General features: G+C 43.3%; 2 protein-coding genes and 1 long non-coding RNA gene across 6 annotated transcripts; 1 reads left to right on the top strand and 2 right to left on the bottom strand.

Moving 5' to 3' along the window:
* Positions 1 to 40,203: 40,203 nt before the first annotated feature.
* On the bottom strand, positions 40,204 to 66,880 carry LOC109279119 (uncharacterized). The gene is made up of 2 exons (XR_002086026.2): positions 66,659 to 66,880; positions 40,204 to 41,195 (listed from the first exon to the last, which is right to left on the bottom strand). It is a non-coding gene; the product is annotated as an uncharacterized LOC109279119 (long non-coding RNA).
* Positions 66,881 to 197,222: 130,342 nt separating this feature from the next.
* CACNA2D3 (calcium voltage-gated channel auxiliary subunit alpha2delta 3) lies at positions 197,223 to 1,056,245 on the bottom strand. 4 transcript variants are annotated; one of them, XM_053897956.1, is made up of 38 exons: positions 1,056,016 to 1,056,245; positions 1,055,266 to 1,055,347; positions 877,225 to 877,341; positions 805,613 to 805,672; positions 726,278 to 726,440; positions 669,842 to 669,973; positions 661,586 to 661,646; positions 661,343 to 661,493; positions 649,370 to 649,444; positions 599,403 to 599,492; positions 590,556 to 590,669; positions 493,383 to 493,461; positions 482,677 to 482,810; positions 435,889 to 435,906; positions 416,430 to 416,501; positions 415,102 to 415,182; positions 405,414 to 405,488; positions 380,429 to 380,512; positions 372,129 to 372,200; positions 371,809 to 371,870; positions 370,380 to 370,447; positions 366,143 to 366,188; positions 365,887 to 365,984; positions 363,697 to 363,790; positions 360,629 to 360,724; positions 354,548 to 354,669; positions 351,836 to 351,916; positions 286,661 to 286,722; positions 285,403 to 285,447; positions 277,857 to 277,919; positions 274,629 to 274,699; positions 261,145 to 261,220; positions 258,457 to 258,509; positions 256,886 to 256,941; positions 248,036 to 248,147; positions 200,189 to 200,306; positions 199,892 to 199,969; positions 197,223 to 197,634 (listed from the first exon to the last, which is right to left on the bottom strand). In XM_053897956.1, exons 1-38 carry the CDS (start codon positions 1,056,135 to 1,056,137, stop codon positions 197,542 to 197,544), a joined length of 3,276 nt encoding a protein of 1,091 aa, XP_053753931.1. In that variant the 5' UTR covers positions 1,056,138 to 1,056,245; the 3' UTR covers positions 197,223 to 197,541. The 4 variants fall into 4 exon arrangements, with proteins under 4 accessions (XP_053753931.1, XP_053753932.1, XP_053753934.1 ...); XM_053897957.1 differs by lacking the exon at positions 435,889 to 435,906; XM_053897959.1 differs by lacking the exons at positions 1,055,266 to 1,055,347; positions 1,056,016 to 1,056,245 and adding an exon at positions 932,111 to 932,234.
* LRTM1 (leucine rich repeats and transmembrane domains 1) lies at positions 323,389 to 335,558 on the top strand. Its single transcript, XM_019470044.2, has 3 exons — positions 323,389 to 324,133; positions 326,874 to 327,470; positions 333,113 to 335,558. Exons 1-3 carry the CDS (start codon positions 324,127 to 324,129, stop codon positions 333,544 to 333,546), a joined length of 1,038 nt encoding a protein of 345 aa, XP_019325589.2. The 5' UTR covers positions 323,389 to 324,126; the 3' UTR covers positions 333,547 to 335,558.
* Positions 1,056,246 to 1,153,433: the final 97,188 nt, after the last annotated feature.

Below are 1,153,433 nucleotides of genomic sequence, written 5' to 3'. Positions count from 1 at the left end.
GCCCTGTTGGGTAAATGGGTCCTTTCAGACTTCTCCAGAGCTTCTCTTGTGCCCCATCTCTTCTCAAAGTGTTGTTGTTATTTTTTTTTTAACAATCCAGCTCTTGGATTCTTAGGAACCTCTAGCTTCCCTCTGTTCCAACCAGTACAATCTACCAATCAGAATCTGCTCATTCTCAAAGTCAGAGGGTGTTCAACAATCATCTATGGGGCTGATTCCCATGTCTGGCAGGACCTGGGAAGCTCTGGTCCATCAGGCCCTTCGGTGATTCTCTATAAGTGGTCACCAGATCCTGCTGGGTGGGCCATTGCTTTCCTGTAACTCCAAAGCCAGGAGGTTTGGGTTTGGAAGTGTCTGTGCTGCTTAGTAGCTGTGTGATCTCGGGAGAGTTACTCAAATTATCTGAAAGTCAGTTGTCCCTTCTAGAAGCATCTTGAAAATCATAATGCCTCTCTTCAAGGATTGTCATGAAGATTTGTCAAGGATTGTCACAAGATTTGATGTGTATTAAACCATTAGTGTGGTACCTAGCACCTAGTACCTAATAAAAACAAATGTCACAGGCTGCCATTATGAATATTATGGCAACTATATTGATGAGTAGATCCTTTGATTACTTCCTCTCAGCCCTAGATCACCAGAATTTGAAAACCCATTCCCTCTTGTTCCTAGAATTTCTTGATTTTTTTTTTCTGCTTTGGTCTGTTACTTAGTGTCTCCTCCTTCCTAAAAGAAATAGCTTTGCTGCCTGTTATTTTCTAGTAAGTTTATAGTAAATCTCTCTGCACTGTCTCTACAAGGTTTATCATAGCTGTATATTCACTGAACCCTTTCTAGAACATAGTTTGTCTTCTACAATGAAGTTTTCATTAGGGGCACAGACTGTGCCCCTAATATACACAGAAATATGAGCTTAACACAGAAATATAAGCCTAACAACCTTTCAGCCTCCTTCACCTGGGGTCAGACTTACGCCCTTGACTCAAGCTATTTCCACACTTTCCTGGCATCTACCACTTCATTCCAACCCCATCTCTCTCAGTGTATGACCACTTCCACGGTTACCTATATTAGGAGGCAAACTGGATTAGTGTAAAGGACTTGAGAACATCCCCAAATTCCAAGGCTCACTATATGCCCGCACCCTCCTGCTGGGATCTGTCCATATGTCAGCTTCTGGCGGGGGAAGTATTGGCTTTTCCATGATAGGAAGGTGCCCAACAGCTGCTGTGGGTGGTCCCACTATCCTGGTCTGTAGCTGGGAAGGTTGGGAAGGGCACTCTCTCACCCTCCAGCAGCTTACATGTGGGGGAGGCCAGTTATGTGGACATGCACACCCACACACCCTTTCTCATTCAGTACCTCAGTCCTTTGTTACTGGCAACTGAGCTCTTCCTTTCCTTACACTGAAATGCCAATGTCAGTACCTGAGTTTGGTCTTTCCAGTAGAATGCTGTTTGTCCGTTCAGACTGGCTCTCTTCAGGGAAAGGGTTTTTTTCCCCCAGAGTTCAGACTAACTCTCTAGGACTTTGTATTGGGTTTGGAGACCAAAGATTCCAGAAAGTAGGGTTGATTTTCCTTGCTTTACTCTCTGTGATTATAAGTAAACTTCTTCCACTCTTCATCCTTCTACCTTCACCTTTCATTCTCAATGTCATTATTGTCTTCATGGACTTGTTACTTTCCTACATGATTATAATCACTTGTGAACCCGCTTGATGTTTCTCTCCCCTCACTAAGCTGTGAACTCCACAGGAACTTTTACCTCATCTGGAGTTTTGTTTTTCGTTTTTTTTTGCTGCTGTTTTATTGTACAGAACTGGCTGTGATACATAGCAAGCAGTCATTAATTTTGAATAGGAAATGAATGAAACAAGAAAGCAAGCAGGATTGGATATCTATGAATCCCCTGGCCAAATACCATGTTTAATATCCTCACTAATATCCTAATATCCATTCCCTACAGGGATTTTGTGCAAACAACATCCCAGAGTGAGCTGTGAGGGATACCAGAATCTTCCCAGATAGATATATTAACTTCACCTTACAGGAAAAGTAAACAGACAAACAAACAAACAAACAAACAAAACATTGTGTTCAGGGGCAGAATAGGTGTGACTGGAGGGACACTAAGAAATATATCTGACCCTCAGGGTAACTGCCCAACCTTTCTGGGAAGGGTAAAACCTTTCAACTACTAGTGAGAGAAAACCTTATCAGACGAAGTGTTGACTTGAATTTCTGCTGAGGGACAAGAGACAGAGAGCTGGTTTGAGAGTAGGATGTGTTGGCGAGCCAGATTTTCAGAGCTCATCAGTGCAAAAGGTGAGGGCAGTATGTCACTGGGTGGAGGCTGAAAAGGTACCCCCCAGTGATAGGGTACAGAGCCAACCCAGGGCTTGATACACAGCTTGTCTGATGGAAATGCCCCTTACGTTATCTTGCTGACGAATGCCTGAATTCATGTTGCAGACGAGAAAGGGGCCCACAATCAGACCCTGGCTTGGGTCCAGAAGCCAGTTAGGCATAGGAGCTGACTGTGGGAAGTGGGGCAAAGGGGAATCCCGGACATTGGCCTGGAGAACCAAGGGATGGTGCTGGAATAAGTTCCAGGGATGGGTGAGGGCATAGGAACAACCCAGACCCAGAGGATCAGCCATGGGGTGTGGGCTCCATCCTGTGAGATAGAGCCCAGGGGTTGGGGAAGGCAGGGAGGAGGCGTTCCTTGAGGCCTTGGATGGAGGGGTCAGTTTATGGGGCGCCTGTGGCTTTGCCTGTGGGTGGAGAGGGAGCTGTTAATGGCACTGAGCTGATTTAGACAAATAAAGATTCCTTTCTGAGGCTTCTTGTGTGTTCTTCCTCCCCAGCAAGGTTGCCTCCCCCTGGGTGAACCTCCTCCTTGCCCCATGGTGACCAGTGCAAAATTCTTAGTACAGAAAGCACTTGGTGTAGAGGTAGGCACCCCGCGGGCTCTGTGGTCCTCCATTCCAGATCCTTTCTCGGCCCCAGGGGCCATCCACCCTGTGACACTTTTTCAGGCTCTGAGATAAGTCACCTGAAAACATTTAGTTGGGCACGGTGGCTGTGAAAAACTCCAAGGCAGTTTTAGCATTCAAAGAGAGAGACACATTTCTAGTGCGTGCAGCCCCGAGATCCATGTTTTACAAGATAGCTGGGCAGTGCCGAGAGGGGCCTCCGTGTTTTTCATATTTTGCCTCTCCCACACTCGTGGCCTGGTGGGCGGCTTTTACTTTAAAGTTAGAAAACATTCCAGCCCTTGCCCGTTAGTGTGACTCCTGATACGCCTCATAAACTATTCATAAAACAAAATGATTCCAGTCCGAGTTGCTTCCCTGTCTTCCTCCTCCTCCAGATTGATTTTCCCCAGCCTGCTGTGCCCCTCCACCTTCCTGGTTAACCCTTGGGGGCCTCACTTAACGAGGCATTGCAGCCCAACGCGGGGTAATGTGGACACAGCTCCACATGCCTTCACGTGAAACCTTCCCTATATGTCAGTCACCTCGTTCCATGTAACCTTGTCCTTCCCTACAGACCCTGGCCAGTCCCTTCCCTCTCGTTCCTCAGCATCAGGGGTATGCAGAACGCTTGTTAGCAAGGTGGCCCTCTTCTGTGCTCCCTTGTCCCAAACACATAGGGCCTGAGAAGTCCTGAGAGGGCTGTGTGGCCATGGGCTGTCCCAGGGTCTTCTGCCCATGGCCACAGGGTGTGACTTTTAGAGAAAGGCCACTCGTGGTGACTCACAGGGCTAGAAATGAAGATGGAAGTTGGTACATTCTCCCTTAACCAACTGTACACTTGGTGAATGGGACACTTTGCAGCAGATCTGGGTTCAAAGCCTGGTTTTGCCACTTCCTTGCTGGATGGCCTCCCTAAGTTTTAGCTTCCTGTCTGTCTAATCCATCCATTCATCCATCCATCCATCGATCCATCCATCCATCCATCCGTCCGTCCAATAATTAATGAGTACCTACTATGTGCCAGGCCCTGTTTTAGGCACAAGGACTTAGAAGTAAATAAGTTGATGAGTTCCTGTCCTCATGGAGCTGACCTCCTAATGAACCAGGAAGAGGAAGAGGATCTGCCTTATGGATTTAACTGTAAAATATCTATTAGGTGGAGCCACAAGAAATCGCCTTTTTTTGGAGGCAGGCTTTTCTTTTTTTTTTTTTTTAATTTTTTACTGTTTATTTAGTTTTTGAGAGAGAGAGACAGAGTACAAGCGGGGGAGAGGCAAAGAGAGAGGGATACCCAGAATCCAAAGCAGGCTTCAGGCTCTGAGTTGTCAGCACAGAGCCCAATGTGGGGCTTGAACTCACGAACTGCGAGATCATGACCTGAGCCAAAGTCGGATCCATAGCCAACTGAGCCACCCAGGCATCCCAATGGAGGCAGCCTTTTCAAGGCTGTTTGCGTATCAGTTACTTTATATGAATCAAACATCTAGCACATAGTGGGGCCTCAGGGAAGGGCAGGAAATGAACATCTTCTGCACAAAGAATTTACGTGCTCCTCACCGAGGGCGAAACTGTCTCACAAATGCCTAGTTCATTTGATGAAAAATGCAGTTGAAATCATGTATTATTTACAGCTCATGTTTTTTTATTAAGTGTTATGAGCCCATGAAGTCTTGCGAAGCAGCTGACAGGAAGTAGCTTGTTGAGTTTTACCCTGTGTTTTAATGCTCCCGTCCGCTAGACCGTATGACCAATATTTCAAAATACGCTGATCCTTTTCTTGAGTAAATCAGCAGAGCTTAAAACAGACTTTGCATTATTCAAAGCATCCGTAGGGGAAGAGCGGGTGAGGAGGAAGACCCTGTGTTAAACATTTATGTCTCACGGCCGAATCGCAAACGTGACCCATCTTTACTAAAACCTCTCCAAATGGCTGAAATACATTTCATACAATGAGTCTATTTTTTCCCCTCCAGAAAATATACAAAAGCAGGTGTCTAGACTTCCTGGTGTGTTAAAAAAAACAACAACTCAGTTTGTAATGTTTTCTTGTTTTCAGGTGCAGTTAGGGTTGTTAAGAAAATATTGACAGAGCTTCCCAGGGATTCACGTTGCTGTGGGATTTGGCTTTCCAGGACTGCAAGGCAGGCACCGACCGCTGCTCCTATGACTCAGGGCTTGGGAGCAAGGGCCCCACAACCAGAGGACTTGGCTTTGCATCTTGACTTTCATACTTTCTAGGAGTATGACTGTGGTCAAGGGGTGAGGAAATAAGACTCTGCTTCTTTAGAGAAATTTTAAATTCTCATGGCCAACTCATGCATAGAGAAGAATGAAATCAGAGATAGTGATAGATCAATCTATGCCACTTCAAGCTGGCTTAATCTTAGAAGGTTATTATAGAAGGTTTTTAGGGACACCTGGGTGGCTCAGTCAGTTAAGCACCCGATTCTTGATTTCCACTCAGGTCATGATCTCGTGGTTAGTGAGTTTGAGCCCCACATCGGGCTCTGTGCTGACAGCGCAGAGCCTAGTTGGGATTCTCTCTCTCCCTCTCCCTCTCTGCTCCTCCCCTGCTTGTCTCTCTCTCTCTCTCTCAAATAAATAAATGAATTAATTAATTAATAAAAATAAAATATTTAAAAAGATAAGGCTTATAGAATTGAGAAAACTAAGGGTAGTCTAACTTCAGTCATGACTGAGTGCAGGTGCTCAAATAGTCCATCATAAGCCCTCAGCTCTGCTTTCCATTGTGTTGGTTTCTTTCTCAAGCAATCTGTCCTCAAGTGATGGCAAAGATGATCCCAAACAGGTCTAGACTCATGCACTAGCTTCACAACCCAACACAGAAAGTCCTAGGGTCTCATTGGCCTGGCTTGGGTCATACGCCCATCTATGAACCGGTCACTGCAGCCTGGGGGCTTGAATGCTCTTACTAGCCAGATGTGTGCAGGTCCACGAAGAGTGAGAGGGAAGGGACAGATGGAGACAAGAGAAAATATGGCTTCCTCTAGGAGAAGTGGTAGGCTCTTCCCAGAAAGGGGGTAATAGATGCCAGTAATGGAATGATAGATTTCTGCTGCAGGATGGCTTTGGGAAGAGGTTATGTGTGTGTTCCATGCCAAGATGCTACAAGTGAGGAAACACAGAACTGAGAGCTGGCACAGGACCCTGGAAGCTCTGAATGAAGTTTTAGTTTGCAGTAGAGAGTGGTAGATTCATGGTAAGCTTGAGTAAGAAAGGGACGGAAGGGACGACAACGAAGGGAAAGGAAAACAAAGGCAAATAGGAAGTGAGGTGAGAGAATGGGGACATGGAGAGAAAAGAGCAAAGGGAAAAAGCAGATCAGAGAAAGAAGAGATGTGAAGAGAGAGGAGAGAGAGCGAGAGAGAGCAAGCACAGGATCGGAATTATTTGTCACGATATTTTTTGTTTCCCATTCTTTGCTTTCTCCAATTCAGGACTGTTCCCAGACTCTTGCAAGTCTTTCCACCAGTTTCCACAGTTCTATAATAGGCACAAAAATACCTGTCCTGCCTGTATTAGGGAAGCCATTGCAAATAATCTAAGAAATATGAATCGCCCTCCAAAAGCATTACATAAGTATGAGGTGCATGGTGGTTTGTGGGAGAGAGAAGACTTCCAAATAAGAGCCCCCACAACACTCTACCTCCAATGTGTGAGTCCTACGCTGCTTATAAAGGGGCTGCTCTTGGAAGACATTGAAAATAGGTTTTAAAATATCCCCATTCCTAATTATCCCCTACTTTAGTAGTAGATGGGGCTCCAGTAATGTGCCTGGAAGTATAATTCCATGAATTTTTACTTACGTGTGTGGATAATTTTTTTTTTTACACCTGCTTGGTAACATACAAAACAAAATACAGAAGATTTCCAGCATTCTGGATGGTTCCTTTGGGCCTGTTCCCAGTCAGTACTATTCCTAGTAATATAGTCCCTCTTTTAGCTTCTGTCACCATTGATCAGTTTTGCTTGATCTTGAACTTCTTACAAACGGAGTCACACAGTAGGTACTCCTTTATGTTTAGTTTTTTCCCAACATAATGTCTTTGAGATTTACCCGTGTAGTTGTGTAATGTCAGTAATTTGTTCTTTTTTTTTTAATCGCTATGTAGTAGTCTTTTTTTTTTGAGAGAGAGAGAGAGAGAGAGAGAGAGAGAGATAGTGAGAGAATGTGTGCAAGTGAGGGAGGGTCAGATGGAGAGGGAGAGAGAATCTTAAGCAGGCTTCACACATAGCATAGAGCCCAACACAGATGCAGGACGCATTCTCATGACCATAAGATTGTGACCTGAGCCGAAATTAAGAGTCAGACACTTAGCCAACTGAGCCACCCAGGCGCCCCTGTAGTATTCTATTATATTGATATATGATGCTTTATTTATCCCTTCTCCTGTTGACAAACATTTAAGCTGTCTCCAGTTTGGGGCAATTATGAATAAAGCAGCTGTGAATTTTCTTGTGCATGTCCTTTGGTGGACATATATTTTTATTTCTCCGGCATGTGCACCTAGGCATGGAATTGTCAAGGCCTAGGTTAGATTTACATTTGGTAGGAATAGCTAAATATTTTTTTTTCTAAAATAGGTTATTGGTTTAGGCTCCATCTACACTGTGAGTTTTACTTGTTCTATTATCATCACTGACACTTGGTATTTTCAGACTTTTATTTTTAACCATTCTGGTAGATTGGTAATAATGTCTCTTAGGGATTTTATTTTTCATTTTCCTGAAGAGTAATGGTGTTGAGTTCTGTTTAGTATGCTTATTGGACATTTGGATGTCCTTTTTTGTGAAGTCCCTCAACTCTTGCCCATTTTTTTTCTATGTTCTCAGACTTTTTTTTCTTATTGATTTGTTGGAGTTATTTCTGAGTATATTCTGAATATAAGTCCTCGGTTAGATTTCCATATTTTGTATATATTTTCCCACTTTCCTCATTGTTTTGATGGTGTCTTCTGATAAACAAAGGTTCTTGATGTCAATGAGATTCAGTTTATCAATGTTTTTATTTTACGGTTAGTGCCTTTTGTGACTAGTTTAAGAAATCTTTGCCTATTCTAACCATTTAATTTTTCATAACTTGCTCCCTTGCTGCCTTTAAGCAACAATTGCCACTAGAATGAAAAATAGTTTTCTTAAACTCAGTGGATTCTAACATAGGCCCAGGCCCCAGGGGTAATTATTAGAAAGCATTACATTGAGAGAAGCATGCCCATCAGCAGGGTGGAATAGGAGTGTATCAACCCAGACCCTGTCAGCTGTATGTGCTGAGACTCCCTGTGAATGGATGTGAATGGAGCTAGCTGGCCTCAGAGATTACTGGAGGCAAGGACTCAGATGACCTAGACTCTGTGGTTCTTTTTCTTCACTCTGCATGTTGACTTCCTCCTTCAGGCAATTTGGAGAAAGGAGGGAAGGGAAGATATGGTACTTATTTTCTTGTGTTAACATCCTAACAGGTCTATGAGCAGGAAGGAAATCCTGGCCAATGTCTCTAGCCTGACTTGGGTCATGTGGTTGGAATAGAGGTGTAATATGATTGGCTCAACCTGAGTCATGACCCCACCTCAGTAGCCAAGGAGGTAGGTTCTGTGACCAGAGGAAGAGGCACTGGGAAATCTGAAGGGATAGCCATCGGTGGAGCTGCTAACAAAGAGAAGCCCAGTTCAGCCATTGAAATGCTGAATTATGCCACTTTGTTTTTAATCAACCAATGGCACAGATTGTCCTTGAATGACAAGCCCATCCCTTCATCTGTCCACCCATCCATCCATATAGTTATATTCTGGTTGGTTCTTAAATTATTTGTGGCTTCAGACATAAACACATACCAGTTGATAATGATAAAATTGAAGCAAAAATAGGGAATCAGGCCCAGGAATAATATGGAGAGACATATGATGGTGATGGTTAAGAATATAGGAGACTGTGAATTCCACAAAGACAGAGAAGGTCTGTCTTCATCTCAATTCCTAGCCAGAGCTTGGTGCCATGTGATAAATTGGAAATTTATTTCCAAATGAAAAAAATCAAAATAACTACAATCTAATACCTCCTTTATCCTAGGTAGTTTGCATATTTTGTTTTTTCTTAATGTTGTTTCTAATATTTTATTTAGGAAAATTTGCAAGTGTCCAGAGATGTTGAATTGAAAACATGGTATACTGATAGTCACAGACTCATCACCTAGGATAGAGAACCAATAAGAGTGGCCTGTTGATTTGTTCTGTTTCTGTTACACACGTCATTTTAAATCATTATAATAATTTGTTGTGAGGTAGCGGCTAGTATTCCCATTTTAGGGAGAAATAGAGACTCAACAAGAAGCTCACAGTGCTATAAGCTGCTTGGACCTAGGTTTCTTCAACTCCTAAACCTGTTACTCTCCATATGCAATATTGCCTCACACCGAATGAACAAACCTGGATTCCACCCCTGGCCAATGGTCCTCTTGCCACATCTTTTCCCTCCTTCGTACTCCATGCTCATCTTCTCAGAAGAGATACCTGGGTCCTGGAATGTTCTGGAGTCTAGAAAAAGGCCACCATTGCAACCCTTTATTATCAGCATCATAATGCAGAAGGACTGCAAGCTGGCTTAAGCCCAGAGGCAATTTTTCTGTCTCTTCTAGTGCTTCTCACACAGCAGGTCCTGTAAAGGTTTGTATGCTGGAATGAACAAATCTGGCCACAGGCAGGATCACTGGGGAGGTGAGCTGGAAGTCTATTATGTGAATCCTCACTGCATGTTTGTTGACTGACTGCCATGTCTCAGGCACCATGGTACATGCCCATCGCCCGAATCTTCATTCAGGCCTTGGTTGTATGTCCCCTGCTTGAATGGCCTGCACTTCCCCTCATCAGTCAGTTCTTTCACCTCTCCTTATTTTTTATCACAACTTGAAATATCATACATATATATTTTTTGTCTACCTGTTTATTTTGTCTCCCCTCACTCCCCTGACCCCAGCCTCATACACTACAAAGTATGTATTGGAGGGGAAACTATACCTGTCTACCACAAATGCCTGGGGCAGTATCCAGAAATAATAGGTTCTCAATAAGTATTGGCTAAATCATCAACTGAATTGGCTTACGTTTTTTTCTAAACCTGTAATGTGGACTGAGTCTTCTACTAAGCCGTTATTATTTGCTAGGATCTAAGCATTTACTATTTGCTACATACTAAGCCAATTCAGATAAATTTGGCTTATCTGATTTGTATCTCATAATAACTGTATGAAGGTAGGGTGATTTGAGGAAAGTGAGGCACAGGGAGGGTAAATAATGTGGTTGATCTTACACAGCTGGTAAATAGCAGAGTTGGGGCTTAAAATCAGGTTCTGACTCCATATTCACATGTACTTTGGCTCCCATTCCTGAAAGCTCTTGGTCTTGTGAGCAAGATTTGGCCAGTTGGCTACCAAGGGAGGTTTGCCTGGCAGTGGGCACCACCTTTCCTGACATCTGGGGAAGAGGGTAAAAGAGGAGCTCCCATTTGTGATCCTTCTAAGATTTCCTTGTGAGAGGCTCAAACCACAGGGATGGAATGAAGGAGATCAGAGGCAAGGATGCTAAGTAAGCTGAAGGAAGGATTTCGGGGACCTTCCTGGGTACCCCTTGAAAAGAGAACTCTTGGGGGAGCTGGAGGGCTTGGACTTGATTTTGCCGTTTTCTCCCTGTGACCTTGAAGCAGGTTCCCCACCATCCAAACTTTGGTTTCTTCATCTATAAAACACAATATAGTAATCCCTGGTACATACATAATAATCACTCACTATTGGTCCTTACTTAAATGTTAACGACATTACTTTAGTTATTGATGCTATTAATAATACAGCTACCAAGACTAGTCATGTACATTGGATAAGAAACAAAATTAGATACCCAATTTTGGCTCGGGCACTCTTTGCCAATACTTCTCTATGCCTTGGTGGCTTCACCTGAAACTCTGGGCTTACTGGCACCTGCTACTGTATGCTGACCTTGCAGGGCTCAGTGTTAGACAGAGCTTATGGTGTTTAGAGAGGGCAGAGGGAAGTACACAATGAAAAGTTTGTCATTTTCACTACAGTTGATATGAGAGGGGGAGAAGGAAAGGGAAGGCAGGGTCTGGAAGACATGCCCTTGGCCAATCCAAGACCTACCAAGATCTGTAGCAGTTGGAAGTGTTCAGGTAATGGTCCTGTGTCAGGGAACATCTTGTAAGGGAAGTGCCTTTAATTGATCACTGTAGAGCCAGCCAGTTCTGAGAGGCTGCCTGCTGGACATAGATTATTTTTTGTTCTGGCAGGCCCAGGTCTGGTTTGATAAGGCAAATGACAGATGAGCCTTTGGACAAATTCCGAAAGAGCTTCTCGTTGGTAAGATGCCATGGAGTACAGCCTGCACCAATGGTGCAGAATTTTTCTTTAACATCCAGTGTACCTCATGTTCAAAATAGTAATTGAAATGTATGCTGTTTATTACATTCACATATGTTTGTAATCAAGGTACAACTCTGGTGGATGAGAAGCAAAAAGCTATAATTTGCTGCTTCGCATCATAGCTGTCGTATATTCATTTATATAGCTTTATTTATCTTCTTCTCCATAAAGAACCTTCCATATTGCAAATTTATTGAATGGTTAATGGCCTAAAAGTATGGGGTTCATTACAGAGCGATGTATTTATTGCAGTGTTAATTAAATAAAAGCATTGTAATCTTTCCAAATTGAACAATTATGTTCATTTAAACATCTTAAACAGAAAAATCTTTTATATACTAATTGAGTTGCATAATGAAAAGCATGTGTAATGGAAATTTAAATCAAAACAAATACTGAAATAATTTGAACAATTTTTTAAAAAAAATAAAATGTCTACCTCCATCTTTATTGGAGATACTCTAACGGCCAACTCACTCTCAGAACTCATGACCTCTGAGCAGAGTATATGGTTACAGAGCCCATCGGCCACCCTCACATACCAGCTGGCCAACCCTTAGACATCAAAGTTCTGGTTGGCTACCAGCCGCAGCCCCTGACACTCTGGCTGTTAGCCTAGATCCTGACAGGCTGGCTTGAGGCCTATAGGCCGAGCTGACAGCCTTTTCTGCAGAGTCTGATGAATGGTTTCTGGCAATGGATGGTTGTGTTCTGACTGCCTGTGAGGGCAGTACCCCATCTAAAAAATGTACACTGTCTCTCCCAGCTTGCCTGGGGTTGGGGCTTCAGAAGTGCTTGGTGATGCTGATTTTTTACACCCAAGAGGGGTCTTTATTTGCTCTTGGAATCTCAACTCCCTCCCCATCTCTGTCAGGCTGTGAGGGTTGGTGACAAAAATGGGGTCATCGTCAGCATTAAAGGGATTAGCTTTATTGGTGCACTCCAGTAAAGATTTTTCGCTGCCTATATTTTGTGGCTCTATCCCATGCTTCAGTTATTTAGGGCTAAATCTTAAAGTAACATTAAGATGGTAGGAAGGGGTGTGGAGAGAGAAAAACAGGCACATTTTTCAACTAGATGCTCATTTCCTGGTTCCACAGAAGGATTTATGTGGGATCCTTGGTTTGCCCACGTCTTATTCTCCTGTTTTGAAATGGTCTTTAGTTTAGCTAGACTCCGTTAATGCCGTGTCTTGCATACAGGGCAAAATGCAGGAGGGTTGCCTTCCATTTTCTGACACCTAGAGGTTGCTGGGATTATCAAAAGGCTTAAGGATAAATCACTGTACTAAAACCTTCAATTATTAAAAGGTAGCAACAGTAAGTTGCTTTGGAAGCAAATTCTTGCCTGCCTTATCCTTGGGATGAAGATTTAGAAACAGGAATATCTAATAAAAATCCTCAAACTGACTAAATACATTAATAAAAAAGGCTTATAGTGGCATAAGTGAAAAAAATATATATACTCTGATTAGTCATTTGGTTCAGGCACATTTTTCTTCTGTCTCATTCATGAAAACTTGCCCGGACTCACTCAAGCCAAAGGGATTTAAGTGGATCCTAAAAGAATGGAGGTCAGCTCACTATGTCCAAGGCTATAGTGGTGAGGTTGACTGAAGGGAGGTGAATGCACTACACAAATGTATATATTTGGCTCTGTCAAAACTTGGATAAGAGAGTATCAAGGCTGGATTCTGTTTCTCAAGAGAGTCTGGTCACTTGTGCTACTTTACAGATAAAAAGGAAGAGGCCATTCAAAGGAGAGCCATGTTAGAGCCATGTTAGCATGCCCTTCCCCAGTAAGGCTCGGCCAGGTTCTAACTTCCGAGTAATCTCGGGATGGAGTGGGCTCCATGCCATTGATTGGTGGGAGCGTGGACACATTAATAGAAGATTCTGCCCTTTGACTACCTTCTCTATGTCTCTCACAGACCAAGTACTGATGCTCCCTGCTCATTTGGGACTTAACTTCTTTTCTCATGTTTTGGTCATAGTCCAAGCAACCATTGAAGGGTGCCATTTTGCAGAAGGTGATAAAGAACTAGCTCCAGGTTGAGGATGAGAAGGTCCTGAGATATTTACCGAAAGTCTGACCCATGTTTTACTTCTAGTAGCATCCTCATTTCAGCTATGAAGTTTTGTCTGGAATTTGCCATAAAAACTGTCAGGAGCTTGAGATATCTTTGAGGAATAAAATTATTATTATTATTGTAGTAGTAGTAGTAGTAGTAGAGTAGTAGTAGTAATGACTTACCTAAGATCAAATGGCTAATAGCAGAACTGAGATTACTACTTAGGTAGTTTAGATCCAGTGTCCACACTCTTGACTCCTATTCTAAACTAGTTCTATATCAAACTAGTTCTTTGAAGACTAACTCTGTTCTTACGTTGTTACTGATGGTGCTGATGATGACATGAGCAGCTCCTTATGGATTTACTTGTGTTGCTATTTCATGGACAGACACACTGAGGCTGCGGGGGTGGGGGGTGGTTCCCAGGTCATATAACCCATAAGTGGTAGTTTCCAACCTGGGCCCAAGATTCATAATATTGTACGTTTTCCCCTTACCATACCTACACCTCCTCTCCTCACCTGTAAAGGGAAGAATTGACTGATTTAGTCAAAATGAAACCCCCACTGGGAAAGTTCACTGGTCACAACTACAGGAGAGGAGGTATTTTTCATCCCAATAGAATGGATGCCTAGATCATTTGCATTCAGGATTTCCAGAGCCAGGGCATTTCTCGGTTGGCACGAGTAACTGGAACATGACCAAGTAGTTTTGAGAAACAATACCCATGCTGATCATGATTCTAGTCATGCTCATTGTGCACCATACTCTTCATCCAGCTCCAGGGGAGTCAGAAACACTGCCTTCCAAAGCTAAGGACATCCATTCAGTCAGTCACTCAACACATTTATTGAACTCTTACTAAATGCCAGTCACTGTTCAAGGTGCTACTGACAGAAAAAAGAAGGCCTCTTGGAGCTCACATTCCAGTTGGGGGAACAGATTCTAAACCGACTGAAGCCCTTGAGCCCAGATACACTTTTCTTCTCTTTCACATTCAAGATTTCCATCTTCAAACTAGGAATAGTATTAGTTTTACTATTAGTAATTACTGCTTAGTTTTAGTGTTGTGTGCAGTCTTTGTGCCAGGCAATGTGCTGGGTGTTGGGGATAAAACAGACAAAATCTTGCATACCTGGACTTACAGTTTTGAATTGAGAAAATAATAAATAAGTAGAAAAAATTATAGAATGTATTCAATCTATAGAATAGGAGTCAGTAAACCTTTTCTGTAAAGAAGCAAGTAGTAAATATTTTTGGCTTGCAGGCCATATGTTCTCTGTTGCAACTACCATTGTCGTTGCTCTGTCATTGTAGCATGGAACCAGCCACAGACTATGTGTAAATAAATGGATGTGGCTCTGCACCAAGAAAACTTCCTGAAACCAGGTAGCTCACCAGATTTGACACTCAGCCCATCATTTAGTGACTCTTCTCTAGAAGATAACAAGGTGGGAACCACTCAAGAGGGTTTCCGGAGAACTGTTCCCCGTGGAGGTTGACTTTTAAATGTAGTGCCAAGAGAAGAAGAGTTGGTTATGGGAAGCAACACTCCAGGCAGGGGAATAGCAAACACAAAGATGCTGAGGGTTAAAGAGAATAAGGCCTAGCAATTGGCTGAAGGCTGAGTGACAGGTATACCAGAGGTGTGAGAGGAAGGGAGGTGTGAAATGGGCTGAGGAGATATGCAAGGAACCAAGGACAAGGAGCCTTGTAGGCCCTACATGAAAGACAGAGGCTACTTATTTGTCTACTGAAATTGGGAGGTGGGCTATGAGCATTTCCTTCTACAACAGGCGTCCCACTTGACCCAAAGAAGCCAATCTGTCCATGGTTAGAGGGGGTATCTTCTCTCTCTCTCTCTCTCTCTCTCTCTCTCTCTCTCTCTCTCTCTCTCTTTCTCTCTCTCTATGTCAGAGGGTGATGATGTGGAAGAATATGTCCAGGGTCAACTGCATGAACCTGATTTCACTGCTGGGGTTTCAAAACCCCAATCAGTATTTTGGCCCAATTCCCTTTCCGTGATGGCTGCTATTTAGAGCTGATAATTGAGCACAGCTATTATTACCGAGGATGAGCAAATCTCAGCGGTTCACAAGTTCAGCTCAGATAAGCAGTTTAAGATTTTGTTTCTTAACCTTCCCTCTTGAGCCGACGTAATACTCCTACCTTCCCATCTTCCTTACTGCCCAAGGCCAGAGCTGCAAATCCTCCAGTCTTTGGACATTTATGTAGCCACCCTAGTTTTGTAGTGTAGCTACAGTATGTTTTCTTTTCCACTGCATTGCTTACTGTGAGTATTTCTCTAAGACTCCTCATTATTGGGTCCTCCCCAGACCAGCTTCACACGCACCCCTCCCTCTGAGTTGCACTTCTGCAGTTAGCTTTGTACTGTGGGGAAAATATTTCTAATCAGTGGATCACTGGGAGGAAAGTTGTCAGAACAACACAAAAGATTTTTGAGCCTCTGAGAACTTTATTTTCCCCCTGGGATCTACTGAGATCTTGCCTTCCTGCCCTTTATGGGATTTCAGGGGATAATGAAGATGTATCCTGCAAACATTTTCCAATCTTATGTGTCCCATGCTCATGGCATGTCTTCTGTTGCCCGGGTATATTTTTTCTGGATTGGGTGAAATTTTGAACAAAGATTCCTGCTTTTATTTCCGGAAGTTTTGTGCGTCATTGTAAATCATATGTAATTATGTGTATAAGAACCAAAAAAAGAAATATTTGGGTTGGAACTCTGAAGCTTTGATTTGGCCACTTTAACCAGTTAGAGCCAATTGAAGGGAGTCATTTTCAATATCCCCCTAAAGGTAGTTAAGTAATGGTAATGGGGCTTTCCCAAGGGGATTGAGAGAGTGAGGTTCATTAAGGAAACAAACTAATTATCTTCAGTGAATGGATTGATCCAGGACAACGTGGTGTAAAAACCTTCTCATCTTTCTTTGATAAACAGAAGTAGCTTCTGTATGTGTGCGTGTGTGTGTGTGTGTGTGTGTGTTTGTGCACGTGTGTAGCTACAGTATGTTTTCGTTGTCATTCGAATGAATGGATATTGTCATTCGAATCAGCTTTTAAACAGTTCTCAAGGAGATACCCCACAAAACAGGCAGGTGATGTTGAGGGGCAGCTATTCAGGCTGGCATGTGAGCACGTTTCCATAGAGAGCACATCTCCTCACCTGTATAAGTTGTGTTTTGCAACTGACAGGAGTAGTAGTTCTTGCCCACTGCTCTTGCCTGCAGTGGTTGCAGTGCATGTGGAATCAGAGCATGTAAAGAACACTTCTTCCTGAAGCATCTCTTGGTTAGAAGTAATGGTTGCTAGCAATGTAAACAGATTTTGGTGACTTGAAGCCTTGGGGAATTTATTAGAGGCTACTGGGGAACTCACAGAGAGCAGGATGAAAAGCTGGAAAGGTGGGAAAGCTCCAAGAGCTGGTGGAAGTGCCAGAAAGATGGGAGCAGGAAGGGAAGCAAAGCCAGGTCAGCCTTATCAAACAGGGTTGCTATTCTGGGGTCTGACCTTTGGCCCTTGAGTCCCAAGACCAAGGTTCAAGGTCCCAGGAGAGAACCTTGCCCTGTCTATGCTGGATCTGTGAAAGGTGGGTCTGTCTCTGGTGCTTTGAATTCCCTGGAGGAAGGTGGTACTGGCATCACACTACAATGGGACCATGGGAAGAAGTTACTTCCTGGTAAGATATTAGAGTAATTAGGAAATTAGTAAATTAGGGAGAAAATAGTTGGTGAGCAAGTGGGCAGAGAGAAGGACAAGAGAGAGGGATGTTTTGTAGAAGTCTTTAATGTTAAGAGAAAAACTCATAGGTAGATGCTGTCTTGACCTGATATCTCCCATCTCTACCAAGAGAGACTGCAAATTCCAAGTTTCATAATTACTTTGTCATTCAGTGGTTTTCTATTCTATCTTTCCTTCTGATAATGGCAGTTGGGATTAGGGGATTAGAAGGAGAGATTGGGGGACACAGACAAGAATGGTTTGGCCACATTAAAGTTTCAGAAGGTAATACATTGATGTCAATATAAATTGATGTTTCACACTTAATTCATTCTTTTTTTTTTCATGGCACCCTGGTTCACACAAAAAATGGAATAATTCATTAATTCATTGTTATTGAACACTGACTTTGTAAAAGGCAACCCTCTCATATTCTCGAAAAAGGGGTCACTAGGGATCCATGAGCTCATCTCCTAGATAGACTGTCAGATCTGCAATCACCCATAATAAAAGGCAGAGTGGAAGAAATAGCAAAAGGACAGAAGTAAAAGGAAGGAGAGATAATGCCCAGTTGGAGAGAAGCAAGAGACCCTGCCTTGAAGCCGGGGAGTGCCAGGCATACTGTCTATACTACAGGAATGGAGATGCAGGTACACGGAGGTACATGTGTATGTGGAGGTCCACACGTGTGGGTCCATAGATGCTTTCAGAGAGGGTGATAGTCAAAACTTCAAACTGGTACAGCAAGGCCCTTTGGACACTTAACAATTACAGCTTCCACTGGCCAGTCCAGCATACCATTGTGTAATGACTAAGTACCAGCCATGCTTATAAAGATATCAGAGGTATCTCTCTTATACAGGCTTAACTTAGTCAAATTGAACCATGCCCACCCAGATAAATTCTGGGTATCATTCCCTTCAATTGGGCTATGTCATAGGTATGCATGGGTTAGGAAATGATGATTCTGATGATTCCTTTTTCTGTCCTGGTTCTGTAGTCTATCCCTTAGTGTAAGCATCAGCCTATGGTGAGGGCAATTCTGCTATTTAAAAATCTATATGGTTTGAACAACATGGCCGTTAAGTTCAAGCCAACTACTTTCTGGGATGCTCCACTGAAGAAACAGAAATCTGTTTCCTCACTGTTGGATAAATTGGCTACATTGCCCTCACTTGACAGAGCTCCATCTATGGATTCTACTTCGTGACCAGTTTGAGGGATACAGAGGGAAAGGTCAACTCTTGGCAAGTTTCACCTTGCTACTACCTTTAGAAACAAGCCCCCCGCTAGGGGCAGCTGAGTGGCTCAGTCAGTTAAGTATCAGACTCTGATTTGGGCTCAGGCCATGATTTCATGTTTCATGAGTTCAAGCCCCACATCGGGCTCTGCGCTGACAGCGTGGAGCCTGCTTGGGATTCTCTGTCTCCCTCTCTCTGTCTCTGCCTCTCCCCCTGTCATGTGTGTGTACTCTTTCTCTCTCAAAATAAATAAATAAATAAACATTTAAAAAAAAAGAAACAAGCCCCCCTAATGTAAGCTTTACTATACACAGCGTGATACAGGCATGCAGATAGAATTAACAATAGGTCCAGTATGCAACTTATGTTTTCCGGTGGACCATAGACATGGGTTGTGAGCCATTTTGATCTTTGGGGCTATAGCTTTTAGTGGCATTTCCCTTTTGCCTCCTCACTTCTTACCCTCTGGAACCACCCCTTTACTTCCAACCAGACTTTTCTACTTATGTGACCCCACAACACCTCGCTATGTTGGTGCTAGACAAAGAGGGGAGGTTGGCCTTCTGTGGCTTTCCTTCATAGCCAAGTCCAACATACATTCTGATTCTCCTCACCCCTATACCATATGGCTTTCTTTTCAAACTCCATGTCCAATCAACTGAATGGAGTATTCCCAGCCTTCTTGATTACATATTCACATCAGTAAAAAAAAAACAAAAAAACAACAATCAAGCAATCAATCAGTCACTGGTCAATACCCATCATATATATATGGTTATTTGTAAATGTGTGTATTTTCTTTCCTCATTGCTAAGTAGAGTCAAGTGGTCAGAGCTTGGACTCAGAGCTGGGACTTGAGTCCTGGTTCCAGTCTTTGCTGACTTTGATCATAAGCAAACTAGAAGAACCCTCTCTGTGTCCCGGGTTCCCCAATGGTGAACGTGTAGAATAATAGCACTTACCTAATAGGATTATTGTGAGGATCAATTAAGTCAATATGTGTGAAATGCACAAAGTCAGTGCTAATCGTTAGTGCTTCTTTTTATTATTTCACGTCATGGCAGGGTTCATTGCCAACAACAGGGAAATAGGGGAGTTACTTCCTTCAGAGGTTTGGGACAGTGGGTTTCTGGTGTTACCACTGCAAGAAGAGATTCACTGCAAAGGAGCCACAGTGAATTATCCCATGGAGTCCTTGTGATGCATGGAGGTAAAGGGCTGGCACTCTTGACCCATGAGGCATTGCGGAGACAGAAACTGGGAGCCTAAGCAACTCTGTGCATTTCCTCCTGGAAAAAAGCATTTCATACTCTGCCCTATCAGCCCACCAAACAAGACATAGTGTAACCTTAACTATGATCCTAGCTGGGAAGGTGAGGCTAAAGACCCAGAGTCAGGGTGGAGGGAGCAGAGACAGTAAGATCTTCTGGATTAGTTGGCAGTGATCAGTTCTGGGCTCTCAGTCCCCTCCAGAGACTCTGTCTGAGGTGAGCGTGACCTGGGCTTGAGGGATAAGATCTTTAGAGGACTGTTATTTGAATCAAGTAAGAGGCTGTAAATGAAGGTGCAAAGTCCAGAGCAGGGGGGTGGTGACCTGACTCTAAAACATGGCAAAGTGTCTAGCAATGGCATTAGTAGATGGCCCATGGATCCCTGTTGTGTAAGCAGTTATCGTAAAGGACAGAGCTGGGGGTGGTAAACTGACTCCATAGCCCTGTACAGTGTCTAGCAATGGACTTTAAATAGTCCATAGCTTCACTAACATGGTAAGCGATTATTTGTGTGTTTGAGTTGTGTATCTCAAAAATGGCTAGGACCCATGGTGATGAAGAACTGTGCAGATTTAAGGTAGGGATCTCTTTCAAGGCATGCTTTTTAAAAGATAGGGGATAGAGTTGTTTGTTTGTTTCTAAATCATAAGATAACATTGGATTATCTCACCAAGCAGTGGAATTTTAATCAAAACATTGGCTAAGATGTAATACAAGAAGAAACGTAATATTCTAGAAATTAAATAGAGCATCATCCCAATATTGTGCAGGCTGTCTTATACCACTCTCCAATCTGCAAGATGGTGTGTTTTTTTGGCCTCAAAAAAAAAAATGTGTCCGTTCCCATGTTGCAATTTCTTCTGGAATTCAGTTTTAAAAGAAGACAAGCATTTATCTTATTGAACTATTAACACCATTTATCTCCAATTTATAAAATGTCTGCCTTTATCTACCTCCCTTCGGCAGTCATAGCTATCACCCCACAAACACACACGTATCACAAGCTGAACTGCTGAACAAACTTATACAAAAAATGTCTGGGAGTTATAGAGTATTTTATCTGAAAGCTTTCCCTGTTGCATGTTGAGCATTTTTTACTATCTGGTTATTATATTTAGTGGTCATCTTAAATGACAGATCACTAGAATTGTAGTAATTGCCTACACCAGAAAAGATCAGACATCACTGAGAGGTTTCACATTTCATTTGTATCCATGTAATTGAGTGAAGTCATACAAAAACAGGGACGAACTATGTGTCCTTTGCTCCTCAGTGTGGACAGGGCTCTCATCTCCAAATAGAAAATTCTTGCTTCAGAAATCAGTTAAGGGTTTGATCAATATTTGATTCAGAAGCTCGATTTAAACCTCATGGGATCGAGTGTACAAAATCATTTTAATGTATCCAAAACGCCTCCGGGTTATCCCAGGGGCAAGCAGTGTCCCTCCCGGGGGAAGCTGACCACTAGGCTTTCCAAGAGCAGCTCTTGCATTTCTCTTGGTGAAAAATTTGGCTTGACTGTTTCCCCAATAGCATCCCCTTTATGAAATGCAAATTCACACTCTCATTTCAAATCCGGGTGAATACTCAGCACATCGAATCACTTGTTTCAAGGCCAGGCATAGAGTAGCAACCTATCAAGTGATGACATCTTGTAGATGTATTGGGTCCCGAAAAGGTGTTTGAAACAAGAATCAAATTAAAAAATGAGTGGTTACATATGTGTAACCGATTCTGTTGCAAGCCATTAAGATGGAATGTGTTGAGGCCGCCATTTGCCTCCATTCCAGAGACCCTTTCTCTGCAAGTGTGAATGGAGGCCGGGCCATTTTCTTGGCTGTTTGGGTGGGAGATTGCCTGTTCCATTTGAATTGGGGGCAGGACTCAACTTGGAATTCCAGTCCAGGGTTCCCATTTGTGAGAAACATGATCGCAGAGGTAATTATTTGGCTGCTGAAATATTGCTTTTCAAACGTGAGCCCTCCTTTTTTGTTCTTTTCCTTCTTCTTCTCTCTCTCTCTCTCTTTTTTTTTTTTTTTTTTTTTTTACAAGATCTGTATCTATTTTATCTAAACCAGCAGTAGTCTTAGCAGCCATTTCTCTTCTCAGGGAGAAATGAACTATCAGTTTTTCTCAGGCTTGAGCATTCTCCCACCTGTCCTCAATTTAATGCACAAATGAAAGCACATAAATCTTTGTGACATTTTGGCATAAAGCGCCTACTTCAGATGACTCCTTTAGGAAACTCTGAACCCAGGTGTTTGGTTTTTGCATAAACTTTGCAAAATGAGAATTGTAACGCGACTGTGTACACACACACACACACACACACACACACACACACACCTACACACACCTTCCCAAAAAAGTGGTCACATTTGAAATGTGGGGAGCTGAAGGGATGTAGGTGGGGGTAGGGGAATAACATGTGTGCAAACTTAATATATCTTTTCCTCACCTTAAGTTGGACCCAGACAGTTAAATTATAATTACAGCCCCATCTGGAGGGGGAGAAAGTACAGTCCTCAAGTGCTCCAAGCCTTAGCCATGGGTACTTTGTCAGGTAAAATAAACACACATCCCATTTTCACCCTGGGGTCAAACTCAACAAAGCCATGAAAGATGGGACACTCATCAAGGACCAGATTGTGAAATGGTCAGAATGACAGCAACAACAGGAAGAAGGAATAAAATGGTTGGTTACTTCTCTCAAGCCAGATGGCTCAGGAAGTCTGCTCACAGCTTACCTTAAAGGGATATAAATCCTCAGCAAAATGCATGGTGGATTGGTACTTCTGCCGAGTCTGGTGGGTGGGATGAGAAGGGGGCCTTCCTTGTCCAGAGAAATTAGTTCTGAGAAGGGCAACGACCCAGGCTGGGTCATGGTCTTCCCCGGAGTGTTTTAACTGGATCATCTTCTCCGGTCACAAAATGGTGAGGCTATAAAACACTTGGTGACTATGTTCCCTGCCCTGTGAAAGACGCCAGTCTTGAGAATGGAGGTGACACACAGAGAAGCAGAGAGGAGAGAGACAGAGAGAGTCCTGGGTGTATATGAGTCTATGGTTGCAGGCATCCTTGAGGCCAACTCATGCCATGGTTTCCATGATGTTCACAAACCAGTATATTCTCTCATTTTGCCAATCTAGCTCTGAGTGTCTGTCACCTGCTGTCCAAAGAGCCCAGTCTGAGACATCAATCAAAATGAAATTTATGAGAAGGTTGTATTTCTTTGATCTAATAGTATCAATGCTAACAATAATAACTGCTGACATTTACTGAGGACTTACTATGTGCCAAACCCTATTCTAAGAATGTTATATTTATATATTATTTAATCCTCACAACCTCATGAGATAGATACAACTATTATCTATATTATACAGATAAGGAAATTGAGGCACAGAAAGGTTAAGAGACTTGTCCAAGGTCTCACAATTAATAGGAGGAATGAACTTCAGACCCAGGCCCCAGAGCCCACCCAGTCTTTTAACCATCTCCTACTCTACCTGTGTGCAAATCATAATGATGGCTCACACTGTCACTCACACCAACTTGCAATTCAGATACGTGTTCCTGAGCGAGAGAGGAGTGGAATTAAAGCCAGAGAGATCATTCCTAAATCTGTACACAATTCTATCTATGCCATAGCCAAAATACCACAATTAACCGATCTCCTGTTTAATGGAGACTTTGAATTACTGTAGCCTTTTATTTTCCCATAAGTTTTTCCTTTTGTTTCTTTGAAAACTGTGTGTGTGTATCTTAGGGGAAGACGTTGTATATGAATGTGCATGAATGAATGAATGAATGAATGAATGAATGAATGAATGAATGAATGAAATTGATAACACGTGGATCCTCTGTGGTTCACTTAGTGGTCCTCTGACTTGAGGGGGCATCAGAAGCTTGTTAAAACCCAGATTGCTGTTTCCTGATTTGGTTTCTGATTTAATGGTTCTAAGCTGAGTTAGAGGATTTGCCTTTCTAACAAGTTCCCAGGTGATGCTCATGTTGCTGATCTGGGGACCACTGACCTATGGCAACTGCAGCTGACTGATTTGTAAGCACGTATGAAACCACCGGTCAATTCAATAAGATGAATCAGCCAATTTGGTTATTTAGGTACACTGCTGATAGTTTAGCCTAACTGGTTTGTGTTCCAAAATGGGCAGATCAAGGTGAACACATTTCAGGAGTTCTGAGATTAATAAAATGGCATATGAAAGTATTTGACATTTATATAGGCAAGGAAAATATTAAACTATTATCTTTTTATCCAATAACTTATTATATAAAAATAACTTGAGGTGGTGTATTGCTATATGTTGTCTAACTGAAATCATAGCTCTTCATCACTATGATTGGTGCCAAGTGGTTGTAAAAGGCTTTTGTATGTGGGTACTTCCTAGTATGTGATTGTCTGCTTGTTTTCACCTGCAGCTCCTCACAAGCATACAACAAGGAATGATCTCACTGGTAGCATCCTTTGTGTTAGCAGATACTTGTCATGCACATAAGTTTTGGTGAGCTGAGCTGATTGATGTCCTTTTACTCTCTTAATTTGAATTATTTTCTTTAAACAGACCAAAAGATAGGTTTGATCCAGAATCATGATGAATTGTGTCCTGGGGAGACAAATACATCTTCGGGGATATCAGGCGAACTACAGGCACCTACTTTTTAATGCAAACCTCCAGTATGAGGGGTGCCTGGGTGACTCAGTGGGTTAAGTGTCTTACTTCGGCTCAGGTCACGATCTCACAGTTTGTGGGTTCGAGCCCCGTGTCAGGCTCTGTGCTGACAGCTCAGGGCCTGGAGCCCACTTGGGATTCTGTGTCTCCCTCTCTTTCTGCCCCTCCCTCGCTCATGCTCTGTCTCTTAAAAATGAATAAACATTAAAAAAAATTAAAATACACTCCAGTTTGAAAATTTCCTCTCCTGAAGTGTTTCTTAGAGCCAGCAAAGGTGTCCCGAGTGTACTTACGAATTAGTCTAACTGAACAAAAAAGACACGAAGCCAAGGAATATGTTAAGGAAAATTTGCTTTTTAAAAGAAATTATTATTATTTGTTTATGAGAGGGATTGGCCTGTAGTTTTCTTTTATAATGGCTTCGTCATGTTTTGGTGTCAGGGTTATCCTGACCTCATAAAATGAGTTTAAAAATGTTCCCTTTCTTTTAACTCTGAAAGAGTTTACATAAAATTGCTATTATTTCTTGTTAAGTGTTTGGAAGACTTCACCCTTGAGACCATCTGAGCCTGGAGTTTTCTTTGTAGGAAGGTTTTTAGTTAAAGCTTTAATTTCTTTAACAGATTTCTTATTTCTTCTTGTGTTAGTTTTAATAAGTTGTGTCTTATAAGAGTTGTATCCATTTCATCTAATTTGTCTAATTTATTTGCATGATCTTTTAATGTCTATATAATCTGCAATAATGTGGCTTTTTAAAATCCTGGTATCAGTAATGTGTGTTCTCTCCTTTTTTTCTTGATCAGTTTTGCTAATTGAACAAAGGTTTATCAACTTATTTTTTCAAAGAATAACTGGCTTTGTTAGTTTCTCCTTTTGTGTATCTTTGTCTATTTCTTTGTGTTCTGCTTTTGCTTCTATTATTTCCTTTCTTTTACTTTCTTTGAGTTTAAGTTGTTAATCTGTTTATTGAAAGGAAGCTTAGGCAATTTATTTTCACTGTTCTTTCCTAATGTATGTATTTAAAGCCACAAATTTACCCCTAAACACTTGTCAAGCTATATCCCCCACATTGTGATATGCCACATTTCATTATTCAGTTCAAAATATTTTCCAATTTTCATTTTAATTACTTTTTCAACTCATAGGTTATATGGGATCGGGTTGTCTAATTTCCAGGCATTTGGAGGTTTTCTAGTTATCTTTCTACTATTGATTTCTAGTTTAACTGCACCGAAGTGGAACACATACTCCTTTGAAATTTGTTGAGATTTGCTTTTGGCTCCAGCATATGGTCTATTTTGGTGAATGTTCTATATACACTTAAGAAAGAATCTGTATTCAGGAGTTATGGAGTGTAAGAGTTTTAGATCTATTTAATTAGTGAAGTTGGTAAGAATCTACTTCTTGAAAAAAGTAGATGAAGTTATTTCCCAAAGTTTAAGGGGTAAGAGAGCCATATTTACTGAGTTTTTATTCCTGGAATTACACCCATCAGCAACAAATCATGGATATTTGCCTCCCTTCCATCTGACTGCTCAGTGTTGCTATCTTGATGTGTAAGGAGAATTTCAAATTAATATGCCTTAAAAAGAACTCCCGATTTCCTCTTCAGATCTGCTCCTTTTCCTGTCTCCCCATCTCAGTAAATGTGCCCAGGTGCTCAGGCTGGAAACAATAGAAATTGTCCCTGATTTCTCTCTTCCTCATACAGTCCTGTCTTCACCAGGAGGTTCTGTTCCCTCTGCTTTAATATAAAGATTTTAAATCTCTAATGGGATTGCTCCTTGTGACCCACTCTAAGCCCCTGCCATTTCTTTAGAGGATATTAGAGTAGTAACTTCCTCATGGGTCAGTCTGGGCTTTTTTTTTTTTTTCTCTCTTCTCCCTTCTCCACAACCAGACCCTGCCACCTCTTGCACCAGGACATGCAGCCTCTATTTCTCCTGTAGCAATTACAGGCATTTTCAAAAAGGAAATCAGATCAAATCACTTCCTTGCTAGAAAACAAAGAAACAAATATATATAATTAAAAGGTTTCCCCTCACACTTAGAATCAATTATCAAATCCTTACTAGGACCTATGAGGCCCTTGGTGACATGGCCCTTCCTCCCTCTTGAAGCTCATTTCTTCCCCCTCTTGCCTTGCCCAGGGCTCCAGCCTCAACAGGTCTCTCGTGCTTGGAACATGTCTAGTTCATTCTCGCCTCAGAGCCTTGGCCCTTGCTCCTCCCTCTTCACAGAATGCACTTCCTCCAGATCCTGACACAATTCATTCTTTCATTTCCTCTGTGTCTTGGCCTATGGGTCACCACCCTCTTCAATATCCAACCTACCTCCTCTAGGTTGTCACTCGTTCTCCAGTTCTTCCAAATAGAATTTTCTTCCTAACACTTAGTAATACCTCTTGCTACTTGGGGGTTTATTTCATAATCGTGTTTCTCTGTCTTCTGCACTAGAATATTCCAGGCGGTCAGTATCAACTTGGTCTGTTATCGCTGAAACCCAACCATGTAAACCAGTGCCTGATACAGAGCAAAACTTCAGCAAGTACTCTTGGTTGGATGAATGTAGAGATGGACACATGTAGGATCAATGTTTAACGGAAAAAAATACCTGTTTTACATCCATTTATATGTACTGATTAAGTTCATACTCCTTTAGATAACATGAGCTTATTCCTGTTCTAATTAGAAGGTTGGTTTATAAAAGGTTAAACCTCTTAAAATCATCTGTGGATTTTAATGTTTCTAATTCAGGTGGGAGTTAGTCGCCAGTTAGTTTGAGTTGGTTTTCTTAAGTTTCTTAAGAGACTATGTGCATAGACATTCATTTCGGAAACAAAAGTAAAGAGAATGTACCTAATCCATGAGTAGACTGGGTGGTTTTTTTTGGGGGGGTGGGGAGGGGGTGTTTAGGGGAAGTTTTTCCTTCTGTTTTCTGTATAACTTTGTGTACATTACTATCTGTCCACCACTATCAGCAGGATGGGCTCGGCCTTTATGAACATTGCCACAACTCTATAAACCAAGCACGGATGTTTCCATTTTCCAAGTGTACGGATTAATTCAGAGAGATAATAGATGTAAGCTGGCATAGCTGGAAAGTTACAGGCCAAGACTTTGATTGTCATCTCTCTGTCCCCAACATTGGTGCTCTTTCTGCTGAGATACGTATTGCCTCTCTTTTTTTATGTTGATTATGAAAATAACCCCAAGATAATATTTAGGAGTTAAGGGTAGAGACTTCCTGCATATAAATACTTGGGTCTCATGTAGTAACTTGCCCATCGCTTTTCATTATGACTAGGCAGGCCTAGAGTTTAGAATTTTCCTTCTTATGTGTCCTTATGCCTTCCCCTTTTCTGTGTACCTCACTAAATTTCTGCCAGCCTAGTGGAAGAAACAAGATGTTTCCAATTATTTTCATCACTCAAGTACAGTTGTGCAATGGATGGTTCTCATCTGATTGTCATTGTGTGATGCTGCTTCAGACCAGAAAGCCCTTTGGGATCTTGTCAGATGTCAGTGGTCCCTATTATCACATAGTGTGTGCTTTTACTAAATTCAAGAATTTGTTCAAATGTTCCTTCCCCAGAGAAGCCTTTTCTATCATCAGCACCTTCCCCTCTATTGCCTCGTCTTACTGTATTTTTCTTCATAGCTCCTATTGCTAAGTGACCTTCTATTACACTCTTTTAAAAACTATCTTTCTCAGGGTGCCTGGGTGGCTCAGTCAGTTAAGTGTCCGACTTCAGCCTAGGTCATGATCTTGCCATTCCCGAGTCTGAGCCCCGCATCGGACTCTGTGCTGACAGTTCAGAGCCTGGAGCCTGTTTCAGATTCTGTGTCTCCCTCTCTCTCTGCTCCTTCCCCACTCATACTCTGTCTCTCTCAAAAATTAAACATTACAAAAAAAAAAAACTATCTTTCTCTTCCACAAGAAGAAAATAATTTCTGTGAGGACAGTGACTTGGTCTAATCCCCACTGTCTTCCCAGGGCCTAGGATAGAACCTGGCACATGAAAAGGCCCCGAGAGACTATTTATCAAATAAATGAATGATGCCTCCACCCTCTGACCACAAGACTACACTGAGCTCCATATGGAGGTGGAGATTCATATTTCTGGCTTCAAGGCATTGCATAACTACACAGAATCACTTCATAATAATGCCTTTATTCTGTGGTCATTAATTGACATAAATCAGTCAAGCTGGGGATCAAGTTTCCTAATCTGACCTGCTAGATAAAATAATCTTATTCTAAATACATGTTCTCAGCAATGTCAGAACAGGTTAGAATGATGACTCTCAAACTTTGTTCCTGCCAGTTGCTGGTGTTCAATAGAGGTGAGCCTCAGAAACACCTAAGAAATAACCACCTTTAAATGTTATGATGGTTGTCTTCTCCCAATGCAGAGGATGTATTGCTGAATATCATTTTCTTAATTGCTGAACATTAATCTTAATATTTTCTTAATTGCTGAGAATTCTCCTCTCTCACAAATTCTATTTAAATATCTATTTAAATATCTACCTGTTTCAGTTACCAATTCAATAGTAGCAAATACAATTTCTGAAAGAACTCCGAAAGGTCGAGGTACATGTATTTTGACCATATGGTATTTCTGAGGAAGTTTGTTCAGGCCCTGGGAAGGCAGCAGTAAATGAGATTAAGTCCCTGCCCTCATAGATATCATTTCAATCCTGTTGGAGAGAATGACAGTTTTTCAAAAAGTACAATATTTAGGGTTGAGTTGTGAAATCGCATATCCGTAACTAGCCATCGTTTTAGCTAGAAAGATTGTTCCTAGGTCATGTGCTGGAAAAAATGGTATCAGTATTTCCTGGGGTTCTCTAGAGAGATCATAACTTCCAGATGTTCTTTTCCTGAATATGTTGGGGAGCACTCATGTAAAAAAGGGGTCTCTTCAGCCCTGGGCTCTGGTGTTCTAAGCCGGGTGGTTGGGATTCATGATGTCGACCCTGCTGCGGGTATTTTAGCTACAAATTTCACCAAACCTCTGTTGCATATATTTGTTTACTCAGTCTGTAATAAATAGCTCAATCTACAGAGATTTCATCTGAATACAAACAGTCCCAGCCTTCAGAAGACTCTCCAGCAAAGCTCTGGGAGTGCGTGTGTATTTTGGAGTAATCATCTCCAGGCAACACTGGTCGGTCCTAGAAGTTGTCATTGCTGTCATCTTCCTGAGAAATTCTCCATCCTTTTGAATGCTCATAAATGGGCATTTTCATGCAGAGTACATCATTTTGAATTGAATTTCAATAACTCTTCCAGTGGCTGCCTGCCAGCCTGACAACGTCCGTCCTTGTGAAATGAGCCTCAGTGAGTCTGTTTGGAAGCATGTTGGCTTTGGTTTTAGCAACAGACGAGGCTGAGTCCAGAAAATATTTTGTGATATTTATTTTTATAGCATGAATGAGCAAAACATTCAAGAAAGTGCTGATGGGTCTCTAATTCTCAAACTCTAGCTTAGAAAATAGAAATTCAGATTCTCCATTTTACCTCCCAGCCCCACCCCATTCCTCCTTTTTTTCCAATGGGGGCTGATATTGCTGGCTTTGGCAGAAGCAGGGATGTGTTGAAATGCTCTAAATTACAGTTAATGTGATATGATTCTGTTTATCCTTGTCCAACACTGTTGAACCTACCAATTTTTCCCTTCTTGGCGTCCCATGAATTAAGGCAACCAGAGGATAGCCAGTTGGAAGACTGGGCCATTTTCTTTTTCAGTCAGAGTAAAAGACAAGCACAACTGATGAATGCTGGCCCTAAAAAAAAGGATTTTTCACTTTGACAAGATGTTCAGAAAAAGCCCAAGATACTGCCCTATTTACTATTGAAGGAAAAGGGCTATGTTCTGGGATGTGAGGAACTGAAAGCATGACTTAATTTCCAAGGGGGGATTCACACCAATAAAGTTTAAATGGAAAATGTTGAGGGCTTCACAAGTATGAACTGAATACTAAAGAGACAGCTGCCATCTTTGAATTTTCTCATTCAGAACTGGAAGGATCACCTCAAGCAGATAGTCACTGATGGGGTCTGACTGCCTTACATTTGGCTTATAAAGAGCACTGTACCTTCGAGAGCAAGCATCTTGAACATAAGTGACTCAGACACTGACTGTCATGGTGCTAAATGGCCAGTGTGACTAAATTATTCAGCTGCCAACCACTGGGTTTGTTGGTAAGATATGGAATTTATCAGATTTTTATTAGAAGTCAGAGAATTGATAGAGTTTTGCTTTCATGTCAGTTGATGTTTTGAGAAGGGATTGTACTTAGAGCTGTGGAATTCTTTTGGGAGAAGGTTAAAAAAAAAATCCACATATGTGGTCAAAACTAATAATCATAAAAGAAGAAAAGGTCCAAACTGAGCATTTTCAGATCTGACTTGCTTTGACCGTTTCACAATCCAATTTCGGTTTGATTAAATGAACAAGAGGGAATGGCGATGGCTTTAAAGAACAGTGGAGAAAATTTTAGGGAAAAATCCATTCTATCCTACAGTTAATAATTGGCTTTAAAAATGTGTAAGGGGTGGTTAGGAAAATGAGATGTGAATGTAAGAAAAGAGGTCAGGGATGAGCACTTTAGGGTTTTCTAAAGCAGGGACCTATTGCTATCTTGTGTGCTTAGAGAGAAATGACCAGTCCTCCAACTCCCCTCTCCCCTCCACACAAGTTTTCTGTGATGGTTCTGATGACTCAAATTCTTTACATTTGGCTGGTGCCTTGCATATTTGCATATATTCAATGAACAAGCAGAGAACTTCACAATTTGCCAAATGCCGTTTTAGGCGCTTTGCAAATATCAATCCAGCTAAATCCTCATGACCGGCCCAAGAGTTAGGTGCTCATATTTTCATCTTGCCACCATTTCCATGGGGAAATAGAAGCACCTGATGGTTAAACAACTTCATTCACCTATTGAAGCTCTCACAGCCTCACTGCACACTCACTGAGACCTTACTGAGCACAGACACTGAACCAGGTGCTGGAGGCTCCAGAGGACTGTGACTTAGCCCCACCTTCAAGGCATTTTTGGAATGGTAGAGAACAGGCTTCTAAATAAGAACCCACACTAGAAAATGGTAAGAGAGTGATAAAACTATGTGTAAAGTTCTCTCCCTGACATAGCAGCAGCTTGATGCACCGCTAGCATGGAGTACTTTTGCTTGTGTGATGCCGTTCTTCAGCCATGCCACGTATTATTTCCTCTACTCTGACATTAACCCAAAGGGGTATTCATTTTTCAACCAATACCCACTGAGTGTCAATCCTAGAAGAGGCACAGTGTCTATGGTTATGAGACTTGAGTCTAGTCAGAGAGACAAGCGTTCATCAAGTATCGCAAAATATCGATGAGATGGGACGACTGTGGTAAGTGCTACCAAAAAAGTGACAGAGCTAGAGGAGTGCACCCTGGAGGCGGGGGGGGGGGGGGGGGGAGGGTTGATCTCTCAGAAAAGGCAGAGGGGGCTTCTCTGAGGATGTGACCATCTGAAGGGCGAAGAGGAATTAAACAGGTGAGATGCGGGAAGTATTCCAGCAAGAGGGAGAAGGACAGTGTGCAGAGAACTGGATGAGCTTGAAAGCAAGTCAGGAGAATGTGGTATGATGTGAACAGGAGAGGTCAGCCCCAGAAGGCCCTTAGAAGCCATGTGGGGAGGGATGTCATCCTCACCACAGCACTGAGAAGCCATTGGAGTGTGTGGCATCTGGAGGGGCACAGTGCTGATGGGCATTTTAAAAGATGGCTTTGGCTGCATTGTAGAGGGTGCATTATAGTGAGCCCAGGATGCATTATAATAGATTAGCTACTAATCTATTATAATTATCAGATACAAATCTAGATAATATTGGAAAGAGATACTAGCATGGTGGCTGTGGAAATGTACAAAAAGGCAAAGACCTGAGAGATACTTTGAAGGTCAAACTAACAGGCTTGCCCTGTGGTAGATATGGGAATTATTGGAGGATGAGCCATTTTACAGATGGGAAAGCAATGAAGAGAGAGAGATTGATTAACTCTCTCAAGGATGCAGAACTGCTAGAAGAATCCATCTTCAGAGCCCTTGGGCTGCTGAGGGAGTACTTTTACTCTTTGTTCTTTGAGAACAAAGAAGAGGGAACTAGGAACCTTGGCTGGGGAAGCTGAACCAAATTCTAAGAAGGAAAGAATATTTGATCTGGGTTTTGCAGAATGAGTGAGGGACAGAAAATGAGGCATTTGGGACAGAGGAAATTGTGTAAAAGCAAGATAAGGGGACTTTAAGGGGTGAAGAAAACTCTATCTTGATTTTGGTGGTAGTTACAAGAGTGCATACATTCATCACAACTCACCAAACTGCACTTAAAGCGGGTCTATTTAATAAGCATTCTTGGTGCTTAGGCCTTGATCTCTAATACCTTTGTCCACTGAAAGGAACCAGGGTTCTTCAAAGACATGGCTGCCTCTGGGACTGGAAATGGTTTGTGTAAGATGAGCCTGGAACATTTTGTTGTCTTAGAAAGTAAAGAAGTGATTAAAAAAAAAAAAAGGCAGGCATATTACAAGGGAATTATAGCTGACTTGAAGGGGTTCTGTTGGCCAAATCTGGGAAATTTTGGGCACCAAAATAATTAAGGATGGTAATGAATTATAAATCATGGAGAAAAACAGGAAAATGGGAGTCTGTGCTACTAATAAATACATACATGGGGGAGGAGAGAAGACCTTATTTACAAAAGAAGGCTGAATGTGGGCTGGTATATGTGGAGAGGGTGCTGGGAGTTGGGAAATCATTACTTTGCATCCTCTGTGATAAAGTTTTGTTCATTCAAGAATCATCAAAGGGCACAACTAAATCCACAGGGATATTTTGATGAGGAGCAGCATATTTGAATGATCTCAAAGAATCTTTCCGTGAATTGCTTAGGAGTTAGTTGCAAGGGACAAAGTAGTGAGTATACAGTGGAGACACTGGATAATGTTTTGGGTGATTAACATGAGCATCCACAATAAGGCGGATGTGATTGTGTCTCCAGATGTAATATTCATATCCATAGTTCCGGTTGTTGAATTGAAATAGGATTAAAGCAAAGGATATCAAGGTGTAAGTTCAGATGAAAGGGAAGACAATAGCCAATGAATTTATTTTAAAAAAATGCTCATCCTAGTAATCAGGAAAATGCGATCAAAGCAATGCAGTATTGATTTTTTTCAGACTTCTATTATTTAAATGACCAATGATTTGGAAAGGGCATGGAGACAAGTGGAAATTTTCATTCGGTTTGCATGAGTGTAACTTGCTAAATCTTTTTAGAAGCTAATTTAGTGCTATTTATCTATGGTAAATATCCTTACCCTTGGGGCAACTTCAGGTCTAGGACTTGATCCTAGAATACTCCACTAATTATATGCAGAAGAACATTTGTTCTAGTGTTGTTTGTGATAGAAAGCAATTAGCAACTGTACCAATTATCTATTGCTGGATATAAAATGTAGTGGCTTAAAACAACACACATTTAGTATCTCGGTTTCTGTGGATCTGGAATCCAGGCACAGCTTAGCTGGCCCTCTGCTTCAGGGCCTCTCACAGGCTGCAATTAAGGTATTGGCTAGGACTGGAGACTCATCTGAGACTCCAATAAGGAAGGATCCGCTTCCAAACTCACATGGTTGTTGGCAGGATTCCGTTACTTGTGGGCTGGTGGCCAGAGGCTGCCCTTAGTTCCTTGCCATGCAGGCCTCTCTATAAGCCAGCAAAAGAAAAGAGTCTGCTAGCAAGAGTCAAGTTGCAATCTCTTCTAACCTAATCATCTCATCTCCTTTGACGTCTCCTCTCCTTTGCTTTATTCTGTTGATTAGGAGCAAATCACTGGGCCAACCCACAGTCAAGGCAAGACAATTACACAGGGGCACAAATACCAGATCACAGGGGACCATCTCAGAGTCTGCCCACCATGATGCCCAACTGTCCAACAAGAAAGACTAAGGTTTAATAATTCATTGCAGTGCCACACCATGGGAAACTCTTCAGTAGTTAATAAGAATGATGTCTGTCGCTATGTGTGTGCACAGGCTTGGAGAGATTTCCCAAACCTATTGCTAAGGGGATAAAGCAAACAAAGCTATTTTTCCAAAATGCAACATGGTTATGTGCACATATACATGCATCCAGATGCAAAGGGAGAAGCTTGGGAGGAGGCAAATCCAATCCATCGATGGCAGTTACCACTGAAAAGAGATGTGGGTTCAGAGTGGAGGTGGGGAATAAGGAGCAAGTTTCTCATTTTATTCATCAGACTTATTTATTGTTTGAGGGTTTTTCTTTTCATAGTGGGAATATATTTGTGTATTGTGTATTTGTTTCTAAAAAAGAACTTGTACTGGGAAGCTGGGGCTTGGGTCCAAGAGCGTTAACTTTTGCAAGTGTAGCATGCTATGCATCCGTGTGTCCCAGCAGTGCCTGTTTATTGTGCATGTTCTAAAGGTTTGCTCAGTTTTCCATCACAGCTTTTTCTCAGATGTTTGTGACTATGCTCACAACAAGGAGGCTAATAAGGGCTCTGTTGTCCCAGACCCGGGAGCTGCTCTGGAAATACGCAAGTAAGGAGGCAATGAGCTGGCAGCTGGATCCTATCGAACACTCTTCTTTCCCAGACACAAAGGAAGAACCACAGTAGCCACCCAGAGCGTAGCCTGGTGCTGTGGGCACTTCTGGGAGGCCACAGGACGGGATGTGGGACAAATAGTCCCTGTTGTGGTTTGTCTTTTTGTCGGTTCCACGACCCACGTTATCATCAGAAGATGAGCCCAGGCTCCCGCGGTGGAGGCGCAGTTTAAGAGCCATCACTTGCCGGTGACCTTGGGCCAGCTTTCTCATCCCTTTGTACCCCCGTGGCCTCATCTGTAAAATGGTGATGGTGATCATCCTGCTATCCAAGTTTTGCTGTGAGGATTAAATGAGCCAGTACAGCCGAGGCCCTTGGCTTAGTGCCCAGAACATGTTAGGCATTCCAGGAAGGTTAGCAGCTGCTCTTGTTGATGTTGTTGTTTATGGTTATCAACAAAACTTGGCATTTACTAAAAACTGGGTTCCCGTTCCTAGCTCTGTGATAAGTGCTTTCCATGCTTTATCTCATGGAAGCTGCCCAACTTTCCAGGGTGGAAGCCACCCTAATCTCCCTATTTTGTAGACACAACTCTGAGGCTCAGAGAGGTGAAGGTCGTTCCCCAAGTTCACAGACTGGGAAGCAGCGATGCCAAGATTTGAACTCAGGTTTGTGTGCCTTGGAAGCGTCCCTTGACAGCAGTTCTCCATTTCTTCCTGAGAACCATATTATTTTGCTCTTAGGCTGTGAGGAAAGGTCCTTCAAGCACTAGAGAGCTTCGGGATGGACCAGAGCACTTAGGAGAGGACTAGACGGGAATCTCTGCTGTAGAGATACAACAGAAACATGAGGAGAAATGGATGCATGAACAGTTGATGTGGGATTGGTGGGGAAACCAACCAATCAAGGAGATCAAAAAGTAAATAAAGATCAATTGAATTTGACTTATACATTTAGCATGCTTGATGTGTGTATATACAAAATATTTGCACGGAACAGAGAATACCCATTCTTGTCACACAGATGGAATATTTACAAAAATTAACCGAGATTTCCCCTTTCATCTGTTGGTGGAGAGGCAATGCCACAAAACTATAAGACTTCAGGGAGAACCACTCAAAATGAACTTTCTAGAGTATGCCTACTGCATTCCGTGTGAACTTCCAGATATGTTTACATATACATGTCTTGTTTCATTTTAATGAAGAATGAAAATACCACCTTCATTTTACCTCTGAGGCAACCAAGGGCCAGATAATAATCTACCAAAGGCACACCATTTGCAAATCATGGCACTGAGTAGGAAACCACAGGGGGCTTCCTTGTTTGGAGGTATAGCAGCTTTTTTCTTTCCATGTTTCATGTCTGCTCAGGAGTCAGAGGTTCAGGGAGATCGTAATGGAAAAAAGTTTCTTTTTTTAATATATTTTTAAATGTTTATTTTTAGACAGAGGGAGAGAGCGAGCAAGCAAGAGAGAGAGAGAGAGAGAGAGAGAGAGAGAGAAAGAATGAGTGGGGGAGGGGCAGAGAGAAAGGAAGAGAGAGAATCCCAAGCAGATTCCTTGTTGTCAGTGCAGAACCTGACACGGGCTCAATCCCATAAGCGTGAGATCATGACCTGAGCTGAAATCAAGAGTCAGACGCTAAACCAGCTGAACCACCCAGGTGCCCCTATGGAAAAAAAGTTTCTTGAAGTTTTCCAGATACCCTTCTTTTCCTCAAACTTGTTTTTTGAAATAAAGCTTCAGACTTTTTTGAAATGCAAGCCTGATGATCAAAAAGACAATGACAAGTGTTAGCAAGGATGTGCAGGTGAAACCCTTTTACATTGCTGGGAAGAATGTAAAATGGTGCAGCCACTTTGGAAAACAGTTTGGCAGGTCTTAAAAATGTTAAACATGAAGGTAACATATGACCCAGAAATTCCACTCCTAAGTATCTACACACATCCGTGCAAAAACTTGTACAAGAATGTTCACTACAGCATTACTCATAACAGCCAAAAAAAGAAACAACCCAAATGTCCATCAACTGGTAAATGGGCAACAAAGGAGGTATATCCGTACAAGAGATTAAAAGGAATAAAGCACTGGTACATGTTACAAAATGGACAAGTTGAAAATATGCTAAGTCAAAGAAGCCAGTCACAGAAGATCAGATATCGTACAAGAATGCTTACATGAAATGTCCTGAATAGGCGAATCCATAGAGATTGGTTGCCTAGGGTTCTGGGATAGGCAAACGGGCATGACTGCTGATGTGTGCTGTGCATGGGGTTTCTTTGTGGGGTAGTGGGCAGCGTCTAAAATCAGATGATGATGACGGTTGAACAAATGTGAATGCACCAAAACCTACTGAATTGTTCACCTAAAAAAAGGCAAATTTTATGGTATGTAAATTACATCTCAATAAAGCTGTTAACACCAACACAAAGGAATGTAAGCCTGACTTGCCAGGATGCCTTGCCTTCTGAACATGGAATGGAGCCACTCCTGTGATTTCTTATGTGAGGGTGTGCACCCCCTGGGGGAGATGCCTTTGGGTGGAGAAATCAGCAAAGACCTAAGAACAAGGCATTGGAGCCTAAAAAGCTGAGAGCCTCAAGTGCGCCTTGAAAATGAAACAGATTTGGGCATATGCAACTAGGATATTCTAGATGAAAGGAATGGTGTGAGCCAGGCTCCAGAGGTGAAAAGGCAGGAACGGAAAACATCGATCAATGTCGTTTGAATTAAACAAAGGAGACATACCGCAGTTTTTAACCATACTTGCAAATACAGATATAAATGGCTTTTGGATAACTTTTGTATTGGAAGTCAAAGGAAAAATAATACAAAAACTTAATAGAAGTTCATGTCATCAGTTGGTAGGCAACGTTTATTCTCCCCAGCAAAATGTATCGATAATGGCTTCCATGGAGAAATTAAATATGGATCTGAAATTGCTAGTGGCCCTTTATTTAATTTAATCCTAGTATGTCTGAAGACAATTTAATCCTAATGGGTCTGTTTTCAGTAATCGTATGGCCTTTCTCTTTGGCTGGAAGTCTAATATGAGGTGGCCACAAGCAAGCCAAGCTCAGATTGGTAAAATGTCCTGTAGCATTTCTTAAGAGCAGACATTTGCCCTCTCAGAGAAGAGCCTTCACAGGACAGGTAGCCCAAGCAATGGCTGTCTTAGAGCCTTCAGTGGAGATGATTCATTCCAAGCCCAGGGCAAACCAGGAATCCTTTAATAGAAAGATACATTAAAAAGCTTCGAGATCCTGTCCCCTCCGTTGACATGTCTCAGCAAGCTTAATATCCTATAAATTTTCTACTTTTGATTCTCTGCTCAAAAATTCTATGGTTTTCCATGTTGAGCCACTAAAAGCAGCAGTGAAGAATAGAATATTTCAAGGTCTCATTAAATTTCCTACCTCGATATAGGACTGGAATAAAGCTCACTAGGTAAGGATGAGTCCTGCTCTTTCCAGAGACTGAATCTGGAAAGAGAACACAGGTATGGTCACCAATTAAGAAGAATTGAAGAGATCATGAGTGAGGAGAATCTTGAACCCACCAACCATGAGGTCTTGTGTAAGCAGAGGACCACGTGGATGCTTCAGGTGTGCAGGCAAAGGTGGAATGGGGGCAGCAGGTAAGTAGACGGGGGGGGGGGGCTGAGAACAAACACTGTCGCTTCTCACAATCAGACTTTGTGGGAGCAGAGGTTTGGGTTCCTCCTACCCACAGAGAAAGACTTGGGATCAGCATTCAGAAGGCTGGCAGCTGGGGGGTGTTTCATGAAGATGGTCTGGTGGAAAACTGGGGAAGAGAAAGTGAGGGGTGATACCTGGTAGGGCCATATGGCCCAACAGGAGGCTTAGCTCTTTTAGGGCAACAGTAAAGAAGGGGCCACCCCACCAGAGCCCCCTCTCCACAAAAGAAGCAGACAACAGAGAGAGAAGGTCAGGTTTTATATGCTTATCCAGGATGTTGACATCAGAAAATGGTATTGAAATTTTAGCATAATATAGGTTTGGGGAGTGAGTTTGGTTTGTATATGCACATGTATGAACGTGGCGGATGGGTGTCTGTGACCATGAGTGAGAGGAGAGCATGGGTGAGTTATGCATATGGACTGATGTGTGCATGCATGTGTGTGCCCAGGCAAGGGTGTGAAGGTGTACCTGGGCACATGTATGTGGGTATGTGTGTATATACGTGGCAGGTGTGCATGTGTGTGTATGTATGTATGTGTGTGTGTATAGGGGTCAACAGAGCACCATATCCTTTTTATTGCTTAGGGTTCCTGAGATTCTGCTCCTGGTGCAACGTCTGTGGCCAACATCACAACTGCCGCCCCAATCAGTGATAAATTCCACCTATGAGGGCCTATCCAAGCCAGGCGCTTTGCACACGTTATTTCTGCACAAGTCCTCACAAGCTGCCAGGTGATGTAGATTGTAAAATCCCAACTCACAGCTAAGGAACATGAGATCTGTGGTCCCCCTCAGCTGTGGGGCTGGAATTTACACCCTGTGTTGCTAGACACTAAAGCCTGGCTCCATCTAGGGCACCAGGACTGGATGACAAAGGGGTTTACTGAATTCTTTGATGGGAAAGAAGTGAAGAGGACCCCCTGCAGGGAAAGCTTGAAGGGGGAGAGGTATTTGGATTGGGAAACCAGGGATAAAACACCGTTGTTTTATTTATTCCACATTTGAGTCCCATAACTGGGCCAGTTGGTTTGGGCGTTCCTTCTTCAACAGTAGCTGAACTGCCTCAAGTATATGATAGGGAAAGAGGAAGGGGGGTGGTGGCAAGTCCTCTTTGGCCTCTCAAATCAGAGAAATATGGTTTTCTCTGACTCACACAGACAGGTTCCTGGGGCTATCTGGGGATGGAGCCTCCAGGCAGGCTGATTTGAACTGCTTCCAAACGGATATCATGCTTCAAAGAGTGGCCCCTGTGGGGCAGAAGCTGAACCTGAGCTCGGGAGGGGACAAGAGGGCTGGAATTCAGGCAGCCCTCCCCTCCCCCAGGCCCTCGAGGGTTTGTTTAACCCCTCAGGGGTGCTGTGTGCCTTCCTTGTCAAGGTGGTTTGTGGCTTAGTGAAGCGATATTTATAGAGTGCTCTGTGATTCTTGGGCGAACATTCGTTTTATAAATGAATGATCAAATTTATTAGCAATGAGTAACTAACCCGTCTACATTTATTTTGTTGATAATACAAATTTACAAGGTTTTAATTGCCAGTTTTAAAACCCCAAAAACCCATACATAAATACATGGGTAATAAAATATCTTCTCACTGTGCCCTTGACTTCTGTAGTTACATGAGGGCTTATGAGGAGGGTCTTGAAGGAGGTTTCACATGTAATCACAAAACTTGCCATAAAAGGATGAAGGGCCAGAAACAGTCTAATTTAAACCTGGTTGGTGGTAACTCCATGTGTTTTAACCAGAATTCTCCTACCTATAACTATTATTAACAAATTTCCTTGTAATGCTTATTAACATAAATATTGATCTCCCTTGATTTCTCTTGTTATCTCATGGAATGCCCTACAGTGTTGCAGCTTGGAGTTTGGTTCCCAGACAGCAGCATGGGTATCACCTGGTAGCTTCTTAGAAATACAGGATGTCAGGCCTCGTCCCAGACTTACTGAGTCTGAATCCGCATCATAACAAGATCTCCAGGTGATTTGTGTACACATCAAAATTTGCTATCTGCTGCATTGAAGTGGTTATATCCTCTCCCATTTCACAGTCAAGGACACTGAGTTTCAGAGAAGTCCAGCCCCACAGCCAAGCTGGATTTGAATCCAGTCTGTTGTAGTCTACTGAGCCATCAGCCAGATGCTGCAGGTGCACAGTGTCCACACAAGAGTCCAGAAGCGTGGACTTGCAAGGACAGTGATGACAGTCCTGGGCCCCCAAGGTAGTGACTTCACTCGGCACTGGTCCATGGGTTGTATACTCAGCTGCTTTTACCTTCATCCTTTAGACCTGCTGTGGGAGAAGCTTGTGATGTCCAATCTCTGCACAGCGCACCTCAGGGAGACCGAGGGATATCTTAGAGTTGTGACCAAGGGTGGTCTCAGGTAACATTCTCCTTCAATGGCAGAAACGATGGTCGACTTGTTGCTTAAAAAAAAACAACAACAAAACAACCTATTTTAGAACAGTGATATGAATCCCAGAAAGTTAGACAATGTGTGGGGCCAAAGTGGAGTGGTAAATTGATCATATTCATTAATAGCAATTTAATAAATATTTATTGAGTGTTTACTATGTGTCAGGCACTATCCTGAATGCTGAGAGTAAAGGAAAGGTACAAAGAGGAAGGAAGTTTAACAAGTGAGATGATTTGTACCTTCCCTGTATCTCTCCACCAGACCCAAAAGGAAGTCAAATCAGTTCTCTGCCTTAATATAGAGTTGATTAATGCAATTGTCAATTAGAGGGGAATTCTTTCCCTCACTATTTTCCTCTGTTATGAGCTCACTATTTCCCTCTGTTATGGTGGCCTTCACTTAATCTGCTCTCACTCTGAATGTATCTACTTAATCTAAGACAAGAGGTCTCCATTTATGAGACTGAACATTTTTGATGTCAGCCGAGGTCATATTCTAAATATGAAGAGATACTAGAGTACATGGCCCATATTGGGCATCCCCCAAGGAACCCCAGACTCACTTTGCCTACCTGTTAAGTGGGTAGGTAAATACCCCCTGTAGTGATGCAAAAAGATATGTGACTTGGGTGACCAGAAAATATGTGGATGCTTCAGGAAATAAACTGGCCTGCATATTCTCCAAGAACTGTAAGAATGTCTGCAAAGCTGCAGTTGCATTGCAGTAATGGAGAGGAAAACAAACTGACCTGGTGTTGGAAAGGAAGGAAAGATCTAGATCATGAAGTTTACGTGGTCCATCCATGAGCTATTGACAGCTGAACCTCTCCATTCTGAACACTCTGGTAGCAAACCTCTCCTTCTGCACCTTATTGAAATCATTCAGGGTGCCTTCTGAGACTGGGGCCTTCTAAATTTATGACCTGTCATCTGAAACTTTCCCCTAAGGGCAAAGTTCCTCTGCAAGGAATGCCCTCATTGAGTGCCATTTTCAAAGAGTTGCATGGAGGCTGGGGGAGGAGAGACTCACTTTTCCAATGGAACCACAAACAATGGGACTTAAATGGGCCAAACCTCATCCAAAGCTCTGAAAACTACCCCTGGAGGCTCTCTGAGGAGTGGGGCAAACAGACAAAGACCCTTCACAATTGCTCTTTGTTTCTAATTTTATTAGAAATTATTTTAGGATTATTGAATGAATAGGCATTTAGGGATTTAATTTCATCTTTCTGGGTGTCCTCTTATTAGATTCCTGGAGCCTAAACCAAACCCAGGCCACCCAATAAACAAAACTTGGATGTCTGGGTCACTACCTGGCTCTGTCCTTCCACAGATTCAAAACATAATTATGGGGCAGCATTAGTTGAGGGATTTGAAAATGGGCAAAGTCCCAATGAGATCCCTGCCCTAAAGGTATCTTGGATAAGGCAATTGATGACAAATATCGGGCTCAGATGGTGAGACTGGATCGTGTCCCATGGTTCAAACACGGAGATCTGGTCTACTCTTATGTTTGGGGTATTCCTTCTACATGTACATGGATTTTGTGGAAAAGGTAGATACAAAAAAAGGTATATCTATGAATATGGTTTAGAATTTCTAACCATACAGAGTGAAGGGATATTTGGTGTGTGTGTGTGTGTGTGTGTGTGTGTGTGTGTGTGTGTGTGTGTGTGTGTTTTCTCTAGCACTGACAAGGCAAACATTGTCCCCATTCTCAAAAGAACTTATACCACATTAGAGAAGTGGCATAACAACAAAAAGTAAAATAACAATGTGAAATGTGGTAATTACTAGGAAATGACTACAGTACTGTTTTCATTGATGTTTCCTTTTTTACAAAAATTGCAACTTCTATGTGTGTAAAACATACATTAAGTCCAAGTCTTCAGAGAAAGAGTAGGGTTAGAGAGCAGAGCATCAGGCTGACAGAAAAGGTGGGGGTTGAGTGAGTAATCCAGGAAGACCTCTCTGAGGAGGTAGCAGTTTGGTTGTGATCTGGAGAATCAGTTCTTAGTCGTGAAAGGCATGGGCAGCAGACTTACAGGGAGACAATAGAACATGTGTGAAGGCCTTCAGTGGAACCAAGATCCAAATATTTTCCAAGAACTGGAAGAATGTCCACGAAGCTACAATTGCATTGCAGTAATGGAGAGGAGAGCAAACTGACCTGGTGTTGGAAAGGAAGGAAAGATATAGATCATGAAGTTCACATGGTCCACCCATGAGCTATTAACATGATCTGCCTTTAAGTTTTAATAGCACCCTTCTTGTGGCTGTATGGGTAACAGAGCTTGGGGGTTGACAGAGAAGCAAAGGAGCTTTAAAAGTTGTTCAAGTAGCTGAGACCAAAAATGGCCCTGGTCCATCATGATGGAGTTGAACCGAAGCAACTCAGAATTTGCATTGGGTATTAGAGTGCACAGGATTTGTTGATTCTACTGGATACTGGTAAATTTTCAAGGATGCTACCAGGTGTTTAGTTTGAGTTCTTGAGTGGATCAGTAGACCACAATTAACTAAGATTGTGGGAAGACGTGGTTTGGGGGAAAGGCAAAGTGCCAACAGAGGGCCCATTATCCTAGAGTCATGACTATGCAGGCTGCAGAAGAGCCGCCCTGGTCAAGATGTTACTGTTGCTCTGTTTTGGTTCATCAGGAAAAAGCCATTCTGAGTGATTATTGATGTCTGTGTTGAGCACAGGTGGAGTATGGCCCAGTTGGATATTTGTCATCTTTACCTTATCAGATACAGGACACTGCCCAGTTTATAGGGCTCGGTCTGTTGACAAATCTGTGTTGAAGCCCTTCTCTTGCCAGGCACTGTTCTAGACGTTGTCAGGACATATCGAATGACTAGGTAGCAAGAACCAATTACAACGATTTCCTTCAAGTTTTTTTTTTTCCTTCAAGGTTTAATGCAGGCATCATCGATGGAGCCAAAAAGCATTCTGTTTCTTTGAGAGTGGTTATGTGCACTATTCTTAGATGGTGTGCAGATGCCCGTGGCTGGGAAGACTCAGACTTCCTCTAGAGTCTGGAGTTTTATACACGTGGCAACTCCCAGTTAAATGGGGCAGACATGAAAATTTGCAACAATGGGATAAATACTCTCTCCACAAATCTTTTTCACCACTTTAATACTTGACTAAAAGTAGTCTTGATTTTTGCACTTGGAAGGTCTTAGCTGTGGACTACTAAGGGTAACACTCTTTTGATAGGAATAGGATCTCAATTTCAGAGCTCATTTCAAATATCATTGGGTCCAAGGCCAAGTGCCTTGTGTCATTGGCTGGTCAAACCATACTGAGAACGCCCATTACAAAAAGATCTTTATTGCATTTTATCTCTTTAAAACAGCAACCCTTTTTGGCAGCTGGAGCTGTGTTCTCTGGATGCAGTTAGTCCCTATAAAGGAGGCTCAGGTTTCTGACAGTCAATCAGGACACAGGTGGAGCCGGTCTGTCCTCCCCCCTCCCCCCTGCCCCCCCCACCCCCAACAGCCTCCTGGCCTAGGCTAAATGGGGATTTAGTGGACCTCCTTGGGATTTGTCAGGAAAAAAAAAAATCACATTTCAAGTGGGAAGAAAGTCAATCCAGAATCCAGGAAGGGAGAGGCAGCTTATAATAATAGGCTCTTACCTCTGTACTGGGCTTTACATTTCACAAAATATATACCTGATTCTATTTGGTTCCCTCTCCAAAATATCCTGCAAGTAATATATTAATTTTCTCATTTTACAGATTTGGAGGGCAAGGCTTACAAAAAGAAAGTGATTTGACCAAAGGTGTAGACTAACAAATGGGACTTCTATTCAGATTTGACTTCAAATCTGACCTTTCAGGGCACACTTTATGGAAAGTAGAAGAGAACTAGAACTTACTGCATTTTACCTTGTGCCAAACACAGTGAGTACAGTGCTGGGGCAGAGAAAGTTAGTGTTTACAGCTGTATTTGTCTTAGCTGATACTACTCAAGGGGTGGTGTTTAAAACAAACAAACAAACAAACAAACAAATATAAACCAATGACACAAGAATTGAAATTGATACTGGAATTTACATGTGGCCTCTATCATAGAATGATTTAGAGCAAGGGTCAGCCCATGGGGGCAAATCTACCTGTTTTTGTAAATTATAGCTGATGGAAACATAGCCTCGCCTATTCATTTGGGTGCATCTAAACCACCTTTGTACTGCCGTGACGGTACTAACTAGCTGCAAAAGAAACCCTCACAGCCTAAAGTGTTTACTATGTAGCCTTTACAGAAAAAAAAAAATTGCCCACCCCTGATTTAGAAGACTTTTTTCATCTTGACTTCTCATCATAAACTCATTCCTTTTTTAATGTTTATTTATTTTTGAGAGAGAGAGCATGACAGAGAGAGGGACAGAGGATCTGAAGCAGGCTCCACACTGACAACAGAGAGCCCTGTGTGGGGCTCAAACTCACAAACCATGAGATGGTGACCTGGTCTGAAGTTGGACACTCAACGGACCCCCCCAGGTGCCCTGATGAACTGATTCTTCAAGGCCTTTTCAAATAGGGATTGTAGTGAAGGGTAGATTACAAACTGGCTACAAATATAAATTTAGTATTTAAAATCCTTGGATAAGATCTCTGGGATATCCTCTGAATGTGAGGTTAGAGGTGTCTGAAGCATGGCATAAATGTCTGAGAATAGTAAAAAGAGAGAATTTATCCACATGGTATCTGTTAGTGTCACCTTCATGGATGGAACAATGGAGCAAAGGAGTTATAGACTGAATGTGTGTGTATCCCTCCTCAAATTCATATGGGGAAATCCTAATCCACAGTGATGGAGGTGGTGCCTTTGGAAGGTGACTAGGTCAGAAGAACAGAGCTTCATGAATAGGGCCAGTGTCCTTATAAAAGAGACTTCAGAGGGGTGCTTGAGTGGCTCAGTCAGTTGAGTGTCAGACTTCAGCTCAGGTCACGATCCTGTGATTTGCGGGTTCGAGCCCCACGTTGGGCTCTGTGCTGACAGCTCAGAGCCTGGAGCCTGCTTCAGATTCTGTGTCTCTGTTTCTCTCTGCCCGTCCCCTGCGTGTGCGCTCTCTCTCTCTCTCTCTCTCTCTCGCTCTCTCTCTCTCTCTCTCTCAAAAATAAATATTAAAAAAATTTTTTTAAAAAGAGATTCCAGAGAACTCTCTCATCTCTCTGCCATGTGAGGACATGGCAAGAAGACCACCCTTGATGAACCAGGAAGTGGGCTCTCCTCAGACACCAAATCTGCCAGTATCTTGATCTTGGATTCCCAGCCTCCAGAATTACGAGAAATGTTCATTGTTTAAGCCACCCGGTCTATGGTATTTTGTTATGGTAGCCCAGACAGACTAAGACTGGAATGTATTATTCAGAGCTGGTTAAGTGTTTGGGAACAACCCTCATCCCTCGGTGTCCTACCTCCCTTTCTCACGTCACAGCCCAATATAAAGGGGGACCCAGGTGCTTCGTGTGTGGCTGTACCATCTTGCAGGGCCTCGGAGACCTCCACTCGATCCTTTGCATGTATCCAGCAGGAGAAAGGGGAGGAAACCTGAGCAACAGGGCAGGAAATTTTAGGGGCCGTTCCTAGAAGTAACACACATCCCTTCTGCTGACATTCCGTGGGGAATTAGCCACATGTCCGCACGTGAAATTGGCAAATGCAATTTAGAAGTATGCCAAAGATGAAGGGAACAGAGACACTGGTGAAGAACTAATCAGATTCTACCTCGATGATCTGTAGGAGTCAAGTTCAGTGTTTTTGGTTTACATGCCCCCTACATGCTAAGGAGTCTACTTCTTCCTTCTTTCCTCCTTCTCTTCCTCTTTCCCTCCTTCCCTCTCTTCCTTCCTCCCTTCCTTCCTCCCTTCTTTCCTTCCTCCCTCCCTCCCACCCTCCTTCACTTCCTTATTTGTTTATAGTCTTATATGTATAGTCTGGTCCTTGGTCATGATGACTACCAAAAAAAAAAAAAAAAAAAAAAAGAACTAATCCCTGTCCTATGCTCTGTGTTCTTAAGTTTACCTAAATTGACGGAGGAAAAAATAGAAACAAATAAATGCAAGAATCCTACCCCTACTATACCAACAGTGATGGAGAGCGGGGCTTGGACACCGGGCTTGAGGGCGGAATGGATTGAGAACATTTGGCTTATGCATGTGTGAGTTTAAAGTGGTATTTAATTAAAAAGTTGCAAGCTCATGAAACAAAGGGTTTTGTTTGGCTCTCCCTTATATAATCCCAGTTTCTAGGAAACAATAACTTGTGATTTATAGGTTCCCTTTTCACAAAAGTATGGAAGTTATATGTAGCTCATGTTTAAATGAGAAAAAAAAATTCCCTGATGGTAACTCATTATCTGTCTGGCTAGCAAAGGACAAAGGACAAATCCTGGAACATCTTTCTTTGCCATTTTATATTTATGACACATCCTGTTGGTAAAACATTATTCTCAAGGCAGGCTCTGGAGTTTATTATTTTTTGTCTTCTCATTTCATGACTGCATCATTTTTTAAAAATGCCAGGCCAGATGGAAGCTTGCTTCCTTTAGGATCAGGGGTGGAAGAGGGACAGTGTGAAACCATGGATAATGAACCCTGCAGCATGCTACCCACTTTTAAGGGAAGATGGTCTTGTCTCTTTACAACTCATGGGCTTTGCGTGGCCTTATTGGAGTTTATTTTAAGGAATGTTCTAGTTGGGGGTACAGATTGGTGTAGAGGCACTTGGAGCTCCTCTGAGAGTCACTTCTTACCTCTTCATGGACATTGCACCATCTGAAGTTCTTTTTCGTGATGTTGGCCATTGTGTATTGTCTGTCCATCTCCTGCAATGAACCTCCGAAGTCTGTGGGTGGGGGTGGGACAGGAGCCTTGTATGACTTATCCATTGCTATCTCCCTTGGTGCCTAAAACAGGGCTTGGCACATTGTGTGCGCTCTTTAGTATTAGGGGTGAGGGAGACGGCACGGATGAGTGAGTGAGTGCATAGTGGTAGGGATGGATGACAGGCACTCTATCCCCCCCACACTGTTGTGTCTAGAGGAGATGAGAAATGCACCCCAAGACTTTGTGCCTCTCCCGGCCTGAGAGCGGTCAGCTACCATTGATCAGGGCCCGTGGATTCGTCTTCATTAATCACTCTGGAAAATTCCCACCAGAACATTAGTGACAAAATTGTGTTCCATTGACTGAAACCCTAATGAGGGAAAGCGTCAATAAATTCTTAATTTGTCCCTCAGGGAGAAAGTACAGTGATTGTCTGTTTAGAAGCCTTAGTTACTACAGTTTAATCCTGGCCTGAAGACATTTGGTCGCTTTCTTGGAGTGCTGTGGAAGGGGAAGTGTTTTCAGAAAAATATTTGTTCTTCCAGATTTCACTAATGAGAATCCCTTCTGAATAGGAACCAAGTCAATAGGATGCCTGAGAATGAACATTTCACTACCCTCCCAGCTGCCTCTATGGATATGAGTCCACCATGGTCCTGGGAAGGTCTCAGATGTGGAATGGGAATCTTTCCTTGTTCCCGTGAATTGGTGGGGCTCTGCTTATTCTCCCCACAGTCATTCCTAGAGGCAGCGAGATGCAGGTTACCCCTAGAATTGGAATCACAGGATCAACACAAACCAGCTGTCAGACCTGGGGCAGGATTCGAACCTTTGCTGTCAGTTTTCTCATCTAGAAAATGAGGATAATGGGAGCATGAGTCTCCTACATCGCTGAGGGAATTAGATAAGACAGGGCTCTGTGAAGTGTTTAGCATAACACGCAGCACCTACTAGAAGCTTTGCCCGTGCTATTTGCTGTTGCCACGTTTATTATTATTCCGGCTCCATGAGGAATGCCAAGAAAGACTGAACTTTTAATAGAATGTTATAGAAGAAGTTGAAGCATCACAGTAGGTTGAACTGGAGAAACGAGAGTATCTGTAAGTCATAGAGTTTGTCTTTTTGATCTTCTGCCCCATTTTAGACAGGACTTCAGAAAAAACACGATTTTAAGATTCTTCTTCCTGGCAAGTCTGAACACACATGGCCTATTACATCTATTACACCTAATGGCATCGCTGTAAATCCCAGCAATTAGAGTGTCATCATGGTCTAAGGAGGACAATGGATGTGTGGCATGGCAGGTCACGCCCCACATCCAGAGCACACAGCAGACATGACTAATTGATCAGAGCCCTCTTTCTGCCAAGCCTAGACTCACTCATGCATTCGAGCACATCACTCCAGAATCTCTCTGGTTAATTAGATAATGACACATATTTCCCTCCTAAATAAAGGAGGCCATACAAAGCACGGGTTCTGGTTCTGGTTGAACCACTAACCAGCTGTATGGCATTTAACTTTGTTTTTCTTCATTATAAAGCTTATGTTTTATTAAAGCTCAAATAAACATTTCCCCATCCTCTTCACGTGTACTTGGGGAGATTGACAGGAGAGAAAAGCCGACGTTTAATGTCAACTTAACCCACATGGAAATGCCCTTTAAGCTCTGGAGAGAATTGGCTCAAAATCCCACCTCATGACTCGTGGTACATCTGTTCCCCTGAGCCCCCGGGGATGTTTGTGACCATGGGGCAGGGGGGCGGGGCTCTTGTTCTCTATCCACATTTGTCTCAAAACTGCTGCTTCTACTTAACATTGTCTCATGCACACCGTCCCCTGTGGAGTGTGCTGACCTGGCTGAGGGGCCTTTCTAGGCTTTTTTCTAGATTTACCCCTCCCCCCATAGCACCCACCCTCTAGCGGGGATTTGTGAATGTAGTAAGTTTGGGCAGCCGGAGGTGGGTTTGCGTATTGGCCATCCCGGTTCTACAAATCCATTTAACTACTTTACCGCTGAGGTATTTTTTCTTCCCCTCTCCTCCCCTTTTCCTTTTTCTCCTTCTTTTTCTTTTTTAAAACTCACCACACTACCTCTCAGAGTTCTCTGACCCCTTCCCATATTCTCGGTGACTTATCTTCTTCCCACTTCTTTCTTGGGCACAACAGCTAAAGTCAGAATCTTTCCATTTGAAATTCAGCTCTACTACAGACCTCCCCTGTGTCTCCAGATCTTGCCTTATTGGTACCCTGTGGTAACTTGGTAGTGACAGCCCCTTCCCTCAGAAGAACTTTAATAAGTCATTAAAGTTATGTCTACATGCATTGGTGTGTGCCTACATGTTGCCTCTTAACATTCTATCCATCCTCCCATTCCTCTTCATTAATAAGGGCCCTGATTTTTAGCTGGCTCGTTACCATCTGGTTAAAAAAACAAAAAACAAAAAAAGCCCTGCTTCCTCTAGCTTACCTTGTAGCTTATAGGAGCCAAGTAACTAAACTGGGATTTAGAGAGAAGGTTTGTGTGGGATTAATGGGAGGTCTCCAAAAAAGGGAGAGAAGGTCTCCTTCTATTCCTTCCTTTACTCTGCTCTCTGGAATGCTGACAAGATGGCTAGAACTCCAGCAGCCATCTTGTACCATGAAGAGAAGGGCCCATCTTAGGGATAATGACACGGTGTGTCTGATGACTTTGTCAAGCTGCCTAAATGCTCTAACTTCCAATTTCGTATCTATTGAAAATAAAACTTCTACCTTGTTTAAGCTCCTTTTATTCGGGCTTTTACATCAACACACAATTCATTATTTTCAAAACTTGTATCCTCAGGCCTCTCAAGTTTTATGCCAAAGTACCTATGAGATGCACTCTTCCCTCTATAGACACACACTCATTTTTATTTCTAAGCTTGAATGGGGGAAGCTGTATTCTAACACACAGATGGGTTGAATGGTAGAACAGAGATACTCTGAGGGACATAAGAATATGGGTGCTACTGACAGTCTTCTGCCCTGAGCTAAACCTCTGACCCAGGGCAAGAAGATTCAAATGGCTTCCGGAAGACAGTGGCAGGCAGGACATTCCAACGCTAATGTCAGCCTTATAAAGAAGACAAATGAATGTGGTACTGAGGAAGGCAACGAACCCCATTATTCCCACGATGGGCTCCTGGGGAAACCGCAGACAGTTTTGTGGTTCGGATGACAGACGTCACCCAAAAGTTGAGGAGTTCATATCCACTGAAGTGCACATTTAAGAATAATCAAAACATAAAACAGATGTCAATATCAAAATACTGAGTGTGTAGTCCCCAAATTAAAGTCAAACGTGAAAAATACGTTGAACTTAAAGCATGCATTCTTTTCTTTCTCAAATATTCCACTGCTTTTCCCGATGGGAAAGGGTTACAAACATCTAAGAAATCACTGGTTTTGCAGTGGAGTTTTACCACTGCATGTACCTCCACCTGGAGCCACACAGGACTTTCAGCTGGTGGCTCCTTCACCTCACCTGGAGAAACGTGGGTTATTTAAGGCCTCCTAAGAGCTGTAGTCAGTTGATTTTTTCATTCATCTGTGGATGAGGGAGACTGAGAAGACTTCTGGATTCGCTAAATCCAGACACAAGATTTTGTGTGAGAGTCATTGTATGTTCCTATGGGTGGTCATATTATTCTCATTTTAAATTCGGTAAACAGTGATCACATACTGATCGTAATGGGAAATACTGCAGTCTCAATGAATGCAAATTCTACCCTTATTTTCCAGCACTGCTTAAGCACCCAAGTCCACCATGCTCTCAACCATGAGTGATTTCCACACCTCTCAGAAAACAAATCATCCTCCTGATTAAAATAACCAGATATGTGCATTTTGAAACTATCAGTGCAGAGAAATGAAGAAGAAAGTAGGAAATTACCCCAAATCCTACCAAATACAGATAACTACTGTTCGTAGAGGGTGAACATTTTCCTCAGACATGTGCTACAGGCCAGTGCTGGCTTATGCTTTTATTCCAGTGTCGATGAGGGCAGGAACTTTCTCTGTCTTGTTTACTGGTGCTCCCCACCATGCCTGGCGGGATATCTGGCACAGAGCAGGTATTCAAAGTACTTATTTTTGAATTTGTAATTTCACATTTACATGCTGCTGCTTTTTTTTTTTTTTTTTTGCCTCACATGTTGTAGATATCTTTCCAAGTCAAGAAATGCAAATCTACAACATAATTTTTTAAAGGCACATGTTTTATTGGATATTAAATATTAAGTTTTGCTCTTTGTGCCCCACGTGGGCATGTGTGTGTCTGGTTATCTTCTTAAAACATATTCCTGTGAGTAAAGGTATTTAGTCAAAGGTTACACACATTCAAAAGTCTGGCACATATTACCAAACCATCCTCCAGATGATGTGCATGGATTTTCACCCTCACCAAGTTAAAAAATGGTCTCATTGTCCCCCATCCTCCCCTAAACTGGATAGTGACATGTCTTTGCCTAGCTCATGGCTAAAAACGTTATATCAATGTTAGTTTGATTTGTATTCATGTGATAATTTGTAAGCTCGAACATCTTTTCACGTCCTCATTGCTTCTTAGTAGTTTAAATTTGTTATTTCTTTTCTCTCGCATTCCTAGTTTGAGTATTGAGCGGCCTGTCCGTCTTTTGATCATTGATTAAACTATGCATTGGTTTATCTGTTTTCTTGGGCTTTCAAAGGATCACTTCTTGCATTTTCTACTATACCAATCCTATTTTATCTTTATGGATCCCTCCCTGTGCTTCCTTAGTTATTTTTGTAGTGTGTTATATATATATTTTTATTTTTTAATGTTTGTTTATTTTTGAGACAGAGACAGAGTGTGAGTGGGGAAGGGGCAGAGAGAGAAGGGACACAGAATATGAAGCAGCTCCAGGCTCTGAGCTGTCAGCACAGAGCCCGGTGTGGGGCTTGAACCCACAGACTGAGAGACCATGACCTGAGCCGAAGGCAGACACTCAACCGACTGAGCCACCCAGGCGCCACCCCCAGTGTGTTCTACTTTTGAGGAAATGCTCATCTTGCTGTTTCTACAGTTTTGTTCTAATAACGACTGTGTGTGAGGAAGGACTTTTACCTTACTAGTTTTTGCTATTTCCCTCAGAATTTGGGGTGAAATGTTCTCATTTTGTTTTCCATATGTTTTGCATTTGTGGTTTTGATGTTCTCTTTAACGTTAGAGATGTTGTAGAGATTTTTTTAAATTTTATTTTTTTTTTTGTTGGACAGGGAGTTTGTTGTTAGCAGTTTTTGTTCTTTCATGTATTTTGTGTTTTGTTACATGTGATTAAAGAGTGCAGCCTGTACTATTTTTTACTTTCTGGAATTTTTAAAAAAGTAATTTGGAACATTTTTATACATGCTGCCTGAGTTTACTAATATGTATTCTTGGTTGTAGGACAGAAAGTGGATATTTATCTAAATGATTACACTATTTAAATCCACTTCTGCCTCTTTTTTTTTTTAATGTCTTATTTATTCTGAGAGAGAGAGAGAGCGCAGTAGAAGAGGGGCAGAGAGAGAGACACGCACAGAATCCAAAGCAGGCTCCAGGCTCTGAGCTGTCAGCACAGAGCCTGACGTGGAGCTTGAATTTACGAACTGTGAGAACATGACTTGAGCCGAAGTTGGACACTTTATCGACTGAGCCACTCAGGTGCCCCTCCACTTCTGCCTCTTAATTTCATTTCTTCTTGACCCCACCAGAGGGGGACTAGAGAGGTGTATGAAGTCATCTTTCCTCTTATTTTCTTGAAGTTTCTCCTTGTATTTCCAGCAATTCTTACTGTGTGTATTTTGAGGCATCGGCGGTGACTTCTTTGGCTTCTATAAGTTGACGGATGGTCTGTCTCTTCATGACCTCTCTGAATTGAGAAGAATATGCACTGGCTGATTTTCTTATACATCCTTGAGTACAAATGAGGAAACTGAGGACCAGAAAGTTCAAGTAAGTGGTAGGAGTGCAGGGTCGCCCAGCAAACGTATGGACAAGCCAGGTGTTTCTGCCTTAAAGCCCACACAGCCTTAACCTACTGCTATCATCCTTTCCTGGTATCTAATTCTCTGAGACACCTACCTGGTCTCTTTTCATTTCTTGAGTGACTTGCCTATTCTGCATAGATGCTTGTACAATTCTCTTGATCATTTAAGTACAGTAATTTTACTGAACTTTTTTTTCTCAACATTGTTTGATATATATCAGTTTTTCCTAGGATCTGTCAGCCATCTCTGTGCATACACAGGTCTTCCTCACATGAATATTTGTTTTATTCTAATAAAAACAATCACCTATTATTCATTTTTGGATCTAAAGGATATAATATATTAAATTATTATAATATATATTTAATGTGCAGAATATATATGTGTATGTGCATTGCCTTTCCCTGTATAGCTACCATTCTTCCTTTTTAACATCTTTTTAAAAATCTGGCTATTAACGTTTCCAGTCTTTTTATTTTTCAGTATATTTATTTATTTTGAGAGAGAGAGAGAATCCTAGCAGGCTCGGCAGCTGTCAGCAGAGAGCCGGACTCGGGGCTGGATCCCATGAACTGTGAGATCATGACCTGGGCCAAAATCAAGAGTCGAACACTTAACCGGCCGAGCCACCCAGGATCCCCTTCCTTCTCACATTTCATTATTTGCTACATTTCATGTGTTTTCCAAGCCCGTTTCCTGCAGCAGTGATTGTGCTCCTTGCTTTGCATGTGGTTTTATGTCCTATAAAAGCATTACTTTTCCCTTATTTCTTTCCTAAATTTTGCTAAACCCTTATTCACCATATCATTGCATTTTCTTACCACATTTTGGCCATTTATTTCACCCACGTGCTTTAAAAATTATTTGAGAATTCAGAACAATTGTCTTTTTTTTTTTTTTTCAGTTGAAATTCTTCTAAAACAAAACCTTTTCTCTCCCTCTTTCCCCTGTCTGCCTGCCCTCTCTCACTCTTCATGCTGCAGCCCTTTCCTGTAGGGTACTGGGGGTGGGATGCAGCATTTTCTTGTAGGGAAATGCCAGTGTTTCTTTCTTCTTTTTCTTTCATTCTTTTCCTTTTATTCTTGTCCCCCATTCATTAAAAAAAAATTTTTTAATGTTTATTTAGTTTTCAGAGAGAGAGACAGAGACAGAGTGTGAGCAGGGGAGGGGCAGAGAGAGAGGGAGACAGAATCCGAAGCAGGCTCCAGGCTCTGAGCTGTCAATACCGAGCCTGATGCAAGGCTTGAACTCATGAACTGTGAGATCATGACCTCAGCCAAAGTCAAACACTTAACCCACTGAGCCGCCCAGGTGCCCCTTCCCCATTCAGTTTTTAAAAGTGGGTCACAACTCTTGTACCACGTGCGATTTGGGTTGGATGTTGTTATTCCTTCAATTTCTCAAGCAAGGCAGCCACTGCAGTTGGTAACTTCGCCTCGGTTTGATTAACCTCCCATTTTGTTCAAATGCGTGCACCAGAAACCACCTCGCTTCTTGATTGGTTTCCATCCCAAGGACTGGGTATCATTCAGATTTCAGTTTTTCCCATCTGTGGTGTGAGCAGGCTCCTGTATGGAGTCAGAGTTTCAGAGAAACCCTGCAGCTAGCCAGCATCTGATTTGGTGTGGTTACAAGCATTTTCCTCCTTTTAATATGACTCTTTTGCTGCCAGGCATTGGTTAAAACACTTGCTGTTGCAACATTGTTACTTACTTGGCTTCTGCCGTGCCAGGCTAGAGAGACGTTTACTGAGTTTACCTGCTCCTCCAACTCTGCCCCTGTGACCTCAGCATATTGTTTATGGGCTGAAGAAAGGTGACCCTAGAGGGCACATTGAGGAGTTTACTCTCACGGGGTCTTCCACTGTCCCCAGTACCAAGCCTTCTCTACTTTGAGACATTGGTGGATATTTTCTGAGATTCCTTGGCTTGTTTTCAACCAAATCTGTTCATTCCTTCCAGAAGGAAACAGTATGATTTCCAGAATCTTCTTTGCATGTGGTGCCAATAGTTTCATACCTAAGTGATATTTCTGGATATTTAAACTGTCACATTGGGACCATTTCTACCATTAGTGTCAATAATAATGTCTTTGTTACATTTATTTCTTTTGATTAATCTTTGTTCCACTTGGAAAGTGAAGTTGTATCATTTCTAGGCTTCCTGTACCTTTGCACCCACGTTTTCCAGAATTTTCCTCCCCTCCTGTGTAACGTTGAGCTACTTCAGGTTTTCAGCATGTTTGTTTTTATCTGCCTTGTATTTTAATCACGTGTATATTTGACCGGTGTTGCTCAAACTGTCGATGGTTAAGGACAAGTTGTTTCTTAGTTATAAAACACTGAGGACCCTTACCTTTCTAAAATACAGTAAGTATTGCATTTGTAGAAATGAATGAAGAATAAGACATAAAATGAAAACTTGAATTTTTGCTATTATTCAACAACTATCACATTATTTGCTATACAACTTTCTTTTTTTCAAGTTTATTGTTTTTGAGAGAGAGAGACAGAGAGGGAGAGAGAGAGGGAGAGAACATGAGCAGGGGAGGGGCAGAGACAAAGGGAGAGAGAGAATCCCAAACAGGGTCCACACTATCAACACAGAGCCCAATGTGGGGCTTGATCCCGTGAACTGTGAGATCATGACCTGAGCTGAAATCAAGAGTCAGACACCCAACAAACTGAGCCACCCAGGCACCCTTGGGCACAACTTTCTAAATGCTTCCTCTCATTTTTTCTTTCTTATTCATCATGGAGGGTCACAAACAACCCATAGGCCAAGCACAGTCCATGGAGCCCCACTCTGAGTAGCTTCACTGCAAGCCGTTCAAGAGCAGGGTCAAGGTGTTGTTAATCCGTGTGTCCTCCTTAGTGCCCACTGAGCTCTATGCCCCTAAAATAGCTTCTACTGAAAAAAACTGTTGACTGTGTAAGTAAGACAATAATACAAGTAGCAAGTGCCTCTTGAGGTCAAAACTCTTAAGTTTATTCATGACCCGCACAACTTCCTTTTGCATTGGAAAGATGCAGGTGCTATTGCTTGGATTTATGGCCGAGGCCCAGAGAAGAATGGGTCTACACACAGGAGGCCCTTTTATCCATGCTGTTTTATTTGACCCACGGCGTTTTCCCTCATATGCTGTTTCATATCTCTGCAGGGAGTACAGAGCATGGTGTGAAAGACGAGGCAGGATATTAACCGGACCAGGGCCTGGGCCAGGTGTGAGCATTCTGTCTTCTGTCCGTCACTTTATTTATCATCCTTCTCTTGAGGACTTTGTGAGGAGCCTCTGATTCCCAGTCACACAAACAGACTCTGCGCTTGAAGAGCGTGTTGTGATGAAACACTTATCGGGAGTATTACCGTCCCTGAACTAAGAAATAATGATCAAGCCGATGTGTTCTGGGGTATTTCTCCCCGGGGCACTGGTTTACTAACTTGGGGAGAGGGCTGAAAAACTAGCCCCAGTCAGGGTAGCAGCTGAGCCACAAGTCAAACATCCTGGGTGGGGAAATCACAATGAATGCCATAAACAGGAGTGTCAGTCAGAGCCCAGCTCTGGTACCAAATGCCCGATGGGTCAGCAAGGGCCTGCCCTTGACTGATGGGGAAGAAAAACAGAGAGAGAGGTCTTGATAAGGTAAGGCAGCATGTGTAAAGACCACAGCAGGCTTACATTTAAGGAGCTGGGGTGATTCAGAGGAGAGAGGACCTTCAGGGGCGAAGGGCCACTTCCCAGAGTCTTGACCTACACTGTCAGCCTCAACTGTAGGTGTGCACTCTAAGTATTTTGTCTGCGGTCCTCTCTTGACTAGTTAGATCCCTCCTTTGTCATGCCAGGTGGCAGTCTCGTTTCGCATGTATTTTTCTCATATTTCTCATGATTACATTTATGGTTTCCTCATCTGTGAGGTTGCTAAGTTTTGGTCAAAGTTGTTGCTACTGTATGTGTAATGCATGGAAGAGTGTCTGGCAAATAGTAGGCATTCAATCAACAGTTCGCCCTTGCTTCCAGATTTCTGGACCGCACTATCTGGAGAAAGGCTGTCCATTGTGATCACTGCAGAGCTTCATGTTGAGTTCCTATTAACACAGAGATGAGAAGGTACAGCCCCAAAAGGGCAGAAGGGTGATTGAGCCTAAGGATAGTAAATGACCAAATTATCCAGAATCAGTACAGAAGAGCTGATTTGTTGGTAATTTCAAAGCATTGTTATGGTTTTCTTTCCTTTGAGACAGGAAAGGGACTTTATTTTGTAAGAAGCTTCATATGAATCTTTCCAAAACTCTATAACCTGACATATGGTTTGATAAAAATCTGTTGGTTTAATGAGTGACCCTGAAGAAGCCATTCTCATGTCAACATTTCCTCCAGGGAGACATTGGGTCTGTTGCATTCAGTGAGTTTGGCTAGTTTAGAATGATTTGGTGAACTGGCACAAGGCTTAGGGAGAAATGCAACCAACTTGGAGTCTTGAAAAAACAGCCAGATGGGGGTATCATCAGGGTTGCTCGGGCTGTATTTTGAGGGAGCTTTCAACACTAGGTTTCATTTTGTAGCTGGACATGAGAGTTACCACTGTCTAGACTAGTGGTTTTCAACTGAGGACACTTTTTGCGCCCCAGGGAACATTTAGTGCTGTCTGGAGACATCCTTGATTGTCACCACTGGGAGGAGGAGGGTGATGCCACTGGCATCTAGTGGGTAAAAGCTGGGGATGCTGCCAAACATCCTACAATGCACGAGACGCCCCCGTGACAGAGCTCCATCAGGTAGTTTAAGAAAACCTACTCTGCACAGATTTACAATATAAAAGGCAACTCTAGGGACGTTATTCCTAAAGGCTTTTCTCTGAAAGAGAACTTGACAATTATCAGCTCAAAGACCCTTTGTACTCAATTCCAGCCTTTAGTGACTGCTGGATCTTTGAACTACGTCTCTGTATCTGTGCTATCTGACTTGCAGGCCCTGGATTGTAAGCTCCCTCTCCACGTACAAAGCAGGTGTAGGCCAAGTTCTTTAAGTCCCCTGCCCTAAGGCTACTAACTGTTTAGCTGTTGCCAAGCCTTGCTGGCAAGCCTAGGTCTTTACAACACAAAGCACTTGAGATTGGTGCAATCAGAAGGGGGCCATAATCTGATTGGTCACTACCAGGGGGTGGGGGTGGGGGGGGGTGTGGATGTAAGGCAGTGTGGGAGGGCTCCAGGTTCAAGGTGTAAGGAGCCTGGTGGCTTCACCAGCTGACAGTGCTCAGCTACTCTCCTCACCCTCTTTGCTGCCTTTTGACATGCTCTTACCACCCAGGGATTCTATCACACTAGCTCCAGGCTACTGAGGCTTTGCTCTTGCCAATTTGCAGAGAGTTCCTGGCCTAGCAGACCAGTTGGATGAGGGCCCCTGGAGCTAGAAGGTGACTTTCATAAGGTGGCTTAGTGCTCTCCACCACCACCTCTGGGATGTGCTTTAATTCTGCTCTGACTAAACCACTTCACATATGGCTAACAAAAGAAGGCTTTTGTTAACATTCACTTGTGGCCACTCTGAGCAATGACAGAGATGTCACCAAGACTTTTTTTCAACAGGTTGGCTTGTGTGTTAGCTGCCTACAACTTGGAGGATGTGAGGTCGTCCCCAGGACGTGTAGACTCTTTTGTTTACACCCTGGATCTGTGAGAGGTGCAGAACCTTCTAGCAGTCCAGTTCAGCAAACACTAATGGGGCTTCTGCCACGTGACCAGCATTCACAGATCCAGGCCAGGGCAGAGGAAAGCATGGCCAAATGCAGAATGCACAGGAGGGGAGCTCAGCTCAGCTCAGCATGGGGCAGCAAGGAAGGGGTGGAAAAGAGTTCCGGCAAAGGATCTGAGTGGGAGGCTCAAGGGATGAGAGCAGGGAAGACTCCCCTGGTCATGAAGCGCAGAAACCATTCAGATGAGGAGGCATTTTGCCATTGACGGTAAAGAGTGAACACCCCCATTTGCTCTGTTCTGCCTTTTAGCTTCTTGCATGCTTATCCTTCCTTCCCTCCCTCCCTCTCTTTTGCTTCACCTTCTCATCTGCTTTCCTTTGGCTACCACTTCTTGGAATTACAAGATGCCTGCCCCAGCCAAGCCCCATGCCTCCTCTTTCCCAATCCTCAGTAAAGCAAGCACTGTGGACTTAAATTGTCGAGCTTACAGCACCCACAAACTATCAAACTCAATGCAGTGAAGTAACTATAAACGAAACAGCTACTCCATTCGGGACTTTATAATCAAGTAGTGGAGAAATACACATACGTTACAATTATTACCAACATTATAGCACAAGATACCTATTGTGGACCAGGCCTAGAGGAGACATTTTATGGCCATTATTTGAAATTGTGATACCACTCTTTAAGACAGGCCTGTTTTTATTTTAACAATGAGTTATTGAGGCTGAGACATTAGGGGTAGGAAAGAACTTGTGAGACACTAGCCCGCAACAATCTGAAATACAATATTTGGTAATAGAAATCTTTTTTTAAGATAAAAATTTAATATATTTTTCTGAAGCTTTGAGGGCTACTGTCATAAGGTAAGAGAAAATTTTGATAATAGTTTGATAAAAATTTTGATAGGATATAATTACAAGCCCATAAATCACATATTTTGCATGTAAACATTTGGTATATCTCACCGATCTCATTGCTTAAAAAACTATATTGGAGTTCATGAGGGAAAAGAGACAAGAGATAAGGAAGAGTCATAAAGTTAAAGATCCAAAGATTGCAGGAGCTGTGGCAGATGGATGAATTTCTTCCTGTGGAATTTTCCAGTATAACCATTGGGTCCCATAGGCAGTGTCTGCCCTTGAAATTGGACTTGGAGGAGGTAGAAACATCTTGTATAGTGTCTATCGGCTGTTCCTATTGTTATGAATTACCCCATTTACTAATTATTATTAACTGTGATTTGGTGAATGTTACATAATTTTCTGAACCTTGTCCCCTTATTTAAAAGAAATATAGTTTAAAATAATGACAACCTTTTTTTAATTTTGAGAGAGGAGTGAGAGAGAGTGTGTGAGCTGGGGAGAGGGACAGAGGGAGAGAGAGAGAATCTCAAGCAGGCTCCACACTCAGCATGGAGCCCAATGTGGGGCTCAATCCCAGGATCCTGGCATCATGACCTGAGCTGAGATCAAAAGTCAGACGCTCAACCGACTGAACCACCCAATGATGACCTTTTGATTCATTGTAAAGATTTGCTGTAAATAGACATACAAATGCTTAGCACAGTGCCTGCCATGGAGTAAGTTCTCAAAAAGTATAGGTATTATTACTGAAGTTTGCCTGTTTATGGCTTGCCCAAGCCAAGAGAATTCATACAGTGGATTCTTTTTTTTTTTTTCCAGGAAGGTAAAAGTCATAAAATTCCAAGTTACACTTAAGTATGGATTTGAGACCCCAGTCGTTAATATTGATGTCTTGATGTCTACATCCCTCCTTCTTACACTTGCCCTTCATGCCCCTCCCACTCCCATAGCTTTGCTGCGTTTTCTGAATGTTAGGTTATGAAAGTATTTTGTTGCTGTTTTTTTGTGTGTGTGTGTGATATGGAATCCCCCCTTTTTTTCCAAATAAAGTTGCAAGCAGAGGGCTCATGTATAAAATAGACTAACGCAGATCTGCTGTCTTTGAAATGGGGTGAGTGTCTGCTCCTGTTTCCTCCTCATTTTAATATATATTTCCTTCTCCATTCTGGGAAACCTGGAGGTGTTTCCAAAGGAACCTTAGGATTTCACTGAATGTACCTTAAGAACCACTCATCCAGTAGAAACTATGCTTTGAAAAGATCATCTTGATCTGAAGTGCTAATATTAATAAAGTGAAATATTTGACATAGGACAAAAAGAACCACTCAGCTCTATGAATGAGATACTAGTATTAGTTCTGAGATTCCCTGTAGAAATAGTCCTGGCTTAGCTGGGAGTGGGGGAAGGGAGTGAGAAAGGATGGATTTCCCTATGGTCCTCCCACTACCCATACAACATGCACGAGATAAATTTCCCTGGCCAGTATCTGGCTGTTTAGGACTCCAAACATCTACGTGGAACCGGAGCATGTAATTGAGTCACCACGTATCTCCAAATATTTTGATATTTTGGTAATTTGCCATCTCCCCAATCGTCTAGCCATCCAACCCGCCTTTCCAACTACACAGCACAGTTTCCATCACCATGCCCTTGTGCTGAAGGTTTCCTCCTCCTGGAATAATACCCATCCTTCCATTTCGGGCTCTCTGACTCACCCCTCCTCCAATGCCTTCTCCATGAGCTCCTCCCCAATTTCTGGGGCCAGATTTTGTGTCTTTTGTGTGTTTGTTCATTTATGCCTCCCCCACATTCTTCTATCTCCCTCACATTCCTATCTTGCCTGGGGCAGTGTCTTACACAGAACACACAGGGAAATGCTCACTGAATTAAACTGAGCAAATGCTATGTTGATCAAATCTTGGGTCAGCCGCCTGCGTTTTTCATCTGGCATTGCTTAATTAGCTTTTTCTACAAAGTCAAACCAGGGAAGGACCATTCCCAAAGAAAAGCCAAAGCTTTTCTTTCCTAATTCTACCCTTTGGGTGTCCAGTGGAGACTGGGCAAGATATAATCATCCAGTTTCCTTCTTCAACAGCCCAGTTTTATTCAGCTTGATCCTAAACTTCAGCTAGAGGCTGTAAAATTCCTTTTTGAGTGAGACCATTTTCATCTTGGTTCTCAGTGATTATAATGAACTATTGACCATCTGTTTGTTCCTAAAAAGTTAAGCTAGCTAGTTTGGGTGATCTTATCTATTCACGATATGGCAGATCTTCTTAAGCCTGGTATTTCCTGTGCAAATGCTTTATTTTGGATATTTCAGCACCTCTTGCCTGCGTGATTGCAGAACTGAGGGAGAACTGTTGTTTCAATCAAGGACAATGCTCAACAAAACTATTTCAGTGGGATAAATTATAAATACAAACAATTTGTTGAGAAATATATTGCATACAATGTTGAGTATTAAGACAAATGCAAAAATAAATACCATATTCTAATGAGGGAGACAGAACCCCTGTCCTCAAATAGCTAATCAAATACAAGGCAAGAAATGCTGGCACGCGATTAACTAGAAACATCCCTTTGTTGTTTATATGCAGTTTTGTGTTAGGAATTTATGGCATCTTACAAAAAAAAAACATACAATGCTGGGGGGGCGGGGAACATGAATAAGACAAAAACATGAATAAGAAAGATCAGGGAAATAGAAAACAAAGTCAACTAGAGCCCAAATCAAGGCCCGTTCATGAAATATACCCCCTGGAAACTACAGGAAAGCAAGGCTATCTCTGTGGCCCACAGAAGGTATACCCAGTGAATGGCATCTAGTAGACAGACAAGTAAACACGAGATGAGAAAGGCACATTTTCCACAACAAAACCACATTTGGAGAATCCAAAATTTGAGGCCACCTTCTCTAGACAAGACTTTACCCAAAAATTGGAAGCTGAAGACCCTGCTGCCATATCTTTCCACCTGGGGTGATTGTGTTTTGTTTGAAGAAAGGAGATGGCGAATATGTATTACAGTCTTATTGTACTACTCTAGTGGCTATGAACTTTCTAAAACATTTCTCTTGAATTACATCGTTGTTACATTTTATTTTGGAAGATAGGGCTTTTCCCCCCCTTGTTTATAATTTTCATCTTTCCAACCGAAGGCACATAGAGAGCAGGAAACAGGTATTGTATGTCTTTGTAAGTTTCTTTGTTTCTTGAGCATAGAGTACAATACCTTGGGTGTAGTGGGCCCTTAATGACATTTGAAATTTTTATTTAATTGGACATCAACAAGTGCTAACTCAGTTTGAGATAGGACTCTACTGTACAAACACAGATGATTTGTGACAAAGTTTCATTTACATATTAACAGCAGTGGAGTTTAGAAAGCCAGGGTGGTGGGGCGCCTGAATGGCTCAATTGATTAAGCATCCGACTTCGGCTCAGGTCATGATCTCGTGGTCTGTGAGTTTGAGCCCCGCGTCGGGCTCTGTACTGACAGCTCAGAGCCTGGAGCCTGTTTCAGATTCTGTGTCTCCCTCTCTTTCTGCCCCTCCCCCACTCACGCTCTGTCTTTCTCTCTCAAATATTAAAAAACACTTAAAAATTAAAAAAAAAAAAGAAGAAGAAAGAAAGCCAAGGTGGAGAAAAGATATGTCACTGTGCATGTGCGTCTGCCTTACCATTCCGTCAACCAAAGTTCATTCTTCAGCAACATGATTCGGACTTTTGTGATACCAAATTTGGAGTAGGAATAGAGGAAATTAAGACATGAGTATCAGGAGGAAAGAGGGTCTGATGTAAAAGGCAAGGACTAAGGGCTCTGGGACATTGGATGCAGCTTTTGATGGAGAATATTGATGGAAAGAGAAAGAAACTTTCAAGTATCCATGGGGCAAAAATGAACAGAAGAAATAGGATGATTTTTAAAGAAATATCATGAATGATAAATTATGTCTTTAAAAAGTGTTCTTTAAGAGAGACAAGTCAAATTAGATATACATTTTAAACATTGTCATTAATTTTGGCTCCTGTTGCATGTTTATTTGAACATGCTAGACTAGGATTTGAATCAGACTAGGATTGCATCTCATGTGGGAACCAGCTAAGTTACAAAAAAGTGATATATTTTTACTTCAATACAGGTACTCTTGGTTATATCAGTCATAATGAGAGAATTAGGAAATCATGTGGCCAGGAAGGAGTGGAACAGAGCAAAACTCTTTATGCACTACCCCAGTTTCTTTGAAAAACTAACTTGAAAGCCTAAAAGTAGTAAATTTCATTAGTCAGTTAATTCAAAGAGCAATGAGAGAGTATTTTCATCTAGTAAATGAGCAAATGTTTTGAGAAGTATCCGTATGTATGAAACGAATTCTGTTATGAGTTTTTAATCCCCAAACCCCAAACATTAAAAACCCATACATAACTGGTGAGATTATAAATTGAATCAGGGGCACCTGGGTGGCTCAGTTGGTTGAGCGCCCAGCTCTTGATTTTGGCTCGGGTCATGATCCCAGGTTATGGGATAGAACCCTGCATTGGTCTCCAGGCTGAGTATGGAGCCTGCTTGGGATTCTTTGTCTCTCCCTCTGCTCCTCGCCCCTGCTTGCATTTTTTCTCTCTCCCTCTCTGTCTAAATTAAAAAAAAAAAAGTGTGCTGTTTAATTTCAGCAAATTTGTGAATTTTCCAGTTTTTCTGTTACTGATTTCTAACTTCTCCCTCTGCGCCTCTCCCCTGATCACATGTGTGCTCTCTATCTCTCTCAAATAATAAAATCAGAGCTTCTGGAAAATAATATGGCAATGTATATCAAGAGCTTTAAAAGTATTTGTACCTTTTGGCGGAATAATTATTCTAAAGCAGTAATAAAAAATGGAGTCAGAATATGGAATATTATATACTCATTAACATAGATTTTAATGAATATATGAAGAAAGTAAATATTCATATATAAAAAATGACTTCACTTTAAAAACTTGCATACTAATACACCCACATGACAAAAGGCTATGAGTAAATGCTCCAAATATCAGATTTTGGGATTATGGGTGAGTGGTTTTTTTGTTGTGGTTTTCCTGTTTTTTTTTTTCTTTTAAAAATAAAATCTATATGGATGGGTATGGCTTTAATAATGTGACAAAAATAAACATTTTGGGAAAAAACTAGTTCATCACCTAGGCCAATCTCATTCATTTTGCCTAACAAAGGATTCTGTTAAAATTTCAACCAAAAAAAAAAGTTAACATGCAGACCTATCAAATAGATTTGTCACTGTCTCTTCAAAGAAGGAAATTCTGTTTCAAATTCATCCTTAGCCCAAAGCAGCTAATTTGATTTTATCAGTCATCAGCAAAGCCCTTACAGTAAATAATTTATGCATTTTTGTAGCTCCATCCCTACAGGGCAAGGTTCAGAATTTAATGGAAACCATCACACCGTTAGACTGCTACAGCTCATCTAAGAGCCTGAAGGCTGAAGTATTGAGCGGTCACCTAGAGCATGTTCATTTGATCTGACAGCATTAGAGAGGAATGCAGCAGCGGAAACAAGGCAGGGGAATCCCACTGTGCACACGTCTGCCCTGGGACAGAAGAGTTGGAGAAGAGACGCACGGATGCCAGTGGCAAAAGCAGGTGCAAAGATGATTCTCCAGCAGATGCCCGTGGGTGGGACATTTTCATAAAACGCTGAGTAATTGTCAGCCCCAAAGTACCTCTCCTGCAAGACCTGCCCAGCTCAGCCCCCTTCTCCTGGGCGTCTGCTGTCGCAATGACCCCTCCTATATCTCATTAACAGTCCCTCATCTCTGGCCTTATCTAAAATCATGCCTGAGGGGTGCCTGGGTGGCTCAGTCGGTTGAGCGTCTGACTTAGGCTCAGGTCATGATCTCGCGGTTTGTGAGTTCAGGCCCCACTTCGGGCTCTGTGCTGACAGCTCGGAGCCTGCAGCCTGCTTCGAATTCTGTGTCTCCCCCTCTCTCTCTGCCCCTCCCTGCTCATACTCTGCCTCTCTCTGTCTCTCAAAAATAAATAAATGTTAAAAAAAATTTTAAATCATACCTGTGCTTGTCTTCTGTGGCTTTTCACTTTGCTTTCTTTCTGTTGCTTGGTGTGAGAACTGAATTTAATTTGTTCATCGTTAAAGGCCTTTTCATCACTAGATTTCTTGGGAAGTTCTGACACTTGTTTATTCCCCTGACAAGTCAGTTTTGAGGATGAATCGGATGTGGTTTGTCAGACGCTTTGAAAACAAATCTCCTGGCAGCGAGGGAGTTGCTACGAAGGGTGTTCCTGGCTTTGTTTCAGTACCCAGTTTCGAAGACAGGTAGAGAAGGAGGAGCTGTTTTATTTTTAGAAATATCGTCTCAGCTTCATGTCTGTTGGTGAGAGTAACAGTGGTAAACACAGTGCAGGGATGCCTTTAGAGATACAAGGGCTACAGGGATTCAGGCGATGGTCTGTGTTAAGAGAGATTTGTGAGATGCTAGGATAAAATACAGATGCTGGAATGAAACCTTCCTGCAGAAATGGTGGAGAGGAAAAGGTCTATTAGACTCCCTAAGGCGCCAGCTCTCTGCATCATCTCCAGTCTGCTCCCCCACCCACCTCCTTTCACCAAGGAGTATGAAATTAAAGAAGGTGGGGGTGCAAACTTCCGTTTAGAAGATGAATAAGTTCTGGGGGTCTAATGCACCACATTGTGGTTAACAATAATGTATTATATACGAGAAACTTGTTAAGGGAGTAGACCTGAAAGGTTCTCACCACCAAAAAGAAATGGTAATTATGTGATATGATAGAGGTGTTAGCTAACACTACTGTGCTAATCATTTTACATTTTATAACCGTATCAAATCAACACACTGTATATCTTAAACTTATACGATGTTATGTGTCGATGATATCTCAATAGAGCTGGAAAAAAATTTTATACTAGACAAGGTGAAATCCAATGTTTCACAGCTTTTATCTGACTAGGAGAAGGAAGCAGAGACAGCAGGTGACAATCTCATGAGTACCATAAGTCATGTTCTAAACACACCCAACGTACAGAGATAAAAAACAAAACACAGAACCTTGCTTATTATAGGACCTCTCAAATTTCAGGTGTCTTTCAGGTATTTCCCAGACTGACTGCCCGTCTAGACTGCCCTTCAGGTTGGCACTGGTGGTATAGGGCGTGCCCCACCATCTATTGGCCACCTAGCTGTGGAAGCATGGCAGAATGGGTGCTGTGCTCACTGCCACTGATTACAGCTTCATCCAGGGGCCCATGTTGTCAGCCTACACCATGTCTTAGTCATTCATTCATTTGCTTGTTTATTTAGTACAGGAGTGAAGGGATGAGAGACATCACCTTATTCATGATCTTTTTATTTTTATTATTATTATTTTTCATTTAACCCATGCCATACCCATGCCTGGCTTTGGGCCAGGTAAATCTATGACTTGGGTTCCTCAGGGAGCTAACCTTCTTGTCAGTGTTACCTAAACATATCCAGTTACCGTGGCCATTCCTACCAGTGAGTAGCATCCTCCTAGTTACATTCTGGTGCAGAATTTTTCCCTAGCTGTAGAGGGTCCCCTGGTCAATGATGGCTTGTTAAAATGATTCTCAGGGCTGCCCCGGGATCCAGAGCCCAACAGCATTCCCAAGTGATTCTAATGCAGGCATTCTCTTTCATTCACTCCAGTATCAGCATAGTGGTTGGGAAAGTGGTTTTAAAATCAAATTTTCCACTATTCTTCCGTTTTATCCCGAGAGCATTTCTCACCGTGCCTTTGTTGCCATTGTTCTACTCATCTCTTGGGGCATTTTTCCGCAATCACTGGGCTCCTTAACCCCCAGGAATAAGTCATGGTCTTTCCTCCCTTCTGCATGTGGGCATTTCTTAACCTTGACTCTGCCCTGCTCTTCCTTTCTACTATCACCGTGGAACTTGAGAAAACTAGCGGATCAGAGAGCCCTGAATTCAAATCCCAGTTCCACTCTCAAGTTGAGCGAGGTGGGCACGTTTCAGAACCACCTTCAGTTTCCTGGTCTGTAAAATGGAGATTAACAACACTGCGTACCTCATAGGGTTGTGCTGAAACATAAAGAGTTAGTGCATGCCAATATCTGCTAAATGGATAAAAGTTTAGCGCAATGAGGACTCGAGGTGCTAACTAATCATTTGCAATATTCCTGTTGTTTAATTCAGTAGGTGTATATTCAACGTTTACTAGGCTTATTATTGCTTTTGAATCACCCATTAGGGGAATTTTTCATTTTCTTCCCAGACAGAAGTGTTTTTAGCCTACATTAACATTTCCTCTTTGCCTTAATGTCTCCCTTTTGGATCATTGTAAGCTGTTTCCATCTTCTCTTACAGCTTTTCCTTTAAACAATGTTGCTAATATTTTTGCTTTTTTGTTTTTTCTTTTTTCCTTTCTTCCAGTTCAGCATATCCTGCTTCTTGCCACAGGTGCTGGAAAGAGAGCAGCAACCTTTAGTAAGCCAGTGACTATGACATGGCCAAGGTACATGCTTTCCCTTCAATCAAGAGGCACTCAGCGAAGGCCACCTTCTAATAGGGAGGTAAGTCAGCCACGTTTCTAGGGGAGAAACAATTAATTCCACTAACATTTTACTTGAATTTTCACTCCCCCCAGGTTTATATATGTTGCCTACCACTTTCCTTTTTGTTATCTTGTGCTTAGGTAATATTTTCCCCCTTTCCCCCCTTTACCTTCTCTATTGATTTAAATTAAGCTTGGTTGGTATTGCTTTAAAAAGAAAACGCAAGCTTGCTGGGTTGGAAGGTTTTTCCAAGGCCTCTCTGCTCTAGTAAAATCCTATATACATAGGTCTTGTGAACCAACATTATTTTTGCTGTACAAACACCACGTGCATGTTCTAAGACATGAGTCCTCTGTGTAAGATCCTTTCACACATGCAAAAACAGCTGACATGTCAGCACTTCCATAGAGTGAAAACAAAAGAATCCTGGTTCAGAGAGGTCAGGGCTGCTCTACTGGGGCCAGTGCATGACTTACCTTGACCTTCATCCCCTGCATGAGCAATATGATGGTGGATATTCCAATTTTATAATTTCTTGAGCATAGTCTGCTCCCAAAGATGTGCCTCAAATTTTCAATTCCTTCAATGGAAAAAGTGTTTGTTTTATATTGTTATGTGATGATATTACCACAAACTTAATGGCTTAGAACAACACATTTACTGTCTCACAGTCTCTGTGTCAGGAACTCAGGCATGGCTTGGCTGGATCCTCTGCTTTGAGCCTTGCAGGACTTCAAAGTTGCTGGGGCTGTGGTCTCATCGGGGTGAGAACTTGCTTCTAAGCTCACTTACCTCATTGGCAAAATTCAGTTCCTTGCTATTGGAGGGCTGAGGGCTTCTTGCTGGCTGTCAGCCTAGGATGTCATCAGCTCCTAGAGGCTGCCCACAGTTCATTCCCACATGGGGTTCCCCAATTTGGCCTCTTAACTTCTCAAAGCTAGCAACGGGGAGGGAAGGGGGAGGGGAGGAAGAGGGAGAGGGAGAGAGGGAAGGAATGAGCTTTGTGGTAACAGAGCAGGGAGGAGATCTTAGGGAACCAAAATAGGGCCATCTTCTTGAATATCAGCCGGGAGGAATTTTGTGGATTTAGCACATACTGCCCAATGTGTGTATCTGCTTTACAGATTAAAATACAATAATGCCTGGCTTACAGGGCTATTGTGATAACCAATCAGATAGCAGAAAGTTCTCTGTAAATTATGTAAATCGCCTTAAGGACACACATTATTTCCATGCTTATAGACTCAAGGGAACAAAATTTACCCTATTTTGTAAAGACTTACATATAAAGGAAGGGATATTTTAAATTTCATAAGAATATAGCAATTTGACCTACTCTTTGTAAAATATTTAAATATTTTGGAGAAAGTTATAGTTCTCTTGATGACCATCTCTAATCCTGCCCCTTCTGCAGAGGTAAACATTGTGGTCAATGAGTTGTGTGTTTTTATTTACCTTTTAAAATTTTGTGCATTTATTTACAGATTACTATAAATGCACTTAAAGAAGTATTTCTAAAGCTAGCATAAAAAAGTAAATGAGATCAGTCCCTGGATATGTTTTCCCATGCTTTTTATTATTGAGGACTGAGTTAATTAATTTAATTAACTTTTAGAATAATCTTAGTGTGTGTGTGTGTTTAATGTTTTATTTATGAGAGAGAGAGAGACAGAGCACAAGTAGGGGAGGGGCAGAGCGAGAGAGGGGCACAGAATCTGAAGCAGGCTCCAGGCTCTGAGCTGTCAGCACAGAGCCCGACCTGGGGCTCGAACTCACAAGCCTTGAGATCATGACCTGAGCCAAAGTTGGACGCTTTACCGACTGAGCCACCCAGGCGCCCCTCTTAGTGTGTTTTTTAATTCTCATATAGCATATTTTGTCCACTAAATACTACTTTAAGAATCTTGGTGAATTTTGGGGAGTCTATCCTAAGGAAATGGGTGAAGGGGGTCAAAGATACAAACTTTCAGTTATAAAATAAATAAGTCCAGAGGATGTAAGGTGCAGCATTGTGACTATAGTTAATAATACTGTGTTGCATATTTAGAAGTTGCCAAGAGAACAAATCCTAAAAGTCCTCATCACAAGAAACAAACATTTCTTTAATAACTATGTATGGTGATGGATGTTAACTAGACTTATTGTGGTGACCATTTCACAATATATACAAATAGTAAATCATCCTATTATACAGCTGAAACTAATATAGTGTTGCATGTTAATTATACCTCAATCAAAACAATACAAATAAAAGGATATTTAGAAAGTTTAAAAACATTACCTATTTAAGAATCCCTGTCTCGGACCAGGGTGGCTCAGTCAGTTAAGCATCTGACCCTTCATCTCAACTCAGGTCATGATCTCATGGTTTGTGGAATCAAGCCCCATGTGGGACTGTGTTGACAGCATGGAGCCTGCTTGGAATTCTCTCTCTTCCTCTCTGTCTTCCTGCCCCTCCCTCATGTGCTCTGTCTCTCTCAAAATAAACATTAAAAGAAAAAAAGAATCCCTGTTAATTTTGGGGGGGTATATCCTAAGGAAATAATCATCAAAGCAGCAACTATATATATATGAAGATATCTATCAGTACACCATATATAATGATGAAAGATTGGAACAAGGCAAATATTTAACAAAGAGGGGCGCCTGGGTGGCTCATGGTCAGTGGAGCACCTGACTTGGGCTCAGGTCATGATCTCACGGTTTGTGACTTCGAGCCCCACATTGGGCTCGCGGCTGACAGCACAGGGCCCACTTTGAATTCTCTGTCTCCCTCTCTCCCTGCCCCTCCCCCACTCTCTCTTTTCTTCTCTTTCTCTCTCTAAAAATAAACAAACATTAAAAAAACAATTTCTAAAAAAATATTTAACAAAGAAATTGTTAAATAATCATATATCATATCTACACACCCATGTTCACTGCAGCATTATCCACAAGAGCCAAAATATAGGAACATGAGAACAGCCTTAATGTCCTTCAGCAGATGAATGGATAAAGAAATATATATATTATATATATATTCTATCATAATTGTATATGTTATATATAGTTATATATATGACATATCATATGTATGATAGAATATTATTCAGCCATAAAAAGGAGGAAATCCTGCCATTTGTGCTAACATGGATGAATCTGTAGGGCATTATGCTAGTGAAATAACCCAGAAGGAGAAAGACCAATACCGTATGGTTTTACTTAGATGTGGAATCTTAAAAAAAAAAAAAAAAAGCAATTTCATAGAAACAGAATAGAATGTTAGTTGCTAGGTGTTGGGAAGAGGAGTTTATAAAGTGATGTTGATCAAAGGGCACAGATTTTCAGTTGTAAGAATAAGTTCTGAGAATTTAATATACAGCATGATGATGGTCGTCGTTAATAACACAGTATCCCTTACTTGAAAGTTGACAGTAGATTTTAAGCATGCTCACCAAAAAAAACCCAAAAAAACAAACAAAAAAACCAAAAAACAAAACCCATGTTGACTATGTGAGTTGGTGGATGTGTTAATTACCTTCATCTTGGTAATCACTCTACAACATTTATGTATATCAAATCACCACACCATACACCTTAAATATGTACAATTGTATCCGTCAATTTTCCCTCAGTAATGTTTTTTTATTTTTTAATCTACAAACTGGTTTGGTTCTCATTATTGCTCTGAAAAAAGTTCTCTCATCAACAGGCTTTTAGCATTTTTTGTTTGGCTGGTTGATTTGATGTGTTTTTGCAGAAATACTGCAGTGACCGTTCTCGAGCGTACTTCCTTGCGTTTATTTGTAAATTTTCTGTGCGGTAAATACTGTACAGTAAGCGCTAAGGTGCAAAGTAGAATGTCTACACCATAGGGTTTGCACAGTTTCAAAGTTCATGCAGAAAGTGTATGCTTCCAGTCTGGGGTGAGGGGAGGGACCCAACATAACTGCATGATTTCGTTCAGTGCTTAATCACAACACATGCTCACAACCTCATTTTGACAGCTTCTCTCATCCAGTTTCTGACTCTCTCTTCTGTGGAGGAAAGAGCAGGCAGAGCCAGTCTATAATCTTAACTCTGCTGCTCCCAGATGCAAGAGTCTCTCTGAACTTCAGCTTCCTCCTGTGTAAAACAAGAATAATATCTACTGCCAAGTGCTACTGAAAAATTAGAGCCACATCTAGCACAGTACCCTAGCACACAAAAGATACTAAAAAATATTAGCTCCCTTCCCTTAATTATCACTTGTATGCATGTAGAGATCATGGAATTAGCATGTGTGGTCAGAGACGCAACTTAAATCCACACCCTGACTGGAGCTGGGATCTACAGTGATCCTGACCAGACCTGAATCTACATGTCAAAATCCCAACATTCCTTGAAGGTCATCTAGGACCTGCTCCAAATGCCATCCCAAGCAATAAAGCCTGGTCAAGTTCCTTCAGAGTAGACATCTCACTTTGCATTTCCTAGCACTCTCCTACCCCTGGCGGGTTTTGGGACTCTTCCCTTTATACCCCGATGGAGTTCTGTGTATCTTAGATCCAGAGAACAGCTTCTATTCCATGATTCCTTTTCCTGTCTCATTATCCATTCCATTTTATGAAGCTTCATGACATAATGTGAAAATGAACTACATGATTATTGCCTATTCGATTATATCACAAGTCAGGTAACAATTCTTTCTTGGGTACATGGTAGTTTGAGTTTGGCTTTGTAAAGGTAAGTTCTTTTTATTTCCCCTTCCAGTTCTTTTCTTCCTTCCTTCCCCTCTTTATGATATTGGACGAAGTGCAGCCCTCACTTTGCTTCTAGTTCTCAGTCCCATGTCCCTGGTAGGGGACAACGTGGAGAGAGTATGGTGGCATCTTGCCTGTTTGCTGCTCATGTCTCTACATCTTTTCATCGACTTTGCCACTCAACAGTGTTCATATAGAGTCTAGCAAAGGAACAAGCCTCCTGCAGCCCCGTGTTACACCTGCCCTTAGTGATTGTTACTTATCCCCATGCTGAGGGGTCCTCTCTGACATAAACAGGCCAAACCAGAGCAATTCCTGTAGGAGTCCTAGGGAGGTTGCAGATCAGGATACACAGCGAGGGTGAGTGCGCAGTGACAGCCTGGCACCGACTCGATCACATGTCTGTGTTTCTTGGCATAACAAGCCCAGTGGGATAACCTTACTATTTCTATCAAGTGTTTTAGAAAGCAGTTAAAAAATAACTCGGTACATGAAGCTGAGTCCCAACTCAATGTAAACTGACGCACCTTGTCTATGTGATTCATCACTTGGGAAAAATTTACTGAGTCACTGCTTGGTGTCAGGAATTGCTTGTGGGGTTGAGAGACCTTCGTCCCTGGTACACATTCCTCCCTGTCTATTTCTGCTGCAGTGATAAACACTTAAGTTCTAGTTTATAAAATAATAAAAGTTATAATTTATTGGACATTTATTATTCCAGACACTTTGACACGTACTTTGGCTACTTAACATATGTTATTTTCTTCAGTCCTCGTTTAAACTCCTTGAGACAGTTACATTCACTATCTCCATTTTAATAGATGCAGGACCTGGTGTGGAGAGAGGTTATGTCACTCCCCACAGACACACAGGTAGGGAGTGGGGACACCAGGGTGAGCTCCTAGGAAATCTGCTCTCACTTCGTGCCTGGAACGACCATCTGACTCCCTGCCTCAAAGCACTAGCCTCAAGGATCCCATTCCTCTTCAACACTGAAATTAGAAGGATCCTGTTTAATCTTAGGGCTTGTTGTCTTTTCCCAAGTTCTGCCCAGGGGACAAGTTTCTCCCAGAATCCCCATTTCACTCCTTCAGATGGCAACCCCACTTTACCCAGGTTGCCTGTCCTGTTCCACCAACTGCCTGCCGCCATACGTAGACCCGGTCCCATCTCCCTTTCCCCAAAGACCAGACCATTGATTCATTGATTTAACAAGAGATTATGAAAGCCTTTGGAAAACAGAAGGGGATTAAAATGCACACAGCAGAACCTCTCCACAGACTTCCCACAGCACCTCCCCTGCTGGCCTGCCACAAGCCATTGAACTGAGGGGCTACCTTTTTTCAACTGTTGAGAGATCCCCAGCAGGCACCTCTGCCCTGGGCCGCCATTCTACTAAAATCTGTAACAAGCAAACCAACCATGAGATCTTCCTCCAAAAGGAAGCATAATCTGCATCTCTGTCTCCGCCCCCAAAGAAGGTTTTACACTATTATGCAGAGTCCTGTGCTGTGCGAACATCCACATTAGAAAAGGTTCTGAGTTTCTTTTTGCAGAACCAAAATGCTCTCTGAACAACTGTCCATGCCCTCCACTGGCAGCTGCTCCACAAACACAGGTGAATTTAAGGCTGCTGTCTCTAGACACAAGGATCCACCTGGAAGCTTTAAAAAACCATTTGCCCCATTTCTAGCCATAAAGCTTTGAAAAAATATTAGGGCTCAGTGTCATTCAGGACGCCCAGTTTTACACTGATACAGTATTTCTCAGCTGTGAAAAAACGTTTCCCATCTATTATTTCCTTGTACCTAGATCAGTTGTCACACCTGGGGAGACCATGCCACACCTTTTCATGTCCCTACACTGTATTGATACTAAGTTCAAGTAAGGCTGTGTTTGCCTATTTTCCTAGGTTTTTCCTGGATCCTTTTCCCATCCCAGAGTTATTTCTTCTCCAAACTTCCTCTTAGCTAAGGCAGGATGTTCGACTGGATTTTGGTAACTCATGGGGAATCTCATTCTTAACAAAAACCATGACGGTTCTTTATATAGGATTTCCAGGAACTGACGAACATTCTTTTGCTAATAAACTTCTTGACCACAACTGGTTCTGTGCAGGTGTGCATTTTTAAACAATGAACTGGCAGTTCAAATGAGCTTAAACCAAATCCCACACAAAGAAGTATAGTTTTATACACCGAGATCACTGTGTTGTTTGTCCTCTCTGCTTTGTCTACAGCGAAAAGGCTTTCAGAACTCAAGCCTGGGGTGTTTCCATAAATCACCCTCACACAAAAGGACTGCACTTTGAAATCATTCTGGTTCCTCTTCATTCTTTACCTGGCTTTCAGGGTAGAAGGGGGCTGAGGGGAGAAAAGGAGGAAAAACAAATCATTATTGATTCATTGATTTGTTTCAAGGCATATAGGCAGAAAGGCTAGGCTTGTCTCTTTCCCATGTGTGGGACAGAAATAAACCTGAAGCCTAATCTTCAATCTTATAAAATGGAATTTGTGAGCCTGCCATTTGTGAGGAAAAATGAACATATGGTCCATTGAGATATGCCCCTAGAAGGTGCATAAATTCTCTCAGGTCAAAAGTAATAGAAAGTATGTTACAGTGATCTCATTTTTTCCCCTTGTATGTGGGTGGAGCCTGAAAAGAGACAAGAAAACAAAACACACAAACAAAACAACAAAAGTTCACTTGATAGCCTCTGTTCCACTTACCTGTGGGAAGGTTTGGGTAAGTTTTGCCTGGTTATTCACATTAAGGCTACTGTATTTATTATCTTCATTATGAATCCAGTTTTAATACACTTGCCCATCTCCAAGAAGCCTGTCACTGTGCCTAATAGCCTTTGAGAGTCCCAGGTCCCAGGGCACCTGATTTTCAATCTTTGCTTTTTCCTCCTGTGGCATGGGAAGGGTGGCTCTAGTCTTTGGGAACAGAAAAAGCTTCCAGAGAGAGAGAGAGAGAGAGAAAGAGAATGAAAATGATTCTTTCCCTCCAATAGCATAACATCTTGGTTTAACATTACTCATGTAGGGAAACAGGAAAGAAATTAATGGATGAATTTATTATCACAGTTATTATCAAGTAACCACAAGCCCAGGTCTGGTTTCATGACTAGCACTAAATCTGCCCTTGGCAGTGTTTCATCACCAATGGGAAATCTGACAAGCAGGCAGAGAAACCAATAGGATTTTAAAATGTTTTTTGAATTATCCTTTCGATATTCAAAACCCAGTTTCTGTAAAACATAGCAAGTCTTATCTTATGTGCAAACTTGTACTCATGACTTATTTCCCGTACACGTGGTAAATTAGCAAAGCGTGCTCTAAATTTGCTGACCTTTATCAAGATAAATTCTCCAGAAGGATAAGAATGAGCTCTCTCCTTTTAAAATCCATTCCTGGGTGTCTTCTGGCCTGGAATGCAAATTGGGTGCCTCTCACATTTACATGCAATTGTATGTGAGGGCCCTTAATCAAGAAACCCAATCAAAGAAGGAAGTCTTATATCTATAGAGACAGAGTCTTGAATTAGCATAATGCTATACTATTTCTATACTGTTAGAAAAGGAAAACACATTTTTCCTAATTTTCTTCATTTTTCATCGTGTGTGTGTGTGTGTGTGTGTGTGTGTGTATACACACACACATATATACTTCCCAGTGAAGTCTGGCTGAAAGATCTCCTTACACATTAAGTGAATCCAGCGGGGAATAGTCTGGCTGGAATGCTTGCTGGAGTTTTTATAATGACACCGCTGCTGTGGCCGCACTTTGTGAGTTTCATGTTGAGTCTTCAAACTTACAACAAGCTAAGTCACCTAAAGAAATAACCTCAGTGCAAGTACAGCTTGAAACCCAAAGGTCCCCAAAAGGACTCAGTGCTTGAAATTTGCAGGATATATGTGCATTCGTTGCTTATTTGAGTTTCCTGTCGATTCTCTGATGTAGATGCCGCAGGAGTTGTTTTGCGTGTTTTACAAGGGAGGGAGCTGTCTGAAAGCGTGTGAGTTTCTTGCTCCGGACCAGCTCTGCCGGTGGTGACAGAATCACAGCGAGAACCTGGGTCTCTCATCACAGATGTTGCAAATGCCCAGGGGAGGTCTTTGCAAACCCAGCAAGAAGGAGCAACCATCTGTCTCATTCATCTTGGTGTCCCCCACTTTTGGTCTGGAATAGGTGATCAGAAAACAGTTGTTAACTAAATGAGAGCACCAGCAAACTGGAAAGGGAGAGAGTAGAGCAGTCATGGCCATGGCACGCTGCATTCATGGGTCGCCCTCCCCCTGTAGCAGCCTAAGCCATTGTCATGTGTCCAGATTCAGGAAAGGGTAGCCAGGCTGATGTGTTGTGGACTTTGTCATAAGACAGGCTGCTCCTGGGCTTTCTTCTGCTGAGTCCAATTCACAGGCTTTAGGCCACTTCTGTACTGAATGTGAACCGACAGTGCCATGGCTCAAGCTGGAAGCTGTAATACTCATTAGCAGTTACTTCCATAGCGTTTGCATCAGCCAAACAGAAGTGCTAAAACACATTTGCACCTAAGTGACTATGGGTCCATCAGTTCAATGTCAACAGGAAGTATCAGACAGGGATTAACGTACTACAAACCCTAAGCAAAAGATCATTCAGATTTCATGAGACTTCCCATGGGAGATACGATAGCTATGCCCTGTTCTTATTTATTGCTCAGCAATATGTACTATGTGATCCCATTCCTTGAAAGTGATGCAGGTCACACACTCTAGAAACTAAACTGTGTGCAGCAGATACTATAGTTTGCTGGAATTTTCACTATTCATATATTTCCTGCAACAGGATGGAAGTTTGAAGCTCTTTACCTGACACCGGTTCCATTTTCATTAGTATACTGCCAACCCCATTACCTAAGGGTAATGCTATTAGGTAATGAACCATAAGGTAAAGGTGGGCTGTACAAATAAAGAAAAGTATCCTGGGATGAACTGTTCTTACATTTAAATATTAACTGAATCCATTCCTTTTTTTTTTTTTTTAACCTCTAGACCACAGTCAATTTTTTTAAAGTGACAGGTAACAAAGATTATTTTAAATAAGCCGGTCCTTGCTCAATAGTCTAAAGCTTCGGCTGTACGACCCAGGCATGCTCATGCCCCAAATTCCAGGCATGAGCTCAGAATATATTATATTATAACTCACAGACCTCTCCCTTGCCCACCATTAGAATTTTAAGTCCCAGGCTAAGACTAGGTCTCTAGCTGAGTACAAATTTCAGTGGGATTTGGAAAAATCCTTTAAATAGATTTTTATTGGTTTTTAAGAACAGGGTTATTTTGTGTTAATAATGGGCATACATTAGGCTTTAGATAATTGCTTTATGTAACTTAGAGTTTTGGCTTTCAGCTAAATAAACACTCTATGTGTTCACAGGTGTATTGTCCTCAAGGGCACTCGGCTTTTAAGGGTGGCAGCTGTTGCCAAGGTGTGGCTGATACAGTTCTGCATATAATTTATTGGAAACAGGTGCTGGCTCATGATGAAGATAGACAGGAAACTAAAGCAGACAACATGTTTAACCACCATTAAAAAAGTTCAGGTTCAGAGAGACAATGTGTCTGAGATGTTTGGAGGATGTTGCCAGCATCCCAGTGCGAGTTTAAAAGCTCCTGCAGATCAGCATAAGGAAGAAATTGTACATGAATTTCAAGCAGCCTAGCCTAATGAGTGCCTGATGCTATCCTGCCAGATTTAATTGATTACATGAAATTTTTTTAGTTTGTGTAAGGCTAGCAAAAAATTATAAAATACTTTCCTAAGCTAATTGTTAAAAATTACTTTCAAATGAGGTAATAACTGTTAGTTTTCAATTATCTGGACAGTGGATTAGGCTACAGTGTCTTTTCTTTATGCTCAGAGTATTTGCTTTGGATTCTGTCTGTGGATCCTTCCATGTCGGGAAGAGCTGGGGATTAGTGTCCACAGGGCGTTGGTGCTGGCTAGGGCATTGAGGCAAGAGACAGGATCTAGCAACGTGGGGTCTGGATGCTCAGCCTCTCCCTTTGGATATTAATGTGCTATGGAGTTGGTTAGCAGGCTGGGGCATGGCCATTCTGCCCCGTGTGTCTTCAGGCCCCATGGAGGAGTAGAAATGACCTGGAGCCTCCTCACTCCAGGAGTGAGCCCTCAGAACCATGGCTTGCCTCAACTCTCCCCCTTCCTCCCCAGGAAAAAATGAGGAGACATGTCAACTCATGCTCTGTGAGACAGTCCCCCCTGCGAAGAGCCGTTTGTGTATTTTCCCAACTAATCTCCAGTCTATCGGCATGCTACCTAATACACATGTGCAGTAAATATGCATACTAAATACAGCTGAAAAAGAAGTTGTTAAGAGTGCGTGCGCAGTTTTTCAACCTCAAAAATCTAAATATCTTGGCCATTTACATGTTTAAAAAATACCCACAGGCATTAGACCACATTACGTACTAATGGCCTGCCAAATTTCGTTTTTGGGAAAAGAATCTACATTTGAGTTACAACACACGAGTGTAAAAAAAAGCAACTGAAACAACAAAATTTGGTTAAAAACATTTTTCGACCCCCGGGCTCAGAACCTATGTGCCAAAAATGTTGACAAAACTTTATACCAACACCAGCGGGCATGAACAGTTTAATATCTGCTTTATGTGAAAAATCATTGACAATTTAATGCTTGCATTAATTTGAAAGAATTTTATGCAGTAGGTAGAAACTTTTTACATTACCATTCCTAATCTCTACCAGGCTTCTTATTCCCTTCTCAGGGGGAAAGTGACTGACAGGGCTGAAAAAAGCCAAATCTGCTGAAGGGCCCATGCAGCTGTTTTTATCACCTTCCAGCAGCCCCATCCCTGCCTGAAACGCAGGAATTTGGTTTGCATGCTGCTCAGAGCCTTCAACGGAGGTTTAGCATAGGAAAGCAAATAGCTGATGTAAAAATAAACCTTTTATTACAAAAAAAAACTTTATAAGGCCCCTTTATTTAGAAGGAGAGCCACTCAAATAAATACACCGTTAACAAACTTATATAATGAATAATAATATATACTGTCGCAAGTGATGAAATGGAATCCCGCAAAACAAGTGCTGAAATCTGATGATTGATTATCAAACCTATAGGATAAATAAATCTTCTCCAATTAATAGCTAGACTCGGGGATGGGTTTCTATAGAAATACCCCACAAGAAAAAGCGCCAGGCACAGAGTTTCAGGGAGAGTCGAATCCTGAATGCAGCAGGACTGGGCTTGCACACATCCCTCTTTCCAGTGTAGTTATGAGCCTGGAGATCGTTGTAAGATGAGTCCAACTTGCTGATGGAGAAATATGGCGCTCTCCATCAGAGCTAATGAATTATCCAAGCCATTTGGCCCCCACGTGTCCAAGTATCAGAAGAAGGTATTTTTAATTTATTAAAAAGGGAATTGAGAACCAACCTGGTTTCCTTGAATGTGTTTCTTGCCAACAAACCAATGAAAGCACCCATTCAGAAGTTTTTATTCTCTAGTTTTGGTTTCCTAGCTTTGCATCCTTATTCTTCTCTCCGAGTCAACGCGGATAGCCCAGTCAAAAGCTTCTTATTGATTTTGGAAGGGAGCTGACTTCATGTTTGTAACTAGCCGTGCTCTGATGTCTAGGCAGCAGAGTTATGGGGAATAACGACTAATGTGAAATCCCGAGGGCCAGCTGCACGCCTCCAGCTCTCCCTCCACGTCATTTAGCAGGGTCTTCGTTTTGAAGCAATGGAAGAAATGTCTATCCAGAGGTCCCATGAATGCTGCTTTGTGACTGTGCTTTACCCCTAATCTTGCACTAGAGAAGTTTCCATGGAAACGACCATACGTGTTGGACTAGTACTATGGTCAGCAGGGAGAATAAACCTTACAGATCTGTTGGTCCATCTGAGCAGCTCTCCATCCATCCATCCATCCATTCATCCTAATCATGTCCTGTCTGCTTGGTTTCTTCCTATGAGGATACTGCTAAGTCTGTTCTCTTCTAGGGTAGTGTATTTATTAAGCGTGTCTTTTTATTTTGATGCTTTGACATGTTGGCACTTTGTTGACACTGGAAGAGCTGACCCTCCCGGGGCTAGCTAATTTTTAGAGAGAGCAAATAACTCACTAGGGAACGTGCCTTTCACATGCAAACCAACCCATCTGAAACCCAAACTTCAGCCACCTCTCACACTGGGGTCATTATCTTCCTGCCCAAATCACCCCAAAGCCAAGTACCAGATAACTTGGGACAGCCCCAGTGCTCCAGAGTCCACCAAAATGACTCAAATTAGCCAATCTAAAATCTGTCTAGCCTGCTTACCCTGCTCTTCCCATTCCTTCCCTTGAAAGCACCAATAAAGGTTCTCGATCATATTCTCCTCTACGCCCTCTTGCCTCCTAACTGACCCTGGCACTTCCTGGAGTGGGCCTGCATGATGTGGCATTGTCCCCTCCTCTTGGGAGCTGTAACAAACTATCTTCTCCATAGCAGTTGTCTCCTGATCTATTGGCCTCATTATACCTGCATAATAATAAAATCTGCATTTCAGTCAGGTGGAATAAATAAAGAAACCTTCCTTCAGAGCCTCTAAGCAGTTCTGGTACAATGAAAGTAGCCGTGAGATTGGAAGTCAAGAATCAGTCCTGGCCACATCCTGTGCACAACTGGGTGGCTGTGGCCAAGCCATCTGACCTTTCTAAGGTTCAGTTTCCACTTCCATCAACATGGACAGTTCCCATTTTGCTGGATTTTTGTAAAGATCACATAGGTGCTCGTGAATAAAAGACCCAAGTGTGTGATCGGAACAGAGTTGGACCTACCGTCATTCCCTTAGGTAACTTCTTCTTTCTTGCTCAAGTTTTATAAACCCTACCTAAGGCCCCTTCTCCTGTGCATGATCCCCATTTTGCTGGTGGGGCACGGAAGCCCACGTTCTCACTCTGTATGAGTGATAGAGTGGACGGTAGTGGTTGAGAGCACAGAAAGCAGAGTCTGATTTCTTGGGGGTGACAGCTTCACTCAATGACTGGGTAGTCATAGGAAAGTTACTATTCTGTGCGCCATGGTTTCCTGATCTGTAAGATGGGGTCAGTTCCCTACTCCATAGGATGTTTTTGAAGTGAGTAACACACTCAGAGAATCGTGGGTGTCCTCTTACTGTGAGCAGCTAGGAATAGGGTCAGGCATGGGGTGCTAGCAGTATTCCAAACACAGGTACTGGCAGACTTCTCATGACCGTGATCCTTGAGATACCGTTGCAGTGACCTCCTATTCTTGCCAAATGCCATCTCTCTGCTCATCTGCCTTCTAGCGATGGGGTGGCTAGTTTAGCCAGGCTGCTTCTGACCTACATATAAAACACCTTTAGCTAAACCTTAAACGAGAATTCAAATATTATGTGCTGATGGAACTTGAAACCTGAACAACTTTACTGTTATGAATGAGATGTTAAAAACCAGCAAGCACTAGGTCCTGCAGGTTTATGAAACGATATAAACTGGAACTCTGAATAGGTTGTAAACCACCCAATATTTGAGGTGATTTCAACTGAGGCCAGCCTGAGGCTGAGCTGAGACTTACGCGTCCTTCCATTCAATGAGAGTGAGGTTCCTTCTCTCTTGCCCACCGTTTAATTCTCTTTCCCCTTAAGCAACATTTCCCGGTGGATATTTGCAAAGCATTGCTGGGCAACAATGACAAATAGTTCTCATGAATACTGGAATCATAATCAATCAATCAATCAATCAATGATTGAAATGCTGATGTAGCAGAAGGCCACGGGCTTCAGAGCCAATCTGAGCCAGCTTTGAATGTAAACGCTAGTAAGGGTGCACATTTGCCTTCTTGAGGCCGTTTGCTCATCAAGGGAAGGAGAGTAGCAAAGTAACCTTGCCAGGTTATAAACCCTGGCTACATAATAACAGCAACCATGACAGTTAATACTTGTTGAGCACTGACCACTAGCCAGGCACTATACTAATTCATGTTCACCCAAGCAACAACCCTACACAATGGTGGTCACTATTATTATCACAGTTTAGAGATGAGCACCCGGAGGCACAGGCAGGTAAGGTGATAGGTGGAGAGGATCTGAACCGAGGAGGGTGTCTTTAAACACACGGTTATGGGGTCTTTCAGGAATATGTCCTCAGAGTGGCCAATGCACATTTTTCTTTGGAGTCTCTGCAACAAGGAGTCTCAAGACCCCTCCCATCTCATCCAGCTCTTTTCCACTCATGAGCCCACTGCCCACCCAGTCTCGCTGCCAAATCCCTTCTGTTACCAGCTCATATCTCTGAAAATGCAATATTCCCTCAACTCCCAAATTCAGGCTTCAGGAACTGGTGGAAATGGAAGAGTCCAAAAGGCCAGGGAGGGGGCCCGGCTGCCTAGAGAATGGGCCCAGGGAAACTTGGAAGCAGTGCTGGAATGAGTCAATCAGTCAGCAAGTATTTATTTAGTGCTAGGCAGCTTGGGGGATATGGAGAAATTATAAGACGCCATCCGGTCCCTGGCTGGATTTCTGGCTGGGTTCCCCACATAAGAACCGGGCCTGGAGCTGGGGCCTGCCCAGCCTGTGGAAGGCTGCCATGGCTTGGGAGACCGGCTGCCTTCTGGGGCAGCAGCGGGTGGTAGGGGGAGCTGGGGATGCATAGGCCAAGTCCCTGTCTCAGCAATGCTGCTTGCCACAAAGGTTAATGTCACCACGTTGGACCTCAGTTTCTACAACCATGAAATGGGTTGTAGACTGGTCAGTGCTTGCCCAGTCAGGGTGCAGCAAGGTATTGAGAAAGTTCACACATGGAAAGTGGTTAGCCCAGTGCCAGGCACATAGTCTGCTCCACAAATAAGGGCTCTTATTAGGAGGCATTGGTTGCATTAGACAGTGAAAGGATGTGTGTTCTGACTCACATCCTTTTACTCCAGTCCTTGCTGTGGCAGCCACTCAAGCCAGATACACCTAAGAGCCTCTTCCTCACATTCTGTCTTGGGGCTCCTCTGACAGGGTAGGGGAGGGGGTGGCAGAGTTCCCAGGAGCACTCTCTGTGGGCCTGGGAGTGGGAGAAAGTTAACATCTTTGGGGACCCTCGACCAACAGGGGACAGAGCTGGTAGAGAAATACCCCACCCTTCTGTCTTTCAGGTGGATAATTCTGAGATACATTCTACACAGCTCCTGCAAAGGTCTGGCTAGGTGGGACCAAGACCCACCATGGAGGCCAGCTGGCACACACCCTCATATTTGCTTTCCCTCTGTCCCTATTGTATCCTCCCCACTCCTCCCACCTGTTTACTGGGAGTACTCTCCAGAATAGTGGAGAGTGTCAGACCCTGTCTCAGGTTCTGCTTTGTGTTAGTGGGTGAGGAGCAAGGAGTAGAGGGGAATGGGTGCAAAGAGATGGTGTAGCATAATGGCCAAGAGTTGGGCGAGGCTTGGGTTGGAACCATGGCTCTCCTTACTACTGGCTGCTTGAAAGAAACCAGATGTCTCTGATCCTATGTGTCATCATCAGTAAGATGGAGATACTATGGTACTGGCCCACACAGTTGTTTTGAAGATTGGAGAAAACAATACATGACAAATGCTCAGCCTGTGCCTTGTGCAAAGAGCTTGGTTCTCCAGAAGCAGCCCTGGAGAGCAGGATTTATGGGAAAGTGATTTAGTGGGAGGCGATCCCAGGAGAAGCCAGATAAAAGTGGGAGAGGGAGGGGAAGGCAGCTAAGCAAGGATATCAGGCAAAGTTACACCAAAGATAATTTTGGCTGAATTCCCTGAGGAAGCTCTGGAGACAGTGTGGTCACATCTCAGAGAGAAGTGGCGGCTAAGTGAGGTCAGGTGCATGGACTCCAGGAGGCTTAGGGCAGCCACCCACAACAAGGCTCAGGTGCAGGCTACTGGGAGTGAACACACACTAGGAGCTGTGTGCAAGGAAGTGAGAAGGGATCCAGGGAAATATGGTGGACACTGACCATGTCAGCCACAACATACTAGTGGCGGTGGTGTTTCGGTTATTATACTTTTGTTTTTTAAAATATGTCTTCTCGAATTATAGAAGAGCCAGGCTTTAAGAGCATGCAAAGCACCAGCTTCCCCAACTCCCTTGGGCCTTTCCTTCCTGGATCTCATCTTCACTGAAGTTCACATGGCAATAGCCTCTCTGAAGTCCCAGTCTCCTGCATGGAGCTCTTGCCATCTGTCAATAGTGGCTCAAGAATTTCCCCGGCCCACAGGTCATCAGGAGGACTGCTGGGAGATGCCCTGGGGATGGAGGCAGTCATTCTTGGTCTCTCTGAAGCTCCGTACATTCAAGATCCTCTCCAGGTCTCCAGTGGGGACCACATGGGAAGGGCAGGTGGGTGGCTGGCAGTAGGTGCGGCAGGGAGACCAGGCTGGAGTTGGAGGTGGTTAAGGTTTTACAGATGAGACATGATGGTGGTACCAACACAGGCGGAGGTAGGAGGAAGAGAGACAAGGGAGTGGATTGGAAAGTTATTTGTTGATTGTTTGGCTATGGGACACGAGGAGGGCAGGAGGCATTGAAAACGAAGCCCTGGCCCTGTTTTCTACTTGGGCATGGAAAACCAGAGGAGAAGTGGGTTTCCTTGTGAAAGACCATAGCAGTTTGGGTCCCTTTTTATTTGAAAAGTATTAGGGACAAGAGAATTGAGCTGTCACTGGGCAGATGGGTCTGCAGCTTGGTATGGCTGCAGACTGGAGCCCAAGCTAGGATTCCCATCATGGAGGGGCAAGCCGGTGGTGTGGCCTGGCCCACTGGATGACTCGTGGGGGAGCACGAGGCACCAGTGACTCACGTCTCTGCCCTGGACAGTATAGACTTGGTTTCGCATCACTTCCTCCACTGTCCTTCCAGTCTTACTGCTCCTGGCAATGGAGTATTTCAGACATAGTGTTGACGGGCGTCCCTTGGGGACAGAGTGCTCAGGGCAAAGGGCAACGGGCTACTGCTGTCTGCTCCCCAACTTCCCCTAGCCCGGCTCTGCCCCTGACACTGCTGGCAAGAGTGGCTCCTCCTGGGTCTCTCTAGCAGGGAACCCTCAGACTCTTCCTGACTCCTAAGACTGGTTAACTTCTTTGATTACTGCCATAGGGCTTTATTGCCTTTCTTAAAATCATTTATCTCAGCCCATAATTCTATTTTCCTTCATCTCATTATTTGGTCACTGTGCACACTAATTTTTAAGCTCTGCTTTTGTTCACTCTTACATGCTTTCTGACAGAGTAGAACTTCAGTAACTATTTATTTAGTGAATGTGTCCCTCCTGGTCCCATCTCTGTCTTTGATAACTTGGGTCCAAAACTGAGAATGAAGATTCTCAACAATGTAAACCATCCTCCTTCCTCTTATTCTCTTCACTAAAACCATGCCAAAAGTGTCTACACTTCTCTCCCAGTTCTCTGTTCCATTGTATGTGTGTTCTTGGTTTCCAGTATGTTCTGAGTTTCCCACTGGGCAGCTTTAAGGTCTATCTCTCCTCAGGTAACCTTGTGAAGCCAGTGGGCTTTCTCAGTGGCTTAGGACACGGATCATCGAAGCCAATCTACTACACAGCTGTCAGAGTCTGAGGAAACTTTAATTACAGAAAACATGGACGTTACGGAAGGCGTTTCTAAGCTTTTCAAACTGTAGGTTCCATCTGGAAAATTTCAAAAAGGTTGGCCACGTGGTGTATTCCACATTACATAACCTATGCCCAGCTCCCCTGCTTATGTTCCCAGACGCTCTGAAAAAAAAAAAAAAAAAAAAATGTTCACGACATTTTTACCCCAAAGTATCTGGGGTCCTTATGGAAAACCTTCTCAAAATGTTCATGTCTATGCTCAGATTCAATATGTGAACCCTTTGCTTTCTTCTTTGAACGCTCACGTGGGAATAGGATCTTGGGCTGTCTGAAGATTCCTTTAGTCCTTGGCCTGCCCCATGTCAGGTGGTAATCACCACTTTAAAACATTGAGATTAGTGCAGTAAAAAAGATTTATGAATATTAATTCATTTTATAGCAGGTCATAATGTGAGCTGGAGAACAAACAGAGTATGGTTTCATTCCAATGCTTTAGCGCAAACAAGAATGGGGTTGCGTGTTGTGGAAAATATTAGTTGGAGATGCTGGTTTGAAAACCAATTTGTTTAGAAGGCTTTAGCTATAACTCGCCAGACACCCTGAATTTGTGGGGAGTCTGTTCTGGAAAGTAAGGATCATGAATTTTATAGCTGTCATGTTTTTCATAATCGGCAGCATTATCCAAAAAAAAAAAAAAAATTTAAGTTATATTCTTAAAATGCAAACCACAAAATGCTCAAGTGGCTGCTATTAAGAAGAAAGATGAGTCCTTCTCACACTTTCTAGAACTGGCTGTAGTTCGAAAGGTTGAACAGTCTTGCTGGCTGGTCACTACTCCACAAGCCTACCGTGCTCACCCTTCCCTGAAACTGCTTTCGGAAGTCCCTGGAGTGTCACATTCAATGGCTTCTCCTCACCATCCTTCCACTATTGGGCATCCTTGATCCTTCTTCCCTGACTTGCTTTTCTTAGCACCAACAAAGAAAAACCTGAAAGACCATGTAGCCACAATTAAGGGGACAGACTGGATTTGGCCAGGTTACGAGGGTTCAAATCCTAGCCCTCCCCTTTACCAATCGTGTGATTTCATACCAGTTAGTTAACTTCAGTGTCCTCATCTGTAAAGTAGAGGTAACAATAGTACTCAGGAAGAGTGAATGATTCCATGTACGTAAAGTATTTGGAACAGTGCCTGCTACATAGTAATTGGTCAGTTAACTCTCATTGTTTGTAACATTGCAAGGTGGAGGGTAAGTCTCACCTCTGCCTGAGAACTTTGTCTATGGTATACTTTTGAAGGAAATGTCTTTCTTTTTAAATTTTTATTTATTTACTTTGAGAGAGAGAGAGAGACAGAGACAGAGAGAAAGCATGAGTGGGGAAGGGGCAGAGAGACAAGGAGAGAATCCCAAGCCCGCTGTATCGCCCTTACTCCGCACCGTCAGGGTATAGGGTTCAGTCGCACAAACTGTGAGGTCGTGATCTGAGCCAAAATCAAGAGTTTTGAGCCACCCAGGAAATAGATTGAGCCACCCAGGAAATCCATGGAAAAAATTTTTCATTTTTGATACCTGAGCCATTAATCTATCTGTTTAGGGTTTATGTTTTGGGGTCTTAATTAATAAACCTCTCCTATCTCAAGGTCATAAAGACACTGTTTACACTGTCTTCATTAATTCTATACTTTTAACTTTTGCATTTAGTTCTTATTCCACATAGGGCTTCTTTTTATTTGGTGTGAGGTTAGCAATTTAATTTTTCTTTTCCATAGTGAGGCTGTTTTCCTGATTCTTTTTACCAGATAATCAGTCCTTTTTCCCACTGATTTGTGGTGCCATCTTTATGACACTCCAAGTTCCCTGCAGTACCAGTAGTCAGTGGGGGTGTTCTAATTTGCTTTCTTGGCCTACTGGCCTGCTCCTATTCTATTGCCACACTGTCTTCATTACGATTGCTTTTTAATGTGTCTTAAACCTTGGCAAGAAGAATCTCCCTACCTTTCTCTTTCAAAATGTTCTTTGCCATTGAAGAACCATCATTCATTCATATATATATATATATTACATTTCTAAAAAAAAATCACGTGGGGCGCCTGGGTGGCTCAGTCGGTTAAGCGTCCGACTTCGGCTCAGGTCATGATCTCACAGTCTGTGAGTTCGAGCCCCATGTCGGGCTCTGTGCTGACAGCTCAGAGCCTGGAGCCTGCTTCAGTTTCTGTGTCTCCCTCTCTCTCTGACCCTCCCCCATTCATGCTCTGTCTCTCTCTGTCTCAAAAATAAATAAACGTTAAAAAAATTTTTTTTTAAATCATGTTTGAAATTTTTATTGGAATTGCATTAATTTTCAACTACATTTGGGGCATACTAATTGATATAATTTCAATGTTAAATTACCCCAACCTTGGACAGAATATGCAAGCCTTCTTTTATGTCCTAGAATAAACTTAAAAATTTGTCCATAAACATCCTGTGCAGTCTTTATTAAATTAGCAAATAGATAATTCATAGTTTTAAAATTTTTTAAATTTATTTTGAGAGAGACATAGAGAGAGAGACAGACGGCATAAGCAGGGGAGGGGCAGAGAGAGAGAGAGAGAGAGAGAGAATCCTAGGCAGACTCTGCACTGTCAACACAGAGCCCTGTGCAGGGCTTGAACTCATGAACTTGTGAGATCATAACCTGAGCCGAAACCAAGAGTTAGACACTTAACTCACTGAGCCACCCAGGTGCCCCATAATTCATACTTTTAATTGCCATCATAAATTTTCTTATTTTCTTATCACAGTTTTTCTAATAAGAATTTGCTTTAGTAGGTGCACAATACTTGTTACTGTTACTAGTTTTTAGTACTTAATCTTGCTTACCATAAACTTGCTGAACTCCCTTACAAATTCTAATGGTTTTCTCCTAATTCCCATGGATTTCTAGGTAATGAACATTTTGTCTTGTCCTTTTCAATCGAATACTTTTGTTATTTATTTTTATCATGTTACTGATTTTCCAGATATTTGGAATAGCAGTTGTTTAAGTGGTAAGTTTTATCTTGTTCCTGACCTAAAAAAAAAAAATGCTCATAAAATTTCTTTATGTAAATTATGTTTTCAACGGATTTTGGTAGATAAACTTTATCAGATAATTTCTAGTTTTCTAAGTTTTTTTTTTCAGATAGGAATAAAAAATACTATATTTCTAGTTTTCTAAGGGTTCCCTCCCCACAGAAATGGTTGTTAAACTTTATCATCCTTTAATTCTATTGTGACCTTGAAGTCTTTTTGTCTAAAAAGGTGAATTATGTTGCTCATTTTCCTTATGTTGAGTCATTCTTGAATCATTTTAATATACTTTTGGAAATATATAGATAATTTTTCTTTTACACTTTAAAAACTAAGTACAGAAGTTAAATTGACATTATTACTATTATTATTGTCTTAATCTCTTTTCATCTGGCTTAATTGAGCAACCCAGACTTCCTACATTTTCAGCTTTCTAGGACAATATGTGTGTGATAGGAATTACATATTACTCACCTCCTCTCTAAAACCTTCCATGTGTGTCATTTATCTTCATACTACGATCTTTCTTGTTTCTTTAGATTTACTCTGTTGTCCTTTTTCTACCATCATTAGATGACCACCTAGCTTATTTATTTCTCAGTCTTCTTTATTTTCAGAATGTGTTCATAGCTATAAACTGCACTCGAGAAACTTTGTTGGCCACATCCCACAGATGCTAACATGCACTGCTTTCATTATCACTAAGTTGTGCAATTTCCTTTTTTGTTTTCTATTTTGCCTAAGGTCTGTTTGATAGTAGATTTATTTTTTCTTAGTTTAGAGACACATGGATTTTTATTCTTAGGTAACTCAATTTTATTAAGTTGAAGTTAGAGAACATTGTCTGATATGGAGCCTTAGAAATATATTGATACTCTCTTTTTTATCTATTATGTAATTTCTTTTTATGACTGATCTATTTATTCCAGAAAAAAAAGTGTGTATTCTATGTCCGGGTGAAAAATTTTATATACATTTGTATGTATAATTTCTTAATTATTTTATTAACATCTTCTATATTCCAACTTATTTGTATTGGATTTAGTATTTCAGTTTCTAACAGCAGTGATTTTAAATCTCCAATAGCATTTTATTTCTGTCTTTCTCTTAATTCTCTTACCTGTTGCTTTATGTATTTTGCTTTTGTGATTACGAGTGCCTCTGGATGGATGGATATATATATATATATACACTGTAAAGCATACATATATATAGTTTTTAAATGTTTATTTTTGAGAGAGACATACAGAGCGTGGGTGGGGGATGGGCAGAGAAAGGGAGACACAGAATCCAAAGCAGGCTCCAGACAGTGAGCTATCAGCACAGAGCCCAACACAGGGCTCAAACTCAGAAGCTATGAGATCATGACCTGAGCTGATGTCAGACATTTAACTGACTGAACCACCCAGGCGCCCCTGTTTTTGTTTTAATTCAATTTGAGAGTTTCTGTCTTTTGACCAGTGTGTTTAATTTATCCCGTTTATATTCATTCTAATGTTGAATATATTAAGGCATTTTTGCTATTTAACATTATAATTTTTAACTAACCTTTTTTTGTTTATACCTTTAAGATCTTTTTCTACTTTTCATTAAACAGTTTTTAAAAACAATTACTAATTCTATTTTTATTTTTCTCTGGTAAGCTCTAAACTTTTTAGTGCTCATACTTTTATTTCTTTTTAAAACAATGCTGGAAGCTTATAAATATTTATATATTCTTCTTTTATAAGTGGCTACTCCCCTGTCACCTAGTTTAGTCTCTCCCAATTTCCACCTTTATATCACCCCTGTAAGGATCTGCAACTGAAGAATTTTATTAATTTTGAATTTATAGAGCACAATATTTCCCTTTAGACTCATCTAAGTCCATAAGGGAAAATTTCTATTTAATCTTCCTTTACAGTTTAATCACATATTACATTTGATTAATAAAAGTTGTTATGAGAATAAAGTAAGAAAATTTATATAAATTGTTTAGAACATCTCCTGGATTCCAGTAAGTGTTCTCACAACAGTTTATCAGTATCAAATGATGTATAAATGTTTTAAAGCATATAATGACTGAACTCAAAATTTCCTTAGACAACAAATAATAGATATTCCTAACGATAATCTTCTCTGGTCTTACAAAATTATATGTAAAACTGTGTATACGAGTATGTGCTATATATTTAGGCTATGCACGCTTTTGTGAGGAGCATGGCTTTTCATAGTATTCTCAATGTATTTCATAATTCAAAGAAATATTCTAATTAACCCACCCTCACTGTAAAGATCCTGAAGCGAGAATAAAAAAGGACAAAGTGATGACTAAGATGCAACAGTGAGTTGTTAGAAGAACTTAGAATTGCACACTGCTACATGTTTAGGTCCTGGAGAACAGTTGCTGTTTGACCATCTCAAAGTTGAATCTCAAGAACCTAGCATAGAGCTTGGACAAGGTAGACACTCAGTATGTACTTGATGAAGGAAAGAATATTTGAATGAAAGAATAGTGCCAGAATCAGGACATTGCTGAGCTACTTAGATCCCAGGATGCAATTTATGTCTCAGCACTGAAAGCTGCTTTGTTTTTATTTGGCATTGATAGACACCAATATGAAAGTGACAGAGGTGTTAAGGTTCTCTGACAAAGATTTTAAAGCAGCCATGTTAAAAATGCTTTCAAGGAGCAATTACAAACATTCTTGAAACACATTTTTAAAAATAAAGTGAAAAGTCTCAGTAAAGAAATAGAAAGTCCCAGGAAATAAATAAAAGATATAAAAAATAATAATAAAATACTATAACTGTAATTTTTAAAAAATTCAATGGATGGCCTTAACAGTGAAATGGAAGGCATAGAGGAAAGAATCAGCAAACTTGAGGATAGAAAAATAGAAATTATCCAATCTGGGCAATAGAAAAAGAAATAGACTTAAATAAATAGGCCCTTAGGACTTGTGGGACAATAACAAACAATCTAACATTTGTGACATCAGGGTCCCAGAAAGAGAGGAGAGGAGGAAGGACCAACAGAGTACTCAGAGAAATAATGACTGAAAACCTCCCAAATTTGGCAGGAGACATGAGCCTATAGATTCAAGAAACCAAGAGAATCCCAAACAGAATAAACCCAAAGAAATTTACAGCAAGACACATCAAACTTCTGAAAACTAAGATGAAAAAACTGTGAAAGCAGCAAGAAAGAAACAATATCTTACCTATAGGGGGAAAACGTTTCAAATGACAGTAAATTTGTCATGAGAAACAATGGAGGTATAAGAAAACATCTTTCAAATGCTTAAAGAAAAGAATTGCCAACCTAAAGTTCTATATCCAGCAAAAATACTCCTCAAGGAATGAAAGGGAAATCATACTTTTAATTTGAAGGAAAAACAAGAGAATTTGTCACCAGAAGATCTACTGTAAAAGAATGAGTAAAGAATATAAACAAAAAGAAAGTGATAAAAGGGGAAATGTTGGAACAGCAAGAAAGAACAACAGAAAGAGTAAAAATATGGGTAAATAGAATTCCTTTTTCTTCTTAGATTCTTCACAGAATTTATGAATTATGCTTGGCAGTAGAAGCACAAATTCTAACACTAATATGGGTCAAAATGTATGTACAAGAAATATTTAAAAGAACTATGTTATATTAAGACAATTATATTATAAACAGTGAAGGTGAAGGGCAGTAATGTTTCTACCTTTCACTAGACCTGGTAACATATTAACACCAATGGATTGTGATAAGTTATGTATATATAATGTAAAACCTCAAGACACCACTAAAAAGCCCTATTTAAAATACATTCAAAATACTATAGATAAACCAAAATGGGATTCTAAAAAAAAAAAAGAAGCTTAAAGTAACCTATAGGAAGTCATATGAAAAAATAGAAAAAATATAATGAAAAGCAGACAAGTCAAACACAAAACAAAAACAAAAATTACAAAATGAGCAAAAGATATGCAAAGACATCTCACTGAACAGGTTATACACATGGCATATAAACACAAGAAAAAATATTCAACATCATTAGCCATCAATGAAATAATACCACACACCTACCAGTAAAATGAAAAAATAGTAACACCACCAGATACTGCTATGGATGTAGATAAATTGGATCATCTGTACATTGCTAGTGGGAATGTACAATGGTACAGCCATTCTGGAAAGTAATTTGGCAGTTTCTTAAATGAATAGACACCTAAACAGTCAACTTCCACTGACCCAGCATTGCATTTCTGTGCTTTTATCCTAGAAAATGACTGTATCATTGTCAATACCGTGGTTGTGATATCGTTTTGCAAGATGTCGCCACTGGAGAAACTGGGTAAAGGGCACAAGGGATCTCTTTGCATTATTTCATGTGGATCTATAATTATTCCAAAATAAAACGTTAAGAAAATAACAAATGCAACAGCAGCCATTTCTCATCAGATAAAATGTAACTAAATTTTGCTTTACTTTGTTTCACTAAATTAGTTTTACTAAATTAATTTACCTGAACTGAATTGGTTAGTTAAGACATCTGGTTTGCTGGCCTTGCTGTACTTTCCGCGCCCCCCCCCCCTCCGTCCACCGGCCCCAGCGCTTTCAGGAGAGTAACCCAGGCACCTTCACCCTGCCCTGCTGGGTCAGACTTCCTGACCTCGTCCTCAGAGCCTTATTCCCTTAGTCATTTAGCACTGGCGGGCATTCTGGGTGAGACCACCTGTCCGTAATGACTCAGTCTTACCCATTTAAATTAAAGGAATTAAAAGAAACAGACACAATCCAGTTTCATTAATGGGAAATGGTGAAGCCATCATAGCATCCTTAACAGTGATGAAATACAAGAAATAGAGTGGAAATCTAGTTTGACCAGCCAAGGAAATGAAAGACTAGTAAAGACAAAATGCAAAAACAGTAATGATCCATTAAAAAACTGTGGTTTGGTGAAATAGTGCTGTCTGAGGTTTACCATTAGAGTTGAGAACTTTCAAGAACATTTATACAGAACAGCCATCTAAGACTGAAAGAACCGGGCTGCATAAAACCAGTTCTATCTTCCTAGCATTCCTAGCCTGCCTGCCTCCTCAAGTTAGTCATGCCATAAAGCCGTGGACCTCCTACCACTTTTTGACTGTTTCAAACTCATTTTGTTACAAGTGTGAGACTCATTTCATGCAGGGTTTTTATTGAAATCTTGCTCCTAGGCAACTGGCCATTTATAGCATCCCTGAGTTTCCTGCCTTTACATACATGATCACACAGCACCTCTGGCATGAAAACAATTGGCTGTGAGATCTGGTGGGCAGATTTTCTCAACCACAGAATGGCATTTTGGGTCCTTGCAAAGTAAAACTTAGCTTTGAGGGACCAGAAAGATGAATACAAGAATTCTGATACATTCATATGTTAATATTTATAGCCAGTTTTTGGTTTGTAAAAATTAAATAGGTTTCCTACAGTACCTACCTTTGACTCCACACCATCAAAAGTGGCTTATTTAGATTTGTCTAACGACTGATATTTAATTTATATATCCCTTTTTAAATATATATAATATATATATATATATAAAACATACTAATACATATATGTAATCTGTTTTTGTGTATATATCATACTCATATGTAATATCTATTGATGATGATTCAATACACACAAATTATTTATTGAACCAATATGAAGCCAAACCCAGATATAACTTGAAATAAATGCTGTACCTTGACCTTGTTATCATCATAATTTGTCTTTATTGTTACAAAACCCTATACATCACATGGCACATGTAAGAAAGGGAGAAGAGAAGTTGATTTATAGTCTCTCCAACAAATCATATTCACATCCTTTCTTGGAGACCCCTTGACCTCTACAAACCCATATGTTATCTGTCCCCTGTCCTCCTAGCATGTGGTCACTGGCTGTGGGCAAGGTCTACACTGGGGGGTTTGTTTTGATTAATGTAGGGTTGGCTCAGATTCCATGTGGGACCCGTTGAGGCTGAGCCCTCAGGTCTCTGAAACTACTGAGAAGCGCGCACACACAGTCAGGGGGAGGGGGGAGGGGAGTTGGGGGGAGTGGAGAGAAGTGGCCCTTAGTTCCAAGCAGTTTTACGTCTCCGTAGTTGGAGCTATTTGTTCACAGTTAAACAAATTGGGTTTTCTGGAGGGTGTGGCTTAATGAAGATGGGATTACTTCTGAATGTCCCTGATTCTTTGGAGTTTGTCTTAGGAATTGTCTTAGGAAATAAGGAATGAATCAGAGGGGCAGGTAGTTGGAGAGAGTTCTTTTTCCTCACTGCCTCCAGAATCCAGCACCACTGAGAGTGAGGACAGAGGGAGCATCAGGAATACCATCTCTGGCTGGGACCCTGATGGCCTAATAGCAAGGGCACAGGTGACACTGACAATAAAGTAGAGGAAAACACGGTGGACACTACCTGACAGAGGATCCCTCCTGGAGACCGTCTCAGACCACTTTGTTTATGTATGGGAGACAGCAACTGGGGAGACTTAGAAGAAACTGCAGAGCATTTTGGAACGGCAAACCTGGCCCCAGAGGTCCTACCACTTGGAGTCAGAATCATGGTCATTTGGGAGTTAAATACAAACATGACCCCATTTTATCATCACTGGCTGATGAAGCATGAAAATTTGGTATATGACTACATCTACATTTATGATTTTTTTAGTAGCTACACTATTTCCAGTCACTATAATCCTTACAAAAGCTTTGCAGGGCAGATATTGTTCCCATTTTACTTATAGGATTATCGAGGTTCAGAGTATCAAGTAGTTGGCATTAGGTCACTCAGCTGGATAAGTGATAGGTCTATCTGTCTTCAAGGGTTGGGATGCATTTCCTCACTAGCTCTCCACCAGATGTCCAATTCCGGGCTTGATTCCAAAGAACGTGGGAATCCTGCAGATTGATGGGCATGCAACACCTTGAATCCCACTTTAAAGCTCACTTGAGTGGTGGCTCTTGACTCAGGCTGGCCAGTCATCATTCTTTGTCCTGTGGGATGAGGGGAGAAGTGTGTCTATGGAGTGGGGGAGGAGGAGTTTCCTAAACGTGGTGATGTTCTGGATGGACAAATCCTCACCTTTCCACTGTATCTTCCCACCTGAGGAGAAGTGATGTGTAACTGGGGGGGTTGGGGGAGTGAGTGAGGAAGATTGCATTGTGCCCAAGCAGAAGCTTCTGGAGGCTTGCCTAGAAATGATTCATTGCAATTATCTCCAGAGCGTGAACCCCTGGGATCGAGGTCATCAGCCCTTGACAAGAACAGATAACAAACTTGTTTCTTCCCAGACCTGATTCTTCAGACCAGTCTCAAGCAGACCACCCCTTCCTTCTTTCTTCCCCTGACCTGGAAAACCGTCCTCATTGATGAGTAACGGGATTGCCACTTCCAGGGACGCTGATTCTAATCTGCCTTGTCAGGTCAACCTAGACCAATTTCTTTGTAAGAAAGCTGCTCAGAAAGTTGATTTCTTCAAACAATTATATAGCAAGTATTTGCCATTCCCTTAAAAAAATGATACGATAACACAAATGATGTTAGAGAATGGGGACCTACATCATTTTTACTTCCCCTGTGGCAGGCAGTATGAGACAGAGATTAGGCTGGGGTGACGTGCAGTGTGTATTGCCCACATAGAAGTGGCAAAATCCATTTAGCTTGAAATAAACGGTTACCATTTATAATTAAACTTTCAAAGGGTTGTCCACTGATTGAAAAACATTATCCCCTGCTCTTGTTTCCAGCTGTATTTGGAGCTGATTGGCTAATTTAGGGGCAATATGCCTTTGATATTTGAGTCGTTGTTCACTTTAACTTGAAACAGACATGCTGGGAAGAGGAAGTTGGGCTGGTGATGTGCTAATTCTTGTTTGTGATTTACCCCCGAGGAACTATAAGAAACCTGCAACTTATTGTACATTAAGAACTGAAACTGGAGACGGCCACATCTGGTTTGTTGGATGCCTCCCCCACCCCTTTTTAAAAATAAAACAGCAACTCAAAATGCTTAGGCTAGATAGTTTGATTATAATGGTTAATTTATCAGGAATAAAAGTTTGGAGGTGAAAGTTCCCCAGAGAGAACCTGAGGAGTTTTGCAAGAGGGGCTGAAAGCATTTGTAAGTAAAGGAAAAAAAAAAAAAAAAATATATATATATATATATATAAGTGTGTGTGTGTGTGTGTGTGTGTGTGTTATGGAATTTCTCAGAAATGTTATCCAACAAGGTAAAGCTTTTTAAAGTGCATTCATGTGTCACAGTTGAAGGGACAAGGGGCTCTGAACTGCTGTTAGGCCCACTGTTTCGTATAGTTTTGGTCTCTCATGAGGCCTCAGGGTCCTGAGGGAAAAGTAGGGTGTGTTGGATTGAGGTAGGAAGTAATCAGTTAATAGGGGCCAAGTTAGGATATTCGTGGTCTCCTTTCTCCATTAAAAAATAATAAAAATTATATTTTTAATATGTTGGTATAAAGACAAATATATTAACATTATATATAACATTTTATTTTTTATTTTTTAAATTTATTAATTTTGTGCAGGAGGGGAGAGAAAGAAAATGAGAGAGAGAGAGAGAGAGAGAATCCCGAGCAGGTTCTGTACCATCAGTGCAGAGCCCATCAAGGGACTCGAGTTCACGAACCATGAGATCATGACCGGAGCCAAAACTAAGAGTCAGATGTTTAACCGACTAAGGCACCCAGGCGCCCCTATATATGATAACATGTTAAGAAACTCAGTCATCATAATGTTCTAATGCAATATTTTTTTTAAAGAGAAAATCACTATTAATTCAAAATATCCATGATGAACAAAATATCAATAAATACAGGATCAGCTGTATGTTGAAGTTTTCTGAAGCTCCCAGCTGTAACCTCGAGACTCTAGGGAACACACATGACACGGGAGAGAGGCTAATGGCACAGAGGGAAAAGTCTGCAGTGAGAGCCCTGAGCTCTGCATTCTAGTCCTGCCTCTTTCTTCCCCACCCAGAAGTGTTGGGTATGATCCAACCTTTTTCTACTTCGTTCAGTGGATGTCTCTGAGCTTGATGGAGGACGATATTTTTACCACCAGCAAAACATTAAACAATTTATTGTAGGTGGTCAACTAATTAATCTTTTTATTTTATTTTACCACTTTGCACTTGCTTTGATGTGTTTTGTTTCATGTGTATTAGAAAATCTGAAATGAGCACATTAAAACCATAGTTTCATAGATAGTATCAATGAGGACAAGAGCAAATAAAAAGAGAAAACAAAGTGTGGATGAAAATAATTAGCCAGTCAATATCTATTTACAAAAATAGCTGTCAAAAATTCTCTGAGTTCTCCTGATGACGTTCAGGTAGGACTGCCTGGGACAGGGCAATGACTTAGTCACACCTGTGGCTTCTTATCTTAGCTACCCTTTCTCAAATGGAGCCACCTCATGCATGTGACTTAGCTTGGTAAGCCTCCCTTTATGTCCTCATGTGTAAAAGGAGGTCCCGAGTGACTGTATCTACTCCATGGAGCTGTAAAGATGAAACAAGATAACCCCTCCAAGACCTGTGGCCCAGACCCGGCACAATGTAAGAGCACAATCCATGTGAGCTCTATTGTTATCATCATGGCACCGAAGTCTGTATTACTTGATTTCTCTACAGTGAACATGCCTTGCCCTTCTAGGAAGAATTAGCAAAAAAGTTATTTTTAACCTCTTTCACCACCACTAAAAATTGAAATGCATAGATGGTAGCCCAAGGTGATGGGATAGATTAGAAAGACCACGGGCTTTGGAATCTGAAATGGTTTGGTCTTGCTCTGCCGTTTGCCAGTGCGTGTTCTTAGGGGAGACATGTAACATCCAGCTTCTGTGACCCAGCTGGAGATTGAGGAGAGTACCTGCGCCTAAAGGAGAGCCGTGAATATTGCCGGTAGAAAATGAGTTCACGTCATCTGATGGGGTTTGGCAAATCCACATTTCCCTTTCTTCCCTGTCCTCCCTTCCCCCACTTTTCCCCTCTCCCACTCCTCCCCTCCCCCTGCCCTTGCTGCCCTCTTCCTCTCCCCTTCCATCTTCTTTCCTTTCCTTTTCTTGCTTTCAGTTTTTTTCTTTCCATAACATTCTACACAGTTTCTTATCCTAGTCACCTCAATATCTTGCCTGCTCTGTTTTTTTCACTTGCCTTTGAGATGTTCCTTTGACTTTAATTAAACTCAAGAGCCTGGAAAATGTATTCAGTCCTGTCTTTTTTTTTTTTTTTTTAAAAAAAAGGCAAGTACAATTTCCCGGCCATTTTTTTTCTTTTTTTACTGTCTACACTCTTTTAAAGCTCTCAATGACTGTAACCTCTTATTTCATACACCTTTTTTTCCCATAGTCAACCAACTTGGCCTCAAGTCAATTAAATGGTGATTTTTTATTATTTTTTTTAATGCTGGGGATAAAGAGGCTGAGCAGAATGAAAAGGATCCAGTGGCAATCAAAACGAATGGCCCCACATTTTTAGCCCTTCTGAAAATGATGTTTCATTTAAGAGATGCTTTTGACTCTAGTCCAGACCAAAACAAAGCAAGGTCAAAATTTCCTGAGAATCACAATGTGGTGAAGCCTGGGATTTATCAGAAATATCTTTCATGATGAGATTTCCAGTTCATATTTCCAGGTGTGCAGAGTGTTTTCCCAGAAGTTTAATGACAGAGCCAACAGGGTAGGTGCTTGCCTGATTCAAACAGGTAAATAGATTTGTGGTTTCCCATCACACGTGGGTTTTATTGATTCTACTGTTGTTAGTGACATGGGATTAAAAAGATGTTGAAATGAACTCACCATGCATGGGTCCTAGAGAGAAAATCCATGACTCACATGGATGAGTCTTAATGAGTGTGCCTAACTACAGGATTGTGTATCTCCTGGGAACTTCAGCACTTAGAAAAGAAGCAGTTCCTAAAGAATGGGGGCAAAGCCATTTATGAAAACTCCAGCCATGATTAGGAGCATACAAGAAGATGGTGAGGGAAGAAGGAGAAACCAAGTGGAAAATGCAAAGAGAAGAAATTAACATTCTCTGAGCTTCCATGGCATGCTGGGCACAGCATCCATTTCATGGTCTCTAGAGGTCCACTAGGAAGGTATTGTCTCTGAGCAACCCCTACCACAACCACCACTCACTTCCTAGATGAAACTAAGCTGGAGACCCCAAACAGCTTGCCCGGGTTTTTATATTCAGTTATAGGTGGCGACGGTGGGCTTTGAGATCAGGCTCTGAAGGGTAATATATGTACCTTTCCACCTCATGTCCTATACATATTGAAGAAAAATACTTTTTAAAATTATTGGGGATTTTATTAAGGTGACACAGAACGAAAACAAGAAAAATAGAAACTTATAATTCTACAAAATATATATTTGACTGTAGCTGGGGTGGAAATATATCATAATGGTCAAAAGAAGATGCAGTAGATTAATGCAGATTGGTTTGATTCCTTGTTGTGCTGCTTAGGAGCTCTGTGACTTTGGGTAAGACAGGTGACCTTCGTGAAACTAGTTTTCTCATACGTGGAAAAAGGTGCTAATGGTACCAACCTCACAGGCATTATGTGGCAGTACTCCTGGTGGTCACGAATGCAGGAGGAGCACCTGGCTGGCTCAGTTGGCTCAGGTCATGATCTTGCGGTTTGTGAGTTCGAGCCCCGTGTAGGGCTCTGTGCTGACAGCTCAGAGCCCGGAGCCTGCTTCAGATTTTGTGTCTCCCTCCCTCTCTGTCCCTCCCCTGCTCACACTCTGTCTCTCTCTGTCTCTGTCTCTGTCTCTCTCTCTCTCAAAAATAAATAAACATTAAAAATAGATATATTTTTAAAGAATGCAGGATTTGGATGAGATCTAGATTTCCCACTTATTCCTTATGTTGTGTGTGTTCCTGGGCAGGTCACTTAACTTCTCTGGTCTTAAATTTTCGTGGTAAGTAAAATGCAGATAATAACACAACAATTTTATGGTTAATGTAAAGATTAAATAAAATGTTAAATGATGAGCCCAGTTCCTGGTATATAATAAGTTCTCGGTAAATGGACACTAATATTCTGATTTTAAATAAAGATGGTTTGCATAGAAGAAACCAGAGTCCTGTGACACAGCTTTCATATACTGGTGTCTTCCTGAATTTTCCATGATTCTGGGGAGTGAGGGGCATCTTTGCCTGTAACAATAGAAAAATCACATTTTCTGAAAGCAATTTTCTTTGGTGATCTTTTTGACCTCAAACAAGATAGTGTTCCACCTCCTCTACTCAACAGACTTAGGAGTAGAAGCTATTTTACATGAGGCCTCCCAGAAAACCAAAATCAGTATTTGAAATGAAAATACTAGCATTTTGTTGGAAGCTCCAAGGTTCCTGTGGGGGCTGGAGGGCGGGATAGGAGGTTAGGAAAGGGTATGCCAGGGCCAGGGGCCAGCCCTCAGCAGTTCGCACCGCACCTTGTCCCTAACTCTTCTGGGCTCAACATTACAACTGTCATAGCAAAGTCCTTCAAGGCAACTTAACATCATAAAGTTGAAATCCCTCCTGTCGCTCCTTAAATGAAAATAAACTGGGGGGAATTAGTAAATATTGCAATAGCACATAAGCGGCGTCTAATTTAGGATTCACCGTAGACTAAAATCACTGTTTACAAAAATACTGTCTAGGTGCCAGGTACTTTCAACAAGATTCCTTACATGCAGGAAGAACACAATAAGCATGTTTTCTATTTGAATGCCAAACTTGGAAAGGTTGCCTTATTAAAAATCCCAGTTCCCATGTTTATATAAATGCCAGGTGTTTATAAAATATCATAGTTCATAAATATTGTTCCTCCTCAGATCATCTCCTACTCGGCCTATGTCTTCAACATGGTACCAGGAAAAGTGTCAGAACTTGCAAAAGTACTTTGAATATGAGAATAACGTGTGTTTTGGTTTTTAATCAATGTATAAACTCCCAAGAACAGTGGAGACAAGCCAAAAAAATGGACTTGTCTTTTTAGGAGCTTCCAGTGAGGAGAAAAATCCTCCAGAGAGGCTCCCAACTGGGTGAAAAATGGTTGGAAATGAAACTAAAGTTTAATTGCTTCTCCAGGAGCAAAACCAGGCATGGAGGATAAATGGGAAATGGTCTTTGAATCAGAGCATCTATACCAAAGGATCCTCAAGAGGTGTGGGCTTGTAGGATCCTTTCCCCTCCTGGAATGTATTTCTACTTCCTATGTCTCCTGTCTTCCTAACCCCTACTCTAACCCATCTGCAGGGTGGGGAAGGGGGCTTCCTTTCAGAGCCAAATTTTGGCCCCAAGAAGGAATTTACATAAGAATAAGGTAATTTTGGGATTGTCTCATTAGCAACCTGCAAATTAAGCCTCATCCTGTCTGCCAAGTGGAGAAAAATTGGGGATACTTTGAACACCAACTTAGTTAACTGGTTTGTTTCCTAAGCGTGTTTCCTGGACCAGCGGCATTGACATCATCTGGGAATTTGTTAGAAATACAAATTCTCAGACCTCCTCATCAGACTTAATCAGATACTCTTGGGTAAGACTCCATGACGATCTGTGTTGCAAGCAAGGCTTTCTGGTGATGCTGATGCAACTAGAACTTTGTGAACCACTGGCCTGGTTCATTGGGTCATTGTAACACCCAGGGCCATTCCTGCTGAAGATCCTAGGGTTCTGTTTATCAAGTGCTCACTACCCTTTACATGTGGGATTTTGCTTAATCCTTCCTGCAGCTTTTGCGATTGGTACTAATATTTTGTCATTTTACAAATGAGGAAACTGACATTCATGGAGTTCAAAGAGATGACTCAAGATCCGTCAGTTAGTAAGTGGGGCAGTTAAGACGTAAATCCACATCTATCTCCTAACATTCTTTACATGCATGATGATCGTCTACACAGGAACTCCTGTCCCATCAGAAATATCTGCTTTATAAAAGGGAACTGCATGAATGACGTCAGGTCTGAGAAAGAATGTCAGATTATAGACTTACAAGAAATTTCGGAATTCACTCTCAAAGTTATGTGTGAATTCTCTATAGCAGTGTTTCCCAAAGTGTGCTCCACGGACCACTGGTTCAAAATAAAGTGTCAGGGCCAGATAAGTTTTGGGAAATGGTAGTTTAAATTTTGCTAATTCAGTTTCTTAACAGCAGCACTTCTCAGCGCTGTTAATGAATATGATCAGGTCCAAGGCGACTCCCTGAGGGTACTGTGTATATGTCATGTCTCCTCTCACCAACTACAGAACTAATTTCCCACAGACTATTTCTTGGATCTAAAAGGCCACAGAGTAGGATTTTGGAAGCCCTGTTCTATACTATGCTTTGGAAAGCAGCATCCAGGCTGAGGCCTGCCTGGAAGTTCTTTATGCTGCGTGGCAACCTCTTTCTCAATCAGCTTCTAGCCACTGCTACTTATTCTTTCTTTGGCAAGATTGAGGGACTTATTCTTTCTTTGGCAGGGCTCTTTCTCATGCGAGCTAGTTGAATATAGAAGCTCAAGTACTGCATCCTGCACTCAGCCTCATTTCTCCAGGGTTCAATTCTCTGGTCTTCCTGCCGTTCTTCAATGGCTCCATCCATCCCCTTTAGGGTGGACTACTGCAGTAGCCTCATAACCAGCCTCACCTCTTCTGATCGTGGTGCCGCTGCTCATCCCAACAGTAGCCCAAACAGAAAATATAAAAGTATCCTATCCCATCCCTGCTTAAAACCCTTTGATGGCTCTTTACTGACCTAAGTGCCCTTCCTACCTGAAAATTGAACAATCCCTTTTATTTAGGAAGCTCCAATTACACTTGCCTCTCAGTTCCTTAAATGGCTCTTTCCCACTTCCGGACCTTTTACTTTACTGTCGCCTCATCCTGGAATGATCTCCCACTGTGTGTTGACACACTGTCTCCCACTAACCTCTTGGGTCTCACTTTAAATGTCACTTTCTTGGAGGCCTTCTGAGAGAATCGATCTCACTTAAGAGCCCTGTTATTATACCTCGCCTCAACACTTTGTCCTTTCCCCTCATGGCACAGCCCATGCTTCCTAACTTGGTGCTTGTGTGATCATTGATTTAATGTCTGTAGATTTAACATTCAAGAGGCAAATAATCTGCATATCCAATAAAGACCCCTGTGCCTTGCATATGGTAGGCTCTCCAAATTTTGAGGTGGATGTATAGTTGTTGGTCTCTAGAACCCCTGTGCCCCATTCTCCACCTCTGTCTTCCACAGAGTGCACCTGGTGCACTCTGCCTGAGGTAGGTTAAATGCAACTATCACCTCTCATATCCTGGATATCATGCTTCAGTTAATGTAACCAAAGACCAAAGTAGCTTTTCCAGTGGCTGCCTCCAACCTTGGGCTCACATTAGACTCACATTAAGTCCTGAAACACACCTAGCTCTTTCCATATGTGTTCTCCTATGGTATAACTTGCTCAGGCTAAACATATGCTGTGAACCCCTAGGCCTCAGCACAGATCCTGTCTCAACATCTGTCATCCACTTCTCTTTTTTCAAGTGGGAAGTCCTGATCACTTGCACAAAGCTAGGGGGAGGAGTGGAGACCAGGGCCTGTGACTTAGAGCCTGACAGGCTTCCCACTAGCTCAGCACCACCCTTGGATGGCAGTTCCTGTCTCAGTTGCGGGTTCCTGGTGTTGTACCCCTGATGAAAGGAGAGCTATTTGGGCAGACCACCCACGTAGGCTGACATGAATGGGAGCCCAGTTTGACTAGAGAAACACCATGATTCCATTCTTACCTGTGCTTGATTCTGCCCATTTTGGGGTCCCCTATCTCCTTTTAGAGGACATATATCCTCATCTCCATATTCTGGACCTTTCTGAGTTAAGTGGATTTTCTTCTTCTTCCACGTAGCCTTTTTTTTTTTTTTTTTAATTTAAATGCCTCTGCATTAATTTCAGTATTTAGGGATTGAATTAAACAGAGAGGAGAAATATGATGTTATGCTTATGAAATATGAAATACATGTGATGATTAATGATTAATGATTAAAATTGTAGTCTTTAGATCCAGACAGAATCAGGTTGGAATTCTTGCTTTGTCAATCAGGTGGTGTAACCTCAGGGAAGTTATTGAACCTCCTGTGAGCCCCAGGATCCTCACACACAGAATAGTTCAAATGGGCCGTTCAGAACTAGGGCAGGGTTCTAACTGGCACTGTGCTTAGCAGGATAAAGGAGGGCTAGAGCTCTTGTTGTTTCTTCTTATTACTACCAGTCAGTCTCTGTTATGTCTTTCTTCCATAGCTAATTGCTGTATGAGAGGGGTCAGCAAACTTTCTGTGGAGGTCTAGATACTAAATGTTTTAGGCTTTACAAGCCATGCAGTCTCTGTGGAAACTGCTCAGTTCTGCCATTATAACATGGAGACATGTAAAGACAACATACAAACCAATGGGCATGTCTGTGTTTCAGTAAAACTTTATTTGAAAAAGCAGGTTGTGGGCCGAATTTGGCCTGTAGGTTGCAGTTTACCAACCCCTGTCCTACAACTTCACTTTTAGTTGCCTATTTGATTGCTTTGAAAACTTCACTCTTGGTTTCCATGCTTTTTGACTTTTGGCCTGAAGGAAAGGCAGGAATCCTTGTCACCGTGACCATGGAATTTTTAGTTTTGCCAGATGAATCTCTGTGCTATTTATGGGAAAACCTGCAGATAGTCCAGGAGGAATGATCCCAGTCAGCCAAGAAAATATCCCTTCTTGGGAAATATCATGGGGATGACACAGCCAGTTTGTGGTAGGAGGACAGGAAACTTGTCCAGTCAGTTGAAATGATAAAGATAAGGTTCTGCAGCAAATGCCAAATTAGAAGAGGTTCAAGTAGCAGTTTGTGAAGAGGAAGGAATCAAATGTAGTTTGCTAAGGGGTGGCTGGCTGGCTCAGTCAGTAGAGCAAGTGACTCTTGATCTTGGGGTTGTGAGTTCAAGCCCCACGTTGGGGGTAGAGTTTACTTAAAAATTAAAAACAAATCAAACAAATGTAGTTTGTTGAGTTTCTCAGCCAGCTATAAATTTTCTCCATTAACTAGGATTGCATTTGGCTGCTTGTAGCTAAAATCTGACTACAGTGGCTGCATCAAATAGATTTTATATTGATAACCTAATGGGAAATCTGGACACAGCCAGCCTGCCAGGGAGTTGGGGGGTGGTGTAGCTAGCTGGTCAGGGTTTCAAAGACCTTGGATCCTTCTAGCTTCCCTTCCTGTGATCCTTAGAGGATGGTCCTTGACTTCATGGCCACAAGATGGCTGCTATGCCTCCACACAACAAGTGCAAATTTCAGGCTAGTAAAATGTTTCTGTCTTAGGAACCATATGCACATGTCTACCCTTAGCTGCAAGGGAATCTGAGGGCACACTGACACCTCAGACAAATCTGGGGTTCTCTTTTGATGGGAAAAGAAGAGTGGATTTAGGGGAGGCAATAGGAACATCTGCCACATTCTCCAAAATGGCGACACTATGCTGCAAGGTGGCTAAGAGGGGGCTCTAAAATCAGGTTGACTCGGCCAGGTCGTCATTTCTGAAGGGGAACCACAGTATCTCTCTCATAGGGTTGTTCTTATGAGTAGACAAAATAATGCATGTCAAGTGTCAAACATTTATTATCATTATTATTTTTAAGCTACTGCCCCCCGCTCAGAAATTGAATTTTTCTTTGAACTAAATGATTCTGTAGCAGCCCACCCATGACCTTCCCAGTGAAGGAGCCAGTGCTGACACCATCCAACCTCTTAGTTGTTGTTGCTTTCAACATAGAATGGTAGAGAATGATTGAAAGCCTCGAATAATTCTGTTTGCAAGAGTCCCTCAGAGACACTTGAACCAGGTTCTGAAAAAGAGTAAGCATTTGCCAGGCAGAAAAGAGAAAACCAGAAAGGGCGTTCCAGGAAAAAGAAACAGAACAGCATGTTCAAAAAAGGATGACATGAAAAAAGAGCATGCTACCTCATTATATCACCTGGCAGCCATCACTTCTAACTGCAGGATGTCAGTGGCATCTTTCCAAGGATCCCAGAGGCATGATGAGAGGGCTATGGGGCAAATACAGGGCTGCCGCTAAGAAAGATGAGCTCTTCTTGAAAGATGTGTGTCAAATTCGGGGCTACCTGTTCAAGAAGGATTTAGACTATGTTTTATTCTGCACTTGCTATCCCTGGCTTGGAGTCAGTGCATTACGCTAACCCTCATGTGGTACTATTCCGATAACTTTATGAAGGAAGTGTCATAATCCCTATTTCATGTGCGAGCAAACTGGGGGTCAGGCAGGTGAAGCTGTTGCCCAAGTTCACCCAAGCAAGTGAGTTCGAATCTCTGGGTGTTCTCTCAAGTGTGCATCTGTTATCTCTCCGAGCAAGCCAGCCACCTACCCCCTCTGTCAGAATTTTTATATCATCTTTATGTGGGAGATGGCAATGAAGTTTCTCAAGATTGAGAATTTTAGGGCTAGAAGAGCCTAGATCTGCATCATCCAACAGATTAGGGGCAAGGGGCTATGAACATTTGAAATGGCTGTATAGCTAGTGCTACTGATGAACTGTGAATTTTATTTAATTTTAGAAAATTTTAGTTTAAAAATGGATGTTTAACTCAGGTAATGGAAAACTTTTTTTTTTAATGTTTATTTATTTTTGAGAGAGAGAGAGAGAGAGAGAGAGAGAGAGAGAGAGAGAGAGAGACAAAGACAGAGCATGCATGAGGGAGGGGCAGGAAGAGAGGGTGACACAGAATCCCAAGCAGGCTCAGGCCCCTGAGGTGTCCGCACAGAGCCTGATGCAGGGCTTGAACCCACGAGCAGTGAGATCATGACCTGAACTGAAGTCCAATGCTTAACCAACTGAGCCGCCCAGGCGCCCCTGGAAAACTTTTTTTTTTAAATGATTTTTTTTTAAAACGTTTATTTATTTTTGAGACACAGAGAGACAGAGCATGAACGGGGAGGGTCAGAGAGAGGGAAACACAGAATCTGAAACAGGCTCCAGGCTCTGAGCTGTCAGCACAGAGCCCGATGCGGGGTTCGAACTCACGGACCGCGAGATCATGACCTGAGCCGAAGTCAGCCGCTTAACCAACTGAGCCACCCAGGTGCCCCCCTGGAAAACTTTTAAATATGTTTGCCATCACTTGGGTATGGGAATCTATTTTTTTTCACCCATAAATATCATGAAATCTAAATGCTGATCAAATATGATTGATGAAAACCTAGCCTCTGAATTGATAAGAATAAGACACACCCTGGATTTTGAAGACATAGTACAGAAGAAATAATGTATAATATGTCATTAATAAATTTGTATGTTGATTCCATGTTGAGATGATAATATTTTGGATATATTAGATTAAATGGAATATATTATTGAAATTAAATTTGTCTGTTTCTTACTTTTTCAAACATGACTACTAGAAAATTTAAAATTATTTACATGGCTAATATTCTATTTCTATTGAGCAGTGTTGTTAACGAGAACATAAGTCCAGGGCACCTGGGTGGCTCTGTCGATTAAGCGTCCAACTCTTGATTTCAGCTCAGGTCATGATCTCATGGTTTGTGGGAGTGTCAGGCTCTGTGCTGATAGTGCAGAGCTTGCTTGGGATCCTCTGTCACCCTGTCTGCCCCTCTCCTGCTTGTGCTGTCTCTGTCTCTCAAAATAAATAAATAAACTTAAAAAAAGAGAACACATTTCAACTTTCAGGCAAGGAAAACTGGCTTCACTGTGTCTGGAAGAGAAGTTGACCACTGGACAGCAGCAGATCCCATCCACATCTTTGTCTCAAGTGGTGCAACCTTGGGCAGGTCGCTACACTTCCATGGACCCACTTCTAAAAACGGTAGGATTTTTGGGGCGCCTGGGTGGCTCAGTCGGTTGGGTGTCCGGCTTTGGCTCAGGTCATGATCTCACGGTCTATGGGTTTGAACCCCGCATCAGGCTCTGTGCTGGCAGCTCAGAGCCTGGAGCCTGTTTCGGATTCTGTGTCTGCCTCGCTCTCTGTCCCTCCCCAACTCATGCTCTGTCTCACTCTGTCTCAAAAATAAAAATAAACGTTAAAAAAATTCTTAATGGTAGGATTCTCTCACACACCAAGTATGCATGATCCCATTAAAATCTTCAGAATCTCAAAGATATTAACCATTATAGGTCTATATAAAGAGGGAAATTGGAGTTTAAGATCTAATATAGTTTAAGATCTAATTCTAGTATAGACTTGTTTCAAAAGCTAAATAAATTAGTAATTATTCTTATTGGATACGGTAAAGTATATATATGTATGTGTGTGTGTGTGTGTGTGTCTGGCTATACACACACACACACACAACACACACACACACACAAACATATATCTCACATGCACAAATATATGGCACTATTCTTATTTCCATATTTGAGATAGGAAAACTGATTTAAGTAACTTGCCTATAGTCACTTAGCTTTAAGATGTAGAGCTGGGACTTAGAGTGTAGCATGTTTGATCCGAAAGCCTGTGTTCATACAGACTTCCTGTGATGTCAGTGCCCAGAGATCCTATGTAACAAGCCCCTTCAAAATGCTCGTTCCTTTTATTAGTCAGCTGTACACACATGGACAACAATTAGGTCTGTGCTAAAATGAGAAGGAATTCAAAGTCTGGATGCCCAGAAATCTGCACAAGATTCAGGGAACTTTGAGGTGGGAGGCTATGAATTAGCCTCCCAGACCAAAAGGAGTGCCACCCATTTGTTAATTTGATTTTGTTTAGGTTACTGAGCCATGATTCATCCTTAATTGCATTGTTTCGAATGACTAAATAGTCTAAGTATTAACCAACTGCTAAGTGGTTGCCCAGTCTCAGTTTAACTAGGACATCTTCAGCTTAGGAGTCATTAAAATCAAAACACTGTTGGCGCTCCGTTGGGTATTGGGTGATCTGCCGACTGAATGGTGGTCCTGGTGCCTGGAGAGGCAGAGTTCCGGCAGATGAGGAATTGTACCCCTTCTGTCACTGTTGGCCTGGGTAGAGTTTGCACCCCTGCCCCCCGCCTTTCATCTGGTGTTGAAAATTTCAATTGATAGAATGCCAGAGGACACATTGATTTGATTCAGCAGATTGACCTTCTTTCTGACTGTGGACCTTTGCAAAGTATTCTGCCAGAAATATTTTGAAACTTGATAAAGCACAGATAGACTTTCAAATTAAAGGTATGATTCTCAGAACTTAGTCTACTGAGCCTCAGAGTCCTTATTTATCGAATGGGAATAATAATGTGAGATTGACTCTTCTCTAAGTATTTAAGCAGAGAAAATGAGATGATGGTTGTTGGAAGAGTTTTTAAAACAGCTTATCAAAATGTAAAAGATTGTTGGTTGAATATTAGTCATTTCCAGCACATTTGTGGGTGTCATTAGTCTTTGAACATCAAGCATACCTATGTTAAACCCCATATCACCTTTCTAGCCCTATATTTAAACTAGTAATTTCAAAATACCCCAACAACTTGTGAGAGACTATCAGGAGCTGAGAAAGGATGTGAACTTGGGATCCAGATATGGTTGTTTTCAGGACACATGGACTGAAGGTGAAAGAGCTTATCATCAGGATGACAATACCAGGTCAACAGGCAAGCTTGGTTTTGACTATAGTTTGAGGGTCCAGCACACCCCACATCTAAGACTGATATTTCCCACATGTTAGTACGCAAAAAAACCACCTGGAGCGAGTGCTAAGACACAGATTCCTGGGCCCAGTGTCCAGGGACTAATTCCGTGGGTCTGGGATGGGCTGGAAAAAGTCCATCTGTAACCCAGTCCCGGTAGATGCTGATACTACTGGTCCACAGATGGTAATTGGGATAGGACTGTCCCAGTGAATCCTGTATATGGTCACAGCTACCAGGATGGTTCATTCTAGCCAGCCTCAGATCATTCATCTACCTGGACAGCTGGCTAATGCACCAAGGCGCTCCCTTATCCAAGAAATAGCCAGGCCCAAATTGCCCCCTTTCCCATTCATCTGAGTGAGTGCAATGGCTCCTTGAGCAATCTCCCTGTCTCAGAATGCTCTTATGACCACATGTAAATTTACTTATAAATAAGCGCAGGTGTGAACATGCAAGAATCCACTTACCATGAAGATGGACAGATTTCAGAATAATGTCCTTATACGACAAATACCCCCACCCCAGGACGGACTGTAGAGGGCTTAGAAAGGAAAGCCTGGATGGATATTCACATCTGTGAGCAAGCAAGAAAGAAAGCCTCAGTCATTCTATCCCCCTCACAATCCTCAGCCTGCTTATTGTGAAAAGGAATGGTGGGACAGTGGATCCATGAAAGGAGCCCTTTGACCCCTTCCACACACTGAGCTCCTGAATCAGGCCGGTGTGTTGTAGACCCAGGAACATCCTGTAAGGCAGAACATCTGGATGGGGCAAGAAAGGGATTGATCACATGTACTTGTGGCCTGCTTTAGCTGTCTGGAAGGAATAAAGATACTCCCTTCTGGAACATCAGAGGAATCTGAGCATGCTGCAAAATGAGTTTTATTTTGAATTCGAATCTAGGTAAAACGTCCTTAATTTCAGGTGACAACACAAAGACCTGCCACCAAGAGACTATGACAATAAAAATTGGTGTGGAGGACGGTGCCGGGGAGGAGACATTTGCAGCAAATTACAACAATGTTAGGAATGTCAGGCTCCTGGTTAGTGGAGCATTTGGTTGTGGGTTGTTTTAATCCAACTAAATACTAATATGCATATCTGAGTTCATTCACTCTCCGGATTAGCACAGTATCATATTAGCCTAATATAGCTTTAGCCTAATTTAATGTGGAAATATTAACTCAGGGAATTCCTTTCATGACATGGTATTATTTCTATAGCAATTTAATATTTTATTGGTCTGAGACAATGCAGTGCCAATTTACTTCCCTCCCAAAATACACCCTAATAAATGTGGGATTTTTTCATTCTAGCTATGGTTTCAGGGCAGCTATTGGACAAACGGAGGCTCAAGTCTTGGTCCCCACAATCAAACATCTGTGTCTGCATCGCCACCCAGGCTCCCTGGGATTGTTGATGGTCTGTTTGCATACCTTTATTTCTTGCCCAAGGGGAGTCAGATGGGATGGCTACGGACTATCCCTACTCCCAGATTCTAGGATTGAAAACAGAGCTATAATGTGCCTGCTGTATCCCAAGACAGGAGATGACCTCACCCTTCCGGGCTCCCTGGAATCCCCATGAAACTGGGCTTGAGACTCATTTAAGTGGAAAAGTACAAGCATGACTGAAAAGGAAAATGTCGGTTGGGGTCATGTCGATGTCAAGGTCCTAGAAAAATGCTGGAAGTCATATAGTTTTGCCAGAGCAGAAACTTGCTGACCCTTTTCCTCAGAGCAAGGCCCCGTCTTCTTGCCCCCAACCCCCAAATACGCTGGAGTCTGAGACTTTGAGAGAGGCCATGCTGGCCTTGCACGTGATAGATGGCTGCCACTCAAATACCTGTCTCCCATCAGCTCTGTCTCCAAAAGAGACTGCTGTACATCTCCTCCTTCCAAACCCCTGACTCTGATCTTGATCATGCCCTCATTAACTCTTGCCCAGGCTTTCGAAGTTCCCTTTAAATTGGGTGTCTTTGCCTCTAGTGTTTTTCCTTCCAATCCATCTTCTGCCCTGCTGCATGATAATCAATTAATAATATAGTTGGGAATAAGACACTCCTCTACTCTAAAGCTTTCCATGGCTCCCCATTGCCTATGGAACAAAGTCCAAATCTTTATGGTTTTTAAGGCCCCGGCTGCTTTTCCAGCTCCCCCCTACACTTCCTCCCTCCTTCCCTCTAAGACTCATGCATTTTCTTTTTCTGCTTTAGCAAATCAAGAGATCTCCAAATGTACAATGATTTTCCCCATCTTTGGTCCTTTGCTCATCTTGGTTCCTGCTGGCAGGAATGTGGTCCTTCATGCCTTTTGGGCTACTGTTCAAACTTCAAAGCCAGGTTCAAATTCCATGCTCCCCAGAACATTTTCTCCATGCCCCCTATTTAGAATTAGTCAATTTGGAGCACTTACATTTGATTTGTATGCTGTTTATTTTTGTGCCTATCTGGCTTCTCCAGTAGCCTCTGCAGTGTTAAGAAAAGAACCCTTTCTGGATTATTTCTCAGTGAATCTCCCACATAAAATGCTCACAGTAAATCTATGGAGACACAAAGCCCTTTACCTGCCCCACAGAAATTATTTGTATATGCCCATCCATTCTCTATCAGCACAGATTTCAATTACTTCCCACGTTCTTCTGGACACTAGCCATGTTGAATATTGAAATCATTAATATAGTCCCTGATGGCTGTTTGTAGGTGTTCAACCATCACTAGGCAGAATCTCTGAGACTATGAAAGGAAAATTTCTCTATTGTGTAGAGGGTACCTCTGGATAACTTCTACCTGGCACAAGAAAGGCTTTGTGGCCAGCCTGAGTAATTATTTATTATCAAAATAGTGACCTTTGTGCATGAGATATGAGGGCAGGGTAAGAGTGATGAATACTGAAAGCCTGGTTAATACTGTGCCTTAGTTTGTATTACAACTCTGCCTACACTTTCTAGCTGCGTGACCTTGGCCAATTTATTTTACCTCTGTGGCCTATTTCCTTGTTTTAAAAATTGGACTATAGGGGCGCCTGGGTGGCTCAATCGGTTAAGCGTCCGACTTCGGCTCAGGTCACAATCTCGCGGTCCGTGATTTCGAGCCCCGCGTCGGGCTCTGTGCTGACGGCTCAGAGCCTGGAGCCTGTTTCAGATTCTGTGTCTCCCTCTCTCTCTCTGACCCTCCCCCATTCATGCTCTGTCTCTCTCTGTCTCAAAAATAAATAAATGTTAAAAAAAAAATTTAAAAATAGGACTATAATAGTACCTGCCTCCAGGGCTTTTCTGAGGAATAAATGATACAGTATATATATAAAACACAGTAGAGGGCTTGGTACTTAACCGATGTTCAGTAAATGCTAGCTGTTGTTGTGATTATTTATCATGACCATCACCATTATGGATTATTTCCCCCTCATTCTCTACTGCTGCTCTGTGAACATACAACTATCTTACTACTCAGTTATAATGTGTTCAAATAAATGATCCATAAATGTTTCCACACAGGCCATTTGCTAAATACCATGACACTTAATTTATTTAGAGTCTCTTATGCCACTTAGTTATTGATAGTCTGTAGCCTTTTATATCTTTACATCTTGTAAAAATTACAAATTTTTTCCAAATAAAGGTTTTGCCTACACAGACTCATAGGAGGGTAAGTAATTACATCTGGACCCACATCCTTCTCTGTCCCCAAGGCAGACATTGATGGTCAGTCATGGTGCCCTTGCCACTGACCCCAGATGTGACTTTCCTGTCCTTCCAACACAGTGCTTCGGCAACAGCCACCAGTCAGAGCTGACATCCATTTGCCATCCTCTCTAGTCCTCAGCTTTTATTTTCTAGTTTCCTTCTCTATCATCTTTATGGCTGACACTGCACAGAATTTCTCTGGAAACCTCTGGGGAAAGTCCATATTGTCCTAGTTGAAGTTTTTGCTGTTCTCTTAGAAGCTGTCAGGAACTAGATAGTTTGGAGTTTAGACAGAAGGTTGACATTCTTCTTTGGGGATGATTCACCTGGCTCTCCTTTAACTCAAAGAAAACTCAGCCAATTTTCTGCATTAATGAGGCTAAAAGAAGATGATCCAGACTCATTTTCAACTGAGATTAACTTGAGCTCATAAATACCACCTTAACTCTTAAAATACTGGAGATTAGGCAGTAGTTTTCTCCTTGGATATGGGACTGTCAGGTTTCTAATAAAGAAGGGAGCCACATTTAAATGAAATTTCAAAAATATTCTTTGTCTTTTCTGAAATTTCTGAAAATTCTATCTCCATGTGTGGAAAAAACCCAATGCTAGGAAAAAGCCACTTGTGATCTCACAAGTCAGGAGGGTTGGACATACTCATTGGCTGGTGGCCTCTGTAAGCTCCCACGAAGCCAAGGTCTTTTAGGTACCATGGTATGATCAAGACCAAAAAGAGGTATTTCCCCAAATAGAGATTTAAAAACAAATTTTAAAAATGTTTATTTATTTTTGAGAAAGTGAGACAGAATGTGAGCAGGGTAGGGGCAGAGAGAGAGGGAGAGGCAGAACTCCAAGCAGGCTCCAGGCTCTGAGCTATCAGCACAGAGCCCTACGTGGGGCTCGAACTCACAAACTGTGAGATCATGACCTGAGCTGAAGTCAGATGCCCAGCTGACTGAGTCACCCAAGCCCCCCCCCCCCCCAGAGATTTTTTAAATCACTTCATGTGGTGGTACAGGGGATAGAAGATTCTAGAAAATCGTTTCCCTTTGTTTTGGCAAACCTAACAAAAATGAATCATATTCTAACTGTACTCTATAGATAAAGCTATAGATAAAACTATAAAACTATAGATAAAATTAACTCTATAGATAAAACTAGCATTCATTGATCCCTCAGAGCCAGACAAGGTTGTATATCTAGAGTTATGGCAGTGATTTGCCCCAGGAAATTCCCTGTCGGTAGGAAACCTACAACCACTCCATCAATACATGTGCAAGTGACATGCACATTCAGAATTTCCAGAAAAGGACAAAGAGATATGGATTCTAACACTGCTGCAGTATTAGCTCCCATGGAGGTGAATATCAGACTACCCCTACACACACTGTGCTGCCTAGCTCCTCCCCTCTCCTTCCCCTTGCTAACTCCTGTTCATCTTGAAAAGTCACTGCACTTTTTTAAAAATGTGTATTAACATTAAAAAAATGTTTTAGAGAGCATGTGTGTGCATGCACACATGCAGGGGAGGGGCAGAGAGAGGGAGAGAATCTGAAGTGGGTTCTGTGCTGACAGCAGAGAACCTGATGGGGGGCTCGAACTCATGAACTATGAGGCCATGACCTGAACCAAAGTCGGATGTTCAACCTACTGAGCCACCCAGCAGCCCCATGACTGCACTTCTTACCATCTCCTAGTCACCTCCCCTGCTACCTCCTGCCTCCCAGACCTGATGAGGGAGCTCTCACCATCTCTATTCCTTCCCCTGATTTCCAAACTCCCTTGCAATACTCTGCTGTCCTTAAAGCAGCACGTTTACTATTGACTGTTGTCACTCCATCATCAATACACTGCTGAAGCATTGCAGTTGTTCAAGAACTATTTGTTGGGTGAATTATTTGAATGAAGCTATTTGGAGAAAACTTTAAGTCTAGGGGGAAAACATTAACGGAGCTGCAGATCCCCGAACTATCTCACTGCAAGAACCATCTCCTTGCAAAAGAAACACAAAGAGCACAACACAGAAATACTTCTTTATGTGAAATTCCTCTGGAACTTGACAATGTGAATTTGATTTTATCACAAGTGGTCAGGATTACCCTTTCATCTTACTCAGTTTATCCAGTCTTCTGGGCCAGGTTGTGTCAAAGTCAGGGACTAGATACCTCATTTTACCCACAGCATGTGTCTTCTTGCTCCAGAGTTCTTGCCATTCTCTTTCTCTGTCCACACAAGGATCTCGTTTAAAAAGCAAATAAAATGTGAGCATTCAATCCTTTGGCTGGATCCGTTGACTACGTGGTGCCAGGCAAAGGGCTTAGTGTTTTTTGTTTTGTTTTGTTTTTAGTTTGGTTTTGTCTTTTGTTCTCTGAATTTAGCATCATGTGAAGGCAGAGCATAGCCTAAAGGTGTACTTAAAATGTTGTCCTGTTCCTGAGCTTATTCAGACAGGCCACAGAAAATGGCACCCTTGATAATTAATGCCCTTAAAGAAATTCAGCACAGGCAAGCAACTATAAACAAGAAGTTATTAGTCAGAGAACATGCTTGCGACATGAACATGGAAATTCCCATGTGTCTTCAGAAGGCAAGAGAAGGAAGATGCAAGGTTCTTTGGATAGTTTCATTATTATCTTTGTTGGTGGTTTTATACGGAAGCAGAATGCCCATCGCCATCATTCCAGCCCCTTCAGCTAGCTTGAATTCCTCTTCATTTATAAAATAAAGTGTTGACTGCAACCTTTAAAATAAGCCCACATCTTTGCTTAATTACAGATTCTATATAAATTAGTTTAGCATTACTGAAGGTATCTAAGAAAGAAGTAAAAAGATTATTATCCTGTTAAAATGCCAATTAAAGATAAAGAACAAGTGTGTAAATGTACATCCATATCTTGGGAAGAATCTGTGTTTAAATCGCCCAAACTCACAAAACTTTTTAAGAATGATGCCAGTGCACTGCAGAAAGAAAAAGTCAAAAGTGGTTGAACATAAGACGTGAGTGGTTGAAATATGGTTTAATTTTTTCCTCCTAAATCTTCCCCGCCACTTTGGAAACTGATAAAAGATTTGGGTTTTTTTTTTAAGAAGTTGACCTCATTTTTAGTTTATTTGCTAAAAGTAGAGATGTCTTTACATGTGTTTGAAAGTATGTCTGTCAAACCTTTGGAGGACTTTTCAGAATGAAGAAAACTACAACGCATATCTTACCAAATTGTTTGGGGATTTTCCGCTTTTATGTGTTTGGGCATTTTTCCCTCTTAAACATCAAAACCTAATAATCGTGGCGGAAGGTTAAATATTTTCCATACTTTGTTTCTGAAATTTGTTCCTTACAAAGAGCATATGGGGGAAAGAAATTTGCACACCCAATCTATTACCAGTGGTTACCTCTGGGGTTAGAAAGTAGGATCTGGGGTTGGAGGCAGCTCAAGGGGACTGTTGCTTCTTTTTCCATTTTACTTACAATGAAAATGTACTAGTGGGCCACTTGTATAATTTTTACAGCCATTTTATAAAGAAAAAAACCCCATCATATTTAGAGGAAAAATATCTATTTGGATAACTGTAGAAGTTCTATGTATCCCTGGTTTCAACATTGCACATAGGGTTCCAACACAGAAAGTAGGGGCACATTCCTATCTGCTCTGCTGGTAACACCCCCCCCCCCCAAAGCATTTCTGTACCGAAAGTTTAAATAGAAGAATTTGGGGGCGGAAACGGGAGGGGTGGGAGGCAGAATGAAGAATCTGTTATCCAGAATGGAAAGTTTCTATTTGGGAAAACTTTAGAATTAATACTTTGATAAGTCATATCAAGATCATATTGAATTCATTCTCCCTAATGCCAGTTTGCTTTAACTCAATATCCTTAGGAAAAACAAAACTATGCTTTCACAACATTATCAGTCCATTTGGGGGGGGGGGCGGGCTTTAAAGTAGAAACTTAATTTTGCACGTAACGGCTACATTCAAGAGAGTACCTTGTTTAAACTCCCAAGTTTCTTAGGGGCTAGGGGTGCAATGTAATGTTCATTTAACTTAATCTGTTCTCTTTCTACCAAAACACACTATCCTTTCTTGTCGGAGTTTCACCCCACCCCACCCTAGCCCATGTCCCTTTTCACCAGGATGTGACGGGTTAAAAGCTGATTTGAAGAGCAAAGTCCATTTGCATCCCAGACCCTGGTCTCCAAACATCCAGTATCATGCGGTGTTTCATGACCATGGCATGCCCGTCATCTCATTCTCCAAACAAGGGACGTGGGGATGAATGGGGTGGAGCTTTTTATTCTTCCAGGATTTAAAACTATGTATACATACAGCAAGCAGCTGGCACAAGTCCTCTGTAAGTGTGTGTGTGTGTGTGTGTGTGTGTGTGTTATGGAGAAAGAGTTGGATCAAACGAGTCGTTTCCTGTTCAGAACAGGACATAAGTTTCATTCCATGAAAGGAAATATAATTGATTCCACTTCCATCAGCACATCAAGAGGATGGCCGGTAACTCACTTCCTCCGGGCCGGCTGGGGGATGATGCAGTCCAGGGGAAATGATCCCCTCCCCAGGCCTGAGACGGGGCCTGGCTGGCCTGGGAAAGCACACACCCGCACAGCCCCTTGCCCCTTGTGGTCCCCCTGGAGTCTGTCAACGGTCGAGTTCTGTCCTTTTTCCACACTTGGGAGGACACATGATGTCCCTCCAGGTCCTGCAGTCTGGGTTTGATTAAATAATTATAAACTCCCAGCAGCAGATCTATCATTTATGTTCCGAAACATGCCAGCATGTGTCTTTTGTGGCCATGCCAGCCAATCGTCAAGCTGCTCTCGTTATTGTCACTGAGAACACAGTGGTTCAATGTTTGTGCTAGTGCCTGGATTTTGGCGATAGAATGTTGCCCAGCAGCGTGCTGCCCGTGCCAACATCACTACAGAACTTCATAATAAATCCTTTCTATATTTATTCAGTCTACCACTCTGACACTGAAATTGCCTTTTATGAGCTTATGATTGGAGGCTCCCATTTTCCACTCCTAACTCTGGGTGATTACATATTCTAACAGCAAAGACATCAAGGCTGTTGTCTGCACATGCAGCATAGCAAGGTGGCTGTGGTGGGTTGGGGGAAGGCCGGGGACTGGAAGTGTGCAAGAGCTGACCGTTCATCCCACACAAAGGAAGCACAGAGGCCACCTCTTGAATCCGTTTGCTTAACATGCTTAAAATTTTCCACTTCCTCCACAGCAAAAGCCCAAAATAAAGTTGTCAAAATAAAGCAGTAATAATTCATAGTAATATGTTATCTCCCACAAAAGTGCAAAGGGAGGTGGGAGGATACCAACTAATTGAGTTCAAGGAATATTTAGAGATATTTTTAGTTCTTGGCTTAATTGAGCCACAAATGATCTCTAAATTGTCCCCATTTGAAGCATATAAACTTGGACAATAACTGAAATACCTGAAGGGAAATTGCCTACTTTCTGTGTACACGAATAATTTTGTTAGTAATAATGTACATGGCCAGAATGATCTTCCTATTCTGTGATTTCACTAATGATACCATACGAAGAAGCTTCTAGAAATCATGATGAATAACAACAACAAAACACAAGCTACGTTTTGGAAAGAGAACGATGTGTCTTCTTTTATTTTACATAGTTCTCTACAAAAGAGTTCAGAAAAAGAGGAGTATACATGGCTTACGTGTGTTTTCATTTTTTGGAAAATGATCAAAGTCACTCATCTGGTGAGAGAAGTGTAATGAAATGAGATAATAATGATTAGTGAAAAGAAGCTGTATAAACTGATGGGAGAGTACTGGAGTCACGAAATAAAATTCATCAGCCACTTCTTTGTCATCACTGACTTTCATTTGCACTTACCTTTACTAAAACACCGAGGACTTGGATTGGGATGTAGATGAAATCTGAATCTCAGAAGAGCTCCTTTATACAAAGGTAGAGTCAACTGAGGGTTGGGTGTTTTGTTTTTACCGCTTCCTTTATATGGATGTATATTTTTTTATTTTGAGACAGAGAGAGAGAGAATGCATGCACATGCCTGCATGCTGGAGTGCCAGAGAGTGGGGGAGGGGCATCAGGGAGGGGAAGAGAAAGAGAGAAAGAGAGACAGAAAGAGGGAGAGAAAATCTTCAGCAGGCTTCACGCTCAGCACAGAGCCCAACATGGGGCTCGATCCCACGACCCTGAGATCATGACTTGATGAGTCATGAGTCAGATGCTCAACCGACTGAGCCACTCAGGCGCCCCTTTTACTGCTTCCTTTAAAAGGATGATCTAAACATTTCCATCTAATGCAGAAATGCAATACTTTATTCTACCATCATGCAAAAGGCTCCAGATATGGCATTTTATTAAGAGATTGGGTTTTAGAAGGATAAATATTAGTGAAAGATATGTTAAATGTGTATAATTCGACATCTTTTTTTTTCAAAGTGAAAAGGTCCTATTTTCCAAAAAATATAAATTGAGTTATTGCTTTGTTTTTGAGATTCGAGATAGAACTTTTCTCAAATATAATTCTTCGTGATACCACATTCACCCTGACACTACTTAAGTAGTGTATTAATAATTTTGAAAATGAAGTCAAACCTTCTTTTAAATAAACTAAAACTTCAAAATTAAATCACTTCCAAGTACATCAACTTGAAAGTATGCTACTATTCTACTGAGGCAAACTTAAGTTGGAGAAAAAGGGATAATAAAGGTATTCCAGTGTGTATTGTTCCGTAATATATAAGGGCGGTTTCTTTAGGTGAATGTTTCTGGGGGAAAGTTAGGGAAAAGCAAAATCTTTGACTAGACTAATAGTCATGACATGGACAGAAATATGGTTTTGTTCTCCCTTAGCTTTGTATAGTTCTTATGCTTGTAAATGGAAAAGACAAACAATTCTTAAAAGAATACGTATTTTACATGTAGAGCATTTAGCCGTTTGTGAGAAAAGCTGAGTTTTTTTAAGTGTTTCTAATAGTGCTTAAATAGAAAAGCATCCGTGTGTAGGACTCTTTTTAGCCAAGCATTTGGGATGTGCTGACTCACATCCCAAATTGTGCAACTGGCCACTAGGGGGCCTTCCTATCGGTTCTCTTCATAAAACAGGGAAAAAAATTAATATTAAAACAGACTGCAGAGATGTACCCCAATATTTTCTACAACACCCTTAGAAATGGCTGGTTGAGAAGTGACAAAAATGCCATCATCTGATTATTCAGGTAATATGAAACTATTGATTGATTCTTCCCCTTCACTGAACTTTTTTTTTTGGAATTCAATTGGCTTTTACTTAAGTTTTTTTTTAGCTCAAACAATGGTTGTTTTTTCTGCTTTTTATAATCTTCTTTTGCTGATTTATCCCAGAGTTTGAAGTTAGGAATTTAATATAATCCAACCAGTGCACTGATTCAGTCGGGAGGAAGAAATGGAGTCTGTTGAACCTAATGAGATGTGCATGGTCGCCTGAGCCCATTTTAGTCTCCACAAACGTCTACACTGCCTCCTCAAGACAGGGAGACCATGGTGTGATGTTCACCTGGCAAGCCTTTGTTGAGCACTTAGATATTCTGGGTGCCGTGCTTGGTGCTGGGCTACAGATGGACACCAACATGGTGTAGCTATCCTCACAAAGACAGAGAAGCACATAAGCCTTTCCAAATATGAAATACTGAGCAGCGGGAAAAAGTCGTTCGAGAAAAAATAAGATAGAAGGTGAGAGGGTCCTGGTGAGAGATACTGGGTGCCGAATGATTCAGAAGAGGTCCCATTTGTACAAGGGAGGAGGCTGTGGGAGGCTGGGGTCCAGCAGGTGGGGCAGGGGTGGGGGCGGTTATAATCGGATCCCTGGGGGCAGGCCGTGCCTCCCTGACCCAAGCAGCTGAGTGTGAGTTTGGGAAGCCCTGGACACATTGAGACTTCCCTGAACCACCCATAAGGTTGGATTTTAACCATGCTGGCTTCTCCTCCCTCACCAGATTTTGAGAATGCTTTATACAGGGACATTCAAAAGTTATGTGATTGCTCAAAAAAATCAATGGTTTTTATTGAGTGGGTTTTTTTTTCTTTTGAATGCTTATTTATTTTTGAGAGAGAGCACGAGCAGGGGAGGGGCAAAGAGAAGGGGACAGAGGATCCAGAGCAGGCTCTGTGCTGACAGCAGAGAGCTCAGTGTGGGGCTCAAACCCATGAACTGTGAGATCATGACCTGAGCCGCAGTTGGACACTTAACCGACTGAGCCCTCCGGGGACCCCTATTGAGTGAATTCTTGACCAGAGTACTTTGATAGATGGCATTTTTGTCCCCAGGTTTTAAAATACCTAATGATTTATTAGCATGAAAAATTTTTCAATATATTAAGTTAAAAATGTTTTTGCAAAATAGCATCTTTCTTTTTGTAATACAGATATCTATATGCATAAGAAGATTGGCAAGACAATCCAAGGATGATATTGCTGGTTAAATTATGAGAATTTTAATTTTTTTCCTTTTTACTTTCTGTAACTTCTGATTGTCTGCAGTGACCCTGAAATGCTTTGCCATAAAATAAAATTGTATACATTAAGCAAACTAATAATAAAGAAAAAGAGATACTGCTAGCCTCAGTGGAAAAATTCCATTTTCAACCGAGATGAAATTTTTCCTTGTAAATATTTTGTTAAACATTCATGTGAGGAGACTTTCATCAAAACCCTTAGATAATTTATAAATACCCACAAAACCACTAATATCAAAATATTTTAAAGACTAAAATTGAATTTTCCTTTTATAAACAAAATCTCTTCCACCTATCAATTCATCCCAAAAGGGAAATTTATAAAAATAATACGTCATTTTCAACGTAAATATGTATCTATTTATTGACTTCCATGTTAAAACATGTTCCTTTAAGATTTGTTTTTAAAATCGATTTAAAAAAAGTTTAAAAAGGGGGGGGATGGGCACCTGAGTGGCTCAGTCGGTTAAACGTCCAACCTTGGCTTAGGTCATGATCTCATGGTTTCGTGGGTTCGAGCCTTGCGTCAGGCTCTGTGCTGACAGCTCAGAACCTGGAGCCTGCTTGGGATTCTGTGTCTCCCTCTCTCTCTGCCCCTCCCCCGCCCATGCTGTCTCTCTCTGTATCTCAACAACAATAAGTTAAAATCGATAGCTCTTCTGAATAGCACTGCTTCCTAATTTGGTACAAATTGGGTGACTTCTAACTTACATCATCCCTCCAGAGTACATTTGAATAGCACACAGCATCTGAAAGTGCCCCCAACATTACCCTTCCCCCATCGCTCAATTGTTCTTTTTTTTTTTTTTTAGTGTTTTTATTTATTTTGGAGAGAGAGAGACAGACAGAGTGTGAGTGGGGGTATGGGGGGAGCAGAGAGAGAGGGAGACACAGAATCTGAAGCAGGCTCCAGGCTCCTAGCTGTCAGCGCAGAGCCCAACCCAGGGCTCGAACCCACGAACCTTAAGATCATGACTTGAGTGGAAGTCAGCTGCTCAACCAACTGAGCCACCCAGGTGCCCCTAAGATCTTGTTTTGAGCGGCATTTTGAGAGCTTCCCCCTTGCTTTTGTGAGCTGTGCAACTTTGATCTATCTACTTGTTTTCTCTTTCTGAATTCCCTTGACGTTTGATCTTCCACTTATTTGTTTATATTTAAGAACACAAGTATTGAATAATAAAGTTGGGTTGTTAAAACTACAAACATGTCAGATAATGGTAGGTCCCTTCCCTCTATTTTCTTTTCTCCCTGAGGTGACACCGCTGTCGTATTATGTGGCCGCTCTGTGGTGGCGGTTTTTCTATGCGTTTACATCCAGAAATATATATACCTATGGAAACCAATTGTTTGGGGTTGTTTTCTCTTTTAAACAACATAAGCGGAATCATATTGTAAATATCGTTTCACACTTTCTTGTCCTCAAGAGTGTATCTTAGAGATCGGTGTCAGGGCACATAGATCTATATCATTTAAAAATATTCTGTCTTGAAGACCAAATTCTTAGCCCTTTTTGGGAATCTCGAGTTTGTAAGGAAGTTAATTATCAAGTGATGCAAATATGCCATTTCGAATCAGGTCAGACAATGTCCAACCCTTGCTTTGTGGCAATCTGGAGAGAAACAAGGTATCCTCCCTGCCCTTGAGGGAAATGCAGGGTATTTCTTAAAAGGGGTAGAGAGGTACTAAACCCAGGACCATTAACTCATCTGCCGTACCATACATTTAATGGTAGAGAAAAAAGCAGTTTTACTTAAGAACAAAATAAACTCCAGGCTCAAAGACACAGAAGCTGAAAGGAACCTCGGGAGGTCATCTGGATTTATCCTCTACCTGTAAACAATTACCCAGCATGGAAAATTAAGTCTCAGAAAAAAAAGGAACACCCAACTGAAACCTTGTACAAACCCCGCAAAAGTCTACTATGTTGCCCCAGACTCTGTCATTCTGTTGCTTCCTCCGCGTGCTTTCCGTATCTTGGGTTTTCTCCATGGCTTTAGTAAGGAAGAGTCTTCTTATGTTTTCGGAATAAAGGCTTGCTTGGTTTACCAACCCATAAAGGAAAGTAGGCAGCGAGTTTGTGGAAACACCCGTGAAGAGGCGGAATGTCCTCACTGAGAGGAGAGGCAGGGCAGATGTTTGCTTGGTTCTGAGACCTGCCTCATGGGGGAGGCAGCGAGGAGTTGCCATGGTTTTAGGGATCTTGAGGCGAGCTCCCACCCCTCCATCTGAGGCTTTCCTTCATTCAGGTGCTCACACTTCTCAGAATACTGGGCTTGGCTTTCTAAGAACTGTCAAAAATGAAAACTCGTGGGTGTGTTCAGTGTGCTACGTTGGCTTGCTAGGAATTGGAAATAGGATGAGGGTCGGACTCCAGGTGAGGCATAAATGTAACAGTAGGACGAAACCCCCACAAAGCAGTGGGCAGCCTGTGAGCAGTAGGCAGTACGTTCAGTTATGACTCCAGTGTCCCTGGATCCTGGCAGACAGACGGGTGCTTGGACCACAGGAACAAGCCGGGAGGAGCTTTCACAAATCCTTCTCCGGTCTCCAACAAACACTGAGCTTCAAAAGAATGATCTTTGGAATTAAGGAGGAAGTTTTCTTCCTGAGAAAATGAAGGCAGTTTTTTTTTTTAAATTAAAAAAAATGTTTTAATTTTGAGAGAGAGAGAGAATGAGCACAAGTGGGGGGTGGGGGGCGGACAGAGAGGGAGACACAGAGTCGGAAGCAGGCTCCAGGCTCTGAGCTGTCAGCACAGAGCCCGACGCGGGGCCTGGAACCCACGAGCTGTGAGATCATGACCTCAGTGGAAGTCAGACACTTGACTGAGCCACCTAGGTGCCCCAGTAGGTCCTTATTTCTGACTGCAGAAGTTATATAGATTTTCCCAGGTCTCAGACTATTCATATCTAGTATGTCTTATCAAAATCAATCAGCCTGATTTACTAACAATAGTAATTTTCATTTTAATTGATGAGCAAATGGTATTTGCAAATTAGTTACATACAAATAGAATAACACTGAAATTTTACTTAATGGGAAGACAATTCTCCAAACCAGAAAGCTTTCATAAAATCATGTTTAATATATTTGTTTCAAAATATGACAATTCTTTCGACATTAAAAAAGTGAATGATATACAAATGCCAGATTGATTCTTAGCATCTTTCTTACTATGTTACTCTGAATTTATTATTTATAAAGCATATTTGTTTTGAGAGACAGAAAGAGCATGAGTGGGGGAGGGGCAAAGGGATGGGGGAGTGAGAATTATTTTTTTAATGCTTATTTATTTTTGAGAGAGAGAGAGAGCATGAGCTGGGGAGGAGGAAAGAGAGAGGGGGACAAAAGATCCAAAGCAGGCTCTGCACTGACAGCAGCGAGCCCAACGTGGGGCTTGAATTCACAAACGGAATCATGAGATCATGACTTGAGCCGAAGTCAGGTGTCAGATGCTTAACCAACCAAGCCACCCAGGTGCCCCAACATATTCTTGATGCAGCTGAGAATTTAAGATTTATCACTTATAGGGGTAGAGAGGTAAAAGTTAGATGCATCTACTCTCCAAAATGCAAAATAGGGCTTCCCTTAACTTGGGCTCAGTTTACCTCCCTCAAGTAGCAACCTGGATATACCTTTGCTCACACCAACCACTCGCTTTATGAATTGTCCGTACTCCTCTGAGCCTTAGTTTTCCAAACTTGATTTTCAAGCCTTATAGAGGCCGAAGGGATCCTGAGGGACGCTGTCTGGCAAAGGTGGACTGGAGACCCTATACGTTGAACCATAGCCCAAGCCAGGGCACCCTTGACAGGGAGTGAAGAGTGCAGGACTTTGAAAGGCGCATAGAACAAAGAGTCCGGAAAAGGCTTTGGAAAATAGCAAAACCGTCTACAAATATTTTAGTTTTATGTGTGTTTAGGGAAGGACGAATATCAGACAGGATGTGATCTGACATTTAGATTTCATTCTGTTGATGAACTGCAGATTTGGGAGCATGCAGGCTACAGTGTCCAGTGCCATTGGCAGCTGGCTTTACATAGGACTGATGCTCGCTTAGAAAAGAACTGTCAAAACAATTTGCTGGACTTCCACACTCTGGATCTCGATGAAAATGTAGTGGCAAGGTGTTCTGGATAAAAGGATCCAAATATGAGAAGCCAACCTAGATTTCCACCTTGTATTGACCACTGGTGAGCTGTGTGACCTTGAGCGAGTGACCTATCCTCTGCGGTCCTCTGTTTTCTCACCTACAAAATGGTGCTAATATCAATAATGACAGCTATATTCATGAAGGGTTAAATATAGGCGAGGCATTGATCTAGAAAGACTTATTATCTCAATCCTCACAGAAAGTTTTAAGTTTGAAATTGCTATTTACCAAAATCTGAATGGGTCAAGTGGCTCCTAGAGCTAGAAAATACACGGTCAACCCCAAGATGAAGTCGCTCAGGTCCAGAGAATGTCCTCTGACCTAGAACACCAGGGGAGACAGGCGAACCTAGGTCAGGACTGGGTCGGCTTCAGGTTTCCCACAGGCTCTGCTCCCTTGCTACGGTGCTGAACAGAATTCTTTCTCTGTGTCCCACATTCCCCATGGACAAACTAGGAACAATAATGGGAGCTGCTGCGTGGCATTGTTGGGAAGATTTAATGAGTTAATGCATGTTAAAAACTCACGACAGTGCTTGGTGAGGACTAGATGTGTGCACACATGCCGTTATTAGCACGTTAGAGCTCATACTCTTCAATGATGGGGATAGGAGCAAGGATTAATTAATATGTGTAAGTTACCTGCCTGTATATAATAACTACCCAATACATTATTTTCTTCTGGGAGATTTTGTGCTGCGTGATTTAGATGCTGGAGAGGCGGGGACCACAGGATTCATGCTAGGGGAAAGAGGAAGAGTTTCAGTTTTCCTATCTTCAGGTATCAATCAGAAAGTTCTTTTTTTTTTTTAATTTTTTTTTTCCAACGTTTTTTATTTATTTTTGGGACAGAGAGAGACAGAGCATGAACGGGGGAGGGGCAGAGAGAGAGGGAGACACAGAATCGGAAACAGGCTCCAGGCTCCGAGCCATCAGCCCAGAGCCTGACGCGGGGCTCGAACTCACGGACTGCGAGATCGTGACCTGGCTGAAGTCGGACGCTTAACCGACTGCGCCACCCAGGCGCCCCGGAAAGTTCTGTCTTTAAGCAGCTGATCATACACGACTTCTCATCTGCCTATAATAATGGCTCATGTAATGACACAAATGAACTGGGGAGTGTTTAGAAGCCCATCTTCTTCCCCAGCCCAGAGGGAGAATCCTGTGGGGGGAACCTCTGTTTCTTCCCCTCAGTACTGTCTGTAAAAGGATAGGGTGGCTTAGAGGGTGGGAGAGGCTGAGACAGTCTCCATAATATACTCAGTGTAGGGAGAGGAGAAGGAAAGACAGCTGCCATTCTCAGAACATTGCAGGGCTGTGTGCACGTGTGCACCTGGATGGATACAGTGTGCCCATGTGCATGCGGGTGTTGTGAGTGCATGTGTGTGTGTGTGTGTGTGTGTGTGTCTGTTGGGGCTGGGGCAGTTCCAGTACAGCTGCAGGGTCTGGGGGAAGGTGGAACACAGGAAATGGGACTGCAGTCAGTATTGCAAGAACAAGCATCTTCTTTCTTGTTTTCAAAATACAGGAGTAAAGGAGCTCCAATCCTTTTTATTACTGTTGGCTCATTAATTGTGTTTGTGCAACTTTGCTCCTTGGAGAGCAAGTAGTCATGTGGCTCAGTAGGGTCTGGAGCCCCTCCCATCAGCCGGGAAGTGTGTGAGGACCGCTGGGTTCAGCAGGGACTGTCAATTCCTCCTATCCTTGGTCAGGCCCTGTGGCAAATGGTGTCTCAGGGAGGGCTTGGTCTCAGGGGACCACAGTCAGCAGCTGGCAAGACCGGCCAGAGAAGGAGGGGGCAAAGCCAGGGAGGCAAGAGTTCAGAAGCGAAACGAGTTTTCCCCACAACCCAGGCTTCTTCCCCACTGCCCTACAAAATGACAGCAGGCTCACTCCCTTGCTCATCGTTATTCTATGTGTACACCAAGGAGCGGTGAGGCTGCTTCTGTTAGCACTGAGCAGACAGCCCTTTCTTTTTTTTATGTTTATTTATTTATTTTGGGGGGGGGGGGAGAATGAGCGAGCAGGGGAGGGGCAGAGAGAGAGAGAGAGAGAGAGAGACAGAGAATCCCAAGCAGGCTCCGTACTGTTAGCGTGGAGCCCGGCGCCGGGCTCAAACTCATGAACTGTGAGATCATGACCTGAGCCGAAATCAGTAGTGAAACACTTTACCAACTGAGCCGCCCAGGCGCCCTGACAGCCCTTTCTGATGGAAGTGTCACTTGCAATGGAAGCAAGCTGGCTCCCTGTGTGCAGATGAGCTTGTTAAGGATGGCGTTTTAACAGGGAGGAGAGAAGGCTGTCAAGGAAGAGGGAGAGACTCAAGCAGAGACAGGAGCCAGCCTGACTGGGCTGCCTGGTCCAGAGGGAACAAGAACAAATGGGGGAGGAGGGGTGAAGGGCTTTGGGCTGCCTCATCCACACCATGGAGTTTCAGGCACATTCTGTCTGGAGCACTGGTTTGGCCGCACAGTTTTGATTTTCCAGAGTCTTTGTGGGAGAATGGCTCCTCAAGGGTTCCTTGGGTGTGCAGGTGGATGGCGAGGATGGCTGGAGTAGGCTCCTGACTCAGTCCATCTGGGAAGCTCATCAGTGGATCCTTTGCTGTGGGGATTCTAGCCTTCCATGCACTACTCAGGAGAAGGGTCTCAGATGGGCATCATTTTCCAATCTTGGACCACAGTGTCATCTCCAATATATGGTAAGAACTATTGACATTATTCTGGACAGACTCCACAAACATGAGTGCCTGAGTTTTCCCAAGCTACCCTGATGATCCAAGTCCCATGACAGCCTGTTGAAAGTGTTGCTTCCTGAGTTCCACCTAGATCTCCCCAAGTAGGAATTACAGGGGGGAGAGGTCTGGGACTATGGATTTTGAACAAGCATCACAGGTAATTTTTATCTGTACAGTCTGAGACAATCATGTGGATATTTGCAGCATTATAGCTGCTCCCTGCTGTCTTCCCTGACGGGCACACTAGCCACCTGTGGCGGCTAAAGTTGGAGATAAGACATAAGCGTCCTTACCCTGAAGTAGGCGTGTGCAACGTCTAACCCTCTTCCCCCACCAGCTTAGCGACATCACAAATCAGTAATTTGACACTTACTTGGATTACTTTGGGCAGAGGAAATCTACACTGCAGACACAGCTCCAACCCAGAAGCCTTCAGTCTGCCTTGCTCTTCCCCTCCATTCTCATGCTCCTCCCTGGTCCACCTTCCTGCTGCCTCTGGGCGCCCTACCATTTTTAACTCCAGAAGTTGGCATCTTTCACGTGATAGCTCAACCTCCCACCCCAACCTGAGCTCAACACTCTATCTCCTGAGAGAAGTTTTCCCAACAGCACACGTCAGCATCATGGTGGGGGCTCCTGTGTAAGGCCCCGGCATCCCTTCCACTATCAGGTGTGGCTACTGCACCATTCTTGGGCCACCTAAAAGAGTGTGGCCTTATTTTGGAGGTTACCTTACAAGTTTGTACTAAGAACCTGTGAAGCTTTGAGTGTATTTTTAATTGGAAAATATTGTACAGTTTTATTAGTTTTCTATTGCTGTATAACAGTAACAGTATCAGCACAAACTTAGAAGCTCAATACAGCACATATTTATTATCTCACAATTTCTGTGGATCAGAATTCCAGGCATGGCTTAGCTGTGTCCTCTGCTTAAAATCTCAAAAGGTTGCAATCAACATATTGGTTGGGACCATGATATCATCTGAGGCTTGACGGGGGAAGAGTCTTTCTCCTAGCTCACTCGGATTATTGACAAAATCGTTTCTTGTGGTCTTTGTAGGACTGAGAACTTAAATTTCTTGATAGTTGTTGGCCAGAAGTCACCCTTGGGTCCTTGACATGTAGGGTCTCCCAACACGAACAACCTGCTCCCTTAGAGCAATTAAGGATGGAAAGACTGAAGCAAGATGAATGCTACAATCTTATACACATGCAATCATATACATATGATCACATACTTCCCATCACCTTTGTCATGTTATATTGGTTAAAAGCATGTCACAGGCCCTGCCCACACTCAAAGTCATGAATACCAGGAGATAAAGGTCACAAGGGTCTCCTAGAGTCTCTCTGCTATAGTAGTCATCACTGATTGAAGTGTCTGCCCAACCCCGAAACAATACTCTTTTTAAGAACTGGGTCGACCTTGGCAGCCATATTTGTGTGATGGGAGTCTGCACTGTGATCAGAGTTGACTGAGGTACATACAGGTAGAGATCTGACCCAAACTGAAGTAATCAGATCCTTCCAGGATTTTGGCATTGGGATTTACAGACAGCCCATTAGTCTGAACTGTTTCCTTTTAAGGAAAAGGGCAACCTGTTGTTGGGTGACCTTCTTCCAACACGTGCATATGGGAGGAACAGAGAGAATGAAGTTGAGCAGAAATGAGCATGAGGTTGAACTGCAGAAAAAAACAGTAGGGATGGAGAGAAAATTTTGTCTGCGTTTCCAACAGCTATGCAGAGGCTTGTTCTAGTTCCCCATATAGCCCAGTGACTTTTGAGCTTCAGGTCTCTTCCAATACCCTGTGAGTAAATTTTCTACTTTGCTGAGGCTTGTTCATGTTGGCTCCTGTTACTGATCAAGGTAAAGAACTGTGACTGAGTTGAGATGTCACAGTGGGCCCGAGTATCCTTCACTTACCATCTGTCCATCATCCGCCCACCTGCCAGGTACACTTAACATGAAGGGTTCTGAGGTGACAAGAGCAAACTGGACTCAGGATCCCCACCCTCACCAACTCACAGCCCATGGAAGCACCAGGTAAGCAGAGTGACAGGTGGGAGGTGCTGAGGAGTACTGTGAGGGAGCACACCCCTGAACCCGTGAAATAGGTCTTCTAGGAATGCTTCCTGGAGGAGGTGACTAAACCAAGATCCACAAGGTGCAGAGGAACTAACCAACAGCAGGAGTGAGGAGAGAAGGTTGTTCTGGACAGTGGGGTACGACATGTGCAGAGGGGACAGGAGCATGGCAAATCTGAGAATCAGAGAGCCTCGTGTGTGTGAAGAGACCTTCCATGGAAGTAGATAAGGAGGCTCACATTTTACATGTCTGTCCCTCAAAACCATTACCTCCTTGAAACTAGGGACTGCGTGTTTTTATTATTATTATAAATGTCTAGCTTGGCACTTAGGGATTTATTAATTAAAAATTGTGTCTGGGCATTTTGTTTACTTTTTCTTTATACAAATTAAAATCTATTCCTTTTAGTGACCAGAGCTATGACTTTTCACAGATGCATACAGCTATGTAACTACCACCACAGAACAGTTCCACCTCCAACAAATTCCCCTCGTGCTGCTGTTTGTGGCCAACCCCTCTCCTTGCCCTTGCTGGTATTTACATACATAGTATTTTGTTTGATTTTCATATCCACCTCCATGGTCTAGATAGTATTCTCTCTATCTGACACATGAGGAAAGCAAGGCACAATGGAGTTTTCTTCCTTCTTTCTCTAGTTTCATTCTGGAAACTGGGTGATTGGCGTGTGAGTAAGGGGTTCCATTCTCTCAGATCTCCAGTTAAGACACTCAGATTTCTCAGGTCACACACAGGAAAAGACCTGACGGTCAGAAAAAATTCATTTCCCAAGACTTGGGCTCTGTGCTGAAAGGATAGAAGAACAAAAAACCAGCATTATCCCTGGGTCAGCTCTGTCTCTCCTGGCCTTTTGCTGAAGGGCTAAAGGCACACGTTTTCACAGAACCAGTAATATGCAACCTTCTTCATAAGAAATGTTAGGACAGCTGGCTTCCAGATCCTCCAATTGTTATATCCTTTTCAAGAAATATCCATTAATTATTTTTAATCATCTCTTGATTTTACCAAGAAGGTCATTATTCTACAGGCAATACACTGATAACTTGGGGGAAGGTTTTCATGTTGCTCTCTTCGTGTGGTGTGGTGTGGTGTGGTGTGGTGTAACTTTCTTTGTCATCAATACATACGTCAAACAGACTAACCAGAATATTTCCCCAGCCACAGCATATGGTTGGGTCATGCAAACAACCATCGTAAATCCTCTTTGACAATGGCCCAAAATGATATCGTGACCTGGTCCCCTTGGAATCCAGATTTATGAAGATCTGAATGTGCGAACAGAATGTTAGGAGCATGGGTTTTTAAAAATGTGCCACGTGACTACGTCTGTCTCTTGGTATGGCTACTTGCCTCCATATGTGGCAAGTGAATGAAAAATACGTGCAGAGGTATTCGAAAAATTCTTGAGGTGCCTCTAAATAAGCTTACCTAGAGTTCAGCGCAGAGTAAGCACCCAATAAATATTCGTGGAGTGAGTGCAGGAAGGAATAGATGAATGAAGTGGAGCTTGACTTACAAAATCATCTCATTTTTCTAGGAAGCAGCTCATACTAGGAAGGCATACTTGGTTGCCTTTCCAACGCCTTTCTCCCTTTCCTATTTGTCAATGCACACCCAATTTTGGTTCAGAAAACCTCTCTATCCCCAGCTCCAGGGGTAAATCTTAACTTACTCTAAGCCAATCAGAGCATGGCATTTTTTTTTTCATGGAGCTTGTGATTGGTCTGGGAATAGACATGTGACCTTCTTAGCCCAATCAGACTGAAGGAGATGAGTTCAAATTATGACATGGGGGAAAGTTTTCCGTTCCTTCTGAAGGGGATGGGCAAGGAAGCCAGTTACTGTGTTTGCTGCTCTAGAGTTTTCTCTCCCATGTAAACAAGACTCTGCATGGGCCGCCCTACTGACCCTCTGACTTTGAAGGGAACTAGATTTGGTTTGAGGCTGGTGCCGTACAAAACAGAGTGGGACAGAGCCTCTTCCTTGATAAGTAGTTGAGCTCCTGAACCTTCCTGGAGAACACCCAGATTCTGGACCACTTGTTATTTGAAAGAGTGATTTCTTTCTGATTTAAGTCAACTTGCGTTGGGGTTTCTGCTGTTTTCCCCTGAAAACAAAACAAAACAAAACAAAAATCAAAATAAAACAAAAAAACTAAAGCAAAAGCTTGAACGTGAGAAGAGAATAAGAAAGAAAAGAAGAATGAGCTTGGTTATTTTGTGTGCTTTAAATAAGTAATAACATCACCCTTTGCGCATACAGCACATGTAAATGTGAAGATCACTTTTAGAACTTTTTGGCAAGTACCACGGGGAGAGAGAAGTATTGTTATGCTGATTTCACTCAGGTCCTTCAGGGAAGCCTTACCCATCTGGAAAAGAAGTCCTCCTTGTCTAGTTGGAAGAATTGAGTATTTTTCTTTCCCTTGCTAGTTTTGCTCGGTTCTTCTGGCAACATGGAGAAAGAAGTTTCTATCCTCACATACCCCACAACCCTCCCATGTTATCAGCCATTCATACAATTGTCCCTCTTACTAGTCAATGAAACTTAGAAAACACCTTAGCAAATATTCCTTTTGAAGTTACTATAAGCAGGGTGCCATTCAAGTTACACACAAACATAAAATGACTCTTGGTTACAGTTTATCTTCCCATTGGAGTGACAGGGCATAGTGTTGGAAGACCTGAGTAAATAGAAATACAAGACTGTGTTAATCATCAAAAGACCGTATGTCATGAATTCCTGGATGAAAGGAAAACAAAGTAGCTTGAATTCAAACACATTTTTGTCTCTTTCCTCATCGCCATCCTTTGCTTATAGGGCTGCAGTGGTTTTTACGTCTACCTGCCTCTATGCCATGTGTGACCTGATCCGTTCTCCACACTGAAATCGGTGAGATCTTTGTAGAGAAGCAAAACAGACCATGGCATTTCTCTGCTCTTCCTGTTGTGCGGGCTACAAAAATGCCTGTCCAGCCTCTGCAGCCCAGTCTCAAACTGTGCCTTATCCTATGTTTTATCCTATGTTTCTGTCCCTCTGGGGGCTTCCCAGTCCCACCCAGCAAAGGCCTTCATGTATGCTGTTTCCTGAGCCTGGAACACACTTCCCCCTCCTCTCAGCTAGTCAACATCTACTCTCCTCGTTCCAATCTTGGCTCAAGCATCTTGTTCTTAGAAAAGTCTTTTCTGACTTGGCTGAGTAGGACAAACAAACCTGCCACAGGCTCTCATTGCACCAGGAATCTTTCCTTCACATTCGCCCGGTTGCAGTGCTATGGTTTGTGTTATCATTTGAAACATCACCTATATCCTATGCACGCCTCCAGGTGGACAGGGGTTTTATCTGCATTTACTCACCATTGAATCTCCAGAGTTTGACACAGTGTTGAGCATGTATATGTATAGTTGCTCAATAAATATTTATTAAAAGAGCGAGTATATAAAAGTACAATTCACGCTCACTTTGAGTCAGACACCATGCGACAAACCTAGCCACATCATTTACTCCTTGAAACCACCCTATGAGAGAGGTGCTATTGCTGTCCCATTGTATAGCTGAATATACAGAGGCTTAGAGAGAAAATAATGTGCTCAAAGTCATATGCCAAGTAGGTGACAGAGCTGGGATTCCAGCTAGGCGCATGGCTTGCTTCAGATACTGAATTCTTAACCATGACCTCCACCATGCCTCACAGATGAAAGAAAGCTTAGAGAGTTTGGAGGGCAAGAAGCTTAATGAGTGCAAGGAGTTTGGGCTAGTCCCATGTTGCTCAGTTGGTTGAGCATCCAACTCTTGATTTCAGCTCAGGTCACGATCTCATGATTTGTGAGATCGAGCCCCACATCAGGCTCTGCACTGATAGCACGGAGCCTGCTTGGGATTCTCTCTCCCTCTCTCTCTCTCAAAATAAATAAACTTAAAAAAAAAAAAAAAAGGCGAAATGGCTTTGGCCAGAGAGAAAAGGTGCATAGCAACACTGCTGGCATAAAGATGCCTTTGAATGGAGCTTCCCTGCTGACTGTGTGAATTAGAAGATGACAGCCCATCCTCCCTGCTGATGCAGCCCCATCCCAGGACACACAGGATGATGAGCCAGGCACTGGCTCGATGTTGGGTCCTACTTCCCCCCTCAGCTGGGCGCTTTGGGGCAAGGCACAAACCACAGAGCTGTTTGCAGCATCACGCAGGCATAACAGCAAGGAGTGAAAAATCCATTTGGCTAGAGTGGATGCCTTTTGGGGGCAATGCAAATGTCTAAGACTTGCACTAATATAGGAGCTGCTAGCCACATGTGGCTAGGTAAATTTAAATGAATTAAAATTAAATTTAGCATTCTGTTTCTCATTCTACCCACTTTTCAACTGCTCGTTGGCTACATGTAGCCAACAGCTACCACACAGCACAACACAGAGAACATTTCCATGATTGCAGAGAGTTCGGCTGCACGGCACTGGTCTAGAAAGCAAGCCGGAGCCAGGGTTTATAAAGGGAGCTCAGCCTTCATGCCATGGGCCATGGGGAGTCACGAAGGAGCTGTGAGCGACGAAGTGGTCTGACTGAGGTAACGGCACTGGGAACAGTAATAATTATCATTTACAGAGAGACTCTGATGTGCCACATAGAGTATAAGGACCTCACAAGCACGATGTTACTTCAGCTTCATGAGAGCTCTACAAGGCGCATTTATTATCTTCATTGCATAGGTGAGAAAATTGAGGCCCAATAAGGCTAAATAACTTACAGCTGCAGGTCTGTCCAACCCCAAAAGGCTTTACTTTGCACCAGGCTCCTACTCTGTACCCAGATTAGGCTGATCGTGGGCGTGTCTCATTCAACAAGGCAGAGAGGGAGGGCAGGGCAGCCTCTGAAGTATTCTAGGCAACAGATGATAGTGGCTTCAATGGGGGGTCATGAGCTTCCTTTGTAGAAAGCTTCAGATGTTCCTTGTTCTCTGTTCCTGGCCTACAGTTTGCTATGGTCTCCCTCCTTTCCTCCCTAGCCATTAATCTCAATGGGCTACATTTTCTTTGGAATCATCTTTGCTTATCCTTTTGCTCCTTGTGTTGGTGTTTTCAGAGAAAATTGTGTTTGCATTAGGTTTTAACCTAATAAATTTTTATCCCTGGGAGGATGCCTCCTGCCTCATCCTGCCGTTAGGCCTCCCCCTAGAGATCCCAAGACACAGCTGGAGAGCTTGTGTGGGCCCCACCATGAGCCAAGCCCAGAAATCCCATCTGGAAATGTACGTGGCAGAATCCTTCTTTCTTCTCCCGCACCACCCCCCCTTCCATAAATGGAAATGCACCAATGGATCCCACTTCCTGCTGGGACACCGGGTCTTTGTGCCTTTTGCCTTTTAGCATTGAAGGTAAAGGTTTCACATGGAGTGGTTTTCTCTTCATTGCAAGCGATAGCACACCTGAGTTTGTTAAGTGTTTCAGCTTCAGGTGAGTCCCGTCTAGCAATAGATATGGGTTGGCCTTCCCCTAGTCTTGTAGACAGAGCTGGTTTCCGGTATTTGGTTTCACAGGTAATGGGCAAGCAGACCCCCATGAACTCCTCCAGGCAGTCTATGAGAGGAACTGTTGAGCACCTCTGTGTGACTGCTGGGGAAACTGAGGCACGGGAGGAAGGAGAGAATTCCACATGCATCAGAATTAAAGAATGAGAAAGAAAACCATGACATCCAGGTTGCCTGGTCATGCTTAAACCACAACCCACACTTGCCTATTTAGTTACAACAAACACAAAAGAGATAAACATAGATGTAAGTTAGTCTAAACACCAAATTATAGAAGTTTTTCCTCTGATGTCTAGTCAGCCATCCTGACCCTTATTGAAGGATAAACCAACTCACAACAGCTGTGGACAATTATTTACTGTAAGTCAGAGACTAAAGAACTTGGATAATGAAGTGAATTCAGCATTAGGAGGAGAGCAATGGGCTTGGTACCAGAAAATTACCTTTTAAGTCAACTCTTGAAACCCAAAGATCAAGGTACCGAGTTCACGACAGAAGAGGTGTGAGAAAAGCCTAGGATGTGTGGAGCAGTGGGCTTTGCTCACACGTGAGGGGGGTTACAAAAATGCACAGCCACACCTGCACCTTCCTCAGCCTAGAATGGTCCGGGAAGACACTCTGTGCAGATGCTACCGGAATGATGTGTCCCTCGCTGTCCATAAAAGTGATCTACAGCTGGCTGTGGAGTTACCCAGCCGTCTTGGCTACTCAATAAGAACCAGATTTGGATTCCCTCACTCGGGCTGTCAGATTTTACAGCCACCTGATGGTCTCCCGGCAGTGTGGCCTCTCAGCAAGACACTGAGAAGTGGGGGCTCAAACATTTGGCATCCAAAAAAGGGACAAAAGCTTTGCATAATTCGGGAATGAGTTCAGAGCCAATAGCATTTACGCTCCACGCCAGGAGAGCATTTTAAAGCCAGTGAGGTGCCTCTAAGCCAATAAGGTGCTATTACCTTTAAATACATCGCTTTGGCCCTTTGATAATAAGTGGTATTTTAAAGTATTTGAAAAATACCATCCACAATTTCAAACAGGATATGTCACCTCTGCACTTGAAACTTCCAAGAGAAAAAGAAGCTTAGCTTGAAGTTGATGTACTTAATTAGAGACATATAATCTCTCTCTCTCTCTCTCTCTGTCCCTCATCCTCACCTGTGCTGCAAAATAATGGAATCTGGCCACCCTGAGTGTGGCAAGAGAAGCAATGAAGCTACTGAATTTCCTCTCCAGGGGCCTCCTACCTAGAGGCCAGCCCACAGTGCAGAGAAAAAGTTGTTATAAACACTCTGCATCCACTGAATGGGGCTCAGACCCATGATGCCTTCCAAAGCAAGCTGTCACCCTGAAGAGAAGCTGAGGACTTTGTGTTCTAGAATTTTAAACAGACCACAAAAGCCACTTGCTCCCAAATTGAATTCTGTGTCTGAACTTGAGAACGACTGTGGTCCTTATGATACAGATGACAACAAGCAGGGAATGTCATCATTGTCCTGGGCAAGATAGTGAGCATAATAGCATAGCAACAGAATAAGGTATAACCCACCCCCCAAAACAAACAAACAAACAAACAAAAAACCAAACCCACAAAACATAAAAGACTAAGAACAAAGTCTAGAACTAGATACTGAGGTTCAAATCCTGGCTCTGCTCCTTGCCAATTGTGTGTGACTTGGGCCCACAACTGGAACTTAAGTGGTTGATAAATCCTTAAAATTTTGGAATCATGACTGAGAACTGGAAGTAACGTGACCGTCTTGTTCAACCATCATCCCATTAGCCTCACCCATGATGGTTCAATAAACTCCAGAACTGACAATCCTAAGCCCTTCTCACTATTTCTGCCAGAGAAGACCATGCTTGTGTCCACAGTGGCAGAGGAAGGAAGAAGAGAGGAGGGGGGGTCTACTGTATCTCTTGCCAAATACATTGTTCTACATTGGGAAGTATCTGAGAATCACCCACGTTTTGAGGGTGGACAAGAAAGTAGGCTTAAAGTTTAGGAGCTTAGAAGTTTAACTGGCAACTAAGAAACGGCTTATTCTCTCTCCCTCCTTCCAAGATGTAAACTCCTTGTTTCTGGAGTACGACCATGCTGCCTTTCACTGTTTACTGTATACAGCCTGAAGTTTATGGTGGAATACAAATTTTCCAACTGGTCTACCCTATTCATCCAGTCTCAACCCTTAACTCACATCTGACCACACTGGCCATCTTCTGTCTCCTAGCATGTCACACATATCCATAACTCTGGGCTTTTTATGCTATTCCTTCCACTTGCAAAGGTCTTCCCCCCTTTTCTACCTAGCAAAGCCCTTCTTACGATTCAAGACCAAGGCCAATTTTTAACTCCTCTGTAAGGTTTTCCTAGGCACTATCACTAATTCTAATGATAGAAAAGTGCAATACCAACTAAGTGTTGAGCACCATGCTGAATGCTTTCCATGTTTATCTCTCATTCATGAATTCTCTAATTCCATGAAGTAGAGACCACTATTATCTCATCTTCAGATGAGAAAACCAAGTCTCACCAGAGTTAAAGAACTTGCCAAAGGTCACAGCTAGTTAGTGGCAGAGCCAGCATCAAGTCCATATCTGTATGACTCTATGACAAAGTTCTTCCCCATCTGTCCATACTGACTCTCCCAGTAAACTTTACTAACATTTTGGGTTACATCATTTTCCCAGTTTAACTTTGTATCTTTTTCTCCCCTGATACATTAAAACTCTGGTTGTGTGTTATTCTGTTTTGTGTCTTTAATACTTAACTCAACTCTTGGCCCACACCAGATGCTTCACAGAAATGTGTTTAATGTATTGGATAGAGAAATGGATGCATGGCTGAAGAAACGAATGGATGGAGGGAAAGAAAGAATCAAGAAAGAAATATTCAGCTTCCTCAATAGGTACATATTCTGAACAAGCTAACCCCTTCCAAGTACACCAAACATTGTGTTCCATAAACGAGAATAATACTGCCTGAAAAATGTACCTAGATATTCAATGTATATTTTACATTGATCTTGGACCTTATTAATGGCAGGGTATTCAAAGGAAAGTCAAATCCATACTATGTACACTGATGGCCATGGAAGAAGAGCCTAAAAATGTTGGACAAAGCAGAAAACATCAAGACCAGGTTATGACCTTGAAGAATGAAGATACATGCTCTCTGAGATCAGTATTTGAAGTTAAAAAAAAAAAGCCTTTATGTATTTCTCATGACTTGAGGGCCTTGTCTTTTGCCATGTTCTCTAAGGAAAAAATCTCACCCACAGATTTCAAATAGATAAGCTCACTGCTGCTACAAATTCAAGTGTTTAGACCACATCAACTTGCTTTTATTAAGGATGCATAAAAAGATCTAGAGAAAATGAGAACAGATCTTAGCCTTAGGAAAAAAATATATAGGGCACCAAACAGACACATTAGGGCAAGTTCAGAAGTCAGTACCTGTGGCTCAGTGTTCGACTTGGCCTGGCCAGAGTGTAAGCCTCTTCTCAGAGCATCTGAGCCAGTGTGGTTTTCATTTGGTGTTTTCAAAGTGTGTAGGCAACAATGAGAGGCAAATGTGAGTTTCTGGGTAGGGATAGAGGGAAAATAAGAATTCTGAGTGATATATTAAAATACAAATCTCATGGTCTGCAAGGACTAAATGCTTTGAAGCAGCATCACATTTGGAACCTCCGTGGGGTGGCCATGTCCAGCTATGACGTAATTTCAGGTTGGCCTGTGAGGGGAAAGCCCGGGACCCTGCCTTGATGTGCTCTCAGTGTGGAGAGGCTGACCACTTGCCTGATTGCAGGCAGATGGGAGGTTTGGAAGCTGGATTAGGTAGAAGCTTTCTGTCATTTGACCCCCAAAGGAATAAGTTGAGACAATGTTGTACAAAGAAGTCAATGATTCAAGCTTTGTAACCCCTATGGATATCTCAGAAAAGAATGTGCCTCAGTTCTGAGTATATGCCAGTGCTTTGGGCGGATGCCTGAAGGAGTTTTCTACCTTGATTTTCTCCAGCTAAATTTTGGAAGAAGTGTTTATAGGTTCAGCAAATGCCCTGTACATGCTCCCACATCCTAAATATGAGAAATAGCCATTGCTTCCAGTTATGGAGGTGTTCATTGAGTGTGAGAGACTCTGCCAAGGGCTTGATGTGATACTGCCTCCTTTAATCTTCACAAGAAACTCTGTGAGAGAGGTGCATGTTTGGCCATTTCATGGATGAGGGTAATGAGACTTGTCTAGTCCTTCCATAGTAGAGGCAGGAATTACACGTGGGCTTGTGTTCACACCAAGCTTCTCTTTTGCTCCTACCATAATGCAATACTAGCCACATTTTCACACATTTATTCAGGTCTCCTCTAGGTTCTTGATGGCCAGGACTGTGCTTCACTCTCTTGTGGGACCAAGCAGTGCAATGTACATACAAACAGCTAAATAAATTGATGAAACCTTTTTTCTTTTTTTAAATAAGGACAGGTATAGCATTTTTCATAAGGTTAATGTGACCTATGCACCGAATCCAACACGAATGAATTAAGAAAGGAATTATGGAAGACTCGGGTGGGACCATGTGAAGGTACCATTTTATATCAAGATATGTTGAACCTAGGAGCCAAACAAAGGGTATTTGTTGCTGGAGGATAAATGTTCTGTTCATTCGGGAACCAACACCACTTCAAAGACCATTTGTTGGCTCGGTGAGAAGCTGTTGCCAAGGTGAAGAGTCCCTATGTCCCAACTGCCCATAAACATGTCTTCAAACAGCAGGAAGGAGCCGTACAAAATGGCTGTAGTAGCCAGAAGAGGCAGTGGAGACTCAGGAAATGGATGCGTCTCCCTCGGTAGCACTGACTGAGCCAGGAAGGGTTCCACGTGCCGACTGGCCAAGACAAACACAGCCCAGCACTGACAGAGAGGCAGCCATTGCGGAACAGCTGAACCACCACAGTCATGCAGCCTCTCGAAAGATTGTTGCCGCAAGAGCAAAACCATGGCCTGTGGCTTCCTGCCGTCCTCTCTGGTACACAGCTTGGGCTTCCAATGACTCATGGCCAGTGGTGTGCCAAGATTTCACATCTCATCTCTGATGCAGCCCAACCTGCTCAGAGCCACGGCCCTTCCCACCGCTTCCTCCTCCTGAGGAGCTTAATGAGGGGGTTAACGATGAGCAGGATGTGAGTGGACATCTTCACACGAGCAGCCTGGTTGTAAAACTGACCGTGCACAATCACGGAAGGACAAAGTGGGGGGTCAGTAACTATCAGCTGTGCTGAGCCAAGGCTGCTATGTCTTAACTCTGCTGGTTGTGTGGGGAGGAGAAGAAACTAACATTTATTAACTTCAGGCCTCTAGAGAGATGGTGCGGTTCATTGGTTAAGAGTGTGGGCGTCAGATTGCATCTGGCTTCATCACTTACTAGCTGAGTGATCCTGGGAAGTTACTTATCCTCTGAACCTCAATATTCCCATCCAGCAGAACAAGGGAGAATAGTAGTATCTACTCCACCAGAGAGTTCTGAAGATCAAATGGAGATGATAAATGTAAAGTTTGGTAAATGTTAGCTTTTATCATTGTTATTATTGCCACTGATTAATCAAGTCTGGTTGGTGCTGGAGCTGAATAACAGAAAGAATTATTTCTGAGGAAATTAATACCTGTTATTGAATAGAATGCTTTATGGAAGTTGAACGCTGGACTCCAATCGGAAGTTGGACGAGAGCCTCCACCCCAGCACTGACTGTGTTCTATGGGTGATTAAGCCCAAAGACCTTTTGGGATCTGTGTATACTTCAGGAACAGAATGACCACAATGACCATCTGACTCCCCACTTGACACCATCATTAATGATCCAAACTCCAGTCACACATGAGCCTGCTATTCAATTCTGCCGAGACACATTGATGGCTTATCACATGGCAGGCACTTCACTAGGCATTGGTGTTGGGGAGGAAAAGGGTAGGGAATATAACAGTGAGGGGTAAAGCACAGCCCCTGTTTTTTGAGATGTTAGTGGGAGAAATGGACACATGTACATTCGACTATTATGAGGTGGGTAAATCATTATTCAAGTGCTGAGACAAGCTACATGGTGGATACCTGTGAAGTCTTCTTAGGAAGGTATTTTGAGATGGATTTCAGAAGTTGATGTGAGGGGGAAGAAAGCAGATTAAAGAGATTATCTCTTGTACAAGCAGTAGCCTATCGTAGAAGGAAGGGATACACTGGAAAACAAAGTTGAAAAGGTGGGGAAAGACCATGTTCTGTAGACTTCTATCAGGCAGAAAGACTTGGGACTCTGTTCTTTGTTTTGGGAATCAATATGCATTGGGAATATAGGCCCAGGCATTGACACTGAAGAGAATGTGAATCATGGCTCTTCCGGTGTATACAGGGTGGCCTTCAGTCTCCTCACTGTGAAGATTTCAGAGGGTTGTGGGTGTACACAGGCTGCTCAGCACAGCATCTCAGTCCGGTAGCTCTTGCTATCATTGCCAGCAATCAAGATGCTGTTATAAAAGCTTAGGGTGAAATGATGAGGCTCTGGACAAGGACAGTGGAAAATAAAAGAAAGGAATGTGCCTTTCAGAGGCACAATAAGGAAGGTAACAGCCTATGGGGGTGTGAGAAGTGAGAAAGGAGGAGTCAATACTGCCTCAAGGATTCAAGCCTGGGAAATGAGGAATTTAGGATGGCATTACCAATGTAATGGAAAATTCGTGGAAAAGGATCTCAGTTTTGGGTATAGTGAATCAAAACTGGCTGGTAAGTCCTTTAGGTTGGTCTTTCCCAGGGGAATTTCAAATGCAAAGGTCTAAATTTCAGTAGAATTTTTAGGATAGGTGACTTAGATTAGAAGATCTTATATGTAGATGTAAAGTCCAGCTTGAGAAGATGTCCGTGTAAGGGTCTTTAAGAGCAAGAAAGTTCATGGGGAGTAGAGAAGGAATTAGATACCATGTACCAGAAATAGAATGAGGTGGGTTTTCAAAAGGGCTGCGGTGGTCTGCTCTGCAGAGAGAGGTGAGGCCGTTAGCTTGTGATGGCTTACTTGAGCATCTCAGGCGAGTGCAAGGAGGAAGCTAGTTTGTAAGGCATTATGGAAACCACAAAGGAGGGGCATGCTGTGTGCCTCATTTACAAAGAAGATCAGAAGTGAAAGGAATGTGAGAGCCTGAGAGAGGTTAAAACCAATCTACAGCAAGGCAAGAGTGAGTTTTGAATGGCAATTATTGGAACAATTTGTAGGAAATGTCCACTGGAGAAAAGAGGAAGATGCATAAGAGGAAACAGGCTCTTGATGATTTAAGGAGAAGCAGGAAAGGCACTATGGTGTCAGGAGGGATGTTAGCTTTGGAGCAAACCAGGACCACATCTTACATGAAATCCAGAGCAAGGAAGAAAGGCTGTGTTTTAAGGCAAAGATAATTTTAGTTGGGTAGTTGGTAGAGTTTGGTTTGATGTATCTTTCTTTATTTTCTAGTAAACAGTAGATTTACCTTTAATAATTTAATGAACTTCCATAAGTTAAATACACACACATACACACACACACACACACACACACACACACAAACATGGAGTGTGATTTTCTCCACTTAATTCTCTTGAAAGGCAGAGCTGGGGAACAGAAATAACCACAAGAGTTGACCTGGAGTCAGGAGACCAAGCTAGTCACAACCTCATTAAATCTCGGTAATCTGACCTACACGAGGAGAATGCAGAGCACACTGGGGTTCAAATGAGATAATGTATGTTTCTGGTCTTATAAAATTGATCTGTAATTAGCTAGCACTTGTTATTTTGCTCATGACTTGAAGAAAGAACCATGTCTGAGACATGAGCAAGGTGGAAAGTTTGTGCCGTGCTTTGTGCTATTGGTAGATAGCGTGTGATACAGAGGAAAGCGAGGCTATCTAGAAGTCAGTTCTTGTCACATGCTCTGAGAAATGTGCCACTATAACACTGGGGAGACTTCATGAACTTTCCACTAAGGAAGGCCCCTTTTCTCCCGACTTTTTCCAGTGATGTCTCCAACATGGTTTGGAATGACTCAAGCTTTGGGACTCTTACCACTTCCCTTGTCATGCACGTTTGCCATTTCCCAGATTTCACCATTAGGGCATTTCCTGAAATTCAACCCAATGTGTTCCTTTTTTTTCTGATTTCAAAGAGGATTCTGTTTCAAACCTCAGCTGTCAAATGGGGAACCCAACTGTGAACAGTAGCGAATTTGACTGTGACATCAGAGTTTCCAATGGGAACCCGACTTTCCATCCTGAGATCCAATACCCTCCTTGATTCAGTATTTTAAGAATAATGCACAGGCTTCCAGACCTCACTGAGGTGCCATTGCTGGAGCCAATAGCAGCAGGACCCCAAATTTCCTTTGAGGTTGGCAGCCTGCAAGGACTGCCTGCCAAGAACCCCTTGGAACCTCATCACCTTTCCAAGACCCTGTTTTTAAGAAGATCAAAGTATTCTCCTCATACTGGTGAAAGCCAGAGGTCCAGGTCAAGGTGAATGAGTGTGGGACTCTGAAGGAAGCTGGCAGAACATCAAAGAAGGATTGGGTGGGACCTGAGTCCTTTCTTTGAAGACTCTTTTGCGTTGTTTCTCAGACTTTTTCAGTCTGACACATCACTGAACTTGCCTCTGCTTCCATTCTAGTCTTTACAACCCCTATTCAGCTGCCCATTAGTTGAGTCACCTGATGCTTGAATTCCTCAGGTATTTCCATGTTCCAAAACCTAATGAACATAGATACTGATTTATACATATAGAGAATAAATACCCATGTCCACCCACATGCACCAAACATTTTATTGTAAACCCTGAACTCACAATTTAACTTTCTTTCCTTTTATTCTGGAAGTGCTTTGCTATAGTCCCCATAGCATACTTAGTTGCACATCTCCCCCACAAGACTATACATGGCCTGAGGGGTTCTAGGTAGTTTAGCTGAAAGCATCTTTGCTGCAAGCATTTTCCCCACAACCATTTTCACTGCATAACTAATTGGCCATAAGGCAATTCTGGTAGGAGTCAGGGAGAGGGAAGAAGGGAGGGAGCTGTCTGTGGCTATAAAAGGCTATAAAAGGGTAATGGAACTGTTCTCTATCTTGACTGTGGCGGTGGCCACACACATGTGATAAGTACCATAGAACTAAATACACACAAGCTCACACAAATGAGTGCATGTAAAACTGGTGAAATCTGAATTACATCAGTATATTTTATCAATTTCCTGCTTGAGGTATTGAGTTGTGTAAGATGTTACCAGTGGGGAAACTGGACAGAAGCTGTAGGGGATCTCTTTGTATTATTTCTTATAACTGCAGGTGAATATGCAATTATCTCACAGTAAAAAGTTAAGCAACAACGGGCTACTTCTCATTTGTGCTGCGTGTCCTACTTAGTAGGATTGGTGATTCTAGTCCATGTGGGTGGCGTGGGATATTAGAGCCTCCACCATCTGGGGCATCACCAGTCACCCCGTCAAGGAAAGGGAAAATAGCAAGTTACTCTGTGGCTCTTAAAGGCTTCCAGCTGGTAGTGACACACTCCTGTTTCATTGGCCAAAGCCAGTCCTTTGGCCCTCCTAACCTCCAAGAGGTAGGGAGGCTTAGTCTTGCCATATGTCTAGAAAGAGAAGAATCAAAATATTGGTGACAGTACCAATGATCACAGCTGTTGTTTAAGATGAAATAAATGGTTAAAATATTCATAAAATATTTTGCATTTGCCTCATCATGTGACCAATAAGTGACTTCTGCTGAATGATAAATCAAATATAGGGAAACATAAATATGAATATGACACCAGTCACTGTGTATAAAACTTTGTATTGGGCCTGAGTTTCATTTCTTAGAGAAAGTATGAGCTTTCTGAAAAAGACAATGAGAATATTAAAATATATTTTTAAATGCATCTGTATAACATGACCATTTCTCCTTGGCTTTGGCTCTTACTTCCAAGTGCATGTGAAAAACAACTGCCTTTTACATTTTCATAGAAGTAGTGCTTGAACTGACCTTTAGTTTTTCAATCTGAAGGCACAAATGGCCAATTTAAGATGTATCTCAGATGTACGTGAAAGTTTCTACATGTTGAGGGAGGCCACGTGGAGGGCATCGGGATGGGTGGGCACAGGGGGATCAGAATGACAGATTTCAGTGGACATAAGTGTGGGGCAAACACCAGGAAGGCCAGGAATTTGCTAGGAAAAGGATAGTATCAGTCAACAAATAACCAGATTGCTCTGGAAATGACCAACTGAATGGTGTGGTTTTAAAAAATTAAATCAGATACCTCGCTACTTGTACGTATACCTAAGATATGGCCTTTAACTTATACTTTGTCAGAAGATAACTGTATTGATCAGTGTTGCTTAGGAATAGAGACAAAGGGAAACCTACCTTTATGGAGTGTCTATTCTATGCTGGTCACTGTCTATGGCAGCCACCTTTCATCTGCACAATGCCGCTATCAGCACTGTATTTTACAAATCCACAAAGAGAAGAGTGAAGTTATGCACCTAGAGCTGCCAATGGCACCCAAGACTGCCTGACTCATTCATCACCAGTTCCCTGGGGGCAGGACTGTGAACAAGAGCACCATGACTGTGTTCAGGCTCCTTTTCCAGACTTTGTTAAAGTGCTTCCTTCCATGATGCCTAAGCTTCAGCCAGAGGACACCTGTCACAGCTCCTCAGGCCTAACCTTCAAAGCCTGACCTCTGCTCTTTTGAGAATGTTGTTCCTCCTACCTTTTCTTCCTTCTGTACCCCAATTCTTATTTATTGGGAGTCCTTGCTCATGTACTATCTCCTTCAGGTCTTCCTACATCATTGCCTTAAAATATTATAAATACAATGCAAGAAAGGAATGAATGAGTATGTGGACACAGAATATCTTCCCATAAAAGCAGTGCTCCATTCCTTCTTTCTTTCCACAGTGATACTTCTCTACTGGAGGTGAGTAGCTATTTCAGCTCAATTCAGAAAACATGGATTGAGTTCTTCCTATTGCAAAACTCAGTGCCCAGAAGACTGGAGAATACAATGGTGGGTAAGACTCAGCCTAGCCCCTGTTCACAATCCCACAAATAGCAGAAACTTTCTGTGAAATGAGCTCGGATGCAACTTGAGTGCCCCTGCCAAACTCTCAGCTCCTTGAAGAAGGAACTACATTTTCAGAGCTGGGACTCCACTTCATGTCTTTTCTAAGAGAAGTCTGACTCACATCCACATCCTTCATCAATAGCAAAGCCCAGTGCAGAATGACCCCATTCGTAGCCAAGTCAAGACCCGCCAGGCTCTGGGATGGATGGCCTCATCGCCCAGGATTGCAAATAGCTTATTGTGGCTTCAGCTGGTCCAAAATGATAAGGTTAGAAAACCAAACAATATTGTTCTGAGTGTTCATAAAAATAAGCAGAAATTAGAGAAGCCTTAACATTAAGAGTTATCATTTATTATTATAACCTTGCTCATTTCAAAAGTGATCCCAGAACATTTAAAAAAATTATAATAAAATAAGATGGCAACATAATACTACTATTTAAAATAAAATCATAGATTAATACCAGAAAACTCCAGACTATTCCATTTAACTTCATGTAGGGGAGTCTTTGAAATTAGGTTAAGTGACTCCAGGCTTTTTATTTATAGAAGCAACTTGGATGTTGGTCTGAGAAGTGAGATACTCAAGTTTTTAAATAAACTCGAGTCACAGAGAATTGTAAATAATGAAGAACCATGTGGATGAAAAAACAAATCTTTTAAATCCCCTATCTAATTGATAGGAAAAGCATTTCATATTAGATAAAACCTAATAAAAATATTTAAAGACAGGATGTAAAAATTACACACACACAGACACACACACAACCTGTACCAGGGTTCTGTATATTGACGGATAAAAGAAGGAAAAAGGAAAATGGGAAAGAAAGTTGCAGTGCTATAATAATTTTAAAAAAGAAAAAGCAAATCCCCTTCCTTCCCCAAGAGGAACCATAGAAATGAAGCTCAGGGTACAGCCTGGCTGAGGGCCCAGCCGGCCTGTAGTGTCCCTTTGTTTGGATTAGCAAAAGGCGCCCCCACTGGGTGGACATGGCACTTTGAACACATGACTTGGCATCTGAAGAGACTCTATGCTAAGAAAAGGTACTTCAGCCTCCAGGGGATGCAGTCTCACCCGTGTGCTGAGCACCTCAGCCCCCAGCCCCCTTGAAGTCCAGAGTGAATTTCACAACTGCCCCTGCTTGCCCAGCAGCATTTTGCATTAAATGGCTGGAGTCCTCATTCTAGATTTTGGGCTAAACCTCACCTCTCTGAGCTGTTTCTTCTGCAAAGTGAGAGGGCAACGCCCGCTGGGACCTGCTCCTAGGCAGGAATCAGATGAGCTTACGGATGCCATTCGTGGGAATATGCAGACGCACTTCATTAAATAAGCCGTGTTCCATTTACCTTTCAGGGAATAAAATGCTTTCCCTTTTTACCTTCTAATGCATTCTTATTTGATATTTTAAAATGTATTCACTCTCGGAGCACCTGGGTGGCTCAGTCGGTTGAGCATCCGACTTCGGCTCAGGTCATGATGTTGCCGTTCATGAGTCCGAGCCCCGCGTCAGGCTCTGAGCTCTCAGCACAGGCTCTGTGCTGACAGCTCTGAGCCTGGAGCTTGCTTCAGATTCTGTGTGCCCCCCACCTCTCTGCCCCACCCCACTTGTGCCCTGTCTCTGTCTTTCAAAAACGAATAAACATAAAAAAATTTTAAAGTGTATTCATTCTCACGTTTGTCTTCAGTTACGTTTGTTTCTTCAAGTACAAATAATGATAAGCCCAAAACACGATAATGATTACCAGTGGCTGACGACTTCCTGGTGCCCCAGGCATTGTGCCAAGTGCTTCCTATAACTTTCTGGTCTCATGTCATCTTCACAAGGTGGGAATGTCATTTCCTCCGTTGTACAGACATGAGAAGTGAGACCGAAGGGTTAAGTAACCAAAAAAGCACAACCAGGGTTTGAATCCACATCTCTGTGATTCACAGCTTCTGCTCCCAACAAATGAGCCTCTAGATCTGCTCATTGTGGAAAATCCGATAAGAGATAAGCAAAGAAGGAAATCGCAATCACCCTTGCTGTCACTTCACTGTTACCATAATGCTGTTACCTTCATGACACTGCTCTAACATTGTAGGATGGCTCCTTTTAGTCGTGGACTCAATAAAAAAGAGAATGAGGTTTTTTTTCAACAGTTGAGGATGTGACTATTAATAGCTAGCCTTCACCACCAGTTTAAGAAGGAGGGAGAAAGACTAATATTGTCTGCATTGTAATTGCTTCCTCTTAGCCTCTGCAAGTGCCATTATTACAATTCCTAACATCATTCCTAGAATCATTTGTTCTTGTTAATAATTGCAGCAATAACCATTCAGAATCTCTGCCGCTTTGGCAAAGGCAGTCGAGGAAATATACATTGTATTTAATTAAGTCTCTATTAAGAATAAGTAGAAGGTGCTTAATCATGTTCATAAGCCTGTAACTACTCTCCCTTATCAGAGACTCCACTCGGGAGGCCTGTCGCTTCTTACAGTTGACAGGCTACACATCACGCCCTGAACTGCCCCGCCGCTGCCTTTGAAAAATATCGCCAGCAACTCGTGCACACCATACCTCCAGATGTTGGGCTCTATTTATGGAACCCATCATGTGCAGTTCATCCTGATTTCAAAACACCTTCCCAATGTCAGAGCACGGACATCTTTCTTCAGTTCAAAATGTCTGATTCCCTTGGTGTGAGCAACGCCAAGAGTTGCTCGTTCAAAAGCCCAATTGCTCTTCCATTGTTTTTGTCTGGGGATGGCCAAGAGAACTTTTGAGAGATTACTATGTGCCAGGCAGTGGATTGGACATTTAAAGATGACCTCTTTTAATGCACAAGCCAATCCTTTGAAATAGTTAATACCCTCATTTTATTAATAGGGAAACAATCTTAGAGTGATTAAGGGTTCTATTTTTCCTAAGCACACAAGAATCCTAGTAGCACATTTTTAATTACTAAACGATACTACCTCCCAGGTTGGGCATTAGCCCCAAGGAGAATAGGATGGTGGAGTCCCTGCTCTATCACCCGCTCTCTCTTCAGTGGCCTTCTGGCTCCAGTGAGTCCAAAAAGAGCACTCCCCAATAGTATTTTTCTCACAGAAAAAGAACAAATGATTCTAAAATTAATATGAAACCACAAAAGACCCTAATTAGCCATAGCAATCTTGAAGAAAAGGAAGAAAGCTGGAGGCATTACTCTTCCTGACTTCAAACTATATTACAAGGCTATAGTAATCAAAACAGTATGGTATTGGCATAGAAACAGACACATAGATCCAAGAAACAGAATAGAAATCCCAGAAATAAACCCATACATATATGATCAATGAATTTGTGAAATTGGAGCCAAGAATATACAATGGGGAAAATAGTTCCTTCAATAAATGATATCAGGAAAACTGGACAGCCACATTCGAAAGAATGAAAGTGGACCACTATCTTACACCATACATAAGAATCAACCCCAAATGGAGTAAGACTTGAATGCAAGGCCGGATGTCTTAAAATTCCTAGAAAAAACATAAGAGGTAAGCTCTTTGATATAAGTCTTGGTGATGATTTTTTGGATTTGACACCAAAAGCAAAGGCAACAAAAATCAAAATAAACAAGTGGGACTACATCAAACTAAAAAGCTTCTGTAAAGCAAAGGAAACAATCCACAAAATGAAAGGACGACCTATGGAATGGGGAAAAATATTTGCTAATTATATCTCTAAGGGGTTAATATTCAAAATATATAAAGAACTTATACAACTCAATAGAAAAAAAAAACCCAACTAAAAAATGGACAGAGATATGGAATAGGCGTTTTTACAAAGAAGACATACAAATGGCCAACAGGTACATGGAAAGGTGCTCAACATCATTAACCATTAGGGAAATGCAAATCAAAAGCACAAGATATCACCTCACACCCGCCAGAATGGATATTAACAAAAAGACAAGAAAGAACAAGTAGTAGTGAGGATGTGGAGAAAAGCAAATCCTCGTGCATCGTCAGTGGGAATGTAAACTGGTGCAGCCACTGTGAGACACAGTACGGAGGCTCCTCAAAAAACTAAAACTAGAATTACCATATGATCCAGTGATTCCACTTCTGGGCATTTATCCAAAGGAAAGGAAGTGACTATCTCAGAAAGATCAGCACCCCTATATTCATTGCAGCATTATTTACAATAAAGTAGACACGGAAACAGCCTAAGTGTTAATGGGTAAGTGGATAAAGAAAACGTTCTATATATCTATAGATATCTATATCTATATATCTATAGATCTCACATTTTCTTTATCCACTTATCCATACACACATATATATTATACATATACAGTGAGACAGAGAGAGGAATACTACTCAGCCATAAAAAGAAGGAAACCTTGTTCTTTATGACATGGATGGAGCTAGAGAGTGTAATGCTAAGTGAAATAAGGCAGACAGAGAAAGACAAATGCTCTATGATATCACTTATATGTAGAATTTAAAAAACAACTAAATCTATAGATACAGAGAGCAGGTTGGTGGTTCTCAGAGGCAGGGATGAGGGTGGGCAAAATGGGTGAAGGCAAAAGATACAAACTTGCAGTTATAAAATAAATTAAGTCCTGGGATATAATATACCCAGCATGGTGACTTTAGTTTAAAAATACTGTATCGTATATTTGAAAATTGCTGAGAGAACTTTAAAGTCCTCATCACGGGAAAACTATGTGTGGTGACGGATGTTAACCAAACTTATTTTGGAAATCATTTTATAATATACATATACATCAGATCATTGTGTTCTATAGCTAAAAATAATACAATGTTATAGGTCAATTATGTTTTATCTGAAAAAGAGAGGGTGAGAGGGAGAGCACTCACTTCAGTAGAACCAGAATTAGTTTATTGGTCAAGTCCATTATCTTCATATTTTACCATCCCAGATCTGAGCCATGATCCACTTCTCTGTGCCATGATTGGGAAGTATTTTGGAAAGTAAGGGAGAATTCACATAGCAATTCCAATCAACCCAACACAGCTTGTTGAACAATTAAAGGAGCTGAAAATTACACTGTATTTGTAGAACTCTTCTAGAGTTACGTGCAATTTGGGAACAATACCAGAGATCAGATATGACTCTATAAGGGAAAAGTGGCCCCTGGCACTATTTTTCACCCAGATACATCAAGGTAAGCTTGTATTACATCCTCGCTTAAGCTAGTCTCAAAGGGAACAACCGGAGGGTTGTGGCCATGCTTGCCTGGTATCACAACCCTCCCAGGGGCAGGCAGCCCTTGGGTCCTCGTGGGAAATTCACATGCTCACGATTCCAGCTGCGCAACGGACGTCATTCTCACTTTGTCTCCGCTGGTGTGGGATAGCTGAGGAAATGATACACTTGTCATCCTTACTTTCAAGGGAAAAAAAGTCTCTATTACAAGGCTATCTATAGTTTTCCAATGTTTTCTCAAAGAAGGAAAAAGAGGACGTGTTGAAAGACACGGCTGCCTGTGGAACTGCTGAGTAAATTTTGGCCAGTTTAGCATAGTCATGAAGCTCCAAAAATATATTTTTTCCTGGTCCAAGGGAGAAGGAAACAGCTCCACCACTCCGCGAGAGATGTGCTGGACTTGACAGACCAAGAGGAAACCCACTTTTGCCGCTTTGCTCTAAAGTGTTTCCATAAGCCCAAATTTCTGGGTGGTTACAAGTAATTTGCTTCAACTTAATTTCTTTCATTCAAATCTATGGAAAAAATGCCTGTCATAGGGAATGGAAAATAATTAAGACATTAGCCTTAGTGTTGGATGTTGAGACGGCAAGGACCCATTAGCTTACATGTTGATGCTGAATTCCAAGACTGTCGAACTTGAAGAACCCAGTGAGCCCCTGTCCTAGTCCACTCTTTAAGCTCCTCACCCCTCTGTTCTGGCCTTCCTCTTCTCCAGGGCTCTGCTGCTATCTCTTGAGTGAATTAACTTTGCCAATTCTGAGGATCCTCCTTAGTAATCTATTCAATATGTGCACTCCCTTTGGAAGAAATACAGTAGTCTGTGTGCGTTTCCTATCTGCTCCTAATTTCCTATACTGTGAATTATGTCATCTAGTTTTTGTGCCGTTGCCAGTGGGAAAAGGCTGTCTAGAGCAATCTGGTCAGACTGCCTCATACCCCGAGAAACACCAATTAGATCACCGCAAAGTTGACTCACGCCCAAGAAGACCAACCCCAATTTCCTCTAGTGTTCCTTGTCGTTTGAACATTGAGCCCTAGGAAGGCTCTTGGATAAGTCATTTGACCCACAGTGCTTCTTCCAAGATCTCATGCTATGGTGGGTCAGATTTGTACACATCTTACAAAAGTAATGGAAATATGCTGAGATAGTAAATCTAGGAAGAGATCTATTCAGATTATGGAGGGTGGCTTTTGATCCAGGCAGGAGATAAAGTTTTATTGTTTTTTGTTTTTATTATTTATTTATCTATTTAAAGTATAATTAACATACACTTTATATTAGTTTTAGGTGTACAATATAATGAGTCAGCAGGAGGTAAAGGTTTTGGATTCTCACACTTCTGAATTTAATCAGAGCAGCTGTAGAAGTGGAAAACCCTTGTGACTTACAGACTCAATAGGTTAGGAGTAATGTAATGTCCACACCTACACAATCAGTGAAGAGTAAAAACGCCTTCACATCAAATCATGTGGATACTTGTTTCCATTGTTTAGTTTGAAGCCCATGGGCAAAACACATAATTTGAAGCTTTTGAGAAGTATTTTAATCCAATCTTGTCCCTTGCAGAATCCAGTTAAGGGGGCAGAAGATTAATCTCCAAGACTCCCTCTGGGATCCCTCTAAGATCCCAAGAAGTCACATACACAATCTGGTCATGTCATCCAGAAAAGTGAGAGCCTCTTTCCTACACCTCACCAAATGCTTCTCCCAAAATACAACCATATACGCTTTTCAGTTTCTTGTGATTCCATCCAGAAGCATAAAAGTACCCTATATGTATCTGCTTTACTGTATAAAGATAATGTTAATATATTTTCAACTAACAGGAATGTACTCAACACAATATTTTTTACTTCTTTTCTTTATTAATTTAATAACATATCTATCTATTATTTATTTATTCATTTTTCTAGACAGAGAGCGTGAGTGGGGGCAGGCAGAGAGAGAGGGAGAGAAGCCTGAGCAGGCTCTGCACTGTCAGCATGGAGCCAGACATGGGGTTCAATCATATCAACCATGAGATTATGCCCAGAGCAGAAATCAAGAGCCTAACGCTCAATTGACTGAGTCACCCAGACCCTCCCATTTAATAACATATCTTAAAGATCTTTTTAAAAGAGCACACACATATCTTCATTGTTCTTTTTAAAAACTGTATGACATTCTGTAATGTGACCGTACTTTCATTAATATTTATTAAAAAATGAATCATTCTGAAAGTATTGCACGCACATCGCTAAAGTGCACAGAATTACAGAAGGACACATAAGGGAAATTAACATGTTTCTCTATTTCTCCATACCCCCTGAATTCTAATTCTCAGATCAAATAATTTTAATCCTTATACCAATTTCTTCTCCATAATTCTGAATTATATAATAACATAACTATCCCTTGATGTTTCAACCTTGGATGTTTTCTCTTGAATTCCTGAGAACTCAATCACTTACTTGTCTTTTGAACGCCAACCTTATACCACAGAGCTACTCACCCCTTTCTCTGATGAGCTCCAATAAACCTCTCTTGGATATCACCTGGATTTCCATTTTACTGCATAGTATGAGATGTAGTGAGATCTGATCATAATAAAACGAGATCTGGCCAAACAAACAAAAAACTGAGCTTGATTTGCAATTGGCTGGGTGATAATATGAGTAATGCAGAACAATAATAATCACTAATATCAAAAACATTTAATATCATGAAAAGAAAATCTTGGTCCCTGCTTATGGGAGGCAGAATGAGGTCCCTGCAAAATGTCCGCATCCTAATCCCTGGAACCTGTTACTATGTTACCTTACATGGCCAAAAGGACTTTGCAGACATGATTAAGGTTATGGACCTTGATGTAGGAAAACTATCCTGCATTTTCCAACAGGACTCAATCTAGTCACACGAGTCCTTATAAGTGGGGAACTTTTCCCAGCTCCAGGCAGAGAATTGAGGCGAGGAACAGCCTTCCTGTTGCCGGCATTGAAATGGATGGAGGCACGGGGGCCCGGTGAGACCCATCCCAAACTTCTGACCTACACACTTGTGAGGCTACTTATTAAAACAGCAAAAGAAACCTAATATATCACTCTATGTTGTTTATGGTCCAGAAGGGGGAAAAGAAAGCAAATTGGCAGTGAAAATACAGCAGGGAATCTTAGGGGGTGCAAGTGATTTGGCCCTGGCTTCATACTCGAAAGGAGCCTCAAATCTAAATTTGACTTTGTTGCTAAATGACAATACATATGCATATATGGTCATTGTTTTATGAGTACATCTGCCTGGTTTAAATAAACCGATTTTTAAGTGTATACAAGTAAATAATACAATTTTGTTACCTTTTTAAAAAGGCTTATTTATTTTGAGAGAGAGAGAGAGAGAGAGAGAGAGAGAGGCAGAGGAGGGTGGGGAGAGAGAATCCCAAGCAGTCTGTACGCTCAGTGAGGAGCCCAACACGGGGCTTGATCTCACAAACTGTAAGGTCATGACCTAAGTGGAAATCAAAAGTCAGACACTTAACCGACTGAGCCACCCAGGCACCCCAGTTTTTGTTACCTTTTGAAGCATTTCTTCATGTTTTAATATATTGCAGATCCTCAAAGAAAGTGATCTGAGCTTCTCTCCTGACCTCGTGGTGTGTAGGGGGAAGGTTTGCCTCCTGCCTACACTGAAGTGCTTGGGAAAACAGCAGCATGCAAAAAGCTGCTGGGTGGAAGCAGGATGGTGTGTTCCACTAGGAAGGAAGGACCATGCGAAGGTCAGTGGTGAAGACAGACATCATGGGCACACAGGACCGGAGAGGAGACCACTGTTTCTGGGTGTACTGATAGGGCATGTGTGTATAGATGATGCTGGAGACTCAGGCAGGGCCCGTTGGTGTAGGTCCTTAGCGGCTGTGCTTGGTGCTTGGACTTCCCCCTAAGGGTAGTGGGGAGCCATGAAAGGTAGAAGCAGGGAGGGGAGGGAAGGGTGGCGTAACAGGAGCCACACACTTGTATCCTCTCTGGCATTACTCCCTGGTTGTAAATGGATGTTGCCATTAGCTGCTCCTTCCTTCTCTACATCTTGCCTCTCTTCTGGGAAATGCTCTTGTATTTTTCCCCACATTTTATGATGTTTTATTTTTAAAATTTTCTAACAGAAAAGTAACGCATGAGATAATGAACACCCACAAACCCATTTCCTACATTTAGCAATGCTACCATTTTGCCATTTTGAATAATCTACTTTCTTTTCCTGATACTGAAGTCAATTACAGACATGAAGACATCTTGTCCTACAAAAGTTCAACATGAATCCTGAAGAAGGACCTTGTTCTACATAAGCCCATGTCAGCGTCTTGCCTAACGTAACTGACAATGGCCCTATTATCATTTAAGCCCAGTCTATGTTCCCATTTCCCTCATTGTTCCCCAAAATCTCTTATAGCTGTTCTTTGTCTAAGATTCAATCAGTCATGCATCTTATTAGATTATTATTTCTCTTGAGTCCCTTTGAATCAGCATAGGCCCTCATTAGCACCCTTAGTTCATTTTCCCAAGACATTTCAACTTGTTAAAGAGATCAGGCCACTTGTCCTGTAGAATGTCCCACCTTCTGGATTTGTTTAATTGGTTCTTCACGGTGTTGATAAACTCGTTGCCTCCTCCTCATTTCCTGTAACCGGGCTTTAGGATCCTTAACACTTTTGCCATGAATACTTCCTTAGTGATGCTAGGTACTTCCCACTGCCTTCAGTTAGGAACCCATTATGTCTGGTGTCCCCACCACAACACATGGTCAAATCAATCTCTACTTAAGGCAATGCCAGAGACAGTTTTTCCACTTCTGAGCTGCAAGTGTCTGTAATAATAATACGTTAGCACCATGTGTATCCATTCTTGATTTATATTTGAATAGGGTTATTTTATGGGGGTTGCAAAATGGTCATATGCTTTTTGATCCAGAGGCGGGCTAAACCGTGGGAGTGATCAAATACTTTTGTCCAGAGGATCAGCTAATATGGAAAATCTCTCATGTCCCCCATTTTCCTTTCTTATAGTTTTGCTTCTCTGGGTGTTGTCTGGAAGGGGCACGTTCAAGGTTGTCAGGCCTCATGTCCCTCCCTGCAGCCCATGCACACGCACACACATACCTAACCAGCAACTGAGGCTGCCTTTCAATCATTGACAGAATTGCAGCCAGACAGCCAACTTCCAAGAGTAGAAGGTGTAAGAGGCCGCAGGAAGCATGGAGCCCCCAAGGGGCCTCCTCTCGCATGCATGGCCCTGTCACGAGAGTAGTCAATTGCCCATCTCCTGTTTGTTTTCTGGGGATCACCCAGCCGAGGAGGAATGGGGCATAAGAGATTCATTCAGGCCTAAGTTCACAGCAAGGAAGGAGGTCCTCACTAGAGACCCCAGAGACTTCTCATGACAACGAGAAATATTTCCAGTGAAATGCAGAGGAAGTTAAACTGACAGATGGTTCTTCTTCTCTTAATGGAGTTCTCTCCCAGTCAACATCTCTGCCTTCTCTCCATGACACACGCGCTTGGCAGGGCTGCCCAGAACTTTCTTGTGAACGGGGATTCTGTTAATTAAATACCACTGTGCTTCCGGGAGACGTTTTCTAGGCAATTATTGATTCTGATTCAACCTTGTGGAAAGGTTCCCCCACATTCTTGGGAGACCTCCCTGAAATGGTAACCTTCCCCCAGTCTTTTTTTTTTTTTTTTTGCTTTTACTATTTTTTTAACCTTCTTTGTACATTTGGAAATTATATGATCCTCTAATAAAACCAAAATGAAAATAATTGGGTTTCTCAATGGATTCAAGTATTTGTTCATTTCCAAAACTGGAGACATTTTATCATTTTAGCTGCTTCTATCCCCTCTGCAATTTTAAATTGTATACCTATTGGCTGTTATTTTCTCCAGTTCCTCAACCACTAAACAATTACAAATACAGGGATGCAGCTCAGGGGGCTTTCATGTGGCTCTTTTCTCTGGAAAAACCACTGGCTTGGCATCCATTGGCTCAGCATGTTGGCCTAATATTCTGTCTGCTAAGGTAACATTGTGGTTTAGCAAAGGAAAGGGAAAAAAAATACAGGGGAAGTGGAATGCCACACTATGGTGTAAAAGACTTGCTTTGAAAATCATTAAAGATGCCTCAAGGTTCGGGAGGTCTGTGATTTCAGAACCGATGAATGGGGGTCAGTTCACAAACCCCTGGACATGATAAAGGCTATTTTGTGGGCCTTTGACTTGTGAATTTTCCTGGGAAGAAGGGGCATGACTTTCTCCAGCTCTTTAAGGGGTTCATGATCCAACAGACGAATGCGATTTTCAGTGCTCCAGAAGACAGAGCAAAACACACTAAACAGAAAGGAACTGAAGAACAGAACAAACCTTACCGTGTGACCTCCTCAGATGACAGCCCTCGTGTTGCCTGCTGTCTGAGTGAAATGAGCATCACCCCCTTTCACTCTTAAAGAGTCCTCCTGTGGATGGCCTCCCTACTTCTCACCACTCTATTGGTGTAAAACCCCCACTCCCCTCCACCGACACCATCCTTTTCCCAGTACCTCTGCTTAATGAGACTTCCTACTAAACACAGATTATGTCTTTTTTGGCTAAAACTGTCTTAGAAATGGTGATAATGGTCCAGATTATCAGATCATAAAATCCTGCAGGGTGAGTCATGCCAGGATGTGGGGCACAGTCAGGGCTATGGGAAGACTGTTCTATAACATCGTCATCCTGCCCAGAAACCACCTTGGGTGGGGTGCAAATCAGGTCTTTCATGGGGCAGGTGAGGGCAAGGGGGACAGTGCAGAGAAATGAAGCCTCCTATTCACAAAGGATAGTCTATCTAGACCTTTGCCATCATACCATACAACCTTGGGGGCAGAAGGGATGCAGGAGACTATAAAAATAGTTCTTGGGTACAGGACATATTTTCTCAATGTTTTTAATATACAAGAATTTGAGGAATTAAAAAAAAAGAAAACATCCTAGGTCACTCTCAACCTCTGGAAAGCCTCAGACCCAAGATATGTATTCATTCATCCATTTAAATATTACCTATGATGTGCCAGGCACTGGAAGTACATTGTGAGCAAAGCATATGTGGGTTCCTGCCCTCCCAGAACTCACAGCTGGTCCTTGTGTGGGGCACACAGAGGTGTTTTAGAGGTGACACCAAATGGCAAGCCCTCAGCACAGTGTAGGCAATCAATTAATGGTCTTTATTAATGTTATCCATTTCTGGAACTAGCACAGCCTGGCTCTTTACTTTGAAAAAATAGCAAATAGTTTAACATTATTTCTTTTATAAGACATAGTTAAATAATTGATATTTAATTGCTGATATCTACTTTTAAAATGAGAATCATCACTACAAAGAATTGTTTTTACTGCCATTACAATAATGCATTTACAGCTAATTTCCATCCTATGAATGCTTAGACAGATACATTAGTTTATATATATATCCAAAAAGTCAACTACACACACACACACACACACATACACACTCACACACATCTAAAACAATGGAAAAAAGGAAAGACAGATATCCACACATCTTTTTCATAAGTAATATTAACAATGGAGGCTAGCTTCTGGGTTTTTTGTTGTTGTTGTTGTATTTTTGTTTTGTTTTGTTTTTCTTGTTTTAGAAAATGTTCCAATTACTTAAAGAACTTGACAATTACTTTAATGAAATATAATAATTCAGGAATTTTCATTTGCTATTGTTAGTAGTAACTGGGGCTGCTTAATTAATGCCTACCTTTAAAATCAGAGTGTCATTTTGAAAAATGGATGGGAAAGGTTTTTGAGAGTATTATTTTCAGCAATTCATCTTTCTCTTTGGAAATAGCCACTTCAATAATAAACCTGATCTGAAATGTGTTGTCTGCACTTGGTCAAAGTACTTTGGGGGGTCACAGATTTCACAACTCTCTAATCTCTGCAAACTGCAAGATCTTTCCCAGCCCAGTGTGATAAATCAAATTAATGTCTGTAATTACAGCCCAGGAAAACGGGAGACAATTGGTTCAGAATGAGCTGGCCCCTTTGCAAATCATGACCCTTCTATTTATTGTATATATCATGCTTCCTCTTAGGCGTTTTTATTTGAGGTGTCTGTAATTAATGATATGGTTCATTAGTTGGAGAACAGCTCATGCATCTCGGTAACACAGTAGTTCACAGCATCGTGGGATTTAACTGATTCCACATGGCCCCAAATATTTCCTTAATAAGGCCCTAGCGGGAATATTTTGATGTGTACATAGCAAATGACATATTTCCAACCAAGAGCACACAGTGAAGATATGGTATGCTGAACGGTGTTATTTTTGGCTGATACGTAATTATTATCAATTTTTGGCTGATACATAATTAATATCACAAGCTGCTTCTACTAGCCTTTTTTCCCCTTTTGACTTTTTTCAGACTCAGGATGATGGCATTTTAGGCTATTGATTAGAATGTTTTTGTGCTTGAGTTACTGTGGGTAAACCGAACACCTGCATCGGTGTGAGCGGCTTTAGTCTTTTTCCTTTGTATTAAATGCAGCCCAGACAGCAGGGAAAAAGCCTAGCCCTGCCCCTTGCCATGAGACGTCCACTTTGTTCAGTGGATCCCAGCTCTGGTTTCACAGCAGGGCACTCCAAAAACACCCTATCGCAGAGAGCTTAATTTAATTGGTCTAGAGTAGGGCCCAGGTGTCAGTATTTTTTAAATCTCTCCCTGTGTAGGGGCGCCTGGGTGGCTCAGTTGGTTAAGCGGCCGACTTCGGCTCAGGTCACGATCTCGCGGTCCGTGAGTTCGAGCCCCGCGTCGGGCTCTGTGCTGACAGCTCAGAGCCTGGAGCCTGTTTCCGATTCTGTGTCTCCCTCTCTCTCTGCCCCTCTCCTGTTCATGCTCTGTCTCTCTCTGTCTCAAAAATAAATAAACATTAAAAAAAAAAAAATAAATCTCTCCCTGTGTTAAGAGTGTCTTATGTATCTTGACCCTGAAGCCATCTTTTAATTTTATTTTTTTTATTTTTTAAATATTTATTTATTTTGAGAGACAGAAAGATAGAGAGCAAGCAGGAGAGGGCAGAAAAGAGAGAGAGACATAGAATCCCAAGCAGGCTCCACACTGTCAGCACAGAGCCTGATGCAGGGCTCGAACTCCAGACCGTGAGATCATGACCTGAGCCAAAATCAGGAGTCAGATGCTTAACCGACTGAGCCACCCAGGGCCCCCAGTGAAGCCATCTTTTTAAAACATTAGGTGGGTTAAGCCTTCATAGCTTCCCACTATATTCACATGGCATCCAAGCCTCTTGTACCCATGAGACCCTAAATGGCCCAGCCCCTGACCTTGCCCCATCCCACTACCCTGGCTGTGCTTTGTGTGTTGCTACTTCAATCACAGAATTCTAGTCTGCCTCAGGCCTCCACTCATGCTGGTCCCTCTGTTTCCTGTGCCTTCTATCCTCCCTTTGCCAGATCTGTTCGCTGTTTGGGTCCCAGCCTAAATATCACCTGGCAAGGACAACCTTGCATCTCGGTAAAGTACGTCCCTATGATTCTCTTTGCAGCCTGTGACTCTCCTCCTCGGCATTTGGCACCGCTTGTACTCAGGATCTGTTTGTGACACTTTGTGTAACATCATCTCTCCTCCCAGAATGTAGTCTCTGCAGGGCCAGGGACCCAGCCTGGGTGGCTCCCTGTTGCATGCTCACCGATCAGTGCTTCATGTGACAAAGAGGAGACAACAAGCTCTGAGGCACCGACGGAATGCACGGATGCCCACAGCAAGGGCAATGCAACATCATTCAATGATGTAGAGCCAGAGAAATTGAACATATATACCAACTTAGCATGAATAGTGAGGACATGGCTTAAGTGGTGACTCATTTACAAACATCCTGCTTTTCTCCAATAAGACTTTCAGAAAGCTGAGTGCAAGTTCTAACAGTTTAGAAAATCAATCCAACTTTAACCTCTTTGAGTTTTAAGACATTTTAACATAGTTGTTAGCATGTCAGCATTTCAACTATGAGAAACAGAAAAGTGAAGGTTTGGGAGAATGTGTTTTTGCTGTATTCCTCTGTCGGAATTCCCCCTCCCAAGTCATAAAACAGGTAAAATTAATTCAGAGCATCTACTTGAGTGGCTAGGTGTACCTCTCAGTGATATTTATAAGCATTTGAATTTCATCCTTACTGGTCCTCCACCCTCCAAAGGGAATGTAAGAGGAACAAAGGATTAATTCAATACAAAAATAAAATCTAACTCCAAGGCTTTGCTACTTCCCTGGGAATAGGTGTTTGTTTGTTTGTTTGTTTGTTTGTTTTTAAGAAGGAATGCTTGCACTTATTACGGTATGATATGACAGCTGTACCTTTCATCTGAATTCTGGAGAAAGCTGCCTGATTTTTCAGGAAGAGGTACAGAGGAGGAGAGAAGAAACCTACGTCCTGGCCTTGGATCTGCCAGTGAACAGCTGTGTGACCCTGGACCAGTGCTGTTGGTCCCAAAGCAGAGAGAAGACGGTTGGACAGAGAGGCTGTCAAATCCACACCTGCAACATGTTTGGTTTTATTGCTTGAGATAAGTGGTCTCTCATGAGAAAATATGAAAACTTAGCTCCTCTCTTCCTAGTAACCATCAAGAATGGACCAGGAATAGGGTGAGGAGAGGGTGGCAGTTGCCCTAGAACCCGGAACTTTAACTCAAAGTGTTAGGTTTAGCCCTTGGGTGGGATGAACTTGAGTTTTTTGTCTGCTGAGACCATCTGGGAATAACCCTTCAGGGAAAAGCCCTCCAATGTTACTTGGTGGCAAAATGCTTTCAAGAGTGAGGCCCACATTTCTTTTCTGTCCCCAGTGACTCCAAAGGAAACTCTGGAGTTATTTTGTCGAAGTTCAAACTTAACATTTCCCACATTTGCACGTAGTCCATTTGAGTGCTTCTCTTTACCAACATGCTTTGGCTGGACCGAACATGCTTCTCTTTACCAACATGCTTTGGCTGGACCGAACATGATGCACCTTCAAAAATGTTGGAAAAATAAAATGATTGACTCCAAGTGATTTCAAATTTGATCCCTTATTATTACAGCTATTTAGATAACTGCCTTGATCTTCACAAAGAAGTGTGAAAAGCCAGAGATGTAATTACTCTTCTCATTTATATTTGGGGAAACCGAGATCTCAACTTAATAGTCACATCTGCAGGAAGGCCACCTTCTCCAAAGTTCTGCTCTCCATCCTCACCAATGAGTCTCCTTTCTAGGAGTACCTTTTAAAGGTACTATTAAAATTAATTTCATCTAGTTCTTTTTACTTTCTTAATGTTACTATTAGAAAATTTTAAATGGCAGATGTGGTTAGTATCTGTGGCCTGCTGGGTTAGAAAGCATGTTCTTTGGGTTCCAGGACCAGGTCTTATGCACGCCAGCTCTTAGCCATCAGTTCTCACACACCATACCCCAGTTCTAAGCTTAGGATCTGATACACATTCAATGCCCCTCCACGCCCAAAACAAAAACACTACTGATGAAATGAACGAAGCAACAACCATGTCAAAAAGCTTTGTAGAAATTTCCATATGGATCCAAATGGATGTAAGCTGTTAACTAAAAACAGTTCATTAAAAAGCTTTAAAAAGTTTATTTTAGAGTTTGCTTGGGACTGCATCTATCAGATCACCATTTGTCTGAGACCCCTTCCATGGCATCTCAGAGCATCCATGGTGAGACTCAAAACCATGGCCAGAAAACAAATGGCTTCCAGGTACTCTGTGTACTTTTCTGCATGTTTCTGAGACTAGCCAGAGGAGACTGAGGAAGTTAAGGCTTTTGCTGTAGGCTGACTATGGTTTTGGAATCTTGAGAGGTTACTACTGGGTCAGTATCGTAAACTGCTAGCCAGGAGATCTCTTTTACTAATTGTTTATCCCTCTGGCTTGAGACTTTGGCCAGCCACTGATTCTTGGTGTTCCTGGTTTCTTCCTCAATGAAGGACACATAACAATATTTGAACTGAGTCCTTTAGGGGATTGTTGTAAAGCTCCCTGGTGAAGTGATAACCAATATAAGGCTGTTTGGAAACAAGCAGCATTTGTAGTACAGCAATGACAAAGTAAAGAAAATAAAAGTGCCTCATTTTGAGGCACCTGGGTGGCTCAGTTGGTTGAGCGTCCAACTTTGGCTCAGGTCATGATCTTATAGTTCTTGGGTTCAAGCCCTGCATCGGGCTCTATGCTGACATGACAGCAAGGGTCCTGGAGCCTGCTTTGGATTCTGTGTCTCCTTCTCTCTCTGCCCCTCCCCTGCTCACCTCTGTCTCTGTCTCTGTCTCTGTCTCTCTCTCAAAAATAAACAGACAGCAAAAAAATTTTTTTGAAAAAGTGCCACATTTTGTCAATAGTAACTCAAAACCTTTTTGCATTCACAGAGGATATTCAGAAACTTTTTCTCAGGGATGAAAACAAAAGTTATTTCTTTTCTAAAAATTTAATTTAATTTGAGACAGAGAGAGAGAGGCAAAGAGAATCTTAAGCAGGCTCCACACTCAGCACCAAGCCTGAAGCAGGGCTGGATGTCATAACATTGGGATCATGACCTCAGCCCAAATCGAGAATCAGACACTCAACCGACTGAGCCACCCTGGCGCCCCAAAAGTTATTTCTTTAGGGGAATCACACTCACTGCAATTTCTTTTCCTGTTTCCAAGAAAATGTCTTTGAAGTTAATAAAGAAAGTGTCAAGAGTACTCCCAGACAACTCTGATGGACACTGGCTGGGAAAAGTTAGCTAGTGCTGATGTAGATGAAACTGGAAAAACCATTCTTTCCAGACTCTTCACCCAACTGAACAACCTGCCAGGGAAGCCACTTCAGAGATTTGACTTTTCGGTTCTCTACCTTCAGTCCATTATATATATTTTAAATGTAATCCAGCAAAGTGTAACAAATAAGACTGTTTATTGCCTTGATGTTTGTTCTTTACGACTCATTTTAGACACACCGACAATGTAAGTTTGTGAGGAAATATTGGGTATAATTTTAAGCACCCAGATTTTTCAAATAAAATTGCAAACGTTAAGACTGGTATGCTTTGCCTATGTACACATGTTAAATTTGGCAATAGATCCTGTTTCCAAGATCTCAAACATGTGTGGCAATTTTTCTAGTCTCAAAGCCAAATAAAAAAATCAGGGAGAGGGGATAAATATATATAAATTCTTCCCATCATGCAGATATTGTTTTGGCTTAAATTGCTGTTTGTTAATGAAAATCTAATGCCTCGGTCTTCCATGAAAGAAAATGCTTAATTTATATCTCTAATTTTGAAGAAGTATTTGTCCCTCACCCACACGTACCTGTATAGTCTCTAGTCTGACCTGAATACTCTGGTAAGAGTAGGAATTATTTTTCCTAAGAATCTATGGCTTGCTTAGAAATGCAATCCAGACATTTGCCCTTCCTGGATTTCAGATGTGTTGGTTGATTTATTTGCTCTGCTGGAATTTCACCTAAAGTCCTTGAGTAATTTTCAAAGTTATCTTTGTCAACTGGTGATGTTGGAGTAACATTGATATTGTGTTCAAGTACCCCAGCATTCATCTGGGGCAACTAAAACATTTAACTATAACTCTTTCAAGGGTTTAAGATTTTGCATCGACCCTTATCTTCAGCAAAGGTCTTTAAGACAACCAAAATGATCCTAACATAATTGATATAACTCAAAGAATACATTTCAAATCAGATGAGCAGGTGTTGGATTGGACTTGGGGGTTCTCCAAGTCTTGGTGGTAAAGAGATGGTGAATAAATATTTTATAACCCAAACACTGTTGCTTACCAAGTGGGAAGTTGACAATGTGCTATAGACAAATACAACTGGAATAAATGTTTGGGGTGATATAAAGCTCAAATAAAACTGACTTCTAATTTTTAGTCCTTCATTTCTACACTTTCCTAGCTCTTTATATAAATGCAAGATACAGCTTCGTAAATATTTATTCCATGGATAAATATAAACAATGAATTGAGCGTCCTCAGAGCTGGTATCCTGTCCTAGTACAAAACTGATCTAACACTAGACGTGCACTGTTTTCTAGTCACATCTTGAACAAGTGGTGAGTAGGCCTTGGTCTTCCCCAGCTGGGGAGGAATGAGCATCCCTAAATCTGTTTTTTTCTTCTAGGTAGCTGTCTCAACCCTTGGTTCTCATGTAATGTTTATTTTCCAGATTTGAAATCTAGATTACCCAACTCTCATCCTTTGCACAGTAAAGAGGATCATTTTCTCACATCCCCCAAGTTTTTTCTGATGTCCCCAGACCTGGACCTGAGTAATGCCTTCTACTTCAGGTTCCCTTTTGGCTTGTTTCCTGGTAATTCCAGGGCTGCTTCTTCAGGCATTGTTAATGGCGATTAACTGCCATGGTCCCCTCTGTCATTTTTGACCCACTGGCCCTAGCTGAGTCTCTCATTAATTCTGGACCCTCTCTTTTCAGAGAACAGTGTTGCCTCCATTGTCTTTTTTGGGCATGGCTTTATAAACTTGTGAGAAAGCTACTTTTCTCTTAACCTTTATTTTGGAGGCTTTCTCTTTGGGTGACGGTAATCCTATGATGAATATCTTCCTTTTGCTGAAGGAAGCTGGCTTCTGGGCATGTGCCATTTGTCTCTGTTTCAAGGTCTCACACCCCTTTGCAGTAATCTTTTCCAACTGAATTGGCAGTGTTCTTATCGTCAATGAAAACAATAAAGATTAATCGTTGGTCCCTTCATGCTCTTTGGTAGATCATTAATCAACTGAGTTTCTGCATTGTGTAGCATCCTTGGACCCGACCTACCTATTTCCATGGGACAGATCAATCATTACTGCTTAGTGAGTACACTCACTCTTCCCCAATGACGTGACTCACATGGCGCCATCTGCTCTGGGCCTGACTCTAATCTCAACGATTTATTTCATATGAACTTTTCCTTGCTACCTGATATAGACAGAGCGTGCTCTAGGAATGAATCGATGAGACACCCTCCGTAGTGTCTGGCACATGCTGATCTAATCTGGATTTGAATCCGGGTGTGTGTCATCTATGCTTAGGCCTTAGGTCTTCTTAATTTTTAGACCAATTCTATTATTTCCAGTCACAAGAATAAAAAGGGCTTCTACTGAAGGAGGGCTTATGACTTGCCCTTTTATATGTATACGTGTTACATTCACCTCTTTGTTCACGCTTCACAACACTGTGAGGTGTGTATATTACTACTGTACCATTTTGCAGATGAGGAAGTGAAAGTAATGAAGAGGTAGAGTGATTTGCTCAAGATCACAGAATTAGCAGTGCTATGTTTGGCTGTTGACACAACAGCATTTCACAAGGCATTTGCAACTGACCCTGGACCTTCTGTAGATTAACTGATGTGATTAAGGTAGCCATATTGTTCTCATTCCTGACCTTCTGTCCTTCTCTCTTTCTGAAACTCAGAGAAATGGGTCTTTATTCTTCCCTTAGTCTTGATGGTTATCTCCCTTCTCAGCTAAAGATATTAAGCCAGCTGACTCTGAGCCATCTGCTCATGAAATTTTGCCCATTGCATTGGTCAGAGAACTTATGCACAATTGTTTCTCAGGACTCCAGGTTTCATAAAATGTAATGAGCTTCAAGGCCCATTCAGATCCAGTCATTCATATACAATCAACGTTTGAAATGGGCACCAGCCCACGAGTGCCAAAAAGTCAAGAAGATGCTTGTGTGGGTTCTTTTAACCCTTTTCCAGTAATAAAAAATTTTCATCTGTGATCAGTTTTGTATTATAATTTTTTTTCCTTCCTTTTTTCAAAGTAAAACTGGTAATAAAAAGCAGAAATGTCATCCGGACAATAAACTCTGCCTAGTCTTCAAAATCACCCAGTAAGTTAAGGAAACAGTTAATGTATTAAACAGAGTGTAGGAAGTGGACATACATAAATTAACTAAGCTTCTGTATTTTGTTTGAACTTTAAAGGATATTATGAAGGCTGTAGGCACCCAGGAAAGAAAACAGCCTGGCAAGGTCCATTCCCCGTCCCCAGCCCCCAGCCACCCTGCATTCCAGGGGAACTTAATTAAAGTCTCTCGTGTTACTCTCACATTTGCCGCCTCCATCCTGACTCTGTTGAAAGAAGTTCTGCCCCAATGATGGGTCAAGGCATGAGCAGGCATAAATTAAATGGTAACCAGCAGCTCCAGGTCAGAATGGGGGACCTTGGCCCAGGCATGTCTTTCACCCCTGGGGATCCTGAGGTGCACCCTGTGCCTCTCTTGTCCTTGGGGCAGGAACTGAAGCCCCAGCATGAGGAAAAGAAGAGCATGAGAGGTGATGGGCAAATTTGGAAGCCTATGGCTCATGGCCACTCCCAGTGGGTGGCTGCAGGGATGTGTTGTTGGAGGAGAGAGACATCCTTCCTGATGATGTCTTTTGAAAGTTGAGGACGTTACTGAGTGGGAAGACAAAATAATCCTCCCTTGTGTAAGAATCTCAGATATCCCGAAGCCCCCTTAAAACAACTGTCTGAGCCCTACTACAAGAGGCTTGTTTATTTTTTATTTAATATTGACTTTATTTCACAAATAATACATATTCATTGTTGAAGTATTAGAAAACTCAAATGAGCAAAAATTAAGTACATGGATACTACCTGATGTCTTGCCCTCCTCCCCATTCCACCTAGATAACTTCTGTCAGCATTTTGTTGACTGCCTGTCACGTCTTATTGCTTTTAAGTGGGTGGGGGCAGGGAGGGGATACATATACTCCCACAATCCTCTTCACACACCAATGGGATCAAATGTTTTAGACCCTTTTCCTCTTAGTAGAGCTTAAAGCATCTTTCCATTTCAACTGTTATGACTTGCTCCTGATTTCTGTTAAAATGAAATTGGGATGAGCAAGCTTTCCCTTAACATGTGTGGATCTGTAGCCTGGTTCATCCAAGAGAGCAATAGCAGGCTGACACAACACACGTCTAAATATTTTAAAGTTGTTAAATGAGAACTCTTTTGTCCTCTGATCTTAGTGAGCACGACTCTAGGAGAACCCAGAGCACCATGTCCCAGTTTAGATTCCTCAGTTCCTTGAGTTCTATGTTAGAACACAGCGATGCAGAGTGAGCTGGCCTTGGTCCTGGTACCCCACTTCCAGCCCCAGCTCATCCTGTACAATAAGGGGACTCTCACACTCCTGTGGTCACTGCCTGCTGTCTACACTGTCCTATGTCTACACTGCCTGCAAAGAGACAACCACTAGGCTCAGGGGTGGGCATACCATTGGCCTAGACTGCCCTCAGGCAATGGACCTGGGAGCTCAGGACCCTTCCTAGAATCTGGGTACCTGGCATGTGGTCTAGAGGGAGGGGTGCAGGGTAGCCACCCCATTGGTTTGGGCTTCTTCACCATGAAAGAAAGGGCAAGGCTGGCTAGAGGAGGGCCAGAGGAGGCCACTGAAGTCAAGGGCCTGAGGCAGGGTGGAACTTGTAATCCGCATCCTGGTGCACTATTTGCACTTTTTCCATTGTTTCTACAGGTGAAAAGTGCATGGGTCATATCAAAATAATGACCATTTTAAGGCATTAGTAATGATGTTTTTGAAACATTTTTTTCATTATGTCCATTATTAGATAGAAAAACATTTCCTGAACATTCCCCCAATAGCTAACGATCTTGAGAAATTCATTCTAAGTTTGTGGATTCTTTTGCATTCTATACCTGTATATTTAGTTATCTGGAAATTCTATTAGCATTTTCTTTCTTTCGCTCATTATACATTTGAATTATTTATCTTGTGTCTTTGCACCAACCACAGTGTATAGGACAAACAGAACAGAGTGGTACTAATCTGTATTGCTGTCTCTTTCCCCATCACATAAGAAAAGCTTTGAACATTGTGTCATTGATGACACTATACCTTCTATGCCTTTTGCAGAGACTGGGCTGCAATCTTCCTTTCTAGAATGCTCTTGTTAGGTTTTGATATCAAGTTATTCTGGTCTCATAAAATGAGTTAGGAAGCACACCCTGTCTGTTCTCTGCAAGTTCACATCCCATTTTTCCATCTCTCTGGGTGTCATTCTGGTTATTGGATCTGGCTTTTCTTCCACTTCGCTTTTCAGTTGTGTCCAACATGCTGAAATGAACTATTCATTTCAGTTCATCTGTGGTTCATCTTAGTTTCCATTGATTTTATTTCTTAACTTCCTATTGCCTCATTGAAATTATTTTTTGAACAGAAGCTCATCCTTAAGAATCCCATTATCTAAGCCTCTCTGGATTTACTTCTATTATCTGTTATTTCTCTTGGTTTTTTATTCTATTGTCCTGTCTCCTTGCCTGGGAAGGAGAATCAGACTAAGTCACAAGACCAGCCCAGATTCATGATGTGGAAAAATAGACTCCACTGCTTGATGGGAGGGGCTGCAGCCACATTACAAAGGATAAGGATCAGATCAGCAAAGGTGTAATCCGTCAACATTTTGATGGATTGATTCCTAATTGGGAATTGATCTTGTATTTAATTCCCACTTGTCTTAATACTGAGTAACATTTCCCTATCATCCACTCTCATATTAACAAGTATCCCTCCTTTGTAACACTTATCACTCTTAGAAATTTTAGATTTATATAGGAGTTTCACTGGTTCAGAGGCATCTTTAGCACCACCTTTAAAAAAAACTTATTTTAAGTTTTATTCATTTTTCAGAGATGAAGAGATACAGAGCACGAGCAGGGGAGGGGCAGAGAGAGAGGGAGCCAAAGAATCCGAAGCAGGCTCCAGGCTCCCAGCTGTTAGCACAGAGCCAAACACAGGGCTCAAAGTCACAGACTACGAGATCATGACCTGAGCTGAAGTCGGATGCTTAACTGACTGAGCCACCCAGGCTCCCCAGGCACCATTTTTTAAATTAATAGCATTTTTAATAAGCCACAAGGTGTAAGTAGGTAGCACCTGGACTTGCCCACTGTGTACCGCCTTCTCAGTCAGCACATGACGTGTGTGAGGTGCAAAGTAAATATCAATGGAGTGAAAAATAAAAATGAGTATATAGCCTACCACGGGAGAAAGTTACCACCACATATTCCCATTTTTCAGGTGACAAAACTGAGGACCAGGGAGGTTATAGAGCCCATAAGTGATAGTTCTGCAATCTGTCTGATTATAAAATCAGTGCTGTTGGCTACTGCACACCCTGCTGCCATGACAGACCTCATGGGTTATTTGGTAACACAAACATGGGGTATTTGGTAACAAGAAAACCCAGCAGCCCAGAGCAGGCATTTTCATGTTAGGCTCCTTTGTGGATTGGAATCGGATCTTTATGAAAGATAAGACATTTGGACCACTACTGGACCACCAACCATTACCCAAGTCATTTAAATGCTCTGTCTTGTTTTCAGTAGGTACTACCAGCTGAGAAATACACCAAATGTATTACCTTTGGAGCACAGGGGGCAGAAAATGGCCAATTTGCCATCTCTTTCTCTCTCTTTTTTTTTTTTTTTTTTTTGACTCATGAATGATTGCATGTGGCAGAAGGCAGTTTACATTCAGAAATTTCCCTTTCACACCTGTCAGGTCAGTTTCTCAGGGTCATTAATCCCTACCAAACCACAGCAGCACAGTCTGTTCAGCTCATTCAGTCTGTTCTCAGTATAAAGTCAGTGGGGGACAAAGTGAAGATGGTCACAGTGTGGCCCGGTCGGCCAGTCAGAAGTCTACAGAACAGCTGGCCGCCCAGGCTTGATCCTCAAGAGCCCTGTTATAGAAAGCGACCTTGACTGAAATATTCTTTCACTGAGGTTTGGCTTTGGAGGAGTTGTAACCATGCCTTTTACTAGCTGGGAGAACTTGAAGAAAGTTACTGAACCTCTCTGAACCTCCATTTTATCATCTGTAATATGGTGATGGATGATACCATCAACCTCTGAGGGTTAATTACAGAATCATAAAATATTAAGCTTCCTGGTCGAAATGAGTGTTGTTTTAGCCTGATCAGCATCACTTCCCTCTTTTCAGGAACAGTGCCCCATGTCACCTTTGGGGGAACATTATTCCTTGACACTTGGGCTGTGGGTTTTGGACTGGCCTATGTATGCATGGCTCCTGGGTTAGGACATATGATTCATTCCTGGTCAACCAGGAAATTCTATCACCCTGACCACATTGCAAAGTGACTGCTTCACAGACAGGCAAGTGACCAAATACAAGGAGACAGAACCCAGAAGAATGCAGGTGGTGAGCTGCTGTCTGACCTCATGCCATCAACAGGGAGCCTGGACATGAAACCAGCAGAGAAGACAGAATGTGAAGATGGACCAGAGAAATCCTGTTGATATCATTTCGGGTCCTGGATTCAGCCACACCTGAGGGCTATACCTGGACTTTTCTATTAGCTAAGCCAATCAACATCCATTTTCAATTAAGTAGTGCTGGTGGAAGTTTTTCAAAGGGAAAAAGTGGATCTTCATATCCTTACCTCATTTCATAGAGGAGGAAACTCAGCTTCAGAGATGAGAAGTAGCAACATGTATCTGGGCACTTGGTGAAATGTGAACTTCCTGTATAATAATGGCCTTTGTCATTGCCAGGCCCTCTTCTCTTCTCTACACCTGCCCGCACTCTGTTCACCCTGCTTTGCTTCCCTTCTCTCTTGGTCCCACTTTAATTCAATTCACCTGATCTTCCAAGCACAGCTCAAGTTCTTTCCTCTGGAGATGTCCTTGCGGACCTTGCCTCGTGATGTGTCTCAGGCAGGTTAGCCACAAATGCACAGCTTTCTCTCTCTGACCTGTTTCTCTTTTGAAGTCTGGGTGCCTTAAGAAGTTTGGCCAAGTTGCTCAGACACATTAAAGGAATTGGAACACTATAATTCTTGGCTCCTGGTGTTCAAATTAGGCATCTTTTCCTGCTGATGGACTGAAATGTATCGGTCACCAATGTTAAAATGCTTTTTAGCAAAGAGAGTTGATTAAAAGTTAATTCATGAAAAACACAAAATGTTAGTACAATAGGGAATGTGTATTGAATCTGGCCTTTTCCCCATTACCTTCATGCTATTTTCTCTTCCTGTTGCCAGAGAAAGAGATGGCTGGACTCCATCTTGCCTTTTTTGATGAGCAATTCTATGGAATTTCAAAGTATCCTGTCATTTCTTCACTTTAAAAAATATTAATGACAAAAATAAGATGAATGCAAACTGAACTATAAAGGAAACTCTAAAACAATAGGAAATAAAGGTGACCCTCTGACTTTGGGATGGAGAGGGCTTTCCTCAGCATAGGGACAAATGCAGAAACCACAAAGAAGTGTGACATTATAAAGAGGTATGTATATACACTTGGTATATAAATAAAACTACTAGAAGCAGAAGTAAATGACCATGATAAACGTACATGATAGATGAATGGTATAACTTTTCCAGCATCAAGTTCATTAACCAACTGAAAGTGAACAAAGGACTTGAAAAGGAAATTTACAGTAAAGTGGGGGGAACTATTGATGGCCAATCCCCGTAGTTAAAACACATTCATCTTCACGTGGGCTCAGGCGAGCCAATTAGAAAAAAAACCTGTAGTCATTTCTTTGTGTCTAAAATTGAGAAAAATGTGTTAAAATGATATCTTGTGTGGTCGGAATGCAAAGGATGAGCATCCAAATATGTTCCTGGTACAGACTGTGAAGGGTAATTGAACAGTAAATGTCAACATCAGAAATGGACGTGCATTCTCTGTGATCCTGTAATTCTGGAGGAATTTATCCTGAGAGAACAATCAGAAAAGATTCCTGCACAAAAAAAAATTTTTTTTTTACCTCAGCCATTTATTATCCTGCAAAGTTGAAAATCACTTAAAAGTTCACCGGTTGCACATTGGTTCGTTAAATTATGATAAATGGTCCATTCACATGATAGATATGATTAACAAGGGTGATGAAATAGATCTGTATTCATCGATTTAGGAAGTTATTCCAAGTGAACTTATGAGTGAACAAAGGAAAGCCACAAAAATCTATGGGATGTCAAATTTTTAAAAAAGCAATTCTATTAAATACTTGGAGAATCACAGAAACATATATAAGAAGGTGCTAATATTGTTGATCTCTAGATTGCAACATCATGGGTGATTTTTGCTTTTGCTTTCCTGTGTTTTTCAAATTTCTGTAATAAACACGTTACTTTAAAAATTACAAGTATTTTGGAGGTGCCTGGGTGGACTCCTGATTTTGGCTTAGGTCATGATCCCAGGGTCATGGGATCAAGCCCCATGTCAGGCTCTGTGCTGAGTATGGAGCCTGCTTGAGATTCTCTCTCTCTCTCCCTCTGTCCCTCTCCCCCACCCCTCTCTAAATACACAAGTAAGCAAGTAAGTAAATAAATAAATAATTACAAATACTTTTTAAACATAAGCTGCATGCCTTCACATTTATTTCCACCAATGCATCTGATGCCTGTGTCTGACAGACCGCATCCAATAAGGATTTATACGCCGTCGGGCTTGCATCACATACCAGCATATGGACCACTTGGGCCTCCTCTTTTTACCAGGACTGGTATTTGGGGGCACAAAGAGAGATTTGCTACCTACTCCATCCATCCACCAACTGGGTACAGGCACCATAAACATTGTCATTTCCCAAATGGAAGAAGGTATGGCTTTGAAGAGCGGAGCCTTTAATCAGACAAAACATCTCACTTTGCCCCAGTCATTAAACTGACTTCAGAGACAAAGGCCCAAGGCCTTCCATCTGTTCAGTTTGTGTAAAGACAGTCAAATGATGCTGAACACTAGGGATACCGAGTGTTTATATTAGAAGTAATGAACTGAAAGCAGAGCATCTAATCCTTTCCCTAGCCAGGAGGTACTTCCAACATTTTAAAAGTCTTTTTTAAAGAGTAATAGAACTTTATAAGCATATTGGTCCTTTCATCTCCCAGAAAGTATACTCAAGGCATAATTCAGACCTTTACATTAGATCATATTAAGCCTAATTTGGTTCTTCAGCTCAGCAAAGAGCCCGGGGGTCTTTAGGAAGTTGTAAGAGTCACAGAAGTTAAAGAACCTGACTTTTTAAACAAACATGCATCTTTCCCATATGATAATGAATGTGTTGAATGTACTGCCTGGGGGGTCTTGCCAACAGATTGAAGGGTGTGGGTAATTCCAGCAACAAAGGAGGGGGGAGTGGAGAGCACACCCAGCTGGTTTCTCCCACTGGATTTCCATTTTAGTAGGAGACCTCAACTTCCTCCTTTTAATTTTCTAGGCAGTGGTCATCCTGAGGCCGTTTTTGGCGAGCCAAGAGTATATGGCAACTCTGGGCCCCGAAATTCCCAAGCGGCTTGCCATGGGGACCTGACATTTGATTCTCAAACCAGGGTGACTTTCATAATCTTGTATTCCAGACACATCTGAGATCTCAGATGATAGTCATGATCTGATTTTTTAAAAGAAAAATGTGAGAGCACAAACCTCGCCAAAGGTACATTTGTCACTTGTGGCATAGGCTCTGGGAAAGCACCAGGCATGGGCTCCTGTGACAGGCCTGTGTTCAAATCCTAGGACTCACATTACCTCACTGTTGTGTTCTGGGATGAGTCGTTCAACCTCTCTGAGCCTCAATTTCTGAGGGAAGAGGTGGTAATATTTGCCCGGCCTCCCTCACAGAGTAGGAAGAGATGAGCTCATAAATGTGGAAACATTTTTGAACTGCAAAAAAGCTGTATGTCACGTCTATAATGCCAAGTTTTGCTGTTTTGCCAACTTCTTAGGCGGCCAAGTAGGAAGTGTTGGAGACTGAAGAACAACGGTCAGTGAGCCACAGAGATGCTCAGAGCTGAGCCTGGGGTCCTGCAAGCAGTGTCTCTGGGTACATTGTAAGCCTAATTCCACCTGCTGATGGAGTCGTCAGTCACTCTCCCAAGCAGCAAGCTCCCAGGACTAAGTGCCTGTTTAATGACCTGAAGTTTTGTTGCAATGACTATTGCTCAAGTGCACAAAAGCTGGCTGTTCCTCTTTCCGGGATGGGGAAATCTTTCCAGAGAGATTCTGTTGGCTAATGGGATCTTCTGAAGGGGACTTGGCCCACAGCCACCTTCATCTGCCTCCCCTCCCCAGGCTGACTCTGCATCTATTAGCATGAAAAATGGGGAAGTGATTGGGCTTATATCATCCATAAGTTAGCTTAGCTGAATCGAGATCATTTGTCTAGTGCGCACATTCCCGAGGCCAAGGGAGGGTTGCCATTCTCTTTTCCAGTGAGGTCATCCTCCTTGTCTGCAGCTTTGACATCTAGCTAACCAGGGCCCTCACCACAGACTGCGTGTTAGCAGAGAAAACAGCCTTTCATCCAGGAGTGACAGGCCAACTTCGGGTTTCCTTCCCTTTTCTCCATGCTGTTCCCTTGGGCTATATGATCTCTGCCTAGGCTGGGTTGACAAGACCCTTAAGCCTCAAACAGGGGCTCCTCTCTAGGCCCTGAAATGTTCTTCCCCAGGCCGGCCGGGGAACACATTTTCCTTTATAGCTCATTTTGTTTTTCATGTGGTGTGGCTTGCAGAAAGCTTTTCTTTCATGATGGGCTGGCTGTTCATGACTCTCAAAAAACACAAGATTTGATCAAAAGGAATGGAAGCCATATAACGTCTGGTGGCCCTGTATTCAGAAACCCAAATGTGCCTCAAATAGAAAGGAAAGCTCATGACGCTGGGATCCTGATAAGCTCCATGCTAATCTCACCGTTCCAGGTCCCAAGTTGGACGGGAGATTTATCATCCTCCTATTGTGTGCCAAGCTATACTGATGTGTGCTGGAAACTTCACTATCACCCTATCTGGTGGGTCCTCTCAGACCACTTTTGAGATGAGGAACCTGAAGCCCAGAGAAATGAAGCGGCTTGCCTAAGGACACACAGCAAGAAAGTCAAAGCCAGATGGGTAGTGCCCACGCTCTTTGCACTGTTCTCAAATGTCGCTGGCTTGTTCCCTTATTCACTTAGTTCACACCCACTGAGCACTGAATGCCAGGCACACGTGTACATCCTGGGGGTAGAGCACTGAACAAGAGACTGGGTTCCTGCAGAAATGAACAAACCAAGGATGTTGGTTTGCAAGGCTGGTAGGGACTTGAAACCCCTACAAACAAGTGACAGAAAAGAATGGACGGCTGGAGCAGCACCTTCAGCTGGGGTGGTTCCGAGACAAAACACAGACCCCAGACCAAAAAGTGAGAAGTCAGCCATGCCACCTCCTTGAGAAAATGCTCGGCAAGTACAGAGCTCTGAGGATGGGGCAGGGGCGGAAAGAAGGCCCGAGGGTCACCAGGCCATAGAGAGCAGGGCTGAGTGGGAAGAAATGTGTTTGGAAAGGCAAGCAGAGGTCCCGATTATGGGCTTGTGGTCGGCGATCGAGTGTTTGCATTTTATTCTGAGTGGGATGGGACCCCATCTCAGGGTTTTGGGCAGGGGACTTATCTCATGTTCTAAAGAGATCGCCCTAATCTCTGTAGGGATAGTGGCTCTAGGCAGACAAAAGGAGGATAGGAAGACCAGGAAGGGATTTGGCAAACACCGGTGGCTGAAGATTTTATACATTTAATTAATTTCACATCTGTGAACTGCTTTTCCTCCAAACATACAGCTATATATTCTCTATTCTGGCACAGGGCTTGAAATCAATATCCACTACTTCATTGAACACATAGTGTATCGGAAAATGAGAACATCCTCTCTGGTTATGGATAGTCGGCATCAGAGCCAGGCAGGGTGGGGATGATGTCCCTGTGTTGATATAACTGGGACTCCTGGCAAAATCAAAAGGGATCTGAGGGTTAGATGATGGGATGTGTGCTTCCTGACTTCCTGATTTTGAGGGTTTTATCGTGGGTACGAAAAGAACATGCTTAATGGGCGGAAAGGCACCATAGGGTGATGGAACCTCAGGTAGGCAACTTACTCTCAAATGGCTCGGGGAAAAAGTTCTTTGTACCCTACTTGCAGCTCTTCTGTAACTTGAGATTGTTTCAAAATTTTTTTAAAGTAAGGAAAAACAGGGACGCCTGGGTAGCTCAGTTGGTTGAGTGTCTGACTCTTGATTTTGGCTCAGGTCGTGATCCCAGGGTTGTGGGATCAAGCCCCACGTTGGGCTCTGCACTGACTATAGAGTCTGCTTAGGATTCTCTCTCTCAGTCTCTGTCTCTGTCTCTGTCTCTCTCTCTCTCCATCCCCTCCCTACACCTTTCCCCCACTCACATACTCACTCTCTAAAAAAACAAATAAAATGTAATATAATAAAATATTTAAAAAATAAAGAAAAACATACATTTTAAAAATGTACTTCTCATCTCCTCAGATCCAAAATCAAGCTGAATCTTAAACCCTGACAGATTGTAGTTTCAGTTGCCTTTTTTCTTATTTGTAGGCTGTCGTTTGATGGAAGAATTGTCACTTTGGGAGTAACTGCTTTCTTCCTTTGATTTTTTGCTTTATCCCATAGAATGGAATCCACTTGACCCCCACATTCAGCTATGACTTAAAAAGAAATTCCACAACAAGTCAGAATGAGGATTACATGTCAAGGATAAAGGCTAAGAAACACATTATTAAATCCTAACTTTATTAAATCTTAACACACAGACAGTTATCTCATGAAAACAAAAAGAGATTTGCAACTTTCTAAGCCAATTGCAGCTTACTTCAGGACTGTAGAATGAAGTCCCTGGAGAATAGATTCTGATTTTGTGGATATGTAGAGGCTCACCTCTGTGAAGGAAAACAGTTATTGTCTTGGGAAAGCTATATAAAGTGGGAATAATTAAATTGTCAGTCTTTCGATAAGAATTACGAAATTTCGGGGTGCCTAGGTGGCTTGGTCAGTTAAGTGCCTGACTATTGATTTTGGCTCAGGTCATGACAGAGCCCCGTGTCAGGCTCTGCACTGGGCACGGAGCCTGTTCAGGATTCTCTCTCTTCCTCTCTCTCTCTACCCCTCCTTGACTCAAGCTCTTGTGCTTTCTCTCTTGCTCCAAAAAAAAAAAAAAAAAAAGAATTATGAAATTTGAACAGTACAAAGAGATAACTTTAGACAGTATTTATGAATTGGCTACACCTAATTGAGAATAAAACAAGCATAATTAACTGCTTTACAACTTAAGTAAAAAAAAGAAATCATTCAGAAGTGGATGTTTCTCTGACACTTTCATCTGAAGCATCCTGGTAACTACTGTTAACTTTAACCACTTCAAATACTTTTAAAATTATATTGCATCATGTTAAATTACTTACATTTGTTGAATGCATACTCCTATAAACTAGGAGACTTATTGGATGTGTACATTTGAATGTTTCTTTCAAAGATTATTTGGTATAGTGATCTCCAGATTTGGGACTTTTCTGGGTAAGGAACAATTCAACAATTTAAATTGGGAGAACTGCAGAAAGTTTATGATGTTCAATTTTGCCAACCGAGGGCATAAAATACAAATAAATTAAAGTACTACCTTTACACTTTTATAATCTCAGAATAAAAGGTAGTCCTTTAAATGGAATACGTTTAATTTTGTGAAAACTTACAAGAGTTTCCTTAGTTTTCTTTCAAAACCAGGAACTGGTAGACTCATTTTCATTACCAGCCTTGATGGCCCAATGAATGTTTAGAGATTCCTAGTTTGCATCAGCTACCTGATTCTGCAGATGCTGGGTTCAGAGTGGGGCTGGGACTTGCCTAAAGCGAGGCTGCCATTTAAGAGAAGACCAAGATCTTGCACCCAGGCCCCGTGAGTCCTAAGCCAGCGTGCTTGTCACTAAGCCCACCAGTTGGCTTTACATAGTTCTATTGGTTAGATTTCCCTAGGCTACACTCAACAGAAAACTAACCTAAATTGGATTAAATAATAATAAAGGAAATGTGTTGACTCTGGTAATGGAAAAATCCAAAGGATAATTTCAGGCAAGGCTTAATCCAGGATTTCACTTGCTTTATATTGTCATTAACCCTCCTAACCATTCCAGAGAGTTCACATGTGGCTACAGAAAATCCTGTTCTTATGCCATTAAGTCCAGGGCAATGGAAACTACCTCTTTTCGTACTTCCCACACATCCTGAAAGTGATTTTCTTAGATGGACTCACATGCTTCTTTTTAAGTCAATCATTGGTGCTACGTGGGGGAAATTGATGGTTTAAGTCAATCAAGGCTTGTTCTGGAGCTTAGAGTTGAGTCAAAGCCCCATAAACTATCCAATTGACAATGGGAAACAAGTGGTTTCCCAAGGAGGAATCAAGATACTGTTTTATTTTTATAAAGGTGAATTAACCTTGGACAAAAAGATAAACACAGATGTGTGTTACATTGGGTTAGATGGAGACACTATTCTTAAGGAATTACTTGCATTAAAAAAAATCCTTTCATGCAAAAGGACATGGACTGTGCCCAGCTTGTTAATGGCTGTAACTTCAGCACCTACCGTGGTACTGGCACGTGGACAGACTTAAATAGAAAATGATGGGAAAAAATGGAAAAACTAGAAAAGTACAAAAACGTTTCATATGAAAAGTTACATTAATCCCAGTTCATGTTAATGTTCATAATTCCAGTCTAAAAATAATGACTCTTGAAATGTTGGGATAATTCCTTCCTCTTTTTATTCCTATGTAAGGATGCACATAGCTACTTGTACTTAGCAATATAATGTTCACTGGGATTTTACCTCAATTTTATTTTTCCACTTAGTATTACACTATATACACATCCTAAGTCATGAAAATAACTTGAAAGCACAATTTTTAACAACAGTGTAACATTCAATCATAAGGATTTAGTGTGCATTTTTCAAACAATTCTTGTCTAAGAGATAGTTGTTTGTTTCTAATTTTTCACTATTGTAAATAAGGCTGCAAAGAACGTATGTCTACTAAACCTTTGTGTCTTTAAGAATTGTGAGTAATGCTCATAATTATACTTTTTCATAAACAAGAGCATTTCCTCCCACCTTGCATTCTTGTGTTTTTGCTGACAAGGATAAGGACTAAAGACAAGAATTAGAAGAAGAGAAATGAGCTAAAATCATTTTTTAATTTCACTTTCACAAAAATTAACTTAAAAAAAAGACAAGTAGGTGCTCAAGAGAGAAAATGAGGGAACATTGAGTGTTGCTGATCAGAAAACAGAAACACTGGATTTTGGACGGGTGACTCTCTAGGAGAGGAATGGCACAGCACAGTCAGAATTCTGTGGTGAATTGCATAGTGCAGTTCCCCCTTTGCCTTCTCTCCCTGAGGCTCCAAAAAAGCAACATATTCTATAGTTGGGTGTTTTTTAAGTTGGACTTATTTTTCTATTGGAAGCCTGAATTTGACAGGAGATGAGGAAAAGCTAAGTCCCACTTTTTCAATTAGATATTCATAGGAAAAACAGCAGGAAGAGGGTAGAAATGTATACTTCCACTAGCAGAGAAGGCAAGCGCGCTGGGTGCTTTTTTTTTTTTTTTTTAATGTTTATTTATTTTTGACACAGAGAGAGACAGAGCATGAGCAGGGAAGGGGCAGACAGAGAGGGAGACACAGAATGTGAAGTAGGCTCCAGGCTCTGAACTGTCAGCACAGAGCCCGACGCGGGGCTTGAACTCACGAACTGTGAGATCATGACCTGAGCAGAAGTCGGATGCTTAACCGACAGAGCCACCCAGGCGCCCCTAGGTGTTCTTTTGATAGAAGCTCTTAACATTTGCGAAAAGCAAATGTCCTTGTGAATTTCCTTCCAGGCATTTTGGTGTGGAGGATGGATTTTATTGACAGATGGCAAATTCTAAAGTAGGGCACCATATGTTTCTCGTAGGTCTTGCCCACCCTGGTCTGGGCCAAGATCAAGAGGCAATGTGGAGAACTTACTATGGCTTCCACAGTTGAGCTGAGCCTGGACTGCACCACCTTACACACTTGGGTTCAATGTTTTTATTTCCTAGGGACAGTTTGCACGATTTTCCTGAGAAAAAATCACATCAAAGCAGCGTGGGGAGGGGAGGGTGTTCCAAGAATATGATATGGATTATGTTCTACCAACTGTCCACACAGTAAGGATGGAGGAGGAGGGTTATGGGGAAAGTGTCCACCTGTTCTTCTAAGACCTCAAGAGCACCTCAACCTGAGTGTGCTGGGGCTAAAGAATATGGCACATTCTGTGAAACTAAAGGGAACTACAGAAGCACACTGACAGAGTTCACCTTGACCTGTTTTTCTGTCACTTCTATTGCCTGATCTCTAGTAAACCCCAACATATCCCAACAGGCCAATGATACCCACATATTCTCCCATTTTTGGAAAAGGCCAAGCAAGACCACGTATTCCATTTTATGGCCTAGGACATCTGAGTCACTAAACCTTATCCTAACATAAAACCTCAGCTAAGAATGTATACCTCCTTCTAATCTGAAACAGTTTTGCCTTAAGGCTTCCTTCTTGAGACAAAATGGGTGCTCATGAAGCTCTTAGCCAGGACTAGTCTTCCTGAGACTGTTTCTGAGCCTTGCTTGCTGCTAAGTGCTTCTTGTAAAATATGGTAAATGTAGGGCCTCAGAAATGCTTTCCTTGGGGGAGGGAAGAAGAAAGTATTGTGCAAGATAGACAGCTGAGCACACATAATGATTGCCATATGTCAAAGAATTTCAAGCCTTTAAAATGGACGTTGGCAGTACTTTGCTAAGTGTTCCCATAAAACGACTGCTTTTATAGGTTTCTGAGGTCTTAACAATGGAAAACATGGAGTCCTGATCTTTCTGTATCTTGGTTAGTTTTACCATTCCTTTGTTCCAAGGACTTGGGACTATCTCCCCTTGGCACCAAACAGACTCTGATCTGGATCATCCAATTACGGGTCATGAGTTACAATGAAGCATTTTCCCATGATAGTCTCAATTTTATTTAGCCTTTAAGAAGTAGGGAAAATTTCCCTTTAAGTAAACCTTAGAGCCCTTGGAGCAGAAACTGATAAAAATCATGACCAAATGAACAGTTTGTCTGGCTTCCTGTGTCCTTCTTCCTCTTCAGTGGGAAAATGAGGTGATTAATTTGATAATGAGGCAAAAATCCTTAGGTAGGAGGAATGTCCATAAATAACTTCATTTGTATTTAATCCTCAATCCTGGAAAATTACCTCTGAAGCCCTCCACACAATCTAAACTGTCTAAGTTGCTTTCATAGAAAGAAGCAAAGATTCTTTTGATGGCCCCAAGGAAGAGTTTTGATTAAATTCTTCAAATCAGGGAAATTGAGTGCTCTTTATTTACCTCTTTGCAACTTATAAACCACAGCTTTCCACCTCACAAAGACTAAGAAAGTTTTCTTTTCTATGTAAAGGAGAATCCAGCAAAGTCTTTGTTCTCCTGAAACTTATGTCCTGACCTCAGAGACAGAAATAAGAGAATAAACAGATGGGATCTCTATGTCATTTACTAAGCACTGTTAAGGAGATACGCAAGAGTGTGTGCAAAAGGTGAATAAAAGGAAAGTTTCCTTTTGAGGTGCGGTGGTCAGCAGAGGACTCTTCAAAAAGCTGATATTTTATTGACACCTGAAGGATGTGAGCCATGGGAAGGGTATTCAAGATAGAAGGAACAAAAAGGACAGGACAGGGGCACCTGGGTAGCTCAGCCAGTTAAGCGTCTGACTCTTGATCTGGACTCGGGTCATGATCTCACCGTTCTTGAGTTGGATCCCCACATCAGGCTCCACGATGAGTGTGGAGTCTGCTTGGGATTCTCTCTCTCCCTCTCTGTTTGACCCTCTTCCTCTCTTTCTCTCTCAAAATAAATTATTAAACTTAAAAAAAAAAAAAAGCAAGATTAGGACAGAAGTCCAAAGGCCAGAAAGGGTTTGGCAAGGAATAAAGACTACTGATGTGGCTAGAAAGCCGTGAGCAAGGTGGGAAAGCATGAGCTGAGGGTGAAGACACATAATGGTGCAGCTGCTAAGGAGACCCTACTGGGCCTTGTTGGCCATGGAAATGAGTTTAGCCTTCAGCAAAATCTAGGTAATATTAAAGCCTTCAAGGTAACCTAAAAGACTGAATCTTTGTGCCTGGGATTTGGAAAGCCATATGCCAGTAAAGAAAATCTGTGCCATAAGAGGTACAAAAATGATGAGTTTGCACAGAGAAGGCATAGCACAGAAATGCCATTTACAGTAGTCCCCTCACACAGCTTTTATATCGTAGAAAGAAGCATGGGTATGTATCATCAGCACCTGTCCCAACCCATCCAGTCAATGTCTTATCAGTCTGTCTCATGTTGATGCTGTAGTGTAAACAAGACAACACAGAGCAAATTCAAGGCTAAATGACTGCTAAATGAAATTGCAAGCTTTGCAAAGGTCGAAAAATTTCTTGCATTCCTTAAAAGTTGAAGAATCCAGTTAACCGTATCCAAAGCCATGGACCAGGGAGGATTGGGAAATAAACCAAAAGAGAAAATCAACCACTTTGAGGCTATAACTGGAGCTTTAAAGAGAATGATTTGAATATCAAAGATTAAGAGGGACCCTTAGGAAAATTTGTGAAATCCTTGAGTAATTTTGAAAAAAGAGAGAAAGAGACTTTATAACAATGTTGCAAAAGTTCAAGGCCAAGTTGACTTTTGCTATTATACAATTTTGTCAGAACAACTGGAATAGAAACCACTCGACTCATACTGTATATTTTCTGAGAGGGCAGAGTTTTCATCTAGCCCTCTGTTTTGATCTATTTTGTTAAATAGTAAATAAAATAAGCTTGTTTTCATAATTGCTAGCTTTGTCTTTCAAGTTAAAGCCCCACGTAACATTTTTTATAGTTTATTTTGAAAATTCAGTCCTTATTTTTGATGGATTCATGTTAAGTAGCATTTTTCCAGCACTAATTATCTTTGGATAATGAAGACCTTCTGTGCACACAGTTAGGAATGTGCTGCCTCTGCAGATTAAGATGGCAGCCATGAGTCACTTCCCCATGCCCGAGTACCTTGAGTTACTTGTTGAAGAGGAAGAAGACACTTCTGAGTATTCATACTCTCCTCTGGTCCTTCACCGTGTGTGAGGGGCTGTCTGGGAAAGGAAGAAACCTGGGTCTAAGACTCACTGGCCACAGTCCAGCCAGCAAAGGAAGACACTTACTCTGAGGGAGACATAGTTTTGCTTCACAAGAGCTTTCAGAAACTACATTTAAAATTTCCCTGTCCCAGGGATTTTCAGATGTCTGGATAACAATGTAAAGGCTTCCCAGATGGAAGATGTATTCTCTTCAGGAATTACAATTATGAAATAAGTACTTGCAACTCCTTCCCACACTGCCTTTGAGAATGTCTTTCAGTGGACACCTCTTCAGAAAGTTTCTGAGGCAGGGCCAAGAGCTCAGGGCATGGTGTCCAAAAGATTTGGAATCGGATCCAGTTTCTCTACTTCCTAATTGGAAAGCAGATGTACCCTCTCATGTATCACAGCTAGGAAGCTGGGCACTGCAATACTAATCCCTTTAGAAGGCAGATAGGGAAATGCAAATCAAAACCACAGTGAGATTATTACTTCACATCCACTAGGATGGCTATAATGAAAAGGACAGATGATAACGAGTATTGGCAAGGATATGGTGAAAATGGAATATTCATACAATGCTGGTGGGAATGTGAAATAGTACAGACACTTTGGAAAAATTTGGCTGTTCCTCAAAATATTAAATATGGTGTTACCACATGACTCAGCAATTCCACTCCTAAGTATCTACCTAAGAGAAATGAAAACATATATCCACACAAAAACCTGCACACGAATGCTCACAGCAGTATTGTTCGTGATAGCCAAAATGTGGAAGCAACCCAAGTGTCCACGAACTCATGAATGAATAAACAAAATGTGGTATATGCATAGAATGAAATATTATTTATTAACAAAAAGGAAAGAGCTACTGACACATGCTACAACATGGATGAACCTTGGAAGCATTATGTTAAGTGAAATAAGCCAGTCACAAAAGACCATGTGATATGACATGTGTTATATGATTCCGTTTACATGAAATGTTCAGAACAGGTGAATCTATAGAGACATAAAGTAGATTAGTGAGTGCCTAGGGATAGGGGCAAGAAAGTGGGGGCAGGGGGAGTGACCACTAATGAGTATGGGGGTTTCTGTTTGGGCTGATGGAAATATTCTAAAATTAGATCATAGTGACAGTTGCACAGCTCTGTGAATACACAAAAAACTATTGAACTGTATATTTTAAATGGGTAAATTTATGGTATGTGAGTTATATCTTAATAAAGCATTTAAAAGAAATCAATTGGGTATGACAATAGGACCAGTTCAAAAGTGTACACCTGTAACTGAATTATGGTGTTTAGACTTTGAACCTTAATTGACACATCAAGGGCAAATCCTACTTTGTCTTTCCCTGCCCCCTTCCTCTATTATTACTTACCATCACTGCTTTCAGCAATGGATACACCAAGTTCTGCCTTCTATTTCTTCCAAATGGGTTCTTTGAAAGACTCATGAATGATATATATGATTACAGACAAAGCCCCAACTCTCATATATTGCTAGCAACCAGCAAGCAAATGAATCAAATTAATTTTAAACCGGCAATCTCAAATATTTACAAAGTCTGTCCTTTAATGTCCATCGTGTTTAAAAGTGGTGTTCTGAAGGACTTACTGAGTCATGATTGCATAATGAATCCAAGTGTTAAGTTACTGGTAATTGGAAAGGACCCAAATGAAATTAATTCTAAACCCATAATCTTATGAGTTTACAAACAAAGGTTGCACTTTAATTCTGGTGGGTTTAGAAGTTTTCTCCCAAAAGCCTTGTTCTTTCAAGAATAGCAGCACCTTTCACCTTTCCCACACCAGCTTGTTTATCGTCAGATCTCAGAATAATTTCATTCTTTCTAAAACCCAAAAAAACAGTCCTAGTTCCAAACTGCAATTCATTAGGAGAGGTTCCATGGCATTTGTCAGACCTCGTGCTGCGTGCTTTCACTGAAATGGGGCAATGGTCTGCATTCACTTAAGATGGCTACCATGTGGTTGGGAATTTTTAATTTGAGATTTGGAAAGGGAGTAATGTGAGGTCCAGACGAGGACCTCTCTGCTCATACTTGTGTCGATGGAGGTACAGATGGGAAACACAAGACCTGGTTCTGATATGAATCCTGGCAGTGTAAAGTGAGTCAGATCATGACTACAAGCTAAGGCCTTTGAATTTTATTTGGTGGACATAAGCAAGCCCCTTGAGGTTTTTAAATAGAGAAGTTGAATAAACCAAGATGGTTGTTAGAAAAATTTATTTTGATCTATGCCATCCATTTTGAATAACGGATGATTGTAGTGAGTGTTTCCTGTATGCCAGGCACCATCTTTACACCTGACCACCTTACTCACTATCATTGTCCTGTGAGGAGGCCTTTTATTATCCCTGTTCACAGGTGAGGAGAATGCATCTCAGGTTAAGAAATTGACCTGCAAAGCCAGGATTCAAATTCTTATCTAGCTACTTCAACAATTTATACATCCTTCCTGCCCCAGAGGATGGTGCTGAGGCAGCAGGGCCAGGAGGCTGTCCTTTCAGTGAGACGTAATAAAGGCTTGAAGCAGATGGAGGTAGGGCAGATGGTAAGGGAGATGCCAGGTGTGGGAGACAGGGCAGGAAAGGGATGAATGGGGCTAGGTGATTGACTGATGGGACCTTGAGATCTTTCTCTTTGTTTCAGCTACTGTGTGAGCAACAGGAATGCAGAACCAAGATTCTCCCCTCTCCTCAAGCAACTTCCTCTCTAGTCCTGGGATGGGATCCATACCATCAGACAAAATCAGGGCTGGGTTCACTGGATGGTAAACCCACATGACTGGCAGAGATGGTAAAGCTGGAAGGGTGGGTCAGAGTTCCACCTGTGAAGTTGGTATAGGATGTGGGTAAGATTGCTCTTGCACTCTTGCAGATAGAAGGTCTTAGGGACTGAATGTGTGTGTCCCCCCAGAATTCATATGTTGAAGCCTTACCCTCCTCCATACCATTGCACTGGAGACAGGGCCTTTAAGGAGAGGATTGTTAAATTAGACCATATGGTGGGCTCTCATCTGATAGGTCTGCGGTCCTTACAAAGAGGAAGAGACACCAGAGATTGCTTTTTCTCCACCATGTGAGGACAAAGTGGGAAGGTGGCCGTCTGTAAGCCAGGAAGAGAGCTCTCACCAGAAAATGGGTCTTGATCTGGGATTTCCAGCCTCCAGAACTCTGAGAATATGAGTTTCTGTTGTGGCAGCCCCTTAATCTATGGTATTTTGTTATCACAGCTCAAGCAGACCAGCCCAGAGGATTCCTTCAGTGCCTGTCCCAGGAATGACCTACCTTCATGGGATGGGCAACCAAATGAGGGAACTGAGGCATGTGGCTATGCTGTGTACCTGATGCTCTGGCACTGAATGAAAATATTTTAAGAGTATAATCTTTAATATATGTTAACTAGATTTGTGTTACTGGGTTAATCAGAACCTGTCTACTCTTACTTTTTGTCCACTTAACTGTCATATTCTCAGAGAGGTCAATTCAAGTCCCTCTGCCATAATCTTTATTACCAATCGTACTCCCTATAGTTCTGATTTATTTTTTTAAGTTTATTTATTTATTTTGAGAGAGTGAGTAGGGGATGGGCAGAGAGAGAGAGAGGGAGGGAGAGAATCCCAAACAGGCTCTGTCAGATAAGGGGCTCAATCCCATGAACTGTGAGATCATGACCTGAGCTGAAATCAAGAGTCAGATGCTTAACCAACGGAGCCATCCAGAAGCTTCCACAAGTGACACTTCTCAGTGTCCCCTTCCTTTTCAAAGCATACACATCTCACGGCTTCTGTAACAGGGCCCTCTCTTATTTTTTCCAATTGTTCTGGTCACTACTTCCCATCCCCTTTGCCCATCCTTCCTTAGCTCTTCAATGCTGGAGTGCCTCATGGTCCTAGACCCTCCTTTTCTCATGCCATAGGTCTCCCCAGACTCACACTGCTCCCACTATAAACGGATGCCTTTGAAATCTGATCTTCAGGTACAACTCCTTAACTTGTGGACTCATTTTTCTATTTACTGGCTGTACATCTTTATTTGGGTACTTGGCAGTGATCTTAAGCCAGGTAAGCCCTTTATGGAACTCATCCCTTTCCACCCACTTCTCCCTTTACTTCCCAAATTTACCCTTTCTTCCATATTCCTTATTTCAGTGAATGGCACCGCCATGAACCTGTCTGCCAATCCAACAACTCAGATGTCATTCTTGACTCAGTTTTTTCCCTCACCCCCACAATTGGACCATAACTACATTATAAATGTGTCCACTTCTGTCAGTGCCCACTACTAGGTTACTGCAATACCTAATAACTACTTATTTTCCTTTTATTCTTGGCACCTCTGAACCCTTCTCTTCTCTGTGTCCAGAATGAACTTCCATAAACTTCATATCTAATAAAGTCACATCCAGAACTGTCCTAAAATATTGACCATTGATTTATTTGGTCAAAACCTGAGCTTTATTTGTTTCCCACACTCATATACCGCCTCCAGGCTCTGGCAAATTCTGTTTCCCTTCATAAAACTAAAGTCAGATCTGTACACAGGCTTTGGCGATATGAATGTGGGATCAGAACTGAGATACATTCCGAGTGTACAATTCCCAAAAAGAGGTCAGTTTGGTAAAGACTGGTGTCACGTTAACACGATCCTGCTCTGAATACATAACTAAACTTCAATATCTTAACCTGGGGGACTGTATGGGGAATTTTGGAGATTCATCAGGGTTATCAGATGTTTAAATGTTTACAACCATGAAATGTCTACGATGCTGTTTGACATAAATGAATTATATTGGGACTTAATAGAACTAAAATATTTTAAGATATATTAAGGCCATCTCATCATTAAGTGGCATAGTTAAGCACAGAACTGTTCTGTTACAAAATTAGCAATACAAAGAAATACTGTTACTAAATTATATGAAGAACAACAACTTTCCCCAATCAGTATATTTGTTAACAGCATGCTAGCACAACAATGGTGCTGTTACTCAATATTGGCTGGCAATGACTTTCTACTTCTGAAATACTTAAGCTATAGGCAGAAGGCTGTAGAATGTCATGGCATTATTGTTAGCAGTACTGGAGATTATGTCACCAACTGGGCAATATAGTAGCTCACAGGACAGCCACTTTATTATTATCACAGCTGAGATCAGGGCAGTCAGCTATGGTGATATTGTGCTATCATTGCTATCGTAATTACAGGTAGAAGAGCAAGGAACGATTATTGTCACTGACGTATAATCCATTGAATAGAGGAGAGCACAGTGTGGTGTGGTTATGATTAAAAGTATACATTGTGTGACACTGACTAATAACATTGAGACTAGTATGACCAGTAGTAGGAGATAGAATTATCGTACCTATTCTGTTAAAAGTGATGAATGTTATAGTCTACCAATGTGCACAATGGAAGATTGTTATTTCTGTCACCATGCTCATATGGGACACAGTGTAGGTTAGTATAGAATATGGCACAGAAGAGCCATATCAGTGTTACTGTTCAGAACTAAATTTTAAAATTAAAATAGGACAATCTGTAGGTTATGCTGTATACTTTTTTTTTCTTTTTGCCAGCTTAACAGCCAACGTAAAGTAACCAAATCCCAGACAGCCCAGGATAAGCAGTAACTGCCACCAACAGAGGCATGGTGTAATTTAGGATGGAATGGTTTGAAGTGGTGGGCAAACGAGTTAAAAGTAGCATTAATAGCATTAAACAGAAGAAAGTAGATAAGGTCAATGCAGTATAGGATGATATGCAGATTTGCTTTAACAAAACTGGTGCAAGTAATTGATAGCATATTAGGTAGTAGTATTATCTCGAAGTACCCCAGCAGTATGATAATTGCCAGAATGAGTATAAGGTATTAATAGTAAAGATAATTAACACAGTATCAGCTGTGTCCCCCAGCAGGAATTACGGTTGCTGCAGCTGGACACACGTGGCTGTCATTTACTGGAAACGTGCCCTTGTCTCTCCCCAGCACATGTGCACCAATTGGGAGCGTCTTCACAAAGCTCCCAGACTGCAAATGCTACAAACACCCCTCAAGTGTCTGTCAGATTATTCCAACCTCCAATATTGATAATCACTAAAATTGTGCTCTTCTGGGGCGCCTGGGTGGCTCAGTCGGTTGGGTGCCCAACTTCGGCTCAGGTCATGATCTCACAGCTCATGGGTTTGAGCCCCACGTCGGGCTCTCCGCTGACAGCTCACGGCCTGGAGCTTACTTCGGATTCTGTGTCTCCCTCTCTCTCTGCTTCTCCCCTGCTCACACTCTGTCTCTCTCCCTCTCTCAAAAATAAACATTAAACAATTTTTAAAAATTAAAAAAAAACTGTGCTCTTCTGTCTATAATTATAATATTTTACTACAGTCTCTTATAACATGACAAATGGTATTATCCTCTGTAGTGCAGTACTGTTCATAATTTAAGTAAGAATGCTACATTATTACTTTAGAGTACTACGTTGTTCCTAAACCTGTGTTCTTGTCTGTGCTGTGTTTTACTATTCTACCCTCAATGTATATTGTAAGTATTCTACTATATTTTTATTAATTTTATCTATTCTATAAATATATTTTGTATGTAATTATATATGTATATCCATGAATATACATATGAAAACTTTCTACCTTTTTGTAAGAATATTGCTACCATGTTACACTATAATTTGTAATAGGTACCTTCTAAATCTGTTACCAATTACAGGAGACTCCTGAACAACATGGGTTTGAACTGTGCAGGCCTGCTTATATACTGATTTTTTTAAAATAAATACTGTACATAACTGTGAATGTATTTTCTCTTCCTTGTGATTTTCTAATAACATTTTTTCTTTTTTTTCTTTAAAATTTTTTTTTAACATTTATTTGTTATTAAGAGACAGAGAGAGCATGAGTATGGAAGGGGCAGAGAGAGGAGGAGACACAGAATCTGAAGCAGGCTCCAGGTTCTGAGCTGTCTGCACAGAGCCTGATGTGGGGCTCGAACTCACAAACCGCAAGATCATGACCTGAGCTGAAGTCAGATGCTTAACCGACTGAACCACCCAGGTGCCCCAAAACATTTTTTCTTTAGCTTATTATAAGAATGCAGTTTATAATACATATAACATACAAAATATGTGTCAATCAACTGTTTACGTTATCATTAAGGCTCCCAGTCAATAGTAGGCTATTAGTAGTTAAGGTTTGGGGGAGTTAAAAAGGGGTTGGTGCCCCTAACTCCCATGTTGTTCAAGGGTCAGCCATATACTGAATGTCAAAGCCTATAATTTCAGTAACTAGTTGTAAGAAAGGAAGGCATGAGGAGGAAAGTCACTTTCCCAAGGTCATAATACTATATAACCCTATTGTTGAGATGAGACTCTCTGAGTGACGGGCTGAGAAGGAACAAGCAGATAAGAGAGTCTCTAAGGAGTTTGGTTTGAGAAGCTGAGTCAGTCAGAAGGAAAGAGGTTGGTGGAGGAGGATTGAGATTTCTGCTCTGGACATGTTATGTTGGAGAAAACAGATATACAAATAGATAAATGGAGTGGCCAGTCGACTGGAGTCACTGAGAGAACTGAGAATCTGAGGCACAAGGTGGGTGGTTCATTCACATGAAGGTGATGCCTGATGATGCCATAAGCCAAGAGTGTGACCCAACTATGCCATCTTCATGTCACTAAAAATGATGCCACACCATTGCTGAGAACAAGGAGTGAATTTATAGATAGTGAATAGTGAATACACAGGGAGTGAAATTATAAATGTTTATTGGACACTATTTTGTATCATTAGTATTCAGCTACGGGCATTATTATATATTCGATCTACTGTTGCCAGTTCTTTAGAAATATAAAGGAGAATGGTGGGTCATGTCACGTTCTTGTTTATAAAAAATACACTATGGTTGTTTAGTGTACATATAGTGCATTTTGATACTTGTGAGGGCAACATATGAATTTATTCATACACTTAGTGCACAGAAGTGAATAATATCAATGACCACGGTGGTTGTAATACTAGATAGCCCCATAGTTGTTGACATTTTGACAGTCAACATGTTATAGTATTGTTACATTGTCAACAATATGGGAGGCATTAGAGTTTCAGGAAATAGAGCAACGTAGTATTATTTTTCCTATAAATACTGGCATCATTTCAGGAGAAGGCAGGGTAATCACATCAGTTTTTCTACAATATCAACAGAATAATGTGGGCTTTTTTTTTTTAAAGCTTAAGTGGCATTCTCCCCATGACTTTTAGATGTCTGTCTCATAAAATAAGGCATTCTCGATTCTAGTGAGGCATGGAAATTATTCCACTTTATTTGGTAACCACGATCCGGTGGAATCTGTTTTCTTTGGTTCAGGATCCAGTGTTTTAGGAATGCCTTACACGTCTGGGTAGTTTCACATCTTGTAATATTTGAGATCTAATTTCATCCCTTGTTTATGGGGAAAAAGCCAGAAGCCAAATGCTCAAGCAGAAGCTTGAGAGTCATTTGTAGTCATTGTTCTCTTCCTCCATCAAATCTTTTCAGAATGAATTCCTCGCATTTATGACTTTATTCCTCTTCCCACATAGTTCAACACTCGAGTATCTTGGGAGCTCGTGTTCCCATCCAAATTATGATTTCTACTGAAGTTTAGTTCAAAAAAAATTATTCAGGGCTCTTTGTAATAAACGCTTCCCATGAAGATGATAGTTTGGTTTACTTCTGTAAACATTTTTATAACTGCGAGTGAAGCACCTAAACAATTGTTAAATATTTGTCTAGAATCTGCTTCAGAGCAAAGTCTCTGCCAACAACCGCCCTTTCCCGGTATCTGGAATGGGTGACTTTTCCATGCGGTTCTGTCTGTATTCTCAGCAAGAAAGCAAAACTCGAAAGATTATGATTTTAATATACTTTATTTAAAAATTACACAGTTTTAAATTGGTTTCAATGGGTTTCAAGCAGAAGGGACACTGCCCACTTGCAGCCCCGTTTCTGATGAAGGGTGATTATCATGTAGCAAACTCACATTTGCATGACTGGCAAAGTAAAAAGATAACTTTTTTTTTGTCAACAGATCTTTAAGAGTTTATATCACGCACAGTTTAAAATCATGAGATGCTGATGGTTGGACTATATTTCATGTCTCCTATGTCGCACCATATTTTGGTTCACAGTTTATCCATAATTTAGCATGCCAAGAGAACATCTCAGTGTCACCTTGAAAAGAGCATCAAGAGCAGAGGGAAGACGACAAGGACCATCTTGGCCTGCAGGCTCGGTGCACCCCCACACTCCCTTGCATTCTCCTACAGGGAAAGGCAGGGTCAGTTAGAGCGAGATGGATTCCAAGACGCCTTCAATTTTCTGAGCTACATCGAGTCCCCAGACCTCTCCCCGCACTCTCCAATGGAGGAATCAAGTCTTTTGGAAAGTAGATAACACAAAGAAATGGACTTGTCTAAATTTCATCAAGTTTGTGATAAGAATCTCTGATTCCAGTTGTTAGTGCCTAAATGTTCAAACTTATTCTGTGCGTATTATTACACAGAACATTCAAGAGGCAAAGGGCTGGTGGTGGAGCTGTCTGTTGTGATCAAATTAGAACAGCCGAATGTTGCCCTTCTAATGTCTTCCTGTCAGAATGTAAGTAAAGGTTGACATCCGAGGGGCCTGATCATTTCAGCACCAGCTGTAAGAGGTTTCGTGGGCCTTCTTTCTTTATATGTGGGGAAAGGAGGGCTTCGTTTTATAAAAATGAAATCACATTACGTAATCCTTTCTGCAGCATGCTTTTTATCCACGGGTTGATGGCAACTCTTCTAACTCCATTTTTCTAGCTCTATTTTATTATCGATGGGCATTCATTATCTTCTCTGTTCTCTGTTGGTATGAACAGTGCTGAGTGCAGGTCACTACCAGTCCATGGTCCAGGCCTGGGCCCCTGCCTATGGTAAAGATGCCCAGGAGTGTGAGTGCAGGGCGAGGGGTATTCTTGCCTTTCATGGCTGTAGCCGGATATTTCAACATCACCTGTCCGTTCTGATCACCCAGTGACTTTTAGCTTTCATGCCCTTGGCTTCCTTTTATATGTACTTGTTTGACTTTTCAATTTTAAAAATTTCTTTAATGATTTGGCTTATAAATGATTTTCTAAGTTGTATAAATTGGCTATTAACTGTAAATTCTTTTTCCATAAAAAATTGTAATTTTTATATAATTAGATAAATTCTGTTTTTCTTTCACAGCTGTCTGGTCTTGGATAGGAAGATTTCTCCAATTCCTAACATTTCTTGTGAGACTATTATTTTACCATTTAAATCTAATGTGTATTTTCCGCTTTGAATTGAACCTTGGTTATATCTAAGAATTTCTATTCTGTCGTACTGACCTCATCTTATTAGGTTTAGAAACTTAGAGAAAAAAAATACTAATTTTTGAATACTTACATCTATTTACCGGAGAAAATTATCTCATTAACCCCAGAAGATTTCTACTCTAGTGATTTTGGTTGTCTACATAGACAGTCCTGTTTTTAACTGAAGTGACTTTAGTGTTTGGGGACTATTACTTTTATTTGAATTTTATATAAAGATTTTTTTTATTTGAATTTTATCACTGAGTTTTACCAAAGACCTTTCCAGCATATATCTGTATAATATGTTGCTAGTGAACTTTCCTTTGAACATAGAAGCAAACATTCTCAGTCAATTCCAAGTTCTTATTGGTCCTATATTGACTTTAACATCATTTGCTAGGACTTGGAGAGTTTAGGAAAGATGAAAATTATTTGCTATTTAAAGGTGGACTTAAAGCCAGTCCATTGGCTTTGGTGGCATTTTTAAAAATAGAGATTTTCCCAGTATCCCTATAATAATAATTGGTCTAGGCTAGCTTTCCATTTCTCAAAGTGGGGTGGAGTTAATTTTTAAATTTCTATTATTTTTGCTAGACCAGAAAGGGTTTTTTTTTTTTTTTTTTTTTTTTTTTTTTTTGCCTATGGCACTTTGGGGGGTATTCCTTTTTCAGGTTCACCTTTCTCGGTGCTGAGTTTAATTTTCTTGTGATCATCGCTTCTGGTGTCAATGGAGGGCCTTTGTAGTTGTGCCTCCATGCGGTGGCTATCATCCCCCCGCAGAAATCGTGACTCTTAATCTGGTATCAGTATTGCCATTTCTGCTTTACATGAATTTCTCATCAATAAAAGGCTGTCTAAAAGTAAGCAGGGGAAAATAATCTGAACTGCAATTTGAAATAAGTAAACCAAGATGGTCAGAGCCACGTTGCGTGTAACAGTGTGAAGAGAGAGAACTACGGTACGTTCGTAATAGGGAAGAGAATAAAGAGGCTTTGAAATACGTATACGGACACAATAAGACCCTTAAGCACAGACTAAATAAGAAGGCACTGAGGGACTGAAAGTAAAGTACCATTAGCCTTCCTTTGATTTGCCTGAAAGGATTGTTTCTTCACAAGTAAACTTCTTAACTAGAGTTCTTTGCCAATTGTGAGATTCTCATGGTGAACCTGGTAGAAAAAGAGAACAGGAAGGTCTCTCAGACTTACCTCAGGATGGAAGCCATGACAAGACTCGGGACGCCTTCTGATCTTCTGGGCCTTTAAACGTTCACACTTAAGGGATTCGTTATGTTGACTGAAGTTAAGGCATATTGCTAAGATGTCATCACTTTCCCTTACTCTGCATTTTGAAGGTCAAACCTTGGCACTGCACTCCCTTCATGACTCCTCTCTTTCCAACAGTGGAATGGCTGTCATTTCCCCCTAATATTTCTCCCCCAGGTTTCCTTCCCATAGATCCCCCTCCCTGGCTTCAGCAGCAGTAGCTGGACCTACACACAAAAGGATATACCTGATTTCAATGGGGGCCATGGTGATGGGGGTCACGGACTCACACAGGCAGCTGCTGTCCACCACCACCATGAACAGATTGCTGCTTGGGATTTGCTGGATGACAAAGGACCTGTTGGAACATGAAGCACAGACAGTGGGTGGTCATTTACCGTCCATCAAATTAAGAATTCTGAGGAAAACTCCCCTGGGGAGTTAACTACTATAATATTTTAGAAAACAGTTTTCAGAGACTGCCTTACTACTAAAGTTGCCTCCTTCCACAAGGTTCTTCACGGTTAAATACCAAGCTTCATTAAGACAACAACAGTGCAGGAAGTGTAAGAAGACAACCTATGGCTACGGTGACACAGAGGTCATAAAACTCACCCTGGGAAGACTGGAATGTTGCATGTGCACAACAGGACAGTCAGAGTTGGCTAAATCATCTCAATTTCCAAGGCCTAAAGGCTTGGGCTTTTCCAAGCCTTGCTTCCTTCTCCCAGTTTGCACCTGAAGTTCCCAAAAGGATGAATAGAATATCCTAGACCCTTCCTGTACTGCTTTGCACAATGTCTGCCCAAAATAGAGGTACGATACTGGCATGAGATGGATGCTGGTTGTTGGGGAGTTCCACAGTTCTGGGGCCACGTGTGCCAGTGCTCAGGCTGTGGAGCAGCTTTGACATTGGGTCCATCAGTACAGCTAGTCCAATGGAAGTAAGCCTAATGGTACCTCCTCTCTCATCATCCAACACAGTGAAATGACAAAGTAACGCCACCGTAAAAACACTCCTGGAACAACAAATGCTACTGGCTCTGTGGAGGAACAAATTAGCAAACAAAATCCCATATTCTTCCAGAGCAAACAGAGTAGCTAAATATTTAGCTACAAGCCTAGAACTCCCATCGTATAATTTTTCATGACATTTCACTAAATTCAGTTCAGTCAGATGAAATAGACTGTAACATAACAACATAGTCAATTTCCCCATAAGTTTTTACCTCCATTCATCTTTCTCTCAACAAATTTGTTCTATTCTCATCACAGTTTACTAAAATCGTGCAATGAAAAAGAATCCTCTGTTTTGTGGGAAATTATAATGAGGAGAAAGGACTACCTTTTCATTTTACCCAATACCACTTCATATGTTGAATTATCCAAGAATGCCTTGGAGATTATAACACAACCCGTTTCTTGTCTACAAATGCCTTCACCTGTTTATCTAATATCCTGAAATTATGGTTATTGTTTTTCTTTCTCCATAGGAAGGAACAAGACATGACTTTCCTCAAAGATGCTTCCTCAATGCCTACACCATACTCTGGAACATGAACTCTCTGCCCTCCCACACTCTCCACAACTCTGTCTGGCTTGAGAAAAAAGTTTGACTTTGCTGTCTCATTAAGGCTTTAAAATTGTTGGCTTTACCTTCCCCTTTTAGCACTGGGTACCTTCTCACCACTGCAATGACACTGCCCTAGCAGGTGGCCTCTTTATAATGGATTATGCCTATGAGAATAAATATAACCTACCTCAGATGGTGCTCATCAGAAAACCAAAGATTTCCATGTTGGGGGCAGGCTAATAGAGTCTAAATGACCAATGCAAAACCAAGATCATACAACTCTTTAAAGAAAAAATGATTGACTAGAATACTAACCCAAATGAATCTACCAGATGGCAAATAAAGGAAAAAGAGATTTAAAAAAAGCTCCACAGGAAGAGAGTATTTCCCCATTAAAGAAAAATTTGACTTTTCTTTTATTAAAAGGGCCCATTCAAGCATGAGTGAAACTTTAGATCATCAAAGATACAGACCAATCCTAAAAGCTTCTCTAGGAAGAAATTACTTAAAGAATGAGAATGACACCAACTTCTCAATGGGGGACTTTAGATGAACAAAACAGAGCAACAAAACTTAAAGTTTTGAGGGAATGGAAAAAAGAAAAATAAAAGGTATGTCAGAGTCCAGAGGAAAATAGATTCTAACTAACTTGAGATACAGGTAGAAAATTGTGTTTTAAAATTTAGGGATAATTACTGAGAAGAAACTAAAGAATGAAAATCTGATTAATCCAAGATAGCATGGTAAATAACACACACACGTGCAACACACACACACACACACACACACACACACACACACACACACACACACCACCGCCAGTATAAGATTATTACCAATCACAATAAATGTCTGTCGGTTAGATTCACTTATCAAAAAAGCAGAGACTCAAAAACATTAATTTAAAAAAAAGGCAGAGACTCTTAAGCTGAGTTTGCCAGAACATCAGCATTATGCAGTCTATAGCAGATACTCCTGAAACAGAATGACACGGGAAGATGTGAGGATACACCAGAAAAATACTAATGACAAAATAGAGGGACAGGTTTAGTAAGATTCTCCTACAAATATTCAGAGGGAAAAATCTTTAAGATGTAATAAAGAAATAGTTCATATTGAAAAACAGTATAACAGTATAACAAGATAGGACATGAACGTTTACGATCAGAGTGTACAGATTCATAGAAAGGCCGCAAGTGATTGATGAGTATATGATCTATTAAAAAATGGAGTGAAGACTCTTCAGATCTAAGCAACAGAGCATATAAGCTAATTTCAAATACAGGGAACAACTACACAGTCCAAAGAGCTGAAAGCACCAATTACATGTTCTTCTCTCTTTTTAAAAATTTTTTTTCTAATGTTTACTTATTTTTAAGAGAGAGAGAGAGTGCACGCAAGTGGGGGAGGGGCAGAGAGAGAGAGGGAGACACAGAACCTGAAGAGGCTCCAGGCTCTGAGCTGTCAGCACAGAGCCCGACGTGGGGCTTGAACTCACAAGCCGTGAGATCATGACCTGAGCTGAAGTTGGATGCTTAACTGACTGAGCCACCCAGGAACCCCCATATTTTTCTCTTAGGGTAAAAATACAATCAGAAATTAATAGCAAAAAATATATAAACAGTGGAAATTAAAAATAAAATTAAAAACAACATTCCATTAATCTTTGAGAATTTAAGAACAGCCCAGACTCAAATCTGTGCAGTATGGCCTTAGATATTTTGTTTATTGGGAGGGGGGAGGAAGTTTGCCAACAAATGAACTAAGGTTTTGGATGGAGAAGCTGGAAAAAATACGAACGCAAGCCTGCACCTGTGCCCCTATACTTGGTCTTCCCTCTGGTACCCTGGGTTGAATACTGATGCCTCTCTCCTAAGCCAGCCCTCAGACTTCTCCAAGGATGGGGCTGATGGAAGGGAAGAGAGGTGATCATTGCATAGTTACCTTTGACTACCTGCCATTCCCTTCAGTTCACAAACATGCTGTCACATCTCTCACCTCAGGAAAAACAAAACTCTCCCTTGACCTCACCAGAGCCCTATTTCTCCCTCCCCTTTTATAGCACAGTCCTGAAAAGAATTCTCCAGAATCTGGCCACTCCCCCGAATTCCTCCATTCACTGCAATTCTTCTGTAGTCCTTACCATTCGACTGAATGGGTCTTGTGAAGGACCTATGACCTCACCACCTTTCTTTCCCCCCCCCCCCCCCCCCCCCCCCCCCCCCCCCCCCCCCGCTCCAGTGCCTCTGCTTCCTCCTTCCTTGCTTACTGTCTGCCCCTCACCACGGACTGCAGTTTCCTTGGCAGGGAGGCTGCACCTGCCCATCCCCCACCCCTAGAGACTTCCCCCAGCACCCAGCACTGGGACTGAGCAGATTCTCAGCAAAGATTTGTTGACTCAGTGACAAAAGGAATTTGTGAAGATAAAAGCAGAAGAATAAATGCAAATAAAACTGTGAAGATAACTGAAAGACCCAAATTCTGGTTTAAAAGAACACTGACATAAATCAGCCTTTGGCACAAAAGAAAGAAGTCACAAAGTCACATTAAAACCCAAAAGATCCAGAGGCATTTAAGCATTTTAAGTGACTATTATGTACACCATTGTAAACAATTTGAAAACTTAGAGCAAACACACCTTTGGGGATAAAGTATAAATTATCAACATTTGGCTAAGCTGTAAAAACATAAGCAGACCGACTGCCATGAAAAAAACCCTGAAATGTTCATTGAGAATCTACCCACAAGTGCATACGACCAAATCACCCACAGAACGGATATCAGTGTGTTCATAGAAAACCCATGTGAACCCACTGACCAACTATTGGAAGAAAAGAACTCAGCAAGCTGACCAGTTACATAATTAGCATATAAAACCACAGCCTGTCCCTGACACAGGCAGTAACCAATGAAAAAAACATTTTTGAAATAAAGAACCATTGAGCATATCAATAATGACTATGAAATGCCTAAGAATAAATCTAGTAAATGACTTCTTTATTAAGAAAATGATCATCTTTACTGAACATAAGAAGACAAACTGAGGGGCACCTGGGTGGCTCAGTCCACTAAGCATCCAACTCTTGATTTTGGCTCAGGTCATGATCTCACACTTTGTGCAATTTAGCCCCATGTTGGGCTCCGTGCTGACAGCACAGAGCCTGCTTGGGATTCTTTCTCTTCCTCTCTCTCTGCCCCTCCCCTACTCACTCTCTCAAAAATATAAATATAAACATTAAAAAAAAAAAGACAAACTAAGAATTGGAAGGAAGTACAATGGTTGTGGAAAGGAACACATATATGAAAGATGTCATTTCTCTTTCAATGGACCTTTTAATTCAAGCAAAGGAATTCAAAGGGATTCCTATTGGACTGTTGATGGTGTTTGAAGTAATGACCCTAAGATTCATTCAGAAGAGTAAATATAAAGAACAGTCTGGACAATCATACAAACTTGAGTTTTAGAAAAAGGGAAGCAAAGCCAAGATGCATGCCCTAACCAGTATCAAAACCCATGAGAGGATTTACAGAAGAGGCAACGCAGAAGAGGCAACACAGCTGGACAACTGATACATAAAAAGGGGTTCGATCTCACTCAAAATGACAGAGCATAGAAGTTACAGTGAGACTAAAGTAACGGAATGCACTTTCCACTAGTGGATTGGCAAAAACTGAATCTATGGTCATGTCATGACGGAGTCTGAAGAAGTGAACATCCTTCTATACTGCCGGTGGGAAAGTGAACTTTTACAGCCGTGAGGAGAAAATTTGTTATTACTGCAGTGGACATGAAGTAGAGCTCATTTCTTCAGTACTTTTACTTCTCAGTAAGAGCCACTCTTGTGCCGGAACCAACAAGTCATGTGTAAAGATGCTCTTGGTAACATTGTTCACTGAGAAGAGAAAACCGTGAAACCCACCTCAAAGTCCATCAACAGAGGGAGGATTAAGTAAGAAGCAGTGTGTCCGATCTGTGGTCTACTTGGCACCAGAAGAAAGGGAAAAGGAGATTGTTTATTGCTATGAAAGAATATCCCCAAACACAGTAAGTGGGGAAACAATGTTGCAAAACTATAACAAAGTGTGGATATTTAAGAATATTTAGAAATATTCATTTAAGAGTATTTAATTCTGCTACAGAGAACAAGAAAAAATAAGTGGGGTGGATCAGATGTATCCAATGTGCCAGTGGTAGCAGATCAGTAAGCAATCCACGATTCCAGGTAGTCACAGAAAGAACAAATGGACGAAACAAGTAGACCCTCGTGAGTTGAATGCAAAGAGAACAGTGCATATGAAGCGTCTTCCTAGCAATATGAAGAAATGAAAGTACCAAATGAAATGAAATATTTGTAAGACATAAACTATGTCATCTCCAGAATTGACAGTTCTCATTTATGGCATCCTTAAATCAACCCACTGGCAACTCCCATTCTCTGCCTGAGCCACGCAGACAAGAGTCATGGCGGCTCGGTGGTTGGAAGCAAGCTACAGACCCGCTCTCTCTCCGATGAAGCGAGCAGGTACCGGTCCGAGTCACCTTCTGTCTGCTGAGCCCCTATCCTCACCCTCAAGTCTGGCCCTCTTACCATGTCATCTATGGGAGAGAGAGCAAGGGCAGTGGTGAGAGGAGGGGAGGAGGGGAAGAGACTAACAGGGGTAACTGTCAAAGCAAATGAACTTAATCTCTAATGTTAAAGTTCTTTAGAAGGAGACCGTGTTCCTGTAGTCTTAAAACATTTATAAAACAGGACATTATGTGAAGGGCAGAGTATTGACACTTTTGTTCTACAAAGGAGAAGACTGGGACTCAGAGAGGGTAAGCAAACTCTTACTGAAGCTATGTGAATGAGACCTGCTTGTGCCCATTTGGAGATGGGGGAACAGGAGGCTGGATAACTTCCTGGATCAACAGGGGCAGACTGCAAGCCTCGGGGCCGGGCCCATGGTGGGCCCCAGAAGGCGGCACACCTCTTGTCTTGTATAGGGACTCTTAGTGCTCAAACTCTTTGAAGGCAGACCGAGTGACGACTCACTTAATGACAAGGGTAAGATACTAGTTTTAGCACACTTCCCCTCTTAGTAAAAGGCCCCCCAAGCATTCTCCATGAAGTCCCATGGCAAACTTCTCTTTTTCGCTCAAATGCTAGATGATTCAAAGCCCTGCATGCAGCTATCCTGAAGCGGGGGAAACAACCCCCTACAAAGGATTTGCCAGCGGAAAGATTAACTGCTTTTCCATATTTTAAAGACTTACTGTCTGCTTATTAACATGGTGCTTCGGAGGGGTCTGGGCAATGTTAGCTGTACATTTATGTGCACAACGTGTATTTATGGCCCAGGGTGCAGGGTTGAACTTCATAAAACACACCTCCATCCAGCTGGGCCCAGCAGCCAGACTGACATCATTGTGCAGGGGAACTGTGGCCTGGTGGGTTTGCTTGGGGGCCAAAAAAGGCAGCAGGGAAATGCCTCAACAGAGAATCACAATGGCGGTTTCTAAGCAGGGATAGGTCAAACTGCGTGAAATAAATTAGGTCCTCCAGGGAAAGAGGAGGGGAGAGGGAGGCAATTTTGATGTGTCCATTGCCGGAACTGAAATAACGCAGTCCTCCCTTTTCCACTGGCTATACACTGAGAAGGACTAGCGGGGAAAAATGATGTGATTTCAAGACAGCTTCCCCTGGCAAGAGAGACTATTAGCTGCACGCTGTCCACTAAGAGGGGCTCTGCTGACCACATGAGGAAAGCGACCTTGCAGCTTCCCTAATGCTCTCCCCCGGACAAACACGCGTAATGGGAAGGGCTCAGGGATAAAATACCCAGAGGACCCACAATGCACATTTGGAGAACTTGGTTGGCTTGTCTTTTATTAATTGGGTACAAAACTGTAGCTTGACAAATAATTGGGGCAGGATAGACTATTTTTTTTTAATTTTTTTAATGTTTGTTTATTTTTGAGAGAGTGAGAGAGAGAGAAGACAGAACATGAGTGGGGGAGGAACACAGAGAGGAATCCAAAGCAGATTCCAGGCTCCAAGCTGTCAGCAAAGAGCCTGACGTGGGGCTCAAACTCATGAACCACGAGATCATGACCTGAGCTGAAGTTGGTCGCTTAACCGACTGAGCCACCCAGGTGCCCCCAGGATAGACTCTTTAAAAAAAAAATTATTTTATTATTTTTTTAATAAAAGTTTTTTTTTTTAACATTTATTCATTTTTGAGAGGCAGAGACAGACAGAGTGTGAGTGGGGGAGGGGTAGAGAGAGAGGAAGACACAGAATCCGAAACAGGCTCCAGGCTCTGAGCTGTCAGCACAGGACCTGACACGGGGCTCGAACTCATGGGCTGCAAGACCATGACCTGAGCTGACTTGGGACGCTTAACTGAGCCACCCAGGCGCGCCTAAAAAAACATTTTGAAGTCTTTCACCCTTTATAGATTTTCACCATTGATACAATTCCCAGATTTTATCCTGACATGAAATAAAAGACAATGAAATAAAAGACAAAAGTCACAGGGGATTCTCAGTCACAGTACTATTCTCCAGATGGCCTGGGTACACAATTCTGGCTCTCCAACGGGATCTTACTCTTGTTAGGGGTAGGACGATGCCTATCCTCCCCCAATGTACCCCAAAATGCCCTAAGTGACCTAGGCCCATAACTTGTGGAGAGCAAACATTTGGTGACTGTTTAAATTCAAACCAGAGATTAAATATTGAGGATGTGTTCCAGTAGAACTCCAGAGCCCTGCTATGGAATAGCATGGGGAGGGGCGGGGGAGCACCAGCACCTGCTCATGCTTAACCCAAGGGAGGTAAAACAATGAATAGCAGCGCCTCACCTGCTCACCCCCAAAAGTGTCAGGACTTAATAGAAATGTGAAACAGTTCCCTCCTTCCATCCTTCCTTCGTTGGCTTGGTTTTCCACCCTGCTATGTTGAATTCCTGCTTTCTCATCTCTAAATGATATCTTGTACAGACTCCATAACACTGACCATTTTAGGTTAGTACAATTAGGCCAGTCTAGTTAACTGCTCTAATTTCACTCATAGTTCGAAGCTCTACACTATTCTTCCTTCAAGCTTCTAGGTTCTAGCCTCTTCAATAATTGGGGTGGGAAAATAGAGCAGTAAAGAGGCAGCATCTTCTATTTACCAGGCTGCCGGGCAACCATCTCACCACGGCTTGTTTTCTTACAACACAGCCTAGCCTTTGGTGTTCTCGGTGCATCCCAGCATCCAAATGTTGGCTCTCTTGTGAGGTTATGATGGATTCTTCAGAGGACCAACAGCTCCTCAACATGCCCCAATGGGCCCACCCATGCAGCTCCTACCACCAGCAATTACTGCCAAACTTCTTGCCTTGTGAGGACCTCCTCTGAAGAGCAACCGTCTTGTTGGGTTTAAGCAAGATGACAGCTACTTTCCACACTGCCCACCTGACCCTTGGGAAACACGTATCTTTGCTGGCCCAGATATAGGCCACTTCAGAGCTGCCCCTTCGCCAACCCTCACCCTTTCCCTCCAGGTCTCTCCCTGTTCAGACAGACACAAGGATATATTAGTACATCTATCACCTAGAAGACATTTGACCAGTGCTGGACTTGCCCTTCTTCAGGCACCCCCAAAATATAGAAGAGTCTCTTGGAGCATCCCCCCCACCCACTGCCCATCTGACTCCCAGCAGGAAACAGCGCCCCCTAGAGCACCACTTTCCATGAACCTGATCTCTCATTAGGCCCTTCATCAGTGCTCACATGGCAGACCAAGGCAGGCCAGCTGTCTGCCCTCAAATGGGCTTGGAGGTGGGGAGTGGGGGCAGGATTTCCAACTCTAGTGCCAGCGAAAAGGCTGTTCTCTTTAGAACCTGCGGTGCCTAGTGTCACTTCGTCCTCACCTCAACCTGGGGCTACAAGGAAACCCCCACTTGATATCCTGTTCATATCCCCCGTAAATCTATTCATGGGAGGCACCTTGCATGGAGTTGGAAAAAAGCCAGTGCTGTGGGATATGTTCTGTAGGTGCCCAAAAGACACTGAACAAAAATCTTGTCCCTGAAAACAATCTTTAAGAAAACAGGAATAGGCACTTGATTGAGAACCAAATTTAGCATCAGGTTCAGGACAAACTGCCCAGAGCTGTCTAATTAGAGTTGGAAGAAGGCATGGAAGCTCACGGTCCCTCCATTATTCATCCTTGTTCTGACAGTGCCAGCTTATGCAATTAAACCAGACAGAAGAGGGCTGATTCAATGTTGGAACAAGGGGAGGATTCACAGGTACCTAAATGTCACCTCTGCTCCCAAATCCAATAATTCTTGCCCCTTTCCCCCCAGATCTCTTAACAGTACCACCATCTATCGAGTCACTCAAACCAGAGATCTTGACATAATTCTCAGCATATTCCTCTTTGAACATCGCCATGGGCTCATTTGACCATCTCAAGCCCACCCTCCCCACCGCTGCCCTCCTGGGGGAGCATGTGTAGTCACACAAGGACATATACTCAGGAGGGCTTGTCACTTAGGGTTTACTACTCTGCAGTACTATCTTGAAATTTATTTCATCTTTACATTTATGTTCTTTGCTTCTCCAAGTAGGACATAGCACCTCAGTCCAGTGATTAGTGTAAGGGAGAACCCACCAGCCACTGGGCTGCGCACCCCAGAGTAACAGGGTCAGGACCTGGGGGTGCCTATGAGGGTCTGTGCTTGACCAGTCAGAATCCATGTGTCTAAAGGGAGCACAAGATCAGACAGCAAATAAATAGTATCCTGGCAGGTCAAGAGATAACACAGGAAGCAGGAAAATGTCTTACCTTTTAGGTAACTTTAATGACACTTTTTTCCTGCTTTTTGAAGAAGCAGCCCACATTTTCATTTTGTACTAGGCCCTGCAAATTCTGTAGCTGGCCCTCCCAACCTGTATCATTTGTAGCACACCTCCTAACCGGCTTCCCTGCCATCAGCCCCTTTCCATTCTTAAGGTGACAGTGCTTCCCAAATGCAAGGCTGACCACACCATCCCCCTGTCTATACTAACTGTCCACGGCTCCCTTAGCATCTACCCAATGGTCTGCACAGGAGGGAAGCAAACAAGACCCAGTATGATCAAGGCTGGCCCTCCCTCCAGCCTGATAGCTCTAAGCCAACCTTCTTTCCCAACATCCAGACACGCTCCCTACCCTGGGCCCTTGACTGCTTCATGCTTCTCCTCCCTCAGGGCTGAGACCCAGACGGAGCATGTAAGAATCACCCAGGGAGCTTCCTGTTTTGTTTTTTTCAACTGATGCCTGGGCCACACCTAAAACATATTCTATTAGAAGCCTGGATGTAGGGCCAAGGCATGTATATATTTTTAAAGCTACCTAAGTGATTCCAGTGTGTTGCCAAGGCTGAGACCCAACTACTGATCAAAAGGAGTGCTCCTCAAACCTTAGGTACTTGACAAATGACCGGAGGATCTTGTTGAAATGCAGATTCTATTCTGGGGCTCTAGAGCCAGGTCAATGATTCGCCCTTTCTCACCTGCTTCCAGGTAGTGCTGATGCTGCTGGCTCAGGAACCAGCAGCCACCTTTTCCCCACCCTTGGAGAACCCCATTTCAGTTCTAAAAGGCTTACTGAATGTTGCCTCCTCCATGAAGAACCTCCTCTCTTAGCGAAGCACGCCCTCCATGCTCCTATGGCATACTGTAGATACCTATAGCATCCGTGTAAGACACATACACTTCTACACACATGTGGAATGAGATACTCAGAGCCATTTTAACCCCCCTGGTGCCACCAACTGGAAAAGGAGGGAAGGATAGATGCTTTCCTCCAGGCTACATTTGGAATGGTTTGAAAACTGTAAGCTATGGAACTTGTAGAAAATTCTTTTTTGGTAGCCCAGGGAAATACATGGAAGTTAACCTCTAGAGCAGCTAAAAATGAGGTTCAAGAGGCCTGTGTGGGTATCAGATAGGAGGCACAGGGCACACACATTAAGAAGCCAGGAACAAACAAAAACCTTTTTTCTAGTATGAGCTCAAATCAAAAGTCAGAAAGACAAACGCTTCAAATGTTAGGAGTTGATTGGCCACTTGGCTGTTACTCCCCCTCGGGCCCCTTGATACAGCTTATTCTAGGGCTGGTGGCAGTAGAGATGAACTTACTCAACAATACAATACCATGAGTAAGCCAACTAGTGTCTTTTCTCACTTTCTTCTTTCCTCCCTCTCTCTCTAGCTCCTCCCCTCTCTCATCCCCTTCCTTTGTCCTTCTAGATGGCCAGACAAGGAGCTATCTTATTTTTTAATTCAGGGGATTTTTGTCTATTAGACTTCCAAGGACAAGACACAGACTTTTGCTTTCCATGCATCAGCTCAGTATTAAAGTTCACTGAATAATGATGGAAAAATAGTCAAAGATAAAAATATAATCCAAAGTAGCACAGGTTCCCTGGCAAATGACTTGTACAGAATATAGTATGAGGTTTAAGCAGCCCAGAATGGTTTATTCTAAGGATTCTGCAAGAGCCAAGCCTCTTTGCTTCTGATTGATTTCAGAAAAGAGGGCCCTGCCTAAGTGCTCTAAAGCAGTCTTCTTTGATATCTAATCTCCCTTCTTTTGATACCAATATCCTACTCTGTTCAGGAATCCACCCTTCCTTCAGGCAGCCCAGGTGCTTCTGAAGAACTAGCCCTGCCCAGGCATGTTACCTGAGCCTAAGCTGATTGGTACAACTCCTTCCCCTGAAGAAAGTGACTGGTTCAGAGATGGGCATTGGACCTAAGTTATTCTAATCAGACTGAAACCCAGTATGCTTATCTCTATTCCCAATACACAAAGGAGCCACTGATAGCTTTTCTTTGCCCATGGATCCAAGTGTCTGCTGGAAAATTTAAAGAGAAAACCCAAGTCTTGGTGACTAACCTTTGGGAAACTAGAGTAAGCCTTACCCGAAGGCTGCATCTCAACTTTTCACTTTATGGTTTCATCTTGCTTGAGTTGAGCCTTCTTTTATTTGTAGTAAAAGAATACTAGGTGATGCACACCTAAATTCCTTACGATGCTCAACATGCTGCCTGATCAAACTGTAACTGGAAAATTCAGGCTTTTGGGAGTTGAGCCCTAGAAGCCATCAGTTTGGTTCCCACCAAATGTACCTTGGATGGCCTTCTAGGAACCAGACTGGTCAGGCTTCTCTTGCTCCATTTCACTAGCAAAAGAAACGTGCTACGTTTTCATAGTTAAGAGCTGAGATTAAATGGAGCAAACATGCTGTCTTTGTTATACTTATTTATTCAAAAATGTATACAATGAACACATTATGGCATTCCATTTGTGACTTGCTGATGAGGACAGCACACAAAAAGCCTGAGGCGTGCTTTGTCTACAAGGCACAGTGTCCCGTGGAGATAATTATTATATTGCAGACAGATGAGTCAAAGAGAGCCATGACAATGACTTCCACTCATCCTCAGAACCACCAAGGATCCGTTGAGATTTTTGGTGCCAAACCAGAGCCTGTAAATAACTTCAGCAGCAAATTCTTTGGCATTATCAGCCCAAGGCAGGTGGCAAGGAAGGGTATTTTGTGTCTGAAAAATGGGTGAGAGAGCCCCATAGAATAAAAAGAAAGAAGGGCCCCAGTTTTCTCATACTAGAAGAGAATTTCAAAAGAGCTAACAACAAGAGAAATTTTCAAACCTTGGCTATTTTTTTTTGTTGTACTAAGGTCTTCCATAAATCCTCTTAATTATGACATGAACCATTTTCTTCTAATCCCTTAAGAAGAGTAAGGAATTTATTAAATATCTTCACTGCAACTATTAGTGTCTTTTGTTCCAAATAATGAGAGTAAGAGCTAATATGTATAGAGGGCTTGCCTTGTGCCAAGCACTTTCTCAAGCAGTTCCCCTTTAATCTTAATACCTACCCAGAGAGTTACCATCTTCATTTATTCAAGCTTTGAGACGTTACACATTTCCAAGTATAAAACCAATCAAGTATCAAAGTATCGAACCTCTGTTTTAAACCCTACAGTATGACTACTCACCAACACCATCATCCTTCCTACCATCCCAGTCATCGCCATCTACTGCATACCTACTGTGTGCAGTGTGTGAAGGTCTTTTACTGAAAACTAACTACAGAACAACTCCATGAACCATCCAGGTGATGTTATTCCTAATATCAAAAAGGCACCCGAGGCTTACAGACCTTCAAAAGTTTGGACCCATAGTGGTTTAAGGGAGCACAGGTAATAGGCTTCAGAGCCATGGCCAGGATTTAAGCTGTCAGAGTCCACAGACTGCCATCCACCCACCGAACATCAAAATTTTCTGTGGAAAATGTTTGGACACAATTCACCGATAAACTAAGAGCAGAGACTTTGTCCTTAGACCTTCAGGGGCCAACTGAACATTCCCTCGGACTCAACATTTATAATTTTCCATTCCCTAGCTCCACACTGTCTTCCACAATCCCCCTGTGAACTGCCATGTTCATTTAGCAAAATACAGCAGCAGCTGTATGAACCATCATCCTCATGAACCATCAGGAGGCCCAAACAGACTCAAAAGAATAAAGCATTCACTGGGGAATTAAATATCTAATTTTAAGTAATCTGACAAAGTCAGACCTGGACCAACAATACTTGCTTTCTAAAAGACTGGACATCTTGCACTACATGAAAAAAGCACTTTGTCCAGCATACTATGTTGAGGGCAAGAAAATAAATAGGCTAACTATGAGGCTAGTTTTGCACAGGGGAAAAGAAGGACTGGAAGGAAATATAGCACTCTTTAAATCTCCTTTCCCCCCAGTTTACAGATGAGGAAACTAGGTAGCTTCCCTGAAGTTATTAGGCTAATCAGATCTGGAGCTGGGATTCCAATCCAGGCCACCTGGCTTATTTCTGAGTGGTGAGATTACGTGTGATTTTACTTTATTCTCTATGCATTTCTCTATTGTTTAGTTTTCTACAATGAGTAGGAATTGCATTTTAATAAGAACTAAGAACCGTGAATAACTTTCTATGTTTTAGACTACAGACACACATATTTGGAAAACTAAGTCTCTGTGATCAGCACTTTGCTTTACAATCTCAACAGTGAACCACGAAAAATAATAAAAATCAGAGTGGTATTCCTCCAAAAGCATTCATTGAAAGAACATGGAAGCACCTCCTTAGTTTATAATCTTGCTGTTCTACTCCATGTGCCCAATGTATATTCTTGGGGTGAGTCCCATCAAGGAAGCCTCTCTGAGTCCCTCTATCATATCAGCTTTAAAACTACTTGGGTCTATAGGTGGAGATGAATTCATTTCTACTGATTGAAATAAAGGCTGCATCCATGTCTATCTACTCTGATTCTAAGCCTTCTGAATTCTATATCACCTGGCTTTGAATCAATGTCCCAGGGACAGAGTGAGACAAACCAGGTAGCATGCTATATTTTCTGATCTAACTTCTGAATTCAATGCTTCTAATAATTCCCACGTCTATTCAACAGCCCCTTATCACAAAATAGCAAGATTTTCATTTTGAAGAGTACAAATACTGAGGTGGGGACCTACAGCCATAGGGAAATTTCAAGAGAAACAGATATATCCCAGAAACACTGTATGAAAGGCAATGCTCTTGATTTTAAACATTGATGTTCACAGAATTTTTTGTGATGATTGGTGATCTACTCCAACACAGAGGGGAAAAAAGTCTCTCAGAACAAAAATCAGAACTAATCTCCCATATCCACACAGAGAATATCAATACAAAATACAGGGTAGGAATAAAATGGAGGAGGTGGGAGATAATAGGAAGGACTAGAAAGCTGACTGGTTCAAAAGTCAGTGGAGTTAAATCAAGCTCCCCGTGTGAAACCACCTACTTGTCACCTATTGTTCCCTCCTTCTCTCAGTCCTAGTTTTCCTATCTCAAAAGTGATTTGCCTTCCAAATGTCACATTCTAAAATCACATCCTTGTTTCCACCTTGCACAAAACTCTTTAATTTCTCCAGCCTGAGATAGCAGACATGGGTTATTGGTAACCCCATCTTTCTCTCCCTTTAGCTTCTACTCTGCCAAAGGAAAGTAGATCTTTCTTTTAAAAAGGAAAAAGCAGGGGCGCCTGGGTGGCTCAGTTGGTTGAGCGTCCGACTTCAGCTCAGGTCATGATCTCGTGGTCTGTGAGTTCGAGCCCCGCATCGGGCTCTGTGCTGACAGCTCAGAGCCTGGAGCCTGCTTTGGATTCTGTGTCTCCCTGTCTCTCTGCCCCTCCCATGCTCATGCTCTGTCTCTCAATAATAAATAAACATTAAAAAAAAATAAAAATAATAAAAGGAAAAAGCAGTTCAGACTCAAAAGTTAATTAAAAAAAATTCTGAATGTTCAGTTAACCTAGGGTGACACCTCTAAACCATTTTTAACTAGCACAGTCAACTTCTACACAAGACCAAAGTGAAAAGTTTTAAAGGGTAAACACTATATTCCAGAGCTAGGGGCAAAACGAAACAGACTCACCTACAAAAGTCTAAAACCAAGGCACCAAAAGAGCAAAATGATCCCTGGTAATTTAAATGCATAGTGCAATAAAACTTACCATTTTCCAGAAGAAGATAACAAAACCCAGGGCATCTATAATACACAATCCACACTATCAAGTGTGCAAAAATTGCAATACATGTGAAGAAGCAGTAAAACGTGACAAAAAAGTCAAAAGAAAAATTACTCACTAAATACAAACTACTATATGACACAGGTATTAGACTTTGCAGATGTGTAGGTAATATGTTATATTCTTATATGTTAATGAGCCTAAAGCCATGGGCATATTGAGCAGAGAGATGGAGGAAACTTCAGTAGAGACACAGAAACTATGTGAAAGAACCAGATACAATTCCTAAAATAGAAAGAATAAAATATCTGAAATCTAAAATTCCAATTTGAGTAGCATTAAAATCATATTGTACATGTTAGAAAAAAAGATCAGTGAATTTGAGGTCAATAGCAGCCATCCAAACTGTAGAACAAGAGAGAAAAAAAATATTGAAACAAAAATGAATAGAACCCCAATAAGCAATGACATAGTACCAAACAGTCTAACAAATGTGTATTTGGAATCCCGGAATCAAATAAAGAGAACATGGGTCAAAAAATACATAAAAGAAATATTGACTGGCTTAAAATGGGAGAGAGGAATAGGGAGTATATTGTCATAATGCATGGACACTACACATGAAATCATTTAATATTATGTGAAGGCAGACCATGAGAAATTAAAGGGATAGACTGTAAACCTTACTGCAACCACTGGAAATCCAAAAATGGTATAAATAATAAGGCAGTAGCAGGAAAAACTGGAATCGTAAGACAATATAAAATAAGGTAGAATAAAAAAGAGGAAAAAAAACAAATAAGAGGAACAAACAGAAAACAACCAGGAAGATGGCAGATTTTAAGCCAAACATAATAGCTGCACCAAAAATAAATACCTAAATAAAAAGCTGCACAGTGAAGGAAAAAATCAACAAAACTAAAAGGCAACCTATAAAATGTGAGAAGATATTTGCAAATGACATATCTGATAAAGCGTTAGTATCTAAAATATATAAAGAACTTGTAAAACTCAACACCCCCAAAATGAATAATCCAATTAAAAATAGGCAGAAGACATGAACAGACATTTCTCCAAAGAAGACATACAGCTGGCCAAAAGACACATGAAAAGATGCTCAACATCACTCATAATCAGGGGAATGAAAATTAAAACTACAAGGATATATTACCTCACACCTATCAGAATGGCTAACATGAAAAACACAAGAAACAAGTGTTGGCAAAGATATGGAGAAAAAGGAATCTTCATGAACTGTTGGTGGGAATGCAAACTGGTGCAGCTGCTCTGGAAGACAGTATGGAGGTTCCTCAAAAATTAAAAATAGAATTACCTTATAATCCAGCAATTGCACTACTATTTACCCAAAGAACAAAAAAACACTAATTCAAAGGGATACATGCACCCTGATATTTATAGTAGCATTAGCAACAATAGCCAAATTATGGAAAAAGCCCAAATGCCTGACTGATGAATGAATAAGGAAGATGTGGTTTATGTATACAATGGAATATTAGCCATAAATAAGAATGAAACCTTGCCATTTACAATGACATGGATAGATTTAGAGAGTATTATGTTAAGTGAAATAAGTCAGAGAAAGACAAATACCATATGATTTCACTCATTATGTGTAATGTAAGAAACAAAACAAACGAAACAAGGGAATGAGAGAGAGAGGCAAATCAAGAAACAGACTCTTAACTATAGAGAACAAACTGATGGTTACCAGAGAGGAGGTGGGTGGGGGATGGGTGAAACAGGTAATGGGGATTAAGGAGGGCACCTGTCCTGATGAGCACAGGGTGATGTATAGAAGTGCTGAATTACTACACTGGACACCTGAAACTAATATAATACTGTATGTTAACTAATTGGAATTAAAATAAAGACTTAAAAATAAATAAATAACCTAAACATAGCAATTAAAAGATAAAAACTGACATATTAGATAAAAATGTCAGATCCAACTATATCCTGTCTACAAGAAACCCACTTTAATTATAAACACAAAGATAAGCTGAAAGTGAAGAGATTTTAAAAGATATACCATGAAAATGCTAAAGAAAAGGAAGAGGGGTAGTTATATTAACAACCACCAAAGGACACAAAGTATACTTCCAGTGCAAGGAATAGTACAAGCTTAAAGAGGGACATCACAAAATGATAGGAGTCAACTCACCAGAAGTCATAACAATCCTAAATGTATATGTACCTAACAACCAGATGTCAAAGTAAATGAAGCAAAATCTAATTGTGGACTAAAAAAAAAAATGCTAATCCAGAATGATAGTTGGAGACTGCAACATCCTTTTCTTGATAGCAATAGAGCAAGTAGACAGAAATTCAGTAAGGGTATAGAAAATAGCTTTACCTATTGATATATATAGAATAGTCAACAACAGCACTGCACACACACACACCTCTCTCTCTCTCACTGTGTGTGTGTGTGTGTGTGTGTGTATACACATATATATGTGTGTATATATATATACACACACATACATATATATATATATACACACACACACACACACACACACACACCATATATATATCTTTTTTCAAGTCCATATGGAACATTCACCAAATTAGATCACGTTATGGGTCAAAAAGCAAATCTCTGCAAATTTAAAAGAATGAAAATTATACAAAGAATGTTCCCAAACCATAATGAAATTAAATCAAAAATCAATGACAGAAACATTTCTGGAAAATCCCCAAATATTCTCAAATTGAATAACACACTCCTAAATAACCCTAAGGTCAGAAAGGAAACTGCAGGGAAAATGAGAAAATATTCCGAATTTAATGAACAATAAAATACATAACACATAAATATTTATCACAAATAAATATCTGTGGGATGAAGTTACAGAAGGGCTACAAGGAAGATTTCTAGTAGTAGATGCTTATTTTATAAAAGAAGAAAGTGCTTACATCAATAATCTAAATTTCCATCATAAGACAAGGAAGAGAAAATTCAAAACACGAAGGACAAAGTAAGTAATAAAACTAGAAGAACAATAAAATTGAGAACAAAAAACAATAGGGAAACAATAAAACTAAAAGCCAGTTTTTAAAAATGATCTACAAAACGAGCAAATCTCTAGTCTGTTTTTTGTTATCAAGTAAAAAAAGAGAGAAGATGCAAACTAAAACTATCAGTTATGAGAAAGGAAGCAAAGAAACTATCAGTTATGAGAAAGGAAGATATTATGATCTATAATAATACAGATATTATAAGGATAATAAGAGAAAACAGAAAACAACAGCCCGTCCTTAAAATTGACAACATAAACTAGACAAATTCCTTGAAAGATGCAAACTACCAAAGTACATTCAAAAAGAAGTAGTTAACTTCAATAGTCCTATATTGATTAAAGAAACTGAATTTGTAGTTAAATTTTCCAGGGCACCTGGGTGGCTCAGTTGGTCAAGGATCCAACTTCAGCTCAGGTCATGATCTCGAGGTTCATGAGTTTGAGCCCCACATCAGGATCACTGCTGTCACACGAACTCTGCTTTGGATCCTCTGTCCCTCTCTCCCTCTGCCCTCCCCAACTCTCTCTCTCTCTCCCCCTCCCTCCATCTCTCTCTCAAAAATAAATAAACATTAATTTTTTTTTTCCTACAAAGAAATCGCCATGCCCAGAAGTCTTCACTGGGAAATTCTACCAAACATTTAAAGAAAAAATAAAACAGACTCTGCCAAAATTTTCTAGAAAATAAGAGAAGGGAGAACATTTCACAAATCTTTTTATAAGGCCAGAATTATTCTGATACAAAAACCAGACAACAATAACAAGAAAAGGACATCACACAACAATAGACCATAATAACATAGAGCAAAAATGCCTCAGCACAATAGTAGCAGTTTGAATCCAGCAATATATGAAAAGAAGAATACATTTTGACCAAGTATGGTTTACCCCAGGAATACAAGGCTGGTTCAAGATTCAAAAATCAATGTAATATACCATATTAAAAGACTAAACTAGGCAAACTGTATGATGGATTATCAAGAAGGATGACAATTTTTTTTTACAAACCTTTGTATCGTTTTGTGATAACAAATTAGGAATAAAATGGAACTTCTTTAACCCAAAGAAGGGCATCTAATGAAGCTAATACCAGCCCTAATAATAAAATCATAAATTCTTTCTGTGATATGACATGAGAAGGTTGTCTGCTCACATTCTCCCACTCAACATCACTCTGGAGGACCTAATCAGCATAGTATGGCAAAAAAAAAAAAAAAAAAGAAAAGAAAAGAAAAGAAAAGAAAAGAAAAGAAAAGAAAAGAAAAGAGATAAAAGCATACACATACAATTGTCTCTATACACTTACGACATCATTTTTCTACATAGAAAATCTTAAAGAATCCACAGGAAAAATAAGTAGAAGTTAACAAATTAGCAACGTGCAGTATACAAGCTCAATCTGAAAAATCAATCATGTTTCTATATACTAGCAATGAAGAGTTGAGAATCAAAATGAAAAAAGTATCATCTAACATGGCGGCTAAAGAACAGGAAATATTTTGATATAACTATAACAAAATATTTGAGGGTCACCTGGGTGGCTCAGTCAGTTAATTGTCTGACTCTTGATTTTGGCTCAAGTCATGATCTCATGGTTTGTGGGTTTAAGCCCTGCATAGGGCTCCATGCTGCCATCATGGAACCTGCTGGGGATTCTCTCTCTCCCTTCCTCTCTGCCCCTCCCCTGCTCTTGCTGTCTCTCTCTCTCTCTCTCACAATAAATAAGTAAACTTAAAAGAAATAATTGTTATATCTGTAAGCTAAAAACTATAAAACACTGATGAAAGAAATCAAAGACCTAAATAAATAGAGATATACATATGTATGCCTATGGACTGAAAGAGTGACTGGCATTATGATGTTAACTCCTCCCAAACTGAGTTATATAGTCAACCTAATTTTAAACAAAATCCCAGGAGGATTTTTGAATAGAAATTGACAAGTTTACTTCAAAATTTACATGGGAAGGCAAATGTACTAGAATAAACACAGGTATTTTGAAAAAGTAAAAAGTAAAAAGTAAAAAAAAAAAAAAAAAAGGTTAAGGATACTTATTACCTGATTTCAAGATTTAATATAATGCCACAATAATCAATACAGCTTTATACTGGAGAAGAGATAGACACATGCATCAACTGAATAATATAGAGTCCAGACATAGAAATATAGTAATTTGATTTTCAAAGAAGTACAAAGGCAACTCAGTGGAGAAAGGATTCTTTTCAACAAGTGGTAATGGAATAATTGGATATCCATATACAAAAAAAAAAAAAAAAAAGAACCTCACTCTGTACCTCTCATCATGTACAAAAATTAATTCAAAATGGGTTACAGACCTAAATGTAAAGCTAAAGAGCATAACAATTTTATTTTTTTAATCTTTTTTTAAAGTTTATTTATTTATTTTGAGAGAGAGAGCAGCTAGGAGAGGGAGAGACAGGGAGAGAGAGAATCCCAAGCAGGCTCCACACTGTCAGCACAGAGCCTGACGTGGGGCTTCAACTCACAAACCATGAGATCATGACCTGAGCTGAAGTTGATTGCTCAACCAACTGAGACACCCATGCACCCCATGAGCATAACAATTTTAGAGGAAAGGATCAGAGAAAATCTTTGTGGTCTTGGGTTAGGCAAAGATTTCTTAGAGATGAAAAAAAATGCATGTTCCATTTTAAAAAACCAATTAATGGAATGTCAAGAAAATCAAGTGATTTCTGTTCTGTGAAAGACACTTAAGAAAATGAAAGGACAAGCCACAGGCTAGAAGAAAATATTTTCAAATCACGTATTTCTACAAAAGACTTGTATATAGAATATATTTAAAACTTCTCAACAGGGGCGCCTGGGTGGCTCAGTTGGTTGGGTGTCCGACTTCGGCTCAGGTCATGATCTCACGGTCCGTGGGTTCGAGCCCCGCGTCAGGCTCTGTGCTGACCGCTCAGAGCCTGGAGCCTGTTTCAGATTCTGTGTCTCCCTCTCTCTCTGCCCCTCCCCTGTTCATGCTCTGTCTCTGTCTCAAAAATAAATAAACGTTAAAAAAAAAAAATTAAAAAAAAATAAAACTTCTCAACATTCAAAACAATCAGTAAAAAAAGAAAACAACCCATTTTTTTTTAAATGGGCAAAACATTTGAACACACATTTCACTGAATATGTGGATGGCAAGAAGGCACATGTAAAGAAGCCTAAAATCATTATTCATTAAAAAAATGCTAAACCACAATGAGATGCTACTATGGTACTCTTAGAATGGCTAAAATAAAGATAAAAAAATATTAATGAGAAAACCAAGAGCTTGCAAAGATGGGGAGAATGCAAACTCCCATACATTGTTGGTGAGAAGGCAGAATGGTACAGCACCTTGTAAAACAGTTTGGTGATTTTTTTACAAAATGAAACATACATTCCATACAATTACCATATAATCCAGTAATTCGACTGCTAGGTATTTATTCAAGTGAAATGACAACTTTTGTTCATAAGAGCACCTCAATGTGAATGCTTATAGTGATTTATAATCACTAAAAATTCCAAGCTGCCCAAATATATCTAGATTGGAGAATGGATAAACAAATATGGCACACCCATACCATGGAATATTGTTCAGTAATGAACAGGTACTACTGATACAAGCAATAACATGAATAAATGTCAATTACATTATGCTAAGTAAAAGCAACCAGACTGAAAAAGTTACATTGTGTATGATTTCACTTACATGACATTCTGGAAAAGGCCAAATTATAGGGATAGAAAACAGATCACTGTGAGCCAGGAGCTATGCTTGGGGATGGGTTGACCACATGGGCACCTCAGAAGAATTTTCTAGGGTGATGGAACTGTTATATCTTCATTGTGATGATAGATATACAACTATAAATACTAGTCAAAACTCACAGGACTCTACACCAAAAAGGGAAGAATTTATCATATGTAAATTTAAAAAATGAATAAAAATACAATAAATATATCATTAAACATCAACAACAAAAGAACTAAAAAGCAAAACCAAAATGTATATGTTTCCAAGAAGTGTATTTTTTTCTAAGTTTGTTTATTTTGAGAGAGAGAGAGAGAGAGAGAGAGAGAGAACGAGTGGGGGAAGGGCAGAAAGAGAAGAAGAGACAGAGAATCCCAAGCAGGCTCCAAGTGCAGAGCCTGATGTGGGACTTGAACCCACAAGCCAAGAGATCATGACCCGAGCTGAAGTCAGATGTTAAACCGACTGAGCCACCTAGGCGTCCCCAAGAGGTGCATTTAAATAAAAAGTCACAGAAGATTTGGAAGTAAAAAGATGGTCAAAGATACAACATGCAAATACTAAGCAGAAGAAAGCTAGTTTGGTTATATTAATATCAAAGACAGGGAATATCACCAGCAATAAAGATGGCCATTTACTAATAGTGAAAATAACAAAGTTCATCAAAAAGACGTAAAAAATCTAAGTGTATGGAAACCAATTTGACAATAAGTTATATTAAAAAAGTCTAAGTGTATGCAGCTAATAACAGAATCTCAAAATAATGAAACAAAAATTTAAAGAATGAAGGGAGACTACTCCAACCCCAAATTGCCAAATATGCATTCTTTTCAAATGCATGTAAAATATTCACCAAGATGGCAATATAATAGGCCATAAAATAAGTCTTAATAAATTTAAAAGGACTGAAATCATACAGAATATGCAATAGAACTGAAGTAGGCATAAAATATTAAGAAATCTAGAAACTCTTCAAACATTTACAAAATTAAGCAGTATACTTCTAAACAACACATATGGCAAAAAGGAAATTATAGACCAGAAAATATTTTTAACTAGAAGACTGTAAAAAAGCAACCTGTCAAAATCTGAATACTGTTATCATTCTTAGAGAGAAATTTATAGATTTAAATATTTATATTAGAGGAGAAAAATGTCTTAAAGGTAATGATGTAGGGCTTTTACCTTAAGAAATCACAAAAGAGCGCAAATACACCCAAAGAAAATAAAAGTAAATATAAAGATGAAAACAATAATCGATGAAACAGAAAATGAACAATAAAGAAAATCTCTAAAAACTAAAAAAAGATGGTTCCCTGAAAAAGGCAAAAGACAAACCTTGGAAAATTATTTGCAACATATTTTACTACAAGTAATATTTCTAATACGTGTAAAAATCTGCAATCTCACTTCTAATAAGGGAAATTGAATTTTATTATTGAAATTGAAATTTATTATTAAAACTATAATAAAAACACTCTTCATGTGTATTGGGGAAAAAACCCTGAGTTTGACAATACTCACACTGGCAAGGCTAAAAAGTAACAGGTTCTCACTCTCATACTTTGCCGGGAGAAATACAAAATGGTACAACCTCCATGAGAATTTGGCAATATCTAGAAAAATTATATATGCCTTTTCCTTTCATCCAGCAATGCCACTTCTATGAATCTATCCCCAAATATTCTGCCAAAAAAGTTGTTATGTATGTGTTAAGCTACTTATTGCAAGATAATGGTAATAAGAAAAGACTGGAAACCACCCAAATGCCAATCAACAGGAGAGTGAATAAACATCTATAGCCACACAACAGAGTCCCACTAAGTAGCTGTGGGAAAGAATAAGGGAGATCTCACTCCCCAAACTGATGAAGAAAGATCTACAGCACATATAATATAGACAGTTAGGTGCTTAACAGCATATGCTATGCTTCCTTTTGTGAAATAAAGGGAAAAACCTGACTACATTTCTTTTTTTTCTTATATTAAAACAAAACAAAAAACAAAACTGGAAAGCTAAACCAAGAGCTAACAAAAATGAGGGAGAAAATGGGTGGAGAATTGGGGATGGAAGTGATGTGCCTCTGAATTGCATCATTTCATGGCTATGACCTCGATACCACGAGCACATTTTATGTAACCAAAAAAAAAAAAATCTTCCTCAAATTTAAAACAAAATCCCTTATTGTATATGAAATTGTTGGCATTACCACCCAAAGAAAAGAAGCATTTCAATTGACTTTAAAACACAGTATTTGCAGACTAATTCCATCTTGGGATCTAGCATAAAAACAAAATAAAGACCACAAAGAATTCTTAAACAACACATGGTCATGCTATTGTTAGCAATAATATTGGTATTGCTATTTCAAAGTAATTTTATGTATATTGTAGCTTGAGCAAATGATTAATATGTTAATGTGGCTACGGGCTGAGATTTTTAGTGTAAGAGTAAACCAAAGTAGCTAATTAAAAATCATGCAATTTTGAATTGGAATCGGAATTATCCAGGGTAGAAGCCCTGGATTTATTTTCTCTTTCTAAACAAATATATGTTTCCTGGCTCTTATTCCTGAAAAGACTTAGAAGATTTTGGCAAAGCCATGGTAATGAATAGTTGGGCCTAGACTGTGGTCTCTAAATAATATCACCCAATAAACAGAACCAAGGCTCCCTGGAAAATAGCTGATTCCAGATCTGAAGCATAAAATGTATAAAATAAGTCTAGAATATCTTGTTTATGCAGAAGCTAAGGAAAGTATCAGAGACTAATGAGGTCTTGTCACAAAGGACACAGGGATCAAACTGAAGGGGCTCCCGTGGGCCAAGATGAAAGTTATAAATCAAAACGACTTTAAGTCTGCAAAGAATTAAAATACATATAAGTACATCTAAATCCTTAAGTTTGTCATGTTATTTTAAAAGCTAACTTGTTCATCATTAAAGTTGCTAAGGCACCAAGTCATTATTCTGAAAACTGATAGACACAATCAAGAATGTATCCTGCTATCAGTACAAATTACATTTTTAGGCAAGCAAATCATTCATCATTCAGAAAAGACTGCAGAATCACCGTTTACAAATTATTTTCAAATCTTCTGGAGAAACAGTGGATCCAGGAATGGATCATCAGTGGATCTAAAAGCGACTGAGGGCAACTTGATAGGGTCAGGCTGACACATGTGAACCCAAGGATTAACCTCAGCATCGCTAGTGTGATGAGGGTGTGGGCCATGTGTGCCTCCTGATACCATGTAATAGGAAGTAAATGGCACTTCCTATAGAGTATTTATTCCCACTGAAAGAAATTTGATCAGAATCTAATCAGTGTCTATATCTAACCACCAATTTACAGAAACTACCAGGAAAAGAGACCCATTAAACAACACCCCCGGAAGCAACAGGTCAAGTCCAGAATATATAGAGCATCCTACAGGACAAATGACCTCACAGCCAAAGGCACTGCATGCAATTCATTTGGTTTTGCTTCCAACAAAAATAACTTTTATACTTTTTTTAAACTTTTACACTTACATGAAAGCAACAGATCCCCCTTAAAAAACTGGTGAATCTTGAATATAGACAGGTTGTAAGATAATATTTAAGAGCTACTATTAATTTTATAGGGTGTTATAATGGCATTGTGGTTAAGAAGTGTTTTTTTAAGTCCTTTTATGTAAGAGATACACTATAAATACTCTAAAGTATTTACAGATGAAAAAATATGATGTCATGGATTTGCTTTCAAATACTCCAGCAAAATAATAATAGCAGTACTACTAATGATTTAATAGTCATAAGAAGAATGTAGATGGGGTTACCTGGAACAAGATGGGTAAAACATTGGTAGTTGTTGAAGCTGTGTCCTAGATGCATGGGCTCTTTATACTATAATTCCTCATTTTGCATGATTATCGTATTACTATTGAAAAGGCTTAAAAATTAATCTTTTCCAGTGAGCATTAAAATGTCAAAAAGATTTATATGTCCATGTTTTTTCTGAACTCTAGCACTTTCTGCATGTTTTCCCCTTAGTTGATCTACAAACTATCATTTGTGACAGATAAAAAGAATACCACAGTCCCACGCACTGGGGCATTTTCTAAAGATGGACACTGTCGAGAAGGTCCTGGTACCTACTGTTCTTTGGATTCTAAGGGTAGAGTGATGAATGCTTAAGTTTTTTTTACGTTGTAAGTTTCTTTTAATGCCTCTTTTAAGTTTCCCTATGGTCCTATTTTCAAGAAATGTATTTTGGGAAGGTGCTAGAAGGATCTTTCAGTGTAGCCAATGTGTCCTTCCAGTTTTTTTTTTTTTTTTTAACTAGACAGTCAAGAGTAGCACTTCTACTTTATAAACCCAGTCGGACACCTGATGACTCCTTCCTCTTTGACACAAAGCTCTAGGTTACTATATCCTACAAAACTTCCTGGCTTAATAGTTGCATCAATATATTAATATTTATGAATTCAGGATATATATTCAGCATCCTAGCTATTTCATTTTTCTCAGCATTATGTCCTTGGCATCATCTTATAAAATCCCAAGTCATGATGGACTTCTATCTCATTCAGTCTGTAATGGAAATTATTAGCCTAAAAGAGTGGCTCTCCAGATGGGTTTTATGAAACTATCTTGCCAAATATTGATGAATGCTTGGTGAATTCCCAGTTAAAAAGAGCTCAAAAGCTTTATTCACTACAGGATTTCTCAGAGCATTTAACAGGCTAACATGAATTCTAACTTTCTATGAGGAATAAGGAATAATAGCATTTCATACTTGTCAATGCGTATTAATATATGTGTATACCACATTCCATATCTCTAAATATTCTTACATGGACACACATCACTTAGCTTCATGCCTATAGATAAATATTCCTATGTCCACGTACAGCATTTTACCGAATGCTATAGATGAAAATTTACATGTGTACATACAGCATTTCATGTCATATTTGTCAATACATGTTCATATATGGATATATAGTATTTCTCAAACCCACTGGACAAACATGGCCTGAAGAAGCCCAAGGATAAAAAAAAAATTGTAGGGTGAAAAATGGCAACTGGTATGATCACCGTAATAACTTAAAGTGGGTGGTGGGTGGACAAAAGGTTTAAAAGAAAATAGGACACATTCATAGACCTTAGTATGGATTTTACTCTGACTCTTCTAGGCACCATGACCAAATTGTTCAACCTTAACAGAATTTGATTGCTTGAAGTTTTTATGTCTATTTGTACAAAACAACCCAACTTTTAGAAGCAACTACTTTACCACAGGTGGTAGTGAGTGGGAGAGTCTTCAAAATCAGGCAAAATAAATTGTTACAGGGATGCAATGACTTCTTGGGAAGGTCATTCAACTGGTTACAAGGTCAAGGGCAAGAACCTAACTGACCTGATTTTAATTCCCTGGTGCTTACCACAATGTCTGTCACCACACAGGTGCTCCGGGAACAAATTATTACACAAATGGAATGCATTTAATAAAATATATTTAATCTAGAAGCAGCGGAGTTGTACTTTCCAGTTTTTGGCTTTAAAAAATATAAATGTTTAATGCTGGAGGGGGGAAAAAAGATTACTTCAGAGGAGGAAAGTGACATCACAGATGATTTAGAAAAAGAAATAAAACCTAACACTAAAATCAGAGGGGAAATGTCTGCCATGATACACTAAGCTGTTAATTTTCTCATCCTTTAAAAATCATCGTGGTGGTAATCTGGAGAAATCCATTCCTGTTTACTTTTTTCCCTTTCTAAATTGACGGCGATGACTGACTTCCTGCATCCTGGCTTCTGTTGTTTACAGTTGGGCACACCCTCTTGCAGGGAGGTATTACCTGCTTTCTCCAAGATCCTAGGATACAAGTTCTAAAATTCCTTCTCTCAAAGATGCCAATGATGTCTGGGTGGATTCTGTGCAGATTTTCCTGAAGCCCTTGGCTCACAGCTCACTTATGATTCCTCATCCCTTTTCAACTGTCGGTCATCTTCCAAAAATTCAACTTAAACACTAGGTTAGCCATCTTTCTCTGAGTCCAGTTGTGTGATAACAACACCTCTGGGTTGCAGCCCTGAGCACACAACAGTTGTATGTACATCACTACAAACCATCTCTGAATCTTTGGGGAGGGTGAAATGCACATGAAAGTTTTGTTACTACTTCATGCTTGGTTGCAACTTCTTTTTTCTTAGTTATTTCTGGCTTCTTCTTTGTGTTTGCCAATAAGAAAAAAGAGAGAGGAGTCAAACTTCCGGCAATGGAGTCAGGAAAATACTGTCACATCCTATTGTATTTATCCTCGAAGATGCTCCAGAAGCCTCCCAGCCTGGCTGTGCATCAGCATCACCTGGAGAACCTAGCCAAAATACAGATTCTCAGACCCACCTCCTGGACACTGGGAGTCAGCAGGTCAGGGTGAGACCCAAGAACATCCTTTCCCACAGGCACCCTAGATGATTCTGATGAGCCTTGTCCTATGTTTAAAAACTACTGCGAAATATTTCAAAAGAAAAAAAACAGAACAATGACATCATTTTAGAAAGTGGGAAATAAAATTCCTTTGCTCACTGTGACTATTAAAAATAAATCATATGGGATGTTCTAAGAACATAAGATGGAGATAATCATAATAAGGAGAATTGGCTTGTTATGTGGTTAATAGCCTACGCCAAATGGTTTAATCAAAGTGCCCACAGGTCGGGCCCCCTGAAAAACAGCCTGTCGAATTTTATTTTAAAAAAAATTTTAGGGGTGCCTGGTGGCTCAGTCGGTTGAGCATCCGACTACGGCTCAGGTCATGATCTCGTGGTCTGTGAGTTCGAGCCCCACGTCCGGCTCTGTGCTGACAGCTCAGAGCCTGGAGTCTGCTTCGGATTCTGTGGCTCCCTCTCTCTCTGCCCCTCCCCCGCTCATGCTCTGTCTCTCTCTCTCTCTCTGTCAAAAATAAATAAAACATTTAAAAAAATTAAAAAAAATTTAGACCACTGTTCAGAAAACACTTGATGAAATCGATGTTACATCTCCAGAGCAAAGTTAAGTGGAGAAGTCTAGCTAATGTGCATTGAAGATCTCTCTCCCCAGTCAGCTCCATCACTGGGGCTAACATAGTTCAACCTCTATCCTAGCCCATGAATTACAAGATGGTTACCTGCATTCACTGCTTCCCCTAATGTAGAGATGTGGAAGGAGAGCATTTTTAGATTGATCCTAGATACCCTGACCATCCGTCTTTCTTTCCTGGCATGCAATTTGCAAGCCTAGAAAACAAGGTTGCATATTATTTGTTTTGCCTCCTTTCTTAAAAACCAATTCAGTTTTCCAAGCTTGATAGGCATGCATTTGAAGGCTGTGCAGAGACACAAGAGGTGATGAATAGCCTAGTCAGGAAATGGCTGGAATCAATAGCATTAGCATAATTTATTTGAGAGACGGACTGTAGGCTAAATAAGCATTCTGGACCACAGAGGCCAGCTCAGAGAACTGTGTGAATTTATACACCTGAGCACTTTATCCTGTTTTCATCAAGGCTCATTAATCTCAACAATTTTTCATGTTGCTTTAATTTTCTTGATTGGTTGTACTTACAGCCATGCTCACACATTCAGAAAGTGTTTCTGAAGCTCATTTTTCTGTGACCCCCCCCTCCACCAGCCTGTGTAACGTCATTTCAGTGTTGCTTATTAAGTTGAAATAATTAACTTGGCACCCCACTAGAAGTTGATACTTTTTGTTAAAAGTGGCCTTAAAAAAATCATCTAAGGAGGTTTATAAATGATTACTAACAAAAGTATTAACTGTGTAAACCTATCACTACTGTCTTTCTGTTTTTCTTATGTCTTAGGCTAAATTGCAAACAGGCTTCTCCTCTATCACCTTATAAGAAATAAAAGCTTAAACCAAATTAAGTTTCCACCCTCAGCTGGCACCACATCTTCCCGGAGCCGGTGTTTTGGAAAGTAACTTCTCTCTATTATCTATTCTTTATAAAAGTTACATCATATCCCTGAAAATAAGCAACAGAAAAAGGAATCAAAAGAAAAATAAACATTTATATATCTGTAGCATGAAAACTAACTGTCATCAAGATTTATCTTCACAAAGAATGGTTCCGGACTCTTTTACTTCTAGGAATTGATACTAAAAGTATCATTACATGGATACATGGAGTTTTAAGAGTAAAGACATTCATTTGTGATGTCATTGCTTATACAACAAATATTATGAACAGCCTAAATGGGGCTGGTTAAGGAAACTAGTAAACCTACACACCGTGTCGTTATTTTAAGAATTTATGTTGCAGATTTATTTCAGGGCAATAACACATGCTCATGATGTTTCAAATTTTAAAAAAGCACGTTATAAAATAATATTTATAATATTGTGCCATTTTTGAAAAACAAAATAAAACAAAAATAATTTACAGAAAACATGAATGAAAGCAAACACAGCAAACGTCTATCAGTGGTTTTGCTTCTGGAGGATGAGACTACAGGTAATTCTCTACCATTTCCATAAGGCCATGTATGACTTTGTAATGACAAAATCATTATGATGAGCTCTGTTTTTCACATGATACGTGGGCTAAAAAATAGTTAATATTGTTATTCTATAAGTTCAATATAAAAGTCGAATATCTTAAAAGAAGAGAATACCAACAGACTAATAAGAGGAAAAGAGAAGTAAGGGCATAATTAGAGAACCCACAGAGGGAGAAATGTAAGTGGCTCTAAAACATAGAAAATATATTCGGCCTCAGTCATTAAAAGCAGAGTTAAGATAACAATGATATTCCATTTTTCATCTCCCAGATTGGCAAAGGACACAACATTTTGGTAATGTGCTATGCCGGTAAGAGTATAACTAACGTAAATCCTTTATGAGGATTTAGGAATGCAAATTGGCTTCACATCACCACAGTGCATTTCTGCAGGGTATATCAAAATCACAAATATGCATACACTTTGACCCATCAATTCTTCTCATCATTTACCATACAAATAAATTACATAGTGCATGAAAACATTCCTTTCTACTCTGCTTCAAGTAGCCAATGTTTGGGGTCTAATTTGGGTTAAATGAAAACATCCCTCCCAATGGAATCTCAGGTAACCCCCCCTTTTTTAATAGAAAGACAAATCTATGTAATGATGTAAAGATAGTTTCAGATATATCAGGTGGAAAAAAAGTGAAGTATAGTATGTATACTATGTTCTCATTCCTGTAAAAAAAAATGAGTGGTATTAAAAAATGTGTGCTTTTATTTGCATAAGACATCCTTGGACGGGTGCACTAGGACCTAGAAACAATGGCTGTCCTCTAGACAGGATTCAGGGGTAATGGGTGGTGGAAGATTTCATTCTCACTGCATATCCTTACACTATTTGAATTATTGACTATATTTGTATATCATACTTTGTATAACCGCTTATTTATGTGTTTAGTTAATAGTTATTTTAAAAGTTACCAGCTATGGGGGAGATCCAATTCTCACTGCATATCCTCATATACTATTTGAATTACTTACTATATTTGTATATCATATTTTATTTATGCATTCAGTTAGTTAATAGTTATTTAAAAAATTATTAGCTATTGGGGTGCCTGGGTTGGTCAGTCGGTTGAGCTTCCAACTTCAGCTCAGGTCATGATCTCGCAGTTCGTGAGTTCGAGCCCCGCAATGGGCTCTGTGTGGACAGCTCAGAGCCTGGAGCCTGCTTCAGATTCTGTGTCTCCCTCTCTCTGCCCCTTCCCGGATCATGCTCTGTCTCTCTCTCTCAAAAAAATGAATAAACGTTAAAAAAATTATAAAAAATTATCAGCTATGGAGAAGAAGCAATGTGACAGAGAAAAATTCTTAATAGGCTGTCGCCTGGGCTTTGCATCTGGAATCAGCTGCTTTTTCCCTGTGGGACATTAGGCAAGCACCTTCCCTTCTCTGGACCATCCTCACTTTTCCTAAGGAGAATCATAAAGTTCTCTTTTCGCTCTGGGTATTCTGAGCTTTTAGTTGTTTCCAAAACACACACATATTTGTTTTCAAATATCATACAAAATAACAGGTGTCTCAGCTACTGGAATTACAAACACACCCTGTCCTCTGTTGCTCACTTACAAGGCTCTTGGGAAACTCTATCTCAATCAACACTTTTCTGAATACTATTTTATATGCAAAGCTGTATTTTAAGTGCTAAGAATACAGGAATTAACATGACATGCCCCATCTATATTGAATTCAGTAGAAGACTGAGCCATTGAATACCAACTAAATGCCAGGGGCTGGATGAAGCTTTTTAAAAATAACTGTACCTTGTAATAGTCATATCAACCCAGCCCCCCTGTAGACACTATTAGCATCGTCATCTTTCAGATGAACAGATGGCAACTAAGATGGGTAATTCACTCACAGGCAAAGGTCGCCCAGTTAGGAAGTCATGGGATTAAGAATTCAAACCCAGGTTTGCATGACGACACCAAAACCTGAACTACTTTTTACCACTGTTCCAGCCTATTTCACCTGATTTGGTGTGTGAGGAAGACAAAGAAACACATGCTTAAACAGCAATGCACTAGGCACTGCAAGAAACCCTCCAAGTAGGTCAGATGGAGAAGTGCATGAAACTGGTATTCAGGAAGTATAAGGCTCTTGTCAAATTGGATGTTTGTAATTTCTTCCCATAGATCAAATGAATTGGTAGAATTGTCAGTTTCCCAAATAAACCTTCATGGTGAGATGAACTCGGTCTGACATAGGTGACTTGGTACTATGATGGAGAGGCTTTTTCCTGGATGCCAGAGGAATTCTCTATCAGGCTTCAGTGTCAGGAAGATGCTGATCTAACCCAAATCTAGAATTTAGCAGCTCTGTAACACTGGTCAGGGGCTTACCTCCTCTGAGCCTCAGGTTCCTACTTGGCAAAATGCAGAAGAAATGAACAAATGGGAGGAACAATATACATGGAAATAGATATGAAGCCCTTAGCAAAAAGTAGACATTCAATAAACAGAAATCATGTATAAATTCTCATACAGGCTGGGAGGTACTCAAATAATGCAGGACTGCAGGGGCAACCTACTTCAACAGAAATGGAATCATTCCTGAAATATATAATTTGTTTTCTAAAAGTCAGTAGCAGAGAGTTTTGTTTGAGAAGCATCTGCTATAAAGATTCTAGCCTGAGAATTTCTCCCACATCACTCTGACTGATCACTTACACCTCTAGTTATGTGGACCATGGGTGATTCTGATCCTCATCTTATAACCTCTCCACCCATTTTTCTTCCCAATGCGCAAAGAACCTTGGTCATTAACCAGTGGCTGATGTGTTTGTTAAGGATCTTGGGCTATATCTTCCTAGGCATGAAAGGTGGTACTGAGGTTAATGCTTGCCTCCACCCTAGGTTGCCAAGGGGTTTTCCTGTCAAAATCATAAGCAATCCTAAAAAGGTGGAAGTGGAGGTCACCTGAAAGAGAGAGAGAGAGAGAGAGAGAGAGAAATGCCAAGTCTCGAAGAAAAGCTGATCATTAAAAAATGAATTCCCTTCTTGAGTATACAAAATGTCCTGTGAAAAAGTGGTTCGTGTCTAGAAATTTTATGTCTATATTCAATATGCTGCATTTCAAGCAGCATTTCTGCTTTGATCCTTTGAGCTCCTTTAATACATCAGATGGGTTTTTAATACCCATAGGAATATATAAACTCTTTCCAAGCTAAACAAATGGAGGGCAAGCTGGAGAGTTAATAAACACACATCTATAGGGTTTTGGCAACTTGCTAAGCCACTTCAGGTGCAGCACCGGGCAGCCCAAGGGAGGAACACAGACTGCTCTTTGAGGTGGGGATGGTGGGCGTCACAGCACAAACAGCCATTGGGATGGAGACAATGCACCGCAGAAATGCAGCTCGAAAACGTCAATGGTGTGGACACAGCTCTGCACTCCTCCATTCCCCATGCAAATAAACATTCTAAAAATACTCCTTGGCTATGCTGGTCTCCTACCCTCCGGCATGGAAGAGGAAAGCCTCACTGTGTTGTGAGCCCAGCCAAACTTACATATGCTCCCACCCCGCTTTCCCACACATTAAGAAATGCACAAATGGGAAATTGTGAGACTCATTCATGTCAGGTAGAGACCTGCCTACTCATTACAGACATGCGCCCCTCTCATTTTGCATCACGGACTAGGGAGGGAAAACAGTAATTTACAACATTTCCTGTACTAAAACCTCTCCAAATACTGATTATCAAAGGGCAAGTAAAGATAGCAACATCTACACAACCACCATTCTATCTGGAACCTCAAAGTTGTAATCGTCCTTGTGTTTGCAATAGGGCACCTTTCTTCCTTTGAGCATCTGAGAAAGAATCCGTGAAGTCCGGTCTCCACTAAAGTACCTCATTGAGTTGAGATCCAGAAGAACTGGTAGGAAATTCAACCAGAGGTTTTAATCCCAATTATTCTAATGCCTCCGGGACATATTTTCATCTTCCGGCACTATTTCAACAATTCAAAATACAGCTCCCACGATAAGCATTTACCTCCCTTTCCCCTTTTTTAAAGTTTAAAGCCAGCATGTTTTTAGCAACCACACACACACAGCACTAACTAGGTTGTTGACTGTAAGAGCCAGTATTGAATTATTCAAACCTGGCACCATACCCATAATATGAAAAGAAGGCGGCCCTTTATTAAGGGTAAGGGAGGAGTGGCACATTCTCAACATTAGATGACCAAGGGTTGAGAAGCTTCTAGATTGCATATTCATGTTTTAAATCTTTTGTGTTGGAAAGGAATTGCTTTTAGGATCCAGAAGTTATTCCTACCACCTTTCTGAGCTGTAGAACAGGAAGCAAGAACCTAGCAAGGAGGAGGTGGCTGGCTTTCCTCCACCACAGCTGGGGTGTGACACTGTAAAATTCAAAGGGACACAGCTCTGTATATTACCAGCCAACATGGCAAGGTGTAAGTGAGTAAATGACACCAAGGGAAAATTTGGAGAAAAAAAAATGCACCACTCTCAATCTCCAAAGGGAAGAATTTGACCTTTGGTGTTAATCTCATTGTAGAATGGAAAGTTGTCTTGTTTAGAAGTGAACTAAGCCCGTTGGAAAGGGCCAATGATTATTTCATGGGAAATTGAATCACATTTATTTACACATTTTAAACAAGATTGAGTACAGTAGTTTGGCAAGAATCTATAGAGCAGGAGATACAAAAATATTTCAACAAATTAGTGTATGCTTGCAAATTAAGTGGTTAAAACTGTTACATTTTAACGCCTACAAATTACATTATTCATGACACTAATGTACTCCCACTGGCAAAGTCTGTGTCCAATTTGTGTAATGAAGTATCTGATCACTATTGAATATGTGTAGTCCTTAATTTCCAAAAATCTTTTTTTTTTTTTTTTTTACGAACCAAGAGCTCAAGTAGATCCAAGAAGTGGCAAAAATCCAAGATCCACTTTATCTAGGACAGTCTCATTGGAGCAAAAACCTCACCAACTACTTTTCCTGATTGAAACTATTAGTTTTACCTTCCGGGCTAAGAAATCTGGAAGAAGAGCCTGACTGGAGTTCTGTGGTTTTCCTACATCCCTGTCAACACAGATGGGTTTGTGGATTGTGCTCCATAAAAATATCTCCCATTTATGCAGCATTTACTCTGTGCTGGGCACTGTGCTAACTATGAGGGTTATACTTTTTTTTTTTTTAACCCACACAGAGATCCTATGAGGCAGGTCCTTGGGGAGATGAGCAGAGCCCAGAACATTTAAATAACTGATTAAAATCTTTGCATGATTAAGTGTGATAGCCCAGACTGTAGTCCAGCCCCAGAGCCCAGTCTCTTAGCCTTGACTCAGGAAGGCACCATGTCCCCATTGTGCAATGGATCCATTTTACAGGTTGTTTCCAGAAGGCCCACTGGTAAGAACACCTGCAGGGCATTCGCTGGGAACAGTCTGAAGACTTGCGGTAAAACGCCCACCCAGTGTGAGACCCCAACAGGAAATTGGAGAAGTTTGCAGGAAAATGGAATCCCTGAACGATGGTTCTCTGAACTGGAGCCCACGAAACATGTCAACGCAGCTTCGAGACCAATTACTTTCTTTCAGTTTAGCGGACAAATGAAAGGCTCATGGGGAGAAGTGATGAGAGAAGGAAAAGTGTAGCCACAGCTTTCGGGGCTTCCAAGAAGATGAGCAAAGCTTGCGTTCTGATCCCAAAGTGAAACTGATGGCAACATAATTTTTATGAAAAGCGATGAGTGATACGACCCCCCCCAAAAAAAGGACATCCGCACACATTTATACACACACACACACACACACACACACACACACACACCCAACAAAAAAAATCTAATTTGCCTTAAAAAATGAATATCTTGCCAGCATTGTAACGTGACAAGGTTTTTAAAGCTCAGGCGTTGTATGCATTACACATGTTCCCCTTTACTCTTGATTAATTATTTTTCTTAACAGGCTAGAAGTAGTTAATTTAGCCATTGATTTTCATTCCAAGTGGATCCCCGTCTCAGCAAAGGCTGGGAGGGTATCAAGAAGGAGAGAAACGTATTGGAAAATAGTAAAACATTACATTCTCTTTAGATCCCCAATTTCGTTCAACTTGTTGACAGTCACAAATGCCCAGAAAATATGGGCTGAGTTGTTTTCGATTGCTGTTTGAATAACAGATTAATTTAATAATCAGTGGGATATTGAATGACGAAAATTATTGGTTAACGCAGCCAAACCACCAACCCTAATGACATTCTTATGTAAATTCTTATTTTCTTTTAGGCTCCTGCATTCTTAATAAACCCTATATTTTTGAAAATCCTTTTTTAAACATTGCATACTGTCCTTCTGTTATACTATAGCTGTCTATGGCATTGACGGCCAGATGTCCACTTCCAGAGTTGCCAATTTGAAGGTTTCTATGTAGAGCAACTGAGTCACCTCTTGATGTATTTTCCATATAAAACCATCGAGTGATTCTGGAAACAGGCACAAAAACAGGGTTAGGAGCAGTCGGTCTTCAAAGATTACCGGAGACCAGAAAGACTTGGACGATACGGCCAGAACCACCTGACATGGTTTCCTGAGTTCTAGCAACATGTTTAAGCAGCAAGGACATCTGATTGCTTCTAAGAGATGGGCAGATTGTTGGTGACAGTCCACAGCAACATGCAGCATGAGGCATGTTCCCGTGGGAAGCGCACAGTTCCCTGGGATCGCTACTCTATGGTTTGCCATTGCTTGTGGAGGAAAGTAATCGCTGCCTTGAGAAGGGTTTGTAATGGACACAGTTTTGTATGTTCCATTGCGGGAGGCGAGATGTTTTTCTTTGAAAAAGATCTTAGTGCATAATTTCTGAAATGCTATAATTTTCACCAAACTCTGTTTCCAACTCACTCCTGGCCAAAGGCTGCAGAATTGTGTTATTTTTGAATGTCACTGCCCCTGACCTGAAGTTACCTACAAAGTTGGTCAAGAATTAGTAATTGTCTTAGAGAACCAGTCCTGTAGAATCTCACTCTTTCCAGGCAGAGGTTGACAAATTTCTACAGGAATTAAATGTAAAACAGACGTGTGAATTCAGCTTCCTGGTTGACAGCAAACGTGTAGGCCATTGTCCTGAAATATCTACCAGCTGTCACCAAGGGAAAAATGACAAAATAACATTATTTTTCTCCTTAACATATTTCATTCCAAGAAGACGAAGATAATTTAAAATGTAAGTTGTTATCTTCATATATACTTTGAGAAATACTCAGATATATCTTCTAACAAATTTCCTTTCATAAGATGGGGAAAGGAAAGAGGGAAAGGGATATGCAAAAGATAATAAAAGACTCGGTCCTTCAAGAGCATCTGAGACTATTGTCATGAGCCTGTTTTGTATGATATGAGAGTTATAGGATGATTTTTGGATTAGAAAAAAAAATAGTCACAGATTGGTTTCTCACTCAACTAGTTACCCCAGCTGATCTGTCGATTTCTAACCCTTAAAAAGAGGAGGAGATGGAGGAGGGAATACAAATGGGTTTTTTGCTCTATCAGGACCAGAGTCGGTATGGGTGTGTGTGCTGTGCAGGGGAATGGTGGGCAGCATGGTCCTTCTGAATCATGACTTCCTGCCCAAAGAGATCACCACTGCCACTCTTATTGCTGGCATTTTTCCCATCCCTCCTCACCTTCAGCTCTCTGTTCCAGCTTCCCTGAACTTATAACAATCTGTGAACAGACTACTATTCCTCTTATCTACACATGGCTCTTCCCTCTGCCTGGATGTTCTTACATACTGACTCCTTTGTATCCCGGTGGTCTGACAATAAATGCCACTGCTTCTAAGGAAGCCTGTCTTGACCACCCCAAGCCTCCCTTCTGTGCTTCCATGCGACATATACTCGATAATCCTAGCCCTAAGCATGGAGTGTTGACATTGCCTAGTTACCCATCTGTAAACTCCATGAGGGCAGGAATTGTGTGTGCCTCATTTGCTTCTGGTCCCCAACAATGTGGCCCAGTATCTAGGACAGAACCAACAATAAAGAAATGCACGCTGAAGTCCTGGGCTATATATTTTTTCCCCTAAGGCCTTATTTTGTTCTCTAAGCTGATTCCTTAGAAACTCCCCTCAAGGTCACTAATCCGTCAGCCCTCCTATCTTATGAACTGATTGCCATCTCCCAAGTTAGACGTGAGAAACAAGTAAAAGCAATCACTGACGTTAGAACTCAAGACAGTGGTTGTCATATGGTAAAAAGGAGGCTGCACCCAGCAGGGGCAGGAAGGGGTCCTCCAAGGGGCTTGCAATGTTCATTCACTTCTCAGCCTGAGTGCTGCTTAAGTTAATTAATCTGGTTTGTACACTTTTCTGTATGTGCTACACATCAATAAAAAGTTTAATAAGAAAGAAAGGGAAAGCACAAGTCCCCATTCTGGTCCCTCAGAGAGAGAGAGACAGAGAGAGAGAGAGAGAGAGAGAGATCTTTCTTAAGCAGGCTTCATGCCCAGCATAGAGCCCAAGACAGCGCTTGAACTCACCACCCTGGATCAAGACCTGAGCCAAAACCAAGAGTCAGATGCTTAACAGACTGAGCCGCCCAGGTGCCCCTACTTTAATCTTAATCAAACGGCATTTGTATTTTTGGCTTTTAATTACAAGTCAATAAGGAAAAACATTGCTTGCCTTAGCAATCATCTATCTTGGTTCTATTTGTTTTCTCATTTAGAATGGAAATGAGAAACCTAAGTTAGTGCACTAAATCTGATTGCCTATCATGCACTAAGAGATGCTGGCCGCCAACTGAATCTGGAGTTAACAACTACTAAGAATATAATATCCCTCTGGTCAAAAAGGTTTGTAGTCATTATAAAGTCAGTGGAGTCTACTTCACAGAGCCACAGTGCCATGACTTGTCAATAATCCTTACTTAAGTCATACATGAACTTTGGCCATCAGAGGTATATATATGTTGTACCTTTTTCTACAGGAATTCTACAGTAGTGAAGTGATGTTAGACTATAAAAAGGAAACCCCACATTTTAACAGAATAGCTAACGGGGGTTAAAATCTTTGCATACAGTTAGTATAGCATTATGCTAGTATTAAATGTGGCCGTTTATTGATAACTTACTCTGTCCCAGGCACCATGCTAAATTTGCAACATAAATTTTCTCACTTAATTCTTTAAAAAAATGTTTTTGTAATTTTTATTCTTTCTTGAGAGACAGAGACAGAGCGTGAGTAGGGAAGGAGCAGACAGAGGGGGAGACACAGAATCGGAAACAGGGTCCAGGCTCAGAGCTGTCAGCACAGAGCCCGACGCAGGGCTCGAACTCACTGACTGTGAGATCATGACCTGAGCCGAAGTCAGATGCTCAAATTACTAAGTCACCAAGGTGCCTCTTCTCACTTAATTCTTATAAGGCTATGATATGCTTACTATTACTATCCCCCAAATTACCCAGGAAGAAGCTGAGTTTCAGAGAGTTTAGGTTTTTGCTCACGGTCACACAGCTAGTGATTACGGGAGTTAGGACTCACACTCTGAGCTCCCTGATTGCACAGCTCCTGTGCTAAACTGCTATACGTCCAGGGTTTCTTGTGGAGGCTCCAGAAAGTCCTCAGTCCGAACAGTGAACTGGAACATGGTGGATTAAGCCAATATGGAAGCCATTCTCTTTTAAACACAGAGACAGCTGTATGAAACAGTTAAACAATACAAGCATGTTTAAATACAAAAGAATTTACAAGACAAGATACCAAAGGCCAACTTGTACATTTATAACTAAGTATAAAAAAGCAGATAATCTGGTGCTTCTGGGGTCTGAACAGGAAAAACAGTATTAGCATGAGAAATCAAACTTTAAGCTGAAACTACATGCTGCCTAGGAAAAATATTTACCGTAATTATATGATGCAGAAACTCCTAAACACAAAAACTTATGTAACGAGAATTCACAGGCAGTCAATACTAACAGGATGCGTGATTAAAGTCCAACTGTAAATCTACTGTGAAGGGAGACTCGAGCTCTATTCTGTTCCCACAAAAATAATAATTAATAGTAAAAATCAGTCCATGGTCAAAGATGACAGAATACATGAGCAAATTATCTACCAGGAAAGAAAGAAGACACAAGCGACAAGGAAATTGGTGCCCTGCCCCCAACACCAAGTTTAAAGTGCAAAAACAAACTTAAAAAGTCTATCATTAGGTACAGAAAATTCAAGAATAAGACTCTTACGTCTTATTAAAAATACACAGATATTTTAAAGTTCACTTTCTTGGGGCGCCTGGGTGGCGCAGTCAGTTAAGCGTCCTACTTCAGCCAGGTCACGATCTCGCGGTCCGTGAGTTCGAGCCCCGCGTCAGGCTCTGGGCTGACGGCTCGGAGGCTGGAGCCTGCTTCCGATTCTGTGTCTCCCTCTCTCTCTGCCCCTCCCCCGTTCATGCTCTGTCTCTCTCTGTCCCAAAAATAAAATAAAAAACGTTGAAAAAAAAAATTAAAAAAAAAAATAAATAAAATAAAGTTCACTTTCTTAGCGACTTTAAAGCATGTGAGAATACACAGATTTTTAAAAGAAACAAATAAAACATGGAGAAATAAGGAGAAAGACATCCATATCAAAAACTCAATGGACTCTAAGCGGTGGACTAGGCACAATCAGAAGGAAATCAGTGAACTGAAGTTTAAGGAAATTACTCAGAATAAAGTACTCAAGCACACAGAAGTAAATTTCTGTCTAGACACATGATGGTGAAACTTCGGAATATCAAAGAGAAGCCCTTTAAAAGCCCTCTGAGGGGGGAAACACCAGAACACCTATAGAGGTGCAAAGCTAACACTCAGGACACAATGGAACAGTATCTTTAAAATATTTCAATTTAGATAGCATGGAGTTAAATGATCACTGCAGAATATAGAGCACATAAAGCATTTCAGACAAAGAATGAGATAATTTACCACTCCTAGATCATTCCTGAAAAGAATTTCTAAAGTACTGTAAAACAAGAAGCATGGTTTTTAAAAAATAGGGAGTAAACAAATTGGCAAACATCTCATTTACTACAGGCAATAATAACAACATATTTGGTCGGTTAAAAACACAACATAGTTAAAATGTTAGGAAATATCACAAGAAAGAGATGGGAGTTAATCCAAGTTAGAGATTTAAGAGTTTGTTCTGGAGGAGGGAAGAGACCCTGAAATATGTACCAAGGTTATGGATAAATATCACAAGAAAAGAGTGTGTAACTTACACGCCAGTAAGGGAAAAATGGAATAGAGAAAACTCAATAGATCCAAATAAAGGCGAAAGAAGAAAGAGAGAGAAAGAAAAAAGAAAGAAAGATAAAGAAAGGAAGGAAGAGGAAGAAAGGAGGGAAGAGGAAGAAAGGAAGGAAGGAATAAAGACAAAGAAAGAAAGACGAAGGAAGAAAGAAAAGAAAAGAAAGAAAGAAAGAAAGAAAATGCATGGGGATAGAAAGCCTATAAAATGATGGTAGAAATAAATTCAAACTTAGCAGGAAGTATAATAAATCATAATATTAAATTTCCAATAGTAGAGATAATAAAAATGCCAAATCCAGCTCTATTCTATTTATAAGACAACATCCTAATGCAAAATGACAAAAAAGAAAGAAAGAAAGAAAGAAAGGGAGGTGGGAAAGAAGGAAGGGAAATTGCAAATGGAGGGAAGGGAGAAAACATGCCTAGGAAATATTACCAAACAAAGAAACACTGTACTTGTGCTATCAGCAAACAAAATAGACATTACTTTCCCATAGAGTGGGTGATCACATAGTGATCATAGCAATGATTTACCAGTCTTGAACAGGGATGTCCATGATAATAGCCTCCAAATATAAAAAGCAAAGTAAAATGAATGACATGAAGGAGAGTAAAAATCCATAAGCCTGGGGAGAGCCTGATATCTAAAACAGAACAACAACAGTTTTGAAGCACAGTTAACACATTTGACCCAATGGATCTATATTAATCCCTGTCCTGAGCTATCAGAGAATGAAACTTGCTTTCAAAAACACGAGGACAAGTGCTAGAAATCAAAGCAAGTCTCTGCACAGACTGAAAACCATGTGTTATACAGACTGCAATGTCATTTAATCAGAGATCAATAAAAAAAAAGATAGTTTCAAAACCCATATATTAGGAAATCTTAAAACACTATTTAAAAATTTACAGATCAAAAATATGGTAAATATTAGAAAATTATCCCAGCTGAATAATGAAAGCCCTATATAAATTGAAACGCAGAGAGAAATTATACATATATATATATACATATAATATATATATATATTATATGTATATGAATGGAGCTGCAAAAGCTACACATCAAACACAATATGATAGAAAATAAAAAAAAAACAGAATAAATCCCAAAAACACAGAAGAAGGATAATAATACAGATAAAAAGCAAATAAATGAAATAGAAAGTCAAAGAAACAATAGAGAAAATCTAACAAGCTAGATGATAGTTCTTTGAAAAGAGAAAAAAAACAAACATCTCTATTAGTAAGAAGAGGGAGGGAGCAAAGGAAGGAAGAAATGATGGCAGGAGGGAGTTAGGGAGGGAGGGAGAGAGACAGAGGGAGAGGGTGGAAGAAAGAGAGAGGAAGAGGGAGATAGAAAGGGAAGGAGAGGGAGGGAGAGTGAAAGAGAAAGAGGGAGAGGGAGGGAGGTGGATGGAGGGGAAAGGAGGGGAAAAGAAAAGGAGGGGGGAAGGAGGGGGTGTTGAGAAGAGGAGCTGTGGGGGGGTATAAGAGAGAAGAGAAGGGAAGGGAGAGAGATTGATTTAAAAGAGGGCAAAATCACAAATACGGCAGCATTTTTAATCAAAAAAGAACACTATTAACAAATGCATGCAATAAACGTGAAGAGCGGTATGAAATAGGCAATTTTCTAAGAAATATAATTACCAAAATTGTTTCAAGAAGAAACAGAAATTCCAAAGAGATAGCTAAGCACTGAAGAAACTAATTCAGTAGTTGAGAATTTACTCACACAGAAAAGCAATCAAAAAACCTATCAGTCATTCATAGTTTTATGGGTAAATTTTACCAAACCTAAAAGAAGCAGATAATTTAATCTTACACAAAATGTTTAAGATCCGAGTAATTTTGTGACAATAAAATGACCTTAATAGCAAAGCCTAATGACAGTATATGAAAGGAAAAGTATAACCCAATCTTCTTTTTGAGCACAGATGCAAAAGATTAATATGACATGAACAAATGGACCTAGCAAGATAGTTTTTGTTTTTGCTTTTTTGTAATCATGACCATGAAAGACCACCCTGGGAAAGAAAGCATGTTTTCACACTAGATAAGCCATCTACCATTGAAGATACTACAGGGGTGCCTGGGTGGCTCAGTTGGTTAAGCATCAGACTTTTGACTTCTGCTCAGGTCATGATTTCACCATCGTGAGATTGAGCCCCATGTTGGGGTCTACCTGGAATTCTCTCTCTCCCTTTCTTTCTTTCCCTGCTTCACTCATGCTCTCTTTCTCAAAATAAATGAATAAACATAAAAACGATATTTATAGTATATACGATATATTTCACAGTTTAATTTTTTAAAACATTTTTATTATTGTAACTCAACATCTTAAAATTATTTTAGTAATGGATGTAGAAAAATGTTTTGATAAAATTAATATCCATTCTTTTTTTTTAAATTTATTTATTTTTGAGAGAGAGAGAAACAGAGTATGAGCAGGGGATGTGAAGAGAGAGAGGTAGACACAGAATCTGAAGTAGGCTCTAGGCTCTGAGCTGTCAGCACAGAGCCTGATGCGGGGCTCGAACCCACAGACCATGAGATCATGACCTGAGCCGAAGTCAGATGCTTAATCGACTGCGCCACCCAGGTGCCCCAACCTCCATTAAAGTTCCAAACAATAGCAATGAGAGCAACAAACACCCCTGAAGAGGTTTTCTTTAACTTAATAAATGGTTAACTACCAAAAATCTAAAGCAATTCAGGAAATGGATAACTGTTATGGTTGCATAACATTGCAAACATATTTAATGCTCTTGGACTGTGCACTTAAAAACAGTTACAATGGGGGTGCCTGGCTGGCTCAGTCAGGGGAGCATGGGACTCTTCATCTTAGGCTGGTGAGTTCAATCCCCACATGGCTACAGAGATCACTTAACAAACAAAGAAACTTAAAAAGAAAATCACCATCAAAATCTCTTTAACAGTTACAATGGTAAGTTTAATAGTATTAATATTTTACTACAATCTAGAAAACTCAATAGCATACCATATGATATTACTTACATGTGGAATCCAACCAAAAAAATAAATCAACAAAACAAAATAAAACTCATAGATGAAGAGAACAGATTGGTGGTTGCCAGAGGGAAAGGGGGTGGAGGGGGATGAAATGGGTGCAGGGAATTGAGAAGTATGAACTTTCAGCACTAAAATAAGTAAGTCATGAGAATGTAATGTACATCATGGGGAATACAATCAATGACATTGTATTAACTTTGTAAGGTGACATATGGGGGCTAGCTTTATTGTGGTGACTATTTCATAATGTTTACACATGCTGAATTGCTAGGTAGTACACCTGAAACTAATATGATATTGTGAGTTATACCTCAATAAAAAAAAAAAAACAAAAACAAAAACAAACAAAAAAAAAACATAGCAAACATCATAGTTAACACGGAATTATTAGAAGAAATTCCTTTTAATTTTTTTAATGTTTAGTTTTATTTTTGACAGAGAGACAGAGCATGAGCAGGGGAGGGGCAGAGAGAGAGGGAGACACAGAATCCGAAGCAGGCTCCAGGCTCTGAGCTGTCAGCACAGAGCCCAACGCGGGGCTCAAACTCACACTGCAAGATCATGACCTGAGCTGAAGTTGGACGCTCAACCGACTGAGCCACCCAGGTGCCCCAAGAAGAAATTCCTTTAATTGAGGAACAAGATACAGTTGTCTACTTTCACTGCTTCTAGTCAACAATCCTAGTTACTTCTAGGCAACAAAACAGTAAGTATGGAGGTTAGAAAGGAACATTTTCACAAATGATGTTAGTGTGTATGAAAAAAAAGTCCAAGAGAAGCCACACACAAACTATTAAATCTAAAAGAGCATTTAGCAAATGGATACAAGATATTCAACATACAGAAATCAGTGATGTTCTCATATTCTAGCAATTACCAATTAGAAAAGGTAGTTTTAAATGTATGCCATTTCTGCTAGAAGGGAAAACTATAAGCTTTCAAATTATAAATCTAACATAAAATTATAAAACTGTATTAGAAGACCTGTAACTAAGGAGACATACTTAGTTTATAAATGAAAAGTTCCAAGATTATAAAAGATAGCAATTATCTTCAAATTAATCTATAACTTACAGCAATTTTAATCAAAATCATAGCATAATTCATAGAAATTAACAAGCTGATTACAAAATTAATATGAAAGAGTAAAGAGACAAGAATAGCCAAGACAACTTAGAAGACTACATGGAAAAGGTATTTGCTCTCTTAAATATCAAGTCATACTATAAGCTATAATAATTAAAGAGATACGGTGTTGGCATCATTACTGACAAATCATAAAACCTAGAAACAGATCTGTGTAGAACTAATCCTATGACACAGGTGCCATAATAAATCAATTAGAAAAAAAAAAAAAAAGACCATTCAGTAAGTAGTGCCGGTCAACGGGGCAACTATATTGAAAAAGATGAAATTAGACACTGCCTTATGCCACACACACAAATAAATTCCAGAGGGATTCAAGTCCTAACTGTGAAAATCAACACCTTGAAGTGTTCAGAATAAAAATACATGAGAACACCATTATGATAGGAGGGCAGTGACTAATTTCTTAAGGCACAAAACACACAGATCATAGAACAGAATAAATTAGACATGAAAATAAAAGTAAAAGAAAATGTCTATGCATCTAAAGACATTATAAAAAGTGAAGAGTCAGATGAAGGAAAAGGAAAACACACATATAAAGCATACAACTGCAAAGAAATCGTATCCAAAACATATGACACCCAAATCAGTAAGAAAAGATTCACCACCCAATAGACAACTGCCAACAGGAATGAAGGGGTAAGAAACTCAGATGATCAATAAAACCATTAAAAAAGGCCCAAACTCAGTAGCAATCAGGGAAATGCCTAGTAAGCTACCAAATTTCATTCCCCATACATCAGATTCTGGTGAATCCTGAAGATTTCGTGCCTTCAGGAAAGACATCTAAGGATCTTTTTCCAATAGATAGCCGAAACGGACAAATGTCAACCGGGAAAACACCATCAGGACTTTTTCCAACCAATGACAAACCTGACTAAAAATCGTATATATTCTAGGATGCATTCGCAAGCACTCTGAATGCTTCCCAGATTCTAAATGATCTCTCTAACAAAGCCAAATGATGTTTCCTCCAAGCTGGTGGAAACGCTTCCTCACACAAGAGGGCAGCCATGTTTCCATCTCTCGCTGTGATCCTGACCACGCCATTCACACTGGCCCATCTGGGAGAGCTCTACACTGAGCAGAAAGGAGGCGGGAGGCTTACTTAGAGCAGTCTTCACAAGCAATGTTCCCTGAGGTTTCCTTGATGGTGCGCTCAGAGACAAACGCTGGATACTCTGTATCACAAGGTTCCAGAGTCTGCTTCAATTTCTGGGCTGCAGGGATAGGGGGAAAAAGAAAAAGATGAAGAACACAGGCACAGGCTTTATTGTGACTGGCAGCCTACAGTAACTCAGAACACAGTTCCGCTCCTGCTACGCTGTGATTTTTCTAGGCACAGCATAATGCATTATTTTCTAATTAGTCAAGTGATTTCATCTGCCAAGCAACTCTATAAGCTGTAATTCCTCAAGCAGTGTGTTGGCTTCATCCACTATCATTTATGCATCACTAGAATACTTTCTGGGACAACATCAGTCAACGGGTCTCTGCCTTCAGACGTACTTGAACTTAGCAACAACACATATGTATATCTGAATAAATGTATAAAATACAAGTTACACCATATTATTCAGGGTGAGACAAAGGTCATGATGCAATTGTGTGGTTTTATTACAGAAACAAAATTGAAACATGGAATAGTAAAATACGTAATGTCTTTGAACCACAGCCATGAACCTAATCCTACTATTATGAAGTTCCTTGTCCAGTAATATAGCACTAGATAAGCCTGGTACATAGATGAGCACACAGTAGGCACTTGGTAAAGTCTCTGTGGTTGGTAAAATAATAAACAAGTTATGTCCAGTGGGCACGTTCCAAAACCTCTTTAAGTTTCCTTTTTTTTTTTTCAATGTGCAAATTGGGGATAATATAGTTTCTCTATCAGTGAGTGATGTGAGAAGTACATGAAACAATATATGTTGAGTACTTAGTACAGTACCTGGAACATAATGGGTGCTGAGTATCAGTGAATAATAATAAATAGTAACAACACTAATAGAAATAAGAATAACACTAGCATTCTAGTGAAGCCATTGTAACATTAAAATGATAAGGATGCTAGATACTAGAACACAGCAGTTAAGGTGAAGACTCTGAAGTCAGAGGAGTTTGGCGTACAAATGCCTGCTCCAATGCTCCCAGCTAATCCTCCGTATTCTCATCTATAAAATGGAAATGCTGATAGTACAGGTTCTTGTCACTCATTAACATCTTACCAGTAGAATGCTCCAATAACCAATAGTTTGGAAACCAAAAGTTTCCAATAACCAAGCTTTGTGCAAAGTTTTTGGCTGATGTCTATACAGAAATATAAACACATATTTATAAATATCTAGAATATATAATTTATGTTTTCAACTCCAAAACTCAATAAGATTTTAACAAAATGATGTGTTGACAAAGTCTCAAGTTGTATTCCAACGACGGTTGGATGTCAGAAGCACGGGTACATGTTTTGTGGAGTGTCTATGTGGAGGCAGCTGGCACTAAGCAAGGCATCAAAGGATTACTAAATGCTAAATGAGCATTTGGTAACCACTAGCTATTTGTTGGGTGACCAGGAAGCCATATTCCAGGCATGTATATCCTAACGTGATTCTTTTTCTCATATAGACTTTTCACTGAGCTTTAATTATTTTGAGGAAATTGACTGGGGGCTTGGGGTTGAAGCATAATGCGTTGTAATTTTTCTTTTTTCTTTTTCTTTAATTTTTTTAAATGTTTATTTATTTTTGAGAGAGACGGGCAGAGAGGCAGAGCACGAGCAGGGGAGGGGCAGAGAGAGAGGGAGACACAGAATCTGAACCAGGCTCCAGGTTCTGAGTCGTCAGCACAGAGCCTGACACGGGGCTCGAATTCACGGACTGTGAGATCATGACCTGAGCCAAAGTCGGACGCTTAACCGACTAAGCCACCCAGGCACCCCGTAATTTTTCTCATCTAAAACAAAACGAAGTAGATTAAATCAGCTTGTTTATGTAAAACATGTAATTTCTAGAAACTGGTCACTGATATGAAGACAAAATGCCCATATAACTCACTGAGTTGTTCTGAGTAATAAACCGACTAAAGCAGGTACAGCTCTCAACCGAGGGATACATGCACACACTTCCACAAATATGCATGCGCATACACACACACACAGCCTTCACGAAATGCTGGCTGCTAGAGAGTGTTCCTACCTACATACCAGGAGTTGGACTAATTACATAGTAACTAAGGGCACAAATCAGGGGTCGTGAATCTTGCCACTGCTGTGTGACATCAGGTGAGTTTAATCTCTATACCTTAGCGTTCTCATCTGTAAAATGGGAATAAGAACACCAACCTCATGTGGTTGTTTGGGGATCAGATGAATTAATACATGGGAAGTGGCTGGCACAAGGTGAGGCCTATTTAAGTGAACATGCTGACTGCCACAGGACAGCATGTTATTAGATGGAATCCTCAGAAACTGATGGCCTTTTTGAACCACTGCTTTTTGGTTAGAAAGGGCCGATGGCTACCTTCCCGATGTCTGGCTCCACTGCCAGTACAGCACTGGCGAGTGTCATGCTCCCAAAGGCGTAGGTCCGTCCCCTGTGCCCTGCGGTGCTAGCTGATAGCAAGTGTGATCACGTGCTTGCTGGATAAAAGAGTAATTCTCCTAAATGGTGCTTTTCAGGCAATCAGACAAAGGAGATGTAAGCGTCTCAGGCCCGCATGACAAACTGCCTGCCTTCAGGCGGGAAGGCAAGGTCAGTTTAGGTGGCCAGTGCCCAACAGCAACAGCACAGAGAGGCACCTGGTGGGAACGCCATTCACTTCCCAGTTCTCTTTCGGTGCCTCTGATTTCCTCAGGGGAACATCTTTGATGGTAGGGAGGTTTCCCCACCCTCCTCTCATTTTCATTTTCTTTCATTTGCTCTCGCCTGCCCCCCCCCTTTTTTTTTTTTTTTTTTTTTTTACCTAGGAAGGCCACACATAAAGCACAGAGATATGGCTACACTTTCCTGACGCTTTTTATTTTCACGATTCTTATGTTTACAATTGATTCCTTTGTATAGCAAATGATAGTGACTTTTGATTTGGGGAAACTTCCTTTTAATGCTTAAATTGTTTGAATTTCAAAAGGTAAGGCCATTAAAACGAAAGAAAGTAAAAAAAAGAAAACAGCACAGATGATAAGAGGCGACAGCACCCATATGCAGGTGGCATACAGTCACTGAATGACGGTAACGGCCACGTTTATTAAGAAAGTGCTCCATGCCAGATGCTGTTCTGCTTTACATGTTTTAATCTATTTAACAGTAAAACATGACAAAAAAAAATAAACTATAAGGTAGGAACAATTGTTTTCTCTGATTAGTGAAAGGAAGAGAGAATTGCATAAATCGCCCCAATTCATCCAGTGAGTGTGTGAGTGGGTGAGCCAAAATTTGAACTTGGGCTGTCTGCCTCCAGCACACATATATTTAACTGCTCTGTGAAGTTTGGCCAATGAAAGAAAGGAAGAAGGTCTGTGGGGCGGGCTGAGATGGGCAGCACACATGATTTAACTAAGCCCAATAATTGCACCATCTCTAATTGTAATTGTCTGGGCCCAGTTACAATGGAATGAGTCCAGCGCTCTCAATGGTGAGGCTCATTTGGCTCTGATCCTTCCTGGAGATGAAATTCTTGTTCCCTTGACAATTGTAGGGCACCCATACTGATGTGGCCACAAACTGTTGAATCCATGTGCAACACAACTACAGACTGGCTGGAAGTTGCTTGATGTGCTTTTGGGAAACGTGTGAATGATCATATAAAACCATGGCCATATTTAATCTAAATAAGATGGTTTACTACGAAGACCTTCCTTTGTCTGGAGTGTTATGGACACCACATATATTTGCCAGTCACTACCATTTATCTATGGAATTTCGAACCAATAGCTAAGGCTGCCGGTAATCTAACGGGCGCTGTTTTAGCCATTAGGCATTTAAAACTCATTAGCTTACAAAGGCAAAGGTAGAAGCAGTCATGAAGCTCAGCTAGACTGATTCCTTATTTTGCAGAAAACCGGGGTTCAGAGAGCAGACATAGCTTGCCTTGAGCCTCACAGAAAGTGACTCACCATGACCATCATTTACTTAAACACCGCCAGCAATGGGCCACCTGGGTGGCTCAGTTAAGCATCTGACTTCAGCTCAGGTCATGATCTCAAGGTTCGTGAGTTTGAGCCCCGCATAGGGCTCTGTGCTGACACCTCGGAGCCTGGAGCTTGCTTCAGATTCTGTGTTTCCCTCTCTCTCTGTTCCTCCCCTGTTTGTACTCTCTCTCTCTCTATCTCTCTCAAAAACAAATAAACATTAAAAAAATAAAAAAAAAACACCAGCAGCACGTTCACAGCCAATACTCAGTAAGCACTTGCTACACCCCAAACACCGTGCTGGGCCCCTCGTGTGGAATTGGTCCTCACCACCAATGCGGAAGGTCTGGGGCTCTCCTGTTCTACAAAATGAAGAAACTGTAGTCCAGGGAAATAAAGTCACACCGCCGTGAGTCAGGGAGCCCGGATCTGCTTCTGCATGGTCACGGCCCGGAGCGTCCCTTCCGTGCTGCCACACCGCTCGACGTCCCATCCGGCCAGGACCGGCTGGCTCCAGCTGGAGCCATGACCTACCACTCACTCACAATGCAGCACCCAATGGAGCATCCACACAATTGAATTTCTTTAATTTTCCCTTAGCAACAAATGTCCCTGATGAGAATAACTGACTTGGGTTCACAGTAATTATGGACAGACAACTGGGAATGAATAGAGTTGCCATTTGAAAAGCTCTCCTCGTCTTTTGTCTCTGTGAATGCACCCCCATTCACACTCGGTGCCAGCAAGCTCCATTCTCTCTGTGCAACTTCGCCAAAATGATACCTTTGTGATAATCAAGCAGAAATGGGCTTCCACAGTCCCCTTCATTAAGGAAATGAAGCAGATAAACAGTGTAATTACGGATTCCATTTTTAGCTAAACAAAGATGTATGTCTCAGCACAGGGTCTTTGTCTAGTGAGGGAGTGGTAAATTTAGAATGAAGAAACCTTGCAAGTCAGTATTTCTGTGAAGCTTGAAACTTTTCTCTCCTTACGCTGGGTCTCACATTTACATTTATATTTGACAAAGATCTCCAGCAGCCCCGAGGACGAGTTCATTCACCCGCTTTGATTCCATTTCTTCATCTATAAAATGGAAAACGTCAGCCACGTCCAGCAGAGGGCTATAGGCCCGGATGAGACAGTTCATGTGCTTCACACGGGGGTCCAAGGAAGGCAGGCTGCCTTGCTCGCTGCCACCTAGCTGAGCCCTTGGTTTAGGTCTGAGCCCTCCGTGACCCAGTAGCTGTCTGACTGAGGGAGCTCAGGAAGGTTTAGTGACAAATTCCAGAGGTCCCCACCGCTCAGGAATGCTGAAGGGGTCTGAAGATCATCTAGTGCCAGGACTCTGGAGATGGAAAAGCACTACAGTGTACATGGGCTCACCGTGTGGTGACGATAGAATCATGTGGCAAGGTCTTTCCAATATCTGGGGGAAGGTCTCACGGCGCAGCACAGGGTGACATGACTTAGAAATACCTATTAAAGAACTTGTAGAAAAGCTTCTAAAACAGAAAATGGAGAACTGAGGCATCACATTAGTCCTGTTTGCTAACATTTTGCCCACTGTTGGTCCTGGTACAGGGGGAGCAGGGGAGAGGGGGTGTGGAATTTCAGAATGGGAAACTGCATACATTTCCCATGAGTGCAAAGACCATATCCTCTTCCTTATTCTTCATCCCCTACCCTCTACCCTTCAGTCTACGCCGGGGTTTTGCAGCAGTGGCACTGATGATACTCTGAATAGGATGATTCTCTGTTGCCAGGGACTATGCATCGTAGGATGTTCAGCACTATCCCTGGCTTCTACCCACTGCATGTCAGCAGTATCCCCGCTCACCCCCACTTGTGACAACCAAAACTGCCTCCAAACATTGCAGTGACTCCCGAGAGAAAAAACTCCCCCGCCCCAGGTTGAAAACCAGTGGTCTAAGCAAGGATTACAGTGACTAGCACACAACAGAAATTCTAAAACTGACCGTCAAATCTGAAGGACCAGAACAAGAGCGTGGGCAGGGCCTGTGGCAGCAGGTCACCGGGAAGGGGAGCAGGCTGCGGTCAGAATGGGGGCCATGGTGATGCAGGCTGGCATGAAGAAGTGGGGCATCCTCACACTCACCGTGGAAGCTCCTTAGAGAAGGTGGGCAGGCACCCGGTTGTGAAGAGGGCGCCAGGAAGCAAACCCTGAAGACGACTGGCCACTGCCCTCAGCACTGAACACACCCCTGAGAGCGAGCCGCGGTCTCAGCCAAAACAGCCACCATCGCCCCACATGGGAACACCACCCACCATGTGTGGAGCACTCTGCTGTGTGCCAAGTCTGCCCGTGTGCTTTGTGTGCACCAACCAACCCATCATTGTCTGTGCTGACCTGCCGGGACACCGGAACCCAGAGAGACTGTGCAACCTGCCCAGAAGTAAGCAGCCAGCGGGCAGCAGGGGAAGGCTGCCTGATCCCCGACCAGAGCACTTCACCTGGGCAGAACCGCCACGCTCTGGCCTCCCGGAGCCAAGCAGAGGGGACTTGTCCCCGGGAACTGGCGGTGCCGTGAGGGCAGCCCTTTGACCCACTTGTGATCCATTCTTTTGGCCTCTACTGATCTTCCTTCTTCCATTCCTCTCTTTTAATCTCATTTTACTTTTTTCCACTCCTAATAGTAAAATTGTGGAAAAACTAGTGGAATAAGAAGAGTAAACAGAAAAAAAGATAGCAAGTGCCCATTTAGCAGGTCCCTTCCCAGCCCTCATTCTCAAATCTGGTGCAATTTTAAACAAAAGCAGGTTCACGCTATAGGTAACATTTCCTTTGGGGGACATAATAGTCTTTTCTTCCTAATTCATATTTTGTTCTGTGCTTACTGAGTCCCCACTGGCTGCTCACCCTATTTATTTAACTCCCTATGCCCCTGTTCCCCCCATCATTGGATGCTTGTCCGGGGTACACACTGTTTAGCATATTGTTTATCTTGGTATGTTACTTAATTTCATGAGCAGTTTTGATCTTCTTAAAAAGTTTTCAGAAGCAGAATCTTGGTAAAGGTTCTCTCTGCCTCTCTGTGGATGGGCTGTCATTTATTTTGAAACGTCCTTACTGTTCACCTTTAAAGAGTTACCTGTATTTGCAATCATCACTTTCTTAGTGATGATCATCCTGTCATACATCCTTTGTTCCCACCCCAGTTTATTTCCTTAGGCTAGATCTCTAGAGGCGATGTTATGGACACGCAAAGCAGGTACCAACCCAACAAGAAGGGGCAAGTATGGAGCCCACACACTGAGGGTCACCAGGACAGCGTGTGCATACGTGTGTGAGAAAACAGGGCACAAAGGTGTTGTTCCACTGCGCTGTCAGCTTCTGAGAACAGGGTCAACCCCAAACATGTTTGGGTCAGGTGCACTGTAATCAGAGCTCATCGAGTGCAGCTGGACGCGTGCACCTCTCTGCAGAGGTTGCCCCATGTCATCCTCTAACAAGAAACTAGGGAGGTCCTGGATTTAGGACACATGGTCCTATTTGTAAGTCACAAAGCTACGATGACAGTGGCTAGAACGGTCATACCCGGCAAAGGAAAGATTTGCCAGGGTATTCAGTAAGTAACCCGTGGCATTGAGCACCTACTATGTACTGGGCACCAGTTAGGTGCTAAGGGATACTGATGCCATCCAGAAACTCTGGTTTAGTGTGAAACAAACTGGGACAAGAATGGTGCAGAAACGCTGGGGAAGTGTGTGAGCTGACCGGGACGAAAACAAGAAGGAAATGCTACTAACTCTTCCTGGAAGAACTGAGAGAATCCTCACCGACTGGCATCTCAGGGGATGGGGGAGGAGATGCCAGCATCTGGGGAAGGCTGCTGCATTACTCATCTACCTCTATGAAAAAGACAGATCATTAAAATAATAATAATAATAATGATAATAATGGCAGTAGTCTAGCCTAATTCTGGTTCCTTGCATCCCAGGGAGGAAAACAGACATGAATGAATGCACACAGGAAAGGAAGAGCAGAGCATATCTGGGAAACAGCAAGTGCCTGAGCAGGTGGGGCGGATGGCTGTGAGACGGCCCTCATTAAAGAGCACGGGTTTTGTAGGGCCCGGGGACTTGACTGTTTATCCCTGTGGTCAACACTGTCTGCACTGTCTTCATAGTTAATTACAGCTACCTGTTTTGAGTCACCACGCTCAGCAGATAGCATGATTTATCATTAAGCACACACACATACACACACACGTGATAGGAGATAAATATTATTTATTATGTCTCCCATTTTGCTTAATGTAGGGAAACTGAGTCTTGAACATCAGCTAACTTGCCAAAGGCTAACCTCGGAACCACGACTCAAATCCACCTTGCTCTAATTCCACAACTCACACCTCTACAAGAGTTTCCATGAATCATCAAATCGCTGAAGGCTTTTGAGTGGGGAGACTATGACTAGATTTGTATTTTACGAGGCTAATTGTAGCAAACAAACATAAAAAACTAGAGTGGTTATCCATTCGCTGAGACTGAAAAAGGCAATGTGTCTCCCTTAGATTCTGAGCACTGCTCGCAAGCTTTTTGAAGAATTCACACGTGCAGTGTTTGACTGCAAAGTCTTAGTGAAGGAAACAGGTCAGGGTGCACATTCAACACGGGAGGAATGAAACCCGTGGCATTTCTGTCAGACTAGATGGTGCTGCGGTCAGCACAAAGGGTGCCTTTTGCTGACTGAGCTGAAAAATCATCACTGGGTCCCAGGTGGTTTATGTGAGCACATCCTTGATGAAAAGTGGCCAGTGACCCCAAGGCTTATCAAGTTGAGCTGGGAAACAAGAACCGGCTGCTACTTACCTGTGGCTGTCATATCTGAGTGCCACCAGCTGCAGAGGTTAAATTCCACCAGAAACCTGAACAGGTAATGCAAAAACCCAGTGTTACTCCGTCATCTGCCCCAGACAGAACAGTGGCATTGCTCCCCTCATTTGAAAGAGGAACATCATTACCCGAAGCTATCAGTATGGTTGGTTCTGTTACTACCGAGTTTTCACTGGGCTTTCTCTTCCTTGGGAAAGGCTATTTTATCACCGATGCCGGCCCAACACTGAAAGCGGGTTTACCTAGACTTAATAACTCGTTGAGAAATATCCCGCTTGTAGGCAGAAATAGTTCTCCAGTTATAGTGTGAGTCTATAGTAAAAAATCAACTCCGAAGGGCTTCCTCTGCCTTGGTGCAGAAATACAAATAACATATTCTCTACCTATACTATGATCTGCCATAATAAAGGAAGCTTTCAAAATTTATACTGCAATGCAAACTTGTTCAGCCCTGTGTGTGTGTGTGTGTGTGTGTGTGTGTGTGTGGGCATAAATGGAACAAACTTCTCTTTATGAAATTACACCACAATACAACTTCAGAAAAAAAAAATCAAAATCTCTCAACTGCCAGTACAAAGAAATGCAAAAGTAATATAAACCATCCTCCAAGTGAATAGAGATAGATCAAAATTCCATCATTTCTTTTTCAGGCTCATGGCTACTACCTAGAGCAACTCATAGTCCATCAAAATCTCACTATTCTCTGTTACTGTTGTTCTCTGCCTCTTAGATACATAACAGAAGTGAATTTGAATTTGTAATGTTGTTAAATTAATATGGGCTACAATAAAGCGATAAAGACAATGGCTGTTCATTAAATGATAAGAAATCTGCCTCCAATCCTCAGAAAGTGGAGCCTTACTGGGGAAAATAAGAATCTGAGGGTCGGATACAGCTTGAACAATCTGGTTTCCATGCTCATCCATGGAATTCTTCCCTTTTCTGGAACACAGTGCTTCTGTCATGTGTCCAATACCTCTTCTGGGAGTCAATCAAGGCTTTCATCTTTGAGCCATTTCAATCTGACCTAAGTCACAGATGCATCCAGCATCCTCCAAATAGGAACACAGTTTGACAGGGTAAACAATTAATTCACACCTGAGCAAAGCCCCCACCCCCTGGATCATGACTGCACAAAACCCCTGTCCGGGACAAGCCCCCCCTCTTCTGCACATGCCAGCACATCCAAAGGAGCACAGTGGACAGCCCCAGCAATTTGTCCTTCTGACCACAGCCCACCCAGGCTGCATTAAAAACAGCCAGACATCTATGTTAAATTTAACACTAACCACAATAAATAAATTTGGTTTGTATATTACAAGCTGTTAGTCTGCTAAACAATGACATAAGGGCATAAGCAGTGACCATGAATAACTTAAAGATAATTTTTTGGTCTCAGCTTTCAATACTTGGAGATATTCAATGAGGTTATCTCAGAGTATTCTGAATCCAATGCTAGTTGAAAACACGGAACAGTCTTCCACTTCGCTTTATGATACAAAAGACAAGCAATATTACTTTTAAAAAATGCAGCAAATTATACTTACAAGACAAGTTCTGTCATTATCCATTTTACTGCAGCAAGGAAGGCATGATAAGGCTGAAGAGAAGAATTCAGTACATTGAAAACAATGCATCACATATGAAATGTGTAGTTTAACTTAAGGCTTTACATAAAGACAATGTTATTCTTCTAGAGAGATTGATATCATGTTAAAAAACAGTGAAGCTCTAGCTAAAAGAAGAAAATGGTTGGATACTGTATCCTAAAACTAACATTTTAAAACTTTGAACTTCCCTGTAGTGAGATGTGATTTACAAGTAAAATAAACATGATCTAATATAGGGGTTATCTCTGGGAGGAAAAAGGAAGTTCAGCAAATGATGTTTAAACCTTTACCCTCCAGGGGCTAATATTTTGCAGCCTGATGCTGAAGGGCTCAAGTCATATAACTAATTTCAAATGGTAATTCACAGATCTGCCTCTCAGAAAGGTGATTCCCTCTTCTCCATCACTGGATGTCATTCACTGAAACTAGCAAAAGTTGCATATACTTCATTTTAATGTTGCCCATGAGTTATGTAGGGCTTAAGCTGCCTTTTCTCACACATACATATTTGGACTTGAAAAAAAATGACAACCATATAAACATGTGATTTTATCCTTGCCGAAAATCCCCTGCAACTCTCTAAAGGACGGCAACGACAGCCCAATCTTTATTTGAGAATATTTTAATTTAAACAAGCAGTTGTATTGTTTACTCTGTGATATTTTCTATGTGGATAATTCAATTTCCTGAATTCTGGAAAATACCAGGCCCCTGTCTCAGTTGGTTCTCTGAATCTACATGTGCCAGATATTTGATTAGTGGGTGCACTTTGAGAGGCAATGACACTGGCAAAGCCCTTGCCCCAGAGGGCAGGTCCAGAGAAATCTCGGAACCTTTCGTGGTTGCGTTCAGGTGTCAGAGAATTGAAATGACAAATCCTGCTTTCTGAAGTTATGGCTGTTTAATCCTACCCTCTGAGCATTTGGACGGTAAAGACTACAACTAGGAATGGGGGAATTATCCAGCTTTAAGTGAAACAAAAACCGACTTACGTACCTCTAACCATTTTTTTGAAACTTCCCTATTTCAAGCCAGTAAGTAAATGAACAAAACAACAGTAATGACAGTCTACTGGGTTATTCTCAGCCCACAGGGATTTCAGGCTGGATCTCTTGCTCTGATTTAATTGAGCATGTCAACATCATTCGGTGAATCACAGGGCTCTCAGGATTAGGGTCAGATAAGGATGTAAACTATTAACTATTTCCTAAAACTAAATGCAACTTGCTGTCTTATGGCTTTGTTATATTTCTTATTGCTTGAAAAACAACCATCTTTTTTCAAAAAGACCCTGGTGGTCAGGCCCTGGGATAGTTCTGTGCCTTTGTACCTGCTGGGATGGGTAGTGACATTTCTGCAGTCCTTGGGTCCCTGGGAGGAGGGACTGAATAGAGGGATTACGGAGGCTCTGGAGGTGGGGAGGGGTGGGGGGCGGGGGCAGCTCCCCCAGGGGCCAGGGGGAAGAGCACTCAAGCATTGTGTGCCAGACGCTGGCTCTATGTATGGGCACACAAAGGGATTATGTAAATACAGGATTAAAAATTTAAATGGCACATTATCATTCAGAAGGTTAAAGCCATTGAGCTTTTAAGCCTAATGATGAAAACATATCTTGGGAACATTTTAGGTCTAGAAATAGTCCTGCTAAAGCTAGCGAAGTTGGATTTGGAAAGACATGTTGATTCTCACTAAAAAGTGGTATTTTTTCAAAGCATTCAACTTTCAGTTCCTAGTTGCCTCTCAGAAATTTTCCAGCTCCAAATCATTTCTTACTCCCTCAGTGTAGGAGAACTGTGTTAAATACTGGGCTTTTAAATAATCCCCTTGCAAGATCTTACATCTGCAAATGAGAAGGTGTGTGTTTATATCCTAAAAACCAAAATGGCTCATAAATTTTGTGTTTCAAACCAGATTTTAGGTTAACTTTTGGAATTTACAAAATGATAACATGTGAAGCTTCTATTTATACACATAGGTCGGGTTATATTGAAGTATCCTGTAACTGTTGTTTTTTTTTTTCCCCTGTGTTTTCAGGTGATGGGTGGCCAAATTTACATTGCTTGTACATCGTAAATTATATTTTCTAACTGGGAGCAAATTATAACGGTTAATTTCTGGCAGTGTGAAAGCCTGCTTCTAGTGATACAACAGCTATACTGATTGGTTCTCAACTGTGACACCACTGATGGAACCAGCTCCAGCAAAAGTGACAAGGAAGCACACCAGCATCCTGATTAGGGTAGAGAATCTATGATCGGAATGTGAATTTACCCACAGGCTCCTCCTAGGTCTCTTCCAGACCCGAGGGAAGATTTCTGCTGAACCAAACTAAATTCTCTTTCATATGGGAGAGAATCCACAAATCTTCTCCTCTTTTCTAGCCATCAAAAGGGGGTTGCTGCATTCATTCATCAGTGACTTCAGACCTGCTTGTCATTCATATAATCAGTGGGTTTGGGTTTGAATGGAAGTGTTTCTTCTTCACCAGTAAAATCAGGAAGCACTTTAAAACATTCATGGTTTTGCAAAAAGATGAACTTGATTACCCCAAAGATAAAGACCTGCTCGCACACAGAGACAGATACAAACGTGCCACTGTTTTGTGGGTGACCACACTGTACTTACATCCAGTAGCCCGCTGGCACTGTCACTGCTGTCCTTGTTGGCCCTGCACATGGCTTGATAGTCATACAGGGTAATTCTGTAGGAAAGAACAGAAAGGAGGGTCACTAAATGGGAAGCTGTGTGTGAACCAGCACGGTGAACTCACCACATCACCATCAAGTGCAGCAGTGACAAACACAAATAAATACAGGCCTGAAACAGATGACAAATCAGGAACATGCAAAGTCTAGGACTGGAGACACAGGCACATCACACTTGGAACTTGAAGAGGAAGGGAGTAAAGGTACTGGGGTTGAGGGGAGGAGACAGGGATGAGATGAAACAGTCATTTTGGTTTAAACAAGGTCGATCTGCTTGGACTAGGATACTCCAGAGGGACGATGCTGTTCTGAACTGGATTCTGGGCCCTGGAGGGAACCCACTTGGGCCATGTGTCCAGGATTGAGGAAGGCTGGGAAGGACCACTTTGAGTTCAGAACTGGCAGGATCCTCTGTCTCTCTTAAGCACTAGGAAATATCCCTGGACCAAGATAAGCACTTTGACAACTAGTTGGAAACTAGTTGGCTCCTTGGTTGTAATCCCCACCACTCTCCACTGCCACCACTATACCAGTGACTGTATGCTTGCTTTGGAAACAGTGCCATTTATGAAACAAGAAAATGGATGTTTTTTTTCAATTGGTGATGAAAGGACAGCTCTCATTCCCAGTTATGACCTTAACTCAACTGCCAAGATATTTCACTCTATAATTGTTCCAGATATTTTAATTCCTCATCAATAACTTTACAAAGAAAGGAGAATGGCACTTTCTGGTAGCAAGTTAAAGGTTCTAGATGGAGCAAACACCTTATCCCACAGGCGACATGCCTTCTCTCCTCCTACCAGCTCCCCTTCCCACTACTCTGGTGTCCCAAAAAAGAGACACTTAAGGTCCAGCCTGAATTACATAACAGCTGCCAGGTGACATGTTAACACTGCAATACAGGAACTTCTAAATGGCTGCAAGGGATGCTCCCTGCAGGAATTCCTTTCTAGAATAATACAATGCTAACCATGGAGCGTACTTAATGCTAGGCTGGGGACGGGCCCTAGAATAGAAGTTTCATGCAACAGGACTGTTGCTGGCGCAGGGCACTAGCCCAGCACCCAGCACAGAGAAGGCATTCACTTTCAAAAGGGTGAATGCCTGAATGATTGTCTGATTGCATGAATCTTGAAGAGATGCCATCACAACTAGATAGAAGAGGTCAAGTTCAAACTAAGAGGAAAAAGCTTCCTCCTCTAGACAATAAGCTGGAAGCATCACACAGATAGATTAACAAAGAACCATCTATGGACACCAAGTAGAAGACCGGCCATGTGTGATCAAATCAATATGGAAACCAGCTCCTGACCAGCATCACATAGGTGTCTTGGGTAGCAGAGTCCAAGAGGGCACCAGTGGTCAACACAATCTCCCAGCAATCTCCCCAAAACCTCTCCCTCATCAAAACATTTCTTGCAGTCTTGCTCACTGTCCTCTGGCTATTTTCTTTACAGCAGATGCCAGAAGAAACTGTGTTTATTGAGACAGGAATGAAGCCCACGAACCAGCCAAGCACCTGGCTCAGGGAAGTCCCCAAACAACCCTGATGCTGCCCCAGCCACAGAATCAACTGCAGACCACAATGGACGATTGCATTCAGTCCCTGACTTCCCCACTATGCCACAGTCCACACCTCATCTGCAGGATTTCTGCAGGTGTCCCTGAAAGGGCTTTCTAGGACTTGGCAAGAATTATCATTGGCTTCATCCTTTTCATACCGCTCAACTCCATCTCTACAGCTAGAACTCGGGCCAGAGCATGGTGAGAGGCAGCATGGGTTGAGTGGAACGTGCCTGTGTGTGGAGTCTTGTAGACAGACACACAGCATGGCCTTGGTTTGCAAGGTTAGTTTCCAGGTGCCATTATCCAGGGTGTAATCTGAGCAAGATGCTAACCTTCTTCTGAGGCCTCATTTTCTCACTTATAAAATGACTCACAAAGATGTTCTGAGATTTAAATAATCAGACATGTGGAAATATACTGAAACATACTATGTAGTATGCTAGATTTGTTATGATCCTTACAACAAAAGGCCTTATTTTGTTCTTTGTTGGAGTTTGGGACCTTTTAAAAATTTTTTTAATGTTTATTTATTTTTGAGAGAGAGAGCGTCAGCGGGGTTGGCGCAGACAGAGGGGGAGACACAGAATCTGAAACAGGCTCCAGGCTCCAAGCTGTCAGCACAGAGCCTGATGCGGGGCTTGAACTCATGAACCATGAGATCATGTCCTGAGCTGAAGCTGGACACTTAACCAACTGAGCTACCCAGGGGCCCCTGGAGTTTGGGATCTTAAAGCTATGCTATTCCCAAGGGCTCAAGCAATTGGCAGTGTGGCATAATGGTTAAAACATTAGCTTTGAAGTCAACATCTGAGTTCAAATCCTAACTCGGTCACTTATTACAATGTTGTTTCATCTTGTTTCGCTCTCTCGGTGCCTCAGTCTCATCTGTAAAATGGTGAGAAAAATGGCTACCCTATGGGTTGGTTGTGGAATTAAATGAGATGATAGACACAGTGCAATCAGCCCAGTGTCTGGTACAGAAGAAGCATTCAACAGAAGGCAGGGCTGCAGCTGCTGTTATAATTTATTAGTCTGGTTTTCATTGCCATGATTAATTAATGGGGGTGGTGTTTAATGCAATGGGAATTGACTCAGGCTTTACCCAGCGGGTTAGAGGATGGGCAGGCCTCCGGATTTTCTTAGCTCATTGGCACACACGAGGCAGCATAAAACTCACACTTCATACTGCAGTATAAGACACCTTCTGGTGCCGTACTGGGGTTATCGAGGGATGATGTGGGAACTTCTGTCTGTGGGCCTTACAGCTGAGGACCATCATAACAATAGCTGATGTCTACGGAACTCTACTTAGCAACCATGAGCAAGGTACTCTTGGAAGCACGTTCCTACCAGATAGATTCTAATCACCCCCATTTCACAGAGGGCCAAACCAAGTCTCTGCTAGCCTAAGTAATGTGCCCAAGTCCACACACCTAACAAATGGCAGAGCCAGAATTAGATGGGGGTCAGGCTGAGTCCCCTCGTTCTGCCTTCTGCTCAGAAGCAGTGATTAGAATTCAGCCTGGTGCCCTCTCCCAGTCTCACTGGAATGTCACAGAAAATGCTGCCCAAGATAAGGTCTCAGGACCAAAGTCCAGAATCAACTTTCAAGTCAAGCTGAGGGGCTGTCTGGGGTCATCGGGCCAGGACAGACCAGCTGGCTGCGTTAGCGAGAGCCCCCTTGGTAACCACCCTCACAGGAAGCTCGGGATTCTCCTGGGATCATTTTCAAAGGCTCTGGTTTACTCGGTGAGGCCAAACTCAATTGCCGTGGGGCGGCCTCCAGGCCAGAGATCCTGCCTTTCATTTCACAAGGAAGCTTTCCTGATCCGAGTGCCATTGGGGAGGTTACAAAACAAGCCTTCCCTGTCTTCTCCACGCTTAGACAGCTTTAACTAGATGTTGCAGAAAGAGAGACTTCCAGATTATTACCCTTTTTGAAGTGATTTTGTTAGTTTTAAATAACTCCATTTTGTGGCTACCTGTATCCTGTTTGGCTGATTAGAGCTAAAGAACATGATAATTGCCTGCTTTCATTCGGCTCTAAAATAAGCCCGAGCATCGTGCCCAGCTGAGACTGTGCTGCAGAGCTGCGCTCGCAGTTTATTCTTATTACAGATGGCATGCTTTGGTCCCCACGACACCCCCACGCAGGCTGCCCTTGGAGCTTATCATTAGCATCTCTGTGCCCCTGACGGGTCTCTCTGAGACTCTGGCGGAAGGCAGAAGCAGTCTCTGAAGAAGAAACTCAAACTGATACAAAGAAAACCTAGACAGCCTGTGTGCCCCTGTGCACTGTAGGGCCGTGGATGACAGGCCCGTGACATGGGGACTTGTTGAAAGCTATTTTGCTGATTCTGCTCCTTTCCAAGTAGACAAAGATCACAACCAAGAAAAATATTTCTTCTAAGAATTAGAAGTTTCCATTTCAGGGGCGCCTAGGTGGCTCGGTCAGTTAAGCGTCCGACTTCAGCTCAGGTCATGATCTCACCGTTCATGGGTTCGAGCCCTGCACCGGGCTCTGTGCTGACAGCTCAGAGCCTGGAGCCTGCTTCGGATTCTGTGTCTCCCTCTCTCTCTGCCCCTGCCCTGCTTACACTCTGTCTCTGTCTCTCAAAAAGTGAGTAAACGTTAAAAAAAAAAAAAAAAAAGTTTCCATTTCAAAGGCATGAGCACAGCTAATTTAGACTTGTTAGTAACTGTAGGGACCAGCATTTATTAAACACCTACTGTGTGCCCATGAGGCCGGGTTCTTTACCTGTGATGGCTCATAGGATTAGCTCTGGCTACACTATCTGCCTAAACACCAATCCTGAAACAGCTGAATGTTTGCAAATACAGCCCTAAAAACAGGACAGGGAGGCATTCGACATAGACACTCACTGTATTTACACAATTTTGAATCTAAAAGTGTACGAAGCAAAGTGAGTGACTTGCTAGGGCAACATGTAAAAATACATATTCTTTGTTGAACTATAAAAGGTGGTCTCGGGCAGCTTCCAACTTGCAAGTGATAGGGCACGGAGCAGAGACCCAGAAAATGCTTAACAAGGCCACTGTCACCATGGGAAGCCTTACTCGTTCTTACATCTCAGAAAACCAAGAGAGTGGAAAGCTCAATCTGTCGATCTGAGTGTTAACAGAAGGTTCAAAACGTGCTGTCCCTCCCCTCCTTTTCACACTGGTGGCCGTGTCTTCCCACAGCAACTTCCTACAGAGACTGCACTGCTCCCCAAAGTCAGCCCAGCACACGGAACACAGCAGAGGCGCGGAACCTACATGACCCTGGCCCTACTGCTTTTGAGCCCCTGGCTGGAAATCACTGACACATCGAGTTAATGAGCACCCGTCATTAGCAGAGAATAAGCGCCACGTGGCCACACCGGCCAGGAGCCCAGCCCACAGGACGCTGGGGCCACCAGAGTCCAGGGCAGAGCCCTGAGAAGCGAGCCTCCTTCATCCGATAGATTAAGCAGGCGATCTGCCAGCACCAAAGGCTTTTCATCAACAGGTGCTGATAACATAAAACGAAGCAAAGTTTCAGAGAGTGGTCGTGCCAGCATCTCACCTAGGTAATAAAAGCAGTAACAATAAGAAATAATCAATTACTTTCTGCAGCATGGAGGCATTACCTCTTGTGTCAGGGGCATGGTTACATTTTATAGGAGAGGGAACAGGCTCAGAAGGTGCAATCACTGCTCCGAAGTTATCACAGCTCTACTAAATGGAGGAACCGCTTCGGTCCTGAGGCAAAGGATAATGGGTAGGCACGGTGGTAAGAGCACGTAACTGGCAACTGGTTTGTCCATTCACCTGCCCCTTCCATGAGAATTAGCTCAACTGAAGGGGAAAACGGAATCTCGATGAATGCCACATAGAAAAGATTAAATTTCTTTGGCCTCTTTGTTTAAGAAATAGAAGGAAACAGCTGAATTCTGCTTGGGGAATGAGTTGAAGCAAAACCCATTTGCGGCAAGAAACTTAGATGCTGGGCGGGGGGGGGGCTTCCTTGGGCTCTGCCAAGTTCATGAATTCACGTCCACATTTCACAGCACTGCACCACAACAATTCCTGTGCTGCACGCAGCATGTCAGGACCTCGGGGAGTCGGTGTTCCTGGTGCCATTATTGCCATTGGTCAAACGCCACGGGTGTTATTGAGTGTTGCTGCTTGTATCTCTCGGGGTCAGGCATCATGGACAGATGAATCAGTTGGTGGCTACGACCATTTGTGTTTAGGACTGCACTGGGCATGTGAGGTGTGGGGAGAAATTGGGGAGTTGTAAACAAAGCCTCATCTTGGGAAGATTTTCCAAGTGGATATCACCGGAAACCAGATTCAGTATTTAGAGGGTGTTATGTGGGCTGAAGGAACCAGGCACGCTGGATGTGGCTGAGACTATTAGAGTCTCCCAATGTCCATTCTCCTGTTTTGCCAAGCAGAGCCCCGAGTTTTTGCTATGTACATTTCCTAGGTTCCTTTGTAGCTAGGTGAGGCTGTGTGGAGTGGGAGTATTGTATGGGACAAAATACTTTATTTTTTTGAAACTTTTTAAATGTTTATTTATTTTTGAGAGAGACAGAGTGTGACCAGGAGAGGGGCAGAGAGAGAGGGAGACACAGAATCCGAAATGGGCTCCAGGCTCTGAGCTGTCAGCAAAGAGCCCGACACGGGGCTCGAACTCACGGACCGTGAGATCATGACCTCGGCCGAAGTCAGATGCTGAACCGACAGAGCCACCAAGGTGCCCCTGGGATAAAATACTTTAATAAATAAACTTTATTTTACTTTAATAAATAAGATTTACTTCTTAAAGTAAGTTTTTCTTAAAGTTTATTCATTTATTTTGAGGGAGAGAGAGGGAGCAGGAGGGACAGAAAGAGGAGAGAGAGAGGATCCTAAGCAGACTCTGCACTGTCAGCACAGAGCCTGATGTGGGGCTCAAACTCACAAACTGTGAGGTCATGATCTGAGCCAAAACCAAGAGTTGGTTGCAACTGACTGAGCCGCCCAGGCACTCCTTATTAAAATAAATTTTAATCAAGAAATTTTATTTGGCCTTTTGGACCTCCCTGGATCCTCATTCTGCCAGCAGAGATTGCAGATGTGATGGCTGGAGCTAAGCAGCTATCTTGGACCATGAAGTAACCTTGAGTTTAAATGCCAATGGAGGAAGGTAGAGAAAAAAGATATGGTCATGGGTCTGTGATGACAACAAATTTGTATTTTCAGACTTCCTTCATGAAAAAGAGAAAAAGGCTCCCATGTTCTCTAGCCCCTTGTTATTCTAGAATTTCCTATTATTTCTAGTAGAACTAACTCCTAACTGATATATTGGACTCTAAGTTTGAAAAACTTTCTTTTACTACCTCTTGGAGCAGAATAAGCATAAATGTGAACAAATATTTCCATAAGAAATACTTCAGTCTGCTCCAACTAGGGGAAAAGACATGTGGGGATTAGGTAAACGTGGTCTGCCATCTGGAATCTGAGAGACAACAGTTCACATTCCATGTCCCCCACTCACTACTGTGGGTGAACTTGGACAAGTTACTCACATGCTCAGCCACCACTTGCAGGTCTTCATGGTCAAAGGGAAATAATGACAGTAGTAACTTCGTGGAGTTGTTATGGGGATTAATTAAGGTAATACACGTAAACTCCTTGGAATAATGCCCGTCCTGTACTTAATATTCAGTAAATGAGGCCTGCTGCTATTATGATGAGGACGAGGGCAGCGTTCTTCCTGTTGTCATTGGGGATGCTCAGGCAGGCAGCTTGAGGATTTTAAAGAGTGATGCACTGGAGTTCTCATGTCTCTGCCTTCCAGAAAGTTTGGCTCAGAAACACACTTGTTCAAGCCAATCTGTCTTCTTGTTCCCTTCAATGCCACCTCTGACAAAGCATACTTCTGTGGAAACGGTCAGGTCAACAGGAAGCCGGGAAGCCATTACATTCATTACATGAGTGTTGAGTATTAGACATTGGGGGGGCAGTCGGCATGAGAGAGCAGCCATCCAAACATAACAGGCTTCTCCTTTCACACTCTCTAGACTGAAAGGCCAGGACATTGGCTGAAATGCAACGTGATTACCAAGGACAGGGAAAGCTGCAGTCACCGGCCACGGAGCCTGTACGGTTCCATCATGTAGAGACAGGAGAAGAAACGTCCCAAGTCCTGAAGTCTACCTGACATGTCACCTTTCTAGAAAGGCAATTTAGAGAGCAGAAGGAGCCACCACAGGGAATTCTGCACAAGCCAACTATGTTAATGAATGTGTGGGGCGAGGTGAGGAAGACATTCACCAGGCCCCATAGGGAAAATGTGGTGGTGGAGGGGTGAGAGCTCAGGCATGTTGCACCAACCACATAACACAAACAAAACTGTATAAAGCAAAACACACACAGCCAAGACAGAGAGGACCTATCAGTAGCTCCCAAAGCAAAAACAGATTATTAGCAAGCGGTCCGTTTCTCTGCAAACCAAAGGCCAGGCAGGACTGATTGGTCTTTGCTTCCTCAAGCTGAATTTGATACACAAATAAAGGAAGACCTTTTGGCAGAAACCACAAAGATAAAGTTTGGTAAAAGTACGCATTACTCCATTTAACCCCCACCTGCAGGTATACACATCCTTCTTTCAGTTCTATCTTGCTACTGAGAAAACTGAAAGTTAGTGAGTGAATGCTGACCAATGTCAGACAACTCCAAAGTGGACAGCACCTGGAATGGTACCCTGGTGCTCTTAACTTAGTATGTCTTGACCCTAGCCATGCATGAGAAGCACATGGATACTTTCAAAGAGCATAAGTGCCTGGGCTCCATCCCCAGATGAATTTCATATGAATCTTTGGGGGTACAGCCTGAGCACAGGCATGTTTTAATAGCTCTCCAGTGAGGGGTACCTGGGTGGGTTGAGCAGCTGACTCTTGATCTCAGCTTAGGTCATGATCCCAGGGTTGTGGAATCTAGCCCCACATGGGGCTCTGCACTGAGCTTGGAGCCTGCTTGGGATATTCTCTCTCTCTCTCTCTCTCTCTCTCTCTCTCTCTCTCCCCGCCCCTTCTGCCCCCCTTCCCTGCTTGAATGCTTTTTCTCTCGAAAGAAAGAAAGAAAGAAAGAAAGAAAGAAAGAAAGAAAGAAAGAAAGAAAGAAAGAAAGGCACCCAGGTGGTTCAGTTGGTTACATGTCTGACCCTTGATTTCGGCTCAGGTCATGATCTCAGGGTTTGTGGGACTGAGCCTTGCACAGGGCTCTGCGCTGACAGGGTGGAGCCTGCTTGGGATTCTCTGTCTTCCTCTCTCTCTGCCCCCCCACCCCCCGTTCATTTGCACATGCACGCACATGGGCACACGCACACGCAATGCACTCTCTCTCTCTCTCAAAATAAATAAGCATTAAAAATAAATAAATGAAAGCAAAAGCTCTCCAGGGATGCTGATTGAGTCCAGGCCCACAGGCCCATCCCCAAGGCTGTGCTGTGGAGGTTAACTGTTGCACAGTAACCAGCTCTGGGGAGTTTTAATGATTAAAAAAAAGAAGAAAATGAAAAAAGAAAAAGATCAGACATTTGGAGCTATTATCTAAGAGCTAATCTCACATCCTGCCCGCAATACTCTGCAATCTGCCGAGCAATTTCACATACTTTGTTTTAGCTAATTCTCACAAAATCCCGTAAGGTCCATATTTGGGTGAGGAAGAAACTGAGGCTGGGAGACGGGGAGTCTGTGCAAGGCCACACACGGCGATTCTGGTGCTCAACCTAGAGTCCTCTTAGCTCAAGTGCAGTGTGTCAAAGAGGCCCCATCAGGAACCATGGATACTCTCCTATCTATCTATACGTATATAAAATATCATTTTATATATAAAACATATATACATACATTTTCAATTCTCCTGGATATTTGACATTGAATTTGAATCACTGGGGACAAGAAGTGGGGGAGACACATGAATTCTAAGAAAAATCCTTTGAAACTAGGTGTTGTCTTAGTAATCCGAAGAGGGGTGACATCACTGCCAATGACAAGAGAGAGAACCATGGGGTGTGGATTTTGAGAAATAGGAATGCAAGGCTCTTACTGGCTGTGAACGTGAGTGCAAAAGAAAAATAGCTACGCTGGGAAACCCTACATGAGTCACCATTCCGGGGAGTCTACTTACTCTCTGTGATAAGAACGAAGAAGTATTTGAAGTTCTCTGTCTGGATTTCAACGCAAAAAGCTGACCAGGCACATGGTAGATCTCATGAGAAAATACACGAAGCCTGAAAACATGGTTTGGTTTAAAGATTTATCAACTTCAGCTAAAAGAAATCTGGGTGATGCTATCACTCAGCTGGCCTCCCATCCTCAAAGTCCTGCTTGCCCTGATAAGACACTGCTGAGCCAACATCTTCCTCAAGCTCCCCTTCACTTCTCAAACAGAATAGGAAGAAGCTCCATGCACAACTCAATGCTACTCTACACAGAACCAGGTTAAGGGCAGACACTAGAAAATTCTCTCTGAGCTCAAACTGCAGGCTGTTTGAATCCAGCTCTGTTACACAGAGACTTAGGGCAGCTTCTTAACCTTTCTAAGCCTCATTATTTCCATCTGTAAAATGGGTATATTTATACCCAGGGCCAGCGTCATGGGCATACAGCCTGTGTCATTGCACAAAACCCTGTACTTGGAAGGGCCCCAGGCTTCGTTGAATATTCTGCTGTTGGCGGTCTTGAAATTCTTAATAGGTTTTGAACAAGGGACCCCGGATTTTCAGTTTGCACTGGACTCTACAAATTATGCAGCTGGTCCTGTTTATACCTGCCCCACAGAGTACTGGAAAGTGCTGCAAGAGGTAAGATCTGTCAGGTGCAGCTCAGGTCTGGTGGGGGGTAGGTGCTCCTGGAAGGTAGCCACTGTGACCATTACTTTCACACTGCTGAAGCTATTAGTATGTTATTTGGCCCATCATACTATGTCACACGTAAGCTGGGTAGACAGAGTCAAGTCAAAGACTGAGCTAAAGTGACAACGAATGACCATTTTGTCTCTTAGATTATCTGCACACACTGCCATGGAACCTTCTTGAAGCTCCCTTGAGTTGGTAATTTGCACAAATCTGTGGCTTCCTTCCCATCCCCATGGTGCTGTAGACACAGAAGCGGATATTCTTTCCCTCTGATGATGCTGCTAAGTAGAACGGCCATCCGGTCACCAGATAAGTGAATACACAATCAAGGCAAGAGTCCACTGTCATGTAAACAAGCATCATCTTGCTTTAGAGAGAGAGGTGGCAAATCTGGACCAGGGGAGAGAGACAAAGGGAAGGAGACAGAGGGGGATGGTGTTCTCTCCTGTGAGCTCTTTCTGGAGAAGGTGGTTTGTAGGGTTCTTGTCCGTGAAACTCATGTTTTAGGACTGGATACAACCAGATCAAATCAAGAAACCTTGTGCCATCCTGGCACTGTTCAAGACACTGAGAGGAGAGAAGATGGGAAGTCAGTGAATTCAGGGAATGGGTCCTGGGCTTTTCCCCGGGTTCAATCACGTCCCCAAAGCAATTCAGCCTCCAGGCATCCTGTGTTCCGGGGTGGGGCTCGCTTTCACGGGGACCACAGCTTCTGTTCCAGAGCACCATCAGGTACTTTGGGCTACCTCTTTTCAGTGCTGCTGAAATACAGGCCTTCCCTGAACAAAACGACTGTCACCCTTATGCTCTGAGGACACACTGCTTGCTGTAAAAGGCAGGGGCACCGCAGCACCCCCAACGCTGGAGGCCCCCTCGCCAGGCAGCGTGGGAAGCCTTCTGTGAGGTGTGTGGATGCAGAAGGAGCACCACCTGGTGCCAAGCAGAAAGCGAAGCCAAGACTGAGCAAAGATCCGCAGCGATACAAATCACAGCAGCAGCTAGCCATCACTGAGCCCTTAATATATGCCAGGCACTGGGTACGGGCCTTCTGCTTATTATTACCCCATTAACTCTGACAGCATCCCATGGAAGTAATTATTATTATCACCTTCATTTTCCACATAAGGAAACCAAAGCTTGGAGAGGTAACTTGACTCAGTTCTAAGGCACGCAGCTAGTAAATGTCAGAGTCTGGATTTGAATCCAATCCATCTGACTCCAAAACATAAACATAAACTCTCATTGCTCCGGTGGCCCCTGTGAGGGCCCCTTCAAAGAGGCCCATGATCACTGTCAGCTAACTCCCAGAGGACAACAGATACTGTTACACTTGTGTCAAGTCCCTACTCCTTCCCTTTTCTCAAATATGTTAGCTACTCTCACAGCAAAAGAAAGTTCTAGATTCATGCCAACCATGCTTCAATCACATGAAGGAGAAGACTGGGGATTTACAATCCTACTACGACCTTTCTCTTTCTCCCACCAAGCTTTTTGAAAGGAATATCCAAGAGGGAAAAGGAAAAAAAAAAAAAAAGATTTTGTTAAAGAAGTTGAAAAATATGCTTTCGAATGAGAAACACGTGTGTGATTATTCTCATCTTTTGTCTTCCCCCACCACCGAGTCGAAAGCAAACTAACAGGACACAAATGCACACACATCCACATCAAGATAGGAACAACCAGTGGTGCCCTGCAGGGCAGACAATCCAGACGCTGCCCTGGGAAGCTTTAAGAAGCGCTGGAAAACTCCACAGCAACCCAAGCCCAGCTCCAAGCAGGGTTTTCAAGCACGTGTAGCAAAAGAGGAAAACACTGCACTTGAATTTTAAGAAAGGGAATTGAACACCCCGCGGCAGGCAGGCTGGGGGCAGGCAAGTGAGTGTCAGAGAGCGCAGAAGTGCTGGAGTTATGCCAGTTTTTTATATCATTTCTTTTTTCCCCTCCTTCTGGCACAAACAAGCTATGGAATCTCAAAAATTGGGTCATCATTTTTGAATTCCCTGCTTTCAGCACAGCGCTCAGTTGGTCTTGTTGACTGGCTCAAAAGTCCGATTTCCTGAGCTAACACTTCCTGGCCATTCAGCTGCACGGAGTAATGACTAGGGGCCTGCCTTTCCCACCAGCAGCAGTGGTTCTCACAGGCGAGCTGAGGTCCATCCTTGTAGTGCCTGCTATTATGTATTTAACGGCATCAAATATGCCCACGAAAGCACCGCTTCAAAGACTGTCATTTCCTGTTGACTCTGGGGTGGGGTGGGGGACATTACTGACATCCTGATCTCCTTGGGGAGATGGCTTTTCCCATAGGCTTTGGTGTCCCCCAAAGCATGGCCATCCTGCCCAGGAGAGAGTGGGGCCAAGCGGAAGCTGTCATACACAAGCTTCACTTAGGGTCAGTGACAGCGCTCACGACCGAGGTGCCAGTAGAACTGGGCACCATCTGGGTTTTCTTCTAGCAGCAGATTTTAACTTCCCTCCATCTGGGGGCAGGTTTTGAGACCTTTCACTTGATTTTCCAAAATTATATCGGCAGGTGTCTGTCACTTTGTATCCCCCATTTCCAGATTTCTAGCAGCCTTCCCCAGTTTGCCAATGTGAGACAAAATACAGTCCTCCTTTTTAGCCAGCGGAAAACATTTCCTATGTCTTTGCAGCCACTTGCTTGAGACTGCTATCATTGCGTCCCAGCGAAGGCTCTGACTCCAGTATTGGCCTCCAATAAACCCTATTCTGGGTGAACAGGAAACCCATTGTGAGCTGAGTTTCTGTGACTCTTAACACTCATGCAAGAGGCATCGAATTTCAGCAAGATCTTCTGAAGTATGAACACCCGTACAAACCAGGCAGGGGTCAAGTCTGGGCTTGCTTTATTTGACCTTGGTTCGTTTTATTTTATTTAGGCAAACTTTTCCAGGGGGCGCAGGGGACCATAAAATCCTTACCTTTTAAAGGAGCCCATTGTTAACAGTTTGTTCATCACGGCCCCTTCGACCTCGCCAAAAAAGTCTCCAGTCTGCGGGGAAGAAAAGAAGACCCAGGAGGAAGTATAGATAAACAATGTGCCCAAACACCAGAGAATAGAAACGGGCGCAGCTCTGTGTTCTGGAGCAAAAGGCGCTGTCACATTAAAGTGGAGTATGTCCTCACAATCAGTAGAAGTGGTGGGATTACGCAGCAGACTAGAAAGCTGACGGGAAGGTTCCACCGTACGCAGCACGTGCAAAGAGCGCCGGCTTTGCAAACCGCATGCGGAGCGCTGGAACTGAAATGCACACGCATGCGCGCGCACACGCGCACAGACATGCGCGCACACTCCCCCCCCCCCCCCCCCCCCCCCACCCAGATGCAGTAAGCCTTCATCTGCGCTCAGTCTCTTGTGATTAAAACCCTACTTCGTAGAAAGAAACAGGCTATGAGAGGGCTTCCCAAGCAGTAATAAAAAGAATTGTTTATAATTCCTGGATGACCTGTTTAGGGAAATGTAGCCGTCCTCTTCATCGGCCCTATAAATCTCCTGCTGTTGAGAATGCATCTATTCTCAAAATCACTTTCTGAAGAGCACTCGCAATTGTGTCCCTGGGCAGTTACCATGTGGACAAATCAGGCAGCCCAGGGTCCAGCCCCTTGAAGAGGCTTAATCAGACCTCTAATGGCTCACCCCTACGTCCCCAGGGCATTTAGGGCGTAGCAGCCCTTCCCCACCACCTGATTGATGTTTTTGCCTCAGACCAGCAGCTCTTGGTGTTGGCTGAGATTTGCATACTCTGAATGGTGGGATGAAAAATTAACGTCCTTGCCCATCCCTCCAGGCTCTTGGAGCCACAGTCCTCCAGGTCTCCTGGGAGAGGGTGTAGGCAGTACAGCTGAAAAGAGCTTGGGACAACAGCCTTCTTCTGCCAACACCCTGGAATGAGCCAGTGTAGACCAGTAGAGAACCCCCATGTCTACGGTGGGTGCTCTAAGGATTTATTACTTCTGTGTGGGGTGAGTGGAGGGCATTACCGTCAGAGCCTGAATTAATAAATTCCATAGGCTTTGTATTAGCTAAATCCCGATTCAAATTACAACTGAGTGACCTCAAGCATGCTCCTGGGAGTTTTCAGGCAGAAAGGCATAGAAAGACTTTGTCAGAAAGTCACGAAAGAGAAGAGGAAGAAGAAGGAAATGACATTTCACTGACTAAATATGGAGCATTGCCTCTTTCATTCCAGGGACAATCGGAATCTTTTGCAAAGTCTATGAGTGTGTGCTGCAGCGAGGAGCTAGGACATTTGTATTTTGTGTGTGTCAATATGCCAGTGTCAATGGAACTGGTTGTTAGATGAAGAACCACCCTAATTGGGGTGCAGGAAACCAGACAACATCAAACAAAGTCAGGCAGAGCAGGCCAGCTGGCTCCCTGGGCAACGCTGCAGGGCTGTCCCAGGGAGAGATCCAGCAGGGAGCAGAGCTCACGTGCAGGCCTGGACTGGGTAGGAGTGGGTCACACTGTGGGCCGGTCGAGAACCCCCAGGGACCAGGCTCCTATCTCAGCCCTCCATCATCCTGGTGGGAGGACAGGGTTCCTCCTCAAAGGTGGTTAATTTGGATTCCTGCCCCACTGACTCTTGAAAGTTTGGGTTTTTTTTCTCCCAGCCAAACAGGCATATTACCATAGGCCTCTGGGCTCTTGCACTCTCTCAGACTGGCTTTACGTCATGGGCTCACTCCTATCTGATCTTTACCAACTGTCCAATGTCCAGTGATGGTGAGCATCCGAGGAGACAGGCTGTGGGCAGTTTAATTTCTAACATTGTAGCTTTTCTCTCATCACAGGTGCATTTAAGATTCCCACAACATTTTCGCGGATAAGAAGGGAAATTCAAGCACAATTCCACATGTGACCCAGAGCCAATTCTGATAAATTAACAAGGCACTGAGGTCAGACTCCTTAGCAACTTAAGGACAATTAACTAATTTATTTAGGCATTAATAGCCCTATCGTAGTGTTGACTGCTAAAAAATTTCAAATGATTTAAATGGGACTTCATTATAAAATGGCTGTCAATCATCCTTTTACAGAGCCCACCAGGAGGCTCAGGCAGGCAATGTGAGGCGCCCCCACCCCTAAACTAGTGAAGGAAGAGAGCACGTCCCAGAGACCACGCACCTCCTTCTCTAATGTTCCTTTATCATGCCACCCTGCTAAACACATCTGTGTTTTACCATCTCTGAATAGGCTAATTTAATTTCTAATTGCAGAACAAGTTTTTCTGTGCATAGTTTTAAAGGAGAAACCTGGAGCACGCTGGTGGCTCAGCTGGTTCAGCATCTGACTCTTGATTTCGGCTCAGGGCATGATCTCATGGTTAGTGAGTTTGAGCCCCGAGTCTGGCTCTGTGCACTGACCACATACAGCCTGCTTGGGATTCTCTCCCCCCACCCACCACCCCCTCAAAACGAATAAATAAACTTTAAAAAAGACAGAGAAACCTGTTTTCTCCATTACAATGCTATTGTTTTGAACTCTTATTTTGATTTCCAAACACAGTGGAGATTTCTGGAGATTTCTGTTCTTGGCCCCATTGCTGAGTGTCTTCCCATATCTTTTCCCTTGCCTCACACTGTGTACAGCTCAGTCAAATGAAGAAAATTTCTTCTCTCTTTCTGGATCCTTTTCCCTCAGTGTTGAGTGTTGACAGCCCAAGTTAATCCCTGAACCCAGATAACTGATTTTTAAAAAGCAAAAACCAGAAAGAAAGTCATAAGGAATAATTATGCTGGAATGTGTGTGTGTGTGTGTGTGTGTGTGTGTGTGTGTGTGGTGTATATATATGGAAAAAGTATTTAAATATCAAAAGGAGGAAACCTCCTTCAAATTGTCCAAACTCTTTAAGGCACCTCTACTTTTGAGGCAAAGTGTTCTACAAATTGAACATTTTATGAGTGAGAAAGCAGACCCTGGGCTCTGCCCCACCCCCACCCCCCAACTGGGAGGTAAAAACTCTTTGGGGCCTCCTGAGAAGTAGGCTGTGATATTTTTAGAGGGACAGAAATAAGGGTTAATAATCTCCTGCTATTACTTCTTAAATATAGATCATTGTCTCAAAGTTTTAACACCATCCTTTGTTCCCCTCACCTACGCCCATCCTGAGCTCCTTACTTTGAGTTGGTTGAAATTTCTCACTCACCTGGGTGTAGTCTTCAGACACCAGAATAAACCCATTATTGTCTATGAGGTAACAGTTCACAGTCTAGAAAAGAAAAAAATACCACAGTTTCAACTTTGGATCCTCCGACTGCTTTTACACAAAATGACGTACTTCCAACCTGAGAGAAACCTACTGTAGGTTGTTTGGGGGGGAAATTGGAAATGCCTGTTGGCTCTAGGAGTTGAGGCCATGGTTAAGCTAACCCCAGTGTTTACTTTGCAAAACTGACAAACAAAAACAAAACACTAAGCAAGGCTTGAACATCCCAGATTAGGATAAAAAGAATACATGTTAAAAAATTAATTACAGTTTATCTTCCTTCCCCCACCCCCCACCCCCACCCCTTTCTATGACCTGAAGACTATTTCCCAGGAACAAAGTGTTCACAGGCCCCGAGCCTGCATGCGTCGTGGCTGAAATGCAGGCTGTTTTGAAAGCAAAACGCCAGCACAATGTCATTACCCTAATGATGTATTAATGAAAACACTGTGTCGGCTCAGAAGACCATCAGGGGACCAGGTAATATTTTTTAATTTGTTCATAGACTTAGGCAGGGGGGAAGGGGCAGACTTCTGTTAAAGGGGCCCCTCAGGCCTCCTAAAGGTTTTCAAACTGTGTTTTTAATTGGGAGCTGGATTTGGGGGCAGGGCTGTTAGCTTTTGGTAGCTCAGACTTATGAATTGTAGACAGCAAGGTAAACCCAAACCTCTGCTTCCCCCACAGTACTTTAATCTCAAGTGAATGATTTGCTACAGGCTAAGTTTTAATTACAGTGCTGTGGGGTTTAAACTTAAGGTTTAATTCCATCCTTGATGTAACTCAGTTTCTATTTATTGCAGCTTTACATACCGACTGCAACATTTAATTTGTAACATATCTTTACCCTGAGCTAAACTCCCCCTTGCTCCGGGCCACCACAGGGCTGGTGTTTTCTGGGACATTTGCCTATCTGTGGAGTTGTTTTCAGGCAGGCACAAAAGTCCAGCAATGAGTTGGTCCGAAAGTTTCATCCTTTATTACTAGGTCGTGGTGGGGAATCAGCAGAAACTTAAAAGCCATGCTGGCACCTTTTATAAAAGAGTTGGCTGCTTTGGTGAGTAATCGGGTTTTTCTCGGTTGTCCAAAGAAGGTTGAATGAATGACTTGGGTAACCAGGTTCCACTCTTGCTATTTGAAGAAGCTCTTTAGCTGTATGGATACTACTTGGGCCCTGTTGGGTGGGAATCTTGACAAACCTTCTCCATCTTTTGAAGATGGCATTATGAAAGCAATCCCATAGAGCTGCGCCATCCAACATGGCAGCCATTAGCTATATGCAGATTTAAATTTAATTTTTTTGTGAATTAAAACTCAATAAAATTAAATATCTAGTTCTTTGGGTGCATTAGTCACATTTCAAGTGCTTTGCACTACCTTGGCTGGTGATTATACCTGTGGACATTTCCATCACTGTAGAAAGTTCTCTTGGACAGCAATGCTGTAGATTACACTAGTACTCCTATGAGTTTTAAGCCAGGCTCCCCTGGGTCATGTTAGACAAATCCATATCTTTGTTTATTTGAATGTCATGATCCTTTACTGAAGCAAAGGGAGGCTAACCTCCATTCCATTAATAAATATACAAGAACAGAATTGGCCTCCACGTGTGGGTATTGACTAAATCCTCCCAGTTCATAGAGAATCAAAGTCATCATACCCACCTCCACCCCTAATTATAAAATTAGTTTCCACTCAAACATGCCTAGCCAATGAGTACTCTTGCTATTACAGGGTGACTACCTCTCCGTCTAATGTTGTAAATAATGGATAGTACAAAGCAGGTACAAGGCCAATAGATATAAAAGTCAACTGAAAATCTTGAGAAAGAAGGATGCTTCCATGAAGTCCATGAAAGTGATGCTGGCGGTAGCTCCAATCACACGGGAAGACACTGGCAGGTTAGACTATCCCAGAGCAATCTCCCAGAGCTCTGCTAGCCTATAGTCTACACATGCACTACTGATCCAGTCATGTGGGTCACATTAGTCTACATCCTACCAGAAATAATTGAAAGAGGAACAAGAGGGCCAGCCAAGGCTCCTGGAGGATTATATGCTTCAGCTTCCACTTTCCTCACAGGTGCCTCAGATTTTGCTCCAACATAGTGGGTGGGCTCCTGGGTAAGGACTGAGGTATGACACTTGTTTCTTCTACACCAAGTACAAATTGGCATTTACTTCTTGGGCTATGTTTCCATTTAACATTTTTTTTCATTCATTTCTCTTCCCCCCCCCCCACCCCGCCCCAGCTCCCCCTTAAGTTAGGATTCCATGACAGGAACTTGGTGGCAGAGAAGACCATGCTTATTGAGGGGTAGCTTTGAATTTCATGTTTGCACTGATTATAAAAATACTTGGTCACCCTTTTAAGCAAGAAACAGAATGGCCAAGGTTGTGATACAAATCACTGAAAAAAAAACCAAGGTCAAAATCAAGGATGCTGTGTCATTAATGTGACTATGATGATTTCCTGAAGAGGCAGCCTTACCAGCAAGTGCTTAGATTAAATGATTACTGGGAAGTGTGGTGTAGGTGAGTTGGCCCACGGACTTAGGTGAGCAGAGTACCAGGTTATGGGGCAGTAAGGACAGAATTGCCAGATTCCAGTCTGATCAACTGTTTTCTCTATGTCTCTTTACAACAATTAATATTCAGTTGTCTTCTCCATACTCCTTTTCCTCCAATAAAAGAAAATAGAGGAGATATTTTCTCAGTTTTCTGTCACTATGCTACTTTCCCCACAAACTAAGCCAAGCATCTTAGAAGGTGTCCACTTATCACCCTGTCCTAAGGGTGGACAGTCAGACAGAAGGGCTTGGAGGAAAGAGCTCTACATTTTGACAGATATCGTAAGTGCCTATTCAACAGCCACCTTTGATAAAACATGTAGGGATGAGGTTGTTTGAAAAAAAATGCAGACAGGGAGAAAGAGAGGCAGAGAGAACTTGATTTCCTTAAAAAAAAAAAAAAAAACAAAAAAAAAACCTTTCTTGATGATGATTGGATAAGTCAAGATTGCTCAGAGAGGTCTGATTCCTGTCCCAAAGGCAGATCAGGTAGATACCTGAGGTTAGAGGCCATGGGAATTGGGCAGTCACAGGTGGTAAGGAAAGGCAATGAGGAAGGGTACTTGGGAGTAGGAAACACAGCACCAAGGCTGTGTTAACCGGAAGGTGGTTTTAGCCCCCAGGCTAACACATCCACTTCAGAATCAGAGACTCCGACCAATTGCTATCAGTTGACCTTGAGCAAAGTCTTTACCACTGTGAGTCTCAGGTTTCTTACCTAAAAGGTGGAGCTAGCAAGAACCCTTTGTTAGGTTGCTGAGAAGATTAAATGAGAGAGTGCAAAGTGCTGAGCACAGTGTAAGGTGCACGGGGCACAGTAAGTCGTCAAAAACCTGTGCTTGCATCCACTCAGCAAACAGTGTTTATTGATCACCTACTATGCGCCATTTTTATCCTAATTAGTATCCTAATGCTATGAATTTAGAGTTCCTCAGAAAGGGAAGCTGTTCCATTGTTCATAGCAAGAGGTTGTGCAGGCAGGTAGGCTGAACTTTGTTGCTTTCTGTTTAACCTTTTTCTTTTGGGGGATGCCTTCTGCCTGGTTTGGTTGGTGCAGGCTGAGCAATGATTTGAAACAACTCACTTAGAAGCCCAGTCTCATACTGCCTGTTGTTTTCATTTGTGGGGAGAGAGAGGAAGAGAGACAGAGGGGGAGGGCTGGTTCTTCCATCTGAGGGTAGGGCCTGGGTCTCTGCATTCCAGGTGTGCACTGTAAGGGGTCACTCCTTACTACTTTTCTCCACGTCTCACAATTTCAACCCTAATATTTCAGCTGTAGAGCAGTCTGACCCTTACTTCACACCACATGATGTATCTATTCATCACTGGCCAACTATCTTTATCAAGATACTGTCTTTTAAACAATTTGTTGCAAAGTGGTTATTTTGGAAAGAAGTGCTTGGTAGGATCCCCTGTGCCCTTGCCCTCAATAGCTACTGCACTGACTGTCAAACCCCCTCCTGACTGGAGTCGTTCTAGACATGGAGGCACCAGGTGGCTTGGATTTAGCCCTTCCCGAGTCTGTCCTACTTCGAGGAGACCCTTCAGATTCCAGAGGAAATGCCTACAAGGCCTTACAAAATCCAGTCATTGATTATTATCTTGACTCCTCTGGACAAGCAAGGGTAGCAGCTGCGCTGGAATACGAAGTTTTAGATCCACTCACTGTCCCCAACATCTCCTCCAAATTGCCCCAGTAGGGGAGAACGTTCTCATCTTCCACTCTCCTTGCAAATATTCTGGTGCTCTCATTAGGAGAGGGAGGCTGTTGGAAAGATGAGTGGGAGAAGAAAATGAGAGTGTGAGACAACGGTGCCACAGGTCAGGCTGAGATTAGAGGTGGGCAGGACTTTCCTTCTCCATTTCCATCCGAATGCCAACCACGCTTGCATAGAGTGCAGTAACCTCGGCCACGCCAGTGCCTTGCACATGGTATTCTCTGCCCGTGAAGCTCTTCTCTGGCTTCAGGCACTGTCTTCAATGTCATCTCCTCCCTCTTCAGTTGACCTACATGTTATCTCCTCAGAGAAACCTTCCCAGATCCCCCCTTTCGTTTAATTCACAGCACTTATCACAGTGGATAATCACGTACACTTGTCTCCCCTGCTAATCAGTCAGTTCCAGTAGGAAAGAGGCCATTTCTGACTCTACTTCCCATTGGATCCCCAGGGGTGACATAAAAGGGCTTAGGAAACATGTCTGGAGGGAATGAATGAGTGTGTGAAGTACTACCTCTGGATCTCTAAAGTTGACATTCACCCAGGATGGAATGGAGCTCCTCCAAAGTCTTCAGTCAGACCCACGGCCAGGCCCTCCAAGTCACATGGCTCAGGCACCGCCTGGGCCAACTAAGGATGTCTACTCTTCCAGATGGGAAGATATCTGGCCATACTGACTCCACCCAGCAGCCCAGGGCACTCCAGCCAGGGCTCAGGGAGTCTACTGATGGAGGGAGACAGAGGGGCTGGAATGGGTCCAAAGCAAAGCGTGTCTGATAAGTCTGAGGGAGTTGGGCCAGGTCTTCAGTGCAGAGGAGAAGCCAGAGCATGTGAACTTAATGAGTCCCCACAGCTGTTTTTAATGGGGACCTCATCACTTGAGGGCAGTTGGGGGAGAGGGAGGGACATGGTCTCAAAGGCTTAATTAAAAGTCATGAAAGGAGAATGAGACATGGAAAGAGTGTGCTGAAAGGTGGGAAGGGACTTTGGTGGGAAAGCAGGACTGGCATTTCCATGTGAAACTATGTCAACTAGTTGCCTGAAGCCAAACTTAGAGTCAAAAATGGGGAATGGATGATAGTTTCACAGTGCAGGATGACGATATTTGAGCATCAGATCAAGTTCAGAAATGAGAGCAAACTCAATGTGTCATTTTCCAAGTATGTGGGCCTTTCCATGACATTCATAGGAGGGCTTATCCCAGTGACCGCTGAAGAAGATCATTAGCGGTGAGGAAGGCATATGTGCTGTGCTCACTGGGCCCAGGGGAGGCTGCCAATACTCCTAGAGGGCATATGCCATTGCTGTCTGAGGTTTTAGATTCAGGGGAGCCACTAACTCTAAGGGAAGAAAAAGTCTGTTGACATTTTTGGTTTATAGCTGACCTTTATTGAGTGTTTACCATTTGCCAGGAACTGTACCATGCATTTTCCATATATTATCTCATTCATTCCTTGCCATTACCCTGTGAGGTGGATATTCCTATCCCCACAGAGAGGTTCAGAAACTTGCTCAAGGTCGACAGCTCATTACTGTCAGAGCCACAATTTCAAGCCGGCTGTTCTAACTCTGCAGCCTGCTCGTTTAACCACCGTGCTATATCACCTGTGAATTCAGTCATTGAACAACAAATAGATAATAGATGTTTCTAACTCTGGTTAGTGGCACCCATTCCCACTTACTTTTATATGTGAGGATGCACAGAGGCAGTGAGGATATAGGAAAATGACTGCCTCAGGTTTTATTCATCAAATTGTTTAACTATTCATCCATCTATCCATCCAACTACCCAGGAACCAATCAACCAATCAACTCTCCAAAACACCATCCATCCCACCAGCCAACCAACCATCCATCCAGTCACCCAACTAACCAACAAACTATCCTTAGTTCTCTTGCCATAAATTGGGATTAGTAATTGTACCTACTATATGAGTGAAGGGCTTAACACAGGGTCTCGTGGCACTGATTAATCAATATTATTATTGAGCTATGTTGTCTTGAGCTGAGTACCCCAATATGATAATAAATGTCTCAAAGGCAGAGGAGAGGTTTGAGGCTTCTTGAGTGTCTTCTGAATGGCATTCTCTAACTTACTAGAGGGCATAGATCATAAGGTGTCACAAAATGTTCTTTCCTAAAGGAAAATTATTTTCGATCTGATGGTCAAAGAAAATTGGACTTCTGCTCAAAAGCTAATTGATTGGCTTTTAGTCTTTGGATAGTGATTCATATAACAATGATCTTTGGGGACTGAGCCTTTTGTGTTTAACTTCATCCCGGTTTCCCTTTTATACTTCTCTCCTTGTTTTTGCCTACTTTTTTGAAATATATTCCTAATCTATGCTTTCTGTGTTGACATTATATTTGGTTAGGATTTGTTGAATCCCTGTGGTAACCAGAAGGAATATAAATATGATTATTTATAAGTTCTGGTTTATGTATTGACTAATGTTTTAGTTACTGCAGCGAAAGAAAGGCTACCTGAGCCACCACGGAAGGCCTCTACATACCTGCTTGCTCCAAATCATGGGGCAGAGGGTGTACAGGATTAAATGCTGTGAAAACATAAGTCTGAGGGGTAAATTTATGGCAGTGGTACATTTTTTTTCTCTTATTGCTCACGGGTGGGATTCAAATTCCTCTTCCCAAAAGAGCAACAGAGAGAGAGATAAAAAGAAAGGAAGGGAGGGAAGGAGGTATGGGAGAGAACACTATGCTAGAATAAAAAATCCTGAGTTTTCAACTCCTTACATTTTCATCTCATTTATTACATGAAATTAAGCAAGCCATTTCTCTGATCTTCAGTTTCCCCCTCTGCCAAATGGGATGATCATTCCTACCCATTTGATTGGGTTACTACCAGGATGAGAAGAGATAACATATGGGGCAAAAGCTTTGAGACTTGTCATATGAGCTCCAAATGGCAGCAATTTGTATTATTTCCTATAAAATGCCAAAATTCCAAAAGTGCCATCCGTGGGACATTTAAGCACATTTTTCAAAGTCTTATAAACTATTTCATTAGGGGAAGAAAGAAAAAAAAGAAAGAAAAGAAAGCAAATGTGCTTGAGTTTTTGGAGCTTGGTCCAGAGCAATCTGTCAGACATGGCTCCTTTTACAGAGGCACTTCCTCTTTGAGAAGGCACCCTCTGTCACCTCCCCTTGACCAGGGCAGACACAGGGCCAGGGGCCCTCTTACCTCGTCATCACAGCTGATGGAGCATTTGCCATCCAGAGAGGCACACTGTGGGGTGGGGGGAAAGCAAGGGGAAACGTATTGTTACTTGGACATTCCAGAATTTGCTATGGCTGCCACTTAATTATTCAAGAACAAGCTATTTCCTTGTCTTTTATGCAAAAACCAAATTTCATCCAAAGGGAATGCTCCAATGGGGCACCTGGGTGTCTCAGTCGGTTAAGCGTCCTCTTGATTTCGGCTCAGGTCATGATCTCATGGTTCGTGGGGTCAAGCCCCATGTTGGGCTCCAGGCTGAGGCTGAGATTCTCTCTCTCCCCACCCCCACTCTACCCCTCCCACATGCGCCCGCATACTCTCTATCTCTCTCTCAAAAAGAAACAAACAAACAAACAAAGGAAATGCTCCAAGATGAGTATTGTCTGCTTTCCCTAGAATCAATACCAACTCCAAATAGTCATATAAAAGACAATTTTGGGGGGAACTGACTCTTTTTCATTTTAATTTATGTTGCCTATTTTAACTTATGTTGCCATTCAATATTGATACCTTTTTAAGATCTCAAATCTTTGAGTAACAAAAAATATCATTGTGTGAGTATTTAATTTACAATTTATAAAGGCTAGTGACTCTTTAAAAACACTCCTGTCTTAGTCTATAGTTTCCTAAAGTGTTTATTTAAGTATTTATGTAAGAAATAATATATTACCCCAACATTTAGAATTGGGGAAAAATTGCCATTTCCACTGAATCACTACACAAATACTACTGAGATTGCTCGATACAGAGAACACAGTGCAAAGAAGGAAGCCTTCCAGATTTTCCAAGGCATAGAAGCCCTCTCTGGTCAAAGAAGTCAGATGCATGCTTAGTCAGATCTAGTTATGCAAAGGCCTTCAAAACTGCAATAAGGAAATTCACAAATAGATAACCAGGCACCGCAAAGTTAGAAAAAAATCACTGTGGAAATTCATAAAAGTCACCAATAGTTAAAAGAAAAACTGCTCCTTTGGAAGATGACTATCTTGATTTCACAATTAAAACATTTTGTAGGAGCAAATTGCCTTCTTTCCCAGCATGTGCTGTCTAACATGCTGACAGCCTTTTATTTTGCAGTGAAATGAAAGGTAACCTGAGCGGCCAGCAGTTCATTCTACAAACATTCATCGGAAATCTGGCACTTTAGGCTCCGGGTCCCCAAATGTGAACACCTGTATAATAACAGTGTCGCTAATGCTTCAATACGCTGATTATAACTTACCTGTCTGCTGGCAGTCCAGAACTTCCTCTGGAAAAATTCAAGTTTCATCTGAATGCCTACAGCTGGGACAAATTATAAATAAAACAAGGCATTAGAGATTCCTTCCCACAATTACTTAAGATTATCATTGAAAGTTATCTGTCACGGGGAAAAGCTGATGCAAGCATACCAGATAAGAACTTAAAAACTAAATTTACAGTGAAGCCTACAACTAAGACATTTTACCTTTCAGGTAAGGAATTCTCAAGGCTAATTATACGCACAGAACTGTTGATGACTCTTTGGAGACACGTTACCTGTGTGTTTCTAAAATTCATACACTTGTGGTCACTCCCCTCCCAAACCCAGGCTAAAAACAGGAATGAAAAAAATAAAGTCTATTTAGAAAATGATTGCTTCTTCTGGGTTCTTGTTTCAGTTATTACTGTATGAACTTGCATGTGTAAAATGTATACTATGCATGTGTTTTTGAGATACAACATTTGGAAAGCACTTGTCACGAGGCTGGAGTTTGGAAGGGAGTCACTTTGCTATGATGTGACTTAGTTAAACTGGCCCCCAGTATCCACATCTCGATGATTTTCTCTCCCCAGGAACTTTGAGGGAATTACGCAATTCTGTTTGGCCATGAAAAGCTCCCTTGAGCAACAGTGCATGCCAGTTCCAGTGAGAGAAACATACAGAGAGAGAAGTTAGGAAAGTGACTTGAAACTTTGGGAAGTAACATTTGGTGGAACCTTAGAATCAGGACATGAACAAGCTCACACTGTTTCTCTCCCTGAAGCCAAAATGATGTAACTCTTGAAACCATTTCGGAAAGTGCTCAAGGCAGAGCAGAAGGCTCATCAGATGGTAAGAAGATGTTAGAGGAGTTTGGAAAGAAAGAATGCGATTCTGTGCTGGAAACACTGGATTCCACGCGGGACGCCATTGGTCCCAGTGCAGTTCTGCAAACTTCAGTCTTTTGCACACCAACTTCCCTATTTTTGCCACATCTGCACACCACCAGTATTGTTATTTATCTTTCCACACGTTTTCTTTTACTTAAATACCTAAAGTAACTTCAACCTAAATAACAGTACCCATCAAAGGAAAGACATGGTTGGGGTGTGGGGGAAGTTCACTCAATACTCTTAAGATCCCACATGCCACCATGTTTAATCCCCCAGTTAGGTAATCATTGCCATACTAACTTCAGGAACCTGAAGATTTATGAAAGTCTTGGCCTGTTACTCTTATAACCATCAAGTGCATTCCTACTTATTAGAAAAATTGTTGAAGCAAGCCTGAGAGTCAAGGTTGACTGAGGTATGCACATTTGGAGGGACTCATCTTCTACCTTTGGACTTAGAAATTCAGACTCTAGGATAAGGCTAGAGTGAACATGGCTGCAAAATGCAGAATGGGAAGTCTCTGGAATGCACCATCTCAGCACTCTGGATTCACGTGGCTTTGCTCAAAGCATTCCCCACCTTCTGGACCATAAGCTCTCAAAGGACAGGCACCTGATCTTGCTCCCCATTGGATTCCTGCCCCCCCAGCAAGGTGCTGAGCATGTAGATGACCCATCGGTAAATGCTTGCCTTTTAAAAAACCTTTCAGGTGACATTACAGTCAGTAGTTATTGAGAAAAAAGAGTAATATCAATATGAATTATAATCACATCCAAATAGAGGCTTTGCGGTGGTAGTTCTCCACACGTTAGAACCCAGGGAACTTTTTTAGAAAGGACTGATCCCTGGGGTGCCTTCTCCCTCCACACCTAGACCATTTAAACTAGATTTCCTCGGAGTGGTGTCTAGGCATGGGTAGCTGAATGAAGATTTTTTCGTTTAAAGTTTATTTATTTATTTTAAGAGAGAGAGAGAGAGAGAGAGCATAAGCAAGGGGAGGGATGGAGAGAGAGAGAATCCCAAGCACGCTCTGCACTGGCAGCATAGAGCCAGACGTGGAGGTCAGTCTCATGAACCGTGAGATCATGACCCGAGCCAAAATCAAGAGTTGGATGCTTACCTGACTGAGCCACCCAGGTGCCCTAGCATAACTGAAGAACAGCCTCTAGTGATTCTAATGTGCAGCCAGGGTTGAGCACGGCCGCTCCACAGGCCTTAGTAAATTGGCTGTGGGGGACCTGCCACCACGTGGACCACTTTGTCAGACTGCAACACAAGCTGCTCTTCCTGGCCCTAGAGAACATTTCAGAGAACACCTCAAGGAACGTGATTTTGGAGGTTGGAGGCTGTGTGCTGCTATTTCCAATAAATCTGACCTTCCCAAATGCCTGACAGGCCGTATCCTCGTTGGGGAGGGGCCAACCGAGGGCACTGCAGAGCAGGCTGGGCTTTGCTTAGATCCACAGCAGGCAGAGGTGAGGGCCTGCCCTTAAGAGGCGACTTGGAGGAGTTTCTCTGGTTCTACCAACGACAGGGAGGGTGCGGGCAGCAGAGAGCTGACTTCAGGACAGAGGGCCACACGTTGCGACATCCACTCACTGGTGTCTAGGAGGAGAGTGGAGGTGAGTTTCTCTCTCGTCTTCCGTGTGCTTTTCTGTGTGGCTTCTCCTTGGCATTGGTCCCCAGCCAGCTCATCCCAGGCTGGCAGTCAGTAATTCTAAGGCCACTTGTGAGGACCATGGCCAACAACCATGGCAGGCTTCTGGATGCTAAAGGATAAAGCAGAGGGCTTCCTGAAAGCGTCACCCCACAGTGGCCTTTCCATGGTTATCTCTTGTTCCGGTAGCCCAGAGTTGCCCCTGGCCCACCCATCCTCACCTGGGTTCCCCATCAGCAGCCCGTGCCCTTTCTGAGAACCCCTTCTATCCTTCTGATGGACGCCCCCCCCCCCCAATTTTCACCTCCCTAATGAAGCTTGCTATTCCCTCCTGGGTGTTTATCCATCTCACATTCCTGAAGCCTGCTATCATCTGCCCCTTTCAGCCTGCACCCCAGTTCCTCAGAGTGCTTTAATCTTTCCTCCTGAGTCAGCCCCTCCATCCCATTAATCATGTGGGCTGCTTCTCTCTGATCCCCCTCCAGCATGCTGTGTCCCTTCCCTGCTCCCGATGCCCTAAACTAGACACCGCTTTCTTTGCTCCTCATTCCTCGCACCCCCATCTGGGCCGTGAGGTCGATGCCACAGGGCTGTCTGAAGTCCTGACTGCCACATCTGCTTGGTTTTGCCCTGGCTGTGTTTTTGCTGGCTGACCCCCTCTGCCCCTGTCAGCAACTCTGGCCCCTGGCTCCCGGTAGCACATCTGGTTTCGTAGCATTTTCGCCTACAAGCTAACGTACTTTGCTATGATTAAGAGAATCACAAGCTCATTGGCAAGTCAACTCCATGACCATTTGTTCAGTGGCCTTCCCTATGCTGAGCTCTCAGTTGGGTGCTCAGGGGAATGAGAACACATAATCCCATGGTGTCTAGCTGTGGTGTAGCCACATGGTAAAGGCAACGTCAGAGACTTCACACAGGGCTGAAGAGCACAATAGATGGAGCGGGTTTGGCCTGGGAGAGCTGGCAGGAGCTTTGTGTAAGGTGACACCTGGAGACCTGACTGGCAGGAAAAGTAAGAGCAGAGGCAATATGGTAATCCAAGCACGGAAACAGTGCAGATGAAAGGATGCAGCCTTTTAAAAGACCACAGTCTCTTCTGAGGCTGAAGGAATGGGAGTGGGGGACATGCTTGTGCAGGTTGAGGTCAAACGGCTGAAGGTCTTGAATGTTGGGCCCACGCATCTAAAGAGTCTCCTGTAGGCCTTGGGCCAGATCCAGCCTCTTTTTATAAATAAAGTTTTATTGGAACACAGCCACATGCATCTGTTTCCACACTGTCTATGAGTGTGACGGCAGTGCTGAGTCGTTGTAACAGAGACTGAATGGCCCACAAAGCCTAAAATTCACGTTATTTGGCCCTCCACTGGAAAAGTTTGTTGACACTTGCTATGGGGTCTGAGGAGCCATTTAAGATTAAGCAGAGATATGGCAGGACCACAGATCGATATTTTAGAAAGTCCATGATGGAGGCCTTGAAGAGGAAGTACTAGGGAAATGGTCCAGACAGTGGGAGACGAGAACAAGAGGTGTTAGGCACCTCCAGCCACTTGGTACATTTGGCTAATGATCTTTTAAGCATGAAAATGATTTAAAGCGGAGAGAAAAAACACACACAAAAAAACCCCACAAAAAAACAAAAAAACCTAATACCACCCCTCACCAACGGCCATTTCCCCGCCAAACAGACAAAAATGCTTAAGGAGCATCCTCTAGCCGACTCTATTCAAGAAAACAAATAGGAGCTTCCACAAACAGAAATTTAGATTCCTTTCACTATTTTCCTTTATCTTTGTTTCACATGGGTTTTTTTTCCAACTCTTATCAGAAGAAAATCATTATTACTTCAGCAAGTCCCACTCTCTTCCCCCACCCCCCACATATCCCAAATGGAACCCAAGATATTTGTCATGCCTGTCTATTTTGCTCTTTCAACAACATTTTAAGCCATAACAGTATACTCTGATTCAAGTCAATCTTGCTAATTTAATAAGGAAAACAAGGACAGAAAATGCTTTAGTGAAACCCAAGTCCCAAAGAGAATGCAGAAAATAAAAACACCATTCCTGGGGTTTGAAATTTTTTAGACAGTCCAGAAAATCATCAACATATTTCTCCTGGAGCTCATGGTTCTCCTCACTTCCATTTGAGTACAAAAGCTCCCAGACCCCCTGTCAGGGGCTTTCACCATGACCATAGAACAAGAGCCCCTTTTTCCATGACAGCATCGGGTGGTACCTTACTCACCTTCAGGAGTGGAATAGACCCAGAAAAAGGTATCCTTTGGGGCCCTTCCCAATGTGCCAATATTGTGTGTGCCTCTAGGACAGTGACGCCCAGATACTGGGATGGTCTTTGGAAATCAGCAAAACAACAAAACCATTTTTGCGAGAACTGCCATCCCAAAGAGCCCCAGGCCCTTTCACAGGAGATGATTCAGGCATCTGGAGTACTGACATCACTTTTGGTTTGAATTACTCAGGTGACTTTTCCTGTAACTCTCCTCAGTACTCCAGGAGGGCCTCGGTACAGATTTTCATCCCAGCAATGCAGACCACATACTTTCAGTGAAGTATCTTCCAGGCTTCCTCCTTCCTCAACTTTGAAACTTCCTTACTACCTACTTCCTCCTCCTTCTCCTCCTCCATATTTATCAGAAACCCAGTATGTGCGAGGGGGTGGGTGTACTGATATGAAGACAAAACAGCCAGGGATGGGGACCTGGAGAGGGCAGTCAAATCACTGAAAAGAGGATGGCACTTCAGGATTCCCAAGTGGATATAGATGAGCACAGAGCGTCATCCATGCACCTAAACATGTAGCCATTTCACGTGGGGATGTCAGTGACTAGTGTGCTTGAATCAGGACAGACACCTCAAATGCTCCAGTTCTGTGCTGTCCAGATTGGCGGCTACCAGCTACATGTGGCTATTTTAATTAAAATAGAATAAAATTAAGAATTTACTTCCAGAGTTGTGCTAGTCACATTTTCAGTGCTCAATAGCCACATGGGGCTAGTGCTCCCGTAGTGGATCGTGTAGCTCAACAACATTTCCATCATCACAGAGAGTTCTGTTGGACAGTGATCACTGATAGCAGGAGCATCAGAGAGGAACTGGGTATTAGCACTCTTTAAGGATCAACGGTAAAGTTCTCCACAGAGCTGTCCACGCTACCCACTCCCTGGAGGTGCAAAAAAGGAGGATGACTTAGGTATGGAGGATTTAGATCATTTAGAACCGCCAGTGTGAGAAGACCTGGATTTACAAGGGGAAGTTGGTAATTAGTTTGAGAGAAACCCAAAGAAATCAATGCAATATGCTCAATGTGGCTACCACCCCCAAGATTTATTTATTTTGCTTTATAAAATTTGAGAATACAAATTACATTTCCAGTGCTATTATATTCAAATGCATTCAAGATGAAATCATGCATGCATCTCATATCAGGTTAATAGACATGCATTCAAGTGTAATCCGAGACCCGCCAAAGAACAATGTTACATGTAAAATTAGAAATAAAATAACTTTTTCATATTGTACTCATTTAGAAATAATTTTCTGTGGGCTTGGCCTCAACTTGCAACATACCCCTAGGAGCACAAATCCGGTTTGTAAAATAGTGCTCACCATGCCTGGCACGCAAGCTCACACAGACACCCCTGCTTCCATTTGCCCACTCTCCCAGCCATACCGTATATTCAGATACACATTGAGAGCTCATCCAGGAGACAGAAGAACAATCCAGCCGCCAGCAACCAATTATAACCAGGAAAAGTTTTACTGAAAGAACTGGATGTGAACCCTGTTTCTAAGACTGCTGTGTGCAAAGGATGTATTACTTCACCTCTCTGTCCCTGAAAAGACAGTCATACCAGCTTTAGCTTCTGCACAGAACTTTTGCGGGATGGGGGTAAATGGTACAAAATAAAATGGTGTGTATTCGAACACTCTAAAGGCTTGATAGTGTTGTCAACCTTCCTGCTATGATTTGTTCCCAGAGTTTTTACCCGTTATTCTTGTATTTCACCACTACATACAACTTTTCGTGCCAATATATTGAGACTGAACAAAAAAACCCCACCCAGGATAAATCCATCTTGTTCACTGCTAGAAATGTCTATGGTATAATATTGGTGGGTAAATACTGTACTAAATTATGATTCCAAAGAAGGGGGATAGAGACCATATGAGTCCTGGCAAGATGAAGCAGAAAACACAAGGTGATGATTCTCTTTCAGTTGAGCAAGCTTTTAGAATGGATTCTGACCCCCCCTCCCCAACATTAAGGAAAGCTGTGCTCTATCGTTCAAGCCCTTCACGCACCCCTTCTGGAACTGTGATCACTTATGCACACTCAGGACAAGGCTAGACAGGTCTGCATATAGAATCCAAGAAGTTTATTGTCCCCAGTCTGGCAGTACCAGCTTCATGTGTTCATCCAACAGGGTACCTAACAAACAAAGCTTCTCAACAGACTGGTCACTGATGGCAGCATGTGACAATTATTTCATCCCAGTGCTCAGGCAGAGAAAGGTTCCAGAGTGACCCTGAGTTAGTGTGGCCCATAAAGAGAAGTCTTTTGTAATAGATCCAATCCATTGATAGGGATATGTAGACAACTGCATCTTTATCAGAGAAAATTGAAACTATAATAAGTTAATAAATAAAATATCTGCTAAGAATACCCCATGTATTTCATTACTTAAGAGTGGGACTTTTATTTTGCTTTTTAAAAAAATTAAGTTTTTTTTTTTAATGTTTATTTGTTTTTGAAGGAGAGAGAGAGAGACAGAGAGTGAGTGGGGGAGGGGCAGAGAGAGAGAGAGAGAGAGAGAGACAGAGAGAGAGAGAGAGGGAGACACAGAATCCAGAATGGGCTCCAGGCTCTGAGCTGTCAGCACAGAGCCCAATGTGGGGCTTGAATCTGTGAACTGTGAGATCATGACCTGAGCTGAAGTCAGACGCTTAACGGAGTGAGCCACCTAGGTGCTCCTAAAAATTTTTTTAAATGTTTATTTTTGAGACAGAGAGAGCACGAGCAGGGGAGAGGCAGAGAGAGAGGAAGAGAAAATATGAAGCAGGTTCTGCACTGTCAGCACAAAGTCTGACACGGGGCTTGAACCCACAAACTGTGAGATCATGACCTGAGTGGAAAAGACACTCAACCGACCGAGCTACCCAGTCACCCTGAGTGGGACAAGTTTTCTCAAAACCTACATTCTACAAATAAATGCTGGCCATACGTTTGTTATCTCTTCCCGAAAATGAGCTCCTGCTGGTTACACTTCTCAAGCAAGGTAGTGGCTATTTTTACTCAGCTGGCTTAATATCGCCCATTCTGTCCTCAACCCCCTTTGACAGAGCCCCTGATTTTTCGTTCCTTTGTGTACAATGGCAATGATTGCTAGCGGTGACAGTAACAAGGGCTGGCACATTTGGATTCCAACTTGCCTTAATTAACGGTCAACTGTAATAGCTGTTAGCCAGGCCACATTTGTTTAAATGTTTTCTTCTGTTTATTTTCAACATAGTTAATTGCAAGCCGAACTAACAAATGAATCTGCATGTCACTTTTGGGGGAATATTTCACGATCAACGGGGGGTTTGGAATAAGGCCACTGTTCTGGGGTGTTGAGGAAAAGAATTCTAACCTTCCTTACATCAAATACAAGCCCATTCCAGAGGTCTGCTAATGTCCAGGATAAATGACTTACCACATGAATAACAATTTAGAGCCGTAATGTGAATTATGACATAACTCATCTGTTAAATATTTCATGTGAAGATTTTAATGAATTGCATGATGGAATGTTGGACAAAAAAGACAACTGAAATCCTGGGACTAATTTGGGTGAAACTGAGAACAGAGTATCCTCACCATGAGGGGGAAGGAAAGGCAGCTGTTTTCATGTCCCCCTGGGTGTCAGACAGCCAAGTCCAAAGCCTTTCTTAAAAGATTATAGGGGAGAGAGAGCAATCAGCAACAACCGTTTGAAAAATATTTAGATCAAAGCAATATTTGTTTATTATAATCTTGGTAAAGCCTGAACATTAATCTCCAAGGTATGGTATTATTTCAGAAATTGGGGGGGGGGGGGGGGCGGAAACAACATCCTCAGAGCAGTAGACACACCTCATATTTTAGCCTATGCCAACTGAAGAAATACAACGATAAAAGGGGAGGAGGTGTTTTAAATACATCCCCAAACCGAGTGCATATTTCACTTCTGAAGTGTTCTGTGTGGTACAGTGCGGGAGGGGGGAGGGGTGGACTGTCTTGTACATGCTTTTAAGTAACAAAGAGCCCCATGATGTACGCCTGTGGTAAGAGAGAGGGAGTGGAAACAGGATTCATTATCACTCGATTGACAATGTGATAGCAAAAGATTTTCTTTGAAGACTCATAGCTGTGGAAGCCTCTTTTAATCTGGAACCATCCCCACCCAGTCTGTGGCTGGCTTCTGGGAATGTGTGTAGGAAGGCCTCATCAGTTGCCTGCAGATTTCTTTGGTAATCGCTTTGTTTTCGTCCTGCCGAAGCTTCTCGGGAGCAGTCACCTCAGGGAAAGTGTAATAAGTGACAATTATGAATGTTTCCTCCATTTTGATTCTAATTACTTGACAGAATCAACGCTGAAAAGAATTAGCGGGGCCGTGGGATGGAATCATAACTTCCTTTTCACTCCTGAGGTAATCTGGAAGCATTTTTCCAGACTCCATCTGAAGAAACCTATATTCCCTCAGCTTTCTGAGGCCACGGGAGCTGGCATCGACTATTTTTTGTCACATTGTTTTATGCTCACAAAACTCTTCAAATAATATTATTTCAATAAAGTTTTGGAGCCAATACATTTCTAGAGTCAATTCCCATCTTTTCAGCCTTTCAGAATAAAACATTTAAGCCTCAGGCTTCATTGTATTTTAATCAGGTTACACAAATCAATGTCCATTAAGAAAATTATAAGCTTCCAAATTATAGCTCCCCAGTTAATAATTTCTTATTAGGTCACCACCTAATAACAGTTACCAAAGAGATTATAACAAAATCAAGGGTCAGATTTCCAAACATTTCAAAACCCATAATAGAATGGTCACATTTATTTGCCAAACACCTCTGAGTTGGATGTTTGTGACTGTATTTAATGCAAAGCAGTGCTAAAATATCCACGTGGGTGGCTCACAGGGCTGGAGGGACACATCCAGCTCCTCTGAGCCTTCGGCTCATGTTCCAGGGCACAGGGAAGGAAGGGGACTTGGGTAAGCACACCCAGCTCATTTGAGCGAGCCTGAGTCCATCCCAGAGCTCCCCACCTCAGATCTTTCCAGGACTGGGTGGGAAGCGCGGTGAATGAGAAACAGCCCTGTGCTGGTATGAAGGGAGCAGCTCAGCTCAGCTGATGCCTTGTGGGAATATAGTCTGGATGCTATAGGCTATTCTGATGCTGAAGGAGAAGCTGAAAATCTAGATTTCATATGCAGACAATTCACTGAAAAATTCACAACGGTCTCTCATAGGGTCGCCAGATAAAATACTTCTGATTTGCGACATCTGGCAACCCTACACTGAGGGTCACGCGGCGCATCCCAGGCAAAGACCTGGGGTGACCTCTGTTGCAGGCTGAGCCCTGAGAGCACTGAGGTACTTGTGTCCTGCAGCAAAACATCAGGTCTGGGAACCAAGGCCGCCTCCATCAACATGACTTTCGTGACTTTGCTCTTTGTTCCAGAAAATTCTTGCCCAGAAATGTAAGGCCGTAAACAAGTAAAAAATACCTCATGATTTGCTTGAGAAACTTCCCCCAAAGCAATTTATCTGAGCAACAGACCGCTCCTGACCATAGGGAAAGTGCTCATTTATCAAACCAAGACTTGAGAAGTCCACCATCCTTAAAGCAGCCCAATCCCAATCCGATCCCACACTGAGAGACCCTCCAGACCCCAGAACCCTAGAAATACCTTTTGACCTTCCCTTATGCGGGCATATTAAGACCCTGGCAGGGTGGTGTTCTCCTTCACTGCAGGAGGGAACAGCACTGACTTTTCTTGGTCTACAGGATATTCCAGTGTTTTTTTTTGTCTACACAGGCAAACCTGCTTTATTTTTCTTCAAAGCATTTATCGATTCTTGGCATTAAGTTATATTATGTGCTATTTGTTGTGTTTCATTCCTACCTGATGAGGGGTAAGCCCCTCGAGGGCAGAGGATGTTTACACCTGTATTCCATGTATCTAGGAAACGTGCCCAGCCCAGGCAGGCCTTGTGAATACGCATCAGTGAATGATTGGACAGTTGGATGCGGTGCTGATGGTGACGTCAGCTACTCTCAGACAGTTTACTCTCTCAGGAGACCCACCTTTGCTATTCAGGTGGTTTGCACACTGTCCTGAGGGAAACGGAGAGCCACGGAAAGGTTCTCAGCAAGGGACAGGTGTGAGATGTGAACAGATCTTGCAAATGCCGGCAGGTGAAGGTGGGGACCGCCTGGTTTCTGTGAGGAGGTGAGGGATGATGGACTCGTGGAGCCAGGGGCACCGGGATGGGACAGAGAGGTTTGGTCTTGTTGCTGGCTGCTCCTGACCCAGGGAAGTCTAGAACCCGAGTTTTGCCATCGGCACGTCAATCTCATCTACATCTTGCCAGATACTGTCTACCCCTCAACCTGAAGGCTCTGTCATTTTAGCTTAGTAAGTGTCAGCATGTTGTGATTTTGCTTGCATGTGAATCATTTCATGAAACATGTTCCCCTGCTCACCAGACATGTCTTGGAATTACACACAGTATATTCCATGATGGAAATTAGTTTATAAATCAAATCATAGGAATTATATCACATAATAACCATAGGGGCACCTGGATGGCTCAGTGGGTTAAGTGTCCCACTCACTCCCGATTTCAGCTCAGGTCATGATCTTATAGGTCATGAGTTCGAACCCTGCATCGGGCTCTGCACTGATAGTGCAGAGCCTGTTTGGGATTCTTTCTCTCTCCCTCCACCTCCCTGCCCTTCCCCTGTTCATGCTCTCTCTAAGTAAATAAATAAACTTTAAAAAAATAATACCAGTAATTGAAGCTTTAGATACTGCACAGCCAATCCTCACGGCACTGTACAAGGTGAACAGTACTCCCAGCCACACTTTACATGTAAGAAGACGGAGAATCAGAGAGGTAAGTTACAGGCCTAAGCATCCCTGTCAGGAAGTGATCGTCAACTTTGTTTTCGCCTCACGGAGCAAAGCCAAAGAGGTTTCCACAACTGTGAGTTCTAGCACCTTCTCTCTGTGTGTTTTTGTGGGTGTTTGTTTATTTGTTTTTCAGACAAAATGCAGACTGGAGGTTTCAAGAGAAGTCACCCATCATTCTCTATTTAAACAATCCAGAATATTTGCACAATTATCAGAATGTTCAAATTGGTTCTGTCTTTTCCAGATATCGATGACCGATTTGTTTAGGTGATTGGCCCATTACCTTAAAAGCCTCTGAGAACACACTGCTTTCTCTGCAGGTACAGTTAGGGGAAGTATTCAGTAAAGAGGCAGGACCCAAAGATGAGCAGAAATTTATGAGGACCCAGGGACCGGGTGAAGAGGGAGTGTGGAGGGAGCATTTTGGACCACATGCAAAATCCCAGCTGGGGAGGAGTTTATGGAGTCCGAGAGCTGCAAGAGACCACCTGCAAGGCCAATGCAGGTGAAGAAGCTGAATGCCCTTGGTCTTTCTAACAGGGGCAATGAGCAGGACTCGATGATGTTCAAACGAAAACTGGTAATTATCCTGGGGATATCTCATCATAAGCAGAATCACACACTTCATGACGCCCTCAGAGTTGTGCATCAACAAGACCGTCATTCTCCATCTGTACCCAGTGTCTCCAGTTCATCTGACATAAAAAGGACAATAATGGAAACAGTCAAAGGAAAACCATGTACTTATTGAGTGAGCTCCTGCAGCAAGGCAGCCTGGGAAACAAGGCCAGCATGCCACTGGGCCTCCTTCCCTCCAGCCATCTAGGTACCATTTCCAAAGTCAAACACCTGGGTGGCAGATGGTCTGGCTGTATCAGACCTGCCCAAGGCAGATAGGCTTCCAGAACAGCTGTGCACAAGGTGCTTATGAGCAGGGAGGGAGAAGAGAACGAGAAGGCAGACGGCATTCTGGAGTAATGAAGCACTATTTTTCTTCAACCACTTGGAATCTCAGGATCTTAGAATATTTGGAAATCAGCCTCGGAGTGAAGGATACCAGTTTTGTACTGTAAGTTAATCAGGTGGATGTTGAGGATGGAAAGGCCATCTTCTGTCATAAAGTGATTGCTCCCAAGCACGTGGCTGGCTACACCTGAGTCTCTCATCTGGGTTCCTGGACAGGTTTTCAGAATAGGGTGCACTGGTCAGATCCCTGTACGTGTCAAAGGGGGGCTGTAGGGAGTGGGGGTGGGGGGCAGGCACCTCCTTTTCTGCTTTGGTAGGAAAACGCAAATCCTTCTCAGCAAGACCCACACCCCAGAGCCCTCTCTGTAGAGCCCTCTGTGTAGATGGGGGTCTCAGTGGTGAGCCGGGTCCCTCGACACAGACCTTATCCTTTCCAGGAAGGTTCCATGGTGCCTGCTACGCTTTTAGTAAAAACTGAGTGAATGAATAAATGAATGAATGAACAAGCAAATGCACTGTGTTCCAGGCACTAGGCAGTTAATCATTTGCCTTTCATGCTTTCTTTGAGGGATAACAGTTTGAAACACAGTTGTTACCAACATTCTTCCCAGTTTCCTGGCACCCCCTGGCTCTTCTCATTCCCTCAGCTAAAGCATTCCATGCTTAGGGCCTCAGGGAAGGGAGGGCACAGAGAAACTCAGAGAACAAAGGAGTAAATTCTGGATTTTGAGTCTCAAAAATGGAGGCCTCGGGGAATCTCAGGGTGGGAGGGGTGGCTTGGGAATTGCCTGGGCTGGTGCCTCTCCCTTCCACCCTGCCTCCAGCCCCCCAAACAGACCTCTCAGGAAAGATGACCTGACCAGAAAAGGGAAGAGAATCCAAGGTGCCCGCGGCCTGAAGGAAAGACTCACGCTATGATGTCCCGCAGGTGTCTGCCTTCCCCTCCTCTACCCTAGTTCTGAAACCAAGGGGACTCCTGGAACACAGACAAGTACTCCCCAGCACACACTCCTCTCTCGAGGAGGCCTGGGAAGAGGCAGGACACTGGAGCTTGGCCTCTTGTAGCCTTGCTGCTGTTGGGAATGGGAGGGCCTCACGGAGGCCACAGACGGCCAAGCTCAAGGCTCCCCACAGGGCCCAGGGAGCTGCCTGACTCCGGGATGACCCTTGCGTGGAATGAGGCGGCCGCCGTGGCACTGACCTGTGCACAGGCCGATGACAGAGGACCAGAATGAAATGGCCGCGTGATTCATGATTAAGCCTCCCCCAGCCTTGGATCTCAGATGAGCCCTGGGGGAAAGTGGAGAGAGAAGCTGGAGCCACTGGAATCTCTCCCATGGGGGTAATTGAGGCTTCTGTCCAGATAAAGCTGCACTGATGGCTCACCTGAAATACACAGGCTAGAATTCACAGTCCTTTCTTGTTCATGACTCAAAAGCACAAGCAACGTAACAACAGCTGGGGACCTCAGAAAGCGGGGGACCTCAGGAGTGCGATCTGATGCAGGTCTGAGGCCTCTCCCCATACCTGCTCAGGGCTGGGCTCCGTGCCCCTTCTCACAGGGCCCCTCACTTGTAACGGTGGCCTGGGCAGGTGTGCGAGCCACCCCGAACTTCCCAGCCGCTTCCCCACGGGCAAGGGGAGCAACGGACATAGCAGCTTCCTGCTTACCTCCTCCCCTGCTCTGTGGATACTAGACCTTTCAATGTGGACCCCAGTCTTTAACTGAAGGGATTATGGATGTTCCTTCTACAAGAAGTGGCTTTGGGGGAACAGGGTCCTCTGAGGGCCCCACGGTAATGGCCAGTACCTCTTCTCTCTCCATTGTGGGCCATGTGTCCACCGTGTGCTGAGGGCTCAGCGCTGCCCCAGGGCCCCGGTCCCCTCCTGTGTAGATTAGTGCTGGGGTAGCTCATGAGTCCCACCTCTGCAGGGGAGAAGCCTCAGCAATGTGGTTAGGCCCATCATTCTGGTAGTTCCAACTGATTTCTTAGTTGCCATCTGTGTCTGTTTCCTTATACTCATATCTGGGTTGGAAAATGTCAGATGAACTTGGGTCTGAGTCCTGCCTGGTGGAGTGCTCCCTCCTCCAGTCTGCACAATGGACAGCAGTCGTACACCCTTCACAGGATTGTTGTAAGACTTACATATGCTCGTGCGTGTCATGAGCCTAGCACAATGCCAAGCACATAGTGACTACTCAGTAAGTGTCATGTAACTACATGACATACAGTAAGAGCTGTGTAGATTCAATATGCGTGATATTTAATATAGTAAATATCCTGCATTATTGCCCTGGAGCTCAGCCTCCCCATAGGTCTTCCAGGACTGACACACTGCTGTCACTTGACAATATGTCGAGGAGTTCTGGCCGCTCTAGCAGAGGCCCCCGTTCATCCCATTTGCTGGCCTGGACCCCTTGCAGGTCCCATGTTACGTACAGGGACACAGAGCTTCAACTCCCCATGTGATGTTTTATCTTTACGGCTAAAAGTAAGTTAAGGGGACCTGGTATAATCACAACTACCTAGAACATTTTCAACTCTGCTGAGAGCTTCTAACATCTGAAGATTTGATAAAATCCTCCCAGGCAGATACTGTCCTTGTCACCTTCTGTTTTATAGCTGAGGGCACAGAGGTTTCTGAGTAGCCAAACTGAATGATTCATAATAGACAGTTCCACTTTGGAAGCTGGGAGGGACTCCGTGGGGGAGCTTGGATTTGAACTCCCATCTTCCTGACTTCAAGGTAGAAGACAAATCCCTAAAATGAATGAACCGGAGAGAATTGCCTGAAATGACTTGAAACCCCACTAGCATTATCCGCCTTAACTTTTCCAGCAATTTCTTAAGGGACGGGCTGTTCTGTCCATTTTAAAGATAAGATGCAGGCAGTTAAGTGACTTAACCAGGGCTACACAACTGCTAGGACTGGGTGGACCCAGGATTCAAGCCCACACACCTGACCTGAAGCCTTCAGCCGTTTCCCCTTAGTTCTCAATTGGGCTGCACCCACCCCTCCCTGCCCCGAGGGGTCTGTTTCGGAGGTTTGTAGTTTGTCAATAACTGGAAGGCCCACAATTCACGGGACAGGCCTCCACCCCCCACCCCAGTGCTTGCAAGTGCTGTACTGTGATTGATGCGCTTGGAAAGCATAATCCATATCTGGGCCTTGAACTGGATTCCGCTTTACATCTAAATACGAAGACTGTCTTCCATGTGGAATTTTCTAGAAATGTAACTACAGTTCTGTGAAAGAGAGAGATGAGTGCATTTTGTTTTGCCTACGACTTTACTATTTCAGAGACCACCCCCCCCCCTCCCCATCACCAGTGAGGCAGGGTTTGGGGCTGAGATGTCCCTACAGCAGCCCTTGCATTTACCTACAAAGATCCCATGCAAGCTCTTGACTACTTCGTTCTGTCTCTTCCTGTAATTATGCCCAAACATTTACATACTAAAGTATATACTATCATATTATAAACTACGGTTCTTTCATTTCTTGATACTAGTGTTGGAGCGTGCTTTAATTTTTGTTTGTTTCATTCGGCAGCATGTGGGGAAACAGGTTCTATTTTCTATGCATCTCATTTTGGGATAGTAAAAGGGATATTACAGATTATTAGTAAAAGGGGGCCTTGGATGGATGGGATAGATTTGAGAGCTGTCCTGGCTTCAGTTTCCCTTCTACCACTGGGTCTGGTGATGATTCCCCCTTCCTCCCCCTCACCCCAGGCCCCCACGACCATTCTGTCTGTGGCTCCCCTCCCCTCACCTTGCCTTGAAAGCACAGACTTGGCTGGGCTAAAACCTCACATGTCGCCAGAGCTTCCTCTATTGTTTCCCTTCCTTTTATTTTGGCCTCCATCAAGGTGCAAGATACTGATATCTGAGGCTCAGTTCAGATGGATTTCCCACCTCTGAGGCGAGCCGTGAAGGAATAGCTCCTTCCATGCTTAGAGAATCGAGGTCCTAGACAAGGGAAAGCTTCTCTGGGGGTCGCTTTGCCAGAGTCTGGAGCTGGGCAGGTCAGCTCTGCGGCTGGTTCATCCTCTGTATCAAGCAGCACTGTCTGTGAATTCCAGGCAGGCCATGCAAAGGAACGGAGCCCTGCACACTGCTTTTTCGGGCACAAGGCATCTTAATTATAATTATTGTCAGCACTTATGTCTCTGCCTTAGGAGACGAAGAGGGAAGGAGGGAATACTCGGCAATTTCACGGCATACACCAGTACCCTAGAACGAGGAGGGGGTTGCAGAGTGAATGAGCAAGGAATCGAGCCCCCAGTAGATGAAAAGGGGCCTTTGTAGTGGCTACAACTGTACATTAAAATAAATCTCTCCTAGCACTAAAATAACATCTACATTCATTTGGGCCAGTGCCACATTCAGCATTTAAGAAATTTGACAAAACATTGCTTCAGCATGTCGAAGTCTGCCAGCTCACAACAAAACAAGAAAGCTACCTTGGCTGCATGGAAATGCTTCTCCCGGTTCCCTACTTTCACTTATGACTCCCATTTTCCGGCTGCACTTAAAAGAGAAAGACTGTGCTTTTTTCAGGTGCCAACCACTTCACGTGGCCCTGAAATGGGCAGCAAATTGCTGTGGGAGGTGGTAAACTTCAAGAGGAATCTTTCTCTTTTCCCCTGAAGGAAACTACCAGAGACTCTGCATGCCTGATAAAGCCTTTAATAGCTAGAGAAGCGTTATTTGGGGTGGCCCTCAGGTAGACTAGACGTGAATAATGCCTCGTAAAAATAATTACCTCTACCCAGAGCAGAGTGCACCAGATGAGCTTGGCGGAGGCCCTGTTTCCAAGAGAATTGCAGGCAGAAGGGATCTTCCACTGAGGATCCAACAGGGTGTCTTTGTCTGGGGCAGAGACCACAGTCACTTCTGTGGAGTATGTCCCTTCAAAACCAGTTCTGCATTTTTCTGACTGAGACCCTAACAGTGCTGGGAGATTTCTCAAGCTGCCTGTTGGTGCTTTACAGCACAATTAGGCCTGAAATAAGTAACTGATCCACTTGTTGGGACTGTTGCTAATGGACCCTGCTCCCAGTGTGGTCCATCTGGTTGTGGATTATGGGTAGATTTGTACAAGTTTAGAGCTGGAATGGCAGAGTGAACCATTGAACCAAACCTACTCATTACACAAATGAGTAACTAGAGGTCCAAAGAAGTTAGCAACTTGCCTGAGATGATTCAGAGATGGCCCAGACTGATCCTGACTCCAGCTGGGCTGGAATAACAGCTGTTGCTTTTGTCAGCTGAGCATCCACGTCCCCTCTGATGGCTGGCAGAACCCTCCCCTCCCCCCACACCCACACCATTTTCTTTAGGGAGCTGTCCTGCCTCCAGTGTCAGTCCGTGGGATTTGTGTAGGGTTTGCCCCCTAGTGCATGAGCACAGGAACGCATCCTCCCCTCCTCTTCCATAGTCAGGTGGGCCCCGATCCAAGCTTTGCCAACGACAGCCAGCTCCCCAGGACTTTGAAAGGACACTCTCAGGAAAAAGGAGGCTTCTTTCCATTGAGTTTGCCAAGCGGGGCAAATGAGAGAGTCAGGGGCACCATGTGAGGAGGGTCTGCTTGAGAACAGGGCTGACACAAAGACAAGGGAAACGAGAGACTGAGAACCCTGGTGAGTTCAACTGAGCCCTAGATCCAACTGCACCTGAAGCCAGATATAGCTCTAGACATTTCAGTTACGAGCCCATGAATTTCCACCTATCCCAACCAACCAAACGATTAACTTCCTTTAACTAACTGATTTTGCTTAAGCCGCCTTGAGTTGTGTTTTTTGTTTTGCTTGCCATGGATGGCATCCTGACGAATGCAGCTGTAGTCCAGGTTGGTGGCTCCTTCTGATAGGAGGTGGGCAACCAATCTTTAGGTACAGAGATCTATCCCATGAGCACTTCCACACAGACTGTCAACTACCACAGCTGACAGCAGCACTGGTGTGGAGAGCAAACCTGTATCATCCTGTTGTCCTTCCTGATTTCATGTCAGGCATCCCTAATGAATCCTGCTAACTCCTTCCTAAGGACGCTCACAACACACCCCACGCAGCTCCCCAGGCAACCACGGCCACCATTCAGCGCAGCCAGGTCGGCATGACCACAATGGTGCTCATGACAGATTCCTTGCGGGAGACGTGGTACCTTTTCCCGGACCAGGTGGACACACGTGGGCCCTTTAACGGCTCTTAGTAACCACACTGTGGGTGATGAAGAAGGCAAACACATGTGTCTCCATGAAGGGCCTCATTGCCAATTTTGGGGGAGTATTTTCATTTCTTCCCATTGACAATTTATCAAGAATCTTGCAGTTTTTCCTGAGGCAGGGTGGGACAATGAGACACTGAGTCGCCTGAAATGGCCCTTCACCTCACACCGTTCTGAAACTTTACTAGGTAAAAAGTTTCCCTGTCTCACCCCCTCATCCAAACGACAAGGGAAAAGTGGGAGCGGGGACAGCAGACTGGATGACAGTGTACCAATGTCACAGGAAGTTCCAGGGCGCCGATGGGTGATCCTCAACCGTACATCACCACTTCCTCCTTAGGAGGCCTGTCCTGCATCCAGGAAGAGACGCTAGAACTGCATTTCCCAGAACGTCCCCCACGCTCGGTTCCAGGTGAGAGTTTGCCAAGAGAGGGCCAGAGCCAGATGCGGGAGGCAGCAACGAGACGGAGGCCACGATGACCTGGAGGCAGCCACAGACAAGATGTGCAGTGGGCAGCTCACAGCATGAGCTCTTGGGAAACATCCGCATCAGTGCTTCGTGACCCGCATCTCCTCACCCTTCAGTGACTGTGAAAGCTTCTGGTTCCCTGTATTCAAGCCCTTAATACTTGCAAAACCTCGACTAGCTTGTGTTTGTTCGCAGGACCACATCCTGGCTGATAGAGTCAGACATCCTATTTTCAGGGGGATAGCCAGCAGAGAGACTCCTTGTGCACACTGCTAAATGTCTGCCACCTCTACGTTGTCAGCAGGCTCCAGGTGCCCTGGGGGGCCAGCCAGCACTCAGGATGCCTTGGATCCATGCTGCTCTCCCACAGACACAACGGCATCCTGCAGGTCTTTGAGGAAATGCCCCAGCGACTCCTGCAAAGCTCTATCCTGCACTGGTACCCCCAGCCTGACTCTGGGACTCCTTCCTTCCTCCCTGTCCAGCCAGTCCTAGCTAGAGTCTCTGGTGTCCATTGTTTTTCTGTTTCTTAGCACTGCTTGGAAGATTACTCCAGCCATTTTCTGTTCCTTAGTCCAGTGGAAAAGTTGAGAGGCAACACAGAGTAATGGTGGGCTCAGGATTAGAATCCAGCACCTAACTTCTCTCGGCTCAGTCATAAAAGCTGTGATGTAAAGTTCGATCTAGCATGGCATCCGGCACACAGTGAGAGCTCAGTAACTGGTAGCTTATACTATTGCCCTAAAAAGAAGACCATTTTCCTTATGGGGTTCCAGAAAGGGTTAATCATGACCCTTCTCCCAGCCAGAGTTGGCAATTTACTGTCCTCTCCCGAGCAACAGACTATCAGACCCACAAAGTCCCCTCGGAACCGTCTTACTACCTCACTTCTCTGTCACCAACTGCTTCCGGAACAAAACAGTGAAATCCTCCTCGAACTGATGCCGCTTAGAGCCAGCAGCAGCAGAGAGCCGCCGATTCTCTGCCTAAGGCTCTCCAGGTAATCTTAAATGCCCCCTGGTCACAGGCAGATGGATTTCTCACAACGCTTGGCTATTTTTATCAACAGAGTATTACATTTACAGCTAAAGATCACTCACACCAGAGCTCCGTGCCTTAACAGTAATCTCAACTGGGGACTAACTGGTCCCAGGGACTTGTTTTTTCTTTTTTTTATAAACTGCACCTGCTTCCAAAGTTGCATTTCTTACCTTTTATCTCTTTGTTTCACATTTAGGAAAGAATTGGACCTTTTTCATTCGGTGGAGCAGAGGCAAAAATTAACATGCTTTTCCAGTATTGGGAAGAACCCTTACTCCCCCTAGGTTTGGAGCGGGTTCCCATGAAAGTTTGTGGCCCCTGTCCTTGGTGTTCTGCAAAAGGCATCGGGGCAGGTGAACCTGCTTTGCCTCTTTGTTAGATCAGACTTTAAATTTTTCATATGCACCGGAAACCTTATTTGTAAAAGGCTTCATCTTTTCCGCTGTTAATGGTAGCTCACATCGCCTCTACCTTACACCTTCTCCCCCTTCTGTACCTCTTTTCCTTCAATAAATAGTAACTGAGCATCCCTGTGCTGGGGGAATAGAGCGAAGGGTATGACTTGCTCAGCCCTTGTGTTCTCAGAGTTTACAGTAACTTCTAAAGCTATACGATTATCACACAACCAGTGACCATTGTGGGTGGTTTGAAAGACACGTGCGGAATGATACAGGAGGATAAAAGGGGGTGCCCCGCCAAGTCCTGGGGGTCATGGGAGAGAGGACTTTCAGTCTGCAGCCTGGAGTGGGTGGGGGGTAGGCAATAACAGGCAAAGAGAAGTGAAAGGGAGGAACATTTGAGGCTGAGATCCCGAGGTGGAAGTCTGAAGAAGTGAGAGACTCTCAGTACACGTTCATCAATGTGTATCGCTTTTTATTCGTGTAGAGCCTCCCACTTCTATTCATGGCAACTTAGAATCAAGGGAATGTGATAATGAGGCAGGGTAAAAATTCTCCTGTTATTTGGAAAGAGCCGGTGAAAGGGAGTGGGGCGGGACCTCTGGGAGGAGGAAGAGCTGCAACGTGGGGTCTGGGCTACAAGCTAATGGCACCAAAGTTTGGAAATGATAGATAAGTTGCCCCAGGTCACGGTGCTAATAAATGGAAGAGCATGGAGTGGCCTCTGTTCTCTATCACTATATACCCATGTCATTGTCCATGTTCTGTAGATGTTCACAGGCTCCTGGGAGAAAGAGAGATATACTCCTGAACTGGGTGCAGAAGAGAGGGGCCCAGAGAAAGGATGGCATCTGAGTATGGGTAACTGGTCCCATTTGGTCACTTTCAAGGCCAAGACTGTGGAGTAACACTTAGAGAGCCAGATGCACTAGCAGTTTTAATCCATGCACTGCCATGGATAGGCTGGAGGGCACAATGCTAGTAGTTACCAACATACATATTCTATTTCACACGTCACTAGTATGGTCTTATATGGTCCTGAAAACTGCTAGTGTCCAGATGACGTAGGGGTGAGGAGCTGAACCGGAAAAATGAAAACCTGCACTGAATCCCACTGATTCACCCAACAGTAAAACCCATTTGTGGGGAAATTTTCCAATAGGATTTTAGCTTTAGATATTAAGAGCCTCACTTTTAAATAAGAACTAAGGCACACCTATGTGTGAAGGGTCTTCGCCATGAAAAAGAAAGACAAAAAGCCGTCAGAAAAATTAAATGACTTAGAGTTAGCAGCACAGACAGCAAGAAAAAAACAATAACTTTAACTACAACCAATATATTCAGAGAGATCAAAGACCAAAGACCACAGTGTATCCTTGGAAAAAGACCATGCTGCTCTAAAAAAGAACTGTTGGAAATTTGAAAAAAAAAAAAAAAGCATCAAAATAAACACATAAATTTAAGAGTAGAAATAAGTTAGAAGGAGAAAATCTCTCAGGAAATAAAACAAAAAGACTTGGAAAAATAACATGGGAAGATTTCCTAGAACTGAAGGGTATGCATTTCTAATACAAAAGCGCTTGTAAAATGTCCTGCACAATAAATGAGGAGGAGAAGAAACTGAATCAAGGAGTCTCAGGACACTAGAGACAAAACGTACGTTCTAAAAGCTTCTGGGATGAAGGCTGGGCAAGCCTGATCATAGCAAAAGGTCCAGAATTAGAATGGCATCGGAGTTTTTAACAGGTTAACACTGGAAGGCAGAAGAAAAGACAGCAATGCCTTGGCCATTCTGAGGGAAAACGATCCCACCCTGGAATTCTATATCCAGCCAGACGATTGTTACGTGTAGGAGCAGAATTAAGGCATTTTCAGAGCTACGAGGACTGAAAACATTTTACCTCCCTTTCTTAGAAAATGAGCTGAGAATGTTTGTGAGCAAAAGGAGGCGTTCAGTCAAGGGAAAGGAAGGCATGGGTCTAGGAGAAAGAAAGAAGACGACAACAGAGGAACGTGGAGAGGAGAAATCACAGGAGCCCAGCAGCTGGATTGGAACAGGACCCTCCGGATTGGAACAGGATGGTGGAGGGTGCCAGGAGCAAATTCTCCCCAAATACTGGTGGATAGTTAGCAAATAGTAGTAACTGGCACCTAAGATGGTTGATGAAATACAAAGAGAAAAAAAAAGGGGCGCCTGGGTGGCTCAGTCGGTTAAGCGGCCGACTTCAGCTCAGGTCACGATCTCGTGGTCCGTGAGTTCGAGCCCCACGTCGGGCTCTGTGCTGACAGCTCAGAGCCTGGAGCCTGCTTCCGATTCTGTGTCTCCCTCTCTCTCTGCCCCTCCCCCATTCATGCTCTGTCTCTCTCTGTCTCAAAAATAAATAAACATTAAAAAAAAATTAAAAAAAAAAAGAGGAAAAAAAATACATGGGTAAAAGGAAAACAAAGCAAATAAAAGGACATGGGGATTTTTTGATCCAGGGAAAAAATACTGTAAAAAAGGAAACACACAGTAGCACACTATTTATCACAGTAGGGGATACACACAGGTAGTCCTCGTGATATAATCACTATCTAATTGATAAAAAGCTATGAGATAGGTATGCAGCTGTGGACTATGGACAAGGCAAGAGGAGATGATGTAAGAAGTCCAAAGTACCACGTATGAAAGGAAGTAAATAAGTAATGTCTGAAATTCAATAAAACCCAGCAATCTCAACTTGCTAATGAGAAATAGAGATGCTAAGAGAGGCAGAAGCTTTTGCTTCTAGGTAGCGGGACTAGGGGCTGGGAGTAGGGGGTGGTGGAGGGTCGGGGCCTCTTTTTATTCTTTGCAAACTTTTATAATACTATTTAATTTTTAAAATTTGTGTTCATAGATTACTTGGATATAAAACCAAGTTGATTAGAAAGTGAAGTGTTAAGGGGAGTAAATAATCCAGCAGATTTAAGCTCCTGGCGCCAGACTCAGGCCTGAACCTCTGTCTCTTGAGTGTATTCCTCTCTGTGCCCAAATAAGGCGTGTGTAGCCGGAAGGCATAGCCGCTCTGGGAGCTGGATGGAAGAACACAGGGAGAAGTCAAGTCCTGCTCCCTCTTTGGGCCAGGGTCCAATCTCTGAGCTTTGCCTGACCCCACGTAGCATATCTCTGTCTGGAAAGTGAGTCACAGACACTCTGTGACCTTAGGACCCACAGACCACATATCCAGGGACCATGCTGGCAGGAGATGTGTAGATGCACCTGGGCAGGGGCACGTTTGCCTATCACTGTCCCGTCACACAAGTCTTTCTACAGATGCTCTGGGATGCCATGACTAAGGTGTGAGTAATTGCCAGACTCTTGCTAAGAACTATGCGGTAACCCCCATCTGATGTTCGTACACGACTGAGGACATATTCTTGCGAGAAGGAAACTGAGCCCATGAAGAGCACATCTGCTCTTTTTTGGGTGGAATGGTTTCCAAATGAATCAAGAAGTTTGCTGACAGACAGCTGTCCTTGCTGTCCCACCGGGCTGAAGTGTATACCATGGTGAGCAGTTTCCATTTTTACCACCGCCCAGGCAGGTGCAAGCTGAGCTGTGGAACTGTGGGGTGGGGAGACTGGTGCGTGGCCCTGAAGCTCCTGCCCAGGGTCCCGGGAACGCTCGACCCAGCGCCTCGCCTTTGTGCCCTTCCCTCAAGAGGTCAAAGGCATCCATGGGAAACCTCATAGTTAGAATTCTACCAGGATCCCATTAGCAGGAAGAAATTATGACCTTAATAAAACTTAATCTTGTAACGTCCCACAAACCGTTAAATATTATGGGTTACCTTCTCTTGTCACAAAAGACAATGAGAACAATATGGGGTGTTGTGTGGGGAGCAATGATACATATTGAAAAATCCAAATGTCATCGAGACTTTATTTACTGCTCACCCACATAATCCCAGCATTATAAAACCGATGAACAATGAATGGAGGGGGGAAAAAACAGACAGACAGAACCCAAGTCTTAAAGCTTCATCTCTGTGCCAATAAGTAGTTTGAAAATAGTGTCCGTCAGGATCCATATGTTTTCTGCATGTGTAAGAATACTCTTACACAGGGGGCTTACTTCATAACTGAGATTCTTTTTCATTTAATTCAGTCATATTAGATTATGGGGCTGATTATGATCATATCCACAAATCAGTATTTTAACAGAGTTTCCATGGAAACACTATATGCCCCTGTTTTTTAACTTTTTGGACAAGGCTTTGCCTGTTTAACAACTTGAACAAGTTTGACGAGGGCAACATGTTTTGTTTAAGTTTCATTAACTGGGGCCAATATTTCCTAATTGCATTACCAGGAGAAACATTCACAGCATTACTTGTACCACGGAAAACCTCTTCTGGTCCAGCGTTCGATTTGCTTTAATCACTGGAGAACAGGAAACATACCAGGATTGCCTTGTCTTATCAAGTTTTAAATGTGTTAACTGGTTTTAAATCTATGAAATAATCTCCCTTATTAAGTGACAAAGTTAGTCTTGTTAAGAGGATCGCCATTTATGGCGATATCCATTTATTTCCCCAAATGCAAACATACAGGTACCTTTGGCTCCCTGCTAGAGAGGTGAACTCCTTGTGTATGAACGCATACCCTTTTCTGCATATGGATTTCAGAAACATTCTACACTCCCTGAATCCTCCCCCCACCCCGCCCCCCACACCCACAATGGTGAGAAAAATAAGAGTATCACGCACAGAAGAAATGCAAAAATAATGTCCAGGAAGCAAGAACTTTTCATAATACAACTTATTTTCCTTTCCTTCTTTCTTTTTTTCTTGTCTTTTTAGACATTGACACCCATATGACCAGAGACATTTACTTCCAACAGTCCACAATTTGGAAATGGCCTGTAGGAAAGTTTTTGGAAATCCGGTACTATATAAAGACATGGGGGAAGGGAGCTTTGTGGACCGAAGTCAGAGTTCACCCTGACAGCATATAAAACATATGGCCCGAAGCTCCATGAGATGTCTGAGTCTGAAATGCTGGTGAAGCTTAATAAAATATCAGCAAGGAATAGTTTAATTTTACAGCATTAGGCACTGAGGCAGTAATTTGAGTGGGGCAAGCTCTATTTCAATACATCAAAGTATACTATACTATAGGGAAGCTGAATATATTTTTAAAAGACATACATTCCCTACTCAGAATTACTTGACTCAAAAACTTTGCTTTCTAAAGGAGGATAAGTAGAAAAGAGTTACGGTCTCCCAAGAGCTACCTGTCTTACTTTTTAAACTATGGATATATCTCCAAAGCTAGCTGATCTGTTTCCAGGCTGATGCCTTTTATTCAGGGCATGCGGTTTCAGACAGACCAGAAACCAGCATGGTGAGTGTGTGTTTCCTTCCCGATCACAGGAGTCCAGCCACCCAGTGGGTTGGGTCCCTTCCATCTGTCTTCTGCCCTCTTTCTGAACTGTTTATCTGAGTCCCAGCATCCTCTCCTCTGCACTGTGACCTACAAGTCCTCAGTATGAAGGGGGCTGCTATTCTACCTTCCACTTTGTTCCATGCTCTGTCTTCAGTCTAGCTGTTCTAAAGCAAGCATGGCCAAGGGGCTTTGTTTGCATGGCTGTCCAAACACTCGCCTGGGTGGAGGGGCAAGGTGGGGGGGGGGGGGGTCCATGAACTGCCATGCTTCTCCTGCTACCGGTCTACAGATCAAAGGAAACTCTCCCCTTCCTGCCCAGGATGAACAGAGGGTGGGCCTGTGGGGGCGGCTTCTGAACAGGGGAGCAGCCATGACGAATATGCCCGAGATCTGACTGATAGCAGTGTTCTGGGGATGGACCAGATTAGTGCTAACTCCATGCACAAAGTAGCCTGCTTTCCTCACCTCTGCCCCAGAATGCTTTCCCCAACCCATGGTCACAGCAGAGAGGCGGCAGGCTCGCCCTTTCTTTCAGTGGCCTTGAGAAGCATGGGGCAGTGGGGAACTACAAGGGAGGCCATCTTCCCTGGCGGGGTGGATGCATTCTTTCTACCCAGTCTGTTTTGCATGGGCTGTCTCTTTTAGGGCTTTTCCTTGGCTTGTCCCCTGGTGAAGGGAGGGGTCTGGGAAAAATAAGTCCAGATCAAAGGGCACAGGAGTTGAAAGGCTTTGAAAGCGGGCATGTTGGGGGTTCAAGTGTCAGCTCTACAACACACAAACTCATCTCTGGCAAGTGACTCACCCCTCCTAAGACTCGAGTTTTTCCACAGTCAGATGTAGAAGATCACAGTTCCACTCCTGGATTGGTGGAGGAACTCATGATCATCTCCAGGTAAGCACCCTGAGTTGGAGACTCTTTCTTTTTAGGGACTTCCTATGTCTGTCAGAGCAAGCAACTTCTAGACATAGAAAGAACTAAACAAAGAATAAGCTGCTAAGTAACAGCGCCCGTCACCGCCCATGTGACAGAAAGGAAGGACAAAATGGGGAGACAGAGTTAGCTTCCTGCTAATCCCAGACTGCCGTCTGCATTTGTTACTCTTTCTGATGGACTTCCTCTGGACCAGATATCGTCTTCTTGAGCCTGTGGGCATGCTCTGCTAGAGCGTTTCATGAGACACCCTGTATGAGGCCACTGCTGGCCTGCCGCTCCCACAACCCACACCCCCCCCCCCACCAGCCCTGCAGTCACAGGGAGCTTTACCCGGGGGTTACTCGTGTCCAAATGCAGGAACACAAAAAGCCTGTGCCACCCCGCCACCCTGGCCCCCGACTTTTCTGAAATCCCATTTCTAGTGCACACCATCGTTTTCCTGTGCAAATGCACAGGCCACAACTTAACTCCTTCCCGATACGTCCTAAAATTGTGTTTCTGTTTTTGCAAGGCCATTAAAAAAATAATAATAAAACATTTATTTTTATCACTGTAGAAAAATTACCATGTTCACAAGGACAAGGAGAAAGCAGCAAGTTTACACAGGATGTAGAAGTCTGGGGGTAGTGGGCTGAGTCCGTAGCTTCCTAGGACACGCTGTAAGTGTTCTCCTCAGCAAAGTGGCCCTTGGCATTGTGTGCCAGACTTATTAGCCAAGTTTGCACAGGGCAAGGTTCTACTTCAGGAATGGCAGCTAGGATTATGTTAGCATGATGCCACCCACTGCCTGCTGCTGTCCGCCTTTGACCCTGGGCTGAAAAGGATTCTGAGGTGATGCTGGGCCCCATGGGGCTGCTAGTGGGGCCACTGGGGCCTATAAAGCAGGTAACTGTGGCACTTATTTACCACCCCTGGTCTGTTGGGTATTACATCCACAGTGACATACACACGAAGCTCAGGAGAGGAAGTTCTGTTGCACCAAATGTAGCCTGTGAGTGTCAGCAGGGCTGGCTCGTCCTCGATCACCCTGGACTCAGGAACCGGGGCGGGGGGGTGGGGGGGGGTGGGGGGGCGGGGATGGCAGTTCCATTCTGCCGCCTCTCTGGCACATGTGGAACAGACTTGCCACGATCCCAAACTGTAAGTAACGGCTCAGGATTTGATGAACTTGTACTGAGATTTCGTAATGCTTACAAAACCCAGGCCCTCTCTACCTCCTCCAAGAAGCATTCTGAGGACGGCGGGATGCGTCTGTCGAGTTTTGAGTTTCGGTAAAGTGGTATAGCTGTCAAGGACCCTGCGTGGGAGGGGACAGCGCCTCCCCAAGTCATCACAGTGTGTAGTGCAGGGCCCTAATCTCGCCCCCGACCCTGGGCAGCAGTGTTCCCACAGAGGCACGTGTGTCTGAGGCACAGCTTTTCAGTCTTATTAAAAAACCCAGTGGAAGGTGAGGCGAGGGGCTCAACACCAGCTCTTCACCCCTCCTCCAGCGTTTGTTCGCCGGAGGCCCTCCCCTCCCCCTCTCTGCTGTGGCCACACTGGCATCCAGGATCTCCTCAGGCTCTGGGCCTTCTCTCTGGTCTGTCGGCCTGAGGCCGTGTCTTTACCCGGAACGGCCCTGGTCCCTTCCCTTCTCCACCCTTCAGATTGCAGCCGGGTTATAACATACAAAGGGTGTTGCCCCCCGATCCCCAATCAGATCCCCTGACTCTGTTCTATGACAGCACCATGTATCTCCTCTTCCCGGCCCTTTGCAGGGCTGTGGTTTCTCGGATATTTGTGTGGCTGTGTCACGGATGTCTGTCTCCTCGCTGGACCAGAGGGGCATTGGGTTGCAGGTCTACTTATTTTGTGTCTTATTTTCAGGCCTAGAAAATCCCTCAATGTGGAACTTAATAGGTAGGGAGCACTCAGCAGATACGCTGGACACGAAATCGGCGGCAGACTTTCAGAGATGAGACGAGCCAGGGGTCAAGAATGAGAGTACCTCTAATACACCCTGCTTTTAACGTAAGAGTGCTTTCACCTTTTGGAGACATTTAAAGCACCAATAGGAATAGAAATTCCAGTCTCTGAGAAGTAAACGTGTACACTTCCCATTCTCAGGACTGCCTCCGTCGATTTAACCATCTTAGCTCTTGTTCACACCCAGCAGTGGCACACAGCTGCTTTTCCAAATGCCTTCCTGATAGACGCAACTCAAGGCCATGGCTAGAAACTTACAAACATCAGCTGTAGCAGTGGAGAGCGGTATGCGGAGTTTATTTTCTCCTCCGCCCTCATTAGAATCACAAATGAAATGCTGACAACACATGAAGGAGCCTGCTTGTTGAACACAAATGTTTCCACTCCTATCAACCTCGAAACTCCGATAGTCCTGCTTCCTGATGAAAGCTAAGCGGCTCTGGGGAGCTGACTGCATGCTTTCTCTAATTACGCAGGGATGGGGTTAGGGGCCTCCTACAGGGCGGGGTGGAGGGGCACTGGCTAGAGGAAAGATCAGTGGACAAACCCCTGAAAAAGCAACAGCACAAGCATATAGCAGGTGGCCCGAGTGGGCTTCTTGAATGAAGTGAAAGGAGAAGAACATCACTCTTGCACCAGAATGGGGAGTTGCCCTGCCCATTATAAATGTGGTTGGAAGCTGCACGGATGTCAACACAGGACCTTTATTTTGCAAACGAACGTCCTTCCTGAAGGTGCAGTCACGTGACATCAAGAACCGACTTCCTTTTGTCTGTGGGGCTATATTGAGGACAATGAGATATGTCCAGCACAAACTCATTTAGATTGAACTGATTCTAGTCAGATAACACATACATATGCGTGCTTCATAATCCAAGAAGATGGTGAACTCTGTCACACAAAATGCTCCTTTGCCTTAACTTCCTCATTTTTATTCCAAATAGATTAGTGTTAAGTGCTTGCAGCCTGAGTGTCTAGTTGGTACATGCCATACAGACAGAATAATAGAGAAGATAATAGCTAATGTCTATTGCTATGTGCAAAGCCTTTTTTTTCTCTCACATTCTTACATAAAAGTATTATTTAACCTTCCCTGTGAACCTGCCAGTTGGGTTCCTTTGTACAGATGATGAAATTGAGGATCAGAGAGGTTATATGACTTCTTTAAGTTCTCAGAGCCAGTAAATGTTGGAGGCAGCCTTTGAACCTGGATGGTTTCATTCCATAGTCCATGCTTCTAATAGGGACACTGTTCTAAAATGAAATAATGGGGCAGGTGAAGTCTGGAATAAGGAAAAGGAGTTCTGAACAGTCCCAGATCTAGAACTAGCGGGTTACGATGTAAGTCCTGCCTGAGACAATTGTGTTTTCTAGAACATTTCCAAGCAACAGGTATCCAACAGTTAACATAGAGCGAATCTTAGAAAAAGGCAAAACACAGACTCATTATTGTATCATAATGTACACACACTAAACTGTAACTTGAAAATATGAAAACACATTGCCATCTATTTCAGAACCTGGACTATCATGTTATCATAGAAGTACAAAAGCAAATATAAATTCACCAAGAAGAACTGCACAGAACACTCATTTTATGTGTATAACGTGAGTAAACAATCTAACATGAACATAAATTTGATTCCAATTTATATTCCTGGGGCAGAGACAAAAGCGGCCCATCAAAAGATCTAAGTAAAACAGTGTGTCAGTGCGAGGCTTTGGCCAAGCTTCCTAAGCTGCCATGTTTCTTGGTCTTTTTGTTTCTTTGTTAGCTTTCTATCAACCAGCATCTGTCTGTGTTTATTCCACCAGCCGCATGAGCTCACTAATTACCTTTAATCATACTTATCTCAGATGCATCTTTATCTTTGCATACGTCCCAAATGCAGGCAAACTGAGTGCTGGAAGGCTGAGGTTTGCAAGACACTGAAATGTGAAGTCAGATCTTCCTCTAACCTTGGCAATGCAGAGTTGATGGGCCAAAACCAAATCAAGCCAAACCAAACTAAACCAAAACATCATCTAGGTCTGCCTCTGCTACTAGCCAAATGACTTCTGAGATGTGGTTCCTGGAGACCTGGACGGTGTTAGGGTCCAATAAAGTCATGTGCAGTCTTCTCAAGGGTAACAGATTCAAGGTGATGAGATGATTAGCATTGACTCTGATATAATAAATAAAGATTGCTCAATAGCACCCCACAAACAGGTAAGTTCTTTGAAGGCCAAGGGTCAACGTGCTATGTCTTTTCTAGTTCCCATGGCACCTTAGCTCAGACCTGGGTTCTGTGGACAAGTGGACACTGGAAAGCAGTCTCATACACTTGGCCGTTGTCTTCCTTAGTTTTAGAGAGGTTGAAGGTACACATTTCATGTCTACTACTCCACCAATATTATCAAATATGTCAAGGCCAGGTAAAGAGAGTTTAAACTCTATGGATAGGCACATATGCTGAATGACCCTAGGTAGCCCTATGTAGGAATTTTTACTTTATCAAAAGGCAAGACAGAATGAAGAGGTATACGTATCCTTCCCACCTTTACACTAGAGAAACCATGTAACAGCCTTGATTTTGTTCTTATTTTCTGAGTTAGGTAGGGCTTCCGGATAATTAAATTTGTAGCTTACTGTCAGAAAAAATGGACTGTATGAAAATTAACTCAAGGCAGTAAATACATAAAAGTTTAAGTTCCCTGATTATTTTACTTAACAAGGCCACTCACAATCTGCATATTTGCAATAAATATGTTGGACACCTTGAGCAAGTTACTTTTATGAGCCTTCGTTGTTTTTTTTCTTTTATTTATTTACTTAGAGAGAGAGTGAAAGTGCTAGTCGGGGAAGGGCAGAGAGAGGGAGAGAGCGAATTCCACACAGGCTCTGCAATGTTAGTGCGGGCCCGATGTAGGGTTCAAACCCACAAACCATGAGATCATGACCTGAACCAAAGCTGGACGCTTAACTGACTGAGCCACTCAGGTGCCCCTACTTTTCTGTGCCCTAGTTTTATCATTTGTTCCTTCAACATTCAACATTTATTTAATGAATTCATTATATTTAATGAATTCATTATATTTAATGAATGGTATTGTAGAAACTATGGGAAGAAATCAAAGAAACCATCTTAAGCTTACAGGCTAGTGAGCTGTTGTCACCTTCAAGTGAGATATTGCAAATAAAGTGTAGAGGCAGAGATTGCTAATGCTCTAGGATGCCTCTTCTTCCAAGGCACACAGTGAGACTACATTACCCAATCTCCCTTGCTGTTAGATATGGTCATGTGATTTCATTCTGGCCAATGGAGGGCAAGCCTGGTGAGAAGTACCGTTTCTAGGCAGGGCCCGTGCCTGATTCTTTTCTTTTTCCATGGTCAGCCAGCTGATGGAGAGGGTACTGACAACTAAAAGGAATGCACAGTGACAAGACCAAGACAGAAGGAGGCTGCATAACTGCATAAAGCCTGGCTCCCTGGTAACCTCAGCACTAGACTGTGATAAGAGCAATAAATGAGTCGTGTTAAGCCACTGAGATCTAGAAGTTTACTCATTATAGTAGCTGCGTTACATTAAGGATTTGTATTTAATCAGTGCAAATCTTCAGCAACATCTGGCCCATTGTAAGCACTAAATAAATAATATGATGGCCATTTAAAAATATATTCCTAGTTCACTTGCTAAATGTTTTATAAGACCAAAGAGAAAAAGAAAAAAAAGAAAGAAACAAGGAAGGAAGGAAATAATACTGAGGTCTTTTATATAGATCTGTATAAATTTTATACATGGGTGCCATTTGGTCATCTACAACCCTAGGGAAATATTTCCAAATGCCAAATTTCTTCCCCAACCAAATGAAATTTCTGTGTGAATTTACGGTGCCAAGGTCTTTCTCTGAGCTATACTGGGAAGCAGCTGTCACTGGCCCGGGGGCCTCCCCCGCGCCAGATCACTGCAGCACCTGCTTTGGATGGGGGCCCACTGATGGGGACGGGGGAGTAATTTGCCACAACTTTTACCAAAGCAGACATTAAAACTGCGAGAAATATTCCTTGTGTTATAAGGTCTGTTCACTTGTGGCAATCACTTAGCAGAGAAAGACACGTATCACTTTTGGGGCTAATTCTCATGGAGTGAAGCAAAGGGAGATCTAGGGACACCTCACTAGCACACAGAACTCAGCTGGTCACTGAGAACAGCCATCTCAAATATTCCAGGAAACAAGATGCCCCTGTACTTTCTGCTTAACAAAAGTCAGCTCTTCTCCTTTGTATTTTTAAAATCACAGATATAACATGTTTGTTGTAGCAAGTTGAATACGCAGAGGTATAAACAGAAAAAGTTAATTTTCCTCTCTTCTTAATTATCCCCACCTTCTGGGCAATTCATATTATTAGTTTGGTGTCTGTCCTTCCCCCACTTATTCTTTCTTCAGACAATCAATGCACATCTTTAGGGTTAATCTTTCCACCTCTGCACCTCTGACTTTTTTTCTTTTTTTGCAATATAAATAGCATTACATAATGCATATTCCTGTTCAAATTGCTTTATTTAACCTAACAATTTATTACGAATACCCTCCTGGGTGAGTATATTTAGCTTTAACTTATTTCTAACAAATAGTTGTATATTACCTGGGAGAAAGAGCTGTTACCCATTTGCTGGATTTCAAGACATCACTAATTCCAAATGTTAATAATTGTTGTTGTTGTTTTTTTTTTTGGAGGAAGGTGAAATGTTAAAAAGACCAATTTATATCATATGGTCTTTAAATCATTAAATTCCTAACTATATTAGGAAATGTTCTGACTTACAACGGGCTAAGCATATAAATATATGTATATCTTAGCTTTATATAAATGTGAATGTATAAATTTATATATAATGTATAATAAACGTATAAATTTATATTTATATATTTTTATTTATATAAAGCTAAGAAATTCTTGACATCTCAGTGCAGCAGTAATGAGAATATTATTCCGAGGGTGTGTCTGAAGCAAGTTCCTGCATAGGAAACTGGGCTCTCGACTGGGTATCTTGGTACCAGGAACCCTGCTGGTGGAGCCCTCCCCTCTGCAGAGCAGCCTGGCCTGACCTGACATCTGGCATCTCTGTTAGTCTTCTGCACGCACAGTTGTCTTGCCACCTCTCAGATCTGGCTCCCCAAGGGAGAGAAGGCCCTGCAGGCATTAGCATGCCAGTCACCCTCCCTCCCTTTGTTCTCTGGGCTGAGGTCAGACGGAATAAATCAATCAGACTCCGCATCCAAGTCCTTCAATGTCCAAGAGGCTTCCCCTCGAAGTGTGCCCTGCCCATCTTTTAACCGCTTGTTAGAGTCAGCAGGAGCAAAAAAGAACCAAGGAGCCCCTTTGGGTGGTCAGCCTCTGCTCCTAAGAACCCATCAGCTGTGTGGGTTCTCTGTGTGTTCCCAGGGTATTGACATTTTAGGTGAGAGCAGCCAGTCCAAACTCTGTGGGGCTAGTAGGAGATGCCACTTTTGCTCATTTTGCTCTGCCAGACCTGTGCTGTGCACTTAACATGTATCACTCGATCCTTCTTGTGTCATATGAGGTAGCCACTATCTGCCTTCTACAGATGAGGAAGCTCAGGGTCAGAGAGAACCTGTGGTTTGCCCAAGGTCACCCAGCTCCAGAGTAGAAGCAGCATGAAACTGTGCTTCCTCGCTTAGCCACACACCCTGGCTTTACCTGCAGGTTTCAGGACTGTCTCCCGTTTCTCTGCAGGTGTCCTGGCCCCCTATGCTCAGCTGTGCTGGCAGTGGATTCATCTTTCCCAGGCCCCTGGAGTCCACGAGACTGGGACCCTAGTTGGACCCTGCAAGACACAGCTAAACAGCTCTGCTGTAACCCAAAGAGTCAGTCAAACTCTTTGTCTGTCCAGGACCCCTAACATCTTTAACTACAGACTCTTTCAAGTCCACTCAAGCATTCTGATGAGAATGACAAGGTTTCAGACATGAGAATGCCCTAAAAATCATCCTTTCCAGCCCTCTCAGTTTGTAGATGAGGAGACAGGCTGGCGGGTATGTGAAGCTGAGTGGGTAACCTTGGTGGTGGAGGAGAGTGACGGCAGTGGCTAGGGGATGGGTTCGAGCAGGGCTTGCAAACTATGACCTGTGTGCCAATCCAGTGCTCCACCTGGTTTTGTAAATAAAGTTTTATTGGAGCACAGGCACATCTTTTTTTTTTTTTTTTTTTTTTTTTTTTACAGACTGTCTATGGCTGGCTCTGCACTACATCAGGGTTGAGCAGTTGTGACAGGGACCGTATGGAGACTGTATGGCCCTCAATGTCTAAAATGTTTACTATCTGGCCCTTTACACAAAAATGTTTGCTGACTCCAGGGAAAGACAGAGACACACAGGTTGATGCAAATTACTGGTAACTTTCTAGTTCTTAGAGTGAGAGTTAGGTTCATAGGTGTGTGTTATATGATGATGCATCAATGACTGAATGCTACACTGGTCACAGATCATCTAGGAGTGATTATTATTAAATTCTGTGCACCTGAAAATACATAGGAAGGAGGGAGGAAGGAAGGATTTAGCCCTTATTAAGATTTAAATGGCTCTCTGTTACCTACACCTGACTTTCCTCCATGGTATCACCGGTATTCCAAGAACGTTGCAGAAAAGGACAAAAGATAGCAGGCTGGGTAAAGTGGACTTTTCAGGGAGGGGGCAGGATGGTTATATTGGGTTCTGTGAGACTGGAAGGGGCATGGCCAAAGGAGGCAAGGGATTCCCAAAGTGCAGGCTCTTAAGGATGGTCACAATCCGGTTTTTCAACTTCATTCACAAGGGTCCTCCTCCCTCGGTTCCACCAGCGTGGCATGAGGGCCCAGATATCCTGGTCTTTGGTCAGCGTCTTCCTCCTCCCTGTCGAGTCAAGGCTGTGCTTTGGACGCTAGCAGCATAGAGGTCCTGCCAGGCATTCTCATGGGTAACCGTGAACATTTACTAAAGCATTCAGGGCCATGACACGCATTGCTTGCTTTAATTGAATCCTTGGAGCAATCTTGTGAAGCCAAAAATATCACTATCCCTGTGTTAAAGATGAGGCTATTAGGATCCCAGAGGGAGACTCACTCGCCCAGAGACATCGGGCTGGTGAATGGTGAAGCTGAATCCAAATCCAGACCCATCTAATTCCCAATCCCACACTCAACTGCTCTATTACACTGCCACTTCATGCTACATCAGTAAAAGCACGGTTTTCACCTTCCTTGCAGTCGCCTTGGGCGTGGGAGCATTTTGGCCTCGCTGAGGAGAAGCCTCAGACACTGAAACCCCACCTCAGCAAATGACGGGGGGATTTGCACATTCAAAGAACGTTCCAGTCCCCAGTGGGAAAGCTCCCAGCAGCTTCAACTAGGGAACAGCCACAGTTCATGGACACCTGGTGCTCATGGGGCAGCTTTATTGTTTCAGACGTGAAAAATGAGGGAAGGGCCAGAACCTCAGCATCAGGGAAATGATGAAAGACTGAGAAGTATTTCCAAAGTCAGGCGAACCGAAAGGTCAGTTCGGGGGGAGAAAGCAAAGGAGCAGCTGAGAAGTATTTGTGGCACCAGTGAGAAGAGACTGTGATGTCCACTAAAGGAAGCCATGACTATGAATTTCAGAGCATCAAGACCCTGTCAACACAAGCTAATCCCTACGGATGTTGGCTGAATAAGACGAAACGAGTGCACTGTGGAGACCGTGTCAGCCTCCAGCAGGCCAATTTGTCCTCATATTACACACTCTGCTGGCTCTGTTGCTAGACCCCCAGATCGAGGAGCCACGGCGAGCGTCCCCCAACCCGACGGGGGTTGACACAGCATGGTTAATAAGTCAACAGAATTCAGAAGCCACCACCGGATTAAGAAGGCAGTTTTATTTCAGTGCCCTGGACTTCAAGCAGATTAAATAATCAAAAAGGCTGAGCCATCGAGGTCATGTTTGAATGCTACAGCTGTTCACTGAGGTTTGACAAACATTCTCTCTGGGGCTCGCCATCTGAATGGGAAAAGCAAGGGTGATCTTGGGGAGGCCGACACTTTAAGAAAGAAGAGGGGTCCAATCAAAAGATCCTCTTATGGAAAACAATCCCAGCCAGATGGAGACGGTGGAAGCATTGCTTCAATAAGCAGTCTCCTGGAAGCCACAACCCTTTGCTGCATTGAAGATAAAGCACAAGCGGGATTCAGAAAAAGTGAATGACAAGCTGGGCTCTGGGTTTGCCATGCCCTCGGTTTGTTGATCTGCAGATTAATAGAGGTGGGCCACGGGTTCAGCAAGGAAGCTTGCGGAGATTCAGTCATGAAAGGTGAGCCATGATGAATCCCCTCCTGCTTTAGAAAAGTTCTCTGTCCGTGAGAGGAAAGGGGTCCCTTCTGCAAGGTATCTGTGGGAAGCCTACTTCCAGGTTGTATTTCCCTAAAGACCAAACAGATTGAGAAAATGTCTCTAGTGGGGAATGTATATTTGTGCCACATTGGGTCCAAAGAAGGGTGTGGGGACAAATGTGCTCAGCTATCGTTGGATATGCAGTCGGCATGCTGCAGGCCATTTCATAGAAAATACAGCGCTTCAAGTTGGAGTTCACATATCGTCCCCTTGGGCAGGTGGGGGAGTGGGACCTAAGGAAGAAGGAACAAGCTGGATACAAGCTCAGAAGGACAAGGCTTTCATTAATAGATTAGTGGACTCTGTGGAAAACCTGTTCTCTGGCTTCAGATTAGATTTTGTGCAACTAATTGATGCCTGAGCCCCATAGCCCTCTCCCAGGAAGATGTGTTGGCTTTGAAAAGAGTCATTTAGATTATTTGCAAAATTACAGAAAGGGAAACAAGGATTTTGCTCTTTTATATTTTGGAACAGGGAAGGGGACTCTGATGTTCTATATCCCTTGAGCTAAACTAAATGAAGCAGAATTTTCAGAAGACTCTCCACATATCTTCCCTGTTGCCCTAGGCACTGTTCATATCAGTAGAGAATTCAGAGGCCCAGTGCATTGGACAGCCACATTGTCTATTTCCCTACTCAAGGCCCAAAGCAAACAAACGACCTCTTCTAAGAGCTCTCTCTATACGTAGAAAACATCTTGAGTTTTAAATATTATTGTGTGGCCTTGTGAATTCCTCTGCCAATTTAACAAAATGTCCTTGCCATATTTTGAAATTCAAATCTCTGGAACAAAACAGGAAGAATTATAGCTACTCTGGACAATGATCTAGCAGTATCTAAAAAAATGTCAATCCAGCATCCTCTCTGAACTTTGTGAGGAAGCTCCTGTTGATTCCAGAGACCTCTTTGTAATTTCTGCATGGTCAGGTTGTCCCGTGCAAGGCCGCTCTCTGCAGCATCATCTGTAGTGAAGGCAAGCAGCAGAAACTCAAATGCCCACCAGTAAGGGAATGGCTAAATATTAAATCTGGCATGGTGTCACCGTGGAATTGTCTATAGCACTTAAAAGGAATGAACAAACCCTCTAGATATCTGTATGGATAGGTCAGCTTTGAGTGAACAGAGTAAATTGCAGAATGAGATGTGCCAAGGACTATATTTATGTAGTCTTAAAACACACTATATAAAACATCATGTAGCGTGTGCGTGGGGGGGGTATAAAAGTTTTACAGGTGGTAAAACATAGCAGATAAGGATCCTGGCAGACTCTGGAAGCAGACTGGGTTCAAATCACGATTCTGCTACTCATTGTCTACGTGACCTTGGACAAATGATTTAGCTTCTCTGTGCCTCAGTTTCCTCACCTTTATAATGGGGATAATAATGAAACCAGATTTACAAGGTCATGAGGATTAAATGTATAAGATTATATATATAATGCACTTATAATGGTGCCTGGCTCAAAACATGGGATACATGACTGTTTGCTATTGTTGTTGTTATGAAGTATTGTTTGTTAAAGGCCTAGAGGGATATATTGGTGATGGTAGGGGTGAGGAGGGTTCATGCTGGAAAACATCACTTGGGTGCTAATCAAAGGGATTTCAGTAATGCTTTGTTTCTTTAAGTTAAAAGAAAAAAGAGGTGAAAAATATGACAAACTATGAATGATTGACAGAACTTTGTTATAGGAATATGGGTGTTTGTTACATGCTTTTCTGCATTTTTAAAATCTCTTGAATAAAAAGTAGAGATGATAATCATTCATGGAATTATACCTGCAAACACGACATCAATATATAGGAATACTGTAAACCTACCCTATCCAATATGGTAACCACTGCCACCATGTGGCTATTTAAATTTAAATTAACTAATGGGGCGCCTGTGTGGCTCAGTTGGTTAAGCGTCCAACTTCAGCTCAGGTCATGATCTCACGGTTTCTAAGTTCCAGCCCTGCGCCGGGCTCTGTGCTCACAGCTTGGAGCCTGGAGCCTGCTTTGGATTCTCTCTCTCTCTCTCTCTCTGGCCCTCCCCTGTTCATGCTCTGTCTCTTTTTCTCAAAAATGAATAAATGTAAAAAAATTTTTTTAATAAATTTAAATTAGTTAAAATTAAATACAAATAAAAATTCAGTTCCTTGGTTGCAGTAGCCACAAGAGCTCAGTAGCCACATGCAGCTAACAACTACCATACTAGACAGCAAATACAGAGCATTTCCATCACCACAGAAAGTTCCATTGGATGGCACCGATCTGGAGCATACCTTTTGGAAATATGAATATCTGACTGACCTGCTATTTTTCTAAACTTCTGTCCTCATATAATTCTGCTGCACTCTACAACAGGCATGTGCCCCCCAAGACTTTTTTCACCTTTCTATTTGACAGCCTTCCATCTCCCTATTACTGAGCCACCAAGAAAGTATTTTTCCCGAGGCCTCTGACCATAGTTAGCACAGAGTGTGCAACAGCTGACCACGCTGGGGAGGAACCCAGCCCAGCCCGACTTTCCTAAGTATGGGGAGTGACAGAATGTCTCGTACAGGTTGTAGATGTTAGCTGGCTCCGAGTCACCGTCCTTGTGATTTCAAAGGGGGGACAAACACTGACATCACTTGCAGATTGGTTCTGATCTCAATTTCTTTTTGTTGCTTGCAGGTGAACTGCTTCTGCTTTCCAGTGTGATCTTCCTGCTCCGGGTGGTGTGTGGCTGCCCCACGAGGTGCCACTGTCACTCACCCTCACGGGCTGTAGACTGCAGCCAGCAGGGTCTGGCTGAAATCCCTCCCGATTTGCCTCCTCAGACCCTAACGCTGCACTTGCAAGATAACCAGATACACCAGCTCCCTGCTTTTGCATTCAGGTCGGTGCCACACCTCAGGACCCTGAACTTGTACAACAATTCCCTTTCAGATCTGGCCCCTGGAGTCTTCCATGGACTTCAGCACTTGCAGGTCTTAAACCTAACCCAGAACTCCCTGCATTCTCTGGAAAGCAGACTTTTCCATTCCCTCCCACAGCTGCGGGAGCTTGATTTGTCATCAAACAACATAAGCCACCTTCCCATATCCCTGGGTAAGCCTTGGGAGAACCTGACGGTATTTGCAATTCAACAAAACCAGCTTCAGCAGCTTGATCGAGAGCTCCTAGAATCCATGCCCAACGTGAGGTTTTTATTTCTCAAGGACAACCTCTGGAAATGCAATTGCCACCTGCTCAGTCTTAAACTCTGGCTGGAGAAATTTATCTATAAAGGTCAGTAACGTCTATCTGGAACCTCTCATCTGTGTGTTACCGGCTTAGGATGAACCTCATCTGTTGTCTGCATTAGAAGGAACATCGAGGAGTGTGTGAGGGGCCAGTGTAAGCTTTTTCACACTGATGTCATTTCATGGTATGGCAAGAGAGGCAGTGAGTCATTAGAGACTGTTTAAATTCAGGATTTAAATGCATCTACAAACATGATTCACGGAGACAACTTTCCACTTTTTGATTAACAACATTACTTATCTGAGAGCTGCAGGCCCCTAAGAAGGAGGGAAATTCAATCACCCCCTCAATAACTGTTCAGCTCCAAAGTGGCACCAAACTCTAATTTTCAAGTGTGATCCAGCCTGGTCTCTCCTTGGGAATTTCCCCCTGTGTATGCATCTACCAATTTGATAGCTACAAATCTTCCCTAATATTATCCCTTCTGCTTTAGCAAATACCACTGTTATTGAAATTGGATGCAATAGGGACCCCTCTCTAAAGTTGTTTACTATTTCTTCACCAGATGATAAAATCAAGGAAAAAGAATCTAGAATATTAAAGATGGGGGCTCTGGAAATCACCCAGAGGGTCACCAAACTACAGCCCAAGGGCAAAATCCAGCCCCACTCCTGTTTTCGTAAATATTTATTGGGAGACATCCAGGCTGATTTATCATGTCCTTAGCTGTTTTGCACTATAAAGGCAAAGCTGAATAGTTGTGACAGAGACTACTTGGCAAAGCTTAAAATATTAACTATTTGGCTCTTTATAGAAAAGTTTTCCAATCCCTTCTAACTCAATGCTAGCCTATAATCAATGGGAAATGGAGGCCCAGAGATGATCAGTGACTTCTCCAAAATGACGGAGTAGAAGCACAGATAAGAATAGCATGAATGACTGTTGGGTCTTGGCCATACATTCTTTCCTCTATAGCACAATGCTTCTTTCCTCTTAACTTTCAAGCATCATTCATTCATTCATTCCTTCATTCCTATACTTGAGTGCCACTTATGTGCCAGGCACTTTTCTAGGCAATGAGAAAATGTGAACAAGAAAATCTCTACTATCATGGAGGTTACAAGCTGATAACAGAAACAGATGTTAAATAAGATGGCCAATAAATATCTAAGTTCAGACAGCACTTGGCACTAGGAAAACAATGAGGCAAGGTGAGGGGAGAGACAGTGATAGGATGGGGGTCCCACTGCAGACAGGAAGGACAGGAAAGACCTCTCCAAGGAGGTGACATGGGTGAGCAGAACCTGAACAAGGAGGAGAAATGAGTCATGAGATAATTGGGAAAAAGGATAGAAAGTGCAAAAGGTCTGACAGGGGAGTAAGCTTGGCTTGACTGAGAGACAAAAGAGGGACAAAAAGTGGCTAGAACAGAGGAAGGGGCTGAGAGAGCAGAGAGATGAGGCAACACAAGTACTCAGGGGCCAGGTCAGGTAGGAATGTGCAGAGCGGGCTGAGTCATTTGGATTTTATTTTAGATGAAATGGAAATCCCTTAAAGAATTCTAGTCAAGGGAACAATATCTAATTACATGTCAAAAGGTGACTCTGGTGACTCTAGGGAGAACAGACAACAGGCTGCAGAAGCAGCAGCAAGGGGATTAGGGGAGAAACTGATTTCAGTCACCCAGGGAAAAGAAGATGGTAGCTCAGACCAGTGTTATGAGAAATGACCAACTTTGGGAGATACTTGGAATACTGAACAGATAGAAATTGCAAATGGACTGGAATGGGAAATGAAGAAAAGAGAGTTTATTATGGGAAATTCAATTTGTATTGTCCTGTAAGATTGACCACATAAATAGTGACGCCAGGGGCTGATAAGGGACAGACCTCCACTTCCCATTGATTATAGGGTAGCATTGAGTTAGAATAGGTTGCAGTGCAGGTCTTGATGCTGCCTTCTTTGGCAAGTGGGCTAGTATATGGGGGAGACCATAAATCGAGAGTTGAATTTGGGGCGAGTCAAGTTCAGGATGCCCATTATATATCCAATATATACCCATATATATTATGCGTGCTGTTGAATTGGTGGCTGTATGTTTGAGCCTCTAACTCAGGAAGCTATCAGAGCTATAGACATGAATTAGGGGATCAGAAAAGTCTGGATGGTTGTAGCTGTCACATAGACGGAAGGGGGATAGAACACAATATGAGTTCAGACATACAATACTGATACTGAACTAAGAATCCCTCTCAACAATATAACAGCAAATAGCCTATCACTAGCCAAATAATCTTCAAGTTGACCTACAACAGGGGGCATGCAATGTGGCAAAAGTCATTCTAATAAAAGGCTGCAATTAAAACTTTTCACACCTAGAGGCAAAGTGGCTTTAGCAATTGTGTTCTGACTAAATTCTAAGCATACACTAAACCATCACAGAAAGAAAGTTTTCATCAAAGAACATTTCTTGACAAAAGATAGTTGCCAGGTCCAGGATACTAGAAGCAGCATGGGCTAGAAGAAAGCTCCCCTACTCTGCCACAAACTCACAAACTTTGACCTCTGGGCACATTAATGTCCCTCCCAACCTCTCAGTATCACCAGGTGGAAGCTGACAGAGTTAAGCCAGAAAGTTCCTGGAGCACATTCTGATTCTCAGATTGCATCATGAACAATAGATACTGAATAAGGCAAAACAGATATTGGTCAAGACCTTATTTTTTAAAGGCTACATAAATAAATACAAACACTAACAGTATTAGTCAGGACAGGCTGGTGGATATGACACCCGTGTTGGTGATGAGCACAATTAAAGTCTGTTGCTTACTCTCATTAGAACCAAGGGGCGAGGTGGGGCTGGGTCCCATGCAGTCATTCATGGACATAAGCCCCTTCCAGATTCTGATGGTGCCACTTTACCACGTGGCCTCTAAGGTCACCATCAAGTGGGAATAGATCACATGGAGGATTAAGCAGGTGGTTTTGTGGCCTGAAAGTGGCATTCATTATTTCCATGGGCCAGAACTAAGTCCCCAACCTGACTACAATGGGCGGGGAAATTTTGCCTTCCTGTGGGCTCAAGAGCCAAAAAATGTGCTTTCATGAATACCTACTAAACATCTCCTTCACAAAAGGAGGCACATAGATTTTGTAATCTGTATTCCTCTCTCTCCATTCAAGAGTATTCAAATCATCTTCTTGTCAATAGCTAACTGTAACATTTACAGTTAGGTATTGTGTTAAATACTTGACATACTTCACCCAACTGAACCTCAGAGTGATCTTGTGAGATGAATTTCACCATTACCCTCCCCTCCCACTTTCCAGATGAGCAAGCAGAGGCAAAGAATGACCAAGTACTTGCTTATGGTGGCACAGCTAAGTCACAGACTCAAAATCTGAATCCAATTTCTTCCAAGACACTGGTTAAGAGTTACCAGTGGCCAGATAGGGGATAATGAGGGCTCGGCAAGCTGCAGCTTCTTGCATTATCAGCTGCTATGAATCTAGAAGGGAGGGGGCCTTTCCCTTGATGACGCTCAAGCTGTCATCAGCAGATTTGCCTTTTGGGGTCATTGCTGAGGAGATGGTAGTGGAAGGCTGGGAGGTGAATCCCAAGGACACAGCTGCACAGGTGGCCAGGGAGCTCTTGGCGGCCATAGCCTCTGACTTCCAGGATGTCCCTGGCTCCAGCCTGTGTATTTCCTCAGCACTCTGCGTCCCAAGGCCATGAGTCCCACCCTAATATTGATCATAAGGAAGCTTTAAACTGGAGAAGATACTGTGTAAGCCTGGAGTGATGGGGTGGACCACCCCAGTCTAAGAATGGGTCAGCTGGTAGAATTGCTGGTCCCATGGCTGGCAGCCTTTCTTTCCCTGGGGGGCGTCTCAGTGTTCTTTGGCCAGTTTAAATGTCATTACTTCTTCTTAGACTTCATTTCAGTTTCTGTGGCCTTCTGTCTTATAACAAGTTGCTGGGCAGAGGCATGAAATGGTGCATGAGGCAGGGATCTATAGTCTCAGCATAGCCTAAGGGCACCCAGGGCTCATCAGGAGCAACCACCCTGTACCTCTGGCCTCCTGCATATGAGCTCAGGAAAGGAAGAAATACTTCTGATACCTTTTTGCTCTAGAGTTGGGGCTCTTGCCTCAGGGGATTACTGAAGAAGCCAGGAGGGACCTAAGAGACACTAGTCATAGGCCATTCAGTTTCAAGCAGTGGTGACCAAAAAGTATGGGTTGAATTTTGCCATAGCCACTAATCCCAGTGTGACCTGGGCCATGATAATGCTTGCACTACAAAATGGCCCCATCTACTCACAGGGCCTTGTAGGACTCTGCTTATGAGACCCAGACAGTGGACGGAAGCTGTGCAACAGGTTATAATTACATTGAAGTGACCATCTCCTGCATGTGATTTTTCTCGCATAATTCCATAATCCACCTGTGGTGTGTACAAAGAACCTAACTTGGCCAAGAGTGGTGCCAGGCTTCACAGCCATCCTGGGGGAGGAGTTCATGGCAGCTGGGGGAGCTAAGCTGGGGGAGCTGAGGTCATACAAGCCAAGTTCTGACTGGTCAAAGGGCCTAACTGAAGGTCATTGTGTTTACTCCACTGACCTCAGGAGGCTCCAGAGGAGAGGGAGAAAAGGGAGGAGGAGGTGGAGAGAGGCTGTGAGTGCAGTGGGAAAACTGGGATCAAGAGGAAGGGCAGGGTTTGAGTGCTGATCCACCCACTTATCGCCTGGGTGACCTTGGACAAGAATTACCCATTAGAGCACAGTTGTGAGGACTTCTCTAGCAGCACTTTGTAAACTATCGAATCAGATACAAATACGGTGTTTTAATGGCAAAAGATCTAACCAGAGAAATCAATTTGCCAGAGGTCAAACAGTAAATCAGTGGTCATATGTGGCCAGAATGAAATCTGTTAGCTCAGTGCTCTTTCTAGAAAACAATTACTGGTTACCCAAATCCACCCCCCACCCCTGAACAACACTAGTCTACATACCTGAGGAAATCAATCACCTTACAGAGAATGGAAACTGGCTCTAATAACGCACTGGAAAGTTCGGTACTCAAATTACTGAATGTTCCAAGGCCCGAGGAGACACATTAATTGTACTTAATCCCATGAATTAAACTAATATTACTGTCAAAGACACACAAACACTCAAAAGGCCATTGACCTTCCCTTTTGGCATCACTGAAGACAGGTGGTAGACACATGGGGTCTTTGTAATTAACACATAACATCACAGCAAAGGACATTTATTTCATTTACCTGTTGTTTCAGATTTCTGGTGGGAATTTGGTACAGTACCTGTCTCGTGGGGCGGGGTTCTTTGGGGGGTGGTGGTGATGAGTGGCAGGCATATTGTGCCTCAGGTTGGCCTCCAGTTCCCCTTCTTGTCAGCTTCTACAGGGCTTTTCCCTCAGCATTTATCAGGTAGCAGTGACTTGGATTCTAACGAATTCTTGGTCATACATAATTGCCCATTTAGTGTGTAACGTTTCTAGCATTTAGCCAACTTAGAAATCCTAAAGTCATAAAGTCCTTTGACTCCAAAGATGGGGAAAAAGGTGCGTTATAAATCATATCTGCCTAAGCTTTTGCAGGCTGAGGATTTTGGAATTCAGTCCTACCAGACTCTGTTGTCAGCCTTTGCTTTTGTTTTTTAAAGGGGGAATAACAGACAGTGTCACCTGTGTGTCACCCGACACCTGGAAGGGGAAGGACCTCCTGAAGATCCCTCATGAGCTGTACCAGCCCTGCCCTTTCCCTTCTCTGGGTGTGGGGACATGGGGGGTGCAGCAGCTGGGTTCTGCCCACCGGCCGGGCCCCGGGTCTCCTGAGAGCCCCAGCACGGGGCAGCGAGACCACTCGGAATGTGAGCTCAAACCCAAGCCGAGGCCGGTTAACCTGCGTCACGCGGTGGCCACCGTCGTCATCACCGGGGTTGTGTGTGGGATCGTGTGTCTCATGATGCTGGCGGCCGCCATCTACGGCTGTACCTATGCGGCTGTCACAGCGCAGTACAATGGGGGGCGCTTGGCTCAGACGGACGAGCCTGTGAAGATGGAAGGGAAAGGGCCGCATGACCTCACACAAGCCTGAAAGCCTCCACCTCAAAGAGGAAGAATCACGTTAGGCCAGAAGAAAGTATGGAGTCGGGCTGATGCGTTCACTGTGACGGTCTCATTTTGCTTTTTTCAAAAGGAAAACAAAAAACATCCCCAGGGAAAAATTATGTTGAGATTTAAAAAATACCATGTTGAAACAGAGACAATACTTGTGCTCTGCGTCTGAGAAGTTACTGCAGTTACTCTGTGTGGGGGAAGGCCGTACCCTGCGAAAGGGAAGATCTACCTCTCAGGTACTCTTCCCTGACTTACGTGGCTTTAAAGAGCATCAGAAATTCAAACACACGCACTAGTCCTCATTCCCGGGAGCTTTATGGTCCACTGGAAAACTGCCCAATTTTGAGTGCCTGGGAAGAAGCTGGCTATCTTACCCGAGGGGCACTGAATGCCTCTATAATTCAAATTCATGTGAGATCAGTGATACTTTTAGATGTTCTGCATGTTATATATTTAATGGGAGAGTCTGTTGGTTGGGAATTGCATAGCTTGCCACAAGAGTCAGATTATATTTAATTTTCTAAATCAGAAAACCATTTGGGGCTTTCGAGGCCACAGAGGAAGAGGAGGGCTCCATGTCTGGATAATGGGACTCAGGCTCAGGGTCTGGGGAAGTTTTCTGATGCAAGGGTAAATAACATATAAACAAACACTAAGAGGATGGGGAGCTGGAATCCAGGGCACATGTTACCAGAAGGCTGTATCCACCAGGCGATTGGAACCTTCCATTTATAACTCTTACAGCAGGAACAAATTTAGGGTGGGCTGAGAGCAAGATAATGGCTTGTGTGTATCTGTATCTACATACATAGTGCACCGAGTGCACAGACTTGTACAACCACACCCACACATAAACATACTCGGAGCAATCAGTTTACCCACTAATGAAATGCAGCCGTGGCAGGGTGGAAGCCAGCAGCTGTTGACCACCACCCAGATTGTCTACTCAACACTCTGGGGTAGGAAGTAGGAAGGAAGTCTGGGGAGAGTGGAAATCATCAAGAGACTCAAGTTAGGTGGCAGCAGCCATCCTGAATATTGTTTGGGCCTAGGTTTAAAAAAATCAGGTGTGGCCTGCTTTACTCCATGGACACAGTCCTGAAGAGTTGCATGCAAAGTGAATTTTTGTAAATTAAATCATCATTTTAATGCAGTAGGGGAGCTCGCTATTTAAAGGAACCTTTCATGGAATCTTTCTGTAATGGCAATAATTGGCTCCAGATTTATGTATTTTGTAAATTTGCATTTTCTCATGTTAGGTTTTCTTAAAATGTCATCTACCTGCTCTCTCTCATGAATCCGTATCTCACACTTAGAGTCACCTGTTAGTATTAAAATCATTTTACAGAGAGGAGTTAAGGACATGTCAAAAGCAGAGAATGGCAAATATAGGGTCAGCTGTCCCTCCAGAGGCCTTGACAGACATCGCTAATCAATCCCAGCACTCCTCCCAGCTGAGCCTTGATGCAACACAGATGCCTTCTTAAGACAGCACTGTAGGCAACCAGAACTAATCAATTGGAATTGGTTCAAAGGATAAAACACATTTGCCATTCAGGGCACTGGCTCTACATTCACTCCTTCAGGCCATGTAAAACTCAGTTTGGATCCTAAATTAGTAGTCCATTCCCTAACCTGGAATGTGAATGGGAGGTCCACACAGGCAGGAGTTATTTTCTCCCTGTCTGATGCAGCCAGAGCCTTGGCCAATAGTATAAAGAGGCCAAGGGAAATACGGATGAACCTACCACAGCCCACCCTGCAGGACACACACCTATGCACCCCTAATCATCACAGAGGCCATCTACACCTGCCCACAGAGACTCACAACTAGTGTGGGCCCCACATACCACAAGCTAAAGATGGACCATCTTCTTAGAGGAGCAATTTTGCTAAATGATTTTCTGGGGGCAGTGGGGGGGGGGACGTATCAACTTTGATGTTAATTTTTTTCTGAATGTTAAAATAAACCTCGATATGTTGAAAGTAGATTGAAAACTCATCATGGATTTTAAGATCAAAAACAGACCCCAGAGAAAGCTGGCTGTTCTAACAACTCCATCCCAAGCCCTGGGGCCTCTTTTCTGCTCTGCCTTGGGAGGCACTTCAGTGGGCAAGGCTAAGCATCCAGTCTAAGGACACAGTGGTTATTTCCAGGTGAAAAAACTCATTCTTGCCCTTGTCCTGGGCTGTAAGTCCTTGGCCAAGAAGGCAACACAAGAAAGGAAATTTAGAAGATCTTTTCATATGTCGTCCCAATTTCACCAAACCTTTCCAGAGCTTGCACTAGGTACCAGGCACGGTGAGAGGTGTTTTTGTGAGCATTGGTCATGTAATCCTGGCAACCAGCTCCGAGATACTTCAACAAGTGTTACAAAAGCTGGGTGGTACCCAGGCCAATAACACGTGCTTCTTCTCACCACTGTGACTTAAGATCGCGAGTGCACAGTGTTCTGCCGGAGGTTTGGTGACACTGCAGGTCAACCCCGATCCCCCACCCACAGTGGTTACATGAGAGAGCTTCCAATACGCTGCAGAAAACCCTGAATGTGGCTAGAATCCTCACTCATCAACACCCATGTCCTACTAGATTTCTAAGTACAGACGATAACTCAGGCAAACAGATTCCTGTTTTATGAATAGTCTTTAAGGCAAATGATTAAAACAATGCCTATGTATATTCAGATTTTGATCTTTTGCCTACAGTCACCACAAACAGCAGTTGGCAATGAAAATAATTACTTACCCTGAAATGTCAACAGCCTCTCAGCACAGAAAAATATAAATCAAATTGTTTAGATTAACAAATGCAGAGTTATCACTTGCTAATATGAGAAATGAAATGTTTCAACTACAAAAAACATCGCAGATGAAAGACCCAATTTGCAGGGTATTCTGTGAGAACCACAAATTATCTTTCACAATGACTACAGCTCATGAGGGGTAATTTGAAAACGCCTCATAGATTATTTTCAGCTGCTTATTGCTGCTGTCATATTCATAAATCCCCCTATACAAATGCCCTTCTATCATAGGGCCTTGATAAAGGCACGTTGTGGACAAAATTCATGCATGGTATGGATGGATTCTGAGAAAACCGTCTAAAATATTGTTTTTCATCATACTGAGTGGAACAGTATGACTACAGACTGGTGATTTTTGTCTTGCCTGAGATCATAAATTTACAATAGCAGGACCCAACGGATGCTATGGCTGTCTGAAGTGAGGCATATAAAAAGGAAGTATAAAGAATAGACCCTGCCTGCAAATAGAAACTGTAGAGAGAGAAGACCTCGCGGGAAACTGATACCTGAACAGCTTTTAAAATTAAGGCAAATACCCCTGACTTGCAGGGAGAATGTTGTGCTTACGATGGATAAACTGTCCAATGGACAACTGGGTGTTTTATTCTTCCTCACAAAATTCCAAGACTGAAAAGTGATTCACATGATTTCCTCCTGAAGATTCATAAAAGTCCAGTCCCATTACCCGAGTTAACCAAGTTACCCCAGAAATAAGACACTCTTGTCTTAGATCCTAAATATCAAAGGAAGTAGATAAATCAATTTCTAAAATAATCTATGTGTAGTACACATTAATATAATTATATGACTGCTAGAAACCTGTAACTTTTAACTGGAAATCAGGAAATAACTCTTTCTGGTTTGGTTAAACCTACTGTTAATGGACAGAAACCTACAAGCAAATGATGTTCCAAACCCTACATGGCATCACTGGGATGTGGTTTATATGCATAACTTTAGGGAACTATCAAGAGAGGGTGCATGCTCATGAGCAGGGAAGGGGCAGAGGGAGAGGGAGAGTGAGAATCCCAGGCAAGCTTGCTTGCTTGCTTTCTTTCTTTCTTTCTTTCTTTCTTTCTTTCTTTCTTTCTTCCTTTCTTATTGCTCTAATTGCAATGAAGTCTCAAAGAAACTCTATTTCCATTTGGAGAAGTGGTTTCATTGTCTACCACTCTCCTTTCAGATTCTTAACTTTTCACTCCACTGATAGTAAATATCCATTTATTATCAGGATGTCACCAATTACAAAGGCCCATCAAGAAGACCCAGAAAAGGAACTAGAGGATTGGGAGTTGAGACAATCCCTAGAGAACATTTAGTTTAGACCTGACAAATTTGGGATAGCTGTGACCAGCCTCCCTACCCATGTTAGGCATTGAGAATAGATCACGGAAAATTTATCTCCTGAGCCCAGCCACTGCCTCAGAATCCTTTTAAATCTGTATTTTCAGTCCCCAGTACTGATTACATAGAGTTAACAATAAAGATTAAACCTGTTTTCTACCCTGATATAGTTCTGTGTCCTTAGTTTACAAATGGGAACTAGAAGCATGGAAAAGGAATGGGACTTTTCCAAAGTCACACAGATAATTAATTATTGGCTTGACAAATGCAGGTGCAGGAGCATGGGGTTAACATGGATTATACGACCAAACCCCCATTATTCTTCATGCATTCTGTGTGAACCACAGTATCAATATGAACTGATATCAAATATCAGTGTGAACCACAATAACAGACTACGGCATTATGATATTAATTATAGTCCTGCACTCAACCTTTATTGAGCACCCAATTTGTGCCAGTTGTTTCCCAAGTGTAATGCTTTCATTTTCCCTAAGCCTCGTATTGACCAAAACATGTAGGCATTTGGGGCGCCTGGGTGGCTCAGTCAGTTGAGCATCTGACTTAGGTTCAGGTCATGATCTCATGGTTCGTGAGTTTGAGCCCTGCATTGAGATCTCTGCTCTCTCTCAGTGCAGAGCCTACTTTGGAGCCTCTGTTTCCCCCTCTCTCTGTAACTTCTCTCTCTCTCTCTCTCTCTCTCAAAAATAAATAAACTTAAAAAATGTGGACATTTTACTGCTACATTACAGATAAAGAAACAAAATCACTGGATTTGGATTATTTGTTCAAGTTCACACCATTAGTAAGTAGTGGAGTAGGAATTTGGATGCAGGATCTGGACACTTTCTGGGATGTGACTGGTTTGAAGAAGTCACAGTTGAGATGCTTTCCTGGCACTGCTAGCACTGACCTTAAAATATGGCAGAGAAAAGAAACCGATCCACCAGCCAGTGTGTCACTGCCAGAACTCTGGTCTCACCAAGACCCAGTAAATCAGATGAAAAGGCTGAGGAAAATGAAGATCCTTATATCACCCATGACTCTGCTGAGCTGGAAAAGATGTTCTTAGAATGGGAATGTAGAAATTCAGCCACACTCACTCGCAGCTACTTGAGAAAATGATGAAATTAGATGCTGCCTAATAAGAAGTGTTGCCCATTGAAATACTCATGAATACAAAGATGAAAAAAAGTTATGAGGATCTAGAAACTGAGAATACAGGTCAATGAGATCCAAGCCTCCAGGAGGGATGCCCAACATCCAAAGCAGAGATATGGCCCATCAGATAGATGAGAGGGATGCAAAGGAAGACAGTCTATGTACCACCTATCCTTATTCTGGTATCTTTCTCTGAGACATGGACTTCACAAACCAGACGGAAACCACTTCCTCCCATATAAGATGTCTGAGAACATTTAAGTCCTACAACACCTGCCATTAAGACCTTGCTGTCTTCCTCCACTAGAGATGAAGAATCTCAACAGTGTAGCATATAATGGGATGATAAAATGAAGAGAGTACAATAAGATAAGCACAATTTAGGGGCTACAGCTTTTATCTATTGTTTCTTACAAGGAATGAAAACTACAGATGACTTTGGTTTACCTAAGTAGACAGATCACCAGGCAGTAGGACATGGCGTTTCTCACTGGTCCTGCAATGCCACTCTAGATGGAGGACACCTAGACACTGGACATTTGTTTAGGGGCTGTGCCTATCAACTAGCCTTCTATCTTAGTCTCCAAGGTGTGATTTGAAGTCAACAATAAGGGACCCCTAAGGGGAAGTCATTCACTCTGTCCATCAGCAAACATCCCATATTTAAAAAAAATTTTTTAAAAATGTTTATTCATTCTTGGGAGAGAGAGACAGAGTGTGAGCCTAGAAGGGGAAGAGAGAGAGGGAGACACAGAATCTGAAGCAGACTCCAGGCTCTAAGCTGTCAGCATAGAGCCCGATGCAGGGCTTGAACTCACAAACCGTGAGATCATGACCTGAGCCAAAGTTGGATGCTCAACTGACTGAGCCAACCAGGCATCCCGCAAACATCCCATATTTTAATGGTGATTAAAATTAACAAAGAAACCTAAACAGAACCTCCTGAAAGATATTTTTTAAAAAGGAACAAAGGCAGCATTGCCCACAAGATGCAGAAGAAGCATGAAAGATCTATTTCAAAAAATATCCTAGCACAATTTTTAAAGTTTCTGGTTGGATTTGGTGTACATTATACCCACTCACATTCCATTGGCAACAAGATGTCATATGGCTAAGTTCAGACTTAAGGAGCACAGAATCATACAGTGTCCAGTAGGATGGCACAGGGAGTGACCTAGCAATAGGCAAGGATATTCAGTCCCCTTATAAGAAAAGAAGGAGGGGGGCTCTTGGGTGGCTCTGTCGGTTAAGCGTCTGACTCTTCATTTCAGCTCAGGTCAAGATTTCACAGTTTGTGGGTTCAAGCTCCACGTCGGGTTCCTTGCTGACAGAAGCCTGCTTGGGATTCTTTCTCTCCCCCTCTCTCTCTGCCCCTCCCCTGTCTGTGTGCGCATATGTACTCTCTCTCAAAATAAATAAACTTTAAAAAAAAGAAAGGAAGGAGTAAATAATTGCAAACAATCATAAAATAATGACAAATAATAAAATAATAATGGCTAATAATAGTAAATAATAAATGAATAAAATCTTCCATAGTCACCATCAGAGGTACAGAAGAAACATTAGGACATATTGAATCAGTGATATAGAACACTATTACAGGCATATTTACTCCTGGAATTCAAAAGAAAAAATAGGGATGAAAGCAACAGAAGATGATAGAAATGAAGGAGAAATGGTAAAGAACTAAAATATGGATACTTGGTTTTCCCAATAAACAGATTAGAACCTGCCAAACAGAAGGAAAGAAAATCTGAGAAGACATCTTTCCTGAGCTAAAGAAAAACTCCAATTATATAGATTGAGAAGGGCTTCCTATAAGAGAGATAAATGGAAAAAATATTAAAAGTTAGTCTAGCTTATTGCCTGGTACATGAAAGTCTCAATCAGTATAAATTAGAGAAAAAACACATAAATGAAACAAACGGATTCTGGTAAAATTTTCAAAATTTAAAGAAAAAATTAAATATTCCAAAGTCTAGAAACCAAACAAAAAAACGACACTTAACAAGGAACCAGACTGAGCTTGCAATTCTCAGATACGCAACCGTTTAGGGAGCATGCCATCCATGCATTGTTTTTGAAGAAAAATGACTCAAGACCTACTTTAATTGATCAAGGGATGAATTATAAAAACAAGGGGAAGGGGAAGGGGGAGGAGAAATGTGAGAAGAACTGAAAAATGTGGAGTCCTGCCATTCAAGTGCCAGCAATAAGCACCAAATCAGTTAAAGTCAGGGGTATGTCTGGTTTAGTTAATATGGTTACAAAACAATGCAAAGTCAAATAATTTGATAAATTTCTAAGCACCTTCTGCATGCCAGGCAATTTTCTAAGTATCAGAGATGAAGGTGGGAATAAGAGATATAAAGCATATGCCCCATGGAACTTAACATCTCCCAGAAGGAGAAGATAATGACATAAAATCTATGTACATCAAGTGGTGGAGAAGTAGGTATGACGGGCACAGAGTACTGAGGATGTGGGAGAGGAAGAGTTTCTGTTTTATACTTGGTGATCACGAAATCCCCTCAGAAAATAGTTGAGCAGAAACCGGAAGGAGAAGATGGAACCAGTGGTGAAGATATCTGGAGGGAAACTGTCCCAGGGAGAAGGCACAACAGGTCCAAAGGCCCTGACATATGAGCACATTTAATGTGTTTGAAGAATAATGTAAAGGTAATGTGGCCAAGTGAACAAAAGTCGAGGCAGAAGGAGCTGAGGTTAGAGGGTAACGAGGAGTCCAGTCATGTAGGACCCTGTGGGTTGTGGCAGCTTTTCAGATGATTCTTGAAGGTACTCATGCCCTTTTTGAACTTCCTCCCCTTGAGGGTGGGCTGGAATACACAGTGACTTGTTCTAGCAAAAAGAATATGAGGTACACATCATAGAATATCACTTCCAGGACTAAGTAACAAAAAAACTCTGGCTCCCATTGTGCTCATTCTCTCCTGCTTGTTCTGAGGAAAGTCAACGCCTGTGGAGACAGTCACATGGCGAGGATGTCAGGACGGTGGCTGACCAACAACCAGCTGCTAAGCTTCTCATGAGTGACTGCAGAAGCATTTCCTCTGTTTGCTGAGCCTTCAGATAAGACCACAGCCCTAACAACATTTTCGCTGCACCCTCATGAAAGACCCTGGGCCAGTACCTTGACTGCAGCCTTTGTGAGAGACCCTGAGCCTGATGACCCAGTTAAGCTTCACCCAGATCCCTGACTCGTGGAAACTATTAGATAATACATATTTGTAGCTGGATTCCATAATGTGGAGGTTATAGGTGACCTTGAGAAGTGCTTCACTGCGGATGAAACTTGTCTGGGGTGGGTTCTGGAGAGAATGAAGGAGGGGACATGTGGAAAAATCCTATGGCATAAGAGACCGAGAAATGCATGACACAAAATAATTCAATAACAAAAATAATTTTGGCTTAAAACCTGACTATATCAGCACAAATCTGGAAGTTGGTAGGAGTAGGCTAGTGAAGCAAAAGCATGGAAAATGACCACAAACTATGGTTTCATTCCAAAATTTTCTTTTTTTGTTTAAAGACAATCATACACTCCCATCGGCCTCACCCGGTTCACATATAATTTGTTCTTAAAGTAGGAATGACAATTAGACACTTATCCTGGTCTCATGCAGAAATTTTCATCCAGAATAGAACCTAGGAGCTCTTGGTGGGTGCAAGTCTCTGATCCGCATTGTCCCCCTTTCCCACCACCAACCAGCCAAAGCATTTTCCATGAGTAAGAGAGTCCTCAGACTGACTGGCAGAGCATTTATGCTCCTACTGCAGACTCTGCTGATGTCCGTCCTTCTCCTCCAGGAGGGGAGATTCAGGTCAGCTCACTTTTCCTCTGTGGGCACTTCACTTAGCATGAGTCACATATTCTAGTCTTAAATAAGATCAAGATCCCAACAAGGTCACTAGGAGATTTTCCTGGATAAAGGCAACTAAATAAATCCCCAAATCTCTCATGATCCATGCTGGGGGGGAAAAAATCCCATAAACTGTTTTCCACCAAAGCATGTGAGGGCATTTCCAATGCTCTACCGAGCATTATGCTGATTACACTGTTCAGAGGTTTATAAACTAGAGCGAAGATTAAGTAAATCACTGTCTTGACTGACAATGAGAGCATATATTTTTAGAAAGCTTAGGATCTTTGATTGGGATTTCTGTGTAACCACATATACAAAAACATTAGGCACAACTGATGGGCACCTTCTGATACATGAAGCTCGGTCTTCAACATTTACTTACATAGCCTCTGATTTAAATACCCACTTCATTTTTATAAAATAAAAAGATGTTAAATAAATGAAGGAACAAATCAGTGTTTTATGTTTTTTTTAAAAAAAAATAGATTGTGACATATTTTTTTCCAAAGCAAGAGTTGGCAACTTTTGTCTATAAATAGCCAGGTATTAAATATTCTTGGCTTTAAAATACACATTAAAAAAAAAAAAAAAAAGGGTGGCTCGGTTGGTTAAGCGTCTGACTTCGGCTCAGGTCATGATCTCATGGTTTGTGAGTTCGAGCCCCGTGTCTGGCTCTGTTCTGAGAGCTCAGAGCCTGGCACCTGTTTCGGATTCTCTGTTTCCCTCTCTCTGCCCCTTCCCCACTCACACTCTGTCTCTCAAAAAATGAATAAATACACATTAAAAATTTTTTAAATATTCTTGGCTTTATAGTCCATATGGTCTCTATCCAACTACTGAGGTCTGCCATTTTAGCAGAAAGGTATCCATAGACAATAAGGGCATGGCTGTATTTCAATAAAATGTCATTTACAAAAACAGCTGGTAGACATCAGACAAAGTACTTATATCCAGAATATGTAAGGAACTCATATCTCAATAATAAAAAGACACATAATGTAACTTAAATATGGGCAAAGGATCTGAAAATAAATTTCTCTTATGAGCAAATTCAAGTAGCACATGAAAAGATGCTCAGCATAATTAGTTATTAGGGAAATGCAAATCATTTCACACCCACCAGGATGGCTAAAATAAAGAAGACAGACAATAGCAAGTGTTGAGCAAGATGTGGAAAAATTGGAACCCTCATACGTTGCTGGTGAGACCGTAAAATGGTGGAGCCACTCTGGAAAACAGCTTGATAGCTCTTCAAAATATCAAACATAGAATTACCATATGATGCCAAAATTCCACTCTTAGGTGTCTACACAAGGCAAACGGAAATATGTATCAACACAAAAACTTGTCCATGTCCACTGTCCATGAGTGTTCATATCAACATTATAAATAGCTAAAAGGTGGGAGCCCAAATGTCCATAAACTGATGAATGGATAAATAAAATGGTGTATGTACAAACAATAGAATATCATTTGGCAATACAAAAAAAACCCCAAAGTATTGACACATGCTACAATATGGATTGACCTTGAAAACTTAAGCTAAGTAAAAGAAGCTGATCACACAAGGCCACGTACTGTTGTGATTCCATTTATCTGCAAAGTCCAGAAAAGGCAAATCCATAGAGACATAAAGTAGATTTGTGGTATCCTGTGGCTGGGGTAGGGAATAAGATATCAAGAATGAGACTGTGTGTGTACAAGGGGTTCTTTGTGGGATGTTGAAATTGTTCTAAAATTAGATTGCGGCGATGGTTGCACAACTCTGTCAATACACTAAAATCCAATAGACTGTATACTTTATGTGGGTGAGTTTTTACAGTATGTGAAATATATCTCAATGAAGCTATAAGAAAACCAAACAAAACAGACTGCAGCCTAGATTTGGTCCCATGGGCTGCAGCTGGCCAACCTCTGGGTACATGGGGACATGAAAGTGTGAGTTTCAAAGTTTTGTGAAACATGTCAAGATACTGTAATGGTATTTCCTATGCAAGTTCTCACAGAGAACAACACATGACAATAAGCCCTGGCTAGTGAGTAGTGGCGGGTGTAGCCAACCATCATTCTAACAACAGAAGCAATAGTAATGACAGTTTAGCAGCTACTCATGATTGAGCACTCACTGGAGGCATTTGCCAAACACTGTACGTGTATTTATTTATAAGCAAATTTATTTCTCTCAACAAGAACCCCAGAGGTCCCCCAAGACAGCATCTGGGTGTAAGTAATTCTCCATTATCAGTCAGTTCTTTCCTTTTCTGTGATGATGAAACAAATCCCCATCTTTAAAAACTGGGCTGTTAGAAATCCAGCTGAAGCACCAGTCAACCTCATTTTACAAGAGGGGTGAAACGGCCCTGGGCTCACTGCCAAACCCTCAGTTCACATTGGCTTTAATGCCCAAATCACACCATGACCTCAAAAAGAAGGGTCTTTGCTTGCTGATTCAGAACACACACAAGCAGGGGAGAGAACCTGTTATCCGAAAGTTCTGCTGCTGATTTTTGGGTGGAGGACATGTTGGAGCTTTTGATAAGGTTTATAAAAGGACGGTGACTCTTGGCAGTGAGTGTCCTGGAGAGTTAGCACATGGGATCCAGTTTCTCAAATTTCTGGGCTATTTTTATTCCTGGAGCAGAAGTCCTTACCGCGCCCCCATCCCTGGCTACCGCGGCATGCGGGGCAGCTGTTCTCTGTGGCAGACTTGATCTATGGCATAATTAGTAGCTACATCATTAATCCATTTCTATGAGGTTTGCCGTTGTCAGTCATACTGGCTTAGACCTCTTTTTGCCCCTGCATTGCTCCTGTTTGTCAGCTTAAAAAAGGAAAGAGACAGAGAGAGAGAGAGAGAGAGAGAGAGAGAGAGAGAGAGAGAGACAGCCAAATGCCAAACACATAGAAAAACCCTATCTTATAGCTAATATTTAGAATGAAGACCTGCCTTGGGTTCCCCACCTCTCCCTGGGTCATCTGCCCACCTGCCCATCAGTCCTGCTTTAAGATCCCAGCAAATACCCCTGAAACCCGAGAGGCTTGTCTGTGTCTCAGAGTACCCACCTGGAACGTGGCTACAACATGTGTGAGGGATCTCATTCAAGATTCCTGGACAAGTTTGTTCTGTCTGCCTGGAACGCCCTGCCCACAGATCTTTGCAGATGGCTGCATCTCACCATTTAGGACTCTGCTCATGTTGGTCCTTCCCTGACCCACCCTACCCCCTGATCTGGAGAAGCACTGCCCCTACCACACAGCCAAACGTACATGTGTGAAGATGGGCACACATCCCTGCCTTTGCCACTGCCAGCCTCACCTCATCTCTTTATCCTGGTCTATTCTCTATAGAGCATTTACCACTACCAGTCTGCCTGGCTCCTTCCCCCCTCCTTCCCTCCATTCATGCAATACTTGTCTGTGATCTATATCTCCTACACATATGGAAGCTCTCCATTGGCAGCAACTTGGTTTGTCTCAGTGTCTTCAGGGAGTGCCGTGGCATCTGGGTGGAAGGATTCTTCCTCAGGCAGCTGTCCCCCGGCCTCCGGGTACAGCATGCCGACGGTGCCCTCCTATCGTATCAACCAACAGTCCCTCAATACACTCCACAGTGATGTCTAGGGTGGCTGTTCACAGCTGTATCCCCAGCAAAACATACACGGTAGATGCTAGATACACATTTACTGAATAATTTAATTACACAATAAAAAAATAAAACAAAATCATTTATAAAGGAACCCAAGAAGGGAAAGCAGTGAATTTGAAAGCACTAAAAGTTGACGTTTGCCTGTCATTTCTCAATCTCTCCCCTCCTGACATTTTGGACCAGATAATTCCTTGTTGTTTGGAGGGGCTGTCATGAGCCTCAGAGGATACATAGCAGCATTCCTGACCTGGACCCACTAGAGGCTGGTAGCACCCCCCTTTAGCCAGTTGTGACAAAAATGTCTCTGCATGCAATCAACTGCCCCATGGGTTTGAGGGAAGTGCCCCTGGTTGAGAACTACTGGTTTAATCAGTAAGTACTAAATGTCTGCCGAGATAAAACACTCCCTTTGCTCAGATCTGACAAACTAGAGGCTTATCTACGTAGACTTGACTCAATTCCTCCCACACTAGATAACTCATTTATATCAAATATGTGAAATCCCATCAAAGGAATGTTGTTAAACTAAGTATCTACCTATAACATTTTGCCAACATTATTCATCCAGTTCTAATGAAGAGTACATATGAAACAGTCCGTGCAGTTTAAATATCATATACCTGACAATAGCTAGTGGTCAATGGGAATTTCATCTCTTTCCTAATTAGCTGGTTAAAATGAGATCATCTGTCCTAATATCAAGCATTCCCCTTATTATACTGTCTAGAATTATGCAAATTAGATCACATAACCCACATTTTCAAATTTCCCCCAATGAATGAATTTAACATGACCTGTGTTTCTTGCAGAGAAGCAGACCAGGAGGTCAGAGCCCTGTTCCCACTCATTTATTTACTAAAAATAATCCAATTTTACACTTGAAATCTGTTTTAAAAACTGTTTCTGTAGGAAAACAATGCCTCTGTGGTCTCTAATCTATTTTTCTTTATGTTGATGATCAGATTGGCTATTATAAACATCACTTTAATGCTCAGACCTCAGAAAAGACATTTACTGACATAGAGATTAACTACTGGGCCAGCACAGCTGCCATTAGGATGGAGTACTACACAGTTTTTCTATTTCTTAAAATATCCATCATGGTCTGCATCATATCACCAGGGCATGGATTGGAGTTTTAGCTGCTGCCTACTTCTCTTAGAGTTTCAGTCAAATACTGTGTTCCCGTCATGTGGATGGCAAAACTCGTAAACTTATGGACCTACACAGAGCAGATGAAAATGAAGCCCATTTTCCTTGATTCATCTACTGTTTTGACACATTTACCACATGTCAACCTCCTTTGTGCTCAGCGCTGGGGATAAAAAGGTAATTGGGACAGTCCTTGCCTTTGGAGAGGTTTTTCATTTCAGTTAAGAAATCAAACTGGCACATTTGTAGAAGAGGTTTTAGAGTTTGATGTGCTAAAATTTACATTTTAAAGCAAATGCAAAAAAAAAAAATCAGAATTTATTTTCTGTTATTTAAAAAATCCCCAATCCTGAACTTATTTAGAAAAACTGAGATTATGTACTGTGTATTGTCAGAGTCCAGAAGGACAATGGGGGGTGGAGGGGATCAGACAAACTGTCCAAGGAGGGAAGAAGTTCCCTGCATAGTTACACCTTCCCTGATGGCTCACTTCTTCCCTCTGTGCGTTTCTTTCTCTATGTCATTTCCATCCTCTAATGGTAGAATCGGTGCCTGTGACTGTTGGCCGATATGGCCCAGTGTCCCACGAAGAACAGCGTAGGGAATTAACACCATGATCTAAGTAATTTATGGAATTCAAGTCAGTAATAACAAAATGAGGGCAAAACAGGTTTCTACAAGTTCAACTCAATTTATAGAATTCTTATTGAGGATTAATCTACTATACTTCAGAACAGGGGTTCTGTTCTGAGGAACAGGAGGTGAAAAGAACAAAGTTTTTTACCTCCAGGACCTTCTAGGTAATTATCCAGCTTTTCTCTTCACCTGTCCTGTGTGGACATGGCTTTAAAAATAACTGCTATTTTACATGTGTTTGGAGGGAAGAAGAGAATGTCATTATGGAGCCTGGATCTTATTCATGTATATCTAGAGTGCTTGGTAAAGGAAGGAGTTCAGGAAATACTCAGTGAATAAATGACTGAATGAATGAATAAGCTTGAAGGTAAAAATAGGTTCCCCCAAATTCTAGCATTTTTTATACTTCTTCATAGTCCAGTATTTTGTTTTCTCATTTTACCCCCAAATCAAGCCAGAGTAAGGTGAAAGAGGTAATGATCCCCATGTTATTTGAGATAGACCTTCGGAGACCCAAGACCACATATTCAGTAAGTTACAGAGTGAGTGACAAACCTATGTGGACTTTACAGTCCAAGGTTTGCATTGCTAATACGAACAGAAAAATGGAGGAGAGGTTTGTCATACACAGGAGGCTCCAGGGCTCTGGAGAGACTTGGTAAGCCAAAGAGAAAAGTCCTACCATTTCTTCCTTTGCAGTGGGAAAGCAAGTAAGAAAATTCAGCACACTAGTGGCAGCTGGAAAGCTGGCAGATCCCTCCAGAGAAGGACTGTAAGCAATGTCATGGGCCAAAAAGATGGATGGGGCCCATTTATGCACCAGGCTGATGTATAAATGGAATCCTTCCCAGTTTGACTGCCCTTTCTGCAAAGATGTCATTGACAGATGAGTATCTAAATGTTTTTGTTTAAAAAAGAAAACAAGACAAAAGAAAGAAAGAAAGAGAATAAAGCAAAAACAAAACAAAACAAGAAACTCTTTCTGTCCCAAACAGACACTGAGAGCCAGTGAACATGAGAACACCCGAACAGGCTTGAGAGCTGGCCTTTCAAAGGTATCCTTGATAATCATTTGCAAAGTTGTACACCTTTCCTTCCATATACTTTTCAATTGAACACAAGGATTTCATTGAGACCCCAAATTACTGCAGTTGGCCGTATTCCACCTGCAGTTGGAGGCACACTGGTGGGGAAGCAGGCCTGCTCACATATTCATCCTAACTTGCCAAAACAAGGCTTCTTCCCCAATTAAAATGACCTTTTTTTACTTTAGAGTAGTAAACAATGTCTACTTAATTTGAGGAAAACACACAGAAGAAAGTTACCGAAACTAATCACACAGTGACAGGATGGGTGAGTCAGAGTCAATGCAATCTGTGGGAAGTGCTGAGGAGGCCACTCTGCTTTTGGCGACAGAAAGGTCCTCTTGAGGTCATTGCCTTCATGGTGCCTCCTCCATGGCAGCCTTCAAGATCAAACTGAGCAAATCTGTTTTATCTTACACCTACCAAACACACTTTTAAAAAGAAAGTTAATAACTACCAGTTTTAAAAGGTAAGTACTAAATACAGCTCCTTCGATAACCTTGCTTCTTCGTCTTGCTCTGTAATTATCTTGTGAAGACAGGGACCAGGTGACACACACTGAGTAGCAGTAAACAGGAGGATGTCTCTTCCACCCACTCACAGCTGGACAAACCGTGTCTTGTAAGCTGCCTGTGTTCTCTGGCCATCTGTGTAACTCAACAGTAGACCAGCATAGACAAATGAACCATTTTGGAAAACTCACGTTCTTCTCCAGACTGGATACACGGTACCCAGGCTGAGTCCACATTTCATCCATACTGAGCCAAACAGACATTTACAAAACAATAGGCATTTGGAAACATTTGAGCTTAGTTTGCAAGCTTAGACAAAAGTGGCTGGGATGGGCACCACCACCTTAGGGCTGACACAGAGCATCCCTCATGATGACTGAATGAGAAAGCTAAGGAAAAGGTTTTTTATTTCTTTAATTTTTTTTTAACATTTATTCATTTTTGAGAGACAGAGAGAAACAGAGTATGAGTGGGGGAAAGGCAGAGAGAGAGGGAGACACAGAATCCGAAGCAGGCTCCAGGCTCTGAGCTGACAGCACGGAGCCCGATGCGAGGCTCAAACTCACAGACCACGATCATGACCGGAGCCAAAGTCAGATGCTTAACCAACTGAGCCACCCAGGCACCCCATGAAAAGGTTTTAAGAAACTTCCAAACAGTTGGACAGTTGCTTTGGTCAGGCCACATCTTTGACAGCTGCTGCACGTGGCCCTGTTCCAGGGAGATAACATGCCTCTAGAACTAGCTGGCTGGGTCACCCTAGAGGTAAGGAAGGCTGACTTCCTTTGAGCAAAAATAAACCCTGCTAAGTTACATGATCCTGTCTCCTACTTTCTTCAAGGAACATGAGATGCTAAGTGACAAAATTTAAAGACAGAAGCTGTGAATCCTCAGAGCCCTTATCTCCTGGCTGATTAGTTACAGGTCTGCCTAGTTCAAGATGATCTACAGGTCAGATACATAAGACAGTCTTCCTTGCCATAGCCAAAAAGCCAGGAATAACCAGGGAAATTGCCCCCAGGTCTTTCAATCCCTGCTAATACAATGATGACACATAGACTAAGTCAGAAATAAAGTGGGGAAAGAAGCCTGGTGTTTTCCAGCCAGAGAACAACCACACTCAAAACTATCTGCTCCATTTGCAATCCTTCCCACAAATATTCACAGTGTACAGACACAGCAGTTGATGTTCAAAGTCCCCCTACAGTACAACTTACTGAGAGAGGTTGTCTGGAAGCAGAACAACTCCCTTTGGTAAACCTAGCCAATATCAGGATGGAATTTGGAGGGTCTCATCCACCCTCCGCCAATGGATACGACAATGTCAGAAATAGACGACATGCCAGACAAGCTTGTAGACTCCATTTTTGTCAGCAGCTGTCCCCAGAGGAGCGCCTGTGGCAGTTTCCAGCCCTTTAGACCAAACACCACCAATGAAAGCCCATCGCCGGCCACAGATGTCTACCGACATTCTTGAGAGTGAGAGAGATGGCAAAAGCCAGAGCCAGGGTTTCTTTGACAATTTAAGACCCTCCATCATGAAATGGTTTGGCGTTCACCTGGTCCCAAACCTGGCACCTACAGATACATCTAACTTCAATTCCTCAGCAGGATGAGAGAGGTAAAAATCTCAGGCTCTCCAAAGAAGGCACATTTCGGCTCGTGTGTGCCTAAAACAAACCCACAATTGCCTAGTATGCCCACTGTTATCCTAATGATGTAGCAGTGGGAGATATGGAGCTTACTTTAAATGAGCACACTGCCAACTTTCAAGAAATTCTCCTCTGCACGCACGAACAATTTCTTACTAGTTTGAGCATAAGAGTACTGGGAAAGATTTCTGTTGTCACAAAAAAACACAACCAGTCAGAATCCTGAATTGGTGAAGATAACACCAAGTTAAGGAAGAAGTACGTGTTAGCTTTTGGTTCCTTTCAAAACTTATTTTGTGAAGAATAAACATGCTGCACAGAAGCAGTTCATTGGCCAGATAAATGGATGCCATGCTTATTTCCATTAATTGACTGAAATCCATCCTTTACCTGCTACCACAGGAGATTTCCGTTCATCGAGGAGCTGAATGGAGGTACTCGCTGTCACCACATTGCTTTTGTTGACTATTCCTGAAAGAAGAAAAACCATCACAACAAAAATGGAGATGGTTGTGTGCCCAGGTTAAGAGAGTAATCATACTGGCCCATGGCCACCAATTCTGCAGATTGTGTTAGTACATGGTTCCCAGACTCAGAGTTGGCCAACTCTGTTAGGCCACAGGTGCTGTGTAGACAGTCCTGTCAGCTGAAGGAATCAGTGCACTGAGTTATGACTGCCACACTGGGGGCGGGGGAGGGGGGTATCCAGCCTCTTCACATCAAAATTATTAAGCACCACTGGAGGGACCACATTTCTCTTGTGATTTGTGGTTACTAATTACAGTGTTTACTTGTGTTAGTGATCATATTTACACTGCCTCTCTAAATACGGCTGTGGAGAGCTACATGAGATAAAGTTTTGAAACTGTTTTACAAGTTGGGAACTTTAGTTTTGGTTTGTTCGTTACAACTTTACTGATTTATAAAATTCTAATTTCAAAACCAGTTTTTCTTAGCAAAACCATTCCAATCAGGGATAGACTTGGAATTTAATCCTTACTCCAAACTCTTATTAATGTGGTAACAATAAGGCATTAGTATGAAGACATTTTCAATTACTAACAATGGCTCCAATATCCATAAATTAAAAGACCCTGAGCACAGGTTTCAACCGCCTCCCCCCCTTGGTTGATAATTGTTAGCACAATGCTTGCCTTATAAAAAAAGGTGTTCCATGAATGGAATCCAATATGAACTGGGAAATGGAGAGGGCAGACCTGAATTTGAATACGCTTATGACTGAAGCAACTGAGAACCTTCTCCTGGCTCAAGCCTAAGCAGTAATAAAAACCAGCTTGTTTTCCAATATGTGCAGGTAATCAACACATGGTAGAAACAATAAGACAGCTTCATCATAACACTTGTACTTGGTGATGTTACATTCTCCGAACCAAAAGGAAGAATGAAATCTCCTAAGATGTGAAGTCATCCTTAACTTTATCACGAACAAGGTAAATTCCTTTGACAAGCCCGCTTGCCAAAAACCAATTCTACAACAGCCTCAATTAGCCAGAATTTGTTTTTCCCAGACATAAGTCTCTGTAGGGAAAATGGTGAAGAGTAAAAGAAGAAACCCATACAAGGGGCCATCATTCATAAGCACACATACACAGAACACTTCGGGGATTGCTCTTTTTTCTGACTGCTCCTTTTCTTTGTCCAGTTTTGAGCAAAATCCACCCTGCCGGAAAAGAAGAACTTCATGCTTGCTTCCAGTCCAAATCTAGCAAGCTAAGTTCTTTTTTTTCTTTTTTTTCTTAGAATACCAAGACAAAGAAAGGAGCATGAGATTGCATGATAAGAGAAGACGTTGACAGGTTTGCAGCAGAATGAGGAAGTTCACTGTTCTCTCGGTTGGTATTTTCAGCAATAAAGTGTCATACAAACAAACATAAAGAAAGAGTCTTAGTCACCCGGACATTTGTATCTGAGAACACACGTGTGTGTGGCCATGGGTGCAAAGGAGTACAGACTCCAAGAATTTCAGTTTTTCCTGGAAGGAAACTAATTGATAATCTTCTCTAAAATTCTACCTGCTCAGGGAATTTCTACAGTAACATTTGGCCTTTCCTTGAATATCTTCATGAATGAGAGACTCTCTTCCTAACGAGTCCATGCAACTAGTTATTAGATAACTCTTGCCAACGTGTCTTCTGCAAATTTTGAAAGCACTCTTTCTGAAGACGTTTTCATTCATGGAAATGAGCAAGTGCTAAGAACCAAGGAAGGGGCTTTGACACTAAGCACCAGAAAACCGCCACTAGGGCTGATTTCAGAATGCTTGAAAAAGACTAATATGGTGGCTCTAATATAAAACATAAGTATAGACTGAACTGTCTAAAGCAATCCAAGTTTATAGAACTAGGTCTTATTCATCTCTGAAGTTGCTACAAGGCACAGTCAGAGCCTTCCACAAAATGAGCACCAAAAACTATCAGCTGCGTGAGACAAGAAAAAGCCAAGGACAATCGAAAAGTATGTTCAGTGTGTTTTGCTTCTAAACATGGTTGAAATAAGATGGTGTTCAGTTCTTTTTTGGAGGGAAGCAACCTTAGTTTTTTTATAATATAAAATCTTAGGACTAGAAAAATCACAGGTTATGCGCTTTTCCTGGGTCACCGCAGCCCTCTGTCAGGAGATCACAAGTCTACATAAAAATCTCAGCTCTCACTCCTGCATGTTGATTTGAATCAATTTAGTTTCTGATGGGGGGACTGTGGGCCTCCAAAGTGATGTGATTCACTGAAAGTTCTGGCAAAGGATGTTATGTCTGCATGAATTTTCTCCAAGTGGGGCCATGATAACATTAAAAAAAAATCTACTGAGATGTTTGTATTCAAATTCCACACAGTAAAAAGTACCAGTCCTGCTTTGTGAAATGCTCTTTTCACACTTCAGTTAAGCAAAAGCTTCATTTTACTTGGGGCCATTGTATTTATGAAACAGGTCAATGGTTCAGTGCTGGGCCAATATTCAGCATTGGTCCTCAAGACAGAACTTGGCTCCCTCCAGCATTCAGATGGCCCCCACTACACTCTGCATGCAATGCCCGGGCCAGCAGGACCAGACAGACAGAGTCCCAACTCTAACAAGGACCCCCACCTGTGCTGAACGGGATGGAATAGACGAAGCTCCCTGGAATCTGCTCCGCAGCTCTTCGGTACCAGAGAGGGAAATGGTCTGCGTTAAAAATGTTCTCCTTGTCTCCAGCTTTCAGAAAATCCCTGGAAATGGAAAGGAATAAGAACATGTCAAAAAACCACAAATAATCCAATTAAAAAGTGAGCAAAGTACCTTTTCATTTTTCCAAAGAAGATATACAAATGGCCAACAGGAACATGAAAAGATGCTCAGCATCACTCGTCATTAGGGAAATGCAAATCAAAACCAAAATGAGATATCACTTCACACATGTTAGGATGGCTATCACCAAGAAGACAAGAGATAACAAATGTTGGTGAGGGTCTGGAAAAAAGAGAACGCTGGTGCACTTCGTAAATTGGTACAGCCAGCCACCATGGAAAACAATATGGCGGTTCCTCAAAAAATTAAAAATAAGACTACCATCTGATCCAGCAATTCTACTGGGAATATATACAATGGAAACAAAAACCCTAACTCAAAAAGATATTTTCCATTCACTGCAGCATTATTTACAACAGCCGAGATATGGAAACAACCTGAGTGTCTATCAAAGGATGAATGGATAAAGAAATGGTGGCATATATACCACACATTCCACACAGTGGAATATTATTCAGCCACAAAAATGAGAAAATCCTACCATTGGCCACAACATGGATGGAACTTGAAAGCATTAAGCTAAGGGAAATAAGTCAGACAGAAAAAGACAAACACTATAGGATCTCACATGTGGAAGCTAAAAACAAACAAAGAAACAAAGACAAACAAGCAAAAACCAAAAAACCACCAAACTCAAAAAAAAGAGATCAGATTTGTGGTTACAAGGGGCAGGGGTTGGGGGATGGGGAATGACAACAAGGTTATAAGACAACCTGGGGACTACAGCTAACACTGCCGTGTGACCTACAATCAAGCTGTGAAGAGAATATTTCCTAAGGGTTCTCATCACCAGGAGAATTTTTATTCTTTTCTTTTTATTGTATCTATATGAGAAGAGAGATGTGAAGTAAACCTACTGCAGTAATCATTTCACAATATATGTAAACCAAATCATCATGCTGTACGTCTGAAACGTATACAATTATACGCCAATTATTTCTCAATAAAACTGGAAAGGAAGAAGAAAGAGGGGGACGGGGAGGAGGGGGGAGGAGGAGGGAGGAGGTGGGGGAGGAGAAGGATCATGGCACCACTCAGCAAGGAAAAGCCGGATGTGGGTATGTCCCAACCACCTTTGTCAGGTGAAAACAGTGTTGGCTTTCTCAGTGCAGAGAGAATCTGTGTAGCATCATGCACCCCAGATGGCTCAGAATTACCCTGTAGAACTCCAGCAGTCAGACTGTCTGTGGGTGAAATAATTTTTCCTAGTATATCCAGTGACCGAATCATCTTAGCATCTAATGCAAGCAAGCAAAGCCTCCAGAAATCGTATCACAAGACCAAAGAAAGGGTAGTCGGAAAGCTGTCTTGCCTTACAATCCATACACGATCACATACCCTTGGAAAGATCAAATTAAGTAGATTTCACTCTTCTGAGAAAAAGTATAACAGAGGTAGCAGTGGGCCCTGTGGATATCCTTGCTCCCTCCCTCCCTCCACCACCTGCTCTCCAGCCAACAGGACTGCTCCAGCTGTCTGTAAATCCCTTACCTTGCCCAGCCTCCTGCGCCCACTGCCCACAGTGCTTCTCTCTCTCCTGAGGCCTACCCGCACTCTCTTCCCCGTTTCTTCCTTTCAAAATCATATTCCCTTGACAGTGTGCCTCAAATCCCACCCACCACACAAATCCACAGAGACATTAGCAAGTTCCTGCCCCACAGCCTTGGTCTCTCACACGGCCTTCTCCTTCCTTGGTCTTACCTGCTCTGTCATGTCCCCGTCCCAAACCTCCTGAAGTCTCTGAGGAAAGAAGCTTTGGTTCCCATTTTGGCTCCCTTCACAGAGACTTACACATCCTCAAGTTCCAGCGAATGTTTGTTTGCTTCACTTATCTCCAAAGACTCATGTTTACTCTCCCAAGTGCCTCATCTTGGCTGAGACAGTATAACTCGGGGGAGGAAATGACTGCCTGGCTAGTCCACAGTCTTCAGAGATGTTGCAGGAAGGGAGAGCAATCAAGGGATGGAAAGGACAGCAATCAGGGGACAATGTGTATGCAGGGAAAAGGCCACTGATTGAACCAGAAATGGCACCATGTTCTATCCATCAGTTTGCAGTGTGAAGTTGGATCACACAGACCATGGAGAGAAATACTCAAATATTCTCCATTGTTATAGCAGGGTTGAATTTATATGCTAAGTTGTAACAAGTTGGGTTATTAGAAACTACTTGAATTGTCTTCTAACTCAGGAAAGCATTCTGTAGTTTTAGGGTATGGCCAGGCACTGATCTCTTGATCTCTTTCTAAGATGCAAAGCTACCTCCTAGAGGAAGCCCGTGCCATTGGAGGCCACCCTTGAAGTTCTCAGCATAGAAATACACCTCCTTCTAACTTACACTAGTATGTTCTAATTCCTCTCTAAGGGCAGAGACATTATTTTTCTTGACATTTCCAGGGCCTGGCACTCATCAGGCACTCAGCGTGTGCTTAATGATCACATGATAAATCAAATCTCATATTCAGATAAGAGCTCCTCAAGTATTAAAAGCAATTTGCTGATACTTTTCTAAACAGTATTTCTCAATTCTTTCAAATTGCCACATCAGTATGGCCACGTTCCTATGTAAAGGCTCTCTGCTGTCATTCAAAAGGCCAACTGATGATGCATGGACCTCTGAGTTATTCAGTGCTGGGCGTAGGGAGTTCCAGGCTTGAGGTCACAGACAAGCTCCTCCTGGCACCGATATATTCAATGGTAATGTTTCCTGATCCTAAAATCAATAGGACTCACAAATATTGAAATGTGACCTTTTGCTTTTTTTTTCCCCCATCAGACACGAGATTTTTCATAAACCTGACCGCGATAGGTGTGTGAAGGAGACTCTGCTATCTAGTCCTCGGTGGGATGAACAGCTGTATTCCACACTGGGCCATGGCACAACCAAGCATTTTCACTTGTGGCATTCCTATTTGGTGGTGGGATGCATATAACTACGGGGAGGAAGGTGCCCTTCTCATGCAGCAGTTAATGGTACCGGGGGCCCCTTTCCAGTCCTGGAAGGTGAGGCTAATAGCTTGGTTAGGAGGTGTGAGGTGGTTTTCACTTAGACTGATGGAGACATTTGAGGAAGGCAGGCGACAGGCTTGGAACACGGCATTACTGAGTACCCAGTGGCTGCTGCCCAGGACCAGACCACGCTGGCACCAGGGCAGCGAGCAGGAGCCTGCAGGGCATGATCTCCATTGGCTTTGGTGTTCACATGAGAGGGTCTGGTTGCCAGGAAACCCTGTAGGTCCCTGATAACTACCAAGTGGTGATTCAGAAGGAAGTAGAAGGAGAGAGTTGGTTCTACAGAATCTCTGAAAATGTTCTTCAGGAAGATAGATCCTTCTAGGTAAGATGAAAGCCTACCTGTAGATACTAGGGGCTGTTGTGGTGTTGTGTGAGACCAGTCTAGGTTTTAGGCGCAGACGAATGACCTTGGGTGAATTACTTGGGTCAATCACTGAATCTCTGAACCCCATTTACTCATCTATAAACTTATACTCACTGCGATTCTATCAGAGTTATGTATACAGTATGTAAACTGAAAATGGCTCCATCAAGTATATGGGATTTTTAAATCTCGGGAGCTTCTTTTATTCTCTGTGGGTCACATGGAAGCTGTGAAGCAGTCATCGCTTACACTGCCTTTGTGTGCTACAGGTGTTCCAAGAGGCCACACGGAATGCACAAGATTCACTGCTGACATTAACGGGTGCAGAGGCAGGGACAGAGCCCTTGGACTAGAACCCACGTGCTTCCAAAGCAGATGGTGGTGACAGGAGGTGGCACCTCAGTGTAGCAGGCTGATGCTAGTACCAGTTAGTTCTGCGGCAGGGACTTTATATTCTCTAGCACTCTCCCCACAGCTTGGCACTTTTCTCTGTATGCCTTATTTAAAAACAGAAATTCGAAAAGCTTTCTAGCCCTATCCAAGAGTATATCTGGACAGTTGGACCTTAACAAATGCCGTCTTCTTGGACAGGGTAGGCAGGTACAAGACCCTAAGACAATGGAACTTTTGGAGTGCCTAGGTGGCTTTATCAGTTAAGTGTCTGACTTTGGCTTAGGTCATGATCTCACAGGTTCATCAGGCTCTCTGCTGTCAGCACAGAGCCTGCTTTGGATCCTCTGTCTGTCGGTCTGTCTCTCTCTCTCTCTCTCTGCCCCTCCCCCACACGCTTTCTCTCTCAAAAATAAATAAAAAACATTAAAAAAAATAGAACTCAAGGTTCTGAGTTCTATATGAGTCAATGGCATGAGTTTCTTGAAGACCGAAGAATCATCCAGATAGCCAGTGTCTACTCACTCTGGGTCACAGTTGTGTCACAGGGAGCAGAGCTAACCCTTACTTGCAGATATTTTTAGCTTCTCAAACTGGTTTTACATCCATAATTTTTTTGATCCTCACAAGAACCCAGGGAGATCATCACTGCCACTTTCCAGGGACACAGAGCAAAGGCAACCAGTGGGATGGGCCAGACCCTCATCCCAGCAATCCTGAGCGTGACCTACAGGACAGACTAGCAAGGTGCATTGTCTTGTTGTTGTGATTGTTCTTCTGGTTTGTCTGTTTTATCTCAACACAAACAACAGCCTTCCTCTTGAGCAGGAAAAAGTCAGTGCCTACATCTCCTTCTGCCTCTCTCTAGGTTCCAGAAGGAGAAGGTGATGTGTATCTTGTAATTTCTAGTCCTTCTAGGAACTTGCCCTCCGGAAAGACAATTGAGCAGGGCTAAAGGGCTGAAGAGGGCTTGGAACAATCAAGTCACAACTGTAGTCAACTTCCTAAATGACAAATTTGAGATGCTGAGAAAGAGTCCTCAAATGGGCCAGTTCATGAACCATCTAAAAATCTATTGATTTCCCACTTACCAGACTTGGTGTTATAAGATCATATGATTGGGACAGGGCCTCACCTAAGAGGCAAGAACGCTGCTGACCGGGGCTTGCTGGGACAGGAGTGTCCCCTCCTCAGGTCTCTGTGGGGTTGCCTCTGTGGGTTTGCCAGCCTGTGGCCTTGTCATTCACCCCCAGGTATCCATACATCAGGGTGTCTGAGGGCCCACAGTAACGTCTGAACCCTCCTCACACGCACTTGGCAAACTGTCTGAATCTCGGACTCCATTTGTCCCTCGCCTAATAATGCCTCTTACTTCAGAGAAAAAAACAAGCAAGCAAACAAACAAACTGAGAAACAGTAATCGGGCCAGAAAGGACTTCCCAGGCCCACACTAGCTCTGGTTCAACACCAATTTGAAGAGTTAAGACCCTGTTGCTCTCTGAAGATACAGAGGCTGCGCAGTGATTTCAAGGACATCTGGGTACTGGACGCTCTCCCCATTGTCCATCTGGGTCTGTTTGGCAACACAAGGAAACACTGTCCAACCCGTGTCCCACTGGACTGCCCACTCCTGGGTGTGGGGCTCTGCAGGCCCTTAGGCACAGTGCAGAGGCACCGAGGTTTATTAAAGCGCACACAAACAAATAAACAACAGACTTGAAACCCTGATTCTTGGACAGGCAGGAATCCCTCCGCAGAGCTGCGGAGCAGCTGAATGCCCTGGAGCCATCCATCAGGAGTCCTCCTTCTGGCCGCTCCCCCAGCAACCCCTGGGTCGCCAGATTCTGCGGTGACTCACCAGCGCGGGAGAGGACTCCAGGACAGTGGGCGGAAGCCAGCAAGCATGAAGAAGAAAGGGTTGCGGAAAGGCCAACAGGCAGGCGAGCACACACGCCGGGGCCTCCGCGGTAGAACAGAGAGGAACCATGTCAGCATGCTTGGGGTGGCCTGAATTTTGTTTCTACTGCTGGTAGAACCGAGAAGCTTAAGCATCCCTTGAATTTCCCATTTCAGGAGCTCCCTGGGCCCCTGCAGGGGAGCCTTCCTACTTACTGATTGGTGAGCTGCTCAGCCCCAACAAACAGGTTGATCCTCGAGAGGCCCGTACGAGTGCCGAGGAAGGCAACCTCCACGCCCTTGTCAGAGTTCCTGAAACACAGCAGCAGACAACAGGAGGTTGCGTCCAGACAGTAAGGAGAGAATGGCTTTTACATTTTAAGACTCATGGACTGCTTTATGAAAAAGCAGTTTTTCATAAAACCTGAAATTTTAAAAGAAATTATAGAAACACACACACACACACACACACACACACACACACGTATGCACACCCGCACCAAGCACGGAATGCAAACTCACCCCTTACAAAAGCATTTTTGGTAATTCTCGCAAGAAAAACTAAGAACTCCATTGAGTTCTGAGAACTCCAAAGCACCATGAACAAATGCACCCCCACACTAAATAAGTACATCTTTATCTCAGGGTTCTGAGTGCAAAGTCAGAAGAGCAGACAGGAATGGGAACGGCTTTATGGAGAGGAAGAAAATCATCACAGGGAACTTTGCATTAATCTACCAAGTCCATTCTTGGTCCTGAAACCATTAGTGGAATCTGCCATCAGTGAAAGTACCAGCTGGGCCACTGGGTCAAGTCTGCAGTGACCTGCAGCCTGGAAATGTCTAGGACCTGAATTCTATGCTGTTTGAAGTCACTGACTTGTAACTTCTGCCAGAGCACAGGCCTTCTTCTTACCACCATCCCCAGAGATGATTAAAGAAATGGCTTCTTTAAATCCCTGCAGGATACCACACATAGGACCCCTAAGAATGGCCTTGGCAAAGGAAACTTATTTTAAAATCCACTGAAGGAATTTTTTTTCAACTTTCAAGGCAAATATTGTATATGTTTGAGCGTGCTAAGGATTTTCGCAATGCCTACCTCTTTCACAAAAAGCGAGTGGTCTTTCTCCACAGATACATAATTTAATTCTGTGATAAAAGTATGAAGAGAATACTGTTTCTTGAGTTTGCTTCCCTTCCCTCAATGCTAGTAGCCATTTGATGCGAAGCACTATCCATGTCATCTTCAATATAAGATAATTTGGTTACTTGATCTTTGATGGTAGTCAAAGTGGCTGGTACTACCTTTAAGTATTTAAGGGGTGAATAAAAACCAACACTATGCATTTGTTTCTGCTTGCAGCCTACCCAAATTGGAAAGCCAGGCTGCCCAATCAGTTACAGATGTGGACTACAAAGCAAAGCTACCATTTTGGAAATCTTTAGCATGTGTTAGGAGTGAACCAGGAATCTTTGCACGGGATTTTGAGTTTCATGAGAGCTTAAAAGAAACATTTCCACATCCACCAGAGAAAGCAATCACTGGAAAGGTTTTGACTCTTTCCCAACCTCCCAGGGAATAGAAACCATGTTAGTAAGCAGTCTAAGGACACTTCCAAGTATAATGAGAATGGTGATCTCTCTTTGGGGCTCCAGACTCCTGTATTAAACTGTCTACTTGGGAGACTTAAGCTTAAAACATCTAGAAAAGCACTATGGACACGTTCAGTTCCAAACCAACTCTTCTTTCATTGTCGTCTGTCCTAGGAAATGGTACCAGTATCTATACAGGCATTCGTGTTGTAAATCTGAGAATGACCCTTGAGAGCTCAGTCTCCCTCCCTTCACTCAGTGGACCATCAAATCCTCGGCGGCGGCGGTGGTGGTGGTTCTGAAGCATGCCACAAGTGGATCTTTCCTCTCTGTGCCACAGCCACTGCCTTGGTCTGAGTGGCAAATCCCTTGGAATGCTGTAGAAGCCTTTCTTATTGCTCTTATCCCATTAAACTATTCTTCACATAGCAGGAGGAGGATATTCTTTAAAAATGCAAATATGATCATGTCCTTCTTAACATCTTAAAATGTTCTTAAAATCATTCAGTGGCTTTGCAACACTTGTAGTATAGTAGCCGAAATCCTTCACCTGACTCCCAAGGTCCTGAGCCATCTAGCCCCTCTGCACCCTCATCTGCCAACATCTTCGAGCCTACCTTCTATATTTCAGTTCCATTGGCCTTCTTTAAATTCCTCAAATGTGTCAAGTACTATTGTACCTCAGGACGTTTGCACACGTTGTTCCATTTTCCTTAGAATGCTCCCTAACCCTTGAACTAGTTTCTGCTCAGAAAGGCCTTCTGTCTTTCATCTCCACTCTAGGTCTTGTCACAGTCTGCACGTCCTTACACTTCTTTCAAAGCAGTTATCAAATTCTTAATAATCTGGGATGCTACACACCACAGGTAGCAAGGACTGTGATGGCAAGGACTGTGTTTGATTGAGTTACTCCATTTCACCAACACCTAGTCCAGCGCCTGGCACACAACAGATATGCAATCGGTGATGCATGGATGAACGAATGATAAAGGAATGACAATGAGAACAGAATGAATGATAGGATAGAGAAGAGGGTATACAAAAGGCAAGGTAAATGAATGAATGGAGCTAACGAAGAACAAAAAAGGAGAGAGAACTAAATAATGTCTGACATGAAGGTATAAGGAAAAAGGAATGCTTTTTCTTTCTATTTTCAATCTTTAATAACCTACTTCAATTAGTAAAATAATAATAACATTGATAAGCTGCTGAAGACTTTGACAACAGCTACCACTGCCCAGCCCCCTCTCCCTGCGTCCTCTGCCACAGAAAGAAAACCACAGGGTTATATCCTGACACCCTCATGAAACAGAGCTCTCACTTCCCCGTCCGACTTATAACCCGGCCTGGCCCAGATCCCAAGTCCCCTCCAGACTGTGAAGTACAGGGGGCCATGCAGGGCAAGAAGCTAAGCGCTCCTTCTGCCTCCCTCTCCCTCGCCAGTGCCCCCCACCCCGGCACACCAAATTTCATGTAACGCTAACGCTCAAATTATATGTCAAACCCGGGAGCTTGCCACCCAAGCCCGAGCCGCTAATCTGCTCTAGCTCTTGTGGTTTGGAGCTTTGGGAAAAATTAAAGCACTTTAACACCAAGCTCCCCAAACACTTTAGTTCTTTAAACCATAACCATATTTCGGACGGCTTGTGGGGAAATGGCCAGGAAAGGGGGACACGTGCAACCACTTACTCAGATTTGTTGAGGGCAAGACTGGTCCAATATGCTTCAATGGGAGCGCTCACCACGGCATCAAAAAGGACTTCTTGTATCAATTCTTTATCACCTATTGGGAGGGACAGACTTGAGAAGATGGCTGTGGCTGGGCCCCAAACGGGGGCACGAGAGGTCTCGCCGCGCTCATTTGCAGTGTCTGCAGGCCACTCTCTCCTGTGATGTGTCGCGTTAGGCATTAACAACCTCCCACCGGCTGAAAATATGGGCCAGTTCTGACAGCTGATATGCCCGCAATACAGGGCCCCCCAGAGCATCTGGATGAAACGATAGTAAACAGAGAGTCTCGGGTGTGTCACACTTCGGTTTTCTGCTTTCTCTTCCCATCTAGGAGTTGATGCCATAGACCGGCATGTCTTAGAAAGTTTGCTCGGTCCATCCGCACTTCTGTCCTCTACCTGTGGTTCTTCAGGGCCCTGCTCCCAGTCGTTTGTAAGAAGAGAGAGGGATGTGATAACTAAACACTCCTGGGACTCCTCTATTTTGTGACACCTTCCATCTGGTAGGACTGTTTGTTTTTTCCAATTTAAAGCAGGAAACCTGCCCCTATCCAAAGAGGGAATCTTGCTGGGGCTCTGTGGAAGAGGCTAAGGAGTCAGGGGGATATCATGAGTGCAGCAGAGGCATCCCAGGGCCCTCCAATCACTCTGCAGAGGGGCTAACTGTCACCTACAGCCGGCCAGTCCTCACCTTGATGCTGGCCAACAAGACAATGGCACTTTGCTCTAAAAGCAAAAACTAAAAATAACTCATCACCAAAAAGACAATGGACATAGTGAGACATAGTTACGTCTTGGGATACCATATAGTAATTCAAACAAATGCATCACAGGTAAATGATCAACATAAGTAAATCACAACAATGCAACGAGTGAAACACAAGTTATAGAACAATACACATGTTATATCGTAGATAATATAATATACCACATATAAATTTTAATATATAAAATAATGAAAATAATGGCACATACTATTCATGGATACCTATATATACGTATATACATATATATGCACACATATATACATCTGTATATATTACTATATATAGTAATAGTATAATATAATAATGTAATAATAATATAGATAATATGATAGTATAATTGCCTAGGAGTGACAAATACAGGAGGGTAGCTTTTTCTGGGAGGGAAACGGGACCACACGGGACTCAGGGGCTTCAACATTATCTGTAATGTTTCATTCCTTAGAAAGCACCTGAAGGAAATAGGGCAAAATATTAAGATTTGATTAAGCTGGATGGTAGATGTAAATTTTAAAACATATCTCTATCCCTTTGTTTTTTAAATATGTCCTTCAGAAAGTCAAAGAAAATGAAACAAGATAGGCTTATATGATGTCCATCTGATCTTTTCTCTACTAGAGCATGTCCCCAAAAGTAAATCCATTCCATGAGGATGCACTTTAGAAGCTAGATAAACGTCCTTCCAGCTCTCACAGGGCTGCTGTGGTTAGTCTAGGAAATAATATAGGTAAAGAACCGTTCACATCAATGAACAAGTGCTACCTGTCGGGGGTAGGGGCAGGTGCTGTGCTCACTGCTGGCAAATCTCTCCTCGCCCAAACTAGTCGCTGTAACTAACTTAGACCCCAGTCCAGGGGCTGCTCTTGTACTTGGTGAGCATCAGGCCTGCTGCTCTCTCCCTGCCCCCTCTGCACTGGCCACGGGCCATTTCTGACTCACTGAGCTCCCTCAGAGGCCCCGTGGTAAGAGGAGGGGCAACAGCACATATACATCATGAGGCAACATGTGTCCGTGATGATTCCACTCTGGAGGGAAGCAGACCTCGAGTAGGCCCTGAGATGCCGCCAGTTCTGTTTCCTGCCCTTGTTTCTCATGTAAAATAAGGGAACAGATATTCACAGTCCCCTCCTAGTGGTAGTTTCCATCTTACTCAGGTGCTTGACTTAAATGGTCCAGTAGGGGGGCAAATCCAGTGCAAAAGGCTAGAATGAGACTGGGGTTTCTGCATGGTTTCCAGTGGCCCACATTCTTCCTCCTGCTTCTCTAGGAAGCAGACATTTGACTGATCATCTCTACTGGAGCAAAGCTTCCCTTGAAAGCTGAGGGGGAAGTACGGTTTTTGGTTCATTGTGTACTCTGGTGACACGCACACACAGCACACTCACATTGGAGCAGAGGTTCTTTGCCTTTGAGGTAGAGCTTGATGGCTTCTAGCTGAGATAGATGACGGTGCTCCGGGTGTAGGTCAGTGTTGCAGTAGGACCTGAGAACATGACATGGGCCAAAACAGGAACACGTGAGTATTTGTGGCATCGCCTTCCTTTGCCTTTGAACCAGTAGAGGTAGGGAGGGAGTATAGAGGATTTGAAATCAAAGATGGCAACAAATATCCATGCTGATGAAGGATGGTTTAATTCTTACCATTCATCTGCCAGGGATACGTCAGGGTGCTCTAAGTCATGCAGGCCTGGAGATCAAGGAGAAGGAGTTAATGAGGAAGGATCACCTGCGTGGGGCACGGACACCCCTCAGCTTTCATGTGCTCTAAATGCTTGAGGACAGGGCCATTGAGTGGTGATGGGTAGGCACCAATGCCAAAGATATCTGCCCATGAAAAGGGACACTGGACAAAGGAAACCAGGCAGATCTCTCTCCCCACTTCCATCTCCCTAGGCCACCACTGCCGCCTTCCCAGGCTGAGTGTCCCAGGAAAGCCTGAACTCCATGAAGATAAATGACACACCAGTGAGTTCCGGGGGACAGGTTTAGTATGACGGTGGAAACACTGGCATTGGAGCCCTGCACGGCCTGAGCAGGGAGCTGGGCTGGACCACTTAACTTGTGCGTGACATTAGCAGGTTACTTTACTTTTCCAAATGACGGTTTCTTCTTGTGCAAAACAGGAATAATAATAGTCTCTAACTGATGGTTGGTTGTGAGGGTGAGATGATAGGTTGAATGATATGCAATTGTCAATACTCAACTGTTTTTTTTTATTTTTTTAATGTTTATTTTTGAGAGAGAGAGAGAGAGACAGAATGAGCGGTGGAGGGGCAGAGAGAGAGGGAGACACAGAATCCAAAGCAGGCTCCAGGCTCTGAGCTGTTAGCACAGAGCCTGACACAAGGCTCGAACTCACGAACCACGAGATCATGACCTGAGTCATCGTACGTTCAACCGACTGAGCCACCTAGGTGCCCCAATACTCAACTGTTTTTGACCAGCAAAAGTTGCTAGTTGTTACAGGATCCTAAGTAAAAATGTGCCATCAGTCCAGAAAGGTAGCTGGGACAACCGGGGCTTGCAGGGAATTGGGGAGTTTTTACAGAATGCTCCAGATCACTCTAGCTCTGTGAAATAACTCTTTCATTGTATCTTCATGTGAGTTCATTTTGAAGGCTCATCAGCAGACACACACTTGTGAGTGATGACCTCAGGAACTCAGATGATGCTTATAGTCTGTTTGAGGATGTCAGAGTTTCCCAAATGGCCAGCAGTATCTTACTGCACTCAGGATTCCAGCTTCTTCCTCAAATACAAATGCAGAAGTAAATAGCCAAACACTAGATCTAACTATTGCCCACCCTGCTTGATTTTACAGGAAGTAGGGAATACATTGGACAGAATATCATCAGACAGAACCATTTCCTGGCTCCAACACCAACTGGTTGAATGACCTTGGGGATGTCACTTCAACTCTTTTGAGTTCTATTAGTCAGAAGATGTATATGACAGAGTCTACCTCATAGACTCCAGGAGAGGGTTAAGTGGGGCAGGGATGAGTCCCTAGGACAATCCATGCAGCCATGCATGCATCTATCCATCCTGTCTTCCCTTTCTCCCTCCCCTGCTCCCTTCCTTCCTTCTTTCCATATATGTACTGAGCATCAACTCTGTGCCAGATACTATTCTAGGCCCTGAGACTATACCAGTGAACAAAACAAAATCACTGCCCTCACAGTATTTGTTTTCTAGTGGTGGAAAGAGAATAAAATTAAAAGAAATAACATATCAGTTAGTGATAAGGGCTATGAAAGAGAGTGGAATAGGATAGGCAGCATCAAGAGATGAGAAGTAAAAGAGAAAGAGTTCCAATTTTGAGTAGGATAGGCAGGGAAGGCTTCACTGAGAAAGTGACTTTTAAGCAACGACCTGAAGGAGGTGAGGGGCCGAGCCTGTAGATGATGGAGCGTGTGCTCTGGCAGAAGGAATAACCAGTACAACAGCCCTGGGATGGGCTCTCACCTTCCTGGAATATTGGGTTAATGATGTCAATTCTATTTTTATAGTTTCTGTTCTCATCAATCTTCATCCACAAAGCCCACTCTGCCTCTATTTCATAGGACCTATAGATAAATCTCTGATGGGAAGATTGTTCTGATTGTTTCCTCTATGAGTTCCCAGGCCACCAAGGAAACTGAATTGTTCTCTAAGTTGCTCATCTCTGATTTGGGTCCTTCTGACACAACCACATCTACTGGTGACTGACAACATGGACAATAATGACATAAGCTCTAATTTATTGAACAACTACTATGTTCTCTTTCTCTGTGTATGTATATAATGGCATATATGTATATATATGCATGCCAAGGAGATTCAGAAGAGAAACAATTTCAGCAAGTGGAACTATAACCCATACCTTCAGCCTCAGTAGCAACTCCTTACATTTTGAACAATGTCTACCTGTTGACCACCTTTGTAACATATGACAATGGGAAAGCATGTTGAAAATTCCCACATTCTGTGGGGCAGCATTTCTTATGGAAGATCCCACAGAAGTGTGGTTGCCATCCCCAAGAAACTCCTACCTTCTCCAAGAACAGAGCAGAACAATAATTGTGCCATGGCCCTTATGATCAGGACCCTCTACTACTTGGCCCAAGTGGAAGTAGCTTTCTCAGGCTCGGGTACTCCAAGTTGGCAGGATTGCAAGCCCTCTTATTTATAGAGAACCAACAAAGAAAGCAAGATCTGACCTCATTTGTGTGGATAACCAGATAGTCTCCCCCTTGCTTGGGTTCAAAGTAATTTCTTGCATGGTGATTACAGTTAGCTCTGAAATTCTATGACCTCTCAGCCTCACAGCTGTGGAACATACAGGGAGAGGTGATGGCTAAAGAAATGACCCAAAAGACAATGCAAAACAACTGTGTGTGTGTGTGTGTGTGTGTGTGTGTGTGTGTGTGAGAGAGAGACAGAGAGAGACAGAGAGAGACAGAGAGACAGAGAGACAGAGAAAGAGGTAGGCCCATGTACTGAGGATTGGCTGAGGAAATGGACACATGAGATGCAAATAACCCATTAATAATCTCTCTCTCTATTGTTCTGACCATGAGCTGTTCCCTCAGCTTCACCTCAGATAGTTTAGACATGTATTTTCTGGCTTCATGGACAGTGATATCCACAAAGCCACACATGGCTCATACAACCAGAAAATTCTAGAAGTTAAAAAAAAGCAATTTCTGAGAACACATCCTTTTAAGTATCTTGCCCAAGTAACAAAGTTGTCTGCTCTGTCTTATGTGTCTCTGGGAAAAGAGGCCATATGATTGATTAGCTCTGAAATGGGCACAACGAAAGCTTTCAATCTTCTTTCGAGTCCTTAAGATCTCACAATGACTTGTGAGACAAAGACTCACACCTGTAAAACAATGCATGCTAGTTGGCAGTAGACCAGAGGCTGGCTATGGAACTTGACATCTCGGGATCGCCAATCTCTTCACTCTCCACTACATCATTGGAGAGAGCCCCAGGGTCGTCCAGCTTCTGGAAGTTCACCACATGCACTTGTAAGCAGCTCGAACCAATTAGATCTGGCTTGTAATCAACCTTCCTGCTCTTCGCCATACTTTCTGGGGACACCCAGAAAGAGCACTGGTCTGGTCCTACTCCTTCTCTGTGGAGATGCAAAATCTAACACCCAGATCGGGTGAGTGACTTACTCAGGGCCACTTGGGGAGTGGAGACTTTCAGAGCTCAGCCTCACCCCTCCCTGTGAACTGGTGATACTGGGGAAGGCAACTTCTCTGAGCTACTGGGTTGTTGTAAAGGGCAGTACGGGTGTGGCAGTGGTTTAAAAGTTTCAAGGGCTGTAACAACTGCTACCATTCATTGGGAGTTTGAGTACGCCTATGCTTTATGAAGACAAGAGGACCTGGGAATCTAAAGGTGCTCCTTATTCTTTCTGACCTAGCTATATCATTTAAATGATCATATTTTCCCCCTTGGACCTGGGCTGCCTTGAAGCACAAATGAAATCTGTGGCTCAACTGTAGAAGACTAAGGCTTGCATGCCGTTGTTTTCATTTTATTCCTCCTGGGCTTGAATTTTTACACTACTTTGTATTTTTCTTGGTCGTGATTTTTTATGCATGAGAAGAAGATAGTTGGTGGATGATCCTATGAGTTGGCTCAACAGGTTTGTGGATTAAAGCAGAATATAAACAAATGAAACCATAAAGAAAGCCACCCCTAGTGGGGGGATTCCCACCGTTCAGAAAGCAAGCTCACGTCAAGTGAGCAATCAGTTGAGTCAAATGCCCAGGGATTGGAGAGAGGGTTGAACAGATGAGCAAGATCTTTTGTGAACCCAATGGCTGGGTCTGGGGCCTTTCCCCCATCCTAAAAGATAAAACGGGTCAAAGCATCATCTTACCTTCTTCAATGGTTACATTCCCTCGGAAGAAATATTTCCCATGGCCTCTGGAGAGCGCCACACCTAAGCTGTGCAGAGAAACAAAGCAGACCTTGAAATCTATGGCATTGACTGGAATAGACTTGTGGGTTAACTTTTTATTTTCCATTTTCACATTTCCACTTCATGTTCTGTAAACAATTTTTCCAACAGTTTACTTTCAAAACCCCACTGATTATAGTTGGTGTTCGTTTTTCTTAGGTTCAATCAGCCGCTTCAAAGCAATTTCTGATTGGAAGTGCCAGCAGCCATTGGCTGCTCTTGTGCATCTTGAAAGAGGCGTGGCAAACTGCTAGCCCTTCTCTCGGATGCCCTCGAGAGAGCCATACGCCCTGGTCCTCACCACTACCTTACATACTCCTGCCCTACATTCAGCCACAGATGGGTCTTTCCAGACCCTAGAGCTTAGGACTAGGGAACCTTCCAAGGGTGAACATAAAAATTTCCACTACCACTAGCATGTGGCCACATTATTGCATTGTGGGCATCTGTGCCCAACCCTCTCCCTGGTCTAATAGATTTTTCCCACTCTCACGAGCTTGATTTAAGCTCCTTTCTAAAGTAAGAGAATCTATTTTGAAAACACAGTCTCTTCATTTGGCAAACCCACTTAGCGGTCCCGTGTTCCCTCGATTGCTCTGCTTCCAACTGCAATTAAACTCGGGATCCCTGGCAGTCTATGACAGCGATGCCATCGTTTATTTTTCAGGTTAATCTATAGTCAGTACATTCTTTCTCTTCTTAGCTCTGGGAGGCACCAGCTTGGGAATGTGAAGCAGCCCCACTGAAATAACTTCCTACAAAAGTGTTACAGCAGTAAGGTCACAGGAGCAGGAGACTACAGAATGCCACATGCATGTCTGAAAGCAGGCAATGGGGCAAAGCCATTTTTCAGGACTGTTACAGAGAAATAACAGGATTCAAAGGTAGACAAGCACAGAAGTACACTTCAGAGAAATTAAAATGGAAGCACAACACGTAAGGATGGATATGCTATTTCCTAGTTTGAAGGCCTGTTTTTTGATCATGGAAATAAAAGGTGAAATGGGACTCACTGGGCAGCAAGTTAGATAGATGGTTAAGGAACCTGGTAACCCTCTGAACTGGTCTCTCCACCCTTAGTTGGAACCCCCAAAGCTTATTTGCTCGATAATGAGATGCAAAGCCATGACAAATTGAGTGAGTCTTCCTAGGTGAGCCTGAACCATCTTCCCCCTTCTGGAAAACAGAAACAAAAGCAGCCTGGGAAAAGCCCCTTCCTCACTCTTTCCAGCCTTTCGGCAGGGTGTTTGGTTATCTTCAGATGACGAGCTCTGAGAGCGTCAGCAGGTTTTGTACAAACACAAGTGATGGATCTGATGGAATGTCCATGTATTATGGTCAGCTCTACCTGAAAGGGGTACCCTTGATGTCTGTATAATAGTAGTCATTTGTCATCACCAAAACCCGTTTCTAGATTGAAAAAAAAAAAGTCGTAGAGAGAAGAAAACATGGTTAGTCTGCTAGGTGACGTTTTCAGAAATAAATAAAAATAAATGGACACGCTATGATCACGTTAACAGTACTACATGAATCTTGTTTGAGATAAGTAAAGACAAGAGAAAAATGATCTCAGCGAAAGATATTTATTCCAGATAGAGCTTTCAAAGCTAATTTTTCACAGTGGTTTGTTTTAAAGTAAAGCGGCTAGAATGTTTGAGAAAAATGTACCCCTTTGTCCACTGTCTTCTTCACCTCCATAGAGAACTTCCCAGTCTTTCGGTTCACCATGGCGTTTCTTAACTGAAACAACAGAAGGAAGCTGGTATTAGTCCTTTCCTAGGTTGCATGCCCTCTGGGCATCTTGCGTCCTGCAGCTAGGGAGCACATTTGGTGGTGCATGCCAAGCACCCACGCTCTAGAACAAGGCTTCTCCAGAGTACACATCCAACAGCCGCTATACCAGGGGAGAGAGGCTAACAGCGTCAAATGACTTTCGACTTCAGTTTGGGGTGCTCGTGTAAACCTTGAGGCAGCCCCAATGAAAAAGCCTGGGCTATGTGGACGACGCCTGAGAGTCAGAGAATGGAGCCCCAACGACCGCGAAAACACTCATGAGGGCAAGAATGTCTCTGGGGACAAGTTGTGTTTTCAAAAAGGGTATTAGTTTGTCATGAAGAAATCGTTTTTCAAAACATAATCAAGTTAAAGATATTTTCCTACATGGTATTTTTTTAAGCCAACCATTTGGAAGACAGCGATTCGCTTTCTATGGCATGAAGCATCTTCAAATGCTCTCGGAGAAATCTGAGCCAGTTAATGGTCTCGCTTACGGTTCACGGGCAGTGACAGGGCAACCCGGTATCTGAGTTCTGGAGGTCCCATCTAGGGACAGTGAGCCTCATGCTCTCCTCCCGCCCCTGGCTGACCTCTTCTAATTATGTGTGGCCCTTCTGTGGGTTCACAGAAGGACAGCAGACACAGTGATGAAAGACATGGGCACCAATGGAAGACGAAGGGTATGCCATTTAATGGAACAGGAGCAGATGCTAACATGCCACAGCCTGTCAGGAGAGACTCTTTCCTGGCCTTGTGCTTGTTTTTTTTTTTTTTTTTTTTTTTTTTTTTTTTTTTTTTTTAATTCTTTCCCCTCTTCTCTCCTCTGAGGAGCTTGACTAAGATCTGGCCGATAGAAAACTGTAATGTTTGCAAGCAACCTAAATTTGATTCGGAGCTGTCTAGATTTGGGTTCACATTCCCGTCTTCTGTGAGAGAGAGTCAAAAGCATAATTTTTAGCTGGAGGCATGTATAAAATAAAACATATATTTTACTCTAGATATTTTTTAACAACACATAATGGGCATTTCTGGAAATATTTTCCCATTTTAACTTTTGTGGTTTTGGATGGGGAGAGCTGGTCCTAATTAAGTCTACTTTCTAACTTTTAAGAACGGCTCGATTTATCTTTAACATGGTTTTCATTTTTCCTCTTTCTGGTGCCTGCCTAAAGCCATTTGGGACCCTCCCCTCTCACATTCCCCAGGCAAGTCGGAGATTAGGTAAGCTTCTCCATGAGTCCCTACCACCCCGCCCCCAACCCCCAGTAGCACTGAACAATCAGCATCATCCCCAGGCGGCTCCAAGGCCAAGGTCACTGATACTCTCTGGAGGCAAATGGTTGGATGATTAGTCTGGTCTTTTTCTTTTCTTCAATTTTAACAAAAACAGATTACACTTATTGAACACCTACTTATACGCAGAATAGCACTATAGTTAGGAAGTGGACTCCAGAGCTTACGATCTTGGACAACTCGCTTACCCTCTCTGTGTCTCAGTTTCCTTTCCTGCAAAATGGAACTAACGACAGCACCCAACTCACGGAGTTGTCATGGGAAGTAGATGCACTGATATTTAGAAGACAGCCTCGTCCACCCTAAGCACCGAGCACATGTTTGTTGTCTACCGTCATCACCTCCAATCACTGTCATTACCATCCTCCCCCTTCCCTTTGATGTCAGACCCCGGTCAATAGCTTAAGGAATCAGAATTCAAGCTTGAGTTTGCTTGACCACAGATGCCCATGCTCCAAACCGACGTCTTTCCAACTTTGACTGTGAGCCACATAAGAAATACACCTTACTCTGTGATGCACTCTGATGTCTCTTAATAGGTTTCATTGCTTGGAAGTGCTGCTCATGAACAAATAACGGATTATGGGAACCCCCCCTGCACCACGCCCCCCTCCCCAGTTCCTGTGTTAAAATCGTGGCTCTTTACAACCTGCAGGTCAGCCCAGAATGAAAAAGGGTCAGCCCATGGTAAAAAGAAATAACCCAGGATATCAAGACTCAAGTCTTACTGGTGACACAGACCACTGTTCTGTGACCTCTCTGTGGCTACGTTTACTCCTCTTTCATTCATCCCATCAAAAGTGTTCTAAGTGAGGCCTCCCAGACCCCAGGATCCCATCAGGTGCTGCATAACGGTGTTGATCAGTCTTATAAAGCCCAGACAATACTTACTTGTCTACTAAGCTCTTACTATGTGTCAGGTACAGGTTTTAAAACCCTCAAAATAAGGCACAATTATTATCCCTGTTTTACAGGTGGGGAAACTGAGGCACAAAATGAAAAAACTTGTCTATGGTCATACAGGCTCTCTGCCCCTTAAACCCATGTCATTATTTTTGTTTCTCAAATCAGGAGAGAAAGCATTTGGACAAATGTAAAGCATTCATATACAACTGTAGAGCATGAATATAAAAATAATGTATGTTATTTCTGGATTTTTTTTTTTAAATCAAAGAAAAGTTTTAATTTAAACTTGACCATGAAATGTCTGAGGTGGCTTTTTAAAAGATTATTATTTAGAGAGAGACAGAGAGAGCGCACGTGAGTCAGGGAAGGGCCGAGAGAAGGAGAGAGAGAATCCCAAATGGGCTCTCTGATGACAGTGGGGCTTGATCCCACAAATAGTGAGATCATGATCATGACCTGAGCTGAAATCAAGAGTCAGATGCTTAACTAACCAAGCCATTCAGGTGCCCCACCAGTCTGAGGTTTTAATTTTCCAGTAGGCTCTCCCATTTGGTACTGTGAACTAGGGCTGACAGGAAGGTGGTTTCTGTCCTTGTTGCCACAAGAGGAAAGGGGGTTTTGTACTTTTTCAACGGACTGAGTGATGGGAACAGCACTGTAAGACTGAAACGGTCTAGAAATGTCACTTTTCCATCTGAGGAGACGGAGGTTTGACCCCGCACATCCTACAGTAAGTACAGCTAGCGTACAAGACAGGATGGCAGAGGCATACGCGGAGCAGAGACCAGAGTGGTGGGGCGGTAAGGAAGCTATATACCCCAACCAGGCCAGGAAGGGCGTGATCGACGGTGCTGCTCAGAGCTGTCCAAATAGCCCTTGAATTTGCCACTACCTGGACGAAAGCGATGAGCAACTGGAGGAATGAACATGGCCTGGTGGAGGAAAGTTCCCCAACAAGTCTGGGTGTGCCCATATGTTAGCATATTATGTAGTCATTAAAAAAATCACCCGTGCAGATGTTCCACTTAATGGTGTCAAAGAAGAGCAAATTAAAGCATCAATGATATACCTTTCTTTTTTCCTATCTGATGCAAGTGTGATAATGCAGTGGACATGAAAGCAGCTTTCATCATAGTGTAGCTGATAAAATAAAGGTCAAACCTCTCCGAGCTGAAAATAGTTTTCTGGTGATGGTGATCAGGCTCCCCGGTCGATGAGAGCCATCCTCCTTCCCCTGGCCCCTGCGTTATCCAGGTCACATGTGTTTCCCAGAGCCCCCAGTGAGTCTGTCTCTCTCGCCTGCACCCTGAAGCTGAGGCAGCTTTGCTGACCATTCAAAGCACCCATGCTCAAGCTAGTGGTCATGCTTCTGGTCCCATTGGGAGCCTACAGCTCTTCCTCCTGTGTTAAAGCTCACTAAGGAAGTTTCCCTCACGTAGATGCTCTGGAAAACAGTGTGGAGGTTCCTCAAAAAATTAAAAATAGATCTACCCTATGACCCAGCAATAGCGCTACTAGGAATTTACCCAAGGGATGGATACAGGAGTGCTGATGCATAGGGGCATTTGTACCTCAATGTTTACAGCAGCACTTTCACGAGCCAAATTATGGAAAGAGCCTAAATGTCCATTGATTGATGAATGGATAAAGAAGATGTGGTTTATATATACAATGGAATACTACTTGGTAACAAGAAAGAATGAAATCGGGCCATTTGCAGCAACGTGGACGGAACTGGAGGGTATTATGTCCAGTGAAGTAAGTCAGTCAGAGAAGGACAGATATTGTATGTTTTCACTCATATGTGGATCTTGAGAAACTTAACAGAAGACTATGGGGGAGGGGGACAAAAATTACAAATGATAAGGGAGGGAGGCAAACCATAAGAGACTCTTAAATACAGAGCACAAACTAAGGGTTGTCAGGGTGTGGGGGAGAGGGGAAAGTAGGTGATGGGCACTGAGGAGGGCACTTGTTGGGATGAGCACTGGGTATTATATGGAAGCCAGTTTGACAATAAATTATATTTAAAAAAAAGGAAGTTTCCCTCAGATATTTGTTGATCACCTTAGGTTTTATGCATAAGTATATAATGATACCTTATCCTGCTAATGGTGGTTTGTTATCCACATCAGAACACGAGCCTCACCTTTCCTGGTGCACAAGTGGCACGCACATCCAGGCCCCCAAAGACATGCAATCTGGGCCACTCCAACAGATTAAAGGGGAAAGGAGAAGCAGGAGATAAACAGGTCTATCATTTCCAGTAAGCATTTACCCAGAATATGAAAACAGACTCGGGCACAGAGCATCTGTACAACAAAATCAAAATCCTCTCTCTCTCTCTCTCTCTCTCTTTCAGGTGGGCTGTGCTTGGTTTGGGGTCCTGGGCTCAAGCATGAACTGCAGAGACACTGGAGTAGGTATAAAAAAGAACAACCTAAATGGGCACAGTTCTCAGAAATTTACCCCGGGAGAAGAGGTTTATGGGGCTTTAGAAAGAAGACACAAAGGACATTTCCTCCAGAATCATCCTAGGTAAGGAGAAACATGAGTTGATTGCAGGACTGTAGACAAGGCTCACATTGCAACAAAGGGATGTCAGTTGGACCAGAGGCAGGATCTGACAGGCTGGTAATTGCAACAACACCCCATGGCAAGCTTTTGTTTAGCATCTGGGTGCAAGGACCCCCATCTTTGCTGCACCACTCAGGGGAGGATACTATGAGAATACTGAGGCACTGATACAGTCTTCAAGGACTCTTGGACGCAAAGGCTCTCTCTAAGGCATACCAATGTGGTCAAGAGCTTTGGGGCCAGACTTCCTGGGATGGAATCCATACTGTGAGCCCATGGACCAATCAGTTCTCTGTCTCAGTTTCCTCACCTGCAAAATGAGGATAGCAATAACACCTACTTCAAAGGACCATTGTGTAGAATAAACCAGGTCATCTACATATAGCACTTATAGGAGAGCTGGCTTGCAGGAAGAATTCAAATATATGTCAGTTACTATTATTTATATTAGTTTTTTTCCTCTTTATAGGAATAATAATGTTCTCTGTGGAGAGTTTGGGAATGACTAACAGGTAACAGAAGTAAGAAAAATATCCTCACTTCTTTCAACCTTCTCTGGGAATTCATAACCAAAGAATAAATGCCATTTTAAAAGCTATTTTTTCCTTCCCAGAGGTGATCAACACCAGGGATTCAGGCTGGGCTATGGATGGCTCAGCCTCACTTCTTGGCTCACGGGTCCCTGAAGGTCTGTTCTACTCACTGTGTTGTTGATGTGATGCCTAAGTCACCTGGAGCCTGGGCCAACGGTTCTGCTCATCTTCCTCTAAATGGTTTCTAATTTCTTTCTCTTTAAAAAATTTTAAATTTAGCCAGTCTATTTTGCACGTGTTTTAATAGTTTATGTGACCTCACATCTTTTTTTGGAAGGACACAGGGTCTATGTTATAAATACCGTTATTTTATTCAACAAGAGCTGAGCTGCCAAGAGAAGTAGGATGCACCTTCCAAGATGTTCTCTGCAGCTGGGCAGACTCAAGCTGCTTCTTCCTCAGTTGGCCCTGCTTGCAAGGTGCTTTCCCAGATCTTGACCAAAAGCCTGCCCTCTGCTACTCACATGCAAACCCCAGTGGTGGACATATGGGCAGGGTGGATCCTGTGTAGACTTCACAAAGATGCTTTGTATGGGTTCCAGCATTCTCCAATCAATGAAGTGCAAATCTCTAGGAGACAAATGGTGACCTGGGTTTCCCCAGACATGCTGGTGATGAAGGAATTGACACTTTGAGTATGCCATGTTCCTCAAAGAGACGAGGCAAGGGACCCGAACCAGGAGACAACGAGAGACCACTGTGAGCAGAGTAAGAACACTGAACGTGTAGGAGATGTGGGAATTCTGAAGGTGGACCCCCCCCACCCCGCCCAGTCCTATGAGTCAGATGGAGGTGAAGAACACGCTCAGGAGTCTGGGAATCTGGGAAAAAGATGATAGGGCAGGGAAACCACTATTAATAAGAGGAGATATTAGCTCATTGAAAATTAACTGGAGCATAGGTGATGGATAAAGTGAGCCAAGTAATAAATCGCTTCCATGCAAAGGAGAAGTGAGAGCATCATCAGCTCTGTGCTTAGGAGCAGAGGACCTGCTCCCTGGATGGGAGGACTCTGAAGTAAGAGCAAGCATACTCCAGTTTGCCTCCCACGTTAATCAAAATGGATGAGAGGAAATTGATGGAGAAGCATGTTGACAACAAGGTTCCAGCCTTCTGGGAAAGGAAACAAAAAGGTCCAGGGAGGTCAAAATAAAGCAACTGATAAAGTAAAGATGTAAGAGGAAGGAAAACAATGGAATGCACCCTTCAGACACTCACGAGACAATTTAGCAGCTGTAAGTCCACAGGACCTTCATTAACGAGAAGGTTCCCTGAGGATTAATGACGATGAGAATGGTATGAAGAATAGCCACCACTCACGGGCCTCACCATGTCTGCACAGTGGTATAAATACCTTTTCATCACTTGGCATATTTACACATTTAAGATTCACAACTGATGTAGGTACTATTATCATCATACTCATTTTACTGGGAAAAAAGAACAAAACAACAAAATTGAGGCACGGAGAGGATAATTGCAGGCTTGGGACCAATAGCCAGCAAATAACCAACGTGGGATCTGAACCTAGGTAGGCTAATGCCTGGAGGGGTGCCCCTCACAACTGCGCTAGCCTGCTTCTTGGGAAGAGCAGGTTGAAAAGGAAGGGCATGGGCATCAGGCGCAGTACAATGTAAAGACCCCAATGACCACGTTTAAAAGAACAAGGAGATGTAAACCGTACCAGGTCATTGAGCTGACTTGACATCAGGCCACCAGCCCCTGGGAAAAGAGGGCAGGTTAGGAAGTAGCTTTTAACCAATCAGCCATTATTTTGTTTTAACTTGAGTTTAAAGAGTCTTAGTACAGATGAAGAAGGAAATTGGCTAAATTTCTAAAACAGATACACCTCTTGCAATTTATAGGCAAGGAAGAGAATCCAAGATTTATGCTAGCTGAGATGTCCAGGGAGTAGAGGACTTGAAGAGAAGAAAAATGACAGCCAGAGAACAGTGATGCTGGCCATGTTTCTGAAAGGCCCGGGAACCCAGCTGGGGAGTCCAGGTGGTTCCCCTCAACAACCCTTTGGGAAATAGGACAGACTGAGGGACAGAAACATTTATGTCTCAATGGTGAAACTGCAGAAAGAACCCTGGACAAATCAGGGAGGGTGAGGGCAGAGAACCATGGCCCTGCACGGAGATACCACAGAGAAAGGAAAGAACAAGGATCAAGGCAGGAACTCATGGGAAGTGACAATTTAATTAAGGACAGTCTGCCTACATTCATGCAAAGGCAGCCATGTCGAACAAATCTGATTTATTGAGGAAGTAACAAGAAGACAGACGGGGTTAAGTCTTGGGCATAAGGAAAGCTTTTGATACAGTGCCGAAGGCTGAATCCGCGCGGGAAAGAAGCGTGTGTGCTGTTGGCAGTGTGGCCAGGATGGGGAAGGCTGAGACTGCCCAGGAAATGCACTGCCAGCCGTGCAAATGGGAGGTGGGCCTGCTAAGCCCTGGGCTGCTCTTTAAAAAAAAAGGGCTGGCCCATGGTGTCCCTACAAGTGCACTGTGGCCCTGACTTTGTGGTGGTTAGAGCCTTCTGCTGTCTGGCCAGGCTCCCCTGAAGGCAGCAACACCCCACAAACGGCACTGAGGAAGGGTCTGGATTAATCCACAGCAGAAGGGACCAGACAGGAGCTGGTTTTGGCCAAATGCACAAAGCAGGCCTATCTGCAGTTTTTCCAACCAGCAGGAGAGTTATAAACCCCAAATGCCATCAAAAGGGCCCACTGTCTCCATGTCCCTGCAGTGGCCACCTCCTAGGATGGCCTCCAGGTACAGAAGTGGGTACAGTGGAGCTCCCTCCTCATCAGTCACTTACCACATCATCCCGGTCTTCCCACTCTACCTCCGAGAGGTCAACGCTACTGTAGTTAGGTTTCCTTCGCTTTTTTCCTTCCTCGTACTGGCAGGGAGAAAAGGAAAAGAAAACAAAATATTTCCATGAGATCAGCAGCCAGGGCAGCCTTTATCTCCCCAAGCCCCGTTTCTCTGACAGGAACCATGAGTAGAGAGATATTGATGAGAAGCCTGGCAGGGCACAGTCCTAGGGGTTTTAATAGCAGGGAAGCCGAGGCCAGTCGCTCTGAGCTGGGGAATAAGAAGTCAACTCTACTTGATATGAATTTACCTACTGGACTCATTGGCTCCAAACACGCCAGAAACCAAGCAAAATTTCCCCTCTGCCTGGATGGTATGTGTGTGGAATGGGGGAGATCCTTCTCTACTCCTAAGTTTTAAAGACCACCCCTTCATGACATAGGAAAGGGCTTTGTAGACAGTTTACCAAACATCTAGTCATAACCCTTTGTTTTATAGTTCTCCCACCCCTACCTCCTGTCCCAAAGCTACCCCCTAATTCCTTGGCTAGGAAACAAAAGTACTGATCTCCACAGTTGGGCTCAACATCCTGGTACCATTTTGTAGACACACAGAACCTTCTACTTCCTATCATGCTGTCTATAGCAGTACTGAGCTAAGCGCAGCTCCTTTACCTGGAGTAGATGTGGGTACTGGGAATCCCTGTCAGATTTAACGGCCATTAGGGCATTTCTCTGGAAAAGCTGATGAGTGCATTAATAACTGGGGAAGTGGTTTTCATTTTTTCTCCCTAGATCACTGGTGTTAGTCACCCTGCAAGCCTACCATTTTACCAACTGGATGTTCCTGTGTGTGGATGGTCCTGTGCCTCAGGGCCTTTAATGCTGGTTGTTGGGATGTTTATAATGTAGGAAAGTCTGCCCTCTACTGCAGGCTAAAGATAAGCAGCCCCTTTACAAGTTCATAAGATGTGGCTGATGGCATACTAGAAAAAAATATGTATGTATGTATAGCCTTTTTCTTTTTTGATTTTGTCTCTAAACTGGTCATCTTTGGATTGAATTGGTAAGATTTTAAATGAGATGCAGTGTCACTGTAAGTGTGTTAAGACCATAAAACCACAGGTTACCATTTTGGACACTGCTTGTCTACTGCAGAGACAAGGTGCTGAAGGCACATGGGTGTGAAGGAGAGACTCACTGCCAGTGTGTTGAACCAAACAGGTCTAAATGGGCCCCCAGTGGAACCCAGGGAACAGAGGCCAGACAGGGTAGTCACTGTAGAGCCAAACAGGGCCCAGTGGCTTTCCTCCTCTCTTGTTTTCCCTGTCAAGTGTATTTCAGGAGCGCTGAGACCTCTCTGGAAAGTGCCCACTGCACCACTCAGGAAGGCTGCATTGGCTCCAAGGGGCAGTGGGCTCAGGTCACCCAGGTCAACCACCCTTCCTCTCCCGGCTCTCAGGCTTTCCAATGAGCAGCTGTTCATGGCCAGTTTTACGACATTGGATCCACTGCAGATGAAGAGGGAGGGAAGTGGTTCCCTGCAAAGCTGCTGTAAATGACAGCAGATTCATGGCTGGATCCTGTTACGGAAAGTTCGTGTGCTCACAGAAGCTCTGACCCTGGCAAGTGTCAGACTGGGGCCAAGTGGGAGGAACAGGAATGAGGTCCATGGGGTTGTCACCCACAGCTTTCAGTGAGGAGGTGTGATGGGGAAGGGGGCACATGATGCTAAGTAAGACTCCACATGTCCCTTTGAGCAGCAAGAGTCAGAAACTCTTGGGCCTCTGTTAACTGTCTAACGGCCCCCATGTTCCATTTCAGTAAGAATCCTACTCCTAAGAGCCAGGAGGAACGCCAGAAGCTCATGCAGCCCAGCCTCTGGCCACTAAGGGCAAAGCCTTTACAGTTTCTTGGGCCATGTAACACTAGGTCTACACCATCTTTTTGTGAGAAGCACTTCCTTTGGTCATTACAAAATTCTCCTTTATTTATTTACTCAAATACATTTATTGGACCCCTAGTGGGGACCAGGTACTAAGGATATAAATAAAGCCAGCTAAATAGGCTTTCTTTCTTTTCCAAGGACTGGCTCCGCAGTTCATCACTCTTAATTCTGCTCCACCCCCCCGAAGGTCAATGTATTGCCCACCATGCATATTGGAAAAGAGCCCATCACAAGTTCAATAACAAATTCCATGACACATTAGATAACATGATATAACCAGAGTGTGCAGGACATCCCCACTCACCACCAGCCCCCGACCAAATTTTCGTGTCTGAGCATCATGTTATTTCAGCCACTCCTAAAGAAACTCAGGAAGACTGCTGAGGTCCTGAGCACCAAAAGTATCCACTTGTCTTTTGTTAGACAAAGTGTTTCTGCCACTCACTGGGCACATGATCTTGCACAAGGGGCCCAGTGGCTTCATGTTCCCCTTTTCTCACTTGCAAAATAAGAGAAGCAATAGTACCTCCGTGGCAACGGTAGATTGAGAGAATGAACTAGATAGTGTGTATAAATTGACAAACACATTTCTGGCACAGAATAAATTCTTAATATGCTAGCATGATTCCTGAGACCCATCATCTTGGCCAACAAGATCATGGGTCTCGTTGTATACAGTTGGCTTCCATGTCATTTCCTTGAAATGAAGGAGACCCAGTCAGTGATCCTGCTCTGCAAACCATAGGCAGGAAGGAGGTGTTTGTTGAAGATGGTTGTGTCAGAGAGTTACAGTCATGCACCTCCTCCTGGTGTGTATCTTAAGCACCAAGACTTGCGTACTATATACCTCAGCTGGGACTTGAGACTCTCGCAGCAGAAAAATCCATACCTGTGATAAAGAACCCAAGTCCTTTTAGATGGTATTTGGCAATTTTCTAATGCTTAGAGAAGCCTGGCCTTCTGACCACTCCCAGCTGTCAAACACTCAAGAAATTCAGTACATTGCACTTTTGATATTCAGAGAACCTGGAGAGTTTAGAGCGTGAGGTGAAGAAGCATTCCCAGTGTATTGGTCCACAAGCCAGTGAGTCTAAATAAGTTAGTTTCATTGAAGGAAACAGGCAGGACTGGGGATACTTGCTCTGGAACTCCATTTTAGGAATAACTCTCTCTCTCCTCTCTCAAAAATCAATAAACACTAAAAAAAAAAAAAAGAAGGAAAAAATAAAAGAAAAAAAAAAGAAGGAAAAGAAAAGAAAAAAAAAAAGGAATGTCCCACCACAATGTCTGTTTAACCAGGTATGTGAAACCAGTCTGAAAGACTTCCCATTTGGGTCTTTGTTAATGGTCTCCCATTAAAGATCAAGCAGTAATGTAGAAGAGTGATTACTCTGAGCGAGAGAAGAAAAAGTCAGTGGCTGTTGCATAAGACAAAACAGATTGAGGGTGGTAAGTAAACTCAAGCATAATGACCCTAGATCCACCTTTATTTTTTCTCCCATTTAGAAAGCACATTGGAAGGCTAGAGATTAGACTTCCATGAGGAAGACATCTGTGCTGTGCACTGCCCCCACCCATCCCTCACATTTTCCAGGGCAATCACCTTGCTTTCTTCCAGGGGAAGATCTTGGGCTCTATGCCCCATAAATATAGTTCTTGGGAAAGCAAGACCATCCTGGTTCAGAGGTGGGCAAGTGACCTGAGCATGTAAGGAGACCCACATCTCTCCAGGACACAGAGATTGGTTCAGAGCTGGGTATATAACTCATGCCAATCCAGATGAGACCCAATCTGGGATGCTTTCTTGGATTTATCTGGATAAAAGAGCTGTGCATCCACTAGCATCATTAAGGTGGTAGGACGTGAACTTGAGCTCCTCATAAACATCTCTGCTTCTGCTTGGAGAGAGCCTTCCTGAGAATGAAGCCAGTGCAGAGAAAGCAGAGAAGAGACAGGAAGAGAGTCCTGAAAGCATGGTGTGTGTGCCTGGATCAAGCTGTGACTGAAATCTTTATGCCCTTAGATGTTTCAGGTACCAACACATTCTCTCCACATTACCCCCTTCCCTTTCTAAATATGTTGTTTTAAAGCTGGTTTGGGTTTCAAACGTAAGTAGTCACTGGAGTTGTGATTTGTATATATTTAATGCCTTTATTATTTTCCTTGTAAATGAACCACTTTTAAAGTACATTTTAAGTGAAGTGTTCCTAACGGCTCTTTAGGAACATGTGATTTGCAAAATACCTCACTGTTAATCAAGATAGACTACTATGTTTGAGCATGGCTGATCCCCTACTTTCTCCCCGAGAGGACACATGGGAGGCCACAGTGTAAGAGTGACAGAATGAGAAGTAAATCTGACTCCCAGGCCAGATCTCCCCTATCCCGTGGGATTCAGCCTGTGACACATCCCGGATCCACCAGCCCCACTCCCTGCTTCCCTGCGTGAGGATCTCGTTACTGGGGCTGAGGCATCGGATATGGCATTTGTTAGTGTATCTATAAACTGTAACTTCCTTTGAAAATGTGATTAACGAATTGCGAACGGTTTCCAAAGGTTTATAAACAGATACTTTGAGAGCCACGGGTAGGTTTGTAGTTTTTGGTGCCTGTTTTATGAAAAAAATATGTGGGGGAGAATTTAATAAGGAAAGATATTCTGTGCTATGAAATACTTTGAGGTGGAGTTTCAAATAAAGGCCAGATGTGGTGAACATACAAACCAGCCCGTGGCCTAGGAGGATGGGACAAGATGGGCACCCATCTGAGGGGCAAGCTGGAGCCATACAGGAGCTGCCTTATGTGCCTGAACCTGACAGGTGGGGGTTAACTGGCTGCTCCTGAGTGTTCTTGTGGGTTATCTAGAGATGGACTTTGGAAGCATAATGGGATGGGCTGAGGTGATGACCACGTTCATGTGAGTTTGAAAAAAAAAATGTCTTTGCTTTTTTTTCTCTGTGTGTGTGTGTTGTGGGGGTGGGGGGGGGAGGGGAGGAAGGGCCAGAGGAGATCAGCTACACACATCCACACAGCCTCTGCGAAACAAATATTGTGTATGCTAATAACTGATAAATTGTACGTGCTGCTCCACACTGCCAACAGGAAGGAAGGAGATGGGGTGGGAGGCCCACAACTGGAGAGGAAGAAATCTTGCCCAAAGCTAATGCCATCTGGTACAGGGGTGTGGCCAAGGGCAGGGAGCCAACCATTGTCTGGGCAGATGTTCTCTCCCAAGGAAAGCATGGTCCTCAGCTGGTGAACACCTTCACCATCTCCTCCGAGGCCCGCGTCTCCTCTTGTCTGAGAGGCCAAAGTGGTCCTTTCAAGGAGAAGGAAAGGAGGCACATCTTCTCTCCTCCATGCACAAGACAGCAGGGCCTGATGGCCACCAGGCACGTCATTCCTTCACTCCCTCAGCCATTCGTTCCCTTATTTGCTCATTTACACACCCACATACCCCAAAATACTGTTGGATACTGAACATTTATCAGGTCCTGAGCCAGGCCCAGGTGAGCCTGGGGAAAGCATGGAGAAGCTGAGAACGGTCATTTCCTGCACTCAGGTTGTAGACGGTGGTTCACTGCTCATTAATCAGGGTGGTCAGAAGAGCAGTAGAGAGCAAGGCCCTAGAGTCAGACTCTGGTTCTAGTCACACACACACTGTGTGCTCCAGGGCTGGTGTGCATCATTTCTCTGAGCCCATGTTGCTCATCTATAGGATGCAGGTAATAGCATTCAGCTCACAGGGCTGGGATGAGAAGCAAATGGGTACACACATGGTTGAGTAGGGGTATGTCTTGACAAACAGTCTCAAGAAATGCCTACTCGGCAAACACCAATAACTGCCAAGGTCATTACTGACACCTGAGATGTGGCAGCACCTGCCTCAGCCCTGGAAAGTATGCTCATGGGATCAAAGGTTTCTTAATAGTACGGTCCTTTTAAAAAGAGGCAGTTCAACCTGACATCGTGGTCCATTCTTCTCAAGGTCAAAGCAAGGGTCTCAAACACAAGGTCTCCGGTTGCCATGGCACATAGCCTTAGAGGAGGTGGCCCAAGGGAATGGGAGTCTCAGTGGAAACAGAGTATCAGTGACTCCTGTCTACAATCCAAAAGGTTTAAGCTTTGGCTGTTTTTTAAGGTGTTTTGTTTTGTTTTTTTCTCTCTCTCCCTTGATTATCCATGTAACAACTGCTCACTGTAGAAAATTTGGAAAATACTGAAAAGTGAAGGAATTGAAAAAAAATATATTGTGTTCACTATCACGATACAGCCATGCAGGGATCCCCACCCACCATTCTGCTATCTGTTCCAAAGGGAAAGTACTTTGAAGTAGTTACAGCTTTCAGTCTTCTAAGTTCATTGTTTCTCCAACAAGGAATTCATAAAATGTAGCAACCAATCTGTTCTGCTTTCCAAGTGACTGCCTTTAGCAAAAAAGAAAAAAAAAAAGCAAACGTTTTCTGACAGCTACCTTCCCCCTCACCTCCTAGCATTCCTCAGGAAGAGTGAATGCCCTTCTTCCAGGAGCCGTGCTAAATGGTGTGCCTATCTCCATGGAAGGATAACCACTTCACAGACGCGCAAACGCAGAGCCCAGGGATGCAGGCCACATGGTGGCATGGCTAACTGGCAGTGGAACTGGGATTCCACCCCATCTTTGCCTGGTTGCCCAGCCTCGGGTCTTCACCACATTTTGTACTAGGCCTCCCTCGAGGGTGTCTCAGCTCAGATGGCGACCACCCACAGGACGCAGTAGGCGTATTAATGGATGCAGAACCATGCCGGAAGCCAAATCCCACCAGTCCCTTGTGCCTCCACTGGACGCCAACTCATTCAGGCTACCCTGAAACTGGCCTTCGCGGCCAGGGGTACACCGATTCAGTTTTAGATTGAGAACAACTACAATATACTGAGTGCATGGAACCAGGATCATGGCACATGCCCAGTGCACACAATACAAGGCCCAATAGCCAACACCTGACTCAGACCCTCAGAGAAGCCTTGTAGCATCTGATGGTACCATGGTATCTAGGATTTCCCTCAAAATGGTGCTGGCCCTTTGGTTGCACCACCCCATGTAGCTCAGACCTTTCTAGATAAATTTGATGACCGGATGACATAGACATGCCAGGGGACAAATACCAAGGAGTTTGTACGTAGGGATGAAATCCTCCATGTTCATGGGTAGATGAGAAGCCCAGATACACTGGAGGGAAGCAGGGAGGGCGTGTCCAAAAGCAGCCGGAAGGTGGGAGAGAGGCAGCAGGGCATGTCGAGACAACAAGCCTTTTCCTTTTTCTACCAGGTACCCTGCTCTTATTAATTAATGTTTTTAAGTGTCTCAAAGATGAAAAGTTCTACATGCTCTCCTAGTGTGATTACAAAATCCTTTTGATCGCTGTAAAACTAAAACAGCCTTGGTATTTTTTTAAAAAACAACAATTAACAGGCTGCTTTGAAAACCCCAATGACCTTTATCTTAATCAGTGTCCTCTGAGTCGTGGTGAGTCACCCCCATGGTGTGTGGGGAGGAAGTGGCCTCACTCCACCAGCGGTTTTGTAGGCTTCAGTGTGGCTGATACATGGCGGCTGGATCTAAATTCCCATTCTCAGAAAGCCAGTCTGCCTTGTAATAGCAAGAGAGTCATGAAAATGAAAAGCGTGCTGAGTAGTTGGGGCAGGAGGAGATTTGGTTGCCAGCAAAGGGACTGGGAAGCGGAGACTCTGACCCAGAGAGAGGGGAGCTGTCTGCAGGCGTCTGAGTCAGGTGAAGGGCTTTTGCTAAGAAAATACCAGCCTTGAGCACAGAAGAAAGACCATGATGCTACCTGCAGAGGAAAGGTGAGTGTGGGTACCTGGAAGACCGCCCCACTGATTGGTTAGAACACTCTGGACAAAACCCACACTACAGTCTTCTGGGCAAAGGTTAGATGCAGGACAACCTTCAGAATGAATGCCCAAGTTCCAAACAGAGTTGCTCCGAGTTCTCGAGCACAGACAGTGCCATATTCCAAAGCTGATTTCACATAAAGCTTTCAAATAGCTAGGTCGTTAGGAAATACTATCTAGGATAACAAGAGGACCTCTATAATTTGAAAGTATGTCTGTGACAGTTGACAAGCAAACAATTTTTTATGCATTTACAGAACTTTATTTGGCATTATTCCCCTGAGCACTTAACTGCAGCAAAATACCCTTGGGTATTGAAATGTGTCAGACTGTTTTGAACATGTACTATAATTGGGCACCAAAAACTGCAGAGACGATGCATTTTCTTATTCACCCAAGTGAAATAAAAAACAAGCCTCAACCAACAGTGCCACAAAACTGTGGCACATTTGCCTTCCAGAGGTGCTGCAGCTGCCCATTCACACAGAGAGAGCTCTCTGCTGCGGGGTTTCTGCCTGTGGTCAGGGACATGGGCCTTCCTTGCCTGTCACCCCTGTTCCCATCACCTCTCCTGGCTCAGTCCCTGGGAGAAATATTCCAGTCCCATTGGCTCCACTTGGAGGGATGATGTTTGGAACAGAGAGGCCTCTCTCAATGTTAAGGTTTCTGTGCTAACTGGCATGAAGTGCAGGAAGCTGGCAATGATTTGCAAGTGAAAGAAATGGAGGGAGGAAGAAACTAGGGAAAGGAGTCCTTTCTTGCAAGCCAGCTACCATTACCCTTGACTCTGGTTTATGCCTGCGATGATATCAACCTACATCAGATAGCTAAGCCTTCACCAAACGTGTGTGTGTATACGATTTTATTAGAGGGCTGTGTGGCGTGATAGTTTTCTCTTTTTCTGCTAAAAGTTTTAAAGATACTTGTGAAGGAGGAAAAGACATAAAGCGATCCACCTCTGTGCCCACATCTTCCATGGAAGTTTCTCTGATCCTTCAGCTAGAGTCTGTCTCCCTTTTCCCCTGGGGTGGCCCTTGTTTGCGCCTCCCTGAGGACACAAGAGTTTTTGTGATATAAACATGCACATGTCCATCTTTTCAACCCATCTGCTTTCTGCCCCAGCCACATTCTCATCACCAGACTGAACAGGTTCTCATTCATCACTGATCCATCCATATCCCACTAGACTGGTGACCCAGCAAAATGTTTAGGTTTGATTTTTTCTTTGCAGATGATTCTGATATACAGTCTTTTTTTTTTTTAATTCTGGATGCATGCTGGTCTGAATAAGCCCAAGGGACTTCTGATGTCACTCGTGACTCATAGGAAAACCAAAGGTCCCCCGCAAGGCTGACTCAGTCCTCTGAGTCTTACACTTGTCTGTGATCATGGAGATGTGGGCAGAAGCTAAAAAGGCAAGTAGAATCAGAGAAAGAGGCCAGTGGGCCAGGCAAAGCAACCAGGGCTCATCAAACTGCCATATGCAATGCTTCTATCTTTTCCTTGTCTTTTGAAATAGAATCATGTCTCTCCATCCCTCTTGCCATCAACTTAGTTTCAACCACCATGATACCCACCCACCTTGATGAAGGTGAGTGTCTTCTAAGCCTTTCTGCATGGAATTTACCTCTCTAGTCCATGCTCCAGGGTCCAGATGCCAGAAGGGAAGATTCTTCTGCAACCCAAATCACCACTTGGCCCAGAATCCTCATGGCTCCCCATGCCCTCTAGGATGATGTCCAATGTTCGGGAATGCCACAGTCCCCATCACTCTGTCTGTTTGCTGCTCTGACCTCTCTCTCTGTACTTCCTGCCTGTCTCTCTATGACTCCCCAGCTAGGCTGAGCTGACTGCTAACTGTATCATTATCGTCCTTGCCTCCAGGCTCTGTATCAACCACTCTGTTTCCAACAGCCTTCACCCCAACTCAACATCCAGTGGCTCCTCAGGACTTGACAGAGACATCAGCTCATCTGGGAAGTCTAGTGCAGAGTTGGTTCAGGTCCTTCCTGTGTTCTCCTGAGCCTCCTGTGGTCTCTCTGTCCACACCCATCACATCTCCCCAACTAGGTCCCAAGATCTCCAGGAAAGAGGCTATTTCTCATTCAAGATTGAACCTGCAATGCCCAGGAGAGTGCCTGGCAGAAGAGATTCACCATGAATATTTGAATATTTCAATGAGTGAAGAGAGTCAATGAACAAATTAGGATGTGAATATAAGCGAATATACTTAATGAACACATGTAGAACCCACAGTACGTGTCTGGCCAGTTCTAGACCTTTTGTGAACATGAACTCATTTAATCCTCAAAACACTCTCAGATAGTAGGCACTATTTTTGTACTCATTTTGCGGCACAGGAAAACAGAGGCCAGGGAGGTTGAGCAACTTGTCCAAGGCCACACAGCTGGCAGATGAGGCTGAGGGAGACGGCTCTGCCCCACGGACAAACATGTACCTGAGGCTGCTGTCTGGTGCCTACCTGAGATGTGTCCTGTGATGGCACAACAGAAGGATGATGATGGCAAGGTGACGTGGGATCACAATCAACCAGCTCCCTGCCATTCTACACGGAGCAGAGCTGAGCTTCAAACAAATTATTAACACTCAAAGGAATCTTTCCATTAAATATATATGAATGTACTGTTCATACTTGTATTTGAACCTGGATGCAATGGGCTCCATGGAAGGAGCATCCCAGCCGTATGACTCTCAAGCCTGCCCCAGTACTAGGGAGTCAGGTAAATGCTTGCACCTGCCCCACTTACTCCCAAACCCTCCTCCCGGAATGCAGATAGAAATTTAGAAACTCCAGGTGAGACTTTTGGTGAGAATCAAGCATTTGGCTCCTTGGGTTTTTGATTTGATTTGGAGTACTCAGTGTGTGTGTCTTCCCTCTAGATGATGTTATAGACTTGACTCTGGCAAAGTACATCCGCAGGTCTGCCTAGGGTGAACTATGTGCCTCAGTCAGACTTTGGTTTTCTAGTCACGGGGTCCAAATGAGAGAAGCCTCTGTGGCTACCGTAAGTGGAAATGGCCAGTGTCTCCTTGACTTGCTCCTCAGGGGGTCTCTGCCCTTCTGAGAGGAGAGACAGGCACAGAAAGCCTCACATTTCAAACTTGAACCCAGAGCTTCCTGGGTTGAGGCTGGCAGGCTAGCCACTCATTTGGGATTTCTGGCTCTGGCAAGCTGCGTGAGTACCCAACCTTGTGAAATTCCCAGCTATGGGCTAAAGAAATTCCAACTATTGGGTGCCATTCTACTATGCCATCATCTACTGGGGGGCTCACTGGGGCAACAACAGGGGTAGATCCCATCCCAAGGAGAAAGGGGCAGTGAGGTTGAGAAGGGTTTGAAGCAAGAGCCCTACCTGACTTGGCCAAACTACTTTCTTGCCCAACTGTATTAGTGTTCCCCCTCACCCTGCAAACACCCACAAAGGATGTGGAAGTGGCACCCCGGAAGTGTGTTCAGAGATACAATGATGTGCGATGGTCAGTCCAGCGGTGGTGGGCATTATTAAATTATGGTGCCCAAAAGCCCATGGTGTCAACTGTTTTATTTGCATTCTTTGGGTCTTATCATTTAAGATCATGTAAAAATGACAGCTGCTTATAATTATTTGGAGGTTGGAGCTGCAATAATTAAAACCATCTGCCTTTATCTTACCGCTACCAAACTTAACCCCAAGAGGTTGGGTCTACTGAACTTCAAAGAGGGAAGTAAGAAATAAAAGAAAACTCCGCACATTACTAACAAATTTCTTGTGATTCATTTAAATGTATAACCAGTTATTCCAACAGCCTTCAAACCTTTAATTATCTTTTAAATATATATAATTTGGGACTGCTAATTAGATAGCAATTTAATGCTCTCATGGGGATTCAGATGCACTGTCTTTCTAAAATGTAAACTCCGGGAGGAATAATCATTGGCATTCAAATGATTGAATTCTTCAGTTATTCAAATGAGTGTGGGTATTTTCACTGTTGGAATCATTTGAATATTCTGCTGTCGGCCCAGCTGTAGGGTTTAAGGGACTCCTGAAGAGCAGGGAATAAGGCTAGGGTTTCTCCCTGTCCAAGTCCAGCCCTCTGGAGAGAAACCAGCCAGGCTCCTTGGGAAAAGCCTAACAACACTCAAACAGCTCAGTTAAGGCTCCTCTGAGATACAGATGGTTCTGTTTTCCTATTTTAAGGAGGAGCAAACTTTCCGGGAATTTACAGTTATGAAAGCTTTAATGCTTGCTTCGCAGGCGCTCTCCATGCTGGTCTGCCTGCTATTGTCTGGGCAGTTAACATTTTAATTAATAACTCCCTCCCGGCAACAGGCTGCTGCAGACGGAGGAGGTGAGGGCTTCACTCTGCCTTGAGCTTCCACTTCCTGTGTATTCCTACCCCCGTTGAGATGGTCCTTTAAATTATATAAAGATGTGCATCACATGCAGAAAAGCAATTGATCAATTGATGACACTGGGTAATGATAGAAGCCAGCTCTCCCATCTCAGACTCACAATATGGCTAGGGTTTGCATTCCTGAGCAGGGGGCTAGTAGCTAGCAGCTGAGGCTCATTTCCCCCACGAGGGGAAGGAGGTGCAGACAAATCTATAGGAATTTTTAAGAGATCATTATTCAACACATTGCATGTAATTACATTTTGATGAGCTTTTTATTGCTAATTCATCATCCAAGATGGGGCACTCTAGATATGAAATTAATCTAGTAAAACAAAGGTCAGAGTGTGTCCAGTGTAAAGAAAGGCTTTGTCCTCATCAAATCCTTTTGCCAAACAATGAAGCAGCTGAGAATGTTATCTCTAAACCGAATTCCTTTCGCCTACCCTTGATTAGTAATAGCACAAAGCCAAGGCTCCCTGGTACTTCTAAGCACAAATGTGGATTCTGCAAGTAAGCTGGTGTAATGTGAATTCATGTGCAGGAGCCCGAAATATAATGGAAAATGTGTCTGATGGCATCGTGTTAATGCAAAAGGCCATGGGGGCACACGCAAAACTGCATTCGAAGCTCTAGTCTACAGCAAATCAATTTTTCCCAAGAAATAGCAGTCCACTGGTATCCTGGCTTGAGTTCTCTCTGAAGCGGTCCCAGAGCCCTGGATTCAAGGGCAAGGTTTTTTACTTGGGAGGGGTTCTCAGGAAATACCTGTAGGGATGCCGCAAAGTGACCCAGAGACAGAGACGGGCAGGTGGCCAACACAAGGCACATCATCGAGCACATGAGCACTGTGGGCACCCAGAGCCGAATCCCATGGCCAGGCTCTGGGAGCTGCTGTTGAGGAGCCTTCTCGAGAGAGCCCACCTGTGAGGGGCGGGGGGAGGGGGGGTGCTCACCAGTCTCTGGTGGGGGGTATGCTAACTCCCTGGCACATCTGGCTTGCTGCCTCAGAGGAGTGCACTCTGAAAGCCAGAGGAAGTCTTCAGCCAGGTGCTGGCAGCAGGAAGCCAGGCTGGCATGTGTGGACATGGCAGTAACTGAGGGGACATGAGCAGAGTATTAAAGGCAAGTGCTTCACTGAGCTTCTTCCCAAGTAGGACCCTATCACTCCCCAGTGACCCAGTCACTCCCCCTTGTGCTTTGGAAGTCTGTCCTAAATCCACCCAAAGATTCCAGACTCCGACACACTCAACACGCCACACCTCAGCGTCTTTGCTGACACTCTTCCCTCAGCCTGAAAGAGCCTCCAACATCTCTGCACAGTGATTCTCTTTCCTCCCTCAGGGGCTCAGTGTAACAAGCCATTCCCAGGAAAGGCTCTCCCCGACCATCCAACCAAGGGAGGTGCCTCTCCCTACTTTCTGTTTTCTCAGATCCTTGTTTCTTTCGGAGAGTTTATCCGAAATGTGTAGTACTTTTTATTTATTTGTTTACTTATGAACTTTAAAAAATGTCCATGAGATTGTAAATGGGTAACGAAGGGGAATTACGTCTGTCTCATTTTATCACTAGATCCCCAGCCTCTAATAGAGTGCCTGGCCCAGGAGTAGCGTCCAATGAATGCAGGCCAGATGAGGGAGGAATGGGAGGGAGGGGGGAGAGAGGGAAAGGAGGTGGGAAAAGAAGAGAGGGCAGGGAGGGAGGGAGGAAAAGAAAAGAGAGAAGAAAGGAAGGAAGGGAAGGACCCAGAGAGAGAGGAAAGGAGGAGGGAGGAGGAGGGTGGGAAGAGCGGGGGAGGGCGGGAGGAAAGATTCACCACTCCAGCAGTGCAAGAATGAGCTTGTTATGCATCTGGTGTCTAAGGGCCCTTTGCTGCTCCCAGCTGTGCTGGACTGGATCACAGACTGTGACCTCGGGCTTATAGGCTGCAAACCGGCTCCCCGCAGCCTTTTCCAGCCACCCCTTCCCTTCCACAGCTAGACACCAAGTCCTTTTATAAATTCCACTTCTTGTCAGTATTTTCACCCTGGTGCCTAATAATATAGTGTGTCATCAGTTTCCTAGATGTGAGTCTTCTCTCCCCACTTATTTACCATTCCATCTCTTCTGCGAGGTACCTCACGGGGCCGTGCATATACAAGGGTGAACAAAACACAATGTGATCAGCATTCAGGTTGCTGGTCATGCAGATGCAGCGAGGGGCGGATGTGTCCAGATATTTCTATAATGTAGTGCTGAGACCAAACTCAAAGGCCTATGCAAGAAGCCTGGTTGGACAGGGAGAGACCTCTTTGGGGAGGGTGGCGGGGGGCAGGGGTGCACACTGTGGGTTCCCTGAGAGCTGAGGCCAGGCCACACCCAGCAGAGGCTCCCAGACTTGGGGATTTCACTGCTGTAGCAGCTAGGCTGCTGTTGCTGTAAGCAACAGATACCCATTCTTTTTTTTTTTCTGATTTTTTTTTAACATTTATTTTTGAGAGAGAGAGAGAGAGACAGAGAGAGAGTGGGGGAGGGGCAGAGAGGGAGGGAGACACAGATTCTAAAGCAGGCTCCAGGCTCTGAGCTGTCAGCACAGAGCCCGATGAGGGGCTCGAACTCACAGATGGTGAGATCATGACCTGAGCCAAAGTCAGATGCTTCACCGACTGAGCCACCCAGGAGCCCCACCAGATACCAATTCTTAATCACTTGGGTAAAAGGGAAATTTACCGGAAGGTATAGGGAAGCTCTTTGCTCCCACTGCATTGAGAGATAAATACATAAATGAATATGAATGAATGAATAAACAAGGAACTGACAGAGTCTCTTGTTCTTCTTTTTCCTTCTCCTTCCAACCTTCCTTCTTCCTTCTCTCTTCCTTCTTTGGCAGAGTAAAGACTTAAGAAAAACAAACCTTCAGTCTACCCTTACCTTTGTATCAGTGGGGCCCCAGCAGGAAGCACATGGCATAGTCATGCTGGCTAATTAAGGAAGGTTTAATAAAGAGGCTATTGTAACGGTGTGGGCAGGGTGTGGGAAACTAGAAGAAATGATGCAGTCTCCCGAAGCCAGCAGTAGCGGGGACCCTTCTCCCACTCTTCCTGAAGGGACAGAGGAAAGGGCACTGTTCATGTCCTGAGAGAGAAAGCCACAGAGACAGGGAGGCAAATGTGACTTTAGATTGGGTGCGGCCAGTCCCGGGGCCACAGGGCTGAATGTGCACTCCGACCCCACCCGCCTGTCTCTACCTCTAGTGGGTGCCCCCCAGGAGCCAAACCCCAGCCGCTGCCCAGCGCAAAAGAGCCCCCGCTGAGTTCAGTTCAGGGCAGTGTACGGGGCAGCCTGAGAGCAGAGACAAAGGGGGAAAGTGTCTGCAGGAGTGCCGGGAGGCTCTCCAGCCCAACTTGCATTCTGTGAGGGATCCTTATAACGCTGCTTCACAATTAATTTTACGAAAAATGACCAGGCACATGTCATTGTCCATAGTCATCCTTTGGTTTTCCCCTGAAGACTGACCCAAATTTGCTGTCTGACCAACGGTCCTTGGCCTAGGCATCAGTTATTCCCTTTGAGATGGGTACCACCGTCATGCGGGGCAGTATGAGGACTTAAGAAGGCAAAACACACGGAGGTGCTCGGCCCAGAGGCTGGGTCCTGACCCGCTAAGTAACAGCTGCATTGTTACCACCAGGTCCCTGTCTGCTCAACCCCATCTACGCCCTGAGTGTCCAAACACACACCCAGCACAGAACTTGGGGGCCCAGAGCCTGTTGAGTCCTTGAGGTCTGCACAGCAGAGGGCAGCTCCCAGCCCACAGAAATTCTGGCACCCCACGACCTGGCATAACCCCCAGGTTCTCTCCAGGTAGAAGCATCCCCCACTCGCGGCACTTCTTCCACTCAAGTGTCCAGACCAGGGCAGTTCAAACAGTGCCCTCAACAATTTCATCAAGAGGAAAGCCATGCGGGGCTCTGTTTTCTCTTTGGCCAAATGATGTATCTCAAAACGAACAGGCTTGCTACACGGGGGTCACACAGCCTTGTTCGTTTTTTCTCAGAGAACACACTCCTCTGAGCAGATACACTCACTAGGCAACCCTTAATTCTTTCTTTTAAACTAAACGGGATAGATTCAGACCAGGAAGCCGGAGTCCCTGGGCTGCGCTCTGAGAATGTGCCGCTGGCAGGGACGCCATCCACGAGGGGACACGGCACAAGGCGGTGCCCGGGCGCCACCTACTGGGGAGTCTCCTTCAGTTCATCTGCTGCCTGAGCGGAGGGCGAGGAGGCTGAGAAGGAATTCCGGCACTTGGGAGAAAGGTTTGTTAGGCTAGGCCCCCACTTCAAACACCCTCACAGGCGAATGCATGGTTCTGAGACCAGAGAAGTCGTGTGTCTGGCCAGGCCTGAGGACAGCGGTCCTGGGGAGGGTGTGGGGTCCCAGGCTGAGTGGGGTAAAAATGTCCCCTCGGGTGGACTGTGGATACAGTTGATGTGCATACCACCTCCTCTGGGAAGCCCTCCTGCATTTCAGGGCAACTTTCCTTGAGAAAAGCAGACACTCCCACTGTGAGCCCATAGCTCTTCTTGACTTTCTCACTGTCGGGGAACTCTTGCTTTGTGCAGTGAACTTCTGTGGGCAGAGACACCCTTTTACCTATTTCTAGGCCCCTACTAGCTAGCACGGTGCTTGACTCTAAGAACATCTGATGAAAGCTTGCGGGCAAGCAGGAGGGCAGAAGGAAGGACAGAAAGAGCAGAGGGCCTGACCAATCACGTGTAATTCAATTTCTGTGCCTGATGCAGGAAGGACTCGAGAAATGTCTGATGGGTGAGTATGTGGTATCTGCACTTTTCATTGATCGTGGGAAACTGGTACCCAGACATGTAATCACCAACATCATTCAAACACCATCAAAGTGACTCAACAAATAGTTACTGACCATCTTTTCCATGCAGCAGAAAGATCCCAGGAACCCACAGGGACAGTAGGGGAAAAGCTGAACACATCAACCTTTCCCACAAGTGATTAGTGATCTAAAGAAACTATAGCAGGAGACACGATGGAAAGGTGATGAAGGAAGGGTGTGTCTCCTCTGGTCCAGGAGCAGGGGTGACATCTAGATGAGGCCTGGAAGGTGAGAACAAGCCTGAACAGCCACGAGTGTATTTGGGATGAGATTCCAGGTAGAGAGAAGAGTGGGAACAAGAAGGGTTCAGAGCAGGAAGGAGCTTGGGGTGTTGGAGGAATGGACAAAAGGGCCAGAGTGTGGCCAGAACACAGGTGAGCACTGTGGGAAGCCACACAAGCTCAGGCAGAATGGGGAGGTGGAGTGAGATCTGGCAGGGTGCTGCGGTCACAGCCAGGAGTTAGGGTTTTACACTGCACGCCAATCTGAAGCCCTCCCATGACTGATGTCTCTGAAAGCAGCCCCTGACGTGCAGAGTGAATAATGCCACAGTGAGCAGGCGGTGGGGACGGGCAAAACCAGGTGCCCAGAGTGGAGCAGAAAGGGGACAGAAGCCCTCTGGGAGAGACAGAACAAACGGTGGCCTGACCAGGGGGTACAGACAGAGAGAAGGGGGAGGGCTTGGAGCACATTTTGGAGCCAGATCCGACAGCATGTGAGGGGGGGATGGCATGGGGAGGCCACACCCACACCCGTTGAACTAAAAAGAACCCTGAGCATTTGCACTGAGTAGGTGTGGCTGGGCAGAAGAAATGAAGGAAAATGCACTGAGGTGTTCTGGTATAAGGATTATCCACAGTAATAAAACCAGGAGATGTGTGGGATGGGAGTCAGCCCTTGCATAACCGAAGATCTACACAAAGATAGATCACATTTGAACTCCGCATGAACGTTTTTTGGAATGATACAGAATCTCTTCACATGGTCCATTGCTCGTGCTAGATCAGGTGGATCTGGACAGGGGTTCTAATAGTACCCCCAACTTTTAAGCTCCTATTTAAACTGGTGTTTAATATGCACCGTCTCCTTAGCATTCCACATATATTTACATGTGCCTGTAGGAATGTCCACTTGATTCTTTAGGAAAGGGCTGCAGTACAAGAATGTTTCTATTTATTAGCACATCCACATGTTGATCCACGGATTCAATGACCTTCTGCAAGGGCCCATCTATTTGTGCAATAGCAAAAGGACAAAGAAAAACGAACTGCCCAGGTGGCCACAAGAACAAAGCAGCAGGATCAACATCGAGAGTGGGACAGTCAAGGGGTGACCCAAGGGAAAGGCTGGTGAGATCAGACAGACCTCGGGCTGTGGACAGTCGGTGCCTAGGACAGCAGCACTGAATCCCAGAGAGCATGGAAAGCTTCTGTCATCGGTTGGGAAGATGACATGGCTATCTGCACAATTTGGGCTCCTTCAAGGTGACAGAACAACAGAAATGGTTGGGGCATCTGAGTATTCTGATTTAGAAAATCTGACAGCTCAGGCTCGGCCAATGCGGCTTGCACCCCCCGCCCACTGGCCTGTGCTTCACAGTTCGGTTTAGGAAGTCTGCGTGGCTTAGGAGTGAACCCACACGGCTGCAACTGCCAGAGCGGCATGGCCAAAGCCAGGAGCCCATCTGCCCTGGCCACCAACCTCATGCTCCTGAGTTCCGAACAACTCCCTGCTTCCACTCTGCAGCTTGGGAGGGAGGGGCTGAGGCCACAGGGGAGGGGGCTAACTGGCCATCCACTGTTTGCACAGACCCCCAGGATGGAAGAGCCATAGGAGATGGTGGTGGTAGTGAGTTTGTTCCAACCCACCTGCAGGAAAGGGGAGGATCTACCATCCATTCTGTGTAGAAGGGACCAAAATGTCTGGTCATACTCCAGACCTGTGCTGTCCCATACGGTAGCTTCGAGTCACACGTGGCTCTGGAGCGCCTGAAATGTGGCTCGTCTACATGAGATGCTCTGAGAGTGTACAATACACATCAGATTTCAACAATTAAATTTTTTTTAACGTTTATTTATTTTTGAGACAGAGAGAGACAGAGCATGAACGGGGGAGGGGCAGAGAGAGAGGGAGACACAGAACCCAAAGCAGGCTCCAGGCTCTACGCGGTCAGCACAGAGCCCAATGCGGGGCTCGAACTCACAACCGTGAGATCATGACCTGAGCTGAAGTCGGCTGCTTAACTGACTGAGCCACCCAGGCGCCCCAATACACATCAGATTTCAAACACTAGCATGAAAAACAATGGAAAATAATACTTTAATAATTTTGTATGGATTATCTATGGAAACTATAAGATTTCAGATATATCGGGTTGACTAAAACATGTTCTTAAACTTAATTTCACCTGTTTCTCTTTTGCTTTTTTTAGATGTGGCCACTGGAAAATTTCAAATTCCATAAGAAGCTTCTGTTTGTGGCTTGCATTATATTTTTACTAGACAGTTCTAGTCTAGACAGATTCTAACTATAATCGTCCAAAGATGAACATGTTATTCATCCATGTGGCCTCCTGGTCACTGCCACCTTCCAACCGCTCTGTCTCCCATTTCCTAAAGATCCAACCAATGGAGCAGAATTCAGCACATGTGACTTGATCTGGGCTAGGGCTCCTGGTTCTGGAACTTTCTAGTCACCTTACCACTTTATCATTGGGGCCTCAGCTTCCTGTCTATCACATGGGGATATCTGCCTTCCCCACAGAGAACTGGAGCTCCTCAGCCTGGCACGTACAGTTATCTGCAGTCTGACTCCAGGCTGCCTTCTCTATACACCTGCCCAGGATTGTCCCCACAGACACCCTCCCTGTGAGCCTCTGGGCCTTTCCACAGCACCTACTCCTCAGTTTCCTATCAAATTAATTAATGATTGAAAGCTTTAACACATATAGAACACTTAATAGAACAATAATAGACATCAACAAATGTTAGAAAAACCCACTAAAACCCAACAACAACGATAACAAACACACAAGAATGCACTTTTTCCTAGGAGTGTCTATAGTTACTCACCCACCCAGAGTATACAATCTTATCCATCCTTTTAGATTTTTGAGTTCCTGGAGGCGGGACATGTCTTTGTAACCACCCCAAGCAGCTTGCTCGGGCCTAGAACTTAGTGGATGCCTGCAAACACCGAAGGAACGGCTGAGGGTTTCTCTCCGTCATTCCCACCTCCTGTCCCACCCACCACAACACCTAGTGGCTGATGCGATTGGCAAATTTTCTTACAGAATAGAAACCCTCTAGCATCCTTCCCCTTCTCCTGGGCTCACAGACCCAGAGCAAACAGCTTTTGGCAGATGTCAACATGGTCTCCGTGGAAAGGAGTCCTAAATTTTGCGTGCCCCAGGCTTCTCTGTGGAGCCCTGCCTGTGCTGTGGCTGCTGGAAAGGAGCCTTATTTGTGTTCTTTTGGTGGTTTGACCAGGTCCACATTCCAGGCCTCCTTGGGGAAGGAAATCAACTCAGTTGACCCTTTCGTCTAAAATGTAGGGGCAGATGGATCGCTAAAATCTCAGTAAAAATCGGGTCATGTTAAAGGCGGCACCTTCCCAATTTTATTCCCCTCAATGCCCTGTTGGGCAAGAGAAAAAGAGATATAGTCAGGGTTCCACGTTAAAAAAAAATCCACAAATATTTGGAAAATAAAGCACAAGAAAACTAAATCTAATGTTTATTTATTTTTGAAAGAGAGAGACGGAGAGAGAGAGAGAGAGCAGGAGAGGGGCAGAGAGAGAGGGAGACACAGAATATGAAGCAGGCTCCAGGCTCTGAGCTGTTAGCACAGAGCCCAACAAGGGGCATAAACCCACAAACCATGAGATCATGACCTGCGCCGAAGTCAGATGCTCAACCGATTTGAGCCCACCCAGGTGCCCCAAGAAAACTAAATCTAACAGCAACTCTGCTTTGAAAATATTTTTAACCTGAATGTTAAAGAGTGGTAAAGATCCAGAAAAAAACTTCCAGATGTCTAAGAACTACTCAAACAGCATTCCCCAAGGTCTAACTTGAGTCCGTCTTGCTGTGGTGTTGGCCCACTCCCCACCCAGAGGGACCTGAAGACAGACACAGCAGCCCCCACTGCCACACGGGACCCAGCACACCTGGCAGCAGGTAACATCTGTTGCATGAATGTCAGTCTATCAGAAATCACAAGGTGGTAGCAAGGATAGAGTGGCTGAGAAACACTTGGAGAAAGACCAAGGAGAGCCCAGTTATCAACAGAGAAGTATTATTTTAGCAGTTTTGCCAATTAAACCAAAGCAAGTCTGCTGAGTGAAGGCTCCTATATCTGAGCTGTTTTTGGAGACGCTTCATGATTCACACCCAACTCACACAAGATTAAAGAAAATACTGGATAAAATCAAGCCAAGCATTAAGTTCAAGGGGAAGATTTTATTGGACAAATTAGAAAAATATTGGTATTGTGCTTCAGAGAAACCCACTTCTTTCCTCTGGCTACAGGGGCAGAAACAGCCCCCGTGGCAGATGGAGAGGGAATCGGAGTTATTTTAAGTGAGCTTGCGCCATCCTCCTGTGCTGGCCACAACCCCACGCTCACACCCACCGTGCTAATCTGGCAGCCTTGGCCAGAATCACGGAGAATGAATAAGGATTCGATTATGTGGCTGGGCTGGGGAGAGACGAGTCTGTTCCCTGCCCCAGCTAGCCAGGGTGGCTGCTGGCAGCTGGCTGTCCTTGGCCATGCGGGAGCAGTCTGAGCAGGGCAGATGTATGGCCTGGTGCAGATACCAGGTTTCCAAGGCAAGCTCACAAGTTACGTTTTTCAGAAGGACCCAAAATAAGTGGCAACGAACAGTGGCTCTGTCCAGAGTCCCTACTTTGTGCTGAGTGGGCTGGTGCTTAGAGAGAAGGTGGGAGAAAGCTTTCTGCTTCCTTTGTTGGGGTAAACAAAACTGAGACGGACAGGTCACTTGTTCATGCCAGAGCCAGTGGCATCCCCTCCATGCAGATGGATGCCCAGCTAGCTTAGCTCTCATTCTGCACTTACCACAGCTCCTGGTATTATTTTTACTGCTACTTTAAAAACAAACAACAACCACGAACCTTAGCCTCCTCACCTGGTAGGGCTCACAGAGAACCTCATAGTAAGATTATTGTCTACCTGCCTTCCGGAGCTGGCCTTGAAAACAGAGTGTGTGTGTGTGTGTGTGTGTGTGTGTGTGTGTGTGTGTGTGCACGCGCGATCCCTCGCCAATGTTTCTCATGACAGTCTGAAGCAACTGAATAATCAAAAAGGGTCCTTTAGATCCTCCTAAGCATCCACCACCACCACATTCTCCCAATCTTTCTAGGAGCTGAGCACAGATCGGTAGAGCCCATATAATATGAATAGGATGTGGGTATAACCATCACTGTCCCCACCATGTCCCAGGGCCAGCTTTGTCACCCAAGGCTTTTGCATGCATTATCCCATTTACTCTGACAACAAAGCTGTGATACATACATTATGGTTATGGCACGATTACAAGAGAAGATGAAGCTCAGAGAGGCTGTGTGACTTAGTCCAAACCACACAGCTAGGATGTAGCAGGACAAGAGTCAAGGGGAACCTGAGAGTTGCTAAATTTGAGTTCCTCCCCCTTCACTGCCGTCTTTTGCCCAGGAAGAAAATGCAAAACTCGAGGCAGAGTCAACATCCACTAATCGATCACATTCAGATGGATGAGTTCAGATAATCCTCAACGGCTGGCATTACTCCAAACCTCTTCTAAGTATCCCAGGGCCTCAGGGTCAGAGATAGATAAATGGCTTGGCCATTCCTTATGTTCTCATCATGGATCAGTTGCAAAACCATTCATCTGGTTTGGATTTTCACAAGTGAGATGCTGGGGCATTTGCTTGGGCCATCCTGCTTATGGGAACTTGACCTTGGCTATCACTTCTGGTGAAACCATTCAATACAGTGTTTCAGCAGTGACAAGAACAGAAATGATTTGTATCTGTGAGCATTTGCACTGTCACGGGCTGATCAGTGCTGACTGGTTGCCCTGCGTTTCTAAGAGCGTTTTGGCTGCCTTCTCAGTGGCCACAGCTCTGGAAAGTGCATCAGATGTACTATTCGCAGGCAAACTGTTTGCTGCATGACCAGGGGATATAAAAGACCAGGAAGGCATTGTGAGTCAACTGTGCTTATGGGAGCTGCTCATTGCCATTGCTGCAGAGAGAGAGAAGTTACCTTGGTGACTTCTGACGTCTGGTTCCATTTCATCCCTTTTTAGAAAGCTGATAAATAGGAAGCCAATTCATTCACTGGCAGAGGATCCAGGTTTGATTGTTTTATTGACTCTGCCCCACTCCAATTGGAATAAAGAAGCACGAGGAGCCCATACTCAACCACAAACACATAACTCCTACCACCCCAACAGACAGCCCTGAGTGGCTTGGAAATGGGTAACGGGCAAAGCATTTTAGACTTAGCTATATTTTAAATATCCTTAAATTAGTAAGTTTCCCAATCAGACTTTTCAGTAATTCTGAGTTCCATTTGGAATTAGCTGACCAGTTAATCCTTTTCTGATAAAAAGTTTGTTGAAATCATATTTAATTACTGAACTTATTACCATAAATCCCATCTTAAAGCATGCATATGGGATCCACATGATATGGCCAGAACTCCATTAATACCAGGGAGATTAGAGCAAAGTTGGATGATGATGCCGTTCAAATATGAGCTCTTTCCAGACAATGATCCACGCGAGAAACAAACCGATCCCCGTGATGCTGCACTGACAAACATTTGCATGGCAGGCAGTGCCGCTATCTGCTGAGCACGATGAAAGAAAAAAAGGACGTGTGCAGTGGCTGGGTGCGAGCAAATGCATGTGTATTTTGCTGGAGAAAACCACCTACACCTTCTTATCTTTCAAAAGCAGAGTTTACAATACTGCCTTTTATGATTTTACATTTTTTGTAAAATTAGCTAAATACACTCAAACCCAAAGGGTTGCCCTTTCATCACGTTGCATCTGGTCCAGGGACAACGAACACACTCATTGCCACTGCCCCTCCAGAGTCCACAGGGGATACCGCCAATGGACTGGGGCCTCCCACCAGATGAGCCTGGCTGCCCTTCGGACTCCTCCTCAACACAATGCTCCAGGCAGCCTCTCCCCGGGGATTAGGGTGGACAACGACACCATGGGCTGTGCTGGATGAGGTCGGACCTCACTCACTTCAGAAAGAAAACGGTTCACACATCAGGTCACCAAACAATGCTACTGGATATGGCTTAGGCAGGGAATGGGAGAAAATCTCAACTGCTCCAATTAAACAAAAATGGTATTGTCGAATACCTTCAACACAGGAGGCACTGAGCTTAGGCCATGTGATTTGGGGGCAAATCCCACCGTAATGGATTTCTAGGGATCCTGGGTCTAATTTGTTGTGTCCAATGTAACGTGCAGTAAGTGCATCTGGTTGGAGTGAGAGGGAACATTTGTTATATAAAGGGATCCATTATGATGGGTTTTGGGCTGTCCAGAGTTAAAACTTTTTCCATGTGTTGGCAGGTGTGAAATAAATAAATAAATGCACTTATTTATCTATTTATTTATTTATATGTAAAAGAATGATCATAAATATATTTATCCCACATTACTAATGTATTATGCGTCAAAAAAAACTAGTTATAACCTATTAAAACAACCTTTAGGAGACCGTGCTATAAGTTAAACTTTTAAAGTAAACACCACTGCAAAGTGTCATCACTGTAGAACTGAAGAAAATCTTTTAAAATCATAAGAGGAGAAACACAGAAATAGGTACTTCTCTTACCAGTGGTCTGAGTTCTGGATGCGTCAGGATATATCCATTATTTGTGATCGCAAAGGCATAACCGTGAATCCCTAACTGTAAGAAGTGAGAAAGAAACCTTCATTAGCTGGCTCCCTGGTGAATTCACAAAGCATAAAGCAGCCCGGCATTTAGTAATTTACAGCTTAAACTTGGCATTCATAACCCTTATCAGCACAATATTTCATTAAAATGAATGCAAGGCGCTGATCCTTGACATTTGGTAGAAATGAAGACCTGTCACAGGATAAGCTCAGCAAATAGCACAATTTAAAATGTCATATCCTCATGTTGGCATCCAAAGGCCTTACTTTGATTTATTTAAAACAAAAATAACTCCTTTTTTTTTTTTTTTTTTTTTTGTACAGAAAGTAGCTGATGTTTCTGGTAGGACCCTCTGTCGAAGCAAACAGAGTTTTATCAGCCTGGGCGTCTTCCGCCTCTTGATAAGGAAAGGAAAGAGGAGGCCCCATCTGATGCACATCTCGACTTGCTACAAGTCAACACCCATGGGGCCACCTCGAGCATGCCCCGAGGGAGTCCTCTTCCATAAATCTTCAGGGAGAAAGTGTCCCCACCAGCCTATCCAGGAGCCTGCCAACTCCTTTTACATCCTTTCGTCTTTAAGTTTCGAGGCTGCCAAGCTTTTCCATGCATGCTTCCATCGACACAAAGCCTGGGTAATTTTCTATGCAGAGCCTCACTTAATTTATGTTTTCTGACCAAATGGGACTATGAGAAATAGTTTGAGAGCAATGAAATGTTTTATTAGCTTTAAAAAGTATGTAATCAAATTTAACACTGCACTTATTTAAATAATAATCCCGGCTTTTTGACAATATTTCTATTACACAGTTGACTGCACCCATTGGCTACAATAAATTTACCTACAAATCATTCATGTATTAAAATGGCCCCTGGCATAAAACCCGTACTGATCTCTCTCTCTGAAGAAAGAAAACGTAGCCCACTTTTGCCAGAGCAGTGAAAGGAGAGAGGAAAAAATATCCTCTATTTTTTTTTCCGACAAGTTATTTCATAGTTCTGAGCACTCATTGTTACCTTTCTCTCAAATTCTCTGCCGCTCACATTCTTGAATATGATACTATTAAACGATCCAGACAACACAGTTTACAAACCAGGAATGACCCTGTCTGCTTGTTAGCTTAACGTCAAGGTGATGTGGAATTAACTTCAGAGAATTTAACACCGACAATTAAAAGTTTCCCTTGCATTACATAAAGCAAATATGCACGTGGTAGTCAAGGGCAACAGACATTTTCTCCTGGAGTTACCTTGCACAGCAAGTCTTAATAAGATTCTACAAGACTTTAATGATAAAGTATATTTCATTATGCTGTGAAAGATAAACCAGAGATTTCCTACCCTTTGAGATGTATATTGTCCCTTTCATCTTGTCTCTTGGAAAAATGTCAGACACAGTCAACACTGCATTAATTACCATTATTATGTCTCAGTGTAATACAGACTGAAGGGGTCAAAAAGGACTCAGAGAGTTTGACTTTTTCCATTTAAAGGCAAAAGTGGTATTTGATGGGAAATTCAAATTCAAAATTCGACCAAACAAGTGGTATTTTATAGTCCACTAATACATTCAGTGCCTTCTAACGTACATTACTTTAGTTCTCGGTTTGCTTGTAAGAGGTGATACTCAGAAGAAGGCAGAACTCCTTGTATGTGCTCTCTTAACGCTCTTTACTTTTCTCGGATAGTATTAATCAAAATTACAATAATTATTTGTGAGGCTGATCGTAAGGAATCAAGACATCCGTCAAGCAAGACCTTTGATTATTTAACGCCTGCCTCCCTACCTGAATACAGGTTCCATGACGGCCAAGGTCAAACCATGTGGCCAAACTGGTGGTTGGGATGGAGGAATGAGGAGCAGGGAAAGGAGAAAGAGGAAAAGGAGAAAGCGGGAAACAATGAAGGGAACTGACTGGAGCACAGATCACACAGAGCCGACCTTCTCATCCAGGGCCCTCCCCCATCAACCAGCTGCTCTCTCTGCCTCCTCCTTGCCCGTGGGTGCCCACTTACCGGAATCTGCCTTTGCGGTGCCCATGCCTCCCACCGAGATGCCACCAGAACAGAACTCCCTTCTCTACCGTAGCCAGTGGCCTCCCGACTGCTGGCCTGCCCTAGAGAAAGCTCTCTTGAATCTTCCCAGTTGTAGGACCTGACCACACTCCCTCCCGACACTCTGTATTCCTCGCCCCATATACCCAGCTATCCTCCTTTTCATAGGATCCTCATCCTCTGTCCACCCTCAAGCACTCTTTTCCCCACAAGTTTCCAACCCCAGTACCCCTTGTCTGCTTTAGCTCTCTCCCCACTGGCAGATCCAAGTGTCCAACTGTGTGTTGGGCATCTCTACCTGGACATCCCCCAAGTACCTCGGAGTCACCCAGCCCAACACGGTGTTCTTTTCTGCTCCTCTCTGTGGGGGTACCACCCATCCACCTGGACTCCTAAGTTAGAAACTGGAGCATCAGCCTTAGACTTCTTTATTTCTTTCAGCCCCAACTTCTTGATCCAAGTAATCACTAATTTTTCTTGTAGAAATTACTCATATTCAGGGCTGCTTCCCTACCCCACCATCCACGTAGGTTTAATGTGACAGACTTCCACAATGGTCCTAACTGTTCTTCCTGCCTCAAACAGAGGCCCCAACAAAGCCATGCTCCAGACTGCTCAAAGTCAAAAGTAACGCCGACCCTGTAGCTCCCCTGTGTAAAACCCACTAAGGACCTCTTGGGGCCGGGCCCCTACCTAAGTACCCATCTCTACCTCCTTCTACTCATTGCCTCTTAGGGCGCATGGCACTGACAGTTTTCTCTTCCACCCACACCTTTGCTCGTACATGCCAGCTGTCCAGAGCACCTGTCCTTCCCATCTCCCCCAGCTAATGCTCACCCATGCTGTAAGCCCAGCATCAGGATCATGTCCTATAAGAAGTCTCTCCTGACTCTCCCTATTGTACCCTCCTTTCCATACCATGTTTCCATAAACCCTGAGAATCTTCCCATTACTTCCTTCATCCTAATGCATGAATATGGGACACCAGCTTTTTCTGCCTCTCAGCCCCTAGCTGGTTCTTTCTCTCCTCTGCCTTGTTCTAAAGGCAGTCCCCCGACCCCCATTATGATGGGCCCTTTGTGGGGATGGACCATCTCACTCATCCTGGACTTCTACAGCCCCTAGCATAACATCTGGCACATGGCAGGTGCTCGAGTTGAGGTTCACATGTATTTAAGACATTTAGCGCTTTACCGAAACATCTAGTTCATCTTTAAAGTTTGAACTAAAGTAGATAATAAAAATGAGCCGAAAAGGGGAAGCTGATGTGCCATGGCAGGTGCAGTTCAGTCCTTTGCAAGGCTGTACCTGAGAAAGTCTTCCTGACATTCAGAAACTATCTGGTGAAAATCCTTCTCAGGTGGGTGGCATGTGGCTATAACCTAATGGAGATGTAAGAAAAGAAATCCTAGGTAAGCCTCGAAACACATTCTGTGGATAAACTTCTCAGAAAACCAAAAGCTTATAGTTAAGACAATGTCCAAGCTTTGTTGCTGGCCACGCATCAGTATCCCGATGAAATCTCTAGTTTTTGTCTCCTCTGAAATAGAACTAGTCTTCCGGTCCGCTCTCATGTGCAGTCCCAGAGAGTAGCAGGAACGAGTCAGACACAAGGCCTTCCAGTACGTGGGGCTGCCAAAGGGCCCTCGTCCTGAAACATGCTCTCCTGGAGGCCAGGAGCCTCGTGGTTCAGCACCCCAGGGAGCGAGGTGCTTCCCTTCCAAGAGCACAGACTTTGGGCTAATGAAGTGAACCCAATTATAAAATGGCTCATTATGTTAACAGAGGCTGTGGTGTCTGGAAGTTATTGCTGGGGTGTCTGGAATTCTTAATAAAAATTACAGGAAGTCTGATTGCTTGTGGGAAAATCTATGAAGCTAAGGGAAAAGAAAGAATTCTATCTTCTGGGAAAACCCCAAGAGCCAAGAGCTGACTCATCTTTACAAGGTGTTAATCAGGAGGAAAAGGTGTGAGCCACACTCTGCTCCCTGGAGCTCTCCTCTCTTGGATGAGAGAAGCCTGTTCGGCTGTGGCTGTCCCTGGCTGACGTACCTCCTTTTCCCAAGGCTCTTTGTGGGAACCAGAGAAGGGACAACCTAGGTTAAGGCATGTCGTACCTGTGTCTCCCGTTCCCAGGGGTCAGGCTGGGAAATAGGAGTGAAATAGAAGTACCTGTATTTCAGGCCCTGTGGTTAATGTTCTGCAGCTGATCTTCCTCTAATCTATTGTTCTATTTCATTTCATTTATCTTTAATTAGCTGAGTTACGTTGAGAAAGTTATTGTAAGTATCCTCAACTAACAATGGGGCCAAGTGGTACCCACTTCAGGGAACCATAGTAAGGATTCAATGGGAATAGTGCATATAAAGCCCTTTCACCATACCAAACACAGTAAAAGGCTCAATGAATGTTTTATTGTCTTATTTTATTCCAACTATTATATTATTTTTAGTATTTTAACTATCATTTCAACTACTGCTATTATTACTGCCCTTTATTGTTCCTAATGGTTTTAGGGCAATGTGGCTAAAATCATGGCTTGCTAGCTGTGAGACTTGGCAAACTACTTAAGCTTTATGTGCCTCAGTTTCTTTAGCTATAAAAGGGGGGTAATGGCAAGGTCTACCTATTAGAAGGGAGATGATGCTATAAAGAGCTCAGCACATTGCCTGGTAGAGGAAACTGTGAGGAGAAATTGAGGCACAGGGTCATCATTATTACCTATTATGTTCATACTGTCTTGATTGTTGGGCATCTATCAAGCAGTGGCCCTGTACTTGAGTTTCTACATCTTCTCATATGAAATAAGAGATGTCAGGGGGCACCTGGGTGGCTTAGTCAGTTAAGCATCTGACTTCGGCTCAGGTCACGATCTCACGGTTTTGTGAGTTTGAGCCCTGTGTCAGGCTCTGCACTGGCAGCATGAAGCCTGCTTGGGATCCTGTCTCTCTCCCTTTCTCTGTCCCACTCCCACTCGTGCTTTTTCTGTCTGTCTCAAAGTAAATACATAAACCTTAAAAAATAAAAAAAAAGAGGTGTAAGAAATGTTTGCAAACATTCTGTAAAGGTGGGATGCCCTTCCTTAAACACTGAGCCATAAATTCTGGGCATCTGGGTTTTGGGGTTTCAATAAAAGTAAGGTCCACTATCTTTCAGCGCCTCAAATCCCTCCCTCATTCCTGTGGCTTTCTGTCTCTGGGGGAGCTACACAGTTTTCAACACTTGATTATGTGGGTTTCGATCAACCAGCTGTCCTATCATGCCTCTGGAAACCTAACTCCAACCATAAAAACTTTGGTGGTGGATGAAGCTGGTCGTCAGTGGTCCAGGGTGGCAGGAGGACAAAGGGCCTTTGTCATCTCAGTAAAGCCAAGCAGGAGTGTTCTTTTGCTAAGGAGGTCCCCTTTTGTGAGCCTGAACACCTGATTTTAGCTCAGAGTTCATTTCCTCTTGTTATGAAGGTGACTTTTTTTTTTTTTAACGTTTATTTATTTTTGAGACAGAGAGAGACAGAGCATGAATGGGGGAGGGGCAGAGAGAGAGGGAGACACAGAATCGGAAGCAGGCTCCAGGCTCTGAGCCATCAGCCCAGAGCCCGATGCGGGGCTCGAACTCACAGACCGCGAGATCGTGACCTGAGCCAAAGTCGGCCGCTTAACCGACTGAGCCACCCAGGCGCCCCTGAAGGTGACTTTCTAATTTTATGAGCTAAATGGCATCAGCATATGGGAACAGACATGACTTCCTTGTTCAAAGAAGTTTCCTCTTCTAGGAATGGAGCAGGTGCCAAGGACAAGACAGGAAGTGCTGGAAAGAGTCAGACCCTCCAGTCTGGGAGAGCACAGGAAATGGGCTTATGCATGGTAGCCATGGTGCTGGTGTCCATGCTGAGAGGAACCCAGAAGGCAGGAGTGAGGCAGGGGCGTCCATCGTCCCAGGCTGAAAAATCCCCATGGTCCTCACTCCTCAGCTGCCTGTCATCTTCCCATGCACGATTTTGCTTTCTTAAAAACAAAACAAAACCCAGAGTGTGGGTTATTTATTTTATGTGGCATGTAGAGCTGGTATGCAACTTACTAGGCCAGGATCACTAGTGAGAGCCAGCCCTTTCAAAATTTCTTCCATCATTCCAATTTATCAAAGAGAGTTGCCACTTAGTATATCTTTAACACTTGCCTTTCATACTACCTTAAAAGAGAAAGAACAGATCTCAAGTCCAGAACCCTATATTATCAAGCAATCATTTAATACTATTTTTTAATTAAAAAATTTTTTATAACATTTATTCATTTTTGAGGGACAGAGAGAGACAGAGCACAGGCAGAGGAGGGGTAGAGAGAGGAGACACAGAATCCGAAGGAGGTTCCAGGCTCTGAGCTGTCAGCACAGAGCCCAATGTGGGGCTCGAGCCCAAGAACCATGAGATCATGACCTGAGCCAAAGTCAGACACTCAACCGATTGAGCCACCCAGGGGCCCCTATTTTTTTTTTTACAATTCTTTAATATTGGCCAATGACACTTTGTTCTTTGCAAATGGTTAAATGGTATTTCCCTTTACAATTTACTTAAGTGAGGAAAGTTTTGAGTTGATGTACAAATGGACTGTTATGTAAATAATGGTGTAGATGGTATATGAACAAGGCAACAAATCATGAAGTATTACATGAATGGCTTAGATCTGCCTGAAGCGCATGGGTCTAGGAGTGACACAGACCTGGTTCAAATCACACTCACAACTTCCTGCTCAGGTGGCCCGAGCTCTGTGAACAGAAGCCCTATGAACACGAGTTTCCTTATGAGAAGAATGGATACAACAGCACTGCACTCATCTGAGGGGCATCTGGTGCCACGATGTGGGTAATGCACTTTGGACAGTGCTGAGTACTTGGCAAATGTTATCTGCTAATATTATACCATGAGACTCTCTGCCTGGTACCACAAATGGTGTTTTAAACAGCCATTTTATGCATATCTCACTTTGCATCCAACCCTCTGAGAGATGACATGATCATTTTGGCTGCAGTCATCTGCTCAGCTGATTTTCTGGGACAAGAGTTTACTGCGATGCCTGGTGACTGGCTGAGCCATTGGCTTGCTCTTATCCTGACCCTCTGTCAAAAGGTAAGGCTGTCCTTGTTGTCAACTGCCTACAGCACATGACCTCGTATCATAAACTTTTCCTCAGGTCTTTTAAAATTCTTGGAAAACCCCACTGTTAAAAGTGGCAGAGGATCCCAGAGTATGCTCAGCTCGTCATTCAGTTAAACCATCGTTTTGTTGGCATTCCATTTTAGCAAAGGTCCAATGGATGTGAAGCCCATAGTTGCTTGAACCTGGCACGGAAAAGATATGAACAGCACTATGCTGGCAGCATCCCACACGAAACAGGGCCAGGAGGCCAGGAGTCATTCCCATCACCTTGACCACTGTGTTACCATTGTTCCCAGTTAACAATAATGGTCAATGCTTCACGCAAGTCTATGAACAGGTTGTATTGTTATCACTGGACAGAAGAACTAAGGATTTGAGAGACATGTCCACCCAGAACTCCTCAGGGATGGTGCTGGGACCCCAGTGTATCTGCCTCCAGAGCACTAACCACTGCCTTCCTCCTACTGAGGTCCAAGAAGATCTCTGGGCCCCTCACAAGTGTGGCTAGGCTAGGAATGGACCCTAGTGAGAAGCTCAGCATGTCAGAAGAAGGTGGTAAGGAAGGGGGACTGTTAGCCAGTTAGCAATCTCAGACTCCTGGCCCAAAGGAGCTTGCCTCCCTCCATACTGGGGCAAAGGGAGCTCTTGTCAATCTACGAGTGGGCCAAAGTAGAGACAGGCAAGCCAGTCTGCTTGGTGCTGGGGAAGAGGGGACGGGTGTGGTTTCCATCCTCGTGCAGTTAGGGGAACTGTGTCAGTCCAAGGGACGCCTCTCAGGACTGGGGGTGGGGCCGTTCTCTGTCCCCTCCTGCACTCCCACACCTGTGCACACACCGAGATAGCTCTTGGGCAGTTCCAAACGCATGGCTGTGGTGGGGCTTGAGGGGACTTTCGTCTCAGCACCTTTACATTTGCTTCTCTGTAGAACTGCCGCCAGAGAACAAGTGAGCATTTTCTATATGGGGTTTAAGGACTGTCTGGGCCATCTTTTTCAAAGGTCATGTCAGTCCCTGGCTCACTTGTGTATCAGAAAAATATAATGATCACATCTCAACTTACGACTTCACACGTGACTGTTCAGGCTGGGGTCAGAGGAACTCATTAAGAAAATCAGCAAGTCCACTTAATGAAAAAGTACCCGTGTTGCTCAGTACCCATGCAGGAGGTTTAAGGACAGGGCAATGCCACTTGATAGTGGCAAGCAAAGGCTGAATTAGGAAAACACATTAGGAAGTGGGGTGTGGAGCCTGGCTGTATCGGAAACCAGGCCCCTGGTAGGTCTATTGCTCTGATTTCACTAACGTGCTGATTTAACCACAGCAATATACCTGGAGCAGCCAGGGAACATAAGCAACAGTTGGTGTCATCCTCAGGGACCCCGAGATGGCTACTGCCACTAGTCACCTTCTTGGTGACTGCCCGCCCTCTGCAATCAGCCCAGGTGGCAGTGCCGTCCACCAGCTTTGGGTGGGTGCTTGTGCCGTGCTGGCCTGCCCCAGACACAGCAGACTCTGGTTTGCAGATGGCTGGGAGGTCACTCTGGATAGAGCTGGGAGGCCTGTCATGGAGACAGGGGTAGGTCTAGCTGAGGGTGGCACTGTGATGGCCCATGAGAGGCCCTCTGTTCCCAAATGTAGAAGCACTAAGTAAACTGAAGAAATAGTGCCTGTAATAGAGTGCTGGGAAGTGCAGTGTGGGCCGGACAAAGGGGCAAGCATGGCCCGCACCCTCATCCCAATGCAGGGCTGGCCTCTCATGTGGAGTGGAGTTCTGGCATTTCCACCCCAATCCTGAGTCCCTTCCATCTGAGCTCCTTCTCCACTGCCCATGCCTTACAATGCTCTTATGCTGGTCTGCACTCCCAAAGCAGTGGCTCACCAAGGTTTGCTGTGTCCTCTTTGCTCCAAAATTACCTACTCCACTCCCTTAGTTACCCCCAGAGTCAAGAAAAAGAAACTTATAATTTTCTTAGTGCCATGGATTTTAATTTAGCATTAAGAGCATTAATTTGCATGTACACCATCGCCTTCCAGGATAGAGGGTATGCGTACGCAAAAGCGTCAGAGACCATTCTCCTTTGTGCCCCATTGGGTTCCTGCTAAGAAGTAACATATTTTAGAGGGGTCTCAGATTAGGGTGAGTTAGAACTGGTTTAGAGGACCATCAGAGATGTAGGACCCGTGTAGACCCATATAAACATATAGACTTCCATGGACCCACACAAACCTGGGTAGCATGTGTAGACCTAATCAGATCTGCGTGAACTGTTACTGTTCTTACCAAAAAAAAAAAAAAAAAAAAAAGCCTACCAGAAAGAGAGTAGAGGGGCCTCTTATTTCATGTTTCATTACCACTATGGCAGGTTGTGAAATTATCTTGGACACTTGGCCCTTGACTATGAATTAGGTGATGCATTACCTTGTATTTGGGGATGGTCTTCAGAAGCTCTTTCACTGGGACATCTGTGCCAACCACACCCAGAAGAATGCCCTTTGATCTCTGTTGGAAAGCAAACATTAAGCAATAACAACAATAGTAAGTTACTTTGGTAGAAGGAATAGAACCTAGTGAGAAGCCACACACCATAGATCACTGTCTAGTACCTTCTGTAAGCTTCTAGAAATCAAGGATTAACCCAGATCTCTACAAGGCCCCTCTTCTACCCGCCCCCCCCCACTCCATATTGCTAGACAAGAATGGTAGCTTCTCAGGCCAAACACTCATTACCATACTTCTCAACACACGCCTATACCAGGATGCCCTAATAGCCATCTCTTCTCGCTCCTGAAAATTCAAAATTAATGTGAAGTAGCACAAAAGTTTCAGCAACTAAGGACTGTGACCATTAACCAGTTTATTTTAGGGGAGCTTTCTACAGGAAAGACTTAGCATGTTAACCGCTTTCTCAATTTACACTGCCATCTGGTGCCCAGAGGAAAGAGATAATAACCCTCACATTTGTAGCTGTGTATTGGCACCAAGGACCAAGGTGAAGGAACAGGCCCCCAGGACGGGTCCTCGTTTCCAAAGTCAGTGTGATGCATTGAAACTGTCCAGGTCAGAAAGACCTTCTGGAAGAAGAGACACATTGCTACTGTCTATTCTTTCTCCCCAGTTCAAGTCCACCTGGAACCTCAGAATTTGACCCTTTCTAGAAATAGGGTGTCATTGCTCTGAGGTGAAATCATCCTGGATTTAGGATGAGCCCTGTATCCAGTGACCGGTGTCCTTATAAGAGGACAGAGAGACCCACGAGAGGAGGAGGTCACATGGAGATGTAGGCAGAACTTCCACAAGCAAAGGAATATCCAGGCGCTGGAAGGATCTTCCTTTAGAGCCTTCCAAGGAAACGTTGTCCTAGCGACGCCTTGTTTGGGGGCTTCTAGAATCCAGAATGATGAGAATAAATTTCTATTGTTATAAGCCACCCATTTGTGGCCCTCTGTTACCACAGCCCAAGGAAACCAACACGAGGCTGGTCACTATAAATCGGGGAGAGGTCATTCGATTCTCTCCGGGTTTTTCCTTCCTCTGGTCATTGTTCACTTAACTTCGGGAAAAGTGTTGCATCCTATAACATGACACCTGCCGGAATTCCTCTCATCTATTCTTGATTAAAAGTGAGGACAAATGATATATCCCCTATCCTTAACACAAATAAAGAAAGGTCACCAGGGCTTGAGTCAGAGGGTATCTGAGATAGCAACCCTCTTAGCATCAAGCAGGAGCACAGCCGCTGTACTCACGGTTTCGTTCTGCTTACTAAACACAGGCATGGCGACCGTGGTCATCAGGACGAGGCCCTGATCATCGGCAAGCTAGGTGGAGAGAAAAGCCAGTTACCTGGGAATGATCTGGAAACCACAGATGGCTGGAGGCCACGGCCCTCGACCGTCTCATCCTTTCCTGACCAGGGGCCACTGGGAATGGACCAGTGCCCACTCAAGCCAGTAGCCTAGAAGAGAATGTAACATCTCTCTACTCTGACTCAGAGATAAGGATCCCAGTCCATGGCTGCAGAAACAAAGTCAGTCGCCATCGATCAGTCCAGATATCTATTACCGTATTCAGCCATTTGGGTTCAAATAAAGCCTTGTTTGGATCATAGTGATTCATTTCATTTTATTACCACAGATTGATTTTATTCTTTTATACTGCAGACGTTTATGTGCAATATGTGCAATATGAATGCTTCTCCTTAATCTGAAAATTGAGGATCAGAAAACACGAGCATAAGGGTTTTATGAGTTGCCCCTGCTGGAAACAATGGAATCTGGAATCATTTATTCCCCCCAAGGTAGCCAAGTCAAGGCCCTTTGGTAGCTCTACACATCTCTGTGTGCCAGTCCCAGACAGAAAACAAAACAAAACCAAAACACAAAAATAACTTGATCATCTGATCTTTCAAATCACTGCTAAGAGGCTAACATTTCTCCTGAAATAACAACCCTTGAAATACGGCAAACGATACACTTCTGTGACCATCTGAAGTGCATACAAATGATTGAGACCCACCGTCACATCTGCTTTTCACATCATGTTGGGAGGCAGGCAGAAACCCTGACCCTGCCTTAATAACAGATGGGGAAACAGAGTCCTGGAACACAGTAGGCATTGGTCCAAAACGACCCTGGTTTTAATTCTCAGCTTTGAACCTTTATTAACTGTATTTGTTAAGCCTCCATGTCCTCATATGAAATAATGCCAATTATTCCCCAGCATTGTTGCCATGATGATAAAATGTGAAACTTCCCAGCATTGTACCTGGCATAAGGACATGCTCGAAGGATGCTGGTTTCTTTTCCCTGTCTGAAGGTCACATGGCTAGTAAGTAGCAGAGTCTAAAGTGAGATCAAGGCATGTGACAGTTCTGACAGGGACCAAAATTAGGATGGAAAAGTCTGGTGGGAGAAAGATCCCTTCTGGTTTCGCAGTCCATTCTAGCCTCAAATGAAGCAATCTGTGAACGAGAATCCACTATCTTCAGTTTACGGTGCTTTCTGATGTGTACTTCTCCACAGCTTAGTTCCGTAGAAAAATCAGGTATTATTCCCTCAATCTTCTTGGGAAGAGGCATTTTATGGAGAAGATTCTAAAATCTAGGGGTTCCCATGGGCTGAGGTCTCCATGGACTGGCTGGCCTTTGGAGAAAAGGTCATTAAACTCAGTACATCTTCCACCAGTCTTGTTCTTCCAATAGATTCCTTGAGCTATAGGGTCTCAGTACTTGCAGTGTGGTTCACAGAATATCAGCAGAATTAGTGTCTTAGAAATGAATAATCCTGAGCCCCACTCCAGACCCTCTGAATCTGAATCCTTATTTTGATAATTGGTATCCACATGAAAATTCAAGGAGCATTATTATAGGGCAATCCTTTTTACCATCAATACTCATGATAGCCAAAGAGAAGCCTGTAGGAGTAGAGAAGAGCTCCTAACAGAGACATATGGGGCCATGTTCTGGGTTTACATCTCCAAGGTGGGACCTGTATTCCTCCATTGCGAGATGAGGCAAGAATCTCATGTTCACTCAAGGACTAGGAATTCCTGGCGTGATGGTTAATTTTATGTGTCAACTTGGCTAGTCCACAGTGCCCATTGTTTTGGTCAAACACCAGTCTAAATGTTGCCATGAATACATTTTTTAGATGCGATTAAGCAAACTCTGATAAAGCAGATTACCCTTCATCCTGTGGGTATGTCTCATCCATCAGGTCAAGATCTTAGGAGAAAAAACAAGTCCCTCATGTAAGGAAGAATTCTGCTTGCCTACTACCTTCTGATGCAAGACTGCACCAGCCCCTCCTGCCAGAATCTCCAGCCTGCCAACCATCCTACAGATTTCAGATATGCCAGCCCCCACTATCGTGCAAGGAAATTCCTTACAATAAATCTCTCCCCCCCCCATACAGATGATATATATCCTACATATAGAAAAAATAACTATCTATCTATCTATCTATCTATCTATCTATCTATCTCCTATGGTTCTATTTCTCTGGAGACCCCTGACTGATACACATGGTAATCATGTAATCTATTATTTGGGGCAGCCTAATTTGGGTGTGAGAATAAGAAAACAAACTTACTACTATATCATAATATTATTAACTAAATAATATTGGCCATGAGATGGTAATGACAGTTTGTGAAAACATGGTTCCAACATCTTGCTAAAAATACTTAAAGTATCTACGACCACCACTGGGGGTATGGAAGGCCATTTTCAAAGGCAGAACCAACACACTATAAACATCTCTCTTAGAATCAGAGGTCTCCCATATTCCTCCTCCTTGATTAATCCTTAATGCTATACAGAAAACTGATTTGAGCTGATCCATAACCCTGGGCAACTTCCACTTTGCAATTCAAATCAAAATTTCAAGTGATGCCAACATGTATCATGGATGAAATCAAAACACACCATTGACAATAATGAGAAATGAAGCTTTTTCCTGCAACCAGTAAAAATCAGCTATAAATCACTGGTAATTGTTCTGGCACAAATACAAGACCGTGGGAAACTAACTTCAAAATATTAAGTCAGAATACAGTATCAGCGTCACTCAGAGGCTAATTCTAAAAGTAATTACGGCCTGTCATTACCTTAAAAAAAATCCCCATAATGTTGCATGTGAAAAACCATTCATTTTTTTTAACCAAACCCTGGTAAACAAAGGAAATGCAGTGATCTCAGTCTAGCCACTATCTGTGAGCATATGTACTCTCTCCCCGGTGTAGTTATGGCCCAGATTTGGACTGGCTTGGCCAGAACCCTAAACTGTAGTCTACTTGATGTATATAGCTCACTAGTGTGGCCATAAAGGCTGGCGGGGCCTGAAAATATCACATGCATGACACTAAGATGTTCCTCTGCACCCACCAGCTCCATCTCTCCAGTCTCCACAGATCTGGGGTCTGCGAATCTTAAACTGTCATGGAGAAGAAAGTTAATTTGTGCTGTGAGCACTTTATGATTGAAAGGTATTCTATAGTCCTGCCATAGGAAATAGCAGCCATTGGCAAACGCTTTTTGTCCAGACCACCAAGCAGGAGTTATGCAGCCAGCCACAGCCAGACACCCTCTGTCCCCACACACTAGGGGGTCCTTGCTTTTCTGTGGCCCCCTAACCTGTAGTGGCTGCTGAGGCAAGAGCTGCTTATGATTCATACACATGGCTTCCAAGAAAAATGCAGATGTAGAGTCAACATTCATTTTCCAAAGGGTAGGAACGGGAGAGAGAGGTCACCATGGTCCATCTGGGAAAAATCCCATTAACTCAAGTCCAAGTGGGAATCCTAAAATGAACTCCCATTCAATTACATTTGCCCAGGCTTTGAACGGGCCTCTGAAAAGCTTGGTTTTGGTGCTCTGTTGTATAATAAGTGTATATTATTCCATATCCTTCATTTCCTATGCTACATAATGGGGACCGTTCTGGTATCAAAGGAAATGATGAATAATAATACCGAACATCTGGTTTATAAAACACAAACTTGCTCAACAGATTGACTGCTTCCTGTCAGCTTCCCAAGTTAATCATACATGTGGGCTCGTATGAATATGCATTTGGATTCATGTGTGAGGTACATGTAGTGATGCCAGTCTTCTACGACTAATGCTTGATTAGTTTCCCACCAGTGGCACTAGCTGGCAGTGCAGACAAGTCTTGGGTATGGCCCCAGATAGAATAACCACCAGAGTTCTGGTCTATTGCTGTTGCTGCTGGTCTACTCATTGATTCCCTTGATAAACATTCCTTGAACATTGGCTTATGGGCCAAGTTCCATGCCATGTGCTGGAAGATACCTAGGCATGAGATAGAGGTCTTACTCTCCAGGGACCCTAAGTCTTCCAGAAGAGACAGAAAAGCAATGGGACAGTGGGAGAAGAGCTGGCTGAGGTGGCCACACTGGGTCTCACTGCATGAGCAGAGAAGCTATCTTCTTCAGGACTAGCCTGGACTGAAGTAAAAATGTCCACCATTTACTGATGTCTGTCAGGGTTTATGTGACAGATTCAGAATGCTTCCTGAAATTCAGTTTAACAAAACCAGGCACAAATCCCTGCTACATAGCAGTTTCATCCAGTTGCTTTGTAAGAATATGTATCAGTGGAAAAATGAAGGGGGAGACATTTTTCAAAACTGCCCAGTACTTTTTTTTTCTTTTTTTCCCCTCAAATACTACTCCCTTTCTTTAGAGAAGTCCTCTACATCCCTTCATCAACAAGGTTCTCTTGGCAACTAATGTCTCCCATCCCACATGTCACTGGGTATGGAACCGAGGCTGAGCCAACCAGGATACTACACACACACACACACACACACACACACACACACACACCCCGCCCAGGCCACCTGGTTTTTTTTTTTCCTCCAACATGGAGCTAATAGGAGAAACTCTCTACTTCCCTTCGTGGATAGTTATAAGAATGTAAGACTGACAACCATGTCCTTTCCCCATAGAGAAGGGACTGAGAAAATAAAGAAATAAAGTCAACCTAGAGACAGGAGGAGAGGTGTGTGTGTGTGTGTGTGTGTGTGTGTGTGTGTGTGTGTGTGTGATGGGGGAGAAGGAGAGGCAGAGAGGGAGAGGGAGCAAGGAAGAGGGACAAGGAGAGAGGGAACCAGTCCCTGGATGCCTTCATCTCTAAGCTCAACCCCATTCATGCTATTTTCCATTACTGGGGTCCCTGGGGCAATGTTTTGTTTTTGCCCAAGTGAGTATGGATTGGATTTGTAACTCTAATAACAGAAGAATCCTGACTTGCACAAGTGCCAATATTGACTAGAGAAAAACCTAGGTAGCTACAGATACTCAGTGAAGTGGTCCCAAGTACCTTGTACAACCCACACAGGGAGACATTGCAGAAGCCGAAAGGGCCAAAGGAAAGATAGTCCCAATATGATGAGTGGCTGTGTGTCCTTTCCACAAGGGAGGAAATTTAGGTATCCCTAAAGTACCCAAATACTGAATGGCAATAGGCAGTAATGGGTAGCCATCTGGGGAAATGATGACTCTTTATGATGGTATAAAAACTATTGTCATTGGGATTTTGTGTAAAACTTTCATAACAAATAGACGTTTGCCTGCTTTGAGAAAAGAGCCTGCGTGAGAAGTTGCAGAACCAGAGTCTGCTTTGACAGAGTTGCAAGAACCCACTGAGAAAGAGGACAGGAAGGGAGGCAGGTTGCAGGCACTGCCGGGCCCTGGCAGGGCCCTTTCCATTGGGACAAGTTGTGGCTCCAGGGATGTCTGGGCATCCATTTGAAAGACACCGTTACGCTGTCTTCTTCATGTCTCCACTCATAGGAAGTTTGCCAGGATCAGTGGCAGGACTCTGAGTCCCCTGCAGCTAGAGATCCCTGAGGGTGAGTGCCAAGCCCTAGAGGAAGGAGGAGACCTGGACATTGGGCCCTAGAAGGCATTTGAACAAGTGAAGGGCAGTCCTCAAATGGGCTGCCAGGTGGTTTTCAAGCACAGCCTCCTGACATAGCTGCTCAGCCTTGAAGGCTTGGGCTCAAAGAGAAGTTGGTGCAGAAATGGGGAGCTCAGCTCAGGAAAAGAATGGCTCTAAGCCAAGAACAAAAGCCAACTCATCAACTCTTCTCAAAGATTATATTTCTTCTATACTTTGCCCTTCTTATGTTTGTGTTTTTCTTTTTCATTAAAGCCAATCAACATATTGACTATGTTAATGGAGTACCTGATATAAACGTATACCCTAATAATAGACATTTTATCTATGTGTACATAATTTGTGAGTACACAGCTGCATTTCTGCTGTGTCTTCCTTCCAACACCTGGGATTAACACCAATTTGCACTCCATGAAGGGACACTGCCACCATCTAGTGGCAGTCCGGGTGAATTACAGGCACAACGTCCTGGGAGATGAGCCATTTCCAGAGGGTAGTCTTTCAATAAAAATGTATTTAAAAGGCAGGCAATGTCACTTAGTTCCCCACCCAGTGGAAGCAAAGATAGCCTGTCTCAACTCATGGTTCTGTTAATAAACTCCACCTTGACAGGGAAAAAAATAGTACCAAGGTGGAAAAACAAAGATTTGTACATCTTTAAATAGAATATGAAACATTTTAAAAGACAAACTATTGATTCTTTAAGGTGCATAGGATCTGATAATGTGTCAAGGGAGTGAAGGAAGGGGGAGGTCTTCTCTCTCCTCTCTCCATGAGCTTAAGTTTACCAATGACCTAGGAATCCCCAAGGGCCACTCTTTCAGTAGCACATGATGGGGGGCAATGGGAACAAGATGGGAACAGACGGCAGCTATGTCCTCAGTTTTTACACTCCATAGCAAGGGGAGGGTAGATAGTAGAAAACCACCAGAAAAACACTTTGTACAAATTAGTGAGAGCACCAGGGAGGGAATCGGGGAAACACAGATCCAGAAAAGGATATGTGAGCAGAATATGTGGCCATGTAGAGACCCTCCACAGAAACAAATCCCTGGGCCTTCCTTTTTATTCCAAGACCAAAAAGTCCTCTATACCTACCCTTTCAATGTCTGCCTATGGCCCCTTCCCCAATTCTCCCACTCCTTCCCTCATCCCAGCATCCCTTATCTCTAATATTGAACTGAGATTGGGAGAAAAAAATCTAGTATGAGCCACACTCAATGATGGGTCTTAACTACTGTCCTGGATACACACCTCCTGCTGGAGATGCAGACACTTTACAGAGGAAGAACGAGTGAAACCCACTGAAACATGAAAACTAAACCCTATTGGTGCATCTTATGCCTGAAAAGGGTGCATGGTATCAGCATTACCTGTTTGGCTGACGTTAACATCATCTGACTCCATGAATGTTACTCTTATTTAGATTTCCACAGCTGTTAGTTATAGTCATTAAATTTACTGGCTGTTTCAATAGTGACCAGTTTTAAATGAGAGGCTTTACACATGTATACATATTTAAAAATACAATTGCTCAATAATCTTAAATGCCATTTTGAAATGAGAAGAGAAAGAAAGAATAGCTTGTTTCTGTGATAAAGCCAAGATTTCTAAATCACCTTGCTGTACCTATGTATCTTTGATCTTTTTTTCTGTAAATATCTTCTTTGTATGGTTGAAAATTTTAATAAAAGGAACATTCCCAAGAATTTTCATATACATAAAGCATTTTATAAATAAAACCACTCAACAGCATGTTTGCAATGAATATTAGTGCCTTAAAATAATAATAATAACAATAGTAATAATCCTATTCAAACAAATCTTTTTTATAAAGATCAAAATACTCCATTAAACAAACCATGGTAACACTGACATGAAAATCCTATGAGAATAAAGTTTTTATATTCTGGGTTAAACATATTATGCTTGATTATAAGTATTTTAGATGTTCTTTATAGTAAAAGGTTTACAAAAAGCAGGCATTACTATTTTTAATTGAAGGAATGGTTCTTTCAATGTAAGCGATATGAACTGTCTGCCTTTTATGATACTATGCATGTGAACTGCTTCCTTTTTAAAATCTAGACAATTTTAAGAACACCAATCATTGTTTAGATTCTCATTTTGCACTGGCATCTTTCAACATTTTTGTAAGATGCCTGAATCCTAAATAACATAAGGCATTAAAAAAGTAGCAGTGGAAAATAAAAAGAAATAAGAGTAAGTCAATCTTCCAAGTCACATTTCCCCTTGCTTTGCATTCGATTGTCTTGGTAAAGTGCAGTCACTCAGTCCTCAAGAATGCTCCACCAATGACATTTTCCTTTTAGCTGAGACATTTCTGCTTCTTACTGAATCATTATTCCTTGCATCTGAGATTTGGAGACCCTGAGTTCTTATGAGATTTATTGCACTTTAAGTTGTCTCAATACAAAAGTCAACAGATTTCCCTCTCTAAACTTTGCATCTTGTATGAACTCAATTGTTGAATTTGTTTGTCTTCTCTTTATTGTTTTAACAACCTGAAGACAACTTTGTGAGAGATAGTGCTGGATAATGATGGAACATCTGTATGATAATCTCAAAATAATGGTCTTCTAATAAAGTTGTTATTATTTGGGAAAATTTTTATGTTGTTTCTTCTTTTCCCAACATTTCTGAGATATGTCATTAAGCAAGGAATATGTTTTATGAGTAAATATCTAAACAGAGGGAAGATGTGGTCTTTGGCCAGGGACACATATATAAGTAAACCCATGGGCAAGAGAATATTACACATCAACGTATCTGAAAGCTATTCTATGAAACCGCTTTGTTTGTTTATTAGGGTACAACACGTTTATTTCAAGAATGCTCCAGAATAATGACAATAAATATTACCATAGGGCACTGGGTTTTGGCTAATATTCATGATAAGCTTTGACACATACCTGACCCCGCCCCCCCATAGCTGAGCATTTATATTTTCACAAACGTGGTTTAGACACCTCCCAAATAGATGCCTGAAAATACAGTCAACTCTTGGAGCTTTGGGCCCCTGGGATAAAACCTTTCTCTTGTTTAAAGACCCCCTGAAACGTCGCTTCCTCCATAAAACCTTCCCTAACGAAGTGGAAATGGGAACCAGATGTTCTCAAACTTCACTACAAAGATAATCATATTTATTCTACAACCTAAGATACCATCTAGGACCAAATTTGTGCAAACTGTTAATACAGCAGTTACTGAACACTGTAGCTAGAAGAAAAACTGAAAATTCGGTAGAGCTTGTAAACTCCAAGGGCAGAAGTTGGGAATGATTCCTCTTTTTATCCATAGCATTCAGCACAGATATGGTATATAAGAAGCGCTCCGTACATGATCCCAGAATGAATTTATTTCAACCCTGCCCTTTTATTTATTTTATAAGTGAGGTCCAAGGGGGAAAAGAAGTCACAGAGAATTGGTACCAGAATGTGGACAAGACAGTCCTTTTATATTCTGTGGCCACTGCTCGCTCATGCCTCCTTCACTATCTTTGTGCACTGTGCCTGTGCTAGTGTGGTGACAGACTATGAGAAGGTTCTGAGAAGCTGCTGCTTACATGCTGCTGCTGCTACTGGTAGGGACGGAATGTTCGTGATGTCCAGCCAATGCCACAGAGATAAAAGAAAATATTTTTTTGTTTTCTTTTTCTTTCTTTATTTCTTTCTTTTTTTTTTTTTTTTTTTGGTAACAGCTTAGTTGAACACTATGACTTCCTTGGAAAGCAGCACAGAGAGGAGTAATGAGCTATAGGTGCACCTGGAATTAAATCCCAGAGCAGGTTACCTAAACTTATGGAGTCATTTTTATTTATACATCCTTCCATCCAACCATCCATCCATCCATCCATCCATCCATCAATATCTATAGCCAAGCACAGATTGCTATTACCAAACATTGCTTTAAATGTTTTTGTATTTACATAGCCTTAAATTTAACCCTGACATAGACCTTGCAAAGTGTCCATGCCCATTTTGTAGCTGAAGAAATAAAGGCACAAAGTACCTTGCACCAGTTCACAGAGAGCAACAGGATGGGGATTCAGGCTTTGGCCCAGGTGATGCTAGAGGCCCTGTCCCAATCACTGTGCCCTCAACTTCCTTTCTGTAAAGGACAAAGACAAAGGTTGTGTTTTGCCTTAAGGAGACTGGAGTGCAATAAAAGAGGCAACCACACTAATCATCACTAAAGCAGGAATACCCTCCATAGTTCTTGGGAGGAATAAGTGCAATTATAGATTTAAAGCACCCAGTACAGTGCCTGGCACATCCAACAAATGCTCTCCTAAGGACCATTCTTGGCTAGGGGAGAGAAGTTCATTAGCTTCTTCAGAATTCAGCCACTGCTCTACTAAATTAGAACTCCATCCATCTCTCCATTTCAATTGCATAAACACAATAGAAAAATATTACTCCTTTGTCCCATGACAGAACATCATGACTTTCATAGCTAAACAAAATGCCTCAGAACGCTGTTGGGGGTGGCGGTTATTGTAATTGTAAACATTGAAGGAGGTTAGGAAGGAAGCATACTGGGAAGGAAACTGTCAGGAGGAAGGGGCTGGGGAAGAAGGAGACAGATGCTTCAGAAGCACCCAGCCTCCAAATGATCTACTGTGTCCCAGGCCTGGGCAAACATGGATGGGGCCAATCCAAGCACAAGGGTTCATGATTCAGCAAGTGGTTCAATTCTGTGAGTCATTTCTGGAAAAAGAAAATCCATACCATGGCATTAGTCCTTTGCCTGACATTTTTCTACTTTATGAAACTAGGTTGGGTTTTCCAAAATCCTTCCAGTTAATTTGAAGGGATAAACATCTAACTTTCTGTTTGTGAACTTGCTAGTCGTGTTGCTGTGCAGGATTGCACAACTGCTCCAGTTTACCCCAGAGGGCATTTCAGTCGACTCCTTTGGCATGAGTTATCTGAAAGCTCACACAGAGCCATCCCTGCAGTTCTCAGGGAACCGGGCTACATTTGGGTTTGTAATGAGTATACATCCACTAATCTGGGGTCTGACCAGCCAATAATGTGGAAAAGGGATCAGGCAGTTGAACTATGACCAGACCAACTAAGTGACTCAGTTTAGAAAGACAAACTGAAAAGACAGTTGTTTCATTAAAATTAAAATTAAAATCAATTTTTATGGGCAGAAACAATACAGGTAGATAAATTCCGCAGGCAAAAATTGTAATGGTTGGTATCAAAACATTATGCTCCCCAAAAGTAAAGAAAGTGAAGGCTATGCCTATGAGTGTATAGTGTGTATGTGTGTGTGTGTCTTTTCTCTTAAGTAATACATGGCATTTTTGTACCACACCTGCCACACAGGAAATCCTTACCTGTGAGGACCCACCAAGGAAAGTTAGCATCAGTGATTTGGCATTGATTTCATATAGACTTGGCTTAGATTTACATTTTGATATAGATTTGGTTTCCAGATGAATAATTGAATTGTATTGACTTTCATTAACCCTGTGTTGGAATGGTGTTCTTTACTGGGCCTTCTCTCTCACTTCCTCTTTCCTATAGAACTAATGGAAACATAGTAACACAACCAGAAAATAAATGATTTTCTGATCTAGTCCATACTCTCTGGGCTGCTGATTCTTTCCTTCATTCAGGTATTCCATGAAGCTGCCCCCTAAATGATACTCTCTCTTCCAGGGCCTTGACCTATAAAGTGTACATTCATATGCTGCTTTCAAGAAACACATCTAGTGTGTCAAGTGATAGATACAGTTGTCCTAAATCTACCAATAAATACAGAGGAGACCTCACAACAGCAATTCTTTGAGCTCATTATCACCTTTGGGTCAATAAGTATGCCCTGTGGAATGGCATCTAGAAGCAAGGAAATCAGAACATCAGGTGTCCTGTGATATCCTCTCTTGAAGAGGAAGCATAATGTCAGTTATGGTGACATTAATGCCACCATAGCCCACTTCATTGGCTTTTTTATTTATTTATTTATTTTTTTATTTTGTATTTTTTAAAATTTTTTTTCAACGTTTTTTATTTATTTTTGGGACAGAGAGAGACAGAGCATGAACGGGGGAGGGGCAGAGAGAGAGGGAGACACAGAATCGGAAACAGGCTCCAGGCTCCGAGCCATCAGCCCAGAGCCTGACGCGGGGCTCGAACTCACGGACCGCGAGATCGTGACCTGGCTGAAGTCAGACGCTTAACCGACTACGCCACCCAGGCGCTCCTTCATTGGCTTTTTTAAATAGCTCTTCTCAATCATCTGCCTTCCTTTCTATGTAGAAGGAAAAAGAGTGTCTATACTTGAGGAGGTGAGAACAACTCTAATGAAAACAATTTTTTAAATTACATTGTTTTTACTCAGATGTTTCTTCAATTTTTGAAAGAAAAGGCTGTTTCATCTTAGTAATGCTATCAGTAGAGTTTGTATTTTTCCACATCTCAAGACAGCCCTATTTTATAGTTGTGCTTGATTTAAATAAATAGTAGAAAACATTCACATACCTTAAATACATGAGAATTTTTTTAAAGAAGAATTTGAATTCCTAAGACACTAAACATGAAGTCTGGGGCTAGAAAACATTGAGATAGTAGGGATTTTTGAATCAACTCTTGGTTCTTGGCTTTACAAAAATATCTACTTTTTTGCTCGTTTTTAGAACACCAGATTACATCAGGGTTTCAAAGCCATTTCTGCTTTATTTGTATCAAATTTGTCTCTCTTAAACAACGTATACTACTAGCATAATGGGTAGTATTGCTTCTGCCATGGCCAGCCCGCCCTCTGGTTGGGTAGTCAGTGTGGATACCCCTGGCAAGCACCGTTCATGTGCTTCTCAGGAGAGTCCTGCAAAGGGGATGTTTTCACCCCATCATGACAAGGAGAAAACCAAGGCTCAGGATGATGGTGTCCTGGTCCCAAGGTTCCCAGGCAGAACTGACAGGGCTGGGCCTCACCTCCATCTTCAGCTGACACTGAAGCTGGTCTTTGGACAATTGGGCTCTCTTCCCTCTGCCATAAGCATGCAATGGCCCCATTCTGTCATGCACACACACCACTAAGGCCTGCACTGTGCAGTAACAGCACTTTCCAAATAGCAACCGGGGCAGAAATCACCCTTACCTGCTCCATTTTTCGCTTTTGAAAGCCAAGGGAGTCTTTCCTTTGAATCAGCCCTGACTGAAGCATGAGTAGGACAGGCAACACCTCCAAATGAGGTTTGTAGAGGGTAGGTAACCCCCAGGGTTCAACCATGCACCTGCATTTCCTTGGATTGCCCAGACTCAGATCAGTGTTGCTCTAAGTATCTGATATGGACTGGGCCTTAGACTAAAGATCAAAAATGACTTCTTTCTGTTAGAAAATGAACGTTTTTTGATAAACAAAGGCACTTTTTAGATTGTCCCATGTAAGACAACACATCATTGATAAACTGTCCATCTTCTGTTTAGAGCTGTTTGTACCAAGAATCAATGTAATTGTATGTGTGTTTTTAAAACCGAGTTTGGATTTCCCAGTTTTTTATATGTTTCTGGAGTGAGTTAGGTTTACCAAACAATTATTAGGCTAAGCCTTATTCGTCCATTTAATGTATTTATGAGTAATGCATTTAGTTCACTGTTATTATAAATATAGCTAATTACTTATAAAAATACATGCTCACTGCACAGAGTTTGAAAAGTTCAGAAATGTATCAAGAATAAAGCAAAATAAATACTTGTTCTTCTCCCAAGAGAGAATATCCCCTATTAGACATGCCTATGCATTTCTTTCCAATTATTTTTTTTTATTTTGTTAATGTTTATTTATTTTTGACAGAGAGAGAGAGAGCAGAGGAGGGGCAGAGAGAGAGATGGAGACACAGAATCTGAAGCAGGCTCCAGGTTCTGAGCTGTCAGCAAGAGCCTGACACGGGACTCCAACTCACAAACCATGAGATCATGACCTGAGCTGAAGTCAGACACTTAACTGACTGAACCAGCCAGGCACCCTTCCAAGGATGTTTTGTACATCTGTATGTTTACACACACACACACACACACACACACACACACACACACACACACAGCATAATGTACATAAAATGTTATATTCTGATTTTAAAATTAATTTGTTTCTTACATTATTAAATTTCATTTTGAGCACAATTTTATAATGGCTACCTATCCTTTGGAACCTTGGCAACTTTTGTCACCACTTTCCTATTGCTGGGTATTTTGGCTCTTCTTTTCCTCAATATAGATAAAATTGCAAGTCACTGACCAATTTAGGTTAGATTCTTTCTACAGAAGAGGATTACTGGGTCCAAGCCTGCAAGTGTGAAAGTTCTTTATATGTACTAGCAATGTATTTTTGGAGGTGTTTTGTCTTGTTTTGCTTTTTTGTTTCTAACCAATTTTTATGCCTAACAGGGTAAAAGTTAAAAACTAAAAAAAAAAACCTATTTTTTCATACTGAATTCTGGTTCTTACCTTGCTTTATCCTTATTATAAACTATAACTTTCCCATGAAAGTTCTCATATACATGAACATGGGATGAAACCTGAATATTTTTTCCAGATACATAACTAAACACATTATGAGGTTGTTTAAAATGAGCCAATTAGCTTTTTAAAACAAGAAATGCAAATAAGCCTCCTGCTTCTGAACGGGGGACCCCATGGTCCCCCACTGGCCCACATGGGACTTCAATCGGAGGAGCTCTTGTGTGCTGCTCTGCTGGCCATCCCAACCATTGGGAAGCCATGCACTTTGAATCTGAGCATCTTGGATTCCTGTATTTATAGTCGCAAACACAGAGTTGGAGAGGACCACGGGAGAGTGGTTGGCCAAGACTCCCATGGGTATGAAACTGGCAGAGTACATCTCCTTCCTCAGCTGGTCTGGACTGCCACAGATAAACCCACACAGAACTACAGTGGGGAACAAACTACTGGGTTCTGTGATCACCCTTCTGGTTCAGCAATATGCTGTGACTCTGATCTCCACAGAGTTCCATCACACTGGATACGGGAAGTGGCAAGACTTACTGTGGTTTCTGCTTCCCTTTCCTTATTCACAGAATGGATCTACCAGTGTGAGTGGTAGCCCACCGTGCTACCATCTTTCAGACTCAGCGTTGTCAATCTTGCCAGCCCCAGCTTGAGAATACATATAAAAGATGCCTGTACATGTTCCTCTAAAACAGTAAATGATAAGGGGGGAAAATAGGGTTATCAAAACAAGATATAATAATTTACACACAAAGCAAGTAAAGGTAAAAGCAAATGAGTCATAAACCAGAACCAACCGTAAACTGTTACCACCTCTCAGTTTTGCACTTCATTTGCATGGATTTTGCCGGTTATGTAACTATAATGAAACACTAAAATCACTAGACCTACAGTTCTATGAAAACAGCAGCCTTGCAAACTTTCAATTTTCTATTTTCAATGACAGTTAATTCAACATTTCAAAGTACGGAAGTTAAATGAGGCGAAGAATGATAGATGATGCCCCCGATTGCTGAAATCTGATTACACAGAGATAAGAACAGGCCAGATTCTACTTGCACAAGTTTGTACCTAAAGAACGAGACAAATGAGAGAAAGAAGGGAAAAAAGTAAAAAGGGAAGAAAAACTTGGCAGAAATGAATGCTTCCATTTATCCCTCCTAAATAGAATATAAACAAGGACACAAAGAAAATGCAAATGGATTCAGGATCCCATTGACACTCAGAGGGGGATATTAATAAACCAGTTCCATCCTGAAAGAAAACCCAAAAATCGACCTCCATTTAAGAAGCTAATTTATGCACTCCTGAGTCCTCATACAAGTTAAGCAGCACAGAATATCACAGCAGGCCTAGAACAACAGATCTTGAACCCTGCTGTGTTTGTTCAAGAAGGCAAGTTAAGCTATTCCTAACAGGAAACAAAATATGCAGTCGGGCTATTAAACAGGGATCGTTTTGCCATACTGTGCAGCCCTGAATGCATCAATTGCTGTTCCAAACAGGATTAGAGATGTGGTTTTCTTTAACTATGGTTTTGAGAAAAATGCTTATGCCTGCTCAGAATTCTCAGACGGATATTAACTAATATAGTGCCGGGCAAGACAGAGCACTTTGGAAACCTTCAAGAAACTGTCTCTGGCAAACTCCAAAGTGGTGTGAAAGTAGCACAAAAAGAAGGGAAGCAGGTACCGATGTATGGAAAAGTTAACACACGTAAACAGCCAAATTTGGAATTGCCCAAAGAGTATTTTTGCCTTTAAGTATTGAAGGTCTCAGTCTATAGTGATGAATCATGCAGTGAACAACCGATGTTTCGTTCCTATAGGTAAAACCTACCTGAATGAACATGCAGCTTGAAAAATGGACTATTTTTGCTATGAATAACTATTGAATGTACATTTGCAAATGGTTTTGGGTAATTCTGCTATGCTATTATTATAAAATAGGACCTCCCAGATATTTTTGTAGAAGTCAAGAAGTACCATGTAAAGAAAAAAAAAGGCAAACCTTTCTTACATATGGACCTTTCTTCATTGTTCAAGAACAATCAATCAACTGGTTTAGAAAGTGGTTCAACTTCCACTAAAAAGAACAGATTTGTGATGGCTTGAGGGTGTCAGGTCTGTATTGCTACATCGTTTTTAACCAAGACTTCAGGACACTTCACTGCATTTGGTGAAAATATTTAATATTGATCAGGCATTTCACCAGTTACTACTATCCCAATGTGGTATCAGGGATTGAAATTTATGGATAGAGTCTAGAAATTATCTCAGAGGTGCTTAAGAATCACAGGAAAAACAAAAAAAAAATTCTTTTTTGCAAGCCACTCTTCTAGAAAATAGTCATAAACTAGAAGATAAGTCTTGAAAGGTCCTCCAAATATCAGAATTATGAAAACCATAACATACAGACAACAATCATTAATGACTACTACACATATGAGGGACACCCAAATGGGACATTTTTAGTGATAGATCAGCTAAAAGATTAAAGTAAACATGTTTACAGAGACATAATCATTTAAAATATTTATGGAGAAAACAGTTGCAGATGATACAGAGAGATTCCAACAAAAACACAGCACAAATGCAGACACCATATGGTCCAACGTATACACCCATGACCTCATGTGAAAAGCAGGCCAAAGACGTAACAGCTGGAGATGTCTCCCCTTTACCCCCAGAACAACAAACTCTTGGGTTTGGAAGAGGCTCATTATAATCATGGCCATGGATGGGTGAAATCTATGGATAATGTCAAAGACTTTGGGAAGGAATCTCTCAAAACAATTGTCCCTGGAAGCCTTTGCTTTGTTGAGGTTTCAAGCCCTATCCACATTTCCTGCTGACTCCATGTAAAAGGTGAAGTCAGGTAATGCAGAGATTTTAATGAAATAAGAAGAACGTCACATATCTCCCAGGCTCTTTTGTCATCTCCTGATTATTCATCAGGCTTGAATCAGAACCACAAATCACTGCAGAGGCCCAAGACCACCACATCACATATGATCTGCTGCTCCAAATCATACAAAATGGTAATAGAAATTCTAAGTTGTTGAAGGCCAAGACATGCAAATGGTAATAGAAATTCTAAGTTTGTGAGTGTCTAGCATATGTCAAGTTCTATACTAGGCACAAGTAAGAGAAATAACTCTCATAACAAAACTGGAAAGCCAGTCTATCATTCTTGCTAAATAAAAGAAACCTAAAGCTTAGATAAGTTAATTAACTTGCCCATAGTCACAAATGGATGAAGGCTGGAATGGAACCCACCATATTCCTTTGTTGCTCAAGCAGCAAGACAATATTTTGAAGGGGGGGTTGCTGGTGCTCATAAGAACCCCATCCTTCTAGCAAAGTCCTCTGTACGTGTCACTGAAGTAACACTGGGGAAGGGAGAGGAAGAACACGAGGGGCACAGATACTCTTATATCAGCAACTGAGACTAGAAGCCCTGAGGGAGGATGCCTTCCATCTGCAGTGTGACTTTCCTCAACTGCCCTCACCTTCTAGCCCAGATACCAGAGGTTTACATTGAAACTCCTTCTCCAAAGAGCTGAATTGCCCAAAATGACTCCAAGGAGTTCTGAAACCATTTCACACAGGGCTCTTAATAAATTTTAAGGTAAGTACCTTTCTTAATTTTAATAAAAAGGCAATTTGTAGCAATGGTGAGGAACAGGGGGAGGAAGAGCTATTCCTTGTGACACAGGGCTGCAGAGCAAGTTCTTGGGCAAGTCCAGCATCTTTTGGAAAGGCACTGGGGCATCCTACTCAATTCGAAGTTTCTATTTGCAGGGCATGTGACGTGAGTGACAGAAGGAAAGAGGTCAGGGAGCTAAGTGCTATTGAAGAACCATATGTCCCAGCAACCTTTATTCTTACCATATTCTGTGTTGGTTTGTTTTGAACCTTGTTTTAAAATTCCATGGCTGATGGCACCTCATATTCATGAGGAATCTTCTACAACAAAATGCTTCTGTATATAGATCAGATTAAATTTGATGAATAAATGCCAGTAAATTGAGGCCAGTCCAGCTTTAGGCACTGAATTTGGTAAGTCTCTTTACAAAGAAATTTCAAATGTGGGCAATTAAGAAAGCATGACCTATTAAAGATGCCAATCCTTCCAGATAATGTGGAATTCTGACCATATATTTACCCTGGAAGCTGTTGTTCTACTCAAATACTTTAACTTTTAATGAAGTGTTCAGTCTTTTTGTGATGGCACTGAAGTGTAATCAAACATTACCACAAGCCAAGTCACACACTAGCATGTCTCGCCTTGTTTAAATATCTCAAATATATTTGAGTAATTGTGTAATGATTTCTAGGCCTCTGGTTGTCCATATGGTCTGAACAGACTGCCTTTTGTAGAGCAGTTGTGCTATCTCTCTCAACAGGAAGGAATCAGATCATCTTTGCTCCAAACTGGAAAGCTTGGGAGGTACTGCTTACAGTTCGGGGAGGCGTCTTACCTCAACTCTTGAAACAAAACCAACCCACATCTGGCCCCCAGAAATCACTGTGTCTTCTGGAAATCCTGCTTGTGTTTGTGAAATGTCCCAAAACAATGCAGCAGGCATCATGTGTCATGTTCTTTTCCACAACTGTCCTTAGGATATGATGACATACCATGGGGACAACATAGCAAAGCCAGCATGGCAATCACATGGAATCTTAGTAGACAGAGAATATTCTAGATGGTGGAACCAGATCATCTCAGACAGACAATGAGGACCAGTGAAAGGGTCTGACATTGGCAAGAACCTTGTTCTAATGCTCTACATGTGGTACAGGCAATGACACAGGCAAAGGAGCTACTGATTTTGCAATTAATGAAACCCAAGAGGAGTTTTCAGAGATTTGCCTTAAGAGCCCAGAATCTAAACTTAGTTACTGGGCCTTACAAATTTTCACATTAGCTGTATCCCTAGGAAAGTACCTCAGGGAAGAACTGGAATACCATGTTTGGAGGAGTGTGCTAAACTTACTCTTGACCTATTATTTGAGAATTCTTAGCAAAATGGTTGGGCATAGAGTTGCCCCCAAACCACTGGTCACGGGAGGGTTCTCTGATGGGACTAATTTGGCAGGGAGACAGTGGACCGATGAGTCTGTCGGCCTTTCTGCTCCTGCCCAGCTTCAGGCTTTTGAAGTTGGAAGAGGAAAACCATTTCACTGGTCATGAACAGAACCAAATGCACAAAATCATGAAGACATGCACAGTTCGCGAGTTCTGGGGATGACTGCGATGTGATGGAAAAGAGTTTACCTTTTGTGCCTGAGGGAGCTGAAAAATAACGGGAGAACAAAACAAAAAGAAAAACAAGAAAAAAGCAATCATTACATACAAAGTCAAGATTAACTGTAAAACTTCATTTGGTTCCCATTGGAAAATGGGAAAACGAATATTGGGAGAAAAATAGGGAAATAAAACTAAAACCAAGTCATTTTCCCAAATTAAGCTACGGTGCTGATTATTTGACGTGCTATCTGAATCTGTAGTATCAACAGATAATCTGTGAGCACAAGCTTTGGGAGTCATCATACTCAGGAAGTGAGTTTAGGTTCTTCTGTTCAGTGGCCCCAAACACACATTTCTAAGACCCAGTTCCTTTTTCCTGTGCACCAGTGGTTCCCTAGTGGTGAAGGACTGTTTGGAGACATTTGTGATTGTCAAAGCCAGGGAGAGGGGAGGGAGCCAGAGCTATTGGCCTCTAGTGGGTAGAGACCAGGGATGCTGCTAAACATCTTACAATGCACAGGGCAGTCCCCACAACAAAGAATTATCCAGCCCACATGTCAATTGTGCCAAAGTTGAGAAACCCTTCCCCATGTAAAGGTAAGACAGCTAGAAGCATGTTCTGTTTTTAAAGTCAATTTTTCTTGCTTTGTAACACATTAACTGTTCCCTTTATTGGTGGTTAAGGAAGCAGGCACAAGGATTTGTGCATTTGAAGTAAAGCTAATATTCTAAGAACAACGAAAAGGCAGTCAGTCAACCCATAAAATAAGACATAATAGCTTTCCCAATGGTACAGGCAAGAAACTGAAATTATAGATATGTGGAAAAAGATGAACATTTACAAGACATACTTGTCTACTTTTCAACATTGAGACCATTAGGCTGTGGTTTAATGCCACCAGATTTGTGACTGCCATTAGAGTATGCAGTGTTTTGAAAAGCATTTTTCTAATCTGAAATGGAAATAACATTATCCATGTATTAAATACTGAATCTAGGAGTTACATAGTTTTCAAGACTTCCTTCTCATCATAGAGCCTAACATTTATTGTGTGTGAACTTGTCACCAGGCACTGCGTTAAACATTTTATTTGCATTATCCCACAAATCAAAGTGTCCCAATACTAGGTACCCTTATTATCCCCATTTTACAGATAAAAACAAAATGGAAAATAGAGGGTAAGTCATAATACACTGTCCCACAGATAATAAATTGTAGAGCTGTGCTAACTTTAGAATGTGTAAATTCAACCCAACGCACACAGTAAAGGCCACACTCTCTAGGAAATGAGATGGCCAACTTTTCTCTCTGTCTCTACAGAGTTTATAACATTGGAAGTGCTAGAAGATTCAAGATAACTAAACCACACATCCTAGGGTCCCATTTGAACCTTTTGTCCTTCCCATTCATTCTGCCCTGGGAAGAATGCTTTCTCTTCATATGCACTAAGATGAGGGCTTCCTACAGCCCTGTGCCAGCGGATGGAACCCAGCAAAGGACAGAGGGATAGACCCATACCAACAAGATGCCTTGTGTCTCAGAGACATCTCCAGAGTGACTTGGAAAATGTCCATAACTCTCCAACACTCATTTTTCAAGTAATTTTATCCCCAAAGGTCTCCCAATTTAAGAAAACAGGAATAGCATAAGCATGCTTTTTTGATTCTTTCCTCCTGGTTATGGTGACCGCTATTGAAAAAGGAAGCTCGTGAGTTCCTCCAGTGTTTCTTAGGGGTTCAGAAAATAGGTATCAAGTGGTGAGAAATTAAGCTTAAAATGAGGAATCACTTCAAGTAAAGTCTCTGAAATATTAAACATTTTTTCATGTGACGAAAAAGAAACCTTGGAGACGTGAACATTAAGGGAATGATAAATGCATGTTTCCTTAGGAAAGCATTTGTGTTGAATCACAGCTTGTCATATGAAATGCACGGGGGGCCCTGAGGATTACAAATGTTTGATGAACTGAAAAATAAATACCAAGGTTCAGTCCTGCACAAACTGCTGGACTTGACAGGCCTCTGAAAGGAGAGCTACCCTTTCTCTCTCTCTTTCGGGAAGCTTTGTCCCAGTCAAGCAGGAAACACCTCTTTTTGACTCACCCATTTAAGCACATGGGAAGGAAAATGAGAGACTAGGCCTTTGTGGTGATGTCCTCAGTTTAAGACTGTCCTCAAACTCTCCACAAAACATATATTTTCCTCAAGAAATAACTCATGAAAACAAAGAGCCACTTTCCTATCGGAGCCTTAAAGGAACAGAAATTACAGCTTGCAGTGCCCTCAACAGGTTGCACCTCTGAGAAGGAGCTTCAGAACAGAACACAACAAATTCAGATCAGATTAGCAACAGTCACAGATGCTACTACTTGGGAGCCGGCTCTCCTGACGGCACATCACGCACCCAACAGTCACAAACGGTATACACAACCCTGAGCTGGGAGCCTGACCAGCTGGACACTGGGGCCTCTGGCTGGAGTCTTGAAGCACGTGCCTTCCAGCCTTTGGCCAGATGCTTGTCTGTTAAAAGGGATGGTGGAAGGAGGGCTGGGAAGTGGGCCAAATCTTGGATGGCCAATAGGTTCTGTCTTGAGAGCCAAGACTGACTGATTTGTAATGGCTGTCTGGAGAGCCGTGTTGAGAAGGATTCTGAAGTTATGTCTGAGTTTTGTTGGAAAGAATGTAAGAGCCAAATGGCAATGTCCTTTGTGGGCTAAAAATTAAGGAATGGCAAACCATATCCCCGGACATGATGATCTCTCAAGGTCCCACAGCACTTTTTTCTTTGTAATTCTGAGCACATCTATGATTTATTTGTACATAATCTATTTGTTTAATGTCTCTCCCTGCTGGGTCACAAACACCATGAAGGCATGAGGGTATTGATCCTATATGTAAGTCCTTATTATGTTTTCTATGCTGTGCCTGTAACCGGTGTTCGCCTTGTTAAAGAAGGTAACGTGTTACTAGGGTATACCGAACGCAGACGCTAGGGAGAGAGAATTGGGGTAACTGCCTTGGATCCACACGAGCCCCACAAACACACCAAGTTGATAATCAAAGTTGACAGCTTTCAATAGAAAAAGAGATATCTCTGCCAGAAGGGTAGACGTGAACACTCGGATTCCCATATGCCTGGCATGGATGTCTGTATACATACGGGCTGCCTTCCTGGTCCACGATACACGTAAAACCAGGCTGGGAATTTCTCATCATCATGTGGCCTGAGGTGAGGCAATCTCTCTTTTGCAAAAGCCACCTTGTTAGGCATTGTCAACCAGGCTCTGTGTCTCTGGATCTGTTTCTTCACTTAGTACATAAGGGTTTGCATGGGCAGCTTCAGGTTCCCTCCAGGCTAAACAACCCCAAGCTGTATGATTCTGTATCTAACCACACACACCCTCAAGCCACTTTTTAAAAGGAAGGGCAGAGAAAGAAGTATGCTCTGGGCTCACACATTCCTAGAGAAAAGCTTGGTGCAGGATGCATCCATGGGACACTTGGTATTTGAATGTGGGAAAACTGAGAAAGTGTCATTCAAAAGAGAATGAAGGAGAGGGAAGGTGATGACGATGAAGGTGGCAGTAATAATAGAATAAGCCACTCTTTAGTGGATACTCTCAGTGGACCAGGTACTTGGTTAAGTGCTTTTTATCTTGAGCAATGTTGGTCCTCACAGCAGACCTCCGGGTTAGATAGTAGTATCATCTTCGGTTTAGAGATGAGAAAACAGATAATATTTAGAAGGGCTAAGTACCTTGCCAAGGTCACCCAACCAGGAAATGCTTGAGCTGGTGGTCAAAGTCAAGTTTCTCTGCAGCCCTGCCTCTGCTTTAGCTATCAGGCTCAAAGTGCTTCTTCTCATGTAGACAAAGGGTATCAGCACCAACCCAAGCTCTTGAAGGACTTAGGGACTTCTCAGGCCATTCCATCTGGGCATCTCCCATACTGGAAAGCGGGATGAGAAATTCCAGCACCACCCCTTATGGGAGAGCCTGGATGGAGACAGAGAATCCAGCTTACCATATTTCTCAGCATGTGGTGCATGATATACCATGAGCATAGATACTTACCATACCCTCTCCTGTCACAGACATTTACGCTTGTTCTTGCCTCATCCTGGGACTCTCCCTCATACCCCTCCCTGCTTGCCTACTTCTCTGGTCAGTTGTCATTACCTCAAAGAAGCCCCGTCTGACCTCTTGCATCATATGCCCTCGTCCCACATAATACCACATGCCTCCCATTCGCAGTACAGTTACTTACAGTAACTGCCGCTCTGCCCTTCTGTTTTGGTTAACAGCAACCAAACATTTAGCCAGAGTCAGCTAAATGACCCTGTAAGAGCTTGATGTGGCTAGGTGATTCAATCATGGTCAATGAGATATCCATGGATATGACTTTTCCAGATAGTGTCCTTAAAACGACTCCTTCCATCCTGCTGCCAGTAAGACAGATGTGATGGCTGGTACTCTAGCAGTTATTCTGGACTATGAGGTTATCTTGAGGATGGAAACCACCCATTAGGATGGTGCGGACAGCAGTAATGACAGGCAATTATAACAGCTATAGCAAGCTATCCACCATTCTAAGTGCTTCAGCTATATTAATTTATTGAAAACTCACAGGAACCTTTTTGGGTGGGTTATATTATTTCCCCAGTTTTGTAGATGATGAAACTACAAGGTCACATGGCCAGAAAGCAGCAAAGACAGGATTTGAGAAGGGAGACCAGTTTGAAGGACAGCGGACAATCCAGGTAAAAACAAAAAAAAAATGGAGAACTGAATCAGGGTGCTAGTGGTGGAGGTGGCAGTGGTCTGACCCTAGATCTATTTGAAAGTAGAAATGATGGAGACAGAAATGAGAATATAAAAGAAGAGGGGCAACTGGGTGGCTCAGTTAAGCGTCTGACACTTGATCTCAGTTCAGGTCATATCTTGAGGTTTGTGGGATCGAGCCCCACACTGGACTCTGTGCTGACAGTGCAGAGCCTGCTAGGGATTCTCTCTCTCTCTCCCATCCCCTGCTCTCTCTCTCTCTCTCTCTCTCTCTCTCAAAATAAATAAACAAACTTAAATTTTTTTTAAAAGGAGGGACATCAAGGGTGCATCCAAGGGTTTTTGGTTCAGGGAAATGCAAAAATGGAAGATCCATTTACTGAAAGGAAAAAGACAAAAGGAGGAGCATATATGAGGGAAGCTTTCCAGATTGACAATTTTAGCATGTCTCCTAGATTTGCAGGCAGAAGTAGAGGCTGGGCAGCATGGTCACTGACAGTATGCTGATGAGGTCACTGACAGAGTGACTGCAGATAAAAGAGAGCTTGTGTTGGGGACAGAATCAGGAGCATCCCACCAGGTAGAGGTCTGGGAGCCAAAGGGAGCCAGTGAAAAGAGTGAGGGGTAAGGAGCCAGGGGGCAGGCAGGAGATTGGAGAGGACTGGGAGTCCCTGAAGCTACATAAAGGTGCTTCAAAGCGAGACAGTTCCTCCACCACGGCAATGGAGTGTTTTTGTTTCAACTTTCCTCATTCCCTTCATTTCTATCTCAGAGTCTGCACAGAGTCATGGGGCAACGGAGGGGATGTGCATCCATCACTCCCACTCAACGAAGTTCCAGCATTGAATGGACTCCTTTTTAAAAATAAAACTCCAATTAAAGATCTATTGATCAAAACAACACATTTCACTATGAAATATGTAAAGACCAAATGAGAAACAAAGTATTTTCCTGCCAACTGTGTAAAACAAAAAAAGCCTGGCTTACATATGTTTCTTCCATTTGTAAAACTGGCCTTTTGCCTCAGGCTTATGAATGAACGATAAATCCCTGCTAGCTGCAAAGGTTCCTTGTGTTCGTTTATTTCTCTTGTGCGTGTTTGCATTTAAAATCTTCCATTCTTCTTCATTAAGCAATGTGGATAAAGATCCCTATTCCTCTTATATATCAGCTAATTGGCTCAAACTCCAAAACCCACACACCAAGAAGGGAAGGTCTCTGATGAGCTAAGTAAGATCTGGTGGTGTAGTTCCTGTCCCACATCCATCCACTCTGCCACCCCACACCGAGTCACCACTGTTCTCATCCATCTCTTCACTTTGACTCCTCCCCAGCCCCGTGTCTATACTGCATCCAAAATAGTCTAAAAGTATAAACCTGGTACTTTGCCACTCCTGTTGTCCACACCTCACTTGCCTCAAAGCCTTTGTGTGCCTATTTTCTCTGAATGGCTGATGCTCTTGTCCCCTGTCCATGTCAGTTCCTTGACCACCCCCCAACAAACCTGGCCTCACCAGTTCCTACCCATCTGTCAGATTTCAGCTCTGGTGGCACTTCCTCTGACTGAAGTCCCTATCTTAACCAAGTGTCTTGCTATGACATCATATTGTTGATTCCGGTCTTAGCATGTATCACCTTCTGTAATCTTCTTGCTTACTTTTTAGTTACCTCTCCACATGAGCATTTAAGATCCATTCAGGGGCCATATTCATTGTTTTGTCACCAGGGACTACACCTGTACTGTATGTGGCCCTTGCTACTAATTCAGTACATGTTTGTTGGAGGGGTAGAAGGAGAAAAGGAAGGAAGGAAGGAAGGAAGGAAGGAAGGAAGACAAGGAAAGGAAATTTAATGGAAGGGAATGGAAGGGAAGGGAAGGGCAGAGAAGGGAAGGTGGTGAAAGGAAAGGCAAGGCAAGGCAAGGCAAGGCAAGGCAAGGCAAGGCAAGGCAAGGAAAGGAAAGGAAAGGAAAGGAAAGGAAAGGAAGGAGGAAGAGAGGGAAGGAGGAAGGAAAGAAAGGAAAGAAGGAAAGAAAGGGTAGGGGGACAGGAAGAAAAGAGAGCTGAATAAAGGAAGCAGGAATGAAGGAAGAAGGAGGGAGAGCATTAGAGTATGATAGGCCAGGTTTCAAATCCTACCTCTACCACTTAGTAGCCACAAGAACATGGACAGAAATATATTATCTCTGAGTTCCAGATTTCTCATCTATAATGCTGTAATAATAACATCATTGCAAGGGATTAACGTGACGATTAGGTAAGAAAAATGCTGAGAACCTACAACAGCCACTGGCGCACAATAGTTGTCATTTTTACCCCTTGACCTTGTAACCTCTGGAGTTTTCAGAGTTGGCCCAACCTTACAATGTGTGAGAGATTATACCAATAACCAAGTACCTCATGGTCCACAAATGAGCCCACAGACCTGAAATCACAATCTCCCTCAGTGCTTTATATGAAGTGTTATATGAAATTATATGAAGAAGTGATAAGGCCTGGATAAGGTGTCTTAGGTATGTGACTCTTAATGGATGTATGTCTCTTTGCTCTCAGTAGGAGCCCCTTCCTTTTGTAGTAGTCCCCATTCTCTGGGTAAGGCTCTGCACGAAGCCCTGTCATGTGGACAGTACCAACCAATTAATCACTCTACGCTGGCCATAGCAACTGGCTCGGAGTGGACATGTGATCTAAACTAATCTAGTGAGGACTTTTATAGAAGTAATCAATAATTACATCCTGCTCCCCATTTCTCTCGTCTTCCCTTTCCTCTCTTCACTAGAGTGTGAGAGGACACACCTCTGGGACCAGTGCACCAAATGGGGCTGAAGAGTAAAATCTATGGAAGGTGTGAAGTTATAGGGACAGAACTTAGTGCCACCGGTGTCATTTGAGCCCATGCCCATCCATGGGAGTTAGTTTTCTAGTGGCTCCCAGCTTAGTAGGAGGTATGAGGACATCCTGAGTGAACTGAGTTCTCATTATTCCCATAGATACTTGCAGCTGGACACTTCTAGTATACACCATAGCTGCTCACAACTAGATTTTACTTATACAAATCAAGGGAGTCATCAAAATATTTCTGGATTGTTTGTTCAACTTCAAAAATACTCGGGAGCAATTTCCTCAAAAGATTTCCAATGACATATGTGAAATTTCCTTTCAAAATTACAGGGCATCATATTTTGGTCTTATGAAAATGTCAATTAAGTCAGAAGACAAAAGGTGGCTTTTTGTGTTCTCGTCCTGCTCCACAGAATCTCCTCCCCACTTGGCACCCTGTTACTCATCTACAATCCCTTATTGAGGCCACCCCTCCAGCCTCATGGCTTTGACTAATCCCTCCTCAAGGTGGTGATGATAGGGGAAGAGGAGGAGGGAAGAAGGAGAGCAGTGATGGAAGTAGACAACCCTGCAGAGTGGAGGGCAAGACTAAAAAGAGGGCTAATAAAAGAAAATAAATATAACTGCTTTTTCCACCTTAAAATCATTCAAGTCCCTATTGGAATTTTTGCTTCATATTCTACAAGTCCTTTAAGCCCTGTTAGAAAGACTCATTTGGAAGAATGGTTCTCTATGTATTCCAAATTTTCTTCCTTTTATCAGTTTGAGTGTTATCTGACCATCTACAACTTAATGATTTCTCAAGATCTAGTTTGGGGTATAGATGGAATTTGAACTTATTTTTCAAACAGTGTGTTTAAAAGCAAGACAAACATGGACAGAAAGACCTTTCTATGCAGCACATTTCCTTTTTTAAAGTGTTTCGTTAGAACAAAAGTCATATAAGCAATGCATGTTCCTTGTAGAAAATCAGATATCAAAAGAGAGGTAAAAGGATACATTTAAAGCCACTTATGATGCTAACATCCATTATTTCCCTTGCATCCATTGTTATTCTTAGTCAACATTATTTTAAATGACTACACGGTATTCCATTATTTGAACAGATGATAAATTACTGATTGGTTTCCTTAATATTGGCTACCTAGGCTGTATTCTCTTTGTCACTAATGCAAATGACTGCAATAAACATCCTTGTAGTAAAACTGTTACACACACTATCAACTTTTAAAGGAGTTGAATTATTAGTTAAAGGGCATTGCATATTTCAGTCCATGTACTTTCAAGAATGTTGTTCTAATTTACACTCGGAGCAGGATTCTCTCTTTCCAATATCCACTTCACCACCCCTAAGCCAATTCTAGGTGTTATCATCTTAAAAAAATCTTCCAGTAGTTTTTAAAGGTTAGATTATAGGGATGAACTTTTTCCATAGTCCAAATGAGTTAAAGACAGAGAGGATATTCAACTTTAAAATTCCTGAATGGCCAAAGGGTTAGCTCTGTTGCGGGTCTCCAGAGAACACGGCACTGCTTACTGCAGACTAGCACCTTCAGGTTATTTAGTAGAAAAGAAGTGGATTGATAACTAAAGGTCAGATTTTTCAAACTTAATTTTGGATCAAAAAAAATCTGGTGTTTTTGTTGCAGCAGTAGACCCTTGCCTACATGAAAGGCAAGACTGCATAAATTATTCACTTGATGGCAGACATTTTTGGGGGACGCTGGAAAATGTGGATTATTAATGGGCAGACCAGAACAATTCTCACATTACATATAGCTAAGGACTATCAGCTGGGGGAAAGCCCCAGACATTTTGCTTGTTATAATGTTCTAAAAATTCTCACAATAAGAAGTCATTTCTCATCAGACTTGAACTCTGCATTGTATCGGAAAAATAAGTTTCCAATTAAAATTGTCATTCCTCAGCCTTATTTTGTGTGGTCATCTTGCTGAAAAATTATCTGGAGTTCTGGCAGTGTGGGGGAACCCAAGGTCCTGCTGGTTTCCTGTGAGAACATGGGCTGGTAGAATCAAAAGGAAATTTGGCAAAGTACAGATAAAACCACCACCATGATGCATTTGTATTTCCTGTTTGAAAACCACATTGGTTCACATGGCAGTCCAGGGATCCATGTAGATTAAGGAGGATCTGATAGGGAAGGAAGCTCGTTTCTGCAGCATTCACTTTGGAAATATCTGAACAGGATGCAAACCAACTCAGACCTTCTCCTGAACTCCCACCCTACCAGTGTCACTTTTCAACATTGTGACTGCTTCCAGTTGGATGCTCTAAGCTGCTGGTTTTAATTAAAACTTAATTTGCAAAAATGTTTCATAATTTATGCATGTCATATAACTCCTCTGAGACTACGAACTTGGAGCCAACTCAGGGCCATATAAGGAGACGTTGTACTGAGAAGGTTGTGGGAGGAAAGGGATGTAGGAGGAGAAGTACCAACAGGGGTGCAACAGAGGAAGGTACTGATACTTTCTTTCAGCTTCCCATCACCTGGATCTGCAGCCACCTGGGAGAGACATGGGTCTTGACGTCTGGAAGCAGAGAGCCCATTTGGCAGGTCATAGACTTAGAGAATCTGAAGGGTCAGCAGTGGCCAGAACGGTCCTCCAAGGAAGGTCTTACCAGGGGAGAGGATGAGCCAAAGAACTTGAAACCCTCCAAAAGAGACGAATGGGTTTCCACCCTCTCCACAAAAGGAGACACTGAAAACCCACAGAGGAAAAGTAACGAAAACTCAAGAGTCTGCAATGAAGCCATTACTTCACTCAACAGATGTCTTCCAAGAGAGAATTTGCAGGGATCTGCCAAACTGTTGAACCACAAAGAAATCTGTAGAGCAACTTAACTAGATATATTAGGCCTCCAAGAAAGATGACCAGAAAGACCCTCCCCTCAATACACATCCTTTGTTAATTATAAAGTGAATGACTCTCCAGTCACTCTCCACGTCTACTGTGGAAAAAAATATATACACATATACAGAATTTAACACAGAAAAAATCAAAGGGGACAGAAATGAAAGTACACATGTATTCTGCACACTTACAAAGAATGGGCCGCCGTGTCAGTACTATAGTCTTTAGTGGCCAACATGATAAGCAATACATTTCACTGATAGATGATCTCTACCTCTAGCTATAACTCAAAGGTCCTTCCATTTCCTGCTGCCTATGAAAAACATTATTACCTATCAAGCAAAAGCAAGAGACTATATAGTTTCTCTATCAAGCTTGCATCTCACAGATGTGAACACATTAAATAAACATTTAAGAAAGAGTAAAGGTGTGACCTGTGGGTGACAGATAATCCTCTGTTGGTGTTCTCAGTTAGGGGATCCTTCAGGAAACTCCCCACTCGGTGATTCCAGCCTGTGAAAAGTCTGTGATTCTAGTTTATGAGTTCTTTTCTGTGAAAACTTCTACAAGCATTTCCTTCTCTTACATATTGTTTTCACCTTGGCCCAACACCTGCCAAAGCCATGTGTTGAATGATACTAGTTCTCTTTGTGCATCTGGGCACTTTGCAAGTCAAGACTGGATACTATTTACTAACAATGAGAACTTGCACATGCTGAGTGAGTACTTACTCTAAGCCAGGCCAGGAGTTAAGGGCTCTGAATGCATCCTCATGAGAAATTCTCCCACAACTCTAGGGGCCAGATATAGCCATTTACATTCCAAAGACAGGAAAAGGAAGACTGACTCCAAACCTTGTTTTTTGACCCAATAGGATAAACAAGTCACATAATCCAATTAGTCTTCTTCTAAAAGCTTAGAATAATCTATTGATGGATAATGAAAGGAATACAATATAAAAATAAAAATTAAGTGGTCTGCTTGGCAGTAGAACAGAAGGGAGCTTTGTCCTCCACTCACGCCTGCTGACACACTGACTCCCATAGTACTTCAGGCTGATATTGGTTATGTCTAGGAAGAAGGAGACCTATTAATATGCTGCAACTGCTGACCTCTCAAAATACATTTTGCTCCTCACCCCCCAAATCTGGTGTTTGGCGATCTTTAAGTACTTTTTGCCAAACACATGTTCCTACAATTTTGAAGTCCGTGTGTATTTACAGTGGAATTTTTCTCATGGTCTTTATTAGCTTATAATTAAATCATAAAACAGAGTAACTCTTATCAAATATCTTTACTTCCTAGTGCCTTTTTTGTTATTATAGGATTTTCTTTCTCTTAGTTAAGAAAGTCAGGTCTTACCACTGACACTTGGGCCCAAATCTCAAAGAGGCTAATAATGTACTTCTGAAGTTCACATTTTTTTAAGTTTATTTATTTATTTTGAGAGAGAGAGAAAGAGAGAGAGTGGGAAAGGGGCAGAGAGAGAGGGAGACAGAGAATCCCAAGCAGGCTCCGCACTGTCAGTGCAGAGCCCAGTGCAGGGCTCGAACACATGAATTGTGAAGATTGTGACCTGAGCCAGAGTCAGACACTTAATTAACTGAGCCACCCAGGTGCCCCTGAAGTTTGTATTTAAAAGCAAGAGGAATCCAAATGTTAAAAGCTGAGCTACGATGCTGTCATTTATATTGAACTCATAAGTTAGGTAACGTGATTAAGGAACAAAAAAAGCAGCATAAATAAAATAAAGAGGACTATCAGGGCGCCTGGGTGGCTCAGTCAGTTGAGCACCTGACTTCAGCTCTGGTCATGATCTTATGGTCCATGAGCTCAGCCCCGTGTCAGGCTCTGCACTGACAGCTCAGAGCCTGGAGCCTGCTTTGGGTTCTGTGTCTCCCTCTCTCTCTGCCCCTTCCCCACTCATAGTCTCTCTCTCTCAAAAAATAAACATTAAAAAAATTAAAATAAAAGGGACCATCTCACAATTAAACTGACTTAGTATAGTATTACATTTAAATAAAAATGATCTCAATGTCATTTCCAGTAAATTGTTACTGTCTTAAGAAGTTAAGAAAAGATATGAGCATTATTCTCTGGTAACAGTAATCTAAACCCAGTATGTTTGTTAATTGTGAATACAAATAAACAAGTGAAACAATTAAATTAAGGGATCTTGAAGATAAAAAAAAACTAATCAACTAATCATCATCATCTTTTATTTCTAAACTTCTACTGTGGTCACAATAGAATAACTAGTATTGGATTAGCCCTCTTGACACAAACAAATAGGTGGAAAGAATACATACACAAAAAAGTCCTTCGATATTGGTCAGCAATTGGTCACTTTGCTTCCAAGAAGGCAAAAAAGTGAGGTGAGACTCATGATCACTCCAATATTCTTCCTGGTGGCAGTTATAAGACCCTAGGGTAGGGTGATTGAGCCCATGTAAAGCCTAGTAGTTGTGCTGAATTGAGGAAGAATTAATCAGAGTTTATTGAGGCTGAGGTGGCTGAATTTTTCAAGGTAGAGAACTGGAGAGAGAAAGCTATACAGAGAAAGAGCTCCAAAAACTGACAGGGAGGTCTTCTTGAGTCTTTGATTTAATGCTAAAATAAGTATGTATAGTGTGAAACTCCACAGGACTGGGCAAAACACAATTATGGGGGTGAGGGTAGGGTAAGGAGGGGAACTCCAATAAATTTTAAGTTAAAAATAAATCTGTTGGTCTTCAACCATGGTTAGAAATTTACAAGTTCCAGCTAGTCAGAAGAGAATTCTCTGTTAAATACCTGGAACATTTGGTAGGAACTCCAGGGAAGTTGTTCCTAGGATTACATCTAAACTAGCTTTAGACTGAAAGATACATCATACCTGCCTAATCAAAGCTTAAAACAAAGCATTTAAAAGGCCAAGCTCAGACATAAGTAAATTAACTGGCCACTAGAACAGAACTCAACACTGTTTAAAGGAAGGCCACAAAATCCAGACACTTAATACCACATGCCCACAATCATGATATCATTATGCCCAACAGTTAATAAAAAGAAAAAAACCCTACTAAATACAGAAACAGGAAAATGTGACTCTTATCAAGGAAAATAATCAATCAATAGAAATATACCCAGAAATGATGCAATTGGGAACATCACTTTAAATAAGTTATTAAGGATATAATCAAGGATTTAAAGGAAAACTTGAACATTATGAAGAGAGAACTAAATAGTAAAAACAAATTCTAAAACTCAGTAAAAATCAAAATGAAATAAAACCCCTAGACTGGAGAAACATAGTACTTAAAAAAGAAAAAGTCCACTGGATGGCCTTAAGTGCTATTTAGATATTTCAGAAGGAAATATCAGTGAATCTAAAGACACAACAAAGGAAGAAATTGAAATTGAAACAGAGAGATAAAGGGGGGGGGGGGAGTTTAAAAGAGTTTTAGTAACCAGTAGGAAAATATCAACCAGATGAATATATGTGCCATTGAAATTCAGAATCATGTACAGTGGAGGACAGACCAAAAAGAAATTTAAAAAAATGTGGCTAAATATCTCAAATTTAGTAAAATTTATAAACATGCCACTGCAAGAAGCTTAATAATCAAGCAAGGGGTGCCTGGGTGGCTCAGTTGGTCAGGTCATGATTTCACAGTTCATGGGTTTGAACCCCACCCATGTCAGGCTCTGCACTGACAGTTGGAGCCTGCTTCAGATTTTCTGTGTCCCTCTCTCTCTCTGCCTCTCCTCTGCTCTCTTTCTCTCTCTCTAAAAAATAAATAAACATAAATAAAAAACCTCAAGCAAGAGAAACACACACAAAAAACTGATACCAAGGCACAGTATAATAAATTTGTTGAAGCCAATCAGAGCAACAAAATCTTAAAATTAACCAAAAAATAAATTTACATATGTATAGTACAAAGATAAGAATTATCACTGGCTTCTCACCAGAAACAACAAAAGTCAGATAATAGATCCACTGGTTTAAACTACTGTAATAAAAAAAAAGTACATTTAAAATTCTATATCCAGTGAAAATATCCCTCCAAAATAAGGTGAAGTAAAACATTTCAGACAAAAAAAAAAAGAAAAAAGGAGAAAATTCACTGTCAGCAGACTTGTACTTTAGAAAAGATGTTTTAAAAAGTTCTTCAGGCTGAAGGAAAATGATTCCAGATGGAAGCTTGATTCTATGCAAAAGAATAAATAGGACCAGAAATGGAAAATATGTGGATAAACATGAGATTCTTTTCCTCACTTTTAAATTAACTATTTTAAGCAAAATAAAAACAATGTATTGTGTGGGGTTTATAATATATGTGGGAGTAAAAAGTATGATAATAAAAGCACATAGAATGGAAGGAGGGCATGGGAATATACTGTTGTAAGTTGCTTCCATTATGAGAAAGGGAGACTGTGAAAAGTTGAAGATGCAAATTGTTATATTAGAGCAACCACTCAAAAGACACAACTAAGAGGTACAGCGTAGCTAACAGGCAGATAATGGAGATAAAGTAGTCAGGGGCAACCAACCTCCCATACAATCAGAAATCCACATATAACTTTTGACTACCCAGAATCTCAAATATAAATAGGCTAGTGTTGGCTGAAAGCCTTACCAATAACATAAACAGTTGATTGACACATATTTTGTATTATATATATACATAAATATATACCTATAATATGTATTATTATATATATACATATATATATAATGTTCTTTATTCTTATAATAAAGCAAGCTAGAGAAAAGAAAATGTTATTAAGAAAATCATCAGGAAGAGAAAATACATTTATAGTACTGTACTATACTGTATTTATTGGAAAAAAGCTGCATATAAGTAGACCTATACGGTTCAAACCCATGTTGTTCAAGGGTTAAGTATATACATATTATCTATATTTACGTGTACACATATGTACACCTATAAATACATATAATACATACACTTATTTATGACAATATGGTAGATTTAAATGAAAAGAAAAATAAGAGAACAGATTAGATACCTATTTGTAACAACATAGGTAGACTTGAAACTAAACAATAGAAATAATTACTTTAAATGTAAATGGATCAAATACACCATTTAAAAAGCAAAGATTGTTAGACTGGATAGAAAGAAAAAGAGATCGAACTATATTTTGCCTACAAAATATGCCTTGTAAGTAAAAAAAAATGTAGATTAAAGGTAAAAAATAAATGGAAATATATATACCACAATATATAAATAAAACAATATAAAGCAATAATCACAGAAAGTTGAATGGCTATATTAATATCAAACAAAATAGTCTTTAAGATGAGGAATACTATAAGAGATAATAAAAATATTCATAATAATAAGTTGGTCAATTCATCAAGAAGACATAATGTGTTCTCCTCATAATAGAGCTTCAAAATACATGATGCAACAATTGACAGAATCAAAAACTGAAACATATGAATTTAGAATTTTCACTAGTGATTTCAACAATTCTCTCAGCAATTCATAAAACAATAGTTAGAAAGTCAGTGAAGATATAAAAGACATGAACAACATTATCAACCACTTTCACCCAATTATTATTTCTAGAACAAGATGCACAACAATTGTAACATACATGTTGTTTTCAGGTACAAATATGAAATATCCACTGAGAAAGTCTGGGCTATAAAACAAGTGTCAGGAAACAAAATTATTGAAATAATAGGATACATTCCCTGAACACAAGAGAATCAAAATAGAAATCAGTAACAATAATGCATCCAGTAAAATCTGGAGGTATTTGGAAAATAATACACTTCTAAATAACCCGTGAGTCACAAAATCCTTTCATCACAAGAAATATTAGAAAATATTTTGAACTGAATAAAAACAGAAATGCAACTATCAAAAGCTGTGAGATGTGGCTAAAGTAACTCTTAGAAAGAAATATATGGCTTCAAATGCTTACGATAGACAAGGAGAAAAGTTTAATATCAATAGTCAAAGCTTTACCTTAAGAAACTAGACAGAAACCAAATTAAACACCACATACTCAGAGGAAAATAAAGAAATAAACAATAAGAACAAAAAACAATGCAACAGAAAATGGGTAAACAAAAAGTAAAATTGGTGAAACCAAAGGCTGGTTCTTTGAAAATAACCCCCCAAATTGAAAAATATATAACTAGACTGAACAAATTTCCAATATCAGGAATGAAAGAGGTGCTGCCACCATAGATCCTAAATACATTAAAGGTACAAGAGAGTATTATGAACATCCTTATGGTAATAAATTCAACAACTTACATGAAAACAAATGAGCAAAGCTGATATAAGAAATATAAAAATCTAAAAATCGCTAAATCTATAAAAGAAAATGAATTCAGAATTAAGACATTCCCCACAAAGAGAGCTCCAGGCCCAAATGGTTTCATTAGTGCCTGTAACAATATTCAAGGAAAAACAGAGCAATCTTACACAAGCTTTTTTGTAAGATAAAGAAATACTTCTCAAATCATTTTTAGGTGGCCATTGTCAAAACTTGACAAATTACAAAAATAAAAATCACCACCACCACCACCACACTACAAACTGATATCCTTTGTGAACATAAAAGCAAAAATCCAGCAATATATAAAAAGGAAAAAATCATGACTGAAAGTGCTTCTCACAGGAAGGCAAAGTTATTATGATATTCTTACAACTGATATCAATCGGTATAATTTGCCACATATAGAAGATTGCATTTGCCAAAGCAGACCATAATAAATATCTCCCATGCCATACTCTACTTAGAGTAAATTTTTAAAAATTTAAATCCAAGTTAGTTAACATATAGTATAATAATGATTTCAGGAATAGAATTTAGTGATTCATCACTTACATATAACACCCAGGGTTCATCCCAAGTGTCCTCCTTAATGCCCATCGCCCATCCAGCCCATCCCCCACCCAACACTGCACCACTAACCCTCAGTTTGTTCTCTGTGTTTAAGAGTCTCTTATGGTTTGTCTCCGTCTCTATTTTTATCTTATGTTTGTTTCCCTTCCCCCATGTTCATCTGTTTTGTTTCTAAAATTCCACATACGAGTGAAATCATATATTTGTCTTTCTCCAACTGACTTATTTCACTTAGCATAATTCACTCTAGTTCCATCCATGTTGTTGCAAATGGTATGATTTCAATTTTTTCATTGCTGAGTGATATTCCATTGTTGTGTATATACCACATCTTCTTTATTCATTCATCAGTCGATGCACATTTGGGCTCTTTCCATACTTTGGCTATTGTCAATAGTGTTCCTATAAATATTGGAGTGCATGGGGCCCATTGAATAAGCATTTTTTTTTGTATCCTCTGGATAAATACCTAGTGGTAGTTGCTAGGTCATAGCTGGGTCATAAGGTAGTTCTATTTTTAATTTTTTGAGGAGCATCCATACTGTTTTCCAAAGAGTATAATGTTGGCACTCCTATAAAGTCTATGTCCCCACCCCTTTGTGATTGCCTCAATAGAGAGTACAGGGAAATGGTACCATGTGACTTCCATGGTTAGATTATAAATATGCACTTCTGCCGTGCTCTGGAAATCCAGGCACCATGTTGTGTGGAAGCTCAAACTAGCCCACACAAAGCGATCACATGGAAAGACAATGTAGGTGTGGCTAGTAGAAGTATCTGGCAGACAGCTCATCTAAGGTCCTAGTCAATAGCCAGTACTAACCACCTGACATGTAAATAAAGATGCTTCCATGTGATCTAGTTCCCAGCCACTGAGTTACCCTTGTGGTTGAGTCTTCGTAGTGTGAGGACCCCAGATATTGTGGAGTAGTGGTGAGTCAGCCTTGATGTTCCCTGGCCAGATTCCTGCCACACCATTATGTTCCAGGGTGTTTACTAAGCAACAGGAGTAATAGAAAGTAAGTACCATAATCCCTGTTTTACAAAAGAGGAAACTTCACCTCATGAGAGTGACTTGAACAAGCTAGTGTGGGTGGTAAGTGGCAAAGCAACCCAAAGACACTGCATGCAACTGATCTAGACAAAAGGAGGTCTGAGTGTGGTACCACCTCATTTACCAGGGTTGTAGAACAGGGCTAGAAGAGGCTTTGGTGCCATCTTCACAAAACCACGATCTGTCCCCAGTAACTCCTCTTCTCTCAGGAAGACATCTGAGGTCAGGGTTTGGTATGTATGCATGCAGCGAAAACCAACTCACTATTAAACCTTTAGCAAAGATATATCCCCAGTGTCTACATTTTCAAAGCTCAAGTAGCTCAATCAGCCATGAATTCTGGGCATTTATACAAGAGTTGGTTGAAACACGAGCTTAAGGAACTCTTGCCAAACAGCTGCAAAGAGTACAGGAAGTAGAGGAATAAAACCTGTTACAGTCTTGGCTCGCACTGCAGAGCAGCACAGGAGATATCAGGGGGTGAACCAGCAAATATTCATGATAACAGGGCAAATATAATTGATTCATTTCCTTCCTAGAAAGATGACTGAACTCAGGACGGTTGAGATGGGTTGGCATTTTCTATTTTCTGTTGCCCTCTCCTCTGCTCCTCCCCCACCCGGGGAGTCTTTTTCCCCTTGATACAAACATCAGTCTGTTATCCACAGAGATACAAGTCCTCTAGCCCAGATCTGAACAAAATCTCCACACTGCAGAAAAGTAGCAGGATCTGCTTAGATTCATAAGGCTGTTAGATCTAGAAGGGAGCTGGACCAAATCGCTGCCTTTTGCCTGAACAAAATCCATCCCTTCTTTGGTAATAGCACTTTGGTTGGCCTATGAGACAGAAACCATCCCCTATTCTCAGGCCTGGTGGTGAGACTGGGGCTGACTCCCTGCTTCCTGCAATCCAAGGGTAGACATGTGACTCACGCCTGTCCAATCAGAATGCTCCATCCTGATGCCCACTGTGACTGGTTCAGGCACGGGGTTGAAGCCGCGAAGAGTCAGCACCTGAGCCTTAGCTAGAACTCAGAAGAAAGGGATGATTTTCTTCTGGGGACAAGGGGCTCCACTAGTAGGATGTGAAGGAGCTACTGGTGACCGTCTTGATATCACAAGGTGAAGGGATCTCACCTGAGAATAAAGCCACACAGAGGAAAACAGCCAAGAGACGGCAAGAGGCAGATTTCTAAGAACATTTGGGCACCTGAGAGCCAGTGATGTCTGAAGAGATTACACACTGACTCTTCAGTTTTATGACGGAGTAGACCCTCCTTAATCATACAAGTCTGGCTGAGCTGGATTTCTGTCACAGCCAAAGAGACCTGTTTCGCTATGACAGCATATTATCAATTATCTACACCAGCGTTTCATGAAGTCAGCTCTGTGGAGCCCCCAAATTCTGTGAACCAGAGAGTGATCAACAGGGGCTTCTGACCCCAGTTTTGTGGGAGCTGCTGTTTTTTTACATGTGGTGGATATGATGATTTCATTTAAACAAAAGAGTTTTGCTAATTAAGAGTGAAAAAAAAAAAAGACAGCTATTCAAGTTCAACCATCTTATTTTGGAGGTCTGAAAGACCTGAGTGGCTTTGACAAAGCAGTTTGTGACAAAAGCATGCCCGGTCTCTACTGATCCACTCAGCTCACCTCGCATTATCCCCTAATGCCAAGGCTGAAGACACCACTTGTATCAGCTTTGGGTCTTGCTTCTGGGGTGGAAGCCTATCTGTGGCTTTCAGGTACTTCGCCCGGGCATGTAGGAGGGCCTCACACGGACTTCTGGCATCAGGTTACCTCCACAACCCTGAATGCAGAGCTCCATACTGGCCATACCCAGGTGCCACGCTTGTCAGAGTGTATCATGGATCACAGATTCTCAGGGAACTAACCAGTAAAGGAAAGAGAGTCCCATCCTGAAATCTTGGTAGGCTTCTGTCACTATGGTGGAAGAGCCTCTTTAAGTACAGTGAATGGTGTCACCTCCAAAAGCACCAAGCAGGTGTGGTGTTTTTGTAGTTTTAAAGATCACAGTATGGGACAGCTTTGATCAGAACCATCTTCTTTGACTTCTGCTGGGCTCGTGAGGCAGTCCTGCCTGTTTGCCAGGGAACAAACTTATTTTTGTACCCACTGCCTGTCAGAGTAAAGGGCAGAACTTCTTTTCAGTGTTCTAAAATAGCGGTCTGGTTTTTGAAAAGGCTTTTGGAATCTATCATCTTTAAAATTAAAAAAAAAAAAGCAGAATCTGGTCACTTTTGAGACAAATTAATTAAGTCCCATCTGTCTCAATGTGGCTGCCCTCTATTTTGAAGTGGAAAGAAAGAGAGAGGATCCAAACTGGCAATAATGTCCTTTTAATTGAATAAACCAACACTTTTCTCATTCTAATGAGCATAAACTGCTTACAGAAAAGATTTTATTTAAATTACCCAGAGTGATTACTTTAAATGCACAGTTTGGTTAAAAGCTACAGTCATAAATAATTAATTTTTCTTTTTAAAAGAATTATGTAAATTTAAGCCATGAGGCTAAAAATGGAAAGTGTCTAATCACATGTGAATTGCACTTGTATTTCTCTTCTTTGCCACTTCGTCACTATGATTCTGTCTTCCCACCTGCTCTGAATAGAAACAATGTCTGTCCTCACTCACCATGGTCCAGGGTGGTTCTCATACCTTCTGCCAGTTCTTCATATTCCTATTAAACACTGAGTGAGATCAAGAAATGGGTGAGAATAGCTTTGTGTCATGGCCCAGATAATGCCACATGCACATGAACATTAGTAAATTTGTGGTGATGGAGGGAAAACTGAATCAAGTGATCTGGACGTGTTTCCTGAGCATCTATCCTGTGCAGGAATTCTGCTGAGTAGAGCACAGAGGAGTAAACTCCTTTTTGAGGAACTCCATAGACTATCCGTAACAGAAAGTGAAATAAAGGCTAAATAAAGGATAAAGACCAGACATAAAAATCTTCAAATGCCCAGGGGCAGTGACCAGTTAACAGTGCACAGAGAGAAACACCACAGAAACTAGGACCTTGGGCTTCCGATGAGGGTTTTCAGATCAGACAGTCTGAGATTCCATAATCCCTTTCACCTGGTGACAGCAACAGACACCTCTGAGCACAGCCAAGAAAGAGAAGCCCTGTCCAGATGATGGGCTGTGGCCACAGGACTGCAGGACACAGAGAGCACTGCCAGCTCTCTGTGGCAATGAGCGCACAGTGGCAGGCTCTATAGGTGCAAGCCTGGGGGACATGAAGGGTGAGCCCTACCTAAGTGCAGAGAGACTGAGATGGGTTCTGCTATTCTAGCTGCAGGAGTTCTTGTGCACAGGAAAGCAGGTGCCAGAGGCTTCCATAATTTGAGGAAGATGGAAGTGGATCCTGGAGGGCAGGAGGTGAAGGGGGCAAAGCAAAATTGTGAATGGCACAGTCAGGCAAAAGGCATTTCCAGCCTCTAGCAGAATATTCCCTTAATTTCATTTGGCCATCAGCTACATTTACAGTATTGAAATGCAAACCTCTAGGCGGTATGTGCACCCTATGGGTCACTGTAGTCCCCCCACCCCCACCCCAAGCACTCCTTTTTTATACCCAGAGTCCTCCATGCATATTTCACCAGCCGGGTCCCTCTAAATATTTACATTGTGCCCCTGGATGATAAACAACATGTGGGTGTTCCATTGTCAGCCCACAGTAGCAGCAGGCAATCCTGCTTCTGGCTGCCACAAAACCAGCCGGTGGGGGGTGGGGGGTGGGGGGTGGGGGGTGGGGGGAGGCCGTTTCCCAAGGAAGGATGCTACATCAGTTATCCCTACAATACCCCAGCAGGGCAGAACCTATCTTTATCCCTTTTGTATATGATGAAACTGGAAACACAGAAGGAAGGGTTAAGCAAACGGTCCCAGATGACACATCTAAGCGACAGAGGGCATTCGAACCCAGACCCGCTAGCTCCAGCGCTCTGTTCTTAACCGGCATGAGACACCCCTCCAGCCTCTGTAAGTGGTACAAATACCTTATTAGGAAGGGAAGTGAAAACATTCCTCACTCTCAAAGAAGTTGGACTCCTTCTCCAAACACTCCATACTGCAATTTTTGGGGGAGACCACAGTGGGTCGATGTCAAAATGCAGAGGGATAGACACTGATGGTCTGCGTGCCTTCACTTCTCAGCCGGACAGAACTCTTGAGCCCTAGCTCCATTCACTTTAGATGGGACTCAAATTGGCTTCGCTGAATGTGGCCATAATCCACTTTTGGTTTAGAGGAGCTTTAGAGAAAGCTCTAACAGCTCATATAGCTAGAACTAAATAGCAATTTAATGAGTAATGAGTAAATGAATCAGAGGCACAGATTAAATTTCCATCCAAATAACCATAGGTTTCTCAGTTAAGGGGAGAAAGCATGCTTGGCAAAACAGTTTGACTTTGGCCATGGCCATGTGGATTGTCACAGTCTGCTTGCTGAATATGGTAGTGCATACAGATGTGGGAGAACATGGACCTCGGATGTGCTCACAAACCTCCTTCAAAACCAAGCATAGGATAACTTTACAGTGTCAGGAATCACCACATGGTTATCAGAAAGGAATTCCAATATCACACCACTCTTTTTTTTTTTTTTTAATTGTTTTGTATTTCTTTTTTGAGACAGAGACAGAGAGCAAGCTGGGGAGGGGCAGAGAGAGAGAGAGAGACAGAGAGAGTCAGAGAGACAGAGAGACAGAGAGAGACAGACAGACAGACAGACAAACACACAAACTCTGAAGCAGGCTCCAGGCTCCGAGCTGTCAGCACGGATCCCAATGCAGGGCTTGAACTCACAAAACTGTGAGATCATGACTTGAGCCAAAGTCGGACGCTTAACTGACTGAGCCACCCAGGCGCCCCAATATCTCACCACTATTAACTGTACATAGAGAGCAACCCAAGGGTCTTTAGGCACAAGGCAAGTGTCTTCACGCTCACAGAACTCACTGGTTTTACCTTAAAACATTCACATTCTACCACAGAAAGGACAGTTGTTTTTTGTTTTGTTGGTTTTGTTTTTGTTTTTTAAACAAATACCGCTAAGGGATATTTGGAAAATTATTCATGGTTTCAATGCCTCTGTCTCATCATCTGCAAATGGAGATAACAATAACACCTATCTTGTAAGACGGTTATATTATCCTATGTAATGATAGATTTAATTTTATATTTAAATACATTATTAATGTTACATGATTTAGAGATAATGTGACATAGAGTTATGTGTCAAGCTTTTTGAAGTGTGCCTGGCCAATGGTGAGCATTCAATAAATGTGGATGTATTTATTATCATTATTTTGGGTTGCTCAATCAGTACTGCATGCACCTAGGCATGTTTTTCTTCATTTAACAAAGTTTATTGGGGTGCCTGGGTGGCTCAGTCAGTTAGGCATCTGACTTCGACTCAGGTCATGATCTCACAGTTCATGAGTTCAAGCCCCACGTTGGGCTCTGTGCTGACAGCTCAGAGCCTGGAGCCTGCTTTGGATTCTGTGTCTGCCTCTCTCTGAACCTCCCCTGCTCGTGCTCTGTCTCCCTCTCTCTCAAGAATAAATAAACATTAAAAAAACAACAACAACAAAGCTTATTAAATGTCTTCTACATACCAGATACTAAGAACTGATTGAGAAGTCTTTCAGCACTAAATATCTGGAAATACTTGCTGGGGGTAAATTCAGTGTACTGAGTCAGTAGTGCAATGGCTATTGTAATGTAAATATTTTTACTATCCATAGTATCACTGCCTTAATTTTGTATTACATATTATAGTTTATATAGCATCTGGGCCTACAATATAGGGAAACTGAGGTCTAGGAGAAGGAAGTGATTCACATTGGGCACATGGCCAATGAAGGGCAGAGCAAAGATTAGATGTTAGTCTTTAAACTCTGATTCAGTGATCTCTTTCCCAATAGCCTTTCAGTTGTCAAGAGCTTCAGAAATTCGGGGGGGGGGGGTGCACAGTGTTGAGAAGGACAAAGGTCAGTTCCTCAGTATCCCTACACTTCCCATTCCTTCTGACTTGGGGAATTTCAAAAGTGATTTTTTGAGACACCACTGACTGGTTCCCCCAATGGATACTAAGAATAAGGCAGTCACTACAGAGACATTAGGAGTCTTGAGGGCACTACAGTGTCTGGGCACTGTGACAGATGTTCCCCCACATGTAGACACTGAGTACTTGAGGACGTGGGACCTTCCTAAGCAATCAGGGAAGGAGTATCTGGGTTTAAAGCCCATATGGAGATTCAGCCAACCGTAGTCACCTCAGCAGATTGAGAAGTGGTTCATGATGACTCATTGTTGAGTAGCAGCCTTCTTTAAGATCATAAAAGCCCAATGCTGGTAGGATCCTCAAAGGCCTTATGACCCACAGCTATGTCATGATTGACACATCAGATCAGATGGTTAAAGGATTAAAGAAAATATGGAGCCAGAGAATCCAGCAGAATGCCCATTAATAAGGAAGTTCACGGCAACTGCAGTAACAGCACTGGGGACAGTCTAAAGTGGTCGTGATCTGAAGCCTACGGTAGAGAGCAGGGAGTTGCTAAAGAAAAAGAAGATGGTAAATAGCTCCCTTCTGGTTTCAGAGATAGAAATCAATTGTGCTTTTGGCCCAAATTTTTAAGAGAGAACAAAAGATTGGTGGGTGATTTAGATTTCTTAAAAAAAAAATCCTAAAGGTGCCCTAATTAATGGTAGGGGTTTGAAAGATTTTATGAAGCAATGAATTTGAGCTATTAAGTTAGATTAACCCAGAGATTCAGATCGTATTGTTACCTTGATACTGTGTTACCCGTAACTAACTCAGATGAGCTATTTCAGAATTCAATTACTCTGATATTCAAGGCAATCGTCATGACATGTGTTGTGAGTTTTGTATACTTCCTTAAATACGTGTGTGCAGGAAACACCCAAAAGGGCTCTGAAACATGTGGGAATGGTGAGGTTTGGTTGTTTTTATCTTTCTTTCTATTAACTATTAATGAATAAAAACTATAGTTCTTTCAAATAACAATGCCTTCTGCATCTTAATATATGGAAATCTGAAAAACAAATCATGTATACTAAAAGATCACAAGTTGAAGTCATATATTCATATGAACATTTATATGAGTATTGGATATGCAGGCCACGTGCAAAAATAAATCCGATACAAGCTCTCTGAGAGATCACCCACCGTATGGGTCCCTAGTTTTAATATTCATATGTAGAATCAGTTGCGGGGATGAATTTTTAATCACGCATGGATCATATGAATGCAAAACTGCAAATGGTTTACCCACAGTGTTGTAACTTACTGATAAACTCATCACATTCACATCCTTTTTTTTTTTTTTTTCAGTTTTAAGCCTATCAGAACTAATAATGCAGTCCTTTGCTTTTTATTTACTTACAAAATATCTACTAAGCATCAGCCCCTGAGCCAGGGAAGAGTACTAGGCATGGTGACTTGGTTATTACTCTGGGCTCGGATGGTACAAATTGGGAAGGCATGGAGGTAAACTGAAGATAGCCATACTGTGTAAGCGGGCCATGAAGCCAGAGCAGGGATGGATGGGTGCCTGGAAGATGAGCTACTTAAAAAGAGACTTATCAAATGAGTAAGTGTTAGGCAAACAGATTCAACTATAACGAGAATCAAATCATGTTGCCCGAAGTGGAGATTATTTTACTTAAAAGGCATCAGAGTACACCATTCCCAAATATGCTCCTTTGGCATCAGGATTATTTTGAGCCAAAGGCAACTGAGAAACAGCAGGTGCGGGAAAAGCTCTCCACCTTCCCCCCTTTCTGCCTAAAGGTAGGGGGTACAAATTTCCCTCTGTGAAGGTGTCCCCCCTCTCCTTTCCCATACCAGGAGCAGGAAAATGGCTCTTAATCATGGGAGACACTCTCATCACCCCAGAGGCCGCATCAGATTGCAACTGCAAAACAAACTTTACCCAAATAACCCAAACTTCCATTCCTTCCGGTATATTTTACCTTCCCACCATTTATCGCCCATAGAAGCCCAAAGTCATTTTCCTTTGTCTTGTCACTTCTCCACAAACATATCACTCATTGTTAAAATGGTGTGTAAGCCCCATTTCCATCTTCCTACCCCCAGGCCTAACTGCCTGTTTGAGTCTTTACCTCTTTTCTCTGAAGGCCTCCACGTGCACACATAGTAAACCTTTCTTCCTACTGACTTATCTTTAGTCAGTTTAATTTGCAGGGTCCATATCATTAAACCTAAGAGGGTAGAGTAAAAAGTATTTTTCCTCCGCTATATACCATTAGTGTATCCCTCCTACTATTTGTATGATATTGTGATGGATAGCGGGAATAAAATGTCGCCCCCCCAACTCAGAAAATGTCAGTCACTACCATGCATAATTCAGTGTAAGCCAGAGAGACATAATTTTAAAAATAGCCCAAGCAATGTGTAATAATAAGCTGTGTGAAATACTATCAAGGAACAAGAACTGATTCAATGAGAGAGTAATAATTTGGCAGTTAGGTCAGGGAAGGAATCTGTAATTTAAGACCCAAAGATTTTTTTTTAAGTTTATTTATTTATTTTGAGTGAGACAGAGACAGCAAGAGAGGGGGTGGGGCAGAGAGAGCGGGGGAGAGAGAATCCTAAGCAGGCCCGCACTGTCAGCACAGAGCCCACGTGGGGCTTGAACCCACGAACTGTGAGATCATGACCTGAGCCCAAGTCGGATGCTCAACTGACTGAGCCACCCAGATGCCCCTGAGACCCAAAGATTAAGTGAGAGCCAGCCAGGAAACAAGCAAGGGCCCTGATGGCGAGTGGTAGTGGGTGATCACCTCCAAGGAACTGAGACAAACTCAGGGAGAGAGCCTCGTGGTGTACAAGTGGAGCCAGGGGACCAACTGGGAGTCTACAGGCATGGTCTAAACAGGAGAGAGGGTGGAATGCACATTGCAAATGATGAGGGGAAATCTGAGATGTACTTGGGGAGTAGAATCAATAAGACTTGTATCTCAAACCCAGTGGCATTCACTGGGTATTCGGGCCACTATTCTTTGTATCAATCATGGCTGTCTCCAGTAGGCCCATCCCTCTCCTAAGTCAATGGCATCTTTGTATAATATGACATGCAAAGCAGGATCTGTGTTTGGGTTTATTGGCTTCTGAATGTCCCCACAACAATGATTAAGTATTTTGTTTGCCATTTAGGTAGAGAGAGGCAATGCACAACAAGAGAAAACTAGAACAGGCTCATATAGCTAGACTAGACCTCAGACATCTGGTCCAGCAGTTCTTAACATTTGTGGGGAATGATGGAAAATTATACCTGTTCATGTACACATTTTGATGGGAGGGATCACAGACTGCCTGAAATTCATACATGGCTAGATGCAGATTTTGAGGTCCCCTGTTCTAGACCAATCTTCCCATTGTTCAGGTGGAGAAACTGAGGAGTAAATGTTCTATAACATAGACAAAGAGGGAAGACCAGAAGTGTTACCTCCTGACTCTTTCGCTGAATTGTGTAACCTATGGAGCTTCTGGCAGAAACATACATTTCAGCCAAGGTATTCTAACAGCGGGGCTTAGATTTACATGATCCATGGGGAAGCACCATGGTTCTGCTGGTGGCTGCTGGAATCTTGGGGAAGGAGGGGGCTTCCAGGTCTCCAGCCACCACTGATTCTGATCTGCTCCTGTTGGATTCATTCCATTGCAGACGACCTCACCATCCTACACCCCCTCCACCCCTTCCCAAGAGTGTACACATGTAAAAAACTAGAACTTTCCCACGGTTTCCCCTCCAAAACTACTCCTCTGAGGCCTTTGAGAAAATGTGATGGGCTGCAGCATAGAAAATAACTTAGAATTAAATAAGAGCTATCCTTGCCATTGAAAAGGTCTTAAGTTGTTTTGTGTCTCTGGGGTCAGGCCCATGCCCTCTTGCTAATAAGCTCGCTGGTCCCTGTCTTCTTGCAGGAGGCAACACTGCTGTTTTTGCATTTGTCTTATTTTCCTATACAGAGCAATTTTGTTCTGCCCCTCCTTCATTCCAGGCACTGACCTGGGGCTGCTCTTTCACATCCTCTAGGCTTCAAACCTTTCCTGAGGAATTCTGATTTGGAGGTGAACATCTGACAGTGATTGAAGGTCAAAGGAAGAGGTTAAATCTGACTGTCTATTCTTAAAAAGTAAAAACAACTTAAGTTTGTTTATTATTTGGGGGGAAGAAAAAGCACAGTTCAGGAATGAAATGCCTGACCACGTCACTGCTTCCCCTCCTGGCCCCATCCAAAGTTGCATGTGAGCAAAGGTTCAGACACAGCTAAGGACTCAGCCCCAAGGTTAATCGGACCCCCTCTTGGAAGGTCTCCAGCACGAGCCTCATGTCCTGTTGCTCATGCAATGCAGGGGGCTCCCAGACTGCTCAACTTCCTAGAGTTCCAAGCATAAAACGCTCTGTTATGGCTTGCCTTTGGGACACCTTGGCTTGTTCAATTTCATACTTGAAGTTTAGATCTACTTATTAACCCACCGCCTGACTCACCTGACTACCTATCAAGGTGGCCAGACCTTCCAGACAAAGTCATTAAAATTGCCCCCAAGGAGTTTGATTCAGGACCCTTAATTTCCTTCAGGGGAGAAGCTGTGTGCGTATCAGCAACAGCATATCATGATTTTTGACATAGTGATGGCAGGCAGTTGGAGTTATATAAATTATAGGATGTGATTACAGGGTTGCTGTGATAACACCATCGAAATCCTTTTGTGATGCATAACATTCAAAATGCAAATTCCAGGATATTTATAAGCCCATCAAATAGAATTGTTACGACTCCTTTTAAACCCGGGAATGCTGGGTTTCTTTTACAAGGAGGATGAGCTGAGTTTTCCTTCTGTCACTTAATACAGCACAGAGAACTCTCCATGTGAGACATACATACTGCAAATTTCAAGTTTCCTATCTTGTGCTGCCAACACTATGAAACATGATTCAGGACAAATCAGGCTCTGGTGTCTTCATATCTTAAAAGCAGGCACTGTGAGCTTTTCAAAATTCACGAGAAGCAATGTAACTCAGGCTGGTGGGAATGGAAAGGCCATTTCTAATCTCACATCAAGCATTGTAAAGACTCTGGCACTCTGTAATGCAGTCCGTTGGGCTTGTGCCTCCTCACAGCACATGTATATGAGATATCTGCCCACATCCCATGGGAGAGCAGAGGCCTCACATCCACGCAGGCGAAAGAGGGCTGAATGAAGCCCATTTGTTCCATTAATTATCTCAACTCTTCAGGCAAATTCCTCAGTCTCCCTAAGTCTTGGCTTCCTCATCTGGAAAATGGAGACAGTAGGACCCACTGACCAAGGATGCCAAAGCACACTTAGCAGGATCTGGGGTGCATGTTAACTGCCCCCATACTTGCACCCATTTATTCTTGCCATGCTGCATGGGAGGCCTGGCCTACTGCACTGCAGAAGCATCAAAAAGGATGCTTCTGAAGATCACCACTAGCTTTTACAGTTCAACCATTCCTCCCGGGCTTTCTGGTTCACTCCTGCTGGCCACAGCACAAGAACAGGACCATGGCAGATTCCGTTACCATAATTATGCCAACACTGGTTGTTGCTCTAGGATGCTGCCATAGAAATTTCTGAGACAGTGACGGCCAAGGGCATCAGTAGAATTTTTTTGTTTCCTTTCTCATTCCCAAGAATGGAATGGAGCTTCCAGGCAAGACACATGGATATACCCCTTAGGGTAGAGAGAGTGGCTTCAAAGAATGGGAGCATCCAGGGATTCCTCTCTGTTGGGAAGGGACACATATACATGACCCTCTTTACCCCCTTTGTTTAGAATGTCAAAATTTGGGAAGTCTAAAATGAAAAGAAGGTAGAATTCATTCCATAAGACTCTGTGTACAGAACAATAAATAATGCTACTCTGAGTTTCTAGATAAAAATGATTAGCATTTATATGGAGCACTTGCTATGCACCTGGCATGGTGCTAAGCAACATTATCTTTTTTAATCTTCACAGTCTATGAGATCGGCACCATTACTATTCTCATTTCACAAAGAAGAAACCTTGATTGTACAGTTGACCCTTGAACTACATGGGTTTGAACTACACGGGCCACTTCAACATGGAAACTTTTGATAAATATTAGAGTACTGTAAATGTATCTTCTCTTCTTTATGATTTTCTTAATAATATTTTCTTTTCTCTAGCTTACTTTAAGGTAAGAATATGGTATATAACACATATAACATACAAAATACATGTTACTTGGCTATGTAAGTTATCAATAAGCCTTCTGATCAACAGTAGGCTAATAGTAGTTAAGGTTTTAAGGAGTCACAATTTATACATGGATTTTTGACTACAAAGGAAGGGGTTGGTGCCTCTAACCCTGCATTGTTTAAGGGTCAACTGTGTACAACACTATTATGTGGTAGGTAACTTACTGTAAAATACTTTAGCATAGATGATGTGAGTGCATATGCTGATTTCTAAAAAATGTTTATTGAGAGAGAGCAGGGGAAGGGCAGAGACAGACGGAGAGAGAGAATGCCAAGCAGACTCCATGCTGTCAGTGCAGAGCCTGAGGTGGGGCTTGAACTCATGACCCTGAGATGATGACCTGAGCTGAAACCAAGAGTGGGACACTTAACTAGACTGAGCCACCCAGGTGCTCCGGATTTTAATCTATGTCTTAGAGAAAGTCAACTGCCTTAACCAGAAATACATATTCTGGCTAGTAGTTAAGCAAAAGGCAACACGCGCTACCATTTATCTCTGACCAGCAGCAGAGGTTTTGTCAATTACCATAACAATGGACATTAGAAAGGATTTTTCATTGGTAAATTGGAGATTTCCACTCTACATGGATTGGTTAACAGATTGCAGAAACCCCGCCTTCCTCTGCACGAGCCCACAAAGGGTTTTGGGAGCTCAGCAGATTCCATCTTGAGAAACAGCATGTCAGGTCTTCTTGTTAAACAGACTTAGCCTTCAGCTGCTGACTCAGGCTTCTCAGTCACCTGACTCCAAACAGAAGGTTAACTGACACCTGCAAATAACACGTTTGTTCTGATGCAAGATGCCATCAGAACATCTGAAAGGATAGCGATCTGGGACTTCCTGGAGCTTTCAGAACATTTAGTTGACTTGTTCAGGATGTTAATAAATGTTTGCAGGGATGGCAGAATTTGCCCGAGACTTGTTTTCACCATAACGTGGTAACAGGATTGCGAGAAAGACAAAGTACGACCTTGCCACTACATGTTGGAAGCTACCGATAGCTTTAAAAAAACATCTAGTAATTTTAAATTACCTGATTGGCTTGTATTATTCACTTCAGAGACTTAGACTGTATTTCCTAGAAATGACACCCTGCTGTCTAGCATAGGGACTGACCCTCAGCTAAGTAGGTGTTTGCCTAATAAACTAGGTAACCTACATCTGGTTTCATAGGCTTCCCCAAACGATGGCCAAAGAGTAGACTCTCCTATCTACTGACACGACAAAAAAGGAGCAGTTCAGCTGGATACAAGGGCCATGAAGTCCAGACACCCTCCGTGCTCCTAATTCAGCCCTAGGTTGGATTATCATCACAAGAGAAATGGGAAACTGACAAACTTGATCTAGATTCCATGAAGTCTGGGGAAATCAACAGACCTTACAAAAATGTGTGGTTCTGCCAACATGGCAAAGGGCTGCTGTGAACCTATTGGCTACGGCCAAGACACAGCTCTCAAGGCATCCCTGCATTCCCAGCCACCAGTTTTCTTTTCCAAGTTTATCCTTGTTTGCATTCAGTTCAACTTGGTCGAAAATCTGTTCTTAATAATATTAATAGTTAAAATTAAGATTATTTTAACCTCTAAATAACTTATGTTTAACAAAACCACACTATTTTCTAAGTAAAAAGACCCACACATTTTAATAACAAAACAGAGTCAGAAATCTCACTTTAAAAGGAGAGCTTTTGCAACACAATACGGTTTGCTACAAACGTATTGTCATGCAGTGATCGATATTTCTTGAGAATTCCAAGCTTTCACATAACAGAAAACTAAATAAGAAGCAGATTGTCAAGTGCTATGATGGTGAACAGCTGCCAAAAATCTCTGTTTTTTTCCCCCTCATTCCGTTAGTATTCTGTTGCAAAAGTTATATTGAAACCGTAATTCATTAAGGATTTCTCAGCATCTTCTTCAGAAAACACACTGTGATTCTATCATATCAGACTTTCTGGGAATTTTCCTTTCCAGTGCGGCCCAGAGTAATTAACTTGGCCTGAATAAAGATGGTAATTAAAAGCAGACAGCATTTATATTTTGATGGAGAATTGAATGCTAATACTAAAGAAGCTCCATGGACCAGAATATTTTTCCCAGCCTCTCCCAATATCAAATGTCTTTGGAGTCCACCTAAATTATGATGATGCCCTACCAAGAAAAATCACATTCCACTCTTCATCCATAGACCATATCTTTAGCAAAAAAACCACTGTTAGGAACTTTTCCATCAGACCTAAGTAATGTAGTATAAACAATGTGCCTTAAGCAATCAACCCTTTCCCCAACATATTGCTCTTAACAATATGCATAGAAAGGGAACATTGCAGAAATCTGGTTCACTCCTGAAAGTTCCCTGTTCTTCCATCTAAAATCAGTGATTTCCACTGAGTAGATGAGGCTGGCATTCATATAAACCAGCTGTTTCAGACCTGAACTTGACAAATAAGACAGCCATATTTTGGGGACAGTATTTTAAACTCTACTTGGTACAGCCATCCTCTTTGTAGCCAATATTCTATACTATTTCTTTCCTACTTCTTGGTGTCTCATTGGATGTTTTTAGGAGAAATACAGCATAGAGTGAGAGAAAAAAGCTCTAGTGAGTAGTAAAAAGAGGCTGGTGGTATATGACAAACAACATGCTACTTTATTTCACTTTCATCCACTTCCTCAAAGAGTTTACAGTTCAGGGAGATAAAAAATGTACATATGCGGAATTTCTGATATAGTACAAGATTCTGGGATGGTGCCAGATGATTTAAGAGCACATCACAAGACCAGAGCACCTGGGTGGCCCAGTCAGTTAAGCATCGGACTCTTAGTTTCAGTTCAGGTCATGATCTCATGGTTCACTGGGATCAAGCCCTGTGTCGGGCTCTGTGCTGACAGCACGGGGCTTGCTTGGGATTCTCTCTCCCTCTCTCTCTGCCCCTCCCCTGCTCTCTTTATCTCTCTCTCAAAATAAATAAATAAACATTTGTTTTTAAAAAAAGAGCATATCACAAAAGCCCCATTTGAGACTAGGGGTGGATCCAAGGAGATCAGGACATGCTTCCCAGAGGAGATAGTGATGGAACTGAAAGTGAGGGATAAGCCCAAAAGGCTCCCAGCTGGGGTGGGAGGAAGAGGCTGCTTCTTGCGTTAGGTAGAAGAAAATCTTAAGACTATGAATCTGTGGGTAGGGTGAGGCTGCACAGAATGGAGAAAAGCCAGGTTGAAACAGAAGAATGACAGGTGAACAGGGGTCAGGTTATCAAATGATTCAAATTTAGGTCCCCCTTGAGGGTTCTGAGCCAGTGGTGAGTCAATCCACACTTTAGATCCTCTAACTTACTGGTTGATAGCTAACATAGCTCAACCATTTGTGAAGCACTTTGCAGCTGGGCCTTGAAATACTTTCTGAGGCAGACAGGAAAAGTCATCTAATTTAGCCTCAGGATGGTCCTCGAATGTGTGAGGACAGTCCTTCCCAAGGGTCCCTTCTTAGAAAACCATGGGAGGTGAACTGATGAACAAGCAGTGCATTTGAATCTGTCCTCAAAGGAGGATCCTTGACATGGAAACAAATGCTCGTTTACACGGTGCTAGGTGAGAGAGAAAGAGACTGGGATGAATACTTGCTCCTGCTTCATCTCGGGTCACCGTCAGTGTGATTGCTTTGGAAGAGAAATCAATTACAAGAGTGTTGAACAGTTGTTTCCATCAACCAGCAAAGATGTTGATGTTCCAGATTTTTTGAGTAAACATAATGGAAATTGATTTGAAAACACGTTCCTTTTGCCTGAATAAACCATGTCTTTGTTTTTCCTTTCTTTGTTCAGAACTAGAGAGAATTTCCCCTGAGGCACTGAGCTTCCTGCTTGGTCTGGACATTTAACAGTAGTGTGTATCATCGGCAGAATAATGCTGAAGGAGCCCCCAGTTGCTATATCACCCACAGGCAGTTGTGAACAGCCAGGAAGGAATAATGTTTTAAAGTCAAGAGGCAAAGAATGGTCCTCTGCCATGTTTCAATAAAAGTAGCTGAAGAGCCCAGCTAGGTGAAATACTCTCATCTATGGTATCTGTGAGCCACGGTCACAGACAGTACATCTGCATTTGGCACAGCAATGCTTACGGAATGAAAGTAAAAGAATTACATCTTTTACATGGAGAAAACCCTGTGTGCAGCAAGAGAAGAGAAACTGGCAGCTGATATCAAACCACAGGTTGATTCTCTGGGATTATTTTAATTATTCTTCATGCTGGTAATAAGAGGAATGCATTCGTTTTAGTTTAAACCAGGTCGGTGCGTGAGAATCAGCTCTGAGAATCGAAGTTGCCCAAGTATTTGGGCCATTAAGGGGGAAAAAAGCAGTACAGGTTTAGTTGTGGTGGCCAAAATACCTCCCTCAGCTCTCAAAGGACACAAGGGAGAGGGATTCCTATCCCCCATGTAGCAGACAGGTGGATGGAGGAAGGGCGATGTCAAGATGTGGGAGGCAGGGAAAGGACTGGGAGATATTTGTTGGAGCAGCTGGAACTAAAAGGAAGCCATGAGCCTGGGGCTCAGAGAAGAGGAATGAAGATACGGTACTGAGAGTTAGTATTAGAACCTAGTTGGGGATGCAGCTTATGGAAACTGTGGATAGAAAGACAGAGGTCTAGAAATGTTACCTCCTCCAGACTCTGGTCATTTCCTCTTGCTTAAAAATCTTTCCTACAGAATCTGTGATCCACAGCTCTGGCTGATCTGTTTCCATCATATGACCCTTCCCTAGCCACAGCTGATTGGATAAGTGGTAGACATCTGACCTCAATGGGATGGTGGGATGGTGGGTTAGAGTAAGTTATGCAATTTGCTCAGAAATGAACTCATATCACAAACACTGAGCCCATCTGTGTCAGCTTTGAATTGGGATATCATGTTAAGCAGGACTTAAAGAAGACCGTGTTTCACCTGTGAATAAGGGTGGCCAAGGGAACTGGTCTCCAGAGAATATAAAAAATACAGATATTTGAGGGAAAAAGCACAGGCAATTTGGTTTTCTAATACAACCATGGGCACAACCTTCCAATCCCCATAACCATCTCTCCTAACTGGACCCAACCCAGTACCTTGATATAAGCTTAGCGGCACAGCAGATAATCCACAGCAGCGAATTCCATTTTGCCATTTTCAGAGACTGATTCACTTATTACTCAGAATACTACCTAGGTTCTTCAGTGCCAAAGAGAAGCAAAACAGTGCTTTGGAGCTTCCCTAAGCATTCAGGAGGTGGCCAAGCAACCAGGGCTCCATGGCCCTACTCCCCACATCCACCAGAGCAGCTTAGCTTCTATATGTATTATACACCAAGTGTCCATGGAAACATTTCACTAGACAAAGAGCTCTACTGCTTAAAAACATGGCACCATAGGGCACCTGGGTGGCTCAGTTGGTTAAGTGTCTGACTCTTGATTTTGGCTCAGGTCATGAACTCATGGTTCATGAGATTGAGCCCTGCATCAGGCTCTGAGCTAACAGCATGGAGCCTGCTTGGGATTCTCTCTCCCTCTCTCCCCCACCACCCACTCTCAAAATACATAAGTAAATAAACTTAGAAATGAAAACATGGTACCATAATGAATATCATACTGATGGAATACATGATCTCAGGCATAGATTAGTTTGGGAGTCTACAGACAAAGTCTATGCAGGACTCTGTACCTTGCAGCCCTCCCAGTATCAACTACCTTTGGGACTGGTTTCTTCCCCACTCTGTGAGATTCCAGCCATCAGTTAGCTCCACCTCACCTCTCAGAATGGGGTTGTGACCCAAACAGACATTTTATGGATTTGATATAGATGCTGGAAGAGAAAGGGAGAAATCAAGGGTATCAAACAATGAAAGCTAGTGGATGGGAAAGGTCGTGTTTGTCATCCTAAAGAGTGGGAAACTGCCTTCCCAAGAACTAAGCCAAGAAATCAAGCAATTCATGAGATTCATTGGAAGTTGAAAACACAGGAGTGATTTCTGAAGCTAGTCATGCCTCAGGACAGAACTACACAGGTATCTTGGTTCCAGGAGCTCACGAATTCCCTTTTTGACCTTTGCTACTTTGAGTTGAGTGCTCTCACTTGTACACAAAGAATACTGAATAATCTATTATGCTAAATGATTATTCGGGCTTAATGGTCTTATCCATTTCTATAAGATCTTATCTATTTCTAGAGCCTGTCCTTTCTTTAGGGACAGTTACAAATTATTATACCATATAGCAGAAACAACCATAAATCTAAAAATAAAAAAAAAAAACTCTTAAAAACTAATTTTTTTCATTTTCAGCTCTAAGCATTTCTATTAGTTGACAGTCATCCATAATGTATCAGAATATCTTTCCTGAAGATAGTACTTTTATACTTTGAATTCATAGTTTCACAACATGAACTCAAAGAAAAAAACAAGGTTGAGCTAAAAAAACAAACAAACAAACAACAACAACAACAACAACAACCCACTATTTAATAGAGAAATCTAGAATCAAATGGAAAAGAAAAATATTTGGATAAATATAAATGGCACTAGAAATCAGAATGCACTCTTTTTAACATCACCATCTCCTGGCAAAAAAATAATTATAATAGTAATCTGTTTCAATGGAAATAAAGTACTATAATATTTATAGTCTGTGCCAGAGTTATAATGACTGCAGGGGCAGAAGTGAAGTGTCACAGCATGCTCCACATGTTTTTAACACGGTTTCTAAAGGCTCTGGAGGCTATTAAATTTAATGAACCCATCTGCTATGAAATAGAGGTCCCAACGTAATCAGTTTTCTCCATGCCATGTAATGCAGATGGCATTCTCTGTTCCACGACCCAGCAGGATGGTTTATGTTTCTCTATACGTGTGTCTTTTTGTTTTGACGATTTGAACTCCTTTGATATGCAGCGGTGTCTTGGGAAAATACTGTAAATTCAGTTTCCAAGCCCCAACAACTTCTTTATGATGGCTTCGACCCCCTGAGTAATTGCTTCTAGGCAGTACGATGTAGCTTAAGGCAATCACCCAAACGACTCCTAAATGGCCTAGGTACCATTCCTAGATGAGAAACTGAAACAAATGTGCAATCTATCAAATGCGAAGCATTTTCTCCCAAGTTGGACTTAGTGGGGGGTGAGGAGGAAAGATACACGTCCAATTTGCAAATGCAACTAAATTGGTTTGAAAGTTCCTACAAATTGCATACTGAATTGCATTACCAGCAACAGGGAGGGGCAGGAGGGCTTGGTAATGAATTCTCATTATTTTAAATGGTCACATTCCCACTGTTTCTAAAAGACTTCTTTGCTTCCCTTCTGCTTGTCACCATGGTCTGTGGAAACTCCCCTGGAGGGGTTAATCAGGGATGCTGATGCTTCCTCAGTTTAATGCAGCGTCTACCCTGCACAGCAAGTTGGGTAGCATTCCCAAGATGATTAAGTCCCAACTGGAAAGCACAAGTCATTTGCTTACAAAATGGAACAAATTCCATTGTTAATGATTTTTTGCTCTGCACCTAAGAGATAATGACTGTGCATGACTTGTATTCTGATAAGAAGCCCATGAATTTCAGAATTCTGGTGTTTGCTGTTTTGTCAATTAATACATGAGATCTTATTAGATTAAACATAATTAATGTTGTTAACATTAATTCATTTATTTGGGCTTCACCGGGAAAGCAAATTGAATAGAACAGCCAGGCAGGAAACAGAATATTTAATCAGACGGGTAGTAATCAGCAGAGAAGACAGGCCCTGAAAGGAAAATTCTGTCAGTCCCGATTCTAGATCAGGCTTAGTTAAATACAATCCTTGACTCATGTGCAAGAATCTATATTTAGGCTATATAGACTTTTATCTTTAGCTTGTCCAGACCCCGAAATGTATGAATCAATACATAATTAATAAAAAGGGAAAGTACCACACTCACGGGTCATTTTAAGCTATCCATTTAAGTATTAAGTCAATTACATGATTATATTTGTTGCTGCTGGGTCTTCAGCCATAATGACTGATGAGTCAACCAACAGGAACTCCTTTTGCCTTAACTTCCAGATAATTAAAGAGAAAGAAGACTTTTAAGACCATGTTAAGCCAACTGGTGGAATAAAGTGTCTATGTTTACTAGATAATCAACAAATACCTACTCCTTCAGTATTTGGTAGAAATGATATTAATCAGCAGGTCTGGTTAATCGTATCTGAGTCCGAAACAAATCAAAGCCACTTTCAGACTACAATGTCACAAAGAGACTCAAGGCTCTTAGAGGCATTAGTGGTAAGCAGCAGTCTTATGATGAAGAGCAGACATGGCTGCCTTGAGACTTGCTTTTAATAGAGAGTTTGCAGGAAGGAGGAGGTGTTGGTTGTATTTCCTTCCAGCATGATCTTTCCCTCTCAGACCACAGCATGTGGGCAGTCTGTTGCAATAGGCAGGATTCTAAGACAGCTCCCAGGATTTCTGCCATGGTAGGTACATGACCCTTACAATTCCCTCTCCTTGAGTATAAGTATGATGGGATATCATTAGCGTGATTAGGTTGCTATCAATTGACTTGAAGTTAATTAAAAGATTATTGTGGGTGGGACTGACGTAATCAAAGAAGCTTCTATTTAGAGGGATGCACTCTTGCTGGTCTGGAAAAAAGCAAACAGCATCGTGAGAACTGCCTCTCATTGACCATGTGGCAGGAACTTTGGGTTCTAGGAGATGAGAGCAATTCCCAGATGATAGCAAGCAAGAAAACAGGGACCTCAGTCCTATAACTGCAAGGGATCAATTCTACCAACAATCCAAATGAGCCTGGAAGAGGCCCTGAACTGCAGATGAGAACTATAGCCTTGGGAGACCCTGAGCCAAGGGACTTAGCTACCTTGTGCCCAGACTCCTGACCAATGGGAACCCTGAGATAATACATTTGTGTTACTTTAAGCTGCTGTTTGTGCTCATTTGTTACATAGCAATAAAAACGAACACAGCTATCCCCATGATGCTGATCCATGACACAAGAGCATGTGGGTCATTCTAGCTGGAAATCAAAACTCTGCACATACCAACTGCTGGCCCTCCTCTCTGTATTTGGTAAGGTCACTGTCCACAGAGCTCACAGTTCCCAGAGGCTACCAAGAGGCAATAAGATAGGAAGCAGATACTAACCTGGCCATCAAACCCACCACATCAACCTGAGAGAGAACAAACAAATCAAGGTAAACTTACCCTTAATGAAAAGGAAGGAGAGAAGGAAGAAAGGAAGGAAGGGAGGAAGCAAGGGAGGAAGGAAAAGAAGAGGAGGAAGGGAGGAAGAGAAAGAAAGAAAGAAAGAAAGAAAGAAAGAAAGAAAGAAAGAAAGAAAGAAAGAAAAAGAAAGAAGGAAAGAAAGAGGAAGAAAGGAAGAAAGAAAGGGAGGGAGGGAGGGAAAATAGCTAAGTACCAATTTCCTCTGAATATATGGAAGGCTATTTCTCCCCAGTCTTAGAGATACATGGCCCACAGTTGACACATTGTTATTTTCAGCAATAATCTGTAGAGTCTTTCCAATGCATTCATTTACATATCCACAGAAGTAACAATTTTCTTTTAACACTCATTAAGTTATGGGTTTCAATAATAATTAATTTATACAATTATGATAAAATAACAACTAGCATCAACAAGTTTGGGAAGTCTGAATATGAAGACAACTAACTTTGAGTAAGCTCGCAACTCAACTTGGAACAGTTGTGTATAAACTTCTTCTACCAGTATGGCCTCCAGATCCAGTGTCCAGTGTGCTTTGGGCAAGAGGCACGAACTGTTTCACTGAGCCCATTATTTGGTAGCCAATTGAGAGTGCTCCTACCGTGTTTCCCTTGCCTTGGGAAATCGGCCAGTACTTACTTCCATGAGGCTGTGGGGACTGGTCTGGATGGTGCAGCACGGCTGCTAGTCCTTCTTGGGGACAGTGACCCTAGACATCAACCCCAGATATTAATGCCCCACCCACAGTAGGTAATTACAGTGAAATGAATTCCAAGGGATTAAAGTGCATCTCTAGACGAACAGTGCTTCCAAGGGACTCATTATACCTAAGTGCCAGATTCTATTATCAGAAGGGAATAAGCCGTATTGTAGTTACCAGCCCAAAAAAGGAGAACATTTCCAAAACTTCCTATAGCCAAGGAGAAAAATTCCCACTGGGCTTCCTGAGTTTGGGAAAGGATGATAGGTATCATTTATTGCATTCTCACCATGCACAGATGTTTAATCCTTAATGTCAACCCTGGAAGTCAGGTTTTATCCCCACATGGTAAAGGAAGAAAACAATACTTGAAGAAGCTAAGGGACTGACTTATGGTCACATAGCTAGTATGGTATAGACATGGAATTCAGACTGGGTCTCTTTTAATGATAAATTCAATGCTATCAGTTAATAAACTAAGGTAGATTGTAAATGCTTAAATATATATACATATACATATATGTATATACATATACATATATGTATATACATACATATACATATACGTATATGTATATACATACATATACGTATATGTATATATATATAGCCCAGAGCTGCCAATGCTACCAGAACATTATGAAAATGGGGTCACCAGTCCCAATGTCAAGTGCTTCTGAATTTGGTGTCTTTCATTATTCCATGGTGGGACATATTAGGGCACTGCTGGCTTGAGACTGTCCTGAACGTGTCAGGATGGTCACAAACTTGTCTTGCTTATGCTGCCTCCCTGCCATTTATCTTGTGGGTGGTTCCCAAGTTGGACTCATCTCAGAATTTCCACTCTACAGATAAGTTCAGCATGCAAATCCTCTTTTGAGCCCACACACAAACAACAGGGGGCTTTTGTTCTTGTCCTGGCAGAATCCAGGCCCAGACAGAGTTTGAAGAGATTGTTGCTTCCTGGCCAAAGATGCAGCCATGGGAGCAACAGCTTCTTGTCCTCACTGAACAGCGGTAGAAAGAAGGAAGATGGAAACCCCAGTGTCTCCCCTGACCCAGCCGGTTTCTCAGCCCCACCAAGATGAGAAGAGACTCTCAGAATGTTCTACTGGGGGAATTATTTCTCAGGGCTATTTGCAAAGACACGACAGAAGCTTGGAAAGCACAGAGGTGGTGCTGAGCTATCATTCATAATGGCAGGGGCGGGAGGACGCTAGTTTTATGTCTATCAAAGGATTCTTGAGGAGGTAGAATAAATGAGCTCTGTTATCTTGGCATACCATTTTACTCAATTATGAGCGACTTAAAGCAGTATTTTATTTTTAAAGTAAGCAAAGATGATTATGGAGAAGAAATGCAAATTTCATAGAATGTTAGAGATAAAGCACAAGACTTCAAAGACATTGCCTCTGAAAACTTCATGTCCAGAGCTGCTCCCAGACCATTTATTTTTGCCTCTGCTATCCAGAATTCTTTCATGGAAAAGTTGGAGTAGCAATGGGTTCTCCTGATCTCTTCATTGCCTTTCATATGTAAACGTATATATGTATGTGCATATACATATGTGTATGTAATTTAATAACTCTAGAACTATTGATTTAAGTGATTAGCATTATCTAAAGCAAGACATCATATTAATAAAAATCTTTGCCCTCTTCCCTGACCTTCCACCACCATGACTTTCAGGTTATGTATCCTCAGCCGGCATACTCTATGAGTATGATGTGTCCTTTCCAAAGGCACGCCATGCCTATTTGGTTCTCATTAGTGACACTAGTATTTTTAAAGTTTATTTATTTATTTTGAGAAATAAAGTGAGTGAGAGAGCAATAAAAAATGAATAGAGTGAGAGAGCAAGGGAGGGGGAGAGAGAATCGCAAGCAGGCTCCATGCTGTCAGCTCACAGCCCAGCATGGGGCTGGAACCCACAAATCGTGAGATCATGACCTGAGACGAAACCGAGTCAGACGCTTAACTGACTGAGCCCCCCAGGTGCCCCTAGTGACACTAATTTTGATGACCCACGCCAGATTTTATTTGGATTCTCCCACTGTGTAGAGACTATTTTTTTTCCCCTCACACCTAGTCAAAAATCTCTGGGGAAGATCTTTGAGATGATGAAAATATCCTGCTCCAAATCTCCCCCTTGGTTTAACTTGCACCGAGGCCCTTTTCCCTCACCCAGTCTTCAATACAATGGCAGGAAAGTGGTGATCTTCTGTCTCCATGGTTCCCTTGACATTTATCAGTCAGCGGGGCACTGTGCACCATGCCCCTGCCCACCTACTTCATCTGTTCAGTTCATCTCATTGACATTTGTTTATCTGTTCACTATCAGTAAGAACACATGGCTTTCCGTTTTACTCCACAGGTTATACTCCACTACTGTCCCTTTTATTTTGAGGCTCAAACTGTCCCAGAGCTGACCAGTGAGGGCCCCTTCATACTGACTCCTGTGTCCTTGTGAGATGACCTTACTGTTGTTTTGAGCACTTCTTAGTTTCTGGCATAAAATATTCTAGGCTCTTTGGTGGGGGGTGGGGGGGGGGAGGGAGGGGGGCAAGGGGTACCTTCCCCGCCCAAGCCCTGAAATTAGCAATTTCTCTAAGAACGCTGGTTTGTTTTAGTGGGGAATGGTTTTAGGAAGCTAGGATCCGGGTTCTAGATGTGCTCACTGCTACTGGGGTGCCACTGCTTAGTCTAGGCCCTTTCAAGGGACAGAGTTGGGGTTTCATTCTGAGACCTCCCATCCCGTCTTATCCTGCAGGCATCTGTTTTATGTTCCTCATCTACACATTTGCTCAATCCTACCATACTCACAAACCAGATTCAGATTTGCTAGGCCCACATGACACCACATGACACCAAAAGGAGTTTGGTGTCAGTTCTCCTTCCCGCCTAGACTGAGGGTAGTCTGTTCAAGATTTAACATGGTGCCTAAGTTCTATATTCAAAAGCGTACTGCTTTTTCTCCCCTTTTTTGGTAATATTTTTAGTTCATATGAAATTCAGTTGGATTCATTTGGTTCTGTTTGCATTCACTATTAGTTTTCCCCCCATTCTTGTCGATTGTAATTTTTGAATGCATAGGACATCAACCTACTTTCAAAAATCCAAGCTATGCAAAACGGTGTACCCAGAGGTGTCTCACTCCGTTCACTATCTCCTCCTCTGCACTTCCGCTTGTCGTAGGTAACTGATTCTATGCGTTATCCTTTCTGTGTTTCTTTTTGTAAAATTAAGCATATATACCTATACCTTCTACTTCCTCTTCTTTCTGATACAAAAGGTGGGACTCTGTTTATACTCTTACATTTTATTCTTCTTACTTGGCAATATATCCTGGAAATCCTTCTATATCTACCAGGAAAACCAAATCATCCTCATTCCTGTTTTTCATATTAAGATCCATGATGTGTATGTACGATGGTTTATCGTAATCTCTCTCTTATGCTTGTGTATTTAGGTAACTTTCAGTATTTTGAAATGACATGCATTTCTGTAATGGACAAACCTGTACACATGTATTTTCATATTGCTGCAGGTTCGTCTTCAGAGTACATTCCTAGACGTGGAATTGCTGGGTCCAAGGATAAATGCAAATGTCCCTTCATAGAGCTGTCCCCATTCTCTTCCCACACACAATCTAGGAGTGTTCCTTTTCCCACAGCCTCATCAACAGAGGGTACGGTTAGGCTTTTAATTTTTGCCACTCTGATCGATGCCAAATTGTATTTCACTAGGGTGTGCTTTTCATTTTTCTTGTCTTTCTACGAGTGAAACTGTACATCTTTCATATGTGGAAAAGCATTGTTACTATTTTGTAAATTGTTTACTGTCTTTTGTTCATCTTTTAAAAATAGGAATATTAAGGTATTACCCTCAATTGTGAAAAGTTCTTTATATATTAGGTTATTAATGACTTAAGTGTGCTTTATGTTGCAAATATTTTCTCTCATGTTACCTTGTGCCTTTGACTTTGCTTATCGTGGTTTTTGACTTATCAAAGTTGGTTTTCATTTGGTTTTGTCTTTAAGGAGTTAAACTTATTCATGTTTCTTTTCATTGCATCTGGATTTTAGAGTCATTGCCAGAAAGATTTTCTCTGAATCCAGGTTATAGAGGGATTCACCCAGGTTTCGTTCAAGTGCTTGCATCATTTCATTTTTTACAGTTTGGACCACTGCTCCACTTGGATTTCTTTCTTGGGTAGGATGTGACAAAAAGAAGTAGTTTCATCTTTTTCTAAATGGCCATCTAGTTTTCTCAAAAGCGTTTATTATGAAAACCATCCTGACCCCAGCGATCTGAGATGACACCTTTATCTATACCGAATTTTCATATGTAGTTGGATCCCTTGTTTTTTTTTTTGGACCTCCTATTCTACTGACCTATCTCTCGGTTGCTGGTACCACTATGTTGTAATCATAGAGGCTCTGTTTTATAGGTCTTAAATTGATGAAACAAATAAAATGCCTGATCAAACTGGCTGATCAAACCCTGTTCAAACCACTGGGTGACTAGCTCACTTCATTCTTGGCAATAGTCACATGGCTCCTTTTCTTTAAGGCTTTTTCCTGCCACACTCAACCACACATAAGAGATGAAACCATCAGTGCTGTTGCTGTGGCTGTTGTTGTTAGTATGGTGCCCACATAGATGGGGCAGCTTAGCTATTTCATTGCCGTGATTTTAAACCAAACTGGGGTCAGACTACGGAAATGATGAATGCCCCAGGTCTCCCTGGCAACCAGAGAGGGTTTTTCAGCTTAGCATCCATCTCTATGCAAGGTGATTTCTCCCAGGGAAGGGGCAGGCCACCACAGTGTCCCCCAAGTTGGGTCCCCATATGCTGTTTTTGCCCTGCATTCACCTACAGCTGCCAGAAATGCAGCAAGAATGAGAGAGCTCATGGAGAGAAAAGCCGGCCCACCGCAGCCATTGAGATCACTCCAGAGGACAGCTGTGCCTGGGTTACAGTGATTAATGTGATGTTAATCCCAACAAAAACGATGGGAGAGAGGCCCTGTGAGAACATTTACAATCAATAAATGAAAAATGCCACTCCCATCAGACTCATTATCACTCTGAAAAATCACCCTGAAATTACACAAGAAACCTGGCCATTGAGCCATTACTAGATGATTGGCAAAGCTCCTCCTTTTACACTAATTCTACATCAGATTTTTTTTTTTTTTTGCTTGGAATTTGCTTTAGAATGAGTTCATGGCCAGAGTTCCAACATCAATCCAGTGCCTGTGTAACCACCATTGAAGCATATTCTCACTCGTCTCTGGGAAGAGAATGCAGCTGTGGCCTCTACGGCGGCTCCAATTCACTGTTGGAGCTAAACGTTGGTCACTTTCCCAAGCTGAGACCTCAAGATTCATCATCAGGACTGGGCCTCTCAGATGGCTAGCACTGAATCTAACAAGCCCATAATAACTGCTACTGATAGAATCTGTACACATATGGGAAGGAAAACAAAGTGCTGACCAGACACCTGCCAAAAGTGCTGGTTACATTCTGATGTTATGATTTTTCACCAACCTTGCTTGCCCAGAGGACCAACACAACTGTACCACAAAGGAAAATGTCATCAAACTCCATTATTGAGGAAGAGTTATAGAACAGCCATTGTAAAATTAATGAAAGAAAACCTCACTCAAGTGGACTTGGATGCTAGAAAGGGAGACCGGTCAGAAGAACTGTCAATCACAGACCCAACAGAAGACTACTCAACAGGAAAGGATCACCAGTTACAGGCCCCAACAGGAAAAGATGTACATGGCATCTTCTACAAGAAATCAAGCACCTTTGCAACCCAGCCAATGGGAAACCATCATCACCTTGAACTCTTGCTTCTCTCCAGTGGATTTTAGTTCAAAACAACCCCTCCCAACTTTTTCCTTTTTCTTCATAAAATAACGTTGGACTTGCCTACGGTTTTGCTGTAGCTTGCTTGTCCTGGATTGCAATTGTCTACTATTCCTGAATAAACGCATTTTTGCTGGTCAAACAACTGACAGTTTTATTTTTAAGGTTAACACCATCTTCTGGAATTCACAGAGGAAAACCCTCAGGCTCTCCCCCAAGGGCCCCAGGGACTCACAGTGCTGTCGATGTAAGCTTCAGTCCATACCACGTCGTGCTCCTGATCGATGACTTTGGGCCGGCTGAGTACATGCAGGTATTCCATGACATTTTCCTGCACATCAGCCAAGGTGGAGATCTGGGTGAAAAATCCTGCCGAGAGAAACAAGCTTAATAGCAGGAAGAAGTACACTGCAGAGCAAGCATAGGCCATTCCTTCTTGGCCTCTAGTTAACTTCTTTCATTTCTTTTCCTTTCCTTTTTATCTTTTTAATTTATTTTTTCAATGTGTATTTGTTTACTTTGAGAGAGAAAGCATAAGTGGGGCAGGGGGAGAGAGAGAGGGAGAGAGAGAATCCCGAGCAGGTTCCACATTATCAGCAACAGAACGTGACCTGAGCCAAAACCCAGAGTCAGATGCTCAACCGACTGAGCCACCCAGGCACCCCTTTTCCCTTTCCTTTTTAAACATCGTATCTCATCTCTCCCATCACCCACTTCATGAGTAATATGTTCATGTGATATTGAAAATATAATCAAGCAAAAGGAGTAAAATTAAGATCAACCATAAACCCATGTCTCAGAGAAAGCCCCTGCTAACCCAATAAAGAAAGTTCACCTGGACTTTTTCCCAACACATCCACATATACACATCCACATGCACCTTCTCTGTAAGAAATGGGAGTCCTCTCTACATGCCATTCTGGAGCTTTTTTTTTTTTTTTTTTTTTTTAACTTTAGTGACTTTATTTCCAATGGGAAAACTATGAACCACAAAATTTAAAGGCCATCTCATTTTTATAACTGTAACAATAGCTATGCCGAATGTGAAGGGGCATAAAATCTACTGAACACTCGGTAAACAAACTCTGTCTTGTTTGTTCTTGCAACATGAGGAAGTGGGCATAACTGTGCCCACTTTCAAGACAAGATGACTGAGGCAGACGAAAGAGATGTGCTTCGCCCAAGTTCTCACAGGTATCAGGCAGCAACCACCGAAGGTGCACCCAGGGTTAGGAGTCTCTTCATCCGCTCCTTCTGCTCCAACAGAATTTGGCCCTTTGTGTGTTTGAGGCGGAAACTCCAGCTCACATGCCTCATGTGGTCACCAGACCTGCGTTTTGAATAGGCTGGCTTGACATGGTTTCTAAGTACCAAAAAAAGTCTTCAATGTGCTATCATCTCGTGATGGGGACACCGTTTTGATTTTGAGCTCCTCTGAGTCCTGTTGGTTTCGCCATGGGCTAGGAGATGTTAGCAGAGGAGGCATGAGCTGAGCAAGGTCTGGGTGGCCGGAGTGGGGGGCTTTCATTCAAACATTTCTGAAAGGCTTTTGTGGTGCCCCGCACTGGAGAAGCAGGGATTAACAAGATCAGCACGACCTCCTGGGGCCTGGCAGGTCTGAGTAAACAGACAGCTGCAAAATAGCACGGTCAATATTATGCTGAAACCCACACCAGGGACAGTCCACTAAACCCAGCTACCCCAAGGAATGGTCAGTGCAGCTGGCCCCTGGAGGGTGAGGGCCCAGTTAGCTAGAGGGAGACTGTATCCATCACAGCAAGGGGTGTGAGTGAAGACCTAAGTGGAGAGTCAGGCCCCTTCTAGGAACTGAAAATCACTCTGAATGGGTGGAGTAAGGAGCTGGGGGGGGGGGGGGGCTGGAAGTCAGATGCTGTAAGATCAGAGATGAGTGGGGGGGACAGTTACATAGGACCTTGGAAAGGAGTTTAGACTTTATCTTCCAGGCAGGTAGTCATGAGAGAATTTTAATAAAGGGGACACTGACGGACAAAATTTATGTTTCCTCCCCATGCCTTTCAATAAGGACCCTTACAACTAAGCTCACGCCATGTCCTACTTGCTAGCAAATCAGAGAAGGCTATGTATGCCCCTGAACCAGATCCGTCACAGCACTTGCTACAGTGTTTACAGAACCTCTCGTCTAAAACAGTGCCCGGGGTAAGGAAATGCCTGCCCCTCTGTTGTCCAGAATGGGCTAGAACACTCCCAGGGCATTTCCAAACAAAGGCCAGCTGGTTTGAATTTGCTGTGCCAACCCCAAACCAGGTTGGGACCATGTGGCTTCTGGCTTCCTGATGACAGCTCTGCACAGTGCTAATTAACATGCATTGTCACTCCTGTCCAGGGCTGGGGCCTCTCCCACCCCAGGGGAAACAGGGCCCCAAAGGCACAGACCGTGAGTGCCTGTTCCAGCTTGTGGCCTGGGAGGGGGCCCATGTGCACCTTGGCACTCCCTCTGAGGTCAGGCACTACAGTTAGGGACATCCATCTGGGATGGTGCTCCCACAAGGCTTCCAGGTGGCCCTTTCTTGGAGGCAAGGTGGGAAAGGCAAGATTAAAGAGGGCTGCTGGGTGACAGAGCATTCATGCTATCATCCCTTTATGCACGGCAACTGCAATCACAGTGTGACTGAGCAGAAAGCATTTCATCTCTCCTCTAGCAGGCAAAACTTGGGCTCTGAAGGAAGGGTGTTAGGTCCAAAAACAAGGCACAGGGGACAAGCTAAGAGAAGTGTTGCCACGTTGAGAGGAGAAGGAGAGAGCTGAAAGTTCTGGACCATCAGGGCACATGGGCGAACAATTCACAGTGTAGAGCAATTCCAATCGGGGATCCTGTGCCAAATGTGCACTGAAGACAGCATCTCTTAGGAGGAATTTTTCTTAGTTGTCTGTATTTTCATTCAAATGCTCAAAGCCAACAGTAAAAAACCCTGATTTGGGTTTTCCGAAATAGGGCCAAGAGAAGAAAGGGAATGAATGTAAGGAGGAGGATGGGAGAGAGATCATTAGCATAGGAGGGAGTAGGAAGGAAACACAATCACACATTTGGAAGGATATTGAGCTGGGACACCATACTCACTTGGCCTTGCTTATCATACTTAGAGCTCTGAAAAGCTGGCTTCTCCCCAGAGCTACAGACCCATAGCCAACTGTATACCTGACACCTCCATGGGGATGAGTAACAGGATTCTCAGGCTCAACTTGTCCAAAGCCAACTCCCAATTTCCCTGTCCAAACCCATTCCTCTCCTGGTGGGTCTTCCCCATCCTAGCAAATGGCGCCACTGCCCAATTAGGCCAAAAACATAAGAATTATCTTTGATAGCCATCATTTCCTCACCACACCCCATAGCTAATCTATGGCATGTTCCTCTGGCCCTGCCTCTAAAATATATTTAAAATTCTGTTTTCCATCTCCATTGCTCCCAAGACTCCATCATCTCTCCCCCAGAGCCTCTCACGCCTCTCCCTCCTTGTTATCTATACTCCTCATGGCAGTTGTATGGAATGTCTGTAGGTATAAAGCAGATCACCAACTCCCTTCTTAAGGTCCTAACATAGATTCTGTTTAGAGTTACAGTAAAATTCAAATTCTTACTCTGACCACCAAGACTCCCCATCAACTGGCCCCTTCCCACCTGGGTGATGGAATCCCCTTCTGTACTCCCATCCTTGCCCACTGTTTCACCTCACTGGCCTTTTGCTTCCTCTCACAGAACATGTTCATCATCAACCCCACCTCCGGGGCCTTTCACTTGCTGCCCCTTCTGCCCAGCATACCTTTTATCCTCTTTTGCCATGACTGGCTTCTGTTATCATTTGGAGATGAGCTGCCTGAACTTATTTCTTTCGATTCACTCCACCTTCCCTTTATTTGTTTTACTCTGTTCTCTTTCACTGGAATATAAACTCCATGACATGTGACAAAAATCTGGTGCCTATCTTGTCCAGAGCAGCATTCCCCAAACCAGGCACAGGGGTCTGGGGGAACCAACAGTAATGTAGGGACATTCATGAGGTCCGAGTGTCTCCCTGCACCTGGGCCACACAACAGCCTAACTCGTGTGCTCACTGTATACAGAGGAACTTGAGCTCAGTAACTTGTCCTGGATCAATTCGAATCTAGGTTCATCAGATTCCAAAACCTTTGCTCTTCACCACAGAAGACACTGCCTCTCCCCGTATTGGGAAGGGTCAGGCACAGCTGCTCAGAGGTCCTGCCCCAAGAGGGTGACTCTCGTGGGCTGTTTGTGTCTCAGTGGCTGAGAATTTGAGGATGGGGATGGGAAATGTATAGCTCTCCCCTGAAGTTCCTGGGAACTGCTCAATGATTAGCACCAAAGATCTACTGAAAAGGTCACACGTCACAGTTCTAACTTCTATCTCAAAACATAGACCAGGGATGCAGATGTATAAAATGTAAGAAAAGCTGAAATTATAAAAATACTATTAATAATGTATACTGCAAAGCTTAATGCAAATTTATCATCTAGCCCCAATTCATTAAAACTTAAAAACTTTCTGAAGGCTCTTTTTTGTTTTAAAATGTTTTCATATAAGTTTTAGTTAACAAATGTACCTTTTGATGGATAACAGGAAGTCACTGAGGGCTGGCCGCTTTGGCTGTAACCATAGGTGCTTCCCTTGTTTTCCCTCCTCATTCTCTGGACTGGCCACCTGCCCTCCTCCCTCCCCTCACTTTCATTTCTTTTAAATTCTAGCTCGTGAATGTTTATTCTCTTCTTTAATGTGCTTTTTTGGACTTCATAGATCATGTAAGAAAACAGAATCAGCAATCATTTGGTAATTACCAAGGACTAATTAATGCTGAAATTAGCCATCTATTACAAGTGGTCTGCTCATTTTTCTACATAACATCAATTTATTTACCTTATTCCCTTACACAGCCTTCTGTGAACTCTGGGTTACAACTACTCAATGCGATAAACCACAGGCAGCCTGGTGCTTTGTGTTTCTGAGATTTTACCACCCTTACTTTGAGATTTCTTAAGGGTCCTTGTCGAAAAGATGCCTCTGCGTGAGATGCTCTGTTGGCACATCACTCGATACTCAGCTTTGTGGTGATGCCAGAGGCGAGGGCCCTGTAAGTCAGTCCTCAGTGGGAGACTCTTTCTGTGCACATCGCATGCCGGGGTCCCTGTTCCATCTTTGGTGTGATGGACACTGCTCCTAGTGAGTCTTTTCAGAGGCTTCTCCCCGGCCCGCCTCTTAAATAAGACAAGCTGAAAACTAGAAAGCCAAGATTCCAGTCTTGTCAGAGCAATAAGGTGGGCAGCGAGGTCGATGGTGTGACCTTGTGTGCATCTCCTAAGGAAACAGCAGTGTTCTCGGAAGACCCTCGCAGTGTTCTATCTCCCTCCTCCCTGTCAACAGCACACACTGCTGAAAAAAAACCCACTTATTTCTGCAGAAAAATGTAGTTTACAAAGTGCTTTCTGTCTCCACAGTTCTTTGGACTTTCACAAAGACCAAGCAAGAGGTCTACTGAGCCCTGAGAGACGAGAGCTCTTCAAGGAGTTGGGAAGAACCCATTGGGAGAGAATGCCCCCCTGGACAGGGAGCCCAGTGGCCCTGGTGGGCATCGTTGTCAAGTGTGAAGCCATCGGAATGAGCCCCAAACCTCAGATTTAGGAGCAAGCCTTTTCCTTTGTGAATAAAATTACATTTTTAATTTCAAATCTCATGTTAGAAAAAACTAATTTGAAGGATCATGCGGTAGAGCTAGGAATGCTGGCTTGTCTGCAGCTCTACTGCTGAGCCAACTCTTCCCACCTCATCTCCTCTCAGAGCCTTAATGTCCCCATTTGTAAAATGTCAGGAACTGGACCACACGCCTGCACAGGCTGAGGCAGGATCACTTCTGGGACGCACAGGCTGAGTATAAATCCTGGTCTAGCCTTTACGCGCTGTGGCATGTTAAAGTCCTTCCTCAAACTCTAAATTCTGTTTTCTAGATTCTCCCATATGATGGGAAACAAGCACAAGTCTTCTGTGAAACAGGACTATCATCCCCCCAAAGAGAGGCAACCCTACAGCCTGGTGAAGAGTTAAGCTTGGGCTTTGGATCAGCTGGGCCTGGATCCTGGCTCGGCCACCTGGTGGTTGCTAACCCAGAGCAAGGTGCCAGTCTCTCCAAATCTGCTTCCTGCTCACGCACCTCCCAAAGCTTTACGAGGTCAGAGATAACACACCAAAGTGCTCTGCATTCTACCTGGCATTGAGTAAGCAGTTTGGTGTGCTTAGCTGTGGTTTAACAACAGTAGCCCTGTCTTCCTCTTCATCACCATTACCCTCTCCCCTCCAATCCTCATGTTTATAGAATGTGCACAATGGAATATTATTCAGCCGTGAGAAAGAAGGAAATCCTACCACTGAGACAACATGGATGGCCCTTGAGGGCACCATGCTAAGTGAGTAAGTCAGACAAAGAAGGACTAATACTATATGATACCACTTATACATGAAATCTATGTGGAGTCTAAAAAAAGCCAAACTTGTAGAAGCAGAGTAGAATAGTGGTTACCAGGGGTTGGAGGAATTGGGAGATATTGGTCAACAGGTATAAAATTTTTAAAAATTACATAAATGTATCTGAATGACATTTTTGCCTTCTCCCACCTACTCCAAAATGGCAAAAAGTTATAATTTTCATTTTCCCCTCAATCCCACCTACAACCATTCTGGGCTCATAAATTTAACAATCTTTTAGGGGACAAGACACTTGGAAAGGTATGGCGAAGCTAAGGATTTGGGGATGGAAAAAGACTGTGGGTCTGAGTGCTCGAGGAGGTCTTAGGCCACCAGTTCTCTCTCAGATCAGGAGAAAATGACCATTAACCCATCAAAAAGGGACAAGCTGACCAGAGGGACAACCAAGAGAGACTCATGGGGCATTTCCATTCGACCTAACGATGACTGATGGGTTGAGAACCCAAACACAGAGCCCCTTCTTTATTTGCACAGCTGGAAAACACTCCCTCCACCACGATTTCTGAAGGAGAGTCAGGCATTGCTTATTTAAAATCTTGGCACACTGAACATTAGAGAAGGTCATCACGGCTTTATGGAGTATCTGGGCTAGTCGGTCCCTCTTTCCAGTTTTCCCAGCTCACTTGTTTCTCCAATAGTGTGAATACAGAGCTTTAAGATCCACAAGCCACCCTACAGTGGCAATGATTATTTTCAAGGGTTTAAAATGATTTGCCTCTTTGCCTCATTAGGGCTGGTTCCCTCAAGATAGGACCTAGTTATGCATAAAATGAAACAAACCAATGAGATCCAGGCCTCTCTGGAGTTTGCTAGTAGATTGGACAAGACAGAGAACCCCTGCAAGGGGCATGAATGTCCCCAGGAATCCGTTTCCAGGGGACAGTGTCTGAGGTGCACTGACTGAGAACTGTCTCCATGGTTACCAGACTCTACTGGTGCAGATAGTGGGTCCCTGACTACTGACCTGGGGAAGAGGTGCTGGCCCTAGGACTCCTGAGTCACTTCGGTCAGTCAGCCAGCAGACTTCTCCTTGGGCTCCCCTGGGCTCCCCCTGTGTCTGTTTTGGTCCCCAAATGCTAATGCTCCATTTCACTGAAGAACTTGGCTGACTCAGGGAGAAAATATGTAAGGGGGGCCCCCTCTGGACCTCATGTCACTTGAGATGAAAAATGTTATGCTGCCTCCATACTATAACAATCTGAGACTATAAACAATGATTTAATTAATGACCAGAGAAGAATACTTGCTCACCGATGTTACATGGTCTGAAACCCCATAACTGACGCAACGTGAAGCCAATGTTTATATGGGCACAGATGACTGGAAGCTAACATTTTGGTGGCGACTGTTACTTTGAAGAGTGGCAAACAATGACATTTTATTCACAAGGCCCTTTAGAAAAGAAGCAGAGTGAGGAAGGCAGACGTCTTGAGACAGACTTGCTTTGGCAGGGAAGGAAATGACTGGATTTGTTCAGGAAGAGAAGGAGAATCACTGTGGAATCTGATGGCCCAGCCAGCAAGGCAGCTACTGTTACCTCCTTGGGTTTTCCAAGTTGCTGTACTCAGAACTTATAAATCTAAAGGCCTATATTCTATATCCAGGCCCTGGAATACTCTGAGTTGACTAAATTGTCTTCAAAAGGATGCCTCAAAGCTTCTTATAAACAATGGCTAAAACTGAATTATGGTGTAATATTAGTTGATTAAGACAAGACTTCAATTTGAGTAATTTTCATCAGCTGGACACAGACAGATACAAACAAGAACCCATGACTAAATGCATCCTAGCTGATGGGAACAACTACAATCCAATGTGGCAGGAATAACAGCAACATTTTTTAAAAACTTGAAAATGGAAAGGAACTCTTTCTTTTCAAGACCACAAAATAAAGGAAAAAATGGGAAAAGTGTAGTTCGCTCAAGGTTTTCAAATGTCAACAAAGTTCCAAAACTTATTTCAAGAATGGCCTCTTCACTCAGAGGAACTCTGGGATCCACTGAACCCCCATATCTTCATTGCCTATGTTTCTCCTATACTTTGCCCCAAGTGAAGCCAGATGCATTATCCTGAGACAATCAGAATTGTTGATACCTTTTAGTGAGGCCAGCCAGCCACTAAACTAAACTAATTGTAAAATGTGTTATGTTAGTGCTTCAAGGAAATGTTAAAAACCTTCCATGCTGTTCTCTCCTTTTAAGATGAGGGGATTGACACGGGCTTAAAAGACTGTTCCAAGTAGAAGCAGAGAATTCAAGACAATGTCAAGCAAAGGGAAAGGCGAGAAAGGTTTATTTGGTTGTCCATGCACCTTTTCACCACTCATGTCCCACACCTGCCCATTCACAGTGCTAAGCCCCCGCAGAACACATGTATTTTTCTCTATGGGATTACCTCCACCCATGCCCAATTCAGCTTGGGGAGACCTGCTCCAAGCTTGGGGTCATCATCTTTTCTGGGGGAATGAAGGGACTTGAAATCAGAATTTAGAATGCTGACCAGTCTCAAGTGAAGAAGATACAAACTCTTCTTTTGAATATCATGTCTTGCCCACAATGTGTTGTGTGGACAGAGGAGTGTGCACGGCATGGTGTGGTCATTTCTAGATGTGCACACACCACAGCGGGCAGAGGGGGGTGGTCTGTCTACAAAGAGGAAGAATGTCATGGGGTGCAGAAAGAAACCAAGGAAGAAAGGAACTGAAACCAGCCTCCTGGTCCCTCATGAAACATGAGCTTCTCTTCCCGCTCTGGGCTCTGAGTCACTCCTTTTCCTCTCCAAAACACTCCTCTTTTTAATTTCAGAGAGCAACTTCAGCTGCTTGCAACTAAAATAACTTTGTCTTAAGAGCTGGGGTGTGCAAACTCTTCATGGAGTCCTCCTTCCTCCACTAATGTACAAACATTGGAACTTTTTTTTTTAATAAAGCATGGCTTAAGAGACAATATTAAAAAAGACCACCTAAATCTATCAAGACTAGTTTACTATGTGATAGGACATGCCTTCCTTTGTAAATGTGTATAGCCAATTTACTCATTTTTCAAACATTAAAGGAGCACTCACTCTGAGTGAGATAGGAGTCTGGGCTCTCCCCAAGTGCTCATGATGAAATCAGAGTAAAAGCCTGTTCTCATAGAACATGTAGCCTCCAAGGGGAAATAAGACATGCCTACAGATCAAAATGGCACCAGGAAATAATACAGGACATGTATTTGTGAGGCACTGCACTACCAGTTTTACCTGCAGAACCCCATTTCAGGCTCACAACAGTGTCGGGCACGTGTCATCATTACCCCTGCTCTGTAGGTGACACAACTCAGACCCAGATAGGTCTGGTAACTTGTCCATGGGTGGTGGATGGTGGAGGCTAGATCTGAACTCAAGGAGTCTGGGTTAAGACTCCAGGGGTTGGACTTGACCAGCTATTTGCCTCCTCTGTTTTGCCTTTTTGGTTGTGTGTAGCATGAAAAGAAGCCCTTTACTGACTAGTGGGCCAGTTACCTCCCTCCTTCTGTCTTCCCCAAAGCATTGTTTCTGACACACAACAGGAGATTATTAAATAATAAACCTCGGAGTATCGAAAAGGCAACAATTACTGAGCATTTACCATGCCTCAACATTGAACCAGGTACCTAATATACACCATTTCATTAATCCTTACATTTAAAAGGAATCAAAGGAAGAACTATTATCCACATCCTGATTTTGGAGATTAGAACATTGAGGCAGGTTAAAAACTAATTCGATTAGTTAAGTAGGCTAAGTTATGCTATGGGAACATATCAAACTGGAAATCTCAGTAGCTTAACACAAAGGGTTATTGATTATACTGGCAGCATGGGCCGGCACACAGCCGGGGGCAGGGGGAGTAGAAAGGCCTCCGTCCCTAGTGGTCACTCAGGAAACCGGGCTGATGAAGTCATCTCATGACTATTCCATCCAGAGCATGGAGTTTCAGAGTTCACAAGGGCAGGAGAACATTGTATGGACACTATCATACTAGCTCTAACGCGCTTTAGCCTAGGAATGATGCAGGTTGGTTTTGCTCACGGCCTACTGAACCTGTCTTGAGGCCCCAGCTAACTGCAAGGGGACTAGGAAGGTGGAGTGAACACACGGGTATCTGGTGATCAGTAAAGTGCTATGCCATCGTAATCATCCCAAGGTCACCCAGCAACTAAGCGGCAGAGTGTAGAGGGTTAACCATTCCACATGACAATGTCCTCAAAATTTGTAAATGTATTTCTGGAGATGCTATTATAAGTTATCAAAACTCATCTAGAAACACCCAAACATTGTCTTAGAACTCATAGCCTTCTCTTAGAACTTTCTACTTTCTCAGGACCATCCCAATTTTGGCACATCCGAGGGGAAGTTACTCAGAGCCAAGCACACGGGGGGGGGAACCTACCTTTGTTGGCACAAGCCATCCACTTGAGATTGTCTGCAAAAGCAGCCTCCCGTCCAATGAGGTAGGTGAAGATGCGGACCTGAGAGGAAGAGGAACACAGGCATCAGTGGTGTTCACCTTTCACTCTGCTGCCCCAGATCACATGCGTGGCACACACACATGTGGTTTACCTCTTTAATGCCCCAGGCTTCCCATCTGTAGGAACATATTTAAGACATTTGAAGTACAGTCAGCTAGAAATATATTCAAAACTCAGGCCTTTGATCTTTTAAACCATATGGCACTGGTGGTGGTTGTTTTTCGGTGTGCAACACACGACAGAGGAGAGCAACTTGAAATGGGAAATGGCAACATCACGGGTCTGGGTTTGCTACAAACATATGGACAAGGATCGTCCAGGCCTGGACCAAATCCGCAACCATTTTCCTCATCCACACAGGAAATGCAGGGTATGCTCTTCCTGGGAATAAACGCCACCAAAAGACCCTCAACATCCCTCTCCCCCAATGGTGAGGACAGGCTGCAGAGAGTCTTACCATCTGTGGTGTCTGGCGTGATTTTAGGAGGTAATTAAGTGGGACCAGAGGCACGGCCTGTAGCCAGGAGACCAATGGGGACTCTTTCTTGCCTTCTTAAGCATTTGGTTCCCAAAGAGTAGAAAACACATGTAAAACCCTGTCTCTCTCATTTTCTACTGCTTTCTCAACTCTCTCCCATGAGGCTAGTATTCTCTGAAATAGAGTACAATCCATCCCCCAAAGTAGTACTTGAGGGTAAGATGGAAGAAGAGGAACTAAAAGGGATACAACTCTTGAATTCAAATTTAAAATGGTACATGGCTGAAGACTGCACAGTCCAAACAAAAGTCTTCTGGCGGGCCAAGGATGGTGCTGTGGCTACCTCTTTGTGGCTCAGTTAATGAAGACACACTATCGGATGAAGACACTGGATATGTGGTACGAGAGGCTTTACCAGCTGGTGTCCCCCCAGCCCGCTGAAACTGGCTCAGGCATCCCTATTGCCCCTTCAGTGCCTTTATTATAGTGTAGATAACTAGTATCTTGTGTGGTTATGTCTGTGAGGTTGATTCCCGCTAGCCTGTCCACCTGATGCAGGGAAGGAAGAGGTGTGCCTCTTTCCCCTGGCTATGTCCTGATGGAGCACAGCTCAATATATGAATGGGTAAAAATACACGAATGCTCCCAGCTGAGTAAAAAAAATGCAGATTGTGCTTTCTTTTATTTATTTAATTATTAACTTTTTAAGTAGGCTCCATGCCCAACATGAGGTTTGAACTCACAACCCCAAGACCAAGAATCATGTACTCTACCGACTGAGCCAGTCAGGCGCTCTAGATTTTGTTTTAATTATAAATACCCTCTTCTCTGGGCACTATAGCTTGAAAGCTAGTTTAAAGAGGTGTGTGTGTGTGTGTGTGTGTGTGTGTGTGTGCGTGCGTGCGTGTGTGTGTGTGTGTGTGTGTATTTAAGTTTTTATGTATTTATTTGGAAAGAGAAGGAAGGGGAGGGGCAGAGAGAAAGAGAGGGAGAAAGAAAATCCCAAGCAGGCTCCGTGCTGTCAGTGCAGAGCCCAATGTGGGGCTCAAGCTCAAACTGCAAGATCATGACCTGAGCCGAAATCAAGAGTCAGATGCTTAACTGACTGAGCCACCCAGATGCTCCTAAAGAAATGTTTAAACACACGTTATCATTACATAACCTCAGCCTGTCCTCACTTGTGTGCACGAAGGCAGTCATTTCATCCATCACAACTCCTCCAAGGGTGCTTCCTGAGTGGGTGAGCAGGCAGAGAGAGATTTGCCTCTCTTCATTCCCCTCACTCTCTCCCACACTATTCCCAATGGAGTCACACTGAGAGAGAAAGGATATGTCACTTATTTATTATTATTATCATCATCATCATGATCATCATCATCATCATCATTATTATTACTTAAATTGGGAGATTCTGGCTTCTCTTGGAGGAAAAAAGAGAAGAGTCAGTTTCACGTGGCCAAAAGTGATTATCACTGACCAAGCCCTACTTAAAGTCCCTTTCTTGTTCACTTTTCCTGCCTGGCCACTGTGGGCATTTAGCTGAAGATGTCTGATGTAGGTGGTAGCTGAGGTCCAGTTAATTAAAATGATTTGCTTAATTTCATCTAGTCCTGGGTCATCTGAGTTCAAGCCCCATGTCAGGCTCTGCGCTGACCATGTGGAGTCTGCTTGAGAGTCTCTCTCCCTCTCTCTCTCTCTCTCTCTCTCTCTCTCTCTCTTTCTGTCCCTCCTCTGCTTGCACTCTCTCTCTCTCTCTCTCTCAAAAATAAACAAATAAACTTAAAAAAATTCATCTAGTCCTGCCTTGGGATAACACTGGGGCCTCCTCTCAATCTCTTCAAGATGCTGGGTCTGTCCACATAGAAAACCCCAACCAGCCCCATGGCCCAGAGCCAGCACCCAGAGGAGCCAGCACTGGAATACAGTGTTTTGAGACCCAGACCCATGCTTTTTTTTTTTTTTTAATAAGTCCTCACCTTTCATTTCAAATTTAAGCTGTTTTAAGAGAAAACCCTAGATTGATAAAAACTTCCATCCCCACTGGCTTTTAATGAAGCAGAAAGCTTAAAAGATAGCTCTTCGTAAATGAAGCTAGGGGTCTATCTTTGCAGGCAAATAGGAAAAGATGTGGCACAGAGCAGCCCGTATGTTCGCATGCACCAAACCTCCTCTGCCATGCAGATTAAGAACCTCAGGATAAACTGAGTTCTCTCTCAGCGGCATGGTTAAAGCTCCAGCACAAGGCTGTGAACCACTAGCAAGACTTCTATAATCCCTCACTTAAAAAGATGGCAACCCATTTGGAAAACCAGCAGGATCGTGCCAAACTTCAGGCCAGACATGACTGCTCAAAGAACTGTGCTAACAATAACCACAATAATGGAATCCAGCATTGCAGCCCCCACACCCCCGCCATGGCTCCTATACCACTGCTGTGACCCCTACCTGGCCCTGGGAACGGGGCCCTGGGTCAGGTACATGCTAAAGGATTTATAGGCATCATATTTTGTTAGTTTGTATTTTATTTTACTGCTTATGAAAGAGGATCAGAATCATGTTCAATCTTTCCATTTATGTGGCGCCCTTGGCTCCCTGGGGGACTGGCCTCCTTATCTGAGTAGAAACGGCATGGAAAGGACTTGTCACATCTCTGCCTATAAAATAAACATCATCAAACAATACTAGGTCCACACCCTGGATTTCTCACAATGATGCCTTTCAACTGGCAACAAAAGAGAAGGGATTTTTACTCCAAAATAAACATTTTGGAGAGCAATTTAACAATATCCATAGTATTTTTTATTTGTAATTTTTTCAGGCCCAGTAATTCTATCTCTAGGCATTTATCTTATAGCCAAGATAACAACAACAACAAAAATACCCGTAGGAGCTGAGCAGGTATCAAAGATGACAGGAAGTGATAGGCATATGGAAAAACTATAGAGTTGAATGTCTTCATAAAGCCTTGTAATTTCATTTTATACATTTTCACCAATACACAAAAATGGTAAAGCTACAAGATTGTTCACCTTCATTATTTGTAATAGTAAATAACTGTTAGAGCTTAAGTGTCTCTTGATAGCTGAATGGCTAAAAAAAAAAAAAAAAATTACAGTCCATTCACAGAGCCGAATACCCTGTAGATATGTACTCATGTAGAAAGACATCTGGTATAAACTGGTGAGGGGAGCAAAGGCAAGTTGTAGGATATGGTATAGCACAGAATCCTATTTTTCTTAAAGGGGACTTATACTTTTTATTTCACAAATGTCTCTCTCATTTGAATGTTTTTACAAATGAACAAGTATTGCTTTAATAATTGAAGATCACTCTAAATGAGCAGAAAGTAATCAGAAGGCAACTTCTTGAACCATTCTACAAGGACCTAGGAAAAATCAATGTAGCACTGAAAATCCAACACAAGAGATGAAATGTGGCCATTAAGACCCAGCCCTGCATTTTCCATGGGGGGCTGCCATAGTCCACCGCTCAATTAACTGAGTGCAAAAGCTGGAGAAGTAACACAATCAAATCGCTCATTTCCATCATTAGCAGATTCTGTAATCTGATAGATATTATTTCCAACAATTAGAGATTTCTTCCCCAAGAAGCACCTTTAAAGAAATGTTCACAAGTCTGCCTTGAGGCCAACTACTTTTCAGATCAGAGGTGGTCTTGAAAGCCAGGTTCACAGCACAGAATATCGAGGGACAGAGGCACCACACAGTTCAGACCACAGCAGGAAGGACACACTGAGGCTCCCCAGAAAGCCAGGCCTTTGTGTTCATCATTTGCAGGCATGAAGGCACCACTCTCATTAATGCAGCACAAAGGCAGCGGGGGAAAGTCTGCATCAACCTATTAGTTCATTTTGATCTCCCATTTAAGTTTGTATGGTCTTTAAGTATTCTATAAACCCAATTAAGCTTAATAAAATTTAGAATGTGGACATTTCTAAGTTCAAAGTCACTTAATTTAATCTGCTTAGTATAAAATTTCCCAAGTGAAACAAACAAAAATCTCAATCCAGTTTTCCCAAAAAACAAATCATGCTTACTCATGTAGATGCAATTCCCACCAGAAAATGTGAGAGGCACCATTCCTCTCATGGTGAATATAGGTAGTTTGAGTTTATAATAATAATGAACCAAATCTCTTCTTTCTATAGCCGTCAAAATAGGGGACGAAGAGTGTCTGCCAGTACACCTATCGTGGACACGTTTTACAGCCAGAAAACAGGCGGCCGCCAACTCCCCCACAAGTCCCTTTGGTAATGAATGGGACATGGTCAATGACCATGCTTTTGAAACAGTCTGAGTGTAACAGGTCATCCTCCATCTGTCACAAGTAACTTCTGAGCACCTACTATGTACCAGGGACCTTTCTTGGTGTTGGGGATAAAATGGATAAACCGTTAAAACAAACTCTGTCTTTAGGGAGTTTACATTTTCATGGGAGTAAAACAGATAATTAATGGCAAATTCATATCTAACATTTATTTGTTGGATTAAATGCTTATGAGGAAAATAAAGCACAGTAAGGCAATGGAGAGTGATGAAAGCTGCAAGAGAGGAAGGGAAGCCCCCCCCCACCCCCTCGATAATGTGACATGTCATCAGGGATCTGGACAAAATGGGGTGGGAGAGGCAGAACAAGACACATGGCTATTGAGGAAGAATGCTCCAGGTGAAGGGAACAGAAGGGAACAGAAAGTCCCAGCCACTGGGACTTTGAAGGCACCAGTGGAAATGGAGTGGAGTCAATTAGCAGAGGTTGTAGAGAATGAACTTGGATAGACAACAGGGCCCTTGCAACCACTGTTAGAGAACAGAACCACAGAAGGGACTGAGTCGGAGTCTGATATGAGCCACATATAATCTTGTAAAAGGGTAAGTGTGTTTATAGTGTAGAGAATGAGAATAAGCCATGAGAAGTCATGCTCAACTTGGCTGCTCATTTGATTTTCCTGTGATGTTCTTACAATTCTGAAGACCCAGGTCCCATCCAAGCACAATTAAATAAAACCCTCTGGAGCAGAGAGTCTTTTAATCTCTCTTGGTTCCAATGTGCAACCAAGTTTGAGAACCACAGCCATAGGGAGACAGGGTAGAGCAGAGACACAAAAGTAGGAGGCCACCAAAGTGGTCCAGGTGAGAGATGACAGTTGCTCTGGCCAGGGTGGGGAGAGTTCTTAGACTTCACCGAACATCAGGATCACCAGGGGCCTTGGATCACATCTTACCCCAACACCCACCCTCCAGAGATTCAAATTAAGTAAGCCACAGATCTACATTTTTAAAACAGCACCCGTGGTAGGTCTGACATAGGTAGACCGATGCCAACTTTATTTATTTATTTATTTATTTATTTATTTATTTATTATTTATTTATTGCCAATGTTTTAAAATAACACAGAGAAGATGAGCCTTGAGCAAAGGGAAGTGGAAGCAGGAATTAATAAATCAGTGGAGCCATTTCCAACAAAGGTATTTCCATACATTGCTAAGGATTGAGGCTAAACTTCTAGTTTATAATTTGTATGTGGTTTAAAAAAGATAGAGGAGATGGATCAAGAAGACATTTTTTTTTAAGTTTGTGTCAATCCAACAAGGCAGGAACATCAGACACCAACCAGACTGGGCAAACAGGACCAGCCATATGCAGTTCCTTTTTTCCCAAGAAAGGGCAGATCTGTGCCCACATGTCTGTAGCTGATCTTTACACCCAAAGCACTGCTCCTCAGAATTACAATAACCCCATTCTTGCTCCCATGTACAGAGGAAAGAGCTGAGGGCAGCACATTTAGGAACCTCCAAATACATACTCTCCACATTTATTTTTTAAAAAGACTATGTTTTATTTTAAAATAACATTTACTACAAATCTAGTACTTATAAAAAACTTATAAAACATGGATCCTGAGAAACTTAACAGAAGACCATGGGGGCGGGGAAGGAAAAAAAAAAGAGAAGGAGGGAGCCAAACCATAAGAGACTCTTAAAAATTGAGAATAAACTGAAGGTTGATGGGGGGTGGGAGGGTGGGTGATGGGCATTGAAGAGGACACCTGTTGGGATGAACACTGGGTGTTGTACAGAAACCAATGTGACAATAAATTTCACATTAAAAAAACATGCAATCTACATGGATTATATGTATAAATGGCATTTGCTAAAAGAATCATCGAGTACCTCTGGGGGCCCACATCCATGGGTTCCAAATTTTAATTCAACTAAGTGGCGGCCTCTGCAAATGAATATGTGCACTTACTTTTATGTCTTTGCACCTGCTCATGCCCCTTCAGACTCACTGCCCAACTCAATTATTCCCTAAAATACCTTCAGGATTTCTCAAAAATAGTCTATGACTTCAACTTTAGAAAGAAGTCTCCTGATGTCTTTATGTCTTAAAGTCAACTTACTATTACTGAGTATGTTCTTGCTCTGTATCTTCACAAGATATATTCCTAACCAACTTCTCTTATTTGCTCATTCCTATGAATTATGGTGCAGAGAAGCACCTCTGAATAAAATCTTTAACCTCTAAGCAGAAGATGAGGGCTGGAGCTTGATTATTCCCCAAATGCTTCATAAATGACTGCCAATATTGTCTTCACGGAAGCACTGCAAGAGTAGAGGCAGCCCTGGAGAAGGCTGATGCCAATGGACACAGTTATACTGAGCAGGTCGCTTTAATCTAGAAGCCATCATGTTCATAATAAAAGGAGAAACATCCTTATCCAAAGGCTGAGAGAGGCGCATAAGGTAACACTGTCCTGAGCAGCAATACGAGGGGACAAATTGAATTAAATTACAAAAGTAATAAAATTTCAACAAATGAGTATCATAGATCATTATGATAAATGGACTGTCATTTGGGGGATGCTGTAAGAGTCTGTATAATCTCTTTCCTCTCAAGCACAGTGCCTGATACCTCATGTGTGGTACTGAAATATCACAATTCAGAAAAAGTGCAATTTGGGAATCTTCTGAGCAGGAGGATGCAAGTCTGGTTTTATGGGCATGTGTTTTTTCAAGGTGGAGAAGGTGTGTCTGAATCGCCCAGAGGCTGAGCTGAGTTAGCACAGCAGAGCACAGGTGCGACGACACACTAATCACAGAACAACAAGTAGTCAAGCTACAAACATCCTCAAAGGTGGGTGACACAATTCATTAGACTATCCAGCCCCATGGACTTCATTCAGGAGGCAAAGCCAGTGTATAAACTGTCTTTTTATGTTCTGTGCTTTTGATGCTCTGGGGCGTTGCTGCCTTGGAGGAACTACCCCTCCCCGGGTTAGCTAATTCCTGGAGGTAGCAAATAACTTGCCTGCAGGTGAACCTCTGAATGCAAATAAACCAATCCAGACCTCCTCTTTTTATCAGATGTTCACACTCTGGACCATTCTCCACCTGTCCTAACCACTCCATGGCTGCTACCAGACAATTAGGGACAGTTCTTATGCCCCAAAGTCCACTGAAATTATCCAATCCCAACCCTGCTTTGCCTCTTTCTTACATGAAGCCACAAAAAGGCTTCAGCCCTCTAGCTCCCCTCTCTCTCTCTTTCTTCACACTCGCCTTGCCTCGGTGTTTCCCTTGGTGAAGCTCCATGTGGTATGGCGTGCCTCTTGCTTGTAGAGGACAACAAGTATAATAAACTTCTTCCTTCACACCAGCCACTTCTATGCCTGCGCACCTTACCATATCTGATTCAAATAAATACTAAGTACCCTCAAAAAATCTAGGAATCAGGAGACCTGGGCTCCAGGTGCGCCCAGCTCCACACTTACTGGCTTGGTGGCGTTGAGCAAATTAAACCCTCAGAATGTACTTTCCTTATGTGTGGGCAACATGTGGATCACCTGCCCCACTCCCTGTGATCAATGGGGAATGGGATAATGGATGCAAGGACAGGTCAGAGGCAGTGAATCTGTCAGAGTTGCAGCCATGTGTGTTTCATACAATTTGCTGCAGTAAAACTAAACAAAGTGAGTTGAGGAAAGCCAACTCTCTTATCCATAGACACCCCCCCCCCTTCCACCCTGCCCAGAGGTCTGGTTAAAGAGGGAATTGATGGTTGTGGGTGAATAAGAGATTCTTCCTAGGGGAGGGTTTTGAGCAGCCATCACTGATATTTGTCATTACCAAGGATGATGGAATTGAAGTCCCTAACACTAGAGGTACAGCAATGACAACTTCTGTTAACCTCTGCAGAGTCATAAGATCAATTGAGACATTGGCAAAGGCTATGGACCTTCCCCCTACCAAAAAAAAAAAAAAAAAAAAAAAAAAAAAAAAAAAAAAAGAGCCCAAAGCTGTACATTCACAATTTCAGATAAGATTTATGAGATTTGGGGCACCTCCTCACCAAAGACCCAGATTCCCTAGGAATCTCTGGATCCCAGGTTAAGAACCTCTGTTTTATAGACTTCTTGTATTCTGTACTCTAAATTCCTCAAAAACAAATTGTATTCTTTGGACAATAAAAATGGGCTCTTAAGTGCTTGCCAAATTGAGAGAGAAGTTCATTTGTTCATTTATATGTCCATTATCCAATGATTTGGTGAGGCCCAGATATCAGCCATCCATGACCAGATCCAGACTTCACATTGGGAATGAGACCTCAATATGTAGGAGCAAGGTGGACACACCAGGAGCCCTGAGACAGAATAGGGACAACTACAGACCTTGAATTTGCACATTACAACATGGAGCCTTTGAATGGCCACACCTAAAGGAACAGGGATGGAATGGACAGATAGGACCCCCGTCATTCATTTTTAAATCCAGAGAATCCAGTGCAATCGTTGACATGAAGCTAGCACCCAAACATGTGTTGACTGGTAATACATAAAAATCCTTTTCTGATGATATGAAGGCTCTTGAAACAAATTCATCACCAAGATTGAGATTGCTGGCCACCACAGGGCCTACAGATCTGTATGGCTGGGAGGTCTCTCCCTGCTTCCCTTGCCCTCTCAGACCTGGAGATCAAGTGGTAACAGTTATTTGTTTACAGGTATGCCCTTTCTTCCAAGAAGGCTCACAGATTCAACACCATGAACAAAAACACAAACTCGTGTGTAAAGCTGTTAAATTCAGTGGAACAGGTCAGAAGGTCTACTTACGTAAAAGGGAAACTAATTGTTCTACAAATGGGGATGCTCATACTTACACTTGTGAAACATCTTGGAATCACGTCCCTCCCTATCTTAGAGCCTTCCGATGTCTTCCCATTGCACTTGGAATATATTCCCAACTCCTGATCACAGCTACGATGCCTTGGAAGACCCAGAGACATGAAAAATTCTTTTTTGGCTTTAGGGTCTTTGTCTAAAGACCCTGTCTTTAGGGTCCTGTCCCACTGCCTAGAATGTTCCTCATTCCCTCACTTTCTATGGCTAACTCCCTCTCATCCCATGTGTCTCCTTCATGATACCTGGTACGTTTTGTAGGTATCTTAATGACTTATTTCCTTGAATTACATCGATTTCGTCCTCCAAACAGAAATGCAGATGTGGGAGCAGAATGAAGCCACTACACCCAGCTCAGTGCCCGGGATGTGGTAGATTCTCAATGAATATCAGTCATTCACTTTCTCTCCATTTCTTTTCATAAATTTTGTAAGTCAAAATAAGTTGGCATGGGATGCTCATGAATTTATCAGAGTTAGAGCTCTTTCCTTCACTACCAACTTCGTTTTAAATGCTTTCCTATTTTTCCAGATTGATATGCTATCAATCAGCTGGAAATTTCACTTTCCCCTACAATAAGTTCCCATGATTTCTTTTCACACTGCAGTTCGGTGATAAATAGCAAGAAATGGAGGACGGAAAAGTTCCCGTCTTTGTTACTGCCATCTCATCTTCAGGAGCCAGAAAATGGTGTCTTAGTTGAGGCCTCACATGGGTGGATCATCAGTTTTATAGCATATTTCTTCCTAGGTGCTGCCCCTTGATTCTAGATGGAAGGCATACAAGCTGTAGACTGAAGTCAATTGTATTTTAAATAACTGCCTGCTTCAAGGATAACCTAGCAGGGAAAAGACAACACTTTACAGCGATGATGGGACACTCCAAGCAACTTTCAGTGCAAGTCCCTTCTTCCTCCTGCCCCTTGGCACAGTTTGAACAGGCAGCAAGATTTCATGGAAAACAGGAATGACTGGACTGGGTGGACAGGTGAGAAGAATACAGTGGATACAAGACAGGGTTGAGAACTGGACACACCCAGTTTTAGCAGCTGGGTCTTCCCCAAGTGAGCCAGGCAACCTGGGGGGAGTTATGTGATCTTTCTGAGCCTCATTTTCCTTACCTGCAAGGCACTATGGTTAACAGAATACCCATATGGCAGGATTGCTGTTAAATGGTAGGGTGAGGGCAGGGTTTGTGCTACTAAAGAGTGTGTGGGGGGTCCTTTCTAAGAGGAGGTCTCCAATGGGACATCTTGCCTGGACCCTAAAGAGAAAACATGTAGGAAAAGGCCCAAGGGTGTGAAGCCTGAAGGCGTGAGTTGGCCTGTCAGTCTGGACCTTAGTGAAAAGCTCCTTTTCCCTTAATGGTACCGCCCACCCCACCCCCCACCCCCCCGAGTTTGTGTTCACTACCCAGATGAGGGTACAGGACCAAGACTCACACGGCCTTGGGCACAAATGCATCCCTTGTGTGGGATGTGGGCCAAAGCCCGTCCCCACCCCCTCGCCACTCAGTAAGAAGCAGCATGCGTTTAGATAAAGCAGTCCCTCCACAGACCACCCTAGTGAATCAGCACAGTGCAGGTTATAGGTCGAGGATTTAGGGGTTTGGAATTCTGCCCAAATCATTCTCAAACTTATTAAAACCAACAGCTGTTGTGAACTCTAAGCTAGCACGGTTCTTGTCACTTCTATCTTCCCCACCAATCCTCCCTGTCACTAAGAATTAGTCTAAAATAGCAGTTTCTGCTGTCAAATCACCTGCCACCTTCTGGGCTTACTGTCAGAAAGAAAAGTCAAGGACTCATCAGACAACTGCAAGGATATTGTTGAGGACAGCGTTCATTTCATTTTACCTGTGACTCTCCAAGAGGCAGACAGGTGAACATGGCTCAGGGTTGGGAGGGAAGGACTTATCAGAATCACCTGTGGGGTTTCGGCAATCGATACATGCTCATTATCAGTACCCCGACCTCTGCCCCCTCCAGGGATTCCAGTGCTCCCATGACCCTGAACATCCACTACGGGAGCATGCGCCCAGCTGAAGACCGTACTATCAAGAGCCACTGTTTTGACATCAACAAGTACCATAGGTGGATGAGGCAGGAAAGTGAGAGAAAGTTCCAGGGGGCAACTGGGGGGAAACATATCTTCTTTCTGAGAAACCCCAGAAGAAAATTTATTTCTTGCCTTCAATCAGTTAGAGTTGTATTTATCCTAAGAATTGTTATCTTACAGACCGTAAGCCTTAAAGTTATCCAGGTTTCCTCACTGGTGTTGGCTGTCCTCATCTCCAACAGAGATTAAGTGTTTTGTTTGGCCCTACTTTTATTATGTTCTGGTCATATATTTGTTCAATGCTCTTGTCATGAAGGAGGGTTAAATTTTGTTAAAAACTTTTAACTGTAAAGTCCCTGTATTTCTTCTCTTAGCTTTGTGTCCCTTTGGAGGGATAGTTTAGGTCAAAAGAATCCTTCCTGATCTTCCCCTCGGCTCTCTGCTCCTGGAAATGAACTCTCCAGCATTTCTCACATTTTCCCCACCACGTTTTACATGTAAGAGAAAACAACAGGAAATTAAGTAGTATCAATCATGCCAGTAAGTTGGTGAAAAAGGCGTGGTGACCAATAAACACTGAGGAAGGGGAGGTCATGCAGGGCGACAGATCATCTCTGTCCTGCAGGAGCATTCTTGCAGTGGAGAGAAGCTACAAACCCAGTAGAACCCACATGGAATGCACAGGATGGTGGGGAAAGATAGCCTGGGAGGCAGCAGACAGATCAGTGAAATGCAAGCCAAGAAGAGCAATGGGTTTTAATAGAAGAAAATACATAAACTATGGGGCACCTGGGTGGCTCAGTTGGTTAAGCAGCCAACTTCGGCTCAGGTCATGATCTCACGGTCTGTGAGTTCGAGCCCCATGTCGGGCTCTGTGCCGACAGCTTGGTACCTGGAGCCTGCTTCAGATTCTGTGTCTCCCTCTCTTTCTGCCCCTCCCCTGCTCATAGTCTGTCTCTCTCAAAAATAAACATTAAAAAAATTTGTTTTTAAAAACAAATTAGATTTAACGCAAAGTTGGTATTCCTGAGAGCTAGAACCTATTTTCTTTCCTCACCATTATGGCTTTATTTATTTGTTGGTTTGTTGTTTTTCTGGGGTCAGGATTTTTCATGAGGATTGAGGGAAGAGAAAGATAGATACTGTGTCCTGGAACTGAGTTGTTTGTTTTTCCAAAATATGTTTCTCCCACTGGAGAGCCTGAAGATTGGTCAAAGCTGCTGGCTCTAATATGAGCAACAAAGTTCTCCAGTTTTCCATCTTAAACACCACCTTCCAGGAGATGAGGGGTTTTCCTGGAGGAGTAAGCTTGAGGATATGAGGCTGCATGGGAGGAAGGGTCCACAGCATCTGCTGCAGCCTGGAAACCCTCTCTTTCAGAGCGCTGGGTGACTTCTAATGACTTCAGTGTTAAAAATGATCCTAATTAATGACATGGAATGGGGAAATAAATAATTTCTTTGGAAGTTTCTTGCTAAATACAATTCTTGTGATTTTCATCTCCTCTGCCAATACTTAGTCTAAGCTACCAACACCTCTCATTTGGATAAACAGCCAGGCCTCTTATCTGAGCTTTTCCATTGCTATCCAGTCCCAGAGAAAGCTTCCTGTAGTAAAAATCAGAAAATGTGCCTCCTTTGCTAGAAGTTCTGCAGGGGCATTGCATTCATATATAATAAGAATCAAAAGCCACCCCTGGACCATGCTCTGGCCCCTGCCTTGTTCCACAATCCCACCTCAGGTTGCCCCTCACTATTGCCAAATTCCCAGCCATGCCCTTCCTCCCACATTAACCTTTTTCCAATTCCCCCAACACCTCAAGTCTTTTTCATGCCACAGACCCTTTACACATGCTCCCCTCTCAACACTAAAACATTTTAGCATTGCTGTTTCCTTTCTATCCTTTTGGTCTTATCATAAAACTCCCCATGTCCTAAAGTCCCTCCCTCCTCTTGTCACCTAAAATAAGTCTCCATTTTATGCTTGGCCTCAGTCCCTATTGCTTTTCTGCACAGCATTCAGTGCTACTTACAGTTATTTTATTTGCCACTTGGCTATGTTCTACTTCACACACATACACACACACACACACACACACACACACACACACACACTGAAGTGTAAGCTTCATGATGGAGATACAATGTCAGTTTTGTTCACTATTGTTTAACTCCTAATCTAGAACCTGACCTGTAGCAGAAGCCCCCACATAACTTTCAAATAAATGAATTAATGCGGTTATTGCAAGAAATTATAAGGTATAAGCACAGGCTAAGTAGGGATAATCCATCATAATGTCTGCAGTAGGAACATGGTAAGAGAAATAGAGTACTACTACAGCATTAAAATCATGTTGAGCACCCGCCCATTGTCACATATCATACATGGCAGGATTGCAATGAGGTGGGCACTATCATTATTCTCATTTAACAGATGAGCAAATTTGGGGTCTTTTGTGGTTCCGTACAAATTTTAGGATTCCTTATTCTAGCTTTGAGAAGAATACTGGTGCAATTTTGATTGGGATTGCATTGAATGTGTAGGTTGCTTTGGGTAGTATTGGCATTTTAACAATATTTATTCTTCCAATCCATGAGCATGGAATGTTTTTCCATTTCTTTGTATATTCTTCAATTTCCTTCATAAGCTTTCTATAGTTTTCAGCATACAGATCTTTTACACCTTTGGTTAGGTTTATTCCTAGGTATTTTATGATTCTTGGTACAATTGTGAATGGGATCAGTTTCTTTATTTCTCTTTCTGTTGCTTCATTATTGGTGTATAAAAGTGCAACCAATTTCTGTACATTAATTTTGTACCCTGCAACTTTGCTGAATTCATGTATCAGTTCTAGCAGACTTTTGGTGGAGTCTGTTGGGTTTTCCATATAGAATATCATGTCATCTCCAAAAAGTGAAAGTTTGACTTCATCTTTGCCAATTCTGATGCCTTTGATTTCATTTTGTTGTCTGATTGCTGATGCTAGGACTTCCAATATTATGTTAAACAACAGCAGTGAGAGTGGACATCCCTGATGCTCAATGTCACTCCTCATCAAGGAAATACAAATCAAAACCACACCGAGATACCACTTCACGCCAGTCAGAGTGGCTAAAATGAACAAATCAGGATACTATAGATGCTGGCGAGGATGTGGAGAAACAGGAACCTTCTTGCCCCTGCCGGTGGGAATGCAAACTGGTGCAGTCACCCTGGAAAACAGTGTGGAGGTTCCTCAAAAAATTAAAAACAGATCTACCCTATGACCCAGCAATAGCACTGCTAGGAGTTTTCCCAAGGGATACAGGAGTGCTGATGCATAGGGGCACTTGTACCCCAATGTTTATAGCAGCACTTTCAACAATAGCCAAATTATGGAAACAGCCTAAATGTCCATCAGCTGACGAATGGGTAAAGAAGTTGTGGTTTATATATACAATGGAATACTATGTGGCAATGAGAAAGAATGAATTCTTGCCATCTGTAGCAACATGGATGGAACTGGAGGGTATTATGCTGAGTGAAATAAGTCAGGCAGAGAAAGACAGATACCATATGTTTTCACTCATATGTGGATCCTGAGAAACTTAGCAAAAGACCATGGGGGAGGGAGAAGGAGGAAAAGTTACAGAGAGGGAGGGAGCCAAACCATAAGAGATTCTTAAATACTGAGAACAATCTGAGGGTTGATGGGGGCTGGGGGAGAGGGGAAAGTGGGTGATGGGCATTGAGGAGGGCACCTGTTGGGATGAGCACTGGGTGTTGTATGGAAACCAATTTGACAATAAATTATATTTAATATAAAAAAAAAAACAGCAGATGAGCAAATTGTGGCTTGGAAAAGGTAGGAACCTGTCCTAGGTCACACAGTAGGTAAGTGGCAGCTATCAAACCCTTTTAAGGCATATGGGACTCCAAAGTTCATTTCTTTAATTGCAACACTTTGACATGAGAGCAAAATAATGGGTCACAGGATATGACTAAAGTCACTTTAAAGGAAAAATACAAATACAAATTAAGAGTTTGGGGGTATTTCTGTTTTTTGGGAGGTGTTTTTGGGTTTTTTTTCTTTTTCTTTTTTTGCTATGGAATTGAAAATGGTTTGTTAATGACAATGAGAGTATTGGGAAATAGCCTTCCTGTTGGTGGGAATATAAATGGGCATAAGCTTTCTGACAATAACTTGATCATATCTTTCAAATATTTAAAATTTACGTAATATCCAACACAGCAATCCACTTATAGGAAATCACCTCCAATTTTTTTCCCCACCAAGTTGAAATTTTTCATTTTGTTAAAATGTACAAATAGAATTAATATAACAGTCCACATTCTACAGTTTCTAAACATTTATCCATTGATGATGTCCATAAGATGCTGTTGCCCTTCATTGTTCAGACCAAGTTCAGATGTCTGATATTTTGCCTTTCTTTCTACCCACCAAAGCAATCTGTCTTTTCAAAAGTCTTGATGGATATTTTCTTTGTTTGACTCTCCACATTGCCCAAGGAAACCATCATGCAGCGAAACGATTTAACATAAAGGATATATATTGAAGCGCTGTTCATATTAGAGAAAAATTACAGCCACCTAAATGTACCCACAGAAAGGGGATTAAATTATAGTACATTCATTCAATGAACTTTCATAAAGCCATTACAAATAATGGTCAGGTTGATCGCGTAATGACTTGGAAAGACATCACTAAAAGAACAAAATAGGCTCCAAAACGCCATGTACAGTCTTAGCCAATCTATAAAAAAATAAAAATATATTTTCACAAAAATAATGGAAAGATATATGCAAAGGGTGCCTAATGCTATAATCTCTGGTGGTTGGAGAGCAGATGATACTTCTTGCTTGCTTGCTATCTGTTGTTTTTTAATTTTCTACAGTGAACATGAAACACTTTTGTAATAAGAAAATATTTTTTAGAAAGAATTTAGGTAAGAAATTTCCACTCAATTCCATTCAGCTGATATTTCCAGAGCACCTACTGAGTGTCAGGGTCTGGGCAAGGTAGGAGAGGTGCAATATTGATCCAATACCCAACTCCATGCAGAAAAGATCCTGGTAGGAAAATTCAGATTATTGCTTAAGGATTATGGACATGATTAAACAGGTCTCACAAGGATGTTCTACTGAAAATTAGAAGCAGCACCATTCGCCAGGTCATCAAAAATGGACTAGGCCAAGACCCGTGTGAAGGATCACTCAGACCTGTCGAGAACACACAAGAAGTCATGCTTTGTGTGTTTGCAGCAGAAATCTGATTTCCATGGGTATTAAATCGTCATTTCATTTCATGCTTCTCCCCTTTGGAAAACATCTGACCTGAAAGATGTCTTCAGCTCAATGTGACATGTCAACACTAAGCGTGAATGTGGGTGCCTGCAACATTGTGGCAGATCCTCTCGGAGGCTGTACCCTCTGAAGTCCACCAACCACATTTATTGTCTAAGGTAAGCTAGAGAACAAAATGTAGACTCCCCAAAAGTGCTGGGAGGATCCCAAAGACGTAGGTCTGTCATTAAGAGATCAGAAAATGAATAAATCCATTTCAATGCAGCTTTATACCTAACTATGATCAATACAGCATAATTTGATTCTCTTTAGAGGCGGAAGAACAGAGAAAACACTGGTGTGATACTTCTCTGTCTCCATGCTAGGGCAAGGATGGACCTGAGCTAGTGGCTTAATAGTTACAGACAACTACAGCCTTGCATCCTCAGGCCTGACGCCAGCCTCCTGCCTCAGCAGATAATGAGTTTGGCAATCTCTGATAGTCTTTTCTGGATGCTAATCCCCATCATGGAACTTCTATAATGCATGATATAATTTAATACACCTGGCAGACTCACCATCAGTTCATTCTTTTGTTATGTAATAGCCCAAAGTGAAGTCGAGGGTGGTTAATGCTCTGACAACCAGCTATTATCCCCAATAACAGGCGATTTTCAAAGGATTATTGCCGTCAGAAACCATTTTATGACAACTGGCAACTGGAAGCCAATGTAGCAAAGTAAGATGGTTTTTGGGAGTCACCTTTTTTTTTTTTTTTTTTTTGTACAAATCTACAAAGATGCTTCAAGCATTCCCCAAATGAAACCACTGGAGTAGTGATAGGTTTCATAGGGCAAGATAAACCCCCTCACCAGAACAACTAGAGGGACACAGGCCTTAAAGTTACTCAAATCTTTCTATTCTTACAAGACTTTCTATCTTTCCCCCCATCTTTGCCCTTTTATAATATTCTCGTGTCCCAGAAGCCTGCTTCCGGGTAAGTTACAGAAGTCCTGAGAGCTTTCCCAGGAACTGATTTCACTCCAAAGATGTTTTACTCTGTGCTGGGCCCCGGAGGGAAGTCCAATCATGGGCCCCATCAGTTCTGAGGGGTTTCTTCCTGATATGCATGTCCTGACTTAACTGAATCTCACTTTAGGAAGGTAATTTGGGTTGGGTTATGACAAGTCATGAGAATGACTTATTGTCTTCAGCACGCAGGAGTTTGGGTATCAGTCTACGGCAAAGTCAGACTTGATTCAACACAAGGCTGCTCGTTACCGAGTAGGCCCTGCCTCTTGGAGGAAGATTTTCTTTCAGAGAGTAGTTTTGTTAGACACGAGTCCTCTCTTGAAAGAAATGCCCGTGAATGATACATCTCCTTAAGGCAGTTCCCCCAAACGCACTCATATCCAAACTCAAAATCCAAACTCTGAAACATCAAGAAGGTGGTTTTTATGTCACTGCTATGATAAAAATCATCGGGTTCTTTGTACTCTACGCAGATTGCATAAATCCCAGCTGTTTGAACTTGGGAAATGTGTTCGGTGATGAAATTAAATCGACATCATCTTCCTTTATCTTGACAGCTCAGGCGACTGGAGGCAATTGCTGCACTGGCTGTCGGGAAAGGAGAGTCAGTGCTAAAATTATTATACTGCCTTTAAGTTTATCTTTGATTAAAAATTAAATTTAACTTCCCTTTATCATTTTCCATACTCCAACAACATGCATGTGTTCTCCAAGTTAAATCAAGATGGACTAAATATTTAATACCCTGTACTAATTAACTACAACTGTTACCTGATTTCTCTCTGTAAATGAATGTGAAAGGGCCCGTGAGGCCTAACGTTAACCTTCATCCACTCTCGTTATAGGAGAGAAATTACAGGCTCTAATTAGATGCTTCAAATTGCAAAGAAATAGAATTTTCATAACCAGCTTATTAAAATCCTAGGGCCCCTTTGGGATAGGGCAAATTGCTTCTATTCTGATCTGCTTATCCTGGTACAACACCATACAGAAGACTCGTGTTGTCTGCCATACACAGCTCATATTTCTCCCAAATTAATGAGTACTCAAATTATTCCAGCTGCCCTCTTGGCACAAGAAAAAATTGAAAATCTAAGGCTGCCAAGTGATGTGGATAACTCAGCTGCTAAATAAAATGTGCTTAAGGGGACACAGCTGCTGGGGTGCCTATTTACATTAAATTTACTAAATCCATGAACACAGAACAAATGTCCCAAGACAGCTAAACAGTGTTCAATACTTGGGTTAACCCTTTTATTGTTCCAGGACCCTCAAGGTGAAAGTGTCCCACATAGTGGGGCAGAAACACAAAGTTTTTACCAAATGACTCTCCCCTCCCCAGGACACATCCCTAAGCATTACAGGGGGAGGACCAGGGAGGGTGATCCTTAGTGCATCCCCACTTTGGAAAGTTCTAAAGAGTTTTACTTCTTTTGGTGTCTTCATACAAGCCAGTCAAAATTAAGTATAGACCTTACATTTGTTAAATTTTGACATTTCACAAATCTTCAACAAGATTGTCTCTTCTGTGCTCTGACCTCTGAATTATTTAAAGGGTCCAATTTCAGATGACCAAGACATGGAGGTCTTCAGAAATGATGTTCCAATAGTCAGCAGTCAATGAATTGTATCTCAAATGGAACTTCTCAGCCATTTGGTGAGAGTTCCTAAAGAGACCCCTGAATAACCAATTCAGACAAAAAGAATGAGACAGTATGCAACTTCTTCCATTTCTGTCTCAAAATCACAGATGTTAAGGGATTTGATTGTCTCCAAAATCTTTGATCATTGATATCATCAGTGACCTAGTCTAGATAAAAAATTTTACCCCACAGTTCAAAGGCTCAGCCTCCATCCAGATCCACATCTCAACCACACACAGCATTTAGGCAACCCTTCAAAGTCAGTCTTGGGCCACCAAAGGATGTATCAGTGAGGACCATATTTTCTCATAGGATTTGTAAGTGGATTTTTTTTTAAAGAATCACAAGCATAAGAGATCTGTATGCTGAAAACTATAGAAAGCTTATGAAGGAAACTGAAGAAGATATAAAGAAATGGAAAAACATTCCGTGCTCATGGATTGGAAGAATAAATATTGTTAAAATGTCAATACTACCCAAAGCTACCTACACATTCAATGCAATCCCAATCAGCATTGCACCAGCATTCTTTTTGAAGCTAGAACAAGCAATCCTAAAACTTGTATGAAACCACAAAAGACTCCGAATAGCCAAAATAATACTGAAGAAGAAGACCAAAGCGGGAGGCATCACAATCCCAGACTTTAGCCTCTACTACAAAGCTGTAATCATCAAGACAGCATGGTATTGACACAAAAACAGACACAGAGACCAATGGAATAGAATAGAAACCCCAGAACTAGACCCACAAAAGTATGGCCAACTAATCTTTGACAAAGCAGGAAAGAATATCCAATGGAAAAAAGTCTCTTTAACAAATGGTGCTGGGAGAACTGGACAGCAACATGCAGAAGGATGAAACTAGACCACTTTCTTACACCACTCACAAAAATAAATTCAAAATGGATAAAGGACCTGAATGTGAGACAGGAAACCATCAAAACCCTAGAGGAGAAAGCAGGAAAAAACCTCTCTGACCTCAGCTGCAGCAATTTCTTACTTGACACATCCCCAAAGGCAAGGGAAGTAAAAGCAAAAATGAACTATTGGGACCTCATGAAGACAAAACTTCTGCACTGCAAAGGAAACAATCAACACAACTAAAAGGCAACCAAAGGAATGGGAAAAGATATTTGCAAATGACATATCGGACAAAGGGCTAGTATCCAAAATCTATAAAGAGCTCACCAAACTCCACACCCGAAAAACAAATAATCCAGTGAAGAAACGGGCAGAAGACATGAATAGACACTTTTCTAAAGAAGACATCCAGATGGCCAACAGGCACATGAAAAGATGCTCAACGTCTCTCCTCATCAGGGAAATACAAATCAAAACCACACTGAGATACCACCTCACGCCAGTCAGAGTGACTAAAATGAACAAATCAGGAGACTATAAATGCTGGAGAGGATGTGGAGAAACGGGAACCCTCTTGCCCTGCTGGTGGGAATGCAAATTGGTGCAGCCGCTCTGGAAAACAGTGTGGAGGTCCCTCAAAAAATTAAAAATAGATCTACCCTATGACCCAGCAATAGCACTGCTAGGAATTACCCAGGGAATACAGAAGTGCTGATGCATAGGGGCACTTGTACCCCAACGTTAACAGCAGCACTTTCAACAATAGCCAAATTCGGAAAGAGCCTAAATGTCCATCAACTGATGAATGGATAATGAAACTGTGGTTTATATACACAATGGAATACTACATGGCAATGAGAAAGAATGAAATATGGCCCTTTGTAGCAACATGGATGGAACTGGAGAGTGTTATGCTAAGTGAAATAAGTCATACAGAGAAAGACAGACACCATATGTTTTCACTCTTATGTGGATCCTGAGAAACTTAACAGAAGACCATGGGGGAGGGGAAGGGAAAAAAAAAGGTTAGAGAGGGAGGGAGCCAAAACATAAGAGACTCTTAAAAATTGAGAACAAACTGAGGGTTGATGGGGGGGGGGGGGGGGTGGGAAGGAGGGGAAGGTAGATGAAGGGTACTGAGGAGGGCACCTGTTGGGATGAGCACTGGGTGTTATATGGAAACCAATTTGACAATAAATTTCATATTTAAAAAAAAAACCACAAGCTATAGCCTGGGTTTTCTGGGTAATTATAAAAACATGTCCTGTTTGCTATCCCAAATATTCTACCCTGTGCACTTTGTATTGTCCAAATCATGTAAAATTATAGAGTGATGTCATCAAATAGATCAGGCTCAGGGGAAGCAGATGAAGATTCTATAAACACTTTTCGCCCTTAAACATGTAGCCTAAACAGAACGCTTCCTCTCCCTGTAAAAGGAAAATGGCAACAAATGAGATTTAAAAAACAGAATGGGGACATGTGAACACCAACTCACAAACATTCGAAGACGATTAAGGAAAAAACTGACATAAATAAAGATAAAAAGGAAAATGTTGCTCTCAGAAAGAAATAAAGAGAGTCTTGACACTGAAGGAACCCAATACAAAGTCAGTTTCAATTACATGGTGATGCTTTTGATCTATGCCATTGCCATATATACTTTTTCTGGTACTGAAATGTTTGCCTAAATACCTGAGTGTCTCCAAAGGAGACATAATCTGCCATTAAACAGCCCTGCCTCGTTTAGAATCTGAAGGCACAAATATTTTAACTCATAGTCACAGAGTCCTGGGTCCTGCTGAAAACCAAAAATTTTGGAGATACAGGCTTTGCAGTTATTTTCCTAGTATGGGAAACTCCTCCTAAATAATACAGAATTCTCCAAAATCCTTCTGATGAATGATGTCAGGTAAACGAAAGACAGAATCAAGTGTCAGCTATTCTCGCTGGTAACAGAAACAGTGCCATGGGTAATATAAACCATCATAGGTTCTAAGTGTTCCTTTCATAAGGCAGCACAACTTTGCATGAAGATATGCCTTTCCTAATTATCTAAGAGGAATATCAGCCTAGGAATCTGAAAAGAAGTATGTATATACAGGTGTATGTATATGTCTGTATATGCAGTCATTTAAATACATAACTACATAAAATCACAAGACGGATTTACATGTGATCATTGACTGACTCTTCAGATTCTCTGATTTCTTGCCAAGTTGACTCTTTTAGGATAATTGCCAACCTAGTTCTGTATGGTAGATCAAATGGGCTGATAGTTTTTAAAGCACAGTTCCCTATCTTTCAATGTAATGACACTATTATTTGATCTCTTGACAGTTTTAATTTAGAAAATCAAACCGAAAGATGGGTTTAAAGAGAATTTAAATTAATTTTGTTTCAGTAATGCAGCAATGGTTGTTGAAAAGTGTGACAATGCATAGCCAAGAGTCAGACTCACTGTGGTAAATTAAAAATTCTGTTTCAATCTGATACATTCCCTAGAGGAAGCAAAACACTCCAAAATGACCACTTCCATTAGACATTCTTTCATATTGACATGCTCTAGCTAGCCTTTTAAAAATAGAGTCAGTGACCACTGGAAGCAGAAATAAGGCACAGCAGTTATCCGTAGAGATTAATCCAATTCAGTGTTTCATAAACATGTCTTCTGTACATGGTCCTGGTGCCCCCAATGTGGATTGCAAAGGAAATTTCAGTCCCCTCTAAGGATTTTTTTCTGCCTTGTTCATTACTATAGTCTCAACATCTAGAGTAGCAAAATTATATGCATTAGTGTGAAAAATGCTAGTCTATGTCTTTAATATGCTAATACTATAGGATGTATATTTTTTCAAGTGAGAACTAAGACTTTTTAAGCTTTTCTAAGTGGCCCGCACATAGTAAAAAAAAAAAAAAGCTTCTATAAACATCAATTTTTAAAGTGTAGAGCACCTTTAAAAATTGGAGTTCATAGAATTTTATATGCTAGAAAGAACTACTTCATAACCATACTGAGATAAAGGCAATACTCCTCTCAACAACCCCTGAGTGGAAAAAGCTGGTATTTCTGGGCTCAGCATTTCCTCCACAAAGCTGTGTCTGGACGCCCATCAGTACCTGGTGACTCTGTACACAATCAAATAGCAACAACACATGGAGTCCAGCTTCTTGAATGAAGCAACCTTTATAGCCAAATTAAAAAGCGTTAACTGGAGAAATTCTACTGGTGGCTATGATAGACTAGATGCTGTCAGATGAACGCACCCTAACACTGAGAACATCCAATGAGACTGGATAAGGTATAAAACAGCTACACGGAGGCATCAAAGAACATGATAATCAGAACTTGAAGGTACTAGATCCTAGAGGGAGGAGAACTGCATGGAGTGAAGCCCTACATTTACTGTCCCTTCCCTGACTGTGGAATTTGCCAATTCATGGAGCAGGACACAGAACCCAAACAGAAAACAGTAACCTGGGGTTAGTGGCAGTCTCACTAGGATAGGGAGACAAAACTGGGTTCCGTGCTACAGAGAAAGCCATAACATGAGGGAAAAGATCCCAAATAAAATGGAATGCCGGAGAGGTAAGTCTATATTTTGTAGGCAATTTCTCCTTAAGGCATTTTCTAACCCCCAAATTGGGCAAGACTCCATGAAACCAAGCAAAGAGCAGCTGATAAGAGACTGAAACATTAAGCATGGGAAATCAAAACCTGAAGTTAAGTGCTCACCAAGGAGTGGGGGCACAGGTAGAAACAACAGGCTTTCCTGTGGAACCCCTAAAAGGGCTACACCTTGGAAGTAAGGACAAATCATAAATAAGCCAGCCATAATTGGATCAAGGTACTTTGCCTGTATTCTATCTGCCTACCATAGCATTTATTCCTTTCAAGAGGAATGTAAAGATATCGAAAGCCTCAACAACTGCCAGGCATGCCAAGAAACAAATAATTGAAAATTAAAAGAAAGAAAAAAATAGACTTAAAAGTGATACAGATATTAGTTATCAGGCATGGACTCTAAAATACCTACAATTAAAATATTAAAGAAAACAGATGAAAAGATGAAGTATAAAAAAGAAAAAAATGGAATTTCTAGAACTGAAAGTGACTGAAATTAGGAATTCCACATATGGGTTTAATAGAAGATTAGACACTGTACAAAAGAAGGTAAATGAACTGAAGAATAAATCAGTAAAAAATATCCAGATTAAATGGCAGAGAAGAAAAAAAAGGAAAATAAAAAAAAAAAGTATGTAATCTGGTCACAAGTTCTGATAAATGTAACTGAGATGCTAAAGGAAGGGAAAGAATGAGACAAAGGAAATATTTGAAGAAAATGAGCCAAAAACTTTACAGAACTGATAATAAACATCCAGTTACAGATTCAAGAAGATATACATACTCCAAATAGAATAAATACAAAATAAAAACACATTTAAACATAAAAAAATTCTAGAAACTAAAGAATAAAATCTGCAAGCCAGCTAAAGAAAAGAAGACAGAACTCTCTAGAGATCAATAGTAAGACTGAGAACTGTCTTTCCAATGGAAACCATGAAGGGCAGAGACAACAGAACACATATTTAAAGGACTAAATGAGCCTAAGTCTCCAACTAGAATTTTATAGTCAGGAAAAGAATCCTTTAAAATGAAAGCAAAAATTTGGGGCGCCTGGGTGGCTCAGTCAGTCAGGCATCCGACTTCGACTCGGGTCATGATTTCAGGTTCGTGGGTTCGAGCTCCACATTGGGCTCTGGGCTGACAGCTCAGAGACTGGGGCCTGCTTCAGATTCTGTGTGTGTGTCTCTCTCTCTGCCCCTCCCCCACTCGTGTTCTGTCTTTCAAAAATGAAGAAACATTAAAAAAAAAATTTTTTTTAATGAAAGCAAACTTTTAACATTTTCAGACAGCTTTGTTATCAGCAGAATTCAAATACTTCAGGCAGAAAGAAAAATGACCCCAGTAGTTAGCATGGTAATGTAGGAGGCAATTAATAACATAGAAAGGGGGGGGGAAGCTATATGAGTAAATCTAAGTAATTATCATCTGTTTAAAAATGATAATAATCATTGTTTGGGTGTTAAATAGCATTAAGGGCAAAAGGGGTAAAATAGAGTTAAACTGCCCTTAGGTACAATATCTGGAAAATGGTAGGAGTAATAATCGAAGAGTGTTATAATGTCTAGGATAGCCACCAAAATAAATACACAGTAATGCATTACTAGCAAGCTAGTAGAGAAAAAAACTGAAAATAAAACGTTTTTGCCTTCTTTCAGATTAACCAACTAAAGAGGAAAAAAGAAACAAAGAAGCATAGATGGGACACATAAGCAGGAGGGTGGTTAGCTCAAATCTGTCAATAGTTACACTGAATATTGACTATTTTTAGTATATCATGTGTCACGTTTTTACTTTCACATCTTGTAATCCAGTGTAATTATAAATAACACTATCTTTTAATAGATGTAATTTTTAATAGATGTAATAAAAAGGTTGATTCAACAGGAAAATGTGATAATCCTACATTTACATACTGAGAATAATGAAGACACAGCAATGTGTTAAACAAAAACTGACTGAACACAAGTGAGAAATAGAGAAATATATCACAGTGGGGGACTTTAAAAACACCTATTTATAACTGACAGAATAAACAACCAAAGGAATCAGAAGAGAAATACTTCTGAATATCATAGTTAGCCAATCTGACCTAACTGCCATTTATAGAACAGTATATCCATAAACTACAGAATGCATTATTTTACAAGTTCTCAAGATCGTTAACCAAAACACATGTCTATAAAGCAATTCTAAATGTATCTGAAAGGACTAAAATCATACAGAAGCTATTTAATATTTCAGTGGAATAAACTAAAAATCATAAAATATTAACTAGAAAATCTGGAATCCAAATTGCTTCAAAATTAAATAATACACTTTGACCCATGGGACAAAAAAAAAAAAAAAAAAAAAAAAGAGTCCACAATGAAAATTAGAAAATAGTTTTAATTCAATGATAATGAAAATATAATATTTAACAACATGCAGGAGGGGTGCCTGGGTTGCTCAGGCTCTTGATTTTGATTTTGGGGTCCTGGGATTGAGCCCCACATCAGGTTCTACACTGAATATGGAGCCTGCTTAAGATTTTCTCTCTCTCTCTTTCTCTCTCTCTCTCTCTCTGCCCCTCTCCCCTCTCATGTGCCTGCTCTCTCTCTAAAACAAACAAAAAAAGATAATAAAAATAAAAACATGCAGGATATTTCTAAACTACTAGACAAAAAACAGCTCTACATACATATAATAAAAAAGACAGAAGGCTGAAAATCAATGATTTAAGATTCCATTTTAACAAGCTATCAAAAATGTCAAATTTAACCCAAAGAAAGTAGAAGGAAGGAAACAAAAAATAAGAATCAAGTTAATGACATAGAAAACAGACGTACAATACAAAAGTTGCTTTTTGAAAATTCAATAAAATTGATGAATCCTTAAAAAGACAGATTAAGAAAAAATAAGTGAAAACACAAGTTAACCACATTAAGAATGGAAAAGGGAAAGTCCTATAGATCTTTTATATATTTTTTTTAAAAATGAGGGGACTGTATAAACAGCTGTAGGCCAATAAATAATGAGAATTTGAGAAAAATGGACACATTCCTTGAAGAGTACAACTTACCAAAACCGATTAAAGAAGAAATTTAAAAAATTGGACTAGCCTTACATCTATTAAAGTGATTGAATTTATAATGAAAAATCTTCCCTCAAAGTAAACTACAGTTCCTTGTGGTCTCAACATTGAATTCTTCCATACAATTAAGGAAGAAAGAACAATCTTACACAAATCCTTCCAGAGAATAGAAAAAAGAAGAAACACTGCCCAATTCAAACTCAACTTGAGGCCAGGATACTCAAAAATCTGAAAAAAGCTTTTTAAAAAAGAAAATTTTCAGACCCGTATCTTTCCTGAACACAGATACAAAAATCTTAAAATCATAGCAAATCAAATTCAGTGAAAGATAAAAGCTTAATACATTGTGACAAAGTTGGTTTTAACTGCAACATTTCATTTTTAAATGAAAAGTTAGTTTAACATTTGAAAATCAAACAATGTAATCCATGGCATTAAAAAATTAAGAAGAAAAAAATAATATGAGAATTTCAAAAGATGCTAAAGTACTAGATAAAATTCAACATCCATTCAACTAAATTCTTACCAAGCTAGGAATAGGATAGCACGTCCCAACCTCGAAAAGAATATATACAAAAATAAATAGCAATATAATATTTAATGATGAAAACATTACCATTAATGTTCACCCTGAGATCATGGATGAGAGAAGACCACCCTAATCCCTACCTTTGCAACATTGTACTGGTGGTTCTAGCCAGGCAAGGAGGTAAGGAAAAGAAACAAAGGCATACTGACTGAAAAGGAGGAAATTAAACAGCCATTATTCAAACACAAAATGGCTATGTATGCTGAAAATCAGAAAGGATACATAGATTATAACAATTACAGTTAGTAAATGAATTTAATAAAGTCATGGGACAAAAGGTCAACATAAAATATCTATTGTGTCTTCATATATTAGCACACAAAATCAAAGGCTACCTCATTTACAATTTTAGAAAAATCCATCAAATACCTGGTAATAAATTTTAAAAAAAAGGAAAAGAAGCATAAGACTTTCAACACACACACACACACAAACTACAAAATGTTACAGAAAGAAAATAGATAAAGGGATGGACCCAGTTCACAGACTGGAAGACTCACTATTCTAAAGATGTGTCTGTTCTTCAATTGATTTTCATAGTCATCTCAATCTCAGTCAAAGTCCCAGCAGGATATTTTGTGGAACTTAATAAGCCGATTACAAAATTTGTATGGAAATGGATCTTATCCATGTGGAGAAAAATAAACCTTAATTAATTCCAGATGAATCTTAATAACAAGGTTTAATAATGAAGCTTAATAATATAGCTTCTAAAAGAGAATATGGGGAATATCATCTACCATTGGAGTAGGGACATAGGTCTTAAATTGCTCATAAAAAGTATATGCACAAAAGTATCTATAAAGGAAAAGACTGGTGAATTGAACTTTATCAAAATTAAAAAATTTATTTATCAAAATATAGCATTATAAGAGAGACAGAAGAAGCCACAGAGTGGGAGAAGATATTTGCATTATGCATATCCAATAAATAGCCAACACCTAGAATATATAAACTATTATAAATCAATAAAAAGATAGTAAATTTTTAAATGAGAAAGAAGCTTGAACAGAAACTTCACAAAGGCTTCCAAGTAGCTAATGAACATATGAGAAGCTGATACATAGGCGTCATCACAGAAATGCAAAATTAAATGACACTTAGATACTAACACACACACACACACACACACACACACACACACACACCAGAATGGCTAAAATTAAAAACACTGAAGATATTAGGTGTTGGCAGAGAGGAGCTAGGACTCCCATGGTTGTAGTCACTTTGGAAAACTCTTTGGCAGTGTCTACTAATGCCTAACATAGGCATACCTGATGATCCAGCAATTCTACTGTCACATATATCCCCAACATAAATGTACACCTAAGTGTGCAATAAAAGACATGTGGAATAATTTTTATAGCAGCATAATTTGAAAGAGCCCAAACTGGAAATAATCTACGTATCTGTCTATAGTAGAAGAGATAAATAAATGATGATATATCCATATCACAGAGTACGATATGACAATGATAAGAACAAACCACTGGCAACCACAACAACCTGGATGAATCTCACAGACAAAATATTGACCAAAAGAGGTCAAATACAGAAGAGTATATATCAGCCAAATACAAAAGGGTATACAGCAGTAGACATCAATAATAGGTAAAACTAATCCATGGTGATAGAATCCATTAAAGTAATGATGTTTGGGGGACATAATGATTGGAAGAGTGTGATGAGAAAGGCTCGGGAGGCGTTGGAAGGTTATCTTGATGTCTGTGATGTTTACGTGAGAGTGGTCACTTGGTAAAAATATAAAAAAATCATAGAGTTGTACACTTAAACTTTTTGTACCTTATCCCATGTATTTTTGAAATTTTCATATATAAAGTCATTAAAAAGTTAATCAACTCTGCTTATATAAGATTGTATTACCAGAGGAAGTTAGGGGAAGAGTGCATGGGTTCACACTGAACTATTCTGCACTCGTTATGAGTCTAAATTTTTTTCAGAATTAAGTTGTTTTTAACTCCACACCTGAAAAACAAATAATCCAGTGAAGAAATGGGCAGAAGACGTGAATAGACACTTCTCTAAAGAAGACATCCAGATGGCCAACAGGCACATGAAAAGATGCTCAACGTCTCTCCTCATCAGGGAAATACAAATGAAAACCACACTGAGATACCACCTCACGCCAGTCAGAGAGGCTAAAATGAACAAATCAGGAGACTGTAGATGCTGGCGAGGATGTGGAGAAACGGAAACCCTCTTGCACTGCTGGTGGGAATGTAAACTGGTGCAGCCGCCCTGGAAAACAGTGTGGAGGTTCCTCAAAAAATTAAAAATAGATCTACCCTATGACCCAGCAATAGCACTGCTAGGAATTTACCTAAGGGATATAGGAGTACTGATGCATAGGGGCACTTGTACCCCAATGTATATAGCAGCACTTCTAACAATAGTCAAATTATGGAAAGAGCCTAAATGTCCATCAACTGATGAATGGATAAAGAAATTGTGGTTTATATACACAATGGAATACTACTTGGCAATGAGAAAGAATGAAATTTTGCCATTTGTAGCAACATGGATGGAACTGGAGGGTATTATGCTAAGTGAAATAAGTCAGTCAGAGAAAGACAGATACCATATGTTTTCACTCATATGTGGATCCTGAGAAACTCAACAGAAGACCAGGGGGGAGCAGAAGGGGAAAAAAAAGTTATAGAGAGGGAAAGAGGCAAACCGTAAGAGACTCTTAAATACTGAGAATAAACTGAGGGTTGATGGGGGTGGGTGGGAGGGGAAAGTGGGTGATGGGCATTGAGGAGGGCACCTGTTGGGATGAGCACTGGGTGTTATATGGAAACCAATTTGACAATAAATTTCATATTAAAAAATATAAATAAATAATAAAATAATAAAAACAAAATTAAGTTGTTTTTGTTTTGCTTTGTTTTACATTAACAATATTTGTGATAATACTGTGCTCCCATCATCCTCATGACAATAAGTATAAATGTTCCAGAGCTAAGAAGCTGGCCTGATGAGGAAAGAATCTATGGTTGCAATATTTTTTTTTTTTAACGTTTATTTATTTTTGAGACAGAGAGAGACAGAGCATGAACAGGGGAGGAGCAGAGAGAGAGGGAGACACAGAATCTGAAACAGGCTCCAGGCTCCGAGCTGTCAGCACAGAGCCCGACGCGGGGCTCGAACCCACGGACTATGAGATCATGACCTGAGCCGAAGTCGGACGCTTAACCGACCAAGCCCCCCAGGCGCCCCTATGGTTGCAATATTTTTACCCAAAGTGTGGACATATCTGGAACCTGGACAAGTGGGGCTGAACCACAGTAGCTCTAGGTGAGACTCACTGACCTGACCAGTTTCCACTTTCCAAGTATGGCCATTGCTCTTACCATTTGAAATCGAAAGAATCTCGGGGTACGGCAAGGCTATAAGGAATCCTGACCGCGGCTACGAGGCAAGCAAAGGTGGCCTCTAAGGTTTGTGCTCTGGGTAAGTCATCCTGTAAAGACAAATCACTCAGAAGGATCTTTGGCCACAGAGCAGGGCATCAATGCCTCTCCACCCTGGAGTTAGTACAGTGTGCTCCTTAAATGAAAGCGCTCCAGCTTTGACTTTCCTTCTGAACTATAATCCTGAATAAATTAATGCCATGGCTAATCTCACACGGATGAACAAAGGCTGTCTGCAAACAACAGCACTGTTGTTTCTTAGCCTGTTGACATTAAAATATCATCTTGTCTTTCATCATCTTTGTCTTTATCTTCAGTGATTCTTGTTGTGGGATGAAAACCGCCCAAGATACTACTCCTGCCGAGTCCCGGTCCTACAACACATTTCTTTCCAACCAAGAAATTGGGGCTTTCTGCTCTCTGTCCCTGGCCCAATTGTCATAATCCATCTCAACCAACAAATCCTTCCTCCTCCCACAAAGAAGATTCAAAAACTATCATCACCTATATAAAACTTGAACAATGGCTACTTTCATTCTCCAGACAACATTTTCATCTCATAATTGCATATGATGCAATCTGGGGAAGAATGTTTAATGGAATAAACATTCACTCTGAGATTTAACTACATGAGAATAGGATTTTGGAAATAATGCTCAGAATCCTGCTAGCTTTGCCCCAGACTAGCAGGAGAATGGCTCTTTCAACTCTAATTATTTTCAACAGGATTCTGAGTACATACAAAACATCCCAGACCTATCCCTGATCTAGCACTTAGTGCCAGGCCTTCCCTGTGCCAAGCACTTTGGCTATATTAGCTCATCCAGCCCTCATCTCATGCTAAGGTAGGTATTATTTTTATTCACATAAAACAAGTGGGGAAACTAAGGCTTGCGAGACAAGAAGAGATTTCAATTCCAGAGTCTATTGTCTTAAGTACACCCTGGACTCCAGCTCCTACACGGACTTAATAACATCCTGGGGTGGGTGGCTCCTTACCTTCCTACTGGCTATTTTTCTGTGAGGATAATGTTATCTGCTTGGATCTTACCCAATTTGTTTCATTCTTGCTACTCATAAAATTGGCTTTGTCCAAACCACACGTTTTCTTTGGAGAATCACACAATTCCAAAGGGATCTCAGGCCTTGAGCTTTGGCCTTGGAAAGCAAAGTGTAGGTCTCGAGGAGGAACTGGCTGTCTTATCTACACGCTTTTATCATCACTTCTACCAGCGAGGGAGGAAGCATGGATTCCTCCTGGAAACCAAACTGCTGGCAGCCTGCCCCTCTTCAAAACAACTTCATGAAATGGTACGACATAATGGGGTCATGTCTGACATTTACTGAGCATGTGCTTATGTGACTGGCACTGTTCAAAGCCATTACAGGGGCCATCTCTTAAAATCATTATATAGGAGCCATTACATATAATAATTATATTGTAGGAGCCATTTAATTGTTACAACATTCCTATATGGTAGTGGGATAGGCAAAGTAATGTCACTCCCTCCCCCCATCCCAAATTTGGTATCTATATCCTATTCCCCGGACTTTGTGATGTTATGTTACGTGACAAAGGGGAATTAAAGTTGCATACGGAATTGAGATTGTTAATCTGATGACCTTAAAATAGTAAAATCATTATGAATTATCCTGCTGGACCAATACCACCCCAATGGTCCTTTAAAGTGGAAGAAGGCATCAGAGTCAGTACTATAATGTGAGGAAAGGAAGACTCAACTGGCCACTCTGGCTTTGCAGATGGAAGGAGGCCACGAGTCAAGAAATGGGGACAACCTCTAGATATTGAAAAAGGCAAGAGAATAAATTATCTTTTAGGGTCTCCAAAAAGGAATACAGGCTTGCTGACCCTTTGAATTTAGCCCACTGAGACCCAGGTCAGATTTCTGACCTACAGAAATTTGAGATGTTTGGGCCACTACATATGTGGTCATCTGTTACCACATAAATATAAAACAAATACAGGTAGGTTTTATTATGATGATGATCTCGATTTTACAGATGAAGAAACTGAGGCACTGAGCATTTTAGAGGCTTGCCTATGGTAACCCAACTGGTAAGTAACAGAGTGAGAATCTGAACCAGGCTGTTGCGAGCCCACACTCTTATTACATTTTATCTTCTTCCCAAGGCCACTCCTCCTACTATCAAAATCATTCCTATCATTTGTTTCATTAGAACAGAGGTTTTGTTCAACAAGGTTAATATTTATTGTGTTAAACTGAAAGGAAAGGAGGGAGAAGGAAACAATCTTTACAGTTTTCAGCATGCAAGTCTTTCATCGCCTTAGTTAAGTTTACTCCTAAGTACGTTATTCTTTTCTATGCCATTATAAATGGGATTGTTTTTCTTTATTTCCTTTTCATATAACTTGTTTCAACGTATAAAAACACAACTCATTTTTGTAAATTGATTCTGTATCCTGCAACCTTGAACTCACTTATTCCATTTTTTTTACTGTCTATTTATTTTTGAGAGAGAGAGAAACAGAGAGCAAGCGGGGAGGGGCAGAGAAAAAGAGGGAGACACAGACTCCACAGCAGACTCCAGGCTCTGAGCTGTCAGCACAGAACCTGATGCGGGGCTCAAACTCACAAACCACGAGATCTTGACCTGAGCTGAAGTTGGACACTTAACCAACTGAGCTACCCAGGTATCCCTCACTTATTAGTTCTAACAGGATTTTTTTTTTGTCTTTAGGGTTTTCTACATGTGAGGTCATGTCATCTACACACAGATAGTTTTACTTCTTCCTTTCTGATTTGAATGACTTTTATTTCTTTTTCTCACCTAATTGCTCTGGCTAGGACTTCTAGTACTATGCTGAATAGAACTGGTGAGAATGTGCATCCTTTCTTTGTTCCTGATTACCGAAAAATTGACAATAATTCTTCTTTAAATATTTGGTAGAATTTGCTAGTGAAGCCATGAGACCTTGGATGTTTCTTTGTTGGGAAATTTTGGATGATTGATTCAGTCTCCTTACCAGTTATTGGTGTGTTCAGACTTTTTAGTCATGATTCAGTCTTGATAGGTTGTATGTTTCTCAGAATTCATTCATTTCTTCTAGGTTATCCACTTTGATAGAGGATAATTGTTCAGAGTAATGTCTTAGGACCCTTTTCGTCCTTGTGACATCACATCACATGTCTCCTCTTTCATTCCGATCTTAAGTCTTCTCTCTTTTTCCTTAGTCTACCCAAAATTTAATTGCATTTATGTTTTCCAAAAATCAACTCTTACTCTCATTGATTTTTTTCCTTTATCTGTTTCCTTCATTTCTACTTCAATCTTTATTATTTCTTCCCTTTTGCTAATTGGGCTTAGTTTGTTCTTTTTTTCTAGTTCCTTGAGGTGTTAACTTAGGGTGAGATCTTTCTTCTTTTCTAATATAAGTATCTATCACTATAAAATTCCCTCTTAGTACTGCTCTTGCTGCATCTCATAAGTTTCGGTATGCTGTATTTTCATTTTCACTTGTCTCAAGATATTTTCCAATTTCCTTTTTGATTTCTTTTTTGCCCCACTGGTTGTTCAAAGTGTGTTTAGTTTCCACACATTTGTGAATTTTCCAGTTTGTCCTTCAGCTATTGATTTCTACTTTTATTCCATTGTGGTTGGAAAAGATACTTGTTATGATTTCCATCTTCTCAAATTTGTTAAGACTTTTTCTGTGACCTGCCATGTGATCTATCCTGGATAATGTTCCACATGCACTTGAGAAAAATGTATGTTCTGCTAATGTGGCTATATTTAATATTCTAATTACTGGTGAAAAGTCATATGTATGGAGATCGTCTAAAACCTCTAGTCTAAACGAAGTCTTCCATTAGAATAAAGATGATCACCATTCCCATTTCCTCCTTCTGGGCACTCAGGGAGACTGTTTCCTAGTCTCACTCACTATTAGGCTAGATTCTGGCCAATGTAATACAAGCAGAAATGATATACCCATTTCCTAGCTGGCCCAAACCATACCTATTTAATACTCTTCAATCTTTCTTTCTCTCAGCACAACTGTGGAAACCACATGTTGAAGTCAGTGGTACCGATGATGGAAGGAGGCTGGATAGATACCTCCCAAAAGAACTAACCAACCTCACCATATGGGGATGCAAAAAAAAAAAAAGAACAAAAAACAAAACCTACAACTTTGTTTTTGTTAAGCCATTTAATTGTATTATGCATAGTTACTGTAACATAGTCCAGCCTAACTTTATTAACACAAATCTCTTATGAAGAGATTTGCTTTTCCTTTATCATGCTTACCATATTTGTTATGAAATATATCACTTGAAGTTCGCTTGTTTATTTCCTGACTCCTCAGTAACCACTGTTCATCTGTGTTATAATTGACCAGGTGCTAGTTCAGTGTCTGGTACACAATAGATGCTCAACAAATACTCGTTCAATGAATAAATGGATGTTTAGCTAATGAATCAATCTATTATTTTTGTCTCTCACATCTCTGCCTGGTTTTGTTTGTTTGTGAAAACAAAAGGCATATATTCTTTATGGAAGACAGCACCTCTACCAGGTGTTAAGTATTGGACTTTTTTTTTTTAAGGATACAAGTTTAAGCAGTCTGCAACTAGAGTTTAAAAATGAGGACAGGGTGGAATGAGACTTTAGGGTTGATGAATAAATGTAAACAATAGTGAAGACTGGTCTCATTTCATCATAACAGAATTATTAGGAAAATAAAACCATGTTTCTTCAACTGATGAAGTTGCAGAAAAAGAGGAAAACTTAAGATCCAATATTTAAGTCAAAACCAAATTGGGCTGGTGGGAAGTCAATGTGTAACTAAAAGCCAAGGTAAGCTTGTTAGGATCTCACTCCTCCACCAGGAACTGAGGTGTTGGAGGAAACTGTGGAGTCTCTTGGGATGTGGGCACTTAAATTACAGCTTAACTTACACATTTGCATTTAAAAGCATTCTTCTTTAAAAGAGTAGGCTATCTGTCTCTTTTCCAAATAGTCCCTGCCCTCTGCCTCCAGCATACTTGGGCCAAGGCTACGGTATTCAGTGCTAGGATCCCAGATTTCATACATCTCTGCTCAGTCAACATGTACCATTATAAACAACTCAAAGTCCAGTTTGGCAGTTATCCCAAGGCCTCTAATCAAAGGATCTTATTCAATTCCATCATTTCAAAAAAGTATTTATTTATTTGGGTTGTTTTTCTGTCACTTTGTCTTCGGTAGCTCTACAGAGTAGGCCAAATAGCTAATAATCTAAACCTTAAAACTTGTCTCATTGAATCGAAATTTCTATTTTTTATTAGAATCTGCAGGCTGAACAGTGGTAGCCTGCTATCAAATTAGATAACACCTTTGTATATATGAGATGATACTATCCAGCAACTTCTCATGCTCAGAGATAGTAATCAGTGAACTGAAATTAATTACTTAGAAAAGTTTCACTCGATGGTTTCACATGCCCTTCAATCAAATCAAGGCAAGAAATATAAGATCCCTTGGGCTCTTTAAATTGTCTCGCACATCCCTGACTTTTGGCTTCATATAAGTAATTACCTTTTCAGGCCTTAACCCTTATCCATTGCTCAACATGGGTAGGTAGTGCTTCAAAGCTTTAAACAATAAAGCTTTTGTGTGGATACAGGTAGACCTGAAGTCACACACTCAAGCTTTGATTATTATAGCCAGAATATGATTCTAATCAGAAAAAGGTAGTGAAAATAGGATTTGAAGGTGCCTTTCCATCAGATAATTGTTTCCTTGGACAGACAAACAGAACATACTACTTACTGTTCTCATCTCACCTCCCTGCTGAAGTCAAACAAGCAAACAAAAACTCATGCAGTGGTATGCCTCGGAATTTCCCGCCTCATTCTATCTGCCCCACACAGTGAAATTCTTAGATAAGCAGACCAAGGAAATTCAAGAGGTAAGTAAGAATCCTATGGAAAGTTGCTCTCACTCACAGGCTTTTTCATAGTACGGTTTCCAGGTAAGCTTTGGAAACATTAGCCATTCCTAGTACTGGGACTGCAAAGAAAATTCTGCAGATGAAAGACAGAGTCAGGATTCTTTTCCAGCCAACACAACCAATGTCAATCTTAAACCATAACTTAGAGTCTCTTTCCCACTCAAACTCTAGGTTGTTCTATGAAGGCTTTTCATGTGCTGGTACAAAGGTGTAGATATCTTTTGCAATGAGGCATTAGATTGATAGCATAAAAAGCCAGAGTTGACCAATGTATATGAACTTTGTCCAGAAATTTAAAGGCAAGGGGCACATCCAATGAATATAACAAACAAACTTAAATATAACATGGGGGAAACACACATGACAAGCTTCAAATCAGATCTCTCCTCTGACCTCCAAAATGCCAAGAATATCCCCCTTAGAACTGGACTGGACCATGGCCAATTAGGTCTGAATGCACTACATATGTTTCGGGGGATAGGGTTTTTGTCTGGACTCACTCTAATGAATCATTGGGCCTTCATGGAAATGCTCTAATGACAACAATTTTCAGGAAGTTGCTGGTTCTTGCCTTCTTTCACTTGTTACCCCTTAATACACCTTCTATGCATTACTCAGATTAAGGACTTTGTAAAGGAGGCCTTTGTAAGAGAAATAACTCAGGCAACAGTGCAGCAGAGCATGAAATCCCAATCTGGATGGTTGGCTGCTTCGTAAAATGTGACCAAGAATGGAGAAGCCAAAAACGGAGGTAGGGAACAGAGTGATGGAGTTCACAGTAGCTGATGGAAAGCTTCCCAACCATATCATGACAGTTGGCCTGTGCAGGGTTCTGAATGAAATCCATTATGCTGCCCACAGAGCATGGGATTCTGGCACAGTCAGCGAAAAATGTTTCCCTCTGTGCACTGTAAAAGTTATCAAAGCCTCCCGCTGCTCTTCACCTTGAGAATGAGGGTCTAAAGCTGGACAGCTTCAGTTCTCACAGTGCCCCTGACAATCAGTTACAAGATCATTTTTAAAGGCAGGCAGTCACACAGTGCTTCAGTTGAAAGTACAGTCTCCAGAGGCATCGCCGCTCAAGGGCAGTTGGGTCTCAATGGCAACGTGCTGTGGGTCATGGGTGGTTAGTAACTGATGACAGTCCAAGAACCTAAGTCTGAGAATACGTAATATTTTAAATAAATACAGATTCCAATCATGCTACTAATAATGTCACTGCACCCACTTACATTCTAAGGCATGTTCCTGAACGGGAGGGAAAGAGGTAGATGCGTAATGCCAGGCAAGTATTGGTATGTGTGTCAAACATGGCAATGTCATGTATCACTTACTCCATGATGAACACTGTTGAGGTCTGCCATTACTTTGAGAAGAAAATGTCATTTTAGGGAGCGAGGCATCCTATGCCAACCATCTATTGAAATGTCAGTCTCAGGAAGAGAACCAGTGCTTGGCTTTACCCAAACTCCATTTCAGCTGGGGAAAAAATGGAGGATGCTCTGTCCCTGTGTCAAAAGTTGGCTTTATTGGATACAAGGAAATGAGGCATTGCTGGGTCTTCATGGGCATGCTACTTGTCAAAGAAATGCTGGAACGTGAAGGAATAGGACGCAAACGTAGTAATGATGATCTAGTTTATCTGGCTGTACAGTATGCGAACGGGAAGATGCCTAAAACATATGGAAAAGCTACTGGTGCGATCTTGAAAGAGGAAGAGAAACCAGAGCAGATCAACGTATTCTTGCATGAGGGCTGCCTGATGAGAAAAGAGGCCGTGGTTCATCGCTGAGGAGGAACTTCAGTATCACTGAAGTGACCGTTCAGGACGACATCCATTTTCAGGTATGAAGGGAAGCAGTGGTCTTCAGGCACAATTCCTCACACCAAATTGCAAACTCATGAAGTCAGGATCAGCACTTCATATGAAGCAACTTACAGTCCTCTAACCAGGAAGATACCTTATTATTTTATTATTATATCAGATAATCCCAACAAGGTTAATGCAAAGGTTTTAGTTATAGAAACATTTTGAGAGGAGGCTCAGACTGTTGAATGAAATAACAATACTGCTCTAAAACACCCATTAGAGATACTAGTCATCAGTGAGAAGGGAGAGTGTTAGCGTGTTCTCTGCAACTCTTGAGTTCACTGATTTTAACTAGAGTCATCCACTCCCTCAACACACACACACACACACACACACACACACACACACACACTGACAACAAAACTCTTGTGAGAACTCACTGCAGGGCTAAGTATGTCACCAGGGGCTGAGGGACAACAAGCCGTTGAAAAAGGCTAAGTTATTGTACTCAGGGAACACGCAATCTAGTGGGGATACAGAGAAGCTACCTTGTAACTCTCACTCATAGCAGAATTCCCAGGACACTGATACAAACGATAAAATTTGGCCGCACTAAGAGCTACCTCTCCCTCAGGAAAGGAAATGACTTGACCCCTGGAGAAGGAGAAAAGGAAGGACTTAAAATAAGGCCAAAGGGTTGAAATAAAAAATGGTAAAATGTGAATATTTGCTGCTTCCAGACAGTGAGCATTCAGTACATTTGAAATACATCACCAACTAAAAACAATGAGCACAATCTTTTGGTGACTGAGCCATTTTTAGAAATAAATGGGAAGAAGTACCTGCGAGGGTGACAGTTCAGGAGCTGTGTCAGCAACACACAGAGGGTCCACGGTAGCCCTGTGCCCAGATGGGTGGGGAGTGCAGCGGAAGCCCACTGGGAATGTCCGTTGCTTTGACTTCAACTCACTCAACAGCGATCTTTTCCCTTGAAATTATCTTCCACTTGGTTCAAAGAAATAGAAGTTGCTGGGGTGGGGTTGATGGAGAGGACTGCCATGCACTTCAACGAGTAGATCTGGATCATTTATTTCCAGATCTTAAACAATGAGAAGGGAGTCCCTCACTTGGGTCACTGCCTTGCATTAGGTGAGTTATGTCTGTGTCTCTTGGCCTAAATACCTCTTGTTAAAAGAATTCCTCCCCAGTACAACTATGTGCTATTTCACCAACATCTGGGTGATCAGAAAGACTGTTTCTACTAAGTCAAAAAGGGAAAAGACTGGCTCAACAAATTTTCATCAAGACACAGAGCCCACGGAGATCACTGAGCCTGCAGGAAGCAACAGGGGGAAAGATGAAAATCCATTTGCCAGGTATCACAAATTAGGCAAAAATAAAGGCATGGAAACGATTTACAGACAGGAGATCCAGCATCCACCTCCACCCCTTCCAAGAGAAGATTTTAGCTGTCCTTACAAGTCAGTTAAAAATGTTTAAGGAACGTACTTGGACTGCAGCATTTCTAATGCGGCTGTCACACTACATTTAATGCAGAAAAGATGTATTTTTAAATGATCCGGTTACTCCGAGGGCTTTGGCTTATAAAAGCCTTTTTTATTGAGATTCTAAATTCCAGTCTGAATAACCTTTCAATTTGTTCCAGTAATTTTTTCCCCTCCTGCATTTGCATTGGCAATACAGCTGGAGTCATTTCAAAGCCCAGGCCCTGAGCACTGAGCCTTTTGTACCAGGTCTCCCCCCTTCAGCATAGACTGTGGAGGCCAGATTTGACATTTCTATGAAGCTGTTTGCACAAGAAAAACCATTTACTTTTCAAAGATCAAGATTAAATTGAGCTTAGGAAAAGAAAGAGAGAATGTAGTATTTTTCATCACTCCAGTGATTACCTGGGGGCTGAGGTAGGGATTTGGACAACGAATTAAGTCACTTCAAGATTCCCGGAGTAGTTAAAAGTGCTGCAAGCAAACATGGCTCTCTGTTAATAACTCTGCCTACACCCCAAAGCCCATGTTTCTTTATCTCTAACCATCACTTCCCTTTGGGCTCTATTTTGAGCCACCAACTGGAACGTTTTCCAACCTGGGACATGAGTGACACCTTTGACGAAACTTCAGTGCAGAGATATGTACACTGTGTGAAGTCTACCACCTTTTGTTGACATCTTCTTCCTAAATATTGACAGGAAAAGGGTACCCTTGCAGAGATGGGAACACTGTCCAGGGATTCTGGGTAATTCTAAACAAAACTTGGTAGAAGAATAACAAGTATCGATGAGATCTCCGCTACATGCCCAGCCCAGGAATCGTTTTGTCCAAATTTCTTTTTTTAAATCTGAGTAACAGGCCACCACCATTCCAACTGTGGGAACACTAGTTATCTTCAAGAAAATTTAATACTATCCAAGAATCTGGAAACTGCTCTTGTATTTTTTTTGTTGGAAGAGAATTAGTCCTGGAAGATTCTTCAACGTAAATTCTAGTCCCAAATGGCTAAAATGAATCTTATGTAGGTTACCTGGAACAAGACAAACTTCATAGTGCCTGGTCCAACCTAAAACTTTTAAATGACCTTGTACAGGGAATAAACTTTCACACCATTCACATGTTTCAAGCACATCCTCCGAATAGGAGCTAGGTATGCTGGGTAGAGAGAGAATGGGCAAGGAAGTCCAGTAGAATTCTTACAATTTCTTGCAAATAGCTCTTGGCTTCTTACAGTCAGTAGGGCTCATTTTATTTTCATTACAATCGCTAGTTTTCAGGGGCGCATGGATGGCTCAGTCGGTTGAGTGTCCAACTTCAGCTCAGGTCATGATCTCACGATTTATGAATTTGAGCCCCGCATCAGGCTCTGAGCTAACAGCTCAGATTCTGCTTCAGTCTACTTCAGATTCTGTGTCTCCCTCTCTCTCTGTCCCTCCCTGCTCACACTCTGTCTCTCTCTCTCAAAAATAAACATTAAAAGAAATCACTAGTTTTCAAAACCTTGATGACATAATCAGTTTCCCATATAATTTGTTTCTGACCCATTTTTTTTTTAGCAGTAGCTAACATTTATTGAATATTTTTATGGGTGATTGGCATGAATTATTTTACTCAATACTCACAATGATCTATAGGGTCTATGTTATAGCTAATCCCATTTTACAGATGAAGAACATGAAGGCTAGAGAGGTTAATTTGCCCAAGGTTACAGAGCTAGCAAAGTGGTGGAGAAAGTATTTAAAGACTGTTTGACTCTCAAAATATGTTCTTAATCAATTTGTCTCTGTTCATCTATATGTTGAATGCTTAATTTTTTTTTTAGCTTTTAACATTGCTACATTGCTTTTGTGATTTTTGATTTGAAAAAAATTACCACTGAAGTAGAATTAACATACAGTGCTATATTAGTTTCAGGTGTACAACATCTTGATTTGACAATTCTGTGCCTGGCTCAGTGATCGACGTGGTAAGTGTAATCACCATACAACATTATTACAATACTATTGACTATATTCTCTATGCTGTCCTTTTCATCCTCGTGAGTTATTTGTAACTGGAAGTTTGTACCTCCTAATCCCCTTTATCTCTGATCCACTTTTGAATATCAGATGATCTATTTTGATGGGCTGCACATGTTTTCATTGGTAGAAATGAAGACAATATATAGGAGTAGAGATGATTTTCAAGGCCTAGAAAAAAAAAATTTCAGTTCAGTTGCCAAGCTGGTTTCTTTAAGGAATCAGAGGTCCGTAGGAATGATGAAAAGATTCCGACTTCTTTCACCCACCATGGCCCAGTTCCATTTAAATTCAGAACAGAGAATCCTGCTGCCACTGTCTTTAAAATCGACAGCTCGTACTTATGAGAATTTGCCGTGACTGGCAGGAGGCGATGCGGTGGCTAAGGGCCAGAGCTCTGCGGTCAGCTTCATGTTCTTCCACCGACCAGTTCTGAGACTTCAGACCAGTGACTTCCCAACCCTGTACAAAGGGACTGGTGATAGCGCCTACCTCAATGGGCTGCTACAACAATTACATGAGACAGCTCACAGAAAGCACTTTTCATAAAACCCAACACACAGTGTAAAGACCATTAAATCAAAATGTAATCTTCTTATAACTATTTGCCATTCTCTACCAGCTGGTTAGCCGGTGTCTCATAAAGTATAAAACACTAACGGTATAAAACCCTGTGCATCAGAAAAAATAAATAAATAAAGCCCAGCATCTTGCCTGTTATTTATTTGAGGCAATTCTCAGGAGTAGAACTTTCTGCAATGATGAAAATATTATATATCTGTGATTGCCACGAATGAAATGGAACTGTTGAACACTTGCAATGTGGCCAGTGTGATCGAGGAACTAAATTTTGAATTTTATTTAATTTTAATTAACTTGAATGTGAATTTAAGTAGCCCTATCTGGCTCACAGCCGCCAAACTGGAGGGCACAGTCAGCCCGGGAGTAAGGGAAAACAGGCTAAAGAGCACAAATCAACAAAGAAAGAAGCTTCAGTGGGAACAGTCACTTTGGGATGAGAATGATTACTTAACACTCGCTCAGCAAACATCTGGGGGGGTCACACGGGGTTAGGCAGCTGAGGGGGGAGTTCAAATACTAAATCCCCCACTTACAAGTTGTGTGAGTCGAGGCAAATCTGTGAGCTTCCCTGAGCCTGGGTGGCCCCTGGCTGTGGTTAGCTGCTACAGGGAGATCATAAAGACTAGGAAAGGGTTCTGTCCCTTAAAGAGTGTGCCTGCATCACCACGCACAGGTGACAAATACACAAGCATCTCCATAAACACACAATTTAACATCATGGTTGATATGATACTTTGAGTTGGCACCTTTTTGGTCATTCATTCAAGGAGGGCTTCAAGTGTCTTTATAAAGCACCCTTGCTGTGTGGTGGGAGTGTGTGGTGGGCAAGAGAAATAGCCAAATTAACATGACTTAGCGCATGCTTAAGTGCTTTGCATACATCTCATTCAATCTACTGGCAGCCCAGGATGAAGTCAGTATTGTAATCTGCATTTTACGTAGACTATAAACCAAAGTACCAGTGGTTGGTTAAACAGCTCACCCAAAAGGCACATGGCATGAAAGGGGCTCATATCCAGCTTGATAAAGTCTCCATTCAAAAGAAGTGCTGCTAAGAACCACATCCATACATGGAGTACCACTTATAACAGAATGCTACAGGGTGCCTGGGTGGCTCAGTCAGTTAAGCGTCAGACTTCAGCTCAGGTCATGATCTTGTGGTCCATGGGTTCGGGCCTTGTGTTGGGCTCTGTGCTGACAGCTCAGAGCCTGGAGCCTGCTCCGGATTCTGTGTCTCTCTCTCTCTGCCCCTCCCCTGGTCTCTCTCTCTCTCTCAGGAATAAATAAAACATTAAAAAAAAAAGAATGCTACTAGCCTAGTAGGGAAGGTAAGGCAGATACAAGACCAGGTAAAAAGTGGTACATATACTGTCACAGGGGAGAGGAGAAGAGGCACAAGGAAATGCTGGCTTCTGGGCAATGTGGATGTGGAGCAAATAGCTAAGGGAGCAAACAAGTCGTTTTCTAGCTCCTCCCCGTCACTCCATCGCTGTCTGGCTCTATCAGAGATTGGCTGGTGTGGGGTCAAAAGGAAGGAACAAAAATTTAACAATTGCAAACGAGATACCACCAACTACTTATGTCTTGTTCCAGTTACGTTTTTACACCCTTGGGTTTTGTCATTCCTTGGTGCCTTTGTTTAATTTTTACCTTGAGTCTTTTGGGCAAGTTCAGGGTCTTCTGTTGTTTCTAATGAAGCACACTGTCAGTATTCAGTAACTGTTAAATAATAACAGTAAGTGCACTCCTCTTACCCAAATGCTTCCTATGGTTTCAATAATCTTCATTATCAGTCTGAAAACCCTGGTGAGCTGCCTGCATTTACATGGTTGTTAGTGATCTGTACAAGCTCTCACTCTGTCCCCCATACTTCTTTGCACTTGCATAAACGGTTATACTTGGGGGAGGGGACCCTCAGGGCGGGATAAGAATATATGCAGAACACTGCCCGTGTATCACTTTACAAAATGCATCATAAGAGATGAAAGTCTTAGGCAAATGTATTTATTATCTCTATGCTGTTAACATTTTCCCCAGTCACATCACATCTCCTTCCCCAAACGTTCTAATCGTGTTTCATTCTGTCAGAATTCTGCTCACTTGAACGTTTTCATCTCTTCAAAGACAACAGTAAGCAAGAGGCAGAGATTCTGTTTTAATCCTTTGCTTGCCCTCCCCAATGTGAAGCATTTGTGTTCAGCATTTTCAAAACCAACAGCGACCAAAAACATACCAAAATGAATATCAGATCGTGCAGAGTGGAATATTACATGTTTCTTAATGTTTTTCTACATCAACTTTTAAGCATAGGACGGGCAACAGAACAAGCTGAAAGTTTATGAAAACAGACAATGCCTGCTGTATTCTATCTCCCATTGTCTAGAAGCCAGTTGTTCTGAAGGAGTTCAAAGGAAAACAGGATCATGACTCATCTTCTAAACAAATAACATCATCCCTGGATGTCAATAAGTTAACCTTTCCTCTGGCTCCTGGCTCCTGATGTCCAAACCTATCCCCCCTGCAACCCCCCTCCGCCCCGATTTGCCACCAGCATTCCTGAGACTGCTCCTTGGTTACAAATCCGCTATTGTTGGCATTTAATTCTACATCCACGGGTAGTCTCCTGGGAAGCACCACAAGGAATCAATTGTCACTATGATCTGACAATAGCTTGAAAACATTGTTATTTGGATTGTCTGCAGTTGGTTGTCTTAAACAAAGGTAAGGAGGGAGCAGAAACAGTGACAGCAGAGTTCAAAAGGGGCAATAAACATGATTTTCTGTTTGTGGAAAGTTGCTAAGATAACATATTGGGCGTAATTTAGAAAATAAGAATGAACAACAGGCCAACAATGCAGATCACCGTGCCCATCAGAGAAATGAGACTCTGGAAGGAAAAAACAAACAAACAAACAAACAAACAAACAAGACTCAGTGTGGCTAAGGAAAAAAGGAATTAGCTGCTCTCCATCTTAACGATATTTAGCAAATACCCTTCCCTCGTCTCCTCCCCCATTCCCTTCTCAGCAGTGGCTTTGGCATTTGTTAAAATGGGTGATTTGAATTCATGGAAGGTAGTTACGAAAGGACCAGAAGTATCTCGCCTAAGCACTCTTGCTCTGACTCCCTCTCTCTGGAATGCATGAAAAATAAGTTAAGTGTGCGCACTGCTCCACTCCTTCCCAGGCCATAGGAGAGGGGGCACCTTGCAGCCCGGACGGGAGGAGCAGGAAAGAGAAGAGGCTGAGAAAGCATAACACACATGCAGGACCTTGAGCAGTGTTTCCATGCAATCGATGGAGAGGGACTTGAATCCACAAACTCAGAACCTTTACTTGTCCCCCGAAACTGGAGACAGTAGCTACTACAGCCATCAAGAGCCCACCCTGGACTGCAAGCTGTTCTCGGGCCTGCTTTGAGGAAATTTCAGGGGAGGTTGCTAAGAACCTCCTGGGAGCCCAGAGATTCCTACTTCTCTTCTGAGTCTCAGGGGGGATTCATGGAGGATGCCATGGGATCAGGCTCTCTCAGGAGGCACCTCCAACCCCCACCCCTTCCAAATTGGAGTCTCTCTCTCCCATGAGGCTGTCTCTTCCCCCAAGTCCATGGCCTAAGCCCTGTCCTGTTGGAGGGTGTGAGAAAGGGGCTGCACGGGCCAGTGAAACTTAACTGCTGAGTCACCATGCTAAGAATTGGTCCCCTGTAGTCCATTTATGGTTCCACATACTTGTGAAATGCAGAAAGGAAGCATGAGAAGAGCCACATGTCCTGAGAAGCGCCAACCTGCCCAACTGCCCTCCCAGAGTACACTCCTACCCTCCCCAAGTCCTCATCACCCGCCCGCCCGCCTTCCAGAGAGGACTCTGTTGGGAAGGCAGTTACATCACACGCAAGCTTCACGGGGACAAGGACCTGAGTCTGAAGGGGCCAGTGGGGTGACTGGGCTGTGTGGTCCTGTTCTTGCCCACATGCACCTTACGTGTGAAATGACAGTGAAGAAAACCACCTTCTCCAGGCTTAGCTGACTGCACAGTGGAAGCCTGGGGAGGGGGTGGCCACTGGGCTTTATATGCAGATGAAGGGAATTCTCTAAAGCAGGGGGTCTCACACTTCCTTGTGGGTAATAATCATCACTGGCGCCCATTAAAATGCAGATAACCTGGGACTGACCCCAGACTCAGAGTTACAAACTTAGGGGATGCGGCCCTGGAATCTAACTTTTGAAAAGAGACTCCAGGATCCTCCCAAGCTGGGAGCCCTCAAGTCACAGGTTCAGGGACACTGCTTCTCATCAGCGGGTCCCCCAAGCAGAAGAACTCTGCAGACACACAGGCCGAGAGACACTCAAAGTCAGAAAGGATGGTTTTTAACATAATATTGCCCGCTTATTTAAGAGACCACACTCATTTTAGCATCCTTTAAAATGTTATCTGGAGAGATTAGTCATGGGCAGAGAACTGGGATCCTCTGTGAAGTGCAGGAGTAGGAAGACCAGGTCTGCCCAATGATGGGGTGATGGTTAGTACATGTCCTGCCATCAGTTGGATGAATCCTACCAGAGAAACAAAATACTCTCCCAAGGAAACAACCTACGACAAAGGAAAGCAAACAATGTAAGTTATAAAATCCGCTGATGAAGGAAGACAAATGCATTTCTATGCTTTGCAGATAGCATCAAGCCTCATAGGCATTTGAAAAGAGTTCCTTAATGTCAGTGCAGCAAAAGCAGACTCCTCTTAGTCCACTGCAGAAAGTCACTTCTCCAGGAATGGGGACCTTCTCACCAACCATCTCAGGATGAAATGTGAAGGCGGCAGTAGCCCCCCGTCTGTTGACTTGGGGAGGGACGGGCTCAAAGCAGGGATACCACTGGTAATTATTTATAAAGCTGCAGCTGTCAGCAGCTGTAATTGAAGCTACTAAGAAGATTTTATCTGAGTATAATGATGGAGTTACTAGAAGCCAGAAGCACAGAGATTTGAGAAGAAGCAAATCCCGGAATGGTAGAGGAGTCAAACCAGAGAGAAAAATAACAAGCAGGAACACATCCACTCCTCAACCTTGGCCGTGCCTCCCACTTCTGTCCCCAGCCCCTTGGACCATGCAGGGACAGAAGTGAAGAGAGAAAAGAGAAAGAGAGGCAGAAATAAAAGGAAACAGGAAGGCAAAGTTGTCCTTTTCAGGAACATTAGCCAAAGAAGAAGCCATAAAGGAACTTAACAAAAGCTTTAAATGTTGACATGGCAAAAGCCACCATGAAGATCAGAGGGCAAATAAAGAATTGAGAAAAGTATGTGCGGATGAGGACTAAAGTTAATAACTTTATATAAAAAGACGTCTTATAAACCAGTAAGGAAAAAGATGAATTCCTTGATTTAAAACAGAAGGAAGCAAAGGCCCTGGTAAATCCAGAGAAGAAAACACAAATGACTATACAAAATCTTATTAGTAAGGAAAGAAAATAAGTGGAAGTCTCACTTATTCTGCAGTTGATTAAGGTATTTTATTTTTAACAGCTTTACTGACGTATAGCTGATATTCAAAGCACTATATTTGATAAAAGCCTATATTTGATGAGTTTGGACATTTACAAACACCTGTGATGCGATCATCATAATCAAGGTAATAGACAAATCCAATAGCTGAGGTTTTTTTCAAGTCTCATCTTAGTCACAGCTGGTGGGTGGTGGGAAGATGTCATGGTAAGTGTGCAGATGGACATGTGCATTGGTCGGCTTTCCTTGAGAGCCATCTGGAAGCAGGTAGCTACAGCTTTAATATGCTCTTAATGTGGGGCACCTGGGTGGCCCAGTTGGTTAAACATCCGACTTTGGCTCAGGTCACAATCTCATAGTTCGTGAGTTTCAGCCCCACATCGGGCTCTGCACTGAGTTCAGAGTGTGGTTGGGATTCTGTCTCTCCTTCCCTTCCGCCCCTCCCACCCCCATATTTAAAAATAATAATAAAAAAGTAAAATGTTCTTAACTTTGGATCCAGTCCTGCGCTTTGACGTATCCTAAAAACAGCTTGTGATATGCACCAAGATTATCCTTTTTTAAAAAGGCAGAGAGAAAAAGGAAAAATCTGAACTTGAATACTACTCTGTCATTGAAATGATGCTCCTATAAACTACTGCATGATATGACAAAGCAGTAATGATGTAATAGAAAGGAAAGAGCGATCAAAATGCAAAATTATTGCAAAGATGGAGGATCCTCATTTTGTGGGGAAACATGTAGAGGAAAAAGGCTAGGAAAACTACAAGAGGAATGTTAGCCATGGGCTCCCTAGGAGATACATTACTAGAAAAAGTTTATTTTTCTTTTATATTTTTCTGCCATCTCTTAGAACAAAAATAATATGGCAAAGGTACACACCCAGAAAGGAAGGAAGTGGAATCAGCACACAGCAGCCGAGTACAGGGTGGGCAGAATCGATCCTCTCAAAGGGAAGGGACTCGCCTAGCAGAATCTCAGATTCGTTCTCAAAGTAGCTCCTTGAGTCTGTGAATTTTGGCATTTTGAGTGTGCGGACTACAAAGCATCCCCTAGCTGTCTTGTCACAGGATCTGAGTAAGGGACCGACTGATTCCCTTGGTTAACGGGTCCTGTCGTCATCAAATGCTGGCAGGTGCAGCAGTCTCTGAGAACCCATCATCACCAGTCCCAGGGAAATGGGGGAAATAACAAGAGTGTCCAGTTTCCCATGAAGTTAAATGTGTTCTATTCAGAGGACTGTCTTTCACTCTGAGATAACATTTTGCCTATACTTGAGTGTTAAGATGTGCATTCTTCTATGAGATGACAGATAACAGATAATGGTCATTCTGTTTTGTGTTTCTTCACATCCTGACCAAGCACAATAAAAATGTGCCAACCCCATGCTCCTGTATATTTTTCCCTTCTGACATTTTATTGGTCCATGAAATCCAGATATCTGGCAGCTAACTCCCCAACCTATAAGCCCTAATTAAAAAGAACTAGCAATTTCATTTGTGGGCACAAAACCTAAATGGCTTTTTTCTTCAGGCCCTTGCTGGGTAAATCCTCAGCAGAGGATGATAGATAACCACATTAGAGTTGAACGGTTTGGCCGGGCAGAGACATCTGTGAAATAAGAGTAACTCTTTCTAAAAAGGCTGCTAGAGACACACAAATCTGCCTGCCTGTGCCTGAATGATCGAAAGTGGTAACCCGGCCGCAGCCCGTCCTGGCTGTTGGTGAGTTGAGGCGGGTAACTGGGCTGGGGTCTGCTTATTGATGGGCTGTATTTACAGAGCTGAGGCCTAGTATTTTCTAAGAAATTCTGAGAAGTTCCAGTGTGGTGACGGAAGCTTACTTCTAACCACTGACCGGTTGCCTGACTCACCAGGGGAGAAACAAGGCAGGGAGCCTGTGAGTCCGGGCACCCACACCTGCACCCAGCTCACCTGCTCGCATCATAGGCTCAGTGCCCGGCAGTGCGGAGGGGCGGGGGCGGGAGGGAAAGGGGGTGTGGGAGCTGGCATTCTCCTGAAAAATGGTCCTCACTGCTTTGGCCTAAAAGGGATTCTTATGGAGGGCGGGGGAGGGAAAAACAAATCTGTAAACAGTGTCAATAGCAATTAATACTACTAACTTAACCAGCTATCAGCTGTTTGTGATGGACGGCATCATGGTAACATGTGGGCTGTTCACAGAGCCAAAATTAAAAGATACAGAGAGACTGCTGGAGGCCTCCACTGCATTCTTATTTAAAAAGCAGCTCTTGGGGCGCCTGGGTGGCTCAGTCTGTTAAGCATCTGACTTCGGCTCAGGTCATGATCTCAGAGTTCATGAGTTCGAGCCCCACGTTGGGCTCTGTGCTGTCAGCTCAGAGCCTGGAGCCTGCTTCAGATTCTGTGTCTCCCTCTCTCTTGGCCTCTACCCTGTTCGCTCTCGCGCTCTCTCTCAAAAGTAAACAAACATTAAATTTTTTTTAAAAAGCAGATCTTGAAGCCAAAAAACAACAAAAGACAAGAAACTGCCAACATGAACACCTTGCTAAGCACATTGTAAACAAATTGAAGCTACATCCTTCAGGCAAAGGCACTGCACCAGCAGCCCCACAGACCCTAGAGCTGGCCCTTCGCCACGCTGCTGAAGTCTGAAGGAATTCAGCATTTGCTCATTTTCATGTTAATAAACTAAGGACTTTGAGCTAGAGATTACTATAATTACTTTTCTTTCTAAACTGTCTGCTGGGAATACACTTTCAGCACCTTCCCTTGGCATTCTGATAACCCCTTCTCAGCCAGGCGAGCTAATATGGCCAGGCTTCAATCCCACGGCCCCCCGTCCCCTTTCTCGCTGAACTGAATGCTGCCGCCCCGTGTGACTAGAAGCTAACCAAGTGAACTCCCCACAATATGTTCCTTTGCTGATTATACACATCAGGCTATTTATATGGTGTCCTGGAGCCAGTGGGGAGTCACCTGGTAGCAAAGTGACCAGCTGCTACCAAAATCTGGACGGGATACCCTGGGGAGGGGGTAGGAGAGTCAGTCCAGGGTGGGATCACATTTTAGCTGCCAGGGAGGCTATTTCTGTGGCCTGCAATGGATATTTCAAAGACATGTATAACTAGCTCCTTCCGGGTGCAGCTTCATTTTCTTTCATTCAGGGGCCAGCCATACAGGACTGGAGAGAGCGCTGGATGGTTGGGACCGAGGTCTCTCTTTTCCAAGAAGTGACAGAGCCCAGCCCATTAGGGTCGAGGGAATATTTATAAAGTCATCCTTAAACACACTAAACAAACAAACGCAATAGAAAAAAGCTTAACCGACAAACTCTCCTTTCTTGCCACTCGTGGGCCACACACCATAAAATACAATCAGTGGTCGGGTGAACAGGAAGAGCAGCTCCTCAATCAAGTGGGGCTTTGCTGCATTACCCCTAAAAGGTAACTTTCTCCAGGAGACTAGACTGCATCCCTCCAGAACCAGCTTAAGGGTTTCCCTTGTTATTCTAGACCCAACGGAAATGCAAAAGGGAGACAAAGAAATCAACACCAAATCTATTCGTGTCCTAACAAATTATATCTATGAAGTCACATTTTCCTAATTTTCCATATGATTTCTCATCATTCATATTTGTTCCTCAATCAGATCTAAATCTGCTTTCCAATCACAAGCTGCCTGGGGAAAAGTATACTTGGTCTAACTACCTGTCCATAAAACAATGCCTATTCAATTCTAATACCACTGGCCAGGTGACCTACTCCATGGAGTGTGTGCCCAAAATGAGCTGGGTAACATGAATGCAATGATAAAAGTTATGGTGGCGGTGATGGTGATGATTTATTCAACAAGGATGTATTGAATGTTTATTATGTGTTGGGCCCTGTTTGGAGCGCTTGGAATCATCAGTGACTAAGCTACAAAGACCCTCTTCCCAGCCAGGTGAGCCAATATTCCACTGGAGAGGAATAAACAATAAATTTTATCAAAAGTTTAGTATGTGAGAAGGTAATATGTGAGATGCTATGGAGAAAAAAAAAACCTACAGCAAATTACGAAGTATTAGGAGTTACTGAAGCAGAGTCAGTGGGGAGATATAACTTTAAATAGGCTATATGGAGACAGGAATGTCCGGGCAAAGACTTAAAGGAGGTAAGAAAGTCAGCTGTGCACAGATCTGGAGGAAAAGTGTCCCAGGCAGAGGGAACAGCCAATGCAAAGGTCCTGAGGCAGCAGAGAGAGAAGGCCAGCTGGGCTGGAGGCACAGGAATGAAAAGGAAAATGGAAGAAGTCAGAAAGCTACCAGGTGGGCAGGTAGAGCAGGGCAAGTAGAGATAGGATTATTTATAAGGAATTGGCTTCCTGTCCTTGAGAATGGGAACCACCAGAGGATTTGAGTGGAGAAGAAACATGAGCTGACATACATTTTCAAAGAATCACTCTGGCTGCTGTGTTAAGAATAGATTACAGGGGAAGGGGTGCCAAGGAGGCAAGGAGACTGGTTAGGTGGCTGCTGTTGTAGTCCAGCTGGCTGGACCGGGGAGGCAGTCGTGGGGGTGGTGTGTGTGTGTGTGTGTGTGTGTGTGTGTGTGTGTGTGTGTGTTGGAGTCTGGGTATAACTGAAGCAGAGCCAACAGGATTACCAGGCTGACTGGATGAGAGGTGGGAGAGAAAGAAAGGCACCAATGGTGACTCCAAGATTCTGGTCTGTGCGACCAGAAGGACAGGGTTGCCATCTAACATGAGGGTAGTGACTGAGGGGGCAGCAGGCTGGGAGGCAGGTGAGGAGCTAAGCTTCTGGCAGGAAAGATCTCCCATGCCCAGGAGACATCCAGGTGTGGAGGTGGGTCAGCAGTTGGAAGAATAGGTCTGGACATCAGAAGAGGTGCAGAACCTGGAGATACACATTTGGGAGCTGTCAACATGTACATGGAACCGAACATGAGATCACCACCTAAGGACCAAGTGTGGATAGAGGAAGGAGCAGCACCAAACATGCACCTGGGGCATTCAAGGTCAGAGGAGTGAGATGAACCAGAAAGGACATGGAGACGGAGAGGCTGGTGAGAGGGGGGAAAGCAAGACACCTGAGCTCCTTGGAAGCCAAGCAAAGAAAATGGCCAAGGAGGAGACAGACCAACTGTGTCAAATGCTGCTGCTAAAGAAGCAAGGGAAGGCTACAAACTGCAAGATTTAGCAACTATCACTAGAATTAGTAGCATTCGTAAGAGCAGCTCTGACTGTCCGACTGACTGACTGTTCTCTACATCAGAATGTAGGTCAAGTGCTTTATGCATATCACCTCCTTCAATCCTTACAGCCATCCACAGAGCCCACTTTACTGTCACCATGACACAGGCTGAAGACTGAGGTCCGGAGAAGTAAAGTGTGAGCAGCCAAGGGGGGAGAAAATAGATATAAATGCAAACCCCATCCAATCCAACATTGGTGCTCTTAGCAGCTGTGCGACCTGCCTTTCTCCTTCCTCCCTCCTGCTTCCCTCCTCCCTGTTCTTCCTCGACATTCAGAGGAAAAGAGACAGAAGGGAGGAAGGAAAGGAGAAAGAAAAACAGGTAACAAATAAAAACTGAGTATGGAGAAGAGGGAGGAAAGAAGAAAATAAATCAAGGGCTCTTTATGGATACAAATGGCTTCTATTTGGGCTAACATCAGCAGGTAATTTGCAAGATGCAGGATATTTATAATGAATATCTGACCAGTTAATGGGAAAAAAGCAATGAGAGCTTCGTGCTCTTGGGGACAAAGAGCCATGTTTGACATTAATTAAAGATTTATCTGCTAATCCTTTTCTTCTTTTGTTAAAGGCCAGTGTGATTCTTACAAACAACAAGAAAATATGAAACATAAGACGTTGCCTATACAATACAAAAGATAAATAAAATTAAGAGGGAAATCAATGCATGTCACTGAGGGAGAACATTCTGGTTAATGGCAGTGCAAAACAAAAGATTCACAGTGTATCTCATGGGTCAAAAAAAATAATCTGTTGGGCAAGGTGTTGAGACAAAGGGTGCCTGTGGGGGTCTGTATATAGAAGAATCACTCTCAGTAATAAAGTTTTTCTCATGATTGCATATATCTAACACCAGTGTGATTTCTCTGGAGGAGCAGTGTTCAAAAGCACTGTACCCAATATCCCCTTTGAAAATCAAACTCAGCTGGGTGTGGAAGAGACTCACAATGTTTAGAAAGCCAGACTGCTTTGTCAAAATGATTCCTACAATGACTCCTGCAAGCACAAGCCTTTCTGTTCAACGTCATGTCTCCAGCATATAATAAGCATTAAATTATTACTTATTGAAGAAGCTGAATCCAAGTGATTCCTTTTGGTTTAGATATTTTTGGACATATTACACTTTCGGATATATTAACCAGCGAGTTTTAAGATGATCGATTTCCTGTTTTCCCTTCCACCAGCACTTTTTATATCCTTTAAAAAAAAAACTTGGACACTGTTTTCCCAAGAAAAAGAAAAGTCCCAATTGAAATCAGAATATATTGAGTGTTTCTCCTCGACACTCAGATATGCATTTGTAAAGGCCACAGTAAGAGTGTTGAAACTTCCATGATTTCCAGCAACTCTGGGCCACAATATCTAAGAGTCCTTCCTGTTTATTAAGTAGCTGTGTCCTAACAACTTAATGGGAATTTGAAAAAAGAATATTTTATATCATTCTTAAGCAAAGATATTTATACCTGATGGACCAGACACACATCTCAAGCCTTGAAGCCATCAGGCTGGATAGAAACACTCTCGTTTCCTGGTCTGCACTGATTTTCACGTGGTACTTGCTTTTTCAATCACAGCAACTGCCCAAACCCATCCTCACAAACATGTGACACTACTGAGAGGAGGTTGCATGACCCACTGAAGCTATTAGTCCACGCAATACGTCAGTGCTGAGGCTTACCGCACTTCCCTTGGAAATTTAAAATATCCTGCAGACCTCTTAGGATTTCGCTGCCACGCCCTGGGGTGCCTTGGCGCACAACTTGGGAACTGCAGCCATGTACTATACAAATTTTAGTATGTCTGAAATCCAATACAATGTAAATTGGGAAGACATAAACTTAAATCTGGTAATTGAAACTTTCTTCTGTTAGTTTGTAGATTCAATCTTTTTTTAAAGTTATTGAGAGTGAGAGAGAGAGAGAGAGAGAGAGAGAGAGAGAGAGAAAGTGCTAGTGGGGGAGAGGCAGAGAGAGAGAATCCCAAGCAGCCTCTGCTCTGTGAGCTCAAAGCTTGACGCGAGGCTCAGACTCCTGAAAGGTGAGATCATGACCTGAGCCAAGATCAAGAGTCAGATGCTTAACCAACCGAGCCACAGGAGCCCCTGTAGATTCAATCTTAATACTTTAACACTTGACCATGAGTCTTGAGAAAGGCAAACGACTTTGTATCTCTGTGGAGTCTGAAGTACTAGATCTGAACCACCTGCAGTTTAATGACAAGGGTTAGGATACTAATGAAGAGTTAGCCCGGGGTCAACAAACTTCTGTAAATATATTAGGCTTTGGGAGCCATATGGTCTCTGTTGCAACTGCTCAACTCTGCCACCCAGTGAAAAAGCAGCCATAGGACAATATGTAAATGAATGAGTATCACTGTGTTCCAATAAAACTCTACTTATAAAGTAAAAGTGGCAGGCCAGATTTGGCCCATGGGTTGTATTTGGGCAAACCCTGGTCCAGCTAGATAGGGAGATTGCTCTATTTCCTGATTTGAATTAACACCGTGGTGCTGTATGAAAAACAGGACAATTGAAAATGTCATATAAAAAAGCATTTCTGTAACAGCCAGGTAATTCAGCAAGCATTTGATGATCACTATTTGGGGCAGGTACTAGAGTAGGATCGAGGGACATGAGGGCCCTCCTTCCCCTCTAGCTTTCCACAGACTACAAGAATGTACAAGTATAAGTTAATAATTACAGCATAAAAGCACACAAGACCTGAAGACATAGAGGAAGCAACTGAAAAAAAAAAAAACCCAAAAAACACAAAATGACTCATCTAGGGGTGGTCTTTACGAACAAGAAGTCTTTCTACACTTGTTTGTAGTAAATAGCTAAACACCAACAATTATTAAGGAGTTATTATGAATCAGCTACCATACTAAGCACTTTATATGTATTATATTATTTTCCCAGAAGAATAAACATAGGTAAAGCTTACACTGTAAGTGAATGGCAACCGCAGGATTTGAACTCAGGTGTTGTTTCTCTAGAATCTGGCTCTTAACCACTGCTGTGTCCAGCTTCTAAAAAAAGGAAGGAAATGAGCTTCTACAACATGGAATTTAGGAAATAATTTCTGGAAATCAGAAGGAAAATAATAAGATGGGCTGATTCATCCCAGGGTTTGGCAAACTATGACCTATGAGCCAAATCTGGCCCCCCCTAGCTGTTTTTGCAAATAACATTTTATTGGAACACTGCCATGTCCATTTATTTTATATATTGTCTGTGGCTGCTCTCATGTATAGTAGTAGAGTTAAGTAGCTACAACAGAAACTGTCTAGAACATTTACTATCTGGTACTTTGCATAAAAACTTTGAGGACTCCTGATTCATTCACACAACTCAGGGTTTTTGTTTGCTCGTTTGCTTTAGTTGTTTTTCTTCTTTCTCATTTTTCAGAGCCAGTACATAAGCTCTCGGCCTTGTGGCGTCTGTCCCTCTGTACTTCCTGCTGCTGAGCGGGCCTCTGAGATACACCTCACAGGCCTCTGTCCTCTGGAACACTGACATCTTCCACATCTGGCCCAGCTTCCAAGATGCACATGCAGGAGTTGATAGATCATAAGGTGACATTTAAACAAAGTCAGGGCTTTCCAATCTTGCTAAATTTGAAGGTAAACAGATGTCTCTGCTGATTCCTATGCTCCAGGCAGATGGGACACATGCATCAAGCAAAGGGATTGAAGGGATTGAAGGGATTGAAGGCTGAGGCGACTTTGCAGACCCTTCCCTTATCTGGCTGAGTTTCATACTGTTCAGCCAATACTCACCCTTATCAGACAGCACCCACTGGGCTGCTCTCACCGTTCTGTGATCAGCTAAGAGCTTCTCAATTGCGAGATTTTTTTTTTTTGAACATGACAAACATTTAATAATGGTTTTCAATTTTGTATGCTGTCTCCTGGGCCTCACAGGAAATGAAGAAGGTAAGAGTATCTCCTGCCATTTTATCAAACATCTACAATACATACTCAAACCACAAAATGCATCAAGGGAAAACAAGACACAACAAGTCCCATGAAGAAATCGCTAAACAAATAACAATGCCGTCAGCAAGGTCCACTTGTGGGCGAAGAGAAGATACAGCAGTTAGCAAAGCAGGTGACTTTAGAGGATGTGCCTGATCTAGGATGGAGTCAATGCTTCCTCAGGCCTAAAATAAAGATGGTGTTTGTTGCAGGCTGAATTCTATCCCCCAAAAGTATGTCAAAGTCCTAACCCCTGGTACCTGTCGTTGTGGCCTTTGTTGGAAACAGGGTCTTTGCAGTTGTAATCAAGTTAAGATAAAGTCATACACCTAATTCAATGACTGGTGTCCTTGTAAGAAGACAGAAATTTGGGCACTGAGGAAAGACAATGCAGTAAAGACAGAGGTGGAGATTGGAGGCCAAATAACACCAAAGACGACTGGCAACCACCAGAAGCTAGTAGGGAGGCATGGAACAGATTCTTCTCTAGAACCTCCAGAGATAGCATAGTCCTGCCAACATCTTGATTGCAGACTCTCAGCCTCCAGAACTGTGAGAGCATACATTTTTGTTGTCTCAGAGCATGGTATTCTGTGGTATTCTGTGACAGTAGCCTAAGATACTATACATGTTGATGGTGGCGGTCAAAAAATGGAAGAGGGAGAACGGCAGTGAACACAGAGGGAGAGATTTCCATGCCCCAAGTACCACGCTAGGTGTGTTGCGTACATTTAATCCTTACCATTTTCGAGATAAGTATTGGTTATCCCCATGTTACAGTTGAAGAAACTCCCAGAAAGTTGATCCATGGTCTCAGGGCTAGTGAATAACAAGGTCTGGATTTGAATGCTGGTCGCTGGACTCCAAATCCATGTCTGGAGCAACTACTTCATAGTGTTGCCCATAACCACACGGAAGGTTTTTGTCCGTGCGTCTGTTTTTGTGATTTTATTTCGGGACCTAGCAGGCCGCTACACACAGAGAAGCTGGCTCCCAGAGTCTTCCACCTCATGCATTAATCCCCAGGAATGAAGCTGGTGAAGGCAGGTGGCCCCCTGAAACTCATGGAGAAATCCCATGCTGAGTGTTTCATCTCAGAAATGAACGTCCAGTTCTCTCTTTCCTCTTTATTTCTGTCAGCGAGAAACTTTGTAGAGAGAGTGCAAATGAAGAGGATATGATCTATATGGGTTTGTTTATGGGGACCTTTATCTAGTTGCCTTTGCGAGATAACCAGGATTCAATTTTCGTTTTTCATATTTTCACTGCACTGTGTTGTCATACAATTTAATCAACCCAGAAGTTAAAATTAATAACTCAGCCTCAGAGATGTCGTCAGGGCCGACCCAGCAGTGAGGCAGACAGTGCATCCTGGGGTCGTAAGTCTCCAGGTGGTCTCCCCAAGCAGTGCATGACCCAGCCCGATACCTCTGGCTGCTCCCCACGCCTGCTGCTTTGGCATCAGTATTGATGACCTTGTGAGAAGATACATCTGCATTTTCAGGTTTCCAGACATGTTTATGAAAAAAGATATATTTAAAGAACATTCTACGAGCATTAACATTTGCCTTCTGAACTTAAAATTCTTTAATTCTACTCCTGATTGATTTCATTCTCCATGTGCTAACAATATAAAACAGAGGAAATTTTGGTCCAGACACTTAATTCCACTTCTCCATTTTCTTCTCATCTTTATACTGAAATACTTACTTTTGTTATTATTACATTACTTGGGTTTTCGGGTGTGTGTGTGTGTGTGTGTGTGTGTGTGGTGTCTTTGCTTTGCTTTGTATAAATGAGACACAACAAGGAGGCAGCACAACACAATAGCAACATAACACGTGGCAATCATGCCAACATGGATTCAAATTCTGAGCCCCCGTATAGTACTTCTGCAGCCTTGGGAAAGTCGCGAATTTTCTCTGAGACTAAGTTGTTCATGAATTAAAAGCTTGGATCGTATAGGCATTTAAATGTTAATTCACCTTCTCCTACCCATTCAATCTCCCACCTTCCTCTATGTTTGCCGTGTTTCATATTTTAACCATCCTTTCTATCTGCATACATGATGACACAGTGTCGCAGACTTAAAAGATACAGTCAGGAGAGGTTAGGGCTTTTGTCTTTATTTTCCCTCTCACCCCTAGATAGCCTTATATACACGAACAGAAAGGAAAATGTTCCCAGGTAAGAACTCAATATACCTAGAATGTTGCGGGGAGGGGGGGGGGGGAAGCCATTAGATAACAACCAACCAAACAAACAAAATATGTTCTCTCTTGACAGCAGAGCTCTCCTACTTAGACGCAACACTGCGTGGACCAAGGCATCCCTACCTTGGCCATGGCCGCACAGGGAGTGAGTGTTCACTACATGCTTGGGGAGAAACAGACCCAGAGGAATGGCTCTCTCACCTCTACCCCCTATTGATTACAATTCCATTTTTAAAAATGTACCAAAATGGCTATAACTCCCCCAAACCTCCCGAGCATTCAGAGGTCCTGACTGCAATTTGGAAGTCGATGTTCTTCTCTGTAGACAATGGCCTCATGGATGCCCATGGAGAACCACCTCAGCTGGGTCAATTCTTATCATCTGAAGGGAAAACCATCAAGAACTAATCTACCATCTCATAGTCTTGACACTAAGCTTACAGGAACCATTTTTCCCTCTCAAATATCTTAATTATCGTAGCATGTGGAGGAAAAGTTCAGGGAAACCCTGAGAATACTAAGAATAAGTTTCCTCACACAAGACCCAAACTGGGGGTGCAGGGCAAACTGAAGAAGCTTGAGCACATTTTTACTATCTGAAAGCTACATATAAATTCAATAAAAACTCCATTCATCAGCACGGCCTCAGAAACTTGCAAACATATAAACACACCCAGAAAAATTAAAAACATGTGTGCAGCCAACAGAACAAAACCTTCAAATAAAAAGGAAACGTTGTTGAGCTTGGGTAAGATTATCAGCTTCTCCTTTTCCACAATTATGTGAGGGCATATCTTTAGAAGTATCTACACACTACGCATTTGATCGTGGGGCGTAGCTGGTGATTTTTTTTCCCCCTGGTAAGCGATGCTTTTAGCCTTGAATGAATTTGGAGGCTATTTTACAATCCCAGCCTTCTCAGTCATGCCCTACACCCACCCTTGCAAAAGTGATTTGCATGAGAAAATTATCTTTTCTTTTTACACGAGAGATGAACTAAAGTATCTCTTTCTACTGCTATCAGTGTTCATAGAGTATAGGTTTTAGAATTTAAATTGATAGCAACAGAAGATCTATCACACTGGTTCAGGGTCAGAGAGGCAATAAAAGATTTGATTCTGCATTTCAGAAGTTTCAACATTTGAATTAATTAAAAGAATTGGCAATTGGCAAAAAGGTAATTTTATTCACTATAGGAAATATTTAGCTGTGATTTGCCGTTTTATTTCAAAATAAGAAATGGCTTTTCCTTTGACTCTAATTCACCCTCTTAATGCTGGCTGGGTCTCACTTTGTTGACCGTGAATCCACTGTGAAGCACATTTTTACGTAATGGTCTGCCTGGACTCCTGAATCCATTTAAGTCAGCAACTGCCAACAACGAGGGCATTTCTGAGTGGAGACTTGAAGGATGAGTAGGAATTTGACAGAGAGATAAGGGGCCAGCTTAGGCAGAGGGAACAGCACTGAGCAAACACACAGAGGTACACCACATGTGGGGAAACCACAAGGCACCTGAGCAAGGCTCGGACCCCTGGCTGTTCCAGCTCCCTAGGGGGTTAATGCATAGAGAGAAGCTCCCAAGTCTGGATTTGGAGTTCTTGGTCTCTGCCTCAACAGTCCCTGAACTTCTTCCTACTCCTTAAACCTCTCTCCCTGGCCTACTATCTAAGGCTGGGTATTAAAAGTGTATTTTGAGAAGACCTAAGAAGAGTGGAGAGCCTTTGGATATAATAATACCCAGGAATATGCTGAGAGCGGGAGCCTTGGAAATCTGATTCATTTGTAGTTGCTACAACCTCAAGATTGGAGCCCCAGAGCCCCTTCCCTTCCAGTGTGGAGCCCAAGAGGCTTAGGCAAGCTCAGGAAAAGGACTTAAGGTACTCTAGGGGAAAGAGACCCCAGAGAGAGAGGGATTGGTTCATGTGTGAGCAGGAAGATATTCTCTACAGAGCATGGCCAACAGCTAAGTCTTGAGTCCTTTTTATCCATCTTCTGGACTCTGTATATTTGGCTAGCCAAAGGTAAGGGTCTTCGATCATTACCTATACCACCATGCAATGGATTTTACATACTTGTGTTTCAAAGAACCAGTTTCCCTGAGATCCTAATACAGCCCCTCATGTGAGCTGCCACTGCCTATTTTTCCCATCTGATCTTAAAGCCAGCGTTTTTGCCTGTAATTCTCTGCCAACTGCAGGAAACACCATCATTTACATTTTTAAACTTAAGAAAGAAGCAGTTTCCCGAACACAGAAATGTTTATGCAGTTAATGGGCTTGTTCATTTACTTTTTATTTTGCTCTTTTCCCTCATGTGTGATTTGGTTTCTGGGATTTCCTATATGTCCCTCCTTTCCTACTAAATTCTCGCTCTCTCTTGAATTCCTCAACTGGAAGTCTCCCTTCTCGCCACCTTATTCTGCATGGGCAGCAAACTTAAAACTTACAGACACTGAATCTTAGAGCAGAAAGACTTCAACTCCTGCCACGGCCAGACCATGTCACTCTTGGAGACGTATAGCCAACTTACAAAGACCTGTCTAAAATGGAAGGCAGGACTACTGTCCTAGGATTCTCTCAGACCCCTCTATCCCCACTGATCTAAGACCCTCACACATGTCTCAGATTCCTCAGATTCAGATCATTATATGCAGAAGTCTTCAAAAACAGGTTCACCTACAGCTACCTCCATCTACCCCTTGCATCTTTTTTAGAATTCTGTGTATTTCTGTTCTATGAATTTCCCTCCTCTTGCTTCATTTCTCTGTCTTGTCACAAATGCATCACTCAAGATTCTAAAGATAACCTAACTTTCCCTTCTAAATATCGTGGGCCTATCTCTGATGAAGATCTGTTTCTTAAGACTAAAGTTCCTTCCCCTGCCCCGCATCCCTCTAGCTTAACAACTAAACTCTACTCCTATGGCCACCATGATATGATTCCAACATTCTCTTTGGTTCAGAGATTTGACATTTTTCCCACCCAAATAATGAATCAACTGGGATGGAAATGATAGTATTTCATAATCCTAAAACATGGTTTATAACAGATCCCTGGGACAGAGTAGTAAAAGAGAAAGTACTTTGGCTACAAAAGGTGATTCTTTAAATACCACTAAGTTGTCTCAAACTGTTCATTGAATTTTCATCTAGTCACTCTGTATGGTTCATAATTAATGCCTTGCTTCGGAAGGTATGTTAAACCTTGATGTGTATGTGAAGTGAATTCAGATCTATTTGTCTTGAAATAGGCCAATGAAGCCAATTCTTCTTACTAAAAGATTATCATTTGTTAGCTCAGGTGATGAGAGTTAATTTTTTTTCCTGAGTTCAAATATCCTATCAATCTTGCCATTTACAGCTCTTGGCCAGAAAATAAGAAAAAGCTGAAAGATAGCGTGTAGGCTGAGGTCCGCCTTCCCTTTTTATTTTTCACCCTCCTGGAGAACTATCAAAACTAGGCTTCTTTGTATCAAATAAGCCAGGTGAGTTTGCCTTCTAACAAACTGGCTATAAGGCTCATGGTACCAAATACTTTTACTATTTCACATTCAAGATTAAGCAATATTACAACAGTTTAAAGTTTGGTACGTAAAGTTATATATTGTGGGGTGCTAAGAAGAAAACACAAGGCTTCTAAAGTAGACTGGATAAGTTTTCTCCCAGGGACATCTATTTTTGTAATTGAGGGGGCTGTGCTCAAGGGCCCAAATATATCAGCTCCTTTCTGATTCTCAAATACCACACATTTGAGTTTAAAACGAAAAAAAAAAATGTTGTAACTAGGAGCTCCCTAAATGTGTTGAAGCAGAACTAACACGGTGTGGACGTCACACTACCTACCTTGTGCCAAACACAATTCCTCTTCCTCAGTCCTTTTAAGGGGTCAAATTTAAGTGCAAGGGAGATGGCCTCAAAATTCTTAGGTCTGGCTAATCTATCTTCCCTCCACCTGCAAGAGCAATTCCAGTCAAGGTTTATTTTTAGTTTTAATTAATCCACTCGGTCCTCACTGTGGCACGTGGCTGGCAGCACCCCTCTGACCTTCTCCAGCTAACAGAGCGTCGGGGGGACTCCTTGGAGAAGGTGGGTTGGGTCTCCGCTCCCGGGAATTCCTGCCAGCCGTGGGAAGGACAGTCCTAACGACCCAGATATCAAGATAAAGCAGAAGGTCATTTCCCCAGATTCTGTCCACCTAGCTCATTTATCTGCACCCTTCTAGCCTGCGAATGGCCCAGCATGTAGGACCCAGCATACACGCTCGTTCGCCACCCCACGACATATACCCTATCGCAGGAGGGACGGAGCAGCCCCACAGTGCCCAGGACGGAGTCAGCATCTACCAAGGTCCTAGCGAGACTCAGGTACAAGCTGCCGATGAAACCAGTGCACCCATTCCAAACCCCCATTTACCATTCCCTCAATCAGCTCAGTTATGTGTGAAGAGCATGACTCCTCCAGCAAATAGAATCTGTGATATAAGTTCTGCTATCAAGATACCACAGAAGCTGCTGGGGAGCAGTGAGGAAGGGGACTCTCAATTCCTGAGGAGTGGCTATAAGCCAAGCCATGCTGTCCTAGGATTCTCCCAGACACCTAGGGTCAGGGCTTTTACATGTGTTTACTCATAATTCCTACACCCTGCAAGTGGTCCATGTTGCCAAAGGTGAGACAGTGGAAGCTTAGGAAAGTAAGAGATTCAAAGCCAGCACTTCCAGAGGCATGGTCCAGAGAAGGCCACCTCCGCAGAACACCAACAGGGGCTCTATGGAAGAAAGGAAAAACGATCCAAAGTCCAGGACATAACCATGAAGCAGGTGGTTGAAGTCGGTAGAGGACACCATCTTTGGAAGGGATGGTGTGTTAAGAAATTCAGAAGCCAGGATGTCTGATGACCCATCTGTGTGGATGTTAATGTCACTAAGAGTGACAACAGGTAGATGGTGGGGACAAAGGCAGTGAGCCCACTGCTGAGGTATTCGTAAGTGATCAGGGGATCACAGGAGCAACAAGAGGGCACCTGGATGTTCCGGGCTGATGGAAGGTTGTTATCACTGTCGACGCTTTATTACTGTCAATACTGTGTTACCTCCAAAATCTCAATTTTATGTACTCAATTATCAGACCACCAGCTCACTTCCCTCCACTAGGATCCCAATGTAGTAGATCCGGAGTAGACCATTGCCTGTCATTTGCCTCTTATCCTCACCTCCCTCCTTATGCACCTCAGATTCTGAGGCACGTTTCATTCTCTTTGTGCTCTCAATGCCATCAACTCTCCTTCCATCTAGCTTGCACCCCACCCCTGATTAGATCCAACTTTCCACCTCCTCTGGCCTGTACTGAAGCAGCTAAGTACATTGGGAGAAGAACACATCACCGTGTTGACCAGGCCCACTTTAAACTGATAATTAAAAATCCCAAGTGGGTCCTCCCATAGCAGGGCATCCTTCTGTGTTATCCTAGTCCATTCTCTGCCCAAGCCTCTTGAGACAGCTATTGCACCTGTCCCTTCCCCCAACCTCCATCCTCCTTCCCCTTCTCACTCTTGATCTCCAACACTCCCCTCCCCCTCTCACTCACTCAGGAATGAATGAGTGAATGAACGGAAGGGGCTTGTGCTCGGTGGGACCCCTTGGGGGGAAGTAATGCTCTGTGTCGCCCAGCAGAAGAAAGGAACGCTGGGGACCATATCTACATTCTAAGCACATTCTCGGATTTTGCTTGCTAACAGAGACCAATTACCCAAAGTTGCTGTACAGCATTACTGATACCAAAAAATGATTTCAACAACCTTCAGAGATAATACAAAAGAGAAAGCTATTTATTGATTACAAGTGAGAAACTGTCAGTGCCATAAGGGTGTTTCCTTGTTATTCCTCACCCACCATGGAAAACACACTAACCGGAACAAGTGTAAAAGGCAGACTGAGGCTTCCCTTTGCCTGTCAGGCAGCTTAGACCGGCGGGCGAAGTGACAGGAGTCTAAGGCGGAGAGAGAGAGTGCAGCGTTTCTGACCCCACAGGTCCTCAATGTACACCAGCCCAGAAAGGAAGGTCAACTATTGAGAAAGAAGGCAAAGAGTGGGCCAACGCTTCAGGATGACTTTGCAACTGAAGCTGAGATCCAGGATGAAGTGTTTCTAAACGTCAAAGATTAGTGTTATACTAAATATCACCTTTGGTATTTTTCAAAGGTGTTCTAAGCCAGTGGAGAACCATCATTCAAATGTGGCTTTTAAGAAAGAGCTGCACTTTTGATAAGATAGGAAAAGCTCATGGTGGGGAGAGGCAGTCATTAAATTATCTGAGTTTTTGAGACTTAACAGCTTTCCAGACTTTGGAGAGAAAGAATGGACCTCAGGGATTCTCTCATTTCACTGGTGTGCAACACAAGCCTCTCCAGTTGCTACTGTTGTGAAAACAAATGTGTTCATGATCAGGTAAGGTTGGAAAGAATGTCTTCTCTTGGAATTTTTGGCACATCAGGGTTCTGAGAAGTCCTGCAATAAAAGACCCACCTTAACTTGTTAAATTATACATCACATTTCCAAAATCTACCCAAAGAACATTTCCTACCCCTGCCCCCAACATCTTCTGACATTCAGCTGAACACTTTGAAGAAACCTGATCTGGCCCAACCACCCCCGTTCTACGTATGGGTTAAAAGACAAGCAGATTCCAAGAGAAGTGGATCTACCCCAGATTACATATTCAGGGCAGTAGCGAAGTATTAATGAGATAGCAAATTCACTGTGTGTGGCATCACCCTGGTTCTACCTCTAAAGGCAAATATCCCTAACTGATTTCTCACTGAGCCCATATGCAGGCTCAGAATCTTGCTCAACACAGCCATCCCATCAGTAGAAGCTGGCACGTGATATTAAATCTATTGCTCACCCGTAAACTAGCTTCCAGGTCTTTGGGCTCTGGGTTCCCAGGGTAATGATGTCATCATCTGCGTCACTCTCCCGTCACTGTCATCACAACTCTTCCTTATGGAGTATTTACTTTGTGCTAGCCACTGTGATATGGGTTGACATGCCTATCTGTTTCAACCCTCACAACAGCCTTGAGAGAGTTAACACAATCTCAAATCACACACGGGAGAGTCGAGGCACAGATGCCTTATACATCTTGCACAAGGTCACCCAGTTTGGAAGTGGCTTTGCTGGCATCGTAGCTATGCCAAGTGTGTCACCCCCAGGATACATCCTCAGTCCTGACCACGCCATAAGTGTGATACTGAGTTAAACAACCACCATGTTCAGGCCTGGGACAGCAAACTATCCCCAACAAACACTTTTTACCTTTCACTTTTATTCTGGAAACAAGTACCTAAAATGAGGCCACAGTCTCCAACAGCGGATTTTAGCGAAGAGAAATGTGACATATGAACAAGTTCTGGGATCTGCCCAGATCTCAGAGGAAGGAATGGCCTAAGTGGGGTTAGAACACGGCACTGAGGGGTAGGGCACTGAATCAAGACCCTTTGTCCGCTTTCTCAGCTTGGCCTCATCCCCTGGGACACACAGCATGCCCCGCTCATTCTGGAGCTCTCCCCCACCCCAAACCCCACCTCGACTCTCTTACCAAGAACCGCAAAGCAGTCAACTAGTATTGGTACCGCCTGCTCCAACAGCAAAGGTGCTAATTACCTGCTACGGCTCAGCCAGTTTCAAATGCAAACCTTAAATCAAAGCAGCCATGTGTGTTCAGCATCCTGTAGCCCATGCGGTCTCCTGACACACACTCAGTCTCAGAGTGAAGCCCCGGCCAAAGCCAGTGCCTCACTGGGTGCTGGGATCTTGATGAAGCAGGATGATGAGGGCGTTTTTATTTCACCTGGAGAATCCCTTTGAAGGGTAGACTGTTTTCCCCCTTGACACAGCGTGATCCTCTTGGTCTATATATTAATGTCCCTCTGTGACCCTATCAAGTCTTACCAACTTTCCCATTACAGCAGGGCAGACAGGCAGACCCACTGTGGGCAATTGCTAACTCCTCCAGGATTTGACTCTTTCCCCCAGTCTTGGGGGTTGGGCTTTGGCAACCTCCCAATTTGCAAGCAGCACTTGGCTTTGAGTCTATATTTCCAGGGCTTCTTCAGCTAGAGAGTGACTTTGTCTCCTCCCTCCCTCCGTGTGGACCATTGCATAATTCTGCTCAGAGAGAGCTCAAAGTATCCCCTGTGCCTGCTCCGGACCAGCTGTATTTCCGTGCAGAGTCCGTGAACCTTACCTGGCCATCTGCTGGGGAAAACACTGGAAGGAAGGTGTTATGTAAATATGAGGGTAGCCGAGGCTGATGGAGGAGCTCTGTTCTCCTTGTCACTTTTGATAAATCGCGCACTCCCTTACTTGCTTCTCCTCTGCCTTCCCAGAGGCACCAGGCAAGCCTTTATGGAATAGAAATCGGTGAGGCGGATACATTCCACTCTCTGAGGGCCCCCAGAAGCCGCTCTATAAACACAAACAAGCGGCCCAGGCACCTCCAAAGCTCTTCTACAGCCCCGCGAAGGGCAGGAGCACAGACCAGGTAGGGTGAAAAGGCAGGAAAAACAAAAGAACTTCTTTCACTTAACTAGACGCAAATTTTTCTCCAAGGAAATGAGGCCACAGTTACTAAGTACAAAGGGAATGATCAATATTTGTTTACTTCCAAAATGGGTGATGGGTTCCATTGTGAAAATACATAAGCATTAAAAATAAATTCCTCACTTATTTCTAGGCACTGTTTTTAACATGATTCATACCCTTATTATTATTATTATTATTATTATTATTATTATTATTATTATTTTACATCTGGTAAACCTCCACCAGAGACGAGTTGGTTTCCTAGCCAGAATAACGCATTTCTATCCATCACCACGTAATTAATAATAATTTCCATATTTACTTGGCTCTCAACACACATCTCTTTGCACTGGTGAGGGAAGGCGGAGGGAGAAGGTGATCCCCCCTCTCTCTGCTTGGCAACCATTTCCAGGTAGCTGGGAGCACACCTTGTTAAGATAATGCAAAGTAAATCAACGCAAATAAGTCCACACACCATGCTGAGGGTGTGTGTCCTCTCGTGTGGCTTGCAAGACAGCAACCAGGTCTGGAAATTAAACGTGAAAAATCAGCGAAGACCTGAGGCCCATCACGAGAAGGGAGAACAGGACCCTGACAGTCCAGCTAATGCCTATAATCATAGTGATAAAGGCTTGTAAATGGCTACATTCCACTCCCAGCCCTCACTGCACACCCCCCACTCCTGCTACCGGCAGTGACCTTTGTCATGCTTGAGAAAACAGCTCCCACTGTGAGTTCTCTCTTACAGAGTGGCCAGATGGGGCAGTTTTGCTCCATTATTTGTGCCTGTAAAGGGAAAATGCCAACAGAAAGATTCATTACGGTCCAGCCCATCTCTGCAAAGCGTCTCTGATTTATTAGGGCATAAACTGCTGTACGGGCTGTAATGAGACATAAATGTTCTGGAAGGCCTATGAACTCCAGGAGGAAACGCCTTGCCATCACACTTCTGTGCACCTAATTTATTAACAGCGTGTGCTGGCACAGCCTGGAAAATCCTGCCAACCCCACAGTCTGTGGGAGTCACTTTTGGGGTGGGCAAGGGGGGTGGAGAGGAAAAGGTGTCCAGGGCAGACAGCTGATAGGGAACGTGTGGGCACTCTGCAGAAAATGGTGAAGGCTTTGCATTTTCTCCACGACTCCTCAGCAGACATTTGGCCAAGCTTACCTGGCAAGAGAGCAACGTTTCCCCGACTGTATGATGGGAAGATCAAACTGGACATTTGGTTATTTCAGCGTTTCCGTGGTCCTGAATGGACACAGGGGAACGTGTTTATACCTGCTTCAGAGGAGCAGCCACTGTCTCAACTTCCTCTATCATGTCAAGGATATACTGTCTCCCACGTGGTATTGGCCCCGGCTTATCACGGCACCCTTTGCAAGACAATTTGCATTTTTGCTTTCTAAATGTCACCCTTTTGGTTCTAAATTTAGAACAAAAATGAACAACAGACTGGCCCATTTTTATACTTCCTGTGGTTTGCAACCAATTTTTGTTCTTAGATCATAACACGCATGTCTCTTTAATTCAATTTTGGTTGCATTTGCCAAACTTTACGAAAAGAGTAAGATTAGGTAGTGAGCTGCCAGGAATATAGAGACCATCCTGACTTGAAATTAGGTATTAGGCATTTTATACCTTGTGCACTGATGAAACGAGAGCAACCCTTGTCACCGAAACAGTCATTTTCAAAATGCTTCTTGAACGTACACCACGTGCTGGAGATCTGACAGAAACACACATGGCCCCAACCCGGGACACGATTTGCGGGGCCTCATGCAAAATGAAACTGTGGGGGCCCTTATTCAAAAAGTATGAAGGATTTCAGGAGAGCAACCGCAGAGCATCGAGACAAGCAAAGGGTCCTTCTGAATGTGGAGCCCGGAGCAACCATGCAGTAGCACGCCCAGGAGGGTGGCCCTGACTCCCGTGGAGACAATACAGTTTAATGAAGGAGCTAACCGGTGAGACAAAACCACTGGGAGGATGGAAGTAGACACTAATGCTCAGAGGGAAGGGAATACTTCCCATGTGAAAGCAGGACAACAGAATACGGCCCAGGCTGGGACACAGGAGACAGGAGAGGCAGGTCTGAGTTGACATTTGAAAGTTGTGTGTGTTATTGAGCAACAAACAGGAGCATGGCAAGGGGACCGGAGCAGCAAATGCAAATGCCCTCTGGGGGAGAACGTGGTGCCCTGGTGCAGGAAAAGGCCTGGGTTTGAGGTGAAGCCTGAGGCCGACTAGATGCCAGACCTCTGCAGGGCCTTACAGGCCACATGAGGAGTGTGGTCTCTAAGGAACATTGATTGCCAGCACACTGTCGAGTGGTTCTCTGTCATTGGTATGGGTCCTCTTCCAGGGTCCTGTTCCCTATACCCAGTGAATGGAGTAACAAACTGACTCACCACTGGAGCAATCTGGGCAGGCTTGGCAAAGATATTTACTTTCATAACCCCAGAAGGAACAGAATGATTTTGGTTTTAATTTAAAAGATGAAGAGCTCCCTTTGCTGTAGAGCGAATGCCAAGAGTAAGCTCAGAGTGCATTTCTACACCTGAGGAATAAGCCTGTGTCAACAGCGACCAAGATTTTGTCACTGTTATTGAACACAGCAAAAGGCCAAGGACGCCTCCCTGAACAATGGCGGCGCCCTGCCCCCACATTAACTTCATCATTTTCCGTCCCCAGAGTGATGGGCCGGTTGTCGCAGTAGCACCCGTTGGCAGATCCTGGTCCTGGCCTCTGCCAGGCTGTTCACACTCCCATTATTATGAGAAGGAAGAACAAAGGCTAGGGTCTTCTGCCTCCCAGACACATACTAATGACTGACTCAGCATGGAAAAAGAGTAGGGATTCCAGGCACTGTACGTTTGATTGATCCACTATTTTTTTGTTAGACCTAATTTATTACTAATAGGTAAAGCATTCTCTCCCACACTCAGAAGATTTGCTTTTTGGAGGCCTACTGACATCTGTTCTTAAAACAGAGTTATCCTTGGGGCGCCTGTGTGGCTCAGTCAGTTAAGTGTCCGACTTCGGCTCAGGTCATGATCTCACAGCTTGTGGGTTTGAGCCCCACGTCGGGCTCTGTGCTGACAGCTCAGAGCCTGGACCCTGCGTCCGACTTCAGCTCAGGTCATGATCTCACGGTCTGTGAGATCCCCGCATCGGGCTCTGTGCTGACAGCTTAGAGCCTGGAGCCTGCTTTGGGTTCTGTGTCTCCCTCTTTCTCTGCCCCTCCCCCACTCATACTCTGTCTCACTGTCTCTCTCTTAAAAACAAAATAAACAATAAAAAAAGTTAAAAACTAGAAGTTATCCTTAAACACAACGTAATAAGATAGTTATAATAAATCATAGCCTTTTGCATTTTTGAATAAGAAATTCTTTCTTCATGCCAAATCTACTTGTTTTTGCCATCTCAATTGATTCCAAAAGTCAAAATTAAAATGCCTAATTTGACTCTTAATATATGGTCCAAATATTTATCACAATTTTTCAAGAAAGCTAGACTGTTTCTGTTCTTGTAACTCATAAGAAAGTACACCGGCAGCGTGTCCATTATCAGGGTTCAACACCCTGGCTTGAGCAAAAGTGAGCTTGCTGTCTCTGAAGGAACAGAAATAAAATGGAAACATGTTCATGTAATCATCACAAGCACACGCATCTACTACAAATGCCATCTGACTTTACTACTATTGCTTCCTTTCAACCTCTGCCTTAGTTATGATGATTGATCATGCTTACTGAATGTATATCCAATTAGCACAAAGCAAAACTGCCCTGCAGATGTCATAACTTAGTCTTCAAGACCAATTCATGTCTTTCACTCTATTACGTGAGGTTCAGGGGTTCCAACATTCTATTGGAAAGAATAGTTCAAGGAAAGGTCCTATCATGTGAGCGTCTCATGAACGGACCCAGCTCAGGGGTTTTTAAAACAATGTTCACACAGCAATTACACGGTGCCTGCCAGAACGGAGATGAGTAACATGAGGGAACTTGATCTTTGGGAATTTAAGCCGGACTGAGTTGCTTCTGCTAAAGACATGACATAACAAACCCTTTGGTCAACAGAGTTCACAAATGGCTTTTTTGATGGGAGGAGAATCCAACCCTACAGCCAAAGAAGTGTTCACAGGTGCTCCACTGGAGTTCAACCACCAACCACACGGGCGGGTTCTTGTAAGGATTCTTCCACCCCGGGTGTTAGGCCAGACGGAAGGTGTTTGATGGGGCAAAGTATTTCCTAGTGTGCTGGGGATAATGCAAGCCTAGGCTGCCCTCATAGGTAGTCCCCAGTCTCCCTGCATCACGTGTCATAAAACAAGACATCTTCTGTCTTAGGAAAACTTGGTTTACTATCTTCCCAGGGCTTTTCTTTCTACATGTATTTCAAGGGGCATCTGGAAAGGAGGTGACTTCATAACAAACAGCAAAAACGCCTTTGGTGTCTGCGCCCATCAGAAGAGATCCATGACTGCTTAAATTGGGAGAGGAAAACCAGTAGACATCCCTGCATCTTCTCTATGCCTGTGCCAACATAGGGTTGGACAGGGCATCTTCATTATTAAATGTAAAAATCGAGGCAGAAACACTCCATAAATGTCACTCTGAATGGCTCCTTCTTGGCTTGGGTTTCATTCACTCATGTGATTTGGAACAGTCTACTTTTCAGTGAAATTTAAGCAGAGATTTGTTCTAATTTTGGTTACGAGTGACTTATTTATAGAGAATACATTTTTATCTTCTATTTTATGCTATTGGAACATAATACTTTCTCTTAGCTGGTTTGTCTCAGAGACATTTCTTCTAATTTTCCTCCCGAGTCAACTTTCCCTGCATCTTTGCTGTTACCTTTAAAAGCTATCTATTGAGCAATTAAAAGAATTTTGAGCTTCCCTTTTACAAATAAGAAATTATTAGAAAAAAAAGTCCCTCTTTTTCTTCATAATTTTCTCCGACAGTCAAGTGCAGGATAATATATGCAAAGGTAGAGTTTTGTGCATTAGCTCTGTTCCCACTATATCCCTTCCTGATTAAATATTCATCCATCTGTTCAAATACACATCTGCCCTCTCATCTCACCATCCACTCACTTAACCACCCACCCATCCACCCATCTATTTAACTCTTTTCCCAAGTACTTATGTTACAGATAATGCAATTCGGAGTCAAAGAACTCATTCCCTTTGGCCTTGTCATTATTCTCTTCCTATCTCTGGCAGTTTTTCTGGTATTAGGAGACTCAGTGATGCATTTGGGGGTGGTGGGGGGAGATCTTTATGTTTGGGGATTAGTACAGCTACTTTACACATGGCCATTCACACAGTACAGAAAGCTAAGAAAAACTGATGTTTTTAGAAGGAATAAAAAAGAAGTACATAATAAAATAACTTTGTATTTCATTTCCAAGTTCTGTGGCTGTAAATAAAGCTTTGCTCCCGGAGCTAGAAGGCGAACCCCAGAGGACTGACTCGGAGCTCAGTGCTAAGCAACAGACAGCTTGCCAGAGAGATGAATGTATTTCATTATCGTGAGCTGATTCCATAGGCATAATTAGAACTCCTTTGAGAAGTCAACTAATTATGTAATATCCAACAAAATATGTGAGGATTTCATTTTGGCATTAAGCAGAATCTATCAAAATCTGTTTTAATTTATGATTTCCTATTAGAAGGGGACCAAACAGGGCAAGGTGTTTCCACAGCAATGGTTTCTGATGAGTACCATCGGATAACATAAAGGTAGAGTATGTATCTTCCCCTTGGGTCATCGCTGGAGAAAAGGCAGCTTAGATCAGCCCGATATATTATTAGATGTCCCCGTTGTCCTACAGAAACACAGCTGCAGGTATATTATTTCTGGCTGGGAAAATGGTAATGTGAAGTATCAGCAGAGACATCAAATGAACAACCCTTACTAGCTGGCTCGTTTTTCCTTTCTATACTTAGCCTGTATGGAGCAGGGCGATCCGGCCCCCAGCTTCAGGGGTCCAACTGAAGCCTGATGCCCTACCCCATAGCCAGGGTCTCCGTCTCCAGCTGTCCACTGTGATGAGGAACGCCAGCCATCTTGCTGGCCTCGGGGAGAAAGGACCAGTCTCTGGACCCTCCTACTCCACCTCTGCCCATCTCCGGGGGTCTCGCCTCCCAGTCTAGGCCCAGGAAATGGCTTTGGCACTTTTTTTTTTTCCTCCAGGAAATAAAGGTGAAGGAAATAATGTTGCATCCCTTTAAACTGCATTCCTGAGCGTTTCTCAAGTTTGTGTAATAAAAGGCAAAAACGGAGTAACTAAGACATTTTTCAACAAGAAGAAAATGAGAGGCAAAACTAGGCAGTTTCATTTACAGGTAACATAAAAAGAAGGTGACTTTTTTTTCCCCCAAAGCCCAAGTTACTCCTGGATAAATTAACTTCAGATGATGCTTGAAAAAAAAAAAAAAAAAAGTTGGGGAAGTAAGCAAGCCGCCAAAGAAATGGTTCAAGAGATTTTTGAAAATTTCTAATGACAATTTTTTGGAACATGTACATTTAACTTCCCAGGTTCAGAAAGGCAAGGCAGCTGGGCCTTCAGGATGTGGAGAGACCATGAGGAGAGGGATGGCAGACGTGTGGCACCAGGGCCACTGCTGGCCTTCTCGTGCACGGGGATACTGCTTCCTGGCCATAGCCCTGTCTCCGCCCAGCCAGACGCCAGCCCCCACCCCCACCTCCACCCCTTCCCAAGTGAGCACTCTGGTGAGCCCCTCCCCAGGCCAGGAGCCGGCCCTCCAGAAGAAATCCCTTTGCCATCTCAGACTCGGCGCAAAACAGCTGGAGTTAATGAAAGAGTTAATGTGATTTTCCACTCTCCCTACTTGCTTTGGGGACTCTGGTGGGAACTGGCCTGATCGAATCACCTTTAGGGAATGGAAAAATCTAACTCCCCACACATGAAGGCAAGCGCAGGAATGCTGGAGATGAACCAAGAACAGGCTGCATGTAACTGCACCAGCAGGACGCAAGGAAGGAAAATACAGACTAGAGGGGGAGAAAAAGGTGGCGATGAAGCAGCCATCTTCCTAACTGTGTATAGCCAGCTCGCTCATATGTCCAAATCCCACCCGTGGGGTGCGGGTTCCAGGCCTGGCGTGCACATGGTGTGGAGAGGGCTCAGCCCCCATTCCCTTGTGCACCTCACAGATGTGTCAGCTGGTATGAGTTAGCAGGGCAGTGACCACATTTTGGGGAGAAATCATCCATTGATTTATCACAGGGGCATAAATCATAAATGCATTTACTTGTCTTCATCGCCTTTCTTGTTATCCTGCCCCTCTGAAGTGAAATTAAGAGGCAGATGTATTATCTGGGATCAATTCCAGATCCCATTTGTGTTTTTTAAAAAAAAAAAGAAAAGAAAAAGAAAAAGAAAGCCAGGAAGGGTTTCACACAAACCTTCTGCCACAGGTTGATCAAAGTCTGTGGGCCCTAAAGACCAAGTCACCGCACAGATAACTCCATGAGGCCCGGTGACGTGAGGGGTGGACCCTTAGTTCACACTTGCCCCTCAGGCCCAGATGGAGCCAAGGACAACATGGCTCCTGCACTGTCCCTAAATGCAAGCCAACCTGTCTCGAGCTCATGGACACTGAGGCCTGCAGAGCGCTCCCCCACCCCCCCCCCCCAACCTGCTCTCAATTAGCTAGGCAAGGTCATAGAGGTAACCTAACAGCCGGTGGTCAGTCACAGCTGCAAAGTGTAGAATTCAGTCAATGAAAACTGGCCATAGCAACAGTAGAGAGGGATTCTTCCAGAAAGGTCTAAAGGACTCCTCCTAAGTGTTTTTGCATTCTCAATATCTCAAGTTCCATCTAGGTCTCTTCAAGGCTCCTGGCTCATTTACTTTGTTCCTTTTCATCAAGAGTTTTGTCCCACTTCCCTCGCTGGATCTGTGGACCGGAAGCACCTGCTAGGTGCCCTTTCTCATGGTTTTTGCAAGAAAACTGGAAAGAAGCTCCTATTAGCAAGGCCATTTTATAAATCAGAAGCTTGGAGGGTTTCACCCCTTTCCCCTGATGTCAGGGGGCCCACTCTACATCCCTAGCTTTAGAGAACTCTCACTGGATACTGTCTTTTAAAGGGGGACTGTAATTGTTTTTAATGAGAAGAGCTCATAATAGGCAATTTCTGAAGTCCAGAGGAAGAGAAAGGATCCATATTTTTAGGAGGGTTGAGATAATTATTCTACGGAGAGAAAACACATTTCAGTAAGTATCTCTTCGGCTCACACAGAGATCCTTTCGTTTGGACTCTGAACTGGAACATGCTTCTTAAAAATTCTGAAACCATAATTTTTGCCTCTGGCCCACTGAGGCACAGACACAAATCAGGTGAGAGCAAAATTAAAATGATCCAAATATTAAAAGCCTTAAAGTTTCTATGCATTCTAAGGATCAGATTCATGGAACCAAGGATCAGGGAGTGCCAAAAATTCAGGCTTCTGACCCAAAAGGTGCCAGACTCTTGCCCCCAGGTAGGTTAACCCTCTCCAAATCAGAGGGCACTGTGGAAATCTGTTCCAGGGCCTGATGTGGCCCTGGAGGCTGCATGGCTACTTGGCTAATCCTCCCTCTACACCTCACCTTCATTTGGTTATTCCAGCATGATCTCTACATGGGCCTCTTGCGTTATAATAAAGTGTGCAAGGCAGCAGTCTTCCCACCAGGCAGTTAGCATGCAGCTCATACCAGCCTCCCCCGAAGAGGCCCCACCGGTCAGCACCATCAGCTGTTTTAATCTAGGTAGGAATCCCAAAGGAGTGAAGGGTATAGCACAGAATCTACGATGAGATTATGAAACAGTGAACAATGGACAAAAGTCAACTTTGCTATGATGTGGAGAGGGAGGGGAAGGGCCCTTTGGGTGGCTCGGAGCTGAGAGCAGGGCCCACGGTGCAGGCCACAGTGATGGAACATATTCAGTAAGCCCTATAAATCTCCTCCCTTAGTGTTTTTTTACGGACAGGATTAAGCCAAGGGTAGCCAGGGAGATACCAGGTCGATGGCCAAAACCATATGGCATTGGGAGCCTCAAGTTTTGTCCCCAGTTGATTGAAGAGATCACCCTATGGAAGATAGTGGATTTCCCAAAATCTACTGGAAAAAGTAATTTCATTTATGAGGAATAAGGGTGATTTCTCTACCAACAAAGTTAGCTGAAAAGCAAAGGGCTTCTCTATGATAAAGACCCAGCAAAATGAAAACAAGTATGAGCTACCAAGGGGTGCAGGGCTCAGAGTCAGGCTGGAGTTGGGGACCCTTCCTGTTGGGCTGTTGGGATCGAGTTTGAAGGTTGAGTCAGACCTCTGTGCACATGGCATTTAAAACTCAAAGCAGTTGAGGATTCACAAGGGGGATGCAGAAACCTTGTCTTTTTTGTTTTGTTTACTTATTTTGAGAAAGAACAAGACAGAGTGTGAGCGGGGGAGGAACAGAGGCAGAGGAGACAAGAATCTGAAGCAGGCTTCAGGCTCCAAACTGTCAGCACAGAGCCTGACGCGGGACTCGAACCCAGGAACCGCGAGATCATGCCCTGAGCCGAAGTCAGATGCTGAACCAGCAGAGCCACCCAGGTGCCCCCCAGAAACCTCATCTTGACCTAAATCTTCTTGCTCTTCCCTCCCCTCCACAAATGGTTACTGAGTACCTACTATGCATCCAGCACCATGTCTAGTACTAAGGGATGAGGAAGGAAACAGGAGCCAATCTTGTGTCTACTGGAAAGATACTTATTGCAGAAATAATGACACCAATTGTCAATTAGCACTGCATTTAGTGCCACCAAAACGTTTGAGGTGCTGGAAATTCCCTTACCTGGAAGCCTTTCAACAGGTCCCTGGGCACCCTCTGCCTTCCCAGAGAAGCTCAGCTGGAAGTCCTCAGGTGGCTCCTGTGCTCTCTTGGTCCACGCCAGGGCCTCAGACCAGAAGGGGGTTGCTGGCAAGCAGGCTAAAGGTAGGGCTTTGGAGAAGAGTTGCTTAACCTTCTCTGAGTCAGTTTTGTCACCAATAAAAGGGACATACTATAAGCATCTACACCGTAAAGGTGCTGCCAGGATCAAAGGAGATGATACTTGCAAAGCACTCAGCCAAGTGCTGCTCCAGCACCGGCTCCCTCCTTCTGGAAAGGCTTCCTGAGCACACGTGTGTGCTGGGCACTGGTCTGGCCACTTGCGGCACACAGAGGGACAAAACAGACACAGCACCCTGTTCTCGTATAGTCATGTTTCTAATGGATGGGGCACCAGGCACAATTTGCCTCCTTGGGATATTTATATGGTATGCTATGGACCCAAAGTGCTGCCATTAAAAGGAAAGCAATAACCAACCAAGATTACTGGTGGTCAGGGCTGGGGATAACATTAGATCAGAGAGTCAGGGTAGGTCTCATTGAAAAGGTGGTGTCTGGGCAAGGACATGAAGAAAGTGAGGAGGGAGCCAACTGGAAATCAAAGGGCAAAGTGTCCTGGGCAGAGAGGGCAGCAAGTGCTGATGTCCTAAAGTGACCGTGTGCCCAGAGCCACTGAGAGCAGTGGATTGTGCAGAGGGCATGAGGGGACAGCAGTCGAGAGGAGGCTGAGATGAATGGGCACTGGTCTCTCTCTTGGGACATCAGCTGAAACTCAGCACAGCCTGGGGAGCCAGTCAGGTTTGGGGGGTAAATTTTGCCCTGATTTTTGGCAAAACCAGCCTCCATTTTTGAAGTTCTGGCTGCTGTGTAGAGAACAGGCAGTGGAGTGCCTTCTATGAAGCCAATCTATCTGAAGCTTGGGATGAAATGTGATTTGATCAAAATTTAAGTGCAGGTATCAGAGCAACAGGAGCTGCAAAAGCACAGTTGGCTTCTAGACCTGCAGGCTCCTGACCCCCAGCACACCAGGGCACCTTTCTAGATAGTGGGGGGAGGGCTGCTCTGCCCTCCTCTCAGTCCTGCAAAACACCCCTGCCCCAGCCCATCCTAGGAAGGAAACCCAGGAAAGTGGGCAACACTGGTGAGATGGCGAACATACAAGATGGGCTCGGTGTGAGCAAGGCTCTCCCAGACGGCCACCCGGCAGATCCCGCTAGCAGAGGCACAGAGCCTCTGCCAGAGGACCCCTCTGTGGACTCAGACAGATCAGCTCGCAATCCAAGGACTCCCACAAGCAGGTTGTTGTGAGGTTTCCCACCAAACAGTCCATGGGGGAGTGTTTTGGCCAATGAGGTCGGGAAGCGGATACAAGGCTGCTTAAGAGAACTAAGCACTTCCAAACCCACTCCACCAGCCACACGTATTCCGGAACCTGCTGTGCCAGGTTCGGATCCTCCTCCCTCACAGCAGGGCCGGCTGCCTGAGGACGTTTGTTCCGAGGACACACCTGCAGAGCCTGGCCCAGACTCCTGCAGACCCCAGTCTCTTCTCCATCACTGGCATTAGCCAAGCACCTCCCGCCTGCTGGACAACCCTGCCCAGGCAGCGTGATTTCTGCACCACCCCCTCCCCTTTCCTAGATGAGGATGCTAAGCATGAGATTCAGTCACCTGCCCAAAGTCGCCCCACTCAGAAACAGTAAAGCCTTAACCACCACTCTAGAAAAGACAGAACTAATACAAAAGCAACACTACTTTTCAAATCTCCTTTTTACGTTTTGCCAATACAGACAGGCTGCTCATCTGAACTGAGGAACATTAGCTATTAACAAAGACTAGTTCATTAATGATTGTGAATGACCAAATAAATCTCAGTGTATTTTGCTGCGTGCCAGAAGTTTACTTCTGTGTATATGTTTATTCATGAAACAGGTAAAAGGAAAGGCTTAAAAACGTTTTTTTTTAATGCATCTGAATACTTTAATCTTCTTATAAGTCAACCAAGACACTACATAAGATTAATCCATATTCAGGGATAAAAAAGTACTTTCTATTTTCCACATGTGAAAACCTATTGCTACACCGTCTTGAATTCACCCAGTACAACTACATTTTAACTACAGCAGAGGATTTTCACCGTACGAGTAGTTGTCAGTCACGGCGACAAGGATGAGGATATAGCATCGTGTCCCCCGCCTACTCTGTGCCCAGCCCTGATCTTGCTGGCACATCATCTCGTTTCGTTCTGAACAACACAGCAAGGTGTGCATAATTAACCCCGATATACAGATGAGAGGGACAGATCTTCCGGCACCCAGACGCCATCCTCTTTCCATCAGGTAGCACGGCTTCCCTACGCTTGCCCACTCCCCAAGAGCCCTACTCAATAGAGCAAGAGGAATAAAACCCAGGAAATAAGAATTTGATGTGTCATTAGGCTGCAAACAATACTGAACTCATTCAGCAAGTTTCCAGTTATTGCTGGGTGTGCCTCAGCACCAAATCCGCCGGGCTTAGTGAGGCTGGGGCTGGGGCTGGGGCTCCGCAAACCACGTTTCTGCTTTGCCAGCTGTTTCTGGCCAGGCTCTGCCAGAAGGGCCAGCAGGGGGAGGCTGTAAGGATGCAGGAAGGATGTGGGACTTGTTCCCTCCTGTTTGGTTCCTGTTGGCTTCTGGTTCCCAGCGCCATGGCTCCAGCAAGGCTCCTTGCCCCGGGCAGGGACAGCTCATTCCAGTAGCAGTGAACAAAGCTAGTTTACAGTTTTCCTAACACTCACCAAATCAGGTCCATTCACGTCAGAGACCCCAGCACCCGCTCCTCAAAACCCTTACCCCCCCCAACCAGTGTGCCCTTCCCAGGGGTCTCTGTGCGAGCCCCCCAGGTCCTCTCCTCTCGACTTCTAAGTCTTACCTAAAAACCTCTCCTCTTCCCTTCCCCTCTCCTGCTTGCCACCACCAGCTGTGGGGTAGCATCTGTTGCCTGACATTGCTACTTCCATGACATCCTACACTTCTCTTTTTGCCCTTTGTGGTCAACAATTCTTAACATGAAGTTCTCTCTGTTAAAATGACTGGCAGGCTTCTGTCCCTGACTGGACCCTGCCTGGTCCACTGGGAACACAACCGTGTTGAGTGGCACTTCTCACTATGCTCCAGTGTGGACAGTCTTCACCCGTTGAGCCACAGAGGGGTCCTAAGACCCTCCTAACTCACCAAGTGTGGTCTGTGAGCTGCCTATCAAAATGTCAATTCCAGGGCTGCCCCTACAGATAGTGGGACCCAGGAAACTTTTTTTTTTTGCAAGTGCTTCCAACTGCCAACCCCTCCGTTTGGACACACGGGTGTGGAGATAGTCTGACATGAGTCAGGATCAGAGACTCCCGGGTTCATAGCTGTGCACTCTGAGCAAGTGACTTAATCTCTCTGAGCCTGAGCTCCCTCACACATAAGATATGATGGCACTAGGAGTATCCACCCATAGGGCAGAGATAAGAATGAAATGAGCAGAAAAGCATTTGACTCTGGGCCTTGCGTGAGGATGGGTGGGGATGGGGGGGAGGGACAGGAAGGAATGCACACTGTCCCCTACCTGCCTTGTGAAGACAGCGGTGTCCGGGTGGAGGCCAAGACCCCAGTGCCAAGCCCAGGAAGAGGAACAGCACTCGTAGCTGCAGGGACGGTGCCCATGAGGCTGTCTGAGTCCCTGACATGAAGTGATTTTTCAATGGCTGGCACCAGCCATGCATCAGTGGGCCTCGTTCCCAACTTGTCTCGTCATGTTCTTCTTGCTGGAGTCACACGATGTCTAATACCAGCAGAAGTAATTAAAAATAAACTGGGAGACAGCGAACCATTTCAACCCTTCCTTCAGCGGCAAGGAGGGCCCGCGTGAGCTCTTCCCGCAGAGACTGAAAATGCCTTTTCCTGTCACACCGTTGACTGCCCACGAGAAATGAATGTTCCTGCTATTTTCCTAAGACAGCTTTAGGATTTATCACCCTTGAAAAAATACAGCAATGACACACACTGACCCAAAACTTTCAGACCAAAATGCGACTTCAGACAGGGAAGGAGTGAGAGATGGAGGGAGGAAGGGAGGAGACAGAGAAATGTAACCCCCCCCCAACTGAGCCTTGAAATAGAACAGCTGAGGGACACAGGGGAATTTTGGAACATTCAAAAGAAGTTAAAAAAAAAAGGTCTACTACCTGCCTATTACCTACTGCCTCTCCCCCACAATGACATCAGTTATGATGAGCAGTCAATCCCAAAACTGCATACCTAGCCAGGTCCGTGCCTCGTGCACCAGTTCCCCATATGGTAGTCAGCACTTTGGAAAACAGCTCACGTCTGTCCCTGTTCAAGAGCCTTCCGTGGCTCCCCACTACCCTTGGATCACAATCAAAACTCTGTACTGTGCCCATCGAAGCCTGGAGGCGCTAACACCTGCCTGTCCCGCCTCCCTCCCCCATGGTACTGCCCCCATGCCCACCAGGCTTCAGCCACCTGCTCTTTATCCAGTTCCTCATGCACGCCCAGCTTTTCCTTTGCAGGGCGTTGGAAATACTGTTCCCTCCACCCTTCCCTGCCCAGCTCCTTTTACTCACAGGTGCTCTCTGTAGGGAGACCTCCCTTGGTCACCCCATTCTCTGTTGCAGGGTATTGTTTGTCTCCTTCAGAAAATGCATCATGGATTCTAACAACTGGTCTTTTTACTTGTTTGTTATCTGTGATCTGTTATCTGCTCTCTAGGATCTGCCTGGAGCTGTCACGTCAGCCCCTTGCTCCTGGGCTCTGGTACAATGGCCTGGGACATGGGGGGCTCTTGGTACACATCTGTTGAATGAATGAATCTCCACCCCACCCCCACCACATGGCTACTCCTTTCCCTTTACTGCCCTTGCCACCCTTAAGCCCCCACAGTAATCTGGTTCTGTGGCATGAGGGACAGAGCTGGAGTGCAGGTGGGGTGGGGACAGGAGGAGCACCTTGAGACCTCCTCTACGAGCAGTATGGCCCAAACTCCTTCCCCAGTTGCTATGTTTTGGGTAAACCCCTTCTCCTCCTGACCAGCTCAAAAGAAGACAAAGAAAGAGTTTTGTAAAATCACTGGAAAGTCAGAAACGGAAACAATGTAGTTTAGGAAAAAAAAAGAAAGAACAAAAAATTCCTTCCAAGTTGCTTGAGACTATTTAAGGGCTGGGTTCTTAAAAGGATAAGGCCTGACTCAGCTCAGAAACTCTGCTCCCCAGAGTGGCACATGTCCCGTGGAAAGATGAGGAGAGAGGGGTGCTGGAGCTTTCCAAAACCCCCTCAGAGCCACTAAGACAGAGCTAAGCCTTCCAGCATCTCCTCGAGGCCACTAGGATATGGCTGGGTTGAGGCTTCAGCTTCCAAATTATGCCAAGGGAGGGAGGCCTGGGGCAAAAGCCCCAAGAGATCTCCTTCTTGGGGATCTTTGTGACCCCAAATCAAAGGACAGTGACTTCTAACAGTGTTTCCAAAAGAGTTCCAAAGCCAGACCCCCAAACTGTTCTGTGATCAAGAGCTTCCCTTGGACCCCAAACCAGGCGCCATGTTTGCCCCACCCCTCCATGCCATCCCACCAGGCCACCAAGGATCCTCCATGGACCCTGAGCCCTGGTCGTCTCTCTAAGGGCCTCAGTGCCACTGTCCTCGCTTTTGTTCTGGACGTAACCGATAATAGAACACATAGCACACATAACTGAAATAGCGTTCACCTTTGAAATTCTTTATAAAGAGGAAAATCATTTAGTTTCACCCAGACAGCTTCGTCCTGAGGCCACACATTTGCCATCCGCTTCTCCTCTGCCTGTAACCTCAGTGGGTGGTTCTGTGATCCCTAAATCTCTAACATTCTGCAGACCACACCCCCTATACTTGGGGGTGGGAAGGCCAAGGAAATGAACTTATTTTCTGGGTGACAATGTGTGTGGTATGGACAGCTACTCCTGGGACCTATGGTTACTTTGTTTTGCTTTTCCCCTCAAAATGTCTGCATCCTGGTTCAGGGTACAGCCTCAGCGCTCGATGCTGGGTTGACACTCCACCAAATGCTAGTCATGGAACCCTGAATCATTGGGCAGCCTCGGTTTCCTCCTTTGTATAAATGGGATACAACAGTACTCGCCTCTTGGGTTTCTGTGTGAATTAAATACATGTCCAGCATGTAGAATGGTGTCTGATGCTTCGCATTCGGTGAGAATTCGCTCTCATTAGCTTTGTTTACACATTTCGGCACAGGAAACCAGCTGAGGGCACACTCTTATTGAGGGCGATTCAGGCCCAGGGAAGCAGATGGAGCATCCTAATGCTGCCTGTGCTTCTCATCACAGACTCAAGTGAAGGACAGGTCGTGCAGGGATGTCTAACAGGCACAGAAGGGTCACTGGTTCTCCGTGCACCCCCAGGCCTTCCGTGCACGACCACTTCACCTACAGAAGAAGCGAGTTGAAACGTGGTCTGTTATGTGGCAGCTGCAGCCAAACATCCCTCCGGGGGTATAACACCAAGCAAATAGAGCGATTAGCCTCTAAGCAGGTTGATTTCGACAGGGATTCCAAGGATCCCATTTTATTTGGATTCGGGGAGTCTCTGGCTTGCTGGGTCTCAGCAAAGAGGGAACGTGATTCTCTCCAGGGTGTTGCCATTGTTACTCGAGTGACATGAAAGCTGTGACACTGCCATGTGCCCCTGTCACCAGCAAAACAGGGTTCAAGGGGAGGTTAAGTCTGACATGTATGGAGATCCCACATGCTGGGCACTGGGTCCGGCCCCAGGCTGCGTGCCTGCAGCTCAGCCCCCTTCTGAATGGGCCCATCATTGCGTCCTATACTCCAGCCCTGGTGCAGCACTGACATAAAAGGGGAAAACCAGAAACTGTTCAGGACAGAAAAGTAGAAAGCATGGCTCCGAGCAGAGGAGACACCCCACAGCACAGAGAGCGGTATTTGCAATCAAGGTTTCCACCCCTCTGCCATTGATTAGTGCAGTTATTCAAGTGGAAAAAAGCAGTGGAAAGGAAGGGGAAAGCCACCACGACCATCTTCTGTTGGTTAGCCAATGCACGGATTTCCAGAGGCATCTCAATGACTGAACAACACACTTAATAATTTCCTTAGATCAGGGGTTGGCAAACATACTATACTCTTAAAGGGCTCGACAGGTCTTCTGATAAGATTAGATTCTTTAAATCAGTTACCTGCCATTTTCTTACCCATTCACTCTGTCTTATGCATCAGGGAAGGTAATGATAAATCATTCGATGACCTTTTTTTTTTTTTTTTTTTGGTTCACTTGGAACTATATAGGTGGCAAGTATGACCATTTTTCTAATTTAAATGTAGGCAGCTTTATTTCTTGAGCAGGTCCTGCAATGAGTCCCTTCCACGTTGAAGAGTTCATATTTTATTCCAAGTATGTAAGAGGTGCTGTTAAGCTGCTAACCAATGGATATTAGGCAAAAGTAAATGGCACTCAATAAATGAATAAATAGCTCCTCATTTCCGCTCTCAGAAATAAAATGCTGGCAAGGGACACATTGCATGGACAATCATGATGCTGTCTTCAGACTCATAGTTAAATCACCAATAACACATTCCTTCTTCCAACTCATTCTAAAATGTTTTATTAAGCAGTTGCCTTGAGCAAGGCCCTGGTTAGGCAGTAGTTTTAAAAAATGACACCCATCGCGGTGCCTGGGTGGCTCAGTTGGTTAAGCGACCGGCTTCGGCTCAGGTCATGATCTCGCAGTTTGTGAGTTCAAGCCCCACGTCGGGCTCTGTGCTGATAGAGCCTGGAACCTACTTCAGATTCTGTGTCTCCCCCTCTCTCTACCCCTCCCCTGCTCACACTCTGTGTCTCTCTGTCTCTCAATAATAAATAAATGTTTAAAATTTTTTTAAAAAAAATGACACCCACAAGTGCCCTCCTAGACTGCTCCCCACTTCCTTCTGCTTTCCCCTTCTGGGAACCCAACTGCCATATTGTAGTCAAGTCCAGGCTACTGCACTGAGGGGAGTGGCCTCACAGTGTGGCCCTGGAGGACTAGCCCCACATGGAGAGAGAAGCCTTCTGGAGAAGAACCGAGACAGCCCCGCCAAGCTCCCAGCTTCATGCAGCTTCAGCAGTGACTCTACCTGACACCATGGAGAGCAGAATCACCATCTGGTTAACCCAAAGAATTGCAAGAAATAATAAATTGTTATTTTAAGCCATTAGGTTTGGGGATATTTTACAGTATTGCTATGATAAATTATTTCCTTTCCTTTTCCCCTTCTCCTCACCTCTTCTGTTAATTCTCTTGCTACGTAACATATTACTGCAAACTTGGTTGCTTAACTCCACATTTGCAACCCCACAGTTTCTTTGGGTCAGCTAAGCACAGCTTATCTGGGTCTTCCGTTCATGGTTTTACAAGGCTGCAATTAAGGTACTGATTGGGCAGTGTTTTCATCTGGAGGCTCACCTGGGGAAGAATCTGGCTCAAAGCTCATTCAAACTGTTAGCAGGAATTATTTGCTTGTGGCCATAAGACTGAGGGCACGGTTTTTTGCCGGCTGTTGGTTGGAAGATGTTCTCAGGTCCTAGAGGGTGTCCTCAGCTCCTTGCCAATGGGCTTCTCCAAAAGCTGCTTACTTTATCAAACTGCCATGAAGAGTCTCTGCCTTCAGGAAGTATCCAGTCACTCTTTAAAGATTTTCTGTTAAGTAAGGCTTACCCAGGATATCCTTTTTGATTAACTCAAACCAACTGACTTGAGACCTTGATTACATCTACAAAATTCCCTCACCTTCTTATATTCTATTGGTTCGAATGCAGTCACAAGGCTCACTCATATTCAAGGTGAGGAGATTATACAGGGGGTAAACACCTGGAGGCAGGAATCATGAGACCACCCTAGGGTCTCTATGTCACACTTCTCATCAGGGCTGGGACATGGCACATGGTGGTGGCACTGTTAGGAGATACAGAATGTGTCCCCAAGGACTCACGAAACCAATGAAGATGAAAGATAGGCCTAGAGGTAATTATCATGCTGGACATGAATCTACACTTCCCTAACAACAATCCTGAGGGAGTCTGAAGTTTAGGACTCAAGCAAAGACAAGATGACCTCTGAGGAGAAGAGAAGAGGGAAAGCTCGGAGCAAACCCAAGACAAAAGAACAAAGCCCCAGAAGCTGGGGAATACAAGCCATGGCTGGGAAACAGCAACTACCTGTTAATCCAGAACTCCACACCTGTGGGCATGTAACACACAGGAGTGAAGTGGGCTGGGTGGAGATGACAGAATGGAGAGGTCATAGTCAAAAGCAGCACGCATCTGAGGGGGCCATCTGAGGGGGCAGCCATTTCTCAGCTCCAGCCTTTTTTTTTTTTTTTTTTTTTTTTTTTGCTATATGAGAATGTTGGGTCCAAAGTGCCAAGTATACCCCTTTATAAGAGAAACTAAAACTTTAAAATTTTACATACTCTCTAAAGGAGTAAACATTTTAAAGTTTATATATTTATTTATTTATTTATTTATTTATTTATTGAGAGAGAGAGAGAGAGAGAGAGAGAGAGAGAGAATGAGTAGAGGAGGGGCAAAGAGAGAGGAAGAGAAAACCCCAAGCAGGCTCCACACTATCGACATGGGGCTCAAACTCACAAACTGCGAGATCATGACCTGAGCCGAAATCAAGAGTCTGGTGCTTAAATGAGCCAACCAGCCGCCCCAACTCTCTCCAGGTTGATGGATTGATTAATTTATTTTTATTTTTATTTATTTGTTTTTGAGAGAGAGAGAGAGAGAGAGACAGAGCATGAGCAAAGGAGGGACAGAGAGAGAGGGAGACACAGAATCCCAAAGACTCCAGGCTCTGAGCTATTCAGCACAGAGCCCAACGCAGGGCTTGAACTCATAAACTGTGAGATCATGACCTGAGCTGAAGTTGGATGCTTAGCCAACTGAGCCACCCAGCACCCCCTCCAGATTTTTAAATGATGATCAGGAGTTGGCAATTTTTTAAACAAAGTATGAGTCAAGAAACACATACCTGTGCACTGGATTTGCCCAAAGGAGCAGGTGCTCATAAAATAAGCAGAGGGAACAAAAGTATCCCAGCCCACAGCAGAAGCAAACACTGTTCCTCAGGCTGTTTCCCATGGTAGCTGCTCCCCAAGTGTGCAGCATCCATGTCACCTGGCAATGTGTGAGGAATGCTCATTCCCAGGCCCCAGCCAGCCCTACTGGATCAGAAACTCCTGGCAGGAGGTAAGCAATGAATGTTGGAATAAGTCCTTCAGATGATTCTGATGTTTGCTCAAGTTTGAGAACCACTGTCTTATGGGAAACACCTTCCAGCCTTAAGATCATTTCCCTCTAGACTGGGTCGGAAGATGGCGGTGTAGGAGGATGCTGGGCTCACTGCGTCTAGCTGGTCACTTAGACTCCACCTACACCTGCCTAAATAACCCAGAAAACCACCAGAAGACTAGCAGAATGGATTCTCCGGAGCCAAGTGCAGACGAGAGGCCCACGGAAGAGGGGCCCCTCCCGAAGCGGATCACCTAAGGATAAGCGAGCTGAGCCTGCCCCTCCCGCCCCTGTGCACCTTGCCGATCCACCCCAGCTAATACGCCAGATCCCCAGCACCACAAGCCTGGCAGTGTGCAAGTAGCCCAGACGGGCCACGCCACCCCACAGTGAATCCTGCCCCTAGGAGAGGGGAAGAGAAGGCACACACCAGTCTGACTGTGGCCCCAGCGGTGGGCTGGGGGCAGACATCAAGTCTGACTGCGGCCCTGCCCACCAACGCAAGTTATTCAAGACAGCACAGGGGAAGTGCCCTGCAGTTCCACACCACTCCAGGGACTATCCAAAATGATGAAACGGAAGAATTCCCCTCAAAAAAACCTCCAGGAAATAACGACAGCTAACGAACTGATCAAAAATGATTTAAACAATATAACAGAAAGTGAATTTAGAATAATAGTCATAAAATTAATCGCTGGGCTTGAAAACAGTATAAAGGATAGCAGAGAATCTATTGCTATAGAGATCAAGGGACTAAGGAACAGCCAGGAGGAGCTATTAATGAGCTGCAAAATAAAATGGAGATGACCACAGCTCGGATTGAAGAGGCAGAGGAGAGAATAGGTGAACTAGAAGATAAAATTATGGAAAAAGAGGAAGCTGAGAAAAAGAGAGATAAAAAAATCCAGGACTATGAGGGGAAAATTAGAGAAATAAGTGATGCACTAAAGAGAAATAATATACGCATAATTGGTATTCCAGAGGAGGAAGAGAGAGGGAAAGGTGCTGAAGGTGTACTTGAAGAAATAATAGCTGAGAGCTTCCCTGACCTGGGGAAGGAAAAAGGCATTGAAATCCAACAGGCACAGAGAACTCCCTTCAGATGTACGTAACTTGAATCGATCTTCTGCACAACATATCATAGTGAAACTGGCAAAATACAAGGATAAAGAGAAAATTCTGAAAGCAGCTAGGGATAAACGTGCTCTAACATATAAAGGGAGACGGATAAGACTTGTGACGGATCTCTCTACTGAAACTTGGCAGACCAGAAAGGAATGGCAGGAAATCTTCAATGTGATGAAGAGAAAAAATATGCAGCCGAGAATCCTTTATCCAGCAAGTCTGTCATTTAGAATAGAAGGAGAGATAAAGGTCTTCCCAAACAAACAAAAACTGAAGGAATTCGTCACCACTAAACCAGCCCTACAAGAGATCCTACAAGGGGGATCCTGTGAGACAAAGTACCAGAGACATCGCTACAAGCATGAAACCTACAGACATCACAATGACTCTAAACCCGTATCTTTCTATAATAACACTGAATGTAAATGGACTAAATGTGCCAAGCAAAAGACATTGGGTATCAGAATGGATAAAAAAACAAGACCCATCTGTTTGCTGTCTACAAGAGACTCATTTTAGACCTGAAGACACCTTCAGGTTGAAAGTGAGGGGATGGAGAACTATTTATCATGCTACTGGAAGTCAAAAGAAAGCTGGAGTAGCCATACTTATATCAGACAAACTAGACTTTAAATTAAAGGCTGTAACAAGAGATGAAGAAGGGCATTATATAATAATTACAGGGTCTATTCATCAGAAAGAGCTAACAATTATAAATGTCTATGCACCGAATAGGGGAGCCCCCAAATATATAAAACAATTACTCACAAACATAATTAACCTTATTGATAACAATGTGGTAAATGCAGGGGACTTTAACACTCCACTTACAGAAATGGATAGATCATCTAGACACACGGTCAATAAAGAAACAAGGACCCTGAATGATACATTGGATCAGATGGACTTGACAGATATATTTAGAACTCTGCATCCCAAAGCAACAGAATATACTTTCTTCTCAAGTGCACACGGAACATTCTCCAAGATAGATCACATACTGGGTCACAAAATAGCCCTTCATAAGTATACAAGAATTGAGATCATACCATGCATACTTTCAGACCACAATGCTATGAAGCTTGAAATCAACCACAGGAAAAAGTCTGGAAAACCTCCAAAAGCATGGAGGTTAAAGAACACCCTACTAACGAATGAGTGGGTCAACCAGGCAATTAGAGAAGAAATTAAAAAATATATGGAAACAAACGAAAATGAAAATACAACAATCCAAACGCTTTGGGATGCAGCGAAGGCAGTCCTGAGAGGAAAATACATTGCAATCCAGGCCTATCTCAAGAAACAAGAAAAATCCCAAATACAAAATCTGACAGCACACCTAAAGGAAATAGAAGCAGAACAACAAAGACAGCCTAAACCCAGCAGAAGAAGAGAAATAATAAAGATCAGAGCAGAAATAAACAATATAGAATCTAAAAAAACTGTAGAGCAGATCAACGAAATCAAGAGTTGGTTTTTTGAAAAAATAAACAAAATTGATAAACCTCTAGCCAGGCTTCTCAAAAACAAAAGGGAGATGACCCAAATAGATAAAATCATGAATGAAAATGGAATTATTACAACCAATCCCTCAGAGATACAAGCAATTATCAGGGAATACTATGAAAAATTATATGCCAACAAACTGGACAACCTGGAAGAAATGGACAAATTTCTAAACACCCACATGCTTCCAAAACTCCATTAGGAGGAAATAGAAAGCTTGAACAGACCCATAACCAGTGAAGAAATTGAATCAGTTATCAAAATCTCCCAACAAATAAGAGTCCAGGACCAGATGGCTTCCCAGGGGAGTTCTATCAGATATTTAAAGCAGAGATAATACCTATCTTTCTCAAGCTATTCCAAAAAACAGAAAGGGAAGGAAAACTTCCAGATTCATTCTATGAAGCCAGTATTACTTTGATTCCTAAACCAGACAGAGACCCAGTAAAAAAAGAGAACTACAGGCCAATATCCCTGATGAATATGGATGCAAAAATTCTCAATAAGATACTAGCAAATCAATTCAACAGCATATAAAAAGAATTATTCACCATGATCAAGTGGGATTCATTCCTGGGATGCAGGGCTGGTTCAACATTCGCAAATCAATCAACGTGATACATCACATTAATAAAAGAAAAGAACCATATGATCCTGTCAATCGATGCAGAAAAGGCATTTGACAAAATTCAGCAACCTTCTTAATAGAAACCCTCGAGAAAGTCGGGATAGAAGGAATATACTTAAACATCATAAAAGCCATTTATGAAAAGCCCACAGCTAACATCATCCTCAATGGGAAAAAAACTGAGAGCTTTTTCCCTGAGATCAGGAACACGAGAGGGATGTCCACTCTCACCGCTGTTGTTTAACATAGTGTTGGAAGTTCTAGCATCAGCAATCAGACAACAAAAGGAAATCAAAGGCATCAAAATTAGCAAAAATGAAGTTAAGCTTTCACTTTTTGCAGATGACATGATATTATACATGGAAAATCTGACAGACTCCACCGAAAGTCTGCTAGAACTGATACATGAATTTAGCAAAGTTGCAGGATACAAAATCAATGTACAGAAATCAGTTGCATTCTTATACACTAATAATGAAGCAACAGAAAGACAAAGAAACTGATCCCATTCACAATTGCACCAAGAAGCATAATATACCTAGGGATAAATCTAACCAAAGATGTAAAAGATTTGTATGCTGAAAACTATAGAAAGCTTATGAAGGAAATTGAAGAAGATATAAAGAAATGGAAAGACATTCCCTGCTCATGGATTGGAAGAATAAATATTGTCAAAATGTCAATACTACCCAAAGCTATCTACACATTCAATTCAATCCCAATCAAAATTGCACCAGCATTCTTCTCGAAGCTAGAACAAGCAATCCTAAAATTCATATGGAACCACAAAAGGCCCCGAATAGCCAAAGTAATTTTGAAGAAGACCAAAGCAGGAGGTATCACAATCCCAGACTTTAGCCTCTACTACAAAGCTGTAATCATCGACAGCATGGTATTGGCACAAAAACAGACACATAGACCAATGGAATAGAATAGAAACCCCAGAACTAGACCCACAAAAGTATGGCCAACTCATCTTTGACAAAGCAGGAAAGAACATCCAATGGAAAAAAGACAGTCTCTTTAACAAATGGTGCTGGGAGAACTGGACAGCAACATGCAGAAGGTTGAAACTAGACCACTTTCTTACACCACTCACAAAAATAAACTCAAAATGGATTAAGGACCTGAATGTGAGACAGGAAACCATCAAAACCCTACAGGAGAAAGCAGGAAAAAACCTCTCTGACCTCAGTCGTAGCAATTTCTTACTTGACACATCCCCAAAGGCAAAGGAATTAAAAGCAAAAATGAACTACTGGGACCTCATGAAGATAAAAAGCTTCTGCACAGCAAAGGAAACAACCAACAAAACTAAAAGGCAACCAACAGAATGGGAAAAGATATTTGCAAATGACATATCAGACAAAGGGCTAGTATCCAAAATCTATAAAGAACTCACCAAACTCCACACCCGAAAAACAAATAATCCAGTGAAGAAACAGGCAGAAAACATGAATAGACACTTTTCTAAAGAAGACATCCATATGGCCAACAGGCACATGAAAAGATGCTCAACATCGCTCCTCATCAGGGAAATACAAACCAAAACCACACTCAGATATCACCTCATGCCAGTCAGAGTGGCCAAAATGAACAAATCAGGAGACTATAGATGCTGGAGAGGATGTGGAGAAACGGGAACCCTCTTGCACTGTTGGTGGGAATCCAAACTGGTGCAGCCACTCTGGAAAACAGCATGGAGGTTCCTCAAAAAATTAAAAATAGACCTACCCTATGACCCAGCAGTAGCACTGCTAGGAATTTACCCAGGGGATACAGGAGTGCTGATGCATAGGGGCACTTGTACCCCAATGTATAGCAGCACTCTCAACAATAGCCAAATTATGGAAAGAGCCTAAATGTCCATCAACTGATGAATGGATAAAGAAATTGTGGTTTATATACACGATGGAGTACTACGTGGCAATGAGAAAGAATGAAATATGGCCCTTTGTAGCAACGTGGATGGAACTAGAGAGTGTTATGCTAAGTGAAATAAGCCATACAGAGAAAGACAGATATCATATGTTTTCACTTTTATGTGGATCCTGAGAAACTTAACAGAAGACCATGGGGGAGGGGAAGAAAAAAAAAAGAGGTTAGAGTGGGAGAGAGCCAAAGCATAAGAGACTCTTAAAAACTGAGAACAAACTGAGGGTTGATGGGGGGTGAGAGGGAGGGGAGGGTGGGTGATGGGTATTGAGGAGGGCACCTTTTGGGATGAGCACTGGGTGTTGTATGGAAACCAATTTGACAATAAATTTCATATATTGAAAAAAAAAAGATCATTTTCCTCTCTCCTGAACACAATTCCTGTATCTACGATCTTGAAGACTGTCCACTATGGCATGACAGAGTCCTCTGCTAAATATCTCATGTTCAGAATAACAGAGAAAGAGGACTGCTTAGACACTGCACATCTCCTCACTTTAACACAATGCTAAATCACACTGGGATCCATGCAAACTTACTGCACTCAACTTCACAGACAAATCGTCAAGAAGAGAATGTGTATGTGTATATATGTGAACACCATAAAACTCTCCAGAATGCAGCAGGAGAGATGGAACCCTGCTATGAACTTCTAATCACAGAAAAAGACTGGGGGTACCTGAGTAGGTCAGTTGGTTAAGCATCTAACTCTCGATTTGGGCTCAGGTCATGATCTCGCAGTTTGTGAGACTGAGCCCCGAGTCAGGCTCTGCGCTAACAGTGCTGAGCCTGCTTGGGATTCTCTCTCTCCCTCTCTCTCTCTGCCTCTCCTCCACTCGCATGTGCTCATATGTCCACTCTAATAAATAAATAAATTTTTTTTTTTTAAAAGAAGACTCTCTTGTTACAAAAGTCAAATCTGCTTCTGCTTGATAATACTTTATAAGTCAATGAAGCTCCTTTATGTAATGTTGAAACTTCCAGAATCCTGCTTCCAATTAATCCAAAAAAGCACCTGGTTGAAAGTCAGTATTGTATCTTTGGCAAGATATGTTGACATTTGTGTTTTGTCTGAAGAACTGTGACTTTGAAGCCCTCATTCTATGCCTCTCCTCACAAGTAAGGATATTCAAATACCAATATTATTGAGCAACTGCTATCCATCAAGTATCACCAAATGGGACAGATTCAGAGAATTCAGTACGTGAGACTTGTCTGATAACACATTTGGTCTTAATGAAGCTGCTTATGAAAAGACCCTCTCACTTTCTTATGTACGATGGTCCCAAATAAGTCAAAATACCCTTCAACATGTTATGAAACGTCACGGCACCTGCAAACATTCCACATGACTGCAAAATGTCTGTGGGCCTACCCATGTTTACTAGCACTGTGGCCTCCCACCCTGCCGGGCCCCTGGGTCACTCAGCCACACCTTAGGACTGTGCATTAGGTACCGGCCACATGCCCAGCATCGTGCTGTATGCTCCAGGGGTGCACATGTATCCAGCACGTTCTTCCCTTCACATGACTACATCTATCAAGGAATTACCTGTGGCCTCCACCTGTCCCTGAAAACCCTCACCTGAAATCCTACATCTAAAATCTCCTTGTCCAACAGTGAACTGCCATCTTATACGAGGGCTAGGTTCTAAGGTAGTGCTTATTGTGGGAGCTGCAATCAGCCACATTTATCTCTGGGCATCCCTTAAGCCATATCACAGTCCCACATCCCCTGAGAAAGCCCAGCACAGCAAACGTTTCCTCCAGCTTCAGAAGTGATGGCTCTTTCTAAGGTTGAGCACCAGGAGAAGCAGTTGGCATCCATTTAGGGACCATGTCGTTCAAAACGTATGTATCTTTAAAATACAGACGCACACTCAGTGAGGTGAGATGTCAGTGTTATCAGAGCAATGTGGGGACCAAGAATGACTAAGGGAACATGGGATGACACCTTGACATGTCACGCTCCCTCAATGGCACACACTCTCTGGATACAGCTGAAGACACAGCAGTCATTTGTCTTCTCTTTCTTTTTGCCAAGTGTGTGTGGTTAGTTTGGTTCCAGGAAATTAAATACACAAAATAGGTAAAGTAGGACAGACTTGGTCTGAATGGTCTTACGCACTTATAGAGACAGAGTAATGCCACTGGCTCATGGGACAGGACAGTGCCTCTGTGATACCCCTGGGATAGCACCTTCTCTGACTGGCCTTTTTCCTGTGAAAATCCCACCATTCAGGTGAGATAGAGACCACCAACTGCTAATCTGCTGATTGGTGCCCACTAGAGGAACTTACTAAAAACATGGATTACCACACTACATCCTTAGAAATCTTGATTCTGTAGGCATGGGATAGAGTACAAGTATCCAGAATTTAAAAGATCTCCCCGGGGAATTCAAACTGGCTAACAGCTTGAGGAATCTCTGGGTTTTGGCACTCAGACACACCAAAAACATTAACATCCATCATGGACACCCTAACATATGGGTTCAGCAGATAAATAAACGTCAACTTGGAAAGCAAAGAAGTAATTAGAACAGTGTACAAGCTTTGACAAGGATGGGGAACAGCCCTGGGAGATGGAGAGAAGCTTCTGGGTGGTAATGAGGGTAATGAGGGTGGTGAACGAGGAGCTAGAGAAATACAGAAACACACAAGAGAGGACTGGGTGGCCGCCATGGCCAACTTCACCATCTATAGATGCAGGACTCACCAAGCAGCTCTGGGTCCACGGAAAACAAAGGTGCTGCCCACTATGGACAAAGCACGCTTCACAGTGAGTCTTTTCACTGAACACGCTGAATGTGTCTTTACAGGTTTCTTCTCTCCTCCAAAAAAGTGTCATTTTGAAAACAAGGAAAGCTATAGTATTTGGCTTGGTCAACCAAAAACTACAAGCCTGAGAAACAGTAGTCTTTATGAGATTCAGTCCAGATGGGGCACCTACCCCTGGACAACCTGGGGGTTACAGCACAACACAGATTCTCCATGGACCACGCTGCATGGCATCAGCACCAACTCACCTTCCGATCTGGCCAGTTGTACTTCGCAAAGATAGTGTCATAGGTGTCCACTGCCCCATCGGTGATGAGCATGATGGCCTGGCTGCAGACGCTGCCTTGCCCAGTATGGTTGAACTGCGGAAGAAAGAAGTTCAGACTAAAAAACACACCAGAGTTCTGTACATCCGTGAGACTTCAGAGGCATGAGGGCTTGGGTTTGGGAAGCCTCTCAAAACAAGAGCTCATTCTACTTCACCAAAACACAACCTACACCATAAGCTTCTCCCCACGCATTCACCATATTTGCTTTGACAAACTGGAACTAAATTCAGACGGCAGAGAGGATTTCTGAAAAACACACTCAGGGTGGGAAGTGAGGTTCGAGGACACATAACCTCTCTTACCTTCAAGCACAGATACTGCCTCATGATACAAGCCCCAAAGGCACTGGCACAGTCACTCTTTAGGAACACTTGACATGGGCAGAGCATAAGTGGCAGGCAACATCTCTTTTAAAACCTAAATGAATCTGGTTTGATGGGTACAGACTGCACTATATAGTAAAATCAAGGAGGTTTTGGACACATAAAGTCAGAAACAGGCCAATTCAAACTAGAAGCCTAGGCATCCTTTTGTTAGGGTTCGTTTTAAATACGTATTTGTTAGGGGTGCCTGGGTGGCTCAGTCGGTTGAGCATCCGACTTCAGCTCAGGTCATGATCTCACGGTTTATGGGTTCAAGCCCCGCGTCAGGCTGTGTGCTTACAGCTCGGAGCCTGGAGCCTGCTTCAGATTCTGTATCTCCCTCTCTCTCTGCCCCTCCCCCGCTCACACTCTTTCTCTCTCACTTTCTCAAAAATAAATAAATAAACTTAAAAAAACTTTAAATATGTATTTGTTAGCAGGTAACATTACATGTTAGTTTATTACATATTTATTTTGTCACATATTAGTTTATTAACATATTATGTATAGCAGGCTGAAATTCCAAGGTTATGCCCACTGGTGTGTAAGACCCTAAATTTCTTCAACTTTCAGTTTTACATGGCATTTTAAAAGCTCCCAGTCTTTGTGAGTGGTAGATAGGGTGACCAGACTGGTTACCAGAGCTTAGTGTCCTTTCCTTGAATCAGGGTTGAAGAACTCCCTTAACCTTAATGATTGCTATTAATGCTACAATTCAAAGCAACACCATGTCTGTTAAATACCCTATAATTCCGTGACAATGCCGAGGCATGAAAATATACAAAAAGTCTTTAATTTTCAATAGTGAAAACTCCCACCATTATAGTTGGTGAAATGTATTCATTAATTCTGAATTATTTACTAGTGCCAACACAGAGCTGGGGCTGAAACATATAAAAATCCCCTCCCTTGTGTAGTTTGTATTCTATGTGGGGAGACATATAAAAACAAAGTAAAAAGTAAATTTTGTTGTATGTTGTGTGATAACAGCAATGCTAAGAAACCAAAAAAGAGAAAAGAAAGCAAAGTGGGGGGACAGGAAATGGGGAGGGGGCAGCTTTAGAAAAAATAGGGAAGACCTCACCAAGAAGGTGATGTATGAGTAACACCCGGAGGGGAGAGTACCTGTGGGGGGGGGGGGGGCGTCTCAAAGAGGGCAAAGAGCATGTGCAAAGGCACTGAGTGGTCATGTTTGATCTGTTGACCATGGCACTGGGGAAGGATGGAGACTGGTCTTAGATTTGCTGCTGGTTCCTGGTGAGCCAGAGAGCTAATAAAACACTCAAAGTTGAATGTTTAATGTCTAGTCTCTGTGCACTTAGAATTCTCATGTGGAGACTGAAGTTGTGACTAGAGAAAACTATAACTAGCTGGATGAATAAATGGATAGAAGGATGAATGAAAGGACGGATGGATAGAAGGATGATGGATGGATAGAAGAATGGATGTAGGGAGGGATGAATGAATGGATAGATGGATAGATGGATGGATGGAGGGAGGAAGGGATGGATGGATGGAGAGATGGAGGGAGGGTTGGAGATGGATAGATGGATGGATAGAAGGATGGAGGGAAGGATGGATGGATGGAGAGGGATGGATGGAAGGATCAAAGGAAGGAAAGGAGTGAGGGAAATGGGAGGGGAGGAAGGAGGGAAGGAAGGAGGGAAGAGAAGGAAGGAAGGAAGGAAGGAAGGAAGGAAGGAAGGAAGGAAGGAAGGAAAGATGGGCAGAAAGAATTTCTTGGGGCCATATTGGGATAGAGCAAAGCCACCTAAAACATACATGGACTGCCATAGTATACTGAAAAGCACTTAATTCCATCCCAGCACCACAAGCCATGTGCCTGCAGCAAGTTCTCATATCAGAGTATCCTTTTCTTCATTTATAAAATGAGACTACCATGCGTTGTTACAATGCAGGTTAAATGTTCATTATATGGCAGGCAACAAGTATTAACTTACTTAATCTTGACTAGCCTCTGAGGTAGGTACTATCATTATCACCACTTTACAGGTAGGGAAATTGAGAGATGAGTTAACTTGCCCAAGGTCACACAGCTACCCTCTGTAGTGGCCAGGATATAAATCCAGGCACTCCAGCTCCAGAACCTACTCCCAGATTCAGCGTACTCTATGGCCCCCCAATAAAGAGATGAAGGTCCTTGAGGAGATGGAGATACATGGCAAGGCTCCATAAGCACTCATCTCCTTCACCTGCTTCTTCCTCCCTCCACTCTTTCCAGAATTCTAGGGCCACATGACAGTCATCAGGTCCTCCACTCTGAGAGTGAGTGAGTGCTCCTCAAATTTTGTGCCTTAGGTTCACTTTAGTCCTGGCCCTGGCAGCCACTCCTGCAACTCAGACCAGACCAATGCCCTTGAATTAATGAGCATACATGGCCCATGATGGAATATCATAGAAATTCTCAGGTAGGTACTAATACTTGGGAACTAAAGCCATCACACATAGCTATGGTTCTATTGTCTTTATCAATATAACTAACTATTCCAGAGCTCTCTTGCTCAGGAAGATAAAAATTGCAAATAACTTTTTTGCTTATTCCAGGAATGTCTTGAAAGGCCCATCAACTCCTCAGTAGAAACTGTCACAGGACAATTTGTACCCTAAGACTCTTGGGGAAAACACTAACCTCAAAATCTTCTCTCTGCTGCATCCACCAAGTCTAAACTAGAATATTAGGATTCTCACCCAGTCTTAACCAAGCCTCTTCCTTCCCCTCTACTCTGAAAGACTCACATTCAACCAGACTTCATAGTCTCCAGTACATGACTTTGTCCCTTCCACTTTGGGACATTACTAACATTCTATGGTCATAGTGCATTTTCTTCCTTACTGCAGTAAGAAGAAACATCTCTGCAGTCTTGCCCTATCAACAAGTTGTTCTGGAAATGTTCTGGGGAGCCTGCATTCAACATTGTCTTCAAATCACTGAATAAAGCCGGCAGCGGACCACTGAATAAAGGTGATCTATGCTTCAGTTCAAAGAGGGCTGGAGTTCACCCTGGGCCTGTTGTTCATGCAACTCATTCGAAAACATCCTGGAAAAAAACTCTCCCAAACAAAAGGCAAAAAAGAGTGGGAAATGAAGATATCTGAATGATGCAGACTGGAAGACAGGGCTGCCCTGAGCTGTTTATTTAAAAACATCACTTTCCTCTCTGGCTGAGCCCCTGGTATTCTCTGCAGCAATCTGCAGTTGGAGAATTTTGAAGAATGCAATTAACTTCAAATGCTTTGATGAGTAATATCTCTTCTCTGCATATTTGTCTAGAACTTTTTTTTTGAATAGCGGGAGTGATGAAAGTGTTTTCCATAATAATAACAATGACAAGGGCCTGATGAGGAACTACAATTAGCTCAGTGATTCATCAGTTAGCAGCAAAAATTTCAATGCATCCTGACATTTAGAGCATTTGGTTGTGATTAACAGCCTTTGAAATGTCACCGAATTTTATTTAATTGGCTAAGAAAAATTTTTAAAAGGTAATCACTGCAAAGATCATATTCATCGCCAAAAACGATAATTGCGGGTGTCACATGACAAGGTAGATGCTAACTACTGTAGCAAACTGGCTCTGTGTTCTTACAGAAACTAATGAATGCAGCAGAGATCAATAGCTGGAAGAGTCTTAGAAGTTTATTTGAATGCTCCTTTCAAAGTCCTTTGTGCAACAACTGCAAGCCTTTAAGTCACCCGAGCAAATACTGACACTGAAATGCAGGTAATTGCAAAACAGAATTAATTTCATCTAGTAACCCCTGAACCACTCTGAGCCCCGGTCACAATCACAATTTCAAGTGTGTGTGTGTGTGTGTGTGTGTGTGTGTGTGTGTGTGCGCGCGCGCGCGTGAGCGCACATGTGTGAGGGAGAGAGACGGACACAAAGACAAACGCACACAGAATGTGTGTCTGTGTAACTGAGAAATAACTCTTTGTTCCTATTGGCTTGCAAGGGCAGGCATCATGCACAGGAGAGAATTACATCACTTAAAGGTCATACTGATGAAGTGGAAAACAGCGAAAGAAAGCTTCACTTTCATGGGAGATTAACCAGCTCTGTGTTTTTCAAAATGTTTGGCTATTTAAAAGCCTAGCGGCTAGAGACAGGATGGAAATGTTTCTCTCTCTGAGATAAATGTGCACTCAAAATATGGTGCCAACCGTCAACAATCTCTTATCAGGGACATTTTGTAACATTTCTGGTCCTTCCATTTCTTGCTATCCAGAATTTACACTGGACCCATTAGGTTTTCTAACTGGCCAGACCCCAGAGGGTTTTTACGGGTGAAGGCAGAACACAGATGTGTGGAAGATTTCCCTGGTTCACAAATACTTATGTGAATGAGGGAAAGAAATCCACTGTGTGTTGGTGATTTTTCTGGACCTGAGAGATGCTGGGAGGTTAATAGACCCTGCTGGAGTATAAGACACATTATGCCTGAAGGTGTACTTGGTGAGCTGTGACTTCTATAAGATTCTAACCCTGAGGTTCTGATATGATATAAAGAGTTCTTGAGTCAGTAAGTTTGAGAACTGGTATAAATACATTTTTAAAAGGTCTGTTCCCTGGAGGACTTTGAAGACCTTGAATATGCACAGGTGTGTTGTGAGTCTCTGGGACAGGAGGATGGCATCTCCCCACCTCAACAACACCTGGGGTAGAGTATCCTGGCAGACCAGCATCGGCTGGGCATTCAGTGGGAAACACTGGCTTGGAAGTGTTTGGGAACAAAACTGGTAAGTGGACAGGGTGGGGAGAGAGAAGTTACCAGGGCAAGAGAAAGGAAAGAAGGGAAGATAAAGGGAAGTGGACATTCCCAAGGACGTGGGCAGGAAGTAAGACCAAAGCATCAAGAGCTCCGGCTGCCTCTAGAAGCCACAGGCAGCCTGGCAAGAGTTGAGGTTGCCCAGTGACTCCATGGTCATAGACATGACACTTCCCAGCCACCCCAGCCCTGCTGGAAGGGAGGCAGGTACTGCTTCATTGTGCTGAATCCTCAACCCTGGTCCACCAGGGCCAGCTTCATGGGTATATCATGTGCACAGCAGTACAGGGCCCGCACTCGGGGCAACCCTCTGCTGTCACTCTCTTAAGATTCTTAATGACTTCTGAACATTTTCATTTTCATTTTTTCTGAGTATTTTTAATTTTTTAAAAATGTTTATTTATTTTTGAGAGAAAGACAGAGAGTGAGTGGGGGAGGGGCAGAGAGAGAGATACACACAGAACCTGAAGCAGGCTCCAGGCTCTGAGCTGTCAGCACAGAGCCAGACGCGGGGCTTGAACCCACGAACTGTGAGATCATGACCTGAGTCGAAGTCCAATGCTTAACTGACTGAGCCACCCAGATGCCCCTTTTCTGAGTATTTTTATTTTGCACTGGGCTTCACAAGTTATGGGTCTATTCCTATCCCCATTTTACAGATGAGGATAATAAAGGTGAGGCAAAGCAGAGTTTTCTCAAGGCTTCACAGCAAGCTCTGACCAAGTCAGGCTTCTCAGCCCAACCTGCCTGACTCCAGAGGCCACAAACTTCACATGACAAGCATTCCCTAACTCCTGCTCCTTCACCACTTCTGCCAAAGAGCCAGGAAACAGAAATCCACGGCAGGACACATTTCCAAACAAGGGATTCACGAGTTCAGAGTGCCTCCCGCTGCTCTAGACACTAGGCTTTTGAGATAAAAAGAGAACCAATTTTATAATTGTGACAAATCCTTTCAATATGACTTTCTAGAAAGAGCCTGCCAAATATGCAGAGCTTGGCATCTCCAAGCCCTGAGACGGTGCCTATCCAGGGTTCAAATCAGAATTTAAAGATGTAGCTTGGCCCCCTGCTCTGACCAGCTACGTTCGCAATTAGTAAGCTGTGAAGAGGGCTGTGCTGTCCCAAACACTGAGCCTTACACAAATGTGAATTATCTGCAGTCAGCAGTCTCGTGCAGCCAGGTGGGAGGGAAGAGCCGAGGGCGATTATGTGGCACCTTCCCTTCCTTATCTCTCCCTCCTCTGCAGTCCCAGCACAGGCTCAGGACCGAAATCTCAATGGCCTTCTGTGTGCCAGTAGATATTATTGGTAAAAGAAAGTCTAGAATTAGGGCTTGAGAGGCTAGTGTAGCTGAGTGAGAAAGATTCCAGTTTTTGAGCTGGGCACAACTGAGCACCAGGATGAGCCGTGTGATGTTGGGTGGGTGATCCTATGCAAACCCACACCCGGGGCCCCACCGAGCGGCCTGAAGACTCGGTGCAGAGGGGCTTCTGGGCCCCTGGCTGGTCTCCCAGCTCCTGCAACAGCTTAACGTAACTGCTGCTCCGTTTAGGGCTTGTTTGCCCTCAGTTCTGCCCCGTGACTTTCCCTGCATTCCACACTTTCCCGGCTCCCCAAGAGTTTGGACAAGGCTCATCCAAAGAACACTAGAAGATAAGCCAACGCTTTTCTAAGCCATCTCTCCCTTTCTTCTGATCTGGGGGCCTGGGTGCTTTCTGGCAACAGCTGCACCTCTTCCAAGGTACCAGCTGCCACAGGACAGGCCTCCCCCTGTGACTCTGGCTTTTCCCAGGCAGCCCTCCGTGGCCCCATTCCCATCTAGATGGCTACTAGGAGGAGGCTCCGATGGCATCCCTTGCTCCTGTTTTCCCCCCTACCTTAGAAAGGAGCTGCTTCCTGCTGCTGCCCATCTGAGGATGGTTTCACTCTCTGGTTTCTGAGCTTTTCCATCCCCTATGCAACCAATTCCCTGAAGTAAATCCCTGCTGTTTGAAACACCTAGAGTGATTGCTATTTTTCTGCTTCTTAACCTCTTAACCTACCTCCCTGGTCCAAGCCACCAGTTATGCATCACCCAAATAATTTAATGGCTCCCAGCTATTGTCTTTGTTTCTCAATGCAGCAGCCAGAGAAATACTGCTAAAACTCAAGCAGGTCATGTCATTCTCTGCTCAGACTCCAGTGACTTTCCATCCCACACAGAGCAAGAGCCAAAGTCCACCTCCCCCCCGCCAGAGTCTGGAGGGCTCCATGGGGTCTGGCCCCTGCTACCTCCATGATCTCATTCCCTTGCACTCTCTTTCTCCCCCGCTCTGCTCCTCACACTGGTCTCTTATGGTAACTATGCCAAGCATCACTGCCTCAGGTCTTTTGTACTCTGTCCTCTTGCTGGCAACTTCTGAAGTGACTGTTCCCTCACTTCCTTAAGGTCTCTACTCCAACCAAGGTCACCTAATCAGAGAGATCTTTCCTGACCTCACTGTATAAAGCAGCAAGTCCTTACTATGTTGGCACAATGGGGCTCTCCATAGGCACTTCATCTGTCTTTTCCCATTAGACCTGAGGTCAGCAAACTTCTTCTGCAAAGTCCACACAGTAAATATTTTAGGTTTTACAGACCATATGGTCTCTATGGCTAATCAACTCTGCCACTGTAATGCAAAAATAGCCATAGAAGGTACGTAGTCAGGTGAGCATGAATGCATTCCAATGAAACAATATTTATCAAAAGAAGATGCAGGCTGGATTTGGCTCATGGGCCATAATTACCCAACCTTTACACTAGTCCATTAAGGCAAACCCTTTGTGTAGTCTGTTCTCTGGTGCATTCCCAGTGTCTGATATTAAAAAATACACAACACATACTAGTTACATAAATGATACAGAACCTGCATTGATAAAGATTGCCATTATTTTCCTACTACTCTCCCAGAGTAATAAGAACACAAAAGTCACATGTTCTTCTAGCTTAACACACTTGGATTGGAGGGGCAGAACCCCCAGCCCAGCACTCCCCAAAGTTTTTCATGGAATGTTAACAGGTGCTACCTGAAAAACTGATTCTTGTTCCAAGAAGTGTGGGAAACAGTTGGTTCAGTGGCATTCTTTCCTGTAGTACCTACTGGAACTTTGATTATGTGACTGTGTATTAGGAATCTCCAAGGGGCTGGAAGAAAGGCAGGGATGGGTACGGCACTCCCTAAGCATAGTGCACAGAGAAAGTTTTTCTTCTGCTAACCATCACCACAAGCAGGGATTCAGTCTGAAACACAATGAGGGATGAGTCTACTCTATGAAGAAACTGAAATTTTCTGAGGCAAAATCTGCACTGGAAGGTATTTAAGTGTTGGTGGTCCCAGAGCCAACAAGCATGGCGGGTAAGTGCCCTGATCAGAGGGCATTTTACACTCCGCTCAGCCTCACTGGCTGGACCTGGGTCCCCAGAGGATCCAAATAGCCAGCCTCACCCTCCCATCTGATACCTATGGATGCCACTCAATGACAGCAGGAGCTAACTACTGTTAGCATTATTTGCTGGTCCATGATCGAACAATTTTAAAAAAATCCATCTATTCTCCTGGACAGAAGAAAGGCAAGTCAAAGAGGAGCTTACATCACTGAGAATGTTGAAGGCCTCATTCAGAGCTATATCCAGCATTCCAATTCCTTTGGCAAACAGTTTGTCCAGATGCTCCCTGAAGTGCTGGAACGACAAAGTAGAAAATTCATTAGTGTCCATATGGTTACGTGATGCCAACCTTGGGTGTACACCAGGACCAGTGCATCCCAGGCCCAAATGATCATAGTGTGTTCTTCCCTTCAGAATTCAAAACATAAGAACTTATTCAATATAAAATTTACCTGCCATATGCATTTTTAGCTGTGATCACATTCTAGGGAAAGAATTCACTTAATTCTGGTGAAAAGTACTTAATTTATCTAAAATTCCTTCTTTCCTTTCCAGTTTCATCTCTCAAAACTTACTTTATCCTCTTCTACCCTCAATTTTTCCACTTCTGATCACTGCTGAGACTGTGTACGTGCTCTCCTCACTGGGAATCCACTCTCCATCCATTTCCTGGCTCCCCTGCCACATCTGGTCCCATCGACTTTGGAGACCTCACCCCCTTCCTGCCTTGGAAAATTTCCTAGACCCCCCATCTCTGACAGTGACTTAGAATGCTTCCTTAGTTGGGGGGGGGGGAGGGGGGCTGGGTGGCTCAGTTGGTTAAGTGTCTGACTTCGGCTCAGGTCATGATCTCATGGCTCGTGGGTTTGAGCCTCACATCAGGCTCTGTGCTAACAACTCAGAGGCTGGAGCCTGCTTCAGATTCTGTGTCTCCCTCTCTCTGCACCTCCCCCGCTTGTACTCTTTCTCAAAAAATAAATAAACATTAAAAAAATTTAAAAAGAGAATGCTTCCTTAGGACCCCATGCTGCACCCCATGCTCAGATATACCTTTCACTTAGCACTCCAGGTATGTAACTGCCTAGTTAGATTCTGCTCCCACTTGAGACAATGATGTTCTGAGACCAGGCATGTCTTGTGGCCTACTCTATCTCCCATGACGACCACATATCTGATACACAAAAGGTGCTCAAACCATCTCCAAAGAGCAAGGATAAAGACTGGGTCATGAGGTAAGAATTGTGATTACGGCAAGAGAGACACAGGCTAGAAATCAGAAGAGATTCAAGGAATTCACAAAAAGGGACCAAGCCTCTTCATAAACATCCCTAAGGCCCATCTGGCTATGTTGGATCGACAGAAACCCAGCATCAGCTGGAGAGGAAAGGAGGCAGAAGGAAGCAAGCCTGGAGCCCATTATGTTTCTGCTTCTCAACAAAGAGGCAAGAGCAGGTCCAGGCACGTGCTCAGGGCCACATGAGCTTGTGGCATGTCCGCTGACCCAAAGCCCGTGTCCACAGTGCCATAGCTGCCTGGCATTATTTTCCAGTTGGCCTATTCCAAAACCACTTCTGTTCTACCGAAATGAATTGGGCTCTCCCCAAAGGCATCCACACCCTCGTCTGCTAAAGAAACTGGATGGAAGAGTCACCCGGGAGGGAGAGGGGCAGGAAGGGCGTGCTCACGGAAAATGTTTGCTGGCGATTTCCTGGCTGAGGAATGGCTTTCTTTCTCTTCCATGCCCTGGGACCCTTCAATGCCCTAAGAATTCCATCAGCATTCAGATAGTGACACCAGCTCGTGATGTGTCTGCCCGAGAACCCAAAAACTGATCACAGAATAAGAATAGATCATAGAGACCAATCTTAGGACATGCTGATGGTCTAAGATGCTATTCTCCCTAGGCCCCCACAGGAGGCATCAGGGGCCACTGGTCATGCGAGTGGCTGCAGATTTGCTGGAAAACTGGACTGGGAAGTTTTGGTGGGCTCCTCACGGTGGTTCAGCTTTAATGGCACCCAGACCTAACACAAATCAAGGCTGGATTTGAAGTTGGCTGCTCACCCTAGATATATTCACATAACCCATAAGACCCCTGCCCAGGTCCATCCTTTCCTCATAGCAATCATACTCTCATGCTCACCAGAGCATGGAGTCATGAAAACCTGCTTCATAATAGGTCCTTAGCAAATAACATGTAACTGCATCCTCACAACAACCCTGTAAGGTTCCATCAACCCACTTTGCAGATGGGAAGAGTGAGGCTCAGCACCAAATTCACACACCTCCTAGCTGCCTGGCCCAGGTTCTACCCAGGTCTGCTTCACCCATTCTAATGCCTCCTTCTCTCTGCTATACATTTGCTACTTTTATATATATACACATATGTATACATATGTATATATGCCAGGTACTGGCCATGAGCTCTTAATCTCTACACCTGCGCTACAGGTGAGTCTACAGGTAACCATCAAGTGGCTTGGGTGTTGGGGGAGAGGAATGCTGAGGGCCATGGACCCAGACAAACCACAGGGCCAGGAACCAAGACTTGTGCTTCTCTGTTCTTCCTGCTGGATGCCCAACGCCCAGCAGGATGCCAAGCACATGGCATGTCCTTCACAAGCACTGACTGTACAAATCCAGACAGTTAACTGAATCTGAGGAAGCCCAGGTGTCCCTGGCTCCAGGTGAGCAGGAAGGGATCAAAACAGATCAGTCTGCCTTCTCCAAGAATAGCCGCCTATGGAAACCTGACTCGTAGGCGACTAATGTCTACCAGGAAGGACTTAGGCTCAGCAGGCATCACCTCAGGGTGGTCCCCACACACCCTACAGGACGCAGAGCATCATGACATGCCCATCACGCAGCTTGTAGAGAGGCTGGGCTTTAACCTGCCCTGGGTTCACATTGCTGTGGCTAGACCTTGCCTTCACAAGTTCATTCTATTCATCTGATGTCATTTCTGTCAACTGCATTTCATTGTGCTCGGCCACACAAGTTTACGCAGCATTGGTTTTTTTTTTTAATAACATAGCAACCCCGTTTAATTTTTCTTTAATCCATGTGCAACTGAATGTCATGTGCAGGAAGATTGCTTCAGACAATGGTTGTTTTTATTGTCGGACACTTAGAGTAAAATGCAATAACGTGTCACGGAATTCCCTTCAACCCAACTTTATAACAAGGTCCGTTCTGATTTTCTTTCTTTTTGGTACAAATCTGGTCCTTATATTACATGGAAAAAATATGTCCCCAGGTTAAGGGTTTCCAAACAACATCACAGATTAAGGACTCTCTCTTTGTGTCTTTCCCTCTCATGTCCCTCATGTCTGGACTCCGTTTTCTCCTGTTGTATACCTGGACCAAATCTGCTTCATCATCCTGGTCTTCCAATCTTCATTTAATCCTTGGCCCACCTGTCATTCTACACAAAACTGAGGCCTTGCCTTCCAGGGAACTATCTCCAGTGATGTGGCTCCACTAAGAGCTACTATGGCAGTCAAGAGCTATAGGTAGCCATCTACATTAAATTTAAATAAAATTTCCTAAAAACAAAAACTCAGTTGCTTGGGGTACCTAGGTGGCTCAGACGGTTAAGCGTCTGACTCTTGATTTTAGCTCACGTCATGATCTCACCATTGTAAGATCAAGTCCTGTGGCGGGGCTCCTCACTGAGCATGGAGCCTGCTTAAGATTCTTTCTCTCCTTCTGCCCCTCCCCTGCTCTCTCTCTCTCCCCCCCCCCATAAAAACAAAAAAACAAACAAAACTCCATTTCTCAGTCCCACCAGTCTCATTTCAAGTGCTCAACAGCCCCATGTGGCTAGTGGCTACTGCATTGGATAGTGATGATCAAAGAACATTTCCATCATTGCATAAAGTTCTACTGGACAGCACTCATCTGGAGACATTTGGGCAAGACTGGTTCTTTCTCCTCACCAAGCCACTGATCAAGAGTGAGTCAGAGGAAACTAAGGCTTATACCCACTGGATATGGGTGGTTTTTGCCTGTTCAACATCCATTCCCCTTCTTCCGATTTTCCTTCTCCACTAGTGCCTCATGTCATTTGGGTGAGGTTAACATCTTTCTTCTTCCTTTCCAGATCAAAGGGTAAACCCATTTATCAGGCTTGACCAATTTGTGAATTCCATCCTGAATTCCATGAGGCACCATCAGGCATGGGCATATGACCCAATCCCTGGGCCTCTACTGAAATGTGGGGAAGAAAACTCTCTCCACTGAGACTACTGAGAGGTAGGGAAGAAGGCTGGGCTGCCAGCAGCCATCAAGCCTCTGGGGAGGAAGAGCTCACCTGAATAAAGGTAAAGCCAATGAGAAAAGAGCCCATAATGGAGGAAACAAGGCAGAATCATGTGGCTTGGGTTCCCAGAACCAGGAATGCCTAGCTTTTTCAGGTAAGTGAGCCAATAAATGTGGTCCTTTGCCTGACCAGATCTAGCTGGATTTGGGCCGCTTAACTGAAAGGAAAGGACTTTAATGACCACAACCATCACAATGACTCTGGCTGGGACAATGCTTCCAAAGCCCTGCCCTTGGATTACAATGATCCCCTTCACTTCCTCTGTCCCCAGCCTCCCGTTTTTAATCACTGGCATTACACTACACGATTTACCTATGTCCTGTGAGTACTCCTGCCAGACAGAGTCAGGTACTTCATAGCACTCTCCTGGTGCACGTGGATTTAATGGCCACTGCTTTCACTACTCAAAACCTGGAGGAATTTGCTAAGGAGGAATCCTACCCACGTGCACTCCAAGGGCAGTGTCTGGAAGGGAAGGAAGGGGCCTGGCCGACTGCTCTGAAGCGTCTTCATCAATTCAGATTTTCTTTTCTCTGTCCTCAGCTGTGGTTGCTCTAAGATTCAAAATGTGTCATATTTAATGCAATCACATTATAATCACTGTATATAAGCAATTAGTATATAGAACCCATGGACTCCGGAAGAAAAAAAAACTGAACTGAAATTCAGGAGACTGAGTCCTAGTTCTGGTTGTACTATTTACCAGCTATAAGGCCCTGAAGCAAGTAGCTTTGGCTCTCAGGTCTCAGTTTTGCTGTCTGTGAAATGGGGATGAGAAAAGCCGCTGCATGGTGGGTGGAAGAGTGAGCTCGCATTGGTGCCTCCGAGTAGCAGGCAGAAGCAGGTGGCCTGAATTCCAAGTCCTACACTGCCACTCACCCTCCTTGAACACCTGAGGAAGACATCACCTTTATCTGGGACTTCGACTCACTCTTTTTTTTTTTCTTTTTAATGTTTACTTATTTTTGAGAGAGAGGGAGTGTGTGAGTGGGGGAGGGGCAGAGACAGGGGGGTGATACAGAGGCTCTGAAGTGGTCTCTATCCTGACAGAAGACAGGCCAATGTGGGGCTCGAACTCATGAACCATGAGATCATGACCTGAGCCAAAGTCAGACACTTAACCCACTGAGCCACCCCGGCGCCCCCTTCAGCTCACCTCTCATGCAAGGGGTATTGGGCTGACCTCCCCCTGATAATACAGGAAAAAAGTCATCTGAAAGAACAGTGATGACAGAAAAATGTGAGACTATCTCAATTTCACATTCACTAAAATAAATACGTGGAAAAAAAATCCTACAAAGCTTTATACTCCAAATGCCTTCGATGCCAACTTCCTGGTTTGCAGCGCTACCATCTAATGGGCCTTGGAAAACGACTTCTTTTTCCCTGTGAGGGCCAGGTTTGATTACATGGAGAAAGACATGTGGTTGATTTCACCAACACCGAGATCCGAACGCCTTCCAGAGCCAGCTACAGAGAACAGAAGGTTCAAGAGTGCCCGAGCCAGGAAGACATGCCACAACGGCATGCCAGAAGGTGGTCAGTTTTCGTTATTTTTCTAAATTAAAATAAACAATTTATTGGAAATGGTGACAGTTCCGCTTTATTATTAAACTTCAGTGAAGGAGGAGGAGGGTGGCTCTTTATCTTTGCTCCACGCACTCAGGCAGCATATGCTGCTGCTGCCCGGGAAAAGGCCTCGCTTCCAAAGCAATTAGTACAGCTTTATGCCTGGGGAGATAACCAAGAGCCCCACAGCCTCCCTCGCCTGAGTGCCAGCAGGCCCAGCAGGGCTGCTTATCTCCGTGAAACAGTCACAACATCCAGGCCAGCAGAGGGTCCTGGAGCAATAATCCTCTCCCTCCACCAGCATTTGATTTAGTTGAATCAATACTATAGTGCTCTCTGTGATACAGCAATCATGTTTTTCCTGTCTACATAATTATAACGAATGCTTGAGTCCTCCCAATTAAAAGCAGGGGACTGATATGACAAATGGACATGAGGAGACAAAACCATCCCCCATCCACAGAGCTGGGGGTCCGGGCTAGGGGGACTTAGGGGGAAGGCTAACAGCCACCAATCCACGATGCCCATCAAAGTCACTGGCATTCAGCAGACCTGAATCATATACCCACTAGGTGTGGAGGAGGTCACTGCAGCACCCCCGCCATAGCTTTGAAATTGCCTCACCCAAGTCCTCCAATGGCAGCCAACATTGGCCCAATGACAACCGTATGCTGGGCACCAGGTGTTTTGCATGCATTATTTCGCCTGATCCCCCTAAATGACTCTAAACGGTACTATCAGGTTCCTGTTGTACATATCAGCAAATGGAGTCCCAAAAAGTGAAATGTTTGCCCAGGATAGCAGAGCAAGTGTGAGGAAAGGGAGCCTCAAAATGTGAAGCCCCATACCTGAAACCCTGTGCAACATAACCCCCCCCCCCAACACTGAGAGCTCAGCTCCCTACATCCCTGACAAAGTACAGTCCTCAGGGGTGGACAGAGTCTATAGGGTCATGTGCAAAGCCACGATCCCATTCAGGGCTGGCTTCATGGGCATGTGACCTAGGCAGCCACACAGGGCCCCCTGCTTGGTTTAATGCTTTGCCATCACTGTCTTGAAATTCTTAATAATTTTACTTTTGAATTTGCGACTTGTAAATGAAGTCCCATGGACTAAGAGCATGCGTGTGAACAGAGCAGGTATAGGAAGCATGTGCGTGTCCGCTGTTCCTCGCTGCCCATTCACACCTAGCATCCATAATGACCGGGGGCCCAGAATCCTGGGGGACAGCTATGGTGCAGGCCTTTATCAAACATGCTTGACTTTATTAGGTCACTTAGCACAGTGCTGTCAGGTAGCTTAGGGTACATGTTTATTGACAAACTAAAATTATGAAGCTAAAAGTGAAGGTACCCTGTACAGGGTCTTCCACTGTCAGTTTTAGCAGTAATAGACACGGTACCCCTTGCCTTCTAAAATAGGGACGGAGCTCATGTCAGTCAAGTCAGCCTGAACAGACAAGCAAAGACTGTTGCATTCTCTTTTTTTTTTAATTTTTTTTAACATTTATTTATTTATTTATTTATTTAAATTTTTTTTTAACGTTTATTTATTTTTGAGACAGGGAGAGACAGCATGAACGGGGGAGGGCCAGAGAGAGAGGGGGAGACACAGAATCAGAAACAGGCTCCAGGCTCTGAGCTGTCAGCACAGAGCCTGATGCGGGGCTCGAACTCACAGACTGCAAGATCATGACCTGAGCCAAAGTCGGATGCTTAACCGACTGAGCCACCCAGGCGCCCCAACATTTATTTATTTTTGAGACAGAGAGAGACAGAGCATGAGCAGGGGAGGGTCAGAGAGAGAGGGAGACACAGAATCAGAAACAGGCTCCAGGCTCTGAGCTGTCAGCCCAGAGCCCGATGCGGGGCTCGAACTCACGGACCGCGAGATCATGACCTGAGCCGAAGTCGGACGCCCAACCGACTGAGCCACCCAGGCACCCCAAGACTGTTGCATTCTGATGTCAGACTCCTCATTGACATCTCTGTGGTCCACTGCCACTGAGCTCTGAGCGCAAACCACAGAAGCCTGTTGGTCAGAGACCCAGAGACACCTGACTTCTGACCTGACTAGGATACTAGACCACATGATGATTTAGTATAAATATGGACTCTTCATCCTAATATAATTCCTCCTGACAACACCCTTTCAACTCCATCCCTGAGATGATCTTCCCAGGCTCCAGCTGAGGCTGAGAAATCCCGTGGCTGAATTATGACTGCATCTTTTGGGCACCCACACATCAGGGACCTAGGGCAGTGCCCACACAATACAGTTTACAGGAAAGGCACACGTCCCGTGGCATTGCTACCTCAAAGCCCAGGCTCCAGTGAATCAGACTGTCATTTGATTCCAGCAGGGAAAGTAGACAGTGACATGGTGTTTCTCAAACATGAAAACAGAATGGCCCAAGAGGCTCGTGGTATTAAAGAGCAGACCCAGATGTTTGCAATTTGGGGGAGAAAGTACAGATACTGAGAGAACCTTGTCTGAGCTGATCCCAGTTTCTCCTTAACGTTGTCTATAACAAATTGAAGTGTCTGAAGATAGCAGCTGTTCGATGCTAATGCCGAATTGGAGACAAGATAGATCTCCTGGACATGAACAATGAACAGCATTTCAACATCATTTTGAGGGCAACAGCAGTATGTGTGCCAGGTGAGATGGTGGTGACGAGCCCAGAATTGGTGACTCTCTACAATCAGAAAACACCTGAGATGGAACAGGGGCCTGGAGCAAAGCCATCGGAGGCAAGGCTGTGTCCAGGACCACTCACTGCTGTACTGTGTCAGTTCACTGTCCTCTTTGTTAGGGTTCGAGGGAACCTGCTCAGGGCACCCCTGAGAGACTGAAGAAAGCCACAGCCCAAATGCTACTTGGACAGAAATATCTGCTTTGTGTCTCCATGCAGTACAATGGTGTGTGTATAAACAGCAGGCCTCACTCTTCGCATCTTTCTGACATTTCTGAAGGTCCAAGTTCATCCTCTATAAACTTTATGAAAACTTTGATTTGATTCAGCTTTGCTTCTTGGGGGAAGAATGCTTGCATCAGTTTCAGTGTGCGAGAGCAGACAGAAGTCACAGTTCCAGTTAATTCCAAACATGGTGCCAAGCTCCGTGGAAGCTTTGACTCTGAAGAGATGTGTATTTATAGTCAGCATCTAGGGAGAATGGAATGCAGATGTGGCCCCAGGGATGCCGAGGGCTCATCTTCACCAAACCGTCCCCTCCCTGTCAGGCTGACAGTCCCGTGCACATGGATGCAAAGTCACAGCCCAGAGTGGAAGCCGGTAGATGCCGGGAACACACATCTGGGGTCACCGTGCAGGGGATGGTGATGGATGTGCCCTGACCCACCCCAAGCTCGCCCGTTCAGCGATAGCAACATTCATTTCTGGAAGAGCCTGGCAACGACAATGTGACCCCATGAGACAACTACATGAGAACTTTTTCTGTAGAATCACTTGGAAGATTTCCATAGTTTTGTAAAACTTGTACTCAATTAAAGTGTATTTGTTTCAATGATCTCTGTAATTTGCCAAATTAATTACATATGGATATCAAACTTGTCTGATGGAAATCTGTGAATAAGCAAATACCCTGTATAGCATTGTGACATATTTTTTTAGGGATGTATCAACATTTGACCAGTCAGTCCCCTGCTGATGAAAATTTAGTTTTTCAGGGTCTTACTGTTCAGACGTTACTATAGTAAATATCCAGTACACATACCATAGTGACACAATGCGTATGTATATAGTAATAGCAGTATAACAACTCACAGAAAGGAAGTTATTAGGTCAATAATTTCTTCATTTATACCATGCAGGGTTACAACGAGAATTTAATGAGATAATCAGACAGAGTGCTTAATCCAGTCCAGCATATATACTAAGCAGTCAGTAAAGGTTAGGTTTTCCTAGTAGGGCACCGATGGCATTGTATTTTGAGGCTATGAAAGTATTTAAATCAAATTCTAAAAACAAAAACAAAGCCCCCCTACAAGTGTGCCTACAAGTGTGCAAAAGGAAAGTCATTGGCTCCTATCAGGGGAGGACCAGGAGCAAGGACTCAATGATGTACTCCAGGCTGGGTTCCTCTGTGTCTATCTCCCGGAACCACTGGGCTTCGTTCTGCCAGGTGGCTCTCAACCACACAGCTGTCTACATCACTGGTGTCACACTTTCCTGGCTCAGTCTGCCCAGTGGCCAGAGCTAAGGGTGCCAGATAAAAACAGAATGCCCAATCAACTTGGAATTTCAGAGAAGCAACAAATAATATGCTAGAAATGTATCTAATGTTTATCTGCAATTCAAAGTTAAGTGGGTTCCCTGTTTATCTGTTTTGCTAAATCCGGCACCATGACACCAGACCGATTTCCACAATATTTTTTAGCAGAAAAGTCCCCGGAAACACACTGATTAGCCCAGCTTAGGTTATGTGTCTGGGGCTGAGCCAATCAGGTGGTCAGAGAATGGGACCATTGACTTACCCAGGTCTGGATCATGCTCCCATTTCTGAACTTGAGATTGTAGTAGCAAGAGCTGGGGAAAGTCCTACTTAAACTTCACCAAATGGGTTTGGTAAAGATGGAGGGATTTCACTGATAGGAGGGAGGAGGGGGTGCTGGACAGATAAGAACTGCAGCACAGTGAATGTATAATCAGCTGTGGGAGAGGTGCAGCCCTTCACTGGCTTAGGCCACATTCTCAACGTACTGACACAGCCAGGAAAGCAAAGACGTGTCCACACACGCACATGCGTGCACGCGCGCACACACACACACACAGTTTCCACGGTGAGCAAGGTCTTTACTCTGCAGCATATTGACAGGAAACACATGTAAAGAGGAGATAAGAAACAAATGGTAGCTTTTCCAGAGAAAATCACAATATGCCTCTAAAATGTTAAAGGGTTTCTAGAAAAAAGGTGGTCCTGCGAATGGTCCTGCAAATATCTCAGCAGAAAGAATGTCTGAGATAGAAGAAAAGATATTACTGCTGATAACTAGTATTTATTGCGTGCTTTCCACACACCAGCCTTGGCTTGAGCACACACGAGTAGTGTGTCCTTCAAGCCTCATGGCAACCCCCACGAGATACTGCATTCTCATTGCTCCCTTTTTATAAATGGAGAAACAGATTCAGATGGTTCACATCACTTGACAAGATCTCACAGCTAATAAATACAAGGGCTGAAATTTAAATCTAAGCATTCTGTCCTTAAAATATATATTTCCTCCCATCCCCCCCAAAAACTTATTACAGAAATTTTTAATTGTCAACTCATGGTGAATATTATTTTATCAGCATCCCACCACCACTTTCCTCTAACTCCCGTATGGCCTCCAAGATGGCCTCCAATGATCCTCCCCTCCTGATATTCACAGCCTCATGGCGGGGGGGGGGGGGGGGGGTGTCCTCCAGGGTTGCTGCTCTGTGATCCAGAGTTGGGCTCTGTGATCAAGAGAATACAGCAGTGATGATATGCCACCTGCAAGATCAGGCTGTAAATGACACCATGGCTTCTGTCATGGTTGCTTTCCCAATCTCTGTTGGATAATTCACTCTAGGGAGGCCAACTGCTTTGATGGAAAGAGGCCTATGGATTGCCCACTGAAACTGAAGCTTCCAACCAACAGCTATAAAAGAACTGAGATCTCTTCCCAACAGCCACATAAATGAGTTTAGAAGTAGATCTTCTATCCTAGTCAAGCCTTCAGATGATCACAGCCCTCAGCTGACACCCTGCATGCAATCTTGTGAGAGACCCTGAGCCACAACCATCCATCCTCCTACATCCCTGACCCTCAGAAACTGTGTGAGACAATAAATGCTTCTTGTTTTAAGCCGTTAAATTTTGGGGTGATTTGTTCTACAACAACTGATCATTCAGATTATTGTGAAACATCCCAGACATCACATTATCTCATCTGTGAACATGTCAATATAGGTCTCTGAAAGAAAAGGACTTTTAAAGACAAGAGCCTAACAGTCATCCCACATTGTGCCAATCACAGCCACCGTTTGAATTAGGATCCAAATAAAGCCCCCACATTGTGCCTTGTTGAGGGGTTTCTTAATTCTCTCATGCTAACTCCCTTCCTTATTTTTCTCAGTTTTTCGTTAAAGGAACCAAGTTGTTTGTCATGAAGAGTGTCTCAGAATCCAAATTTCACTGATAACAATTCTCAGGTGTCATTTGACATGTTCCTCTGTCCCCTATATGTGAACTGGTGGTTACCTTTAGAGGCTTGATCAGATTCAGGGCTGACTACTTATGGATGGATGGATATATTTACTTCATTTATGCTACTGTTACTTCCCTCAGACAAATGTCTGGTAGTCTTCTTGTGATGTTGACAGCCATTGATGCTCAATGCCTAGATTTGTTCACTAGGGGTCACATTTCAATTCTATCAACGCTCATCGTTTATTAAAAATTTCCAGAAATTTCTAGAAAGAAAAGGTTCCCTTCCTGCACTTTATTTTTATTTTGAGAGAGAGAGAGAGAGAGAGAGAGAGAGAGAGAGAGAGAGCTGGGGAGAGGGAGAGGGGCATAGGGACAGAGAGAGAATCTCAAGCAGGCTCCATGCTCAGTGCAGAGCTTGATGTGGAGCTCGATCCCACGACCCTGGGATCATGACCTGAGCCCAAATCAAGATTTGGACACTCAACTGAAGGAGCCACCAGGCGCCCCACTTATTGTACCATTTAGCTGACAGAGGAACCATTTGTAGAGGAATGTTGGATAAATGCTTGCTACTCTTCATTTTATATTGGTTTCCAAAATAAATATTGGACCAATGGTGACCCTCTTTTTTTGGGTACTATTTTGAATTTGTGGTTTTGCTGCCTCTTATTTTTATTATCAGCATGGATTGTAACATACATCATGTGTTTTGATCTGTTGCTAATTTTTTAAGGAGAGACTCCCAGTAAATCCATCTCTGGTCAGTGGAAACCTCTTCCCTTTAGGGTTGCAACCAAGTCCTTTCACAAGAGTCGACAGCTTCCTGCTCTCACAATGGGCAATATGTGCCAGGTTAGTCTTGTTCATTTTCTGCCCTGAGCTAGAATCGGCCATTTCTTCAAGGAGCCCAATAAAACCCCCTTTGTAACCACTCACACTCCACAGCATCTGTGTTTTCCTTGGGTAACACCCGGGTAATGAGAGGGATGGAGGGACAGAAGAAAAAGCAAAAATGGGCTGACTGAAGAGTCAGAGAAGGAGCAGTCAGGTGAGAAGCTCATGAAGGGCATAGAATGTGGGATGAATCTCACTCCAATAACATGGACAGCCCATGATTAAGAATCCTTGAAATGTCACATACTATACTTGATCAATTAATAAGCAAGAGCAGATCTGGTGTATAGACAGCAATCAGTAAGTGACACCAGTATATGCAAGAGTAACAAAAGCCATCAAGGAAAGGCTTACAGTAGTTTGATGCTACACAGTAGGAGCACTAAGGGAGGGCCCAGAGACAAGTTGACTAGGACATGAGAGTCATAGGTAGAGAAACAGCATGTGCCAAGATCCTGTGGCAGGACGAAACAGCTCACACTTAAATGATTGTAATAAACTCACTGAGCACAGAGAGGGAAAAGAAGCTTGGGCCTGGAGAGCCAGGAAGGAGCCAGACATGGTAGGAACTTGTAGGCAACATCCAGGACTGTTTTCAATGAATTATTAATTAGAGGCTGTTAAGGATCAGAACTCAGAGCTAAGACAGAATGCCATAATATGGAACAAGAAGCCTTTCCCAAGGACTCCCAGATCAGCGGCAGGGGGGCCATGAGAGTAAACCAAAACACAGACCTCAAAGAAGAGGTGACAGAGGCCCAGGGCCATTCACACACTGAAAAACAAACTGCAGTAATCCACAGGAAATGGACACATGGATCCTCATCACAGGACATGAGGTCAACACAGAGCTTTATAGATAACATGCATCTTCATATTCCAGGAAATTTAAGATTCAGTCACTGGCCAGGTGAACAAAATAGCAGAAGAAATCTCTCTAGCAAAGAATTTTAAGACATGTGAATAAAGGAACTTTTTAGATTCACTGTCATTGTAAGATTAAATATCCAAGTTGTTGTTTAAATATCCAAGTTCTTTTTCCCAAAGAAAATGCCTCTTTTACAAATGTGCAATCTACCAGACAGGTAAAAATGCAAATTAATAAACATGTATATTATAAGAAACCTTGTGGCTCAAAGTGACAGATCAACAGAATTATCAACTGTGCTAAATTCTACTACTTTGGTCTCTTTCCTGGGGACAGTCTCACAAGGTTCCTTATCTGTATCCACCTGTGCAGATCACCCATGCTGCTCATCTTCATGTCCAGCCACAGAGGCACTGAGGCCACTGCCCGTGTCCACCAGCCACCGAGGATGCGGGGGCCCATCCTCAGCACACAGACGGCTGGTCTGAAGAAGGCAGGGTTGAATCATGTCCTACCTGCTGCTGGCATGCCAGTCACTTCAGCTGGCTCAAAAATGAGTTTCTCCGGGGGCGCCTGGGTGGCTCAGTCGGTTGGGCGTCCGACTTCAGCTCAGGTCATGATCTCACGGTCTGTGAGATCCCCGCATCGGGCTCTGTGCTGACAGCTCAGAGCCTGGAGCCTGCTTTGGATTCTGTGTCTCCCTCTCTCTCTGCCCCTCCCTCACTTGTGCTCTGTCTCTCAAAAATAAATAAATGTTAAAAAAAATAATAATTAAAAAAAAACAGGTTCCCCAAACTGAGGGTTGCTGGAGGGGGGTTGGGGGGGGGTAGGTATGGGCTAAATGGGTGATGGGTACTAAGGAGGGCACTTGTTGGGATGAGCACCGGGTGTTATATGTCAGTGATGAATCACTAAATTCTATCCCTGAAATTATTATTATACTATATGTCAACTAACTTGGATTTAAATTTTAAAAAAGTAATTAATTAATTAAAAATTAAGAAAAACAAAAAGGTTCTCTCGTAGTAATCAGCCAACTGGGTGTCCTCAACCTAATTAGCTGGCCTCACCCCTTCCTGCAGCTGGTTGTCCTCCCTGGTTGTCAGAGCATTTTCTTGGTGCCCTGGAGGTTATCTGCTTCTCCTCCTGGTAGGCAGTAGGTTTGATGAGTTTAATTTAATCTCTATTCACCTCTGATTGAAATTAAAGGGACTCTACGAAGAAAATCATTATTCCCATCAGGTAGTGAAAAAAGCAAAGTATGTTAATCACCTGACATCTGGATACTGTGCTTCACAAATATAATCAAGGCAGGAGCAGAAGGAGGTCCATTATTTGGGGTTCAGGCCCTCTCTGGACCACCCCTGACTTTACCTGCACAAAGTCTATTTGCCATTTTCCTCTGTTGCATTGGGTCCTTCGGCCGCTTCTGATTCCAGGTGAGCTATAATTACAAGTCCCCAGCACTAGTGATTAATGTGATGGCAATATAGGAGAGGGTCTCCTGGATCAATCTAGAGAGGGCCCCTGTAGTCTGCCAAGGTCAAAGGTGTCCTGGCCAAGAAAGGTCTGGCCATTAAAGAAAAGAAGAAATTCTCTTCCAACTGGGAGCTCTTTAACACAAGCCACCTTATCAGCTCTGCAGGTTGTCAGGGTGTGAGCCCTGCTTCACTCCCCGAGGAGAGCAGAGGAAGTAGGGGAAGGAGGCCCGCTGAGAGAGGGATCAGGCTGGCACGACAATAGGACAAGACGATGGGGATACCAGCATGCTTTCTTTAAACCTGTCCTTTTAATGTGGGCCTTCAGAGAATGTGCTACACACTAAGAGCAAGTTAATACGATGCCTAATCTTCTAAACAAGATAAAACACAAGCACCCTTCTAACATTATGTGTGCTGAATTCGTTTATTTCAAAAAGAAAATGCCACATGACTCAAATAAGGAATTCTGCAATAGGCACTGACTGATTTGATTTGATTTGATTTTTGACTCTTCTCCCTCTGCACCCTGCCAAAATCCGAATGTCCTCTTCAGGGTAGCACCATTTATTACATACAACCTTCCCTAAGATGGTAATTCTGGTCCAAGTCTACAAAGATTCTTCTGAGTATTCCAACCCTTTTAGAGAAAAGAATGGATGGCCACATGCCTCGGGCCTCATCCTTCCATGTTTCTAGATTTATGGAAACTTCTTTGAGCACAAGAGCAGGCATACTAAATTAACAAGCTGGCCTCTCTGGTCAGCACGGTAGATGAAATATGACTTCATTGGTGAATGATTTGACTCAAAGGGGCATCCTAAGGATCTTGAGGACAGAGACAAAAGACCACCCAGCTAAGGTGGTGCCAAGAATTTAGAGAGAGTCATTTAAGAGCTGCTTAACAATGATCTTTCAAATAACTTCCTGAAACAGAAATACAGTCTGAGAAGTGGTCAACAATTAATCTTCACAGATGGCATGATACTCTATGTGGAAAATCCAAAAGGTTTCACATAAAAACTTTGAGAACCGATACATGAATTCAGAAGAATCTCAGGATATAAAATCGCACAGAAATCAGTTGCATTGCTATACACCAATAATGAAGCAGCAGAAAGAGAAATCAAGGACTCGATCCCATTTACAATTGTACCAAAAACCATAAAATACCTAGAAGTAAACCTAACCAAAGAGGTGAAAAATCTATATACTGAAAACTATAGAAAGCTTATGAAAGAAATTGACGAAGACACACACACACAAATGGAAAAACATTCCATGCTCCTGGATAGGAAGAAAAAATATTGTTAAAATGTCGATACTACCCAAAGCAATCTACATATTCAATGCAATCCCTATGAAAATAACATGAGCATTCTTCACAGAGCTAGAACAAACAATCCTAAAATTTGTATGGAACCAGAAAAGACACTGAATAGCCAAAGCAATCTTGAAAAAGAAAACCAAAGCAGGAGGCATCACAAGCCCAGACTTCAAGCTATATTACAAAGCTGTAAGCATCAAGACAGTAAGGTGCTGGCATAGAAACGGACACACAGATCAATGAAACAGAATAGAGAACCCAGAAATTGACCCACAAACATATGACCAATTAATCTTTGACAAAGCAGGAAAGAATATCCATTGGAAAAAAGACAGTCTCTTCAGCCAACGGTCTTGGGAAAACTGGACAGCGACATGCAGAAGAATGAACCTGGGCCACTTTCTTACACCACACACAAAAATAAACTCAAAATGGATGAAAGACCTAAATGTAACAGAAAGCCATCAAAATCCTAGAGGAGAGGGGCGCCTGGGTGGCTCCGTTCCACTTCAGCTCAGGTCATGATCTCTCGGCTCTTGAGTTCAGCCCTGACGTTCATCATGACGTCAGCTCTGTGCTGACAGCTCAAAGCCTGGAGCCTGCTTCCGATTCTGTGTCTCCCTCTCTCTCTGCCCCTCCCCCACTCACACTCTGTCTCTCTCTCCCTCAAGAATAAATAAACATTAAAAAAAATTTTTTTAATCCTAGAGGAGAAAACAGGCAACAACCTCTTTGACCTTGGCCGCAGCAACTTCTTACCTGACATGTCTCCAGAGGCAAGGGAAACAAAACCAAAAATGAACTACTGGGACCTCCTCAAGATAAAAAGCTTCTGCACAGCAAAAGAAACAATCAGCAAAACTAAAGGGCAAGCTATGGTATGGGAGAAGGTATCTGCAAATAACATACCACATAAAGGGTTAGTATCCAAACTCTGTAAGAACTTAACAAACTCAACACCCAAAAAACAGACAATCAAATGAAGAAATGGATAAAAGACATGAATAGACACTTTTCCAAAGAAGAAAACCAGATGGCTAACAGACACATGAAAAAATGCTCAACATCACTCATCATCAGGGAAATACAAATCAAAACCACAATGAGATACTACCTCACACCTGTCAGAATGGTTAAAATTAACAACTCAGGCCAACAACGGGTGTTGGCAAGGATGCAGAGAAACAGGAACCCTTTTACACTGCTGTTGGGAATGCAAACTGGTTCAATCACTCTGGAAAACAGTATGGCGATTCCTCAAAAAATTAAAAATAGAACTCGCCTATGACCCAGCAATTGCACTACTAGGTATCTGTCTAAGAGATACAGGGATGCTGTTATCAAGGGACACATTCACCCCCATGTTTATAGCAGCACTATCAACAATAGCCAAAGTATGGAAAGAGCCCAAATGTGCATCGACTGATGAAAGGATAAAGAAGATGTGGTTTATATATATAATGAAGTATTACTCGGAGATCAGAGAATGAAATCTTGCCATTTGCAACAACAGGGATAGAACTAGAGGGTATTATGCTAACAGAAATTAGTCAGAGAAAGTCAAGTACCATATCATTTCCCTCAGGTGGAATTTAAGATACAAAACAGATGAACGTAAGGGAAGGGAAGCAAAAATAATATAAAAACAGAGAGGAAGACAAACCATAAGAGACTTAAATATAGAGAACAAACAGAGGGTTGCTGGCAGGGTGTTGGGTGGGGGGAAGGGCTAAATGGGTGATGGGCATTAAGGGACACTTGTTGGAATGAGCACTGGGTGTTATATGTAAGTGATGAATCACTAAATTCTATTCCTGAAATCATTATTATACTATGTGTTTACTAACTTGGATTTAAATTTAAAAAAAAAAATCATGTGACTCTAGGGTGCCTGGGTGGCTCAGTGGGATAAGTGACTGACTCTTGGTTTTGGCTCAGGTTGCGATCTCAAGGGTTCATGAGATCAAGTCCCAAGTTGGTCTCTGCAATGACAACGCAGAGCCTGCCTGGGATTCTCTCTCTCCCTCTCTCTCTGCCCCTCCCCTGCTCGTGTACTCTCTTTCTCTCCCTCTCAAAATAAATAAACTTAAAAAAAAAAAAAAAGAAAGAAATGTCATGTGACTCAAAATCCCAGCTCAGCTCCATGTAACTCCCACACATGAAATGCCATGCACAGAGCACAATTTTAATGTATTTAATCCAGTCTGGCTGTGTCCATACTTTGCCCTGGCCCATAGTGCCTTGGAGAGAAAGCTTTCCAAGTTATTGCCGCAGGAGGCTTGGCCGAGCCACGGGATCAGACTCCCAGATGCATCCCTCACCTACACATTCTTCCCTGTGCTCTGGGATGAGACTGGGCCATCCCACGCATCATGACCACATACTTGCAAAGTATAGCAACGCACTTTTGGGGGAAGGAGAAACCGTGAAAAGTAGATATCAGAGGTGTTTGAAAAGAAGATCCACATGTAGGCCCTGAAAAACTCTGGAACATAGAAGACAGACAGTCACATCTAGTGTCTCAAATGCAGCAGTTTTCAAACAAGCCTGTGTTAAAGTCTATCACACAAGCCCCCACTGGATCAGAATCTTGAGTTGGGCAGGGGATGGAAACAGACTTTTTTAAAAGTATTACATGTGGTTGTTCTATGCACTTTTGATTAAAATCTGTTGCTTTAAAGAACGTAAAATTTAAATGAGCAGCTTATACCGAAAAACAGACAGACAAAATCAACAAAGTAAAATTTAGGGTATTTATTACCATAGTTGTAAAATACTTCTAAGAGCTACCAGGGGTTAAATTGTGTTCCCAAAAAGATACGTTTAAGTCCTAACCTCTAGTTCCTTAGAATGTGACTTTATTTGGAAAGAGATCTATTGCAGACGTAATAGTGAAGATGAAGTCATTAGGATGCGCCCCTAATACAGCCTGGCCAGTGTCCTTATAAGAGACACAGACACACACAGGGAGAAAAAAAGACAGCCTTGTGATGAGCGGGGCAGGGACTGGAGTGACTCACACATCTACAAGCCAAGGGTGCCAAGGCTTGCTGGCCACCATCACAAGCTAGAAGAGACAAGGAAAGAGTCTCCCTAACTGGCTTTAAAAGGCCCATGGCCCTGCTGATGCCTTGATTTTGGACTTCAACCTCTAGACACGTGAGGCAATAAAGTTCTGTTGTGTCAAGGCACCCAGTCTGTGATATTTTGTTACAGCAGCCCTCGCGAAGGAACACAGCACCTTTTCCCAAGCTGTCACCCACAAACCTTACTTGATTAAATGGTGTTCCTAGAAAAAGTTTGGAAATGCTATAAAATGAATTATCTAACGCTTCTAAAGAGTCACAACCCACGTATTTCAAAAGGCTCTGGGCAGTCTTGCAGCAAAGAAGTTTATTTAAATTTGTTTAATCTGTCGTTTCTAAGTTTTATTTGATCACAAAACCTCCACCTCCATGTTCCCCATAAGCACCTCTATTCACATCTTGTCACAGAACTACTGTTTCCTCAAATATATTTTTAAGACATAGTGGCTTGGACAATTAAAAACACGGGAAGTATGGTGCAGACTTGTGACAAACAAGATTGGGTGCTAGATTTCCATGCCAACCTCCTCACCTGACATGCAATCAGCACTTAAGACTTTTCTAACACCTTCAGATCCTACAGGAGTTATTCTCTGTATGTGTGTGCTAGGGCTGTGTGATATTGTGACTTCAAGTAAGAAAGAGATATTTGGCCTTCATTCATCACTATTGTTGGCACAGGTCCCCTAAAGCCATTGGCATTTCCTATGTGATAAGAGCTACAAGGTAAAAAGAGTTTCTTTGTTATTCATTATAAGCCCCTTTCAGCTACACCCAAGTTTATGTTAATGAGGTGACTTTTGGAAAGCCCCAAAAGATGGGGGCTGGTTGTCAGGGAAACCAACCGAAATTAGAGGGTTGGAACTGGAGCCTTCCCACACCCAAGACCTCCAGTTCAGTCACCAAGGGACAATGACATAATCAGTCGTATATGTATATAATGAATCCTCCATAAAAGCGCAAAAGGACAAGATTTGGAATTTGGAGAGCTTCTGAGTTGGTGAACATGTGGAGGTGCCGGAAGGGAGGGAGGGAGGGGGAGAGAGAGAGGGAGAGGTTCTGAGAAAGTGGGGGGCAGGGAGAGCATGGCCCCTTCCCACATACCCTGCCCTGTAGATCTCTTCTACCTGGCTGTTCCTGAGTTGGGTCCTTTGTAATAACCAGTAATCTAGTAAGTAAACTGTTTCTCGGGAGTTCTGTGACCTGCCATCAAATTAACTGAACCCGAGGAGGGTGTGATGGGAACCTCTGATTTATAGCCATTGGGTCAGAAGCACAAGTGACAACCTGAACTTCAAACTGGTGTCTGAATGGGGCAGTCTCATGGGACTGAGCCTTCAATGGGAGGTTCTGATGCTATCCCTGGGTAGACAGCTGCATCTGTGGGACACCCGGTCAGTGTCCAGTGAGAACCGGAGAACTGCTTGGTGGTGGAGGGGCCGCCATGACAAAGCGCCACAGACTGGGCAGCTTCAGTAACAAAAGTGTATTTTCATACAGTTGTGGAGGTCGCAAGTCCTAGATCAAGGTGTGAGCAGGGCTGGTTTCTCCTGGGGCCACCCTCCTTGGCTTGCTGCTGGCACCTTCTTGCCGTGTCCTCACATGGCCTTTTCTCTGTGCGTGCATCCCTGGTGTCTCCTCCTCTTCTTAGAAGGACAGCCCTCATCTCAGATTATGGCCCCACTCGCATGACTTCATTACTTTAATTACCTCTTTAAAAGCCCCAACTGAAAATATAGTTACACTGGGAGTTAGGGCTTCAACATAAGGATTTTAGGGAAACACAGTTCAGTCTGTTACACTCTTCCAGCTGTTCAGTCAGGGGGCATAGGTCTCTGTTTTGCAGGTAAAAAAAAAAACAAAAACAAAAAAAAACAAAAACCAAAAAAACAGACCAGAGAGGTTAAGTAAGTTGCTCATGGTCACCAGTAAATATCAGAGCCTAGATCACAACTCAACAGCCTCAAAGCCAAGGGTTCCTTTTCTTTCCCCACACTGCTCTGCCCCCTACTCCCAGCAAGCTGCTTCTGTGGTAAGGGAGACTCTAATAACGTGTGATAGATTAAGCATCCTCTTTAATGCATTCTTATTGCTTTCTTGTGAAAAGAAATTTGAAAAAGACACTTTTAAATCTGCAAGAGCCAGTTCATCCCAGCAAGTCAAAACCCACATCTTTCAGCAATACCATCGGGATTCTCAGCAACGTGGTCTATTCACAGTGTGGTCTACACTGGTGTTTGTATCTCAAAGCTTGGTAAGGGAGGAGGAACCGAGTTAAATGCACAGACTCTGGAGCCAGGCCACAGGTGTTCGAAACCGTGTTTGCGTATGATGTTGGTAAAGTCTTTTCACCAATAAACGGGGAAAAGAGAATGTACCAGCCAGGGCTGTTTGGGAAAGTCAAACGAGATTATAGACGTCAGGTCCTGAGCAAAAGGCCTGAAACTAGTCAATATTCAGAAATTGTTAGCTGCTAGTAAGGAAAATTTTAAAACCTTTTTACTCTTAAATAATTGCAGACTTGCAAGGAAGTTGCAAAAATAGTAACAGAGTTATGGAAACTCAGCTATGGAAGCCTTCACCCAGCTTCCTCCACTGATAACATCGGTCCCACCGCACAATTACTGAAACTAAAAAATGGACAAGAGAGAGATAATACTATTCAGCTAAACCTACAGGCTTTATGTGGAATTCATCCATTTTTACAAAGTGCCTTATTTTTATTGAGTGTATGGTCTTATGGAACTTGATCACATGAATACACTCTTGTAACTACCACCACAGTGAGGACACAGCTGCCCCAGCACGAGGAACAAAGTCCCTGGAACTGGCCCTTTATCTTGACACCCTTCCCGCTCTCCGAACCCCTGGCAACCACTGATGGTTCTCGATCACTGTAATTTTACTTTGAGAATGTCACACAAATGCAATCTTACAGTATGTAACCTTTTAAGATTGTTTCTTTTCACCAACATAGTACCCATACCATCCATCTTTCTGAGTTGTCACAGCATCCACAGGTCTTTCTTTTTATTCCACTATATGGAGGGATTAGCACTTGTTTACTGGCTCACCTGCTGAAGGGCATTTGGGTTGTTTCCAGTTTGGGCAATTACCATGAAAGCTGTTACGAACAGGTTTTTCTGGAAATGAGTTTTCATTTTGCTGGGGTTCATATCCGTGAGTGGAATTTCTGGGTCATAAGGTAAAGTGTGTGTTTCAACTTAGGAAAAATTGCCACTGTTTTTTAGAGTGGCTGTTCCATTTTATATCACCACCAATGACCTAGTTGCTTGGCATCCTGATGAACATTTGATATTAGCTGTATTCTTCTTCTTCTTTTTTTTTTAATTTGGGCCACGCTGATAGATATGCTGTGCTATTGTGGGAGTATCAAGCCCTCGGAGTGTGGTGCTGGGAGACTCACAAGGGGACTACCGTGATGCAGAGTGTGAATAAAAACAGCCTTGTGCCAGGAGCCACTCTGCAATAAAGACCTGCTGTGCTAAACACTCAGAAATGGCTGCTTTGCACACCGACGGATTTAGGGGTGCTCAGCAGGAGTCAGGGAGAAACAGATCTCTGGGGAAACACACATGCCACTGAAGGTACAGAAGGTGTGCCCTCAGGCTGCACAGCCCCAATAACCCTGCCCAGGAATTTCTCCAGTGTGGCTTAATCTCAGTGGCAGCAAGAAAATACCATTTTAGTAAAAACCTTAAAATTGGGGTCTTTGTCTGTTTTTCTCTTCTGGCTCCAAGGACCACACATGGGAAAGACTGTTAAGTTCATTTCTAAGGCAAACTCAAACTACACTTTCCAAGAACTCATGCAAGGGAGTGAAGAAGGTCTGAAGGTATTAGAGCGACGCTAAGCCAGGCATGAAGCAGGCATCCATAGCAAGGGACTGCAGGCAGGTGCTTTTTGTTTTAAAGGATGCAGACACCATGTAAGCCTTTTCGTTTTCGCCTTTCATGCTCTGAGTTGATGTAAAGAAGGATCAGAGACGAGGTATAAAGAAGGGATCAAGCCATGTCTCCTTCAGGTCCCATGCCCAGGGGTCCAGCTCCCCTGTTTGTGCCATGTGGGACTGTGTCTACAGGGCCACACCACTACCAGGGCAGGCAGCTGTGTCCTTCTAGTATGAACGACAGAGACTGGGACCAAATGAGCTTAGAAAGTGAGTCCACACTGGGACAAGATACATGGTGATGAGCTTGAAACTTCTTGTAACCATCATGGGTTTCAACCAGGGTTATGGGTTGCACTGTGTCCCTCAAAAGAGAGAGATAGCCCCAATACCTCAGAGTCTTATGTACAAAGGTCACCGCAGGGGTAATTAGTAAGATAAGGTCGTAGTGGAGTAGGGTGGCCCCCTAATCTAACTGACATCCTTATGCTATAGACTGAATGCATCTCCCCAAAATTGACATGTTGAAACAATCCCCAGTGTGGTGACATCTGGAGGTGGGGCCTTTGGAAGTTGTTTAGGAGCCTTATAAAAGCAGCCCCAGGGGCACCTGGGTGGCTCAGTCATTTGAGCATCTGACTTCGGCTCTGGTCATGATCTCATGGCTCTTGAGTTTGAGCCTCGTATAGGGCTCTGTGCTGACAGCTCAGAGCCTGGAGCCTGCTTCGGATTCTGTGTCTCCCTCTCTCTCTGCCCCTCCCCTGCTCTCTCTCTCCCTCTCTCTCTCTCTCTCAAAAATAAATAAACATCAAAAAAAGAGGGTCCAGAGAAATCCCTTAGTCCTTCCACCATCTGTGAAACAGGAAATGGGATCTCGACCAGACACTGAATCTGTGGCACCCTGATCTAGGACTTCTGAGCCTCCAGAACTGTGAGAAATGAACGTTTGCTGCATAAGCCATCCAGTCTATGGTGTTTTTGTTACAGCAGCCCAGAGGAAGACGCCTTACAAGAAGAGGGCCACAAGAAGACAGAAACACAGGGAGAGTACCATGTAAGGATAGGAAGGAAGTGATGTAGCTGTAATTATTGCTGGCAAAGCCACCAGACACTAGGACAGAACCCCCTACAGGCTTCAGGGGGAGCATGGCCCTGCTGACACTCTGATTTTCAGACTTCTGGCCTCCATCACTGCGAGACCATCAGTCCCTGCTCTCCCAAGCCACCCAGTGTGTGCTGCTTTCTTAGCAGCCCTAGCAAACCACTGCATACAGCAAGCTGTATGATTTTCAAGGTCTCCAAGATCAGTGAACTCTACCAACAAATTCACTGGCTTACAATTCTCTGAGGGCTTGAAAAGCATACAGCTTGAGGCATCTGGTTGTATTCTGCACTCTTCAGCTGTAGTCTTAGAGGTTTTACATGCGAGAGGCCCATGTCACACGTGCTCAGAAGCCACACTCTGGTGCACACACTGAGGCATAGATGCAAGGAGTCGGAGCCCATCCCTCTCCCTCCAGAGATGCTATGGCCATGACACCCTTCAAGTGATAACCGTGCACACGCTCAAACTCACTAAAACGCTCACTTGCTGAGGCACCAGCATGCTTTGGTTGCAAGCAACGGAAACTAACTTCGTCCAGCCGGCTGTCAGATAGCTTTCAGAATCCATGGGAAGAGTCAGGTGCTGGCTGCAGTCAGCTGCCTCCAACAGTTCTTTCCTGTCTTCACTTCCCAGACTCCTGAACAGAAAGTCTCATCAACCTCTATGGGGGGGGGGGGGGGAGGGGAGGGGGCGGTGTAGACCTTGACATAACAATTTCTCCTGCCAAGGCACTCTAAAAGAGGAGGCTGCATGCAGGGCAGCCCAACCCCACAGATGACCCCCGCATCCGACTTGTAAAGGAGCACAGGCCATGGGACACAGTGTCCCGCAGCTGTTGGCTCCATACCCAACAGACCTTGATGACACTTACTCATCAAGTTAAAAACTCAACTAAGTAAAAGGAATCCTTAATATTTTCCTCTCTTGAACGAACACCATGACTCCATGACAAACTGGCAACATTGTCTCTTCTGTTCTTCTGTAAAAATTATGGGTCCTCCTTTGTGGGCCCTTCCCTTGTTTGTTTGTTTGTTTTTAATGGTTCTCTGAATTTCTTTTCAAGCATGATAACTCCTTGAACCCTGTTTCCCTGTGACTATAAGGCCCTTGCTTCCCTGCATATCATAAGCATTTCCCTGCATATTGTAAGGAACAGTGGGCATCTGGGGTCATCTCCGCGTATACAGGAGAACCTGTACATTGGTATGTCAAGAGCTGAGGTGGGGTGGCCCCAGCCTCTGGCTAGTGAGCCTCTCATTGCTTCCCATATATGGATCTTTAATAAGTGGCCAGAACCATTTTTCAGATCTTCAAGCCAGGGACCTTTCTTCCACAACACTGGTGATTGCTTTTCTATAAACTTACAGAGATTTTCAGAAGTCATCACTAGCTCTTTGCAAATGAACACAGTTGGTCTAATTAATAGTACTACAGTGTTCACACATTTAACAAATTGAGAGATTTTTTAAAGGCTGTTTTAGTAGATAAAAATGAACCTTTTTCTGACTTAGCAGGATAAAATGTAAGTGCTAAATGTGTCATACTTATTTCCGAAATCCCTTCTGAAACCCAAATTTAGTTATAATCGTGGCACCAGACATTTTCCTGTGGGAAGCTGTCTCTCACAGAGACCCAGGAAATAGTGAAATCACCACCATTGTTTATTTATTTATTACAAGATGTGCCCCCCACAAAAACTGCAGAAGCAGTGATCTGCATTGGTGTAGTTCTTCACAATTTAGAGCACCCTTTCATATATCTGGTGCCTTCAGGATGCCTCTGTGACCTTTTCTGCCCCTCCAAGAACCAGACCCTCATGTTTACTAACTCATTGCTGTATTCTTCTCCTTCAACACTATCCTCCTTCTTTCATGTTCTATTTACACAGAGAGAGAGTCATATTACTTACGAAAGCCAGCTCTCGTCTGTCCCCTTCCCAGAGAATTTTGAGGGTGTTACGATCTATCTGGATTGCTTCTCTTCTCCCTGGAACTATGCCAACATGGACACTTCAGAACAATTTAAATCCTTGTGGGGAAGAAACAGGAGGACCCCACACAGTCCGTCAAATTTTATAAGCACGCTAATCTACTCTGACGTTCCTTTGTAGGTCTTCAGATAGCGCACTATAGGTACAGTATGTTCATAGAGTACATGGGTACTGCATGGTATATATTGATACGGTATATGCATGAACAGTCAACCTCACCGGTCATGGGCACCCCCATATATGGCCACTGAAATTAACAGAGTTCCCCCGAAGAGTACACAGTTTCGTAATTTCGTTCTATCGTTGTCCATATTCAAAGCACTAGCAAATCCTGCCAACTCCATTTTCAGAATGGAGCTGAATTTGCCCCCTCCAAGGCTCAAGGCACCCCTCTTCTGCACTGAGAAAAACGCTTCTTTAAGGTCTTTTGCTTCTATTCTGACCTGATAGGACCATTCTCCTCATAGCACTCAGAGATTTTTTAAAATGTACATTGCACCAGGCCACTCCCCCACATGATGCATCCCAGAAGCTTTATATGTGGAATGTGACCTCCTCAGAACCCCAACATGGCTGTGGCCGGCCTCTGACAGGGCAGCTAGAGGCAGCCTTCTCTCATGCTGGTCCCCTTTCAGTCGGCAGCTCCTCCCAGACGCCCTCCCTGACTGTGGCCCTGTCCCCACCTGCTTGCTCTCTGCCACCTTATTCTGCTGGATTCTTTTGCAACACTTAGCTCTTTATTTCTGTGTGTGTTTGATCACTTCAACAGACATGTATCAGCACCTGTTATGAGCCAGGCCCTCACAGAGTTTGTACTCGGGTGTGTGAGGGAGACAATCAACGACCAAGTACAAGACAGAATTCATGGGGTAAGTTCTCTGCAGGACTGTGATGCAGGGGAAGAGGATAACAAGGCTACAGTTTCAGAGAGGCTGGGAAGGTGTCTCTGAGGAGGCAGATCTTGAGCAGAGACCTGAAGCAGCCAGGGATCTTGTCACACGGCTGTCTGGGCAGGTCCCTGCAAGCAAGGAACACAAGTGCCAAGACCCTAGGGTGGCAGGCAGTTCTGTGGGTCCCAGGAACAGCACGGGGCCCAGCGTGGCTGGAGCTGGGTGAGCGGGAGGTGACGGAGAGATGAAGTCTGAGAGAGGAGGGGTGACCAGTAATGAGATCCTCGTTGGCAGGAGTCTAAGACCCTGAGCCACTGTGGAATGTTACACACACAGGGGGTGTGATCTGACCTTTGTTTTAAAAAGATAAAGCACCACTCTGCCCACTGAGTGAAGAATGGACTATACTCAAGGAGAAGCTGGGGGTGGAGAAGCACGAAGGCAGGGAGACCAGTCAGGAGACCTGTTGCCACAATTTCAGGGAAAAGGGTGGTGGCTCAGCCCAGGGTTCAGTGGAGGAAGACACAAGGTGAGGGCACATTCCGGTTCTGAGGAAGACAGAGGTGACAGAACTTGCTGGGGGTGGGAGGAACCAGAAAAACAAGGACAATGGCAGGTTTGGGGGCCTGAATCTTGAGTCTGGACCGCCATTTGCTGAGATGAGGAAGATGATAGGGGTGGGGTTTGGATGCAAGAAACCTGAGACTCCTGGTGGATATTCCAAAGGTAGGGCTGAGATCACGGCTGGAGGTGTGAGTGTTGGTATTACCGGTGTCAACAGTTCTGGTCTAATAATCACTTTGGTTATTATCCTTCTTTCTCCTCACACCAGAAGTTACCATCTCCACAGGAGAAGGGACTTCATGAGTCTCACTCACATTATGCCTCAACGCCCTAATGGTGCCTAGCCCAAGGCAGACACTCAAATATTTGTTGAATTAGTGAGCAAACTAATACATATAAAAAGCCTTTACGTGTATGTAAAAGTTAAATATTATTTGACCCAATTTCAATTCTATAAATTTATTCTAAGGAATTAATTGGGTACTCAAATGTTTATACATAGATTTAAATACCAAATATTTACAGCACAGCATTGTTTAAAATAGAAAAAAACAAGGGGGGCACCTGGGTGGCTCAGTCGGTTAACGTCCAGCTTTGGCTCAGGTCATGATCTCATGGTTCGTGGGTTTGAGCCCTGCGTGGGGCTCTGTGCTGACAGTTTGGAGCCTGAAGCCTGCTTTGGATTCTGTGTCTCCCTCTCTTTCTGCCCCTCCCCCACCCATTCTCTCTCCTCTCTCTCAAAAATAAATATTTTAAAAAATAGATAAAAATGGAAAGCAAGTTATATTTTTCAACAATGAGGAGGTTAGAATGCTATGTAGCCATCTAAAACACTGTAGAATACTTCAAGGTCTGAAGGGTTATCATAATTTATTAATTTTAAAAAGCACTTAAAGAACTTACAATCTACCTTTTTACCTGAAGCACATATACTTGATATGATGGCCTTCAGGATAAACACAAAAATATAACAGTTGTTTTGTTTTTGTTTTGATAATAGGACTACAGTGCGGCTGTGAAAATTTTCCTTTGTTCTGTTTATCCATGTTCTTGATTACTCTGTGCACTAATAAATGATAAAAAAAATTTTTTTAAATAATATGAAAGCATCATTATACAGACAAAGCCTCACTGCTGCGAAGGAGCCTCTCAGCCTGTATTTGTGGAACAATTCTATATTTTGGAATCTTGGCCTCAAAGCCACCTTCCAAGTTGCCAGCAACACCCGCCTGCTCCGCGGGATGACGGACATGTTATCAAGTGCCCGTGGGGTGCCTGACCCTGGGCCTGGGGCAATGGGGACAGTGGAAGGGAAGATGGCACCTGCCTCTGAGGGAGCCAGAAAGACCTCCTGTGATCATTGGGGGGGCAGGCCCTTGAGAGGAAGAGAGGATGGAGGGGTGGAGAAAGGCTGGCAGGTAGAAGGAATTCTAGGAAAATAAAAGAACTGAAGACAGTCTTGAACCCAGCTGAGCCCTGGGGCCCTATGTAGGAGGGGGCGGGGACAGAGCCTCCTCCTGGGAGAAGCCACCCACAGGCGCTCTGGGGGCCTGCTCCCTAATTCATTCTGCCTGCACTGCAATGCAGCCGACGCGCCAATTAAGGCAGGGCTGATTGAAGCCTGCCCGCATCTCCGGTTATTTCTTCCTTACACACGTTTGTTGATAGTGACACCGAACAGAGGGAGACCACCCACAAAAACCTTCAACTTCAGACAACAACAATGTCTAAACAGCCACAGACACTGCACTACTTCAAATCCGAGACTATGTGGCTGGTGTGTTTGAAAGGGTCCCGATACGGGCCCTTTCCAGGGTGTGGGTAGTAGACTTGCCTCCTCTAGTGGTCAGATGAGCTTTCCTACCACCACAAGTGAAGTGGAAACAAATTTCGTATTGGCTAAAATAACACTGACAGAGCCCTAAAACTCAGTCTACCTGCCTCAGAAATTTCTACAAAAACTCAAGACTCTCTTATTTACTATGTAAATGCTCTTTTTAAATGTGTATTATTTTTTTTTTGAGAGAGAGAGAGAGCGCACGTGCACACAAGTAGGCAAGTGGCAGAGAGAGGGGAACGGAGCCCAAGTGGGCTCCATGCTAACGACAGCAGGGAGCCTAACGTGGGGCTTGAACTTGCAAACCAGGAGATCGTGATCTGAAGTCAGATGCTTAACTGAGTGAGCCACCCAGGAGTTCACAAATACGCTCTTTTGAAGGCATCTTATGAACAGGTAGAAAAAAGGAAATATTTATTCTCAGGACTAATACATTTGAGATCAATCCCCGGGTTGGTCTTACAGCGGAACTCATCTGTAGAAGAGCCTGGCTCTCAGCTTAATGCTCTGTTGTCACCATCTTGAAATTTTTAATGTTTGAACAAGAGGCCCCACATTTTCTTTTTACCAAGGCTGCAAATTATGTAGCCAGTCCTGATGACAGCCATGGCTTAGGGCAGACATAAGGACAAAAATCTGACACTGTGTTAGAAGACTGTATCCATTCATGGCATTTCTGCCCTATGTAAAGTCAACCCGTGTTCACCAATGCCTGGTTTTACTTCCCAGTGTCCTGAAAGGCTAAAATAAGAACACAGAATTTTTTCCTTAACCAGTAATTGCTCACAGAGTCCTTTACAACTATAAGTTTGATGTGCTAGCCACTAAGATTAACTGATGTCGAACATCAGAAAAAAGAGATTTAGAAGGCAGCTCATAATCATGAAAATATTTAATATTTTAACTCCAAGAAGGAGTCATACATTTAAATCAGGCTCCAAAACTTGGACCGGCAATAGCAATGAGAGATCAGAAGGTGTGTGCTCAGAAAGCTCCTATATTCAGACAAATCCAAGCAGAATTGCTACTTTCTATAGAGTGGCCAGAGCAAACGTTTTGGGGGTCATACTATATCCCAGTGATGTCTAATGGTAGGTTCATGGGCTGACTATAATAGAATTCTCTGAAAACTTGTTTTAAAAACATCCTGGGGCTCTAGGCTGAAAGGTTCTGACCTAGAAGATTTTGCATGGGTGGCTTGGGAATCTATACATTTTTTTTAATGTGATGCATGAGATTCTTAGGCCCAGCTGCCAAGTTCTGATTATCCCCTATCTCAAAGACCAGAACGGAAATTAGAAAATATTTAAGTCAAAATGCTCTTAGCCAAATGTAACCAATCTCATGCAGTATGATGCATCTACGATGCAAATCTGGTGAGCGTGTGGTCTTGGTTAGCTACTCCGATCACACAATTCCAAGTGCATGTGACCTGGGTGTCACCAAAACAAACAAACAAACAAACAAACAAACAAACAAACAAACATCCATTGGATCCTCAGTGAAAATGAATCAGAAGTAAGAAAACCTATGGGCAGGAAGATCAAGGGCAGCATCCCAGAATGTAATGAAGGGAAGGCTCCAGATGTGGGGGGTGGGCTGTATTTGATGAGCCGCTCCTTCTAAGACCTGCAGCTTCCAAGCACGGCTCATTAGATGTACACACAATGAAGCCATCGTGTGGGAGGCTCACATAGCTGGCGAGAAAGCAAGCCAACAACAAGTGCAGCGGGAGGGCTCCATTTACGAGGCGGCTCTCTCTGTGCCTCGCAGCACACTACATTATCTTGGTTACCCCGCAGTCTGCACTTCCACAAACCTGTCCTTGAGGAAAAGCCAGGCACGTGGCTTCTGAGCCCCTCCCCCCCACCCCCGGCCCCATGGAATGATCATGAAAAATCAGTTCCAACCAGGGCACGCTGATCTGCGCTGGATGCTCTCGTTGAAGACCCAGCTAGCTGTTAAATGAGCTCAGTCCAGCTCAACTCAGCAAGAGCTTGCGGCAAATACACAAGAAAGCTTCTGGATTTAAGGTGAATATTTTAAGTATTATCAATAGAAGGACATCTTCTCTCTGTAAAGACAAGGAGAGGCAGAGACACAAGTGGAAATAGTTTCTGCTTTGTGCAGTGGGTGTGTTTCATGGGAGAAGAGACGGGCTCCTGAAGAGGAGACGGCAATGGGACCCGAGGACAGAAGCTCAGTGGGCTTAGGGAGGAGGGAGAAGGCTGCAGGAGGTTCCTTCTGTTACTGTTGGGCCTTCTACCCAAACGGGCCATTGTATCTCATCACCCCTGCTCTCCTGGGAGGCGACAGGCCGCATCCCACAAAAGCTCAAGGATGCAGAGCTGGCCAGGTTCAGGTGAGATGGCAGCTTCTGCCTGGGAACTGCACTCAGCTCCCCCTGGTCCTGGACTTCAAAGTTGGGGGACTGCGCAGGGCCCCTGCCAGCTGGCCCACACCTCCAGAGCCCTTGACGGGCAGAGTGGAGGGTCCCGGCCTGGCGTCTGGACGGTTCCTCCCTAGGCTCAGAGGTCATGCTCGAGGCTGAGCCAGGGAGCCTGGCAGCCAGCCCCTCCCCAGGCTCTGCCTGTGTGGCCAGGGGGCCAGTTAATGCTCAGATTGCATCCAGACCCAGACCTGAGAAACAAGCGCAAGGTGAAGTCATGTGGCATCAAAACCCTGGGTGATCTCTCATAGCTCATTTTAACCAGCTTGGGCAAAAGCAACAGGCTTGATCCCCCCAGAAATGACTGAAGATAGAGGGCAGACTACAAGGCTCCTTTCCCACACTGGCAGGGTAACCTTCACAGGAAAGCCCATCGTGTTGCCTGCCATGTTGGTTTTTTTAAATTATTAATTACTTTACTTGCTTGTAGGCTCCTGCACACTTAATTAATGCAATTGATAGTGATATTAATTGAATCTGCAATACAACAAAATTGGGAGCACATGAGCTAATAGGTTACATCTGAGGTCACCTCCAATTAACAAGGACTGGCCAGAGCAACATCTAAGAGAAACTCTGAAGTATCAGGGTGGACTCACAGGAAATGGCTAACATTCGCCCATTTTTTGATCTACAAAAAGAGCAGTATAAGACGGTCCCTCCTAATAGCTTTTTATTCTGAACAAGTCCCTGGATGAGACTGCACGGTGTGATTTCCTCTCCCACGGAGTCGGTGATGACCAAATGAAAGGAGAGATAAGACGAGGGCTTAGAAAGTAAGGAGTCGACACGCAAGCTTGAGGGAGGCATGGCTTGTGTCCCCATTATCTTGATCAGACTTGTGATGTTCTAGCCAGTTACAACGAGAGGAGCCAAGCTGCCTACCCCTGCGAGCCACTCAACAGGACAGGATTTTAAAATGCGTGGTGGGACCTCTTGCCAGCTGCACTTTCTTGTGTATCTTCCTATCCATGGCACCTGCCATAAGAATCACATGGATTTCAGCGTAAAGCGAGGGTTTTTCAGACATGTGATGCTAGCCAAAACTCCAGCCTCTCGACTAGAGTCACAAACAGTGTTATTCAAACACATCTCTGGCATGGCCTGTAAAGTGGGCTACATGCTCTGGGTCGCTTAGTCACATTTTACTCAAAGACCGTTCTGTTTACTGATGGCCAAAAACATGTGTGCATCCAACCGTTGGCCTATTTCTGTGGCACATTCTAAGGTAAAATTCCCATCGTCATTAACTAAACATTTGTGAAATCATGGATGGCACATTCTAGCTTAGTGGGTGTTGCCACTAAAAAAGGCAAAGGGGAGTCTGGGTGGCTCAGTCGGTTAAGCGTCCGACTTTGGCTCAGGTCATGACCTTGCGGTCCATGAATTTGAGCCCCACGCTGGGCTCTGTGCTGACAGCTCGTAGCCTAGAGTCTGCTTCAGATTCTGTGTCTCTTCTCTCTCTGCCCTTCCCCTGCTGATGCTCTGTTTCTCTCTCAAACAAATAAACATTAAAAAAAAGTTTAAAAAAATGTCAAAGGGTGGGTGGCTGGGAGGTCATTTATGCACTTGAGAACCTGATGCAGAAGGCTCGTTCCTCTGGGAGAATGCTCTGGAAAGTGTCTCATCCTGGAGAGTGCAGTTTATCTTTCATACACTGTTTTTCTGTATGTCAACCTTTTGGGGTGAGAGGTATAGGAAGGAAGGGTACCACTGATTCTGTGGATGGAAAGGGCAGCCTTCAGAGGTAAGGTGGCCCACTGCCCCACAGCCAATCCCATGGCCAAGACGTGCAGCTACGTTCACCTTGTTCTCAACCACCAGGCACTTCCACCTCTAAAGTCACCTCCTCTCTCTAAAATACAGACAACTGGGGGCGCCTGGGTGGCTCAGTCGGTTAAGCGGCCGACTTCGGCTCAGGTCATGATCTCGCGGTCTGTGAGTTCAAGCCCCGCGTTGGGCTCTGTGCTGACAGCTCAGAGCCTGTAGCCTGCTTCAGATTCTGTGTCTCCCTCTCTCTGACCCTCCCCCGTTCATGCTCTGTCTCTCTCTGTCTCAAAAATAAATAAACGTAAAAAAAATTTTTTAAAATAAAATAAAATACAGACAACTGAGGATAGTTTAAATTCACCCCAGTAGCTCAAACTGCCAGGCTGAACATTAATGCTAATGGATATACGTATATTACTGTAACTTGCCCCCAAATACCAGACACGCCAAGTGGCTGCCTGCGTCTTCCTGCCTGTTGTACCTAAACAGCTTTTGTTACCCCCCTCCAACCCCTGCTCGCAAACATCAGACTGTCATCTCCCATTTTTCAACCGTCACTTTGCCCACTTCTAACTTCTCCTTTTACTAAAGACTTGAAGCTCCATTTTTAGCTAGAGCAGGATGAGGAAACTAATATCCCTTCCTCCCTTCACTCACCAACAGAGCAGCTCTCTTGGGCCCACGATCCTTCTAAGAGATGCAGCAGTAATAAAATGCAGAGCGTGAGAGTTTGCAGAGTAGACTTCAGGTTGTGGTAAAGGCGGGTAAGAGGCAGGCAAGTGGACAAATAAGTAAAAAAGAAAGAAATCTCTGTCACAAGAGCTTCAAGAATGGGAGCAGAGTGGCAAGGAGGAGGGGGTCAGGGAAGGTGACCTTTGGTCTAAGATGTAACAAAATGAAGGAGCGTGTCTCTTTCTTCCAGGAGAAAGCTGGAGGCAAAGAAAGGGGCAGGAGGCCCTGTGCACCCAGAGCACGGGGACAGTGCAGACAGGCCGGCAGGGTGGTATCCCCCGAGGCTGCACTCACCTAGAAAGGAGGCTAGATTTCATTCTAGTGCTGTAGGAGACCTTGACAGGGTTTTGGCCCAAAGACTGGATCTGGTTTGCTCCTTTCTTCCTTCAGTGCTCTTTAGGGGCAGCCTATTCCAACACTGGATGGGCTGGAAATAGGAAGAGCATGACATCATCCAGGAGGCCCCAACCGGTGGGGAGGGCAGAGAGAAGCCAGGTCAGCACACAGCCTCACGAGGAAACTACAGGGGTGCAGAGCCCTAACGTGGGTGGGAAGGAAGGTATCCTAAAGAGAATGGTATTTTATCTGAGATCAGAGGATGAAAACAGTTCACCAGGCACAGGGGGTGCAGAGGAGGAGAGAGATAGTATGTCCCAGGGAGCGGAAACAGAATGTTATATAAAGGCCTGGTTTTAAGAAGGTGCACGATGACCCTGAGAATAGAGGGACTTCAACATGGCTGGGTCAGGAAAGAAAGAGGGAAGAAGGGAGGAGAAGAGAGAGAGAGAGCTAATGGAGAACAGGGGGTGGGGAAATGCCATAAAAGCAAGAGATAAAAACACAGGGATTAAACAGGAGGCTTATAATGGAAGACTGGATAAGGAGGGGCCTAATAATGCAATCATCCAAGTTGGGGTGCTTCTTACCACTTAGACCTTGACAGGAGGGCCATACAGATACTTGCTATCTGGCCCTTAATACCAGGGGATGTATCCCCCGTGGTTATGAGCAGGGAGTTTGCCCTTATCCCAAAACAACAGGGGGCCATGAAGGGAGGTAAGCAGAGAAGGCACAGAGCAGTTTTGTTGCATCACCAGGCCCCTCTGCCTCCGGTGCAGAAGCAGGTGTGCTGTAGGGAGGACCTCAGGCAAGGAACTCTGTATGGAGGCCACTTCTGAGATGCAGAGGAAGACAGTGATCATGGGGGCCAGGACCAGGAGACAGGCATCTGGAGCAGAGGTGTGGGAGAGAGCAGAGACTTGAGGAAGAAGTGTCAGTATGGGGTTTGGAGACTGAGGAAGGGACCCAGTGGGGACCTTGTACGTTTACATTTTGGGCATCTGGATAAAAGCAGGAACCATGCCTGGGATGGGGAATGCTGAAAGAGAACAGTGTCTCCAGATAGTTCTGCTGGCCCTGCCCTGCCCACCCAACTGCTTTCCCTTCAATGTCAGCTAACACTCAAATTGGTTAAAACTGTGTGTCAAGTGAGAGTCAACGGTCTCTGAGGGTTGAAGGGGTCCCATATAGGGTAAGTAGCTTTGGTCCCCCACTGTAGTCTAAGTAGTGAACAGATCTATGTTCTTTGAGTAAATGAGGTGCGCACGTTTATGATAAGATATCTGAGTGTATCTGGGAAACTACCCCCTGGGGTCTCAGGGTTTGATAGTTTTTATTTATGCCACCCCAAAGCCCCACACAACTTGAGACATCAAGACGGCACCAGAGAAGAAGCCTCGGGAAGAGGGCCATCTATGTGTTTAATGGGATGCTGAAATGAAACACAGACAAGGCCACTGGGGCCCAAACAGCTGTCACTGGGCAAATCAAGGCACGGTCAGTGAAAGCATGGGGAGTAGAGGACGGAGTTTATAAAAGGTGGTCTCCATAGTGTTTTCTGGCTGGGGACTGGGGAAAATGGCAGGGCACAACCACCAGGCCACCCCCAAGCAACCACAGGACACCATTTTACTTCAATAGTCAACTCCTTAGCTGAGTGGTAGAACCAAGAGATGGGAGCAGCACACACACACACACGCACACGCACACGCACACGCACACGCACAGGCACACACACAGCTTGCAGCAGACCTGCCATGTGCAGCCACAGAGAAGGTCAAGATAAAGAACTCAATGGACTCCCACATGGGGAGAGAAAAATGATGAACAAACTTCTGGATTATCATTTGCTTTACACTTCATGCAGACATGTGGTTCAGCCCTTTCTAGTAGGGCGGACACTACAGCTGCATAAGGATAGCTTATCACACAGACACCCCCAACACATCGTATTCAATGGCATTCTTTTAAAACCTAAATCTGAATTGGGCTTTCTCCACACAGCAAGACTGTAGTAGCATGAAGTACCGTTGAACCATGTGAGAAAGATAACCCTACCTGCTCAGGTAGTGAGGGTAGTGGAAGGATCTGGAACATAAGATTGGTACTGGTGATGGGATTCTGTATATACTGATTGCATGTACCTGTGAGAGACATTCACACACTCTGCATCCCCCACTACCATTCCTCTGCCAGCTCCGCTGACCATATGCATCTCAGCCCAGGGCTCCAGATGTATACGTTGGGAATAACAAAGGTAATAACCACGAGAATCAAAAGAGAAGTATTTCTGAATTGTAAAATACTGTATTATTGGTGGTATTATTTTTTATATTCACCATTACTCACAACATATATCCATGTTTTCTTGCCCTTAAGTCAAATAGTTCTCAGCTTACACAGAACCAAGCAATAGAAATCAGTGAGCTGGCCAGTCTATTCAAAGTAAAAATTGAGCCAAAGGTTCAGGTTGGCTCAACCCCTCGTTTACCACAACAGTTAAATGAGAAGACCAAATGAAAATGACACAGTCTATTCCAGCTCTCAACCACCAATTTCCATGTGGCCCTTTCTGAAAGATTTTAACCTGATGTAATGTATGTTCTTTATTCAATAACAGACCTCTTCTAGTGTTGTCTACAATCTAGACCAGCGATCAGCAAACTACAGCCCGTGGACCATATGAACCTGTGCCAATTTTTGTAAATAAAGTTTTATTGGAACACAGCCTTGTCCATCTGTTTATGTATTGCCTATAGCTGCTTTCATGCCACAATGTCAATGCCGAGTCATTACAGCAGAGCCCACATAGCCCACAAAGCCTAAAATATTTATTATCTGGCCCTTAACAAAAACATTTGCTGACCCCTGATCTAGACTCTTATGGAACTCATAATCAGCACGCTATACTGCAGTGGAGATTAGCAAAAAAAAATTGTGCTAAATTAATGGTTTTAACTCAAACTATGTAGCAGTAGTTTGGCTATTTTCAAACAAGTGAATTTTATCAAATAAATATAAATATATAACAAAGTATAAAGGTGGAAATAAATAACTGAGCATTATTTCTAGGATGCATCTCCTATAGAAACAGGCCTTAGATCACCATTTTCATATGTTTAACTCTACAGAGCTACTACACAAGGAATTTGGACAACTAGTAGCAATATTCTAATTCATGTAAACTCATAGGGAGATACGGATTTAAAATATGGCTATTATCTCTTGACCTTGATAAGCAGAAATCAGTCCATTTTCAAACGGAAAGATCTATCAAGAAATTAGCAAAAAGGACATTCTCACAACCATAGGAAGATAATTGGACTTGTATTTATAGACCTACAGAAATACTTTTTTTGGTAAAACATTTGCATTAATTTCAAGGATAGGGAATTAATTATTAAAAAATATTTTATTTCTGATTGCAAAAGGGGCTCAGTGTGGACATTTGCTATTGAGTGGGTATGAAGTCTTAGTTATGCCAGATGAGTACGTTCTATAAATCTGCTCAGAACTTCATACCTACAGTTAATCTAATCGTACACCCCATTACTCTTTCATGCTAATATGCATAAACATACCTTATTCTTGTTTAAAGCTGCATTGTGTTAAGTTACATTGGGTCTAGAAGAATTTCTTTACATTTCAGTTGTTCCCAATCTTTCTCTGTGTAAGTTATTTTTAACGTACTCATGACACAATTCACACTACCTTTTATTAGTTCTGTGTTGAATGAAAGTGGGTTGGTATTTGTTCCCTCTGCAAACTTGCTCTCTCTTGGCGTGGGGGCAGCCACCACTCAGTGACATGCAGAGGGCTACTTTCTGCTTACAGCTCATGACATACCTCTCACTCCCATATCACTGGCAAGTGCACTGGAGGCCCATAAAGCCATGGGGGCAAGTTTTAAAATCTCGGGTGCCCCTTTTGACGGACCACAGGCTAGAAAACAACGGTGCTGGGCAAAATTCAGTGATTCTGATGTGTAGTTTCGTCAGTGCACAGAAGTTCAATGTCTGTTGATCCCACAGGAAAAGGTCAAAACTGCCAAAGATGAGAGTTACATGGGATTCTCTGATGGGTTGATTTTGCAACAAATATTCACACGAGAATCTTAAACAGAGCCATGAAATTCAGTGGATTTCAGAACATCTTCATTGTAAAACCAGAGAAAGACCATACCACTCTCCTTCCTCCCTCCCCCTGCAGAGAGACCACAGGAGGTTCATTTTTGGGTCTGATGAATGGTTCAGAAGGTCTGAAGTAGATTAGGATGAGAGTTTACTCATTTGAATTCTATATTTGAGCTCCAGGCTCATCCAATTGGTCATGGTTCCTTTCTCCTTAAAGAAAAAAAAAGTCAGTAATCGGTACATAAAGCAGCAAAGCAAAATTCTCTCTACACAGCAAACAATACCTTTAAAAGACAAAACCAAAAACTTAGAACCTGGAGATCACTTGTTCAGGGAAGATGTGCCATAGGCTACTTCAAGCAAAATCACAGGAGGTCTGTGAATTTAGTTTGACCAAGGCCGGCATTTTTACCCTAACCTCTCTTCTATTTCAAGACTCACTAAGATGCTCTCCTCTTTCAAAAATTTTGAATGAATTTCATCAAATACTGTTTTACTTAAAATCATCTAGCTCTGGCTTCTCAGGATGTCACCAGCATATTATATGGTAAGACCAGAGCTTGATATCACTGAACTAAAGGTACATGACATAATAATCCCAGATGTCACCGTCGAGAAGCCCTTTCATTAGCTGGAAGTCACACTACAGTGGCCACCAGGGAAACAGCCATGAGATGAAAAGGTACGGGTAGGAAAGGATCTCAATTATTTGCTGTCATGAGAACTTGTCAGGAGGCACATGGACATTTTGAGTGAAAGATGAAGCATCGCAAAGGACCTGGCACGCTGCAGTCAGAATTACTGAGCTCAGAGGACGGAAGGCTAGCATCACTGTGCGCACTGCAAATTCCACACAGGTTTAGACAGAAGGTCACAATCCCCCACCCCCATTTCATACACAACATGAGAGAATGGTTCCAAGCTGCCATTCAGGGGATTTCGTCTAAACAAATGAGCACTGTCGACCTGGAATCCGGTAATTTCAACCGCAATCTAATTCAGATTGTTCTAGTTATCTTAAAAGGGAATGAGCTTCACGCTTTTGTTTTTAATGTTTCATGGATCTTCTATTGAAACAAAAAGAAAATCTGATTTTCAGTGAGAATCCTCTCCCAGTGGCTCATCTATTCATTCATTCATTCATTCATTCATTCATTCCTATATGCTTCTATGGAGCATGTATGTATGCTTCTACTGAGCATGTACCTCATAGGTACTGGCCTGGTCACCCACAGTCTTTTCGTTCTGGAACACTAAACAGGTCTGTCCAACAAAGGCCTGCCTTCTAGCCACAGTTACACAGGCCTGGACCATGCTGCTGACTGGGCTGCCCCACACACTGCAGATGGCATTATGCATCCAGGATGGGCATCTGGCCTAACAGAATCCATCAGAGTCCACAGAAGACACAGGGGAGGCAGCCAGGGAGAGGGGGGTGACTCCTGACATCACGTTTAAGGTGCAATGGGTATATACTCTTTCCACCCCAGGACTTTGCGGTTAGGTGAACTGACATAAATTCTCATTTTGCTTTACATGAATTTGTCAGTCTTTGTCACATGACACTGAGTCCTGAACGCACAATGGCCTAACATCAATTTGATGGTAAAAATGGAAATTGGTTCAAATTCACCAAAGGAACACACCTTTATTCTGAAATATCCCAATATTTCAATGAAATAAACGATTTGTCTTCTGAGATTTTCTCCAAATAAAAAAGCCTGTAAGGTAAAAACACTGTAACCTCTTGCTATGAGAAACTGAATTACGACTAGTACTTTTTAAAAGATAAATAAAGCAACCTAACACATTGGATTCACACTGATTTGATAAAGCCCCTTTTAATATCTCCTCATATACTGCAGATTATTTTTAATTAAACTTTCATTTTAAGGTAATTATAGATCCAAATGTTGTCAGAAATAACACAGAGAGACACCATATACCCTTCACCCAGTGTTCTCCAATTACATGCTGCAAAACTACAGAACAATATCACGACCAGGATATCGACACTGATGCAGTCTGGCTATAGAACTCTTATGCTACAACAAAGATCCCTCCAGCTGCCCTTTTATAATCCCTCACCTCGCCCCTGCTTCCACCCCTAACCCCAGGCCACCACTAATCTACTCTCCATTTCTATACTTTTGTTATTTCAAGAATGGCATATGAATGGAATCATGCAAGATATATTATTTGGGGATTGGCTTTTTTTTTTTATATAACTCACGATAATTCCCAAAGATTCAGAGACTCATCCAAGCTACTGCGTGCATTACTGGTTCTTTTTTTTTTTTCTTTTTTAATTGCTAAATACTGTTCTGTGGCATGGATATATTAGTTTGTTTAACCATTCACCTCCTGAGGGATATCTGGGTTGTTTCAAGTTTGAAGCTATTATGAATAAAGGCTGCTATGAATATCTGCACACAGATTTTTGCGTGAATGTAAGTTTTCATTTGTCTGAGATAAATGCCCAAGGGTGTGATTGCTGGAACACAAAATAACTGCATGTACAGTTTTTATGAGAATCTGCCAAATGTTTCCCAGAATGGCTATACCATTTTACTTTTTAAATGTTTATTTATTTATTTTGAGAGAGAGACAGAGACAGAGAGAGAGGAAGACAGAGAATCCCAAGCAGGCTCCCTGCTATCAGTGCAGAGCCTGACACAGGGCTCGAACTCAGAAACCATCAGATAATAACCTGAGCCGTAATCAAGAGTTGGATGCTCACCCAACTGAGCCACCCAGGTGCCCTGAGAATGGCTATACTATTTTACATTTCTAACAGCCCCGTTTCTCCACATCCTGACTAGCATTTTGGGGCTTTATTTTTTTTAATTTTTTAAAAAAATTTTTATTCTAGCCATTCTGATAAGAGTGTAGTGATATCTCATTGGGGTTTTAATCTGCATTTCCCCAGCTAATCATGTTGAATATCTTTGCATGTACTTACTTGCCATCTATCTACCCTCTTCAGTAAAATGTCTCTTCTATTTTCTAACCATTTTCTAATCAGATTGTTTGTTCTTACTGTTGACTTTGGGTTATTTATGTATTCTCTATATACTCATTCTTTATCAGATATGTGGCTTGCAAATATAACTGGAGAGGATATTTGCAGGCCACATTCACCCTTTCATCAGGGTCTTTCACACAGCAAAAGGTTTTTTTTCTAATTTTAATGAGAGAGATCTATTGTATCAAATTTTCCTTTTATGGATTGTGCTTTTGCTATCAATAGATTCTGAAGATGTTCTCCTATGTTTTTTTAAAGTGTCAAAGTTGTTCACTTTACAGTGAAGTCTTTGATCCATTAAAGTTAAATTTTGTTTAAGTGGGGAGGTTTGGATCGAGGTGAAGTGTTTTTAACTGTTTTTTTTTTATTTGTACATTTTTTGTTTATAGATGTTCAACTGCTCCAGCACCACTTATTAAGGGTAGTCTTTCTCCATTGGATTGTTTTTGCACCATTGTCAAAAATCAGTTGGGCATATTTGTGTGGGTGTATTTCTGTGTTCTTTCTTCTATTCCACTGATTTATATGCTTACTCCTTCATCAACACAACACTGTCATGATTACTGTAACTATAATAGGCTTCAGTGTAGGGTATATTGATTCTTCCTACTTTTATTCTTTCCATGATGGTTTTACTATTCTAGGTCCTGTGCATATGTAAAATTTAAAACACCCTTGTCTATGTCTACAAAAACCTTGCTGGAATTGATAGCAATTGCATTCAACTTACAGATCAATTAGAAAAGAACTAACATCTTTACTATATTGAGTCTTTCTATCTATGAACATGGTAAGTCTTTCCATTATTTAATTAGGCCTTGATTTCTTTCAGGATCATTTTGTAATTTTTATCACACAGAACCTGCACATGTTTTTTTTCAACTTTATTTCTTTGGAACAATTGTAAATGGTATTGGCTTTTAAATTTCAGTTTCCATATGTTTATTGTTAGTATATAGAAATAGGATTGGTTTTGGGGTGTTGATCTTGTATATGTAACTTTGTCTAACTCATTTATTAGTTCAGGTTTTGCCTTTTTGGAAAAGTCTAGGGAATTTTCTACATATATAATCATGTCATCTGAAAATAGGGAGAGTTTAATTTTTTCTTTTCAGAACTGTATGCTGTTTAGTTGTTTTCCTAGTTTTATTGTACTGGCTAGAACCTACAACCTTATGTTGAATAAGAGTGGTAAGTGTGGACATGCTTACATGTTCCCAATTGTAAGAGAAAAGGCTTTCAAATCTTTACTGTTAAGTCTGATATGAGCTGTAGGTTTTTGTAGATGGTCGATACCAATTTGAGGAAGTTACCTCTGTTCCTATTTTGATGAGAGGTTTTTGTTTTGTTTTGTTTTTTAATCATGAATGTGTGTTGGATTTTATCAAATGCTTTCTCTGAGTTAATTGCTATGATCATATGATTTTCCATCTCTGGCCTGTTTATATGGTGAATTACATTGATTGACACTGATGTCAAGCCAGACTTGCATATCTGGAATAAATCCTACTTGGTGGTGGTATATTATTCTATAGATATAGATATATACATAGTTAGATTTGATGTGCTAAAATGTTGCTGAGGACTCTTGCTGTAAGTTCATGAGGGTTATGGTTGATAGGTTTCTTTTTCTCATCATGGAGTCTCCCTGGAAGGTAACTATAGGTTTCTTTTTCTGCACCATTTTTGTCTGGATTATCAGGGAACCACTAGACTCATAAAATCAGTTGGAGGGATTTCCCTCCTCTTCTATTTTCTGGAAGAGATTCTGTAAAATTCATAGTAATTCTTTAAAATATTTAGAATTGTCCAGTGAAACCATCTGGGACTTGAGATTTCTCTTTGGAAGTTTTAAATTATGAATTAAATTTCTTTAATTGTTTATAGGATTATTCAGGTTATCTGTTACATCTTGGTTGGATCTTAGTAGCTTGTAGTTTTAAGGATTTGGTTCATTTCTCCTAAGTTGTCAAATTCATGAGTGTAAAGTTGTTTGTAATATTCCCTTATTAATAATTTTTAATCACTGCAGTTCTGTAGTGATATTCCCCATTTCATGCCTAATGTTGGTGATTTGTGATGTCTCTCCTTTTATTTATGTCAGTCTTTCTAGAGATTTATTAGTTTAAAAAAATTTTTTTTGGGGCGCCTGGGTGGCACAGTCGGTTGGGCGTCTGACTTCAGCCAGGTCACGATCTCGCGGTCCGTGAGTTCGAGCCCCGCGTCAGGCTCTGGGCTGATGGCTCAGAGCCTGGAGCCTGTTTCCGATTCTGTGTCTCCCTCTCTCTCTGACCCTCCCCCATCCATGCTCTGTCTCTCTCTGTCCCAAAAATAAATAAACGTTGAAAAAAAAAATAAAAAAAATAAAAATAAAAAAATTTTTTTGAAGAACCGGATTTTGGTGTCATTGATTTTTCTCTGTGGTTTTCCTGTTTCAATTTAACTGATTTTTGCTCTTTATTATTTCCTTCCTTCTGTTTGCTCTGGGTTTAGTTTGGTCTCCTTTTTCTAATTTCTTGTGGTGTGAAGTTAGATTATTAATTTGAGGCTTTCCTCTTTTTAATATAAGGATATAGTGCTGTAACTTTCCATCTCATCACTTGATTGCTTTGTGCCACATCTTTTGATATATTGTCTTTTCATTTTCATTTGGTTTTATATTTAAAAAAAATTTTTTTTTAACGTTTATTTATTTTTGAGACAGAGAGAGACAGAGCATGAACAGGGGAGGGGCAGAGAGAGAGAGGGAGACACAGAATCAGAAGCAGGCTCCAGGCTCCGAGCCATCAGCCCAGAGCCCGACGCGGGGCTCGAACTCACGGACCGCAAGATCGTGACCCGAGCTGAAGTCGGACGCTTAACCGACTGAGTCACCCAGGAGCCCCAAGGTTTTATATTTTTAAAATTTCCTTCAAGACTTCCATTTGTTCCATGCATTACTTAGTGGTATACTTGATTTCTAAGTGTTTGGAGATTTTTCTGTCATCTTTCTGTTATTGATTTCTAGTTTGATTCCATTATCAACAGAAAGCATGCTCTATATGATTTCAACTCTGTTAAAGTTATTAAGGTTTGTATTTCGACCCTGAGTATGTTTTATCTTGGTGAATGTTCCATGAGTGCCTGAAAAGAATGTGTATTCGGCTGTTGTTGGGTAGAGTGTTCTATAGATGTTATTTAGATCTTATCGGTCGTTCAGTTCTTCTATATCCTTGCCGACTTTCTTTTCAATAGTCTATTAGTTACTGACTGTGAAGTGTCCAAGTCCCCAGCTATAATTGTAGGTTTATCTATTTCTACTCTCAGTTCTATTAGTTTTGGCTTCATGTATTTTGAAACTCCGTATTTGAAACTCTGGTCCAAACACATCTAGCATTGTCATGTCTTCCTGGTGGATTGATTCTTTTATTATTATGTATTGTCCTTCTTTGTCTCTAGTAATAGTAATTTTCTTTGCTTTGAAGGTGGCTTTATCTGATATTGACAGAACCACTCCTGCTTTTTTTCTTATTAATATTTGCATGGTATATCTTTTCCATCCTTTTACTTTCAACATATCTATGTCATTGCATTTCAAGTGAAACTCTAGTAGTTGGCATATGATTAGACTTTTTTTTAAATCCACTTGCCAACCTCTGTCTTTTAATCCGTGTGCTCAGACCATTTACATTTAAGATCATTAGTGATACGGCAGGGCTTAAGTCTGTCAATTTATCCTTTTTCCTGTTGTGTCTTATTTTTTACATTCCTATGAGTTACTTTTTAAGTACACTCCCCCCTCTATCCGCAAGTAGAACATTCCTATGAAACTTGTCATAAGCTAAAATGGTGTAAAGAAAAGAAGCAATTACCAATAATTTATATGGAAACTTTTTTGAATGTTCCCAGACCCAAAAATAATCTCCTAGGCTTTTCAGACACCTTAGGACACATCTTGCTAAGAGACACACAAAATAAATGGAGATAAAGCACAGATGCTCACAGACAAGGTTCAAAGCTCTGGAGGCTTCATGCAAAGTTGCGAAGTGTGACTCCTGGGGAAAGAGCTTGGCAGGACTGCTCTCACCGTTCAGGGTGCACCCTGCCTCTATAATAACTCACAGCAAAACAAATGCTGGATGCTATTTTTGCTTTTTGTCTTTCTTTATAAAAGTAAAAATCCTCTTCAGATATCTTTCGGTTAGGAAAAACAGGTGTTAACGTAGGTCTTTTATAAAAGCAAAACGGTGTAAAGTGAACTTTCAAAAGTGGAGGATACCTGTACCTCTTTTCATTTTTTTCTTAATTGCTCTGGGTGTTGTAATATGAATATGTAATGTATCACTGTTGACTGATATCAGCACTTACCACTTTCAGAAAGATGTAGAAATCTTATTTCTAATTAGGTCCTTTTACCCTCCATACTTTAAAAATATAATCGGCTTAAGTGTTTCCTCAGCAACAGTGGCCTCGACATCAGATGATGCTATAATTTCTGCTTCAATTATCAAGTATGACCTAATAATCTCTTGATAATTAGGATACTCTATTACACTTATTCCTATTTTTACCCATTCCAATATCTGTCCTTTTTGAAGATTCAAGCCTCTTTCTGTTATTTCCCTTCTATTTAGGTAACTTCTCTAGCCATTTTTTTTCTGGGTAGGTTTGCTGGTAAAAAATTTTCATAGTTTTCTTTCATCTGCATATGTCTTTATTTCCTCTTCATTCATTAAACATATTTTCACTGAATACAGAGTCCTGGATTGATGGTTGTTTTCCCTGAATACTTAAAAGATGCTATGCCACTTCCTTCTGGCCTCCATGATTTCATATGAGAAGTCTGCTGTCATACAAATAGGTAATCTAAGCAATGTGCCCCTTCTCTCTGTGGCTATCAAGTTATTTCTTCTCCCCTTTTCTAATTATATTTATGATGTGCCCTGCCATGGAGTGACTTGGGTTTATCCTATTTGGAGTCTATTCAGCCTCTTGAATATGTCTGTTTATGCCTTTCACTAATTTTAGGAAGCTTGCAGCCAACATATCTAGTCTTACTCTGCCTCTCCTCTGCTAGGACTTTTGTGCTATGAATGTTAGCTCTTCTGTTATCACTCCACATGTCCCTGAGACTCTGTTCATTTTCTTCCAGTTCATTTTCTCTCGGCTGTTCAAATTGGGTAATTTCTATCGATTTGTCCTGAAGTTTACTGATTTTGTCTTCTGTCATCTCTACTCTACTACTGAGCTGGTCCAGTGAGCTTTCTATTTTGGTGACTGTATTTTTCAGTTCTATAATTTCCATTTGGTTCTGTTTAATAACTTCTATTTCTTTGCTGAGTTTTTTTTTCGCTTGTTTCAAGAGAATTCCTAATTGCTTGTTGAAGCAATTTTATAATTTCAACATCTGATTCATGTCAACATTGGCTTCTGTTGATGGTCTTTTCTCATTCATGTTGTGATTTGCCTGGTTTGGGGAATGACTAGGGGTTTTTGACTGCTTTCTGGGCACGTTAGGTTTTATGTTACAAGACTCTGGATCCTATATAATCTTTTTCCTAGCAGCCAGTCTCTGTGTTGAGGTATAGCACAAGGGCCCAGTGGATGTGGGTGAGGTGGAAGGTCGATTCCTCGTTGAGCCCTGAAGGGGTGGAAAGCTGCCCACTATGGTCATCCCACTGGTGTTTGTGTGCAGTAGTAAAGGTATTGTCAAGAAGGTTTTCTGTTTGAGGCTACCCCCTTCCTGGCTGTTAGGCTAGAAGGAACAGGCTTTTCTTGAATTCTTTTTTTTTTTTTTAATTATTATTTTTGGTCTCTGCCTATTGTAGGTATGAGAGGGAGGGTCCTGGAGTGCTCCATTCAGACAGATGGTGGGAATCAACAAGAAAATCCAGGCAACTCATCTCATTCATTTAAGTCCAGGAAGCTCATCTTCCTTTTTCACCTTCCAGAGTCTTCCTAATCTTGTTTATTGGGTTACCTCCAGGGTTTTTTAGTTGTAAGGGGAAGAATCTGATTGGAATGTGGCTGTTCCTCATTGGCAGAATTAGATGTCTAGATACATTTTTATATTCAAAACTGCTCCAGTCTTCAATATTCACACATTTCCAAAGACAGGTTTAAATAAATGCTTAGCCTGCTTTATCTAACAATCTTTTTTGCCTTTCATAAGACTCCATACATCCAAATATCACACTGCTCCTTGTTTATTTGGGAAGCAATCTGAAGGGAGGCCGTGACCATTTTAAGCATCTTTTCTAAATTTTTATTTATTTACTTTAGACAGGGTGGGGGGCAGAGTGAGAGAGAAAGAATCTTAAGCAGGCTCCACACTCAGCACGGAGCCCGATGCAGGCTTGATCCCACAACTCTGGGATTATGACCTGAGCTGAAATCAGAAGTCAGACACAAAACTGACGGAGCCACCCACGCACCCCAAACATCTTTTCTATTTAATGTTGCAGGCAACATCACTGGACACCTATCTGAGGCTCTGGAGGATATTCCAAAGCTATAATATTGGGAATGGGGCAGAATCCAGACCCAGGCAATGGTCAAACAAGGGGAAGGTCCCTAGGAAAGTTTGGCTATAGGTTTAAATCATTCATTCCCTACAAAGTGACCATGAACAAACATTCCCTAGATACACCTGCTCTTTGAGCTACAATGCACTTCTTCTACCCTCCTAACATAAAGCCTATTACAGTGTTTCTTGCCCCTCAAATTGAAGCTTGGACATTAGCTCTGGTATAATTTTTCCTTCTCACTCTGTGTTCTAGCTGGAATGAATTTCTCCTAATCCTCTGTTGTTCACTCCCTCAGAAATGCCACCTGCACCTAAGATGGCACCAATGCCACTCCCTGCCCACTTGAGCCACGAGGGGTCTCCCCAGCACAGGCACAGCACTTCACAGAAACCTACCCTGGAAGTGCCCTGAGCCACCTCGTGGGAATCTGCTCTCCAGGAGAGGAGCAGCCCGTCATGGCAAATACAACGAAACAACACGAGTAATGGCAGCTGTGTGTCCTAGGAGGTGTGATATTGTTGCTACACAGCTAATTTGACCTAAATTGTCACCCGGCCCTGTAGGGGGTGCTATGGTGGTAGCTATAGTGGTCTGTACTCATAAGTTTAAAGATGGATAAGGGGAAAAAGGATTTATTTTATAGAAACCTACTCTGGGCATTTTCCCAGAATGCTCCAATAGGAAGAGAAACTTTTGCCCCATTTCCCAAGGTCCTCCTTTAACACATCCTTCATTTGTTCCAATGCTCAGAGCACTGAACACACAGCAGTGAGCAGACATCATCCCTGTCCTCATAAAGCTTACCTTCTAACCTGGGAGACAAGTTACCCCCATAGATACCCCAACGATTATTTAATCAACTGTAGGAAGAGCAACAACAGATTTAACAAGTGGGTTCAATTTTCTTTGAAATCTCAGCAAAAGCTATTTTCTTTCAATGGTTTCAACATAGGTATCAAGCATGACACAGGACGTACATAGAGCAAGAAAAAGTAAATCAATGCAAGTATTTCAGAACTACTGAGCTTCTGAACTCAATGTAATTATTTTATTGCCATGATTAAAGGCAATACATTTGATGAGTTCCTAAAAAGTAGAACAGAATTCGCGTCAGCCACTACCGTGAGGGAGAGTAGGCCATGCCATGACCCCTGATGCACCTGCCCAGCCACAGACCCTACCTCCTTGTTTGTCCTGTCAGCTTGCACCAATGTCCCGTTCAGGCAAGGTTCCACGTAGTGAAGCTCCTCATTATACTGCAAAGAGATGAAATAGCCAAGAGAACACAATTAACCATTTTAGTGGTACCAAATAACTTAAGGATACATGCCAACAAACAAAGAAGCAACATAACTAGGGGTTCGATTCGTTCACATAGGTGACTTTCTCAATCGGTGCCCCTATATAAAATTGTGCTTAAGTGCCCAATATTCTTTCCTTGTTTGAGGAAGGAAGTTCTAGAGCATGTGCTGATATATGGCAGTGTTCAGGGTGTATACAGTTAACTGACAGTCCTTCAGGAGTGGCTCCAAACACTGGGGCTCCGTGGCCATGACTGACAGTGCATGATCCAGGTGGGATCTAAAGAGCATTCCAAAAAAAAAAAAAAAAAGAGCATTCCAGACTTGGGTGGATATAGCTCCAGCTCCTGTCTTTGGTTTTATGGAGCCAAAGGACCCGTGTGTGGGTCACACATGAGTGACAACAGAATTGAGGAAAGGAAAGGACCTTGATATTCCCCGGTCACTCTGGGACTCTGGGAGGCTCTGTGAGTATGGGTCAGAGCACTGCTCATGAGCAGTGACACCACCTTCCACACAGGCCAATGCCGACCTTCCCATTATTTTTTATCCCAGAATACCCAGAATATGACCATTTGTTTTTGTCCAAACTCACAACTAGGGAGTGGAAATTTGAGTGCTCTCATCTTCACTTCTCTCATCAAGCATGATTCTCTGCACTGTGGCGAGGCTGGGTCCTTCTAAAACACAAATCGGATCATGCCGCATCCCGCCAATCCCATTCACACTTTCCACTGCTCTGCAAATCAGCCTTCCCAGGGTACAGTAGGGCTCTGGACACTTGGCCCTGTTGACCTTCCCAACTTCACTCATTCATTATCCCTCCCTAGAGACTTGGCACTGGCAGCCCTAACTCCCTTCCTGTCCTCTGATATATCCCATCTTGTCCTCCCACACAGGGCCCTCTGCCTGGAGCCTTGCTCCAGCATCTCCCAGCTGATTCCCATTCATCCTCTGGATCAGCTCATTCCTGCCTCCTCTGGGAAGCAGCATGTGGTGTAGGTGAGGCTCCTCTCCTGTAAACTCCCAAATCCTAACAGCCTGGTGCCTGGATCCCTCACCACAGGTGGGGCCACACCGTAAGGGTCCATATCCGGTTCCTCAGTATGTCCCCTAGTGACAACGACAGGGGTGGGCCCACAGTAGGTGCCCAACTACAACGTATTCAAATGAGTGTCATCATGTTTCCACTGCAGCGACCAAAAACCCAGCCCAGAGCTCCAGAGGAAGGGAACCAGAACCACCTCTCACAGGCCCAGCTCTCAAGCAAAGTCTGGCTAAGGGGTTTGGACTTGAAGTGTGTGGAGTGAGGACCATGGAGGGCTATGCACAGGGAAGTGGGGGAAATAAAGAGATGAGCTTGGGCCCACCGCTTCTGGACACACTACAGGGACAGACTGAAGAGGGCCAGAACTACAGCTGCTACAACAGTGACAGAGATTATCCTGTTTCAGTGCCAAGGTGCTTGCTAATAAGCAAGTAGGAGCAGTGATAATACTAATATATGCAACTCACTGTTACTGAGCCCTGACTCCACCTGGGCACAGACTAGACTTCATTCACGGGACACCTCAACCTCATGTGGTAAGCCCTTCCAATTACTCCCCCTTCACAGATGGGGAAACCGGGGCAAACCAAGGATGGCCAACTTGCCCAAAGTCCCTGGGGAGTAAACAAGGGGTGCAGTCCTAATTCAAACCCAGGTAGTCTGACCTTATAGCTACTGACCTGAGGACCTGAAAGCCCCCAATTTCTCTTCTCTGGCCCCCAAGATTCTATGCTTTCTATCAGTCTGACTTTTGCTCCCTCTTTAATCTTTGTTCTTAGTCACAGAAAAGCACTTGAAAAATTGTCGCTCAATGGTCATAGAGCTTAGATCTCCTCTGAGGAGGCATGGACTAAAAAACAAAAACAAAAACAAAAACACATTTACACGATTCTGAAATTAGCCCTTGACAAATGGGACCAAGACTTTCAGTCCACAAATGGAACATCATCTGAGGATCCAGGAAGCAATTCACAGTCCAACCTGAAGAAGAGTCTCTCCAACGTTCTCAGTCCATATTGGACTGAGGCGGGCAGGTGTTGAAAAAAGCAGCTATTTCCCCGTCCTCTGTCTCCCTTGCTGACTGAGCTGGTTGAGAGTGACAAGATGCCCATTCTTAAAGCCTGAAGCAAAACCAGACTTAGCCAATCACATCTATCCCATCCTCCTCTGCTGAAAGCATGCTTTCCTAGCTTGTCTTGAAGCTAGAGATGGTCCCTTGATTCATTCCCAGCCAACAAAATGTAAGGGTTCATTTTCTGCAAAGTTTAATGAGTTTTTTTCTTGTCATTACGGGAAAACTCTCCTCTACCCAATGGCTTCCTTCTCTCCTTCCTTCCCACTTGGGATGCCATTGTGGGGTTGTAGCAGTCATTGTGCAACAATGGGGTGACCAGATTAAGAATGGAGAGCAAAGGTCAGGAAGATAGAGCCAATGTGGGTCCTTGAGGACACTGTTGAAGCATCATACCAAACCTGCAGCCACCCTGCTCCACATCTCTTCCGTGAGATCATATGAGATGCCTATATGCTAAAGCAGCCTTTATTCAGGTGTCCTATACCTTGCAGTCCCAAACTTCCCAGTTCCATCTTCCACGTAAATTTTAAACTTCATCTACATTCTGCCGAATACATATCATCAATATTGATTCCTGGGGTTGTGTACTCAGGTGGGAGTCAGGACACTTGGGTCCACATCCTGCCCTGCCATGTACTCCCTGTGTGGCCTTGGGAAAGTCACTGAACCTTGGGTCCCAGATTCGTATACATAAGAAGGTGCTAATTCATCTTCTGTTTACCCTCCAGGGGTTCCTGTGAGGATCCAATGAGGCAACAGACCTGAAACAACTTGGCTAGTGTAAAGGTCCGTGCATGTGGGGGGCTGCAGAGGGGGCTGGAAAGTAAAGAAGACCAAAATGTTCTTGCCCTCATCAGGGAGGAACATGTGCAGTAATCAAAACCATGCTCGCCATCGCTGTGTGAGCCGTGGCCACAGTGGAGGAATCTGCTCTTCTGAACCCCCGCCAGCTTGTTAGTGGCATCATCCAAGCTTGCAGTTGACTAATTTCCCTTGACTGCATCAGGATAAAGCTATGCTGAGCAATCTGGTGTGTATCACCAAAGGGAGCTGGGCTCAGCCGTCCGTGTGAGGGAACGGTGCACACCAGGCAGCTGTGCCGAGGAGGCCCATGGGCCGTGCGTGCTCACCATGCTCGCCGCACTACCCACTGCTCCTCCCTAGGGGAACGCCAAGGGCGCCCTGTATGTGAAACTGCTTCCACGCTCCCAGCAGCTCGCCGTTGGGAAACCTTCCAGTTCCTACAGTTTAATGGATGTTCTCTGGATTTCTACTTTGTGAAACGATGATGTGGGATGGCCAGATCAATTCACAACTGAAGATCTGGTCAACTCCAGCCCTAAGATCCAACGGCCTGATAAACAGCTCTCCTTCGCCCCTACTTAAACAATCAGACATCATTAGTCTAAAAAAGAAATGGATGCAGTGCACACCGTCATCACTGGCCAGGTAGAATTCTCTTCTGCCATTTGCTTTTGCACGCTCCCACTGCTAGGAATGAACCCTAGAGAGGCGCTCAGCCATCTCTCTCTCTCCCCCCAAAGTGGGTAGTCCTTCCTGTAAATCTCGGGGAAATGGGAAGAGTGTCTTAGCACGGTGGGAGAGAGCTGAGGCAGCCCCGGAGATGGTCAAGCCAGTCCACCAACTACGTACTAAGAAGGTAGACAAAGAATTTTCACCCCTTAAAGAGCTAGGACTGCCACATGGTCACATCTGTTTCTTTCTCCCCTTCTCCTTCCTTGCTGGCTCTCCTCTTCTGATTCACACAAGGGTAGAGCAGTAGAGCTAAAGCAACAGAGGCAGACAGCCCCGAGTTCAAATCCTGGCTCTGCCACACACCAGCCGGGTGACCTTGGCCAAGGCTTCTCAGCTCTCTGAGTCTCAGTATTTGTGTTGGGGAAATGGGAATTGTAACTGGATTTCCCCCCGTGAACTCACTGTGAGGATGAAAAGAGGTAAGTGGGTGAAGAGTCAACACAGAACTCAGCATATAAGAAAGAGGAAGACGGCATCTGGATGCACAAGCACAAGGAACCAAGAAAATATATACGTGAGTGTCATGTGTGCTACGAGAGAGAAAGACCAACAGATGTGGCCTCCAACTGGAGCTGACATTTGCTGAGTAGGAAGGGGGTGTTGAGGACAGGGGTCACAGGCCCCGACCTCCCCTGGAGAGCGAGGCGCTGCGTTCGTTGGACATAAGTGCTGCGGCCATAGGCCCACGTGACTGTCTAAATAAATACCCAAGATGGAAACCACCACGGTGCATGGCTGCACACTGTCCCACTCCATGCCACACTCTGAACCCTCTCAGTGACGGGGGTCTGTGGCAGACATGGAGTCAAGACAGTGCAGCTGGCTTACTGCCAAATCCCCTCCCAGGAAGGCATCTGCCACTGGGCCCTTTGTTCCTTTGTTTGTTCACTGAATAGTAACTAACCTGCTAGGTGCCATAAAACATAAAACACTGACTAAACTTGCACGTGAACATCATTGCAGAGTTCTCATGAGCCACTTTTTCCTACTTGTATCCATAAAAGAATATGCTCATTACATCCAAAGATATTGCTTTGGAAGATACTGTTTCTCCTTTTCATGATAAAAAGTGCATATCTATGATGCTGCCATGGTCCATCCAAAAAACAAAACCAAGCTTGATGTAAACCCGTGGTCTTCTTCAGGGATTAGACTACCACCCACTCTTCTCTCCTCTCGGGAACTGTTCCTCCCGTCCTCCCAGGCCAACCACACAACTCTGGGCTCTGACAGTGAGGAGGACATGTCACCACCTGCCTTTTCCTTCCTTCTGCACAATCCCGGTAGGCATTCGTTACCTCTGTCATTTTAAAGACACAGCAAAATCCTCAATGGGAAGTTTAATGATCTGAAATAGGAAAGGCGAGGTTTAGGTTTCATTAAATGAATGGCCGGAATGTGCTGGAGGAGGATCTAAAAATAAAGAGTTAAGTGGGCCGGGCTCGCCCACCAAGGCTCACACAAGTTTTGGCACTGGTGTAGGATCGTGCCACATGTTGGCTCACGAAAATCGAAGCCTAGAGCCCAGGAGTGAAAACCAGCTGACTCTGGGCTCTGGATGATATTGAGAACTCAACCCTACTTCGTGCCGGAAGCTGGGCCGGAGGATGAAAGCAATGGAGCTTCCAGGCCTAACAGAAGAAGACCATTAACTGCCTAAAAAAGAGGATGAGGGGAGACCTAATCAAGAAGGGGAAAACTTTAGGGGGATGTCCCTATACATCACTCTGCAGCTGACCCTCCACGTCCTCCGCTGCCTCCAGGTAGAGTTCCAGTTCTTCGTGTGGGTTGGTCTGGCCTGCCTCTCTCAATCCAGCCCCGTTCTTTTTATCATCAACCCCCCCCCCCCCGGCCCTCACCCCAGCCACCAACTCCACCTCCCACATTCCCCACCCCCCTTCCAATGCGTCCAGAAAATAAGCTCCTTTCAGGTGTTCCCACCAGGCCCAGCCCTTCAGGCCCGTACTTCCTGGGGGTTGGAGAGGAGTGACTACCTCCTGCAAAGAGCAACTTCCTCCTCACCTGTGCATTCTCCCCACCTATCCCATCCCCTGCAGAAGCCCCCTACCTTATTGTTCCCTTAGTCATCACTTTTTCTAAGACACCATCACTGAGTCCCCAGCCTGCCCAGCTCTGTGCCCTCCTAGAGCCCCTCACTGCACCCTCAAAGATCACACTGCTCCGACTCTGCCCTGAGCACCTGCTTCCTGGATGTCTCTCTCCATACCCAACACTCACACACACAAAACCTCAAGGTCCACAACCTGTCTTCTTTAGTTGCAAAGGCAGCCTTAGTACTTAACACTTCACTCTTAGCACTCAATAGTATTTGTTGAAAGAATAAATAATCAGAACAAAGAGATGAAAGACAAAGATATAGAGAAGATTATGGAGGGAAAAGAGGCACAAACCTAGGGGGTTAAAACTGACACAGAGGAAACAACAAAAAACAACAAAAAAAGAGAATCTCTATCCCTTTCAAAAAACAGATAAACAAAAAGTAAATGAAGTAAGTGGGTACATTTTAGAGAATCCTAAGTTACACACACACACACACACACACACCCCAAACCACAGAATTACAAGGCTGGCATGCTCATGCAGGGCAAGAAACTGATGCAGAATTGCTGGAACTCCATTAAATATTTATACGGTTTTATTATTGGGCGCGCTTTTGATTAAATAACCTTTCGAATGAAAATGTGTAGGGTTTATGTAATGAAGCAGATGAGCCCACAGTATTTTCAGCAGTACAGGCATCCCAGGGATCTTCTGCATTAGAGGAGCTTCCTGTGTAATTTGAAACACAACTGGACGTAATTAGTAGTACAGAACAAATGAGCACTGAAAGAAAATACCAGCCTCATACTTTTAATACGGAATCGATTACTTGAAAGAGTAAATCCGTAGCAGACAAAGCACTGGAGGAACGGTTCTAAAGAAAATTCTGCAAATTAAAACCAGGGCACCAGAAAGTTCTGGGTTGAACTAACAAATGGTGCTCTTCTCTATTCAACTCGGCACAAACACAGGCTGCAGGAAGCATTTAAATTGATTTAACAATATCAGTCCAGTTAATACTGTGTTCGTTTAATGCATGGCTTAGGCTTCTGTAAAACCATTTTTCAAATTTCAGCATCGGACAGAATTAGCACCCTCATTTTTATGATAATATTGTTAATTTAATGCATGGCTTGTAGTTAGACTTCAAAGCAAATCAGAAAAATATGCCTTTTCTCTTGTCAGTGACATCTCTCTTCATGCACCAGTGGTTTGACCTTAAATTTTAACTTTGGCTGCACAAAATCACTCTCTTATTTCTTATATTCTTTTATAATTCACCCATTTAGTTCATCAGTCTTAGATTTTGCAATACCCTGTCCGTGAAAGCTAAAACAGTTTCTAACATTATCGTTTCACATTTACTCTCTGGAAAGACCTGAATTGGAAGCTTTTCAGTATAATATATAAGATGCATTTAGCCAATGAGCTTAATACAAACACGCACACGTGCACACAGGACTGACACAGCCAAGGAAAGACTCTTACTATTTACATCTTCTCCCCGCTTCCCTTATTAAGGCACTGAAAACCAAGTGGCAACGATGAAGTAGATCTGTATAAACAAATACCTAGGATGCACATGGGCTTCCAACACTGAAAAACGAGAGTGTATTCTTTACTTCTCTCTGAAACTCTGAAATGTCTCCTCAAACATCTACCCAACGAGCAGGAGAAAGTGGACAGTGTAATGAAGGGTGAAATGATCATGTCCTCTCCCATAAATGGACTCCAGCTGACAAGAACAGGGCACTCAAACAGATTTGCGGGGCATTCTGGATGGAGTTTCAAACCTCCCATCGTCCTGCACGTACAAGAATCTGCAGCAGGGTCTCCCTCTAGGCGGAGGCAAGTAACCATTCTCAACAGACTGAAAAACCTACATACAGCATCTTACTCGAGCAATTTTACCAGCGTAGAAACCGAAGGTAATGGAGGAAAAAAACACCACCATGATGTGGCAAGGCAACATTGGTGAAACATATTTAGGATTGAGAGAGACAATTCAAGGGAATGAACATGGACGTTTGCCAATTACAAATCCACTATTTAGAACTCTCAAAATGTTGGCGTCATGGACTGAATGTTTGTGCGCCCTCCCCACAGTTTCATGTTGAAGCCTTAACCCACAATGTGGAGATGGGGCCTTGGGAGGGGATTAGGGCTAGGTGAGGTCATGAGGATGGGGCTTCGTAACTGGCACCTGCGTGAGAGGAGACAGGATAGAGCTGGCTCCCTCTTTCTCTCTCTCTCCGGGAACATACACCATGAGAAGGTGAATGGCTGTCAACGAGCCAGGAAGGGAAGCCTCACAGAAACCAAACCCTACTGGACCTTGATATTTGACTTTCCAGCCTGTACAACCGTGAGAAAATAAATTTCGGTTGTGTAAGCTACCCACATTATGGTATTTTGTTACAGCGGATGGAGCTGAGTACTAAAGGCATACCTTGTTTTATTGTGCTTCCCAGAGTCTGCGTTATTTTCACAAGGTTACTTTCTGAAGGTTTGTAGCAATTTTCTGCAGGGCAAATCTGTGGGCACCATTTTTCCAATAGCATTTGCTGACTTTGTGTCTGTCTGTCACATTTTGGTAATTCTCGCACTATTTCAAACTTTATTATTACTATTATTATATTTGTTATGGTGATCTGGGATCATCAATGAAAGCTCAGATGATGGTTAGCATTTTTTAGCAATGAAGTATTTTTAAATTAAGGCACATACATTGTTTTTTAGACCCAATGCTATTGCATACTTACAGACTACATTGTCATGTAAACATAACTTTTATATGCACTGGGGAACCAAAAATTTGCCTCGTTTTATTGCGATATTCACTTTACCACAGTGGTCTGGACCCAAACCCGCCATACCTCCAAGGTATGCCTGTGCAGTTTCTAAGTGTGTAACCATTATAAGACCCTACTTAGTGGACATTCTCGTAATACCTAAGTATATGCATGCCTCTTGGTGCAGCAATTCCACTTCCAGATATTATTCAATAGAAGCACACCCAACCCTGCAAGAATCCATGCCCAAGTCCATTCTCTGCAGCACTCTCGAGCAGAAAAGAGACCCAGAACAGCATGATGTCCAGCAAAGGGGGACTGGTTAAATAATTAATGTCAACTACAGGGTGATGAAATGCTCTGCTCTTCAAATACACTTGCTTACAATAAAAGCATAGAAGCAAGTTGCCGAGTATTCTGGAAAACAGGATTCTACTGCTGGGGAAAAATTACGTATGTTCATATACTTGGAAAAACTTGGAATATGTGGCAAACAGCAAGAGAATAGCAACTTTTCTGATTGTTTAAAATTTTTACATAAGTTGCCTGTAATAAAACAATCAACGTGTAAAAGTCATTGTTAATTAGTGGTTCCTTTTCTCATCCTGGGGCTTTTAATATAAATTCACTAAAGAATTTGATCCATTCTCTTACCCCTTAGGGGGACAGCCTTCACAATTTTAGTATCGAGGCTTCAAATAAAAAAGTTCAGAGTATCTTCCTAATTGTCCAAATAATTATGTAAATGGTCTTGAAGTTGATCATTTATGTTGAAAACTAACAAGCAGATGTACAGTGAGGGTTAATGGGACCTCTAATGGGTTTCTTTATATAAGGGGACAATTTGGGGTAAAAAAAAAAATAATTAATTTTCTTCCTTAACTATTCTATAATAACTAGCATGTCTGCTTTTAATTATCTTAATCACTCCGTCTTCATTATTGGGTTGACACTGTTTGTATATCTTAATGAACTTACAGAGATTATTTCAATCGATTGGTTTTGTTAACAGAACAATAAATCCTGACTGATAAAGGATCCACAATGTAATTAGTTAGCACTTCTTATTATGCTAATTTCTGATACTTCTGTAATGAGTAATTAAAGATTAATAAGAAAGATAGTCCCAAATTAGCTGCTTCTTATCTGTAAATGCTTCAGGATGTGTGGGGATCAGGCTACATTTGCATATTCACAATGAGACTGGTAACTAGAGTAACTTTTCTGAATTTAGAAACCCAAAGTTCTGTCTGAAAGTTTCCTTAAAGAACTGTGCCCTGGGGCCATAGAATTTCACAGCAAGATGTTTGAGTCACTCAACTATGATCTCTTCACTTCTGCTCAGGAAGCAGGATGAGGTAAAGCCAGACAGTTTCTGAGTTGTTACTGGGCCACTTTTTCTGGCTGTGTGACCTCTAGCTGGTATCTTCTTTTTATTATTCTTTTTATTATTATTATTATTATTAAACTTATTTTAAGAAAGAGAGAGCCTGCACATGCAGGCAGTGGGGGATGGGCGGGGGGGGAGGGGCAGAGAGAGAGGGAAACAGAGAATCCTAAGCGGGCTCCATGCTGACAGCACAGAGCCCAACGTGGGGCTCAAACTCATGAACCATGAGATCATGACCTGAGCCAAAATCAAGAGTTGGACATTAACCGACCAAGCTGCCCGGGCACCCCTAGATGGTAGCTTCTACCTGTCGGTTCCTCTGTGTCCATGCCCCAGAGCTGGGGTGAAGATCCCATGAGATCCCCCACATGGGGCACTCATGAGAGCTGGCATAAGGTGGGCGAGGCAGCTGCAGGGATTATCCTTTCAGCAGTATTTACACTCTTACTATTTGCCAGGCACTGTCTCGGGCACTGGGTATAGTTGAATAAATAAACAAGCCTAACCCCTGCTCCCATGGAATCTATTGTTCTCCTTCTCTTCCTTTTCTTCTTTAGGGCTTTTAAAAATCTGAAGCTACAAATCATGGTGGCCCACAGCTGTGCCTTCCTGCTCAGTCTCATCAGAAGCATGTGGGCAGGACACTAATTCGAGCCATTTAAGTGCCATTTAAACACCCGTGCCCTCTGCCTCGCCAATAAAAGTAGGCTCTGTGCCCATGCAGAAGGCTGCCTAGATACAGGATCCCATGATGACACATCTGCTCAGGAGCCTGGGGAAGCCACACAGACCACAGCAGGGGCATGCTTGGAGCCTGTCTGCACTACTCTTCAAACAACACCCTTTCTTTCATGTCCTGCCATTGGGGAGGGGGGGGCTCCTGTGCCACAGCTCAGGTAGTCCTGGCAGCAACTCTGCAGGTAATGTGATTACTCAAGCTTCAGCTGACAGTTTGCCTCAAGATGTGCAGCTTGCTGTATGGGACAGAACTATTCAAAACTAAGTCCCAACCCCAAAGCACACACTCTGTTCACCACACCACGCTGCCTTGACTGACTTTTGCAGCCACTCAGTGTCCTAGGCAGAGGTGGGGCGGCAAAGCACAGGTGACTACTAGGCAGGAGCTCCTGGTAAAGTACTCAGGGAAAAGAAGCAGGCTTGTTGTGGCTATAGTTTTTGGAAAAAGAGTAGGAGGGACATAAGGTGCGTGATGAGACTCACACCAGAGAATTGGGGAGAAGAGGAAAAAGAGCTGGAGATGGAATTCAGAAGCCATTGCTCCTTTCCAGGAAGCATGTTATTACTATCCTGTTTGGGTCCCGGGTCTCCCACCTCCCCGTTCTATAACCCTGGGCAAGTCACTGACCCTCGCAACCCCAGCAGCCTCATCGGAGAAAATGCAAAAACCATGCTAAAATTGCCGTGAGGAACAAAAGATCACGCAAATATGAAGGGTAAGCGAATGGCATTCAGTATGCACTTAATAAACGCACTTTTGTTTATGAAGCTGAGACAAAGGGTTCTGTGAGCCTTAAACAGCTCTCTACAGTGTAGTTGTTTTGTCATCGTGATTAGTATTCCTATCATGGTCTTCAGACCAAACCAGCTTAAAGTTAATCTCCACTAGCCGTCTGAGGAATATCTTGCAAGACCTAATTCCCCAAGGTTCTGAAAAGGTTGGCTCCCCAGGAAAACCAAATCTGGTGCTACTCTTCCAGATGGCAGTGCCTGAGTGCGAGGTGAGGAGAGGAAATGTGCTCAACTGCTTTCCCAGACTCTGAAAGCCATTCCAACATCGTGATTCAGGGAGCTCACATGGGGCTAACTGGTCCTCATCTCGGGCAGGACTTCTAATGTTGTGTGTACAAAAGCAATAAGAATGTGAACCGGTTGCTGCTAAAAGATCAAATGAACCCAAAGCGCAGAGAAAGCACGAAACAGCTGCACTCACAGCAATTATGTTGAAAAAGTCATCATCCCCCAGCGTATCCAGAATAGATGAGACGGTTTGCTTCGCAATAGTCAGACGGAGCCCTTTCATGCTGCCACTGACGTCCACTAAAATGACCACGTCTTTCGGAGAAGTCGCTGCTTGGATGTACCTAGGTCAGGGGAAAATTAAGCAAAAAATGAATTACGAACCTCTCCACAAGTTCTCTTTAAAAAGTAACTAAGAGGTTTGACCATTTCCTACCATTTTCGGTTCCTGCAGTCAAAGGCAATGACTCCATTCTCATCTGGTTCCCATTTAATCCCTAGAAGAAAAATAGAGTTATGAGAAACCCAGGAACTCCAAATATTTATTCATAGCATTTCAAGGCTGCTCTGCTTTGCTGATTGAACAGACAGGGTGAAAAATCACATGCAATGACCAGCTCATCACATGCTCCATCACCGGCTCAGGGAAGGTGCTTCAGGGCTAGAACACTATAGCAAACATGGCCTTAGCTCAGTTGCTTTAAGGCCTGCTGGAGAGTGGGGACATCTTCAGTAACGTTTGTCTCTCAGGGAAGGACAGGACTCCAGCCCCTTCCCGTGGCTAATGATGAAATTAGCCAAGGTCATTTCTCACTGTCCCGCAAGTTGTTGAACCTGGCAGCATCACTCATAGACTTCGGGGCAGAGTCAGGCCATGTCTCTGGGTCCAGGTAACGCAATGTGTGTAGCATGGCAGGTAGGAGCTCAATACATTTCCATCTTAGAATATACACAGGCCTGGGGCGCTTGGGTTGCTCAGTTGGTTAAGCGTCCAACTTTGGCTCAGGTCATGATCTCATGGTTTGTGAGTTCAAGCCCCGCGTCGGGCTCTGTGCTGATAGCTCTTCAGATTCTGTGTTTCCCTCTCTCTCTCTGCCCCTCCCCTCCCCTGCTCATGCTCTGTCTCTCAAAAATAATAAATAAACATTTAAAAAAAAAGAATATACACAGGCCTGTCTTCCCCTCACTCTTGTATTTACCATCAGGAATACTGGCCTGGCTTTCTACAACTGAAATGGGAAAAAATGGTCCTAATTATGCTGCATTACAAAGTTTGAATTTCAGGCTTTGAAGCCCGGGGAGTTTTCCCCATGTGTAAGATAGGATCCCATATCCTTCATCTTGTGGTTTGCAGACTGGTCGGGATACATCCAAGGTTAACATTCTCTATTGACAACTTGGTTTTTAAGAATAAAATTTCATTTAAAAAGAAAAGTGCTCCCTAAAAATAAGATAGCAAATCATTGTTTTCAACCATTAATGCTGCTCAGGAATGGATTTGAAAAACAGACATTAGAGTTAAGAAAATAAAAAGAGAAAACTGATTTTCACAGGAGGAAATCCTGACTCAGATGGTAGCAGTGGGAGTCTCCTTTCCAGTTACTGATGGCCAACTTTCTGGACCACACTGAAATAATAATATGTGTCTGATAACACTCCCAAATTATTACTCAGAAAACCATGAGATGGCCGTTTGTTACCCAAAAATCATTTTATTCTGTTCTCCTTGTACCTACATGTCCCACCTACAAATGGGCCTAATGTAAAGAGTTTCCTGTACCAAATCAGAAAACAGAAGTATGAGAAGCCCCTGCCAATTGAAGGTCATTAGGCAATGAAGGTAAAGTAAAACTGACATGATATTGCACACCAAGGGACAAAAACACAATTTATTTAAAATATAATGGAAGGGCACCTGGGTGGCTCAGTAAGTTGAGTGTTTGATTCTTGATTTTGGCACAGGTCATGATCTCACGGTTCATGAGATCAAGCCCCGAATTGGGCTCTGCACTGACAGAGCAGAACCTGCTTGGGATTCTCTCTCTCCCTCTCTCTGAGCCTTTCTCCTGCTTGCACATGCTCTCTCTCTCTCTCTCTCTCTCTCTCTCAAAATAAATAAATAAACGTTTAAAATAAAATAAAATGAAATAAAATAAAATAAAATAAAACGGATACACTGCTTTGTGTAAAGCCAAGTATAGTTAGGATAGCATGGTCTTAACACACACTGAAATTCTACCCATGATGAGGCCAGGTAATGTTCCAATTTATAATTTCACAAAGAATTGGCTTTAGCCCAAATAACGATAATTATTTTATAACGTGTTGACCCATGGTAGACCTTCAGCGGATGTTCGTTTCTCAAATTAAATTGTGGTGACTGTTCTTAGACAAGGACTGTGTCTGATCCTGCTTCACTCCTCCCCACTTTGCTGTCCTTCCTCCCCATCTCAGCCCCATCTCTGTGTGCCCCATTGGGACAAGAAAATGTGCAATTCTTTTTACAGTTCCAGCATTTAGGCTAGGGCCTGGGAGGAAGGGATTAATGACACTCAGTGCTCTCCTTTTGGATTGAGATCATTCCCCTGCACCTGCACGTGGGCTTGTAACTCCTTCTAAGCACTGCCCTACTAGGTGCTTTTTGAAAAAGTTGACATGAAATGAGTCTGTTGGGAAAACCTTATAAAGGATATAATTCCAAGGAAAGTGGAACAGATGGGACAACCCCAGAGCCTTGACTGGGAAGGACAGGCCTGGCCCCTGCCTGCCCTCAGGAAGCCTCATGCTGGGCAGGGAAGCTGGCAAAGGATAAGAAATCCCAGGAACCAGAGATGTCACAAAGGAGAAGTGCCTGAGGCTACATTAGTGTACAAAACGGGATTCCAATCTCTAATGGGAAGAAGGATCTTCTTCAAATTGAGAGCAGAATGATGGTATATTAGTTTTCTAGAGCTGATATAACAAAAGTCCTATAGATTGGGTGGCTCAACAGAAAAGAACTCTCTCTCAGTTCTGGAGGATAGAGGTCTAAAATCAAGGTGTCGACAGGGCCTAGGGAAGACCCCTCCCTGTGTCTTCTCAGTTTCTGCTGGCTCCCAGCAATCTTTGGTGATCCTTGACTTGTTGCTTCATCACCCCAATCTCTGCCCCTGTCTTCCCTCTGTGTCAGTCCTTTCCTCTTATAAAGGTATCAGTCATACTGGATTTAGGGTCTACTCTAATTCAGTGTGATCTCATCCCAACTTACTTATTTACATCTGCAAAGACCTTAATTCCAAGTAAGGCCACATTCTGAGGCTCCAGGAGGACATAAATTTGGAGGGAAATATTATTCAACCCACTACATATGGGTAGGACTCATAAAACAAAAGTGGTGGCCACAGGGTGAACAAGAATATCCCAGGCATAAAGAATGAAATGTGCAAAGGTCCTGAGATTGAAAAGAGCATGTCAAGTTCAAGGAACTGGAGGAATTCTGGTATGGCTGTGCATAGAGAATGTCTCTGACAAAGGAAAGGAGCCTGGGTGGCAGCAGGAACCATGAGACCCAGGCCTTTCCTGGTCAGGACGTGAGGTATACATTGAGTGGGGATTAAGACAGTACCTTGAGACAGTTCTAGGCATAGTGGCCTAAGGTAGAACAATAAAGGTCATAAGTTGACTCAAGTCAGGACTGGATGAGCACCGAGGAGACATCTTGCCCAAACCAGGCACTTGGGTCAAAATTTTCAACTCATAGCAGGGACTCCAGTCTCTCAGAGTTCAAAAGATTTTCCTGAGATTGCCAGTTATGGCCATTGGCCTTATTTCCCAAATGCCATGTCACCATGCTCTTCCTTACACAGGCGTTACGTGAAGATGTCCTATGAGAAGTCCTCCGGGATGTCAGCATGAGTTGAATGAATAAAAGTAAAACCGGTTTCTATGCCATGGGATGGATACTGTGGGCCTTTAATCTGTTTATAGCATCTTGAATCTCCATAAGTGGCTCAGCAGAGGCAGCATTTACCAAACTAATTGGACCACTGAGCCCTTCCTTTCCCAATCTCAAAACAAAATGTGTTTTTGGAGGCAAACATCAGGCAACCCTGTCTCAGCTGGTACTATCTCCCCTAGGATATATCAACTTTTCAGTATATAATTTTTTGTACACACAGATATTTTGAAACTGTTCAAAGAACTTTAAATCACCGAGAAATAACAGTTGGCTCATCTTAAATCTTTGAGAACCAGGAAATTGATACGTAGCCAAGAAGCACCCCATGAGCTATATAATTTCTGGAATTGCCACTATGCCTTTTGGGATCCCACCCAGGTTGGTTGGGGAATGAATCTCAAGATAAAAGGAATTATGTAGTCATTGGCTCAGGAAGACTTTGAGGAGGGAAGCAATAGAGAAAAGAAAGGGAGCATAGCTTTGTAATGTATTTATGCCAGTTCCCTACTTAGTCACTGTGTCCCACCGACTATAGCCAGTGACCAGCTTCTCACAGAGGCAGTAACTCTACTGTATCTGAGGAGGCAGGGCTGCTACTAACAGTGTGATGAGACCAATATGTCTGGTAGATTTTGGTCCACTGAATGATTCATTCATTCAAAAATATGTACTGAACACCTATACAATATGTTATTGTTGATGATGGTACCAGAGTGATAGCCAAATGTCTCTGTCCTCCTGGGGCAGATATCTTAGCAAAGGAGATGGGGATTGAAAGCCTGATGGCTCAGGATTACAGGCCAGAATTCATATTTTATAGATTAAGAACTGCCATAAGAACAAAGCATGAAAGAGGTGCTGAAAATATTAACACCATTACCAACTCCCTCCTATCCTGCTGGTGTGGCTTGGTCAGTTAACCCCTTGGTCTGCTTTCTCATTGGTAAAGTGCATTTTATAGTAGCCCCAGCCCATAGAATTATTGAGGATTAAACCAGACAATGCTTGTATAGACACCTAGGACAGTGCTCAATAAATGATGGTCACTATCACTATGATCAGCATTAATATTAATATTATATTAATATTAACCGTACTCCCAAAGACGCCCAAGGATGATAATGAAATAAGCAGAGCTTTGATAAGGCCTGAGTAACAAATCCTGCAGAGCTCAAAGACCTGTTATCTGTATTTTGTTGCTGTTGTGGCTGTTGCTGTTCAGAAGAGCCTAACCAGAGTTCTCTCTCTGCTCAGTGAGACCTTTTTGTAATACAGGATCTAAAAGTAGGCCAGTACCTTGGAAACTGGGTATCAGACTACAAAAGTCTTTACCCATAGAGTTACACAGCTGAACATGCCAGCTACTAGCCACATGTGCCTGTTTAATTTTAGATTTAAGTTAACTGAAGTTAAATAAAACTCATATTTTAGTTCCCCTGTCTTTGCTAGGCACATCTCACATGCTCAATAGCCACATGTGGCCGTTGGTTACCATAACAGGTGCTATAGATATAGAACACTTATATCATCCAAAAGACAGCACATGGAAGTGTTGTCACATGGCTAAAGGCCCTACACTGAACTTGTAAAGGCCTGTGTAAATCTATTCAGAAAGAGACAACATCATCCCAGGTACTTTATTAGGTTGATGTTGACTAAAATCCCCCTTCGGAGAACTCCATGCTCCCACCTACAGAAGTTGAGATTGTCCTCCTTCTTAGTGATCCTCTAGCACCTTCTATTTCCCCCATGTTAGCATTAAACACACTGTACCATCATGACCTGTTCACCTGTCTGTCTCCCTCATGTTCCCTGTTCCTTTCTTTGGGGATCCCCGCCAGGCAAGGCCACAGTAATGTAATCCTGATCAATCCCCATGGTTTCAGATGGCTAGCTCTACCACTGTCCAGTCTCCCTCACTTGAGGCTGTGGGCATGTGACCCAGACCAGAATAATCCTTGGTCTTACATCTAAGCCACTAGGACAGATGCTCTCTCTTCCTCTGGGACCATAGTGAGAAATAATCCTGCAAGCACACAGCCATATTCCCCATCACTAGGAGATCACCTGCCAGTGAAACATGGTCAAAATAGAGGAAGGTGGAGAGGAAAGAGGGAAGGAAAGATTCAAAATCCAAATGACAATGCTGAATACTGGATCCAACCATGTCTCAAAACAGCACATTCCCTAGAATTCAAGTTACCTGAGCCAATAAATGTATTCCTTGCCAGAGCTAGCTAGAATGCAGTTTCTGTCACTTGCAACCAAAATCCTGAGGAATGCATTTTCCCACAAGAGGGAACTTCATGAGGGCAGAGACCTTTTCTATTAAGTTCACCATTTTAGCCTCCCATAGTGCTTAGAACAAAACAAGAACTCAGCACACACTGAATGAAGAATGAAGAAATATCCCTTCTCTTTAAGAACATGCAGACTTACCACTGATTCATACTATTATACCACTCTAAACATGGAACGAAGTTTCCTGAAGATAAAAAATCCTAGCAAAAAAATGTCCATGAGTCATTCTTCTAACAATCATTTTGTGTCCAAGAGACAAGAGGTGTGTTTTCTGTTCAGAACCAAGCACTGAGTGACCACAAGACATTAATAGGGCAGTGAGACACCATAGGACCATGACTCGTGTCTTTACTAGCACAGAAAAGATGCAGGAATTTTACAAAGTTAAAATTCTGCCACAAATGTCACAAACATGGTAAGTATTTCTGAGTCGATGGCTCTGACTGATTAAAAACCTTGTACATAAATTCATTTCCCCTGTTAGACACACCCTTCATGAGGATGTCCTTTTGTTATGAACTGGATGTTTGTCCCTGCCACCAAATTCATAGGTTGAAAACTAACATGACCCTGTGTGACAGTATGCAGAGGTGAGGCCTTCCGGAGGTACTTAGGTTTAGATGAGATCAGAAGGATGGAGCTCCCATGGTGGGATTAGTGCCCTTCTAGGAAGAGTAAGAAATACCTGAGCTTTGGCTCCCTACCATGTGCAGCTACAAGGAGAAGGTAGCCATCTGCAAGCCAGAAAGAGGGCTCTCACCAAGAACCAAGTCTGCCAGCACCTTGATCTTAGGCTCCCCAGACTCCAGAACTATGAGAAATGAACACCTGCTGCTTAAACCACCCAGTGTGTGGTATTTTGTTATGGCAGCCTGAGATGTCTACTGCACCCCCCCCCCGTTTTTTTTTTTCAAATTTCCTCATGACCATAGTTTAAGGACTTCCTGCTGGCGGAGACAATAGATGATCTATGGTTTCTTCTTATTGGCTCCACCCTCATCCAAACACCACGTGGTAAGATGGTAAGAGGTCCCTGTAGCTTCGTCTATGGATCAGCCCTCCCCCGCGCTTTATTTTCAGCAACATCTGCGTTAAATTTGCTCTCTGTTGAGTGTATCAAAACAGATTGCAATTTGGTGACACTGGAACTTTAATAGACCACTGTTTATTATAACATTATCTTTACTAGGATGCTTATTGTTTAAATTTCTGTGAGCTCCAGGAGGAACCACGTGTGCCCCGCTGAACACAACTCTTGGGAAATGTCGAATAATCTGGCAAAGCAGACACTTGGCAGGCAAGTCTCAGGGGACAGATGCTGTGTGCAGGGCAAACGGCTCCTCGAGGCAGAGGCTGGCGGTCTCTGTGCCTCAAAGTGGGAAGACATCAGGTGCCTAGTCTTACTTAATGAAAACATAAAAGTCTCCACTTAATTGCTCCAAGATTATGCCGAGAGATTTTTCCTTCTTTTAGGTTGAGCTTGTTAATTTCTGCAGCTGTGATGTTGGCACAATTGCAGCCTCGAGTCCTGTTTTCACAACTTGTGAGCAAAATTAAAACTTCCCTTCTTAATTAAAATTCAAACCAAGCCAGAATTAAATTCTTATTGCAAAGCGGAGGTCTGGGGAGGCCTCAGGAACACCTGTTCCAAAGGTATGATGGACAAACTCTGATGAACATACCATCTGAGGGTGCTTTTGGCGGCCCTGAAGATGAGCTGGTGCCATCGGCGGTGCTTGGGCCAGTCCGAGCTCTTCCTCCGAGGCGGTCAGCTCTGGAGTGGGGAAACCTCAGTTCATAGTTTCCATTTCTCTTTTTTTTCTATTTTTTTTTAACATTTATTCATTTTTGAGAGACAGGGTGCAAGCAGGGGAGGGGTGGAGAGAGAGGGAGACACAGAATCCGAAGCAGGCTCCAGGCTCTGAGCTGTCCGCACAGCGCCCGACACAGGGCTCAAACCCGCGAACCGCGAGATCATGACCTAAGCCGAAGTCAGACGCTGAACCGACTGAGCCACCCAGGCGCCCCTCACATGTTCCATTTCTTACCCCTTTGGTCAGAATTTAAAATTCAGCCCAATTATGACTTGTTCCTTTCCACGGTAATAACAATGATGATAGTAACTATAGTAGTAGTAATAGTAATAAAGCAAACTCTTGTCCAGAAAGATCAAATATGGTGTGTCTCACACCCCAACTCCTCACTTTTGGTGCAGCTTGATGAACTGCTCTATCGAGAAAGATGTGGAAACCACATGCAGATCTAAATGCCTGTGTGTGTGTACGGATGCCATGCTACCGCGCCTATCTGGACCATGACAATAGATATAACAGATTTGAATTTAATCTTTCATTTTCTCCTAATGGGAGAGGGAAAAATTTAACCCTGAACATGAAAGAAAAGTATCACAGGGTCATTAATCTCAATCGTAATTCTCAAGGCGGGGATACTCACCTGGATACTGCCTAAAAAAGCCCTTTGCACTTCCAAAGTACTGCCATATGAGAGACGGGTCACGATCAAAGTTATCTACGAAAACTTTGTTTAGGGATTCGGACCAATAAACCCCATTGACGATTGCTGGGTCTGAAAAGAAACAGAGAGAAGAGAAAGTTACAAACCAAAGTGAGAGAGAACCCCGGCTGGCGTCCCTTGGAGCTGGCAGATAGCAGCAGCATGAGACTCATCTTACAGGAAGCTGTGAAGAAAGTTATAGCTTCCCAAACATTTAGCTCCTGGGAACTCCATACATCAGGGATTCCTCATCCTGCCCAAGCCCCCAGAGCCACCCAGGAACCTTTATTGATGACTCCTTACTTGAAAAATACATCCCTTTATTTGTAACTTTCAACCTTGTACAGCACAGAGTTCTTGAGAAAGCAGAGAGAGACCTTCTCAGCATTATTTTCCACCTTTTGCCTCTCCTGGGTCAGAACCCAGCAATAAAAACAGGAAAAATGTGTTTTCTCTCACTGCAATGACCTCAGCCAACATGGTCCTGTTCCAATTCTCTTCACCTCTGACTTAGAAGTTTGCTTTTTTTAAAAATAAATAAATAAATTGCAACTACATAACTACATCTCTCTACCTCTTTTGTTCAGCAAATGGTGAACTCCAGGAGGGCAGGAACCATTTCATGTGGTCTTCTGCTGTGTCCCTTTGACTAGCACATGGCAGAAATTCCAGACATTTATGGACACATGAAGAGATGAATGGATGGGGGTGTCTGGATGGCTCAGTTGCTTAAGCATTGGACTTCAGATCAGGTCACGATCTCACGGTTCGTGAGTTCGAACCCCACGTCAGGCTGTGTGCTGACAGCTCAGGGCCTGAAGCCTGCTTCAGATTCTGTGTCTCCTTCTCTTTCTGCCCCTCCCCTGCTTGTGTTCTGTCCTGTTCTCTCTCTCCAAAATTAACATTAAAAAAATTTTTTTAAAGAGATGAATGGATGGGTAGATGAATAAAACAAAGGTTGCTCATCACAACCGTCTACTCTTCTTCCCTTGTGATCCCATGAATAAATCTCTTTTCTTCACCCTTGGCAGCCCAAAGCTAACTCTTTGCCTTCTGTCCACAGATAAAAATTAAGGGCAAAGGCAAAGAAGGCCAATAAGTATTTTTTTTTTTGGCATAGTGGTTGAAGAAAGATAGATCACTAAGGATGCTTGGTGACCATCCACTTTTTCTTAAACTTCTTAAGATCCTGTTTCAAAATGATGCCACATAAAGCATAATTCTGTTAAGAGGGGAGATCACCATCCAGTCCCAGCATGATGAGCGTAAGAATGACAACAGGGTGAGCATGTTAATGATGAGGAAGAGGAGGGGAAGGAGCAGAAATCTTTACTGAGTCTCTCCCATGGTGCAAGCACGTACTTAGCTCATCTCCCATTGCCTCTACCACAGCCCTCCAAGACAGGCGCCATTAGTAACTTCCATGCTCCACAAGTAGAAACGGAGTACCAAGAAGTTAGGTTCTTTCCTAAAAGCATCCAACTCATCAGTGACAAAGCTTCTGATCTGTGATTTATAAATGGGATAATAATACACATCTTAAAGGGCTATTTGAAAGGCTAAACAAATCTACAGAAGACGACAAACAGCAAAAGGCATTCAGAAAGTCATCAATGGAGCAATTCCATTCACCTGGATTCCAACACCCTCAACAGAACTTCCTGTGGGACCCCAAGTCACAGAAATCCCACCATGGCATCTTTATTCCAAAGATTCCTGCATTCTACACCAGGGGGATAAAGACAGATTTGGTCACTCTAGTCCTCAAGTTGCATAGTAAGCCAATTAGCAAAATAATGCTAGAAATGGTCATGTGAATTAGGTACAGTGACAAGGAAACTCACTGTTGGCACAGTGCACCCCATCCCTCCTCCACAGTGGCCTGCCCATTGCCAGACTGCTGCCCCCAAGATGCCCATCTGAAGAGGTCTGAGAAAGAGCCCACAAAATGGCGCCTAACCCAGCAGGCAGACATGGTGTCTTATATTGTCTTACCTCCAGCCTGTCTTATTCTTTCAGATTGCTTACCCAGATTCCATAGACAAGTGGGATTCTGAATCTCACCTCAACGTAAGTGCTCAAACTCTTATAAACTAGAGTAAACCACATCATAGGCTCGGAGAGTGAAAATGACCAATTCAACCTTTTACCACAAAGTAATTTTGAGAAAGACTTTATCCTCACAATCCTGGAAAATGGAACCCTTTTTTGCTCCTGTACAAGCTTGACAATAATTACTGTGACTCACTCCTTGTTACAAAAGCCACTGAAATTAATCCACAAAGATGTAAATACAATAATGACACTGAAAACTCCATGGTTCTTGCCTCCTCCATCAATGGCCTCAATTATGTTGCCATCATATAAAAACTTTCCACAATTAGAAGCAAAAATTCCATTTCCCTCACTCACTGTCTCAACATGTTAAGCAGTCAAACAGTTTCCAGTTAGAGATTCTTTTTTCTTGACTGTGATTTCTTTGGGGGTAGTAAAAGGCCACTCATACCCCAAGGTGGTCCTAGAAACTTAGGGTTGCCCCTTGGGGACCTGTGAGCACCTTCAGAAATGCAAAAAGAATTGTGATGGTCAGAGGTTATTTCAACAATCATTTTGACACTAAATGTCGCTCTGAAATTATGCCTCTTTAAGAAAAGGGGGCTTTGATTTTCCCAGGGCACGGTGAACAAGGGCAGGAGAATCACTAAAGAATATGGTCTAGTTAAAATGAGGGCTGTGTTACACACACCTATTTGATCAAATATTTGAGATAACATGTCCTCTGGCTTGTAAAACAATCACAGTATATTGATTTCACAATCTTGCTTAGCAAGCAATTTTAATAGAAGGGAAAATCTCGAAATGCTGTCCATTATTCATCATCTAAGAGATGAAAAGAAACAGGAAAATGCTAACGTTATAAAATGGGGCCTGCATCTAAATATCTGGGTTAAAACAGACACTAAAACATAAGTTAAAAATGGTTTTCCCAACATCACTGGCAGAGAGCAGAAATGAAAGAGCCCAAAGGGTCAGTGCCACCCATCATATCCTGCTTACCCAGGTCCTCAGATCCTTCCACTGTCTACTGAGGAGGAGGTGAACATGACACTGTGGGCCGCATCCCAGCCAGATGTTCCCTCTATGGCTGCTGAGCAGGTGTGCTTTTTTAAGGTCACTTGCAAAAACGACAGCATCCTCCTAAGCAGTAGGTTTCCCTTCTACTTGTGTGTGTTTTGTTTCTAACTTTGTTGAAAAGCCCTCCCCCTCTGCCTCATTTAGCATTCTTCAGGAGTCTCAGACTAATCTGAGCGTGGGTTTCACTTCCACCCCTAGTCTTCTTAGGAGGTTAATGTATTGTATTAGTTTCCTGTGGCTGCTATAACAAATTACCACAAACCGAGTGACTTAAAACAGAAGAAAAGTATTCAGGAGGCCAGAAGTCCAAAATCAAAGAATTGGCAGATTGAGTTCCTACCAGGGGCTCTCAGGGAGACTCTGTTCCACGCTGCTCTCCTGGCCTCTGGTGGTCATCAGCAACCCTTAGTGCTTCCTGCTTTATAGACACAATCGCTCTAATGTCTTCCTCCATCTACCCGCGCCTTCCCTTTGTGTATCTCTGTGTCATCTCTTTCTTTAAGGAAACCAGTCACTGGATTTAGGGTCCACCCTAAACTCCAGATGAGCTCGTCTCAAATCTTTCACTTAGTTACATTTGCAAAGACTCTGTTTCCATATAAAGTCACATTTGCAGGATGTACTAGAGGTCAGGACTGGGGCATATTTTCCGGAGGCCACCACTCAACCCCCTGCATGTATTCAGACTCCCTTAATTATGCTACATAATATATCCATATTTCATGGTTTGTATATGTTCTTTTTAAAATCTGAGTTTCATATGGGTAGGCCTTTTTCCTAGTGAAGGATCCTTTTAATGGAAACAGTTCAAATTTTCACGTCTGCATTATAATTTTACGAGCTTACCATTCTTCTCAATCTCTGTTGATAGGTCCTACCTACAAGGCTCTCACTTGGACTAAACTCATTTCCCTTAATGCCTCATGTATGTGTCAATGCCCAGTTTTCTGCTCAATACAGTGAGCTCCATGTCACATGGTCATTTTCTCCAATGTCCCTGTCCATTCGGTGTCAACTTATTATTCACAGTGGTCAACGTGAAGTCCGGCAATAGCAGTTCTGCTTCCTGCTTCCTCTACCTTCTGAGAGATTAAATTACCTCCAATGCCAGTCAGAAATTTATCAGATGTTCAGCTTTTTAGTAGAACAGACTACAAGCAGATGTTTGGAGAGTAAGAGTCCCACACCACCTTTGTGATCTATTTGCAATTTGTATCTGAAAAGCAGCTCACACGTCCCTGCTCTGTCTTTATAATGTACCATATAACCCGTAAAGAATTTGTAGTTTCCTTCTTTTATTTCCACCCAAATAACTGCTCTCACCTGTGCTTCCCCATCCCTCAACAAGTTTGCACTTCGCTACATGGGGGTTTTCTGATGTTACGGATGGCCGATGTTCTCTCTGCATCCTCCCCAACACACTCACACACTTTTCCATTTCTGTTCTGTATCTTTGAGTGGGTAGCCCCTCTTGTCATCCTCAGTCAATCAGCCCTTTGGGTTCAAGCAAATTAACACACGTAAAGCACTCAGCACAGCAACTGGCACACACAAAATGGTCCATACACATTGGCCATTATTTATGCCAGGCGTGAGGAAATAAATAAGGTCCCAAGAAGATCACCCCACTTCTTCTATCCCTGTTCTCTGCAGCAAGAGTCCCTGCACAGCATCTTAATACTACAGCATGCCAGTGTGAAATGCAGGCTTTGGAGTTGGGAGTCTTGGATATGAGACCTCACTTGGCACTTGTCAGTCAGTGGCCTTGGGCTTGTGACTTAGCTTCCCTGAGCCCCATTGTCTTCTTTGACCAGAGTGGCTCTCACTCAAAGGTTTCTCAGAAAAGGCACATAGGGTGCTCAGCAGAGGGAGGGCTCTGTTACCATCAGGGGGTACATCAGTAGTCACAGCTCTGGGGTGGGTCCCCTGCTCCCCATCCCAGGCAGTTCCGCTCTCCTATAGCTATCCAGATTAAACTTCACCTAAGCCTCTTCCTCCCTTCCTCCAATTATCAGGGCAAGGTACTCTTGACAACTCTTACATTCATTTGTTCATCCAATGAATATTCACTGACTACCAACTACATTGGGCATTCAGCAGTGACCCAGGCAGACCATGAAGTGGACATTTCGGTCTGAGGAGGGGTGACAATGGGCACATAAATGAAGGTTCCAAACAGAAGTGGGTGTCACAAAGAAAATAAAAAGGGATGATAGGCTTGAGAGTTACCAGGTGTGGAAAGGGGAAAGGGGAGTTACTCTAACTGGGTGGTCCAAGATGACCTCTTTGAGGAGAGAGCTGAATGCTGAGAAGGTGTCAGTTTAAAAACACCTTGGCCAGCAAAAGCTTTGAGGCAGAGTGAGTAGCAAGGGCAAAGGCCCTGAGCCAGGAAGAAACCTGTGTCCTGGGAAACAGCAAAACAGCGAGTGTCATTGAGGCCCCGTAAGCAAAGGGGAAGAGGTTTGAAATTGGGCTGGCAAGATGGGCAGGCCACGGTGAAGGTCTTAGCAGATGGACAAAGTTTCCTGCCAAGCATACATTTTCTCACAGACATAATCTGTGCTCCACCAGTGCCAAGGTTCACTACGCTTTTATTCATGGTTCCAAAATCAAATTTCTTGTCTTATGAAATCTATAGCCAGCATAGCCTACTTCCTTCAAGCAATCAGGATCTTTACGGATGCCTTAGCACTTGGGTTTCCTCTCCAGACCTCAAAGTCACCTGATACGCTCACCATCTTTTTTCTCAATATCATTTATTCTCCAGTGAATTAGCAGCATCACTGTATTAATTTAAACTTGACATTTTCTACCACAAAATATGGGTCCATTTCTAGTGAATCTGAGTGTCCATGAATAATTACAGGCTAATCTAGAATTACAAACCACTGTTAACCCAAAAGCCATTGAAGGGAACGGTCTGAATTCATGTTCAACTGGGTTTCTGAAGCGTGGCCCTTGTAAAGAAGGTTATTTCCTGCCTGAACAAGCTAGAGGAAGGGTCTTAGGTTTGACTAAAGGTCTTTGAAGAGGTGTGACTCCTGGATGTGAAATCACAGCAGGTACAGGGGACTGAGTCCACACAAGAGCTCTTCTACAGTGTCGCACATTGAACCACACACAGAGGGAGAATGGCTGGAGAGTCTTTGTGTCTCCCATTTCAGCAAGTAAATGCTATCTCTCATTCATTCTAAATAGGTCATAGATTAAACAATGAGTAGTTTTGATGCTAATTATCAAGCACTTATATATATTGGAAAATAGCCACTAATGTGTGTTGAATTATAAAATAGACTTATTTGCCAAACATTTCCCCTTCCTCTAAACTTAGTGACGCGCTACATATTAAATGCAGGTTGCTTTCCACAAAGCTGGAGTCAATTTCTGGCAGTCCTGAAACCAAAGGGATGAGGAGGATTCATGGTCCAATGCTGAATCACTCTGCATGGATCTGGAAAGCAAAATGAATGGGAAACACACTTACCAGTTTGGCAAATCCCAGAAGGTGCTGGACACCGTCTCAGACTACTGCCTCAGCATGATAGATGTCAGGATTCATTGCCCAGTGAGATTTCACATCAATGACTCCACTTGTTTGTGTGATTTTTTGTTTCTTTGTTTTGCCTTAAATATATCAACTTTAAATGGCCCTCCTCCCTTAACATACTTTAAATTTTGTGGAGAAATTCCCATTTCTCCCTCCTCATCACTCTTATTACCCTGGAATAAATCATTTTCAAGTCTTCGTTGGAGACATTAAGAAGAAGAAAATTATATGACAGAAATCAAAGTATAACGATGATGACGACAGCAGCAGAGGCTGCCATTTCTGGAACACTTGCAACGGGCCACGTACTATGCAAGATGGCTACCAACTGCTCTTCCTACCCCATTTTCCACATGAGGAAATTGACCCTTGGAGCACTGAAGTTCATTTCCCCAGGACATCATCACCTTACCCACGGGAGAGATTAGCTACGTTCCTCATCTAAACTATTAGATGAAAGATGACTTGCGTGGAGGCGTTGAACTCTATTTACTGCCTACCAGACAGTAAGTAGAGGGAGGGAAAAAAGGAAGGCACAGGACGTGTAGTCTAGACACCAGGTAACAGGTGGCTCACAGCAGGCTGCCTGTCCCCAGCTGTCAGCAAATGAATGGAGTGGGTGGTCCCTGGAGAAAGGGGCTGGGATCAGGATGTCTTCAGGCAGGGCTGGACACGGCATCTTTGCACCTAATAATGCTCAGGATGTGTGCATGAGCTCAGGAGGACACAGTGAATGAAGAGAGGGTAGTGCTGGGAACCAATTCAGAGCTCTCTGCAAGAGTCCCCTTATGCATCCACCTTGGGTTCTCTGCTGCAGAGCCAGAGCCACCAGGGAAGGTCTTCTGTCACCACCTGCATTTGGATTTGGGGTCTGCTTGCAGAGGGGACATTTACAAGGCATAAAATCTTGAATAACACACTCTAGAGTGAAGATAAGCACATCTCAAGAGGCTTCTGATTCTAAAATGGCATTTATGATAAATTGTAATTAAGCCAGTATTCACTAGCTAATTTAAAACACCTCTGTCTTCAGAGATCATTTTCTCACTAACCAAGTCTCCCTTCAGGTCTGTAATGAAAAGCCGAAGAACCAGAGCCTCATTCCTTCTTGGGGATTTACTCTGGTTGGAAAGGGAACAAACCTCATCTTGCACAGGTTCAGAGATGGAGTGAGCACGGAGGCACCATTTTCCTACCACAGTACCAGAACAACAACAGCCTTGCAAATCCCTCATAGCGGTTCCCTGGAGCTCAGCATCCTGCTTGAAAATCTGTGCTACGTAACACAGCTAGACCACTCAGCTTGCTCCAGAAGCATCAGTCGTTCCTGCTAACCCATCACACGGAGACTGTACCCCACTGCATGGTGCCCCAAGATGCTCTGGTCTGGCCCAGGATCGCTTTTCAAATCCACTTCCCTTCCAGCCTCCAGCATCCACCCACATCTGCCCCTGGCCAAGCTCACTAAGGCTTCTCCGTTCTTGTATTTTAATTATTCCATTTATAGCAACTAGTTCTACTACCACTGGACAACCTGGTTAAAAGGTGTACATCATGTACTCATTATAGTATGGATTGTTTATTCATTCATTCAGAAAACATTTGCTGAATGCCAGGAACCATGCTAGGATTTGGGGATAAAATAGTGGGCAAAACCAGACATGGCCTTTAACCCAACGAAGCATACAGACCAGTAGGGGAGGCAGACAACCCAGTAATTACCTAATTGTGTATAAATTTACAGTCATGATTAGTATAAGAAGGGAAAAACACAATGTTAGGAAACATGCTCTTAGGGGAGGTCCTGCTAGCCCAGATTTGATGGAGCTGGAATCTTCAGAATGAATAGTCATTCAGAGGGGAGGGGCAAGGCACTGCTGGCGTTGCCAACTCTAAGTTTAAATACCCACAGTGCAGAGGACAGAAAGGAGGCTGGGGTAGGTGGGAGGAGTCAGGGCCAGGGGACCAGGCAGGGCCTTGAAGACCCTGGCTGCAGTCAGCTGTCAATCTCAAGAGCCATGGAGGCCCCTGGAGGGCCCAAAGACAGGGCAGTAACACCCTTGCCATTTGAAGAGGCAGGTGGTCGAGGGTGGAGGGAGTGTGTATAGAGGCTCCTGACATAACGGTGCCTGCACTAGAATGACAGAGTGTGAGAAAGTCAGTGGTATGTAGAGAGAAGGAGCTCAGCAAACATGTGAGGGTCCAGGTTTTGCACTCTGAAAGCCAAGGTAGAAGCCCTCTTCGTCACAGTCCCAGTATCTAAGCGGGGAGTCCCCAGCAGCAGGGAGCCTGGACAACACCCTCCTGAGAACCGCACCGAGGGGGAGTTAGCCCAAGGGGAGCTGGCATGCTCCTCACATCGCACACAAATGGGAAAATCTATTGATGGCAACAGGGAAAACTATGTCCCCAGACAGCTAGACTGTCCCAGATTTGCTACCACCGACTGTTCTGTTGTAACAGTCCTCGGAATGTACGTCCTTGCCTGCCATTCTTGCAGCACGCCTCTCACTGACAGACGTTATTCATAAGCAGCATGAAAGAATGGGAACCAATAAGAATGGGAAATCCTCGACCACCCACATCCGGGTATTGCAAACATTCAGTGAGGCTCTCCTTCTGGGTACAGCTATGCATCCACATGGCCCCAGCTGCCCTCACCCTCATTCTCCATCTCATGGCTCCTGGGAAGGCCCATACTGTTTCTGAAAGATGAGGCAACTGAGTCCGGTGAGGGGAGGCCACGCAGCCAGGGAGGAACTAGGCTGTCCCTTCACCTAAAGTGTTCCTTAGCAGTGGGATTTATGACGCTCAGCCCTGGGCCTCTACCCCAAAATCACTCCTCTTCAAAGTAAAGCCAAATAAAGTCTTACCCATCAGTCAATAAACACTTAAAAAAAAATCTAGGGTATTTGAAACCTTGTCCTATGTTCTGGGGCTCAGTAGGGGGACATAAAGAAACAATTCTGGAGAAAACTGATGTTATGACAAGTCACACGCAATAAAAGACAACCCCAGTGGGAGAATATATAGCTGTCATCCTTTAGTAAGAACCCATTCCTGATATTCACACAGAAAGTCTCCTCTAATTTCAACCTTTGGGAAGAGAGAAAGAAATTTAAAAGTTCCTTCTTTCCATCTTCTGGACAGGCCTGGCTCCCAGTAAAATATGATTTTGTGGAGCCTGCCATCTGTACTGATGCTATCAGCTTTTTATTGATATTTAATATAAACAGAACCCCAAGGCTAGCAGGTACCCTGACAGGGTCTGAAATATAATTGCCAAGGAACCATACAAATGCGTGTAGCAATTAAAGAACTGTCAGGGATATTGCTGGTGTGGACACAGAGCTGCGGGCTGGATGAAGGAGGGATGTATGCAAGCAGGGAGGCAGAGAGAGCAGAGGGCTGTGGGAAGGAAACGGGTGGGAGACTCGCACATCCCTCCTGCAGCAGGCCCAGAAATCCCACACAGGGAGATAAGGGGATTATGGACATTCAAAAAGGGAAATGAAGCTGGGTTTGACTTGGTGTTTGTTTTCACCACACAAAGACCAAGAGCCAGCTCTCCTGCCTCTGCTCTGAGTTTTATACTGCAGAGACAACATGCAGCCAGTCTTGAGTCCGGCTTGGGTGGGGGAATCCCAGGACAGGGCATAGGAAGGAATTTGTTTTCTGCATGGCTTTTAAGAGTTGTCATAGTGGCAGAAGGCTGAAAAACTGGCTGTGGCTAAGAAAGATGGGGTGCATGGAGATGAAAGGGGAGTTCTGAGTGAGGAAGAAGGAAAGACAGGCCAGTTGGAGGGCCAGGGCCAACAGAAGAGGAATCTGAGCGCAGCCTTGAGGAGGACCAAGGAATGCTTTTTGCCAGTTCTGGTTGCAAAAGCCCTGCCCACACCTGTGGCTAGTACTGACTTCACAGGGAACCCAGCGGTGGTGGGGATGGGGATGGGGACGGTCACGGGGATGGAGGTGCAGACACGATCTCCACCCCGTACCAGGATCTCTAGTCATCCTTTGAGGGGCCCTGGAGCTTTGGCTTTCGTGACTGGAAGACATGGGGTGAGAAAGGGAGTGGTACTTAATGAATGGCTTAGTTCGGGGATCAGAAGAACCAGGTTTAGTAACAGAACCATTTGTCATAATTTGCTCTTGAATTCCTAGGAGAGGAGCACCTTTTCAACTGGAATGCTGCTGCCAGAGATCTGGGCTGCAAATAGCCAATGGGGTAGTAGAATAAAGGAATCTTAATCTCCTCCTTCTTGAACCATGGATGGAGAGGGGTTTATGCCCTGCCCTCACCCCTTCCCAACATACACGCACACATATGAGCAACACGTGCACACACACACACACCCTACAACCCGCCCTAGACAAGCGCTTTTGAGTCGAACACTAAGGAACTTGTAAAGACTTTAGTAGTTAACATATTTCTTGGGGTGCCTGAGTGGCTCAGTCAGTTAAACACCTGACTTCGGCTCAAGTCATGGTCTCGCAGTTTGTGAGTTCGAGCCCCGCATCGGGCTCTGTGCTGACAGCTCAGAGTCTGGAGCCTGCATCAGATTCTGTGTCTCCCTCTCTTTCTACCCCTCTCCCACTTGTGCTCTGTCTCTCTCTCTCAAAAATAAATAAACATTAGAAATGAAAAAAAAAACATATTTCACAATGTTAAAGAAGTTTTAACCAACACATGGAACCACAGATACTCAGATCATTACTCAGAATGGGGTTATTTTTACTTAGTTAGAAACAAAGAGTTGATTTAAAGGAAGGCATTAAGGAATCATACAGGTGCTGGTAGAAACAGGTGAAATCATGAGTGTGGCCTGGGAATGACCGGGGCTGGGAAAATGCAGCTCCAGTGGCTCCAAAGAGCAATGCCCACCATCTCCCACATATCCCCATGTAGGAAACTCACCTCAAAGCCTTAACAGTGTGTGGGATGACAGGGGACATAGGCTCCCATTCCTCATTTTAAAAAGTTGTGTGGGGTGCCTGGGTGGCTCAGTCGGTTAAGCGGCCGACTTTGGCTCAGGTCATGATCTCGCGGTCCGTGAGTTCGAGCCCCACGTCGGGCTCTGTGCTGACAGCTCAGAGCCTGGATCCTGTTTCAGATTCTGTGTCTCCCTCTCTCTCTGACCCTCCCCCGTTCATGCTCTGTCTCTCTCTGTCTCAAAAATAAACGTTAAAAAAAAAATTTAAAAAGTTGTGTTTTTTTCTTCAATAAAATATAAATACATCCTTTATGTATCCCTTCTCTCAACCTGACAAACTCCTGAAGGCATTCAGACCCAAGAATATAAAAATGTAGATGTGGTCGCATCATGAAGGGCATTCCAAGTTCTACACCCTGAGAGTGTGTAAGCAGGAGTCAGAAATCATCTGAGAAAGTGCAGAAAGAAGCCCCAAGAAGCAGATCGTGTTCTCTGCTCGTAAACTGCAGGGAAGATCCGCCCCCCGCCCCCACACACTCCACCCCCCGAGCTCCTGGGAGGAAGCCAATTTCATGCCAAGGTGGTTTTGATGGATATGGCACCAGGGGGCTGGGTTCACATGGCTAGAACATTATAGGAATTTGCTTTTGATGCCCAATTTCATGTGAAGATCGCAGGTCGTAAACTCCCCTGGACTCTACCACTGGAAGTTCAGACTACTCCCCAAAGCATGACACACACTGAGAATAATGCCAGCTGCCAATAATGTTGACCAAGTACTATTAACAATAAGGTTCCAGCTGTCTTTCCACCCGGTCATCCTGCAAACACTTTCATTGGTTATTTCTTGTCTTGCTGAACAATAGCATTTGGACTCAATTAATTGAGACCAAATGATTGACTTTATGGACCTTAGTAGCAGTGCTCACTGACTCCCAAGTGGCCCCTCCTCTTGTTATGAAACATCGCAGGGAATAGGTTTAATTCTGTTACGTGATTTATCACTAGAATAACCATACTGTTTATCATCCAAACCAAATCCCTTTTGATAAGGGGGCCCCTTTTTATTAATATAGAGAGATAAGCAGTATCAAGTAGGTCTATCCTTGGCAAGCCAAAACAGACAAGTACCCCATTTAGAACTCACCCCATTCCACAGAGAATGGAACTGAGTGACTGTGTGTGTGCCTGTGCGTGTGTGCAATTTGATCTCTGATGTGATCATGATTGCTTAAGCAAAAAGGGTTAGAAGCAAGAAATCATTCCTGAAATAATACATCAAACGCTTACTTTTAATACTTGGCCAATCATTGCATGTAGGATCATGGCCTTTTGAGCACTGAGGCAGTTTGCTAGCAGTGGGCATTCAGCATGCTTTAGACACAGCCAAACTGTTTAACTGATGGGAGAAGAGCTGAAGAACATTCATTAACCCACTACATTGCTTAACTGGAGGTTACTCAAGAGTGTTCTACTGTAATTAAATCAATGCACCCTCTATTTCTTCAAGTTGGGAATCTTTTCAATTTAAAGAACCAAACATCCTACTCAAAATACCTTAAAAGATATTGGCTTCTAGAACTAAGAAGATGACGGGTAGGAATGGTTAAGGGGTAGACTTATCCCAAGATGGCCAATTATTTCACCAAGGACCCAGTTACTTTCTTTCTGTCCTGATTCCCACTGAGTTGGCTGCATCCTCAGACCCTTCCTCTCACACAACTGGCCCTTCTCCCTACAGCCTTTGCCCCAGCATCTCCGGCCGTTCCTTTCATAGGGTCACAAAACTGCTGCAGCACTTAGAGCCATCAATCGTTTCCACACTCTACTCAGGGGTAGAACGTGAAATCTCCAAATGTCTCCTTACATTTATTGACGTTGAATATTGTAAACCCATCCCCGAACAAGTCAGCATGGGATGGGGATGGGGCATGCTGATCCACCTGCTTGAACCTGTTAAGTCCTGGGTCTGATTTCAAGTCCAACATCCATAAAGGATGGGTCCCAAAAAGAAATTCAGGGTGCAACTGGCAACAAGAGGAAGGTAAAAGTGCCAAGCCATAAACATCTCCTCCAAGGTTCTGATATGGTCACAAACACCCAAAAAATCAACTCCGAGGCCACAAAACCCATGTGACTCAGTATTTCCCCAACTACTAATTCACCTAAAGAATTTAAATTTGGAGGGACCATTTCCCAAGTGAAGCATTTCTATACCATAATGGTATACAAGAGGTATGTTGAGCATTCTAAAACTGCGTGGCAGACAGAAGGAACTTTATCAAGGGAAGTTTAATGCAAAAAGATAGATCTCTTGGGATGCAAAGAAAAAAATCAAAGAAGAGAAAAAGAAGTATTTCATGGGAAATAATGCTACAAGTCCAGCAGATTACATGCTACAAATAACAATGAAAAAGAAGAATATATTCCTACTAACATAAAACCAACAAGACCAGACATATTTAACAGGAACTGCACCCAAAGAGGAAGAAGTCAGTTGCTACAAAAATGATGTATGATCTTTGGTTAGGTTTATTCCTAGGTATTTTATGGTTCTTGATGTAAAAGATCCGTATGCTGAAACCTATAGAAAGCTTATGAAGGAAATTGAAGAAGCTACAAAGAAATGGAAAAACATTCCATGCTCATGGATTGGAAGAATAAATATTGTTAAAATGTCAATACTACGCAACGCAATCTACCCATTCAATGCAATACCAATCAAAATTGCACCAGCATTCTTCTCGAAGCTAGAACAAACAATCCTAAAATCTGTATGGAACCACAAAAGACCCTGAATAGCCAAAGTAATATTGAAGAAGAAAACCAAAGTGGGAAGCATCACAATCCCAGACGTTAGCCTCTACTACAAACCTGTAATCACCAAGACATCATGGTATTGGCACAAAAACAGACACACAGATCAATGGAATAGAACAGAGACCCCAGAATTGGACCCACAGATGTATGGCCAACTAATCTTTGGCAAAGCAGAAAAGAGTATCCAATGGAAAAAAGACAGTCTCTTTAACACGTGGTACTGGGAGAACTGGACAGCAACATGCAGAAGAATGAAACTAGACCACTTTCTTATATCACTCACAATAATAAACTCAAAATGGATGAAGGACCTGAGCATGAGACAGGAAACCATCAGAACCCTACAGGAGAAAGCAGGAAAAAATCTCTTTCACCTCAGCTGCAGCAATTTCTTACTCAACACTTCTCCAAAGGCAAGGGAATTAAAAGCAAAAATGAACTATTGGGACCTCATCAAGAAATAAAGCTTCTGCACTGCAAAGGAAACATCAACAAAACTAAAAGGCAACCAATGGAATGGGAAAAGATATTTGCAAATGACATGTCAGACAAAGGGCTAGTATCCAAAATCTAAAAAGAACTCACCAAACTCCACACCCGAAAAACAAATAATCCAGTGAAGAAATGGGCAGAAGACATGAATAGACACTTTTCTATAGAAGACATCCATATGGCCAACAGGCACATGAAAAGATAGATGCTCAACCTCACTCCTCATCAGGGAAATACAAATAAAAATCACACGGAGATACCACCTCACGCCAGTCAGAGTGGCTAAAATGAACAAATCAGGAGACTATAGATGCTGGAGAGGATGTGGAGAAACAGGAACCCTCTTGCACTGCCGGTGGGAATGCAAACTGGTACAGCCGCTCTGGAAAACAGTGTGGAGGCTCCTCAAAAAATTAAAAATAGACCTACCCTATGACCCAGCAATAGCACTGCTAGGAATTTACCCAAGGGGTACAGGAGTGCTGATGCAAAGGGGCACATGTACCCCAATGTTTACAGCAGCACTTTCAACAACAGCCAAATTATGGAAAGAGCCTAAATGTCCATCAACTGACTAATGGATTAAAAAAAAAAAAAAAGATGTGGTTTATATATACAATGGAATAGTACTTGGCAGTGAGAAAGAATGAAATGTGGCCTTTGGCCATTGGGTATTAGGCTAAGTGAAATAAGTCAGGCAGAGAAAGACAGATACCATGTTTTCACTCATGTGGATCTTGAGAAACTTAACAGAAGACCATGGGGGAGTGGAAGGGGGAAAAAAGCTACAGAAAGGGAGGGAGGCAAACCATAAGAGACTCTTAAGGACTGAGAACAAACTGAGGGTTGATGGGGAGTGGGGGAGAGGGGAAAGTGGGTGATGGGCATGGAGGAGGGCACCTGTTGGGATGAGCACTCGGTGTTGTATGGAAACCAATCTGACAATAAATTATATGTAAGAAAATGATGTATGACGGGGCAAGCCTGCAGAAATGGAGGTTGACCTCCAAAACCTTCAAGGACAGGACTACTTACAGATTTTCAGCTGAAAGTGTTTTCATAAAAGCGTGCTTATAAGTCAAGGTTTGAAAAATCTTTTCTTAAAAATTTTAGTAGCCCAAACTTTGTTATTTTCATATTTGTAGAAATACTTGTTTGGAAAGATCTCCTAGTCATAAAGATGCTAAAACTTAAAAAAAAAAAAGGATGCTAAAACTTTTAATATACTGATGCTGATCTATGTAACCAATTTGATTAAATAGCTTGGAACATATTTTAAAGTGCCAGAAGTACAGAGTAAATCAAAACTCCAATAACATTTTGGAGTCCTAACACATTTGATGACTAATTTTATTACAGCAGTTCACTAGAAATAAGACAGGCCATCTCTGCAGCTAGTATCCAATTCCATGTTCTCATTTAATCCACCCTGAATTTCACCCTTTGGTCTGTTTGATTATCTTTAAATGGCTTGTTTCTCTTTTGTATGTGAGTTAAAGGACATGTAAAATTAAAGGTGTTGCTATTCCAATACCATTTACATTATTAGAATATAACAAAGTGTAAGAACTGAAAGCTGTGTTACTCATGGAGTGTCCCAAAGCAAGGGTATCTGTGATACCCAGTCAACGTTCACAAGGTCAAAATAAAGTCTAGCTTGGTTGCTGCATGGTCAGGGGATGGGTGGAATCAGCAACAACAAGAACAACAAAAGATGTGAAGAGAGGATGATAAAGCTTGTTTCAAAATAATAGCCCATCATAAAAGGTAGAAATATTTAAAAGAAAACATGTTACTTAAAACAGATATTTAATTTAATTTTAAATTGTTCAAAATTCATTCTCTAAGACATATTATGTATTTACCACATATACATATATGGAGATCTTATCTCTTACAATTGAATTAGGGATAAGACATAGTTAATTAGCATATGGAATCAGTAAAAATTCATACCAGAGGGTCAATCCAATCCTGAAGTCTATTTAAGGAGAAAAGGGAAGAAGGGCAAGAACAAATGGGCCCTTTCGTCTTGAAGTAGCTGACTACAGTGCACTGAAGGGTACGAAAAAATTAATAACTTTCTGGGTCCTTAACTTTCTCCAGACATTGTCTTTAAAGCAAGAAAAAAAAAAGGTTCAAATGTTTAAAATCTCTCCAAAACTATTAGCAAAAACAATATGGAAATATATACCAGATGCACAAAGGCATCTTGGGATGAATATATTAAGGACCCACAACTGCAAATTCTAAAATCTATTTAATTGTGCCAAAAAAGAAAGACCTTTCGATAAACAAAATGCAGACAGTGTTTCAAAAAAAAATCTTGAGGTCTTGAGCCAAGACTATTCCTCAGCTGGATATTTCAGACTCTAACTAGACCACCAAAACAGACTTTACTGTCACGTTGGCCACTTTGAGAATAGCGATAGAGCTCCAGCCTCAGTCTTACCTGGGGAGAGAGTGGAATAATAAATGAATTCTGCAAGAAGTTTCCACTCGGGGCTTTTTATCTTAGACCAAACATAGAGCTCTTTTGTAGGGGGAAGAGAGTGGGAATCACCCTCTAAAAATAATTTTATTCTTTCCCTTAAAAAATAACTTCTCAATTAACCAAAAACCAAATGACCAAAAAGAAAAAAAAAAGAAAAAGAAAAAGAAAAAGAAAAGAAAAAAAAAAGAAATTCACCCCCATCCTGTAAATAATCACTGTTAGCATCCTGACATAAGGCCATCTACTCCCTTCTCTGTATGTTTTATTTGTATAAAATGGGAGTGGGCTATATGCACTCCTTTCCAACTAAACCCTCCCTCTCTGTTCCATTTACTAGCTTCCCAGACCACACACATTGCTGTCCTCAGTAATAGCAGTATAGCATTCCATTTCAAGTGGGGAGAAGGAAAGGAGGCTGTTTTCATGAGTGACATTCTTAGCACCCAGAGAATTTGCAGGGATTTGATTTAAAATAAATAAATATACTGGGCACCTGGGTGAGTCAATTGGCTGAGCATCCAACTCTTGATTTTGGGTCAGGTCATGATCTCAGAGTCATGGGATCCAGGCTAGCATCAGGCTCCATGCTGAGTGTGGAGCCTGCTTAAGATTCTCCCCCCACTCCCTCTCTCCCCCTCTGCCCCTCTCCCGCACTCGCACTGCCTCTCTATATAGGAATGAATGAATGAATGAATGAACAAAAACAAACAAACAAACCTTCTTCACAAGTATGGGAAGAAAATTGCTGGTGTGCTGAGAAGCAATGCCTGTGTCTTCACTGCAGTAATGTGGACAGGAGCCAGTTCACAGTCCTCACCATATCCCAAATCATCCCCCACACCTCTTGCTCACCCTCTTGCTCCTATACATGGTATCACTGTTTTAAATTTTCATTATGAAATACTTTCAGATTCTGAAACAGTTGCAAAAAGGGGGGGAATCCAAAATACCCTATATCCAGCTTCCCCAAATGTTAACCTCTTACTTAACCACAGTCCAATAATCAAAACCACAATACTCACACAGACACAATACCAACACTCTTTACAGATCCGATTTAAATTTCATCAACAGCCCTGCCGCTGTCCTCTGTCTGGGCCTGAAACCGATCCAGGATCACACATGACGTTAGCTGTCCTGTCTCTTCCGCCTCTCAGCAAAGGTCCTCAGCCTTTCTTCGTCTCTCCTGACCTTGATGCCTTCCACCCGCCCACGCAGCCCCGTGTAGAGGTGACTTGAGAGACTGTAGAAAAGGACTTAGAAGGACCCTGGCAGGTATGTCACTTTCCCAGTGCTGCCTCTCACACTTCCAGAAGTCAGAAGTCAGAAGTCTGAAGTCAAGCATCGGAGGGCTGGTTCCTTGGGAAGACTCTGGGGGAGAAACTGTCCCATGCCCCTCTTTACCTTCTGGTGGTTCCTGGCAATCCCTGGCATTTCTGCACATACTCCAAATCTCTACATCTCTCTTCACATGGCCTTCTTCTCTGTGTGCCTCTGTATGTCCTCCTCTCTTCTTACAGGGACACCTGCCATTGGATTTAGAGCCCACCCTAAAATCCAGTACGATCTCCTCTCCAGATCCTTAAAAAGTTGCATCTGCAAAGACCTTATTTCCACATAAGGTCACAGTTTGAGGTTCCACGTGGATACAAATTTTTGAAGGGAATATTATTCAATCCACTGCAATGTCCTTCAATTTGGTTGTTTCAAAATATATATTCGGGACAATGACTAGGTTGAGCCCTGTTCAACAATTTCTCACATCACCTTATTATAAGACAGCAGGAGCAGGTGAAAGGATTATTCTATTTCTTAGACTAGTTTCAAACAAGCTCAAAACACCCATAGGATCTTGGGGAAGATAATGGCAAATTATATTTAGTTGTACATTTGGCATTTCAATTATAGCTACAACTCAGCAGCGGCTTCACAGCTCACTACTGTTTCTTACTCTAGCTGAAAACATACCCGCAATCAGTCCGTTGATGAGAGGAGAAATGTAAACACTTTTGTCTAGAAGGAAGCCAGAGTTTGAAGATGCTTCTGAATTGGATGCTCTTGTAAGAGGTCATTATTTCCAAGAACTGCCAAGACTCTAGTTCTCTGCCTCACAGGCCCCGTGAAAAGGACAATTGGGACAATCATCATGTTCAATAGCCCGGCCGCCACTTGATTAGGGAAGGAGATGAGGTTGGCTTGGCAGGATTTATTCCCGGCAGAGACTCACTAGGGGAGAGACAGCAGCTTGTCTTTTCCAAGATGTCTGCAAATTGAGTTGATGGTAATTTTGCTATGACTCGTAGGGTTTCCAGGCTCACTTCTTTTTCTTCTTCTGAGTAAAACGGACCATGGTCTTCTTTTCCAGCACAGCAGCAGAGCCCACTCCACAGCCAAGATGCCCGGTCACAAGCTGGCTGACCCAAAGAATACTCTCCAGCACATCTCATCAGACGAAGAGTCCGACGCATTTCTTTCTTGGCAATTTCAGTATTCAAGCAGAGGAGACCCCTCAGGCTCACAGTCTGTAAGCCACTGTCCCAGCGCCGAGTTTACCAATTTCAAAAAGATAAAGCTTTGCAAAGAGAGATGAGGAGCATCTGGGTGGCTCAGTCGATTAAGCATCAGACTCTCGGTTTCGGCTCAGGTCATGATCTCATGGTTTGTGAGTGTGACCCCTGCATCAGGCTCTGTGCTGACAGTGCAGAGACTGCTTGACATTCTCTCTCTCTGCTCCTCCCCTGCCCACTCTCTCTCTGTCTCTTTCTCAAAAATAAATAAACAGAAAAGAAAAAGAAAAAGAAAAAGAAAAATGAATAGTCACAGCGCACATGCGCACACACACACACACACACACACACACACACACACTTAACTCACGTAAGCACCGTCATGCATGTGTCCACATGGAGGTTTATTCTGGCTGAGATGTCTTTGGTCAGGGAAGACAAAGAGATGCAAGTCTTCCCATGGCAACTGGATGCGTGCCACACACATGCCCATGTGGGAAAAAAACCACTTAATATGCACTTACGTCACACATACACACACTCAAAAAACAACAGAATATATGCGATCTTGGTGGTCCTGGAAAGGGTACCATGAACTGTTCACCAGGCATTATCTGAGTAAGAATTAACACAGGAAAAGGGAGAATGGGTTCAATTTCAAAAATGTATCACACTGAAAATAATGACAACAGCCTTGTATGCGTACTTGGCATTTGCTAAAGCTCTTTTCATCCTTTGGTCCACTTTTTCCTATTATAGATCCTCCACGCACATTTACAAAGGAGGAGCCTGGGGCAATAGACAACTTTAGTCATTTACTCAAGGCAGTACCTTTAAAAGGCTGTGGAACATGAATGCCATCAGCAAGGACTGAACACCTTAGTTTGTTCTAAGACATCTAACATTTGATTCTCAAAACAATGGCCGGGTGGGCACTTATGTACTCCCCATTTTACAGATGTGGAAACTGAGCTCAAGTGGCCGAGTAACATGCCTAAGGTCACAGAGTTAGGAGCAGAGCCCTTTAGGTAGGTCTTCTGGACCACAGTTTATTGGCAGAAACCAATGCAAAGAGAATAATTACGGGGGTCACATTTCCAAAAGCTCAAAACAATCCATGCATACAGAACATGGACCCCTCTGCTCCTGATGCACAAATAAAGCGGCAGCCTCAAGAGAGGTGGGCCTGGGGTCTCACACGCATATGGGCGAGCCTTGAGAAGAAGCAGATAGAGGACCCTGCAAGCTCTGTGCATCTCTGTACCACGGCCAAGGAGAATGAGAACAAAGCAGCGCAGGATGACAGCAAATTCCTCAGAACACTGGCTAAGTGTGTCAGGGTAAAGCCGGTCTTCCCTGGAGGAAGCAGTGATGAATGCCCAGAAACTTGGCAACCTCTCTCCCTGCTCCCCCGAATCCTCAAATCCCCTCTGCATGGTCAGAGGGGGATTATGGCCCTGACAGGGTGTCCTGATGACAGAGGAGTCCTCCAGGGGAGCAGAGAGGAAGGGGAGGGAAGAAGGGCTGAGGGGAAAAAGGAAAAGGAAGATCGTTGTGTATCCTGGGAATGTATATGCAGCACGGTGGTGCTCGATTCATCAAGGGATGAGTTGAGATTAGTGTTCACATCATCTAACTTGCCCAATGTTGCTCTATGTCAAGCACCTCGGAATGCTGGAGGGCAGCCCACGCCGAGGACAGAGGCAGCAGCACAGGCATGTCCTTAATTACCTGAAAGGTCCAGGGAGGTGATGTGACCTGTGCAGAGCCAATTCTCAGCAACTCAGAGACCAGAGCCCAGACTGCCTCCTGGGTTCTACTCCGCAAGTGGACACAGACTGGATGGAACACGTGCGGGTGTGGATGATGGTGAGCGAGGAGAGCACGACCACGATCGGGGGCGCGGGTCACAGAGAGGAACCAGTGCTGCCCACTGCACCGCTCTACCCCCCTGCGTGGTGGGACCAGAACCGGGGAAGGGGTGGGTGGGGCGCCACGCTGCTTCTCACCAAAGCGATGCCACAGCAGCTATCGATCCAGGCCAGAAGCCAAGGCAGAGGCGACGCTCTCCCAGGGCCCTGGGCGCCAGCTCAGGTCTGTCGCCACTGTGGTGGCACCCTCCCCATGTGCTCTGTCACTGCCTGTCTAAAGGTGCTGCCTGCCCCCAAGAAGCAGGGACCTCACGTACCAAAATCAAATCCCCACTCGATTCAGGTATGAAGCCCCTGGATCTCTGCAAAACAGAGCACACCGTGTCTTGTTCTCGCTGTGATCGTGAAGTTAGGGACGCCTCGGGGAAAAGCACTCAGCACAGCGCCTGGTCTATGGCAGGCGCTCAAAACGTTATTGCTGCTATTAACGTCTAGCTTCTGAGGTGCCTTTAAGGAGCAGTCTACACTCCATGTGGGAATAACTGCCATGCGCTGGTGTTCCAAGGGGGCGGTGCAATAGGAGGGCCGAGCTGACTGCTCAGGGCCAGGCTTGCGGAGGAGACTTGAAGCTAAAAGGGACAGAGTAAATTTTGCTGCATGGCCTGGGCTATACTCCTCCCCATGGCAAATCAGTATAGGCTTGATGCGAGGAGCTCTTGTTCAGGCTGTGGGGAAGGCCTGACCCTGGCCTTCGGGCGGGCCGGCCCACCTGCAGGGATCTGGCCACCTGGGAGTTGTAACCATCATCACCAGGATGTGCTGCTTGCACACACTCTTAGAAAGTGAGCCCAGGAGCCAGGCCAGCGTGGTGTCAGGCTCTCTAGTCCACGCGCTCAGGGGCCAGTGCAAATCCTCAAGAAGCCTCTTTGGAAAGTCACTTCAAATGACTGTGTGTGTGCTCTAGATGGCGTTTTGAAATTCCAGAACCAAGGCTGGCAGCAGGGTCGGGGGAGCAGGGGAGGGGCGTCAAAGGATCCCTTTGCTAAGTGCTTGCACACAGTGGACAATGGTATGTGCTTTAACACATTACCTTGCCAGCATCTGCCTCACTTGGATTTATTCATTTATGTGTGCGTGTGTTTGTTTTTCATCCCCCTGTGAGGCTGGAAATTCCATGAGAGCAGAGAACCAAGGTCATTATCTTTTCCAGCGTGCACAGAGACTGTGGCTCGCTCAGTGCTGTCAAACTGCACAAACAGACAAAGCAAGTCAAAGCCAGGGCCTGTCTGATCCAACAGGAGGAGATACAAAGAGCCACTTTTAGATCTGGGCAGTGTGTCGCTTACCTAGACAGAAAAAGGAAGCCACAGCACCAGCCAGGTCCCTGTGGTTCTTGTTCCCACGCAACAACAGGAATGACATGAGATAAAAGGGCCAGATGACTGCAGCGCAAGTCATTGCTGAGGGGCCCAATGTAGGCTACAGCCCGGTGGCTTTATATTCTGCAGCTCTATTGGGGGGGGGGACAGAAAGCCCCACTCCTCATCAGAACCCAGGGGAGATGGCAAGATGGCAAGTGTCTCATGACAGCCTCCCACGGAGACAGCAGCTCCTCACATGCGCACCCCTCCCATTCTCTCCTGTTCCAGGAGGATCCCAAGGCATCCAGCCAAGACTCAGATTCACTGTGGTTCAAGCCTTTGCTATTGTGGTCTATTTAAGTAACAAGCAAAGTCGCCAGGGCACCCTGGTAGGGCTAGTCCCCTAAAAGTGTAAATGTTCAAGAAACATTTGTTAACTAAGTGATTCCTACGAGGTGGTACTATTAACACCCCCGTTTTACAGAGCGGCAGGTCAGAGTGCCAGGGAAGTACTCTCCCAAGGTCACGCAGCAGGAGAACGGAGAATAAGAGCTGACCCACGCCCCGGTGAAGTACCAGCGCCCACTTCCTTCCCGATGACACAGTACGTCTCTCAGAGCCAGGGCTTGAGAACATGGGCGTGCCAGGGCAGGGTGACCCTCGACACTCACACGGCCACTCCAGGAACTCTTCACACGTGCTGATCCACATGCTAGCATCCCTGCCTGTCCACCTCTCTGTGCCCGTCTGTCTCTTCCTCCTTCCATCTGTCTCTCTTTCTCTCTGCCTCACTTTCCTCATCTGTAAATGAGGATAATACTCAGCTGATAGGATTGGAGGGCGATTCTTATTATTAATAGGAGTCATACCCATTTGTTGAGCATTTATTAACACACGCCAGTCTCTCGGGAGCCAGCACTACCTCTCTCTCACTGAGGCATGGCCGCGACAGCCCCATTTCACAGATGAGAGTGCTTACGTGCTTCTCCAGAGTTAGCGTGGTGCTGTGCAGCTGTGAACACTCAGTGCGTGGCAGCTGCTTACAATATTAATGATAGCAAAAATAATAATGATAATAATGGAATAGCTTTTAGCTATTCTAACAAGTAAGAGAAAAGAGAATGAGACAAAAAGAGTTAGGAAAGATCCTTCTCAGAAACGCCCAGCGTCCTCATCTTGTCCTGTTCTCGGCCAGGATCTCTCCCCAGCACATGGCGCTCTGTGCTGCCCAGGGACAGCCTGTGCCCTGACCACCTACCCTAAACTGGGTCACAGAGCAGCAGGCAACGTGAGCCAGGGAAACAAGCGTGATATTGAGACGCATGGTCACCCTGCAGAAAACACATTTACTACTGGCCGGCAGGCATGGATGGTTTCTGGAGTGGTTTCGTCAGGAGATCTTGGATGATCCCTGGTGGGGTGGGTCCAAACTGTCTTTGAGATTGCCCGGCTCCCTCTCTGAATACCTTAGTTCACACACAAATGGAAAGTGGCCCAGCCTACCCAAATAGTTTTCCAAACACACAAGATCTTTTAAAAACGTTCACTGTATGATTTCACTCATATGTGGAATTTAAGAAACAAACAAGCATAGGAGAAGAGAGAGAGAGAGAGAGAGAGAGAGAGAGAGAGACACAAACCAAGAAACAGACCCTTAACTATAGAGAACAAACTGATGGCTACTAGAGGGGAGGTGGGTGGGGAGATGGGTGAAATAGGTGATGGGGATTAAGGGGTACACTTGCTGTGATGAGCACTGGGTGTTATATGGAAGTGTTGAATCACTATATTGTGTACCTGAAACTAATATAACACTGTATGTTAACTAACTGGAATTAATTTTTTTATGTTCACTGTAGAAAATCCAGAAAGCACAGAAAGAGAGAATAAAAAAAACCCAGCAACCCACTATCTGAGTTACCCACAAGATTATCACCTGTAACACTGGGAAACGCCTATCTATTTTACCACCTGCCCAGCCCCACTACGTAGAACAGGGCAATTAGCGCATGAAACATGCCAACATCAGCTTGGCAATTTTTTATTAGCTCTATACCATAGGGTTAGAGGTAGAGGCTGAAAACTGGATGTTTTTAATAACTTTTATTTCTGCTCTAGGGTAATTCAAATGGAAAGCCCACATTTTTAGATGGATTACTTAAGTATAACCACAAATACTCATATATAAATAGCTCTTAGCACTAAAAACCTCCAAAAGATTCTCTCCAGGTTGAAACTTCTAATTTTCTAACAAATAACCTTTTGGTACCTTTTATTTTGGCCATTCTACCTGGTGGCCACTTCATCTGTTCTCCAGACAAGAATGAATTCAGAACTGACACTGACAAATTGACCAGCAGAAGTTCTGGTCATGCCAGACATTAGTCAGCATCCTGACAGGTGACCTGTCCACCTCGAAACTTCTACTTTTAGCTGAGCAGTGAGGCCTGATATGAATCCCAACTTGGGCTAGCTCACCAGCTCAGGACACAGCTTGCCATCATATATTCTTTCAACAAACACTCGGCAGCATAAAGTAATATCTCTATGATCATTCATAATTTGATATTGTTTCCCCAATAGCAGCCATTATCAAAAATGTAAATCAAGGAGTAAGAGCTTAGCATCAGCATAAAACCAAGGAAGAAGTAAGGACAGAGAGAATAAAAACAGAAGTCATATTTTGGCCGTGGGTCCTTATAAAGTCCAAGGTTGAAACACTGTTATAATGAAAAACTTATGTCTTTATAGACTAGAATTTTAAGGTTCTGAATCAAGAAGGTAACAGAAAGTGGACATTATAACACAGACAGGCACCAGATATTTGTTTATTCATTTAAATATTTCTTAGAATTTGAGGCACCGGTGTGGCTCAGTCAGCTGAGCGTCTGACTTTGGCTCAGGTCACCACCTTGCGGTTCGTGGGTTCAAGCCCCACCTTGGGCTATGTGCTAACAGCTCAGATTCTGTGTCTCCCTTTCTCTCTATGCCTCTCCCCTGCTCACACTCTCTGTCTCAAAAATAAATAAATACTAAAAAACATTACAGTAAATAAATATTTCTTAGAATTTAATGGATGTGAGGCATTATTTGAAAGTAGTGATTCTCATATTTTAAAATGCATCAGAATCAATTGAGGGGCTTGTAGAACACAGACTGCTGCTTCCCCCTCTGCACCAGAGTACCTGATTCAATAGATCTGGGAAGGACCCAGGAACTGGCACTTCTAACAAGTCCCCAGATGGTCTTGATGCTGCTGTTCTGGGACCACAGTATGAGAACCACTGTTCCAGGCTATAAAAATACAGCAGAAAACAAATCAAAGCCCTTCTCCCAAGAAGCCTACGTTCTATTAGTATGATAACAATGAAGCATAATGTAATTTCATTAGTTACAAACTTATCTCCACCATGAACAATAAAGCCAGAAAAGAACCGAGGATGATCAAGCAGTTTTAAAAGAAGATGGTTAGAGAAGGCATCTTGGAGGGGGTAACCTTCAAACAAATGAAGTGAATGAAGACAGAGGCCTTGCAAAATCAGAGGGGAAAGCACTACAGGCAAAGGAAGCATCTCATGGGAGGAGCCCTGTGTGGTAGCAAGCTTCAAACTTCCAGAACAGCAAGACCAGTCTGAGTAGAGACATGCAGGAGAGGAGTTACATGCAGGCAGAAGGGTGGAGTAGATAGGCAAGATTTACTGGAGGGGATGGGTGAAAAAATGATGTGACATGATTGCTGATTAAAACAAAACAAATCAAAACAAAACAAAACAACCAAAAAACCCTTGGCTATTCTGAGATGTGGAAAGAAGGCTGTCTGGAGGAGAAGACCAGCTGGGAGGCACTTAGAGATGATGTTGCTTGGACCAGGTGGTTACCCACAGTTCTGGTTGGAAAGGAAGATATCCTGCAGGGGGCGCTGAGAGACTTCCTGTGGGACGTGAGGTGAGAGGAAGAGAAGGCTTAAGGATGACCACAGTGTCTTGTCTTGTTTTTATTGGGGCTGGGGGAAGGCAGATGGAAAGAAAACATTTATTTGGAAACATTCTCAAGCCTACAGAAAAATTGCAAGAATAAAAATAGCATAAAGAGGGGTGCCTGGGAGGCTCAGTCAGTAGGGTGTCCGACTTTGGCTCAGGTCATGAACTCGGGGTTTGTGAGTTCAAACCCCACATCAGGCTCATTGCTGTTGGTGCAGAGGCTGCTTTGGATCCTCTGTAACTCCCTCTGCCCATCCCCTGCTTGCACTCTCTCAAAAATAAATAAAAACTTAAAAAATATAGCATGAAGAACACCTGTAAACCCTTCTAGATGCTCCCACCCTTAACACTTTATTCCATTTGCTTCAACATTTGCACACTCTCCCCATAGACACACACACACACACACACACACACACACACACACACACAGACACCCCTTTCCTTTCCAAACCACTGAAGAACAAGCCACACACATTGTGGCCTTTCCTCCCTAAATACCTCAGAACCACAATGTTCCCAGCGTGTTATGTCCAGTTTTACACATGTGGCTGGTTGGGGTGGTCATGACACTGGGCTCAACAGAAAACACAGTATCAGCCCATGATACAACCCAGCTAGGAACCAGCACAGCTGGGACAACATGAGAAAGTCGGTAAGCCCCAGATAGCACGATTCCACCAACACGTTGTGCCAGAGCTCTGAGAAGAAGGTCAACAGAATGCAGGAGGCTTTCAGAAACACAGCAGAGCTCGAAATGAGGGTCCATGCACAGGATTTTAGACACACGGGAGAAAGAAGGGAAGAAATGCCCAGCAGCGGGGAGGGCAGTCTGCACAGACCGTGAGGAGAAAATAGGCATTGCACACACAAGTGATAGACAGAAGGCCACCGTGTGCTGGCAGGAACTTGACGACTGGGGCAGGAAATAGGGTCAGAGACGCAGGATGGGCGCATCAGAGAGAAAAGACACTGACAGGCAGCCCAAGGATGAACCAAAACAGACAACAGCTCTGGGTCTGCTAGTTCCAGGAACTCCAATCACTGGTGGAGGGATTTTACATTTCCAAGAGGAAAATTAGCATGACAAGGACAGTGGCAGTAGGGCAAACAAGCTGACCACAATTCCCTTCCCTACATTTTCCCATGTTGCAAATTTCTTTTTTTTTTAATTTGTTTTTAACGTGTATTCATTTTTCAGAGAGAGAGAGAGACAGAGTGCAAGCAGGGGAGGGGCAGAGAGAAAAGGAGACACAGAATCTGAAGCAGGCTCCAGACCCTGAGCCCTGAGAAGTCAGATGCTTCACCACTGAGCCACCCAGGCGCCCTTGCAAATTCCTAATATTATCTCCTATGGACTCCTATTGGTCAGTGTCCCACCCAAGCAATTCAGGTTTCTCAGTGGCCAGCCAATCCTTCTGCCTTTGAACAGTGACATCTGACATTCCCACAGAAACACACTGAACTTGGCCACTCGAACTCTGCAGCTCAGCAAGCAATGGGGTCCTCCCCTCAGTGACATTTCCAGAGCCTGGCTCTCACTGCCATGCTCAAAGACGAGCGTATTCATTCCAACTTGATAAATGCAGGTAGTAATCAAAAGTTCTGCTTGTACAAGAAAATCTTCTGAGGGTATAGAGGCAGCTCAAAATGAGATGGAAATGTGATGAGCCACTGCCATTTTTTTTCTATTAAGCAGGGTTTTTCAATTTGCCACTCAAAGGGAGCTATGAATATGCTTCCATCATACACCCCTATCAACTTCATCCAAAAGGCAACTGGGCCAAGAATACCTGTATTCCTGAAGCACGAGAACTCCCAACCCAAGTTTATCCCCAACGGGTGTGGAGTGATGATAATCTACAAACAGCAGATATGTAAAAACCCTCTTCTGAAAGGTACAGAATGCAAAAATATGAATCAGACCAACTGCTAGAGCATGTCCTCCACTCCCACAGCTTCTGATAATCTATCCTTGACCAGAACACAAGGCAGAGTAAGAACATCTTGAAAGCCATGGCAGCTGCCAGACTATGTCTCTACAGGCTCTTCATGGGCTTTGGTTCTGGTGTCCTGAACTCTGTTGTTTAAACCAAAGAGGACCCATCTTCTTAGGACTATAGCACAGAAGGAAAGTATTCTCTGGCCTGCTCGGCCCATTTGGCCAATCCAGGTGATAGTGGAGTGTGTGTCTGGGGCAGGGGCCACAACAAGGCACATCTATTCTTTTATTCAGCTGGGACAACGCAACACAATTTGCCAGGTGTCTATGTCCTACAAAAGATTTCACAGGCAAGCAATATTGTATATGGTTGAGTATATTCATAAGCTGTGTGACCCCAGGAGAGTTGCTGGCTATCTCTGAGCTTCATTCTTTATCTATAAAATGCAGATAAAACCACAGCTGATCTTCAGAGAGGTGCTGTGAAGACTGAAGGAATTATGTTCAAAACCCCCATGCCTGGTACAGAGTACGTACTTCAAAAATGTTAACGGTATTATCAGTTGAGTCCAGATTTCCTATCTTAACTCTGAAGACACACAGACTTGGTCTGGGCTATTCTTACGAGGTGCTGAAGAAGGGAAGGAAGAATTTCCCCGGGGTTGCTTCTGTTTTACACTATCTACAGGTGTGTCTAGAGTCTTTCAGAATAGAGAAAAACACTCCTTTCTCATTCCCTTCCAACTTAATCACATGCATGGAATATGTGCCATTTCCTGCTTCTAGGGGCTCATCAAGTCTATCTGTATCCTTCAGCCCACAGCTGTAGAGCGCCCACCAAGTGCTGGGCTGGAGACCTCACCGCCGACAGGGTGGCAGAGCAGTCCCGAGGTGATAACACAATGCACAGTGCCTGCAAGACCAGAGCACTGCGGGTAGCGCAGGAGGGACACCTGGTCTCATCTGTGCAATCAGAAGGGTCTTTCTGAAGCAAGTGACCAAGGAACTGAGTGATGCTGAGGCCCTCTCAGAAATGAAGCCTTCCTAAAGGAACCTCAGCCTAAGGTCCTATCATTCTCAAGTCTTTGTCCTGGGCACTGTCATGCCTTCCCTGAAAGCATGGTAAGAATTCAGGACCCTGCCCAAGGCCAAGGGCAAGTGTCTATACCCAGCATTGAGGAGGCCTGGCAGTCAGCTAACTCTGTTTCCAACCCTGAGATTCTTACAGCCACAGGGGCTGTGCCCTGCCCACCAGTCTACCCCACATACCCAAATGCACAGCCCTGTATTCCTGATGACCACCTGTGAAATCTAAAATATCCAAAGTAAAGCAATTTAAAAAATTATTAGTAAACATCCCAAATCAGATAAGAAAAAAACAAAAATCAGGGGTGCCTGGGTGGCTCAGTCCATTGACCATCCACCCTTGATTTTGGATCAGGTCATGATCTCATGGTTTGGGGATCGAGCCCCACATCGGGCTCTGTGTTGACAGTGCAGAGCCCACTCGGGATTCTCTCTCTCCCTCTCTCTCTCTCTCTGCCCCTCCTCTGCTCACATGCGCGCTCTCTCTCTCTCTCTCTCCCTCTCTCACACACACACACACACAATAAAGAAACTTAAAAAAAAAGAAAAAACAAAAATCAGAGTTACAAATAAAGTAAGATAATCAACTAGAAGGATACAAACCTTTCTTTAAGCTCAAAACTTACTAATTCAAAGAAATAATAGTTTGGTTATTATTATATAATACATTATTATATTGTATTTTTATTTTTTTTATTTACATGTTTTACCACGTTACTCATTTACTACAACAACCTTCTGGGGTGGGAACCATTCTCACCCCTATTTTATAGATCAAGAAACTGATCTTTAAACAACATGGTACCTAAGATCACAAACCGTTAAATGTCAGGGCTATAAGTCAGATCAAAAGCCCACGCTCCCATTCATTCATATTACACTAGTAACCCTAACCCTGGATGCACCCAAATCTCCTGTGGTTTTCCAAGCCCTATCCACATCTCAGACTTTCTAATTTTCCAGAGGGAGAATAGGCACCTGGTTATTTAAGAAGTACCCTGACGGGTGCCTGGGTGGCGCAGTCAGTTAAACATCTCACTTTGGCTCAGGTCACCATCTCACCATTGGTGAGTTTGAGCCCTTCATCAGGCTCTTTGCTGTCAGTGCAGAGCCTGCTTCAGATCCTCTGTCCCCCTCTCTCCCTGACCCTTCCCCACTCACGATCTCTCACTCTCTCAAAAATAAACAAATATTAAAAAAAAAAAAAAGGACCCTGAGAGGTTCCACTTTTGGCACAAAACCATGTGGAGCTTCTCAGACATGCTCCTCAGTGAAACTGGTATAAATTATTTTTAATAATAATAATTTAAAGTTTCTAGAATTGTCCTAATGGCATACAGTGCATTAATAAACAATTTGTTAAAGAAAATCCACTAAAAGTCAGAAATGCTAAAGTCTACTCTGTTTGAACCAAGATGTACTTTCTCCCTCTCTTCCCAGCTCAGCAAAACACAAATTCCACTGCAGACTGGTACAGCCAAGATACAGGGTTCTCTCTCTCTCCCAAACTGGCAGTTGTAAGGCATTAATCCTTAAAGGGGCACAGTATCAGCTTACTTGTTGCTAAGGCTAAGTTCTGAGCTTGCACAGATGATAGGTAAGGGGCCCTTCTTCCACACTGCCTGTACCCATAGGATAAAGGCTTACCTTGAGCTCAACACACAGAAAAAACTGGGGCTCTCACTTTCCTTTACTGGACTTCTAAGGTGAAGGTTCTATGCCAGGAGAGGCCAGCTGAAAACACTCAAGGGTACTGCTTCCCTTTGCCGTGAGCATTTAGCTCCTAAAGCATAGGTGTCACTTAGAAAGAATCACACCATTGTCCCACCACCAGCCTCACAGCCATGACTCTGGGTTGAAAAGTGACGAAAAGCAGGTCACAAAAAATTTCTAAAATCTCCTCCCAAAGGAACTGACTTCATTTACAACAAAGTGTGGGGAAGTCCAAGCCTAAGGAATTCTCACTAACAGCAGAGCTTATAGTGGAGACAGTTGGTAGGAGACAGACACATTGGAGATAGAAACTAAACTGTAGGCTGGTAAGTTTGCTGGAGAGAATCTGAGGAAGAAACAACTGGGAGAGAACAGTCTCAAACACTGACCTGCTGTTCACAGGAGGCACACTTTAAATTTAAAGGTGCAAACAGATTAAAAGTAAAATGATGAGAAAAGCTATTTCACGCAAACAGCAACCACAAAAAGCTGGAGTGGTTATAGTATTATCAGACAAAATAGACTTTAGAGTAAAAAATGTTATTAGAGATAAAGAGGAACAATTCATGATGATAAAAGAGTAAATCCATTAGGAAGATATAACAATGTACACGTATACACACTGAACAATAGAGCACCAAATTTTATGAAGCAAAAACTGATAGAAATGAAGGGAAAAATAGATACCTCAACAATAATAGTTGGGAACTTCAATATCTACTTTGAATAAAGCATAGGACAAGTAGGCAAAAGATCAAAAGGTAAATAAAAGATTTAAACACCACTATAAAATAATTAAACCCAACAGACACCTACAGAACACTCCAACCAACACTAGTTGCACACATATTCTTCTCAAGTACACATGGAACATTATCCAGAATATATCATAGGCTAGACAATAAAACAAATAATAAATTTAAAGAAGTATAAATAATAAAGAATATATTTTATTACCATAATGAAATGAAATTACAAATCAGTTACAGGAAGAAACTCAGGAAATTCACAGATAGGTGGAAACTAAATAATACATTCCTAAATAACCAACGGATCAAAAAAGAAATTAAACAAGAATACTTTGAGATGAAGGAAAGTAAATATACAACAGACCAAAACTCATGGGATGCAGCTAAATAAGCACTAGAGGGAAATTTATAGCTGCAAATGCTTATGAAAGAAAGATCAATCTTAAATCTAAATCCCTACCCTAACACAATGCAAAAAGAAAAGCAAACTAAACCTAAAGCAAGAAGTAGGAGGGAAAAAAGAACGGGAATTAATAAAATGGAGAATAGAGGGGCACCTGGGTGGCTCAGTTGGTTGAGCATCTGACTTGGGCTTAGGTCATGATCTCGCGGTTAGTGAGTTCAAGCCCTGCACCAAGCTCTGTGCTGAAAGCTCACATCCTTGAGCCTGCTTTGAATTCTGTGTCTCCCTCTCTCTCTCTCTCTGTCTGCTCCTCCTGAACTTATGCTCTGTCTCTCTCTCTCAAAAATGAATAAACGTTTAAAAATTTAAAAAATAAAATAAAATGGAGAATAGAAAAACAATTGACAAAATCAATAAAACCAAAAGAATATTCTTTGAAGAGATCAATAAAGCTGACAAATCTTTAGCTAGATTGAATAAGAAAAAGAGAGAGGGAAAGTCGAAGTATTAGAAATATAAATGAAAGAGGGGACAGTACTACCATTCTTATAGAAATAAGAAGAATAAGAAAAAATACTATGAATAATTATATACCAATAAAATGGATAACTTAGATGAAATGGACAAACTCTTAAAAGGACATATACACCTAAAACTACTCAAAAGGAAACAATCTGAACAGATCTGAAGCAAGTAAAGAGATTGAATTATTAATCAAAAATATACTTCAGAAGGAAAAGCCATGGCCAAGATGGTCTCATTGGTGAAACATTTAAAGAAGAATACCAATTTTTCAAAAACTCTTTCAAAATAATAGAAGAGGAGGGACCTATTCCCCACACATCCTTTGAGACCAATAATAACCTGTCAAAGACATCACAAGAACACTACAGACCATTATCTCTTATGACTATGGATTTAAAAAAAATACTAGCAAAACAAATCCAGCAACTCTTAAAAAGAATCATACACCATGATCAAGGGAAATTTATCCCAGGAATGCAAGGTCAGTTTAATATCTGAAAAACAATGTAATGCACCATTACAAAAAACAAAAGTCACATGATCATCTCAACTGATGCAGGAAAAAAAAATTGAAAAAAATCCAACATCCTTTTGTGATTAAAAAACACTAAATAAACTAGGAATAAAAAAAGAACTTCCTCAACCTGATAAACAGCATCGACAAAAAACCTACAGCTAACATCACACTTAATGGTGAAACACTGGATGCTTTCTCTTAAGATCAGGGACAAGACAAACATGTCTGCTCACCACTTTTATTCACTGTTGTATTGGACGTTCTAATCAGGGTGATTAGGAAGATAAATAAGTAAATCCATAAGAAGGAAGGAAGGAAGGAAGGAAGGAAGGAAGGAAGGAAGGAAGGAAGAAAGAAAGAAAGAAAGAAAGAAAGAAAGAAAGAAAGAAAGAAAGAAAGAAAGAAATCCAGATTGGAAAGCACAAAGTAAAATCATCTCTTCACTGATGGCATGAGCTTGTACACAGAAAATCCTAAAAAATCAGTTAAAAAACTATTAGAACAATAAACAAGTTGAGCAAGTTGAAGAATACAAGATCAAATATATTAAAATAAATTACATTTCTATAAATGTGCAATAAACAACCCAAAAATTAATTAAAATAACTTCATTCACAATAGCATCAAAAATAAAATACTTTGAAATTTATTTAAGAAATAAATGCAAAACGTATATTCTTAAAACTACAAAACTATGTTGAAAGAAATTAAAAATCCAAATAAATGGAAAATATCTCATGTTCATGGACTAGAAGACTTAATATTGTTAAGATGGTAATACACTCCAAAGCAACCTACAAATTCAGTACAATCTCTATCAGCATCCCGGCTGACTTTCAGATAGAGTTGCAAGAAATCCAAAATAACCAAAACAATCTTGAGAAAGAAGAAAAAAGTTGGTAGATTCACATTTGCCTATTTCAAAACTTATTACAAAGCAATAGTAATCAAGACTGACATAAGGATAGGCATACAGATAAATTGAATAAAATTGAAGATCCAGAAATAAACCTGTTTGTCTATGGTGAATTGATTTTCCACAGAGGGGCATGACCATTCAATGCAAAAAAGAACAGTCTTTTCAACAAATAGTGCTACGACAACTGGATAGCACAAGCAAAAGAATGAAGTTGGACCCTTATCTTATGCCACATAAAAAATGAACTAAAAACAGATCAAAGACCTAAATTTAAGGGCTAAAACTATACAGCTCTTAGGAGAAAACATAGGACTAAAGTTTCATAACCTTAGTTGAGCAATGAATTCTTAGCTATGATACCAAAAGCATGGCAACACAATTTTAAAAATACACAAATTATACTTGATCACAATTAAAAACTTTTGTGTTTCAAAGAACACCATCAAAAAAGTGAAAAGCCAACCCATAGGAGAAAATATTTGCAAATTATAACTGATATACACAAATCATATCTTATATCTAGAACAAATTAACAACTCTTACAACTCAATAATAAAAAGACACCCAATTAAAAACAAAGGATCTAAATAAACATCTCTCTAAAGAAGATACACAAATGGCCAACAAGCATATGAAAAGATGTTTAAAATCATTAGTCATCAGGGAACTACAGATCAAAACTACAATGAGGGGGCGCCTGGATGGCTCAGTTGGTTGAGTTCCTGACTCTTGATTTCAGCTCAGGTCATGTTCCCAGGGTTGTGGGATCAAGCCCTGTGTTGGGCTCTTCACTGAGCATGGGGCCTGCTTGAGATTCTCTCTCTCCTTCTACCCCTCTCCCCCCTTGAACACTCTCTCTCTAAAATAAAAACAAAATTAAAAACAAAACCACAGTGAGATTTCTCACACATCTATGGTTATAAACAAACAAACAAACAAACAAACAAAAACCCTGACAACAGGAAATGTTAGTAAGAATGCAGAGAAATAAGAACAATGCTGGTGGGAATGGAAAATGGTGCAGCCACTGTGGAAAACAGTCTGGCACTTCCTCAAATGGCTGAACACAGAGTAACCGTAAGATCTAGCAACTCTACTGCTGAGTATATACCCAAGGGAAATCAAAACATGTCCACACAACACCTTGTAGTTGAATATTTATAGCAGTATTACTCGTAAGAGTCAAAAGGCAAGAACCTAAATCCTATCAACCGATGAATGGATAGATGATATACAACAAACTGTAGTATATGCTACAGATGAATATTATTCAGCCACAAAAAAGGAGTGAATATTGAATCATGTTACAACATGGATGGGTCCTGAAAACATGCTAAGTGGCATAAGCCAGTCACAAAAGATTACATATATACAATTACATTTATATGAAATGTCCAGAAAAGGCAAACCCACAGAGATGGGAAATAACCTAGTGGTTGCTTACGGCTGGGAGGCATGGGGAGGGGGTTAGGTGCTTGATCCGTAAAGGATACATCTGAGGTGATGAAAACGTTCTCAAATTGACTGAGGTGATGATCGTACAGTTCTGTGAATACACTAAAAACACAGAGGTGTACACTCTGAATAAGCAAACTAGATCTCGATAAAGCTGTTGTTTGTTATTGTTTTTATTTAAAAATCTTTTTTAATGTTTATTTATTTTTGAGAGGGGGGGGTGGGGCAGAGAGAGAGAGAGAGAGACAGACGGAATCCAAAGCAGGATCCCGGCTCTGAGCTGTCAGCACAGATTCCAACACGGACTCGACCTCATGAACCATGAGATCATGACCCGAGCCAAAGCCGAACGCTCAACTGACTGAGCCACCCAGGTGCCCCTGTTGTTGTTTTAAAAGAAGCTCTCTGACTGATTTTTGATGAGTAAATGGCGTGAGGTGAGAACCACTGCCCCACCCTCTGCTGCCTGGTGTCCCCAGGGTCTCAGTCTAGCGCTGAAAATTACTTCTGGCTCTTTTACACCTTCATGATGCTGGCTCTGGACTCAGTCACTTCTGGGCTTTGTAAACTGCTCATGCGTTAGAGCCAATACACTGACAAACCAGCTATGTGAAGCCCCAGGTTCATCTGCCTCTAAGATCAAACACTAAGGCCAGTCCTCCGGCTGCTGGGCCAAGACACGGACCCCTCAGCTCTCAGGCTGGGAGAAGTGCCAGCCCAGCACCTCTGATGGATGCAAGTGGCCTCTTCTTGGTAGCCCAGCGTGTTACCATATGAGAAAGGCTGTCGGCGGGGGGTGGGGGGGGGTTGGGGGGGGACTGCGTGAGCCATTTTTGAATTATCAGCTGTTGCACATGTAAATACCTATACAGAGGGTTACTGAAGCCATTAGGAATTTCACTTGTCCTTTTGTGGACCAGCCTCCTCACTGCCAGCCATTGCCACTTCCACGGTATTGAGATCTCTCATCTTGGTATTTTTAACTCAGACACACCAACCCCTAAGGGATGTGTTCAGACTCCTTGCTTCTCTTCCTGGCTGGGACTGCCCTGGCCCCAGCAATCTCCCCTCTACCATCTGACACTGGACAAGCCCCCCAGTGGCCTCTGCTTAAGCTACTCAGCACCAGCACACAGTTGTACTTCTCAGCAAATAAGTTAATAATCACTACCCATTTAAAATCAGACTTTGATCTCCATCCTTTGTCAACAGAACGTCTGACTTAGATTTCTGTCAGTTGAGCTAACATAAACCACATCTCTCCAGACGCAGAGTATCTCTGAAACCGTTCTTCCTAAGTTGGCCATCCATTATCCAGAAATATATGCCACAGGCCTGGAAATGGAAGATAAAGCTCTTTTTGGCACAACCTGAAAGTGTATTACATGTCTCCTATGACTAAGCTATTTATTAAGAAGAGGGACTTCTTAAAATGGGAAAAACATATTACCTTTGTTAACGCGTTCTCTGAAAAGGGGACAGAGCTCAGCAGAGGCTCCACACCACTGTTTGGAGGTCTGACTTCATCTCAGATTCACGCTGGTGTGGGTCTGCTGGTCTCCAGATTCTGATTCCATGAAAAGAGCCATCCCTGCCTGTCACATACTAGTATGTATGACCAAGAGCACATTAAGACTCTGGAGGATGGATGGGAGTGTCCACCCCGTGGCCTCTGGGCTGACTGCGGTCCAGGCTCAGTCCCCATCTGTGAAGCCCCCTTGCTTAGCAGAGTCACCTCTGTTAACACCTAGGGATGAACCTCTAATTTATAAATGGCCCGTGAGGAGTGCCCTTCCTTAGCGATAACTTCTTGGCAAGTGGGGAACAATGGACCTTCATAACACCCACACTGCACGTGTGTGGTGCCATTTCATTTCTCACCTGTCACCCGATGGAAGCCAGCAGGTGGAAGCCCGTCCCCGCAGACAGGCTGGCTCGGAGCTGTGTGAGTGTACCTCGCTTGTGCAGACAGCACATTGGGCTCCTGCACCCGGGACGACCCATTAGTTTTCCACCCTCCTCCTCTGAGTCCTATGTTTGCTCAAGTGATAATGTACTTGTCAATTCCTAATATTAGCTAATAAATGTCATTTCCAAATACTTTATGCAACTCTGAATTTGAAGGATGAAGGTGGCTTTTCCTGTATAAGTAAAAAATAACCATCAAACCCCCAGTCCTGTCTCCTTTTTTATTAACTTGAGTGAGACTTGGGAGGGGAAAAACGGGTGAAAAGTGTCAAAAGGTATTTCGTATCTTGACAGTTGAAACAACTTCTGGTCGTATCTTCTTCTTCAAACTCTTTAGAATGAGCTACAGGGGCAAAGAAATCTCAATTCTAGAATGAAATGTGTCAGCATAAGCACAGAACATTTCTGGAGTCAGACTCTCAATAATACCAGCCACTAAAATAACCAGCCAGGTGGCTGAGGCCAAAGGGATCCTGGCATGGACTCTCTCTCTCTCTTCCTTCCTTCCCCCTCCCCCTGTCCCTCCCCTCCTCTCTCCCTCTCCCCTCCTTTCATCCTTCTCCTTCTCACTCCTTCTTCCTTCCCCCTCCCCACCCCTCCCCTTTCCTCTCCTCCGCCATCCCTCCACTGCTTTCTTCCCTCAACCCTCTCTCTACTGCTCCTTTCCAGTCTCTCAGGTAGCTTCTGGCCATCAGACTATGGGGATCCTGGGCCCTGTGTAATTGACTAACTCTCACAGAGGTTACCAACTGGTCCAGTCTGGCAGAGCAAGGATTGGACCCCAAGCCTGCACTCATAACCACCCAGACACACAGCAGCTATGGTGCTGGCACTACACCTGCCAGTGAAAGATTCTACCCCATCCAACCCACCCCAGTTTAAAACCAAAAAAAAAAAAAAAAAATCTCTGCAGACCCTGAAAAGATTCCATCAAGAATAATTATGGAAGCCACTCTGTTTCATTAGAAGGAAGATTCACCCGAGAATAAGAACCCCAGGGATTCTGAGGGCTATGAGCTGGGGTGTAGGCTGCCATCCTCATCGTCTCTGCTGGGATACCCAGGGAAACCCTAGGCTCACTCCTTAGCTGAGCGGGGTTCTGGTCCCGGGCTATGGGAAAGCCCCAGAGGTCCTTAGCCAGCTCTAGGTGTGTGAACCAAGTAGGGAGTCAGAGCAGCTAGAATCTGGGACCAAAGCCAGGCAGCCAAGGGCTCTCATCAGGAGAGATGAGACAAAGGCCTAGATCTCTCAGAGGAGAGTTAGAGCCCCCAGGCATCCAAGAGAAGACATACATCTACCCATTGCTGAGGTCACTGCCAATGAGCCATGTTAAACTGCAGCCAAAAGAATGCAGAGCCACCACACCTGGGTAAATACTCGGTGTCCGCCTGGCAGGTGCTGACCAGGAACGATGGGCATAAGCCTCAGCCCTGAAGGCTAGTCACCAACTCCACACGCTGTTTCAACATTCAAACCACCAACTCAGCCACACTGATGCTTCTCGGCTACAGGTCGGCCTGGCTGTAGAAACTGTCACTGAGAACAAAGCCATGGAGCCATCATGATCGGGCTGTGACCAGGCTGAATGTCAGTGAGGAAGAGCCTGGGTGCTGGGCTTCCCCCTGACCCCTCCCTTGGGAGACTCCCAGTACTCATTAAACCATGGCAGATAAGATGACAGGCTTTGGAGTCTGGCAGAACTGGATCTGAATTCAGACTTGGACAAGTAACTGCACCTCCCTGAGCCTCAGTCTTCTCATCTGTAACATGGGTGAAGAGTGGCCATAACAGTGGCTAATCCTCTCTGAGCCTTCTGATATGCTAGAGTATCTGTCTTTCTCTCATCTCGTCCCCACAAAAACTCCACGTGTTGAGTTGTGCACAGTTATTCTCCCCTGAGGCACAAAGTGCTCAAAGATGTTGCCTGAAATCACACAGCAGCTGAGTGATGGAGCCTTGATTCAAGGCTGTTTGGCCTCACAGCCCATCCACTGAGCCACCAGACTTGATTATCTCCTCCTCATGGGGGTGGCTGTGCGTGTCTGGGGAGACAGTGTAGACAGAGCACTCCAGGCAGCACGTGCCCACAGTCAGCACACAGACATGGTGACTGCTGTCCTCCTTACCCATCGTTACCCCCTCAGGAAACACGAGCACCTTGATGGAGCTTGTGTTGACACTTACTCGGTATCAACTTGTCTCCCTCAAAAGGAGTAAAAAGAATGACGCTTCTCTGTGAGTTCTGTGTTTCTTGCATGCAAAGCTGACAGTTCTGTTCTTTAGTGCCCTTCTTTTCATTCATCACCATGGCCCCAAACAATACTTTAAAAACTAGTGCCTTTGGCAGCCTGTGAGGCTCACTCAGCCATTTGTGAGACTCCGTTCACAAAGGAAAGGGCAGAGCAAGAAGAGCAAAGGAGAAAGACCATTTGGGCTCAGGGAGAAAAGGTGATTTGGCCACTTTTTTTTTTTTTTTTTTTTTTTTTTTTTACTGAAAATCTTTGGGAGGAGAGTAAACTGGCAAAAAAAAAAAAAAAAAAAAAAAAAAAAAAAAAAAAAAAAAAAAAAAAAAAAAGATAAACCCTTATATAAGCTCATCTATTTGAGCCAGGCAGACATCCTGTGAAGGGAGACATGGCTAATGAGTGAAGGATGGGGAAGGATCCCGAGGCAGGTGTTGCCAAGGGATGCGGGGGAAACTAAAGAGACGAGAACAGAGAGTGCGACATCCTGTGACACCCTGTTCTTGAAATCCGAGAGATCATTCCAGGAACACTGTCAGGCCTCACTGAGCAAACAGCTTCTAAGCATTCTTTAAAGTCTGGTTTGTGGAAAAACAAACGATCACCACCCCATTCTATGCGTACCACAGGAGGGCTCAACCAAGTTCTCCCTTTCCTCAGGGCTCCTGCTCCCGCCAAGGAAAGCTGCCCGCCACCTCCCTAATGCTGACCTGTCATGGGCACCTGACTGGTCCTGAGCCTGTGCCCCAACAGCCAGGCCCTCATCACCTCATCTGGGTTCCCGAGGCCCTGTGCCCTGCTATTTACCATCCTCCCTGCTGCCTTCGATGGCAGTGAATGGAGGATATGAAAACCCACCCCAGAAGAGTCTCTGAAGAATGAGAATGATCCAGCTTCCTTGGACCCAGCACCGTGCCTTGAATAAAGTAGACCTGAGGGAAGATGTGTCCACACAGATTCAACTGTAGAGGCTCTGCTTCAAGCTCTAGGGAGGAAAGCGCAGATTGAGAGCTGGAAGACTTTTTAACTCCAGTCCAAGTTTTGCCACGTAAGCGTCTCATGGCTTCAATCTCTCTGGGATGTGGATTAACCCACCTGCCAAAAGGTAAAGTCACAGTGTGTTGTGCCTGTCTGCATATGGAGATAGACAAACATCTACATGTGGACACGAAACAGGGCAGTGGCAGCTGATGAGGCAGAGGACACTCAGGAATTGTACTGTTGTGACGCAAGAGGGGAAAGAAGAGAGTAAGATCAGCAGAGCGGCTCTGCCACTTCAAAGTGCAAGAAGAATAGGAGACAGTGGCCTTTGGAGATTATGAAAGGGAGCTTTCCCCATCGCACAGAGAATCATGTGTTGAAAAATAAGTAAAGCAACCAAAGCCACTTTTACTAGAGACCCGCCTCAAATATCTGAGGCACATTTTTGGACATCACAACCTCACTAGCAGGCATTTTGAGGACCTGGTGGCACAGAGCAGAGAACACACCTGCGAGTGGGTGTCCTGTCCCCAATGCCTACCTGTGCCATCAGGCATCCTTCAGGTAGTGAAGATGCCACCTCTGATCCCAATCCCCATGACACATGTCACCAATGCTGGCCAGGCTTGATGAGGGGACCTGACACAGCAGGGGCTGGCTGGGACACACCATTGGCCCCCGTAGCCCTGGGCCTCCACCAGGGACTTTCTCACCTCTGAAAGGTACACTGAAGCCCAGGGACAGCTGACCTCATGGCCCTTCTGCGAGTTACCTGAGATAATGCCCACGAGGGAGCACAAAACGAGACTGCACGCTGCCTGCCTCTGCCTGGAAACCAAAAACCCTCACTTCTAATCCTGGTTTTCCATCTGACCCTTGGAAGCACTGATACATTTTTTCCCCAAGTGCAGAATGTTCTTCATATTTGAGGCAGGGCATCCCCATGTCTGCAACACTCACCAGCGGGTGACTGGGGTATTATGGAATCACTTTAGAGGGAGCACATTTCTCTTTTCTGAGGCCAACATCGTTTGTATGAAAATAACCACTTCCACCATAAGGACACAATATGACACTAAATACAACCTTCAACGAAGGCAGCGTCCACGCACAAACAACTTACTCAATGGTTGTCCTGCCTCAAACAAAACCATTGTCAACCATGGCCACCACGAAGCCAAAAGAACTATCAGCTGGAAAGCCGGTAACAAGCGACATGCAGGTGTTTTCCCACATACCTGAAAACTACTTGTAGATGAGTAGCTTTTGTAAATCAAGTTCTTTTGTTCTCTCGCTTTTAATTGGCCCCAAAAAACACATGTTCATGATAAAACATTCAATATGAACAAAAGGGTGAAAAGTGGAAAGTAAGTACTTTAATTTCCTGTACATCCCTCCAGTAATGTTCTCTATACGCAACCATTTATGTATATCCTTCACACACACACACACTGTACTATGCATTTTCTTCTACATCTTTTCCTCTGCTGCACCACTGGGCCTTCTACCTGGGCACACAGAGCTCCAGCTCACCAGCGTCTCCTGATCCCAGAGAATCCCATGCCTTCTGAGAAACTGGTGGCTATTCCATGGTAACGTGATGCCCAAATCAACTAAATTTGGAGAAAGCAGACTCATACAACTGAACGGCCTTCTCTGTGGTAGAAACACATGTTCCTTGAATACCACATGTACACAGTGGACCACCAAGTGTGACTAATGTTACACAGCATCTCCTTCCTTGTTTCACCCCAAAACATTTTCTCAAGGGCCCCTTAGCAATATATTGTGCAACCTGATCCCTCTTCCTGCAACACCCCCTGTTCTACCCCTCCCACCCCAGCCCGCCATCAAACCATCCTCCTCACCCTTCCCCAGGAAAATGCCTTCTGATCGTGGTCATCCCTCACCCCTACATCACCATGGGCCCAGTGTGTCCCCCACCTTGGGCCACACTGTCCCTGGGCCACAGCGTCCCTAGGCCACAGCCCCCTTCTCACAGCAGCCCTCTGGTCTCACCAAATGCTGAGTGGAGGGCTTACTTCCCACCTGCCTCCCGGCCAGCCTCTGAGCTTCACGAGAGCACGGGCAGCGTCTCCCCATTCTTCACCAGACCTCACCTCACCTCTCACGCCTGAGATCTGCACCCAAGAGGTGCTCTGTGAGTATCCATTAAATCAATATATGGTGGCAGGGTCCCCGGGTCCCAGCTCTGCAAATGTTACTCCAGCCACTACAGTGGAGGCATTTGCTTCTCCTGAACACGCTGTGGGGATCTTTCTGGTGAGGTGAAGAGCCTTTCTGCATTGCGAATCATTATCTCCTCACCCACTTGTATGCATTCTGGCATGGCAGGTTTGCAGGATTAAATGTGGAACTGTCTCATCCCCCGACAGAAATATCCCTAACGTGTGAGCAGTTGGTACCCACTGACATTCCGGTGCAGAATTTGCTTTACATTTTTAAAAAGGCTCTCTGCCGCAACATTTATTTTGATCAGGGGAAGAGATTGGGAGTGTTTATGTAAAATAAGACTGGTTTTCATTTATGGAGCGTTTTTGCACGCTGAGAAGAAAATCGCACACTTTGACAAAACAGGGCCTTGCATGTGCTGCACATGTGAAGTGTGCCTGTAAGCAGGCATGACACGGCTAACTGAACACTGGGGCACAGCCAGTGGGTGCACTGGCAGTACACAGGACACAGTATGGAGAGGCAGGTGTCCCAGTGGTTCTGAAGACAGGGCCAGGGTTACATGCTGACTTGCCCATTTCTCTCACTGACTCATCCTCAGCAGGTCTCAAAGCTTCAGTATTCTTACCTGTAAAGTGGAAACAATAAGGGCTCCTACCTCACTGGGTTGTGGGTAGGACTGTATTGCATCCGGTCATGCATGTGCCTGCACGTAGTATGTTATCTAGAGGGGACATACTGACAGAGGGAGACATCAGTGGACTCACAGGCAGGTGAGTGTCTCCAAGGACAATGGGTAGGGCATCCTGGACAGAAGATTCCATTAACTGGGAGCTACAAAGAGGGGAACCAGTGCGAGATGTGAAAAGGAAGAAAGCTTGCTTCATGTCCTTTCTAAGGGTAGTGCCACCAAACAGCTGAGGGTCCCCAAAAGGAAAGCAAAGAGCATTATTTGAAGCCTTATAATTGATATCTAATTGACATTGACATCAAGGTTCCCGACAGCCACGTGGCCTGAGCAGTAGGGCCTGGACTTACAGAGGCTGCCCGTGTCCGAATCTGAACACGATGAGGCAGAGGAGGGCAGGGGTGAGGGCCGGGGACCCGAGGGACCCCACCGCATACGGAAGGTGCTCTTGGGCTTCTGATACCCACAAGCAACTCTGGGTCCACACAGTCTGCTGTTCACTGAATTTTCTTGATGTAAACTCCAGTAATAAAAGGCCTTGCAAAGTGCAGGAGAAAAGAGAATATTACCTTGTTGGGTGTCAGAGATAATCCCAGGAATAAGCCTCACCATCGTGGGCTTTTCAATACCTTTCTTATAGCAATACTAACAAAAGTGACTCTTAAGCTTTTACAAGGTACCAGCCACAGTGCCGGTTTCACAGGGCTTGGTTTAACCCTCCCCACCCCCTGGGAGATAGGTGCTGCCAGAATGCCCACTTTACAGGTGAGCAAGCAGTACAGCCTGAGCCCTCGTGGGGGGGCCCAGGTCTTCGCTGCGGCAACAAACATGTGTCACCTTCACACTAAGACCAACAGCACGCCCCTGAACAAGCCCCACCCTGAGCCAGCGCCTTGCAGGGAGGGCTGTTGAGGAGGCCTACCCACATGTTTCCCCTGCTCTTCCCCAAATCCTGGAGGCTCTGCATGCATTTCCAGCAGAGCGGTCCCCTTCTCGCTCTTGGGGACCTGCGGCATATCGTGGTTGGCTGCGTCAGTCCAGGGACAGTGGTCCTACCGTTTTCCTTCCTGGAACACACCTGACTGTCAGCAAGGCTCCAACACTCACTGCTATCACTTTCGGAGTGTGGAAGGTGGCTCCCTGTCCCAACCAAAGACAGATCAGAAAGCAAGCTCCTATGAGTGGTGTTATCATAGGAATGACTTTGAATTCCAAGTAATTAAAATTTAAAAAAAAAAGTCACCTTCCAACTCTATGATTACTGTGACATTTCATAAATGTGGAGACACCAGGTGAAAAAAAAAAAAAAACACAATTAGCAGTCACTCCTGTTCTTACAAAGTCCTTTACTGCCTGGGCACTGGCTTGTAGACTTCCTCTTAGCCCAGATTCAGCTCCTATCCCATTTCAAGCCTGCATCTCAATTTCTATTATTCAGAAAAAAAGAGAGGGATTACAAAATACAAAGTAAAAGACCCTTAAAGTATTACCTCATTAGACATACATCTAAAACTATTGTCTTCAAAAGCAACACTCCCCTCAGAAATCAAATTCAAACAGAAGTAGAATGTACAGATCAACAAGCAGGAAAAAAAACAAAAAACAGAAAACAAAAAATACCAATCCATTTATGATGACCTGTGGGAATGTGGGAACCAGGTAGTAATGTGGGAATGTGGTGATGTGGGAACCAGGTAGTAATGTAGTAATGCAGGATTCAGGTAGTTATGTAATAATATAGGACTCAGTTCAGTTCAGTGGACAATCTCTCCTATTCCATTCCTTTTGCTAGGTTCCTAAGGGGATGGAAGAAAACAAACCAGCCTCTGCCTTCAAGTTCAAGGGGAGAGAGTCAAATGAAAAAGGAACCACTACAATGGGGATATAAGGACAAGTGGCTATTCTGGAGAGCAGGGTTGAGGCCAGAAGAAAAGACAAGTCACTAGTGAAGCTCGCAGAAAAGGACAAGCCTGGCTTGGGTGGGGGCAGGGGTGGGGAGAGGGGGCGCAGGGTGAAAGCATGCTGGCGGGGGGCGGGGGGGGGGGAGGACAGAGCCTAAGGGGAGGCTGTTAGGAGAATGGAGTCCTAAGTCCATGACCAGGAAGAGGAGGGAGACAATAAATGGGCATGCTTATCAGCCTATTTGCACTTCACCCTACAAACTAAGCCGAAGGGAAGCACAAGGCTGTCCCCGGGTTTGGGGGCAGGGCCACTTTAGGAACCCCGCTAGGGAACATGGGGCTAGAAACTGCTTCGGTGTGAGAAGCCAAAGTGTATCAGTCAAGTGTCTGCATGTGCCAGATGCTATGCTGGGTGTTGCACGCTTATCTCCTGTAATCTTCAAATGACACTCCACACCTTACAGATGGGGAAACTGAGGCTCAGGGAGGTCACTGCCTTTCCCTAGTCCACCAAACTGGCACCCCTAGACTGTGATGCAAGCCTGGGCCTGCAGTGCTCCAAAGATGCCCTGATGGCTCTGGGAAGAGCCTGGAAGTGGACCAGAATGGAGACAGCGGCCTCTGCCTGGGTCAGTGCCCAGGGCGAAGGAGACCGAAGGAATATCAAAATGTTTCAGAGAGCCTCAGGCAGGGGCCCTTCCCACTTGTTTTTTAGGGTATGGACCACGAGCACCCAAAGTCGTGTGTCGAGTTTTACCCCGTTTTCGTGTGCCAGACCCGACTGTAGCACAGAGGCCATGGAAGGCGTGCCCTGGAACGCTGTCATAGTAGGTGGTGAAGGACGGTGTAGGTGTGCTGCCTACCACACAGGGCTGGTGGCAGACGAGATGATACAGCTAAGGTGCTCAGTACAGGGTAATCAACTCATCTGTTTGTTCATCCATTCACTCAGCCATGTATTCAACAAGCACAACTTCTGGGTTAAGCCTAAGCCTAAGCATTAAAGGGCATTGTGGGCACAGGACACCCTCCTTCCATTAACACCACTTCTGAGACACAAACCCATCACACACACATGCACACATCTATGCAGACCTATGTTGGTGTAATGCAGGTGCGCGCGCACACACACACACACACACACACACACACACAAGTGTGAAGGAACTTCTAAAAGAACTTGTACTCAGCCACTCAAACCATGAATGTCAAGACAGAGTTAGTTATTCTGTGACATGAAAATATGACATCTAAACTAGGAGAGAAGAAATGTGAGTACTTCAGGGTGACAGCTGTGGAGTCACTCCAGCACCATTATCTTGCGTGCATCTTGCCAAACACTTTGGTCCTGCTGCTCTCGAACTGACAAAACAGGGGTCGGGAAAGTTCACCTGGTCTTGGTGAGGATGCAGGTGCCAGAGGGCCATGTGGCGGGGAGGTTCCCTCCCTAGGACCAAAGCAATGTGTTCAGGCCTGACCTCTGATCTTGACGCCTGATTCAAATTTCTGGCCACAGCACCAGCACATTCACTTAGTGTAGGGAGACAACATGAAAGCAAGATTCAAGCCTATTCCAGAAGCTTCAGTTCAGAATTTCTAGGAGAAAACAAACTGCGTAGAGTCTAAATTTGTTTCTGATATCCTGGAATCTGTCTATCTCTGTCTCTCACACACACATACACATGCAAAAACAAAAGTAAAAAATTTTAAATCCATCTTTTTTTCTTGTTTGGCGCTCTCTTTTTTTCTTCTTTCCCCAGTTTTATTGAGAAATAATTCACATACTCCATTATATCCGTTTAAGGCATAGAGCAAGATGGTTTACGCATACTGTGAGATGATTACCACGGTAAGTTTAGCTAACATCTGACTTATTGCGAGCCTTGATTCCTTACACTAGTATTTGCACGTTTGAGTAATGGGGCACCTCCTCCAGACGTTATAGGTTTGCCTTGGCAGACTCAGTTCTTCAGCAGTCAGCCCAATGGGGGTTTCTGGGTGTGACTGCTGGGAATGTGTTTGGGCAGGTGGGACCTGCTATTATGGTCTCTTTTCAGGAAAGGCAACTGCGAGAACTCTGAGGACAGGGGTGGGGGTGTGCCTGGGTGGCATTGTTGGCCCGGTCCCCCACCCGAGTGACTCTGTAGGAAGGGCGCTGTGCTGGCCTGGATTCTCTGGTCAGGCTTCCGAGACGGGTGGGCCTGGGCGCTATGTTCAATGTTAGGGGGGGCTATGAATTAGCTTCCCTGCCCTGGCAGGGTCTCAGGCCACGGCCCAGGGCTTGTACAGCTCATTGTTTGGGGGCCCGAGTCAGGCCCGAGTGCGCACCGATTTCCCTGGTTAGGGGAGGCCACCGGTTTTGCTCTGCAGACGGGGGATGCCGTGGCCCATGCTCTGTGTTCAGAGTGTCACTGTCTGTAGGGCCGCTGAATGGGCTCTGCAGCAACCCCTGTGCTCTGTTAGGTTCCCGGGTCAGACAGGCCGAAGGCTCATTTCAGGGAAGGTCACGGCCACAGAGTAGACTCCCTGCCTGCCAGAGGCCGGGGGAGGAGCAGCTCTTAACCCAGCAAAGGGCTTGTTGTCCTAGCTCGGGTCAGCTCGCAGCCCAGTTCCCTGGCTGAACGGGGCCACAGGCCTTGCTCCATCTGCTCTTCCCTCAGCTTGAGTGCCCCTGGGCCACACAGCTTCCAGGCGTGGTGCCAGCCCTCTAGTCAGGAGGGGCCTCCACGGTCGGCGCGGCTATGTCTCAGCCCCCTTGCCCGGGTGGCAGGTGGGGCACCATCCAGCCTCCTCTCAATTTCCCAACAGGCTCTCAAGATAGGAGGGGCCAGGAGCTCAACCTCAGCCTTGGCTATGCATCAGCCTTCTTACCTGTGCACAGCGCGGAAGCCCGCATGCCCAGTGCTGGCTGTGCCCTGGGGGCGAGGGGGATCAGCTCTGCCATCCTGCCTCTTGCACATGGCTGCCAGGAGTTGTGGCCAGCCCTTCTGGTCACATGGGACCAGAGCAGCTGGGGCTGTGACTCAGCACCTTGCATGAGTGGGGGCAAACTGGTCTCTGGACCACCCCAGAGCCCACCCCACCAAGATCTCCAGTCAGAGTCCGCCCCTGACTCGGTTGTGCAGAGGAAGAGAGCCGCCGGCTGGGGTCGCCGCTTGGGCACTGCGGGCGGGAACTCGGTCCACACGTGCTGGTTGTTGCAGCCCCTCCCCTTCTTCATCACAGTCTGATCCCCAGCGTCTGGGCCCCGAAGATTCCCCTGCAGTCCCCGTAGTGTGAGATCAGGGTAGGGGCTCCCCCAAAGTGACCCACGATGCTGGGGAAGGTTGGTTGTCACCCCTGGGCTTTCCTTTCCAACCGGTAGGAACCAGAGGCTCTGGGGGATCTTCCTTGGGGTGGTCCTGCACTGGCCCGGGGGAGGGGAACGGGGTGCACGTGGAACTGCTCCTCCTACCCCCTAACGCTGTCTGTCTTGGTCTCTGTGGTGCAGGGGTGCTTCCGCTTCACCCCCGCGTTCTGGGTTTCTCTCAGTGGTGTCTTGTTGGTGAGTAGATGTTGGCCGTTCTCACGAGGGGAGCAAAGTCAGGAACAACCTATATCGCTGTCTTGGTGATGTTACTTTTAACACAGCTCTTTAAAAGGTTCATGAGCCTTCCTGCACATCAAATGGCTCTTAGAAAACATTTAAATGATTTCCGTGTAAACAAATCAGAAACATATGGATTAAATCTCCCTTAAAATATACACATGTAATTAAGGGGAGAAGTGCTTGGCAAAGCGTGTTTTGCGATTTATCAAACCCAACATGTGAAAGACAGGTTGTGACATCTGACAAATCCAAACCCAGCAGTCCTGCTCATCCGTACAGCAGCAAGCATACTCTGCTTCCAAGCCAGGGACCCAAGTCCCCCTCACCAAACCTCTGTCCTTCCCTGGGCTTTTTAGAAGAACCTACTGGGTTGTAGCAGACAGACTGAATCCTTGGGTTCTGCCATGTTGGCTATGGGTCTCACTTTCCTTAGGCCTGTTTCATTTTCAGGGGTTGGACACTCTCCCCGGCCCCAACACGCGCGCGCGCGTGCACACACACACACACACACACACACACACACACACAGGAGAGGTGTGCAACCCAGTCCACTTGACCAGACACCCTGCCAGGGAAACCAAGAAGAAGAAAAGGTAGCCTAGGTCATGCCCCTCTCCCACCTCTGCCAGGCAGACCACCGCTCTCTGCTATCTCCCCCTTTGTATCCTAAGCCAACAGTTGGAGCCTTTGTACTTCTTAGGCCAAAAATGTTTGCAGGGCTGATATGCAAAAGCTACCTGGGTCAGCAGCTCACCCCAGCTCACATGGGAACTCAAGTCATTGAAATCATTAGGCTGTGTGTCATGGAAGAAAGAGGGAGGAGGGCTGGCCAGAGAGTAGCCAGAGACAAGACTCAGGAGAAGGGTCTGGGGTATCACTACCGTGGGGACTTGTGCCCTGGCAGTGCCCAGGGAGAGTTAGAGCTTCAGAGGAAGGCTGGTTATAGGCCTAGGGCTGAGGTTCTCAGCCTGAGCAAAAATTCCTATATCCTAAGGTGGCCAGGAAGTAACTGAGCCCCAGACAGGGGACCCTGGGGGACCAGGTCCTTACTTTCTCAGAGCTCATGCCCAGAGAGGCATCAGAGGAAGCTGGACCCCTCATCAGAATGTTGAGGTCCACCCTGGCATGAGCCTTCCTACCTGTGTGACCTGGAGCAAGTCATGGGGCTTCTCTGACCCTTCGTTTCTTCATCTGAAACACAGACACGAGAACACCGCCTCAGTGCCCTCACGGGGCTGAAGAGGGAAGAAAACAAGGCCAAGGTGCTAAAATGACGCAAAAGTTTAAACAGATTAACTTCTAAGATTTGCATTTTTTATCCAGGCTAAAACTGCCAAGAAAGAAGCTGTGACCTCTGCCTCTCTGTTGCTTGGTCTAAAAATACTCGGAAGCTATAGGCTTCGTTCCCTCCCTGTTGACCCCCCAGCCGAATCATAGAGTCATGTGTGTTTAATGTTATCTATGGGCACATATTGAACCCGTCACCTTTTCTATTCCATAGTTATCTTCTGGCTTTCTTCTGACTCAGAGGCAGCGCCACTGTTTCACAGTGATGGAAGGAAGGAGGGAAGTGTGGGAGCAGAATGGGACAAGGAAGGTGAAAACTCTCAGACTGGCAGCCAAAACCCCAAAACAACCCAGCATCATGGAACTGCCCATTTGTGTTCTTCCGCAGCTATGACAGAAGATGTAAGCAGAGGCTTACAGTCCAAATTCTGGTCTATATCCAGGTCTTGGGTTCCAAGCCCTTGAGAAAAATGGCTCCCAGTCCACCAGCCCAGGCACCAAGGTGGTGGGGGGTCCAGACAGGACACAATGAAAATGCCTGGTTCTAACCCTGCCTCCGCCTGAAGGTCCTCCTCTCTTAACCATAATTGCGGTGAGAATTGAACAAACTCATATGGTCACAATAATAGCAGAGTGCATTGGCCTTCGTCAAGTACCAGGTTCCCTGACAGGCCACGTGCTTTACCTGTCTGTGCTATCTGACTGCAGCCCCATGACATGGGTTGTACTTTCCAGCCAGCAGGTGACAGGAGCCAACATCAGTGGGTGAGCCACTCCTCCCCAACCCACATGGGCATCGCTGTTGCCATGCTCCCAGTACTTCCATAAGGTTAGGATTGTTATTCCACTTGCTGTATAGCTAAGGATGCTGAGGATCGAGGAGAAGAGAAACTAGCCCAAGCTTGTGTACCAGGCAGTCACCATGCACCAAACATCCTTCTAAATGTTTAACTCGCACCGCAACCCCCTAAAGCAGGTCACTGGGATTATCATCTCCAATTTAAGTTTGAGGAAAATGACGCACAGACACTTTATGCAGTCACAGGGGCACTGGTGGGGCAAATCAGTGCAGGAGCCTCACCAGGCTGGCCCTGGGTGTGGCTCTGACCCCTGGCCACCCTCCTTCCCCACCATTTTCCAAGTCTTATTCTCTAGCTCTCTTGGAGAGTCTGTGAGTGACCCAATGTCCTTTCAAAAGGTTTCTTTTCCATTTAAATCATCCAGGATATGTTTCTGCTGCTTGTGAACACCATGGGAACACTACAACCAGGGTTGACTTCTCACAGCCCAGGAGGCATGGGCACTGGTATCTCCCAGCTGATCCCACATCTCGAGAAAACCCAATAAGCAAGAAGCATGCTGTTTAGGGCAAAGTGGGGCACCAGGCTGAACCAGCAGGGTGCCCTGCCCTCAGAGAACTCCAAGTGGAAAAGGAAAAAAAGTATGCAATGCACTCCTGGGACAAAACAATGCTAAAACCAAGGAATAAACCCAAGTCACGTAATAAAAGAGCGAATGAAAGGTTTACTGAACTGGTTTTGAGAAGAACATTTGCGTAAGGAGGAAAGAGGAGGCAGGGATGACAGAAATGGAGTGAAATAGGGCATCATGGAAGAAAGACAAAGGTATACTCCATGAACTCTCACCTGGGTGCACAGAGGTGCAAGTGGGAATGAAAGCGCAGGTTGAGAGCAGAGTTTTTCTTTCATACACACATATATAAACACACATACACAAACTGTACACATGCACACATGCACATATGTAGGCATGTGTACATGCACATGTGTGCATGTGTGTGCGTGTGAATTTTACACCATTTCAGCCCAAAGAGGACTTAAAAAAGAATTCGGTTTTATCTGAATCTACTGTCAGACCATCAGTGGTCCTCAAACAAGCATCCTGCCCCATGCTTTACTCATCCAGGCAGCGGAGTTTCCAGAGGCATGGGCAGCCATTCTTCAAAGAAGTGTCACGGGCAGCAAGATGCACAGGCTGGGGGTGCCAGAGTAGCCACTGAGCAAACCTCTACTGAAGAAGGTTCGTGAAGAAGCTGCTGCATAGGGCACCACAAGGATCCTAAGACACGTTTCTAAAGACTTGGAATGTGGCTCTTTGAATTCTCATGGCTTGCCCACGTGCCATGCACTCTGATGCCCCAGTCTCTCGCAGTGCCTGTAAGAAAGGCACCTGGAGCAGGGGCATATGCTGACCTGGGTGAACAGCCTGGTTGCAAGGCCCAGCCAAGGAGGCGAAGAGCAGACTGCGACAAGCAGGTAGTGTTTACCAGCTGTGTTCAGCTGTGACAAGAAGTTATGCCAAGAGCATAGCACGCAGCAGCTCGTAGGCAAGTATCGAACCACCCTGCTATGAGCCCACTCGGTTATGTCCAAGCTGCCCAGAAAGCGGACCCTGTACCGGTTTCCTCTGTCAGGGCAAGATTTCTAACCTAGGAATGTCACAGGCAGTCAGCGATCAAGCTCTGAGCACGTGTCCCACATACATGTCATCAATAACTAGATCTGAGCTGGCAAGCCCTCTTAACATGAAATACACTTCTGCAGCTTGAAAAGAAAAAAAGACTGTTTGAGGCTGGTTTGAATTAGGTGGAATGGAGACAGGAATTTTCCTAAAGTCCCTTCCTCTCCCCCTTGGGCCGCTAACTACTCACTGCTTGGCAGAGACAAGATCCAGTGCCTGGCTGACCTCAGTCCGTGACCCCAAGACCTAGCTGGGGGACCAGTGAGTCTGGGTAGGGGTGGTAGGCAGGCCCTACAAGGGCTGCTGAGGTTGACTTTAAATATTATTACCTACTTCCACGGCTCAAGTGATCTATTAAGATTCTGCCTAGCAAGTCTCGTAGCCCTGATTCTGCAGCCTGTGTGATCAATGGCAGTGCTGGTCCCTTATGTGTTGCTGCCATCGAAAGGTACAATTATGCCTTTAAAGCTCAAGGTGCAATTAAATCTCTATAATGGTGCTAATGGTTCGAGCAACCTTGAAGCAGCTGCCATATTTTAAAAGATCATTCTGAATTGTTTTATGCCTGAAATTGCTCTGTAAAATCTTGTTAATTTTTCATCTTCAGTTGAGAATGTATTTAATGCTGAGAGGATGGCTTTCTTCCAGCCACACTGCACAGAAGGGGGTTTCCTTCCTCAGCTAACGGGATCACCCTGGAGGACTAGGACAAGGTCCTCAACCACTGGACGAGGTTGAGCTCAGCCCTCTAAGGAGGCTTAGGCTCTAAGGGATCTGTCCTAGGGAAGAGTCCAAAGTAAAGATTAGGTCACAGGATATAGTCCAGCCCAGAGCCCACTAGGGACAGTTCAGCCCAGCATCACTGTCTCTAAGAGAGACAGAGAAAGACAAACATGTGGCTGCCCACATGAGCACGTGGTCAGGTTCCATCTTGGAGCTCCCACTGCCCCCAGATGTCTGTAACTGTAGCCAGCAGGTGACACACACAGCGTTCTAACGATCTCATTACCTATCCATTTCCCCCAAATAAACTGTGACCCCCTAGAGGGAGGGGCTCTGTCTGGTTCACCATGGGGTCCCCAATAAATGTCAGGGCAGTTAATAGATGGGATACCGCCTCCTCTGAATTTTAAGGATGGGCAGTAGGTAAACCGGGAAGGGAGCCATTAGTAGCACGGCCACAAAAGACAACCACGAGAAGAATGTTTCAGGCATTGAGTTAGAAATTCTTTAATCATCGACCAAGCTCTTCAAACAGTGATCTAGAATAATTTAGAAATGCGATTTATATTCACGGTACTTCCCGACAACAACAAGAGCAGCTCAGATGCACTGAGCACTTTCCATGAGCAAGTCTCGTCGCGAAGGCTGTAGACACATCATTCCATATCCTCACAACAACCCCCGGAAGGGAGGTGGTATCCTTGTCCTTATTTTACAGAAAGGGAAACCAAGGCTTGGGAAGGCACAATTACCTGCTTAGGATCACAGAGCTGACAAGAGGAAGAGCGGGACTCAAACCCAGAGCCCTTCTCTTGACCACTGCCCTCTGGATATGACACTGAAACTGGGTGGGTGGTAGAATCCAGCCCCCAATGTTTTAGAAAGCTCGGCGGCAGACAATGGGGCAGATTTTTACTTTGAAGATGCCATGGTTCTCTAACTTACTTTTCCAGGAGGATGGCTCTTTTTGTAGGAGCCTCCCAGGCCTGAGAACGCAGAGCAAAATCCTACTCACTAAAGGTGTGGATGAGGAAGGCAACATCCTGAACTTAACTGCATTATTATGAGATGGACACAATTATTATCCACATCCTAGATACGTGGAAACTAAGATCTAAAAAGACAAGATGGTGCACCCAAGGTCACAGTCAGTAAGCGACGGATGCAGGACCAACCAGAGGCAGTCTGAGGCCAGAGCCCTGTCTTTGGACATTATAATCTCAGGTTCCACAGGCAGATGGGAATTTGGGGGAAAGAACTCTAGAGTCTACGTGAAGGCTGGATTTGAGCAGATTCTATATTCAAACCTGAAAACAAGGTCCATTCTACTTTGTATTCTAGGCAAAGACCACAGCTGATCCTGTCGCAACCCCAGGGGCTTCTGATCCACTAAAGCATTATAAGAAATGGAAGAGAAGAGAGAAAAACTACACCTGGGGTCAGTGAACTACAGCCTGCAGGTCAAACCCAGCCATCTGTTTTTGTAGATAAAACGTCTGACTGGAACATGGCCATATCCGCTGATTTATGTCGTGTCTACAGCCGCTTTGGTGCCAGAACTGCAGAGCTGGGTAGTTGCAACAGAGACTCTATGGCTCACAAAGCCTAAGTTAGTTACTATCTGGCCCTTTACAGGAAAGGTTTGCCAGCCCCTGGAATCCACGTTAGACTGCTCGATGCACACACCAGCTGGGGAAACAGTGAGCCACCTCCAGGCACAACAGGCATGCACACCTCACCTATCCAGCTCCTGCTGACACGGCCAGCTTGTAGTTGTGTTTTTTATAAAACCCAATACCCAAACCAGCCGGGGCTGTCCCTCACAAGCCCTGCCCTTCACCCTCTAAAAGGAGCCACAGCGGTGAGCCTTACCTTTGTTGTACATGTTCGTTGGCACCTGGACGTCACTCAGACTGATGTTCACAGGCAAATTATTAAAATGGTCATTTGGGGCTAAGATGAATTCCTTCCCCAGCTCCAAAAAATTCCCATCTTTGTCCCTTTCGTTTATCAGCACAGCATTGAAGTATTCATACTGAAAGAGAAAGTCAAAAGGCATTACTGGTGGCTTAGGGCATAAGGCTGTGAACTCAGACAGACGTGGGCACAGGTTGCGGGCGTTCCCCTACACGCATGGATCCTGCTCTGGTCACACTATCTCTCTTAGTCTTCCCTACTGTCTATGGCTGCTTTGCACAGATATGATAGCGCCATATAAATATTCCCGATGTCATAAAATATTCTTAGAAAACCTTACTGCAAGGAGCTGCACAGTACTTTTTTATATGACTATAGAGAAAACTGCCCTAAAAATATTTTAATTCTTTAAAGTTCGAAGATAGACCCTGCCCTTATGCAGCCTACATTTAAGTTGAAGGAGACGTGAAGTCAACAAAAAGTAAGTAAACCTATAGTTTGTCGGGTAACCATACTTGCTACAGAAAATAGCAAAACTGGGCAAGGGGGAGAGCAGTAGCAGAAGGGCTGTGTGTTTATATATGGTGTTCAGGAAAGGTCTCAGTGCTGTGGTGACACTCACGCAAAGACTGACGGACAGGAGGAACAGGTTGTGTGGGCACCTGGAGGGAAGCACCCCAGGCAGAGGAGAGATCCCAGGCAATGAATGGCCCTTGGACGGGAGTGTGCTAGCATGTTGTATATATGGCTGTCTCATCATCAACATAGTCACCGTCACTATCGGCATCATCTAACGTATACAGAGTGCTTACTTTGTGGCAGACATTATTCTAAGTGCTTTTCACATGCTAACTCATTCAATTCTCCTAACAACTCTATGAAGTAGGTTTTGTGAGTATTCCCACTTCACCAATGAAGAAACTAAAGTAGAAAGAACTGACATATCCTGTCAAAGATTACACACCTGATGAACAGAGCCAGAATTCAAACACAGGCACTCTACTTCCAGAGTCTGTGCTCTTATCTACTGAGCAGTATTCCAAGATGGTAGGTATGGCTGGAATTATGACAGAGAATTTGAAACAACTATGATTAATGGGGCACCTGAGTGGCTCAGTCAGTTAAGTGTCTGACTTCGGCTCAGGTCATGATCTCATAGTTCGTGGGTTCGAGCCCCGTGTTGGGCACTGTGCTGACAGCTCAGAGCCTAGAGCCTGCTTCGAATTCTGTGTCTCCCTCTCTCTCTCTGCCCCTCCCCCACTTGTCCTCTCTCTCTCTCTCTCTCTCAAAAATAAACATTCAAAAAAAACAACTATGATTAACATGCTAAAGGCACTAGTGGAAAACGTAGAAAATAGGTAAGAACAGATGGATAATATAAGTAGAGAGATGGATATTCTAAGATAAGTGAATAGGATTTATGGATAAGTGAAATGAATGACAGCAGTGTTATAGGAACAGGAGCAAGAAACTGGGAATACTGGTAGTTAAAAGCTACCTATAGTACCCATGAAGTAATACAAGATTATTTAAAAGTGGACTTGAATTAGCTGTAAATGTATATTGCAAAATATCAGGCAACCACTAAAATAATATTCAAAGGAAGTATAATTTGTATGTTAAGAGAGAAGAAATACTAATTCATATAAGATGCTCAATTAAATTGAAAACAGGAAATCAATAGGCAATCAAAGAAGGCAAAAAAAAAAGTAGAAGACAGAAAATGAGAGAGAACCAGACGAACAAATAGAAAACAGTTACAAATATGGTACATATTAATCCAACTATATTGATAATCACTTTAAATGTGAATGGTCTAAATGCACTAATTAAGATGCAGAGACTGCTAAGAGTAGATGAAAACACAAGACCCAACTATATGCTATCTACGAAAAACCCACCCTATACATAAAGAACAGACCAAGTAGAAGTAAAGAGACAGAGAAAGATATACCATGCTAACACTAATCAAAAGAAAGCCAGAGTAGACATATTAATTTCAGACAAAGCAGACTTCAAAGCAAGACTATTACCAGGGAAAAAGATGGGCATTACATAATGATAAAGGGATCAATTCTCCAAGAAAACATAACAATTCTCAATAGTATAGACCTAACAACAGTGTGTTAAAATATGTGAGGTAAAAACTGACAGAACCACAAAAAGAAATAAATGAATTCACAATGATACTGAATACTTCAACACCCCTCTTATCAGTAACTGACAAACCCATCAAGCAGGAAATTGGTAAGGATACAGTTAAACTGAACAGACCCATCAAGGAGATATAATTGACATGTATAGAATACTTCATCCAGCAACAATAGATTACACATTCTTCTCAAGCTCACAGGGAACAATCACCAAGATAGATCCCATTCTGGGCCATAAAACACACTTTAACAAATTTCAAAGTACTGGAATCACACAATGTCGGCTTCTATATTATACTGGAATTAAACTAGACATCAATAACAGAAGGATAGCTGGACAAATCCCAAAATATTTGGAGATTATGGAACATAATTCTAAGTAATACACGGGTCAAAAAAAAGAGTTTCAAGAAATTTTAAACTGAATAAAAATTAAAATACAACTTACTAAATTTGTGAAATGCAGTAAGAGCTTAAAAGAACATTCACAGCATGGAACACATGTGTTAGAAAAGAAAAATAATCATCTAACCTTTTACTTCAGGAAACTAGAAAAAGGCAAGCAAATTAAATCCAAAACAACCAAAAGAAAAGAAATAATTTTGTTTTATTTGCAGAAGTCAATGAAATTGAAAACAGGAAATCAATAGAGAAAATGAATAAAATCAAAGGTTGCTTCTTTGAAAAGATTCCTTACAGTGAAAAGATATAAAGCAAAATCAGCCAAGAGAAGAGACTAACTACAGGGGGCAAAGTCCAGAGGAATCCACATTCAGGTTTTCAAGAGTTCTCTCCTGGTGCAATCGCGTAAGATGCACTAATTCTTCCAGTGATGAGCTGTGACAAACATCTGAAATGCTGCTCACCGGGGAGGCTTGATAAGACTCAGTGCTAAGGACATTTATTGCGGGGTGGTCATGTAGCAACACTATTTACCAACATAACTTCACTGAATTTATAGAACTCTACACCTAATAACTGCAGAGCACATATTTTTTTACCAGATCACACACTGAGCTACCAAACAAGTCCCAGTAAATTTAAAATGAATGAAATCCACATATTATGTTCTCTGGTAATAATGGGCTAATTTTAGAAGACGATATATGATAGTGATATGAAAAATATCAATGATATCTAAGAAAAGATGGTGTCTAGAAAAACCCCAAAGATTTGGGAATTAAACAGCACACTACTTCATAATACATGTGTTGAGGAAGAAAATGACATGGGAAACTGGAAAATAGTTTAAAACAAACAACGAAAAAATATCAGTATTTGTGAGATATAGCTAAAACACAGTTTAGAGAAAAATTTACAGATTTAAAAGATTATAGTAGAATACAAGAAAACTTTAAGATGAATAGTCTAAGATACTCCTGTAAAAAGAAAAAGAAGAAGAAATGAAACTCAATGTTGAAAGAAGGAATAAAATAATGGAGATAAAAGGAGAAACCATAAAATGGAAAAAAAATTAACGAAAAAACACCAATGATATCAACAGTTGGTTTTTAAAAATGATTAATGAAAATTTTAAACCCTAGCTATATTGATGAAGAAAAATGTAAGAAAGTACAAAATACCAGTAGCAGGAATAAAAGAGGAAACACTATAATAGATCCTACAGATAATGAAATAAGGAAATATTACAAACCAATTTATGCAAATATTTGGTAACTTGAGTTAAATGTCAATTCCTTGAAAAACAGAAACTACCAAAACTGACACAAGAAGAAATATAAAATATAACTGGCTCTATATATACACAAAAATGTAAATTCACAATTACTAGCCAAGCTAATATCAACAGCCCCAGGTTCAGATGCCTTAAATGATGAATTCTATCAAATATGTAGGGAAAAAATAGACACTATCTGATATACACTCAGAAAACTAGAGGAGGGAATACTTCCCAACTTATTTCATGAGGGCAGCATAACCCTGACACCAAATCAGACATAAATATTTGAAAAACTGTATTACACACCAATATTTCTCATTAACCTAGATGTAAAAATTCTAACACAATATTGAATCAAATCCAACTACAATTAAAAGGATAAAACATCATGACTAAATTATATTTATCCCAGGAATTTATGGTTGGTTTATTTGAAAAATCAATCAACACACTTCACCACATGAACAGAATAAAGAAGAAAAAATTGCATGACCACATAAATGCAGAAAAAGCATTTGAAAGAATTCAACTTTTGCTCATCCTAAAAACTCTTAGGAAATTTGAAATAGCATAAAAAGTCCTCAACCTAATAAAGAGCATCTTAAAAAAAACCCTACAGCTAACATTATATTTATGATGAAACACTGAATATTTCCCCCCCAAGATCAGGAACAAGGCAAGGATGGGTTACTACATCTATGTAACAGTGTACTGGTGGTCCTGGCAATTGCAGTAAGATGAATGAATGAATGAATGAATGAATGAATGAATGCTTGAATGAATGAATGCCATAGGAATTGGAAAGGAAAAAACTGTCTTTATTTGTGGGCATGACTGTCTATGTAGAAAACCCTAAGGAATCCACATAATCTACTACAACTAGTGAGTTTTAGCAAGGCCACAGGATAGGAAATTAATAGACCAAAATCAATTGTATTTCAATATACTAACAAAGAACAAATGGAAATTGAAATTCAAAGAACAATAACATTTACAATACCATAAAAAGCATTTAAAAATTAAATATAAATCTTTTAAATTATGTGCAATACCTGTATACTAAAAGTTACAAAATATTGCTGTGAGAAATTTTAAAAGGTTTAAATAGATGAAAAGAGATGCCTTACTTAAGGATTAGAAAACTTGGTATTAAGATGTTAATTCTTTCCAAATTGATCTAAAAATTCAATGAAATCACAATCAAAATCTCAGTGGTCTTTTTCTAGGAGTTTCCAGGTTAATTCTAAATTTTATAGAGAAATGAAAGGGATCTAGAATATCAAAAACAATTTTGAAAAAGAAGAAAAAATGCAAAGAGTCACATTTTCTGATGTTAAGTCTTACTATAAACCTAATTAATCAAAACAGTGTGGTATTGGCATTAGAATAGACAAACAGATCAATGGAACACAGTCCAGAAATAAAGCTGTACACATACAGTCAACTGAGTTTCAATAACGGTACCTACATTATTAAATGGGGAAAATATTTTCAACAAATTGTGCTGGAACAAGTGACTTAACCATAGGAAAACATCCTCACCCCTAATTCACAACACACACATTATTAATTCAAGATGGATGATAGACTTTGATGGAAAAGCTAAACCTATAATATTTCTTAAAAACAAAAAATGATAAATATCTTTGTAGCCTTCGGGTAGGCAATGGTTTCTTAGGACATACAAAGCACTTATAATTTTAAAAATTGAGAATTTAGGGGCGCCTGGGTGGCTCAGTTGACTGGACGACCAACTTCGGCTTGAGTCATGATCTCACAGTTCAGGGTTCGGGCCCTGTGCTGACAGTGCAGAGCCTGGAGCCCGTTTTGGATTCTGTGTGTGTGTCTCTCTCTTTGTCCCTCCCCTGCTCATGCTCTGTCTCTCTTTCCTTCAAAAATAAATAAACATTTTAAAAAATTGAGAATTTAGATTTTAAAAATTTCAAAACTTTTGATCATTAAATCCACTATCAATATAAAACAAATAGAAAAACCATTATTGAGGAAAAACAATTCATAATACACATCTGACAAATGACTTATACCCAGAATATGTAAAGAACTCCTATAATTTAAACATCAGTGAAAACAGAAGGCCAAAGAGGTGAACACCTTCCAAAGAAAGGTATTTGAATGACCAATATGCAAGCCAAAGTGTGTTCAACGTGATTAGTCAACAGGGAAATGCAAAATAAAACACCAACCAGATGCAATTTTGCATCCACTAGAAGAGCTAACATTAAGTTTTCTGAAAATACTAAATGTTCACAAGAATGTGGAGTAAGCAGAAATCCTATACATTGCTCACGGATATATCAAAAACTTTGGAACAACATTTTGCCATTGCTTGTAAAGTTAAACTTGTATCTACCCTATGATCCAATAATTCCACCCCTAGGTATCTATCCAATGGAAACACAGCCACCAAAATATTGTGTGAATGTTCATGGAAGCGCCATTCACAATAGCCCAAAACTAGAAGTCAAGTGCCCATCAACAGATGAAAAGATAAACAAATCTGTGATACATTCATATAGTGGATTGTTACTCAGGAACCAACTACTGATATACTCAAAATATGGGTGCATTTCATAAACGTTTTGAGTGAAAGAAGCCAGAAACAAAAGTGAACATATGTACAATCCCATTTATATGAAGTTCTAAACAGGCAAAATTATTACTCAATAGTAAGAGCAATCATGGGTTGCTTCTGGGCAGGAAGGTGGGGAACCACTTCAAAGAGACATAAGAAAACATTGTGGATTGCTAGAAATGTTCTATATCTTGATGAGGTATGGGTAACTCAGGTGTATTCATTCATCTGTCAGTACTCATTGAATTGTATGCCAAAGAACTATGTATTTTACTGTATAGAATTTATGTTTCAATAAAAAAATTAAGTCACAAAGACTTCAATTTTTTAAATTATTAAATACAAAACTGTACAAAAACATTAACATTAAGGGGGGGGGGGTGGTAGCTCAGTCAGTTAAGTGTCCAACTTCAACTCAGGTCACGATCTTGTGGTTCAAGAGTCTGAGCCCTCCATCAGGCTCTGTGCTAACAGCTCAGAGCCTGGAGCCTGCTTCAGATTCTGTCTCCATCTCTCTGTCTCTCCCCCGCTCACGTTCTGTCTCTCTCTTTCTCAAAAAATGAATAAAACATTAAAAAGAAAAAAGCTTTACAGAAACAAAACTCAGTTTAATAAGTTCCACCCACGACGATTTTTTTGAAACATAATTTACTATGATATAACACCCAGAAACAAAAGAAATCATACCTTTCTGCTGAAACATAAATCCAGGGAATGCCTTACCAAGCAGAAACACCTTGTCTAGCCCATGAATTGCCTGCACCAAGGGGAGACTCCTTCTTCTGAAAGGCTCTGCTTTGTAGGAAACTTGTCAGTGGAGATTCCTCCCACAGCTCCATGTTAATTGAGATCTTAACCTTCCACAGACCCAAGTTCTTCACATAATATTACAATGGTTTTAAAAACTCAAGCTTTCAATGCCATCGTTTCATTATAACTGAATGCTAAATTAACACACAAAGTCTCAGGCTGCTTGGTGAAGGCCAGTGCAATCATGGTTCCTGCACAAGGCTCTCTGGAGGCAGCTTCTAAACTGCCATTTAAATGAATAATTCACACAGCCCAGAATGCAAACGAAGAAAGAATGGATGCACAGGCAGGATTTCACTCAATGTTGCTCATCATTCACCACCGATGACTGGGGGTTCCGTGCCTCCTCCCCAAATCCATTTGTCCTTCCATATTGATTTTGAAAAGCCTGACTCAGTGCAAACAAGAATCATTTCTTGGCCCTTCGAATTCATCGCTATAATTATGGGGCTCAGTGGCTTTGTCCATATTGATCAAGGAAAAGATAATGTTTAATCCATTTCAGTATTTCTGAATCCCTGTAACCCATGGGGTCAAAGTAAATTAGTTCTTTTGTGAGTAAATCTGATAGCCTACTAAGTGTGAGGGGGCAAAAAGGACACTAACTCAGGGGACAAAATGTAGTAAAATATACCAGGGGCAAAATGGTGGGTGTGCTGTTCCCCAGAACCCAGCACAGCACCAGCTCAGAAAGCAGTGGTGTGTAAAAGTGATTCAATAAGGCAGGGGTAAGCATACTTTTTTCTGTAAAAGGTCAGGTAGTAATTATTTTAGGCTTTGTCAGCTATGGAGTCTTTACTGCAACTCCTCAACTGTGCTATTGTAACGTGACAGCAGCCACAGACAATATATAAAAGAATGGGCCTGTCTGTGTTCCATTCACACTTTATTTACCAGAAATTTACAAAATTAAAAAAAAAAAGGTTTGGCCTGCAGGCTGTAGTTTGCCAACTCTTCAAAGGAAAAAATAAAATTTTTGAAATAAAAAATTTCCAGCTTGACTAAATCAAGCATTTCTTTCAATAAAAATTTTGAGCACCATGCTGAATAAGAACAAAGTTGGAGGACTGACACTTACCCAACTTCAAGACTTTCTACAATACGACAGTACTCAAGACATCAGTATTGGCGAAAGATCAACAGAACAGAAGAGAGAGCCCAGAAAGAGATCCACACAGATGAAGTCAACCGATCTTTGACAAAGAAGGAAAGACAGTCTCTTCAACAAATTGTGCAGCAACAACAGGACGTCCACATGCAAACAAATGAATCTAAACACAGATTCTTCAGGGGTGCCTGGGTGGCTCAGTCGGTTAAGTGTCCCAGTTAGGCTCAGGTCATGACCTGGTTCATTAGTTCAAACCCTGCTTTGGGCTCTGTGCTGACAGCTCAGAGCCTGGAGCCTGCTTTGGATTCTGTGTCTCCCTCTCTCTCTGCCCCTCCCCTGCTCATACTCTGTCTCTCTCTCTCTCAAAAATAAATAAAACATTAAAAAATAATAACAAAAAAATAAACACAGACCCTTCGTAAAAATTAACTCAAAATGGATCAGAGACCTAAATATAAAATGCAAAACTATAAAACTCCTAGAAGAGAACACAGGGGAAAACCTAGATGACCTTGCCTATGGTGATGCTTTTCTAGGTAAAACGCCAAAGACGCGATCCATGAAAAAAGTAATCGATAAACTGGACTTCATTAAAATGAAAAACTCCCTTCTGTTCTGTGAATGACACTGTCAACAGTATGAGAAGACTAGCCACGGACTGGGAAGAAACAATTGCAAAAGACACATGTGATTTGGACTGTCACCCAACATATACCAAACATTCTTAAAAGTCAACAATAACGAAACTAACAACTGGATTAAAAGATGGACTAAAGACCTTAACAAAGAGCTCCACACAGGATATAAGCAGATGGCAAGAAAGCATGTAGAAAGATGCTCCACGTCATATGTCATCAGGGAAATGCAAATTAAAACAACGAGACACCACTACTTGCCTATTGGAATGGCCAAAATCCAGAACACTGACAACACCAAATGCTGGCAAGGACGTGGTGCAGCAGGCGCTCTCTTACATTACTGGTGGGAATGCAAAATGCTACAGCCACTTTGGAAGACAGTTTGGCGTTGTGTTTTGTTTTGTTTTGTTTTTAAACTAAACATACTCATACAATATGATCCAGCAATCACGCTCCTTGGCATGGATCCAATAGAAATGCAAATTTACATCCACACAAAAACCTACACACGGATGTGTATAGCAGCTTTATTCATAATTGCCACAACTTTGAAGCAACCAAGATGTCCTTCAGGAGAAGAATAAACCGTGATACATCCAGACAATGGAATATTATTCAGCACTAAAGAGAAAGGAGCTGTCAAGCCATGAAAAGACAAGGAGGAACCTAAATGCACATTACAAATTGAAAGAAGCCAATCTGAGAAGTACTATGTAATTCCAACCATATGACATTCTGGAAAAGGCAAAATTCTGGAGGTGGTAAAAAGATAAGTGGTTGCCAAGGATGGGGGTGGAAAGGGATAAATAAACAGAGCATCGAGGTCTTTCAGGACATTGAAAATAGTCTGTATGATATTTTAATGAAAGATGCATGCCATTAAACATTCGTCAAAATGCAGAAAATGTAAGACACCAAGAGTGAATCCCAAAGTAAACCATGGACTTTGGGTGATTAGGTGTCCACGAAGGTTCATCCTTGGTAAAATGTACCATCCTGGTGAGTGATGTTGATAATGGGGGATGCTATTCACCAACAGATGTGTAGGGGAAATCTCTGCACCTTCCTATCAATTTTGTTGTAAACCTCCAACTGCTCTAAAAATGCAGTCTTTTTCAAAAAAGTTTTGAGTAAGATCTGCCTCTATATTTATTCATAATTCATGGGTACTACCTACCACCTATTATACTAACATATGAACGTTATAAGACAAACTGCACAAATAAAAATAAAAGTGAATAGGAAAAAAAGTGACATATTCTCCTTGGGCATCTCAGTGGCTCACTTTGTGCACCCCTGGGTGTAGAATTTCTCAGCAGTGCTCCAAAGCAGCATTTCCAAATGATGACCTGTGCCACAGAAAGCCACTCCGTGGATTATTCATAAGGAATGTTATTTTAATGTGCGCCATGGTGAGCAAAGTTTGGGAAACACAGGAAGAACTGGGGTTTCTTCGTTTCAGGACTTCTCAGGGCCTTTAACTCATTCTGAAATCATACTATGTGCACTTTGAATATCTGGGCTGAGAGCTGTCCTTTACAGCACTCCTCAAACACAGCCGATCACATAAGTGTCCTTCTCAGCATTTACCAGGGTGACCCCTTTACAAGTACCTGTGCGATGTTTCACTAATGCGGTTCCCCCATGGGACTTGTTCTGCATCTGCAGGAACCTGTGTTTACTCACTGTTGTATCCCCAGCGCCTAGCACCTGTTGGCAGAATAACTGATCGAATGACCAACGTCAGAATCCATGTGGTCACAGGCCTCTCCCTGGAGCTACCTTCCTAAGACACATCTTTGCAGTTGGCTCTTCCAGGCCCTGTGGTTCTACAGAATGTTCTCAGCAGGGAGCTATAGGAGCCACGTCGTATCGTTGCACAACCTGTGTCACAAATTCAAACAGGAAAGGGTATCCAGAGTAATGGGGTAAAGGTGATTCCAGAAGGGGCTGGAATTGCTGGTCTGTGCTGATCACCGTAAGATGAGGAGGACAAGGCAGGAGCTCTGTGATACCTCCACAACCATGCCTGCAGCTTCCCCGGGGGCGGTCTGGGCATCCCCCTGCTGGCAGAGTCCCTCTCCTTCAATACACTGTCACAGAACATGTCCACTTCAGTTCTGACATCACCACTGCCAGGGGAAAGAACTCATTGCTCTACCACTCTGTCAGCTATAGAATCCAACAGCTCAGGCCTTCTCATTGATTTCAACTAGATTCCTGTCACCATGCAGGGTCAAGTTTCAGATTCAACAGGAAATATCACTAGAGGGCAAAAAGGTTTCGGTTGGGCAAAAAGGTTCGCTCCAACTGGTTGGTGGTGACTGCCTGTATGTATTGCGAAGCCTTCTGAGGCTGTATCTCAACGCAAAGACCGTATGCTTTTCTGGTAAGGGTGGCCCAGCCTCTCCCACACCACCCACATCCTTGAAAATTCATCCCTTCCTAGTTTAGGGGTTGGCAAACTGTTTCTGTAAAGAGCCAGATAGTAAATATTTCAGGCTTTGCAGGCCAGACAGTCTCTGTCACAACATTCAATTCTGCTGTTTTAGCAAAAGTAGCCAACGGCGATCCATAAACAAATGGGTGTGGCTGGGTTCCAATAAAACTTTATTTACAAAAACAGGCAGCTGGTAGGACATGTAGTTTCCTGAACCCTGCCCCGGTTCGCTCTTTACTCCTTCCAGGTGAGAGGGACCTAATCTTCCAGTCAAGATGTCCTAAGGCAGTGCTTCTCAACTCCAGCTGGGGAGCTTTTCGACATCCAGATGTCCAAGCCAAACCTCAGAGAAATTACATTTGAGTCCCAAGGCGGTATTTTTTCAGCCTGTCCCGAGTGATCGCAATGTGCAGCCCAGGCTGAGACACACTCTTTCCAAGGGTGACTTCCGTTTCCCCTTCCTGCGGGGTAAGTTGCATAACAGAACGACAAGGCCCCACCACAGAGGGCTTGCTTCATGGGCGGGAAGTATCTGCTCCACACATTTTGGCTTAAATTAAATCCTGCCTATAAAGTTCTCCAGTTGTCTCCTATGCGTGTGTCCTGTCGAGCCGACCGACTGTGAACGCCCTGGAAGCTGGGCCTGTGTCCCTCTCACCTACTTGCCAATGATCCTGAGGACAATTCCAACTGGTACGATCCAGCCCTAGGCCCAGACCGCATGGTCAAGCAAAAGTAAGTACCCAATGAGTAAGTGAATGGATTCGTCTGGGTTCCCCAGAGAAACAGAACCATTCGAAAGAAGAACTTGGGAGAAAGAGAGAGATATGGATTTACTAAAGAAATTGGCTCACTTGACGAGCAAATCCAAAATCTGTAGGTTAAGCTACTACAGTCTTGAGTCTAGGTTCTGCAGGGCAGGCTGGGCAGGCTGGAAACTCAGGCAGGGTTTTCGTGTTGCAATCTTGAGGCAGAATTGCTTCTTTCTCAGGGAATCTGTCTTTGCTCCTGAGGTTTTCGGCTGGTTGGGTGAGGTGCCCCTCATTATGGAGGGTGATCTGTTTTTCTCAAAGCCTACTGACTGTAAATGGTAACTGCATCTGAAAAATACCTTCACGGCAACATCGGAACTGACGTTTGACCAAACAAACAACTGGGCACCATGGCCTAGTCACACGGACGTATAAAATTAACCGTCGCAGTGACTGTCCCCTCACAATGGACTGCGGCAATTGCCTATCAGCTGGGCTCCCAGCCAGCTTCTTATCCCCTACCATCCATCCAGGCAGCAGCCAGTGATCGTTTAGAAATGTGAATCAGACTGTGTCACTCTCCAGTGGTTTCCTGCCACCCTGCCACCCTCAGAATAAGCCCTTTCCTGGGCTTTGAAAGACTCTGTTCTTTGAAAGGCAGCCGCCCGCCTGGTGCACCTGGTCTCCTGCACCGAACGGCCTGTCATCCCACTCCCGCCACACAGCCCTCTGGGCTTTAGCCCCAGTCCCCAACTCTTCCGGGCAGGTAGCAGCAGTGCCCTGGGATTCCCTAAGGCACTCTCTCCTCAGTCACTATAATAAACTCTGCGGCTGGCCTAAGCTCGCTTGAGTGGGCTTCTGTTACTTGCAAGCACTGCATCCTAAATGGTACACTCATCCCATCCTGATGATCAAGGACCTACCTCCAAGAATCTACGAGGAAGACTTGCCTCAGCACCCAGGCTCCACATGGATGTGCGCCTCCAGCCCGGTTGGGTTCCTATTCTGTGCACATTCCCCACTTGGCCCGGTCACTGGTTTCAGTCTCTACCCAGCCCCAGTCCCATCCACCCAATCATCACCGTCTCTCCCTACCTGATCTTTATGTGCTTCAACTTCCTCACCTGTAAAGTGAGGCAACTGTGAATTCCTACCAGCTACACGTCAAGCTCCTCTCACAGGCGAGAGAGCTCAGTCAAGGGCAGCTATTGTTAAGGACTGAACCTCACTGGCAAGATCCAGGGCTCTCCCATTCCCATGACACCTTTCTCCTCCCCAGTCACCCTGCATCCTCTAATCTCCTCTCCCCAGTCAGGAAATCAGTGGCAGTTTGGGCTCTTTTCTTCATTGTATTTGCTCCTCTGGAAGGCCTTAGAGGGTTTGTTTGGGGTGGTAACCCCCCTAAGGGCAGGCAACACCCATGCATCCTAGGATTTCAGAAGCTTCTGTCCTTCCCAGAGACACAGCACCTTTACCACCCCCCACATCCCCGACAAACACACTGCCTGGAGGTCCTAGGTCAGGTGGTAGGATGAGTGAATGGCTACAACACTCCTAGTCTGTACTAATTAGGGAAACATTTTCATGTTTCACCAGCCCCTAGGAAGAGCCTTCCCACTTCCTGCCTGGAATTTAGTTCCCAGCTAGGGAAGCAATCTGGGTGGGCCTCCTGATTCCTGTCACAGGGACCCCTCTTGTCTGGATTTCTCCCTGTGCTCTGTTCTAGAATCAGGAAACCAGCCGGGTACAGTAAGGAGAGGAGGGGCTTTGGAGACTGATGCCCAGGTTGAAACCATGTTTGCTTCCTAGGGGCACTCTAACATCTCTATCACTCAGTTTCCTTGTCTGTGAAAAGGCAATGGTGATACCTACCTCTTTAGGACTTTCTGCAGATTGAATGGGATAAAATGTACAAAAGCAATGGGCACGGTGCCCAAGGCAGGCTCTTAATATGTTTTGGTTCTCTCATCTTTTCCTCATTTTTTTCCCCCTTCTCTGCTCTGGGATGATGGCCAGATTTTTACAACTTAGATTAAAAAATAAAAATTACTAGGAATATTAGTTCCAAATGAGCCAAGCAAATACCAAACTCCCAGTGCATGTGTATCCTGTGGGGAAGTGACATCTATCGCTACTCATGTGTGCCCCTCTCCAAAGGACTAGTGCTGTCTGGTTACTACTCAATAATCTCATCTTCTCCTCATGTGTGAAAATTGATTTTTTAATGATCTGTTCCAGAATATTTCTAGGTATTAATGTTACGTTAACTCATTTATAATTCCCCAAGTGTCACAGTTGTTTGAAAAAAAAACAGATAATGAATATGCGTCTCCCAGCCATCTGGAATCTCTGGACTCTTGAGAATACTCCAATACGAACAAATATTAACGGCCTGCTTCACAAGCTACTTATGCAGGCCTTGGACTGCAGCTTCTTCCTGCAAGCTCATTGGCCACTTGGCATTTAGTTTCAAGAGACCTGGAGTGGAGCATTTCACTCTAGCATGCTGGGTTCGAGTCCCAGCTCTGCTGCTTAGTCACAATCTCTCAGTTACTTCATCCGTAAAATGGGATCACAACCACCCACATTACAGTGGAGTCGTTGCGAGAAATAAATAAATAGAGGGGCAAAAAAGAAACAGCACTCAGTTTAGAGCTTGACTCACAGTAAAGGACTGTGCTGTATAAAGCTGCCTTCTTTTGTAGGTCAAACACCGCTGTTTATTGGTAATTTCATAGTTCCAGCTAACAGGATTTTGACAGACGGTAGAAGCCACTACCAGGTGGAGCTGACTGGCAGACAGAGGGCAGAGGGAAGCATTTGAAAAGGCAAGGAGAGAACACCATCATCTCTCACCCCCCAGTGGTGGGCTTCCCAGCTGGTCCTCCCTTACCCACTCTGCCCAGCCCCCCAACTTAGCACCCCCTCGCCTCTGTTCCCTCCACCCAGCCTCACGGGTCTGTTAGTCAATCCACTGCTCCATGGTCCATGTGGCCTCTGCCCATGCTGTTCCCTCCATCCAGCTGCCATTTAGAGAATCCTCATTCCTCCTGAAATCCAGCCCAATTATCTCATCCTCAGTGTAGCCTTTTCTGACCTCTCTGACTGGGGACCCCCTGATGGGTATTCCTGAACCACTTATGTATAGCACTTATCCCAGGGTCATCACACAATTACCCACATAATTATCTGGTTGAGACAGCCTCCATCTACAGTGTGAGAATTGTGTCTGCAGGGACCATTGTGTTTTTATCCTGTGCCACTTTAATCCCAGCACCAAATACAAGGCCTGGCCCACAACAGGTACTCAGTAAAGATGAATGAAGGAACAAGAAGGGATGAATGGCCCATGGAAGCAATGCCCTACACTGGTCCCCAAGACAGGATAGAAGCTTTGAAGAGCTGAGAGCAGCCACCAGTGAGCCAAGCACTGGCCTTGAGAGACAGGGGGTACTGTTGGAGGAACTCACATGCTCTAAGGGCCCAGGACCCTCTAGGGCTTATCTGGCTGACCACTCGGTCTGACACCATGCTGGAAACACCTCCATGAGCTCCATCAGGGCCTAAGCCCTTGCAAGGAGATGTCAGACTAATGGACACCTCAGTGTGGCTGGGCCCTTCCATCATTCTTTCATTCATCAAATGATTTCTGGAGGCCTTCTATGTGTTGCCTCCAACCTTGCCATTCCCCTCTCCCATCAGCAGCCAGAATGATTCTTCAGAAATTAAACAAATTTGTCAATGCTTACGCAATGGCTTCCATTGGTGCAGGATAAAACCCAAGATGCTACTTGATCTAACTCTTCCCTGCCTCCCTAACTCAATCAGAAACACTGGCCATCGCTGGATCTTGAAATAGCCAAGATCAAGACCACTTCCATCTCAGGGTCTTTGCATTTACTGTCCTCTCTGGCTGGAATGTTATTCCCTAAGACCTTTGCTTGGGTGGCTTTAGTTCCAAGCATAAATGCCAGCTTTGAAGCAAGCCTTCCTAAGCAACCCCCCAGCTATAGCTTTCCAGTCACCGTCAAGCCCAGTGAAACAGAACCCTGTGCAATGATGGACATATTCTATATCTGCACTGTCTATATAATAGCCACCAGCTACTTGTGGTTACTGAGCACATGAAATGTCACTGGTGTGACCACAGAACTGATTTTTAAAATTTCATTTCATTTCACTAAATTTTAAATTGCCATACATGGGTAGTAGCTACCATATTGGACAACAACAGGCCCAATACCCCCGTTTTATTTTCTTTATTGCACTCAATACCTGAGGTTCTTTTTATTTGTTCATAAGTTTATGTACATCTTCCCCCATTAAAAACTTGAGCACCAGATGAATATAGTGACTTTTTCTATCTTGTTCATAGCTGGAAGCCCCATGCCTGCAAAAATGTCTGGCTGTTGGCAGGCACTCAAATGTGTTTTGAATACATAGGCTTGTGTCAAATAAGGTATTGATACAAAGGTATCAATTGATACAAAAAAGGTATTGATGGTGTTATCTTCACCATCAATCTCAGGTGGGTCCAGATAACATCCATCTGAAAGCAGGGGTTTCCACCCCAGAATGTGTGCCCCCAGCAATTGTGAGATGTGTCACATTTGTTACTACTAATGATGGGAGAACTCACATTTGCAAAGTACTGACTTTTCTAATTAGTTAGAGTAGATTTAAGGTTATCTGAATAATAAGCTGCAATTATCTGTATCTAGATTGATCTTCTTGAGTGGGAGGGAGGGGAAGTGACCAACAGCTGGAGGAGAAAAACTGCATATGGGAGTCTGTCACACAGATGAACATCATCTTTCAGGTAGGAAAAAAACAGCAAATGTGATGAACAAGAATGCTTTGGTCTGTTCAGCATCTCTTCTCCCTTATTTCAGTAATGGAACCCCAGATCTCGGACATAGGGGGAGATGTCAATCAAGGGGGTTGTCACACTCCAGCATATGACCCAGGCTGACCCATCAGAGTCCTTTCTCAGGCAGTGCAATGGTCACTGGGAGACTGACATCCCCACACCCTTTAGCAAGGGCCACAGGTCACAGTGTTGCTGCTTCAGGCTGCCAGTGGCCATCCACACCCCCATACAGAGATCAGTCTTCTGGGAATAAAGCCACAGAGAAATAGAGCAGAGGAAGAGTGAAGTTTGATCAAATGATTCTGGTCAAATCCTTGACTCTAGTCATGCCTAGAGGCAGCGTCACATCTTGGGATTTCCAAATAAGTGAATCAAAGATCCCCTTTTGGTTTTTGATTCTAATTTGACTTGGATTGCTGGAGCCCTGACCAAGAGTTCAGAAACACTGACATCAACTCTCCATAAGACTGACTTCCCTGAGTCTCAGTGAGGAACAAAAAACATCTACTCATGTTAGTTTTTTGTGTTTTTTTTTTTTAAGAAGTAACAAAATTTATCCTATGATATAAAAGTGCCTGATGGAATTCAAGGGACTGAAAGCAGCCAGGCCTCAGGAAAAGTCTGGAACCGGAATCAAGAAAGCCTCCAGATTCCTGGGCCAAGGTCTCTCATTTCTCCTCTGTTTCTTTCCAGTCTTCTTTCTACAGACTGGCTTTCTTGGCCACTGGATCACAGAGCAGAGTAAGACCCATAGATTCTTCATGTTTCCATCTTTCTACTCAGACATGAGCTCAGGATAAACTGAAATTTTTGATCGAACTCCCAAATCCAAGGTGAGGGAATGTAATTGGGTCACCATGTGTACGGTGGTCCTGGGATGGGTGAAAAGGTGATGAGGTCAAGCTACACAAACATGGTTCTTGGGGCTCACCCGCATGAATGAAGGGGCTATTGGGGGGAGTGGTCATTGTTGGCCTGGCAGAGACCTCAAAACTTGTATACTATACTACGCTATAGAGGTTTTACAAGGACTTACTGAGCTCACATACTGTACATGAAATCATCCGTAAGATATCGTTGACTGGGGACACCTGGGTGGCTCAGTCGGTTAAACACCCGACTTTGGCTCGGGTCAGTCATGATCTCGCGGTTCGTGGGTTCGAGCCCCGCATTTGGCTCTGTGCTGACAGCTCAGAGCCTGGAGCCTGCTTCAGATTCTGTGTTTCCCCTTCTCTCTGACCCTCCCCTGCTTGTGTTTCTGTCTCTCTCTCTCTCAAAAATAAATATTAAAAAAATTGATAATTTTATAGCTCACACTCAAGAACTGATGGTTCAATAAGAACATGTGACCTCTAGGTCCAAATGAGCAAAACAGCTTACAGGACTAATCATCCTATAATGAGCTCCTTCAGTGTCCAATAAGCAGACTTCTTGGTTAAAGTAAAAAAAAAAAAAAAATCACCTACGAATTTGAATACATAACTGAGTAGTAAAATATGGAATAACAAGACTCAACCAGGGTACTTGGGTCTTAGATCATGTGCTTTATGCATGACAATATGTCCTGCCTCTAAGACAAATCCATATTTGGGGGGCTGCCTATTTATAGTATTAAACTATATTTAAAATTCTCTACCTAAGTTGTTCTTTTTCAAAGGAACTCTCACAATTCCCAATAAACTAAAAAAAGTTTCTTCATAAAGCTCAAATTTAAGTACGGAATGAATCACTCCCTAATCTCTACATCATGATAACTTTGCTCTTCTTACTCAGAAGAGTTAAGAAGCAATGAAAAGAGAAAACACAGAATATGCGGCCTCATTATGAAGATTAGTACTGCAATTTAGAATGTTCCAGCACTTAATATCACAGTGGTCCAGTTGCTCCGATGATTTACTTCTGCATTTCTCACAGGATATTAATTAGGGGATGAGAATCCAAGGCCACAGCATACACACCGCAAAAGGAGGTGACATCCACTGCCAGTTTCCAAGGCAACGAATTGTAACAACGTCTTTCCCATTACTACCTAGCCATTTACAAACTGCTTCTCAGATAAAGAAAAAAATAAGTCATAACTCAACAAGTGTAGTTAGCACTGGTGTGCCTAACATGTAGTGCTGGGTTCCCAAAGGCTGACTTAGTGTATGCTTGGGGTGGGGATATTTGAAGGATCAGGGTAAAGAATGGAATGGAGAGAAACCATGAGCTTTTCTAGGCACATCGAGGGTATATAGAATTTTGCAAAATCTAGAAAACAATGTTATATTTTCAACACACAGTAAGTTCTGTGTCATTTCATAAAATGCCAGTGTTAAGTGAAGCTACCTGGAGGGTGATGTGCCCAGGTACGATACTGTGTCCTTGCTTTGGGTCTCTTAAGGTCTTTCTCACACTCTCCTGTACCATCTTACCCCATGAGGAAACTGCAACTCAGCACAGTTAAGTAACTGCTTGAAGGTCCCACGGCTACCTACAGCGAGGAGGTGGCAAAAGCTACTTAGGAAACCTGATGTGACCAAGTCTAACACCTACGCCATTTTTGGTTGCTCTGGGCTACTTCCCAGAATTCCAGCTTAACAAGGTATCATGGAAGAGGATGCAGTTCTCGCAACATACCTATATCACATGTTTTCTTGTATTTAATGAGTGTTCTGAATATGTTTGAGTGAACTGACCTATTTGAATTACAGTAAGTTGAGGAAATGAGAGGTCTTGAGTCAAAAAAGGGAAAACAAGAAATTAAATAAAAGGACATTCCTTAAGGATTCTGCAACAATTACTCAGGAATAAGATGGATGATTGTGAGGTTGTGATCTTTTCCTCACCCAGCCTTCCCTGTTTATTTCTGTTATTAACTTCATATGACAATAAATAAATGGGATAAAAAAAACTGAACATCAAAATAACAAATAAGGGAAGACGGTAAATCCATTTAGTGCTCTGACACTTCATTTGAGATAATGTTTTAGAGAAAATGGATAAACTCTTCCGTGCTGACAATACAGATCCGGAACGGCTCTGTGGCAGGAGAAAGTGACTTCAATTTCATCTTGTCAATGGAGGTTAATCTTCTCTGTAACCTTAACAAGGTCCATTCCTACCAGGCACACTACCAAGGCTCTAAAACACTTCTACCTAATACACTACAAGATACTATTTGCTTTAGAGGCCTCTAGGATCAAAAAATGGAGTTTTTTCAGGCTGCCTCTGTGGGTACCTTGAAAAAAAAAATCATGGTGGGGCATAGTCGAGCTATCTAGACTTCAAACCGGCAACCCAATCTTACAGCTGTTGTGATGATGCAAATATACACAAAACTCCCCTTAAGGTTAACATTTGCCCAGTGTTTTTCAGTCCCTTCTCTATCAATTTAAAATAGCAATAGCATTCTCCAACTGCCAGGCAGTTTAACGGGACTCATGATTCGTTCATTTGCTCTCTCAGTTAACCTTTGCTAGGCACCTGTTTGAAACAGTAGTGCTGAGTACCCCCATGTAATCTCCTACATTCTCTAGCATCCTTTATAGTCTGTGTAGGCCATGTAAGTAGTTTGGCCAATGGGTAGTGAATAGATGTGACCAAGTGTCAATATCTAAAGTACTTGAGAGAGAGCTCGGTATCACACACTGTCTTTTCCCCATATAGCAATTCCAGTAGCTTCATATTCCAGATAACATAATGGGAGGTGCCTGGGTCCCTGAGTCTCCCTCAGGAAGAGAAATGCCCTGGAAGCTCATGGACACACAGTGGCATTTACATAAGCAAAAAAATAAACTAACCCCAGTATTTCAGGTTATACTGACAAATGCAGTTGGACCTCGGGCTAGGCATGTGAAAAGATGAGAAATAACATAAATTCCTGCCCTCGTTTATTCAAATCAAAGAAAACTGAAAATAAACCCATAATTTCTATGGGTATCAGTCTTTTATAAAAATATGAGATTGGTTTAAACCACCTCAATTCACATTCAGATCTCCCTGCTCACTAGTAATGAAGGCATTCTATTTGGTTGAAAGCCTTCTATTAGTTTAAAAGCTCCAATTGTTGAACTATCAACATCTATACGAGTGTAATAAAGGATGGAATAACTAAATGTTATCAAAGCGGAAGCTATAGCCAGATTAACATTCATGAGTTTACCCACCACCGTCCTATTCATAGTCATTTAGAAATACAAATACAATAATAAAAATTTCTACTTACAAAGAAGCCAAATGCTTCTTATTCCCCCACCCCCTCCAACAAATGACAACGAAGTCTGGAGTTTCTTTTATGGCATCTCAATTCTGCTCTAATTATTATGGAAAGAAACAGCATTGGAGAGTTACCAAATACAGCAAATGCAGTTTGTTGGGAATTGGAGTTATAACTTACATACTTATTGATGCATATTTCTCCCAAGTGTTTGCTCTAAAAAGGAGAATATATTTAATCCGCCAACGCAACCCAAAGAAACGTAAATATACGGCTGTTCAAAAGGAAAAACTCATTTTCGAAATCCCCATGTGTATATTTTAGCATCACTTAATGAAAATTTTGTATAAACCAATAGACCTGATATGGTAACGTGGTATGAGGACGTTTGCACTCATAAAGATCCATTTATATAAACTAACACAGACATTGCTTAACCCCTCCAAGCATCACTTCCTTCTCCTCAGAAAGCTACACATTAATTCAAATTTATTCACTTCATAAGGTCTAAGCAAATGGAATTCAGATAAACTCATCTAGCAACAGAGTTGCCTGTAGTCGGGGGTGGGATAAAATGAGAATGTCTATTAGTTTTCAACTGCTCTGGAGGATGAATGCCATGTACGATTTTTGGAAAAAGATGTAAAAGCTGGGCTTTCGAGAACAAATAGCTGTGGAAGAACTGAGAACAGTTAACAATCATTTCACATGCTTGAGCTGTTCTGAAGTCTTTGATCTGCCCCAGAGACGCCACAGAAGCCAGGTCACTGAGAAGCTACCCTAGATTCCAGGGCCATTGTGGAGTGTTAGCCACCAGTTCTCCAGAAGGTGGTAATGGAGATCACACAACGTTTCCAACTGCTTGAGGTTTCCGAGAAATCCTGCAGGCAACCCAGGAACACATTGAAAACACAACTCAACTTTGGCTGTGCAAGTGAGACACCAAAGGGAAGAGAAGTTTTGGAAGAAGCCAGGGATTGTCCCAAAGCCTTGGAAGACAAAATACATGTGTGACTTCTCATCAAATGTCTTTCCTGTTTCATTACCCAAGGGTGGCCTAGCCAGAGGCCATTCTTTCATGTTTGACCTCTACATTCCCCTTCTCAGAAGCAACAGCAGAAGTGCTAGCCATCTCCAGGGATCTCAAATTCCAGGAAGCCATCGAGAAGCAAGCATCTCCAGACCTCAGTGGTTCTCCCCGACAGAGGCAAAGCCACACCCATGATCCAAAAGTGTCCCAGGGCCCAGGGATTCCTGTGGTCATCACAAACAGGAACAATCTCAGGCCGGAGTCAGAGGGCTTGGATGTTCTGCTCAGGGTTGTTTCTGCACCTGGGTGAGTCTTCAACTTTTTGAGCCTCTGTCTCTGCATCTGTCAACCAGGCATTTCCATCAGATGACCTGAGAGTTTACCTCCCTGCTTCCATACACTTCAGATTCTGGAGTTTGTTCCCAGGATTTTGAGGCTTTTAACACCAGCCATTACACGGGTATGTGGAAGCAAAAGTCCACATTTTCCATCAAAAGTGCCCCAACTGGAGAAAGAATTAAAGTGTCCTTGGAAATCAGGAGGCAGCCCAAGGTGACTAGCCACAAGCATGCAATTCCTGAAAGTTCCATGTTTAAGCTTACAATTTTCACACACATTTTATTCTATGACTTATTTGTTTGCAACCCTGCTTTTATGATTTTTCTTATTATGAGACATCCATTTCACCAACTGAAACCTGTATTTTCTACTACCCAGGAACTGAAACAACACTGGTGACGGGACAAGGCAGTAAACTAGGATAAGAGAGCATAATGAAGTGATCTGAGACACAGAAAAACTTTTTTGATTATGGGATGCGGGCTCAGTGGCTGCAAATCCCCATGGTTCTGTACCAAGTGACAATCTCAGCAAAAGCACTTTATCTTCAAAACCCCAAGAGAAGGCATGATGAGAAATCAAAGAAATGCATTCTCAGGGTCAGCAAACTGAGTGCAATTGCTTCAGGAGTGCATGTAGTATCAGCTGAGAGGTGAGGAAGAAGTGTTAAGTCCTATCATAGACTTGACTTGTGTGAGCCTGTGCAGACACATGAGATTTAGGGATGAGCAGCTTCCTGCGAGTCTTACATTCTGATGAACAATTAAGGGGAGAAGAAATTCTCCTGGATTGTTACAGAATTAACCCTAAAACAGAGAAGACAGCCTGCTGAGGCAGAGCTGGATTCCCAGCTTCTGAAGATGATACGATGTCGGACTGAGTAAGTACCTATAAAAAGCTTGAATAATAGCTGCCCACTGAGCATCCTAGAGCATTTATTCCTCCAAGATCTGAAAATACATTATTCAATCCTGTGCTTTCAAATATTTGACCATGTTTAAAAACATGGCTCATACAACATCTTCCTTTAATGAAAATTTTTAGTAAAATAATGTGTGTCATTGACAGTCCTGTGGCTGCAGGGCACAAGGATTAATGTGGGGCCGTCTAGCCTACTGAGCTCTCATGTCTCTGAGTAGGCAAGGGAAGAAAGGTGACAGCTGATGCACAGGACCCCACTTTCAAGAAACAAACCAAATGATGGAAATATGGGAGAGCTGAGTCCAAGGAACACAGGTGGGGAGCAGTTTCCAGAAAGTGCTATAAATAAGGTTCCCTGAACTCCAGGCTTTCTTAAGCCATGATCAATTTTTGCCGTACTGTATCACCTTTTCTGTTCCTTAATTAATAGTTTTTATATCATGCTGTTATTTTAAAATTTAAATATACTCTTTAAAAGGTAAGTTTGGGGGCACCTGGGTGGCTCTGTCGGTTGGGCATCTGACTCTTGATTTCAGCTCAGGTCATGATCTCACAGTTCCTGAGTTTGGGCCCCACATCAGGCTCTGTGCACAGACAGCATGGAGCCTGCCTGGGATTCTCTCTTTCCCTCTCTCTCTGCCCCACTACCAGGTACATACTCATGCTCTCTCTCTCTCTCAAAATAAATAAACAAACTTAAAAAAAATAAAAGATAAGTTTGTATCACTACTATAACTGGAAAAAGTTGTATTGTGAGCCATAAAGTGGAAAGTAACCATAAAATTACAATTAAAAAAAAAAGCAGTGGTATTAAATTCTAACTACAGCTGCTTTCTCTCTCGGTTAAAAAATGAAAATAATCAAGAATTTAAAAGATCTTGAAGATGTATTAATACTAAATTGAGACTTTCTTCCTAAGGTTGTCAGAGGCATTAACTGAAAAGGAGTAAGTCTATCAATGCTGATCCAAGGTCCCTCCCTGTGAAAGTGCCCTCAAACTCTTCTTGAGTAGCATCCATCAAGTGATCATGCAGAAGAGGGCACGTGTGGGGAAGACAGCTCTATGTCATGGGATGGAGGGTCCAACCAAGGACTTTCAACCTCAGAAGAGGGTCCAATTTGAAGTCCAGAAATCTCTAGGAACTACAGGGATCAGACCGGAGGAGAGACGACCAGAAGACAAGCTAGCAGACTAAGCCAGACACCCATGCAAGAGACCAGGGCACCTTAGAGCAGGATAGGGCTATGGTGCATAGGGCCAAAGGATCAGGTGAGATAGTGGAGATGTAGAGTTTGACAAAACGTGGTGATTGATTGAGGTGGGCAAGGAGGTAGCAAGTCAAGGGTATTCCTCAGATGGCTGGCTGGTGCAAATGAATGAATGGTGGAACTATTCTTAGAGAGAGGAATTGCAACAAGAGAAGTAGGTGGGGGGAAGACGGCCGTACAATTTTAAATAAGTAATCATGGGAGACAGAGAGCCTGGCAGGGTGGATAATCCCACAGGCCCTGGAGTTGAGCTGCATGGTGTCAAATCCTGTTCTGCCACTTACACTTACTAGGTATTACTGTGATGACCTTGGTCAGGCTGCTAACCTACATAACTGTGCCTCAGTTTCCCCAACTCAAAAAATTGAGGATAGTTGTTTCCCCACAGAGCGAGGTACTCCATGTCAGGTACCTATCTAATCCCTTTACATATGAATCAGTACGCTCTGAGTATTAGCTATCAGTATCATTCCTAGAAGACCAATTTAGCCAGATATATCTGCTGACCAATGAACATCCTCAGAGTGACCAATATGAGCCATGGCCCTGAGCTAGTCTCTGCTGACCTTCCCTGACAGGCCCAAGCCACCCCCATGTTGTCCCTGATGGGGACATCCAGCCACTAAACTGCCATCCTATCTACTGCTTCTTGACAGCCAGACTTAGAGAGAGATGCTCATGTTACCACCCGCCTCCATCTTTATCAATAAAGAGAAAGGGATTATTGATTGAAACCTTTACAAGCTGTGAAACTGCCTTAAAATCGAGGCAAAGGCATTAGTTATAAACGAAGAGGCCCACTTTTTATTTGGTTTGATTCTCAAAACAGGGTTGAAAGAGAGACAAAGTTAGCAGTAGAGAATAATAGTTGATCTTGGTGGCTCCCCGGTGACCCCAAGAAGAGCCCAAGGAAACTGATGGTACCTCCCAAGTATGCTGGCTAACTTTTTTCAAAGGAGATTTCTTCACTTATTCTAAGTGAATGGATTTCAGTACCAAAATCTCAAAGCAAACCAAAGCAAAAAGCCCTTTATTCCTGTCTCTCCCCTTGCTGCAACTGAGACTTTCCACATCATTTGCAACTTTGCTGAAGGAAGTGATTCAATTATCTTATTCTCCAAAGAGCAGAATCACTGGCAGGCCTTCGAGATATTCTGCCCAGATTAAATGAGGACTCTGGTGGTCGTGAAAAGTGCATTCCTTCCTTTGCAACTCACAAACAGACAGCTACAGTGGCAGTGAACCCAGAACAAAGCTAAGCACTGGGAGAGGAACATAGTTCAACCCTTCAGCCTAAAGCTCCATGGGGACAATCTCTCCCCTGAGCTCCTTCATTCATTCCCAACTGGCTCCACTATTCAAGGCAATATTTTACTTAGATTACAGTTCTCCTGAGATTCTGTGCTCGAAGTCACAGTGAAAAGTTTTGATGCCAACATTTTCAGTGTAGAGTAAGTTTACAAATAAAGGCTTATGGTTATAAAATATTTCCTGAGCTCCACTAATATTACCACTGGATTACAGAGGCATCCTGTGGGCTATGTTGGCCAGTCCCTTAAAGCTTCAATCAAAGAATAGAGAAACTCAGCATCTCAAAGGGATGCACACAGTAAACAGTGTTCATCCCTGGAACTCAATCTCACTTGGGCAATGAAATATTCAATTTAAACGTATTCTTCTGCATGCATTGAATTCTGGTGACCTAGACTACCTTCCCTCTTCTGTTTGCCCTGAATAGTTTCATTTTAGCATATTCCCTTTCTTCCTTCTCTTATTTCTCTCTTTCTCTCAATCTTTCCTGCTTCCTTCTTTCATGAATCTCCTTCAATTACAGCCAACATTTGCTAAGTATTGCATGCCAGGTCCCCTGCTAAATGCTTTTATGCATCGCTTGTAATAATCACCCAAAGATAAGAGGTATTGCCTTAGTTCATTTGGACTGCTATAGCAAAGTATCTTTTACGAGACTGGAAGGCTTATGAACAATAGAAATTTATTTCTTACAGTTCTAGAGACAGAATTCCAAGGTCAAGGTGCCAGCATATTCAGTGTCTGGTGAGAACCTGCTTCCTATGTGACTAAACCTCTTTCTGCTGTAACCTCATATGGCAGAAGAGTTGAGGGAGCTCTCTAGGGTCTCTTTTATAAGGGAACTAATCACAGTCATAAGCCTTCCCCCTCATGACCTGATCACCTCCCAAAGGCCTCACCTCCAAACACAATCACATTGGGGTTAGGATTTCAAAATATGGATTTGAAAGGAAGGACACAAATATTCAGTCCATATCAGGTATTACATTATTATTAATCTCTATTTCACAAATGAGGACCCTAGAGTTTGAAAAATTAGGCAACTTGCCCAGAGTCTTACAACTTGCCCAACTCTCCTTCAAGCTAAGACTTGAAGCCCAGTCTGGCTAATTCCATAACAATTACTCCTCAACCACTGAGCTTCTCTCTCCATCACCTCCTCCTCCTTTTCCATGATCCCAAGTGGGTTCAGGCAGCACTGATGTATTTCCAAGACTCTTCCCAGGTTTACAGTTCACAGCACAGAAGGGAGCCCACATTGGTTGTCAAGGGCAGCCCACAGAGTTACACCCCCATTCAGATGCCATTTGGTGCTTTGCTTTGAACTTATTTTCCTGGAGACAGATCAACTGAGGCAGTGGTCTATAACCTTTTGTCAACGAGGACTCCTATTGTTGTTTATTTGTATGGGGAGGAAAATGCTGCCCCAACTGCTCACTTGAAGACAACGGACCAAAAAAGAAAGAAAGAAAGAAGGAAGGAAGGAAGGAAGGAAGGAAGGAAGGAAGGAAGGAAGGAAGGAAAGGAAGGAAGGAAAGGAAGGAAGGAAGGAAGGAAGGAAGGAAGGAAGGAAGGAAGGAAGGAAGGAAGGAAAAAAATAGCTGTTTTTCTTTTAAAAAGTTAATTAAAGTTGATTTTTAGTATGGAGGACTTTATGGGGTTTCTAGCAAATAGGCTATAAGCCACAGTGTGGCAAAATCCACCAGGAATCTCTGAACTTTTCTTTTTATATGATCCTTGTTTCTCAACCCAAAGATAACACCACAAAATGATGAAGCAAACCTTTCGACACTGGATTGTCTGCAAAATCCCAACCAACTGTCCCAAACTTTTGAAGGGCACCCACTTTCCTAGCTCTACTCATAATTATAGTGTTGAGCAACTATCGAAACTCAACACGGCTCAGAAATCACAACATTATAATGAAGTGGGTCCCTTTTTACAACTATTTTATATTGATTGTACTAACCTTCTTCTTTTAAACTTTTCCACATGTTTAAATCCATTTTTATTTTAAAAAAATAAGTAACTTTTGTTTTTTCCCAAGACCCCAAAATAAATAAACACTATATATGAATAACACTTGTAATGTTACTAAGCGGTGCCAGCCATTGAGGGGAAAATGTTGGCCCAGATCAGCAATTCTCTTCCTTCCAAAAATAAAAAAGGCAACAACATCAGCATAATTACTGGTTTGTTTGGGTTTTTTTTTTCTGTTAGGTTGTGGTTTTCTTGGTTACAACAATGGGCAATATAACCAGAGTAACACTAATATCATTATTAAAGGAGTCCTGAAATTAGCAGAGGTAAAACTCAATTAATTTGATACTTTACTTAAAATTTTTGTCTGTTCTCTACTTAATTCAATACCAAAATAATGACAATAATGATAATAATAATAATAATTTTACATGACACTGCTATGGTAATCAGAGTTCTAAAGATGGCCCTATCCAAAATTCCTGCCCCCTAATTATTCAATTAAACATTAATCTGGGGCTATTCTGCTGATGGAATTGAAGTCTCAAGTCAGTTGACCTAAAAATAGGAGATTTGGGGCTGGTCCAGTCAGATAAGCTCTTTAAAAGCAGAGAGTTTTCTTTTTCCCCCTGCTGTTGGCCAAAGGGCAAGTCAGCCATATCTGAAGCACAAGAAGGTTTCAACCTGCCCTTGATGGCTTTGAAGATGAAAGGGCCACATGTTAGGGCCAGAAGGCAGCTTCTAGGGGCTGAAAGCAGCCCCCAGCCAACAGCTAGAGGGTAGGGACTACAGTCTTACAACCACATGGAACTGAATTCTATCAATAATTTGAGTGAACTGGACGGTGGATTTTTTCCAGAGCCTCTAGATGAGAACCCAGCCCAGCTAACATCTTGATTTCAGAACTGTGAGACCCAGAAACCAAGCCAAGCCTACCCAAATATCTGACCTACAGGAACTATGAGATAATAAATTGGTATTATTTTGGGGCACCTGGGTGGTTCAGTCAGTTAAGCATTCAACTTATGCTCAAGTCATGATCTCATGGTTCGTGGATTCGAGCCCCGCATTGGTCTCTGTGCTGACAGCTCAAAGCCTGGAGCCTGCTTCAGATCCTGTGTCTCCCTCTCTCTCTGCCTCTCCTCTGATCACACTCTGCCTCTCTCTGTCTCTCAAAAATAAACATGGGAAAAAATTGAATCGGTATTCTTTTGAGCAGCTAGATTTGCAGCAACTTGTTATGCAGCAATAAAACAGCAACACACCTACTATGTGCGTAGCTCTGTCCTAGGGGATTCCAAGAGGAAATATACTCACTTTTATACGGTCAGTTACTGAGCAGTCTTCCTCCCAAAACATGAGCAAAGAGCATCTCTTCCTTCTATAAATCCAGAGTTGTGTGGCATCAAGTCCTTTTGTGAAAAGTCAGAAGCAAATGAACAACAGGAAGGGGTGCAATCAAATAACCAATAGCAGGCTGAAAACAGCCTAGCACTCAGCAGATTGGAGGATGGCAGAGCATCCTGGAAGAGTAACTGTGCACTGAACAACCAACCAGGTTCCTTAGAGAGCCATTTGAGGATAAAATAAAATAAAATAAAATAAAATAAAATAAAATAAAATAAATCTGGGTCAGTAATTAGATTCTACCTGACATAAACAATGGAGAATTGTATTATGGGACATAACAGGAAGTCCCATGTTAGGGCAGAGCATGGCTGGTTCAGTCGACAATGACTTGGAAGACCCAAGTTCTTTCCACTTCTATCCTTTGCCAATCTGTGATTATTTTGTTTCCTTGTGGGTGGAAGATGGGTATAGCTGCTTTGGTCTTTGCATTCAGAAACGATGCTGTCCAGAAGCAGAAGGTTAGGATCAAGGGAACATTTTCCCAGAGGCGCCACGAACAGATTTCCCCTCAAGTTTCATTGTCCAGAGTTTGGTCTCATGCCCAAACCTAAACCAATCATGTGCAAAGGAAATAAAGGAAGGATAAGCTTTCCCCAAAGGGAAGAGACCCCTGGAAAAACATACAGGATTTCCAGAGAAGTAGATTCCTAAACCAAATCAGGGTTCTAGTAGGATGGAAAAGAGGGGTAAAGATGCTGGGTGGGCAACCAATAGAATCTAGTGTAGAAGTTCTGAGCACAGGGCTGGCACAAAATACACACTCAAATGTTGGCTGTAATGTTCATTATTTGTGCCTTATATCATTTAATCCTCATAGTGATCCTAAAGGAGAATTGTTGCTGTTGTTATTTTCATTTATTATAGTTAAATAAACCAACTTTCAATGAGATGCAATTATCCATCTTCAAGGAAACCGCCCTAATACGGAGCAGAACGAGAATTCAGACCAGGATCCGGTTGATACTAATTGATCCAGAAATTGTTTCTGCTGGAAAACTATAGCCTGAAGAGTCTAGTGTAGATTTTTCTAGCCTCTTTCAACCAGGCTGGGTGACTGTGACACAAATCTGGTTGAGAATTAGGACTAGGAAGTGGGGACAGGTCACTGGTGAGAACCCATGCCACACACCCAGGCTCATCAAGAGAAGAGAACACTGGAATAAACTGAAAAGGGAAAATACAATTTTTATTAGCCCAAGTCACTCCCAAGTGGAACCCTGGGGGCTTTCTTAGACTGCTTCCTTGATCCTCTCTTGCCCTGGAAAAATAGGAGATGTGATGATCCATACTACCAAATATTTTTCTTCTACCACTGATGTTCCAATGTTTCTCCAAAGCATATTATAGCTTAAACTATAGATTGAAGCAAAATGATATTTTTTTCTCTCTAAAATGTTTGTGTCTCATCTTAGAGAGAAAGAGAGAAAAGGACAGAAAGTGTTAGATTTTTTCTTTGTTGTCAGGTTCAACCAAGATAGAAGACTTCCTTTTTTTGTTGGTATTAAAAGGGATGCATTCTTAAAATGATTTTGGTTTGTTTTTTTTGTTTTTTGTTTTTTTTTTAATTTTTTTTTTCAACGTTTTTTATTTATTTTTGGGACAGAGAGAGACAGACAGAGCATGAACGGGGGAGGGGCAGAGAGAGGGAGACACAGAATCGGAAACAGGCTCCAGGCTCTGAGCCATCAGCCCAGAGCCCGACGCGGGGCCCGAACTCACGGACCGCGAGATCGTGACCTGGCTGAAGTCGGACGCTTAACCGACTGCGCCACCCAGGCGCCCCAAAATGATTTTGGTTTTGATGTCCATTAAGTACTTATTTTAAACAATTTCCAGGGACAGGATCATGCACTTATCTCTTTGGGATGGCATGCTGTAACAGACAGGACTCTGCAGTTGCAAGTGACAGAAAAAAATACAAGTCCAACTGATATAAGCAAAGAACAGCACTGACTTATGTAACTGAGATATCTGGGAATATGACTCTAAGGCACAGCTGGATATGACAAAGCCTCAAATAATGTCACCTAGATTCTGTCTCACTCTTTGACTCTCAGCTCTACTTTCTTCTATATAAGTTTGCTCTCAATCAGGCTTTCTCCACAGAGTGGCAGGATGGCTTTCATAGCCCTGGGCTGAAATCGTTGTAGTAGAAAAGAGCATGTCTTCCTCAGTAGCTCCAGCAAAGTCCTAGTGTTGGGTTCTGATTGGCTCTAGCAGGGTCATGTGTTCATCTGTGAACCAATCACTGTGACCAGTAAAATATCACTCTTCAGCCAGACATGGGGCAAGGCATAAACCCTGTGGACTGATGGATCCCCAAGGAAAATCAGGGGATATTACTAAAAGAGGAAGAATGGTCACTCAGCAGGCAAATCACTTTCAATAATAAAGCTCCCTTCTTACAATGATAACACATTCTTGGGGGCACCTGGGTGGCTCAGTCGGTTAAGCGTCTGACTTCGGCTCAGGTCATGATCTCACGGCTCGTGAGTTTGAGCCCCACATCAGGCTCTGTGCTGACAGCTCAGAGCCTGGAGCCTGCTTGGGATTCTGTCTCCCTCTCTCTCTCTGTCCCTCCCCCACTCACACTCTGTCTCTCTCTCAAAAATAAACAAACATTAAAAAAATTAAAAAAAAAAAACAATGATAACACATTCTTTATCATATTACACCAGGCTAGATGACAACCCAAATTCCATCACCAAGCAAAAAGCCACACTTATCAAATGAGTAAAAGACAAGGCACATAGATGGTTGACACCATATTCCCTATGCAGCAACCATTAGGAGTAGTTTGAGTGACTTCTTTATCCTACTCTTACCAGACTGAACCCTACAAAACTGCCACTTTTCATAGGTTAAAATTATTCAATATCATCAGTGGCATCTGGTTCATCCTCAAATGATGAATGGATTCTCTTTAATTTCTCCAACCCATTCATAAATAAGCTACTATTTATGTAAAACTGTACCAGGGCTTCAACTCTAGCCATAAAAGTTAAAAACCAAGTACTTCAGTGGACTATCTTAAAAAAAAAAAAAAGTAACTATGCAAAGCTATAATATTAGAAAGCAGATCATAAATTATCAGGGATGGGGGCGCCTGGGTGGCGCAGTCGGTTAAGCGTCCGACTTCAGCCAGGTCACGATCTCGCGGTTCGTGAGTTCGAGCCCCGCGTCGGGCTCTGGGCTGACGGCTCGGAGCCTGGAGCCTGTTTCCGATTCTGTGTCTCCCTCTCTCTCTGCCCCTCCCCCGTTCATGCTCTGTCTCTCTCTCTGTCCCAAAAATAAAAATAAAAAACGTTGAAAAAAAAAAAAACAAAAAAAAACAAAAAATAAAAATAAAAAAAATAAATTATCAGGGATGAAGGATGACTTAAGGAGACTATCAAGGGGTACAGGAGAACTTTTGGGGGTAAAGGAAATACTTTATGCAGTGAATACAATTACTGTAAGTGGTGGTCACACAACTGAATGCATTTGTCTACACTCATCAAACACTTAATTTTTTTAAGTTTATGTATTTACTTTTAGAGAGAGGGAGAACGTGAGCAGGAGAGGGGCAGACAGAGAGGGGAGAGAGAGAATCCCAAGCAGGCTCTGCACTGTCAGCACAGAGCCTGATGCAGGGCTCGAACTCACGAACCGTGAGATCATGACCTGAGCTGAAATCAAGAGCTGGACGCTCGACGGACTGAGCCACCCAGGTGCCCCCAAACTGAACACTTATAATTGGTAGATTTTATTGTATGTAAATTATACTTTATCAAAGCTGACCCTCCAAAAAATTAAATTTAAAAAACCCACCTTATGCAGTAGTGTTCTATTGGCAAAGAAACTAAAACTACCATATATAACGATCTGGCCAAGAATCGGCGGTGGGGGGGGAGGGGAGAGTGGGGGCGGTGAGAGCTGAAGGGCCCTCAGAGACCTGTTGGTTCAGCCCCTTCCCATACTGACTGAGATGGTCATCTATCTGTGCCGGCACCTGGCGGGTTCTCCCTCTCCCTTTGGTAATGGCAGCTTAATTTCTGTGATCTCAGCCCATGTGGCTGACCACACCTCCGGATGCAGGAGAGAACCAGTGCACAAACTATGCAGCAAAGCGCATGTCCTCAACATGCACGGCAGGCACTTTGCAGAGTGAAGCTAATGACAGGAAGGCCTAGGACTTTTGTGAAAAATTCTGTGATAAGAGCAGCCTTTTCTCTGAAAAAGAAGCAGAAAGGAGAAAAACCCAGCATGGATTACCTGAGAATGAAGATAGCACAGAGGAACAGGGAACGGAGAAAGAGAAAGAGTGCCCAAGCCCTGATGACATCTGAACTACCCATGAATATAGCAGTTATGAGAGCCAAACAGGCTCTTTCAGACTAAGCCAGTTTGATTGGTGTGCTCTGTCACGTGCACCCGAAAACGTCCTGTTTTTGAAAATGTGGAAAGTGAAAACCCTCAGAAGGATAGCGTTGTGAGTTGAATTATGTTCCTCTAAAAGATATGTTGAAGTTCTAACCCCAGGAACCTGTGAAGATGGCCTTATTTGCAAAGAGGATCTCTGCAGATGTAGTAAATTATGATGAGATCATACTGGATTAGGGTGGCCCTAAATCCGATATGACTTGTGTCCATGTAAGAAGAGACACAGAGATGTGGACCCACACAGAGGGAAAATGGCTACGTGAAGACAAAGGCAGAGATGGGAATGTCACAGCTGTAAACCAAAAACATGACAAGGATTGCTAGTGAACCACCAGACGCTAGAAGAGGCAAGGAAGGAGCGTTCCCTAGAGCCTTCAGAGGGAGGTCAGCTCTGCCAACAACTTGATTTCAGACCTGTAGCCCCCAGAACCATGAGATAATAAGTTCCTATGTTTTAAGCCACCCGTGTGTGGTACTTTGTTATGGCAGAGCCCTTGGACATGGACACTGATTCTGGTACCGGGAAATGGCAGGTTGCTGTGACAAACACCTAAAAATGTAGAAGTGGTTTTGGAATGGGTCATGGGTTGAGGCTGGAAGGATTTTGAGGCGCAGGATAGAAAAAGCCTGGATTGCCTTGAGGAGACTGTCAGTAGAAGTAAGGACATCGCAAGCAATTCTGGGAAGAGCTCAGAAAGAAGAGAGAGCTACAGGAAAGCTCCTTTCATCTTAGACAATAAATATATCATTAGGAACAGAATGTTGCTAGAAATAGGAACGTTATAAGGTTCTTCTGGTGAGGCCTTAAAAGGAAATTATGAACGTGTGATGGACAGTGGAGGAAAGGCGATCCTTGTTTAGAAAGTGGCAGAAAACTTGGCTGAGTTATGTTCTTCTGTGGACTGGAAAGCAGAATTTGTAAATGATGAACTTGGATATTTCACTGAAGAGACTTCAAAGGAAAGCATGGAAGTTGTGGCCTGATTTCTCCTTGCTGCTTACAGTCAAATTTGAGAGGAAAGAGATACACTGAGAAACGAATTGTGAAACTAAAGAGAACCAGCACTTGGTGATTCAGAAAAATTTTCACCTATCCAAATAACAAAAAAAATGAGAATGTGAATTCTGGAAAGAATACCAAGAGTGTGGGTGAGCCAACTTTTGGTTACAGAGATTATGGGTGTGAGTCATGTATCCAATCAACCACCTCAACAGGAGCAAGGAATAGAGATGGGATCATCCAGGGAGAATCTGTGCAGAGCCCTCTGGCTCACTGTCATGGACCCCCCTGACATTCATGGAAGACTGTTACATCAGTAGAAATATTGTCAGTCTGGATTGGAAGAGACAAGAGATGAGACAAAGGGAAGGAAGAGTGACTCAAAGGGAAGAGCCACAGATTCAGAGGCCAAAGAAAGTGGGACTCAAAGAGTGGGGTTGCCACCTGGTCCCAGGGTGAAGCCTGGAGCTACAGATTATTCTCAGGGCTTCAAACCTAATGAAACTTGCCCTGCTGGGTTAAAAAACTTGCTTAGGATTCCTGATTCCTTTACTCCTTCCAATTTCTCCCATTTGGAATGGGGATATATATCCCATGCTGGTCCCACCATTATATTTTTGGAGGTAGATACCTTGTTCCACAGGTCCATAGATGGAAAGGGAATTTCGTTCCAGGATGAGTTGTATCTAGAGTCTCACCCATACCTGGTTTAGATGATTCAGAAGATGAGAGTAGGGGCCTTTGGATTCATTATATGTTTAGGGGAGATTTTTGATTTACAGTCAATGCTGGAATGGGTTAAGATTTGGGGGATGTTGGGATGGAGTTGAAAATATTTTGTATGTAGGAAGGATGTGAATTTTGGGCAGACTGTTATGGGTTGAATTGTGTCCTCTGAAAAGATATGTTGAAGTCCTAACAACAGGTACTTGTGAATGGGCTTCTGTCCTCCAGAATCATGAGATAATAAATCCCCGCTATATTAAGCCAGTGTGTGGTACTTTGTTATGGCAGCCCAAAGAAACTAATACAAAGACTCACTCAGCTCCCCAGAGCCAATCAATGGCAAACCTGTGAACTCTGAACCTGATTTGTAGATTGATTTAGCTTACAAAGAAAAAAACCCAGAATTACATAAGTAAATACCTTCAGAACAGTTTCTTCCATAAACAACTAGTTGTTACAATTATTGCATTTACAGATAGAATGCCCAAAGAGGAAACAAATAGTACAAGAGCTTGTGGGTGTATATTTATTTAGATACAGAGTGACATAAAATTGGCACTGAGTTTATTACTTTCCTTGATATACGGAAAAGCAAACTTGAAACAAAATTAAAATGCCAAATTAGCAAATCTTTTTCATGGAAAACATGAACACACTATGTTCATTGAGTGGAATAAAGTTCACTTGCCCTATATATTCAGCTACATGTAGAGACAAACTCCTGTATTTAACCAATTCTTCAATAGTAGCCAATGAGAGCAATTCTTTTCCTTCATACTGCTTATATCAGAAGCCAGAGCACTCTCTCTCCTGTGTTTTGTACTATCCACTCCCTACGAAGTATTAACTGAGTGTGATTAATAACAGAACATGTACTGATTCTTGGATCCAACTCCTCTGTTCCATGTTATTCCAAGGTAGCATGCATAACTGAAGGATTCAAAACTATGGTTCAACTATCACATTAAAAGTAGTTTGCTTTTTCTTGTTTTTCACTGAAAGGCTGATTGAGTGATACTGACCACTCTAAAATATATAAGACAAAGTCTCATATGGCTCCATTATTAAATTCATCCTAAGTCAAACTGAGACATGAAGAGGCACAAAATACCTAAAGATGAACAAATCTCTTCAGAGATGACATATGACCCCCCCAGACAAATAGAAGAACATAGCTCACCTTGCAGCTGGAAAACTAAGATGCTCTAATTATGAAATAATGCAGAAGTGAAGCACCTGTCACTAAGACCTGAGTTCTGGACAACAGAGACAGCTGAATCCATCCAGTTCGCAAACACCCTGGAAGTCTGGGGTGGTTTGATACACGGTTCGGTGATGACCAACGAGGTGCAGACAGACCACACTGGTAAGAACATGAGGTCTGCTCATTCATCTTCCCTCTTGTTAGCTCACTGGCACTTTCTGCAAGGTGTGGGCCTTTCAGCAGCCCTATTTTACCTCGTTTCAACCCTCCAGATTTTTTCATAGAACCAGACCTCTTCTCTCCTTTTGACCTAGGGAGGACATAACTTATCTGAGAGTGAAAACAACCCATGGGGAAAAGAAACTGAGAGAAGTTCCTGATGGCATTGTTCAAATGTGTCCACATCCTGATGGCAATTGTTTGAATCCCTGGATGGAACATGGTCTAGACTCTGGGTCTAGAGGAGATGGCTCCTCCTGTTCCAGGGGAGAGGCTTCTGACCCAGGCCTTAGCAACCAGTGCTCAGTGGCCATCTCAGAGCTGGACATGTGACTTAGGCTAAATTTATCAGGCCAATCAGAGGTAATGAGCCTCAGTTCTGAGATGCTTAGGTTGAACTCCCAGGGAAGAAGATTCTTCTTTTCCACTCAGCTTTGGGCCTGGAAAATAAAGCTAGTGCTGTGGTACCTCAGCCTGCCTGAGAATGGACTAGCCCAGGAATATGGGGCTGAATCATGAACACAGGATTCAGGTGTTATTATAACCTCATCAGAGACCCTGTATTCATGGTCTTATTCATAAACTTCTATGCTACTTTGAGTTGATTTTTCTGTTCTATCTAATCCACTAAAAGGCATTTTCTATTGTTAAACTCAGTGTGAGCTGCTTGTTTCTGGAACCTTCTCCCAGAGGTCTTACTGAATGACCTGAATCCATTACCAAGGGCTCCAAGGCCAATAGTAGAATGCTCCTTCTTGGAATAATCAGAAGTGTCATTTGAAATAGCTCAAAGATTAGTTCTCAGTAATATGTCACTATAAGAAAGACTAATCCTGGTACAGAAACAGACACTGAAATCAATGGATCAGAATAGAGAACCCAGAAATGGACCCACAAACGTATGACCAACTAATCTTTGACAAAGCAGGAAAGAATATCCAATGGAATAAAGACAGTCTCTTCAGCAAGTGGTGCTGGGAAAACTGGACAGCAACATGAAGAAAAATGAACCTGGACCACTTTCTTACACCATACACAAAAATAAACTCAAAATGGTTGAAAGACCTAAATGTAAGACAGGAAGCCATCAAAATCCTCGAGGAGAAAGCAGGCAAAAACCTCTTTGATCCTGGCCACAGCAACTTCTTACTCAACACATCTCCAGAGGCAAGGGAAACAAGCAAAAATGAACTACTAGGAACTCATCAAAATAAAAAGCTTCTGCACAGCGAAGGAAACAATCAGCAAAACTAAAAGGCAACTGACAGAATGGGAGAAGATATTTGCAAACAACATATCAGATAAAGGGTTAGTATCCAAAATCTATAAAGAACTTGTCAAACTCAACACCCAAAAAACAAATAATCCAGTGAAGAAATGGGCAAAAGACATGAATAGACACTTCTCCAAAGAAGACATCCAGATGGCCAACCGACACATGAAAAAATGCTCCACATCACTCATCATCAGGGAAATACAAATCAAAACCACAATGAGATACCACCTCATACCTGTCAGAATGGCTAACATTAACAACTCAGGCAACAACAGATGTTGGTGAGGATGCGGAGACAGAGGATCTCTTTTGCATTGTTGGTGGAAATGCAAGCTGGTGCAGCCACTCTGGAAAACAGTGTGGAGGTTCCTCAGAAAATTAAAAACAGAACTACTCTATACCCAGAAATTGCATTATTAGGTATTCATCCAAGGGATACAGGTGTGCTGTTTCGAAGGGACACATGCACCCCCATGTTTATAGCAGCACTATCAACAATAGCCAAAGTATGGAAAGAGCCCAAATGTCCACCAATGGATGAATGGATAAAGAAGATGTGGTATATATATACAATGGAGTATTACTCGGCAATCAAAAAGAATGAAATCTTGCCAGTTTCAATTACATGGACGGAACTAGAGGGTATTATGCTAAGTGAAATCTGTCAGTCGGAGAAAGACAATTATCACATGATTTCACTCATATGAGGATTTTAAAAGACAGAACAGATGAACATAAGGGAAGGGAAACAAAAATAATATAAAAACAGGGAAGGGACAAAACAGAAGAGACTCATAAATATGGAGAACAAACAGAGGGTTACTGGAGGGTGTGTGGGAGGGGGAATGGGCTAAATGGGTATGGGGCACTAAGGAATCTATTCCTGAGATCGCTGTTGCACTATATGCTAACTAATTTGGATGTAAATTTAAAAAAATACAATACAAATATAAATAGATATATAGACAGATAGACAGACAGACTAATCCTCATGGCTTTCTTCTACCATTGCCAAAGCATCATTGTCAAGAGAATAGGGAAGCTGGACTCTCAGGCCCATATTTGCTCTGATATATAACTGTGACTTAGTAAGAATCAAGCGATGTCTTGCCTGAGTGTCAGCAGAAGCAACAGATGGGTGCCTTCCTGTCATCGTTCAAGGCCAAGAAGACTCTAAACAAACAAAAGCACTGTATGGCTCCCAGGCCACAGAGGCCCCACCACATCACATGAGATATAGAGTCTTCGCTTCTGTGGTCTGGTTTACCAGCCTTGTGTATTCTACATTTGACTGACATGAAAACAAAACACCGGAAATAGTTCACTTTCTGGAAACTTCCTCTGACAGCCACTTGAGGTTCTGAGATTTGAACCAGTCTCAGTACCCCTCCTGAAATAGCCTTTGAAGCCCCCAATGTTCTCCTCAGACAAGTTGCTTTTCCAGGATTCCCCTTTTATTTTCCTTCCATACTTTCCCCATGCTCATCATCTTGGCAAGGAATTCAGCATTAATACTCTCACCCGGCATAATACAATCTCTCAGATTTTTCCCCCCTCAGATAGAGGACTTTTAAGAAAAACAAAAACCTGCAGCTGCCATTCATGTGGCGGTTTTAATCTATTTTGAATTGGAACAGATGAGCATTCAGAAAAGTTGTGTAATGCGGATCAAAGGAAAAATGAGCTTGGAACGTCTGGTTCACAACATTTGCACAAAAGGACGGTCCTGTTGGCTGGGAAAAGCGCCTATTGTGTAACTAACTGAGATGTCAGTGCTCAGCTTAAAAAAATGCTCCTCCCGAGGTATCCTTGTCCCAGATCCCACCTTGAAGAATCTGGAATGTAGAAACAGCCTCATCTCTGGAGCACACGGTTCAGACACATTCCGTTCCGGGGGAGTCAGAGGTGCGGAGAATACTGTGCGGGGCTGGCACAAGCAGTCACACCAGACCACACACGGCAGGCGGCCCAGCACTGCGGGAGGGATGAGAACGTCATCCTCAGCCTGGATTCCAGGATGGCTTAGACCCACCGTCTGATGCCTCCTTAAATATCACCATTTAGGAATCCAGTCGTTTTGACTATACCACAAATGGGATTGGATCAAGAAGGCACCATACTCCTCAAGGAAAGGAAACAAAAGGACAATGAACAGAGGGAAAATACCCATTAATTCTGGGTGGTAATCTGGATATTTGTTATATTGCTTATTGTCCTTTTCTGAACGTTTTTAATCTTTTTTTAATGTTTATTTATTTTTGAGACAGAAAAAAACAGAGCATGAGTAGGGGAGGGGCAGAGAGAGAGACAGGGAGACAGAATCCTAAGCAGGCTCCAGGCTCTGAGCTGTCAGCATACAGCCCGATGCGGGGCTCGAACTCACAAACCGTGAGATCGTGACCTGAGCCAAAGTCAGATGCCTAACCCACTGAGCCACCCAGGCACCCTTAAACATGTTTAAAGAAAAACAACAGTGCAGTGTGGAAGAGGCCTGACTTGTAGGCCTAAACACCTGGCCTCTGGCCTCTTCCCTCCTCCTTACCACCTGTGGGGCCTCCCCTGATTCAGGTCTTTCTGGAGACTTCCTTGTTCCCTTCTGTGCAGGGAGTCTTTCTTCTCTCTATGCTGCACAGATTTTCCTCCATGACAGTTCTTGACCAAATTCGCCAAAGTTTGGGAACGGAGAACCTGAACAGGTAAGGGCATTGATTCTGATCGTGTGCAGGTACGAGAGGAAGTCATCAGGTCAATCAGGAGACACAGAGGGTGTCAAACTCAAAGCATCTTGTAAAACTACAGATTGGCAAAGACATGTGGAGCAAGACGTGAAAATGTCTCCTCTTCTATGAACACAGGTGGATGAAACCTAGCATTGAGGCAACTATACAGTGAATGCTGGCAGCCCAAACTTGCCCTTGACCTTCTTCATTACTAGAGCTGTTTCTATGACTCCACTGCATCCACTCACTCAGTCCGCTCAGAGAACACCAGTGGTCACCCACATGCTGGGACAGCTTCTATGATGGGCACTGCAGGTCAACAAAAATGAGGCAGCTCCTGCTGTCAGCCAGCTCTGGACAAGCAGGCAGAGGCCCGGGGAACACTCAGCCTTTGGAACAAGGGAGTGGCTGCAGTCACCACACAAATACAGCACCATCAGGCTCCCACCCCCTCCTGCCATGCCAGTTGCATCCTTTTTGGCTTTTCTGACTACCAAAGTAAGACAGGTTTGAAACTAAAAGCTTACACATAATAGAAATGAGACCCAGAAGCTGTAAGCATCCCAACGCTCGCCACCACCCCTTTCCTCCAAGAGATGATCATTACTGACAATAATAATCACTGATGTACATTCTCTATTTTCTCCCCATTCATATATAAACGTGTGTGTGCATGTGTATTTATATACATATAACATATATATATAGATATCTGTCCCTTTATCTATACATTCCATACACACATATCTATATAAATATACAAATGCATATACATACAGCCTATACATATTCTTCTGTGTTTTGCTTAGAAAGTTGCTTTTTTTCTATGAATTAATATAGTTCAGGCCTTGTTACCTAATAGTATGCAGGTCAAGAGTTCTAGAGACCAGAGGCTAGGATCAGTCTGCAGGTCTGTTCTGTTGGGCCAAAGTAGTAAGGTCTGCACAGTGTTTTAAATTTCAATTCATTGCCAACACTTTTTTCAGTGAGGTGGTTCACTTCAAACTATGGATTTCCAGCTCTGACCACAGTGGACCTACCTCTGCACACGGCAGCAGTGGTAGGAGCTGAGCAATGGTGACCCTCCCCTCAGAGAGGACACGGGTTGTGCTAGTCGCAGCCCCTTCCCCTGCCATTGTATTCCTCATGTGAGGTTGAGAATCACCACTGTTTACCATCCAACACCTGTCTGGCTCAGGTGGATTCTGGGGTTTGTATCCTATGGCACATGAAGTTCTGACTCATTTACGGCAGGCAGAGGCCCACTGCTCAGGGACAGGGGTAGAAGTGAGAAGAGGAGGATATCATGGAGGATGCAGGATTTTAGCTGCACTTGGGGAGGTAGACTCTTCTCCGAAAAAGAGGATATCTATCTTTAAAGTAATAGCAAACAGGATTGCTATTTTTAATAAAAGAAGAAACCCTAAAAGCAGTCCTGAGCAATGAGCCAAGTTCTGAGTAAGGAATCGTTAGCCCCTACAGCCATGTTATTCAGAAACATATAGCTCTGAGGGTCTCAAAATTCAGGCCAACCACTAACTTAAAGCCAACCAAAGTGACAGCTACATGCTGCTGGCAGCTCCAAGCGCCCCCTGGGGAGGAGAGGTTCAGCATTATGGGGCTCCAACTCATGTTACTTGGTCCCCTTGATTTGTTTACCATCTCAGGAGGCAGTTGTCTGTGGACAATAGGAAGTGGGAATGTGCAAGAAAAGGAATGTGCTAGGGGTACCTGGGTGGCTCAGTCAGTTATACGTCTGACTTCAGCGCCCATCATGATCTCACAGTTCATGGATCTGAGCCCCCATCAGGCTCTGTGCTGTGAGCACAGAGCCTGTTCCAGATCCTCTGTCTCCCTCTCTCTGCCCCCCTCCCCCCCCCACCGCTTGCACACACGCACACACACACACACACACACACTCTCTCTCTCTCTCTCTCTCTCTCTCTCTCTCTCTCAAAAATAAACATTAAAAAGAAAAAAAGGAATAGGCTAGTTTATGAAAAGGCCCACTGCATCAGGCAGCGTTCTTTAGTTGCAAGCAAAAGATACTCACTATAGCAATTCAAACCAAGAGAGAATGTTTTGAAAGCATACGGGTCACAGAATCAACAGGAAGACTAGAGAATCAAACTTGAGAAAGAAGGCATGAGGGCCTCCATGGATTTCCAAGTGGCAAGAAGTATTCACCTTATAGTCAGGAAAATGACAGAGAAAGAGGGGGACATTCTGTTCAAACTGAAGTCCTGAAACAGTTTGACAGGCCAGGTCTGGGTCTAGCTTCCCTCTGGCTAAGGGAAAGCTGGGAAGCTGGTTACTGTCTTCAACCAAGGGCATTCACTAAGGAAGCATCCAAAAGAAGACGGAAATAGATGATAGAGGGGAAACAGGGCATCACACTCACTGTCTGTTACACCACACGTGGACAGGTCTCCACTCTTTCCTTGCTTTGGTGGCAGAAACGGGGCATCACCTGGTGGTTTTGCATCCACCATCAACATTGAACAGCACAGTGAAGTCCGGAAGCAAAGAGAACTAGAGTACATAAAACCGAAATCCTCAGTCTGCTCTCCCCAACAAAATAAAACAGCAGCATGTTTGAGAACTCTATAAAGCAAAGATGACTTTGTGGCCACTTTGATCTGTGACCCATGATGCAGATCAAAAGAAGAAACCGTGAAAGTTGTTTTCCTTCCCAATCTCTTCTATCTGCCTGGATTAAAGACAAGACATGGCAAGAGACAAACACGAAGGCTGAACACGACACGACCAACCCTGTGAGGAAAGGAGGCCAAACCCCTGCCGGCCGGCCGCAGATGGAGAACAGAGCCCTGTGCCAGGGGGTCCGTGGAAGCTCTGTCTCTCTCTTCCCAGTAAACACTGAGCAGACCTGTCAGGTGAGGGGAGGAGAGCATCCCAGTGCAAGAGGTCTTCCCCCCCCCCCCCCCCCCCCCCGCCCATCTTCCTAATTCCTCCTAGCAAAGAAGCCTTAAAGAATTAACAATCACAGACAGGGATACCTTATATGGTGATCCAGTATACAGAAACCGGAGCCTGCCAGTCATGAGTTTTGCAACAAATTTACCACAACCTAAGACACTGCCCAACATGAACTGTGCCTCATTACCATGCCTGCCCGCCTGCCCGCCTCCCCACCACACACAGACACGCATATACTTAGACGACAAAACTAAACAACCCAGGAAAAGGCAGACAGCTGGTGGTATGGAAGAATTCCTGGTCTAGCCTGAATTCCCTGGAGGCTGGTTCTGGCATATAAAGCTGTCCCTAAAACCTCTGCCTGCACGTAGTCTCTTTCACCAAAAAAGTAAGTTGATTCACGGTGATTTTCTTCATCGACAGTTCCCCTTTGTCTTCTTCCCCACAGACTTTCATTCAGTACCTGTGTGGTGTGCCAGGACATACATTATATCATTAAATGTTCCACATGGCCCTTGTCTATAAGCAGCTACGGATGGCCATTTCTACAGGAAGGCAGGCTCAGGGAGATGTAGATCATGTTCACGTTCCCAAGCAGCTAGTTCCACAATGCATCCAAAGCCCAAGGTCTTTCTCCACTAGGTCTCTGACCTTCCTTCATCTGTGGCTGGCCACAAGTAAGATGTGAACCCTGTTTCTCAGAGAACCTGGCCCAATGCTGCACATACAGTAAGTAGCCCCTTGTTCTGTTCATATATATTGAATGGACATGCAGATGATTGGATTAATGGATGAATAAATGATGATTAAACAGCAACTGAATTAAGCTAGATCAACCAAGCAGAATGGTTCTTCTAACTCTTCAGCTGAAGATCTGATGATGCTGTGTGGATTTTAATTCATTGACAGTATATTCAACTACAAGGAATGGAAAAGCCACCCAACAACGGCTTGAATAAGCACGAGCTTTGCTTTCTTTTCATGAATAATAATGTCCAGAGTGGGCAGCTAAGGGCAAGTGCAGTTCAAGAATACCATCGAGGTACCAGCTTCTGCCATCTTCCTAGTCTACCATCCTTAGCCGATGGCTTCCATCTTCATGGTAGTAGAACGGCTGCTGCACCTCCAGGCATAGATAGCACATGTGTTCCAGGTAGGAGGGAGAGGAAACAGGAAACGCCTTCTCTTTACAAACCTTTATGTTGTTAAATGATGGGAGAAACCTGCTCCAGGATCATTTGTCAATACCCCATCAGTCAGAGCCAGGTCACTGGACATCCGTAGTTGTACAACAGGCTGAGAGGTCACAGAGAAGGCAAGGGAGAAGGGGGCTGAAACAGGCTCTGTGAGATATCCTGTAGAGTCTACCGCGATGGGTTCATGACTTAAGTCTGTATCAATAATTCAAGCAAATTCAAGCAAAGGGAATAGTTCTTTGTGGTTTTCTTTGTTCAAGAGTCAATATAAAACAATGCAGAATTAGAGACTTGAAAGTAAAAGTTTTTATGCCATTACCATGCCAATCAAATATACCATCCTTCGTAATTTATTCACCCCATAAGACCTTGTTGGGTCAAGGATAATTTTTTTTTCAGTGAATGATATCTGGCACATTAAAAGGCACTTAAAAACATTTATTGAGTTGAACTAGATCACATTTGTCTAACAATGAAGAAGAAAGCATTTCCTGAGTGCTGAGTGCAATGATTCAAAAGAAAGAGAAGGCACAGAACTACCTTAAAGACTTTATAATCCAGCAAGAGTGTTCAGGAACACAAGCATGTACTACAGAACAGTCACTTGCTAAACCATGGTAAGGTAGGAAAGAGAAGCATGCTCAGAGTGGGGTTTGACCTGGACCTGACAGAGAAACACCTACCACTGCTGACATCACTCCTAACACCACCGTCAGCCCCCAGGACAAAGGCTCAATGCTGGCTGCTTTGCATACCAATCCCTCAAGTTGGTATGACCCCTCCACGCACACAAACTCCAGATGCTTAAACCCAAGTCTGCCTGGGCTGAGCTGGATCTCCGGAAATGGAGAGAAGACAGGTTGGGGGACACCCCAGAGAAGAAGCAAAGCAGGAACACGGGTCTGCAGTGTGAGTAAGAGGACAGTGGGTCACAAGCCTGCTAGGTGCTGGAATGATCTACAGGGCAGTGAAGATGAACCTGGCCACACAAGGTCAGAGAGCCATCTGAATGCAAGAGGAGGTCTGGACTTGTGAGTATCAGAGTATCAGAAAGACCCAAGTGTGACAGTGGTGTGACATCATTGTTACCTTGGAAAAGCATATCACGCAGCCATGAGGAGGGGAGAGAGGAGGGACAGATGGGAGGGGAGGAAAACAGTGAGGGCTGGCTCCACCCTTCCTAATGCAAGAGGGTGAGAATTTGGTCTCCTGTGGCAAGGAAAGTGTACATCTCAGGGGTCAAGCGCAGACTTACTTTGGGTGGTTTGCCAGCCACCAGCCTTCTCTGCAACTACCTCCCTTGAGGTGTGTTTTGTGACAGAACCTGTCCTCTGGCCACAGCTTACTGAACCGGGGCTTACTGAACCACAGCATGCTGACAACAGAGCCACAGCTTCTCCCTACTGGGAATGTGGGGTTGGCACTCAAACCTTCACTGCCAGCACTGGCCTCAGAAAGGCACATAAGTTCAGGGCTGGGGTCCATGCTCCTGGCAAAGCCAAGAAACCGGTGCTGAAAGAGGCTGAAAGGAGAGCGGCAGATGCTAGTGGGTGGGAAACAGAGTGCCTTGGTTTCTAAGAACTTCCCTTGTCCTGCCCCAGGCCCTCAGGAGACCTTGTTATTCTGCTGCCCAAGGTTTCAAAAGCTGACTCTCTATCCTGATGTTTTTTAAAAATTAATCTCATCTGTGGAGGTTAGCGTGAGTGGGTTTATTTCATTTGCAAGCACAGTAACCCCAATGGAGACAAAGACATTTCAAAATAAGACATGAGAAGGGCTGGACAAAGGTGACTCCAGGCTGCTAGCTGTGGTGTCCAGAAGATGGGAAGTGGGCACCTCCAACTGCCATTAGACCAATGTGTTGGAGGCACTGGGGAGAGTGATGAACCTACTTTTGTAGCTGATGATCTTGAGATGATGGCAAGGTTTCTCACCCATGGAAGGTGGAAATATGGGGCCAGTCAATCAATGTCATCAACCCATACCTGGTCAAAAATTTGGTACTGGTATTCCCATGAATCTTGTACAAAGTTACGGCACAGGCACAAAATTTGTTTCCTCATTAATTCCAATATTCAATTCTTGAAAGAAGCTACCAGAAAACAGAAACAAAATGTATATTTGACCAAAGTAAAAATGGCAGATTAATCTTTTTGGTGTTATATAAAGCTTAGATCAAGTACATCATTTGCAAAAATGATCACCAATCTACTAGTGCCTCCCTTAATGACTGTTAAATTACCCCTTTAATAGATAATTAATGCATTTAATGTCTCACTATAATGATTACTTTTATGCAAATTTGACTAATAATAGCTGACAAATACAAAATCCCCTTTATCATAATTTAGCCATCTACATGCCCTTACTACAGAAGACAGGTCATCTTAAATGCTTTTAATAATAATCCAATTCAGTTTTGCCTTTAAACAAAGAAATATGCATTAATTACACACTGATTTCTCAAAGAGTTTTCCCTCCTCCCAGAGAGTTGCTCTGAAAATCTGAAATAAGAGGTCATCCTCACTTCCCAAACCAATGTTTTCTTAGGAGAATTTTCAGAACTTAAAATTATTTGTAAAAGTCTTCATGCCCTCATGTGGGAGCTGATAAAGGTACATCACCCATCCTAAGGCATATCATGAAACATAAATTAGGAACTAAAATTCCCTACATGTCAGCTTTCGAATTATTTTACAGTCATATTTAAGAAGTAACCCACAAGGAAGTGAAAAAGAAAAAATCACTTAGAAACCAATAGATTTTTCCTCATGCAAAGGGCATCATGATAACAAAGCAGTGGCTCCATCCAGCTTCCTATCCCCTTCTCATGGAGTTAACAAAGCCCTTCTTGTCCTCAGAAAATCTTTAGTTAGTCATTCAATCATCACTAATTTCTTATAATTCTTTTTGTCTCTAATATTTTCCTGAACACAACCACTACAAAACTGACATACACACTCTGCAACTGATGTAAACACTATGTACAATTGACATCAATGTATCCTGTCCCCACTCCACCAATGATCTGTGGGCCATCCATACTGTCTGTCCACTTCCGGCCAGTGAGTGCTAGTGTACCAACCTGAAAACACTCTTAGCCACAGAGTGTCTGTTTCCCTTGCTACCTGAGTGCAGCACTGGCCTCTCTGGCTGCCATTTACTTGGCTTACTGACTAGTTTAGCCATCTTGGCTGACCAGAGAGGTACAAGGGGTCATGTCCCTCCATACCTTAAGGAATCAAGAAGAGAACAAGTTTCCTAGTTCCCCTAGGAATCCTCAAGGAAATGGATATATGAGCAATCCGGGGTCTGTGGACATAATGACAATATTTCTTAAACATCCTTGTGATTTGGGAGGGGCAACAAGCAATGTCTGAACCCCTAGGCTCAAGGCCTACTGTGATGCAGGCACACATCGTCTGATTTCCTTAGGGCTTGCATTTCCAGGAAAGCAATGGGATCTGCAAGAATCTAACTCAGCATATGGGCCAGAGTGAGCCAAGGAAAGAATACATGAGAAAATACCCAAGGGGTTTTATTTCAATTAGAAAAATTCAAAAACAAACACACACACATACGCAAAGAGCTTCCAACAAGCATGTCCATTATGCATTGCCTGTAATAGCTAACCTGAAAAAAATGTCTTGAAAATCATCTCTCAATAAAAGAACAGAAAAATAAAGTGGTGCATTCATAGCTAGCACAGTAGTTACGAGGAATCGTTGTAAAAAGTATACTGAATAAAAAATAAAAAAGCAAATTGCAGAATACTATGTAGACTATGGAACCAATTCTGTAAAATGCTCCTACGCCAACACTGTGCATTTTGTAAGGTACATACACAGGTATGTAATCATGTTTTGAAAAACCTCAGGAAGGAGAATGACCAATTTGGAATAGTGGTCGTTGCAGGTATTACAATATGGACACATGACTTATGAGAGTCTACTGGTAGAGAAGCTTCTGGTGACATGTGGAAAACTTGAGGGCCCTCTACCCTCCCCGCCTTTTCCATTTAATTGTCTTCTATGTACTTCCATATACACTAAGCAGCACATTAGGGTTTATAACTTTTACTTCAACCATAAAACACGATTTAAGAAAGGATAGTCTATTACATTCACACCTGTTTTTACCCATCCCAATGTTCTGTTCTTTCCTTTCTGAATTCAAGCCCTTTCATTTAGAGAATTTCCTTCAGCCATTCTTTTTAGGTAGACCTGATGACAACAAAATCTTTCAGTATTCCCTACTCTAAGAATTCCTCTACTTTGCCTCATTCCTGAAAGATATTCTTGCTAAACTTGACAGTCTCTTTCTCTCGGTATAAAAAAAAAATATCATACCATTTCTGGCCTCCTTGGCTTCAGAGGAGAGACCACAGTAAATCAAACAGGTAATTTCCCTATAAGTAATGAATCCATTTTTTTCTTTGACTTTAGTGTTTAGAAATTTAATTTTGATGGGTCTTCGTGTTTCTTTTTGTTTATCCTATCTGGAGTTTACTCAGCTTCAGCTCATTGGATAAGAAGTTTTCAGCCATTATTTCTCTGAATACTTTTTCAATGTCACTCTCCCCTCTCCTTCACTGTCTCTGCTAATATAGATGCTACTATATTCATAATATTCTGTATTATATTATGTTCTCCTGTTGTTGTCCCCAGACACCCCCCCACCCCCCAGGCTCTATTCTTTCTCTTTTCCCCAATCTATTTCCTTCCATTTTTCAGACTGGGTAAATTCCTGGATGAGTTCTACTGATCTGTTCTCAAGTTCCCTGACTCTATCCTCTGTCATTTCTACTCAACTATTGAGCCCTATCTAGCAAGCGTGTGTGTGTGTGTGTGTGTGTGTGTGAGAGAGTGTGTGTGACAGAGAGAGAGAAAGAGAGAGGGAGACAGACTATTTTTCAGTTCTACGATTTTCATTTGGTTCTTGTAACTTCTATTTGTTGGGTGGGATTTTCTAATTTTCATTTGTTTTAAGAGAATTTGTAATCGCTTTTTTAGTATTTTTATGATGGCTTCTTTAAAACCCTTGTTAGATCATTCCAACATTCAATTCATTCTTGATTGATGTTAACTGTCTTTTCTCAATCAAGTTGTAATTTTTCATTGTTCTTGGTATAATGCGTGATTTCCACTATGTACTGGACATTCTGGATTTTATATTATGAGACTCTGGCTCCTCTTAAATCTTCCCTTTTAGCAGCCGTTCCCTACTGAGGTATAGCAGGGGACTGGGTGGGTGCGTGTTGGCTTCCCACTGGACCCCATCCACACTATCTCAGCAAAAGTGACACACCGAGCCATATGATTTTATTGCCTTCAAGTAGGGTGGCAGTTCAGCTGTCCTCTCAGCCCTGCTGACATCTTTCTGGGGAAAGTGGGACTCAGGTCACGTCACGCCATGGCCTCTGAGTAGGCACGTCAGCCTGACTCCCTGTTGGACTCTACCGCCACTGGAGGAGGGAAGGATTGGAGAGAGGAGTGGAACACCGCTCTTTTGCTGCAGAACAGACATGGACACTCGGCTCCCCACTGGGACCCACTCACACTGAGACTGGAGGCACTGGGGAACTGACAGCCCCACCTCACGCCATCTTGGCTGGTCTCACTGACGTCAGAGGGGACCCGACCGGCACTGACGGAGGTGGGCCGAACCAGAGTGCCAAGTAGCTCTGCTTCACACCATCTCATTCAGCCTCATTGCTGTTGTGTGGGCATGGAGGGGGGAGGCTAGCGCCACCCTGGGGTGGCAGAAAGGAGAATGCAAACAACCCTCAATTTGTATTGCCTCACTTAGTCTTGTTGATGCCAGGCAGGGGTGGAGGCTCAGCTCACTCTGAACTGCGCCAAGCAGGAGATGGGAGACCAGGTCCCTGCTCAATTCTGACCCGTGAGACAAGCCTACACTGCCTCCTTCAGTTAGGCAGGGAATGGGCGATTACATCCTTGCTCAGGTCTCCTGACACCACTGGGTAGAGGGGCTGAAGCACTTCAAGCACTGCTGCGTGATGCTGCTGGTTGGGAGCACGGGGCGGGGCGGGGGGGGGGGGGGGCGGGGAGAGGCAGGTATGTGGGAGATCAGCTCTCTTTGGCCCTGTTAAAACTATAGGGAGGTGAAGGATGATTTTTGCCATTAGTATTTGGCTGGTGTAGGGTGAATATTGCCAAAGTGGCTTTCTGCTATTAGGCTGTCCTTTTATTGGTCCTCCGTCTAAGGGAAAGTGACTTTCCTTGTAGTCTGTGCTTGTTGAAGGTCCAGGCGGGAAGATTCTGGAGTGCTCTGTACATGACGTATGACAAGAAATAAGGAAACCCAGGGGACCTACAACCATGTGGTTCCTCATGTGTGAAGGTCCTTAAGCCATCTGTCTTCTTCTTTCTACCCTTCAAAATCTTCCTATACTCGTTTTTTATGTGATTTCTAGAGTCTTTTATTTGTAAGAGGGAGGACCTGGGTGTAACGAGGCTCTTCCATCTTTGCTGCAAATGGATGGGTCATTAACATTCTAAAATTTCTCAAGGAGGAGGGATTACTCTGCAGAATTCAAATTTTAATTTTTCAAAGGCTGAGGAACATTTTATTAAAGGAAAATCAACTCCTGGCAAAAATACTTGAAGAGGACAGCTTCGCCATTTCCAGAATATATTCATCTAGTATTTATTTATTTAACATCTACTAAGTTGCAGGCACTGGCTAGTTCCTGGAGTTACAACAACAGAGAACATAACAGACACTGTCTCCATTCTCACAGAGCTTATGTAACTGGAAAGAGAGATAGACATTGAACAAGTACATGAATCCCCGGCTACTTACAACCCTGATAACTATCCCACTAATCTATATTCCTTCCTGCTTTCCCCAACCTCCAATGCCAAATTAAGCTCAACACAGAGTTATTTTATTATCCATTTCATAAGTGGATTTGTGTGCATTTTTTTTGCTTTGAATCAAAATGTCAGCTCCACGATACTCTGATTAGAATGTGTTAGTCTACCCTAATTAAAACCTTTTGAGTTTTTTTTTTTTTTTAAGAATTCCTCCACTTAATTATTTTAGCCCAAGCAAAAGGCTACGTCATCAAGCAAGACCCAGTAATCCTTGGTTCTTCATTTGTAATTGGAGCGCAGAAGATACAATGCAGACAGCCTGTTAGGAGAACCTCCCAAAGTGTCAACCTTTACTTCTTTCTCATTTTATATTTTAATTAAAATAAATTGAATCCAGGAAGGCTTTCTTAAAATTAATGCCTGAAGTGATTTAGGAAAAAAAAAAAAAAGTAATAAACAGCAACAGAATTCCGTATGCCAAAAGCCTCACATTCCTAATAAATGTGTAATGTTTCGATAAAGCCTTAGCAGAATCCTAACCAAGACTGGATAGAAAGAAACACATGAAATGGGTCTACTGGCACGGGACACTTCAGGAAAGCGATTTCAGTGCTTTTGTTTCCAGGGGAAAACTCACAGATGGTAAGGAAAAGAGCATGTTCCTCCTTTTTTAAATGAATTACAGTATCTTCGAGAATGACACCATAGTCTAGAATTCACTTTGTTACTGAAATGCATCTGCATTTTCTGCTCTAGTTATGTTTTGATATCGGCAACTGAAAACACCCAGTGAACTGAAAGATCTAAAATAAATACGACCTTCGTTTATCCCCTATAGAGTTTTTTCCTTATTTATTTTCTGACAATAGAATATAATTTCATCTGAAAAATTAGAAGACACAAGAGAATTAAAAATATTTAAATAGGTGTATTTCTACTAGTCTAGTGGTATATAGAGATTTTTACACATGCATCTATAAATACACACATTTACAAAAACGGGACTACAAAAGCACAAGGCATTGCACTTTCTATTTCATTTTGTTTTGCCAGAGAATGTGCATGGCCAACTTTCCACATTAATAAACATTGACCTTCATCATACTTTTTATGGCTGTAATTTATCTGAGTCCCTTATGGATGGACATGAGGTTTGAACAACCAAATTTATCAATCCATTTTATAAGCACATATTTTGATAAAGCTACAAGGTTAGGTTTATTTCAAGGACATAAATTTAATTTATAATATTTTACACAATGACACGGTATTCTAGAATTTACTTTGTGACAGAAATGCATCTACATTTATACATATATATATATAATAAATATATATTATTGTATGAAAGAATGAGTTCTCAAACAAATTTCCATATTACTCAAAAAGTGTAGAGAAATCCTCCATTGACCGAGTCTTCGTAGATTTAAGGTATTTACTCTAGTTTGAAAGTGCTGGTCTTACCAAGGTTATTACAGATCTGGAACACACCCAAGGGTCAGGCTGGTTTGAGAACTTCCTGCAGCATGGACCTTGCAAACATCTGAGGGACCCAGAATACCTAAGACCCATCAAGAAACCAAACCATATTTAGGACTAGGTCAACTTCCGAGTATGTTGAATAGGAAGAGGAGCTTTAATCAAAGACATAAAAAATGGTTACTTGGTAGTTTAAATTCCAAATGTTGCCTCCAGGGACAAAGAGTTATAAATTACAAAAGTCAAACAATTCACTAGGGATCTTTGTAATATATGCACAAATAATTCTAAGTGAGCCCAACAACTCGATCAAAGCTGTATTGCTGACCCAACCCCACTACTTTTAGCACTTTGATTGAAGGGGAGGGAAAATATCAGTAATTTTTCTGAAAGTGAAAAATAGCGACACCACATCTTGGTAATTCTGCAGAGAACAATTTGTATCGAAAGGGACATGTAGCAAAGAACAAATTCACATGTACAAGCTCATTTTAAAACTTGCTTGGGGCTTGGAAATGTTTTCACATTTTCCCACAATTTACACAGGAAGTTGTTGTGTAGCAAGGACATAATTAGTATTAAATATGATTAATTCATACTGTGGGGAAACTCAGGAAGTATTTTGTGTTTTGATACTGCATTACGGCTTCTTTTTCCCCAATCTCGATCCACAGTACAGTCAAGTAGACATTTACAGGGCATTCATTCCCTGAAATTCTAAACAGAATGTCAGATTATAATCAGGGAACATGGGTCTTTCTCTTCCAATGACTGGGAGATCAAACCTTCTTATGATTACATTATTCTTATTTCATGGATGTTAAATTTTCTGCAATATAATGAAATGCATAGAAGACTATGTAAAAATTAACTCAAGCAAATACTCCATTCCACCATTCCAATAACCTCCATGGAAAAAGACAACTACTTCACGTTTTAGAGGACTCTGTATTGCTGAGTACCAAGGTAGACAGGGGAGATGGACAGTAGAGGTTAGCAAATTACCATTCACTACACAGTTGTCCATGAAGTATCACTGGTATAACCCCCAGAAGATCTCCTAGTCCTTTTATTAAATCCCAGCAACAGCTGAAAAGCATAAGACTCTCTTATAGGAGGTACTACAATAACAGGGCTCTCCTGTAAAGACAGGATCTAGACCAAATTCCCAGTCGAATATAGGGTTCTAACATCCCCCTCCAATCAGGTGGTTTGCTATTTAAGAGAGGAGACTACTCTTTAACAACAAAAAGAATAAAAAGGAAAAAACTGCTTGTCATTATAATAGTTACAAAAGAACTTTCCATGGGTCTCCAGCTTTTCTGAAAATTAGTTTTATGATTTTTTTTTTTTTTTTGGTTGATTAAAGCTAACCTTACTCACTTTCAACATTCCTTTTTTAAATCTGAGGATCCCATTCCATATTAGCCATGCTCTGGGGGAAAAATGTCGTTCATTAGGAGTGGAAATCTATAGCATCTGCTAGTCTTTCTGTTTTTGTTGTTGTTGCACAGTCTAGAACTTGCTCTGTGTACTAGAGGGACTGGCTTCATAACCCCTATGGCCAATCATCTCGTCTTCCTCCGGGAGCATGCACCCCTCCATCCTGAGTCTTTAAGCCAGAATGGCTGACCAAAGATTCAGCCTCTCTGGACTGCAAGAGGTATTTGACCTGTTATCGGGGGCATTTGCCCAATGGCAAAGACATATTTTTCCTTTCTCAAAGTAAATCAAGCAAAGATCCATGAAAGGAAAATCACCTTCACTGGATTTAAGAAATCTGCATTAACTACATACATTAAGCGAATACACACTAACCAAACTGAAGAGCTTCACAAAATCCTGGAAAACAACATACCCAAACAGCAAGATGGTTTCAATAAGACAGCCTTTCTTATCCTCCTCAACTTGCTTTTTGCTAAATTTAGAAAGGTAAAGATCACTGAAAAGAGAAAGGCAGCTCATTTGGATGAACACAAAGAAGATATTAAAAAGTCAAAGGTAAAAAAAAAAGAAAGAAAGAAAAGAAATACTTGGAAATTCCAAATTTTTAACTCTGGCTTGCCAGTTTTAAGGACTTTTTAAAACATCCATAAATGGGCTTGCAGGGGCCCTGGTGTGAGTCAGCAGCGACATCTAGTGGATCGTAATGTTATGATGTCTCCTGCAACTTCCAATTCAAATCAGATCTTGGACCAGAGTGCCTCACCCTATCTTAACATTTTCTGTTTGCAGGAAGAAAAGAAAAAAAAAAAAAAAAATAGGTGACCTTGATTTACTTTAATTCAATAAGTCTGTCTGGGTTTGGTCTGAAGATATGAACACGGAATAAACTAAGTTGCTTAGTCAACCTGGCAAGGAACAAGGGTGGGAAGAACCTGAGACTATCTAACTGATGTTCATGCCGAGACCTGGGTTTTAGAAAGCTGTACTGTTGCTCAGATTGATTTAAATAATTCAAGTGGAAGAAGAAAGGACTGCACCATAAACAAACACTGAGGTAGTAATTATGTGACTATGGCCAATGCTATTTCACCCCTGTCAAGCGTATTATGCTTCAGACATTTTTCAAAATGACTTGACATTTTTTCTGTGTGACATGTTTTGGGTTTGATACAGTGAAAACAGCTGGTTGCCTCCTGCTGCCTAAAAAATCCAACAGTGGGGAAGTAATGTTGAAGGCTCTTCACTTCTCGGCAAGACCTCTTAAAACCCTGCAAAAGGAGCTCACTGCTGTCACATGCTGGTCAGAAGGCAGGAGGGTGTGGTGGGGGAAGGGCAAAGCCTTGGCAGGTAGCTGGACCTGATGTCCTGGTCCCCATTTCCCACCTTGCCTGCCCAGGTCCTAATGTCTGACCTTGGGGAGGGTATTAACCTACCAATTCCCCACTGCTAAGTTGGAAAGCACCGTCTACCTACCAGCATTGTCCTGACAGGTGGAGTCATCAGGACAGTGCCCAAGGTCAAGTCTGGAGTTAGGATCACTAGACTGTAAACTCTGTGCTGGCAGGGAGCATGTCTCATGTATTTATGAGTACAAATAGGGCTGCCAGGAGAACAAATAAAAACAAAGCATGCCCAGTTGAATTTAAATTTCAAAATTGACCAGGTGCCCTATATTTTACCTGGCAATCCTACCATTTTTGCCCAGGGTAGTCCAACAGTAATTATCAAAAGCTCCTCTTTCACTTGCAAAAGTATCTTGACTTGGAGATACAGTAGCTACTTTTGGATCCCGAACTCCAAGCCCACACAAGCACATGGCAATAATGGAAGAGGCCCTCCACTGTGCATCTTACGCAACCAAACGAACGGCTGATTGTTGGATGTGAGACCCAAGGGAAGCACACGTGTCTGAGACGGTTGCTAATTTAAAACCCGCCCTCTGGGCACCTTTTGGGATGAGCACTGGGTGTTGTATGGAAACCAATTTGACAATAAATTTCATATATTAAAAAAATATAAAAATAAAAAAGACAAGAATAAAAAAATTTAAAAAAAAACGCCCTCTGTTATACACTTTGGAAAATCTGTTTTACAAGAAATTTTACTCATCAACAGATATGTACTGATGACCCACAAGCACAGGACTCGGGGACATTCTACAATGCCAAGTGACAAGGCAGTAAAATCTCAAGTTCATCCTGAGCTGAGTACAGTATACAAATAAACAAATAGTCCCCAACTATTTGGGGACTGACAACACTGAAACAAATAAAGAGGGTAAGAGAACACGAGGAGAGATAGGGAGGAGGGAGGGAGGGAGAAAGGGAGGGAAGAAGGATGGGGGGAAAAGAGGGAGTGAATGATAAAGATTGAGGAGGGATGAGAGAAAGGACAGAAAAGGGAAAAAAAAATCAAGAGTAAAAAGAAGACACAGAGGTAGAGAGAATATGGGCAGACACATAAATAAGGAGCTACACGGCATATCTTTGAATCAAAAAAGGATTTTCTGACTTAACAGAATGGAAAGAAATCAAAGGGTAAGATTTTGCAAACAGACATCACTGCCAACTGTGGTTACAGATTATTTTGTAAAATGAAAAAAAAATCAAAGAATGCATTTTTTCACAAAGAAAACCATTAAGAATTCAGATGTGACACTTGACAAATTCAGTTGTTCCCCAGGGAAAGACACACCATCTACTCTCTATTTGCTGCACATACATTTCACTCCTCAACTGATTTCACTTCTGCACATTAATTGGGGCTGGTATTTATGATGGGTTAATGACAGAGCCAGTCAGGAATGCCAAAACACTATCGTTAATATCACCAGGGAAGAATAGCTCAGCAGGGATGTGCATCATAATTAATGTCACCTAAGAAATTATTTTCAATATTCAAAATATTTAAGGAAAGAATTGGTGGTTATTTAATGTGAGAAACAAAAGCATTGCGTAATTGATTCCAAAATATCGCAACCCATTAAAAGGAATGGAAAGGCAAATATTATGACAGACACGTAAAGTACAGTTTATAACCAAGATGGAAGGCTGAAAAAGATCAAAATAATTTGGAGCTATAAAATTATTGCTATTTTATGGCATTCTTGGAAAATAAGTATATTTTAAATGAGACTTTGGTGTCTGAAGTAAAGTTTGCAAACACCCTGCATCTTTAGAATACAAATAAAAATGTGTCTACCAGCTCTCTCCAACTAGCAAATCGATGACACAGACATACCTCTTGCCCACTATATGCCAGAGATCAACATGTGCCTGGAGAGTCGTCCAGGATATATATACTCGTGTTATAGTCATTAAATTCAACTGTCTGACCAAGAGGACCAACTTAACTCTCACTTCAACCAACCAACCTCCAATGTGCCCTGGGGTGGCTAATGTATCCAAAGTTAAGAATATGCTGATTTTAACTTCTCCATTGAAACCAGGGTTCTCAAAGAGACCATGTGTCCATCTCCAGTCTAGGTCCATGGAAGAGCAGTGAGGATCACTCAATGAATCACATCTCCCAAAGGCTGGACTCTATGCTGGGTAACAAAGCAGAGCTATGGGATGACCTGGGGCTTGGGATCTCAGTGTCGCTTGCAGCTCAGGATTTGTTCACTAAAACTACAGAACACTGGGGATTGCCTCCTCAAGCAGGAGGAACAACCATGGGTACATCCCATCTCCTCCTCCTGCGTCCCCTTATCCAGCTCCATGAATAAGATAGATGGGATACGGAGATGCAGGAAATGCAGGGGTGTGGGGTGCAGAGATGCAGGGATGAGGGGATGGAGACACACAGAAGTATGGAGATGCAGAGATGTGGGGGTCCAGGGATGCAAAGGATGTGAGGGAGGCAGGGATGCCAGGATGCAGAGGTGCAAAGATACGGGAGACGCAGGGATGTAGAGATGCAGGAATGTGGGGAGATGATGGAAATGGTAAACAGTGGCCGTGTGGAGAAATCCAAGTGCGTGGACCACGGCAGTCCAGAAGCTGCTGGGCATGCGGCAGAGGCTGCCTCCTGGCAGCTGGCCCCGTCGCACAGCGTGCAGAGCCCGCCGGAGGTCCTGGTTCCGTCTGCAGCTCAGGACCTGACTGAAATGCAAACCAGAGACCTCCACTGGCTGGATGAAAGCCTCATCATCGTCATCAGCCATGGAGTAGAGCCTGCCTTCAGAGAGGGGCAGGCCCATCAGGAACTGTCCTCATTTAACATGCGTTCAGGCACAAAAGGGGAAAGTGGTTGTTGCCCTCCGGGTGAAAACACAAACAGATTCCGTGGTCTCCTTTGAGAAACATGAAAGTCTGGGCTGCCATAAAGAGCTCCTTTTGTTGCTTCAACATCAGAGCTGTCTGCTTTTTCTGGGGCCATGAGCCAAAAGCTTCTCTTCCAACCAGGGTCCAGGGTTCTCATCAGGTGTACTCCCTGCCTGGCCAGGGGCAGGCACCAGAAGTCGCTGTAACCACAACTGGCTACATCATCGGGAGGGCACAATGCAAAAGGAAAACGCAGGCCTCTCATTCAAAATTTATTAAGACTTTCAAGGGTAGTGACATCACTAAGATGGTGACATGGCTTGTTCCTGACTTTGCTCCCCTCGTGAGAACGGCCAACATCTACTCACCAACAAGACGTCACTGAGAGAAGGGGGAAGCACCCCCGCACCACAGAGACCAAGACAGACAGCGTTAGGGGGTAAGAGGAGCAGTTCCACGTGCACCCCGTTCCCCTACCCCGGGCCAGTGCAGGACCACCCCAAGGAAGATCCCCCAGAGCCTCCGGTTCCTACCGGTTGGAAAGGAAAGCCCAGGGGTGACAACCAACCTTCCCCAGCATCGTGGGTCACTTTGGGGGAGCCCCTGCCCTGATCTCACACTACGGGGACTGCAGGGAAATCTTCGGGGCCCAGACGCTGGGGATCAGACTGTGATGAAGAAGGGGAGGGGCTGGCAACAACCAGCACGTGTGGACCGAGTTCCCGCCCGCAGTGCCCAAGCGGCGACCCCAGCCGGCGGCTCTCCTCCTCTGCACAACCGAGTCAGGGGCGGGCTCTGACCGGAGATCTTGGTGGGGTGGGCTCTGGGGTGGTCCAGAGACCAGTTTGCCCCCACTCATGCAAGGTGCTGAGTCACAGCCCCAGCTGCTCTGGTCCCATGTGACCAGAAGGGCTGGCCACAACTCCTGGCAGCCGTGTGCAAGAGGCAGGATGGCAGAGCTGATCCCCTTCGCCCCCAGGGCACAGCCAGCACTGGGCATGCGGGCTTCCGCACTGTGCACAGGCAAGAAGGCTGATGCATAGCCAAGGCTGAGGTTGAGCTCCTGGCCCCTCCTATCTTGAGAGCCTGTTGGGAAATTGAGAGGAGGCTGGATGGTGCCCCACCTCCCACCCGGGCAAGGGGGCTGAGACATAGCCACACCCACCGTGGAGGCCCCTCCTGACTAGAGGGCTGGCACCACGCCTGGAAGCTGTGTGGCCCAGGGGCACTCAAGCTGAGGGAAGAGCAGACGGAGCAAGGCCCGTGGCCCCGTTCAGCCAGGGAACTGGGCTGCGAGCTGACCCGAGCTAGGACAACAAGCCCTTTGCTGGGTTAAGAGCTGCTCCTCCCCCAGCCTCTGGCAGGCAGGGAGTCTACTCTGTGGCCGTGACCTTCCCTGAAATGAGCCTTCGGCCTGTCTGACCCGGGAACCTAACAGAGCACAGGGGTTGCTGCAGAGCCCATTCAGCGGCCCTACAGACAGTGGCACTCTGAACACAGAGCATAGGCCACGGCTTCCCCCGTCTGCAGAGCAAAACCGGTGGCCTCCCCTAACCAGGGAAATCGGTGCGCACTCGGGCCTGACTCGGGCCCCCAAACAATGAGCTGTACAAGCCCTGGGCCGTGGCCTGAGACCCTGCCAGGGCAGGGAAGCTAATTCATAGCCCCCCCTAACATTGAACATAGCGCCCAGGCCCACCCGTCTCGGAAGCCTGACCAGAGAATCCAGGCCAGCACAGCGCCCTTCCTACAGAGTCACTCGGGTGGGGGACCGGGCCAACAATGCCACCCAGCTGTTGTCACCCAGGCACACCCCCACCCCCGTCCTCAGAGCTCTCGCAGTTGCCTTTCCTGAAAAGAGATAATAGCAGGTCCCACCTGCCCAAACACATTCCCAGCAGTCACACCCAGAAACCTCCATTGGGCTGACTGCTGAAGAACTGAGTCTGCCAAGGCAAACCTGGAAGAGGAGGCCCATTACCCAAACAAGCAGATTGCAGATACCAATGTAAGGATGACAAAAAATCAGATGGATGTTAGCTGAATCTATTGTGCTAACCATTTTACAATACACGTAGGTCAAACCATCATGCTATACGCCTCAGACTTATACAGTCAAGTATGTAAATTATTTCTCAATGAAATGGAAGAAGAATGAAAATTGTAACATTTTGCCAAAGTACATAATTTAATATTTTCAGTATATTTCTATTTAAGTCACCATATCCTATTTCCTTTTGTCTTTTATGTAGGTTGATGTATAATTTATACACACTAAGTCAGGCCCAAATGTACAATTAACAGAAAGAATGTGCTGTGGGCTCAAAAACAAATAAACAAATTAATTCTAAAAAATAATTGCAATATAGCAACAGCAGAGCATTAAACCAAGCTTGGGGCCCTATGTGCCCAAGAATTCAGCTCTGGCTGTAACACTCCCTGGCAGGTCACAGAGAGCCCTCAAACAAAGGGGCAGGAGGCCCCTCTATTACACAGACTAAGAGACACCCTGCTCAGGAAAGCAAATGGAGGCTTAGGTAAACCCAGACCTACATACAGAGTGGGCTCTCCAGAATCAAAAGCCAGGACACCTCTGACAGCAAGGCAGATGACAATAATCTATCACCGGTTACATGCCTGCAGCCGTGGTCAACAAAGCCCTCCACGGCAGATCTTCACATTCGCTGCCAACCCGATACATAATGATTCAGGGCCAGCCTTGTGCCAGGCACCATGCTCAGGGCCCAGGATGCAGGGGAGGGCAAGATGCACACAGATCCCGTTTGATCTTTGCCAGAACCCTCCAGGGCGGTGGGATCCTGAGGCCTTATAAAGAGAATGAAAAGGAGTGGTTTCAATGGGAGCTACTGCAAGGCACGCAGCACAACTAATGGGTCTTTGCCCACCAACCCATCTCTTCTTTCTCTCTTGAAAGAAAACTTTACAATTCAACTTTGATTATCCCAATTTTTTTTTTGTAATAAAATAAGAAGCATCCCAGATAACAATCACATCCCCTTTGACTCCAGTGCTAATACCAGGCCCCTCCCCAGGTGCAACCAACAGACCTTTCCTCTATAATAACAGACATATATTAACACTCACTATCTGTATGATCGTTTTCTTTTTAACCTAAATTATATCATATTGTACACATAGCTCTTAACCCTGCCTTTGATTTTTAAAGTTAACCTATGTTCTGGACATCATCCTTGCAATTACCTGTATATATCTGCTTCATTCCTTTTAGCTACCCCTTAGAATCCCATTGCACGGATATGCCACTGTCTCAGCCTTTCCCGCACAAGTAGACACGGCAGTGTTTCTATAAGCAGACACAAGATGTGGGGTCGATGGCTCGTAGGGTCTGTGCGTTTTCAGTTTTATAAACTTCCGCAAACCCGACCTGTCGGGTGGCTGTACCAGCACAGCCCCGCTGTTCCTGGCCTTACCCACTCTGATATCATCACCATCACCACCACCATCATCATCATCCTCATCTCCATTACTTTGCCAACTGATCAGTCAAAATGGTATTTCACTGCTTTAATTTGCTTTTGCTTATCAGTGAAACTGAGCACCTTTTTTTGGTCCATGTGATTCCACTCCTGTCAAGTGACTGTTCACGTCTTTTGCCCATTTTTCTGCTCCTTCTTTACAATGAATTGATATGAAGGAGTTTTTATTATGACAGAGTTTTTATTATATCTTTGTTATCGGTATGAGGAGCTCTGTCTCTATCCTTGATACTAGTCCTTTGTTGCCTGTACTGCAAACATTTCTTTAAACATTTCAAAACTGAAAAACGTTCTCTTCAGAAGTCCCTAGCACGAGAGACCGGTACAAACCCAGAAAAAAAAAAGGTACCGACGTTAGTGCACTCGGGGTCTGCAGCACACAGACTCCGATTTGCTATTTCCCGTGGGAAAGTCCTCAGGGTCCCAGCACACGAGATGCTGGAAACCACCATGAGGGACAATGGACAGGGATGAACGCAACCCCAGGGGATTTCTGACAGTAATCGTTACCAGGTTCAATTATCTGCTTGACAAAAGCAGGGCTCATTCTCTCTCTAGCCAGTGAACCCTGACATGCACACACTACAATTAGAAGCAAAGAATAAATTAAAAGCACATCTTCTCTGCCATGTGGAATAATGAACACAAGGGCAGGCCTAATGATATTTTTTAAAGCTATAAGTGAATTATAAAAACAAAGACAACGGACAAAACTGAGAGGTGATGCACAAGGTTGTCAGTGACATGCACCACCTACCTGCTGTTGAAAACGCAGATGAGAATGTATCTCTCACCCCAATGCCCCTTGAATATTTTTCCTTCCATGATCATCTGAAATTTACTCCCCTAAATATCTCACCAGCCTGAAATGGGAAGTGGCCTAGGGCAATGTGCTGCTCAGTGGCCTGAATCTCCTCTTCTCATATGTATTCATTAAATCCTTATCACCAACGTGCCTGGGTTCTCAACCCTCAACATGATAACCATACAGCAGAAAATGGTTCCCTCTCTCAGAAAAGCAAATACGACAACAACAGCTCTCCCCTCATGGAGTCCAGGTGAACTTTTCAAATTAGAGCTGGATGCTGCCACGTTGGAAGAACGTACATCAGTAACCTGAATCCTAGCAGCAGACACTCCCAAGGGACGCCGAAGGACTTCCTTGCTCAGGAGCAGGAGTCACCTGCTCCGCCTTTTCCCCATCTTTAGTCTATTAGACTTAAAGATGAGAGGAAAAAAGGCAAGGGAAAGAAACAAAGAGAGCACAGCGTGTCTGACAGACTGCATCAGGCACCTCCAATTGCTGCCGGCTTCCTGCCTGCTCTCACAAAGCTCAGAGGAAATATTCTGAAATCTTTTCCTTGGCAGGTGGATCCAAGAAAAGAATGAATGAATGAATGAATGAATGAATGAATCAGTGAGTGAGTAAATACTCAGGGCCCTTGGTACAGAAATGCTGTAGATTACAGATGTCCCCACACACCATCAACAAGCTCACTGCAGCAACATCTCTCCAGAGGTGCCTCTGGCTTCATCTGAGAGCAGAGCTCCGTACCCCCTGGGGAGAGCATCCCGTGAATTGTAAAGGGTGACCTCAGAAAATGTAGGAACAATAGCAACAATAGCATCAAACACTGCAGAAGATGTTGTACATAGCCCAGTGGAGCAAGGAAATAAAAACAACACCTACCTGACTCAACTGAATTCAACCTATGCCTTTGATAGTCTGCTTTCCAAAGTCATTACAACTTCCAATCACTCAACACCAGCTCTAAGAAAGACCAGGGAAATAAATATCCATAAACAAAGGATGCTTTCTAGAAAGTGTTAATACTCTGTTCATGGAATCAAAACCAGTTAATTTCCGACCCTAGGTCCACCACATCGTCCCATGTAACCGGGTAATTTATTTAACTTTTCTAACCATCAGTTCTATCATTCATGAAGTGGAAGCAATAATAACACCAACCTCCCCCAAACATTACCTCACCCGACAGGCTAAAGTTTAAGGCACACCTCTTACTCTAAGTCAAGATCCTGTGACTCCTCTGGAATGATATCCTGAGGCAGGATGTGGACCTGGCAGGGGGTGTGATTGAGATTCAAGGTTAAAACCTGCAGTTGAGGTTATGACACAAGAGACGCACAAAGTCCATTTAGGTGGCTCCAACTAAAGAGAATTTTGCTGAGTTTATTAACCTGATAGTTAATGTTGTCTCTGAAGTGAAATACATAAAGCCATAGATTCCAGACATCTGTCCCTGCTAAAGACATTTCTAAGAGCATGGTGGTGCTTCTGGAAATTTAAATGAGAAAGGCATGCTCCCAGAAAACCACCTGCTCTATAGTTCAATGTCATTTTTTATTTAGAAGGTCACAGAAAAATTTGGCACAGAGAGTCAAAAAGAGGTGTAGGATATAAAAAATGGCTGGTATTTAATAATGAAGACAGAATACTCAAGGTAGTTACAAGAGAGATTTCCTTTAGAGCTATTAATGAAACTAGAACAGGAATATAAAATATGTCCTAGCAGCAGTCTCCTGTTTGTTTCTCATCTGACATGTAAGGAAACTTGTTTAGACAACAATGAAACCAAACTGCACAATTAGTTAGCCTCGTGCTCCAAAACCGACTGATGATTACAAAGGGATATTGTTCCACGTCTTTTGCTCTCCCTGCTTCTGACTATCCGCCATGCGTACCCAGGAGGGCACAGGTATGGCCAAAGGTGATCTGAGTTCAGCCCCTGGGTGGACACAAAACACCCAATCCTGTGATTCACCAGCCTCCCAAAGAGGCTGGAAACGGCTCAGATTCTAAGCCTGGGCAGCCTTCCTGCTGCAAAGTTACTACCAATTCCAGCAGCACTGCATTTTTTCTCTTTGCCAAGTGATGCTTTTAACCTCCTTCCTAATGGGTATCTAACTCTTGAGATGATCCTTCATTTTTCTCCCCCAGTCAGTCACTCTTCAGGTATTTACTGAGTGCCAGCTGTGTGCCTTAGCCCAATCATAATGCCGGAAAACAGATGTGGTATCTGCCTCACAGAGCTCACGGTCCTCAAAGGAGACAGAGACCACATATGCAATTACAAGTGGGATAAATTTCTCTGCATTTCAAGAGTATTGGCCAAAATAATAATCACAATGATGCTAACGGTTACCCCAAACTGGGATCATCTTCTGTACTAGACAGTGTGCTAAATACCTCGTGTGGTCTAAACCCCTATGGAAGTTTGATGCCCTTAAGGAGAGTATCACCAACCGAATTATGCAGAAGAAGAAACTAAGAGTCCAACAGGCTAAGGAATTTGCCCTTGGTCTCATCACTAGTAAAGAAAAAAGGCCAAGACTCAAACCAGTGTCTTTCAGCCTTTAGAAGACATTCTCTGGACAGCTCATCCAGATTCTTAATTGTCAGATAATATGAATCTTCTTTTATTTCCTCATAATCAAAAAAGCATTTTGACCAGATGAAAGTAGGTTGTGGCTCATTGTGCTCTTGACCTGAGTTTCAGAGAATATTACTATGAAAATGTAAATCCGTCTCCTCCTCTCCATTCTTGCTTCCTTGAATCAGAACTACCACTACATGTCAGCCAATCTCATGATGTAGAATGATGACAAAAGCTTCTAAAACCTAGAAAAAAGTTTTCTTCGTGGTGGTTGTATGTTCTCAGCCACCTGAAACCTTTTAGGAAGAAGTATAAATTATGAACACATTCATATGCACAACATAATCACTTCCAAATATGTCAGAGCAAAGGTTTGATTTGGTTCTGAATTTCTTTAACTCTACAGAAAACTAAGGTGGAGTGAAGCAAGTCATTTCGGTTCCACAGTTAGGTTCCTAAAATCACACCCCCCCACACACACATACACATGCATACATGCACATGTGCACATATACATACACACATGCATACCCAGTATACAAACATATATACAAATACACACATAAATGCACACGCATACCACACATACATACATACATGCAATCGCACATGCATACATACATGCATACACACATACACTTGCACACATGTGCTCCTACATACACACACACACACACACACACACACACACACACACAGGATATTACTCATAAGAACCTCTTTAAATCTAACATAATTAAATTATTTATGGGGGCATCTGGAAATAATCCAATCAAGCTATCTTTTCTTGAAATTTCTCCCTTTTTCAAGTTTAAAGTACAAAGTTTGTATCTATTTAGAAGGAGGGAAAACAAGAAAAAGAATTTTATTCTCAGAGATGTTTCCCTTACAACAATGGTTATGCTTAGAAGTTGCTGGATTCCCTAAAAGAATGAGCATGCAACCTAAGGACAAATGATTGCTATCCTTCGCATGTGAAATGTCACAATCTTATTGACCTAGGTAGTTCTAGATCAGGAAGGAAAATCAAGCCAGCAACACCCCTGTCCCCAGTAACACGAAGTAACATGAGGTCTGGCAGGACACATGACTTTCCCAAGGTCACACAGCTGATGAGCAAAACTTCCAGGCTGCTGGCTACCTAATGAAATACTTAAAGGAAGAATATTTTTTCCCACCATTAATGACTACCCCAACATGAGAAAGGTTGTTTTGTTTTCAATTTTACTTATTTATTTCGTTGCTATTTTATTTTGCTATGGACAAGTGCAACGAGATCTAGGATTTTTCATGAGGGGCTGGCTAACTGTTACAGCTATTACAGGTATTCCAAGGAGATGATAATGTTAGAAGTTCACTTTCTAGTAGACACAAAGATTCAGATGATTTCCTTTTCAAAGAGGAAACCCAATTTTAAGAGCATGTTTCCCTTCTAAATTTTCTCCTTTCCAAGTTTAAACATGTTTTTCTACAAGTACATACCTGTTTAATAAAATAACTTGGTAAGTATTCGTTTAATACAATATTCAATAAATATAATTAATTGTCTAGTTTATACTTAATTAGCATATTCATATATTTGTAACTACATATTGAATGGCAGAAAACTATTATTTGCATGAGGAAAATTAGCAAATTCATGAATTTATTACAAGTGATATCAAAAGCCAACTCTTTCAATAAATGGCTGCCATTAATATATGAAAACATCTTTGAATATTACAGCAATAATTAAATCACTTCTGGTCAAGCCATTAGTATTTATTTGAAGAAAGGATCAAATTTCTTTCCAATGAAAATAAACAGATGACAGCTTCAAGAATTACTAAGAATGCACAAGCCTAGTGATCACCAGTCAGCTGTGGATTTTAGTAATTATATTACCATTAGAAATTTCCATTAATTCTAATCAGTACTTGTGGACATCAACCACAAGTCAGGTGCCTGCCCTCATGGAGCTCATGTTTTTCTGGAGGAAACAGAAAACAAACAAGCAAACCCTACTGGTGTGCTCCAGGAAAAGAAGAAAATAAGTCAGGGGCAGAGAAGGCACAAAGACACAGTTGGAGGTGCCTGTTAATGCACATCTCGAGTAGAGTGTGTAGTACTCTGTAGGTACATGGAGAGCTCATTTTGTATTCTAAGTATGAGAACAGTGTAGGCATAATAAGCAAATATGTATTGACCCTATTTACATCTTAAAAGGTCACAGCGGTTACTGTGCAGAGGATAGATCTAATTTCCAGGTGAGGAAGGATTTCCCTTATGTATATGTTTCTAACAATATCAGTAAAGTTATGTTTGATCATTTTTATTAAATCCTTATATCTTATTAAGAGATTTTTTTTTCATTTCATAAGTTTCTGGGTCAGAATTTACCACTCTAAAGTATTTCTTTTTGAAGAATTTGACAGACCTTTTCAATAACCCATGATAACTTTCATCTTAAATTTGTTGCCTTACAAGATGTTGTCCAGTGAAAATTAAGGTCAATATTAAAACCTGTGGCTCCATAACCCCACATAACTTACTGGTCTTTAGGGCCATCAGACTTGGGTAGGAATTCTGGCTCACTCACTCACTGTTGTAAAACCATGGACACATCACGTCATCTCTCAATCTTGGTTCTCCATATATTAAACAGAGATCATAACAGTATCTATCTCACAGAATCATGGAAAGGAAAATAAATGAAATAATGCCTGTTAAGCACTTAAGCCAGTGCCTGCACTTAATACATACTTGTGTCTATTATTCTTATCATAGTTAATATATTCTATTCATGTTTATTAACCAGCAAGGAGAAATGTCCTAAAGTTGTCAGTCATGTAAGAAATTTCAATTTGAAGAATTTGGATTACCATATCCTTTGATAAATTCTGGTAAATTCTGACCCAGAAACTTATGAAATGAAAAAAAAATCTCTTAATAAGGTATAAGGATTTAATAGAAACCATTAAACATAACCTTACTGATATAGTTAGAAACATATACAGAAGGGAAATCCATCCATGTTGTATGCATTATGAAAACCACATCACAAACTAACCTGAAAGTATAAAAGGTGAGAATTAATTCACCTGTGTATATATTAGGTGCTTAATCAACAGGCTTAAGTGAGATTAGAAAATTTCTGTTGAGTTGCCTACTTTCTGGATTGCCACCAAGTTCAAGTTTTACTTTAAAAAATCGATAGCAGTTGCCAAATGCCTAGACCACAAAGATCCTTGGTGAAAAATCAGCAACCTACGGACACTGCCACTGCTGCCAAAGAATTTTCTGGAGAAAGATCCAAAATAATTTCTGGGTTCTGCTAATGACCTCTGCAGTTAGCTATCTTAATGAAAGACACTATGGTTTCTGTAAATGTTCTGTGGGACTCTGAATATTATGATTAACAGAACCACCAAGTGTCTACCTAACATTAATGTGGATATACCAAGGTGGCCCTAGTGTCCCAAAATGTCCCCTTTAGCCAAACTGGCTGATGTCTGAAACACCACAATCAGATTGTGCATGTGAAAATAATTAACTAAATTTTAAAAGTATTTGTAAATTGGAATGGTCAATAAAGTTTAAACTGGTGGTGTTTCATGTGTTTAAAATATATTATTTAAAACAAATGTGTCTTAAACAAATATTTATCTTAAGTAAATATTCCCAGCTTTGAGAAATGCCAGTTGAGAAAATCCAAAAGTTAAAAGAATCACAAAAGAACCAATGACTTCGGTATGAAAGAAAGTGCTCTCAAAAGCAATAATTCACATTTCTATAACCATTATTACCTACAATTTGAGATATAGATGGTCATGATAGAAAAAAAGAATGTTGTGACAAGGAAAACTAGGACAATGAGGAAAACACACAGGCATTTTACTAGATTGTTAATGAAATTAAATTAAAGACCCAGAGTTTCTAAACACATAAGTAGCAAAGAAAAAAGAAGGTCACTAATATGGAAATGTACATGTAAATAAAAAATAACTTTGAAAGGAGCAAACAATGCAATATTCCCCCTCTGATCTATAAAGTAAGATGACTGGTCAAACAAAACCAATTATTTTTGCTATTTAGTTGCATTTTTTTGTCTTTAAATTTATTAACACCTTTATTTGGATTTAGAACACATAATTGTACTAAGATAATTAAGCTATAAAAATGATAAGGTTTTGAGAAACAAAATTTACAGTTTAATTTTATCAACAAAAATGCACTTATTCTTTCAGCTAGAAAATGATCTTTTGTGGTACTTTTGGAACAAAGAAGTCTTTGTACTCACTGTTTAGGTGATGTTAGAATACAGAATATCAAATCACTGGAGGCTTTCCTGCTATATGATATATAATTTTGTCTCTTTATCTCTTCAATAAGTGTTTCCTACTAATTTAATCAAATTCAATAAATTTGCTATTTTTAGAACACCTACCACATGGATCGAATTAAGTTATGATGAGAAAATTTATAAAAATCAAAGATATAATTATGATGTCCAGCATACAATGAAAAATCACCAGACACATGAATAAGGGGGGAAAAAACCCTCACTTCAAAAGAAAAAACGAGTCAACAGAAATGACTCAGGTGCTGGAATTACCAAAGAAGAAATTTAAAACAGCTCTTAGGTATGTTTAAGGACTTAAATAAAACAACAACATGACTATAATCAGTGCATAGATTAGGAATTTCAGCAGGAAAGAGAAATTATAAAAAAGATTTCGTGAAAATCCTCAAACTGGAGCACCTGGGTGGCTCAGTTGGTTAAGCATCCAACTCTTGATGTTAGCACTAACAGTGTGGAGCTGCTTGGGACTCTCTCTCCATCTCTCTCTGTTCATCCTCCACTTGTATGCTCTCTCTTTCTCTCTCAAAATAAACTTAAAAATTAAAAAAAAAGATAATTCTTGAACTAAACGTACAACATATAAAATCAATGAAAGAGTCTGACAGCAGATTAGAGAATACAGAAGAAAGGGTTAGTGAACCTGGAGACTAATTAATAGAACATGGGTTGGAAACAAATGATAAAAAGAGCTATCATGACCTGTGGACAATATTAAGCAATCCAACATAGATGTGACTTAAGTGCTAGGAGGAAATGTAAAGAGAATGGGGTAAGTAAAATTTTGAAGAAAACATTGTTAAAAATTTTTCAAACATGGTGACAATATTCAACAGTCTCAGGAAACTCCAAGGAGAATAAATACAAAGAAAATCACATCTAGAAACATCATTAATTTATCATACTATACAGTACACTGAAAATCAAAGATAAGGAGAAAAGTCATGAAAGTAGCAAAGAAAAATGACTTACTGTATAGAGGAATAAAGGTAAAAATAGATAAAAAAGATAAAAAATAAAGATAAAAATGATGGCTGACATATCATTAAAACATTAAAGATCAGAATAAAATGGGATTATATCTTCAAAGTGCTAAAAAAAACGTAAATAAAAATTCTATAACCAGCAAAATTACCCTTCAAAACTGAAGGTGAAATAAAGATATTTTTAGATGAACAAAAGCTGAGAGAAGTTGTGGCTCCCAGACCTGCAATGCAAAAAAAGAAATTTTTTTTTAATTAAAAAGAGCTAAAAGAGGTTCTTCAGCCTGAAGATGATAACAGATGGAAACTCAAATCCATTGGAAGGAATGAAGAGTGCCAGAAATGGAAAATGTGTGGGTAAATATATTGCTATCTTTCTTCTTATTTAATTTTTTTTTTGGAAATAGCTGATTAAACCAAAAATAAAACAAAATAAAAATAACATTTATTATGGTATTTATAACACATAGAAGTACAATACATGATAATACCATAAAGAATGGTAGTTAAGTAGAATTACACTGGTGAAAAGTTCTTTTTCCAGGTGAAGTGGTACTTCATACACTAAATTAAGTCTAGATACACTGTACACTTAAGGATGCTCACTGTAATCCTTATAGCAACCATACATACACACACACACACACACACACACACACACACACACACACACTATGCATACATACACATGCATACATTTAAAAAGATAGATTAGAATTTTCCTGGGTTATAAGGGTCACATCTCAGTTTGTGGAAGTCCCGCAACCTAGAACAGGGTCTAACATGTACCCAGTCCTGTACTCAGTCCTAAATGTTAAGTTAAGCAAAAAATAGACATACGTGAATAAAATTAACAGAACAGAAAATGGTAAGCATCAAAAAAGAGGCAAAAATAAAGTATCATCAGAGTTCAGAAGTGAGAAAAATTATCATATGGAAAACAGATCAAATAATTTTAATTTTGCACTTACGGAAAATAAAGATATTATGGGTTCTCTGTGTCTGGAGACATTTCTTCTAGCTGTGATGGAGGCAAACCTTGAATCTCCACTCAATCAAGACCCACTCTCGGATGAGTCTTTGCTCCAAGGTCCCTTGAACTAGGTGCGCAGATTAGGGGAGGTCTGCTAGCTGTGCACTGCGATAATGCCCTGTACTTCTCTTTCATGTCATTTATCAGATTCAAATGTAATAATTATTTATGTCACCACAGTTTTAATATCAGTCGCTGCTGTTAGATGGTGAGCTATGTGAGAACAGGGACAGCATCGGCTTAGCACTCGTGGCCATATGCATAGCACAGTGCCTGACACAGAGGTTATGGACAACTACTTGTTGAATTATCACAGCCCACGAGAGATGGATGAAACCTTAGAAATCATCTAGACCTTACAAGTACATCATTTCATGGATGAGCAAAGAGACCACAGTAGCAGATCTTTGAGCATGTAAATGGTCTGGGTAGACAAGAACTACTAGAACCTACATTTCAAGATCTCTAGGCCAAGGCTCTCTGTGTTGGGTCAAGCTGAGGCTCCACCTGCCACCCCTTCTTCCACTTCCACATGACCAACAGTCGGGGTCCTGTGCATAACATGTGACTACCAGACAACTGATCAACACAAAGCTCAATCATGCCCTGACCTTATGTAAAGTCATAACGTTCTAACCAAATGAACAACTACAATTGTGTACACAGAGTGACTTTGATGTTAGAATGTTCACATTTAAGGATTCTTGGGAAACTATTTACACATCAGTCTTGTGCATAAACGACATGTGGCCCCTAAGAAACATCCCAATGTAATATCTTAAAATGCAGACTGTGACCCCCTGCCAAGCTGATAAAAAGAAAGAAAAAAAAAAAACAATAGGCATGTTCTCAGAAGTTAGATCAGAAAAAAGTGGCGGAGGTGGGGGGAACACTTATTTTAATAGGAAGTGTGAAAATCTCCTTCTGTTTTCATTTATTTTCCTATAGATGTGACCCCTCTCCTTCTTGCTTATGCACAGAAAGTCAATTCGCTACCTCTATGAAAAGCACCATTTTCTAATTCCGGGGCCTGGGCTTCTGTGCTCCACCTCCTCCCTCTGCAAGGAGCCAACCCCTTGCTCAGGCAAAAAGGATGAGGATAGACTGGGGCTTGTCAGGAATAACTATAAAAGCCCCTGAGGACTGTGATTTCCTCCACTCGGGAAGAACTTCTACTAAAGCCGTCCTTGGCTTGCGTCCACAACGTGCGGGTTTCCCCAGGGCAATGCCTCACTGGCCAGCCGGGAAAGACTGTCAGGGAAAAGGACAGGTCTGCCCTGATGCTCCACTGCCCTTCCTAATCCTTTCCAGGAAAGGCTTCCTCCTCCCAGTGAATGGTGACACAGGTGGCCTACAGCGGAGGATGTTGGGGCTCCCAAACGGGCCCCCATCCTTCACCTGGGTCTCCCTCAACAGGGACCTCATGCTGCACCAGGGGTGGCCAGGAGGTGGCCGTGGGAAGCGGCCCCACAAGTATGGAGGCTGGCGTCCCACCAGCCCAACCGCTGGGAGATTTCCCCTCATGGTCTTTGCATCCTTCCCACTCCAAATCCCTGACCCCAACGTTGAAGTCAGTCCACGGTGTTTGCAAGGTAGGTGTCTGAGGCTTGAGGATGACAAGGAGGGACGTTCAAGACACTCCGTTCCCCAGTTCCTTCCCACTTACACTTTTGTTATCCTTCTGCATATCACCAGGCTTTTTATTTTCCTATTACTTACAAAATAACAAAGAAAAATTATTATAGAAAACTTTGCAATGGAAAAGGCTTCTGCAGGATACACAATTCAAAACCACATTTTTTTTCTGCTGTGCACCAGCTCTGTGCAATTGGCACTTATTGGAGACAGCTTTCAAAGAAAATATGTTTGCGGTTCAAAGATAAGCAGGTTTTTAGTAAACTGTCAAAAGGACTTTTTTTTTCCATCTTCTTCGCTGCCAATGGAAAAACCCAAAAAGAAAGAGTAAGCAAGGTTGGGGAGAAGCATTCTCTCCAAGTTCTACTATATATGTAGACCTAGTTTTCTGGAAATTCATTAGTAGCTAGGATAACCCGGCCTAGGGTCTGCTCCCACCACTCTCTCCCTAACTCCAGTTGGGTTTGGCATCAAAATAATGAAACGCTACAATAATCACATGTGATAATTAAGACACAGGTTCTTTTCTTCAACTCTTCACATTACAATTATCAACCTCATATAAGCTTTATATTTAAAAAAAAACCTATGTTAATTCAAAGCACAAAATAAAAAAGCAAAGATGCCATTTTAACACAGCCTCTGTTCATATCAATTATAAGTTGCCCAAAGGGAGAGATACCAGAGAATAAAGGACAAAACCAAGGTAAGGCCCATCTAGAACCCACAGGCCTCCCATAGAGAGGGACAAGCCAGAGGGCTGAACTGACCCCAGTGTCAACAGTCAAGTTTTCCAGCCACTAAAGACGACCAGGCAGGTCTGGTTTCCATGGAGGACACTGCATTGTGGGCTGTTCACACATGCTACCCTTCCAACGTTGTATTTTACCTGTTGCCCCAGTACAGTTTTTGTCAAGAACGGTTAATTCTATGTTTACGGACCTTACAAAGGACACTGATGATGTGAAGGCCATAAGCCCATGAGAAAAATGTTAAACCTCTAGAGAAACTGTAAGACAAAATTTAAATGAAAAATAAAATCCTGACAATAAAAGACACATGACTTTCTTGTGGTAATTTTTGATGATTCTACCAATGGAAAACAAACTCTTCACTTCCAAAGCTCCTGAATGGTGCAACGAGGCAAAGGCTCCAATTTAACCTGAAATAAGAGGCAGACCTTATCACTTCTTTTCTATGTAGGGAACAAAGAGGAGGGAGCTACAACTTGAAGCTACAAAGTTGAGGAAATTTCACAAAAGCACTTTTATTTTTTCTGTAGGAAAACAGACCCCCCAGCTCCCTCTGCTCTTCCTGAGCTAATAGCACAGGGACGTCCTTAGCATTATCTAACTGTGAGCAGATGGTAGTCTGAAATTTTTTTGATAAAAACAATCCACTGGCAGGGGTTGCCAAGAGGTCAGTGGAACCCAGATTAACAATTGATCAGCTCTAATGGACTGTCGTAGCTATAAACCCAGAGCCCGTACACGGACCTGCTACCTCGGTGATAGCAACAAGGCTGACATCCAAGCTGTTAAGACCTGCACTTAATAGCACTGAAGCTTCCCGGCTTCAAAACCTTCATCTCAGAAGACACACATTCTTCCATGCACATCCATTTTCTCAAAGGCCTCTCTCTTACAGGTTCTCGCAAAAGCACACATGGTTTACTATGAGCCAGAGAAGATTTCACCAAGGTCTGAGGTCCAGGTAGTAAATGATACTCTGTAATACTGACAGATTTTTTTAACCTCTACTCTAGTTCAGACCACAAATGTAGCCCCTAATATTTCTGTTGTACCTTATACAAAACAGATGACCAAGGGAGGAAAAACTGGGCTCCCCTTCTTTGTTCCCAAGAGAACAAAAACTGTAACACTCCAAAGGCTCTTTTCTCGGTCGCTCTTTTTTTTTTTTTTTTTTTTTGAAAAGAGATGCCAATGCTGCATTTATCCTTACAGCACCACATTTGACAAGGGAATCTGTTTGCTACACCAGAATTCCACTATAAAGCTTCCTAATAGGAAGTCAGAGCACTCTTGAAGGGAACACTAGCTTTCAAGGGACAAAAAAGAGTGTCTCTAGGTTAGTTGACCTAAACCACACAACATTTGTTCTCTGCTGAAGGATAAATAACCCTCTCAAGTCATTAAATTATTCCCTCTCTTGCCCACTCGTGTTTTGTAGACAACTGATCTCAGAATAAAATTGACTGTATGAGCCATCAACACCAGATTTTCCAAACAAGTCCTGACTTCCAATAATCTTTTTCACTCTCCTACAAACTCATTTCTTGGACCAGTGGGTGCAAATGTTTGCTCCAGAAAAACTCAAGAAAAGGACATTCTCTTATATAAGCACAATACACAGAAATCAGAAAATTCAACAGAAAATTGATACATTATTATCATCTAATGCAGGGTCCATTTTCAAATCTTTGCTTCTGGGTTCTGAATCTAATTTAGGATCAAGCATTGCATTTCATTGTCATGTGTCTTTTGTGTCCTTTAGTCTGGAACAAGTCCTCAACGTTTGTCTTTTTTTTTTCTCATGTTTATTTATTTTGAGAGAGAGAGAGAGAGAGAGAGAGCAAGAGAGAGAGCGAGCAGGGGTGGGGCAGAGCAAGAGGGAGAGAGAGAATCCCAAGCAGTCTCCACACCATCAGTGCAGAGCCCAATGCAGGGCTCGAACCCATGAACCACGAGATCATGACCAAAATCAAGAGTCAGACACTTAAACTACTGAGCCACCCAGGCGCCCCTCTTTGTCTTTCTTGACCTTGGAATTTTTGAAGAGTCTAGCCAGTTGCTTTGTAGAATATTCCCCAATCTAGATTTGTCTTATGTTTTATTATAATTAGATTCAGGTTACACATTCTGGGCAAGAGTTCTACATAGGGATGCTGTCCTAAGGCTTAACACACATCTGGAGGCACTTGATGTCCCTGTGTCTTGTCATCAGTGATATTAATTTTGATTACCTGTTTAAGGAAGTGTCTGCCAGGTTTCTCCATGTAAAGTTGCTATATTCCCCTTTGTAATTAGTAAGTAATTTGTGGGCAGATACTTTGAAATTGTCAATATTCTGTTCTTCATCAAACTCTTTCCTACTAGGTTTAGCATCCATTAAAGTTTCCTGTCTGAATTATTACTATAATCTTCTATCTCCACTATTTCTTCTATATTAGTTGGTATTCTACTGTAAAAGCTTTCCCTTAGCATTTATTTATGTATCTACCTATCTATTTATATCTTCTTGTTTATTTACATCTTATTAGAGTGGATTCAGGGACTCTTATTCAACACGGTAATCTCTTTTGAGTTGATATGAGTTTCTGTAATTTACAACCAGAATATTCCCCAGGAGGAGACAGTTTCTCTTGACAACACATTCAAGAGGTCCTTACAATCCTCACAGTTGCAAAGTTGCTTCCTGATGCTTCCATTCAGTCCCTCTGGCCCACTCTAGGAACTCCAAACTGTGTGAAGAGGAGGCACGCTGAAGATAAATGTGGCCAGTAAATAGCCTCTGGACCTTCCTGAGGCTGCCATGGAGGTGTGACTGTAGGAAACAAGGTGCTTCTTGCCCCATTCAGCTGACTCCTCTGCCCCTTCTCCTGCAACTTAGCCCAAAGAGCTGGGCTGGCCTCTCCACCTCTATCCTACTGTTACTGATCGTCCCCAGCACTTCTCCACCTCTCCCTGGAATCTCTTTTGTTTGGCTACCGTCCTGGCTCTATTTACTTCATATGTTGGTGTTATGCCTGAAAATGACTACCAAGTGGTGGGGGTTGATAGTTTCTCTTTCCCCTGCAGACCAATTCTTCACCCTTATGCACCTAGCTCAAATGCTTCAGAAGACAGAACAACATCAACCACTTCAATAGCTGGATTCAGTCAATGGTGGGTACCAGCAAGATATCAGAAGGCTAGATACTGTTATTGGGGTATTATCCCCCCAAATTCCACCCTTCTAGCTCACCACGACTGGTCGCACCCCTCTATCAAATAACCTTTCCATACAGCTACTCTTCCTGGGTTTTGGAAACCACTCCCCACTCATGTTCCTCAGGCTAGGAGGGTGGCTTACCCTGGGGTAAAACATCACTGCTTGTTGGTTTCTCTATAACCATACCTTTGTAAATAATCCCATAGAAATAGAACCATACCTTTGTAAATACTTCCTTTATTAAGCTTTCCTCCATTACCCCCATTTGAGTGTGCATTTTTTTACCCATAGATGGGGAGTGATGAAGAGGGACATCCATGGAACAGAGATACAGCCAAAGGCTACCTTTGGTATCACCACCTCTTTTGTGCTTGAATACTTAGATCTGCCTTTGTCATTTCCAACAAATGAAAACATACCAAAATAAACACTACTTCCTAATTGTGACCACATGCCACTAGAGGAGATGTACTCTAGCAAAGTACAGATTTAAGGATTAAGATTCATTCCTTCTGTCTGCTTAGCAGGGGGTAGTAAACACCACTGAACTCATTTTGACAATACAGATAAAATTTCCTTCAAGAGGGACCAAAAGGAACCTCCAGGTATTATTCAATTCCCTTGATGCCTTTTAATATGCTTTTTATATATATATGCAACATCAAAATCCTTCTCTGCCAGATGCAAGTGTGTCATAGTTGGATACAAAAGCCGCTGAAAGAAATTTATTAATTAGATGTTCAAATGCCATGTCAGTGAATGATTTAATTTTTAGATATAATATAACAGTCAATTCAAGATTACATCCGTCACAATTTTGCGTTCAGTCACCTAAAATGCAGCCAGGGAAGTGGGATTTGCTAATATTCTGCTGTCCAAAGCTGTCCATCTTATCAATATACCATTAGGAGTTCTGCTTATTATTGTTAGTTGACTGGTTAAGTCCTCCAGAATTGGGGAGGGGTTTGTCAAAATCTGGTTACGTGCATGTACGTGAGTGTGTGTTATCATTCACTATAACTGTCAGGGTAGAAAACTGTCGAGGATCACCACCCTGCCCTGTCAAGAAATGGACAGGCTTATTTTTAACTGCATAGCATCCTCCTGAAAGTCTCTCTCACTGAAAGCTGGTGTTTTGCTATACCTAGTGTTTCTCGTTCTGCAGCCAACACACAAAAAATTTAACTCAACTATAATCAGTTACCTGCAAGTCTGCATCAAATTCATGTTTCAGATGTGCCTCTTCTGCAGCCTCCACAAGACGCTGAAAAGAGAGAAGGCAACGTGAAGGATCAGAAATGTGGCCCAGACCCCATTCCAACAATGTAAAAAGGCAAATGCTTCTCCATTACCCCCAGATGACAGACTGCATCATGGCATGTACACTATGACTTGGTCCCTTTGCTCCCATGAAACTGGAGACAGTAACATCAGTGTCAAAATCTGGGTTTTGCCTTCATCATTAAATCAAATTTTTCCAGCAAACATTTACTGTTATATGTGTATAAATGCACACGTGCTCTGCATCCATTTTCATAGCAATTTGTAACAACTCAAAGACACTGGTCCTTGAGGCCCAATAAGAATGACAAAACCTACCTAGAAGAGTGATTCCTTAGATATAGATGTCTCTTCATCACAAGATTTATTGAATTGAATCGAGTCCAACACTACGTGGGCTAACTTTCTCCCCCTTCAGTTTGGGAAATACTACTGATTTTAATTCCCTCACTCATTCAAAGCAATTATTTCTGCACCCAGTTCTAGTGTGTAATTATCAGGTGGCAATTATTTGGATTTATGGTACATCAATGCCACTGTGACCATCTGCATCCCAGTAAGAAAATCGCTGAAATTAGATCAATAACCAGAACCTTTAAATATACAACTCTTGTTACTCTTCTTAGCCAATTAAATTCAACCAATCCATATTCTTATGAAAACAATTTCATGAAATGCCATTCGAAGGCAATTAGTCAACTATCAAAATCATGTTTACTTTAATTTGAATTTGCCAACATTAAGTTGAAAACGTAGGTTAGAGGATGTTGCAGAAAACTCACTTAGTGAGATAATATTTCACGAAAATTTCATCGAACTAAAAGCAAAACCTTTAGATCCAAGTAAAAATCCAGCCATTTCTGTTTTCCTTCTGGTTACTCTTGTAACCTGTGCTGTCTTCAACTTGTTTTTTCTTGGCATAACACAGACCTGAGTTTAATAGGCCATGTTTGAAACATGGTGACATGGGTATTAATCTCTAAATGATTACAAATCAACAGACAAATGTTCCATGAATAATTATTCAATTGGATATGGAAATGAAGAGGTTGAAATATATGTGGGTAACATTAGGCACCAATACAGACCACTAAGCTCTCTCCATAGAACATGCAAAGAGATAGGTCAGCCAGAGACAGTGCTGCTCACAGACAGTAATCTGGGAGGGCAGCAAATCTGGCTTCCCACACTTTTTTTAGACAGTCAGGAAGGGGCTTCACCTTCTCTGGAGAATCAAAGAACAGATCCCAGGAGAACACTACAGAGCCAGAGCCAGAAGACCCAGTTCTCACCCTAGCCTAGATACAACCCACTACATCTTACTCAAGCCCCTTCCCCTGTCAGGCCTTGGTTTCCTCATTGGAAACACCTGAAACGGTGACCCTAGAACAGGGCTACTCCAAGGGCAGTCCCCCACCCGAGCATCAGTTTTACGAGAATGTGTTAAAAATGCACGTTCTCATGCCCCATCCCATCTTACAGAATCAGAGCCCCTGAGGGTGGGCCTAGAAATCCGTTTTAACAAGCCCTCCAGGGGATTTGGAAGCCGCTGAAGTTTGAGAACCACTGGCAAAAAAAACAGCATTCATCTTAGAGCTTGAATACATCCCTGCTGCCTTGATTAATGATATGCACCAGCTCTCCAAGTTTTCTCAACTTTCATTCATCTTTTTAAAATCTGTGTATATGTGTATTTTCACTATAAGACAGTATATGCTTTCTAGAGGAGAAGCATACAGTTGAGAGGATGAGAAACAGAAGAAAAGAAAAATTAAGAAGAGACACTATTTATGTAGATTGGATCCATTGGCCCCAAACTTTCATTTCATCACAGTCTTCCTAGAATCATCCTAGACAATGAAGTATGTCAGCCGCCGGGAATCACATGACCCAGTCTGCAAAGGCACCCGTGTGGATTTCGACAGATGAGTGACAGACAGTGATACAAGAAATTGATGTATTTGTGAGAGCTTATTCTTTTTTTTTTTTAATTTTTTTTTAACGTTTATTTATTTTTGAGACAGAGAGAGACAGAGCATGAATGGGGGAGGGTCAGAGCAAGAGGGAGACACAGAATCCGAAACCGGCTCCAGGCTCTGAGCGGTCAGCACAGAGCCCGATGCGGGGCTCAAACTCACGGACCGCAAGATCATGACCTGAGCTGAAGTCGGAGGCTTAACTGACTGAGCCACCCAGGCGCCCCTAGAGAGCTTATTCTCTTAATCTCTGTAACAGATTGGGGCACCTGGTGGTTCAGTCGGTTAAGCTTCTGACTTCTGCTCAGGTCATTATCTCATGCCTTTGAGTTTGAGCCCTGTGTTGCACTCTATGCTGACAGCTCAGAGCCTGGAGCCTGCCTCGGATTCTCTGTCTCCCTCTCCCTCTGCCCATCCCCTGCTCACGCTCTGTCTCTCTCTCCTTCAAAAATAAATAAACCTTAAAAAAATTTTTTTTAATCTTTGTAACAGATTTAGATTTTCTGTGTATGTATCATGAAATCAGTTTCATATTGAGGTTTACAGAACGTGTATGAATATATATTTACACATAAATATACATGTCTGAGCACTTACATTATAAAAAAAAACAAACTCATGCATTTTGATTATGTATTTACTTAAACACACAGAAGTGGTTGTTTCATGATATCTAAATACTCCGAGAATCCAGAGAAGAAATGCTAATGACATGTACAAATGACAAAAAGAACAAATAAAATTTCATGATGACCAAGACAGAAAATATTGAAAGAAGTGAACAACTGGAAATGAAAAAAACAATAAGGCAGCATAATACCAACAAATAAGAGAACAAGATGGAAATAATAGGTAGATGAAATTATCACGAAAGAACACAGCATGATATGTATTTCACATATTTAGTAAAAAGCATTTCATTTACCTTTGTGTATATATGTATATCATAATACCATTTAACATATTCATATATAACATAACATGAATTGTAATACAGTTCAACCACAAACACTGCAATATAAGTCATAGGGCACGAGGAGGTAACAAACTGGAAACAATTCAATACTATTGTACTGACTACTAAGATAAGGCAAAGCACTGTTCTCTGTGTGGTGCAGCGAGTACCCTGCTGGCCAGTTTTTACGTTCATTCTCAAATTAAATTTGCCACGTGCTTTTTTTTTTTAACTTAATTTATCTCACATATTTTTTGTTTCCATGAAGATATTTTACCATCAAGCTCACTACAAGACCTTAAGAAATAAGATTCAAAAACAGATGGTCCACTGGCAGCTACACATAATAGTTATCTCATGGAAAGCAAGTTAAGTACTTTCAAACAGGGCTCTTTTTCAAAGGATACATACTTCATGCAGTATGGGGCTACTGGAAGAGAGGCCTACATTTTATGGGAGAATTCAGGGGAAGATCCTCAAGAACAAGCTCATCGGTTATGCACAATGGTAATGACAAACAGCACACCAAGAACTTGTAGCTTTTGGAAAGAATAAAGGATAGTTGATCTTTCTTCTGAAATACTCTTATAAAGACACACAAATTAAAAGAAATGTTATTTAAGAAGGATATCATGCATCGGGGTGCCTGGGTGGCTCAGTCAAGTTAAGTGTCTGACTTCAGCTCAGGTCATGATCTCATAGTTCATGGATTCAAGCCCCACATCGGGCTCTGTGCTAACAGCTCGGAGCCCAGAGCCTGCTTCGGATTCTGTGTCTCCCTCACTCTCTGCCCTTCCCTGCTCATGCTCTGTCTCTGTCTCTCAAAAATAAACATTAGAAAACAATTTTAAAAGAAGGATATCATGTGCCATAAATTTACCTAAAACAGAATCCTGGGGACAAAAGTTCCTTTTATAAAAATAAATTGAATCACCATTTCAAAAAAGTCAAGACCATTCAACTTCCAACTCATGCTTGCCAGTAGAAAAGAGCAGCTTCTAGTGCCTCTTTCCTAAGCAAATCCCTTTATCACCTAAATCAAATTAAGTATGTTTTAAAAATAAGTTTGATCACTGCTTGCAGGTAAGAAAAATCAATTAAAATTTGCTAATATTTTAGTTATTATATAAGGAACCACTGAGCCCGAGGGAAACTGTTACTCTATTATACCTATTGGAAAGGCAGTGTGCTTTTAATAATAAGGAGTTAATTTTCTCTTGTATGAATTCCCCTTTTGGATCTGCAGATGGGATTACAGAATTGTGAATGTGGTTTTTAATTAAAACTGAACACTGGAAATAAAAATGGCTTTGAAGACTCGTATTCAAAACCAGGCTCTGAGGCAAGGAAACAGCAGTGTTGTCCGCCCGCGGATCCTCCCCACTTTAACGCCAAAGCATTCCCTCGCTCAACAAAAATGATAACAATGTACTAGAATATACATGCTGGCCTTGGAACAAAGCATCTACAAGCCAAAAAGTTGCCATTCAGGATGTGATGTATGTTTCAGCGACTTTATATTTCCAAAGAATGCTTCCCTTTTAGTGAAATAAATACAAACAAAAGCCATCTTTATAAATAAGAAATGCTAGAAGCCATGGACCATGGACACTATTTACAGCTACGGTGAAGGCAAAACTGCCAAGGGAAACAGTGGGATATTAAAGCGTTTCATTTTAAATCACATCTTATTTCTTCTTACAGTGACCCCACGTATAATGAGTACGATGCTACAGGACACACAGTCTCCAGTCTCCTCCTCCAAAACACTTAAATCAAGATGACAGCTATAGAGGTCAAACTTCCTGTCATGGTTGAGGAGGGGGGAAAACAGGACACCAAGTCACCGTAAAAACTGAATCAGAAGAAGAAAATGATTTTTTTTGTTGTTCTACTTGTATTTTATCTTTTATTTTTTGTTTTTGTTGTTCCTGATCATTTTGGCTTAATAGGGGAAAAGACAGTACAGTGAGAGGCGGGAAAGGTAAGAGAAAATGTGATAGTAACTTACTACTGGACTCCTACCGAGTCTATCAGAATGAACAAATTATGTACAAATGAAAAGAAAAAAATTTTAATAAGAAGGGGGAAAGGCGGAGGAGGGAACCATTATAGGCAGAAATCCTTAAAGCAAAACAGAAATATAAAAACCATATGGAGAAGCAAAGAAAAATGATATTTTTATTTCTCATGTTAAAAGTAAAAAGCTTTGGCTTGTAAATGCTGTTATAATGGGATATTGGAATTTAACAAAGATTTTAAAGCACTTAATGTGCTTCATTTTGCAACAGTACATTTAATAATCTTACCTGCATTTTTATTGCCTTTTTTTCTGGAATGAATACATAATTATTTTTCCAAAAAAAAAAGGGGGAGGGGGTTACATTCGACTGAGGGGATTATTCTAAGGAAAACCTGTAATCACTAACATGGCTTTGGGCTATACTGATGACTCGCTTGAAGCTAATGATTGAATTGTCAAGAATACCAGGGTTAGAGATCACGCGAGACTTCCTTCAAATCCAACAAGCACTAAACTTGGTGTAGAAGAATAACCATACAGAATGACCAGAAGACAGTACCACTGCCATCACGACTATACCCAGTGTCACATGGTTCATGTTTTCCTTACACTAGATTCAGCGGCTTTTGCTTGAAGAGCTAGTTTGATGCAGGAAGAGTTACACCTTTTGCCCATCAGTGTGCACCTAGGGGTAATGCTACCCTGGCACCATTTAGGGCAGGGCTTGAACTCAGCATGTTGACGGTCTACAGCAGCGAAGACAGAGGAGACCCTGGTCCTATCTGCATCCCAGATTTCAAATTCAATTGATCCCAGAAATAAAATGAAAAATCTCTACCCTCATTAAAATGCTGTCAGCACATGAAAATGTGTCTCTGAGAATCTGGACAAAATGGGATTGATTTGTTCCCAGGGCTAATTTCAAACACTCCTTTCTTGTATGAAGGGTCAGAAATCAGGGTGCCTGGATGGCTCAGTCAGTTAAGTGTGTGACTCTTGGTTTCAGTTCAGGTCATGATCTCATGGTTCATGAGTTCGAGCCCCGCACTGAGCTCTACACTGACAGCATGGAGCCTTATTGAGATATTCTCTCTCTCTCTCTCTCTCTCTCTCTCTCTCTCTCTCTCTCTCTCTCTCCTTCTCTCTCTGCCCCTCCCCAGCTCATGCTCTTGCTCTCTCAAAGTAAAATGTAAACTTAAAAAAAAGGGGGGGTCAGAAATCAATAGTTTAAGACCTATTAAGTTGGGGGGGGTGTAAGATGTTCAAACTTACATTTTCATTCCTTCTGGCATGGAAATCCCTTCCCCTTTGTTCTTGGGATGGAGTTTTTACTACTCTGTCACAGTATTGATTCATCTTTGCTGCTTTTGCACTAGAATAGTCAGATCACTACTTCCCAAAGTGTGGGGCTTGCACCACCAGTGAGCCATGAAACATGAGGTGCTTTATAGAAGGGTGAGGGCCACACACGAGGAAAACAGCAAGTGCAACATAAAGGGACAAGTGACAAAGAATACTGCCAGTAGGCTAGGAAGCTTCCCAGAAGAAGTGACATCAAGCTGTGCTCTAAAGGAAAACAGAAGAAGGAAAGGTGCTGAACCAGTGTTCCAGCCCATGGGAACATTGCACACAAAGTTCTGGAGGCAAGAAAATGTGCTGGTAGCAGCCAGATCTCAGAGACCTACACAGAGGCCACATCTATGAAAGATCTTCAGGCAATAAACCAGGGCCAAAGGAAATTACCTGGAAAGATGGACACAATTAAAGAAGAATGCTTTCCCTCCCAGTGAGAAATGCTGAAATCCACAGTTAGAGTCATATCTGAGAGCTTCACAATATTCAGTAATCCTTATTGATACAAATGTTTTTACTTTTCAATTCCGATAGAAATGACACATATAAATCACCAACTATCAAGATGATCATTTCTTTACAGAAAAACAGCTTTTAAGGAGCCTTCATTATTTCTTTGTTCCTGTAGAAGAAATAAGCTTTGTTGCACACGAATGAACATTTTGTATAAAATGACCTTCTGCCTGAAAACTGCAAAGATTGCTTCTGCTTTAAAAACAGCAAACATTTCAAAGTAGATTATAAAAGCTAATCTATAAAGTTTCCAGAGAAAGCAGGTAACGGAACAAAAGAGCAAACACATCGAGCATGTACCTGGGGCTCTCTCCTCCCTTCCTCCACTCCTCCCCCTTCCCAGCTCCTTCAGATTACATAAGCCTACATCAGACTTTTACAAGACAAAATAAGCCTAGACCTTTCATCAGAAGACAGGATCACAACCAAAGCAAACTACCTTTGTATCCACAGGAGATAGCTGTCATCAATTTGAGGCTGATTAAATTAATGCCTGTTATCAACAAGTGTAGCCAATTTCCAAACCAAAGCCACCTCATTCTACAGATAAGGCTGCGTTTGCCCAAGTGCAACATGTGCGAAGCCTCTACAGATAGAAACAGCCAAGCTTTGCTCAAGGGGCTGCCCAAGGACCATGGCAGCTGGGAGGAGTTAGGAAGAAAAGACAAGCAACGTTTTCAGATGATCCGGGATCTTATGGAATGGCCCTCCGTTTACATAGCCTTCTTGGGAATGGCTTACTTTATTACCAAAATCAAGTCAACTTAACCACAAACCTTGAAAAGTTCCCTCAGAACTCCTCAGTTGTGGGATAACTGGGCTATTTCCTTTGTGGGGAATGAAATTATCATTAACTTCCTAAGGAGGCAGTCCAGGATGGAGGGGAAAGTCCAAGATGAACAGGATTATAGAAGTTTGAGGATAAACATTTGTTTTCCACAACCAAAGGAAATCACCTATCCCAGAGGACTCTTAACAGTAAAAAAAAAATCCTGTTCCAGCCCTTAATTACATCTTTTCCAGGACTTACTCGGAGGTGTGAAACCCACAATGGCAGAGTATGGAAGGTACCATCCAGATAGCTAAGGATGATGGGAACATCTACATAAGACAAGGCACAGCTAAGTTAACAAGGTGTTATTGCCAGTGGGAAAATCTGTCCTACGGAGTTTCTATTCTGAGTTGTAGTTCCCTTCTGTTCAACTTACTTTAACAAGTGTTTGATGAGAACCTATCAAGTAACCAGAATGGTACCAAGAACTGAGTGGGACATCAAGCAATAAATAACTTAGTCCTGACCCACAAGAAGCTTTTGGTCCAGCAGAATGAGAACAGGTCTCAGAGCCCAAGGACAAAGGTTTAAATCCAGATCACCCTACTAATTAGCTGCTTCTTCTGGGAAAAACCTTAACTTGTCTGAGCCCTGATTTTCTTATCCGAGGCCCTGAAATAATACCATCTTTCCTCTTACTTCGGTGTGTGAACTTGGTGAGAATGTAGACACAAAACATTTCCTAAGGATTCCGCGCAAGTGCAAGAAATTATTATGATGGGGCAGGAGAAGAGACAAGATGTTCAGGCATAACACAGCTTGACTGTAACAAGGAAAGCTCACAGAGTCTATGCCTCCCACGGTTGGCTCTCATATGGGGAGAACTTGGAACAACGCCTCAAGTTCACAGTTACATGGAGGTTATGAGAACGTCGATTCTGCTGCCAAGGAGAGGACTCCAAACCTTGTGTTCACAAACACAAGGCTGTGCACCTGCTCCTTAAGGACTGGTTTTCAGAATCCACCAGTCTTTTCCAGCTTCTGCAGCAAAATCCGTGATCGGTGAGGCTGAAAATGGAATGAGGCCAGGGCCTTTATTGAAAGGTTTGACTGATGTCCTCAGAATGGCACAAACACAGAAATTAAGCTGTTTGCCAAAGCAAGCTCCTTTGACGGATGGCACCTGAGACGTGGAGCAGGCCAATAAGTGTGGCAGGCAGTTCCCAGCCCCTGGCCCCAAACAATGGCCAGGGAAAGAAAAGGTTCTTTCAACTTGAAAGCAGAAAAACACAGAGCAACCTTCACGTCCATTCAGACTTTACCTACTCAAGATGGAGTTTTACATAAATTTGATGCATAGAAAACCTATCCCAGTTCTCTTTTTATTCTTTCCTTCTATCTTTCCATATAAGTATTTACCAGGCAACTTCAGCTGGAGGTCAGGGGGCAACATATTTTGGTCCAGAGAGCAGGCTCTGGGGTCAGACAACCTGACTTTGAATCCTGGCTCCAGCTACTTCATGAGAGAGAGTACTCTGGGCCAAAGTCCTGGAACACAGTAAACATCCATTGGTGTTAGGTCTTCTCATTGTTGATGATGACACCAACGGCCGTGATTAGGATGATGACACATATCAGAAGAATTATGCCAGGGCTTGGGCCATGAAGACAACTGGCACCTTTGTTGTCTAGTTGGGAGGAGAAGGAAATCATTAGACAGTGTGGTGTGGGCCACAATGGGAGGACCACATGGGTGACAACAGCAAATAGCTGTTGGGTTTCACACCTCCTGTCCCCATGTGAAGCTGCTCTAAGCGTTTGAGTCAATCAATCAAGTTAATCCTCACAACCATCCCATAAAAGAAAGCACAGAGAGTATCCCAAGTCTACACATGGGGAAAACAAAGGGCAGAGAGAGTAACGTGCAATGAAAACTCAAAGCAGGAAACAGACAACCCTGCCAGGGCATGGGACACCATGGGGAAGGTTTCATCAATGATGTGACTGTGAGCCTGGCTTAAAGGATGAGTGAAAGTCAGCCACATGGCCAAGAGAAATGACGGGGAGGGAACAGCAAAGGCTCCACAGGAGACCCGTGTGTCTGCAGAGCTGCAGGTGGTCTGGAATGGGGGAGGTAAAGGGGAGGAGGGTGCCAAAAGGCAGGCAGGTATGGCTCAGGTGAGCAAGGACAATGAGCTAGGTGAAGGGATCCTGTGTCCCATGCACAGCGGGGACAGGGCACTGAAGAGGTCCAACTTGGCAGAAGAGTGACATGACGACCTCTGGACATTAAGTCATCTTTATACTAATCCGGGAGCACTGCTGAAAAAACAAGTTATAAGCGGATAAACCGGAAACAAGAAGATACTGATGCAGGGAAACTGCTCAATTTAATGCCACTGATTACACAAATATTTCAACCCATCAGTGAGTCCTCTGGACTATCCCTCTAAAATATACCTTATGTTTACCACCATTGTTATCATCTCCCCATTAGAACCTAGTCAAAGCCACAACCATCTGTTCCTAGACACCAGCCTAACAAGACCCCAGCTTCTGCTCCAAGCCATCTACACTGCCAGAAGGACCTTTTAAGAGTAATTCTGATGGCATCCCTCCCCCGTTGAAACCCTCTGATGACTTCCCATTACTCATGACCATGACTCACAGGCTCTTCATGATATGCCCTGCACCCTCAGCGGCCTCCTTCTGCACTGGCTCCAGATCACCACAGACTTGTCTCTGTCACCCTTCCTGTTCTCGTGGCTAAGGATCCTCAGATGTTTGCCCCCTCCTCCTTGTCATCCACGCTGTAGCTCCCATGACCCCTCCTCAGAGATACCATCGCCATCCCACCTCGCACAAAACAGTGACATGCTGTGTTCTTAAAACAGCACTGAGCGCATGGTCAATGCTCAAAATGCAGCTGTTGCACAACTTAACAAAGATCCGTTATTTACCCTACTATGCGTCAGGTACTGTGTTTGGCTGGGACTATAAAGTTTATAAGATATACCTCCTTCCCTTGAGGACATTAGAGTCTAGGGAGGGAAAAAGAAAACCAGACAACCAGAACTCAATGTGATAAAGGTTCCAAGAGGAGGAAGCCCACTGAGCGATCAACTAGACCAGGCTTACAGGTGCAAGGAGGCTTCTCATCTATGTTGACACCAGAAGGACAAGCGATAGCCCAGGAAACAGGAAGGTCCTTTCAGGATCAGGAAACTGCATGTGCAAAGACCCCAAGGCAAAAGACAACATGACAGACACACTCAGGCAATCACAAAAAGTTCAGTATATGGACACATGTAGAGGTGGGGTTGCATGGAGCGAGGTAGCACAAAAGGAGGCTGGAGAGTTTTAAGCAGCTAAGTATTATTGAAGTTATATAGATTTTTTAAAATTTTTCAGAAGGTGATCCGACGCAATGAAAAGAAAGACTACAGAAAAAGCACGTTAAAGCTATTCAGAAGAGTGAATCTGCAAGACTCGGAGGCCAACAGGCCAGAGAGAATGAGGGGACAGAGTAATGCTAACTGGCTTGGTGCTGTTAACCACTAGCCAGTACCACCCCCAGGAGACACCAAGGAATGGTCAGAGAGGCAGATGGAGCTCAGAAGGAACACTTGAGAAAAGAAGGCTGGCAGGTGTTGCGAAAGCTCAGAGTGACACCAAGTAACGTAATGATGGAAGATCTGCTGAAGAAGGGCATATGCTGGATGCTGCCTGTGGATTCTCAGCATCACTGAAGCAACCCCTTCTATGGCAAGGGCTAGAAGCCTGAAAACTACCTGTTCTAGAATCCCTTACCAGCAGGGATTCAGATTAGATTCGGAGAGACCTACAAGGCAAAAACGGCAGATGCCAATGTTCTCCAACTGAAGCTATGGGCAAGTGTGTGGGCATCTGCAGATGGCACAGGTCTTTTGCTGGTGTCATCCACATGCCCTCCTGAGAATTACCCACTGAGTGTACAGAGGCTCAGGCCGCTGGTGGTGGTTCCCCGTGACCATGGCACTTCCCGAATCTATGCACTTGGGCAGCAGCTTCCCTGAACCTCGTGCCCCCCGGTTCTGCCAACTATCAAGTGAGCTTTAAGCTCCTTATGTTAATCCCTGCCTACTTAGAATACCTAAAGGCTTTTTGGCTTTTCTGGCCAAACCTGAGTGAACTGGAGGGTTAAGTACGCAAGAACCATTTTAGAGCAGAGGTAGGAGCAGGGTCCAATGTGCAGGGAACAGAAAAGTGGGAGGAACTGAAGTCTGGGAGAGTAATCCAGATTCCTGTATGAAAATACTAGGAAGGAAGGAAGGAAGGAAGGAAGGAAGGAAGGAAGGAAGGAAGGAAGGCAGGCCGGCCGGGGGGTGGGGAGGAAGGAAGGAAAGAAAAAAAGGAAGGAGGGAGGGAGGGAGGAGAGATTTAGGCCCTGGCAGGAAGGGAATTCAGGGAGAAGGAAGGTTTGAGGATGAAAACATGCTTACGGTAACAAAGGCAGTAATAAGAACTGTCCTGGGAATCTCCCTGATGACCCAGCTCAGGGAAGCTCTACAATCCTTTCCAGGCCCAGCCATTGGACCCAGGTCTCCAATTCCAAGGCCCTTAAACTTAGACTTTCCACTTTATCTCCTAAGGAGATTCCAGATGCAGTCAAAGAGAAGCCACTACACTGGAGGGAGAAGCTGTTTCATTCAGTGCCTGGACCACATAGTCTATGATACATTACTACTTCTTTTTACTATCTTTTATTTTCTTGGGAAGAGCTCAACTATATTGTATACATTTGTTAAAAAGCAGTAATTTGTTCAACGTAAATATTTAAAATATGTCACAACTTGAAATATGCTTTGTCATTTCTTCACATCATAACATACTGGGAGCTTTAGAGGAAAAAACGTCCAAATGGCCTGGGTCACCCCTGACTTTTGAAGGACCTTGGGTAAATAGGCCCAAGCTGCTTTTTACTCCTCTAAGGTAAAGTAAAACACATGTACTTATGTGTGAAGCTTATTCCAAATGAAATCAAGAATGAATAATGAAAAATAAGACTATTCCCATGACCCTGGTCCCCAAATGTTTTACACAAGCCCCCTGCTTCAATGTCCTCAGGAAAGGCCCTCCTCCCACAATGTAGAAATAAAATCCTGACGCCAATACTCTGAACCTTGTCCGATACTTTCAAGAAGATGATAGCTCCAACTCAAAACACGGGGTGGCGAGGGAACCGATCCTGGGGTGCCCGTGGAGAGCTGAGTAAACCAAGGGGGATAGGCTCTGAACGAAGTGTATCTTTCAGCTCATTTTCTGTTATTTGTCCCTTCTAATTCTCGTATGTTCCTCTGTGTTCAAGAAATGACATTTTCACCCTCCAGAACCAAACTTCACATTTTTACATTTCCAAGGATGAGATGCTAGCTTAAAAGATAAGCTGACTCTCCCCTTTTTAATGCCCAGGTAATGAACTGAAATTGCATATAAAGTTTGAATTTTTATGGGAAGTTATTTTTATGTTTTATTCTCTCGGTTTCAACTCTCTCCTCTGTCAACCCTTAATTATAACTTTATTTCAAAATGGCAAGGAAATACGCAGATATAGAAACACATGATAGTGGTACAAGATTTGAGGATTTCCTTTTTAATGAAGAAAAGACGGAGCCCATGAAGGACTCAATCCATTTTCCATAAAAGTAAACTAGGACCAAAACCTTAAATTCTCTCGACGTCTATGCAATGCCTCATTTGTAGACCGTGCTTGCTCCTGACATTCGTCATGCCTTGCTCACACACAAGCCCCTCCACAGCCCCGCACGCCTTGCAGTTCGGGCTCTTGTAGCTCTCCAGTGCTCTTAAGGACCAAACAGAATGGAACCTTAGGTTCAGCACAAAGCACTGAAGGCACTGACCCTCCATGTTCACCCCTCTGCTGCCCTCCCCGCCTGCGTTTACTGTGAAATAGACGCACACAGAAGTAGTAAGTTCAACCATACCAAATTTCCATTTTGTGAATCAAAAGGAGTTGAGTATCAGCCATTCTACATAGTTTAGGCAAATTCATAAAACATATTTGAGCTTCCGTGGTTTTCAAATTCCCACAAATGTTCCGAAGGAGTGAAATCGTTTTGAGCATATCAAGCAATCCTAGGCAGATGCTAAAGAAGGGAACGGACATGATCAAGACCCTCCTCTGTGCCCAACTTTACAAATGGTTGTCCATTTAAGCCTTACCATAAACCCTCGGGGGGCTATCACATCCCCACTGCACCAACCGGAAACAGTCTCACAGGGATGGAGGGACCACCCCAAAGTGACGCAGCAGGTGAGGTATGAGATTAGGAGTGGAACTCATAACACTCTCACTTGGTTAAACTTTAGGAAGACTCAAACCGTTGATGCCAACATGGAGGCACTCTGGAGTGACAAGGGCCCTCGGAACCATGGCCACAAGCAGCTGTCTCAACTGGTCCTTCAGCAAAGACACTTAAATCTAACAAGCAAATAAACTGAGGCCAGGATTCTTGCCTAGACCTTGACTTTCACGAGTATTTTGCTGTAAAACCAGGTGTAAATTGAGGGGCGAAAGAGCTAGAACAGAAGAAATTACACATTCTGTTACCTTGTGTGTTATATCAGAAAGCATGCCCATCACCTAGTTATCTGACAAGAGACGAGAGAATGAGCGGACTGATTTTGGTTACAACTTTCTTCCTGTCCCAAAAACATGGATGAAAATCTAGATTTGAAGAAAAAAGAAGATAATCTGAAGGCCAGTGATTGTCTAATATCTCTCACTGCTGAGGGGTCCTCCCTTTGGGGCCTGGAGACCACTCCGAGAACTTTCTGCTTCCATCTCCATGGTGACAGGCTGGCTGGCACAAGAGTGAAGACCAGACGTTTAGTTTTTGATGCTCTGGGAGAGGCAGCAGCCTTAGGTAGTCTGAGAGCAGCTCTAAAGCACTGACTGTTAGGTCAAGTCCAGCTCCCTCCCCATGGGTGAGCCAAGCAGAATTGGCTCAGTAGCAGCAGACACTCCAGCAGGGACAGGCTGCAACAGCTGGGGGGTGTGGTCTTCACGCTGTACCGCTCAGTGCCTTTCAGCAGCGTCCCCGCAAATCAACAGCTAGGATCTCTGATTTTATGGGACTTAATGTTGGATGAGACATAGATAGCAAGCAAGGGGACAAATATGTTAGATCACAGTAGGTGAGGATAAGTGTCCTGAAAATTATAAAACAAGGCAACACAGTAGAGAATGACAGCAGTACAAATATTTGGGGTGGTCAGCAAGGGGATCCCTGCAAAGTTGATACCTGAATAACAAAAAGGACCCCAGAGGATATCTGGAGGAATAACCTTCCAGGAAGAACAGCCAAACAGCAAGTGCAAAGGCCCTGAGGTGCTGGTTGCTGAAAGCAAAAATAGGTCCATAAGACCATCTAAAACCGTTGGGGCCAGGAAACACCTGGGTGGCTCAGTTGGTTAAGCATCTGACTCTTGATTTTGGCTCAAGTCATGATCTCACAGTTCCTGAGATTGAGCCCTGTGCTGAGCTCCACACTGACAGCACGGAAACTGCTTGAGATTCTCTTTCTCCCTCTCTCTCTGCCCCTTCCCCATTCGTGTTCTCTCTCTCCTCTCTCTCTCAATAAATAAACTTAAAAAAACAAACCAAAACACTGTGGTGGGGCGGGGTGCACCTGCATGGCTCAGTCGGTTAAGCACCAGACTTCGGCTCAGGTCATGATCTCACAGTTCGTGGGTTCAAGGCCTACGTTGGGCTCTTTAAAGACAGCTCAGAGCCTGGAGCCAGGCTTCGTTTCTGTGTCTCCCTCTCTCTCTGCCCCATCTCCGCTCACACTCTGTGTGTCCCTCTCTCTCTCAAAAATAATAAATAAACATAAAAAAAAACCATTGGGGCCAGTATGCTATGCTAGTTCATCTGGATTTTAAAAGATGAAAGAATACACGTATCTGTATTTATTACAAATCCCCAGTGAGAGCTAGGGCAGCACCCCATAATCAAATATTAATATTTGTGTAGTAAGACATGATTATTCACATTAAATAGAACAAATAAATATTATACATATCCACATGTCATTTCAGATCAAGCTTTTCCACCAAATGAGTTATGAAAAATTCTCAATTTTCAGAGAGTTCTGGATTTCAAAATTGCAGTATGAAATTGTGAACTTGGAAAAAATTAAGTTGAGGGGCGCCTGGGTGGCTCAGTTGATTAAGTGTCTGACTCTTGATTTTGGCTCAGGTCATGATCCCAGGGTCATGGGATCGACCCCCGTATCAGGCTCCATGCTGAGCACAGAGCCCGCTTGGGATTCTTTCTCTCTCTTCCTCTGCCCCTCTCCCCAACTAGTGCTCTCGCTCGCTTGCTCTCTCTCTCTCTCCCCCCCCCCAAAGGAAAAGAAAAGAAATAAAAAATTAAGTTGATATAAGTGTCTCAGTTTTATGTTGTTAGCCATGAAGTTTTCTCAGCCCTTTGGCCCAGCTACCACCTGGGCCAGCAAATGACAACATTAAATGAGTAAGGACAGATCAAATAAATGGGAATGGGAAGAGAGGTCATATTGCAGTGAGGAAGATGTCCAGACAATGTGATGTGCATCAATTACCACATTATAGTGATATGCACACAACTTGGCAAATCTACTAAAATCACTGAATTGGACACTTAAAATGGGTGAATTGTACTGGATGTCCATTATACCTCAATAAAGTTGTTAGAAAAAAACCATCAATAGGAAAAACTCTGAAGTGTGAACTAATGTACTAGTTTGCAAATGTAGAAACCCTCTTATATATTGCATGATGCTAGTTTCTCACAGTAAAAGTATTCTTAGTAAGGTAAAACAATACAGTCACTTTGGAAAACAATCTGGAAGTACCCTGAAAGGTTAAAGGCAGACTTACTATAGGACCAGTTAATTCCATTCCTACGTATATACTCAAGGAAAACAAAAACTTACACACAAATGTTCATAGCTGTGCTATTTGTTAACAGCCAAAAAGTGGACACACCCAAATGTCCACCAAGCAATGAATTGGATAAAATGTGGTACATCCATATAATGGAATATTATTTGGCAATATAAAAGAATGAAGAACTGATTCACACCACTACACGGATGAACCCTGTAAACATTAAGCTAAATAGAGGGAGTCAGTCACAAAAGACCATGCAGTGTATGGCTAAAGGTATTGCGGTTTCTTTATGGGGTAACGAAAATGTTCTAAAATTGATAGTGGTGATGGTTGTACAGCTATAAATAGACTAAAATCTACTGAATTGTACACCTTATAAGGGGGAAAATTATATGATATGTGAGTTATATTTCAATAACACTGTCACCAAAATAACAAAGAGGTGTTTTTAGTATACCAGGGTGGAATTCAATACGTTTTGTTGTCTGATTTCCTTCAAAGCATACAATGACTCCTCGGCACCTGCCACGTTAGTGAATACAACCTGCCAATCACCATCAATACAGGGAAAGTTCTCATCCCGAGCAAGTGTGTGGAGAGATTTAAATCTCCTTTAAAGACTTATTTACTTGGTTCTTAATTGGGATCTTTTATGCGTCTTTAGCACAACAACCCATTTTAGATTAACTAGCTAAATTACTATCATTTGCAATAACTGTGACAAGAAACACTAAATAAATATTATTCAGATAATAGTAAGTTAAATACATTAAAATGATCCTTAGAAGTGTGTTCTATTGTGAACATTCAACCACTGGAGTCTAAGAATTAGGCTTCAATGGCATCTAGCAGAATTCTAAGGTCGATTCACAGCTCATATACAAACAGCACTAATTAAAGATTTTCTCGGGGCACCTGGGTGGCTTGGTCGGTTGAGCATCCAACTTCAGCTCAAGTCATGATCTCGCAGTCTGTGAGTTCGAGCCCCGCGTCAGGCTCTGTGCTGACAGCTCAGAGCCTGGAGCCTGTTTCAGATTCTGGGTCTCCCTCTCTCTCTGCCCCTCCCCTGTTCATGCTCTGTCTCTCTCTGTCTCAAAAATAAATAAACGTTAAAAAAAATTTTTTTTAAAAAGATTTTCTCACTTTTTGGGAAAGTAAACACCAAATGGAGGAAAAGATCATCGGTTAACAATAACATTTTGGAATGCTTATAATAATTTATTAGTGTTTATTTATATCCCACCTCATCCCCAAAAGATTTTCCCAGTTTGTATGCTACATTAAAAAGGGGGGGGGGCTCTATTATTAAACTAATTAAGAGCAGCTCATCTTAAGGGACACGAAACCTATTAGTCAACAAATATTTATTAAGCATCTACTGTATATAAAGAACCAGGCAGTGCCAGGCACTGAAGGGAGCTAAAATAACCCTGTCTCTGCCCCCTAGGAATTTATAGCCATATCTGGCAATAATTAATAATTACCCCTGATGCTATGTGCCAGATTTCCAACTCACGAGGTGGAGGAGTTGAGGGAAGAAACAATGACTTCCACTACTGAAGCCAGGAAGACAGAGCAGACAGGTTTTCTTCTAACGTTAGAAGGTGTTTAGGACGTACACAGATTCAGAGAAAAGATAAGCTTCAGGAACAAAGGACAGAATAGTCTGGGCACAGAGCTAAGTATGGCAAGACAGCAGATCGGGGGCCAGCTTGGGGCAACGCCTGGACCATCAGTGCAAGGCTGAACTTTATACCACCTGAGTCCAAGGAGGTGCCAGAGGAGAAGTGACTCAGGGTGGTGAGAAGCCCATGGCGGATGGACACAGGGAAGGAGATTAAGAGGAAAGCACAAGGCCTAGGCTTGTCCCACAACCATGCAGACAGCTCCCCAGTGCAGCCGCGGCTCTCCAGCACAGCCAAGTCTAACTGCATTCCACCAACAGAATGAACTTAGTCCTACTCTAAACCGCTATTTAAAACAAAGTCTGTGTCATTAAAGTATTTTACAGATTTTTTTTTAATGAAAGAACAATGTTTTTTCATAAAGTTTCAGGCCTGGGGGCATTGGGGGAGGAGAGACAACACTTTCAGTGACCTATCATAGCCCGGAGATATTGATGTTATAGATATACATATCTGTGATTATTTCTATGCTGTTAATTAAGCTGTCCTTACTTGGGGAAGTGTAAGCAGGTTGAAAAAACATAGCAAGAAAGGTTTTAAGGAAACCACACCCCCAAATATTAGCTTGCTTCTGGACACATACACAGATTAAACTGATGACATCATACAAGCTGGTTATATGCTGAAAATTAGTTTATACAAACCAGAAGAGACCAGTGACTTTCCTGGGTTCTGTCCCTTTTACTTTTCTTTCCTTTCCTTTCTTTCTCTCTCTCTCTCTCTCTCTCTCTCTCTCTCTGACTCTCAAAAGAAGTCCAACTATTATTTATTAAGCAAAAACTAATAAGACACAGTCCCTCTTCTTGAAGATCCCCCATTGAACAAAATTATAAAGGAGACAAATATCTAATCAAACTACTATTGGATATGATGAATGTTAAAGGTAACTCAGACATGGTAATTTTAAATAAACACTAAAACAATCATAACTATTAATAAAACAAGTCAAAACAAGAATACTAACACGTGCCTATGTATTCTAATAAAATCTTGTTCCTCATATAACTTCCCATATTTGCCAATACTTCATGAAGGCAAACCACTTAATTTATTCTGTTTAATAAATCATAGCTTTTAACATGCTAACTCAACGCATACCATCAATGGTACATCTCACTTTGCTAGTAACCTAATACATAACCAACATACAGCAATGGATGGGGAGTCATGGGACAGACCAGTACCAGAGGTCAAGGTGGGCAGGCATCTAAAGCATGCAGATGGCAGGTAACACTTTACAAGGTCAGGGGCAAGGAAAGGGCAAAAACAGTGTTACAAAGTCCAAAAGGGCTGGTGGGAACATAACCCAGGACACCCTGGGAAGACATGATGCTGAGGCAAGATCCTGGCCTGATTAATGATTAAGGTAGATTTATACAGAAAGGCAAGCTTTAAAGGTTTAAAAAGGGACTAAGAGACTAGAATGAGCTCTTCTAGGTACCAAGTTAGGGGGCAGGGTTTGCCGTCAGGGCTCTTTCCAGACCCTGTAAGCCTGCATGTCTCTCTTGCCTTAATCCCCTGGGATGATGTTTTTAAGCACTCAGAGGGGCAGTGTTTCCCATGATGCCTCTGCTCCCTCTGTACCAGGGACTTTGACAGCTACTTCTTGTGATTAGATGGTGGTTGGGGGGTCAGAACTAGACTCTGGGGCTTCCCTCTCTCTGGATGCTGACCCTCAGGGAGGCCACTCAGGGCTGGAAACAATGTCTCTGGAGACAATAAGGTGGGAGGCACCTCGTACAAGGTTAGGGGCACGTGAGTGCCGACGAGCAGAGAACCTCCAGTACTCACAGCAGGCTGGGGCAGAGCTGACGCTCACAGGAGTGGTCTGCTCTTTGGTAATTTCATTGATTTTAAAGAAATCTCTTCCTTGATGAAGGATCAAGGAAGTGAGTTCACTGAATAAAATTTAGGGCACAGAAATATTGGCTAGTCTGGTAGTTAAAAACAACAACAAACGACTGTAAACAATATTACTGGACAGCTGTTGGAGGACAAATTATTGGAAAAGGTGAGCTGGTACTAGGAGAACTGGACCTGGCAGTTTATCAAGTGCGAACAGGGGAGGATGCATGAGTTCTATGTCAATAACCGTTTCATCACTCCCGAGGACTTCAACCTGGCAGGTGCCTGGATTCCCGCCACAACATTTGCTGGCAAAATGCATTTGCCTTGTCTCCCCATTTTCTCTGCTGTCTGCTTTGAATGTGCAGCACCCTTCCATTTGGAGGCCACTTTCCTCTTTATAAGCCTGGTAGCCTCTTCCAAGAACCTTAACCATAATTGCAAGATTATTTGGAATAATGCAAATATGCATGAGGTTAAACAGCTGCCTTTTTCTCATCAAGAGGCATCTGGGAAAAGAAGGAAAAGGAAGGAAGGTTAAGGAAAACTGAGCCCAAAATCCAAGATCCGTGTCTACTGAATGTTTAAGCTCGTGGTTTCCAGGGTGAAATGCACAGGCCCTTCTGAGTTTCTTCTCCTGATTTTTCAGTTGTATCAAGAAGCCTTACTCTATGGGCAAAAAGCCTGTATCATTTCAGAAAAAAAAAAAAAAAATCTAATACATATGTGGGGCTGGCATAGCTCCTGCGAATCCAATCTAAGCCCCTAATCTTTGCATCCTAATGGGTTTAAACATTTTCTGACAAGGGGAAAAATGTGTTTACATTTGCTTTCCAAGTTTCAGAGCAAACTATTTTCGAGTCCTAGGGTTACTAATTTTCAAAAGGAAAGCCTAACTCCTCTTTCATTTTGGTAGATTTTCTAAACAAAGTACAGAGTAGTGGAAAAAGTAAGTCCCACGTCATAATCATTGAACACCACGTGCTATCCAAACCAGTAACAAGCAGGTGTCTTCTCCACAGGTGGTGTCTCTGGCTACACTCATCTCACCCCGCTCAGCAAGCTCCTATTTCTCCTTCAACACCCTCATTGAATACCCTCTGCTCTGTGAAACTTTTGTTAAACCCTTCAAAGCAGAATGAAGAGCTCCTCACTCTAAGGCCCCAGACCCCTTTCAAAAGAATATTTCACAAATCTATACTGAGCGGAGAAGTATGCTTCATCTGTATTGTACTGTAAGCATCAGCCACAGAACTGACCCACCCCTCCTTCTATCCCTGGATACCTTGGGCTTGTCCACAATAGTATGCTCAGGGCTTAGGTGAGTACCCCCTGCATGGTGATGCTCCATCAGTGTCCGTCCATCAATGAACAATTCTTCCCATCTTTCTCTAGCCCACTCCCCTTCCTCCTAGCAGGCTGATCTCTGGGACAGTAGACTATCTTGTTACTCAGGTTTTTGCTAACCTCTGGCACACAGTGATCACTCAATAAGTATGGGCTGACTGTATGAGCGAATGAATGAATGAAAAAATATAAAAGCATACAGTGCCCAGTCCCCACCAGGCATTTAACACAGGTATTGAATTAATGGCTCCCTACTCTGGACTTCTTTATCTGCCTAGACCTCCTGTCACTCCACATTTTATACCTTGTATCTTATCTCCTGGAATAGAGGCTCCCTAGGGTCTAGAACTTGCTTGATTGATCAGTGCACTTAGTGAAGCATACTGAACCCAGAAACCACTCAAGCGACTGTTGACTATTTAGCAAAGAGTACATGACACTGTAGGATACTTGGGGTAGCCCCCTTCACTCAAAGAAGGTCCAACAACATGAGTTGGTAAGTTGAGCTCGGGTTTGTGAAACACAAGTTTCACTATCTAATTACAGACCACAAAACTCGGTGACTGCTGCCAGCTCTCTGCTTTCTCCAATTCTTTATCAGACAGAAATAACATAAAATTTTTCTTCAATCTACTATATAAAATAAAGGGCAATGCATGAGATGGGACACATTAAACTCAGGTTTCTCTGACAAGGGAGTTCAATATGTTATTAGTCAAATACAATGCTTGGAAAAGCTAAATATGATTATTTACTCAATGGTTATTCATTGATGTCAAAAATGCTACTTTTCATTCAGCACCTTCCTCATTCCACTTCCTTGCACTTATTTTTAGTTTAGAACAAATGCAGTCTGTGAATTATGATCTATATTGTAATAAATAGCTGAGGAGAGTCACTGTATTCAAGCGAAAAAATAATCAATATTGGGAAATGCAATGGTCTTACTTCAAACATCTAAAATTGTTATATAATTGGCTTTCTTCCATTTGTCATCCTTTTTTATTCACAATTTTTTTAGACTGAAGGAGTAACTTGACCTACATGTGTTAAGAGGAAAAGAAATCACTTAAGTAGCAGCAAATGAGATACTATTATCACAGTTCAATATAAAATTGCCGTCCATCATTTAAACAATTTGATCTGTGGCAGGGGCAGGAAATTTCCATAGACATTCTTAAAGACTACAAACATTTTTCAAGCTATCAAATTAACAGGCACAGGAATAATTAGATGTTGCCCAAGGTCTTTCTATTCTGAAGGGAGAGATTTTTCAGGAAGATAAAATTGTGTGTCCCTGTTGTTTTGGTATTTGGTCTTAATGAAAACAGGACCATGTTTCAGACAATGATTGAGCTACAAAGGGTCAAAAAGGTCTTCACTAATTATTTTTTTTAGGAAGTTAATCAACATACCCTCCATGGAGAGAATGTTAATATGTCCTCTTGAAGTCAACACATGGGCCGGTATAAAAGGCCTTCTGCAGTGTCTGCTCTGCCCATGCTTCCCCTCTGAGAGCTGGTCAAAAACCCTCACACTGAGGGGACAGAGATGCCATACCGTACTAATCAATCTGTCTCAAGAGTGGACATCTGACCAAACTGGGCTCCTCAGATGCTTCTCCCTGCGAACTGGGACTTAAAGGTTGGTGATACTCATCAGCCTCTATGGCACATTAGAAGTAAGCATGTGAATTTGGGAAAGGGGTCATAGCTGTCATCGTCAACAATGCACAGAGACCCAAAGAAAGCCAGGGTTCGGAAAGGACAGTGAAGCGGGAGGCAGAGCGGCAGAAGTCAGAGACCAAGAGCAGCTGCCTCAGCTCCTGGTCACCGCCTGGCCGCAACCTCACTCTGCAGGCTCCGTCAAATCGCCATTTTCACCAGCACTGTTTCCTGTGGGCTCCGGTGACCTGTCACAAAAACAAGCTTGAGACAATCTTGTCAACCAAGCTTGAGCATTCGGCAGGACAGCTTTTCTATAAACTCCAAAAACAATGACACAGCAATGACCATCAGGGGCTTCTGAATATTCCAATTCAGAAGGCACCCAAAAATGTTGGAAATTTGGTTGGAGTTATTTTTAGGCTCAGCTTAGCAAGAAACAATGTGCAAGAGCACTGGCCAGAAAAGCTTCAAAGAGCTTAGCTACTATTTTAACCCAGGAGATCGAGGTGGTCTTATTCCCAGGTGCATTCAATTTTCAGCTCTAGAGCAAGGGGCATCGGGGCCCCATTTGATGACAACCGGACCAACAAGCTGTGTTCTTGACACCAAGATTCCTCACACTATCAATGGGGGTTTATTGGGGAGGGGGGTTGTTTTGTTTTTATTCTGGTGTGTATGCGTTTGCCAATCTATTGGTGTCCAGCGCTTCTGTAAAGCACAAAAGCATAACGTGCTCAATGTGCCAGCAATGTCCTATTGTTATAAATATTTCTACACACTTGCTCTCAATTTCTTAACTCGCTGCAGTAACAAACAGTTCCTGAACCAACACCAGCCCATGGTCCACACTTTCAGGAGCTGTGGTCTACAATGCAGTTGTCTCAAGGCTCAATATGCACAGCTGTTCAAGTGTCCTCACCCAGTGCTTTCTTGAAGGCACCGTGCCAGCCCACATAATATAACATGAAGGCGCATCCTGCCTGGAAGGCTATTAGTAATCAAGTCCCTGCTTGGTAACTGCTGGCTTTGTGACTCTGGGCGAGGAATGTAACCTCTCTGAGAATTTCTCTCCATCCCCAAAATGGGGGTGTACAGTAGGCAGAATTCTAAGATGGTCCCCCAAGATGCCCCTTCTCCGGTCAATACATCTTATCCCCTTCCCTTGAGCATGAGCAACGCTGGTGAGTGTGATGTGATCACCACTCTCTTAATGAGGTTAAAGATGTTTTGTAAGCAGAAATGGAAGAGATTGATTCCCTGCCGGCTTTGAAGAAGTAAGCTGTCATACCGTGACAAGGTCAGGGGGCTAGGACCCGAGGGTGGTCTCCAGAAGCTGAGTGCGACCCTGGCTAACAGCCAGCAAGAAATGAGGACTTCAGTCCTGTCACCTCAAGGGACTGAGTTCCGTCCACAACCTGAATGAGCCTGGAAGAGAACCACGAGTCTCCGATGACACTGCAGCCCCTGCCAACACTTTGGTTGCAGCCTGTTGAGACCCTGAGCAGAGAGCCCGGCCATGCTGTGCCCAGATCTCTGACCTACAGATAATAATAATAATAAATGGGTGCTGCTTTGCTATGCAGCAATAGAAAACTAATACAGAGTGCCAGATCTACTAACCATAGGGTTATCGCATGGGTTAGAAATCCCCTGTGGACGATGGTGTTGAGCGCGTCTTAACTGTTCAGGCCACAGTAGCAGTTATGCCATATTGATGTTTGGTTTTCATCAGCCATAAGTAAGCCTACTTATACCGTGACTGAAGTATATGTATGTACAAACACACACGTTCGCATACATAAAATTCTAACACGCTTCATAAGCCTTCCCACAGAGAACAATCTGCCTCGCATTTTCAAAAACTAGCTTGTCTCCCTCTTGCATCTCTGTCTTCTAATAGTTGTCATAAGCCTGGGAGGTTGGTAAGACAAATACTACCATTTCCATTATACCAGAGAAAACTCTGAGACTCAGCTCCACCCAACCTCATATAGCCAGCTGGCTTACGGCAGAATCAGACCACAAGCCTAGTCTTTTCAAAAGAATCTATGACAACCTTATCGTTAAATGAAAAGATTTCCTTAGATACAATAAGCGGCCTCATACAGCTTTTCAAAACAAATTTTGCAAACGTCATGGATGCCATCAATTGTACTATAGGTCTCTGTCCATCCTGAAATCACAGAGTAAACTATATTTTCTGGTTCTCAAATGCGAAAAAACTAAAGTGGATATTCCCATAAGCAAAATCCCACAAGTTGAATGGGGCTGAAAATTCATCATTCTTAGAATACTGCCTTTTGCAATGAGAATTAAAAACCAGCCCAATCATGTTGGGCATGTGAAGACACAGGGTGCACAGACCAAAGCTGCTCTGTCTGACCTGCGTGTGATTTCAGAGCTTCTGGCCAGGTACGTGACGTTTTCAATTCACTTCACAGGTTCTGCATCAACTTTTGCATTTCATTTATGACCGCCTATTTTATAAGTTGTGGAATTCTTTGTTGGTACTTAACTTGCTGTAAAAACAAATATTCAAATCATGATTAGATGGTGAACATTTTTACTGGCATGTTTCACAGCTGAGAAACATATATTTTATGTTTTGTGTGCAGCTATCTGAAAATATGGGATTTTTTTTAAAGTACCTGCTACCACAAATAAAGTGACAAAAATTAGCAATTCTTACAGACCTTCTTCTCCTCCTCCTTCTTCTTCTTTCACTAACTTTCGTAGACTCTCAAGTACCACTGAAAAAAATACATTTTCAAACTTCTGGATAGCTGTAGGAATGAGACAAGATAAAATAAAATATATATTGGGTGTTGGGCATCCCAGGCCTTGAATGGAGCGCATAAATCTGTCTTGCGGGAGTGATGGAGTTGAATGGCACCAGTCTACCTTTATGGAACAACACATACTTTATCATCACAAGACTTTACATTATAAATGGAATGAGTATAAATATATGTGCCCCAAGAAATATATGTAGAAAGTTGCTCTCCAAGGGAGAGCAGACAACATCTGCCAGTATCAACATTATATAGAGGCAACTGGGCTCAGAGGAACCAGAAACAGCAGTTAGATTCCTTCAGGGTTGTAACATAGCCTGAGATAGTGCCAAAGGTAATGACTGATAGCTTACAGGGCTCGACCTTCGAGGATACAAGTGGCCTCTTACCACAGCTTCGGCCCCACCAGACAAGGGATAACGAAACTCCACCAGAGAGGAAGGCAGGTCTTCAGTTCTCTTGGATCTTCAGAGCTAAAAAGGCTTTCATTCAACATTCAAGTTAGGGCTGGCTTCTAGAATTTGATTTTTGGGATTCTGTTTGTATCTATTTTTTTCCCATTCATCTGTTTGAAGAAAATGGAACTGAAAAATCAAAATAATTCTCTTACCCTTGCAAAAACGAAACCAATCCAACCAACCACCCATACCAGGACTCAACAAATGTTTCTATAAAGGGCCAGATGGTCAATATTTTTGGCTTTATAAGCCATGTGGTGATCTCTGCCGCAACTGCTCAATGCTGTTGTTATAATGCAAAGACAACATGTAAAGGAACAAGTGTAGTTGGATCTGCGTTCCAATAAATCTTTACTTACAAATATGGAGCAACCATTGTTGTAAATGGTGGATCAACCAGATTTGGCCCATGGGCCATCATTTGCCGACTCCTGACCTAGGTCTCTAAAAACATGTCCAGGGCCCTCCTAACTTCTGCACTGGTACATCCTTCGGCTCACGTAATGGTATTCTGATACATGTCATTCCTTCCACTCCATCCTCTACCTGCCACCAAATTTCTATAGCACAGATATGAGCATGTCCCTCTTCTCTCAATCCTTATGTGCTCCCATGGCCTAGAGCAGCACCCCAAATCTATCCCAGGGATACTGTGATTACCCAAATAATCATGGGTAAGTTACACACAAAAGGATACTATCTTCAATACCATGTGTTTGAAAAATGGTAGTTTCAACTTTAGCAAAGTTAAAGATTCCTTTACTACAGAACATCTGAGGACTCTGCACTAACGGCATCATACAGCTATACTGGAGCTACAATCTTTTCTCAAACGTGTTTAACTATGGAACCCTTCATTCCCGATGTACCACTAGGAACTTGCATTCCAGGGGATACACGCTGGGAAACATTCCCACGTGATACATTCCTTAGTGTGACATAAATTACCCTTTATAATCTGGCCTGAAGCCCACTCCTGCTCTGTCTCTGTCTCTCAAAAATAAATAAACGTTAAATTTTTTTTTTTTTTAAGAAGGGGCGCCTGGATGGCTCTGTCGATTAAGCGCCGACTCCAGCTCAGGTCATGATCTCGCAGTTTGTGAGTTCAAGCCCTACGTTGGGCTCTGTGCTGACAGCTCAGAGTCTGGAGCCTGCTTCAGATTCTGTGTCTCCCTCTCTTGCTGCTCCTTCCCCACTCCTGCTCTGTCTCTGTCTCTCAAAAATAAATAAATGTTAAAAAAGAAATTCATAATCTGGCCTGAAGCTACACAGAGTTCCCATTCGGCACCTGCCAGGACCCTCCCAACTGCACCTGCCAGGACCCTCTCAACAAATTCTTCTACCCCTCTCCCGGGAGCTGTGCACCATGTCCCCAACACGCCAGAGTTTTTACATCCCTATGCTGTAGCACACACCACAACGCAATCCTTGCCTACCAAATTCTGTATTGCAGGGATCAGTACAATGTTTAAGTAGCCTCTCCCGTTACGTTTATCTCCCAGGTCTTAATGCCTACAGAATACTGGAAGTAGTAACTCAATTATGCCGTACGGTGCGATGTACTCCTAACCTGATGGGGAGCAACATAACCCTAGAGGAAGAGATACATCCCATTTAAACTTATGACAGTGGATGACTAACTTGAGGAAAGACCTCAAATCCTTGTCTACTGGTTTCTGTAATTGGGTACAGTGCATTCAGTTTAAAACGAGGTGATTTCTCCCCTAATGCATATGTCATGAATATACTAAATACACTCCCTCATCTCTCTCTCCACCCCATGTTATGTACTTGGGACTCCTCAGCACAAAGAGATGAGGGAGTGGGAGGAGATGGAATGTTTATGGGAGGAAGCAAAGGAGGGCAGGAGAGAAGGAAACTATCCTAAAACACACCCAACAAATACCAAGTGTAAACTATTAAAATTAATTCTCTTATTTGATTCTCCAACCTTTCCCTCTACCTTTTGACTTTCAATAACTGAATATTGGTCCTCTAGCTTGCTTCTGGTTGATATCCAATTCACCGTGTTGTTGATTCATAGGCAATTTCACACGCTAAGTAGCAGATAGGAATGGCTGAACGGCCAGGGCTGGAGAGAACAACACGATCGTTTTTCAGATAAGAGAGCCATGAGCCAGCAGGGAGGCGCCTTGCCCCAGCAGCTCTCCTGGGGATGCCTCATGTTTCAGGAGATTCTTCAAGGGCCATGAGGCACCCCTCCTGTCGTTCCACAGGCCTCTGATTTTAAGTATCGTCAGGCATTACTGTCCTAATTTTACAGATGATGAAACCAGAGCCAGGAGAAATTGAATGGCCTGCCCAAGCGAACCACTTAAACACTGAATGTTAATGCCAAAACGCCACCATCGGGGCTTCTTGCCATCATGGCCTCAGAGAGAGGACGTTTCCTTCACTGACATGAAACCACATGTTCCTTTTCACAAAGAGACACATTAATGAATTCTGTATTCAGATACAAGTAATATTTTTCTTTGATGACACCAATGACAAAAAGACGTGATCAACCCTCTCCTTGCAACCCCTTATGTTTCTACAGCACATTACTTTTCTAAAGATAGATTTTATTTCTGAGAGCAGTTTTAGGTTTATAGAAAAACTGAGGGGAAAGCACGAAGAACTTCCACCTGGCACCTCAACCCCCACCATACAGACACACACCCAACTTCCCCTCTTATTAACATCTTGCATTAGTGTGCTACGTACGTTACAATTGATGAGGCAGTACATCATTAACTAATGTTCATAGTTTACATTAGGGCTTATGCTTTGTGCTGTACATTTGATGGGTTTGGGCAAATATATAATGACATCCATCCACTATTATAGCATCATACAGAGTAGTTTCACTGCTCCAAAAATGTCCTGTACTCCACCTGTTCATGCTCACTTCTCCAAACCCCTAGCAACCAATGATCATTTTACTGTCTCTACAGTTTTGATTTTTCTAAAATGTCATATGGCTGGAATCATGCAGCATGGAGTTATTTCATATTGGCTTCTTCTACTTTACATTACACATTTAAAGTTCCTCCGTGCCTTCACATGGCTGGACAGCTCATTTTTAAATCATGAAATAATATCCCATCGTCTGAATATACCCCAGTTTATCCACTCACTATTGAGCAACATCTTGGTTGCTTCCAAGTTTGGGCAATTATGAATAAAGCTGTTATAAATATTCATGTGCAGATTTTCACATACACATAAGTTTTTAACTCATCTGACTCAATACTAAGCAGCACGATTTCTGGATCATATAGTAAGAGTATGTTTCATTTTGTAAGAAACAGCCAAACTGTTTCCCGAAGTGACTATACCATTGTCCATCCCCACCGGCAATGAATGAGAGATGCCATTGTTCCATGTCATCTTTATCGCTTGGTGTTGAGCAGGTTACATTTTTATAAAAGATGTAAATGGGACAGCCTCAACTTACAACAGCTTTTATGGAATATATCCGTTGCGCTCCAAGGGACATGATTTTGATATTTGATATACCTAAGCCCCTTTGTCTATTCCAGGTTTCTGCAGGGCTAATCGTATTCCTTGACCACACTGCACTCACTTTAATAAATATTCATTAAGGCCCTCTTCCATACCGGGCGATGTGGTGGCACTAAGGACAGAGTGACTAACGAGACATATGGCTCCTACGCTCACAGAGCTCATGGTGTGGCACAGACCAGGGAGTTGACACTCACGGTCATGTCACATCAAGATAAACAGAAGGTAAGGGAGGAGCTGAATGTGGCCTCCACTCGTGGTGAGCCCTCAGTCACGACAGCCCACAAGGAAGGGGTCCTACATTCATCTCTAGGATCACAGAACAAAGGGCCTGAACCTCCCGCAACTGCGTTTTTGCAAAGCTGCCAGAAAGAATTTGCTCTGCCAGAAAACCCAGGGACAAAGGTGATACAAAAGCTAAAATTAAGGAAGAGCTGCTGGAGGTTTCTGAATTGAGAGTGCATATCATCCCTGAAAGTGTTTGCACAAACACTAATGCTTTAAGGAATGTTGTTGTTTTTTTAACTAATACCACTGTTAATAGATGTTTTAGATCCATACGGTCCATTTTTCAATAAACTGCACTAACAAAAATTATTCAGTATTTTTTGGGGGATACTCATTAACATTTAATACTGAGCGCCTCTTATATTTCCAGGCTGCCTTTCTATCTATCCTCTTTTCTTTAGGGCTACTTGTAGACTCTGCTGTGCTGGTGGCATCTCTGAGCCAGCCACATTATTTACAAAGGGTTTCACAGAGACGGGAACACAGTGCCTGACGGCAGCTGCCAAGGCATAACTCACCACACTGTGTCAAGGTTAGACCTCGGTGCCAATGAAGATTCATTAGGTTCAAAAAACTGAATCAGCAGTGTCTTTGCAGTGACCTGAACGTTCAAGTTGGCACACAGCTCTGGAAGTTTTCAGCACAAAGAAAAAGTAAGATGAAAAGACAGCTTTTAATGTGTGTACCACACGACAAAGATGGGGAACAGTAGGCCACACACACATGGATGACCAAAAAAGATTAAAATGATTTACGAAACATCACCCCATTAGCTCAGCTCCGGTTCTGTCCATGAGCGCTCTCTCTCTCTCTCTCTCTCTCTCTCTCTCTCTGAGGAATGGCAACTAACCTACACTGACCCGTCTTGTAAAGAGCTGTCCAGATTTCATTCTGAGAACCCCCCTCCAGGTCTGGACGTTGGGGGACAGTCATCACAGAACACATCAGTCTGTAAGGAAACCAGACCAGAATGATCCAGCCAGCCCTTGCAGATCTCCAAATATCCTGTGGACAAATAACTGAGCAGTTCCACGGTCACTGGCCCCAGGTTTCAGAGCAGTCAACGAGAACAGAGCAGTAAACAATGTGGCAATGTGTGCACTTGCACATGGACTTTCCAGTCTAACGACAGAGAGCAAAGTAAAAAGTGGATGTGGCCCAAGCGGGCTCCCTCACCATTTGTAGACTCTTCCTATCGACATGACTATGTTACTATAACATACCATCTATATGCCGGTCCCCCCAAGCTTCCATCTCCAGCTTGGACTCCTGCCCTGGGCTTTAGTCTCATGGAGCCAACGACATCTTTTATATCTCCACTCACATGTCTAACAGACATCTCAAACTCAAGGTGGCCAGAGTGGAACTAAAGGCTATAAAGCAAAATCTAGAAGTTATCATTTGTTTCTCTTCTTCCCTCAACCTTCCCACAAATACTCACTCCCCTGTGGCCAATCTGTGTGCAATTCTTGATGACTCTAACTTCAAATGTACCCTGACTCTACCTCTCTCCATTTTTGTGATACAACCCCATTTCCTGATCTCTTTCACTAATGAGTGTAGACCTTAGTTTTCAACTCACTGGAAACTGACAAACGTTAAGAGCCCCCTCGCTAACCTCGTCTCTACTCTCACTGGCTACAGGCTAGTCTCCCTGCAGCAGCTGGAGGAAGCAAAGCATAAATCAGATTCTATCTCTTACTGCTTGAAATCCCTCAATGGCCTTGAGCTGTACTTCAAATAAAATCCCTACTCCCATCCCTAGCCTGCCAACCTGTATATAACCTGAACCCTGCCCCTCTCCTCAACCTCATCCTTCATACAGATCCCAGAGTCACACTATAACTTCTGCAGAGACTGTCCCTAATCCCCACTCTAAAAAGAACACCACTCACTCTCTCATAGCCTCTTATTTCCATTCTCTGGAGCATACTTACCATTTTTCATACACACACACGCACACACAACTATAAAGTCTGTTTACAACAGTATCTCCACTGCCCAAAACGGAGAATGTCCTCCATAAATATTTTTTTGAAGGAATGGAAACTGATAAGCCATCATTCACTAAGTCCAACATAGTCATTTTCCTCTCAGCTATTGTAAATGAGTTTAGTTTTTGTTATTGCTGCTGAGTAAAAGATGAAGTAATTGGCTTATACTTACGGACCGTGTTGCACGAAAGATATGTATCATTAAATGCTGGAATCCCACCCCAGCCCGAGGAGAGACACGTGAGAACCAAGTAGCCTGAGGGGTCCAGCAGACACAGGTCTTAGATCTCACATTCCAGCCACTGAGTAGAATGACAAGTAGAATTAAATTTAATATTTAAATAGTTTCCCCCTTTTTTGTTGTTGTTCCTTTTGGCTGATTTTGCATGATTTAAATTGGCTTTGTTGAGAAGCAAAAGCACTGACAGAAAACCCTGAATGCACAATAAAGGGACTCAAAGACACTCAGGAGGGGCCCAAGGATGGAAACCACTGGAACCCCATTAAACTTGCAGCTCACCACAGCACCGTTCGTCATTTTTTATTACACTTGCTTTTTTTTTTTTTTCTTTTTTGGTTTTAGGCCTTTTAAAAAAAATCCTTCATACTTTATCAGCTTTAAAGTAATGGAAACACTAGTCATTGTTGACTTTTGCCCATGCCTGAAATTCAATTTAAAGAGATACCATCGGGGGGGCTAAAAGGCCCTGTGCCGCACTTAAAACAACAGTATACTGGATCGTGTCTCCTTAATTCCCTGTGTGAGTGTGTTTGCGGCAGACTTAGAAAGTGCACACCAGTGCCAATAATTCTAAGGAGAAAAATTCTTCCACTTCCAAGATCTAATCCAAAGCAAACACTGCACAGCACGTATGGGTAGGTGTTGAGGGGCTGGAAGGCGGAGATTTATGTGCAAAAATGAGAAGGCTCTGAATGTGTGTAGCTTGGCTAAAGAGACATGATAACTGCCCTTAAGTGTCTGACAGAGTAAACACCAAACGGGAAAGGAAATAACGGCCAAAGCTAGACAAAGGAGGTAATTAGGGGTAACGGGAATCTTGGGCAAACTGGATTAAAAAATGTCCTGGTGAGAGGACCTTCTAAATGGAAAAATAGTTCTGTTTAGTCCAGGACGGAGCATTCCCCAGAGGGGCCTGTCCTGCGGCTCCCCGACCCCGCCTGCAGCAAGGCTGGTTGGCCTGACTTTCAAATCAGGACGGGGTGGCAAGAAGCCCAAGTCTGTGGGGACGCTGGCTTGGCTAGTTGCTCCAGCAGCTCTTGTCACCCCACTCCACTGCCCTCCCTGAAGTTCGCCAGGAGAGAGGAATGTGTTTCTAAGGGGTCACTTCAGGTCCCAGAGTTGAGGCTGGCATCTTTGTACATTACGCTATCTGCTGCATTGCTGAGGGCGACGCTGGATTACTCATCAAAAGGCCCGGCCATTGATGCCACCTTTGTTTAGAGCTGTGGTTCCCAGTCTCAGCTGATAATCAAAACCACCTGGGAAGCAGGAGTAGCATGTTGGCTTTACCAAAATACCATTCCTAGACCTCCCCACACCCACACCTGCTAAACCAGGGCTACAGGGCTGGTATGGGGCAGAAGTGCGATTCACGTTGGCATCAGTCTGGCTCTGACACTCTGCACTTAGCTACTGGTCGTGGACCATGAGGGGATGGCTGTGTTTCCCAATAATTTCAAATTTCTTTTTTTTTTTTTTAATTTTTTTTTAGCCTTTATTTATTTTTGAGAGAGAGAGAGACAGAGCATGAATGGGGGAGGGTCAGAGAGAGAGGGAGACACAGAATCTGAAACAGGATCCAGGCTCTGAGCCATCAGCACAGAGCCTGACGCGGGGCTTGAACTCACGAACTGCGAGATCATGACCTGAGCCGAAGTTGGACGCTTAACCGACTGAGCCACCCAGGCGCCCCAGTAATTTCAAATTTCAATATCTGTGTTTCTTTCAAGAGCTACCCAGAAATTCTGCTGCCCTAATTGTCCTGCTGTCTCTGACTCTGAGGAAGCAGCTATATCAGTAAGTTAGCCACATGACTTAAATGAGAGCAGAAAACCGCCAGATTTATTGGCCAGAATTTTTCAGGATTTACAACCACAGCTGTATGCCCCAAAGTTCTGGAAGTGACTATTTCTAACATTTATGGATATGTCCTTAGAATAGAGTACCATTGCCTTTCTACACACTCATATTTGAAATTGACATTTTCAGAATAACCTCAAATTGCTGGAGCTGTGTGCCATCTGGGATGGGCTCCCCTGTTGCCCCAGGGACCAGGAGATGCCTGATTTGGATTAGGAATGACCTTTAAAAACCTTAGTAATTGCTGATTTTTGTTTGTGACCTTTCTACACATGGATTGTGTGTTGGTGCCCCCATGAGTTATAATCAACTTTCCCCAGGTTTATGTCTCTGATTGGTACAGATACATTTGTTCAATTTCAAGTCACCCGAACAAGTATTTATTGAATATCTTGTATGAATAGGAGTAACAGTACTACTAGGAGTAGTAACAATAGCACAACCACCAACACCACACCTCTTTCTTTAATTGTATGGAACCCTGGGACTCCATCTTTACAGTGGTTCTATGAGGTAGGTGCTACTGTCACTTCCATTTTGTAAATGGCTCAACAGTGGTTCATGGAAATTTTAAGTAGCCTGCGTGCGGGGGCAAAGAGGCAGAGCCAAAACTACAAGTCGGGTACACCTGCTGTGTTCTGACACCCATGCTGTATGACCTTCCATTATGCCAACTGCAAGGGGATTAGAAGAATGGCCTGGCTCATATAGGGCCCGTCACCCACTGGGGACATAAGACCAGCATATGTACCCATGTATCAGTGCAGTACAGGTCATCAACCCCAAAGCACCAAAAGCCACAAGAACTTCGAGGAAGGAGACTTAGCTGCAGGCTCTGAAAGTTCAGCAAAGGCAGAGTCAGACTCTAGAAAAGGAGGGGTTCAATATGAGTTAAGGTGAATCAGATGAGTAGCTTGGGAACACTCCGTGGGACGCCAAGAGGGAGCTGAGGAAGGCTTGATATAACTGGGAGGCACTTTAGAAAAGTCACCTGGTAGCAGGAAAAGAGCCTTGAATACGGGGCAGTAGGCAGGGAGACCAGTGCTCCCTTCCCAAGAATAGTCTCCACTAAAAGCAATGTGCTTGGTGAGGACAGTGAGTGTAAAAAGGAGGCTGCCAATTGGCGTGTTGAAAGAGCTTCTCCCCCATAAGGTGGAATCACATGAACTGTTGAAATGAATCACTCTTTAAAGATATTACATCCCAACAACCCTTGAATACCTAGAATGCTCAAACACGGAGACGAAGCTCAGGACTAAAGAGCTGTCCAAAGCAAGGGACATGAACATATGAAGGTTTTTGGACTCTTAGCTTAAACACCATTCCAGCAAAATAGAAAATGGCACTGAGCAAAATAGAAAATCAGCAACAAGCCATCATTGGCTATCAGACAAGAAGAAAAGGAGACAGAAGACGTTTAAAAATTAAACTCAAAAACCCAAAACCCATATCAGCCTGGGAACATTTGACCCAAAAGCAAACACGTAAACAAGCCCTGGAACTGTGTCACAATTAACGAACATTAAACGTGACTGATGAGACCGCAAAGGAAGCATTAAAAGATGATATCACTCAGGTAGGCAGACAGGTAGGGAACACATTCAAAACACAGGTCCCACAAAACTCCCAGTATTTTACAAGGCTTGATGCTCCACGTATCTGGAGAGCTCTCTCCTGCACAGTGTTCAGCTGGGACGTGAGCAAGAGGGCACAATGTGGCTCGCTTGATAACTGAAGTGTTGAGCCAATCATCCGGAAACTTCTAGATGCTTCTGACTGCGTTCCAGTAAAGCATGCAGAAAATGCGAAACTGTGAATTATTTTAGAAGAATCTACAATACTCCACACCTTTGGGACAGAGCCTCCGTGCACTGACCCTAATGAAGTCACTGACCCTGCCAACACCCAGACCTTAAACTCAGTGAGAGAAAGGCCACGTCCATCTTGCTCACTTCTCCACCTCAGGGCCTGTCTGGCACAATACCTGGAGTGTAACAGATGCTTAATAAAGAGCGCATTAATTAAAAATAAATAAAAAAGGGGTTACCTCAATCAGGAAAATACTACACTTACCTGAAATGTCCATTTAAATACATAAAATGACAACTGGAGTTAAACTGTGCATCTAGAAACCCATTTGAAGTTTCTAGCAAGAGTGCAGGTATTGAACATCTTAAAACAACAACAACAACAACAACAACAACAACAGGGGGAGGAAGGCAGTCCATTTCCCCTTGAAAGGCCATTCTCTCTATCCCTCCCAATACAAGCCGTGCAGAGACAGATACTAAAGGGAAGGGGGAAGGAAGCACTGCCCAGTGAGAAGCCCACTCTACCCTACCAAGAAGCCAGAGCTGGAGGCATAACTGAATTCAGCTACTCTGGTTGTAAAATGTCAAAAGATGCACCAATAGACAAAACGTAAGACAGCTGCACAGGCAACATATGAACCAAAGGGCTCTCTGTCCAAGGAATGTGTTAAAAAGAATTTACATCCTGGCAGCCCGCATTTACAGACACATCACAGAAGGCAAGCAACTGCTCTGAACAATGGGGTAAAGAACAGAAGGTTCCGGATGATGCTCAGACACAGAAAGGAGGTTGGAAACTGAGGTTAGGATTTAAAGAAGTCATGATTGGACAGACCAGGACATTCGTCCTAACAAAGAAGAGATGCTGAAACAGGGCAGACCGTCCCCTAACAAAGCCACGCTATGGGCTGTACTTGGTGGATGGATGCCCTGCCTGGGGTCGTGTGATGTTTCAAGCAGCTTTGTGGACAGAAGAGGCTTAAAGATAATTAAAAAGAAAAAACGAAGCTGATTGGTGATTTTAAAGATAAGGAAGCGAATAATGAAAAGTTAGACAGACAAAAATTACAGGAGCATAGTGAAATAAAGATAAACACAGCAATGCTCTGGAAAGATAAGGAGGAAACAGCTTGGCATGGAGTCAGGGGAGCCATTAAGGGCTGTGGCGAGGAGGAGTGGCAGATGGGGCTGGTACTGTTGATGGGCTCCGTGAAGTCTTTGCTTCAAAATTCCTCAAAGGAGCTGCCTCTTAGGAATGTCTCCTAATGAGAGATTCCTAATGAGAAAGTGCAATGTTCAGAACAAATGGCTGCAGAAAGCCAGGCCGGGACAGACTCCATGCACAGGCTCGGTGTGCTCAGGGTGTGTGGGCACGCCCCACTTCGCTTCATGCCATCCTCCTGAGTCTCTCTCCTTGAGTCCTGCAGTGTGGTTGTGGAGGTGAGAGCTTCGACGGTGAGAACAGCTCGGAAACTCAGCACCCCACTCTCTGAAATGCATTCCTTTCCCGGCCCCCACCACAAACACCCCGAGACCCACTCTGCCCCTCCCTCCCTGGGACAGAGCCTGGAGCCTCTTATTCAGGCTGCAGGACGCTAATTGAAAAAACCACAGTCACAATTAGGTGTGTTTCTGAAGGGAGAACCTCTCTATCTTAACAGAAAAGAAAGATGAGCAAGTAATTTTCATGCCATGCGCAATAATCCACAGGATGAGGAAAAAGTTGAGTAATGGGTAAAGGAACAGCAGTGTTTCTTCAGAGAACAAGAGACTCCTGAGAATGTGCTCTGAATTTCCATTCCAACGGAAGTAGATGTCTCTGTGAGTTCACTGTATGGAACATTTTCTAACTGAGACATAATATTGCAGATATCAGAGAATTAGCAATAAAATTACCAGAAAATTATCCATTTTGACTTGCATGTGGAGATTTTGTCAATTAAAACATATTTTATCTTGCAGTGAAAATGTTTCAGTGAATGATGGGTCACAGTGCTTTCAGCAGCAGTGCCAGCCAATGAAATAAAAAAGAACCCCATCAAAATGCATCAATATTTGCTCAGGCTGAGAACAAGGGCCACGTTTCAAAAGGAACAATAGTTGGTTATGCTGAACCCATTCACAAGGCAGCAAAGGGGTCTATGGTTAAAGAGCTGGATTATAGTCAAGATGCAGCTTAATCCCTGTGGCTGACACACTGGGTGTTCTTGGTCAAGCCATGTGTTGCAATCAGCTCAACACTCCAACAAACCCAAGAGCAGAACAGTCCAGGAATTTTCTTTCAAGAGACACTAACTTCTTTACATTCAGTCAAATACATGTAAGCTGTGATTTTCTGTACGTGGGCCTGCTTTGAAATGCATATGACGTTACATAATTAATTACATTCATTAAATAAACATTTACAAGTCCCGACAGGGTACTAGTTGTCATGAGAGACTCCTGTCTTCTAGGGGCCCCTTTCTAGGGGATAGAAAGGTGGGCCCGCAGACCAGTCAGCACATGGAAGGGCCCTGAGGCTATCTGTGCATGCGTAGTGGACCCCAGGCAAGGAGCACCTCCCAGTTCTACCTGGGATGGGCAGAGGGGAGCCTGGAGTCATTTTACCAGATCCATAGGATCACCTGACAAACAGACCCCAAAAAGAGCTTTTATGAAGAAGGAGCAGAGATTAAAAAAAAACAAAATTCAGCCAAAACAAGTTATTTCAGATCCTGACCTAGCATAATCTCATTCTTTCCTCTGTGTGCCCACAACCTTCTGATGTTTAATATAGAAATGAGCAGGTTTTGTATTAAGGATGTTTATTATAAGGCATATATCAAATCTGATAGAAAAACAAGCAGGAGAAAGACAAGGATCATCTTACATCATCATCTAAAGGACCTATTACTAAAGCAAAACAAAGATCTCCATCTCAGTTGGTCTCCAATGAAGGAGTAGGTATCACAATCCTAATAGAGCATCTAAATGGCCTCTTCCTCAAGTTCCCACGCCAGCAGGAAAGTGCACTCATGAAAGTGGGAGCTTTGGAATTGGGCAAACAGAGATTTAATCCCAACTTTGCCATTTATGGGATCAGCTACTGGCCTCCCAGCCTCTTCTTCCTTATTCCTAAGTGTGAGTGGGTGTAATAACTAATGGGATTTAGTGCCTTTATAAGAAGAGGCCAGAGAGCCAACTTGCTCTCCTTCCACCACATGAAGATTCAGCAAAAAGTCTGCAGTATACAACCCAGAAGAGGGTCCTCACTAGAACCCGACCATGCTCGCACCCTCATTTGGGACATCCTGCCTTCAGAGCTATGAAGAATAAATTTCTGTTGTTCATAAACCTCCTCCTCTACACTACTTTGTTATAGCACCCTGAACTATGATACTTTATAACTCAAGGTGAACCCTAACATAAACAACTGACTTTAGTTAATAACAATGTAACCACATTCATTTGCCAATTTTAATAAATGTACCACAATAACACAAGATGTTAATAATAGGAGAAACAGTGCAAAATGGTATGGGGCCGGGGGAGAAAAGAGGTATACGGGAACACTCTGTGCTTTCTGCTCAACTTTTCTGTAAACCTAAAACGGCTTTTCTATGTATTATTTTTGTTTGTTCGTCAATTTTAAAAAGATGCATGAAAAGAATAACAGGTAACAATTATGCTATGTCAACAAATTCACAGAGATCCCCAGTACAATTAACATTAAAGATTATGAACAGAAAACAGAAAACTCTGGCAAGGGCTATTGAGTATTCTAAAGGAGAAACAGATCCCACGCCAGGTTCCCTGATGCACATCAGTGTGACAGCCCTAAAGGATCTCTTCAGACAGCTGCCGTCCGTGCTGTTGAGCTGGACCAGACCGTGGAGGTACGTGTCACCCAGGAGGAGCCTTCTGGGTCTTCACCATCTCTCTACACTGCCACGCATTGCATGGTCATCTCAGGAAGTGACACTTACAAAGAGGTCACTATAAATCAGGCCTGAACAATCAATACCCCAGCTTCAAAGCAGGGTCATCAAACCTCTGGAGCCAGGATTTGGCTTCCCCCTCCTCAAGGACAGGAACCTTTTTTTTTTAAACCCTCTTGCTTACTCCCAGCACCTAGCAAGGGTTGAAGGCAGGAAGTAAGCCCAGCCCATAGATATGGGCCAGCGCTCTGTAACTACTGGCATGGGTGGACAGATTCACGATGCAAGTGGGGTCTTCCCAGCCCCCTAAATTTATTTAAAGTGAAAACAGCTATAAGAGACACCTGGTTTCCCAGGAAACTATGATTCAAACATGGCACTTGCAGTTTTGCCAGATAAATAAATTAATAATGGTAACAAGAGAGACCCAGTAACTAACCTGGAATCCTCCAAGGCCAAAGGTAGAGGCCAGTGGGGATGCATAAGGTTTAAGACACTATGGGGAGTGACAGTGGGTAGTCACTGGTCACCCTACTAAACACACTGAACTTCCCAGGAAGAAAGGTATTTCTTTTCTAGTTCTCCTGCAAGCCTCGTGACTGAGACAAGGAGAAGGAAAATCTCTGCAGGGTGTTCTGGGCCCCAAATGCCTTTCTGATCCACACTTGTGTCTCCTCTCACCGCAGGCCTCGGGCTCAAAGCCCTGCAGGCCCCGGTGAAGAGCTGAGCAAGGCTGTTTGGGTTTCACTCTACCTCTTCAACTACCTTTTTGTATGACCAGCTGGTTTTCTTTCAACAGTAGTGATTTAAAAGCTACTTTTTAAATAAATTTAAGGAAAAAGGAAATCAATGCGAAGGAAAACATCCTGTTAAACATTTCTACAGGTGCGGCTCAAATAAGGAAAAACATCATGAAGGCAAAATTGGAAGAGCTGAAGTTTGGGTCAATACAGTTCCCATTTTTCACTTATTGGGGGAAACTGAGACTCAATCCCCCCCCCCCCACCAAAGGAGGGGAAACTTATATAAAGGCCATAGAGATAATAAGCAGCCAAGTGGGACACAAACCAGGTCCTATGAGCCTATGTATCCAGTCAAAGAGACATTCTCTAAGGAATAGATGCCTTCTGGTCAGATGGCATACTGGGCAGAAAAGAGGGATAAATGATTTATTATTACCAATTTGCTCTTGTTATGGTTCCCAGCATGCTGAGTACAATGAATAGGGGCCTTCCTAACCTTCCCCCACTCCTTCCCCACTTCCCCCCCTCCATCCCTCCCTCCTTCCCTCCCACATTCAGTCACCACCATTCAGGAAGCCAGGCACTGTGGTAGGGGCAAAGACACAGACTAGAAAAAAAGACACACCAGCTCTGCCCTGGAGGAATTCATAACCTAAGAAGGGGTCCGGCTATCAGGTAAGAAAGCACTCCCTGCTGCAACTGCGAACTCCTGGAAACACACAGGCAAGAGAGAGGCCTGGCCAGCATAAGGTAGCAGTGTGCCTTACTTGTTATTCACTGATTGTAAGTGAAATGTAATACTTTATTACTACTTCTTGTAATTGTATGTGACACAGTATGCCTGGTCTGTTTCAGCAAAACAAATCCTAAAACCTTCCTTCAAACTGTCTGAATTTTTAAAAATGCATTTCGTATCAGCTAAAAAAAAAAAGTGAGCATATGCCTGCTAACAGGTACATTTATATTATATACATTAAAAAAGTTACAGATAGGGAAGGAGGCAAACCATAAGAGTCTCTTAAATACTGAGAACAAACTGAGGGTTGATGTGGGGTGGGAGGGAGGGGAAGGGGGTGATGGGCATTGAGGAGGGCACCTGTTGGGATGAGCACTGGGTGTTGTATGGAAACCAATTTGACAATAAATTACATTTTGTAAAAAAAGAAAAAAATATATACACATTATATAAATATTACTATTGTGTACATCATCTTAATGTACTATTACTCTACTAGGCGCATTATAAAAGATATACAAAAGTATTTTAGAAGAGACATTCTAATATTTTCTTCCTGCACCACAGAGGAGCATTTTGTAAACCTTCCTTTAGAAATTACTGATTTGGCTCAAGTCTTCCTGAAATGAGAGCCCAAGACCTCCAGGCTGGAACGTGCCAGGGGGTTGGCATTGGGGGTGGCACTGAGGATGCTATTAAAAGCCCGCCTTCCCAGTACTCCTCCCAGCTTACAGAGCCAATCCTGTGCGTGGGGCCCACGGATCTGTATTCAACAAGCTTCTCAGGTGAGTCTTAAATTCACTTAAATACATTTTCCCAAGAAGAAAACAAATGTTTAAAAACTTCTTTAATGCAATACATCTGTTTCAAGGACTCACTACGCAAGAACCATCACCCAAACATCAGGGATAATAAGTTGTTCTGATGTGTGGCAGTGTCTGTCCATAGGCAGCCACACCGGAAGTGCCATCCCCGACCCCCATTCTCCTCTGGCTGGAGAAGGCTCTCTGCCAAGCCCCAGACAACCAGAGAGCCTGGGTGGGGTGCCTCCCCTTCCAGGCAGCTCCAGCCCAGATCAGGCTTCTGTGGGCACCTCTCCACCTTCACCAGCAGCCAATCATCCACCCTGTCAACTTCAAACCAGTCTGGTGGGCCACCCCAGACACTCTACTGATGTCAGTTTTATCTCCTGGGACCCAAGAGTGTTTTTGAAGTATAAACTGGTCAGTCATTTGTTCAATGCAGTTCTTATCACTGATTTGTCATCAATCTCTGGTCCTGCAGAAAACACAAGGCTCCAAGTTCTGAAGCATCAGCTTCACACAGGAAGACATCCTGCTTCTAAATCACTGACCATGGTTCCTCTACCCTGCATCTGCCCCACTCCCGCCATTTCCACCACCCAGGATGCTCCCAGCCAGCCCACCCAGACCTCTTCTCAGAGCCCTCTCCTGGTGCACACACCAGCACCAATCACCATCTCCTGTGTATTTCAACACAGTGTTATGTCTTTATCATAACAGTCCCATCACCTCACAAGATAGCTTTGTGCATACCTTCCTATCACTAACTCGAGACTGCAAGCTTCCGAAGATCCTAAAAGTGACTTACTCATTTTAAATCTCTCTAAAGCCTACCATTTACACATAAGCACGGTTCCATAAATGTTCAGTGGATAAGCAGCCTATGATACTCTGTCATAAGCATTCTCATATATGTTTAGATGACAAAGTGACATTATATGACTACCATATTATTATATATTATTTCTGCACATTATTAAAATAAACATTATTTAGGGGCGCCTGGGTGGCTTGGTCGGTTAAGCGTCCGACTTCGGCTCAGGTCGTGATCTCGCAGTCCGTGAGTTCGAGCCCCACATCGGGCTCTGTGCTGACAGCTCAGAGCCTGGAGCCTGCTTCGGATTCTGTGTCTCCCTCTCTCTCTGCCCCTCCCCTGTTCATGCTCTGTCTCTCTCTGTCTCAAAAATAAATAAACATTAAAAAAAATTAAAAAAAAATAAACATTATTTAGATATTGATGGGCTCACGTCTGAGCTCATCTACGTGCCGGCTGTGTGATCTTTGTCAAGTAACTTAACAACGCCTCAGTGAGCAGTTTCCTCATCTATAAGACAGGGTAATAGTACTCCCTGGCCCCTTAATACTGCTGCAAACATTAAATAAGTTTATACATGTAATGGGACTAGAACAAAGGGCACTGTAAACACTCAATAAATGTTATTTCGTATTCTATTAATTTGACAATTATTGAGTACTATTATTGACTTAGGCACTATGCTATGTACTTAGACTACAAAACACACACACACACACACACACACACACACACACACACACACAGAAAAAAAGAACAGAACAAAAAAGACCTCACTGTAGCTTGGAAGGCAGGGGAAGTGCAGTTAATTATGTACACTCGACAAGTGCCACACCAGGAACTAAGACAACAAAGAGATTTTGAATCTGTTGTAAGAATCAGCAGGTGGATAAATGAAAAGATGTTCTCAGTACCTAGTGGCTACATTTGCTGGAGATGCCCCAGCACCTTCAGCCCCTCAGGGCTTTGAGCTCTTGGAGAAGGGGATGCTAGTGGCAATAACGGTGAGCTCCTTTCCCAGCTTCCGTTATGTGCTGTCATCCCATGCATGTGTACCAGATGACAGGATGAACCAACCTTCATGGTCCCTTCAGGTCAGAGGAGACGCTGGGCACCAGGACTGATTTTGTGTCTATACCACACTTCTGAGTCTCCTCCTCTCTCCACACAACCTCCAACTAATCTCCACTGACTTACCTCACTGGGGGTGAACAGACACCGCTGCTCCGACTCAGGCACCAGAAGGTCAGGGATCTACCCGGGGCTCCACAGTGGGGATATGGGATCCACCACTGCCAGAGTCCGAGCTCTGGGAGTCTTGGAGAACAGTGAGAGCACACGCTGCCGGAGTCCAAGCGCTGGGAATCTTGGAGGACAGTGAGAACACACACTGAAGGAGCCTGAAAGAAGGCGGCATCATCACCTGGACCTCTTCAGTAGGAAGGAACAGAGCCTGACTCAAAGGTGCTTACACAACACGGTATTAGCCAGAGGTGCTTTTAGTGAGGATGAACAGGAAAAGTGCCTCTAGGAATTGACATTTGAACAGAGACCGAAATGAAGTGCAGGGCAAGCTGGGTGGCTCTCCGGGGGAAGAACGCTCTGGGCAAGGGGGCTGCAGGCACAAAGGCTCAGAGGGAGGAGATGACCCACAGTGAGGAAAGGAGAAAACGGCAAGAAGTAAGATCAGGAAGGTGACAAGGCCAGAGCAGCTTGGACCCCACGCACCACGGTAAGGACTGTGGCAACCTATCAACTGCACAAGCCTTAGCCTCGTGCCCACACCTGCCCCTCAAACCCTGTGAGATGGGGGTCAGGAAAGGGCAGATTCCAGCAGAAAACCAGAAATAAGGTACCAGGAAATAGAATAATGGATGTTATATATATAAAAAAAAAACATTAGGGGGAAAAAAAAACATGGAATCCATTACCAGAAATACACTGAAATCCAAAAGCCAACTTCAGTTAATACAAGCCCCACTTTCCCAATGACATTACATTTTACAGTAACTGCACAGCCTGGCGATGATTTGAGGGGCTTGGAATCATAGCACAAACAGAGATCTCCTTCTATGTAACACAAATCTGAATGAACCAACTCCATTGCCCCAAATAGCACGGGCACACACGCGCACGCGCGCACACACACACACACACACACACACACACACACACACACACACAGTCTGACAAAAATAAATTGGTGAAAGACACTAATAAAAGTACACAGTGATTCTTGCATGCTTGTAATTACTCTGCAACCCTGTTATAGAGGCCTAGAAGCAACATATATTTATGTCTGTTTCAATTTGGGCACTGTTTAGTACATGATATGATCATGGGGAGGTTTAACACTAGAGATTAGAAACAAAGTGATTTTGTGCATGTGTGATCTAAGCCAGAGATATCAAACAGCAAAAGGTTGGCCAAGAGTCCTGTTAGCTTGGTGTTCATGATGGAACCAGGAGGTATACAAACCTTAAACAAGTTCTAAGGCTGAGGTGGCCTGGGTAGTGGACCCTCAGGCAGGCAAGGGTCAGTCGATGGGACCCCTAATCTTTACTGACCTTCACGCAGTCACATCCCAACGATAAATCCTGAAAGCTGGGGGAGTAGAAAGGAGGAAGAGGGCTATTCATTCATTCAGAGCAGACTCAATTCCTGCCGTGTGGAGCTTACTGTTTTATCAGGTATGGAAGAGAAACGTACCAGGCCTGTTCTCAGGGGATTATAACCCAAGTGGACACCAAAGAGGGAGGAAGCAGAGTGTCAACGCAGAAACATCTATCCAAGTCGGTAAGAGGTGCCCTAATGTAACATCACAGGATAGTCTCAGGCTTTAGTTTTGTCTTGTCTTGTTTTGCTTTTTGTTTTGTTTTATGAGTGGTGCATAGGACATATTTAGTTGCAAGTGACAGATATAGAAAACTGGCTCACCTACAAATAATTGGCTGACAAAAGTAAAATGTCCAGGCTAATGGTAGCTTCAGCCACAGCGGGATTCACAGCATCAGACCGTGTCATGGTGTACCCCCACATCAGCACGTGTGAGACAGCACACATGGCCTGTATCAGTGCTGGGGTATGTTCTGGGGCAGAACACCCCCACCCCCACCCCCATCCCCACCCCCCCGCAAGGGAACAGAACAGTGGTAAGTCCAAATTATATCCTAGCAGCTCAGCCTCTCTGGTGAAAAGAGAGTACTGTTGTCTTCATCTTTCCAAAACAAGTACCTGGTGGGAGTTTTCTTTGGGCTGACCCAGGTTAAGCACCCATCCTGAGACAAATGACAGAGGAAGACTGTCCAGGCCTGAGTCATGTGTCACACATCATCCCCATTCCTGCTCCTACCTATAGTCTGGAAGGAGAGAAAGTCAAGGTGTGGCCACCTGAGTAAGGGGAATGGCCTTATGGAAGGCAGAATACAGCAGACATCCATGCCAGAAGGGCCAGGTGTCCTTTGAGCTAAAATCCACTCAAAACATGTATTAACTTGATTGCGCAGCTCTAACACAGAATCCTGAAGAACTCTTGGGGGTAGTGGTAGGGGACTTAAATCCAAAGCCACGTAAATGATTTCATGGGGCTCCAGGCCAGACACTCCTGCCCAGTAAGCATAACTCCATGTTGTCAGTACATCATTTCCACTTCATTCCTTTGCATTTTGGAAGGATCCCCACCCTTGGGCCCTTAGCAGACCATTTGAAAACACATATACTTTGGAGAGCCATCATTATATAAGTTCTTCTTTCACTAGTCACTCATCCATCTGTCCAAACACATTTGCTTTGGTCAGGGTGAATTTATTAAAGTTCCATATGACAGAATACAAGACATGAATTTTAATCCCAAACATTTATAAAAGCAAAATACTATTACTTGTATCTCCAAATGACACTAGGATACTGTACATGGTACCTAAAAACATAATATATAAACATAATACATAAAATCCTATACATAAATATTCTGGGTATAGAGTTCTAGGTATAAAATTTCTTGGTTTCTGATAAAAGATTTGGTAAACATGCTTGTGTAGATTGTTGGTCATGTGCTTGCCTCTGTATGGCAGAGGCTGGAAGCCCAGGAACTACATTTCCCAGAATCCTCCAGGCAGGTCCAGGTTAGATTCAGCCAGTGAGAGGTCTTCTGGGGAGATAAGGAAGAGCTAGAGAAATGGAGCACGTGTATTGCCTCCAGGGCAGTCAGGAGCAGGCACACGGGCTTCAGCTCAGGGTCACAGGAGGCTTTGCCAGCAGCTTCTGGGATACTCCAGCAAACTGCCAACTTTAGTGTTGCAGACAGCTGAAATCATGGGTGGAGTGTCCCCTGGGATTCCCCCTCCCCGCACTTCCTGGTTTCCTAAAAGCTACAGTAAGCTTTTCCTGATGTCTGTTCCCTCAGCCCTTCCATTGCAAGCCTTGAATTCTCTTGTGTTAAAGCTCTTCTCATTTTAAATACCTGTTTGAAAGCCCTTCCTCATACTACAAAAACTTCAAAATTTGTCAATAGCGTATTTGTCTAAAATAGTGCATGTGATTAATAACTGGTCATGTCAAACCTAAGGGTAAAGCCCAGGAAAGACTTGGGTTCTGTCTAATGAAGCTGAATATTTTACTAATTCCACTTCAAGTTTTTGCATTAACTATATTAGACATATGTATCAGCCCAACTTCTACAACACATCTGTTTCTTTTTCAATGACAAATGGAGCACTGAAAATACTATCAACAAGTCTGCAATGTCCTTTGAGATGCATAAAAAATAACATGTATTAGTGGACAGATAGAGGGAAAATAAAATAAAATATCGGGAGCATTAACTTGCCCATCACCTAAGTTTTCTAAAATAATTTCTCTCTCGATATCGTCACTTTCCTTTGTCCTCTGTCACCCTTGAGAGTCAGATAACCATGTGACTCAACACTTTGGGAGAAATCTTTCTTTCAAAAAATAACCTTGTGGTATCATCAAATAAATGCATATAAAATTCATAATGAATTATTCAATAAATATTTACAGGTCGTCACAAATTATACTATTTAAAGCCATGAGAAGATTAGGGTTTGACGATTAAATCTCATATTCCTCTCCACCCTGTAATTACCAGGAGCTGGAGGTGTCATTACAGTTTTAGTTCCACCCACTAGAGTGCATCTTAACAACCCTCTCCCGAAGAACAGTGTTTCTGCCTAATACACTAAAAGGCTATTCATTAATAGCGATTTATTTAAATGTTTTGAGTTTCCAATATTTTCATAGGCAAAATATTCCAATCTGATCTCCTCCACACCAGGAAAACATCTGTTCCTTCCCTAATTTGACGAATACCTTTTGCTCATCTGTGTCATAGGAATGAGGGTGGCATTTGGAGTGGGAGGGAGGGTTCTGTCTTGGGTGAGGTAGCCAAGAAAGGCTGCCTTAAGAAGGGGAATCGGAGCTTAACCCTGAGCAACGAGGAGGAACCAGATCTTGGCAAAGAGGATCCCACTCAGAAGAGAACACCTCACACAGGGGCAGTGAAGAGAGAACAGGATGGGCATTGTGAAGGAACAGGGGGAGAGGACCTGGCAGAGGCAGGCAGGGCCAGGATCATGCCATGGCCTTGCCAATGAGCTTCCATTTCACAATAAACGGGATGGAGGGTGATAATCTCTCTGCAACAACAAGATGAACTCTCAGGAGTTAACTGGGTTGCTTTTACATATAAATTCTAAAGACTGCAATATAATCCCAAGATTAGTGAAAATAACAGGGCTACGGGAATACATGCAGTGATGTGCTCATCGCTACTGCCGCGTGACCATAATTATGTGAGGGAGCAATTATTGGGCACCTACTGTGTGTCCAGAATTGCAACACATCTTTTGCAGCCCCCGACCCCACCTCGAGTGAGGTAAGTCACTGCTCTCGTTTTATATCTGCTCATTCTGAGGCTCAGAGAGAGAAATGATCTGCCCTGTGTCACACAGCGTTCAAGAGGCCGACTCAGGATTTGAACTTGGATTCAGGGAGCTTTTCTAAAGCCCATCTTCTTCACCACTGAACCAAGTGGCCCAAAATCTACAGGCCTTTCAGGATGGCATGATGGGTAACTTCAGAAAGATAGCATCTGTATGCTGGGGTGATCACTGGGACAGGCATTGTTCTCTGGTTCACTTTCTCTTAGCCCACCAGAGCCTGACACACACACACACACACACACACACACACACACACACACACAGAGTCATACATACATACATACATACATATACACACATATCCATATACACACATACACACATGCATACATAACATGCTTACACACACTTACACTCATACATACATATACACATACATACTTACATACTTACACACACACACATACACACAAGAGTGGAGGGGAATAGAGGATAAGGAAAGAAGTCAAACATAGCTGGAAGTTGTCTTCCAGTCAAGTTTAACTTCTTTTCCTGTGGCAACAGGAATGCGCTCACAACCCCCTTGGTTCATAAAAGAAAAAAAAAAGAGAGCGCCCACCTTGCAGTGGCTACAGCTCCTATTTTCTTTTCTGGCCTGTGGTAAACAAGTAATGGTGTTTTATTCCTGTGCACCCATCACCCAAGCCATAGGAGAAAAACATTGTTCCCAAATGTTTTCTTACTGCAGCGCCTTTGTGCGCCGATGATTGCTGTAATTTAACCTCCATAATAAAACAGAATCATCCCCGGATGACAATTTATAGCACAGTTTCAGAACTGTTTACCTCTTCCATTGTGCTCCATTGTGATTACGATTTATGGGCGTTGTCTGCCCCTGGGAGCACTCACAGAGCCCTCCCAGCAGCCATCAGGCCAGACCAGGCGCTCGCTTAAGGTACCCAAATGCTTTGCATGCAAGAGCCAGACTACATCTTAATGACCAGGAAGGGCTCCATGGCTTCATGTACTTGTGTGGATGGTGAAGTAAACCATAAAGCGTTCTGGGTGATTCAGCTGTCGACCGTAGAAGTCATGCATCTTCCTGGTAAATCATTTTGAAGATACACACATGGAAGCCCATGTTATACACTCGCCTGCTATAGACAGCAAGCATGAAGATGCTATTTGGAATGAAGCCATTTGCCTGGCTGGCTTGTGGATGGGGGAGGAGACAGCATTATTGTTGCAATAATGCAAATGAACAAGAAAGAAAGGAAGAAATAAGGTGGTAAGACCCGGGACTTCAGAGGCACAAAATCAAGAATCAGGAGGAGCAAAAGGGCTGCAACAACGAATCTTCCTCCACCTGAAAAGGTCCAACCTAATACCGCTTACGGGGCCTTTAACTACTGTTAGAAGGACTGTTTTAAATAATGTACAGACAAAAGAACTCAAGCCATGCAAGTATTAACCAGGGTGGGGGTGTAAAGGTGCACCCATTTTATTTTTTTTAATGTTTATTTTTGACAGAGAGAGAGAGAGAGAGAGAGACAGAGCATGAGCAGGGGAGGGGCAGAGAGAGAGGGAGACACAGAATCTGAAATCTGAAGCAGGCTCCAGGCTCTGAGCTGTCAGCACAGAGCCCAACGCGGGGCTCGAACTCACAAACCGTGAGATCATGACCTGAGCCGAAGTCAGTTGCTCAACCAACTGAGCCACCCAGGTGCCCCAAGGTGCACCCATTTTAAAAGCATCTTTGGCTGAAGGAGTTTGTGCGTAACGTGAATGGGGGGCCTGGACTTTGGGGTCAGATGCACTGGGTCAGCACCTGCTCTCCCATGCTTTCCCTCCATGACCTTGGACCTGCCTCAGTGTACTCCACAAAGAAAGGGTAATAATATTACCTACCTCACAAGGTTGTTGAGAAAAAGGAGTGCCGTCGTGTGTGTGAAGCACAAATGGTGGGCCACATACAAAGAAAGTTTAAGAGAAGTTCACTCTAAGTGTTATCATTCTACCTTTGCACCATGGCTCCCGCTCCCTACATTTGCTTGCTGCCAGGGCTACCTGCCAGTTCAGCCCACCGTCCCGCATGCCGACGGGGACCGACACGTCCATCTGCAGCTCACCCTACGCCTGAGTGTACAGCTACCAAGCACACACAAGACTGAGTTGTTCACACTCAGCGTATGATCAGCACTTGTCCATGCAAGCCCGCCCTCTTCACCTACATGTTCCCTTCCCACCCTGACCTACACTCTTAGCCCCCGCCCCCACTGGCACCCGCTCTAATCCGGTTTCATAAACAGCGTTAACTGTGCTGTCTTATGTGCTTTTAATTTATATAGATGCCTTGATGTTAGAAATCTGATTCTATCTCTAATACATTGCTTCACTCAAGATCAACCCCAGTTGTTTTGCATGCATCTATTTCATCACTTACCATGGCCACAACGAGCACATCTGGCCTGTCCTCTTCTCTAATGGTGAGGCCCCAAGGAGTGTCCAAATGCCTCCCCCCAAAAAAACATGTTAGGCCTGGCCTCAACTCACCTTTCCTTATTACATTTCTTGAAAACAACTCACATACCTTATGTAATTTTGCTTTAAAGTGTGGCTATATTTCCTCTAATATAGAATAAAATACACACATAACTGTTAAAATTGTCTGTGACCCCTGGGTTCCCCTACGTGCATCACCCCATTAAAGGCTGGCCTAATGCTGCCCACACCGGACAACCATCCTACCCTTGGCTGAAAGGCAGGGACTGATGAGCTCAGGTTATCAATCTAGTTTTCTTGTTTAAACTGTTCTGTTCAATCTGCAGCGCTTCCTCCTCGCAGACACCAGGCTAATGCTGCACTCATGCTTCCCCTTGGACCTTCATGTAACTTCCGGTGGTGACTTCTGCATCAGTGTCTCCGTTTCAAGAAGGGAGCGATCTGGGCTCAGAGTTTGATGGAACCAGCTACAAACCTAGCTAGCCCTGCCCCTACCCTGAGAGTCACAATGCCCGACATGCTATCATGTCCATTTCACAGATGAGAAAACAGAGGCTTAGAGAGGTAAAGGTGTCACACTCAGTAAATGATGGCTAACCCCAGGTCTCCAAGGCTCCAAAGCCCAGGCAGACGTGCTACCTCCCAAAGAAGAAATGAACCAGGGTCAACTGAGTATCTAGTGCATCAAAACTCCTCAGGCAATACAAACGGTGTTGGCAAAGGCCCCGTGCTCCTACTTCTACAAGAGGCGACCATTCCCAAAGCAGGCCTTCTTCAATTGCTAGGGTCACTGAGACAAAGGGGGCATGCTTCCAGAAGCCACTGATGAAGGCACGCAATTACATACTGTCTCCACAAAACTGCCTTCAAAGTGGTGAGCCCCCCAGAGGAGACAAGCTTGAAGAATTAATGGGTGAGTTCCCCTCCTGGGCTGACCCATAGAAGGTGCCCGCACCCACTTACTGCCTGAGTGGTGGGTCAGACTCATGAAAATAGGACAATCCAGAACGGATCCATCTGCTAAGTGTAGCTGAAATTTTTCTAAAGCTCTGTTCCACTGAGAACAGACCTCAGGGTTTCTCTCAGCACAAGAGAGGCTGCAGGGACTTTTCAGCCCCTTCCTCCCGAGTGTTTCCTGGGGACTTCTGGCTCCTGGGGCTGTACAAAGGATCTGTTCTCTCCACTCCTCAAAGTACACTCAGCTAGAAGAGAGGGGCGGGCGACCAAGGAACTGAGCCTCCCGCTGTGATCTGGAGGAGCTGCTTCCCATTACTGAGAGGAGAAAAGACATTTTTGAGGAAAGGGGTGGGTGGATATAAGTCAGATGCACAGAGAAAACATGGCAGCATTGCCCTAGGGACAATGAGAGAGGGAGACAGCCTGAGAGCAGTGCAGAGACAGAAATGCAAACCCTCCCATTGCCTCCTGCATCTTTAGCTGACACCCAAATTCTTCAGTAAGCACCTTCTGCCCACGGAGGCAAGTGTGCAAGGTGCTGAGGGTAACACAGGGGCACAACAGACCCAACCGCCGCCCTGGTGGGTGGCAAGAGAGGCATTCGAATAACCACACAAATCCACCGCTTCTACCCCACCGCACCAGCCTCTGCCCCACCCCCAGCACCAGCTCACCTCATGGACCTCAGGGCCCCTCATCTTGCTCTCCGCACTCCAAGCCAACCCCTGCTCTGTTCTCCTTTCAGCTCTGTGAACTTGCCCCATTCCCAGCTCCCTCTCCAGCTTCAACCGTGAATCTCCTCGTGCCTGGAGCCCATCCTCTGCCATCTCTGGGTCCCAGGCTATGCTCCTCATCAGTCCTCGGCTGCCCTCGTGGCCCCCTGCCTCTGGGACTTCCTGCCTCCAGGCCTGCCAACTCTTCTAACTTTGGACTCAGCATCCATCTCCCCCAGTGACCAGTAAACTCCATGTGGATTGGGAACCGACTTCTTCCTCATGGCTGCAATCTAGTCCCCACAGCAGCCAACTCAGAGACCCAGGCTGTCCGATTTAGAAGACACGGCTCATAGTCCACAACGTGGATAGGATGGTAAAAGCCCCTGTGGCCAAGCGCAGTCAGGGCAGGTGCAGTGAGCCCTCAAGGCCACTCAGCCTTGTAGGGATGAAGGCACCTTAGGGCAGGAACAGCCAACCAATCAAGTGCACGGCTACTCTCGACTTTTATCTTCTCCTTAAAATGGCAGGAATTCTCAAAGAAAGGAGCACTTTGCCCACTCCCAGCAAGTATCAGTTTGAAGCACTGCTCATCCTGTCCAATTCTGTGAGGAAGTAACCAGATAAATGAGAGAACCTGAACTTGATTCATAGGGACTGGGACCTCACATCTGGGTCAGTTCAGAGCAGCAGGGAGTGAAAACGCATGCATATCCCTAGGAGAGATGGGAGGTCCCTGTGTGGGAAAGTGGGGGAAGGAGTCAGACAACCCTGTGTAAGGGCTGGCTCAGGCCAGGGTCAGTCACCCACTTCACTCAGACTCCTTTTCAAATTGACTGTGATGGGGAGGCAATCATAGACCACGATGAGAGAGCTGGGAGCAGCCCTTGCAATCATGCCTGGACTGGACTCCCAGCTCCCCTGGGAGTCCACAGCCTAGCAGCTGTGTGACCTTAGGCCAGTCAGGTAGCCTCCGCAAGCTGGGAGCCTCGCCTCTCAAAGCAGACTCAAGTGCCTACCTGTGGGGCTCCCTGAGGGGTGGAACGAGATAAATCAGTGCTGCTCAGACCTGGTTGCACATTAGAACATGCTGAGGAGTTTCTGGAAATCCCTGCGCCCAGTCCACACCCCAGACCAAGTCAACTAGAATCCCTGGGGGAGAAGCTGGGCATCCCTATTTTCTAAGCCTCCAGGCGATTCCAACGTGCCCCTGAGTCTGAGAACCAGTGAACTAATTAATCTCCTTGTACTTGGAATGTGATCCCCTGACCAGCAGCATTCGCTTCTCTCAGCTCGCTGGAAACGCAGACTCTCAGCCTCCGGAAATGGAGTCTTCATTCTGACAATATTCCTAGGCTATTCTGGTGAACCCTGTACTCTGAAAAGCGCTAACATGTTTCACCTGAAGTGCTTAGCTAGGTTCCTGATCACTCACAGCCACTGTTTTTGAGATGTTAATGTAAACCCAAGAAGAGACAGTACAACACACAGGTTGAGAGGGAAGATGGCCTGGGTTGAAATCTTAGCTACCTACAGTGAGAAACGGCCTCAGCTGCTTTACCTGTAACATGGGTTCATAACTGGTAGTAACGCTACCCAACTCAGAGGAGGGTCGTAAGCACTAAACCAGATAACACATGAAGAGTGCTTGATATATGCTTATCAGAATCAGTATAAGAGTGCCATTGTGATCACAGCTATAGTAGTAATCAGATATTCCGATGGCAGCATTTAGTTGATTACATGTCAAAGTTGAAAGGAACTCACCTTGAGTGGCAAGGGTACTTTCAACAGGTGGTGCTGAGACAAGTAATCTACACATGCAAAGAACAAAGTTGGACCCCCACCTCACACCATATACAAAAACTAACTCAAAATGGATCAAAGACCTAAATATAAGAGGTAACACTCTAACTCTCTTAGAAAACAGGCACAAATCTCTATGACCTTGGATTAGGCAATGACTTCCTAGATATGATGCCAAAAGCACAGGCACAAAAAAGGGACAAATAGATACATTGGATTTTGTCAAAATTAAAACTTTTGGCTACAAAGAACATCATCAAGATAGCAAAAAGACAACCCACAGGATGGGGGAGAATATTTCCAAATCATATATTTGATAAGGAACTAGTAGCTAGAACATATAAAGAATACATCCAGCTCAATAATAAGAAGACAAATAACATCATTTTTAAATGGGCAAAGGAGCGGCGCCTGGATGGCTCAGTCATTTAAGTGTCTGACTTGCGCTCAGGCCATGGTCTCACGGTTCGTGGGTTCAAGACCCACATCGGGATCTGTGCTGAACACTTGCTCAGAGCCTGGAGCCTGCTTCAGATTATGTGTCTCCTCCTCTCTCTGCCCCTCCTCTGCTCTGTCTCACTCTGTCTCTCAAAAATAAACATAAAAAAAAAAATTTAATGGGCAAAGGATCTGAATGGGCATTTCTCCAAGAAAGATATACAAATGGCCAATAAGCACATAAAAAGATGCTCAACATTATTGCTCGTTAGGGAAATGCAAGTCAAACCACAATGAGATATGACTTTGCACTCAGTAATGTATGTAACAGATAATAACAAGTGTTGACAAGGATACGGAGAAATCGGAGCGCTCAAACATTGCTGATGGGAATGTAAAATACACAACCATGTTAGAAACAGTCTGGCAGTCCCTCAAAAGGTCAATCCTGGAATTAACACGTGATTAGCAATTCCACTCCTATATATACCCAAGAGAAATAAAAATATATGTTCATGCAAAAATATGTCTGCAAATACTCACAGCAGCATTAGTCAATACAGGCAAAAAGTAGAAACAACACAAGTAGCCACCAACTGATGAACGGATAAACAAAAATGTGGTAATCCATGCAAGAGAACACGATCTGACCATAACAAAGAATGAAGTATTGATACACGTTATAATACAGATAAACTCTGAAAACATTATGCTCAGTGAAGGTAATCACAAAAGACCATACACTGTATGCTTCCATTAATATGAAATATCCAGAAGAGGTAAATCTATAAAACAGAAAGTAGAATAGTGAGGTTTTGGGGTAAATGGAGAGTGACTGCCAGGTATAGGATCTTCTCTTTGGGTTGATGAAAAGCTTCTGCACTTGACTGGGGTGATGGTTCTACAGTCCTGTGGGTATACTAAAAAAACACTGACTTGTATACTTTGTTATTTTTCTTAATGTTTGTCTTCTTCAGAGAGAAAGAGAACATGAGCAGGGGAGGGGGAGAGAGAGAAGGAGACACAGAATCCAAAGCAGGCTCCAGGCTCTGAGCTGTCAGCACAAAGCCTATCATGGAGCTCAAACTCACAAACCATGAGATCATGACCTGAGCAGAAGTGGGACTCTTAACCGACTGAGCCACTCAGGCACCCCAAATACCTTATTTTTTTATTTCTTTAACATTTATTTATTTTTGAGAGACAGAGTGAGACAGAGCATGAGCAGGGGAGGGGCAACAAGAAAGGGAGACGTAGAATCCGAAGCAGGCTCCAGGCTCTGAGCTGTCAGCATGGAACCTGACGTGGGGCTCAAACTCACGAACCATGATATCGTGACCTGAGCCAAAGTTGGACGTTTAACCAACTAAGCCACTCAGGCATCCCAGATACTTTTATTTTTAATTTTTTTTAACATTTCTTTATTTTTGAGGGACAGAGAGCACAAGCAGGGGAGGGGCAGAGAGAGAGGGAGACACAGAATCCGAAGCAGGCTCCAGGCTCTGAGCTGCCAGCACGGAACACGATATGGGGCTCAAACCCACAAACCATGAGCTCATGACCTGGGCCGAAGTCGGACGTTTAACCCACTGAGCCACCCAGGCACCCCTGACTTGTACACTTTAAACGAGTGAATAGTATTGTGCATGAATAGTATCTTACTAAGCTGTTAAAAAGATTGCAAAGGTAACTCAGTGCTGGTGTGGTTCCAGGTTGGGCCAATGATTAGATAACTGTTTTTTTAAATGCTAACAACTCAGTTATTAAGACGAGTTACACACATGACAAACATCAGAGAGGAGATGTGAGAATCTAATTTAAAATCATTGACTATGCAAATGTGAAATTTCAAAATATGCAAATGCACCACACCATGATAAAAAGGAAGGATACAGGGGGCTAATTTCTTCCTGTTAATTCTGCTAAAATAACTCCTTTATTGTCCCGTTCCTACCATGGTGAGCCCTTGATGTTGTTGTTGACGAAGATGTAATGTTCTTTTTTCTTGAACGAGGCTTGATAAATTATTTTTCTATAAGGTGCCTGCACAGAGAGATAAGTGCCACATATTCAAATGTAACCACTTTGAGCATTTTTCATTCCCTTCTCCCCATGAGAGATATTGTCTCCGCCATCATTCTAGTAGGAAAGTGTGCGCTGTAGGGAGGGGTATTGGAGGGAGGGGGTAACTTCTCATTTTTGTTGCCTGATTCTATGAATGAGACCAGATTGAGAGTTATTTACATAGATCTAAGTCTTCTTTGAGATGGGAGAAAATACACAACAAAAGTAATAGGACTTCTTATGCATAAAAGCCTAAAACAAGGGCTGCAATTCTAAAATGTTAAAGGTGAAGAAAATCTCAGAAAGAGTCCCATCCAGTGGTTCACAAACTTAAAGACACACACACACACACACACACACACACACACACACACACACACACACACAGAAATCCCATGTCCCCGTACAAAGCTTTCTTATCCTGTGAACATCCCCTCTCCCCAGCCAAGAATTGTTCAATCCCACTTCACAGGGATGGAACATTTAAATGAGACCAAACACAGAGAGCACAGCAGAGCAGTGTGGCTGAGGAGAAGCACTCCATAATGTGCTGATGCTGGTGACCATAACAGGGACAATGTCCAGCATGACTTGTGAAAGCTCCGAGTACTTGCCTAGGAGCTTTCAAGCTTCACACACTCAAACACTCCTCCGTGTCCCCTAAAGAGGTTGTGGCCCTCATCGGACTACTCCAGAGGCTGCAAACTCAGCCCTCTTTGGGGCCAGAGCAGCCACATACATGAGCAGGGGGCAGCATGGAAATCAACAAAATGAACATTCATGCAGACTGTTGCCATGTGGGGATGGGGGACAAGGGAGGGGGGGGGAGTACACCTCTCAATTTGTAAAGCTTTAAATCTGGATATTTTTTTTACATTTTTTTTAACATTTATTTATTTTTGAGACAGAGAGAGACACAGCATGAGCAGGGGAGGGTCAGAGAAAGAGTTCTTTTTTTAAATTTTTTTTAACATTTATTTATTTTAAATCTGGATATTTTTATATCACTTCCTATTTTTATATGTGATTTCACTTTCTTTCTCAAAGCCCACACAGATCAAGCAAAACCTGTCTGCGGCCAGGACTGGCCAGGGGCCACTGCTTTACAACTGTGACACTGCTGCTTGTTTTTGACCTCCGTCTCTCCACTGAAGCAATTCCTGTGAGAGCAAACATTCATGCGTCACCCTCCACTCCCCAGCTCCCATTCCCGACACCGTTAGATGCACTCAGGTGTGTACATATGTGCGCGCCCACACACACACACACACACACACACACACACACACACACACACACACTCAGCTTTAGAAGAACACCCAGTCGGTCCACCCTGTGTTCATTTTTGCCAAATAAGGCAGAACAGGGGCGCCTGGGTGACTCAGTCGGTTAAGCGTCCAACTTTGGCTCTGGTCATGATCTCACAGCTCGTGAGTTCGAGCCCCGCGTCAGGCTCTGGGCTGATGGCTCAGAGCCTGGAGCCTGCTTCGGATTCTGTGTCTCCCTCTCTCTCTGCCCCTCCCCACTCATGCTCTGTCTGTCTTAAAAATAAATAAAAACATTAGAAAAAAAAATTAAAAGAAGGCAGAACACACTTCCTTGGAGTAAACTCATCTCCACCATGTCTGCCCTCAGAGGCTACCTCTGATTTCCTGTTGTGGACTACACTGTCCCCAGATGATACACAGACTACAAGGACAGACTCCCAGCACGGCAAAGGAAGAGGTCCACCAAGCTTTTGGGGGAAGTCCTCTTGGAGATAGGCTGTCTAAGAGAGGCCAAGACTCCTCTAAGAGAGGCCACCATTTAACGGTCCAAACAGCTGCCCATGGGCCTTGCCCCCCCCTCAAGTCTGGCCCTGCTCTTGCCTTGAGCTCCTTCCACTGCCCCTCTGCAGCTGGTACCCACCAGCTCACCTCTCAGTAAAAGTGCCGAGGGCCAGCACCTTTGCCTGGCCTGAAGTTCTTCCAGAGATACCTGCTTGAGGGGAGGAGACTCCTCCTCACTGGTTGGCGTTGGAGTGTTTACAAGCAACTCCCCCTGTGACCAGGATGAGGGTCTGCTTTCCGATGGCCACCGCAGCCTTCTAGAGACCCCGGGAAGGACGGCTCTACGAAGCCCATCAAACAACCTGATGAGATGCTCCAGAATCACTGAACGCACACAGTGAGAGAAGCTAAGTATATTCCTGAGGATATGATTTTCCTCCCCAACTGACACACAGAATCAGCTAAAAGGCACACCAGAAAAAAAAGAGAAAAAATCCCATTTGCCCCTGATCGTGCAAAAGCATTATATGTTGTCTGTTCAAGCAGCCAGTATGGTTCGAGATGCGCAGTCAATGATATCCCAGCTGATTTTCAACAAAGACTCTGATTACTCAAAAGGGCTGTCAAACCTCTGCTGAATGCAGTGTAAATGAAATGCCAATGAATCCCCAACTACCTTTTCATTTTCCCCTCCTAACCTAATTTACAAAACGTAAATAATCTCGCTGTGTTTGTAGGACCAGCTGCTCCTTACCTCCATATGGGAAACTGAGCAGAGACCAGAAACAGACAACTGATGTCACCAACTCATCCCTGGTTAAACATACTAACTATGCATTCAAAATATTACTGAAAACCCTTAATTTGTTGCCAGTAATTTATACAATTAAAGCCAATGGTCTTTTATTATTATTATTATGGCTTTATTCTGTCATTTTGATCTCTTGATGGTGACACTTCAGTGATTCACCATAATTTCCTCCCACCCACAAATCTCTTAAGATTTCTTTTGCCTCGCCTGAGTATAAATTAAGTGGCATTATTTGCTACCTGGTCTGGTGTAGAAACGATACCAATCTTTGAAAAATCAGCAGAGGAACCAGCACCTTGGTATAACACTGCTGTGTTGAGCTGTCCCCACCCAGCCACTCGGGCTCAGATAGTGTCTTGCACATCTTCCACCTGCAGACGAGGCCTCCCTCTTTTAGTTCTAGTGGAGAGGCAGTCAGAGAGCGCAGTGAGGCGAGCTCAAAGCCTCCATGTGGGCGCCCTGATGGGGCATAATTGCTACTTAGGCTAAAGGCAGGGATCAGCACTGTAATTTCACGCAGGTCTCCATGGCCACGAGCTTCTGTTCCCCAGGCTGTTTGGTCTACTTGGTCTTGACCAAAGCGACAGGAAATCTTTCAAAACCGGATTTTATAAAGGGAGAATAAAAATAGGCAATGAAAATGGGAAATATGATTTTAAATGATGTTTCACTTTGGATGGGAAAGAAATTTTTCTCTTTCTTTTTCTTTATCATCGTACAACATAAAGCAAATCCAAACTTCTGAGACAGAGGAGAAATGGATCCTCTGGTGGGGAGCAGGGGCCAGGGCAGGCACAAACACACAGGAAACACCCAGGAAACCTTACCTGGCACCATGTCCTGATGACCAGATGGTCTTCCCAGGCATGGGGGCTTACCCCCATGACAGCATCATCACAGGGGTAGCAAGTTCATTCATTCACAGATACTTGCCGAGTGCCCAGTCTGGGTCCCGGGGCTACAAGGGGAGGTGTGACCATCGCGGTCCCCACCCTCATGACACTGGGGTTCTAGAGGACAGACAGCAATTCTCAAGTCAACACTAAGCAAAACAGAGTTCAGTACAGCTTTCAAAAGTTTAATAAAAGGAGTAAAGAGGATGCCAAGATGCACCATGCTGGCGGGATGGGGTGGGGCTCTAGATAGGTGCCCTGACCCAGCCATGCTACAGTTGAGAGAGCAATAAGCCCAGAAGTGGGGAGCCTGGCAACTACTCTCAGCATCACTCCAAAACTCTCCTTCATGACATCATACTCAAATTTACGAAAAGCCCCTTGAATCTGCTCATACATCAGTGTGCTCCATTTCTTGTGGGTAGTGAGCTGCCCATTTTACCACCTGCCACATGAAGAGAAACATCTGCCAAGCCTGGGGGCACACACCCTAGCTCTAGCACCCAGCTTTGCATTATGACCAGAAGATCACCCAGCCAGGCTCAGAGAACATCAGGGAAATTATAGTTATTCTGCTAAGTCATAGCCTCAGAACACTGACATTCTCCTCCCCTGTCCAGGAAGCGTCTTCCTTCATTGGTTCCAACCAAATGGGAGGGAGGAAGGGAGGAAGGGAGGAAGGGAGGAAGGGAGGAAGGAAGGAAGGGAGGAAGGGAGAGAGGGGAAAAAGGAAGGAAGATGGAAGGAAGGCAGGGAGGCAGTTCTTTGATTCCCTCGATAGAAATTGTTAACTTTTATTTCCACTCTGAGCAGCTGGCCTGGTTTCTGCCCATTTCAAGTCCCCTATTCACCTACTTCCAGGAGAAGGGCCACATGGGGAGGGACTGGGCCGAAGCTGAGGATTAGAGTCTAAGCAGGCCGCAGTCTGATTTGGGACAGCATACATAGGACTCATTCACTCAGAACACACAGTGAATTTCTGGAAGGCCCGTGAGCCCTGCGGTTTCTCTGCAATTAAACTCTGATATTCTTCTTTCCCCTTCATCATTCAGGACATCTTTGGTCAAAGGGAAGAGTTGTAACTATGATCACTCTGACTTTAAGTTACCTGACGCCAAGAGGGAAGGTCTGTAAGTCAGTCAACAAATGTTTAATGAACACTTAACTGCAGACTCAAGATACTGTGACAGATACCAGGGCTTGAGTGGGGACAAGGAAAGGAAGCAAGTATAATACACACAATGGAAAAGGACATTAACAGGCAGTTTATAAGAAAAAAAGGAAAAACAACTGACCAATGAACATATAGAAAGATGGTACCCTAAGGAGAAATGACCCAAAGTGACCGCTGGCACCCAGCAACAAGCCAGCTGGAAATAGAGTCCTTTCTCAGTGAGAAGGGCTATACCAGGCTCAACTTCTCTTGGGACTAGTGACTTTTTCCTTCAGTAGGAGGGTCTAAAACACCCAGCACCATGGCCCTCAGGTGCTGAACCACTGGGGTTCCCAGAAAACTCTTCCAAACTGGCACTCCAAACTGGCAGTCAGTGTCCCACATCCCCACCCCTACAACCAGGCTGTTATTATGATACAGTCCAGGAAGGAAGAGGAAAGGGGTAGGGAGGGCCCTCCAAGTGTGTCCAAGAAAGTTCCTGGGCCTACACACTTCTTTGAGAGATGATAAAGGACCAGCACGGACGTTCTCTATGCTGTAACACTGATGCCCGTGCTCCGAGACATTGTGTAATTTGCCACAAACCTTGGTGCAGGGCAAGTGAGGAGCCAGAGAAGATCCTCCATGCTAAACGCTGAGCAATTAAATAAAAGAAAGTAAAATGAGATACTACTTTGTGCCTGTAAGACTAACAAAGATCAAAAGTAACAGCAGCCAAATGTCAGAGAGGACAATGGAGAAGGAGAGCCTCTCCAGCCTCACAGGTGGGAACACGAGCAGGCGGATGCTGTCTGGAAGACAAGCTGGCAAGGGATACCAAAAGCCTCCATTTTGTTTCCAAGAATACGTCCTAATAAATGCATCAAATAAATGGACACAATTTCTCTGCAAGAAAGTTTTTCACGTCATGGCTTATCATAGGGAAATGCTATTTCACAAGTAGTATTTCACCAATAACTTCAATTACTCACCAAAAGAGAATTTCTTGATTAGAACAAATAACAGGAATATATATATTCGTTGACATGGGTTGATGTCCACAACATGTAAAATTAATTTTGTAAAAAACCTGGTTACAGGTAAGAATGATTCGATGCACGTAAACGCATATACAAATGCACAAATAGAAAAAGATCAGGAAGAAAAGAAATTAAGATGTTTAAAAACAAAAGGTATTGAAAGATACCAAGTGCCTCTTAATCCCCTGGTGTTGTGATCTTTACTTTCTCCTTTATCCTTTTCTGCACCTTCTGTTATTTTTTTACAACGAATGTGTATAATCAATGAAAACAAAACAAAAATAGAAATAAAGCAAATATGGGTGAGGTGAGTTACAGAGAAAATCCAAAACTAAGTCTTCCATAAAACTTTAAAAATGGAGAGATTTTAGAGAAACGTTTAGGAATGTACCTAATAACTTTGAAGTTGGCAAGAGCTTCGAGCGGTGATTCTACGCACAAAGAAGAACGCCTAAGGGCCAACATCTCCAGAATAAGCAGGAGAGTCAGGATACAGTTCACTAAGCCAACCCAACTTCCCGCATGAGGAGGGTGATGGAGACAGGAGATGAAATGTCACCTACAAAACGTCCTTTCTTCTTTGAGCAGGAAACTTATCTCCCCCAGGAGGCAGGTGAGCTGCTCAACGTAGGTTGGAGAACAGCCTTCTGGGCCTCTCTGTGAGGCTCAGGTGGATACAATCTGAAGTATGTTACAGGAGACCCAACCCCTTTTGGAATAAACCCAAGAAGACTTGTGGTTTTCACCTCAACCATCAACCAAGAGTGGTTCACTGACTTCATCAAAACTGGTGAATCCAGTTTGTTGCTATTTTTTTTTTAATGTTTACTTATTTATTTTGAGAGAAGGAGAGATCGTGAGTGAGCAGGGGGAGGGGCAGAGAATCAGAATGAGAATCTCAAGCAGGCTCTACATGGTCAATGCAGAGCCTAATGTGGGGCTTGATGCCACAAACTGTGAGATCATGACCTAAACCGAAATCAAGAGCTGGATGCTTAACCGACTGAGCCACCCAGGCACCACATTGCTACTTTTTAAGCTTTTTCTGGTGTGAGGTTTCTGCTGTAAATTTTCTTACACATATGCATGGGGTTTTACAACCCAGTTTGTGGAAGGAAGGGAAAAAGGGAGGTAGGAAAGGAGGAAGGGAGGAAGGAAGGAAGGGAGGGAGGGAGGGAGGGAGGGGTGGGCAAAGAAGCAAATAGACTACAAGATACAATAATGTAACAAACAGTAGTCTTTTCATTTGTGACTCAAAACACTATATTTTTGCCTGAAATAAATTTACTCCTCTTTTAAGAAACATGTTTTGAAACTCTGAGATCAGATGAGAAATGAACAAAGGCAGAAAAATCTTTTGAATGTGTCCAGTTTCTTCTTCTTTTGGGCAAGAACTAAAGGGCCTTTTAGCAATGTTAGGTATATTCAGCTCCTAAGACTTCTACAGCTCATTTTGGACTTAATATGTAAAGAGTCCTTACAATCTAAGAGCTTTTGTATATAGGAAGAAACAGTCTGTCCTATGAACCTGCCCTTCATTTAGAAATTCATAAATCAAGTGGTTGACTTCCTTTCCAACTTAATGGGTATCCTTTTGAAAATATTCCTCACCAACAGGTTTCACAATGCCTACAGATATAGATGAGTCTTTAAACTGGAAGTATTCATATAGTCTCTGTAGATATTATCCCTTATATCATGTATATGTGTGGTACAGATCATGCTTTCCTTAAGTGCCTCCTACTCTCCATGCCTCAGCGTGTGTGTGTATGTATGTATGTGTCTGTGTGTGTGTGTGTGTGTGTGTATATATATATATATATACACACACATATATTTACATAAAGACATAGATGCGTTTTATAGTCATACATATGTAGACACCAGTCAAAAAACAGCTAGAGGAAGTTGCTTTAATAGTACCCTCTAGCTTTTTGGAAGATTGGCGTAAATCTCTTCTGCAGGGGGAAAAAATCCATTTTTCTGAGAAGGTAAATGTTTATTAAATGCAAATACTGATATTCGTTACCTAGGAAAAACGTCTTGCTGCATGTGGAATTTCTCGATAAAAAGCTTTCAAGTCCCAGGTTTCTCCAGATAAACCCCTATCGGTGAACTGATGCGTGAATGCACTGAAATTGAATTACTGTACAACAGCAATTACTTCCCACAGTACAGCTATAATGGGAATCAGTTCTGCAGCGAACAGCAGGTAGCTATAGGAGGGGAGAGAAACTTAATATATAATCTAGTCTCTTTTAGTTTTTCCCAAGAAGCAAGGATGTTTATTTTTAAGCAATACACTCTTTTTCAAGTGCATGATTTATCATTTTATCAATGTAAATCAGAAACTAAGTAAAACAAAATTAAGTTTATTTACAGGTCTGAGCTTCAGAGTGCTATCAAAATTATTAACTATCTTATCCAAGGTTGGAAAACAAGAGACTCTTCACTTAGAAAGTTTAGGTACAACCTGCTTCCTGTGCCTTTTCATACTCCCCAAGGAAGTTGGTTGTTTTAGACATTTCTAATTAATTGCTTGGGGGAGAAGATGAATTTGAACAGCAAATAAAATACTTAATGTTCTGCCTGATATGCTACCAAACTAGATAACATCCTATAATCCTGTGTGTGTGTGTAAGAGAGAGAGAGAGAGAGAGAGAGAGAGAGAGAGAGAGAGAGAGAGAGAGAGAAACGTGTTTAAGCTATTGGAGATCTGAAGTCTGTCCGGTAGAGCAGTGAAAGCCGCATGGATGGATCAGTACCTGGCCCTGGAAGCAGGTACAACCTCAAAGCCTTCCGGGTCCTTTGGAGGTTACAATTCTAGCCAAGATCAGTGTGATGAAGGCAGTGGCTGCCCCAGAGCTGTTCCACAAGATCAAAGGCAATACTTATTCTGGAGAACTCCCCCTCAGAAAGCCATTCTAGAGAATGCTAGTATATATGTGCAAATTCTCCAAAATCCTTCTGTTTATTATTTCCTGGTGTATCTACTTTTTCCAGGTTGTGCTGCTCATCTCAATTATATGGACCATTCCAAAATCACAGCATCATTACATCTCCTGGCTGTGTTGGAATCTGTCCTAAAAGCATATGCCTATAATCAGAGATGCCCACAGTTACTCAGATTTACTTCCTACCGATTCCCCTCCAACTGTAGGTTTGTCTGTGCCTGCTCAGAGCTCCCCAGGGCCTCAGATGATCCTCCCCGCTGTGTAATAGCTTGTATTACTCCCAGTGGAGGCTTGGATTTTGAAGACAAAGGAAATGCTGGGGCAGCCCATCTGTATAACAAAGCCACTGAACACAATTCTTTTGCCTTCTTCCCTCAAGTCATCAGCAACTCAGGATAAAGGGGAGCTAGGTCAAAAGTGCTTCGGATGAGCTCTCTTGTGACACAGTTGAGCATTTCCAGGTGTCACTTAGGCATGGCCCAACAGGGGTCCACTACTGGCGGAGGATTGATGTATATCACTTCCCCTGCGTCCAGCATGTGGAGTATCTTCCTTGAAATGTTAATGAACTAAAAACAAATTGATTCCATTTCTTGTCCATTTATAGGGACTTAAAACTTGATAAATTGCTCAGTAACATCAATTGAGGGCTTGGTAGCTTGAATACGTTTGAACAAAGAAGGTGGGAGATAATGCTTTGGGCACAATGAGCTTGTACACGAGCGAGTAGCAGCATCACTGCATCAAGCCCAATCTGGCTCTTAAGTTAAAATAACCTACACATCAACCCACCGAGTGAATTAAAAAAAATTATTTAAACCACCGACAGCATTAGAAAGGTGCTAGAAAATATTAGTTAAGAAATGCTACCATAATGATGGCACCATTATGTTAATGGCAATTACCGAAGCTAAGGTTATTTGTAATTTGCTAGGCCGGGGGGGAAAAAAAAGTTACGTATAATCCATTACCAAGCAGAGGACAGAGGTTATGTAATGGGCAGGCCACTCCAGGTTTCACATTTACTCCAGACATCTGACGGGGAGAAAATAGGACTTTCTGTGATAGGATAATTGCATAGTGGAGAGTAATTCAAATAGGGGACGAGTATGATAAAATCACTCTGATTCAACTAATCACTGGGAAAAGTGATGGGGGAATGATGAAATCAAGCCAGAAGAGACAGAGAAAAGATCAACATTGTTTAACGGCCAAGACATGACAGGCGGGTGGGGCGGGATTGTAAGTGCTCCTTTGTTTCCGAGCCCAGACTGACTCACTGCACCTACTTTCACAGACCAGAGGGGGTATGCCCCTTTCGAAATTGCCAGCACCCATCTCACAAAGATTTTATAGACATCAATGGAAATTTTAACAATCTGTGTCGTTTGTGAGTCAGTTATTTCTTATGTATGTTCCTGAGTCCTCCCGGCCATCCACCATCCGACCATCCATGAGCACTCGGTACTGGATCAGTTACTGTCAGGAAGGCACTAGGACCTCTGACCCAACTCAGGTTGCTGGGGGTGGGGATGGAAGCTTGGAAACAGGATTTCCAGGCATGGTACCCCAGAACGATGGAGCAAATTCTAAAATCCACTTTTCTTGGGCCATTAGAGAAAGGGGTCGCTGCTCAGTGGGTGACGCGGAATGGGACGAGAAGGGCCCTGTTGCACGGTGGTTCATTCTAGGGCCACCTGGCAAATAAGGACTCCACCTGCAAACCCACAGGCAAATTTGCATTTGAGGTGTCTGCACTTCAAAAGCTTACCAATCCCAGGGACAAACAGCAACCTTTCCTAGTTGAGAAGTGAGGTGTCATTATAATATGAAAAACAGTCACACCCACTGCTCCTTGGCCTCCACATAAGGCAACATCCAGGGACCCTCTCAGTGGCCACCTGCTCTCATCCCAAATGCCACATGGCTCATGACTGTTGTCAGTAGTGCTGCATGGCTCACAGCAGGACCAGGCCCATCTCAATAGCAAAACTGCCTCCAAACCAAACCCCAACTTGACATACAAGCCCTCTTTTCTGTTTAAAGATTGGAAGCAGGGACTGCCACGTATCACTGGACCAGCTAACCTAGATTTTATGGTATCAAGTGTGTTTACAAAGGGTCTCCTACATCTATTTTAAAATACACAGTTCAGAGAATACTGGATGCCTTTAGTCTGGGTACATTTCAATTTAAATAAAGCACCCTTTTTTTTCCTTCTCAGAGGAACCACACCAACCATATCAGTTCTTTTTTTTTAAGTCATTAATTTAAAACAAAAGGTTTCAAAATTAAGTTCCCTGCTGTCAATATCCTTGAAGCTTTTTAAAGCTTCACGACTCTCTCAGTTATTAAATACTTACACACTGAAAGGTCCCCTTGCCAGCAATTACAGCAAACATTTACCGAATGCTTCCTGTTCGCCAGTCACTGTGCAAAACACTTTGGTCAGCTACACCCAGAGGCACTGCAATCCTACCTTCTGGTGCAAAAGGAACCCCACTGAGCCCGTCCATGTGACCTGGGCCTGTGACTCCACCCTGCCAAGCCTGTGTGCTCATCCTCTGAGCCAGTGATGTAGGAACAGTGTCTCACTCCCAAGGCTGATGGCAGGTTGAAATTAGATGACCTATATAGTGCTTCACATGGGGCCTGGTGCATAGAGACTCAATAAACATGAGCACAGATTAGTAAGTCACCTACTCCTCCTGGCATCTTCACGGAGGTGAGTGAGGAAAAGAGGTCCTTTGGTTCTTTAGTTTCTCTCACCAACCTCTCACTTGCCACGTGGGCCCCTGCCTCTGAGCGATGAGTCCAGGTTCTGGAGCTGGCTGGACCTCTGCATCACCCTGCTATGTTGCACAAGCCCCCCAAGGATCAGGTTCCCATCCCGGGCTTCCTTGTCTGTCAATCACAGAGGTAGAAGCTAAAGAGATGTAAGTCCTCTTCTGCTCTAAAATTCTGTGATTCACAAAGAAACCCAAATTGAAACAAAAATAGCACTTCCTGGGGCCTGGTTGGCTCAGTCGGTTAAGTGTCCGACTTCAGTTCAGGTCATGATCTCAGAGTTCATGAGTTCAATCCCCACATCGGCCATCGGGCTGACAGCTCAGAGTCTGGAGCCTACTTCAGATTCTGTCTCCTCTCTCTCTCTGCCCCTCCCCCACTCATGCTCGCTCGCTCTCGCTCTCTCTCTCAAAAATAAATAAACATTAAAAAAAATTCTCTAAAAATAGCATTTCCTTCTCTCAAACTGACAACCGTTGTTATTTAAAACAAAATAAAACATTGTCATTTTTCTGTGAGGATTCAGGCAAATGAGCATTCACGTGCCACTCCTGCTGGAGGAACCGTGAACTGGCACAACCTTATCTGAACACGAATGTCGCCGCAAGCAGAAACCTTTGAAGATGGGGTTAGCGTCTCTACACTGTCTTCTGTGTTCAGGTACTCATCTGAAGGAAATCAAAGTAAAGGACTGATGCTGAGGGCACGGATGTGATGAAGAACGTGGACTTGGGTCCATAGACCCATCCCCCACCCCCCATGTGACCCTGGAGAAGTGACTTAACCTCTGCCTCTCTGTCTTCTATTCTGTACAAGTGGGATAGTAATAATACCTTCCTCTGGGGGCTGCTCTAAGGACAAGCGAGTACCTGTAAAATCCTAAGAGGAACACCAAACATATAGTAGGTGCCGAGGCGTCTGATCTGTTATTAATATACAAGAAGGTTCACTGCAGCATTATGTATACCAAAACTTGCAAACAACTTAAATATCCAGATTTGGAGGAATAGTCAAATCATGTAGACACGTTGTTAAACTCAAATGTGATGCAGCCATTTAAGAAAATCACGTAAGGTACTGATGCCAGGAAAAGCACACAGAGCACTGGTGCAAACAAGCGCAGAGAAGTCGGACACCAAAGCAAACAGGCAGTACACCTGCCAATGTGAAAAAGAAAAACACACAAGTACATGCACAGAAATGCAAATTTAAAAGACTAGAAGGAAGGAAACCCAAGAACACAAGCCTGACTTTCAGGTGATTTTTGTTCTCTGTTTGATACTTTTCAATATATTCTTCAAGTGCCACCAAAGGGGTGTTCGTTTTATAAGCAGAAAACAGTAATTACTGTGGGCTTTTGTTTTGTTTTGCATTTGTATTTCAGGTTCTGAGTGTGAGATGCGGATGGCTACCATGTCTGTAAAGAACAGCACTTGCTTCGAGGTAGAGACATAAGGACACGCAGGGATCACCACGAAGCTCCCAGGGCTGGCTGTCAGGGCAGTACTTCTGTAGCAACTAAAAGTAATGTTTTTTTCTTCTAAGATACTTCAGACTTCCTCCCTAAAAGTCTCTACTTACGTCAGTAACGACCATAGTGGCGGTATAAAGCAGCCATTCAATGAGCATGGCTTGTGTGCCAGGGTCTGTGCTCAGTCGCTCAAAATCATGACTTCGTATAAGCCTCGTTCAGCCTGTGTGTTTTTGCCATCTACAGAAGAGAACATTGAGGCTCCCAAGGGCAGTTTTACTAAAGGTAAAAGCTCAGTAAGTGACCAAGGCAGGCACAGAAGCCAGGCCAAACTCATGTTCTTCCCTACTTGGCTACAACCCTCCTCCCCGCAATCCAAGTAGCACAAAAATGTTTTAAGAGACAAGCACTGGAGTGGCACTGTCAGGTCTAAAGCAGGAATAATGTGTGGAAATTTTGTTGGGCCAATGAATTGTGGGAGAAGTGAAAGTAGAAAGAGGCCTTTTAGAGCAAAGTGATTCTGGAGATAATTAACAAAACCAAAAGGTAAGCAAACTATAGGTTAGAGATAAAGAACTCTTCAGACTGCCATTCCTTCCCATACCCTCGTGCCAACGGAGCACAGATGTGGGATGTGTTCTAAAGCAAGAAGGTAAGATTCACTGCTGAGCTGGCAACAAGGAATAAAGTTGGAAGCCACCTTGGAAATCCAAAATGATACTTTTCCATTCATCCTGATGACAGTATGAAACCTCAGGGAGCTCTAACTGGTGGAGAGAAACATTATAATTATAGTAATATTCCAGTAGAGGTAAGGGAAGCCTCCAAGTTCATCTAGATTCCATTACTCCATTGAGATTTTCAACTCCACATTTCGGCAAGCGTGGCTTAAATTTTTTATAGTTGCTTAGTTGAACTACAATGTGCCTTTGAATGATTTTTGGTTAATTAGTGAATGTATCGCACAGTCATAAGCCATCCTCTGAGACTGTACAATCAGTGGCACTTACACTGAAGACATAAAATTCTAAGATGAAAACTGTCACCTGAACCCTATTGTGCCCCTACTAACTGCTTTTGCTGGTTAACTAAAGAAAGTAAAATGTTTACATAATAGCTGAGTCAACTTTGATCTTTGAGAGCTGGAGTCATCAATGCCAGCCCCTGAAGGTGCCTCCGTGTCTTTGGGCAATACAGAGAAGATACCAGAGGCACTTACCCGCACTGCTTCAGACTTTTTGTGAAACATCTCTTCCATGTTCTTTGCCAGCTTTTTCACCAGTTGGAGGCCATCGATTTCTTCTATGGCTACGTCTTTCTCATACTCTTTGTATTTCTGTAAGGAGGGAAGGCAACAAGAAGGCATATAACAGCACACCTGTGATTCTGGAGCATACCTACTTACAAGGCATAAATAGGACCATCTCTCTTGGGTTTGGGGAGATTGGACTATATTTCGAAATTATTAAATCAACTAAGGAGAAATGTGAAAATTGGCTCTGGCTGTCTTAGAAACTTAACTAGCACCCAGGAAAGAAATGAAACAAAACCCTAAAGCAATCAAACTCTTTATCATCCGTCCTCTTCAGTTCTTGAAATCAACACTCTACACTTCGGACTTGACCGCACTCAGTAGTCCTGGAGGACTGCCCAGATTTGCTAGCTATCACACAGCCAACGCCACTAGAAACTGACTGTTCCAAATGTGTCATAAAATAAAAATGAAGAAATTCAACTCGTGTGTGTGTTTGTTGTGTGTGTGTGTGTGTGTGCTTTTTCCTTTGAACATCACAAACTTAATTTTTTCATGGCCAAAGACCAGGGATTTAGGGAAAGAGAGTTTCAAGGCTATGACTGTAATGTATAACTCCTGCAGGAGTCGGCAAAATATAATCCTTGGGCCAAATCTAATCCATCACCTATTTTTATAAATAAAGCTTTATTGGGACAAAACCACACCCATATGTTTATGTATTCAATCAAGTTTAATACTAACAACAGAGACCAGATGACCCACAAAGACTAAAATATTTACTGTTTTTTATAGAAAAAGTATGCCAACTCCTAAACTGGAATGGGAACTGAAGAAGGTCACATGGCAGAGCATCTTATAAACATTTTATAATGAGAGAATCCTTGCCATGGATTTTAGCATTTCAATTCCCTCTACTAAATGTTCATCGTGGACTTCTTATGTTATCCCCAATGAGCTCACAGAAAGGAGAATGTATCATAAGTACAAAAACCATAAAAACAATACTTTATATAAGATTTCATAATGTGTTCATCTGTTCATAAAAGACTGATTTAACCCATAATTTACTCAAACTCTCAAAGACTATTTTTCACTTAAAGCCTATCACATACTCTAGTGATTTATCTGTTGAAAGCAGCAGTTCTCAAAGTGATCCATGATCCCTGAGGATTCTCTGAGACCCTTTCAGGGGTCCCTCAAATTTTCCTTTTCCCCAACAGCATATCTATGTGAAGCCAGATTTTCTTCATAGATTTAAAAAAATCACAACAGACTGAAACAGAAACTGATATGAGGATCTACCTGTTTTCTCGTAAACCATTAAAAAGATCTGCAAAAATGAAAAAAAAAAAAAAAGAAGTACCACTCCTCTTTCTTTTTTTTGGGAAAACACAATTGTTTTTCATAAAATATGTTACTTATGTTAATATGTAATGAGTTTTTATGCTTGAATTCATTAATTTTTAAATGTCTCAGTTTTAATTTCTAATATGCCAAATATCCATAGATACAACCCACATTAGCAGAAGCTCTTAGGGGTCCTTAGTATTTTGTAAGAATGTAAAGGGGTCCTGGGACCAGAAAGTTTGGTTTAACTAAAGATTTAATTTCATCCCCACTGGAAAGAAATATTGTTTATTAATAAATACCTCCCAAATGGGGTTTGAAATAACTTCAATGGCAGCAGGAATTTCTCACATTTACACAGCTTACAAAAGACTGGGAAACTAAAAATACTGGGGGCCTTACATTCACTTGTATTTGTTAGGAGAACCTGAACCACTTACTAGCCCCTCATGCCAAACTCCTACTTAGAAAAAACGAGGGGCTCCACATCTTATCTCAGCTTTAAAGACCTTGAGAGTCATTTCTGAAGAGGAAGATAGACTGACATTTTTAACAGAAGGATAATTTTTGAAATAAAAGTTTAGATTTCCTCCCCATTTCCTCTCTTTTACTTTAAAAAATGTACACTGAGAGGAGGCTGTTGTTCCTTGCCCAGAGAAAGGGAGTGTGTGTGTGTGTGTGTGTGTGTGTGTGTGTGTGTGTGTGTGTCACACAAAGTACTTCCCTTCCTAGCTTAGATTTCCAAGTCGATTGAGGCAATAATACTGGGTGCCGTGAAAAGACAAGAGCAGAGTTTGAGGACAGAGGGAATGACCCTATGGGAACAAACAGAAGAGAGAATTCTTCTGATCCCTCAGACTAAAATGAAGTCCCTGGAGTCTGAGGGCATCTGGCTCGTGTCCCCAGAGCCCAGCACTGAACACTGACAGAGCAGAGGTGAGGAGGGCAGGAAGGGACCCCCAGACTGGGTATTGGGAACTCTAACCTAAATGTCAGGCCTAAGGGCCTGGTATTTCTGAGAATTAAGGTGAGCCTAAGGAAATATACAAAATGCTATTTAGACCACCTGAGTCTGGACCAAGACAGACATCTGCTACGTTATTCATAAGATGCTCAGTGCTGCTCCGCACTGTCCTATAATGTACCATGGGTTGTAAGTAACACATTTCTCCTTGCTGCCTGAAAATATCCATAAGCATCTTACATGTTTGTCTTGAGAGTCTCTCTTGCAGCTCACCTGGAAAACAACTCCTCCTTCTAGCTTTCCCTTCCTCTTCAACAAGTCTGTATTGGTTATCCAAGATGAGGGGGCTGTACCCTTCCTTTGAGCTCCAGAGCACTCTGTCCTCATCTCTCCTGGCACTATATAGCTCATGTGGCCTGCGGGGCAAGGACAGGCCCTTGCGATCACCCACAGCAGACACTCACAGGACTTCTCCGAAGGAAGCTTAATGCGAAACAATTTCAAAGTTACAGTACAAGGAAGATACAGGCAAGGGTACGGCTGCATTGTGCTCTGGTCCCATAAATGTGACCTCTCCACCCCTTGAGAGTCTAACTGGATTGGCGTGAGATGTGGGGCTCCAGCCAGCAGCCCAACTCCAGCTCAAGCTAACAGCGTCCTCTGGTGTACGAATAAAACTTCAATGACAATCACTGGAAACATTCCCTAAGTTCAAATGTAAGCCAATGCTTTTGGAGCCAAAAGTCCTGGGGGTTCTCTGCTGCCTGCCAGATGTGTTCCAAAAGCCAACAGCTGAGGCCAGCCTATACCCAAGGCTGATTCACTACCAAAAGTGCAAAGTTCAAGAAGCGAGTAAAATGAAACAAAATTGTCAATCTATTATTTACAGAGTCAGTGAAATAAATCTCTGTCTCCTGTAATTCTGTAACCGAAGGTGATCTAGAGGCTAAAGAAAAATAACACAGATTTCACAATGAGCCTTTACCTGAATCTTTTTTTACATAGGGCTCCATTATTCTGGCCATATCTGTTCCTTGCATGTGTTTTCTCCCAAGAGTCCTCTAGAAGGGAATGGATTTAACTCCACCAGCCCCCAAGTTTTCATGAGATCCTCCTACATCCTCTCTCCCTCTGAGTCTGCTCTGTGAAAAGGAGCCAGTCGCATTACGGAGGGCTGTCAGTCTCCCAGGGCCACTTGTGCCTGGTGACCTAGCTAAACAATCTCACAGAAAACTCTCTGCCGAGCTCAGGACACCAGATCTGGGACAAACGCAACCACTCACTGGTTCCATTCCTCTGCCAGCCCAAGTCCTCTCCCTTCAGGACATGTGACAATGGGTCCTCCCTGCCAATGAGCCAAGCCTGTACTACTTTTGTTTTTGTTTTTTTTTCTTTTGTAAGTATAATATTGGTATAATTTTTTTTTTTAATATATGAAATTTATTGTCAAATTGGTTTCCATACAACACCCAGTGCTCATCCCAACAGGTGCCCTCAATACCCATCACCCACCCTCCCCTCCCTCCCACCCCCCATCAACCCTCAGTTTGTTCTCAGTTTTTAACAGTCTCTTATGCTTTGGCTCTCTCCCACTCTAACCTCTTTTTTTTTTTTTTTTTTTTTTTTTTTTTTTTTTTTTTTTTTTTTTTTTTTTTTTTTTTTGTACTACTTTCTCCCCACTCTGGGGAAGTTCTCCCATAAGCAAAAAAAAAAAAAAAAAATCCTACTTTTCAAGATGTGTTAATGCCTGTTGGAATTGGGTCAAACAACGTAATGCCTTACTCTTACCAGGAAACGTTACACTTTGCTGGAATCAAAGGATTCTGAAGAACAGAGAGAGTAACACAGTGACAGCCATTAACCAGTTGTAATAAGCACTTAGTAGCTTGGGATGGTCATGTGTATCAGAACCTTTAAGAATGTGCCTAGAGTAGGGCTCCTGGATGGCTCAGTCAGTTGAGCGTCCAACTTCGGCTCAGGTTATGATCTCGCGGTCTGTGAGTTCGAGACCTGTGTCAGGCTCTGTGCTGACAGCTCAGAGCCTGGAGCCTGCTTCGAATTCTGTGTCTGTCTCTCTGCCCCTCCCCTCCTCATGCTCTGTCTCTCTGTCCAAAATAAATTAATATTAAAAACAATTTAAAAAAAAGAATGTGCCTACTGTATAAAACCAAGCAATTTGACCTCCAGCAACTAGAAAGAGGAAGCTACAACAGTACAAGAGAATTCCACAGAGCCATCCCAAAATGTGTAAAGCAACGTAGGAACTGTGCACCCAGTATATTACAATATGTTCCAGACGATAATCAGTACCTTTTTGTTTTAAATTACTAATCTACTGTATACACCCATACACAGGAACACCCTGCTACAAGGATACAGACATATGCCATGTATTCACAGCTGGCTATATGATTACCCAGGATTTTTTTTCTTCCTTTTCTTGCTTACCTGTATTTTCTAATTTTTACAATGAACATACTATTTTGGAAATTAGAAAATATAAAAGTTGTAGTTATGTGCGAACAGCATATGGACACCTAATAAACAGATTTCTTTAGGGAAATGTGGTCCCAATTAGAATCTGTGTAATTAAGCGGCGTGTCTTCATTAGCAGAGCCTAAGGAAGTCAGTAAAATGAGTCCTCTGTGTACCACAGGCTCAGCACGGTGCCGGAAGCTTTTCACATATTAATTTGTCTAATACTCACAGCCACCCTGAGAGGTAGGTATTATCCCCAAATTGCAGATGGAGAACTGAGGCACGGAGAGGTTTAGTCAGGAGTTGGAAGCCAAATGGTCAGAGTGAATTTTAAACCTATTGAGGTCTGACTTCTAATCTCTTGGTCTTTTGAACTTGGGGATAGGGGTAAAGGACAGGCAGTCTAAATATTTGCAAACTTATTTCAGAGGGCCCATTTGACTGTTGTGCTAACCCCCTGTCTCAGTGCTATTGTAGCCAAAGGTGGCTTGGACTCACCAAGAGAGTCAAATACCAAACCCCGACGACCTGCCCTGTCCAATGACAGCTGCAGCTCTTCCCAGGCTCCCCCAGGGGAGCAAAAGCCATGCAGCCAGGGTACCCTGGACACCACAGCAGGGGGCTCTGTCCCTCCCAGGGCCCCTCAGGGGGTGAGCTTGGAGCCCGGCCTCAAAGGAGCAGACACAGCTCTTGACAATGAAAATATCTGGAGAGAGAGAAGCACGCCCACTCTGAAATGAGCCCCGGAGCCTTAATTATGAATTACTCCTTGGCTGTGTTTGGGTTACAAAACGTCTTTTGTTCTCCAAGGTACCAAGAAAGACCTGGAGGCAAATCACCCCCAAACTCCTTTTTCTCCAGGGTCTGCCTCCCCACACAGCTGTGTAGGCAGTGGCACTTTATTTCCTAGAGCTTCAAGGACTGCACCAGCAATTATATCTGTTTCATATGAAAGCAGCAGCCCTTCAGCTGGGAAAAGGAGTCAGGGAAGGGTCAGCAGTTCCCTGTAAACACACAAAGGAAGGCAGAGGAAAAGACAGGACACAGAAGAGATACCATGCCACCTCATTAAAAACTCAGGCCAGGCTGGATTTGAATCCTGTCTCCAGCACATTTCATTTGTTCTGCAAACTTCTCTTTTGTGTCTCTGGTATGTCAGGCAGGGTACTAGACACCAAGCACAATGATGAGTAGAGCCAAGTTGCAGAAAGCTGGCAGCCTATTGGTCAGGAGTGTTCTGCTGAGTAAACAGGTTAATAAGACACATCATGGTAAGTACCCGGATGGGGAGGTCAAGGCAGTGACTCCCTTCTTGCTGGGCCTTTAATGGATAGCAAGGCTGGGAAGGTCAGAGACAAAACAGGCGATGAGCATGCCAGGAAGAGGGAGTAGCAGGGATGGAGGTCCAGGGACAAGAGGCTGCCTGGAGCTCAAGGAACCACCCACCCCCTGCCCCCTATTTCCACTTCACTGGTGCATGGGTGGACAAAGAAAGGGCTCTGCTGAGAGACGAGGCCAAAGAAGTAAGCACGGCCGGGCCATTAAGGGAGTGTGCTAGGATTAAGAGTTTGGACCTTATTCTCATTTGGGGAGGTGGAAGGTACATGAAGGTAGGTAGGGTATGGAGACAGGCTAGAGCCCACCCTGGAAGGATTCAAGGGTGGGAGGGACTCAGCAATTGGATGTTTGCTTTTGAAAAACTTTAGTGTGCAAAAAGGGGAGGAAGGAGGTAAAACTGAATGCAGAAAGGGAGTTGAGGGGCTTGAGTGGTTGGGATAGGGGAGACGGAGCTGCAAAGAGGCCACAAGAATCTGAGGGATGGAGAGACGTGATCCCTGGAAGGTATCAAGAGGGCTGACGGCCGGATGCAGCAGCAGCCTGGTCTGGCTGGCCACGTCACTTCCAGGAAATCGCTGAACCTCCTGGGCTTCGAGTCTCCTCCGAGTCTCCTCAGAGAGCCCGGAATCCTCATGCCCTTCTTCCAGGGCCGCTGGAGGGGCCTACTGGGAGGAAGTCTGTGAAAGCCCCTGGAGCAGTGACTGCACATAATACCCACTCCAAATCCTAATGCTCCCCTGGTTTTCCCTCTTGGCATTTCTGCTACAGAAGACAGTAGCGTGTGTTGTATTTTCACACGAGCGCTTTCTGGAACTGAAGTTCTTAACGTAAGAAACAAATTTCAACAGGTTGGTTGATGGTATCACGACTCTTTGCTGGGCCACCTCCAGCCTCTGGGTCTCCTCCTGGCTTGAGGGGGTAGCCAGAGATGCCTGAACAACACAGACTGTAGCTTTAGCCAAGACCAGGGTGGAGGCAGAACACAGCCCTCCCCCAAGAACACCTCTCTGCATTAATGTCACAGAAGGAGAGCAAGCCTGAGACTTTTTATTCCCTCTGTCACAAGAGAACATCTGAAGCTTCCATTCCTTCTGTTAGCAGAATCAGCATTTGGCAAGAAATCTTGTGATGAGCCAAGAACATTCATCATTTGAGAAGGGAGACACAGAAATGCATTATTTCTGCAGCATCTATTTTGCCAGATCATTTCACACAAACACCAGGAAGAGAAAAGCACTGCTTCACTGTCAGAGCACTTAATGTTGTTCATACATTTAGGTCATTTTTTTCCTACGTGACAACTGCATATCTAGAAGTGAGTCACCTGGAACAGCCCCCAAAGAGGGGGCTCCAGTTAGGAGACTTCTGGCCAGTCACGTTAATTGGGATAAGAGCCAAACATGAAGAGGGGCTCTGAGTACCTCTGTAACACCAGCAACAAAATGGCTCACGCAGAAGACGGATGTAAGGGATTGCCCTGGGCCAAAGCGCTGGTGCATCCGAACATGGTCTCTTGGCCAAATTTTCTCACCAGACACTTGAGATTCCATCTCTAGTTCAGCATAATTCAACCACTTGATGAAGACTGGCAGAATGTCCAGGGGAGGGGATGGCAAGAGAATCTGGGGAGCTTACTCAAGCTCATGACTTGAGAGAAATTCTGAGAAACTGGCCTGCTTCTCCAACCCTCCCCTCAGCCTCCAGCACTTCCCTTGAAATCCCCTGGCCCAGATCCCCCGGTAAACCCTGTTACTTGGAAAGCACCCTGGAGAGAGGCTAAGCCCAGAACCCTTCAAGGTGACTTGTTAACATAAGAGCAGAAGATACTCTATGTTCCTACCGTAAGGTTCAATTCTCGATCTTATTCTCATTCCTTCCAGCTCTGAAACAGCCACAGTACAGGAGCTAAACTCATTAAACCAATCATTTAAATAAGGATCACACCAACACAAAAAAAGAACCTCAACTGAACTCACTGCTATTTTCATTCATTCAACAAATATTTGGAAATAGCCTACCATGTGCCAGGCGGGTGGAGAGAGTGGGGGACTATTGACAAATGCATGTGTTCCCTTGGGGTATAAGGAAGCCAACTTTTGGTTCATTTTCCTAAAAATACAGAATAAACAAGTTGGAACTGAGCTGCATGGGTCATTTCAATCTAAACTAGAGCCCCGATAGCCCACCTAGTCATTCTGTGCAGGTCTCCATCCGAGGTCACACTGTCTGCACTGCAGCTACATCATGTCTGCTGTATGTGGGAGGGTGTTGTGTGTCTCCTACTGAGCCCATAACAGTCTATAAAGCACAAACATATATTTCTCCTTGAGGAGGGAGGGTGAGTACCAGGAAGTATGCACAAACCACAAGTCCTACAAACAATGAAAGCTTGGCCAGGAATAGGAAGGACATCACAGTCATCAGGGAGGAGAGAGGTCCCAGGGAAGGATATAAAACAATGCATTCGCCCAGGGTCACAGGCAAGGGATGACTGTCCAGCATGTATAATTCCTTGCCTCTTGAGAAAAGAAGTCTATGAAGTATGCTATTAATGTACTGAGACAGTCATGAGCTGTCACAAGATGGCTGATAAACAGAGGCAGGACATCTGTGACCCAGGTTGGATGCATAGTGGAAACAATGGTAGGTTGGGGCGGGAGGGAAGGGAAGGAAAAGTCTCTGTAGACTGTATGCAAACTCATCAGATATCCCTCCAACGGGAGAAACTGATTCAGCTCCTGCTGTCTCCTCAGTCTTACTCGCAGCAAAGATGGAGAACCACGATGGGATGGTAAGAAAAATCTACGTGGATTTTGCTGGACTACTCTTGATTTTGGAACCTGGTAGCAGCATCCTGCTTGGCTTAGAATCGCTGGCTGGGGTTTAAGACACAGGAAGATCAACAACACGAATACCACTTGCTAGACAGTTTGACATGGGGCTAGGATCGGGGATTTTCCAGCCAGGTGCACTAGGCTCTGTGCTAATGTTACCACTCACTGGCTATGTGACAAGCTGCTCAGTCTCCATCAGCTCCATTCCTTCATCGGTAAAGGGGATGATACCAGACCTCATAGTGTGCTTAGGGTGATCAAGTGGGGTCAAGTGTGTAAAGCACCCAGCAGGATGCTGGCCACAGAGGAATGTACTCAAAAAATGGTGATGGTGTTGGCAGAGGTGGGAATAAATTCTGACATTTGCTCTATAACTTCTGCAAATGATCATTCTCTTGCCTCAACAAGAAGAAACTCTGAACTGACATTCACAGTCTAACCGATGAACTAGCCCTGAAGGCTGATCCGGGCAGTGGCATTTTTCAAACACCTTCCCAAGGCACTGAGGGGTCTTCAACAGTAACTCTTTGGGGAATGGCTCCCTGCTGGCAGGAACTAGATGCTTGAAGTCTATTTGCATAGTGGAAATGACAGTTTCAGATATGTTACTAAAGGTGTTGCAATAAAAACTAATCATCTACAATTTTTGGATTCTCTCCTTATAGGCAGTGTCATTTTCTTATTATGACATAAATGTACTTACTATTCCTCTCGACTCAATTATTGCATACAGAAGTGTCACTTCAAAATACAACACTCCAAAGTAATTATGCTTCCAAGTAAATATATCTCCAAAGCCTTTAAGCTGATGTTAGGAACGCTTCTTCTTAACCATAACAACGAACCCAACTGAATTCATGGAACTCTAGGTCGCAAAAGGATATTTTTCTATTCGAAAGTGAAAAGTGCCGTTTTGTACAAATAACTCTGTTTCACACAGGTATTCCAATCAGTGTCTCCAAGGTCCAAAAAATACCCACGATAAATGCAGTGCTCTTCCAGACCTAGGTAAGTGAGGAAAATGCTTACAGGATACAATTTTTTGCTGTCAAAGCCATCAGAACAAGAGACAACTTGCATAAGAAGAGACCCTGTTTAGGAAGTGACAGAAGGAGGGGAAGACAGGGCACTAAATTACCACCCAAAGAACAAAATAGAGAGCAGGCAGGGAGCAGCTGGCCTCCAACGTCTGCAGGGCTGCAGAAAACAGAGACCACCTGTGGGATCGAACGATCACCTGCACGTAGTTCTTGCTCTCTGGGGAGAAAAGCATGGCTATGGACCGCCACTGAAGGCAGCAGAGTTTTCTCAATATGTTATTAAGAACCTCCAGCTGGGAGATGGAGGTTGTGGTCTGGTCTAAATTACTTCTCAAGGTGCCTTCTGGTACTCACCTCAAAGAAGCACTGCCCAAGAACTACCAGGGCCCCCCACCTGAGTGTCACTGGAGTCCCTGTTCCCAGCTAGCTGTTTGGAGCGCCCTCCATTAAATCACAGAGTTCTGGAGACACTGCTCCTTAGAACAGCGGCTCTGCAGTGGGTGGTCTCTGACAGATTTCTCGTACTTTCAGACTGTCAGCTCCTGAATTAAAAGATGGATATCTCTCCTCTCCCTGTTTTACCGTCTATGCTCCTTTTTTTTTTTAACCTTGATAAGTCTCATAAGCTTTTACTGTTCAACACAGTCAACTGGACAAATGCCACTGATAAATTTTAGCTCCGTGGTGATAAAACTGAGTGTGAATGCTGCATTAGATTCCTGTTTTATATGAGGGAAATTAAGTCAGAGGCAAGCTACTAAACCAGCTGTTGCTATGACTGTCCTTGCCCTAGCATGGTGGCATAACATACGGCTTGAAAAATGGGAAACTCACCTGTCTACTGAACAAAATCAAATGGACTCAGTGCTTATTTTTAAAAAATCCAGTTCCTGGGTATTTTCTGGATTATTGCACGGGGATCTGAGGCTCTGAAATGCAAACATTATGCTGCGCCTACATCCTCACAACACTAAATGCCAAAATGATGACTACAGGTCCATGTGTGTTAGAGAGAAAAATCTCATTGTATGCATTCACGACTGTTTTATGTATACCAACGAATTTAAATACAGCCAAGCCACAAATAATACATTACTTTACAAAGCCGGACTACTTGAGATAGATTATTTTCTCCAGCCTACTCTTTTCAAACACAGTGTTCTAATGTTCCAAGTTAAAAGAATTCATCCTTCCTGCTCCCCAAGGATCAGAGGCAATAGCAACAACAGTGACAATAATAATAATAATTTATTTTTAATAATAACAACCAGCATTTATTGAGCACTTAACTTTCAGTCAGATTGGTATTGTTCTCTCCCACTTTACAGAGACATTAGCCAAGTTACCAAGGTTATACTACCGGTAAGTGGTTGGATGAATTAGAGGGACAGGAGTAACTATAACAAAAATATCTCAAAATCTCAGGGGCTTAACGCAATAGACATTTATTTCTTGTTCATGTAACCAACCGTTCCTTGTCTTCAGTTTTCCACGTAGTGATTTAAGGACCCAGGACCCTCCCATTGTGCGTCTCAGCTCTCCCCTCAGACCTTGGAGTCTCCTGCATTCAGCCAGCAGATGGGAAGAGAGGGTGTGGAGAAGGACACGCCTGCTTCCTCACTCCGAAGCCTGGAAGTGACATGCATCAGCCCTGCTCACCTTCCACTGGCACTTACTGGCCATACAGCCCACCCCGATGTACCAGAGCCCGGGAAACGAACTGGTGGCTTCGGAGCCATATCCAGGCTTTAAGTCGAACTGTGGAAATGGACGCTTAAATCTTCCAGGATCTGTGAGCTCTCTGTGCTGCTGTCACGGAGCCAGGATTCGAACCCAGGCAGCATGGCCCCAGAGTCTATACTCTCAACCACCACACTTCAGTTTAAAAGCTTGATAAACTGGAAATAGATGAAACCTCCGATTAAAACTTGGCTGGGAACCATCTACAAGATGGATAATTTGGAGCTGGCACGATCAAGTCACAATCTACAGAAAGGATAATATGACCCAACCACTTGTATGTGTAATTACGGTCAGGCTCAGAAGTTAAAGGCCAAGATATTGCAACACAGAAAGGAACACACTATAAACAATTCTTAGACCTTCTGTCCGATTTCCTTAATCCCAGCTCAAATAAAACTGCTATTTGAATAACACCAGTGACCTTCTCTAGCATATGATATTAGTTGTCCAAGCACCACAAAAGTTAATTGGCTTAACTAAAGTCTCTTTAATTCTATATCCAAGATGTCCTGGAAATCGAAGGCAATCAATGAATGAGTCTGCAAGATCTGTAACAAGCTTAGAGCTAATACTATTTGCAGCTGCTCAAATGGTTTCTGTACTTAACAGAGCCAGAAGCTGGAATGAGGGTTAGGACGCTGCATCCGAATGAACCTTTAACTCCATCAACTCCAAACTGAACACAGGCTCTGGTTTATGGCACAGCTAGACCCTAGCTCTTCATTGGGGAATTTAGAGAACCGTGGTGGGATCGTGCTTAACAGTCTGAACCAGCCCTCTGTCCTGCTGAAAGGAAGAGCTGAAAACTCAGTCTCCCTCTTCATGGTGGAAAGCTTCCCCTGTAGAAAGGTTGGGGAGATTCTGTTCCCTACTGCTGAGGTCAGACGCTAAGAGAAAACGGTCCAGAGCATCAGCATTCTCCGTGGAAACATCTCTTTGCCTCACATTTGCCCACAGATGCTCTACGAGTTTGCAGCAGGTGACACCCCATTTTATCCACCATAAACAGTTTCAAAAATTGAAGGCGTCACAGCAGAACCACCCCTATGCTGAAATGCAAGACATAATCAGAGCCTTTGAGGAGTTTAGCTGTCCCTAACTTCACCACCACTGATTTTTTTTTACATACTTCGCCAAGCCCGGCACATAGCGCTTCTTTCCAATATTTTTATTTTTTTTATTTTTTATTTTTTATTTTTTAAAATTTACATCCAAATTAGCATACAGTGCAACAATGATTTCAGGAGTAGATTCCTTAGTGCCCCTTACCCATTTAGCCCATCCCCCCTCCCACAACCGCTCCAGCAACCCTCAGTTTGTTCTCCATATTTATGAGTCTCTTATGTTTTGCCCCCTCCCTGTTTTTATATTATTTTTGTTTCCCTTCCCTTATGTTCATCTGTTTTGTCTCTTAAAGTCCTCATATGAGTGAAGTCATATGATATTTGTCTTTCTCTAATTTCGCTTATCATAATACCCTCCAGTTCCATCCACGTAGTTGCAAATGGCAAGATTTCATTCTTTTTGATTGCTGAGTAATACCCCATTGTATATATATACCATATCTTCTTTATCCATTCATCCATCGATGGACATTTGGGCTCCTTCCATACTTTGGCTATTGTTGATAGTGCTGCTATAAACATCTCCCCAATATTTTTAAACTCACAGTGTTAGAATCCGACAGAAACTGAGGAATAATCCGTTTCAGAAGCCACTAACTCAAACGTTCCCAGAGGAACGGGTCATATCAGGTGAGGGAAGGAAGGTAGGCTGGGGTCTGTGGCAAAGGGCAGAGTTTCTGTCCCACCCTTAAATGGTGGTTACATTTCGGCTTCTGCTGATCTTTGTGGGGAGAGGGGCACCCTGTGGTTACCCAATCCTGTATTTGTTAAGAGATGCCAGAAATCTATGTTTTTATGTGAAATCTGCCCCTGACTCTGTTTCTTCGAACACTCTGAGACCCAGAGAAAACATCTCTAACTATCTTCCTCCCCAGACATCTTCACGTGAGGAGACCGAGACAGAATAACAAGGGCGTGCATCTCCTACAGGCAGTGATGTGCTAGAGTGTGCAGACTATTTCCTGGCATCTATCACTAACCCTTGAAGCAGGCACTGATATGATCTCTACTGTAATATGAGTGTGACGCACGGACACGGCAGCAGCCAGCCCAGGCTCATAAGGGACAGATGTCCACCTCCTGTCTTACCAGCATATCAGCCAGGGGGGACAAGAGCTAGGGGTCCTCCTCCTCACCATTTGGGTCCCCTGGGGCTCAGAACCTGAGGCTGGCTTACCTTAGAGATCCCCATTTATGGCCGAAAGCATTGGATTCCTCAGGGTTGCTAGGCACGGAAATGAGGCCCTGAAACTGAGGAATCTAGACAGGATGAAGGAAGCCCACACGTTTCCTCCCGAAATAGGGTTTTTTCCCGTGGTGGTTTGAAGAGTCCTAGAGAATGTTAACTAATGTTTCCTCTCCTCTCCCTTTCCCTCCCTCTCTCCCTCTCTCTCTCTCTCTCTCTCTCTCTCTCTCTCTCTCACACACACACACACACACACACACACACACACACACACAATCACTATGCTACCAGTATTTTCTCTCCTAAGATGTATTTAGGAAAATATAAGGAAATCAATCAATACATCCACCTCACCCACCTTATTCTTATTGCCATCATATGATGTGCCTTTAAGATGGAGACTTGTAGTGGTTTGGTGGGGGGGAGGGGGGCGGGGAGTGCTGCGCTAGCATTTGGTGAATCCCACTGACCCCCTTCTCAGAATGATACATTTAGATGAGAAAAAGAAAACACACAGGGAGGAAGCCAATGATATGGATTTTCAGTTTTCGAAATGTTTACAACATAAATTTGTGATGCAGTAATGCCCGTGTTTCTTCATCGGTGCCTTAAATAACAAGATCTAGTGGTGAGTCTGTAGCTGTCATATCATCAGTGTCAAGAATGAGTGCCAACAGCAAGGAGATATCTGCATGGACTATGATATAAAATGAAAATATCTATGATTTCTGTCAATGACTAAGTCACAGGCACCACTGTGGCTTGTTACCTACACTTGTAAGATAAAGCAGTACATTTCAGTTGGAGGTTAGTGAAAATAAAAGACGTCTCCTTTTCCACCTAAGTTCAGAGCCTCCTGCACTCTCTCTAAGGCGTGAACACAGGTTAGCACCTGTACATACTACCCAAAAGTAGCAAGAGGTCCCAGGCAAGGTCAGCTGATGTGCAGCTGGTGACAGGGCATCTGCCCCAATTCACATGCAGCATCAGAACGTACAATCCCTGTTGACTGCTAGTCTCTGTCACGTGCATGTACCGCCTGGTCATTAGCATATATTTACAATCCAATTTAAGATTTCTCTATATTAAACATATACATCAAATTGCGGGCATTTCCTGTAATGATTAATTCTAGCAGATGGCTCTGCTGTCTATGTAAGTGAAGATCATAGTTTATGAGTTTCTCTGGGTGCTCTGTCAATAAATGATGATTTCTCAAATGGATCAGGGAAGGGTAAACACTAAACTGGAAACAATATTTATCTCAGGCCATGGTGTTAGAGCAGAATTGATGAGAATGATAATTTTCTTCCCTATATACTACTGGGTTATTAGAATTCTTCACAAAGACCATATATTCATGTATTATTTGTGTGATTAAAAATATATAAAGTGTCAAGTTCAAAGAAATTTAGTAATCACTGACATAAAAGTATAATAAATGCCTCATAACATGCAAAAGGGAATATGACTAACTCAGAAGGCTGCATGCAAGACATGAATTAAACAACCCACTGGAAAAGCTGGCCTTTGTGCACAGCTACAAGATGCCTATGTCAAAAACTATTTCACCCAATGTGTACTATCATAGAAATCTGCTCATGAACTAATGCTAAGTGAAGTGAATGATGTTTATAACTAAAGTCATGTAAAAACCCAAAGCAAAAGACAGTCAGAGGGGCCACAACAAAATTTTAACCATGGCTGGGGTAAGTGGCAGAGTTTTGGTTCAATTTTTCCAGTTTTCTAAATTTGTTACATGATACTCCTTTTCAAATGGGAAGAAGCAAAGTCTAAGATGGTGAAAAAATAGACAGGTAAGGGTGGATTCCAGTCCAGGCAGGCTGGCTCCAGAACTCATGTTCTGACCTCCCCAAATCACTCTCCTAACATAGTTGAAGGTAAAATGAGACTTTTTCTTATTATAAAAGCAAAATGTTCTCACTGTAGGAAGATCAGAAGGTAGACATAAGCAAATAGAAAACAAATAAACAGACAAAACAAACCCTTAATCCCACTATCCCAAAATACCACGGTTCCACAGTGTAGCCTGTGGTTTATATCCTTACAGATTCTTTCTTTTTTTTTTTCTTTCTTTTGTTTGAGGGAGAGAGAGAGAGAAAGAGCATGAGCGTGCACAAGAAGGGGAGAGGCAGAGGGAGAGGGAGACAGAGAATCTTAAACAGGCTCCACACTCAAAGCAGAGCCTGATGCAGGACTCCATCTCACAACAGTGAGCTCATGACCTAAGCAGAAATCAAGAGCTGGATGCTTAGCTGACTGGGCCACCCAGATGCCCCCTTACAGACTCTTTTAATGCAGAAGTATAATTGTTTCTTTACAACCAAAGTGAGAGCATCCTGTAGATGACAACAGGATATATTTTCTAATTATTCCCCCAGAAATCTTAAGTATAAAATAGTTCATCCTTTGAACCACCAAAATAAAGAAGGGGAGTGTTCAGGGGTCCGACAACCCCAGCTCTCACTGGAATACATTGGGACCCTCGGGCCCTTGGGGTCAAGATAGTGAAATATGGGCCTCTCACAAAAGAGGAGGGTTACATTGAGAGCAGTGGTTCTAAACTAGAGGCCATTTTGTCCCCCAGGAACATCTGGCAGTATCCGGAAACACTGTGTGTTTTCACAACTGAAAGGGGGTTGTAGGAAGATGCTGCTACTGGTAGCCAGCGGGTGTAGGCTAATATGCTGCTAAACATCCTACAAAACACAGGGTAATCCCCACAACAAAGAATTATCCAGACAAATACGTCCACACGAAGAGGTTGTAAAAGCCTGGATTAGAGAATTGTTTTCAATATGAATGCATGTAATGCAAATCCTGATGACCATCACCAAGCCCAATCTCCCTCCAAACGCTGAATTTCCATCCAATGCATCCTGGACAAGTGGCCCCTGGACTCTTCCAAGGAGCCTCTTGCAGCCCACTTCTGGGCAGCGCTGAGCACAAGCAACAGAAAATGTTCTCAACTTGAACTCTCTCTGCCCCTGCTGTAATAGCTGCCTTTAGAACCCAGTTATGCTAACTGGTTACACAAACCAAGTCTCATCCTGCCTTGAAATATTCTAGAAGAGAGATGAGGAGGTCGTATGGCATAAGGGTAAGAGCACAGACTAACTGGAGGAGAATCCCAACTCTACCACTTACTCTCCACTCACTCTCCATGGGCCCTCAGAAAAGATGTCATGGCTATCCTCTGCCTCAGTTTCTTCATCTGAAAAACGGGGGTAATAATAACAATGATCTCATGGGGTTGTTATGGACATGACATGAGTTTCCTTATATACAGTGTTCATAGCAGTACTTGGCACCATCTGCTGCCTGTGTCACCTGTTTTTTCACGGTAAATACAGTCCCCATGATCTGTCAGGGGACAATGGACTCTAGACTCCTCTTGCCACCCTGTTTGTTCCTGTCCCTCTTCAAACCTGGAGCCTGCATCTTCCGACTGCACGTCTTGGGTCTGGTCAGGGCCCAGTGCAATGCTGTCTTCTCTGCTCTACCCCATTAGCACCATCAGGGCACCTTGGACAGCACTAGTTCTGGGGCAGCCGCTGGCCTCACCACATTTTATAGCCCCATGTGGGCACAAAGCAGGCACACCACAAAACAGGTGAGCTGCAAAGAATCTTCAGAGACCTGTAAGCTACTAAGTCAAGGCTTCTTGGAAGCGACTGGCCTTCAGATAGGCTCTTATGATAAGGACCGTGAATGGCAGAAAAAAGACAGAGAGCACCTGGATTCCTGGAGCAGAGAACCTGAAGTCACTGACGAGGCTGACAGCAGATGAGCTGACTTTTTGCCCCAAGTCAACCACCTACTCAATCATGCTAGCAGCTAACAATGGCCGAGCGCAGCCTCTGAGCTAGGCCTCCTGCCAAGTGTTTTCATGCCCCATTGCCTTCTCAGAACAACTGTTGAGAGAGCTGCTACACTGGGTGGGTAAGAAAACTGAGGGTCCAGGAGCCAAGACCCCAGGTGTGGGCGTCATAATGTGAAACTTCAGAAGGGCCACCAAATGGCAGACTCAGCAACACATTTCATAGCACATAGCACACAGCACAGTACATACATGTGAACACACTCTGCCATGACAATTAGAGTTTTGAAGACGGCCCCCAATGAGAGAGTTCCTACAGGTAATTCTTTAGGAGAATATGGGACTCTGAATTAATTTATTCTTAGGAAACACACCAACAAAGCAGTGTCCATTAGGAAATCAAGTATAATTAGAAGAAAACCAATGCTTTCAACAAGATCAAGAGAGTGTCAGGAAAGACTATCAAATCAAGTCAACGACTGACTATCTTAAATATTTAGGAAATACTATGTGCCAGATACTGTGCTAAATGGTGGGACTATTCTAAAGAGTGGAAACAATAAACTCTCCCCCCTCACAGAGCTAAGAGTTTACTGGGGAGATATCAGTCAAATAAAAGCACAGAACACACGTGTCATCATATACTGCGACAACTAGCACCAAGCGCACCCAACAAGGGAGACCCAAATGAGATAGAGAAAAGACCTCTCCAAGGAACTACTACTGTTACAACAGAGAGGTAAAGAATGAGTTGGGGCGCGCGGGGGGGTGCTACTGAAAGGGAGAAACTAGCAGGCGAAGAGAATGGCACGAGCCCACACCCTAAGCGAGGGGAGCCAAGGAACAAAGACAGCACTGGGAACGAATGACCTCACTCACAGTAACAGAAGGCAGAAGGCAAAGGAAAGAAGAGCAGGAGAGGGATCCCAGGACCAAGCCTAAGCACATGCTTCTACATACAACTGGATGAGGAGGAAGAGGAGGGAAACAGATGAAGGAAGAGTGGACAAACAAGATAGGGTGAGGTCATGGAGATCAATCATAAAAGGCCATCCACCCTGATACCCATTGGTACATGGACATCGTCTCCTCATAGCTCATTAGACTTTGTGAAAGCCAGTTCCATTTTGAGCTTTTGCAATTATTAGGAGGTCCTAGTGGGTGGGAGAATACGTATGTGGATGAAGAATGCATACTCAGCTGGAGTTCTTGGCGAACAGCCTGGAAACACTAAACTCAAGATGGAGAATTAGAAGATCCAATGAGTGCTGTTTCCATTCTGTACTTGAGCCCCTTCAGAATTTTTCCATGGAAGTTTAGTCATGTTCTGAGAAACACATTCCACTGAAAAGGCCACCTTGTCAATATCGGAAAGTCATGGTAGAGAATCCTCTTCACAAGCAAAAGTTGCTTTGCAAACAGGCTCCTAGAACCATGCCAACCACTCCCATATCTCCATCCCTGAGCCCTCACATAGAGATTCAACTTTCTGGGGGCCGCTCATCAATTTTACTGTAGCTGGGAGATGCTGGAACTGTTCTCAGCAGAGAAATTATAAGGCTAGAAGCCTTGGCTGAAAGATTTTACGTGAAAGGAGAATGTGCTGTTCAAGTCCACAGGTTTGGTATAAAACCGAATACAATATTAAGAGCTCTCAGTGAATCTGAGCTTGGTGCAGTCAGACGTCAATGCCAACCTGTATGTGATCAATCAGAAATCAAAACAATGACAAAGTGAGACAGGAACTGTTAAAGTTGTGTGCGTTATCTGTTCCACAGGCTTTCGTATTCAATTTCAGGAAGGTATTTTCTTTTCTTCCCTTAAATTACATATTCTGTAATGTACATTAAATCTGCATAAGGAATCTTAAACAATGGTCAGGTGGGAGACATAAGTCCGCTTGAGTCATAGGACTCATCTTTTCCAAACATGGGCTGATCCAAGGGTATGGCTGCAAGGGAATCATCCTTCTCTCCCCTTCTCCCCAAAACCTGGAGTGTGTGTGTGTGTGTGTGTGTGTGTGTGTGTGTGTGTACATGTGCACGCTGTGTTTCATGAGATGTATATGGGTCCACCTGTGTAGGTGTGCATGCCGTGTTTCGTGGAACGTATGTCTGTGTGTGTGTCCATCTGTGGATGTGTGTGTGCTGTGTTTTGTTGGCTATACAGAGATAAATGTGGGGAACAAAGAAAACTAGAACAAGGAAAGGAAATTAAGGATTCTTTCAATTGGCAGGATGACCAAGCTTTGTTTGAAAAACCCTAACTAATGAATGCAGTACATTGGCAATTTTAACATAGCAGTCAGTCTCCCAATATCCACAGGAGATGCCTGAAACCACAGAGGGTACCAAACACTATATATACACCATACACTATGTTTCTCCCTACACATACATACTTACGATAAACTCTAATTTATAAGTTAGGCACCTTAAGCAATTAACAAAACAATAACAAAGTAGAACAATTACAATAACATACTGAAATAAAAGTTATGTGAGTATGGTCTCTCTCAAAGTCTCTTACTGTACTGTATTCACCCTTCTCATGATGCTGTGAGATGAGAAAACACCTACGTGATGACGTGCAGTGAGGTGAAGGATGTAGGCACTGTGACGTAGCCTTGGGCTACGGCTGACCTTCTGACAAAATGTCAGAAGGAGAAGCATCTGCTTCTAGACTGTGGCTGACCACAGGTAACTGAAACCACAGAAAGTAAAACTGATATCAGGGGGACTACTGTAACACATAATAATTTCACATGAAAATTATTATATCTGTACAAGATCTGTATGAATTATTAGATCTGTAAATATGATCTGTATGTTTTTAAAATATGTTTTCTTTTCCTTTTTTCCTATCTCTGAACATTCATAATTACAACATACTTTAAGATACCAATTCACCCAATGGGCCATCAAAAATAAGAACTGGTAACAAATGACATTGTTGGGAACACTGGTACCCAAAAAGCAGCATAATCAAAAGCCAAATATGCAATCAGATATCCATTTCTTCCACTAACAGACAGAGGGGGAAAGAGGCATGAATAAAGAATAATGGTAGGGGATTGGAATTAAGTCAGGGGCTGATGCACACAGTCACTTTTGTCTTCTAACAACCTCCAAACAACCTCCACCCCCTCTCTGTCTGCAGCACAGCCTATATCCTGAAGGCGAAGAAGCTATAGATCATCAGAAAATCAATAATCCTTTGTGAATTAATGAGTCAAACAATCCAACCCAACATTCTCTGGAAGGGTCAGAGACAGGAAGGCACGCGAGGGCCATTTCAGAGAACGGGCCATGTGGCAGAGATTGCCCGCGGCATTTCCTACATTCAGTTCATCACCTGACGACAGGGCATCACATCCTATAAAACCTCCATCAGGTAAACTGCCATGTTCTGCCGTCAACAGGCAGATGGGTCTCAGGACACTCCTCTGAAACCCATGGAAATGCTTTCATGGAATTCAGGTGACGTGCAGGGAGAAATGAACAAAAAGGTAATAGAAAGCTCTTAATAAAAGAATTTCCTCTGTTAAAGATATGATTTAAGTTTCTGGTTCCAAATTATTCTCAGTAAGTTTTAAACTAGCTCCTCTGGTCAGAGGGGAAATCCTCTGAATTGCTAAAACTGAAAAAGAAATTATCTGAAATGCACAGAGACAAATACCAAGAGAGAAAGAGTCTGGCATCCTTTTTATAGGGTCTACATCACTCCGTGCTGTAGGATTTTAGCCATAGGATTTTCACTGTGGGCAAAGCTTCCCTGGGTAAAAACCAGCAACAAAACACTTACAGGTTTCAATTACCAAATATTTATCTTCCAACTAAATCTTGTGTCTTCTAACCCTTACAAAAAATCAATTTGTTAATTCACTTGTATCTCATTGGATAATGTCTCCTTTTGTTAATCCTCTTTCCCTGGGGGACTCTTCAAATCTTGTCACTTACCCTTTACTGAAAAAGTTCTCTTTAACCCATTCATCTTTCATTAAATACAGTGGTGGGCTACATAAGGTTAACCAGAAAAAGGAAAGCAAAAGGGAAAAACTGGCACATCAACCGAAAACGCAAAGGGAAAAGTAGCTCTGAAAACGTGATGTACACATTTGTTGAAGAAGCACCCAACGTAAGGCACTTACTTGGGCAAACACTCTTCTTACAAATGACATAGAGGGTAACTCTCCATGGCCCCAGATCCAGGAGTGCAGTACATGACTCTATTCCCCCCCTCACCACCTTTATTATGTTTCAGATAGGCTATAAAGCACTGACTTAAAAAAAAAAAATAGGAAACCACATATCTGAAGGTCAAGAAGCATGAATTTCATGACTCTCATTACAAACTAAGTTTTCCCAACAGGCCAGTAAAGTATCCGAAGCTACACGTCACAAATAAAGACTCCAAGATTTGCAGAGGCTACTAACTGACCCAAGTTTCTTCCCACAAATGGCAGAGTCTGGATCCAGACCCAGATGGAGGACTCCAAAGCCCACCCATAACCTCCCCTTCTAATTCCCAGGGAATGTAAGTACTTCTGCATTATTCAAAAATTATTTCTCATGACCCAACCACATGCCCCTGTATGAGTGCTAAAAAGGATCCAAGAAATGATAAATACCAAATCGAGAAAAGTATTGTCAGGTCAAATGATCTTGACGTCACTGGCTTTGTACATCCATTTTTTTTAGAGGCCCCTCCCTCCTCTACTTGCCCTCATCCCACCCTCTCCCAGCCAACTCCTACTCCTCAGTCAACCTACCTGTAGGAAGTCCCCTCATCCCCCAGCGCCAGACTTTGGTCCCCCTTGCTGGTATTTATACTTTGACTTACTGGGACATCTTCCCACTGAGAGCAAGATATGCACATGAATCTCACCAGGGGTTTTGTTAAAATGGAGGTTCTGATTCAGATCTAGGGTGAGGCTGAAGATTCTGCATTCCTAACAAGTCCCCAGCTGATGCTATGCTGTGGGTCCATGGACCACAATCTGAGTTCTGAAGAAAGAGACTAGATTTCATCCCCATATTCTCCATGCAGTGGAGCAGCAGGAGAGAGGGTGAGAAGGGGAAGTTCTTTGAGGGAATAAGGAATTCCTGCCGATGTAGATCAGGAAAGCTGTTCAGCGGTGCCACCATTTGTCTGGCTTTAAAAAGGAAAAATTCTACATTAACACACAAAGTACTCTGATTTGAGAAGACAGAACTTCTGAATCAAGGCCCCAGACTAACTTCGAAGTTATTTCCTACCACATTCAACAGACTCAAAATATGACAGCATCTTGGGCAGCTCGGGGAGCTCAGAAGTTAAAAACAACAGGTGAGAAAACACAACACTCTGGGGGAAAATAAATGAGGTTGTCAACGTTCTCTGTAATTTGTGGCTCCAACATGCCGACTCCCTTTCCCTGAATGCAGACGGGGTTATGAAATAGCAACACTGCATCTGTCCTAAAGCCTCCACGAGGACTCTCTCGGAGGCTGATATTAAGAGCAGTAATAACTAGGCAGTGGCAGCAGCCCTGAGCTTCAATGAGACTGTCCATGCACCTTCTAAATGCTTCACATAAAAAGTCAATAGTTTAATCCCAGGACAACTCTGTGAAGTGACTGCTATTACCACCCCATTTTACCTGGAGCTACAAAATGCTATGGCTTGCTCAAGGTCACAGAGCTGGTTCCCAGCAACGCAGGATTTGAATCCAGGCTGTCTGACTCTTAAGGTGTGCATCTTTGAGACAGGCTGTCAGATCTTTTCAAGGCAGAGTGAAGGAAAAGGTGACCCCAAAGACAAATTCTGAGACCTGGATCACAACTCCGGATAGGAAGCAGGGGACGTATTCCCTGGCATGTGCACAAAGGTCCCCCGACCTCGAAAAATGCTAAATTCAGTCCAGAACCAAGCCCAGCTCTGCCCAAGTCAGCCTGACCACTGGGGTGTCCGCCGATCTCCCGTTTTACTCCTTCTCCCCTTACTTTGCATGAAACGCATTCCTGTCCTTTTCCCCCACAACGCAATTTGTCTCTCTCTCACTTGGCTTTTTAGTTAAAAACAAGAGAGATGAAGCTTGAAACCTAATTAAGGAAATGGCCCATGTACAAAGAAAACAGCCAGGGATCATTATTCAAACGGCAGCCTCTCTTTTTATTTTTGAGGGAAAGCTAATGGCTCCTCTGCAGCCCAGTGGCCTCTACATCATATCATGTACACATCCTGTTATTAGAGAATAATGCCAGCAATTGGAAAACACGGTGAATAAAAGCATGCACAGATCCCTGTTCTCCCTTAAATGCTGTTTTGATGATTTAAAATAAAGACAAATGTTATCCTGGGAAATGCAGAATGCCCCATGGCCAAACCCATCCATCTTATGTTAGTAAGGCTCCCTCTCTAACAGACCTGAGTCTGTGAGATGGGGGTTGAGGGCAAGAAAAGAGAAAAGCAACTTTCCTGAGAAACACCAAGAAAGAAGGGGAGGGAAAGGAAAACAACAAAGCAATCTTCTGGAAAAGGCTTGATTGATCTTCCCCCATGATTCTGCTGAAAAATGTTCACTTTTAACCATGCCAACCAAGCCAACTCCAATTCATACCCACCTACCTCTCTACCTCAATGCCTCAGGCACCTTCCCAACATCCCCCCAGCCTCGCCGTGCCCAGTCCTCCCTCCTTCAGGCCCTTGGAACGCACACCTGAGAACACATGCTCCTCCAAGGCTGGGCAGAGACAGAGACAGAGACAGAGACAGCCCATTGGGTGTCCTCCACCTGAACTCTGCCAACCTCTCCTCCATCCATCATCCCACCATCTTGCACTTGTACTCCAGCCACACTCAACACCTTCCTCTTCTGCCAAAGCCTAGGAATTCCTCAAACGTGGGGAGGGCAACCCCAGAGTTCACAACTACTGGAATGTTCTCCATGCTCCACACTCCCCAACACCTACTTGTCAAGTCTATCTTGGAGCACCACTCCCTCCACACAAAACTCCTTGCCCCCAACTAGATAAATCCCGCACCGTGACTATGCACCTTTGTGGACCCCAACTCTTTCAACTCATCACAGCCCTTGCCACCCATCCAGGGTTTGGACTATTGTGAATAAATAATAATAATAAAGCTGCTATGACCACTCAGGTACAGGTATTTATGTGAGCATAAGTTTTCGTTTCTCTTGAGTAAATGCCTAGGAGTAGAATGGCTAGGTCATCGGGTGGGTGTATGCCTGACTTATAAGAAACTGTCACACTATTTCTTTTTTTTTTTTTTAATTTTTTTTTTCAACGTTTTTTATTTATTTTTGGGACAGAGAGAGACAGAGCATGAACGGGGGAGGGGCAGAGAGAGAGGGAGACGCAGAATTGAAAACAGGCTCCAGGCTCCGAGCCATCAGCCCAGAGCCCGACGCGGGGCTCGAACTCACTGACCGCGAGATCGTGACCTGGCTGAAGTCGGACGCTTAACCGACTGCGCCACCCAGGTGACCGCACCATTTCACAGTCCCACCAGCAATGTTTGTTAGTCCCATTTACTCTGCATCCTCTCCAACGTTTGTATTGTCAGGGTCTGTTGTTTTGGCTTTGGCGGGGGAGGGGGGGGGCAGGGGAGCGGGGACAGAATATCAGTTCTTCCCATAGGTGTGTGGTAATATCTGTGTTATTAACTTGCATTTCTCCAATGACTAATGATGTTAAGCACCTTGTCATATGCTTATTTGTCACCTATATAATTCTCTGGTATAATGTCTGTTCAAATCTTGCCCAATTTTACAGGGGTTGTTGTTCTCATTCTTGAGTTTTGAGAGTTCTTTATATATTATAGATACAAGTCTTTTGTCATACACATGAATTGCAAATATTTTCTCCCAATGCATGGTTTTCTTTTCACCTTTTTAATGGTATCTTTCACAGAGAAAAAGTTTTAAATTGTGATGAATTCCAATTTCTTTTTTTTAATGTTTATTTAAAAAAAATTTTTTTAATACTTATTTATTTTGAGGGAGAGACACAGTGTGAGCAGGGGAGGGGCAGAGGGAGACACAGAATCCAAAGAAGGCTACAGGCTCCGAGCTGTCAGCACAGAGCCTGATATGGGGCTCAAACTCATGAACCACAAGATCATGACCTGATCATGACCTGTTTGTTTGCTTATTTATTTTTGAGAGAGAGAAAGAGCATGCCTAGGTGAGCAGGAGAGAAGCAGAGAGACAGGGAGAGAGAGAATCTCGATCAGCCTCCACACTCTCAGTGCAGAGCCCAACATAGGCCTCGAGCCCATGAACTATGAGATCATGACCTGAGTCAAAACCAAGAGTCGGATGCTTAACCAACTGAGCCACCCAGGTGCCCCATCTTTTTTTTTTTTTTTAATGGATCACGCTTTGGTGTCCTAACACTTTTGTGCCTAATCCACAGCTACAAAGTTTTCCTCCTCTATTTTCTTCTAAAAGTTTTGTACTTTTACATTTTACACTTAGATCTATGATCCATTTTTATTTAATTTTTGTAAAAGATGTGATGGTTGAGATTCATTTATTTTATATATGGATTCGGATTATTCCAAGCCTCATTTGTTATAAACTAATGCATTTAGTGCATTACAAAATTTAATGTTAGCACATTAATAATATCAGGAGCTCACTTTTTGTTAGAAAATAGAATTAACAAAAGTTCTTGTAATTACCAATAAGTTAACCATATTAAGTGAGAGACTTTAGGACAAAAATCTGTCTTGGAAAACTCAAGATTCCTCTCATTTTATAGGTTATTTTTTGTGTATGCAGTAAAATATACACAACATAAAATTTATCACTGTAGCCGTTTTTGAGTGTACCATTCAGCGGCATTAAGCACATTCACAATGTTGTGCAACCATCATCACTATTCATTTCCAGAACTTTTTTATCATCCCAAACTGAAACTCTGTACCCATTAAACAATAAAGCCCCACTCCCACCTCCCATCCCCAACCCCCGCAAACCTCTTTTCTATTTTCCGTCTCTATGACTTTGCTTATTCCAGGTACTTCATGCAAGTGAAATCATGCAGTATTTGTCCTTCTAGGTCTGGCTTATTTGACTCAGTATGATGTTTTCAAGGTTCACCCATGTTGTAGTGGGTACCAGAACTTCATTCCTTTTTATGGCTAAGTAATATTCCATTGTGTGCATTTACCAGATTTTATCCATTCATCTGTTGATGAACATTTGTGTTATTTCCACCTTTTGGCTGTTGTGAATAATCCTTTTACAAACATTGGTGTACAAATATCTGTTTAAGTCCCTTCTTTCAATTCTTTTGGGTCCATACCGAGGGAGTGGAGTCAATGGGTCATGTGGTAACTCTATGCTCACCTTTTTAAAGAACCACCAAGCTGTTTCCCACAGCATTTGCACCATTTTCCATTCCTACCAGCAATGTGAGAGGGTTCTGATATCTCCACATCCTTGCTATCACTTATTACCCGACATTTTGGTTACAGTCATCCTCATGGGTGTGAAGCTGTGTCTCGCTGGGTCTTTGATTTTCATTTCCCTGATGACTAATGATTTCAAGCATCTTTTCATGTAACACTTTCATGTGTTTATTGGCAATTTTGTATATCTTCTTTGGATAAATATCTATTCAGATCCTTTGTCCATTTTTAATTGGGTTATTTGTCTTTATGTTATTGCATTATAAGAGTTCTTTAGGTTTGTTTTTTTAATATTTATTTATTTTTGAGAGACAGAGACAGAGCATGAGCAGGAGAGGAGCAGAGAGAGAGGGAGACATAGAATCTGAAGCAGGCTCTAGGCTCTGAAATGTCAGCACAGAGCCTGATGCGGGGCTCGAACCCATGAACAATGAGATCATGACCTGAGCCGAAGTCAGATGCTTAACTGACTGAGCCACCCAGGCACCCTGAGTTGTAAGAGTTCTTTATGTATTCTAGATACAATCCTTTATATGATACATAATTTGCAAATACATACTCTCATTCTATGGGTTGTCTTTTCACTTTCTTGATGATGTTCTTGGAAGCACAAAAGGTTTTAATTTCAATGAAGTCCAATCTACCTATTTTTTATTTTGTTGCTCATACTTTTGGTGTCATTTCTAAGAGCCCATTGCCAAACCTGAGGTTATGAGTATTTAGCTCTCTGCTTTCTTCTAAGACTGTCAAAGTTTTAGCTCTTACATTTAGGTCTTTGATCCATTTTGAGTCAGTTTTTGAATTTGGTGTGAGGCAAGGTTCCAACTCCATCCTTCCGAATGGGGGTATCCAGTTATCCCAGCACAATTTCTTGAAAAGACTATTCCTTCCCCATTGAAAGATGTGGCACCCTTATTAAAAGTAAACTGAGGGGCGCCTGGGTGGCTCGGTCGGTTAGGCGTCTGACTTCGGCTCAGGTCATGATCTCACGGTCCGTGAGTTCGAGCCCCGCGTCAGGCTGTGTGCTGACCGCTCAGAGCCTGGAGCCTGTTTCGGATTCTGTGTCTCCCTCTCTCTCTGCCCCTCCCCCTGTTCGTGCTCTGTCTCTCTCTGTCTCAAAAATAAATAAATGTTAAAATTTAAAAAAAAAAAAAAAAAAGTAAACTGACCATATACGTGAGGGTTGCTTCTCTGGCCTCTGTATTAATTTTTTAAATATTTTTTGGTCAATAATCACTCTATTAGTTATCTGTATGCTTATCTTCCTTCCTGGAATGTGTTACATTCCACAATTTCTAGCACAGTGTCCTGCACATAACATGAACTCACTCAATAGTTGAGTGAATGAATGAATGAATGAATGCTCTTTCCCCAGAAATTATGATGAATCTGTCCAACATACCCCTTGGGATTAACCATGTCCACCAAACAGCCCCTGCTCCAAGGACAGATCATAATTTAGGTTTTAGGAAATGTTAGACACCTACCAACAAGCTGTACCAGGTAAATAGGGTGCACTATCAATAAAAGTTACAGAAAACCAACTGCTTCAGCCAGATTCTGTTATGTACAATGTTTACCTCTTTTTTTAAGATTACAGATTCATTGAAGCATTCTTGGCATACAATGTTATATTAGTTTCAAGGGTACAACATAGTGATTTGACAAGTCTATACATTAAAAAAAAAGATTACAGATTCAGATCATTTAGTGACATAAAACATCACTGGCTAAAATGACAGGAGGTTTTGATGAACAGTGGTTTGAGCTTTCAGGAATAAGAATACAAGCCAAAGGAAAAAAGATGATGTTTCAGGAAAAAGGAACCTTAAGGGTAATATTTAAGGGACAAAATTTGGACAGTGTTTATGTATGGGCATGTCAGTTTTATTGCCTAAGGTAAAGGATATTAATCATACCTACAACTGCTTTTTAAATTCATGTACTGATGGTGGGACAATTAATTTTTTTCTTTATTAAACAACTAATACATGTTCATGGCAGGTAAGGTAGGAAATGGACATAAGCAACATATAAATAAGAATCATTCATAACCCACATGCTAGTTATAAACAACAATTTATATTTTGGTACACAGCCTGCCAGAATGTTTTCTATCATCATTTATATGTAGTTACATATTGTATCCACATACTCCTTCATGACCTACTTTTTCCACATAGCAATAACGTTATTAATGTCAAACATATTCAATACCATCATTGTTATTGCTGCATAGCATTCAAAGCATATTGAAAGCCCATTATTTATTTAACTAATCCCTTATCTGGGAACATCTTTTACTCTTATAAACAATACAACAATGAACATCCTCTTCTGATTCCTATTTTAGAAAAATTACTGAGGCAGGCAATCTGATGACTGTTTTCATTAAGATGCTCTAACGTTGAAGGATCTTTCTTCCCACCAAATTTATTTTTTACGCCATATGCTCACACTTAAGTTGTTCATTAAGACAGAGATGGGTGCTGCTCAGAATATATTAGATATCATCCTTACAATTAAAAGATATTTTAATAGGGGCACCTGGGTGGCTGAGTCGGTTAAGTGGCCAACTTCAGCTCAGATCATGATCTCGCAGTCTGTGAGTTCGAGCCCCGCGTCGGACTCTGTGCTGACAGCTCAGAGCCTGGAGCCTGTTTCGGATTCTGTGTCTCCCTCTCTCTGACCCTCCCCTGTTCATGCTCTGTCTCTCTCTGTCTCAAAAATAAAATAAACATTAAAAAAAAATTTTTTTAAATAAAAAAAATAAGAATAAAAAATAAAAGATATTTTAATAAAATCTATTCCTTAAATAGATTTATTTTGAAATAATTCTAGATTTACAGAAAAGTTGTAAAGGAAGTAGAGTCACCATATAGCCTGACCCAACTTCCTCTAATATAACATTATACAAAACTGTGTTATTTGTCAAAGCGAAAAAATTAACATTGGTACAAAATTTAATTAAGCTTTTAATGATGTAAAAGGAAACAAGAAGACAAGTTTTCATATAGCAGCTATCTATGTACATTCACATCTCAGAGCTGGAGTGAGGAAATCAGTAGTCTCTCTCCCTGCAGATATATCTATACACAGAAACCCCTCTGGTTGGAAGATCAAGAACACTGCCATTATCAACTACCACAATGTACGAAGGAAACATGATTCACCAGTGATTATCCCAACTCATGGAACTATGCACACACACAACACTTGCTTTCTGAGAACACTGATTAAATCCTATCTTCAAAACATCACTCTGGACAATGAAAGCCGGGTCCATATAATAAGCCACTAAAGCAATTTCCTTCCCTTGCCAGGACCACTCTCTTAAAAAATTTACCTGCCCTTACAGTTAATAAGTATCTAAACTCAAGACACTTACCCATTAAGAATCTCGTTCTCATGTTTAATGTTTCGGATAAAATAACCCAGAAACCCAATCTTCACATTATATTCTGTGACCATAAATACCACCTAACACCATGGGCTACCTTAAAGCCTACCTCTAACTAGTCAGAGGAAAGACTCTGACCCCAGAGACAGGAAGGATTTACTCCAGAACAGTTGACAGATGGTATTCCTGACTGGATGAAATCCAAGAACCTGGGACAGCTGGACTGGCATCTTTTCCACTACCTGACTCCACCTTTCCTATTAACTCTCTTTAGACAAGATTTCTTCTCGCTGAAATTCTGCAATTTGCATCCTACAATTATAATCACATTTCTAAGTCCTGCTTGCTCAAAGTATAAATCAATCCTTTTCTTTTTTTTTTTTTTAAGGTAAAAATTACATTAGTGTCACGTAAAGCCACATCCTTCAGCACACAACTGCTTCATCGCAAACTTGCCTTCAGAAATAAAGACCTATTTCTCGCATACATGGCTCCCTATTTGATAACAGACTTTAATCTACAAGCACAAACAATGCTAACTACCATGATATGGTTTGTGATTCAGTTAATAATGACTGCATTCAGTGGCAAAGAAGCCAAAACTGAAAGTCTGTGCTCATCTTAGTGGGCTGATTCCCAGGGAAAGGGATGGCTCTTAATCTCTCATTTTGCAACCTGTTTTGTTTCATAATACCTATCACAGTTTGTGCTATGTTTACATATTTACTTGTCTAGTGTATTCTCCCTCAATACGCTGTAGCTCATGAAGGTATAAATGATCGCTGCATCCTCAGACACCAGCAGGGTGGTGACTTCAGAACTGAGAGGAGAGTATATCCCTTGGCACGGTCACTTCTTTTCCTAGATCACTGTAGAGGTCTAGAAAGGCACAGGATATTGACATGAGGTCTCCCACGCTCCCATTCTTCAGCTCCACAAGCACATATGACCACTTTCCACAAGGGTGTGCATGCCCCAGAAGCATACACACAGCACCCCTCTGTCTCTACAGTGACATATCTATTCTTCATACCTAATGATCTGTTACTTAACTAATGGCTACTATCCAGTAGGGCTATTAGCAAGTCAACCCAGCCTCACAAGGCGGCATAAAGGGCTTATGTTTGCTCGGTTTCAAAGTTTCATTCTCCATTATCTTTGTTAATTAAAAACTTTAATAAATGTTCATTGAAAAAAAATTACAGATAACCAAAATAGGAAATCCTGTGATAATGCCACCAACCCTACCCCCTTCCACCACCAAAAAAATAAAAACCAGTATTTTGGTTGTGTGTCTTCCATTTTTTCCCTCTATGTTGAACACATATTTTAACTGACTGGAACTATACCATCTATGCCACTTTATGAAGTATTTCTACATATCATGTGATGAAGAGTTTTCTATGTCAATGAATACATTTGTTGTCACCACTGTTAGTCAAACTTCGATTTGCTGAGACCACCTAAGGAATAAACGCTTTCTGTTTAATATCATAGATGTTGACAGAGAGACAGAGCAATGAATGGTTTTCCTTAACACATGGAAGCAGGCCTCCACCCTGTGTAATTCAGTGAGCAGTGCTGGGTCTGGACAACACGATAGAAACCCCCCATCAAATGGCCACATAAGACCCACTGGGAATGCACAGCCTCCAGAGGCAAATATCTATTCCTAACTGCCAGGAAATTCTATTGATCCAGACAGGCCTCACCTCCTAACATGTTGCACTAACACAGTGTTTAAGCTCCTTATTTGAGGCCTTAATTCTATACAACAAACTCATCTCTTCCCAGCAGAATCTGCAGAGAACGGAAGACACCAATAAAATATAACCACACCATCTGGACATTCCATGGGTTCTCGGAGGAGTGTGAGGCTGCACGTGACCATGTGTGCTCAGTAGTTTAAGGAGTGAAGAATTACCTCATTATAGAGCTGCGATGTTTGAGTGAGCTCTGGGGTCTGGGGTCCACCTCCCCTTCTCAGAGCCTAGCCATTCCCTCGCCTCATGGTCCATCATGACGCAGGGAGGAACAGGAGTAGGTTTACCAGAACTCCCCACACTTCAGCCACCTGGTCTTTCAAACACAGTTAAGTAGCCACATGCTTTTTGGCTACTTGGATGAACCGTGGAAGAAATTAGGGGTCACAAAATATATTAAGAATCTACGCAAAAATAGTGATGCCTTCCTGTTTCAGAAATCACGAAACATTCCCACTAGCTCAAAGCCAGGGAGAGGGGGCACGGCTCTTAACTCTGTTTGAGTCTACACTGTTTTTCCCATACCTGATTGAGACTGGTGAATTATCTGCATGTGCTTTCAGACCTCTCACTATGCCCTGTGTGCTGCCCTCCTGCCCTCAGCTCCAAGACCGGCAGGAGCCCAGCCTCAACCAGCACCCACTCACACGTGCCTGAGTGTGCTGGTGACGAGTGTGGAGGCCAGAGAGGGAGGGATGAAGGAGACGGTCATGGTCCGTGCCCTCTGGGAGGTTATAGCCTCACAACGGAGGAAAGCAAGACAGCAGCATGCTCAACACCATGAAAAGAGAAGCTTGAAATACGCATGCCATTTCCAGGAGTGGTACCCCTTCCACACTCGAGAATCACAAAGGACTGTCCAGAGGGAGCGTTGCCTATGCTTTGGCCCAAAGGATGAGCCACACTTGGGCAAGAAAGAGAAGGCATCAGAGGATCATGCAGAGGGCTCAGCAGTGCAAAGGCAAACAAAACAGGCAAGAGACTGAGGGGCACACGAGGGAAAGCAGGCTGGGAGGCCATTCTCGTTGAGCTCAGGGGGAAACTGTCAGTGAGAAGCACTGAGGCAGGCCTGGTCCACATGTCAGTCACCTCTCGCCCTCCATGTCACCTCCTCTCAGAGGCCTGCCCTGATTACCCCCTCTTCTTTCTCTCAGTACAGCTGTTCATGGACTTCAAAGGACCTCACACTTCATATTTACCCATTTACTTTTGTCCCCTCCACTAGATTAGAACTTTCGCAAACAAGAATTATTTGTGTGTTTCTCCCCACTGCACACCAGCACCATGCCTGAGTTCCAAGAGGCACCGGTGTGCAAGAAATACGTGTTAAATGAACAAACAAATCATCCTTGCTGGTTTCCCTTTAGGCCTACTTGTCATATTAAACAAACCACCGTCAAAATGCTCTGTAAGTGGAGCCAACCTTGGATTGCCTCTACTACTGAAAACTCAGGGCATACAATGTAACTTAGGGAGACTCCACTTCAGGCTCCACCAAAACAGAACCCTTGGGTTATACCCTGATCACACCTCCTACCACCTTGAGGACTTGTGTTACACAAAACACAAGCTCCCACGCCGGGGTCCCCAGTCCTCAGTCAGAAGGCAGAGAGAGCTCCATGCCCAAGACTCTATGGCTCAAAAAAGAGTTTCAATCGTTAGGAGTAGCCCAGAGTTCTGCTCACACCTCCGGGTGTAATGGTGCTCACATGACATAGTGCAGATAGCAGGATGGAGCAGAAAAGTTCTAGAAAATCAAACCTCCTCCTGCAATAAGCAGACAAGGCCTCTCTGTAAAAGCCACACCTGCAAGGTGCAAGCCAAATGCAGTCTCAACATAGTCAAGGTCGTCTCTGGGCAGGGCAAATTACCAGAGAGCCAGAGAGCAACAGAGCTTGTCAGGATTCCAATATTTCATAAATCCGCTGTCCCTGGGGAAATTACTTAGCTCTACTTGGGTATGCATAATAGCAGGGTCATCCTGTTCGGTTCACCCTCGTGCGCACACAGCGGAAGTCACAACTACCTGCCTGCAGCCAGGGCGGAGAGGTGCCACCGAAATCACTTGCGATGTTTCAATTCCTTAGTCAGAATCCGCACCTCACCCTTGCCTTGGACTTGTGCATTCCACTCGTGTAACTAGAAATTAAATGAGTCATCAAAGTGACACAGCCAATCTCTTCATCGCTGGAGCCTCACAGGGGAGGGGCGAAGCTTTGGGGAGTGAGGAAACAAGTCCATTTATAGCAGTGAATTAGATATCTTCACAGAATCCGTGTACATTAAAGAATGCTAATTTGATTCTGTCAGCTTTGTCGCTGGGCTGTCGATACTAGCATGTTTTAAAGAGGTAACAAAAGTGCAGAAGTTTTTTTAAACAGCGGTGGCCCAGTCCTGCAGGATGGCTTAGTGCAGGGGCATGATCAGAAGGCCAGGGCGGCGCAGGGAGTTCCCCACTGGGTCTCTCTCTGCAAGCGCCACCTGCAAGCCAGGGAGCAGCGCCCAGGCAATACGGTATCTGGGAAAGAATTATGCCCCACCTTTGAAAACTGGAGCTGTACAGGAACAGGCGGCAGGCCAGCTTTGGCCCTCGGGACGTGGTGCGGCAACCCTGGTCTCCATAAATAATCGCAGGACAGGGTCGTGCATGAGCAACCCAATCCAAGAACGCCACCTCACGGTCTAGCTCTAGCCTGGAGACAAGCTTGCAGGTGCAATGGTCGGGCAGCCAGAAGACACAATTTGAATCTTTACCTCAATCTCACAGAAATACGTAGGGCCATACCTTCCCCATCCCATTCCCCCGCCCCCACACTGTGTCACACAGGAGCCCGGCAGGCAGCTCTGTTCCAGCTCACCCAGTCTCCACTCTCCCTGCAGCAGAACACCAAACTCCCAGCTACATGATCAGGAGGGACTCTTCATTCGCTTGCATTTTCTGATCAAACTGCCCTTCCCCTTCTCTTCACGCCAGCCTCATGTTCCTGATGGAAACCTGGCCAGCCACGCCACTCTGTGGCAACAGGTCAAACAAGTTCCCCTTAATCTGGGGGGCGACAGGGGTGGAGCCATGGGGAAGAGTGGGACGTCCATGGAGGCAGCGAACCCATTCCTCCAGGTAGGGGTTCTTAATCAGGGGTTCAGGATGTCCAAAAAACAATCGTATCATGATTTTAACTAATGTCTCACTGAAATTTACCATCCCCTTGAATTCTGAATGTAAACAAGTCATATGAGAAGAACCTGAGACTTTATCACCAACAGAAATCAGACAGTTTCCTACCAAATCTTAGTTGCCGCTGGTATCTCAAAACTGCACTTACTGTCATCACTATTTTGAAATTAAACCTACTACTGGATCTTGCTATTTGAGATGTTCATAAATAAGCCCATAAATCACTATACCATATATCCAGGGGATTCTATTTTGGTAACTGTATTTCATTATAATTGGGCTTTCGTATATCCTGTTCAGTTTACTTCATGAACTTGAAAATGTATTTTTCCAAGAAAGAGTATGTGTCAGACTGTCCAAGTGATTGATGGCATGACAGAAGTTAGAACCACCCACCTGGGAGAGGGGTACATGAGCTGAGACCTGCAAACCTTAGAAGCATTTCCCAGCAAGGCACAGCGGTAAATGGGGCAGAGGCCATTAAGAGGAAAGCACATGCTCTGAGAGCCCAAAGGGGCAGGATTCTGAGAGCCTACCTCAGGGGCAAGATGCATTATCTGACTCAACTGTGATGGGTAGAGATACAAACGAGATCAGGCAGGGCTCTGCCCAAGATGCCAGAAAGTCCAGTGTGGGAGAGACAGCTGCTCATAACTAACCCTGTCTGCAGCAGGCAGCTCCCAGGGTAGCCCCCACGGTCCCATCCTGCTTTCTGGTGTTGGTGCCTTTGCAGAACCACCCTCCAAAGAACGTGGTTGGACTTGGTGACTTCTTTCTACTGAACAAGGTATGACAAAAGTAATGTGACGCCACTTCCAGAATTAGACCATAAAAGGACTCTGGCTCCTCTCTTCCTTGCCTCTTCTTGCTCTCTCACATGTTCCATCTGATGCAAGCCTGCCGCCATGTTACGAGCTGCTCTACAGAGAGGCTCACAGGGCAAACACCTGAGGGAAGCTTCCAGCCAACAGCCAGCAAGGAACTGAGGCCTTCAGTCCGACAACCATGCATGCAAGTGAGCCTGGAAGCAGACCCGCCCCCAGGCGAGCCTTCAGAGCAGACAACAGCTGACTGATGCTTTGATTGTAGCTTGTAACAGATGCAGAGGACTCAGGCTCTGCTCTGATTCCTGACCTACAGAGAATACCGCAGAATAACAAATTTTGCTGTTGCTGTTGTTTTAAGCTACTGTATTTTAGGGTCATCTATTACACAATGACCCAGAGCACACAGTGATGAGCAGGAACACCATCATTTTAGGGATGCTGAGGAAGATGCCATCCCTCTTAGCTGGGAGTGACTGTACACAAAGGAATCTGAAGAGTCCTGCACTTGAGGTGGACTTCAAAATCAAGGGTATCCCTCAGACAAATTTATCAGACTTTCAAAAAAAAAAAAAAGAAAAGAAAGGAAAAGAAAAAAAAAAGAAAAGAAGAAATCAAAATGCTTATAACTAAGTGATAAAGTTATGGGGTTTTGCTTTCTACCTTACAATTCTCTATATTTCCTAAATATCTCCGCATAGATAGAAATAATTCTATAAATACAGAAATATATATTTGTACATTTTCCAGATTTTCTACACTTTACACATACTGCTTCATACAAGATTTTTTTTTATTTTTAATGGGTAAGATTGGGGCAGCTGGGTGGCTCAGTCAGTTGAGCATCCAACTCTTGATTTCAGCTCAGGTCATGATCTTACAGTTCATGAGATTAAGCCCCACATCGGGCTCTGCTTAGGATTCTCTCACATCTCTCTCTTCGCCCCTCTCCCACTCATGTGCGTTCTCTCTGCCTCTCTGCCTCTCTCTCTCTCTCTCTCTCTCTCTCTCTCTCTCTCTCAAAAATAAATAATGGGTGCCTGGGTGGCTCAGTCAGTTAAGTATCCAACTTCAGCTCAGGTCATGATCTCACTGTTCGTGAGTTCAAGCCCCACGCTGGGCTCTGTGCAGAGAGCTCAGAGCCTGGAGCCTGCTTCAGAATCTGTCTCCATCTCTTTGACCCTCCCCTGTTCATGTTCTGTCTGTTTCTCAAAATATAAAATAAAACATAAAAATATTTTTTCAAATATAAATATTTTTAATGGGGGCAAATTTATACTTAAATGCCATGAGAAGGTCATTTCCAATAGACTGGATAACACGAAGAGGAATGAAGGGACAGACAGTGATTTAATTTATCCAGATGATTGGCAGGTTAAAGAAAGCTGTGGGAAATAAATCAGGGAAGCTAGAATGGGATCGGTGATGGGTGTGGGGGTTGGAGAGGGGGAAGTGTGTGGGAGAAATACAGATAGAGACAGAAAGAGAAGGAAATGGAGATAAACAGAGACAGAGAGGGGAAAACAGAGAAATGGAGAGAAAAATCTCTTTGAACTTATGAACAGTTAAGAAAGGAACAAGGACCCAGCAGCCAAGAGTAATGAGACAAACCCAAACCCTCCTCCAGCCAATAAGCACAGCTGGACAAGAGGAAAGAACAAACCTGAGACCTTCACAAATTCCACAGCAAGTTTCCTCACCAAAAGATATCCTTGTGTTGGGCATGTGGAACCACAAAAATCTGCCCTCCCTTCTCAAGTGACATGTTTACAGCGAGCGAGACAGAGTAAGAATATGAAGAAGCAGAGTAATCTTTTAATGGATTAACCAGCAGGAGAGACTGGTTCTCCTCGCAGCAGGACCCAGAACAACGGAGTTTAAGGCTTGGGCTTGAACTTTCTCCAACAAAGACCTCAGGGGTAAACTAAGCCTGGGAAGAATGGGGTCAGAGGCAGCAGGAGCTATTTCTGCCCACTCCGCTGCTCACCTGTGCTCCGCAGTGCCCATGGCGAGAGCCAGTCTATGCAGGCTGGAAATGCTGGTGAGTTCTCAGAGGAAACCAAGGGGTGCCCCTGGGAAGGGTCTGTAGGAAGGAGCCCTGAGTCCCCACCACCCCATGTTGGCCGAGTCAGAGGACAGGAAGAAGCCCAAGAAAGTTTTAGGGAACCTGGAAACACCTGCGTCTTCTGGTCCCACAGTGATTTCACAACTATCACTTTTTATAATAGAACAAGATGTTTACTATTCCAGCTCAGTAGTTCCTAGGGGCCTTGATGTCATCATACATAATTCAAGAAGTAGCAGAAATCTTCTTAATCTCAGTGGCCATCGTTAACACCACCTCTACAGTGGTTTTATTGCCAGGTGGTACAGGTAAACCAGTCAGGAAGCCCCCATAACAAAGGCTGGAATAACCACTGATCTGTGGTATGAAGGCTGCTCCTGAGGTGGGTCTCTATCAAAATGTAGTGGTGTCAAAATCACCAGCATCTGACTGGCTTTTCTAGCATATCCAAACTCCCAGACAATGTTATGGGCCTCAAAATCAGTTTGACATAAAGTACTAAGTAACCCCACTGTCAAGAAAGTGGGCAAAAGACATACATGTGTGGTACAGGTGGGCTGAAGACCACAGACGACCCCAGCACTTCCCCAAGCCCAGAGGCATAGAAGAATAGACAGCTTCCCTCACTGGGGGAAAGCGGCTTGAGCACAGGGAGCTGGCCACCTGCTCAAGACTCGCAGGGAGGAACAGAAAATGTAAAGCAACTCAAAATGAGTCAACGACTGCGGTACATGGCCGCAGCAATTGCTTGAGATCCATGTGTCACATCCCGTCCCCCACACACACATTTTCCAGCCCCATCCAGGGATGGGCGGGGCCATGTGTCCAGCCACAGCCAATGGATATGGGAAGGCATGGGTCACATCCAAACCAACATAGTTAAGAGCTACCCAATGACCTTCCAGCTCTGTCCTATCTGCCTGAGGGACTAGAGGCTTCATGCTGAAACAAGACAGAAATAGCTTAGTCCTTGATCACTAGGTAGATGAACAATGCCTTGGATAATTGTCCCAAACACGGAAGATTCTTCCTGAATAAGAAAACAACTTATGTATTACTGGGTTTGGAGGGTTAATTAGACTCTCCTGAATAAAATCAAAGACAACTGGGAGCAAGAATGTCTCTACAGGCAGGTGACAGCAAAGCACCAGCAGCCCCTCTACCTCTATGCCTGGGCTCTATGTGAGTCCACAGGACTTAGAACAACCCCAAGGAGAGCCAAAGGGACTATGGTGAATTAACTGCAATTTCATTTCTACGACTTGGCAGAAGAGGGGCTCAAACTAGAAATGAAGTTCAATTAGAAGGAAAGAAAGTGACTTTTTATGCACACCTCATTTTGTGGCTAGAAAACTGAATCCACTCCCCAGATGTCTGTATGACAAGCAAAGCCAAGGCCAACTGGCTCTTCTCTGGCTGTCTGCAATTTGGCCAAGGAAATTGATAATTTCTCATTTCAGAGAATCATCGAATTTCAGATGAAATGGGACCTCCAAGTGCTAGGATGACACACAGGTTTCATCTCCAGTGCCAACTCCAGTAGCTTGCTGGTGACTCCCCAGAGGGCCATGTCAAAAGGATTCTAGGACAGCGTCCAAGCTCAGCAGGGAAGACTAAGATGGTTGATTAATGAGGTCTGCCAGGGGAAGGCAGAATGAGAGTGAAGAGAAAAAAGGAAAAGGAAGAAGAAAAAAACTGACCCTAAGAGCCCAGCTATCTCATTTTACATATGATGAGATCAAGTCCCAGAAACTGTGCCCCAAGCTCTCTAGACTCATGGTCCCAGAACCAAGACTTGAACTCCCATCTCTCAGTTCCCGTTTATTGTAGTTCTATTACCACCAGCTGTGGCTTAAAAATAATTACTTCTAAAAATGCAAATGAGATACAGCTCTTTTACTTTTCTCCAGTGTCTCTTGGTAGCAACACTGTTCCTGATTTTATATGAAAACCATGCATTAAACTAAATAATCTCTTAAAAGCAGAGAGCTTCCTCTGACTGGCAACAAAGGGGAAAGCCAGAGAGACTTGAAGCTTGGGAAGGCTTCTGTGCATTACTGCTGTCTCTGAAGACGCAGGGACCACAGGAGAAGTACTGGGGGTGGCCGTAGGGAGCTGAGAAATGTCCTCAACTGAGAGCCAGCCAAGAAGTAGAGACCTCAGTGTTACTACTGCAAGGAACTGTGTCCAGTCAACAATCTAAATGAGCTTGGAAGCGCATTCTTCCCCAGAGTCTCCGGATCATAACCCAACCTAGGTGGCACCTTGATTTCAGCCTATGATACACTGAACATAGACCTCCCCAGAGCTCACCTGGACGGCTGACCTGCAGGACTATGAGATAAGAAATGGCAGCTCTCTTAGGCCACTAGGTTTTTCTGCTAAATTGTGCAAGAAGAGAAAGCCAATACATTTGGCAGCTGAAATGGGCCTCCTGTGGATGGCTGGCAAAGCCACATTTGAGAAATGAAGATTGTCAACATCTTGTTGAGCAACTCATGTGGTAAACTCAAGAGAAGCACTGAGGCAATGGCTTGACCAGGTCAATTAATTCCTATGACACTCAACATACAGTATTTCTATATTTTATATTTAAATAAAGCAAGATTTGTATGGTAACAACAACAACCAATTCTAAAACATCTCCAAAGAGGAGGGTAAACAAGATGGACGGACGGACGGACGGAAAGAAGGAAGGAAGGAAGGAAGGAAGGAAGGAAGGAAGGAAGGAAGGAAGTCTTTTTTTCATTCACATTTGCAAATTCAGCACATAAGAACGTTTGCTAAAAGCTGCTCTAACAATTAAATCTCCAGTACACTTGAGGGGAATGCTAAATGCAGAGAGAATAAGGCAATTTCAAGAACACTTTCAAGCTTAAGATCACAAGGTCTGAATTAAACGGTATCCACATATGACCTTGCCCAACCTCAAACTCAGACTAGCTGCTTCCACTTCTGGTATGCCAAGCCAAGAAAAGCTTTTATTTGTCTGTTCTCTGAGCCAATATTTGACCGATGCTAATATTATTATTACTAAACAATGGCAACCCAACAGATACCATATACTGAGGTCTTTCCTCATGTGTCAGGCACTTTCCAAAGTATCTGACATAGTTTTAAATTTCCTTCATCAATCAAATTCATGAAAGAAAAAATAAATGTTTCCAGAGCCACTGACTCCAAGGTTACAGTTCCCAAATACTCTACTTCCTTTACCTATTTCATAATTGTTAGAATACAAAGACTAGCCCAGCTTCAAGTCCCAGTTTTGCCAAGCTCAGAGACCTTGGACAAGTTCTTTTTCCCTTCTCCAAACCTCAGTTTTCTCATCTCCAAAAGGCTGACAATAATTGTCCCTAATTCACAGGGCCACTGTGAGGGCAAAGTGAAATCAGGCACACATCTCCGCTTAGTGGCAAGTAAGTGGTCACAGGTCAGTAATGGCAGCCACTGGCCACCGTATCAGCAGAGATGGAACGACGCCCTGTATGGCCGCTCCATGAAGGCTGTCCCCTCTGCAACAGACAAGCAGTATTTCTTATACATGAGCAGCAACTTCCTTCCTATTAAAAATCTGTCATATGAGCTTTTTCTTTAAACCTCTTTTCCAAATTCCCATGCCACAACACAGAATATTAATATTCCCCAATTGCCAAAGTCAGCTCACTGTTCCAATTCTGAATATAAACACATACCAACCCCGGGTTTCAGATCATTAACTTCTTTCCTTTTCTTTCTTTCATTTTATCATTCCTAACTTAGAGCAGCCAAAGAGATTCATATTTTAAACATCATTTAAAAAAAAAAATTCCCTTGCTCCCAAGCTGAAACCTTTTTGTGCCATTAGCTTTAGCCCCAAAATTGATATATGAAGGAATTTGCAGCCCCCTGAAAACCACACATGTTTAGAATAGAAAAAATAATTCAAGAGCAGTGGACTCTGGAATAATCACTGAGAATACCCTGCCCCACTGCTACCAAAAAATTATAGGTACCCATCTTCCAAATGTCATTAAGGATATACTTTTGAAGGCCTACGAAAAGCTTAAGGCAGTCTGGGATGAGGTATTCTTCACCTCCAACATGTGCCCTCAGTATAAAAAGCATCAAATGATCTCAAACTCACATCCAACTTTTGACTCCTGAGGAACAGTGGCTAACTCCTTTCTGGTTCAGAAGGGATACCCTTAATTCTTTTTTTAAAAAGTAAAGTATGGAGTGCTACCTGAAACTTGACAAGCGCTCGTCCCAGTGACTGGAGGAGAGGGGCCACCACGCACCTCCAATGGACACTCACAAAGTCCCTAAAACCATCTACTTCTGGACTGAGCAACCCAGAACAGGGGGTTCCAGTTTGTCTGAGCCTCCTTTGCAACTCCAACAAGCCACTGTCATTAAAGAGTATTCATGGAGGGTTATTCAAGGAGGCTGAATATATATATTCCTCGCTGAAAACATCACATCACAAGACCCTAGCAATGGAAGGTAAACACACACCATTGAGTATGAGCCAGTATGCAAAGATACTGTTTCCAAACTATTAGAGTTTTACGGTCACAACTGTAATGTCTGAACACCACCTGCAATATTTGTTTTTTAATAAACTCACATTTTCTTCTTACTGCTCACGTTAGCCTCATCCTTAAGCCAAAATGACAACGACATCATGGTTGTGCTAGTTATGTTTCCCCGATTTCACATTAAGATAAATACAAACTATGGGTGACTGGGTGGCTCAGTCAGTTAAGCATCCAACTCTTGGTTTGGCCTGGTGGCTCAGGTCACGATCTCATAGTTCATGAGTTCAAGCCCTACATCTGGCTCTGTGCTGACAGTGCGGAGCCTGCTTGGGATTTAGGAGTCTCTTCTCCCTCTCTCTCTGCCCTTCCCCTGCTCACTAGTGCTCTCTCTCTCTCTCTCTCTTCCCCCCTCTCAAAATAAATAAACTTAAAAAAAAAAAAAAAGATAAATACAAACTACTGAAATGTAAACCATCTGTGGTCCATGCTCAGAGCAAAGTTAAGATGAAGTGTGTAAAGGATCAAGCAGTGTTGCTTAAAAAGAAGCCTCTGGACTGTCTCCATGCTCTTTTTACAAGGACCTGCCCTGCCTGCTCTCGTAAACCATCTTCATGTGCCCAAGTTTCTGCTGATGGGGTCACTTGGTTCCAAGGGCCACTGAAATGACAGTGGAGTAAGCCAGTCACAGACTCATGGTTAACTGAAGGTGAGCAGGAGGTCTGGTCAGGCTGGGTGTCATCCCATGTCATCACCTTGCCCTATTATCCATTGTGCCTTGCCAAATTGGAACCTAAAGGACATGGTCTGGTTCTGCCATCATCACTCCCTGCAGCCTTGAATTCTGTTCCATCAGCCTGGACCATGCAGCTGTTGCTACCCTCCGTCATGCACTCACTCATTCAGCAGGTACCATTACCCCACGAAAAGCCTTTGTGTGAGAACGGACACCTAGGCGGCCAACAAACCGGCCATAATGCCCTGTGATGTGCAAGAATAAGCTGTTTCACCGGGCACACCCACGCTTATGTTCCTGAAGAGACAGCCCACTTTGGGTCGGCCGTGCAACAACAGAGTCCTCTGTTCTCCGCAGCCATAATCCACCACCTTTAGCCAGAAGGCAGGGGAGCATCAGGCAACGTGAAACTCCCAAATCCAAAATAAGTGAATTCAGGAAACTGGCACTCTTAGGAAAGTCTGATCCCTCACTTGTCTCTCTCAACCTTGATCCCTCACTGTGTCTCCTCTCAACCTTATTTTCCCTTTCATTTATCTAGAATGACAGCCAGAGAGACATGGGCACATTTGTTATGGACAGCAGCTAGCAGGAGATCCAATTCCAGGGTAAGCAGCATTACCTCGACCTCATATTCCAAAATCTCTTGTGTTAATCTCATACATCATAGAGATGGCTAAAGGACTTCTCACTTCCAAAAGGCTCAAACCAAACTGAACCATTTTCTGGGTTTGGCAACAACCAGAATTTTCCAAGAGTCACTGAGTTAAGTCCCTGTCCTCTAAGAGCTAAGACCTTTTTCCACTGCTTTTAAATATGATTATATGTAAAGAAAAATTGGCCCATACTTTTCTAATTCCTGTGTCCTTCACTCATCAAATGTTTTCTCTGAAAGCTATTTGGTATCCAAGAAGGCTTTTAAATATCTTATAAGTCTTTAAAATTCCTCCCCTCTTTGAACTTGGGAAGCTGCATTTTTTTTTGCTAAGAGCAAACTAAATTTGAACCTCAAAAGGTTTTAGGTCAGTCGGAAATTTAAACCTCCTCCAAGTACAAGTGGGTTGTAACCCAAAATAAAAATTAAGCTTTCTTATCTTAAATATATATATTTTTTTCCCATTTTCCCCTTCACATGTCTACCAAAATGAGAAAGGTGTACTCAGGAGGAGGCTGTATCTCTCAAAAAAAATGTGGTCTTGAAGCAGTTTGACAGCTTGACAGTTTTTGGTTCAATGGACTAAAAAGTAGAAGACTATAATTTAATGTGGCCAAGTGTACCCAAATAAATAAGAAAGTGTAACCAAATAAGAGTCATGTACCTCTGACAGCAGTTGGTATAAATTCACTAGTACATCGAGCCCATTATAAACTAAAGTGCTAGATAAAAAGTCTGGTCACCATCACCTATGGACTGCCTTTCCACTTCATTGCTGGTAGAAAAAAAAAAAATCAAGAAAAGGAAAAGAGTGAAGACTTTAAACTTTTTCCACTCCTAAACTGAAAGATGATTGTAGGTCCAAATGAAGAGAAAAAGATGAACACGCCCCCTTCATCTGAGCCTTCAGGACAATTAATGCATCTCAGAGTTCAAAGCCAGGTGGCTTACACTTCCTTCTGTCCTTCGTTGTTCTGATTTTCAAAGAAAAAAATCCTAGGCCCTGTGATTATCTTTCATCATTATACAAGACACATTAAATATAAGAGAACCTTTCCCTTACTTCATTTTTCAACACTAGAGCAGCAAAATCAACCCCCAGAAGTGATATGAGGACAGGAAGTAAGAGCCGTTTCCTGAAATGCCTGGGCTACAATCTTTGTAATCAGCCGAGGACACCACCCACCACATCTGGGTGGGCACCAGAGCCCATTATGCTAACTATGATTGAGCTGGATGAATAGCAAATCTGTCATATTGTGGCTGGGCAGCAAGTGGGAATAAAACACCAGCATCCAGGATGTGCTGCTGCATAGCATAGAAGGCAACCATGTCACTACAGAAAGGCTAGTCTCCTTCCAAATATGTCAACCGGCCCACATTCATGATGCAGTTCAACAAATGCCATTTTAACATGCAAGAAAGTGAAACAAAACAAAACCCAGCATCCAGACCACAAAACCCCAAAGGGGCTGAGATTCCCACTCTACAATGGACAGATGTCATGCCTGGCTTTCCATAGGTGGCCTCAACATTATCCTAGATCTCTGAGATCTCTGTGAGCCTTGTGAGGCAGGGCTGTGCATTTTCTCTGTGCTCTCTGCAGGGTACTCATAAAGCACCTGGCATGCCAAAGGTGCGCAACAGGTATTTGCTGAATCAATTTGTCTGCACGTTGACAAAGGCACAAACCAGCCAGTAGGCCCCTCAGTGAGTCCCTGGTGAATAGCATACCATCCCGCCACACACTGCTTCCTTGGTGGCATTTAGTATCTAACTTCCCGGAGACCACGGGTGCTCAAGAGAACTGAGAAACCCCGGGCTCTGCTGTTGCAGTACCTGACTGCAAATCTTGGCATCCCTTTTTAGCTGTGTGCAAATTACCTCATCTCTCCTTGCCTCAAATTCCCTCTCCTGTAAACTGACAAGAAAAACAACACTTCGCCCACTGAGGTGCTCTCGTGATTAAATGAGATAATCCACGTGAGAGACTTAGTCTAGGAAACATGAAGTGCTCAATACATGCCAACTAGTTCTTTACTTTCACTATTGTGGGTCAGTAAACAGTTACCAACGTACACGCTTCTAACAAACAGAACTCTTAAATTCAAATTAACAGTCATTAAAATTAACAGACTATATTTCCAGGAATCAACATAATGTAAAAATCATACGACAGAATAAAAGAAGCAAACTGCACATATGAGTGCACAGCAAGTGCTGCATTTGTGTTAGAACAATGGCAGTAGCTTTCAAGGTGAGTGAACACACACACGTGTGGAAATATAACAAAAATTCTCTACAAGGCCAAGTCTATCATAGTGCTCACCTGGAGGGGGGTGGGGAGTCTAAAGGAGCTTAAGTTTTCTTTGTAATGTTCTAATTATAAAGCAAGTGGATTCCGGAATCATTTTCTTAAGTTATCATTAAAATTTTAAAACACACGTTTAAAATGTACACCAAAAATAAAAGCAAAAATGAAACACACACACGCGTGCATGCACACACACAAAAACTCATCTCCTCTGGCAGCACCAGGAGGGAGCTCTCCATGTGGTTGCTGGAGGAGGGAACTGTAATTACTTAAATAATGGCTTCTTGGCTAGATCGCAGGCTCTGCCTGGCAAGAAACCCACTTGCCTTATCATTCCACTTGTGTCCCCAGCACTGATCACAGCACTAGGCACACAGTGGGTGTTCAGCCTGTATCTGTAGACCAAATGGATGCCTTTAGGAAAAAAAAGAATTCCAAAAGCCTTTAAGCAACTGGATAAGGTCTTTCATTTTTCAGTATCTTCCTTGAAATTCGAAGCACATTTAATTATTTAACTTTCAAACTAGGAGAAAAGACTTCTGGTCAGCCAAGTTAAGAAGCATGTTTAAATCACAGATATTTGGGGAACTCTCCTTGCCAAAATGGTGCTGTTTTTATTGTCCCCCCACCCCCATCTCATGTCACGACCTTGGAGGCACAACAAAGAGATTTTGTAGGTGGGTCCCACACGGCCTGATGTTGCGATACACTATGCAGACATGGTCTACCAAGTCTTGTGGGCCGAAACAAACACGTCAGCAAAATCTACCCATCGTTGCTATAGATTTATGTCGGTCCAGCAATTATACAGGCTGTCACGGGTTCTGGGAACACGCTAAAGTGAAATATAGAAGAACTCCTTAGAGAGTAGCAGCAAAAAAATCGAAACTGCTGCTCCTCCACTCCAACCCCCTCTCTTTCTAGACTGATGTCACCACCCTCCCTCCCCTCAGAAGAAAAACCATGAGAGCTGCAAAGAGCCACCTACTTTAAGTGGCTCATTGGTGGGTCATATTAAAGCACCGTGGAGGGAGTCATGGAATTCCTAGGGGGAGTACGGGACACTTCAAATATTCCCCTCTGTAAACCTACGATACGGTATCACTAAACACACAAGACCGTGCACGTTTCTGAACTTGAACTGTCTGTGTTGGGGAGACGGATTTTATACTTCCTTCACCCTCTGCAGAAGAATGGGTGAATGAGGAATTCTTTTCTTCTAGCCATGAGAAATCACAAAATGTTCACAAGGAGTTCTGTGGTCATAAAATCCCGTGTCCAGACCAGGCAGAGTAAGGATTTCAACCAGGAACTGCCCTCCACCCTCATTATTAGCACCAAGGCCTAGAACACCCACTCTGTGCCAAGTCCACCATAAGGATCAGAGGGTCCAACAGTGGACACAGCAATCCTAGGACCACACTTAAGGGTCCAGCAGAGAAAGAAGAGGGACACATATGATCACAAATTCAGTTAATCCACACAGTAGCAAGTGTCAGAAAAAAAATCTAGGTGCCTAAAACTAAAACCAGACTGCAGACATGGAGAGAAAATGGGCTTGAGTAGTACCTCTGGTTCTGAAGATCTTTGTAAGGATTCAATGAGATCATTTAATTACAGCACCCAGCTTAATGTGGAGTCGCAAACTTGAGTACCCCATTCTACCACCCTCTCTGTATCAGAGAAGCTGGAGAGAGATGCTAAAACAAATTGCTTAACTTACTTGAATGAGCTCACTGCTCAGAGGAATGAGTAAACTACTCAGCCATTTATTCTTTCTGGAAATATAAGTGACCATTACTGTGTGCCAGGACACAGGTGCCAAAAATACGGCAGGGAATAGGTCAGACTATCCCCTCACTGCCATGATGCTTATATTCTAGTGGGAAGACAAAACAAGGAGGAAATGAGTTCAGATCTCAGAGAAAGCTATTAAGGAGAAAAGGAGGCAGGGTTATGCATGACAGAGTCAGTAACTGGGCAAAGGTCTTAGATCACCCAGTCAAGTGCAAGCTCCTCTACAAAGATGACATATGAGCTGAGACCTGAGTGACAAGCCAGGTACATAAAGAAAAGGGAGGGAGGAGTATTCAAGTCAGAGGGAACACGAGAGGAAAAGTCCTGAGCAGAAAGAGGTTGGCATGGTTAAAGAGGATAAAGAAAGCCAGTATGGTCGAAGCCTTGTTAAACACTGGGGAGAAAAGGTGGGTGACCCAGTGGGGAAGGAGACACATCTTGGTGGCTTTGTAAGCCAAGGTGGGAATTTGAGGCACTCAATTCTAGGAGTCTGCTCCCCAGAGAAAAAGCACTATGTATGGCTCCAGGGAGTGACAGCTCAGCATGTATACAATAAGTACAATTCCATTAGAAAGCAGACGAATTTGTCCTGTGGCCAGGTCCATAGAAGGAATGGCTCACATAACTAAGTAAACAGCTGACATCGCTGTCAAACATCAAACATTACTGGGTTCACTTGTTGGAAGATGTTAGGATTAAAGACCCTGGATTCCCAAGGAGGAGGAGGAGGAAACATCTTCCTTCTACCCATATATTACTGAATCTCCACAGAACAGCTGGTCCGTAAACGCAACTGAAAATCCCTTAGCACCGCAAAAGCTGAGCAGCTAGAACCCAGCACTTTGCGTAAGCAACCGAAAATTCTGCCTCTTCTCAGAAGCCCCTATTGTGCAGCTACATAAATGTATTGGCAGGCTTCTGTTTTAACTAAACTGACTTTTAATTGTGTATGTTTCCTTCACAGAAAGCCCTGATGATATATATTTATGATGCTGTCCTCATAAAAGTTACTTAGGAGGACTCTTGGCATCACAGTAAATGCTTCCAGAGGTGACCACATGGCCTTGTGAGTCCTGAAAAACAGCCGCCAGGTGTCAGCTTGGCCATTCCCTCCTGGAGAAGGTCTTTCAATCCTACTGCCTGGCTCTCCATATAACAGAAATGAAATCTCACCAGTGCGGCTTAACTAAGTGGAGGCATATTTCAATTTTTTGTTAGTTTTTGGAGGACTTTTTTTTCCCATTAAATATGCATGTTGGTTTAAGCTAGGCAACCTGAAGAATCAAGAACTCACAAGTGTGGATTATATCTACATCGGCTATGTTTGTTTCTCCCTGCATTACGGCTCTCGGCCCAACTGACTTGCTTCCAGATAACTACTTCCTAAGTGTCCTGTCAGGTTCACATCACCATGCCAGACTCATTCCCTCAGTTTAGCCACCCTGGTAGAAAGAATGTCTTTCTCACTGGTTCCTGGACAGAAGTCCAAGGAAAGCTCTCATTGGCCTAGTGTAAGTCACAAGCCCTTTTCTGGAGCAACTCATGTGTCCTAGGACCTTGGCAGGCCGACACTGGGCATTCGTTCCATCTTGTGGCTGGAGCTTATAGGGTTCCAGCAACAAAACGGAGGAGGAGATGATCCCCAAAGACACCCCAAACTGGGCAATGGGAAAGCGTGATGACCAGGTTGCTACTTCAGCCACATCAGTCCACTCCAGCAGAGGTGTGAGTTAATGAGGTTACGTGTTGCATCTCACCATATGCAACTGAATAATGTGGAATCCTCCTTCCTAGCCAGCATCATCTGGAGTTTTATAATTCTCTGAGTCCTGCTTTCCTAGGCTATTTATTATTAATCAGTCCTGATCCCTTCAGGTGTTGTGAAAGTGTTCAATCAATACTTTCAAACACTTACATGACTGAGCAGAAATAGAACTACTTACCTCTAGAGCCATCCCCAACATTCTCAATTGGGTATTTTATATCGGCTCTTTCCCCTGACCACTGATAGCATAAAATCTCTTCCTTCCAAGGTGTAAAAGGAAAGCTCTGACACTAGAATGTCTCAAAGACAAATCAAGTTTAATGGTAAAGGTGGTTTCAAGCTCATGAGCTACAGTGGAATCAAACCTACGTTACTCTTTCTTGGCCTTCGTTCTCCAACATCAGGCAGAGTGGCCACCTTCCATCATCTGCCATCCCAGACGCTATCTGACACAACCTGCCATATTTGAGTGTACAGTTATTGTCTATCCCACAAGAATGTAAGCTTCAGGGGTCCAGGGCCTCATGTACTAGGGTAGCCCCAGGCCCTAAACAGTACTTACACATGGCCAGCACTCAGGAATTACTGTTTGGCTATAGGATAAGGTGTCACAGAATCCCTTTTTCTTCCATAAATTCCCATAGTAGCCAATTTGGAAATGCTACAATAAACAATGATTAAATTAAAAGGCATTGCCAACCCAGCAGAACTAACTTCTGACTTATCCCTAGAATCTAAGCCATCCTCATCTTCAGTAGGATATCCAGCTAACCAGGGTTCCAGAAAGCCCTTAAGCCATGAAGGTTACTGTGCTTTGATGCCCCTCTGTTTCTATAGCCCTTTCACCCTTCCTGGCACCACTATGAACTTGCATACTTGATTTTCTTATAAAAATATTTTATAATACTTTCCTTAAATTGTACTGGGGTCTTGAATTATCCAACACAAGTTGGTCAGCTGATGAGGACTGAATGACAAGCCACCGTGGGGACTATCCCCACTTTCCAACTTCCTCAGTTGTCCTTGACTTGTCATCTCCAGTGGCCTTATCATTTCTCCAGCTGTGGGCCTCTGATGCCAACTGTATTCAGAAGATTCTCAGCAAAATGATCACACATCTTGAATTCGCCTATTGCAACCATGAAAGAACATTAGACTCACTGCCATTTGCCTAATTAGTTCTATACCTTCCAGAAACACTTTGAGGTCTTCTTGCCTTTGTGTTGGCCAACAAAACCCCCTCTTTTTATAAACAAGCTTTTCAGAGAAGAAATTTACTCTAGCTGCAATCAACCTTTCTAGAAGGCAACATTCTCTCTGACATGACAAGAGCCACTACAAAACAACCACGGCGGGAACAGCAGCTGTACGATACCGCTGACACCTAAAAGAGTCAGGGGAAAAATAGCTGGTGGGGGAAAACACCAAGTCCATAAACATTGCAGAGAGGCGAGGCTCCCCAGCTCTCGTGCTACATGCAGCAACCAATTACTCTCTCAAAAGAAGAATGCAGGTCTTACATGAAGTGGAACAATTAATTTCACGCTTGTCATCCTGGCCTCAATAGTAAGTTGATTTGAATCAAATATTTGCGGTACATTACGGCTTGCAGGGGACAGTTCTGGTGCCTCCTGAGCTGACGGACTGCCTTGATGGCTACCATTGTAAAACAATCCATCAATAAGAGTAATTATGGTATTGATCAAAGCGGTTGCCTGCCTCAGATTGGAATCAATTCTCAGGAGTTGCTGGGAACAGAAATGTCTAATGGACTATTCCATCACTAGTCACTGCAGCAACTGAAACAGCTAATATTCTGGAAAGTTCTTAATAATTACTCATTGAATCTGCATTTCTGCTTCAGTGCTCCTAACTAGACCCTGCTTACTGTAGCCTGAAAGTCGGTCCAAGTGGGGGAAGGAAGGGCCAAATGCAGATGTATAAAGTGCTGGCATTGACCAAAAAAAAAAAAAAAAAAAAAAAGAAAAGAAAAAAAATGTAGAACAAATAATGTGGAAAACTACCTTCAATAATTTTATTGTGTCCTGTTAATCAGAGAAGTTTTTTTGTTTTTGTTTTTTTACAGAGTTTCTGGGTGAGAAAGTATACTGGGAAGAAAACTGTAACTCATAGATGCTGCTCTTAGAGAGGTCCCGGGCAGAAGAAGAAAATTCTGCATTTCAATGGTGATGGCATCAGTAACAGAGTAACACATTATCATTAATGTGAAATTGGCCTGCAGGTGCCATTCACCATTTCCTAGATCATGTGGGAAAATCTGGGAAGCAGCATGAACTTGGGGAAACCCATATTAGCACATAAGCCTAATAAACCTCCTTTCTTTTTCTCTCACTCAAAAGCCTTTTTGATTTACAATCAGGCTCTGCTGTACCCAGGGCAGCCCCTACATGGAACACAGGAAGAGGCCTGAAGCTGCTACACTCCTCACCAGGTGGTCTCTTGACCCGCACAGCTGGAGAGAGGGTAGCTGTCCAATCTTGAGGACTTCCTTCTCTGGTCCTAGCAAGACCTGGTACCCAGCACAGACTGCACATCTCTACTAACAAGATTACAGATCTAACAGAAAAGGTGTTGCTGTCTCAGGTTTAGAGGCTTCCCTTTCAGGTTCTCAGCATACACAACCTTCTTTCAGGGTGCAGGCCAGTGATTCATCCTCGCAAAGTCTTACTTCTTGCCCCTAAATTTGACATTGACATTCCCTTTCCAGCTACAGCTTTTGCGTTTTCATTTTCTCATTATTTCATTGCTTGTCCAGCTCCGACCCTTAACCTCTCTGTGCTTCCATACATCTATGTCTACTCCTGTAAAGGGGGAGGAAATGATTAATTCTGAGGGTACAGCGTTTAGAAAAGGCTTACTTAAAGACATCGGATGTGACTTGAGGGATTCCCCAAGTACCAAAGTACCTAGCAGTGGAGATAGGGGAGAGGTTTTCAGGCAGAATAAATAAAAATAATATCAGCAGAGGCCAGAGAGGAGAACGGGGCGTCAGCTAGTGTTGTCTACAGCACAACAGTATTGTGGCAGAGACAACCCACGTAGGGTGGGATGCACACAGGGAAGGGCCTGCCATACAGAGCTCCAAGCATTATACTTCCTTAGAGGTAGCAGGGAGACAGCTGATGGAAATATTATTGTACAAAAGGGAACCCAGAATTGTTGTGCAAGATGAACTGAGAAAAGGAAAAGGAGTGGGAAGACCAGTCAGAAGGAGAGATGATGCTAAAACACCAAATTCTTACAAAGTAAATCTGTAATTGGGATACTATTTCAAATAGCAAGCGGATTAATACTCACGTGGACATTTCCCAATGCACAGCATCACCCTGCATTTCATCACCCTGCATGTGGCTGCGAGAGTGGCCACAACATTATTAGGAATTTACAGGATCATTAGCCGCCCTCCTATTTATCAAAGCCCTATAAGACGCCTGAGTGGATTCTGAGTTCAGTTTGGAAAGTTTCAAGATAACAATATATTTATTCAGAGGCTTAGACGGTTTTAACGCCAGAATGACTCTTAACTCTGCTTAGCACTGCAAACATTACCATTAAGTCAAACATGATTCCATCTTAAAAGGGGGAAATCAGGGTTAAGGCAGGTTTTAACCTGAGAGAAAAATGTGTGCAGTAGAAACCAGGCAGCCACTCCACCAGGGAAAAGTTACAGATGTTTGTCTTTCCCTCAGCAACCAAATATTAATTTCACTGATGGCGAGATTAAGGAGGCAGACAATACTCAACTGAGATTACGCCAGTGCTTTTATCTGCAATTGGCAGCACCCTGAAGCTGGGGCTGGAGGATGGGAAAGTGTCCCATTAATGCTCTGCACAGCAGATAGGTTGATAAAGCCTCCACATTGCAGATAAGGACTGTGCTCGTCCTAGAAATCCACAGACTCCCTTAGAGCATGCAAGCCACTGGGTATAGGGTTCTCCCATATCTTTCTTGTTGCTTCCTATGAATTTCTGATGGGGAAGAGTTTCACATCAATTCAAATAAGTTAGTAACAACAGTAACAACAATAATAGTAATAGCAACTGACACTGATGCAGCACTTATTACATGCCAGGCTGTATTCTCAACATTGAACATGTAATCTTTACAACAACCCCGTGCATTAGGTACTATTATTACCTCCATTTTCATGCAGGGGAACTGAAGCTCAGCGAAGTTCAGGAATTTGCCCAAATCCTTGTCTTCTCCCATTAACACTCAGGCATACATACGTAACCACCTGGAAGCTACCAGAAGGTTGCATTTGGTGGATACCTCGTCACACTCCTTCAGAGTGAATACACTGTGTTGTTCCCAAAAACAACAGTGGATTATTCTAAGCTACTTAAAGGTTTTAACTGGCTCCTAAGCCACCCGACAAAGGGGAAATGGAAGTGTGGGATGGAAGCCGATTGGGAGATAAAGAACCACCACTTAACCCAGCTCCTATCTGGAAATGGAAAATGACCCTCGAGAGATCGGACACATCCCTGACAAACCCAAACCTGTCATTTGATGGGAGAGCATCGCTCCTCAGAGAAGTGCTTCTCAAGTGGTCTCCAACTGCATCAACATCGCCTAGGAAAATGGAAAAAATCCGTATGTCGGAGCCCAGCCCCAGCCCCGTGACTCACTGTGAGGAAACACAAGGAACTGCATCTTAAACAAGATCCCTGCGTGATTTTATGGAGAGTCCTGGATTAGAAACTGAAGTCATCCCGATCTTGCTACCGTGGACTCCTCCAAATTGCAAGCACACATACACGAATATGCAAATACCTTCCTTCCTATCAAACATGTGTAACAGGAATAAAGAGACCCGACCACAACCTCTTATTCGCAAAGGAATTAATGCCGCAAAGCTCCTTATGCTGAACAAAGAAACACCTTAAAAACACACGCTTGCTATAGTATTTTGAAATATGTCACACCAACAAGAAGATGCTCTGGGCAACATTGCCTGAAGCAGTTGGGTCAAACCCAGGGCAGTTTTTTATCTTTGCTATTATATTAAAGGTCTAATTTCAGAGCCACCAGTAAAAAAGAAGGCCACGGGATGATTCATTGAGAAAATGAAATCAAATCCCAATCTTTAAAGACCAGCCAAAACCACAGGATCATTCAAAAGGCAAAAGTTGGGTGACTCTAGGATGGCCAGCAAAGTCTCAGAGAGTACGGACAGTTGCTGAGGCCAGGGAATGATTTCAGGTGAGAACCATGCTGTGTGGAAGCTGAGATCCACTGTGCTTCCTTGGGGCCTATTCTTCCTGCTGGCCACACTCTTCTGGCCACCCCAAGACGTCTCCACCCTCTCGCGGAACCCGCGGTCAACAGCAGGCTCTGGAAGAGTAGGAACACGGGAAGTGTCACTCAGATCCCTGGCACAAACGAGCTGGGCGACCACAGCCAGACAGCAGGGCACAGATGGCAAATGCCTGTTCCCCGGGTGACAACAGAATAGAGAGCAGAGAAATTCAGTTCGGCGTCCCTGGGTGGGCAGCCTGCACGAAGATACCAGAATGAAGAGCAAGACCATGGAAGCCTTGGTGTGGAATGTGCAGGAACTCCTGGAGACAAAAAAGTCTGCTTTTAAAGACCTGAAGCCAAGTCCTAATTACAAAATCCCTGGCCAGGTAAGTCTTTACAGAATCCACCCCCTCAAAGACTTCTAAAACAAAGAAAAAGTAAAAATAAATCCTAGTAGTCAGGAGAGAGCCAAGACACCGGCCCACTGCCCTTGACCACAGAAATGAGACAGCTCCCTGTTCATGCTTGACCCTGAGACAGACATTTCCTTAATAGGTAGGGCTGATGTTATCTACTAGTAAATCTATATACACCCATTGTATAATTGAGGTATTCTCAAATAACTTTTGGTGTGCAATCCAGTACACAGAGCTCAACCTAAATCTAGCGCTATTTTCCTGACAATCGCATTATCAGACCATCCTTGGAGAAAGCAGAGGTTTTTCCTGTAAGGATCTGCTTGTCCTTGAGCAAAATTGTATAAAGGGAATTTTTATTTTTTTAAACGAGATTATCGTACTAACAAGGCAGCTCTGCAAAAACAGAAATTGGACCCACTGGGATCCAGGCACTTTACATACATGTATCTTGAGGTCCCAATTAAGGAGTATTTCTAGAGACATTACTACAGGAATAAAATCTTTCAAAAGCTGCTAATAGACAGTACATAAACACTGGAACCAAGCAGAGTTCAACAGGAGAGCTTGAACAGTAAAACACCAGGGCCTCGCTATAACCCAGCACGTCCTCAAATTTCACACTATTGTTCTGTCTTATCAACGGAATCATTTTATGATAATATCATTTTGATATTTATCTAACTAGCCCCTTGGAGCCAGGTCACCTAATAGTACTTCTGCTCTTTATCAGTGCCACACTTAAGCTCCAAAGGAACAATATGTGTTTAGATTCAAGAGAAAAAATACAGATTTCAAGGGCCAGAGCAGACACAAGGCAAACATTGTTGAGGGAGGCAATAAAGCTACTCCATTTCTGAAATTGCCCTAAAAACTAGATGGTGTGGGATCAATGTGGAGGGGAAGGCTGCAAGAGCCCTTTTTTGACCAAAATAGGTTGACAGTTGAAATTTCCACCCATTTGCACTCACTACAATGCCACGGTCTACAGATTCTAAATAAACAGTGGCAGATGGCAGTAACGATGCTTCCATGAAGAATCCCGCATTTGTCACCTTATTCCATCCTAAATAATCTATGGTTTCAAATTAAGTTGGTTTTGCAGATATACTTGTCATCTCTTAACTTCAAAACAAAAAGACACTGATTCTCACAGCAGAGTTGGAGATGCTCAGCAATTATGCTTCAGAGGCTGACTCTACTTCCCCACCTCTTGCAGTGACTTGAGTCTATCACTCTCATCCTTTGAGGAATCCTCTTCCCTCCTGTGCCCCAAGCCTATCCTTGCCCCCCCCTTTCAAAACCCTGTAGCAGGATCTATGCCATGCAGGAGCCAAACCTGGATTGATTTCCCACTGGGTATCCATTTCCCAGCCTCTCCACTTGATCTGGCCCTGACTGCGTCTACCCATCCCCCTCACCATTCTCCCCTCTACATTCTTCGGTTGAGACTGTCCATACCTCACAATGTGCAAGCTGTGCTGCCTTGGCACATGTGCACCTGCTTCTGCTTCTACCTAGAATGCTCTCTGTTCCTATCTCCATTCCTCCTTGTCATCAGGTCTCAGATTGAACGTTATCTTCATTGCAGAATAAATGATCCCTTCCCTGGACACAGAGATGGAATCACTACCTAGCAGCACACTAGCAGATGGCCTGTTGCTCTGCCTAGTTCTTACTTGCATCTGAGGACACTGTCTTGCTCATTTGTTTCTTATTTCCTTCCCCCACAAGACAGTAAGCTTCCTAGAAGCAGCACCTTGATAACCTTTGTAAATAAAATGGATGTATAGTTCCATGTAACCACATGTTCACCACTGACCACAAAACAGGACTCTGCCTGATCCTAGTATGTATATCAGAACAAAATAACCAGTCATGAAAATCAAATAAGAAAAGTGGTAAGTAATATTCACTGGGCTAGTAAGACTCTTGCTGATCATGGCTGCTTTCTATCAAACTTCAGACTTCACAGATATTGTATTCCAAGAGCACATAATGATTTGTAGAAAAGCAGGGTTCTCTGAGGACCTTCACAACATGTACATGCCCGATGCATTTCAGAGAAGTCCTGACCAGTTCACCACTAACTGGTAACACAGGGCACTGACGCTGTGATATGAAAAGCATCAGAATATGATCTTTTCAAACACCAAAAAGGCAATTAAAGAGTCACCGGTAGCTATTTGGAGTCGCTGTGGACCACCTTTATATTATTAAGAGACAAGAAAAAGAATGGTCCTACTCACCCACCCAAAAAAATCCACAGTTTTGGTATACAATGTTGAATGCTTGTATATTCATCAGGGTTGTCCAGAGGCACAGAACCAAAAGGATGCATATATATAGAAAGTAGAAGATCTATTATAAGAAATTGGCTCACGCAAGTATTGAGAACAGCAAGTCCAAATCTGCAGTGTGGACTGGCAGCCTATAGTCCTAGGAAAGCCAGTGGTGCAGTTCCAGTCCCAAAGCCAGCAGGTGGAGACCCAGGAGAGCCAATGGTACAGATGAAGTGTAAAGGTAGTCTGCTGGAAAATTCCCTCTTGATCAAGGAGGCCAGTCTTTTTGTTCTATTTAGGCCATCAACTGATTAGATGAGGCCCACCACATCGTGGAAAACAATCTGCTTACTCAAAGTTCACTGATTTAAATGTTACTCTCATCCAAAAAAAACCTCTCCAAGTTGATACAGAAAATTAACCATCACAAGTCCACCCCTTGCCAACTTGGCATCCACATGCATTTCCTTAAACCATACCTAACCTCTAAATAAAGGCAACGACAAGGTCATATCCCACCTGATAGAACTATTCTGTGTACAACCAAAATGCACTAACCCTTTCCCCAGAAGAGGGTGTGAAATCCCTGGATGATGCTTACTCTTCTCTTTAATATCCAGTAATTTAAATTCCACAATGTAAAGTTAGTAATACTTAAATACTATGATATAAAGTCAACACATCTTATATTAGAAGGATAACACAGGGAAGAAAACAAAGATATTTGCTACACACATACACACATTCATAACAAAATAAGGAGGAACTACTCATGACAGTTACAGTCCTCATTTCTGTGACCAGTTAAGTGGTCATAGTTGTGCTGCCTTGGGGCATTTGCACCTGCTTCTGCTTTTACCTAGAATGCTCTTTGCTCCCATCTCCATTCCCTCTTGTCATCAGGTCTCAGATTGAATGTTATCTTCATTGCAGAGTAAATTATACCTTCCCTCTTTATATCCACCCTCTTTCCACCATCCATTCTGTATTCCCTTTGCCTTTAGCAAGCACCTCATACTGTGGCTCTTTACCTGATGGAATGACCAAAGCTTACGGTCTTAAAACTAAGGCAGCCATAACAAAATGCCACAGACTGAGTAGCTTAAACAATAGGACTTTGCTTGCCAACAGTTCTGGAGGCTAGAAGACCCAGATGAAGGTACAGGCGGGGCTGGTTTCTAGTGAGGACTTTCTTCATTTGCAGGGGCCACCTTCGTGCTGTGTCCTCACATGGCCTCTTCTTTGTGTGTGCACACTCCTGGTATCTCTTCCTCTTCTTATAAAGACACCAGTCCTAATGCTTTCATTTAACCTTGATTACTCCTCCATTAAGGCCAAATCTCCAAATATAATCACATTGGAGGTTAGGGCTTCAACACATGAATTTGGGTGAGGGAAAAAACATAATTTAGTGCCTAACAGCTTGCAATAATATACCCAGTCTCACCCAGGTTCATATGCAACAAGTAATAGTTACGGGAAATAAAACTATTATATTTTCTAGACATTTTAGAGAATATTCTATTTATTCACCCAAATTTAATACGTTTGGCCAACAGTTTGAACACTTTTTTTGAAGCTAAGAGATGACAAGTATATCTGCATAACAAAGTTAATTTGAAACCATAGATTATTTAGGATGGAATAAGGTGACAAATGCGGGATTCTTCATGGAAGCATCGTTACTGCCATCTGCCACTGTTTATTTAGAATCTATAGACCGTGGCATTGTAGTGAGTGCAAATGGGCAGAAACTATGTACTATGTACACTGTTCTAGGCACAGCAGATATAGGCAGTAATCAAATGAGACACCAGAGTACGTCTTGGTGTCGTGGCTGTTGGTCATTGTGGCCCACTCCTCTCAGATACGAGGTCCCAATATGGAATTAAATCCTTTCATTGCAGGTAATTATTCAGTGTTAGTTCTGTTTCTTGCTTTACTTTTCTTTTTCAGGGGCTCCTATTAGTTATATGTTAGATCTCCTTTGTCTGTCTTCAATATTTGTCCCTGTCTCTTGAATTACACTTTTTCTACTTAAAATGTTCCTAATTTTCACCTTCTCTTTCTTTGAAGGCATTTTTGTTGTGTTTATTTGCTCTTGTGTTGCTTCCAGTTTAATCTTTATTTCTACAGGATTTTTTTCTTCCGTTTCCAATGGCCTTCCTCACTTGTTACTTCATTTCTTAGATTTTTTTCTATTTTGATTTATGTTGCTCTGATATCTTTTATCACTTTGTTAATGAATTTTAGTTCATTCTGACAACAGTAAATTATAGTGTTAACCTGTTTTATGGGTTCATCTATGTAGTGTGTTATATGTAGAGATGTTACTCTGCTCTTTATTCTTTTTATCTCGCTTTGTCTTTATATAAGATTTTACCTCCATAGTTTTCTATGGCCTATATTTATGTGAAATTAATTTTCCTGAACTTTCAGGAAGGAGCATGGCTCAGAGTGGCTTTTCTAACTTCAGAGTTCCCTCTCCTGTTGTTTTCATAGAGTGTTAAAAAAAAATGTATGCTGGTTGCTTTCTGAGATATCCTAGCTCTATTTCTACCTTCACGTTCACTTTTATTACTTTTAGAAAGAGAGAAAAAAATTTCTGTAAGCATCTGGGCAAAAGAACAAGCGACTTACAAGGGAAAATTGTTATAATCAGACTTTGAAAGTAACATTTAAAACACTCAAGGAAAGAAAATATGTGCCAAGGATTTTATATTCAGCAAAATTATTTTCAAGTATAAGGGACATAGGTTACATGTAAAGCCTCAGGGAATATAGTCCCCTTGAGCCATTTCTGAGGAATACACTAGAAAATAAGATTCAGAAAATCGAAATGGCTAAAGAGAGGAGATTAGGACTGGTGGTAAAGATGAAATGTATAAATTCATATAAAATATATATGTGGAATAAATATATAAATGAAAGATATATAAATGAAAAATTAAAACTAAGTGAGTGCTACAAGGGAAGGTATAGTATGAAATGGCTACATGCCCTCAAAATGTAGATACAGTACAATAATTTTTTAATAAAGAGAAGAGAAAAACAAATTTTAAAATATGTTTTAAGTATTTTGAGAAGTCATATTCATGAGATCTTATTCTGAAACGTTTTATAAATAAGACCAAACAAGTGAATTATTAAGAGTTATGAGACATTCTAATTCTATCATCCCTTTGTCCTTGGAACCTAGTTTCTTTTTTAAATTTTTTTTTTAACGTTTATTTATTTTTGAGACAGAGAGAGACAGAGCATGAATGGGGGAGGGTCAGAGAGAGGGAGACACAGAATTGAAACAGGCTCCGGGCTCTGAGCTGTCAGCACAGGGGCCCGATGCGGGGCTCGAACTCACGGACCGCGAGATCGTGACCTGAGCCGAAGTCGGCGCTCAACCGACTGAGCCACCCAGGTGCCCCAGAACCTAGTTTCTTGATGGAAAGACAGAAGATACAGACGTAGTATATATAAGGTCAAAAACTCTATGGCCCTATCTTTGAATTGGAAGTATCAATATGAAATAATTTTTTTTAATTTTTTTAATTTATTTTTATTTATTTGGAGAGAGAGAGAATCCCAAGCAGGCTCCGTCCTGTCAGCATAGAGACTGATGTGGGGCTCAAACTCACCAACTGTGAGATCATGACCTGAGCTGAAATCAAGAGTCAGATACTCAACTGACTGAGCCACCCAGACGCCCCTAAAGTATTTTACACACACACACACACACACACACACACACACACACACACACACACAGAGTTATATTTATACATCTTTATCCTTGCCAGCTTTGAGCTTTGTCCCCTAAGTGGACCTAGAAACAAAGACTAACCAAGTAACACTGAGCACTTCTAGCGCTCAGATCGTGGCCTTGATATGCTTATTTCTCACTAACAGAAATCAGAACATCTTGCAGAAATGGCTGATTCCAGGTGTGGAGTAGGAAATGTACATGAAAAGCCTAGAAAATCTTGTGTAGCAGGGAAGCAAAGACTGTCAGGGCCATGTCAAATGATGCCCTCATGAAGAGGCTCTCCCAAGGCAAGGATCTGAGCTTCAAAAAGATGGTAACTGTAACTAAGTGAAACTCAGAAAATATGTTTAGATCCATCTGTTCATAATAATACTAACAAAAAAGCACACAACCCATTGGTTCCCTTCCAAATACAATAGGGGAGAGATTCCCTACCTTGAACCTGGTGAACGAAAGCAAACAATCAAGGATTTCTCCTGCCTATCTTTACAAATTATACTGAACCAGAAATCAACAGAGGCAAGGAAACACTTCCTTATAGAAATATTCCAGCTAACAAATGAAAAATAAATGATACACCCAGAATATCACTGCTTTGCAATCCTAGGAAGTGACGGATCTAGGCATCAGACACCAATAGCAGTGAATGACACAGAGAGAGCGGTAGGTGCCATGTGCCTCCCAGCGAAACAGCACTCTGCCACTGCCCAGAGTCCTGCCAAGGAATTAGACCTGAGTCTGGTCAAACCTGTCAACAGCAGCTGCCAATTAATTTACAGGAAATTCCAAGGACAGAAGAACAGGGTGAACTCCATTATGACTGAGCAATCAGCAAAATACAGTTAAATGGCCTGATTTTTAACTAATAAATTGTAAGGGAGGAAAAAAAAAAAAACAACAAAGGGGTGGAGGAGGAGATAGCAAACAGAGAGGAAACGAGTGAAACTATAGTGTGTCTGAGATGCACACTTGAGTGGCCAAACTGCAAAGAAACACAAGAAGGCAACAAAATGAGAGAATATCTCTGCCCTTAAGGTGTGGAGAGGATGACAAAAATAACTTAAAAAATACATAAATTCCCAAACCAATCAGGTTTATTTATAAAAAATTCCCTACCAGGTGACAATGACAATAGAGAAGCAAACCCCAAACTCATCATGACCACTCTCCTCTTTAAAAAGTATCCATTCTTGTGTTCCATTTCCATTTGGAGCACTGACAACAGGTGGGAGCATTGGTGACAGCTTCCATTTTCCAAAATCAGCATTCACTCCTGGTTAACAGTGGTAAGGGAATGAGAGAAAACAGTGTAAACCCACAGAAGAAGGCTTTCTGAATAGATGCTGTTTCTTAAACTCTGTATTATGCTGAGTAACAATTCCATTATATAGAGTATCAAAAGTTGGCCGATGAAATCCATGCCCCAGGCCAATTGCCACATCACCAGAGTGGGAAGCAATCCAACATACCAGGCTCTAGATGAAGGATGGGAAGGAAGGCCTGGCCTAAGGTCAAAGGCCCTAGCCTTCAAACAGAAGCCAACCTTAGAACCAAAAATCTATTTTCTCTCTGGTTCAGCACAAGCTACCTTTTAAGTCCCCAAAGGAAGGATCATTCACTCACTCACTCACACACACACACACGCATGCATGCACGCACGCACACACACACACACACATTCTCAATCATTAAAACAAACATACAAACAAAAATCCTGTGTTCTTTGACAATCCAGCCACCTGTAGGCTATGACCATAGAATTTATTGTTCAAATGAGGACACCATTAAGCTTGATAGGGAGTGACATTAATAATTATGCCAGACAACTGGTATAAACTGGCATTGTCCTGGACAAATCAGGACAAAAAGATTACCTTAGGTATGACCCACCCAACAAATTTTAAAGTGCTCATATGTCACCTAAATCCTTCCAGATTTCTAGTTTCAGCCTTTATACAAAAGGTAAAAGTATGTAATTACAAAACTATCAATGGATCCCCAAAGGTAGGAAGAAGATCATTTTAAGAGGTACTTGGACAAATATATACTGTTTATCTTATTAGTCAAATATTTCAATGTGAATTGAATAATGTATAAATAGCATCTTAAACATATGATTTCAAATATTTTATTGCTTACAATGAAACTAAAGTCTTCAAAATGTCCACTGATTTAAATTAAGAATGACTAGTAAATGCCTCTGCATGCTTTTTTTCTTCCTTCAGCCAATAAGTCAACAAGTCTTTGCTGAACCCTTACTATGAGTAGGGCATTATCCCAGATCCTGGGGCCACAGTGGTGACTCTGGTCTCTCTTCAGGGAACTTATCAGCCACTGAGTCTTTGCAACAATTGATGTTATGTTTAAAGCTAATGAGACATATGATAGTTTGATTGACTCTGTTTTACAGTTAACAATTTTAACATAGTTTTATTCAACTAATATTTACCAGTCAGTTTAGTTTAAAGCCCAAGAGGAAATGTTCTTTTTTCACGATCACCTCCAACGTCTCGGCTACTTCTGGTTCACCAGCTGCTCTCCCCAGGTCAAGATTCAGTGCTTTTCCCCACTCCCTGACTAAATCAGTCTTGCTCATCTATAGCAGGTGGGGCCACTTGACTCAACAGCTGAGCTAAGCTTACTCAAAGGACACCCAGTAGTTGTGCTCGGATGCCACGATTTCTCAGTTCCTCCCCAGTGCCTCCTAGGTTGAAAAGGACTGAGGGGACACTATTGGGCTCTGGGCAGCATGTGCTATAGAATTAGGTTGCTCTCCAGCAGAAGATGGGGAAGCACTGTCACCTGAATCTGTACCCCCTACACAAAGGAAGCAGATTTACTCATGTGCTGTATCTAAGACACACATGTCAAACATTACCAGTATCTTTTCCACACACTATTGTGGGCTGACTATATGTTATACGTGCCACACAGGTATACATCATGGATGTGCTAACCTCTGTGACCTTGGGGGAAAAAAATAGAAGAAACCAAAACTAGTATTGCACAATTTGGAAAGGACCTCCAGAAACATTCTAATTTCAGTATCTACAAATCCAGTAAGGAAGGCAAGGCAGGTATTGTTATCCAAACTCAACAGCTAAGGAAAAAGGTTTGGAAGGATCTGTGACTTGTCCAAACTCATGCTGGTAAAAAGTGGCCAAGTTGAGTCAGAACTCAAGAACTTTCTGTTTGGCTGTTTTTTGTTTTTTTTCTTTTTTTAAGTTTTATTTATTTTGAGAGTGAGAGACAGAGAAAGAACACAAGCAAGCGGAGGAGGGGCAGAGAGCGAGGGAGAGAGAGAATCCCAAGCAGGCCCCACAGTGTCAGCACAGAGCCTGACGTGGGGCTCGATCTCATGAACCATGAGATCATGACCTGAGCCGAAATTAAGGGTCAGACGTTTAAGTGACTGAGCCACCCAGGCGCCCCTCTGTTTGGATGTTTTAAGTCTGGAGTCTGGAGCCAGATAATAGGTGGCCGACTTTGGGCCCCAACCCCCCCAGGATTGTTTTATGTGTGTGCAGGACGGGATGTTTTGTTTCTGTTTGACTGGTTCTCCCTTTTGATTCTAAGTAATCTTTTTTTGTTAAAAGTATCAAATGCTTCACTGACCTGAAGAATAAGTGTAATGAAAAAAAAATGCTATCATTTATGCAGAAACGTAAAAGACACTCAGTTCCTCATGCAATATGAACAGTCACCAACCCTAAAGTTTGTGAGCGCTGAAAATAATGAACCCATGTGAACGTACAACAGACTAAATACTGAATATGATCAAGAGCACCCATTCCATTTTTGGCCAGATTTGTCTGGCATCAACCGGCGTTTTTCAAGCATCTAATGGCTCCCTTGGTCTTGAGTCTTCCCACACCATCCCCTGTCTCCCTAGGTAGTGAACCCAAGGTCTCTGCAGGCTTGGGTTTCCAGAACTCCACAAGAATGTGGGATAGAGGGGCAAGCACTGCTGAGCTAGAGAATCAATGAACCGGAGGCAGAAGGCACAGTCTTGAAGGATGTCTGGAATCAGAGGGCACCTGGTTTATGATGAGAAATTGGGACTCAGGCTAACTGTTGAAGCTGATGGCGATTCTCCTGTACCCCAATCTCTTCCGGCCTCTCTGTTGGTAGGAAGAGTTTTGTTTGGTTTGTTTTTTAAGTAGACTTCACCCCCAGCGAGGAACCCAACATGAGTCCCAACACTGGGCTTGAATTCATGTCCCTGACACAGAGGCCTGAGCTGAGATCAAGAGTTGGACGCCTGACTGAGCCACCCAGATGGCCCAGCAAGCGTATTTTCTACAGAGCACTTAAGCGTTTTGACAACAGGTAAAAGTTGCTTCACTGTCCATTGTATTCAAAACTTCCTCCTTGCCCTCAAAGCAACCAAAGCCAGCCACCACTGACCACACACTTACCATGTTCCAGGTCCTGCATAACAGCTTTCCCATGTTTTCTCTCACTTAATCCTCAAAGCAACTCTATTTCATAGGTACTCTTATCATATTTTGGATGGAGAAACTGAGGCCAAGGAAGTTAACATAACTTGCCCAAGATCACACAGTAAGCAAGTCTTGGAACTGCTAACCAGGTACCAGTACCCTCCATATTTGGAGCTGGGTGCATGTGTCCCTAGAAGCCAAACCCTTAATCACTGCCCCACACTGGCACCTTCTGTCACAGGAACTTGCTAGAAATTGCCAGCCTGCCATCCACTTTGTCCACCTCCCACTTCCAAAACAGCCACGAGACCAGCATACAGGTCACACACCAGCCCACGGTCCTGTGTGAAGTTTGAGTCAGGTGTGCCCAGCTTGGTCTCTGTGAGGCCCAATTTGGTCAGGCTCTGCTCTGCAGGCCATGTCTTCATCTTAAAGTTGCCCAAAAGCTCCTTGGTGATTAACAGCCTTTCTTAGACTGTGGACTCTGGAGTCAGGTGGCCGGGGTTTGAATCTCTGTTCCACAACTCAGGAGCTATGTGGGCTTGGGCAGCACATTTGGCTGCACTGTGCTCCTTCTTCTCCTCTCTAACACAGGTACTCATGCCAGCATAGGACCCATCGCTCAGTATACTAGGAGTTTTATATGAAGTTCTACTTCTCAAGTGCTTATGCTAGTGCCTAGCAAGGAGGAGGCCCTCAGCCATGGTCACCTGGACAATAGCCGTGTGCAAGTCAGCACTGAGATTTCTGGATAAATGTTTAGCTTCTTCTTAGAAACTGAATGTTGGGCAGCAAATAAAAGCAAAGATACAGAGTGACCCAAGGGGCTGTCTCTCAGCTATTGGACCCATTTGGCACTAGATTCAAGTGCCATTATGAGGTCACCTACAGGAAGCAGACCTGGATAAAAGAATAAAGACTCCCAACGTTATTTTTAGAAAGCTTTTCTCCAGGGACTTGGATGATAACAACTGGCACCAGGTCCTTATGCATTTTTTTTTCTTTGTACCAAGGTATTTCCAAGCATAACAGCACCTCCAAAGTTTCCAAGGGAAAAGCCAGTCTACTCTGTGCTGTGCTTCCTCCAAGCATCTCTTTACAGAGCCAACAGATGAGAAGAATTAAGAGCCTGAAATCAATGTATAGAATCCCATCAAGAACCATAAATCAGGTAAGTCAAATTCTTCCTCTGCTACTTCCTATCTCATCTTTACTGACTGGAGGGAAATGCATTGCTCAGCTGCTGATCCATATTCCTTGTACTTCACCTAATTAGCATTCTGAGTGGATGCTTCTCGCAAGGAAAATCATCCTGCAACTTCTGTCGTTCTGATTATGCTGAAGCAGCAAAGGGTTTTCAGTAACCGCCTTTGACAAGCATTATTATATCTGGTAATTACTGTTCTCTTGGGTAGGCTGGAACAAAACAGACTAGCTTATCGTGGCTGATCTTTTAACCTAAGCTGCTGAGGTTCTGACCTGCAACAACCAACCTACAGGATCTGCTAGCCCCCTTTCTGGCCCGTGTCTAGATTTTTTTTCACGCAAAAGAAAAAAAAATCCACCCAATATGATCATCACTAGTCAATTCTTTTCTCATATCTTGGTGGACTAAACATCCCAGATTCCCTCTTACATAAAGAGCCCCTTTAACATCTTGGACTGCTCCAGATAGCTCTGGCATAAATGCCAAAAGGATATTTTAGATTTAAAAATTAGAAATTAAGTTCCTTAACTATGTGTTCTATTCCCTATCCTATAAACGTTATTCCTGGCCTCAAATACTAGTCCACAGGTGTCATTTACACTGATTCTTATAGCAGCTGATGTTTAGTGGGAACTTCCCAAGGCCTAGCATAAGGTAAAATTGTTTTCTTCTACAAGCATTATCTGATTCTATTTCATAGAAACGATGTCGGTAGTTACTACGCTGGTATTGTATTTTCCCTATCCCTACTTTAATACTGAATGAAGGGAGGATTGGAGATTCAGATAACCTGCCCCAAATGCCACAAAAGTTTGCCTTCTTGAAGCCCTCGTTTTTACTCACTATACTCTATTACCTCCTTGCCATTATTCTGAGCAAGGCTCAGATTTTCTGCTTTTCAGGCAGATTTTCTACATTCTGAACCACGGCAGGCAGTGGAGCCACGCCTGTCCTTCCCACACCTCTTCAGCATACAGTGATTTTCCTTCTTCTGACCCAGCCCTTTGGACTTGGACTCCACGTTCAGCAATGAGAACCACAACACACATATCCTAAAGCTTTTTGGTTTTGGTTTTGGGGTTTTTTCATTGTTATTTTTAAAATAATTTATTGTCAAATTGGCTAGTGTGTACAGAGTGCTCTTGGTTTGGGGGGTAGATTCCCATGGCTCATCGCTTCCATACAACACCCAGTGCTCATCCCAACAAGTGCCCTCCTCAATACCTATCACCATTTTCCCTCTCCCCCACCCCTCATCCACCCTCAGTCTGTTCTCTGTATTTAAGAGTCTCTTAGGGTTTGCCTCCCCTCCCTTTCTGTTTGTGACTATTTTTCCCCTTCCCTTCCCCCATGGTCTTCTGTTAAGTTTCTCAAGATCCACATGAGTGAAAACACATGGTATCTGTCCTTCTCTGACTTATTTCACTCAGCATAATACCTTCCAGTTCCATCCACGTTGCTACAAATGCTTTTCTGGTGCAGCTACTGAAAACCTGGGGCTGCTTCAGCATCCTTCAAGAATCTTATATTGTCAATGGACTTTGTCAGTGAGTTTATATCTCATCTGTCTGTCTGAATTACAAAATATCTAAAGGCTAGAGACATTAGGTTTCTTGCTGCACACCCTTCCTTTTGCACAGTGGTTACTCCATAAATACCTACTAACTGACTTATTTCCCCACTTAACTCATGCAGTAACTGCATTCTTTCTTATAGGGTTGAAAGCAAAGCATCTAAAAAAATTCAACCCCTACTTTTTTCCTGTTCTTCAAGAACCTTTGAAAGGTGTTGACCACTCTCCAAGCCATGCCCTGCCCCAGAGCTAGGACTCAGCTGACTCAATGATTACTGTCCAATACTGCCTTGGGTCCTATATTTTGGTCACGGAGCCAGACACCCACTCCTTTTTACATATCAAATAATAATATTTTGACAAGCATTAGGAATAAGGACTGATAATGAATTTATAAGCATCACAGCCCCAATATGTTTATGGTTCACAACAATAAACACATCTTTTGGTTTAGAAGTTGCTGAGAAATAAAATATTCAAGATGATCTAAAGACCTTAAATGGGCTTATGAGTGCTGTCGCTTACATTTTTGGTAAACAACACTATGGAGGCACAAGAAAATTAATTTCCTTGGGCCACAGGAAGAAAGATAGTTGATGTGAATCACTGTACCAGGTCCCAGTCGGACCCATTGTGGGCAGTTCAGATTGCAACAAGGAGGTAACAGCCTCATGTTTTGGTGTCAGTCTTCCCAACAGCTCTTGAAATAGTTTTCTTTTTTTTTTTTTTTTTTTTTTATTCATTTAGACTTAAGAATGAGAAAGAAAAGCAGGATATGTTTGCTTAATTGTATCCACTTCTCCACCAGGTACTGCCACATATAAAAACTGACACCACAAAAACTAGATGTCTTGATATTTACTGTTTTCTCCCCAATAATAAGAAGGTCTATGAAGACAAATGAAAATACCTTAGCAAATGCATCAATGTTTTCAGCTTTTTTTCTACTAAAGTAAGTCCACAATGTGGGGCTGCCATAAGAAAACAATTTGGATTTTTTGCATAATCATTCGAGGTGATTTGCTCTACCTCCGGGTTCAGCAGCAATTTGCTTCCACCTCCTTAACATGCACGGATGACTGACAACTCACTAATGCCAATATAGGCGATTATGTGACTAAAATAAACCCCCCAAAGTTCTACAGAAGTTCAAGTATGCTATTTTAAAAATTATATATATATATATACATATATATATATATATACACACATATATATACACACACACACACGTATATATATGGAGAAAATGATGAGGAAAATTTAATAGCATGTAAATTTTGCTACATGTGACTAGTTGTTATTCAAAAAAGAAAGAGACAAGTCTGATGAGTGCAAATAAATTGAAAAAGAGTGTGGAATGGTGTTTTTTGAGTATACACCTAAAAGCACGGATCTCTCAGCATCAGGCTCAACAGACACTGCAAGAAGGTAGGTTTCATGAGAGTTTGGAGATGAGCCATACCACACACATTCTGAAAGACTCCCAAGGTGTATATCAGGAAAGTCAAGGCTCTGAAAAGGTGTGCAAGTAAAGAAACCTGCTTAATGTGGCTTAACTCTGTATTTCCTAACCCTATTTACACATGAAGCCATTTTTATTTTTCTACAGAGTATATATTAAAATGTGTTGAACTCTTATGGCTTTGCAGGAATCCTGCAGTGGAAAGGGAAAAACGCTGGGAAATGCAGCCAAGGGGGGAGTGAACCAAAGCCAGCATGCTTTGCTGCAGCACATGCCAACAGCAGAAACACCCGGGTTTTCAATCAGAGTAAAAGATGTTGATGTAATAATTCCTGAGAGGCAAAAAAAAAAAAAGGCAATTAGAAAGTTGAATCCATTAAATGAAGTCTTGGTGGGTCAGCTGGTTTTCCTCTTTGTAACAGTCAAGTTCCAGAGATCCAGCTACTTGGGTAAAGATTAATCTTTACCATGAAAATCTATAAAAATGCTTTTGACCTACATTTCATTTGTATAACTTGGATAAATCCAAACTTCTTGTATACCTTGATTAGCAGGAAATATAAAATATTGTAGATAAACAGCAACGGGGCCATCCCTGGGCAGATGTAGGTGGATTTAGGAAGTCAATGGGGCACCTTCACTCTCTTCTCTGAACCTTTTCTCCTCTCCAGATGTTCCAAGGTCCCGGTGAGCTCGGTTTCTCTCGCACAGCAAATCTTGTAAGCCCTTTCATGCCAGATGTGTTATCCCTTCAAGGGACATGAGCAGCTTGAAAGAGGTATGGTGATGTTTAATACAAGTTATTTAACATAATTAATTCTTCCAGGGGGAAACAGAGGTGTTGATAACAGATTTTTGCAAGGAAAGAAGTTCCTCTTACCCTTGAAATCAGATCAAAGTAGCCACTGGCAGCATCTACTGCCATTAAGCAGAATCACTCAGACTGTGTTAATGGAATATTTTTTGCACATTAAAAAAAAGAGAGAGAAAGTTATCAGCAACAAGAGTACTGCCATTTATAGGACAGCTAATGAGTACTGAGAACTGTGCTAAGTGCCTTACAGACACCATCCCCTTCATTTCATCCTTGAAACGTCAATGATATGGTGTTACCATGATATTCATTCCATTGAGGAGGAAACCAAGGTTTAGAACCGCTTGTGCAAAAATCCCTTGGCTAGTATACTTCAGGGCTGGATTTGAATCCAGCAACAGTGTGGCTCAGCCACTATGTTGTACAGCCTGCTTGGTTTGGCCCACTTGGAACAATGGTCTTTCATATGAGGTTTGAATTATTTTAAGTGTCACCCAGTTGGTCCTGGCAAGAAGTTTCCACATCCCTGACAATGTCCATGCAGAGTCGAGCTAGGTTTTTTAAGCCATCCCTCAACCTTCATCTAAGGAACATATAGTGGCCTGTTGACTTGGCATCTGATCTTCAATCAAAAGTGACAATAAACCAGGGTTTAGCTTAATGGGTATTTTTCAATAAACTTTTTATCTTAGAATAGTTTTGGATTATAGAATGCTAAGATAGTACAGAGTTCCTATACATTCCCTGCCCAGTTTCTCCTATTGCTGTTCACTTATACAACCATGACATATGTGTCACAACTAATGAACCAATATACATATATTATTATTAACTAAAATCCACACTTGATTCGGATTTCCTTAGTTTTTACCTAATGTCCTTTTTCTGGTCCAGGATCTCATCTAGGATATCACATCACATTTACTCATCGTCTCCTTGGGTTCCTCTTGGCTGTGAGAGTCTCTCTTAGACTTTCGTTGTTTTGATGACCGTGGCAGTTTTATAGAGTACTGGTCAGGCATTTTGTAGAATGTTATTCTGATGGGATTTTTCTGATGTCTATCTCATGGTCAGGCTGGTGTTATGGGAAGAGTCGTTGCTATCGCTTCATGTGACTTATCACTGTTGATGCCCACCTTGATTATCTGGCTGAGGTGGTGGTGACCAAGTTTCTCCACTGAAAAGTTATTCTTTCTTTCCTCCCTGTCTACACTGTACTCTTGGAAGGAAGTCACTATGTATAGCTCACATGTGAGGAATGAAGTTATGCTCCACCTCCCTGAGGGCAGAGTAGCTACATACATTACTCTGAATTCTTCTACATGGGAGACTGGTCTCTCCCGCCATTCATACATATCATTTATTTACTTTACTTTTACTTTATCTTATCTTTTAGATTGCAATCCAGTACTGCTTTATTTTGTTACTCAAACTATTCCAGTGTGGCCACTGGGAGCTCTTTCAGTTGACTCCTGTGTGTCTTTGGCATATACTCACCACTGTGTTTTTATGTTTGTGTTTTGAGCACTTGCTTATTACTTTCTGACAGTGCAAATTCTCCAGGCTCATCGTATGAATTCCCTGCCACAGTCCAAGAATCTTCTATTTCTCCGAGAAGCCCCGGTTCCTTTTATTGGGAAACACTATTAGAAGCCAAGACCTGGTAGAATAGATATTTTTTTTTTATGTTCAAAGAAACCTGCTCAGTTTTATTTTTCCCAATGGTCAACCCATCCTTAATCTTCTAAATAGAACCAATCCCTGTCTACACAGCTATACAAGACAACGGAAAACAAACTGTATGATAATCAGAGAATTTAAATCCTCCATTCCTAATGATTACCAACTTTTCTTTGAGCTGAGAAGGGATCCAGATCTCCTCCTTAGATTAGATTGTCAAGTAGCCCGCCAGGTCCAAATTGCTCATTTTCTCAATGCTATGAGAATTTGGTCCCAAAGAATAAACATTCCCACACTCTTTCAGAAAACAGAGCACAAAGAGCCACTGCCCTTAATCAGTGCTGTATCATTTCATGTTTCCAAAGATGCAGAAGGCCACAGAGGCCAAAATGGCAAGGCAGCCTCTTGAAAAATACGCACTCGGGACACATCCACCTATGGTGTCTCCAGGCTCTGTGCCTTTGGATAAGCTGATCCTGTGGCCAACAATGCCTTTCCCTACCCTCTGTGTAGAGCTCACCCTTGTCTAATGGGTAACCTCTTATACACTGTCCACAGCCTTTAAATGATCATTCTGTGCCTCCTAGTTACTGGCTCCCTTTATCAACCACCCATTCCACACTGGATTGGGCTGGCCTAGGAACTGGGACCTGGGATATATAAGAGCAAATGCTAACAGGGCACCTGGGTGGCTCAGTTGGTTAAGCCTCTGACCAGCTCAGGTCATGATCTCACAGTTCATGAGTTTGAGCCCCACATCTGGCTCCACATTGACAGGGATTCTCTCTCCCTCTCTCCCCCTGCCCTTCCCTGATTTGTGCTCTCTAAATAAATAGATAGATAGATAGATAGATAGATAGATAGATATTGAATAAATTTAAAACAAAGAGTAAAATGCTCACAGACTAAGGTCCTGTTCTCAGATTTGACATTCCATGGGGATGTGTGGGGCAACAGAAAAATGGCAGGTGGTCTTAAGTGTTAAGGAGAAAATTGGAGCAAATGAAAGGACACCCAATCTCCATTCCAATGCCTCATCAGAGAACCTTCCTGAACACACCCCCACCACTCTCCCTCGCCTTAACCTACTGCATTTGTCTTTCTAGCACTATCCAATCATTCACTAGGTTGAGTGTCATGATGTTGAGTGGAACTGTTTGACTGACAGCTCCTGGGGAGCAGAGATGGTGGTTAGGTTTATCTCATCAGTCCAGCATTGTGCGGAGAGCCAGCATCCAGAGAGGATCAGACTGACTCCAAGGCAAACTGATTGGCATGAGACTTTGCAAACAATGAGGGCATGGACTGCAACACGGCTCTGTACCCTAATTACATAACTTGAAGTCTGCATCTTGTGCTATCGTAAATCAAAATGCCCATGTGTTCTACATCTGCATTCCAAAAAATAAGCTATTCAGTATTAAGAAAAGATTTATGTAGAGCCACACAGGGAAAAATCCAAAAAAACTGATGTGAAAAGAACAGACCTTGAGCGCAAGGCAGGGTGGGGGAATATGTTCGGTGCGGGGGTGGGGGTCAGAGATTGCCCGAATATGATATTTCTAGAAAGGAAGCTCTTTTGGCCAAAACAAAGAACAAAAATCCTCATGCAATTCATCACTTGTGACATGTTTCCTCCTGGGCTTAAAAATTCACCTCATAGTATTGCTAGAAAAATTAAGAAAGATTATGTGTGTATGACTCTAAGCCCAGGACGCAGCTCCTAGTAATCCTGCACTAAGTGGTACTGATACAAGAACAGTGACAACTAGCACACTCTCATATGTACTACCACTCAATTTGCTAAACCCTCTTATGCACAAACTCATTTAATGCTCAAAGTAACCCTATGAACCAGGTGCTATCACCATCTCCCTATAGCTGAAAACCCCAAGCTCCAAGTGATTTGGTAACTTTTCCAAGAGCATGAAATAAGCAAATGGCTGACCCAGAATTGGAACCTTCTAATTGACTCCGTAGCTGAGCTCTTCATGTCAGAACAAACACATGCATCGTGTCTGTGTGTGTGTGTGTGTGTCAATACATATACATATCTATATTAATATCAATATCAATATTGATATAGACGTTATGTGTTATATATACACACACATACACATATTTACAAAGCTGAGGCCACCCCCACCACAGCACAGAGGAGGTCACTCCTGTGAAACACGTCTATGCTTCACATGAGTCTGTAACATCCGATGCTGTGCTCGAGTACCAAGGCAGTGGACCCAAGAGACGGGCGCTGTCATGCCATGTAGGAACAAGGAACCCCAGGTGTGCCAAGGACAAGGGGTCAACATCCAGGGCAACAGCTTTGGCACTGCTACCTGAGTTCATGTGAATTCCCCTCCCACCCCACCCTAGGACCACTCCTTCCATTCATCATACAGCTTCTTGACATTAGGCAGCTGTCTGTCTCCATGGAAAGAAATGTAACAAATATATCTCCACAACCATGAAACCTATAACCTTGCGCTTGACAAAATCACGTACTATTCACTGTAATACCTGTGAAAAACATTCATTCATTCATTCATTCATTCATTCAACAAATGTTATGGAACCATTAGTACGTGCCAGGCACTTTATTACACACTGGAAATATATGGGTGAACAAACTGGACAGAAATCCCTTTCAGCTCCAAGATAGCATTCTAGTAGCATCTAAAAGAATTCTTACAACACAGCTACATATTAGTTACATATATGTGCAAAAAGGCTAGCCCAGTACAAGGCCTGCTTCTCTTGCAGATGCTTACCAACACACTAACAAACTGCTTTAGATTTCTCAAGGAGTGCTGACAGTCCCCACTTCAGAGGGCTCCCTATCTTTACCCTGAAAAAGGTTGAAACAAGTAACACAGCCCCTGTCTCACAAATGGTGGATCTATGGTTCCACGTGGTTAGCTATCAGAGGGAGGACCAGAGGCAGGCTTTTTAATCTGACGTAAGAACTTCTTCCGCTCAACCAAGATGCTGCATTTCAACAAATGGTTAACACCCTTACAAACACGCAGATATTTGGGCAGCTATGACATTCCAGCCACATTAGAGACCTACGCCCCTGACCAGCGAGCATTCCCCCTTGTCACGTCAGTGTGGTAGCACCCTAAAGATATCACATGAAACCACTGACCACCGAGCCCTGGTTTATGCATTGGTGGAGTGGATATTGTTTGTAGACTGCAACCTGTGGCCAACACACTCAGGCAGAATCCAGAAGTGGAGTCTATCCAAGTCACCATGTGTCCCCATCACCATCTATCATGTTTACCAGAACTGGGTATCTTTTGGCAAGAGATTCAATTTATGCAATTAAAAAGAAGCTTGGAAATTTTGGATCATTTAATTAATCTTTATGTATTTTGTCCTATTAAGCAGTAGAGAAAATGTTTACCGCTCAATGGAATGAATTAGCATTTATAATTCCTCCTCCTGCCAAGAGATGTATCTACATCTATCTGTATAAAATATTGTTGAAATAAAAATGTCAAATCTGGATTCTCTGGCAAGATAGAAGGAATTTTATAAGACTGTGGAGGTGACATGTGGCCTGAATAATCTCTCATACAAATTTATTGCCTTTCTTGAGCTGTAAGTGTAACATGCTTAATGAAGTCCCACATTTTCAACCTGTCTCCCACAGAGTCCGGCAGACTTTGCCTTTAGAATCTCCTATGTCTAGCTGTGGCTCAGAAACTATTTACATGCTAAGATGAGTTTTTCATTCATAGATCATAGGATATACTCTTCAAAAATCACCTGCAAAAATTATTATGCCTTTTCAGAAATTAACGACCCTCACAATTTACCAATTTAAAGATGTATCAGCTTAGTTAATTCTTACGAGAACTGAGAAACATCTTCTTGAATACAAGTAAGGTACATCAGTGTCTCAGTCAGAAATCCACTATAAATTGGGTGGCAGAAACCAGAGATTGCTTACTTTTTCTCACAGTTTGGCCAACATCAAGGTGCCAGCATGTTCAGTGTCTGGCAAGAGCCTTCATCCTAATTTGCAAAGGCCACCATCCTGTCATATCCTCACTGCAGAGAGAGGATGAGCTGGCTTCCTGGTTCCTTTCTACAAGGATTCCACCCTCATGACCCTCAACTAAACCTAATCACCTCCCAGAGGCCCCAAATACTATCACACTGGCAGTTAGGGCTTCAACACACGAATTTGGAAAAGAGGACACAAAATTAAGTCCAGGGGCACCTGGGTGGCTCAGTCAGTTAAGTGTCCAACTTCGGCTCAGGTCATGATCTTGCAGTTCATGAGTTCAAGTCCCATGTCAGGCTCTGTGCTGACAGCTCAGAGCCTGGAGTCTGCTTCGGATTCTGTGCCTCCCTCTCTGTCTGCCCCTTCCCCATTCATGCTCTGTCTGTCTCTCTCTCAAAAAATAAGCATTTAAAACAAATTAAATCCACAGCAGTCAGAAAGGAGGATTTCACAGACTCTTGGATCTTCATCTTTTGGGGAGCCCAGAGAAGGGACCAATAAATACTACACTGGCAAGAACGGAGGGAAAAAAATGAAATCTGGCATAATTTCCCTACAATATAACTATACTATCTTTTAAACTCATGTTTGTTTTTAGGAGCAGAAACTGGGAACACTAATAGGTTAAAAATACTTTAAACCACAAGGCAAAGGAAACAATTAAACCATCTTACAGTCAGCCCTGTGAGTAGGCCTGATTTTTTCTTCTTTATTTGATCACATTTAAAATAATTTTTTTTTTATGGGGCACCTGGGTGGCTCAGTCGGTTAAGCATCCGACTTCAGCTCAGGTCATGATCTCATGGTTTGTGGGTTCAAGCCCCACGTTGGGCTCTGTGCTGACAGCTCAGAGCCTGGAGCCTGCTTCAGATTCTGTATCTCCCCCTGTCTCTCCGTGCCTCCCCCACTCATACTCTGTCTCTCTCTCTCAAAAAGAAAAATAAAATAGGGGCACCTGTTTGGCTCAGTTGGTTGAGCGTATGACTTCAGCTCAGGTCATGATCTCACAGTCCGTGAGTTTAAGCCCCGCGTTGGGCTCTGTGCTGACAGCTCAGAGCCTGGAGCCTGCTTCACATTCTTGTCTCCCTCTCTCTCTGCCCCTCCCCTACTCATGCTTTGTCTCTCTCTGTCTCAAAAATAGATCAAAAAAAAAAAAAAAAAAAGAAAAAGAAAATAAACAAACATTAAAAAAATAATTTTTTTTGCTTAAAATTAAACTTACCTTTGACAAAGCTTCCAGCTTGCATAATATTTCACCATGATTGGAGTGCCTTCTACAAGGCACTTATAGAAGCGTCATATGTTGAAGTGGCAAAGAATGGATGACAAGAAGTTACATCAGGATAAAAAGGGAAGGGAGGTACCTGTAATCTTCGGCCATCCAAATGATTAAAATTTCCCTCTCCACCGAAACAAGCACTTTGAACAAGGTAGAACAAGATGAATCCCAGAACAGTAAATTTGGTGCATTATAGGAAAAGCTTGCCAAGGCAGCTGGTACTCAGGAGGAAAACTGGCATTTTTATAACTGGGTTCCTGCCATATGAACACAACAAAGCATAAGAAGAAGAAAAAAAAAAAAAAAACAGAAACGAATCCAGCCAACTCCATAGCCTTCAGATTTCCTTAACTTATCGATAACTTTCAAATCCTGAAAATCACTAGCCCTTCAGGCCTTACAAACACCCAGTAAAACAGAATCATGTTATGGAACAAAAGGCCCACAAAAAAAGAGAGAGAAAGAGGATCAAGTCTCCCCAGACTGGCCGCTGGCAGCAGTGTTAGCCCAAGAAATGTCTGATTCACTCCTGATGTTTCAACACAGCACGAAGAAAGGTCTGGCATGTTGAGAGCAACACACAGCCATGGAGGTGCCTGAGACACACAAATCTTCAGGTGCACGTGGCCTCTAAAAAGATCTCAAGGTATTCAAAAAAATAAAATAAAGTGAGCTCCTTGTAGAAAGAAGAGCAGCTAAGCCCCATATTGCTGTATCAATATACTCCTGGCATATCCGAAACCCATATGTGAAAACTCAAACTGAAAACCCAGATTCCGCTCACGACAGCATACGCACAATGCCACACCTCTGCTCCCCGGCTGCGAAACAGTGATTCTGCCATCTCTCAATCCAGATGATGAGGATACCGTCTGGTCACCACAGTGAACATCTTAGTAAAAATTGGTAGGGACCTGCTGAGAGCAACAGTGGGGGCAGGATAAAACTGCAGGTCAAATAGATCACAGGTCCTCAGGGTTCCAACTTCAAGGTCTGAATTCCATGTGTGAAATAAAAGGACTTGAACTAAGTCTCAAATCCTTATGAACTTGCTAAAGAGATCACCGCTACACTGTGGCCACCTCCTCAAGACAGGGCCCGGGTTCTCACCAAGGCATCTGGTCAGAGTCAATAAATATTAGTTCAATCTCTTTAACACCATCTAGTGGTGCCCTGGGCTAGGTGATCGACGTACATGATGCCTAATTCTCAAGGCAAGTATTATCCCACAGTACAGATGATGAAATGAAAACCCACAGAAATCAGATCTCTCCATAACATCACACCCAGTTAAATGGCAGGGCTAGGTTTTAAACCCAAGGCTTCTGTAGCCCCATCCTGGTAAGGAAACCAAACGGGAGATCCGTTAAAGCTCAAAATGTAGAACTTTGAACAGGTCTCCATTTTTTAATCTATAAAATCAGGAGAACAGACCTAAACTCTTTGTGCCCTGGAAGTTCTGAAAGTGCACTATTCTACTGTCCCTGGTGTCTGAGCTACAAGGTAGAAACACAGTCTCAACAAGGTCGCACGATATCCTCCAAATTGCATGACTTTCGAATCAAAATAAAAGCAGAACCACAAAGAGCTCCTGGAACAAAGTTGGACTAAGAGCATGTAAGTCAAAAAAAAAAAAAAAAGAGCATGCAAGTCAGTTCCACCTCATCCAAGCTTTGCTGGCTCAGAAAAACAACTTCTTTTAAGACTGGTGACGGCGGGGCACCTGACTCTTGATTTTGGCTCAGGTCATGATCTCATGGTTCATGCGATTGAGCCCCACATCCAGCTCTGCACTGACAGCACGGAACCTGCTTGGGATTCTCTCTCTCCCTCCCTCACTGCTCCACCCCAGCTCATGCAAGCTTGCTCCCTCAAACAAACAAACAAACATTAAAAAAAAAAAAAAGATCAGAGAATGTAAGTAGGAGGGCAGTAGCTGAACTGTTTGGCTTTTTGTTTCTTCCTCTTGTAAAACTCTGTGTAGCAAAGGCTGAGAGAACTTAACAGAGATTTGTGTGTAAAGGACAAATCAAAATCAGCATACCATAGCTCAGAAGGCTGGACTGAGATCTGGACCACCATCTGCCAAAGCTGAGGCAGAACTGACAGTCTGAACCTAATTAGATTGACTGCCTGATGAAACAACTAAAAAAGTCAACATTTCCATAGGATTCTAACTAGACCCAGTGCTTTTACAACATAACATTCTGAACATCCAAGATACAATCTGAAATTCCTTGAGGAAAAGTATAATCAACAGATGCCAACCCCAAGATGCTTCAGACATGAGAACTATCAAGCAGAGACTTTAAAAGAGCCATTAAGGGGCGCCTGGGTGGCGCAGTCGGTTAAGCGTCCGACTTCAGCCAGGTCATGATCTCACGGTCCGTGAGTTCGAGCCCCGCGTCAGGCTCTGGGCTGATGGCTCAGAGCCTGGAGCCTGTTTCCGATTCTGTGTCTCCCTCTCTCTCTGTCCCTCCCCCGTTCATGCTCTGTCTCTCTCTGTCCCAAAAATAAATAAACGTTGAAAAAAAAAAAAAAATTAAAAGAGCCATTAAAACTACAGTTCAGGGGCACTTGGATGGCTCAGTCGGTTAAGTGTCTGACTTTGGCTCAGGTCATGATCTCACAGTTCATGGATTCACAGTTCATGGATCTCATGGCTCATGGGTTCAAGCCCCGCATCAGGCTCTGCTCGGACAGCTCAGAGCCTGGAGCCTATTTTGGATTCTGCGTCTCCCTCTCTGTCTCTGCCCCTTCCCTGCTTGTGTTCTCTTTCAAAAAAATAAATAAGCTTAAAAACAAAACAAAACAAAACAAAACAGTTCATGAGCACCTGGGTGACTCAGTTAAGCATCTGACTTTGGCTCAGGTCATGATCTCACAGTTCATGGGTTCAAGCTTTGCATCAGGCTGACCATGCAGAGCCTGCTTTGGATCCTTTGTCTGCCTCTCTCTCTGCCCCTCCCCCACTTGTGAGCACATGCACTCACACACTCTCTCTCTCTCTCAAAAAAAAATTTTTTTAAAGAACTACCGTTCATGAAGTGAAGGAAAAGACAGTTGAAATAAATAGAATGAGAACATTCAGAGAACACGCAAGAGAACAATAAAAAACCAAATGAAAATTTAGACACTTACAAAAACAACATCTTAAATGAAAACTCACTGGATGGGCTCCATAACAGAATGGAGACGACAGAGGAAAGAATAAGTAAACATGAAAAGAGAAAAATTACCTACTATGAAATAGAAAGATTGGGAAAAAATAAACAAAGCTTCAGGAACCATGAGGACGATATCCAAAGGTCACTGGAGTGACAAAAAGCTAGGAGAAAGAGATCTGGGCAGGAAAATACGGCGAAAAAAATAACTGTCAAATTTGTTCAGAGACATAAGTTTACAGATTCAAGACGCCCAGAGATTTAGAAACAGGATAAACTCAAAGAAGACCACACCTGGACACAGCATAATCAGATGGCAGAAAACAAAAAGAAAACACTCTCAAAAGCAACGGAAGAAAAATGACACATTACATAAAGAAAGAAATGATGTGAATCACCACAAATTTCTCATCATATCCAATGACTCTCATTAGAAATTATGGCGACCAGAAAACAGTAGAACAACATCTTTTAAATGCTGAAAGATAAGAACTGCCAAGGTGCCTGGGTGGCTCAGTCGGTTGAGAGTCCAGGTCCTCATTTTGGCTCAGGTCATGATCCCAGGGTCGTGGGATCAAGCCTCATGTCAAGCTCTGTGCTGAGTGTGGAGCCTGTTTGAGATTCTCTCTCTCTCCCTCTGCCCCTCTCCGCAGGTCATGCTCTCACTCGCTCTCGCTCTCTCTCTCTCCCTCTAAAATAAAAAACGAATGGTCACCCCAGAATTTTATATCCACTGAAACATCCTTCAAGGATAAAGGCAAAAATAAGACATTGGCAAATGAAGGAGAAATGAATTTGTCACCAGTAGATCTTCTCTACAGGAAGAGCCAAAGAAAGTTCTTCAAGCCAAAGGTTAAATGTTAATAGAGAAAAACCTGTGTCTTCAGGCAAAAGGGAAGAGCAAGAGAAATGGTTAAAAAAAAAAAAAAACTGATCAAATGCAACAGATTGCCTTTCCTAGTTTTAAATACTCTAAAATATATTTGACTGAAGCAAAAATGGTAACATTGCCTGTTGGGGTTTTCAGTGCATGTAAGTATACTACATATGACAACTACAAAGATCAGGAAGAAAGAGGCTGATACAATTGCAAGCTTTCTACATTTTACATGAAATGATACAACAGTCACATTAAGTGGACTATGAAAGGTGACATGGTTGCTTTGGGAATTAGAAAATGCAAGAAGGAGAGAATAAATGAATCAATTAATAAGAAAAAGTTTTCTTCTAGAATTATAAACTGCTTCATATGCCAGTAGCATAGCTTTACAAAATATGTTGCTGGGAAAAAACTCATAAAAACTAGCCTATAATATGTCCATTTAACAATTAACCATATTTTAGTGGATTTCAATTTAGATTAACTCTCATACAGGTGTATATATGTTTCAAACAACCCCAAATATAACTCTCAATGAAACTAGACTACCAAGTTAGAAGCTCGAAAGTACAATGGTACCATACAAAAATACTCAATTGTGAGAGAGGTTGAATCTACCAACTTTAAACACATACAGGAGAATAAACTACAGTCATAAGAAGTTCTCCTTACCCAAACTGGAAACTAAATCATTAATGGAATTTTTATTCACCACTGTACCATTCTCAAGATCCTAACATCTTAATATTCTAACATTTTAATATTTAAGATTTAATATTTTAATATTTAATCTAACATCCTAACATTTTAATATTCTAGACTGTGTGCCCCAGGAAGGCAGGGATTCACTGATTTCTGTCTGTATATCCCCAGCACCCAGCAAAATGCCTGCCACGTGGTAGGTACTGCAAAAGAGCATTCAAAATGAAGTAAACATTGCTAAGAATCAATCAAAATAGAGTCCAAAGGACACTGAGGAAGTAATTTCTCAGGACAGTAAACTTGTGACTTCGGTCAACTGCAGCCTATTGGTTGCAACTCAACCACCACCTGGAAGACATCCTTCCACTTCGCACTAGCATAGGGATGAAGGAACACTTGGTAGCTAAAGAACCAACTGTGTCTTAATCACTTTAAACTCTGCCAGCACCAACCATAATCCTTTCAGAACAACTTCTGTATCTGTGCCGTTTTTGCCTTTATAAGTCTGCACCCCCCACCCTCACTTGGAGCAGGTCAGCTCTGCGTCTCCCCAACTACAATCCCCAAGACCTCAAATAAAATCTTTAGTTGCTTTACAGCCTCGTTGTCTTGATTGCACTACTAATATTGGCAGGATGAATTGAAGAACACTTTTTGGAAGGGTGCAGAATGAAACGCATAAGTGTACTTAAAGCACTCCACCTGGTGCCCAGCATAGGGCGGGTGGATAATGTTGGCTGGCTGAAAGGCAAACTCTTCCTCACCTCCATCTTCTCCTGTCTCCACTCTTACCTAAAGCCTCTCGTCCACAGGGCCAGCATGTGTGGCCTAACTGGGCCTCTAAGCCTCTCAGCCAGGAAGGGGCCAGGGTACAACAGGAAAGACAAGAAGTGGACGCCCACACACCTGGGCCCTCAGCCTTGTCCTCCAACGAAAGAGCCCTTTTGGACTCAGTTGTCCCATCTTAGAGTGGCTTGATTTTCTAAGCCAATCATCTGCCATTTTTTAAGGCTGCCTAAGTATCAGACCTTTTGTAAATTTGTAATATTTTGGTCAACCTTCATTTTTAAAGACATTCTTAAGAAACTTATCTATAAAGGGAATATTAGAAAATAATCACACATCTAATTAATGAGGCTTTCCTGAGAACCTAACTGATAAGAGTAATCGTGCCCCAAACATGGTAGCAATCTGTGCAACAAAAATACTGACTCTATCAGAGCACTGACTGAAAACAAAGATGGAAGAAATATTCAGAGCAGTCACCAAAAAACAAGTAACCAAATGTTGACATAAAAGGGGAAAACTGTAATTCTATAGTATTTTAGAAAGACCATTGTACGAAACTTCTTGATCAAAAAGTTGCTTGAAATCCCATTAGAAAAGAGAATAGCAAATACAATTTTAGAGATTCAAAAGGCACAGCTAGGGGTGCCTGGGTGGCGCAGTCGGTTAAGCGTCCGACTTCAGCCAGGTCATGATCTCGCGGTCCGTGAGTTCGAGCCCCGCGTCAGGCTCTGGGCTGATGGCTCGGAGCCTGGAGCCTGTTTCCGATTCTGTGTCTCCCTCTCTCTCTGCCCCTCCCCCGTTCATGCTCTGTCTCTCTCTGTCCCAAAAATAAAAAACATTGAAAAAAAATTAAAAAAAAAAACAAAACAAAAACAAAAGGCACAGCTAGCATGATAAAATGTCAAGTACAAAAAGAGGTTTCAGGTTTTTTTAGAATGTTTACAAGAATCTTTCAGTAAGGAGAGAGAGTTTTATTGAAAAAGAATAATTAATTAATTACCCCACCTTGTCAGGATGCTTCAAGATGTGCCCTATTCTATCAGGTTCTGGTGATTACTAAGGATCTTATAATCACCAAGTTTTTAGCAGGACTGTACACATCTATGAAAGTCAAAACACTGGGAGGGACACTGACAGTCCCTTAACATTGGGACATACAAGAAATAGGTCCAATATGAAGGGAGGAAGTCATTTATTTAAGGACAGCAAATACTGAATGTTTCCTTTATATGAAAAAAGGGGGACTGTAATGCCAGCTAGGAATGAGCATAAATCCTCCAGATTCCTTTGAAGAAAGGAAAACCCAAAGGGCACATGGTTTACTTTTCAAACCTATAGAGTTCAAACAGGTATAAATAACGGTCTCCACACCAAGATCTCCATAATGCTTCTGAGGCATCCATATCCACCTCCCCATACGTGAGACAATTATCCATAGAAAAGTGGGCAAGGTGTCCCAGAAAACAGGAATCTTAGACCAAATGGAGTAGGTGGAAGTCAACGGCATGCTGATAAATGTTTGATATCCAGCTCTCTGGGACAAAGAATGGAAAGAGGTGGGGTGGAAAGCCCTGAATTATAACATTTGCCAATATCTATGGTGTAAATATTCTACCCTGGCCAACTTCAAGCTACCAACATGAAGTCACTGAACATAAAATTGGGAACTGACACATACAATGGGCCCTTGAGAACTGGTATCAGCACAAAGTAGAATGGGTAAGAGGGAGACAAGGCAGTCACAGGGGTCTTTCATATGCAGGGCATAGAGATCTACAGGTAAGTACTGGTTACTGACTGACTATGGAAGGCATTATAATGGCCCGAAGAGATATCCACATCCTAATTCCAGAACCATGTAATTACCTTCCATGGCAAAAGAGATTCTGCAGACATGATTAAATTAATGATCCTGAGGTGGGAAAATTATGTAGTCACAGGGTCCTTAAGGGGAGAAAGAGATATCATAGAGAAGGAGATATGACAGAGGTTGGCTTGTGCCGTGGAAGGGAGCCATGAGCCAAGGATAACCTCTGGGAGTTAAAAAAGGCAAGGAACAGATACTCCCCAGATCCTTCAACAGGAACATAGCTCTGCAAACACCTTGATTTGAGCCCTATAACATCTATTTCTTTAACATTTATTTATTTTTAGAGAGAGAGCATGTGCATGCATGGGAGGGGCAGAGAGAGAGAGAGAGAGAGAGAATCCCAAGCAGGCTCCACACTGCCAGCACAGAGCCCAACATGGGGCTCAATCCCCCGAATCATGAAATCATGGCATGAACCAAAATCAAGAGTCAGATGCTTAACGGACTCAGCCACCCAGGCACCCTATAACATCTCTCATTGATTTCTGAGCTCTAGAACATAAAATACAAAATGTGTATTATTTAAAGCAACTAGGTTTGTGATTCCTTGTTACAGCAGCATTAAGAAACGAATACACTGATTAAACCCCAGGCTCATAAAAATGGAGGTGGAAAATAATATGCTAACATTAGGGACAAATAAAAACTATAAGACAGAAGTCACAAAATACAGCCTTTCACCTCACCCCGGGTCAAATCAGACGTGCAACTAAAAACCAGCTTTCCATAGCAGGAAATTTCATGTTTTAAAAAAATCTGATTTTTTTTTCAGGCTTGTCTGAGAAAACCAGGGCATCTGACCCCACTGGCCCCACACATCAGCCGAGGGGAGGTGCAGCTGCCCAGGGCATGTGCCAAGCTCCCTGCACACTGCCCTCCTCAACAAGGCATGGCCGGTCTGATCCCTGGGGTATGAAAGTGGGAAACCCCTGCTCTAAACTGAGCTTGGCTGGAGCGTAAAGAGGGCAGATATGAGGGGACAGTCCCACACAACGGGAGGGTGGTCTCTCATCGCCCTCAACCTTTCTACTCTTTCCATGCCCGCCCACCCTGCGTGGGTTGGAATTCCAAAGAAGGGAGGAGATGACTCACATCTCCATCCCCCCATTTCTCCCTGGAGCCTAGGTTGGTTTCCTGGGACTGCTGTGACAAATTACCACAAACCAGTGGCTCAAAACAAGACATCGATTCTCTCAGAGTTCTGAGAAATCAAAATGTCAGTAGGGCCACATTCCCTCCAAAGGCTCTCGAGGAGAATCCATTCCTTGCCTCCTCCAGCTTCTGGTGGCTGCTGGTATTTCTTGGCTCTATCTTCACCTCCTCCCCTCCTTGGGGAGTCTATACCTTCCTTTGTCTCTCTTTTGTAAAATGACATTTAGAGCCCACTCGAATAATCCAGGGTAATCTCCTCATGTCAAAATCCTTAACTACACCTGCCAAGACCCTTTTTTCTAAATAAAAAGCATACAAATTCCAGCAATTAAGACTTGGTGTCTTCGGTGGCCATTATTCAACCTGCTTCAGTGTCCATCAGCTCCCTAGCCCAGGAGCCCAGGGCAGGGTAGGGGGCAGCAAAGACAGAGCCAGGGGAAGGAAGTCTGCCACTGACAGAGGCTGCCAATATGAGGAGTGGGGGAGACTCAGGAGCTAGGAGACCCCGCCTCCCTCTTAGTCACTGCCCTGCTGGAAAATCCTCTGGCTGCTTTCCCATGGCACCAGAAATAAAACCCTGCCTCCCTCTCAGACCCCAGGGCTGCCCCCCTCCCCTTGCCTCACCCACCCACTCCAGCCAGTCTGTCTCCTCCTACTCCCCAGCAGGGTGGGCTCCCCCTCCTCTCAAACCCAGCCAGGACCTCCTTAGAAAGGCCGTCCCCAACCCCCTACTCAGCATCATGGCTGTCTGATCTGCCCTTCTTTATGGCACTTGTCACTACCTGGAATTGCTCATCTTGTTCTACTTTGTTCTTGTTTGTCTCCCTCCACCAAACAGAAGCTCCAGGAAACCAGGGAACCTTGCCCAGCTAGATCTTGCAGCATCCTCCAAGCCCACAGAGCAGGTGCTCCAAATAATCAAAGCTAAATAAATGGTTTCCGCAATTCACACCACTATGATGATTTCAAGTCCTGCCTGGGTACTGCTGTCTTCCACCTGGGCTTATTTTTGACAAAAATAAAATAGTTAATACATTATTCCTGGGTTTCCTTCAAATGTGCTCAGTTAAATCACTCATGTTAAAAAGCTTTTCTAACCAGACAATTAATGGTGCTGCCTTCCAGCTGGAGTACAAGAAGCCATTATGTTTTCTTTGAAATGCATTTTACCTACCTAATTAGTTTCAAACGTTGATATTAATCCAGAAGTTCATTAGTAGGTGTGGCCCTTGGGTACTCACAACTGACCCCATACAACTTGGGGGAGTGGGGGGACAACTGGGTAAAAACCTATCAGTGCCAACTTCAAAGGAAAGCAGGACATTTCAACAATTAAACAAATATCAGCTTTTGTTTATTATTATATGAAATACATATATATTTGGAACATTTAAACATCGTGAAAACATAAATTTTTAAAAATCACTAAACATGAAGAAATGTTTTATTGCACGATCAATACTAAAAAGCCTAAAAGTTGGGAATACAAAGATCCCATCTTTCAAAGCCACTGCTTCCTCAGTTGTAAAGTATCTTCTGCAAAGGGTGGATGTCAGGCTTCTTAAATTGTGCAGCCCCTCTCCCATCTCCCAAAAACTGAAAACGGGAAAATGAATATAAAACAGAGAGAAACAGAAGCACAGCTCTCAAATGGCATCCACAACCCAAAAAGGTGAGGAAAACCTAATCTGAGGGACCAGCACAGGCCTATTGAGATTATATTTAACAAAGTAAGGAAATTAAAGAGGGAATGAACACACACATGAACACACACACACACACCCCTACCACTTATTATTACAATCACTTCTTTAAGGATATTTTAAATTTTTTTGATGTTTATTTATTTTTGAGGGAGTGAGAGACAGAGCGTGAGTGGGGGAGGGGCAGAGAGAGAAGGAGAGACAGAATCAGAAGCAGGATCCAGGCCCTGAGCTGTCAGCACAGAGCCCGATGCGGGGCTCGAACTCACGGACTGTGAGATCTTGACCTGAACCGAAGTTGGACGTTTAACCAACAGAGCCACCCAGGCATCCCTCTTTAAGGATACTTTAAACGCAAAAAGAAGGGCAAGCTGAGGATAAATAAGCTTAGCCCCTGAATGGGATATGTTTGCATGCATGAATGCCCCCTGCATTCTTCTTAGTTCTTTTTGGTTAATTGAGAATGGAGGAAACAAATTTACACCCACTGGCGCTGGGCTATGTTGAGTTTGGAAATTACTTGTGACAGGCCGAGTGGCAGAGGAAAAAGTAAAGAATGCGTTATTCCACCTCCCACCCTCACTAGCTTTACTCATTTGGAAAAGAGGTAAGTCCCCCCCACACACACACACCCAGGAAGGCATGGCAAAACCCAGCAAACGAATACAAGATCAATCTTGTCTTCTAAAATCAAAAAGGTCAAGTCTACACATACACAAGAGTATCTGAAGGGAGATGAAGCAGGGCGGAAACTTTGGCTCCCGCTTCAATCCAGCGGGATTGAATCCCTGTAGCTACTAGGGGTTGACATCAGCTAAGAGAGAGGACAGGGAGGGTACAGCATGCGTGGGAGGGGGCCGAAGGGGACAGAATGAGGTCCCAGTCACATTTCAGCTGATGGACGCTTGGCAGATGTCACCTCTGTGGATCCCTCTTCCAGGGCACCGTGCTTCATGTAGGACTACCTGCTCTCATTGGGCTTGTTGGAAAGACTCCAGCCAAAGAACAGAAGGTCTGGGTCCTGCCCTCCAGCCCCTGTTGGTGTCAGCATCTGAGCACCAAATGGTAAAAACCATGGTGACCAATCTCACTTAGTCATCAATATGAGTATTTAGGTATTACAAGACATAAAAACACTAGTGTTGCCATTTTGGTCTGCTACTGTCAACTCTAGACACTGGCATGGGGACACAGATCAGAGCTGCTTCTTCCTAACTATGGTGGGGTGGCCTTTGCATGCCCTGGGACGTTACATGGCTACCTAACTGTGAGCTGTTTAGAACAGAAGCACCAACCACACCTCCTTAAAGCTCTAACACAGGCACCTTGTGAGGTTCCACATAAGACCTACAGTAGAGGGGTACCTGGGTGGCACAGTTGGTTAAGCATCCGACTCCTGATCTCAGCCCAGGTCATGATCTCACAGTTCATGGGTTCAAGCCCCGGATCGGGCTCTGCACTCATAGTGCAGAGCTTGCTTGGGATTCTGTCTCTCCCTCTCTCTGCCCCTCCCCTGCTTGTGCACGCGCGCGCTCTCTCTCTCTCTCTCTCTCTCTCTCTCTCTCAAAATAAAGAAATAAACTTAAAAAAAAAAAAAAGACCTACAGCAGAAAGCACTGGCTCATCAATGACAAGGACCACAGCAGAAAAAAACCCATTCACTTCTCCAATTCACCTTTAGTGACAGCCCACTAGGCACAAACCAGGTCCTGCCCTTTGGCTACAGACTGTGCCCCTTAGAGACCAGAGAGGATGTGCCACCCAATTGTCTCTCGATGTTGTGACTTAAAGAAGTTTAGAGCTCTTCTGTGTGTTTACTAATCAAAACAAAGGTATAGAAAATATTAACAGAGTGGCACTTGGAAATACTTGCAAAAGACAAAATGTTAATGTTGGATGCTTGAGGCATGGTAAATGATGGGTCTAACGAATTGATTAAATCAGCCAGAGTCTTCTGGAATATGAGAATTTCCCCACAAGAATTGTTAAATTCTAGTTTCCTTCCTGCCAGAGGCACCTCATGTTTTTATGAGGCATTACAAGATGCTCCAAGGCACCATTCCAATAAGCTTGAACTCCAGGGTCCAAGGGATCTCAGTAAATACCTTTATCTCAGCATTTCCATTTAAAATCCCAAGGCTCAGAGCATTCCCAGCAAGGAACGGTTGACCCAGTGGGCAGACCAGCCACTCATCTGATTCTTGGGGCCCCACTTCTTCTGGCATTTTGCTACTGAATGGACTCTGTCAACAGCAGGTGTCACAGAGGGACCCAAAGTCAGAGGCATCAAAGGCTTAAGGTTCCCCCCACCCCTCTCCCTCTCAGACATCAAGATAAATAAATATCCCCACACGTGATTTCATTTTTACTTCTATCCTAATGTCTTCTGCCATTAATATACAGTCCTCATTTCTATCTTTCCCCATCATTAGAGGAAAACCTGACAACTGTATGCCATTTGACTCTGTAGCTAGAGGTGTAAATCAAGACTGGTGATTCTGTATCCAATCCCTGCACTTGGCCACATGATAGAAGCAGCCACCCCCTAGAATTAGCATCATATCTCCAGGAATTCCTTAATTCAGCCTACATCTCCTGAGCAGTGCAAGGAGGACAGGAACTATCCTTGCAGCAAGGGCCACAGAGGGGAGAGGAACGCTGTTATCTTCCACAAGCAGACTCTGATGGAGACATCCATTAATGGAACAATAAACTGTGACCCAGGAAAAAGACCAAGGGAGCAATTGTTCCTGTATTATTGATGTTCCCCGGGGCTTGGGCTGGGGGTGGGGCTTTAATGGCCCAAATCCACGTAAATAGCCACACTAACATTATAGAAATACACTAATTAATACAGTCAGAGAGGGCCTGAAGAAAAGAGGTTTTATCATTTCTATTGAAACAATCCCATTAACAACCTTTCAAAAGGGTGAAAAATAAGGTTTTTAGGAAGCAAATGGCTTGAGCATTTTCCTAAAGGAAGGAAATGTGACCCGGTTTCAGAGACCAAGGGCCACACGTAGATGCATGTGTTAGTCCTCGGCCCTCTTCCCGGCCAAGAAAGCAGGTCATCTGGAAGCTCCACAAGGAACGACTGACAAGTGGATAGTCTCACCTTAGATCAACAGCATCCCCAGTACATGCACAGGTTACAGGCTGTTTGTGAGGAAGCATGGAGACAGGAGTGGTGAAGCTGCAAGAAGGGGTAAGGACGCACCCTGGAGGGCTTCCCGATCCCAGCACCTGCTCTAATGGCATCACACATCATCTCATTAATCCAAGTAGAACCTTCCCTGAGGAGGGCACTGTCATCATCCTCACTTCAAAGATGAGGACACTGAGCCTGGGGCCAGATACTGACCCCTCCCACCGCCCACACCTACCTGAGCACAGAACAGACTCGGAGCTCTAAACTGGCCTGTCTGGGCACTATTTGTAAGGGGGTTTTCCCACTCCCTGAGCCTTAAAAATGTAAGACTCCTCCATGGGGCACCTGGGTGGCTCAATCAGTTAAGCGTCCGACTCTTGGTTTTGGCTCAAGTCATGATCTCACAGTTTGTCAGTTTGAGCCCCACGTAGGGCTCTGTGCTGACAGTGTGGGCCTGCTTGGGAGTCTCTCTCTCCTCTCTCTCTGTCCCTCCCCCACTCACTCTGTCTCTCCCCAAAATAATAAATAAATAAACAAGCTTTAAAAAATTTCTTTAATGAAAGACTCCTCAAAGAGTCTGAGGGACACCTTGGCAAGACAGAGGTGAGTGACCCCAAGACTTCTGTAGTGTTCACTGCGGTCCTCCTAGCTAAATAAGTTCATCTGGCTTCAATGTGCCTTTGCTTCATTGTGCACCTCACCTCCATTTTTTAACAAATACAATGCCTAAAAACCTACAATGTAAAAAAAAAAAAAAAATAGAAAAAAGTGAAGTAATTTACATCTTACAAATACATTTTCATTAAACGATTTGTGAGTATCTTTTTTTAAATAACAGGTTCCCTTCCGTTAATTAGGCTTTAATTCATAGATGACTTATCTGCTGCAGTAGAGAAGCTAATGGCAGGGAAAGTTAAAACTAAAGAATTGAGTCACTGTCAACTAAGACAGCAATTAAGAACACCTAGACAATAGGAGGAAAGTATTCCATTTGTGAAAAACAAAGGGGTCTGAGTTTTGCATAGAAATTGAAGGAATATGTGTAGCATAGAGCAGGTTATGGGGTTCAGGGGTACGGTTCTGAAGTGCTGGTCACCTGCTCTTCTGGGAGGATGCAGAACAGAGAGGAACTGGCCGTCCAGAGGGCACAAGGGCATTCAGAAAACCTCTCCTTCTAAAAACGGCATCCTGTTTTGCACATTAGGTGGGCAGAAGCTTGCTAGCACACAATCCTGGCAAGACTGTAGGGAAACATGGTACCATTCGTGGTTGCTGGGGCACAAACTGACACCACCTCTCTCAGGGTTAAATTCGCAAGACTTTATCAACATCACCAATGCATAGAGCCTTCTTCCCTACACAACCACTTCTAACCTGAAATAAAGGTGCCACACGTGAAATTATGCTTGTGCAAGGTATTCACAGTAGCATGTGTGGGTGACAGCAGAAGGCAGGTCTCTCAAAGACACCTGGTTAAAACCATAATGACCCACTCATGCAATGTCCTACTGTGCAGCTGTAAAAAGAACCGAGGAAGTATTTGTGCTCTAATATGGGAAGACCTTCAAAATGCATTCTTAAATGGAAAAAAAACAGAGCTGAGAGCAATATATATAATGTGCCATAATTTATGTAAAGGAGAGAGAAACAAGAATAGATACTTGCAGTGGCTTGTATATGCATAAACATAGATCTAGAAGAATAAATTAATATTAGTTATTACCTGTTTGGCTAGTGAGTAAGAACAGGGCACATGGAAAACAGGTGAGAAATAAACTTTTTCTGTGTTCTTTTATACTTTGTTGATGCTTTAATCAAACGTATTGCCTATTTTAAACCCTGAATGAGGGGTGCCTGGGTGGCTCAGTTGGTTACACGTCTGGCTTCAGCTCTGGTCATGATCTCACAGCCCAGGGGTTCGAGCCCCACATCAGGCTCTGTGCTGGTGTGGAGCTTGCTTGGGATTCTCGCTCTCTCTCTGCCTCTCCCCTGCTCATGCTCACTCTATCTCTCTTGAGATAAATAAACTTTTTAAAAAAATATATTGAGTGATACTCAATAATCCCTTCCCATCATTATATATCCATTTCTATTAACATATCCCTTCTTTAAATCATCAGTCCCCTTCTCAGGATACAGCCTATCAGTCATTTACACACTATCAAGAACTACTGGAATTCATTACCTCTGTCTTATGCCTGACTTATAGCCTCAGCAAAGGTTAGAAGATATGAGGGTAAACTTGGCAGGGAAAGCTTCAGGGAGCAGGCCAACTTGGGAGAAGGGTACATAAGGAAACAATGGACAACAGAAGGCCTTGACAACAGAAACCTGGTGGGTTTACTATATCCTCCCCCAGAGGCTTTCATGAATTGGCTGTGAATCCCACATGGTATCATTCCAGGACATGATGAGGTACATTTCACCATCTTTTCATGTCCATTATCTCACCTACTCTCCCAAAACCCAACTTATATCTGAATGATGAGGAAACAGGGTCTACAGAAGTCCTGTCCTTATCAAGTTGACAAACCCATATAAAAAACACACATCTTTTTTCTTAGGCAAATTTAAGCTATCTTACATCATGAGCTACATATTTTTGCATGGTAGATAAACAGATTTTTAAACTATATTTGTGAGTTTTCCTATAAAGAAATACACTAGGTCCTTTTATTACCTAGGAAACAACAGGTGTTTAGTTAACCTTACAGACTATTTTTTTAAAAGTTACCTCATTGTTAAGAAAAAAAAACTAGAAGTTATTTCTCAACATCCTAATCTTACATGATGGAAAAGTCAGGGGCTGAGAAGCTGGGTCACAAGTGTCACCTCCAGCCTTCCCTGTATAAGGGACCCCTAATCTTCCTTACCTCTCTACTTTTTCCAGATCACTTATCACCTGTTAACAAACTTTACGTTTTTCTTATTTATCGTCCATCTTCCCCTCACTAGGGTATAAGTCCTACCAGGGCATGGATATTCTTTCCTATTCACTGATGGATCCTAAGGGCCTAGAATAGTACATGGTGTATAGTAGGTGCTCAATAAATACTTGCTAACTATATCACAAAATCAATGATCAAAAGTCCCCACTGGGTAAAAGATACACACGTGCATCATTTACCTCGAAAGGGTCCCTGATTTTTCAAACAGACGTAGATATCTGATAACGTAATGGAGGCAAGAAGACCACGGAAAACTTACACAACAATATAATAAAAAGTTTAAGATCAGAAGTGCTTAGAGAAAGTGAACTCATACTTCAGGTTATCCTCTGGAGGGGTCTATTAAGGTACATTCCATTAATATAATCCATGGGACTGCCTGAGTCCAGGTTTTAAAAAGATCTTTGTTCTCAGAACAGACGATCCGATGAGAGATTCTACCATTACTAACTAAAGCTCCTGTCTTCCTTCCATCAGAGTTAAAAGCCTTTCACATTACGCTTTCTTTAAATAAAGTTGTAAAGGAGCATACATTGGAACAGAACGCTGGAAATGTAATTTAATGGGTGAACTCCCTTCAGCCTCACTCGGTACAGAATGGATACAGGAATAATTACTTCTGACCTCTATTTTCATTAGTTAAAACTTCTGTGCAAAGTTCTCTCACATCCCCTGAGATGCAGCCCCAGTCTGAGCTTTAGTCTGCAGTAAGATCACCAGGTACAAACAAAGGGACGGGCGGGTGAGGCGTGATGGACAACTGACCTTATTAAAGGGCTTGTAAAGGGCCAAAATTATCTCCAGTCTTCTCTTGCTGCAGCCTCAGGGGTTGCCAATTATTTCAATGCATATCTTGAAATTCTCGAAAAAGTGTGTGAGCCCTCAGTCCAAGATGGTAAGCCCAATATACATGGAAACTTCCCTCCCCACTTCATTCTCTACACCAAATATACTGGGATATTTGGGGGGGGGGGGGGCTTATAGTAATTACCACCCACGCAGTGATGCTCTTAAACAAGGAAGGGAAATCTGTATAGACCATAACTGGATATGCCTCTCCAAAATGAAAGAAGGGAGGAGCCCACTGGAGGAGCCCCAAATGCTACTCGCTACCAAAAGCAGAGATGCTGGTGGAGTGACAGGGGAGGAACACCAGCAAGCCCACTCTAGGACCAGGACCAGATACTCCCTCCCTGGTGAAAGTGGGCATGGGGGGAGGCGGAGGGGCCACCCAAGTTCCCGGTCGGCACTGCAGGCTAACAGGGCCAGGTGGGGGCCATTCAGGGACCAACAAAGCTGACCCTTCCTTCCTAAGCCATTTAAGTAGGCTTGTTGGGGAGCGAGAGTTCCCCGGAGGACCCTTGAGGCAGACCAACATCTTGAAAGGCAGTTGGTCAACAAGACCAACCAACTAAAGAAGTTCCAGAACACAGTCAGCACTCAGACTTTTTCAGAAAAAAAAGTAGAGGAAATGCATCACCAAATCAAGTCAATAACACTGAGCTACCCCAACTTCAAAAGGGGCTGTGAATCACTGGGCTGGAGGGACAGGGGGCATGAGAAGCAGGATTCATACTAAGGCAGTCACTCAGCCAGCTGGACAATAGATCACTTTTCTGGATACTAGATAAGTGTCACGGGTATAGATGTAACCCAGGAAAGTTAATCCAAAGTAATCTTGTGGAAATGCTTTCTGTCAGGGGGCTCCATTTCACAGCTCTCATGACGAGGCTACAGAGGGGAGATCTGTCACTTTCCCTTCATGCCATCAGCACTTTCCCTCGCTCTCTAGTGACCACGCTCCATGGCCCACTCCCCATACGGTGCAACGTGCAGAGCCTCGTCCCTGACATTCCTGAGGTAACTCAGACAAATGCAAGTTTCTCCTCTCTGCTGGCCTGGAAGACTGCCACCAGGAATCTTATACCAACTTCCATTCATCCAGAAAGGCTGGCAGTGGGTTTGTGCACGGGAGAGAAATGCATTGTTCCAAGCTTCAGACACAGTATGGAAACGAATGTAAGAATTCATCCAAAAGAAATTTTTAAACATGGCCTAAATTTGTTCACGGTGCTGTTTCTTTTTAAATAAATGATTAAAATGCAAGGAGAGGACTGATCAGGATACAGTATTGCCAGATGATGAGCAAGCCCTGCTCTCTCACTTGCTGGGTGTGTGACTTTGGCAAATGGCAATGCTTCTGAACTTCACTTTCCTGGTGAGGAAGAAAGATCTTAGAACACATCTCCTAGGATTAGTGAGATAGTGCATGTACATGGTTTAATACATCGTTAAAGTGTTATAGTGAGAGCTCAGCACATAACAGCTCTCAATGGCAGACAGCGCCTAGAGGCTTAAACCTGTTCTTCCTACGAAATCAAGAGAACTACATTTCCCAGCCTCTTCTGCGGTGAAGTCAGTGCCGTGTGACCAGATTCTGGGCCACTGAATGGAAGCACAAGTGATATACATCATGTTCTGGCCTGGCCCCTAAAACATACTCTTCTACCCTGTGTCTAGCCCTGTTTGCCCACAGCTGGCCTATACAGTGAGTCCTGCCGAAGGTTCCAGTAGGAAGCAGTGGAGCCACCAGATGAGAGGAGCCTAGGTCCCCAAGTCACTCCTTGCAAACACTGACCATGAACACACTATTCACTGCTAAACCAAGGAATATGCCATTATCACATTTCCTCTCTCGTGGACCTTTGTTTCTCCTAGTGTTAATAGCTGTCTTATATTTTCATTTGCTGATTCTTTTGCTCCTATCACATCACATGATCTACCAGCCTCATCTCCTTTTTCTTTTGGAGACTCCACACTGGTTCCCTCATTCTTTCTACTCCAGCCAAAATGGAGTCTCCAGCTCATCATGCTGAAGCTTCCTGGGCCCTACAGTGGATTGAATGTCCACTAGATTGCCATCTTCCAGTTGATAAAGAAGAAAAAGGATAAGCTTATGCTCCAGTCATTTCTGAGTATTATTACTCTACCCTTGTTCTTGATAAGAATTTATTAGAGCACAGAAATCTAGATTGGAAGTTATATTTCTGGTAGATTATCTACTAGCTGCCACTGTTACTGTTGAGAAGTTTGGATGCCAATCAGATTCTGGATTCTTTCCCTGGAAACTTTAGAACTGTCTTTCTATCCCTGGTGTTTCAACCCTCACTCCAACATGCCTTTGTATAGCTCCCTAACTATTACTTTCCCCTATTATGCTAGGTGAGATTTTTCCCATCTTGAGACTCCTGTCTTCAGTTCTGGAAAACTCTTTTATATCTGTGATAATTTCTTCCCTTCTTTTTTTTTTTTTTTTTGTGCAAGAGAGAGTGTGAGCCAGGGAGGGGCAGAGGTGGGGGGGGGGGTGCTCTGTGCTGACAGTAGCAAGCCCGATGTGGGGTTTGAACGGCCCATGAACCATGAGATCATGACCTGAGCCTAAGTCAGATGCTCAACCAACAGCCACCCAGGCAGCCCCCTCCCCTCTCTTCACTGTGGGGCTATGGTTAGTCAGATGTTATATCACCTAGATCAGTCTCTTGACTTTCTATTCTTTTCTTACCTGTTTCTATATCTTTGCCATTTTTGTCTACTTAAAGGCAATGTTCCTAATTTTATCTTTCAAACCATCTATTGAATTTTTTATTTTGGCTATCACTTTTCATTTCCAAGTATTTTTTCCTTTTTCTTCATATTATTTTATAGCTTCCCACTCTTTGTTATCCTAAATATATTCTTCTATCCTTGATAAATTTTTTAAATGTTTTCTTGTCTTCCATCTCTGCATTTCTCCAGTATTTCTTTTTTTCTGGTTGTGTGTCCTCTCTCTTTCATGTCAGTGGTTTTCTTTAACTCTGGTTATCCTTGGATGTCTATCCATAAAGAACTGGGCTCCCAAAGTTGGCTAGAAGCTCTGTGTGTGTGTCAGCTGCTGGGTTTCTTTAGGGTCAGTCTTTTCACCAGAAAACAATTCTCCCACCTTCTACCTGGTGAGCTCATTCTCTGCACTTAACATATACTCTCTCCTAGGCCTGGCTTAATGGTATAATTTCCTATCCAAACAGAGACTCCTCAGAGAATAAAGTTTGGGGCAAGAGAAGGGACACTATTAATAACTACAATTGATAACTATTCATAACTACTGTGACATCAGGCATAGACTGGGACTGTCCTTGGACACCTGGTCTTCTTATCTGTATCTATTTTCCCATTTCCAGTTGCCTGCTAGGAACTGAGGAATCAACAGAACTCTCACCTTGTACATATTTTTTTTCAACAAAAGTGAATCCATGTGCTTGCTGGATAATTAAAATATGTGTTCTGATTAAGTGTTCTGATTAACAGACCACCTGCACTTTTCTCCTCTTCCTGAAACCACATTAAAAGACACTAAAGGAATAAAGTGGGTATATAAACTCACAGCATAAGGAATGGGGAGGGGACTAGAGCAAACAACATTCATGTATTTTGGAAGACGGCATGGTAACTTGGGATTGGGGCTGGATTCATCCACTCTGTTAACTGGCTGCAGCATGATGGGGCCAGCTGATCCTGCAGAACTTCGGGCAGATTTAAGACACAGAGGTGCCCTGTTTTCTAGGAGCCAGAGATAAAGTGCAGAGTGCAAAAGGACAATTGGTTGAAAGCCTAGCTGCAGGGCAGTTGGACCCCGGGTCCTTTCTCCCCCATGCCCAACCATGTGACTCTCCTTTCTCCTTCTGCATCCTGGGGGTTGAAAGTCTCAGGCCTAGGGTTGCCAAAAAAGACACCGGATGTCTAGTTAAATTTGAATTTCAGATAAACAACAAAAAGGTTTTAGTCAAACGATGTCCCAAATTCTGTGTGAGACATGCATATACCAAAAATTGTTTTTTATCGAAATTCAAATTTAACTGAGAGTATCATATTTTTATTTGTTAAATCTGACAACCACACTAATGACCAGATGACTGGCAGGAACAAGGCCTGGAATTCATAGCGTTCTGATGTCCATTCAATGTGGTCTTCTGAACCTTGTATCTTCAGGGGGTCAGGAGAAGCTGAGACAAGTTCTGTGTTTTCATACCTGACTCGTTCACCTTTTTAATTCTATCTGATTTCTTTTAAAGAATGGAACCCAGTTTCTCTGTTGTCGACTCCATTTTTCCTTTTACAATTTCTTCTACTGCTTTTATTCTGAAATCAAATATACATTTCACTAGATGATGTTCTGGCTTCTCTCAATAGTTTCATTTCTTACATTTACTTCCTTTATCTAGAGCTTATCTGGAGTTCAATTATAACATGAGGTTCAAACTCAAATCTTTTACCAAATAGTTAACCAGCTATAGACTATTTATTAAATAATCTGACATTTTCCTAGTGATCACAGGCCACCTTTACATTTACTGAACACAAATATGAGCGTTGGTTTCTAAGCCAAATGCTTCGTGCTATCAATCTATGATTCTTGAGCCAATAATACACCCCTTTGGTTAGTTTCAAACACTTCAGCAATATTCTTCAGCATCAAATAAGTCAAGCTTCCTCACCATTGCCTGAATTGTTAAAAATTTATGCATTCTCACCTTAATACTCAGCACTTCCCAAAATAAATACATGATAATTACATGTGTGATTTTAAATTTTCTATTAGCCATATTAAAACAATTTTTTAAGTGTGATTAATTTTCAATAACATACCTGGTTTAACCCAATACATCCCAAATATTATCAACATATAATCAATACTTTTAAATTATGAGGTATATCACATTCTTTTTGTTGCGTTACCTTTTCAAAATCCAAGATTTATTTCACATTTATACAGTTTCTCAATGGACACCAGCCATATTTCAAGTTCTCTGTAGCTAAAGGTGGCCCAGTGGCTATCAAATCAGACTGTGCTGTTCTAAGTAAACCACAGAATCATTTTAGCAAGTTGCATCTCCCACAATACAATAATAATTTTGAACTATTAATGAAGAAAAAGATTTTCAAAATCTTGGAATCTCAACCAGAAAATATTCCTATTTTCCTAAGCACTTGCCTAAAATGGGAAAAAATCAGCAATGTCTATGGGGCAATATAATCTCATGGCTACTGGACCCTAAGTAACACAATGATGTGAAATATAACACCCGGGAACTGTTCTCCCTACAGCATTATGCCTGCTCTAACAATTATGGCAGGAATGAGAAAATCACAAGTACATGCTAGAGATCTTTTACATTTTATTTTACCTGGTGCTTTCCTCCCAGCTGGATATCTGCCACAAAAGCTAGGAGATGAAATTGATATCAGAGTTAAATCAGCTCAGCATTCTATGTTCAGAAACCCTCAGTGTATTCTATTTGGTGGTAAATTATTCAACTTCACAAATACTCTACTTATGTCTTTGCAATTAGTTTTCTCCTAGTCAGTATAATAATTTGAGGGGCTACAGCAACACAGACTTAATACAAAGCATTTTGTCCTAAATTACTCAAAACTAGAAATTATGTCTGCTCCATAATGAACAACTGCCCAACATGAGACCAATGTGAAATGCTTAGAGATGTTAGCACAAAGCCTGTGGCAGGATGTTATGATGGGAAAAGCCCAGGCATGGGAGGTGAGAGAGTAGGGGTGCAGGATGTACTTCCCACCCCATCCCCAATCGTGTGACTCACAGCAAATCCCCTGCCTGAGTCTCAACTACATCAGCTACAAAGCAAGCTATCTGATCTGACTGGCATTTCCCACACTTCAGCTATTTATGTGCCAAGGTCATGATATATGCTCCATCCACGTACTTCCTATACCATGGGTCAGCATTTTCCTGTGAAGAGCTACATAGTAAATGTTTTCAACTTTGTAGGGCAATTTCTGTTACAACTCAACTCTGTCTTCACTGAATGAAAGCAGCCATAAACAAAATATAAACAGTAAGAGAGACCGTGTTCCAATAAAACTTTATAAAAAACAGGCAGCAGGCTAGATTCTGTCCTCAGGTCATAGTTTTCTGACCCTCTGTCCTCTACTAGTATTTACCTAATATTTTTATTTTAAGATTGATTCACTTTATTGATGTCAATATCACAAGTGGAATAGCAGTATCATGTACCATAAAATAGAGCATATTCAGGAAAACAACTAAATAGTAAATTTTTTTTAACTATTACATGCCACCTCAATCACTGCACTTTGAGATACTGCACTTTGAGAAACGCTTCTTTTAATGACAGTTAAGAGCCTCTGAAGAGCCAAGCTTCTTTGATGTTCTCCTTTAAGATTCTTTCATCCAAAAAAAGAAAGAAAGTAGGGGCGCCTGAGTGGCTCAGTTGGTTAAGTGATCGAGTATTAATTTTGGCTCAGGTCATGATCTCACGGTTAATGAGATCAAGCCCCACATCGGGCCCCGTGCTGACAGCATGGACCCTGCTTGGGATTCTGTCCTCCCCACTCTCTCTCTCCCCTCCTCTGTTTCTCTTTCTCTCTCTCTCTCTCTCTCTCTCTCTCTCTCTCAAAATAAATAAGATAGATATTTTTGAGAGAAAGTAAGAAAGTCTTCCTCTTTTAGAGATGTGCACTGAAATACTGAGACATAAAATGATGTTCTACATGAAAATTGCTTCAAAATATTACAGGGGGCAGAGAAGGGGAACACTAGGGTACAGATGAAACCAGACTTGGCCAAGAGTTGATAACTGTTATACCTGGATGATTCTGTGTGTGTTTAAAGATGTCGATAATCTAAAAAAAAAAAAAAAAAAACAAAAACAAAAACACAAAAAAAAATTCAAGAGTAGACCAAAATAGGGAATATAATCATTAGCCTGAAGAGGAGGTCAAGGATAAGGTAAAGAAGGAACAGAAAGGCTTAAAAGAGAGAAGAGAGGGGGAAAAAAAAAGGTAGGGAGATAGGAATGAGAGAAAAGCAATAAATTTCATTAAAGCCAATGGCCTTCTATTCCACAACAAATGTATGGAACCAAGCACTGAGGAGCCCCTAGCTATCACTTAGTACAGGAAAATCAGTGGAAGAACAAAGGCTTTGGTGAATGGCATCAACCAGACCTATGCACTCAGGGTCTACCTGCAGGGAGGCCTCTCTAAGTCTGGGCTGCACCTGAGGCCACCAGGCAAACCCAGAGCCAGGCAGCACCTGGGCCCGAAAGGCAAAACCACAGCCTTGAACTGACAGATATGAAACATTGAATTCCACTGTGCTCCCAAGCAGAGAGCCTTCCTTTTAAACAATGCCACATGAGGCTCAGTGCCACAGCAGGAGAACAAAGCCATTTAACGCGCTAGAAATGGGCCAGTTTAATTTCATTGTCCAAACGTACTGGAACTGAAGCATAAAAAGTGAGCAAATGGTATAAATTAGCAAGAAGAGCCCCACAGAGCGGCTGGCCCATCAATACTCTATTGAGGAAGCCTGGCCAGCAGCCTCCAGCTGGTTTACAGAAATACCCGGGGCCACAGGAAGCTAGAGGCTCTGGCCTCACACCAGGCCAGCAGGCCCTACTTGGTTCACATGAAGAGGGTTCAACACACATTAATATGCTCTTGGAAAGGCTACACCGCCGGCAAAGAGAGTCTTGCCTTTCCGACAACAGTGGGTTCAGGGCATCAGACCTCATGTGGTCCGACTGCTAGAGCCACAAGGAGCCTATTAGGATGGGGGCTCTTTCAGCTATTACAAAGACAAAGACACACAAAGAAGCACAAAGACAGTGATTCACCCTCTTTGTTATGCACAGGTGAAGAACAGAACCAGCCTTTCAGATCTTTTAGGTTAAAAAAAGAAAAGTCTGATAAGAAAGAGGCACCAATTTAGTTTCTCCTGTCTCTCTTTCCTTGGAACTTCACACATGCTGCTCTGACTTTCATCCTGAATGTGTCCAAAGATACACACAATATCACTTCACTAATCAAAGCCCAAACCCAAGATTCTCATCTCATAAAGAAAGTGGTTCTCAAGTGAGTGTCTAACACCCCAAAGGCTAGACGCTTTTAACTTCAGGTTGGAGACAGTGAGGAAATGGGAAAGGAGGTGTTCCAGACATGGCCCATCAAAGAAACCAAGGAATGGAGGAACGAATATGGAAAGGATGGGCTCAGTGATGCTCCTGTTCAGCCCCATTCCCTCGATGGCCCACACACACTCATGTGACAGTTCCTTCCAACAGTCTGTGGATCAAAGACCCTCACACATAGAAGCAATGCTGAAACTGTGAGATCCTCAACAAGTGTAAGACGGTATCATGACGACCTCCCACAAAAAACTGACACGCAGCTCAAGGAAGGAATTTTATCCTCAAGCTCATCCTCCTCACTTCCCCCAAGACATCAATGTACAACCAGGGGGTGGAAGATGGTACCTGAATGAATGAATGAAAAGAACTTCTGATAAGTTCTGAACTGGAAAAAATGCCAAAGGTAGATCCACACTGGAGTCTGGCATACCGTATTTTCTGGGAATTGAGGAAGGATGAGGACATGCTGCAGATTGCGTCAGCATCCTGTAGATGCTCAAGGAACCACCACCGGGGCCAGGGGACTTGGGCCACAGTGAGGATGTTTCCCACCAGGCCCACATTCAGTCTCTCCAGGACTTCACTAACACTGTTAACAGATCCCCTCTTCTGCCTTATGAGCTCATGAATGGAGACGAGGACAACCTGAGCTAGAACTGTTTTTCAAACTTGGTCCTTTGTATAATAAATTTTAAACCTGTTTACTAATATGCCCCACAATGGGTTTTATATAAACATTAGTGGGGAAAAGTGAAACACATTTTACATTGGATCTCATAAATAATGCAAAAGGTCTAATTTACCATAATCCACGTCTGGCATTTATCTTTCGTCGATAATGTATCGGGCACTTGTGTTATTCTCTATTGCAAGGCAACAGCACCTCATCTGTGTTTGAAATTTGGTAAATTCTGATGTCCCTGGAGCCCATGTGCAAAACTTGCCATCTCTGAGGACATTCACCTAGGCAAAGGCTGGAAATGTCATTATTTTCTATGTGAAATTAAATGGGAAATTACTGAAAATGCAATTTAAATGAGGAGTTTTTTTCTGAGACATAAATATTCATAACTCGCAAACTGACAAAGCCCTGCAGATACCATAGGAACCACTTTATAAGAAGGGCTGATTCTTCCAGATTCCGTTTGTCAGTGACAAGATAATTTTCATAGCAACAAATTAACATCTCAAAGAGAACTGGGAGGGCAATGATGTGTAGGCAGGAGGCAAGCTGAGGTCTAGCGAAGGCATTCCAGGCTCGAGTTTTATTTTAACAACTTTCCTATGAGGATCCACCCATTTAGTGTCCTTGTGTCTGTCCTGGGAACTCACTGCCTTCCTACCCTTAAGAGGCCACATTATATATTCTTAATCTGATGAGACAAAAGACCTCCTGATTATTTATTAAAGTTTTTATTTTTTTATTTTGAGAGACAGAGAGAGCACAAGTAGGGGAGGGGCAGAGAGAGAGGAAGAATCCCAAGCAGGCTCCAGGCTGTCAGCACAGATGCCGATATGGGGCTGGAACTCAAGAACCGTGAGATCATGACCTGAGCCGAAACCAAGAGTCAGACGCTGAACCGACTGAGCCACCCAGGTGCTCTGAAAGACCTCCTTTTTAAACAATCATTTTGTGATGCCTCCTCTACTACCATGAAATGAAATTCAGATAATACCAACATATAACATTTTTTAAAGTCACTAATATTCCTGACCTATCACATAAAAGAGAATCAAAGGCAAGTGGTTCATAATAAAGTACTACGTATTTCAGTAGGTAAACACTTAGGCACAACTACACTAAAAAACATAAAAGAGTCAGATACTTGGACCCCTACACAGAATCACGGAAAATTCCACAGCTAAAAATGCAGGTGGGCACAGGTATGTCTTAATGGCTATTCATATTGCCCTCAGTGATGGGACACCTCCAAAACACTGAATAATTGCTGATGGTTTACAGTGGTCATGCTCCAGGAAAATTCAGTGCTTATTAAAACCGTGAAATGCTTAAAAAGTGTGTTTAGATTAGGCTCGGATCATTATGAGCAGGTTTATCATCTGCACAAACATCAAGCAGAATGTCTGCTATTCATGAAGGGCGTGGGACAATGTCTTCATAAACGGGGTTGCCCTGCTCTCTGCAAGATGTCTGGCATCCCTAAGCTGTGCACACTGAAGGCCACCAGTGTCCTCCAATCAACGTGACACTGTGACGATCTGAGCCAGCTCTGCAGAAGCCCAAGAGAAGGTGCCTCCACCCACCCTCCCAGCTGAGGCCTGGACTTCCTGGGCTCCTTCCTCGCTCACTGGCCACAGGCAAGCCCTGGAATAAGTTACTCATCCTTCTGACACCTCACCTTTCTACATCTACGGAAGTGGGGACAATAACAGCATTGAGCTCTGAGGGCTATGAGGACCAAATGGCTTACTACTGATAAAAACTTCCATAGGCATAGGATAAACCTTCCATGAATACTAGATAATATAATGATTACCTCTGTCATTACATCCTTGTATCAGTCTCTCTCATAGTTAAATCTTAAAACACAGAAGCCAGATGGGAGGGGAAGCAGAGGCAGGGAACAGAGTGGATGGCTGAGCAAAGACACATGTGCAGAAATAAGCCAGGCTGAGGAAGTGTGTTAAGGAGCTTGGATTTGATCTTCACGGGTCAGTGTTCCAGCCCAGATCTCGCACATCAGAACCACCTGGGATAACAGCTGGACAGCCCAACTCAGACTTGCTGAACTAGAAGTCTGGGGTGTGGGGCCCCAGGATGCACATATTAGTTGACTTCCCTAAATGATTCTGAAGTCCTGTGAAGTTCAACAACAACTGGCTGTAAGTGGCCAGGTCAGATGTGCTTTGCTGGCAGAGCAACCTGGTGATCATGTGGGAAATGGATCAAAGGAGACACAACCTGAGACAGGGAGGCTGAGCAGGAGGCAGACCTTCCACACGAGACTTAACTGGTAAAGGCCCCATCCATGTGGTAAAAAGCCAGGAGGAATATTCCAGACAAATGTTGGAAAGATGAAGTGGAAGAGAGGCAGGAAAGAAAACTGGTGTGCGTTTCTCGCTTTGGCCACTGGGAGATATTCCCACCATCAGGCCTTTGCTTCTCAGTTGTGAATTTAGTGATAGTTCCTGTATATCGTGAGCTATAGGTCAGACCCTGAGCTGTCAGCATCCCAGTGAGGTAGATACCCTTCTCCCATCTTAGATAAGAAGAAACCAGGGCACAGTAAAGTAATATCTTCCCCATGGCCACATAGCCAGAGACCCCACAGTGGCAGCGGTGCTGGGACCTGGGACTCCAACACTCAAAAGCACGTGCTCACTGTGGACTGACTCCTGCACGTGCCTTTACGTCTCTTGTTTTTAAATACCCCAGGAGTCTGTTTGGGCATTGCTGTGGTTTCCATGTTTTTATCAAAGATTAATGTGCAGATCACACTAGCCCTACCTCAGTCAGAACTCCTCACCCACATGTTGCATGGGGAAAACTCAAGTGTCAAGCCCTGTTTGCAGAAGAAAAAATAAACACTGTTTGTAACAGCAAGCATTTCCCATTTAAGCATAAACTCACCACAGTAATATATTTTTGTCAAAACACATCATGTATGTTAAAAAGAAAAGCCTTCCCCTCCACCCCCAAGCAGGCTTTAAAAGAACTTTCTGGAAGTGGGAGGATGAAGGGCCACCCACTCTTGAATCACTTGGCACTGTTGACTGACAAGGGGGGTGGGGGGGAACACTGCATACCAGGTTTTGTCATTATCGATGGCATTCAACATTCTAAAGACAACTTGCAGGGAGAACATGAATGCACTTGAAGACAGCTGACAGGTCCCAAATAAATCCAAATCTTCTCCAAACAAACCCCCTCAATGCCGATGCATCCTGGAACCCTCCACTTCCACATTCAGGGAGGAGACAGCAGATGAGGTATAGCTGCATAATAATATCGGCAACTGCAGCAGTTAATGTCTGTGGGGCCCTTCATCGCCTGCCCACCAGCACTGTGTTCTACATACATTCCCTCCTCATCTTCACCACAGCCCTATGGAGGTCAGCACCATAATCCATCACCATCCCCAAGTATCAGGAAACAGAGGCCCAGAGAAATTACAAAACTTGTCCCAACCGCAAAGCCCTGCCACCCAAACCTAGCTCTTCAAAGCCAAACTGGCCAGAGTCGGGCTAAATACACAGACACACAAAGACACAGACACACGGACACCACACAATCAGGGAATGTGTCACCTAGTTCTGTGTACTCGGTCAGCTCAAGGTGAAAACAGACAAAAAACAGTACATGTCTTTCCAACAAGCTCCCTGGATACCAGATTGTGAAGTCCATTGAACGGTTTGGATGGCTCAGCATGATTATAAAACCAAAAATACTAAATGAGGTAGTATTATGATAATATCGCTGTTGATGATGTTTAAAAAAAAAAAAAAGGCGTTAGAACATTAAATATGGCCAGAAGGCAGAACAATACTCATTTTAAAATCATTAATCTGATGGGATCTCTCATTACAAAAAGACATTGAAGATTACATGTTTGTCCCCTAACCCAGCCTCTGCTTGTTGAAGCTGCCTGAGTTCTGCTTCTCATTCAAGGAATGGAAATGGCTGCTGTGTCTAAAGCTTTGGAGTTCTGCTCAGTTTCCCCAGAGTAGGATGTGTTTGGGCTCCCTGTGAGTCCTTCACAACTATCTCTGAGTTGGTTCACTGTAACTAAGACAAATCCAACAAAATAAAAGAACATTTTCTTCAGCTTCCACCAACCTTGGTCAAGCAGCAATCCATACCAAACACCAAACACCACACCAGACTCTGATATTCTCTGCCTTGGTCCCACGGACAGTCCTTGAAGGGCTTTTCTTTTCTTTTTTCAACAGTGGTCCCCATTTAACAGATGGGAAAACTGAGGCCCAAGGGGGTTAAATGCTTTGCCCAAGATCACACATGCCAGGGTCAGAATGCGAATCCAAGCTCTACAGATTCCAACCCTGTGTTCTGTCTACTGGACCGTAATACTGAGGTTACAACAGACACTGATAAAATATCTCTAGAATATTTTACTTACAATCCCATACGATCTTACAAGGAGGGTAAGAAGAAAGAATTTGCTTTCCCTGGAAGCAAAATGGCTTACCGCCAATGGTGTCATTGGGAAAAAGAAGATGAGAAAACACACCAGGAGGACCACTTTGAGGTTCACATTCAAAGCTTTCTATAGACAGGAACTCTGATAGTGACATGCTTGGAGATTTAAGCTGGAGCTAACATCAAAGTTACAAGGATTCGGGTTTTAGATCCCTGGATTTCAGGAAGGAGGAAAGTGGCATGTGCATCAGTGGCAGGGCTAGGAGAGGCAACACTCAACGAGAACATAGCCTTTTAACCACTGACAGTAGGTCCTAAGCCTTGTGTCCGCCCATTACCTCTCTGCCTTCTATACAGGGAAGAGGTTTTTCAGACACACTTGCCCTTTCTTTCTGGGTACTTCACCTTACCTGCCACTAACACTTCATGTAATAACCCACCTCCAGTGAGGAATACTGGGGAAAGAGCATTTATGAGGATGGATTGTTACACGTGAAGACTAAAAAGTAGAAAATTATGTGTGTGCATTAACCTTCACAACACAAGAATAAAAAACTCTCTTTGTAAACCATCTAAGGGGAAGAAGGCACAGAGGTCCTGAATTCAGCTTAATAGGGAAGAAAGCCTGCCCATGGAATCCAGCTGCTGGGTCGGGCCTCTGACTTTCCTGCCTTTCCTTCATGCCCAATGGGATGGGAAGGGCTTCCAGCAGGCCCCCTCAAACTCTCACAGCTCCATACAACTTCCTCCTAAAGCTGGGTAATGGTCAGCCCGCATTCTACCTCACACAGCACATTCATCTAGTGAGTGCCACCTGGCAGGGCCATGACCCCTCCTTCTTGCCTCCTGGGCTCTAGATCTCAAAGGATGAATAGATGTGTGGGGGAGTGAGGAATAAGGCCACTAACTGCCTTTGTCTTCCAATCTGGTTCTGCCCTCCACTGGCCTTATGCTAAAGCTATCTACCACAGAGGACAGTTATGCAATCTTTATTATGGACAGAACACCTATTAAAACCCCTTGTACCTCTATGGACTCAGAACTCATCAAGTCTCTACAAGGCCCTGGTACTCTAGTTGTTATTCTCTTGCTGTTATTCTGTTATGCCCAGGACTGATGACAAATTTGTGGAACTGCATGAGAAATAAAAATGTAGGGCCCCATATTCAAAAATTATTAAGAATTTCAAGAAGGCGACCGCACAGCATGAAAGCAAAGATGGGCCCTTCTCAGTGTAGGGCTCTGTGTGACTGCACAGGACACATGCTCATGAAGCTCTCCCTGATTCTGCCACACCACTAATCATAATGTCCATAAGCACAATGAACTCTTGTGAGTTCATTTTGAAATATTCATATGAAATTTTATTTTAAAGACACAAACCCTTTCAGACCACAGATACCACACATAGGATCAGTGGGCGGGTTTCAAGTAAAGCCTCTTTTTAATCCTTCTAGCTATGACTATCCAAATATAAATTTCCACCGGGTCGTTTTTTTTTTTTAATATTTCATTATTTTTTATTTATTTTTTTTTTTTTAAATTTTAACGTTTATTTTTATTTTTGAGACAGAGAGAGACAGAGCATGAGCAGGGGAGATGCAGAGAGAGAGGGAGTCACAGATTCCGATGCAGACTCCAGGCTCTGAGCTGTCAGCACAGAGCCCGACATGGGGCTCAAACTCACGAACTGTGAGATCATGGCCTGAGAAGGAGTCGGACACTCAACTGACTGAGGCACCCAGGGGCCCCTCCACTGGATCTCTTTAGGGAACCAAGTACATACACAAAGGCTTCCTAGTCAACGACCTGGCCTAACAGGAATGGAAAAATCAAAATTTATGATCCCAAGATCTAAGAATTCTTTCAACAAGTTTGAGCCTTCATTTCCAAAGCAATGTAAAGGGGTTACTTTAGCTAAAGTTTCCAACAAAATGTGCAGAGTGGTGCTGGAGGCACAGACACTTCGGTTTCACTTCTGGCTGAGGCTAGATATATTGGGGGAGGGGCAGAGAAAATTCTATTGACTTATCAAAGTCAGTCAAAGGCCGAATCCATTATCTTGAGTTGCTGAGGGGACAAACACCACAAATGACGTTGGAATAGCCTGCCAAGTGCTAAATGAGTGACGCTCTACAGTCTACACAATCTGGCAGCTAATATCACTACTAATGTCACTTAACTGATAAATAGAAAAACTAGCCATTTTGGAAATTTGGGATCTGTGTGTCTTATAAAAGAGGCCCTTGTGTCTATTATCCATGACCTGGAAAAGGCATGGAAATTCCTCATTCATTAAGGAATTGACAGTGTAACTACTACATTGGGCCAACTGTCTGGTAGAAAACAGCAAGCATGAACTTCATTTGTTTCAGGAGCAGGAGAACCCTTAGGGTCACATTCCAACTCTAAGTGGTCTTACCAAGGGAATGCAGACTCAGGCACTTGGCCTCCAAAACAGGGGTATCACAGCCTCACCGATGACAGACAGTCAAATGTGGCTTCAGTACAGTCCTGAGGGCATGGTGAACATAGACTCTGCAAAGAATGCCATTCCTTACTACATTCAACACCCATGATATCAACAACACGATTTACCACTTCCTGGAGCTGGCCAGGCTGTGTGTCGCTGTCCTCGGTGCTGAATCATCACTGTTCTCCCCAGCAGTCTTGTCCCTTAGGGGTAATCCCTGCACAGCCTCTATGGCTACTCCGGTTTTTCTTAGTTCATCTTTCACACTTGATAAAAGTAAGTGTAACAATGAAAAAGGTGTAAAAAGCACAACCATGACCTGTGTTTAGAAATCTGTATAAATGAGTTCCCAGTACATATGCTCCACAGCTATAAATGTTCTTCTTGAGTGGCTGGTTGGGGAAGCAGGACCACCTGTTATAACCCCAATGCTGTATCTGGGGACCTTACAGTTATTTGGGAATTCAACTTTCTTTGTGAGGAAAGTATGACACCCGGCCCCTCTATATTGTGAACATCAGGTCATCCTTAAACACCCAAATCAATTGTGACCTCACCTGCAAAGCTCTTCCTGACTGCCTAGTTGCCATTCCAAACAGACAACCAGTCTGCCCACACCCCCACAGTGCTTTATACTTTCTTTTTTTTTTTTTAATTTTTTTTTAACGTTTTTATTTTTGAGACAGAGAGAGACAAAGCATGAATGGGGGAGGGTCAGAGAGAGGGAGACACAGAATCCGAAACAGGCTCCAGGCTCTGAGCCGTCAGCACAGAGCCCAACGCGGGGCTTGAACTCACGGAGCGCGAGATCATGACCTGAGCCAAAGTCGGCCGCTTAACCGACTGAGCCACCCAGGCGCCCCGCTTTATACTTTCTATTATCCCCTAGCCCTGCAGTTCTTAGTTTGTGTGTCCACTTCCTTTATTCAAATATGAGCTCCTTGAAGAAAGGACCTATAAAAACACAAATGTGGTATCCAAATATTTCAACTGTCAAGGGTAAAATCTCTGTAGTTGCATTCTACCCACTTCCTGTAAGATCAAAGTAAGACACGGACATGGTGGTATTTAATATTCAACTGGGTACACAGAGTTTTATTTGCTAACATCAAAAACAACCCAGGAGGACAATCAATCACTGCAGACACAGATGGAGTCATCCAGAGGCTGAAGGCCAAGATGTCAAGTGACTCTCCCAAGGTCGCCCCATTCATCAGCACTGGCATCCAGATAGGACCTGCCCTGCTTGCCAGGACTCTGAAAGTCACTACACCCTGCAGTGTTCCTAGGGACAGCAGCAAAAGGGGGCCAAACTGCTGAAAGATTACTGGATTCCCAGCAGTGGACTCTGAGACAGTCATAATGTCTCTTCTGGATGAATGCAATTCAGACTCTAGGGGATGTCAGTCCAGCCTTCCTTTCCACTTCTCTTCAGGCCAGCTCAGGGTCACAGACATGCTGAGAGGTCAGTAGAGCTTTCCATCAAGGAGGCAGATGAGAGCAGGGTTATCTTGACTTCAGAGATGGAGAAGCCAGTCATTGAATGAGCACTTGGGCTGGATCTGAGATTTTAAAGGCTCATTCCCTTTTAATTCACCTACTTTATTTTAATATTAACTCAGTTAAATTTTTTTCCGGAAGGCGTAAGGAAGGAGAGGTATCATAAATCCAGATACGGCAGAGAGCACATTAAAAATGCAGTTCTATTATCTTAAAACTAGAGATGTAATTAGAGCAGTCATGTAATATGAAGAGAAATTACCACAAAAAAATATTTTAAGGGCCTGGGTGAAAAGAGAAAAAGGTCTATATCATTTAATCTCTAATACATGGAGAAAGAAGGAGAAAAATACGCCTTCAGATCTTTCAAATACTTCCCCGTTGCCCCCTAAATTATCATTTTCACTTGGCTTTTCTGTTCCACATGCATAATTTACCATAGTGCACAGCAGCCTCATTTCTTCCTTTCTTTGCTCAAGAAGCCTATATCCTGGGAGGATGTGGAATTCATCCCAGCTTCGTCCAAACGATCCATATGCTTGGGGATACTTGAAATTTTTGTTTGGAAAGAGCATTTCCTCCTGTTGTACTTACTATTAACTCTAAGAGTTCCCCCAAATGAAACAAAACACTGTATCAAGTTATTATAAGATCATATTCATCCAACAAGCTCCCAGTCAGTGCCTACAGTGTGTCTGGTACACTGTCCTCATGGTCCACACTGAGGATACACACTAGTAATAAGGTCTTTGCCCCAAGAGCTCACAGTTGGGCCAGATACACACTAGTAATAAGGTCTTTACCCCAAGAGCTCACAGTTGGGCCAGAGGCCGGGAAGGAAACAAGTGATGACAGCACATTGCTTAGGGCTATGATAGAGAAGGCCACAGAGAGCTTCAGGAGGGTGGGTCTTAAGCTGTCCTGGGTGTCCAAGAAGGCCTCTAGGGGGAGAGTGAGTAGGAGTTGCTGTGTTGAATCAAGATATGCATTACAGCCAGAGAGACGGCACGGAATATGCAACAGAGTATTCTGGAGAGCAGGGATCTACCACAGATGGGCAAACTATGACCCACAGGCCAAATCCAGGCTGCCAGCTGTGTTTTTGTAAATAAAGTTTTATTGGAACACAACCATGTCAATTCATTTATGTACTGTCTCTGTCTGCTTTCACACTATAATGGCAGAGTGGCAACAGAGACCCTACAGCCATAAAGTCTAAGATATTTACTATCTGGCCCTTTAAAGAAAAAGTCTGTGGATCCTTAGTCTAAAAGATTTGACCTTGAACCCGTAGATTAATGTGCTTGTGAATAAATCTAATTTAACCTTTAGATGTTGTGTGACTGACTTCTAAGTATTTAAAATTACATTTCTAGAAGTGTGCTTCAGGCAAATTAAAATTTGGGGTAGTAAATAAGGTTGAGAAAAGCCAGGTGGTAAAATTAAATAGATTACTTTTGCAGGACTTTTCAGAGCCTTTAATATGCAAATGCACAACTGCCAAGAAAAAAAAATTGAGAAAGTAGAATTTCCCAAAGTTATTTGTTCGAAAGACTCCTTTTGTGAAGATCCTCTCTTCTGCAAGAGAATCCTTTAATTCTGATGTAAGTGTTTCTTTTTGTATCCAAAACAGCCTTAGTGTCAGGACACAGCATAGCTTGGAAACCTCTGGATTAAGTGAGCCATTTGGAAGAACTATAACCCTAAAAGCACAAGAATCACAACTTCGTGTTACTGAGACAGGTTTTTCCATTACTTCACCTTCCAAACCAATGGGTTCATTACAGCCTTGTGGACAGAAGAAGTCCAACATCCATGAATAGAATCTACTGGAAATATACAAAACCCCCTCCTCCTTCCTCTGGCTCAGACCCTTGGGGTATTAATAATGCAATGCCAGATGAATGGTCTCTATTTAGAATTTCTCTGGTTAAGTCATCTACAACTTAGGAGTCATTCTCCTCACTAGAACTGGTAATGGCTAGGATTCTTGCCTCACACAGAATGTTGCTGACAGAAACAAACACCACAGCATGCTGCTATTAGCTCTAGAAAACTCCGGAATCCCAGTTCCAGAGAAAACCTCTCCCCGCATTCACTACTCTCATCAAAGGAAAAATAGAAATGCAAGCCAAGAAGGGATGAGAACATGAAACATGGTTAGGAGAGGCATTCATCTCCCAAAATGGATTCAATTCCATCTGGTGTAATAATAACCCATATAAACCATCAAGAGCTTCCACATGTGATAGTTCATTTCACATAGGAATCGACCATGAAGGCAAGGGAAAAATGAGGCAGGGAGAGGAAGGGATTTCTCTAGGGGGCACGAATGTCCTATTCTCCTATTGCTGGCACTGGGCACAGCCTTGGTTCTAATCCAGACATACAGACTTGGGGCTGGTGACACAGACTCTTAGATGTGTCTTCATGCCTCTAAAACTGGAGAAAGAAGACGGGCGTCTGGGTGGCTTAGTCGGTTAAGCATCTGACTCTTGGTTTGGGCTCATGATCTCACAGTTTGTGAGTTCAAGCCCCACTTCGGGCTCCTCACTGACAGTGTGGAGCCTGCTTGGGATTCTCTCTCTCCCTCTCTCCCTGCCCCTCCTCCACCCTCTCTCTCGCTCTCTCTGTTTCTCTCTCGAAATAAATAAACTTAAAAAATTTTTTTAATAAAATAAAATTGGAGAAGAGGAGAGGGAAGGGATCATAAGGCTTTAGTACAGAGCCTGGCACACAATGAACAACCACAGGAGTGGACAGTATGCACTCAAATAGGGAATGAATGCCTAGCATATCCTAGGGATGGGGTAAACACCAAAGCCCCAGCATTTGTCCTCAAGGGTTTGATGCATACGACAAATGTTCAGAAGGACCTTTTTAGGGTTCTGTCTTTCCTCAACTAGCCAGAACCTCTGGTCACTCTATTTCCCCAACTCCATGAGAACACTTGTTTCCTACACTCAGAGAGATTGCCAAGTACCTATTCTTGTGCTCAGGACAGCTACGCCGCCTTTGAACTTGACCTTGGAGAGCTGAGTGTCCTCTAAGATGACCACCACAAATGCACAGGGACAGATGCCCTGGAAAATGCAGGTGATTCTACAGTTGAGGCAATCCCATGTTGCCTAAATTGAAAGGAAGTAAGTCCAAGACAAGAGAAGTGTTCCCATCAGTCACTGCCAAAGTCTCTGCTGAAGAGTTAGTTATTTTGTGGCTCCTGCTAAACTCAGGCAAACGTGAACCTAGAAACTGAGAGAACACCATGCACTGAGGTATTAAAAGAAGTCTACAGGCTTCTCAAAAAGAAAAGTTTTAGAGAGGCAAAGGGCACCTTGGCAAATAGCCTTCCGAGTACATGGACCACGATGCAGACCCAGTCCTGCCCTCGACCACCCATGTGGCTCTCAGCAGGCTGCCTCTCCCGGTTCCTGGCTCCCCTCAGCTGAACCAAGAGAGAGAAAGAGAGACCACCATAAACTCCACAACTACCCACCACCTTTCACATATACCACACTATAAACCAGAAATGGGTACAAACTACTATGGAAAAATGGGGTCTCCCTGTATCTCCTTCAGCAAAAAAATAATTTTCCAACAGCAAAAAAATTATTCATTTTTTAATCCCCAATTCTCCCAAACCCAATTTCACTTTCTCACTCACTGGTAACTGTGGTGGTTTTTATTCCAATTTTGCTGGGTATAAATAAATTACATTTCACAGTGTGAAAAACGTTCTTTGGGAGGACGAGGTCAACTTCAGGGGGGAAAAAAATAGGAAAGCTTTGTCTCTGATTATTTCCCATGAGAACATGTAGATTATATCTTTGAAATGGAGATGAATTGTGATTTAAAGAAATGTTGTCATAATGTGCTGTGAAATAAAGTCAGAAATAGGCTTTCCAACCAATGCCTGACAGATTAGTTCCTCTGTTTGTTAACTGAATTTGTGTCTCGGCTTCTATTCACTGCTCTGATTGTTATTTTCAAATTGTCACTTGAGCTCTATGGCGCTTCCAGGATTTATTTTCTGTCCTGTGCCACGATAAGCAGTTTCTGTCATCCCAAAGGAAATCTGCAGTGGGGAAGAGATCGCCAAGGGCCCACTTCCCAGTAATCATCCCCAGCATGCAAAGAGCATTCAGCTATAGCAACAAGAAACCCAACCAGAATTAATTGTGAAAGTTATCTAATTGTAGCCACTCTAACTCAAATAAAGTGGTGGCATTCATTTCAGACTCCAGCCTCTGGATTTTCAAAGGCAGCATCAAATTCCTCCAGAGTTACACCAACATGCTCTTCCCCTCTGCCCATTAAGAAGGATTGCATTTATTTATGCCAGCATCAGATTTTTATTTATTACACGATCTCACTGCAGAAAGCTGTGTGTTACCTCTCCTTTACACTTATAATAAAGGTGACAATATGTATCAAAAAAACTCATTATTATGTGAGACAAAAAGTTAAAATTGGATTTTCAAAATAAAAATAGCAATCAAGCAAAATCTCATTTAAAGCAAATAGACTTTTCCACTCTGACGGGGTTATTGAATGCTGATGAGCTCTTCTCAGTGAGCGCTGGAAAAGGTTGTACCCGCTAAGTGGCTTACCCAAAACACCCTCATTTTTCATCAGTCCCTGGCATAGAAAACACAAGTATTTGCATTAAAATTACTTTATAACCTCAGTTTTTGGGCAAAATAAAGCCTAACTTTGATAAATTTTGTTGCCTGTAAACACATTTCCAGAAGGGTTTATTTATCGACCATTTCAAGCCCTCCAGATTATTCAAGGTATCAAAACCAGCTTCCAAATTCAGATATTTGTTATCAAACTACCAAAAATATCATGTTAAAAGTAGCTTGCATGTTCTGACAGTTTACTATGTGCCAGACTCTGTGCCCAGGACATCCAGAGTTTCATTTTCCCTCACAATCCTGCCACGAAGGGCCCCTATCACAAGAACACAGGGACACGTGACATAAATAAAATGCATGTGAAACTTGGGCCAACTCTCAAGGATTGTTTTAAGAGTAAATAAGATAGTTTATGGCAAAGCACTCAAAAAACATTCCGAATTAGAGGTGATGGGTTCATATCCTAACCCATCAGCTGTGACACCAGAGCAAGTCAGATGACTTTCTAGATTAGGACAGATTTTAAAGGAGCATACATTTAAAGCCAATAATTTATTTATAATTAACTGAAAATAATTAGCAATGTCTGTTGGTGTGCCTAACCATAACTATTGTTTAAATGCAGACCTATTACTTTTTTAAAAGTCTAACTGTAAACAGCCAGTGTTCTTAATGGGATGCTAATCATTAAATGGTATAATTCATCCTTGGGGAAGTTTATTTACTTTTACAATCCCTCACGGTAGCTGTTACTGCTAAATATGAATATCTTGATTAATAGCAACAACATAATTGGTGTCCAATATCTATTCATCACTACAGCTCAATTTCTTTATAAAGTACCTCCTTATACAATAAATAAGACCTTCATGTTCTACCTGACAGCTTGATTAACGACCCTACAATCAAACCCTTTTACACAGTAAGTGGAGGGTGAATATTGTAAGTGTCAGCTGTTCTGCTGTTTCCACTCAGGCTAGAACCATCCACTGGTCACAGAGAAGAGGGACAATTCCAGCTATAAAACGTAGGGGCAGGGACACTAGGAAGCCTATGTTATTCATCACTATGGGGTCAACTGGATGGTTTGCTACTTCACAGAATCTACTCAGAGTTAACATCTAAGGGGGCCACAAACATTTACTGAGCACCTGCTGGATGTGAGGGTAGAAGACACAGCCCTAGCCCTCAAGGGCCCCTCAGGCTGGGAGGTTGGACAGACAAATACAGACTTAGTGCACACCATACCCCCCACCCCCATAGTCACTGACCACACACACTCCAGGACATCAGCAAGAGAGCAGACAGGCCTGCCGAGGCAGGAGTCAGACATGGTTCCTGGAAGACTCCAAAGAGGAAGCAACACATGACCTGGGCCTCGAAGGACTATAGCTTCAGAGAGAGCTGCTAATGATGACTGGGGGTGGCGGCAGCAGCAGCTGGTAGACAGAAGGCCTGGGTCCCAGTCTCAGCTCTGGAGCCAGGACCTCCCTGGACTGAGGGAGGCCTAGGTGGGACTTTAGCAGTGAGGTCACCTATCTCAGGGACTATGGGGCTCTGAGGTTTATACATCTGGGCTGATGCCAGTCAGAGGCTTAAGTTTCTCTATCTGTGAAATGTAGATGGTAACATTCATCCAGTCACGGGACAGGTCTTTGTCGCATGTCCACTCAGGGCTGTGAGCACTGAGCAAAATCACGCTCAGTATCCCACCTGGCACGGAGCAGGTGTCCAGCACATAGAGCTATGCATGGCCCCATCCGAGAACCTAAGAGTCTCCACACTCCCCACCCAGCTCCCAACACTGTCAACCAAGGGTCTCAGAAAGGTAGTCACTATGCCAAGGTAAGGCTGTTCTTCATGTTATACTCACATTTCTAGATGATTTTCCTTTCCTTTCCCAATCAAGATTTAACAAAAAGGCAAAAAAGAGAAAGTAGTTGAAACATAGAATGGGAAAATAAAGAAAAGAAAAAGAACCTCTGAGAAACTAAAGCTAAGAAAATCCAAGGCACACGTAAAGTTGGCCCTGGTCAGAAAGAGGCCCAACCTGCAGACCCAGCTGAAGAACCATGAAGGATCTCAGCAAAACTCCACCAAGGTGAGGTTCCTGCACCATCAGGCAGGAGAGTGGGAGTGCAGACCGCTCGACCAAGCATCCTGGAGAGTCAACATCCACTTGGGTCCGAGTTGAAGAATGGGGAACACACGCCCCAAGAGCAACACGGTTCCCACAGAAGGGGCTTCCTTGGGGAGCAAGAAGAGAACAAGGCTGCCGGAAGGCCTGCTTCCTCAGTTTTTCTACACACCAGTAATGCGCACACAACTACTAGGTGCTGACAGAAGATGCAAGTGTTAGCATTCCCACTTTGGGTCCGTTTAATCCTCAGTGGATTCATGACTGTTTCTCACTCCCCTCCCAGGATGAGCTACGCATAGCCTCTCAGGGGAGAGCTTCCAGCCATTGCTCTCCCCTCCTCTCCCAAAAAGGGCTGACCGTGCAGGTGGACACAGTACGAGTACCATCAGCCACCAAGTCAAACCAATCTGCATGCTAACGTTTAGGAAACAAGCTTGCTGTGCAAACAATTCTTCAAGACCAGCACCTGAACTGCCATCCAAACAGAGGAATCAAGAGATTCTGGAAACCAACCCCTCACCAGGTAGCCTCATGGGTTAAGGTCCCACACTCTGACCGTCTGTAGCCCAGAGCCAAATGCCCCAGATCCAATAGAGGAGAAGGCCATTCAGACATCCCATTTTGTCCTTATTTATTTTAAAATTGTTTTCTTGGGGCGCCTGGGTGGCTCAGTCGGTTGAGCGTCCGACTTCGGCTCAGGTCACGATCTCGCGGTTCGTGAGTTCGAGCCCCGCGTCAGGCTCTGGGCTGATGGCTCAGAGCCTGGAGGCTGCTTCTGATTCTGTGTCTCCCTCTCTCTCTGCCCCTCCCCCGTTCATGCTCTAAACGTTAAAAAAAAATAAATAAATTTAAAAAAATAAAAAAAAATAAAAAAAATAAAATTGTTTTCTTCAAAGGACATCATTTTTTTTATTTTGACAGACAATTTCTGTTAATGGTATCAGTTAGGGACTCCTGACCAACTGTTCTGCTAAAAGTGTGGACCAACTGGACTTAAGTAAAAGCATAAAGGTAATTCCATAATTTCCAGGTAGACAACCAAAATAGCCCTCAGAAATTGCAAAATGCAGTTCGTGACAGTGCCACTCAACTTTGCCTTTTTGTTCCTGTATCTGCTTACAAAAGGAGTCAGACAATCTGAAAGCTTCTGCCAGTCTGTGGACTCAGGGAGGCCACACTCCTGGCAGACAAAAACTGGTTTTTTTCCTCCTGATTACCTTGACAGACCAGAGATACCAAAATTGCTGGGCAATCAAGACCTGATTGTCTCAACTGCTTTAGAGACAATTCTAAAAAGAAGGCAGTTGTAAGTACCCAGGAGAGGCAAAGCTGCCTCTAAAGCTTCAAGAAGATAATGGGAAGTATGGAAAACATCAGAGCCTCTCATGTCAGGGTGAAGGCCATTTTCTGGGCATTTCCTGAGCTCCCAACAGATACCAGCATCACAGAGAGTTCATGACCAAACTGTGCACACAGCAACCCGCATAGAAGGGTCTGGGCCACAGTCCCAGGGCAGCTCGTCACTTGATGGAATCTTTTCTACCTTGTCTTCACCCGTTTGCTTCCATCTCTATGGAAACTGAAGTGGGAATCAGGAGCCAGCCCTGAAAACGATCGTCAGAAACTATCTCCTAATTCTATTTCCATGGAAACAGATGACAGATCAGTAGAACTAAGGTAATATTTTTAAATAAGGTAATCCTTTAAAAAAAAAATCTTCTCATCTAATTCTCCACCACTTCCACTGAGTTGAAATTTGAGAGTATATGTTGCTCATAAGCCACAGAAGCAGCAACGTGCTCTTGAGGTTAAAGACAAACGTTGGGACAAAGAAACAAGAATCCAGCCCCTCAGGAGACCCATGAAATTAAGAAAAGGCCACCCTGGCGGCAATCACAAGAGCCCAAAGTCGGTAGGATATTCCATGCCTGCCACACAGCGTGGTCTTGGCCCTTCATCGACTTTACAATGGCGTCACCACCATGCTGTATGGTTTGCACTAAAGAAAGTAAAGGTGCTTCCTAAAAACTATGCTCTCATGGAAGCTTTACAACAGGAAGGATCAAGTGCAAGGGCAGGACCATCTTCCGATAGCAGGCACTCCCCAAAGCTAACCATCTCGTAAAAGAGCCCAAGGAGCCGCCATTATCAACAGGATTGGGAAAGCACCCCTCAGATGGGCAGCAACCTGGCCATGAAATGTGACTATTGCACCTACCATTTTTGTTACAGGGACTGAGACTGAGGAGACAAGACATCCTGCCAAATCCTTCCTGTGAAATAACTGTGGGTCCAATACCCAAAATAGCGAGCCACAGAGAAAGAACCTCAATTTGCAAGCTGAAAACATAACGAATCACAGCATTCCAGGTCGGAAATAGGCAGGGCTCACAGGAACTGGCATAGTCAAGAGAGATGGCGTTTCTTCTTCAGTAGATGGGAAGGGATTCGGTTGTGGAGCAGAGAGAACAGATTCATCCACATCTCCTCGTTATCATGGTAACAGCTCCTGCTTCTAGGACACTGGCTCTCTGGCAGGCACATGCTAACATTTTACATGCATGCGATACAAGCCCCTCCCTGAAAGGTACTATCACCTGTGCTGTTGCAGAGATGGGGCCTTGGGCTACAGGTAACTCGGGCAGGGAGTCCGGGCTACCCTGAGAACCCAGACCCTTCTGACTCCTGACTACCAGCCTCCTAAGCCCTCACCAGGTTGTGGCAATGCTCACCCCAAAAGCTTCCAACCACAGGAGAAAACACTACCTCTACAGAACAGGTTAAACAAAAGTCTGTGTAAATGAGTGGAGGGACATTTGTTGCCCAAAGAAATGTGTAAATATTTTCTGGATGAAACATAAAAATATATTGGAAAGAAAAAAATTTTTGATCAAGAGAGAAAATGACATATAACAGATGCATAGCATAAACGTTCATATTTTAAAAATATATAAAAGCCAAAGTTTTTGAAAAAATAAACAATGAACTAGAGAAGTCTTTAAATCTCTTTGTGATACATGAATGCAAACTAGTTTTGGAAGTGGGTATAAATATATCAAAAGAAAATGTTCTTGTATTTGATAACACAAGATGACAATGACATCGCAAAGCTACACAAGCTAATGACACCATAATATACAGACTGAAATCATGTGGGAAACAGATTTTAAGGCTGAATCAAACAGAATAACTCAGGTGTGTGTGCCATTATGTTTCCAGCTGCCGTGGGAGCGTAACGGAATTAAAACCTCATAAAATGCACAAATTGGCCACCATCATTACCCCTTCAAAGGAAATCAGAAAATAAGATAATAGCAAGGGATTGCTACAACACAAAGGAGCGGGGCTTCACGCATGTGAACAGAAACACACTCTGAAAGACGCATTAGGCCATGCATTCATGGCTGTGGTCCAAAGGAGCAATTTCTTCCTTAAAGGCATAAAAAGAAAACTTGAAGCAAACTATTTGGAAAAACAGAATACTGTTTCCTGGAAGCAGGAAAGCTCAGAGTCTGGTTGGATGTATGCGGCTGGGACAGTCAAACCCCACACCCAGCATAACACAAGGAAGCACGCAACAGTACATTCTCTAGTGCTCAGGACTAACACCAAGAGAACAGGACCCCGTCACATCAAAAGCCTTCTAAACACAATGAAAACTTAGCTGCGACAGACATAACACAGAGCGTACCATGGCAGTATGTGAAAACAGCAAGGAAAACTCACGCTGCTGGATTTATGTGCACCCCCGAAGAAGAGTTCAATGTTCTCTGAAATAGGGGCACAGACACAAATCCAGTTCTGAGGGTGGAGAGGGTCTGCCTGGCTCCGAAGGCCAGGTCCAAGAGACAGAGCAGGAAATCCCTCAGAAGGGACAGAAGCAGCAGTGGGGCAGAGAACAAGAAGGGAAACGGTACCTCTCAAACTAGCCCCCCTGCCAACGCCAAACATCTGTCTGCTCCTTTAAGAAAAACCTGAGGCTTTTCTTCAAAACAGATTCAAGTTCATCTGTTCACTTCCATTCTAGCCCCACAACCAGGAAATCACCTTATCCACAGTTAGGATGAGTGGTAAGGAGACTCCTAACCCACTTCAAAACTCATCTCGGCAAATGTGGTCATCAGAACCCAACCAGCAAATCATTTATAATTCCCTCCCCACAAACCCCACCAAAGGCACATTCTCCTTTTGCCCATCTCCAGGCCGGACTGAAGTGGGTATCGGGACGAGTGGTTAACTTTCGGCACAGACACCGTCAAAAGCAGGAGTCCCCTTACGGGTGCAGCACTCCACAGATCCTGGAGCAAGGGTCAGTACAAACGATAGCTAAGGGCCAAATCCGCCAGCGCCTGACGTAGAGTGAACCGAAACACAGCCACGCCCATTACTCTACGTACTGTTAAGGGCTGCTGTCATGCTACAATGATAGAGTTGCAAAGCCTAAACCATTTACTACCTGGCCCTTTCTAGAGAAAGTCTGCCCTAGCCTGGAACAAAGCTAACTCTAGTGAGCAAGCACTGAACTTGGCTAGAGGGCTTGTTACAGAATTGAATTCTGAGACTTCCCCAAGACGGCTGACTCGGCGGGTCTGGAGAGGAGCTGGAATCTGCATTTTCACAAGCTGGAAGAAGGTTGCAAACCTTCTGAGAAACTCTATAGGCTTAAGAGATGCCTTTAAAATGTTTAATTTTAAAAGCCAATTACCATAATATTAAAGAATGACTTTCCTTTTTGAAGTAAGGAAAGACTCAAAGCCTGAACTTGATCGGGTATTTCCAAATTAAAATTTTCTAGGGCTGTCAAGTGCAAAGGCCAAAAAACACCTGTTCAATCTTTGAGGCTTACCTGCTCTTTGCAAAGATTAATCATTTCCACTAAAGTTTGCTCAGCCATGCTCTCTAATTATTAGCAAGGCGCTGTTCTCAGGCAGGGGAGACCATTTCTGTTTCCATAACAACTTGGTTCAGCCTTCAGTGCAAAAAACCCACTTGCAGAAAGAGGTGAGCAGCCAGCCAGACTCTGTGTGTGTCAGCCAGAAAAAATAGCCTTGCGGTAACTCACGACCCTCCACAGCACATTAGCAACCCTTCTGAAAAACCTTTTAATCCCAAGACTGCATTATTATTACATTTTCTTGTGATGGGCTATTTAAATACTAATTGTTGCCCGAATCATGGATAAGACTAATAATATAAGGCAATAATGTGCACTTTAGGACAGAGAATGATGCAATTTTTCCCCAAAGGACAAAGAGGGGAGAACACAAAGATGTTCACAGGATGTTAAATATAAAAAGAGTTCCCAAGTCAAATAAGTTAGAAATCTCGGTTAAACAAATTAAACAGCTTTCCCCACTGAGACTTCACAGAGCCTTTATTTTCCTAATATGCTTTTGAACTCTCCCTGGTTGGAGGGGGTGGGCTTCGTTTCCACTCCTAAACTTCTTTAATCACAGAGTTGTCCTTTTTTTGCACAGAAATATAACTGCCACTCCACAACCCCGCCCTCACGCCCTACAGGAATATGATCCATTTCCCCAGGACTTTCAATTAAAACTGGGACAGTCTGTGGCAAATGGAGACAGTCACCCCACCGTGCCCTCAGCACACAGAGACTTTCCTCAGCACCCCTGACAGCTGGACCAGAGTGAGTTGAACATGGTCCTCCTGGGTAGAGGGCAGGGGACAGACTCCATCTCTTTTTGTAACCACAACACCTACCAAAATATTTAGAATAAGAAATGCGCTCCATGGGTGTGTCCCGAATAAACGAATTCATGAAAATAGAAAACAGGGAATCCTTTTAAACAAGGCTCATTCTCCCTATTCATTCAATACTACTAGGTTGATCTGTATGAAATTACCATTTTTATGGGTCAAAAATATTGGCAATTTCAAGTTTCAACCTAATGTACAAACTTTTATTCTAGAAATAAAGGTTTTTATTCTCATTTCATTCTAGAAATGAGGTTTCCATGTGCAAAATATATAGAATCCGTAGCCACTTTCTCCATGTACCTAATACCATTAGGTATTAAGCCCACAATTAGGTACCAAAAGCTTTGCCTGGCTGGGTTTACATCACCTTCACCAATATTTATAAAGGACAATACTAACAATGAGACCACCCTTTATTGTACAAAGTACGGAGAGGAGGTCAACCTCTAGGGTCCAAAGAGAAAAACCCCATAATATTTCAACACACAAGCTGTACTATGTGTAGGACCAGGGTTTGCCAAAGACTACATGTCAAAGGCTCAATGGAAAACAAGCACAAGGGCCTGACATAAATAACAGGTTTTCTGCCAAAGTAAATAAACACCTTTCAACGTGGATTTACATTGGCAGCCCAAGGAGTGTAAAGGCATCGACTGCATTTGGAAAGGAAGAGTGGAGGTAGAGAATGCCTGAAGAGAGGCACTGGGGGGCAGAACTGCAGGATCGCTTTGCTGTGCAAAGGCATGGGAGCAGTGGGAATGTCTGATGGACCAATGATGCTTTCTCAAAAAAGTAAGTCATTAGTGGAAGCAAGAGGGAGCTTTCTCATTGACCACACAAAGGATATGGGAGAGGAGGAAGGATCCTCTCTGGACTCTAGTTGAGGAAGGAAGGACAGCCAACAACAGACAGAAATGAGTGTTAGAGAGGCAAACAGATGAGAACAGAAGAGAGAGGAGGATGGACAGAAAGAGAGAAGGAGGAATAGACAGACAGATGCATAGGGAGAGATACAAGCAAGGATTTCAGCCTAGAATAATTCAAAATTTTTTAAAGATTTTATTTTTATGTAATCTCTATACCCAACAAAGGGCTCAAACAATCCCAAGATCAAGAGTCACATGCTCTTCCAACTAAGCCAGATGGGCACCTCTAGAATAATTCAAATTTTAATGTAAAGACTCGTGGAAGTAACATGCCATTTCTTCAACAACCAACAGTCGTTGACCACACTGGCTAAACATTCAGAAGTGCAGAGAAAGAGCTCTCTCCTCAAACTCTGGCTGGCAGCCTGCATGTTTTAAGCCTTCAAGCTGTTTGTGAGTCCATCCTACCTAATCATTTGTGCTTCTAAGTGCCACGAGACTTCTGAGTGTCTTTAATTAACCTTCATTTTAGATGATCATTTCTTCAATAGTTTTGGACATAAAACACCTCACATCTAGAATGTGGTGTTGGGGAGCAAATGTTGCCACCCCAAAATATGCCTACTTGGCATATTGGTTTTGGGTAAGCTGGTTATTTTTAAGAAACTATCAACACAAGAGAAACTCAGAAAACTGAGTATAGAAGTTACCTTTTGTAAAACACATTTACATGTATAAAGGAAATCTCCATTTGTAAGGATATCTCTCTCTTGCACTAGGAAGAGGGGGATGATTCTGAATCTCTAGAAACTCTTATCAGTGGAATAGGCAAGGACTTAAATCTGAGTAACAATCTTATCCTTATTTACTGTGCTTTTCCTGGTAACCTCCTATTTCTGACTCTGTACTCACAACATCTTTTTTTGTCTTTAGCTGAGGATGGTATTTAAGGTGATGGCCTCAGCTATTTGGGAGTTTCTCAGTTTTCCTGGGTCTCTCCCATGTATGTTATTAAACTTTCGTTTGATTTTCTCCTGTTAATATGTCTCATGTCAGTTTGATTCTTAAACCAGCTAAAAGAATATTGAAGATGTAAGAAAGTGGTCTAGTTTCATTCTTCTGTATGTTGCTGTCCAGTTCTCCCAGCACCATTTGTTAAAGAGACTGTCCTTTTTCCACTGGATACTCTTTCCTGCTTTGTCAAAGATTAGTTGGCTATACATTTGTGGGTCCAATTCTGGGGTCTCTATTCTATTCCATTGGTCTATGTGTCTGTTTTTGTGCCAACACCATACTGTCTTGATAATTACAGCTTTGTAGTAGAGGCTAAAGTCTAGGATTGTGATGCCTCTCATTCTGGTTTTCTTCTTCAATATTAATTTGGCTATACAGGGTCTTTTATGGTTCCATACAAATTTTAGGATTGTTTGGTCTAGCTTTGAGAAGAATGCTGGTGCAATTTTGATTGGTGTCGCATTGAATCGGTAGATTGTTTTGGGTAGTATTGACATTTTAACAATATTTATTCTTCCAATACAAAGCTACAGAAAGGGAGGGAGGCAAACCATAAGTGACTCTTAAGGACTGAGAACAAACTAAGGGTAGATAGGGGATGGGGGAGAGGGGAAAGTAGGTGATGGGCAGAGAGGAGGGCCTTGTCAGGATGAGCACTGGGTGCTGTATGGAAACCAGTTTGACAATAAATTATATTTTTAAAAAAGAATATTGAAGAGCAATAGAAAAATTTTCCTTCCAAGCATAGATTTGTAAACAACCTGCCCTTCCTCTCTGATAACAATGTGCATAGATGTCAGAATGACCTCTGCCAGAGGAAATACATCCCGGCATGAACTGTCCCACTATCAGGAATTAGCCTTGCCCCCAAGCAATTACAACCACAAAGACTACAGGGCTTCCAGAATATACCCTAGAGTCTCAGAGTAAGAATGAGTAAGCCTTCAGTTTAAGAATGACTAAAGATCTTTCTGGGACTTCTTTCACAGTAACTCAACATCACTCACACACAGCAAACTAATTGGTATCTCCTGACAAACATCAAAGTATACGTTACAATTACAGAATTCACAGAAGTCCCCCAAAGTAACTTCATTCAACATTTAGCTGTTTCTAGTGATGTGGGAAACAAAGGCAATAGAAAAAATTAAATTTCCTTACTGCCTACAGCCCACTGACAAGTCCCTAAGACAGGCAGAGTGACCTTCCTCTGGAAACTCTGCTGCCTCAATGATGACACTTTGCTAAGGGCAAAAGGTGATCTTAGCTTAACATTATCCCAACCTCCAGGATCCTCTAAGTCTACTTTAACATATAAAAATTCCCTTGGAAACTTCCTTTATCTCAATTCCCCCAAGGTAGATGCTGGCAATCACACTCCAAGTTTATGGCCCCCTGATATACATCTGAAGGGTCTTATGACTGAGTTTTTACTCACTAAACAGTAAGAAATGACCTTTTCCTAACAGTAACTAGCTCCTCAAGGTCCTGGAAACCTTGTTTCCAAAATACCTTAGAGACTTACACTATCCCTAACTCCCTTCCAACTTGAAGGTATATAATCAGCCAGCCATCACAAGCTCAGGGCAGCTCTTTCTGCCCACGGGTCCTGTCCCTGTGCTTTAATAAAACCACCTCTTTGTACCAAAGATGACTCAAGTATTCTTTCTTGGCCATCGGTTCCAAACCCCAACACTTGAAACCCCATCACTAAGAAATGGCTATATTCCTTAAAAAGTAAACAAAAGGCTTCTGAAACAGTTGCACAAACATGCCTAAAATAGAGAATCATCAAAGCTCCACAACTGTAAGGTCCTTTAGGAATTTTGGCTCTCACCCCAACCACTCTGTCAGATCACCTGTCCAAAGTCTTTCCATCAATACATAAAGTCTCTGATTATTTGGTCTAAGACTTTGATAAAATTACTCCATCTATCCTTTTTTTTTTTATTATTTAAAATATATGACAAAGCCAAGAGAAATTCTGAAATCCATTGACGGCAAAAATAAAATCTACTCATCTTTCCAGCTGAGTTGAAGTTTGACAAAAATTTGGTTTAAGTTGAATAGAAGCTTTAAAATGTACACTTGCCAGACTTCATATAAAAAGCTTTTACTGAACAAAATTGATTCCAATGCAAGAAAGGTTTACTCACTGATCTACCCTTGGGCAATACTGGTGAACAGCAAGGAAGAGGGAAGAGAGAGGAACATTTCTTGACTCTCTTAGAGCAAAAGTATCAGTACAGAGGAAGTTCACAGCAACAATATTCTTAAGTTCCAAACGGTGCCTCAGGGTGCCCTCAAATCCGGTCATTAAGATTTATCTGTATAAGGACTATTTTTTATCATGTCGTTCATCGTGTTGTTTAAATTTTAATTGTGCTTTGCATTTTATTCATAATCTATTTTTTACTAGGAATCAGAAAGCTTCTGCTCCTAATGAATACAACATGAAAACCTCTGTGTGAAGGGCAGACTGTCCAGATCCCCTTCTCACCAGGTCCCTAAGCAAAACCTGTGGCTATTCCTAGACCACCTTCTCCCCGGCTTTTACTAGGAGAGCTCATTCTCATCATTCCAATCTTGGCTGAGTGTCCCCTCCTCAGAGAGAGGTCTTCCTTCACCACCTTATATAAGAAACACATCTCACAATACACCACCACACAGGCACACGCACACACACGCTCATTCTCTGTCACTGTTCCACTTCCTTTATTGCATCTGTCACAATTTAATTTCAAAATTTTATGTATTTATTTTGTTTTTTTTTAATAGACTAGAAGCTCCTAGTGGGCAAGTGTCCAGCACATAGCAAAAGCGTAATAATTAACCATAAAATAAGATGAACGCACAAAAGAGAATCAGAAACGAGAGACCATGGCCTGCTGAGCAAAGTGTAACTTGGGTCCTAATCCGTTTCCACAGACCATGAGGCATCATTTTCAGCTTTTAGCATCTAGGAAATAGCTCTATATCCTAAAAATAAACCCCCTTTACTTGAGCTGGGCTTGTCTCTGGCCCTGCCACCCAGAGAGCACCACCCTCTCACATAGGCTGCTACTGTCTTTACAGGTTGAGGATCAGACACTGACTATTTTTCAGTCTTGATACTTCTGCTGAAATCTGAAGAACTGTTTTGTTTGTTTTGTTTTTTAGCCTTTCAGTTTTGTATTTTTAAGACCAGTAACACTTAGGGGCTCTCTTCCCACAACACACTAACAGCTTACAACTACTGTGTACCACCAGCTTACAATCTCCCATAATAGGCAACTTGCCCTCTGATGGTTTTGAAGCTTATTCCTGACCATGTTCCTGACGGTCCTGAAACGTCTATTTCAATCTCAGTCTTGGACATGACACTATGTATACAAAATTAAGAGGGAATTTCAGGCCAATGCACAGAAGAACATCCTGGCAAGGCGGTGACTATTCAGAATCAAGCCGCGGGGAAGCAGTGCTTGTAACATCAGACTTCCTGATGCTGAACATTAAAGTAGGTAAGGCCCCCAAAGTCTGCTCTGCTGAGCACCTGGACTCTACAGAGTGCTGGCCCAGGCCACCAGATGGGGTCTTTCCTTCATTTCTCCTTTGCATCAATTCGTGAATTCATTTGCATAAGCAAACTCCAGAGAGTCAACAATCATGCACTAGAAGTATGGCCTTGGCCAGGTGCTCCCGGGCCAACCACAGCAACGCAGGCAGGAATGCTGAGAAGGCCGCAGACCTTGGCAAACAGGCCTGGAATTTCATTTTGATTGTAAACGGAATTAAGCCAGCCTTCATAAAGTGGCTTCTCAGCACCCACAGCATCGTGGGAGGTGAGCATCTCTGCATTCCAAATCTGGGCTCTCCACTTAAAACCACAAACAACTTCCACCCCAAATCATCCCAACTTGTTCAACATCACCTCTAGAGTATTCACTGATCTTCCCATTTTATAAGAAAAGCACCCCCCATCCGGAAGAAAATTCAAAGGGTATGTTCGCATGAATTAACAAAACAAAATGTACTTGCCATGATGCAAATGTGAAATAATGTCATTACAAGTGAATAAAAGCTACAAACTCATTCATTGTACAAGGCTTTATGGAGAACCTACAGCGTCCCAGATTCTGTACAGGAGGCTCCCACCGACCTCATTTTCCCCACTTGCTTTAATCCTTCCCCTTCTCAAGACCTCTTCCTTCAATCACCAGGAGTCAAAAAGAACAGTCTCGCATTTGCTCTGTTAAAGGGCTCACTAACAAGCAAAATACAGTAAAGGAGAGAAAGAGAGAGAAACGAAGATAAAAATAAAGAAGGAAGAAGTGAACGAAAGGGGTTGGGGTAAATGAGAAGAGAGTGAATTGAAGAACACAAAAAAGAGGCTGCCACTTACAGAGGGAAACAGTGAAGGACAAGAAGCATCAGCAAACCCAGTACTCATCCTCTCATCAGGCAAAACTTGAGCAAATTGTTCAGAAGCTAAAGAGAATCCTTTAAGGTCCTCTGCTCCAGTCCCCCTCCCCACACTGCCTCACGGCAACACCGGAAGCCTCTTACAACAGGCACAACCAAATGGGCTTCCCATCCCAGTTTCTGCCTGAGCCTCTCCAGTGAGAGATCTTCCCTCTACCACTAGGCAGCTCTGTCCCACTTTACCTCCACTGGGCACCCATTCCCACCACCAAAGGAAAGTGGACAACAACATGAGCTCAAGGGTCCGTCCCTTGCCTCCCATACTCTCTGCTTCTAAAGGTTGGCTCTGCATTTAATCAAAACCCACAGACGTGAACCAAGTCCTCCTTTAACTTCACCAAGGCTCTACCATTATCTTGAACACACTCTCTTCCAAATGTGAGCTGTCACTGAACATCTCCATAGACTCCACTATGTACAACAACAACAAATGCTACATGGCTGTAAGGAGTCCACTGGAAGATGCCATTTCTTAATGAGAGAAGGGCAGAAAGTTGAGGATGAATAGTCATAAGTGGAGGGTATCAGGTCCAAGCTGATAGCTGATACACACCAGTGCCTTGGCAGGGTTAAGGAAATCATACATTTTTTCATTTGACAAACCTTCACTGAAAACATTCTGCTGTGGACCAACTATGTGCCTGGTCTGGGAACACCTAAACACCGTCAGAGAACTTACCACCTAGTGCGAACATAGTTGTCTCAATAACCAAAGGGATGAAGTAACTCAATGAGAACACAAGAGAATTAAGCATAAAGACAGGACACACTGTGTAAGTAGAAATGCTCATTCTATAAAGGGAACGAGAACGTTCCCCCTCAACCAAAGACTGAATCACAACTTTTTTCTCCAAACCTAACTTACTAGATAAGTAGTAATGCAGGCAATAACTCATAAAATCTTCTGCCAAATGTTAACTTTCATCAGGATATCTTTGATAGGAGAAAGGGCCAAAAATCTATCATCAGTCAAATGTAAATAAAAATGTCAGAATTTTTCAGACCATTAAGTTAGCAATCTTCATCTCTCTGCACTAAAGAGATGTTGAGAATATTGTCAAAGAAAGTCTCATAAAAACTCATTAAAAATGTTCCAAAAGGTTCATAAAATTATCTGATAAATGCAACAAACTCTTCAAAATTCATCTTTTATAAATTAAGCACCACAGAGGCAGAGGCATCACTGAGGATGCTTGTAATGAAAGGTACCAGGGAAGAAAGGAAAACCTTCCCCCAGATTACCAAATTTAAATAATTTAATTAGATGAACATCCAGGGATAAAATAAAAATAAAAAGGGGCAACAAACTCTCATCTCTCAAAATTAACGACACTCTCTGTATTCTTCCACCACATATTCAATTAATAAAGGGCTCTGGACAGTAGGGTAATTTTCTTCTCTATTCACAGGATTTCAAGGTGAGCAGCTAATAACTTGCAGTAAGTTGCTTGCTTAAGATTAATGGTATTCAGCAAGGGGCATTATAATTTAGGGCTGTCAAGCTCAGGAGAATAAATGGGCAAAGGGACATGACGGACTCAAGCTGCCAGTGATCCTCACGACCACAAAGCACCAGTTGGAAAAGAAAAGTCCACCACGGTCAAATTTCCAGCCTTGGACTGCCTGTTTGAAATGTTGAGACAGTCTGAAAGGAAACAAAGCCAACTCCACAGAGATCCACACTGCAAATTCCAAGGGTTTTGCACAAAGCCCCTCCCCATCTGGATGGCTCTTGGCAAACAGGGCAACAAGGATTTCAGGAACTAGGCTGCAGTCTGTGTGCCTGGGCCCCTCTCTTAACAGAGCACTCAAGACACCTCTCTCTGTGGTTCCCTGTTCTGAGCCGCATACTTCAGGTTATACGAATAGAGGTCAAATGTATTTCCAGTGATCATACGGTCACCTCTCCATTGTCCTAGGAGAACATCATATATCAACTTCCAAGAATGTGACTAGGGGACAAAGAGTCATCCTTAGAACAGAACCACGTTTCTGTTTTCATTTGTTGGAAACTCCTTCCTTCCTCCATATGTGGCGGCCAAGAAGCTTCTAAGTCAGAGGAAATTAAGCTGTCTCAGAATCTCAAGAGTAGAGGGCCCCCGTGAACTATTCCTTGTCTTACTGCCCTGCTAGATCCCCACTTTGCCACCCACACAGGATGTCAGACAGAATCAAAGTTCAGGATGAGCTTGTTCAGCAGTTCCTAAGAAGTACCATCACCCACCCCAGGGGACATTTAGAAATATTTGGTGACGGGTGCTATTTTGGGGTGTAACAGTGTAGGGAAGCAAGTGGCATTTAGTGTAGACACAGAACTAGTAATTGTCCCTCCTCAAATGCCACTAAAGTTTCCATTAAAAAAGGCTGATCTCCTTCATCCATCTTGTTTGACACAGAAGAAAGAGAAGATTCAGAGAAGCACCTTGTCCTAGCTCAGCCAGCCAGCTAAGAGGCAGCATTGGGACTAAAACCCAGGTTTATTGGCTGCTTCTTCCTATTCCACCACTGGGAAAGGTGGAAATAGCAGTAATAGAGGCAATAGGTATTATTTGCTGAGCTTTTGCCATGGCTGTGGATTAAGTGCTTTGTATTTCGTTGTATTTCATTGAATCTGTGCAAGGTTCCTGAGAGGGGAATCTAAGTCACAGAGAGGGCAACTAACTTGTTAGCGGCCACACGGTCTGGAAGTGGCAAACCCAGGTGAGGCTCTCACTGAGAACACTGTCCTGTTCAAGAGCTGGGCACACAGAGGAATGATGGGTAGGAGCTGAGTATACACCCGGCCATCCCTCCCCTTGTCACACAGTGCCCACCTCCTAAGGCCTTCGGCAAATGCAGCATGACCTGGAAGGTTACCATGTCGTCCCTTCCTGAACTTTCAAATGATTTGAAAACTGAATCCAGGAGAGGAAAAAAGTTCCTTTCGATGCTCAGGAGCTGACTGGACAAAGATCAGATACATGAATCTAAAAGGAAACTGCAGATCCAAGAAAGCAAAATGACAAAATTTCAATTGAATCTCCAGGAGGAGGAGAATGTGGTAGAAAGCCCAGTCTCGGGATGAGCTCTGCTTTCACAGCGTGTTAGTCCTTTGCCGTGGCGGGGAACTGTTTGTTCCACACTTCAGTAGTGTGGGGGTATTCCTAAGGTTGAGACTTGCACATTTGCTGCAAGTGGAACTAGGATGTCTACCAGACAGACATGTGGACCTCTCCTGGAGGAAGAAAGAGGAAAGACAGGGTAGAAGGTCCCACAGGAAAGGCAGAGGGCACCCAGACCTTGGCTAATTCCCCTAATACAGAGAGAAGATAACACGAAGCCACGCTTCTCACCTAGGAAACATTGCTGATGCTGGTCCCTCTACTTATCCCCTATTCCCGTCTCCACAGCATCTCCTCCTCACTTGGCTAAGTCCTACATAATGTGGAGCCTCCGTCGAGGGGTCTTCTCCTGTCCTGACATCCTGACGGGATTGGGTACAACACTGGATGCTGCCATAGCCCTCTGGGCTGACCTCTATCCAGAAACCAACCCCACTATACTGAAATCGCCTTTTCACTAGTCTTTTCCCCATATCATGTGGAAAGCACCTCCTACAGCATCTGACATTGTGCCCAACATGCTGGGCATTGACACCTCCTCTGCTGCCGGCCTCTGCTCACCTGTCACTCTAGGGGCTACAGCACCACACTCTCTCCTCCTTAGCTCTCATTTCAACAGCAGTGTTCCATTTGTTTCTCCAGAGGATCTTCTGAAACAGCAAGATGTCATTATCCACTCAAAAATTCCAAAGACTCTTAGGTAGAACACGTTGCTTTTTCATAACTGTCTTCTACCCCTCTGTCTGGGAGAACTGTCACCCCCATCCCGCTGACATCAGGCTTGACTGTAAGACTTCCTTTGGCCAATGAAACTTGAATGGAAGTGACATGCTCACTTTAAAGCAATAGCTTTATGAGCTATCACAGATTCCGCCATTACCCTTTCCTTCTTCCACCAGGACAGCGCTCTCCCAGAGAAAGAGGACTCCCTCAGCTTGGATCCAGGGATGAAGGGGATGTGGAGCAGAGCCACAGTCAACCCATGAAGGTAAGTAACCATAATGGTCTTGGTTAAATGTTTGAAAGGTGAACTATAAGCCACTCCCTAAGGCTTTCCTACGATTTTCCTTCACAGAACTTATCACCATTAGTTGTTGTCACAGGTCACTGAGATTTGGTTGTTACTGCAGCATAAAGCTGACTCTTACAAACTCCCAATGCAATCAGTGACAAATCCAAAGTCATCACTGTAGCTCGGACCCACAACATCTGACCCGTGACTGTTTCTCCAACTTCATTTTCAAGCACTCTTTTCCTTGCTCACTCCGCTCCAGCTGTACGACCCTTCTGATCATTTTCCAAACATGTCAATAGTATTTCTGCCTCTGGACCTTGCACTTATCCTTCCCTTAGCCTAGAAAACACCTAATCAATACGGCCTTCTCTAATAGCCCTAATTAAAACCTGTCCCTTTACCCTAGTTTGCTTTATTTCACCTATCGCTATATGACAATACCTTATATGTTAACTTTATTTCTTATCAGTTTTTACCATCAGCAGTTAAGCTTCATCATCAGAGAGTATATCTATCTTATTTTTTTTAATGTTTATTTATTTTTGAGAGAGAGAGACTGAGCAGGGGAGGGGCAGAGAGAGAGGGAGATACAGAATCCAAAGCAGGCTCCAAGCTCCGAGCTGTCAGCACAGAGCCTGACGAGGGGCTCAAACTCATGAACTGCAAGATCATGACCTGAGCCAAAGTCGATGCTTAACCAACTGAGCCATCCAGGCACCCCAACATCCATCTTATTTATATCTAAATCCCCATCACTTAGGACAAAACCTGGCAAACTATAGGTGCTCAATAGGTATTTATTGAATAATTCAATGCCTGGCTGCTTTACCCACTAGGTTGTAAACTCCATGAGGGTAGCACCTAGAGGTGAGGGTGACCTCCATGTCTCAGCACCCTTTGAGACAGACTGTATTTCCCAAAGATGGCCATGACAGCATTTTCCATCCCACATGTTCTTTTAAAAATCTTATTATCCTGGGGCACCTGGGTGGCTCAGTCAGTTAAGCATCCAACTGTTGAATGTGGCTCAGGTCATGATCCCAGGATCACGGGATCGAGCCCCATGCTGGGCTCTGCACTGAGCATGAAGACTGCTTGGAATTCTCAATGTCTGTCTGTCTGTCTGTCTATCTCTCTCTCTCTCTCTCTCTCTCTGCCCCTCCCCAGCCCCTGTTCATGTGCACCTATGTGCTCTCTTGCTCTCTCTAAAAAATAAAAAATAAGAAATTCTTACCAGTCCTTCACCTTGAATGTGAGTAAACCTTTACTGATTCAGCCAGTGTGCCAGAAGAGAAGCCAAGTGATGCCAAGACTTTTCAAACAAGGTCCTAAAGTGCCCTTCACTTCAGTTCTCTTGGAACTCCACTGACATTATAAGGAAGTCCAAACCATCCCACACAGAGAGACCATATGGACAGGCCACATGTAGGGCTTTTATAGGCCAATGGAGATCCCAGTATATACACATGAGTGAAACTGACTCCAGAAAACTCCAATCTCCCGCTTCCGAGTCATCCCCAGTCTTTAAGCGTTCCCAGATGAGGTCCCAGCAAAAAATAAGCCACTCTGCTGTGTTCAGATTCCTCACCCCAGAATCCATGAGTACGCCAATGGTGTTTTTCACCACCAAGTTTTGGAGTATGTTGTCACTCAGCAATAGTAACTGAAACATCTCCATGCCCAGCACGTGACCCAAAACCAACATACAGTAGGCACACAATAAATATCCCTGAGTGAAAGAGTGAGCTCTGGCTCAGTGTCCTTGTCTTCAGATTAAGGCTACATTCCATCCTCTGCCTGTCTCCAACAAGTGGTGGGGAAGAGTGCTGTGATCTGGGCCCCTCCACGATTCCTGGGGCTCCATACACCTCAGAAATGGCCAGGACCATGGATGGAACCCAGATTATGAGCCAGTGAACCTCTGCACCTGTGGCTGGTAAGGTATAAAAATACACATTGGCTACTCCCCAAGGAATGATCTTTACTGTCTTAATGTCAGGGAATAACAAGACTCAGAACCTTTAACCAGGTTGGCTTTTTTGTTCAGTCTTTGCTGTATTTCCTCAAGGAGCTTCTCGTCAAGGTACACAATGGAAACAGGATGGCAGCCTAAGAGTGATGATTTTCATATCATGATATTCCACAGACTGTAAGGCTGCTGCCTCAAAAAGCAACAATCATTTCTCATACAATGAAAGCGGAAGGAAAGACACAAAGTCTGAACAGTTTTTGAAGGTCCTAGGGCTGAAACTTTGTCATCAGTAGCTCTTTCAGCCCCACAAGCTTCAATCTAGCCCACATACATGACATTCAGTCACTAATTCACATGCCAGAACACAGGTGGGTGAACTGTGAAGCTAGAGACTCAGCCTCCAGGGACCTTCACTGGCAGGGGTCCCTCCCAGAAGACCCAGCACTGTGCTTACATGCATATGTTTTTGGTGGGTTAACAAAAAAGATGTTTTAACCTCAACTGGTTAAGACCACTGTCTCCTTTCCACCACCTTGCCCTCTGTAATGCTTCTCTTCCTGGCAGGGGGCACTGGTGCGGCCAGGGGCTTGCAGGGATGCAGTAAAAGGCAAGTGGGGTTGGAGATCTGTTCAGATTGGGTGTAGAGGGCTATATGTATGTCCAGTTTCTGTGGATAGTCATTACTGGTTAGTAATTAGTAATGTGGAATTCACCCAAAGCTTTGTGGTGCCTCTGAAAGGAATAATCTTTTTTTTAATATTTATTTTATTTTTGAGAGAGAGAGACAGAGACAGACAGACAGAGCACAAGTGGGAGCGGGGCAGAGAGAGAGGGAGACACAGGATCCGAAGCAGGCTCCAGAATCTGAGCTGTCAGCACAGAGCCCGACGCAGGGCTTTGAACTCACAAACTGCAAGATCATGACCTGAGCCAAAGTTGGACACTTAACCGACTGAGCCACCCAGGCGCCCCTGAAAGGAATAACCTTAACACTCCATGGTACTATCTTCCATATGCTTATTGATCCCTTAAACCAAAAAGCAGAGTGTCCATCCTCCAGCACTTACCAGCATGTGGCACTTTCCCACCGGTGCCCAGGCTCCCTGTATGCCCAGCCTCCCTGGCCTAGCCACATGGCCCCCAGCTACCCCACCCGCCTATTGCCCGCTATCTACACTGCACTTGCCCACAGGACCAGCCTGGCCTTTGCACACATTCTTCCTTCCAACGGTCTCATCCAACCATATTTCTTCAGGCCATTTAATTTCTAATTCCTTTGACACAAACTACTGATCTCATTGAAAAACAGCATAAATTTCATAAAATGCCTAGATGAAACGAGGACACCAGTGACAAACTGTTTAATGAGTGTCTTGAATTCAAAGAACATTTAAGATTAGCCACTGCACACAAAATCTGAAATGTCCCACAGCCTCACAGCCCCTGTATGAAAGAGATTTGACAGGGGTTTTCCCAAATTTGACAACAGGCCTAAAAATATACGTGACAATACCAGTAGCAGGTAGTTAAGCTGAAAGATGGTGTTCTAAACCATCAATAATAAAACCACCAAATTTCAACCATCTGTTCTGGAGCTCTCACCCATGCTTCTACAGAAAACCAATACCTGTGTCCCAGCATTCTGATTTAATTGGTCTAAGGAGCACCCTGGGCTTCAGGATTCTTATTAGTTCCCAAATTATTCCACCAGGCATCCCATGTAAAGAACCACTGCCAAAAAAAAAAAAAAAAAAAAAAAAGAATGGATCATCTTTCTATTCTCTCCAAATAAAACGATATTACAAAGCCATCATCACATGAAGGACAGGGCAACGAGCATTCAGCCAAAACTGTAAGGAGATTACGGAGTATGCCAGGCAGTTAATTAAAACAGTAAGGAGAATCAGAACAATTCTGTATTATCTTCTGGATTTCACTGTGTCTGTGGTATGTTTGTTTTACACTTTTAACTTTTAAATTAAATACCATGCTGTGATTTCTATTCACAACTTGGTGTTCTCTTTCATAAAGTGTACTCCCCAAATTGGAGAAGCTTGAGTCCTCCCCCGGGGAAGGGGCAATTTTTGTGTGTGTTGTTTTTCAAAATAGGTAGATTCCATTAGCCAAGTTAGACAAAGAATTCAAGTGGATAACAAACCCAAACTAGTCCCAAAAGGATTAGAAATAGAATCAACATTTATCAGCATCAGGCCCATGAGAATGTGAGGATTCTGTCATATTTGCCTCCAGAGCCAGCACAAGCCTGGTACACGACAGGCATGGGTGAGAAATGTGTTAACTCTGTTTTATTTATTTAATTATTTTTTCATACATCCTCCTCTACTACTGGATATATTACAAGTATACAGAATATAATTTTTATGATTTTGAAATTTAAAAATCTTTTTATTTAAATTGCATCCCTGGGGGCGCCTGGGTGGCTCAGTTGGTTGAGCATCTGACTCTTGAGTTCAGCTCAGGTCATGATCCCAGGATCATGGGATCGAGCCCTGCATCAGGCTTGGTGCTGAGGATGGAGCCTGACTGGGCTTCTCTCTTTCTCTCTTTCTCCCTCTCCCTCTCCCCCCCACCCCACCCCTCGTTCCCGCTTATGCTCTCTCTCTAAAATTAATTAATTAAAAAAAAAACTGTATCCCTTATTCCACAGCCATTAAAAGGGAGGGTGTATAAGAACACTCAGAATGATAAAATGTTCATGAGAAAGGAGATAAGACTATACATACCAAATGGCTATACCCAAGTCAAAAAAAAAAAAAAATCTGCACTGGGCAAGGAAAAAAGTCATGGGGGAAAAAAAAGGAAGGTCATGTTAATAGTAGTGATGTTTGGGTATAAAATTATGGATTATTTTTTCTCTTCGTTCTCCATTTCTCCATTTTCCAAATTTTCATGAGCAATCATGTACTAGTTTAATAATGACTGAACCAGCAGGGATCCTAACAGGAAATAAATGACACAGGTAGATGGGATAGTCTGAAGAGGATTTGGTTCGGAGGGATAATTTGAAAGATGACAAGTTGACAGAGACTCTAAAACTGTCTGAAACATTGCAGTTGCTATACTGGCTGATCAGACGCGTGATTCCTACAGGCTTCTCCCTGGAAGGAACACGCATCGCCTCTACTCATAGTCCACTGGCCAAAAAGCAAGTTATATGGCTACACTTAACTTCAATGGGATGGGAAGAGCGATTCGCCATGTGCCCTGAGGAAGGACAAATGGAATATCTGTGAAGAGCACTAATGACCAGCACAGCGCAAGGACCCAGACAGCCAATTTCTTGGCCGAAGCTTCAAGGGGCACAAATTCCTGAAGTTTTTGCTAAGTTCACACAGGAAAACCATTCCCACAAGAGGACACTCTCTCTCTCCACTATCTCCAATAACACAGAAGCAGGCACAGCAGGTGGGACCTCTGTCAAGCCCTTGAAAGGAATAAGGGGAAACCCACCCCCAACCATGGAAAACTGAGCATAGCTGTCTGATTCCAAGAAACCAATAGAGCTTCCACACTCCTGTTATTCAAGAGATTAGATTTTATGCAAAAAAGGAAATGTCGGTTTATCCTAGAAAGAAGATACATCACATGATTCTGCCTAGGAAGGGCTGGATGCAGAGGTCCTCCGGTCCTCTCCTCCCTCCCTCTCTCCCCACTTCCCCCTCCACACTGTTCTGAAAGCTCAGATGAGCTCCTTTTTTCCTGGCAAGTGGTGGACTTGGGTATATTGTTCAAAGACAGAATCAATACTGAAAACATTTTCAAGTTTGTCTGGAACAAAATTTCCACAGAAGGCATCTGAAATAAAACAGCTCACAAAGGGAGCTAAATTAGCAAGTATGGGATCTTCGTGCTGCAACCAGGGTGACCTCAGAGCTGCCACCGGAAAATACACCCCCTAGAGAGGCCAAATAAAAGTCCACAGAAATAGCGAGGTAGGGGGCTCCTAATCCGCTCCCAGCCCCTGCCAGAGAATCACAAAGCTCTAAGTAGCCCACTGCGGGAACCAGAGATTACAGCAGAGATTACAGACAGAACAGCAGAAGGGACAATCTTTGGTGCTTCCAGCAACCCAGAGCTGCTATACTTCTCACCCTGGGTAGTGATTTCCTTTTGAAATTATTTGCTGCTCCTCCCTTCTCCCCCCAAAAAACTTCTGAATGTAATGGTTACTAAGAAGTTGCAACTGAAAACGGCCTCTGTGAAGAGATTTTCTCCTTTCTTCTTTCTTCGCCACTCAAGTCACCAGCTTTGTTCAACAGGTCCATCAACCCTCACTCAAAGAAGAAATCACCCTAGGGGCACGTGAGTGGCTCAGTCAGTTGAGTGTCTAACTCTTGATTTTGGCCCAGGTCACTCTTGATTTCAGCTCAGGTTTGGGAGATCAAGCCTCGAGTCGGGCTCTGTGCTGATAGTGTGGAGCCTGCTTGGGATTCTCTCTCTCTCCCTCTCTCTCTGCCCCTCTCCCCCTTCTCTCAAAATAAATTTTAAAAAATTAAAAAAAGAAAAAGAAAACACCCGAGCACAGGGGCATTGAAAAGCACTCAAAGACTGGTGAGCATGTAAGTTATCTATTGCTGCATAACAAGTCAGCCCAAAACCTAGTGGATTAAAACAGGAATGATAATTTCTTATCTCTCATGGTTTCTGTGGGTCAGGAACAGAGGAAAGGCTCAGCTGAGCACTTCTCATGTGGGGTCTCTCAAGTGGTGCCATCAGATCTCAGCTGGGGATGCCCTCGCTTGGAAGGGTACCCAAGGTCGTTGGGAAGGCTCCACTTTTTTAAAAAATATAATTTATGACAAATTGGTTTCCATACAACACCCAGACAAGTGCCCTCCTCAATGCCCATCACCCACTTTCCCCTCTCCCCCACCCCCCATGAACCCTCAGTTTGTTCTCAGTATCCAAGAGTCTCTTATGGTTTGCCTCCCTCCCTCTCTGTAACTTTCAATGCGGCTTGTTCACCTGGCCTGCAAGTCAGTGCTGGCTGTCAGCCAAGGGCTTTAGCTCCCTTCCACTTGGGCCCCACATGGCATGGTGGCTGGCTCTTCCAGAGCAAGAGATCCAAGACACCACAGTAGAGACCAAGCCTTGGAAGTCACATGTCATCACCTCTGCCAGGAAAGACCAGCCCAGATTCAGTGTGGGAGAGGACCATTTAAGAACATGAAGATCAGGAAGCAATGGGGGGCCATGTTGGAGTCTGGTTCCCAGGGAGTCAAAGAGACTGACCATTAGGCACTACGAGTGTAGCAGATATAATTGATGTCCCACCCACAATCCCCCCAAATTTCAACTGGATGGGAAGCTCTGAGGACTGACCACCTCCCAGGAGCAGCCCTCCACCAATGGCTGGCAGGCACTGGTACCCAAATGTCTCAGCTCGCTCACCCACTGAGATGGATAATTCCATAGTGAGTGTACCACACTGGCTCCCAGAGTCCCCCCAGCACACTACGCTCCAATGGCCCACATGGCGACTGGCTTGATAAAGCACCTTTTACCGTCTGCCTTCGCATCCCTTCCTCACTTCCACAGCCCCCTAATGGAGTCTCCTGGGTGCATCTTATAAATAAACTATTTGCTCTCCTATCACTAACTCAGGGTCTGCCACTGGAACCCAACCTAAGGCAATGAGGGAACTAGAAAGTTTCCTGTATTCATGGAGCTTTCTTTTAGTTGGGGAGACATAACATAAACCCATAAATCAGGCTGCACAGCCTGAAAGAACAAGCTAGAAACTAATATTACCAATTATGTTCCGAAAGTGAATACTATGTTGGGCAAGATAACGTGAAAAGCAGAGGATTTTCAGTGGGGTAACAATAAAAATGACATTCTATGTATTTTTAAACTACAATAAATAAAACTCGTGGAATGTACCCATTTCTAAAACAAACAATTCGTTTGAATAAAAATCCGTTCAGGTTGAATCTTTGCTCCGGAAAACAGCCCTATACCTGAATGACCTTCCTCCGTTGCCCCATAGCCACAGCTCTGGTGCTGGGACTTGCTAACACAGTCTTCCTGCATGCTGGGCATGAGGGATGACCCAACAATGACTAGCATTCATCCACACCATGAGGGAGGGAGTTTTCCTCTTTATGACTTGCTTTTCATTCTTTTGCTCATGTTAAGAAAAACTAGAAACCTCAACGTTGTATTCAAGGTTACCTTTAACGAAACATCCATGTCCCCTGCACTAGACTGAGGCCATGTAATTGGTTCTGGGCAATGGAGACGAACAGAAGTTATGTGTATCCCGAGGCAAACCAAGGCAGGCAGAGCCAAGGTGCATCCTCACTCTCTCTCCCCCTTCCCTAGCATCCTGATAGGCCATGACAGGTGCTGGTAGAACCCGCATGGAAGTGGCCCGCAGGCCTGAGTAACATTCACGACGGACAGTGGTCCTGGAGGGTCAGCTGCCCTCAGCAGGCTTCGTGTGCATCACAGGTAAAGCATTGTTGGAGTGAGCCGTGGGATTCCAAAGTGTATTTATTACTGCAACACAGCTTAGCTTGACCAATAAAACCACTCTCCAAAGTCCCTTTCTAAAGGAGAGAACGGGCCTCAAGCAAAGAGCCCTCAGCAGGCAAAAAATAGCCAGTTAGAATGGAATACGATTATTTTGTTTTCATAGCAGCTATTTCCACTACTGTAGGTGATAATAGTTTGTTATTTATTTATAGCACCAATGCCAGGCTTCCCTTTAACTAATTTTACTGAAGTTAAAAAAAAAAAAAAAAAAGTAAGTCAATTTATGGAAAAAACAGTAAATATAAGGAAAAGGCAAGAAGGTAAAAAACCAAGTGACTGAAATGTAGGGAACGTGGCATCGACCTCGCAGAGTCGGAGAGGGAATCACAGAAGCACACTCTTTTGTGGACGGCTCTGAACTACACATCCACAGCTAAAATCAGGTTGGACAAAACCTCAGTGGGCCGGGCATTACAGGACAAACTAAGTAAATAAGCCCAGGGTGCAGCATTAAGGCAGAGGTGACTGGAGGTTGATGGCTGTCCTGGGGACAGGCAACCTGGAAGAGAAAAAAACTGAACAGGCATTTGACACCACGGCAGAGGAAATGATAATCATTTCGAGGGGAAAAAAAAATAGTGCAAGGCATTCAAGGCATAGCGGGTACGTGTGCTGCTTTAACAAATACACTAGCAAATAGTACAATGGTTAAAAATACAATCCTAATGGCCAACAGGCACATGAAAAGATGTTCAACGTCGCTCCTTATCAGGGAAATACAAATCAAAACCACACTCAGATACCACCTCACGCCAGTCAGAGTGGCCAAAATGAAGAAATCAGGAGACTATAGATGCTGGAGAGGATGTGGAGAAACAGGAACCCTCTTGCACTGTTGGTGGGAATGCAAATTGGTGCAGCCGCTCTGGAAAGCAGTGTGGAGGTTCCTCAGAAAATTAAAAATAGACCTACCCTATGACCCAGCAATAGCACTGCTAGGAATTTATCCAAGGGATACAGGAGTACTGATGCATAGGGGCACCTGTACCCCAATGTTTATAGCGGCACTCTCAACAATAGCCAAATTATGGAAAGAGCCTAAATGTCCATCAACTGATGAATGGATAAAGAAATTGTGGTTTATATACACAATGGAATACTACGTGGCAATGAGAAAAAATGAAATATGGCCTTTTGTAGCAACATGGATGGAACTGGAGAGTGTGATGCTAAGTGAAATAAGCCATACAGAGAAAGACAGATACCATATGGTTTCACTCTTATGTGGATCCTGAGAAACATAACAGAAACCCATGGGGGAGGGGAAGGAAAAAAAAAAAAAAAGAGGTTAGAGTGGGAGAGAGCCAAAGCATAAGAGACTGTTAAAAACTGAGAACAAACTGAGGGTTGATGGGGGGTGGGAGGGAGGGCAGGGTGGGTGATGGGTATTGAGGAGGGCACCTTTTGGGATGAGCACTGGGTGTTGTATGGAAACCAATTTGACAGTAAATTTCATATATTAAAAAATAAAAAAAAAATAAAAAAAAAAAAACAATCCTAAGCCCAGGAGCTCTGGATTCAAATCTAACTCCATCATTTGATGGTGGGCACATTATTTTACCTCCTTGAGCTTGGTTCTCACTTGTAAAAACAGGAGGAGTAAGAGTACCTCCCTAATCAGGTTATCCAGAGCATCAAATGAGTGATTTCATACAAGTGCTTACATTAGTGCCTTGCACATAACAGATGCTAGGAAGTACTAGCTATATATTTTTTCTTTTTTTATAAAACCTGGTATATAGTAGGACCTTAGTAAAATCTGAATGAAAAAAAATGATGACTTGAATGAAAGTAGCATTAAGAGTAGCTATATATATATTTATATACACATATATTTATATTTACATATACACACATACATATTTAATCTCTAGAATTTCTAGAATGGATGTACAAAATAGATCTTTTTATATATATACTATATATACAATTAATATTAATATATGTTATATATCATATTTGTATGCACATATACACACATACATACACATATCTCGTAACAATATTGCACTGACACAAATCCCCGTATCTTGTAGCTAAAAAGCTGGGACTAGATCTAAAATTCAGTATTTGTAGTCTACCACGTTACTTAGCTGCTCATTCTTCACTGTATGATGTCCATGCTACCCACCATAGAGGCCCTGAAAGGATTTTAGATTGCATTTCATTTTATGGTTAGACATGCACCAGCCAAGTCCCAGCAAAAAAAGGTTAAGGATTTTTCCACAGAAGTTTTGCAGGCTGCAAGTGGCAATCCAATAGCAGGTAATAAAATTAATTTAGTGGGCTGGAACTACCAGTTTTTAAATAAGTAGAATAAAAATATCAACATAATGCACATATAATGAAAAGTAATTGCTACATACACACACACACACACACACACACACACACACACACATTTACGATGTAAATATATTTCTTACTGTGAGTCACGTTAAAAGTTCTAAAGATGTACTATGGCCCTTTTAAGGTTTCTCTTCATTAGTCATTATATATGTATTCCTTTATTTAGCATCTATCCACCCAGCCACACTCCGCCAACCAGATATCCTGAGGTCACAACTGCCTCGTTCGCCGTTCATAAATAACAGGACAAGCACGGTGTCTGATACACGATACATACTCAATAATGTTGATTAAATAAATGAGATTCAACTTATTTCACAAGCCCCACAAGCCCTAGAGTCCACCCATTTCTCAGTTAGCATATTTATTTGGACTCCGAAGTAAATATGTGTGTATTTCTCCTTTGTTGTGTCCTTTCAGTGTCTCCAACTAAGGGATTCAGGTAGGCTGCTGACATTGATCTGTTGTTCTATCAAGTGCAGAATCAGTATTTACATATGTGATCCTAACCTTCCCCCCAAAAGAACACTGCCCTCTTTCTACACACGTGATGAGGCCCAGAGTAGTGACTTAACCTGCTCAAGGTCACAGAGCTACCGCGTGTCTCTATAACCCAACACGCTATACCCGCACAGTTATGGGTATTCAACACAGAGGAACCTCCCTGTGTTCTCCTCCAGAAAGAGACTGGGGTCTCAGAGGGGTTCGTTTATACAACATAATGAACTTATGAGGAAACTGAGTGTGATGAATCTCTTCCAAAACCCTGGATTCCTGGCTACCTCCCCAGTGTCACTTGTATGAGTCCAACTTAGAGAAAATCTCCTCCCCATGGGACATCTTTGCTTTACCAGCAGCTCAGGAAACAGGAGCTGCCTCAACAATCTGCTCACAATAAATAAGCACCAACTCACACAACCATACATTTTTTTCTCATAGATAAAAATTCTTCAAGGATTAAAAAAATCAATCATAGGTTACAGTTAAAAGTATCTATAAACGTCTCTTTAAAATATTTTCCCATGTGTTTCTGTTCTATAAACATGATTAAAAATTAAGAAGGGAAAATGGGACAGTTACATTCTGGGGTTTCATTTTGCCTTTGTCTCTCCCCTCTCTTGGGCCTTGAGGGATTCACTTCTCTCTCAGTTTATCCATCTCCCAACCCATGGTTCCCTGGCCCAGGCATAGACAAATAACCAACTTCTGAGAAACACTGATATAGTCCTTAAAAAATATCCGAGGCACACCAGTATGTGCTACATTGTGTGACATTTAGGTTCATATGCATTTAATTGATGAAGGTTTTGAAAAGGAGTCGAACTCTCTCTAATGGACTTTCTTTAAGTGAGCATCACTTAAAAGTCCCACCAAATAAGGGATCCATCGACAGAAATGCTTTTAAAGAAACAGACCCAAACTCAATGGCCAAAACATCCCAGGTGTGGCATTTAGTATAAACTCAGACTCAGAACAGCATCCCTTCTCCTGAGAGGAGAAGGTTTCTTTTAATGTCATTTGATTCAAGGACGGAATACTAACCACAACATGTTGGTGCCAGGCCATATGGGGGACAGAGGCGAACCAGAGGGTCCCTGCCCCCTAGAAGCTCAGTGTCCTAAGACGCCAAGGGCAGAAATAACCAAACATAAGTCAAACTTGAATCAATGCTCCAAAATGCCTGTGACAACGGTTTACAGGAGTCCTGCAGAAGCACAGTGATATAAGCACATTTCTAATTCTAACCCCTTCAAGGAATCTAGCGAAGGTTTCATAGAAAAGGTAACATTTGAGCAGAGCCTGCAAAGATGCCAGGAATATTAATAACTCTGAAAGAGTTTGCCAGGAAACAGGATAGGTGACAACAAGCAGAGGGGAACATATATAACCTTTTAGGGGAAAATGATTTCTTCCCAGGGATAGAATTGGGGTTAAGGAGGTAAAGGCAGAGGGATGGAGGTGGAGGCCACAAAAGAAGGCTGTCTGTGGCACTGTGTGTGGCACGCTGACTACACAGGGAAGATCCCAGAAGAATACACATGCCAAGTGCTGAGGCCAAGCATGTTTCCAGTCCATGGACTGGTCATTCTATTAGCATTGCCTCAGCAAAACATGCCTCTTAATGGGGGTTACACTGCCCCTCATGACTTTGCTCAGCACTGGAAAAGTAAGTGGATATATCAACCTGGATAGGGGAACAGAACAACTGCCCAGGAGAAGGGCCAAGAATTCCAAAGCCCCTGAGAATACCAGAACACAAAGTTGTTTGAAGAAGCTATTTGTGTTGAAAACTTCATTCTGCCATCCCTCCCTCCTTCCATCCATCCACTCACTCACACATCCATCCATCCATCCATCCATCCATCCCATCCAGTCATCAATCTATTCACCCATCCTTCTATCTCTCCCTCCCTCCATCCACTTATCCATCATATATTAAGCATCAATTATGCAGCTACTTCAAGAACTATCTCATCTTAGAATACTCCCCAATCCTGGCTGAATTATCACTTTATTTATTCCTCTGAAATATTTTTGTTTTAATACATGACTCATGCTTCTCCTAGGGTAATGTGACAATAAACTCTACCATATAAGGGAACTAAGTTACAGTAATTACAACAGTAGAAATAATAATGATGTTACCATTTGCTGAGAATTTACCTTGTCCCAGACTATTTGGTGAACCCTCACAATGGCTCCCAGAGACCCAGATTCATCCCCAGCTTAACCCCAATGGGCATGCTGTGTTGAAGAATCAAGGCCAGAATGGAGTGCCCAGGCCTGTCCAGCCTCTGCCCATATTCTCAGGAGAGGGAAGGGGTCCAGGCAATTATGCCTGGCTCTCATTCATTCCCATCTCCTCGGCCCCTGGAATAAGGCTATCCCATCTGCCTTTTTTTTCCACTATATTTTTCCTTTAAATTTCTCAAAGGATTTCCCAGAAAGCTTAGGCCTTTCAATAAAAACTGAAAGGGAGAAACTAGACACTAGAAAATCACAAATTCAGTTGTCAGCAGGCGGGCTACATCTTAACACATTGGAGTTTTAGGGATTTTTCAGATTGTTTTTGTTTTTTTCTCTCCAAGAACCACCAGAAATCTTTTTTATTCCTATGGAGGGAAGCAGACCCTCAAAACTGAAGTTCCCCAGAGAAGGTCAAATCTGCTTCTCTTCTTTGTGTATGTTTTTCTGTATCTCCATATGACATACACACAGAGAGGGTGGGGGGAGAAGGAAGGGAGAAGGGAGGAGGAGGATGGAGGGAAGTTCTTTCAGGAACTTTTACTAAATAATATGTTAATAAAATAATATGAAGTACAGCACCCATTCAAGAGCCTGACACAAATTCATCTACCTCTTAGCCAAACTTCTGACAAACCCCAGAGGACCACCAAGCATACAAGGATGTCCTTTGAGCAACCAAAACTCATCATGTCTGGAACCAAGCTTGTCATCCTCCCCCTATAACCTGTTCCTCTTCCTGTGCTCCTTGGTTGGCTCATGAGACCATCTAATCAGGGAAGGCCCTGCCCTGGGCTGCAAGCGTCAGAGGGTCTCCCTCTAGCCTTCCCAAAACCATGTCCCCCCAAAACAGAGAGGGGTATACAGGTCCAAGGGAATGTGCTCACCCAGATCCAAACCGACATTCTTCCCCTTTTACACTCAGCTCCAGGTACCTGGGATCCTGAAATTCTCTGCCCAAAAGCCTTCCCTGGGCCTGCTTCCAGGATCTGTGTGGGCCTCTTCCCCAAGTGGTCCTCCTACGGGCAGACACTACCCTAGTGTACAGCTCCAGGCTGCCAAGAGATGCTGGTTGCAGAAAGGGGGTGTGGAGGTAGCTAGGGTGTTCACACGTTTGCGTGAGGCCCCTCACGCTGCCAATTAGAGTCAGGAGTGGGCAGAGAGAGCAAGGAGTCAGACCACAGGCTGGGGGCCTCAGTTTCTGCTCCTTCCCTGAGTCTACAAATACTAGACACAGGTCTCGATTCTGCCTCTGAAATGTCTCCCCTGGTGCCCATTCTCCCAGTCCTCATTGCCCTGGTACAAAGCATTCATCACCAGACTTCTTGCCTCTCCCCAGGCCTCCCCGTGTCTTCTGACGACCTCTACTGGTTGGTGCGAGAGTTTCTTAAAGTGTAAAATGGATCACATCCTGCTCTCATCCTGTACCAGACCCATGGTTAAAGCCTCTCACTTAGCATAGAAACAAGCCCACCCACTCCTTGGCTCCTGCCCACCTCTCTAGCTCCATCCCCCTTTCTCTGCACCCCCATGTAGGGCTCAGACCACAGCAGACTCCTTATCACCAGCCCCAACTCCGGCCCTGCAAACATAGCAGTGCCTAGGTGCCCCTCAGCCTGGGCCCCAACTTCCAATTGGCAGGCCCATTCCAGCTGCCAAATGCTTGTTGGTTCAACCATCACCTCCTTTTTGGGTATCTTGCACCCCAGGGTCTCCCAGGAAAATATATCCAGGTGGCTTTTCTCTCTGAGGATCCATCTGTACTGGGAGGCATTTCTGGCTATTCTGAAGTCTGATTCTGTGTCTATGCATCCCTCTGCACTGTGAGCCCCAGTTTGGGCTCTGCGTCCCAGCTCTGTGTGGGGCACATGGAGGGACAGCAAGAATGGAGGGCACATTTGAGGCTGGGCACTTCAAGGATCATACCTGGCACACTGTGGAAGCTAGGGGTATAAAAGCATTCCCATCATAACTATTCCCGAAACTTTTGGAAAAGCTCACCTTGGCCCTCAAGCAGAGAGCCAAGCCGGACAATAAAAGCATACAGTAATACAATGCTCACCGTTTGCCAGATTACCTATATTAACTCTGTAATCCTCACAAAAGTCTTACCATTATCCCCATTTCACACATGAGGAAACAGAGGCACCGAGAGGTTGTGTAACTTGCACATGACCACACAGGGGATGGAAGAGTCAGGATCGGACCCAGGTAGTTTGGCTCCAAATTCTGTTGTGTTTTCTTCTACAGGATATCACCGACAGTAGCAGAGAAGAAGAGAGAAGGAAGGGTCTGTTGTGGTCCTTGTTTTTACCAGAGCTTATTGGGAAATTCTCCAAGCAAGGGCTCCCGTGATGTCGTTCCCCTGCTAATGTTATGTCCACCAAGTTCCACATTAGTTCTTAAAGAATGAGAAGAGCTAATGGTTCCTCCATGCCAAGCACTACGGTGATTGCCTTAAACTCACGTTTCTTACTCCTCACAATGATCTCATGGCGCTGAGGGTACTTCCCCATTTTACAGATGGAGGCCCTGAGGCCCTGAAGAGGAAAGCCACATGCCCAAGGGACAGGGCCAGCAAATGATGCAGGGGATACTCGCAGCTCTTCCCTCTTACTCATACATTTTGCTTCCCACCTTTTTTGGTAGCTGTACCCTGGTTCTCTCGGGAAAGTATGGAAGTCAAAGTCTATTGTTAGTATTATTCACTAAAAAAGGTGAATTTTCATTCTTTCCTCAACCTGCAATGCAGGTAAGAAAAGGCCACGAGTGACGCTGAGCCTGGCCTGAGGCCGTGCCTGGGACGGTGGGTCCCCAGAGCCAGGAGGAGCCGGCTGGGTCCAGGGCTACCCAGAGCCCAGCTGCAGCCTTGGTGTCTGACTCTTGCTGCCACCCTGTGACCAACAGCAGCAATCACAGCCGGGGCGGACGACGGACCAGATGGGTCAGGGACAGAGGGGGCACCCTGGCACTGACTCCCCCGCAGAAGCCCTCAGCATCTCCCCCCTGCAGAGCCCAGCTGTGGTTGGGAAAACCACGTGGCCAAGCCGGCTGTGGGAACGGAGTAAGACAAGAGGGTGCCAGGCCCCCAAGGAAGCCCTAGGCTCTTACGGGGGCACCTGAGCTCAAGCCATCTGAAGGGTAACGTCCCAAGGCTCCCAGGCAGGCTCCTGGTTGCAGAGCCAGACACCATCACCCGGACCTTGGTGACCCCATGACCCTGTTCCCGCCTGTCCTACGGGGGAGTGAGAAGGCCCCCATCACCCTCACAGAAGATGTGAGCATAGAGGATGCACCTATAACTGGGCCCACACCTCTCTTCTCCTGCCACACTCTCCTAAATGCACTCCGTGATGCAGACTTATTTTTCACAGTGTGAGGAATTAGACATTATTTACTTTGGAGGCAGAGGGGAAACCCAGAGCCCTCAAGATCAGGAAAACATCTTGGATGTAGACAGAGCACAGAACAGCATGGAACTGGACAGATGCGAGTATAAACTCACCCCGGGGATCCTTCCCTGGGTGACCCAGGCCAGCCAGCTGCCCTCCCTAAGCAGAGCTCCAGGCCTGTATGCTGGGGGTTACCACACCTGCTCCGGGGGTCATCAGGAGGATTCGGTGAGAAGAGTGTGAGTGCCCCTCGCACAGCAGTAAGTGACTACAGACCCGGCTCAGTGACCCAGATCACTGGCTGTTATCCTAAGTGCCGCGTCTCCCACCAACCCCGCGTGCTCCAACTCCAGGCTGATTAAGTTGCCCTCTTGCCTCCCCCTCTCCAGAGTCACTTAGTGACTGCAGGACATTGAGCAAGTGACTCGAAGTCTCGTGGCTCAGTTTCCCCATCTGTAAGACAGGCAGGATAGGAATAGGGCAGCTCTCTCAGGGGGATGTGGTGAAGACTAAATTAAACAATGGAAGTTCAGGGCAGAGCACACCGTCCTGCTCAGAGAAAACTTAACCAATAAACGTTCACTCTGATGGAGAATGCTGCCCTCTCGGAAATGCAGGGTGCAGGAAGAGGGCTGCAGCTGGGAGAGAGCCTCAAGCCAGGCATCCTCAGACGTGCCTCACAGGAATCCCTCTGCAGGGAAAGTGGGGTTCCGGCTTCAGGTCTGCTCCAAAGGGGCTTCTGCCAAGCTAACCATGGAGGTCCTGGATTTGTCCTCAGCAGGAGAACAGAAAACCGTCTCCTGCCAGGCTACAAACTGTCTCCCTGGTAGTCTCCTTTGAAAAGAGAGAAGAGATTTACATAACAGAACAGCGGACACAGAGACTAGTCAAAGGCTGATCCAAGCAGCAAAAGGCATCAGGCACCTGGAGGGGACCAAGGGGTGGAAATCAAAAGCGAGGCTTTATACCATCCGTCCCCTGCTCCCTGGATTTCTGCTGTTTGATCCGTGGCAATGGTTTGAGAAGCAGCCGAGCGCTCTGAACGGTGGCAAAAGCAAGGGCTCTGACATGTTCTGAGGTGTCTGGCGACCACCCACGAGCCTTCCCACTGGGCAAAGTGGCCACACAAGTCCCGAAGGGCTGCAGATGTGGATGACCACCACCAAGGTCTTGGCCCCCAAGGACAGCTCACAAGGCACCACTGAGTTGCTTCATCCTCATGACAACCACCTTCCAGGCAGGTGCAACCTGCACCTTATTTCTTGAGATAAAGGAAACGAGGCTCGGTGACTCCTCTGAGGACAGAATGCCCCCTCGGGCCCTGCTAGATGTGTGGAGGTGCTGTGGTTCACGGAGCTCACTCATGAAAAGGGACTAGAGTCACCTGACCACACCAGGCCACTCTCCCTCTCCCCACAGCCACACATTGGCCCAAAGATCAGGAAAGACCACCAACCACCGGATTCTCCAGCCTCACCCTCCCTGCCGCACCGAGGGGTCCCTCTTCCCACCAGTGTTCTGCTGCTCTGCTCGGTCAAACTCTTCTCTGGAGAGCCCCAAGGGTACAGGGATATTCAGTGGCAGAACTAGGCTCCACTCTCTGTGACCACTAGCCTTCAGACGGCATCTGGATGGTTTCTCTCCTTTCTTAGTGATAGGAAATGAAAAAGAGCACACATCCCTAAAAGAAAAAATGCAGCTCTTTACAAGTGTCTAGAGCCCCGGTTTTCAAGCTAGCAGTACACAGCTTCTCGAGTAGCATCCAGACACCAGAAGTCCATACATAAGCACACCCGCTGCTTTTATTATCAAAACACAAACCCCTGGCCTCCTGACATTGGTGCAGTGCAAGCTCGCATCTGTAAATACCTCCATTTACTCTGGGGTTTAGATACCACTATGTAATTGGCAACATAACTCATTTTATAATTAGTCATTGTTAATTCCTATTATTACTGTTACCCTTAATTTATTTGACTGCTAAAGCAATTGCATTTGGGAGATTAAGGAGGCAGCTTGCGCTCCCCCAGCCGACACTCAGATCCTGGTCCATCTTTTTAAAGCCAGTCTTTTAGGGTAGACGCCAATCCAAAATCTCAAATTATTTGGGGGATCCCAAACACTTATTTAAAGTGACACCCAACACCCTGAGTCCACCCCCTACACCACACAGAGAGTAGCTAAAACACACGTACAACTCTGGGACGTTTTAAAGCTCTATTTGTAAGAATAACAGTTTCTAAAATGAATCAAATTCCTGTAGTCAAAGTGTGACGATTAGAATAAATAGTAAAAATAATAAAAATGACATTTGCCATTACAGAGTCCTTTCTATGTGCTGAGCACCTGACACATATTATTTTACTTAATCCGCGTGGTAACTCTAATAAGTGGATATTATTTTTCTCTTAGTAAACTGAAACTCAGCGTGGCTGGATAACTTGCTCAAGCCCACACACCCAGTAAGTGGCAGAGCTCAATTTGAACCCAAGTATGCCTGACCACAGAGCCTTGCTTTGAGCCCCATGTCGACTGTCCTGCACATGGAGGGAAAAATAAAGGTCATTTAGTCCAACTGATGCCATCTGATCTCCCAGGCAAGCCTGAGCACAGGACAGAGCTGGATGCTATGGGAAAACAAGAGGGCAAATAAGCACAGGCACACATACACACGCGAATACACACAAGCAAGCAAGCAAGCACGCACGCACGCGCGCACACACACACGCACACACACACACACAGCATCAGCAAGAGAGAGTGCTAACAAAGCTCATGCTCTCTGGTACAGTGACTGCCCCCCCGCCCCGAAAGGATGGCTCCAAGGGCATAACTAGGAGTGGGACAGACGGACAGACAGGGATGTTCATCAAAGCACTGTTTATGCTGGGGTAAAACCTGTGTTGGAAAGCCTCCTCGTTGGAATAAGGGGAAGGTAACATAAGTCACCCCACATTCACATGACAAAATGTTTTGTAGAGGGAAAACAAATCACTTTGAAGAATGCTAAATTATAAGAGGACATGTTCCTGCCTTAAAGTTAGGAGAAAAATAAGTAACTTCATAGCTACAGTTTAATTCTAATTTCAAGCAGCCCAAAAGAAATGCTAAAAAATTTTAATGTGGTTATTCTTGTATCTATTATGTCATTCGGTACTTTCCAATTTTTCAAAGAAGAGAATGGATTTGATTTTTCATAGGGAGAGAATCATTGTAAGTGGCCCTACCCTGCCTGAATCCGCTTGGAAATGTCTTGCCATTATAAAATAGTTCATATAATATGATACCATTTACATAAAGTATATATGCATACAGGCACATACACACATATTCAAAGGAAGACAGGTTAGAATAAATGCACCCAAATATTAACACTGATCACACTGGAATAGCAGTTGTTTATAATTGTTCTTTATCTGTACTTCAAAAAATGTCCACAGTAAATAGACAACATTTTGTAATTTAAACAATTTTTTAATGTTTTATTTATTTATTTTTTGAGAGAGAGAGAGAGAGAGAGAGAGAGAGAGAGAGAGAGAACAAGCAGGGGAGGGACACAGCAAGAGTGAGACACAGACTCCAAAGCAGGCTCCAGGCTCCAATCTGTCAGCACAGAGCTTGACGTGGGGCTTGAACTCATGAATCATGAGATCATGACCTGAGCCGAAGTCGGACGCCTAACCGACTGAGCCATCCAGGCACCTCAACAACGCTTTGTAATTTAAAAAGTGACAGCTTGTCATAGATATTATTTCTTCCTAGGTAGTCATCCAGGATCAAGGCTTGAACGTTGCAGTGGAAGGAAACTCCTGTCTCTGGCACCTTTTGAAGCCTGTGTGGTTGTGCAAAGGATCTGCACCTGTAATAGTAAACTGTTGAGGGCACTTCTGTTGAGGAGCAGTCACCCACCCAACAGCTGGGTCTGGTCTAGGGACTTCTTCAATCCTGGGAAGAAAAGCAGCTAGGGGAAAAGAATCTGGCCAGAGCCCGGCAGGACTGCAGGCACGACAGGCACATGTATCAGCTTTGCTCCCTACTTCCTGTGACGGGAACAAATTCTGGAGCACAGAAATCTAGTCATGACTGGCTTCCCATGGTACCCAGGATATCAGTATTAGCCAGCTGGTTCTTTATCACTCAGGATCACTATCCTCGTACAAACACTCTGGGAGAAGGGCACATTGTACCTGTCACTAACTAGCACAGTCAGCTCACTGTGCAACCTGCCAGGTGCAGGCCATGCCAGGAAGGAGATGCAGAGCAGTGGGGCCCTATCACTTCCTAGCCAAGTAACTTTGGGAAGATTACTTAATAGTCTCTGTGTCTCAGTTTTCTTCATTGGTTAAACAGAGATAATGATGGAGTAGCTTGCATACAGGGTTATTGCGAGGACTGGATACGTCAGGATGTATTAGGTGTTCTGAATGCTGTCTGGCTTGTGGTGAATGTTCAAGAGCATCAGTGAGTTGTCATCATCACCACCACCATCACAAGGCTTTGCCCTGGGAAGCCACAAGGAAAACGAGGATGAGAAAGACAGGAGGCCCTCATAAAGCCCGTGGAGCTGGGCAGAAGAGCTTATAGTGATGGCAAAGCAGTAATTAGAAACCAACTCAACTCTGATAACCACAAGTGACATACAAATGGCAAACGAGGACAGAGATTGGGAAAGGCTGCCCCGAAGGCAGTAGCAACTGAGGGTCCAGCACAGAGCCCCTGGCATAGCAGAAGCTCAAAGGTTGGTTGCTGGATTAAGAAACTAGGCTGTGAAGACTGAGAATTCAACAAGCAGCTGGAGGGACAAGAATAGGAGTTTATGGCAGTGGGAACAAGTAAAGCAAAGGCCAAGAAGAAAGCATGGGATGGGTTTCTGAGACCCAGAACTCACGTTTAAGGAGCTCATGGGTGCGTGTACTTGGGTGGTGAGGGTATGGCTGGGCCAGGACAGGTGAAGAAGCATCACAAAGGATCCAGCCAGCCCTCGATTATGAATTCCTGCCAGCCCTCAAGTCTCAGCTGAAGCCCCTCCCTTTGCAAAGCCTCCTCGGACCCTGAGCCAAAGCAGGGCTTTAAGTCACATGCTGTCAGCACACCTCCATGGCACCGCAGGGAGACTTGCATGTGGTAGTCTAATTCTTTGAGAAATACCCAATTTCTGCACTAGACTGTAATCTCCATGAAGGTGCAGCCTATCTGATTTTTCTTGTCCTACATCCCCAAAGCCAGCACCATACCCAGAACAGAGTATCAAGATATCTGTTCTGTTGAATGATGAATGAACAAATGACTGATGAATGAATGACTGTTTCCTCGTGTTCCTGCCAGGGACCAGCCACGGCCCGAAGCAGCCACGTGTGCTATCTGGAGATGCTCCCCACCGCCTCCCTGCATGTGAAATGGAGAAATGGAGAAAGAACGTGTAATTGATGTATTCTGACATCCTGGACTAAAAGCTGGCACACAAGAAGCAAAGTAGTACTAGCCGTCATCTCTCAAAGTTATACTGCGCTATTCAAGGGCTGAATTCAAGGACTTGTCAAAAAAGAATAGAAAGTGACTCTCTTCACTCTTCAGCCCTTCTGCTGCACCTTCTCCTCCACTCTCAACCCAGGAATCTTGCCCACAAAACAGATCTAAGAAAGACAGTGCACAGTGAAGATTCATAGCCCATGGCAATGGGAGTGTGCAGGGTTTGGTGGGTGAGCTGAGAGGTCTAAGTCACCACTGCAATACACATGAAAAAGATGACACACACACAGGTAGATCAGCAGGGAAAGCTTTCTCTCCCCAAGTCCTAGAAAAAGCACTTTGAATGGGGTCTTGATGGGTAGAGGCTATTTCAACATCCTAGTGGGACTTTGCAGCTAATTCAGAACACGAGAGCTTTTAAACAGCTTTTTTCCAAAAGAGATAAAGGGTACCCAGCCTGTCATTTTACCCTAGAATGAAAACTAACCAAATAATTAGTTTCAACACAACCATGAGGCTACATCTAATATGACCTCTCTTCTTGAGATGCCACCCTGGAAAGTTCACGTGCGCACACACACACGTGCGCACACACACATACCTCACCTTCAGATAGCGGGGGACAAATGGTGTTTTGCCTGGGAATTTAGGTAACACTAAAATGAGGAAACAACAGCCCCCATTAGCTGAGGGTCATGGCTGAGGACAGAACAGACCAGGTGTGAATCTGTGTTCTGTCTTTTATGATCTGGCTGATCTCTCTGAGCCTTAGAGTTCTCAGCCCCTGCATTCATTCATTTATTCCACAAATGTTTACTGATACAGACTATCACAGGAACCAAAAATAGAGCAATGAAGAAGCCAAAGGTCTTGCTCTGGAGAATGAACGTCCTCTAAATGAAGCAGCACCTCTAACCTCGGAGGTGGGTGTACGAATCAAAGAAGGCAAGAATCACAACAATGGCGGCTGCCCTTCACTGAATTCCTACAGCTGCCAGACACTGAGCTAAATTTTACAGTCATGGTCTAATTTAAAAATCTGTACGACAGTCCAGTGAGATAGAGATCACTTACAGAAGAGGAAAATGTAAAGCTGTTCAAGGCCATATACTATCCACAGGTAGCTTCTGGCACCATGAACTTCACACTCAGCTCCACTGCTTACGTCTGGCCCAAACAGCCGGCGTTTCTGGGATGTGCAAGTTCACCTTCCTGTGCTACTCAGGTTACATCTCAGCCTTCCCTCCCCCAAAGGACCTCAGCTCTTCTTTGCTGGTTCCAGCCTGAAAAGAACACGGCACACTTGTTGAATGAATGCTGGCTTTTTCTTTTTTCTTTTAATTTGGCAGTTTAAAGCAATTAACGTCATCTAGTCAGGCGTGTTATTAAGTCAACATTCAGGGGAGGCTGGATCAGGGGAAATGAGTATACCAGGTTATATAAATGCCAATTTACTCACTGTCTAAAATATCACAGAATTTCATCATATGTCAAATATTTTAGTCCCTTTTATTTTTGCCTTTTATATTCAAAGATGACTCCATTCCCTGATACAACTCTCAGAACAAGTCTGTGGTACAAGAACCCTTGGGAAATACATTAGCAAAAGTGGACAGGAGAATTTACCAGGATGGGATGTCATTTTAGCCTCCTCTGACATTGATGCTGCTCTGTCTTCCCTCGGCCACTGGGCCAAGTCCGCCTCATCGTCTACACCTAATACATCATTTTTGCACTAGTGTGAACTGGTGACCCTGCTAGACTCTGCGTACCCTGGTGGGGCCAGGAGTACCTCCACACCCTCCCCTCCCACAGGCACCTGCTGCAGACAGAGGCAGGGCGACAGATGGCGGTAGGATGTACAGACCCTGGCACAGCATGGACAGAGTGCCACCCAGCTCATGGTGGAGCATCCTGGGAGACAAGGTGAGGTCTGCCCTCCCCTAGAAGCAGGCTGAGTCTCAGCACGGAGAGACTCTCCAGCTCTGTCGCATACAGGCCCAGAGAAAAGCAACAAGCTGCCCCAAGTCTGCAAGTTCAGCAGTGTCAGAGCCAGGGCTAGAATCTGGAACTCAGACTTCCAGGCAGGGCCCTGGGACCCTCTAGTCTAGCCACATCACACCCAAATAACCAAAAGGGGAAAAAATTTAAAAAAAAAAAAAAAAAAAAAAAGAACAAACAGGAAACCCAGCTCAGAAAACTCAGATCCAAATGGTAGGAAGATAAATTCTTGGAAGGAGGTAGAATAACCAAACCAACCTTCCACAAATATGAGCATAATAGTCACATCTGCATCTGGGGGACGGGGTGGTCCTCTACCTGCTTCTCCGTCACTCGCTTCATGATCTTGGGCTCTGTTTTCTCAAATACAGTATGAGGATGGGATACTACTCATGGGCTATTGTGAAGATTAAATCACAAGAGCTCCCTATGCACTTGTCCATTCACCAAACACTCATGGAGCATCCGCCAGGACCAGGTCCTGGCCTTGCCAAGGACAAGGTATCATCCCCAGCCTCAGAAAGACAACACCTGGTCAGAGAAGGAGATGAGAAAGCAAATAAATGCCAGCAGGTGCAATAACAAATACCAGATGTAGTGGATGCTCTAAGAGCAGGAGGCCCATCTAACATAGATGGACAAACTCTTTGTAAATTCCGTAAGTGCTAAGTAAAATATCAGGTGCTTTGAAGACCACTTGGCTCACCCTATGCTTCCCAAACCCGCCTCTTCCACTCTCCTCCCTGTCTCTCACATTTCCTCCCCATCACTCCCCATCATGCCACCCACATATCGCCTCTAGCTGGGCTGCCCACATGGTAACACCTGTGACCAACTGAGCTGGCTGCTGGCAATAGGAAGAGGCAAATGCAAACAGGTAAGAACAGGCGTCACAGTCAGACAGCCCTGAGTTCAAGAACCAATGCCACCACTTACTAACTCTGTGACCTTGGGCAAGTCCCTTCACCTCCCTGAACCTAAGTGTCCTCATGTAGAAAATGAGGCTATCAAAGTACCTGTCTCATGGGATTGTTGAGAAGGTAAAATGAAATTTATACAGAGAGCTTAGCATAGCTGATAAACCTTATCTACCACTATCGGAAAACGCAGCATTAGTCCCAGACTCAATGCTGCACCTCCCAGCATGAAAACGAACCAGCCTGTAATTTACCCTAGTAACACTGAGGGCACTGTTATTCTCTTAACATATTTATTAGGCTGTAAAATCAATGTATTGGTTACAGCCAGCCTTCCAAAATGAATAGAATAGAAAGAGCATAGTAGGTTACAAATGAATACAACAGGATAGAAAAGAAAAGAGAAAAGAAAAGAAAAGAAAAGAAAAGAAAAGAAAAGAAAAGAAAAGAAAAGAAAAGAAAAGAGAAAAATAGAATCAGAGTCCAGTCCAATAGACCAGATTGCACAGCAAGGAAGGCTAAGTAATGTTGCATGAAACTTGCGTTGCACATGTTAAGTCGTGTGCAATGGTTGCACTGAACCATGTATTTCTTTCTTTGGGTCACGGTCCAAAAACTCTGAAAGCTGCAGACTTAGGAAAAATGCAGTTTTGTGCCCAAGAGGACCCTGGGAGAGCAATTCTCTTACCAGGGAGATGAGAAGCAGCCTTTTATGGAAAGCAGACGGCATCTTTCATATTGATGTTCACCAATTTTCTGTTAAAGGTCCTGGTAACCTATTTGGTAGGAAGAAAAGCCATCGGTGACAGGTCAACAAATTTCTCTCCATCTTACAAATTGGAGAATGGCCACTTCAACTCTGCTGAGTGATTTCTAAACAAACTGCTTCAACAATCAGATGTGCTCCTGGGTACCTTCTGACTTAAAAGATAAAATCCCTGACTTGTTCTAAAGTCCCCATCTCCACTGCAGAGAAAATCTCCATTCATGCCATGCCCGCTGAGGAAGCCTGGGTTCGGAGACCGAGCACAGACTTCACACACACAGACACTTAAGCAAACCACGGTAGGAAGATGTGCACATTTCCCCTCAGCAGGAAAGAGAGGGAATGATTCAGTCTCTTTACGGGAATCCAGAAGACTTCCCAGGGGTGGGATTCAAAGGGCATTTCTCAAAGCACGGTCTCTGGACCACCAACAACAGAATTACCGAAGATGTTTGCTAGAATGCAGATTCCAAGGCCCTGGGTCGAGCTTACTGATTCCAAATCTCTGGGGTAGGACACTGGAATAATGCATTTTAATAAGTTCCCCAGGTGATATTTCAGCGTGAAGTCTGACCTCCTCGAGAGGCAGGGCTCAGCAGTCAGACAAGGGCAACGGGGTCAGCAGTGTGGACGGCGGGAGTTGCATGGGCACAGAGGCGTGACACAGCCTGATGCGTTTGGGGACTGCAAGAAGTGTGCTGTCACCGAAGCACACAGGGCCAAAGGATGCAAAGGTGGCCACAGTGGCAAAGGGATTGTGGCACCAAACACAACTCCACACGCCTCACTGCGTATTCAATGGGTGTTTATCGAAGCAGGAAGGGAGTGAGGGAAGGAAGGAAGAAAACATTTCCAACATTGGGTCAAAAGCAAATGTGTTCTTGTAAGTCTGTTAAGACAGCTAAAGATTTTCCCAAACCAAGATATTCTACCCAAAACAAAGCAATTGGTCAGTTGAACCTCTATTGTGGAAAAGGAGAAGGCTGACGTCTCGGGTTTCCAGATGGGTTTATCAATGCTGAATAAACGCTTTTGTTGACTGTCTGTCTTCTACTCCCTTCATTTAACATAGATTGTACTAATAAGGGGAATGTTCCCCATGATACACTGGGACAAAATATTTGGGCAGTTAAACACAGACACACTAAGGGAACATTTCCTCTACGTGAAATTCAGGCCTACACGTGGCTGGATCAGAGGAGAGGCCGCACAAGAACAGGCTTCCTGCGGGGTCCAGCAGTGGGGCTTGGACAGGCGTGGGCCAGGCTGAGGCTAGAGGCTGTCTCTCTCCATCCTCCAAGGAGCCCACTGTGGGACGTGGAGCCTTCCTTCCCTCTGTGGTCTCGACGCTCTGATCAATATACGAACTGGCAGTAAAAACGCCAGTGCTCCAGGCCTGGCCCATTCTGGATTCACTGTGACATGGGCCATGCCACCAGGCTCAAGCACCCAGGGCTGGAGGGACTGGTCCCCAAGATGTGCCCCAAGCTTGGAACCCACCCCCTCACCCCCCCCCTCCCCCCACACACACTCACAGCTTGGAGCTCATGCCCTTCTGAGTAGTCCGACTCAGCATGAAGGTAGGAGGTAGGCGTCAGATTACGGTCAATGCGTGCCACGCGGCAAATCCCAGGTGTGATGTGACACAGGAGCAAAGACCACCCAAGGCAGCCTCCTAGCCTCCCCGCAGAGTGATGTCCCAGGAGGAGCTGGACGGGAACTCCTCTATAAGCCTGAGAAATGCAATAGTGTCGGACCTGATACTAGGGGAAGTGGGCTGGAGCTTAACATCTTCTGACAAAACTGCCCCTCCATTAAATCCACGTAATTTAATTCCCACTTCCCAACCAGCTGCTCCCCTAAATCTCAGAGGGGCTGTGCTTGGTGCAAGCTTTCAGCATATCCACGGGCCAGGCCTGGGGACGAGAACAGACAACTGCACCTTCAGGACTCAAAAGCAAATGCAAATAACCCCGCCTGGCTGTCTGGCCTCTCCCACCGTGCCTTGCCTTCGTACAGGGAGGTGAGGGGACCAGCCATGCAGGCTGCAGCCAGGACGCCGTCTGAGAGCGGGTAATGCTGCCCTGTGGACGCTGCGGTTACATGCAGCGGACAATAAGCTCCCGATCGCCCACGATGCACACTCAGAAACCCAGTCCCAGTGATATAAAGAATAGGCAAACAAATAAACAAACACATGCAAAATAAAAACCTGCAAGGAGGAGAAACCAAGCCCAGCAAACACTGTGCAGCATCCTGACACCGGCAGGGCCTCGGAGAAGGTGAAAGGGATAGAAATTACAATTCACATTTGTCCCTAATGTCACTGGGAATGTGGCATTCGAGCACTTCATGGAATTAGCTGCAGCAGCTTCCTAATTGCCTTCGCCGAGTTGCCTCCCCCAGGTTGATGGTGGCGGCTGCGGCGGAGGCCCCATCAGTCTCGCTTGGTGCTCTTCGTGCACCCGCCCGGCACTGCGGTGCTCCTGCCCGGCACTGCGGTCCTCCCGCCGCAGCTGCTCGGCTTGGCGCTGCAGAGGTGCCGGGACCCCTCAGCCTGGTAAGGAGGCTTCTGGGCGAGACACGGCCGTGTTTTCGGGATGCGGCGGGGATGCTCCCCAGGGGCAAGGAGGGGGTCGCAGGCTGGAAGAAGTGAGGACCAGCTGGCTCGGATGTCTGGCAGTGCCTGCTGGCACCAAGAGGGCTGTGGGCGAGGGACCTGCTTGCAGGGCTTCCGAGCTGGCTTGCTGCAGCCAGGAGGCAGCCCCCGACTTTTTGCGGCATCCACGCCTGATGCTGAGGATTCATAAAACCCAGTACGAGAGAGTAAATGGGGAAAGAGATGTGAAGGACCTAGTTCTTGGCCTGTGCTCAACAGTGTTCTTATTCTGATCACCAGCATGTGAGCACCAGAAAAAAAGGCCCGGCAAGGTTCTTCCTTTGTTTAATCTGTACATTCCGCCAACAACTCCTGAACCCCACCCTAAAGATAGCTCTGTGCTAAGTGCCTCTCCCATCAAAAAGAGCAAGTCTGCCCTTGGAGAATTTAAGGTCTAGTTACCTGCCTCCTTCTTGACACTCCCCACAGGAAGAGATAAGGGATCCTCAGGATATTGCATATCCCCAGGGCTGCCAGGGGCATGAACAGATCTTCCGGACTCATTCTATGCAAAATAAAACTGACCCTAGTGGGTCTAAGGGCTGTGGCCTTTAAGCTGGTTGTCAATCAAGCATAAAAACAGAACTGTTCCTTCCCCGAGGGGGGGGGGGAGGGGGGGGAAGCACCAACAAACACCCAGGAAAGATAGACAAAGAATGAGCACATCAAAAACCAAGGAGGTGAAATCTATTGGGCACTAAAACTGCGAACATGCCAACACAGCTGATTCTCACCATGACCCCATTTTACAGGTAAGGAACCCAAGGCCCAGAAGTGAAGCAAAGAAGGGATACGCTGGGGCTCCAAGCCAGATCCATCTCGTACCAGGGTCCTGGAGCCCAAGCAGGCTCTTCCACAGGATCATCCATTTCCATAATGGGGAACACAAAAAGGGAAACTGAGCCAAATTCAATGAAGATTCTCAGAAAGGTTTCTTAAGAGTCAGACCTGATGTGGAGAGGGGAGGCTGACCCTCAAAGGAAATCAAAAGACAAGCAGCATCATGTTATTATAATAAAAGAGGAAACTGTAGAAAGCTAGAAGGCTTACTGGGCCCTTCCCTCATTGTTGCTCCTTTTTATGGTTTTTTTTTTTTATTTTTTTTAACGTTTATTTATTTTTGAGACAGAGAAAGACAGACCATGAACAGGGGAGGGGCAGAGAGAGAGGGACACACACAATCTGAAGCAGGCTCCAGGCTCCCAGCTGTCAGCAGAGAGCCCGACATGGGGCTCGAACTCACGGACCATGAGATCATGACCTGAGCCGAAGTCGGACGCTTAACCGACTGAGCCACCCAGGCGCCCCTGTTGCTCCTGTTTAAATTCTGTATTATGAAAGCAAACGACAATGCATCCACTAAAAATTCCAAAGGGGAAACATTAAGGATGAGGAAGAAGCTTCCACCAACTGTCCGAATGAGCCAATACCAGGCTAGGACCAAAACATGCTGGTCCTAGAAATACCCAGATGCCCCAGCCCATGCACCTGAACAGGACTCACAAGACCCAAGTTCTAAGCCTGCTTTTGCCACTTGGAGCTGGGGAACCTGGGGCAAAGTTACACCCTCTGTTTTGGCTTCTGCATCTCTAAAATGGAGGTGGTGACGGAACCGACCCCAGGAGTGGTGGTGAGGCATTAAATAATGCAAATGAAGCACATGGCACAACATACAAATCACCTGTGTCAGTATTATGATTACTTTCTAAGACACCCTTGTGGAGCTCAGCGGTGAGCAGCTTCAATGGAGGTCTCCGAATAAGGCCTCCAGTGTCCCGATATCAGCACTCCCCCAAGTGGACAAACCACTATCTCCAGCAGCCAGTAGGCCCAGGTATGCGGGAGCAGCTCCTGGGGAATGGTGACAACAGCCCACCTTTTCCAAACGCTTCCTGTGAGCCACTATTGCTAAGCATCTTGTGTACATCTTCTCATTTGGACTTCCCAACTCCACCCTAGACGTTAGGACCATTGTGCCCATTTGACAGATAAGAACAGTGAGGTTCGATGACTGACTCGTCAGGGTCCTATGATTAGTCAGTGGTAGCAGTGGATTCAAATCTGGATTAGCCTGACTCAGATCCAGACTTTCACCAACACATTTCTGCCTTCCCAAGACCAACCGCCTCCCTTGTAAGTCGGTTAAGCATCCAACTTCAGCTCAGGTCATGATCTTACAGTTCTTGAGTTCAAGCCCCACATGGAGCTCTGCACTGACTGTGTGGAGCCTGCTTGGGATTCTCTACCTCTCCCCTACTTGTGCTCTCTCGCGCTCTCTCTCTCGCTCGCTCTCTCTTAAAATAAATAAATAAACCTTTTTTTAAAAAAAGTTTTCAATCAATAATCCCTTGATTTCTTTCCAAGTCTATATATTTTTAACATTCATAGGGTATTTGTTTCACATAAAAACTGAAAATCTTGCAATTTAAGTAGAAAATCCAGCTGTGGCTCCATAATTTTGAAATTCCTGTTCTGGCAAATGTATATCGCTGGCTTCTTTCAAAAGATTAGTGAGCTGTGAGCCCTTTCCTGAGAGGATTACATCTTATTTCAGGGTGACCAAGTGACTCCTAATATTCAGAAATACTCACACTTGGCCACAGATCTTGAGATTTTAAAGTAGACACCAGTTTTAATCTACACAGGGAAATAGCCCGTGTATATTAAAACACACACACACAAACACACACACACACACACATACACACACGCGTGCATTTGACTGGTTGCCTGACAGTGAGTCCCTTAAACAGTGTCCTCTGTGCTGGTGTACAAAAGCACAGCATTCTGACAGGGGCGCAGGCCAAAATTGAGTAAAAAGAATATTCAAACTTTAGCATTACCATCCAAGAAGCCACATGACTGTCAGTGGGGCAAAAACCTATGCCCACTGAGCTGTTTGCACATAATGTAATCATATTGTGTTAATAGAAATTTCACCGATAATGGAAAGTGGTAGGAGGCTAAGAGTAAAGCTGTATGTTATGACTCGTGGCCAAAGACTACTTACTTCCAATGGATTTATTGCCTCCCACACCTATTGTTCTTTTTACACTATTTTTCCGCCTCTGCCTCAACAAGGCGCAATAGAAAAGGCATTACGGATGGTGCAGGTACAAAGAGCCAAAGCCCTGCCCGGTGTTTCTGGGTCTCCCCTTGCTTTGCAAATTACAGTACAATGTTATAGCAAGAACAAACTTGTGTCCCAAAACTTCCCACCTTTACTGTACGAGGGACTAGATTAGAAGAATTTGGGAAAGAAATCAAAAGGAATCCACCTCCCTGGGGACATAATAAATGCTTTTGTTTGCAATGGTGCCTTTGTTGCATTAAATGCATATGCCATATGCTGTCTTAATTTTATGAACTCATCATGGGGTCAAAGTGACTAAAATTCCTGAAGTCTCTCCTGCTCTTCATTAAAAATGAAGCGGGACACTACAAACAAGAGAAGCCAGGGAAGTGAGGCTTCCCATGTGCCACATATTGTTCCAAACACTTCGTGTGGGTTATAGCATCCAATCCTCCCCAATGCCTATAACACAGGTGCTTTTATTATTAGTTCTGTTTTGCCAGTGAGCAAACCAAAGGCCCAGGGAGGTAAAACTAGTGACTGGGAGAGCAGAATTCAGCTCCAAAGCCCGTGCTCTTTTTAAAAATCTCTTTTCAGCTGCTCAAGCTCATCGTAATAGAAATCTAGATTTTTCTAAAACCAGACACTTGGCTCCCTCCTGGGAGCCAAGAGTGAGCAGCTGTCAAGAAGGAAATGCAGGGTCAAGTTTACATCAGGGGAAGGTCTAGACTCAGGGCAATTCCACAGGCCAATTACACCTTTCACTCCATTTTAATGCAAAACACCAAAGTCTCAGGAAAATATGTCAAATCAGTAAGTGTATGATACCACATTTGCCATATTTAGAGACCTGAGCCAAGAGATGAAGAGCAGGTTTGACTTTTCAGGGAAAACATGGAGGTAAATGCTCCCCGGTTTTGGCAGAACTGCTCAGTCCTCTTGTCTTAGCTGAGACTGCATCCTGCTTGGGGATCCCACAAGGTCACTCTCTTCCTTGGCAGCTGTGCCCTCCAGGCTGAGAAGAGGCCTTAAGGTATCCGACACTGCCACCTCCCCCCTGCCAGCCAGGGCCAGACCAGCCAACCCTGCCCACGCTCCCCGAGGAACCATTTCTGTCCCACGGAAGGCACAGCCCACGCTGGAGGTCAGAGAGCCCTTCCTGGCCTCGCTGCCCAAAGAGCAAATATCTCGAAACCCCACCCAAGCACACACGAGGCCTCTGGCATCCCCACCTACCCAGCCCTTCTCATCCTGCTGTGGCCCTGCAGACCCCGCCGAAGCGTGTGCTCAGGTGGGATCAGCCCACACAGCCGGCATGTGTTGTAAAGGAAAGTCAAAGGCTTGGGGGGGTCAACATGAACCCATGTGAGTCCCAGCCTCACCGCGTGGCCACCTGAGCTACAAGCCCCACCTGGGAGAGGGAGTAAGGTGGGCCGCCTCCAGGAGAACTAAGGACCACATCAGATGCCTTACATGATCTGCTTTCATACAAAGAACGCTTGGCTCGTGAACACTCAGAAGAAAAAAAAAGTCCATCTCCTTCCTATCCAGCCCCCATCAACCATCTGTTTACCTAAGCTGGTTATGACCTTGGTGGATTTCAAGAAGCTGCTGGTGCTGTCAGACTCTGATGTTCTGTAACATTTCTGGGCACGAATGGTGCTTGGGCACTTTTCTGAACTACCTGGCCCAAGGGGAACTACCACAGCTTCTGCATGTTCACCTTCATGCCCGACTTCTTACTGATTTTCACTGCTGGTTACAAGGGCTGCGTGCATAAACAATTTTCTAAAGTTACGCGTCTACAATAGCACCCCCCCACCATGACTTCCAAGTGTTGGTGCCTATGTCTGTACAAACCGGGGTGGCCCGCGTCACTCCTTCAACATCTTCAAGGAGACCAGCAGAGGACTGCAGAGGCTCACAGGCCAAACACAACAACAGGATGCACCAAGCAAGCTCTGAAACATAGGCAGGCAGGGCCAGTGGGAAGGGCCAAGGGACACAGAATGCCTTTCAGTGCCTCCTGCGACTTGGTGGCAGATGGCAGTCCCCATGCATCACTGCACCTCCCTGTCCCGACAGGAGGAAAGACCCCCCTGCCCAGTGAGGTGCCCTGTCCCCTGCTGGTCTCCAGGGCCACCACCTAGGAAGCTGTTGGGAGAAGTCTAGCAGGTGGGAGGAAATACCTGGAATGCTCTCTGAGAGGGCATTCGGATCAATGAGTGTCCATGGCTGGCTCCTGGATGTGCCCCCCGCCCCGCCCCAGCGAGGGGATCACTGGGCGCCTGGGCTCTCCTATGGCTTTAGCCGCACCCTGAACACTGGGGCACAGGCAGCCACTCCTCAGCCTGACCCACTGCCCCCACAGCAGGGTGAGCCAGGAAGAAGGTAACAGGGAGACCCTGAGGCAGTTCTTCAAGCCCGATGTGTGAGGGGTTCCACTCATGACCCTCAGGGAGAAGAGAGCTGACCTCAAGGAGAGGAGGGCATGTCTGGGGGGGAGGCTGCCTCCACATAGTCTCCTCCCGCCTCCTCCTGCTGGGGTCCACAAGCTCCTCCCCGTCAGGTGGGAGGTGGGATCACCTGCCAACACGCTGGCACCCAGCACTCACCCACCCATTTGTGCACTTGCTCATTTAGTCACACATATCTGTGAGCTAGGCCCCACGGATGCTCAGGGAAGGTTACCTGAAGACCCTCTATTCATATCATGCAACCAATCATGACCTCAACCAATCCCTGCCGGGAGGCTTTCACATACCAGGCACCATGCTAAGTGTTTTTTGCACTTTATTCCATTTAATCCTCACTACAGCCTACAACGTAGAAGGTGCTGGTCTCCTTTCACGTTTGAGGCTACAGGTTCAGAAATGTTAAACTACGAGGCAACCCAGCTAGGAAATGGCAGATTTGGGACTCCAATCCCAGTCCCTCTGACTCTACACCTGTCTTCTCTGCTGTTATCGAGGCTTTCAGTTCCTGAAGTAACTTCTCAGCTGTTACCTCATTTAATCCTCCCAGACACCCAGGAGGTGGAGAAGCACAGGGATTAGCCACAGTTGTTTCAAACAAGAACTGAGGTTGAAAAAGGTCACACAGGGTCAAAGGGAAACTCCAGCACAGCGGCCAGGTAAGCACACTCCATCACCTTGGAAAGGCTGCTTAACTTCAGTAAACCTCAAGCTCCAGATCTGTAAAATGGGGTGAATGGTAGTCCCTGACTCATTTGGTCGCTGGGAGAACTTAGGGATGGCGGATGGCACGTGTGAAGTACTTATCACAATACCTGGAATGCGGTACTTGCAGAGTGGACGCTACCTGTCTTTACTAGGAGATTAAGCAATTTGCCCAAATCCACTCAGGAAACGCCTACAGAAAAGATAAAAAGACAAATGCCGGGGCTCCGAGGCCAGTGACCTTTCCTTTACCAACACTGCATCTCCAAAGGAGTGCGTCTCTGAAAATGCTCCATGCTCTCCACCTATTATGAGGATGAACAAAGACGGGCAAAGGACACCTTCTAGCCTGTGGCGGGAGCGAACGTTCAAGTAGGCTGAGAGGACGAACTGCCCAGCAGGGAAAAGAAAAAGCCGAAATGAGGACGGCCTGCCCCGTAGAGGACACCCAGCACCCAACAGGCCCTGTGCTTTAATGCTCTGCTGTCATCATCTTTAAATTCTTCTTAGTGTTTGAAGGAGGAGCCCCATATTTCCCTTGCACATTGGGCCCTGCAAATTATGTAGCTGGTCCTGGTCTCAGAAGATCCTCAGCTTCCAGCTGCCTACAAGATCTCAGGTGCCAGCTGGACTGGCTCTGTCCCAGCACCCTGGTGGGGTCCCTCAAGCCACACTCTCTGGCAGCCCGAGAGGACAAGAGTGGTCTTCTCCATCAGCAGGCGGCATCTGGCACAATCTGTGATAAGCAGCATCCATTTTCACGGGCATATGCACGCATGCACGAAGCTAATAAGTGTAATGGTAATGACATGTGCGAGCCCTGAATATCAACTGGATTCACCTACAACGGATAACCAGAGGTCTGCTCTGTGAACCCACAGCCACTTACGGCCCTGCCCAGCTTGCCTGTCCAGATCATTTACATGGATAACAGCTCTTTTAACCTTCGGAGGCTACTGTTCTCCAATATCAGGTGCCAAGATAAACACTCTGAAGTGCACAAAGAAATGGCCATCTATTTCTTGTCAAACGATAATGCTCTCCTTTCCAATATGTCCTTGAAATGCCCATTAATAGTTTGGCCTCTGAGCTGTTTATTTCCATAATCTTGATTTGGGGTAACCAGGAAGGTATGCAACATACAAATTTAATACACATTATACATTTAATGCCTTATTTAAACAGCCTTGGAATGAGCACCTAATGAGTGGTGGATGTCCAAAGCAAGTGGACACTGAAATGTTTACCATTTATTGGTAACACACTGGACTCTTCTCATAGTTTGTATCCATAAAATAACTTTCTTCTGAAAAGCAGACATGCTGGCTACACACACAGAAATCCCCTAAAAAAAATCAGCGATGCAGATGCCTAATCTGTCAAGGCGGGGGGTTGTGGTCCAGACAGAGGGGTCTCTGAGACTGGCTTTACATTTCAGGAACAACCACCTCAGTCCGCTGGTCACTAAATACTCAGGAAAATCACAGGAAATCAAGCAGCCCTCCTCTTCCTCTATATCATTTCCTTCTCTCGAAGGAGACGCTAACTTTTGTTTAATGGACCAAAGAAGGCTGATAAAGACTCCACCAGTGTTTCCAGAAGCCTGACGTGGGGAACTCTCTTTCCGAATGATACGCAATAGCATGACTGCAATCACTCGAGATAAAACATAGGCCATTATGTCTCTTGTATAAAAGTTGCATTAAAAGGATCTCAGATGCTAATTCACAGGCTGGCATTTACAGCATTTATTTCATCTTTTCTCTGTCTCAGCCACAGCAAACATCCCAGTCAGAGCAGAGCGTCCCAGGGAGCACAGAATCTGTTCAGAGCCTCTGTCTAGAAGATGCCGTGGGTCTCCACCGAGGAGGACCATTTCAATTAGCACTGTGACTGCGAAACACGGAGGACCCCTGACCGACATGAACACGGACAAAGAAGAAGTCCATTTGTTGCCATCTATGATGGTAAATCTGGATGAATGGCAGACAGGACACAAAAGATCTTGGTGAGAACATACGCTTCTTTAAGTAAGCACCAAGTCATGTATTGATCAACCTAAGTGTGAGCGGTACCACCAACTGAGGATCAATCAAAGACTGAAAAGGGCTCAAATCTCAAACTTGCACTCCTGGGACCATGTGCTCCAGGCTGCAGGACAGCCAAACACCTGGTGGGCCCGCAGGTGCTTGGGGTAATGATTCCACATCTCTTTTACTTTTGTTCGTCCTCACACATGGCTAGGTCTTCACCACAAAATGGACACACCAACTGTACTTGCACATGCCCCACAGATTCCATAATTATTAGGTGATTTGGTACTTGCGTGCTTGCCTAAAAGCACCCTGGTATTAGAATAAGATAAAACATAAAATGAAATAAAGAGCCAGCATGAGATCACCATAGTAATTGATCAAAATTATAACCACACTGAAATAAAAATCTGAGTTTGCCTCCGACAAGAAAATAATGCCTATATTTTCGTTTCCCTTCATTTTGACCAGCATCTGCAAATCCAGCCACAGGGGCTGCAGCGGCTCCTAATGAAAGAAAAGGCAAAGCAGAAATCTATCTGGCAGCAAAGAAATTTTGAGAGAAAGTAAAAGAAGAAAAAAGACACGAACAAAAGAAGTTCAGACAAAAATTTAGCAAAGCCATACAAAAAGAAGTTTCTCTGGTGGGCAAAGGACAGTGTGTGAGTTCACAAATGCAGTTAGATACATGCGTGGGTAAGATATCACTGACTTGCAGCTGGTTCACCCTGTTCCACTAATGTTCTGGTGACTGGGATAATGAAACCAGTAAAGTGTCCTGAAAGACTGAAATCTGTCATTTCTGAGATTTCAAGGCTTTTAAAAATAATCTGCCAGAGAAAAGTCCAGTAGCTGAAGTGGCGTTGGGAATTAAATCACTGGCGGTGGAGGCTGAATGCATTCATCTTGCAGAATGACAAACAACTGTGTTTTCTCAACAAAAATGTTCAGCAAAGTAGCACCCCCCCCCCCACCTAAAAAGCAATCTGTACACGCGTCAGGCTTCCTACCCGATTCCTGACAAGTGAATCCTCCTTTTCAATTATTTAAAAGTCCATCGATCTCCACACTGATGAAAAGTCATAATTATCAAAATGGGTGAAAGAACCAACCTTTCACTTTGCGGACTCCGTCTTGCGCAAAGAGACATCACGTTTATGTATTAAAGCCGTCCTCTCAATAAATAGTTGATGACGCAAAAGCCTTGCCACGCATTCCAAGAAGTGCGTGTTTGGTAAGCACTGCATGAGGTATCCAAGGTAAATGTCAATTATTTTCCTCGCATTAAAGACAGAGACATACCGTACCTGTATTTCCGCTGTGTACTTATCATCACGATTCTAGAAAGTGTAATTGGAACCCTTCATTCCCATAAACATAGCATTGTCTGAATGCGGTACTAAATAGAATGAAAAACCCAGCCTCGACCACATTCTTCCTAAGGAGGATGAAATGAGAATCACACCACTTTAAAACCTTGTATTGTGGATGTTCGGAGCGTGGAGCCCACGAGTTTAACAGCCTAGGTTACCAGACCCACCAGAATGCTGCGCACTGAATCCCCAAATAGAGAGGTAAAAAAACTATACCTCTCCAAAAGAACCCAAACAATGTGCATTCTTTGAGGAAAATGAAGCAAGATAGAGGCAGCTGAATACCGGCATGAATACGTCAAATAGGAAAGTTAATTAAAAGTTGAAGTGAATCGAAACGTCTACAGTACCTGCCAGCTTAGGACAGCAGGATACGGACCCGCAGCAGCACGACACAACTTCCCTTGCAGGGGTCCATGGTTCTGTAACAATTGTAAAACCCCTCAAGCTTAACTCTGGGCCCAACATACAAGTCTCATGTTCTTCCATTCGGTACTGAAAACACGCGACTTTGCTAAAACGCAATGAGTGCATCTTATAAACTCAAAAATATCCTCTTCTTAAAAAACTAATAGGCTGCTATTCCTGTGCTCAACAAAGACAAAAAGCAGGGGGGAAGAAAAAGAGGAAAATTCTGGCAGAGAATACCTACCATATTATCATAAGCTAAAGTAGCAAAAGCCGTGGTATTAAACATAGAAACAACTGAGGACATACTCTCTTTCTTGAAGCCGTGACAATGAAGTACATTGTTAAATACTTGTATTTATGCTGATGAAGTCAGTGATAATACTACCAGCTCAAATTATATTATCTAATAAAAGCCTTACCAAAATGGCAGTTTTCCCAGTCTCCAAACACCTTAAAATAAGTGGCCAATTGTTATTTAACTTATACTCACAATAGCTGTTTTGTAAAGTTTTTGCCCTAGTGCAAAAATTACTAAGCTCCCATTCTAAAAATGAACACACTCCATTAATTCACAACAAGAAGTGTCAACTAGAGAAACGACACAGAGCATGTAAAATTATACACTGGTATACAGTATACCCACTTAACTGAAAACCAAGTTCAAATGTCCATGCCTTAAAAGTGTAATTATGCAAAAGTGTCCATTATGCAACATGGTATTGTCACCTTTGAAGACCCTTAATACAGTGTTCGCACATTTTTCAGCCAAGTTTTTTTTTTAACTCATTTTGAAAGTATCTTCATTATTAAGGATGAAGTGACGTGATGGGAGGATGCATAGAGTTCTGACTGGAAGAGTGTTTCTTCACGCACATGGGCAGAAACTCGAAAATAAACAAGAGAAAGGCAACTGTCTCCTTGCTTTTCCAAAAGATTTGATGCCTCCCACACTCTGAGCACCTGAGACCTTTCTTATACCTTCCTATACTCTGAACTGTCAAAAATCAATGTTCTCTGCTAATTTAAAAAACACTGTCATATTTGGAGGTAACGGGCCAAGATGACCAAAAGGTACCTACAAAAGTGCCCCCCAAGTTGTCCGGCATGCCTGCCCATCGTTCATGAAAGTGCTTGCCTATCAAGCCAAAGCCATAGGTATCTCAGGACTCCTCAGCAGATGCCTGCATTCCAAATGCAAGAGCAGGTATGCACCCTGGAACCCAATGGCAAGCAACACCCCACCTTCCCCTCGCATCAGATTACAAAAAGCCAGGCAACAGCAAGAAATGACAACAAAGCCATAAACAGCTGGATATAATTACACAATTGTCAAGCTGCAAACATGACAAAAGCAGAGCTAGGCTTGTGAATTCAATATCAGAAAGGATGCTGATGAGAAGGTAAGAGAAGCATTTTGGCTGTTTCCAATTTGCTATTATAGAGTGGCCAATAATATGGCTGATGGGCTTTTGTGCAGCACGTATGTGAGTGCGAGTGCCCGTGCTAACTTCAGAGAGAAGGAAAAAGCGTATCTCATGCGCTTCTACAAAACGTGAGATAAAAGATATGTAAGCACACACACACACACACACACACACACACACACACACACAAAACATTCACAGGCTCTGAAGGGATACTTTCAGAGTTGGTACAACCTCACTACAACATGCAGATGAAAAATGTTTCTTTAAAGTTATACAAAACGTTCTCTTCTTTAAAAGCATAAGGAAAACACACTACCAATGCAACACACGCAGTGCAACAGTCCAAAACTTTCCACATAAAACATCTGACACGCAGGCAAAATGCCAAAGCAGAATACAGACTGGTCCAGGTTAAAAGAATGCTAGCAAAGACGCAATTCCTATAAACGGAGAGGTGGGTCACAGGAATGTAAATGATCATCTTCCATAAAGGCACATCGTAGCCTCAAGTTTTTATCAACTGCCTATAATTCAATGGATTCCTTCCCCAAATAGCGGAGTTGAGCAAACAATTTTTTCACGGTTTCAAAGAATATGACCATTGGCAATTTTTAAGAATAACTTCCCTCATTCCATTGTGGGCTGATGCCTTATTACGATATTCGGATTTCGTGTGACAAACTGTTTCATATAATGTCCCCAAAAACGCTACTCTCTGAAGCGGAATGCCATAAATAAAATACGTACTTGGTTACCAGGCAGCATGCATAACACATATGTTACATTGGCCCAAAAAGCACATTTAAAAATGCTTAAAAGTTAACTTGACAATTTAAGCTGTTTGTACCCATTTTCAGAGGATTATCCCCTAAAGGCCAATTTTTATTTTCTATCTTTGAGAGAATACTTGGATTAATCCTGTTGATTTGTTAACTTGAAATTCTTTTAACCCCTGTAATCTCTCCTTCCCAGCCTATATTTTTCCTTTTGCTTCCTTGGAGAGGAGGGCAAAGGACCATACATTTCACAAGGTAATTTTAAGCATAATACTGCCTGTTTGAATTAAAATTGATGTAGCTTCTGATAAAAGCCTAATAATCAATTCTCCATTCTCATTACTCTCCAGAATTATATGGACGCAGACCAATTTCTTAAGTTTGTGGACTACTCTCATAGGTTATTACCCGGCAGTGCAGCTGAGTGGAAAGATAACCACATTCATTCTCCTTATCTGTAATGATGTAATGCATCCCAGCCGTGGGTCTAGATGATTGGGGAATAATGGGATTGTACAACCGCAGGGATGACAAACAATAGTGCAGCGTCTTTCTCAGACACGCCGAACCCCAGTCTCCAACGCAGGCAAGGTGAAAGACATCGTAAAACAGGCGCTGACGCTGCCCCTTGGATGAAGTTAGCATGTTTTGGCCAGAGAAGCATCTGCCCTCACACTGTAACAGCAATACCGGCACTGTAAGGAGAGCCATGCAAAAACACTCAGTTTCTGAGCCCTAGCCAGGACAGTGCCAGTGAGTATCCCGCTTTTCTTTGTGTTTAGAATCAAGTGTCATCTAAAAATAACCAGTTGGTGGGGAGAAGTCATTGCACACTTCATTGCCAAGAAACGAGGGGATCAGAGACACCTCTGATAACTGATGCTGCTCCTCGGGGTTCACGTTTGTTTGGAAAACTAAATCTGCCTCCATTTTCTGTGCTGGAAAAATCATCGCTTCCTGCCACCACAGAAACCTTACCTTTTGCAGAAGCTGGGAACCAGAGTACTTAGCAGCAATGGATTTTATCTCCCCACCAAAAGCCGAGGCCCAGAGCTTCACCCTACAGGGAGAAAGGGCAAATGTAACACCCGTGTCACAGTCAACACGCACGCACACACGGAGCTGTGGCTGAAGGAGCCGGGCGATAGAACATTGGAGGGGGAGAAAAAAAAAAAAAAAAAAAAAGATAGAAAAAGCGCCTGGGTAGAAACTGCCAGCACCAAACTGCAGAGCGCAACGCAGGAGGGGGCCCGAGGGGGGTCACATAGTTCAGAATGCGCGAAGTCTCCCAAGCTCTCTAAAAAGATCACTGGGGGTTATGTGAATAATTGCCCGAGAACTGGACCACGCAAACTGGGATCACCCGGCAAATACTAGTCGGAAGAAACCCACCCATCCCCCCACCCCAAAAGAAGTGAGATGGCAAGATAGCAAAGAGGGAGTAAATAAACGGCCCGTGGAAGTTGGATTCGGTAAACAGGCTTCAAAGTTGGAGGTGTCACTTGAGGTGAGCCTCTCCAGGTCTCCCTCGCCAACCCGAGCGAGGGGGCAAGAGCATCCCACCCCAGTCTCGCCGCCCCACGCCCGTCCTGAAAGGCAGGTGCGAAAGGCGAGGCCGACGCCGGCGGCAGGTCCTGCCCGGCCGCACCTGCAGGCGCCCAAACTTGGACACGGCGGGTCGCGGGCGGCCGGGTCCCCTCCCCGGGCGGCGCACGACCCGGCACTTACACGGAGAGCGGGATCTGCTGCTCCGAGCGCACCACGGCCCCCAGCGCTGCGTAGAGAAGCGCGGCGGCGAGGAGCGCCGAGGCCCCCCGGGACGCGCGCCGCTGCGAGCCCGGCCCGGCCATGCTGGGCTCCCTCCGACGCGCCGGCGGCGGCGACAGGAGCGGCCGCGGGGAGCTGCGCCGAGCGGGCGGTGGGCGAGCGCGCTGGGCTGCCTGCTCCGCGCCGCCCCGCCTGCCTCTCGCGCGCCGGGCTCACTTGGGGAGCAGAAAAAGGAGCAGGGGGTGGGGGAGGGCGGGGAGGAGGGAGGGAAGGGAGGGGAGAGGCAGGCAGGCGGGGGGAGGAGGGAGAGAGCCGCGCCTCTCGCTCGGCGGCCGCCCGGCCCCGCCTCGGCGGCCCCGGGGAGTCCGGCGGGCCCCGGCGGGAGGGCGGGAGGCGCCGCGCGGGCGGGGACTCGCAAACTCCAGTGTCCTTGGCGGCGGCGGAGCGCGCCCTGCCCCGCCCGGCCACTGCGGCCGCCGAGTTCTTTACAACTCCGCAGTCCGCCGCCGCGGGCGCGACTCTCGGGCTGGCCCCGGGGCCGTCCCCCGACCCCGGCGGCCCGAGCAGCGGTGGGGTGGGGCTCGGGGACGCTCGAGGGCGGCCGGGTCCCGGGCGGCGGGGTCTCGTGCCGCGACGCCTCAGAGGATTCTCCGGGGGGTAGGGGCGGGCGCAGAGGCAAAAGTGAGGAAGGAGCCGGGGCTCGCGGCGGCGGCCGGGGTCGCCCGCGGCGGAGCGGAGTGGGGACGGGACTGGGGGCTCCGCGGGTCCCGGCGAGGGCACTGCTGCGTGGCCGCCCACGGCTGCTCCCCCGGCCGCGGAGCCTGAGAGGGGAGGGCGCGGAGGGCGGCGCTGGCGCGCGAGCGCGGGCTCCGGCCGCAGCGGGGCCGCCCCCGAGGCTCCCGGAGCCCGGGCCGGGGCTTCCGAGCCGCTGGCGCTCGAGCGCGCTGCAGCGCGGGGTCCGCGCGAATGCGGCGGGCGGCGGGGCCGGACTCTCAGGGCCGGGAGGGGAAGCCACCGCGGCGCTCTGTCCCTCGTGACCGGCGGACCCCCTAGATTTCGGGAAGGCGAGACTCTCCTGAGGCCGGGAGGCCACCCGCTCCCCACGCCGACCCCCACCCCTTGGACCGGAGGTGCTTTCGGGCCGCGCGCCGAAGGAGGGGCGAGGCGAAAGGAAGTCGGGGAAGCCCCGGGCGCCCGGAGGAACCCCCCGCCTCCCCCGCGGCCTCTCTGGCCGCTCCCACCGGGACCCAGCTGTCGGAGCCCCCGGCCCGCGCGCGACATCTGGGCTGTGACTGGGAACTTTGGGGGGCCCTCGCGCCGACCGCCAGGGAACACCGACCCGAGGGAGGCTGAGTCATCCTCGACCCGCCGAGCGCACCTCGAGTGGCCCCTGGCGAGCCGCGCGCTCCCGACGCCGCGGGGTCTCAGGTGCGTCCACCGCCCGGGCGCGCCTAGTTTGCGTGCCTCCGCAACCCGGGCCGTGCGCTCCTGCGCGCCGGTCGCTTCCAGCCTCCGCGCCCTCGGGCGGCGGGAGAGCCAGTGAGTGTGGGCTGCGGCTGCCGCCCTGGGGTGCCCTGCGAGGACCCAGGCCGGTGCTCCGGCCCAGCAGCCCCTGGAGAGAGTTACCCCAGCAGATGCTGGGCTTGATCTGAGTTGGCTGCGTGGGGAGGGAAGACCCAGGGCTCCTGTGGGCCGGTCGCGCTCCCACCCGTGGCTTGGCGCCCGGAACAGGCCCCACCTGGGAAACGCCAGGTGCGTCCCGCCCACGGGCAGCGTCTACAAACTCCACGGATGACTAACCGGTTATAATGAATTCTCCGCTTCTGTGCACACCTCCCGTCATTGGAAGCGTGCTAGCAGTTCCAAACTGAGCCAAGCGTGGCCTGACCCCGGGGCAAGTGGTCCGGATGGCTTTGCTGCTCAAATGGGGGCCTGGAAGAAAATCATTTCCCTGCCAGACCCCAGAAGCCTTCTTTCTAAATGAATGAGTGAATGCGGGTAGGAGGGAAGCATATTAGCCCTCAACAGTAAAGCACCAGTCCGTTAAGTATATGGTATCTATATGATAATAGCCCTTCACGCATTCCCTCACTGAACTAGTGAACTGTCAAGCATCTGTGTGGTGGGATATGTGCTGGAGATCCAGTAGAGAACAAATGACACCTGCCTCACAGAGTGGATGCCCTAGCGAGGGAGACAGGCTCTCCTCCTTATGCATTTAAATCATAAATGCATAACTATAAACTTTAACAAGAGGTCAACTACAGCGCATATGAAGAAAAAGTACCCATAGCATCTATAGTATTGTTATCCCTATTAACTGATGGGAAAATTGAGGCACAGCAAAATAATACAACTTAGTCATATGTAAGCAACCCCTGGACTGCTGGACTATATTAAGGGCCACTTGGGCACCAAGGTCACAATGACATTTTATAAAGTCCTTATGCTCTGTCACCCTGACCTGGGCAAACTTCACACGCATTCTGGGCAACTAGAGAGCAACCAGGAGAGGAGCCCTCACACAGGGCATCACAGTCCCAGGAGGGTGGCATCTTGACATTTATAACCTTGGACCACTTTATTTATTATAACATGGACCACCTTAAACAGCATTATGCACAATATGTTTAAGATGAATCCCACTAAACATTTCTTACTCTGTCAAAAATAAAAATATTTAAACTATCTGCTACCAATAAATTCAGAGCTCGAAGTGTCACAAAGATTTGGGGTTTGTGTGCCACATCAGAATAAGGAACCAGGAGCACCTTGCAACGCACCATGTGCAACATTAGGCACTGGGTCCCACCTGCCATTTTCACCCAAAAGCCTGTATTTCAACACCCGGCTCTCAGTTGAAGCACTAAATCCAGCCAAATGAAACTTTTCACTGGCAGATTTGCATACTCTGTCCCCTCGACTGAGGATGCTGTATTTGTCCTATGACAACAAGCTGCTGTAGGGCTTTGAACAGAAATGAAACATGGTGAAAATTTTTAGAAATGTTCACCTGGTCCTGGTCTATGGAATGGACTCCGAGGAGACCCCAAAGCAGCAGTTCTGGGTAGGGGAAGAAACATTGCCCCTAGGGGCATACTGGACATTTGGGAGTTTTCCATTTGTCACAATGACTTGGAATCCTGTTGGCATTTAGTAGATGGAGGGCAGACAGTCCCACACAAGGAAGAATTGTCCTGTGTCCCACAGGACTTTGAAATGACCCACTGGACATTCAGGTAAGAAAAAAACCTGCTCATCATTATCTGAATCTAGAACCTAAACTCATTTTATATAAAAATACAAAGGAGTTTTTGCGTGGTTTTAACAAGCACCAAATTTTCCAGAAATGTAACTGATGTGTAAATAAAGGGAAGGCTGTCATCAGTCTTGTTTAGAACCTTAGCCAGAGGTGTGTGTGTGTGTGTGTGTGTGTGTGTGTGTGTGTGTGTGTATTTGCTTTACCATTTTGGAAAATCATTTCTCCAATGGTAACTGTGCTCACAGGTCCTGAATCACCAACAGAGCACATCTGTACCAGTCAACACTTGAGTGTGGCATTCACAGTTAGTCTGCATATAGGTGCAAGCTTCTAATGACTTTATAACATCTTGCAGTGTAATCATGCATGTTTCACACAGTGAAACATCTCTTGTTTTATTATAAATTACTTTTATTTCTCTTCGATATTATCAGATAAATCATCATATTGATTTTTTTTTAATTCTGACTGAGTAGGTGATAATTGTCTCAAAATTTCGTATCAGGATGGTAAAGAGGGTGCTGGATCTAACTGGGTAAAGATCTATTGCTCTAGATCAGAAACAGACACCTGCTGAAAGGCTGTAATGTTGCTGGTAGGGACACAAAATGCTTCACCCTGAAGGTGCAGAATGACAAATGCTTTAGCCTTTGACCTAGCAATTCCTTTTGTAGGAATTTATCTTACAGTTAGTCAGTTGCATCCATATACAGTTCTTCATTACTGTATTATCTCCAAGAGCAGAAGACTAGAAACAACCCAACTGGCTATTAGTACATGATTAGTTAAACATACATCTACACAATGGAGTATTATGCAACTATACTCCTTCAGCCCTTGGCTGAAGATCAGCTTCCAGCTCACCATCACCTCCCCCCCCCCCGACACACACACACACACACACACACACACACACACACACACACTTGCACACACACAACACATCTCTCCATCCCACCACACTGCCTGGCCCAGACCTCTATCATCTCCTCCCTAAACTCCTGTGACTGACCCCTAATAAGACATCCCTTCTCCTCTCGCCCCCCTTCAAATACATTCCTTCTTTCTACAGTAGCCAGAGCCCTCTTTTTAAAAACAAAAATCAGACCATAAGCATTTCCCTGCTCAAGATCCTCCAGTGGTTTCTGTTTTAAATTAACATGCAGACTCTTAACCAAGACCCCAAGGCCCTTGACTTCTGTCTCCATAAGCCTCATTTTCCCTCCCTCTCTCCACTGCTTACTGTGCTCCCGCCTATCTCCTTGGAATTCCTGGAAAACGCTGAGCTTGATCCCACATTGAGTCTCTGCATGTGCTATGCCCTCTGCCTGGACCACTCTTCCCCAGATGACCCCAGGGCTGTTTTGTACTGTACTCAGCCTTCGGTTCGAACATCCCCTCTGTGGGGAGAACTTTCCTGACCCTCCAGGTAAAGAGAAACATATACAGGCACACTCGCACACACACCCGTATGACTCTGTGCTTTTACCTTTCTCCATTTTTCTTCCTAGCAGTTATCACTAACCCATAGAGTGATTTATTTGTTTACATTGTGCCTGCCCATTGGGTGGGTCATGTCCAACTTTTCATCATTGTGACTGGAATGGCTTCAGCAAGGCCTTTGATATTATGAGGGCTCCATAAACATCAGCTGAATGGCTAGAATGGATGTCAGCTTGAAATTCCTTTCTCCTTGGGTCCCACCTATTTCCTTCTTCCTCAGGCTCTAGCATCCACCTCATCCAAGACACAGAGTCTTTTAATAAGCACTAGATTTGCTACGAAAGAGAGAATCAAGGAAACTGTTTTTCTTAGAATTCCTCAGTCACATCTCTGTGGGAGGATGCTGGTTGGACAAAGAAGAGGGGAGATAAGGAAGATTTCTCAAAAGTTTAAAGACACTGGGAAAACACCATACAGAATGCTGTATTTTAAACAATCACAGAAAAGAAACTTATTTGTTGTCTTCAAAATTCTATTTACCATACAACAGTGACCTAACTTCTAGCCCCACAGTGCTGCTCAGGGTGTGGATGTGTGCAAAGGGGACCACTGGGAGCACAGAGGAGTGCTCTGCTCTTAGGAGCAGTTTGGATATGTCTAAAATGCAGCCCTTGGGAAAGGTAGTGTCTGTTCACATACTGTCCATTTACTATGCCAAGGTTCCTTCCATGGAGTAGACTGTGAAGGCCACTTCATCTGACTTCAACCAAACTAGATGATCCTAAGTCTCCCACTAAAGACATCTCTAAGTCTCCCACTAAAGAAGGAGGGCTCTCGAATCCACAGCAAAGAAAAAGGCAAAGGATGGGCAGGGGGGGGACTTTGCATCAAGATGTGGGAACCCCCCCCAATTTAAGAGCCATTCCCAACTCTGAGAAGGGAAGGACCCAGAAAGATCAGCGGGCCATGCAACAGCTCCCCTGAACCTCATGATCTGTCGGCCCACAGATGTTAGAGGCAGCGAGTCCACTCCTCCTACTCAGGGGCATGAACTCAGCTGGCAAGGCTGGGTGCTCCTCCAGCTCTCTCCTCCCTGCCCATCCCAACCCCACCCCCTAGTACACTGCGAACCCTCATAGTTTTTTATTGATTAAAGTGATTCTGTGTATGTGTGTATGTACATACTATACACATACACACACACACACATATACATTAAATATACATTCTGTGTGTTTATACTATATGATATATAGCATATATTATATATGCATTATATATAACATGTACAATATATAATATAGGTTTTATATATAATGTATATACGCACAGAATGTGTATGTAAATAATGTATATATACACATGCCTGTTCATACAGAATATGTCTTGGTATGAGTATATAATGTTTAAGTATGAATGTGGGAAGGTCATCTATGTGACTGTGTGTGAGTACCTGTATGTGTATGTGATTGTATGTGTGAGTTTTTGTATTTGTTTTTGTTTTATTTTTGTGAGAAAGAGAGAGAGAGGGAGAGACAGAGTGTGAGCTGGGGAGGGGCAGAGAGAGGGAGACACAGAACCTGAAGCGGGCTCCAGGCTCCTAGCTGTCAGCACAGAGCCTGACACAGGGCTCAAACTCCCAGACCGCAAGGTCATGACCTGAGCCGGAGTCAGACACTTACCCGACTGGGCCACCCAGGCGCCCCTGTGTGAGCTCATAATTGCGATTTTTTTGTCCATGTATGTGACTGCATGTGTAAGCGTGCATGTGAATGCAATAACCCTAACCTTGCAGTTGTCTTCTTTGCAAAAAGCAGTCTAAGGTAAGGCAGTTCTAGCATTCAATTGAGTGGATCCCTTTTTTTAATTTTTTTTTAACGTTTTATTTATTTTTGAGACAGGGAGAGACAGAGCATGAACAGGGGAGGGTCAGAGAGAGGGAGACACAGAATCTGAAACAGGCTCCAGGCTCTGAACTATCAGCACAGAGCCCGACTCAGGGCTCGAACTCACGGACCGCAAGATCATGACCTGAGCCAAAGTCGGCCGCTCAGCCGACTGAGCCACCCAGGCACCCCTGAGCAGATCCCTTTAAACCAACTTCTACCTTCATCCCCAGGAATGGTGGCCTCACACTCACACAGCCACACTTGCACACACAGTGACACAGATTTTCAGCAACCATTCTCTGGGCAAAAGAAGAATGTTACTGTGGAAAAAGGAGCGCTTAAAGGAACAGTTGCAACACATGCCATGGCTACTCTTCCGCTTTTGTTTTACATCCCAAACCTCGAGCAAAATGGAGGAAAAAAAGGGAAGTGTTCACACATGACACACTTCTAATTATCTGAATCTAAAGTTGCCTGTTTTCAGAGAGGGCATAGACTGACTTTTGGAGGTTAGGGATATAAGAAAATGTCCTTCCAGGATTGGATCCATTTCTTTGAGAATACCTTAAGAAATTACAAGGTTTCTAAGTGTCCATCAAATAGGAACTGGTTAAATTAATCATCATATAATGAAATTTCATAAAGCCGTTAGAAAGGACAAGGTGACTTCTGTGAACTGACATGCCCACATGGCAAGCTGTCCATGATAATTGGCAGTATTAAGTGGGAACTTAATGGGAACTTAACAAACTGGGTGGCTGTTTGTTAGGTGTCCAACTTCGGCTCATCTCATGATCTCACAGTCTGTAAGTTCAAGCCCCACGTCGGGCTCTGTGCTGACAGCTGAGAGCCTGGAGCCTGCTTCAGATTCTGTATCTCTCTCTCTCTCTGCCCCTCCCCCTCTTGCACTCTGTCTCTCTCTCCCTCAAAATAAACATTAAAAAAAATTAAAGGGGAAAAAAACCAGGTCATAGAACAATGTGTGTAGTATAAACCCATTTCTGTTTTTTTTAAAAACATAAATATAGATATAGATATAAGTATGGGTATAGATATATCATTATAAACCTTCTGAGTGTGTAAGCATGGAACACGCTGGGAAGTCACACGCTGAACTGTTAATGCTGGTTACCTCTAGACAACAGGATGGGGAAACTGAAAGATTTCACTTTCTAATTTCAACAATTCGGTATTGTTTGAATCTTTACAAAAAGCATGGAGGGTAGAAGCCAGTATGTCTGGAGGTATTAATACAGGAAGCATATGAACAACACAGGTATTCCAAGACACCTTGTGCGTGATCACCTATTTTCAACATCATGATAAGGCAGGAAAAGAAGACCCATCAATGCTAATGAACGATCAGGGGGAGGAAAGGTCCATCCTCAGGGCTGAGTCCTGTGTGGAGGAAGTGATCCGTGTCCTCTGGACATGACCACGTCAGCAGGTGCCGCCCGTAGAGTGGCGTGGGCAGTGCCACCCCCCACCCCACCACCTCTAAGGCATTTGTGCTTTCCCCTCACATTTGTGCTTTCCCCTCACATTTCCCCTCACATTTGTGCTTTCCCCTCAGTGAGTTGTTTTCACTGATAACAACTGGTTTTGAAATGCTGAATTGCAATTATGCAAATCTCTATTACATGTGAAAACATTTATTTTACTGATCATGTTTTGGGGACATAAGGTATTTAAATTCCAGGAATATCAATAATCAGAAAAGGGCATTGTTTTCTGCTACATAACTTTTATAGTAAAGATAAATATAATATTTGAAAGTTTGCATGAAATAGGTTTCAAATATATGTTGTAAAAACCTGTGCGTGAAGCCAATTTGGGGATGATCCACCCTCAACTTCTCAGCCCAGGTGAGCCTCCCCACTGCTCACAACTCCTCCCACTATTCAGTAAGGCTACACTTTGGAAAATAAAATAGTTTTTAAATAGGATAAATAAAATGCATTTAGGTTGGTAAGTGATTTATTTAAACACACACACAGGGGCACCTGGGTGGCTCAGTCAGTTGAGTGGCCAACTCTTGGTTTTGGCTCAGGTCATGATCTTATGGTTCTTAGGTTAGAGCCCCACATAGGGCTCTGCACAGAGCCTGCTTGAGATTCTCTCCCTCTCTCTCTGCCCCTCCACTGCTCACATACGCAGGCTCTCTCTCTTTCTCTTTCTCAAAATAAATTTAAAAAATTAAAAAACACATTCACAAATTCGCAAATGTAAGCGTGGATGAAATTAGCCACTGTTTTTGAGTGCTCAGTGTCTATAGTTCTGTCTCTCTCATGGATTAAAGCTGGCAGTAACTTCCTGTTGTGAACATAGAACTCTAAATCCTCCGCTCATTTAGACAGTTTCAAGGTCCCTTCATTGGATAACAATTTCATTCAATCATGATTTTGCATCTAAACATTTTCTATAACATGAGTTGGGGAGGGGTTGATCCCTCATCCCATGAAAATAGCCCAATTAATTCAAATATTCTAAGTTGTCAAATAAACAGTCATTTCCATAGTAGATCTCAGTACTCACATAGTTAAGGAGAAATGTTTTAAGTTAAGGACCATGGGGCCTAATCTCAAACTAATTTGTATAATTAAAACTCATCTGACAAAATTGTTTGTCATAAATTAAAGCATAAATTAAAGCATTTTTGACATAAATTAAAGCAACAATATCAATTAGTCAAAATTTTGTGAACCTTTGCACATTTTAATCTTAAGAATTTATCTTAGAGAAATAATTCATGAACACAAAAATATTTACCTATAAGAATATGTGTCAGAATATTATCTGATAGAAAAAATAGGAAATCACTGAAATGTCTAAAAATTGGGTATTGATTAAATAAATCATGGTTGATTCATGTAATATTATGCTGATTTTGAAAATGATGCTGAAGGGGGGACCTGGTGGCTCAGTCAGTTAAGTGTCCTACTCTTGATTTCTGCTCAGGTCATCTCAAGGTTGGTGAGATTGAGCCCAACACTCTGTGTGGAGCCTGCTTGGGATTCTCTGTCTCCCTCAGTCTCTGCCCCTCCCCCACTTGTGTGTGTGCTCTCGCTCTCTCTCGCTCTCGCTCGCTCTCTCTCTTTCCTCTCAAAATAAACATTTAAAAAAATGATGCTGAAGACAATCTTAATTACCAAAAAAATCCCATGATAAAAAAGAATAACTCATAAACATTTGTGTAACAATCCAATGCCTTAGAATATTAACTACCAATGAAAACATTAACAACAAAAAAAAGCTCTTGGAAGTATTTATTATCAGTGAAACTGCTTTGGCATTTTTCTCTCCCTTTTTTCTTTAATCGTTTCTTTTAAATGATAGAAGCAATGTGCAAACATAGTTTTTAAAATATTTCAACCAGTACAGAAACATTTAAATATATATATACACATACTTTATTTTAATTTTTTAACATTTATTTATTTTTTGAGAGACAGAGCATGAGCAGGGGAGGGGCAGAGAGAGAGAGAGAGGGAGTCACAGAATCCGAAGCTGGCTCCAGGCTCCAAGCTGTCAGCACAGAGCCCGATGCGGGCTCAAACTCATGAGCTGTGAGATCATGACCTGAGCTGAAGTCGGACACTTAACGGACCGAGCCACCCAGGCGCCCCTATCATTGGAACTTTAAATAGTATATCTGTATTTCAACTTTTTTATCTGTTTAGTCATCAGCTTAGCCATTTTTACAGCGCCCTTAACATGCAGCTGAGACTTTAAATGCCAAGGATTTGAGGGCGTATGAAGCAGTCTGTGTCCTGGCGTAGTTTACTGTCTGATGAGTTTATTAACTTGACCCTCCAATGCTGCTTTACCCAGTATCCTTGGACTCACCACAATGAGAGAGGACTTTCAAATTCACGTATTCACCCTCCCTTATACACTTTCTCCTCTTCAAATACGAATATTTGAGAAACATATATATATATAACAATTTTTACATTGTCAAGGTTTATTATGTTTACATCTTATCTTATAAGTCATTCTTCCAGGGCTTATTTACAGACTCATTGTAAAAACTGAGACCCAAAAGTCACATTTACAATAACAGATGGTTATGTACTTTATTATAATCAGTTTCTGTGAAACCATGCAGGGTGTTTGGACCCACAGAGAAAACAGACTTTGGGTAGGAACATGGCTATATCAATTCAGCCTTTTTTAATTTCTCAGAGAAATCATATAAAAAGCAACAAAGATTTTTTAAAATCCACAAACTTCATTTTCATCAAAATTTAAAGACAGATGTAGTCTGGAGCCTATAAAATACAAGTAAAGGCCAAAGGAGCAGAAACACTGCAGGTGTTTATAGGGCATGATATGGGCATGTGTATATGGCATTTATATATGACATTTATATAGGCATGATAAAGGTCATTCACCAAAAACAACTATAGGTAGGTAAGGTGGGCAGGGGGATGGGCTAAATGGGTGATGGGTATTACGAGGGCACTTGTTATGATGAACATTGGGTGTTATATGTGATGAATAACTAAATTATATTCATAAAGCTAATATTATACTATATGTTCACTAACTAGAATTGAAATTAAAACTTGAAACATTAAAAAAAATTAAAAAACCACCAACTACAGATAACATATTAATGGTGAAACACTGAATGCTTTCCCCTTCCAAATGGGAATAGGCAAGGATGTTCACTATCATCATTTCTATTTAACACTGTACTGGAATTCTTAACCAATGCAATAAGGCAAGAAAAATATTGGAAATAAAGAAGTAAAATTTTCATGATTTGCATATAAATTGGTTACATACATATAAAACCCTATAGAATCTAATATATATAACATATCGATAATATAGATATATTATAGATATGTATCTATAGATAATATAGATACGTTACAGATATGTCTATCTATAGATAATATAGATATATTATAGATAATATATATGTATATAATAAAAAATTCCAAAACTAATAAGTGAACTTAGCAAGGTCACAAATACAAAATCAATATATAAGAATAAACTGCATTTCTGTATATTAGTAGCAAACAATTAAGAATGAAATTTTAAAAAATAACACAAACAACAGGGGCACCTGGGTGGCTCAGTCAGTTAAGCGTCTGACTTCGGCTCAGGTCATGATCTCTCACTCTGTGAGTTAGAGCCCCACGTCGGGCTCTGTGCTGACACCTCAGAGCCTGGAGCCTGCTTTGGATTCTGTGTCTCCTTCTCTCTCTGCCCCTCCACCTCTTATTCTCTCTCTCCCTCAAAAATAAATAAACATTTAAAAAAATAACACAAACAACTAGTAATAAATCTAAGATGTGTAAAGTCTCTATACTAAGAACAACAAAAAATTCTTGCAAGAAATTAAGGAAAGCTTAATATAACTAAATGTCCATTTTCCCAAAACTGATCTTTAGGCCCAACCAAAATCCCAGAAGACATTTTAACAGAAGTTGAAAAGCTGATTCCAAAAATGCAAACAAAAAGAACCTATACTAGATAAAATGTGAAAAAGAAGAACAAAGATAGAGGACTTTTATGATCCAACTTTAAAATTTATCATAAAAGTACAGTATCAAGACAATGCTATATTGGTATGGGTGTAGACATAAAGATAAATAGAATAAATAGAGAGTCTGGAAATAGACCTATAGTTACAAGGTCAATTGATTTTCAACAAAGATTCCAAGGTAATTCAACGGGGAAAAGAAGAGTCCCTTGCACAACTGGAATCCATATGTAAAAAAATGAGCCTCAGCCCTTGCATCCCATTGTATACAAGACCAACTCAAGCGGTTTATAGATACAAGCCTAAAGGCTAAAACTAAAATTTCTAGAATATAACAAAAAGCTTTATTACCCTGGTATAGGCAAAGATTATGCACACAATGAACACTAACCAAAAAAGAAAAAGGTGATGGTCTGGACTTCATCAAAATTAAAAACACCTACTGTTTGCAAGACAAGACAAGAGAAGACAATATCTAACAAAAAACATCTAGAATATGCAAAGAATTTCTACCACTCATTATTAAGAAGATACACTATTTACAAATGGACAAAAGATTTAAGCAGACATTTTACAAATGATGACTTATGGATGGCAAAGAAAACATATGAACTAATGCTCATCATCATTATCCAAAGGGAAATGCAAATTTGAACCCACAATGAGAACACCACACACCCACTAGAATAGTTAAAATTGAAAATCCAGACAGTACCAAGTGTTGGTGAGCACATGGTGCAGCTGGAGCTCTCATATATTACCGATGGGACTGCAAAAGAGTACAATGATTTTGGAAAATGCCTGAACAATTTCTTATTCACACAAGCCTTCCCTATAAACCTAGAAATTCCTAGGTACTCACGAAAAATGGAAACACATGCCTACAAGTTATACACTAATGCTCCTAGCCTGGAACTGAAAACAGCCCAAGTGTGTTAATAGGTTATTCGATACACAACTAGTATTATATTCAAAATACTGAAATACTACTCAGCACTGAAAGCAAATTACTAATACATGCCACAAACAACGTGAGTGAACCTCAAAAATATACTTGAGTGAAAAAAGCTGGGTACAAAAGAGTGTATATACTCTCTGTGAAGTCCAAAAGCAAATAAAAACCAGTCAATGGTGACAAACCCATAAACACTTGCCCAGTTGGAAGGCATTGGATAATTTTCCGGAAAGGGCACAAAGGTACTTTGAGGGGTGAAGCAAATATGCCACATTTTGTTTTGGGTGTTGTCTGCACAAGACTACTGCCAAAACTCATAAAACTAAACACTTAAAATCTGTGCATTTTATTGTGTGTAAATTATGCCTCAATGAAAAAAAATCATGATTATTAGATTTCTCTGTATAATATTGTTGCCCAATTTTCAAGAGACACTGATGGACTACCTTGCATTGTAGTAACTGTCTTTTTGTACTATGACTGTTTGTAACCTTATGAAATCTTCATAAATGTGATCCACTGCAATAATAGAGTTGTGAAACATTTAAAAATGACAACCAGAAGATGGGGGGGAGGAAATATTTGTAACTATCTTTCGGACAAAGGACTAATCACTCTTAGGTGTAAGAATTCTTAAAAACTTATCTTTAAAATACCCTAAGTTACCAAAGTGAAGACAACTTTACTCTAGGAGTGGAGTGCTCTTGTCACAGTGGGTTTTCCACTCTTGGGTGTAGCCACTTGTCCTGTTTCTGGTGTTGTTTCCATGTCTAATGGTGGTCTGGACAAATGGAGGGAGGGAGAGGAAAAAAGATCAGTAAGAAAGGGAGGGAAGAAAGTAAAGAAAAAAAAATGGATACAAATCTATGCTCTGAAAAAGTGCTGGATAAAAATATGTCAACATATTTATAACAGGGAGTGATATTATGGGAGATTTTTTCCTTTTTATGGATTATCTGTGTTTTTTACAATGACGGTATATTACTTTCTGCTCATTTATAGGAAATGTTATCATGCAAATGAGAACTATTTCTGGTGAACCTATTATACTTACAAGTACTTTAAATAATTTTCATGAAGTTCAATTTATGAGTTGAAATTTTATTCCTTCAACAGGCAATGCTTTTATTATTCATTTATCCCCACCCACCCACAGAATACGGATGAATTAAGAGAGCTTCATGAACTTTTACTTATAAATGCTGCATAATTTTATATTCCAACAGCAGAGAATATCTTTTAAAGTCATTTAAATTTACCTAACTTATATTTGGAGTTTTATTCTACAGTTTCCATCAGAGATGGTGCTCATATTGGTTTCTTAAAATACATGTAGAAAAGGAACCCACAGAAAATTTATTTGTCCTTTAAAAAAAGCCTTTGTATTATATTTCAAACACACATAAAAATAGAGAATTCTTTAGTGAACCTTGTATAACCATAACCTAGATTTAACAAACATTTTGCCATATTTGCTTCATCTTTTAAAAAAGAAATTAAACATTGTGAGATTTTATCCCCAAATACTTCAGCATGCATTTTTTTTTTTTTTTTTTTTTTTTTTTTTTGTAAGAGGGAGTGTGAGTAGGGGAGAGGAGCAGAGGGAGGGAGAGAGAGACTCTCAAGCAGGCTCCATGCTCAGTGTGGAGCCCAATGTGGGGCCCAATCCTAGGACCCTGGGATCATGACCTGAGCTGAAAACAAGAGTCAGATCTCAACTGATTGAACCACCCAGGTGCCCCCTGTCCTTCAGCATGCATTTCTAAGAAAATGAGGACACCTTCTTACATAACCACAAAACTATTTTCACACTTAACAAAATTAAATATAATTTCTTAATATCATGGAATACATAGACCATATTCAGAATTTCCCCATGTGTCCCCAAAATGTATTTTGCAGTTATTTGTTAAAACCGAGATCCACATAAGGTCCAACTGACCATTAAATTTCTAAACTGTAGTCTTTTTAAAATCAACAAGAGTTTGCATCATCGCCACCACTATTTTCCTTTAAAAACATTTTTTTTCCGGGGCGCCTGGGTGGCGCAGTCGGTTAAGCGTCCGACTTCAGCCAGGTCACGATATCGCGGTCCGTGAGTTCGAGCCCCGCGTCAGGCTCCGGGCTGATGGCTCGGAGCCTGGAGCCTGTTTCCGATTCTGTGTCTCCCTCTCTCTCTGCCCCTCCCCCGTTCATGCTCTGTCTCTCTCTGTCCCAAAAATAAATAAAAAAACGTTGAAAAAAAAAATTTTTTTTAAAAATAAAAACATTTTTTTTCCATAATGTATTGACTTAAAAACACTTGGTCAGCTGTTCCAAAAGTGTTTTCTGGCAATTTAAACAATGGTTTGAGAAAACCACCAAAGAACTCACTGCAATAATCATCATCTCTGAACATAACATCAGATTCGTATTTAACATCCAAATTTCGCAAATCTTGATCTTGGACATCAAGAAGGTAATGTGGGTGGGGGGAGAGAGTCGGGGAGACAACAAAAAAATGTCTTCAAACTGGTATACAAATAGACTGATTTAGATCTGCTCATCTTTTGTTCTATAAGACCTGATATGGGGAAGAAAGTTGCCTCGCCTTTAGAACCTCTAAACCTGGAAGAGACATCACAATTTCCCTTCTGGCCCAGAGGAACATGAGCTTAATGTAGCTTGCAGGAAGCCTGATTTCAGCTGGCTTTCACACCCCCAGAAGGAGTTAAAATGTGAAAGAACAGCGCTTTTCCTTTTAAGAGGCCTATCTTATCACAGGCAACAGGGGTAGGAGAAAACATTTTAAGCTAATGATGTTTACAGCTAACCAGATCTGGTTGAAGAAATCCGCTGGACTTGAGTTTGCAAGTCTCATTTCTTATAAGGTCCATTTATCTTAGAATGCTCAACTACCAGAAGCACCCTGCCTTTACATTTCTCTGAATATTAAGCTAGACAATGAATTCTTCTCCCAGCTGGTTAACTATCTTTAAACCACCCCCCCCCCCCCCACAGGCTGCTACGGTATTGTGTGTGTTAACTCAACTGCATTACAAATTCTCTAATATTGAACAACCACCACAACAAAAGAGACAAATATTAAGTGTAATGAAAGGAAGGTTGCTAGGGAGATTTTTATATGATGCAACCAAGAAAGTCCTCCCTGTATAGAAGGAAGAAACCTTAAGTCATCCAATGCATAATAATTGAACATCCGCTGATGGAGTCAGACACCCATCTCTATACTAGCCTGGAAGACAGTGTGGTCCTCCTTGCCAGACCTGGCTCACACGCCCACCCCGGATGTCAGAGGTGAAGTCAACTTCACCCAAACCTAAAGCTAAGAGTGGTAAACAGAGCCTTCCCAAGGAAAATCAGAGAGCAGCCGCCAGAAAGAAGAAGGGATATTGGGCAGGCAAAACCAACAGATGGGCATCTATAGACCAAGTAGTAAATGAAAACAGGACTCCACAGACATAGAGAAGGGGTCATCATTGGTGTATGTCCCCTCTTTCCATTCAACTGGCCAGGCTCCTAATATTTCGTAAGTGACTAGCCTCAGCCCTTCTCCCAACAGCATCCATTCTTTTAGGACTCTGAGTCTATCAGGTTTGTTGGCCTATTGGGCAGGTCTCAGGGAGACAAACCTTATCTCCAGCAAAGTGCATTTTATAAAATTCTTAATGGAATGTTGTCATGGAAAGAATGTTTTGGTTCCGATCCCTGGCAACACATCATCGTTCAGCTATCTAGGATGTTGAGTCTAGCTTCGGTGGGAGAAAGCGTTCATTCTTGATTTGGTTTTTCTAGATGTTGGGAGGCAACATAAGGAGCAGCCATTTAATTTTTCAGCAAAAAAGGAAAAGACAGCAGGGAAGTGTTTTCAAAGACTTTATTTTGAGGAGGGAGTGGAGTGTGCAAAATGGTAAAGGAGGTCAAAAGGTACAGAATCCCGTTACAGAATAAATAAGTCATGTGGGTATCTGTACAGCATGGTGACTATAGTTAATAAGACAATATTGCATATGTGCAAGTTGCTGAGACACTAAATTTTAAAAGTTCTTATCACAAGAAGAAACGTTTTCATTATGTACAGTGATGGATAGTAACTGGATTTACTGTAGTGATCATTTAGCAGTACATACAGATAGTGAATCATGATATTGTATACAAGAAACTAATATAATATGTCGATTCTACCTCAATACCAAAATAAAATAAAAATTTTTCAAAAAAACCTTCATTTTTGGGGCGCCTGGGTGGCTCAGTCGGTTAAGTGTCCGACTTCGGCTCAGGTCATGATCTCATAGCTTGTGGGTTCAAGCCCCGCATCGGTCTCTGTGCTGACAGCTCAGAGCCTGGAGCCTGCTTCAGATTCTGTGTCTCCCTTTCTCTCTGCCCCTCCCCTGCTTGCTCACTCTCTCTCTTAAAAATAAACATTAAAACATTTTTTTCAATATAAAAAAAAGACTTCATTAAAATGTTTTAAATTTTAATTTTATTTTTTTAATTTACATCCAAATTAGTTAGCATATAGTGCAACAATGATTTCAGGAGTAGATTCCTTAATGCCCCTTACCCATTTAGCCCATACCCCCTCCCACAACCCCTCCAGCAACCCTCAGTTTGTTCTCCATATTTATGAGTCTCTTCTGTTTTGTCCCCCTCCTTGTTTTTATATTATTTTTGTTTCCCTTCCCTTACGTTCATCTCTTTGGTCTCTTAAAGTCCTCATATGAGTGAAGTCATATGATTTTTGTCTTTCTCTGACTGACTAATTTCACTTAGCATAATACCCTCCAGTTCCATCCACGTAGTTGCAAACGGCAAGATTTCATTCTTTTTGATTGCTGGGTAATACTCCGTTGTATATATATACCACATCTTCTTTATCCATTCATCCATCGATGGACATTTGGGCTCTTTCCATCCTTTGGCTATTGTTGATAGTGCTGCTGTAAACATTGGGGCGCATGTGTCCCTTCAAAACAGCACACCTGTATCCCTTGGATAAATGCCTGGTAGTGCAATTGCTGGGTCATAGGGTAGTTCTATTTTTAACTTTTTGAGGAACCTCCACATTGTTTTCCAGAGCGGCTGCACCAGTTTGCATTCCCACCAGCAGTGCAAAAGAGATCCTCTTTCTCCACATCCTCGCCAACATCTGTTGTTGCCCGAGTTGTTAATGTTAGCCATTCTGACAGGTGTGAGCTGGTATCTCATGGTGGTTTTGATTTGTATTTCCCGGATGATGACTGATGTTGAGCATTTTTTCATGCATTGGTTGGCCATCTGGATATCTTCTATTCAGGTTGTTTGCCCATTTCTTCACTGTATTGTTTTTTGGGTGTTGAGTTTGATAAGTTCTTTATAGATTTTGGATACCACCCGTTTATCTGATACGTCATTTGCAAATATCTTCTCCCATTCAGTCAGGTGCCTTTTTGTTTTGCTGATTGTTTCCTTTGCTGTGCAAAAGCTTTTTATTTTGATGAGGTCCCAATAGCTCATTTTTGCTATTGTTTCCCTTGCCTTCCCTCGTGTTGAGTAAGAAGTTGCTGCGGCCAAGATTAAAGAGGTTTTTGCCTGCTTTCTCCTCGAGGATTTTGATGGCTTCCTGTCTTACATTGAGGTCTTTCATCCATTTTGAGTCTATTTTTGTGTGTGGTGTAAGAAAGTGGTCCAGGTTCATTTTTCTGCATGTCGCTGTCCAGTTTTCCCAGCACCACTTGCTGAAGAGACTGTCTTTATTCCATTGGATATTCTTTCCTGCTTTGTCAAAGATTAGTTGGCTATACGTTTGTGGGTCCATTTCTGGGTTCTCTATTCTGTTCCATTGATCTGAGTGTCTGTTCTTGTGCCAGTACCATACTGTCTTGATGATTACAGCTTTGTAATACATCTTGAAGTCCAAGATTGTGATACCTCCAGCTTTGGTTTTCTTTTTCAAGATTGCTTTAGTTATTCGGGGTCTTTTCTGGTTCCATATAAATTTTAGGATTGTTGGGGCGCCTGGGTGGCTCAGTCGGTTGAGCGACCGACTTCAGCTCAGGTCATGATCTCACGGTTTGTGGGTTCGAGCCCCGCGTCGGGCTCTGTGCTGACAGCTCAGAGCCTGGAGCCTGCTTTGGATTCTGTGTCTCCCTCTCTCTCTGCCCCTCCCCCCCTCATGCTCTGTCTCTCTCTCTCTCTCTGTCTCAGAAATAAATAAACATTAAAAAAAATTAGGATTGTTTATTCTAACTCTGTGAAGAATACTGGTGTTATTTTGATAGGGATTGCAGTGAATATGTAGATTGCTTTGGGTAGTATTGGCATTTTAACAATATTTGTTCTTCCTATCCAGGAGCATGACATACTTCTCCATCTTTTTGTGTCCTCTGCAGTTTCTTTCATAAGCTTTCTATAGTTTTCAGTGTGTAGCTTTTTCACCTCTTTGGTTAGATTTATTCCCAGGTATTTTATGGGTTTTGGCGCAATTGTAAACTGGATCGATTCCTTGATTTCTCTTTCTGTTGTTTCTTTGCTGGTGTATAGGAATGCAACCGATTTCTGTGCATTGATTTTATATTCTGCAACTTTGCTGAATTCATGAATCAGTTCTAGCAGTTTTTTGGTGGAATCTTGTGGGTTTTCCACATTGAGTATCATATCATCTGCGAAGAGTGCAAGCTTGACCTCCTCCTGGCTGATTTAGATGCCTTTTATTTTGTTGTGTTGTCTGATTGCTGAGGCTAAGACTTCCAATACTGTGTTGAATAACAGTAGCAAGAGTGGACATCCCTGTCTTGTTCCTGACCTTAGGGGGAAAGCTTTCAGTTTTTCCCCATTGAGGACGATATTAGCGTTGGGTCATTCATATATGGCTTTTATGATCTCAAGGTATGATCCTTCTATCCCTACTTTCTTGAGGGTTTTTATCAAGAAAGGAGACTTCTTTTTTTTTTTAAAGAGCAGTTTTAGGTTTACAACAAAATTGAGAGGAAGGTACAGAGAGTTCTCCTATGCCCCCTGCCCCACCACACACATAGCCACCTCCATTATCTACACCCCCACCAAATAGGATATTTTTTGCCAAGAATGAACCTATACGGACCCACCATATCACCCAAAGTCCATAGTTTACCTTAAGGTTCACCCTTTTTTTTTTCTATTTCGACTTTGTTTCTAAGTTTATTTTTGAAAGAGAGAAAGGGGGGGGGAGGGCAGAGAGACGGGGACAGAGGATCTGAAGCGGGCTCTGTGCTGACAGCAGAGAGCCCAATGTGGGGCTTGAACTCACAAACCGTGAGATCATGACCTAGGCCGAGTCGGACACTCAACCGAATGAGCCACCCAGGTCCCCCTCTGTTTCAACTTTTTTAGAAACTTAAGTATATAGTTAACACAGTTTATGCTAGTTTCAGATGTACAACATAGTGATTTAACAATTCTATACATTACACAATGCTTACCATGATAAGTGCTGTTCCCATCTTCTTGGTGGTGTACATTCCATGGGTTTGGACAGAAGTGTAGTGACATAAATCTACAATTGTATCATAGACAGCATTTTCATTACCCTAAAAAGTCTCTGTGCTCTACCTGTTCATCTCCATCATCTCCCCTACCCTGAACCCTCCATGGCAGGGAGTTTTGAAATCACTACACAGACTTGCCTTTCTAGTAAAAAGAAATCCCTCCCAGAGCTTTCCAAGCCGTTCAATGAGGTTGTTTGTCCTTGGGGTTTTTGCCCTTTTCCTCCCCTCCTGCAAGCAACACAAAAGCAGAGGGAAAACTCTGTAAACAGGGGCCTAAAGACACCACCAGGGTTCCCCTGGCCATCCCCGACTCACTTATCAAAGCCCTCCAGTGAGAGCCACATGTGTGCTGAAAGATGCATGGAAAACTAAAGGATGATAGATAAAAAATTAAGAGGAAAATGAGTAATGTTTGCATGTGAATTTATGTTTATACAAAATGTTTGTGGAAACATGCCTTTTCACTTTGGAGATTCTGCTAATCCATCACCATGACACTAATGTGGCAAGAAGCAGATCCGTCAGGCAGCAGTGACCACTGCCTGTTAATAGACCACTCCATTCTCAGCAATCACACTAACAAAATCAGGACACAGCCCGCTCGGCTTTCAGGAGACACAAACCAGAAAATGCTTCACAAATGCTGCCCTCTACACCCAGGGGGCTTGCGCACAGGGAGTCTAGATGTAGAACAGGAGGGGGATGTCAAGGGAACATCCCACACATAGATTCTTCCAGAGCCTGGCAAACATCTGGTGTGGTGCCTGAACACCTGGTACTAAGTGTGCCTTTGTTGTTCATAAAGCTGTTCTCATTTTGCCCAGAAAGGCTCTGCTCAAGGCCTGGGTGTGTGGCCTTTGCTTTTTGATTATATAAGATGCTAAAACACACAATCTGGATTATACAGGTCCAACCAAGTATGATTTTAAAGCTGCTTACCAATGGACACTAAGAGAGCACTTTGTTTCATTTTTGTTTTTAACTTTCTCATGTATTTGTGACTATACTAGAACACGCTTCACTCGCTCATTTGATGACTATCTCCTACGCGGTGGGAAATGGGCTTGGTGTTATGGAATATGGATATTTATACATCATGATTCCTGCTCTCAAATGAGAGGGAAAAGTACAATTGACCATGCTAAATATCAGAACTAATTAAGTGTGAAACCAAAAGTACAAGTAAGGGTCTACAGGAGCATAAAAAAAAAATGAGCTTCCAGGACGCCTGGCTGGCTCAGTCAGTTAAGCATCCGACTCCAGCTCAGGTCATGAGCTCACAGTTTATGAGTTCAAGCCCCATGTCCGGCTCTGTGCTGACAGCTCAGAGCCTGTAGTCTGCTTTGGATTCTGTCTCCCTCTCTCTCTGCCCCTCCCCTGCTTGTGTTCTCTCTCTCTCTCTCTCTCTCTCTCTCAAAACTAAATGTTAAAAAAAAAAAAAAAAAAAAAAAAAAAGACCTTCCTGTGAATCCAGGAAAACTTCAAGGAGGGGATTTTTTTGAATCCTGACTTTGAAGGATCCCTAGGAGCTTTTACTATATTATCATTATTTTCTTTTATTGCCTTTATATGTTTGCATTATTGAAAATATACATAAGCAAAATCCCTATAATTCTATAACTCAAATATAACTATCATTGGTGCTACCATTTTTTTCTAGGAGTGTGTGTTTTCCACACACACCCAAAAAAACATACAAAAACCTGAAGTGATCATACTTCCTGATTTGACTTATAAGTTGCTTACTACACCGTATATGCATACACACACCTGCTATTACAGCAGAGGCTGTCTTACCTGATATAATCAGAAGTATTAGCTAGTCAGAAAAAAAAAAATCAGTCAAAGGGAGGAATCACCAAATATAACAAAAACCAATGCTTAAAATCCTTATTTTAACTTAAAGTCATGTGCCTTCACTTGCCACTCTTCTGGTGTAAGGCCCAGGCCTTTCCTCTGGGCGTGACATTGCTGTGAGAGTGCTATGTCAGCATTCTTGCATAAGCCATCATCCTAATGCATCATGGGTAATTCCTAGTTTCAAACTCTTTATCAGAAACAAACAAGTTAGAGAAACCTTCTAGAACTTTACCATGCTTTTCTGGTCTTCCAGTTACTTCACCCACCTAATTCCAGAACATTTTCTAGGGACTTCCTACCTATCCAGTCATCCCAAAGCATTCAACTTCATCTTGGTAGAAAGAAGCAACCTCTTCATGTCCACTCTTACATCCCCAGTTGACAAAATACTTACACACAGATAAATGTGTAATTATGATAGCCAATAAAACTACCTGTCAGCAGGTTTGGGAGCAAACGGCTCACCCAGCAGCATTAGAAGAGGACAGGAGTATCTTTGAGTCGCCAGCAGTGAAGGTGTTCAGGCTGCAAGGGCTTCAGTAAGCAAGTCTTACACATGGAATCTACCAAGTTCAGCAGGTTGGTTAAAAGTAATTTCTACTACGTCTGACAGCCCTCTTTCTTTGTCATTGTATTTATTCTCTATTGTTACTGGAACCACAACTGAACAGCTTAAAACAACATCCACATTTATCTCACAGATTAGTAGATCAGAAGTCTTAGGTAGGCTCAACTGGGTTCTCCCCTTAGGGTCTCACAAAGGGTCTCACCAAAATCACGGGGTTAGCAAGCTGGGCTCTTATCCAGAAGTTCTAGGGAAGAAACTGCGTCTATGCTTCTTTAAGGAACTGCATTGTTGGCCAAATGCAGTGCCTTGCAGTGGTAGGTCTGAGGCCCCATTTCCTCTCCTGGGATTACTTTCAGCTCCCAAAGGCCATCCACATTCCTTGGAATGTGGCCTTCTCCATCTCCAAGCCAGCAAGGATTTATAAAATTCCCCTCCTTCAAATCCATGACTTCCCCTTCTGCTACCAGAAGAGAAAACTCTGCTTTTAAAACGGGCTCATGTGATTAGGTCAGGCCCACCCAGATAAACCTACCAGAGTTAACTGTGCCATGAGACAAAGCACAGTCACAGGAGTGATAATTCATTTTATAAGGGGATTCTGGGGATTAGCGCTATGGAATCTTGAGAGCCATTTTTAGCATTCCACCCGCCACAGTCATTAAAATGGAGACAGAAGGAAAGAACTTTCCAGGCTAAACGAAGAACACAAGCAAAAACACAGGGAAATGACAGAGCACCAGGTGAACGAACACCTTAGGAAACAACAAATTGCTGCCCCCTTCAGTCCCAGCTATGGCCTCCTTCTATTTCTAACGTCCCAGCTAAAAACAGACAAAAGAAAGTAAGGGAACCTGAAAAGCTAAATTCATGCTAATATATCTAGATAATATCTCCCTGGGTTGTTTTCCAATTATTAGTTTAAAAAAATGATGAGTTAAGAATTGAAGGAACTGTCATCACATCATTTCCCCGGAGAGCAAGAGTGAAGACTTGGAAATAATATCCACTTGTCTATTGACAAAGAATGATATAATGACATCAAAAGGCACCCAGTTTCCAGCCATTCAAGAAGAAAAAAATCTTAATGAGAATTCCCAACGCTAACTGGTAAAACTGATAGCATCAAAAATGGCAATGTAAATGAATACAACTCATTAAGGATATAAATTTGCACTCTTCTAAAAAGGGTAAAACTATTCAGATCCTTTGACTTTGGGGACTTTAAACGAAGAAAATAGTCCAAAAGAACTTTTTTATGCAATAAAAATACACTTTGTAGCAATATTTATATACTACAATATACTTCATCTAAATATTCATAATTGAAAAATGATTAGTTCAATTATGGTTTCACCATTCAAAGGAATATTATTATTAGCATTTTAATTCAGATATTAGCATTTTAATTGTGAAGAGTAAAATGAAATACTGAAAAATGTGTATGATACCTTACATTTAAAAGTAAAATGCAGGGCACCTGGGTGGCTCAGTCTGTTAAGCATCAGACTACTGGTTTCGACTCAGGTCATGAACTCATGGTTTGTGAGTTCAAGCCCCATGTTGGGTTCTGTGCTGACAGTGAGGAGCCTGCTTGGAATTCTCTCTCTCCTCCTCTTTCTGTCCCTCTCCCGCTCACTCCCTGTCTCTCTCTCAAAATAAATAAACTTAAAAAAATTTTTTTAAAAAAGGAAAATGCAAAACCTTATCTATCCTTCTATTGCAACTATGTGAAAAATGCTTCTGTACATGACCAAGATTTAGGAGGGAACTTGAAAAATGAAAAAAAAAAAAAAACGAGTAGGATGGTGAATGAACTTTGATTTATATTAACAGTGCTATCAACTTGTTTGTACAATAAATAATAATGATGGCAGGCTTTAAAAAAAAAGTAATATATGAACTCCCAAAGACTCTGACTATACCATGAATGCCACTGCACCCTCACTGGTTTTAAAAGGACCATAGACAGTTAATCAAACAAACAAAATATAGAGTACAAGTCAGGGCCATTGCAAAAGAAGCCCTCATGTCTGAGCTCAATGCCTTGAAGCAGCCCAATAAAACAGAATCGCAAGTACACTTACCTATGCCTTTTTTCATTAAAGGAAAAAAGCACATATGGTACTGAAAATTGTATCCTCTGCCACATGAAGCAATGAGGAATGTGAGGAGGTGAAAAGAATCAATACAATTCACAATTGTTGGAGAGAGAAAAAAAATTTGGTTATCTGCAAGATTGTATTATAATAAAGAGGGAGTCAAGCCTCCTTAATGAGACCCATCATCTATCTAGAGAGTTATTAATTAAGAGAGGCTTTATTTTCCACTGACCATTGGTAATTCTTGAAAACATCTATTAAAAAAATTCACATTCCTAACTTAAATTGGGCAAATGATACATTTGCAAAGTGATTTCAAAGGCACACAAACCAAAAATCTTGCTTTTTAGCTGAAAGTCGAAACAAACTAACCTTTCCTATTGTGTAGATTTCATTGCTTGCAAAGACACAGTGACGCCTACCTCTTCCCTTCAAAGATGAAATTTGTTTTCATTCTGTTTTGCTGGGAATTGTCTCTTTTTCATCCCAGGACTGGCACTGTGGTACCTGAATCTAAGGAGAGGGCCTGCTGGAGGGGACATGGCAGTCCCCATTAGGGTCAGCAATTGATCAGGGAGCACTGACCTGCCTCACCCCTGTTGGTTTCTATTCCCTCTGGTTTTATTTCCATCAAAGAAGCAAACATTGGGAGAAGTAGTTCTATTACCATATTTAAAATTCCTCCACTAGTCAGCAGCATTCAGGAAAAATTCATGCCTCTTCCAGCTCTAGGGGATCTATTGCAAATCCTTTAAATTGCCATATTATCCTTTCATTTGCTCCTATTTTAGCAAAGCAAATGATTAAAAATTAAACTTTCATTTAGAAGCATAATTATTTTAAAGGATGTCAAGGCTTCATGTTAAACAAATTTACCTCAGCAAATAGAATGAGGACTTGGAATTCAATTGAAGAGTTAATGAAATAACCATAATTTAGTTAGGTGAATCAACCTACATCATCTTATTTATTTAAACAGATTTCTCTCTTTATTCAGGTTTCATATATGTAGTTGTGTTTTTATTCCTCCAGTAAATGTCTTGGCTACACAGAGTAAATCAAAGGAACATTTTTTGCTTTCAATCAGGAAGAGTGTTTTTTATATTAAAATAAAATAAAATAAGATAAAATAAAATAAAATATAAAATACAATAAAAAATAAAATAAAATGCAAATAAAACTTAATTAATGCAATTTTCCTCAGGGTGAGAATTTATGAATTAGGAAAGTAGCAATAATACTAACCTGAATTTCCAATCCTAAAAAATTTCCCACGAACATAAAGTTTTGACCTGAATCACTGAGATAAACTAGTTTAGCATTATGAGTTGAAAAAGGCCAATGCCCAGTATGCAGAGAGCTCTCGACTGAATGAATGAATGAATGAATGAACTAAATGTGGTAGGCAACCTTCTTCTATTGCCTCCAGTGATCTCTGCCTCCTGATATTCATACTCTTCTGTAATCCCCTCCCCTTGGATATGGGCTGGACCTAGGGACTTGCTTCTAAGACACAGAGTGTGGCAAGAGTGATGGAATGTCACTTTTGAGACTCACAAAAGACCGTAACTTCCATCTTGATACTTCTCTCTTCTTCTCCTTCACTTGCTCTGATAAAGCAAGCTGTTCTGAGCTGTCCTATGGAGAGGTCTACATGCAAGGAGCGACACCCAACACCCAGTGAACAACTGAGACTCAGTACCGTAGCCCACAAGAAACTAAGTCTTCCCACCCACTGGGTGAGTGTGTTTGGGAAGTGTGTCCTTCCACTGCCACGCCCTGAGATGACCGCAGCCACAGCCTCAGCCAACCCCTTGACTACAGCCTGGGAGCATCCTGAGCTGTGCCCAGATTTCTGTTCTGCAGAAACTAAGATATGATAAACATTTTTCAAACCACTAATTTTGGGGTAATTTGTTACACAGCAATATATGACTAATACACTAACCAATCAATTCATTCAGGGCAGAGTATCTCTCCCAGGGATACATTCATATGTTAATGTCTGGGCTCTACCTAGCAGACACCTCAGAATTATTTCAGATGACATGGCCTCCATGCTAAAATCTATGCTAACCAGTCAACAGTCTAGGCAGTCAGTACCAAGAGCTGGTAGGGAGGGAGCCCATGGCGGAGGTCATGATAGATACATGACAAAAGTGCCACCTCTTGTTTCTTCTACTTTAAAATTGTACCCACTCCACCCCCACCAGTCCAAAAGGCTTCCTAGATTTTGCCAGGGCGGTCAGGGGGAGCATTAGAGAGTCATGGTAAATAAGCCTGCTCCTAAATGTATGGGTACGGACCAAGCCCATATGCCAAACGTTTCTTTCTATATTTAAAAGTTATAACCAAGCTACATTTACAGCAAGGTGCATGTTCTGAGTGCTCCCATATTCCTCACCCACACAGCCCTTTACTCAGGAGGCCAAAGGAGTCTGCTGTGTGCTCTAAAGCCAGCCCTCTCTTCTGATACGCTGGGGGAAGGCAGGGTGGAAGCCAGGCTGGACTCGTCAGCTGTGCCTTGGCTAACCTAGCTAAGGGTGGGAGCGATCCAGTCAAGCTCCCCAGGGAGCCAGTAAGAAGTCTTATCTCAAAGACCAACCGAGGGTGATCCCTGTACCAGCTTGTGTAGGGAACTGTGCGAAACCTCAGTGGTCCTTAGCTGCAGCAAAGCAGGTTAGACCAAGCTCAGTTCATCCCACACAATCACTGTGTGATCGCCATCCACAATTAGAAGGCCAAGACCAAAAGGAAAGCCCGAGGGAGGATTTACTCAACGGCAACCAGTTGCTCAGAGTACAGAGTACAGTACAGTGGTTTACAGGTTACAGTGTCCTTTTGCACCTATCAGGCAGATGTTCTGAAGAACCCATACTTCCAGCCTCAAAAGTATCATGCATAAGTCTACTTTTATTCAAGAGAAAACGGATTTAGAAATAATGACACTGGTAATAGCTAATGTCTACTGAGCCCTTAGCACACGCCAAGCACTATGCTGCCTGCTTCCCTTGGATGACCTCACTGAGTCCTGCAGACAACTCTGCTTCGGGGAGAAAGTACTACAACAAGAGGAAACAGAAGCCCCCAGGGGTTAATTCCTTTTGCCATAGCAAGTGGCAGAGAAATCAGCAGGATTCAAGACTGTGTGTTCTTAGCCTGTACACAGATCCCTTTGGCCAACTGCATTTCAGAAACACAAACTCTCCTTCAAACATCTTGTCTTTGAAGGAAAGAACAGAAACCCTACGAGAAACATAACCCGTTCTAGGTCACACATGTCCCTATCCATGACTCTCTCCTCCCTCCACCTCCCCTGACCCAGCCACGGGAACAGACTAGGGCCCTTAACACTGAGACCCCCCAAGTCCCCTCTATAGTCAGCTGGCTGAGAGATCCTAGGAAGATTATGTACCCCCTCTTTTCTCTCTTCCCATATCCACCAAATAAGCATGGTAGGATTATGGGTCCATTCACCTAAAACACAAGTATGATTGGTCTTTATGCAAACATACATTCTCTTTTTTACTCATTTTACTTTTGAGCACCAAAAATGTATAAATTCTATACAAAATACATTTATACAAAGTTTCCCCATAAAGCCCCTGAGTGTACACCCAGGCCCTGGGGCCACCATGCCCCTCCCCCACATCCCAGAGAGACTCACAGCCATGGGTGTGGCCACCTTGACTCCAGGCCACAGAAACACTTTTCCCCTCTGAGCTGCCCAGCATCTTCGGGCAAAGCGGCTGGTGATATGGCTTAAAAAAAAATTGTTTTTTGAAGTAATAGCTGGTCAGTCTGGTGCACAGCTTTCCCCCCACTTTCCTTTTCAACGTTTTTCTCATAGTAGTCTCCTTTAGGCCTGTCCCAATGCTCTCTTAGGTGCATTTGGTTGGAGGAAAAATTGACCCACAGAAGTCTCTGCATTGTACTCAAGACAGTATTTGAACTTCCTAATGGCCCTAGGAATCCCCTAAGGGCCTTGCTCCTAATAAACCAAACCTGGAAAATAGAAGAAAACAGTTGTCTAACTCTGCCCACTAGCTTTAAAATTGAGACTCCACTGGAGAGCCCAACTCGGACTTTGTGGTGTGCCACTACGTGCCTCCAGGCTGGGGACCTGTGGACCCCAACAACAGGGAGCTGAGGGAACAAATGGGCATACCAGTCACCCCTGTTGAGCATTTACTAGGGCCAGGTCTCCCTGAGTGTTCTACAGAGCAACCCTGTGTGTGGCGATATTATTAAACCCATTTTGTAGAGAGGAAAGTGAAGCCTGGGGACGAGTGACTTACCCAAGGTCCCCTCCCTTGTAAGCTGTGCAGTTAGGTCTGGAATCCTGGTCTGTGGGTCTTCAAACGCTCTTGAACTTCTTCCCGTGCCCAATAAGATTCTCACTGGGTTATCAGAAATTTTGGGCACTGCTTAATTTAATGAAATCGGCTACAAACAAAGGGACTATCATTTCTGGTCAGTGGCTGTGTTAACCATTCACCCTTTGTAGGCCATTTGCAGGCAGGTGTAGTTTCTGGAAGGCCATGATAAAGAAGACTGAATTTCATTCTGTTGACTCCCTGTGGTAGAGACTGGCACTGGTCAATTTTCCCACGAGCTAGTAAATCTAGGTGCTGCCTGGCACTCGAGTATGCGCACTTTACATAGAAACCATCTGTCCGCACTGAAATCAGCTCTGCAGAAAGTTTAACATCATGAAAGCATAGCTCCTTGCTTGCATTTTCTGGTGCAGATTTTCTCTTTTTCAGTGTCCTTGGGCTTAAAGCCCTCATAAAGCATTGTAATCTAAAGTCACAATGACAATGTGTATTTCCTTTTCAAATGTGAGAAATGAGAAAAGCCATAATCAGATTAATACTACAGGGTTTCAAATGGAGTGTCTGTCCAAGTCTGAGATTTAGAGCAACATCGTTACCAATTCTCCAGTTTTCCCCTTGAAGAAAATTTTCCATCCTTTTAAGACCTGCTTATTATGTCAGAAGAAAATTTGCTTTTCTTTAGCTGCCTTTCTCCTTTGTTTTGTTTTAATGATGTGGGTAAAAGTGAGATGTACTAATAAAGAAAACCTAGATGTCATGGAAGCAGGAAAAAAAAAAGAACGGATAATCTAAGGTTAAAAATGAAATTCAAGCAAGACTTGTAACTTCTAGGCTCTTTTGCTTTCCCATGTTTATCGAGTCTGTTATGAGCCAGACCCAGGGCAAGGCACTAAAGAAGAAAACAGACTCCGTTCCAGTCTTCATGGAGACTCACAGAGTAGTGAGGAAGACAGACCACAGGTCAAGAGTTACTAATTGTGAATTAAATGATACGGGGAAATATGAGAACATCTAGCAGGAGGATCAAACCCAGTCTGGGGTCAGGGAAGCTTCCCCAGAAAAGGGAGAGTCTCAGGTGAATTGAAAAGAAGAGAGCCAAGCAAAGAGCACGCCATGCCATGGAGAGTCTGTATGAAGACCAGAAAGCAGGAGGAGAGCCTGGCAGGATGGAAGAACTGAGGAGATTCCAGAATGACCCAAGGGGAAAGATAGGGAAGAGAGTGGTGCCAGGTGAGGCTGGAGAGGTCCCAGCCTAGCAGTGGACCTGACCTTTGCCACGGGAACCTCCCGCCATGGTGTAGAGCCAAGAAGAGTAAGCTCCATGAGAAAAGAGAGCAACCCTGCTTTCTCTGGCCGTACTTCGCAGACTTGCTAGCCCAGTGCTAGATAGTAGGTTCCAGCAAAACGGCAGCCATTTCTACACCGTTGTCACAAATCCTCATGCATAATAACCTTTTTCTTCTTTCCTTCCCCGCTTGAAATGAAATGTTGCTCCTGTTTTTCCTGTTTTTCTCTTCCTGACTTGAAGGTCACGGAGTCACGAAGTTTCTCTCTACTTCCCATATTCTTCCCTCTTCTTCCTTCCCATTTTGCCATGTAATGTATTTAACCATTCCTTACAGTGCCAAGCAGAAGGGGGAAATCATCCAGCTAGAGTACTAAGGGGAACAAAGTCCCGGCCACTCTTGTCTCTTCAACAAAAGTCTATTCATTCCAGGCTGGCTCAAATCTGGGCAAGGCTGGTGGATTTTACACAACCAACTGGCAAAATAAGGAGGACTTTCTAGTTTGTGCTTTAAGTGACAGGTCATTTATACCCAAAGGGAATGCTCTAATTCATCATTAAGCTCCTCTTCATTGATTACGATGCCAAAGCTTGAGGTGGCACACAGGAAACGTTGTATGCCCTGAGTGCCAAATTGGTCCCTCTGGGACTAGAAGAGCATTTTGGAAACCATTTTCAAGGCTGATGTACACACATTTTTGAGTCATCAAAGCTCATCTCTCTATTGTGGCAGAAATCGCCAATAGCTTTGGCTTCTCAAAAAAACTGGCACCAGGGACTCCCCAGACACTCATACATATGTTGCATTTTATTTTGTTTTGTTTTCAAGCACTTTGGATTCCAGGAGACCTTCCCAGAAACCTACCTAATAAGCAAGTCATCCTGAAGGTTTATTTGAATTTGTTTATTTGAATTCCTCAGCCTTCTGGGACAGTCACCCTTTGCTTCAACACCCAACTAAGATGACCTACATTGTCGTTCCACTGTTGGTGACAGGTCCAAAGCCTTCCCCAAAAGTTCCAGGACACAGGTTCTTGTCCTGTCTTGCTCTGAGTTCCTGCTCAGAGCTCATGCCTCCAGCCCCTCCTTCTCAAGCATGAGCAAAGCCACCTCGCTTTCAATTTCCAGATGTCACCAATCAAGGTTCTGCGTATAAGAGACCCGTATCAATTCTGGAGTCAATGGAAGGTAATTACAGCACAGGATGGAGGTGGGAGAGGGATATCAACTGACTGCTGGGCATGGAAAGTTACTGAAATCCATAATAGAAAATGTCCTGACCAAGACTCTCTTACCGGTTGTCATCTCTTTGGGCCCTTGGGTCACTGGTCCTTTTCCTCTCATCTCCAAAAGTTTTTCCCTCTCTTTTTCTCCAGATGAATTCCACTCTTACCCTATCATTCAAAAAGCAACTAGAGACATTTTGTGTTCTCAAATAGAAATCATTTCCACCCAGTTTCACATTTACTGGAAACTCTTGAAGAAGAGGAGCCTACCTTTAAACGTTAAAATCTACAAATTCTGTTTCAAAACTTCAACAGCTCCCTGCCCCTCCATGTCTTTCACCCCTTGACAATGATATTTCTAACACAGAGAAGTAACCTTAAAACTGCATTTTATGAGAACTTTCTAGATACCAGGTGCTTAACAAGTTTTATTTCATTTCATCTTTATAATGGCTCTACAGGATTAGCACCATTCTCTCCATTTTACAGATCATAATCATAACAGAGCTAAGATTTATTGACTGCTTACTATGCATGAAGGTCTATGCTAAGCAACTTGCATGAATCACCTTGCTGAATACTCACAACTCTACAAAGTTGGGATCATTACCATCTCCATTTCACAGATGAGGAAACTGAGATTTAAAGAAGAGAAATGATGGGTGTTAGCAAGAATCAAATAAGAATGGAGCCCAGGTCCCCATAACTCCAAGGACTGGGATTTTTCCCTACACCATAAGGCTTCAGTATGACTGAGCTCCAGGAATTTAGAGAACATTCTTTTAAAAGAACATGGGCAATGATCTTCTCAAACTAGCTCTGAGATAGCTCATGGCATGCCTCAAAGCAGGCCTTCAGTAATTAGTCAAACGATTAAGGGATACTGGTTCTGGATTCAGTCTGCAGACTCCCAGGAGCACATCTCTTGGTTAAAGGGGCTTATTCACAATGGGGTTTTTCATGGCTATCATTGTCATCCCCTGAGATGGTTCAGTTAACGGAGTACCCATCAATTAAGAAGATGCCTCCTTGCTGAAAGTGCAGCATTAAATTTTCATGGGGAGAAAGAGGGAAAAACTGTAATTGGGGAAAGAATAAACTAGGCTTTTTTTTTTCTAATAAAACTCATGCCATGATAATGTCTGATTTGCTTGGCTCTCTTTAAAACAGGTCGGATTGTGGCATGATGAAAGATCCTGCTGTCACTGTGTGATGTGGAAATCCCAGTTCTCTCCCATCAGCTACCAGGACCTGCACTCTTACTCTTCTGTTTCCATGCTGTGTCAGGAACTTAGCACCGTAAGCTCTCAGGAGAACACTGTCTTGGTACTAATGAAAGAAGGAGGTAATTCTCTTGGAACCTGATACCAGGCAATGAGGTTCCTGGCCTCTCCTAGCGTCTGGGTTCCTATACGGGACACCTGCTCTTCTCATCAGACCCATGTCTAGTAGAAAGCTTTCCTTGTCAGGGAGCTTTATGGGATGGGACAGGAGGGACCGGCATGCCCCCTTGCGCAACACTGTTGGCAAGGCTACACCTTCCTGTCCTTCGGGTGTGCAAAAGAGAAAGAAAAATGGTAACACCCAGTATTGGAGGGAGTGTAGAGGAGTTGGCCTTCTTGAGATTAAATTCCAGAAGTCAGACTGGCACAGAGCTGTGTGGGTCACAGAGCTTTAAAAGCGTGCGTTTCATTTGACCTAGCAATTCCACTTCTAGGAATTTATCCAAAGGAAGTGATTTAAAATGTACAATATTTTAGCTATGAGGATGTTCATTCACTCAGTGTTTTTATAATAGCATATGACTGGAATCAACCTAAATGTCCAACAGCAGAAAATTGGTTCAATTAATTTTGGTTCATCCCTATAATGGCATACTCAGTGGCCATTAAAACAGTAACATACAGCCCTGTTTGTTGACAAGAAAAGATGTGACATAATGTGAAAGTGGATTAAATCAGTACGATTCCATCTCTGTGTGTGTGCGTGTGTTAGCAGTGCTTGTTTCTTACTGGCGGAATCATGACTTTGTTTCTTCTTTATACTTTTATGTACTCCGTGAAAATTTTGTAAGCCCAGAGAAATTATAATTAAAAAAAGAATCAATAATGACATTTCTGTTTCTTTAAAAAGGACTATTTGTCATGAAACTCAAGGACAAAGACTAATCCTAGGAGGTCCCCGTACAGCCTGAAGATAGAAATCAGTTGACTGTTGAACATACATTTGGAACAGAGCCTGCTCCTCTACCCTTTAAACAGTAAAGCATCCTCTCTGCCCCCAGAGCATTGAGTCAACACGAATTGGGGGTGCTGAGGGGGTTCTGTGATTTCTGGCCTTTCTGCCTTGAGGCCTCGCTCAAGGGTTCAGCTATCCTATCTCTTAACGTTACACCCTCCACAAAGCCACGCATCTTTTTGAGATTTACTGAGCACTCATACTGTGCCAGGTGCTGAGCTGAGCATCTGGGATTCACAGGGCAGGAAGATACGGCCCTGCGATTACAAGAGAGAAGTCTTCCCTTGGCGTGAGTGTTCCCCCACTGGATCCTTCTAGCGTATGATCTGCATCTCCTGGGGCACCTTCCCTTCCCACCTTGTTTTACCCTTGTCTTCTGCTTCAAATCCTCTTTCAATCAAGCCATCTGTCCCTTGCGAGCCGCCCCTCAATCTCCTGCAGCATGTAGGACAGTGAATGACACATGGCAGAAGGTCAGTAAATATTTATGGAATGAAGGACTAGATGTAATTGCTACCAGAGAAGCACATTTCCTTTATTTAGATTTATGTGAGCCTCATGTCTGATATCCCGGGTGAGTTGGAACTCTTCAGATGTAAGTGACAAAAAACAAAAAGCAATCGGAACCGTCTTAAGCACAAAGGGAGATTATTTTTTTCCCCACAACTACCAAGTGTATAAGCATGGCTTCAAATGGGTCCAAATCTCCAACAATGCAGGATTTGGCCTCCCTCTATCTCTTAGCCCTGTCTTCTCCGTGTTGACTCCATTCTCAGATAAGCTCTTCCCATATGAAACAAAGATGCCTCCCAACGGCTCTAAGCTCTTACAGATCCAAGTCTCGGGGGGAAAAAAAGAAAGAGCGCATCGCTTTCGAAGTCCGGGCAAAAGTCTCCAGCTTGGCTGAGGGGGACCTGACTGGTTAGTTTGAGTCGTGTGTCCATCCTGAACCAATCACTGAGCTGGGGGATACGGTGTCCTGACTGGCTGGGCCTGGGTCACGTGACTGCGTGTTTGGCGTAATGGGGGGTGGTGGTGGCTGGCTCCCCCAAACCCAATCTGTGTGCCCTTACCAAAAGGGTGGGTGGATTTGGGGAATGAAACAATGTCTACTAACCCTCCCTTCCTGGCAGCAAGCACATCTTGCTTGTTTCTTGAGCCCAAACTCAACTTACTCCTTTTCAACCATAAGCCTCTGTTTTCTCTCCCTGCCTGAGCGCACAACTGTATCCAAGTCCACGTGGGGAAGACACAACTGTTTCAAACTAAACCTCCTCGCTCCAGCCAAGTGCTGCCCGTGGCGTGGGGTTTGCATCTCCCAAAGCAGTCATTCTCCAGCAACCCCAGCTGCACATGGGGATCATCTGGGATGAGGAGGGTTTTTTAAAAACAGATGCCTCCCCGTGCCCTCTCCCATTCTGGTTCAGGTGGTCTTGGCCAGGACTCCTTTTCTCCCTCACCACCTCAGCTGTGAAGCATAGAGCAGTGAAGAAGAGACAGCTTCTGTTTTCAGCATTCGGACCTTGCTGAGAGCAGGACTGTACCCTGCCTTGCCCCCTTACTAACAGTGACAGTGGGCAAGGGAACCCATCTCTCTGAGCCTTACTTTCCTCAACTGTAAAATGGGAATGACAACCCCTAATTGGCAGGGATGCTGTGAGGATTAAACAAGATAAGGCAGACAAAATTCTGGCACTAGTAGGTGCTTAGAAATGCTTAGATGTAGGTTCCAAAGGAGACTGCCAAGAGGCATCTCATACTCATCCATGCAGAAGCAAACCTTGCTTTGTTCTGGACTAACTTGTTTTTCAAATGTCAGCCACCCTTTCTATGCTCCCCCAAGGAAGTCAGGATACTTAATTTAAGAAATCCCTCTTGGGGCGCCTGGGTGGCTCAGTCGCTTAAGCGTCTGGCTTCAGCTCAGGTCAAGATCTTGCAGGCTGTGAGTTTGAACCCTCTGTGCGTTAGAGACCCGCATGGGGCTCTGTGCTGACAGCTCAGAGCCTGGAGATGACTCGGATTCTGTGTCTCCCTCTCTCTCTGCCCCTCCCCCGCTCCTGCTGGCTTGCGCGCATTCACGCGCTCTCTATCAAAAATAAACATTAAAAAAATTAAAAAAACAAGAAATCCCTCTTAATATTATCATAATGTGAAAGGATTTTGTTTTTAAAGTGAGTGTGCCATGCTGGGATAGCATGAAGTACAAAAGAGACATGCATATGCAAATTAACCTTATAAAAAAGGTACTCCAAAGAGACTTACTGAATAATGAACGTGAATAAGGCAAGAACACTGGTTACCCAAGCACCAAAACCTGTCTTGGAAGCTTCAAACATTTGTTTTATATATTGTTGACATTATACGAAAGGAAAGGTCACAGGTGAAATGTAAAGAGATTTTACGATTTGAGACCTGTTGCAAGAACAGCCTCCCTCTAACATCAGAATATCTAGAAGGGCTTAAAATGTCACTAACTGTCTCAAAATTATTGTAGTGGATTTGCAGAAAAAAGGGATGTAAAGGGCTTTCCTCATTAAAAATGTTCTTTGATTTCTCACTTGTAGCTTTGGTGGTGTTATTGGCAAGGGAGCAATGGCAGGGGACTGATTCTCAGATGGTGGGGCTGACCAAGTAGGAAAGGCATGGGGGGCAGTTTACACATGAAAGGAGTTTCTGCTCAAAGAGGAAGTGCGGACACTCACTTGTAGCCATGTCATTAATTTCTCCAAAGAGAGGACTTTGAGAAGAATACTTTGGAGCCCTCCTCCCTGTAAGGAAACCAGCTTAAAAGCTCTGACGGCCACCACATCAGGGCTACAACCTGCACCCGCTTGCTCATCACAAACACAGATGAATGTCTGTGTGGGTCCCTGGGTTACAGCAGGCGAGGAGGCAGGGGTGAGAAAACTCAAGACCCAGAGGGGTCTATGCGGTTGTGAGCATAAGCCTCATGCCTCCCGCAGGCTGTGCTCCCAGCCTCACTCAGCCTGGCAGGCAGACCTTGCCAGGGAAACACTGGGGACTCCTTTGACGGCCTGCTTTATCTGGAGGACTCTGCTACAGCATGGAGGTGGTCTGGCTAGACCTTCCTGGTTTAGAAGGTGGCCACTACACCCTCCTCTTCCTCTCGGTCTCTGGGTCAGACTGGCTCATGGTCTGAGGGCTCCCTAGGCTCCCCCCCTCACTTCCTATTTTCTTTTCTTTTTTGTTTTTAATTTTTAAAAATGTTTATTTATTTTTGAAGGAGAGAGAGAGACAGAGTGTGAGTGGGGGAGGGGCAGAGATAGAGGGAGACAGAATCTGAAGCAGGCTCCAGGCTCCAGGCTCTGAGCTGTCAGCACAGAGCCCAACGTGGGGCTCGAACTTACAAACCATGAGATCACGACCTGAGCCAAAGTCCGATGCTCAACCGACTGAGCCACCCAGGAGTCCCCCTTCCTGTTTTCTCCCACAGATATTTCCCCTAATAGAATCCCTGCACACTTAATCCTACCGTGGCATCTGTTTCTTGGAGAACCCAAACTAACACTGGGCTCCACAAGACGTTCTAGAGAAACTGGAGAAGAAAACGCAGGTATGAGGAAAGCTTTCTGTGTATCACATGCTGTTGAGGGCTCTACCTGGACCTGCAGAGCCAACGTTCCCCGTACCCTCCAAGGCAGCTACTGCTCTCATTTTTGTTTAAGGCCAAGGAACTTTGCCCAGCTGGTAAGTGGTGGCACCAAAGTTTGTGCCCAGACCACCTGGTTCCAGGGCCCACATGGTTAGCTAGAACACCATCGCAGAGCACTGTAGTGGGACATGTGCTGGTTTTCCCTGGCCAGTAAATCATCCCCCTTCATCAGGTAATAGAACTTCTCTTCCTGAGAGAACCCACTCCATATGGAGCTAACCAGAATGTCCCATCATGGGCACCTGGCCCAAGCAGGGCCAATCAACTTCTCTCCTCTGGATTCTCCTACCAGCATTTTCCACTGTCATTACTAAGTTAATAGGATACAAGACTTGCGCTGCCAGCAGCCATCATGAAAACAGCCTGTCCAAGGGATGTAAAGAGAGACAGCTGGAGTAGCATCACTTGATCCAACCATGCCTGAAGCTGGAAACCCTGGGAGTAATTGAGCTTTTCAATTACAGGCATCGCTTGATTCCCTTTCTGCTTATGTTAATTTTATTTAGGCTTTCATCTCTTACAACCAGCGGAGATCAGAGTCAGAAAGGTGCTCTTTGAGTAAAGATTTGAAAGGACACAGGAATCTATATCAGTCTGCTAGTGCTGCCACAACAAAGTACTATGAATCTAACAAAGCACTGCGCACCCAAGTACCTATAAATTAAACAACAAACATTGTCGGGGTGCCTGGGTGGCTCAGTTGGCTGGGCGTCCGACTTCGGCTCAGGTCATGATCTTGTGGTCGCGAGTTCGAGCCCCGCGTCAGGCTCTGTGCTGACCGCCTGGAGCCTGTTTCAGATTCTGTGTCTCCCTCTCTCTGACCCTCCCTCCGTTCATGCTCTGTTTCTCTCTGTCTGAAAAATAAACATTAAAAAAAAAAACTTTAAACAACAAACATTGTCTCACAATTCCGGAGCCTAGAAGTCCAAGATCAAGGGGTTGACAGGGCTGTGGGGGAAGGGATTGTTCCAGGCCTCTTTCCTTGGCTTGTAAATGGCCATCTTCACCCTGTCTCTTCACAAGGTGTTCCCTGAGGGCATGTCTGTCTCTGTATCCAAATTTCCCTTTTTTTTTTAATTAAAAAATTTTTTTTAATTTTTATTTAACTTTATTCATTGAGAGACAGAGAGAGACAGAGCATGAGCAGGGAAGGGGCAGAGAGAGGGAGACACAGAATCTAAATCAGGCTCCAGGCTCTGAGCTGTCAGCACAGAGCCCGACGCAGGGCTCGAACTCATGAACTACAAGATCATGACCTGAGCCGAAGTCGGATGCTCAACTGACTGAGCCACGCAGGCGCCCCCAAATTTCCCTTGTTATAAAGACATCAGTCATATTGAACTAGGGCCCCCCCTAATGACCTCATTTTAACTTGTTACCTCTGGAAAGACCTTATCTCCAAATAAGGCCACATTCTGAAGTACTGGGGGTTAGGACTGCTACGTATCTTTTTTTTATTGGTAGGAAGGTGTGATATAAGGAATACCATCCAACCCATAATAGGACCCTGCTTCTATAGCCTAGAAGAGAAGGACAGAGGCATACAGACAGGATGAACAAGAGTGAAGAGTTGATCTCCATCCCCACTGGGGACGGCTAAGAGAAAAGGGGGAGATTTCAGCTAGAAGTCAGGACAACCCCCTTTCCACAAGGTTTGAGACACAAGGGAAAATGTTCACAAAAGAAATGGCATCACCATCTCTAAAGATCCTTTAGCAGGACCTGTTATCTAAAAGCAACCCGACCCAGTGCCATGCCTCACAGAGGTGCTCCATAAATACTGCTCAGGTTGTTTTGGTTTTCATTCCTCTCAAATGCTCTGAAGTAAATATCATATGCCTTTGTTTTGTTCAATCAAATTAAATCTAACTCCAAGTTCCCACTCACCAAGATGGTGAGAAATGTGGTAAATTCAATCTTAGCCATCCCAGAGGCTTCCTCTCAGCACCTCTCTCCCTCCACCAACACCATTTGAAGGTTCTGATCATATCTGGTCTGGAACACTCAGGGAGGGCCTTCTGGCCTTTAGCCACCTCTCATCACCACTGCTACTCAGGGCCAAGCCAGCATGGCCCATGGAAGGCAGAGGCTCCTCTGTTCCTCTGTCTAGTCTGGGCACAGGGATCTTAACTGAGGAGGGGAGACACAGTACCTGGGAGGGGTCCAGTCTTCCAGGACCACCATGCAGAATTCCCCTCTGAGGCTCTGTCATCTCCATGTGTTCCTCAGGGAAACTGGCACAGCCCCCACTGACACATGAAGGGGAATAGTGAGGCTATTCCTGAGAAATCTGCAGGAGGGTGATGTTCCTAACTGCCTTGGCAGGGTGGAGGAGGGTGGGGCTTATACGACCCAGAGATGACCCTGCAGCCAGAAGCCAGTCCAAAACTGCTGGTCAAAGAGCCCCACAGATGGAAAGCCCAGGAGGCTCTGGGACTTGATACTGAACCACTAACACCTGACTTCCTGGGGTGCCCTGTGCAGTGGATGCTGCTGTGTTTCCCCTTCTTTATCCTCTTGCTCATGGTGCTTCAATTTCCCTCTGGTGAACTCTCTCCCACCACAGTCCCTGTGTTTTGCATAGAGTTCAGTTAACTTCTGATCAAATTCCCTGGCAAGGATGACTGGTTCAGGAATGGGCTTGGGAGCTGGTCAAGTCAAAGAGATGTGGTGGGACTTCCACTGTGGCTGACAGAGAAGTGGTCTCTCCTTCCCCACTGGGCTTGAACCTTCCAGGGTACAGACCGAGAGCCCTGGGCAGTCATCTTTTCTGAGAAGGAAGCCAGCAAGGAGAACAGAACTGAGAAACAGAAACATTGTTTGAACACCCGGATCCAACTGAGCCTGAAACCCACATGCCCCTGGATTTCTCAGTTACCTCAAGGAGGCTGCGGTGAGTTTGATCTAACTTGCAATGGAAACCTTTTCAACTACCCAAGCCTTCCCTCCCACATTTAGTCTGTGTCTCCTAACTTTCCTGCCAGACTTCTCATCCTTGCCAAACAAAAAGGATCCCAGAGATCCCTTTGTCTTCCTAAACCCTGCATCCACGCCTGCAGGTAACCAGAGTCAGGTCAAGCCAGCAGCACCTCTGGACCCTGCCAGTGACCACCTTCCAGAAACTGGTGACCTGGGGACTTCAGCCATCCTGCCAAGGAGGCTGAGGCTCACTGAGCCCTGAGGTTCCTGCCAAGACCAGTTGCAGGGATTCCCCTGCTGAAGACTGGGCCCCCCTCCCTACAGATCCCCCTAATACTGGCTATGAGGAAAGAGGACCTAAGGCTAGAACAGCAGGCTACATGCAGGTTCTTGGTTCATGGGCTTTCCACAAATGAGGGCAGGCAAATTTACAGAGCAACAACCCCATGCCAGGCACTGGGCTGAGCCCTCTTCTTCACAAACACCCTGTGATGTTGGTGCTATTATTACCCCATTTTACAGATGAGGTAAAATGACCCTTTGAGAGGAGGGAGATTTGTGGACTTTTCTCATCCTTTTTCCAATTCATTACAACTTTGCTTGTGTAGCATTATTTTTTTTCACCTTAAAAAAATAGGTGATATAAACAAATAATCTAAAAACGTCAGCCAATACAAAAGAATTTAGTGTGAAATGTCCTTCTCCCATCCCTGCCCCTGGCCCCAAGGTACCAGGCCCCCTGCTAAGCTTTTTACATTCTGCATTTAATCCACAGAACAGCCCTATGTGGGAACACAGTAGTACTCCTCCCTGGTTGAGATGATGAAGTTGAGCCTGACTGAGATGGTGAGGACAGAGCTGGGAGGGGAACCCTAACTGCTGGCCTCTACACCCATCCCCTGGACCTCATCTGCGTACTGAGACTCCTCCCCCTCGGGCCAGGACTTTTTCACTGCAGATTCTGTTTGCAAAAAGTGCTCCCAAGCCTCAAGGTCACTTGGCTTCTGTGGGTTTATTTCAGAAATAAAAGCAAATTGCTTTCCACTGCACCTGAACAATCCCTGCACATCTGCCACGTGTCTGTTGCCTTACTCCAAGCCATGTCTGTGCCCTTCCTCGGCCAACATTAACCAGCTCCAGGGTGACTGGACACACCGCAGCATTGTGAGGCTTCCCCGTTTGTTGCTCAGGGGAACATACTGGTCTGCAGTGATAACCGGGGTCTTACTTTAAGGCTGCCCATTACTATTTCTACACACTCTGACAGCCCAGATGTGGATATGGGAGATTGCAACAGTCCAGTTAGTTAATATTCTCCATGACATCCCAAGTAATTGCATCCTACCCCTCTGGGAAGAGGAGGCCAGCAGGCAGAATGGCTGGCACCCCTCCAGTTCACAGCTGGCAAGACAGAGGAGGGGTCTGGGCACTGTCATCTCAGTAGGGGGGAGAGGAGCGTGGAATTGTTTCCCCCACGAAGCCCGCTTTGGTCCACAAGCCATCTGTGCGTAGCAGCAAGTGCCCCAAGCACTGAGGACTTCTCTAGTTTCTGCTTAGACAGTGCCTCAGGCGAGCGAGGAGATAGAGAAGACTTACGTATCCTGGCTGCTCCGTGCTAATTAAATTGTAAAGAGCCAAACAGGAATGCAGTAATGATAACAGTCCTGTGGGTGAATCAAGTATATCTGCCTCTTAGAAAGAGGCTGGGAAACCTTTGCTGTGAGCAAATTGTATTAATAAATGGGGGACAAATACAGAACAGCTTCCAGCCCGCAGGTCATGCTGTCTTGCCAGTGGAACTGAGCACGGCTTATGTATTCTCTGATAATGTAACTTCAGGAAGCCCACTTTCCTCCTGTGCCCATGGGCAGTGGTGTGCTGGTAAATGTTTAACTACCAGCTCTCAAGGGGGAAAGCCATGATTTGTAACATTTGCTGATTTCTGAGGTGTGAATACTCCGGCCCATGCCTGATTTCAAGCTACCAACATGAGGTCACTGAACGTGAAATCGGAAAGAGGCGTGCCACAGCGCACCATTATATAGGTAAAATATAAATATAAATAGATATAAACAGACTCAAGGGCGTAGATAAGAGTAAAATGTATAAAATACCTGGGTAGAAACGAGTTTTGATATTTATTACCTTTCTTTTTCGTATTATTTAATGGCAAATATATATAATTTAATGTTTAATAATGACTGTGCTTAGTGACTTCCTCATAGAGTTTCCAAAAATCTAATAATCAGATCTTAACAAGCTGGCATGAGCCAGCCCAGCCCATCACTAACAGGTCAGGAAAGGCAACTGTAATCGAGTCGTTCAGATTTCAAGGAAGAATCAGACATGGATTATCCTAGGAGCAGGGATTCAGAGTAATGATGCGATAGATAGGACGTGAGGTAGCCCCAGACATTCGCTCATCAGCCACAGGCTCACTGGGGTTTTTAGGAGCAGAATGGATATTCAGCCCTTTGGAGAACTGGAATGATCAGCTTGTCATGGCTGTGGAGACAGCCCAAGCCCTGGTGACCCAACGCCGAACACCTAACATTTTGGAACACGTCTTTTGGAGAGTTTTGCATCAAGACACATCGGGGCTGAGCTGGTCTCCCTTAGGCCCAGCCCACATCTGGAAGGCCACAGCTCAGGCCATACCCCCTGTCCAAATGGTTGTGCCTGAAATTGCAGAGTTCCCAGGGACACCCATAGCCTGAGTCTAATGACCTGAAGCAGAGGGAGCCTCTTGGGCCCTCTTTCCTCACAACATGATGTGGCCATGGCAGGCCTTGGAGCGCCACGCATCCTTTGCTCCTCTGAACTCCTTCATCTCATCCTGCTTGGAAAGGGCTACGGAGCCACTTGAAGGTTCTGGCTTATTTGGTTTCTGCACTGAGTTCTTCTCTAGTGCTGAGTACATAGAGAACCAGTTCCTGGTCCTCGATGCCCTATACCCAGAAACTCAGACACATGGAGATAAATGTGTCCTTTCCCATCACTACTGTGCGGTATGTGGGAAAGAAATGCACCAACTTTCAAGTACAAAGCTGCTGCTACTACCTCCCATGCTGTCCCTGCTGCTTGGAAGACTACTGCCCCCTTTCCTCCCTTTCCTGCTTGCCTTTAAACCAACTCCTATTCATTTTTAGGGCATTTTGCTAAAATTGAGAAGCAAGTGACAACATAGTACGTGAACTTCAATCTCAAGTTTGGATATGTCCCCACACACACCATATATCGGACAGGAAGCACACACGTGCACCCAAACGGGATTTTTTTCCCTCTGTATGCTTTTCTATTTGTTCTATATTTTTTCTACTGAACATGTATTAGTGTTACAAACAGTGAAAGGGCTCTTTCTCATTTTCTCCGAGAAGCCCTCTCCCACCCCTGCAGCAAGCACATCTATCCATCTTCTGCACTGTCTCTATCTTGTGCATCGGCCGTCATTGCCCACGCCACCGTGGGTTGGAATCAGCCTTGTATTTCTTCCTACTTCTTCCACTAGACGTGAGTACGTCAAGGGCAGTGACTTGGCTTGCCCACTCCTACCCTCAGCATCTGACCCCGTGCCTGGCACAAAGAAGGCCTGGTGGAATGATTTGTGGAGTCACACTAGCTCGGTGCAGAGCCCAAGATGAAGACCACCTCCACCTGTGCAGAAGGGAAGAACTAACTCTGACTTTCCAAGAGTATTCTGTGGGAATACAAATTACAAGACCCTGTCAAGGACAGACCTCATTCATTTCAACTTTTTCATCTGTGCTCTTCCAGAGGTAAGAAAATTGAGGCCAAAAGCGATCTGGAGACTTTCCCAAATCACATAGCAAGTAAGTGTAGAACCAAGTAATAATCCAGGTCCTTTAATCTTAATATTTTCTATTTCACCAGCTACGAGTGTAGAGAGAAAGTAGAGGGAGCTAAATAATGACAACAAAAGCATTGATTGAGAACTTCCTGTCTACCAAGTCCTCTGCTGGGCCCTTCTCACACACTCTCTCATGTAAACTAACGTGTATGATTATCTTTCTCATTTGACTGATGGGACACAGGTTCAGAAAAAAAAAAAAAAAAAAAAGGAAACAGGTTCAGAGAAGTTGGGTAATTCTCCCAAAAGGGCATGCCTGGTCCAGCCTAATATATCCTGGGCCCATGCCTCTGTGCTATTAGCAGCTAACGAATCAGAAAATCAAGAGCTGGGTGACATGGAAGTGTTGCCTTCAAGGAAGGCATGCGGCCCTAGGAGGCTGTATTTAGGATTAAGGGAATGACAATCAGGTCCAGGATGGCTGAATCAGACCAGTCAGAGTCCCATTTTTCTCTGACAGAAAAATGCTGAAAAGGACCAATTAAAGCTTCACCACATCTCAAGTGCCTTTCTTGGTCATTCTCTCCTCTGCTTCATTATTTTGCTTTCCTTTCTGATGGGCTGTTCTCCATTGGCTCCTCTCCTCCCCTTCCCTCGGCTCTGCAGTGGACCCCACCTGCCGTGGGACTCTCCTTGCTCCCCAGCTGGGGTGGTGGCCTCTTGTGCAGAGCACCTTCCTAGGGGTGCTGGCTCTTTTCCCCTGCCATTTCTCACTTCTTCACTTAGCCCACAACTCTTTGTTCTTCTTCTGCCTTGGGCTTAAATCTTAACTGAGCATCTGTCACATCACCCCTCCCACAGAGCCGAGGTCAGCACCTTTGATGGCTCCTGGACCCTTCTTTCTTTTACTAAAACAATCCTCTCTTTTCATCCCTATTCTTGGGAGCTCAGGATTCCAACAGCCCTTCTTATCTCATCTTCAAATCCTTACCATTTAGGATTCTTTGTGAGTTAGTAGGATGGCGATAAAGAAGCATGTCTAGCCTTTCATATAATAAAGTTACTCCAGTTTACTAAAGTTTTTAAGAGAGGTAAGAATGCCCCCCCACCCCGCCAGAGATAGTTCTTATCACAAAAATGACTTTTCTGTACACTGGAACTTTTTCAGGTACTTGTATCTGGGATAGGGCAGTCTCTACCAAATGAGGCAGCATGGTATAATGACAACTTAACAAACCCAGTTCTGCTACTTCCCAGCTCTGTGATCTTAACAAAGATGCAGCTTCTTTCTGCTGTAATTTCCTCATTTACACAATAGGATGATCGTGTCTGCTCTGCAGGGCTACGTGAGGTCTCAAAATGATGCCTGGCACACAGTGGGTTCTAAAGAAGACCTGCTCTTGGAAAGTTCTTATTCCCTTATTCCCAGTGGTTTATCTTGTGGAAACTACTTCATGTTTATAGGGAATCTTCATTTCCACTGTCTCACTGGGGCCCATATCCCCATCAGAGTTCAGTTGTAGAATATAGGGTATTCTCTAGCCATCATAAGCAGGAAGGATTTATTTCAGGGTATCAGATGGTTTACAGTATCATTCGAGACTTGACCCTCCCCAGCTCCATCACCGTTGCCGTCATCAGATGCTGTGGAAACATGGCCTCTACCTCATTTCTACCTCCCGGATTTCCCCTGAGCATGTGTGCCTGGCTGAAGTTGGAGCGCATCTGGAAACCTAGCCGCAAGGGAGTCTGGGAAATTCCATCTTCACCTTTCCAGCCTCTGCAGTACAGGAAGGCAGACTTCAAAGAGATCAGAATTGATGCAGAGAATCAGTCTTCCATTTCCACAACAGCCTGACAAGTGATTTTCTGGTAGAAATCTTGTAGCATGGCACCCTGTTTGACTGCTCTCTCCCTGCTGATGGCGCTGAGTGCACTGGGAGCTAAGGGAATCTATGAGCACTGTCTGCTTCTGGAAGCACATCTTTTCCTCAGGTCTCTCAGGTGGGACCTGCTTTATTTCCCAAAGGTGGGGCCACTATCTTCTTTGTTCCTCATTGTCACATCCAGACCACTTCCCCTCCTTGCTCTCTCCAAAATCGCAAGTCCTGTGAATCCTAGACCATCCTCTCCCTCCCTTTTTAGACACCTTTTTTTTTTTAGAATCTTTTGACGTTTTTAGACAATTATGACTCTTCATTAGAGATTTTATTACCTTGCTCACTGTCTTCCTCTCCACCTCTACTCTATTCATCATCCTCAGGGACTTCAACACCTATATAGATGATCCTCGAGCACCCTTGCACTGTCCCTTGATCTTTACTTTCACCGACCTTTTCCTCCACCCCACCTCAGTCACCATCTTTCAGCACACCCTAGACCTTATCATTTCCAACATCAGCACCCCCTCTATGTCAGCTGCATCCATCCTACTTGCTGAACACCACTTCTTGAGTCTCCAGTGCACTTATTCAATGATACCCACATTCTTTGAATCTAACAGGAGCTGAAGTCCATTAACCTTTTTGCTTTCTATTATTCATCATGTCCTTTCCGCCTTTACTTCCCTGCTTAGATACCATAGCCCATCGCTATGCTAATTCACTCTATTACCAACTTCTTACCTCTCTACCCCATTTATCAAAACACTTCAGCAAAAGCCCAATCCTAGTTAAACCCAAACAACCCAGCTCTGCACCTGAGCTGCTGAATTTGGCTATAGGGGAATACACCATGTAAACAGGTGTCACTTTAACTACACAACTCTATTTCTTTGCAGTGCCTAGCAATTTACCTAGGAAATCTGCTTCCTAAACCTTGAGACTGTGTTCAGAACTTCTCCTTTCTCTTTATTTTTTTATACTGGGTTTTAAGGGGGAAACGATGAGTTCAATTTTGGAGATTTTGAGTCTGGGATGCCTGTAAGATGTGGAGGCATCCAAAAGGTACTAGAATATACACCTCTGGTCTTAGGAGATGTGTTTGGGTTACAGGTAGACTGGGAAGCATCAGCATATAACTAATACCTGAGCTGTGTTTCCAGTTCTGAACACACACCCGCCCCCCCAACATACACCCAGATGCTCATCAAGAGTCTATATAACACTCAACCTTGACATATACCAATGTCAACCCCAGTTGGACATTTGAGGCCACAACGAAGCAAATATTGCTAAGTCCCTTCCCAATTTCTACCTTTTCTCACCCTCAACTTATGACTGTTCAGAAGAGCATTGAGAAAAGTGGGACCCTGTCATTCCCACTTCTGGTCCACCAACCTTGTGAGCTGGACCATGTACACTGCCTTCCTTCTTCCATGGGTGTCCTGTCCCCCTCCTGTCTGACCTATTCTGCTTCCTTACCTCCTGTTGTTCTCTATTTAAGTCATCCATTGAATCTACTCTTGTCAAAGTAACCCATGACCTCCATCTTGATGAATCCACTGATCCATCCACTGTGCTCATGTTACCCATTCCAGGCATGGAATGTTGGAACCTGCCCCCACCCCAGTCAGTAACTTGCCTGTCCTGGGGGATGCTGACCTTGTTGCCTAACCTTAGGAATACATTTCCTCCTAAAGACATTTCAGTTTTAATGGAATAATCCAGCCTTCAGGGTCATGCACACAAAGACGGAGTGAGCTCCACTCTCTTCAGGAGTCCCCTGCAGTGGGGATGGAGAGAGACAGAGAAAAGTAAGCTCATGCTCTCTGGGAGTCATCCCACCAGGGGCAAACTGCCAAACCAAATGTCCCTCTGTGGGCAGAGCCATACAGCTACCTACAAACAAATGAATTTTTAGAAGGTGGAAATATTGGTGGCTCTCAGGATTAGACGAGGTTCTGGCAACCATCCAGTCTATTCAGCTCACCTTTCAGAGAAGGGACATGAGGCCCTATGATATAAGGGACTTACACAGGGTCATGCAGACAAGGCATGGTGATACTGCTTCCCTGGGAAGAATTCATTCAGCCAATCAGTACACTTAGCATAGTGGTTGTCTCTGGTCAGATTCCCTAGAAGCAAAAACCTGAGAGGGATTTGTTTAAAAGGCATTTATTAAGGGAATGATCTCAGGAGAAGCTGCATGGTAGGGAGAGAAGTAGGATAGGAAGGAGAAGAAGTCAAGCAAGAATGTAGTTCAGGTGATAGTAATGTCTAGCCACAGCCTGATTCTGCAGAGAGCTCTAGAGCAACACTGTATCATGGAACTTGCACCACCCTAAAACAAGGTTGCTGGTCTTTTATGTTCTGCTCCAGCTAGTTATCAGCTATAGGCCGTTCCAGGCTGGGCGTTGTTACTGCCAGGTACTTCCAGGCAAAGTGGCTCTAGTCTCGAAAGGCACTACTCCCCATAGGGTTTCAGGCGTGAGCTGTTAACAGCAACAACTCTAGCATGGGGGGATGGGTCAAAGGGTCTCCGGAGATCTAGGTGGGGCACCGATATGTCTGCTACAGTGGTTGTGAGAAAATTCTCTGGATCCCAGCATTAACAGCTGGGATTTAATGTCAGCTCTGTGACCTTAAGCAAGTCACTTAGCCTCTCTAAGCCTCAGTTCCCACGTCTGAAAATTAAGAAAACAATCCTCCCTCCTAGGGTTGTTGGGAACATTTAGTGAGCCAATGCCTATGAAGTGTACAGCCCAGCAACTACAATTTAGTAAGTCTTATTGTAATTATCAGTGCTTATTATTGATAATTATATCACTAAAATGATCATAAGTAATTACAGCGATGATAAAAATTGACAGCCCAGAAAGTGGAGCTGTATGAAGCCACCGTCTCTCACTGTCCTACGGAACCGGGTACGCACTGTCCACATCTCAACGACAAAATCAGAATTATCCAAGGAGTGGCATTATTTTTATCCACGATGTGGATGTAAATGTGTGCCTTTGCTGCTCCCAGCTCACCACGGAGATAATTAACCAGAAGCAATTACAATGCACTTGGCAAATTGCAGCTTTGCCCTCTTTGCAAGGGACATGTTTTATTTATACTTCCTCCCTCGTGGCTTGCTGATTGATCACATTCCACGTCCAATATTTAAAGGTGAGCTGCCAACGCAGACTTCACCTGGGTTTCCCTCAGGGTTCTCACAGACTTGAGTCTGGGCGAGAAATTTCCCCTTGTCTTTCTGAACGCAGCCATCTCTCTGACAATCCACATATCCGGGTAGGTCCCGATGCCCCCGCCTCTGGCACATGTACAGAGGATCGCCATTGAGTCAGTGCCATATCCTGAGCGAGACACCTCATCTCCTCTGCTTTAAGGACTGCGGTAAGCCAGCACTCTTGTAGAATATTGGATCCACAGAAGGCTTTCAAAGTGGACGTTAAAAGTGGAGATCCCAGTAATTCTATTTCTGGGAATCTGGAGAACGAAACCTGGGATGTGGACCTATGCTGAGATTTCTGTGTGAGATGGTCACCTGAGCATTTCTTATTATAGTTAGTGATGGGAGAGGGAAATGAAATGTCCTAACAACTGACGTTTGATATGGTATGTCCAGACATGAGATAGTAGGCAGACATTAAAATAATATAAACAAAGACTATTTAAGTATATAGGAAACTATTGATGAATGGCTTTTCTATACAAAATGAATTTCTTCTATATATTATCCCCATGACCATTTGTATTAGTATTTTTTTATTGATAGAAGTTTGATATTAATTCTTTGAAACCCAGTGAGTTGCTAGTATTTTAATAAACAATACTCTTCACATATATTAAAGGTTCAAAGTTAATAAACCCTTTATTTTAAATGTTTATTTATTTTTGAGAGAGAGAGAAAGAGTGCAAGCAGGGGAGGGGCAGAGACAGGGAGACAGAGAATCCAAAGTAGGCTCCACACTGTCAGCACAGAGCCTGACGTGGGGCTCAAACTCACAAACCATGAGATCCTGACCTGAGCGGAAGTCAGATGCTTAACCGACTGAGCCACCCAGGTGCCCCTCAAAGCATATAAACTCTTTAATTTCTTAACCCAACACCTGTACTTTTGCATTCAATGAAACAGAAAAAGTAGTACCCACAAGAAATCCCGCATCTGGACTATATTCTCATTTCCCATCAAAATCTATATCCATGGTTTTAGATTCAGATTAGAGAGAAAGATTAGATTTAGATTTAAATTAGACAGAGAGAGAAGATCTACCTTCATCAGGTGACAAAGTAAGAAAGAGAAAAGGGGGTGGGTGGGGTTATCTTTTGTCCCCGTGAGAGCGGCCATAACAGTGCGGTAAGTTTCACTTAACCACATGGTGTTGCCAGCACTTCCTACATCCTCTCCTTCCCCTGCCTGCACATGCTGAGCACCTCCAGTGGTGCCAACTGGAAAACATCCTCTCTATTAGTCTGCAAGAAAATACTTGAAATAAACAGGATAAACACTTATGTTACATTTTGAAGATTATGTTTCATGCTGATACACTGACACCTAACCTCTGTTTAAAATGAGCTTCAGGGGCACACGGGGAGCTCAGTTGTTAAGCTTCAGACTCTCGATTTCGGCTCAGGTCATGATCTTACAGTTCGTGAGATCAAGCCCGACGTTGGACTCTTCGCTGATAGCGCAGAGCCTGCTTGGGGGTTCCCTCTCTCTCTGCCCCTCCCCCACTCATGCTTGCTCTCTCCCTATCTCAAATAAATAAACATTAAAAAAAAGTAAAATGAGCTTCAATCACTCTTTTGTATTTAGAAATTATTTATTTAGCACCTTACACATTTCAAGCACTGGGAGGCCCAGAAAATAAAAATAATGATGAAGTAATCTCTGCCCAGAGGGAATCCAGAGTTGGGGGGGGGGGGGGTCACATGTTAATCAAAAAAAGATCCTATTCACTAAAGACTGACAATAGCATGTGCTAGAAAGGAAAGAAGGGATTTCACTTAGTAGAAGTAAGTAAGAACTGAGCTGACACTTGGAGGGTAAGTAGGATTTAATAATAATAATAATAATAAAAAAAAAACCAGGAGAGGAGGAAGAGCATCCCAAGAAGAAAGACAGCTTGTGCAAAGGCCCTGAGGTGGAGACTATGACCACCTTAACAGAAATTGGAATCAACAAAGAGGTGGGAAAACATAGCACAAAGTGAGATTAGAAGGTTTGAGTAGGCAGGAATAACACTGTAAAGGGGCCCTTTTGCTGAACAATGTTGGATACCTCTCCAGCATCTAACCCAACTTTCTCAATAGAATTCCAGTTTTGTTTAGGTATTCAACCTCTTGCATACAGCTTATGTAATGCAGGAGGAGAGGACACCACTCTCAGCTCCAGGGATGGGTTCCAACAGGTCTAACTCAATCCTCCCAGATCCCAGATTTAGGCACTGCCATGGGGCCAGAGTAAAAATGTAACCTGAATCAGACCAATCAGACCCCCAAAGGATGGGGAGAATATCATCCCATGACAGGGAGAGGCCTTTCTCTCCCTCTGGGCATAAATAAGGAAGCCTGTTGACCTAATTGCTACTGTCAACCATGGGACGAAGCCAACTGGGTGGACAGCAAAGAGGACAGATGAGAAGAATCTTGGTCCTCGACCATATTCGTATGTCACTAAATCAAGCAACCCTGAAGCTTGAATTACCCCTGGACTTCTTATAATGTGAGATAGTAAGTTTCTTTGCCGTTCAAGCCAGTTTGAGCCAGGTTCTCTCACACCTGCTTCTGAAAGCATCACACCAGATACTTCCTTGTGTGTAAGGATTGTTGCCTTTATCCCAAGCAGAACACTGTTCTGGAATTTGGGTGAAGAGTGCATAATTCTGAGAAAAATGTTAGGGGATCTGGTACATTCCTTACCGCCACTACCCCCAAATATTCCAATGTTAAATGAAAAGATGCAGAAAATGAAATTACACATGATCCCAACTGAGTTAAGCACCCATGTGCACGCACACACACGCACACACACTTAAAGAAAGACTAGCAAGAAAAGTACTATGTTAAATTCTTGCTCCTAGATCGGGATTATGACTAGAGTTTTAGTTGTGTTAGGGTTGGTTTAGTTTGGTCCCCAATGTTCTTCAGCGCTTTCTGACTTCCCTACAATGAATCCACTGTACTTGTTACACATAGACGTCAAAGGCAATAGGTGTGTTTTCCATCTACATTTATACTCCCTGTCACAAAAGAGACTTTTAAATTTGTTTAAATACAATGGCCAAAACAAAACTAAAGAGTAGCCCATCTCACATAATCTACTGGAAAAGGTAAACATTTCTAGTCTTTAGGTACTATATCCATAGTTATGGATTTTTCCTTGGTCATGTACTAGAATATAATATCTTGAGAGCATGAGTATGTCCAATTTTATTTTAAATCCTCAATTTATAAAATAGTTGCTCATTTTCAAGCCCCAGTATATAAAGCAGAGACACTTGCAAATGGTGAGACCCTCAGGGGATATCATTTAGCATCTCTGAGTAACATATTTAATTATCATAGCGTGAGGTACTTTTAATGGCACATTCCAACACCGAGATTGAAAACTGATTTCTGAGAGGAAAATTAAGTGATATTTCCACTCACATGCTTTACTTAAATACAAACCGCATGCATAATTATCCTTGATTTCCACTGCCATTTAAAAAATAAAATTAAAAAAGTGAAAATATGACACACTCATGGAGTTTTTCTTTTTCCATAACTACAGTTACCAAAAAAGTAACAATTACCAAATACCCCTCCCAAATGGTTCACGTACTCCTTATGGGTTGGAGAGCCCTATTTGCTCTATTATAGGACTAAAATTCCAAAGCCAGCCTTCCTGCAATCACACTCATTTGAGAAGGTTTCATTCCAGGAAGTAAGATGGCATCATTTTTACTAATTACCTTTAAACATAAAATTTGCATTTTTTGTTCAATCTTTGCTCAGCTATGCACATCTTCCTTTTTTTCCCCCAAAAGTAATAAACTGAACTTCTTATTTTGCATTACCCATTTACTCTCTAAAATGGCAGGGGCATTTTTAAAAAAAATTTTTTTAATGTTTATTTATTTTTTTGATACAGAGAGAGACAGAGCATGAACGGGGGAGGAGCAGAGAGAGAGGGAGACACAGAATCTGAAACAGGCTCCAGGCTCTGAGCTGTCAACACAGAGCCCGACGCGGGGCTCAAACACATGGACCGGTAGATCATGACCTGAGCCTAAGTCAACACTTAACCGACTGAGCCACCCAGGTGCCCCAAGAGGTCTTTGTTTTGATCTGTAATTCTGTGAAGCAAACAGGAAATAGCCAACAGGAAATTGTCAACATTTTGTTTTAATGTTTATTTTTGAGAGAGAGAGAGAGAGAGCGCGCGCGCGCGCGCACACACACACACACACACACACACACACACACACACAAATGGGGGAGGGTCAGAGAGAGAGGGAGACACTGAATCTGAAGCAGGCTCCAGGCTCTGAGCTCTGTCAGCACAGAGCCCAACGCAGGGCTTGAACTCACAGACCGCGAGATCACGACCTGAGCCGGAGTCAGACGCTCAACCGACTGAGCCACCCAGGCGCCCCTGGCAAGGGCATTTTTAGATAACAAAACCAGACAACCTAACAGGTACATCAGAGGCAGCATGTCTTCCTGCGGGTGCTGCTTCTGTAATGAGGGAGCGATGATGAAGAGAAAGGTAGTGGGCACGAAGGTGGGGCACAAAGATTCTGGTTCTCCCCTCTGTGAGCACATGATAGGACTGTACTGCTTTGAAAACAGAGTGGCTCTTTAACCTTCTGTGGCGAATGGCTTCTGTGCACAAATGATGTGTGTCATTTCTAAGCTGAAGTTGAGAGAGCCCCACACGGGTCATTACACCCCCTTCCACAGCCAGGGAGGTGCTGGAGGCACATGTCAAGGTTAACCCTCCATCAGTGGGAGTCCTCAAGTGACCACAGTGAGCAGAAGGCCACTCCCAACCAGCACTGGAGAAATGCCACTGTGATTTGGGGGTTGTTTCTTAGTGCAACATAACCAGGCCTATCCTGATTGTACAGAAGAAAAAAAAATGGAAAAGAGACTGTGAATTCCTTCAAAGGCCCTTCATGCTCCTGTTGAAACATTCATTCCCCATTTGGTAAACTGTAAGTTAGTGAACTCCATATAAAAGTATAAAATCGTCCTAGAAATGCTTAAAGGTCACTGTATTATAATCAAAACCTTTTCCTTATAAGCCTGAGTTTAGTTTAATTTTTTTTAATGTTTTTATTTTTGAGACAGAGAGAGAGAGAGACAGAGCGCGAGTGGGGGAGGGGCAGAGAGAGGGGGAGACACAGAATCCGAAACAGGCTCCAGGCTCTGAGCTGTCGGCACAGAGCCCGACGCGGGGCTCGAGCTCACGGACCGCGAGATCGTGACCTGAGCTGAAGTCGGATGCTCAACTGACTGAGCCACTCAGGTGCCCCAGCCTGAGTTTAGTTTAACTCTAAACCTGTATTTACTGGGTTAACAGGATGAATTTATGGGTTGCTGTGAGCTTTCTAAAGGGGAGTTTCTAATTTGGGGTTTTCATGTTGATGACTAAAAAAGTGGCCATCAATACTAGCATATTGTGCATAACTTGGAGGGCCAACCTATGCAAGTCAATGCCAGAGCCCAGGTTTACATCTGTGTTTATACTTCTCTTGGCACCCAATGGGGCTACTTTGTCAAGGGCTAGGGGATAAAGAACCAAATTGGAAGTGCTGCATTTGTGCCAAAGGAATATTCCAAGAAGACACAATGTAGCTCTAGTCTCTTTTTGATTAGATATTGTTCGAGTTATTTCTTTTTGCTAAGCAATATAACTGATAAGCATTAGGTTTTGTTTCCTGAGACCTGTTTCCTCCCTATGCCTAAAGCTACCCGTGCCTAAAGATGTACCTGGAGAACCAGCGGCCGGTGCTAGAAAAGAAGGACCAATGCAGACCAGTGCCTGGATCCCAGCCACATCAGACGGTGCACATGTGTGCCAGCAATAGGACCACAATGCATATGAAAGTACTTAGAAATCAGCACAGCACTATCCTGACACAAAATGAAATCAGTGAAGGAGAAGAAAACGATGACAGAGAAGGTGATGAAGATGATGACAGGCTGGATTCTCTCCTGGGTTCAGAAGCATTTAGCACTGGTGTCAGGGACCAGTGACTCCGGAGAGGAGAAAACCCTGGTGAGACACGCACTCTGGCCTCAATGGGCTTCCAGGCCAGGAAGGAGGCAAAACAAGAAAATGCGTGCATCACAGGAGGAGACTGTAGAAAAGAGAGGGATCGGTTCTGCTCAAAACAAAGGTTCTTAGCCTTTTGCTTTTTTTTTTTTAATTTTTTTTTAACGTTTATTTATTTTTGAGACAGAGAGAGACAGAGCATGAACGGGGGAGAGTCAGAGAGAGAGGGAGACACAGAATCCGAAACAGGCTCCAGGCGGTCAGCACAGAGCCCGACGCGGGGCTCGAACCCACAGACCGTGAGATCATGACCTGAGCCGAAGTTGGACGTTTAACCGACTGAGCCACCCAGGCGCCCCAGCCTTTTGCTTTTCTGGCCTCGTTGGAAAGCAGGCATTGTGACAGAAGCCACTGGGATGGCTAATTTTATGTGTCCCCTTGACTGGCCATGATTTGTTGTTATGGTCACCCCATGCTAGGCAGTGGGCACCCAGTTCTACGGGAAACCTTGAGCTCGACTCAGCCTTCATGGAATTTACAGCAGAGCTGTTTGTGTGGAATTGTTTCCTGCTCTGACCACACTCTTATATGCTCGTGAAGCACAAATCTCACACACTACCCATATTACACCTTTCTTTGATGCCAGTTACTATTAAATAGTACTTTTTAGTTCCTCGTAGCAGGCAGCGGCCGTGCACTCGGCTTTACATTCTATCTGCTCGGTCACTATGCTGGGAATTTCCTCCTCGTTAGAACAAATTAACTCCACGCGTTCATCAAAATTTGGTGGCTCACCTGTAAAGGACTGAGGCCATGCACATCGTTTGAAAAATAATGTTCCAGAAGAGTAGGAAGGCAAATTCTGTCCATACTCTTGAGTTTATTGACTGCCACTCAGTATTCTGGTTTTGAAGAGCACTTTTGAAAAACACTTCCCTCACCACCTTAAATCTGTTCAACTCTATTTTAAAGGGAAAATGCAATTCATCTGATCCTGATTTGTTTGCACTTAACTCATCACAATGTTGTTTTGAAGAAGCTGATGTGCAAAAAGCCTTTTCATCAGCTTTGTGAAGAGCTTTTCTCTTCAAGGGGAAAAAAGAATCAGACAGTGTTTACCAAAGGTAAACAAACCAAAGCCTTAAAAAAAAATCCAAGTTTATTTCTAAAGACTGAACACACCAAAGGTCAAGGGGGTTTGAGACTTACAGTCCCTGCTCCCTCACTTGAAAAAAGGAATGTGGCCCAAAATCAACCACCTGGTCTTCCAGGCAGAAGCTGGCGAAGCCCTACAGAATGTTCCAGAGCTGCGATGTGTGTTTGCTATAGCCAATAAACACTCCTAATGATGCTCTCAACAAAAGCCCATATTTTGAGCCTTGTTTTCTCTTTTCTTTTCATGTTGTTTCTCTCAGTGAAAGGATCAAAGCAATGAGGCTACTTTTTCTCCACTCAATCAGACAGTAGTTCTTTGAAGTAAATGTATTTTTTTTTGCTTTTGCTCTTTTCCTTTTCTCCTTAAGGAAGAATCTTTATGATCAGAGGCTGACTTTGTGAATTTCCTAACACTAGTCCCTTAGCAGGTGCATGCATGTCCCAGGAAGCAGAGACTGTCTTTTGCTTGGATTTCCCCTTCCTGTCTTCCACTTGATGAGAGCCATCGGGTGATTTTAATGCACCCCAGGATGGTTGAGAACATCTGAAGACAACATCATCCATTCATCAAAAACATATGAAGACAAAGACACAAGAGTTCAGCTGAACAGAAAAATAAATCAGGGACTTTTGAAAAGGCATTTGTAGTTACAGCTTAAGGCTGTTTTGTAAAAAAAAAAAGTATCAAAATAACTCCATTAATGATCATCTCAGAACAAAATGAAGCTGAAAGCTTGTTACTATGGTTCTTGCTTCCGCGGGGAATTCAGAATATCTTATAAAAAATAATGGGATGGTGAATAAAAAAAAAGATGCAGAAGTCAAATTGAACATGACTTCATCAGGAGCCCGACAGTGGCATATACTGTAGAAAACCAGAGAGTCTTCATGAATGGGTAGCTTCTCATGAGTGATAAATAATTAATAACAGTAGCTAATGCAAACTGAGTACTTACTATGTTCTGGATATTGTACCAAATATTTTTACACATTATTTCTTTTAATCTTCAAACCAACCCTATTAAGTAGGTGTTATTTCTAGTCCTATTTCACAGAAGAGAAAGTGAGGTTTAAAATACCCAAGGTTGGGGCACCTGGGTGGCTCAGTTGGTTAAGCCACCAACTCTTGACCTCAGCTCAGGTCGTGACCTCACGGTTCATGAGTTTGAGCCCCACATCTGGCTATACACTGTCAGTGCAGGGCCTGCTTGGGATTCTGTCTCTCTCTCTCTCTCTCTCTCTCTCTCTGTCCCTCCCCAACTTGTGTGTTCTGTCACTCTCTCTCAAAATAAACAAATAAACTTAAAAATAAAAAATAAAATAAAATACCCAAGGTCAACATAGGTTGAAAGTGGCTGAGCCAGAACCCAACCCCTGATCAATTTGAGGCTAAAGCCCGAGCTCTGTGGTTTATCATATGTGGCTTATGTGGTTTATCAGGAACCTGTTACTTATATTCATATTTTTGCTACTCAGAGGCTGAAGTCACTTCTATCCTGGTTAAGCAAACTGAAGCAGTAATCCAATTGTTTTAGACAAAATTCCTTTTTCACTATTAATTAACTCAAAGAAAGAAAAATCGTTTTATAGATGTTTCCAGAAATTCCCTCCATATTCCCTTTTGTAGAGTGGTAATATAAGCCTACTTCCCTGTACATTTTCCTCATCAAAGATGTAATGGATTTAATGAAACCCATCAAACTCTACAACTAAAATGTCAGCATTTTATCATATACAAATTGTATCTCAAAAGAAATTGTCTCAAAAATTAAGATCCCAGAACATTCAATGGGACATGGTCCCAGTATGTCTTTGCTTCCTCATGTCCTAGATTTTATGTCAAATTATTCTCAAGCTGAACTACATGACATTGCCACATGTACATGTCAGCCCCATATAGACCAACTTTTAAAAGTTTTAAAATAGCATTCACATGCCTGTGCCATATAATCTGCAACGATTCTCACCCTCTGTTCTAGGAATACGTTTTCACTTAGATGAGTTTCTGGACCAGTAAATGCACCAGGTGAATGGGATTTCTTTCATTGCCTGCCTTCTTTGCCTTGCTTCTAGCTTTCCACCCCAACACTCAGCTGGATTACATTTCCTAGTCTCCCCTGTGTTAAGGCACAGCCTTGTGACTGAGTTCTGCACAATAGAATGTGAATAGAAGTAACATGTATGAAAATCTCCTAAAGGCTATGTTCTGCTCTTTTTCCCATCTAAGGTCTGGAAGTAAAAAATTCTGAGGCCTTTGACTGAGGCACGAGACAGAAAAAACCTCGGTCTCTGAATCAGAGTGTGAGAGATCACCTTCCTATCCAGCACCTTTAAAAGAGCAAGAACTCACTTCTGCTGCGTTAAGCCACTGAAACATGGAGATTCGATCTTACAACTAGTGCTATTTTACCAATAGTCTTTCTTTCAATAATATTTATTGTGGATTGTCTACATCCCTTAGAGACCAACTCAATGTACCAAAAATTAAACAAATACTCTTCAAAGCTATTGAACTTAGAGAAATGAGGATATACAGAAGATAAACTTCCCATTTATAGAAGCCTTCTGTTATCGGTGACCCATCATTCATTCAGCCACTTCCTGGGAATAGTCTCCCCATTTTTCCTTTGGGAAACCACCCTCCTCTGAGCCCAGCCATGTGATTTAGACGAGGCAGAAACCCCATCGGTGTGTGGGCTCACACTGGCTTAAGCCAACCAGTACTCCTGACCCTCTGGCTCCAAGGACTGGCCAGTGAAACACAAAGGCAATAAGAGGCATTGCTGAGTCCTTCTATCAAAAAAAAGATTCCTCTTCTTCTGCCAAAGCTAGTGCAGAAGCCAAAGCTTCTTCTGCCAAAGCTGAGAGACCCTCTCTCTCAGCCTAGAGAGTGCATCACAACGTTGTTAAAGCCTGGGACTATAGTTTTTTTAAGGAACATTTTTAGGCTCTCAGCAAAACTGAGATAAAGATACAGAGATTTTCCATATACCCCTTGCCCCATACATGCTCAGCCTCCCCCACTATCAACATCCCGCACCAGAGTAGTACATTTGTTACAAACAGTGAACCTATCTTGACACATCATCACCACACAAAGTCCATAGTTTACATTAGAGGTCACTCTGGGTGTTGTACATCCTATGGATTTGGACAAATGTATAATGGCATGTGTCTACCATTATATCACACAGAGTACTGTATCATATAGAACAGATTCACTGCCCTAAAAATCCTCTGTATCTCTCCTATCATCTCTCCATCCCCACTGACCCCCAGCAACCACTGATCTTTTCATTGTTTCCAGAATTTCATATAGGTAAAATCATACAGCTTTTAGATTGGCTTCTTTCACTTAGTAATATGCATTTAAGTTTCCTCCATATCTTTTCATGGCTTGATAGCACTTCTTTTTAGAGCCAAATAACATTCCCACTGTCTGAATGTACCACAGTTTATCCATTCACCTACTGATGGACATCTTGGTTGTTTCCAAGTTTTGGTAATTATGAATAAAGCTCCTATAAACATCTGTGTGCAAGTTTTCGTGTGAACACAAGTTTTCAACTTCTTTGGGTAAATACCAAGGAGCGTAATTGCTGGATTGTACGGTAAGAGTATGTTTAGTTTTGTAAGACACCGTCAACAAAGTGGCTTGTACCATTTTGGATTCTTAGCAGCAATGAATGAGAGTTCCTCTTGTTCCACATCCTCTCCAAGATTTGGTGTTCTCAGTGTTCCAGACTTTAGCCATCCTAATAGGTATGTAGCTGTATCTCATTGTTGTCCTAATTCACATTTCCCTGATGACTTATGATGTGGAGCATCTTGCCATATGCTTGTTGGCCATCTATACATCTTCTTTGGTGAAGTGTTCTGTAGCTGGTTTGTTGCCACCCAAGGGAAGCTGGCCTGCCAGACCTGCTGTGTGAAGCCTACAGATGGAGATCCTGCTCCATGAGGAAAATCTGAGGAATTGGGGGAAATGGGTCATGAAGCACTTCATTCTACTATCTCAGTCAACACTGACCTCACATCTGGTCTTCTGGATTTCTCGGTTTTTTAAGGCTATTACTGTCTTATAGTTCAACCAATTTGAGTTGAGTTTTCAATCCTAAATTATGCAAATTTGCTATTCATTCATTCAACCATTCTGAATTTGGCTGAGTAAGGAAGTATAATGATTACTATGAATTTGAAAATGGACCAAGGAAAACTCAATACGGAAAATACTTATTGAAATGTTCATATTATTGTCTGCCTTATAAAGACTGTTCTTTTTTTCCTTCTTTCACAATTAGTAAAGCTTCCAACTCAAGCCTAACTATAATGGTACAATCACTCCTGTGATGATAATTGAGCCTCGGCATTTGGGAAAAATTCAAGCTGGACCACGGCTGATTGTCAAATAATTTACAGGTATTGCATTTATTTGTACATCCTGCATTATAATATATATTCATTATGTAAGTTAAAGTTGCAACCATTTGTTCCGACACATCACATTTTCAAACATGATACAGAAAACAGCGTGTAGCTCTAGCTGAGGTGGTGTTGTAATCCTAAGACCTTTTACAAGTTGCTCTTGTGTTTTAGCTGAATCTTAGTCTACTCTCCCCACGTCTCTCTGGCCCCTATTACCTTTTATTCATTAGTTCGTTCTGAAATCGAGTGGATAAAGATCGACGATGTAGAAAGTCAACTGCCAGAAGAACACAGGATAGTGAGCACACCACTGAACCCATAGCTGCTTTTGTTTTATTTTCATTCCATCCTCTCTCATATTTACTGCCTACATAAGTCAATATTCTTTTGGTGAAAGTGACAACACCCCTACCCCAAATGACATAATCAAAAGAGGGACATAACCTATTGGCTGGGCAACTGAAACATCCTGGGAAGATCAAATGTGATTAGACCCAGAGCTTGGGTGGTGCCAGATGGTCACACAGTCTCAGGCTCCCTGTCTCATGACTCTGATCTCTATGACCACTCACTCCTCATGTAGTAGCCCTCAGAAGCTTGTGCTCTATCACAGCTTCAAATCTAGCAGAAAAGAGCCTTCCCCAAGGGCACTGCTTGGCTCAAATGCCCATTTCTGAACCAACTATTGTGCCTGGGGGAGGGGGGTGATGCAATGCTCTGATTGGTCAGGACTGTATTACTTATAAATCCTCTGGAACATCTTCCTGTCCTGTCCCCACCATAGCTACTGGCTTGCTGCCATTTGCTCTTATCAAGCATGGGATAGCAGAAATGGGGTTGGTTTTATAGCTAGATGGACCTGAGTTCAAACCCTAATTCCATCTGTTTTTAGACTGAGTGAGCGGTTAAGCTCTATGAGCCACAGTTCACTTATTGTCCAGAAAAAGCATTCAACAAGCATTAGATTCCTGTTCTCTTCTCATTATTTCTTCTTCTTTTTTTAATGTTTATTTATGTTCAAGTGAGAGAGAGAGAGAGAGAGAGAGAGAGACAGAATAAGTCAGGGAGAGGCAGAGAGAGAAAGGGACAGAGGATCCAAAGCAGGTTCTGCACTGACAGCAGTAAGCCTGACACGGGGCCCAAACTCATGCCATGAGATCGTGACCTGAGCCAAAGTCAGACGTTTAACCAACTAAGCCACACAGGCATCCCTCTTCTCATTATTTCTTATTGCAACACCAGCGATACCTAGAGTTTTCTAGGTGTGACTGATAATTAGTCATCTAAAGGTCCTGGGTATATTTTCCCAATGTTTTGTGGCTAGGGCACTGAAACTGAACTGTACAAGCTCTAAGACTGAGAGAAACCATCCCTTTTAAGAGGTGAATTTGCCTTTGTGTAGTAAACATTTCACTCCCAGAATGTATTTTGCTGACATAGTCATCACAGTTCAACAACTTGGCTAGCTAAGCTAAAAATGAAAAAATGGAGAAATGGAGATAGACTAGCTCCTCTCCAGGACTTGAATGAGGATAGCAATCTTTTCCTGGGAGGAAGTGGCCCCATTTTGGGAGGTAACTGAATTCTAGGTGCTTTGCAAGCCCATGCCCCCCATAGACTGCCACCTAGTGGGAGAAATGAATCTTCCCATTTGCGCACATCAGACCCTAATCCACACTCCTAGGGTGGTAAACACCATGCCTGAAGCTTTAAGCAAACCGTCTAGCTCCAAGCTTCCATGTCCTTTCAAAGGAAACTAAGCTGTTTGCAAAGACAAAGCTCTGACCAGTCCCAGTAAGGCTACACCAGGTGGCTAGCTTGGTTTCCAATACTGGGAATAGCCACCCCAGAATTCCCCACTGTGGAAGCTTCCCCACCCAGGTAGCCCTCCAATCTCAGGGTTTTTCTTCCCTTGCTTAACACATCAAAACTTATCTGGTGTATGGCTCATTCGCTCAGATCTTGGCCAAGCACTCAGTCAGTGAACCAACCTGATAATGTAAGGCATGGCTTGCCCATCACAGCATTTCCCAAATAATGTGTATTTCTTTGAGACAAACTACCTCCCTCAATGCAAAAAAGTACATCTAAAAATTCTGGTGGAATGAGTTTGGTTGAGAAGATATCTCTCTGTCCTGGAAATCTGATCAGTTTAGGTTTGGGTAAAAGTATACCATACAAGAAAAGTTGGCTTCAGGTCTTGAGGCAGTTAGGATTCCACAAGAAATGTGACTGCAGATACATCTAAATTCCCACCATGTTGCATTAAGCTTCTGGGTAGGAGGCATTATAATTGTAATGCTTTTATCATTTTGTGCATTTGCTCACCAGGCTACATAAAACATCATTATAAAGTACTTTTTTTTCCCCCATTGGAAAATTTCTGGGAGGAAGTCTCTATTTTATCAACAGAATGAGAGACATTATGGTTTTGTCTTCCTAACACAAGCTTTTTCAAGGAACTTCTTTTATCCTTTCTGTTTTGTTTTGTTTTGTTTTGTTTTTTTTAGCTGACCTTCAGAGACTGACCCATAAAAGTGTGCCTGAAGTATGGAAAGCCCAAATGGATTTCATTTCACCCTGGGTTATTCTAACACTCTAACTTCTGCTTTTGAAAGGTACATAGCAGTATAACCATCATGAAAGTTTCTATTCAAGATCCTTTCTGATAGACTATAATTCAGGGCTTACCAAAAAGCATTGAGGGAACACTTCTCAGAGGATATTACCTTCCACCCACGGGCCCCAAACCTTGGTATTTGCACCCCAAAATAGCTTGACACACATACCTCACTGCTGCTCAATTTCAGTTGCAGTCACACCTGGATCTTATGCATTTCATAGACACTTGAATATTGAGGTCGCTTCTTAAAAACAGACCTGTTTAAACTTATATTCGGTTGACCAGAGAGAAGGCACTGACATGGCTGGAGCCAAGGCCACTCAGCTTCTGAGAACTGACCTCTAAGAGCAAGGATTCTCATTTTTGTCCAGGCTAGGAGGGATGGAATTGTTTGTTCAAACCTCTGCCTCCTTTCCCTGTGCCATGAGACAGCTCATATGGTGGAGAGAGCCCTGGCTGAGGAGTCAGGAGACTCGAGACTCTGCCAAGAGCTGGATGTGATGTGACCTTCTGCAAACTGTTCTCGAAGGCTCAGTTTCCCTGCTTGCAAAATGGGGTGGGGTATGGAGGGCTTGCCTTGTATTGGACTCAACATTCTCATTGCTGGGACCTGGGAAGGGGGAGGCTTTCCCTTCCAAGAAACAGAGGAGAGGTTTGGACCTTCTCCCTACAAAGTATACCAAGATCCAAAATATTACCTAGAATTGATGGCCCAAGACTATCAGCTTAAAACTTCCAAGAAAGGTACCCTCAAAACTTCCTTCTCCCAGTAAAATGAAAACAAAACAAATAGCTAATTTTTCATTCCAAAACTCTGATGGCCATGCTCGAGTCTTCTCTTCCTGTCGTCTCTGCCCCCACCCCCACATCTCATCTGCCATGATTACCTGTCAACAAACACAAGAGAGATGCAAAGATCCATTTCTCTCCACCTGCCCCACTTCCCCCTGAGTCCAAACCACCATGGTGGCCCTCACCGATACCTCTTACCCTGACCTCCTATGGTCCATTCCTTCACATAGGACTCCTCTGCCCATTGGATGTCCCAGCCCATCGCCCACCACTCTCCGCCACCAGCCTTACCCTCCTGCTTTCTGCCCCTTGTATCTGCCAAAGTTCCTGCCCCAAGGTCCCTTCCATCCAGACCATTCCATTCCCATAGGTTCACATCCAGTCTCAGTGCAAATGCCACCCCACCTCCCAAAGTGGAGAAGCCCACCTGCTACACTTGTTTTCTGTCCTCCTGTCTTGGTGTCTTCACAGCATTTATCATTGACTAGCATGATCCTGTTTCTCTATGGTTTCCTAGCTTACAGTCCGTCCTTCCTCCCTCCCTCCCTCCCCATCCTTGACAACAAAATGTTAAGTCCTACCAGAGGAGGGACCTTGTTTACTATGTATCTGAGCCATGGTGGCTGCTTATTACATATTTGCTGAATTCATTAAATAAAATAATAGTTAAACCATTCCTTTACCATTGTATAATAAAACTAGCAGATTAGCTCCTGTTTTAAAATATTTTAATTGATTTTCATGAAGACATCGGTGGAATGCCATTAATTAGCCCCTAGAATTTATTTCTCCAGATTAAATTACTCTTATTCCTCTGAGCCTTCTCACCAGTGTTATTCTCGTCCTCTTAATCACTTTCCAGGACCTTCCCTGGAGGCTCTCCAATTTCTCCTTGTCCTCCTGAGAAGCTGAATAACCTTGGTCTTAGCAGGGCCCACTGTGAACCTGCAGAGGAGTTAGGGCAATAATTCTGCATGGAAGAGGGCTTCAGAGTTTGGTTTTCTTAGCAGGTGTAGCTTCAGATCTGGCCACTTTCTGGCAAGGTGACCTTGAATGAGGCCCTCTCTCCACCTTGGTCTCCTCCTCTGTAAACTAGGAGTGTTTACACTCCTTAGTGTGTAAGGGCTGTCTGTAGTGAAGCTTCATGGAGCTTTCTCCTACAAAGAATGTAGCACAGGGCCTGGGTGCACACTAAAACCTCAGTAAATAATGACTGACTATTGCTAATAATGAAGTTAAACCCTGAGCCACTTGAAATAAACAGGAGAGCCGTGAAAGGGAGCTGAGCTACAGAAGTGATGTTAGATGGCTTTGGATTTTGTAGGGACAAAAAGATAAGTGAGGGAACAGGTTATTTATTAGAACCCTGAATAAAGCAAAAGGGAAATGGAAGACTATCTGCAGCCTGTTATTGGAGCGGTGCTCATGAAGCAGACATCACTAATTGTAGTGTGCGCAGTGAAAGAGCAAGCTGAACGTGAAACGGAAGCAAGTGTAGGGGGGCAAAAGGTGAAGCTGCTTGAATGGAAATAACACCTCCTTTCACCTGGTGAAAGATGAGCTAATACCAGGATGCCAGCCAGGGTTTCGCACGCTGGCTTTTTCAAATGCAGAGTTCCTCAACCCTCAGAGGAGTGACAGAGACTTGGCTGTGTTCCCTTCAATGGCCCCAGGACCTCCACAGAGATGGGAGCCATCCTTGTTGATGGAAGGCCTCGGAGGCCCCATTTGGTTGTGAGAGTCCTTGGAGAATACGCATGCACCAAACTCAGAAAGACTATTTTGAGGAGGCTTATATTTAGAGCACACACTTCGACAATGACATGGCACACATGGGTTTGCCCTTAGGGCCCCCCAGAAATGACACATTTCAAACGGAGTTGGGTGAGCCTCCAATGATCTGGAGATCAGGTTTCATCAGGCCACCCATACAGTGGACTACTAAGCAGCCACAGAAAAGCATGAATCAGATCCCCATGTTTGGACATAAAAAGACGCCCAAATGTATGGTCTGGTGCCATACAAACACCAGGTGCAAGATTCTCTGTAGGATAACAGGCCAGGGAGAACCTTACCTGTCCTCCTCCTCGCAACAAACACTTCCCATCTCTGTCTCCACCCCTGACTCGTCCCAGACTCATGCCTCCCCAGGATGGCTGGCCATCCCTTGCACCATGGTTCTTAAAGGGCAGGGGAGTGGGAGAAAGACCCAAGGCCTCCTAGATCTTGAGCTGCCTGCTACCGGGTGTGGCAGGTGCTTGTCCCATCTCTCAGGGGCCCTTCCCTGGGCTTCTTGTCCCCAGGCAGGAAAGCAGAAGGATAGGACCAAGAGGAGGTGAGCAGACCTGCCCTTCTCTAGCTCTGGTTTAGCTACTCCTCTCACATCAGGGAGTCGGGATCAGGCCCGCCCTGTCCTGCTATAAGGCTGGCCATCTCCAGTTCAAGGTGCCATTCTGGCCTTACCCTGAGCCAAGTGCTCCAATCCAACCATTACCAGAAAACTATGAAAAATATAAAAGTTAAAGAAGCGAGGATGCTCCTGTATCATTGGGTACAGGCTAGCCCCCTAAATGCAGCCTAGCACGGGGACTTGCTTGCAATGAGTAGAATATGGCAAGAGCGATGGGGTGTCCCTCTGTGATTAGGTTCCACCAGATAGTAATTTCCAGATGGGCAGACTCTCTCTCTTGCTGACTTTGATGAGCCAGCTGTCATGAAGAGGCCCACGCAGTGAGGAACTGAGGGCAGCCTCTGGCTAACAGCCAGTAAGGATCCGAGGTCCTCCTCAGTCCAAGGGCTCACAAGGACTGCCAACAACCCCATGAGCTTGGAAGTGGGTCCACCCTCAGCCCAGTCTCAGGGGAGCCCCTGCACAACACCTTCATTATGGGCTTGAAAGACCCTGAGCAACCAGCCCAGCAAGTCACACCTGGATTCCTGACCCACAGAACCTGCCAGATGATCAGTGCTCGTTGTTTTAAGTCCCAAAGTTTATGGTAATTTGTTATGCAGCAATGGACAACATAAATAAGTAGCAACAATAATAAAATGAGAAGCTATATGGTCTGGTGGTTGAGGGCCCAGGCTCTTGAGCCCAACTGCCCAGGTTCAGATTCTGCTCCCCCAGCTCAACCTCTCCATGACTAAGTTTCCTCATCTTTAGCACGAAGGTAGGATTAGTCCTCCCCGCTAGTCCTCCCCACTGGCCTTGTGGTAAGGACTTGATGCATTTCAAGCAGGTGAAGTGCTTGAAACAATGTGTCCTGTCAGGGCCCAACAAGATTGGGGCCTGCTGGTTTGTGTCTGCTCATGCTCCTTCCTCTGCCTCCAAAATATCAAGAGCAATTATCTCTTGTGGGGAGTGTTGTAGGAATTTCCACATTTGAAGATAAAACTTTTCTGTTTTTTTATAACAAGTATTTATAATTTTATATTTGGAAAAAGTAACAAAGTTCTTTTAAATATTCATATTAGGGGGGCGCCTGGGTGGCTCAGTTGGTTGAGTGTCCAATTCTTGATCTCGGCTCAGGTCATGATCTCATGGTTTGTGAGTTTGTGCCCCGTGTTGGGCTCTGAGTTGAAAGCGCAGAGCCTGCTTGGGATTCTCTCTCTCTCTCTCTCTCTCTCTCTCTCAAAAATAAATAAATAAACATTTAAAAAAATTCCTATTGGCTTTCTGTTGGGCCCTTCTGAGGATGGGATCTCTCTTAGTTTGCTATAAATGACAAGTATCTGTGCAAACTGGCTTAAACAAAATAGCAAAGGAGGTATAGAATGGATTCTGGAGTGGGGCACAGAATACATCCCCAGGGCTTTGAGGGAAGCTGGGCTGGGGTCAGCTAGTACGGTTGATGCAGCAGGCAAGGGAGGCCTCAGCCTCTCTTTGGCTACATGGTCTCTCTCTGTACCTTTCCTTTCTGCTTCTCTCACCTCAGAGTAGGAGGTGGTGACCCATACTGTTTCTATGACCAGACATCTAACAAAACCGATTAGCTACTCTGTGTCCCAATTCCAAATTCCCTGAGGAACCTGATGGATCAGATGAACACTCATGGTCTCACCAGCAATGATCATGAGAGGGGAGCAGGGTCCATAACACATATACTAGATAGTTAAGACTACACTAGGCAGTGGCAGAACAGGTTGCAAAGAGGAGAGTAAAGAGGATGCCCAAAGGGTGACTATATCAAGCCCATTCCTTCTTTTTACTAAGGAGCAGCAAGGGAATTGAGCAACTTTCGACAAGAGATAGTGTTTGCCATGAATACTGGAAACCAGTAGAAGTATCTCATTTGGAAATGAATTTAATAAGTCCTTTTAATTGGTTGGGTTCATCCTTTTCTCCTCGATACCCTACTCAGTATGTGGTTGTTGCTATCCCATTGGGCACAGAATATCGAAGAAGTGTAAGAAGGTGGCTCTGCCGAGGTGATACTCAGCCTCAGTGTGCCAAGTCCAACAAGGTGTGTGGGGCCATGGGCACTGGTACTTATGATGCCAGTTAGTGGGCCAGGGTGCCCATTATCCATAACACAATTCAAAGAAAAATGTGTCCCACTTGCTTTGTCCTCCTAAAAGTAATGATTTCAAAGTACAGGCCCAGGTCCAAGGCAAACTTTGTATCTAATGCAATAATGCTAAAGATAAAAATACCACTGAACTTGAAATTATACCTCACTTAGTAGAAACATTATCTCCAATTAGCACAATTATCCAACAAACATTCAAAGGGGGAAAACTAATTACTTGGTTCAGAGGTTCTCCGGGTTGGAAGCAAACTCACAGGTCAGTGTAAACGTCCGCCCTCTCCCCTCGCCCTTCCCAACTGGTACAAGAATCCCCTTTATTGTGTCCCTACCAGGTAGAGGCTGATTTTGCTTCCTACCTCAGCCAAAGCAACACCTCCATTCCTGGATACCTATGGCTATCGGGAAATCTTGACTCGAGTAGGACTAAAAATTGGTTTCCTCACAAAGTCCACCAGTTGGCACAACATCTGCCCAAACTCTGTGTTCAGAGCCTCATAAACAAACCCCTTTCCACACACCAAGGAGAAGCATCTCCTCATATTTGAAAAGTAAGCTCTGCCCGGTGTCAGATACATTTGGTGGCCCAGCGACAGCCATTTCTCATACCTCCTCCTTTTGAACTAAGAGGATGCTGACTTTGTTTTCTTCCAAGATGGGCAGAAAGATGTGCATCAATGAAAAACATCCCTTCCCCAGCCCCAGCGATGAGATTTAGTCAGTCTTTGAAACTGAAGGACCAAAGGGACGGGCATCTGACACAACCTGCCTAGTGATACAAGGGAAGCCCACAGAGAAACTTCTGAAACAGTTTTTTTTGTTCCTGATAGAACAGTAGTATGCTTGCAAGAGCCCACTGGCTCTGCCTCTTCCCACTCCTCCGTGCCATGAGTGTGGTTGGGTGAAGTGTGACGCTTGGATCTACAGCAATCACCTTGGTTCCTTGAGGTGACAAGCTGAAGGACGAGAAATCTAGAAGGAGCCTAGGCCTTAGAAGATAGCAGTAAGTCACAGCTGCTCACCGTAAGGTTGGCCTACATCCAGACATCTTGTTCTATGAGACAATCACGTTTTTATCACCCAACCACTGCGAGTCGAGCTTTCTAGAAGTTGTAATGGAACCAATAACAGCTCACCAGAGCTCTAGGTTCCCTCTGCCTAGATTCATATGACCTTTCGAGCCCTGACCTCAGCCCCACCATCCTCAATACAATCCCTGTTAGTCAGGTGTGGCAAAGAAAGCCCCACATGGGCCGCCCAGGGACAGCGGCCCAAGACAGAGCTGTTTCCTTTCCATTCTCACACCCCTAACTTCACTTTCTTGGTGGCCACCTCACCTCGAGGCTGCCGTTGGCTACAACACATGACGCTTTCCCAGATGCCTAGGCTGTGTCTCTTACCTGCCATTCTTCCTGCAAGATGTCATTTGGACCCAAGTACTGGACTTCATGTTGGTCTCTGTCATGGACCAGCCTAAAAACATTGCTTTGGCTCAATATTCTTTCATCTAGTATATTAGCTCTACTCACAGCCCCACGGCAGCCTGGAAATCTGATCAGCATGCCATCAATGTACTCACCCACTCAGCTCTGAAAAAAAAAGAAAACAACACTGAATAAGATAGCAACTAGAGACTAAATGCAAACACAATACTAGCAGTTGGTCTGACAACGATAACAAATGATAACTGACCTACCAGTGTCTCCAAAAATACACCAACTTGATACCCATTTGGATTGAGCCTTTTCTGGTATTAATGCCAGCAGGAGAGGAAGGGCAGGATACATCCCACAGGCATTAACGGTGCTGAGGAGGGAACAGTAAAGGGTGCTCAACACACCCCATGGGTCATTGTCATGGCAGTTGTCAGCCTCTCCATTCTGGGCGCCCTACAATTACAGCTTGTTAGGTTATGTGCAACAAAACACAAGTTGAAAGGAAGTCCTGGAGATTTAAGAGCTTTGTTCTGAAAAGACCACGCTTTATAGAATGCAGCCATTTGTTGCATAACAACAGAACACTGTCATGATTTATAAAGCAAAGCGAAGATCTATGGTCTGCCATCCTAATAATATATATATTTTTATTCTAGACATAATAAGCAGATCCAAAGTAAAGAGAACCCCTAAATGAAGTCAGATACCTGTGATACCAAGAATGCAGGAGATAAAGAAAGAAAAAAATGGGTAAAGGAAGATAAATTCTGGAAAAGTAACAATACCTGCTTTTGCATTTCCTAAACTTTACCTTTTGATCTTATTGATGATGTTCAGGTTCGTCCTATACCTACCGCCTTTCTCCATATTGCCTCTAGTACCACCTCCGCTAACAAGAGCGCATCATCGCCACCACCAGCACCGCCACCGCCGCCATTACCGCCACCGCCGCCATTACCGCCACCACCACCGCCACAAACCCGTCACTGCTACTGCCAGCAACAACACCGCCATCACTGCTGCTATTACCACCATTATCACTCCACCAACCACCGTGGCCAACCACTAACACCGCTGTTGCCACTCCCATCATCACCACCATCACTTTGCCTCCCACCATCCCCAGGAACAAGACCTGTGATCTTCCCTGAGCATTGCCTCATGCTCTCTAGAGAACAAGAAGACCTGATTCTGCTTATTAATTGAATTGGTGACCTTGGGCAAGTCATTTTACTCCTCTGCATCTCCGATCAATAAATACATGTTGAATGAATGGAAGAAAGAATTAATTAATATTCTATAGAGCTATTTTGTGTCTGTCCTTCATAAGGTCAGCGGAAACGCCATACAAATTGTACTAAAAGCTCATATCTTTCTAGTGCTTGAGGTTTGCAAATTAAGTTTCTATATGTGATACCATTAAATACTACGCATCAAAAACTGTGACTATCTCCCTCAGTGTCCTTTCTGTCAGGGTTGGCTTTTTGTTTTTGTTTTGATCCAAAGTCTAATTGGTACAGCAGTTACTTATCTGCCTCTCTAGTCTGAAATAGTTCCCCATCTTTGCTTTGCATTGCTTTTCATGACATCAATATTTTAAGAGAATTCAAACTAGTTGTTTTACATAATATCCTTCAATTTGTATTTGCTGAGTTATTCCGAACAGATTTGGGTGAAACTTTTTGGCAAGAGTATGGCATGACTGGTGCTGTGTTCTTCTCAATGCGTGCCATCAGGAGGTACCTGATATCTTGGTTTTGTCTTGGTTTTGGCCATGGCAAGTTTGATTACGTGGTTAAAGTGCTAACTACCAGATTCCTCCATCATCAAGTTACTTTTTTCTGTTTTTGATGAGTAAATAATCTATGGGATACATGAAAATTATTTTTAAATATGAAGGGCTTGAGGGGCGTCTGGGTGGCTCAGTAGGTTAAGCATTTGACTCTTGATTTCAGCTCAAGTCATGGTCTTGAGGTTCATGAGTTCGTGCCCCACATCAGGCTCTGGGATAACAGTGTGGAACCTGCTTGGGATTCCCTCTCTTTCCCTCTCTCTCTGCCCCTATCCTGTTTGTGCTCTCTCTCTCTCTCTCTCTCAAAATAAATAAACTTAATTTTTTTTAATATGAAGGGCTTGAGAAATCTGTGAGATATATAAAAACTTTTTCAATATCAAGAGTTCAAGGAATCTTAAATGCTGTTAAGGCAAGTCAGCATAAATATCTCCCATCAGTGTTCACCCCCAGGGAATAGAGGCTCTGGCTGAGCTGGGCCCTATTCCCCATGTCTCTTTATTCCCCCAGGACAGGAATCCTTATCCAGGACCCATGAAGTCCCCTGAGACCGTATGCAGGAAACGGTGAGCACCCATAGCCTTTAGTGTGTTCTTAAAGTGGTCCCTATCTCAAAACATTAAGAATCACTCTTATGTGCTAACATTGTTAATAAAGACCTAGAAGTTAGGAAGGAAAATCTTACTGAGGGAAAAAAATGAGTTTTATTTTTGACTGACTGATGTGAGTTTATGGAGGGTCATCTAGGAAGACTTGTCTCAAAGATACTTAGAAATATTTTCAGGGCGCCTGGGTGGCTCAGTTGGTTAAGTCTCTGACTTTGGCTCAGGTCATGATCTCCCAGTTCATGGGTTTGAACCCCACATTGGGCTCTGTGCTGACAGCTCAGAGCCTGGAGCCTGCTTCTGATTCTGTGTCTCCCTCATTCTGTCCCTCCCCTGCTCGCTCACTCTCTCTCTCTCTCTCTCTCTCTCTCTCACAAAGATAAATAAACATTTAAATAATTAAGAAAAAAAAAGCAATATTCATTTCCTTCATGACACTTGATATTTTGAAATTGTTTGAATGTTTTAATGTCTGTCTTTCTCCCTTAGGCTCCTTGAAGGAAAAGCCTATTTCTGAGTGTTTACTTCAGCCCTGCATCACCAGGACTGGGCACGGTGCCTGGCACAAAGGAGGTTCTCAACTAATTTTACTGAATGAAAAAAAAAAAAAAAAGAAGAACAGACAGATGCATCAATGAGAATGGTTGAGAGAGAGAGAACAGAAAAGCTGGGGGCGGAAAAGGGAACATTTTAAAGTTTAAAAAATATTTGTTGAAGGAACACATGAATGAATTCATATAGGCATGGTTTTTTTCCCACACAAAAGAAAATGGAATAATAGTTAACATGAATCCATTCTGACATGATAAGCCATACTGAATTCTGGTCTGACCTTTTGACACCACCTGAGCCTAAAATCAAATTAAATTCGTCTTATTTTTAGATAAAACCAGAAATCCAAATTTTAAAACGCTGATAAAATGGAGCATAGCCCAGGGTGTGATGAAAGCAGGTCTTTTGGGGAACTGGGTTCCCAGCACGTTATCCAGCATTAGTGATACAGGTGTGTGAGGCCAGGTGCTGAGTACTTGCCCTGACAACATCCCCAAGCCCAGCAGCTCCTCTCTGGCTTGAGCCCTTACTGTGCCGGCAGGATGCTTCCTCTGTCCTTGTTTCTTGGAAGCTGGGCTTGGTGGGGAGAGAACTGGCTCCGGTTTTGAAGACTTGGAGTCAAGCGACCGCTCTGCCCCAAGCCGACTGAACACCCCTGGATAAGCCAGTGCTTTGTCCTCAGCGTCCCACTCTGCTAACGGAGGGCTAATGAGACTCTCAGTTCCCATCCAGCACCAAACTCCTCCGCCTCCATGAGCGGTCAAATGAGCTTCCAAGCACCCCTCCTCTCCTTTCTCCCCTGGGGATCGATGCCAAGGTCTAACCCAATGGGTTTAGTCAGGAAGCACCTGACTGCTTGAATCATAGAAGCCAAGTGAAAAAGCCAGATTTTGCTTCAAATGGTGACATTCCTCATTGAGGCCCCCCACATGGATTCCTGGGCGGGGAGGGGATCCTTCTAAGCAAGGCTGGTCCACACTGGACACAATGACTTCACAAAGCCTTTACCCTAAGTACTAATTCTACATGAAGTTGAGTATCAATGAACACAGGTTCCTGGAAGACCTGAGTCACTGTGGACCGTGGGAGACAGGAAGCCACCCACCTCTGCAGCTCCCAGCAAAGTGGGATTAAGCCAGGGTGGGGGAGAGCCAGACAACAACCAGGATTCAGTGTCCAAGTCTACAGAAATGATCATCTCCTTAGAGATGCTTTCATCGCTCTTTCTTTTCTCTCCATTAACCAGATTCCCTACCAGGTTTTTCTCAGTAATTTTGGAGACTACAAAATTCAATCCTTATTCGCTGTTCATGGAGCATTTAAGGACACTGTTCTGAGCACTCTACATGCATTAAATTGCTAAAACACAGGGTAGATACCTACTTGTTACTCCCCTTATTTGTGTCTGAGGAAACTGAGGCCCAGCACCGTCAGGGAGTTGACAGTCTGAGCTCCACAATCACAGTGGTCAACAGCCCTGGACGGTCTCTACCCTTGAGGAGCTGACTTTTCTAGAATAGGGAACCAGAAAATGAGCAAAAGAACAAACACAATACTTTCCAGAACAAATGACAGCAGTGAAGAAATCAAATGTAGGAGACTAGTCCATCTTGTCCAACTTCACATAATGGGTCCCAGGGCCGGACTCTGGGTTCTCAAAGGCGCTTATCCACCATTTCCAACCTGGCTCCTTTGGGGGCTGAAGTGAATTATTACACACAAGATAACATAGAAAAGAAGAATTATTAAAAACTGTCTTTCTAAAAATTTTTGGCAAATAAATAAGAAGATGAATGATAATCCTCTTATCTATATTTTGCTTAAACCCTGTACTTTTTTAAAAAAAATTTTAATGTTTGTTTATTTATTTATTTATTTTAACGTTTATTTATTTTTGAGACAGAGAGAGACAGAGCATGAATGGGGGAAGGTCAGAGAAAGAGGGAGACACAGAACCTGAAACAGGCTCCAGGCTCTGAGCTGTCAGCACAGAGCCCAACGTGGGGCTCGAACTCACAGACTGCAAGATCATGACCTGAGCCGAAGTTGGACACTTAACCAACTGAGCCACCCAAGCGCCCTGATGATTACTTATTTTTGAAGGAGAGACAGAACGTGAGGGGGGAGGGGCAGACAGAGAGGGAGACACAGAATCCAAAGCAGGCTCCAGTCTCAGAGCTGTCAGCACAGAGCCCGACGCAGGGCTCGAACCCGTAAACCACGAGATCATGACCTGAACCGAAGTCAAAGGCTTAACCAACTGAGCCACCCAGGCACCCCTAAACCCTGTACTTTCTTAAGATGCTGACTAGGGGTGGGATTTCTGGTTCAAAGATTATGCAAAAAAAAAAAAAAAAATATATATATATATATATATATATATATATATATATATGTCCAAAATACAGATCATGTTACTGTGAAATTATTCCCACAAAGATTGTACCTACGCAAACTTTTACCAGCTCCACTGCCTATGTCAGAGTATTCATCATCGGTAGGAATTTTTTAGTTTGGTGAGAGAAAAATGGCATCTTGCTGCTGCCTTCCTTTGCATTTCCTTAATTATTAATAGAATTTTAAAATCCTTATCTTAAACAATTTTTCTATGACTTTGAGAGAGAATTTGTGAACTCGGTGAGTAGGGCATTCATACAAGGAAAAAGCACTGGATATTTCTAACTTAATCACTACACCATTAAAATGAGCTCTGCACAGTGTATCTGGAAATGGGCTTTTGTCTGAGAGACAGAGAAGAGTGTGTGTGGTTTCTTTTCCAAATTGGAAGCCAGAAGTCCAAGCAGAGCAGTATCCTGGAAGCCGGTACCACCTCCATGTTCCCACCTATCTTGGGTAAGGACCTTGCCAAACAGCTTCCCTTTGCTCCTAGCAATTCCCATTTTAAATCTTTACAGCACTATAAAGTTTTGGGTATGTATGTATGTATGTATTGAAATTCAAGTCAGTTAACATACAGTGCATTACTGGTTTCAGGGGTAGAACCCAGTGATTCATCACTTACATAGAACACCTAGTGCTCATCCCCCTCCCTAATGCCCATCACCCATTTAGTCCATCCCCCAACCCCACACTCCTCCAGCAACCCTCACTTTGTTCTCTATAGTTAAGAGTCCCTTATGGTTTGGGGCGCCTGGGTGGCTCAGTCAGTTGAGCACCCGACTTCAGCACAGGTCATAATCTCGTGGTTCGTGGGCCCCGCGTCGGGCTCTGTGCTGACAGCTTAGATCCTGAAGTCTGCTTCGGGTTCTGTGTCTCCGTTTCTCTCTGACCCTCCCCCACTCACGCTCTGTTTCTCTCTCTCAAAAATAAATAAAAATATTTAAAAAAAGAGAACCTTTTATGGTTTGCTTTCCTCTCTGTTTTTATCTTGCTTTTCCTATCTTTCTCCTATGTTCACCTGCTAAAAGCACTGTGAAGTTTTTAAGAAGAGAGATACAGGAAGCAGTTCTCCAATTTTTTGTGTGTGGCTAATTTAAGTTGTAGTAACACAAAAATACTTTTCACTTGAATAGCCTTTAAGATTCATTTTGAAAACAGCAGTGGCCACCTTGAGACATATTTATTGTAAGTTTTCCGTACTCTACCAGTGGGGGTACAAAGAAAAATACTAAAATAACTACTTATAAAGCTCAAATGAATTTAATTAGCCTGCCAAAGATGAAAAAAATACTAAATTATAAACCACCATAGACATGATTAATTACATTCACATTATGCACAAAGCACAAGAATGAAACCACCCCACCGCTCGTTCTTCCCAGATTCGGAGGTATGTACTGTCACCAGCAAGACGGCTCCCGGTGGAGGCAGACTGAGAGCCAGCAGCTGCAATCCGAGCAGTAAGAGTTTGATCACAAAGGGCCCCTGAGGCCTCTGCAGCCTCCTGACCACCCGGCCACCCTGCTTCCTGGAGAGGGTCCTGAAGTCCCTCTCCTTGGTGTTCCCCAGCCAGATTCTAAGCTTTCCCCAATGCCAGGACTGGCCTTTCCTCATCCCCTCCCATTCCCCGTGGACCCACGGCACACCACTGGTTTTGACCTATCCTGCCCACTGTCATTATAATAGGTGCTCACCAAGTACCGAGAGAGCGAATGAGCACCAGGAAAGTGACCTCTCCCTCAGGAGATGAAGAAGACAGGCACATCAAGATGTCCGTGGCGTGTTAAGTGGGAAAAAGTGGATCTTCAAACAGTGTGAAAGAGGATAATCTTATTTTTTTTTAAGTTTATTTAATTTAAGAGAGAGACGGAGCAAGAGAACACAAGGGGGAAGGGGCAGAGAGAGAGGGAGAGAGAGAATCCCAAGCAGGCTCCATGCTGTCAACACCAAGCCCAACGCGGGGCTCGAACACACAAACCGTGAGATCCTGACCTGAGCTGAAACTGAGAGTCAGATAGTCCACTGACTGAGGCACCCAGGTGCCCAGAGGATAATCTGATCTTTTATTTTATTTTAAAAAGTATGTAAATGAAGAAATGTCTTTCAAATCCTTGCCCATTAAAAAAAAAACCTGGGTTGTCTTTTCATGACTTATGTTTTAAAAGCCTTATTCTGACTTCTGTGTTGAGATAGTGTATACACAGAACACAAATCACTTTTATAAGTGTAAGAAAAAACATGTTTTAAAATATTTTTCCAAAGGTCCTAGTATTGGAATCAAAGGAGCTGGGTACAAGGTCAGGCCCTCACAGTCCGTCCTTGGCCAGGCATGGATTCTGGACCAGGTGTAGGGCCAGAAAACCAGATTCTCCCTGAGCCTCGGTACCCTAACCTATAAATAGAAATACTGAGCCCTAATTAGGATGTAGCACTGATGGAAGACTGAATGTGAGGAAACAAGGGTGCCCAGGGCTTGCGTGTCATGGCACAAGACACAAGGGCAGAGATTCAGGCTTATACATAGTAGAAAGATGGCTGCATTACCCTAGAATCTTAAGAACCTCAGATATATTTGATGATCCTGTGGGAACTGCATTCTGCCAGCAGGTGCCTGAGGTTGAAGGACTTCTCAAATCAGAGGTATATAATGGGTGGTTTGTAGCTTGACTGCCATTTTTAATTATATCGTACTGGAATTCAATGGTGAGTCTGGACCCATGGGTCCCTAAGGAGGATCATACAATATGAGGAAAAGGACAAATAACTAAGAGAGCCAGCATGTGAAAAATGACTAAACATATTCCACAGGAAGAAAATTAGAAGGAAATATACCATCATAGTCAGGGAAAGCTGCTGTAACAAACAGATGCAACAAAACAATGACCTGAGAAACAGAGAATGGTATTTCTCTCTCTTTTAACAGTGTCACGGTGAGGAGAGCGGCACAGCAAGTGGACACCCCTCTGCATTCTGTACTCCCCTGTGCCCCCCCCCCAGCACTGCCGTCACAAACACGGTGGACGCTGGGTGGCCACGCGTGTGGATGCCAGCCAACAGGAAGCGGAATGAGTGAGGAGGGTTCACCCCTGCTGTCACCCCAAGCCCATGGACGGCCCACATTATCTCTTCCCATGTTCCACAGGTGATAACTGTATCACCTTCCAGGGAGGCTGGGACAGACTGCCCACCTGAGCAGATGAGGCCTGACTATCATTCCATCACTGCAGAAGAAGACAGAATGGCTTTTGCTGGACCGTCTGAAGTGTCTGTCACATGCACCAAAACTCTCATGTGGCTGCAACTGTGAAGCCGGCTTATGGGTATTTTTATTTTCTTCTGCAGGTGTCTGGATTTTTTCTGAAATTTTCACATGGCCCTCAGGTGGTGTACAAAAGAACAGTGATGGATGTAATATTCTGGGGTTCTGGAGTCAGACTGTCTGGATGCAAATCAGCCTTACTAAGTGGATGACCTTCTCCTCCATGATCAGTGTTTTCCTCAACTGTGTCCTGGGTGCAATAGAACCCACCTCTGTGGTAGCATGAGCATCGAAGGAGCTAAGACCTGCAACGTGCGTGGCCTCAGGCGTAGTCCACAGTGACTAGGGTGGACAGCACTGGGCATCACTAGCGTCACCTGATGATCACGTGAACCGCTAGCATCAGGCTGCCTCACACACGGGTCTCAATTGTGCTGGGAGCCTCATTCTCCCCAAACCGAGCCTTCTTTATCTTCCCTCTCCTACTTTGTTCTCAGCCCCTTCACCAAACTCATGCATTCACTGAACACTGGAGGCTCCTCTCTCTCCTCTCTCCCTCTGTCTTCATCCCCACCCTCTAACTCCGCCATCTCCCTCACCTCCCTGCAGATTTCTAAGATTGGGGACCACTCAGGGGTCCCGCTTGCAGGCAGAAGCGGTGACTGACCCTCAGGTCCCAGAGTCATTTAGATCTGAGCACAAGGGTGGAACGGTGCTCCCTGAACATCCCTGGGACCTCCTGGACGGACACTAACACCCTCCCCTCACTGGTCCCCTTCCTGTACCCGAGCTAGCAGGCTGGAACCCCCTCTCCTACATTCTCCTCATTCCCCTTTCTTCATCCCCTCCTTTCCTCCTTGCACCCAAACATGTGCAAGCTTGGGTGAGGAGCCTTTTAAACAGCTCATTAAAACTATTAAAAGCAGAAAATTGACCTTGGGAAATGATTGTGCAATAGCTTTATTAGATTGCTTGGGGGAAAAAAGTTAGAAAGCCTGGCTGTCTTACTACTGATTTCTCAGGGCTCTCCATACAGGCTTCTAAATTTGGATCTCAAGAATTATTGAGCTTTGACTGGAAAAAAAGTAAAAAACGAAAACAAAAGAATTTGAAGTCCTGCCAGAGCCCGGAGTAATTCTCCAGCTCTTTCTCCCAGAGCTCTTAGAGAGGGAAGGGCCTGCTTTGTCCATCTGGGGGAGGGAGGGTCACTGTGTGGAGTATTTGTTGGGGTGGGGGGAGCATGGGCAGATTGAGGGTTTCCTACTAAACTGCCCTCTCTCTTTACAACCCTGAAATGAATTTTTGCAGGCATTCACGACTGATAGGTAGAAAGTGAGAGGTGGACAAAACCCCAAAACCCCACCTGGTAAAGACAAGCAAACGATTCAAAACACATTTCAAAGACAAAGGTGCAGGACAGTTCTTTGTTCTGCTTCTAAAAGGTCTGTGTGTTGGAGTGGGGGCCCAGCAGCTGGAGGAGAGGTGGGAGTGAGGTGTGAGCACGCACATGCGCGCGCGCGCACACACACACACACACACACACAACACACACACACGCGCGTGCAGAAGCCCATGTGTGTTTGAGGCTCCAGGTCTGGCCTGGCGAGTGCGGCAATGAGGGCCTGGTGCGGGGGTCAGAAGGCTGGGTTCCAGAGCCAGCCTGGCCCCTGCTCAGAGCAAGGCAAGGGGAGGTCTCTCCCCACCCACACCTCCCAGACACAGGGAGAAGAATGAATGCTGGACCTCCAAGAGGGGTCAGATTCTGTGGGCATTTCCTGAGCACCTACTCTGCACCAGGCGCTGTCCCAACCATGCCCTCTGGCCCTCCTCACTTCATCTCACGGCACTCCCCACCCCCGTCCCAGGGGCAGAAGGCCTGTTTTCCAGAGGAGCGGACTGGGACTTAGCAGGGTAAGGGCCTTGTCCCGAACCCCAGGGCCATGAAGCAACATCGCCAGAGCCCAAACCCAACCTTTCCTGAGGCCAGTCCTGCATGTATGCGCTAGGCGGGCCAGTGTGCTTGCACGCACACACGTGTGGTAACAGCAGGGGGCTTGGGGTATGACTTTCATTGCAGCGACCTAGTCCTATGCCTCCTTCACCCCCTCCTCAGGTCCGTCCCCACTGTATCCCCCTAGACCCAGCCTGGTGCCGACTGAAAACAGAAGACAAAGAAACTGAAGAAATCCCTTTAGCACCCTCAAGGTGCTGAAAGCAGCGAGCACAGAGCTTTTTTCCTCTAATTTCCCAACCCTGACCAAAATCCATCTCGTAGAGGATCCTGGCAGGCACTGGCCACAGGGGCTGCATCTTGTCATCTTGTCGGGGCTTCCGCCTCAGCTGGCAGAGCCCCTGAGAAGACCTGAGACCCAGCCTCCCTCTGAAGAATGGCCAGAACCAGTCCCCCCTTCCGCCCCCACTCACTCACTGGAGTACGATGTAAGGCTAAAGTTGAGTATCTTATGTGGATAGTTAAGTGTGTAAAGCAGTATTTCAATAATCAAAAGGCACTGGACAGAAAGACACTCACTTAGAAGTCTGAATTTTCTAGGTTTGAGTTTCTGAGTTGATTCCTCTTTTCTAGAATCCATTCTTATTTTCGTGTCTTCTTTAAAAAACTGGAGGGGAGGAAAGACACACGTACTAATATTGTATTAATGGGGCTCCGAAGTGCGCAATGGAACAGTTACAGGGTGGCTCCCCATTTTCCATCATCCAGGCTGCATCCTCCTTGGCCTGAGCCCTCCTGACCACCATCCGGCCCAGGCCACCATGGCTCCAGCTGCTACCATCAAGGAATGGCCTGTGATATCCCTCTCCCTGCCCTTGAAGCCACCAGGACAGATGATTGCTGTTGACAGCAGCTCCGTAAGGTGGCTCCAAGTAAGAAAGAAGGACTGGATCCTGGGTGAAGCTCATACCTGGGGCTGTGCTGTCCTGCAGGTGAGCAGAGCAGCTCAGAAGCAGTTCCTGAGCAGACAACCCAGACAACCATGGCCCAAATCTGGTCTCCACTTCCTTGCCGTGGGACACTAGACAAGGGTACTCACTCTTTCTGTGCCTCAGTGTCCTCCCCATAATGGGCAATATGACTTTTCTTCCTTGGAGGATTGAGGATTAAGTAAAATAAAATAACATATGTGCCGAACGGTTGTTGGCAATATTATTGTTTCTATGCAAATTGCTTCTTTCCTCCGCAAATGCAGAATTCACCCTGAACCCAATTTCTTTTGAAACTTCATTTAAAGAAATGAAGACGACGATGAGATACCACTTCCCATTTATCAGATTGGCAAAAATCCCAAAGTTTGAGAAGATAGTCTGCTGGTGAGGCTGTGGGGAAAAGGGCACTCTCCCCAGTGAGGAGCACAAGCCCCTACATCCCTGTAGAGGGCAACTTTATAACACTAGCAAAATTACACATGCCCTTATCCTTTGACCCAACAAAGTCACGTCAAGCAATCTATCCCAGAGATATACCAGCAAAAATGCACAAAAACACATTAAGAGACTATTAACCAATTGCAGCGTATGAACCTTCTTTAGGTCCAGATTTGAACAAATTGTAATCACAAGACAAGGAAATGTGAACAATGGTTGGATACATGATCCTTCTAAGGAATTACTGTTAGTACTTTCAGGTGTGATCATGGCATCATAGTTCTATTTTTCTCAAAGGGTCTTTATCTGTTTGAGATACTTACTGAAATATATATGAATGGAAGACAATGTCTGGAACGTACTTAAAAATAATCCTTAGGGAGGGAATGTGTGGGTGACGGGTACTTGGGGGTTTGTGACAGTGTCCTATTTTTGTAAGTGTTTCAGTTTCCATAGTAAAGTTAAGACATTACAGATAAAGCTGAAATTCCTCTTGACCCCGCCTAATCTAAGCACTTGGAGAAATTTTTAGTAATACATGTGTATTTTGATTAATCTAATTAATTTTCACCTCTCCCCTTAGCTCTCAAGCACTAGGAGGGCAGTGCTTTTTTTTTGTTTTGTTTTGTTTTGTTTTGTTTTGTTTTTGCTTACCACCATACCCCCAGCATCCATCACAGTGCCAAGAACATAATAGGGACTCAGTATATAGTCATTGAGTAAATGAATGAATAAGCGAAGAAACTATAGAATGCCTATTCACATAGGACAACTCCCTCCATTTGCATATTGTACTAAACTCCTACTTCTATCAAGAAGTAGATCTTGTGGGATCTCCCACAAGATCCAATGGCAGAATAAATGTAAACACCTAATGGGCCACTGGCCAGAATTCCCTTTAAGGTCCTTTTGCAGATCTGAAGTTCCTTTTTTTTTTTTTTTTAAATTTACATCCAAATTAGTTAGCATATAGTACAGCAATGATTTCAGGAGTAGATTCTTTAATGTCCCTTACCCATTTAGCCTATCCCCCCTCCTACACCCTTTCCCATAACCCTCTGTTTGTTCTCCATATTTAAGAGTCTCTTATGTTTTGTCCCCTTCCCTGTTTTTATATTATTTTTGCTTCCCTTCCCTTCCCTTGTGTTCTGAAGTTCCATTTGTTAACAACATAGCAGCTCCTTCATAAGGAGCTATAAGAGATGCCTTGCAGTTGCCTGCCTCTCCATCCCTATAGTAACCCTCAGAAGATGGCTAGTGTTTAATCTGCTATACTATCACTCATGGTCAAGCCTCCTTGCCTATTGGACCTAGTGGGCAGTGTCTAGATCTTAGCTGTCTCTGCCTCCCCTGGGCCTGACAGCTGCACGTCTCCTAACAAATATTTGCTAGAACATCACTGAGACAGTGTATGAGTGAAGGAGTTATTGTGGCGCCCTTAAATACCAATTCTCTCCTAGCTGTGAGGTTTCACTGAGTTCTGGTCTAAGAGCTAGAACACACCCCAAAGTGCTTTCAAGAAAAAAAAGCGGGGCCGCCTGGGTGGCTCAGTTGGTTAAGTGTCCAACTTCAGATCAGGTCATGATCTCACAGTTCATGGGTTCAAGCCTTGCATTGGGCTCTGTGCTGACAGCTCAGAGCCTGGAGCCTGCTTCAGATTCTGTGTTTCCCTCTCTCTCTGTTTCTCCCCCGCTTGCACTCTGTCTCTCTCTCTCTCTCTTGAAAATAAGTAAAGGTTAAAAAAATACATATCCTGGCCTTGCCGCTTCCTCTCCACAGCATATTCCAAGTCTATCTGGCCAGAATACCACCCTAAAAGGCTCTTTATTCCCACAGCACAGTGCCAGCCGGACCCCTTGCTGCCATGCCTGCCTTTGCCAGCAGGTCAGAGTCTCTGAGGGTGTTCTCTGAGCACTGGGCATCTTCTCCCCATGCAGTTCCTTCTTTAATTTGGCTGCCAAAATGTTGAATACCAAGTTATTCTGGGCAAGCCCAGCAACTTTTGTTGCTGGCATATCTGTTTTCCTCCTCTTTCTACCATTTTTTTCCCTTCAAAAAATTCTTATTCCATAATTTTTTTGGTATAAAAGTGTTGGTAAGTTGCTTCAAATTCAATCAAGGGAGGAAAAGAGCCAGACAAGTATCCTGAATAAAATTTTACATTAAAAGTCTCCCCTTTCTGTTTCTACCACATGAATTGGGAAAGAATCTCAAGATTGAAATGATTCAGGCAACATGTGCACCTTCAGAAAACTGCACCCTTCCCTGGAGAAATGGTTGGCTCCAAGGCTGTGGCAGAGAAAGTACAAAATGAACTTGGAACATCTTGGGCCAGAAGTCAGTAAGTGCTGAAAGAATGATGGGGGATATGTCAAAATATGGCCCAGCTTGAAGGGGCCAAATTTGAGACAATATGAGCAACACAATAAATAATAAGAGAAGGGTTTAACCCATTGCATAAAATAAGAATGAACAATCCCACACTCAATTAATATATTAATTGTTTGGGGGAAATGTTGTCTTCCTTACAGTAGAAAGACAACCAACAAATGTAAAAGGAATGATGGAATTAGGAAAATCACCATTTGACAACCACCACATTAATCATTTTCAGGCAAGAACCATCAATGGATGAAAATGCATTGGGTGGGTGAAAATTTGAGGAGTAGCAGAATATTTACACAGTCTCCAACATCATCAATTGTAGTGGGGGAACCAACACCAAGTGCTTCTTGATGTGATACATTTTTCTGAATGCATTATTCTGAATTCAGAAAAATGCATCACATCCCTCCTGTGGAATTTTGGTAAAAAATCAGTCTGGGAGCACCGGGGTGGCTCAGCTGGTTAAGTGTTCGACTTTGGCTCAGTTCACGACCTCACCGTGTGTGAGTTCAAGCCCCGCATCTGGCTCTCTGTTATCAGCACAGAGCCCGCTTTGGATCTTCTGTCTCCCTCTCTCTCTGTCCCTCCCCTGCTCACTCTCTCTCTCTCTCTCAAAAATAAATAAACACTAAAAAGAAGAAGAAGAAGAAGAAGAAGAAGAAGAAGAAGAAGAAGAAGAAGAAGAAGAAGAAGAATCACAGTCTGAATCCAAGCATGGGGAAACCTCAGACAGACCCAATGTTAGGGCCCTTCTATAAGATAACTGGCTTGAGAAATGTCCCTCTCAAAAGGGTGAATTTTAATGTACAAAAACTACATCTTGATACACCTCATTTTTAAAAAATCACTAACCTGCACTCCTTCCAAATAGCAATGTCTGGGAAAACAAAGAAAGAGTAGGAAGTATTCCATATCAAAGGAGACTGAAGAACCTGGACAAGCAAATACAACATGTGGTACCTGATTTCCCTTTGTTAGGAAGAACATTATTGGGACAAGGGGTGAAATCTGAATAGGATTTGTGCATAGACAATAATACTGTATAAATGTTAATTTCCTGATTTTGATAATTGATACTATGATTATGTAAGATAATTTTTTAAAGGAAATAGATGCTTTAGTATTCAGCAGTAAAGGGACATTTTATCCCACCTACAACTTAAGATCAAACAGTAGTTGGATAGACAGATTAGATGAATGGCTGGCTGGCTAGTGTTAAAATAAAAGAGAGACCACGTTTGCCAACCCCCTAGCAGACAAAAGCAGTTAAGGCACATAGGCAATGCCTATCCTAGCTTATTTCATTAACATAAGCAAAACTTAACTTAGGTTATCTGTTGTCAGTACCTCTCATAATCATAAGCAAAACTTAAGTCATCTTCCTAAAATGATATAATAACTTTAACCAATCCCCCTTATCTGGAAAACTTCATTGAAATAGCCAATCATTCTAAAGTTTAAACAACTTCTTTACTTTCTTTCTTTCTTTCTTTCTTTCTTTCTTTCTTTCTTTCTTAGTTTATTATTTTGAGAGAGAGCTCAGGCAAGTGGGGGAGGGACAGAGAGAGAGGAAGAGAAAGAATCCCAAGCAAGCTCTGCACTGTCAGCACAGAGCCAAATATGGGGCTCAGTCTCATGAACCGTGAACCGTGAAACCTGAGTCAGCTGCTTAACCCACTGAGCCACCCAGGCACCCCTAAACAACTTTCTTGTTGTCACTATGTAAGCCATCCCATAATGTCATGCTGCTGTGCTACCTACCACTTTCGGATCTGACATCTCCATGTTCATGAACACTTTTTTTCCAAATCAAAATATTCACATCTAGTAAGGCCCTCTGAATTTCCTTTTGACAATGGGTAGATGGATGGATGGATACACAGATAAGATACACATGATAAAATGTAACATCTGGATGATGGGTATATAGGAATACTTTGTACTATTCTTTCAACTTTTCTGTAAGACTGAAATTATGTCAAACTAAAACGTTAAAAGAGAAAACTCAAAATAAAAGAGAGAAAGGTTTGCACCCAAAGCACTTGACTTGGCAGGTAGATATCCTCCTAATCTTTATCACCTTGAGGGGGAAACTTGTCCTCCTTTCTCGAAAGCCTGTGTTGGTCTTCCAACACGTTCACTTTTGGTGGGCCCTGGTTCACAAATGATTAAGAATTTCAAGACAGCAACAGCAGAGCATTAAACTAAGTGCCATTGAACTAAGAGCAGGGGGCTCTCCCTGTTCAAGTTCAAGGGCTGCTCACCCATGAAGCCAGCATTGCCCAGCGCTGTACCTGGTGCACAAGAGGGGACGGGTAAATGTTTGCTACACGAATAGTTGAGTAAATAAAAGTTCTTAGAACACATTTCCAAGCTGCATATAAAGCTGAGGTCTCCTACAGCCACAACTTCTATGTGGGTAATTGACACAAGCCTTCATAAACCAACTCTGAAAGGATTCTGGACTGCAGAGGGTACCAATTCCCACCAAGCAGCTGGGAAAGAGAGCCCCCAGAGCCCCACAGGGTCCCCCCTCCGCTGTAACCTGTCCCAGGTCATCCCGGGCTCTCAGACCTTCTGAGTCTCCACACGGGGGCACAGGTCCTACTAGCCTGGTTCACCACTTCAGTGCCTATTTCCACCACCACCCTCCATGCCTGCGTCTCTTCTCAGTCCTACTACAGAACATTCTGGGGAATGTGAGCCCCTCCGGAGCCCCCAGCATGAACAATCTCCAGCTATGCCAAATGGAGGCAAAGCCACCAAACCCCTTTTCACTCGTGACCTACATTGCCACTGGCTCCATGGACTGTGCCTTCTGCAAGTCGAGAGGGAAATGTTACTATGACAACAGCTCCTGGAGCTGCAGGGATGTAAAACACCTACTTAAAAAAGTTCACTTAACCCATATGGCAAATGGACTTCATTAGCTGTTTCTATATCAAATATCCAAACAAAGGTGGGCTGGAAGGGGGATATTTTTAAAAGGCTAATTCAGATTATGGCACCAGAGCCACCCGTTGAGAGTGAAGAGTACCACAGTTTTTTTTGTGTGTGTTTTTTTTTGTTTTGTTTTTAGAGACAAATATTAATACACATCAGCAGTGTGCTCCCTAGCTCACATGATCTCTTTTGCAAATCCAACTTGGTTGGTTCCTATCAAGTTCCCCTTGTGGCTGTCTGGGTTTTCTAGGTCTTTCCACACCAGCATCCAGCAAACGCCATGTGTGACAGAAAGAGAATGAGGTTCTTAGGCCTGATATTCTAGCTTGGCTACTGATGAGCTGTGTGATCTCAGGTAAGTTCTTTCTTCTCTGAGGCCCAGTTTCTTTACTAGGACCATTCATTTCTTCATTCATCTGAATGTTCACAAATGTGTCTAGAGCAATCGCTATGTGCCTGAAGTAATAACACCTCTCTCAGGGGGTTGTGTGGCCTGAGACCACTGTTGGGGCTAAAGTCATCGTAGAAATCATGACCACTCCTCCTCACTTCCCTCCCCTGCCCCATGCCCCAACCAACAGTGGTAACAGCCTCTTACGACTTCCACAGCCCCCAGCCAAGGTTCCCGATCATAGTCCAATTTGGTTGGGTTACGTCATCAACTATGAGTCTGTCGTCTTCTAAGACTCTGAGAGGGCTCCTCAGGGATGAGACTGGCTTCTACCCCAGCCCCGTCTCCCAAGACCTGGCACCAAATCATCATAAGCCAGATCCTGTGTGATTAAAGTGGCTGCGAGAGCCAGTGTCAGTAAGCAGTTTTGCATTTTTTCCCCTGTTCCTCATATAACCAATGAATGCAAATCATAACCACCTTACAATGGTGGTTTCAGAATTGCTCTACGGGGGGCGGCACTTAAGAGGGTTGCCTGGGTGCTAAGAGCAGTACCTGATGATGATCAGTGGTCTTGTTTTAAATAGACTGCTCTGGCACAGCTGTTTGCGGGGAGCCTGACGCTGCCTTCGCAGGGTGTGCAGTCTGTCTTTGCTTGGATTGTTGGTATATGCGGTGACTTGGGCAGGGTGTGCGTGGAGATTATGAAGAGGCTCAGAGCCCCCGGTTCTCGTTACCTTCCAGCCAAGGGTCTGTAATCTGACTCTGTGCATCTCGCAAAGTGATCTGTGATAGTCATCACTACCCTCCTCCAAAAGGACATCCTTCTTTACTTTCTTAGCTGAAAGCCTGGTCCCAGTGGAGCTCTACAGAGAAGAAAAATCCAACATAAAACAGGGCATCAAAACTCCAGGGACATGAACCTAAATCCATGTCACCCTTCCTTAATTTCAGAGTTTCCCCAGCAGGGCTTGGAGAGAAATGTGGAACATCACTCTGGTAGTCCCTTCTGGACACGATTATGTCCTGGTTACTGCCTCCAGGAGCCTACTTGGTATTTCTCATCTTACTCTGATTGCATTCAAAACTTGATTAGATTCTATTGATTCTGTCATAAAAAAAAAATAAAGTCGGCCTGCTTTCCCCCCTGTGGTCTTTCGCTTACTTAATATAAAAATCCCACCTGTGCCTCATGGGCTTAAACCTACATTTCTTTGCTCTGCTCCACTTCTAGTCCCTTCTCTTTCCCTTCTTAAAGCTGACATCTCCCCTCAGTCTTGTGCCCGGACTTTAGTTTTTATTGCCGTTATTTGCAGATCTCTGTTAGGGCTATTTGCCGTTCCAGCTACCAGAAGAGAAAGGAGAAATATTTCTCCAATTCTCAGATAGTTTCATGGGGAAAACTGGTTGTCAATGAATTCTTCTCTATTTTTGTCTCCAAGTGCTATTTCTTCTCATTATAAGCAATTTCCCTTGTGGTGATGGAAAGGCTGACGGTGACCTGCATCGGAGGTCAGCCACCTTGAGGGCTTTGTATGCCCACTCTCTGTGATGTGGCAAATGCTCACTCACCTTTGAGGACCGAACTAAATGTCCCTACTGTGTGGACTTTTCCTTGGCTCCCCAGGGCAGTTGAGAGTAGATGAGAAAGAAGAAGAAGAAGAAAAAAAAGAAGAAGAAGAAGAAATTAAAAAACAGACCGAGGACCCACAATGGATTCATGAATGATAATCATACAAAGACAGTTTTAAGAGCTCACACTGTGAGTGACCATGAGATCTGGGTTGCTCACTTTTCACCCAAATTGCAGTTACTTGTATCATGATTTTTTAGTTACTTACTAATAATTTTTCTTGATGTCTACTTGCTTTTTCCACTTATTTTTAAAGAAATCTTATTAGGATCTCTAAGGGTTAGGTCCTTCCTGGAGTGGGCAGGAGCCAGGCCAGAATTCTGGCCATAGACACACAAGATTAAAAAAATATATTTTTAAAAAGTTTTAAAAATCCAGTTTAGCAGCAAAACTATCCTCTCCTCCTATCCTTCTTCTCCTACTGTTTTATACCTTTCTCTCTTTCCAAAGTGTTCTTGACTAACAAGTCTCCTAAACTAGAAGTAAAGACAAACAACAAACAAACAAAAACACTCATGGAGAATCTGTGCAGATACTACTCCCCAGGAAAACCAAACTTCATATGAGGGGAGGGGATGTTTTAGGGATGGGCCTTAGTTAGCAATAATAATGTTCATTATGAGTGCCAAAAGGGGAAAATCCAAATCCCAGCAATGAGGTATCGATTCTGCAAGCCATGGAATGACCATACAATAGAATTCCATGCAGCCATGAAAAATTATGTTTCAGGAGCATGGACCTGACACGGAGAGAAATTTACTTCATAGAACCAACTCAGGCAGTCTCTCTAGCATGACCACATAGACTAAATATGAACTAGGACTTAAGATCAAGTATTGCTTAGCTCCCTTGGCTTCTATAAAACATTTCATTCATTCCTTGGGCTACAGAAAATAAAGATTCCATACTCGAGTTCCTTTGAAAAACTCTACATGAATCACAGTGAAATGAAGTCCATTGCCACTAAATTTCTCAAAGCTTCAGGTATGCTAATGTGCTTCACAAATCTCCAAGAGGGGTTGCTTTGATGACCTATTTTCTAGAGTTACTTAATCATGAGACTGGTGTCCTAGGGACCACACTTTGGAAAAGGAAGATGGATGGATGATTGAATGCATCAATTAATCAATACAGAAGTCTAGAAGGCACAAACAAAATGTTAATAATGGTTCCTTCTGGCTATTAAAAATATAGGTGAATTTTATGGAAGTATTATTATCTGTGATTTCCCTTCAAAGAACATTTATATTTATGTACTTTTAAAATAACAAAGCTGGTTTATTATTTTTTTAAGATGTTTGAAGAAGGGATGGAGATGGGAGAGTTCTCGTTCTCAAAACCAGCTGTGCATCTGCCTTGTACACATGCCAATGTTAATTATTGCTCTTCGAAAGCAATGAGGCAGATTCCCTGGATGACTTTCCCATTGTTCCCATTGGCCGTCATGGAACACACTGCCTTCAACTAATGCCTAGTCATCACCATCAGCATTATCATCATCAAAGTCACTGATATGATGGCTTTTTCAATTTTTCTACTGAGGTAAAATTCACCTAACATGAAATCAGTGACTTTTGAGTGTACAACAATCACTTTTACCTAGTTCCAACTGATAGGCATTTAATGAGGATGTCCAGTACTGCCTTGAATTTATGCCCCACTCCCCATCTTTTTCCAAAAGGAATTGAGGTGGACTGTCAAAGGAATAGATATATACTAAGGTTAATAAAGCAGAAAATCAGAGTCATGGAAAGAAAAAGGGATAAATATACCACCCATGAGGTTAATACAATGCTTGTGGCTGAGCACCATGAGTATCTCTGAACTCCCTGGCAGCCGGGGCAAAATAGGAAACACAGAAACAGGCTACTATCAGAAAGGAGAAAGCTTGGTATAACTCAGGGAGCTTAAGTGCTTTTCTGGAACTTAATTCCCTTTTTTTTTTTTTTTTTTTTTTTTTAATTTGAGAGAGAAAGCACAAGCTGGAGAGAGGGACACAGGGAGAAAGAGAATTTTAAGTAGTCTCAGTGTGGAGCTCAATGTGGGGCTTAATCCCACGGCCCGTATCATGACCTGAGCCTAAATCAAGAATTGAACACTCGGGGAATGTGGGTGGCTCAGTCAATTGAGCGTCAGACTTCAGCTCAGGTCATGATCTCACAGTTCGTGACTCTGAGCCCTACGTCGGTCTCCCTACTGTCAGTGCAGAGCCTGCTTCAGATTTTCTGTCTCCCTCTATCTCTGCCCTACCCCTGTGCTCTCTCTCTCAAAAATAAATAAACATTTTTTTAAATGCAAGAACTAAAATTATTAAAAAAAAAAAAAAAAGTCGGACACTCAACCAACTGAGCCACCCAGGCACCCCCTAGAACTTAATTCTTAGAATCCTTTTTTAATGTTTATTTATTTTTGAGAGAGAGAGAGAGCACACACAAATGGGGGAAGGACATAGAGAGGAAGACACAGAATCCGAAGCAGCCTCCAGCCTGTGAGCTGTCAGCACAGAGCCCGATGTGGGGCTCGAACTCACAAACTATTGAGATCATGACCTGAGCCCATGTCCAATGTTTAACAGACTGAACCACCCAGGCGCCCCTGGAACTTAATTCTTAAAGGTTTTCATGTGGATTTCCTGCATACAACATCAATATACACACTAGGCAATGCCCTTGACTATAATTTTATAACAAATGCACAAGGAAGGATTTTCATATAGTTGTTTTCCAACAAATATTTACTAGATGAATTAATAAGTAAATGAATAAATGAATGAATAAAAGAAAAATCTCTAATAGCTCAGTTGTGATATCATCATACAAACCCTTTATGAATTTGTCAGTATGACAGAACTAAATGAAGATGGCAATCATTGCTAGGCCAATAAAGAAATTCTTTTTGCATAAACTACAACAGTATGGAAGATATTAACTGTTTTAATCCAATGAAAATATTAGGAAAGCCTGGATTATCTCCTGATAGTACTAATGATATAGAAAAACCATGAGTCCTTGGGAGCTACTTAATTGCTTATAATATGGAGGGGTTTTTTTTAAGTTTATTTATTTTGAGAGAGAGAGAGAGAGAGAGAGAGAGAGAGAGAGAGAGAGAGAGAGAGAGAGAAAGCGGGAGAGGGGCAGAGAGAGAGAGGGAGATAAAGAATCCCAAACAACCTCCACACTGTCAGTGCAGAGCCTGATGTGCAGCTCGAACCCGTGAACCATGAGATCATAACCTGATCCAAAATGAAGAGTCAGACGCTTAACTGACTGAGCTATGCAGGCTCCCCTTATGAGTTTTAGAATGAAATTGTCTCCAGTCTTCATTCCTGATATACATAAGCTGTACATAAGCTCAATTTTTAGTTAAAAAAGATTTTCACCAGGGCCTGAATGTATCTGCTCCCCAGACCTTGCAAGTATGAGAGAACACAGTCACCCTTTACCCTGCCTCATTCCATCCTGTGGAGTCGACTCATTCCATTCAAAGCTCCAATTCCTCAGTCATTCTTCTCTTAGATTTTAGGAAAGGAAATTCTGCCACCCAACCATGGTTTTATGGTTTTTCTAGACTCTAGCCTCAAGAACAAGTATTTCTCCTCCTTCTGCACTTCCCAAATGAGGAAAACATACTAAAAGTTCCCTGTGAGAGATCTGCAGGAGGATCACAGTGGCAGCTGCAAGAGAAGTGTCCTCGAAGGTATGACCAAGAGGTATATGGTAGCTATACCAGGGTTGACATTACAGACGACTTGTTATTTCAAGGTGACTTTTTCTCTTTGTAATATTCTTCCTTCTCTAACTGTTCTAAAATTGACTCGTGAAAAGTTATTTGGTTTTGTTTTAATCAGAAGGTTGAAAGTGAGAGACGTCATGGTGTGGAAGGCTGCTTGTCTACGTCCTCAGCAGTTGTGTCACTGGGAGGCCCCTTCACCTCTTGCCCATGTGCCAGAGATAAACATCCCCACCTCACAGACATTCCGGGAGGATTAAATGAGATAATGCAGAACTCAGTGGCCCAGATGGAGCCTACACGTATTACTGCATTATTAACACAATAACAAATGGTAGCTATTAACGTTAGTTGCTATTTTTATTTTACATAATAGCAGAAACATTAACACAGCGATAGTAGAAAGAAGAAAAAGTTGCCTTCAATCCCATTTCCCCAACAAATCAAACTATTGTCACTTGCCCACAGCCTCTTCCAGTCCTGACCCATGTGATTCATACACATATTGTAAATGCACTTTTGCATTCTGGTTTTTTTTCAGCCAACATTATATGATAAGCATCTGCTGCTACAAATGAATCATCAAGTGGTGATTTTAAAAGCTATACATATTCAGGGACAATAAGATGCAGTGACCCTCTCTATAGCATAAGTAGTCTCCTTCATATTTTCTAAATTAAAATCCCTCGAGATGACCGATGCTGGTCCTGGAAGTAACCAAATTCAGTATAATAAAACCAATGTCACAAGGAGGCAAGGAAATCAGGGTACTTTGGGTGATGGGGGAGCATTAACCTTTGATAATCTTGAAAGATGACAGGCTTCAGTTTGCTACAATGTACAAGAGGTACCTCTGAATAGGATGGTGATCTCGGAGGATGTACTGCCTTTCTGATGTGAGTGCAGGATCTGACCTCCAAAACCAAACTAAGAGTATCTGAAACCTGCAGATCAAGGAGGGCCAGCTCCGGAATGCTGCTTCTCCCTCCTGCTGTGCAGAGGTCTGAGCAGATGTAAGACAGGACAGGGGGGACAGGAAGGTCCAGCCAGAGCAAGGAGGTGAGAGAGAGCACAGAGGCTGCCTAGGAACAAAGATAGGGTGTGTTTAGGCAGAAACATCAGACGTGGGTCAGGAAATGTCGGGGAAGTATATTGGCCACACTGGTGGCCTGGAAAATGGAAAGCCTTGAATTCTGCTAAGGAGATTTTGAGTGTAATTGGGTGGGTGTTGGAGGGGCCCTGGGAGTTGTTGGAAAAGGAAGTGGACCAGCCACGGTGGTCAGTTGGAAAGAGCGGAGAACAAAGTGGTGGCGGTAGAGAGAAGAGAAAGCAACTCTAACAGAGGTATAGGAGACAGGGAATCACAAGAGAGACAGTGGCTGGCTGATAGGAACTAGGTTGCCCTGTTCTAGGTTCTGTTCTGTGTATTTGCCAATTCAATCTCAAGACAATCCTCTGGCTTGGGTACCGTTACCGTCATTTCTGTTTTCCAGACGCAAAATGGGGGTCCTGAATTATTGGGTGACTTGGACAACCTTCACGGGCCACAAGATATAAGTGGCAGTGGCTCCCCCAGCATGGAAGTCCAAGTAGGCTGGCTCCAGAGCCTGAGGGCCCCCTCCACCCCAGCCTGCCCATACAGATGCGTACACAGGTGAGGGGCCACTAGGTGTGGGCTGTGGTGACAAGACATGCAGAGACACAGAGATGAAAACCAGTGCGAGATTTACGGGGAAGGCAAAAGTTCCAAGGAAGAAATCTCCCGGTGCAGACGGACAGGCCAGAGAAGGACACCCCTACTTCTTCGAATCTCTGGGACTGGCAGTGCAGAGGGGCCAGCGACAGAGGCCAGTAAGCCCTGCTCCCCGCTCCTTGTTCCCTGAGATAGCTGACCCCATTAACCTGCACAAGAACTTGGTTTCACATGCTCGTTTACAGTTGGTAAGGATTATTTTGGCTGAGGCTGCCTCCTTTCTGACTAGTCTCAATAGAGTCATTCATCCATCCACCAAACTTTTATTGTGTGCCTCTCAGTGGATTTCAGTGCACTGGCTATGCAGAGATTAACGAAATGACACGGTGCCTACAAAAATCCACGCCTGAGGTGAACTTCCTTCCACCCGGCATGCAACTACCTCAGGCAAAGGGTCTCCCTATAAGCTACCTCAAGCCTTCGTGTCCTTTCTTGGGAAAAGCTCATCCCACAGAGCAGTGAGCTTGCATAAGCCGCTTCCTGCTGAAGAACATCAGGTTTTACTCACTTGCTGCTGATAATACAAGCGGCCAGGATACATGCTTTCACCTTGAGTACAGCTGCATAGGAACCCCATGATCCAAGCTGGCGTGTTTCTTGTCGTACTCAGACTCGTTCAGCCCAAGGTGTGTCCAGGAAGCCAGCCTCTCCTTTCAGGTCCCTACACCGAGGACACCAAGGTTCGTTCCCCAACATGAGCTCTAAAGATGGAGGTGCTGGAACCCAGGGTCCTCTGGGTCTCTGAGTGCTTCCTCTGAGGGAATGTGGAAATTCTGCCAATGGTGGGCTCTACTGCTGCAAAGATATCGAGCTCAGTAGGTTCTCTGAAGCTGGGTCATCCGTGGGACCGTGACTTGAAAATCACTGCTCAAATCACTGTTGTTCAAACAGCCCACTGGCTTGTGTTGTGAGCACCCACCGCTCCATTCTCAAAACCATTTCAGTTACGACCTAGCTCAAGACCCTTTAGATGACATCATCAGCACTGGGGCGAACTTGCACCGAGTAGGGGGTATGCGGAGAATCGCCGAGCCTCTGTAGAAGCAGCAAATGGCCCAGATACAGCTCAACACACCAATGGGCAATTCTCATGGAAATAAAGGTGCATTGAAAAGAACAGCAGCAGCAGCAAAGTCTTGTCTAGCCCAGGTTTGCAAAAGGACCCACAGCTCTACTTAAGAAAGATTACTTCTTATGCAATTAAAACGAGTCTTCCATCCGTCTAAAAACCACTTACATAAAGCACCCCCTCCTCCCTCGCCTCCACAGGTTCTTCATCTGTGGGCCAGGTCAGGCTTTTGGCCCGCACACACCAAGCCGATGGGTAATGTGTGCACAGTCACGTACGGCCCGCTCACTGCTAGGGAGAAAAGCCCCTTAGAGGAGAGCTTGCTTTCAACATCCATAGGAGCAGTCCTCACGTGGGGCGCAGGCTTCTCCCACGACCATTAGCATATAGTTCCATCTGCACCCTGCTGCGAGCAGTTTGGATGTAGAGAAAGTCTGAAAATATTACATATGTATGTCTGTACACACACTCACCCAGAGCATGTCCCTGAGCAGAATGGATGAAGAGGTGGCTTTCCTGGAAAGAGCTCAAATCTTCCCTCTCTCTACCTACACACAGACACATGCTCATGTGTCCCTTTAAAGATGAGGATACTGAGAGGGTTGTTTCCCAAGATGGACTTGAAGGGTAGTACTGGTGGCCTGTTTGCCGCCCACATCCCAGAGGCTCAGGAAGAGGCAACACAAACCAGCCGGCAGGGGCCAGGGGTGGGAGGGCTCCCGTGGCTCCGGAAGACCAGCTGAGCCCTGCCCCCCAGTCCCTGCCCCAGCTTCTCCTGGTGCCCGCCTTCTAGGCAGACCTCGGGCTCACAC

Source organism: Panthera pardus, unplaced genomic scaffold, assembly GCF_024362965.1.
Source record: "Panthera pardus isolate Hobbes unplaced genomic scaffold, ASM2436296v1 HiC_scaffold_8, whole genome shotgun sequence".
Taxonomy (NCBI): domain Eukaryota; kingdom Metazoa; phylum Chordata; class Mammalia; order Carnivora; family Felidae; genus Panthera; species Panthera pardus.
The sequence above is the reverse complement of the archived record's forward strand: the minus strand, read 5'-3'. Positions and strand labels throughout refer to the sequence as shown.

What these genes read in the sequence shown, in the direction of transcription:
- LRTM1 (XM_019470044.2), top strand. An exon ending in GGAGAAATTTATCTATAAAG is followed by an intron (nt 327,471 to 333,112) that starts GTCAGTAACGTC and finishes TGTTTTTTAAAG; the next exon opens with GGGGAATAACAGACAGTGTC.
- CACNA2D3 (XM_053897956.1), bottom strand. Translation starts at nt 1,056,137, where the DNA reads ATGGCCGGGCCGGGCTCGCAGCGGCGCGCGTCCCGGGGGGCCTCGGCG. An exon ending in CAAAGAACCTCTGCTCCAAT is followed by an intron (nt 363,791 to 365,886) that starts GTGAGTGTGCTG and finishes CCCTCCCAATAG; the next exon opens with GTGATAAAGAATTGATACAA. An exon ending in CCATTGAAATCAGGTATATC is followed by an intron (nt 199,970 to 200,188) that starts CTTTTGTGTGTA and finishes AGTCAACATAAC; the next exon opens with GAATCCCTTAAGTGTGAACG.